A 976,546-nucleotide genomic window follows, 5' to 3' on the forward strand; every position below is an offset into this window, starting at 1 on the left:
ACATGGGATCTAGGCGTGTGGGCTTCAGTAGCTGTGGCACGTGGGCTCGGTAGTTGTGGCTCACAGGTTTTAGAGTGCAGGCTCAGTAGTTGTGGCACACGGGCTTAGTTGCTCTGCGGCATGTGGGATCTTCCCCGACCAGGGCTCAAACCAGTGTCCCCTGCATCCGCAGGTGGATTCTTAACCACTGTGCCACCAGGGAAGCCCTCATTTAACCTCTTCATTTGTGAAATAATGTGAATAAATATCATGCAGATTACCAGAGATATTATATCCAAGAGCTCTTACTAAATTTCTGGGACATAGTAAATGTTAGTAATATTTTCAGTGCAGATAGCTATATATGTACACATGTAGGTATAGCCAGGCTGCCTGTATGTATGTATAAATGACACTTTTTTTTGTTCACATTACTTTACCTGACTCCACAGAGGACTTGAGAGAATCATTTCCTTTGATATGTCACAAATGTTTTTTTTCTTTTCTTTTTCTTTTTTTTTTTTTTTTTGTGGTACGCAGGCCTTTCATTGTTGTGACCTCTCCCGTTGTGGAGCACAGGCTCCGGACGCGCAGGCTCAGCGGCCATGGCTCACAGTCCCAGCCGCTCTGCGGCATGTGGGATCTTCCCAGACCAGGGCACGAACCCACGTTCCCTGCATCGGCAGGCGGACTCTCAACCACTGCACCACCAGAGAAGCCCTCACAAACGTTTTAACACATTTTTCTTTTTTTTTTTTTTTTAGCGAATTCTCATTTCCTACCCCAGCTCCACTGACTTAGGAATTCTGGGGCGGGACATGACACTATGTGTTTTAAATTTATTTATTTATTTATTTATTTAGGGCTGTGTTGGGTCTTCGTTTCTGTGCTAGGGCTTTCTCTAGTTGTGGCAAGCGGGGGCCACTCTTTATCGCAGTGCGCGGGCCTCTCACCATCGCGGCCTCTCTTGTTGCGGAGCACAGGCTCCAGACGCGCACGCTCAGTAGTTGTGGCTCACGGGCCTACTTGCTCTGCGGCATGTGGGATCTTCCCAGACCAGGGCTCGAACCCGTGTCCCCTGCATTGGCAGGCAGATTCTCAACCACTGCGCCACCAGGGAAGCCCATAACACATTTTTCTTAATGTTGGCTACCTGTGGGGCTTATGTTTACTTTGTCATTTATGACAAGTTACAGAGAAAGCCATGTTCGCACGTATTCTGTGGATATACAAATTCTCAATGGCAGGCATTCTTGGATACAGTAAGGTGTCCAGCATACTGGGAAATTCTAGTGGTTTCTAAATAACTCATATGGGCTAAATATTAATATGCTTCAGCTTCTTGCAGGTCAGTCAGCTATGACAACAATGGCCACCGGGTATTCCTTCATCTTTATTTTGTGCAAGCTTACTTAATACTCTTGCAATGGCAAATTGTCTTGTGACTTGCTTTAGGAGAGCAGTGTGATATCAGTTTGTCAAGCATGATTTAGGAATGATAAAATCCATTTTCCCAAGATGTGGTGGGGATGGTGAGCGATAGATGAGCTAGAGGTTCCTTCTAACTCCACTTACTTTTTGATTTACTAAACAAGGGCATTTCCTCTGTGAATTATATTGAAGGCTGGCTCTTTCCTTAGTGGCTATAGGACTCCCATCAAAATAATTTAATGATGAAAATGAAGCTGGTCTAATTGAATTCAGTATGAACTAAGAGTCATCACCTTAGGGTGGGTTTAGCCCTTAGCACTTAATATTCTGTTCTGCAGTTCAGATTTGTGGTAAAGCCAGGGCTGTTGTCATTGCAGGTTTTAAGTTCAGGAAGATTTTTTTCTCTTTAATACAGAGAATGGGAAGTGGAGCATATGCCTGGAATGGAGATAAATGTAGGCATCCATCTTGTCCACTTAGGAGCTTTTAAAGCCTGACACCTCATCAGCAAGTAAAAATCAACTCAGCAGATCTTAATAAAGCTGATTTTGAAAACTAAAAGTCAATTTTTGGCTCTCCCTTCAAAGGTTTATGTTCTTTCCTTAAAGAACACCCTATTCTTCTTAGGAAGTAGTTTTAATGAGTATCAGTAGGTTTCCCAAGTCTGTGACATGGAATTTACTTCAAATTGATATTTAAAAATTGGGTTGGAATCACTAAGGACAGAATTCCCTAACTCACCCTGCTGTGAAATACTATGTTCACCTCCCCATTGGCTGATCCTGTTTCATTTAACCAATGATGTTTTAAGGGCTAAGATTCAGCCTTGCATTTCATTTCACTGGGTCTCTGAAAGATAGTCTAATGTTAAAATTGGCCCATTATCTATACTGGTTTAATTTGTGCTCTAAAATGACTTTGGAAATAAGTTTTGATTAAAAAGTTACACCAGTGATGCATTTTCAGTATCACAAAGCAAAACCTATTTGAAGAAGTTATTTCTGCATGCCAGATTGAGCAGAAACCTTAATTCCCCTTGGTACTGTGTAGGCGAGAAGGAATTAGGAGCCTGATGAATAAACAGGAAACCATAAAACTCACAGACATCTTTCCTATCTTGTTCTTCCATGGAATGGATTGTGCAGTCAAAAATTACAACCACAATCGAATGTAAAGTATTTTAAGAATGAATAAACACATCCTATTTTTTCTCAGAAATAACTATTAACAGCCAAGGAACATATGCTTCACTGAATACTTTTAGATGAATCATAAACTACATTTCAAACAACTGTCTTTTTGAAGCCAGTTGAGACAACTACACAAGAGTATGTTAAAGCAAATCAAGCTCTCACAGAGCCCATCTGTGACTTCCCAGTGACTCTCCAGCTACTTCTTTTCTCCAAAATTGCTGTAAGCTGTACAGTTGCGGCCTGGTTAAGGGATGCCCTGTTCCATCTTCCAAATGTGTGACTTAGTCCTCTAAGAATTAAGAAGAAAATTAAGACCCTCTTTTTAAACAAGGTATAGAGGATATAGTTCATCATGGAGAAGTTGATGAATTTTGAAAAAAACTTAATTTCTCTTATGACTAGATGTTTGCTATTTGCAATGTTTGATCTGTCATATTAGGAGGCCTAGGGAGGTGAGGCGCCTCCAGCTGCCACTGACAACAGGGAAATAATAAAGCTGAAGAAGGGGATAGAGTTGTTGGATGCTGGGCATGGATGGAAAGGAAATAAAAATAAGCCTCTGCAGCATGCCAAAATCTAATATCTATAGTTAGAGCTGAGTCTGGAGGTAGCTGTGCAAAGTATCAATTCAGCACAGCAGAGCCAAGGTCAAGAATTTGAGTTCCATTAAGGAGTTGCTGTGGAAATCACATTGGGGGACTCAACATTCCTAATTTGATGCTGGGAAAAGAGGTGACCTTCCCATTTTTGCATTCCTGTGCCCAACACCAAGGAACAGAGCTTGACAGAGAGAACCAGAAGCAAGCCTCTAAAAGAAACACTTCTGTAGAAGCTTCAAGAACTGTGGTTGGGGGTTTCTCATCTATTGGAGCAGAGGAGTAAAAAGGCAGCAAGGGAAAGAACACCAGCCTCAGAACCCTAAGTTTCTTCCATAGCATTGACATCTCTCAAAGTGCCCAGAGTAGACAAATGTTCATAGCAGAATTAGTCATAACAGCCAATATTGGAAACAACCCAAATGCCCATCACCTGATGAATAGATCAAATGCAGTATATCCATAAAATAGTGTAATACTTGGCCTTTAAAAGGAATGAAGTACTGATACCCAGTACCACATGTATGAACCTTGATAACATTATGCTAAGTGAAAAAAAAAACAGTCACAAAAGGACAAATATTATATGATTCCATTTATATAAAATGCCCAGAGTAGGCACATCTATAGAGATAGAAAGTAGAATAGTGGTTGCCTAGGTCTGGGGTCTTGGGGGGAAATACAGTGACTGCTAATGTGTATGAGGTTTCTTTTTGGGGTGGTGAAAATGTTCTAAAATTGTTTGTGGTAATGGCTGCACAACTCTAGGGATATACTAAAAACCATTGAATTACACATATAAAGTGGGTGAATTGTGTGGTATATGAATTACATTTCAATAAAGCTGTTTTTAAGAAGCAAAAAACAATATAAAAAACAAAAAAACAATTTGAGTTCTAGAAGAAAGTCAAGATTGAAATCTGTCAAGGAGTAGGAAAATACTTGTTCACTATAAATTCATTCACTGTTATGATGAGGTGTCTCCTGAGGACCTAAGCTTCTGCCTTTGCAAGATGAGTAGATTTCCTGTCATAATGGATAGCTAGTGTTCTTACTTACAAAATTTTAAAAGACAGAAGGACCACTTTCTTGAAAGTACAGGTGAAGCAATTAATCTAATTCAGCATGGGAACTATTAAAAAATATTTGTAGTTCACTAAAATATTTTTAAATTCACTAGTTCACTAAAATTTAATTTTAGTGAAAATATCTATGTTAATTCATTTATAGGAATCAAGTAATCCTTATAGCTTAAAAAATTATGAGAAATGGTTAAAATTTAGGCCCTCCCTACAAGCCTGCCCCTAACATTTGCATAGGTAAAGGTACAGATAGAAGCCATGCCTGTGACCTCTGACTCTCTTACCTTCTTCCTGCTTTCTCTTTGAACCCCAGCTCTGCTTCACATTTGGATGTCTAGTCTTTACCCACAACCCTACTGTCAGCCAGCAGCAGCCCCCCGGTTCTCCCCATGCCCAGAGATGCATACACCAGTACTATGGTCTGTGCTTGGGAGGATGGAGCTGGGGAAGAAATTTGCAGGCCCTGGAAGTGGATTTGAGGGCATCTGGGCAAGTAAGACCAGGGTTAGGAAATACCTAGAGTATAGTTTCGAGTGGAAGTATGGAAGGGGGCTGTAAAGATTGAGAGTGTGAGGGGGCAGGAAAAAGGCTGGGAGTTGGGGTAGAGGTGGGCATGTTCATTTGTCCCAGCAGACACCTTGTCCCATGGGGAGGGGGTCAGCTGGACAAAAGCCAAAGAGAGGGCTTTCTGAAGCCTGGAGTCTAGAGTAGGGACTGCAATTGCCTGGGTCTGGGCGTGAAGCTGCCTCATAAATTTCTCATTGTTAACAGATAACTTGGGAAAGGAAATCTTTCACCATCTGGGTTCTTCTCCCATATCACTTTCTTAATGTCCATCTCATTTCAATTGCCAATGACCTTAAAAAAATCTTGTTTTTCCACCAAAACATATGGCCTCTCATTTTCTATATTATTTCCTGTGCTGTTCCCTCTTTGGGAAAAATCTTTTTTGTGTTTCTGACAATTCCTACCCCTTTGCTTAATAGCTATGAAAGCTAAAGTGCTACAATGACAGTAGTAGATAGTAACTGAGCCACCGTTAAGATCCAGGTCAATTGATTTCCAGTTAGTTACCTTCAATTATTCAGTGCTATCTGAGTTCAATGTATTTGTACCCTATCTGATTTAGCACACTGATTTGAGCATTTTTTGACCAAGCTTGAAACTACATGCACAGTTTACTCATTCATTTTATTAATCTTAATAACCGTGAGGCTCATGACAGGCATTGTCCCAAGCCTTGAGGATACAAGGTAAATAAGAATTTACTTGTCCTAATGAAACTCATAGTCTAGTGGGGGAGATAATCACAGTGCTGGGAGGGATGGTGCTAACTTAGCTTGGGAGATAGACAACAAGGTAGGTTTCCATGAGAATATGACATCAGACCTGGGTCATAAAGGATGTTTACACTTTTGGTACAAAAGGAAATGGGCAAGGTGAAGTAGCTGACAGGCAAAGATTTAAATCCCTGCTCTGAGCAATTGACTTAGGTTATCTGAGTCTCAGTATCATCACTTGTTAAATGACAATAATAATACTAGACAGGGATCCTATGAGGATTAAATGGGATGAAGTGTGGGAATCCTCTTGCAGATGCCTTTCCTTTGCAGAGAAAAGCATTCTCTGATCAGAAGGCACTGTGAATGAGACTGTCACACAGAGGTTGGGCCCCAGGCTATCAGTCAACCTCCTCTTCCTCCTATTTTCTGGTCCATATGAGAAATAGGAAATAGACATGGAAGTTAGGAACAAATTAAAATATCAGCTTTATTACTGGTAAACTGAATTGGAACACTCTGTTGAAGAACAGCAGGAAAACTGCAAATTTCTCTTCAGATTCAGAGCTCAGGCTGAAGACTTTTCAGAAAGTAGTATATTTAAATTTTAATGGAAATCAGCTAAGATAATATGATGACATGGAAACAATCAGGCAGTGCAGCAAAACGTGTGTTTGGCATTTTGGAATGAATTGACCTTGGGAGTTAGGGTAGTTTGTAGTACTCTAAGCAAATATTTTGCTTCCTCTGCCTGTTGTGCCCCTCCTTGAGGTAGTTTTATACATCTCTGTTTTACTAAACTTAGGAGTGAGCACAAGACTGGTGTTGACAATGAGGTGTGGTGGAAGTGGCATGTGTTACTTGCTGGGGAAACTCTAAAAGCCTGTGTGTGGTTTTCCATGTCTTTCTTCTCTCTGCCACCAGGACAAGCAATATTCCACACAAAGGCTGCTCCACAAGCTTGGGTCCTGGAGTGAGGATGTTGTAGAGCAAAGCAGTTGCTGATGCCTGATAGAAATGAATCCTGACCAGAAATAAAACTGTGTTATAAGCCACTAAGATTATTGGGTTATTTATTACTGCAGCAAAACCTAGCTTGGCCTGATGGATCAGTAGTTGTTAAATCACACCATGCAGACAATTATTATTTAACCCAACAGGTCAAGTTTCTTTGTTAAATCTATACTGGCCTACGTTTTGTGGGTTTGGAGGGAGTTCCATATAAATTTGTTCAATTCTTGTTTGTTTTTTTTTTGAGATTTTGCACATCAGAGATTTCTTATGTTTAATCCCCACCCATCAAAACAAGAAACCATGATGAGAATGAACATTTAATCTGTTTCTATTTCATCTAATTTTTTGCAATATATTTTTTATATTTTTCTGTATTTGAATTTTTGAACTTAATATGAAACATATAAATTTGGGATATTTAACCTATAGGTTAGTATCTACCTGTGACCTCTCACTGACCAAAGGCAAGGATCACATCTACTATGTGCTGTGGCCCTGCATATGTTACAACAAAATAACTGCGGAAATGAAAAATATAGTCAAATGACCAATTTAGCATCCAGTAATTTTTAGAAAAAAGTTCTGATTTTGGAATTTTGAATATAATTGTCCTACTAATAGTACAGTAGAGTTGTTTAATATAAGTTTGTGCAATTAATAAATAATGATTATACAGAACAGCTCTTAAAACCAGATTGGATTAGAGAAAAGAATAGAGACAGGATTAGCCTTATCATTTTCAAACAGAAAAAGAAGCAAAATCTTGTATTACTTCTGTAGTTTATAATATTGCCAACCACAGAGCCTACCTGTTGTTAAATAATTCTATCCTTCAACTAGTAATGGCAGTTGCACATCAACTGTTCAAGATAACGTGAATAAATGCCAAAGAAGTAGGAAAGGCAGATGTTATTCTTGATGAAATTAAATTTGAGATACGATCACTTACATTGAAAGAATGTGATCATTTGTAAATGGCATAAGGACTGCAAAGTATATATAGGTATTTGCTGGCAGAATTTAAAATTAATGGTAGGAAGTATTAAATGGGAAAAGGATTAATATTGTATTATGAAACAAGTGAAAAAAGATCAAGTTGGCCTCTGCATTGTCACTATATTCAAATTATAGCTGAAGAACTGTATTTTTATAATTAGGGAAAATCCCAATGAAAATTAGCAGACAGTATAATGTAAATGATTTTTAATGACTATAGAGATATTATAAGTGATATTCTCATTAATGACACTGTGTAGGCTAACACTTCTTGTCACACTAAACAAGATCAAAGTTCTGCAAGGATTGTTTCATTTAAATTTCAGTCTGTGAGGAATAAAAAGGCAATACAATTAAGGTCCATACACCCCGACTAGGCATAAGTGCTGTTAGCTACTATACATATAAATCACTCTCAGAGAAGAACCTTCTTTTACCTTGTGAAATTTGCATGATTTGGAGCAGTGCTCCGTGATGATGGAAACATCCTCTATCTGCACTTTCCGTCAGAGTAGCTGCATGTGACTACGTGTGGCTATTGAGCAAAGTAATTGAAATGTACCTAGTGCAGTTGAGCAACTGATTTTAAAATTTTATTGAATTTTAATTGACTATAATTCATTTATAACCAGATGTGGTTCCAGTCTACTGTATTGGTCAGTGTAATCTAGAGCTATCTCATTTAAAAGTTTTAGATTAAGATAATTGCCAATACATCCCGTGTCATCTTTCCAAATTAGTTCTGCCCAAAAGAAAAATTTATAAGAAGACCAGACCTTATTTGTCTAAGTGAAAAATACTACCAGCCATGTTTTCAAGTTCATCCCATGTCCCAAACATAGTTAAATAATTTCCATGGATTCTGACATTGAATTATCAAAGAAACCCTATTCTGGTTAAATTAGTTAGGTAGCATGATTTTCATCTATCCAGGCATCCCCATCTCAAGTTTCAGGATCCTATTTCTTCCCTATAAAGGCTCTTGCTACAGCATGGAAGATTCGCCAGGGCTGAGAACTCAGCTTTCTCTGAAGCTCTGCTTCTCTTCTACTTATGTCCTGTGACTGATTTTCTATGTCTATCCTCTGGCTGCAGGAGGTGAGCATCGCTTTAAATGCTGCCCTCTGACTCTCACACTTTGCTTTAAATTGTTGATTAATAGGTTTGAACTTGTCATTTTCTCTCTTCAATGAATCAGTGGCATTTTAGAACAGCCACCAAATTTCATAGTCCTTAGAGTTGCTGTTCCTCCTGATCTTGCAAATTCAAGACATTGTACAAGCTAGTGCTTGCTTCCTTTTTGCCTGTGTCCCTTCTGGGTCCAGAAAAGATGAAGTTTTTAGCAGTTACACCTTAGAGCATGCCATGACCTATAAATAGAACACCCACCACCACTGATAGGCCCTCCTTGCCATCCAGCCAGCGAGTGAACCACTACATAATTCCAGCCACAAAGTTTGCTTCTAAGAACAACTTACAGTACCAGCTATGTTGGGTCAAATTACCCTGAAGTATTGTAGAACCTGAGATGGAGATTCTTCTTCAAGTGAATCACTAAAGCAGGAGGGAAGTGAGCAAAACAGGATTGGAGAGGAAGAAACGAAGCAAAAATTCAGTCTCATCTGGAGATTAGCTTCAGTCTTATCCCTTAGGGAAGCTCTGGAACACATATGGTACCACAGAGCCTATCCCACCTTGAGTTCAGAGGACTAACCCTTTGAATTCCCTTGCTTTCCCTTTGTCTCTGGCTATAAGTCAGGTCTGCAGTGTTGCAGGGGGATGTGTTCCTTCTTTGGTGAAGATACCAGCTGTGAGTTATTCTCAGCCAACATTCGCAGCAAATGAGGTTGGGGTTAGTGTGTGTGTGTGTGTGTGTGTGTGTGTGTGTGTGTGTGTACAACACATAGTAAATTGTAAAAGTGTTCAGGGAATGATACCAACAGTATCCACTACAGTAGGCCAGCACAAGGTTATATACTTCCTTGGTGGTTATCAGAAAAATAAGTTGAAGACTTAACCAGGGGCTGTGAGCTAAATGCTGCCTGCACAGCATGATTCTTTACACCTTGTCACATGGCTATATTTATTCAGTTATTCATTCTAGAGATGATTAGAGATACCCATTATGTTGTAGGACTAACCTGTGCTCTGGGAATAGAGTAGTGATTAAGTTTATAGATTGTGAGCAATAGACTTGTAAGTGGATGATTGTAGGAAAATGTGAATAGGTGCCATCAAAGTGAGGTGAATCTGTGCAAACAGAGAAGGGAGAGGCGAGTAGTGGAGAATTTTAAAAAGTTCATGGATAAGTTGAAATATGAACTAGGGATTGAGAGGTGATGAGGAGTTTGTCAGGCAAATTTCCCTAGTTATATAGCAATCATGTACCTCAATACCTATACATAAACAATAGGTTTTTGATCCTAGTAGGATTTAGGGGAATGCTGGGATTAGGATCTTACAAAGGCTATATGGTATGATCCAATGTCCCATTCCAGTGATCTGTGTTTGACCCTCTGATTCTATAATGCAGTGTATTACTTTGTTGACTTGAACATAGAGAAGATTATTCAGCTTCTATACACTCAGCATTAGTATTCAAAGGCACCTCAAACAAACCATTTCACACAAGAAATTCATGCTTATATAGGTGGGTGATGCCTCAGCTTTCCATCAAATGGAGGTAATTTGAACAACAGCCACTTATTTTCTCATGAATCTGATTCCATAGATTCAGTTGAAAGATAATAGTATTCCAATGTGGTGGATTATCTCCTGACAGTCTGAACTGGAAGTTTGTCATAGGACAAAGAAAACCTGGTATCAATCCACTAAAAAAATCCAGTGGTGAGATTGAATATAAAACAACTTCTATAGTGGTATGTTTTACAAGCCCCCTCTACAGTTAGTTGTTTATCATTCTCAAGGACACCTGTTTTCCATTTTCTCTACAGAATATCTGATTGGATTTGTTCATTAAATGGGCAAAGTCAAAGTCCATCTTATGAAAGCACTGTTAGAGTTAATTGAGGAGTATGTCAGGACTGGATCTGAACAACTTTGTCCATCAGATGCTGTCCTTTGTAGAGCAAATAGATGAATGCAGATGGTGAAGCAAAATTATATATTTTCTTCTTTCTGTTTCTGAAGTAACTGAAACTCTTTACCTCTTTTTCTTTTCATTTAATTTATTTTTTAAATGAGAATTATCTCCTAGTACTGACTCAGGGACACATTGTTAGTCTTTCAATAATAGGATAACATGGATATATACTAACTGGCAAAGTAGTAAGGAATTTTCTTCTAGCTTTATAAAATGCTATATTGAACCTTTATAGTCTTAGCTAAAGCATCACTGATAAGAAAACACATTGGGAGTACCAGATGCTGTCTTGAAGGGCATGAAATATTGTGCTCTATTCTCATTTATTTATTTTTAACCATTTTCTTTTTTAAATTTATTTATTTTTGGCTGCATTGGGTCTTTGTTGCTGTACGTGGGCCTTCTCTAGCTGTGGTGAGAGGGGGCTACTCTTCTTTGTGGTGTGCGGGCTTCTCACTCTGGTGGCCTCTCTCGTTTCGGAGAATGGGCTCTAGGTGTACAGTCTTCAGTAGTTGGGGCAAACAGGCCCAGTTGCCCCATGGCATGTGAGATCTTCCCGGACCAGGGCTCAAACCCATGTCCCCTGCATTGGCAGGCAGATTCCCAGCCACTGCACCACCAGGGAGGCCCTAACCATTTTCTTTTTGAAGTATAGTTAATTTACAATGTTGTGTTAGTTTCCAGTGTACAGCAAAGTGATTCAGTTTTATGTATCGATATATACATATATGTAACTGAATATATATATATATATATATATATATATATATATATATATATATTCTTTTTCAGATTCTTTTCCATTGTAGGTTATTACAAGATACTGAATACAGTTCCCTGTGCTATACAGTAGGTCCTTGTTTTTTATCTATTTTATATATAGTGGTGTGTATATGTTGATCCCAAACTCCAAATTTATTTCTTCCCCACCCCCTTCTATTCCCTTTGGTAACCATAAGTTTGTTTTCTATTTCTGTGAGTCTATTCTGTTTGTAAATAAGTTCTTCGCTATCCCTTTTTTTTTTTTTTTTTTAGATTTCATATATAAGTGATATCATGTGATATTTGCCTTTCTCTGTCTGACTTAACTTCACTTAGTATGGTAATCTCTAGGTCCATCCATGTTGCTGCAAATAGCATTATTTCATTCTTTTCTATGGCTGAGTAATATTCCATTGTGTATATATACCACATCCTCTTTATCCATTCCTCTGTTGATGGACATTTACATTACTTCCATGTCTTGGCTGTATAAATAGTGTTTCAATGAACATAGGGGGGCTTGTATTATCTTTTTGAATTAGTGTTTTCTCCGGATATATGCCCAGGATTGGGATTGCAGGATCATATAGTAACTATTTTTAGTTTCTTAAGGAACTTCCATACTGTTTCCCACAGTGGCTGCAGCAATTTACACTCCCACCAACAGTGTAGGAATGTACTTTTTTTTCCACACCCTCTCCAGACTTTTTAGTGATGGCCATTCTGACCAGTGTGACGTGATATCTCATTGTAATTTTGATTTGCATTTCTCTAATAATTAGCAATATTGAATATTTTTCCTGTGCCTGTTGCCCATCCGTATGTATTATTTGGAGAAATGTCTATTTAGGTCTTCTGCTCATTTTTTGACAGAATTGTTTTTCTGATGTTAAGCTGTATGACCTGTTTATTTATTTTGGAAATTAATTCCTTGTTGGCAGCATCATTTGCAAATATGTTCTCCCAGACCATAGGTTTTCTTTTCATTTTGTTTATGATTTCCTTTACTGTGTAAAAACTTTTAGGTTTAATTAGGTTCCATCTGTTTATTTTTGATTTTGTTTCCATTACTCTAGGAAGTGAATCCAAAAAAAATATTGCTGTGATTTATGTCAGAGTGTTCTGCCTGTGCTTTCCTCTAGAATTTTTACAGTATATGATCTTATACTTTGGTCTTTATTCTATTTTGAGTTTATTTGTGTATGTGCTATTAGAGAATATTCTAATTTCATTCTCTTACATGTCCAGTTTTCATTCTCCTCTCTGTCCTGTTTTCCCATCACTACTTATTGAAGAGACTCTCTTTTCTCCATTGTATATTCTTGTCTTCTTGGTCAGAGATTGATTGACCATAAGTCCATGGATTTGTTTCTGGGCTTTCTATCCTGTTCCATTGATTTATATGTCTGTTTTTGTGCCAGTACCATACTGTTTTGATTACTGTAGCTTTGTAGTGTAGTCTGAAGTGAGGGAGCATGATTCCTCCAGCTCCATTTTTTCTTTCTCAAGATTCTTTTGGCTATTCAGGATCTTTTGTATTTCCATACAAATTTAAAATATTTTTGTTCTAGTTCTGTGAAAAATGCCTTTGGTATTTTGATAAGAATTACATTGAATCTATAGATTGCCTTGGGTAGTATGATCATTTGAACAATATTTATTCTTCTAATCCAAGAACAGGGTATATCTTTCCATCTGTTTGTGTCATCTTCAATTTCTTTCATCAGTGTCTTATAGTTTTCAGACTACAGGTCTTTGATCTCCTTAGGTAGGTTTATTCCTAGGCGTTTTATTCTTTTTGATGTGATGGTAAATGGGATTGTTCCCTTAATTTCTCTTTCTGATATTTTGTTGTTAGTATATAGAAATGCAACAGATTTCTATATGTTAATTTTGTATCTACAATTTTACTGAATTCATTGATGAGCTCCAGTAATTGTCTGGTAGCATCTTTAGGATTTTCTATGTATAGCATCATGTCATCTACAAACAGTGACAGTTTTACTTCTTTTCCAATTTGGATTCTTTTTATTTCTTTTACTTTTCTGAACACTGTGGCTAGGACTTCCAAAACTTTGTTGAATAAAAGTGGCGAGAGTGGCCATCCTTGTCTTTTTCCTGATCTTAGAGGAAATGCTTTCAGCTTTTCACTGTTGAGTATGAGGGTAAATGGGTTTGTCATATATGGCCTTTATTATGTTGAGATATGCTCCCTCTATGCCCACTTTCTGGAGAGTTTTTATCATAAATCATTGTTGAATTTTATCAATATCATTTTCTGCATCTATTGAGATGATAATATGGTTTTTACTCTTCGATTTGTTAATGTGGTATATCACATTGATTGATTTGTGGATATTGAAAAATTCTTGCATCCCTGGGATAAATCCCACTTGAACATGGTGCATATCCTTTTAATGTATTGTTGGAGTTTGTTTGCTAGTATTTGGTTGAGGACTTATGTGTTTATGTTCATCAGTGATATTAGCCTGTAATTATTCTTTTTTGTGACATTTTTTCCTGGTTATGGTATCAGGGTGATAGTGACCTCATAGAACAATGTCATAAATGTTCCTTCCTCTGCAATTTTTTTGGAAAAATTTGAGAAGGATAGGTGTTATCTCTTCTCTAAATGGTAGAATTCACATTTGAATCCATCTGGTCCTGGATTTTTGTTTGCTGGGAGTTTTAAAATTAGTGATTCAATTTCAGTACTGGTAATTGATCTGTTTATATTTTCTATTTCTTCTTGGTTCAGTCTTAGGAGATTGTACCTATCTAAGAATTTGTTAATTTCTTCTAAACTGTCCATTCTATTGGCATATAGTTGTTTGCAGTAATCTCTTATGGTCCTTTGTGTTTCTGTGGTGTTCGTTGTAACTTCTCCTTTTTCATTTCTGATTTTATTGATTTGGTCTCTCTTCTTTTTCTTGATGAGTTTGGCTAAAAGTTTTGATATTTTGTTTATCTTTTCAAAGAACCAGCTTTTAGTTTCATTTATTTTTTTCTCCTTTTTTTTTTTTGAAATATTGTGCGTTAAACCAACAACTATATGGGCTGCCTCCTTCAAGTTGAAATTCTTTTATTTTTAAACTTATATAAAATAAGATTTAGGCACTTCCCTGGTGATGCAGTGGTTAAGAATCTGCCTGCCAATGCAGGGAACATGAGTTCAAGCGCTGGTCCAGGAAGATCCCACATGCCATGGAGCAATTAAGCCTGTGTGCCACAACTACTGAAGCCTGCGTGCCTAGAGCCTATGCTCTGAAACAAGAGAAGCCACCACAATGAGAAGCCCATGCACCACAATGAAGAGTAGCCCCCACTCGCCACAACTAGAGAGAGCCTGCATGCAGCAATGAAGTCCCAACACAGCCAAAGATAAATAAATTAAATTAAATTAAAAAGAGATTTAAAATCTATATATGTAATAATTAAATACATAGTACTATCCCTATTTACAAATGACATGATTGTCTATACTGGTAAAACCCAATGCAAAGTTCTTAGGAGTAATAAGTGAATTGAGAAAGATTTCAGGATACAAGATACATGTAGTACAGAAATCAATTGTATTTTTAGATACTGCAGTGGAACATGTGGAAGTTGAAATCAAAAATGCATTACCACTCAAATAAATAAAAACTTATGTGTTAATCCAACATGTATGTCACTTGTATACTACAAATTGCAAAACACTGATTAAATAAATCAAAGAAGATCTAAATAAATAAAAAGACATTTTGTGCTCATATATTGGGATACTCAACATTATAAATATTTGTATACTCTTCAAAAATTTATATAGGAAAACCTATAGCTCAATTCCTAAGTCAAATTTCTATCAACCCCCAGCCATATATTTTATACATGTAGACAAGATTATTCTAAAATTTACATGGAAATGTAAAGGTATTAAAATAGCTAAAATAATTTTGAAAAGAAGACTAAAGTAGGAAGAATTAATCTGATCATAAGACTGATTATAGAACTGCAACAGTCAAGACTGTGGTGTTGACATATGGATAGACACATATATCAATAGAACACTGTGAAAAACCCCAAAAGAGATTCACATAGGTATGCCCTACTAAAATTTTACCCAGATCAAAATAAATTAATGATGGAAGGGTAGCATTTTTAACAAATGATTCTGTAGCTTTTAACAACTATAGGCCAAAAAATAAACATCAGCTAAACTCATATTTATATAAAAAATAACTAAGTATAACTCAATGTTTAAGTTTTAAATATCTGGAAATGGGATATTATGCATTTCACCATTTCACCTAATGACCCTCCCTTAATTGCTTCCCCTTTTAGAGACCTTGGGATCTACCTAAGTGGTCATTCCTTCTAAGTCTTATTTGCTAGTTCCTCCTCATTTTCGTAACTTGAATTTTGAAGTGCCTGAAGACTACTAAATTCTTTGCTCTCTTTTCTCCTCTAGCTGCACTCAGTTCCAAGGTAATACTACTTGATCCCACAGTTTTCAATATCTCCTAAATGTTGATTATGTACAAATACATATTTTTAACCCTGATGTCTAGACCTCTCTTGAGGACTAGACTTTTACATCCAATTAGCCCTTTGACATTCCTACCTGGATATTTAATAGTCATTTCAAACTTAACAGGTCTAAAATGAACTCTTAATACTTTACCTCTCTAAACATTCTGTCTCCCCAGTCTTTAGTTAATGACATTCCCCTCACCTAATTACTCAGGATAAAAATCTAGAAGTTACCCTTCACTCCTCTCTTTTCCTCACACTTTTCGTATCTTTTATGAGATGCCTGATTCTACCTTGAAAATATATCTGGCACATAACTTCTTTTTACAGCTCTAGTCTTCTCACTTGGACTACTCTAAAAGCTTTTTGTGCTTCCACATTTTCTTCTGCCACTACAATCTATTTTATAGAAGAACAACCAGAGTAATTCCTTGTCAACATAACTCTGATTATTTCACTCCTTTTCTCAAACCCTTAATAACAGGATGTTAAAAGGCATGTTTTGGCTTAGACTTTAAGGCAATAGCCATCAGATAGCAAAGGGAGTTGGAAGACAGAACACCTTTAGGTGTTTCAAAATGGATAGTCAAAAGTAGTTACATGGTTCTAAAATATGTTATCCACATCAAGAGTGTAAAAAGTCGACTGAGACAAGAGGAAGATTCATGAAAATTTCTGAAGAAAATTTGGCTTGAATGTCCCACCTCCAATTATCTAATGAGGGTATTACAAGGAGACTATTCAGAGATCTTAATATATCATGCATGTAGAATGAGTGAAATGATAAACTGTTTTTTTTTTTAACTTCCTCCTGAGAAATTTAAAGGGTTGGAGTTGGGCAACCTAGCTGCTAATCCTAGGGTTAAGCTCATTGCATTGGGTTGGGTCTATGCAGGCAGAGTTCAATAAGACAAAGAATTTGTGTGTTTCACAAGGACCAGATATAGATCATGTGAGAGAGAGTAGTCCCTAGTCTGTTTTAAATCCCGCCCAAAAGCACTGCTGAGTAATAAAGAGACTCAGGGGGAAATGACTAGCCAGAGGAAAATGCATCTCCCACAACACAGAAAGAGAAATCAAATATACTTAGTGTTTGTTTTTTCTTTCAATTTTGAAATCCGGTTTAGTTGTTTGAGAATATGATGTTAAAATGTCACTGGTGTTTATTGCCCCTGGTTCTGAGTGAGTGTATATATAAAAAATAATTTTTGAGTGGGAAGAGAGAGAGAGGAGAAAAAGAAGAAGAAGAAGAAGAAGAAGAAGAAGAAGAAGAAGAAGAAGAAGAAGAAGAAGAAGAAGAAGAAAAGAAGAAGAAGGAGGAGGAGGAGGAGGAGGAGGAAGAGGAGGAGGAGGAGGAGGAAGAGGAGGAGGAGGAGAAGGAGAAGAAGAAGAAGGCAGAGGAGGGAGAAGGGGAGGAGGAGGAGAAAGAGAAGAAGAAAGGGAAGGGAGGGGGGAAAGGAGGAAAGCGGTGGAGGGGTGGGGGTGGGGCGAGGAGGGAGAGGAACAGTATCTAAGGGTATCCAAGGAAAAGCAAGTCTCCCTCCAGCCTCCAGCTACAGGTCTCTCAGATTCAGATCTACTTTAACATCTCAATGACTATCCCACTTAATGAATTAGGAAGCTCTTTACAGAGAGACCCCCTTTCTGAAAACATTGGAAAGTCACAGTTATATTAAATCCTCAAGTCTGGCTTTTAAAGATTTCTGATGTTATGTAGGTTGGAAGCAGACTTTTATCAGATAACTTCTGTTCCGAGAGAGTCAGGACAAGAAACAGAATCACAGCCGAATGCAGCGTGCCTGATATTCTCCCTTGAGTTCTTCTTAAGCACGAGGAACTAAGTGTTTCCCTCCTATGTAGAATTCTCATGGAGATTTGCCTTCTCAAAGCCCTTATCTTGACATTCAAGGCAAGAACCCATGGAAGAATTCATTAGTGAGATAAAGAATGCTTTAAACACCTGCTTAGCTCAGAGAGCAGGAAGTCATATTACATTAGTTCTACTTAAATAAATAGTTTTCTTGATTTCCTATTTTTTCCTTCCTGATCCCACCTCTTTGAACCTATTAGGGTTACAAGCTTAGATTATAATAAATGGGAAGTGAGGGGACTGAAACCTTAGGTCAGACTAAGGGAGAAGAAGGAATGTGATAAATTTCCTGGACTATAGATTTCTCATTTACAGTAGGCCCCGAATGAGGATGAAGAAGAATTTTAAATGTATTATTTATTATTCTAGCTTTATTGAGATTGACACATAACATTGTGTAAGTTTAAGGTATACTAAGTGATGATTCTGTACAAGCATATAGTAAAAAATGATTACCACAATAGGGTTAGTTAACAACTTCATCAACTCACATAATTACCCTTTTGTGTGGTGAGAACATTTAAGATATATTCTCTCAGCAACTTTCAAGTATACAGTACACATTATTAAGTATAGCCATCATGCTGTACATTAGATCCCCCAAACTTATTTATCTTATAACAGAAAGTTTTTTCCTTTTGATCAATATCTCTCCTGGTAACCACCATTCTACTCTCTGTTCCTGAGTTCAGATTTTTGTAGATTTCACATAAAAGTGATATCATACATTTGTCTTTCTATGTCTGAATTATTTCACTTAGTATAAAGCCCTTAAGTTTCACCCATGTTGTCACAAAAAAACAGGATTTCCTTCTTTCTCATGATTCATATTCTGTGTTGTGTGAGATATATATATATATATATATATATATATATATATATATATATATATATATCTCGCATATCTTTTTTATCCATTCATCCACCAGTGGGCACTTCATATCTTGACTACTGTGAATAATACTGCAATGAACATAAGAGTGTAGATATCTCTTTGAGACACTGATTTCATTTCTTTTTGATATATACCCAGAAGTGGGGTTGCTGGATCATACAGTAATTCTATTTTTACTTTTTTGAGTACCCTCCATACTTTTTTCATAGTGGCTGTATCAATTTACATTTGTACCAACAATGTACAAGGATTCTCTTTTCTCCACATCCTCACCAACCTTGTTATCACTTGTCTTTTTAAATATAGCCATTCAACACATTTGAGGAATATTTCTCATTGTGGTTTTGATTTACATTTACCTGATGATCACTGATGTTGAGCATCTTCTCATGTACCTGTTGGCCATTTGTATATCCTTTTTGGAAAATGTCTATTCAGGTCCTCTGACATTTTTAATTGGATTATTTGTTGTTTTGCTGTTGATTTGTATGAATTCTTTATATATTTTAATATTAACTCCTTAGCAGATAGTTGGTTTGCAAATGTTTTTTTCTTGTTCTGTAGATTACCTTTTTATTTTGTCAGTCATTTCTTTTGTTGTGAAGATTTTTAGTTTGACATAGTCCTGCTTGTTTACTTTTGCTTCTGTTGCTTGTGCTTTTGTCATATCCAAAATATTGTTGTAAAGACCAATGTCAAGGAGCTTCTTTTTTCTAGGAGTTTTATGGTTACATATCTTATGTTTAAGTCTTTAATCCTTTTCAAGTTAATTTTTGTAAGTGGTATAAAATAGGAGTCCAATTTTATTCTTCTGCATGTGATTATCTGGTGTCTTATACACAATTTTTTGAAGGAACTATTTATATCCCATCGAGTATTCTTATCTCCCTTGTCAAATATTAGTTTACTGTATATGCAAGGGTTTATTTCTGGCCTCTTGGTTCTGTTCCATTTGTCGTCTATGTGTCTATTTTTATGCCAGTACCCTACTCTTTTAAATATAATATAACTTTGAAGTATAGTCTGAAATCAGGAAGTGTGATGTCTCTACCTTTGTTCTTCTTTCTGAAAATTGCTTAGCTCTTCAGGGTGTTTTTTGGTTCCATACAAATTTTAGGATTAATTTTTCTATTTCTGTGAAAACTGCCATTGTAATTTTGATAGGGATTACATTGAATCTGTAGATGGCTTTGGATAGTATGCATATTTTTAAAATATTCATTACTCCAACCTATGAACACAAGATATCTTTTCATTTATTTTTGTCTTCTTCAATATCTTTCATCAAAGTCATAGTTTCCAGTGCACAGATCTTAAACCTCCTTAGTTAAATTTATTCTTAAGTTTTGTTTGTTTGTTTGTTTTGTTGCTATTGTAAATGAAGTATTTCATATATTGATTTTGTTTCAGATATGATTTTATTTCATATATTGATTTTGTATTTTGCAACTTTATTGAATTCATTGATTAGTTCTAACTGTTTTGTGTGTGTGTGTGTGCATGTGTGGAATCTTTAGGATTTTCTATATATGAGATCATATTGTCTGTCAACAAAGTCAATTTTACTTTTTACTTTCCAATTTGGGTGCTATTTCTTTCTTTCTTTCTTTTTTTCTTCCCTGATTACTCTTGCTAAGACTTCCAGTACTATGTTAAATAAGAGTGAGGAGAATGAGCGCCCTGTGTTATTTCTCCCCTTATGATTTTCATACATGTCCTTTTATATACTGAGGTGTGGTTCTTCTATACCCAATTTTTTGAGAGTTTTTATCCTGAAAGGAAATTGTATTTTGTCGAATTATTTTTATGAATCTATTGAGATGATTATATGGTTTTTAACATTTATTATATTAATGTGGTACATCATATTTACTGATTTGCATATGTTGAAACATTCTTGCATCCCAGAGGTAAATCCCACTTGATCATTATGATGCCCTTAATGTTCTGTCGAATTTGGTTTGCCATCTGCATTTTGCCTTTGGAAAACTGTCTATTCAGTTCTTCTGCCCATTTTTTAATCAGATTGTTTTTTTTTTGATGTTGAATTGTATCAGCTACTTATATGCATTGAATATTAATGCCTCGTCAGTCATATAATTTGTAAATATTTTCTTCCATTCAGTAGGTTGTCTTTTCATTTTGTCAATGGTTTCCTATGCTGTGCAAAAGCTTTTAACTTTAATTAGGTTCCATTTTTTAAATTTTGGTTTTTATTTTCTTTAGGAGATGGATCCAAAAAATCTATTGCTGTAATTTATATCAAAGTTGTTCAGCCTATGTTTTCCTCTAGGAGTTTTATAGTATCTGGTCTTACATTCATGTCTTTAATCCATTTTGAGTTTATTTTTGCATATGGTGTGAGAAAATATTCTAATCTCATTCTTTTACATGTAGTTGTCCAGTTTTCCCAGCACCACTTATTGAAGATACTGTCTTTTCTCCATTGTATATTCTTGCCTTCTTTGTAGTACATTAATTGACCATAAGTGTGTGGGTTTATTTCTAGACTCTCATTTCCCATTCTATTTTGATTACTGCAGCTTTGTAGCAGAGTTTTAAATCAAGGAGCATGGTACCTTCATCTTTTTGTTTCTTTCTCAATTGTTTTGGCTATTTGGGGTGTTTTGTGTTTCCATACAAATTTTAGAATTATTTTTTCTAGTTCTGTGAAAAATTCCCGCGGTATTTTAATAGAGCTTGCATTGAATCTGTAGATTGCCTTAGGTAGTATGGTCATTTTAGCGATATTAATTCTTCCAATTCATGAGCATGATATATCTTTCAATTTGTATGTGTCTGTTTTTGTGACAATACGATAGTTTTTTGATGACTGTAGCTTTGTAGTATAGTCTAAAGTCAGGGAGCATGATTCCTCCAACTCCATTTTTCTTTCTCAAGATTGCTTTGGCTATTCAGGGTCCTTTGTGTTTCCACATAAACTTTAAAATGATTTGTTCTAGTTCTCTGAAAAATGCCATTGGTAATTTGATAGGAATTGCATTGAATCAGTAGGTGGGTAGTATTATCATTTTAACAATACTGATTCTTCCAATCCAAGAACACATTATATTTTTCATCAGGGATATTAGCCTGTAGTTTTCTTTTCTTATAGTGGCTTTGGTATCAGAATAATGCTGCCTTAATAAAATGAGTTTGGGAGTGTTTCTTTCTCTTTATTTTTAAGGAAGGTTTGGTGTTAATTCTTTTTTAAATGTTTGCTAAAATTTACCAGTGAAACTATCTAGTCTTGGGCTTTTCTTTGCTGTAAGTTTTCTGATTACTATTCAGTCACCTTATTCATCATTGATCTATTCAGATTTTTTATTTCTTCATGATTCAGTCTTGATTGTTTGAATGTTTCTGAGAATTTATCCATTTTTTCTTAGTTATATAATTTATTGGTGTGTAATTATTCATAGTATTCTCCCACATAATTCTTTATATTTCTGTTGTACCAGTTATAATGTCTCTTCTTTCACTTCTGATTTTATTTATTTTGGTTTTCTCTCTTTTTTTCTTAGTATATGTAAATATTCATCAATTTTATCTTTTTTTTAAAAAAGCTAGCTCTTAGTTTCATTGATCTTTTCCCTTATTTTTCTGGTCTCTATTTTTTATTTATTTTAATTTTTAATTGAAGTATTTTTGATTTACTATGCTATATTACTTTCATGTATACAGAATAGTGATTCAGTATTTTTAGATTATAATCCATTAAAAGTTATGACACAATAATGACTATAATTCCCTGTTCTATACAATATATGCTTATTGCTTCTCTATTTTACACATAGTAGTTTGTATCTTTTAATCCCATACATCTATCTTGCCCCTCTGATCTTCCCTTTCCTCATTGGTAATCACTCATTTCTTTTCTATATCTGTGAGTCTGTTTCTGTCTTATTATAGACATTTGTTTACTTTATCTTTTAGACTCCACATAAAGTGTTGTCATAAATTATTTGTATTTCTCTATCTTATTTCACTAAGCATAATCTTCTCTAGGTCTATCCACGTTGATGAAAATGGCAAAATTTCATTTATTTCTTTTTTTTTATGGCTGAGTAATATCTTATTTTATAAGTAAGGTAAATATATATATATATAATCTCACATCATCTTTATCCAGTTGTCAGTTGATGGACACTTGGGTTGCATTCATATCTTAGCTATTGTAAATAGTGCTGCTATGAACATTGGTAGGCATGCATCTTTTTAAATTACTGCTTTCATTTTTTCCTGATGTATACCCAGGAGTAGAATTGCTGGATCATATGGTAGTTCTATTTTTAGCTTTTTGAGGAACCTCTATACTGTTTTTCATAGTGGTCATACCAAGTTACATTCCTGTCAACATTGTACAAATGTCCCCTTTTATTTACATCCTTGTCAATGTTTGTTATTTGTAGTATTTTTGATGGTAACCATTCTGACAGGTGTGAGGTGATACCTCATTGTGGTTTGATTTGCATTTCTCTAATAATTAGTAATGTTGTACATCTTTTCACATGCCCATTGGACATCTGTATGTCTTCTCTGGAAAAATGTCTATTCAGGACTTCTGCCCATTTTTGATTGGGTTGTTTGTTTCTTTTGATATTGCATTGTATGAGATGTTTATATATTTTGTATATTAATCCATGGTTGGTGATATCATTTGCAAATATTTTCTCCCATTCAGTAGGTTTCCTTTCCATTTTGTCAATGGTTTCCTTTGCTCTTCAAAAGCTTTTAAGATTAGTCAGGTTGCATTTTTTAATTTTTTCTTTTATTTCTTTTGCCTTAGGAGACAGACTTAAAAAAATATTGCTACAATTTATGTCAAAGTGTGTTCTGCCATGTTCTGTTCTAAGAGTTTTATGGTTTCAGGTCTTACATTTAGGCCTTTAATCCATTTTGTTTTATTTTTGTATATGGTGTGAGAAGGTGTTCTAATCTCATTATTTTACATGTAGATGTCCTGTTTTCCCAACACTGCTATTGAAGAGGCTGTCTTTCCTTCATTGCATACTCTTGGCTCCTTTGTTGTATATTAATTGACTATAGCTATGTGGGTATATTTACAGTTCTCTATTCTGTTCCATTGATTTATGTGTCTGTTTTTGTGCCAGTACCATACTCTTTTGATTACACTAGCTTTGTAGTTTAGTTTGAAGTCTCAGAGGTTGATAATTCCAGCTTTGTTCTTTTTTCTCAAGATTGGTTTAGTTTGGCAATTCTATATCTTTGTGGTTATATATGAATTTTAGTTTTATTTGTTCTAGATCTGTGAAAAATGTCATTGGTATTTTGACAGGGGTTGCATTAAATCTGTAGATTGATTTGGATAGTATGGCGATTTTAACAATATTAATTCTTCCAATCCAAGAACACAGGATATCTTTCCATTTCTTTGTATCATCTTCCATTTCCTTTATCAACGTTTTATAGTTTTCAGGCTATAGGCTTTTAACCTCCTTGATTAAGTTTATTCCTAAGTATCTTTTTTAAATATATGTTTTTAGACAAGATAGTTTTTCATAACTTTCTCTTTTTGATAGTTCATTATTAGCATATAGAGAAGCAACAGATTTCTATATAATAATCTTTGATCCTGCAACTTTGCTGAATTCATTTATTAGTTCTAAAAGTTTTTGGGTGGAGACTTTAGGGTTCTCTATATACAGTACCATGTCATTTTCAAAAAGTGACAATTTAAATTCTTACCATCCAATTTGGATTGATTTTATTTCTATTTCCTCTCTGATTGCTGTGGATAGAACTTCCAATACTATGTTGAATAGAAGTGGCAAGAGTGGGCATCCTTGTCTTGAGATACTAAGAATGATGTTTGCTGTGGGTTTGTCATAAAAAGCCTTTAGGATTTGGAGATAAGTTCCCTCTATATCCACTTTGATGAGAGTTTTTTTAATCAGGAATCGATGTTGAATTGTGTCAAATGCTTGCTCTATGTCTACTGAAATGATCAAGTAATATTTATCTCTTTTTTGTTGTTGTTGTTAATGTGGTGTATCACATTGACTGATTTGTGAATGTTGAACCATCCTTGTGTCCCTGGAGTAAATTCAACTTGAAAATGGTGTATGATCTTTTTTATATATTGTTGGATTTCATTTACTATTTTGTTGAGGATTTTTGAACCTATATTCATTAAAGACTTTGGCCTGTAATTTTCTTTCTTTCTTTTTTTTTTTGGTAGTGTCTTTGTCTGATTTTGATATCAGGGTTATAATGGCCTTGTAGAATGAAATTGGGAGTGTTCCCTCCTCTTCAACATTTTGGAATAGTTTGAGAAGGATAGGCATTATCTTTTCTTTATATATTTGGTAGAATAACCCTGTGAAGCTGTTCATCTCTGGACTTTTGTTTGTTGGGAATATTTTTCTTTTTTACTACAAACTCAATTTCCCGAATAGTGAGCAGTCTGTTCAAATGTCTTTTTCTTCTTGATTCAGTCTTGACAAGTTGTATGTTTCTAGTTTCAAGTTTCTATGTTTCTAGTTCAAGTTTCTATGTTTCAAGTTGTATGTTCATAGTATCCTCTAATGATTTTTGCATCTGTGGTATTGGGTGTTATTTCTCCTCTTTAATTTCTTATTTTGTTTATTTGGGTTCTCTCTCTTTTCTTCTTGGTGATCCTAATTAAAGGTTTGTCATTTTTGTTTATCTGTTAGAAAAAACAGCTCTTGGTTTCATTGCTCTTTCTATAGTTTTTTAATGTCTATTTTATTTATTTCCTCTTTAATCATTATTATTTTCTTCCCTCTGCTGACTTTGGACTTTGTTCTTCTTTTTCTAATTCTCCTAGGTGGTAGGTTAAGTTGCTTATTTGAGATATTCCTTGTTTCTTGAGGAAGGCATGTATTGCTATAAACTTCTCTCTTAGAAGTGCTTTTGTTTCACTTCATAAATTTTACAGTATTGGGTTTCCATTTTCATTTGTCTTGAGGTATTTTCTGATTCCTCTTTGATTTCTTCATTGACCCACTTTTTTTTTTATTAACACGTTTCATCTCCACATGTTTGTTCTTTTCTCATTTTTCTTTCTGCAATTAATTTATAGTTTCATATCATTGTCAGAGAAAAATGCTTGATACAATTTCTGTCCTCTAACTTTGTTGAGACTTGTTTTGTGGCCTAGCATGTGATTTAGCCTGGAGAATTTTTCATGTGCACTTGAAAATAATGTGTATTATTCTGTTTTTCAATGTAATGTCCTATAGATATGTATTAAGTTGAACTGGTCTGTTTTGTCATTAAAGACTACTATTGCTTTACTGATTATCTGTCTGGATGATCTGTTTATTGATGTCAGTGGAGTGTTAAAGTCCCCTACTATTATTGTATTATTGTCAGTTTCTCCCTTTATGTCTTTTACTCTTTGCTTTACACATTTAAGTGTACCCGTGTTGGGTGCACATATGTTAGCAAGTATAGTATCCTCTCATGCATTGATCCCTTTATCATTATATAATGATCTTCTTTGTCTTTTGTTATAGCCTAGGTTTTAAAGTCTATTTTGTCTGATAAGAGTATTGTTACTCCTGCTTTCTTTTCATTTTCGTTTGCATGATATATTTTTCCATTGTCTTCTTTTCAGTCTTTCAGTGTATCTTTATCTCTGAAGTGACTCTCTTATATGCAGCATATAGAAAGATCCTGCTTTTTTAGTCTAATCAACCATCCTATGTCTTTTGATTGGAGCATATAATCTATTGACATTTAAAGTGATTATTAAAGTGTATGTACTTATTGCCATTTTGTTACTTGTCTTCTTGTTGTTTTTGTAGCTCTTCTATGTTCTTTTACTCTTCTTTTAGTTTCTTCCTTTGTGGTTTGATAATTTCTTTAGTGGTATGATTGCATTCCTTTCTCTCTAGTTTTTGCATGTCTATTGTATGTTTTTGATATGTGGTTACTATGGAGATCATATATATTGACCTATAAGTATATCTACTTGTTTTAAAATTATAGTCATTTAAGTTTAAACATACTTTAAAAGATATACATTTTTTACACCTCCCCCTACATTTTGTGTTTTTGATGTTACATTTTACTTCTCATGCCTCTCCCTTAACTATTTATTATAATTATAATGAATTTAACAATTTTGGTCTTTTAACCTTTGTACTAGCTTCTTTAAGTGGCTGAGTCAGTGCCTTTACTATATATTGTTATTTACCCTTACCTGTGGGATTTTTCCATTTAATATAGATTCTTACTTCTTTTCCACTTAGATAAGACTTTTTAACATTTCATTTAGGGTAGTTTTGGTATTGATGAATTCTTTTAGTTTTTGCTTGTCTGAGAAGTTCTTTATTTCTCCTTCTGTTCTAAATGATAATCTTGGTGGGTAGAGTATTCTAGGTTGCAGGTTTTTCTCTCTCATCACTTTGAATATATTATGTCACTCCCTTTGACCTGCAAAGTTTCTGCAGAGAAACCAGCTAAAGCCTTATGGTAATTCTCTTGTGTTTGACTCCATGTTTCTCCCTTGCAGCATTAAGAATTCTCTCTTTATCTATACATTTAACCATTTTAATTATAATATGTCTTGGTGTGTGTCTGTTTGCGTTCATCTTGTTTGGGATTCTCTGTTCTTCCTGTACCTAGATATCTGATTCCTTATTCATGTTTGGGAAGTTTCAGTCATAATTCCATCAAATACATTTTCAATCCCTTTCTCTCTCTCTTCTCCTTCTGGGACCCATAAATTGTGAATTTTGGTATGCATAATGTTATCCCAGAAAACTCTTAACTTTTTTAAATCATATTTTTTAATTAATTAATCTTTATTGGAGTATAGTTGCTTTACAAAGTAGCTTCTACTGCACAGCAAAATGAATCAGCCATACATATACATATATCCCCTCCCTTTTGGATTTCCCTCTCACTTAGGACACCACAGTGCATTAAGTAGAGTTCCCTGTGCTATATAGTATGTTCCCATCAGTTGTCTATTTTATACATAGTATCAATAGTGTATATGTATCAATTCCAATGTTTTCATATTTTTAAATCTGTTCTTTTTTCAGTTCTGATTGGATGATTTCTGTTATTCTATTTTTCTAATCACTTATGTGTTCTTCTGTATTACTTAGTTTACTACTCTTTCCTTCTAGTGTGTTTTTAATTTCAGCTATTTAATTCTTAATTTATGATTAGATTTTTTTTTATATTTTCAAGTTCCTTATTAAAATTTACAATGTGTACATATATTCTTTTCCCTAATTCAGTTAATTTTTATTACCAATGCTTTGTTTTTTTATATAGTAAATTGTTTATTTCCCTTTCATTATTTTTTCGAGAGTATTCTCTTGCTCTTTCAATGGAGAGAACTTCCTCTGCCCTTTCATTTTGCTTAACTTTCTCTGTCTCTTTAAATTTAGATGAAACAGTTACCTACCGGTGTCTTGAAGGGGTGTTCTTATGTGGGAACATTCCTATACAGACTGTGTGTACCCAGTGACTTTAATGAAAGAGCTGGATTTGATGTGAAGGCAAATCACATCTTTCTTCAGTGTGAGTGGGCAACTATCACCTTGGTAGGGGTGGGGCTGGAGATGGAGGGGTTAGAACTGGAGCCAGGTGTGAAATGGGATTTCCCTTCTTCTCAGTGACCATCACTGCCCTATCTGGAGGGGGTTCTGATCCTAAGTTGCTGGAGCAGAAGCCCTTGGGGTTCTGTGAAAGTTGGCTCTGTTCCTTTTAAGTATGTGTTTTCCCCTCTTCTTGCACTGGGATACTTGCTTCAGAGGGCAGGAGTGCTGAAACAAGTGGAGCCTATATGGGCTCTTGGCTCATGAGGCTTCAGACAGAAGTCTGAGCTGTCTCCAATGTGTTGCCTGTACAGGTGCCCACAATTTTCCCCCTCAATCTGCTCAGATGCAGCTTCATGTGCAAGTCTCCTTTCTCCCTTACAGTCAGTGTTCCCAGCTTCTTCTGTCCCTGCTCTATTGTGGAGCCACACTACAGGGAAGTCGGGGGCTGCATGGACTCTCAACACGTACTGGGGAGTGAGCTATGGTGGAGAGGCCACCCTCAGAGATCTGGGCGGCTTCTGATGCACTGCTTGGGTAAGCACCAAAAATGGCCACTGCCACCCCACCCAGGCTCTGCCCCAGGACTGAGTCACCTCTGCTTCCCATGGTCAAGTCTTCTCCCTGGTTGTGGCTTCCCCAGATCCAGTGCCAAGCTGTGTTGTGGAGTGAGCAGGGCTGGATAATTTACTTGGCTTGGGCTGAGGTGTGCATCAAAGCAGTTGTAAGAAACTCTGAAACTACTTTTCAGAACTCTCCACCCTGCCTCACAGGCAAGGCTATATGCACACTCCTCACAAGTGGAGTTTGGCTTTCCACAACCCACCTGTCAGTTCCAGCACTCTTCCAGCCAGCCAAAGGGGTTTGTCTCCCTCATGTAGGCCCCTAGGACTAGGGCATCCAGTCTGTGGCTCTCACCACTCACTCCCCAAGAAGGGTGTCTGCCTGTGAATTCTAACTTTTACTCTGAGTTCCTTCCCATGAGCACAAGTCTTGAACCAATCACTGTTCTTTCCTTCCTACCCAATTATATGCATATCTTTGTTACAACCTTGGTTGCACAAGAGTCCTTCTTCTAATTTTTAGTTAGTTTTCAGTGAGAATTGTTCCACATATAGATATGTTTTTGATGTGTTTGCTGAGGGAGAGGAGCTGCAGCTTATCAATTATTTCTTTTATGTATCATGCCTTTAGTGTTATATCAAAGTTATCATCATATCCAAGGTCATCTAGGTTTTCTCCTATGCTATCTTCTATGAGTTTTATAAGTTTGCATTTTTACATTTAGGTCTATAATTCATTTTGTGAAGAGTGTAATGTCTATGTCTAGATTTATTTATTTATTTTGTATATGGATGGATATCCAATTGTATCAGCCGCATTTGTTGAAAAGACAATTTTTGCTCCATTATATTGCCTTTGTTTCTTTGTTCAATATCAGTAGACTACATTTATGTGAGTTTATTTCTGGGTTCTCAATTCTGTTTCATTGATCTATTTTTAAATAAATGCCACACTGTCTTGATTATTGTAGCTTTACAGTAGATAAATACAGTTAAAAAACAGTTAAATACATAAAACAATATTGACAGACATAAAGGGAGATATTGACAATAATACAATGGTAGTAAGGGCCTTTCATACCCCACTTACATCAGTGGATAGATCATATACAGAGAAAATCAACAAGGAAACACTGGCTTTTAATCAATCACACATTAGATCAGATGAATTTAATAGATAAATATAGAACATTTTATCCCAAAACAGCAGAATACACATTTTTCTCAGTGCCCATGGAAGATTCTCTAGGATAGATAACATGCTAAGCCACAAAATAAGTCTCAGTAAATTTAAGACATTTGAAATCATATCAAGTATCTTTTCTGACTACAACTTTATGAGACTAGAAATCAACAACAAGAAAAATCCTGCAAAACAAGTGGAGACTACACAATATACTTGTTTACTACTACCACAAAAATCAGTGAGGAAATAAGAAAATACCTGGAGACAAATGAAAATGAAAACACGATTCAAAACCTATGGGAGTCAGCAAAAGCAGTTCTAAGAGGGAATTTTGTAGCAATTCAAGCTTACCTCAGGAAATAAGAAAAATCTCAAATAAACAACCTAACCTTACATCTAAAGGAACTAGATAAAGGAGAACAAAAACCCCAAATGTAGTAGAAGGAAAAAACTCATAAATATTAGAGCAGAAAAAATGAAATAAAGACTAAAAGAAATAGAAAAGATCATGAAAGTAGGAGCTGATTTTTTGAAAGATAAATAAAATTAAACCTTTAGCCAGACTTGTCAAGAAAAAAGAGAGAGGGCCCAAATATATAACTTCAGAATAAAAGAGGATAACTTACAATCAACAGCACAGAAATATGAAGGATCATAAAAGATTACTATCAGTAATTATATGCTTTTAAAATGGACAACATAGAAGAAATGGATACATTTCTGGAAACATACACTTTCCCAAGAGTGGATCAGGAAGAAATAGAAAATATTTAAACAGAAATCAAGTATCAGTGATTAAATTCAATCAATAATAATAATGTAAAAATCTCTCAAAAAACAAAAGTGGAGAACCAGACATGTTCACAGTTGAATTCTACAAACATTTAAAGAAGAGTTAACACTCTTCTTTAAAGTATTCCAAAATTGAAGAAGAAAAATGCCTTTGAATTCATTCTAACAGTCCAGCGTCACTCTGATGCAAAAACCAGAGAAAGACACTACAAAACAAGAAAATTACAGGCCAATATCAGTGATAAAATAGATGCAGAAATTCTCAACAAAATATTAGTGAACAGATTCAACAATACATTAAAAACATCATACACCATGATTAAGTTGTATTTATCCTAGTGATTTAAGGGTGGTTCAATGTCCACAAATCATTCAGTGTGATACGCCAAACTAACAAACTGAAGAATAAAAATCATGTGGTCAACTCAATAGATGCAAAAAAGTCTTGTGGCAAAATTCAACATATATTTATGATAAAAACTCTCAACAGAGTGGGTATAAGGGAATATACTTCAACGTAATAAATGCCATATATGAAAGACGTATAACCAACATCTTCATCAATGGTGAAAAGCTAAAAGTATTTCCTCTAAGGTCAGGAACAAGACAAGGATGCCCACTTTCACCTCTTTTATTCAACATAGTTTTGGAAGGCACAAAAATCAGACAAGAAAAAGAAATAAAAGGAATTCAAATTGGAAAGGAAGTAAAACTATCACTGCAGATGACATGATACTATATGTAGAAAATTCTAAAGATACCACCAAAAAACTATTAGAACTAATAAATGAATTTAGTAAAGTTACAAGATGCAATATTAATTTACCAAAATCTGTTGAGTTTCTATACACTAACAAAGAACTATCAGGAAAAGAAATTAAGAAAACAATCCCATTTACATTGCATCAGTGAGAATAAAATGCCTAGGAATAAATCTAACCAAGGAGGTAAAAGACTGATACTTGGAAGACTATGAGATATTGATAGAAGAAATTGAAAATGATATAAACAAATAGAAAGATATACCATGCTCATGACTGATATAATTAATAATTTTAAAAGGACTATAAAACTCAAGGCAATCTACAGATTCAATGTAATCTGTATCAAAATATCAGTGACATTTTTCACAGAAGTAGAACAAATAATTCTAAAATTTGTATGGAAACACAAAATACCCTGATAGCCAAAGCAATCTTGAGAAAGAAGAAAAAGCTAGGGGTATTATGCTCTCTGATTTCAAAGTATACTATAAATCTACAGTAACAAAAGGAGTATTTTATTGGCACAAAAATAGACAAATAGGTCAATGGAATAAAATAGGGACTGCAGAAATAAACTGATGCACATATGGGCAATTAATCTATGACAAAGGAGGCAAGAATATACAATGGGAAAAGAGAGCATCTTCAATAAATGGTGTTGTGAAAACTGGACAGCTACATGGAAAAGAATCAAACTGTACTGCTTTCCCAGGACATATACAATAATAAACTCAAAATGGATTAAAGACAAGTGTAAGAGCTGAAACCACAAATATTCTTGAAATGTCTTTGACATCAGTCTTAGCAATAGTTTTTTTGGATATGTCTTCTCTGGCAAAGAAAACAAAAGCAAAATTAACAAAGGACTGCATCAATCTAAAAAGTTTTTACACAGTGAACAAAGCTATCAACCAAACAAAAATGCCACCTACTGAATGGAAGAATGTATTTGAAAACAGTATATCTGATAAGGTGTTAATATAAAAAAATACAAATAACTCATACAACTCAACATCAAAAGAACAAACAGCATGATTAAAAAAATGGAGTATCTGAATAGACATTTTTCTAAGGAAAATATACAGATGGCCAGTAGACACATAAAAAGATGATAAACATTAATCACGAGGGAAACACAAGTCAAATCCATGATGAGGTACCACCTTACACCTTTCAGAATAGACATCATCTAAAAGGTGACAAGTAATAAGTATTGGTGAGGTTGTGGAGAAAAGGGAATACTTGTGTGCTGTTGGTGAGATTATAAGTTGGTGCAGCCATAATGGAAGACAGTATGGAGGTTCCTAAAATATTTAAAAATAGAACTGCCATATGATTCATTAACTTTACTTCTGGACATTTACCCAAAATAACAAAAACACTAATTTTAAAAGGTGTATGCTCTCTAATGTGGATTGCAGCATTGTTTACAATAGCCAAGGTATGGAAACTACCTAAATGTCCATCAATAGACAAATGGAAAAAGAAGATGTAGTATATTTACACAATGGAATATTACTCAGTCATAAAAAATGAAATGTTGCCATTTGTGACAATGTGGATAAATCTAGAGGATGTTATGCTAAGTGAAATAAGTCAGACCAAGAAAGACAAATATGACACAATCTCATATATGCAATTATAAAAACAAAACAAACCAACAAACAAAATGAAACAAAAATAGACTCATAGATGTAGAGAACAAATTTGTGGTAGCCAGAAGGATGAGTTTGTGGGGGGGTGAAATAGGTGAAGGGGATGAAGTGGTACAAACCTCAACTATATAATATATAAGTCATGGGGTTGTAATATATAGCATAAGGTGTATGGTCAGCAATATTATAATAACTTTGTATGGGGACAGATGGGACAGACTTATTGTCGTGATAATTTTATAATGTATGAAAATGTCATGAAACTAACATAATATATATCAATTATATCTCAATTTAAATAAGTAAATAATTTAAATCCTTGCCATCATGTTATGTCATATCTTTTTCCAAAACATTTTTAAAAATAACTACAATACATTGTCATATCTAAAGAAATTATCAATAGTATATCATATTCTATGTAAACCACATTACATTTTTTCTACTTTTTAAACAAATATCACTTATTATGAATGATTTATTTGGATCATAATTTAAACAATGTCTTTGCATTTTATTCCATTTCTTAAGTTTTATTTAACAAGGAATGCCCATTTCTTCCCTTCTTTCCCATCATGTTATTGATCTCTCAAATAAACATGACTATTATCCTCAAGAGTGTTCAACATTCCAGATTTGACCAATTACTTTTTCATGGTCTTATGTAAGACATTTTTTCTATTCCTTATGTGTTTTTCAACCTACTTAGATATGGAAGTTGATTACATGCAGAAATCAAGAAAGCTTCATTGAAGCATTATATATTTCATATTACATCACATCAAGTGGCCAACAATGAAAGACTGTCCCAATTTAATGATACTAAAATAAATTGGTAGGTTCATGTGTTGGTTATCCGATGTCAGATTTCTCGTCAACAGTTCTTGCAAGGGTTTGTTTTAGCATCCATTGATAAATGTTGCCTGGATCAATATTTCACTAGGGGTTGCAAAATGGTGTTTCCAAATCTTATTTGTTTAACATGTTTCACTGGAAACATTTTCAAGATGGATCCTGTGTCCATTTATCATGACCCCATTGCTTTCTGGAACCACTAGACAATGCAGGCTTATTTTGTAAAATTTTTGCCCCAAACCTCAAATCAACAATTTCTTCAAGCAACCATGGTTCCCTTTAATGGATAATAGAAACTGTCTCAGCCCAGGTTCCTTAGTAAATAGATTTTGGTGCAATCTCAGGGCAGCACGAGTAAGGGAAATAGAAAGCGAAGCAGGGAAGAGTGGGAAGCAATGTCAGATAATATTTACTCAGGTTTTTGTTTTACGCTAAGCTTTGTTGGAGACATATCCTTGCCAAACACATCTGTGTGGCCATGTGGGAGTCTGCAGAAAGGCTTTATAAAAAAATCATGCTTTGGAGCATCCATAAGAGAGAAAAGAAGGGAGTAAGTACATCTGTCTAACTCCATCTTCTTTTATTTACCATTGGTTAATGTTCATCCCTAGGAATTAGTGTTTTGCACTTCTTTTCTTCATCATCTGAAACTTTTAGGAGCTAGTTAGGAAGTCAGATTCTATGTCCTGCACTGTGATATTTTATCTGCATACAGGAGTTGTGAGAGGGACCAGAATCTTAGAGGTGTGCTTGGTTGGCCTGGCTCTGAGAGTGGCAAACAAATAGTAGTACCTTGTGCCTTAGGTCAAGGTATTTGTTGGGCCCAAGCAGTGGAACTGAGTGGACACAAAGGGAGTTAGTCAGTTGGGTGGCAGCTCAGGTGGAACACGCATCCTAGGGCTGGGAGGTACGTGAGGCCAAGGGAGTCAGAAGAGATACATATGGTACGCTTGACATAGAAACTCATGATATTTTTAAAATATATTTTTAAGCAATATTTATTTTTTTACATTATGAAAAGATCTATGCTTCAGCAAAATGATGTTATTCCTAGAAAGCAAAACCTAAGCTGTATGAGTTAGGATACTGCTAGAGAGCACACATAACTTCCATTACTTTCCATTAGCTGAAACTCAGTTGTTTGACCATACTTAAGTTAAAGAGAGGTTGGGAAATAAGGTTTAGCTGTATTCCTGGGGAGAGAAGTAAATGGGTTTTGGAGAGCCAGTTTCTGTCGCATAGATAATGTTTAGCATTGGAATATTTCTAAAGTATTGCAGTGATGGTCTTTTTAGCAGTTATTCGTTCTTTTTAGAGGTTAATATGTAATATGCCACAGAGATCACTGATGTAATATGCCACAGAAATCACAGATGTTTGGCCACAGGTAAAATTTTTCTGGTGACTGTCATGGCTTTAATTCAAAATTAGAAAATAGATGAAGCAATAAAAATAGGAAATTGACCATCACAGAATACTTGTGTTATGCTTCAGCTGAATCACATGCTGATAAAACTTCGATTGCTAACTTCTTTTACTATACTCTAACATTCAGGTCAAGAAGATGTTGCTACTCCTCTATTATATATTGTTGAAATGGCAACATAAGGAAAAATTAATTTGCTTATTGAAACTGAAGTTCAATTTTATGGTGCGAACAGCCAGCTATTCAGTGAATTTTATTTTGATCCATTTAATGTACTTGAATATAAAAATTTATTCTTGCATATTTATGAATCACTATGTATTTTATAAAGATATAACTCAGTATTATTACTGTTACATAAATATTGGAAAACAAATTAGATCACAACAATGTGGCATGATATATATTTTTCTAAGAACAAAAGTTTCTTTTATTGAAAGAAATAAGATGTAGTGCTGTGTACATTTCATTCTATCATATCAGGATGTACTAAATATCTGTGTGTCTTCCTTTCAATGATGTAAAAATCAGTGGGTTCAGATGACGGCAGACTGATAGTTCTACTGAAATGTTCTTCATCAGCACTTTACCTAATGGTTTTAACATCTACTAATAATCATTGCCTGAGTAAAGTATTTGTTATTTTTTAATTCTATGAGTCCTTTTGCATTTATTAACTGTGATTATTTTTAAAGTAGAGCTATCCTTCATGAATTATTTGATTGTCCTGAAACACAGTCCCTACAGGAAAGGCAAAATAGATACTTAAATTCTTTCTCTTTTTTATTTTATAGCAATTCCCAGAATGATGAATCTTGTATCCAGCAAAGAAAATTAATGATTTTGCATTTCTTAGTGTGAAATAATAACTTTTTAGATATTGTACATGTTTCAATTAATTGCTCTTATTGTTCTTTATGAGCTCAAGTTATGCTGTCTTTTCTAATGGGATGTGATTAAGTCTCCACTTAAATGATAGCCTTATAACCACGATAAGGAGTCCCAATCTCATCCTGTACATTCCTACTGAGAACTTAAATCAGCTATTTCCCCAAGAACGTTTCTTTTAGTGGTGAATGGAATTTGGAAACCACAAGTTGTGCACTGTTTATTCATTATTTGTATTATTTGTCAATTACAGGTGTTCATTATTCTTATAAACCTTTACAGTGAACAAAGCTAATAAACAGGCATTTTTAAGAAAAATGTTAAATAAACCATGAATTCATACTGATATTTCTAAGTCAAAGATTACAGATTTTATTTTATATATGTATGTATCTCTGTTCTTCTATTCTGAAAGTATACCCTTTTAATAATTTTAACATTTAAATGTACATACTGGTTATTTCAAAAACAATTATACTAATTATATTACTCACAAGACCAATGAATATAGATTAAGATGTGTGTGTGTGTGTGTGTGTGTGTGTGGTTTGTCCTTGGTATGTACGTCTCATTAGAGGCATGACATGGGACATGACTGTTCAATACTGTCAAAATACTGAATTAAAATACTTATCTTTGGGCTTCCCTGGTGGCTCAGTGGTTGAGAGTCCGCCTGCTGATGCAGGGGACATGGGTTCGTGCCCCGGTCCGGGAAGATCCCACATGCCACGGAGCAGCTAGGCCCGTGAGCCATGGCCACTGAGCCTGTGCGTCCGGAACCTGTGCTCCGCAATGGGAGAGGCCACAACAGTGAGAGGCCTGTGTACAGCAAAAACACAACAAAACAAAAAACAAACAAACAAAAACAAAAAAACTTATCTTTGTGGTTATAATTCTTCTATAAAGAAAAAATTTAACTTCTCAGTCATCTAACTGATATATAGTTAATTTTCCATTTATTCTTATTTTTTGGAGGTTGCTTTCTTTTCCCTTTTTGTTTGATTTTTAAATTAATGAAAAACATTTATATAGTTCCAAACTCAAAACTATGAAACAAGTACGTTGAGAAAGAGCTTGCTTGCATATTTTTTCCCACATTCAATTCTCCACTTCCTTAGTAACTAAAAATTTTTATTAGTTTTTAGTTTATTCTTCCATTATTTCTTTTAGAGAATATCAGCAAATATGTGTTTGTATTTTTCCCACTTCTTCCACAAAAGGGAGTATATACCCACTGTTCTGTACCTTATTTATTCACCTAAAATTGCATATTTTTGTAGTCTACCTTAGGAATATATCCCTTGACATGGGATTGTTAGGTCAAAGTGTAAATCCATATAAAATTTTATTAGTTATTGCCAAGTTCCCTTCAATAGAATTGTATCATTTTGTGTTTGAGAAGATTTTGAAAATAAGAGTTCCATTGTCTCTGATCTACTGAATCAGACTCTGAGCTTTAGGTTCCCAGGTGATTTGGATGATAGCCCTAGCTTTTGGAAGCTTGTTCTGAAGGAAATTTTAAAGTCCAGCATGAAATTAAATCCAGTCAATTGCTCACTTGATACGTGCTAGGTATTATGCTCGACACTAGTGAGAGAAATTCTAAGATGAACATAATATAGTCTCCCTTGGAGGATCTCATGACCTAGATAGTGGCGAAGAAACATTTATATACAAATCATTGTAACATCATGTGATTGCTGGTATAATAGAGATGTATACATGGTACTAAGAAAACACAAAAGTGCTGGCACAAAATCTCTGTCTATGAGAATTGTACCTGGTATAGATTGGGATATACTGCTCTTAGAAAAAGCAGAAGTATGTATTTAATAAACTGTTTACAAAACTCATTTAATGGATTCTTCTTGAGAATAAATAAACATGAGTTTAACTCTGAATTTATCTCATTTGTACTTGCTTCTTTGCTGGTTTATTCTTTGACATAGCTTTCAGTTTTCAAGTTGAAACTACCATGGACCTCTACAAAGATTTTTGAACCTAACGTGATAACAACATGCAGAGTCCTAACATAGTGATATTTTCAGTGTGAAAACACTACCATAATTATGAGCATATTGTGGTCTGCATAAAATAATGTTACACATGTAGTTGACAGGAGAGAAGATAAAAGACAATAAAAAGAGAATTATTTATTAAAAAGATCTAATGTTACAAGAACAGTACACAGAACTATTATCTGACTGTGCCTTCCACATGGTATATACCATTATATATAGTATATATACAGACTGCATACTATATATTTAATGGTTTGATATGGGGTCCACAGTACCTTCATTTGGGTATGCAAAGCATTCAATTTCATGATATTTTTAATTAGGAGGAGTCTTTTTTTTCTTCAGAGGTCAACTGATGTTATATAAAAATACAGTCTGTTTAGTGATTTAAGACTCTGCGGTTACTATTCCATCCAAGAAAAAGCTGACTCAGTATAATGTACCTTGATAAGGAATGCTGTTCTGCTTTCTACAAAGTAACAAGTATGTAATACATAAGTACATAAACATTTTAAAACCTGTTTTTAATAGGTTTATGATGCAAAATACATACTCTGTGCATGTTGAATAAAAACATCCCGTATCACTGATTCCTGTAAGAATACATCAGACATTCTGTATTTAAATATTCTGTCAGATATACACCATCCATCAGCTAGTCAGAAATATTGATTAATTTGAATTTGCCGTGTATTGACATTATATTTCATTGGGCTTTGTTTTATAAGAGCTTTAGTAATAATTCAATTCTTAAAGTCTGCTAAGTCTAGTATGAAACACCATGGAAAATGAAGAAAATGATTTGATTCATCAAATATGAAGTAAAAATTATTGCCCATTCTTTAATATTCTTGCTGCAGTTTTTTTCAGATGCACAATCTGCTCCTGCAAGCTACACCATACTTGGGGGGAACTCATATTTTGCCTGCAAAACAGTTACCATCTCTCTATATGCAAAGTCCAGCCTCTCCCACTCCGAAGGAGGTACTCAAGCAAGGCCACTTGGTTGTCATTATTCACAGGCTTTGATATTCACCATCCGTGGTAATTTACTACAATAATCTATTAACCAAAATAGTCTTCTAAATCACTTCTTGTTTGTTTAGGGTTGTCTTGGGCATAATCCCCCCCAAAGAGGAGGAGTAACCAAAACAAACAGAGGTTCTGTGTCTCTGAACACAATCTCTGAGGATGTTCAGAACAGAAACTCCAATCTCTCTTCTGGTTCTACAAGGATTAACCTCTAGAGCTGGCAGTTTGAACTCAATACTGCTTCATTTTGCTTGCTGTTAAAGATGTGAATAGAATTAACAGGTTTAGATTTTATAAAGGAAAAGAAAAGAATCTACCTTTTGTTCTCATATTAACAACACCTGTAAAACAGTAGTTTCTCCAGGCTATTTTTTGGCATATGGCTTTGCAATAACTATCCCTTCAGGCATCTTCTTGGGTCTAACGTGAACTCTGGTATGTTCTCATACTGGTTAGAATATCTGTAAAATATCATCACATAGAAAACTTTCACCTCACTTTCTGACAAGTATCTAGGATCACTTAGATTCAAGTTGAGTCCTCAAAGAACAAATGGGTATTACCTCCTAAGCAGTGTATGGCTAGATGGACTAGCTGAGTCCCTGTACTGAGGTCATGTTTCCACACACTGCTTAATTAAAAAAAAATCAATTTATCCAAGAGGTCCTCTTTATTTTAATAGTTGGTAAGATTTTATTAATGGCATGTGATGCATGTAGCTCTTTAAAAAAATCAACATTTTTAATGCTTGAACCATTTTAATCCATAGACTATCTCTATGCAAAATTACTTGCAGAACAGATTTTCATTGTCCTTAAAATTATTTGCAGTTAGAAGAAAACCTTGGGCCTAATTCAACAACTTTTTGGCAGTGGGTGGGGAAATGGGGAAGCTCTGTACCATATTCATTTCATTTTCAAGTTAGCACCCTTGGCAGCATGTCAGTACCTGCAGCTTTTAGTGATCATATATATATTTTTGTGACTTTATATTTTGTTATTAAAAATAAACATTTACTATATTTGCAGCTAGCTAACATAGTACTTGATGAAAAACAATAACACTTCAGTTCATTTGGACTCACTTTCTATTTACCTTGCACTAATGTAAATGGCTTATTCCCTATCCTAATAACTTGCTCTAGGGATGCATATAGAAGAGCATATTGACAAATTCTGCTATTTCATGATACAATATTTTTTGAGAAAATTTTTGTGTACTTATCCTATAATGGACCACACAGTTGAATTATTTTTTTTTTATATCTCCTGCTGCTTTGTCAATCGGAATAGTCAGCCAAAGGAAAAATGAAAAACAGTAGACTTGGAGTCTTAAGCAAATTTTTCATTCTCAGTTTTGTATTTGTGTTTGAAACAGATCTGCTAGAGACTATTTGCTTAACAAATGGATGGCACACACTCAGGGTCATCAGATATAAAATCAAATTCCAACATACTAAAAAAGTAAATAATACATTTGACAGAAACTACCTTTGCTTACAAAATTTATTACGTACAATCTGCATATTTTTATTGGACCAATAACTGTCCTCTCCATTTACAAAAACCAAAGAGAAACCTGATGGATAAGTAATATTCCCCCTAACCTCCTGTAAGTGCAACATGTGTAGTTCCAAGTTTTTAACGCTTATCTCAAGGTCCTGGGTCTCCACTTACATTACACTCTATTCACTGTTGTTATCAAGCTAAAGCAAAGAAAAGAAAATTAAGTCTGTAGTTTTCACCAAGAGGTTGAAGGAATCATCAATGCCAAAAGCAACGTTACTGATGATGAAGACGTGGAAAGAGTGTGGAGGGTTGACTGAGCACTAGTGATTTTCCCACCTGTGGAAAAGAGAAGCATTATATGGACAAAATTATTTTGGTTTTGCCTGAGCTAGAAAAGAGTTGTTTTAGGTATGTTAAGATAAATGAATGCAACATCAATCTTCTTTCTGATGAGAGCGTTCCTTGTGCTTATGAAACAAGATGTTGTCTGGGGTTCTCAAAAGGTATATGGAGGGCAGAAGTGTATATGGAATATTGTGTTAAAAAGGCTGTGTCATGTCGAACAAATACACCTAATCAGGAAATTCAGTATAATTGTCAACATGATGCACTGATGGAAAATATCCCAAATTCCAGGTATGAAAATAAAATAATTTCTATAGTGCACAGTTCAGGAAATGGAGTAAAAATAATGAGCAAAAGTTTGTGGCAACAAGAATTCATAATTTATTTTTTAAGTAAATTTTTAAATTTAATAATAAAATATTAATTTATTTAATTTACTTCTGGGTCCTTGATTGATTTGACTGTTTCAATTGAGCAGGCTTAAATTATAGATTATCATGCCAAACTTGTTAAAGAAGAGGCATCTTTCATTATCTTACCTCTACCCAGGAGAAGTTCTTCCTTCTTGAGACAAAAACATTGTATTCAGTTAATGTATTAGGGTGGTTGCTTGATTAAACTCACTGATTTTAATGTATTAGTCTGAAGTAGTTTTGATAGCTCCATAAATTCACAAATTAAGTATGGCCCTTAGACCTAACTTCAGGAATGGTTCTTCAAGCCAGAGGTCTTTGGAAGTATCATCATCACGATTGATATTTAATGAATGCTTATTATATGCCAAGTACTGTACAAAGCCCTTCATACATGATATTTAATTTGATCCTCACAACATTCCTATGCAGTAAGTGCTATTATTTATCCTGGTGTTGCTGATGGTACCAGGGCTTAAAAAGATTATAGAAACTTGTTTAAAGTCATTGAGCTAGGAATTAGTGGAAAGAGATGTTCTTATATGTTGTTTCTATTAAAACAATGATTGTCCTTGATTAAAACCATGATAGACTAATAATAAAATGTATGAACTGATTTTTGGAATTATCCCTCTGTCACGTTATCCTCTATGACCAGACTGAGTGTAACAGGATTCTGGGTGTGATTTTTGTTACAAGATAGAGTCTAAATTTATTTTTCAGATGCTTCTTTAAGAGCTGAAGAAACTTTTGTTTGGTAAACTAAATACATACACACTCTAAAAGCAGCAAATCTTCTTTCCTTTGAAAACTGTTATAGCTAATGCACTAATAAAAGCTATTATTCAACATATTGGGGAGTGTTACATATATTTCAACTTGTACAAAATGGGGTCATTGTGAAGTGCATGGCCACATGTGAGCTATAAGAAAGGCATGATGACAAAGCCTCACTGGAGTGGTATGTGCATGCTTAATAAATGACTGTGAAAGCATTCTTTCTGTTTATTTCAGAATGGCTGCATCCTTGTTAAGTCAACTAACATGACATTTTTACAAAAAAAAAACCTTCACTTTCATAATGCTAAGTAGGATCTATATCTCAAATTCCGAATAGAATCCACAAAGCAAAAATATGCTATTTCAGCATAGCAAAACAAAACAAAACAAAACACAAACAACAACAAACATTGGACTAAGTTCTAGTCCCAGATATAAAACTAACTAACTATTTCACTTGAGCAGGTCATTCAACTTCCTAGGCTTTTGGTTTTTGGAAAAAGATAAGAATGAAATCAATCTTTGCTCATGTTTTATCAGTCTAAGAAAATACCATGAGATTTCACTTCATTAAAACTCAGGAAATGGGTTGTACTGGCCAAAGTGTTTTATTAACTAAAACAAAAATGTTGATAATTTTTTTTATGGAATAGAAGTTACAAGTTAATTAAAATATAAATGGGAGAATCAAGGTGTTTGTAAGTACTTTTAATCTTGGGGCTGATATTATTTCGATGATACTTTAGAATCTGATTGTGTTACAGTTGAAAGGAACCTTGGAGAGCAAGAGAATAATAAAGTACTTAACTCATAAGTTTGCTAGGAGAATAAAATAAAATGACATATAGAAAACACCTAGCACAATGCAAAGACCACGACCAGAGCTCAGTAAATGCTCTTTGCATTGTTGTTATTAGAAATTTAAGACTTATCAAGCAAGCAGAGAATTGTTATCTTTTTCACTTTTCAGAAATAATATTTAGTTCTTCAATGTGCTCTTGAAAATCTGAACATTTCAATTGTGAATGAATCAGTGTACAAACATTATTACGTTTCTTGCTCTTGAAACTATAATTTTATAAATAAATCATAAAGTGTATTAAATTTTTGTGTGACCAAAATGTATTTAAGATCTCAGGTCTTTTCACCTGAATTTCTGAAAAAAAGTCAGATTTTCTGTATCATGTGATTTTTATTTTTAAATGTTCATTTTGAAATAATTTTCGATGCACAAAATGTAGTGAGAATAAAATAAAGAATTCATCCAGATTCCTTAAATGTTTATGTTTTATCTTCTTGCTCTATTATTCTCTCTATAAATACATACATTTATTTCCTGAACCATTTGAAAATAAGTTGAAGACATGATGTACTTTTACCCCTAAATACTTTAATGTGCAGATCCTAAAAATAAGACATTTTCATGTATACAGTACAATTTTTAAAAACAAGAAATTAATGTCGATATAATATTATCTAAGTTACAGACATTATTCAAATTTATCAATTGTCCCAATAATGTCCTTTATCTCATCTTATATTTTTATGTAAGAATTTACTTACCAAGTATTATGGCAACAGCTTTTCCTCAAAGTTTCAGTCTATCTTATTATTTTCTCCACTATGTTTTCCTTCTATCTCACTTTGTGGCATCAAAAAAAAAATCATAAGAAATGCCTCTGGTCTTAACCTAAGTCGAGCAATACATTGGATATAATAAAGCTGCATTCAGAGTTCTACAGAACATCATTGGATACTTCCCTTTAGGTTGATACTTCTGCTTGAGAATGACTGCTCAATAAATAATATTCATAATTACCTATTAATTAAATGTACATTAAACATTTTAATACAAGGCCTTAATAAAAATTGCCCAATATTTTCTCAATGAGACATTTGTCTAATGAAATCTTTCCTTTCTTTTTTGACTACCTCAATGAAATGACTACTTTTTTCTGAATTTGTTAAAATCTCCCTTCCTTTAATCAGTTTTCTCTTGCTGGTGCAATAATGATGGCAGTGGGATTGAATCCTGGTTCTTCCACTTAGTAATAGTGTGATCTTAGGCAAGTTACTTAAATTTTCTCTGTAAAACAAGAATAGTGCAACCTATCTCATAGATTGTTAAGAGGATTAAATAAGATGATGTATGTAAAGCACTTATGACCGTGCCTGACATATAGCAAGGGCTCACTCAAAGCTAGAAATTATTAATATTGCTAATAATAACAATGATGTTCAAATAAGTTCTACAGATCTAATATATAGCATAATGATTGTAATTAATAAAACTGTAATATATACTTGAGAGTTGTTAAGAATGTAGATTTTAAATGTTCTCACTACAGAAAAGAAATAGCAGTTATATGATATGATGGAGGTATTAGCTATGTTTTTGCAATAAATCTGTGTACATATTTGCAATATACAAGAGTATCAAATCAACAGTTTTACACCTTAAACTTATACAATGCTATATCTCAATTATATTTCAATAAAGCTGGAAAAACAAAACAAAACAAAACAAAGATATTCAATGAAATTTATAATTTATTTTGAAATCCATAAACACAATCAAATTTTAATTTAAAAAACATTCCCTTTAAAGTTTCCTGTCCCTCACTTTACATTATCTAATGATAAAGGCAATAATGACAATAGAGAAATGGGTATAATATATTAAATTAGTGCAATACTGGTTAAAAGCAATAATGAAAAACACAAGTGACCAGCAAGACACTACTTGAGATCAGGATAGACAGGGGAATTTCACAAATAAAGATATTTTAATGAAAATGACTCTTTTCTAGATTTGTAGAAATTCCACAGTTGTGAGTGGGCTACCATGGTTTGTATTAATTGGAGGATCATATAGCAAATCCGAGTAAAATAAGAGAAACGTCAAAGTCTCTGAACCATGCAATCCATCGTGTTAATTTTGATGAGTTTTACACCATCTTAATATTGTTAGTGGTTATCAAATTAAGCCTATTGTGTCGAAACTTACCTGAATATGAAGAGACGCTGATTTGGGAGCTAGCGGTTCCATCCCCTCCTTCACTGCATGCTCGAACTTCAATAATATAGACTCCAGCATCAGGGAGTGGGACTACTGCTTGAGGTTTCTCTGTTTCAATAATTTGACTGTTGCTGTGACCCTCTTGTCTATAAAATACCTGGGAATAATATCAGATGTTTACACATTTGATATTCAATCAAGGATTTCAAATGTTTATTGACTGCCTTCTGTATGTCACATTCTGAGCTAGGTACAAGGAGCTTACAGCTTAGACAGATATGTAAGCAAATGCAATGTATGTGTTATATGCAGCAATAGATGTATACATAAAGGGGCTATGGGAATACAAAAGAGAGTTTAATTCCGTCTGGTGGTTTAAGGAAGGTTTTTAGGAGAAGGTGATGCTGAGCTAAGTATTTAAAGATAAGTAGAGTTCACCAGTTGGAAAAGGCAGGAAAAAAGTCTACAAAGAGATAAGAGAAGATTAAAAATACATCTAAGCAATAAGAAAGCAATAGCATTAGAAGATGTTTGAGAATAGTGAGAAATTGAGGCTAGAGAAGTAGGTAGTGAGGGGGCAGATCATTGAAAGTCTGTTATTCCTGGTTCTTGAAATGAATAGTATTCTGAGGGAGTACTCAAAGCTGTCATCTTCAAATCATTTGAAAGGAGTAATCAGAAAATTTGTTAAATACATCAATAATAAATCCTTAACAATGTAGAAGATAGCTGAAAGCTTAAAATTATATTGAGTATTTTTATTTTTACTTTTGTGTTTGCCTTTTGGTAAATTGGATACATTGGGTAGCCAAGTTAAATGTTTTTTGACATCTGTTCATGGTACTAGAATTGAACATGTATTCATGGCAAACAGAGTTTTATAACTACAGATTAGGACACAGAATTATCCTGTGTTTACAGGTCAGAAAACTAATGTCATAGAGATTATACGATTTATACAAGATCATATGGCTAGCTGTAGAATAAATTGCATTGGAAGATTAGTATTCAGATGATCAGTTCAGAGGTGTTTCACTGTATTATACTGTTTCTACGCATTTGCCCCCAATAAACTTTTGTGTGTGTGTGTGTGTGTGTGTGTGTATAATGGTCAAGTAGCAGCAGTTAAGATTTTAAATGCATTTGCATTGTTTCATTGTTTTTGTGCTTTTTTCATAATTGTTAGTATTATGATTGCTTTGCATAATGGAGAGAACAATGGCTTTGCAGTCTCACAGATCTGGATTCAAAACAATCTCTTACAACAAAACGAAAAACAATCTCCTACACATTCCTGTCTGAGCAAATTTGAGCAAGTTACTAACCTTTCTAAATCTGAAGTGCCTGTACTGTATAGTAGAGATAATAACACCTATTTCATGGTTTTGTTAGGAAAATGCATGTAAAATGCCTAGCACAGGACCTGGTAAGCTTAATAAGAGAAAGCGACTTTTTCTGTTGCTATTATTGTTCATTGTCAATGGTCAGTATTTCATTTGCATCATAAAAGATGAACTTCCTTGGGAGACTAGACAAAAATTAATAATACTTTGTGTTTATTGAAAATGTGTTTTGAACTTGAACTAACCTACATGCAAGAAAAAATACTTTAGAAAAGTAATATTTTCATATATTGAAGTGTGCCCGTACTCGATCCTCCTTTCTGCATTCTGGTAAAGTATGTTGCCTCCATTTACTTTCTCTATCTTTCATGGATTTAAATTTACTTTGGAGTCTTGGGAGAGAAGTAAAATCTCTGTAAAAGTATAAAATATGTGCAATAATTCTATCTACTGAAATTCTTATAGGGAAGGATGCCATAAGTTTAACATAGTTGGGAAGTGGCAAGAGCAACATCAAATATTTTACTGGGTATCTCATGTGAGTTATATATACTGGAGACTCATCAGAGAATAAGACTATATGGTCCCCTCATGGCACTTACGGTCTAACAGTGGAGACATATAAACAGTGCAATCGAGTGTGCTATGTGCTGCAGTAGGAAACATATTTGATGCTATAGCCATGTACAGAGTGGTACAGATTTGGGAATCAGAAACATTTCTAGGAGGATGCCTATAACACGTTCTTTTGGCTTTAAAAAATGAAAATTGTATCAGAATTTATGCTTCTCATTTTGATTGTAGCAGCATACTGAATTAGAATTCTGTTCATCCACATGAGGTAATTAGAAAGCAAATTTATGGCAACGAAAATGTATGTAAATTGGTGAGGATTGGCAGGGGAGTGACTATTTTAGAGGATGTTGTTATTATGGTCCAATAAATTACAATTCTTATGACAAAGAAAAATGCAGTCAGTAATGCATATCTAATGTGGCTGTAAAATCCAGAGTTGAAGAAAAATTTGTGGATCAGTTGAGATTTAGGAACAAAGGTAAAGGCAGGAAAATATCAGTTAATGGTAGCTAAAGAAGTTTGAGATTAAATGTGGTTTTTAACAATACATCCAGGGATATGTAGTGCTATGAGTCAATAAGTAGGTATACTAAGTGAAAAGATACATTAAATTAATGGTTAGTCTTGAGTGATTTAGAGAATCTTTGCTCATTTTAAAGTACTGATTTAGAAGACATGACTATGAATGAGAAATATGAGAAGGTTAAGGAGTTATCAAGACATGTCAGAAATCGTTACTGACAGTAAGAAGACAAGGGAGTACTTTGAGAATCTGGACATTTATAGATTGGAAGTTGCAATGATGGCTATCTCTAGGCATAAAGAAAATTGTCTATTGTCAAGACTATTCTCAAATTCTACTTAAAAAACTTAGCCAAAGAGAAGATCCTAAACAAAAAATTAGTGCAGTCCTGTTATTCTCAAAGGCATGATCTAGAAATGGCTAGTTTATATGTCTGATAGTAACAATAATGGTGTGAGTGTGCCCAAAAATATAGCAGAATAAATTTTTGCTGGCCTCACTCACAAGTGTCATTGGGAGGATGGATCCTATTAAATAGAAGGGCTATTCACTTGCTGAGCATCTTGGGTACAATTGTTCTTCACAAAAGTGGGTGAGGAATCCAAAACCCCAGTGACAATGTGTGGGTAAGGAGGAATCAGCAAGATAGTAGAATCTAGGTGCAAAGAAGGTGGCAGGCTCAAGTACCAGTGAGAAGCCACAAGCTGTAGGGTGACTTACAAGGACTTTTAAGAACAGGACCTCCTATGTCAATTTTCAGATGTTTGTTTGTATGTTGTGCCTTTCACTCTATCTCCCACTGGCATTTCCATAAAGTCTTCTTTGTATATGTATATACTTGACATTATACAAGCCATTTCTGTTTTAATCTTTAAAAAATATTTTATGATGAAAAAATATAAGCATAATCAAGTATAGAAATGATGGTATAAACCATTATATATGATCCCTAAATTAACTTGTAGGGATCACAAGAAAGAGGCTGAGTCCCATATTTGGAGTAAATATAAGATAAAGGAACAGCTGTAAGATACAAGAAATCAAGGAGACCAGAATGGCCACAGACCTTAGGCTCCCTGAGAAGCTGGAGAAATATAGAGATGGACTTCAAAGATCCACAGGCTGTGGAATACAATTTCAGTTCAAGTGTACCTATATCTCAGGAGTCTGGCAGGCCCTAACTGATATCTAAATGGAATAAACAAACAAAAATTTCTGTCTCTATTGATGGATCATATAATAACTAGTAAGCTTTGAGCCTGATTTTCCCCATACTCTCCCTAGCTCTATAGATATCAGAAAGTAGAGGTGAGGGAGAAGATGTATGGTGAAGAGGTCGTATATCTGGGAAAGGATATTTCTAGATATAGACAGAAAAATGAGACCCTGTTTTCTTGATATGTAGGCTGAAGCTCTTATCCTGAATTTCCTCTGAGTGCTTTTGTCTTCCGAATGGACAGAAGTCTGTCTTGGTGGGGAAGGGGATATTTGCACAAGGGAAAGCATAGCCCCTGGGTATTTAGCATTTATTCTCTCTTTCGCTTAAGTTTAAGTCTGTATAAGGAGAATAAGGTGGGGATAAGATGGCTGTTTTACTTTATAATCTTGGTAAGTTTCTTTCACAGTACAAAGAAAAAAATTCTCCATTCTCAAGATCATTAAAGAGAATTATGGCTAAATATACTTTAGTTTTGTTACTGGCATTTCTTTGGAAGTGGTAGTAACAGACATAACATGTGCCAAAATTAGTAAGGATTCTAGATTCAGACCCCAAGCTAGTGGAGTCATAAAAACAAAGTTTTCTTCATTTAAAAATACTTATTTGGGAAAAATAATTTAAATTAGGGAATTTCTTTGAAGTTTTTGTTCCACTTTCCTGATTATATATATATATATATATATAAAGAAAATATGCAGCTAATCTGAATTGGGAAATGTAAAAAAAAAGTCAAATATTAAAATGACCTGAAGAAGTTATGAATCTGCTAAATAAACTCCCAAATTTGACTCATATTTTTAGGTGGGAAGCTATTTTGTTTGAGTGGAAATAATTTGTAGCCATGTCTACAAAACGACAATTATTTTCCAGCATTTTTCTTGTTCTTCATGCTTCTACTCTTCTTGCTTGTTAATAGAAGCTGTGATATCTTTAAAAGTATTACTATTAAATCTGGACTTCTTAAACAAAATCCCAAGAAGTCCAAGTTCTCTTGGACAGTCTCAAAGAGCAGTGAGAAATTTCAGTACTAGATAATTCTATTTATCTGAATAGATACAATTTTGATGTGTTTCCTGTGACACTGTCATATATGGTTCAATTCCATCGTTCTTTCACTATAATCTTGGTCACTTTTGAAGTCCCTGATAAGATTTTGTGGTGAGGAGACCTTCTTTTTCTCTTAACAACTTTGAACCAATTTCCCTTGTTATTGTATCTTTCTCTGGTAATATCTTGTCCTTACGTATGTTGCTGACACCTCAATCTGTGGAATCAAGTAAAGGAGTAAGATTCATGCTTCCTTAGAAAATGGATTGGTCTAATTCCAAGCTCTGCTGTTTTATCTTATTATCTTATGTTTTTGTGTGTGTGTGTGTGGTTTATTTTTTTGAGAATAAATTGTATCCAGTATATGATATCTTAACTATAAAAAAGAAGAGATTAATGAATTATTTATGGATCAAGTCTATGGAACAAATCAATTTTTCTCCATATTTATCACATTTCAATCATTTTCACAATCTGGAAATTTTCTAGATGAGGATTTTTTCTTAATTCATCCATCTTAAACTGGACTTCATATAAAACATGGAATATACAATCCCTGCACTTTAAACCTCAGGCATTAACTCCTAGTTTCCACCTTCAAATTTACATACCATGTTTATTTCTAGTGATCTCTTTTGCTTTTACAAGCAAAGTAACTTGGCCAGGCCAAAAAGTAAAAATAAATTTACTTTCCTTTTGATATTGCAATTAATTGTGGAAGCTCTCTCTTGCCCTGATTAGCAGGAAATCCTCTACTGCAAATTTTCCAAGAATCTCAAGAGGCAAACCTAGTCTTAATACAGCAAGCTTACCTCAAATTACCTCATGGAAAGAGAAAAGATTAGTGTGTTGACATGTCCCTAATTTTGTTAATTTTTTTGTGACAGCCACACACAATTATGTTTAAGAAGATGGGGCTCACTAATACAGTGGTGCCACTCTTGGTCTGGCAGTAGTTTTTTTGAGATGTAGTAGGAATCAAAGTCTTCTCCCTCTGAGTACCATACTAGCCACTCCATATTTGTGTGAACCTCCCTCCAGATGGTACAGCTCTTTCACTGCATGCAGATCCTTGCCTAAGGCTGCAGTAGCTCTCCTCCAACTCGTGCTCAGAAAAGTGGGCTCCAATCTTGTGTCCTCTGGGTTCCATCTCTTTAGTAAATATTCACAGCTACTGTTTCTAATCCTATTCCTGTTCCATTATGCCTGTGTCAATAGGAGTTTTCGTGCTTAGTCACCTGCCCTGTGAAAACCAGACCTTCCCAGGAGAATCCAGGCTCTATGTTAAGCCTCAATCATCAATCTGAAGTCCCCTTTCCCTCGCAGGGCACTTTGTGTCATTCCTGCCAGTAGGTCTCTAACTGGGGATTAGCCCATACATCAGAAGTTCTAATAAGGTTTAGCTGCAAAAGATCAGGCTTTGAGGTCTCACTTCATTTGTTATCAGCAGAGTCCTTTCTTAGGAACTAGATTTTCCTTCTCGGGACATAAGGAGGTGAGACCATTTCAAGGAAATAAAAGAAAAAAATCCTGTGTCAACATGTACCAACTTGTCATTATTTATACAACTAAGATGGGCCATGTTAGTGATTACCCCCTCCACAACAATGTATTCCAGGTGACTTGTGCTGTCTTCATTGAGACAGAACTGGCAGGCAACTTTTAAAGATCAGTTTCTTCTGTTAAAATATTTAAAAATTCCACATTACTAGGTGGAATTCTTCCAATAACAATAAGAAAGACAGTAGCTATTTTTCAATGAGCACTTCCTATATGCTAAGCATTTTACACAAATTATCTTACTTAATCCTTAAAATAATCTGTATAATATGTTATCATTATTTTTGATTTTTTTGAAGTTAAAATGAAACTCAAGCAACTAGCTCAAAGTTACAAAACTTGGATTTGAACTCAAGTCTGTCTGACTCAGAAGCCAGTGCTCTTTTCCCATTCTACCACAACACATGGGAAGGCCATTATAGGAAAAACACACAGCTGATAATACACACTTGTGAGTAATTGCATAAAATACCTCAAGTTGTGTCAAAAATTAATTTATTCATCCACTCTAGAAATGTTAGGGATAAAGAGATGAGTAAGTCAGAGGCCTTGCTTTCAATCATATATAAACAGGTTGGGGAGAAAGTCACATGTAAAGAGGGGAGCAATGGCAGAGGTAAAAGTGGCAAATGTGAGCAACAATGAGGGTCATCACACCTGGGAGCCTTATGCTGAGGCTCATGTATTCTCCAGGTTCTATGGTATTTCTTTTCTCACCTGAAAGATGCCTGAAGCCAAATGGCTCCTCTAGGCAGTCATATGCTTTTATCTAGCTCTTTCTTGCGTCTATTTGCCTTTCCAGTTAGGGAGATTGCTTGCCAGAGTTCTAATGATATTCGATTGGTTCTCGGATGGTCCATCACCATTTCTGGCCAAACTGCTACCCTTAATCATTGAAGGATATCTTTTCCTTAGAATACAAGTTGTGAGGATGAGGGGAAGGATGTGGAAAGAAGAGGACTAAGAGAAGGATAGAGAAGATGGCACATCTGCCCTCCCCCCAAAGATCAAATTCAATACCCACGAGGATTAGGACAGATTTGAGTGTGAGTGTTTAATTGTGAGGATGTCTATGATCCATACCAGTCATAGCCTGAAAGAATTGCTACAGTTTGTGCCTTAAGATATTCTTAATGGGAATTATCTAACTTAAAAAAAATATATTCCATTTATAACTTTTTCAGTTTTTAGATTCAGAATTTTAGCACTTTATATACATAGTGCTGTGTTACCATCTCTGATAGTTGAACAGCCACCCAAATGATGCTTGTCAGTCAAATATTATCACTGAAATTAAAAAAATCTGCTATAAATAATATTCCAATAATGAATCAGTATGAGTTTAAGACAATAAATAGAATCTGATGTTATGGAAAAAGAATTTGAAATTCAGCCAATTCAATATATTGATTACATATTTTAAAATCAGAGACAAAGCTGTTTTTCAAAAACAAACTGTCTAAACATTTTTATATTTGCAGATCTCTTGCTGGCACATAGCAGGATGACCATATGTGAAATGTTGTATCTATTTTGGAGCTTGCTGTCTCTCTCCATGGTCTCTTTCCTATCCCCCATGCTGAAGCTAGCATTTTTTCTTCTTGTGTTTCTTTGCTAATGGAAAGTCTTTCTACTCAAACTATGTGGTCCAGTCTTTTCCATCTGCCAGGACAGTTTGTCTTTGGGAAGAGAATGCCAAAACTCTCTAAGTTCTGCTTGTCCTGACACTGTTTCATGGAGCCATTTTTACCCTGTATTCAAATTGTTGTTGTCTTTCCTACCCATTCCCTTCTTGTGCCTTGTGTAGCTGAAACTGATTTTGATTGCCTTGGATTCCCCACTGCAGGAAGGCTCTTTCTAAGATACAGGTAGAAAAATGATTGAGAAAAAGATAGGTATGTTAATAGCAATTTTTTAGATGAGAGTCTATCCAAGAGAGTGAAAAAACACTGACCTTGTAGCCCATGACTTCAGACTCGTTGGCTAATGGTCTGACAGGTTCCCAGTCCAGAGAAAGCTGAGAGCCTTGCTGCTCCCACCTGAGGTTGTTAGGTGCTTGACTGGGGGCTACAAAATAAAAAGTGAAAGTGAGTGGATGAAGAGTCTTACATACATTTATTCACTTAAATCCTTGTGAGTATTTCAGTCTTTTCTTGTGTTCAGTCTTTTCTTGTGAGTATATCAGTCTTTTCTAGTTGACTGGCACCATAAGCTTCTTTCCAACTAGAGTCAGATAAGGAAGGTTTTGCTCCAGGAGTGTCATTTTAATACCTACTCTGCTGAGCTTTTGAACCTGAATCCTTTTATCTCCCTTCTGTGTCAAAATCGCTTAGCCTTGTTTCACAGGAAGATAACCCTTATCTACTATGAATACAAAATTTTCTGAGCTAGGTTTGGAATCCAGATCTAAGCATTGAAGCAAGACTATAAATCAAAACTCCTCTTCAACTCTGCTTTTTATGTACCTCACATTGCTTTCAGAAATGTTAAAAGATGTTTCCCTTTTGTCTGAAACAAACAAAAAGTCCAGGTCACTTACGGGATTTCTTTGTGGTTGCACTCACTTCACTGCTAGGTGGCCCATATCCAGCTCCATTATAAGCTCTCACTGTGAAGTGATATAATGTATTTCCTTCTAATCCTGTCAGGATGACAGATGACTCATTCCCCCTAGTTTTGATGGTTTCTGCTGCATCTTCTTGTTCCACGTCTTTCCGATAGCCAATCTGTCAACATGAAAGATTAATTTTAAAGTTTCCCCTGCACTTATGATTTTTTTTTTTCCTTTGGATGTTTCTCAAACCCATCCCTGGGAAATCACTCCTGTATCATCCAATTAACAGGTTCTACTTATGAGGCTAAAATCACTGTCTTTGCCACTGTGTGATTTGCATATGTGTAAACCGCAGCAACTTAGCAGTACTCAGCAAAGCAACGAAAGGTGCTACCTGGTACTATGAAGAATCATTCAAAGAAATTGAAGAAATTATTTTCTCATAGGTCATCAGAACCATTTCCCATTCAAAGCCATGGGGCTTTTAATGAATTATTTGAGAAAGAGGCTGAGAAATATTTCCTCCTGGGCCCCACACAAAGGTGAATCACACAGCTGGATGGATTTAACAGAGGAGAGGCGACAGAACACTCATGATAATTTGGAATGATTTAAATGTAGAGAAATGGCTTTGCTAGGATATGGGAGGGTGGCAGAAGGGAACAGCTCTTTGTCAAAGCACAATTTGTGCATTGAGGTGATCTTCCCTGGTTATGAGCTCTTGGTGGCTGGTCTCATACAGATCTTGATCCCTGTATGAGATTCAATAATTATCTCTGCGTACCTAAAGCTTAACCTTATTTGGACACTGGAATTTAACCATGCATAAAGGCACAAGAGAGTAATTTATTTTCCCCCTACTTATTTATTGCAGTAAAAATAATGGAAGAGTAATTCTTCTTTCCCAATTAATTACTGTGGTGAAAGAAGTGGACTGCTGCAAACATTTCATCCTCCTTTAAGTGCTTTTTCTACTCTGCAGGCTAGAAAACCAAAAATCACATTTTCCAGATTCTGGTTTACCTAAGGTTGATGCTACAAAATTTGGGCAGTGAGGAGTTTGTTTGGAACTTGAGATATTCTGGAGCATGCCTAGGACTACCAGTTCTTTGGGGCCATAAGAAGTCACTGTAGGCTCCTACCTCTCAGGAAAAAAACATTTGAGTCACTGTACCATATTAAAATGTGTCTACGAGCCTAGATGATGGCTAAAGACAAAGGGAGTAAGAAATGGGTAGAGGAGGAAGAAAGTTACAAATTATGACTGCAGCCTTACGAAATGAAGACTGTAAGAACCATATTTTCTTCCTTGTACTGTTTTATAACTAAATATTAAATAACCTGGGCCCCTTCCTTTCTTGTGATAGAGTGTTGTGGGTAGGTAAATTTCTAATGTAGTTCATTACAGGAGATGGACAGATTGACTAATGGAAATTCCCTTGGCTCTCCCTTTTAGGGAGATGGTGAGTACATTTTCATTTGTTTAAGAGATATTTGCACAATGGAGCATTGTCATTGCCAGTTGTTGCTTTTGGGGAGTTGTTGAATGGGGAGAAGGATGTGTATGGATGTTGAGTAACCAAAGGGATATGGTACTTTAGCTTTCAGCATCCATTTCACCCTCATTCTAGTGTCTTCCTGGACTGAAGAGATGTAAAGATAAAAATCATACTTCCAAGACTCCCTTGTAGTTAGGGCTCTGAATATGTTTTAGGCTTAACCAGTCAGTTGCCATGCCTGGTATTTGAAAGTAAAAATGAGATGGAGAGTGAATTTTTACAAATTCTGTTTCTATTGCCTATGAGTTTAGTAATGGAGACATTATTTTTCCTTTCCCCTCCACCCTCTGACTGTAGCAGCAAAAATGAATGGCTTATTGTCTAACCATTAGCTTTATGGGAGTCAAGGAGCCAGGCACAAGTCATCCATCTTATTGGTGCAAATTATAGCAAACATGGTGGGATTCTGGAACAGGCAGTAATAGCAGAGGCTTCTAGATCACAGAGGCTTCCTGAATGTGGTGCCATCTTGTTCATGGCGGCTTCCAAACCATGGCAGCAGAGTGTGGGACTAGGGATGGAGATTTCCGGTTTTTAGAAGACATCAGTGTCTTCCTGGTGGCTTAGTCTTATTGACTAGCTTTAACAGTTACTCTTGAAAGATCACCCTGGAGTCTGGTAATTTAACTCAATAATTTTGTAAACCATTTAATACTTATAATAAAACACTTCTTACTTAAACTAGATAGAGTAATTTAGGTCTTTGAAATTAAACACTGCCTGAAACACCTACACAGATCTTGAATATGAATATATATATATATATATATATGTGTATGTATGTGTATATATATATATATATATATGGTTAATAAGATAATCATAATCAAATTTCTATTTCTCATCCCTGTCTCTTCATAGATTTGAACTGGCATACAGCTGAGTGACTGAACTTCAGAAATTTGTTTGATTAAGCTGAAATGCTCTAACACTGCCTTCTGTACTATGTTTACCCCATTAGTCCCAATTCAAGAACTAACTTATCTTGCTTGGTCTCGAACATACTTTTAAATGAAGAAATCTAAGTTATTTTCAAATTACAAAATTTGATGAGAGAGGTTGTTGGATGAACAAATGTGTATCTTTCTCCTTCTTACTGATATATCTGATTTCTAGGTCTCTGCTTCAATTTTCTATAATTGGCTATATTATGTTAAGTTAGTTAAATATATATATATATTTGAGGGAGTAGAGTGTGATTAAATTCAGCAAATTATAGATTCCGATACAAACACAGATTTCAATATAAATTCTGGACTTCTAAATATTGAATTTTTTTGGACATCTTTATTGGAGAATAATTGCTTTACAATGGTGTGTTAGTTTCTGCTGTATAACAAAATGATCAGCTATACATATACATATATCCCTATATCCTTTCCCTTTTGTGTCTCCCTCCCACCCTCCCTATCCCACTCCTCTAGGTGGTCACAAAGCACCAAGCTGATCTCGCTGTGCTATGCAGCTTCTTCCCAGTAGCTATCTATTTTACATTTGGTACTGTATATATGTCCACGCTACTCTCTTACTTCGTCCCCGCTTACCCTTCCCCTCCCCGTGTCCTCAAGTCCAATCTCTACGTCTGCGTCTTTATTCCTGTCCTGCCCCTAGGTTCTTCAGGACTTTTTTTTTTTTTTAGATTCCATTTATATGTGTTAGCATACGGGGTGTGTTTTTCTCTTTCTGCCTTACTTCACTCTGTATGACAGTCTCTAGGTCCATCCACCTCACTAAAAATAACTCATTTTTGTTTCTTTTTATGGCTAACATTCCATTGTATATATGTGCCACATCTTCTTTATCCATTCATCTGTCGATGGACACTTAGGTTAAATATTGAATGTTTAATTTTCTGATGAATCACCACAAAATTAAACAACCCAAGTAAAAGATAAAATGTTCGGAAGTAACTGACTGTGAGAAAACACAAATACTAGCTGCACCAGGTAAAACCTGTGATAAATCTAAAAAATCCACACATTATTTCTCTTTCTGGCATACTGAAAAAAAGAGCTGGAAAAGCTATGACCTTCACAGTAAAATAATAATTTTATTTACTACATTTTTTTTTGATGGAAGATAGGGTAAATCAGAAAAACAGAAAAAAATTTGGAGTATAACATCATGCTTAGTTAGTGATTCTTAACTTGGAATTGAGGTACTATAGTATTCATAAGTCACACTGCACCTTTGAAAGTTGAAACTTCCTCTTCATTCAATTTATTTCTTCATGATTCAATTCTATCCTGATGATAGATTTTATCAACCTATGAACTTTGAACTCTGTATGAGATCACTTGAAATGAGGTTAAAAACATTTAAAAATATATAAATATCTGAAACTGGAAAAATAGATAACCTGCTATTTTATCTCCCTCACACAATTGGAGATTTTTTTGTGTGTGTTTATCCCTTCCTGTATTTTTTATTACATATAGTTAATATAATTATGTACTTACATTTCTTCTCTAACATTACAGTCACATATAAATATTTTCCCATTTTTTATATCAATACTAAAAGTCTGTCATATGCGTTGTGTACCAAATATCATTTAACCACTTGTCTATTGTGGAACATTTGGGTAGCTTCCAACTTTTGCCCTCTTAATTAAAATGTTGCCACGAATATGTTCATGTACCTTTTTTTCCACATATTGGAATAATTCCCAAGAATAGAATTCCAGACAGGTGATTATGGGGTCTAAATTTTTTGAAATTTTTATGCTTTTGATACAAAAATGCCACACTGGTTTTCAAATAGTTTTTACTAATTTTCATTTCCAAGAAAAGTGTATGAATCTGAGAGATACGCCATAATGTTGCAAGCTCTAGGCACATCACGGTTTTGGAGTCAGAAGGCCTAAATTTTAATCTTATTTTTGATATCTATAAGCTTCATATAATGGGACACGTTACTTAACCACTGAATCTCTATAACTTTGTTTATAAAATCCTCAGTTTTATGAATAGTTTTAGACAGCTCCCTTATTGTCACCCAACTACTTGAACTATTTTGTTTCTTAATGGTTTAACATTTCTGATTTTTGTAATTTGTAAGTCTGTTTCCCTTTTTGCTGTCCTTCATATTGTTTTGTTTTTTGACTTTGTTCCTCCAAATTATGTAATATTAATAGTGGCAGGAAGGAAGCATGAATTCTGAGTCAGCTGATACCTTTAAGATTGTAGATTTGAACCTAAATCTAGATGGCTTTTCTTAGTAGATAACCCATTTTTTTCCAAAGTTGATTCTCCATAATGATGATTTTAACTAAGCAGATAACATATTCAATTATCTGATGTGATGATTCTAAGATATCCATGTCGTACACAGTCTGGTTCCCTTACATGAAATTACAGGATCTAAAATCCATGAATGCTGCTATATGGAGTCAGTGGTTACTGGATGAGCTATGAACATTCCCCTACTTCCCAGTCTTCATTCAGCCATATATATAATCATTGAAGAATTCTTCCTAGCATTTTATATTCTCCTGTCTGATTTTTGTTACCTGTTAGATTTTAAAAACACAATTCTTAGCTCCTGTATTCACTTGTTTTTTATAATTTAAATTGCACTCAATGATCACTGCTCATTCAATAGTGTACTCCCTGAATTTAATAAAGACAGCTCTACTTCCTGCTGTTATTTAATGTTGCAAAACAAAAATCCGATTTTTGCACCATTGAAAGTAATTTATTCTCTAGACTAGTAAGGCTAGAGTTTTTATTTTTTTAAGTTTTTTTAAAAATTTATTTATTTTGGCTGTGTTGGGTATTTGTTGCTCTGTGTGGGCTTTCTCTAGTTGTGGTGAACAGGGGCTATTCTTCATTGTGATGCATGGGTTTCTTATTGCAGTGGCTTCTCTTTGTTTTAGAGCATGGGGTCTAGCTGTGTGGGCTTCAATAGTGTGGTGTGCAGGCTCAGTGGTTGTGGCTCATGGGCTCTAGAGCTCAGGCTCAGTAGTTGTGGGGCACAGGCTTATTTGCTCTGTGGCACATGGGATCTTTCCAGACCAGGGCTTGAACCTATGTCCCCTGCATTGGCAGGTGGATTCTTAACCACTACACCACCAGGTTAGAGTTCTAAAAAATAATCAAAATGCACATTGAAATGTAAATATTTTACCATACTTTGAGATCTTCAAAACTATTAATTTAATTACTTTTAAAAAAAACTGCTTTGAATACATATTATTTACCAATCACTGTGCCTGCAGGCAACTGGGGTAATGGTGAGCCCAAAAAGACATTGCATAAGACTCATCAGGAAAAAAAAAGGAGAAGACTCAAATCAACAGAATTAGAAATGAAAAAGGAGAAGTAACAACTGTCACTGCAGAAATACAAAGGATCATGAGAGACTACTACAAGCAACTATACACCAAAAAAATGGACAACCTGGAAGAAATGGACAAATTCTTAGAAAAGTACAACCTTTCAAGAGTGAAGCAGGAAGAAGTAGAAAATATGGACAGGACAATCACAAGCACTGAAATTGAAACTGTGATTAAAAATCTTCCAACAAACAAAAGTGTAGGGGCAGATGGCTTCACGGTCGAATTCTAAAAAAAAACATTTAGAGAAGAGCTAAAACCTATCCTTCTCAAACTCTTCCAAAATATAACAGAGGGAGGAACACTACCAAATTCATTCTACAAGGCCACAATCAGCCTGATACCAAAACCAGACAAAGATGTCACAAAAAAGGAAAATTACAGGCCAATGTCACTGATGAACATAGATGCAAAAATCCTCAACAAAATACTAGCAAACAGAATCCAACAGCCCATGAAAAGGATCATACACCACGATCAAGTGGGGTTTATCCCAGAAATGCAAGGATTCTTCAATATACACAAATCAATCAATGTGATGCACCATATTAACAAACTGAAGGATAAAAACCACATGATAATCTCAATAGAAGCAGAGAAACTTTTGAAAAAATTCAAGACCCACTTATGATAAAAACTCTCCAGAAAGTGGGTATAGAGGGAACGTACCTCAACATAATAAAAGCCGTATATGACAAACACACAGCTAACATCATTCTAAATCAATTATCTCAAAAGATGAAAGCATTTCCTCTAAGATCAGGAACAAGACAAGGGTGCCCACTCTCATCACTATTATTCAACCTAGTTTTGGAAGATTTAGCCATGGCAATCAGAGAAGAGAAAGAAAAAAAAAAAAGAAATCCAAATTGGAAAAGAAGAAATAAACTGTCACTCTTTGCAGATGACATGATACTATACATAGAAAGTCCTAAAGATGTCACAAGAAAACTACTAGAGCTAATCAATGAATTTGGTAAAGTAGCAGGATACAAAATTAATGCACAGAAAACTCTTGCATTCCTATACATCAATAATGAAAAATCAGAAAGATAAATTAAAGAAACACTCACATTTTCCTTTACAACAAAATGAGTAAAATACCTAGGAATAAACCTTCCTAAGGATGCAAAAGACCTGTATGCAGAAAACTATAAGACACTGATAAAAGAAATTAAAGATGATACAAAAAGATGGAGAGGTATACCATGTTTTTGGATTGGAAGACTCAACATTGTGAAAATGACTATAGTACCCAAAGCAATCTGCAGATTCAATGTAATCCCTGTAAAATTACCAATGGCATTTTTCACAGAACTAGAAAAATATATTGTACAATTTGTGTGGAAACACAAAAGAACCTGAATAGCCAGAGCAATCTTGAGAAAGAAAAATGGAGCTTGAGGAATCAGGCTCCTTGACTTCAGAATATACTACAAAGCTACAGTAATCAAGACAATATGGTACTGGCAAAAAAACTGAAATATTGATCAACGGAACAGGATAGAAAGTCCAGAGATAAACTCACGGACATATGCTCACCTTATGTTTGATAAAGGAGGCAAGAATATATAATGGAGAAAAGACAGCCTCTTCATTAAGTGGTGCTGGGAAAACTGGACAGCTACATGTAAAAGAAAGAAACTAGAACATTTCCTGACACCATACACAAAAATAAACTCAAAATGGATTAAAGACCTAAATGTAAGGCTAGACACTATAAAACTTTTAGTGGAAAACATAGGTAGAACATTCTATGACATAAATCAGAGCAAGATCATTTTTGACCCACCTCCTACAATAATGGACATAAAAACAAAAAGAAACAAATGGGACTTAATGAAACTTAAAAACTTTTGCACAGTAAAGGAAACCATAAACAAGACAAAAAGACAACCTTCAGAGTGGGAGAAAATATTTGCAAATGAAGCAACTGACAGAAGATTAATCTTCAAAATATACAAGCAGCTCATGCAGCTCAATATCAAAATAACAAACAACCCGATCTATAAATGGGTGGAAGACCTAAACAGACATTTCTCCAAAGAAGATATACAGGTTGCCAACAAACACATGAAAAGTTGCTGAACATCACTAATTATTAGAGAAATGCAAATCAAAACCACAGTAAGGCATAACCTCACACCAGTCAGAATGGCCATCATCAAAAAATATAGAAACAGTAAATGCTGGAGAGGGTGTGGAGAAAAAGGAACCCTCCTGTACTGTTAGTGGGAATGTAAATTGATACAGCCACTATGGAGAACAGTATGGACATTCCTTAAAAAACTAAAAATAGAACTACCATATGACCCAGCAATCCCACTACTGGGCATATACCCTGAGAAAACCATAATTCAAAAAGAGATATGTACCCCAATATTCATTGCAGCACTATTTACAATAGCCAGGGCATGGAAGTTACCTAAGTGTCCATTGACAGATGAATAGATAAAGAAGATGTGGCACATAAATACAATGGAATATTACTCGGCCATAGAAAGAAATGAAATTGAGTTATTTGTAGTGAGGCAGATGGACCTAGAGCCTGTCATACAGAGTGAACTAAGTCAGAAAGAGAAAAAAAAATACCATATGGTAATGCATATATATGGAATCAAAAAAAAAATCGTTCTGATGAACCTAAGGGCAGGACAGGAACAAAGATGTAGACGTAGAGAATGGACTTGAGGACACAAGAGGGCAAGGGAAAGCTGGGACGAAGTGGGAGAGTAGCATTGACATATATACATTACGAAATGTAAAATGGATGGCTAGTGCGAAGCTGCTGCATAGCGCAAGGAGGTCAGCTTGATGCTTTGTGCCAACCTAGAGGGGTGGGAGGGAGGCTCCAGAGGGAGGGGATATGGATATATATTTATACATATAGCTGATTCAGTTTGTTGTACAACAGAAACTAACACAACATTGTAAAACATTGTAAAACAGTTGTAAAACAATTAAGATTAAAAATTAAAAAAGAATAGTATAAAATGTAAAAAAACCCATAAATGTTACAGTTACATTAGAATAAAAATATTAAATAGGGATAAATCTAAGGAAAGATTTGCAATGTCATTATAGACAAAGATCAAAGAAGGCTTAAAAAAAGAGGGATATAATAATCACTTATCATATATTCTACCAAAATTTTTCTCTATACTCAGCTCTATTCAAAACAGACCCAGACTGCAAACAGGCCTAATCTCCATCAATGGAAGAATGATAAATAAATTGTGGGATACTCACATATGAAATATAGGAGAAAACACATAACAATATGGTTGAATATTACCGATATAATTTTGAGTGAAAAATACAAGACATAAAAAGCTCCATACGATTTCCAAAACTAGTAAAACCAATCAGAAGTCAGGATACTGGGTTTTTGTTTTTGTTTTTGTTTTTGGTGGGGGTGTGGGGCTCAGAATAAGGATAATGACTATAAGAGACACACGGTGATTTTCGAGTTCTTAGTAATGTTTTGTTTCCTGACCTGGATTGTGGTTACACAGCTATGTTCACTTCGTGATAATTCGCTGAGCTGTACATTTATGATTTGTGCACTTTTCTATATGTAGATTAAAAAAAGGCTTGCCCTTTGAAAATAAAGTCTCAGCTATTTTGTAATTAGCAAATAGTCAATTAGTAATTGGCATTTTTATAATGCTAAGCATGTGTTTTGAAAAACTTCCTTTTTGTGCGTGTTCAAACACCTTATAATATTTCTATATTTCTTAGTATAGTAAGCAAGACCATGTCTGTATCTAGCTCTTCAACACCCATTGAATTAGGACCTCTATGACACAAGTATGTTGTCAGGTGCTTAAGATAAAAACCCAACCCTCAAAAGGAAGATTATGTTGCAATTTGGTATTTCTCATATGGGTCATTCTAAGAGAATGTCAACAAAAATATTCCAAGTATTTGTAAAATTAAATGGGTTGATGTCTACATTTGTCATTTTATTTTTTGCATGGATGCTTTCTGTGTACAAATGTGTATTATGTAACAGAGAGTGATATTGTGGATGGATATGATGAGCTCAGGATGGCTGCGTTCAGGAGTAAAGAAAAAAACCCTGTTTAGAGGTCACACAGTAAATTACCATTTGTGTCAAAGAGTGAAAAAATAGGAAATACTTCTGAATATGATAAAAGATATCATCCATACATACCCTTTTGGTTCTTCATGTGGGTAAAAAAATATATTCAGGCAAATATTTTAATCTTTTTGAAAATAAAATGGTTTATAAAAGTTTTAGTAGGAGAAAATATGAAATGTGGTTTGGGTTAGAGAATTTTCTCCATGAAGCAATGTATTTAGAAGTAAATGAAACAGAAACACTGTATACACTGAATTATTCATTACTTTCTGAAAGAATTCTACAGGGTTGCCTTTCAATAGGACAGGGGAAGGAACAAGTTAAACAACTGTTACATCTTCAAGTTACTTCTATTATTTCCTTTTGATCTGCTGATTTTTTTAAATCATAAATAGTTTTAGTTAGCCTCCCAGTCTCTGAAAATAACCTAAGAAGTAAATCTAATGATAGAGACATGAAAGCTATTTGATTTTTCCAGAGTCTGCAGAATTTCAGAAAAGGGAGTGTAGAAGTATTTTCTTCTCACTGCTTAGTTTTTATATTCTTATTTTTATATATTCATAACAAAAAGCCAAAGGAGAATCTGTACAACAGCTGCTACCCACACACCATATGGAAAATAAAACAGCATTTGTTTTAGCCTTTTGGTAACTGGTTTCATTTCAGCTTCTTTTCCCCCTTTAATTTATGCCTGAAATTCCATTTTACACACACACACACACACTCACCCTTGCACCCTCTGCTATACCAATTAAGTGCCATCTGCCTAGTATTAGTTATTGTCAAACAGCAGTGAGGACCATTTTTTTTTTTTTTTTTGGTCTCCTGCTTTGTCGATTAGAGTCAGCTCATAAAATAAAAACAACAATCTCATCCCTTTTCCCCTTAAGAAATCCCCACTACAACTTACTTTATAGAGCAAAACACAATTAGTGTCTTTTCAGTGCAATCAATAAGTGGAAATGGTTTTAGTGACATGTCTAAAATGAACTTCTGAGTTACATACCCTCTGGAAGTTCTAAAATAAATACATGCAAGTGTTGAATATAACCTTGGAAAAGGAGTCGCTAGGGGTGTGTGTGTCTTTTAGTGAGAATTGTAAAATGGGACAAGTTGTTTTGTCTTTTGTTCTTCTTCATAATAAGCATGAAAAAGTTGAGAATTAGGACTAGGACACTGTGTACTTTTGCCCCTGCTATAAAAATACATTGTCGCTTATTATTGAAATGAACACAGCCATTAAAAAATATACTTAATAATACTCTTCCAAAAAGGTCACAATGAATACAAACACCATTAATTTGTAATCATGAGGAATTTTGTTTCACTGGCAGAATATACAATATAATATTTTTAAATATGTCTAAAAATTTCCTTTTTATTTTATTCAGTAAAACTTTTATCGATTGATTTATTGTTTTATTTAGGAAAATTGAGGACATTTAGGGACAGAAGCATATGCTCAAGCAAACAGAAACTTATGCTCATGGAGGGCATTGGCATGGGTTTATGCTACTAGTGTTTCTTCAGAGGATCAGGATGCTAAGGAATCCCAGTGTAATTATGGACATAAACATTGTATTGTTCCAATGTCTTCCTCTCTGCCTTTTGCTTATTTAAATTTCCCACAAACATCTCTCAGTATTAAACTGTGATTTTTTTTTTAAGAGCAGGGACTAGATCTTAATAGTTTTTGCATTTCCACTGCCTAGAACAGTGACTGATAATAAATGCTTGATAAGTGAAGGAATAACAAATATTAATCATCCAACATTGCATTATAACCCAATTTCCTTTGTCATTCTTCCCAATTTGGGAAAATCAGAGAAAAGATGATGAAATTGGGTCCTATTTTTCTTTAGTCTTTTTTCTTGCTAGACTGGCATCTGCTCTGATTTTGTATGCACATAAAAATCCCGGTGTTCTAGGAAAAGCTTTAGAGGCTCTGCTCTAAGATACAGGAATTACCATTCACAGGACACTTTATGCTGGTGGGTTCATAAATTCAAAACTGAAACTAATAATTTATTTGCATGGGCCAATGACAGGGATGGCAATCGAGATGGGACAGTCATGATAATTCAAAAATCAGTCATTCAATAAATATAGCTCACTTCTGATTTTCAATCATGCTGCATGTCATAAGCTAGAAATTTCACATATCTCAATGTCAACGCTTTCTACATTTAGTCTCTGTAGCCATGAAATCTCAAGCTACTTCTATGTAAGTAAACAAAATTCTCAAATGGGTTGTTTTAAGAGAATGTCAACACAATTGTTCAATTGTATTTGTGAAATACAATTAGATGGAGTGGTGTCTATATTTGTGATTTCATATTCTTTCTTATTTCCTCAGATGGTCATTTTTGTGAGGTAGTATAAGACTTGTATAATAAAAGGCAGCCTTGCAAACTTGTTGAAAAGACCACTTTTTTTCTTTTCATAGCAGAATTCGAATCTTGCCTAATTGTGACATTTAGAAATGTCCATGGGTGGGCCCACTTTGAAATTAAAGGGGATGATATTACTAAAATTTCCTGAAGCCTCTTACTATAAAGTCATTTTATTTTCTGGTAGGCTAGGGGCTGTCATCATTCTGACCCTATCTTTATGCATAGCTATTTCTACCACATCAATTGCTTTGACCATTCTATTAGATAGAGCAATTAGTCATTTTAATAACAAAAACAGTTTGATTTGAATTAATTGGTTAATGTATTTGAAAGTGTAAGTTAGTTGCAGATGAACATAGTTTAAGTCAAAATGATTTATTCATTATTTGGTAAACAAATTAGAGTGTAATAGAGGCTTCCTTGTAAAGGACAAAAATGCTAAATGTAGGTAGGTAATTGACAGATGGTATCAGGGAAAGCCTCCTACTGAGATCCTTACAGCTGCCCTATAGGTCTGGCCACACCAGGGAAAAGAATGTCAAAACCAAGACATCAAACAAAAGGAGCTACAAGGCCTTACCAAAAAAACAAAAAACAAAAATGAAAGAAAGAAACTGAAACAAAGTCTCCCTTGCTAGACTGTGAACTTCATAAGGGCAGGGACTCTGTCTATTTTACTTATTGTTTTACCCCACAAACTGCACCAAGACTTAGCAGGCATTCAATAAATAGCACGTGGATAAGTAAGTGAATGAATAATAAATGATAACTGAGATTCAGACGAAATATACAGAAAGTCAGATCAGGGACAAACGAGGTCCAAGTCTGACTGACAATCCAGGTCACAATTAGAATCAGGCTGTGAGTCAACTGAGGAGCTTACAGGGGAAGGAGAGCACAGTGATGGGAGCTTAGGAAGGGGATCAGGTGATGTTATAAGAGCCTTAAGGACTTTATTTCTCTTAATGATGTCCATCTTCCCTTTAAATGACGCTTGCTTGAGGGTACCCTCCCAAGATTAGTGGAAGAGAAAATACAAATATTTCAGAATCAAATGAACGACATAGGTTCAAGTTTGATTACTTATTAAGAAGAGTTCACTGAGGGGTTATCATTAGTTAATACTGTACTATGTATTCTAGAGATAAAGCTTGTCTATATCAAAATGGCAGTTGAGTATGTGTTTGACAGGAGCCATATCCTAGAAAGAATTACATGTGTGCACATGATTTCAGAAATGATTTTTTTTCTCATTTACCTCCACTATTATGCCTGGTGTGTCAAGGGAAATTTCCCATATAAAAGTCTCATCTTGACTTCTTTTAACTGCTTTAATCTGAGGCTAAAATAGTTGTCTGCAGTGATTAATTCGATTCTCTTATAGTCATTGACTGGTGCAAAAACATATTGAGAGGTTGAGTCTGACTCTTATCCATTTCTGATAATACTGGAGAGTTATGATTCTAATGTATATCAAGACACCTTGATATCCTGACAAGAGACTTAAATGATTCCACAACAAGCAAATGTGTTGCTGGTCTGGAGTTCTGAATTGAGGTTCTCTCCAAATTGCTTCCACTAGCCATTATTTAAATAGAAGAATATTCTTAAGGGTATTTGATGTCTACAACCCGAAGTAACTAAACTGATAACACAAGGGATATTGATCACTTATTTAATTGTGAAAATTTCCTGAGGATCACCAGTAACTGCTAAACTCAATAGAAACTTTTCTGCTTTCAACTCGATCTCTTAGCAGGTGTAAACACAGTTGATCATTTCCTTCTTTTTGATTAGCTCTTTTAGTTTCTTTGATACCTCACACAGTTGATTTTCTCTCTATCAAAATGATCTCTCCTTGTCACTCTCCGTGCTGATTCCTTTCCTTCAGTTAAATTTCTACATGCTGATTGCACCAGGACACAGCTTATCTCCCCCTTCATTCCTCCTCTTATCCTCTCCTTTCCTCTACTCCCTCTGGAAATTTGTCCTTAGGTGATTTAATGTAATAGAATGACTTTAAATACCACCTTTATGATTGCCCCCTTTATGTCTTCAGCCCTGATCTCTTAATTAGACTCCAAACTCACATATCCTATTGCTTATCTGACTCTTAAGTTTCCAATAGGCATCTCAAATTTAATTTAGCCAAAACAGGCTTCTTTATTTCTCATTTTCAAATCTCTTCTTTGTCCAGGTTTTCCCTTTAAATTTTTAAAATTTTATTATTATTATTTGGTAAATCGTACCACTATTCATCCATTTGACCAAGGCTATGATGTAGGAATCATCATTTTCCTTCCCTCTACATCTGATCATTCATAAAATCCTTCCAGGCCTGCCTCTAAAGTATGTCTACATTTCTCCTACTCCACTGTTATGACCTTAGTCTAAGTTATCGTCATTTCTTACATGGATTATTGGAATGACCTCCTAACTTCTACTCTTGACCTTTCTCTCCTCACCCTTTCATTCTGCATGGAATAGTTGCCAGAGTAATATTTAAAAAAAATGTAAATCAGACATTGTCACTCTCCTCCTAAAATTGCCCCAATGGCTTTTCATTGTATTTGGAATAAAATACAAACTCTTCTCATAATCTATATATCCCTACATAATATTATGTCTGCCCACCTAACTCTCTGACTACTTCAAATTTCACTCACATCAATGTTCACCAAGGTGTAGTTGCTCCACTTCCTTCTGTTCCTTAAGCGAATCAGGATCAGGTGTGTTCTACCTTTGCACTTCTACATGTATTGTTATCTAAGTTTATTTTTCTCACATTTATTTATTTATTTATTTATTTTCTCCCATTAGGATGCAGTATTCATAAGAGCAAGACCTTTTCTACCTTATTCACCCATTCAATTCAGGAAAAACAGGAGATGTGACCAAAAACACTGTCTCCACTATTTTTAGAATGGCACAGGACTGGTAGCAGTTATAGTAACTAACTACTTTAGACATTGCAGGTAAAGCTGCAATTATGGCTAGAAAAACGACTCACAGGATTGATATGATAAGTACATAAAACTTGAAACTAGTCTCATTGGCTTTTGTGACAAAAACAATACTTGTTTCATCATCATCATGCTCAGAATTCTACTATTAGTAAATACAACTAGGATTGTGGCTGGGATAGAATAGAGGAGGGAGATAGTGATGAGATAAAATATTAAGCTTTAGGGTTTACTACATTTTAGAAATATTTAGTTCAGGAGATATTTTTACTGAAAAGAAAGATGAGGAGACAATGAGAAGAGTAAATTCTGGGATGGGTAAGGTGAAGAGCAGAGGTAGAGCTTTTCTTAAAGGGATAGAGAGTAGAAAAAAGAGGGGGTGGGAGTGATGCTGGTAAGTTTTACTTATATTACATTTATTTATTTTTGAATTTTATTTATTTTTTATACAACATGTTCTATTAGTTATCTATTTTATACACATCAGAGTATACATGTCAATCCCAATCTACCAGTTCATCCCACCACCACCACCACACCACCCGCCCCGCTTTTCCCTCTTGGTGTCCATACATTTGTTCTCTAGATCTGTGTCTCTATTTCTGCCTTGCAAATCTGTTCACCTGTACCATTTTTCTAGGTTCCACATATATGTATTAATATACTATATTTGTTTTTCTCTTTCTGACTTACTTCACTCTGTATGACAGTCTCTAGGTCTATCCACATCTCTACAAATGACACAATTTCACATTTATTTTAAAAATCTACATACAACTATACACTTATGCAACAGTATATCTTATAAAGTGTCTTTGCTGACTATATTTTACTTAAAATAACTGTTATGTCATATTTGGTCATTGAATTATATAAAGTTTTAATTATTTTCTGATAATGAAAAGCATACATTTGATTTTCCCATTAACGAGATATTTTCTTTTTTTTTTTTGGTAACAAGATGCCATCTTTTAAAAAATACAACTTATAATGCACTATAAAATACTATAAATGTTACTGTGCCTATGGAAGCTGTGTTGCTTCTTTGTGTAAAAATAGTTGTCAGAATTTGTGTTGATTTACTTTAAATAAAGTTCAGTCAATGTAATGATTGCCCCAGAATTTGATTAAATGCTATTAACATATCCTCAAAGATATTCCATTTTTGCTTGTGATAAGTTGTTGTTTTGAATACAATAGATTTAGAGAAAACTTTGTGCTCTGACACTCTTGAATGCCATGCTTGAGTGATCTTGATCTTGATCTCTAGTAGAACCTTGATCATCAGCATTTTGTAAAACCCTTCTTACCATGGTCAGTAAGGTCTCTGCGTGGCCATACCCATTGGACAATCTCAGGCCTCATCTTTCTGAATTTCTTAGCAGCATTTGATTCAGTAGAACACTCCATTTTAAAATTCTTCTCTTGGCTTCTGAACTTCTTCAATGTCTTCTATAATTTCTTTGGCCATATCCACTTTCTTTCTTGAGTTCCAAATGAAGAGGTGCCATAGGGCTCAATTCTCAGACATCTTTATCAACATTTGTTGATCTCAGCCAGCACATGTATAAAAACCATTTATATACTGAAGATTCCTCAGAGTTATAGCTCTGTCTCTAACCTTTCTCTTAAAATAAGACTTACTTGATAGCTCTTTTTGGAAAAAAAAATAAAATAAAAAAAGGCTTATAAAATGTAACACATTAAACCAGAATCTTTGATCTTTTTCTCTAAAATATGCTCTTCTCCATCCATTCCTTATGTATGTGAATGATTTGTCATTCTTCCAGCTTCTTGGGTCAAAAAGCTCTGGAATTAACTTTGACATAGTCCACATCTAATTTATAATCAAATCCTGCCACACTTCCACTCAAAATATATTTTACAAGGTCCACTTCTCATCAATTCCACATCTACTGTTCTAGTCGAAAGAAACTTCATTGTCTGCTAGGTTGGAAGGACCGCTTCTCCACTGCTCTACCTGAGGTCCTCTCTAGAGTCTGTTCTTCACCCTCTAGACCAAGAGATGCTTTTAAAATATGAGTCAGAGACTGACTGGACTCTGTTCATAATCGTTAATGGCTTTTCCTTATACTGAAGATAAAATCTAAACTCCTTTTCCTGGTTCACAAGACTGCACATAACCTGGTTCTTGTCCCAGCAATTTTTCCTGCTACCACTCTTCCTGTTGTTCACTGTTATCTAGCCAAAATAGCTCCTGTTCTGTTCTTTGAACAAGGCCAGAATGCTCTTAAGACAGGGCCTTTGAGTTTGCTGTTCTCTCTGCCTCTCTCTCTCTCTTTCTTTCTCTCATTTGATCATGTCAAATGTCACAACCTCAGAAAGGTTAATTCCTCAAACCTCTATAAACAGCAGACTCTCACTCTCTACCTTCTTGCACAGTATTATTTTTCTGCACAGCATTCATCATCAACTGAAATTATATCACACATTTATTTGTTAGCTTCTTTATTCTTTGCCTTCCCTACTACAACATAAGCTTCATGAGGACAGGGACTTTAATTTGCTCATTGTTTTATCCCTAGCATCTAGCTCAGTGTCTGCTAATCAGTAGGCCTACAATAAATATTTGTTGAAAGAATGGATGAATGATGATTTATATTTAGAAAGAGAACCATTGTTCACAAGCTTAAATCTTATGTGATCTCTGTAGGACCTCATAGAAAGCTGTTATTACAGGTGAATCACGGTGGGAATATGAATGTCATGCTATTAGGACAGGCAGAAAAATAGTTGAGGGTGACTGGCTATGTGACAGGGGCACCACTTTGAGATGTAGAAGCCTGAATCCTCACTTTTCTGAACAGCAGAATACACTTTATGGGTTACTACAAGTATGCACAACAGATGTTCTGATTCAGAGGTCTAGGTGGACCTATACTCATTTAATTGTTTTAGGTTTAGTTCAATAGAAGCAGAGCTTGAGACAGGGATTTGAATGATGTAATTTACTGTGAGATTGCTTGCAGGTGAATCTATAAGGAAGGGAGGAAAAGAGGATGGAAAGTAGAAGGAACTGAGCAAGAGTGTGGTCCCAGGTGATCTAGCCTTGGCCTGATGTACACGACAAAGGCTCTGGACCATAAACTGCACCATAAAGTTGTTTCCTCCTTGAAGCAAGGGACCAGTATCAGTCAGTATCAGCCAGTCATTGACCTTGGGTTGCTTGACTGTGGGGTTGGTACCTTTTCTGGTAAGGCATCACCCCTTAGTGGAGGGCAGTTCTCCAGAGGGGAAGCTGAAAACCATTCATAGCCAACACTCACAGCAGCTAGGGGATGGTTCTTGCTTCTGTGGAATACTCAAGTTCACAGACTGCCCACAATCCTTTAGTCCATGTGGAGGATAAAATTTTATTGAAGTCAATGAATTGTTATAAAATGTTCACCACTATAAGGCTGGCATAACTATGTTTAAAAACAGTAAAATTTGAAGAACAAAAAGTCATTTGAGTTAATAGGTACAGATCTCTAATTTCCAAGCAAATCTGAGAAGTTGTATAGTAGGTAAGATCTGCCATGAACAATATAATAGGAAAACTTGTTTTATACATTAAATTATTAGAGGTAAATACACAGAAAGTATTTTTAACCACCAATAAATTGGATACCAGTAAATATCAACCTGTAGCTCCTGTTTTTTTATATAAAAGTCTATTTTCTTTTTTTTTTAATCTTTGCTCAGTGCTATGGAAACTACCATATTGAAAAATAAGCTAGCTAATGAGCAACATAATACATGTCAGTAGAATAGTATATTTCTCATTTCTTTTCCATAGAGCAAAATTTAAAAGGAATGTAATTCTGTTGAAGTGTCACCAAACAATTTCTTCAAGACAGTACAGTGCCAGCAGAAATAACAAGGCTTATTTTCAGTAATTCTGTTCATACCTCAAATCCCTGTGGTCTTCCTAGACTCTCTTTAATATGTTTCCATGCAACAAGAATCTCTGACACAGACACACTTGTAGCCTTAACATCTGTGGGAGCAGCAGTGGGTTCTGTATGAAAGAAAATGGAAATAATAAACCATGATAGTAACAAGTTATGCATACCAAAGCATTACACCTGAATCTGTCCAGTGTTACTTCCTTCTATCTGATTTTTGAAGTGAAGTGCTGTGATGATTATGAAAAGCACAACAAGAAAAAAGGATGCTCTTTTTAGATTTTTACACTGTGTCCAGTCTCATCAGTACCTTACCAATGACAAATAACAAATCTAGCAAGACAAGTAAAGAAGATCTTTATCCTTGGATTAACTAGGACATTTCTGGAGAAGTTAAATTGTCTGACTTAAATTGTCTGCCAGTCTAGCATAATGATCAAAATAATGGACTAGGAGTCAGGCTTGGATTTTTTTGTTGCTGTTGTTGATTTTTGTCTTCCAAAATATTACTTACCTTCAGACAAGTTGCTTTACCTCTTCCTGAGCGCCAGTTCCATCTTCTGTCATTTGGGCATATTGAGAGTACTTAGCTCACAAACTTTTAAGGTTAATTTAAATTGAAATAATACATATAAATTATTTAGCACAGTGCTTGGCACTTAAAACATTCATTCACAAAATATCACTTTTTATTTTATTTTTTTACCCTGTGAAGGCACAAACAGAATCTAAATTTCATTAGATTTCTTTTGTAGTTCCAACCACAAAGCTACATTTCCATGATTGTGTAAGGAGCGTGTTATGAATCATGATATTTAAAAGGCATGCATTGACTTTTAAGACAGATATAGACCAAAAAGGAAAGCCCCCAAAGGTCTCAGTGCTATTGCTCAAAACTACCTTTTCATTCATTCCTATGCTCAGTGACTTTTCTCACTACTTTTTTTTTAATACACCATGTCTGACTGTTATCTATCAAGAGATGCACTTTATTTGAGGTTGTACTCTATGTGAGGAACAAAATATTTTCAGCTTTGACATTGCTGAAGCACAAATACTGGGTCACAAACAGAAGTTAAATGAAATGGTAGAATAAAGGCCATAAGTTAGTTCAACTAGTCTATACAAAGTCGATTTCAAAAACCCCTACCCCATAAAAATTGTAGAAGTTTTTATTCCAACCACATATCACTGGTAAGACTTCAGATGAAACTGCTGATGAAATATATATATATATATATATATATATATACACACACACACACACACACACACACACACACACACACACACACACACTTTTTTTGGTTTTGTTTTTGTTTTTAGATTCAGGGAACCATATTGCAAAGGCAGAGTTCTAAATACAATTTTTAAGTCTTAGTCATATAAAGGGAATTATTGAGTTGGCCAAAAATTTTGTTTGGGTTTCCCATAAGATGTTATGGAAAAACCCAAATGAACTTTTTGGAGAACCAAATGTAACCATTTGCTGAGATTTTTCCTTTTCTAATGGAAGGAAAGTGGCCACATATCTACCTGGAGACCCTTTATATATTGAAAATTGAAAATTTTAAAATCTTGAAAAATATAAGTCAAAAACTTCTACCCTTGTTACTGTAAAAAAGTACACAGAAGACTTTTTCAAAGGTGCATGTTTGCACTGAGCACTGATTTTTCTTTTGGTAAAGCTTTCATTAAAATTATATACTGAGGTATTTAAAAGTTGTTTGTTTACGAAAGGGGGAAGATGGCGGAAGAGTAAGACGTGGAGATCACCTTCCTTCCCACAGATACATCAGAAATACATCTACACGTGGAACAACTCCTACAGAACACCCACTGAATGATGGCAGAAGACCTCAGACCTCCCAAAAGGCAAGAAAGTCCCCACATACCTGGGTAGGGCAAAAGAAAAAAGAATAAAGAGAGACAAAAGAATAGGGATGGGACCTCCACCAGTGGGAGGGAGCTGTGAAGGAGGAAAGGTTTCCACACACTAGGAAGCTCCTTCGCGGGTGGAGACTACAGGTGGTGGAGGGGGGAGCTTTGAAGCCATGGAGGTAAGCACAGCAACAGGGGTGCAGAGGGCAAAGCGGAGAGATGCCCACACAGAAGAGTGGTGCCAAACAGCACTCACCAGCCCCAGAGGCTTATCTGCTCACCCGCTGGGACAGGCGGGAGATGGGAGCTGAGGCTCGGGCATCAGTAGGATCGCAGGGAGAGGACTGGGGTTGTCTGCGTGAACGCAGCCTGAAGGGGTTAGTGCACCATGGCGAGCTGGGTGGGAGTCTGGGAAAATGTCTGGACCTGCCGAAGGCAAGAGACTATTTCTTCCCTCTTTGTTTCCTGGTGTGCGAGGAGAGGGGATTAAGAGCACTGATTAAAGGAGCTCCAGAGACGGGCGCGAGATGCTAAGTCCACTGCTGCCACCATCAAGAAGCCTGTGTGTGTGCACAGGTCACTCTCCACATCTACCTTCTGGGCAGCCTCTGCAGCCTGCCACTGCCAGGGTCCCGGGACCCAGGGACAACTTCCCCAGGAGAATGCACTGAGCTCCTCAGGCTGGTGCAATGTCATGCCAGCCTCTGCCACAGCAGGCTTGCCGCCCGCTCCATGCCCCTCCCTCCCCCCGGCCTGAGTGAGCCAGAGCCCCCAAATGAGCTGCAACTTTAACCTCTGTCCTGTCTGAGCAAAGAACAGATGCCCTCCAGTGACCTACAGGCAGAGGCGGGGCCAAATGCAAAGCTGAACCCCAGGAACTGTGCAAACAAAGAATAGAAAGGGAAATCTCTCCCAGCAGCCTCAGGAGCAGCAGATTAAATCTGCACAATCAACTGGACGTACCTTGGATTGGTGGAATACCTGAATAGACAACGAATCATCCCAAATTGAGGAGGTGGACTTTGAGAACAAGATATATTATTTTTCCCCTTTTCCTCTTTTTGTGAGTGTGTATGTGTATGCTTCTGTGTGACATGTTGTCTGTAGAACATTGCTTTTACCATTTGTCCTAGGGTTCTCTCTGCCTGACTTGTTTGTTTGTTTGTTTGTTTTGTTTTTTTATTAAAACATTTTTTCTTCTTAATAATTATTTTTATATTAATAACTTTATTTTATTTTACTTTATTTTATTTTATCCCTTCTTTCTTTCTATCTTTCTTTCTTTCTTTCTTTTTCTTTATTACTTTCTACTTCTTCTCCCTTTTATTCTGAGCCATGTGGATGAAAGGATCTTGGTGCCACAGCCAGGAGTCACTGCTGTGCCTCTGACATGGGAGAGCCTACTTCAGGACACTGGTCCACAGGAGAACTGCCAGATCCACATAATGTCAAATGGCGAAAATCTCCAATAGATCTCCATCTCAACACGAACACCCAGCTTTACTCAACAACCAGCAAGCTACAGTGCCGGACACCTTATGGCAAACAATTAGCAAGACAGGAACACAACCCCACCCATTAGCAGAGAGGCTGCCTCAAATAATAAGGCCACAGTCACACCAAAACACACCACCAGACGTGGACCTGCCCACCAGAAAGACAAGATCCAGCCTCATTCACCAGAGCACAGACACTAGTCCCCTCCATCAGGAAGCCTACACAAGCCACTGAAACAACTTTAGCCACTGGAGACAGACACCAAAAACAATGGGAACTATGAACCTGCAGCCTGCAAAAAGAAGACTACAAACACAGTAAAATAAAAGAGAAGACAGAAAAACACACAGCAGATGAAGGAGCAAGATAAAAACCCACAAGACCTAACAAGTGAAGAGGAAATAGGCTGTCTACTTGAAAAAGAATTCAGAATAATGATAGTAAAGATGATCCAAAATCTTGGAAATAGAAGAGAGAAAATGAAAGAAACGTTTAATAAGGACCTAGAAGAAGTAAAGAGGAAACAAGCAATGATGAACAACACAATAAATGAAATTAAAAATACTCTAGAAGGGATGAATAGCAGAATAACTGAGGCAGAAGAACGGATAAGTGACCTGGAAGATAAAATAGTGGAAATAACTACTACAGAGCAGAATAAAGAAAAAAAAAAGAATGAAAAGAACTGAAGACAGTCTCAGAGACGTCTGGGACAACATTAAACACACCAACATTCAAATTATAGGGGTCCCAGAAGAAGAAGAGAAAAAGAAAGGGACTGAGAAAATATTTGAAGAGATTATAGTTGAAAACTTCCCTAATATGGGAAAGGAAATAGTTAATCAAGTCCAGGAAGCACAGAGAGTCCCATACAGGATAAATCCAAGGAGAAAAATGCAAAGACACATATTAATCAACCTGACAAAAATTAAATACAAAGAAAACATATTAAAAACAGCAAGGGAAAACCAACAAATAACACACAAGGGAATCCCCATAAGGTTAACAGCTGATCTTTCAGCAGAAACTCTGCAAGCCAGAAGGGAGTGGCAGGGCATATTTAAAGTGATGAAGGAGAAAAATCTACAACCAAGATTACTCAACCCAGCAAGGATCTCATTCAGATTTGATGAAGAAATTAAAAGCTTTACAGACAACCAAAGTCTGAGAGAGTTCAGCACCACCAAACCAGGCTTACAACAAAAGCTAAAGGGACTTCCCTAGGCAAGAAACACAAGAGAAGGAAAAGACCTATAATAACAAACCCAAAACAATTAAGAAACTGAAAATAGGAACATACATATCGATAATTATGTGAAACGTAAATGGATTAAATTCTCCCACCAAAAGACACAGACCAGCTGAATGGATACAAAAACAAGACCCATATATATGCTGTCTACAAGAGACCCACTTCAGACATAGGGACACATACAGACTGAAAGTGAGGTGATGGAAAAAGATATTCCACCCAAATGGAAATCAAAAGAAAGCTGGAGGAGCAATTCTCATATCAGAAAAAATAGACTCTAAATTAAAGACTATTACAAGAGACAAAGAAAGACACTCAATGGTGAAAAACTAAAAACCTTTCCACTAAGATCAGGAACAAGACAAGTTTCCCCACCCTCACCACTCTTATTCAACATAGTTTTGGAAGTTTTAGCCACAACAATCAGAGAAGAAAAGGAAATAAAAGGAATCCAAATCAGAAAAGAACAAGTAAAGTTGTCACTGTTTGCAGATGACATGATACTATACATAGAGAATCCTAAAGATGCTACCAGAAAACTACTAGAGCTAATCAATGAATTTGGTAGAGTAGCAGGATACAAAATTAATGCACAGAAATCTCTGACATTCCTAATCACTAATGATGAAAACTCTAGAAGTGAAATAAGAAAACACTCCCATTTACCACTGCAACAAAAATAATAAAATATCTAGGAATAAACCTACCTAAGGAGACAAAAGACCTGTATGCAGAAAATCATAAGACACTGATGAAAGAAGTTAAAGATGATACAAATAGATGGAGAGATATACCATGTTCTTGGATTGGAAGAATCAACATTGTGAAAATGACTCTACTACCCAAAGCAATCTACAGATTCAATTCAATCCCTAGCAAACTACCACTGGCATTTTTCACAGAACTAAAACAAAAAAATTCACAATTTGCATGGAAACACAAAAGACCCCGAATAGAAAAAGCAATCTTGAGAATGAAAAATGGAGCTGGAGCAATCAGGCTCCCTGACTTCAGACTATACTACAAAGCTACAGTAAGCAAGACCGTATGGTACTGGCACAAAAGCAGAAATATAGATCAATGGAACAAGGTAGAAAGCCCAGAGATAAACCCATGCACATATGGTCATCTTATCTTCGATAAAGGAGGCAACAATGTACAGTGTAGAAAAGACAGTCTCTTCAATAAATGGTGCTGGGAAAACTGGACAGGTACATGTAAAAGTATGAGATTAGAACACTCTCTAACACCATACACAAAAATAAGCTCAAAATGGATTAAAGACCTAAATGTAAGGCCAGAAGCTATCAAACTCTTAGGGGAAATCATAGAGAGAACACTCTATGACATAAATCACAGCAAGATTCTTTTTGACCAACCTCCTAGAGAAATGGAAATAAAGACAAAAATAAACAAATGGGACCCAATGAAACTGAAAAGCTTTTGCACAGCAAAGGGAACCATAAACAAGACCAAAAGACAACCCTTAGAATGGGAGAAAATATTTGCAAATGAAGCAACTGACAAAGGATTAATCTCCAAAATTTACAAACAGCTGATGCAGCTCAATAACAAAAAAACCCAAAGAACTCAATCCAAAAATGGAAAGAAGACCTAAATAGACATTTCTTCACAGAAGATATACAGATTGCCAGCAAACACATGAAAGAATGCTCAACATCATTAATCATTAGAGAAATGCAATTCGAAATTACAATGAGATATCATCTCACACCAGCCAGAATGGCCATGATCAAAAAATCTAGAAACAATAAATGCTGGAGAGGGTGTGGAGAAAAGGGAATACTCTTGCACTGCAGGTGGGAATGTGAATTGGTACAGCCACTATGGAGAACATTATGGAGGTTCCTTAAAAAACTACAAATAGAACTACCATATGACCCAGCAATCCCACTACTGGGCATATACCCTGAGACAACCATAATTCAAAAAGAGTCATGTACCAAAATGTTCATTGCAGCTCTATTTACAATAGCCAGGAGATGGAAGCAACCTAAGTGTCCATTGACAGATGAATGGATAAAGAAGATGTGGCACATATATACAATGGAATATTACTCAGCTATATAAAGAAACAAAATTGAGTTATTTGTAGTGAAGTGGATGGACCTAGAGTGTGTCATACAGAGTGAAGTAAGTCAGAAAGAGAAAGACAAAAACCATATGTTAACACATATATATGGAATCTAAGAAAAAAATAGAAAGACAAAAACCGTATGCTAACACATATATATGGAATCTAAGAAAAAAATAATGTCATGAAAAACCTAGGGGTAAGACGGGAATAAAGACACAGCCCTCCTAGAGAGTGGACTTGAGGATATGGGGTGGGGGAAGGGTAAGCTGTGGCAAAGTAAAAGAGTGGCATGGACATATATACACTACCAAATGTAAAATAGATAGCTAGTGGGAAGCAGCTGCATAGCACAAGGAGATCAGCTCGGTGCTTTGTGACCACCTAGAGGGGTGGGATAGGGAGGGTGGGAGTGAGGGAGACGCAAGAGGGAAGAGATGTAAGAACATATGTATATGTATAACTGATTCACTTTGTTATAAAGCAGAAGCTAACACACCATTTTAAAGCAATTATACTCCAATAAAGATGTTAATATATATATATATATATGTATACTATATCTGTGATACTTCAAAGTGCTTTGGTAAATTCACATTAATGTTTACACAGAAGCTGACTTTAGTTTCTGCCATGGTATAAATTGTCATTTCTCATTCTGCCCTTTGAATATCTTTTTTTTTTCTTTTGCTCAATGGTTTCCTTCATCCCACTTTCCAACTGCCTCTTATTTGTGCATCTACTAGATTAAAAAAAAAATACTCTGTGAAAAGCTTCTACTTTTATTTCATTCTAGAATTCTGTTCAGCAGACCTGCCACAAAATTTTATTTTCATTGCTATTAAACAGGAGTTAAAATTCTTCATTTTGCAAGTAAATGAAAGGAAATGCTCATGTTCTTAAGTGTGTATAATCTGATCTCCAGGATTTAGTATATGATTTATTTCAAAGAAAGTCACCTTTGAATATAATTTGTTATTTGGAGGAATTTTTGCTTATCTTTTAAGAGAATGCATTGCAGAGATTTGTGTGACAAATGCCTTCTTTCAACTTTTTTTTATTATTGAGGCAATTACATCTTTGTCAAAAGAGATTGCAGGGGGATAAATAATTTCAGAAGCACGAAATATGTTGTTGTAAGGCAGCCTTTCGATCTCTCTTTACCACTATAGAAAGAAATTTCTCTCTCAGCTTTCTGTAGCACTACACTAGTTTAAGTACTTTTTAAATAGAATGATGAAAGTTTTAAAAAAGTCAAAAATAAAGAAAAATATTCAGAAATTAATTCCCAAACCTGCACCCTAATTTCTATTTAAAACCTCTAAGCTTTTTAAATCCAGGTCAGACACAAGAAGACACTTCACAGTTGCACCCTCGGGGGATAAATATTATAGTTGCATCAAATGAATGAGGGTAAATGAAACAAGAATTGAAGAGTCATTTTTTAATTTTTTTTCACCGTCTGGATGTAAATAGTATCAGAAGTAGACCCATGCTGACCTGCATTGGAAATTTTAGCATGTAAAAAAGTGACCTCATTCCGTTTACTTCCAAAAGTTTCAATTTGTACGGTTCATTAGCTAGTGAATATTTTTATGTATCAAAACGTTTGTCTGCAGAAAAGAGTAACTGACTAGACCATAGAATGTCTGCTTTGAATTGGAGCAAGCTGTCTTGTTTGGGCATGCCATTGTAATTGAATGATGGAAAGTCACAACTAGAAATAATATTAGAAAGTCACTTGGATCAAAGGTCACACATGGTTGACCAGTGGGTCTTCAGCCATATTTTGTTTGCCCAAATAATCTATTAAATTAATTAATTTCAACATTCCATATAAAAATAAGAATTTATGGCTTATTTGGGGGTAAAAAGCGGGATACCAAGTCTGAATCCTTGGGTGCTGGTAGATGAGAATTAGCAGTTGGTCCCATTAGTCAGGGCATATTCTTTTTAGTTTGCCAGATTCTCTACCAGTCTTTATTGTCTCACTTCTGGGACTACTTCACTTATTTATATTTCTTACCTGATGTCTATAGGCTTTTGAGTTATGAACCTATGTTTTAAATCCATGCCCTTTTTTCTTTTTTGCTTTTTATTTTATTTTTAATCTAAAATACTGTAAAATCACATAATATGATTCAGAAGGCAAAGTGCCATCAGGAGCAAAATAATAAATCCAGTGTTCTTTCACTGTAAATATTTATTATTCTCTTACTTCTAAAGCTTAAAAATATGAATTTTTTTGATAATTTGATGAATGCTCCTTATCATGAAATTGTGTTTTTTTATTTTATTTATTTTATTATTTTTTATTATTTTTTATTTTTTACTTTTTGCTTTATAACAAATTTAATCAGTTATACATATACATATGTTCCCATATCCCCTCCCTTTTGCGTCTCCCTCCCACCCTCCCTATCCCACCCTTCCAGGCGGTCACAAAGCACCGAGCTGATCTCCCTGTGCTATGCGGTTGCTTCCCACTAGCAATCTACCTTATGTTTGGTAGTGTATATATGTCCATGCCGCTCTTTCACTTTGTCACGGCTTACCCTTCCCCCTCCCCATATCCTCAAGTCCATTCTCTAGTAGGTCTGTGTCTGTATTCCTGTCTTACCCCTATGTTCTTCATGACATTTTTTTCTTAAATTCCATATATATGTGTCAGCATACAGTATTTGTCTTTCTCTTTCTGACTTACTTCACTCTGTATGACAGACTCTAGGTCCATCCACCTCATTACAAATAGCTCAATTTCGTTTCTTTTTATGGCTGAGTAATATTCCATTGTATATATGTGCCACATCTTCTTTACCCATTCATCCGATGATGGACACTTAGGTTGTTTCCAGCTCCGGGCTATTGTAAATAGGGCTGCTATGAACATTTTGGTACATGTCTCTTTTTGAATTATGGTTTTCTCGGGGTATATGCACAGTAGTGGGATTGCTGGGTCATATGGTAGCTCTATTTGTAGTTTTTTAAGGAACCTCCATACCGTTCTCCATAGTGGCTGTACCAATTCACGTTCCCACCAGCAGTGCAAGAGTGTTCCTTTTTTTCCACACCCTCTCCAGCATTTATTGTTTGTAGATATTTGATGATGGCCATTCTGACTGGTGTGAGATGATATCTCATTGTAGTTTTGATTTGCATTTCTCTAATGAGTAAAGATGTTGAGCATCCTTTCATGTGTTTGTTGGCAGTCTGTATATCTTCTGTGGAGAAATGTCTATTTAGGTCTTCTGCCCATTTTTGGATTGGGTTGTTTGTTTTTTTGTTATTGAGCTGCATGAGCTGCTTATAAATTTTGGAGATTAATCCTTTGTCAGTTGCTGCATTTGCAAATATTTTCTCCCATTCTGAAGGTTGTCTTTTGGTCTTGTTTATGGTTTCCTTTGTTGTGCAAAAGCTTTTAAGTTTCATTAGGTCCCATGTGTTTATTTTTGTCTTTATTTCCATTTCTCTAGGAGGTGGGTCCAAAAGGATCTTGCTGTGATTTATGTCATAGAGTGTTCTGCCTATGTTTTCCTCTAAGAGTTTGATAGTGTCTGGCCTTACATTTAGGTCTTTAATCCATTTTGAGCTTATTTTTGTGTATGGTGTTAGGGAGTGATCTAATCTCATACTTTTACATGTCCCTATCCAGTTTTCCCAGCACCACTTATTGAAGAGGCTGTCCTTTCTCCACTGTACATTCCTGCCTCCTTTATCAAAGATAAGGTGACCATATGTCCGTGGGTTTATCTCTGGGCTTTCTATCCTGTTCCATTGATCTATCTTTCTGTTTTAGTGCCATTACAATACTGTCTTGATTACTGTAGCTTTGTAGTATAGTCTGAAGTCAGGGAGCCTGATTCCTCCAGCTCCATTTTTCGTTCTCAAGATTGCTTTGGCTATTCGGGGTCTTTTGTGTTTCCATACAAATTGTGAATTTTTTTGCTCTAGTTCTGTGAAAAATGCCAGGGGTAGTTTGATAGGGATTACATTGAATCTGTAGATTGCTTTGGGTAGTACAGTCATTTTCACAATGTCGATTCTTCCAATCCAAGAACATGGTACATCTCTCCATCTATTTTTATCATCTTTAATTTCTTTCATCAGTGTCTTATAATTTTCTGCATACAGGTCTTTTGTCTCCTTACGTAGGTTTATCCCTAGATATTTTATTCTTTATGTTGCAATGGTAAATGGGAGTGTTTCCTTGATTTCACTTTCAGATTTTTCATCATTAGTATATAGGAATGCCAGAGATTTCTGTGCATTAATTTTGTATCCTGCAACTTTACCAAATTCATTGATTAGCTCTAGTAGTTTTCTCGTAGCATCTTTAGGATTCTCTATGTAGAGTATCATGTCATCTGCAAACAGTGACAGCTTTACTTCTTCTTTTCCAATTTGGATTCCTTTTATTTCCTTTTCTTCTCTGATTGCTGTGGCTAAAACTTCCAAAACTAGGTTGAATAAGAGTGGTGAGAGTGGGCAGCCTTGTCTTGTTCCTGATCTTAGTGGAAATGGTTTCAGTTTTTCACCATTGAGGACGATGCTGGCTGTGGGATTGTCATATATGGCCTTTATTATGTTGAAGAAAGTTCCCTCTATGCCTACTTTCTACAGGGTTTTTATCATAAATGGGTGTTGAATTTTGTCGAAAGCTTTCTCTGCATCTATTGAGATGATCATATGGTTTTTCTCCTTCAATTTGTTAATATGGTGTATCACGTTGATTGATTTGCGTATATTGAAGAATCCTTGCATTCCTGGAATAAACCCCACTTGATCATGGTGTATGATCCTTTTAATGTGCTGTTGGATTCTTTTTGCTAGTATTTTGTTGAGGATTTTTGCATCTATGTTCATCAGTGATATTGGCCTGTAGTTTTCTTTCTTTGTGACATCCTTGTCTGGTTTTGGTATCAAGGTGATGGTGGCCTCGTAGAATGAGTTTGGGAGTGTTCCTCCCTCTGCTATATTGTGGAAGAGTTTGAGAAGGATAGGTGTTAGCTCTTCTCTAAATGCTTGATAGAATTCACCTGTGAAGCCATCTGGTCCTGGGCTTTTGTTTGTTGGAAGATTTTTAATCACAGTTTCAATTTCAGTGCTTGTGATTGGTCTGTTCATATTTTCTATTTCTTCCTGATTCAGTCTTGGCAGGTTTTGCATTTCTAAGAATTTGTCCATTTCTTCCAGGTTGTCCAATTTATTGGCATAGAGTTGCTTGTAGTAATCTCTCATGATCTTTTGTATTTCTTCAGTGTCAGTTGTTACTTCTCCTTTTTCATTTCTAATTGTATTGATTTGAGTCTTCTCCCTTTTTTTCTTGATGAGTCTGGCTAATGGTTTATCAATTTTGTTTATCTTCTCAAAGAACCAGCTTTTAGTTTTATTGATCTTTGCTATCGTTTCCTTCATTTCTTTTTCATTTATTTCTGATCAGATTTTTATGATTTCTTTCCTTCTGCTAACTTTGGGGTGTTTTTGTTCTTCTTTCTCTAATTGCTTTAGGTGCAAGGTTAGGTTGTTTACTCGAGATGTTTCCTGTTTCTTAAGGTGGGATTGTATTGCTATAAACTGCCCCCTTAGAACTGCTTTTGCTGCATCCCATAGGTTTTGGGTCGTCGTGTCTCTATTGTCATTTGTTTCTAGGTATTTTTTAATTTCCCCTTTGATTTCTTCAGTGATCACTTTGTTATTAAGTAGTGTATTGTTTAGCGTCCATGTGTTTGTATTTATTACAGCTCTTTTCCTGTAATTGATATCTAGTCTCATAGCATTGTGGTCGGAAAAGATACTTGATACAATTTCACTTTTCTTAAATTTACCAAGGCTTGATTTGTGACCCAAGATATGATCTATCCTGGAGAATGTTCCATGAGCACTTGAGAAAAAAGTGTATTCTGTTGTTTTTGGATGGAATGTCCTATAAATATCAATTAAGTCCATCTTGTTTAATGTGTCATTTAAAGCTTGTGTTTCCTTATTTATTTTCATTTTGGATGATCTGTCCATTGGTGAAAGTGGGGTGTTAAAGTCCCCTACTATGATTGTGTTACTGTCGATTTCTCCTTTTCTAGCTGTTAGTATTTGCCTTATGTAGTGAGGTGCTCCTAAGTTTGGTGCATAAATATTTACAATTGTTATATCTTCTTCTTGGATCGATCCCTTGATCATTAGGTAGTGTCCTTCTTTGTCTCTTCTAGTAGTCTTTATTTTAAAGTCTATTTTGTCTGATACGAGAATTGCTACTCCAGCTTTCTTTTGGTTTCCATTTGCATGGAATATCTTTTTCCATCCCCTTACTTTCAGTCTGTATGTGTCTCTAGGTCTGAAGTGGGTCTCTTGTAGACAGCATATATATGGGTCTTGTTTTTGTATCCATTCAGCCAATCTGTGTCTTTTGGTGGGAGCATTTAGTCCATTTACATTTAAGGTAATTATCGATATGTATGTTCCTATTCCCATTTTCTTAATTGTTTTGGGTTCGTTATTGTAGGTCTTTTCCTTCTGTTGTGTTTCTTGCCTAGAGAAGTTCCTTTAGCATTTGTTGTAAAGCTGGTTTGGTGGTGCTGAACTCTCTCAGCTTTTGCTTGTCTGTAAACGTTTTAATTTCTCCATCAAGTCTGAATGAGATCCTTGCTGGGTAGAGTAATCTTGGTTGCAGGTTTTTCTCCTTCATCACTTTAATTATGTCCTGCCACTCCCTTCTGGCTTGTAGAGTTTCTGCTGAGAGATCAGCTGTTATCCTGATGGGGATTCCCTTGTGTGTTATTTGTTGTTTTTGCCTTGCTGCTTTTAATATGATTTCTTTGTGTTTAATTTTTGACAGTTTGAGAAATATTTGTCTTGGCGTATTTCTCCTTGGATTTATTCTGTATGGGACTCTCTGTGCCTCCTGGACTTGATTAACTATTTCCTTTCCCATATTAGGGAAGTTTTCAACTATAATCTCTTCAAATATTTTCTCAGTCCCTTTCTTTTTCTCTTCTTCTTCTGGAGCCCCTATAATTCGAATGTTGGTGCGTTTAATGTTGTCCCCGAGGTCTCTGAGACTGTCCTCTGTTCTTTTCATTCTTTTTTCTTTATTTTGCTCTGCAGCAGTTATTTCCACTATTTTCTCTTCTACCTCACTTATCCGTTCTCCTGCCTCAGTTATTCTGCTATTGATCCCATCTAGAGTATTTTTTATTTCATGTATTGTGTTTTTAATCGATGCTTGATTCATCTTTAGTTCTTCTAGGTCCTTGTTAACTGTTTCTTGCATTTTGTCTATTCTATTTCCAAGATTTTGGATCTGGGAAATAGAATCTTGGATCATCTTTACCATCATTATTCTGAATTCTTTTTCAGGTAGACTGCCTATTACCTCTTCATTTGTTAGGTCTGGTGGGTTTTTATCTTGTTCCTTCTCCTGCTGTGTGTTTTTCTGTCTCCTCATTTTGCTTATGTTACTGTGTTTGGGGTCTCCTTTTTGCAGGCTGCAGGTTCATAGGTCCCGTTGTTTTTGGTGTCTGTCCCCAGTGGCTAAGGTTGGTTTAGTGGGTTGTGTAGGCTTCCTGGTGGAGGGGACAAGTGCCTGTGTTCTGGTGGATGAGGCTGGATCTTGTCTTTCTGGTGGGCGTGTCCACGTCTGGTGGTGTGTTTTGGGGTGTCTGAGGACTTTTTATGATTTTAGGCCACTTATCTGCTAATGGGTGGCGTTGTGTTCCTGTCTTGCTAGTTGTTTGGCATAGGGTGTCCAGCACTGTAGCTTTCTGGTCGTTGAGTGAAGCTGGGTGCTGGTGTTGAGATGGAGATCTCTGGAAGATTTTTGCCGTTTGATATTATGTGGAGTTGGGAGGTCTCTTGTGGACCAGTGTCCTGAAGTTGGCTCTCCCACCTCAGAGGCACAGCACTGACTCCTGGCTCCTCAATTTGGGATGATTTGTTGTCTATTCATGTATTCCACAGATGCAGGGTACATCAAGTTGATTGTGGAGCTTTAATCCCCTGCTTCTGATGCTGCTGGGTGAGGTTTCCCTTTCTCTTCTTTGTTCTCACAGCTCCTGGGTCTCAGCTTTGGATTTGGCCCCGCCTCTGCGTGTAGGTCGCCGGAGGGCGTCTGTTCTTCGCTCAGACAGGACAGGGTTAAAGGAGCAGCCTCTTCGGGGACTCTGGCTCACTCAGGCCGAGCAGGAGGGAGGGGCACTGAGTGCGGGGCGAGCCTGCAGCGGCAGAGGTCGGCGTGACGTTGCACCAGCCCGAGGCCTGCCGTGCGTTCTCCCAGGGAAGCCGCCCCTGGATCCCGGGACCCCGGCAGTGGCGGGCTGCACAGGCTCCCGGAAGGGCGGTGTGGACAGTGGCCTGCGCTTGCACACAGGCTTCTTGGCGGCGGCAGCAGCAGCCCCAGCGTCCCACGCCCGTCACTGGGCTCCGCGCTTTCAGTCGTGACCCGCGCCCGTCTGTGGAGCCCCTCCAAGCAGCGCTCTCAATCCCCTCTCCTCGCGCACCAGGAAACCAAGAGGGAAGAAAAAGTCTCTTGCCTCTTCGGCAGCTCCAGAGTTTTCCCGGACTCCCTCCCGGCTAACCGCGGCACACCAGCCCCCCTCAGGCTGAGTTTTCGCCGCCAGCCCCAGTCCTCTCCCTGCGCTCTGACCGAAGCCCGGGCCCCAGCCTCCAGCGCCTCCCGCCCCGGCGAGCGAGCAGACAAACCTCTCGGGCCGGTGAGTGCCGCTCGGCACCGATCCTCTGTGCGGGAATCTCTCCGCTTTGCCCTACCCAGGTATGTGGGGAGTTTCTTGCCTTTTGGGAGGTCTGGGGTCTTCTGCCAGCGTTCAGTAGGTGTTCTGTAGGAGTTGTTCCACGTGTAGCTGTATTTCTGGTGTATCCATGAAATTGTTTAGATGTCACACACACAGTTCTCATTGCTCCCTCATCTTAGTGATTGTAGACTCAATGAAGGTTTGTGTCTGTGTGATAAGTTTGCACAGGCTACATTAACTGCATAAAGGAAAAAGGACTTACGAATATTATTGTATATAATAGGTACAGTTTGAAAACTTAAACATGTCCTCATTTTGCAGATGAAAAAAGTGACATAGAAACAGGTTGATTTATCTGAACTCTGCTTCTGGCTCTGAAAGAGCCCCAAGTAGAACTCAGGTCTCAAATGCTCTCTCTTCTGTTGTTTTTAAATGGCACCAAGGAAGCAGCTGGCTCATTCTTTACCTCTTAGGGTCAGTTTTGAGGTGCAGAAGAGATTTTACAAGAAGAATATATAGTCAATTCTCTTGCTGCACAATTGTTTCCAAATAACTGACAGATGAATGAATGGAATAAGATTAAAAACAAATGAACAAAAATAACAAAGAAAATAGATGAGGGGGGAATAACCAAAGGTAATAATAGTAACTGCCATTTATTGAAGATTTGATATATGCCAAGTCTTATTTAAAATTCTTTATAATGTATCAATTAATCCTCCCAACAACCCTACTATCATTGTCACCATTTTTCAGATGAGGAAATCCAGGGGCAGAGAGGTTAAGCAACTTGCCCAAAGTTGCTCAGCTGCTAGAGGGTGGAGAGAAGATTTGAACAGAGCAGTCAGGCCCTGACCACCACACTGCTCTGCTTCTGTGCACACATCTGTGTTTACCCCCCTGGTGCTTCTTCCTACTGCTTTCTCTTCTCCTTGCCCCACCACACTTAACTTCTCTCAAGAATATTTATGTTGGAATCTCCAGCTGGCCTCTCTAAGCCTTGCCAGAAACCACCTAAATCCCCGTCATCTCCTATTTAACCCTACCACAGGCATACTATCAACTCCTTTTATTCCTATTTCATGGAATTTTTGATAATTTTGAACCACAGCTACACTGCTCCTCATAGATCTTGTCATATTCAGGCATCTCTAAAACTCTCCTGATCTGTAAGTCACAGGATGCTTCTTGCCACACTCACTTCTATCTGTTATGCTTGGGTAATTTGATGAAAATTCAGGGATTTATTTGAGATTACACTAGCATTTTGTCTAATAGATTCAAAGATTTTTAAAGATTTCTTTTTTCTTTTCACTTATGATGCTATTAATTAGGCCATGGCTGACTCCTTCATTCCAATCATGGGATATGAAGTGGACAGGCTGACTGATAGAATTCAGTTCCTGTTAGATTAAAAATTTTGTACAGCATTACCGTGTTCATGAATTTAGATGATACATTTGTATTAAGTGACCTAGCAGCTGGAGTTCTCCAAGTAATATGGGGGGATGTGCTTATAATATTGATTATACGTTTGACTTCCCAGGAGGTGTGGGCAAGAGCATTAATCAAAGGACAGTTTAATAAACTCCTTGAGAGAAGGGTTATGGTTTCATTATTTAAAAATTCAGTTAAGACAGCTGTAGCTGAACTTTTACAGGCACTAATCCAAATGGATCATCTGGCAAAGATAGGAAATTATTCCTCGTATTTTACAACTAATATGCCAATTTATTAATTTTCAAGTTCACATGAATCCCACTGAGCTCAGTTTCAGCTAAGGACTGATTTGCAGAATAACACCTCATGAAAGTCAGGTTTTAATTTGAGCTGTGGTAGCTCAATTTGCAAGAGGATAATTGCATATCATTTTCTGCAAACAAGGAGAAGCTTTTTGACTTTAATAAAAAATAAAAGCCACATATTTTTACATATAAGGAAAAAGCCAAAAAAACTAGAGAAAGTTAAATCACATCACATGTAAACAAATATTTCAACCTACAATTAATCTATACTGAATTTCCCTCTATTTTTCTATTAGATGTATTTGAATGCTCAGGTTCTTTCTCTTTCCAAACCTAAAGTGGAAAATGGATGTAAATTTAATTAATAAGTATTTCTAGAAATATGGAAATGAAGGCCAATTTGATTTCTCATGTTGGAAATGTTGCTTTTTATCACTTATACCATGCACTTTAAAATCAATTATGTTGGAACTTTGCTATTCTTTAAAAAAATAGAATTGTTTCCAAGATGGGAGTATTGCATGGGTTATATTATACCCTGAGACCTGAAGTCAAATCAGGGTTAGAATGCACATAATTTTTGCCTGGTTCAAAGGGTATAGATAAATGTGAATGGTGCATGGAAGTCCCAGAAGGCAAATCTCTTTCCTCCCAGGTTTATTTAGAATGTTGCTTGTCACTGACAGAGCCATTCGGGATTATTTCTGTTGTGGAAACCTTGAAAGGTTTCAAAGTCTCAAGGGTGTTAGCAAAACAACCATTTGGAGCTTTTCTGACAGTACTTTAGGTCAATAGTCAACCCCCGAGTGGCAAGAGTCAAGGTTATTTCCCAAGTGATTTACTAAGTATCTATATGTATAAATGATGAATCCTTCTATAACAGATTACATTCAAGGTTTTCCCTTCAATGATGAACTTCTCACTTGCATCCCAATAGGTCTCTTGAGAGGAAAAGGAAAACATAGAGGTATGGGGAATGCACACAAGAACTTATGGAAGTGTGTTCTGGATGTGAATGTCATCCATTGTCAATGTGCCAGTGGAAAATGGGTTGAGAACTAATACTGTCAGGTGTGCCTTGAAGTCCTTGTGCTCTGTGCTTCCCTCCAAAAAACATGGCTGTGTTTGATATGGCATCTGGTACTTTTCACCGCCTTGATGTCAGCGGTGAAAGGGTGGCACCTTCTCCATGGTACTCTAGGTGCGTAGCTGTATCATGATATGAAGGGAAGGAACTATGCCCATAAACAGAGATAGAAAGCCAGTCCCTCTGCTCTTGTTCTTTGCTTTATCTAAGAATACAGAGGACAGGTGGACTAGGTTAATGGAAGTAAAAAGAAACAGAAGTGGTCTATGGAGAAATACAGTCTCAATCAGATCAGTTGGGCTTTGGGCAAGAGTATGATGACAAAGTCTCCCTGTGAATCTCTGTGAACATCCACAGACATGGAAGAGAGTCCCCTGCTCTGGCATGAGCACAATATATTATTTTGTCAGTTTATTACAGGCCTTGAGACTTTTTAAAAATGGTTCAATTTTGAAAATATTCACTCCTTTTCAAGTAAAGCAGTTTGCCAAGTGACTAAAAAAGATGTTGGTTTCCCTCTTTTTATTATAGAGCAAAAGTTGATCTGTTATTATTACCTATACTGGGACAATTAAAATTTAAAAGAATATTTAAGAATGTAGAATAAATTGACAAAATTTTAGTCTTAGATTTTTAATGGCGTCCAGCGATGTTCTACTTCTAGATTTTCATTTTTAGAGTGGAGGAAAATAAGGCTCAGAAAGGTGAAAAAAATGCCCAAGACCATACAGTTAGTCTGAGCTTGAAACTCAAGCTCCGCTTACCCTAGGCAAATGCTCTCTTTTCCTTCCATTGTCCTGCTTTTCACATTTAACACAATTTAATGGTGTTAAATCTTTATTAATATTTACACAGGAAGTTCCAAATTAGTAAATTTAATTAGTGAGCAAATGCTAATATATGTTTGAATTTTGTTCTCAGAACAAAGGCAGACTCTATTCAGATTTTTTTATTTTGACATATTTATTGGAGTACAATTGCCTTAAAATGGTGTGTTAGTTTCTGCTTTATAACAAAGTGAATCAGCTATACATATACATATGTCCCCATATATCCTCCCTCTTGCATCTCCGTTGCACCCTCCCTCTTCCACCCCTCTAAGTGGTCACAAAGCACCGAGCTGATCTCCCTGTGCTATGCAGTTGCTTCCCACTAGCTAGCTATTTTACATTTGGTAGTGCATATTTGCCCATACCACTCTCTCACTTTGTCCCAGCTTACCCTTCCCCCTCCCAGTGTTCTCAAGTCCATTCTTTATGCCTACATTTGTATTCCTGTCCTGGCCCTAGGTTCTTCAGAACCACTTTTTAATTTTACATTCCATATATATGTGTTAGAATATGGTATTTGTTTTCTCTTTCTGACTTACTTCACTCTGTATGACAGACTCTAGGTCCATCATCCTCACTACAAATAACACAATTTCCTTTCCTTTCATGGCTGAGTAATATTCCATTGCATATATGTGCCACAACTTCTTTATCCACTTGTCTGTCTATGGACACTTAGATTGCTTCCATGTCCTGGCTATTGTAAATAGTGCTGCAGTGATATTGTGGTATATGACTCTTTTTGAATTATGGTTTTCTCAGGGTATATAGGCAGTAGTGGGAGTGCTGGGTCATATGGTAGTTCTATTTTTAGTTTTTTAAAGAACCTCCATAGTGTTCTCCATAGTGGCTGTATCAATTTACATTCCCACCAACAGTGCAAGATGGTTCCCTTTTCTCCACACCCTCTCCAGGATTTATACTTTGTCAATTTTTTAATGATGACCATTCTGAACTGGTGTGAGGTGATACTTCATTGTAGTTTTGATTTGCATTTCTCTGCTGATTAGTGGTGTTGAGCATTCTTTCATATGTTTGTTGGCTATCTGTATATCTTCTTTGGAGAAATGTCTATTTAGGTCTTCTGCCCATTTTCAGATTGGGTTTTTTTTTTTTGATATTGAGCTGCATGAGCTGCTTGCAAATATTGGAGATTAGTCCTTTGTCAGTTGCTTCACTTGTAAATAATTTCTCCAATTCTGAGGGCTGTCTTTTCATCTTATTTATGGTTTCCTTTGCTGTGCAAAAGCTATTAAGTTTCATTAGATCCCCTTTGTTTATTTTTGTTTTTATTTCCATTTCTCTAGGATGTTGGTCAAAGATGATCTTGTTGTGATTTATGTCATAGAGTGCTCTGTGTATGTTTTCCACTAAGAGTTTTATAGTGTCTGGCCTTACATTTAGGTCTTTAATCCATTTTGAGTTTATTTCTATGTATGGTGTTAGCGAGTGTTCTAATTTCTTTCTTTTACATGTAGCTGTCCAGTTTTCCCAGCACCACTCATTGAAGAGGCTGTCTTTTTTCCACTGTATATTCTTGCCTCCTTTATCAAAAATAAGGTAACCATATGTGTGTGGGTTTACGTCTGGACTTTCTATCCTGTTGCATTGATCTATATTTCTGTTTTTTTGCCAGTACCATGCTGTCTTGATTTAGGTAGCTTTGTAGTACAGTCTGAAGTCATGGAGTCTGATTCCTCCAGCTTCATTTTTCTTTCTCAAGATTGCTTTGGCTATTCAGGGTATTTTTTGTTTCCACATAAATTGAAAATTTTTTTCCAGTTCTGTGAAAAAATGTCATTCATAGTTTGATAGGGATTGCATTGAATCTGTAGATTGCTTTGGGTAGTATAGTCATTTTCACAATGTTGATTCTCCCAATCCAAGATCATGGTATATCTCTCCATCTATTTGTATCATCTTTAATTTCTTTCATCAGAGTCTTATAGTTTTCTTCCTCTAGGTCTTTTGTCTCCCTAGGCAGGTTTTTTCCTAGGTATTTTATTCTTTGTGTTCCAGTGGCAAATGGGAGTGTTTCCTTAATTTCTCTTTCAGATTTTTCATCGTTGGTGTATAGGAATGCAAGAGATTTCTGTACATTAATTTTGTATCCTGCTACCTTACCAAATTCCTTGATTAGCTCTAGATATTTTCTGGTAGTATCTTTAGGATTCTCTATGTATAGTATCATGTCATCTACAAACAGTGACAGCTCTACTTCTTTTTTCTGATTTGTATTCCTTTGATTTCTTTTTCTTCCCAGATTGCTGTGGCTAAAATATCTTAAACTATGTTGAGTAATAGTGGTGAGTGTGGACAACCTTGTCTTGTTCCTGATCTTAGTGGAAATGTTTTCTGTTTTTCACCATTGAGAACAATGTTGGCTGTGAGTTTGTCATATATGGCCTTTATTATGTTGAGGTAAGTTCCCTCTATGTCTATTTTCTGGAGGGTTTTATCATAAGTGGGTGTTGAATTTTGTCAAAAGTTTTTCTGTATCTATTGAGATGATCATATGGTTTTTATCCTTCAATTTGTTAATATGGTGTATCACATTGATTGATTTGTGTATATTGAAGAATCCTTGCATTCCTGGGATAAATCCCACTTGATCATGGTGTGTGATTTTTAATGTGCTGTTGGACTCTGTTTGCTAATATTTTGTTGTGGATTTTTGCCTCCATGTTCATCAGTGATGTTGGCCTGTAGTTTTCTTTCTTTGTGACACCTTTGTCTGATTTTGGTATCAGAGTGATGGTGGCCTCATAGAATGAGTTTGGGAGTGTTCCTCCATCTGCTGTATTGTCAAAGAGTTTGAGAAGGATAGGTGTTAGTTCTTGTTTAAATGTTTGATAGAATTCGCCTGTGAAGCCATCTGGTCCTGGGTTTTTGTTTTTTTGGAAGATATTTAAACACAGTCTCAATTTCCATGCTTTTGATTGGTCTGTTTATATTTTCTGTTTTTTCCTGGTTCAGTCTTCGAAGGTTGTGCTTTTCTAAGAATTTGTCCATTTCTTCCAGGTTGTCCATTTTATTGGCATAGAGTTGCTTGTAGTAATCTCTCATGATCCTTTGTATTTCTGCAGTGTCAGTTGTTATGTCTCGTTTTTCATTTCTAATTCTATTTATTTGTCTTCTCCCTTTTTTTTCTTGATGAGTCTGGCTAATGGTTTATCAATTTTGTTTATCTTCTCAAAGAAGAAGCTTTTACTTTTATTGATCTTTGCTATTGTTTCCTTCATTTCTTTTTCATTTATTTCTGATCTGATCTTTATGATTTCTTTCCTTTGGCTAACTTTGGGGGCTTTTTGTTCTTCTTTCTCTAATTGCTTTAGGTGTAAGGTTAGGTTGTTTATTTCAGATATTTCTTGTTTCTTGGGGTAGGAATCTATTGCTCTAAAGTTCCCTCTTAGAAATGTTTTTGCTACCTCCCATAGGTTTTTGGTCATTGTGTTTTCTTTGTCCTTTCTTTCTAGGTATTTTTTGATTTGCTCTTTGATTTCTTCAGTGATCTCTTGGTTATTTAGTAGTGTATTGATTAGCTTCTGTGTGTCTGTAGTTTTTACAGATTTTTTCCTGTAATTGACATCTAGTTTCATAGTGTTGTGGTCAGAAAAGATACTTGATACAATTTCAATTTTCTTATATTTACCAGGGCTTGATTTGTGAGCCAGGATATGATCTGACCTGGAGAATGCGCCATGAGCACTTGAGAAGAAAGTGTATTAAGTTTTTTTGGATGGAATGTCCTATAAATATCATTTAAGTCCATCTTGTTTAATGTATCATTTAAAGCATGTGTTTCCTTATTTATTTTCATTTTGGATGATCTGTCCATTAGTGAAAGTGGGGTGTTATAGTCCCCTACTATGATTGTGTTACCGTTGATTTCCTCTTTTATGGCTGTTAGCATTTACCTTATGTATTGAGGTGCTCATATGTTGGGTGAATAAATATTTACAATTGTTATATCTACTTGGATTGATCCCTTGATCATTATGTAGTGTCCTTCTTTGTCTCTTTTAGTAGCCTTTATTTTAAAATCTATTTTGTCTGACATGAGAATTGCTATTCCAGCTTTCTTTTGATTTCCATTTGCATGGAATATCTTTTTCCATCCCCTCATTTTCAGTCTGTATGTGTCCCTAAGTCTGAAGTGGGTCTATTGTAGACAGTATATAATACAGCTCTTGTTTCTGTAAACATTCAGACAGTGTATGTCTTTTGGTTGCAGCATTCAATCCATTTAGTTTTAAGGTAGTTGTCGATATGTATGTTCCTTTTCACATTTTCTCAATTGTTTTGGGTTTGTTATCATAGGTGTTTTCCTTCTCTTCTGTTTCCTGCCTAGAGAAGTTCCTTTAGCATTTGTTGTAAACCTAATTTGGTGATGCTGAATTATCTTAGCTTTTTCTTGTCTGTAAAATTTTTAATTTCTCCATCGAATCTGAATGAGATCCTGCTGGGTAGAGTAATCTTGGTTGTAGGTTGTTCCCTTTCATCACTTTAAATATGTCCTCCAACTCCCTTCTGGTTTGCAGAGTTTCTGCTGAAAGATCAGCTGTTAACCTTATGCGGATTCCCTTGTATGTTATTTGATTTTTTATCCCTTGCTGTTTTAAAAAAAATGTTTTTGCATTTAATATTTGATAGTTTGATTAGTATGTGTCTTGGCATGTTTCTTCTTGGATTTATCCTGTATGGGACTCTCTGTGCTTCCTGGACTTGATTGACTCTTTCCTTTCCCATATAAAGGAAGTTTTCAACTACAATCTCTTCAAATATTTTCTCAGTCCCTTTCTTTTTCTCTTCTTCTTCTGGGACCCCTATAATTCGAATGTTGGTGCATTTAATACTGTTCCAGAGGTCTCTGAGACTGTCCTCAATTCTTTTCATTCTTTTTTGTTTATTCTGCTCTGCAGTAGTTATTTCCACTATTTTATCTTCCAGGTCACTTATCAGTTCTTCTGCCTCAGTTATTCTGCTATTGATTCCTTCTAGAGAATTTGGATCATCTTTACTATCATTAATCTGAATTCTTTTTTCCAGTAGACTGTCTATGGTTGTTCTGGTGGGTTCTTACCTTGCTCCTTCATTTGCTGTGTGTTTCTCTGTCTTCTCGTTTTGCTTAACTTACTGTGTTTGGGGTCTCCTTTTTGCAGGCTGCAGGTTCGTAGTTCCCATGTTTTTGATGTCTGACCCAGTGGGTAACGTTGGTTCAGTGAGTTGTGTAGGCTTCCTTGTTGAGGGACCTAGTGCCTGTGTTCTGGAAGATGAGGCTGGATCTTGTCTTTCTGGTGAGCAGGACTGTGTCTAGTGGTGTGTTTTGGGATGTCTGTGACCTTATTATGATTTTAGGCTGCCTCTCTGCTAATGGGTGGTGTCATGTTCCTGTCTTGCTTGTTGTTTGTCATAGGGTGTCCAGGACTGTAGTTTGCTAGTTGTTGAGTGGAGCTGGATCTTAAGGTTGAGATAGAGATCTCTGGGAGACCATTAGGCGTTTGATATTACATGGAGCCTGGAGCTCACTGGTGGACCAATGTTCTTATCTCATCTCTCCCACTTCAGAGGTACAGGCCTGATACCTGGCTGGAGCACCAAGACCTTGTCAGCCACATGGTTCAGAAAAAAAAAAGAAAGAAAGAATTAAAATAAAATAAAATAAAATAAAGTTATGAAAATAAAAATAATTATTAAAATAAAAAGAAATTAAAATGTAATAAAAAAAGAAAGGAAGAAAGAAGAGAGCCACCAAACCAAGAAAACAAATCCAGCAATGATAACAAGTGCTAAAAACTATACTAAATGGAAAACAAAACAAAATGAAGAAACAGAACCCTAGGACAGATGGTAAAAGCAAAGCTATACAGACAAAATCACACCAAGAAGCATACACATACACACTCACAAAAAGAGAAAAAGGAAAAAAAAAATATATGTATCATTGTTCCCAAAGTCTACCACCTTAATTTTGAGATAATTCATTGTTTATTCAGGTATTCCAGAGATGCAGGGTACATTAAGTTGATTGTGGAGATTTAGTCCACTGCTCCTGAGGCTTCTGGGAGAGATTTCCCTTTCTCTTCATTATTCACACAGCTCCTGGGGTTCAGCTTTGGATTTTGTCCTGCCTCTGAATGTAGGTCACTTGAGGGCATCTCTTCTTCACTCAGACAAGACAGAGTTAAAGTTGCAGCTGATTAGGGTGCTCTGACTCACTCTGGCCAGGAGGAGAGAGGGGTATGGAATGTGGGGAGAGGCTGTGGCAGCAGAGGGAGGTGTGATGTTGCAACAGCGTGAGGCACGCCATGTGTTCTCCCAGGGAAATTTTCCCTGGATCACAGGACCGTGGCAGTGGCAGACTGCACATGCTCCCAGGATGGAAGGTGTGGATGGTGACCTGTGCTTGCACACAGACTTCTTGGTGGCCACAGCAGCAACCTTAGTGTTTCATGCCTGTCTCTGGTGTCCGTGCTGATAGCCATGCCTCGCACCCGTCTCTAGAGCTCGTTTAGGCAGGTGGTGCTCTGAATCCCCTCTGCTTGCACACCCCGAAACAATGGTCTTGTTGCCTCTTAGGCAGGGACAGACTTTTCCCTGGACTCCTTCCTGGCTATCTGTGGTGCACTAGCCCCCTTCAGTCTGTGTTCACACAGCCAACCCCAGTCCTCTCCCTGGGATCTGATCTCCGAAGCCCAAGCCTCAGCGCCCAGTCCCCACCCGACCCGGTCAGCGGGTGAGCAGAGCAGTCTCTTGGGCTGGTGAGTGCCGGTCAACACTGATCCGCTATGCGGGAATCTATCTTCTTTGCCCTCTGCACCACTATTACTGTGGTCTCCTCTGTGGCTCTGCAGATTCCCCCCACCACCCCCGCCATCTCTGCCAGTGGAGAGGCTTCCTATTGTGTGGAAACTTTTCCTCCTTCACAGCTCCCTCCCAGAGGTGCAGGTCCCATCCCTATTCTTTTGTCTTTGTTTTTTTCTTTTTTCTTTTGCCCTACCCAGGTACGTGGGAATTTCTTGCCTTTGGGAGGTCTGAGGTCCTCTGCCAGCGTTCAGTAGGTGTTCGGTAGGAGTTGTTCTACTTGTAGATGTATTTCTGATTCATTTGTGGGGAGGAAGGCAATCTACACATCTCACTCCTCCACCATCTTGAAGCTCCTCCCTCTATTCGGATTTAATTTGCCTGGTATCTTTCATATTTCAGTCCACCAAAGTAAATGAAGTGTTACTATGAAATATGTTACAGTAACAACCTCGGTGCCTTTGAAAGAAAATATACATATTTCCTATCTAGCTGGAAAGAGAAATCTCTGAAGGCAAGCCATTTCAAGTTTAAGAAAACACAGTATAAACAACCCATGGTGGCTGCTATAATTTAATTTTAAAGCAAAGGTTGACAAGGAACATACAAATCTGGATTTTTTAAAGGTAACACTGGTGTTACCATACGAAGCATGTACACACCTCTCCAATTCATCTTACATGACATTTGGGACCATGCACTTTATAGTTAGGTTAAATAAATTAAAGCCACAAGAATATGCACTTCCTGAATAAAACATACTTCAAAACAGATATCAGAGTAAAAAATGATGTAAAATATTATTATTATATACACTAATATAATACAATAATGAAATATTGTTAAAGACACTCCTGATGAGAAGGTATAGGGTAGTGATTAAAAGCATTAGCTTTGGAGTCATACAGACCTGTGTTCAAATTCCAGCCCTGTCACTTACTACAGTTATTTACAACTTTTGTTATTTACTGGGTTGATTTGAGCATGTTACTTAGCCTCTCTGAGTCTCAATTTCCTGCAAAATAGATTGCAGCTTGAGATTTCTACCTCATATTTGATTGTAAGAGTTAATATAAGTAATGTGGAGACTGGCTATACTATCTATCTGAAAAAACATCAGAAACTTGAGACGCTAAGTGCATGAATATCTCATCAGAACACCTATGATTCCTTATTATTACTTGATTCTTCACTTTCCTGTTCATTCTTATACTAGGAAAAACTTTCTACTTCTGCTTCAAAATGTAGCTCTATGTCATAAAATACAAGGCAGCTAGTGCTGAAAAACTACATCTTATATAAATCAGAAACTACCTTTGTGCTTCAGTATTCAAACGACCTTACTTATTTCCCCCACCATGAATTCCCCGTACCAAAAAGATTGGTAATTCTCTTAAGCTATTCAAGTCACACATGTGGGCACAAAGGAAGTAAAAGGGTCAGTTTATGAGAAAACAATAATTATTTGGGAGCTCAAATGTGTGCTGCCTTTGGTGTAACATTAGCTCAGTCTTCTGTCAGGTTTAGGGACTGTAAGGCATTTTAGTTACTTTCAGGGCCAACTGAAATTGTGCACTTGAATTGAAGAAGGACTGTGTAGAAAAGCTAACTTTAGGGAGTTAACTCTATCAAGCTTTCTCTCACTCAGAAAATGCATTTTTGTATTAAAACTTGAAAGAACCAAGGATTTTGTTTGTTTGTTTGTTTGTTTTTTGTTTAGCGGTATGTGGTTCTCTCACTGTTGTGACCTCTCCCATTGTGGAGCACAGGCTCTGGACATGCAGGCTCAATGGCCATGGCTCACGGGCCCAGCCAATCCGCGGCATGTGGGATCCTCCCGGACCAGGGCACGAACCCACATCCCCTGCATCGGCAGGCGTACTCTCAACAACTGTGCCACCAGGGAAGCCCAGAACCAAGGGTTTTGATGTAGGAAACTGAGTTTTCCCTCTAGCACTACCACCTGTTGACTGTAACCATGAATAAGTCACAGATTTACAGTTTACTGATCTGTAAAATGGGTTTCCTGGTTAGGTCCTGCCTACCTAGTAGTTTTATACTGAGAATTATATTAGGTTATACGTATGAAGGCAGCTTGCTTTAGACAAATCAAGGATTTAATGATTGAAAGGACTGGGCTTAATTCTCAATTAGAAACTATTTAACTATTTTTAACAAGTTCCTTAACTTTTCTGGACTTCAATTTCTCTTTTTCTACAATGGGGATAATAAAGCCTATTAGACAAGATTGTTGTGGGGATTTAATGATACCACGTGTGAAAAGCTTCAAACAAAAAATCTTGTCTGATACTTCTTTATCAGTCGGCTGTTTTGTGTATGAGGTTAGTAATGAGTAGTTATTGGAGTCTTTATTTAAATTTATTTCACATAAGTTAAAATTTTCAATTAAAATAGAAGTTATCTAAATTTCTTAATTTATATTAGAATAAGGTTAAAATAGAAAATAATCTAAATTGTGAAACAGAGAAGAATGGTTAAATGTCCTTCCATCCAGAGTACTAATATTGTTATTGTCATGGAAAGGTATTTGGCATACATCATCAGGGAGTGAAGAACATAAAGCAAAGTATATGGACTGATCAATTTTTTTCAAAAAAATTATTGGGAAAAATTTTTGGGAAAATATATCTAAAAAGTGTAGTGGGACTATGGGTAAGTTTTATTTTCACTTTTGGTGTACCTGTATTATCTAATATATTACATTAGTGTCACATTCATGTACCAAAATAAAATATTAAAATGTTAAATGAAAATAATAAGCATGAAAAAAACTGACCTCCTTCAGCTGAACATATGACCACAATTTGACTGAAAGGTCCATCTCCTTTGTTGTTATAAACGCCAACCTTCACTTCAAAGGGAGTAAGAGGAGGGACACTCTCATCTCGATAAATGAATTTTGAAGCTTCAGAAGATGTCACCATTTTTTCCTTCCAGCCACGTGTTCCATTGGGTCGGAAAGCCACAATATAGCCAAAGCCTTCCCCATTCTGAAACTCTTCTGATACCGGCTAGAGAAGAAAAATGCAATGAAATATCAGGAAAATAATTGATCAAAACCCCCACTCTTTCTAATCTTTAACTTTTTAAAAATTATAGATAACTAGAGCAATGGAGACTCTCCAATCTTTATATTACATTGGAAGCCAACATAGAACAATAGCTTGGCAGTCACTGGAAATTTAAAAGGCTTTAAAGGTATAAGATTAAAAAATTAAATGGTATCAGTTGGTATTTAAGAAAAGCATCAGAAGTATTGAAAACTCTTGAAGTGAAACAAATTTGATCCAATTAGTCATGTATATGAAACAAAGGTCCTTGGATTCCACACTAGGATGTAATATGCTGGGGAAAACTGTCATATGGTCTGGTGGTCGGGAAAATCTTGTCACTGGTAATGCTTTGCAGAGGTCTTTGCACAGAAAACCTCAGTGAAATTAATGTAAGACCTTTCTTCTAGGGTTTTTCTCAATTACTGTTGTGCTTTACTAACATATGAAAAAATTAGAATACAGAATTTTTTCAAGAGACTTGTACTCCATGGCTTACATTTAAATTTGTTAAATGAGCATAAATTGCACACCATAGAAAATAGTAATTGTGATTAACTAGTCAGTGGAGCAGTTACCAGACATTGCCTAATGCAATGTTTGACAAAAAGATACACAATAAACATTTGCTACATTTTCTTATTTTGAATTTTTATTTAAGAAAAACTATGTATTGAGTGGAGGAAAAGAGACAAAGCCTATTATATCAAAGTACTATAGACTAAATGTTTATACCCCTTTCTCCCCCACAATTCATGTGATGAATTCCTAACACAATGTGATGGTATTAGGGGATGGGCTTTTGGTAGGTGACTTGGCTATGAGGGTGGAGTACTCATGAATCAGATTATCGCCCTTGTTATATAGAATCTAGAGATCTGTCTTACCCCTCTGTCATGTGAGGACATAGTGAGAAATTGTGTTCTATGAACCAGAAAGCAGGCCCTTGCCAGATCTGAATCCACCAATGCCTTCCAGAACTAGACTTCCAGCCTCCAGAACTGTGAGAATTAAATTTCTGTTGTTTATAAGCCACCCAGTCTACAGCATTTTTGTTATAGCAGCCCCAGCTGACTAAGACATAAAACTGACAGGGAAGGCAATTCCGTTTAGAGAGGTTTGATCTCAGCGAAGGTCAGGTATTAAGAAGTTAATACCTCTGCAGAAATCAAAAACAAGGCATAAAGTTTTATTGAAGAAGAGGCATATGAACAGAAGAACAGGTCAGAGGATGTGCTCATGGCAGATTTCTTAATGGGGAAAGGAGTTTTTCTGTATGTTTCTGTACATTCTATCATTGTTCTTAGAGATGGTCAGGGATTGGTTGTTTTCTCCAATAGTCATTTCCATCTCCATATTCTAACGCATTGTTCTGTTAGCTACATAGCTATATTTGATAATAAAGTTAACATTAAAGAAGGAAGGTGGCTTTATGGAAAATAAATGTACCTCTCACACTCTTTCTTCCCTGTTCCTTTCCTTTGACAGAAGGAATTTTGGAGGTCATACAGTGAGGGACACAAAAGAATAAGGGTTTTGGATTCAAAGTCCCAATTCTACTGCTTCTCAGGAAAGTACTCAAACTGTGCATCAGTTTCATAATTTGTAAAACAAGGAAAATTATCCCCAGTAATAGCATAGTTGTATGGGATAAATGAGATAACCTAGTCACTACTCCAGAAAAACCTTAATGGTTTTAGCCTCCAAAAATATCAAGGGTGCTATTCAATTGTGAAGTAAATAAATATCAAACTAAGCCAAATAAATGTCTGAAGTAATTTGTGAGAGTATGTATTTTAATCATTCAAACTATATACTGAGACAGCCTATATGACAGTATGGCACACGTTAGACTTGGTATGAAAATGAGAAAAGTTCATGTTGGAAATATTCATGTGAGTAACGCATGCTCAAAGTGTTTCTTAACCTCCTTTAAACAGAAGTTACTCAGTTACTCTATACCAAATACTGATACTCTATGTGTAACTTTCTTTTTTAAGGAATCAACAAGTTCTGACATCTGAGTAGGCTTTCTTACCTCCCAGGCGATGACTAACTCGTGCCTTCTTCCACTTCTTCCACTTACATTGGTGGGTGTTGTCTTTGGAACTGTCGTTAAAAATGGGCCAAGAGTGAGGACAATACGTAGATATACAATTTAAGTGTCCCTACACCAAGAATGCATCATAACCCTACTCTGGTTGGGTAACATCCCCAAATAAACAAATCAAAATGTGTTTGGAAGTAAAAGTGGTCTTATTCAATATTAAACAAAATGTTTGTGACAAATACCTTGCTTTCAAATCTATGTGGGGGAGTGTGATATATATTTTTCATGGCCACATACTGCATCTCCAAACTAGTTCACTTGTATAAATGCTCTGTGGTTACTAAGGTCCAAATCATAATTAACACTATAGTCAAGGACATCTGCTAATGGTTAGTTAAATTTCACCCTACATGTTTTCTTCTTCCTAAGGATGTGAATCTTCTGTGATTTCAGGGCTTACAGAGACCCTGGAAAGTGCACAGGTTGACATTAACCTTACTGCTTTACTAGAACTCCAGTTTAAAGAAATCTTAGCAACAGTTCCATGGAGTGATAACCTATTTAAATGAATAAACATTTAAAAAAACTGTCAAGAATGAACCTCTCTGCAAACTGCAAAATATATAGATACCTGGTGAAGCTTTTTCAAATGCAAAACTATTAAAAGAATAAATGTGTCAAAGGAATAAATTTCCTCTTCATGGCACTAAACCACAAAATATGTAGTTGAAAGGGAATATTTTCAAATGAAAAGCTATTAAATGAAGAAAATTATTAAAAGAAATAAATTTCCAGGCTATGAGTCTGCATTAGCAATTTTACACTTCAGCATTGCTTTTATATCCCAGCATATAGTTTAAAAAATATTGATATACTCATAAACAATAAATTCACTCCCATTTATTACCTACTTGGAGTGGAAGGCTGTTAATTACTGGTAGATATTCACACAGCATTTTATATACAGGAAAAACTGATGCAGAATTTATATGCTACTAGAAAGGAAAAAACCAATTCTTCTTGGACCACGGTGGTGGGAGAGAACACTATCATTGCTTCCATTGAAATAGATGATCTTTATTCACCAGGTCCAAATTTCATTTCCTTGACACTTTTCTCCGTGAACATGAGTTCTTGTCTTGCTCATGTACATGTAGAAGGATATATACAGAAGCAGCTACCAATCTTTCTTTTTTCACAGGTACATACACATTAAGGATTATTCATATGTGGAGTTCACTCTCATGAATTCCCTCAGAATTACATGGAATTGGATACCCCTTTGTCTCTAAATCAGGAAATCAAAAGGAATTCAACTAAGAAGAATGATGGTATTAGAGCAATAACAGTGAATATGCCCTAATTTATATGAAGAGCAGGCAGATGATTTAACTTGAGTTTTTTACTAGTAGTCATAAGTTATCACTGCATGTAAGAATCTATGACATATCAGTCTGCCTTGACACCATGTCTCAAAACCACTGTTATAGAGTAGTAGTTTTAAATTCATTTTCTGTTGTATAGTATGAGTAAAGCACACAGGAGGAAAACTGGTTTAACTGTATGTGTAAAAGGGTAGGGCTACACATTTCCAAATATACCCTCAGTGGCTAATCTCAGAGTTCTGAATATTGTGACCATCAATGCATGGTCAGATAAATAGCAGAAGCAAGTTAATTTGTTGATATGGTGCCACTATGCTTTCTCTTAGTACCATTTGTTTGTAAAATATAAAAAGTTGTGCACACACACATATGCTTCACATTCATCACTGACAATAATTAACAGGTAAATAATATTACAAGTAATATCTACCACAATCACCTACTTCATCTATTACATTGGAATTGCTAGTTTATACCCCAAATGTAGGATTTTGAATATTTTTCTTTGAAGATATCCTCCCTATGATCATGGATTTTGTGGAAAGACTAGGCACTGAGCATCCTTTTCTATTTTATTCATCCCTCAAGCATCATCTAAAAGGAGGATGCCTGGAACCTCTAGTTTAGGGTTGGAGAGTAGGCTATAGGCTATCTTGTGAGCATCTCTCTCGAAGCTCATTAAAGAAGTATGAGTAGAATGAAATACAAGTCATGATTTGAGGTCAAATATTTCTTCTGGAGCTTTGGTAGTATTGTTCCATAGTCTATTAATGATTTTATTTTTTTTATTTTTTATTTTTATTTTTTTTTGCGGTATGCAGGCCTCTCACTGTTGTGGCCTCTCCCGTTGCGGAGCACAGGCTCCGGACGCGCAGGATCGGCGGCCATGGCTCACGGGCCAAGCCGCTCCGCGGCATGTGGGATCTTCCCAGACTGGGGCACGAACCCGTGTCCCCTGCATCAGCAGGCGGACTCTCAACCACTGCACCACCAGGGAAGCCCAAATGATTTTATTTTTTAAAAAGCATATTTAGAGTTTTCAAAAGTTTTAACTTTGTGAGTAAAAAAAATTAAAAATAAACTAATGAAAAATGTGGTGAAAATTTCCACTTTGAGGAACCAAGAAAGAAGAATTTAATTTGTTTCTGTGTGGGTTACTTCCATATCAAATTATCCATAAATGACCTAGATTCTGTAAAATTTCTTTTATCATTTGAAATTAGTCTTTGAAGCCTTCCTACTTCTACTAATTTCTTTTAAGAAGATAAAATAAATAAATGTAAATAAAGATAAAATAAAATAATGTAAATAAAGGTCATCCAATTTTAATGTATAATAAATGACACAAAACAGGCACCATAGTTCATTGAGTTTTAATAGTATATATGTATAAGCACCAACTGTTCTTTTTTAAGAAAGGCTTACTAGATATAATAGGAAATACTAACAGAAAACTTAAGGCTTTAAAGACATGGAAATAACCTAAATGTCCATGGATCAATGAATAGATAAAGAAAATGTGGTGTATTATACAATGGAATACTATTCAGCCGTACAAAGAAGGGAACCCTGCCATTCGAGACAACATGGATGGACATCAGGGTCCTTATACTAAGTGAAATAAGCTGGACAGGGAAAGATAAATACTTTATGATCTGACTTATATGTGGAATCTAAAAATATGGAACTGGCAGGAACAGAGAACAGATTGGTGATTGCCAGAGGTGGGAATGAAGGGTGGGGGAAATGAGGAAATATGGTCAAAAGGTACGAACTTCCAGATATAAGATAAATAAGTTCTAGGGATATAATATACAACATGGTGTCTACAGATAACAATACTCTTAGAGTATATTTGAATGTTGCTAAGAGAGAAGATGTTAAAAGTTCTCATCACAAGGAAGAAAATGTACTTGTGTGAGGTGATGGATGTTAACTAAACTTATGGTAATCATTTTGCAGTATATAAATATATCAACTAATTATGTTGTTCACCTTAGACTAATACAGTATTATATGTCAATTATATCTCAATAAAACTGGAAAAACAAACAAACAAAAAAGAAAACCTAAGGCTTTAATAGATGCAGCTCAGGCATTGTGTTTTGGTGTCAGGATCACAATGTTTGAATTGGGTACTCTAATTCTAATTGGGTTAAAGTTCCTAATTACAGGCAGATGATCAGTGGAACCCATGCTCATTGGTTTCCTTTTCAAGTTGGTGGTTCACAGTTATTATCTCTGAAGTCAACACTGATTTTAATTATATCCTTTTATTTTTAAAACAACATATTCATGATATGTAGAGATTTGACTTAATCGTTCAGAGCCCTTCTATTGTAAAAGTTCTATAATTCTTGTTAGAAGCATAAAACTAATATAATCAAACATGTAATAAATGCTTTCATTGAGTTCAGAGAAATATATATTTACATAAAACCAAATTTATTTTCAATATAATTATTGAAACTCTGATTTAGAATTAAGCAGCTAGATGCTTTTCTCCCTCCGTTGGCTACTGATAAATGCCATGAGCTTATTAGCTTAGAGAATCAAATTTACATGCATGGTTAATGAGTTAAACTCTTATTCTTAAGAAGTTCTTTTTGAACATTAGTCTTCCATGAATGAATAACGTGATTAATACCTTTCCAACAATATATAAATGTCTTGCTGTTTTAGTGCCTTATCTGGCATGTTGAAATGTAGACTTTTGTCCCTTTTTATCTTATATATTTGGTTGTAAATGCTCAGAGTGACTAAAATATAGTGTACTACCTTAGTTTAAGCGTGCATGAATTTAAGCTTGAGTCTCAAAGAACTCTTTCTAAGTGTAATAGTCTGAACAAAGTCAATCACACTAAAAACATGCTTTAATTAGCCTTCAACTAAACAAAAGAATACAGGATGAAATCGTTTATTAATCTCTCTTTTTTGTCCCTGAAAAATTTCCAAATCTATTACAGTAGATGTTTACATAGCTCATTAAATAATACAGGTTTACTAGAGACCTGGGAGAGGTCACATAATTTAGGAGCAAATCCAAGAACGGGTTTCGGCAGAAAAGTGCAAAAGAATGGAAAGAGGGAAAGGAAGTTGATAATATAGTGAAGATGGGAGTCAGGAGAGAAATTAAAAAAAAAAAATTCCTACCTGAATTGATGTAACATACAAATATTTCAGTTAACTGATTATCATCTAAGCTCACTTTATAAAAAAAAGTTAAAGAGCTTCCAAAATTAAAAAAAAATTACCAGTGGTGTTTCCTAAAGAGTTCAGATTATGCTGTTATTCCTATCAATAGGGTAGATAAGGTGGTATGTGTAAGTGGTAAAATTATTCTTCTGGGACTGAGAAAGATCTGGGCTTGAATCTCAGTTCTACCATTCTAGCTGATGGGTTGAAAATATTTCTTAACCACTTTGTCCTTTAGTTGTCTCACGGAGATAATAATAGTACCTACTTTTTAAGGTTTTCATAATTATGTATCACAGTGCCTGGAACTATAATTCATAACTATTACCTAATGTTATTATCTACTTCAAAAAGAAAAAGTAGTTGTCTTCTATGATAAACACTAAGTTCAGTAGGAATCTATACACATGTGATCTTGAAATAGACTTTTCTTTTGGAAATCTGGATAATATGGTTTCGATAGTACCATGGGAATTGTGCTTTCAGTTTTGGTCAGCTTTTTTTTTTTTTTTTTTCTTTTTGTGGTACACGGGCCTCTCACTGTTGTGGCCTCTCCCGTTGCGGAGCACAGGCTCCAGACGCGCAGGCTCAGCGGCCACGGCTCATGGGCCCAGCCGCTCCGCAGCATGTGGGATCCTCCCGGACCGGGGCACGAACCCTTGTCCCCTGCATTGGCAGGCGGACTCTCAACCACTGCGCCACCAGGGAAGCCCGGTCAGCTTGTTTTAATTTGAAAACCTAGGCAATATATCATTTTTGATTTACAACTTTCGTTGCTAGGATATTTCAGAGAATGTAAGATTTCTCTGATTTATGAACCTTCTCATAAATAGCAATAGTCAGGACCACAGGAGGTACGTATAGACAATAAAATATGTTTCCCTTCACTCATTTTCTCTGAACTTTATTCCACAAGGAAGTAGAAGCAGAGGATAGGCATAATAATCTTTGAGCAAAATTTGTTGGAACGTGTGGTAAAATGAAGAGAAAGAAAAAGGCAAGAGGAAGAAGGGAGGGGTGGGAGGAAGACAACTTGGAAGTCATCACCTTTGGTTTAAGATTAGAATTCCAGCTCTGCCACTTACTTATTAGGTAACCTTGTACAAGTTTTTAACTCTCTTATTCTGCTTCTCGTCTGTAAGATGGGGATAAACCTGCTTGTTTTAGAGGGTTGATGTGAGAATTAAATGCTATAATGAAAGGCAAGGGCTTAGTATAGGGCTTGGAACATGGTTCATTATTTATGACTGGTATACTGCATTATAGGGACTAAGAAGATGGAAAAAATCTAACTTGAGTGTCTCACATTTACTCCTGGGTTGATAACCTCTCATTACCCTTTTGTCTTTCATGCTCAAGTCTTCTACGTTCTTCCCTCATCTTGCTATTAATCGGAAAGGGGCATGCCTAACAATTAACCAAGTTTCATTTAGAAAGGCATTTGTTAAAGTTACCATCTTTGTTTGCAAAGTGTCTCTGAAACTGAAGATATATTTCTTGAATATATTTTGCCGAAAAGGCTTTCCTGGACCAAAGTGGTTTCATGATTTAAAATACTGTCTGCTGTATGAGCCATACTATTATCTTCTTTTTTCCTAATTATTAAGATTTGGTCTTAAAGGTCTGTTGCTTGCTATGATTTTCGTCTGCTCTTAATATTACTAAGAACAATTTCTTTTATTTAATATAATTAAATTACTCATTGGTTTGAAGAAATCTATAATGTTCATTTAATAGTATTTTCTTTTAGAGTTTCCCAATTATTTCAGTTGACTGCTTTACGTTTTTTTATATCATATATTTTTTTAGAAGCGTAGACTAGAAAGACCTTTAAAAACCCCACAGCTTTATGCATTTTCTCTGCACACACCAGTGCCTGACAATAGTATGTAGATTTTTTTTTTTTTCGCAGTACGCGGGCCTCTCACTGCTGTGGCCTCTCCCGTTGTGGAGCACAGGCTCCGGATGCACAGGCTCAGTGGCCATGGCTCACGGGCCCAGCCACTCCGCAGCATGTGGGATCTTCCCGGACTGGGGCACAAACCCATGTCCCCTGTATTGGCAGGCGGACTCTCAACCACTGCGCCACCAGGGAAGCCCAGTATGTGGATTTTTTAATTGCCCCCTATAAATAATTCTGCCTGAGTCTCATTTAGTCTGGCCTTCAAAGCTCCATCAAATGCCATTTACAAGGCCAACCCACATGCCCCTGGGAAAACTAATTCATCCCCATCTTATAATAGTATTTTATTGTGTTCTTTCCATAACTTTTGAATCAGTGAAGTTTCCTAAGTAATTATCATGGACAAGAACTGTGAATATACAAATATGAACAAAACAAGATCCTTTCAGAAGTAGGAAGGTAATGTACAGGGAAAGAAACTGTAGTAGGAAGTTTAATGAGTCTTTTCTGGACTTGGGATGAGACACATGTAACCTCAGATGCTAAAATGTGGTTGACTAGACAAAACCACAGAACTACTAGGAAATAGAGAAAATCAATTTCCTGACCCTTTCCCATTACCCACCTCCAGCCATATATATAAGATTTTAGCTCAAGCAGTGTTTGGAAGAAGGCTGTCAGCTTAGCAGATGGATGTGCTGTGGCATATACCTCCATCCCCAGCTGTCGCTAGGAGCAAAGTGGGAGTATCATTTCCCCCTCAAGCTAAGTGACAAGAGAAGCAAAATAGCTGATGAGGAGAGTGCAGATGCTTACCTCTCACATCCCGGCTGGATGCTGTTGAGCTTCAGAATTTTGTAAGATGGCTCAGCCCTGCACTATGTTACTAGAGCAGAGACCAAAATAGTTCTTGAGAACATATGGCATTTCTAGAGTCTGGCAGGTCAGAAATGTGAAATGATTATCATGAGCAAAGCAGACACTGTGGAAGGTAGGTTTGAATAAGCTTGTTGGTATCACAGCCAATAAAGCTGCCTGCTAGGAGATAGGATATTCTCTTAAGAACCCAATGTACCCCAAGAGAGGAAGAAACAGAATGTGGACAAAAGCCATCTCCTGGAGCACTCAACATTTACATGAGAACAACAAATTACAACACGTGAAGTCATTTTTCATTTTCTTCTTTTCTGATCTGGGAAGTGACCAGAATAGCAGTTGGAAGGTCAGGGAGGAAGTAGAAAGAAAGAAAAGACAAATCGTAACCCTTGAGTCAAGCCTGTGCTGGGATAGAGGGACAGAAACATGGAACTGGATATGAGATGAAAGTGTTTATTAAGTTAATATAGAATTTTTGTTGTTGTTGTTGTTACTTTTTTGGTACTAGATGTTTATTTCAGACTCTTATGTCACAGAGGTCAATAAAAAATCAAAAGGTTACACATATCTATTGTATTCCAAGACAAATCTTTTGAGGAAAAAAAAATGTACCTGTTAGAACTTACTATTTCAGCTCTACCTGGGGCTATACACATGAGATATAGATATTCAGTTTCATAACTCCCTAGTTCCAAATAGACAACTAAGTATTTAAAAAGAAAAAAGAAATAAAAGAATCCCACACAAATCACTAGTTATACTTACATGGCTGATACACAGGGTAGTTTGAAAATACTGAGAATAACCTCTTCTTTATTTTATTTATTTATTTTTCTAAATTTTTTAACATCTTTATTGGAGTATAATTGCTTCACAATGGTGTGTTAGTTTCTGCTTTATAACAAAGTGAATCAGTTATACATATACATATGTTCCCATATCTCTTCCCTCTTGTGTCTTCCTCCCTCCCACCCTCCCTATCCCACCTCTCTACATGGTCACAAAGCACCGAGCTGATCTCCTGGTGCTATGCGGCTGTTTCCCACTAGCTATCTATTTTACGATTGGTAGTGTATATATGTCCATGCCACTCTCTTACTTTGTCACAGCTCACTCTTCCCCCTCCCCATATCCTCAAGTCCATTCTCTAGTAGGTCTGTGTCCATTCTCTAGTAGGTCTGTGTCTTCATTCCCGTCTTTCCACTAGGTTCTTCATGACTTTTTTTTTTCTTAGATTCCATAATATGTGTTAGCATACGGTATTTGTTTTCCTCTTTCTGACTTACTTAACTGTATGACAGACTCTAGGTCCATCCACTGCATTACAAATAACTCAATTTTGTTTCATTTTATAGCTGAGTAATATTCCATTGTATATATGTGCCATACCTTCTTTATCCATTCATCTGTTGATAGACAGTTAGGTTATTTCCATGTCCTGGCTATTGTAAATAGAGGTGCAATGAAAAATTTGGTGCATGACTCTTTTTGAATTATGGTTTTTTCAGGGTATATGCCCAGTAGTGAGATTTCTGGGTCGTCTGGTAGTTCTATTTTTAATTTTTTAAAGAACCTCCATACTGTTCTCCATAGTGGCTGTATCAATTTACATTCTCACCAACAATGCAAGAGGGTTCCCTTTTCTCCACACCCTCTCTAGCATTTATGGATTGTAGATTTTTTGAGGATGGCCATTCTGACCGATGTGAGATGATATCTCATTGTAGTTTTGATTTGCATTTCTCTAATGATTAATGATGTTGAGCATTCTTTCATGTGTTTGTTGGCAATCTGTATATCTTCTTTGGAGAAATGTCTATTTAGGTCTTCTGCCCATTTTTGGATTGAATTGTTTGTTGTTTGGATATTGAGCTGCATTAGCTGCTTGTAAATTTTGGAGATTAATTCTTTGTCAGTTGCTTCATTTGAAAATATTTTCTCCCATTCTGAGGGCTCTCTTTTCATCTTGTTTATGGTTTCCTTTGCTGTGCAAAAGCTTTTAAGTTTCATTAGGTCCCATTTGTTTATTATTTTTTTAATTTCCATTTCTCTACCAGGTGTGTCAAAAAGGATCTTGCTGTGACTTATGTCATAGAGTCTTCTGCCTATGATTTCCTATAAGAGTTTGGTAGTGTCTGGCCTTACATTTAGGTCTTTAAACATTTTTTTTTTTTTTGCAGTACGCAGGCCTCTCACTGTTGTGGCTTCTCCTGTTGCAGAGCACAGACTCTGGACATGCAGGCTCAGTGACCATGGCTCATGGGCCCAGCCTCTCCACGACATGTGGGATCCTCCCAAACTGAGGCACGAACCCATATCCTATGCATTGGAAGGCAGAATCTCAACCACTGTGCCACCAGGGAAGCCCCTTTAATCCATTTTGAGTTTACTTTTGTCTATGGTGTTAGGGACTGTCTTAAATTCATACTTTTACGTATACCTGTCCAGTTTTCCCAGCACCACTTATTGAAGTGGCAGTCTTTTCTTCAGTGTATATTCTTGCCTTCTTTATCAAAGATAAGGTGACCACCCGTGCATGGGTTTACCTCTGGGCTTTCTATCCTGTTCCATTAATCTATACTTCTGTTTTTGTGCCAGTACCATACTGTCTTGATTACTGTAGCTTTGTAGTATAGTCTGAAGTCAGGTAGCCTGATTCCTCCAGCTCCATTTTTCTTTCTCAAGATTGCTTTGGCTATTTGGGGTCTTTTGCATTTCCATATAAATTGTGAAAATTTTTGTTCTAGTTCTGTTAAAAATGCCAGTGGTAGTTTGATAGGGATTGCATTGAACCTGTAGTTTGCTTTGGGTAGTAGAGTCATTTTCACAAGGTTGATTCTTCCAATCCAAGAACATGGTATATCTCTCCATCTATTTGTATCATCTTTAATTTCTTTCATCAGTGTCTTATGATTTTCTGCATACAGGTCTTTTGTCTCTTTAGGTAGGTTTATTCCTAGATATTTTATTATTTTTGTTGTAATGGTAAATGGGAGTGTTTTCTTAATTTTATTTTCAGATTTTTCATCATTAGTGTATGGGAATGCTAGAGATTTCTGTGCATTAATTTTGTATCCTTCTACTTTACCAAATTCATTGGTTAGCTCTAGTAGTTTTCTGGTAGCATCTTTAGGATTCTCTATGTGTAGTATCATGTCATCTTCAAACAGTGACTGCTTTACTTCTTCTTTTCTGTTTTGTATTCATTTTATTTCTTTTTCTTCTCTGATTGCTGTTACTAAAACTTCTAAAGCTATGTTGAAAAAGAGTGGTAAGAGTGAGCAACTTTGTCTTGTTCCTGATCTTAGTGGAAATGGTTTCAGTTTTTCACCATTGAGGACAATGTTGACTGTGGGTTTGTCATATATGGTCTTTATTATGTTGAGGAAAGTTCCCTCTATGCCTACTTTCTGCAGCATTTTTATTATAATTGGGTGTTAAATTTTGTCAAAAACTTTCTCTGCATCGATGGAGATGATCATATGAATTTTCTCCTTCAATTTTTGAATATGGTGTATCAAATTGATTGATTTGCATATATTGAATAATCCTTGCATTTCTGGGATAAACTCCACTTGATCATGATGTATGATACTTTATTGTGTTCTTGGATTCTGTTTGCTAGTATTTTGTTGAGGATTTTTGCATTTATGTTCATCAGTGATATTGGCCTGTAGTTTTCTTTCTTAGTGACATCTTTGTCTGATTTTGGTATCAGGGTGATGGTGGCCTCATAGAATGAGTTTGGGAGTGTTCCTCCCTCTGCTATATTTTGGAAGAGTTTGAGAAAGATAGATGTTAGCTCTTCTCTAATTGTTCTATAGAATTCGCCTGTGAAGCCATCTGGTCCTGAGCTTTTGTTTGTTGGAAGATTTTATTCACAGTTTCAATTTCTGTGCTTTTGACTGCTATGTTCATATTTTCTATTTCTTCCTGGTTCAGTCTCAGAAGGTTGTGCATTTCTAAGAATTTGTCCGTTTCTTCCATGTGGTCCATTTTGTTGGCATAGAGATGCTTGTAGTCATCTCTCATGATCCTTTGTATTTCTTCAGTGACAGTTGATACTTCTCTTGTTTCATTTCTAATTTTATTGATTTGAGTGTTCTCCCTTTTTTTTTCTTGATGAGTCTGGCTACTTGTTTATTGATTTTTTTAATCTTCTCAAAGAACCATCTTTTAGCTTTATTGGTTTTTGCTATTGTTTCCCTCATTTCTTTTTCATTTATTTCTGATCTGATGTTTATGATTTCTTTCCTTCTGCTAACTTTGGGGTTTTTTGTTCTTCTTTCTCTAATTGCTTTAGGTGTAAGTTTAGGTTGTTTATTTGAGATGTTTCTTGTTTATTAAGGTAGGATTGTATTGCTATAAACTTCCCTCTTAGAACTGCTTTTGTTGCATCCCATAGGTTTTAGGTTGTCTTGTTTTCATCGTCATTTGTTCCTAGGTATTTTTTGATTTCCTCTTTGATTTCTTCAGTGATCTCTTGGTTATTTAGAAGTATATTGATTAGGCTCTGTGTGTTTGTATTTTTTACAGATTTTTTCCTGTAATTGACATCTATTCTCATAGTGTTGTGGTCAGAAAAGATACTTGATACAATTTTAATTTTCTTACATTTACTGAGCCTGATTTGTCACCCAGGATATGATCCGACCTGGAGATTGTGCCATGAATACTTGAGAAGAAAGTGTATTCTGTTTTTTTTTTGGATGGAATGTCCTATAAATATAAATTAATTCCATTTTGTTTAATGTATCATTTAAAACTTATGTTTCCTTATTTATTTTCATTTTGGATGATCTGTCCTTTGGTGAAAGTAGGGTGTTAAATTCCCTTACTATGATTGTTTTACATTTGATTTCCCCTTTTATGGCTGTTAGTATTTGCCTTATGTATTGAGGTGTTCATATGTTGTGTGCATAAATATTTACAATTGTTATATCTTGTTCTTGGATCGATCCCTTGATCATTATGTAGTGTCCTTCTTTGTCTCTTGTAATAGTTTCTATTTTAAAGTCTATTTTGTCTGATATGAGAATTGCTATTCCAGCTTTCTTTTGATTTTCATTTGCATGGAATATCTTTTTCTATCCCATCACTTTCAGTCAGTATGTGTCCCTAGGTCTGAAGTGGGTTTCTTTTAGGCAGCATATATATGGGTCTTGTTTTTGTATACATTCAGCCAGTCTATGTATTTTGGTTGGAGCATTTAATCCATTTACATTTAAGGTAATTATCGATATGTATGTTTCTATTCCCATTTTCTTAATTCTTTTGGGTTTGTTATCATAGGTCTTTTCCTTCTCATGTGTTTCCTGCATAGAGAAGTTGTTTAACATTTGTTGTAAAGCTTGTTTGGTGGTGCTGAACTCTCTTAGCTTTTGCTCTTCTGTAAACGTTTTAATTTTTCCATCAAATCTGAATGAGATTCCTTCTGGGTAGAGTAATCCTGGTTGTAGGTTTTTCTCCTTCATCACTTTAAATATGTCCTGCTACTTCCTTCTGGCTTACACAGTTTCTTCTGAAGGATCAGCTGTTAACCTTATGGGGATTCCCTTGTGTGTCATTGTTTTTTTTTTTTTTTTTTTCTCTTGCTTCTTTTAATATTTTTTCTTTGTATTTAATTTTTGATAGTTTGATTAATATGTGTCTTGGCATGTTTCTCCTTGGATTTATCCTCTATGTGACTCTCTGTGCTTCCTAGACTTGATTAACTATTTCCTTTACCATATTGGGGAAGTTTTCAACTATAATCTCATCAAATATTTTCTCAGTCCCTTTCTTTTTCTCTTCTTCTTCTGGAACCCATATAATTCGAATGTTGGTGTGTTTATTTTTGTCCCAGAAGTATCTGGGACCGTCCTCCGTTCTTTTCATTCTTTTTTGTTTATTCTGCTCTGCAGTAGTTATTTACACTGTTTTATCTTCCAGATCACTTATCCATTCTTCTGCCTCAGTTATTCTGCTATTGATCCCTTCTAGGGAATTTTAAATTTCATTTATTTTGTTGTTCATCACTGTTTGTTTGCTCTTTAGTTTTTCTAGTTCCTTGTTAATGGTTTCTTGTATTTTCTCTATTCTATTTCCAAGATTTTGGATCATTTTTACTATCATTACTCTGAATTCTTTTTTAGGTAAACTGCTTATTTCCTCTTTATTTGTTAGGACTGGTGGGTTTTTACCTTGCTCCTTCATCTGCTGTGTGTTTTACTGTCTTCTCATTTTGCTTAACTTACTGTGTTTGGGGTCTCCTTTTCACAGGCTGCAGGTTCGTAGTTCCCGTTGTTTTTGGTGTCTGTCCCCAGTGGCTAAGGTTGTTTCAGTGGGTTGTGTAGGCCTCCTCATGGAGGGTTCTAGTGCCTGGTTCTGGTGGATGAGTCTGGATCTTGTCTTTCTGGTGGGCAGGTCCATATCTGGTGGTGTGTTTTGGGCTGTCTGTTGCCTTATTATGATTATAGGCAGCCTCTCTGTTAATGGATGGGGCCTTCTTCCTGTTTTGCTAGTTGTTTGGCATAGGGTGTTCAGCACTATAGCTTGCTGGTCATTGAGTGAAGCTCGGTCTTGGCGTTCAGATGGAGATCTCTGGGAGATTTTCACCATTTGATATTCCATGGAACTGGAAAGTCTCTTGTGGACCAGTGTCCTGAAGTTGACTCTCCCACCTCAGAGGCACAGCCCTGACACCTGGCTGGAGCACCAAGAGCCTTTCATTCCACATGGCTCAGAATAAAAGGGAGAAAAAATAGAAAGAAAGAAAGAAGATAAAATATACTAAACTAAACTAAAATAAAATAAATTTATTAAAATAAAAATTAATTATTAAGAAAAAATTTGAAAAGTTAGAAACAAAACAAAACAAACAAACAAAAATGGATGGACAGAACCCTAGGACAGATGGTAAAAGCAAAGCTATACAGACAAAATCTCACACAGAAGCATACACATACACACTCACAAAAAGAGGAAAAAGGGAAAAAATAATATATCTTCCTCTCAAAGTCCACCTCCTCAATTTGGGATGATTCGTTGTCTATTCAAGTCTACCACCGATGCCGGGTACATCAAATTGATTGTGGAGATTTAATCTGCTGCTCCTGAGGCTGTGGGAGAGATTTCCCTTTCTCTTCTTTGTTTGCATAGCTCCCAGGGTTCAGCCTTGGATTTGGTCCCACCTCTGCACGTAGGTCGCTTGAGGGTGCCTCTGTCTGTTCTTCACTCAGACAGGATGGGGTTAAAGTTGCAGCTCATTTGGGGGCTCTGGCTCACTCAGGTCGGGGCAAGGGAGGGGTATGGATGCAGGGCAAGCCTGTGGCTGCAGAGGCCAGAGTGACATTGCACCAGTCTGAGGCTCACCATGCGTTCTCCTGGGGAAGTTTTCCCTGGATCATGGGACCCTGGCAGTGGTGGGCTGCACAGGCTCCCAAGAGGGGAGGTGTGGATAGTGACCTGCGCTCGCACACAGGCTTCTTTATGGCGGCAGCAGCAGCCCCAGCATCTCATGCCCGTCTCTGGGGTCCGCGCTTTCAGCCATGGCTCATGCCCATCTCTGGAGCTTCTTTAAGCAGCACTCTTAATCCCCTCTCCTCACACACCAGGAAACAAAGAGGGAAGAAAAAATCTCTTGTCTCTTCGGCAGCTCCAGACTTTTTCCCTGACTCCTTCTCTCTTGGCTAGCCGTGGCGCACTAACCCCTTTAGGCTGTGTTCACACTGCCAACCCCAGTCCTCTCCCTGGGATCTAAACTCCGAAGCCGGAGCCTCAGCTCCCAGCCCCCGCCTGCCCCTGCAGGTGAGCAGACAAACCTCTCGGGCTTGTGAGTGCTGGTTGAGATCGATCCTCTGTGCGGGAATCTCTCCACTTTGCCCTCCGCACCCCTGTTGCTGCACTCTCCTCTGCAGCTCCGAAGCTTCCCCCATCTGCCACCCGTAGTCTCTGCCCACAAAGGGGTTTCTAGTGTGTGGAAACATTTCCTCCTTCAAGGCTCCCTCCCACTGGTGCAGGTCCCATCCCTATCCTTTTGTCTCTTCTCTGTTTATTCTTTTTTCTTTTGCCCTACCCATTTATGTGGGGAGTTTCTTGCCTTTTGGGAGGTCTGAGGTCTTCTGCCAGTGTTCCATAGGTGTTCTATAGGAGTTGTTCCACATGTAGATGTATTTCTGATGCATCTGTGGGGAGGAAGGTGATCTCCACTTTTTACTCTTCCACTATCTTGAAGCTCCTCCCCAGTATAGAATTTTTTATTAGCTGAAAATGAGACTGTCCTAGTACCTAAAAGAGCCTTGAATATAGTTGGGGCTGAAGCCAGATATGAGATGGAACATATTGGCAAACAATGTTGGGAGAAGAATAAAACTCTTTTATGTTTAAACTCTATGTATTTCAGTCTGTTCAGTAAACCAGTTACCTAACTGTAACACAATATATACAGAAAGTGCTAAGGATAGGAAAGATTTTCATCTGATTGTTTACTTGATAGTCATATTTATCTGGTTCACTATTAATCACTTAAAGGTAGAAAACTTTTTCCTTGTGTGGCCAAAAATATGTTATGTGACATTTTCCATTTCACAGTCCAAAGAGAATGACAGGACAGACTACAATGCACTAAGAAACTAGAAAGTTATTGAATATGCAACAATGTGTTTAAGCAAAGTCTTTCATTTGACACTTCTTCTCTGCTCCTTTTGTCTTATCTATGCTATAAGAACCAAAGAAAATGGTTACATGTTGTGACAATATCATGATCCACTTATGGATGAGGATGGCTAGACAAGAAAAGCAGCATGGAGAGCCCAGACATGAAGGTGGAGAAGGGGGATGTAGAGGGGAACATGGTGCTCTGTACCGTGCACCACACTCTGAAAGGCTCTCTTGACTTCCCAACCATTCAGGTGGGTTGAGGGGCCAGGATGGATGACACATGGTCTGCTGTGGATACTTCTCAACAGGACAATGTCTTGGAGGCAACTGCAAGCCAAGAGACTGAATGGCTTTTACTATGTTGACAAACATATATTTAACCAGAAAATGTTTCCTCTATATGAAAATGGCAACATGCATAATTACTTTCATTTAAATTTATATTTAGTAAAGTAATAACTCATGATAATAATAATAATAAATGGCTAATGTTAAGCACTTACCATGTGCCAAACTCTTTACCTTCATTATCTTATTTAACACAGTAATCCAAGGGAGTAGGTTGCTATATGATCTCCATTTTATAAGTGAAAAAATTGAGCCTTGAACAATGCATATAGCTTACCTATGTTTATTGCTAGTTAGTGGCAGAGAAAAACATTAATCCAGATCTGCATAACTCTGAACCTCAAACTCTTAATTACAGGTATTAGATAGCACCTTCTTTTATCTCTCTCTATCAGTTCATCATAATTTGAAATAAAAAAACTGCAGGTATTGAGATTTAAGCCAAGAGCTTTAATAATAATAGAAATTTTATAGAACAGAGAAGACCAAACCTTTCTAAACTATAGATTACATAGTTAGTGGTATCTTCTCTCCTTTTCTTTTATCTTTCAACAGTTAGTGTTATAAATATGTAACACAGAATATTAAAGTTCAGTTAAATGAGAGAATTACTCAATTAAATGAGAGAATTGTTCTTGCTAAATTCATATTTACATATTTTATTATTTCTACCACAGTGTTTATTTCAAAATTCATTTCCTAAAATGTGATTTTTCTCTCTTGAGTGTCATCTTTTTTTTTTTTTTTTGTGGTACGCGGGTCTCTCACTGTTGTGGCCTCTCCCATTGTGGAGCACAGGCTCCAGACATGCAGGCCCAGCGGCCATGGCTCACAGGCCCAGTCACTCCGCAGCATGTGGGATCCTCCCGGACCGGGGCACGAACCCGTGTCCCCTGCATCGGCAGGCACACTCTCAATGACTGCGCCACCAGGGAAACCTGAGTGTCATCTTTTTAGATGGTAGAGAAAGCATTCCCAGTATTCAACACAAACTTATATACTGGTTTGAAGATAGTAACACATTTCCACACTTGCAAATTTCTTTCTCTCTCTCTCTCTCTCTCTCTCTGTAGCTAACAAACTCACTAAAACTTGTAAGAAAATTGAACTATAAATAAATAAATATAAACATACATTAAAGTGCAAACATATACAGGTATCCCTTGATTTTCAAAAGTTTGCTTTATACCACTTTGTCTTTACGAAAGGCCTACATTAGTACCTGTTTTCACAAACTGAAAAAAATCTGAAGAGATTTTCACTTTTATGAAAAAAGGTGAAAAATGAAAATTGGTTCTTCACTTTATGCCTTTTTGGCTTACAAAAGTTTTCTTAGGAATGCTTTCCTTTTAAATAGCCGGGGAAATCTGTATTTGTATCACGATTCTGAAATTCTAAAAATACTTGTTGACTAATAATAAGTTGACTAAACCAATTTATCTTATATTTATTGATTATGAAGAGTATTTTGATGACCATAATATTCCAAATATACCCTACAGTATATTGCAAAGAAAAATTAACCTTTTTTGGTGTGTGGGCAAGAAATAATCTAAGGTAAAAATGCTTTACTAAAACTGCTTTGGGATTTAGAATATTGTAGTAAAGAGGAGAATTTTAAAAGGACATAAAACTTTCCATTCAGTATCCCGAGTGTGAGACCTTTTCTCTTCCAGGCAGCTCCATTGGTTTTGAAAGATTACTTGGTCCATTAGAACAGCATCATCTTTTAAAATACAGGACATGTACTTAATAGAGGCAGAGTGCATCACTTGAGAGGATGTCTCAGGATGTTAGTGTCCCTTTTAATCTGTGCTGCTTGACAAAACAGGCACAAAACTCAACCCTTAGTTCAACACCATTAGTAGCTTTAGCCCTGTGTGGTACCAAAGCACAAGAAGCATAAAGTATGAAGTACAGCCTTCCTCAACTCACTTTCAAAAAAGAGTATTTCATGTATTTTTCATGCTATTTCTCTTCTCTTCCGTAAGATTTAATGGACTAGAGTATGTCATGTGTATAGAACTCATGATAAAATGGAGAGACAGGCGCTATATGATTGAAGTAGCTTCAGAAATAGACAAGGGACAAGTCTTTTAAAATGCATCATCTGAATACGATTTAACTTGAAAAGTGAAAGTGTTGTTGTTAAAGTATTTTTAATAGCACAAAGAGATTTGTACTACAAAAAGTCTAAAATGATTATTCATCCCAAACGGATTATTTATTTTGAAATGAATATTTATAGAAAGCATCTGAATTAGGCAGTAATCTTTGCCTTTGTTTAAACACAATTAACAATATGCAAATTAAGGCAGTGCTTTTTAGAAAATATGTGAGCCTAAGTACTAATATTGGCAGTCATTTCGATATCTGCACAGTGAGTACATTAAATGAGGAACAACTAACCTGTTATGCTCTTAATTAATGAACACCTGTACACAATGAAAGCATAGCTGATTTCATGAATGAATGAAAATCCAACTGAGCAATTAATGTTCAATTTAAAATTCACACTATTGAAAAAGTAGCAGGAAAAAAAACAACTTGTAATAGGCAAATCACAAAAGCAGAAAAGTTGGATTTTTCTGTGAATGAATCTTTTCCAACATATTTAGACTAGTTTTTCTTTTCTTGGTTGCTTAATTTTTATATGAAAAGAATTTGAACATCTTTTTAATGATTATTCACACTTTATGCAATAAGTTGATCATTTGGGATTCTTTTCTTTTCTTTCTTTCTCTTTTTAAGAACCAGACTGAGTGTGTTTTAGAGAAAGAACCAACACTTTTGATAATTTATTTTAATTATTATAAGCTTTGTTCGATTTCTTAGAAGTCACAAGTCACATTTTTGGTCCAATCCTATAACTATGATACAAAATGTACAATACAGTGTTCATTCTTAACCTTCTATGTACATGTGTCTCTGACCTGGGTCCTGATGTGGGTAGCAGCATATAAAGGAAAGAAAAGGAATATTCCTTTTTAATCTTTCAACAAAGACATATGGAGTACCAGTGCCAGACATTGTTCTAGGTATTGAAGATAAAACAGTGAACAAATAAGACAAAATTCTCATCCTTAGTGTACTTACATTGTAATGATTATTGAGATTCATGTTATCACTGTGTGTAAAAATATTAATTTGTTTTTCTCCTCCTTGTATCTGTAATCTAACCCCTCTTCATTTCTCTGTTGTTTTAATTATTCTTATCAACATTATTGAAATTTGTGTTTGTCTAAGCTAGTGCCTTACTAAATACGTTTTATATACAATTTTATAGGGACATACAGATAAATCTCAATAAAACTTTGTCCAAAGTAATCAAAACTCTACTAACAATTTTTCTTTATTCTGTTTCTTCCAGATGATGGACAAGATATTTGTTTTTAAATAAAGCTGTTAATTTTCCTTGTGTGGTCTTTAGAAAGATTCTATCAGAGATACTTCATTCTAAAAGGACGGAAGAATACTGTTTTTTTTTTTTTTCTAAGTTAGGAAGAAGTTATTTTACACGTAGACATCAAGATGGCAGTAGGTCAAGTTAAGACTATGTTTATCTTTGCAAAGTGTAATTTATACCAGCTCAGACTGCGAAGGGCAACATAAAGAGTTTAAGGAAGTACCCTATAATTAGAGGTAACTGCTATCACTGGAGGAAAAGAGGGTGAGCTAATCTATTCTGAATTCTATAGGTCTGCTCTATTGAATGAGTATATAATTAGAAGAATAAACTAACTGCTTCAGTTTCATGGTAACTTGATGCAGGCAAGTGTTGGGAGGAAATTGAAGCACCTAGACCTGTACTTGTAGAAACAAGGAAAGAATGTTCTGAAAACAGAAAAAATGAAAGAATTATTTTGAAGGAAAAGATTTTATGATGTCTAGGTAAATGAATCAGGAAAAATTATACTAAAGCAAGTATTAACGGTTAATTCAACTTGCTTTAAAAGTGATTAGGGGCATACTAAATAGAATGCTGACTCTCCAATATTCTTACCTGCTTCATTTGTGCGGATCATTCGAGATGGAGTGCTTGGATCTCCAGTCCCAATTGGATTGGTGGCCACCACTCTGAATTCATATTCCACCCAGGGGTTCAGGTCCACTGCCATGGCTGATTCCATGTCTCCTGTTATGATTTCTGGGACTGTGGAGAGGAAGGAGATTTCATGCCATTAAGTGAACTGGAAATGCTCATAGATTGTGACCAAAGATATCACAGGCACTGACATAATTGGCAGGCTGCTGCGTACATCCTTATAGCACATGGTCATGTGTCACCTCCCGTCTCATTAGTAAAATGAAAATCAATCTTCAGAAGTAAGCACTTGCACTTGTCAGTTTGTTATAGTTAGAATTCTTTCATCTCATGTTTACACATAGATTGACATAATATAACTTGCCATGATCATGTTGTCAACCCCTCAGCCCCAGATAAGATGCCAACTAGAACTCTAATTTAAGCAAATAGTTCTCATATTTCTAGAGAAATTTCTTGAGCAGTTTTCTTCTCACAGTTCTGGCAAACATGCTTAGCCACTTGGCAGTTCCAAGCAACAGAGTAAGAATATATTTCTCTAATTTAAAAACTCCAGTTTGTGGTTTCAAAGTGGAAGCTCTGAACTCTCCTTGGAGTGATTTTTGCACTACATTTAGATTTCATTACAACATAAAATTATGTGTCAATATAATTACCACATAGTAAAGTATTTTTTACATAGCATTTATACTCTATTTGACTGCTTTTCTTGTTCACTCATCTCTGCTGTGTAGGAAATATTTCTGGAAGAACATTTGTTACAGAGGTAAAAAGGGGGAATGTAGAAAACCTCCCTTATGAAGTGCAAACATTCTCTGGATTTATATCAGCCCTGGATTTCTGTTTAAGCATGGCAGGGCAGTGGCAGTGGGGAGCTCTTGATTTTGATGACTTGATGGACTTTTACTATGACAAGGTGTAATTAAATGCATCTTGGATTTCCCATAAAAATCTCTTTTGAAATGTAACAGTAGAATGTTACCAAATAATTAGCTCCCTGAAAGGTGAATGATCAGCATATAGGCAGTGTGGGCTGCCTGACAAATCTCACAGTCCTACAGAGCTGACTTTTTAAAGCAGTGAAATGAAGACATGAAAAAAGTCTCTCCCCTTTTGCTGCACTGGCAAATGAGCAACATGTTTAGAGTCTAAGAGGTAGGGGATAGAGCCCATTGTTCAGTCCATAGCTTGGTAGAATACTGAGCTGTGTATGCCAAACATAAAGGTGGGAAGAAGAGATACCAAGTCACTCAGCTCTCGCTAGACCCCAACATACACTGCTTCACCATACTTGCCTTGGGTCCCTCAGGACTTATTGTTTCATTGACTTCTGTTTATGTCAGTCATTTCAAGCAACTCCAGACAGATAGGTCGTGCTTCATCCACTTTATTCTAATCCCCATAGAGCTCTGCACATTTCCCCTTTCTGTCTCAGTTGTCATCCTTCCCTACTGTTTAAAATTCTTTTATTAGGACCTTTGGAATTCATAATCCATCATTAGAAATATTACCATATACTCATTCTTCTTTCTGAAAATTCTTCCAACTTTTTACTACAGTAGAAACATGAATCCACTCTAAGGCAACTTTATGCCTCTCAAGGGGTGGCCCTCTTAAGATATTGTAAAGAAGAGGGCAATCCATCTCAGTTGTGCCTCTCTCCTCCCCACCTCCCCCTCACATGTCTCTAATGCAAGCATGCAGGTATTTTTCCCACTTAAAAACAAATCAAAACAAAATTGTCTCAAAATTTTCTCTTCTTCCAGCCTTCATCCAGTCTCTATCTTTCTTTTATAGCAAAACTTCTCGAGAGTTATTTGTGCCTTATTTGCTCTCTCCAATTATTCTCTTTCTATTCACTCTTGAACCCACTCCAATCAATCTCTTACCTCCAGCATTCCACCATAACTTCTCCTGTCATGATCACCAATGGTCTCTATTGCTAAAACCGTATGGTTGTGTCTCTGTTTCTTAGATTGTTTGTTCTAACATCATGCTTTGACACAGTTGATCATGCTCTGCTCTTTGAAATACTTTTCAAAACTTCTATTTTTCTCCTTTCTGATTATGCCTTATCAGTCTCTATCGCTAGTTTCTTTTCATCTTCCTGGTGCACCGCAGTTCTACTAACTCCCATTTTTTTAAACTCCATGGTGATCTTATCTAGTCTCATGGTTTTAAATACCTTCTGTATGCTGATGACGCCAATATTTTCAGCCATGAACTTCCTCCCTAGACTCCAAATTCTCATGTCCTATGACCTATTCAACATTTTTATTTAGATGGGATTCTTAACCTTAATTTCCCCTACATACTTCTGCAGTATTCCTTACTCAGTGAATGACAATTTCTGTATCCAAAACTTTGGGGTCATCCTGGATTTCTTTCTTTTTACCCTGCACTACTCCAACTCATAAGCAAATTATGACATCTCTGACTTCAAAGTGTTTTGATTTCTCCACTTCCCTTGGCAGCAAATCTTCTTAAAAGAGTTGTCTGCATTAACTTTTCTCCATTTTCTCTTAGACCAATTCTTGTGAGACTTTAGTCCATACTATTTTACTAAAACTTCTAGTGTCAAGATCATGAATGACCTATGTGTTGCTTAAATCAATGATCAATTCTCATTCCTCATCATATTTTCCAAGTCAGCAGCATTTGACCCAGTTGATTACTTTCTCTTCCTTGATAGATTTTACTCTTTTGTCTGTCAGGATATCACATTCTTTTTTTTTTTTCTTATTTAACAAATGGTTGTTTCCCCTCTGTATCCTTTGGATGGCTCCTCTTTTCCACAACTTCTTTGTATTGGATACTTGAGGGTTCAGTTTTCATACTCCATTCTTCTTTATTTTATGCTTATATCCTTGGAGATGGCATGCAGTCTTATGGTATTAGATGAAATTTATATGCCAATAATTTCCTAATTTATATCTTTATTCTAAACCTCACTCTTAAACTCCAGCCTCGTATATCTAATTGCTGTCTGATCTCTTTAAAGGTGTCTCCTCCAAATACAGTCATACAGTGGTTAGGATTTCAATATATTAATTTTGGGGATACACAATTTAGTCCATAGCAGGCAGGTTGTGATTTTTTAAATTTTTTAAAATTTATTTTAATTTTTGGAAATTCGCTTGATGCACAATACTATGTTAGTTTCAGGTGCACTACATAATGATTTGACATTTGCATACATTATGAAATGATTGCCACAGTATGTCTAGTAACCATCTGTCCCCCAAAAAATATATTACAATATTACTGACCATATTCTTAGGCTGTATATTACATGCCTGTAACTTATTTATTTATAACTGGAGGCTTGTACCTCTTAATCTCCTTCACCTATTTCACATCCCTCAATGCCAACTTTCTGGCAACATCTCTCTGTTCTCTGTATCTAAGAGTCTGTTTTCATTTTGTTTTCTTTCTTTTTTTGTTTTTTGAATTCCATATATGAGATCATGTAGTATTTGTTTTCTCTGATATTTCATTAGCATAAGACCCTCTAAATCCATACACATTATGTCAAATGGCAATATTTCATTATTATTATAGCTGAGTAATATTCCATTTTTTATATATTTACCACGTATTCTTTATCCATCTATCAATGGACACTTAGGTGGCTTCCATATCCTGGCTATTATAAATAATGCTGTAATGAACATTGGAGTGCATATATCTTTTTGAACTAGAGTTTTTGTTTTACTTGGATAAATACCCTGAAGTGGGATTGCTGGATTTTATAGTAATTCTATTTTTTTTAAATTATGCAATCAAATTTTTAATAACAAAGATACTATTTTTAACATGGCCAAATATACATGGCTAAGTCCAGATTTTAAAAATCAAGAGCTTGGTCAACGACAAGAGCTTGTGGAGGGAGCATCAGTGTTCTACTGCATTCCTGCATCTGGCAATACAACAGCAAGTATCAGTTTTTAGTAATCCTATTTTTAATTTTTTTGAGGAAGATATTACTGTTTTCCATAATGGATATACCAACTTACATTCCTACTAAGAGTGCACAGGAGTTTCCTTTTCTCCATATGCTCACCAACGTTTGTTATTTGTTGCTTTTTTGCTAAGAACCATTTTCACAGGTGTGAGGTAATATCTCATTGTAGTTTTGACTTGCATTTCTCGGATGCTTAGTGATGCTGAGTGCCTTTTCATGTGTCTGTTGGCCATCTCTATGTCTTCTTTGGAAAAATGTCTATTTAGGTCCTCTGCCAATTTTTTAATCAGGTTGTTTGATTTTTTAATTTGATGTTGAATTGTATGAGTTCTTTTTATATCTTGGATATTAATCCCTTATTAGATGTATGATTTGCAAATATCTTCAAATATTTCAGTAGGTTAGCTTTTTGTTTTTTTTGATAGTTTCCTTTGCTATGCTAATTTTTTTTTAGTTTGATGTAGTCCCATTTGTTGATTTTTGCTTTTAGTGCCCTCGTCTGAGGAGACAGACCCAAAACAAATATTAAGACTGATGTCGAACAGTGTACTATGTTTTCTTCTAGGAATTTTATGGTTTCAGGTATTACATTTAAGTCTTTAATCCATTTTGAGTTTATTTTTGTATATGGTGTGAGAAGGTAGTCCCATTTGATTCTTTTGCATGTAGCTATCCAGTTTTCCCAGCATTATTTACTGAAAAGTCTGTCTTCTCCCCATTTTATATTCTTGCATCCTTTGCCATAGATTAATTGACCATATGTGTGTGGGTTTATTTCTGGGCTCTCATTTCCCATACCATTTTGATTACTGTAGCTTTGTAGGACAGTTTGAAATGAAGGAGCATGATACCTCCAGCTTTTTGTTTCTTTCTTGATTGTTTTGGCTATTTGGGGTGTTTTGTGTTTCCATACAAATTTTAGAATTATTTGTTCTAGTTCTGTGAAAATTGCCATTGGTATTTTGATAGAGATTGCATTGAATTTTTAGATTGCCTTAGGTGGTTTGGTCATTTTAACAATATTAATTCTTTCATTATATCATTTTCTACGTATAGTATTATGTCATCTGAAAACAGTGAGTTTTACTTCTCCTTTCCAATTTGGATTCCTTCTATTTATTTTTTCTTGTCTGATTTTTATGTCTAGGACTTCCATAAAGGTAGTAAAAGTGGGAATACTTGTTTTGTTCCTGATCTTAGAGGAAATATTTTCAGCTTTTCACCATTCAATATGATGTTAGTTATGGGCTTGTCATTTATGGCTTTTACTATGTTGAGGCATATTTCCTCTATACCCACTTTGTTGAGAATTTTTATCATAAATGGATGTTGAATTTTTTCAAAAGCTTTTCTGTATCTATTTTGATAAGTATATGATTTTTATTCTTCAATTTTTTAATGTGGTATATCACACTGATTGATTTGGGAATATTGAAACATCTCTGCATCCCTGGTATAAATCCCACTTGACCTTGCTGTATGATCTTTTTTATGCATTGATGAATTCAGTTTGTTAACATTTTGTTGAGGATTTTTGAATCCATGTTCATCAGTGATATTGACATATATTTTTCTTTTTTTGTGTTGTCTTTATCTAGTTTTGTTATCAGGGTGATGCTGGCCTCATAGAAAGAGTTTAGAAATGTTCCTTCCTCTTCAATTTTTTTGGATAGTTTGAGAAGAATAGGTACTAACTCTTCTTTAAATGTTTAGTAGAAATACCCTTTGAAGTCATCTGGTCCTGTACTTCTTTTTGTTGGCTTTTATTTTTTTTTACTGATTCATTTTCAATACTAGTAACTGATCTGTTTTATTTTCCATTTGTTTCTGATTCAGTCTTGGGAGATTATAAGTTTCTAGAAATTTATCTATTTCTTCTAGGCTGTCAATTTATTGGTAAATAATTTTTCATAGTAATCTCTTAGGATCCTTTATAAGAGATTATTATTACTATTATTTATGTAACAGTTGTAACTTCTCTATCATTCTTGATTTTATTGATATAGGCTCTCTCTTTTTCTTGATGAGTCTGACTAAAGGTTTATCAATTTTGTTTAAACTTTCAAAGAAACAGCTCCTAGTTTTATTGGTTTTTGTTTCCTATTGTTTTATTTAGTCTCTATTTCACTTATTTCTGTTCTGAAATTTATTATTTCATATCTTCCACCAGCTGTGCATTTTATTTGTTCCTTTACTAGTTCCTTTATGGGTAGGGTTAGGTTGTTTACTTGAGATTTTTCTGGTTTCCTGAGGTAGACTTGTATTTCTAAAACTTTAGAACTGCTTTTGCAGCATCCCATAGATTTTAGGATGTTGTTTTAATTTTCGTATGTCACCAGGAATTTTTTAATTTCCTTTGATTTCTTCAGTGACCCAATTTTTAAAGGAGTCTTTCATTTCTTAATGTTAGTTGTTATTCTTTTTTTCAAATAATATACCTTAGCAGAACAATGCTTTCTTTATTTTTAAAAAATTTATTTATTTATTTATTTATTTTGGCTGCACAGCCTGTGGGATCTTAGTTCCCCAACCAGGGATTGAACTCACACCCCCTGCAGTGGAAGCACAGAGTCTTAACCAGTGGACCACCAGAGAAATCCCCCACCATTGGTTGTTTAGTAGTATATTGTTTAGCCTCCATGTGTTTGTGTTTTTTGTAGTTTTTTTCCTTGTAGTTGATTTCTAGTCTTAAATCATTGTATTTGGAAAAGTGCTCAGTATGATTTCATTCTTCATAAATTTACTAAGACTTGTTTTGTGGTCTAGCATGCAGTCTATCCTGGAGAATATTTCATGTGCACTTGAGAAGAATGTGTATTCTGCTGTTTTTGGATGGAATGTTCTGTAGATATCTGTTAATCTATCTGGTTTAATGTGTCATTTAAGGGCAATGTTTCCTTACTGATTTTTCTGCCTGGATGATCTGTTCATTGAGGCAAGCAAGATCTTAAATTCTCCACTATTATTGTGTTACTGACATATTTTTCTTTATGTTTGTTAATATATGCTTTATGTATATAAATGTTCCTATGTTGGATGCATATATATTTACAATGTTATATTTTATTTTTGGATTGATCTCTTTAGCATTATGTAATATCTTTCTTTGTGTCTTGTTACAGTTTTTGTTTTAAAGTCTATATTGTCTAATATAAGTATTGCTACTACAACTTTTTCTTTGTTTCAATTTGCATGGAATATCTTTTTCCAATCCCTCACTTCCAATTTGTTTCCTTAGAGCTGATGTGAGTCTCTTGTCATTGCATCTATGGCTCTTGTTTTATCATCCATTCAGCCACTGTATTTCTTTTCATTGGAGCATCTAGCCTATTTAAATTTAAAGTAATTATTGATAAGTATGTACTTATTTTTATTTTGTTAACTGCTATCTGGTAGTTTCCACAGTTCATTCTTGTTCCCTTCTCCTTTTGCTCTCTTCCCTTGTGGTTTGATGACTGTCTTTAGTTTTATGTTTGAATTCCTGTCTCTTTTTTATGCGTATCTCATATCTCTTGTAAATTTTGGGTTTGTGGTTACCATGAGGTTCATATATAACTATATAACTGTATATCTATCTATCTATCTATCTATATAATTATTTAAGTTGATGATCTCTTAAATTTGAATGCATTCTAATAACCCTGCATTTTTACTCCCTCCAAAGTTTAATGTCTTTCACATCATTTTACACCTTTTGCTTTGTGTATCCCTTAACAACTTGTTGTGGATATAGATGATTTTACTACTTTTGTCTTTAACCTTCCTACTAGCTTTATAAATGGTTGATCTATCACTTTTATTGTATGTTTTATTTTATTTTATGTTTGCCTTTGCTTGTCTGTAAATCTCTTCACATCTGAATGGTAGCCTTTCTGGGTAGAGTATTCTTGTTTGTAGGTTTTTTCCTTTCATCACTTTGAATATATCATGCCACTTCCTTCTGGCCTGCAATGTTTATGCTAAAAATTCAGTGATTTTTCCTATGGAAGTTCTCTTGTAACTTGTTTTTCTCTTGCTAATTTTAAAAATATCTTTTTATCTTTGATGTTGACATTTAATTATGGTATGTCTTGGTGTGGGCTTCTATGGGTTGATCTTGTTTGGGACACTGTGTGCTTCCAGGAACCTGATGTTTGTTTCCATTACAAGGTTAGGGAAGTTTTCAGCTATTATTTCTTCAAATGATTTCTCCGACCCTTCTTCTTCTGGGACCTCTATAACATGAATTCTAGTACATTACATGTTGTCCCAGAGGTCTCTTAAACTGTCCTATTTAAAAATTTTTTTTCTTTTTTTTTCTTTTCTTTTTTCAACTTGGGTGATTTTCACTACTGTGTCTTCAGTTTGATCTGTTCCTCTGTATTATGTAATATAGTATTGACTTCTTCTAGTGTATTTATTTCAGTTATTGTATTGTATTGTATTTTTTATTGTATTTTATATTTTGTAACTCTTTGTTAAAATTATCACCACATTATTCTATGTTCTCCTGAGTGTAGTGAGCAACTTTATGAACATTATCTTGAATTTCTTACCAGGTAGATTGCTTATCTCCATTTTGTTAAGTTCTTTTTCTGAGGTTTTATGAGATTTTTTTATTTTTCCATTGTATCATATTCCTCTGTCTCCTCATCATGCCTAATTCTTTGTTTATTTCTTTTTTTAAATTAAATTTATTTATTTATTTATTAGCTGTGTTAGGTTTTTGTTGAGGTGTGTGGGCTTCTCATTGTGGTAACTTCTCTTGTTGTGGAGCACGGGCTCCAGTCATGCGGACTTCAGTAGTTGTGGCACATGGGCTCAGTTGCTTTGTGGCATGTGGGATCCTCCCCAACCAGGGATCGAACCTATGTCCCCTGTATTGGCAGGTGGATTCTTAACCACTGCACCACCAGGGAAGTCCCATCTTTGTTTATTTCTATGTGTTGGATAAGTCAGTTATACTTCCCCATCATTGAGAAGTGGCCTCATGTAGGAGACATCTAATAGGGCCCAACAGCACACTCCCTTCTAGTCACTGGAGCTATATGCTCTAGGGGTCTCCCCTATTTGGGTTGCATGGACCCACCTATTGTAATGAGGCTGACTACTGTGGGTGCTCTGGTGGGCTAGACTGGCCTCCAGTTTGTTTGACTCTCAGGTAATGCCTCATGGCTGCTGGCCTGCTAAGGGCAGGCCAAGTTTTGAAATGGTTAACTGCTCAACCTGGGTGGGCCCTGAGCTGGTGTCAGCCTGCTGGTGGGCAGGTAGGCCCTCAGCAATAATGGTTAGACAGAGGACTCCAAAATGGCACTTGCCAACATCAGTGTGCTTGTGGTAGAATGAGCTCCCCTAAATGGCTGTCACCAGTGTCTCTATCCCCAAGGGGAGCTCCATTGCCTCCTGCTTTTCTAGGAGGCTCTCCAAGATCAGCAAGTGGGCTGACCCAGATGCCTTTAAAATTATGGCCTCTACACTGGGACTTGAAGTGTGTGAGATTATGTGCATGCCTTTTACGAATAGAGTCCCTATTTCCTACAGCCCTCCAACTCTCCTGAATGCAAGCCCCACTAGCCTTCAAAGACAGAAGTTCTAGAGACTCTTCTTCCTGGTGCAGGATGCCCAGGGTGAGAAGCCTGATGTAGGGCTTGGAATCTTTGCTCCTTGTGGAGAACCTCTGAGATTGTGATTATCCTCCCATTTGTGGGTCACATACCAGGTGGTGTGGGTCTCAAGTACACAATGTCTCTGTCCCTCCTCCCCATCTCTTTTATGGTTTCTTCCTTATATCTTCAGTTGCAGAAAAATCTTTTCTCTTAGTCTTAGGGTCATTCTCATAGATAGTCACTCTGTAAATAGCTGTAGTTTTGGTGTGCCCATGGGAAGTGGTGTGTTAAGGATCTTTCTACTCAGCCATCTTCACCACACATCTCTTGAAATTTTAAACAGAGTGGTCAGTATTAGCCTCATTAGGAAGTTGCATTTGAGTGAACTTTTGAATCAAGTTTGTATTTAGCTATGCCAGTATTTGGAGGAAAACATCCCATGTAAAAGGAGTAACTAGTACAAAGGTATTAGATGCATTATAGACAGGACATTAGAAGACCAGTGAGTCAGGAGCAGAGTGAGAATGGTAGAAGATGAGTTTGTAGAGGGATTGGAGGAACCAAGTCATATAGGATTTGGGCTTTCATCCTGAGAGAAATGAAGAGACATTGGGGAATTGATACTGTGTTATCTTTTAGTATATTAAGCTATGTTGGAAATAGGAAGTAATTAAGGTTAAATGAAATCATAAGGGTGGGACAATAATTTGATAAAGATAGTGTCTTTATAAGAAGAAACACTGGAAAACTTGCTTCCTGGTTGTCTGCCATATGAGTACACAGTGAGAGGGCTACTATCTGCAAGCCAGGGGGAGCATCCTCACCAGAAATCAAAATGACCTGGCTGACACCTACATGCTCAGTCTCCAGAACTGTTAGAAAATAATTTATTTTGTTGTTTTAGCCACCTAGGTGATGGTATTTTGTTATGACAGCCCAAGCAGGCTAATATACTACCTCTACCACAGTACTTCTGATCTTTCTTACAATATAATATTTCTTTATTTTTTTCATTCATTAACTTCCAAGATACTATTTAACTTACATGTTTATTATGTTCTCTGTTTATTGTTTGTCCTCACCCATGTGAATACCATCTCCACAAGGGAATGAATGTTTTGTTTTGTTTTTGTTCCCTCGTACATCCTAAGTGCCTAGATCACTGTCTGAAGGTTGCTTGCTACATTATTGTTGAATGAATGAAAGGGGAGTTCAAATTGCCAGGTGTGATCAACAGTGAATTTCTGTTTTAATCTGGATGTAATTATTTCTGATGCAATGTTAAACAAAATTAATTTAAAATTTATAACTATCCTTCTTCCCAAAGCTACATATATTTATATTCTCCTAGCCATAATTATAGGTTGTAAAGACTCCTAACCAGGGGGAGACATTTAAGATGGAAGAGGAGTAAGATGTGGAGATCACCTTCCTTCCCACAAATACATCAGAAATACATCTACATGTGGAACAACTCCTAGAGAACACCTACTGAATGCTGGCAGAAGACCTCAGATTTCCCAAAAGCCTCAGGAGCAGCAGATTAAGTCTCCACAATCAGCTTGATGTACCCTGTATCTCTGGAATACCTGAATAGACAACGAATCATCCCAAAATTGAGGCGGTGAAATTTGGGAGCAACTGCAGACTTGAGATATATATTTTTTCTCTTTTTGTGAGTGTGTATGTGTATGTTTCTTTGTGTGATTGTGTCTGTATAGTTATGTTTTACAATGTTTCGTAGTGTTCTCTCAGTCCTTTTTTTTTTTTTAAGTATAGTTTTTAGCACTTGTTATCACTGGTAGATTAGTTTTTTGGTTTGGTTGCTCTCTTCTTTCTTTTTCAATTACTTTTTAATTTTTAATAATTAAAAAATATTTTAATAACTTTATTTTATTTTATTTATTTCTTTTTTATTTTAATCTACCTTTTCTTTGAAGCCATGTGGCTGACAGTCTTGGTGCTCCAGCCGGGTGTCAGACCTGTACTTCTGAGGAGGGACAGCCGAGTTCAGAAAATTGGCCCACCAGAGACCTCCTGGCTCCATGTGATATCAAATGGCGAAAGCTCTCCCAGAGATCTCCATCACAACACTAAGACACAGCTCCACTCAATGACCAGCAAGTTACAGTGTTGGACGGTTTATGCCAAACAATTAGCAAGACAGGAACACAACCCAACCCATTAGGAGAGAGTCTGCCTAAAATCATAATAAGGTCACAGACACCCCAAAACACACCACTGGAAGTGGTCCTGCACACCAGAAAGACAAGATCCAGCCTCACCCACTGGAAAACAAGCACCAGTTACCTCCACCAGGAGGCCTACACAACCCACTGAAGCAACCTTAGTCACTGGCAGGTACCAAAAAAAATGGGAACTATGAAGCTGCAGCCTGTGAAAAGTAGACCCCAAACACAGTAAGTTAAAAAAAAAATGAGAAGACAGAGAAACACACAGCAGATGAAGGAGTAAGGTAAAAACCCATCTGACCAAACAAATGAAGAAGAAATAGGCAATCTACCTGAAAAAGAATTCACAATAATGACAGTAAAGATGATCCAAATCTTAGATATAGAATGGAGAAAACACAAAAATGTTTAACAAGGACCTAGAAGAACTAAAGAGCAAACAAACTATGATGAAAAAAAAAAAAGAGAGAGAGAGAAATTAAAAATGCTCTAGAAGGAATCAATAGCAGAATAACTGAGGCAGAAGAACAGATAAGTGACCTGGAAGATAAACTACTGGAAATTACTACCACAGAGTAGAATAAAGAAAAAAGAATGAAAAGAATTGAAGACATTCTCAGAGAACTCTGGGACAATATTAAAAGAAATAACATTCGAATTATAGGGGTCCCAGAAGAAGAAGAGAAAAAAGAAAGGGACTGAGAAAATATTTGAAGAAATTACAGTTGAAAACTTCCCTAATATGGGAAAGGAAATAGTCAGTTAAGTCCAGGGAGTGCAGAGAGTCCCATACAGGATAAATGCAAAGATAAAAATGCCAAGACACATATTAAACAAACTATCAAAAATTAAATTCAAAGAAAAAATATTAAAAGTAACAAGGGAAAAACAACAAATAATATACAACAAGATCCACATAAGGTTAACAGCTGATCTTTCAGCAGAAACTATGCAAGCCAGAAGTGAGGGGCAGTGCATATTTAAAGTGATGAAAGGGAAAAAACCTACAACCAAGATTACTCTACCCAGCAAGTATCTCATTTAGATTTGAGGGAGAAATTAAAATCTTTGCAGACAAGCAAAAGCTAAGAGAATTCATCACCACCAAACCAGTTTTACAACAAATGCTAAAGGAACTTCTCTAGACAGGAAACACAAGAGAAAGAAAAGACCTACAATAACAAACCCAAATCAATTAAGAAAATGGTAATAGGAACATACATATCGATAACTACCTTAAATGTAAATGAATTAAATGCTCCAAGGAAAAGATACAGACTGCCTGAATGGATAAAAACACAAGACCAGTATATATTCTCTATACAAGAGAACCACTTCAGACCTAGGGACACATACAGACTGAAAATGAGAGTATGGCAAAAGACATTCCATGTAAAAGGAAATCAAAAAAAGCTGGAGTAGCAATTCTCATATAAGACAAAAAAGACTTAAAAATAAAGACTATTAAAAAAGAGAAAGAAGGACACACATAAGGATCAAGGGATCAATCCAAGAATATATAACAATTGTAAATATTTATGCACCCAACATAGCAGCACCCCAATACATAAGGCAAATGCTAACAGCCATAAAAGGGGAAATCATAGTAGGGGACACCAAGTAGGGGACTTTAACACCTCACTTTCACCAGGGGAAATGTCATCCAGAAAGAAAATAAATAAGGAAACACAAGCTTTAAATGATACATTAAACAAGATGGACTTAATTGATATTTATAGGACATTCCACCCAAAAACTACAGAATACACTTTCTTCTCAAGTGCTCATGGACTATTCTCCAGGATAGATCATATCCCAGGTCACAAATCAAGTCTTGGCAAGTATAAGAAAACTGAAATCATATCAAGTATTTTTTTCTGACCATACGCTATGAGACAAGATTTCAATTACAGGAAAAAATCTGTAAAAACTACAAACACAAGAAGGCTAAACAATACATTACTAAATAACCAAGAGATCACTGAGGAAATACAAGAGAAAATAAAAAAATACCTAGAAACAAATGACAATGAAAACACAATGACCCAAAAAATATAGGATGCAGCAAAAGCAATTCTAAGAGGAAAGTGTAGCACAATACAATACTACCTCAAGAAACAAGAAACATCTCAAGTAAGCAACCTAAACTTACACCTAAAGCAATTAGAGAAAGGAACAAAAAACCCCAAAGTTAGCAAAAGGAAAGAAATCATAAAGATCAGATCAGAAATAAATGAAAAAGAAATGAATGAAACAATAGCAAAGAACAATAAAACTGAAAGCTGGTTCTTTGAGAAGATAAAAAAAAAATTGACAAACCATTATCCAGACTCATCAAGAAAAAACGGGAGAAGACAAATCAATAGAATTAGAAATGAAAAAGAAGAAGTAACAACTGACACTGCAGAAATACAAAGGATCATGCGAGATTACTACAGGCAACTCTATGCCAATAAAATGGATCAAATGGAAGAAATGGACAAATTTTTAGAAAAGCACAACCTTCCAAGTCTGAACCAGGAAGAAATTGAAAATATAAACAGACCAATCAAAAGCACTGAAATTGAGATTGTGATTAAAAATCTTCCAACAAACAAAAGTCCAGGACCAGATGGCTTCACAGGAGAATTATATCAAACATTGAGAGAAGAGCTAACACCTATCCGTCTCAAACTCTTCCAAAATATAGCAGAGGGAGGATGACTCCCAAACTCATTCTATGTGGCCACCATCACCCTGATACCAAAACCAGACAAAGATGTCATAAAGAAAGAAAACTACAGGCCAATATCACTGATGAACATAGATGAAAACTCCTCAACAAAATACTAGCAAACAGAATCCAAGAGTACATTAAAAGGATTATACACCATGATCAAATAGAGTTTATCCCAGGCATGCAAGGATTTTTTGATATATGCAAATCAATCAATGTGATACACCATATTATCAATTTGAAGGAGAAAAACCATATGATCATCTCAATAGATGCAGAAGAAGCTTTGGACAAAATTCAACACTGATTTATGATATAAACCCTCCAGAAAGTAGGCATAGAGGGAACTTACCTCAACATAATAAAGGCCATATATGACAAACCCACAGCCAGCATCATTCTCAATGGTGAAAAACTGAAACCATTTCCTCTAAGATCAGGAACAAGAAAAGGTTGTCCACTCTCACCATTATTATTCAACAGAGATTTTGAAGCTTTAGCTACAGCAATCAGAGAAGAAAAAGAAATTAAAGGAATCCAAATCCGAAAAGAAGAAGTAAAACTGTCACTGTTTGCAGAAGACATCATACTATACATAGAGAACCCTGAAGATGCTACCAGGAAAATACTAGAGCTAATCAATGAATTTGATAAAGTAGCAGGATACAAAATTAATGCACTGAAATCTCTTGCATTCCTATACACTAATGAAAAATCTCACAGAGAAAGTCAGCAACATTCCTATTTACCATTGCAACAAAAAAGAATAAAATACCTAGGAATAAACCTACCTAAGAAGGCAAAAGACCTGTATACAGAAAACTATAAGACACTGATGGAAGAAATTGAAGAGGATACATACAGCTGGAGTGATATACCATGTCTTTGGAGTGGAAGAATCAACATTGTGAAAAAGACTATACTACCCAAAGCAATATACACATTCAATGCAATCCCTGTACAACTACCAATGGCATTTTTCACAGAACTAGAACAAAAAATGGTACAATGTGTATGGAATCACAAAAGACTCCATATAGCCAAATTCATCTTGAGAAAGGAAAACAGAGCTGGAGGAATCAGGCCACCTGACTTCAGACTATACTACAAAACTACAGTAAAAAAGGCAGTATGGTATTTGCACAAAAACAGAAACATAGATCAATGGAACAGGATAGAAAGCCCAGAGATAAACCCACGCACCTATGGTCAACTAATCTATGACAAAGGAGGCAAGGATATACAGTGGAGAAAGGAGGGCCTCTTCAATAATTGGTGCTGGGATAACTGGACAGCTACATGTAAAAGAATGAAATTAAAACATTCCTTAACCCCATACACAAAAATAAATTCAAAATGGATTAAAGACCTAAATGTAAGGACAGACACTATAAAACTCTTAGAGGAAAACATAGGCAGAACACTCTATGACATAAACTACGGCAAAATCCTCTTTGACCCACCTCCTAGACAAATGGAAATAAAAACAAAAATAAATAGGACCTAATGAAACTTGAAAGCTTTTCTGCAGCAAAGGAGTCCATAAACAAGATGAAAAGACAACCATCAGAATGGGAGAAATATTTGCAAATGGAGCAACAGACAAAGGATTAATCTCCAAAATTTACAAGCAGCTCAATATCAAAAATCAAACAAACCAATCCATAAATGGGCAGAAGACCTAAATAGACATTTCTCCAAAGAAGATATACAGATTGCCAACAAACACATGAAAAGATGCTCAATATCAGTATTCATTAGAGAAATGCAAATCAAAACAACCATGAGGTGTCACCTCACACCAGTCAGAATGGTCATCATCAAAAAATCTAAAAACAATAAATGCTGGAGAGGGTGTGTAGAAAAGGGAACCCTCGTGCACTGTTGGTGGGAATGTAAATTGATACAGCCACTATGGAGAACAGTATGGAGATTCCTTAAAAATCTAAAAATAGAACTACCATATGGCCCAGCAATCGCACTACTGGGCATATACCCTGAGAAAACCAAAATTCAAAAAAAGTCATGTACCACTATGTTCATTGCAGCTCTATTTACAATAGACAGGACATAGAAACAAACTAAGTGTCGATCAACAGATGAATGGATAAAGAGGATGTGGCACATATATAAAATGGAATATTACTTAGCCATACAAAGTAACAAAACTGAGTTTCTGTAGTGAGGTGGATGGACCTAGAGACTGTCATACAGAGTGAAGTAATTCAGAAAGTGAAAAACAAGTACTGTATGGTAACACATATATATGGAATCTAAAAAGAAAAAAAAAGTTTCTGAAGAGACTAAGGGCAGGAGAGGAGTGAAAATGCAGACATTGAGAATGAACTTGAGGACACAGGGAGTGGGAAGGATAAGCTGGGACAAAGTGAGAATGTGGCATTGACATATATATACTACCACATGTAAAATACATAGGTAGTGGGGAGCATCCGCATATCACAGGGAGATCAGCTCAGTGCTTTGTGACCACCTAGAGGGGTGGGATAGGGAGGGTGGGAGGGAGACGCAAGATGGAGGAGATATGGTGATATATGTATATGTATAGCTGATTCACTTTGTTATGAAGCGGAATCTAACACACCACTGTAAAGCAATTATATTCCAATAAAGATGTTAACCAGAAATAAAGACTCCCACCCCTATTCCATACCCTCCCCATCATCCTTAATTCTAATTGCTCTTTGAAAATGATAAAAAAGTTTAGAATTCTAAATTCATTGCTACTTTTAAGAACTATTAAAAAATTGCAAAAAAAAAAGAGTTGAAGGTATTAATACTTGTGATGAAATAACATACAAAATGAACTAGAATAGAAACATTTTTATAAAATTAGGATTTTGGTGGCTTCCCTGGTGGTGCAGCCATTGACAGTCTGCCTGCCGATGCAGGGGACACGGGTTCATGCCCCAGTCCAGGAAGATTCTACATGCTGTGGAGTGGCTGGGCCCGTGAGCCATGGCCACTGAGCCTGTGTGTCCAGAGCCTGTGCTCTGAAATGGGAGAGGTCACAACAGTGAGAGGCCCATGTACCGCAAAAAAAAAAAAAAAAAAAAAAAAAAGAATAAAATTACGATTTTTATTTCAAATGCAATATTGTGGGGATTAAAGATAATGGAGAATGTATATCAAGGGATACATTTTTAAAGCCTTTCATGTATCTTTCTGTAAAATTAGTCTTTCTGGAAGTCTGGAGAGAAGTTGGTTTCAAAGAAAACATTCTGCTTCAGAGAGAACACACAGCAAATTTAATGGAGGACTGCATGTTGATTCCAGGAGAAAAACTTGTTAAAATGCTTTTCCTGTTAAAAAACTGTATCCATAAATTAAATTAAAATAAATTAAATTAAATTCTATTAAAATTATAAACCTGTTTAGTTGATAAATTTAACTACCAATAGTCAGTGGAAACTATCCACCAAGAGGAGATATATCTACTGATTGAAGAATAGGTAAGAAACATATTTGAATTAAGTAAATAAAGGTCAATCAATTATGTGATTATAGGTGATTTGGTATTCTTAATCAGACATAGTCAAAAAAACTAGGTCAGCTAAAACTGCTCAGGAATACAAAGAGGAGGCTTCCGGGTAAGATGGCGGAAGAGTAAGACGCGGAGATCACCTTCCTCCCCACGGATACACCAGAAATACAGCTACACGTGGAACGACTCCTACAGAACAACTACTGAATGCTGGTAGAAGACCCCAGCCCTCCCAAAAGGCAAGAAACTCCCCACATACCTGGGTAGGGCAAATCGGAGAGATTCCCGCACAGAGGATCGGTACCGAGCGGCACTCAACAGCCCGAGAGGCTTGTCTGCTCGCCCGTCGGGGCAGGCGGCGCTGGAAGCTGAGGCTCGGGCTTCGGTCAGAGCGCAGGGAGAGGACTGGGGCTGGCGGTGAGAACTCAGCCTGAAGGGGGCTAATGTACCACAGCTAGCCAGGAAGGAGTCCGGAAAAAATCTGGAGCTGCCGAAGAGGCAAGAGACTTTTTCTTCCCTCTTGGTTTCCTGGTGCGCGAGGAGAGGGGATTAAGAGCGCTGCTTAAAGGGGCTCCACAGACGGGCGTGAGTCGCGGCAAAAGTGTGGAGCCCAGTGACGGGCGAGGGACGCTGGGGCTGCTGCTGCCGGTGCCAAGAAGCATGCGTGCGAGCGCAGGTCACTGTCCACACCGCCCTTCCGGGAGCCTGTGCAGCCCGCCACTGCCGGGGTCCCGGGATCCAGGGGCAGCTTCCCTGGGAGAACGCACGGCGCGCCTCGGGCTGGTGCAACGTCATGCCGGCCTCTGCCGCTGCAGGCTCACCCCGCACTCCGTGCCCCTCCCTCCCACCCGGCCTGAGTGAGCCAGAGTCCCCGAAGAGGCTGCTCATTTAACCCTGTCCTGTCTGAGCGAAGAACAGACGCCCTCCGGCGACCTACACGCAGAGGCGGGGCCAAATCCAAAGCTGAGACCCAGGAGTTGTGAGAACAAAGAAGAGAAAGGGAAACCTCTCCCAGCAGCCTCAGAAGCAGCGGATTAAAGCTCCACAATCAACTTGATGTACCCTGCATCTGTGGAATACATGAATAGACAACAAATCATCCCAAATTGAGGAGCCAGGAGTCAGTGCTGTGCCTCTGAGGTGGGAGAGCCAACTTCACAGGACACTGGTCCACAAGAGACCTCCCAGCTCCACATAATATCAAACGGCGAAAATGTTCCAGAGATCTCCATCTCAACACAAGCACCCAGCTTCACTCAATGACCAGCAAGCTACAGTGCGGGACACACTATGCCAAACAACTAGCAAGACAGTAACACAACGCCACCCATTAGCAGATAAGTGGCCTAAAATCATGAAAAGTCCGCAGACACCCCAAAACACACCACCAGACGTGGACCTGCCCACCAGAAAGACAAGAACCAGCCTCATCCACCAGAACACAGGCACTAGTCCCCTCCACCAGGAAGCCTACACAACCCACTAAACCAACCTTAGCAACTAGGGACAGACACCAAAAACAACTGGAACTACGAACCTGCAGCCTGCAAAAAGGAGACCCCAAACACAGTAACATAAGCAAAATGAGGAGACAAAAACACACAGCAGGAGTAGGAGCAAGATAAAAACCCACCAGACCTAACAAATGAAGACGTAATAGGCAGTCTACCTGAAAAAGAATTCAGAATAATGATGGTAAAGATGATCCAAGATTCTATTTCCCAGATCCAAAATCTTGGAAATAGAATAGACAAAATGCAAGAAACAGTTAACAAGGACCTAGAAGAACTAAAGATGAATCAAGCATCAATTAAAAACACAATAAATGAAATAAAAAATACTCTAGATGGGATCAATAGCAGAATAACTGAGGCAGAAGAACAGATAAGTGAGGTGGAAGATAAAATAGTGGAAAAAACTGCTGCAGAGCAAAATAAAGAAAAAAGAATGAAAAGAACAGAGGACAGTCTCAGAGACCTCGGGGACAACATTAAATACACCAACATTTGAATTATAGGGGTTCCATAGAAGAAGAGAAAAAGAAAGGGACTGAGAAAATATTTGAAGATATTATAGTTGATAACTTCCCTAATATGGGAATGGAAATAGCTCTTCAAGTCCAGGAGACACAGAGAGTCCCATACGGAATAAATCCAAGGAGAAATACGCCAAGACACATATTAATCAAACTGTCAAAAATTAAACACAAAAAATCATATTAAGAGCAGCAAGGCAAAAACAACAAATAACACACAAGGGAATCCCCATCAGGATAACAGCTTATCTCTCAGCAGAAACTCTACAAGCCAGAAGGGAGTGGCAGGACATAATTAAAATGATGAAGGAGAAAAACCTGTAACCAAGATTACTCTACCCAGCAAGGATCTCATTCAGACTTGATGGAGAAATTAAAACGTTTACAGACAAGCAAAAGCTGAGAGAGTTCAGCAACACCAAAACAGCTTTACAACAAATGCTAAAGGAACTTCTCTAGGCAAGAAACACGACAATTAAAAGACCTACAATAACGAACCCAAAACAATTAAGAAAATGGGAATAGGAACATACATATCGATAATTACCTTAAATGTAACTGGACTAAATACTCCCACGAAAAGACACAGATTGGGTGAATGGATACAAAAACAAGACCCAAACATATGCTGTCTACAAGAGACCCACTTCAGACCTAGAGACACATACAGACTGAAAGTAAGGGGATGGAAAAAGATATTCCATGCAAATGGAAACCAAAAGAAAGCTGGAGTAGCAATTCTTATATCAGGCAAAATAGACTTTAAAATAAAGACTACTAGAAGAGACAAAGAAGGAGACTACATAATGATCAAGGATCGATCCAAGAAGAAGATATAACAATTGTAAATATTTATTCACCCAACATAGGAGCACCTCAATACATAAGGCAAATACTAACAGCCAGAAAAGGAGAAATCGACAGTAACACAATCATAGTAGGGGACTTTATCACCCCTTTTTCACCAATGGACAGATCTTCCAAAATGAAAATAAATAAGGAAACACAAGCTTTAAATGATACATTAAACAAGATGGACTTAATTGATATTTATAGGACATTCCATCCAAAAACAACAGAATACACATTTTTCTCAAGTGCTCATGGAACATTCTCCAGGATAGATCATATCTTGGGTCACATATCAAGCCTTGGTAAATTTCAGAAAATTGAAATTGTATCAAGTATCTTTTCTGACCACAGTGCTATGAGACTAGATATCAATTATAGGAAAAGAGCTTTAAAAATACAAACACATGGAGGCTAAACAATACACTACTTAATAACGAAGTGATCACTGAAGAAATCAAAGAGGAAATTAAGAAATACCTAGAAACAAATGACAATGGAGACACGACGACCCAAAACCTATGGGATGCAGCAAAAGCAGTTCTAAGAGGGAAGTTTATAGCAATACAATCCCACCTTAAGAAACAGGAAACATCTCGAATAAACAACCTAACCTTGCACCTAAAGCAATTAGAGAAAGAAGAACAAAAACATCCCAAAGTTAGCAGAAGGAAAGAAATCATAAAAATCAGATCAGAAATAAATGAAAAAGAAATGAAGGAAACGATAGCAAAGATCAATAAAACTAAAAGCTGGTTCTTTGAGAAGATAAACAAAATTGACAAACCATTAGCCAGACTCATCAAGAAAAAAGGGGAGAAGACTCAAATCAATAGAATTAGAAATGAAAAAGGAGAAGTAACAACTGACACTGCAGAAATACAAAAGATCATGAGAGATTACTACAAGCAACTCTATGCCAATAAAATGGACAACCTGGAAGAAATGGACAAATTCTTAGAAATGCAAAACCTGCCAAGACTGAATCAGGAAGAAATAGAAAATATGAGCAGACCAATCACAAGGACTGAAATTGAAACTGTGATAAAAAATCTTTCAACAAACAAAAGCCCAGGACCAGATGGCTTCACAAGCGAATTCTATCAAGCATTTAGAGAAGAGCTAACACCTATCCTCAAACTCTTCCAAAATATAGTAGAGGGAGGAACACTCCTAAACTCATTCTACAAGGCCACCATCACCTTGATACCAAAACCAGACAAGGATGTCACAAAGAAAGAAAACTACAGGCCAATATCACTGATGAACATAGATGCAAAAATCCTCAACAAAATACTAGCAAACAGAATCCAACAGCACATTAAAAGGATCATGCACCATGGTCAAGTGGGGTTTATTCCAGGAATGCAAGGATTCATCATTATATGCAAATCAATCAGTGTGATACACCATATTAACAAATTGAAGGAGAAAAACCATATGACCATCTCAATACATGCAGAGAAAGCTTTCAACAAAATTCAACACCTATTTATGATAAAAACCCTGCAGAAAGTAGGCATAGAAGGAACTTTCCTTAACATAATAAAGGCCATATATGACAAACACACAGCCAGCATCGTCCTCAATGGTGAAAAACTGAAACCATTTCCACTAAGATCAGGAACAAGACAAGGTTGCCCACTCTCACCACTCTTATTCAACATAGTTTTGGAAGTTCTAGCCACAGCAATCAGAGAAGAAAAGGAAATAAAAGGAATCCAAATTGGAAAAGAAGAAGTAAAGCTGTCACTGTTTGCAGATGACATGATACTATACATAGAGAATCCTAAAGATGCTACCAGAAAACTACTAGAGCTAATCAATGAATTTGGTAAAGTTGCAGGATACAAAATTAATGCACAGAAATCTCTGGCATTCCTATATACTAATGATGAAAAATCTGAAAGTGAAATCAAGGAAACACTCCCATTTACCATTGCAACAAAAAGAATAAGATATCTAGGAATAAACCTACCTAAGGAGACAAAAGACCTGCATGCAGAAAATTATAAGACACTGATGAAAGAAATTAAAGATGATACAAATAGATGGAGAGATGTACCATGTTCTTGGATTGGAAGAATCAACATTTTGAAAATGACTCTACTACCCAAAGCAATCTACAGGTTCAATGCAATCCCTATCAAACTACCACTGGCATTTTTCACAGAACTAGAGCAAGAAAATTCACAATTTGTATGGAAACACAAAAGACCCCGAATAGCCAAAGCAATCTTGAGAATGAAAAATGGAGCTGGAGGAATCAGGCTCCCTGACTTCAGACTATACTACAAAGCTACAGTAATCAAGACAGTATGGTACTGGCACAAAAACAGAAAGATAGATCAATGGAACAGGATAGAAAGCTCAGAGATAAACCCACGGACATATGGTCACCTTTTCTTTAATAAAGGAGACAGGAATGTACAGTGGAGAAAGGACAGTCTCTTCAATAAGTGGTGCTGGGAAAACAGGATAGGGACATGTAAAAGTATGAGATTAGATCATTCCCTAACACCATACACAAAAATAAGCTCAAAATGGATTAAAAACCTAAATGTAAGGCCAGACACTATCAAACTCTTAGAGGAAAACATAGGCAGAACACTCTATGACATAAATCACAGCAAGATCCTTTTTGACCCACCTCCTAGAGAAATGGAAATAAAGACAAAAATAAACACATGGGACCTAATGAAACTTAAAAGCTTTTGCACAGCAAAGGAAACCATAAACAAGATCAAAAGACAACCTTCAGAATGGGAGAAAATATTTGCAAATGAAGCAACTGACAAAGGATTAATCTGCAAAATTTATAAGCAGCTCATGCAGCTCAATAACAAAAAAACAAACAACCCAATCCAAAAATGGGCAGAAGACCTAAATAGACATTTCTCCACAGAAGATATACAGACTGCCAACAAACACATGAAAGGATGCTCAACATCTTTACTCATTAGAGAAATGCAAATCAAAACTACAATGAGATATCATCTCACACCAGTCAGAATGGCCATCATCAAAAAATCTAGAAACAATAAATGCTGGAGAGGGTGTGGAAAAAAGGGAACACTCTTGCACTGCTGGTGGGAATGTGAATTGGTACAGCCACTATGGAGAACAGTATGGAGGTTCCTTAAAATACTACAAATAGAACTACCATATGACCCAGCAATCCCACTACTGGGCATATACCCTGAGAAAACCATAATTCAAAAAGAGACATGTACCAAAATGTTCATAGCAGCCCTATTTACAATAGCCCAGAGATGGAAACAACCTAAGTGTCCATCATCGGATGAATGGATAAAGAAGATGTGGCACATATATACAATGGAATATTACTTAGCCATAAAAAGAAACGAAATTGAGCTATTTGTAATGAAGTGGATGGACCTAGAGCCTGTCATACAGAGTGAAGTAAGTCAGAAAGAGAAAGACAAATACTGTATGCTGACACATATATATGGAATTTAAGAAAAAAAATGTCATGAAGAACATAGGGGTAAGACAGGAATAAAGACACAGACCTACTAGAGAATGGACTTGAGGATATGGGGAGGGGGAAGGGTAAGCTGTGACAAAGTGAAAGAGCGGCATGGACATATATACACTACCAAACGTAAGGTAGATAGCTAGTGGGAAGCAGCCGCAGAGCACAGGGAGATCAGCTTGGTGCTTTGTGACCGCCTGGAGGGGTGGGATAGGGAGGGTGGGAGGGAGACGCAAAAGGGAGGGGATATGGGAACATATGTATATGTATAACTGATTAAATTTGTTATAAAGCAAAAAAAAAAATAAAAAATAAAGATTCAAGAAAAAATAATACAAAGAGGAAAGTCAGGTGTTCAAATCAAAAACAATTAGTTGAATAAAAAAAGGGGTTTGCAAGTGAAATAATCTATTTCTTATGATTGTTTTCATACCTTCCAAATGAATAAACAGTCCCATTCACAGTCACCTGTTTTAAGTCTTATTTTGGCGTGGGCGGCATTGATAAGTTAACTGCAGATGTCCTCGGCTAGAAGGCCCATGTGCAATTCATTATTTCATTTGTCAAAAATGAGGAACTCATTATTTTTTGTATTCATGTTGGCATATAATGGAATTTTAAGAGCTTTTTAAGTGCTAGCTTATGTGTTGCATTAACTTCATCAGAGAGTTCAAACTGCAGAACTAATTTTTTTTCTAGCATATGTTTCTGCATTAGAGCATATCTCTACTGAAATTGAGTTAGGTGAGATAGTAACTATGAAAACAAAAGACCTGCTGCCCAGTGGAGATGATTTGTATCCAGAAGGACTTCTTTCCCTATCACAGGCATGAAAAAAGTTATGGTCAGTTTGAGCTAGGGGCAAAACCCAGGAAACATTTGAAACATCTCCTTTAGAGCATACAAAAAGTGAGGACTGCTCTTTGGCTTGCCTGGAGAATGGCAATGCCTCTACCAGTACCTTCAAGAGATGCTGAGTTTTAGAGAAAGGTGTGATTACCTTAGGTAAGGAGACTCCTTGCTAGAGAACTATTACTCAAGGGCAAATAAAATTGATCATTTATAGAAATATATTTCTGAAAAACATATATTTACTTATAAATACAGTGCAACCATAGATTTTTTTATAAGTACTTGCTGATCTGAATTTAAAAAGAACTATCTACTCAAAAATATTTACAACATTCAAATTATATTCGAAAAATAAGAATGCAACCTTATATCATGGACTTCTAAATAAATAAACAAACACCTAAAATAACAGTTAATCCAAACAATTAAGCCCTCTATACATACAACACACACACACACACACACACACACACTTACACACACACAAAAACCCCTCACTTTTGTTTTTCCCTAGCTTATGCCAAAATATTTTACTTTATATATGTATATATACATATATATGTACAAGATATATATATATATATATATATATATATATATATACACATATCTATATATCTATCTATCATTATCTCTTAATCTATCAAACAACAAAAAGTAGAAACAGGTGAATCAAGGTATGTAAGAAATCAAGAAATAAGAGTAACTAGGAAACTATGGAAGATTATATGTCCTGTATTGCCATACCATGTATTAAGGTAAGAAACACAAGATCATGGGTATGGATGAGCAAGGAAACATATATATGTATTGCAATGTACTTACAAGTGAAACTTCCCAAGAAGTAAGTATTGTAGGCAATGTGGCAAGAGTGGGTAGGGAGCATAGCTACAAGAAGGAGAATGAGTTTCCTGAGTGCACAACATGAGATCTGAAGGTGAATCCATTTCCTGGCAGCATAGCAAAAGGTTTGGGCTGACACACTAAGGATGATGTGGAAGCATCTTATAAATGGAGGTTATAAGAATTCTTGTATAAACATGTTCATGTGCTCTGAATTTGTGTCTTTTCCAGAATTATCTACTGAACATAGACATTCTCCCAATTTCTTGACTCTGCATATTATCACAGGGTAAAAATGGAACCAGGAATGTGTCTAATACCCACAATTACATATATTACAAGATAAATATATACACATGTATAGTACACTATAAAGATAATCATACTAAATTCTATGAATTAATATAGGAACCTAATATCAAGAAAAACCTGAATTGTGGGACTTCCCTGGTGGCACAGTGGTTAAGAATACACCTGCCAGAAGACCTCAGACTTCCCAAAAGAGTGTGCAAGGAGAGGGCATATGGAACACCACCTAACTGAGCTCCAGAGGCGGGCATGAGGCACTGCTATCAGTGAGGACACCAGAAATGGGCATGAAATGCTAAAGCTTCTGCTACAGCCAACAAGAAGCCTGTGTGCAAGAACAGGTCACTATCGAACCTCTCCTCTCAGAAGCCTGTGCAGCCTGCCACTGCCAGGGTCCCATGATCCAGGGACAACGTCCCCAGGAGAACACATGGCATGCCTCAGGCTGTTGCAACGTCATGCCAGCCTCTGCTGCCACAGACTCACCCTCCATTCTGTACCACACCCTCCCCCTGGCCTGAGTGAGCTAGAGCCCCCTAATTAACTGCTAATTTAACCCCATCCTTTCTGAGTGAAGAAGAGATGCCCTCAGGTGACCTACATGCAGAAGTGGGCCCAAATCCAAAGCTGAACCCCAAGAGCTGTGCGAACAAAGAAGAGAAAGGGAAATTTCTCCCAACAACCTCAAGAGTGGCAGATTAAATCTCCACAATCAACTTGATGTACCCTGAATCTCTGGAATACATGAATAGACAATGAATCATCCCAAAACTGAGGCGGTGGACTTTGGCAGCAACTTAGACTTGGGGTTTGCTTTCTTAATCCAATTTGTTTCTGGTTTTATGTTTATCTTCATTTCATATTTAGAGTTTATTATCATTGGTAGATTTTTTTATTGATTAGGTTGCTCTCCCTTTTTTTTTATAATATAAATATACATGTTTTTCCCATTTTCACTTTCTGTGAGTGTGTATGTGTATGCTTCTTTGTGTGAGTTTATCTGTATAGCATTGTTTTTACCATTTGTCCTAGGGTTCTTTCTGTCCGTTTATTTATTCTTTTTGTATTTTTTTGGTATAGTTTTTATCACTTGTTTTCAATGATGGATTTGTTTATTGGTTTGGTTGCTATATTCTTTCTTTCTTACTTTCTTTTTTATGATGTTTTATTTTTTTTTACTTTTAATGATATATTTTTTAATTTTAATAAATTTGTTTTATTTTATTATTTATTTTTCTTTTTTATTCTTGCTTTTCTTCTGAGCCATGTGGCTGACAGGGTCTTGATGCTCTGGCTGGATGTCAGGCCTGTGCCTCTGAGGTGGGAAAGCCGAGTTCAGGACATTGCTCCACCAGAGACCTCAGGGATCCATGTAATATCAAAAGGCAAAAGCTCTCCCACATATCTCCATCTCAATGCTAAGACCCAACTCCACTCAATGACCAGCAAGCTGCAGTGCTGGACACCCTATATCAGAAAACAAGGAAGACAGGAACACAACAACACCCAGTAGCAGAGAGACTGCCTAAAATCATAATAAGGTCACAGACACCCCAAAACATACCACCGACCACAGTTCTGCCCACCAGAAAGACTAGATCCAGCCCTATCTACCAGAACACAGACACTAGTCCCATACACCAGGAAGCCTACCCAACCCAATGAACCACCATTAGCCACTAGGGGCAGACCCCAAAAACAATGGGAACTGCGAACCTGGAGCCTGCAAAAAGAAGACACCAAACACAGTAAGTTAAGCAAAATGAGAAGAAAGAGAAATACACAGCAGAAGAATGAGCAAGGTAAAAACCCACCAGACCAAACAAATGAATCAGAAATAAGCAACCTACCTGAAAAAGAATTCAGTGTAACGACAGTAAAGATGCTCCAAAATCTTGGAAACAGAATGGATGAAACACAAGAAATATATAAAAAGGATCTAGAAAAACTAAAGAGAAAAGAGGCAAGGATAAAAAACACAGTAGATGAAATTAAATAATCTCTAGAAGGAATCAATAGCAGAATAAATGAGACAGAAGAACTGATAAGTGATCTGGAAGATAAAATAGTGGAAATAACTACCACAGAGCAGAATAAAGAAAAAAGAATGAAAAGAATTGATGACAGTGTCAGAGACCTTTGGGACCATATTAAACACACCAACATTCAAAGTATAGGGGTCCCAGAAGAAGAATAGATAAAGAAAGGGACTTAGAAAATATTTGAAGAGATTATAGTTGAAAACTTCCTTAATATGGGAAAGGAAACAATCAATCAAGTTCAGGAAGTGCAGAGAGTCCCATACAGGATAAATCCAAGGAGAAACACGCCAAGACACATACTAATCAAACTATCAAAAATTAAATACAAACAAAAGTTATTAAAAGCAGCAAGAGAAAAACAACAAATAACATAAAAGGAAATCCCCATAAGGTTAACAGCTGATCTTTCAGCAGAAACTCTGCAAGGCAGAACAGAGTGGCAGGACATATTTACAGTGATGAAAGGAAAAAACCTACAACCAAGATTACTCTAGTAGCAAGGATCTCATTCAGATTTCACAGAGAAATTAAAACCTTTACAGACAAGCAAAAGCTAAGAGGATTCAGCATCACCAAACCAACTTTACAACAAATGCTAAAGGAACTTCTCTAGGCAGGAAACACAAGAGGAAGAAAAGACCTACAATAACAAACACAAATCAATTAAGAAAATGGTAATAGGAACTACATATCAATAACTACCTTAAAGGTAAATGGAATAAATGATCCAACTAAAAGATATAGAGTGCCTGAATTATTACAAACACAAGACCCATATATATGCTGTCTACAAGAAACCTACTTCAGACCTAGGGACACATACAGACTGAAATTGAAGGGATGGCAAAAGACATTCCATGCAAATGGAAATCAAATGAAAGCTGGAGTAGCAATTCTCATATCAGACAAAATATATTTTAAAATAAAGACTATTACAAGGGACAAAGAAGGACACTAAATAATGATCAAGGGATCAATCCAAGAAGATATGAGAATTGTAAATATTTATGCACCCAACACAGGAGCACCTCAATACATATGGCAAATGCTAACAGCCATAAAAGGGGAAATCGATAGTAACACAATAATACTAGGGAACATTAATACCCCACTTCCATCAATGGACAGATAATCCAAAATGAAAATAAATAAGGAAACACAAACTTTAAATGATACATTAAACAAGATGGACTTAATTGATATTTATAGGATATTGCATACAAAAAGAGCAGATTATACTTTCATCTCAAGCACTCATGGAATATTCTCCAGGATAGCTCATATCTTAGGTCACAAATCAAGCCTTTGGTAAATTTAAGACTATTGAAATCAAATCATTTAATGTTTCCAATCACATCACTTTGAGACTAGATATCAAATAAAGGAAACAATCTGTAAGAAATACAAACACTTGGAGGGTAAACAATACACTACTAAATAACCAAGAGATCACTGAAGAAAACAAAGAGAAAATAAAAAACATATACCTAGAAAAAAAGGACAAAGAAAACACAATGACCCAAAACCTATGGGATACAGCAAAAGCAGTTCTAAGAGAGAAGTTTATAGCAATACTATCCTAACTCAAGAAAAAACTCAAATAAACAACCTAATTTTACACCTAAAGCAACTAGAGGAAGAAGAACAAAAAACCCCCAAAGTTAGCAGAAAGAAAGAAATCATAAAGATCAGATCAGAAATAAATAAGAAAGAAATGAAGAAAACAATAGTAAACAATAAAAGTAAAAGCTGGTTCCTTGAGAAGATTAAAAAAAAATGATAAACCATTAGACCGACTCATTAAGAAAAAAAGGGACAAGATTCAAATCAAAAGAATTAGACATGAAAAAGGAGAAGTAACAACTGACACTGCAGAAATACAGAGGATCGTAAGAGATAATTACAAGCAACTATATGCCAAGAAAATGGGCAATCTGGAATAAATGGACAAATTCTTAGAAAAGCACAACCTTCTAAGACTGAACCAGGAAGAAATAGAAAATATAAACAGACCAATTACAAGCACTGAAATTGAGACTGTGATTAAAAAAACCTTCCAAAAAACAAAAGCCCAGGACCAGATGGCTTCACAGGCAAATTCTATCAAATTCTATTAGAGAATAGCTAACACCTATACTTCTCAAATTCTTCCAAAATATAGTAGAGGGTGGAACACTCTCAAACTCTTTCTACAGGGTTAACATCACCCTGATACCAAAACCTGACAAAGATGTCACAAAGAAAGAAAACTACAGGACAATATCACTGATGAACATAGATGAAAAAATCCTCAAAAAAATATTGGAAACAGAATCCAAGAGCACATTAAAAGGATCTTAGGCCATGATGAAATGTGATTTATCTCAGGAATGCAAGGATTCTTCAATATATGCAAATTGATCAATGTGATAAACCATATTAACAAATTGAAGGAAAAAACACATGATCATCTCAATAGATGCAGAAAAAGCTTTGGACAAAATTCAACATTGATTTATGATATAAACCCTCCAGAAAGTAGGCATAGAGGGAACTTTACTCAACATAATAAAGGCCATATATGAGAAACCCACAGCCAACATCGTTCGCAATGGTGAAAAATTGAAACCATTTCTTCTAAGATCAAGAACAAGACAAGGTTGTCCACTCTCACTACTCTTATTCAACACAGTTTTGGAAGTTTTGGCCACAACAATCAGAGAAAAAAAAAGAAAGTTAAGGAATCCAAATCAGATAAAAGAAGTAAAGCTGTCACTCTTTGCAGATGACATGATACTATACATAGAGAATCCTAAAGATGCTACTAGAAAACTACTAGAGCTAATCAATGAATTTGGTAAAGTAGCAGGATAGAAAATTAATGCACAGAAATCTCTCACATTCCTTTACACTAATGATGAGAAATCTGAAAGTGAATTTAAGGAAACACTCACATTTACCATTGCAATGACAACAATAAAATACCTAGGAATAAACCTACCTAAGGAGAAAAAAGACCTGTACGCAGAAAACTATAAGACACTGATGAAAGAAATTAAAGATGATACAAAAAGATGGAGAGATATACCATGTTCTTGGATTGGAAGATTCAATATGGTGAAAATGGCTTTACTACCCAAAGCAAATTACAGATTCAATGCAATCCCTATCAAACTACCACTGACATTTTTCACAGAACTAGAACAAAAAATATCACAATTTGTATGGAAACACAAAAGACCCCATATAGCCAAAACAATCTTGAGAAAGAAAAATGGAGCTGGAGGAATCAGATTCTCTGACTTTAGACTATACTACAAAGCTACAGAAATCAAGAGAGTATGGTACTGTCATAAAAACAGAAATATAGATAAATGGAACAGGATAGAAAGCCCAGAGATAAACCCACACACATATGGTCACCTTATCTTCGATAAAGAAGGCAAGAGTATATAATGGAGAAAAGACAGCCTCTTCATTAAGTGGTGCTGGGAAACCAGAAGAGTTACATGTAAAAGAAAGAAATTAGAACACTCCTTAAAACCATACACAAAAATAAGCTCAAAATGGATTAAAGACCTAAATATAAGGTCAGACACTATCAAACTCTTAGAGGAAAACATAGGCAGAACACTCTATGACATAAATCACAGCAAGATCCTTTTTGACCCACCACCTAGAGAAATGGAAATAAAAACAAAAATAAACAAATGGGACCTAATGAAACTTCAAAGCTTTTCCACAGCAAAGGAAACCATTAACAAGCCAAAAAGACAACCCTCAGAATGGGAGAAAATATTTGCAAATGAAGCCACTGACAGAGGATTAATCTTTAAAATTTACAAGCAGCTCAATATCAAAAATCTAACAATCCAATCCAAAAATGGGCAGAAGACCTAAATAGACATTTCTCCAAAGAAGATATACAGATTGCCAAGAAACAGATGAAAGGATGCTCAATATCACTATTCATTAGAGAAATGCAAATGAAAACTATAATAAGGTATCACCTCACACCAGTCAGAATGGCCATCCTCAAAAAATCTACAAACAATAAATGCTGGAAAGGGTGTGGAGAAAAGGGAACCCTCTTGCACTGTTGGTGGGAATGTAAATTGATACAGCCACTGTGGAGAACAGTATGGAGATTCCTTAAAAAACTAAAAATAGAACTACCATATGACCCAGCAATCCCACTACTGTGCATATACCCTGAGAAAGCCATAATTCAACTAGAGTCATGTACCACAATGTTCATTGCAGCTCCATTTACAACACCCAAGACATAGAAACAACCTAATTGTCCATCAACAGATGAATGGATAAAGAAGATGTGGCACATATATAACATGAAATATTACTCAGCCATAAGAAGAAACAAAATTTAGTTATTTGTAGTTAGGTGGATGGACCTAGAGACTGTCATACAGAGTGAAGTAATTCAGAAAGAGAAAAACAAATACTATATGCTAACACATATATATGCAATGAAAAAAAAAGTAATGTTTCTGAAGAGCCTAGGGGCAGGACAGGAATAAGGATGCAAACATGGAGAATGGACTTGAGGACACAGGGAGTGGGAAGGGTAAGCTGGGACGAAGTGAGATAGTGGTATGGACATGTATACACTACCAAATGTAAAATGAATAGCTAGTGGGAAGCTGTCGCCTAGCACAGGGAGATCAGCTCGGTGCTTTGTGACCACCTAGATGGGTGGGGTAGGAGGCGTGGGAAGGAGATGCAAGAGGGGGGAAATATGGGGATATATGTATGTGTATAGCTGATTCACTTTGTTATAAAGCAGAAACTAAGACACCATTGTAAAGCAAATACACTCCAATAAAGATGTTTAAAAAAAGAAAGAAAAAAAGAATCCATCTGCCAGTACAGGGGTCACAGGTTCAAGCCCTGGTCCAGGAAGGTCCCACATGCTGTGAAGCAACTAACCCCATGTGCCACAACTACTGAGCCCATGTGCCTAGAATCCATGCTCTGCAAAAAGAGAAGCCACCGTAATGAGAAGCCCATGCACCCGAACAAAGAAGAGCCCCCGCTCGCCACAACTAGAGAAAGCCTGTGAAGCAACAAAGACCGAACCCAGCCAAAGTAAAGTAAATATATAAATAAAATTAAGGGAAAAAAGAGAGAAAAACCTGAATTGTATTTTGCATTTGGATGAATACAATTTCTTTGCCCTAAATTTCAAAATTTTAACCCAAAATAATTTTCTGTTCAAAATTAATTTATTTAAGCAATGAGATGGACCACTTTACTCCTATAACATTCAGATTAATTTAGTTTTATGGTTACTGCACTCAGATATTTTACTGACTTTATATTTCACTTCTATGCAGGTAAATCAATTTTATATTTAGATAGAAAATAAAATCACAAATCCCTGCTCAGTATGGACAAATACTTCTGAAGATTACATTTTATAGATACTGTACACTTTTTCACCAATATGCTAAGTTGGTGATGACTATCAACTGAGTGTAATTTCACATATCCCTGCAGACAGCCACATTTGGAGAGGGAAGGGAAGTTTAATTATAATGTGATGAGAAAACCTTCAGGGAAGAAAATTATTTTTAAACTAATGCAACTGGAAGGCAAACATCTTAGAAGTAAGCATTAAAATGCTGTATTGTTTTAAATAATGTGATTTTATGTAAGATTTTCTTTTTATAAATAAAACAGATGTGTGACTCTAAAGGGGTAGCACAAGGAACTGGAGTAATGGAGCAGTTCTGTATCTGTCTTGGTAGGGATTTGAATAGATATAATAAAATTTCATAGAATTTTATGGAACTATACCCTAAAAATATTGCATGTAAAAAAGGGTGAAATTTGAATATGACCTGTGTTTTATAGCATTGTATCAATGTCAGTTTCCTGATTTGATCATTGTGCCATTGTTATGTAGAATATCTTCATTGGGGCAAGGTGAGGGATGGACCTACCGGGAATATTTGTATTATTTTTGCAACTTTTATGTGAGTCTAAAGTTATTTCAATAAACAAAGATAAATGATGTGGTCCTTCCTTGGGAAATGAGAAAAGAAGAAAGCAAAGTGACTTTATAAAAAAAAGGCAACAATGATTAATATTGTCATAAATAATAACATTTCCAGAATCAAAAATAATCCTACTAAGATTGTTAGGAAATATATCTCATGACATAGGAAGCTGCTCTGGTGGTGTCTGACATTGCCTTAGAGCCTCTTACCTGTTTTTACTGTTTGCCAGCCCAGGGAGAAGGGGCTGCGAGCCTGCAAGTTGTATGAGGAGATTGGGCTGTGGTTGTCAGTGGCTGGACTCCAGGAAAGTGTGGCTGTGCTCTCAGTGATTTCCTCAACGATCACTATCCCTGGTGGGCCTGGGGGACCTATAAGCAAAAGGGAATGGATAAAGTTACGGTCAAGCCATGAGAAATTTCCAGTAAGGACCCAACCAAACTAGTAAGTATCTTAATGAAATACATATTTAGTAATGAACGTTGACAGTGAAAAAGAAATGAGATGCAAGTTGGTTTCCATGATTTCTGGGGATAACTTAATTATAGTTTAGATTTTTTTTTTTCTAATACTTTGTGCTTGCCGGCAGCTACCGGTTAGCATTGCATTTTATAGAAGAGGAAAATATAATTAAAAACAAATGCACGGATTTGAATGTCAGGAGCAACTATGACTCTTGAAATCAAACACAGCTTACAGAAGTGACAACAGAGTGATAGACAATGCTATCAGGAACATAAACAATCCCATCATTACCACAAACCTACAGGTGTATGGGCCTAATTTTCATGTTCAGGAAGAGTACAGTGTACAAATAGTGTGATGTATCTATCAAGTAGCTTAAATTCAAACAGGGAGGTCTTCCCTGGTGGTGCAGTGGTTGAGAATCTGCCTGCCAATGCAGGGGACACGGTTTCGAGCTCTGGTCTGGGAAGATCCCACATGCTGCGGAGCAACTAGTCCCGTGAGCCACAACTACTGAGCCTGCGTGTCTGGAGCTTGTGCTCCGCAGCAAGAGAGGCCGCGACAGTGAGAGGCCCACACACTGCGGTGAAGAGTCACTCGTGACCCCCGCTCGCCGCAACTAGAGAAAGCCCACACACAGAAACGAAGACCCAACACAGCCAAAAATAAATAAATAAAATTTTAAAAAATCAAACAGGGAACAATGAAAGGCTCTGAAATGAGATTTCAGATCAAGAAAGAGTATATACTAGAAGTGAGACATGGAAAAATGATTAGATGAAGATAATGATGATGACTTTTTGGTGAGGGTGAGAGGATGGTGAATTAGGGAAGATTATTCCCCTTTTGATTATAAAAATATTGGTATAGAATAGTGATTATCAAGCGATGTGCACGTAGACTCCAGCTTCAAAAAACACCCAAGATCTGATATGAGGAGAAATATATCTCTGTATTACTACTTCTAAAACAGGGATTTCTAATAACATTCAAAAATATGTAGAGTGTTCATATTTTAGTGGCTAAAAACAATGTCAGTTTCCTATTAACATTTTTCTATTCCCTAATATGGACAATTCAAGCTGCAAGGATGCTTTTATTTTCAATGAAAAATATAATCCACCTTTAAATATTTTATTTTCCAAATTAGTCCTTATGTAGCAAGTTGCTCTCTGGATTTGGGGATTATGAAGTCTGAGCAGTAAGGGCTGACCTAGACTGCAAAGAGCTAAGAAATGGTGGAATTCTAAAGAGGTGGAGACAGTAAAGTCCTCTGAATACAAAATAAGGAAGGGACAATGAGATGGACAAAGTGTTTTTTAAACATCACCAAGTGAATGACAATTTTAGGAAATGAGAAATGAGTGTTTTATCAAGAGTAAGAAGAAACAGCAGTGGCTAGCAGAGACTCCAGACTTAGAAGACAAGGACTGTTGCATCAGGACGGTGACAAAAGACTAGGATTGTAAGCAAATGTGTAGAAGATAATAACCATGAGAAGTGGTATTTTTTTTCCTCTGAGAGAAATTAAGGAAGAAACAATGAATAAGAGAGAAAGCTTTTGAAATATTAAGAAGGGAAGTTGGGAGAGCTCATTGGGAAGGTTCTCCTTTTTCCACTAAAGAAGGAAAAATTATCCACAGAAAGTGAAGGTTGTTGGGTGAGATTGGGACTGGGAGCTAGAGGAGAATGGAAAATGTCTGAATAAACCCATGATAAAAGAGGAAAGACATGAAGAAGAGTGAAATATAAGTATTTTGGAATAGTCCTGGAGTTCAAGTTTGGTTCAATAACATAATTTTGAAGTGGAACTGACCAAGTCAACAAAGTTAGGTTAGAAAGCCAGGACCAGGGCCAGAAAAAGTGGTTAACTGGGTCCATTTAGACTTAGTTTATAAATTTGATATGACATCATCAAAGTTGTCAATGGTATAAACGACCATAGCCTCAAGGAGGACTAGAGAGTCAAGTGAAGCCAGAATGGTGCTGGTAGACTAGAATAAAAGAGCAGAGTCCAGAAAACCAGGTTTTTTATGAGGGGAAGATGTAAGAATAAGAAATTGTGAGAAGAAAATAGTAGAATTTGTGATTTAAGTGTAGGGAACTTTTGATGAGAATATGTGTTTATCTGGAATTAAGTGGGAAATATAATTATTAGGTCAAGGACTTATGGAAGAATATGTTTGATGTGTCACCAATATAAATTAAAGTTCAGAGTATTAAAATGGTAGCTAAGGATGAGGTGTGGAACATAAATGAGATCCAGGTACTGAAGTCTAACATCTTATTGTTATACTGCAGTGACATGGATATGGAGGAGTGAGTCTAACAATAAAAAAGATAAGAATATTAACTGTAATAATAATACCAATAGCTACCATATCCTCACTGTACTGTATTAAGTCACTGCATTAAGTATTTTGCAAACATTAACTTGTTTACCTATTTCTATGTCACTGTGAGGTGGGCATTATAATCCCTATTTCATAGAGGACATAAGGGAATCTCAAAGAGCTAGTTTGGTTGATTAATAATAAATAAGTTACATAATCAAGAACCTTACTATATGTTAGGTGGTACACTAGGCAGCGGGTATCAGAGAATCCCTTCTAGTGAGGAGAAATTATTCCCCCAAGTAGCTCTGCTAATGAATGGCACAGCAGAGATCTGAATTCAGATCTGATTGTAAAGCCTGATTTGTTCGAGAAAGCAAGGATTACAGAGATCCTTCTTCCTTTCCCTGTTAATCTATGGAGTACTTTCAGTTGAAGGAGTGAAAGAAAGAGAAAAAATGTGTTGGGGAATGGCACATTTAAATTATGTAGTAGAGATAGACATAACATTGAAGAAACTGTTTAGGACTTTGCGGCAGACTGTGTATGAGATAGCCACCAACATTTTATTTCCTCCTTGTACGTGCAGGTCATTCCCTTTTTGAAAGCTAAAGCCTATTCTTTCAATCCCGTTGAATTTGGGTTGGCCTGTGACTACAGGCATACTTCGGTGATACTGTGGATTTCTTTCTAGACGACCATAATAAAGCTAATATTGCAATAAAGCAAGTCACACAATTTTTTTGATTTCCAAGTGCATATAAAATTATGTTTACATCACACTATAGTCTATCAAGTGTGCAATAACATTATTTCTTAAAAAAACAATGCACATACCTTAATTAAAAATACTTTATTGCTAAAAACTGCTAACCATTATCTGAGCCTTCAGTAGGTCATAATCTTTTAGCTAGTGGAGGGTCCTGCCTCAAAGTTGACAGCTGCTGACTGATTGAGGTGGTGGTTGCTAAAGGGTGGGGTGGCTGTGGCAGTTTCTTAAATTAAGTCAACAATGAAATTTGTCACATAGATTGAATCTTCCTTTCATGAATGAGTTCTCTGCAACATACTATGATGCTAGATAGCATTTTACCCACAGTAGAATTTCTTTCAAAATTGGAGTCTGTCCTCCCAAACGATTTTCACAATTGTTTCAACAATTTCCATAGAACCTTTGCCAAGGTAGTTTCCATCTCAAGAAACCATTTTCTTAACACATCTGTAAGACGCAACTCTTCATTTGTTAAAGTTGTATCATGAGAATGCAGGAATTCAGTCACAGCTACAATCTACACTTCTAGCTTTAGTACTCTTGCTATTTCCACTACATCTTCCTCTACTGAAGTCTTGAATCCCTCAGTCATCTATAAAAGTTGGAATCAACTCCCTCCGAATTTCTGTTAATGTTGATATTTTGACTTCTTCCAATGAATCACAAATGTGCTTAATGGCATTAGGATAGTGAATCCTTTCCTGAAGGTTTTCAGATTATTTTACTCAGATCCATCAGAGGAATCATTGTCTATAGCAGTTGTAGCCTTATGAAATGTATTTCTGAAATAAAAAGCCTTGAAAGTCAAAATTACTCCTTGATCCATGGGCTGCAGAATGGATATTGTGTTAGCAGGCATGAAAACAACATAAATCTTGTTGTACATCTCCATCAGAGCTCTTGGGTCGCCAGATGCATTATCATTGAGCTGTAATATTTTGAAAGAAATCTTTTTTTTTTTTTTTCTGAGCAGTAGGTCTCAACAGTGAGCTTCAAATATTGAGTAAACCACGTTGTAAACATATATACTGTCATCCATGCTTTGTTGTTCCATTTATAAAGCACAAGCAGAGTATATTTAGGCCCTAGGATTTTCAGAATGGTAAATGAGCATTGGTTTCCACTGAGCGTCACCAGCTGCATTAGCCACTAACAAGAGAGTCAACCTGTCTGTTGAAGCTTTGAATTCATGCATTGACGTCTTCTCTCTAGCTGTGAAAGTCCTAGATGACATCTTCTTCCAATAGAAGGATGTTTCATGTACATTGAAAATAAGTTATCCAGTGGACCCATTTTTATTAATTATCCTAGCTAGATCTTCTGGATAACTGGCTGCAGCTCCTACATCAGCACTTGCTACTTCAGCTTGTACTTTTATATTATGGAGATGGCTTCTTTCCTTAAACCTCAGGAACCAACTTCTGCTAGTTTCAAAATTTTCTTTTGAAGCTCTCTCACCTCAGTCTTCATAAAATTGAAGAGAGTTAGGGCTTTGCTCTGGATTAGGCTTTGGCTTCAGGGAATGTTGTGGCTGGTTTGACCTTCTGTCCAGACCTAAAACTTCCTTCATATCAGCAATAAGCCTGTTTTGCTCTCTTATCATCTGTGTATTCACTGGAGTAGCACTTTTAATTTCCTTCAAAAACTTTTCCTTTGCATTAAAAACTTGGCTAAGTGATACAAGAGGCATAGCTTTCAGCTTATCTCAACTTTAAACATGCTTTCCTCTCTAAACTTAATCATTTCTAGCTTTTGATTTAAAGTGAGAGACCTGCGACCCATTCTTTAACTTGAACACTTAGAGGCCATTGTAGGGTTATTAACTGGTCCAATATCAATATTGTTGTGTCTCAGAGAATAGGAAGGCCCAAGGAGAGGGAGAGATATAGGGGGACAGATGGTCAGTGGATAAATAAGAACACATACAGGGGCTTCCCTGGTGGTGCAGTGGTTAAGAATCCGCCTGCCAATGCAAGGGAAACATGTTCAAGCTCTGGTCTGGGAAGATCCCACATGCCACAGAGCAACTAAGCCCGTATGCCACAACTACTGAGCCTGCGCTCCAGAGCCCATGAGCCACAACTCCTGAAGCCCGCACACCTAGAGCCCGTGCTCTGCAACAAGAGAAGCCACTGCAATGAGAAGCCCATGCACTGCAATGAAGAGTAGCCCCCACTCGCCACAACTAGAGAAAGCCTGCATGCAGCAACAAAGACCCAACTCAGACAAAAAAAAAAAAAAAAAAAGAACACATACAACATTTATCAATCAAATTTGCTTTCTTATATGGGTGTAGTTCATGGTGCCCCCAAAAATTGCAATTGTACTATCAAAAATCACTGATTGCAGAGTACCATAACAAATACAACGATAATAAAAAAGTTTGAAATATTGCAAAAATTACCAAAATGTGACACAGAGACACAAAGTGAGAAAATACTTTTGGAAAAATGGTGCTGATAGACTTCTTTGATGCAGGGTTGCCACAAACCTTCAATTTGTAAAAAATACAATATCTGCAAAGTGCAATAAAGTACAATAAAATGAAGTATGCCTATATTTGACCCAGATAACAATGGTAGAAGTGACACAGCATAACTTATGAGGGGAAGTCATAAGAAGCTTTGCAGCTTCATCCCATGTCTCCTGGAATGCTTATGGGAAAATCCAGCTGCCTAGTTAGAAGTCCTATTAAACTGAGGCTACCATTCTGTCAGGAAGTCCAAGCTAGCCATTTGGAGAATCCCATGGAGAGAGGGATATCCGACTTGCCCTCAGCTATTCCAGTCGTCTCAAGCCCAGGCACCAGACATGTGAAGAAGCCTTCAAATGATTCCAGCTTCAGCCACCTTTAGACACATGTGAATGAGAAATCCCTGCTAAGAACCAAGCTATGCCTGTCAGCTGGCAAAACCATGAGAGCAAATAATGTATGGATATTTTAAGCCACTAATTTTGGGGAAACAATGGATAATTGGAACAGACTTCAAAATAGTTTGATTTGAGAGTTTACTCATAGGTAGGGAATTTGTCAGGAGAATCTTTAACATGCTTTGAAAAAAGACTTGAAATTTAGCTATTGTATTCAAATAGGAATAATTACCAAAATAATTCTTTTATTAAGTTCTTCCATATTGTTCCATGTATTCTGTTCCATTTTATCCATTCTATTCATTTATGTCTTCAAAGAGCATTAACAATCATCTACGTGTGAGGTATGATAGGAGATATTGTGGAAAGTAATTATCTGTTAACTTAAATAAAATAATTTGCCTTTCTGAGTATTAAATCTCTACTAAAATATTTAAATTAATTCTCTTAAAAACATATATTTATTTTAATAATAGGCAATAATTACTCTAAATACTTTTTAAAAAACTTCAGCTGGAACAAAAATAGGAACTTACAAAATAATTAATAAATCCCCAAGTATTTTTCTTTATATTTGGCTATTTTCCCAAATATAGTCCTTAGCAAAATAATCAGTGACAGTGAACAAGATTTATGTACCCAGGATGCTGATTGTGGCTGTGCAATTATATATAATTACAAGCCACTGTAAATAATTAATTGTCCAATAATCATGTAATGTTTAAATCATAAAACCTTATAATAAAATAGTAAGCAGCCATTAAACTGCCTAATATTTAGGATGCTTTAATGATATGGGAAATGTTCACAAAAAAATAGAATGCAAAATTATATGTTAATATAAATATATAAATAGTAATTTGCCTAATGTGTATAGGAGAAGACTGGAAAGAAATGTATTAAAGTGTACATGGTGGTTATTGGTTGGACCTGAAGCTATAATGATTTAAATTTTGTTCTTTATACTTGTTTGGATTTTCCAATTCTGTACAATAGTATGTATTACTTTAAAAATTATTTTAAAAGTCATTATTTTAAACAATGCCTCCATATTGTGATATGTATGTACTATTCTAAGTATATTCTATTTAACTAAATATTTGCTTATTCCTAGTATGTGTGTGGAAAGCACTGTGCTGAGTGCTGGGAGAAAGGTGGGGGAAATGGTTTATAGGAGGACAAAATAGGGTTCCAACCCCAGGTGTGTTTAAAATCCAGTGGCAGAGACAGATCTTTTACAAAAAACAAATGCCAGGCAACAATAACGTTGCACATTAGTACATTTGACATCTCATTATAGCACTTGTTACATTGGCTATAATTGTTTTTATGTAAGTTCCATCTGTCTGAATATTCAGCATGGTAATTTGTATATATTAGTCCCTCAGTAAATATCTGTAGAAGAACAGATGAAAGGGAGAAGGGAGAAGAAGGAAGAAGAGATGTGGAAAGACCAAGGGAGTTTTGTTTTGAATTTGAAATGCTGTGTAACAATTAACAAGTTTTAAAATAAAGTAATTATCATGTAAGACAAAGATCCAATATGACAGCCTCTTTTTTTTGTTAAATCAAAATATTTGAGTTAACAGGGTTTTTGTTTGTTTGTTTGTTTGTTTCAGTTAAGAGTAGAGTAGGTTGGTAATATAAATGACAGACTAGGTCCATGAATGAAGAAAACAATTTCATATGATTTAATACTAAGGCTCATCATTATTGGAAACTTAGAGTATTAAGGTCTATGGACAGACAACATTTTTACATCTTTGTAAATCTGAAAGATTGTTATGAATATATTATTATAAAAGTATTCTAAAAAATTACTGATGAAGCAAGATGGCAGAGTAGAAGGACGTGCTCTCACTCCCTCTTGTGAAAGCACCAGAATCACAAATAGCTGCTGGACAATCATTGACAGGAAGACACTGGAACTCACCAACAAAGATACCCCACACCCAAAGACAAAGGAGAAACCACAATGAGATGGTAGAAGGGGCACAATCACAGTAAAATCAAATTCCATATCTGGTGGGTGGGTAATTCACAGACTGGCAAACACTAATACCACAGAAGTCCACCCACTGGAGTGAAGGTTCTGAGCCCCACATCAGGCTTCCCAACCAGGGGGTCTGGCAATGAGAGGAAGAATTCCTAGAGAATCAGACTTTGAAGCCTTGTGGGAATTGATTACAGGACTTCGACAGGACTGGGGGAAACATAGAATCCACTCTTGGAGGACACACACAAAGTAGTGTGTGCATTGGGAACCAGGGGAAGGAGCAGTGACCCCAGGAGACACTGAACCAGACCTACCTGCTAGTGTTGGAAGGTCTCCTGCAGAGGCAGGGCATGGCTTGGTTTCATCGTGTGGACAAGGACACTGGCAGCAGAAGTTCTGGGAAGTACTCCTTGGCATAAGCCCTCCTAGAGTTTGTCATTAGCCCCACCAAAGAGCCCAGGTAGGCTCCAGTGTTGGGTTAACTCAGGCAAAACAACCAACAGGGATGGAACACAGCCCCACATATCAACAGTCAAGTGGATTAGAGTTTTACTGAGCTCTGCCTACTAGAGCAACAGTCAGCTCTACCCACCATCAGTCCCTTCCATCAAGCAACTTAGATAACCTCATCCACCAGAGGGCAAAAAGCAGAAGCAAGAAGAACTACAATCCTGTAGCCTATGGAACATAAACCACATTCACAGAAAGATAGACAAGATGAAAATGCAGAGGGCTATATCCCAGGTGAAGGAACAAGATAACACCCCAGAAAAACAATTAAATGAAGTGGGGATAGGCAAACTTCTAGAAAAAGAATTCAGATTAATGATAGTGAAGATGATTCAGGACCTCGGAAAAAGAATGGAGGCAAAAATTGAGAAGATGCAAGAAATGTTTAACAAAGATCTAGAAGAATTAAAGAACAAACAAACAGAGATGAGCAATACAATAACTGAAATGAAAACTACACTAGAAGGAATCAATAGCAGAATAACTGAGGCAGAAGAATGGATAAATGACCTGGAAGACAGAATGGGGGCATTCACTGCTGCAGAACAGAATAAAGAGAAAAGAATGAAAAGAAATGAAGACAGCCTAAGAGACCTCTGGGACAATATTAAATGCAACAACATTCACATTATAGGGGTCCCAGAAGGAGAAGAGAGAGAGGAAGAACCAGAGAAAATATTTGAAGAGATTGTAGTCAAAAACTTCCCTAACATGGGAAAGGAAATAGGCACCCAAGTCCAGGAAGCACAGAGAGTCCCATACAGGAAAAAGTTAAGGAGAAACAGGCTGAGACACATAGTAATCAAATTGGCAAAAAGTAAAGACAAAGAAAAATTATTGAAAGCAGCAACGGAAAAATGACAAATAACATACAAGGGAACTCCCAAAAGGTTAACAGTTGATTTCTCAGCAGAAATTCTACAAGCCAGAAGGTAGTGGCATGATATACTTAAAGTGATGAAAGGGAAGAACCTACAACAAAGATTACTCTACCTGGCACGGATCTCATTCAGATTCAATGGAGAAATCAAAAGCTTTACAGACAAGCAAAAGTTACGAGAATTCAGCACCACCAAACCAGCTCTACAACAAATGCTAAAGGAACTTCTCTAAGTGGGAAACACAGAGAAGAAAAAGACCTACAAAAACAAACTGAAAACAATTAAGCAAATGGTCATAGGAACATACATATTGATAATTACCTTAAATGTCAATGGATTAAATGCTCCAACCAAAAGACACAGGCTTGCTGAATGGATAAGAACAAGACCCATATATATGCTTCATAAAAGAGACCCACTTCAGACCTATGGACACATGCAGAATGAAAGTGAGGGGATGGAAAAAGATATTCCATACAAATGGAAATCAAAAGAAAGCTGGATCCACACTTGTCTTTTTTTTTTTCCTATCAGATAAAATAAAGAATATTACAAGAGACAAGGAAGGACCCTACATAATGATCAAGGGGTCAATCCAAGAAGAAGATATAAAAATTATAAATATATATGCACCCAAGATAGGAGCACCTCAATATATAAGGCAACTGCTAACAGCTCTAAAAGAGGAAATCGACAGTAACACAATAATAGTGGGGGACTTTAACACCTCACTTACACCAATGGACACATTATCCAAAATGAAAATAAATAAGGAAACAGAAGATTTAAATGACACATCAGACCAGATAGATTTAATTGATATTTATAGTACATTCCATCCAAAAACAGCAGATTACATTTTCTTCTCAAGTGTGCATGGAACATTCTCCAGGATAGATCACATCTTGGGTCACAAATCAAGCCTCAGTAAACAAAAGAAAATTAAAATCATATCAAGCATCTTTTCTGACCACAGTGCTATGAGAATACAAATGAATTACAGGGAAAAAAAACATAAAAAACACAAACACATGGAGGCTAAACAATACGTTACTAAAAAACCAAGAGATCACTGAAGAAATCAAGGAGGAAATCAAAAAAATACTTAGAAACAAATGACAATGAAAACACAATGATCCAAAACCTATGGGATGCAGCAAAAGCAGCTCTAAGAGGAAAGTTTATAGCTATACAAGCCTATCTCAAGAAACAAGAAAAATCTCAAGTAAACAGTCTAACATTACACCTAAAGGAACTAGAGAAAGAAGAACAAACAAAACCCAAAGTTAGCAGAAGGAAAGAAAACATAAATATCAGAGCAGAAATAAATGAAATAGTAACAAAGAAAACAATAGCAAAGATCAATAAACTAAAAGCTGGTTCTTTGAGAAGATAAACAAAATTGATAAACCTAGCCAGACTCAGAAGAAAAAGAGGGAGAGGACTCAAATCAATAAAATTAGAAATGAAAAAGGAGAAATTACAACAGACACCACAGAAATACAAAGCATATTAAGAGACTACTACAAGAAACTCTATGCCAATAAAATGGACAACCTAGAAGAAATGGACACATTCTTAGAAAGGTATAACCTTCCAAGACTGAACCAGGAGGAAACAGAAAATGTGAACTGACAAATCACAAGTAATGAAATTGAAACCGTGATTAAAAATCTTCCAACAAACAAAAGTCTAGGACCAGATGGCTTCACAGGTGAATTCTATCAAGCATTTTGTGAAGAGATAACAGCCATCCATCTCAAAGTCTTCCAAAATATAGCAGAGGGAGGAACACTCCCAAACACATTCTATGAGGACACCATCACGCTGATACCAAAATCAGACAAAGATACCACAAAAAAAGAAAATTACAGACGAATATCAGTGATGAATATAGATGCAAAAATCCTCAACAAAATACTAGCAAACAGAATCCAACAACACATTAAAAGGATCATACAAAACAATCAAGTGGGATTTATCCCAGGGATGCAAGGATTCTTCAATATACACAAATCAATCAATGTGATACACCATATTAACAAATTGAAGGAGAAAAACCATATAATCATCTCAATAGATGCAGAAAAAGGTTTAGACAAAATTCAACACCCATTTATGATAAAAACTATCCAGAAAGTGAGCATAGAGGGAACCTACCTCAACATAGTAAATGCCATATATGAAAAACCCACAGCAAACATCATTCTCAATGGTGAGAAACTGAAAGCATTTCCTCTAAGATCAGGAATGAGACAAGGATGTCCACTCTCACCACTATTACTCAAGATAATTTTGGAAGTCCTAGCACAGGCAATCAGAGAAGAAAAAGAAATAAAAAGAGTACTAATTGGAAAATAAGAAGTAAAACTGTCACTGTTTGCAGATGACATGATACTATACATAGAGAATCCTAAAAATGCCACCAGAAAAGTACTAGAGCTAATCATGAATTTGGTAAAGTTGCAGGATACAAAATTAATGCACAGAAATCTCTTGCATTCCTATACACTAATGATGAAAAATCTGAAACAGAAATTATAGAAACACTCCCATTTACCATTGCAACATAAAGAATAAAATACCTAGGAATAAACCTACCTAGGGAGACAAAAGACCTGTATGCAGGAAACTATAAGACACTGATGAAAGAAATTAAAGATGATATCAACAGATGGAGAGATATACCATGTTCTTGGATTGGAAGAATCAATATTGTGAAAATGACTATACTATCCAAAGCAATCTACAGATTCAATGCAATCCTTATCAAACTACCACTGACATTTTTTACAGAACTAGAAAAAAAAATCTTAAAATTTGTATGGAGACACAAAAGACCCCGAATAGGCAAAGCAGTATTGAGGGAAAAAAATGGAGCTGGAAGAATAAGACACCCTGACTCCATACTACACTACAAAGTTACAGTAATCAAGACAATATAGTACTGGCACAGAAACAGAAACATAGATCAATGGAACAAGATAGAAAGCCGAGAGGTAAACCCATGCTCCTATGGTCAACTAATCTATGACAAAGGAGGCATGGATATACAATGGAGAAAAGACAGTCCCTTTAATAAGTGGTGCTGGGAAAACTGGACAGTTACATGTAAAAGAATGAAATTAGAACACTCCCTAACACCATACACAAAAATAAACTCAAAATGGATTCGAGACCTAAATGTAAGACCGGACACTATAAAACTCTTAGAGGAAAACATAGGAAGAACATTCTTTGACATGAATCACAGCAAGATCTGTTTTGATCCACCTCCTAGATTAATGGAAATAAAACCAAAAATAAACAGATGGTACCTAATGAAACTTCAAAGCTTTTTCACAGCAAAGGAAACCATAAACAAGATGAAAAGACAACCCTCAGAATGGGAGAACGTATTTGCAAATGAATCAATGGACAAAGGATTAATCTCCAAAATACATAAACAGCTCATGCAGCTCAATATTAAAGAAACAAACAACCCAATCCAAAAATAGGCAGAAGACCTAAATAGACATTTCTCCACAGAAGACATACAGATGGCCAAGAAGCACATGAAAAGCTGCTTAATATCACTAATTATTAGAGAAATGCAAATCAAAACTACAATGAGGTATATCACCTCACACTGGTTAGAATGGGCATCATCAGAAAATCTACAAACAACAAATGCTGGAGAGGGTGTGGAGAAAAGGGAACCCTCTTGCACTGTTGGTGGGAATGTAAATTGATACAGCCACTATGGAGAACAGTATGGAGGTTCCTTATAAAACTAAAAACAGAATTATCATGTGATCCAACAATAGTACTACTGGGCATATACCCAGAGAAAATCATAATTCAAAAAGACACATGCACCCCAATGTTCATTGCAGCACTATTTACAATAGCCAGGTCATGGAAGCAACCTAAATGCCCATCAACAGACGAATGGATAAAGAAGTTATGGTACATATATACAATGGAATATTACTCAGCTATAAAAAGAAACAAAATTGAGTCATTTGTTTAGACGTGGATGGATCTAGAGACTGTCATACAGAGTGAAGCCAGAAAGAGAGAAACAAATATTGTATATTAACGCATGTATGTGGAACCTAGAAAAATTGTACAGATGAACCCATTTGCAGGGCAGAAGTTGAGACACAGATGTAGAGAACAGACGTAGGACACCAAGGGGAAAAAACCGCGGTTGGGTTGGGATGGTGGTGTGCTGAATTGGGTGATTGGGATTGAGATGTATACACTGATGTGTATAAAATTGATGACTAATAACCTGCAGTATAAACAAACAAAAAAAAAACCCCAACAACTAATACTAATCTTATTTTGGGTTATTTGTATGGAAATATGTTAATATAAAACCTTCAGACATTACATGTAATTTCTAAAAAAATGTAAGTTAGTGATGTCATTTGCCTATTAAAACACATTAAATGAAATTTTCAACCATAATGAAAGTGAAAATGAGTTTATGGTTATTATATTAGTATTGGTTTACAATGCTCTATTTACAGAGAAAAATGTACTTTTAGACATTATATACTGAATTATGGCTGCAATTAGCTTCCTGTATATATTTAGGAGTGAATTACATTAATATTATATTAATACAATCAATAATTTTGTTTTTAAAGCCTGTTAATTATGGTCATATTTTCAACATCTTTTGACTTTTTTTGAAGTCAGGGAGTAAATTTTCTCTTCAAAGAATTTTATAGCTAATTTACACAAGATATATTTGAAAATAGATTAGTAAGAGATAAGATGACAAATGTGTGACTGTAGCTAGTGTCTGAATGTTTTATAGATGCCAGTTATTTAGAAGAAATCCTATTAATTTTATACTGAGGTGTAATGATTCAGTGTCAGATGATCAGGAATCGGGAAAGTCCCCCTCTCTCCCACACCCATGATAGTGCTCTTATATATAGTCACTAAAATAAATATTTTATTTGAAAGTAGACCATTCAGGAAAATGGACACATTTTATGTTTATTTCTTCATGGTAAGGACTCTGAGCAAATGACAAAGCACAAACCCTTGTCAGAAGCCATGTTCTCATGAATTCAATCTGTGTCAATCAAGGGCTCCCCAGGATTGCTGTTAGATTGCTATAAGATCAACTCACTCTGCTGACCTAATGTTCAGTTAGAAATTTGTCTTCTCTTGAGAAGCCATTGACTTTTATAGTTGAAAAACAAATAAACTATATATCTCTTTGTAACATTTAAAGTTATTATCTTTACCCTGGTGACATGAAACAAGGACTTAAAGACTTCATGTAATAGTTAAACATGTTACAGAGTCTTGGAATGTTTAAATTAACCAGAGCCATCTAGTTCAACCCTATTATTTTTCAGATGAGGAAGGAGAGAGAGAAACTCCTCCTTAGAAAAATGAGATCAAAAAGGTCCTTATCCTTTAGAAGGAAAATGAGTGGAAGCAGGTGTTAGCTTTAGTCTGGACAGCCAGTGGAGGGGTGTTTCCTGTTTAAAGCAAATTATGACAAATTAATGTTAAAAAACAGGAAGCTGCATACTGACCTCCTGTGAACTTATTGTTCATTCTCCTTTTAGACATCAATTGGTGGTGCTGGGCTTTAGAATTTTTGTGGTGTGACTGTCTAATCCTTTTTGAGGAATAATTATTTAAAACATCTTCCTAATGCTAAAAATGACTTCCTGTGGCAAGCAACTTCTTTTTCTCACCTAGCATCACATTCTCTGTCTGATTCTGACACCTGCTTATTCAACAAATATTTCTACTGGTACGTGTTATTTTTTAAACAAATCTATTTTGTAAAAAATAAATCTGTTTTTACTTGATTTGGGAGACTTTCTATTTTTCTTATATAGAAGTTTTAAGTGAAAAATTAAACTTGAGATTCAAAACATTAAAAATTCTTTGCTTTAAATTGATTAAAGTAAAATGAAAAATTCAATACAAAATATGCCATGATATCTTAAATTGGTTCTGTCTTTAAGCCCATAAATATTGCTTGGGGACAGACACTTCTTACTTCTAGACACATGTAGGCATATGGGTCAGAAGAAAGGAAAGCAATCACATAAGTAAAGTCATGAACATGCCCTTCTAATACTAAGGGAAGAGATTTACCTACTGTCTGAAAGATTATATTAATGCAGAAAAATAAACTCAATAACTCAGACCATGAAGAGTATATTTTTTAAATTAATTAATTATTTTTTTAATTTTTATTTTTGGCTATGTTGGGTCTTCGTTTCTGTGCGAGGGCTTTCTCTAGTTGCGGCGAGCAGGGGCCACTCTTCATCGCGGTGTGCGGGCCTCTCACTATCGTGGCCTCTTTTTGCGGAGCACAAACTCCAGAGGTTCAGGCTCAGTAGTTGTGGCTCATGGGCCTAGTTGCTCCGCAGCATGTGGGATCTTCCCAGACGAGGGCTTGAACCCATGTCCCCTGCATTGGCAGGCAGATTCTAAATGACTGCACCACCAGGGAAGCCCTGAAGAGTATTTTTTATTTTTATGATGTATAGTTTAAATACATGCAATGAACTATCCAGTACAAAGGACCATTTTGTGTAGATCAAATTTAAAAGACCATATATAAATAACAGCAAAACATTTCATTAAAAAGTAATAGTCAACAATGTGAGTAGATTTCCTGTATCATCACATCACATATTAATACCTAGTAGTAACTGGTTTTCATCTTTACAGTAGAATTATGAAGACTTATGGTATACCCTTATTTAAGATGTTATTGATAGCATATTTATTTTTATGCAGGAAAATGTCTCCTGACATACTCTGACATATTGTAAAGTTCAACTTCACATAACATTGCATCTTTCTTTGCCTTTTTCTCAGATACTTCCTTACCATCATTCTGTTCCTCATGAAGTCGAGAGGGTGTTCCTAAATTTCTTTACTTTTTACCTACCTAATTTATGTGACCCTTTCATACTGCTCTCGATCCTATGAGACTAATTTTTGTTTTAAACCTGGGGTAGTTAAGGATGGAAATGAGAGCTAAACAGTTTTAATTATTTTTTTCAAAAGCAATTTTGTTTCTAATTAATTTGGTAAACTTCACCATTTATTATATCTATCCATGTATCATTATTATCATCATTATATATATTATTATTATTTTGTATCTACCATCTATCATTTCCATTATATTTATTATTGTTATTTTGTATCTTTCTGTCTATTTATCTGTCTATCATCATTATCATCATCATCATCATTATCTATGTAACCTGGTCCCTCAGCATGAAATCCTTGTCTCTCCTCACTTTGCCTATTTAACACCTGTTTAGGCTTCAAGTTTCAAATCTCTGCTCAAGTATCACTGCTTTGGAGGAAATTCTCTTGCTGCCCTGTCTAGGTAAAATCACAAGATTATATACATTCATATAGTACCATGTACCTCTCATTCATAGTTGAAATCTATGAAGGCTTCTACTTATTTGTGTGAATCTCCTATTAAGGGTAGATTTCCTATTTGAATTTTAGGTACAGGAGGGCCGAAGTTGTGCTTGTAATTTGCTCATTATTGTACTCCCACTTCCTAGTACAGTTCTTGGCACCTAGTGTTTTATCACTGTAGATTTGTAATAAATGAATGACTGAATAATTTTTATTAACCTAGTGGGCTAGCATAGCTGTTGGGATACCTTTTTACACATCTTTCCTTTTGACCCAATCAAAATATGAAAAAGAGTAATATATCTTTACAAAATCATTTATTCTGAAAAAATACTCAATATATATTAAAAATAGATTCTATTTATGTTATGTTCTCATCTTTGGTAAATTCGTTTAATTAGATACCATCAGATCATGGTGTTTCTAAGCAACAGCAACAACAAACAAGCTATTAGTGTCTTTCAGACTTTGATGAGCAACAAAATCTCTGGCATGTTAGTAAAAAATTATATAGATTCCTGAGCTGTACTCAATAGCTACTGAATTTTAATTTCTGTGACTAGAGCTTCAGCGTTGTATTTCATATAGGTTGTCTAGAAATTTTTGTGCACCCTATATTTTGAGAAAAACTGATCTAAAGAAAAGAGATTTTGATAAAGAGTCATAAGAATATTATTCCAGTTCTGACTCTTTTATGTAAGAGCTTTATTCAAGTTTCTGAACCTCATTAATTCTGTTTCCTTACATTTTATAAAGGAGATGATAATATCAATCTTATGTCATTATTGTAAGGCTGTGTAGGGTAATGTATGTAACAGTACTTTGTAAAGAGCTATACTAACATTGACTAGGCCTTTAACTAACTCAAGAACTTTGACAATGTCATATGATCTCACAATGCTTCATTTTTTACCAATAAAAATGAGAACCTATGCACCACATTGATTTATCAAAACAAATAAGGATAGATGTGGAAATGCTTTGAAAAAGAAAAAAAATGTACTATTATTGGCGGATTCAATAAACAAACTCTATCTTCAGGGGAGTTTATAATGGAAGGGGGAAAAAGTGGTGCTGAAATGATAATGATTTAATGAGCACCTATCAGGTAGAAGGTAATGTACTAAATGTTATGTACTTTCTCTTTAATCTTTACAGAAAATCTGGTATTGACACCTGAAGACTGAGTCTCAGAAAGTACAAGTGACTCACTCAAGACAACACAATATTCCAATACTGGACTTGGGATTCAATTCTGATTCTTAATTGCGTATATATCTGAGTTTTAACTCTGTGCTACTCATTAATATGCAACACTTCTTCACATAATTCAACATAGACAGAAAATGTAGATTTCAGAAGTTTAAGAATAATATTTTTATTGATTGAAAATGGATTTAGAGATAGAAAATATATGATAGAGATGAAGTGAGCCTTGTGGTTGGCTCCCTAATATTCACTTCACCTGTCCCAATGTGGTATAGGGAATTAACCCCCCCATTATATGCAGTAGCTCTGATTAGTCTATGCCCATCTTGGCAATCTCACCTGCCCCTGCTAGTGACTGGTTCAGGAAGTTATGTCCAAGCCAATCAGATCATGACAATTGCATTATGATAGGTACTGGTTCAGGAGTAAGCACATGGTCTAAATTAGCAAAGCCAGATAAAGGCATAGACATTTGTAGAGATATGCTAGTTTTTTCTCCTGTTGTATGTGAACATGAAAGAATTTAGGCCCTATTATTCTTGGCAGTCAGCCTATGATTACAATGAGCTTTAGGGTAAGGCCAGCACTAAAGATGACAGAACGGAGATGGGACCAACCTGTGTCCTTGAAAAAAACTTGAGACATTGGATCAACCAATGAAAATAATCTGCTTTAGCTTCCTGTCAAGATAGCTAATAAATTTCTTATTGTTTAAGCCAATTTGAGTTAGGCTTTATATTACTTGCAACTGGAAGCATCCTAAGATACAAAGGATAACAGAAGTCCCTTGGTTTACAAAGATTAAAACTAGAATAAGTCATTATCTGTGCTAAGACTGGTTATATTAGCATAAATATTCAGAAAAGGGGATCTCCAACAATATCTAATTACTCCAAATAAATCTTTTGGAATTGAAAAATGACTAAAAGTCAATCAGGAAAACTGAAAGAACAGCCAGCCAACTAGCAGCAAACAGCCAGAGAGGCAAACACAGAATACAATGAAATTACTAAAATGACTTAAAAATTTACCTATAGGATATATTAATCACTTTTGGATAGAGACTTGGGACTTATTAAACATGTAGTATTATAACCAATGAATTCCTATGACAATAAAGTTCAACAAAGTATTGAAAATTAAAGAAGGAATTGTAGAACAAGATTGAAAAATCCTATTTTACAAGCCCACAGTTAAATAATCTGTGTCATTCTCATTACTACATTCATTAAAATAAAAGGCCTGAAAGGGCTGGAGAAATTGCCATGTGAGGACAAAAATGAAAAGCTAAACTTGACAGCTCTGACTGATGGAGGCTGACTAGATACCTTGACACATGGGAACTCATGCAGGCCTTGCCATCTTCCAGCCAGGTGAGTTAGAAATTCACTTTTGTATCTCTAAGACACAGAAAATTCTTTAGACAGTGAAGCTGGAAGAATGGGTTTTGCAGTGAATATCCCAAGAAAACTGTTCCTCTGGGCTAGTACTTAAAGATAGAATAGGTGACTTATTTTTTCTTTTGGTGGCAAAAAGGGATAAGTAAAAAATATGCCCAAAGACTGGAAAATTCAAGGCATCTCTGAAAAGCAGGAAGGCAGATGGTTTAAGTTTGATCAGAGTAGCAGGATTTTATGTGGAAAAAAGGAGGTTGAGGGAAGACCTTGTACAGCAGGACAATGAATTTGAGCATTTTTATGTAGGTAGTGGAGGCCAGTAAATACTTTAAAATGGGAGGTGGACTAACACATTAAATATTAAAAAGGAAGAGTCAAGAGTGGGAATGAAACATTATTCCAGAATTTCATGCTAAATAAATTGGAAGAATAATGGTACAATAAAGGCGAAATCTGGAGGAGGATCTCAAAAGTTTTCTTTTCAACTTAATGCAATAAATTTTAATTGAAATAATTCTAATGATAACACTGAACTGCAGACACAGGAAGATGCTAATTTGGAGCCTGAAGAGAGTTGAAAAGGTCAGGAATAGTCATTGGGAGCTATGTGATGGGAAATAAATAAGAGTTGAACAGCAACATTGCTGAAAAATGAGAGCTTATATGAAATGAAAAACATGATTTTATAGGAGTTGAGTCAACATTGTGCCATTAGATTCTTTATGCCCTACATTTGCTCATAAGCAGAAAAAAAAGGTGATCAAGTTTAAAAGCCGGTATGATAGGCATCAAGAAAGTCATGGATTTAAGGTAGAAATTGAATTAGGTAAAGCTGGTGACCTTACAAGTAAAGTGGAGTCTATCTGAAACTCAGAGGAAGGCGATGACACATAAGCCTTTTCTTTAACGTTCTTATTGAATTTCCTGTCCATTTACAGTTTAACCTTCTTTTATTGCACTTCGCAGACATTGGGTTTTTTTTTGTTTGGTTGGTTTTTTTTTATAAATTGAAGGTTCATGGCAATCCTGAGTCTAGCAAGTCTATCAACACCATTTTTCCAACAGCATTTGCTCACTTCACGTTTCTGGGTCACATTTTGGTAGTTGTTGCACTATTTCAAACTTTTTCCCTATTGTTATATTTGTTATGGTGATCTATGATTTTTGATTTTGCTATTGCGACTCACTGAAGGTTCAGATGACCGTTAGCATTTTTTAGCAAAAAGTATTTTTTAATTAAGGTATGTACATTGTTTTTGAGGCTTAATACACACTTAAGAGACTACAATATGTTGTAAGCACAAATCTTTTTAAAATTAAAATGTACGTGATTTACAATGTTGTGTTAGTTTCAGGTATACAGCAAAGTGATTCAGTTATACATATATATATATTATATATATTATATATAATATATATATATAATATATATATTCATTTTTATATTATTTTCCATTATAGGTTATTATAAGATATTGAGTATATTTCCCTATGCTATACAGTAGGTCCTTGTTGGTTATTTATTTTATATATAGTACTGTGTATATTTTAATCTAAAACTCCAAATTTGTCCCTCCCCCTCCCTTTCCCCTTTGGTAACCATAAGTTTGTTTTCTATGTCTGTGAGTTTACCTCTGTTTTGTAAATAAATTCATTTCTATCAATTTTAGATTCCATATATAAATGTAACATATGATATTTGTCTTTCTGTGTCTGGCTTACTTCACTTAGTGTGATAATCCCTAGATCCATCCATGTTTCTTCAAATGGCGTTATCTCATTCTTTGTTATGGCTGAGCAATACTCCATTGTGTACATATACCATATCTTCTTTATTGATACATTTGTTCATGACCACTTAGGTTGCTTCCATGTTTTGGCTCTTGTAAATAGTGCTGCTATGAATATTAGGGTGCATATATCTTTTCAAATTATGATTTTCTCTAGATATATGCCCAGGAGTGTGATTGCTAGATCATATGGTAGCTCTATTTTTTAGTTTTTTGAGGCACTTCCATACTGTTCTCCAAAGTGGCTATTCCAATTTACATTCCCACCAACAGTGTAGGAGGGTTCCCTTTTCTCCACTCACTCTCTAGCATTTATTATTTGTAGACTTTTTGATGATGATCATTCTCATTGGTGTGAGGTGATACCTCATTGTAGTTTTGATTTGCATTTCTCTAATAATTAGTGATGTTGAGCATCTTTTCATGTACTTTTTGGCCATCTGTGTGTCTTCTTTGGAGAAATGTCTATTTAGATCTTATGGCTATTTTTTGATTCGTTTCTTTTTTTCTATAATGAGCTGTATGAGCTGTTTTTATATTTTGGAAATGAATCCCTTGTCATTTGCAAATATTTCTCCCATTCTGAGGGCTTTTTCATTTTGCTTATGGTTTACTTTGCTGTGCAAAAGCTTTTAAGTTTCATTAGGTCCCATTTGTTTACTTTTGTTTTTATTTCCATTACTTTAGAAGATGGATCCAAAAAGATATTACTGCTCTTTACGTCAAAGCGTGTTCTGCCTATGTTTTCCTCTAGAAGTTTTATAGTATTCGGTCTTATATTTAGGTCTTTAATCCATTTTGAGTTTATTTTTGTGTATGGTGTTAGAGAATGTTCTAATTTCATTCTTTTACATGTAGCTGTCCTGTTTTCCCAGCACCACTTATTGAAGAGATGGTCTTTTCTCCATTGTATATTCTTGCCTCCTTTGTCATAGATTAGATGACCATGGGTGCATGGGTTTATCTGTGGACTTTCTATCCTGTTCCATTGATCTATATGACTTTTTTTTTGCACCAATGCCAAACTGTTTTGATTACTGTCACTTTGTAGTATACTCTGAGGTCAAGGAGTCTGACTCCTCCAGCTCCGTTTATCTTTCTCAAGATTTTTTCGCTATTCAGGGTCTTTTGTGTTTTCATACAAATTTAAAAGTTTTTTTTTTAGTTCTGTGAAAAATACCATTGGTAATTTGATGGGGATTGCATTGAATCTGTAGATTGCCTTGGGTTGTATAGTCATTTTGATAATATTTATTCTTCCAATCCAAGAACATCATATTCTTTCTATCTGTTTGTGTCATTTTTTATTTCTTTCATCAGTGTCTTAAAATTTTCTCAGTATAGGTCTTTTGCCTCCTTAAGTCAGTTTATTCCTAGGTATTTTATTCTTTTTGATGCAGTGGTAAATGCCATTGTTTCCTTAATTTCTCTTTCTGATCTTTTGTTGTTAGTGTATAGAAATGCAACAAATTTCTGTGTATTAATTTTGTATCCTGCAAATTCACCAAATTCATTGATGAGCTCTAGTAGTTTTCTGGGAACATCTTTAGGATTTTCTATGTATAGTATCATGTCATCTGCAAACAGTGACAGTTTAACTTCTTCTTTTCCAATTTGGATACTTTGTATTTTTTTTTCTTCTCTGATTGCTATGGCTAGGACTTCCAAAACTATGTTGAATAAAAGTGGTGAGAGTGGGCATCCTTGTCTTGTTCCTGATCTTAGAGGAAATGCTTTCAACTTTTCATGGTTGAGTATGACATTAGCTGTAGCTTTGTTGTATATGCCCTTTCTTATGTTGAAGTAGGTTCTCTCTATGCCCACTTTCTGAAGAGTTGTTTTTTTTTGTTGTTGTTGTTATGCGGGCCTCTCACTGTTGTGGCCTCTACTGTTGCAGAGCACAGGCTCTGGACACACAGGCTCAGTGGCCATGGCTCATGGGCCCAGCTGCTCCAAGGCACGTGGGATCTTCCCAGACTGGGGCACGAACCCATGTCCCCTGCATCAGCAGGTGGACTCTCAACCACTACACCACCAGAGAAACCCCTGAAGAGTTTTTAAATCATAAATGGATGTTGTATTTTATTAAAAGCTTTTTCTGTGTAAGCATACTTTTATATATACTGGGAAACCAAAAAAAAAAAAAGGTGTGATTCTTCTTATCATGATATCTACTTTATTTTGGTGGTTTGGAACAAAACCCACAGTATCTCCGAGGTATGCCTGTACTCCATGTTTCCAAAATCTAGCATAAGTCATTTTTTGCTATTTGCAATTAACTTTACATATTTAGATTAACATTTCCTGTGAGAATGAGTGTGTGTGTGTATGTTGCAAGGAATAGGGTGGAGTGAAAGGTGAGTCATTAAAAAAATGCTGAGGTATTTAAAGAGATGGGAACATCATACTTTATATAATAGTTTAGTGATTGAAGCCATAGGAAACTTCTGAAAATCTTTTCCCACCACAGCATTCCAAATTATTTTTCCTCCCATTTCACTGGATTTGTTTTTCTGCTTGTTGACACGTTATATGACATGATAATATTTTTAGTATTAAATGCCTATAATTATTATTTACTCACTTACTACTCCATATATTGAACATTCTTCCTTATTTATGTGATTTTTTTAAATGTAATTACTGTCTTTGGGGAAAAGGATTGCATATTCATTCATTCATACATTTAATAATTTGCTCAACAATATTGAGGAAATATATACTGTGTGCTAGACTCTGGGCATTAGGCAGTAAACAAGATAAAAAAGATACTTGCCCTTATACGTTTTACTTTGTAGGGAGGAGAAGCAGTCAATGAACAAATGAATGAGATAATTTTAGATAGTAATAAATGTAATGAAGAAAATAAAGTGGGGTAAAAATTGGGTTGAGGAGATGCAGGATACATTAGACAGGGAGTTGAGAAATAAATGATGAGAAGGAGCTAGTTAGCCACATAAATATTATGGACAAGAGTTTTTGAGTCAGAGATGTCAATTAAAAAAAAAATCCTAAGTGTTATGAGTTTGGCATATTTGTGGATCAAATAATTTTTGTGTGGTTTAAGCAAAGTGAAGGAAGACGTTAGAGCAGGGTGATAATGTTGGAAAGGTCAGTAGGTGCCAGATAATAAAGGAATTTGAAGATAATGGTAATGAATTTAGATTTTATTCTGAGTGTGATGTAAAGTCATTGGATAACATATGAGAAAAGTCAAAATAAAGAAGCCATTGAAAACGGTGGAGCAAAAGTGAAATGGAAGACTTCAGAAGATGTAGAAAGATTTGGAGGGAAAATCTATTTAAATTATTAAAAATGTATGAATATTTTTCTTTGCAATAAAGTTTTGATAACAAATGTAAATTGTGATGACTCAGTAAATCACTTTTCCAATGTTGTTTTATTATACTGTTGCTGCTTAATAGAAGTTGTCAATGTAGTTTCAATGATAGTGGTCATCGGATGATCTGAGGATGCTTTCCATATATACCTTTTGCAATCTTACTGAGAGTATAATGATTTTTCTACTTCCATTGTAAGCAAAACCAAAAATTATACCACCTCTTCCTCATATCAGTTTAATAAAATTAGAATTTCATGACATTTATCCTGTTTAGTATAATTTGTGAACATGTGGTTGTCATTGGAATTTTGACGCCTTGTGAGTTTTAAGCTAAAATGACTCATGCCATTTTTGGTTGAAGAACTTAATTACTAATGTGAGACTCTACACATCACTACGTTTAAAATGTTTATTTAAATAATTCTTGTGTTCATTTTTAGAAAAATACAAACACTCCTTGGTCAGTTATTACAAACTTCAAGTTAAAAGTAAATTAACCAACAATTTCAGGTAGTTAGGCAGGCATAAATATTTAATGTAGTTTTACATGAGTTGAAGTTGTACACACTGTATATATTCCAATATATAAGTGTTACTCTCCATCCATTGAAGGTGATCTTTCTGAAATGGAAAATAGACATTTGAGGATCTATTGTGCAAACTGGCAAGAATAATTAAAAATAATCAACTTGTTTATTTAAAACCTCAATCTACCCAGACACTATCTTGAAATTAATTTAGTAAGCTAGTATTACATAAATTCTAAAAACAGATGAGTTGAAGAAATCCTGTAGGAAAATAGCATATGGAGTGCTAAAATATGCAAGGTACCACGCTTCTGCAAAGCTTTCTATAAATCCAATATTGGTTTATTGTGTATGACTCATTACAACTCTGCAATGCAAATTGAGACCAAGAAAATTATGTATGCCTATATGGACTTTTAAATTCGTTCAGTCTCACTATTCTTTTATGAATAATTTATAGATATCCCTGTGACATATTTTCTCAAATATACCATGAAGTAAACTTGGAATTATTATTTCCAAAGACACATTAGGCCATACATTTATAAAGCCATTCTTTTTAAGACAGGAGCACCCTTGGCAATAATGTGGACTAAACTGTAAGTAGTAGACTTTCTTTAATATGTTTTTTTCTGAAGTATAAGTTTTCACTTGCTCTCATTCACCAGGGATTGGTTTCTGGATCCCTTCAGATACTAAAATTTGGGAATGCTTAAGTCTCCTGTATAAAAAGGCATAGTATTTGCATATAATCTACACAATCCTCCTGTATACTTTAAATCATCTCTGGATTAATTATAACACCTAATAAATGTAAATGCTATGTAAATAATTGCAAATATAATATAAATGTTATATAAATAATTGCCTGCACAATAAATTCAAGTTTTGCTTTTTAGGAACTTTCTAAAATTTTTTTTCCCCTGAATATTTTTGATCCACTATTGGTTGAATCTGCAGATGCAGACTCCACAGATATGGAGAGTTGACTGTATTTAGATTTTCTTTCATGATTTTCCTTGATACCAACATGTTCTGCAAGATATCTATTTGAGACTAGGGACATGTTTCACAGTCATGGAAGTGAGCAAAAGTTGACAAACATGTATCTGGGGTCATTAATTTCATATTTTAACTAACTGAGCAAATCAATAGTCCCCTTAGGGCTTAGAAAAGAATAAGTATTACTTCCTAAGTGCTTGACTTATTGGGCAATGGCTGAGATATAATGGAGAAAGAACTGTCTTAGTGGTTTCTTGATGGATACTTGCTTATACTCTGAGGATTTTTGCTCTACAACTGTAAGAAGACATTTATTATTATGTAATGTACCATTAGAACTAGGCACAGATTGAAAAAGACTGCTGTCATATGGTGACAGTGAACTTGGTACAATCCTTGTGCCACCAACTAACTCATTTGGATAAATGGAGACACTGGGCTTTTGCAGAAAAACTTAAATAGAGCAGTCCTGGAGGCTGGATAATTTGTAACAGATGTTCCATATAATGGATGGTTTACAGGGAGAGTGTTTATAATGCAGACAATCTCATTCAGGGCATGATTGATGCTTCTTATTAGCTTAACTTAACATTCTGTGAGCTGAGATTATGAGACAAATATGTGAGGTCTGATTTACTGATACATACAGATCAGGTGATAAAATGTCTTTGAAAGAGTGATTAAGTATTTCAAATAAAGTTTACTATAACAGTTCTACTTCTTGAGTTGACACAAAAGAAATAATTATATGAACCAATAACCACCTGAACTTGTTTTATGCCATAATTTTCTGTGATCAATATACACTAAAATTAAACAAATCAGAATGCTGACAAATGAGAAAGCTGACAGTTTGGTATAGATGATTAACTTATGTGATTTAGGAAAAAATCCCTTTGTTTGAACTTTTGTACTTTTGACCTAGAATGTTTTAAAATGTTTAAAATCTAAGACGTAATTCCAGAGGAACTTGAAAGCCATTCATACCATTTGTATTCAATTTTTTAACAAATCTATGTATTTATTTCACAAGTACTTCCAAGTTTTTTAGTGTCCTTTGTGGTGTTTATAAAGGCTTTCTACTCTTTATTTTAAGTTTTGCATTACTTCATTGTCAACTAAACTAAAGGCATGTTAAAGTCTCATGTAAGCATTCATAGAATGCATATTTATGTTTTAAAAATATTGAACACAGTGATTTAAATCAATTTTACATCATATATTTGGGGCTCATTTCATGTGTTATCAAGCTGGTGACATTTAGATAGGCAGATAATGATGATTGTCACTGATAGGAAAGCAGTACTCTTAGGATTATGATGTCTCTATTGTAGCCTCATCTACACACCTTTTCTAGAATGAAATATAATTTGTGTATTTAACTTCTTTTTTACTCAGTCTTATCCTATTGGTGACTTTGTGTAACCGTACTTCAAGCCCTTCAATATTTATTTCACATATGGGAAATTCTCTTGTACACTAAGATAGCTATTGCAAGTTGTTCAAGGATGGAGGCCCTCAAAACAGAATCTTCAATGCAAATAAGTACACATTAATATAAGCAACACACTTCTGGAAAGTGAGGCAAGGTTTCATTGACTCAGTTAACTGAATATACTGAGATGGTCTTAGTCGTATTTCACAGTTTATACTAATGACAGTAAACCTGCAGGGAAAACAATTATGCCAAGCTTATCAACATGCTGATTTGGCCCTGAGGAAGGAGAGGCAGCCAAAATGCTCCCACTCCCCGTTTGAATGTATTATCAAATTATAATTGAAAAAGATGAACATTTCAGTCAATAATGAATAATAATTCATTATCTATAATAATGGATAATCAGATAGGATTGCCTGTTGGATAAATGTGGACCATTCTCTTGCTTATAGGTACCACGAAGAACAATAATTCATTTTCTTAATCTTAATGATTAGGGAAACAGAAATTCTTCTAGTTAAGAATATCAACAACAATAACTAGAATTTACTGAGAAGCATTCTACCATTTGAAATCTCATTTCATTTTCCTATTAAATCTGCAAATTAGGTATTATATCCCCATTTCACAATTGAAGAATCCAAAAGAGGTAAAAATGACTTGCTATGGTCATACAGCTAGTGTCACAGTGAGATTCAGATCCTGGCCTGGGTCATTTTTATGATGCTACGTTGTATGGGCTGGGTAACCTGGCTTCTATCACAGCCACTGTAAACCACTTGAGTCATTTTTAAATTGGACTATTGAGATTCAGCTAACATTTACTGAGCACCAGCTATAAAGTAGTCCAGTGCTAAGTGTACCAGTTGCCCAAAGATCTTGCTTTTCCAAATGCAGCACATGTAGAGCAGATCTTTCCACACTACTTTTTGCACATTTTGAATGTATGTAGTTTTATTTTCTCACAGCAATAATTAACCTTGCAGCTGTCACTTTTATATCTCAGCTTTTCAATACTTGCCCATGTTGACTCTTGCAGAAGTAATTCTCTATTTTAATGTTTTAATTCTCCATTTTAACTGTTTTTTTAAATAAAACTAGGAACTGTTTTCTTTTCCTTTCCTTCTCAGTTTTTATATACCACAGCAATGATATGCAAATTTCCAAAGGTGAAATTTACTGATATACTCAGTCAATAACTTAGAGACCCATGTGCTCATGACTGCCAACCTTTACACATAATGTATCAAATTAGATTTTCTCCATACATATTAAACAACATATTTTACACACCTTAGTTTTAAAAAATACAAAAGGGAGACATGTATTTGAAAGATGTTTACCAGAACGAGTGACTTTTTTTTTTCTTGGCATTAACAGACATCATCTGGTGTTCAGTTTTTTCCCTACTCTTTCACCTCACTTGCTCTAACTCATTACAGAGCTAACTGCCTTTGTAATTCCAAATTAAGGAGTAGTGAAATGGAGACATTACCTTGCCAGGTGTTTGGGAGGACAAAATCCAATATGCAGTAAAAGTTTCTTCCAATCGAAGTTAGCCCTCTGTTCAATCTGCATGGATTTTGTGTTGATTAATGAAGAATCATTCAGAGTCCAGGCTACATGTTGTATTGTGTTACATAAAATCAATAAAATAATTAGGAATTGAGTATTGATATAGGTGGAAATAAAACAAGATTTTGGGATAGAAACTAAAGTGATCTTACCAATTTTCTATTGTCTTCCTTGGAGATGTGATCAGTCATTGGGTTGATATTTGGCAGAACTTTTGCTTGGAACTTGGGTTCCACATTTGGGTTATCAAAAAAGGGCCATACAGGACAGAAATAAAGATGCAGACATAGAGAACTGACTTGAGGACACGGGGAGGGGGAAGGGTAATCTGGGACGAAGTGAGAGAGTGGCATGGACATATATATACTACCAATACCAAATGTAAAGTAGATAGCTAGTAGGAAGCAGCTGCATAGCACAGGGAGATCAGCTTGGTGCTTTGTGGCCACCTAGAGGGAAGGGATAGGGAGGGAGGGAGGGAGACGCAAGAGGGAGGAGATATGGGGATATATGTATATGTATAGCTGATTTACTTTGTTAAAAAGCAAAAACTAACACACCATTGTAAAGCAATTATAGTCAAATAAAAATATAAAAAAAATAGGGCCCTGTAGTATATATATACCCTACAGAACTATGTATTCATGGTTTCACATGAAAGCAAATTACTACCCAATACTCTAAAGACATGCTAAAACAATATAGGTAACAGTCATAGAAAACAATATATTCAGGAAAATAAAAAAGTCAGGTTTTAGAAAGGACTGGTGGTGGGTTTAGGCTGTGTCTATATGAAGTATATAAAAAGTATGTAAGATGATATTTCCAAACAATTCAAACAAACAAATGAACAGACAGATAAAACGTACTTCCAATATTTTACCTAAGTAATATTGGTGACTTTAAGGTCACTTTTTTGAACATCAAAGACAATTTTTTTGTTTTGTTTTGTGTTGTTTAGTTTTCATGACTCTTGGCACAGTTCACCCATAAGTAGATGAGAAACAATGAACATCAAAGCTTTGAAAGAATAGCAGCAGCGATTGTATGGAAGGCTAGGCACTTTTTAAAGCAACTGGCAGTTTTTTCCTTCCCTCATAATTGGAGCAATTGGAAGAAAGTTTAAAATAAGAGAATGAGGACAGATCATGCAGAAAGAGGTCTATTATTTATTTATGCTTAATATTCTTGAGGGTATTTTTTCCAGAAGTGATTTTCTTTCTATCGAAACCTAGAGTGTTTGAATAAGAAGCCCCACAAGATGTCCTGAGATAATAGTTATTAGAGTTTGATATTTTATATAATTGGCAAGACGTAGGGGTCAGAAGAAGTTCAGACTTGTCAGTAGGGTTAGAGGTCATCTAGGCCAAGGTATAAGATAGAGAGGGGTGATCAATGATGCTGAATCTTCTGGTCATGTGGTCTAAGATTAGGTACTTTAGAGGATTAGAGAATGTGAGGCCTATCCTTAGAGGCAGATGAGAGTGGAAACGTGTTGTATTCCCAACTGATATAGAGTAACTTCTGTTCTCTTTTTGGCTTAGCAAATAACTACATGTCCTTTAATCCTGCCCATATATCATACCCTTGATAAAAATTCTGTGACTTCTAGGCAGAGCTTCTTACTCCATTCCCTTATTTCTCACATGACTCTTTTCTTTTTGTCTTTTTCTCTTTCTTTCTTTTCTTATTTCTTTCTCTTTCTTTCCTCCCCTTTCCTTCCTTCCTTCCTTTCTTCTTTCCCTCCTTCCTCCTTTCCAACCTTCTTTCTTCATTTCCTCCCTTCTTTCCTCTCGTCCCTGCCTTTCCCTTCGCCTTCATTTCTTCCTAACTTCCTTCCACAAATATTTATTAATACTTCTCAAGACCTATAATGTGTCAGAAACTAAGTATGATCAAGGGATATAGTGATGAATAACACTGAAATAATCTGGCAATTTTTGGTGGAAGGCCCTGTAGTAATTTAAAGTGCTTGCTTTGAAGTCAGTCTCCCTGGACTCTGCTCACTATTCTTCCACTTATTAAGATGACATTTGACAAGTCCTAAACCTCTCTGATCCTTAGTTTTCTTATCTGCATATTGGAACTAAAAATAGTATCCATCTTATTTTGTTTTATAGGACATTCTAAATGTATTGAGGGAAATAATTCATAGAGAGCCTTTAGCACAGTGCCTGTATATAGGAAAAACTTAACAAATGTTTGCTGTTTTTATTATTATTAATGGAGCTTATGATCAGAAAGCAAAATGTGCTGTTTATATATCTGTAATAGTACTCCTTGTATTATATTGTAAAGTGTTCCTTCATGTTGGAGACATCAGTTGTTCATGGTTAGCTGGTTCTTAACACAGTGCCTGCCACATAATATGTGCTCTATAAACGTTTGATGAATAAGTATTGAATGAATGAGTGAAGGGTGAGCAGGGTTAAACTTAAGCAACCTGCCCAAAGTCACACAACTAGTAAGACCTTGTGGGGATGTGAAACCATCTGCCTGACTTCAAAGCCCATGCTTTCCTTAAGATGCTGCACTGCCTTTCATATATTATCACTTGCCTCTCTCCACCTACTGTGATTTGGTTATTAAACTCATCATTCCATTGAATTTGCCCTGGCCAAAGTCATCAATGTATTTTAAATTGCTCAAACCAATGGTATCTATTTGTTCTCTATTTACTTGCATTTGACACTGTTGCCTATTTTCTCCTTCCTGAAATTCCCTTTTCTTGTCCCTAAGACTTGGTTTCTTTGACTTTCCTCTTGGTTGCTCTGTGTCTGTCAGCTACTTCCCAATCTTCTTTGTAGCTTTCTCCTTGTCTTCAACATAAGTGTTTCTGAAGCTTCTATCCTGAGCTTCTTCCTCTTCTCATTCTTCACATGCTGTCTCTGCAATTTCATTTTCATATGATCATGCTCAAATCTACATCTCAACTCACGCATTTTCTCTCCTGAGATCCATAGCCACAAATCTATTTGCTTACTGGGTATTTCTCTCTGGAGAGCCTTATTTTAAATGCTCTTGCTTTACCCCCAATTCACTTATCTACTTATCTTCCAGATTATATGAAAAGCATGATCATTCTTCAATAGGATGGCCACATAATATATCAACTAAACCAGGACAATTTTGAGAGAAGGGACTTCACTAATAATTACGCTGGCACTCCAAGTATAACTTGGAACTGTCTTGGTCTAACCAGAATGTGTCTTCCCTCCCACTGACCATTCAGTTATGCATAACCACTGGCATTCGTTCTTGCCTCCTGTTTCTCATTTTCCATAGCCAGTGAGCCACAAAGATCTGTAGCTTCTGTCTCCCTCCTATCTTTTGAACATGTGCTTTCCTTTCCATCTCAATTACCATTGCCTTTTTTCATACGCTTCTTATTTCTTGTCAGGATTTTTGCTGTGGTCTCCCATTTGGTGTCACGCTCCTCTAAAACATCTTCTACGTTTGTCAGAATGATACTTTTAAAGTGCATATCAAATCATGTGCCTTTCCTGCTTTGGCCCTTTGATGGATATCCATAACCTGTGGCATAAAAGTTATGTTCTTTCCCAGGGCATCAGAAAGCATGTATACCCAATCCCATCTCACCATTTCTCCCTCTTGCACACTAGAACTGTCCTGACATATAGTAGGTACTAAATAAACAATGAATGAAATCAACGTTTAAGACATAACCCCACACACCAAGAACTTATTTCAACAAGTTTACATAAATGTGAAGTAATACTGAATGTCATATTTATATTAGGACAGATATGTAAGAAAAACAGGTTATGTCTGTGGAACAAAATACATAGTGAAATGTACATACAATTTGTGATGCAAAAATATATATGATGTAAAATCCAGTTGATTAGATTTTTCTTAAAATGGAAAAGTGAAATCAGTGTACTTGTTTCAAAATCGCAAAATGCTCCCTAGAAAGTCTAAGTCAATTGATGGAAATATCAGTGTCTAAAAGAGAACTTGACTTCCAGTAGGCACTCAATATTCACTGAGTGGTTAAATACAAGAAATTTAGTCTCCATCAATTGGTTGTCTGTATGCAATGACAATTCATTTGTGCATTTTATATATAACTGTTTCAATCATTTAGTCATTTGAGTCAAGTCACTTAACTCAACTACAACTTCAGTGAACCAAACTAAATGTGGTGCAGAAAATCCAAATGATTGACAAAAATGTTACTTTTTAGTCAGTTATTAAATAGTTCCACAGATTAGAAAACAACCATATGAAAAATACAAGAGAAAAGAAACTAAACTGCTATTCAGTGCCTAAAAGAAATGTTACACGTGTCAATCAAACTAGCTAATGTAGAAAATGTCTAAGCTAGAAAAGCAAGAGATTGATATAAGTTATTTAAAAAGTCTTACCCAATACTAGTGATAGTAGTGAACTAAAATTTCCACAATGATACAGGATATTCCAATAAGACATTGCATGAATGAGATTAGATTTTCTTCTAGGCAAGGGCATTTTATAACTCCATTTTAAAGATTTTTTACATATTGGAAAAGGAAATATATTAACTGAATAATTTCAATTCTACTGTAAAACATAAATGATTTGCAGTTTTGTTTACTATTAATATTAATTACATTAAAATTACACTGAAGACATTTGTTATTGTCCTTTTGAGCCTCAAATACCAGCATATCGTCAAACCCAGCTTTGCTTTTTGTGATTTATGGCTCTTTTTCTTTTTCACTGGAGACTCTTTTGAGTCCAAGACATTACTCTACCAAAGGCTTGTGCAATCTCCAAGCCTGTCATTTCTTATTAGATCAATGGTGGAAAAGAAAAACTGTGCAAACTCTATCTTCTAAAAGATAATTGTGTTAAACACATGCATTTTAAAGCTTGAAATTTTCAGAAGTGATCAGATGCTAAAGATAGACATTTATATCAATGGTTCATAAGGGTAGTGCTTTGAGAGATATAAAGATAGAGCACATTAATACTGCTCAATTCTCAAATCTAAATGTATTAGGAATATGTTCAAGATTTTCACTGAACTTGAGTTTCCCTTTGTATGTGGAAAAGTGATAGTATGTACTTGCATCTTTCCAAGGGTAAAAGGCAGAACATTCTCAAATTTTCCTCTCTCACTGGTGAGAATCACTGAAAATTATAGCTTGGAGAAAATTTGAAGAGTATTTAATCAAAGGTTCCAAATTGGTTTCCATTCAATGGTAACTGGTATCTTTAGTTTTTTTTTTAATTATTTGAAAAATAAAACAAAACAAAGCAGATAACAGTTCACAACTAGCTAAAATGTAAAGTCTCTTTTGCTCTTGGCTGCAGTTAAATCACCTACTTTGTTAACAGTGGCTACCTCACAATAAAAGATTTTGGTGAAAATTAAAATAGAAATATGAATTAATGATTACTTCAACATGATAAACAAAATCTTTCAAAACGTGACTCTCAAGGCAGAATAATAAAAAATGATCTTTTGTGTAAAAAGCTGGTGAAACTTCTGAGGAGTGTTTAATATGTTAATCTTATAGATGAGAAAACAGAGTGAGACAACTTTGTTATAACTGATCTCCCTCTTTGCTAAAATCCTTTTTTTTTTCTGTAGATTTATACATAATTTAATAGCTCTGCCAGGCTGGCTTCATGGTTGTGTTACTTGTGCAGTCACACAAGGTCCTTTCCTTAGAAGGTCCCTATATTTGGATTAATGTTCTGCTGTCACTGTCTTGAAATTCTTATCAAGTTTGAACAGGGGGCTCTGCATTTTCATTTGACACTGGGCCCAACAATTTATGAATCCAGTGCTATAGCTATGCCTATGTCTTTATTTCATTATTTCCCCTAAAGGATGTAGGTTATCCAGGGAGATTTCTTCTCTGTTGTTTCTCAACCCATTCCCAAAGATGCCTCTCATACTACTGGACAAGTGGACATAGAGCCACACAGAGGGCTGAGACCTTGGCATCTTCATCTTTCTATTCCAAGTGCCCAGCTCAGGGCTTGATACAGAGCAGGTGCTGGATGAATGGGTGAGTGAATAAATGAATAGCAAAGTATCAGCAAATACCTGTTGACTTATTTAATTGACAGAACAGTCAAACTTTTAATAGTTTCAGGTTTGTGGGGCTTCCCTGGTGGCACAGTGGTTAAGAATCTGCCTGCCAATGCAGGGGATGCAGGTTCAAGCCCAGGTCCAGGAAGATCCCACATGCCGAGGAGCAACTAAGCCCCTGTGTCACAACTACCGAGCCTGCTCTCTAGATCCCATGCTCTGCAACAAAAGAAGCCACCGTGATAAGAAGCCAGCACACAGCAAAGAAGAGTAGCCCATGCTCTCTGAAACTAGACAAAGCCCGCGAGCAGCAACAAAGACCCAGTTCAGCCAAAAATAAAATAAATAAAAAGTAAATAAATTTATTAAAAAAATAATTTCAGGTTTGCAATAAAAATTGACTAGGTGGATTAGGAGAGACTAAAGGTAAAATATTCAAAGAAAAAATTTATTGGAAAGAATAAATAGAATTGAACTGATAAAAAGTTTAAAGCAAGTAAGACTAAAATACAGTTTGAACTCCAGGTTAAATCAGAAGTGATGTGTGGAAAGAGGTATGAATAGTTAAAAGCAGTTAGATCTTTCTCAACAAGTTGTGTTCTAATGTGGATTCTTTCTTCTCAAATTTGTTTTAATACACATCAGATTCATCTTGTAAATTGTAATTCAGGAAATAAAATTAGTTGCCCAAGTTTGGGGAAAGGAGGGTATATAGGTTGTGTGTTCAGAAGGAACCAAGAGATTATTGATTCTTCTTTGACTATCCCAAGAGTTTCTTGATCTACAGTTTTGCATTAATAAACAGAGTAGTATGAATACAAATTTGCATGAACAAGTGGATTTTTTATTGTTTCCTCTGCCTCTAGGCAGAATTGACAGAGTTCAGGCTCTGGTTCCCATTTAGATTAGCTAAACACATTTTATTCTTTAAATGATGATAATTTCTTACCCTTATATTCTCTTTGGGAAACATACTCCTTACATTCAGTTTTGTAAAATAAAATAAAATAACAAAAATCCGACACTCCTTTCTCTGGAGTGTTTTATGTTGTGTTTGATCACTTATCTCTCATATTGCTTGGGAGTATCGGTTCTTTACAAATGATGTATCCCCCTCAGTGAGGTTATCTCTTAATGGTCTGTCTCCTTTACCTTGGATAATATAATACAGGTTTATCCATCTTTAAAGAGGTTCCCTATAACATTGTCTAGACTTTCTTTCTTGTTGCTATATCACACATGAATAAGTGACTTAAATTGTGCACAGATGTCCAGGTGTGGCTTTAATTTCTTTTTATATTCCAGAAAAATAACTTATTTTAACATATTCATTACTTCTATTATGGTTCTACAAATTATGCATGGTGATGTTATGAGGCTGGTTCACTGAATATTAAATATGTGAGAGCAAGCAATTTTATGCTTCAGATGATTATTTACGGAAAAATTCAATTTTTGGAGGATGATAATAATGGTAGGATAGATGTGAATAATAGCACTGACATTCACAAACAAAATAAAGCAAAAGTGGAAACAAGCATTTGGGGTAAGGATAGCTTTAAAGCAGTGAGTGGGAAGAGTAGCAGGGAACATCACTAGTCAGGGACTCTCAGATTCTAAACAGGCAATGATGAGGTCTTAGGACCACACACCTGAGCTCCAATTTAGTGTGCTTATGGGGCCAGGTGAAGAATTGTAGGATTTTGTGAGATGCCCAAAAGAATTTCATAGACTCTCTCTAATGGGAAAGGAGATGATCTCCTAAACTGATCTAGGAGAATATAGATTTGTAGTCCCCTAAATCTCCACTGAAATAGAATTACAGAGTTACAAAAACATATTCCTTGCCACCTAAGAATGTTCCTCATTCTCAAGATTGAGCAAAGTGAACTGCTGAGGCAATCCAATGAAGGTATTCTATAAGAAGTATGGTGAAATTGTCTTTACTCTACCCATTTTTATGACACACTTGAATAAGTGTGCTTTAAGGATTCTGCTGCTGGAATTGTAGCCATCATTAGAAAAACTTCATCTAGAACTCTCAGCTTTGGTCCTGTGGCCTGTACTATTAGAATGTCCCAAGTTTACAAACCAACGAATGGAGGAGTGGGAGAAAGAAGAATGCAGGGTAAAACTATTTTGAGTTTCATTTCACAAGCCAACCATAAAAACAGCAATATTCATGAATCCCAGTTCCTTCAATTACCAGGAACCATTAACTTACAAAACATAATTGTAAAAATAAAAAGAAGAACCAGAACTTTAGTTCAGTTTTTTTTTGTTGTTGTTGTTGTTGTTGTTGTTGTTTTGCAGTACTTGGGCCACTCACTGTTGTGGCCTCTCCCGTTGTGGAGCACAGGCTCCAGACTCGCAGGCTCACCAGCCACGGCTCACGGGCCCAGCCTCTCCGTGGCATGTGGGATTCTCCCGGACCGGAACACGAATTCGTGTCCCCTGCATCGACAGGCGGACTCTCAACTACTGCGCCACCAAGGAAGCCCTAGTTCAGTTTTTAAATCTGCCTAAAACCAACCAGGCAGAAGAGGCAAGCTATTTTTATTAATTTTAGAAAAATGATACAAATATATAATAGAAAATTGGTGATGAAGCAACTCACTTCAAAGGAAAGATTGAGCTGCATGTTACATGAATATTCAGACAATAGTAACCTGTTTGAAATTGCCATTGAGTATAATTCCAAATTTCTGCATTTTATCATCTCCTAGGCATAAATCCAAAGGCTAAAGGAGCAGAACAAAAAAAGGCCAAGCCTGAATTATATTCTAAAGCCTGTTGAATTTAATTTTACTTACAAAGCAGAATGTTATTTTGCCACTTAAATATGCCCCTCACGGCCCTGTAAAAATACCTGGTTTCTTGTTATCAACCTCTAAATTGTGTTATTCATTTAGAAAGCTCCAGTTTTAGGAGCATCATTCTAAATTACTAGGCAAGTGCTACACAATAAATACACACAATCTAAAACAAACTGTAGCGAGAGAAGAAAGCAATTTTCTGTAAATTTGACTGCAGTGTGGTGTTTGCTGTTCCACAAGCCTTGTAACTTTTAAAGGCATAAAGGAAAATTTTTAGCTAAATGAAATATCATGAAAGGATGAGCACTTTAAAAACTTGATGTTTTATAAGAGAGTAATACAGATACACATTCTTGTTATAAATTTGGAGAAGAGTTCAAATAACCTTCTGAACAGAACCATCATGTACAAAATTGAACAAGCTGACACTCACCCAGATACACACTTGCTTCAAAACAACATTTTACTTGAACCAGTGGTGGATGTACTACCCAAAATCAATAAACCTTGGATGACACATACAACTAAAACAAAGAGATGATGAAGCTTACATAGACTTTATATTTCCTGCTCAAGATTTTTATAATATTAATGAATTCTTAAAAAATTATGATTGGAAAACACTCCAAGTGGATAAGACAAGTTAATCTAAGATATAAGTTTTTGCTATAGATTGTGAAAGTTTTCTTTGCAGAGATCATGCAAGGGGTCTTAGCATGCAGTATTCACACCAGTCAAAATGTGATTGTTTAAGATTAAAAAGGGAGAGGTGAGATTCTGGTAATGTTCTAGTTCTCTTAAATGGTAATTTCATGGTGTAATAGTGTAAAGTAATTTCATCACTTTGTGATTTTTTTCTTTGTGTTGTATACCTGTACATCTATGATTTTAAATTTTTTCTGCAGGTATATTGTTGCTCCATAAAAAAGCTAAAAGGAAAGAAAGAAAGAAGGAAAAAAGAAAAGGGAAAGAGAGCAGAAAGAAAGGAAGGAAGAAGAGAAAGAAAGAGAGAGAGAAAGGAAGGAAGGAAAGAAGGAAGGGAGAAGGAAAGAAAGAAAGAAAGAGAAAGAAAGAAATGAAAGAAAGAAAGAAAGAAAGAAAGAAAGAAAGAAAGAAAGAAAGAAAGAAAGAAAGAAAGAAAAAAAAGAAAAAAAAAGAAAATATTACATGCTAAGAGCTGCATTTCCCATACTGGGGAATAATGTGCTAAAAGAATTAGTGCTGTAGTCATTTACTTAATTCAAATAAGATGTAGCTTTATAGGGTCGCAGAATCTGGTGGCCTGGTTCATGGTTGGAAACCACTTAACTGTCATTTCTGCACAGAAAGACCGTTGACATTTCCAGACTTAAAAAATCCATGTCAACAGTCGCAAATGCCACCATATTAGACATACAGTTTTCCTGTTTCAGGAAGTAGAATTTAGAAGTTCGTGGAGGAAAAAAAGTGCCTGGGGGTTCCACTAGCTTTGCATTTGAAAAACACATACATAGAAGAAAAAAACGTTGTCTCTGTAGTGTCAAAGTGTCTTTGTGACTCAACTGTTGAAAATTTCTGTTTGGCATTAAGTTGGGTAAACACCTAGTAACCACTTAGTACTAAAGGTGTTTTGGACCTGAAGTTGGCTCTGTAGGTTTTGTCTGTTTCTAAGGAGCAAGTTTCCATGTAATCTTTTCAAAGGCAAAAGGTTAAGCAAAAATGACATATATTGTAAAATAGGAAGTAAAAGGCACAGTACTGATGTGTTCAAAGCCCATGCATTTAAATTCCTTTGTATGATAATTTATGGTGATCATGTCTTCAGACTGCACTATTAGCATACTCACCCCTAACAAGAAGTTCTGCCTCATCTGACACACTGTCTGCTGTGGTCTGTACCCTGCAGCCATATCTCCCAGCATGCATCAGAAGGATGTTCCTGATCATTAAATCTGCAGAGGATGCTTGCTGAAAGAGGGATGAAGTGCCAGTTTAAAATGTTGAAAATCTGCCTAGTTCAAGGTGGTTTAAGGGGAACTTTGCATATTCAGTCAAAGGGCCTATTTTTGGCCTTACAATTTATATGACAACAATTCAGAAATCAAACATGCCCTACTTTAAGGAACACATGGAAGCTATGCTTTCAACATTTGCTAATAACGAGTTTGAACATTTAATATTGCATATAATAAGTTAGCAGCTACAATATTTACAAATATTTAAATATGCACAAACAAATTCATATCTTTAAAAGTACAGGAAAAATAATCAGTGAGCAAAAATTGTTGCTTTGCTATTCAGAGACAGGATTATTTTTGTGGCAAGAAAGCAGTATTGAAAGGAATAACAACACATGGAAATTAATTATGAGGCAACAGTAGTCAAAAGATTATCTTGTGTGGCTTTATTGAATGGTTCCTTTCGTAAGTACACTGTGGGCAACAGAATTAAGTAGTGTTTAGATGCAAGAGTGCTGGTCCCAAAGCCATGTGTTCTCACTTCACAGAGATGTATTCCTTCCATAACCACCAACATCAGGAGTAGGGTCAGCCTGAATCTCTGTTAATCAATTCAATTACAGAGCACAAAGGCGCCTCAAAACACCTGATCCTTGTTGGAAGCACGATGATTAGAACACAGTTGAAGAACAACTGCAGTTAAGGAGATCAATAAGTATCAGGGAGATTATCTTTTAGATGTATCAGTTCATGGGATCTGTGCTGATCCTACACTTTAGTATGACGGGTACAGCCTTTCATTACTTAATCTTGTTTTTCATTTTCTTTAACAGGAAATATAGATTTCCATTTTCATGACTGTGTAAAGAGCTGGTATTTACAACAACGCATGAGGTATTCTTTTCAGAGAATGACATAGTTAAACTCCAATATGCTCTTCAGTTTCCATGTTGCAATCAAAAACAATTCACTGGAATGAGAGTACATGCATGCAGCATGAAATGACATCTTCAAAGAACTCAACACTCCTCTCCAGTGGTAGTTGGGCACGTGAAAGAATGTTTAATGCAAGTTATGGAGAAGCACCCCAGATTAGAGATCTTTAACTAGTTGATGGAATGGGTGAATTATCTTAAAAAATGATGCATTTGTCCTTATAGGGCAGTGGCCTGATGAGTATTTAAGACTTTAGTTGTTCACCTTTATTTTGAAATAAACTAATGGACTATATAAAAATCATGAAAGTGAGAGGAATTTCTGGAAATCTGTTGGATTCTTTTTTTTTTTCTTAACATTCATAAAAGGGTGAGAAGTCATTGGAAATTTTTACCTCTCAAATAATGTGTGTTTCTTTAAATAAATCAATTAACTGTATACTATGTTTTAGCCATTTCTTTCTGGTATTTCATTTCTGGTTTGTTTGTTATTTTTCCTTCCCATTAGTCTTATGATAGGAACTTCTAAGGGTATTGACGTTTTCTCTCATGAAATAATTGTTAAGACATGGTCTAGTTCAGTCATTTACAAGGGAATGCTTCTTGGTAAGAATGCATTAAAATGTTATAACAATAATTTCAAGGAATGTGATATTTGTCCAATGAATATCCTCCACTGCTAATTTCCTTAGATAAAATTGTTACTCAAATTTCATTTTCTCATCTGTACTAGACTAAGTGCTCACTTCTTTCAAACCTGAAAAGGAAATTACGCTTAAAAAAACCTTTGATTTCACTTTGGGAAACAAAAGCAAACTGTAAACATGATGGCATGGCTCAGTTTCAAATCTACATAATATAATACTGCCTAAATGAGATTAAATATACTTACCAATTTATATAGTATGGATCCATCTTAGATGTGAAGGTCTCCTTTTACCCATGGATTTCTAAGATTCTCTCCTAGTAGGGTACTCTGTTAAATTATTCAAGAATCAATGTGCACACCATGGGCCTAGAATAGGGCCTATGTTTAATGGAAAAGCCAAGGAGGTGCCCAGAAAATAAGAGAGGACTTTATTATTTCCAGAAGTAACACTTCTGAAAGACTGTAGTCTTAGTTACTGGAGATTTTTGTTTGTCTTGTTGTTTTTTTACTTGCTTGTTTTCCAGTTTCACAAACTGAGTGGTGGTAGTTTAACAACAGAAAAAGTAATGATTGTAAGTCATTCTTCAGGCTCATGTTTTTGACAAAATTATCTCATAAAATCACATTCTCATGATTAAATAATTGATTGCCTTGTTTTCCAGATCTTTTTCTTCCCAAATAATTGACTTCTTTTTGTCCTGGACAAAAGTCTTAAAACTTTTGTCCTTTTTGTTGAATTGTAGTGAAAGAAAACTTAATGGGATTAAGAAGAGACTTCCTTGAAAATCACATAAAAGTCCAAGGAATTCAGAAGGGTAAAACATAGGTTATCTTTTCTATGCTGTCCTTTCCTTCGTTCCTGCAATTAACAGCATGCAATGCTCTAGCAACTGGCTGAAGCTCCATCACCATCATCAGGAATAAAAGCCTACAGCCTATTGTATATCTGTTAATGACAAGACTATTGGAGGAGTTGAGATTGTCTCATTTGGGGCCCATTCCTCCTCTTTTGGATTATATCTGCATTATATTTTTACAATTCTAAACAGGGAAGATTAAAAGTAAAATGAATGAATTGTGAACACTAAATCTAAATTACCCTTTCAGGAGATTTACTGATCTTTCTAGAGAAGTAATGAGAAGAATTCATGTGGGAGCCCATTACACTTAATCTCAGCCCACAGTGTGCAGTTCCTGAGAGAGAACTTCCACAATTTAGTGCAGTTTTAATGAAATGGTTACTTACAGCAGATGTTTGCTTTCTTCAGCTTAAACCTCATTTTCACTTTTTCTCTCTTAGGAGTTACTCTCTCTTTTCTTGTTTTCTTTGACACTTGTTTGATACTGTCTTTTCTTTGCTGCTTTCTTTGGCTTTATGAACAAATTGCATTATGTGTTGCTTCAAAAGAACTTTCCCACAACCAGTGCTTAACACAACACTCCAAGCGTTGTGCATCTAGCATACTGCATGCCACATAGAGGGAGTTCAATAACTATCTGTTGAATGGATGAATAAATGAGGGCTCTTTAAGAAAGAGGCTGTCTGTTCACTCTCTGTGGGAGTGGCAACACTGCTAAGTCATTTATATTTCTTGGTCACATATGCTCATTAGAGCGGTTGCTAGATTACTGTAACTTTTATTTATGACTTGGAAATAATAGAGGAAATGTCATCCTTCCACTCAAGTCCAGTTCTTTATTGGCTTTCACTTGGACTAAGAGTCCTGCTCATCCAACATAAGACTGCCAGTTAAGACTTCCTAAAAATGGAAGCATATTTAACTTTGCTGTTCAAAGTGCCTGTTAACTCTTGCTGCCTTGAGGATAAAGTCCAATTTCCTTGTTTCAGCAGAGGTCTCCTCAGAGCATGATTCCACAACCTATGCTGAATTCTGTGCTTCTATGACATTAACCTCACATTTCTTCCTACACCGAATACTTCCCATAATTCTGCCTGTTCTGTTACTGATGCTCATTCTCCCTTCTTTGCCTGGAAAGACACTTTTAGACACAGCTCAAATGCCTCCTCTTTGGTTAAGCCTTTCTTCATTAGTTCTGCCACTGTTTAGTTTTGCTTCATTAGCACTCTGCTCATGTCTCTGAACTAGCACTTGACATTCTTGGAAGTCACGCCTAAGGTCCTCTGGGCATTCCCAGAGCTAAGCTGGGCACTAGGGCAGCCGATTGCTGTTGGGTGAGCTAATGAATGCATGGATGGCTTGCTTCCTTCCTTCTTCATGACTGACAGTACCTCCTCCCCTCCCTCTTTTTTCTCTTAAAGAACTAAGGAAGGGAAATAAGAAAGACTATGGAGGAAGACAGCAGAAAAGAGTGCTGAAAGAGTACATACAGGTTTTGGAATGACACAGAATTGTGTGAACCCCTGCTCTGCCACTTATTAAATTTTGAACTTGGGAAAATTACTCTATTCGTCAGAGATTCTCTCACAGCTTCAATGTGATAATGCAAGTAAAGCCCATAGCAGTGTGTCTGGCACACAGTAAGTGTTTGATAAATGTTATCTGTCAAAGGGCACTATACTTGCATTCTTAGCCAAGAGGAATATTTCCTTAATTGATATTCACTCCTTCAACAAACTGGATATTAGTGTTTTCCATAGCTATAGTAAGTTTTCTGGTAAGTGCCTAGTTTTATTTTAGATGTGTGTTATCCCCCTCTCATGGAATACTACTGCACTCAAATTAAGAAGACCTGAATTCTAGACTTAGTTCAGTGCCTTCCTAGCCCTGAGACTCTGGGCAAGGCATTTTACTGGTATAATAATAGCTACTCTGTCTCTCTCTTGAGTACTGAGGGAAACTGAATGAAACAATGTTCATACATGAACTCTTAGGAAATGCTTCAGAAAGGTAATGTACTTGTAAAGCATTTTTTCAGCAGGATTAGCAGAATGCTGTACACATAGTAAGCACTCTGAGAAGGTTTGGGGAATGAATTGTCTAAACAACAAGATAACTTGACTGTTCTCATAAAAAGTGAATTCATGCCGAATGGCTTACTCAGAAACCTGCTAGGTATAGCAGTTTTTGTGTCCTTATTTAGGGTTTACATAACTTTCTCAATGGGCTCATATAGGGCACTTCCAGCATCCCCAGTCCCCACCAAAGAGACACATAAACCATTCCTCTCTATAAAGCAACGTAGTACAGCATGCAAATTCTATGAGATGCAATTAAAAAAATCTTCTAACATAAAAAGCTGGGTATTAGCTATGAGACATGGATTAGTAGATATGATTAATGTTACTGACATAAAATCTTGGATAGTTAAAATACTTTCTTGCTAACAATATTTCTTTTTCCCAGAGAATAATTTGCTTAAAATAGTCTACCATGATAAGAAAATGATATACATATACATTATTCTTCCTTTTACAATTGTTTTTTTCTTAGACATTTATATAATGAGATTTACATTCATGATGACCTGGGTTTAATATATTTTTTAAGAAAGTCACTGTTATTAACTCAAATACTTAAATAATTGGATATATTATCTGAAATAGAAATTTAAGTTTCTTCCAGTGATGAAAATACTAGACAAAATGCTATTTGACAGACATTTATGTCTATCATGATGAAATATTAAATGCATCCAACAATGAATTGAAGATTAAAATTAGGTAAAAATGGCTCTATCATGCCATTACTGGGACCTTGGTATTTACTTCAAGCACATATTCTAAGAATGTATTGTTAAGTATTAAGACAAATGCAGAAAGAGTTTTTCTTAGGGACATAGATTAAAGAGGAAAAACTAGTTGATGACTCATTGATGAACTCAGGATGGCTAGGTATCCAAACTGGATCGTTTAGTATTATAAACACAAAATCACAAATTTATGGGATCAGTCCACTACCTTGGTTAAAATGAAGTTTAGGACTTATGAAGCAACTCAAAGCAAGAAATCACAATTAAATTTTAGTATAATGAATTAAATTTTATAGATGATGATATTGAATATATGAAGAATACTGAGTGGATGAAAAAATGCTGTGTATATCACATTAGTGTTCCTCTTTTCCCAAGTTGGCATACAGGATTAGTGGGTGTGATATTTAACTTGTCAGTGGATGCCAGACTTAGGTGGCATGTTTGTGCCCTGATTCTTGAAAGATGTCTCTTATCTGGTCATATGTACATTGACTCTCCTTTCCCTAGTGGCAAGGTAAATGGGTATTCCTTTATCTAAGATTAACATAAACGGCCAAGGCAAAAGGACTCCATTATAGATGGAATATTTGTGTCCCCTCAGATTCATATACAGTAAGTCCCCTATGTACAAATGAGTTCCATTTTGAGAGTACATTCGTTAGTCTGATTTGCTCGTAAGTTCAACAAAGTTAGCCTAAGTATCCAACTAACACAACTGGCTATATAGTATTGTACTGTAATAGGTTTATAATACTTTTCACACAAATAATACATAAAAAACAAACACAAAAAATAAAGAAAACATTTTTAATATTACAGTACTGTAGTACCTTGAAAAGTACAGTAGTACAGTGCAACAGTGGGCATATAGTGGTTGGCATAGAGTGAACAGGCAAGAAATAAAGATACTGTACTACTGCACTCTATACAGTACTGTACAGTAAAGTACACAAAAACACAGTCACTTGTAGAGGATGCACACACATGACAATGTATGCCAGACACAAGAACTGACTTATGTGATTGTACATGTGAACACATGTCCACATCTTTAAAAGTTTACAACTTGAAGGTTATATGTAGGGGACTTACTCTATTGAAACCTAAACCCCGATGTGATGGTATACGAAGGTGGATGTTTTGGAAGTAATTAGAGTATGATCATGGGTGAAGCCCTCATGAATAGTATTAGTGCCTTTATAAAAGAGACCTCAGAGAGCTCTCTCACCCCTTCGGCTGTGTGAGGACGCAGTGAAAAGATGACCATCTGTCAGTCAGGAGGCTGGCTCTCACCAAACACCAAACCTGCCAGTGCCTTGAACTTGGACCTCTCAGCCTCCAAAGCTCTGAGAAATAAATTTCTGCTGTGTATAGCCACCCAGACTATAGTGTTCTGTTACTGTAGCCTCAATGGAATAATATAGGCCCTAAGTATGTATACTGTCATTTCTATATTAATCTAGTGCTTCTAAACTAAAAGAGGCATGAAATAGATAAGGTCACACAATTTATCAGTCTTATGCTTCTTGAATTTACTATTAACTACATCCTACCTGTTGCCAAAGTTTGTCTTAAATGATTACTGAGAATATTTGACTCATAGTTCTTTTATTGTTTATGCAATTATCACTAATCTTTCAGTAGATATTTATTACTATGTGCTATGCTAAGCTTTGGATATACAGATATAGATTCTGCACTTAAGGAATGCTTAGTCTAATCCAGGTTTGATGGGAAAAAATACAGGATGAGAATATGGAGTAGCTTCCCTTACATCTGTATCTAGGCTTGGAAGAGATGTAAAGGAGACAGATGGATGTGTTATCTGATGGCACAATACTCAGACCAGGTCCAGAGAGAAATGTTTTCTCCTCCATGTGCTTCATATAGTTTTAGCAATCATTCTGTGAGAATTGACTCTTAAATTTAGATTTTTAATAGTAGCTTTCAAACCAGCTCTTTATATCCTCTATGTTATGCCCTCTCTTTGTCTCACCTTTACCCATATGACATGGCATTGCTAGGTTAATACTTTTTTAAAACTGATTTTATTTACAATCTCAAACATCTTCATTGGCTATCTTCACTATTGCCTACAGGATGGTCTAACTTCTTACTCAGCATTTGAGGCTGGGCACAACCTATCATCTTGTCTCTCACTTCTAGTGGAAAACATACTCTGCAACTTTATTCAAGTTGTTCCCCAATGAACTGCCAATGTCTCCGAATTCCGTGTCACACATCAAAGCCTTGTTCAAGTCTTATGTCTTTCAGAAAGGCTTAACTGACCATGAGGACTGGCTACATCATTTCTGGGTCTCAGTGCAAATTGAAAATATGAATCCCTGTGTCCAAAAATTATTCAGAATTTCAAAAGACTGACAGCCAAGCTTTACACCAAGTACAAGATCCTTCTAAGTGTTGGGTGCTGGGTGACCAGCAGACCCATGAAGTTGGTCCCACCGAACCCTCCAGTCCACACTGATCTCCTAGAACATGTATGCACATTCTAGGCAATGGTGCTCTTTGGAATAAATATTAAAGGAAAAATGCATCTCTTTATAAATTATAAAACACCTATCCTTTCCTACTTTAATGTCTTTACCTTCTCTTTTATTCTTCATTGACTTGTGATCTTTGTTCTCAATGCATTTTAGCATGAAAGAATAAGAATAGTTAGATTATATCTTCTTAAGCCTTGTGTTAAAAAACAGTGATTAACTTTATATTTTATACTGAATATTTGTTGTGAGCCTATCCAGACATTAGCATATTTATGCATTATTCCATCCAAATATTCTTTTTACTTTTTTCTTACATCTCCAGTACAAGCACAAAGCTCACTGATACACCTCTGTCGGTTTCAATCTGTTTGGTATGTTGGTGACAAACAAGGAGACAGCATCTTATGCTTCGAAGAATGGAAATGGGGACTCCATCTAAACTTTACAGTCCTAGAGCTGGAAGGGCCCATGGAGAGACTCTCATCCTCACTTTGAAGTTGGCAGTGTTTTAAGTGCCATGGCAGATCAGTTTTCTTTAAGAGAATTCTAGGCAAGAGTGGTACTTAAATTCACATCATTAATATTATGAGAAAATCATTCTTAGTGTTTCTATGACATATCAAATTTTTCATGGAATCTCTTGAGTAATAATATTTTATAATCTGAATAACACCTGGTCCATAGGTTGGCTCAATGAGGCAACACTGGTAGAGGTAAGAAGGTGTTAACAATCATGGCAGTAATCAATGTTTTTCCCTAAGAGTGAATTATACCATTGTCTAGGAATAGAATAATCTCACTGTCTTTCACTGTTTATGCTTTTTAAATTATCTCCATTGATGTTACATAAAGATGATACAACTAGTTAGAAAAACATTTTGTTCCTCCATGTATTAGCTTGTGCTTTGTAAACAGCTAGTAATGACCTGACCACCAGGAAAGCTCTAGAATAATAACATTTTACAATAGCTATACATTTATTTTATGAGAGCTCATAGCATATGCACAGTTAAAGTTGTCCATTCATTCATGTAACAATTATTTGTTAGAGTGTCTGAATTGTCTAAACAGGAAACTGAAAACACTTGGCACTTTTGAAGTTATGCCCTTGTCCTTTGCTCATAGAACATATGCCTGAGATTTGACCCAACCTATGGATTCTTCTCAACACAGTGTTTCAGTTGACTGGAGTTGGTACAAGAGGTGAAATCTGTCATATCTGATCTGCACATGTTACAAGATAAGAGATAAATTGTGCCTTTGAGAAACTCACAATGCAATGTGGGAGGTAAACAGTTAGCTCTAATGCAATGTGATGTGTTAAAATAAATAATAGGACAAAAATATCATTGCAGAAAAAAATAATTTTAATGTGCAAAGAAAAATAATAAATCATCTGGTTCAACCAATTCCTATAGCAGTTGAGAAGACCAGGGGCTAAAGAGTGTAGGTGACTTGTTCAAGGGCAAGTTAAGCATGGAGGTTGAAGTAGAGCATTGGGCACTTGACTCTTAGTCAAGTGTTCTTTCCACTCTACTATTGTGCTTATGAAACCAATCCTTGTTCTACTTAAACTTGCAGGTAATTTGATTAACTTGTACAAGTTGAAGCACAGTTTGGCAAGCGTACCAAAATAAAATGGTTTCAGTATATGGTAACAACCACAAAAATATTATTAGAAATTAACTCTCCAAATAAACCATAGAATGATCTGAGAGCTCATGTTTTTAAGACTGCTCTTTATCAGCCATATCCAATCATGAAATGTTGCATCTTCCCTTGAAATGCCAGAATCACTTTTATGATAATACACATGACCCATTAGCTTCATTTACCCATGCCGTCATTCAAATTTTCTGTGACTTTTAATCCAGCATTGAGAGAATTTTCTGTGTGTGACTCACAACTGATATGTGTTCTTTTAGCCATGTGTAGTTTGTAGTGACACAGCTTTAGCTCTCATCTCACCCATCAGTTAGGGCCAGTATTGATCTGATATTGTTATAAAATCTCAAAGTCTTAGGAATGTAGTAGACCACTCTGTGTTTCATTGATTTTGCATAGAACTATACGAATGTGTCTGGAATGAGGCCAGTTTGTTTGTGTGCCTCTATTTTACTTAGGACTCTTAGATGCCAGCAATTTATCACCCTGGGTCCCTGGAATCATGAGGGAAGAACAGAGACTAATGCTGAGTCTAGAAGACTCATTTGGTTACCCTGGCTGAAGGCTCAGCCACTGTGGAACAGATTCAAGCTGTTCTCAGTGTTACCTACCTGATTTCATGAGCCACAAAATTGTAAGCAGAGCCAAATGGTTGTCATTTTCCAACACTAAGTTTTGGAGTGGCTTGTGGTACAGCAGTAAAAAATCATAAAATAATTAGGTACCTGGAAGTGGGGTGCTGACATAACTAAAGTCCAAACATGTGGCACTGGCTTTGGGGTTCTAGTACAGAGACTTGGAAGGATCTCAATGAAACTACTGGTAAGGGCTTGAGGAACAGTGAGGAAACTTCCTGGAGAGTGGAGAAAAGGAGATGAGCTGAAAGAGAGAAATGCTCATTTCTCAAGCAGAATATAGAAGAAATCTAAAGGAGCTGAGGCTCCAGATGGAAAACAGAAAGACACTTCAGCTTTAGTCGTTCCAAGTGGTAACAGACTAGTAAAGTAAGAAATGGCCTTGGAAAACATCAAATCCAGGATGCTACCAAATAAAACATATTCCCAGGGTAAAGGTCCCAAGTTGTGGTTAAGAGATACTTTATTTGCACTGGAATATTACAGGCGTTTTTCCAGAGGAACAAAACCCTCTGTCCAAGATAGGGAAGAATTCAAAGAAACTGTTAATGGGGGCTGAGAAAGCATTGAGAAGATCATAATTGGAGGATGGAGGAAAAGGTAACTGAGTTATGAATTGGCAGAAAAATTAGCAAAACCCTTGGCAGGCAAAGGTTATGTGGAAGATGAGCTCAGCATATGTCTCATAGAGGTCTCTTTATAATATGAAAGAATATGGTTTGTTATGGAACAAGTGTTTTGACAGATGTTTTAAAAGAAATAAAAATGACTATGAATGGTGGAGAAACTTTTATACCTAATTTTTTGGCAAAAATGTAATGTTCCACATGGAATAATTAATTTTATATAAGAATTTCTAAAAATGTATTTTCCAGTTAAATATTGGGCTGTTTCAAGTTTATCCTAAAACTTCAGGTTTTTTTCTCATTTTATTTGCAATATTAGTAAATATTTTAACAAGTGTAATCTTCACGAAGTAGATGTATTATTTCAGCTATGGGCTTTATGACCAAATACTAAGTATTCTTTTGCCAAGCCTAATTTGATAGTTGCTAATGCTTAGGAACAAGTTTCTGAGTCAAAAAGTATCCCACTGCAAAAGAAGGAAATTTGGGTCACAGCATCCATTTAAGCACTGTCATTCACAGTCATGAAGATTCTCATCAACATCAAAAATACCTAGAATTTAGGGAATTCAAACACATCAATGTCAGACAAGACTAACTATTCAAACGACTGCTTAGATTGTGAGCTACAACAGCAATCTTCCATTGAAGATTCAATCAGAAGAAGAATAGTTCAGTTAAAAGGAAAGGTCAAACTAAATAAATGTGTCAATCAGAAGCCAACTATGAAAAGTTCAAGGTCAAGGACTCTCACAGTCAAATTCAACTGACATTTTGAAAGTGATTGAGTCATTTTGATACAGAAAACTAATAAGTCTTTGAAATTTTATGAAAGAGAATTCACCAATTACTTAATGTATAAAAATCAGTTTACTCAGAGATTGAAAAATTGTCAGAGGCCATAGTCTATTACTTCCCCTCACTTTTCTGTAAATATATAATACTGCTTCTGATATTTCAAGGAAGAGTTACAAGACTCTTTCAAAACTGCACATCTTTGAATTGACTGCAACACCAATGATTATATATGTACATATATTTTGTCCTAAGCTTTCATATTGCTAGGGCTTGAATGGTTCATTATATGTGAAATATTTTGTGTGTGCTGTTTATACAAATTAAGGGATGCTGTGTCTTACCCAGAAAAAGGACATTGTTCCATTCTATAAGATTATTATTGTTTTTAGAGAAAATCTTTATTTAGCTTTAGAGAAACCTTTTATCATTTATCGAGATATTATATATACAAATATATTCTTAGCCATAGGAAGAATTCTGATTTGAGATTATTTTTCCAGTTTAGAACCCCTTCTGAATTAAGAATTTTCAAATTCTAAGGATATCATGAGACTGAAATTTCTTCCATAAATCAAGCAAGTATGCAATATTTAACAGAATAAAATGTGATTTGGGGACTATCAAAGCCCCCTCCTGAAAAAATGTTTAGTGTTCACTAAAACTCTTAAAGATGATTTCACTGTTATCAGCTAGCATATCTGAAGAGTTTTTTGGGTTTTAATCTTTGAATATAACCTTTAAAAATAATGAAACTTTAGAATTAGATAGGAACATTAGGAGTCATCTACTCTAACCTCTTCACTTTGATGATAAGGGCTCAGAAAGGTGACATGAATCATCCAAGGTATTACAGCTAAGTAGGGACAAAGCTGGGCCCACACCAAAAACTCTTGACACCACCTCCACACCAGATCTAGTAATCTTTTACCATATAATGATGTCACTCAGTAGTGTATTTTGACATTATATCATTTATGAGAAAAACATCTGGCAGCATCTATTTAAATTAAAAATAGCTTTATTCTTTTACCCTGCTATCTATTCCTGAGAATCTATCCCAAAGAAAGGAACTAATTAACACTCAAGAATGCAGATATTCAGAGATGTTTTCTGTAGTATTGTTCATTAATTTCTCAAAACAGGAAACAGAGTATTTACTAACAGGGCAATGGCTAAATTGAGGAATAGTCATATACTTATTATGTACCCATTGAAAAGAATGAATTAGAGATATATCATGTGACATAGAAGAATTAAGATAATAATGAGATGCAAAAAAATATGTTTCAATATTTTTTAAAAAATCACAAAAATATCCCTCCACATATGTAAGTCTAACTAGGTTTATAGTAGGACTGAGGATAATATAGAAGGACATATATAGAACATTAAAAACCTTAACTAAGTGTGATAAATGCTTTCATGGGAGGATAAAAGAAGGGGAAAGTCATCCTAATAAAAGCAGTATGCATGATACAATCTCACTTGTGTAACATGTAACTGTGTATGCTTGAAGAGATGCATGGAAACATGATTACAAAATTTAATTGTGATTACCTTAAGGTAGTATGATTCGAAGGGATTTTTATTCTCTTCTTTCTAGTTTTACTATGTTTAAATTATCTATAATAAGCTTCTATTATTTATATAAGTAGAAAAAAACTCTACCTTCATTGTGGTGAAAAAATGAAAAACTGACTTTGATTTAGAGCTGAAACATATGGTTACCATGGAGAAGCACCAAGCCAAGTGTTTATCATCAACTGCAGATATTATAAACAAATCAGCTTGTGTGGCTTAAACAATCCATGCCAGATAAGCAGATCTTCCCACACAAGTGAAGATTGCATTTCTGTTTCTAACTACAGATAGTCATTTAGAACTCAGTCTCTTTATGATTATGCATCACTGACTTATGGTCCTCTCGAGACATCTGTTAACAAAGAGTCTTAATATTTCCTTATGCTGAATGTCAGACTGATTTAGCACTACAGTTGTATGTTAGCAATCAATAGATGAATTCTGTTTGTCATCACGTGATATGTTGTTCTTCATATATTCTTTTTTTTCAAACATCTTTATTGCAGTATAATTTTTTTAAAATAGTGTGTTATTTTCTGCTTCATAACAAAGTGAATCAGCTATACATATACATATATCCCCATATCTCCTCCCTCTTGCATCTCCCTCCCACCCTCCCTATCCCACCCCTCTAGGGGATAGCACCGACCTGATCTCCCTGTGTTACGTGGCTGCTTCCCACTAGCTATCTATTTTACATTTGGTAGTGTATACATGTCCATGCCACTCTCTCACTTTGTCCCAGCTTACCCTTCCACCTCCCCTTGTCCTCAAGTACATTCTCTATGTCTGCCTCTATATTCCTGTCCTGAACCTAGGTTCTTCAGAACATTTTTTTGTTTCTTTTTAAGATTCTATATATATGCGTTAGCATACGGTATTTGTTTTACTTTTTCTGACTTACTTCACTCTGTATGACAGATGCTAGGTCCATCCACCTCACTACAAATAACTCCATTTCATTTCTTTATATGGCTGAGTAATATTGCATTGTATATATGTGCCACATCTTCTTTATCCATTCATGTGTCAATGGACACTCGGGTTGCTTCCATATCCTGGCTATTGTAAATAGAGCTGCAATGAATATTGTGGTACATGACTTTTTGAATTATGGTTTTCTCAGGGTATATGCCCAGTAGTGGGAGTACTGGGTCGTATGGTAGTTCTATTTTTAGTATTTTAAGGAACCTACATACTGCTCTCCATAGTGGCGGTATCAATTTACATTCCCACCAACAGTGCAAGAGGGTCCTCTTTTCTCCACACCCTCTTCAGCATTTATTGTTCGTAGATTTTTTGATGATGCCCATTCTGACCAGTGTGAGGTGATACCTCACTGTACTTTTGATTTGCATTTCTCTAATGCTTAGTGATGTTGAGCATCCTTTCATGTGTTTGTTGGCAATCTGTATATCTTCTTTGGAGAAATGTCTATTTAGGTCTTCTGCCCATTTTTGGATTGGGTTATTTATTTTTATTGATATTGAGCTTCATGAGCTGCTTGTAAATTTTGGAGATTAATCCTTTGTCATTTGCTTCATTTGCAAATATTTTCTCCCATTCTGAGGGTTGTCTTTTGGTATTGTTTATGGTTTCATTTGCTGTGCAAAAGCTTTTAAGTTTCATTAGGTCCCATTTGTTTATTTTTGTTTTTATTTCCATTACTCTAGGAGGTGGGTCAAAAAATATCTTGCTGTGATTTATGTCATAGAGTGTTCTGCCTATATTTTCCTCTAAGAGTTTTATATTATCTGACCTTACATTTAGATATTTAAGCCATTTTGTGTTTATTTTTGTGTATGGTGTTAGGTAGTGTTCTAATTTCATTCTTTTACATGTAGCTGTCCAGTTTTCCCAGAACCACTTATTGAAGAGGGCGTCTTTTCTCCATTGTATATTCTGACCTCCTTATCAAACATAAGGTGACAATATGTGCATGGGTTTATCTCTGGGCTTTCTATTCTGTTCTATTGATCTATATTTCTGTTTTTGTGCTAGTACTATACTGTCTCGATTACTGTAGCTTTGTAGTATAGTCTGAAGTCAAGAAGCCTGATTCCTGCAGCTCTGTTTTTCTTTCTCAAGAGTGTTTTGGCTCTTTGGGGTCTTTTGTGTTTCCATACAAATTGTGAATTTTTTTGTTCTAGTTCTGTGAAAAATGCCAGTGGTAGTTTTATAGGTTTAGCATTGAATCTGTAGATTGCTTCAGGTAGTATGTCATTTACACAATGTTGATTCTTCCAATGCTAGAACATGTTATATCTCTTCGTCTATTTGTATCATCTTTAATTTCTTTCATCAGTGTCTTATAGTTTTCTGTATACAGGTATTTTGTCTCCTTAGGTAGGTTTATTTCTATGTATTTTAGTCTTTTTTTTTTTGCAATGGTAAATGGGAGTGTTTTCTTAACTTCACTTTCAGATTATTCATCATTAGTTTATAGGAATGCAAGAGATTTCTATGCATTAATTTTATATTCTGCTGCTTTACCAAATTCATTGATTAGCTCTAGTAGTTTTCTGTTGGCATTTTTAATATTCTCTATGTATTGTATCATGTCATCTGCAAACACTGACAGCTTTACTTCTTCTTTTCCAATTTAGATTCCTTTTATTTCTTTTTCTTCTCTGATTGCTGTGACTAAATCTTCCAAAACTATGTTGAATAATACTGGTGAGAGTGGACAGCTTTTTGTTGTTCCTGATCTTAGTGGAAATGGTTTCAGTTTTTCACCATTGAGGACGATGCTGTCTGTGGGTTTTTCATATATGGCCTGTATTATGTTGAGGTAAATTCCCTCTATGCCTACTTTCTGGAGGGTTTTTATCATAAATGGGTGTTGAATTTTGTCAAAAGCTTTTTCTGCATCTACTGAGATGATCATATGGTTTTCTCCTTCAATTTGTTAATATGGTGTATCACATTGATTGAGTTGCATATATTGAAGAATCTTTCCATTCCTGGGATAAACTCCACTTGATCATGGTATATGATCCTTTTAATGTGCTGTTGTATTTGGTTTGCTAGTATTATGTTGAGGATTTTTGCATCTGTGTTCATCAGTGATATTGGCCTGTAGTTTTCTTTCTTTGTGACACCATTGTCTGGTTTTGGTATCAGGCTGATTGTGGCTTCATAGAATGTGTTTGGGAGTGTTCCTCCCTCTGCTCTATGTTGGAAGTGTTTGAGAAGGTTAGGTGTTAGCTCTTCTCTAAATGTTTGATAGAATTTGCCAGTGAAGCCATCTGGTCCTGGGCTTTTGTTTGTTGGAAGGTTTTTAATCGCACTCTCAATTTCAGTGCTTCTGATTGGTCTGTTTATATCTTCTATTTCTTCCTGGTTCAGTCTCGGAAAGTTGTGCTTTTCTAAAAATTTGTCCATACCTTCCATTTTATTTGCATATAATTGCTTGCAGTAATCTCTCATGATCCTTTGTATTTCTGCAGTGTCATTTGTTTCTTCTCCTTTTTCATTACCAGTCATGTTGATTTGAGTCTTCTCCCTTTATTTATTTATTTATTTTTGATGAGTCTGGCTAATGGTTTATCATTTTTTTTTAATCTACTCAAAGAACCAGCTTTTAGTTTTATTGGTCTTGGCTATTGTTTCCTTCATTTCTTTTTCATTTATTTCTGACCTGAGCTTCATGATTTCTTTCCTTTTGCTAAGTTTAGGGTTTTTTTGTTTTTCTTTCTTTAATTGCTTTAGGTGTAAGTTTAGCTGGTTTACTTAAGATGTTTCTTATTTCTTGAGGTAGGATTGTATTGTTATAAACTTCCCTCTTAGTACAGTTTTTTCTGCATCCCATAGGCTTTGGGTCATCATGTTTTCTTTGTCATTTGTTTCTAAATATTTTTAAATTTCCTCTTTGATTTCTTCAGTGATCTCTTGGCTATTTAGTAGTGTATTGTGTAGCCTCCATGTGTTTGTATTTTTTTACAGATTTTTTCCTGTAACTGATATATAGTCTCATAGTGTTGTGGCCAGAACAGATACTTGATATGATTTCAATTTTCTTACATTTACCAAGGCTTAATTTGTGATCCCAGATATGATCTATCTTGGAGAATATTCCATGAGCACTTGAAAAGAAAGTGTATTCTGTTGATTTAGGATGGAATGTCCTATAAATATCAACTAAGTCCATCTTGTTTAATGTGTCATTTAAAGCTTGTGTTTCCTTACTTATTTTCATTTTAGATGATCTGTCCATTGGTGAGGGTAGGGTGTTAATGTTCCCTACTATGTTTGTGTTGTGTTGATTCCCCCTTTCATGTGTTAACATTTTCCTTATGTATTGAGGTGCTCCTATGTTGGGTGCATAAATATTTACAATTGTTATATCTTCTTCTTGGATCGATCCCTTGATCATTATGTAGTATCTTTCTTTGTGTCTTGTAATAATCTTTATTTTAAAGTCTTTTTTGCCTGATATGAGAATTGCTACTGCAGCTTTCTTTTGATTTCCATTTGCATGGAATATCCTTTTCCATCCCCTCACTTTCAGCCTGTATATGTCCCTAGGTCTGAAGTGTGTGTCTTATAGACAATATATAAGGGTCTTGTTTTTGTAACCATTCAGACAGTTTACGTCTTTTGGTTGGAGCATTCAATCCATTTACTTTAAAGGTAGTTATCAATATTATGTTCCTATTTTCATTTTCTTAATTGTTTTGGGTTTGTTATTGTAGGTCTTTTCCTTCTCTTGTGTTTCCTGTCTAAAGAAGTTCCTTTAGCATTTGTTGTAAAGCCGGTTTGGTGATGCTGGATTCTCTTAGCTTTTCCTTTTCTGTAAAGATTTTCATTTCTCCATCGAATCTGAATGAGATCTTTGCTGGGTAGAGTATTCTTGGTTGTAAGTTTTTCCCTATCAAGACTATAAATATGTCTTGCCTCTCACTTCTGGCTTGCCGAATTTCTGCTGAAAGTTCAGCTGTTAACCTTATGGGGGTTCCCTTTTATGTTATTTGTTGTTTTTCCCTTGCTGCTTTTTATATATTTTTTTTGTATTTAATTTTTGGTAGTTTGATTAATATGTGTCTTCGCCTGTTTCTCCTTGGATTTAGCCTGTATGGGACTCTCTTCAGTTACTGGACTTGATTGACTATTTCCTTTCCCATGTTAGGGAAGTTTTTAACTCTAATCTCTTCAAATATTTTTTCAGACCGTTTCTTTTTCTTTTCTTTTCTGGGACCCATATAATTCAAAAGTTGGTGCATGTAATGTTGTCCCAGAAGTCTTTGAGACTGTCCTCAATTCTTTTCATTCTTTTTTTCTTTATTCTGCTCTGTGGTAGTTATTTCCTTATCCTCAGGTCACTTATCCATTCTTCTGCCTCAGTTATTCTGCTATTGATTCCTTCTAGAGAATTTTTAATTTCATTTTCTGTGTTTTTCATTATTGTTTGTTTGCTCTTTAGTTCTTCTAGGTTCTTGGTAAACGTTTCTTTTATTTTCTCCATTCTATTTCCAAGATTTTGGATCATCTTTACTATCTTTCTTCTGAATTCTTTCTCAGATAGACTACCTATTTCCTTTTTATTTGTTTAGTCTGGTGGGTTTTAAGCTTGCTCCTTCATCTGCAGTATGCTTCTCTGTCTTCACATTTTGCTTAACTTACTGTGCTTTTCACAGTCTTCAGGTTCATAGTTCCCATAGTTTTTGATGTCTGCCTGCAGTGGCTAAAGTTGGTTCAGTGTGTTGTGTAGGCCTCCTGGTGGAGCAGACTGGTGCCTGTGTTCTGGTGTTTGAGGCTGGATCTTGTTTTTCTGTTGAGCAAGGCTGCATCTGGTGTTCTGTTTTGGGGTGTTCGTGACCTTACTATGATTTTATGCAGCCTGTCTGTTAATTGGTAGTGTTATGTTCCTGTCTTGCTAGTTGTTTGGCATAGGGTGTCCAGCACTATAACTTGCTAGTCATTGAGTGGAGCTGGGTCTTTTAGCATTGAGATGGAGATCTCTTGGCAAGCTTTCACCATTTGATATTATGTGGAGCCAGGAGGTCTCTGGTGGAACAATGTCCTGCCTTCAGGTCTCCCACCTCAGAGGCACAGGCCTGATTCCCAGCTGGAGGACCAAGACCCTGTCAGCCACACAGCTCAGAAGAAAAGGGAGAAAAAAAAGAAAGAAAAAAAATAATAAATAAAATAAAGTTATTAAAATAAAAAATAAAAAGCAATAAAGAAGGAAGGGAGCAACCAAACCAAAAAAATCCAGCAATGATAACAAGCTCTAACAACTATACTGAAAAAATAAAAAACACAGAGAGAACACTAGGACACATGGTAAAAGCAAAGCTATACAGAAAAAAATCACTCAAAGAAACATACACATTCACAAAAAGGTAAAAAGGAAATATATATATATATATATCTTTAAAAAAAAGAAAAAGGAAAAAAGCGACCAAATCAATAAACAAGTCTACCAATGATAATAAACTCTAAATACTAAACTAAGGTAAACATAAAACCAGAAACGAATTAGATGCAGAAAGCAAACCCCAAGTCTACAGTTGCTCCCAAATTCTAGTGCCTCAATTTTGGGATGATTCGTTGTGTATTCAGGTATTCCAGAGATGCAGGTTATATCAAGTTGTTTGTGGAGATTTAATCCTCTGCTCCTAAGGCTTCTGGGAGAAATTTCACTTTGTCTTATTTGTTAGCATATCTCCTGGGGTTCAGCTTTGGATTTGTTCCCTCCTTTACGAGTAGGTCACCTGAGGGTGTCTGTTCTTCACTCAGACAGGACAGGGTTAAAGTAGCAGTTGATTAGGGAACTCTGACTCACTCAGGCTGGGGGTAGAAGGGGTACAGAATTAGGGGTGAGCCTGCAGCAGCAGAGGCCAGCATGACATTGCAACAGCCTGAGCCACGTTGTGTGTTCTTCCGGGGAAATTGTCCCTGGCTCATGGGACCCTGGCAGAGGCAGGTTGCACTGGCTCCTGGGAGGGGAGGTGTGGATAGTGACCTGTGCTTGCACACAGGCTTGGTGGCTGCAGCAGCGGCCTTAGCATTTCATGCCCATCTCTGGTGTCCATGCTGATAGCCACAGCTTGTGCCTCTCTCTGGAGCTCATTTAGGCAGTGGTCTGAATCCCCTCTCCTCACACATGAAATAATGGTCTCTTGCCTCTTAGGCAGTTCCATATTTTTTCCTGGACTCCCTCTTGGCCAGCTGTGGCACACTAGCCCCCTTCAGGCTGTGTTCATGCAGCCACCACCAGTCCTCTCCCTGGGATCTGAACTCCGAAGCCTAAGCCTCAGCTCTCAGCCCCCACCTGCCCTGGCAGGTGAGGAGCAGACAAGCCTCTCAGGCTGGTGAGTTCTGGTCAGCACCAATCCTCTGTGCAGAAATCTCTCCTCTTTGCCCTCTTCACCTTTATTCCTGTACTCTCCTCCATGGCTCTGAAGCTTCCCCTCCACACACACACCTACCCCCTGTCTGCACCAGTGAAGGGGCTTCCTAGTGTGTGGAAACTTTTCCCCCTTCACAGCTCCCTCCCAGAGGGGTGGGTCCTTTCCCTATTCTTTTGTCTCTGTTTTTTCTTTTTTCTTTTGTCTTACCCAGGTACGTGGGTGGTTTCTTGCCTTTTGGGAAGTCTGAGGTCTTCTGCCAGCATTCAGTAGGTGTTCTGTAGGAGTTGTTCTACATGTAGATGTATTTCTGATGTATTTGTGGAGAGGAAGGTGATCTCCACGTCTTACTCCTCCGCCATCTTGAATGTCTCTCCATATATTCTTTTAAAGTCTCTTTGCAAAGGTCATATTTTAGTTAATCTTGGGGCAAGTTGTTTCAGTGTTTTCTTGCTGTTATATGTTCTCCATGCCTGCTCAATCCAGCATAACTGAGCAAAGGCACAGAACAGCATTCCAAAGCTCAAAAACTTATTCCTTGTTTTAACATTAAGAATTATTCATGGGTTACATTGATGACACAGTAAATGTAAAGCTTATGATTCTAGATGAGACCTCGATGACTGATTAAGAACTTCTAGATAGGTAGAAGATGACATTTTATAACAGCTGACTAAGGTCTTCAGATTTAACTAGAGCTTGATGTCATTAGGATGCTACAAGCTGATAGTCTTTATTTTCGGCTTAGTCAAGTACATTTTATTATGTATCAATGATATAGAAATATTTCATTATATTTCTTTAAGTTTATCTTAGCTGCACATGGGATTTCTATACAGACCCATATAAAATCTATATTTGAATTATCTTTCAGTATATTAAGCCAAGAATTTGAGTTGATTTTTTAGGTCTTTTTGATTTCATACATTCACTTTATAATCATGACAGATAAGAATTTCTTGGAGGATTTCCTGAAAGACTTTGACAGTATCCTTTGATGTTACCAGCTAAAAATCAACCTCATGGAAAATTAATTTTCTACCACTGGGTTCACAGGTGGAGCCTTCACCTTTGAGTTCAAGGACTTCAACAAATATGCCTAATGTTCATTAAAAAACTATATTGTTTGCATGTCTCAATCAATATAGCTTAGTCATCTTCATTTTTATCTTCAAATGTCTTTTGGAAACTCCTAAAATCTTTTGAATTCTCTAGTCTAATATTTACTTGAAGAAAACACTCACATCCTACACTCTGTATTCCTTTATTACACCTTAAAGCCACAGTTATAAACACAGTAATAAATATAAATATGTTTCACAGGAAGTAGCATTACTGAATGTAGAAGTTGCAAATATGAATTTGGACTAATTTTTCACTTCTACTATTGTCCTTAGGTTAGTTTATTTATTATTATCACAGATTTGTATGATAAACTCTAAATTTAATTTTAGATTGTGAACAGCTTCATAAGTACATCCATTCTCTCCAACAGTTTAACCTGCAGCAAAATCAATGGTAATACAAATAATGATGCCACCATTCATTAATGAAAAACAGCTGGCATATGCTGGCTAAAAGAACCTATGAATTCATTTGGGTATGGAATATTCAGTGTATTTCATGTTAGCTTTAGATATATCCACAATCTCTTTTCAGCAGTTCATAAATATATCTGTTTTTGTTCCTATCAAATATAACTAAGGCACAGAAATCAGTAGAACCAATATTTGGAAGAGACATTTAACATGGATTATGTTAGGATAGATGAAGTAGCAAATATTATAATTGTCCTCAGAATATGCTACTTTTTCCTGAAATACTATTTAATTCATTTATTCTTTAATTAAAAATTAATGTTTCTCTGTTAATTTTTTTCTTTATAACTGCTGCCAATTTTCTACTAACAAGTGAAGTGATTAATATTTCCTAACATTTAAAAAAGAGAACACTAACCATATAAAATGGAAAAATAACCAGATCAAGTGCTTTAACTGACTTAATTTTTAAAAAAGGGGTCATTTCAAATAGTGGCTGGTTAATTTAGTCAGCAGTTGACCTAGTTTGTGTTGCTAGTGACAGCACATATTGAGTTTTAGTGTTGTGCAAATTACTATTTTTACAAATGTTCTTTTTTTCCCCCTACTTAACTCCACATGTATAATCTAGCTTCTGGTTTAGTCTTAAAAATACCATAACTGAAGTTAAGGATCATTTTGCACTGTTTAGGCTGTGTGATAGATTGTTGCAATAATGGTCCCAAAGTTTTTCATGCCTTTCTGGATTCCTACACTTGGGGAGCCCCCTCCCACATTCATTGTGACTCACGAAGTGAATTGCATTGGTCAATGATACCTTAGCAAACATGGAACAAACAGGTGACTGCAATGTGTGTGTGCATTGGAGATTGCTAATTTGGAGCCCTGTTACAACCACACAACATGGCTTAGGCAAGGCTGCTGAAGGATGAGAGACCCCTTAGAGCAGAGACAACCATCCTAGCTGCCACCTCCCAAAACAACTTCTAGTTGACTTGATAGCTGACTGCAAACTCATTAAGGAGCCCAACTGAGACCAGCAGAAAAAACAATCACGTCCAGCCCAAATTATTGATCCATAGAATTGGATCATGCATTTTGTAGAATTGGTTTTGCAGCAAAAGCTAACTAAAACAAAATTAGAATCATAATTGAATGAGATTTTTTGGGTCCTGGGATGAGAGCTGCAAGTTAGAGAAATGTAAAAAAAAACATTGTGGCCAGAGGACAGATGGAGGTAAATTGCAAAAATGGCCTCAGTACTTTGCGGATCCCCCCCGCCACAGGGAATTTCCCCCCGCTTTGAATCTGGTATGGCCGTATGACTTGTTTTCACCAATAGAATGTTACAGAAGTGATATTGAGCAAGGTCTGAGCCTAAGCCTAAGGGATCATGATGCTTCTGCTCTTGGATCTTGAAACCCTGAGGTTTCCATATGAACAAGCCTGGGCTAGCCTGGTGGATGATGAGAAACACATAGTCCATTTGACCCTGTAGCCCCAGCCAACAGCCAGCTGATCCCCCACATTAGTGCCTCGAAGTTGGCTGGCAGCTGACTACAGATGCATGAGTAAGTCTTTCCAAGACGAGCAGATGAACTCCAGCTGAGTCCAGCCCGAATTGCCAACCCATAGAGTCATGAGCTAAATAAATGATGATTTGAAACCACTAAGTTTTGGGGTGGTTTGTTTTGCAGCAAAAACTAACTTATACAGATTTTTTGTTTAGTGGTCACCTCTATACTTTCAGAATAACTACTCTTTAATTCGTTTTTCTTTTATTAACTTTTATTGGAATATAGTTGCTTTACAATGTTGTGTTAGTCTACTCCTTAACTCTTTACCTATAGTTATTCACAGGAACAGAGAAGGAGATGTGCAAAAATTATTCATTGATATTTAAACTGTGAAATTTTCTTCTAAGATATTTATATCTCAACATTTAAAACAAAAAAAAAACAGACCAATGGATTATTACAATCAGAATTTTGATATAAGGTTAAACATGGTTAGAAACAGCAATGTGGACAAAACCCAAAAAACTTAGCTAAGAAAAATGCTCCTTAACTTACTCTGCCTTATTATTCTTAAAGGCACATGGAAACATTCTTATTGAAATGCTTGCATCTCTCACACTAGTTAGTTATTTTAAACACCAGACATATTGCAGTAGCCTGTTCAGAGTCATTACTGATGTGATAGGAACAGTGAGCAAAGCATGTCACTTCTAGTATTCCTTACTACTTAAGTGATGGATAATGGCAATTAGAGTGCAGGTTTCATAAATGCTTTTAGGAAATACTACTACTATATTTAATAAGTACTGTAAAATAAATTTTGTCAATATGCTATATTTTTTGTGGGACTCTCAGCAATTAAAAAAGAATAAAATGTAGTATTTTATAGTTTTGGTTAGGCTTCTTGATATGAAATCCTTGAACTGTTTAGTACAGTGTTGTATCTTCACAATTAATGTATTCTAATTTATTTTAGCTAAATTTTCTTCAAAATGGTTAATTCTTTTGGTTTTATAGATGGGTAAGGTATATAATGAAAAATGGTTTGATTTTAGGGTGATTTAAAAATAATCAGAAAGGTTATTACCTTACCTTGTACTAGTTGATTGAATATCCTTCAGTAGTAAACTTAGTTGAATTCAATTGAACATTAATTCTTAAGAACTAGTTTTTCTGCCAATGACATACTTGGTTAACAATTCACATTTCTCCTCCAGAGTTTTTTTCTCTCAACAGCATAATGTCTTAGTACTATAAGATTTATCACATTCAAGAGTTGTTTGCCACTGTCTAGATTAAGATTTCTACAAGGGAGAGATCATGCTTTACTCAGCCATACATTCCCTGCCCTGATATTGTGCTGTATATATGACAAGTAACCATTAAGCTTTTGTAAAGTGAATAAATGTATTAAAACTTTTCCTGATACTGGTATATTTCTTTTTTATGTGGTAATTTAGCAGATAAGCAAAGAAATGAGAAAGTAACTCTGTGTAAGAGTATAAAATTGTATTTGTTTATATAAAAATTAATTTAGCAAATACTTTATTTAGCAACTAATCTACCTGTCATGATGCCAGACACTGGCAATGGTTAGCAAAATAGGAATGATTCTTTTTTCAAAAATATATAATGTATTTGAGGAAAAAATATGGAAGAAAGCAGAAATTCTGATTTTAGCCCCTGGTTTTTTTTTTTTTTTTTTTTTTTTTTTTTTTTTTTTTTTTTTTTTGCTGTACGCGGGCCTCTCACTGCTGTGGCCTCTCCCGTTGCGGAGCACAGGCTCCGGACACACAGGCTCCGCGGCCATGGCTCGCGGGCCCAGCCGCTCCGCGGCATGTGGGATCTTCCGGGATAGGGGCACGAACCCGCGTCCCCTGCATCGGCAGGTGGACTCTCAACCACTGCGCCACAAGGGAAGCCCCCAGCCCCTGGTTTTTTTAACTACATTTTATTCTTACAGCTGCTCATAGAATAACAAGCAGTCTCCTGAAAAAAATCACATAGTGCTTCTCGGATATTTATCTAAATGACACTGAATATTGAACCTTAACACTATAATAGTTAATTTCTTTTTTATATACCACACAGAAAGCTTCAAGCAACATGTAAATTTATGTAAAACACATATACTTATGCTAAGCAACAATTTATCCCTGGATTTAATTTGAAGACATATAGCAGCTTTACTTTTGCTAAGAATATGTAACATGATGTAATTGGAACCAAGAATAATCATGACCATTTATGTCACTTTCATAGGTGATATGGGAAGCTTTCTTTAAAATAGAATCACTACAGTACTATATTAGACGAGGTTTGTTATAACTGTAAGATCACCACTGTTATTGGAATTTGGTAGACTTTTGTCTTTCATATTTTCCTCATCCTTAGTCTCTACCTGGAATGTCTTTCCCCCTCTATGTTCTCTCCCTGCTTTGCCTGCAATTCTCTTTTTCTCCTTAAAGAATAAGCTTAGGTGTTATTTGGTTTAGGAAGTCTTCTCTTCTTTCACAGTTTGGATGGTGTGTAACTTGGACCGAGTTCCCCAAACATATTTCTTTCAGTGCTCTTACCCCATATTTGTTTATATGCCTGTTCCTCTGTAAGACTCCAAACTCCCCAAAGACGGTGCTCTATCACAGTTGTAGTCATATACCTCCCACAGAATGTTTGCTATTGATTGCTACAGAATCCTCAATTCCTGGACAGGTGCCTAGCATATAGCCATTCAGTAAATCTTTATGGAACTGAGATAAACTCAGATTTCATCTATTGTACACTGATAAATACTCTATACAGCCATCAATTATTCCTTAAAGATAATGATGTCATGCTTTCCAAATTCTCTAAGTTGATCTTTTCTACTTCCCTTATATGAGGGATATCAAATGAAGAAAGGAGTGAATGATAATAGCCCAATAGTTGTTTCTAAAATTTCCTCCTTCTCCTTTTTTAAGAGAGGAAACATCTTTGAGAGGCAACCTATTGATTATTAACTCTAGACTCTTAAATTTCACTTTTATGTTGTAATATGATAAAAATAGTCCATGAGAGAAACTGCAGGATTTTGAAAAGCTATGAGCTAAATATATCATAACACTTAGGCACCCTTTAGAACTTAATACAAAACAGATGCAGAAAGAGAAATTGTTAAATAAATGTAGAATTTCAAAGATGTCTTGAAAATAATGGCCTCTCAAAAACCCAGCTCTTTGAAAATTACTTTGAGAAATAATAACAGGAGTTGGTCTAAAACACAATACTTATATATCAATAGTATTTCAAAATGTAACACTGAACTATGTTTGCTTATAGAAATCCTAAACCTTATGTGGTATTACGGAATAAGGACAGCCTTTTATTTAACGAGCCTTTCAGAAACTAAAAAGAATAATCTTTTATTATATATTATTCCAACAAGGTAAAAATTCTAGTATTGAGGGCCTTATTATACTATGCATTTCATCACTCTGCAGGTTAAATTTTATCCCCTGGATACATAGATCTATGTAGGACATTCTTTTTAAAATCACAAAAAAAATCTATAAAAAGCATTACTTCAACAAGATAACTAGAACCACTGTATATTTCTCTTTTATTAAGAACTCCTGGGATTATTATTTCCAAAGAAAACAATTACTTTCAGCACAATATCAAAAATATTGAAATGTTCATGTGAAGCAAAATGAATAAAAATATTGATTACTGTCATTTTCTATATTTATAATGGAAGTTAGAAACTTTTCTTAGTTAAAAAAAAGTAAAAATTGCTATTTAGAAAGTATAGTCAACAATTTGTTTCTAAGCGGCCTACTCTAAATGACTCATTTTTAGTTCATATACTACTACATTCACTGATTCCTTTAGCAAATTCACAAATATTTATTTAGTCTTTAATGCACACAGTTACTGTGTAAGTTCAAAAAATAAATATGTTCCTAACTTCCAGAAATGTAAAGGCTAGAATGAAAGAATCAAGTGACATTTACAGTAGATTTTGATACTTGCACTGGTGGAGGGATGGAATAGTTATAATAGAAGGACTGAGAGCACTGGGGGTGAGGAAGAGGGAAGAATCTGAACCCCTACTGGATATCTGACTTGAAAACTGGATTTTGGTGGCCAAAAACTCACATGAAACCAACCATTCTGTAAGTAACATACTTAGTAAAGACAGATATGATTTAAAGTGTCTCAAATGTGGAATTTATGCTCTACTCTTTGCCTGATCAGCAGTTAAAGAAATGTAACATATTGCATCTCATTTTCATTTTGAGAGAATTTTCAAAAGACTAAAAAGGGAAGGTGATAAAAAAAGGGGTTCACACACTATAAAATGAAACAATTACAGCAGCCAGAAGAGTGAGCATTAATTAATCAGAAAACACACCCACAGAACATCTGAAGAAGCAAGTGTAATAGGATATTTTAAGATGTTTTTCAATTCATTCTCAGTAAATTTATGGCAGGATTTTTTAAAACAATGTGTGACTTGATCTTACAGAACATACAATTTTAATGTTTTACTAGTGATCAAGTAACTAAGGTAAAAATAAGCTGAGTTGTCCAGCTAAAGAGGTGAGATTGCAGAGAAGAAACAATCTCTTTCTGTCTTCAATTTTCAAGATACCACTGTGAAGAATTACAGCTAGTTTTAGTTCTTCATATCTTTACTCATCAAATCAGATTTGGAATATCATCCATGGCAATGAAGTTTTCAGCTCAAAGAAGCTTAAATGGTAATAGTGGCTGTGCTATAAATGTGCCTGTGCTGCTCAGAACTTTCACACTGAGGCCTTTCACCCCTCTTCCTTCCTGGGCCTCATTTTCTTCATTTATATATAATTTGTCTGACTTGCAATGTTGTGGGAATCAAATGAAATAAAACATATGAGAGAGGAAGGGCAAAAGTTCTCTTCATTATGTAAAATTCTATTTATATATTTTAGCATAGGTCTTAATCAGATAATAAAACTGTTTCAAGTTTATTCTGAAACGATTAACTAAACATTGAAGAGCCTGATTGGTAGGGTTGCCTTTAAAATATATATATAACAGAAACATATTTTTGGCAAAGGGACAGAATATTGTTCATAATAGTAAAGTTTACAAATGTTAGAAAAAAGAACTTGTATAGTGTAAATGTAACCACATAACCATAAACTTTATAGGAGTAACTTTAGATGAATATATGAAAATCTTATCAGCAATGAGAATAATTGACCCAAAAATTCTAAAACAGATGAAGGATATTTATCTATGTTATTCACAAGATGATATAATTTAACATTAAACTGATTGAGAAAGAACAGAATTTACAATGTTATCTGCCCAAATAGTTGTAGATATGCTCTAGGTTTGTTCCTATATGTTGGGGGATAGTTTGGTATTGGAGTTCAGAATTCATTTGAATAATAACTCTTCCATACAACAATTGTTTAAATTTTAAAAAGTTGTTTATCTTTCTGAATTTGTGTCTTTTTTTGTCAAAAACAAAACCCCAAATGAAAACAAAACCAATTCCTACATCATAGGATATTTGTGGGAAGTAAAAGAAATGATGCTTGAAAACTTTAGCATGTTTCCAGCTACTTAGTAGGCATTCAGTGGATGAGAACTATTATCATTGTTTTTTATTATTACTCATACCTGCTTCAAGTGCTTTCTCGGTGATGACATTTGCCATCATGGCTGCCTTAGGTCAGGGTTTCAGAGAAACAGACTCTGAGATGGAGAATCCACTGGGGAATACCATTGGGATCAGCATTTATGGGGAACATGAAGAAAGCAGAATTGAGCAGAGGGGGAGTTAACTGTGATGCAGTCATGACAAAAAGCCTCAGTTTATCCCACAGGGAGCTCTGTAGCTGAGAGACCCTTCAGAGCTGTCCTGCTTTAAGGCAAGAGACTCGGCCGTTTTAACCATCCCTATGCATCCATCAACCTTACACTTGGTTATGGGCTGGAGGGTGGGGCATAACTTGGGCCAGATAACACTCTTTGGCTGAGAGTCATTCCCAGACAGTGACTCAGCTTAGAGCCATCAGCTGCCAATACTTTCTATGGCTTAGGGAAAGAGTGCCTCGGTCTTGAAAGGGAAACCTTAGCAACACTCCATAGCATCTACTACAATGGCCTCTGGTATCCTTAGGTAAATTGACACGATTAGTTATCCTTCCTAAGACAACTCATTGTAACAGGCCCATGAATCAATGTGAATGATGAATGGGAGAGGAGTATAAAATAACAAGGAGAGAGGTATTTTTAAAAATTACCAAGATTTGAATAGTGGCCTCTTAAGAAAGAAATAAAAGCAAACAAGGATTATGTACAAAATTAGAATATTGAGAAAAGATGAGTATTAGGCTCTGAAGATAATTTAGGAACTCATTTCAGTAACTTGAACATTTGATACTTTATTTACTAATTCATTTATTTATTCTAAACTGTTTAGTACATATATAATTTACAAAGATTTTGCTGTCTCATAAAAATAATTATCTGTCAGATTGGGATGGGGAAGGAGGTATGGAGTCAAACTCCATTGATTATTCTTCAATGTACAATTCCAGGATAATTAATAGAAATTTAGAGTAATAATGAATAATATAATGGAAATTCTGAACTGAAACTCAAAATATTTGCAGGGTTATTTTGCATGAAAATTTATATTAGAAGTTTGTTACACATATTAGAAAGACTAATAAGTTTAAGCAAGGAATTCACTGTTGAAAATGACTTAGAATTAGGTAAGAACTTGGTTTAATAAACATCACTGGAAAAAATCAGATAGGCTTCATGGTCAAGGTTAAAAACAATAACAATGGTTGAAAAACTTACTGAGGCCTACCAGTGGTCACATTACCAAAGACAGAAGCACTTCATTCAGGATTTAATATTTCTTTGATTGGATTTGAGTTAATATAGGCATGAAATGGGAAAATAATTTTGAAGAAAAACAAAACTTCCAAAAGGGAAAAAATATGGAGTCCTAGACATGTAAGCACTTAATTTCTGGAGTTAGTGAGCTAAAAGCATATTTAATATCTGGAGTTTACAATCTAGGAAAGCAAATTCTGTTAAGAGATAAAGGAGTGTTTTCTATTTCTTACTGCCCACTTTTCCCCATCCAATAACCTGAAACATCTCACCTGGCTTTGATGACAACCTATGCGAAGTATGGTACTTTTATCCTCTCAGAGGTCACAGAACACAGGCTATTGATCTGATTTTTCTCAGCATGGCCAATACTAAAATTGCCTTTCTCTTCAAGAAGCTCTATTTTCCCTGTCTCTCTTTCAAGAGAAAAAAACCCAAACCAAAAACAAAAAAACAAAAAGTAAACCTGCAGTTCTGTACTAAAGCACATTGAAGAGAAACTAGTAACTTTTATATTACCCATAATGCTATGTAAATGTATCATAAAGATAAAAACAGTTGTCAAAAGTGGAACCTCTAAATGGACAAAAAAGCTCTATATGGTCACCATAATACCATACCCAGAAGGTTTGTTTTGGTGGACTACCTTTGAAAGAACAAAGTGAAGCTTGTGACTTAGATGGCTAAAACTGTCTTTTAATATGTGTGACTTTGGAAGCATTACCTGATTGGACTACATCTGACAAACTACAAAAAGTCATGAGGTGCACTTGAAATTTTGCTTTGTGGGGCCAGATGCCAATTCGAATAAAAATGGAGGTGGATAATCAATATTGCTTTACCACCAGCTATGATCATGATGGGGTACTATGGTCAACAGATTACTCAGGTGAAAAGCCCAAGAGTTAAGGAAGAGTCTCTCAATAATAGGCTGGCTTCGATGCCATCTAAGGCAGTCATCTTCTATTCAGTTCCAAACTAGGCTAAAGTGAATGTACAATTTTGCATTAAAAAAACAATGAAATAAACTATTCTGCAATATAATTTAGCAGAATTTTATGCAGTAGTTAATTAATTATGTTAAAACATGAAATAATGCAGTAGTGGGCTAAGCTGAGAAAATGCTTTTACAGTTTTTATTTTTATTGTTTATTTTTTCTTCAACAAATATTGACAGAGTGGCTGTTGTATGGACATACAAAGTGATCAAAAATAAAACAGAATATTAGCCTTTGCTTTGGGGGACCCCATAGTTTAGCTTATGTCATTAATACATAAAATGTCATTGAATCACAAGTGTTAGTGGCATATTTTGGTCATGTTCATGTGACTGCATGAAACATACACATACTAAGAAGATGTGTATTCTTTTCTGCCATGGGAACTGTTACTACTCTGAGAAGAGAGTAGATGGAGGCACATTCTCTAACACAGACAAGCTGGGAGCATAGATGTGGTACACTTTCTGGAATGATCTGAAAATTCTTGGACCTTTGAGTGTAACCTCCCTTTAGCTCCCAAGCTTTGGTTTGTTATTACTCTATTCTGTCCTATAAAAGTGACAATGTAATTTCTTTTTTTTTTTTTTTTTTTTTTTTTTTTTTTTTGCGGTACGTGGGCCTCTCACTGTTGTGGCCTCTCCCATTGCGGAGCACAGGCTCCGGACGTGCAGGCTCAGCGGCCATGGCTCACGGGCCCAGCCGCTCCACGGCATGTGGGATCCTCCCGGACCCAGGCACGAACCCGTGTCCCCTGCATTGGCAGGCGGACTTTCAACCACTGCGCCACCAGCGAAGCCCGACAATGTAATTTCTTTTGTTAAACTAGGTGAAAGACTAGGAGAAAACTGTTATAGAGCTAATATATACAGTCAAAAGATTACAGCAGAGTTCTGTACAGAAACTTGGTGAATTACCAGGATTCAGAGCAAGACAAAGATCCAGGAGGCAAGAAATTGAGGATGGACAAGCCCTTTGCCAGACAGGGAGGGGTAGGGCTCAGAGTCCAGGAGGCCATACTACTTGGAAGTATGACTATTACTAGTGAACAGAATGAGCCAAAGAGAACTTGTGACTTTGGTAGAACTGTTGATTCTCTGCCTTTCATACATTTTCTGATTAGTTATGAAGTGCCTCCAAGACTTACACCTGCTAACATGATAAAGAAGATGGTGCAGCAGATGGTTTTGAAGTCCTAAGAGCTTTGTGCCTCAGTAAACCCTGGCAGTATGTCCATTGATTTCATTTATTTTTACAACATTAACTTTTATCCATCAGGAAAGAGAATAGTACCAGTTGAGCGCTTGCTGTCTTCTACTCTGACACTTTTACTCCTTAAGAAATAGTGGTTAATTCCTAAGAAGACAAACTAGGAACAGAAGTAACCATGATAAGAAGACTGACATAGGCTACGACTTGCAGCTAATAAAAAATCTTACGGTATTAAGGAGTTTATATTCTGGCCCCTTCACCCACCTAATACTCCACACAAATCAGGGCTATGAATCAGGCATGTTCCCTTATGATTCCTATGCTTATTATACAGATTATCATAATTACTCCAACTTTCTAATTTTATGATATTCAGATCTGGTTAGTGAAGGAATGGACTAGGTCAGAGAAGTGAGTTCCTCATCACTAAAAGGATTACAGTGGACACTGATGATACTGATGGAGAATCCATGTACCAATCTAGGACTAATTCAATAATCACCAGGATCCCTCGTAACCCTGAGATACAATATCTTTTCTGATCTAAGGTTGACTTTCTCTTTTTTCTTTTCTTATCCTACTGCTACTCATCCTCTAAGGTCTAGGTCAGGTGGCACCTTCTTCCCAAATAATATTACTTTATATGATTGTTATGAGGAATTGATGAGCTATTGTGTGTGTGTATATATACTTATATATATAAATATATATATATATATATATATATATATATATATATATATATAAAAGCTGAGTGCTTTGCATATAGCAGGTGCTAAATTAATTCCTTTCCTCACTTTTCTCCACAATGATAAAAAGAAATTCACATTAATTTCTTTCTTTTCTGGTCTCCAACAGTATTTGGCTCTAATAAAAAATTAGTATTTTTTTATGGTCATATTTTTCTTGAATTACTTTATGTTCCATGCCATCTTTACATTTACTGAAGACCAGAACCAAATCTCCCTTTTATTTTTATTTCCCACAGTTTATAGACAAGGGCTGAACACACAATGGTCAACGAATGTGGAGAGGGTAAGCTTTATAAAGGAGAATCAACATAACGTAGTTTAAAAATCACAGTGTATTCAATATTGTTACCCCAATTTAGAATTCATGTGGTCTGGAAAAGTCTTATGCTTCTGTTTCCTCATTTAAAAATGGAGTCAAACATCCCTACTCTGCTTTCCTGAGTGTATTGTTATAACCAGAGGATTGAGTAAGTATGAAGGACCATCAAATAGTGCACTTTGATTTGGTTGCCCATTTAGTTGCAATTTATCACATTTGGAGAGCTCACAATGGAAAGGGCAATTCTTCTTTTGTCAGCCTTCCTGATTGCAAATGTTTGGCTTTTTTCTCTGCTCCAAAAGGAACAAATTACAGGCTTCCATGATATTCAGTGTAACTGATCTTTATGCGTTGTAGGGATTAAAACTAGCTTACATCTTGAATGAATAATTAGGGATTTCAAGTCTCTGGAGAACAATGGATCACCATAGTCCTCCATTAACACTGTGGCTTTGGAGTCACATGGCCATGTTCAGGTGCTGTTCAGACATCCTGAGAGTATTAAGAGGTTCTCAAAGACCTCTGACCAACACAAAAAACTGTGTCAAAACACAATTGTGTCAAAGCACGATTGCAAATGATTATTTGACAACAGGGTGGTTATTTAAGGCTGAATCTTATAATGGTCAATTCCTCATTGTAACCTCTGCTTAACCTGCCTGGAATGAATGTAAAGTCTGCCTGATGTTCAACCCCTGCTCCACACAGCTGTCAGAATTATCTTCTTAAAGAACAAATCTGAGTCACATGGCTCCCTGTTGCATTCCAAATAAAACCCAAATTCCATGGCTCAGAAATCAGTGCCTTTAACAATGAGGCCTCTGCTGCTCTCCTTTAAATGTATTCAACAAATAGTGATGTATTCTCTACTCTGTGTCTCCACTATGCCATCAGGGCTACAGGTTCCTCACTGTTCCTGAGACGTGCTCTAAACTCTCTGCCTCGCCTGTGCTTCACCTGCTCGCTCTGTCTGAAATGCAGCTTCTCCTCCTAACCACCTGGCAAAATCCTACCAGTCCAGGTTCAGTTCAAATACCAAATTCTTCTGCCCACTGTATGTAGAGTTCTCTGGTGATAGCATTGTGATAGCAGATTGCTAACCCACACTGCTATCTGTCTCCTTAATCTGTGCTCTCTTAGGGGTGAAAGGCCATGCATTTTAACTTGGATCCTGCACAGCCCTTTTCTTGTACAATTGAATCTAAATTAAATTTTAAGAATAGCCTCACTAATTTGCCACCTTCAGTTAACTCATATCATTGTCAAAAAAGGGATTTGGGTGAATTGAACCAAATGTTTACAGACTGATTGTTTGGACCCTTTGAACAGTGGCTTCAATAATGGATTCACTCCAAAAATCAGTCAAATTGCTGGGTTTATAAAACATGGCCTAAGTCAAGAGGCAAGAGAAATAGAAGCGTTTTCATTATAAATTTCAAAGCAATAGCTATTATTCTTTTAACCTGATGTGATTATATGTTTATTTATTCACTCTTTTGCAGTCCAAAAACACTGTCTTATTTAAAACGTAAAGATACCTTGTCTATAGGTGTTATAAAAGTTACACATAAATTTTTTCCTAGAGCTTCATCTGTAAACCAATGGCTGTGTCTAAAAGATATCATTATAACTAGTTGAAAAGTAGAGAACTTCATTAAGCTATATTTTGGCACTACAAGATGGAAAGTATCAACACAATTGGTATCTTTCTTGTTTTTTTCCAGAGATTTGGTTGATTCATTTGACACTATGCAGTGTTAATATGCTTGAAATATATACTCCCCTTTCTCTTCTGATTCATCCCCATTCAATCACACACTGGTGGGTTAGGGACAGGTCAGTTAACCTAAAGAGTACTTCAGTCAAATGCACACTCTATTCCTGCTTAAGTCCCGAATCCTGCTGGGCTTTCTTACTCTGTTGGACCAGACTAGACCCCTAAGGTCTCTTCAATGGCTCTCTTTTGAAACTCAAAGCAAACCATAGATCACCCAACTAGGCTCTCTTCTGAGCCCTGGCCTGCCCTCTTATTCCCAGAGTCTTCAATTGGCCTCTCAAACAGAAAGTATCCACATGACCACAGGCTTTCCCAAATCTCGCTTCTTTATAACACTTTCATCCCTCCTTCTAAAACATGTTATTTCTCAGACATATTATATTTCACAAAGTGAAAGGCAGGATGGGGATAGAAAGTTTTTCTTTTTTTTCTCTGACTTTTTCAAGTCACAGAATGGCATTCTCTCCCATGTATGTCCTTGAAGCCAGCGAGGACCCAATCAGTGTTTGAGGTAATTGGTGTAGAGGGAATAGACAATTTCTTCTAACTTTGCAGTTTTGAATCTTCCAAATATCTTAAGTACAAACATATTTCTATTAATTTTTAAAAATAAGCTAAAGTGATATATTCTACATAACCTTAAGCTAAATATTTTTCTCACTTCTCAATATATTAATTTGCTTTATTTTTCTATTCTGGAGTTTATTATCACTGTCTACAAACTGAGTTTAATTTATTATGGCTTGTAGCAATATAGGTTTGCATGGAGTAAGGAGTCAATTTTGTAATTCTCAAGGGCAGGAACATCATATGTGTAAAGAGAGATACAGCAGGTATTATTAATTGCCAACCTTATGAAAAGGATTAAAGGTATTTATTGATACAAATGAATAGACCTGAAACTAAAGTGGTAACATATAAGAGACAAAAACAAGAGTTCATATAATTTATCAGACAATTAATTTCTCTACTGATATTTTAAAATAAAGAAGGAGGCTGCTTCTATGAAGAAAATCCAAAATTTAGTTTAGACATTTTTTCTTTATATTTCTGATCAATCAAGATGAATGTTTACAGTTAATCCTAAGACAAAATATTTTTGATGGTATAATTTTTTGTTTTCAAATGTAATATTTTTGTGTCATATTTTTCTGGCTTTGTTTTATGACACTCATAGCATAAAATTTGTTCTAAATTTGAAGCTATGATCGACCCAAGGTAAATAAAAAAGAAAAATTGCAAATTCAAGGAAAATGAGTTTAACATGATATAAATATTTTATATATAACATAAGCATTGACAATTAAAATTGATTTATTTAATGAGATGTGAATAATGCAGTTGGGTAATGTTTCCTTATTTATATAGTCTCTCATTAACTGCAAAGTAAATCAGGATGAAAGGAATAATTTAGAAGAAAGTGTTTAAGTTACATTGGCAAATGCAACAAAGAAAATCCATTCTTACTATTCTGCTAATACAAATTTATCAAATTCTAGAGTAAGAAGGGGTCTTAGAAATTATCTGGTCCAACTCCCTCACTTTAGTGCTCTATGAGATTAATGCCAAGGCAAATCAAGTGACTGGCTTTTTGTTACACAGCTGATTAAGGACTGAGCTGGGTCTTGACCCAGAAAATTCCTTACTTTGGGTCTAGGACTTTTCCCACTGTATCACATTATCTTTAAAATAAAATTCAATCCAAGCCAAGTTTTTTATGTTTGGGCTCATCACAGCTGTGGTCTCACAGTGCTTCCCAAAATGTTTACAGAAGAATAAACTGATGTTAATAAGTATGTGACAGCATTTTAAATTGTATTTGTAGACATAGTTTGTATCTGGATCCACCTCTTTAACCAATATAGAAGAGATATTTCAGCCAAAATCTCTCTCTGCCACCTGAGTTCCATTGCCCTTGTCTCTCTCCATCATTATGTTACTCTTTTATGTTTTAAAAAAGCCAGTCGGGGAAAAGATCATTTTTTCTACTTCTCTGTTAAGACACTATGATCATACTATAGAATTTGGTTCAAAAGATTTCTTACTCCATTTAGTTGATTGTCACATAGATATATAAAAGAAGATATTACAAGGAAAGATTTGGCAGATGAGAAATGAGCATGTCTGTGAATGTTTGTCTAAGGCTAATGTGCATTTCTGACTTTGGGTTGCATGTTTAAGCTCTATAGCCTGTGAGACATTAAAGAATCTCCAAGAATTAGTATTTCTTCAAGAGTAGGACAGTCAGGCTTATTTCATTTATTTATTGTATCGTAATTGCTAAGAATGCTTTAAATAACACTTTTATGTTTATGTAGCCGCATAACTTTTGAGAAGTAAGGTGTAAATATTGACAATACTAATCAAATAGAAAAAAAATGGCAAAGAAAACAGATCTGCATAATCAAGTATTCTCAATTTCTTACTGGGGGAGTTTTAAATAAGTATTACTTTCAGTTTGACATAACATAAAATAATGAAATAAAATAATTGTTTGAATCAATTTGAATTTTGTCCTAATTTTTCCTTAACATTTCACAGAGAAGAAAGTTTTTACATTTGAGTCTAAATTTCTAAAAGTATTATTACTCAAAGAATAAAATTTTATTAACTTACGGCCCTGATGCTTTCAAAATGTCCACCTTCTTTCTCGAAATCGATAGGCTGTCCTTTTAGTGTCCAGTAGAAAGTGACATCCAAACTAGCATCATGAATTGCTTTGCAGTTAAGGACGACGCTTTCTCCCACTGTTAACTCTGTTCTTTTAGGAGTAAGTTCTATTCTTGTAGGTTCTATAGAAATAAAAATATGTTAATTAGCATAACATATAGTTTTCATCTTCATTCTATATTTTAAATAATAGAGAAAAAATTAAATAAGGAATCTATGTAATATAGTTGCTCCAGATACATATATTTTAATAAACTATTATTAATTGAAATATTACCATTTTGTATGTTAGGGCATTTTACTAGGCATTTGTAGGGAACAGCTGATTTAAAAGTTCCTATTCCTGTTAAGAAGTCAGCTTGGATGAAAAAGAGGAACGACTACATAACTAGAAAGAGCATTTTGTGCTCTGGAAGGAGGAACATTAGAAAAAAGAAGCTGTACTCTCCCTGTCCACCTTCAAGGATCATCAAGTATAAATAAAAGAATTTTTACAATAAAAAATGCTTCACATCTAAGGAGGAATAATTCAAGTGAGTTCACTTTAAAGGTTATATGGAGCCCCTCCCTTCAAATTACTATCTTAAAGGAGATAAAAACTATACTACTACTATACCAGCTTGTATTCACTTTATAGTTTACAAAACCTTGTAAGTAGAGGAGTAGAAGAGGCACCTCTGGCTGATTATAAAATATCCCCTTTGATAGACTGTGGATGCTTTAATTGAGATCTAAAAAAAAGCAAAATATTGAATAGAAATGTTTTTTGAGAAAAAATGTTTACATTAACTAATGATTCAGTTAATTTTTTTTAAAAAAATAGATACATTTTTACTGGGTTTAGAACAACTTTAAACCAATAAAGGCTAATATCAGCTGTACATCTAAGGGTTAGTTAAGCTAATGATCAAACAACTGCAATATGATATATTTTTTAATAAAGTAGGGAGGTGATGGAGACAGGATTTTGATACTTTTTTTCCTAATTAGGTTCCTGATTGTAGATACCTCAAGAAGCCTGACACAGATGAAAAATTATCCTAATTTTCCTATTTCAGCTCTACTGTTTGCAATAGCATAGCCTGATGAAGGACCATTGTTAACCACTGATAAGATCCTTTAATATGCAGCATCCTTCAAATCAGTCTCAGAAAGAGTGATACCAGGAAAGGAATGCCACTGTAAATATTAACATTCTGGAAGTCAAATATTCTGTGTGGCATTCTAAATTCTGGCTTCATCAGAGAAGACAGGTCATCACAGCATACTGCAGTTTAAACTTTGTGACAATTAGAATGTTCTGAGTAACTAAATATTCCACTTGTGATTAACAGAGAACATTTTTGTTATTATTAAATTTAAAAAGTCTGTGGATCCAGCATTGTCTCACTATGAAAAACTTTGTTTAGCACACACGAGGAATGAGATGTAGACTGGAAGACTGACTTGGATTCTAGTAATGTATGCTATAAGTGAAGACATTTTTAAAATTATGTTCCTTCCTTCCCTGGATGTTTGCTCTTTTCTAAAATATCAGAGTGCTGGCTATTTTAATTACATTTCTCTTTCTAAAGAAAGGGGAAAATGAACATTACTATATTTTTTGTGGCCAAAGTATGATTCATTATATACTACATGCACAAATGGAAAAACTTAGTGATATACTTCATCGTGAAAAGTATTCCTTTACCAAATGAAGAGAATGTCTAAGATAGGAGATTTTCTTAGTACTAAACAATGACAGGTAGTCACAAAAGAAGGTTCTAGGCTTGGAATCTAGTTCACTTTAGAACTAGAAAACTAACAGAAACATTTAAGCAGTAATATTTATAATACTAAAAAGTTACAGTGTATAAAAATTCCATTGATGCAGAAATCAAAGAGTAGCTCTGGTGTCAGTTCATCTGATGTATATTTCAACACCACATGTTCACGTTCTCCTTCTGCTACTCTTTTTTTTGCCCCAAACCCCCAGTTGAAGGGTTAACAAAGGAAAATTACTGATTGATGCTAAAATTAATCTTGATTCAGGAAAATATTTTTATACTGTTGGCATACTTTTAAATTTTGAGACCGACTAAAACTTCAGAAAACTTTCTTTATCCTCCCACATAGTTTGTTCAGAGCATAATATTTAAATTTCTACCAACAAGGTGTTCCTTTCTTCATAGTCCCCTAAATAATGGAAAGGGACAATTCGATTGTGTTAGCTCTTTGTGTACAATATATTTCTTGAACAGGAACATGCACTCACATACGTGCAAATACACATACACATGTTATATTTATTCAGTTTTTGATATGGCCATGAAACTATGCTTATAAAACATTTAGCCACATTTTCTTACCTTTCACAGAAACGGAAGCTATGATTTCAGCAGAACCAAAGACATTTTCCCCTTGGCAAACGTACTTTCCCTCATCTGATTTAGAAGTATTTAGGATCCGTAGACTCCCGTCTGGAAGAATAGCTATTCTGAAAATTATTAAAAAGGTTTTTTTTTTTTTTTTTTTCCTGTTTTACTGCAAATCAACTAAGTGGTAAGAAACTCTCATGAAGTCTGAAACAACTTCCAAGTAATAATTAACAAGATAAAAGATCATTGTGAAAATATGCAGTGATAGGAGAAATGTTTTGCCCTTCAAGAAATTATGCAATAAACCCACATAATACCTTCTTATATTTAAAAGGGTTAGGGAGTTACAGGTTATTTTTCTTTTGACAACTTTATGACAGTTCCTTTTAAAACTTGTGGAAAAAATGTGACCCTGAATTTGGTTATTAAAACTTATACTATAATATCACCAGCATTATTTTAATATGAAGCTTGAGGTATTTCACCTCAAACCAAGAATGAACTCAAAAATCAAATATAAAAAGAAACAGCATAAAAACATAGAGGAGGACAAGTACAAACATAAAATTAATTGTATACAGACTCGAGATGATTTATGGTGGTTTCTCTGCAGTGCAACCCGTGTAGCAAGGCCGTGATAGACCTGATACCTGAAACCTGGGCTGCTCGCACTGCACTTTTCAAACATAAAAACATGACATCTGAGTTTGCATTTGGGCTCTTTCAAGACCTTTATCAAAACTGTATCTTGAGTCTTATATGAAGGTGAGAAATTAAAGCATTATTAAAAATTTTTAGAAGTTCTGTGAAAATGAGGTTGACATTCAGGATTACCATATTCTCCTGTGTATTCATCATTCCAGAAATAAAAGGATATCAAACTTAATTAGAATTTTTGTCCTTTTCTCCCTCTTATGCTCCTGAAGTATAACCTATTATTTCACCAGTGCATCGACCTACTGAAGCAACCTGAGAAATAACAGAAATGGCTGTTGTGATTTTATTTGATATGCCACTAGAATTTAGACTGACTTCTTTTAGGAAAGAGGAAGTAACAGTCTGTGTTACTTTTGGTAGAAACCTAAAGGTCTCACTGAACTTAAAATCCTAAAGTTGGATCCTCCTAGTTCTGAAAAGAATAGTTATTGCAGGGCAACATGATAACATTACACTATTTAAGATACAAGAATCATGGCTAAATCAGTTTATCAACATCATTTATGTTGTTTTAAAATATGTATTCAGTTTTGCCAATCAGTCCAGAACTGATGGTTATGGACAGCATTGAACTTTTAACAATTGGATTAGATTCTAGGCTGCTGAATATTGCTTATTAATTTATACTTACATATTATTATCCATAAAGAGACCAGTTTAAAAACATCATACTGTTTTCAATATGGATCAAATTTGATTTACAATGTATGAGGGAGCCAAATTTAGAAGCAAGCCAAACTAGGAATAAAGGATTTGACTGTAATTTATGCCTAGCAGGGATATTAATGAGACATTTGGAAAACACAGTGGTCTCTAAAGTTATATAATCCATTTAAGATGGTCAATGAAAAATTCTGTTTGTTATTTAGATAGCGCTATTTCTATAAAAATTGAATATATGTACTTATTCATTTCAATCACGAAGATACACATGCTACAAAAATATTTATTTGAAAGCAAAGATTATACTTTTTATGAACAAATAAGCCTCCCCTTGTGAGAATGACACACTACTGAAATATAGTTAAGTTACTACAGTTTGTGCAGATTGTTAATATTGTGAAAATGTCTACTTTTTACTGACTGGTGTAAATTCTAATGTAGCAGGTGAGAGGTTTGGTTAAAAAGTCACCCCCTTTAAAGAAATAAATTTATCTTAGATATTGGTAGTATTTTAGCTCTTAATTTAAGTCCTTTTTCACTGACAGGCGGCAATATATTACAAAGATAGTTTATGAACACTCCTGTACTTTAGGCCACTGACCCACTTGGAGAATGAAGAATTTTGAATACCATGATGTTTTTTACCTGTCAAGTGACAGTGTCATTTAACCAAAACCTGTCTACTGATTCAAGTTTCAAACTCTTATCAAATAAGCGCTTTTTTTTTTAATTTAGAAAAGAAGAAAATAGAATAGACAATGAATGCAATTTATATTATAACATCTGGCTATTGTAAACAAATACTGAGATAATTGAATATTGAATTAATATTTCTTTGCAATTTCCAGCTTCTTTGTCTTCTGCCCTATGCTATTACCATGTGACTCCTACATTTGGAATCTTCAGATTTGTAGACTAATTCTTCTGAGACATCTTGGAACTTGGAATGGGATAATAAGAGAGTGGTAAGGTGAAGGTCTGTTGTGGACAGGGAGAAATTTTAGAAACGCAAACCAGCATTTTAGCACTCAGTATCAAGGCACATTTACTCTCTTCTGGTCTCTAAATTTCTCCACAAGTTTCTGCCTAGACCTGGAGATGTCTTGGTTCTCATCTTGCACTTAATTACTGGATCTTTGCCTTGGTAACTTGCCCAGTCCCACAATCTAGCTAGTATACCATTGTGTTTACCCTGTCTTGCAAGGATTCATTGCTAACTTCCTGATGCCTATCTTGATCTCCAAATTTCAGGATCATTTTCTAGACTCTCCATTTCCATGTTTGGCTTACATGTCAGATAGTACAACCTATTTTAGACCCTTCCAAGTGCTTGTCTGGGAGTAACACCTATACACCCGCTGCCATATTATTTAGAGATCATGCTTTGACTTCCAGATTAGATTTTTTTCTGGTACCCTATCATAATGGATATTATATCATGGAATCATTAATCACTAATTGAGACTGCATGCTTTAAAGTCAGAGAGGGTTGCGTTCAAATCACTGCCATTGACGAGTACTTGTGTGATCTTAAAATTACTCAGTCTCTTTCCTTATATGTAAAACTGTCATAATTATATCTAACTAGTTCTTTAATAGTATTAACTTGATAATATATGTAAATCATTCTATTTTTGTAGTGTGTGTAGACATTAATTGAAAATTTACTCAAAATTTTAAATAAAATTTGGGACAAATTATAAAAAAGAAAAAGTAGAGAATGCCAGGGAAAGTTCTTACTATGAAAGCCTTAACTATTTAGGGTGTTTGATGAATCTTTTCTGAGGGAAGTATTGCAGTCAGAACTGAAGGATGAAAGAGAGCTAACTAGGCAAAGTGTGGGAAAGCAGAGGGAATGACATTTGCAAGGCCTCCAGATGGGAAAGACCGCAAGACCTTGAAGAATGAAATGGCCAAATATGATGGCATATAAAAAGTGGGAGCAGAGGGTGTCTCAAGGTGAGACTGGAGAGGTAGACAGGGAGTAAGATCATGCGGGACCTCACATACTATGAAAAATATCTGATCTTTATTTTAGGTCAATGAGAAGCTGCCTTTTTTTTTTAACAGATTTACTGATGTATAATAGTTATATAATAAGCTCGCATGTTTAAAGTGTATAACTTTGAAAAGTTCTCATGTATAGATATACAGTCATGAAACCATTAATTAGCATCGTCGAGATGATCAACATATATGTCACCCTCAAATCTTCCCTGTGTTCCTTTGTATTCTCTCTCCCTAGCCCCTTCTCATACCACAATTATCACTGGACTACTACTGATCCACTTTCTATCACTAGAGTAAGTTTTCACTTTTACAAAACTTTATGTAAATAGACACTTAACATTATGTACTCCTTTTGTTTAGTTAATTTCACTCAGCATAATTAAGTTAAAATTAAATTGAGTGTCATCCTTGTTACAATGATCAAGAATCCATTCCTCTTCATTACTGAGCAGTATTCTACTGTGTGTAGATGGCACAACTTGCATATCCTCCACCTTTTGGTGGATGCTTGTGTTATTTTCAGCTTGTGGCTATTACAAATAAAGCTGCTATGAAGATATTTATGTATGTATTTTATGAATATTTGCTTTATTTCTTTTGGATAAATACTTAGAACTGTAATGACTAGATCATCTGGTTAGTTTTATTTTTAACTTTTAAGAAGCTGCCATACTGTTTCCACATGGTTGTGCCACTTTACATTCCTAGCATCCCAGTGTGAGAGTCCTTGCAACACGTGATATGGTCAGTCTTTTTAATTTTAGTGATTACGATAAGCAGGTACTAGAATCTTGTTGTTATAAGTTCAATTTCCCTAATGAGTGCTGATGTTGAGCATCTTTATATTTGCTTACTTTCCATCTGTATATCTTCTTGGGTGAAGAGAGTGTGAGAATATTTTACCATTTTTATGGGGCTGTTATTGAGGTTTGGGAGTTCTTTTTATATTCTATATAGAACTCCTTTTGCAGGTATCAGACTGGCAAATATTTTTTACCAGTTTCTGGCATGTCTTAGCATTTTTCCAACAGCAGAAGTTCTTGGTTGATGAAGTCCAATCTATTTTATGCTTTGTGCTTTTGTTGTTGTACTAAGCAATAAGTTAGGTTTGCTACCTAACCTAAGGTCACAAAGTTTTTCTACGTTTTCTTTTTGATGTTCTATAGTTTTAATTTTTATGTTTATGTCTATGATTCATTTTGTTCATGCTATGAGGTAGGAATCTAACTATTTATTTATTTAGTATATGGTTATCCAGTTGTTCTGTGCCACCATTTGGAAAAGACTACCTTCTCTCCACTGTCAAAAATTAATTGGCATTCATGTCCTGGCTATTGTAAATAGTGCTGCAAAAAACACTGGGGTGCATGTATCTTTTTGAATTATGTTCTTCTCTGGGTATATGACCACTAGTGGGATTGCTGGGTCATATGGTAGTTCTATTTTTAGTTTTTTAAGGAACCTCCATACTGTTTTCCATAGTGGCTGTATCAATGTACATTCTCACCAGCAGTATTAAGACGGCTCCCTTTTCTCCACACCCTGTCCAGCAATTATTGCATGTAGATATTTTAATGATGGCCATTCTGACCAGTGTGAGGTGATACCTCATTGTAGTTTTGATTTTCATTTCTCTAATAATTAGTGATGTTGAGCATCTAAACACCCACCAACACAGGAATGGATAAAGAAGATGTGGTACATATATACAATATTTACTCAGCCATAAAAAGGAATGAAATTGGGTCATTTGTAGAGACGTGGATGGACCTACAGACTGCCATACAGATTGAAGTAAGTCAGAAAGAGAAAAACAAATACCATATATTAACACATATATGTGCAACCTAGAAAAATGGTATAGATGATTTTATTTGCAAAGCAGAAACAGAGACACAGACATAAAGAACAAACGTATGGATACCAAGTGGGAATGGGGGTGAGATGAACTGGGAGACTGGGATTGACATATATACACTACTATGCATAAAATAGATAACTAATGAGAACTCTACTGGATGCTCTGTTGTGACCTAAATGGGAAGGAAATCCAAAAAAGAGGGGATATATGTATATGTATGGCTGATTCACTTTGCTCTACAGCAGAAACTGAGAAAACAGTGTGAAGCAACTATATTTCAATAAAAAAAAGTCAATTAGCTGTACATTGCAGAGAAAAATGATGCATTAGGTAAACCTCTTTCCATTATGAGTTATGGTGTTGCTGACCGTGAGTTCAATGTTAATAAATCAACATTATATATTATATCAGATGTCTTTAAACAGACATGCATAAGACAAGGCTATGTATTGACCAGTTGTCCACAGGTGATCAGAGGCTTGCAGGAACCTAACCCTGTTTTTCCCCCATAAGCAATGGTTCAGTATTTGCTAATTCAGTGTTTGTGATGAATTTATAGAACATAGATACACAGAAAAATGAGAATTGACTGTATTTACCGACGAAGTGATGGAGCGGTCTGAGGTTTGCTTAAAAATAATTCACGGAGGCACAGGGAATTAGGTTGGGGCATAGATGAAACACATTGATGAGTCGAAAATTGGTGAAGCTGCAAATAGCTGCTCATTAAACTATTTTCTCTATTTTTGTAGATGTTTGGCATTTCCTTAATAAAAAGTTGCTTGCAAAATCCCTGCCCAAAAGATAAGTCAATTAGCATTATATGTGTAGGTCAACAACTACTTAACTCTCTCTGCTATCTCATTTATTATTGTCTTGATTACTGTAGCAATATGATCTGTCTTGAAGTCATGTAAGTTAATTCTTTCTACTTTGCTCTTCTTTTTCAGAGCTGTTTTGGCTATATTCTTTGCATTTCCATATGAATTTTGCAATTAGCTTTTAAATTTTGAAAAACACTACTGAGATTTTGATTGGAATTTCAGTGCATCTTTAGCTCAATTTTCACAAAAAAAATTAACATGTTAACAATATGGCTTTACAGTACATGGACATATCTCCATTTATTTAAGTCATTTAAAATTTCTCTAAGAAATATTTTGTAGTTATCAGTGTACAGGTCTTAGATATCTTTTGTCAGATTTATTCTTTTTTTGATGCTATAGTAAAGTACTTTTAAAAAATAATTAATACATTTATTTATATGAAATATTTTGAGGTAATTAAAGAGAAACATGTAGTTTTAAGAAGTAATGCATAGAGGAATAGAGGACATGGTTAAAAATCTTGGGGCTCACATCTTAGGGCCCAACTTGGATGTATTGACTCAAGCCTGGGAGTGGATCTCAGGAATCTGCATTTCAGCAAGCTCTTCAGCACACCAGAGACCTTCAAGATGGCAGAAGAGTAAGACATGATGATCGCCTTCCTCCCCACAAATACATCAAAAATACATCTACATGTGGGACACCTTCTACAGAATACCTACTGAATGCTGGCAGAAGACCTCAGAATTCCAAAAAATCAAGAAACTACTCATGTACCTGGCCGTGTGGCTGGCAGGGTCTTGCTGCTCCAACAAACTGTCAGGCCTGAGTCTCTGAGGTGGGAGAGCAGAGTTCAGGACAATTGTCCACAAGACACCTCCCGGCCCCACGTAATATCAGACTGTGAATGTTCTCCCAGAGATCCCTGTATCAATGCTAAGGCCCAGCTCCACTCAATGACCAGCAAGACCCAGTGCTGGACACCTTATGCTAAAGAACTAACAAGACAGGAACACAAACCCACCCTTAGCAGAGAGGCTGCCTAAAATCATAAGAAGTTCACAGACACCACAAAACACACCACCAGACGTAGTCCTGCCCATCAGAAGGACAAGATACAGCCTCATCCACCAGAACACAAGCACCAGACCCCTTCAACAGGAAGCCTACACAACCCACTGAAACAACTTTAGCCACTGCGGGAAGACACCAAAAACAATGGAAACTGCGAACTTGCAGCCTGAAAAAAGGAGACCACAAACACAGTAAGTTAAGCAAAATGAGAAGACAGAGAAATAAACAGCAGATGAAGGAGGAAGGTAAAAACCCTCCAGACCAAACAAATGAGGAAGAAATAGGCAGCCTACCTAAAAAAGAATTCAGAATAATGATAGTAAAGATGATCCAAAATCTTGGAAATGGAATGGAAAAAATACAAGAAACATTTAACAAGGAACTAGAAGAACTAAAGAGCAAATAAACAATGAAGAACAACACAATAAATGAAATTAAAAATTCTCTAGAAGGAATCAATAGCAGAATAACTGAGGCAGAAGAATAGATAAGTGACCTGGAAGATAAAATAGTGGAAATAACTAATGCAGAGTAGAAAAAATAAAAAAGAATGAAAAGTATTGAGGACAGTCTCAGAGACTTCTGGGACAACATTAAAAGCACCAACATTCAAATTATAGGGATCCCAGAAGAAGAAGATATAAAGAAGGACTGAGAACATATTTGAAGAGATTATAGTTGAAAATTTCCATAATATGGGAAAGGAAATAGTCAGTCAAGTCTAGGAAGCACAGAGAGTCCCATACAGGATAAATCCAAGGAGAAACATGCCAAGACACATATTAATCAAACTATCAAAAATTAAATACAAAGAAAAAAATATTAAAAGCAGCAAGGGAAAAGCAACAAATAACACACAAGGGAATCCCCATAGGTTTAATAGCTGATCTTTCAACAGAAACTCTGCAAGCCAGAAGGGAGTGACAGGACATATTTAAAGTGATGAAAGGGAAAAACCTACAACCCAGATTACTCTACCCAGCAAGGATCTCATTCAGATTCAATGGAGAAATTAAAACCTTAACAGACAAGCAAAAGCTAAGAGAATTCAGCACCACCAAACCAGCTTTACAACAAATTCTAAAGGGATTTCTCTAGGCAGAAAACAAAAGAGAAGGAAAAGACTTACAATAACAAACCCAAAACAATTAAGAAAATGGTAATAGGAATATACATATCTATAACTACCTTAAATGTAAATGGACCAAATGCTCCAACCAAAGACATAGATTGGCTGAATGGATACAAAAACAAGACCTGTATATATGCTGTCTACAAGAGACCCACTTCAGACGTAGGGACACATAAAGACTGAAAGTGAAGGGATGGAAAAAGATATTCCATGCAAATGGAAATCAAAAGAAAGCTGGAGTAGCAATTCTCATATAAGACAGAATAGACTTTAAAACAAAGACAAGAGACAAAGAAGGCCACTACATAATGATCAAGGGATCAATCCAAGAAGAAGATACAACAATTGTAAATATTTATGCACCCAAAATAGGAGCACCTCAATTCATAAGGCAAACGCTAACAGCCATAAGAGGGAAATCGACAGTAACACAATCATAGTTGGGGACGTTAACACCCCACTTTCACCAATGGACAAATCTTCCAAAATGAAAATAAATAAGGAAACATAGCTTAAATGATACATTAAACAACATGGACATAATTGATATCTATAGGACATTCCATTAAAAAAAAACAGAATACACTTTCTTCTCAAAATAAAGAAAAGGAAGAGAGCAACCAAATCAGTAAACAAATCATCTACCAAAGATAATAAGCTGTAAATACTAAACTAAGATTAACATAAAACCATAAATAAATTAGATGCAGAAAGCAAACCCCAAGTCTACACTTTATCCCAAAGTCCACTGCCTCAATTTTGGGATGATTCGTTGTCTATTCAGATATTCCACAAATGCAGGGCACATCAAGTTGATTGTGGAGATTTAATCTGCTGCTTCTGAGGCTGCTGGGAGAAATTTCCCTTTCTCTTCTTTGTTCACACAGCTCCTGGGGTTCAGCTTTGGATTTGGCCCCGCCTCTGTGTGTAGGTCGCCTGAGGGTATCTTTTGGGAAGTCTGAGGTTTCTGCCACCATTCAGTAGGTGTTCTGTAGGAGTTATTCCACATGTAGATGTAGTTTTGATGTATTTGTGGGGAGGAAGGTGATCTCCACATCTTACTCCTCCACCATCTTGAAGGCATCCCTCCTGTCATCTTCTTAATAGGAAAAACAATTATACGTGTAATTATAATTAAATGAGATTGTGCTAATGGAGATGCACGTTTCTGGAGAAAGTGATATCTAAGATGATATCTGCAAGAAGTAGGAATTACACCACTGAATGACTGGAAGCAGGAGATGGAGTGAAGCATCTCAGTTAGATTCATCAACTTCTTATTGAATAGCTTCTGTAGTCCAGACACTACAGAAGATGTCTGGTATACAACTATGAATAAGTTCCAGTTCCTACCCTCAGGAATTACAACTAAAGAGGAGTCATCAGACAAGCAAGCAAGAAATTAACATTTAGCATATTAAATTCTGGAAAGGAATAAGCACAGGTAACTTTGGATTATATAGAGGAACAGCTCACCCACCTGGGGGATGTGAGTGTGGTTAGAGGAGAAATCTCAGGGGAGGTGACAACTCATTTGAGGGCTGAATATTAGTAAGTCTTATTCTTATCCAGGTTTTCTGGGGGGGGATAGGTAAAATTATTTATTGATAAGCCTGTTTTCTAATTGCTTTTCTGAACTCTAGACTTTCACTCCATGCATTCAAATTGCACATTTCCTCTGGATTGAACTTCCTAAATTAGAGCTCACTATTTTGCCTGAAATTTTCATGGCTCTCTCTAGCCTGCAAAATAACATACTTCTCCTTTGTAGAACAGTTAAAAGTCTTCACCAAATGGTCATAACTTCTATCATCCCTGATCTCCTGTGCTCTGCAGGTCTCCAAAGTCTTTGTAATGCATTTTCAATGTGTGTTTTATTTCATTTGTAAATTACCTATGTGTCTCACACACATACACACATAGAGTGCTATACTAATAATGCTAAGTACACTGTAAACATATACTAATTAGATATTATAAGTAAAACAAACATGTTATTCCATTTTCTCCTTTCCCCCTCCCATCCCCTAATGAATATCTTGCACAACTGAACTGTTCAGACCTGTATTTGGAGACCATTTCTCTAGTCATAAGACCATGTACCTTTCAGTGGTTAGATTCTTATCTATTTATCACAGCTAAGATGTGCTATCTTCCTGAACTCCTCCTTAATGCTCTTTAGTTAGCATTATTCCTGCCTTCATTTTCTACTTCCTCAGAAGCAAAATAGCACTGTCCCATTTTTTTCTTAGTACATGATAGTTTCTGTGTCTTATCCACTGAGCACTACAGTTACAGCATTTTCAAGCGCTTACATTAAGACTTGAGAACTGAAAAAAATGATTGGTTCAAATAATTAAAAACTACTTCAGTGTTGAAAATAATACAGTGGAATGTTGTAACAATTAGTCAACCCCAATTTATCTCTTCCATTGATGTATAAGAAAGAGTTACCACCATAAAAATATAATAAAATTTTACTATTATATTAGTACTTTCAATGATAGAGTTATAAAAATTATTTCAAAATATTCTATAACACAAGTATATTTTATATGAGATATAGGTACATTTACGATTTTTGATAAAATCTTAGATGAAAACTTTAAAAAGTAAGAGACCTTAGGACCTATAAATGTCTTAATATGGTTCTGCTAATGCTAATCATTTACTGATCACTTTTTATGTGTCAGGCATCTTACTAACCTTCCACACCTTGTTTCACATAAGACTTCTAACTATGTGAGTTGAGTATTGCTAGTCTCATTTACTAATGAGAAAACTATGGTTCCTCATCATTTATTGCTTTATTCAAGGCTATTCAGCAAGTGGCAGTGCCTTGATTTCAGCCAAGGTCTTTGATTTGTTATTTGTTTGCCTGCCAGTATCTACCTGACTCACTTGTAACCTCCTGCACTTATTGTCTTCGTAAACTCCACAATAGCTGGTACTTAATAAATGGGGATGGAAATAAACTGGATATAGCTTAAGTGATCTATCTTATAGATGAAGAAATTGATGTTCAGAGCACTTCAAATCACTTTTAAAAAAATAAAATGGCATATAGTTTGTTTGATAATATTTATTATGCTCCTACTTCTGCCAAGCCCTGTAAAAAAAAACATATTTTAATACATTTTAATTCTTACAAAGGCCCCAGGTATAATTTTACACTCATTTGATAAAGGAAAAGGAAGAAAATTAGGTACAGAGGCAGAAATAACTATCAAGATTTTAGAGCATGCCTGCTGGGTTCCAAAATTCATACTGCACTTTCAGCTACTATATGTTGACCCAAAGTAAACATCAGAAGAAAGCTTTGCATTAGATCACAAGCTTAGTGGCAGCTCTGACCTGTGATAGAAGCTGACAGAAGTGGAAACTCAAGGGTAACAACAGAAGACACATGTTTTCTATAGACGATGAAATAGAGAAATTCACACTCCTTAACTTGATCAGTAAGATTTTACAAAGCTAAGGGCAATATGCACTCAAGGAGGGCTGTGCCGTCACCAGGCTCTTCCCTTTAAATGCAGTTTAGCTAGAAGGAAGAAGGGAGATGACCCAGAAAGACATGCATGACCGCCTTTAGAAAGTGAGAGGGAAAGCTTAAGTGCAGAAGTTACTTTAATTAATGGATCTCAGCCCTGGCTCTGAGCATCACTGCAAGGAACTTGAAGAAATTGCAGGGCCTTTTGTGCTGAGCCACCGAATCATTTCAGAACCTCCATGCTCTGCAAAAAAGGTGAGATGGAACAGAGGCAGCTTCTTTGTCAGAGCTAGATATTGGAAGGTATTTGCCATTAACAAAACAAAATGAAATAAAATAAAAACCACAAACACATACTTTTATTGTCCTCTGAGGATATAGCTACAAGGATTTGTCACAGACACAGCAAACAACATAGACTGAACTACACTCATTTTTTTCCCCTCAGATTGGCTTCTTACACCAATGTTTCTTATTTTACATAAATTTGTATGAAAAATTCTGAGTGTGCATGTACCTATTTTTGTGGAGACACTATGTAACTTTCCTCAGATTCTCAAGGGAATCTGTGATGAAAACAAGATTAAGAACCACCATAAAATCTTTTATTTTGTAGATGACATAACTATACTCAAAGATGGGAAGCCTAAAGTATTACCTTTTAAAAGTTCAGGGTAAAATTCAGACTATTAACTCAGAAGTCACCATTTACTTGTCTTTTTTCCATCATAACAAATTGGTCAAGCCAGATCTATTGCACATTTTAAATATCTCTTACATCCAACCCCTTGATTTTGGCTTACTGGAGAGTCTAAACACAGTGGGTAAAAAACATGAAGTGGTTTGACCTTTTCTAATTATTGCCTTTAATCATGTTCTGTCTAATCCCTTTTTCTACTTCCTTATAACATCCAGAAGGTCCCTCAGCTTTGAGATAACTTTTAATTGTCACAAAGGGCACATTTATCCCTGATGTTCTGCTCATACCCTCCACTCACTCAGCCCTTAGCAAGTGACTCGAACCCAGGAATCTGCAGCTACAAGGAGAATGGAGAATGGTCTCTCTTTACACATTTTTCCTTTCTTCTCCCCAATTCTCTTTCTCCTCTGTGTGTCATAGTAGGGAGGAGAGAACTGGTAAGGGAACAGCATCTGTTCCTCCTCTGACTTCTTTTCGGTCCTTACTGGGATGCACCTGCCACTCTGGGTGAAGTGCTGTCCACTGAACCATTGCTGACGGAGGCCTCCAAAGACTGGTGCTTGTGAGCATGTCAGTTAGTCTGTGGGCCCTTCTTCCTGAGTGTTCCCTGATGTAGCCTACTTTTCAGGCACTGCCTCTTCCCCTCCCTGTCAGCTCTCACTTCTGTCAATTTGCTCATGGAGCCTAGAACTCTCATGATTGCCTCCCTTCTCTAAATTCCATCCAAACCATGGGAACCACACATACTCTTGCTCTTCTAAATTGTAGGAGTGTAGGTTTCTTTCCTGCCACCCCCCTTGCTGCTGTGTCATCTCTTTCCAGTTATCTTCCCCCCCCATTAAAACAGGGCCAGAAGACAATATGCAATTCGGTTGCCTAAGCAAATGTTTCATAAGGAATAAGATACCAGTTTTATAATGTCTGTGACTGTCCTTGGAATTTTCTCACTTACTTGAATTTCAAGTTGGGAAGGGTAAGGAAAAAATCTCACAATCCACATTAAGCCAAAGCCTACAAAGAATGTCTCCCCATCTCTCTAATATTGTCTTATACACACAAAAGTGAGGAGAAAAGAAGGATGATGAGGTGGAAGATAACGCTATGCTGAGATGACATTTAGACAACCAGAACTGGTGTAGCTACCTGTGTCCTGAATGAGCTACCTGGTTCCTAAATTTTTAGGTGTCTCTGCAGGATATTGGGTGCTTAGTGCAGCTTTGTTCTCACTTTTGAGTTTCAAGTTTAACATATAATTACCACTTTCTCTTACCACCACAACCTTATTTGAAGCTCTCATCAACATTCATCTTTATTTTTGAAATTCTGTTATCTCTGCTTTCAGTACCAGGCCACTCCCTATTTAAACACGTTGGTTACAGTGTGGTGTATGATGCTCTTACCACCGACTTAATGCCTATCCAAGTCTCCATGCGGCATTCAGGATAAAATCCGAAACGCTTCAGTATAATGTATGATTCTTTCATAATCTTAATCTCTCTCTGCCTTTCTAATCACATCTCAAACTCCTAGCTGCCTCTTCACATCTACACCCATCATGCTTTCTCTTTATAATGAACCACATGTCATCCTGTGAAGAGTCTATGTCTTTCCATGACCTTGAGTCTTTGTGAATAGTTTTCATCTATCTAGCTTTTCCTGCTTCCCAGCTTCAGATCTCTCTGGTAGATTCCTTATCATTCTCAAACTACTTTTTGTTGTTGTTCAAATCACGTCTGGGTGAAGTTCTGTGATCCTCAGTTATTATCTCCTTACCCATACATCATTATTCTTCTGTACTCTTATACTTCTAATACATTCTTCAGTATCCCAGATCTCAGAATATTGTTATAAATATGTTTTCTAGACTGAAAACTATTTGAGGAAGGAAATGAGTGTGATAATGACACAGTAAGTAGTCAAAAAATTAGTACGCAAATTCCTTATCTTAGTATCTGATTAATTACCACATTTAGTATAAATTAATTTATCAGACACTGTTTTTTCCATGAGGGTCCACACTGAGACCTATGGCTATCTAACTATGGTAAGGAGGCAAAGAGTAAAATTGTAGAAGGGGACAGTAGAAGATATTTTGAATTAACTTCATTTGATAGGGTTGAAATTCCTGTATTTATTTTCACTTTTAAAATATGTTTTCATTCATACGTATGACTGATTCACTTTGTTATAAAGCAGAAACTAATAAAAAAATAAATAATAAAAAATATGTTTTCATTCAAATTGTGAAATTTTTTGCTCTAGTTCTGTCAAAAATACCATTGGTAGTTTCATAGGGACTGCATTGAATCTGTAGATTGCTTTGGGTAGTATAGTCGTTTTCACAATGTTGATTCTTCCAATCCAAGAACGTGGTATACTAAGTGAGAGAGTGGCATGGACATATATACACTACCAAATGTAAAATAGATAGCTAGTGGGAAGCAGTTGCATAGCACAGGGAGATCCGCTCAGTGCTCTGTGACCCCCTAGAGGGGTGGGATAGGGAGGGTGGGGGGGAGATACAAGAGAGAAGAGATACGGGGCTACATGTATATGTATAGCTGATTCACTTTGTTAGAAAGCAGAAACTAACACACCATTGTAAAGAAATTATACTCCAATAAAGATGTTAAAAATATTTTTTCATTATTTTCACATGTTTAGGTACATTTCATAGTACTATAGTGTGTCTGCTATCATGAATATGTCAGTTTTTCCTTATCGACAATGCAAAACTACTCAAATCTTAATGGATATTCTTTCTTTGAACGATACTTTGAAAAATGCTATTTATTAGCTAGATATAAACCTTTGTATTTATAATATGTTCTTCTATATTAAATTTATTTGTTCCTTATAGGCTGGTAAAAACCTGTTTCAACTAAGTGCACTTTTTTCATTTTCCCCTGGAAGCATTTGCCTTAACACTAATGAGAAATTGATCTTACAAAGAAAGGGAAATTAAAACCAAACACAATAGAGCTAGGTAAATGTAGAGTGATGGCACTGGATTCTAAACTTTTCCACTGAGATGTTTCTAAAGCTGAAAGATGCTTTGGAATTGTATATAGCCCCAACTGAGAACTCTTTTAGTAAAAAAAAAAAAAAACATAGTTGAGATGGCATTGAATCATTTACCCTGTAGCTTTTCACAGTGTTCTGAATACTCTGTCATTTCATGTTAACTTGGACATGAAACTTGTCAATATATCTTAATGCAGACTAAAAAGGAAAAGGACAGGTATTTATAAAGACTTGAAATCTTTATTACTCGTGGAGTTTGTGTGAGTTTTTGCATTTTCTTTTTAGTCTGCTGCCTGCATAAATATCTAAATCTCTTAGGAAGCAGAAATAAATTATTGCTCTTTTGAAACCTCTAAGGTCACCGAGATAGCATCCAAGGCAAAATTATGAATTTTTGATATCCCCACCTTGGGATGGTTTTTAGTCCATGTTAAATTATACTGACCTAATTAGAAAGCTTGACTGTGGCTAAGTTTTTAATACTAAAAAAATGGACTTTATTTATTTTTTATTAGTTCTCTCTTGGAGAGCAGGTCAAGTTACTTTCTATACAAAATACATCAATATCAGCTAATTGATTTATTTGTAATTTTTATTTTTATTTTTATTTTTTATCAGTTAATTGATTTTGATGTACAGCAGTGTAGGGTAAATTAAAGTATATTAGACAGTCAGTACAAAACCCCACTTCTGCTTTCACTTGTTATCTGAGCTTTATTTTAATTCTATGCCTCATCTCCTTCATCTATAAAATGAAGTGTGGACTAAATTTCTAAGTTATTTTTCACTTATTTATCCATAACTTCAAATGTTTTTCTGTCTCAGGCTACATTCCATGATTTCTTTTCTATCTTACAGTAAGCTCCAAGCCCCAGAGTATATGTCTGCTGCTTTTTTTGCTTTTCTTTCTTTCTTTTATTTTTTTGAAGCTGCGTTGAAGTTTTCTTCCTATCAAGATCTTTCACAGAGCAAGACAGTTTCCCAGTTCCCTGACTTCCAATTTGCATAGACACGCAGGGCACTGTCTTCTTTTGGGGAAGACAGAAGAATATAAAACCTTGCTTAGCACTCTGAGATACTCACTGATCCCTTTTTCACTTATGTGAAACTACCTGGTTACTAACAAGACTCATTTGGGTGGTAAGGAATAACTATCAGCATTTGAGAAATTTTAAGGCAGTATTAACTGAAACATAAGGAAATTAAGTGTCAGTTAAAATTTCAGTTGAGTTTAGGGCTTAGTCAGTTTCACAAATAGAAAGGCTTGGAGAATGAGAAGCTGTTGTCCAATCAGAAATCATATTAGTCCAACCATCTTAATTATTTTGATGTGAGTCCATTAACTGCATCATTTATATTTTGATTTATTTTAATCAAAATCTATGTGGTACAAAAAATTACACACAGGTATTTTTTAATTTTAGACAGACAGACTCTGCCACTTATGGGCTGAGTGACTTTGGGCAAGCAATTTAATCTCTCTGAATAAGTCATTTGTAAAATCAGGGATGCTTATATTTATGTGGTAGTAGTAAGCATTAAAAATGAATAAAGTGGCTACCACCACGCCAAGGATAATAGAAGGCATTCAGCTGGCATTTTCTATTTAACATTAAAAATAATAATAGCTATTATTTGTGGAGTGCTTGCTATGGGCCAGACACTGTGCCATATTCGCATACCTGAGTCATATTCTCTTGGGCAGGTCTTTTAATATAATAATATTAAGCTGAGCTCTAAATGATAAGAAGGAGGCAGCCATGGCATTCAGAATCTGGGAGAATATTTTTGTTAGATGGAATAACAAATACAAAGACCCTGAGACTATAGTGAGTTTGAGCCTAGGGACAGTGAGAAGGCCAGTACGAATGAAGTGCACCAAGTAAAGATAAGAGAGGTAAATGTTTGTATTGATGGAAACATTTAAGTAGATTAGCTAGAAACTTTGCATCTAACCTACCATGGAAGAAAAAGAAAAAGTATATTTTGCTTTCAGTGAGAATAATCTGAGATGTGAATACAGATCTAATTACTTAAATGGTATTCACTTTAGCTGGAAGACAAAATAGGGGTCATTCATGTATTTAAAAGAAATTTAAAAGAAATACTGTTTATATAATATTATAAAATTGACTGAAATAATATGAATCATTTTTTAACATTTCATAGTTCTGGTCAGGTGTTTCAGTTGGAGGATGGCCATTCAAAAGCACATCTTACTTTTGGCATCTTTAAACAAGGCAGTTCAGTTTTTCTTGCTATTTTTAGAGCAATCTTGGTACCTCTGGACTCAGAGAAAGCTCAGCTACCAATTGAATTTCATAGTCTTATACTAACAAGTGCTCTTCATTCTTTCATTCACTTAAATATTTGTTGAGCATCTAGCACGTGTCAGGCACTGTTTCATGCTCCACGGATGAGGAGAAATAATTTCTTCGGATAAAGTTCTCAATAGATATCTTTCTGTTCCTTGAATGGAAAAATGCAGCACACTAGTGCCAGCAACAAACCTTGGGGTCTAGAATGCTCCGTAACTCCACTATCACTATCTTCCTTTTGGCTAGTTAACTGATACCTATCATTCAGTTCTCTGTTTAAGTGTCACTTCCTTTGAGAAGCCCTCTCTGACTACCCCTGGCCTTGTCCGTTTCTTTTGTTATACACATGCATCGGATCAGATTTCTATCCTTCAGAAAGAAAAGTAAATTCCTTAACCCAATTTGTTATTATTGATTAATTAGTGTGATATTTATTTGAGGTCTGCTACCCTACTATAAGTTCCATGAACACAGTTCCAAGTCTATTTGTGTTATTCATTGTATCCCTCATGTCTGACATGGAGATTGGCTCAGATTAAGTTGCAAAAGAGTATTTGTTGAGTGAATAAATAATTGCATGAATGAATATTCTTAAGAAAATATCTCCTATTTTGCTTTGCTTTAAATGCATTGTATCGGTCATTTCAACTTTTTTCCTGCTGCTATTAAAATGAGGCTTAAGAAATACTGAAAACTTAAAGGCTTGTTTTTAAACAAAGTCTACTATCTCTTACACATGAGATATGTCTTAATCACACTCTAAGAGAACGATAAAAGAAGATTACATACATTATTAATTTAATATTATTTTCTCTTGATTCATTTTGATGAATATCTACCTCGGTGTACTATTTTAATTGCAGTTTAGAGGCAAGGGCTCGAATTTGGGGCAGGCAATTCTACTTTATAAAGATGAAAATGTCATGAATTTACATTGCAGCATAATTAGGAACTCCTCTATGAAACATGAATAGGAAGAAAGGTAGAATTGAGACACTTGGGGCCTAACTCTTCTACTCCATTGATTGTTTGCCGTTAAATAAGTTATTTCACCTGTAAAATGAGGGAGTTAGTCTAGGTGGTTTCTAATGACTCTTTCAGTTCTGAACATTATATTATTCTATAACTAAGGAAACCCATTCAGAAAACCCAGGGGGGAAGATCATTGTTTATAATTTAGATATCTGACCAAATATGGAATCCATCAGGCAAGCTGTTTTTTCAAGATACCATTAGACAAGCGTACAAGAATGTAGGTCATTGGCACAGAGCTAGTAACTACTCTTCTTTATTGCCTGTTCTGGGTTAGATGATAGACTCAACTCGAAGGAGGACAAAACTATTTTTCACTAAATTCTAAAATATTCTTATAATTTTTTGCTTAAATGAGTCTTTGGGTGAGCATGGGTTAATTAAAAAAAAAGTGTTCTTGGCATAATTACCAAGGTTCAGCGAGAAACAGCCTAAGTTAGAATCAACTTCATTATATGGAGGCCAAATACAGTTAGGATGGACAGAACTTACCTTACCTTGAGCAATATGAAATGAACAGCAGAATTATTTCCATATTATCCTGAAGCACAAAGTGCCTTTTGGTGGAATATGCTTCTTTAAAATTTAGGATTGGTAATTAAATGTTTATCTGAAATATTTTCCTCTTCTTTTTTTTTTACATGAAACATATCCATATGCCTAGGGTAGCAATCATCTACATAAATATTATTATTGTAAGGTTTATAATAATGTCTGGTCAGATGAAGCCTGATTCTCTAATTGATTTCATAGTCTTCAGCAGTACTGCTAGAATATCAAGTGTTAGCGACACCTTTAAAAAAAAAGTATTCATTTTTTAACTCCAAATATCATACTATATATATACACTACCAAACGTAAAATAGATAGCTAGTGGGAAGCAGCCGCATAGCACAGGGAGATAAGCCCGGTGCTTTGTGACCACCTAGAGGGGTGGGATAGGGAGGGTGGGAGGGAGGGAGATGCAAGAGGGAAGGGAGATGGGAACATATGTATATGTATAACTGATTCACTTTGTTATAAAGCAGAAACTAGCACACAATTGTAAAGCAATTATACTCCAATAAAGATGTAAAAAAATAAATCATACTATAATTTTTTGCTTCTTTTCCTGCATCATATACCATTTTTTAGCTAGAGAAATTAATGAAATCAGAAATGCTACTTTTGATTTGGTAGGACTGATGAAATAGACTTGAATCACCAAACAGCTACTGACAGTCACTTAGAAAGAAAATTGGAGCAAAGATTTCAGCAACGTGTCAAGGAGACATGGATAATTTTATGAGACAGTGTAATGTAACGATAAAGACTTTCACATGAAGACTCAGGAGTTAGATAAATCTGGGTTCAAATCCTTCCCTAATTACTTCCTAATTTGTAATGTAGACAAGTTATTTTGAGCCTTTGTTTTGTGGATATAGCATTATCTATCTCTAAGGATTACCTTAAGGATTCAGAAGGAATGAAAATTGATTAGCATTTGGTCTAACACCCAATAAACATTCAATAAATAAATGTCGGCTATTATTCATGAAGGAATTGTAGAATCTTAAAATTATGTGGGACTTCATGCATTCACCCTTGTACTCACAGTAAGAGTTACTTTTAGTGTTTATATGATAAAGAGTCATTCAATGTCACTGTTTAAATGTTTTAAGGGATAAGGAACTCAGTAGTTTGAAAATAACCCACTTAATTGTTGGAAAGTTTTGTTGACACTCTTTAATAATAAGCCTAAAAATGGACTTCCTGTTTGTTAATAGCATTTTCATATATCTATTTCTTTATGTTTCACAAAGTACGTTTGATACATTATCTCATTTGACACAACAACCCAATGAGGGAAGTATGTTTCATTCATTTACTCATTTATTCATTCATTCAAAAATATTTATTAAGTATATCCTATGTGCCACATACTGATCTAGGTTCTGGGGAGTTACACCTTCATAACAGATGAAAAGGCGGAGATCTTTAGGCTCTTATTTTGGTGTACTTTTTTTTTTTTTACCAGATTGTTTGTAACACTAATTATTTGTTTCTGTGAGATGAGAATCTGAGTCTCAGATTCTTTCACAATGTCTCCCACATTGTTTTTTATTTACTTTATTTTTTTTAAATTTATTTATTTTTTTATGCCGTACGCGGGCCTCTCACTGTTGTGGCCTCTCCCGTTGTGGAGCACAGGCTCTGGACGCACAGGCTCAGCGGCCATGGCTCACGGGCCCAGCCGCTCTGTGGCATGTGGGATCTTCCCGAACCAGGGTACGAACCCATGTCCCCTGCATCGGCAGGCGGACTCTCAACCACTGCGCCACCAGGGAAGCCCCACATTGCTTTAAAAAAAATAATAATAATAAGCTTTATTTTTAGAGCAGTTTTAGGTTCACAGCAAACGTGAGTGGAAAGTACAAAAAGTCCCCTATAGCCCCTGTCCCCACACATACCACCTCCCCTACTATCAACATCCCACACCAGAGTGGTAAATTTGTTACAATTAATGAACCTACATTGACACATCATTATCACCCATAATTAACATTAGGGTTCACTCTGGGTGTTGTACATTCTATTGATTTTGAGAAATGTGTAATCACATGTACCCAAAACTGTAACATTGTACAGAGTAGTTTTATTGCCCTGAAAATCCTCCGTATTCTGCCTATTCATCCGTACTTCTCCCCTAACCTCTAGCAGCCACTAATCTTTATACCATCTCCATCGTTTTGTCTTTTCATCAGGCAGTTGGAATCCTATAGTATGTAGAACTTTCATTTGGCTTACATTGCCTCTTTAAATTTCTTCTAATCTTGCTGCCAACCTTACTGACCCTCATGACTTCATCATTTACCCCATTCCTCTTCCTACAGATCTGCTTTATTAGGCTACTCTTTGGCTGAAACCAGCTAGATGCTGAGATTGATTGTGGATTGCTTAAACAATTATAAAATAAAAATGCACATTTATACATTTTGTGGTTTTATAACTTAATTTCATGTACAATATCTCACTTGATTCTTGAACTTGTGGTATATTAGAGATTACCAGATTCCTTTACAAATTAGTTGGAAAAATTAAGTGACTTGTGCAGCCAAGTAACTAGATAATCCAAAACACCCCAGAATTTTCTGGTTAACTACTATGCTCTTGCCACTGCTACCTATTGGTTTTCTGACACATTTCTACAAAAATCATATTATCCAGTTAATTTTATTTTTATCAAAAGTATTATCATTTTCCATGTCTTTTCCATAATTTATAATTTATAGTATCATAAACAATAGAAAATAAGAATAGGGAAATGGATATTCTTGACAGTTATTTGGGGACCTCACTTAGATTTCTTATTTATACTATGCTCTCCATGTTTTTCAAATTTATCTAGGTATAAGTAAAATACGGATTATTTTCCCCATTCATTCATTGGTCCAGTGTGATATGAGGAATGGTATATAGAATAAAGAAGATATAGTTACCACTTTAAATAAGATTGTATTTTAATTTAGAGCAAAGATATAGCAAATAATAATCTAAAGACAAATAGTCAAAGAATTGAAAAATACAGAATAACATTAAAATTATTAATTGATACTTTGTCCTATCCTTATATTCATTATATTCAGAAGCGGATTTTTAGCTTTGATTGTGTTTGTCATCAATGCTAAGTGTTGGACATAGAGAACCACACAAACTTAATCTCTCAAGCTCATGATTTAAAATCAAATAGGGAATATTACTCAGCCAGAAAAATGAATGAAATATTGCCATTTGCAGCAATGTGGATGGGCCTAGAGAATATTACACTTAGTGAGGTAAATCAGAGAAAGACAAATATTACATGATATCACTTATATGTGAAATCTAAAAAGTAGTACAAGTGAAGTTATTTACAAAATAGAAATAGACTCAGACATAGAAAACAAATTTATGGTTACCAATGGAGAAAAGGAGAGGGGAGAGGATAATTTAGGAGTACTGTAAGGGATTAACAGATACAAACTACTACACATAAAATAGGTGAGCAACAAGGATTTACTGCATAGCATAGGGAAATATATTCAATGTCGTTTAATAACCTGTAATAGAAAATAACTGAAAAAAAGTATATCTATATATATAATTGAAATAAGGATCTACAAAGAGTCACAGCAATAAGCACAGCAATCTGTTAGATTAGGATAACAGAAGTAGGCTAGTTCTAGCCCTAGAGGATCTTCCAAACTTATCCTTTTGGTTATGAGTGTGGATTTGAGTTAGATAGCATTTTGATCTTGGGTAACTTATGCAATTTCTCTAAGCCTCAGTTGTTTCATCAGTGAAAAAGAATGATAATAACAACTCTCACTTTATTTTGAGGAATAAATGACATAAAGTATATGAAATGCTTTTTGCAGTATCTGATTCATAAAAATAAATTGTAATTATCACGACTATTTTCACTTGAAAATATTCTTCAGAATAATGGATGGTCCTAGGGAGACAAACTATTTCAACCAGAGAAAACTAAATGAGAGAAAGTGAAATAATCAATGAGTTGGGGAAGAGGTTCTTTGGTTGGAGGGTAAGTAAATTAACTTGGATAAGGAAACAAGACCTGGAGAAATAAGAAATGTGGGGTGGGCAACAGGCCAGGAGATTGATTTCAGGACCTCTGGTATTGACAGTAAATTTTAAGGCAATAATGCAGGAAGTTGCATTTTGTATTTGTTGATGTTAGGATGATTGTTGCCTGATAAGTATTAGTAGTAATAATGTCCAGGGGAATTCTTTCTCCAAGAAATATTTTCATACTTATCTGTATCTTTTTCTATCCAGAATATCTGTATCTTCAAACATATTGCTTTACTGTATAAAACATTCAGTTAAACCACTAACATTTCAATGAGAGTGCTCTGTACTGACACAATATAAAAATATAAACAATTTTAATGTAAATAATATAAACAATTATAAATGTAATAAATAGATAATCTTTATGAGACGGCTTATATCTCAATTCCTTATTTTTATTAGCTATTGTGTCTCAATCTTAATTCAAAATTCTTCAAATTAATTTTAACAAAGGATGTGTCTAGTTAAATTCTAAGCTAGATATCTGTTCTGTGTTTTGTTTTCAACTTGTCAAAATAACAAAGCTTAGTACAGAACTTTTAGAAGACAATTTCTGTCAAATGCTCTACAAATAATATTGTTTTAAAATTTAATACACTAGCACATTATTAAAGTGGTAGGAGGCATGAAGACAATAATGAACTTGTGTCTTATTTACACTCCCTTGGCTGCTTTGAGTGAGAATAAAAACTCATTTAGCATTCTGTGAGGGAACTGAGTTATTGGGTACTCTGACTTGCAAAGCAGGTTAAGTATCATCTATCTTTTCTGATGAAAGGTGAATTCTTACTTAGCCACTGGAGACAAAAAGGCCATTATGAAGAAGCATGCATTATATTGAAAGATCTTATTACTATTGATATTAAGGATAAAAAACATGTGTTCCTTTAGCAAACAATAAATGGAATAGCATGTTTGACCACTTCACTTCTCTCATTTGTTTCTGTCACATTTCTGATGTTCATATTTGTGATTGTGATTGTCCTTCTTAAAGGGTGATGATAAGCCTAAATTTCTTTCCCCACCCTCTTCTCCCCTCCCCCATGCTCAATGAAACTTCATTCCTATTGGAGGCCTTAAATTATCATCTTTCTTTATCTCTTAGAAATATGCATGTTGTGATAAAGTGAGTGCATTCAGAATACTTAAAAAATCCTGCCTGAAGTAATAGCACCCCATAGATCTGCCCATCACTCCAAATTATGTTTATCCAAGAGGTCTTTTGAACCCAAGAAATACTACAAATATTCAGAAAGTTCACTGGAATAAGAAATAACTTGTATGTGTTATACTGTCAACCCATTATCTTTAGAAAGGAAACCTAATGACCTTTGTCACAAGGTTTCTTCTGCAATAAGAAAAAAAGTTAAAGAAAAAAAAAAGCTAAATGGCAGTAGAAGTGTAAAAAGCCATACTCACATGGGCAGTCTACAACTTAGGTGATTTATCAGTAGTAGAGTGCTTTTGGTGAAAGGTAGACATTTTAAATAATAATAATAAAAATTAGTTATATTATGTCAAAGAGAACGGTGCATAAACCATTTTGTACACCTTAAAGAAAAATTACGAAGTGAATGCTTATGTTAACGATTATTCAGGTCAGCAACTAGAGTATTGCCAATACTTCCAAAACTACACTGCATGGCCCACCATGATCACAGCCCTACCCAGCATTCTAACTTTGGCAATGATCATTCTCTGGCTTTTCTTTTAGTTATAACATCTATATATGCATTTTTTAACAATATGGTTTAGTTTTGCTCATTTTTTAATTTTATAAAATCACACTATATACTTTTTTGTTTCTTGCTCTTTTCATTTAATATTATGCTTAAGTGATTCATCTATATTGTAGGATGTAACGTAGTCCACTAATTTGCATTGTTGAGGGGCATTTCACTATCTGGATATACTGTAGTTTATTTATTATTTTATTGTTTATGGACATTTAGGTCATTTTTAGTTTCCCCTATTACAAACAGTGTTTCTATGAATAATGTATTTATCTCCTGATGCACATGTGTAAGAGATTAGTTAGGTATTTACACAGAAATAGAATGGCAAAATTCTTGGGTATAGACATCCTTGCTATATAATGACATTATTTCAAGAGTACTGAAAATATACAATCTCTTCAGCAGGTTTAAGATTTCCCTTTGCTCCACTGTAACTTGGTAATGGATTATTAAAATTTTTCCTAACTTGGAGGATATATAAGGATATCATACTACGTTTTTTTAGATCTGCATTTTCCTGATACTAATCATATTGAACACTTTTTCCCCTTGGAGTCCCTCTTTTGTCAAAAGCCTGTTCAGGACTTTTCCAGTTTTTCTACTTTGTTTGTTTTTATATTGTTTTGTTTTTTGTTTATTTGTTTGATCTTAAGTCTGGATAAAAGATCTTTCTTTAGCTTTGTGTTTGAAATATCTAAATATCTTGTTCCACTCTAAGGTTTGTCTTGACACTCTTTATGGTATATTTTGAAGAACAAATTGCATAATTTTAAAACAGATTTTTTTAAAAAAATCAATATTCCTCAATGGTTTCTACCCCCTCCCTTTCAATCTTTTTTTTTTTTTTTAAGAAATTCCTATCTACTCTAAAGTCATGAAGATATTCTCCTATATTGTCTTCTAAAATATTATGTATTTAGGGCTTTAATTCACCTGAATATATGTTTTAATATGATGTGAGGTAGGGGTAAATTTTCTTTTTTTTCTACATGGTTTTCAATTTTCAACTGATGTGCAATGTCTCCTCTGCCTTAAGTACCCATAGATATATGGCTCTGTTTTAGTCTCTCTCTATTCTGTTTCTTTTGTCTGTAAGCTAATTTGTGTCAGGATTTGATTATCTAAATTCTATAACCTTGTAAGAATAAGACTGTATTATAGTGGTCATTATATTTTATGAGGCATGTTCTTCACCTTTTTCTTTTTGTTAATGTGAATCTTTACAGTTCTTGACTTTTTGTACTTTCATATAATTTTTGGAATTTGCTTGTCAAGTTCCACAAAAGCAAAAATCCACGACCAATATTAAAATATGATTGAGATATTTACTGGAATTGTTATCTTCACAAAATTGAGATTTTTTGATTCATGAACACAGTATATCACATTTATTTGTAACGTCTTCATTGCCTTTGGAAAAAATATTATTTTCCTACAATAAAGTCTTGCCCATTTTAATTAGATTTAATCATGAGTTCAAGATTTTTTATATATTGAATATATAAAATATATAAATATATTTTATATATTTCATTTTTTTGTATTAAATGGAATCCATTTAAAACATTTTTATTTTGCAACTATTTGTTTTTACTATTATATAGAAGTACTATCATGCTAAACTCTCTTATTTCTAAAGATGTATCTATATATTCTTTTGGTTTTCAGCATAGGCAAATATATAACACAAAAATAATGAGAGTTGGGCTTCCCTGGTGGTGCAGTGGTTGAGAGTCGGGCTGCCGAATCAGGGGACACGGGTTCGTGTCCCAGTTCAGGAAGATCCCACATGCCGCGGAGCGCCTAGGCCCGTGAGACATGGCTGCTGAGCCTGTGTGTCCAGAGCCTGTGTTCCGCAATGGGAGAGGCCACAATAGTGAGAGGCCCGTGTACCACACAAAAAAAAACAAAAAACAAATATTATAATAATAATAATAAATGAGAGTTTTGTTCTTTCACTCATGCATTCTTTATACTATATTATATACTAGCAATATGTCATTATGAAGACAATTATTTTTTTAATCCTGCTTCAACTAATATGCATATTAGGAAACTCATGGTAAGGTTCATTTAACAAATATAGTAAAATTGTTATTTTAAAATATAATCAGATTGCTAAATAGTGCTTAGTTCAGTGGAAGATAAACATTTCAATTTTAACTAGACATGTACCTGACAGATTTTAAATCTACATGCACTAGAAGTAATACTTATTGCTTGCTACCGTTTTTCCATATTTGACCAAAAGTTAGCATAAACTAATCTAATTTATATGTCATTATCAAATTATTGATTAGGATCTTTAAAATATTTAAATATTTTGATACTAGAAAATACAGTGACTGTTGATATCAGGTAAAATATTTTGGCATAGTTTTTCTTCAGCAAACACTTTTTACACCATTAAAATTTTGTGCCCATTTTTCAGGTGTAAAACTGATGTATCTATTGGGCAAGGAAGAAAGGTTAGTATTTATACCATTTGATTAACAGTAAAGCCACTTTGTTTTTATAATTGTCTATAGAGTTTGGAAATCTTTATCATTTCTTTTAAACAATGAATATAAGGTGGATCAAGGCAATTAAATCTGATTTATATATTTTGACCAATTTGGGGGAAAGATAATAAAGAGCAGCATTTCCTTATATTTGATTAAATAAATGGAATTTTGAAAAATTTAAATGAATATTACCAAAGATGTTACATAACTTTTTGTTTAAAAATGAATATTTTAAAAGTACTTATAATCCAGGAAAATAACATTATTATTATTATCCAGGAAGTCACAAGTAATATTTAATTTAGTATGCAATTCTGAGAAAATGATTGTTTTTAACTGATTGTGCAGATTTACTATCTAATAATGTTAAGCCTGAAATCCTGTGATAAAATAAAACAAATATGTAAACAATTTTGCTGATTAGAGTTTGATTACTGGAAATTCTAGTTGGATTCTAATTTTAGAATGTTTGCACAGTTGCCCTGGCCCCTTATTGTTTCTCATAAATCAGATGGAATGGAAAATTACATTTTTATGACTTCTTTTTGTGCTCATTTTTATGAGAATATTTTTTGCGGTAAGACATTAAAAATTAATACTTTATGTATAAAAACAATCCACAATATCTTCTTCATGACAGCAATCTCGTTCTTTGGGAAAAGCATGCACATGCAGGAGGATGTAATAAATCCTTAGTTTCTGTCTGACCTTTGGCAGATTACTTAACTTTCTGAACCTCAGTTTCCTCATCGGTAAAACAGGAATGTTGTAACCTACTTTGAAGGGTTTTGGATTATAGATGGCGTTATGCATACAGAGTAGTCATTTTAAAATAATCATTAATAATAATAATAATAATAATAATGGGTGAACATTAGTTAAAGCAGTGCAAAAACTTCTGACACGTATTTATAAGTATTGAAGACATTCAGATGCATTTAAGCGAAGGGACTAAAAATGCAGTTTTCTGCATCTCAGGGAATGATGAGTCAATTCTTTTCAATCAATAGATACATATCGATCGTACACTGGGCACTTTCATTAGAGCTCTGTCAGCCTTCTTCAGGAACACACTGACGTTAGGACCACTCCTCTGTGCCCATGTGTAAGTACTTTTTATTTAGCTGGTTTGTGTGTGTGTTGTTGTTTGTTTTGTTTTTTGGCAGTAAATACATTCAAAACTGCTTTGAACAGGGAGTCAGAGACCCGAATTCCAGATCCGGCTCTGCCAGTAATTAACCTTCCAACTTTAAATAGTTCACATTAAGGCATCTGTATCTCTACTTCTGACAATACTACCTTGTAATTTCACACAGTACACTGAGCCCTGTTGCATGAGCTTCACCTGAGAAACAGCACCAAGTGAAAAGAAACCTTCGGGGTTAAGGAGGAGAAAGATATAAATGAGTAGCTGTAGAAGTCGCAACCATTCAGGCTGGCGGCCCTGTCACAGCCAGGGCAGAGAGCAGTAGAAGCTTGATTGGTGATTCCACTTAAAGGGTCAAGGCTAAAGATTGCTCGTTTCCTCCAGGAATAAAATTGTGGCTAAAGGGTATGTGGTTAAAGTCATATTGTGAAGGGTTAAGAGTTTCAGACAAAGAAAACAGCACACAGGCTCAGGAGAGAATTCTGACTTAAAGATATTATTAAACAGAGCCAGGCCAGAGGGCTGGATTTAACCACCTGCTAAGCACTTTTCATATGGGAATAAAGACATATTATACCCAGGAAGTTAAGAGATACCCAAACCTATTATAATGAGGTTGAAGGTATTTCAAAATACTTTAGGCATCCAAAACTAAGTTGGTAACATCTGCTTAAATTAATAGGGGGAAACAATTTAGAATTGTACAATTATTTGTACCAGGTAGCTTGCCCAGTGAGGAATAAATCCAGTTTAAGCAATGTTCTTAAAATCGGTGCTCATTAGATGGCTTGCACTCTGAGCTCAAAAATCTTCATTACCATAATCCTCTAGGGGCTATTGGTCCCCATAATTCCAATTTCAGGCAAAAACCCTCTGAGTACCATTTCTTATCCTTCCAGCTCAATCACTCTAAAATTCCTACACTTTTTTGAAATGTGTAGATATCTACGATACACTGATCCCACCACCTTCTCACACTCCCTGCCACATTTATTTCCTCACATTCCTCCTCTCTCAACTTTAATTTTATGGTCATCCATTACAATCACTTTTTTTGTAAATACACCCTTGTCTGTCTCTCATTTAATTATACCTCATATACAAATCCCATTGCTTTTGCTTTTTGGTGTACCGGCCTCTTCCATTTAGCAGAATGTACTTAGAGCTTAAAATGCCAAGGGATGTTTTGAGGGTACCAAACACATACCTCCTTCCCTCCAGGTTTTAAACAATTAGGAAATATGGACTAGGAGTCCCAGCAGTCCTGTCTTACTCCAGAGCTAATTTTGAGATGGGCTGGCAAAAGATGCAGATGAAAAAATGGGGCTGACCAGAGAGGATCTTGTTTATCATGCTAAAGAGTTTAGACTTTACTCCGTAGGGAGGGAGAGATTATAAGACTTTTAAAGACATACTCATGTTTAGGTTTCAAATACTATAGCAATATTCTACTAGGGAGATTATTTAAAGAGTTACTGAAATAGCCCAGCAAAACATGAGGAAGACCTAGATTATAGGCAATGGTGAGGATGGAGACCATATCTTACATCTTATTTTGCACATTGTATAGTGTAGAATGTACTATAGAGCTACCTTTATATCCCTTCATGTTAGCCTAAAGGTAAAAATATATTAGGAAAAATGAATTTATCTTGTACATAAAATGATCAAACAGTCTTTCTAAGTATATCATGGTATTTTCCACATTGAATATGATCTACTAAGTAGTAATTCCATATTCTGTGACATGTTTATTTTGCACAGCAAAATTTGTAACAAACTGACATAAACCTTATTTTGTCATTACAAAGCTGAGATACAAGAGTAGAGACCAAAACGTCAAATAATGAGAGAATGTTTCCCAGGAGAATCTGTATATCCATAATTACAGTTTCTGTCCTTCTAATAATAAAAATAATAGATAAAACATAAAGAATATTTAAAGGTTGTGTGTATGTATTCCTGCTTACAAAATTTAGAAGTGATGTATATTCAGTATAATATATATGGAAATTAAAATGTGCATAGAAGAAAATAGAGGTCTTATACAATTCTCCATCTAGATATAATCACTGTCTACACTTGGGGCTATTTTCTTCCAGTATTTAATGAAAGGCATTTATGTGAGAAAAAAATTGTAATAGTCACTCTTAAGCAAGTTCCAAATTCCGAACCTTTAAACATTATTATTAGCTCTTTCTCTTATAAGGAACCAAAAAACCCCTTTATGGGCTACAAAATGTCTATGTTTCTATCTGCACCACTGTATTTACTATGTTTGCAGAGGAGATAAAGGACGTTTCTTCCTTTTTACTTAAAGATTAGGTCTTATGATGTTTGTGCTGGAATAACTCATGTATTAAAACCCTTCTACTCCAGGGTGTCTGATTCTGATACTGGCCAATAATTTAATGAGCAAATCATGATTGTTAGAGAAAGACTATGAATAGAGTGATCTGGGGACAATCACATAACTGTTTTACAGATCAAAAGCCCTTACGCCCTCTCGTGGCTTGTGATCAGACTACCTACAGTTTCCTTGTCTCTTGAGTACTTATCTACTGAGAGCCTAACCCTGTTTTCTTAGAATGGCAGGATTCTTGAGATCCAAATCCCAAGAGCGCATCAAATTACAGACCGTATAGCCAAAAGCAAGTCAATAAGCCTTCCTGTATCTCTGTTTCATCAGTAAGGTGATAGTAATGGCTCAGAGAATTGAAAGAAAAGCAGTGATGGCAAAGCACTTTGCAAACAGAAGTTCTTAACTGACTGGTCATTAAGAAAACCTATTAGGCAGTGATGACTCCTAAGAGGCTCCTGTCAAGTCACACTTTCCATCTAAATACAAACACATGCTGCCCATGTGTCACACAGATACCTACTAGGATAAGAGTTACTCTTCAGAAGTTTAAACCCATCATCAGCAAATGGGTCAGAGGTCTGAAAATGTCATCCCAGTGCATACTCTTTTCAATAGGCACATGTGTGATTCAATAAGGACACGTGTGTTTGGTTATTGGAACACAAATAGCCTTGTTGTCCTGAATGATAACAATGACAATAGCTAATATTTATTTGGTATTAAGTGCCAGTTTTATTGCTATGCCCTTTACATTCATAATTACATTTATTCTTCACAGGAACTCTATGAAGTAGGTACTATTACCTACTTCAACATGATTAGTGAGCCACCACATACTTAAGATTATTGCTTCAATTATTCTCTCCTTTTCCTGTGCAACCATCAGTTTCTTTCCCTTCCTGTTTAAAACTCCTTCAAAAAAACTCTGTTACAGATGTTCCCCAACTTAACGATTTTTCTTTTTTTAATTATTATTATTATTATTGAAGTAGAAGTTGATTTACAATGTTATGTTAGTTTCAGGTGTACAGCAAAGTGATTCAGTTATACATCCATATATATCTAATTTTTTCAAATTCTTTTTCCTTATAGGTTATTACAAAATATTGGGTATTATACCCATGGTTTTTTCAACTTATGATTTTTCAACTTATGATTTTTCAACTTTACAATGGTGCAAAAGTGATATGTATTCAGTAGAAACCGTACTTCACATCTTGCAGTTTGATCTTCTCCAGGCTAGTGGTATGCAGGACAGCACTCTCTGACTCTGGGCAACAGCAGCCGCTGTTCAACCACATCATCACGTGGGTAAACAACCTATACACTTAAAAGCATTCTGTACCCCTAGTACAGCAAGCAATAAATTACACGAGATTTTCAACATTTTATTATAAAATAGGCTTTGTGTTAGATGATTTTGCCCACCTGTAGACTAATGCAAGTGTTCTGAGAACATTTATGGCAGGCCAGGCTAAACTATGATGTTTGGTAGGTTAAGTGTATTACATGCATTTTCGACTTGGGATATTTTCAACTTACTATGGGTCTATCAGGAAATAACTCCATCATAAATCAAGAAAGATCTGTACTTACTTTCCCTAATAATTCTCCTCTCATTCTTTCTTGAAACTACACCAATCATACTTTTGTCTCTGACACTATAACTGCTTCTGTCAAGTTACCATTGAATTACATGTTACTAAAATTTTAGAGTCAAGTCTCTGTCCTCATTTTAATGTACCAGCATCATTTACACGAGGTATCACTTTCTTTTCTTGACCTCTGCTATCTTTTTCTCCAACTTAAATGGTTGTGCCTAGTTTCTTTTTCTGATTCTTTCTTTATTTGAAGACCTCCAAATTTTGAAGTGCTCTACTTCTAAAAACTCTGTTGCACCAACACTTACTCCATAATGAGCTAATCAAGTCTCATGGATTTAATTACAATTTATATGTTGATGACTCCAAATCTCTAGCCCTAGTTCATTTCTGTTACCATCTCAGATATCCAACTGCATTTATTTTTATTTGCATAGGGTTCTCATTTAAATTCCCCAGCCTCCCAAACTTACTTTTTCTGCAAACTTTTCCTTTCAGTAAGGACCAATCCATTCTCCTAGTTTTTCCAGTTTTTCAAGTTAACATCTTAGAGCCACATTCTTTCTCTGATGCTTCAATTTCAATCAGTTAGAAAATCCTGTCCTTTCTATCTTCAAAACACACCACTTCTCACTAACTTTACTACCAAACACTCTGGTCCAAGCCAGACTTTTTTTTTGCCTAAATGTATACAGTAGCATCCTAATCTGTCTCCCCACTTCTACCATTACACACTACGGCTGCTCATTTTTTACACAGAAGTCAAAACAATCCTTTAGAAAATAAGTCAAATCATGCTTCTTTCCTCAACTTCTCCAAAGGTTTCTAATATCACTTATATATAGTGACAACCAAAGTACTTCAATGCGTGGTAAGAGTCTATGTATTCTGGCCTCTTACTATGTCTATAACCACATCTTCCATCACACTTCCTTTCACTCATTCAGCATTCATCACACTAATCTCTTTGCTGTTTATCAAACGAGCAGGGCTTTTTAAATCACATTATACAAATTAGAAATGTTTACCCTTATTTTCTGGCACTCTTTATTCCATTTACCCTGCTTTATTTTCTCTTCATTATATTTAACACCATCCGACAAATTGCACACTTTTAAACATTTTGGTATGGGTTCTTCCAATAAAATATAAATTATTTGATACAGAGACTTTGTTTACTGCTGAGTTCCCACCATTGAGAAAAATACCTGTCTGATAGTGAACACTCCATAAATATTTATTGAATGAATAACAACTCAGAAATGTTTATCATCAGCACCATTCTTTTTCCTTAGTGCCAGACCTATGTATAACCAATTGACTACAGGATTTTTACAGACGGGTATTTCAAATTCACCCATAAATCAAATCCCTCCCTAGCCTGCTCTCTTTCATATCTCTCATATTTTATTTTTTTTCCTATTTCTTCCTTAGGTAATGGCACCCCAATCCAATCTGAACCTGCATAACTATCTCTCCCTCAGTCTCACTTTCCATAATCCAGTTTATCAACCAAGTTCTGTTAATTCTACCTCTTTTTTTTTTTTTTTTTACAAATCAAGTATTCACTCTTTTAAAAAATTAATTAATTAATTATTTTTTGGCTGTGTTGGGTCTTCATTGCTGTGCCTGGGCTTTCTCTACTTGCAGAGAGCAGGGGCTACTCTTCACTGAAGTATGCGGGTTTCTCATTGCAGTGGCTTCTCTTGTTGCAGAGCATTGGCTGTAGCTGCACGAGCTTCAATAATTGTGGCTCGAGGGCTTTAGAGTGCAGGCTCAGTAGTTGTGGTGCATGGGCTTAGTCGCTCCGTGGAATCTTCCTGAACCAGGAATCGAACCCGTTTCTCCTGCATTGGCAGGCGGATTCTTAACCACTGCACCACCAGGGAAGTCCCAATTCTACCTCTTCAATATTCCTCAAGTCACTCTTTTATTCTTCAAGTTCACTGCTAGTGTCAATGTTTAGGGACCAATTATTTCTCACCTAGATATTTATAATACCCTTTTAACTGGTATTTGGCTCTCTTCCCAGCTCTTAAATTCATCCTTCATATTATTTGCAGAATAATTACTACAAACACAGGCACTGCTTTGCTCTCTTTACATTCATACTATCTTTTGCATACTTTTGTTAAAATGCTTTTCACAGTATATTTCAATTAATTGTTTCCATTTATCAGTGGAACTGAAGCTCATAGAGATAAAGTGATTTGCCCAAGTTCCCAGTAAGTGACTAGATTCCAGGTTTGCAATTTCTACTCCAGGATACTTCATTCATATAAATATATTGTTTCAATGAGGAAGATTTTATTTAAGAAACACTAGATGGATAAACTGAGATAGTTATTGAACCAGAAAACGATTCTCATCTTTTGATTTAATCATCTGGATATTTCAGATGAGAATGTATTTATTATGTAATTATTTGCTTTATTCCCCAGGAGAGTTTCAGTATTTAGATTATTACTTGGGTGTTCAAAAGATATACTTTTTAAACAAATGAATAAGTGAGTGAAAAGTTTCTAATATGTTTCTTGTTTGAAATAAAATTTATACTTGAAACTCTGTGAGTTTACTAGTTCACATGAGGAATTTCACAATCTAAGCTTCCCATACAGGTATGGCAGCCTGAATATTTAAATGGAAATTTAATTTTTATTTTATATAACTTCTCTGGTATACATATGTGTTGAGATAGTGCTTTATACAGGCAAGCCAAGAGCTATTGTGGGTTCTGTTCCAGACCACCACAATAAGGAGAATATCCCAATTAAGTGAGTCGCATGAATGTTTTTTTTCCCAGTGCTTATAAAAGTTATGTTTACACTATATTGTAGACTATTAAGTGTGCAATAGCACTATATCTAAAAAAAATGTACATACCTTAATTTAACAATACTTTATTGCTAAAAAATGTTAACCATCATCTGAGTCTTTAGCAGATGGAGTATCTTTTGGCTGGTGGAGTATCTTGCCTTGAAGTTGATGGCTGCTGACTGATCATGGTGGTGGTTGCTGAAGGTTGGCTGTGGCAATTTATTTTCTTTAAATATTTTTTTTATTGAGTGAAAAATTCTTTAAATTCTAGAGTGCTTTACAATCCTCAAAAGTTTCACATACGTGATTTTATATAATTCCATAATAACACTTTTTTTTGCAATTTCTTAAAATAAGACAGCAACGAAGTTTGCCACATTAATTTACTTTTTCTTTCATGAATGATTTCTTGGTAGCGTGCAGTGTTGTTTGATTACCCACAGTACAAGATCTTTCAAAATTGGAGTCAAACCTCTCAAACCCAGTTGTTGCTTTATTAACTAAGTTTATGTGATATTCTAAATCCTTTGCTATCCTTTCAACAATCTTCACAGCATCTTAATCTGGAGTACATTCCATCTCAAGAAAACAATTTCTGGGCTTCTCTGGTGGTGCAGTGGTTGAGAGTCTGCCTGCCGATGCAGGGGACACGGGTTTGTGCCCTGGTCTGGGAAGATCCCACATGCCACAGAGTGGCTGGGCCCATTAGCCATGGCCGCTGAACCTGCACATCCGGAGCCTGTGCTCTGCAATGGGAGAGGCTGCGACAGTGAGAGGCCCATGTACCAAAAAAAAAAAAAAAAAAAAAAAAAAAGAATGAAAAAGAAAAGAAAAAGAAAGAAAGAAAAGAAAACAATTTCTTTGCTTAGCCATAAGAATCAGTTCATTAAATTTTTATCATGAAATTGCAGCAATTCAGACAAATCTTAGGGCTCCACTTCTAAATTAGCTCTCTTGCCATTTCTAAGACCTCTGTAGTTACTTATGTCACTAAAGTCTTGAACCCCTCAAAGTCATCCATGAGGGCTGAAATCCACTGCTTCCAAACTCCTGTTAATGCTGACATTTTGAGCTCATCCCACTAATCACAAATGTTCTTAATGGAATCTAGAATGGTAAATCTTTCCAGAAGGTTTTCAATTTGCATTACTTGCTCAGATCCTTCTATGATATAGCTTTATGAAATGCAGTTTTTAAAGAATAAGGCTTGAAGTTGAAATTATCATTTGGTCCATGTGCTGCAGAATAAATGCTGTATTAGCAGGCATGAAAATAACAAGAATTTCATTGTACATTTTAATCAGAGCTCTTGGGTGACCAAGTGCCTTGTCAATGAACAGTGATATTATGAAAGGAATCTTTTCTGAGCAGCTGTTCTCAACAGTGGGCTTTACACTATTCAGTAAAATATGTTGTAAACAGGTATGCTTTTATCCAGTCTTTGTTATTCCACTTATAGAGCACAGGAAGAGTAGATTTATCCTAATTCTTAAGGGTCCCAGGATATTCAGAATGGTAAATGAGCACTGGTTTCAACTGAATCACTAGTTTCAATAGACCCTAACAAGAGAGTCAGCCTGTCCTTTGAAGTTTTGTAGCCAGGCATTGACTTCTCCTCTCTAGCTATGAAGGTCCTAGATGGCATTTTCTTTCAATAGAAGGCTGTTTCATCTACACAGAAAATCATTCATCTAGTGGAGCCATTTTTATTATTTATCTTAGTTAGATGTACAGGAAAACTTGCTGCAGCTTCTGTATCAGTACTTACTGCTTCACCTTTCACATTTATGTTATGGACATGGCTTCCTTCCTCAAACCTCATGAACTAATCTCTGCTGGCTTCAAACTTTTCTTCTGCAGCTTCTTCACCTGTCTCAGCTTTCATAGAATGGAAGACAGTTAGGGCCATACTCTGGATTAGACTTTGGCTTAAGGAAATGTTCAGGTTGGTTTGATCCTCTGTTTGCCATATCAGTAATAAGGCTGTTTCACTTTCTTATTATTCATGTGTTCACTTTCAATTTCCTTGAAGAACTTTCCCTTTGCATTTACAACTTGGTCAACTGTTTCGCACAATATGCCTAGATTTCAGACTATCTTGTCTTTTGATGTATCTTCCTCACTAAGCTTAATCATTTCTAGCTTTTGATTTAAAGTGAGAAACATGCAATTCTTTCTTTCACTTGAACACTTAGAAACCATTTCATTATTGTTGTGTCTCAGGGCATAGAGAGGCTCAAGGAAAGGGAGAGAGACAGGGGAATGGCAGGTCAGTGAAGCAGTCAGAACACACATAACATTTATCAATTAAGTTTGCAGTCTTATTTGGATGAGGTTCATGGTGCTCCAAAACAATTACAATAGTAACAGCAAAGATCACTGACCTCAGAGCACCCACCATAACAAATATAATAATAATGAAAATGTTTGATATATTGAGAGAATACCTAAAATATGACGCAGAGTCAGAAGTGAGAAAGCGAGAAAATGTTGTTGAAAAAATAACACTGATAGACTTGCTCAATGCAAGGTTGCCACAAAACTTCAATTTGTAAAAAATACAATCTCTGCAAAGCATAAATATAGCAAAGAGCAATAAAACGAGGTATGCCTGTATATAAAAGCAAAATGGAAAATAGGGAAATCTCTAGTAAAACATAAAGTTTCTCCACTCAAAATTTTTTATGTGCCATATATATTTTATGTCATTTTTACTGGAATATATATTTTAATTATATATTATATATATTTATATGTGTAAGGAAATATAATATTAGTAAAAATGTTAACTTGATCAAAATATCTGTATTTTTAATTTCTTCACTTTTTCTTGCAGGTTTAGACATGGAGTCACATCACCATAGGCTCTTCTTGGTGTACAACCTAAATAAGGATGGAAAGATGAAAAAAAAATTCTCTTGTTCTCCCAATTGTTTGTTTCTGTGTATTGCTCAATATTTTTTAAGTTTAGCAAACCAGGAACATGGTAATTTCATGCCTTTTATAACTGAAAGATGTCAGTCAACATAAATCTCTCCTGGTTTAAAAGATACATATTTTGTTTGTTTGAACAAGTGATCATCCACTTATCTTTCTTTAGAAGGAGTTTTAAAAGAGCTGAAAACATACCTGTGACTGTCCAGGCAGTAAAAAGTATTAACTTATATGTTATTTTTGATATAAGTTATCATTAGATTAACAATAATCATAAAAATAACAGAAAAGAATAAAAGAAGACTGCACATGTAAATTAGTTTTCTCCAGAATTATATAAGCCTCGATAGAAGTAGAACAAAGTTCATTTTACTTTTTCAAAGTAAATTGAGAGAAAAGCAAAAGAACTGGCATAAATCAGACTTTTGACAGGCTCTAAGTACAAATACAAATGAATATGTGATCTTTAAAAAGGATGGGGAAATACCACTGTCATAAGGAGTGATATATGAAGAAATTTTATTTCCATTTATATTGAATAGAAGAATTGAAATGGCAGATTTTGAATACCATATTCAAAGGTAAGGTATCTCAAATTCCTAAAGATGGTTGTTATTTTGTATCTTTACTTTGACAATCCTGGGTTTAATCTGATCTTTATTGAGCTATGGATGATTTAGCCACATCTATTTTCCTAATTCAGCAAAAGACTATTCTAAATTTAAGACAATACTGAATAATCTATAGGTTAAGAGCATCATTTTTATATGCCTTGAACATATACTGAAATTCCAGATAAAGGTGACAAATAATGCCACATACCAGTATTCAATAAATTACAAGCAGAGATGAGGCTAGAGGTAACTCAGGGAGCAGCAGAGATATATCTAACAAAGTGGATGAGGGACCATTATTTAGAACCAGCCTGTAAGTTATGATTGGAACCAACTGGAAACAAGAGATTGCTGGTATTATTTGAGTTTATGAACTTAAATGAGAGAAGAAAAATTGTGAAATAACACCAGCAATTGCAAGTGTGATATTAACCATATTAGTAAGAAAAGAGCCCAGTGAAACTGTAACCAATGTTAAAAAGCAGTAGTAAGGGTAATATTCATGGGCAAGTTTACTCATTTTTTAAGGTAACGAGCCATATTTGCCTGTGCTGAGTAAGTAGTAGGTGCTTAATAAATATGTTGCTTGTTTAATAGAGAAGATTAGCAATGGAAGGGAATTAGGAAAATGATCAAGCTTAGTCCTCACAACATTATGGTAAGAAGCACATGTTTTATCTGGGAGATTTAAATAATTTTTTCTCTCTTCTATCCAACATAACATAAGAACTTATATTCAACATGGAAACACATATTCCTCATTGCAACTTGAACTTGTCTGTTTATGTCTTTAGTACCCCTAGAGAAAATATAGTAATTAATTTTTACAATAAAAGTAAAAAATGAATCAATTAATCAATGAACAATTAATTAAACCAGTATGTATTGAGAATTCTCTCTGTGTCAGACACTGTATTAAGTACTAACTACAAAGAGATGAGTAGGTTGGAGGGGCAACATAAACAAATAATTGCAATATCCTCATATTTGGAATAGTGTAGAAAATAAAATACTATTGAAATAGAGTGGGAGAGGCAACTCACTTTGCTTGTGTTGGGTAGGTGGACATGAGGCCATGGGAAAGCTTTTCTGGGGAAAAGTCATTTAAACTGGATCTTGAAAATTAAGTCAAAGTTAGGAAAATCGCAGGTGTTGGTAAGGGCATTTCAGGCTGATGGATGATCAAAAATAATTGTTTGTGCAGTTTTGTTGCACAAACATTTTATGAGTAGCTTCAATGTACTAGTACAGGTTAAGGAGACAAAGATGAATAACAGATGGCCCTTGACTTACAGGAATTTCTATTCCAGTGAAGTCAATTGACTGATAAACAGGTACTGTTTAATAAAATAAAATTACAATGTATCATTTATTAGACATGTAGCCATATGCCAGGGACTGGCATAGACACCTTATATTCATTACCTCATGAAATCTCCACCACCCACTTCATAATTTGTAAAACTGAGGCTTGGAAAAGTTAATTTGCTCAAGGACAAATAGCCAATAAGATACAGAGGCTGAATTTTTATGAGGGAATACCACCCTTTAAGGGGAACAAAGAAGAAAAAGGGATTCTCTAAACAGATTATGGAGGGTTGATAACTTGACCTTCCAAGTTCATATTTCATTTATTTTGGTAAAAACTGAGTTTTAAAGGAAAAGTCATGCTCAATAAATTCAGTTTTGAATGTAACTGAATTATTGGAAGCAGCTATGAGCTCTTCTTTTTTATCATCTCTGAAAAGACATATTTCCTTTATCTTTTTTGTTGATACATTTAGGGAATTAAAAATATCTATCATTTGTGTCTTTAGCTGTTTTTATCTCACTTTTCTATTTAGCTTTCTGATTTCTATCCTGGCAATACTTTGTTATTTTCTGACATTTCACCCTCTGGACCAACTTTTGCTTTGGTGGTACTGTTATCTATGAATCCATCTTTGGGGTCATTAAAAAATAATCAAAATCAAATGAAATTATAAATTGAATTTGAGGGAGAGCCACCTTTGAAATTAGATACAAAATTGTATTGTTCAATTTTTAACTCCAGTTACCAGCAGATAGCTGATTACATGCCCTTGGTAACTTCCCAATGGAACTACTATCACTAACAGAGGGCCAAATTATTTCTCCCTTCCTGGATTACAATGTAAAGGGAGCAAGCTCATTGCTGCTGAGAACAAACAGTAGCTGAATAAATATGTACTGAAGAAATGAAGGAAGGAGGGGATTTGTGAACACATTTATAATTTTAAATGATTCTTGGTGAACTGTATCATGGTCAAATTATCCATCCTGGGTGCCATAAGCTCTTATAAATATATTCTCTATGCAAAAGTATGATAATATTTTCTTTGTAGGTGTCTGCATTGTTAGAGATAAACAGGGAGTGTGGATTTTTCAACTTTTTACTGTACCATTTTCTTTGGCATTATGTGTGCAGAATCTCTATGAAAAACAATATTTTCAAGGGAAGAAAAATTAAATATGTTAGGCTGAATTGGACAACAAACTAAAGTGAATCCCATTAGCCAGCTGGACCTCCTAAATGAAACAGTTAATCCTCTGATTTTGGCAATTCCTTCCATACCTGTTGGAGACAGTACATTTTGTGTAGGGAATATCTAAAAGCAGACAGTCTGTGTGAAGGGTTACAGGGGTTGAACTGGCCATTAACTTCATACATAGGTTGCTATTTATCATTAAGATTATTGCCAATAACTGCACATAAACCTCAGTGTATATAATTTCTTTTAATCTATGTGGCCATAATTGAGAAATTACTGAAGAGTTTCCAAACATCTTTCATTTCTGTTGTCCATTTTATAATACAATTAAAATTAATAATAAAATACACTTCTATTATTTTATAAAGGTGATTAATTTATAGTACATAAAGTCTATAATAACCCTATAGAAAATTAATAGTAAAAATAAAAATATATGGGTTGCTTCTGTATTTGCAAAGGAAGGATAAATCAAAAACACTAGTTTTGCTCCATATTTAAAGTAAAAATTGGGGTATTCATAAATATTAGGTTTATCAAGTCAAGTAGGTTGTTTTCAAGCAAAATGCTTTCTTTGAAAAATGGTCCTCTTTCTTCAGTATTAGACTCTTTGGTGCATTAACAACAGAACATCACTTGGTTTCAGTTGTAAAAACTAAATATGAAACATTTGGGGATTTTATTGCTTAGTTACTCAAAATTTAAGCATAATGTTACATGGTTTTCTCAAAGGATATGTGATTCATGCAAATTGCTAAAAATGTCTTCACTTTCAGTTTCATTATAAGAATGTGCATAATGGATCAATCCATGAAATCTCTATGTAAAAATAAACTATGAATGTCAAAAAATTTATTTTAAAAACTCCAACATTCAGAGAAAACATTAAATAGGCAAGAGTAGCTGATTCTATTTCTTCAACTTGTAGTACATCTACCACTCTACTGCCCCACTATTAGCACTCCCCTATCACTACCAGCACCTACCACATATTGTACTTTTAATATGTGCCAGGCAGGCTCCATAGAGATGTGCTACATCAATTATCACTTTTTATTTAATTCTCACAATAATTTTATTAAGTGGGTGCCTTGGTCCATTTGGGCTGCTAAAACAAAATACTATAGACTGAGGGGCTTATAAACAGCAGAGATTTATTGCTCACAATTCTGAAGGTTAGAATTCCAAGATCAGGATGCCAGCATGGTCAGGGTCAGATTCTAGTGAAGGCCATCTTCCAGATTGCAGACCTCTGACTTTTGTATCCTCACATGGCAGAAGGGGTGAGCTAGCCTTTTACAAGGGTACTAATCCCATTCATAACACTTCCATCATCATGACTTAATCACTATCAAATGGTCCACCTCCTAATACCATCACCTTGAGCATTAGATTTTCAAAATGTGAATTTTGGGGGGAAACAAACATTCAGACCATAGTAATGGGTACTGTTTTTAAAGATTAGGAAACAGGTCCAGGAGGGATGTAAATAACTCATGATTACAGAGTTATTAGAAAGCTGAGTAAGCATTGATCTTGACTCTCAAAGCACCCTCTGTGTGTCGTCCAGCACAGTTCTGAAAGAACCTTAGTTCACCCAGTCACACCTGCCCTGCAAAGCCCTGCATGATAAGACCTTGGTTGTTTCTTCTTTTGCCACTAGATACTTTGACCCTGGCTCCCCATGCCAAACTCTTTCCCATCTCACTGCATTTACTCATACTGTTCCCTTTGCCTGAAATGTTCTTGTCCTTAGGTTCAGCACTATTCACATATTAAATTCTATTCTGTTCTGCTATAGTTTTATTTAAAGATACATGAGGGCAGGAATTTTGTTGTGTTTGCTGCTGTATCTCTAATACCTAACATAATGTCTAGCGTACGGTTGTCATTCAAAAAATGTATTGAATAGATAAGTGAATGAATAAAGGAATAAAATGGATAAAACATACAATACAATCTTTTGAATGACTATGACTTAAAGGCGTTTGTATTTTAAGCTTTATTTTTATTTTTTAATTGAGGTAACAGTTTTAAACATTATATATTTTCATGGGTACAACATTATATTTGCACTTCTGTATACACTAAATCATGCTCACCAGCAAAAGTTTAACTTCAATCTATCATAATACAGTTGACTCCTTTACCCATTCACTCCCCCTACCCTTCCTCCCCTCTGGAAACCACTAATCTGTTCTATCTATTTGTTTTGTCTTGTTTTGTTTGTTCCTTTCTTTTTTTTTTTTTATATATTCCACATATGAGTAAAATCATACAGTATTTGTCATTCTGCATCTGATTTATTTCACTTTGAGTAATGCCCTCAAAGCGCATCCATGTTGTTACAAATGGCAAGATTTGGATGAGAAGTATTCCATCATGAGTATATATATATTGCACAAAGCTTTATTGTTCATTGTTTTCTTTAAGGAAAATGCAAATGTCAATAAGAAAGTGTGGGTTTGGATGTGTGTTATGTATTGTATGTGTGGTACTTCCTCGTCCCCCCGTCCCCGCACCCCTGACCAAGAAGAAATTCTTTTTTTTTTTTGCAATACATGGGCCTCTCACTGTTGTGGCCTCTCCCATTGAGGAGCACAGGCTCTGGATTTGCAGGCTCAGCGGTCATGGCTCACGGGCCCAGCTGCTCCGTGGCATGTGGGATCTTCCCAGACCGGGGCACGAACCCGTGTCCCCTGCATCGGCAGGTGGACTCTTAACCACTGCGCCACCAGGGAAGCCCAAGAAGAAATTCTTTATCCTTGGCCTTGTTCTGAACCAATGGGACAACATCTGTGAAAATTGTATTTTCAATTCATGGGTTACTTTCAGGATTTTTGTTTTGGAAAATACCAATCACACACACACACACACACACACACACATATAATACACATATATAAATAAATATATAAATTTCAGAGGTGGAATATAGGATTCTTTTTTTGATACATCCTAATTGTAGGTGTGGTATGTGATTATGAGAAAAGGATGAGGATCTGAACTGTGGGATTTTCTTCAGCAATCTGATAACATACCATGATTTGCAACTTCATGGTCTTTAACTGTTTGGGATTTTTCCACTGGTAAGTTTAAATGCCTATATAAGGGCCAAAGAACTTCTGTAGCTCCCAAGAAATTCAGAAAATATTCATGCTTGGAGAGCTATATATTTATGTCACTCTTTGGAAGGCCTGATGAAAATGGGCTTTGGTAACACTTCTAAGCAACTGCAGTTTTTTTTTGTGATTGCAACCGCTTTTCTGTCTTCAAGGGAATTTTGATCTGATGAGTGCCTGTGCATAAGTATAAAAATGGAATCATAGAAAAATGGTTGTAGAATGGAAAATGCCTCATGGATTGGGAATTTTACTGGTCCATTGGTCAGGATTAAGACAAATCCACATTGAAAATACATCTTGTAAGTTTCTAGCAAATTTCCAGCTGTGAATAGAAAAGAGGCCAACCAACAGGAGTACAGCCACGTTATAATAGCATGACTCTCCATCAGCATATTTTGCAATTCCACCCATCCACCCCCAAATCCTACATAGATACATTTATTTAGTTTTTTGCTCATTCACAAATATTTTCTGAGAACCTACTTTATCCCAGGTACTCTGCAAGTTACTAAGATATAATAACAAACAAGAAAGATATATTCACTGGCCTCAGATTTCCTAGTACTTGTAGTCTATTTGGGAAGACATATGTCTTGAACAAATTGTCACATAAATATTAATTCAAATTGTAGCAAGTGCTATAATGGATAACCAGAGAATAGTACTAGAGTGCCCATGGGGAGGGGGGCTCCAAACTAGTCTGATGCAAATTTAGAGAATTTTTTCCCTGGGCAAGTAATATTTTATATGAGAGCTGGCAGCCAAATAGGAGTTATCTAGGTGGGAGGAGGAGTAGTTTAGAAAGAGAGGACAGCTTATTAAGCATCCTAGGCAGGAAGGAACATGATGCCATTACAGTTGCCCTTTCAAGATTCTAGAGGCTCTAGGCTCCCCCCAATTTTTTTCTTTTTCTTTTTCTTTTTTTTTTTTGCAGGACATGGGCTTCTCACTGTTGTGGCCTCTCCCATTGCGGAGCACAGGCTCTGGACACGCAGGCTCAGCGGCCATGGCTCACGGGCCCAGCCGCTCCGCGACATGTGGGATCTTCCCAGACCGGGGCACGAAGCAGTGTCCTCTGCATCGGCAGGCAGACTCTCAACCACTGCGTCACCAGGGAAGACCCCTTCCTCTATTTTTAAAGTGAGCAAAGTTATATCTCTCTGTGCCATTCTTCTATAGTCACATCATCCTCTAACTCTCCTATTATGCCTCTCTCTTCTACTTTTTTTTTTTCTTTTTGGAGTGCAGTTGATTTACAATATTGTGTTAGCTTCATTTGTACAACAAAGTGATTCAGTAACATGTATATTTTTTCAGATTATTTTCCATTATATGTTACTACAAGATATTGAATATCATTCTCTGATTCACAGTAAATCTTTGTTATCTATTTTATTTTATTATTTCGTTAATTAATTAATTTATTTTTAACATCTTTATTGGAGTATAATTGCTTTACAATGGTGTGTTAGTTTCTGCTTTATAACAAAGTGAATCAGTCATAAATATACATATGTTCCCATATCTCTTCCCTCTTGCATCTCCCTCCCTCCCACCCTCCCTATCCCACCCCTCTATGTGGTCACAAAGCACCGAGCTGATCTCTCTGTGCTATGTGGCTGCTTCCCACTAGCTATCTACTTTCCTTTGGTAGTGTATGTATGTCCATGCCACTCTCTCACTTTGTCACAGCTTACCCTTCCCCCTACCCATGTCTTCAACTCCATTCTCTAGTACGTCTGTGCCTTTATTCCCATCTTGCCCCTAGGTTCTTCATGACCTTTTTTTTTTTTCTCTTAGATTCCATATATATGTATTAGCATACTGTATTTGTTTTTCTCTTTCTGACTTACTTGAATCTGTATGACATTCTCTAAGTCCATCCACCTCACTACAAACAAATCAATTTTGTTTCTTTTTATGGCTGAGTAATATTCTGTTGTATATATGTTGCACATCTTCTTTATCCATTCATCTGTTGATGGACACTTAGGTTGCTTCCATGTCCTGGCTTGTAAATAGAGCTGCAACAAATATTTCTGTACATGACTCTTTTTGAATTATGGTTTTCTCAGGGCATATGCCCAGTAATGGGATTGCTGGGTCGTATGGTAGTTCTATTTTTAGTTCTTTAAGGAACCTCAATACACTTCTCCACAGTGACTCTATCAATTTATACTCTCACCAACAGTGCAAGAGGGTTCCCTTTTCTCCACACCCTCTCCAGCATTTATTGTTTGTAGAATTTTTGATGATGGTCATTCTGACTGGTGTCAGGTGATAACTCCTTGTAGTTTTGATTTGCATTTCTCTAATGATTAATGATGTTGAGCATTCTTTCATGTGTTTGTAGGCAATCTGTATATCTTCTTTGGAGAAATGTCTATTTAGGTCTTCTGTCCATTTTTGGATTGGGTTGTTTGTTTCTTTGATATTGAGCTACATGACCTGCTTGTAAATTTTGGAGATTAATCCTTTGTCAGTTGCTTCATTTGCAAATATTTTCTCTCATTTTGAGGGTTGTCTTTTGGTCTTGTTTATGGTTTCCTTTGCTGTGCAAAAGCTTTTAAGTTTCATTACAGCCCATTTGTTTATTTTTGTTTTTATTTCCATTTCTCTAGGAGGTGGGTCCAAAAGGATCTTGCTGTATTTATGTCATAGACAGTTCTGCCTATGTTTTCCTGTAACAGTTTGATAGTGTATGGCTTTACATTTTGATTAAAATGGGCTTTAATCCATTTTGAGTTTATTTTTGTGTATGGTGTTAGGTAGTGTTCTAATTTCATACTTTTACATGTAGCTGTCTAGTTTTCCCAGCATCACTTATTGAAGAGGCTGTCTTTTCTCCACTGTATATTCTTGCCTCCTTTATCAAAGATAAGGTGACCATATGTGTGTGGGTTTTTCTATGGGATTTCTATCCTGTTCCATTAATCTATCTTTCTGTTTTTGTGCCAGGACCATACTGTCTTGATTACTGTAGCTTTGTAGTATAGTCTGAAGTCAGGGAGCCTGATTCTTCCAGCTGTGTTTTTCTTTCCCAAGATTGCTTTGGCTATTCGGGGTCTTTTGTGTTTCCATACAAATGGTGAAATTTTTTGTTCTAGTTCTGTGAAAAATGCCAGTGATAGTTTGATAGGGATTGTATTGAATCTGTAGATTGCTTTGGGTAGTAGAGTCATTTTCACAATGTTGATTCTTCCAATCCAAGAACATGGTATATCTCTCCATCTATTTGTATCATCTTTAATTTCTTTCATCAGTTTCTTATGATTTTCTGCATACAGGTCTTTTGTCTCTTTAGGTAGGTTTATTCCTAGATATTTTATTATTTTTGTTGTAATGGTAAATGGGAGTGTTTTCTTAATTTTATTTTCAGATTTTTCATCATTAGTGTATGGGAATGCTAGAGATTTCTGTGCATTAATTTTGTATCCTTCTACTTTACCAAATTCATTGATTAGCTCTAGTAGTTTTCTGGTAGCATCTTTAGGATTCTCTAGGTATAGTATCATGTCATCTGCAAACAGTGACAGCTTTACTTCTTCTTTTCCGATTTGGATTCTTTTTATTTCTTTTTCTTCTCTGATTGCTGTGGCTAAAACTTCCAAAACTAGGTTGAATAAGAGTGGTGAGAGTGGACAACCTTGTCTTGTTCCTGATCTTAGTGGAAATGGTTTCAGTTTTTCACCATTGAGGACGATGTTGGCTGTGGGTTTCTCATATATGGCCTTTATGATGTTGAGGAAAGTTCCCTCTATGCCTACTTTCTGCAGGGTTTTTTATCATAAATGGGTGTTGAATTTTGTCGAAAGCTTTCTCTGCATCTATTGAGATGATCATATGGTTTTTCTCCTTCAATTTGTTAATATGGTGTATCACGTTGATTGATTTGCGTATATTGAAGAATCCTTGCATTCCTGGAATAAACCCCACTTGATCATGGTGTATGATCCTTTTAATGTGCTGTTGGATTCTGTTTGCTAGTATTTTGTTGAGGATTTTTGCATCTATGTTCATCAGTGATATTGGCCTGTAGTTTTCTTTCTTTGTGACATCTTTTTCTGGTTTTGGTATCAGGGTGATGGTTGCCTCATAGGAGTTTGGGAGTGTTCTTCCTTCTGATATATTTTGGAAGAATTTGAGAAGGATAGGTGTTAACTCTTTTCTAAATGTGTTATCTATTTTATATATTGTGGTGTATATCTGTTAACCCCATACTCCAAATTTATCCTTTTTCATCTCCCTTTCTCCTTTGTACCATAAATTTCTTTTCTATGTCTGTTAGTCTGTTTCTGTTTTGTATATAGATTCATTTTTTTTTTTTTTTAGATTTCACATATAAGTGATATATAATATTTGTCTTTATCTGACCTAAGTATAATATTCTCTGGGTCCATCAATTGTTGCTGAAAATGGCAATATTTCATTCTTTTTATGGTTGAGTAATATTCCACTGTGTATATATATGCCACATCTTCTTTATTCATTCATCTGTTGATGGACACTTAGGTTGCTCCCATGTCTTGGTTACTGTTAATATGTTTTCTATTTTTAAGGACACTTGTGATTGTATTGGGCCTTCAGGGATAATCCAAGGATATGTTCCTTAACTTAAGATCCACTGACTAATAATCCTATTTCTATCTGCAACTCTTTGCCATGTAAGGTAATGTACCTATGGATTCAAGGGATTAGAACCTGTTTATCTTTGGGGATCTATTTTCTCCTTACTACAATCATGAAAGAGCTATAGGAAGGAGAATAAACTGGAGTTACTGATTGATTAGATGTGGTGGAAAATAAGAATGGAAGTATAAAGGAAGTCTTTTAAGTTTCTGCCTTAATCATATGAAAATATGGTGCTTTCTTTATGAATATAGTAAGAACAGAAGAAGAGTCAGTTTAGGAATGAAGTTGAGATTATCAGTTCAGGTTTAGGTTTGTTAAAGTGAGATAACCAGCCAAGTGGAGACAGACAATTGGGTCTGGAACTCAGAGTGGATGTTTAGATTGGAGATACATATTTTGAGTGGCTGATGCACAGATGATAATTGATGGAACAGAGATCACTTGAAGAGAGAATAGAAGAGAAGAGTGCCTAGGTCTGAGTGTGGCCATTATTTCTACCTTAATAAAGTCTATTTAAGGACCATTAAGATTCCTCCAGCTTTCCCCTTCCATAACTCAGGTAGAATTTCTGGTAATATATTTTAGAAAAATTGTTATTTATCTTGATCTCAGTAACTTCCAGGGAGTGAAACTTCTGCCACAACTAACACAAATCTGTCTGGCTATTCAATTACATGACTAACCCTTCATGTAAGTTAGGTTACTTTATGTTCCAAGGAAAATAATATAGAAAACTACGATGATAACCACAGGATTATCAAGCAGGAAATTATGACTGCTTTCAAGGAAGCACTGTTATTATCACTTCTAACATCTGGAAGGGAGGTCTGCATAAATGAGGTAGTGGGGAACAACATTTCCCACTGTATTCTCTAGCATTTCTTGTCTTCCATCCTCAGCAATAGCAACACTTAACCAGCTGTTTAGAGCAGTGGTTTCCCAGGCAAGCAGCATTTGTAATCATCTAGGAACCTGTTAGACATGCAAATTCGTGGGCCCCAGTTCAGACCTACAGACTCAGAAATGCTGAGAATGGGGCCCAGAGTCTTGGATTTTAACAAGTTGTCCAAGTGACTTCTATGCATGCTAAAGTTTGAGAACCACTGGTTTACAGTGTAAGAGTTACTTTATTAGCACATGAGGAACCTTGGGTTATGAACCCAAGTGAGTAACTTATTGGTACACAGTGTCATTTCTTAACCCTGATATATCTCTAGTCTGTGTCCTATGGTCATGGGTTTCTTTCCATGATCTCACCCTGTTTAATCACATTCTCAGATTTATTACTGTTTTTTTCAGGACCCTTGAAAAATGAGGACTACAGTTCCTCTTTGGTTAATATTACAAGTACTATTGTTGCATTCAGTCTAAATCACAATATAATATACTGTACAGATGATTAATGTACCCAAATTAGCTGCTTTTCTTCCCAGGGTTCAGAGCCAGGAGTCTCTCTGACTTGGATCTTATCAGATATCTCTAAAGATTTCCCCAGTGGCTTCCTCTTCCCTCTCATCTTTATTTCTTTTTAACGTTTTCATTTCATGCTATTTATCTTTCTCTGTTCTCTGACTTCTCTGCCAGGGTCTATAATAATTTTCTTGACACATATTTACAAGCCTTTACCCTTTTATTTAATTTATGTAAAATGACTCTTATCTATAGAAAAAATGTATATTTTGAATACGACAGGAAAGGGGATGTGAATTCTACATTTACCAAATGTTCCAAGGTCCAATTTTCAAGAGTATGGGCTTTAGAGCCAGAAAATTTTGACTCATAATTCTACATCTATCGCTTGTTTCATGTGTGACCTTAAGCTGTTTTACAATTCTGAGTATCGGTTTTTCTATCTTCAATATGAGGACAATAATAGCATTGACCTCAGAAAGTTCCTGAGGGAATTAAACAAGATATTGCACATAAAGTACTTAGCATAGTACCTGGTGCATGATAAATATTCAATAAATATTGTCTTTATTATAAAAAGGGCAATGGATTTTGAATTATATCTTAGTCCATTTGGGCTGCTATAACAAAATACTTGGGTGGCTTATAAACAACAGAAATATATTTCTTACAGTTCTGGATGTTGAGAGTCCAAGGTGAGAGTGCCAGCGTGGCCGGGTGAAGTCCCTGGGTTTCAGAATTCTCACTGTGTCCTCACATAACAGAAAGAGGGCTCAAGAGCTCTCTGAGGCCTCTTTTATAAGGGCACTAATTCCATTCAGGAGGACTCTACCTTCATGATGTAATAATCTCTCAAAAGCCCCCACCTCCTAATAACATCACCTTGAGCATTATGCTTTCAACATACACATTTTTTGGGGGGGACACAAACATTCAGACAATAGCAGTTTATAAGCACACTTTAATATGTCCTGGAGAAACTCTCCTTTATTACTTAATAGCTCTTCACTGTTGATTCAAATTAAGCTGATGATGACATAGTCATTTCCAGACTTTAATATTTTTCTTATAGCAAATAATTTTAAAACTACTTTTACCCTAGTGGGTACTTATAAATAGTGATTAACTCACTTTTATTTAGAGATGCTATTCTAATCAGTTTACAGTCCAATGAACCATTTTAATTACATTTCAATCACTCATTGTTATTAACTTTGAATATTAATACTCTTAGAGATGGACACCTTTCTGTGCCTAATATCTTTTCTGTCCCTCAAAGCATCTCCAGTTGCAAAATTTCTTTCAATTACCCATTCTAGATTAGAGTACAAAACGATTACCATGTGCCTTAGGAATTTGGCTGACTAATTGTAAAATTAAAAATTTAGGGAAAATTTTTTAAATTAGTGATGATGATTAATTTCAATATTTAAAAGGATTATTGGCACTTTAATCAGTTAAATAACATCAAAGAGCATCTGACATGAAAGTGCATTACATTACACTTGTGATTAGCATGACAAGTCACTATATTCATATTATTCCACCTAAGAGGTTGAGATGTATTATTTATGAATTTGATTCCTCTCTCTGCATGGAATATTAAGGCTTGATATATAGAGATGTAAAGGGAAGTGCTGATTTTCGTCTAATAGTAATAGAAAAATCTCGTGGCAAAAACATTTCATGTTTAAAGGGTAGAAATTGTGATGAACTGATTTACTTAATACTATTTCACAAACTTTAAAGTTGGATAGTTAGTTCTGTCAAACGTCTGAAATATGAGACAAAGGTGAATACATTTCTCAGGAGAAAACAACCCAGGGCAAGAGCTGGGGATTCTACTTTTAGTCTCCAGCTATGCTAGAAGCTAAATTAAGGAGTGGGTCTCATAAAATTTATTCAGGAAGGCCACAGTGAACCGAATCCTTGGCTATCCTGGAGTGTATTCACTGGATTGTGGATTAAGTAAAGTAACAAATAAGAGCACATTAGCTTTAAAAAGTGACTGAGAGAAAAATATGTACTTTTTAAGAAGTGTCTCTTGATGGTATCTACATAAAAATCCATAGATTCCACATTGTATATACTGCACAGTGGGGTATCTCCCATCTTTGGACTATCAGATTCACTTAGTGAAATATGCAACAATCCTTCAACACAGATCTAGGAAGACAGAAAAATGGGTGAAGAAGAGAAGGTAAAGCAAAAAACCCCAAGTTGTGACTGTATCTCTGCCTAACTTATTCCTCATCTAACACTGGGCCTGGGTGTGTTGGGAAAAGAGCTTATTGAAGCAATAGTGATCAGTTTTAAGCAAATATATTCTCTCACAGGGGGTGGAGGGTGGGATGGGTAGGAGGAGATATTCCATTTTACAAATGTTAAAATGCAAAAAAAAATGTGCATGTAAGAATAAAAATAATGTAGGAATATACCTCTATAAAGCTATTTATATAATATTTGGGTCCTTAAACTATTACCTTGGAATCAAGTTTATATTTTTGAATAGTGCACTTTATTTCTCTGCCACTCTACTCCAAACCAATAACAAATCAGTCAAATCTACAAACTCTATAAAGAGTACTTGAGAATAAGCTTTGTTTTCACATTATTTCGAGTGTTCTTAAATTTTGATTTTCTCTCCCCCTAGATCTATGGTTTATAATCATTGATATACCAGTATTGAAAAGCCAGACTGATCCCTGAATTAAATGGGTTATGATTTTTCTATGGAATCATGTATCTTCCATTTCTCTCTTTTTCTTGACTGTACTAATCCAGCTTGAACTCCTTTGTGTTGATTAAAATTTTCTGAAACATGGAATTGGAGGAAGAAAAAGTCATTCTTTAGCTAGACTACTGATACTTTGATCAGTTTCAATGGAACCAATTGGACTGATACTCTCTTACACTCATCATGGTGGTATAAATTTGATCAACTTCCCTGTAGAGCAACTTGTCAATATGTATAAAAACCCTCAATCACATACATATTGTTTAATGCAGAAGTTCCAATTCTAAGAGAGTAACTGGACAAGTAAGGCAAAGGTAAATGCTTAAGTATTTTCATCTCAAAATGGCCTAAATAGGGGCTTCCCTGGTGGTGCAGTGGTTGAGAGTCCGCCTGCCGATGCAGGGGACACGGGTTTGTGCCCGGTCCGGGAAGATCCCACGTGCTGTGGAGTGGCTAGGCCCGTGAGCCATGGCCGCTGAGACTGCGCGTCTGGAGCCTGTGCTCCGCAACGGGAGAGGCCACAACAGTGAGAGACCCACGTACCGAAAAAAAAAAAAAAAGGCCTAAATAGTGAAAAATGAAAATAATGTACATTTTAAATACAGGACTGGTTAAGTAAGTAATAGTACAGGCATAAAAGGAGATATTATAAAGACATTAGTATTTTGCAGTGGTTATACAAGTTAATATGGAAAATGAGCCTTGATATTATATTAGGTGAAAAACTTACATAACTGAATGTAAAGTATGTTCCACTTGTGAATATATCAATATTCATATCTTCAAATTAAAGAACTCTTATTTTGTCAAAAAAGTATCAAAGTGTTAATTGACATAACATGCAGAACTTTAAAAAATTTGCTTAATTCATGGCAGTTTACTTTCAGGACAATCTTCAGACATGAACACATTAAAGGTGTAGAGGAATTTCATCTAGCCTGACCCAGAGATAAAATTTGGAGATAAATCAACTTTATCTTTGATATATTATCATCTGTCTTTAAGCATCTTCTCTAGCTTCATGGTTTTCTTTTCCTTTCCTTTCTGAAAAAAATCAGTCTTCACAGCAAGAAATTTACTCTTACGTATTCTTCCACATATTCTTCTAAAATTGTGTATTATATAGACACTGCCTCAGAATCAGGGTGAGGTTGTTCCTTTTTATTTCATTCATTCCAAAATTTCTATTCTTAGAAAATGCAGAAGTGAAAAGTGCCCTAAGGAATGATTCCCTTAGGAAGTATTCTTGAGAAATCAATCTTGGACAGATTAGTAAGAACTGTTCGGTTGTCTGGTTACTAGTGAAGAGAAGAAGTTGTACTTTTCCAAGTAGTAATTTACATGTAAATAGCAATCAACAAATAGCAACAAGAGCATAACAACAATCTTGCAGCTGTTTGCATATCATTTGCTTCTTAGGGACCCCCAAGGAGAAATGTAAATGAATAACCATGGAGAAATCAAACTTTTTTCTCTTTTGTAGTAATATGTGTTTCTAACTTAACGTGTTTGCCCCTGAGAATAGAGCAATACCGTGTTCTTGCTATTGGCCAGTTCCAAACCAAACCAAATAACAGTTTAATCTCTTTAGAGACTGTTCTTGTGCCACTTTTTTTTTTTTTTCCACAATAGATCATTCTGCGGGCATATGTGTTACTTGGTGAGTGAAATTCAGAGAAAGTCTATAAATTTTTTTTGAATCATTTTTTTTTAAAGAGACTAAAAGCTCACACTCTGATATGGTTAGTGTAGACAATTTCTGTGAAATAGAGATTTAAAATGCTATCCACAGCTTTTCAAATTTTTTTCTGGGTAAATGATGTAATTTGAAAAATGAAAATAGTCATATATGAATAATACTTTTTAGTTACTAAAAGCTATTTCCATGTCCATTTTATAATTTTGAAATAGAAGTTCTTAACGACTATACATAAGAAACATTTAAAAACAAGATAAATATTCTTGGAAAGGCAAAACCCATTCTACCTATTAAAATGGCTATTGTATTCCAAAGCCTTTGATTACTGTCAATTCTGTCAACCTTTATGTGGTTAGGTCATATTGCAAACCATAAAATATGACACTGAAATAAAATAAGCTTCCAAATGAAAAAGATGTATTAGTTAAAATTCAAAGCAATTACAAATCCTCATTAATTTAGCATAGCTGGAAACAATAGAGAAGTTGAAAATGCTTCCTGGTTTCAAATCAATTCCCTATTATTGAATAGTTTGTGCCCAGCAAATTATTATTGACTCATATAGTCATTTGCATTTTATATCAATAACATTTCCTTTTGTCTATCACAAAATAATAACAGGCATGGTTAAAAGATACTAGAGTCTAATAAGCAGTAATGTCTTTACACCAGCTTTTATGGCCCTTCTCATCTTTGTTTTCTGTTGATCGCAAGAAATTCAGAATCAGAGTGGAGGTCAGCAGCTTTCATTCTGCTATAGTGAGTAACAGTTCAGTCTAACCATAGTGAGGGAATCTCCTGCAATCTCTCAAAAGCCTACAATCAGAAATATAGTTACACAAATAAATTGAAGTAGTTTTTTTGAAAGCCACACGATATTCTCAAAGTAATACAAATGTTAAAGATAATTACCACATTAGTTCATATCATAGCTTTGCCATGTGATATATTATCTTCAATTTTGACAAACCTCTGTAACTTAGGTATTATTATGCCCATTACGTGGATGGGGACAAAAGCCTCTGAGTTTCAACAAGTTAGATTAATTCCCCCAGTTCATATTGACTCCACAATAGGATTCTGTTACACAGTCCAAATCAATATCACAGAGAGTCTTGTTCTCATATGTAGTCTAATGAAACACACAGCCTGAGATATATTATATATTAATGCTAGAGTGGAGAGGCACTCTATTCAAATGATTCATTCGTTCATTTATCCAAGTGAATAATATTCACTTACTGAATAACTAATAGATGTTGTGTTAAGTATAAATGCAACATAACAGTGTGTTGAAATAGAATGCCTTTCTTTTAAAAAAAATGTCCTGCAAAAGTTAGTGAACTGATTTTTCCAATAATCATTTTAGACTCTGGTACTCATAAATCCTTTTATTTCAATCCTAGTAATCATAGTGACAGCTGTTATATCTGGCACAAAGAGATTTTCAGATGGTAGAGAAGATTTTACTGGAGTGAGATACTGGGACTGACCCTGGGGCAAAGAGATTAATGTTCGTGGAACACATGCTAGGGGCCAGAGAGTTTAGACATTCCATTTCATGTTATACTCTCAGGAACACTTTTATAATAGATAGTATCAGGTCAGGACACTTCATAAGTTTTGTGGGTTGGTATTTTTCTTCTCATAGCAGAATTCTATGATATAAATAAGACAGTATTATCATAACACATGTCAGTTGGGAAGAGCGTTATTTATCTCATTCATTTTGTAGGACAAGTAATGGAAGTGCAGGGAAGTGACTTACTCAAGGTCACAAAGCAAGTAGGTGCTTATGCCAGATCAAGACCTACTAGAGCCCAGGTCCTGGAAGTTCACTCCCAAAATGCTTAAGACAATGGTGTGTAGTGATTCTAACAGGCACACTGTGTTCTTGCCTAAAATCTCTTCAGAAGACAGCAGTTCCTCGGCCAGGAGAAAACAAACATGTGCTTATCACAGAATCCTTACTTTTTATTTTTTCCTGAATACAAGCTGAGACAAGCAAGTGGTGCTGACCATGTGTCTTTGATGGACACATTTACTGGAAAAAATTCAAGGAAGCTGAGAATTTCTTCACCTGCCACCTGTGATGTGCTTTCAAGGCAGCCAAATCAATTTACTTTATTATCCCAAAAGAGCTTCTTGAAAGCTGTTATTCAGTATTTCATTCTCTCTGCTGTATGCCAACACTTTCTCTTTAAAGTTACCTTAAATCTTATATTTTTCTTTCTATCAGCCATTCAAACTTGCGAGAAGAAATGTGCAAAATCCACATATAAAATAAGACTTGCTTTCCAAAGATGAGATTTGTCAAGAATAGAATAAGAATAATAAAATATAGATATAATTTTACTATTATATAGAAGAAAGTAAGCTTGTAATAGGCAATTATACTTTCTACTTGGCTCTCAGAAGCTGTTTTTATTCATTCCCAGGAAAAAAAAATGGGTTTACTCTCTTTTTCCTCCTCTCAGGTAACCAAGTTCATAACAAATTCTTTTTTTTTTTTTTCTAATTCACTCTGGTATACAAGCTAGTAGTTAGTGATATCTGAATATATTATGTATGTTTGCACTCTTCCAAATCCAAGTTATAACCATCAAACTTAATTTTTTATTTGATAAGAAATCTCTCATGCTTCATGGGATATTTAAAAGTTGCAATTATATCATAAATACAGGGGTGACTTCTTTTTATTTAAATGGTTCATTAATAACCTTAGTTTCTCTCCCAGCAAGGTAAAATGTAGAATGTGCTTTCTCTTTTACATAAAACTGCTGTTTGTTGAATGAATTATGGATGACTTCTATTAACCCAACAATTAGGGGGTTAGGAGGACCAATGCTCTTACATTGTTTCCTCTGCTTGCTGGTTCTGATGGATCCCATATGTGACTTTTGGATATAAGAATTATCCATGAAGAAAAAAAAAAAAAACTGTCCATGCCTGGAGTCCAAGTTTGTGTCTGATGCCAGGAGGGTTTATTGTTATACTGTCTGAGGGGCTATCTTAGGGCACTAGAAGAATAGAAGATAAGGAGAGGTCGTTCTCTTTCAAGAGTGGTAATCAGTTCCAACAGATCCTTCCAACACATTCTGTCATCTCTCTGGTAGCCATTGGCCTGAATTTTTCATATGAATTACTTGAGGTAAAATGTGAATGTAGAACCAGGTTTTTCTCCATGAAAACCTCATTGAATGATCTATCTATGGATAGATTTCTTGGCTTCTGAGTTTCAAAAACAAAAAAAAATACTTTATAATATTATCTTAATACAATGTCCAGTTTTCCATTTAAATAATAGTTTTAAATCATGTATAAATAAAGAACACTTTCTCAAGTTCTACTAAAATTATATGATTTAAAAATTATGTTATATTTTAAAAGCATTAATCTTTTACCAAAACATTACTGGTTATAACAGTAAATTTTTTATAGTTTCCTGACATTTTTGAGAAAAAAACAAAAACTAGATAGAGCATGCTATGTCTCTGGCTCCCATCCTTCTGTTATGTTTATATTTGCTGGATATCACCATTTGTTAGATCTGCTGTATCAGTCCAGAAATAACATGTCTCAAATCATACTTCTCAATTTCCTCTCAAAACAGTACTCTTTCAAGACTTCTGATTTCTTTTTTGTTAATCGAGTTTTATATGTATATATATATATATATATATATATATATATATATATATATACATATATAAATTGCTGATGCCCTTGTACATATAGTAGTCTCTTAATAAATGTTTTCTGCCACTAACTGTGATGTGAGCAAAATACAAATAATATCTTATCCTTTAAGTAACTCTAATAGTTGATTGGAATGAAAAGACCAGCTTGTAATTACTGCATAGAAAAGGCACAGCAGTAACCATAGCCATTTTGCTAATAAACTGACCTAAACTTCAACTGGGATTTTCAGGATGAAAACAAATTTGTGTCATGTTAATCAGAGCTTTCTTTCTTACTATAAATCTATTTCAGTCTATGAGGTTCACTTGTTTCTACTTTGAGACTTGACCACTGGAGAAGAGAGGTCCTAGAGGAACTGACTGATAATGGAAGCGGATGATGTGAGTGCTGTCCAATAATGGAGACACAATATCTTGAGAGCTTGCCCAGCAGGTCAGAATGGTGGATGGACTGGGTTGGCTCTTTGGAAGTTGGAACCAAAGGATAAGGAGTTCTCATCTGTCTTTGTGAAATCACAAAATCATTAATATGTTTTATAGAGCAATTGTGAGGATTAAGTGAATTAATTTATATAGCACCAAGCATAGTGCCTGGCTCATAGCAAATATTTATTATCTAATTGTTGAATGAATGAGTGAATGACTTATAAACTTAGTCTTGAAAGATGAGAGGAAATTTGATATTTGGGGAAATAGATGTATTCCTTTTAACTGTTGGAGCAGAAATATTTTCAGGACTGACAAGTAAATTCTGGGCAAAAGGATGGAACTTGCTGTAAGATGGGGTTGAAAAGTAAGGTTGGTCCCAGGTTTAAAGAACTTTCTACACAATATATTAAGTATTTTAAACAATGGGCATTGAGGGAGCCACTGACAGTTTCTAGTTAATGTGACATTCTATCAAATCAAAATTCTATAAAAAAGAGATAACATAAAAATTTAACACGTGACAGGATTTTTAAAGCATCAAGTTATTTCAGGTGGAGATCAAGAAAAAATATTTTAAAACACTACCTGCCACAAACTGCTTTGGCTATCTCATAAAACTGACACTTTGGAATAGGATCCAAATACACATAAGTAAGATTGGACTGATTTCGGTAAATGTGTATCAGTGCCAGATCAATTACAGCCTGCTGGTCATGAATTAATTATTACGAATTGCCAAAATCTTTCCTTGTGCTTACCCACAACAATAATTAATCAAGAAAAAACGTTTTATCTGGATGTTGTGTTTTCAATAAAATTTTGGTATTGCCTCACAAGTATAACGATGTTTAATTTTGATGTGATACCATGCACCACAAACTAGAAATTTGCTTTAAATTCTAAAACATAAACCCTTGGATGTATACCCAAAGATCAAACACTTTTTCCTATCCTTCAATATTTTAATGGAAGAATAGGGTAGATACTCACCTTGATGGCGATCCCAAACTAGATCAGGAATAGCAAACAAATTTATGGTTACCAAAGGGGAAAGGGAAGGGTGGAGAGGGATAAATTAGGAGTATAGGCTTAACAGACATAAACTACTATACATAAAATAGATAAGCAACAAGGATTTACTGTATAACATGGGAAATTATATTCAGTATCTTATAATACCTATAATGGAAAATAATCAGAAAAATATGTATATAACTGAATTACTTTGCTGTACACCTGAAAGTAACACAATATTGTAAATCAACTATATATATGTGTGTGTGTGTGTGTGTGTGTGTGTGTGTATAGGTATAGATTTAGATCCAAGATCAACTGGAGGGTAGATGGGTAGATGTACCTCAACTGGCTCTACTTGAAAATTTGGGAGGTATGGAAATGGTAAGTTTCAGAAATATATGATGTTCATTTGGTGATGACACAATGCTACACAAATGCTAAAAATTAAAAAAAAATAAACCCCCCAACTGTACATAAATGGAAACCTTTGATCTTGCATAGAAGCAAAACCTGGGGAACTGATATAACTTTTATTTGAAGTAAAAGTAATTTGAAACATTTATAGTGATGTTAGATGTGCAAAAAGTTGTAATACGACTATTGGAATTTGTTTTCTGACAGGGACATGGCCTGTTTGGATTAAAAAGAAGTGGGGGAAATTTATGTTCACAGTTTAAATTCTAGACCCAAAACAATTTCAGGAGGCAAGAGATAATTATTATTGTTATTTGCAATATAACACTTCTCTAGTAGCAAAGTCTCCTTTCATTGTGCTGCCTCATCCCCTTTAGTAATCTTTATGGAAGGTGCTGAGGTTCTGAATGTTAAGAGTTTGGTGTTGGTCCCTTCCAAAATTTATTTGTGACCTTGAAGACTCAACCTTACTTTCAGGTTACATGGAGGTACAGGCTGCACTGTTGATATGGTAGCCATTAGCTACACAGGCTATTTCGATTTAAATAAAACTACAAATTCAGGTTCTCAGTGGCACTTAGCCACATTCCAAGTGCTACTGTATTGAGCAGAGCAAATATAGAACATTTTCTCTGATCACAAAGATTGATTGGATAGCACTGGAGAGAGGACGAGATTTGACTTCAATAATAAATGATTCAAATCAGGTTAAATGAAGAATTTAGTCATCCATGTTTTTCTCTAATGACTAACATGGAGGTGATCAAAAAGTTCTGTTACACGGCTGTTTTGATTTTGCTGTCTTTTTGAGGTAGATATAGCACTTGAGCATTGTGGTGCTCTTAATTTTGCAGTCAGAGTATCGTTAAGGGAAGGTGTTAGTGAATTATCTGTGTCATAAAGGAACTCTTTTCTTCCTTAATTATATTCTTTTGCATTCAGCTTGAAATTATATCATAACCATAGGTTTGAAACTTTCACTTGTGCTTTATCTTTAGACTTAATTGTGCCATTTGATGAATCTCAAAATGAGTCAAATGATTTCAAGTAAAGAAAGATGCACTCTGTCTATATTCTATCCTCTCATGTTTATATTACCCTAGTTATGAGGAATGAAAATGTGATTGCCAGAGTTCCATAATGCCATACAAAGGAGTTAATTGTAACAGTAGCCTAACACTTCTCTGTACAGGTATCAAAAAATTTCAGTTCTAACACTGGAATAATTTAGAAGGAACTAAGACTGTTCAGAGATGCTTGTTGCGTTTGTGGTGTCTAGTAATATGTATCATAAATTCATGTCTTAAAATAGAATTTCTCTACTGTTCATGCATATATTATTCTACTCTTCATTACATCAGTGTGTTTACCACCAATGATATGCACCAGGCTGCATTAACAAACTCTAAATCTCAGTATATATAAAGCATACCAGGCCTTTCCCCCATCATTCCTGAGCATGTGCATTGAAGGTCAGCTGGTGGCTCTATTTTTCATGGTTTTAACCTCATGACCTTGGCTGTTGGATTGGCTCCTGTCTATTTTGGTAACAGAGGGGATGAGAACATGGCAAAACAGTCTTTAAAGCTATTAAGTCTATCACAGAACTACTTGAGAGTGGACTTGAGGATATGGGGAGGGGGAAGAGTAAGCTGTGACACAGCGAGAGAGAGGCATGGACATATATACACTACCAAACGTAAGGTAGGTAGATAGTGGGAAGCAGCCGCATAGCACAGGGAGATCAGCTTGGTGCTTTGTGACCGCCTGGAGGGGTGAGATAGGGAGGGTGGGAGGGAGGGAGATGCAAGCGGGAAGGGATATGGGAACAGATGTATATGTATGACTGATTCACTTTGTTATAAAGCAGAAACTAAAAAAACAAAAAACAAACAAAAAAAACCTATTAAGTCTATTAAAGCTCCTCTCCAGAAGTGACACAGTAGCTTCCACCCACATTTCATTGGTCAAAGCAAGTCACATGGCCGAACCTAATTCCAAGTCAGCAGGGAGGTACAGTCCCAACATGAGCTGAGGACAGAGTCTGAATATTTATGAACATCCAGAATGACTATCACAGGGGGGAAATGCAGCATTTTAGGCAATATTTCTCTCTACAACTTTGTATAAAAATAAGAGAAAGAGATAAGGTAGGAAACTACTTAATTCATAAATAAAAGACAATGCAAGAAAGAAAAAGATAAAATGACATTGCAGGAGGTAAACAGAAAAACTATTATTGTCTCTTCTTTTAGGGAGATAATGAATACTAGAAGGAGGTTGGGGATATTAAACTCTCTTTATGAACATATCTTTTCATTCTGAAGGCTGCTTCAGGGACAAATCTATCTCTTTGCCATGCCTCTGGATCACAAAGATAACTTGGTTGGCTGACATATGCCTTTCATCCTTTCTGTCTTTTTGAGATATTGCCTCATCAGTATGTTTTATTCAGTCTTTCTGTCCTTGTAATTTTACCATTCTCTAAAGTGAATTATTAATTGAATAATTTAACTGAAAATGGTACCAGTTTTTAAACAGTAACCACTTGGTCCAACAAAAAACACTTAAGTGGAAAAAGACTAGTCTAAACTTCCCCCTTTGCACTCTCCAAATAATTAACCTCAGGTGCCATTTATAACCAGTGTTTCTATTGACAGGTCTTACACATAAATATAATGTATTTTTCTTTCTCTCTCCCTTGGTACATCTATGGAACCAAGTTCTGTTATGCAGAAATTTAGGGTTACAAACTAACTTTGACTTTACATTTTTCACATTGACACTTTGGGAACAGCTATATTCTAGTCAAGGATATGGCTTGAATTCCCCTCTTTAATTCAATACTCAGTGGGCTGCTGCACCTTCAGGAACATTTGCACACATGCTGAAAGATAATAAAATGTCATTGTTGATGCTCCCAGAGACTAAGCATCTTCAAATAAAACATTCCAGATTGAAGTGACATCAATCCCACATTTCACTATCACCGTTGTAAATGGTTCCCCTGACCCTGTGCCTTCTATCAATCTCTGATTCTGAAGATGCTAGCAGGGCAATCAGATTTGTCATTGGACACTTACTTAAATACAGAGCCCTTCAACATTATCTTTATGAACAAATATAAGTCATTTTTATCCTACTGTATAAAATTATAGTCTCTGGCATGGATCACAAATTAGATTAAGAGTACTTTGTTGTACATTATATGGTTTATAAATAGATTGTTCTGTGTTTTTCTGTCTGTAATGTACTTTATAATATCTAGTGGGAAAACCCATATCTAAGCTCACGTTCTCATGATGAACCAGGATACATTTTGCTTTTTAAACATTCGGAAAATAGTTTAAGCCTGTATCATGAAATATAGTTACCCTATATTATTGAAAAATATCAATTTGGGTAGAACTCCTTATAGCTGCACTTATAATGCTACATTTATCTTCAGGGATGTTTACGTTCAAGTAATAACCCTTTGTAAACTGATCACCTTAATATAATTTACTTAAATGATAAAATTTCAGCATTATTTCTTAGATGTCTAGGATTTACAGAGAAAATTCTGTTCAGCTTATGCTCTATCTTTCTATATAGACAGCTAGAACATGGAAACGAATGAGCTGACTCCAAAGCTGAAAACAAACATAAGATGAATTCCTTAGATCCTATCATAAAGGTGAAGAAAGCAGACCTTACCAAATTTTTTTCTTATACGCTGCATCGGTAAACTGTGCTCTTGCTACTTTTTGCCTTTCATTCTGAATGCTTATTCAAAGAGTAAAATCTATTTGAAATATAAGTTGAAATACAGACCATCTTTTACACGTTCTTATTTACAAAGAATTACTGAGGTAAGGTTAGTTAGTAATTTTTATTTTATTATCAGGAAGAAAAAAACGGTAGGAGAGAAAATAGCCAGGAATATGGTTCTGCTGCATAAGTGGAACAATAGCCGCTTGGGTGGGTCGCAAGAGTGGATGCCTGAGGCATGTCCCTGCTACCATCATCTAGTCACCTATTGTCTTATTTGGGGATCTTTAAAAGGCAAACAATCCTAGTAGTATGTGTGATTTAATTCTATAGGCTTTTCTTTAGTGAGGAGAAAAGACCTTAGTGGCATGAAAGTGCTGGAAGCTGGGGATAAGAATTTGGTCAAGGGTGTTGGAATATCATTACAAAAGGGGAAGAAGTCTTTCTTCACAATGATTTTGCATTTTGTTCCCTAGAGCCAGTTCTGCCTATGATAAATTTGTGCAAGAAACGTAGAGCTGATATGCTGCCAAGTGACTCTGGTCCTCTAAATCGCAATAGATCACCAATCAAAAATTATTAAACTTTAAAGTGTTAGATACAATGGTGAGAATATGTACACTGTCTGTACTTTTATGGAGTTTGTAGACTAGTTGTGGGGTCAACCACTTTTCATTCAAGGTAATGTAAACATTAATTAATCAAAATGGTAATAAGTGCTACAAAAGAAAAATATAAAGTGTTATGAGAATATGTAATAGTGGAGTCAAGGAGAGCACATATGAGACCATATGATAGGGACTCAGGAGAACTGTCTCTAAGTTTAACTTTTGTACTCAGGCTGTTTGTTTTTTTACAGGTCTTGATATAACTAAGAAACATTGCATATACAAAGAGTTGAAATCATATATGGATTTATTAATTCATTGGAGCTTTGTGATATAAATATGTGTCTCTCTCATTTGACCTTTACTTCTGATTCTTCCTGTCAACTACATTGCCCACCAAACATCTGAATTATTGCATCAGCTTTCTACCTCCAATCTCTCTCCACTCTGTCTATCCCACACGTAGCTGTTTGGTGATGTCTTCATAAAACCAGTTGTCTATTGCATTTTATGTATTCTTTTTGCTATATAGCACTAATCCCATTGACTTCTATTCAAGCTCAATAATATTTATTAGACATTGCTGAAAATCCTATAGTATCTCCCTGTTCTCTGTAAGATGAAATGCAGTCCTCAGTCTGAACTACAGCATTCCCCCTAGTGTGACCTCAACCTATTTTTAAAATCTTTTCACTCCTTTATTCCTACACAAATCTTACACCACAGTCAAGCCAATCTGCTCAGAGTGTTCTTTAACAACTTAACTTAGGCTTTTTCTTAACAAGTAGAGGTCTCCCCACTATTCTCTGTTTAGGTAATCTTACTCAGCTTTCCAGGTTTCACTCAAAACAAACTTTGCTTCCTATCAAGTATGTGTTAATAATATTACCATTTTGGAATAATTTGACATTAAAAGCACATGCACACATATATGTATACATATATATGTACTTAGCTTACATGTTGAAATATATATATATATATATATATATATATATATATATGTAGATAGATGGATAGATACTTAAGTCTTTGAAAATGAAGACTTCACTTTTATAAATTCTATTGTTTTATACATAAGTTTTCCTTAAGAATTTGTTAAATGATGAATACATGGTAATGGAGAAGAAAAGAAGTGCAATTATCATCTATCCGATTACTATAGAGTCCCATTTCAACCTACCTATATAATAAAGTGACTTTCTTGCTTGTTTGTTTAAATTAGCCTACAGTTCAGTTCTCAAACGGTTGTCAATGTGGTTCTCAGACATTTAATTCTATTGTACTTTGGCCTGATTTTAAGAATCACCAAAATGTTTAGGTAAAAATGGGTAAAACTATAGTTGCACCATCTGGAAATAAACCTTTTTATTCTATAATTCATCGCACAATGGGGTTTGCTGGAATTGTCATAATTAGCATATTTTAATATTGTTTATAACAAATTTTTTTCATTAAGTCTATTGACCTCATGCTAAGAAAGAAATTATTTTTAATAAATAAGAATTTATCTACTGTCAGAAACTCTTGTATTTTACACTGGGGACCTTTATTTTCCTCAAAATCTATAGGATACCTGGAATGAAGGAAATAAAACATAATTTACTGACAAGTGTATCAGCAAGGAGTGAGAGAAAAGTGGTCTTGGGGATACTTTTATTAGTCTAAGCTTATTATTAGTCTACTTTATTAATGTTTAAGCTATGTGCTGAAAATAGTAAAACCAAATCCACTAAATCCACTTTCCAAATCTAGTAAATCTGGGTGAATTTATTTATTTTTTGAACTTTTAGCCTTAGGCATAAATAAATATGATGGTAGTTAGTATGTCTTTCAACTGCCAAAATATTAAATTGCTTTCAGAGTTGACTGATTTCCAATGGTGCTCAGAGAACTCCCATGAAAGTAAGATGTGATGCAGAATATTTCAGGTGCCTCTGACTACAGTTGATTTCCTGTTGTCCAAGTGGGGACACCATTTTATATAAATACCGTATCACCTTATGATGTTCTCTCTTAGAGTGATGGAAGCCATTATCATTTCCTCGTCTTGTCCCAAGAAACAGACAATTTAAGGTGATTTCACAGGCAAATATACAAATGCCTGTTATCGATTCTGGATAGTCTTTTCATCATCCAAACAAATAATTTCATTTTTACATTTTCAAGGCAGAGATGGACTCCACCTTTACCATGTTATATGATGGTTTTACCAATATAATGTACAATTTAAACTGCAAATTTACTTTATAAAGGGATTCTAGTGTATATGCCATTGTTTAAATATTGATGAGTGTTCCCATCTCTTTTTTTCCCCCTCTCCTCTCTATCCCCCTCCAGACTCTCCCTCCCCCACCCTTGTAAAATGCCTCAAATCTGAGGAAAGAGAGTCTTGATAAGGCTTTTGAAAGAAACAAAATTTTGTGTTGCAAAGTCAGGCTAGCTCTTTAGCAAACGTCTCTCCTTTTTTTCCTGGACACCCAGTTAGATGGTATATTCTAACTAAGAATATATTTTATACAATGTCGTGCCACTTGGTGGCCCTTATTGTCTGATTTCCTAGCAGTTAGGTGTGGCCAGTGCCAGTGAGTAGATGTGAAAGCTCCCATTCCAGGTGTGGCTTATTCAAACTTCCCATGCCACTTTCTTTTATGTAGTTGGATGCAAGGAGGGCTGTGGCACAACTTGCAAGGGGCTTGAGCCTGTGAATTACCATTTGTGGAAGAGCTGCCTTCTGATCCGCAACACTGGTTTTAACTTTATATGAGCTGAAATCATATTCATTGATGTAAGCCTTGTGACTTGAGGGCTAAAATTTTATGTAGCTAGTGTTTCATTAAATAATACAATTTGTTAGCACACTTAACATCAAAATCTATAAAAGGTGGGCAATATTGTGAGGGAAAGGATTGTTTGACATAGAGATGTTTCCCTTTGAAGAATCTGAATGTCTCACAGATTTGCCTTTAAGAACAAGAATTGGTTATTGTGTGGATCCTTGGGCACTGCTTGGAAACATAAAGACCTGGCTGTAGGGATTTTTGTCTTGAATTGGAACCAGCCAAGGGGCTGAGATGTCTGAAGGAATGGGACCTGGTGGATGAGTACAATTGGGAGGAGGAAAAAGAAGAAGAAATCTTGAAAAGTGAAGGCAACAAAGCAAAAATAAACAAGTGGGACTACATGAAACTAAAAAGCTTCTGTACAGTAAAGGAAATCATTAACAAGGTGAAAAGGCAGCCTACTGAATAGGATAATATATTTGCAGATTGTATATCTGATAAGGGGTTAATATCTAAAGTGTATTTAAAAACTCATACAACTCATAGCAAAAAACCAAGCAATCCAATAAAAAAAAAAATGAGCAAAGGACAAAATAGACATTTTTCCAAAGAAGACATACAGATGGCCTACAGGAACATGAAAGAATGCTATATTCCTTCCTTCTTTTCAGGGAAATACAAATTAAAATCATGATGAGCTATCACCCCACAATTGTTATAATGGCTACTATCAAAAAGACAAGAAACAACAAATATTGGTGAGAATGTGGAGAAAAAGGAGCCCTCGTACACTGTTGGTGGGAATGTAAACTGGTGCAGCCACTATGGAAAACAGTATGGAGTTTCCTCAAAAAAATTAAAATTAGAACTACCATATGATCTAGCAGTTCCACTTCTGGGTATTAATCTGAAGAAAATGAAAACACTAATCCAAAAAGATATATGCACTCTCATTTGTTGTAGCATTATTTATAATAGCCAAGATATGGAAATAACCTAAGTGTCCTAAATGGATGAATGGATAAAGAAGATGTGATACACCAGTCAGAATGGCCATCATCAAAAAATCTAGAAACAAGAAATGCTGGAGAGGGTGTGGAAAAAAGGGAACACTCTTGCACTGCTGGTGGGAATGTGAATTGGTACAGCCACTATGGAGAATGGTATGGAGGTTCCTTAAAAAACTACAAATAGAACTACCATATGACCCAGCAATCCCACTACTGGGCATATACCCTGAGAAAACCATAATTCAAAAAGAGACATGTACCAAAATGTTCATAGCAGCCCTATTTACAGTAGCCCGGAGATGGAAACAACCTAAGTGTCCATCATCGGATGAATGGGTAAAGAAGATGTGGCACATATATACAATGGAATATTACTCAGCCATAAAAAGAAACGAAACTGAGCTATTTGTAATGAGGTGGATGGACCTAGAGTCTGTCATACAGAGTGAAGTAAGTCAGAAAGAGAAAGACAAATACTGTATGCTGACACATATATATGGAATTTAAGAAAAAAATGTCATGAAGAACATAGGGGTAAGACAGGAATAAAGACACAGACCTACTAAAGAATGGACTTGAGGATATGGGGAGGGGGATGGGTAAGCTGTGACAAAGTGAAAGAGCGGCATGGACATATATACACTACCAAACGTAAGGTAGATAGCTAGTGGGAAGCAGCCGCATAGCACAGGGAGATAAGCTTGGTGCTTTGTGACCGCCTGGAGGGGTGGGATAGGGAGGGTGGGAGGGAGACGCAAAAGGGAGGGGATATGGGAACATATCTATATGTATAACTGATTTAATAAAAAAAAAGAAGATGTGATACACACACACACAGACACACACACACACACAATGGAATACTATTCAACCATAAAAATAATTAAATCTTGCCATTAGTAACAACATGAATGGGCCCTTAGAATTACATTATGCTAAGTGAAATAAGTCAGACAGCGAAAGACAAATACAGTATGATGTCACTTATAATTGGAATCTAAACAAAAACAAAAGAAAAACAAGCTTATAAATACAGAGAACAGATTTGTGGTTGCCAGAGGCAGGAAGTGGGGAGTGGGTGAAATGGCTGAAGGGGGCCAAAGGTACAAGCTTCCAGTTATAAAATAAATAAGTCTTGGAAAGTAATGTATAGTATGGTGACTATAGTGAATAATATTGTAGTGCACATTTAAACACTGCTAAGGGAGTGGATCTTAAAAGTCCTCATCATAAGAAAAAAAACTGTAGCTATATATGGTGATGGATGTTAACCAGATTTATCGTGGTGATCAGTTTGCAATGTATACGAATATGTAACCATTATGTTGTGCACCTGAAGCTAATATAACATACCTAATTTAAATAAAAGAAAAAAAAAGGAGAAGAAGGAAGGAGGCCAGGTAAAGAATAAACTTCTGGATATTCATGGAATGCAGACTCAGAACAACAGATGATTCAGTAGTAAAGTGTTCTGTTTGTGGTCATTTTATGGTACATTTCTTTTCTTTCTGGTAGAGGTTTGTACCTGTAAACGCTTCTGACTTTGCAGGCATACTTGAGGAGATGCATATGCCAAGATGACATTTTGAGGTCTGTTTCTATGAGGTATACAAGGTGTTCCAGAAGACAACCATCTAAAGGATTCTTTGATTTGCTATTAATCTCAGAGAGGTCAGCATTTGCCTCTTGCTTGTAAATGAAGCACTATGTCTCTGGCCACACACATGCAACATATTCTCTGCTCACGGTCTCAGCTTGTGCATCTCTTCTAGGAGCACCAGCTAAAGCTAGGTATTCTGCTGCTTGGAATCTTCTTAATGACAGGGATGTGATGGAAGTAGCAGGAGTTTGAAGTCAAATAACCCCTGAGTTCCAATCCTATCTCAACCCTTTAGCAGCAAGCTTATGAAAACCCTGGGCAAGCTTAAAAAACCCTTTTGGCTTAAGTAACCCCTTTGGATAAGTTAACCCCAGAGTGTTAGTTTCCTTAATGCAAAACAGGTATTATAAAACCTACCTTTCTAGCTGTGATGGGATTGATATCCACCTATATCAAGGCTAACTCTTCACTGCCCTGCTTTTATCACTGGGGTACAGCAGCATGCATCCTTCTCTTCTTATTATTGCCTACGTTAAGTAGCACCTCTACTTCTAGTTTATATAAGATATATCATGGGGCTTCACTGGTGGCGCAGTGGTTGAGAGTCTGCCTGCCGATGCAGGGGACACGGGTTCGTGCCCTGGTCGGGAAGATCCCACATGCCGTGGAGCGGCTGGGCCCATGAGCCATGGCCGCTGAGCCTGCGCATCCAGAACCTGTGCTCCACAATGGGAGAGGCCACAACAGTGAGAGGCTCGTGTACCACACACACACACACACACAAAAAAAAAAAAAAAATATATATATATATATATATATATATATATATAATGAAGATTATAGGATGCAAGTATAGTGAAGAAGAATTGCATATGACAAAAAGGCTGGAGGAAAATATATGTTTGTAGAACGATACCATAGATCTCTTAATTACAAAGAGAGTAATACTACCAGATTCATATATGAAACTAGTAGAGGTAAGATGTAATAATTTAGGGATCAAACTATCCTGATAGATACTATCACCTACCCATTCTTCTCAAAGGAAGACACCTAAAGTCTGTTATCTATCATCTATCTATCTATCTATCTATCATCTATCTATCCATCCACCTAATCTGTCTAAAGTCAACTGTATCTTCATCTAAGGATTATTCCTGTTAATATTTTGCTATTGTTTCCCTCATATATATCTGAAATTATACACATTTCAAATACAGTTTTTAAATTCTGTTTCTTTCATATAAACTTATATTATGAAGAAATTCCTATGAGGCCAGGTGAATAAAGTTAAAAAAAAATGTAAAACTACCAGACATAACTGTGTTTGAAACAACAGGGAGTCAAAAAGTTTTTGGTGAACTGGGAGATCATGACCTATTGAAAGAAAAAAGCCACTGTCACTACTCAGATCTGCCAATTGTGGCCATGTTGGGTCTTTTAACTGTTCAAAAAAAAAGAAAAGAGAGAAAGGGGGAGGAATCTAAATTTTATGAAAATTTTCCTGATTTTTAAATGCTATTTAATTTTTTTCTAAAAACAATGTGAAAACTAAACAAAATATGTGCAAGAACCAATTAGAGCTTTATAATTCCAGTTAACTGTCTCTGTTTTAAATGTATTTCAAAAAACGTGAGTTTAATGGCTGAACAATCACATAATTTTATTCAATCATCTCCCTATTCTGGGCATGTTGTTCCACTTTTTCCTATAATGAATAATACTTCAATAAACATTGAAATAAAACCTGGTTTGTGCTCTCAGGGATGAAGTCCTAGAAGTAAAATTGTTGGGACACATATAGATACATATTGCTAATTCAAGCAATGTTTTTTTTTTTTTGGTTTTTGAATATACCAGATTTATTTTGATACACATATGTGCATTTATTCTTTTTTTTGAATTTTTAAATTCTATTTATTTTTTTATACAGCAGATTCTTATTAGTTATCCATTTTATACATATTAGTGTATATATGTCAATCCCAGTCTCCCAATTCATCCTATACCTGCCACCCCATTTTCCCACCTTGGTGTCCATACGTTTGTTCTCTACATCTAGGTCTCAATTTTGGCTCTGCAAACCAGTTCATTTGTACCATTTTTCTAGGTTCCACATATACACATTAATATACGATATTTGTTTTTCACTTTCTGACTTACTTCACTCTGTATGACAGTCTCTAGATTCATCCATGTCTCTACAAATGACCCAATTTTGTTCCTTTATATGGCTGAGTAATATTCCATTATATATACATACCACATCTTCTTTATCGATTTGTCAGTTGATGGACATTTAGGTTGCTTCCATGACCTGGGTATTGTAAATAGTGCTGCAATGAACATTGGGGTGTATGTGTCTTTTTGCATTGAGGTTTTCTCTGGGTATACGCCCAGTAGTGGGATTGCAGAGTCATATGGTAGTTCTATTTTTAATTTTTTAAGGAACCTCCATACTGCTCTCCATAGTGGCTGTATCAATTTACATTCCCACCAACAGTGCAAGAGGGTTCCCTTTTCTCCACACCCCTCCAGCATTTGTTTTTTGTAGATTTTCTGATGATGCCCATTCTAACTTGTGTGAGGTGATACCTCATTGTAGTTTTGACTTGCATTTCTCTAATAATTAGTGATGTAGAGCAGCTTTTCATGTGTTTCTTGGCCATCTGTCTGTCTTCTTTGGAGAAATGTCTATTTAGGTCTTCTGCCCATTTTTGGATTGGGTTGTTTGTTTTTTAATATTGAGTTGCATGAGCTGTTTATATATTTTGGAGATTAATCTTTTGTCCATTGATTCATTTGCAAATATTTTCTCCCATTTTAAGGGTTGTCTTTTTGTCTTGTTTGCAGTTTCCTTTGCTGTGCAAAAGCTTTGACGTTTCATTAGGTCCCATTTGTTTATTTTTGTTTTTATTTCCATTAATCTAGGAGGTGGATCAAAAAAGATCTTGCTGTGATTTATGTCAAAGAGTGTTATTTCTATGTTTTCCTCTAAGAGTTTTATAGTGTCCAGTCTTACATTTAGGTCTCTAATCCATTTTGAGTTTATTTTTGTGTATGGTGTTAGGGAGTGTTCTAATTTCATTCTTTTACATGTAGTTGTCCAGTTTTCCCAGCAAAGACTGTCTTTTTTTCCACTGTATATCCTTGCCTCCTTTTTCATAGATTAGTTGACCATAGGTGCATGGGTTTACCTCTGGGCTTTGTATCCTGTTCCATTGATCTATATTTCTGTTTTTGTGCCAGTACCATATTGTCTTGATCACTGTAGCTTTGTAGTATTGTCTGAAGTCAGGAAGTCTAATTCCTCCAACTCCATTTTTTTTCCCCTCAAGACTGCTTTGGCTCCTTGGGGTGTTTTGTGTCTGCATATAAATTTTAAGATTTTTTTGTTCGTGTTCTGTAAAACATGCCTTTGGTAATTTGATAGGGATTGCATTGAATTTGTAGATTGCTTTGGGTAATATAGTCATTTTCACAATATTGATTCTTCCAGTCCAAGAACATGGTATATCTCTCCATCTGTTTGTGTCATCTTTAATTTATTGCATGAGTGTCTTATAGTTTTCTGCATACAGTTCTTTTTTCTCTCTAGGTAGGTTTATTCTTAGGTATTTTATTCTTTTTGTTGCAATGGTAAATGGGAGTGTTTCCTTAATTTCTCTTTCAGATGTTTCATCATTAGTGTATAGGAATGCAAGATATTTCAATGCATTAATTTTGTATCCTGCAACTTTACCAAATTCATTGATTAGCTCTAGTAGTTTTCTGGTAACATCTTTAGGATTCTCTATGTATACTATTACAACATCTGCAAACAGTGAGAGTTTTACTTTTTCTTTTCCAATTTGTATTCCTTTTATTTATTTTTCTTCTCTGATTGCCATGGCTAGGACTTCCAAAACTATGTTGAATAATAGTGGTGAAACTGGACATCCTTGCCTTGTTCCTGATATTAGAGGAAATTCTTTCAGTTTTTCACCATTGCGAACAATGTTTGCTGTGGGTTTGTCATATATGGCCTTTGTTATGTTGAGGTAGGTTCCCTCTATCCCCACTTTCTGGATAGTTTTTCTCATAAATGGGTGTTGAATTTTGTCTAAAGCTTTTTCTGCATCTATTGAGATGATCATATGGTTTTTCCTCTTCAATTTGTTAATATGGCCTATCACATTGATTGATTTGAATATATTGAAGAATCCTTGCATCCCTTGAATAAATCACACTTGATCATTGTGTATGATCCTTTTAATGTGTTGTTGGATTCCATTTGCTAGTATTTTGTTGAGGATTTTTGCATCTATATTCATTAGTTATATTGGTCTGTAATTTTCTTTTTTTGTAGTATCTTTTTCTGGTTTTGGTATCAGGGTGATGGTGGCCTCATAGAATGAGTTTACAAGTGTTCCTTCCTCTTCAATTTTTTGGAAAAGTGTTAGCTCTTCTCTAAATGTTTGATAGAATTCACCTGTGAAGCCATCTGGTCCTGGACTTTTGTTTGTTGGAACATTTTTGTCACAGTTTCAATTTCATTACTTGTGATTGGTCTGTTCATATTTTCTATTTCTTCCTGGTTCAGGCTTGGAAAGTTATACCTTTCTAAGGATTTATCCACTTCTTCCAGGTGTCCATTTTATTGGCATAGAGTTGCTTGTAGTAGTCTTTTGGATGCTTTGTATTTCTGCAGTCTCTGTTGTAACTTCTCTTTTTTCATTTCTAATTTTATTGATTTGAGTCCTCTCTCTCTTTTTCTTGGTGAGTCTGCCTAATGGTTTATTAATTTTGTTTATGTTCTCAAAAGAACCAGCTTATAATTTTATTGATCTTTGCTATTGCTTTCTTTGTTTCTATTTCATTTATTTCTGCTCTGATCTTTATGATTTCTTTCCTTCTGCTTATTTTGGGTTTTGTTTGTTCTTCTTTCTCTAGTAGGTGTTCCTTTAGATTGTTTATTTGAGATGTTTCTTCTTTCTTGAAGTAGGCTTGTATTGCTTTAAACTTCCCTCTTAAAACTGCTTTTGCTGAATCCCATAGGTTTTGGATGGTCGTGTTTTCATTGTCATTCTTCTCTACATAATTTTTGATTTCCTCTGATTTCTTCAGTGATCTCTTGTTTATTCAGTAACGTATTGTTTAGCCTCCATGTGTTTGTGTTTTTTACCTTTTTTTCCCTGTAATTCATTTCTGATCTCATAACATTGTGATCAGAAAAAAATGCTTGATATGATTTCAGTTTACTGAGGCTTGATTTGTGACCCAAGATGTGATCCGTTCTGGAGAATGTTCCTTGCGCACTTGAGAAGAAAGTGTAATCTGCTGTTTTTAGATGGAATGTCCTATAAATATCAATTAAATCTATCTGGTCCATTGTGTCATTTAAAGCTTCTGTTTCACTTATTAATTTTCTGTTTGGATGATCTGTCCTTGGTGTAAGTGAGGTGTTAAAGTCTCCCACTATTATTGTGTTACTGTCAATTTCCTCTTTTACAGCTGTTAGCAGTTGCCTTGTGTATTGTGGTGCTCCTACCTTGGGTTCATATATATTTATAATTGTTATATATTCTTCTTGGATTCATCTCTTGTTCATTATGTAGTGTCCTTCCTTGTATCTTGTAACATTCTTTATTATAAATTCTATTTTATCTGATATGAGTATTGCTACTCCAGCTTTCTTTTGATTTCCATTTGCATGGAATCTCTTTCCATCCCCTCACTTTCAGTCTGTATGTGTCCCTAGGTCTGAAGTGGGTCTCTTGTAGGCAGCATATATATGGGTCCTGTTTTTGTATCCATTCAGCAAGCCTGTGTCTTTTGGTTGGAACATTTAATCCATTCACATTTAGGGTAATTATCAATATGTATGTTCCTATTACCATTTTCTTAATTATTTTGGGTTTGTTTTTGTAGGTCCTTTTCTTCTGTTGTGTTTCCCACTTAAATAAGTTCGTTTAGCATTTGTTGTAGAGCTGGTTTGGGGGCTGAATTCTTTTAGCTTTTGCTTGTCTGTAAAGCTTTTGATTTCTCCGTCAAATCTCAATGAGATCCTTGCTGGATAGAGTAATCTTGGTTGTAGGTTGTTCCCTTTCATCTCTTTAAATATGTCATGCCACTCACTTCTGGCTTGTGGATTGTCTGCTGAGAAATCAGCGGCTAACCTTACGGGAGTTCCTTTGTATGTTATTTGTCATTTTTCCCTTGATGCTTTCAATAATTTTTCTTTGTCTCTAATTTTTGCCAGTTTGATTACTATGTGTCTTGGTGTGTTTCTCCTTGTGTTTATCCTGTATGGGACTCTCTGTGGTTCCTGGACTTGGGTGGCTATTTCCTTTCTCATGTTAGGGAAGTTTTCAACTATAACCTCTTCAAATATTTTATCTGGTCCTTTCTCTCTCTCTTCTCCTTCTGGGTCCCATATAATGTGAATGTTGTTGCATTTAATGTTGTCCCAGAGGTCGCTTAGACTGTCCTCATTTCTTTTCATTCTTTTTTCTTTATTCTGTTCCACAGCAGTGAATTCCACCATTCTGTCTTCCAGTTCACTTATCCGTTCTTCTGCCTCAGTTGTTTTGCTATTGATTCCTTCTGGTGTATTTTTCATTTCAGTTATTGTATTGTTCATCTCTGTTTGTTTGTTTTTAATTCTTCTAGGTCTTTGTTAAACATTTCTTGGATCCTCTCGATTTTTGCCTCCATTGTTTTTCTGAGGTCCTGGATCATCTTCACTATCATTATTCTGAAATCTTTTTCTGGAAGGTTGCCTATCTCCACTTAATTTAGTAGTTTTTCTGGGGTTTTATCTTGTTCCTTCATCTAGTACATAGCCCTCTGCCTTTTCATGTTGTCTGTCTTTCTGTGAATGTGTTTTTTGTTCCATAGGCTGCAGGATTGTAGTTATAGCTTCTGCTGTCTGCCCTCTGGTGGATGAGGCTAACTCAGAGGCTTGTGCAAGTTTCCTGATGGGAGGGACTGGTGTTGTGTAGAGCTGGCTGTTGCTCTGTTGGACCAAACTCAGTAAAACTTTAATCCACTTTGCTGATGAGTAGGTCTGTGTTCCCTCTCTGTTGGTTGTTTGACCTGAGGTGACCCAACACTGGAGCCTGCCAGGGCTATTTGGTGGGGCTAATTGTGGACTCTGGGAGGGCTCATGCCAAAGAGTACTTGTCAGAACGTCTGCTGCCAGTGTCCTTGTCCTCATGGTGTGACAGAGCCACCACACCCTGCCCCTGCAGGAGACCTTCCAACACTAGCAGGTAGGTCTGGTTCAGTCTCCTTTGGGGTCCTGACCCCTTACCTTGGGTCCCCATGCACACATTACTTTGTGTGTGCCCTCCAAGAGTGGAGTCTGTTTCCCCCAGTCCTGTCAAAGTCCTGCAATCAAATCCTGCTATCCTTCAAAATCTGATTCTCTAGGTATTCCTCCTCCCATTGCCAGATCCCCAGGTTGGGAAGCCTGACATGGGACTCAGAACCTTCACTCCAGTGGGTAGACTTCTGTTGTACAAGTGTTCTCCAGTTTGTGCGTCACCCACTCAGCAGTTATGGGATTTAATTTTATTGTGATTGAGCCCCTCTTACCATCTCTTTGTGTCTGCTCCTTTGTCTTTGGATGTGGGGTATCTTTTTTAGTGAGTTCCAGTGTCTTTCTGTCGATGATTGTTCAGCAGTTATTTGCGATTCCCATGATCTCGCAAGAGCACATCCTTCTACTCCATTATCTTGCTGCATTTGCAGCAATGTGTTAACAATGTAATTTCTCACTAACAAGATAAAAGGGCCTATCTCAATGCCATTCTCTCCAGCAACTAAGCACTAAGGTTTAATTTTTTTTTCTAATTTGGTAAATGTAACTGGTATCTAATTTTTCCTGAATAATAATGAACATGAGACTTGTTTTTAGGTATATTCATGATTGTTTTAATTTCTTCTCTTTTAAATTGGCTATTCATATGCTTTATTTGCTTTTCTTCCAAAGTATTACTGTTTTCCTTTTCAATGTGTATAAACTTCCTGTATATTTAGGGTAAATATTTTCCATGGTTTTACCTTAGCCATCAAGATAATGTCCAAAGTCCTTAGCATGATATCTAAGTACTCTCAGATTAGGTTCTTGCCAATCTTTCAACCTTCAGATCTCCTCATCCCAAACTTGCTCCTTCATATCCTGTTCTCCAGCTTCCCTCAAGCTTCTATGCTTTGGCAATTTATGTTTCAGTTTTTGAATTAATTGTATTCTCTCCCTTGTCTGTCTGGTGAATTCCTACTCAGACAAAACTATATGATGTTCTGAAAAGTGTACAGGGATTTCAGGCAACCTAGCACTTAATTTGAGTTTTGCCATTAACAAGTTTTACCACTTAACTTCCAGTTATGCAACTTCATCTCCATTTCCATACCTGTAAAATTTATGTAACCATTCCTAACTTTCCTCAATGAGGTCAGGATTAATTTAGATGATATATGCAATATGTTTAGTACAACACTTGGTTTCCAGCAAGTACTTAAAAAAAGCTATTATATGTGACTATTTGTTCTGGAACTTCCTGCTCCTATATCTGACTATACTCTAATGCTTGAAAACTACTCCTTTTAAACATGATATTTTGTACCTTGTGTCTGAGAGTTTTGTGTTTGTTTTGTTTTAAAGTTATGTGTGAGAAGAGGATAATTTAATGATTTCCAGTTGTTTGACAAAATAGAATAAAATATAAAATAAATTCTGGAACTTTAAAAGAGTTACATAAGTTCCATTTACTTCATAATTTCACACTTTTTATTTATCTTAGTCAAAGATCTCTGTAACCCCTTGCAGATATGTTAGAGAATATCATAATTAGTCTATGGAAGTTGCTAAGTGTTATTAAGGGCTCCTGAAGGGACAAACACCTTTTTACTTTTTGGTAGAAATTTCCCCAAAACTTAAGAGTATAATAATTACTTCCAGGTCCCTTCTAGCATATCCAGGCACTGATAGGCAGAATATAATAATTAAAATAGACTCTATTTTTCAACCCCTCACTGACTGGAACAAAATAGGATTTTTATAGGATTATGGCTACTCCTTCCAAAGGTGAATGAGTTCACAGATGAAACATGCAGTACCAGGTGTGGATATTGTTATTAAAAATAAGATTTCAAAGAAAAAGGAAATAGCTACATCAAACTTCACCTCAGTAAGGCAAGGTTTGAGAGCTGTAAACACTTGGAATACTTTTCTTTTTTCTAGTTTAACAAGAAAAATGTAATAAGTGTTCAAATTCTCATTACATGGTTGTCAGAGGAAAATTAGTGCATGATGTGCTCCAAGACACGGATTGTTCAGAATTTACTGACGTGTGAAATCAGAATTAGGCAAAATGCTAGAATCAGGAGGAAAGCTGACAAGGACTCATTTGCAACTCATTTGAAGTGTCAATACAAATATTAATACTTTTTAACAGAACTTTCTCTTAAGTTTAAGTAAAGTCTAGAGGGCAATAAGAAGGTATCCATCCTGATTACTCTTTACTTATTGATTTTAAATATTTACTAACATTTAAAAAATATGTTCACTTTAAACACAATATGTGGATTAGAATATTGTACAGCATTTATGCTGAATATGAGTTGAAGGTATCTGACTCAATGACTTTATTTTCTAGTTCATTTAATCAGAATTAAGAACCGTACGTCCAAGTGTATTATTTTATAGACAATGGGGCTGTCATCTAGAAAAGTGAAACAACTTAATTGCCAAGGAGGCTGTAGGGGAATTCTTCTATTAGATGAGAATAAAATGACCTTAGAACTTAAAGATTTGATTGCTCTATGTTTTGTCCAAAATCACACAACTAGTTAGAGATAGAATTCATGTCTCTTAATTAATCACATGTCTGGTGCTAATGTTAAGATTGCTGGTAATATAGAAGGGAGGAAAGTTATATACTATGACCAAAGATCACTGACAGTAGTTAAAATTTTCTCCTTTCCTGAGTAAACATTTTGTCATCTCAGGTAAATCAAATATATAATAAAAGCATACATTTTAACAATAGTTTTTCCTAAAACAGTTCCTTCAAATATCACCTATCAATGTCAGATTTCTGATGAATACTAACTTATTATTTTCTTCAGGTTTTGAACTCTTCACTACATTTTGCACAACCTTAGCCATTTTCTTCTTGAAATTCTTTTATTTTGACCTCTGGGAAACTACATTTTAAGGACTTTCCCCCACCTCTCTTTTTCTACAGTCTCTATTTCTTCGTTTTCCATTCCTTCCAAAAATGCAGACATTTCTTCCAACTCTGCTCTATGCTTTGTAATCTATTTGCATCTCAGTGTATCTGTGTCAATTACGTTCAAGTCTCTCAGTCTTTAACCAGAGATTCTATTTTGAATCCTTAGTTGGTGACCAGATATTTCAAGATTTATTTCTTGCTCCCACCTGTCCACAGCAAATCCCAAATAACTCATCATATGCCCCATCAAAATAGCAACTCCTTCCAATTATTTTGTCTCTGTAAAAAGTGGAAAGCATCTACTTAACTCACTTCTTCATGATCATCATCATTTTATTTTTTTATTTATTATCAGGAAGTAGGTGAATAGCAGTCATTTTATTTGGTCCTAGTTATAAAAAAAAAATTAATGACAGGTAATTCCCTGGCACTTCTAGTAGTTAGAACTCCATGTTTCCACTGCAGGGGGCACAGCTTATATCCCTGGTTGGGGAACTAGGATCCCACAAGCTGAGCAGCACAGCCAAAACAAAACAAAACAAAAACATGAGTGAGATACAGTGACAGCATTTTTAGCAACTTGGAGAAGGCCAGGAGAAAGGGTCATGAAGATTAAATAGGAACTTCTTGAAAGAGTAGGATCAAACAGATGAAGACACAAAAACAAAGACAAAGGGATCCAAAATGATACAATAGATTCAGTGAACATGAAAAATTCTGTATCATTAAAGCATAAAAGATATATGGCTCAGTGATGAGAGACAAGTCTAGGAAAGTAGACTGTTCTTTGCTTCATAAATACAAATTCACATTAATTGCATCCTTCTTGAGCATATGCCTCCATTCCCCATTCTCACTGCCAGAATACTGTGTTTGTTTAACAGTGAAAGAACCCAGGATATTTCTCTGTCTCTGGTGTTTTCCACTAATAATTCATAAATGCTACTTTGCATTCTTCCTTTCTACTTATACACACCAATATGTCAGCGTACATATTCCACCTTAGTCTTAATCATCACCAGGGCTATTCAGACTTACCTGTCCTTATCCTATACACTATTCATGTGAAATTCTATCTATCCTCACAGTTACAGGAAGACTATGGATTATTTCCATTTCATGCATTAGATTATTTCATTTCCTCTGTCTGAAATGTCTTCTTTTCTCCTGCCAAACCAAGTCCTACCTCTTACTCCAGGACTGGTTAAAGTCCCACAACTTCCATGATATCTTTTTGATGACTTGTATATGTCTTATCAGCATTGGTATGAGCATAATAGGGGATCCATCCTACTCATAATTTAGACTCATCTCCTCTAGGAAGATATCTAAATTGAAGTTTCAAATTGAGGTAAAGCAAATTAAAGGGATTAACAAGATGGTAGCTGGGCTTTACCTCTTCTCACCTGCCAAGTCTTGTAATTACACAATCCCACCAAGTTCTTAGGAAGACACAGGCTGTTCTGAAGCATGAAAAAGTTATTACACAAGCAACACAAGGCAAGAGAATGTCTGAATTATTCTTTTCCTTTGTGTACTATTTTTCCATGGAACTGTATTTTGGTTCTTGCCTTATTAATTTGACTAACTAATTCACAAAATAAACAAAGTTTGGTTGGGTATCTACCATGAGTCACATACAACAAAAGCAAATAGTCTACAGATGTTAACCTCAAAGAGTTTACAGAACAGTTGAGGAAAAGATAAATAAGTAAGCATTTGATGATAATATAAAACATAGGTGTTATGGTAGAACTGTGCAGGGCACAAACAGTAAAGGAGGGGCTTGGCCAGGGAAATCCTTCCAGAGGGATGAGGCCTTAGAAGAGTCCTACTGTGTGCTCAGTAGTTTTTGGGACACTGTGGGGTGTGGGGACTTTAAGCCAGAATAGGTATTGCAAAGTACAAACACAAAAGCACAGGACTTTAACCAAAGGCACTTCAGATCCCAGTGTAGAATTTATATTGTAATGGGTTAGAAACAATATTACTGGAGCTAGTTTCCTAGCTTTAGAACCTACAGTCAATTAAAAATCAACAAATTAGAAAGGGAAAGCCGTGTTGCTTAGGGCAGGATTTACACTGAGATAAAAGATTAAATGTATAGAATGCATAACTGGAGCTAAAAACAAGCCAAAAACGATCAAAGGCATTTTAGTGACAAAAGAGAAAATCCTCATATTGCAGTAAGCCCCAAGAAAATAGTTTGTTCATTTATTTATTCAACAAAAAACAACAACAAAAGAAATTACTGAGTGCCTACTGGATGTGGTAGATTATTTTAAATAAAGGAGATAAAATGTGAAAAACCGAATCAAGTGAGGTAATCAGATAACTTGGTAGGAATAATGGGATAAGTGCTGTGAACAAAATATGGGACAAATATCCTGGGTGCACAGAGGAGGTAGTGATTAATTCTTCAGGTGGAGGGAGACATCACAGAGAAAGTAACGGGGAACTGTAGATTGAATGATTTTAGCAAAGAACAAAAAGTGAAGGCCATTCTAGACAGAGAGGGGGACAGAGTAAGCACAAACCAGAAAGAACAAACATTCAGAAACATTAAAGTACATGGCATATTTGAAGAATGGTGATAGAGGTTTGTATAGTTATCACATTGTGATATACCGTGCTTTGTAAGATGGCTTAAACGCTCTTGGAACAAAGCAGGGTATAACCAATGAACCAACTAATTAAACATAAGCAAGTATGTGAGTGGAGGATGCAGGTGATAGGGCAGGTGCTTTTATGCTAGTAGCTACTTGGTCACGTAGGTCAAGTGTCTAGGCCAATTTCAGTGTGTTGAAGAAGAGATGGGACTAGGAATCAGAAAATGCTAGTCCTTGTCTAAGGTGTCCACTCATCCCAGTTTGTCTGGGATGTGAGATTTTCAGTTCTATAACTGACATAGTTCTGGGCAAGCTAGGGTGGTTAGTCACTTTAACTCTGCCATCAACTTGTCACAGTCATCTGACCTTAGAAAGGCTTCACTGGTTTCTTGTTTGTTTGTTTTTTTAACCCTAATCAAATGAATTAAAATAAATTTTCTGTGGAAACTCTTCTAGGTCTGTGATACATTATTTACAAAACTGACTGCAAACATTCCCCTCTCTCTATCCATTCCCTTTTGCAATGAGACTTTGTAGTCCATTCCACTTATCTATTTCCCACTCTGAGTCTGGGCTGGTTCTATGACTTGCTTTGACCAATAGAATGCAGCGAGGTGATGCTGAATCCATTCTAAGGCTGGCTTTAAGAAACCTTGCAAGATTTCCATTCAGTCTCTTGGAACCCTGCCCACCACTGGACAAACAAGCCTAGCTAATCTGATAGAAAATGGCAGAATACATAGGTCAGAGTTAAGTCGGCCCAGTTGTGCCAGACAGATGTGACAGATATTATAAGAAATGTGTAAGAAGCCAACTAAGATCAGCAAAACTTCTGACCCAAGCTGCAACTAAGTGCAGACAAATGAGGAAGCCCAGTAGAATAACCACCCAACTTGACCCAAAAAACTGCTGAACAATAATAAATGGCTATCATTTGAAGCCACTGTATTTAAGTGTGTTTATTATACAGCAACAGATAGGTCTAAAAGATAACTTATAAATTCAAGCTAAAGGAGGTGCCAAGGGACACTAATCTGATTTGAAATTGATTATATTCCAGCACAGAGAACTGTAAGGACCAGGGTTGGGAATAATGTTTCTTACTTAAAAGAGTAACTCTAAAATACAAAGAAACAGACCAACACAACACAACACAACACAACAAAAAAAGCTGTTGGGAATATGGGAATCTTAGTCAGAGGAGGACTCCCTTATCTGAAAAGATCATATCCCTGGGATCCTTATATTATTCACATTTTACAGTATACTGCAAGTTAGGGGTAGTGATAGATATTTGTAACTACATAATATAAGTAATCACTTCTCCTGATGTCATCTTGAATATAATTAAAGATAAATACTATTGTATTCATTTTATAGTCTGATGACACATAATCTCTTTGTTTATAATAGCTATAATTCATGCTGTGATGTCTCTGGGTAATTGGACTCAAGCTTTAAAATGCTGCAGTAGTCTCTCTATACTTAAATAAACACTAATGCAAATGGGCCAGAAAGAGCATACACAGTCCATTTATAGAAGATGACTTTTAGCTCAGCGAGTTCTTACACAATGTTGGTAATTCCAACAATGGGACAAATGGAATAATTTTTTTAAATGCTTCCCAATTAAATTTCTTTTACAGTGTTCAACTCTGTCCTTTGATATTCACTCACAATTTCAATTGACCTGTTATTGAAGAAAAATACATGGGAATGACTGAAAGTGTAATTTTGCCCCCAATATGGAATGTATATTCTGTCTCATTACATGAAAAAAGAATAGCTGTTTTTAATTACATCTTTTGACAATGCATAAATCTCTCAGTCCACAAAAATTTAAGTAACACTACATTTATTATTTCTAGAGAACTTTTCATCTCAAGATTTCTAAATGATTTTTGGGTGAATGTTAAATCTAGGCATCATCTTTCATTCCCTATACTTTATTCCTCCTTTTGATCTCAATAGTACCAAAATTTTATTTATCTCATCATATTATTCATCTGGCTATCATTTAAGCTTTTTTGATTTCTTCTCCTTTCAGTCAATTGCCAAGAATAACTTCTTTTATTCTGTGAGGGTTTTTATTTTTTTCATTTTCACTAACATTCCTCCATATAGGCATCATGACACTGCATCCAATCAACCTCTTCGTTTTAATACTACCCTCTTTTATTCTCATGGAAAATAAACCTGATTCTCATAATATAAGGGCAATATGGTATTTTGGGAAGGACAATTGGCTGAAATTTAGGAGAGGCAGGTTAGTGAATTTGGGCAAATTATTTTACTTCTCTTATCCTTAGTTTTATTTTCTGTAAAATGAGGAAGTTGGACTGAATAATATCGAAGATTCTTTCCATCTTTAAGAACATCTGCTTCCTCGGTATTATGGAAGACACTGAGGTTATTATGATATAGTCAATTTATACAGGTATTTCCCACCACAGAGTGACTTAGGAAAAAGTAAATTTCTATAATATCTAACAGTTAAAGGAAAATAATCTACTTTTTTTTTGTTTGTTTTGTTTTGTTTTTCTTTCAGTTAAAATTTGTTAACTCTTATTTCCTTAGAGAATTAGCCTGGTGTTGAAAACGAATAAAGTGAAGAGCTGAGCCTTGGGGAAAGCTGGATTTCTGGGCTGGGGAGACAGCATTTTGGACACTCTGCTTTTCCCTGGCTACTGCATTTACTTTAGCAGCTTGAAGAAGCTGTTCCCATCAACTGTGAAGATTTTTAATCTGCTTTCAAATAAGCATTTTTTTTTTGTAAATTATATTTACATTCTCCCTTCCCTCTCCATGTAGTTGCATAGCGAGAAAGAGTTACATGGAAAATGATAGGGGATTATTGCTCTGGGAGACCAGTAAAAGTTTTAGAGCAGACTAATATACTGACAGACAATGACTTTCTAGGTATATTAATTTTTCATTGTAGGATACGTAGCCTACATTTTAGTATAGGTGAAATCGGAAACTGGCTTTAAGTCAATAGGCTGAGATAGTCCAAGAGTGATATGGTAGTTGGGATTTAGAGATTTTGGTGATTAATATGGCTTAGGAGAGCAGTCAATCAAAGACGACTATTATTTAAAGCCTGTGGTTGGTAGAAGAATGATGGGAATAGTGACAGAGCTCCAGGTAAGAGAGAGATCAGGTTTCAAGGGATGATGTGTAGGTGATGTCTACACATTAGGCAATGTCAAGAGCTCCAAGTGAAAGGACCACCCCAGAATGGAAGTATACATCAGTCAATGCGTGCATAATGGTTATTGAATGTGAACCATGTGCTGCAGTAAACATTCTGAGAGCATCATATCTTTTAATTCTTGCCAAGACTGTGAAATAGATATGATTAGCCTCTCCTTCTTATAAATGCAGAAAATGAGGCTTACAAAGATTAAACAACTTGCTTGGGACCACACAGCAAGTAAATAGTCTAGTGACTGGACTGGTTACCTAGTGCAAAATAAAAATACAGGACCCATTGTTGAAAAAACCATTAAGAATTTCAATCTGGTGACAGCAAAACACCAAACCAAGAATGGAACACTTCTAAGTATGGTGCTTTGTGCAACTGCACACATGAAGCCAGCCCTGTCTACCAATAATTAATCCCAGGCCTATCATAGTTGATATTTGTGACCTCTACCTCATATCCTGGCTCTTGTTGAATGGGCGTCAGAACCATTCTGATGAAAGTTTAAGAGAGCTATTATAACTGGACATAAAGATATTGACAATAGCTCTCTGCCAGAAGATTATTGAGACATATTATCTGATGAAATGTTTAAATATATCATCAAAGGTACACATGTGGACAAAAACCAACTGAAGTATTTTCTGTAATTTTTTTCTCTTACAAGCTTGAGAAGCCATCAGAAATACAGCCTGGTAGTTTAAAACACAAAGGCTTACATATAAACCTGGTCTGATCCTAAATTTGAGACTAAAGTATTGATTGGGAAGAATGTGTGCTGAAAAAGTAATACCACATTTGTCAAACCACTACAAACATCATCTTACCCTGTAAAGTTCAAGTAAAGTCTCTTACTTAAGATTAGTTTTTTTAAAAGAGAGACAAATTTGAAATTACCTATGCAGATGTATTTGCATATGTAGTATGAACATCAACTGTGATGTGTATGATATTGTCTTTATTCAAACGCTTCTAGACACCAGGAAAGTAAATAAGGGTGTGCACTAGATGGTTTCAAACAAATTATGAATATTTAATAAATAAAGAACAATTGTAGAAACATTTCTAGATGCTTTTATCCCAAAACACATTCTGGGTTCCTTTGGAAGCTCAGTGTAAATTCAGGCACTTTGTAATTTCAGAAAGAAAATTTTGATAGTATATATCTATTCTAATAATTGGAATCTTGCTTTTTACTTTATATCCTTTAAGTTTATTAGTTCTTTATGGAATATTTTCATCTAGTAAGAAAATTGGAGAAATCATGCTACAATATGGATGTTTTGCTAAAATATTGATATTCGGGTCACTGAAATGAAAGTGTTTTATATATGCTTTACTTCACTAATTTTTAAATATATCTGCCAAGAGGGATTTAAACAAAAATTGGTTTCCAGATATAAGTCTTGACGTACACTACTGTTTCTATTTATACAAAGTGAGCAATAAATTTCCATAAAAAATATGTTGTCAAACAAACATGAAGCCAAATAATGAAGTTTTTTCTTGTCTCTCTCCCCTATCCACCTCTCTCACTCTCTCTCTCTCTTTCTCTCTCTTTGATGAGCATGGTGGGGAAGCTGGAGGTGAGGGACACCCCTTAGCAGAGAGATGCATCAGAACCTAGAACATCGTATCACCTCACCTTCCTCCTAGCACACCATGGAGTCTTTATTCCAGTGATTAGGAGAATAACTATGCTTTAAACATTTCATAAAACTAAATCTAAGTTTTAAAGTGCTTAAAAATGGATTGACTCTCTACAAATCAAGGATCATGAGAAATATAACAGAGATTTGAAAATACCACTTCAGGCTAAATGATTATTTATGCAGCAGGTGTGGGAGAGGAAGATAGGTTAGAGTTGTCATGTTCTCAGTATATGATTCAGAGGGGAGAGTGAGTAGTGATCTAGTCTGGTCAGGAGGAGAAGCAAGAAGACACATAATGAGATACAGAGGTGGAGAAAGGAGAAAGATTCTAGTCCAAATAGGAGCACACTAAGTCCATGGACCAGGGCAGATGATGTTTCTGATTCTGCCTGATCCAGGATAACTGTTCAGTTCAGTCTCTTGGAGGTCTGGCTTCCCTGCTTGTTTTTTTTTTTCCTTTTTATCTGAGTGGTGTCTGCTTCTCTTTCATTGCCAGATGTTACCATACAAATAATCCCCATTATTGAGAAAGCCTAATTGCATCTGATATCATGTAAACAAAAGAACCTGACATAAGTTATGAATAAATTGCATAATTGGAGCTATTTGATACAAACCAGGAGAGTAGAACTCTGTCCAGTTCACCCTGTTTGAGTAAAAAGGATAATCCTGAACTGCTGTGGTTTCTAAACCTGCCTGCTCATGAAAATCACCCATGCCCTAATAAAAACTCTAAATCATGTAGACCCACCCCATTTCTGCTACATCAGAATTACCAGGGGAAGTGGTCTATTCTTCTGTATTCCTGATAAAATTTATGTATAATCCTTATGACTAAACCACTATGAAAAAAAAATTTATTAAGCAATGATCATGAGATCATCATTGTGCCCCCAAACTCAAGTTATGGTTGTAAAAACTGCAGAAAGAAATAGAAAAATCAGACTTCTTTTATTATCTCTACTTTCATGAAAGGCATAATTTAAAGAGAGGTGTGCACTTAAAAGCCTGCAGTTTTCAGAAGTCGTCAACAAACACATGCTATAATTTGGAAAAAACCTGAGGGAACACAGGGCTGCCAGCAACTAGGACGGTTCTTTGAGGCCTGAACCAGGGGAAGGAAAGAGTCATTCCTCTTTTCCTATGAATCACCATGGGCTTTAGGTAAACAAACCCTTCAGTGCTGCAAAATATGTGGACTCAACTCAGAGATGGTCGCTGGGTGAGAAGGAGGCAGGTACTGTATGTCACTGCCGAAGAGGCTCATATACATGTAAATGACATAAAATGAGGCAGAAGGATGGGACTGAGTCTCTTCCTTCAAACATAACTGTGTTCCCCAAGAACTCTGCTTGATGGAAGAAGCTTAATGACTAAGGATCTAAATGCCATTTACATCCTATACAGTTAAGGAACACATCTTGTTTCAGTTCCATATTAAGCATCAGAGCCCCTAACCAACTTCCAGAGAATGGAAGTTGGAAATCACTGCACTAAAAATTGATGCACACGTGGGTGCATGCATGCGTACTGGCCCCCGTCCCCTCCCCCCAGCACATACATACACAGAGGACAATGACATAAAATTTTAAGCATTGATCTCAGTATGGGAGAAAAACACAGTCTTATTCCACACACATGACTTATATAGATATAACAGCTCTAATATCGTATGCCAACCTCTAAATTTTTAAAACAATTTCATAATAGTATTTAAAACCAGATAGGGACAGTTTGGAGAGCAAAGCTATATCAAAGTATTTAGTTAAAATGATTTACCTGTGGGGTTTAAACAGCATTAAGTGGTTTGTGAAAAGTGTTCTGATTTGTGCTTAATATAGATGGTGCTTAAAAGTCTGGGCACCGGAAAGTTACACCCCTAGAGACACATTCACCAGGAAAACGCAGGCCTTAAATACAGCTGGTGTTTGCTTCCAAGACTGCTTTTCTGAATATTAGCATTTAAACCACCCACAGAAGTTTTGCTGATGCTTCACTGGGTAAATGAGGTAGAGATGGGAAAGCTCACACCTTACGGCTGCCACTTTTAATCCAGTGATAGTCATGTAAACTGGGTTGACTAGAGAATCAGACTTTAATCTAACATAAAAGAAGCTATCTTGGAAATGCAACTCCATTTAGTTAATTTTCTTAAATTAAAAACACAAAGGGAACTGACCGTTCTTCTTATAAATTCCTAATATAATTCCATGCTATTTTAATTTTACCATTTAAGAGAGAAGCCTCAGATCTTTATGTGAATAAAATAGTCATATACTATCACTTCCTTTATTATAATGTCTTTCTTCAAAGAAATTTAGAGTATTATATGATGCTGTCTCCTCTAATCCTCATAATATCCTTAATAATTTAGCTTGAAATATTACCATCTTCACTCACATTTGAGAGGCTGGGTCATGGAGACAAAAGGTAAGACTGCAGAGGATTTGGGCTCCTGTGTTTTTCCAACAGATTTATTTAAAGGTATTGATTAGTTTCCATACTGTGCAGAGCACCATTCTAGACCCTGAGGTTACTGAATAAAAAAACACCACAGTCGCTGCCTCCCAGAGATTCTATTCCAGGGAGGGAGACAGATAACTATAGGGTACATAAAATAAACAAACAAGATTATTTCAGATTGTGATAAGTGATTTGAAGAGCACAAGATGAGGTGAAATGAGAGGGATAATTGAGATGGAGGTTCTATTAAAGATAGAGGGTGAAGAATGCTTCTGAGAAGGTAACATTCAACCCAAGACTTAGATATACATAAGGACACAACAGTGCTAACACCCTGGGGCAATAGTGTTTCAAACTGAGGAAATAGGAGGTGCCTTACCCTGAGACAGGAATAAGTAGTATGTGCACAGACCAGGAAGAAGGACTGTGGAACTGGAATTTTTTGAGTAAGAGGAAGGGGAGTAATGAGATGTGGAGAAAGAAGAAGGCAGCAGTCAGCTCATATAGGGTCTCACATGACATGGTATGAAGTTTTAATTTTATTCTAAATAGAGGAGGGAGCATTGGAAAGTTTTAAAAAGTAAACAGACGTGATTCAAGTTATATTTTAAATGATAACTCTAGTTGCTGGGTAGAGAATGCTAGGACAAATGTAGATAAAGAGAAGCCAGTTCAGAGGCTATTGAGAGGGTAGGCTAGACAACATAGTGTGGATTTTGTGCATTGCTGGGGAGATAAAACTACTTTGAGCAGTTCAGAAGATTTTATTTCTGTAGCATGAAATGATTAATGATTGAGCACAGAAGTAAATAAAAAATAGGTGATATATTAAAGACAAAATAAATGAATCCATTTTCATTCATATGTTTAAAGATAACATTCAAAGGTAAAATGTGAAGATTCACTCCTTCCCAGCAGCTAATGATAATGCCTGCCCTCCCTGACATGACCATTATTGCTGTCGTTAATGATATTGATAGTAAGGCAAATGGTTGCTATTTACTGAGAATCTTCCAGTGTTAGACACAGCTTAAGAAGAAAAACAAATAAAAGGAATCCAAAATGGAAAAGAAGAAGTAGGACTGTCACTGTTTGCAGATGACATGGTACTATAGATAGAAAATCCTAAAAATGCTACCAGAAAATTACTAGAGCTTATCAATAAATTCAGTAATATTGCAGGATACAAGATTAATATACAGAAATTTGTTGCATTTCTATACACTAACAATGAACTCTCAGAAAGAGAAATTAAGGAAACAATCCCATTTAGCATCACATCAAAAAGAATAAAATACCTAGGAATAAATCTACCTAAGGAGACAAAAGACCTGTACTCTGAAAACTAGAAGATACTGATAAAAGAAATTGAAGATGAAACAGATGGAAAGATATACCGTGTTCTTGCACTGAAAGAATCAATATTGTTAAAATGACCATACTAACCAAGGCAATCTATAGATTCAATGCAATCCCTATCAAATTACCAATAGTATTTTTCACAGAACTAGAACCAAAAATTTTAAAATTAGTATGGCAACACAAAAGACCCTGAATATCCAAAATAATCGTGAGAAAGAAGAATGGACTTGAAGGAATCATGCTCCCTGACTTCAGACTATACTATAAAGCTACTGTAACAAAACAGTATGGCACTAACACCAAATATATATATATATATATATATATATATATATATATATATATATATATATATATAGAGAGAGAGAGAGAGAGAGAGAGAGAGAGAGAGAGAGAGAGAGAGATCAATGGAACAGGATAGAAAGCCCAGAAATAAACCCATGCACCTATGGTCGATTAATCTACCACAAAGGAGATAAGAATATACAATGGAGAAAAGACAGTCTCTTCAATAAGTGGTGCTGGGAAAACTGAACAGATTCATGTAAAAGAATAAATTAGAACATTCTCTAATACCATATACAAAAATAAACTCAAAAAAGAATTAAAGACCCAAATGTAAGACTGAATACTATAAAACTCCTAGTGGAAAACATAGGCAGAACACTCTTTGACATAAACTGCAGCAGTATTTTTTTGGATCTGTCTCCTAGAGTAATGAAAACAAGAACAAAAATAAACAAATGGGACCTAATTAAACTTAAAAGCTTTTGCACAGCAAAGGAAACCATAAACAAAACAGAAGACCCTCAGAATGGGTGAAAATATTTACAAAAAATGCAACTGACAAGGGATTAATTTCCAAAATATTCAAACAGCTCATACAGCTCAATATCAAAAAGCCAAACAACCCAATCAAAAAATGGGCAGAAGGGGCTTCCCTGGTGGCGCAGTGGTTGAGAGTCCGCCTGCCGATGCAGGGGACACGGGTTCGTGCCCCGGTCTGGGAAGATCCCACATGCCGTGGAGCGGCTAGGCCCGTGAGCCATGGCCGCTGAGCCTGCGCGTCCGGAGCCTGTGCTCCGCAACGGGAGAGGCCACAACAGTGAGAGGCCCGCGTACCGCAAAAAAAAAAAAAAAAAAAAAAAAAATGGGCAGAAGAACTAAATAGATAATTCTCCAAAGAAGACATATAGATGGCCAACAGGCACATGAAAAAATGTTCATCATTGCTAATTACTAGAGAAATGAAAGTCAAAACTGCAATGAAATATCACCTCACACCAGCCAGAATGGCCATCATTAAAAAGTCTACAAATAATTAATGCTGGGGAGGGTGTGGAGAAAGGGAGCCCTCCTACATGGTTGGTGGGAATGTAAATTGGTGCAGCCATTATGGAAAACAGTATGAAGTTTCCCTAAAAAACTAAAAGTAGAATTGTTATATGATCCACCAATCCCACTCCCGGGCATATATCTGGAAAAGATGAAAAGTCTAAGTCGAAAATATACATGCACTCCAATATTCATAGCAGCACTATTTACAATAGCCAAGACATGGAAGTAACTTAAATGCTCATTGACAGATGAATGGATAAAGAAGAGATGTGATATGTATGTATGGGTATACACACACACACACACACACACACACACACAAATGGAATATTGCTCAGCCATAAAAAAGAATGAAATGCCATTTGCAGCAACATGGATGGACCTAGATATTATCATACTAAGTGAAGTCAGTGAGACAAAAAAAGACAAATATTATATATCACTTATATGTGGAACCTTAAAAAGTGATACAAATGAACTTTACAAAACAGAAATAGAATCACAGACATAGAAAACAAACTTATGCTTACCAAGGGGGAAAGGAGGTAGGGATAAACTGGGAGTTTGAGATTACCAGATATACACTACTATATATAAAATATACAAAAAACAAGGACCTACTATATAGCATAGAGAACTATATTCAATTTCTTGTAATAACCTATAATGAAAAAGAATCAGAAAAAAAAGCATATATGTATGGAAAATTGAATCAATTTGTTGTACACCTGAAACTAACACAACATTGTAAATTAACTATACTTTAATAATAAAAAAGTCAATATGCAAAATCTTAGAGTCTCACAAAAATCTGAGTTAATTATCATTGGCTTCACTTTACAAATGAGAAAACTGAGACTTAGAAAGATAGTTAGGCAAGCTCAGTATATGTGAGAGGGTATTTCTTTATTAAGTGCTTAAGAGCATAAGTGGGACTGGGGTTTCTAGATGTGAAGCCTGTCACCACTGACCCCATACTAACTGTGTGACTTGTCAAATTATTTCACGCTTGTAGAGCTCAATTTCTGTGTCTGTAAAATGGGAAGGATTAAAAAGCCAACCTTGTGGGAGTGAATGAGCTAATATAGGTAATGCTTTCACATATTCCTGTCCTGATCTAAGCCCATAATAAATGTTATCAATTATTATTATTGCTCAATTCACACAGCTAGCAAGTGGTGATGTTCACTTCCCTTTTGTTTTTTTTCCCAATAATGATTAAATCATCAAAAAATGAGTATATGAAAAAATTGGGGTACAACCAAACATCTAACAAGTAAATAAGTAATTTTTTTCATGTTTAATTTACTTACCAAGAACTATCATGAAATGTGAGACCGAGGATTTCCTAAATACTATTTCAATACTTTAAATTTTTTAATTGAATTTTATAATGTACAGGTCAACCAGTATCTTATAATAGATGTTAAAAGAAAAGCTTAAGAATATGCATATACAGCCAGCCCTCTCTATCTTCTGGCACATAGCTAGAAGATTGATCAACAGAAGGTTGAGTCCATATATGTGGAACACAGAGATATGCAGGGCAGACTGTACAAGCCATTTTATATAAGGGTCTTGAGCATCCATGCAGAGGGTTCTGAAAGCAATGACCGTCCGATACCCTGGGAAAACTCTGTACAAAATGATCCATTCCAGAGGACTTCCGGGTAAGATGGCGGAAGAGTAAGACGCCGAGATCACCTTCCTCCCCACGGATACACCAGAAATACAGCTACACGTGGAACAACTCCTACAGAACACCTACTGAATGCTGGCAGAAGACCCCAGACCTCCCAAAAGGCAAGAAACTCCCCACATACCTGGGTAGGGCAAAGCGGAGAGATTCCCGCACAGAGGATCGGTGCCGAGCGCACTCACCAGCCCGAGAGGCTTGTCTGCTCGCCTACCAGGGCAGGCGGCGCTGGAAGCTGAGGCTCGGGCTACGGTCAGAGCGCAGGGAGAGGACTGGGGCTGGCGGCGAGAACTCAGCCTGAAGGGGGCTAATGTGCCACAGCTAGCCAGCAGGGAGTCCGGGAAAACTCGGGAGCTGCCGAAGAGGCAAGAGACCTTTTCTTCCCTCTTGGTTTCCTGGTGCGCGAGGAGAGGGGATTAAGAGCGCTGCTTAAAGGGGCTCCACAGACGGGCGCGAGTCACGACTGAAAGCGCGGAGCCCAGTGACGGGCGTGGGACGCTGGGGCTGCTGCTGCCGCCGCCAAGAAGCCTGTGTGCGAGCGCAGGTCACTGTCCACACCGCCCTTCCGGGAGCCTGTGCAGCCCGCCACTGCCGGGGTCCCGGGATCCAGGGGCGGCTTCCCTGGGAGAACGCACGGCGCGCCTCGGGCTGGTGCAACGTCACGCCGACTTCTGCCGCTGCAGGCTCGCCGCGCATTTCCGTGCCCCTCCCTCCCGCCCGGCCTGAGTGAGCAAGAGTCCCCGAAGCGGCTGCTCCTTTAACCCTGTCCTGTCTGAGCGAAGAACAGACGCCCTCCGGCGACCTACACGCAGAGGCGGGGCCAAATCCAAAGCTGAGACCCAGGAGCTGTGAGAACAAAGAAGAGAAAGGGAAACCTCTCCCAGCAGCCTCAGAAGCAGCGGATTAAAGCTCCACAATCAACTTGATGTACCCTGCATCTGTGGAATACATGAATAGACAACAAATCATCCCAAATTGAGGAGCCCGGAGTCAGTGCTGTGCCTCTGAGGTGGGAGAGCCAACTTCAGGACACTGGTCCACAAGAGACCTCCCAGCTCCACATAATATCAAACGGCGAAAATCTTCCAGAGATCTCCATCTCAACACCAGCACCCAGCTTCACTCAACGACCAGCAAGTTACAGTGCTGGACACCCTATGCCAAACAACTAGCAAGACAGGAACACAACGCCACCCATTAGCAGAGAGGCGGCCTAAAATCATAAAAAGTCCGCAGACACCCCAAAACACACCACCAGACGTGGACCTGCCCACCAGAAAGACAAGATCCAGCCTCATCCACCAGAACACAGGCACTAGTCCCCTCCACCAGGAAGCCTACACAACCCACTAAACCAACCTTAGCCACTGGGGACAGACACCAAAAACAACGGGAACTACGAACCTGCAGCCTGCAAAAAAGAGACCCCAAACACAGTAACATAAGCAAAATGAGAAGACAGAAAAACACACAGCAGGAGAAGGAGCAAGATAAAAACCCACCAGACCTAACAAATGAAGACGTAATAGGCAGTCTACCTGAAAAAGAATTCAGAATAATGATGGTAAAGATGATCCAAGATTCTATTTCCCAGATCCAAAATCTTGGAAATAGAATAGACAAAATGCAAGAAACAGTTAACAAGGACCTAGAAGAACTAAAGATGAATCAAGCATCGATTAAAAACACAATACATGAAATAAAAAATACTCTAGATGGGATCAATAGCAGAATAACTGAGGCAGAAGAACGGATAAGTGAGGTGGAAGATAAAATAGTGGAAATAACTGCTGCAGAGCAAAATAAAGAAAAAAGAATGAAAAGAACAGAGGACAGTCTCAGAGACCTCTGGGACAACATTAAACGCACCAACATTCGAATTATAGGGGTTCCAGAAGAAGAAGAGAAAAAGAAAGGGACTGAGAAAATATTTGAAGAGATTATAGTTGAAAACTTCCCTAATATGGGAAAGGAAATAGCTAATCAAGTCCAGGAGGCACAGAGAGTCCCATACAGAATAAATCCAAGGAGAAATACGCCAAGACACATATTAATCAAACTGTCAAAAATTAAACACAAAGAAATCATATTAAAAGCAGCAAGGCAAAAACAACAAATAACACACAAGGGAATCCCCATCAGGATAACAGCTGATCTCTCAGCAGAAACTCTACAAGCCAGAAGGGAGTGGCAGGACATAATTAAAGTGATGAAAGAGAAAAACCTACAACCAAGATTACTCTACCCAGCAAGGATCTCATTCAGGTTTGATGGAGAAATTAAAACGTTTACAGACAAGCAAAAGCTGAGAGAGTTCAGCACCACCAAACCAGCTTTACAACAAATGCTAAAGGAACTTCTCTAGGCAAGAAACACAACGAAGGAAAAGACCTACAATAACGAACCCAAAACAATTAAGAAAATGGGAATAGGAACATACATATCGATAATTACCTTAAATGTAAATGGACTAAATGCTCCCACCAAAAGACACAGATTGGCTGAATGGATACAAAAACAAGACCCATATATATGCTGTCTACAAGAGACCCACTTCAGACCTAGAGACACATACAGACTGAAAGTAAGGGGATGGAAAAAGATATTCCATGCAAATGGAAACCAAAAGAAAGCTGGAGTAGCAATTCTCATATCAGACAAAATAGACTTTAAAATAAAGACTACTAGAAGAGACAAAGAAGGACACTACATAATGATCAAGGGATCGATCCAAGAAGAAGATATAACAATTGTAAATATTTATGCACCCAACATAGGAGCACCTCAATACATAAGGCAAATACTAACAGCCATAAAAGGAGAAATCGACAGTAACACAATCATAGTAGGGGACTTTAACACCCCACTTTCACCAATGGACAGATCATCCAAAATGAAAATAAATAAGGAAACACAAGCTTTAAATGATACATTAAACAAGATGGACTTAATTGATATTTATAGGACATTCCATCCAAAAACAACAGAATACACATTTTTCTCAAGTGCTCATGGAACATTCTCCAGGATAGATCATATCTTGGGTCACAAATCAAGCCTTGGTAAACTTAATAAAATTGAAATTGTATCAAGTATCATTTCTGACCACAATGCTATGAGACTAGATATCAATTACAGGAAAAGAGCTGTAAAAAATACAAACACATGGAGGCTAAACAATACACTACTTAAGAACGAAGTGATAACTGAAGAAATCAAAGAGGAAATTAAAAAATACCTAGAAACAAATGACAATGGAGACACGACGACCCAAAACCTATGGGATGCAGCAAAAGCAGTTCTAAGAGGGAAGTTTATAGCAATACAATCCCACCTTAAGAAACAGGAAACATCTCGAATAAACAACCTAACCTTCCACCTAAAGCAATTAGAGAAAGAAGAACAAAAACATCCCAAAGTTAGCAGAAGGAAAGAAATCATAAAAATCAGATCAGAAATAAATGAAAAAGAAAGGAAGGAAACAATAGCAAAGATCAATAAAACTAAAAGCTGGTTCTTTGAGAAGATAAACAAAATTGATAAACCATTAGCCAGACTCATCAAGAAAAGAAGGGAGAAGACTCAAATCAATAGAATTAGAAATGAAAAAGGAGAAGTAACAACTGACACTGCAGAAATACAAAAGATCATGAGAGATTACTATAAGCAACTCTATGCCCATAAAATGGACAACCTGGAAGAGATGGACAAATTCTTAGAAATGCACAACCTGCCAAGACTGACTCAGGAAGAAATAGAAAATATGAATAGACCTATCACAAGCACTGAAATTGAAACTGTGATTAAAAATCTTCCATCAAACAAAAGCCCAGGACCAGATGGCTTCACAGGTGAATTCTATCAAACATTTAGAGAAGAGCTAACACCCATCCTTCTCAAACTCTTCCAAACAATATCAGACGAAGGAACACTCCCAAACTCATTCTACGAGGCCACCATCACCTTGATACCAAAACCAGACAAGGATGTCACAAAGAAAGAAAACTACAGGCCAATATCACTGATGAACATAGATGCAAAAATCCTCAACAAAATACTAGCAAACAGAATCCAACAGCACATTAAAAGGATCATACACCATGATCAAGTGGGGTTTATTCCAGGAATGCAAGGATTCTTCAATATACGCAAATCAATCAATGTGATACACCATATTAACAAGTTGAAGGAGAAAAACCATATGATCATCTCAATAGATGCAGAGAAAGCTTTCGACAAAATTCAACACCCATTTATGATAAAAACCCTGCAGAAAGTAGGCATAGAGGGAACTTTCCTCAACATAATAAAGGCCATATATGACAAACCCACAGCCAACATTGTCCTCAATGGTGAAAAACTGAAACCATTTCCACTAAGATCAGGAACAAGACAAGGCTGCCCACTCTCACCACTCTTATTCAACCTAGTTTTGGAAGTTTTAGCCACAGCAATCAGAGAAGAAAAGGAAATAAAAGGAATCCAAATTGGAAAAGAAGAAGTAAAGCTGTCACTGTTTGCAGATGACATGATACTATACATAGAGAATCCTAAAGATGCTACCGAAAAACTACTAGAGCTAATCAATGAATTTGGTAAAGTAGCAGGATACAAAATTAATGTACAGAAATCTCTGGCATTCCTGTACACTAATGATGAAAAATCTGAAAATGAAATCAAGTAAACACTCCCATTTACCATTGCAACAAAAAGAATAAAATATCTAGGAATAAACCTACCTAAGGAGACCAAAGACCTGTATGCAGAAAATTATAAGACACTGATGAAAGAAATTAAAGATGATACAAATAGATGGAAAGATATACCATGCTCCTGGATTGGAAGAATCAATATTGTGAAAATGACTCTACTACCCAAAGCAATCTACAGATTCAATGCAATCCCTATCAAACTACCACTGGCATTTTTCACAGAACTAGAACAAAAAATTTCAAAATTTGTTTGGAAAAACAAAAGACCCCGAATAGCCAAAGCAATCTTGAGAACGAAAAACGGAGCTGGAGGAATCAGGCTTCCTGACTTCAGACTATACTACAAAGCTACAGTAATCAAGACAGTGTGGTACTGGCATAAAAACAGAAAGATAGATCAGTGGATCAGGATAGAAAGCCCAGAGATAAACCCACGCACATATGGCCAACTTGTCTTTGATAAAGGAGGCAGGAATGTACAGTGGAGAAAGGACAGCCTCTTCAATAAGTGGTGCTGGGAAAACTGGACAGGGACATGTAAAAGTTTGAGATTAGATCATTCCCTAACACCATACACAAAAATAAGCTCAAAATGGATTAAAGACTTAAATGTAAGGCCAGAAAGTATCAAACTCTTAGAGGAAAACATAGGTAGAACACTCTATGACATAAATCACAGCAAGATCCTTTTGGACCCACCTCCTAGAGAAATGGAAATAAAAACAAAGATAAACAAATGGGACCTAATGAAACTTCAAAGCTTTTGCACAGCAAAGGAAACCATAAACAAGACCAAAAGACAGCTCTCAGAATGGGAGAAAATATTTGCAAATGAAGCAACTGACAAAGGATTAATCTCCAAAATTTATAAACAGCTCATGCAGCTCAATAGCAAAAAAACAAATAACCCAATCCAAAAATGGGCAGAAGACTTAAATAGGCATTTCTCCAAAGAAGATATACAGACTGCCAACAAACACATGAAAGAATGCTCAACATCATTAATCATTAGCGAAATGCAAATCAAAACTACAATGAGATATCATCTCACACCAGTCAGAATGGCCATCATCAAGAAATCTAGAAACAATAAATGCTGGAGAGGGTGTGGAGAAAAGGGAACACGCTTGCACTGCTGGTGGGAATGTGAACTGGTACAGCCACTATGGAGAACAGTATGGAGGTTCCTTAAAAAACTAAAAATAGAACTACCATATGACCCAGCAATCCCACTACTAGGCATATACCCTGAGAAAACCATAATTCCAAAAGAGACATGTACCAAAATGTTCATTGCAGCTCTATTCACAATAGCCTGGAGCTGGAAACAACCTAAGTGTCCATCATCGGATGAATGGATGAAGAAGATGTGGCACATATATACAATGGAATATTACTCAGCCATAAAAAGAAACGAAACTGAGCTATTTGTAATGAGATGGATAGACCTAGAGTCTGTCATACAGAGTGAAGTAAGTCAGAAAGAGAAAGACAAATACCGTATGCTAACACATATATACGGAATTTAAAAAAAAAAAATGTCATGAAGAACCTAGGGGTAAAACTGGAATAAAGACACAGACCTACTTGAGAATGGACTTGAGGATATGGGGAGGGGGAAGGGTAAGCTGTGATAAAGCGAAAGAGAGGCATGGACATATATACACTACCAAACGTAAGGTAGATAGCTAGTGGGAAGCAGCCGCATAGCACAGGGAGATCAGCTCGGTGCTTTGTGACCGCCTGGAGGGGTGGGATGGGGAGGGTGGGAGGGAGGGAGATGCATGAGGGAAGGGACGTGGGAACAGATGTATATGTATGACTGATTCACTTTGTTATAAAGCAGAAACTAATAAAAAATAATAATATTTAAAAAAAAAAAAAAAAAAAAGATCCATTCCAGCAGAGAAACCAGTTGTACCAAAAAAAAATTATAGGTAAACCATAAATATTTTATATATTTTTCTCAAAAAACACAAACAATATAGTCAGATCTATACTCAGGCATTCTCACATTGTCTGTTCTTATTCCATTTCTACTTGTTCATACGCACATCCCACAACACATAGAAAACATCTTTGAAAGAAACAGCATCTATAAAGTATTAAGCAACATAGCTTGGTACACAATGGGTGTTTAGTAAATCACTGTTATTAGTAACTTCAGTCCAATGACACTGCTGGTGCACACAGTGACGAAGAGTACAAAAATATCTAAATTGCTATGGGAAAATCCCAAACTCAAGACACTTGTCTCTGTAACTGCTTTGCATGGAATCTTAAAAAGGAGTTTCTTTCAAAAAAGCCTTTGAGAATATGACACTTAAAATGCTCCTCTGGCATCAGAAAAGAGGGAATAAGCAATAAGCTTCTAGAATACTGGGTCCTGGGTGTACTATATTTTTGGAAAAGTTATCAGCTATAGATAAATTAAATCATATATTTTAACTAAATATAAATTTTAAAATTAGAACATTACTGGGCCTCCCTGGTGGCGCAGTGGTTGAGAGTCCGCCTGCCGATGCAGGGGATACGGGTTCGTGCCCCGGTCTGGGAGGATCCCATATGCCGCGGAGCGGCTGGGCCCGTGAGCCATGGCCTCTGGGCCTGCGCGTCCGGAGCCTGTGCTCCGCAACGGGAGAGGCCACAACAGTGAGAGGCCCGCATACCGCAAAAAGAAAAAAAAAAAAAAAATTAGAACATTACTAATCCCAGAAGCATGCTGTTTGTCCCTCCCTGAACAATTCCAAGGCCTCCCATTCAAAAGTAACTTCTTTGATGCCATTGTAAATTTCTCACTCTTTTTGTTTTGTTGTATAGAAATGCAAATTTATTTATGTTTTGTATTGAGAAACCTAGTTAACTCTCTAAGCAATTAAAATAATTGTCCTATATATTATTTTGAACTTACTTTGTGTACAATTAAGTATTTTGCCAATAATGAAAGCTTTACTTTCATTACTTTCTATTTCCTTTTTACTTTCCATTTCTCATACTTTTTCTTCTCTTCCCTTGCTGGCTGGGACCTCTAATAAAATGCTGAATTTGGCTATAGCAGAAACTCTTGTCTATTTCCCAGTCTCAAAGGGGATGCTTCTAATATTTTGCTATTCTTAGTTTATTGATTGAATGATTGATACCTTCAGAGGTTTAGAATGTCCCCGCACCTCCCCTCCAGGTGCTAGAGACTTTTTAAAATCATAAACAGGTATATTTCATCAAATGCTTTCTCTGCTCTATTGAGATGACATTAAGATTTTTCTTGTTTAATGCTTAATGTGGTAAATTGTATAAATTGATTTTCTCATGCTAAATTAACTTGGTTTCCTATGTGAAACCCAAATTGGTCGTGTAGTATCATTTTTAGATTCTATTGTTTTATATTTGCAAATATTTTGTTTAGAATTTTTACATCTGTGCTCATGAGAGGGCTTGGTTTGTATTTTTACTTCTCATACTCTCTTTGTCAGCTTCAGTTAGGTTGTTTTCCTTCTTTTCTATACTGTAAAACAACTGTGTAAGATTGGAATCATTTATTCTTTGTTTGGTAGAACTTTTAAGTAAAAGTATCTGGGCCTGGAGTTTGAGTGTGGTGGGAGGGGTGAAGGTTTTTAACAATTAATATAATAATTAGTTGACTATTTGGATTTTCCAATTTTTCTTGAGTCAGTTTGGGAAATTATGTTTTATCTCTCCTTTTCATTTAAGCATACAACTTTGTTGACATTCAATTATTCCTCATATTCTTACTATGTTTTCAATTTGTCTGCAAAATTTGTGCTTATGTTTTCTTTTTTTCTCTTAAATTTTTTTTATGTCTTCTCTCACGTTCTTGATCACTAGGGATGTGCCAATTTTCTTAGACTGTTGAAAGGACCAATATTTGGTCAACCCTTAAATTATGTTTGATATTTGTTTGCAGTTTAATTAATTTTTTGCTTTTATTATTTCCTTGTTACTTTCTGTAAGTTTAGTTTCATGTTCTTTTCCTAAATTCTTAAGATAGTCACTTAACTCTTTCATTTTCAGCTTTCTCCTTTTCTAATATAAGCCTTTAAGATATAAATTTTCCTCTAAGTTCTGAAATACAAGGAATATATGTTAAATTCACCTACTGCGATTCACCTATTTTTTCTTATAAATTGGTTAATTTTTATTTTGCATATTTTGAAGCAGTTATAAGAGATGTACAGGCTTTAAATTGTTTGCTTGATCAATTTAAGCTTTTTTTATATAATGACCATCTTTATTTTTCTTCTTTTATAGTCTATTTTTATGATATGGATGGAGTTAAGTTTTTGGAGGAGTTAGTATTTAATTGATAAATCTTTTCCTACTCTTTAACTTCCAGCTTTCCTATTTCCTTATGCTTTAAGCATATCTCTTGTAAACATATGATTAACAGATTTTTATTTTAGTTCAATATTTCTAATCATTCCTGATGTTTCAGTGTATTTTACTAATTTATTTCATACTTCTTATTTGTCCCTCATTTGCCATATGTGTGTGTGTGTGTGTGTGTGTGTGTGTGTATATATATATATATATATATTCATTTTCCTCTGTTCATTGATTAGTTAATATTTTCATTATATTTATTTCCTCAACTAGTTTGGAAACAGCACACTTAATTTCAATCCTCTTATTCATTGTACTAAAAATTTAGACACACTTAAACTTAGCAAATTCTAAAATTAATAAATATATTTACCTGTTTCCAAATAATTCAAGCATCTTGGAACACTTTAACTCCAAATACCCTCTCATGTTATGTTTTTTGAGTTTTTGATTTTTTTTCTTATTTTTTAACATTAAAAAATATTATTTTTTATGGCAATATAAAACAAAAATTGCCTACATATGGGTACTTTCATTACCTTTAATTCTTTGTTGTAGCTTAAGTGTCCGGGTTCACTTCATGTTGGGGTCGACCTTAACTACATTCTTACACTGAATTCTTCAGGTTGCCCAGGTCCTATATCTTAGGGTTTCTTACTGGTAATTACAAAATCTCAGTGAAAGACCACCTCCCTCCATTCAGAACTCAGACACAAGACATGATTTTCCTTGTGATTTTTCCGAGTGGGTTGATTAATATTAAAGTCAGTTTTACTCTGCATGGGTAGCCACATGTGAGCCAGTCTTATACGGGGCATGCTGTGGGCTTTGTCTTCCCCCTTGTCCCAGCAACACATAAAAACTAAGGTCAGTAAATGCCCTTGAGATAAAAGCCAGTTTTGGCACATGAGTCCAGGGTAAGCTCAGATCCTGGCCTTCGCATTTCCTCCTGACAGTCTTGTCAGCTCAGTGATAAAATCAAGATATTTAAATAATATTTATTTACATATTTTATATTTGTCATCGTTTTATCTTTTTTCTTTTGGGAAGATTAGTGTAATATTTCGGACATATTTTTTCTGTTATAGAAAACTTAAATTTAGTTTAAAAAACTGTATAATAAAAGTAAGTATTCCCAAATAGATGTGAGCTTAGTCTTTTAAAAACTACCCTTTGGCTACTAAATTAAGCATAGACTCAATTTGTCTTTCCAAGTTCTCATCAATTTGTCCTTAGCTATTCAATCTTTCCTGCTTATTTACATTTTTACACATAATCTATTCCTTGGCCAAATAATAGTATTTACTTTTCACAAAAGTGTGCTGGATTCATGATTTTTTTTTCTTTTTTGCAAATTCTAAACTCTTTGTAAAATACATTCTACCTCTATGTGTCAAATCCTATTTCAGGACTATTTCAAATGGCGGTTCATCCAAGTTTTCCCTCATCTTCCATACAGATTTAATTTTCTCCTTTTCTTAAATCACAAAAGTTTTTTTTTACAGAATGGAATACACCAAGAAATGGTTTGGCTCCAATGAGAATTGGACTTTCTTTCTGACTCTGTAACTTGCTATGTGTGTGGCCTTAGGCAATCTCTCTCTGTGACTCAATCACCTTATTTAAAATGAGGTTGATTTATGTCCCTTACAATGGTACCTTATTTTGAGGATTGATATTAAGTACTGTCTAGATAAAAGAACCAATTCTCAATAAAAGGTATTTATTTTTATTGTTGTCTTAATTATCCTGTTAATATTACCGAAATAGTATCTATTAAGGATCCTGTGTTAATAATCCTATGTTATTATTACCTTAAATATCCTGTTTTATAATTATCTATGAGTTAGTTTTATTGCCCTTTAAACAGGTGCCACCTTGAGGGTTGAGATTCTGTCTTACTTGTTTTGGTATGAACCGGCATAGTGTCTTACATTCAGTATATGTTGAATAAAGTTTTGTTTTCACTGAAATAAATTGAATTAAATAGAACAGTGTCTCGGCAATTTGGCATTAGGGAAAGAAGTGGAGCTCCTACTTACAACTGAAAAGAGAGAAAAACAAAAATAAATTGGTACCCTGAAACCTCTAGATACAACTAAAAACATAGTGCTCATCTTATATTTTTCTACCTATCATCTATTTATCTATCTATCAATCTATTCATCTATCTATCTAACCTTATCTGATAAATAACTCTGTTATTTGAGCAAAGAGAAGCAAACATGCTAATGATTACATGTGTGTATGTTATCTTTTACAGAAATGATCTGCAGGTTGTTTTTCATTGTTGTCAAGGTTATTGTGTCTATGCCCTAATTAGTAAGCAGCCCACTAATTCCCATTATGAGTCAACCATAGTTAAATTAGATGCTGATTTATGCAAAAACTGAACAGAAGTGACTCTGTAACTCTCAGAGGAAGCTAAAAATGTCCGTGATAAAATACTTTTTTTTAAACATCCCCAGAATCGTTTCTTTTCACTATTTTATATTCACTGAAGAGTCACTTGGTGAGATAGTAGGATCAGTCAGTAGTATGTACTTAGATGCTTGAATTCCCAAGTATTTTAGATGTTGTTTGTATTAAGGACAAATTAAGCTGAATGCTGTAGTCTGGGGGGCTTTTGGAAAAGAAAAGCCTTTAAGCAATTAATGATTTGTTCAAGTTGTGCCTATGTGGAGAGCATAACTAAGCAACTTGTACAGCAATTTATAGTAACTGGGGTAAATGAACCATACTTAGAAGTATAATTTATGAACTATTTGTTAAACTAGTAATTAGCTAGAGATGTAAAGCCACAAACTGGAGGTGTTCATAGCACAACAGAGCCAGAATTATTTTGTTGTCATTTGCAGCATAAATTAATTGACTTCTTCAGTGTTACCTCCTCTTGGGAACTGAGGCATGTTTTGTTATATTTAACACATTTTTAAAAAGTGGAAATGAAACAAACTGATGGTGAGATCATGAAAAAATGCGTGAAGACCTTTGAAGAGGAACATTTAGATTTTCCATGACCTTAAATTTGGGAAATGTTAGGAACAGATAATTTGAAGCTTTCTTACATGCATGTTTTGTCTTTAAATGAATGTCATTAATTTGAATATTCATGTCATTATTATATTATCTAAACATACTTTTGAAAATGGAATCATCTGAAAATGTGAGAATTCTTTTGATCTTCCATTCCCATTCAACTATTTGACATAGTGTGAGCACATTGTTACTCAATAAGTTTGAATAATTTGGGGTGATTCATTTTCTGAGGAAGACCAAGTTTAGAAACATTGGGTATCCCTCAAAATAAGGGAGATCTACAATGGGAAAAATATTCGAGCACAGCCCAGAAGCATCACAATAATGGTATCTTTATAATTATTTTTTCTATACCACTTGATCAATTGATCAATGTGCCACTGAAACTAAAGAACAAATAATATTTCTTATAACTGGATTGTCAATCAATACCTATGTGGTCTAGTTTATCATAAGGTAAGATGGAGAAAGAAAAAAAATAAAAGCAAGGTGAAATTTTGACCACTGTGTCTCTTGGTTTTTAGTTTGGCTCCATGGCTTTTGTTGGAAGGAACATTAGATTCAAATTTAGTTATTTATTTGGAGGATTTTCTGAATATTTGTCAGTGTGTGTATGTGTGTGTGTGTGTGTGTGAAAACTGCCTATGACGTTGTTCATGCAGCTTTTGAGTATAGACAGGGAAGGTGAATCAGAATTATCAGAAACATCATGGACACTAAGAAGGTATTCAATCACTATTCTCCATGTAGATTGTCACTGCTAGACAATCTGACTATTAAAGATTGTCAGAGAATCATTGACTAGCATCAGCCTGATTTTTAAAGCTCAGCTTTATGATGGATGACCTTGAACAAGTCATTTAATCTCTTTAAGTTTCAAAATTGATATATTAGAGATGACAATATCTAAATCAGAGGGTTGTGAATTGGCACATGTTGGGAACTAAATTAAAAGTTAGAAGTTGAGTTACATCATTTATCTAACTTCCTACTAACTACAGCTTCTTGATTATTGTATCTGCTTGAGCATTTCCAATGGTAAGAAATCATAAGAAGAGAGTTCTGTCTTTTGAGTTAGGGTTTCAAGTGTTATTGAGGTTGACCAGCATGCTACAAGGAAGGGAAGGAGAGAGAAGGGAAAAGTTTGAGTAAAGTTTACAAGGTGAGAAAATGAATAACCTGCTTTGGGGAATTATGAGTGTTCAGAGTAGTTAAATATAAAATACTTTGGAGGGTGGAAGGCGGTTAGTGGAATACTCCCTTTTGATTTCTTATATTGATTTATTTGTAGTTTCAGGGACCTAGGTTTTAATATTTAATAGCCCTTGAGCATTTCTTAATTGAGCCCATTTTTACTTAAAGGCATGATTCTTCCTAGAGGCCAAAAATTTGTTCATATACATTGGTTAATTTCCAATGCTCCTATGGTTTTGCATTTTTTCCTCTTTAGTGTTTTGCTAACATTTTAAAGAGAAGTTTAATTAGGCAGAACCTTCTGCAGTTAGCTTTTGAAACCAGGAAGTCAGCATCCTAACCCCTCCATAATGAATGTAAGGCCATTTCCTCCTCATCCCCTTAAGCTTGGTGGGCCTCTGGAACAGCAATTCACAGTCCCTGATAAACATAGTAGATAAAACATTGTAGATTGCAAGCAGTTCACACATATTAAAACTTATGAAATCAGCTATCAACCTTCTCTTCCCTTAGATAAATGTTATTTTATTTTATTTCCTTTGAAAGCATAGATTTTAATTAATAAAGGAAGTCAACTGATATATTCTTGATATATGAATGCTCATTTCCTCTCATTATACATTTCTTAGACCCTGAAAAAAGCAAGATACCTAGGGTCTATATTGTTTTATGTTCTTAATATGTAAAATACATTGTCGCAGAGGAAACAACGAAACAGCTTGTTCATTAGCAGACACAGCATGTAGATGGAAATAAAGGGACAGAAACAAGACCTTAATTATACCCATGAATTCCTCTTTTTCCTTAGGAAATGAAAGAAGACCCTGTTTTCCCCTCAGTAACAGTGTCCTTCAGGGCTTGTGCTAAGAATATATTTTTCCATATGTCTGTGAGTCAGTATGTGAGCCTGATCATTGTTGCCTAATAAACACAACATGAATTCCCACTAGAAGTCAACTAATGGGCACTCCAAGTGCGATTTTCTCTGCGTGTTAAATGAGTAAGTTGGAAACTTCGCCGTTCTGAAGCTCCTTTGGTGAGGAGGGGATTATTACAAGGGATTTTGGACAAGTCTTTCCTTAGATTATAGACCCATAAAAGAAAAATTACGCTATAATACTGCCCCTCCATAGGATATTTTTTTATATTTTGGGATGCAGGGTTTCTTCAACACCCATCTGAATTTATAGTCTATTATCTCTGTAAGTGGTACCCACCACTGCTGTCTAGAAATAAAAATTGGTACTTATTCCAATAATTGTCAATAATTTTTAAAACATGTATGGCATATTCTATGCATTGCAAAAACAGTTTATATATGTGCAGATGAAAAGGAAACAAAACAAATCGTGCCTTTACCAAAAGCTATGTATTCTTCATTTCAGCCAAAATTGTCTTTGTCCACAAAAAGTACAGGAAATGAACAAGGAATAATGCAAGCTTAATATTTGTGCACTGCTGGAGTGCCTCTGGGTGATTATATTTTAACAAAAGTTAATGGCCAAGTAATGGAAATAATGAGCTGAAGTGAAAATCTAATATGAGGTTGATGAGCAGAACATTCTGAATGAAAGTATACTAGAGGAGAAAATCCCCATGGACTGTTTCATGTCTTAGTACTCCTGGAGCAAATTCCTTTTAGTATGAAAATGGACATGATTGATAAAGGAACTTAAGTGGATATGTGCTGGTGATCTTTAAAAGAAATGGGGCAAAACCAAGAGATTTCTTAAAAGAAAAAATAAATATAGTTTTAAAATCTTTTTCTCTATTTCCATTAACTCCCCATGTATATTTATCTATATGTATATTCACATGGCCTAAAATACTGATCATGGAACAAGCAACTATTCCACCTGCTAGTTCAGAAATTATCTCAATGATGCTGAACTAGGAGTAGGTAAGATTGGTAAGAATGGCCACACCAGGAATAGATGCCAAGAAATGGAGGTTTGGGGTGTGATGGACAAAGAATGTCAATTTAGGGACTCAGATTAACAAATTTGTCACATGGAAGGCCCAAAAGACTCCTTTAATGCCAGATAATAACTTAGTTCAGGTATGTTTCCCTTAATTGGTAGAAAAAGGATAGGAAAGTGTTAAAGTTTTTCAGAACTATTGATAACAAAAAATTGAGACCAGTATGCAAAGATTCAAAGGCTCAAATGATACCATCATCATCACCGACACCACCACTGTCAACTTCAGCAGCAACAACTTCATCACCATGGTAACATTCATTGAGCACTTACTAAATGCCATACGCCAGCCAATGTATTTTACACACAAAATTTCATTTATTTTTCAGAACCCAACAAGGTTACTCTTTTAGATTCCAATTTTATAAGTAAGAAAACTAAGTAACTTGTTGAAAACTCATAGTCTTCCTGTTTTACACACTGGGTTCTGTTACCCACAATGTTAAAGTGCTCTGTAAATCATAAATGTTACAGACTTATGAGTAATCATCATCATTATTAATAATAATATGATTTAATGTTTGAACAGCAGTTCATACTGATCATTTTCTGATATAAACAACTCATTCTGTAATATAAACAAAAAATGACTAAAAGCAAATCTCAAACTCTAATATAATCAATTTTCTTACATACTTTAGATGTATCATTTAGGGCCAAATGAATGAAATATTTTGTAACGTATAATCAGACAACTTATTTGTTAATCATATTTCTTCTAAAATTCATGTTGTGTTCTAGTTATTCCTTACTAAATTTTAAACTTTAGAATAATGGTTTCTGTATTTCTTTAGTGAAACAGATAAATTCAAAAAAGTCTGCACTTTGAAGTATCCCTCCCAAAACAAACAAAATTAAACTGAATTTGGGAACATTCCATGAAAATGTGGCAGAAAAGGTAAGCTAATAAATTGTTTGACACTGTATTGATAAAACAAATGACTGACTATTAACCTCCAGTTGTTATAACATTGCATTTACAGTTTAGAGTTAAATTGAAATTAATGCTAGATTTAAATTCACCTTTTTGAGTTTCTGACATGTTTTCAGATGATTAGGTAACATTTTTTTCTGCAATTAGAAAGCTTTTATTACATTTTTATGCTATTGCTCTGGACACAATTTTATGCTTTGGGATATGTTTCTCACACTTAAATGTTCTTCTTATGATATATTATTACTTTAAAACCTTTTACCCAATGTAATACTAGTCTTTATTTGCCCAGGTAGGAAAATGCCATTTGCTGTTTCAATCTTTAATTTGGAAAGACTCCAAATAACTGTGAAGATTATGAATGAAGGGCAAAGCTATTCGTTTAACATTTTTTTCCCAGGTGTATGTTGCATGAGTGGGGGACATACTTGATGAAGATAACATGAATGGTGAATATACTTATATTACAACAAAATAAACTATGATTTGAATCTGTAGCCCCATGTGAAATACATATGACCCAAAGTTTTCAAAGCCTTAACAGTTTTCTAACATCTCCCTTTCCACTTAAGCTTATATTTACAATTCTTACAAATGGTTGAGGTGCTTTGTAACAGAGAAAAACGATCTAAAATATATGTAAGAAAATAAGTTGTCATGTGAAACTGAGATGCTATTTTAAAGAATGTATAATACATATAATTAAAATCTTAAGTTTCAAGTTTCCATTCATATTTTTAGAATGTACAGTTGTCCAAATATCTATGTGTGTCTTCTTATACTACTTTGTGGAATTCTTTCTATTGTTAATTAAATCTTAGCCTCTTATTTTAATATTTGAACATTTATTTTTTTATACCCAACTAGATTGTATTTTTTATGAGACCTGAAGTCTCAGTGTGGTAGTAAATTGTACACAACTAAAAATTATATTTTGCAAGTGGTCCTGTCAATTTTTAAGAATAAAAATGCCCTTTTGGAACTTCCCTGGTGGCCCAGTGGTTAAGACTCTGTGCTTCCACTGCATGGGGCATGGGTTGAATCCTTGGTCAGGGAACTAAGATCTTGCATATCGTGCAGATGTGGCCCAAAAAAATATAAAAATGCACTATTACCTTTGATCTTTGTTATTAAATTAAACCAGTTTACCAACCTATTATGATATAAACATATCAGGGTAACACAATGCTAAGTAATTGTGTCCAAATCTTCCTTTTACTTAAATAAAAACACTTTCCAGCCTTTTTCCTAAATAGCACTTTGACCAGAAATATTTAGATCTGGAAAAATTGAGTGATCTGAGTTTGAAGCCATTGTATTTGTCTCACTAACCCAAGGGGTTAGCAGTGAATAGAAAAGTGAGCAAGAAAAATGGAAAATTCACAAATATACTTTTTAATTTCTGGCAAATAAAAAGGTTATTATGCTCATATCTGTTGTAATAGAAAACCCATAATCCCGTTCCTCTCTCAGTACTTTTGCTTTGACAAAAGAGATGCTACATTTTTAAACTCAATGTGATGTCTATGAATAGTTGATGAGGAACATTATATGGTGAACTGAAATAAATAAGACAAGGCTCACATGCCATCCACAAACATAAAACAAAGTAATGCATTTCAAATGGAATGGCTTGTACTAATATGGCATATATATTTTGATGATATGAAAAATTTTAATACATTCAGAAAAAATGATAACCAAGCAATGTAAATATGTTCTTACTGGTATTTGATGAATTAATTTTCTTCTGCTTTAATGAATGATTTGTGTCAGTTTTTTTTCATATTTCTGAGCAATAATCCAAAAAAATTCAATTCGACCATATATAATTCAACCAAATGCAATTCAACGAAATGCAATGCTGATCTCACAGTGTGTGATTTGCTGCCCAACACTACCCCCACTAAGAAAGAGAAAATATTTTCAAAACAAAATGTCCATTATGACCCATGTCAATTCTAGGTTATCACCTTTTCCAGGCATTGTAGGTTCTTGGGCCTTGATGGAATCCAATCATTCATAAATTATTTCATCAGAGACAAGCAATTTAAAACAATGTTTCTCAGAATTGAATGGGAAAAATATATATATTTTCTAAAGAAATTTTTCAAGTATTTCAAAATATTCCAAAATTACTTAAAGAATTGCTTAAATGGACCCCTAATGCTGGCTTAAATTATTTTAGCTATATGTTTACAGACAGCCAAACATAAAACAAAACATAAACTCCTTATCTTTATAGATCAAATGAAAAACAAAACTGTAAAACAACATACACAACATTATTTTAACAGAATGGAGGATAATATTATGCCAAAGTTAAAACATCACATGATAATGATTGGTAAAGCATGGGACTTTCAAATTTCCCATATATAGACTGTCATGCAACTATTTGATTCTCTCATCACTTTTCCCCATTTGTATTCCTGTGGTATCCTTTGGCTTTACATACCAAAGACAAACCTTTATACGTTAAATAGTTTTCTGAACATTTCTCATTTGCCTGTGGCAATTGAAATAATTCTATAGTATTTTGCATCAGTGTGATTGAAAACAAAAATGCAAACTTCGGCACAAATTTCACTTGGAAGTATTCTGTCATAAAGTGATGATCCAGAAGATCCATGGTATATTTATATTATTTTAAATATTAACATGGAAATGAAAACTCGATCTCTAAAAATTATCATAGATAACTTGTGGATCCGCAAATCTGCAGATGCAAATGAAAGCCAAAAATTACTAACTTAATGAAAGTGCTTGCTTTCTTCATAACCTGGTGAAATTCCCAACGGGTGCTGAAACACCACTGAAGCAAAGAAGTCTAGCTATATTGAGGTATAACATTTTTCTTTATAACTTTATAACTTGATTTTTTTTAATCATTATGTAGACAAAACCATAGTTCAGTCATTTCATGACATATATCTCACAATTATGGCAAGACATATACTTTGTTTGTATCATCTGCATTCAAAAAGTCTGATATTAAGTTTGAATTATGAAATAGACTTCTAACCTTTTATTCTCTCTAACTGCTTTTTCTCCCTTCTTCCAAGTGATGGTTGGTTTTGGAGAGCCTTGGGGTTTGCATTCTATGATGATTTCTTGGCCTTTAGTAATAATTATTGTTTTCTTCAGTTGATTCAGTGTAAAAGTGGGAGCTGAAGCTGTGAAAAAGTAAAAGGTTAGTTCTACCACAAGCAATGACAATAACCTCTAATGGATGATTCACCAAGATTTGGCAACTTTATCTTTGGAATACATTTCTAATAAAATCATAGGATATCTACACATGTAAAAGGCACTAACTTGAAATTTAATTTATTATTATTTAGTAGCTATCTTATTGGCTTTTCTTTCCATCAGCAGGTGATAGTTCCATACAATTGTGGGGCCCAGAGACAAAGGCTGTTTCAAAGAATGAGATGCTTTAATTATGATTATCAACTTTAATTGTGAAAGACTAATGAGCACTTTGGACAAAAGGTCAAGGGGCTGGACACAGAAGTCTATATTTTGGGCTTCCTTTGGAAAAATGGAGGTTATCTGCATAGAAGGCAATCCTGTGTAGCCCATTTCCTATCTATGAGTCTCAATGCATATTTTATTTTAATAGTATACAAAATTAAATGTAGTTTTGAAAGAAATATATTTTTAAGAAATTGAATTATTTAAATTTCAATTAAAATTTTATTTCATTGTTTGCAATTATTCATCTAGGCCTGATCATTTTAAGACAGTTTTGATTAAACTTCCCAGGAAATTCCAGTAGGTAGCTGTGGTTGAGAATGCTGGACTAAAACAACACATGACAGAGAGACAAAAACAAACAAACAAAAAAGTCACCTTTGAATCTAAAAGAGAAACTGGAAATATGTATACAAGTTTACTGTATCTGAGACATTTATTTATGCCAATATGACAATTTTATGAATATTTCATAAGTTTTTTATGTCCATCACATATCAGTATAATGCATGGCACACAACAGTAAAAGATGCAACACACACAAAAAAGGTACAAATTGAGATGGATTAAAAAGTTGAAAGAAAAGTTAAGGAATTTATAGGAAGATTGCAGGTGATATTTTTGGTTGCCTACTGGGAATATACCTTATTAAACATAATTTTGAAAATATGTCTAGTGAATGAGAAAGGGACACATTTGAGAGTGTTTCTGGATAAAACATTAACTAGGTGAAAGCTGAATCAGCTTTTTAATTCAGAAATGTTGGAGTATGAGCTTACAGGAAAGTACATTAATATTTGATTGGTTAGTATGTACGACATTGAAACGTGGACTCCTATATCTATTTTGGATGGATTTGTGATAATGTGAAGAAATTTCAAATGTAAACCTTCATTATTCAATTTGATTTATGGTTTTGATTTATCACACAGCTGATATGTGAATGGTGCATTTTCAGATTCCAGAGATCTTGGGTGTTTCTGTTAATGTTGTGCTTTGGGTCAGTGGAAAGTACAAAGCACACTTAGGTTCCTGTTCACGTTTGGGAGATGGTGCATTAAGATCATCTATGTCTCTCTCTTTGTATTATAATCATCCCAGAACAAAAGCTTAGAAAATCATGAGAGTGGGAAAAAGTAAAATCCATTCCAGAAACTGAACCATGCTCAATCTGGGTAGCTTATTCCCCTGGACTGAATTTTTCTTGTAGTAAAGAGTGAAGTAGTGTTAGTGTTGTGGTTATATTCTCAAGACTGTAACACTAGGAGCTTGCTGTCCTGGCTTCAGAAGGGCTTTCATCAACCTGGAAGGGTGACAATGGTTGATGACCCTTCAAGAGAGGGTGATTTACTTAGGAGTCCCACCTTGCAGGAGCCACATACCTACTGGTAGGTAGGAGCTGCTTGGGAGAATATTAAGCACTGCTGTGTTGAAAACATACATTCTGATTCCCTACCCTTAAATCATTCTTCCTTGAAAGTTAACATACTTTTCTTATATGATTTTTTTAATGCCGTAGAAAAGACATATTGCATAAACCTCTTAGGATTAAAACTCAAATTAGAGAAAATCTTATAGAAAGTTATGGGACAAACTGTACACCATGTATACTTGTCTCCTCAAGCTTAAAAAAATACATATAAGCAAGACATAGTATTTCTTTTCAAACCATAAAATAGGTTTTTATGATCACATCATAAACCTTCAGTATAGTAAGAATTAGAGCATGAAAAGCAGCAACATTTTTTTCCTCTTTATTTACTTAGAAATTGCATACCTAGAATCTTCAGCTCAGCACTCCCATAAATGGCTCCATATTTATTTTCAGCCAAACACTGATACATTCCAGCATCTGATTGATTCACATTGTGGATCATCAATACTCCATTAAACATCTCAATCCTACTCTGTAATGGAATAAAAAAAAATAGATACAGAAAGTGAACAAATCATAGAGATTTTACAGTTATGCTCTCCTATATCAAGACAAAAAGCCTCTGATTAATGCAATTGAACATTATTTGACAACTTAGGAACACAAATCTTCTGTTCATTATTCTAATATAATATCTTTATGTAAAATACAACTATTTCTCAGTCAGAAATGAAATTATAACTATATTTTCCTGTAGTTATACTTATGAGTTTTACTTTTGGTTATGTTTTTGAAATAAGCTGCTTTTGTTTGGTATGCTAGTTAAGCTTATGAAATAAAATCAGCTGATACTGCTTTTATTTGAATTCATTTTACAGAGGAGAAACAGGAGTTCAAATGGTAGAAGGATCGAGACTGTATATACATGGGATCAAGGTTAAATATAGACCAGGTCATCACAAGATCTCTTTACTATATTAATCTGGTCAGAAATTTGCCTTTTCTCTCACTTCCCAACACAGTAACACACACACACACACACACAAAAACTGCCCTGCAACTGGATTCTGTACAGAACTATTGGTCAGAAAATGTAAACTGATCAGATGAAACAATACAGGAGACAGAGGATTGAGCATGAGCAAACTGAGGTAAACTGAGTCCAAGAACACATTTGAAAAGCAAATTTTAAATTTAAAATGCCGTTAAACAACCAGGTGTCTTATCTACTTAATGTCAAACAAATCATTATTTTAATTTTAGTGAGCAGTGCTTTGATTATCTATCAACGAAGATGCCAAGAAATTTGACATCATTTTAAAAATTAACCCATTCACTTAACAGACTATTATCTGCCAGTGGAATTCACTTTACTTGGTTGTGGGAGTTGAAAATACAACTAGCACAGATCCCATCTCAACGTTTACCTGATATCCCAGAGAATTAGAGAGAGACAGGCAATGAACAAGTATCTCAGGATTCCCACTCTCTCCCCCTCAGTTTTCCTTAACAGCTCTATTGTTCTTTGTATTTGTGTCTGTCTTTCTGCGTAACTGTGTTCTGTTTTGGACTAACTGGTTTTAGAATAAGGGAATATTGGAGGTGGATGGGACTGTGGGGATGATCTGATTCAATCTCTTCATTTTACAAAAGAGCAAATCAAAGCCCAAACAGGCAAATGTCAGATGAGATCCTTTGGTAATGGCAGGACCTGGGCAGAAGCTGTGTTTGGAATTTCAAACTTTCTCTCTCTTTTGTCTATAAATAGTGAACTATTCCCCTTTTGCCCTCCTTCCTGGAAAGGGCATAACAAGGGAAAGCGTTGAAATTATAACAATTATTCTTATTTTAAATAGTAATAGATTTATTATCAAATTCACTAGGTATTAAGTTGTTTTGAGGACACGGGGAGGAGGAAGTTTAAGCTGCAATGAAGTGAAAGAGTGGCATGGACATATATACACTACCAAATGTAAAACAGATAGCTAGTGGGAAGCAGCCGCATAGCACAGGGAGATCAGCTCCGTGCTTTTTGACCTCCTAGAGGGGTGGGATAGGGAGGGTGGGAGGTAGACACAAGAAGGAGGAGATATGGGGATATATGTAAATGTATAGCTGATTCACTTTGTTATACAGCAGAAACTAACACACCATTGTAAAGCAATTATACTCCAATAAAGATGTTAAAAAATAAAAAGTAAAATAAAAGCATGTAATAGATTTACTAAAAATAAAATTGTCAGTATGTAGTAGGATGTTGTGAAGAACGTGCCCAGGACACAGAAGACTAGGATTCTCTTCTAATCTCATCTCTTACTAGATATATGATCTTGGGCAAGTCACTTTACTTCTTGGAGATAACTCCATTATCTGCAAAGTGACAGCAATAAACTAGATGAGGTCTAAAAGTCTGCTGGAAATGGCAATACATCTATGATCATCACTGATATTTTTGAATGAATTTATAGGATAGAATAAAATTTAAAGAAGTGATATATTACTCAAAAAAGGAATGAGGCAATTAAAATAAAAAGAAAATCTTGTTTATATATGTTATTTTTCTTATTCCAAATATAAGGGATACTTAAGAAATGGCTTTCAATAAGACTAAAGGAAGATAGCTTGTCCTTTGTGAAATCCTTCTAAAATTACACTGGAACAGGATGAGATTACCAACAGTACCTGAAGCAAGAGGGGTATTCCATTCTTCAGCCAACGGTATGTGGGTCTGGGCTTTCCAGTAGCCTTACATTCCCATCGGAGAGGGCTCCCGCTGTCTAACTGAGTATCATTCAGTTTTGCTACCCAGTGTGGGTATGCTGTAAGAGTTTAAGCATTAAATAAGGGTGATATCATTTCTCAAATACTTCACCAAGCTCAAGATTCATATGGAATATTCACAAATTCTTATGCATTAACTATTGGTGTTTGGAAGAAACACAGCATAACATTACACACAGCACTCTATTTCCTGTGTAAAAAAATATAGCAGTTATAATGTTCTGATAATCTAAATGAAGCAAATCTTGTTGATTTACCCACTTTGTAGTAAGTGGCTAGACTCTCCCCATGGAGAGCACTGGAACTTGTTTAGTAAGAAGGCTTAGAGGTATCATTTCTTCCAAATACTAAAGCAGCTTTAGCATGGATTGAAGTAATAAAACATGTGAGTTTATTGAATAACTGCTCTGCTTTTTTTATTTTCTGATAGAACCTGAATAGCTCTGGAAAAAATAATTTGTAAATTAAAATTTAATTTGCTATAAAATTGTTCTATATTTATTAGCATTCTAGTGCATTATAAATATATACATAAAAATATAAGCTTTCAAAATTACAACAGAGAAAAATTTCTTTATCAGAAAGATAACATTGCAATTGTATGAAATCTGTAAGATATGGTTAAAGTGTCTTTCCTCCATTGTCAAATATTTTTTTAAGTTTGTACCTCTTAATCTCCCTCATCTATTTCTTTCATTCCTCCACCCCTCTCCCCTCTGGCAACCACCTGTTTGTTCTCTGTACCTATGACTCTGTTTCTGTTTTATGTCTGTTCATTTATTTTGTTTTTTGGATTACACATATAAGTGAAATCATATGCTACTTGTCTTTCTATGATGTATTTCCCTTAGCATAATACCCTCTAGGTCTACCCTTGTTGTTGCAGATGGCAAGATTTCATTCTTTTTTTTTAGGCTGAGTATTAGTCCATTATATATATATATATATATATAATCTCACATGATTTTTATCCATTAATCTATAAATGAGTGCTTAGATTGCTTCCATATCTTGGCTATTGTAAATAATGCTGCAATAAACATAGGGGTGCATATTTATTTTCCAATTATTGTTTTCATTTCTTTGAATAAATACCCAGGAGTAGAATTGTTGAATCATGCAGTAGTTTTATTTTTAAATTTTTTGAGGAACCTCCATACCGTTTTCCACAGTGGATACACCAATTTATATTCCCACCAACAGTGCATGAGGGTTCCCTTTTCTCCACATCTTTACCAACAATTATTTGTTGTTTGTTGATAATAGCCACTCTGACAGGTCTGAGGTGATGCTCATTGTTGGTTTGATTTGCATTTCCCCGATGACTAGAGATGTTGAACATCTTTTCATGTGCCTGTTGGCTATATGCACATCTTCTTTGAAAAAATGTCTATTCAGGCCCTCTGCCCATTTTTTATCTGGGTTGTTTGTTTTTTTGATGTTGAGTTGTATGAGTTTTTTGCATATTTTGGTTTATAACTCCTTATCAGCTGTATCATTTGCAAATATCCTACTCAGTTGGCAGCCTTTTTGATAGTTTCCTTTACTGTGCAAAGGCATTTTAGTTTGATATAGTTTTTTTTTGTTTGTTTTTTTTTTTTTGGTACGCAGGCCTCTCACTCTTGTGGCCTCTCCTGTTGCGGAGCACAGGTTCCGGAAACGCAGGCTCAGCGGCCATGGCTCACGGGCCTAGCCACTCGGCGGCATGTGGGATCTTCCCGGAACAGGGCATGAACCCCTGTCCCCTGCATCGGCAGGCAGACTCTCAACCACTGCACCACCAGGGAAGCCCGATTTAGTTCCATTTTTAAAATTGCTTTTGTTTCCCTTGCCTGAAAAGACTGATCCAAAAAAAATATTGCTAAGACTTATGTCAAATATCATACTGTCTCTGTTTTCTTCTAGGAGTTTTATAGTTTCAGGTCTTACATTTACGTCTTTAATTAATTTTGATTTTATTTTTGTGTAAGGGGTGAGAAAATAGTCCAGTTGGACTCTTTCTTATGTGGCTGTCCAATTTTTCCAACACCCTTTATTGAAGAGGATTTTTTTTCCTCATTTTATATTCTTGACTCCTTTGTCATAGATTAATTGACCATGTACATGTGGGTTCACTTCTGGGATCTCTATTCTTTTCCATTGATCTAGGTGTGTGTTTCTGTGCCAGTACTGTAGTGTTTTGATTACTGGAGCTTTGTAGTATAGTTTGAAATCAAGGATTGTGATACTGCCAGCTTGGTTCTTCTTTCTCAAGATTGATTTTGCTGTTTGGGGTCTTTTGTGTTTTCATACAAATTTTAGAATTATTTGTTCTAGTTCTGTAAAAAAATGCCTTTGATATTTTGATAGGAGTTTCATTGAATCTGTAGATTGCCTTGGGTAATATGTTCATTTTAACAATATTAATTCTTTCAAACTTTGAGCATGTTATACTTTTCCATTTGTTTGTGTTGTGTTCAATTTCTTTCATCAGTGTCTTATAATGTTCCAAGTATAGGTTTTTACATCCTTAGTTAGATTTATTCCTAGGTATTTGACTCTTTTTGATGTGATGATAAATGGGATTATTTTCATAATTTTTCTTTCTGAGAGTTTGCAGTTAGTTTTTATTTAGAAATGCAACAGATTTCCGTATATTAATTTTGTATCTTGCAATTTTATTGAATTCATTGATAAGTTGTAACAGTTTTGGAGTGGTGTCTTTAGGATTTTATCTATAAAGTATCCTGTCTTTTGCAAAGTTTTACTTCTTTTCCAATTTGTATTTCTTTTATTTCTTTTTATTTTCTGATTGCTGTGGCTAGGACTTCCAACACTATTTTGAATAAAAATGCCAAGAGTAGGCATCGTTGTCCTGTTCCCGATCTGACGGAAAATACTTTTAGCTTTCCACAATGAGTATGGTGTTAGTTGTGGGATTGTCATATATAGCCTTTATCATGTTGAGATATGTTCCCTCTATAACCACTTTGTTGAGTTTTCATCATAAATTTATGCTGAGTTTTGTCAAAAGCTTTTTCTATTGAGATGATCATTTGAGTTGTATTGTTCAATTTGTTAAGGTGGTATATCATATTGATTGATTTGTGGATGTTGAACCATCCTTGCATCCCTGGGGTAAGTCCCAGTGGATCATAGTATATGATCCTTTTAATGTATTGTTGAATTCAATTTGTTAATTTTTTGTTGACAATATGTAAACCTATGTTCATCAATGATATTAGCCTAAAATTTTGTGTGTGTTTGTGATATCTTTGTCTGGTTTTGGTATCAGGGTGATATTGGCCTTGAAGAATGAATGCAGAAGCATTTCTTTCTCTGCAAATTTTTGGAATAGTTTGAGAAGTATAGATGTTAACTCTTCTTTAAATTTTTGATAGACTTCACATGTGAGGCCATCTGGTACTGGACTTTTGTTTTCTGGAAGCTTTCTTTTTTTTTTTTTTAATTGTTGATTCAGTTTCATTACTGGAAATTTGTCTGTTCATATTTTCTATTTCTTCCTGATTCATTCTTGGGAGATTGTACATTTCCAGAAATTTATCTGTTTCTTCTACATTGTCCATCTTACTGGAATATAATTGTTTGTAGTAATCTCTTATGATACTTTGTATTACTGTGGTGTTGGCTGTAACTTCTTTTTCATTTCTGATTTAATTTATATGGGCTCCCTTTTTTCTTGATGAGTCTAGCTAAAGGTTTATCAACTTTGCTTATCTTTTCAAAATACCAGCTCTTAGTTTCATTGATTTTTTAAAATTGTTTTATAGCCACTATTTAATTTATTTCTGCCTCATTTGCTCTCTGGCCCTACCTTATACAGTGGCTGCTGGCCTGCTGGAGTGAGTGCCTGGGTCCCAGCATGGCTGGCTTCATGGCCTGGTGACACAGGGCTGACACTGACCCACTGGTTGGTAGCTGGTTATGTGGCCCTGGGGTGTCCTGGGACTGGGGCCAGCCTGCTGATGGTAGGTGCTGGGTCCTGACCCAGCTGGCTGCCAGACCACTGGTGGGTGGTATAGCCCTTAAGGTACAAATTCTCTGGAATGCTTTCCTGAATCATCCCAGTAGAATGAAGTGGACCCTGTGCTTCCATAGTCCTTTGCACATGCTTTCATCACAACAGATAACATGCTCTGCCTTATGTGGGGTTTGCTTTTCATCTGGTCTAGTGGACCAAGAGCTCCTTCAAATCTCTATTACTAGCATGTAGTGAAGTAATAGCCACTAAATAAACATTAGTTGAATTAATGAGTGAATTAACAAAATGTGCATGGCATAGTCAAGTTGGTTGGAGTGCTGAATTTCTAAAGGAGTTGTTACAAATAAGAAAAGGAAAACTGGTTGAATTCAGATATTAATATTTCAAAATACTTTTTAAAGTCCCTAAGAAGAACACTAAGTTTTTTAGAAGAACTGATCTTGAGATACAGTGACAGTTATAGCTGCTGACAGATTCAGTTGAATATGAAATTTGTTTAATTTCATATTGGAAACATCTGTATTTGCTTGTATCAGTGCTCTGCATTATAGTTTTCTTCTGTTTTTTAGTGTCTTCATCTGAGAAATAAGGATATTATCACTTACCCTTTATGTATAATGTATATTATAAAAGCAAATATGAAAAGCAGTAAATATGAAAAGTACAATTTGTGATTCATAGAAGTAAAAATGATATTGTACATATTTTTGAAGTAGATTTTCCCAATTTTACACATAACTTGTTATCTCTGAAATTTTTGGACAATATAAACACTTGTAGGCTGTGAAGTTTATTTATTATACAGATGCATGCATTTAGAGTAGGGGCAGCAAATTTTGTCTGTAAGGATGAGATAGCAAATATTTGAGGCTTTGCAAGTCAGCTGATCTCAGTCTCAATTACTTAATTCTGCCTTATGAGTGCAAAAGCTGACCTAGGCAATATGTAAACAAAGGGGTGAGGCTGTGTTCCAATAAATTTTTACTTACAAGGAAAAATGACAAGTAGGATTTTGTTCATGGGCATTAATTGTGACTTCTGATTCAGGCCACGGGCAAGAATAAGTTAATAAATGTTACAAGATTTGTAACTTAGAGGATGGCTTTGGTACTGGGAATGTATCTCATTTTTAAGGTTATCAATTCTTTATGTTGTACAAAGAACCTTATAATTCCCCATTCATTTTTAATTTAAAGCATTTCTGTGTGCAGGTAATTTTATCTGATGCTTTGCCATGTAAAAGAAACATGATTATAAATTATTACTCATTTTTTTTAATGTAGCTAACAAGCAATATTTAGTTCAAATTAGTTTGTATTTTCAGTTTGACTCTTGGGACTAGAACATCCATTTTTGCTGAAAACACTTACTGTATACTTGTAATTGTCCACGAAAGGAATTTTTTCCACGTGAGTTTTCAGCTCGGCACTCATATATGCCTGCATCGTCCAGCTGCACATTGGGTATTTCCAGTACTGCCTGAGATTTACGCAGACGTGCTTTACCAGGAATATAACCATTAACCTTCATCCATGTGATAGTTGGAACTGGGCTACAATAGGGAAGGAAAATACCATTAACACACTTTCCACTATTAATAACATAGATTCTGTTATCTGGTAATTTAAGCACTTAATAGGCTGAGTGTGATAAAGTGTCATCACAATTAAGGACCATGTGCTGGTTGATATACTTCACTTTCCACGTGGATCGTCTGGTAAGCAGTTAGATTACAAGGAGGATAGTTTCCTTTTCTTTCATATTTCAGGAAAGCAATTCAGAGACTTTATTATATATATATATATATATATATATATATATATATATATATATATATATATATATATATATTCATATATATTATACTTTATTTTTTTAACTTTGTAAATTTGTTTAAATGGCAAAAGTAACTTGGATAAATTCCAAAATAATATATGCTTATTATAAAAGTTGAACAAAAGTGTCAGGAAAAGTGAATTAAGAACTTTTTTGCTCCCACCCCTTCAAGTGTCTTCTTTCTGCAAAAAGAAATACAGTTAGCAAGTAATTTCCCACCTTGTCATGGTGATGCATATATAAACACATATGATGAGATATTTTATTAATAAAATATCAAATCCAAGACCAACTCCTGACTTATTCCAGCTAATAGCTGCATATTATTTCCTTGTATAGATGTATCAGAATTTAATCAACCATCCCCTCTTGTTAGACATTCAGCATAGTCCCAATCTTTTTCCTTTTTTTTTTTGCTACTAAGAAATAATATTTCTATAAGCAACCTTGTACATATATCATATACCATTGCTTTTCATTTTCTACAGCATTCACAAAAGTGGAATTGATAGATCAAAGGGCATGCACATTTTTCATTTTAATAAGTACTGCCAGATAGTTTTCCATAAATATAGTAGCAGTTTCCACACCTATAATTAATATATGAGACTGTTTTCCCATATCTTTGCCACCACATTATGTGATCAGTCTGTTTAATTTTTGTCAACATTGAAAGGTTAAAAGTGGCATTCTGTTAAAATTTCTCTGGACTCTAAGAAAGTTGAACATCTTTGATAATTATATTGACTATTTGAATCTGCTTTTTTGTAAATTGTTTGCTTATGTTATTTTTCAATTATTTCTTTCACTTTTCTATTTGCCTGTTTGCATTGTTTAATTTCTTAGAGTTCTTTGTGTATTAGGACTATTATGACTTTGTTTCTCAGAAAAATTCTTTCTCAGTGTATTGATAGTTTATGATGGTATCTATGACAAAATTTTATAAATATTTTTGGGAGAAACAAACATTTTGGAGTTTCCTTCATGACTTCTGAATTTTTGTTTGCTTGTAAAATTATCTGTAAACCCAAGTTTATGTCCATATTTCCTTCAGGGTTTCTGGTAGCATTTTTTAAAAATTATTTTTAAGCAGTTGGATCTTTAATCCATCTGGATTATATTCATGTTTTTGATGTGAAATAGGAAGTGTAACTAATTATTTTAGCACCCTTAAAACTCCTTTTCCAACAATTTTTGGAATGTTGCCTTTGTTATATAATTGGGTCTCACATGCTTAAGTCTGTTTTGGGCTTCACAGTTCTGTTCCACTGGTTTATTTATTACTATCTACATTTAATGTACTTTATGCTCTGGACCCAGTCTGCTTTTTCAGTTCGATTTCTCACTACTTCCTTCCATATCTCCTGACCCAGAAACACAACTTTGTGTGTTCCCAGTAATATCTGTTAAAATGCTACTAATTATTTGAGACCCATTCTAAATGCCTCCTCTTCAGTAAAGTCTTTCCTTATTTGTGCAGTCGGCTGGGATTTTTTTTTCTTTTAAACATCAAAGTGCTTTGTGTATACTACTTGGATGTTTTGTAACATTTTATGATGGATTATAATTGCTAAATGTAGGATATTTTCCACTAATTTTCCTGACTGGAGCAATAACAATATTCACTATTATAAACAATGTTATGATAAACACCCTGTTTATTTTTTAAAACTTTTCTTATTTGTTTCTTAGGAATAAAACATAGAATTGAAACTGCTGTGCTAGAGTTGACAATTTTTGCTTCAATATCCAGGAAAACTGAACCTTGCATTTTCAAATAACACTTACATTGGCCTGATATATCATTCTTTTAATGTGTACAAGAATGGATTTGATATATTTTTAAATTTAAGATTTTTGCATCTATATTCAAAGGTGAGATTGTTTGTACTCATTTGGTTTGTTGATTTGCATGTGTGCATATTTGTTAGTGAGTTAATGGTTGCTTTGTTTACAAGCTAGCATTGACAGATTTGGTATCATAGTGATGGGTGATAGCTTGGTAAACATGCCAGAACATTCCTATCTCCTGTTCTGATAGCTTAAGTAGTAGAGAAATTATATGTTCCTTAGAACACTGATAGGACTCACAAAAACTCACCTCACCTGCCACCATCAGTAGAGTTAGTTTTTTTAAAGTGTTTTCAATTTCTTCCATGTTTTCTTTAATTATTTGTATATAAATTTTTGCTTGTGTCAACTTTGGCAATTCATGCTTCCCTAGAAAATCAAGTATTTCATCCATAATTTCAATGTTTTAGTAGTGAGTTATATAAATACCACTTGTTTAAAGGTTTAAAAAATTCTTCCATCATAAGTGGTCACATGTTTTAGTAGTAGATAAGCCTGTATTCTATATCCAGACTTCCCAGGATAAAAACAGCCCTGCAACTACAAGATTTTTTTTAAAAATAGATCTTTACTCGAGTATAATTGCTTCACAATACTGTGTCAGTTTCTTTTGCACAACAAAGTGAATCAGCCATATGCATACACATGTCCCCATATCCCTTCCTTCTTGAGCCTCCCTCCCATCCTCCTCATTCCACCCCCTACATCATGGCAAAGCACCAAGTCAATCTCCCTTTGCTATGCTGCTGCTTCCCGGTAGCTAACTATTTTACACTCAGTAGTGTTTATATGTTGATGCTACTCTCACATCATCCCAACTTCACTCTCCCACCCCATGTCATCAAGCCCATTCTCTATGTCTACCTCTTTATTACTGGCCTGCAACTAGGTTCAACAGTACCACTTTTTTTTTTTTTTTTTTTTTAGATTCCATATATATGTGTTAGCACACAGTATTTGTTTTTCTCTTTCTGACTTACTTCACTCTGTATGACAGACTCTAAGTCCATCCACCTCACCACAAATTACTCAATTTCATTTCTTTTTACAGCTGAGTAATATTCCATTGTATATATGTGCCACATCTTCTTTATCCATTCATCTGTCAATGGACATTTAGGTTGGTTCCATGTCCTGGCTATTGTAAATAGTGCTGCAATGAACATTGTGGTGCATACCTCTTTTTGAATTATGGTTTTCTCAGGGTATATGCCAAGTAGTGGGATTTCTGGGTTATATGGTAGTTCTATTTTTACTTTTTTAAGGAACTTCCATACTGTTTTCCATCATGGTTGTATCAATTTACATTCCCACCAACAGTAGAGGAGGGTTCCCTTTTCACCATTCCCTTTCCAGCATTTATTGTTTCTAGCTTTTTTGATAATGGCCATTCTCACCAGCGTGAGGTGATACCTCATTGTAGTTTTGATTCACATGCAACTACAAGTTTTTTAATATCTCATTTCATTTCTTCAGTTACCCCAAATGTAAAATATGGTAGAAATAATAATATGTAGTTCAGAGGGTAATTATAAACATTTAATGATTTAAACTACTACCTGGCACAGAGCAAGTAGGTAAAAAATTGTTTGCAATAATATGGTGATAATATTTGTATCTTCTTTACAATTTTAATGGTTTGAGTATGTGCTTTCACAATATCACCCCCTCCCCTTTTAAGCATTCTGTGTTGGTTAAGGGCACGATATACCAGGAAATACAATAAAATTCAAAGACAAAGATGCTATGTAACCTTAAGAAAGTTATCTAAGTTCTATGATCTGGCTTCCCCAACTGTAAAATTAGGGTGTTTATTTGTTCTTTCACAATGAAAATATCTTGAGGGCAGAGGCATCATTTCTCTTGTTCAGCAGTATGTCCACAGTGTCTCATAGCGTGCTGGGCACATAGTTGGTAGTTAATAAATGTTTATGAAATAAATGAATGAATAATTCTCATAACATCACTTTGAGTGTTAAGTGAGCTAAGTTTTTATAAACTGCTTAGCAAAATACATTGCAATTAGTGAGTACCCAATAAATGTTAGTGACAATGATTAGTTTTGTCAAAGGCTTGTCTCTTTTACTGGTCTTTAAAAAAACATTTTTTAATTTATAATTTTTAGTGTGTGTTTTAGAATTTCTATTTTTTATTTCCTTATTCCTATTTCTTGATTAGCACATTTATTATTGTACTCTAATTTTTTTAGCTGGAGGTGTGATATAGTTATTTTTTATGGTTAATAATAAAAGTATGACTGCTTTTACTTCTTTTTTTTTTCCTTTCTATTTATTTTTTATTTTTTTAATTTTTTGCTTTATAACAAATTTAATCAGTTATACATATACATATGTTTCCATATCCCCTCCCTTTTGCGAGTCCCTCCCACCCTCCCTATCCCACCCCTCCAGGCGGTCACAAAGCACCAAGCTGATCTCCCTGTGCTATGCGGCTGCTTCCCACTAGCTATCTACCTTACGTTTGGTAGTGTATATATGTCCATGCCGCTCTTTCACTTTGTCACAGCTTACCCTTCCCTCTCCCCATATCCTCAAGTCCATTCTCTAGTAGGTCTGTGTCTTTATTCCTGTCTTACCCCTATGCTCTTCATGACATTTTTTTTTCTTTAATTCCAAATATATGTGTTAGCATACAGTATTTGTCTTTCTCTTTCTGACATACTTCACTCTGTATGACAGACTCTAGGTCTATCCACCTCATTACAAATAGCTCAATTTCATTTCTTTTTATGGCTGAGTAATATTCCATTGTATATATGTGCCACATCATCTTTACCCATTCATCCGATGATGGACACTTAGGTTGTTTCCATCTCTGGGCTATTGTAAATAGGGCTTCTATGAACATTTTGATACATGTCTCTTTTTGAATTATGGTTTTCTCAGGGTATATGCCCAGTAGTGGGATTGCTGGGTCATATGGTAGTTCTATTTTTAGTTTTTTAAGGAACCTCCATACGGTTCTCCATAGCGGCTGTACCAATTCACATTCCCACCAGCAGTGCAAGACTGTTCCCTTTTTTCCACACCCTCTCCAGCATTTATTGTTTCTAGATTTTTTGATGATGGCCATTCTCACTGGTGTGAGATGATATCTCATTGTAGTTTTGATTTGCATTTCTCTAATGAGTAAAGATGTTGAGCATCCTTTCATGTGTTTGTTGGCAGTCTGTATATCTTCTGTGGAGAAATGTCTATTTAGGTCTTCTGCCCATTTTTGGATTGGGTTGTTTGTTTTTTTCTTATTGAGCTGCATGAGCTGCTTATAAATTTTGGAGATTAATCCTTTGTCAGTTGCTTCATTTGCAAATATTTTCTCCCATTCTGAGGGTTGTCTTTTGATCTTGTTTATGGTTTCCTTTGCTGTGCAAAAGCTTTTAAGTTTCATTAGGTCCCATGTGTTTATTTTTGTCTTTATTTCCATTTCTCTAGGAGGTGAGTCCAAAAGGATCTTGCTGTGATTTATGTCATAGAGTGTTCTGCCTATGTTTTCCTCTAAGAGTTTGATAGTGTCTGGCCTTACATTTAGGTCTTTAATCCATTTTGAGCTTATTTTTGTGTATGGTGTTAGGGAATGATCTAATCTCATACATTTACATGTCCCTATCCAGTTTTCCCAGTACCACTTATTGAAGAGACTGTCCTTTCTCCACTGTACATTCCTGCCTCCTTTATCAAAGAAAAGGTGACCATATGTCCGTGGGTTTATCTCTGAGCTTTCTATCCTGTTCCATTGATCTATCTTTCTGTTTTTGTGCCAGTACCATACTGTCTTGATTACTGTAGCTTTGTAGTATAGTCTGAAGTCAGGGAGCCTGATTCCTCCAGCTCCATTTTTCGTTCTCAAGATTGCTTTGGCTATTCGGGGTCTTTTGTGTTTCCATACAAATTGTGAAATTTTTTGTTCTACTTCTGTGAAAAATGCCAGTGGTAGTTTGATAGGGATTGCATTGAATCTGTAGATTGCTTTGTGTAGTAGAGTCATTTTCACAATGTTGATTCTTCCAATCCAAGAACATGGTACATCTCTCCATCTATTTGTATCATCTTTAATTTCTTTCATCAGTGTCTTATAATTTTCTGCATACAGGTCTTTGGTCTCCTTAGGTACGTTTATTCCTAGATATTTTATTCTTTTTGTTGCAATGGTAAATGGGAGTGTTTATTTGATTTCATTTTCAGATTTTTCATCATTAGTATATAGGAATGCCAGAGATTTCTGTGCATTAATTTTGTATCCTGCTACTTTACCAAATTCATTGATTAGCTCTAGTAGTTTTCTCGTAGCATCTTTAGGATTCTCTATGTATAGTATCATGTCATCTGCAAACAGTGACAGCTTTACTTCTTCTTTTCCAATTTGGATTCCTTTTATTTCCTTTTCTTCTCTGATTGCTGTGGCTAAAACTTCCAAAACTAGGTTGAATAAGAGTGGTGAGAGTGGGCAACCTTGTCTTGTTCCTGATCTTAGTGGAAATGGTTTCAGTTTTTCACCATTGAGGACGATGTTGGCTGTGGGTTTCTCATATATGGCCTTTATGATGTTGAGGAAAGTTCCCTCTATGCCTACTTTCTGCAGGGTTTTTTATCATAAATCGGTGTTGAATTTTGTCAAAAGCTTTCTCTGCATCTATTGAGATGATCATATGGTTTTTCTCCTTCAATTTGTTAATATGGTGTATCACGTTGATTGATTTGCGTATATTGAAGAATCCTTGCATTCCTGGAATAAACCCCACTTGATCATGGTGTATGATCCTTTTAATGTGCTGTTGGATTCTGTTTGCTAGTATTTTGTTGAGGATTTTTGCATCTATGTTCATCAGTGATATTGGCCTGTAGTTTTCTTTCTTTGTGACATCCTTGTCTGGTTTTGGTATCAAGGTGATGGTGGCCTCGTAGAATGAGTTTGTGAGTGTTCCTCCCTCTGCTATATTTTGGAAGAGTTTCAGAAGGATAGGTGTTAGCTCTTCTCTAAATGCTTGATAGAATTTGCCTGTGAAGCCATCTGGTCCTGGGCTTTTGTTTGTTGGAAGATTTTTTATCACAGTTTCAATTTCAGTGCTTGTGATTGGTCTGTTCATATTTTCTATTTCTTCCTGATTCAGTCTTGGCAGGTTGTGCTTTTCCAAGAATTTGTCCATTTCTTCCAGGTTGTCCATTTTATTGGCATAGAGTTGCTTATAGTAATCTCTCATGATCTTTTGTATTTCTGCAGTGTCAGTTGTTACTTCTCCTTTTTCATTTCTAATTCTATTGATTTGAGTCTTCTCCCTTTTTTTCTTGATGAGTCTGGCTAATGGTTTATCAATTTTGTTTACCTTCTCAAAGAACTAGCTTTTAGTTTTATTGATGTTTGCTATCGTTTCCTTCATTTCTTCTTTATTTATTTCCGATCTGATTTTTATGATTTCTTTCCTTCTGCTAACTTTGGGATGTTTTTGTTCTTCTTTCTCTAATTGCTTTAGGTGCAAGGTTAGGTTGTTTACTCGAGATGTTTCCTGTTTCTTAAGGTGGGATTGTATTGCTATAAACTTCCCCCTTAGAACTGCTTTTGCTGCATCCCTTAGGTTTTGGGTCGTCGTGTCTCCATTGTCATTTGTTTCTAGGTATTTTTTAATTTCCTCTTAGATTTCTTCAGTGATCACTTCGTTATTAAGTAGTGTATTGTTTAGCCTCCATGTGTTTGTATTTTTTAGAGCTCTTTTCCTGTAATTGATATCTAGTCTCATAGCATTGTGGTCGGAAAAGATACTTGATACAATTTCAATTTTCTTAAATTTACGAAGGCTTGATTTGTGACCCAAGATATGATCTATCCTGGAAAATGTTCCATGAGCACTTGAGAAAAATGTGTATTCTGTTGTTTTTGAATGGAATGTCCTATAAATATCAATTAAGTCCATCTTGTTTAATGTATCATTTAAAGCTTGTGTTTCCTTATTTATTTTCATTTTGCATGATCTGTCCATTGGTGAAAGTGGGGTGTTAAAGTCCCCTACTATGATTGTGTTACTGTCGATTTCTCCTCTTATGGCTGTTAGTATTTGCCTTATGTAGTGAGGTGCTCCTATGTTTGGTGCATAAATATTTACAATTGTTATATCTTCTTCTTGGAACGATCCCTTGATCATTATGTAGTGTCCTTCTTTGTCTCTTCTAGTAGTCTTTATTTTAAAGTCTATTTTGTCTGATATGAGAATTGCTACTCCAGCTTTCTTTTGATTTCCATTTGCATGGAATATCTTTTTCCATCCCCTTACTTTCAGTCTGTATGTGTCTCTAGGTCTGAAGTGGGTCTCTTGTAGACAGCATATATATGGGTCTTGTTTTTGTATCCATTCAGCCAATGTGTGTCTTTTGGTGGGAGCATTTAGTCCATTTACATTTAAGGTAATTATCGATATGTATGTTCCTATTCCCATTTCCTTAATTGTTTTGGGTTCGTTATTGTAGGTCTTTTCCTTCTGTTGTGTTTCTTGCCTAGAGTAGTTCCTTTAGCATTTGTTGTAAAGCTGGTTTGGTGGTGCTGAACTCTCTCAGGTTTTGCTTGTCTGTGAAGGTTTTAATTTCTCCATCAAATCTGAATGAGATCCTTGCTGGGTAGAGTAATCTTGGTTGCAGGTTTTTCTCCTTCATCACTTTAATTATGTCCTGCCACTCCCTTCTGGCTTGTAGAGTTTCTGCTGAGAGATCAGCTGTTATCCTGATGGGGATTCCCTTGTGTGTTATTTGTTGTTTTTGCCTTGCTGCTTTTAATATGATTTCTTTGTGTTTAATTTTTGACAGTTTGATTAATATGTGTCTTGGCGTATTTCTCCTTGGATTTATTCTGTATGGGACTCTCTGTGCCTCCTGGACTTGATTAACTCTTTCCTTTCCCATATTAGGGAAGTTTTCAACTATAATCTCTTCAAATATTTTCTCAGTCCCTTTCTTTTTCTCTTCTTCTTCTGGAACCCCTATGATTCGAATGTTCGTGCGTTTAATGTTGTCCCAGAGGTCTCTGAGACAGTCCTCTGTTCTTTTCATTCTTTTTTCTTTATTTTGCTCTGCAGCAGTTATTTCCACTATTTTATCTTCCACCTCACTTATCCGTTCTTCTGCCTCAGTTATTCTGCTATTGATCCCATCTAGAGTATTTTTTATTTCATGTATTGTGTTTTTAATCGATGCTTGATTCATCTTTAGTTCTTCTAGGTCCTTGTTAACTGTTTCTTGCATTTTGTCTATTCTATTTCCAAGATTTTGGATCTGGGAAATAGAATCTTGGATCATCTTTACCATCATTATTCTGAATTCTTTTTCAGGTAGACTGCCTATTACGTCTTCATTTGTTAGGTCTGGTGGGTTTTTATCTTGCTCCTTCTCCTGCTGTGTGTTTTTCTGTCTTCTCATTTTGCTTATGTTACTGTGTTTGGGGTCTCTTTTTTGCAGGCTGCAGGTTCGTAGTTCCCGTTGTTTTTGGTGTCTGTCCCCAGTGGCTAAGGTTGGTTTAGTGGGTTGTGTAGGCTTCCTGGTGGAAGGTACTAGTGCCTGTGTTCTGGTGAATGAGGCTGGATCTTGTCTTTCTGGTGGGCAGGTCCACGTCTGGTGGTGTGTTTTGGGGTGTCTGCGGACTTTTTATGATTTTAGGCCACCTCTCTGCTAATGGGTGGCGTTGTGTTCCTGTCTTGCTAGTTGTTTGGCATAGGGTGTCCAGCACTGTAGCTTGCTGGTCGTTGAGTGAAGCTGGGTGCTGGTGTTGAGATGGAGATCTCTGGAAGATTTTCGCCGTTTGATATTATGTGGAGCTGGGAGGTCTCTTGTGGACCAGTGTCCTGAAGTTGGCTCTCCCACCTCAGAGGCACAGCACTGACTCCGGGCTCCTCAATTTGGGATGATGTGTTGTCTATTCATGTATTCCACAGATGCAGGGTACATCAAGTTGATTGTGGAGCTTTAATCCGCTGCTTTTGAGGCTGCTGGGAGAGGTTTCCCTTTCTCTTCTTTGTTCTCACAGCTCCTGGGTCTCAGCTTTGGATTTGGCCCCGCCTCTGCGTGTAGTTCGCCGGAGGGCGTCTGTTCTTCGCTCAGACAGGACAGGGTTAAAGGAGCCGCCTTTTCGGGGACTCTGGCTCACTCAGGCCGGGCGGGAGGTAGGGGCACGGTGTGCGGGGCGAGCCTGCAGCGGCAGAGTTCGGCGTGACGTTGCACCAGCCCGAGGCGCGCCATGCATTCTCCCATGGAAGCCGCCCCTGGATCCCGGGACCCCGGCAGTGGCGGGCTGCACAGGCTCCCGGAAGGGCGGTGTGGACAGTGACCTGCGCTCGCACACAGGCTTTTTGGCGGCGGCAGCAGCAGCCCCAGCGTCCCACGCCCGTCACTGGGCTCCGCGCTTTCAGTCGCGACTCGCGCCCGTCTGTGGAGCCCCTTTAAGCAGCGCTCTTAATCCCCTCTCCTCGCGCACCAGGAAACCAAGAGGGAAGAAAAAGTCTCTTGCCTCTTCGGCAGCTCCAGAGTTTTCCCAGACTCCCTTCCGGCTAGCTGTGGCAAATTAGCCCCCTTCAGGCTGAGTTCTCGCCGCCAGTCCCAGTCCTTTCCCTGCGCTCTGACCGAAGCCCGAGCCTCAGCTTCCAGCGCCGCCCACCCCGGCGGGCGAGCAGACAAGCCTCTCGGGCTGGTGAGTGCCGCTCGGCACCAATCCTCTGTGTGGGGATCTCTCCGCTTTGCCCTACCCAGGTATGTGGGGAGTTTCTTGCCTTTTGGGAGGTCTGGGGTCTTCTGCCAGCGTTCAGTAGGTGTTCTGTTGGAGTTGTTCCACGTGTAGCTGTATTTCTGGTGTATCCGTGGGGAGGAAGGTGATCTCCGCGTCTTACTCTTCCGCCATCTTACCCGGGAGTCTGCTTTTACTTCTGATATCAGAGGTAACCACATGCCATATATTTTGACATGCAGAGATAGTGACTTGTAGTTTCTGCTTTTTGGAACTTGTTAAATTAATCTTAAATATAGAGTGAATTATTGTGAAAGTCATATGTCCTTTGAAAAAAGAAGGTATATTTTATTTTTGATAAATGTTTTAAAATTAGCTTTTAGATTGCTTTTGTTAATTGTTTAATTCATATATTATTATTGAATAATTTTCAGTGAAGTTATTAGTACATGGAATTGAGTGGAAGCAAACAAGTCAGAAGCCAATTAGATATTGAGATGACTACATTGCCAAAGAAACCAAGTGTCTCAGTTTAAAACAGCAACAAATCTTTGAGCATTTGAGCCTTAAAACAAATTTTAAACTTCCAAATGTAGATCCACAGGAATTTGAGTTACAAAATCTCTACAGCCCCCAAGGAGGGAACTCTCCTCAATACACATTTCAACTGTGGCCATGAAATAGAACAACAACAACAAAAATGTCAGAGAGGGAAGTCAAGATACCCTGGAGGATAGACAAGGTAATTTCTTACAAAGAGTAATATCAGTGTCTAATTAAGAACTCTCTCATTCTTCCCACACACAAAAGAGAGAAAAGCTTTACAATGAATGATCTTACAGGAGAATTTGATATTTGTGATGGACCAGTGTGTAGTTTGGGGCTCCTGTTCTACTCTTTTCTGAGTGGAATATTTTTTCTGTGGATAATAAACTTCTCTTTTAAGTGCATATGTTACAGAATCAAGATGATCCATATCTAGACCTGATGGAGACCTGGAAATCTTGGACTTGCGTGGATGAAGAGGCCAGATGAGATTTGGTTTGCCTCCCTTGGGAAAAGGAACGAGAGCATTCAATGTGTTGGAAGAACTAAAATATTCTTCAGAAGAATAGATTAATTAAGTGTTCAAAAACCACATTTTCCTTTTTCCCTAGACACATAATTATGCCTCATTTTTCCAGCGTCTCTTAGGTAGGGGCATGGGATTGAGTTCTGGTCAATAGAATACGGAAAGAACAATGTACCAAACGTGATCCAGGAACGAATTTTCCACATGATCCTCCATTTTCAATTTTCCTGGGTCTGCTGGATAGATGTTAATGTCAATGGTAACTCTTGCAGAAATAAGTATATATAAAATGCTTTTATGTCTTTGTTGTAGGGAGGAATTAACTTTTAAAGCAACATATAAAACATTGCTCCCCATAAAAATATTTATACATTTGACTGCATTAATACTAACAATTTCTTTTTATTAAAAGAACACAACTGGGGAGGAGTTACTTGCCACACAAATAACTGGCAAAGCCTACAGATTAAATAAAGAACTCTTACAAATGTATAAGAAAACAACTCATAAAAATGAGAAAAAGACAAAAGAAAAAAACATAAATTATCAAGAAACATATGACAGCACATTGAATCTCATTAATAATCAGGGAAATGCAAATTTAGATTACAATGAAATTTTATTTCATGCCTAACAGATTTGCAAAATGTAGTACTTTGAAAAACCTGGTAATTGTAGACATGGATGTCAATCAATAAGAAGTCTTATACACATGGTAGGGTTTTATATTTGTACAACAACTTTGGAAAACTATTAGAATCATCTTACAAGTGAGAATAATTACATATTCTATGATCTGGAAGATCACTAATGAGATGGAATGGAATTACTAATTACAATCCCCAGAGAAACTCTTGCACATGTCCACAAAGTATAATGTACACTATTTTTATAGTGGTATTTAAAAATAAACCTTTCTTAAGATATAATTTACCAAAAATAAAATAAATCTATTTAAGTGTACAGTTTGAAGAGTCTTGACAAATGTACATGTCTATTCAACCATCACCTTAATTAAGTTAACAGGATATAGAATATTTCTTTCACCCCCAGAAGTTTCCTCATGCCCCTTCCCTATCACCCTCACCCTTCTCCCAGGTGATCAATTATCTGATTTCCATAATTTAAGATTACTTTGTCTTTTTCAGTCTGTAATGTAAATTGAATCATACAGTCTGTACCCTTTTTAGTCTGGCTTTTTCTCTCAACATAAGATTTGTGAGATTATGTTGTTGTGTGGATCAACAGGTCATTTCTTTTAATGGTTGAGTAGTATTTTAATACATGGATAAGCCACAATTTGTTTACCCAGTCTTGACTATTGGACATTTGGGTTGTGTTCAGTTTTAAGCGATTATGAATAAAAACGCTTTGTACATTCATGTACAAGTTTTTAGTGGACACATTTTTATGTCTCTTGGGTAAGTAACTAGGAGTAGAATTTCTAGGTTATATGATAAGGTAAATGTTTAATTGTATAAAAAACTGCCAGACTATTTGCCATAATAACTATATAATTTTATACTCCCACTAGAAATGAATAAAATTTCCAGCTGTTTTACATCCTTGAAAAATACTTGGTATTGTCAATCTTTTAAATATTATTCAATATGAATAGCCACATGTTGTAGTACTATTTGCTCAAAATAGTACTCTTTCCCCATTGAATTACTTGGCATTTTTGTGACAAACTTATCTTTTATGTGTGGGTCTATTTATGGACTCTCTTCTGTTCCGTTAATCTGTAAACCTGTCTTATGCCAGTTCCTCACTTTCCTGATTACTACTGCTTTTAGAGAAAATCTTGAAATCAAGTGTGTTAAGTCTTTTATGTTCATTCTTTTTTTACCAAATTGTTGTGGCTATTCTATATTCTTTGAATTTTAATGTAAATTTTAAAAGTAGCTTGCTAATTTAAGTTTCCTGGGATTTTGACTGAATTATGAATTCATATGTAAATTTGGGGAGATTGACATCTGAACACTGCTGAGTGTTGTAATCCATAAACAAGGTATATCTCCTCAGTTATTTAGATATTCTTTCATTTCTCTCAGCAATATTATGTGATTTCTCAGTGTACAAGTCGTGTGTATATTTTGTATAGTTTATCCCTAAATATTAACTTTAGTAATTTTTGGTAGATTCTCAACATGGTACACGTACAATCTACAGCGTCTGCAGACACTGTTTTACTTCTTCATTTCCTGTCTCTAAGACATTTTATTTCTTTTTATGGCTTATTTTACTATCTACAATCCATTCCCATTAAATGTTGAACATAAGTAGTTAGAGAAAAAAAGAAAGAGAAAAAAAGAAAAGAGGATATTTTAGTTTTCACCATTTAGTATGATGTTGAATATATATATATATATAGAGATAGATAGATAGATAGATAGATACCCTTTTTCTGGCTGAGGAAGCTTCCCTTTAATTCTGCACTGTTAAGCATTTCATTAAGTATGTTGAGTTTTGTCATATGCTTTTTCCGCGCTAACAAACATGAATGTAAGATTATTCTCTTTTGTTTTATTCATGTGACAAGTTACATTAATTGATTTTTAAACTTATTTATCTATTTATTTATTTATTTATGGCTGCATTGGGTCTTTGTTGCTGCGTGCAGGCTTTCTCTAGTTGTGGCAAACAGGGGCTACTCATCATTGTGGTGCTTGGGCTTCTCATTGTGGTGGCTCCTCTTGTTGCGGAGCATGGGCTCTAGGTACACGGGCTGTTAGCTGTGGCACACAGGATTAGTTGCTCCACGGCATGTGGGATCTTCCCAGACCAGGGCTTGAACCCTTGTCCCCTACATTGGCAGGCGGATTCTTTACCACTGCACCACCAAAGAAGCTCACATTAATTGCTTCTTAAAAGTTAAACCGTTTCTGTATTCCCGAGGTAAACCTCACTTGGCCATGTGGTATCATTTCTTCCTTATGTGCCTGACAAAATACATCAGTGAAGCTATCCTATTTTAAAGTTTTTGCAGTTGGGAGGTTTTTAATTACAAATTTAATTTCATTAATAGATATAGGATAATTCATTTTTTTCTATTTCTTCTTTTGCTAATTATGCAAATTATGTCCTTTAAGGAGTTTATTTAGTTTAATTGTAAAATTAAATGTTAAACATTCCCTTCCTGTCATTTAATGCTTTAGAGATATGTGAAGTTTCCTCTTTCTTACTTGATATTGATATTTGAATTTTATCTCTTCTTTTTAATGTTTATCAATTATATTGACGTTTTCTATAAGAACAGCTTAGTATTTCATTTTTTCCCATTGTCTGTCCATATTCAATTTCATTGATATCTGCTATTTAATCTTTCTTTCCTTGTATTAACCTTTTTTTTTTTTTTTTTTTTTGCGGTACCTGGGACTCTCACTGTTATGGCCTCTCCCATTGAGGAGCACAGGCTCCGGACGTGCAGTCCCAGCATCCATGGCTCATGGGTCCAGCTGCTCCGTGGCATGTGGGATCTTCCCAGACCAGGGCACGAACCCGTGTCCCCTGCATTGGCAGGTGGACTCTCAACCACTGCACCACCAGGGAAGCCCCCTTGTATTAACTTTAATTTTAAATTGATTGACGTTTCTAATTGTTTAAGATGGAAGTTTAGACCATTGATTTTCAAATTTTCCCTTTTTTAAATATATAAATTTTCACTTAAGCATTACATTAACTATACTACACGTTGTGTTTTCATTATTATTCAGTTCAAAATATTTTCTAATTTCCCCCATGATTTCTTCTTTGACAATTTGGTTATTTAGTTGTGTTTTCTTGAATGTCCAAATATTTTAGTGACTTTTCAAGTATCCTTTTGTTATTGATGTACAGTTTAATTTTGTTTCAGTTAAAGATTCCACACATACATGATATATGATATTTGTCTTTCTGTGTCTGATTTACTACACTCAGTGTGACATGGTATCACTTATATGTGGAATCTAAAAAAAAAAAGGGTGCAAATGAACTTATTTACAAAACAGAAATAGAGTCACAGATGTAGAAAACAAACTTATGGTTACCACAGGATAAGCAGAGGAAGGATAAATTGGGAGACTGGGGCTGACATAAACACAGTACTATATATAAAGTAGATAACTAATAAGAACCTACTGTAAAGCACAGGGAACTCTACTCAATACTCTGTAATGGCCTATAGGGGAAAAGAATCTAAATAAAGAGTGTATATATGTAAACGTATAACTGATTCACTTTGCGGTACACTTGAAACTAACACAAAATTGTAAATCAATTATATTACAATAAAAAATTTTTTAAAAAGAATATACTCTCTAAATTTTCAGTCCTGTAATAAGGAGTGATACTTCTTTTATGGCCTACCATATAGTTAATTTTTGTGAATGTTCTATAAGTAGATTTTTTAAGTGTGTTCTGAGTTAGTGGCTGTAGTGTTCTTTAAATATAAATTATGTCAAGTTGGTAAATAATTGTATTCAAGTCTTCTGTGCTTTACTGATTTTCTGTCTTTTTGTTCTAGTAATTGATAAATTACTGGAGAAGAATGTTACTTTATTGATTTTCCATCCTGCTATTCTTGTAATTTATAAGTTACTAGAGAAGAGTGTTAAAATTTCCAATATAATTGGGGATTTTTCAATTTCTTCTTTAATATCAAATTTTCCTTCATATATTTTAAAGCTTTGTTATTAGGTGCATATACATTTTAGATTTCTAATATCATCTTGAGAAATTAATATTTTTATTATTATGAAGAGCCTATCTTCATATTAGGTAACTTTCCTTTTGCTAAAGTATACTACCTGATATTAAGATAGTAACTTTAACTTTCTTATGAGTAATGTTTATATCTTTTTTATCCTCTTGTTTTCAACATATATACTCTAGATAGATAGATAGATAGATAGATAGATACATAGATAGATATACACACATATTTAAAATAGGATTCTTGCAGATAGTATATTATAGTATTATAGGGTCTTGCTATTTCATACAGTTCAACAATGTCCACCTTTGGTGTATTTTAGTGAATTTACATTTAATACAGTTATCTATGGTTGGATTTGAAGTCTAGTTTTCTTTCTACTCCATCAGTTTTTTGTTCCTTTTTTGACCTCTTTCCTTTCCTTATTTTCCTTTAATTACTATTATTTTTTTTTTTAGTATTTCATTAAGGCCCTCTATTGATTCATTAACTATAGCCCTTTATTATTTTTATGTATGTATTGTTGTTCTAAAGCTTGGAATATGAATCTGACAATATTATGCTCACTTGTCTCCCTTCCCATATTTTGTGCTATTTTTATCATATACATTATTTTCACATACTTTATAAACCCTCCATCACATTGCTATTATTTTTACTTTAGAGAAAAAAGTAGAAATTAGAAATTTTAGAAATTAAAAAGAGCAAATATATTTTCTATTTACACAAATTAAAAAAAGGGATTTCTAGCTTTTCATTCATTTGTGGGGATTGGAGTTTCCAAATAATATTAGTTTTCTTTCAGCTTAAAAAACATTCTTTATCATTTCTTATAATGCTGTCTACTACAACATATTATTCAGGATTTGTGTTTTCATTTGTTTTGTTTTGTTTTTGCTTGACCATGGTTTTATTTTGCTTTCATGTTTGAAGAATATTTTCACTGGAAAAATAATTCTGGGTAGACTATCTTTAAATTTTTTCTTTTAGTCATTTTTTTTTTAAGCAATTAGATTATGGTGTGCCTTACACTGCTTGTATTTCATTGAGTTTTGGAGATCTGTGGAGTTATGTTTTTCAATAATGTGATAACTTTTGACCATATCTTCAAATATTTTTATGCCTATCCCTATCTTCTGGGACTAAACTTCCATATATATTAGATAACTTAATGATTGTTCCATTGATTTCTTAGGCATAATTCAATATTTGTTCTCTATATATTTTATATAGTTTCTATTGCTCTATCTTCAAGTTCACTCATCTATTCTTCTGCAGTGTCTAGCCTGATATTAAGCCAAACAAATAAATTTTTAAATTTAGTCATTAATATATTTGTAAGAGCTGTTTAAAAATGTTCTTTGTAAATGTATAATACCTGATATTTCTGTGTGTTTTTTTTTACTAATTTTCTCCTGTTTATAGTTCATTTTTTTTGCTTCTTCATATTTCTAGCAATATTTGTTATACCCTATACATTGTCAGGTACCTGATTTTTTTAATTTGTCCCTTAACAATTGGTAGATTTTGTTCTGACATGCAAATTTACTTGTAGCTCAGCTTAAATCCTTCTGGGGATTGTTTGTAATCTTTGTTAGGATGTGTTCAGAGTAGTCTTTATTTTAGGACTAGGTTAACCCTTGTCCTAAGGTCTGGTCTTATTAAGGTTCTCTGTGAATTAACCATTTGTTCATAAAATTTTATCACTTTGATTGGTTGGGGTTTTCATTTCTTTTGACTCTGTGCAATATCCAGTATTTTTTCAGCTTCCTGGTAGTTTTTCTTCTCCAGTAGTTTTTCTTAGGGTGTGAAGTCTCACTCTATACATACACTGTTTATTATTTGGTCAAGTACTCAATGATATCACAATGTAGATTTGAACAAATCATCCTCTGTGTTGCTTTCCCTTTCTGTTATTGTGCCTTATAAATTTCAGTCAACTCAGCCTCTCTGCTACCTTTTCTCTCTCTTTTCAGCTCACTGAGACTGTTGTGCTCTTCTTGGGTTCTTCCTCCCTAGGTCAGTTTGTGGTAAATATTTCCTGGCAGAAAGCTGGAATGACACACATTCGTTTTCTATTTATTAGACAAAGTAAATAAACTACAAATATCCTCAACAAAGGTTGTGGAAACAAAAGGAAGTCATGAATGATTACATATATTATAATATGAATTTAGCAATTTTTTAAAATTAAGAAAAAATAAAGGATATTTTTATATATATCCACATGTTATAAGATAATTTTGTTAAAGCAAATCACAAGGATGATAAACAAATACTTCAGGCTGTTGGTTCCTCATAGGGAAAGACAGGTGGGATTGGTGAAGACCACACAATGACTTCAAGATTATTGTTACTCTTGGTACTGTTTTGATTCTTAAGTTTGTTGCAGGGTTCTTAAAAATTCTTTTATATTAAAGATATGTTATATTAAAATGTATAGATCAAAAGTGTCTGATATTTTTATTTCTCACTCATGTATTCTCAGACATAATTGTCATCCTTTTCTAAATAAAAATTTGTTGGATAAATAAACCTACTTTAACATCTAATTTTCTTTTTATATTCATTTTATTATCATCAGGTTCTATAATCACTATTTGCTTATGTGATGGCATTTCTAGTACAGCTCTGTTTTTAGGTTTTTTTTTTTTAATAATAGATGTATATCTAAAAGAATTTACATGAAGTCATTCATATTTTCCTATGAACCTATATGGTAATATAGGTTTTCAATTCAATCTTGGAGGTCAATTGATTTCTGACACTTTACATTAAGTTTCTTCATCTCTACATTTACTACCAGTTATTTAATGTACACATAAATAGTTTAATGCAGTAGAGAAGTAGCACTGAAAAGAAAGCTTGGTTCTTTAATATGAGAATATTCCCTTCTTGATATTATTTTCTTACATGAGGATTTCTATATTTTCTCCTCAGTAAAATACAAAATTACTGAACTAAACACTTATTTTGCATGACATATTTTTTCTGTCTCTAATCTTTACACCATTTCTAGCTTAGTTTGTGTTTTGGCCTTAATAAATGGAATTATAGCTGACCCTTAATTATTTATCTAAGAACATACTACCTCAAATAGTAATGGTCAAAGTTAAAATTGCCATTCTCTACTTTCTTAAGTTTTTAATGTTTTAATTTTCAGTAGTATATTCATAGACTTTCTGACTCCTGTTTGAATCATTCTAGCTACTTTATTTTGTAATAAAATCTTAATTCCTAAGCAGCACCTCTTTCAATCTCCCAGGGAAAGAACTCAGCATTTATAGACAAAAAATGTGAGATGGAAGGCAAGGCTGTGGGATAGTGATGAGTAGTTTCAGGTTATGAGATTGCAGGGGACATGAGAATACACTCCTGGAAGTAGGAAGAAAAAACTGCACTTTGATGGCATAAGAAGTAAGAAGATCTAGGAAGGAAAAAATAAAGAGAACTTCAGTATTAAGAATGATTATGGACTTCCGGGTGAGATGGCGGAAGAGTAAGACGCGGAGATCACCTTCCTCCCCACGGATACACCAGAAATACAGCTACACGTGGAACAACTCCTACAGAACACCTACTGAATGCTGGCAGAAGACACTAGACCTCCCAAAAGGCAAGAAACTCCCCATATACCTGGGTAGGGCAAAGCGGAGAGATCCCCACACAGAGGATCGGTGCAGAGCGGCACTCACCCGCCCGAGAGGCTTGTCTGCTCGCCCGCCAGGGTGGGCGGCGCTGGAAGCTGAGGCTCGGGCTTCGGTCAGAGCGCAGGGAAAGGACTGGGGCTGGCGGCGAGAACTCAGCCTGAAGGGGGCTAATGTGCCACAGCTAGCCAGCAGGGAGTCTGGGAAAACTCTGGAGCTGCCGAAGAGGCAAGAGACTTTTTCTTCCCTCTTGGTTTCCTGGTGCGCGAGGAGAGGGGATTAAGAGCGCTGCTTAAAGGGGCTCCACAGACGGGCGCGAGTCGCGACTGAAAGCGCGGAGCCCAGTGACGGGCGTGGGACGCTGGGGCTGCTGCTGCCGCCGCCGCCAAGAAGCCTGTGTGCGAGTGCAGGTCACTGTCCACACCGCCCTTCCGGGAGCCTGTGCAGCCCGCCACTGCCGAGGTCCCGGGATCCAGGGGCGGCTTCCCTGGGAGAACGCACGGCGCGCCTCGGGCTGGTGCAACGTCACGCCGAACTCTGCCGCTGCAGGCTCGCCCCGCACACCGCGCCCCTACCTCCCGCCCGGCCTGAGTGAGCCAGAGTCCCCGAAGAGGCTGCTCCTTTAACCCTGTCCTGTCTGAGCGAAGAACAGACGCCCTCCGGCGACCTACACGCAGAGGCGGGGCCAAATCCAAAGCTGAGACCCGGGAGCTGTGAGAACAAAGAAGAGAAAGGGAAACCTCTCCCAGCAGCCTCAGAAGCAGCGGATTAAAGCTCCACAATCAACTTGATGTACCCTGCATCTGTGGAATACATGAATAGACAACAAATCATCCCAAATTGAGGAGCCCGGAGTCAGTGCTGTGCCTCTGAGGTGGGAGAGCCAACTTCAGGACACTGGTCCACAAGAGACCTCCCAGCTCCACATAATATCAAACGGCGAAAATCTTCCAGAGATCTCCATCTCAACACCAGCACCCAGCTTCACTCAACGACCAGCAAGCTACAGTGCTGGACACCCTATGCCAAACAACTAGCAAGACAGGAACACAACGCCACCCATTAGCAGAGAGGTGGCCTAAAATCATAAAAAGTCCGCAGACACCCCAAAACACACCACCAGACGTGGACCTGCCCACCAGAAAGACAAGATCCAGCCTCATTCACCAGAACACAGGCACTAGTACCTTCCACCAGGAAGCCTACACAACCAACTAAACCAACCTTAGCCACTGGGGACAGACACCAAAAACAACGGGAACTACGAACCTGCAGCCTGCAAAAAGGAGACCCCAAACACAGTAACATAAGCAAAATGAGAAGACAGAAAAACACACAGCAGGAGAAGGAACAAGATAAAAACCCACCAGACCTAACAAATGAAGACGTAATAGGCAGTCTACCTGAAAAAGAATTCAGAATAATGATGGTAAAGATGATCCAAGATTCTATTTCCCAGATCCAAAATCTTGGAAATAGAATAGACAAAATGCAAGAAACAGTTAACAAGGACCTAGAAGAACTAAAGATGAATCAAGCATCGATTAAAAACACAATACATGAAATAAAAAATACTCTAGATGGGATCAATAGCAGAATAACTGAGGCAGAAGAACGGATAAGTGAGGTGGAAGATAAAATAGTGGAAATAACTGCTGCAGAGCAAAATAAAGAAAAAAGAATGAAAAGAACAGAGGACTGTCTCAGAGACCTCTGGGACAACATTAAACGCACGAACATTCGAATCATAGGGGTTCCAGAAGAAGAAGAGAAAAAGAAAGGGACTGAGAAAATATTTGAAGAGATTATAGTTGAAAACTTCCCTAATATGGGAAAGGAAAGAGTTAATCAAGTCCAGGAGGCACAGAGAGTCCCATACAGAATAAATCCAAGGAGAAATACGCCAAGACACATATTAATCAAACTGTCAAAAATTAAACACAAAGAAATCATATTAAAAGCAGCAAGGCAAAAACAACAAATAACACACAAGGGAATCCCCATCAGGATAACAGCTGATCTCTCAGCAGAAACTCTACAAGCCAGAAGGGAGTGGCAGGACATAATTAAAGTGATGAAGGAGAAAAACCTGCAACCAAGATTACTCTACCCAGCAAGGATCTCATTCAGATTTGATGGAGAAATTAAAACCTTCACAGACAAGCAAAACCTGAGAGAGTTCAGCACCACCAAACCAGCTTTACAACAAATGCTAAAGGAACTACTCTAGGCAAGAAACACAACAGAAGGAAAAGACCTACAATAACGAACCCAAAACAATTAAGGAAATGGGAATAGGAACATACATATCGATAATTACCTTAAATGTAAATGGACTAAATGCTCCCACCAAAAGACACACATTGGCTGAATGGATACAAAAACAAGACCCATATATATGCTGTCTACAAGAGACCCACTTCAGACCTAGAGACACATACAGACTGAAAGTAAGGGGATGGAAAAAGATATTCCATGCAAATGGAAACCAAAAGAAAGCTGGAGTAGCAATTCTCATATCAGACAAAATAGACTTTAAAATAAAGACTACTAGAAGAGACAAAGAAGGACACTACATAATGATCAAGGGATTGATCCAAGAAGAAGATATAACAATTGTAAATATTTATGCACCAAACATAGGAGCACCTCAATACATAAGGCAAATACTAACAGCCATAAGAGGAGAAATCGACAGTAACACAATCATAGTAGGGGACTTTAACACCCCACTTTCACCAATGGACAGATCATCAAAAATGAAAATAAATAAGGAAACACAAGCTTTAAATGATACATTAAACAAGATGGACTTAATTGATATTTATAGGACATTCCATCCAAAAACAACAGAATACACATTTTTCTCAAGTGCTCATGGAACATTCTCCAGGATAGATCATATCTTGGGTCACAAATCAAGCCTTCGTAAATTTAAGAAAATTGAAATTGTATCAAGTATCTTTTCCGACCACAATGCTATGAGACTAGATATCAATTACAGGAAAAGAGCTCTAAAAAATACAAACACATGGAGGCTAAACAATACACTACTTAATAACGAAGTGATCACTGAAGAAATCTAAGAGGAAATTAAAAAATACCTAGAAACAAATGACAATGGAGACACGACGACCCAAAACCTATGGGATGCAGCAAAAGCAGTTCTAAGAGGGAAGTTTATAGCAATACAATCCCACCTTAAGAAACAGGAAACATCTCGAATAAACAACCTAACCTTGCACCTAAAGCAATTAGAGAAAGAAGAACAAAAACACCCCAAAGTTAACAGAAGGAAAGAAATCATAAAAATCAGATCAGAATTAAATGAAAAAGAAATGAAGGAAACGATAGCAAAGATCAATAAAACTAAAAGCTGGTTCTTTGAGAAGATAAACAAAATTGATAAACCATTAGCCAGACTCATCAAGAAAAGAAGGGAGAAGACTCAAGTCAATAGAATTAGAAATGAAAAAGGAGAAGTAACAACTGACACTGCAGAAATACAAAAGATCATGAGAGATTACTACAAGCACCTCTATGCCCATAAAATGGACAACCTGGAAGAGATGGACAAATTCTTAGAAATGCACAACCTGCCAAGACTGACTCAGGAAGAAATAGAAAATATGAATAGACCAATCACAAGCACTGAAATTGAAACTGTGATTAAAAATCTTCCATCAAACAAAAGCCCAGGACCAGATGGCTTCACAGGCGAATTCTATCAAACATTTAGAGAAGAGCTAACACCCATCCTTCTCAAACTCTTCCAAACAATATCAGAGGAAGGAACACTCCCAAACTCATTGTACGAGGCCACCATCACCTTGATACCAAAACCAGGCAAGGATGTCACAAAGAAAGAAAACTACAGGCCAATATCACTGATGAACATAGATGCAAAAATCCTCAACAAAATACTAGCAAACAGAATCCAACAGCACATTAAAAGGATCATACACCATGATCAAGTGGGGTTTATTCCAGGAATGCAAGGATTCTTCAATATACGCAAATCAATCAATGTGATACACCATATTAACAAGTTGAAGGAGAAAAACCATATGATCATCTCAATAGATGCAGAGAAAGCTTTCGACAAAATTCAACACCCATTTATGATAAAAACCCTGCAGAAAGTAGGCATAGAGGGAACTTTCCTCAACATAATAAAGGCCATATATGACAAACCCACAGCCAACATTGTCCTCAATGGTGAAAAACTGAAACCATTTCCACTAAGATCAGGAACAAGACAAGGTTGCCCACTCTCACCACTCTTATTCAACATAGTTTTGGAAGTTTTAGCCACAGCAATCAGAGAAGAAAAGGAAATAAAAGGAATCCAAATTGGAAAAGAAGTAAAGCTGTCACTGTTTGCAGATGACATGATACTATACATAGAGAACCCTAAAGATGCTACTGAAAAACTACTAGAACTAATCAATGAATTTGGTAAAGTAGCAGGATACAAAATTAATGTACAGAAATCTCTGGCATTCCTGTACACTAATGATGAAAAATCTGAAAATGAAATCAAGAAAACACTCCCATTTACCATTGCAACAAAAAGAATAAAATATCTAGGAATAAACCTACCTAAGGAGACAAAAGACCTGTATGCAGAAAATTATAAGACACTGATGAAAGAAATTAAAGATGGTACAAATAGATGGAGAGATGTACCATGTTCTTGGATTGGAAGAATCAATTTTGTGAAAATGACTCTACTACCCAAAGCAATCTACAGATTCAATGCAATCCCTATCAAACTACCACTGGCATTTTTCACAGAAGTAGAACAAAAAATTTCAAAATTTGTTTGGAAAAACAAAAGACCCCGAATAGCCAAAGGAATCTTGAGAACGAAAAACGGAGCTGGAGGAATCAGGCTCCCTGACTTCAGACTATACTACAAAGCTACAGTAATCAAGACAGTGTGGTACTGGCATAAAAACAGAAAGATAGATCAGTGGATCAGGATAGAAAGCCCAGAGATAAACCCACGCACATATGGCCAACTTATATTTGATAAAGGAGGCAGGAATGTACAGTGGAGAAAAGACAGCCTCTTCAATAAGTGGTGCTGGGAAAACTGGACAGGGACATGTAAAAGTTTGAGATTAGATCATTCCCTAACACCATACACAAAAATAAGCTCAAAATGGATTAAAGACTTAAATGTAAGGCTAGAAACTATCAAACTCTTAGAGGAAAACATAGGTAGAACACTCTATGACATAAATCACAGCAAGATCCTTTTGGACCCACCTCCTAGAGAAATGGAAATAAAAACAAAGATAAACAAATGGGACCTAATGAAACTTCAAAGCTTTTGCACAGCAAAGGAAACCATAAACAAGACCAAAAGACAGCTCTCAGAATGGGAGAAAATATTTGCAAATGAAGCAACTGACAAAGGATTAATCTCCAAAATTTATAAACAGCTCATGCAGCTCAATAGCAAAAAAACAAACAACCCAATCCAAAATGGGCAGAAGACTTAAATAGGCATTTCTCCAAAGAAGATATACAGACTGCCAACAAACACATGAAAGAATGCTCAACATCATTAATCATTAGAGAAATGCAAATCAAAACTACAATGAGATATCATCTCACACCAGTCAGAATGGCCATCATCAAGAAATCTAGAAACCATAAATGCTGGAGGGGGTGTGGAAAAAAGGGAACACTCTTGCACTGCTGGTGGGAATGTGAATTGGTACAGCCACTATGGAGAACCGTATGGAGGTTCCTTAAAAAACTAAAAATAGAACTACCATATGACCCAGCAATCCCACTACTAGGCATATACCCTGAGAAAACCATAATTCCAAAAGAGACATGTACCAAAATGTTCATTGCAGCTCTATTCACAATAGCCTGGAGCTGGAAACAACCTAAGTGTCCATCATCGGATGAATGGATAAAGAAGATGTGGCACATATATACAATGGAATATTACTCAGCCATAAAAAGAAATGAAACTGAGCTATTTGTAATTAGGTGGATAGACCTAGAGTCTGTCATACAGAGTGAAGTTAGTCAGAAAGAGAAAGACAAATACCGTATGCTAACACATATATACGGAATTAAAAAAAAAAAAAAAGTCATGAAGGACCTAGGGGCAAAACGGGAATAAAGACACAGACCTACTTGAGAATGGACTTGAGGATATGGGGAGGGGGAAGGGTAAGCTGTGACAAAGCGAAAGAGAGGCATGGACATATATACACTACCAAACGTAAGGTAGATAGATAGTGGGAAGCAGCCACAGAGCACAGGGAGATCAGCTCGGTGCTTTGTGACCGCCTGGAGGGGTGGGATGGGGAGGGTGGGAGGGAGGGAGATGCATGAGGGAAGGGATGGGGGAACAGATGTATATGTATGACTGATTCACTTTGTTATAAAGCAGAAACTAATTAAAAAAATTAAACAAACAAAAAAAAACCTAGGATCTTTAATTAAGTATATTAAAAAAAAAAAAAGAATGATTATGGTCAAAGCTTCAAGAGTTTCAACTGTGTTCATTAACTCCTTCAATAAAAATTTGCCTAGTCCTTACTGCATGCCAGAACTGTATTAGAAGTGAAGATCAATAAAATAACTTATAGAATGCATTAGGGAATTTCTAACAATTATAAAGGCCAAAAAATGAACTAAAGGATTGAAACACAAAAGGAGATGGCATTAAGAGAACATAGTCAAGAAGACTGTTTATATTAGACTGGAAGGTGAGGGAATGCAGTCCAGAAGAGATGAAACATGAGGTGAGCTTTGAGGGTTAGGAAAATTTATCTAGGCAGCAAAAGTATGTTCCTTGCAGTGAAATCCATGTTCATAAACACAGAAAAGCAGGAGATAGCATGTCAGATTAATGGAACATCACATAATGTAATGTATGTTACACTGCATGATGTGTGCTGGTAAGTTTATGAAAAGTGGATGTTTTCCCTTCAAAAACAAAGATATATTCAATAATTTTTCAATGCTGTTTACTTCCTTTTTTACTTTCTTATATTCTCATGATTAATATTCTAAAATTTTTGCCTCCAAGTTGTTAGAAGCTTTGGAAAGTAAAAATTTCAAAAAGCATGGGTGGAGTGGCTGAAGACTTAATTGGAAAGATTTCTGTATGCAATGATATGCATAAGCTATTATTAAATGAAATAGTGATCCTGAACCTAGTAGCAGTTCTAACTTTTTACAGGCATTCTGGACAGCTCATATTTATTTATGTTGTTCATGACACCTTAGGGTAAATAATTTTTGCTGTTTTCAAATGACTTCTTTATAATCAAATATGATTCATTCATTTTTCTTTGTAGGTACATAGGATTTTTTAAATATCTGGGAATATGGTAAAATTTGAATCTACTTAATATTATAATATTATTCAAAGAGAATTTCTTTTCAATAATAACCTGAAATGGGGTTTTTGTTTTAAAAAATGACTGATTTTAGCTACACTAAGAAAATGAGTAGAAATGTCAGCTTTGATGGTAAGGCAGAAACTGTTATATTTTTCCTTATTTTAGACTGTTGAACTTATATATGTTCAACTATACATTTTATTTTCATGTAGAATAAGCAATGAAACTTAAAGAAGGTAAAGGAGCTTTTTCTTCCTAATATTGTACTGAGGATGGCACTATTCATTTGGCTCAAAAATATCCCTGCTGATAACAGTAAAAGATTGTGAAGCTACGTTGAAATTCTGACACATGCTTTTTGTTATGCGCTGTCAAAGTGACAAGTTAAAAAGTGCTTCCAAATGTAGCTCTAGAAAGTAAGGAAAGTGTTGGATGAACTTTAGCCATTGTTGAATTCATTAAAGGTATTTTATTTAAAGATCATTTTTTTACATATGATAAGGTAGTGTGTGGAATCTGTCAAGGAAGAAGGAATACATAGCTGTAAAGATTTAATGATTTCAAAGGAAAGTACTCCCCAACTGCAAATCACCATACATAGACAAACTGTAGGTATATCTAATGGAGCTTCCTATTTTCCTTGCATAAGTCACAAGTGAGATATGAAGTTTACATCTGATGTGAAAATATACACAATTATGGCTCCTTTGTGACTTGCACAGAAAAGAAGGAAACATTGTATAGCTTCGATAGAAACTGAAAAAACTAAGTTTTATAACTTTTCTCTAAGAAAGCCCATAAAAAGCCATCATTAAAAAAAAAGGTATTGAGCTAAAGTACTTTTTTTCTTTTATGATCCTGTAACTCAAAAAAAAAAAAAAAGAATAAAACTCAACTGCTAGTGTAGGTGATCACTACTAGCTACATAATATGCAAAATCTTTGAAGGCAGAAGTTTTCAATGTAAAAGTTTGGAAACTTTCAGCAACAGTGAGCATGATGCCCAGATCTTTCTTGAGAGGGTTTCACCTTTGAGGCAAGAAACTAATGTCACAGTCACCAACAATTGGACTAGTTAGCATTTAAGGAGGAGAAATTAATTGCATCTAACTTACGTATAAGTTCTGTCTGCTTAGATCTGTCTGCTTTTGGATTCTTGACTAATGTATTGACTCATAGCCTTCTTCTGCTTAGGAACTAAGAGTCACAGTTTAGAATATGTCTATCTTAGGCAAGTAATCAAGTTTGGGTAAAGAATCTTGTTAGTCTCTGTGAGGTTATGGACCGGCATGGTCTTTATATTGGGTTGGCCAAAAAGTTCTTTTGGGTTTTTCCATAAGATGTAATGGAAAAACCCGAACGAACTATTTGGCCAGCCCAACATTTTTATCATTGTTTTATAAAGCTTACTACTTTTCTTCCCTTTAAGGAAGGTAATGTAACAGTGAAAGCAGTTAATTCTGAGGTCAGTCCATGTCTCATATATTGGCAATTGGATGTCAGTATATGAGACGTAGTTCTTTTCCACATGTAGTTCTTCCCAGGTGCTTCCTAGCCCCAAATCAGAGGAGACTCTTAAATTCAGACAAATGAGGACTTGGAGGAATCACATGCTAAACTGTTTTTGCCAAGGAACAACAAGACTAGGTTTGCAGATAGCTGAAGGAAGTGTCTGGAATAATGATATATTTATTCATTCATGCATTAAAAAATTATATATTATGTATCTACTATGTGATGTGTTGTAACAGATTTTATAATAGATATGGGGATTTTAATGATAAACATGATAGACATGGAACTTTCATACAATTAGTTAGGTAATAACTTTAAAGAATAATAGGCATGATTTTGATGAAGTACAGAGGTAGGAGCACCCAAGGCAGTGTGGTGGGAGAAGAGAATGTTTCCTTAAGCAAGTAACATTAAGTTCATTCTTGAAGGTGAGCAACAGTTGTCCAGTTAGAGGCAAAAATCTTCAAGGAAGAGTTAATAGCATGTGCTGCCTTGTAAGAGAAAATGATGTATTTAAGGAAATGAAAAATTCAATATGTTTGGTGGTGACAAGCCTGAAGAGGTAGGCAGGAGTGAGCATGAAGTGCCATAAAAGTAATTTTAAAGAGCTTGGATTTTCTTAATGGTTAATGAAAAGCTTTGAGGCATTTTAAGCAGATGTGTGATGTTCATATGTGAGTTTAGGACAGGGCTCTACAAACATTTTTTATAGCAAGATATAGTAAACATTTTAAGCTTGCAGACTAGATGGTCTCTGTTTTAAATACTCAAGTCTGCCATTGTAGTGAGAAAGCAGACATGGCAATACATAAATGAATGGGTATGGCTGTGCTCCAATGAAACTTTCTTTATGAAGAAAGGTGATCAGTCATAGTGCATAGTTTACCAACTCTCTATTTAGGATATTATATTTGCAGCAAATGGAATGCATTGAGAATAAGTAAAAGTAGAGGTAGAGAGAAAAATTAGGGGGCTGATGAAGATATCTATATGAAAGATGACTCTGGTCTAGACAAAGGTAATGGAGTAGAAATAAGAAATGGATATTTAAAATATTTAAGAGGTAGAAATAACAGAACTTGATGCTAGATGGAGTACAATGAGAAAAAAGGTTGCAATGTTAGTCACTGGATTTTTGGCTTATATAACTGGAGAACAAGAGACGATGTTAATTGGGCTCTTAATATGGGCCAGACACTGTTCCAAGTACTTTGTCTTTGTACATAGCAACTCACTGAATTCCTTCCTCCCTTCCCTCACATTAACATGAGATCAATTTCCCTAACAAATTTTTAAGTGTCCAATAAGGTATCATATTGGATTATCAGTGCAATGTTGTGTACAGCAGATCTAGAAATTAATTATTCTCCATAGATGAAACTTTATCATAGTGAATAACAACTCCCTATTTTCCCTCCCCATTATCCCCTGGCAACCATCATTCTACTCTCTACTTCTATGTGTTTGATTATTTTATATACCTCATCTAATTGGTTATCATGCAGTACTTGTCATTTTGTGACTGGATTTTTAAATTAGCATAATGTTCTCTAAGTTCATTCATATAACAGGATTTCCTTGCTTTTTTAAGGCTCAATAAAATTCCATTTTATTTATATATAACATTTTCCTTATGCATTAATTTATCAATGAACATTTAGATTGTTTACAAATCTTGGCTCTCGTAAATAATGCAGCTATGAATATGAAGTGCAAAAATCTCAAGGCCTTAATTTCATTTCTTTTGAGTAAATGCTGAGAAGTGGGGTTGCTGGATTATATGGTAGTCATATTTTAAATTCTTTGAGGAACCTCCATAATATTTGCCATAGTGGCAACGTCATTTTACATTTCCACCATCAATGTCTAAAGGTTCTAATTTTTCCATATTTTTACCAATACTTGCTGTTTTTTGATTTTTTTTGATAATAGCAATCATAATAGGTATAAGGTGATATCTCATCATAGCTTTGATTTGTATTTCCCTGATGATTAGTGATATTGAACATCTTTTCATATACCTTTTAGCCATTTGTAAGTCCTCCTTGGAGAAGAGTCTATCCAAGTTCTTTGCCCATATTTTAATCAGATTATCATTATTATTTTTTATTTTTGCTATTGAGTTGGAGTCCCTTATATATTTTGATATTAACCTCTAATCAGATATATGGTTTGTAAACATTTTCTCCCACTCTGTAGATTGCATTTCATTCTGTTAATTGTTTCCTTTGCTGTGGAGAAGATTTTCAGGTTGATGTAGTCTCATTTGTTGATTTTTTGCTGTTATTATTTGTGTTTTTGGTGTCATAGCCAAGAAATCATTGCCAGATCAATGCCATAAATTCTTCTCCAATGTATTCTAGGAGTCTCATAGTCTCAAGTTTTATGTTTAAGTTGTTGATCCATTTTGAGTTGATTTTTTTGTATGGTGTAAAATAGGGGTAAAATTTTATTCTTTTGCATGTAGATATCCAGTTTACCCAACAACATTTGTTGAAGAGACTATCCTTTCTTCATTGTATGGTCTTGGCACTATTGTCTGAGATCAATTGATCATATTTGTGTGGGTTCATTTCTGGGCTTCCCATTCAGTTACATTAGTCTACATGTCTGTCTTTACGTCAATACCACACTGTTTGAATTACTGTAGCTTTGTTATATAGTTTGATATGAGGATGTGTGATGTCTCCAGCTTTGTTCTTCTTTCCCAAAATAATTTTGTCTCTTTGAGGTCCTTTGTGGTTCCATAAGAATTTTAAGATTGCTTTATTTTTTTTTCCAAATGCCATTGGAATTTTGTCACAGATTGCATTGAATCTGTAGAATGCTTTGAGAAGTATGGACATTTTAACAATATTATGTCATTCAGTCTATAACATAAGATGCTTTTTCTGATTATTTGTGTCTTCTTTATTACCTCACCAGTGTTTTGTAATTTTCAGTGTATAAGTCTTTCACTTCCTCAATTAAGTTTATTCCCAAGTATTTTATTCTGTTTTATGCTGTTGCAAATGGGATTATTTTCTTAATTTATCCTTCAGATTGATGTTAGTGTACATAAATGCAACTGATTTTTGTATGTTGCCTTGTATCTTGCAATTTTACTAAATTAATTTATTAGTTCTAACAGTTTGTTTGTGTGTGTGTGTATGAATGTGTGTAGTTTTAAAAGTTTTCTACGTTAAGATTATGTTATCTGCAAACAGATAATTTTACTTTTTCCCATGTTATTTTGATGCCTTTTATTAATTTTTCTTGCCTAACTGCTTTGGAACTCCCAGTACTATGTTGAATAGACATGTCAAGAGTGGGTATCCTTGCTTTGTTCCTGATTTTAGAGGAAAAATCTCTCAGGTTTTCATCACTGAGTATAATGTTACCTGTGGGATTTTTATTATATGACCTTTATTATGTTAAGCTAATTTTCTCCTATTTTCAGTTTGTTGAAAGTATTTATTATGAAATGATGTAGAGTTTTGCCAAATATTTTCTTTCTGCATCTAATGAGATGATCATGTGGCTGTTGTCCTTCTCTCTGTTGATGTAATGTGTCATAGTGCTTGATTTTCATATATTGAACCATTGTTGCATCCCAAGAATAAATCTCACATGGTTGAGGTGTGTAGTCCTTTTAATTTGGTTTGCTAATATTTTATTGATGACTTTTGGATCTATCTTCATCAGGGCTATTGGCCTGTAAGTTTTCTTTTCTTGCAGTGTCTTTGCCTTACTTTGGAATTAGGGTAGTGCTGGCCTCATAGAGTGAATTTGGAAGAGTTCCCTCCTGTTTAATTTTTGGAAAAGTTTGAGAAGGATTGACATTAATTATTCATTAAGTGTAAAATTCACCACTGAAGCCATCTGGACATGGGCTCTTCTTTGTTTGTAAGCTATTGATTACTGACTTAAACTCTTTACTAACTGTAGATATGTTTAGATATTCTATGCTTTCATGATTAGGTCTTGGTAGGTTGTATGTTTCTAGACATTTATCCATTTATTCTATGCTATCTAATTTTTACCATATAATTGTTCATATTTGTTTCTAGTGATTCTTTTAATTTTAGTGGCATCAGTTGTAATGTCTCCTCATTCATTTTATGTTATTTATGTGAATCTATTCTCTTCTCTTCTTAATGAGCCTAGCTATTGTTTCATCAATTTTGTTTATCCTAAAAAAAACCAAAAAAAAAACCCTTTAGCTTTGTTGATTTTTTTCTATTTTTTTGTTCACCATTTCATTTATATCTGCTCTAATTTTATTTCCTTCCTTCTGTTAATCTTTTCACTTAGTTTGCTCTCTTTTTCTAGTTCTTTGAGTATAAAATTAGGTTGATTATTTAGATGTTTATCACTATAAATTTTCCTTTTAGTGCTACATTTGCTGTATCTTATACATTTTCATATGTTGTATTTTTGTTTTCATTTGTCTCAATATATTTTGTAATTTCTTGATTTTTTTCTTTCACTGTTTGGAGTATGTTGGTTAATTCCCATATATCTGTGAATTTTCCAACTTTTCTTCTATTATTGATTTCTATTTTCATTCCATTATGATAAGAAATAATACTCAGTAGGATTTTAATCTTTGTAAATTTGTTAAGACGTGTTTTCTGGTCTTACATGTTATCCCTCCTGGAGAATGTTCCATGTGTGCTTGATAAGAATGTATATTCAGGAGGAGTAAAGTCAGAAGCATGGGAGAGTGAAACACTCCCTTTGTCTCTCTCTTTCTATCTACAACAAGTAAAACATCCCCAAATCAACAAAGTTGCCTTTACCCAATGCACAAGGACACTGGAGAAATCCACACACCTATACATCTAAAGGTGAGTGGACTGGCACACATAGATGAGGTGGAACTGGGATAATCATGAAGGCAGTGCCTGCCATCCTGGCCCTCTGGCCACAGCAGCTGAGCCTGCATCCCAGAGAACTTGTTAGCATCAGGGGAAGAGGCACATGCTACTATGGCTTCCTGGCTGCAACAGTACCTACAGCCACAGGTAACTTGGAAGCAGCAGCAGTGGGGCCTGGGACCCCCAACTCTCCAGCTACTGAGTTGACCACAACTCTGACCTACTGACCTCCCACCCACAACAGAAGAACCTGTGGACACTGGACATGACATAGGTGCCTGAATAACCCTGGCTCTTCCCCACCCCCACAGAGGCAGAGCTGGTGACAGGTGATCCCAGACATGGTAGAAGAGCCTACCATTTTGGTGCCACAGGCAGTAATGCCAGTGATATTGATGGCAGCAAGGTACCAATGACCCAAGAGGCACAAGAAGTAACAACACGGGCACAGGGCAAAGCCTCTCAGAGAGGTGGTGGAGGGTGGAAAGTATGGACACTCAAATATAACTGGAGGCAGTTCAGAATCGAATACAAAAATGTTTACTGTTTCAAATGCATTGGCAGAGGAACAATTCATCAAGAGCCATGAAGAACCACAGTAAAAATGTGCCATAAAAAGAACATTACAATTCTCCAGAAACCAAACTTCAAGTCATGAATATGGTGATCTAACTGATAGAAAATTCAAAATAGAATGAAGAAACTCAATGATCTACAATAAAACTCAGAAAAGCAGTTCAATGAGATCAGGAATAAACATAATGAACAGAAGGAATATTTTACCAAAGAGACTGAAACTCTAAAAATGAACCAAACAAAAATTCTGGAGCTGAAGATCTCTGTACATGCAGTAAAGAAAGCATTAGAAAGTATTGTAAATAGAGCAGACCATATGAAGAGAGAATTAGTGAGCTTGAAAATTGAAACATAGAAAAGATACAAAGGATAGAACAGGAAAGAGAAATAAGACATTAAAAAATGAAAAAAATATTCTATGAGAACTATTTGACAGTTGTAGGAAGAACAGCAGTAGGGTAATGAGCATCTCAAAAGAAGAAGAGAGGGAGAATGGAGCAGAAAATTTACTTAAGGAAATAATAGCTTAGAACTTTCCAACCTTGGAAGAAGAACTGGATAGTAAAGTCCATGAAGCTAAGAGAACACTTAATTAACTCAACACAGAAAGACCTTGTCCAAGACTCCTATATTAAAATTTTCAAAAGTCAATGACAAAGAAAACAATTTTTAAAGGCAATCAGGGAAAAATGGATGGTAACCTACAAAGGAATCCCCTTTACACTATCACCAGATGTCTCAGAAGAAACTCTAAAGTCCAGGTGGGAGTGGATTGACAGTCTCAAAATACTGAAAAATTAAAAATCTCACCAAGAATACTCTATCTGGCAAAGTTATCATTCAGATATGAAGAAGAACTAAGACTTGCCCAGACAAACAATGGGAGTTCATTAACACTAAACCTGTCTTAAAATAAATGTTGAAAAGAGCTCTTTCACCAGAAACAAAAAGGCAAAACTACACTAAACTCTGAGTAAGGTGATAAATAGACAGAATCAGATAATTGTCGCTCTTTATCAGAATAGGTTTTAAACACTTTATTATAGCATAAAGGTTAAAGGGGGGAAAGTTAAAAAAACAGCTATATCTACTAAGATTTGGTAACAAGTTCACAACATACAAGGGAGAGTGTGAGCCAAAAAAAAAAAAAAAAAGAAAAAAGAAAACACATAAAAGGGGAAGAGGAAAAGGATGGAACCCATATATGTGAATGAAGATTAGAAGCTATCATCAGGGAAAAGGACTATTTTATCTATGAGAGGTTTTATAAAAACTTAATGGTAACCATAAAACATAACTCTAGAGCAGAAACACAAAACAGAAGAAAAGAGACAACTAAAAAAACGTCATAGAAACCATCAAACTAAAATGGCAGACAGACACACACAAAAAAGAAAGAGTGGAGATATGCAGCAACCAGAAAACAAATGGCAGTACTAAATCCTCATCTATCAATAATCATCCTAAATGTAAATGATTGAATTCATCAATTAACAAACAGGGTGGATGGCTGGATTAAAAAGCAAGACCCAATTATATGCTGCCTCAAGGAAACTCACCTCAGCTCTAAAGACAAACAGAGGCTCAAAGTGAAGGGATAGGAGATGATATTTCAAGCAAATGGCAGCAAAAAGAAAGCAGATGTAGTCATACTCATATTACACAAAATAGACATCAAGTCAAAAAAGCTAAAAAGATGGACACTACATAGTGATAACAAAAAAATATTATAAATAATAACTTAATAGAGTAAATTTGCAGGGTACAAAATCAACATATAAGAATCTGCTCTGTTTCTATACACTAACAATGTGCTGGCAGAAACAGAAATTAAGACAACAATCCCATTTATAATCACAACATAAAGAATAAAATACCTAGGAATAATTTTAACCAAGGAGGCAAAAGACCTGTAGACTGAACTATAAAACACTGTTAAAGGAAATTGAAGAAGACAAAAATAAATGGAAAGACATTCCATGTTCATGAATTGGAAGACTTTAAATGTTCATATTACCTAAAATAATTTGCAGATTCAATTTAATTCCTATCAAAATCCCAAGGACATTTTTCACAGAAATAGAATGGAATTCATATGGAAACACAAAGGACACTGAATAGCAAAATCAATCCTGAGAAAAAAGTATGAAGCTGGAGGTATCTCACTCCCTGACTGCAAGCTACATAACAAAGCTATAGTAATAGAAATAGCATGGTATTGACTTAAAAACAGATACTTAGATCGATGAAACAGATTTAGGAATCCAGGAATAAACTGATACATATAGGGACAATTAATTTATAACAAAGAAGTAAAGAACATAAATGGAGAGAGGATAGTCTTTTCAATAAATGGTATTGGGCTCAGGTGAGCAGGTAACACAAAGGAGTTCATACCAGGAGGTGTGGACCATTGGAAACAATGTCAGAAGCTGTCTAACACAGGTCCCAATACATACTCTATTTTGGGTTTGGTGATGAGCAAAACTTTTGAGCAATTTAAGAAAAGACAAGGTGTAAAGGAGATAAACAAAATTGATAAGCTTTTAGCTAGACTCATCAAGAAAAACAAGGAGAGGACTCAAATCAATAAAATTAGAAATGAAAAAGGAGAAGTTATAATGGACACCACAGAAATACAAAGCATAATAAGGACTACTATAAGCAACTACATGCCAATAAAAGGGACAACCTGGAAGTAATGGACAAATTCTTAGAAAGGTACAACCTACCAAGAAAGAACCAGGAAGGAATCGAAAATATGAATAGATGAATCACAGGTAATGAAATTGAAACTGTGATTAAAAATCTCCCAAAAAACAAAAGTCCAGGACCAGATGGCTTCACAGGTGAATTCTATCAAACATTTAGAGAAGAGCTAATACTCATCCTTCTCAAACTCTTCCAAAAAATTGCAGAGGAAGGAACATTCCCAAACTCATCCTAAGAGGCCACCATCACCAATACCAAAACCTGACAAAGATACTATGAAAAAAGAAAATTACAGACCAATATCACTAATGAACATAGATGCAAAAATTCTCAACAAAATACTAGCAAACAGAATCCAACAACACAATAAAAGGATCATTTACGATGATCAAGCAGGATTTATCCCAGGATTCTTCAATATATGCAAATCAATGTCATACACCATATTAACAAATTGAAGAATGAAAACCATATGATCATCTCAATATATGCAGAAAAAAGTTTTTGACAAAATTCAACACTGATTTATGATAAAAACTCTCGAGAATGTGGGCATAGAGAAACCTATCTCAACATAATAAAGGACATATATGACAAACCCACAGCCAACATCATTCTCAGTGGTGAAAAACTGAAAGCATTTCCTCTAAGATCAGGAAGAAGACAAGGTCGTCCACTCTCACCCCTATTATTCAACATAGTCTTGGAAGCCCTAGACATGGCAATCAGAGAAGAAAAAGAAATAAAATGAATACAAATTGGAAAACAAGAAGTAAAACTGTCATTGTTTGCAGATGACATGATACTATACATAGAGAATCCTAAAGATGCCCACAGAAAACTACTAGAGCTAATCAATGAATTTGGTAAAGTTGCAGGAAACAAAATAAATGCACAGAAATCTCTTGCATTCCTATACATTAACAATGAAAGATCAGAAAGAGAAGTTAAAGAAACAATCTCACTCACCACTGCAACAAAAAGAATAAAATACCTAGGAAAAAACCTACCTAAGGAGGTAAAAGACCTGTACTCAGAAAACTATAACACACTGATGAAATAAATCAAAGAAGACAGAGATGGAGAGATATATCATGTTCTTGGATTGGAAGAATCAATATTGTGAAAATGACCATACTACTCAAAGCAATCTACAGTTTCAGTGCAATCCCTATCAAATTACCAATGACATTTTTTTACAGAACAAGAACAAAAAATCTTAAAAGTTGTATGGAAACACAAAAGACCCCGAATAACCAAAGCAGTCTTGAGGGAAAAATTGGAGCTGTAGGAATTAGACTCCCTGACTTCAGACTATAGTACAAAGCTACGGTAATCAAGACAATATGGCACTTGCACAAAAACAGAAACATAGATCAATGGAACAGGATAGAAAACCCAGAGATAAACCCATGCACCTATGGTCACCTGATCTATGACAAAGGAGGCAAGGATATACAATGGAGAAAAGACGGCCTCTTCAATAAGTGGTGCTGGGAAAACTGGACAGCTACATGTAAAAGAATGAAATTAGAACACTCCTTACCACCATACACAAAAATAAACTCAAAATGTATTAAAGACCTAAATGTAAGACCGGACACTATAAAACTCTTAGAGAAAAATATAGGAAGAACACTCTTTGACATAAATCACAGCAAATTCTTTTTTGATCCACCTCCTATAGTAATGGAAATAAAAACAAAAATAAACAAATGGGACCTAATGAAATTTAAAGCTTTTGCACAAGAAAGGAAACTATAAACAAGATGAAAAGACAACCCCCCAGAATGGGAGAAAATATTTGCAAATGAAGCAAATGACAAAGTATTAAACTCCAAAATATACAGACAGCTCAAGCAGCTCAATATTAAAAACAAAAACAAAAACAGCCGAATTCAAAAATGGACAGAAGACCTAAATAGACATTTCTCCAAATAAGACATATAGATGGCCAAGGGGCACATGAAAAGCTGCTCAACATCACAAATTATTAGAGAAATGAAAATCAAAACTACACTGAAGTATCACCTCACACCAGTTAGAATGGGCATCATCAGAAAATCTACAAATAACAAATGCTGGAAAGGGTGTGGAGAAAAGGAAACCCTCTTGCACTGTTGGTGGGAATGTAAATTGATACAGCTACTATGGAGAATAATATGGAGGTTCCTTAAAAATCTAAAAACAGAATTGCCACATGACACAGCAATCCCAGTACTGGGCATTTACCCAGATAAAGCCATAATTCAAAAAGACACATAAACTACAATATTCATTGCAGCACTCACTATTTACAATAGCCAGGTCATGGAAGCAACCTAAATGCCCATCAACAGATGAATGGATAAAGAAGATATGGTACATATATACAATGGAATATTACTCAGCCATAAAAAGGAATGAAATTGGGTCATTTGTAGAGATGTGGATGGACAGAGACTGTCATACAGAGTGAAGTAAGTCAGAAAGAGAAAAACAAATATCATATAATAACACATATATGTGTTATTATAGAAAAATGCTAGAAAAATGCTATAGAAGAACCATTTTCAAGGCAGAAATAGAGACACAGATGTAGAGAACAAACATATGGACACAAAGGGGGGAAAGCAGAGGAGGCATGCTGTTGGTTGGATGAATAGGGAAATTGGGACTGACATATATACACTAATATGTATAAAATACATAACTAATAAGAACCAACTGTATTAAAAAAATAAAATAAAATTCCAAAAAAAAAAAGAAAAATCCAGGTGCAATTCATAGGTGGTTTTCTCAGGATGCAAGTTGTTTTACTGCCAGTGGTATGTGATGTGTATGTTCAGCCATGAAGGGAGAAGCTGATGGTGGGCTGAATGTTTCACTTTCTCAATTCATTCTTCTTTTTTAGAGAAATTTTCTTATCCACTGTTCTCCATGAGTCCTGGCTTTGCCTCTGGTGCTGGTGGTGTTGGGGGTCTTCCTTGTCCATCGTTCTCCAAAAATACATATTAAGTGCATATAAGAGATTGAAACTTGAAGAGGGAAGGTTCAGATTTCAAAGGTCATTTCTTCCTAGTATAGATGTAGCTCCAGAGATGTTTTGGGGTTTGAAGAATTATAGGCTTTTTGCAAAAACATGCTTGTAATTTCTTCAATAATAAAATTCTCTCAAAAAATGGTGTTGGGAAAACTGGACAGCCACATGTAAAAAAATAAATGTAGACCAGTATCTCACATCATACACAAAAATAATTAAAAATAGATTAAGGACTTGAATGTGACCTGAAAGTATAAACTCCTAGAAGAAAACATAGGCAGTATGTTCTTTGTCTTTGGTCCTAACCTTATCTTTCTATATAGGTCTCCTAGGAAATTGGACTACATGACACTAAAAGCCTCTGCACAGCAAAGAAAACTGTCAATAGAATGAAAAGACAACCTATTAAATGGGAGAAATTTTGCAAATCATATATCTAATAAGGCGTTAATATCCAAAATATGTAAAAACTCATACAACTCAACAACAGCAAAGCAAACAATCCAAGTTATACATGAGCAGAGGAGCTGAAAAGACATTTTTCCAAAGAAGCCATACAGATGGCTATCAGGCACATAAAAAGATGTTCACCATCACTAATTATTAGGAAAATGCAATGGAAACCACAGGAGATATCACCTCATACCTGTTTGAATAGCCATTATCAAAAATGCAAGAAATAATAGGCATTGGCAAGAATGTGTAGAAAAGGGAATCCTCATACACTATTGATGGGAATGTAAGTTGGTGTAGCCACTGTGGAAAACAGTATGGTGACTCCTCAAAAAATTTAAGACTAGAACTACCATATGATCCAGCTGTCTTACTTCTGGTTATTTATCCAAAATACAAAAACACTAATTCAAAAAATATATATGCACCCCTATGTTCATTGCAGCATTATTTACAATAGCCATAAAATGAAAAAAAAAATTGCCCATCAATGGATGAATGGATAAAGATGTGGCTTATACACATACACACACACAATGGAATACTTCTAAGACAGAGAAAAGATAAAATCTTGCCATTTACAGCAACATGGATGGCCTTGGGGGGATTATGCTAAGTGAAATAAGACAAAGAAAGACACATACCATATTATTTCATTTACACGTGGAATATAAAAAAAACCCAAAAACAAACAAAAACCAAATAAATGAACAAACCAAACCAAACAAACAAACAAAAATACATAGATACAGAGAATAAAGTAGTGGTTACCAGAGGAGAAGGGGGAGTGGAGAGGGTGAAGTGGATAAAGACGATCTAGCGTATGGTGATGAATAAAAACTAAATTTTTGGTGGCGAGCACAGTGTAATGTATATAGAAGTAGAACATTGTATACATGAAACTTATATATGGTTAAAAACCAATGTTACCTCAATAAAAATTAGATTAAAATATTTTTTAATGCTCTCAGTAGGGGTAAAAGAATGTATTCTGCTGCTGTTGGGCAGAGTGTTCCATATATGTCTTGTAGTTCCATTTGGAATAGCATTGTTCAAGTCTGCTGTTTCCTTGTTTATTTACATATGTTTACATTGTGTTTATATTTTTTAGTCATAATTGTTTAAATCTTTTGTCTTTTAACTTTTATACTATGGTTAAAGAGATTTATCCACCACCACCTTTACAGTATTAAAGTATGCTGTACATGTCAATATATTTCCCTTTACCAACAAGTTATATACTTTTATGTCCTTTTGTATTGCTGTTTAGAATCCTTTAATTTGAATTTGTAGAACTTTCTTTAACATCTCTTCAGCGTTTAGCAGTTTATCTGGATATAGTATTCTTGCTTGGGTGTTTTTTTCTCCCAGCAGGTTGAATTTCATCCCATTGCATTTTGGCCTGTGATATTTCTGCTGAGAAATCTGCTTATAATCTATGGGGGTTCCCTTTCATATGACAAATCACTTTTCTCTTGCTGTTTTCTCTCCTTGTCATTGACTTATGACAATTTCATTATGATGTCTCTTGGCTTGGAGTATTTGGGGCTCATCTAATTTGCAGTCCACTGGGTTTCCTATATCTGGATGTCCATTTCTTTCTCAGATATAGCAAGTTTTTAGTCATTATTCATTTGAATAAACTTTCTGACCCCTTTTCTCTCTCCTCCTTCTGGGACTCCCATAATGTGTGTATTGGTTGGCTTCACATTTCCCATATGTCACCTAAGCTTTCTTCACTCCTTTTTATTCCTTTTCCTATTTGCTTCTTTGGATAATTTCCAATGACTTGTCTTAGAGTTCACTGATACTTCTTTTCTGTTTTATCTATTCTGATGTTGAAAGTCTTTAGTAAATTTTTCAGTTCAATTATTATATTCTTCAGCTCCATGATTTTTGTTACTCTCTTGGTTGAAATTCTCACTTAGTTCATTCATTGTTCTCCTAACCTCACTAAGCATCTTTATGATTGTTATTTTCAATTCTTGGTCAGTATATAGTATATCTTATTTTCATTAGAGTTATTTTCTAGAGATTTATCTTCTTTGTCTGAAACATATTTTCTTGTTCCTTCATTTTTCTTGACTTTTTTTATTAGTATCTGCACAGTAGACAAATTGGTCACCTCTCACAGTCTTCAAAGCCTAGACTTGTACAGGGGCAAATCTCATGAATCAACCCAGCCAGAGATTTTAGAGACCTCTCAAACCTTAGTGATAGTTCAAAATTCTTTCTTTGTTTTCAGTCACCCACATGTTATCTAGAGTTTTCTGGGTTTTGTCAATGCTCTGAGACAGGTGATACAGAAGGCTGTATCTTGGAAGCCTGCATAAAAATTAGGATCTTGCATGTATGTTGCAATCCTTCCCATCCTTACCATGGGAGAAGCTAAGAAATAGGATTTTCCTCCCAATTGCATGGTGCTACATCAGGAGTAGGGTTTATGAAAAGAGAATATCATAAATATCCTTATTGTTTCAATGTTGGACATTTTGTTCTTGCATGGGATGCAGAGGTCTCAATTAGTTTTTGGATTCTTCAAAAATTGAATCATTCTATGTACTGTTGTTGAATCAATGTCTGGGGTGGGGTGATGGAGGTCCAGTGATTTTTATTCTGCCATATGCCTGCCATCACTATCCTGAATTTATTTTTATAACAACTATATGAAATAAAAATTATCATTCTGTCTAGTTTACATCTGAGATACCAAGAAATTAAGGAACTTGAGAACAGAATGAATTATTTTAAGAGGGGAGAAATAAAATCATGTGTAAATCACTTGAAAAAAAAGCCAGTATACAAAAAGATATTGAAAATATTGGAAAGGTTAACAATCATGAGAATATACTAAGAGAGGAGACAGATAAATACAGTGGAGTAAGAGGACACAGATCTTACCTCCCCACACAAATACAACACAAATAAATCTACATGTAGTGCAATTCTCACTGAAAGCTAACTGAAGACTGGCAGAAAGACTCTTGTACAACCAAGGCTCTAAGAAAGATCCCCATGGAATAGGGTAGAAAGGGAAGAGAAGTGATCAAGTCTGGACCTGTGCCCCTAAGAAGGGACACAGAAGTGGAGGGGGACTACATGGGCAGAGATCTTTCCTGGAGCTTGAGCCACATATTGGGTACCCCAGCACTGGGGTCTGACATTGGGAAGATGAGACCCCACAGCTGGTTAGAAAACCAGTGGGTTAACAAGAGGGCTCTAAGAAAGGTAGACTCTGATAATGAAGGTCATGCACACACTTGCTTACTCCTGGAACATGATGGAGAAAGCATATTGAAACTGCCAGGGACTCTGGTCTGTTTCCTGTGAAAGCTCTGGCACACACCACAGCCTGAGTGGAGCTCTGACTCTGGACACATTTGCTTTGTGAAGCAGCTCCAAACTAGGGTGAAGGCTTCAGCATCTTAGGGGACTGCTCAGTTGTGAAGGACAGAACATGACTGAACCCAGAATAACATCTGAAAGGGGCAGGGACAGCCATTATTGCCACTTACAGAGGCAGTGCCTCAGAAGTGGTCCAGGACTCTGACTGGGGCCAGGACCACTACAGCCCATATGCAGACAAATGCCAAGCACTGGCTCCAGCCCCTCTTGCTTTAGCACCACTTCCCTCTCCAGTGAAGGTGCCAGTTCTGAGAGTGGGAAGAACAGACACTTAGGGCAAATGGAGTAAGCTTGGATCTAACCCTCAGGAGTTCTGCCCTAGCAAGTTGGGGCCTGCCTCTATCTTCAATAAGGTGGTGTTGGCCATTGAACAGAGGAGAAGCCCTTGCTCACACCTGGCTCTGACTTTAGCCCATCCATCTCCAGACCCACGTCCTACCAAGTTGATAGCTGCCAGCACACCCTGGAATGATGTGATTCATGCTCACACCATATCTAGCTTTCCACTGGGCACACACAGACAGTACAGGGATGCTCCCATACAAGGACACCACTTCAAGACAAGAACTGATAACTGTTTCACCTAATTTCCCAGAGACAGAGAAAGTTAAGCAAAATGAGAAGACAAAGGAATTTGTTTCAACTGAAACAACAAGAGAAAATCCCTGGAAAAACAACTAATGATACAGAAATAAATACTTTACCACATGAAGTGTTCAAAGCAGTTGTAATGAGACTGTTAACTGAGTTAGAGAAAATAATAGATTTTATTCTTTGAACACAGTGAGATTTTTAACAAGTAACTAGAAAATGTAAAAAAGAACTGGTCAGGGCCAAAGAATGCAGTAACTGAAATGAAAAACATGCTAGAAGGAATCAACAGAAAACTAGGTGATACAGATTAATGCATAAGTGATCTGGAAGATAGAATGATGGAAATCACCCAATCAGAACAGCAAAAAGAAAAACAAGTTTAGAAAGTGACAGCAGATTAAGGGATGTCTTGGACAGTATCAAGCATACCAGTGCTTGCATTATGAGATTTCAGAAGAAGAGAGAGAGAAAACTGTCAAAAATATATCTGATGAGACTCTGGCTGAAAACTTCTCAAATTTAAAAAAGGAAACAGGGCTTCCCTGGTGGCGCAGTGGTTGAGAGTCCGCCTGCCGATGCAGGGGACACGGGTTCGTGCCCCTATCCCGGAAGATCCCACATGCCGCGGAGCGGCTGGGCCCGCGAGCCATGGCCGCGGAGCCTGTGTGTCCGGAGCCTGTGCTCCGCAACGGGAGAGGCCACAGCAGTGAGAGGCCCGCGTACAGCAAAAAAAAAAAAAAAAAAAAAAAAAAAAAAAAGGAAACAGATATCTAGGTAAAAGAAACACAGAAAGTCCCAAGCAAGATGAGTCCAAACAGACCCACACTGAAGCATATCATAATAAAAATGGCAAAAGTTAAAGATAAAGAGAGAATTCCAAAGGCAGCAATAGAAAAAAATAAACCCACACAGTTATGGTCAACTAATCTATGATAAAAGGGGCAAGAATATACAACAGAGAAAAGATAGTGTCTTCAATAAGTGGTGCTGAGAAAACTGTACAGCTACATGCAAAGGAATGATATTAGAACATTTTCTCACAACATATAAAAAAATGAACTCAAAATGGATTACAGACCTAAATGTAAGACCTAGAACAGTAAAACTCTTTGAAGAGAACGTAGGCAGGACACTCTTTGACATGAGCTGTAGCAATATTTTTTTTGGATATGTCTCCTAAGGCAAAGGAAATAAAAGCCAAAATAAACAAATGGGACCTAATTAAATGTAAGAGATTTTGCACAGCAAAGGAAACCATTGACAAAATGAAATGACAGTCTACAAAGTGGGAGAAAACATTAGCAAATAATATGACTGATGAGGGGTTAATATCTAAAATATATAAACAGCTCAAACTACTCAATATTAAAAAATCTAACAACTCTATTAAAGAGTGGGCAGAAGTCGTGAATACAGATTTTTCCAAAGAATATATATAAATGGACAACAAGCACATGGAACGATGCTCAAAATCACTAATCATCAGAGAAATGCAAATCAAAACCACAATGAGATACCATCTCACACCTGTCAGAATGACTATCATCAAAATACCTACAAAAACCAAATGTTGGCAAGAATGTGGAGACAAGGGAACTCTAGTACACTGTTGGTAGAAATGTAAATTGGTGCAGCCACTATAGAAAACAGTATAAATGTTTCTCAAAAATAGAACTACCATATGATCCAGCATTTTTGCTCCTGAGTATATATCTGAGAAAATGAAAATGCTAATTTGAAAAGACACATGCAACCCAATGTTCATAGTAGCATTATTTACAATATCCAAGATATGGAAACAAGGTTAAGTTTCCATCAACAGTTAAAGAAGATGTGATATACATATATATATATATATATATATATGTGTGTGTGTGTGTGTGTGTGTGTGTATTGTTCACATACACAGTGGAATATTAGTCATACAAATGAATGAAATTCTGCCATTTGCAACAATATGAATGGACCTAGATTATATTATGCTAAGTGAAATAACTCAGGCAAAGACAAATACTGTATGTTATCGCTTATATGTGGGATCCAAAAAAATAAAACAAATAAATGAATACAACAAAACAGAAACAAATTCACAGATATAGAGAACAAACTAGTGGTTACCAGTGGGGAGAAAGAAGTGGGGAGGAACAAGATAGGGGTAAGAGATTAAGAGATACAAATTACTATGTTTAAAATAAATAAGCAACAATGATACGTTGTACAGGACAGGGAAATACAGCCATTATTTTATAATAATTTTAAATTATAATCTATAAAAATATTAAATTACTCTGTTATATATCTGAAACTAATACAATATTGCAAACCAACCCTACTTTAATTAAAAAAGAAGAGGGAATATGCTAAGAAAACAAAAGGGGATACAATGAAGAATGAAGGTAGATTTGCATTAGTGATAAAGATGCCTTTTAGTGTTCTAAAATGATGTTAGGAAAAAGGACATGTAAGGTGGTTGGAGGTTTGTAGGTTGGTAGTCAGGAATGAAGTCATTTTGCTTGTCCAATAGTTATGATTATTTCTGTAAAGTAACATCTGACACGGCCTGCTGGAGCAGGAGATGAAGGTTTGAAGAGAATGGTGTTAGAATTAGCCATTATGAAGACATAAGCAGGCTAGTGACAGCATCAAGAGCCTAAGTAAGATTAAGGATGATACGTTTATAGTGGGACCATTTCATAGAATTCTCTTCTTTCCTCAGTAGTGCTAAGCAGCTTGAGAAGAGGCACACAGACACTGGAGGATTAAATTCAGTAAGAATTTGAAGAGTTGGTATAATGAAAGAACACTGTGGCAAGAAACTTAAAGATATGAGACAGAGTGACTAAAGCGGGAGACCATATACTCTAGTTCATAAAACGTAAGAGATGAAGACAGAGGTCTTAATAAAAAGGAATAAATTAGAGATCACGGATAAGGTAATTTTGATGTGGTTGAAGACTGAATGGGCTTGCAAATAGTGTAGTAAGATATTTGTAACGATGGGCAGTACAGTCAAAAAGTGTTATAATTGATTTTACTATTTCAAGTGCAACATAATTCCACATATGGATATATATTATATATATATATATATATATATATATATATATATGTGCATATATAAACAATAAACTTTGTCTCCTATTTTATACTCTACCTAGCACTCACCTTCATTTACTTATTTATTATTTTTTAAAATATTTTGGCTATGCCACGTGGGATCTATGTTCCTCGACCAGAATCATACTTGTGCCCCCTGCAGTGGAAGCACGGAGTCTTAACCACTGGACCACCAGGGAAGTCCTGAACTCTCACCTTCTACTGCAATTTTCTAGCTTCTGCCAGAAAACCTGATTTATTTCCTAGAACCCCTCCCAAGTTCGATGTTTATAGTTTGGAACATTGCAAAGCCTGCTTCTCTGGATTTATATTACAATGTACTGCCTTAAAAACTTTGTATGTGCTTTGTAGAAAGTGGATATGTTGGATTAAAATTTACATGGGAGGGCTTCCCTGGTGGTGCAGTGGTTGAGGGTCTGCCTGCCAATGCAGGGGACACGAGTTCGTGCCCCAGTCTGGGAAGATCCAACATGCCGCGGAGTGGCTGGGCCCGTGAGCCATGGCCACTGGGCCTGCGTGTCCGGAGCCTGTGCCCCTCAACGGGAGAGGCCACACAGTGAGAGGCCTGCATACCACACACACACACACAAAATTACATGGGAAAAGGGTCTGCTGTACAGAAAGACCACAGTTTGTGATCATCTGCTCTACATATTAATTTCCTACCTAAAAGTTTTATCCTATTTTCATCTGCACAGAATTTTATAAAAGTATATAACTTTTTAAAATATTGCAAAGCAATATGCATTTTATTAAAGCAAAAGTTTGGATAAAATTTTAAGAAATGTATTCTGTTATCAAAATAATGAAACTGCAGCTGAAACTCGACCAAAAATTTCATTCATTAAAAATTCATATTTGTAGATTAAAGTGAGAAATAAATGTCATTCTTTTATATTGACTATACCTATTCCTATACTCAGGGACTTAAAAACAAACATTCAGAGACAAATTAATATTATCCTAAGTTTTCATGACAAATTTATGCAAGAATTCTATTTTGGTTCAATAGTGCTGGTATACATTGGCAGATAGTCCTTTCTTAATACTCTTTAAACTTTCGTTTTTGATAAACATATAATCATAATAAATGCATAGGATTAGACTTATCCTTGTGAAAGATTCCAAGTAATGGTTGTTCCAAGTAGTACATTGCTTACAAAGAGGAAGCCTGAAGCTACTTAATATATTTTCCTTGCTAATTAAATTTACAATGCTATAAGAAACATTAATGCCTTTTTTCTCTAGAACATTTCAAGTTGTTTTTATTTATAAACCTGCCATTTTGAGTCATTTCCTGTTTTGTCTAGTGTTAAGGTTAAAATTGAAGTTGATAATAATACTGAAAATAATCCATAGTAAAATAAAATATAACTCCTTAATACATTAAAACTAAATACACATTAATACAACTAAATACCATAGCTGAAAAGTAGCATTTAGAACATTCAAATAGATAACCTGATTTGCTGTATCTGATGATATCACTACAGTAACATTTTCAGAATGACTGCCTGTGCAGAATCTTCTTGGGGCAAATATACAAAAATAAAGGTTTATCCTCACTCTCCTCCATCCCCAAGGTTCCCAAAATACTTTTCAAGTTGAACTGAGTATATAGTTAGGTGCATCAGAACTTATATGCCATTGAAGTATAGTTCATATGTTCATGGTTGATGCTATAAATCCTGTCAGTAAAGGAGAAAAATAAAATCTCTTATCTCTTGTGTATCTTTACATCAATAAGTTACAGACACATTAAAGTTGCTGCTAGAAGCCACAAGAGCTTTATGTAAAGCTAGTGTCTATAACTATGCAGTGGAAAGTATTGTAGCTAATTTGTACTGAGATGGGGATTCTAGACCCAGCTTTGTGATTTCAAGGGAGACTATTGCAGGTATTTAATTTCTATCTAAGCCTTAATTTGTGAAAAGACTGTGTTTGGGAAGCATGGTTTTCCTGACTCTTGGTTCACCTATGATTCTTGGACTATAAAACTATATAGCTATTACTAAGTGACCTTTTACTTTGTTCTCAGATTTTTATTTGGTATATAATTTAATTTCACAGAAGCCTAAGAAGTATGCTTTATTTTCTCTGTTTTACAGGTAAGTAAACTGAAAAATGCATTAAATACTCCTCTAGCTATGAAAAAAAAAAGAAAGTTAACTCTGAAGCCATTATTCTATTCATGTTCAATAAACATATTCATGAGCATGACCCCTTTGGCTCTTTAAGGTATATAGTGAGAAGAAATGGAGAGAAATGGACAGAATATGTGGCATACTTGAGTATTTGTACACAGTAGATTATACAAATCTATGGTATAGCTTAATCTCTCAGGTGGTTAAGATGCTATGCTAGTGATATTCCATGCTAATGAGAAAAAATATGACTTTCATCTACATTTAAGATAGTCAATTCTGTTCTCTACTATAGTTGAATATTTTTACCATTAGGTGCTTAGTGAAAAAGTATATCAAACATGACAATTTGACTGTACTGGTAAAAATTAATTCTATCTATTTCTCCCTATCCTCACATATACCATGAATCCAAAACGTAGCACACTATAGTCCCAAGTACAACCCAGAGCAGTTTATGAAGGTTAACATGTATTCAGTTCACATGTTAATTAGTGTTCAGTTTATTTATTGAGCACAATGTTCTGAATGAATTTCCATTCAAATAAAGTACAGAACAAGCCTTAAGATTCTAATTTTTCAAATATAGGACATAAGCAGATATTGAGCAATTTATTAACAGACAATATTATTTTGCTATAAAGATAGAATGAAAGTGCTGTGAAGATTTATTCCCAATTTTTACATGATTAAAATTTACATTCTTTATTAAAGACATTTTTTAAACTGAATAAAGCCCACAAAAGCCAAGGGGGCACAAAAAGCTTATAAACCATTTCATATAAGGAGTAGATTACACTATAGTCTGTATCAGCTATGGAGGAACAGAGGTTCAAATTTGCCCTTCAGTGTCATTTTTCTTGAGTTATACTTCTATCTGCGTTGCACTTGCACTTTTTTTTTTTTTTTTTTTTTTTTTTTTTTTTCTTTTTGCGGTATGCGGGCCTCTCACTGCCGTGGCCTCTCCCGTTGCGGAGCACAGGCTCCGGACGCGCAGGCCCAGAGGCCATGGCTCACGGGCCCAGCCGCTCCGCGGCATATGGGATCCTCCCAGACCGGGGCACGAACCCGTATCCCCTGCATCGGCAGGCGGACTCTCAACCACTGCGCCACCAGGGAGGCCCCTCTTGCACTTTTTATAATTGAATTATCCTACAGATTCTAAAGTCACTGAGGACCTTTTTAAGCAGAGAAGATTCTAGCCCATATTGTAATTAAGACTAGAATATAACTCAAGCTATTTTACTTAACCACTTTTTTCTATATCCTTATCATATAGATTTTATAGCAATAGTTATTAAGCCATTAAAATTAATGGTGGAGCAGTATTTATCATATATTTTTTTTCCTAACTACTTGACACTTGATATTTATATTTTGCAAATTTTGTGGCCTCTTGGAATTCTTTAAGAGCAGTATGTCAAATCTGATGTTCAAATAACCATATAAAATATTCTAAATATTAACAGCAGCCAGTAAAATGTCACCCTTGCTTAACATGTAAAATCATCTCTAAAGAAATAGTCTTTAAACTCATGGGGAAAATAGAAGGGTTTTGACCTGAAAGAATATTTGGGAAAGACAAAACTGACAAAAAATTCCCAGTATTTTGTACGTCTAGAAATGTTTTTATAGGTTCAGAATATCTTTAGATTACTAAGTCACATGTCAATGTATATTATAAGCAGAAAGCCAGAGAGTGGATTTTCTATGGTCTGTTTTCATTTGAAACCATGAAAACCTGAATGGTAGTACAGAGTGTGAGGTTTATAGAACATTGGCATTCCTAGTTTAAGAAAAGCTTGAGAAATGGACTGTGGGTTGGATGGTATTTCAGAAAGAAGCAAAACATTAAACTATAGGCAAATGTGTCATAAAATGAACAATGTTTCACAAATATTCCAGAGAACTAGGGTGAAAGAGGGAATTAATGTGTAATTTACAAGCCTTTATTGTTGAGTCTCTCAGTGAAATCTAATAGTAGTTTTATGAGGTTGATATTGTTATTCCTAACTCTACAGATTTTGAATATGAGATTTGATCTAGAAGGTAACTCATCTGATGTCATATAGCTGGTAAATGATTGGGTCAATCGATATTTGAAATTAGGTATCTCAAACTACCAAGCCTTTGTTCTTGTCTTATCACTTGGCACTAAAAATACACCTTATTAAACTATAGAATAGTTACAGGTTCCCACGAATTTAATCTGGCAGATTTCTTTCTGAGGATTATAGGGTTACATTATAACATTATTTTTGCTTTGTGCTTCTCCTATTTCAAATTGTTTCTGAGGAGGGTTCAGTCAAAGAACCATTTTATTATCTTTCTACTTCCAGAATTTATTCAATTTTTTTTTCTAATAAAGTAGGGTAAAATTGCTATATCCCACATGCTTTATTCCTGCCTTCCTGGTTAGATAAAGATGGTTAAGGTGACTTTACTTTTGACCTTCCAATTACTTCTTGCCAAAAAACTAAAAATGACTGAAGAGAAAATAACTGAAAACTAGAAAAAATATAAGAAAACACCAATCTCAAAATTTTGGACATCAGGCTGTGAAGGACAATGATCCTGGAAATAAGTTAAATATGCATGTTGAGCCACACAACTGATTCAGTTTGTTCCCTGAATAAAGTTTCCAGGTAGCAGAGACTCAGGAAAAGACCAGCTGTCTTCCTGAGTTGAAGAGACAGATTTGGGAATCTAGGGAACTAAGGCAGCTAGAGTTCACAGTACTCAAAGGAGGAGAGTTGCATAGAGAGAGAACGTTAGAGATCTACAGATGATTCCCTTTGATTATTCAGTTTAGAATGAATCAGCATATGCATTTGAGAAAAATACTTAAAGATGGCAAAGGAAATCCTGAATGGACTGGAAGAAACAGTACTCAGAATTTGCCCAGGCCAGAAATAGTTCCTACCCTAATAGCCTGAGTGGAGAATCTCAAAATTCAGGAGTCATTGTCTAGAGTACTAAGAAAAGTTTTGCCTCAGTGGTAGGGAAAAATTAAACCTTAACTAAATGGCGCTCAGGTTTTGTCTAAAAATGTGTAAAAGAAAAACTTGATCAATTCTTTTTTCCAAGTAACTTAACCACATCTCAGAACAAACGTTAAGAATACAAAATACCCAACATCCAACAATGTAAAGTTCAAATATCTGACATCAAATGAAAAAGTGCCAGGTGCGCAAAGAATCAGGAGAATATAACTCATAATGAGGAGGAAAAATAAATCAATCAACTGAAACTGACACACAAAAATGACACATATGATAGAACTAAGAGACAAGAACATTAAAACAGCTACTGCAACTACATTACATATGTTCAAAAAACTAGAGGAAATATTGAACGTGTTATTTACAGAAAAATAAAGTTTTATGTACATAAAAAGACTTGTAAGCAAATGTTTATAGAAATTTTATTGGCAACAGTTAAAACTTGGAAGCAACCCAAATGTCCATCAATGGGTGAATATATGAACACATGATGGTAATGGCATTAAATGGGATAATACTTAGCAATATAAATGAATGAATTATTTACACATCTAACAACTTATATAAATCTCAAGATAATTACAGCCACGCCTCAGAGATATTGTGGGGTCAATTCCAGATTACCACAGTAAAACAAATATTGCAATAAAGTCAGTCAGGAAAATGTTTGGTTCCCCAGTGCATATAAAAGTTATGTTTGCCATATACTATAGTTTATTAAGTTGCAGTAACATTGTATCCAAAAAACAATGTACATACTTTAATTTAAAAACACTTTATTAGTGAGAGGAAGCAAGAAGAACTACAGTCCTGCAGCCTGTGCAACAAAAACCACATTCACAGAAAGATAGACAAGATGAAAATGCATAGGGCTATGTATCAGATGAAGGAACAAGATAAAACCCCAGAAAAAAAAAAACTAAATGAAGTGGAAATAGGCAACCATCCAGAAAAAGATTTCAGAATAATGATAGTGAAGATGATCCAGGACCTTGGAAAAAGAATGAAGGCAAAGATTGAGAACATGCAAGAAATGTTTAACAAAGGCCTAGAAAAATTAAAGAATAAACAAGCAGAGATGAACAATACAATAACTGAAATGAAAAAAAAAAAAAAAACACTAGAAGGAATCAATAGCAGAATAACTGAGGCAGAAGGAAAGATAACTGACCTGGAAGACAGAATGGTGGAATTCACTACTGTGGAACACAATAAAGAAAAAGAATGAAAAGAAATGAAGACAGCCTAAGAGACCTCTGAGACAACATTAAATGCAACAACATTCACATTATAGGGGTCTCAGAAGGAGAAGAGAGAAGGAAAGGTCCAGAGAAAATATTTGAAGAGATTATAGTCGAAAATTTCCCTAACATGGGAAAGGAAATAGCCACCCAAGTCCAGGAAGCACAGAGAGTCCCATACAGGATAAACCCAAGGAGTACCACACTGAGGCACACAGTAATCAAATTGGAAAAATTAAAGACAAGAAAAATTATTAAAAGCAGCAAGGGAAAAACAACAAATAATATACAAGGGAACTCCCATAAGGTTAACAGCTGATTTCTCAGCAGAAAATGTACAAGCCAGAAGGGAATGGCATGATATACGTAAAGTGATGAAAAGGAAGAAACTACAACCAAGATTACTTTATCCAGCAAGGACCTCATTCAGATTCGATGGAGAAATAAAAAGCTTTACAGACAAGCAAAAGCTAAGAGAATTCAGCACCACCAAACCAGCTCTACAACAAATGCTAAAGGAACTTCTCTAAGTGGGATACACAAGAGAAGAAAATGACCTACAAAAACAACCCAAAACAATTAAGAAAATGGAAATAGGAGCATACATAAAGATAATTACCTTAAATGTGAATGGATTAAATGCTCCAACCAAAAGACACAAACTTGCTGAATGGATACAAAAACAAGACCCATATATATGCTGTCTACAAGAGACCCATTTCAGACCTAGGGACACATTCAGACTGAAAGTGAGGGGATGAAAAAAGATATTCCATGCAAATGGAAATCAAAAGAAAGCTGGAGTAGCAATATTCATATCAGAAAAAAAATAGACTTTAAAATAAAGAATGTTACAAGAGACAAGGAAGGACACTACATAATGATCAAGGGATCAATCCAAGAAGAAGATATAACAATTATAAATATATATGCACCCAAGATAGGAGCACCTCAATACACAAGGCAACTGCTAACAGCTATAAAAGAGGAAATTAACAGTAACACAAAAATAGTAGGGGACGTGAACACCTTGCTTACACCAATGGACAGATTATACCAAATAAAAATGAATAAGGAAACAGAAGCTTTAAATGACACAAAAGACCAGATAGATTCAATTGATATTTATAGGACATTCCATCCAAAAGCAGCAGATTATGCATTCTTCTTAAGTGCACATGTAACATTCTCGAGGATAGACCATATCTTGGGTCACAAAATGAGCCTCAGAAAATTTAAGAAAATTGAAATCATATCACGCATCTTTTCTGACCACAATGCTATGAGATTAGAAATGAACACAAACAAATGGAGGCTAAACAATACGTTGCTAAATAACCAAGAGATCACTGAAGAAATCAAAGAGGAAATCAAAAAATACCTAGAGACAAATGACAATGAAAACAAATGAAGATCCAAAACCTATGGGATGCAGCAAAAGCAGTTCTAAGAGGGAACTTTATAGCTATACAACCCTACCTCAAGAAACAAGAAACATCTCAAATAAACAATCTAAACTTACACCTAAAGGAACTAGAGAAAGAGGAACAAACAAAACCCAAAGTTAGCAGAAAGAAAGAAATCATAGAGATCAGAACAGAAATAAATGAAATAAAACAAAGAAAACAATTACAAAGATCAATAAAACTAAAAGCTGATTATTTCAAAAGATAAACAAAATTAACAAACCATTAGCCAGACTCATCAAGAAAAAGAGGGAGAGCACTGAAATCAGTAAAATTAGAAATGAGAAAAGGGAAGTTACAACAGACACTGCAGAAATACAAATCATCCTAAGAGACTACTACAAGCAACTCTATGCCAATAAAATTGACAACTGGAAGAAAAGGAAACATTCTTAGAAAGCTACAACCTTCCAATACTGAACCAGGAAGAAATTGAAGATATGAACAGAATAATCACAAGTAGTGAAATTGAAACTGTGACAAAAATGTTCCAACAAACAAAAGTTCAGGACCAGATGGCTTCACAGGTGAATTCTATCAAACATTTAGAAAAGAGCTAACACCCATCCTTCTCAAACTCTTCCAAAAAATTGCAGAGGAAGGAACACTCCCAAACTCATTCTATGAAGCCACCATCACCCTGATACCAAAACCAGACAAAGATACTCCAAAAAAAGAAAATTACAGACCAATAACACTGATAAATATAGATGCAAAATCCTCAACAAAATACCAGCAAACAGAATCCAACAACACGTTAAAAGGATCGTACATCATGATCAAGTGGGATTTATCCCAGGGAGCAAGGATTCTTCAATATATGCAAATCAATCAATGTGATACACCATATTAACAAATTGAAGAATAAAAACCATATAGTCATCTCAGTAATTCAAAAAACACATGCACCCCAAATGTTCATTGCAGCACTATTTACAATAGCCAGGTCATGGAAACAACCTAAATGCCCATTGACATACAAATAGATAAAGAAGATGTGGTTCATATATGCAATGGAATATTACTCAGCCATAAAAAGGAACGAAATTGGGTCATTTGTTGTGACGTGGATGGATCTAGAGACTGTCATACAGAGTGAAGTAAATCAGAAAGAGAAAAACAAATATTGTTTATTAATGCATATCTTTGGAACCTAGAAAAATGGTACAGATGAAGTGGTTTGCTGGGCAGAAATTGAGACACAGATATAGAGAACAAATGCATGGACACCGAGTGGGGAAAGCGGCTGATTTGTGGTGGTAGGGTGGTGTGATGAATTGGGCGATTGGGATTGACTTGTATACACTGATATGTATAAAATTGATGACTAATAGTACCTGCTATATAAAAAAATAAATTAAATTAAATTAAATTCAAAAATTTAAAAAGCAGACAAAAAAAGTAATTGGTAAAAAATGTTATCATCTGAACTTTAGTGAGTAGTGATCTTTTTGTAATAATAACATCAAAGATCACAGATCACCATGACAAATATAAGAACCATAATAATAATATAAGTTTGAAATATTGTGAAAATAACCAAAATGTGACAAATAGACATGAAGTGAGCAAATGTTGTTGGAAAAATGGTGCCAATAGACTTGTTCAATGCACGGTTGCCACTAACCTTCAGTGACAGAACAGAGATGAGATCATTGATTTTCTGGGGTTGAGAATGCATGGATGGGAAGAAGGGAAAAATTACACATTTACATGTAGATATGTTTATGGGTACTGAATATGTTCATCATGTGGCTATGTGATAGTTTCATGGATGTATACATATGTTACACATTTAAGTCATTGAAAATTATGAATATTTATCCTTTCCATTTTACTCCTTTAATCCCCAAATGAAAACAAAACAAGAACCTAATGGGGTAATCATCTTATGAATAATCTGTTTAGATATCATTCTTTATGTTTCTTCTATTTTCTGTTATTGTGACACAGACTCTGTAACAACCAGAGAGTTAAGAAATGATGAAGCAATGGGAGGAGGGATTCTCATGGACTAGCTTCCTTTATGTTAAATCCCCTCTTTAAAAATCTGTTTGTATGTGGAATCTCATAGATGACATGATTGGAAGTAACTGATATTGTTGATGCTAGCATAACTATTGTTGACTTAATAAGATAAAAATATACAGTCAACAACCATTTTTCTAATAGCTTTGCAATGTTATGGGGGAGATATTCTGTTTATTAACTAAGATTTTTAAAACTAAATTGTATATAAGTGAAGGAAGAATATGCTATCATTCAGGTTCTGATTGACTTGATCACTAAGTTAAGACTTAACATATACCACTTTAGCTTTAGTTACCCTGATTCGGGGGTCCCCAACCCCCAGGCTATGGACCAGTACCAGTCTGTGGCCTGTTAGGAACCTGGCCACACAGCAGGAGGTGAGCTGCTGGTGAGAGAACGAAGCTTCATCTGTATTTACAGCCACTCCCCGTCACTCGCATTACTGCCTGTGCTCCACCTCCTGCCAGCATTATGGTGAGTTGTATAATTATTTCATTATATATTACAATGTAATAATGATAGAAATAAAGTGCACAATAAATGTAATGTGTTTGAATCATCCCGAAACCACCCCCCACCCCATCCATGAAAAATTTGTCTTCAACGAAACTGGTCCCTGGTGCCAAAAAGGTTGGGGACTGCTGCTCTAATTCATCACATCCAAGATACCTCTGATTGTAAGACACACCATTATTTTAAGAATAACTAAGAAAGAAAACATTGCCAATTAAACACAACACACCATCAATTGTAATATATATCTGGATTTCATAGATGTAATTTTATTTTTTTAATGTGTACTTTGGAGTGTATATATCTATGCTCTCTTTCAATGCAATGTGGCTAAATGTAATGGGATTATACGAAGGTGGAGACAGAAAGATGTTCTTCCCCTTTGTTTCTGTGTAGGAAACCCTGTTGTGTGTTCTTTCAGAAATGTTGAGAAGGCTACATTTCTCTCTAGGGATGTATAAAACAAGTGACCTGATTTCATAACGTACCTTCCTTTGAAAAAATGGCCATAAATAAGACATTCTAAAAGTTGTAACCAGATTGATTCGATCCCCAAAAGAAATGTAGGGAATAGAAGTGGTCAAAAGTACTTTTCATTTGCTTTTCTACTATGAAACAGCAGCTGACACATGTCCCCTTTGAGTATCATTTTTACGTCTATTGGCTATCAGTTAAAGTTATTCTTCAGGGCTTCCCTGGTGGCGCAGTGGTTGAGAGTCCGCTTGCCGATACAGAGGACACGGGTTCATTCCCCGGTCCGGGAGGATCCCACATGCCACGGAGCGTCTGGGCCTGTGAGCCATGGCTGCTGGGCCTGCACGTCCGGAGCCTGTGCTCCGCAGCAGAGAGGCCACAACAGTGAGAGGCCCGCATACCACAAAAAAACAAAACAAAACAAAAATTATTCTTCAGTCTACAAAATATTATTATAAAGATTTGACATGAAAACTATTCTGTACCACATAGCTACCAACAAAAACAGTGACAGGAACAGAAGGTAGGTGCTGTTATATTATATTATAAAAAAAAGAAAAAAGAAAAATCATGATGACAGATATTGAGTTTTCTTAACATTTTCTATCTTGAGATATTCTTTCTGTGGATTTAACCATTTATTCACATACAGATACATACATACCCACATTTACATATTTCACTTGAACAGGCAATGCAAATTGCTTAATTACAGCAAATGCTACCATGTGCATGTGACTCTACCATTGAAGATCAAGCCCACAGCCAGGACAATGAATGCAAAAAGTACCAAATCAAAAGAGAATGAGGCCCTCTAATGTCATCTGAAATAGAAAATGCTTAGATATAATGGAGAATCAAAAATTATCTAAGGCAACAGAGCATGAGCTATAAGACAATTCAGAACCACCTTGATTATACATTATGCATGTAGATATATTTCATCTAATTGCATATTTTTAAGAATACTATTATATTTGCAGCATAGAAGTAAAGAATATGAAGTTGTAATGTTTTAACTTCACAGTAAATTTTTTTCCAGTAAATATTACTGCAAGGATAAATAAAAGCTTAGCTAATGTTACCTGTACAGTAAAGGCATAGGAGATGGTTTTGAAAAATACAGTTCAAGTAAGAGCCTTTTCCCCATGATTCACCCTCCGCACCTCATCTCAGTGACACCTGTTTCCAAGTTTTATGATGCACTGAAACAGATATTCCAAAGACAGAGATGGAATTATGTCCTTGATTACCCATTTGGTAAGAATATGTGAGTGAACAAATGAACTTTATATGTGGTCTTATGTGGCCTGGGTGTCACTGACATCAGAGATATAAGGGAAAGTTTTCTACTGTATCAAACATCTGGTAAAAAGATTAAAGACATAAGGATATGATGCATCATCTGAATCTCAGGATAAATTCTGAGTTGAGAAGAAGAAGACGTACATTAGAATTGGTGGGATTAGGCATTCATTGAAATATTTCTGTCCAGACGCTGGAATATGATTTCTAAATATGTGATTACTTAAGGCACAAATGTTTCCCTACAAACTCCAAGCAAAGCACCAACTTAAAATGTAATGAATAAAAGGAAAACTGTGCTTTTGAGAATTGTTATACATAGTCACATGGTTACGTAATACTAAAAACCTTAGTATTGTAAAAACTTAGTATTAATTATTTTTGTAAATTGATAAATCATATTGGAAAAGTAGAAAATAAAAATAATGATGATTATTATAGTAATAAATAAATAAAATAAGTTTTTCTTTAACACCACCCAGAGAAGAGATGTTTTTAATCTTGACAGGTGGTATATATACAGAAATATTTTGAGAAGAGAAGGGCAATACAACAACTTGCAATGACTTGATAGTTACAGCCCATAGGGAAGTCCACTCTCTTTGTTCTAGCTCTGTGCTCAGAAGCCACCTACTTTCTAAATACTCATGTTTTCTACTGAGGGCATTATTTATTTCTATAGACAACCAGCTCTGGTTACTAGCAAATTATCACAGATTTTTCTGATTTATCAGAGTGACTTTGGTAGGACAACTCAATCATGCTAGAACTCATATATCACTTGTAAAAAATATGTTTCTGAAATTTATACATACAGGAACAGACACTACCACGGTGAAGCCACCTTATGAGGTGCAGACTGATAGAGCCACTTTTAATTTTACAGTCTGAATACCTATGCATATGTAGTCTCAGGCTTAGAATTCTCTGATATATTAGTTTATTCTTGATTTCTCTTGATCATATATAAATACCTGTTGTATTAATGAATTATTTAATTCAATCCATGAAGGTTCACTTTGCACCTACTAAGTGGGAATGAATTTAAGAGACATTTATGGTGATTAAACAGGTGAAGATAAAATGGAAGGAAGAGTGAAAGATATGACTTTATACTCTGAGTGGCTGTCTCACCTCCAGTGGCAGTAAAAACTCCTCTTGTAGGTAAATGAGGGGGTGGGGTGTGGGAGCTGTATTTAAGTTGGAGTTCTAGGAATCCAGCCTGGACCCACCATGATCTTGTTTGTGGAACGAGACTCTTAAAAGTGGTATGTTTCTTATTGATTCATTGTACTATGAATAAAGCCTACTTGTCATTGTTTATTTTTGTCATATCAATATTGTTTGAGCAAGGGGGTTATCAAAACTTGTCCACTAGATAAAGGAATTTAGAATGTTAGGATGTTTTCATATATAATTTTTAGAATGATTTGATACTAAATTGGAAATATAGGTACCAAGCATTGGTGAAATGCATGCCATTAGTATTTTGTACATTTTAAAATTTTATATTTTTCATTACAGCAACTCTGAAAATTTGAATGTGTCATGATCAAGTATGACTTACTAATACAATACAGCTTCCTTTACACATTCATCTCCCTAACTTTAATAGCCAAGTAACCTACCTCAAACCCTGGACATCATCATTGACCTCCCTCAAACCTAAAAATCTCTCAAGTAGGACCGGAGGAAGATGGTGGAAGAGTAAGACGTGGAGATCACCTTCCTCCCCACAGATACATCAGAAATTCATCTACACGTGGAACAACTCCTACAGAACACCTACTGAACACTGACAGAAGACCTCAGACTCCCCAAAAGGCAAGAAACTCCCCACATACCTGGGTAGGGCAAAAGAAAAAAGAATAAACAGAGAAAAAAAGACAGGGATGGGACCTGTGCCAGTGGGAGGGAGCCGTGAAGGAGGAAAGGTTTCCACACACTAGAAGCCCCTTCGCGGGGGGAGACTGCCAGTGGCGGAGGGGGAAAGCTTCGGAGTAGCCGAGGAGAGCACAGCAACAGGGGTGCGGAGGGCAAAGCGGAGAGAATCCCGCACAGAGGATCAGTGACCTCAGGTACACACCAGCCTGAGAAGCTTGTCTGCGCGGCCGCCGGGGCGGGCAGGGCTGGGAGCTGAGGCTCGGGTATCGGGTTTCTGTCGGAGCGCAGGGAGAGGACTGGGGCTGGCAGCAGGAAGAGAGCCTGCCGCGGCTAGCCCAGAGGGAGTCAGAGGAAAAAGTCTGGAGCTGCCGAAGAGGCAAGAGACTTTTTCTTCCCTTTTGTTTCCTGGTGCGCGAGGAGAGGACATTAAGAGCACTGCTTAAAGAAGCTCCAGAGACGGGTGTGAGCCGCGGCTGAAGGCGTGGACCCCGGAGATGGGCGTGGGACGCTGGGGCTGCTGCTGCCGCCGCCACAAGTCCTGTGTGCGAGCACAGGTCACTGTCCACACCCGCTTCTGGGAAGCCTGTGCAGCCCGCCACTACTGGGGTCCCGGGACCCAGGGACGGCTTCCCCGGAAAAGCGCACGGAGCGCCTCGGGCTGGTGCAACGTCATGCTGGCCTCTGCCGCCGCAGGCCCGCCCTGTACTGCATGCCCCTCCCTCCCCTTGGTCTGAGTGAGCCACAGCCCCCGAATCAGTGGCTCCTTTAAACCCATCCTGTCTGAGCGAAGAACGGACGCCCTCCGGCGACCTACGTGCAGAGGCGGGGCCAGGTCCAAGGCTGAGACCCGGGAGCTGTGAGAGCGAGGAGAGACAGGGAAATCTCTCTGTGCAGCCTCGGAGGCAGCGGATTAAAGCTCCACGTTCCGCTTGATGTGCCCTGCGTCTGTGGAGTGCATGAATGGACAGCAAATCATCCCAAATTGAGGAGGTGGACTTTGAGGACAAGATTTAAGACTTTTTCCCCTTTTCCTATTTTTACAACGAATTATCCCAAATTAAGGAGGTGGAATTTGAGAGCAAGATTTCAGACTTTTTCCCCTTTTTACAATGAAAAATCCCAAATTGAGGGGGACTTTGAGAGCAAGATTTTCGATTTTTTTCCCCCTGTCCTCTTTTTGTGAATGTGTATGTGTATGCTTCTGTGTGAGATTTTCTCTGTATAGCTTTGCTTCCACCATAGGTCGCAGGCTTCTATCCGTCCGTTTTTTTTTCTTCTTTTTCACTAATTACTTTTTTATTTTTAATAAGGCTACTATATTTTATACTTTATTCGATTTTACTTTATCTTCTCTCTTTCTTTTTTCCTACCTCCCCTTCCTCCCTCCCTCCCTCCGCCCCTTTCTTTCTTTCTTTCTTTCATTCTTTCCTTCCTCCCTCCCTCCAGTCTTTCTTTCTTTCTTTCTTTCCTTCCTCCCTCCCTCCCTCCCTTCTTCCTTTCACTCTTTCTTTTTCTTTCCTTCCTCCCTCCCTCCCTCCTTTCTTTCTTTCCGTCCTTCCTCCCTCCCTACTTTCTTTCTTTCTTCCTACCTCCCTTTCCTTCTTCCTTTCATTCTCTCTCTCTTTCTTTCTTCTACTAATTCTTTCTTTCTACTTTTTCTCCCTTTTATTCTGAGGCGGGTAGATGAAAGGCTCTTGGTGCTGCAGCCAGGAGGCAGTGCTGTGCCTCTGAAGTGGGAGAGCCATCTTCAGGACACAGGTCCACAGGAGATCTCCCAGCTCCACATAATATCAAGCAGTGAAAGTCTCCCAGAGATCTCCATCTCAACACCAGCACCTAGCTTAGGTCAAAGACCTGAAAGCTACAGTGCTGGTCACGCTATGCCAAGCAACTAGCAAGACAGGAACACAAGCCCACCCATTAGCAGAGAGGCTGCCTAAAAACATAATAAGGCCACAGGCACCCCAAAACACACCACCAGACGTGGACCTGTCCACCAGAAAGACAAGATCGAGCCTCAAACAACAGATCACAGGCACTATTCACACCCCCCAGGAAGCCTACACAACCTACTGACACAACCTTAGCCACTGGGGACAGACACCAAAAACAATGGGAACTACGAATCTGCAGCCTGCAAAAAGGAGGCCCCAAACACAGTAAGACAAGCAAAATGAGAAGACAGAAAAACACACAGCAGGTGAAGGAGCAAGACAAAAACCTCCCAGACCTAACAAATGAAGAGGTAATAGGCAGTCTACCTGAAAAAGAATTCAGAATAATGATAGTAAAGATGATTCAAGATTCTATTTCCAAGATCCAAAATCTTGGTAATAGAATAGACAAAATGCAAGAAACAGTTAACAAGAACCTAGAAGAACTAAAGATGAATCAAGCAACAATTAAAAACAAAATAAATGAAATGAAAACTACTCTAGATGGGATCAATAGCAGAATAACTGAGGCAGAAGAACGGATAAGTGAGGTGGAAGATAAAATAGTGGAAATAACTGCTTCAGAGCAAAATAAAGAAAAAAGAATGAAAAGAACAGAGGACAGTCTCAGAGACCTCTGGGACAACATTAAACGCACCAACATTCGAATTATAGGGGTTCCAGAAGAAGAAGAGTAAAAGAAAGGGACTGAGAAAATATTTGAAGAGATTATAGTTGAAAACTTCCCTAATATGGGAAAGGAAATAGTTAATCAAGTCCGGGAGGCACAGAGATTCCCATATAGAATAAATCCAAGGAGAAATACACCAAGACACATATTAATCAAACTGTCAAAAATTAAACACAAAGAAATCATATTAAAAGCAGCAAGGCAAAAACAACAAATAACACACAAGGGAATCCCCATCAGGTTAACAGCTGATCTCTCAGCAGAAACTCTACAGGCCAGAAGAGAGTGTCAGAACATAATTAAAGAGATGAAGGAGAAAAATCTGCAACCAAGATTACTCTACCCAGCAAGGATCTCATGCAGATTTGATGGAGAAATTAAAACATTTACAGACAAGCAAAAGCTGAGAGAGTTCAGCACGACCAAACCAGCTTTAAAACAAATGCTAAAGGAACTTCTCTAGGCAAGAAACACAACAGAACAAAAATACCTACAATAAAAAACCCAAAACAATTAAGGAAATGGGAATAGGAACATACATATCAATAATTACCTTAAATGTAAATGGACTAAATGCTCCCACCAAAAGACACAGATTGGCTGAATGCATACAAAAACAAGACCCATATATATGCAGTCTACAAGAGACCCATTTCAGACCTAGAGACACATACAGATTGAAAGTAAGGGGATGAAAAAAGATATTCCATGCAAATGGAAATCAAAAGAAAGCTGGAGTAGCAATTCTTATATCAGACAGAATAGACTTTAAAATAAAGACTATTAGAAGAGACAAAGAAGGACACTACATAATGATAAAGGGATCGATCCAAGAAGAAGATATAACAATTGTAAATATTTATGCACCCAACATAGGAGAACCTCAATACATAAGGCAAATACTAACAGCCATAAACGGGGAAATCAACAGTAACACACTCATAGTAGGGGACTTTAACACCCCACTTTCACCAATGGACAGATCATCCAAAATGAAAAAAAATAAGGAAACACAAGCTTTAAATGATACATTAAACAAGATGGACTTAATTGATATTTATAGGACATTCCATCCAAAAACAACAGAATACACATTTTTCTCAAGTGCTCATGGAACATTCTCCAGGATAGATCATATCTTGGGTCACAAATCAAGCCTTGGTAAATTTAAGAAAATTGAAATTGTATCAAGTATCTTTTCTGACCACAATTCTATGAGACTAGATATCAATTACAGGAAAAGATCTGTAAAAAATACAAACACATGGAGGCTAAACAATACACTACTCAATAATGAAGTGATCACTGAAGAAATCAAAGAGGAAATCAAAAAATACCTGGAAACAAATGACAATGGAGACACGATGACCCAAAACCTAAGGGATGCAGCAAAAGCAGTTCTAAGGGGGAAGTTTATAGCAATACAATCCCACCTTAAGAAACAGGAAACATCTCGAGTAAACAACCTGAGCCTGCACCTAAAGCAATTAGAGAAAGAAGAACAAAAACATCCCAAAGTTAGCAGAAGGAAAGAAATCATAAAGATCAGATCAGAAATAAATGAAAAAGAAATGAAAGAAACGATAGCAAAGATCAATCAAACTAAAAGCTGGTTCTTTGAGAAGATAAACAAAATTGATAAACCATTAGCCAGACTCATCCAGAAAAAAAGGGAGAAGACTCAAATCAGTAGAATCAGAAATGAAAAAGGAGAAGTAACAACTGACACTGCAGAAATACAAAAGATCATGAGAGATTACTACAAGAAACTCTATGCCAGTAAAATGGACAACCTGGAAGAAATGGACAAATTCTAAGAAAAGCACAACCTGCCAAGACTGAATCAGGAAGAAATAGAAAATATGAATAGACCAATCACAAGCACTGAAATTGAAACTGTGATTAAAAATCTTCCAACAAACAAAAGCCCAGGACCAAATTTCTTCACAGGCGAATTCTATGAAACATGTAGAGAAGAGCTAACACCTCTCCTTCTCAAACAGTTCCAAAATATAGCAGAGGGAGGAGCACTCCCAAACTCATTCTACGAGGCCACCATCACCTTGATACCAAAACCAGACAAGGATGTCACAAAGAAAGAAAACTACAGGCCAATATCACTGATGAACATAGATGCAAAAATCCTCAACAAAATACTAGCAAACAGAATCCAACAGCACATTAAAAGGATCATACACCATGATCAAGTGGGGTTTATTCCAGGAATGCAAGGATTCTTCAATATATGCAAATCAATCAACGTGATACACCATATTAACAAATTGAAGGAGAAAAACCATATGATCATCTCAATAGATGCAGAGAAAGCTTTCGACAAAATTCAACACCCATTTATGATAAAAACCCTGCAGAAAGTAGGCATAGAGGGAACTTTCCTCAACATAATAAAGCACATATATGACAAACCCACAGCCAACATCGTCCTCAATGGTGAAAAACTGAAATCATTTCCACTAAGATCAGGAACAAGACATGGCTGCCCACTCTCACCACTCTTATTCAACTTAGTTTTGGAAGTTTTAGCCACAGCAGTCAGAGAAGAAAAGGAAATAAAAGGAATCCAAATTGGAAAAGAAGAAGTAAAGCTGTCACTGTTTGCAGATGACATGATACTATATATAGAGAATCCTAAAGATGCTACCAGAAAACTACTAGAGCTAATCAATGAATTTGGTAAAGTAACAGGATACAAAATTAATGCACAGAAATCTCTGGCATTCCTGTATGCTAATGATGAAAAATCTGAAAGTGAAATAAAGAAAACAGTCCATTTACAACTGCAACAAAAAGAATAAAATATCTAGGAATAAACCTACCTAAGGAGACAAAAGACCTGTATGCAGAAAATTATAAGACACTGATGAAAGAAGTTAAAAATGATACAAATAGATGGAGAGATGTACCATGCTCCTGGATTGGAAGAATCAGTATTGTGAAAATGACTCTACTATCCAAATAATCTACAGATTCAATGCAATCCCTATCAAACTACCACTGGAATTTTTCACGGAACTAGAACAATAAATATTAATATTCGTATGGAGACACCAAAGACCCAGAATAGCCAAAGCAGTCTTCAGGGAAAAAAAATGGAACTTGAGGAATCAGGCTCCCTGACTTCAGACTATACTACAAAGCTACAGTAATCAAGACAGCGTGGTACTGGCACAAAAACAGAAAGATAGATCAATGGAACAGGATAGAAAGCCCAGTGATAAACCCACGCACATATGGTCAACTTATCTTTGATAAAGGAGGGAGGAATGTACAGTGGAGAAAGGACAGCCTCTTCAATAAGTGGTGCTGGGAAAACTGGACAGGGACATGTAAAAGTATGAGATTAGATCATTCCTTAACACCATACACAAAAATAAGCTCAAAATGGATTAAAGACCTAAATGTAAGGCCAGAAACTATCAAACTCTTAGAGGAAAACATAGGTAGAACACTCTATGACATAAATCACAGCAAGATCCTTTTGGACCCACCTCCTAGAGAAATGGAAATAAAAACAAAGATAAACAAATGGGACCTAATGAAACTTCAAAGCTTTTGCACAGCAAAGGAAACCATAAACAAGACCAAAAGACAACCCTCAGAATGGGAGAAAATATTTGCAAATGAAGCAACTGACAAAGGATTAATCTCCAAAATTTATAAACAGCTCATGCAGCTCAATAGCAAAAAAACAAACAACCCAATCCAAAAATGGGTAGAAGACTTAAATAGGCATTTCTCCAAAGAAGATATACAGACTGCCAACAAACACATGAAAGAATGCTCAACATCTTTAATCATTAGAGAAATGCAAGTCAAAACTACAATGAGATATCATCTCACACCAGTCAGAATGGCCATCATCAAGAAATCTAGAAACAATAAATGCTGGAGAGGGTGTGGAGAAAAGGGAACACTCTTGCACTGCTGGTGGGAATGTGAATTGGTACAGCCACTATGGAGAACGGTATGGAGGTTCCTTAAAAAACTACAAATAGAACTACCATATGACCCAGCAATCCCAGTACTGGGCATATACCCTGAGAAAACCATAATTCAAAAAGAGACATGTACCAAAATATTCGTTGCAGCTCTATTCACAATAGCCCGGAGATGGAAACAACCTAAGTGTCCATCACCAGATGAATGGATAAAGAAGATGTGGCACATATATACAATGCAATATTACACAGCCATAAAAAGAAACGAAACTGAGCTATTTTAATGAGGTGGATAGACCTAGAGTCTGTCATACAGAGTGAAGTAAGTCAGAAAGAGAAAGACAAATACCGTATGCTAACACATATATATGGAATTTAAGAAAAAAAAATGTCATGAAGAACCTTGGGGTAAAACAGGAATAAAGACACAGACCTACTGAGAATGGACTTGAGGATATGGGGAGGGGGAAGGGTAAGCTGTGACAAAGCGAAAGAGAGGCATGGACATATATACAGTACCAAACGTGAGGTAGATAGCTAGTGGGAAGCAGCCGCATAGCACAGGGAGATCAGCTCAGTGCTTTGTGACTGCCTGGAGGGCTGGAATAGGGAGGGTGGGGGGGAGGAGACGCAAGAGGGAAGGGATGTGGGATCAGATGTATATGTATGACTGATTCACTTTGTTAGAAAGCAGAAACTAATAAAAAATTCTCTCAAGTACAATTCTTTTTTATTTAAATTTATTTATTTTTGGCTGTGTTGGGTCTTCATTGCTGCACACAGTTTTTCTCTAGTTGCAGCACATGGGCTTCTCATTGCAGTGGCTTCTCTTGTTGTGGAGCATGGGCTCTAGGCACATGGGCTTCAGTAGTTGCATCATGCAGGCTCAGTAGTTGTGGCTCATGGGCTCTAGAGTGCAGGCCCAGTAGTTGTGGCGCATGCACATAGTTGCTTCCCGGCATGTGGTATCTTCCCAGACCAGGGATCGAACTGGTGTCCCCTGCATTGGCAGATGGATTCTTAACCACTGCATCACCAGGGAAGCCCCTACAATTCTTTTTCTCTATTTTATCTTCCTGAGGGAGATACTGATTCCTTATATCCTCTTTATGAATGTTAATGGCCAGCCAATTTCTGATCCCTCAATCAACTTCCAGTGGAAGAGGTTATTCTATGTAACTCCAGGGAGATTCATCCAAAATAAAGCTGTTGGATGAGTCTAAAATAATCCAAGTAAAAAGCTCAGTCATTTTGGAATTATCTCTTGCGTTATGCTCTTCATGACTTGTACTCTATACTAATATTCCTAATCACTGAGATACTTGAATGCATCCAGAAAAAGAGTTGCTATGATAAAAATGGAAATTACTCTTAGCAACTGTAAAGTGGTATGGTAAGTTGAGAGGATCATTAGTTTTAGAATCAGAAGACCTAGTTGTGCCTCTATAGCATGTTAGCTGTGAGGCCTGGTGCAGGTATGTGGTTTTTCTGGTGAGACAGATTAAGTGGTCCTAAGACAGCTCTAGAAAAGTTAGAAATATGATGCTTGTTAACTGTGAATCCAAATGTGAATAATAAATTGGTCTGGTGTCCCTAGAAATAGATAACACTTCTGAGTGCAAAAGTAAATAATTAAATAAAACACTCCTTTCCATACTTGGCACTATGGAAGAATGCTGAAAATATAAAGAGCATCAAATGATGAAGCATCAGATAATTAGCCTGGCCAGCATGCCTACATGTCTTGGTCTAACCTGTCCCTGCAGAGTCTCATTTTCCCATCTATAAATTGATAACAGTCTATGTGATCTTTAAGGTTCTTTCAGCACCCATTTCCTTTGGGTACCATCGGAAATGAGGATGCATCCTTGGTTTCAACAATACTGAAGCAACCAGTAGCTCACAAGGGTAATTTTCTTGAATCCATAACATACCACTTTCCTATGATATCTAAACATTTATTGATTCCTAGACCCAGTGACTTACTCCTTTCCCCAGATCTTCCATCAATCTAATAATTAAGTAATTTGAGTTTGATTTGCTAGGCAAATACCCCACAACTCCAATTTATTTTTAATTCCTACAGCCCTTAGTGACTGGCAGTTCCAAATAAACAGTATTAATAAATCATCAGTCTGTAACTAAAGAGCTGGTTTTTTGAGGAACCTTTGCCAGTTGCAGACTGTGGGAAGTCTCAGGGGAATATTTGTCACTCTCACGGTTACAATGGGCCATAAAAGCAGCCATATGAGACAGCTTGGCTACGACCAAGGAAAATGAAACATAAACTACAGCAAAAATGACTTTATGAATTGGTAACTGTTGTTTTGTTATTTGAAATAAACATACAAAAAGAGAAAAAAATTACTTAATGTCCTGGTTCCCTAATAGGCATTTGATGGAGTGTAACAAAAGATGATTTGTAAATGTTATCTGAAAGAGAGATAAGCAGGAACTAAAAAGGGCAGGAAATTGAATGTGTTCTTCCCTCCCACCTCACCACCAGGTTTCAGATGAGTCTGGAAAGGTCATTCACATAATTATTACAGTAACTGGTTCAAGGCCTTTTGAGCACAGCTGATCTGATTGTGTGTTGATGGCTGCAAAATCAAGATAAGGAACAAGTAAAGTAAAGGAAAAAAATCTGCTTGTAAGATTGTCATAGTAGATAAACTGATGTTGTTTTATAGCATATGGCTTTTTTATTACAGAACAACCCCAAGTTTGCCCTTGTGTAAGGTGTCATTTAAGCATCAGTGACCAAATTTTACTTCTTTGTTGTTGGTGGCCCTGTGACATATCTAGTGATCTTTCTGGTGTCTGGAAAAGGTCATATGGTGAAATGAAACCTGACAGAAAACTGTAGCTAATATAAAGTGGTCTGAATTTTCAGGGCCAAGACATGTGAAAGGCATCTGGAGACTTCTGTCTGACCAAACCAAGGCAATAATATACATCTTTTTACAAATAATTGACCACATTTCTCATATCTGAATTCAATTCAATAAACATATTCAACACTTGCTGCATATAAGAATACTCTAGGGATCCAAAAATTTAGCACAGTAGACAGATACACACAGCTGGCCCAATGGGGCAGGCGAACTAGTGAAATATGGGTGCTCATATGGTTCCAAAGAAAAGATATTGAATCTCGAGTAAAACAGGTGGGAATTAATAGAGAAATGGCATTTGACCTAAACCTAAACCCTGAAGACTGAACAAGTTGTGAGGGCAACGTATTTTAGACTGAAGTATCCGAGTTACAGGACCACATAGGCAGGAAAGCATGTGGGCATAAGATGCAGGAAAGCATGTGGGCATAAGATACAAGAAAGGGTGTCTGTGATTGATTAAAAGATGCATTTGAGGGGCTTCCTTGGGGACACAGTGGTTGAGAGTCCACCTGCCAATGCAGGTGACACGGGTTCATGCCCCGGTCCAGGAAGATCCCACATGCAGCGGAGTGGCTAGGCCCGTGAGCCATGGCTGCTGAGCCTGCACATCCGGAGCCTGTGCTCCGCAATGGGAGAGGCCACAACAGTGAGAGGGAGTACCGCAAAAAAAAAAAAAAAGATGAGTTTGAAAATGTAAAGTGGAATTTGTGCTGGTTATTAAATTACCATCTCTCAGCTTCACTCTTCTTACTCTGCTTTGTGATACAAGGGCTAGGATTCTGGAAACCACATTTATGCACTGCCAAGAGGGGTGCCCTGGAGAGAGGCTGCAAGAATAGAGGAGGGAGTAGGGATGTACTCATTGTTGCTCACTGTCTGCTTGAGATTCCTGTGAATGGCATCTCAGTGGGGCATTCTTCCCAAAGCAGCAAAGGAACCAATTTGAGTTTTTCCAACACTTGTAGTTAGAGCTGTATCACACCGCCACCTCGGAAAACTTAGCACCAGCCAGCTTGCTGGTGCTCACTCCTCAGAGGGCTGAGTTCCAGAGGAGTGCCTCCAAACTTCTAAGTTTTAATGATTCCAACTCTTCCTTTTTTTTCCTTCTGCCCAAGAGATGGTAGCTACTTCTTGCACTTACTAACTCTCCATATTTTAAAGTTCTTGTTTTGCTCTGTGTGACCTTGCTAACAACTTATATAGACTATTCTTAAACACTGAGTACCATCAGTTGAAAATATCACCAACTTTCTGGGTTTTCTTTTTTACTGCATTTTTGTTTTTAAAAAAGTTTTATTCTATATTGGAGTCTAGTTAATTTACAATGTTGTGTTAGTTTCAGGTGTACAGCAAAGTGATTCAGTTATTCATATACATATATATATTCTTTATCAGATTATTTTCCCATATAAGTTATTACAGAATATTGATTATAGTTCCCTGTGCTGTACAGTAGGTTCTTGTTGATTATCTATTTTCTATATAGTAGTGTGTACATGTTAATCCCAAACTCCTAATTTATCCCTCCCCCCAACTTTCCTCTTTAGTAACTATAAGTTTATTTTCTAAGTCTGTGGATCTGTTTCTGTTTTGTAAATAAGTTCATTTGTATCACTTTTTTAGATTCCACATATAAGTGATATCATAGGGTATTTGTCTTTCTCTGTCTGACTTACTTCACTTAGTATGATAATCTCTAGGCAGACCACATTCAGAGAGAACCACTGAAATGAAATATTTGTTAGGGTCCTAAGAGATTCCTTACTTGCATTGTCCTTTGACCTCTTATCTCTCATTTCCTTTCAAGAATTTTGTGTCCGGTGTTTAAAAGCCAACTTGGGAAATATCAAAGACACCCTTTCTTCCCAAACTAAAATCACTGAGCTGAATGCTGAGTAAAAACAGACAACACTCTTACTTTCTATTTCCTGCACATACCACCAACCACTTTAAAACGTTTCATAATAATGTAGTTGCAAAAAGGCAGCTAATTAAGTCTGCCTGACTCTAGCCTTCTACTCTTAATATTCAGCCCCAGTGGGTGGATGAGTGGCCAGCAAAAGAGAATGTTTAAAAATGTTCATTTCCAACCTGACCCAGACCATTTCTCTCCTTTCAGAAAACATTACCTCTAAATTATTAGAAGACAAATGGATCTTACTATATTATTCTAACAGTATGGGGAGAAAAGCTTCTACTGCCTCTGCAGACAACCCATTTTCCCTCTAACAACTTTTTTTGAGAACTTCTACATTATACCCAATCTAATTCCGCTAGTTTATTCCCATAATGTTGGAATTTCACCCTCTTCCCACTTTGTTGAAACTGGAGAACAGCTTGTAGGTGATCCCTTGATAGTAACATTTTATATGTCTAAAACAGCCTTTTCTTCCAAAGTAATTAATCCACCTCCCCTTTTTTACACTTTGCTGTATTTCCCAAGCCTTTACACACCTTTGTTTCCTGATGGATCCTTGTTAAGCATTTCCCATTTTTCTGGGGAATTTATATTCGGTTGGCCAAAGAGTTCATTCAGTTTTTTCTGTAAGATGGCACCAGTAGCACTTAGTTATCTTTAACTTCATTTGAAACAATTTCGTAGATTGTATTGACAGCTGTTATATCAGCATGGATTTAAAAAAAAAAAAAACATCAAAATTGGTGAATTTTTGTGTAGTCATTTTAATTTTGAAGATTGAAGAAAAAGGCAACATTTTAAGCATATTATGCTTCATTATTCCAAGAAAGGTAAAAACGCAATTGAAATGAAAAAAAAAATTGTGCAGTGTATGGAGAAAGTGCTGTGACTGATCGAACATGTCAAAAGTGGTTTGTAAAGTTTTGTGCTGAAGATTTCTCACTGGAGGATGCTCCACGGTCGGGTAGACAAGTTGAAGTTGATAGTGAGCAAATCGAGTCATTAATTGAGAACAATCAACATTATACCAATCAAACATTGAAAATCATTTGCATCAGCCTGGTTACTTTAATTGCTTTGATGCTTGTGTTCCATATAAGTCAAGCAAAAAAAATTTTCTTGACGGCGTCTCCACATGTGATTTTCTACTTAAATGTAATGAAAACGCTCCGTTTTTAAAACAAATTGTGATGGGTGATGAAAAGTGGATACTGTACAATAATTCAGAACAGAAGAGATCATGGTGCAAGTGAAATGCAACACCACCAACCACACCAAACTCAGATCTTCATCCAAAGAAGGTGATGTTGTGTATGTGGTGGAATTGGAAGGAAGTCCTCTGTTATGAGCTCCGCCTGGAAAACCAAATTTAATTCCAACAAGTACTGCTCCCAATTAGACCAACTGAAAGCAGCCCTTGATGAAAAGTGTCCGGAATTAGTCCACAGAAAACCCATAATGTTCCATCTGGATAATCCGAGACCGCATGTTTATGTGATGACCAGGCAAAAACTGTTAAAGCTTGGCTAGGAAGTTCTGATCACCCACCGTATTCACCAGACATTGCACCTTCGGATTTCCATTTATTTTGGTCTTTACAAAATTCTCTTCCAGGGAAATTTCAATTCCCTGGAAGACTGTAAAAGGCACCAGGAAGAGTTCTTTGCTCAAAAAGGTAAAAAGTTTTGGGAAGGTGGTATTATGAAATTGCCTGAAAAATGGCAGAATGTAGTGGAACAAAAGGGTGAATATTTTGTTCAACAAAATTCTTAGTAAAAATGAAAAATGTATCTTTTATTTTTACTTAAAAACCGAAGACATTTTTTGGCCAACCCTATACCATTGCAGAACTGACTGATACTAAACATAGCATGTGACAGTCACTTTATGCATTCTTTCTGTACTCAGTGTTGTGTAAGTCTATTTCCAGAGAGATTTCTTAGGGTGTAACCAGAACATTCCTTTTGTATTCTGCTGCAGTAGCTTAAAGAGAAACCATTTGATTTTTTCTAAATTCAGATTTAATTTAGAGAGATTTCTTTAAAAACTTTCAGCTTACAAATTTCCTGTTGACTTTTTATTAACTTCAAATTTGGCAGGTTGCTGAACTTGTGTGATATTAAGACATAGTAAAATTTGATAATCTAAAACCACTTGCCTTCTGCTATTCTCCTTTAAGAATACAGAAAAATATCCATTCATATATTTTTAAATTATCTGTGCAACTATGACTGCATTAATTTACATCCTTTAAGTTACAAGAACTGAATGCCTTTAGGGACAGATTATATATAGAGGTAAATGTACTTTTCAAAAGGAGTAAAAAAAAACCAAACATTTTGTGAGCAATGGAAGTATATTTTGACATGTGAAAATAAAGGCTATTATTTATTATTTATTATCTGTTAATAAAGAAATGATTGGATTAAGTAGACACAGTATTCTCTGAGTTCACTTATTCCTTCAACAAATATTTCCTGAGTGCTCTGTGCCAAGCACTGTGGTAGGCACTAGGAACATACAAGTGAAGAATGCAGTCATGACTTCTGCCCTCATGGAGCTTAAAACTTAACAATGGTGACTTGCTTGTTATTCTGTTTGCCTCCCTTGCCTGTCACCCTCCTCTTCCCCCAGACTCTCTGTCTTCTTTTCTGTACTGTCAACTGCATCCTCTGGGCTTGCAAGCTGGTTTCTGGTTGCCTTTAGCCATGAGAGCCACCAGAGGCGATCAGAAGACATGGGGAAAAAGTCAGGAAATGAATTTCAATTTATGCCTTTACTAAACTCTTTTGAGCCATCGGAGTCTTTCCAGCTGGATTCCTGACTGATACGGTGAATATATATATATATATATATATATATATATATATATATACATATATATATATATATTTAATTTTATGTAGAGGAACACATATGTAAATATTTTCGGACTGTATTAAAAATTATGAAGAAACAAATACAAGTATTGAGATATGGTGTAATGGGTGTGAATTAAACAAAGTATTACAGATGAACTCTTAGAGGGTGATATTTAAGTTGAGGTCAGAGGATAAGTGGGAGCAAGCATAGAAAGAATGGGAAAGATGGTCTTGATGGAGGAAACAGCAAGTGCAAGGCCCATAAGATAGAAAAGAGCTAGACGTGCTCTGTGCCAGAATTTGGTTATAATATTCTATGAGGAACATTCAGTTAAACCAATCCATGTGAACACACTGAGGGGACAAATCAACTTGAGTGGCAAGGTGTGGATCAATATCTAGTGACAGATACTGAAGATTTTGGACAGACAAATGTCTGCCAGAGAACCATGTACTTGTTAAAGTGGGAAGCAGCTCAGGTGAGCTGTGGGAATGAAGCAGATGCTCAGGTATTAATTTGAAATTACTGTGATCATGTTGGGATGCAATGATGATATACTCCACATGATAAGGTGCTGTAAAGAAATTAACACATTTAAAGATGTTATTCCTTTGATCTTATTTACTTTCATCAGAGTGGTAAGTTAGTCTTTAGGTACAGATAAATCTCTTCGTAACATGATTTTTTATTTCATAATTGTGACACTTCACATAAAGAATATCAAATGGGCAGCAGAGACCTTCTTGACAGGCTGTGTGTTTTGTTCATCTTCCTATTTATTTATCTTCATGAGGGGAGAGGGAGTAGCAAAGAAGGAGTGGAGAAGTTGAAGAAAATAAAGTATTAAAAGAACTTAATTTGACAGTTGGATCCTACCTAGAATGAAAGGGACATTAAGGATCAATTTACTAAGCATATTTCAAGACTTCCAAAAGCAAACACATCATACTTATTAAATAAGCCTGCTTGGGGAAATTTCCCATATTGCTTTTTCTCCATGAATCTAGTTCTCTAATTTGTTTTACAGTATGTCCTCCTTTTGTTTGCGGCTTTAGTGCAAATTCTGGCATTTAAGAATTATTTAACTGTAGGATATACTAAAACCTTTGACATCAAGCAAAATAATTATTTTTGTATTTTTCAGAATTGATCAGTTCACTTGGGACATTTTCAGGCATACATGGTACCACAAGATGGGCAAATGGTGAAAAACATTACTTTTAAGGTATTATTTAATCTCGTGCATTTAACTAATATATATGAGTTTGGAAATCTTCCTCAGATATCTGCCAAGAAACTCCTGGATGAATTTTAAATTATTGAAATATGTTTCTACTTACAGGCATCTTTTGCTGGACCACTCAACACTTTTAATAGACCACACAACAATTTATTTTGTTTTTAGTGTATTATGATCTTGCTCCTACTCAGATTTAAACAGAATTGCACATATATTATTTCAATCAGTCCTAATATTAGAAAACATGGTGATTACTATTGTCATGCCCTAAACCTCCTCTTACTAGCTGAATTTTTCATATTTACTAATATTTTTCTCACCCATAGACTACACCAACTTCAAACACATTTATAGAGCATGTTTTATCTCCAAATGTTTATAGTTATGCTGTGGGAGTTAGCTCACCACAACTGAGGTTGAATGATTAGTAACTCTGATAGTGATGCATTTATGCAAATTATAATTATAGAGTCTAGAAAGGACTCTGAGGTCTTATCACACTAAAAAAACCCAAAACTATAACACTCTATTTAAAATAAATCATAATAGTCTAATCAAATATAATCAAAATCTCACTCCTGTTCCTATGCCCAATATTTATACTTTAAACATCATTGACAAGTGATTATATATTGTGAGATTTAAAACCTCAGAAATAGAATCATTAATCATAGAAGGCATTAGAGTGTGATGTAAATCATCTTTCTGATTTGGGGAATGATTGCATATTATACATATTGACAGCTGGTGCTATCATGTTATCATTATTTCAGGAGAGACTGAAGTAATCAATTGCATCAGTGTAATTATTTATGATTTTTATACTCTTGTCTTATTATACCTTATCAGAATCTATATCCTTTACATAAGGAGGGTATAGCACCATATCCCCTTTTTATTTCACTTCATTTTATTTCATCATTGCTGAAGGAAATTTAAGAATGACACTGAAATTTTAAGACAAGTAAGCAAAGAGATATAAAGCTCTTATTTTATTTAAAGACTTTTCCTTTATGTTAAAATAGCAAAACTATATACATTATTGTTCATAGAAATAACCAGAAAGATGAAAATTGGTTACTTTGTCAATTCCCATTTGCCCTACTTTTTTTTTTTTTTTTTCGGTACGCTGACCTCTCACTCTGTGGCCTCTCCCGTTGTGGAGCACAGGCTCCGGATGCGCAGGCTCAGCGGCCATGGCTCACGGGCCTAGGCGCTCCGCAGCATGTGGGATCTTCCTGGACTGGGAAGATCCTGGTCCCCTGCATCGGCAGGTGGACTCTCAACCACTGCACCACCAGAGAAGCCCCCATTTGTCCTTCTTTTATAAAATGAATAACCACCAAGGGGCTTCAAGGTTTCACTCAAGGAAAATAAAACCTAGCAAAATAAGTGATCAAAAAATAAGATATGTCACATCTTAATAAAAAAATTGTGTCTAATTATAGAAGGATATGTACTTACTTGCCAAGTGCAAAGCATTCCATCTTAACAGTTGTTCCCTTAGCAGCTGTAACTGTGAAAGCGAAATGGACCTCAATTTTCGGCTCATATTCTCCCATCACACCTAGGAAATAAAGAATATTCTTTAAACATAAAATGAATGTCACAATTTCTCTCCAGTCCTGTAGATGTTACATTGGAAAACACTGTGATGTCCATATCTGTTTGAAGACTGCTAAACTTTTGATGTACTGAAATAAGAAGTACTCATAGACTGGATCATTATGATGAAATCTTAATCTTCCCTTAAGGATTGGATTGCATGTGTATTCAATACCATTTAAAATAATAATTATTGGGGCTTCCCTGGTGGCGCAGTGGTCGAGAGTCCGCCTGCCGATGCAGGGGATGTGGGTTTGTGCCCCGGTTCAGGAGGATCACACATGCCACGGAGCGGCTGGGCCCGTGAGCCATAGCCACTGAAACTGCGCGTCCCGAGCCTGTGCTCCACAACGGGAGAGGCCACAACAGTGAGAGGCCCACGTACCGCAAAAAATAAATAAATAAATAAATAAATAAAATAAAATAGTAATTATTGAAAGTGCTATTCAACACTGGTAGTTTAGCTGCTGATTATATTTCAGATGAAATAAATAACTATTAACAAATCCTATGGTAAATAATGGTGTTGATATTTTTTTTTTAATAAGTAAAGGTCTCGGAACTTTGTCATTTTCAGATAAATGAATGCTTATTTGTTAAGTCAACATATATTTATTGAATATCTATAATATGCATGCATTTTGCTAGGCATTGTGGGAGTTACAAAGGTAAATTAGCGATGGATTGTGCTCTCAAGCACTCAACAAGTGTATTCTTAAAGAAACAGCGTATACTCAAGAATGGGAGAAGAGCTATATATCAAAATCACTGTAATGTAAGATAGGAAGTGATGAGTTCCCTGCCCTGAATGAGGTATCCTTAAAGTATTATGTGCATTTGAGAGAATTGTAAGAATAGTTAGAATTTGTATAAGTGAGAGAAAGAAGAAAGTAAATGGAACTGCAGGAACAAAGACAAAGAGATAGGAAACCACCAGAAATAGGAATATTATTTTTTTCTGGCTTCTTGGTATGTGAAGGGAAATCATACTAGGCAAATTTGGAAATATAAATGGACTCCAAAAAATAGAGGGCCTTGATTATCAGAGCAAGACATTCAAATTTTAGTCTGTAAGTAATTTGGAGCATTTGGAATTTCGAATAGGAGACTGGCATTTTGTTGAGATGTATATACTGGAATTGGAGCAGAGACCAGTAAATCAATTATATTATTTCAATAATGGAAGTTAGAAATAATGAAAACCTAGACTTAAATTATACATCAAAAAAAGAGAAGAGGGGGGCTTCCCGGTGGCGCAGTGGTTGAGAGTCTGCCTGCCGATGCAGGGGACACGGGTTCGTGCCCTGTTCCGGGAAGATCCCACATGCCACGGAGCGGCTGGGCCCGTGAGCCATGGCCGCTGAGTCTGCGCGTCCGGAGCCTGTGCTCCGCAACGGGAGAGGCCACAACAGTGAGAGGCCCGCGTAAAAAAAAAAAAAAGAGAGAAGAGGCATTAGAATGAGAAAAAACAAGAAAGACTTGAACTTTGCACATAATAGGGGTACTGGAGATAAGGTTGTGGGCCTCATCAATAACAACAGTAAGATTTCTAGCTTGAGAGAGGGGTGCAGTGATGTAAGTGAAAGAAAAGCATGCAGCTATGGTGGGAAACTTGATGATTTCTATTTTGGGAGTGTTGTCTTTGATCCTATAAGATATTTAGAATGCAGTGAGAGGATGAAACGGGAGATGAGTTCTGAACAGGTGACATATACTTAATATCATCACTCACAGGTGGCATTTAAAGCCATAAGATTGCAGAGGGCTTTCACCTATCAAAAAAACAATACACTATAACTGAGTCATTTTGCTGTATGGCAGAAATTAGCACAACAATGTAAATCAACTATACTTCAATTTTAAAAAATCATACACTAGTGATGCCTGGTGAATTCCAGTGCTTGTGTCCTCAGGCAGCCCTGGAGCTAATTTCCCCCAGAAAATAATTTTTAGCAGATCCCTATGTGTAAAGTACCACAGAGGACACAATTGTGATTGAGCACAGATGCTTCTCTGAGGACCTTGTGTGTGTGTGTTTGGGGGTATCTCTGTATAGGGGCACATGTGCACTTAGAGATCTGTGTATGTGTATAGCTCTATGTGTAATTCCTTGGTGTGTGTGTGTGGGATCAGGAGGGAGACAGGAGGAAGAAACCCAGACAGAGGAAGAAGTAAATGTCATAAGAGATGAAGGCAAGATGCACTGGGCATGCAAAGGGAGAAATGGTTAACTTTGGCAAAGAAAACCCTTATGTGTTCACTTATTATTAATACTATTATTTTAAATTTTGATTTGAGATGGTCCTTGAAGGAATAAAGAATATAGACAACTTTAGATGGAAAATGTTTAAGTTCACTGAGGACTAGAATATTATCTTTGCTTTGTTGTTGTTTTTTCCCTAGTTTTTTGCAAAGCAATCATAAATATTATTGATGTTTTCATCAGAGATTGGGCTTGTGGAAACTAGCTCTGCTCATGACTAGCCTACAGAACCTCTGACAGGTCAGTGATCTCTGTGTCTCATTTTCTAATCTGAAAACTGAGGAAATAGATGAAAACTACCATTAATGTAATATCCTGCTCTGTCAGGCTAACTAACTCCCTTGATTCCTTCCAAGTCTAATGTTCACCAAGCATCAAGTTCCTGATACACAGCAAGTGAATTGAGTGGTTAGTTCTACAGTATTACTTAAAACATTTATTTAAGCACTTCTCTATCTCTTTCTCAATATTGTTTTTCTCTTCTACTTTTTATCCTATATCCTTCTGCCCCGCCCATATATTTTCCAACTTCCTTTTTTTTTTTTTTTTTTGCGGTACACTGGCCTCTCACTGTTGTGGCCTCTCCCATTGTGGAGCACAGGCTCTGGACGCGCAGGCTCAGCGGCCATGGCCCAAGGGCCCAGCGGCTCCGCGGCATGTGAGATCCTCCCAGACCAGGGCACGAACCCGTGTCCCCTGCATCGGCAGGCGGACTCTCAACCACTGTGCCACCAGGGAAGCCCCAACTTCCTTTTTTTTTTTAATATATTTTTATCCTGTATATCTCCTGAATGACAGTATTTGGCCTGCTAGTGTTGCCAGGCTGAGTGTATCCAATGATAAGGAATTTATCTTTAATGCTCTCTTACTTGAAAGCCCCCATATAAGGACTTCTAGGCATCTTGTTCAGTGGCTACCTTGACTGGCCACCTGAAGCAGTACCTGAAGTCAGCTTCTGATCTCCTCATCCACTCTAAACATTGATTCTGTAGTATTCTTGTTCCTGTCTGCCTGTTAACCTGATGATTTAATAATACATGGTTTATCATGATGCTTATTAAGCTTAAGCTTATTAAACATAATGCCTTACTTGCATAGGTCCCTGTGAGTGCTGGCAGTTGTTGAGTTCTGTAGAATGTTGTAGAAAGGCAGTGAAAGTCAGGCTGAATTTAGAAAATGTTTCTATATAATCATTTCTAGTAAATTGTTTAAAGACATCTCAGAAGAGAAGAACCTGAATCTCCAAACTCCAGTAATTTGTTTTGATTATTTTTTTTCCTAACCTAACTAAAAATTCCCATTAGAATCCACTTTTATATTAATACTTTTGTATTCTTTATATTAAAGAAGGTCCAATAATTGTACAACATTTAAAGCCCTTCAAAACCTGGATCTGCCTCAAAACAATACCAAGATATTACTGATATTAGGGGCTAATAGGAGCCAGACCAATGTCTTCTCTCAAATTCCCTTCCAGATAACGTTTGTGAATTGCAAAAAAGACATTCTATTATAGCTTTAATTCTTAAGGATGATTCAAAGGAAAGGCATTCCTGGTAGGGTTTAGGAAGTAATTTTTGACCAAAACTTACTGGTGCTACTTAAATGTTTCCTGTATATCTGAAGATACTGTTAAGCTTCACTCCAGGGCCAAAGAGGTTTGCTAATATCTGAACTGGATACTAAAAATAAAATTAAAAGGTTTAAGTACAAGGCTTCAAATTATATTACTACACCGTAAGAAATAACTAGTTCTTTTAAATTTTACTCTCATAGTGGTGATATAAGGACAGATTAGAAAGCTCCTTAGGTATGTCTTGTTCTTTAAATACATGATTACATTCAGGGATTAAGTTTTGCTTTGTCTTTCATGGGATAATTATGTTACAGCTAAAGTTCAGTTTAGCTTAGAGAGGACAGACAGCATGCAGAAGAACTACAATCCTGCAGCCTGTGGAAAGAAAACTACATTCATAGAAAGATAGACAAAATGAAAAGGAAGAGGACTGTGTATCAGATGAAGGAACAAGATAACACCCCAGAAAAACAACTAAATGAAGTGGAGAGAGGCAACCATCCAGAAAAAGAATTCAGAATAATGACAGTGAATATGATCCAAGACCTCAGAAAAAGAATGGAGGCAAAGATTGAGAAGATGCAATAAATGTTTAACAAACACCTAGAAGAATTAAAGAAGAAACAAACAGAGAAGAACAATACAATGATTGAAATGAAAAATACACTAGAAGGAATCTGTAGCAGAATAACTGAGGCAGAAAAACGGATAAGTGACCTGGAAGACAGAATGGTGGAATTCACTGCTGTGGAACACAATAAAGAAAAAAGAAGAAAAAAAAAATGAAGACAGACTAAGAGACCTCTGGGACAACATTAAATGCACCAACATTCACATTATAGGGGTCCCAGAAGGAGAAGAGCAGATAAAGGACCTGATAAAATATTGGAAGAGATTATAGACAAAAACTTCCCTAACATGTGAGGGGAAGTAGCCACCCAAGTCCAGGAAGCACAGAGAGTCCAAGGCAGGATGAAACCAAAGAGAAATATGCTGAGACACATAGTAATCAAATTGACAAAAATTAAAGACAAAGAAAAATTATTAAAAGAAACAAGGGAAAAATGACACATAACATACAATGGAACTCTCATAAGGTTAACAGCTGATTTCTCAGCAGAAACTCTACAAGCCAAAAGGGAGTGGCACAATATATTTAAAGTGATGAAAGGGAAGAAGCTACAACCAAGATTACTCTACCCAGCAAGGATCTCATTCAGATTTGATGGAAAAAACAAAAGCTTTACAGACAAGCGAAAGCTAAGAGAATTCAACACCACCAAACCAGCTCTACAACAAATGCTAAAGGAACTTCTCTAAGTGGGAAACATAAGGGAAGAAAAGGACCTACAGAAACAAACGTAAAACAATTAAAAAATGGTAATAGGAACATAGATATCGATAATTACTTAAACGTGAATGGATTAAATGCTCCAACCAAAAGACACAGGCTTGCTGAATGGATACAAAAACAAGACCCATATATATGCTGTCTACAAGAGACCCACTTCAGACCTAGAGAAACATACAGACTGAAACTGAGGGGATGGGAAAAGATATTCCATGCAAATAGAAATCAAAATAAAGCCAGAGTAGCAATACTCATATCAGATAAAATAGACTTTAAAATAAAGAATGTTACAAGAGACAAGGAAGGGCACTACATAATGATCAAGGGATCAATCAAAGAAGAAGATATTACAATTATAAATATATATGCACCCAACATAGGAGCACCTCAATACATAAGGCAAATGCTAACAGCTATAAAAGAGGAAATACACAGTAACACTATAATAGTGCGGGACTTTAGCACATCATTTACACCAATGGGCAGACCATCCAGACAGAAAATTAATAAGGTAACACAAGCTTTAAATGACACAATAGACCAGATAGATTTAATTGTTATTTATAAGACATTCCATACAAAAACAGCAGATTACACTTACTTCTCAAGTGCACATGGAACATTCTCCAGGATAAATCACACCTTGGGTCACAAATCAAGCCTCAGTAATTTAAGAAAATTGAAATCATATCATACATTTTTTCCAACCACAATGCTAAGTGGTTAGAAATTAATTACAGGGAAAAAAATGTGAAAAACATAAAAACATGGAGGATAAAATATACGTTACTAAATAACCAAAAGATAACTGAAGAAATCAAGGAGGAAATAAAAAAATACCTAGAGACAAATGACAATGAAAACACGAAGATCCAAAACATATGGAATGCAACAAAAGCAGTTCTAAGAGGGAAGTTTATAGCAATAAAATCCTACCTCAAGAAACAAGAAAAATCTCAAATAAACAATCTAACCTTACACCTGAAGGAACTAGAGAAAGAAGAAGAACAACAACAAAAAAAACCCAGAGTTAGCAGAAGGAAAAAAAATCATAAAGATCACAGCAGAAATAAATGAAATAGAAACAAAGAAAACAGTAGCAAAGATCAATAAATCTAATATCTCCTTCTTTGAGAAGATAAACAAAATTGATAAACCTTTAGCCAGACTCATCAAGAAAAAGAGGAATAAGACTCAAATCAATAAAATTAGAAATGAAAATGGAGAAGTTGCAGTGGAAACAGTAGAAATACAAAGCATCATAAGAGACTAATACAAGCAACTCTATGCCAATAAAATTGGCAACCTGGAAGAAATGGACAAATTCTTAGATAGGTATAACCTTCCAAGACTGAAACAGGAAGAAATAGAAAATGTGAACAGACTGATCACAAGTAATGAAATTGAAGCTGTGATTAAAAATGTTCCAACAAACAAAAGTCTAGGAACAGATGGCTTCACAGGTGAATTCTATCAAACATTTAGAAAAGAGCTAACACCTATCCTTCTCAAATTCTTCCAAAAAATTGCAGAGTAAGGAACACTCCCAAACTCATTCTACAAGGCCACCATTATCCTGATATCAAAACCAGGCAAAGATATTACAAAAAAAGAAAATTGCCAACCACTATCACTGATGTACATAGATGCAAACATTCTGAACAAAATACTAGCAAACAGAATCCAACAATATATTAAAAGGATCAGGGCTTCCCTGGTGGCGCAGTGGTTGGGAGTCTGCCTGCCGATGCAGGGGACACAGGTTCATGCCCTGGTCCGAGAAGATCCCACATGCCATGGAGTGGCTGGGCCAGTGAGCCATGGCCGTTGAGCCTGCTTGTCCAGAGCCTGTGCTCCACAATGGGAGAGGTCACAACGGTGAGAGGCCCACGTACCGCAAAAAAAAAAAAAAAAAAAAGGATCATACACCATGATCAAGTGGGATTTATCTCAGAAAAGCAAGGATACTTCAATATATAAAAATCAATCAATGTCATACACCATATTAACAAATTGAAGAATGAAAACCGTATGATTATCTCAATAGAAGCAGAAAAAGCTTTGATAAAATTCAAATCCCATTTATGATAAAAACTCTCTAGAAAATCAGCATAGAGAAACCTACCTCAACATAATAAAGACTATATACGACAAACCCACATTCAACATCATTCTCAATGGTGAAAAACTGAAAGCATTTCCTCTAAGATCAGGAAGAAGACAAGGATGTTCACTCTCACCACTATTATTTGACATAGTCTTGTGAGTCATAGCCATGGCAATCAGAGAAGAAAAAGAAATAAAAAGAATCCAAATCGGAAAAGAAGAAGTAAAGCTGTCACTGTTTGCAGATGATATGGTACTCTACATAGAGAATCCTAAATATGCCACCAGAAAACTACTAGAGCTAATAAATGAATTTGGTAAATTAGCAGGATACACAATTAATGCACAGAAATCATTTGCATTCCTATACACTAACAACGAATGATCAGAAAGAGAAATTAAGGAAACAATCCTACTCACCGCTGCAGAAAAAAGAATAAAATAACAAGGATTAAACCTACCTAAGGAGGTGAAAGACCTGTACTCAGAAAACTATAACACACTGATGAAAGAAATCAAAGAAGACACAAAAAGATGGAGAGATATAGCATGTTCCTGGATTGGAAGAATCAATATTGTGAAAATGACTGTACTACCCAATGCAATCTACAGATTCAATGCAATCCTTATCAAATTACCAATGGCATTTTTTACAGAACAAGAACAAAAAAATCTTGAAATTTGTATGGAGACATCAAAGACCCCAAATAGCCAAAGCAATCTTGAGGGGGAAAAAACGGAGCTGGAGAAATCAGATTCCCTGACTTCAGACTATACTACAAAGCTACAGTAATCAAGACAATATGGTACTGGCACAAAAACGGAAATATTGATCAATGGAACAGGATAGAAAGCTCAGAGATAAACCTGTGCACATATGGTCATCTAATCTATGACAGAGGAAGCAAGAATATACAATGGAGAAAAGACAGTCTCTTCAGTAAGTGGTGCTGGGAAAACCGGACAGCTACATGTAAAAGAATGAAATTAGAACACTCTCTAACATCATGCATAAAAATAAACTCAAAATGGATTAAAGACTTAAATTTCAGACCAGACACTCTAAAACTCTTAGAGGAAAACATAAGAAGAACACTCTTTGACATAAATCACAGGAAGATCTGTTTTGACCCACCTCCTAGAGTAATGGAAATAAAAACAAAAATAAACAAATGGGACCTAATGAAACTTCAAAGCTTTTACACAGCAAAGGAAATTATAAACAATATGAAAAGGCATCCCACAGAATAGGGGAAAATATCTGCAAATGAAGCAAAGGACAAAGGATTAATCTCCAAAATATATAAACAGCTCAAGCAGCTCAATATTAAATAAACAAACAACTCAATCCAAAAATGGGCAGAAGACCTAAATAGTAATTTCTCCAAAGAAGATATATAGGTGGCCAAGAGGCACAGGAAAAGCTGCTCAACATCACCAATTATTATAGTAATGCAAATCAAAACTACATTGAGGTATCACCTCACACCAGTTAAAATGGGCATCATCAGAAAATCTACAAATAACAAATGCTGGAGAGGGTGTGGAAAAAAGGGAACCCTCTTGCACTGTTGGTGGGAATGTAAATTGATACAGCCACTATGGAGAGCAGTATGGAGGTTCCTTAAAAAACTAAAAGTAGAATTACCATATGACCCAGCAATCCTACTACTGGACATATCTCCAGAGAAAGCCATAATTCAGAAAGTCATATGCATCCCAATATTCATTGCAGCACTATTTACAATAGCCAGGTCATGGAAGCAACCTAAATGCCCATCAACAGATGAATGGATAAAGAAGAAGTGGTACATATATACAATGGAATATTACTCCACCATAAAAAGGAATGAAATTGGGTCATTTGTAGAGATGTGGAAGGATCTAGAGACTGTCATACAGAGTGAAGTAAGTCAGAAAGAGAAAAAGAAATATCGTATATTAACACATACAATGGAATCTAGAAAAATGGTACAAATGAACAGATTTGCAAGGCCGAAATATAGACACAGATGTAGAGAGCAAACGTATGGACACCAAGCAGGGAAAGTGGAGGTGGGGGTGGTGGGGTTGGGATGAATTGGGAAATTGGCATTGATATTTATACACTAATATGTATAAAATAGATAAGTAAAAAAAAAAAAAAAAGAGGCCCTACAGAGTCCGTTTGCCCCTTCTGCCATGTCTGCTATGCAGAAGAGGGCCTTCCCCAGACATGCTGGTACCTTTATCCTGGACTTCCATCCCCCACAACTATGAAAAATAAATTTCTGTTTATTAGCAAAAATGAATAAATAAATAAAACCAATCATTTTGATCTGTGATAAGATAAAAGAAAATTAAATAAATTGTGGTATGTATAAAAAATAATAAAGTTCACTTTAGTTTATATAATTTACCTCTTTCAAAGATGAAAGGGCTGAGTCAAAGAGGTCAAGTAACTTGTTCAAAGTCCTATTGAAAGCTGTTGGTGGAAATGGGGCAAAATAGGAGTTTTCTCACCTTAAGTTTCCAGCTTTTTTCTTGACATCACTCAGTTGAGGAATTTCAATCACAGAATATAAGAGTACAGGCATATCACATGTACTCTATCAATCATTAACTGTCTGCCATGGATATTTGGTTTATTTCAGCTGTAATTTTTAATATCTCAAGTCATATGCAGTTTAGCTCATAATTTCTTTTCCTCCAGTATTATTTGATGGTGAAAGGAAAGGGAAATAGTCTTATAAGACACATAGTTAAAGATCAAAATATTAGGCTTATCTCTTCAATCGAGGTAGCTCTTTTATTTTTTGATTGCTCCAGTGTTAAGCTAAATATGCTCAACAGACACTATACTGAGTCTTCATCTCCTTCCCCACACCTGTTTCTTCTGGCTTAGTTGGCTGCCCTACTTTGGAATTACATGCCAGTAGAAGATGACCTCAAATTACTCAAATTCCTAATAAAGAGAAGCCTTCCAGGTGAGAGCACATTACTCTCCCATGTCTTCATGGTTGTTGATTTTCTTATTTATTCCAATTACTTACAAAGAGCTAGGGTGATTTTCCTAAGTGGAATGCAATTTAGAGCAGTGTTTCTCCAAGTGCATTGGAAGAACAAAGAGCCAATGACTTCAGAATAATCTGGAAAATTTACTAAAATTTCAAGCTATAGCTTTCAATTCCAAGCCTAGTGATACATAACCTTTGTATATACACAAAGATATTTCTCTTGATGATTTTATGTACATTAAAGAAATTCAAAGTTGTACCTACCTTGATTCTGATTTTTATCATGTTACTTGTCATGTGGGGATTAGAGTGTAGTAGACTAAAATGGCTAAAACAATGACATATGGAGGGTCTACAATCATATTGTATTCATTGATGGCTTGCCCTAACAGTAATACAAATTATATTTAACTTGAACTGGCACTCACACTAGAGCTGTTTTTTTTTCCCTGATTGTCTAGACATCAGCTCTGACTGGTCAGTGTCCAGGAGATAGCACTTGTTAAATAAATATGTCAAATGACACTTCCATCTGACACAGTAATGTCATGTCTAGGGTCAAGAATTCATGCTCAGTATGTCTTAAAATTTTGACTTAGCTAATTAGCTAAAAAGGTTTGGCTGGTAATCTGCTTATGTTCAAATAATGAGTATTTACATTTTTGTCTTCATTGTCTTTGCCAATTGTACTCAACAACTGTTTCTTGTCTTCCAAGAATAGCAGCTATTTTCTCAATGTTTTTTTTGGGGGGAAGTGCTTCCATTTTCTCTAACCATGAAAGTTAAATGGGAGCCACTATCTTCCTATAAGTTCTGCTGTAGTTAGTAACTTGTTATGGACACCTGACCAGTTAGATTACCTCTTTGTCCTGGACAAAATCTTTGATTCATGGACGGGCGGCTGAGGTTGGCATTTTTAAGCCAAGGACCAGGAGCCCAAGTCTCACTTTTTCCTTCATGGCAAAAAAGAGCCTTCATGTCTGAGAACCACTGGAACTTCCACAAGTGGAAGGAGGTAATCTGTCATTGAAGAGAATTAAGCCAATTTAGATAGGATTAAGCCAATGCAGATAGAGGAGAGATGAAAAAAAGAGTACTAGTAGCATTTCAGTTCTACTTGGGACTTAGCTTCTTGCTCTTCTCTCAGTTAAATAAAATGTATTCCCTATTTTGTTTAAGTTATTTCAAGTTGGGTTTCTCAGTTACAGCCAAAAAGAGTTCTGGCTGATACCTCATTGAGCTCAGCATAACCAGTTGTGACCCTTTGTCAGTAGTTCTATCTCATAATTCATTTTGATTCTGAGTTTGTCATACTCTAGATTAGGCAAAGGCAAAATGGAGTGGTGGAGGGATAGGGGCCAAGACAAATTAATATATGCAATGTGTCCTATTTTAAAACATTGTACCATTTAATCATGAATGTAAATTCTAATAGAGGATACAAATATTCTATATCTATATCTGTATATCTACCTATCTCCTAGTAAAAGAGGATAAATGAAATTAGAAAAGCACAAGATAAAGCACTATGGAAGTTGAGAGGAAGGAGAGATTATTGAGAAAAATGGGGAACTGCTTTAAGTGGATTGTGACAGTGGGATTGGAGTTGAAAATGTGACTGTGGAGGTTTAGTGACTTTCAAGTGGAAGGGACTATTAACAAAGCCATGGAAGTGAGATTCTGTCTGGAATTTTATCAGAAATTTAATTTTATTGGATTGAGTACGAAGGAGTAAAAGAGTAAGAAGTGAGAAGGAGTAAGAGTGAGAGAGAAATTTCAAACATAAGTAGGAGCTAGTTGATAAATAATGTCAAGGAATGTTGTATTTAATCATTTGTCTATTAGAATGACTCAGCAGAGTCTTGATAAATTTGCACGGGCACTTGTTTGGAAAAATAGTTGCAACAATTGATAGCCATCTGATTTTATTTAGAGATAGCACCTAGAGTTACTATTTTCCATACTCATTGTTATCAGTGATTACATGTTGGTAAATTGAACACAATAAGTGTAATGAAGGTGTACCTAGGATAAGTATCAAAAAGAAGGCCTTATGAACTAAACTATAGTTTTCACATTATATGGTTTGAACATTTAAATGCATTGAAATGACTTAATGAAATGTCTTGGGGATTTCCCTTTATTTCATCAGAAATATATGTGATGAGATAGGGGAGAAAGGAAATGACTAAATTGTTCACAATATGCCTACAGATATTGTGTCACAATACTGTACTCATCCTTTCAGGAAATATTAAATATCAACCTGTGACTGTAGATAAATGATGAAAATCCCAACTCCATCCCTGACTCTATTTAAACATGGAGGCAATGACAGAGCCTCTGTGGGTCCATTTTCTCACATATAATGAGAATCCTACCTGGTATTGTGGGTTTAGAAATCTAGTAGTGGCATGTTAGTGAATATATGTTACACATTAACAGATCCCTTTTTACTTACTGTACTCAAATAAGTTAAAAATTATAATCTGTGGAAATTTTAGTCACTTAAACACGTGTCCAGAAGCCTTCGTTTCAATTCCCTGATGAGCCCCTAAGTAACAATTTCACAAGCCTAGATAGATAGACAACATATTGCTTTCTCACTTCAAAAATTTTATATTACCCTGAATCATAGTTTCTCGAGGTGAGTCATTGTTAGGAAAATAAAGAGACTGAAGGATCTCTTGGCAAAAGGAAATAAATTACATGCTGTCTTCAAATACATGCATAATTATGGCATTATTTATCTGGGCACATTAAGAAGAATCAGAGAGGTTTATGATTAGAAGATGTTTTTCATCACAATTATGTATATTCTGAAAATCAGAGAACAGATCGGTGAAAAAAAATCAGGAATAGATTTTTTTCCCCTACCCAACCATCAAGAATATATCAATCAAGGTGTTGCCTCCTATTGTAATTGCTTTCCTCTGATTACTGAATTTTAAGACATATTTTCTTCTGCTGCTTATGCCACAGTGATTTAGGGACATATACCCATCTCTCACCATCGCCATCTGAGGGCTCTTTCCCTGTGCATCAATAACTTGGAAAAAGAACTTATGAAAGTAAAGTCTAAATAAACAATTATATATATATATATATATATATATATATATATATATATATATGAACAAACATATCAGCTCCCTAACATTAAAATAATAGGATAGAAAGAGCAAACTTAAAAAAAAAATGATAACTAAAGGTTGAATATTCACTTTGAATCAGAAGTATGTTGAAAAGTTGTCCTCCTTTTAAAAAAAATATTTTGGTTATTTTTATAAATTTGTATTCACAAATAAAATTGCAGAAATTTCTCTGTAAATATATCTACATAACATATATATATTTATATAGCTTTATAATGTCTTTTATTTAAAACTCATTTTTTTTTCTTTGACTTTGTGAAGCATGTGTTACTTTCTTACTGCCAAGTAAGTAAAATATAATAGATAGATTCGGGAGAAACGGATTTAAGAGCATACAGGGAAAATGTTTATAATGGGTGAATCTGTAATCTAAGCTAGAGAGGGAAGGCACCTGAGGCCACGAAGGTGTGGCAGATAGTGAAATAGTGGATTAATCAAAGGACTGGGGAGCCTGAGGGGTTGAAAAATTGTTTGTGTGGAAAGTGATAAACAGAATTATTTGGACAGAAAGGAGGCTGTGGGCAAAGAGCTGTTTGCTTACAATTGAAATTTTGATGAACACAGGATAATTGGTAATGGAAAAATTCTGGCTATTACCTTTGTAATGAGTGGCTAAGGTGGGAAGGAGTACAAGTTCGTGGGAAGCAAGGTGGTCAAGACACTGAGAGGTCAGGACGCTGAAAGGATCATTGACGTGAATACAGATGACACCAAGACAGAATATAAAATCTTCTGTAAATGAGGAAGACTGAACTAAAAAGATGAGAGATTACTGCATTAGAGTTGATTGCAACTCCTGAAAAGCATGCTGTGGAACCTTTCTCTTTATTTATTGTCAATATTTTGTAGTTTTCCACTCATAGACTTCAACGTTCTAGTCCTAAGTTTTCTTTTCAAATTTACTCTCACTCTTCCCCTTCATGCATCCAATATTTTATATATAAGAGAAATGCTTTGTATTTTCAAAACATAATTCATCCTTAACTGATGTTGAACCTTCACACATGTTGTTGGTCCTTATCTAAATTTTAATTTATCGATAAAGTTCACTTCAAATTCTATCTCATCAAAAGAAGAAGAAGAAGAAGAAGAAGAAGAAGAAGATGATGATGATGATGAAGTGGAAGAGGGCATGGGAGAGAGGGAAGGGAGAGGGGGAGTGCAGAAAACTTTATTTTAGTGTAGAAAGCTTCTGTAATTCCTCCAGCAAGAAATTTTGTCCCGTACTTCTGGATTACCATCGCATTTTATTTCTTATGATACTAATCGTGTTCTACCTTGTATTAAAGTTATTTGGGTACAGGTATTCCAATTATTTTATTGGTCAAAACCATCATCATTAAATCTGAATAAACATTACTATCTAACCCAGTCCTACCCCTAATTATCCTTTAGTCTGTCTTTCTTTCTGATGTATTTTTAACTTGTCCTTTGAAATGCCAGATAATTATAAGCAAACATATTTTTGTACAGCTGTTTTAACTCCTCACTCTATCTGTTTGTCGAAAAGAAACCTGCATTTTCCCCCTACTGCATTCATTTGACTTTCATTAGTCAATGGAAGAATAGAGTTGGGGCATACTGTCAATACTTTCCTTTCTCCAAAAAGCTATTCAAGACCCCGATCAACATTTGAATGTGTTAGTCTGTCTTTTCTACTACTACTAGAGTTATGGCTACATTTCACTCTTTGGGTCAGCCTGGATTTCATGGTCCATAAATTTCTCCTATTGAAAGCTAGGTTTCATTTTCCTATGAAAATTTTGATCTACTATCTTGGATTGGTTCTAATAAACAATTTTTTTACTTCTCATTTGAAGTATGAGAGTGTTTCAGGAGCAAAGGAAGGAATTTTATAATATTATTTCTAGTATCTCTTGTATCTCTCTAGTATCTCTTCCTTTTTTTTCCACAGACATAGTCTTAATTTTAATTCAAAGCTTCACTACCTTGATCTTGATCATTGGTATCCTGGGCCCCTGATTCTGCAGTCTTTTCCATCTAATCTATTCTGTACAATGACTCCAGCTTGATCTATGTAAAACACCATTATCATCATATTTTCCTTTCTTTAAAAAATCCCCCATTACCTTACTGGTAAAATTCAAACTCCTTTACATTTTGGCATGTAAAGCCCTAAAAATCTGCTCCAAATCTAACTATTCAAACTTAGTTACCTCTTGACCATTATAAGTCCACTGCTTTGGTTAAACTGTTTCTGAAATGGGACATTAATTCATTTGTTATATTGAAGTTATCAACCCATATGTACACTCAAAGACTCTTCATTAACAAGGCTATCTTGAATCTCTTTTCCTCAAGAATATCTTCTATTCTCACAGTAGACCACAATGATGGATCCATCCTATAAATTCTTAAAACATTCAAGATTATATAAATATACTATTTACACTTCCCATCTCTACTTAGTCATGTTTTATTTAAAGTTTTGTGTTTACATGTCTTATTTCTCTATAATGAGATAGATAATTTATTGGTGGCTAGAGCCATGCCCTACACTTAGTTTTGGGTCATACAGGTTTGGATCATGGGAGGTTCATGAACATGAATAGCCCTAGTCTACCACAAGCCAAGTGATAGGGACTTGTTTTTGAGCACGAACTATATATGCAGGCATAGAATGACAACTAATCTTCAAATTCTTTCTAGAATTTATCATTTATCAGGACTGAAAAAATATCATAAAGCTTCCAGAATTTCCTCCAAATCCTCATAGGTAGTTTCAGATTTCAATGTCTTTTGGGATGAAAAGTTTAATTTATCAGTTTTTGATTCTATATAGATGTATACATGTGTATATGACAAAAAAGATATAATATTTTGAAATGGATTAACCCATTAATATATTGTAGCACTGTTTATTCCTTGTTCACTAAAGAAATTTATCTAAGGCCTTTAACACTGATGAAAAGAGATCCTGTCTTAATGATGACCTGTTAATGGTGATGAATAAATCACAATGTATTTGAGTTTTCATGCCTTTCTTTTCACACAATAACCTATTTGACTAGACAATATACAACAGTAGATAAATATTAATACATTTCCTTATTATCCTTTTTTGTTTAACATATTAGCCAGTATTAAGCCAAAATAGAGGACAAAAAATATTTTGACCACAAGGTAACTATAATTATTGAATATAACTGTTAACATTAAAAAGCAACAGAAACTGGTATTCAATAGACTGTAAAAGATACACTTTTCCTCCCTTTGAAAAAGAAGGGAGTGAGTCAGAAGAGGATTCATAATACAAATGGGGCCCTCTTCTGCAAATTGTCCTAGTTCTGTTTGGGTGTGAGTGAATGCTTTTAAAAGAGAACCAGAAGTAGGACTGTACCTATAGCTAAGTGTTCACTGAAAATACGCTGGCTACACAAATGTTGCATTTCTAACACTGAAAAGTCTTTGGAAATCTGCTTTTATTTAAAGTTACATATCACCTTATCCCAGTTCGACAAATCTGCTTGTTCCACAGGCTAAATACGTTTGGTAAGTCAAGGTTTGGGGAAGTAACCAATTTAATGATAGATGCAATTATGATTTGTAAGGTCTTTTTTTTTTTTTTTTTACTTTTAGTTGTATTATTTTTTCTTATTGCCAATAACTGAATTTGTGAAAGATTTTTTGTCACATTTTTAGAAGATTTCCAAAGTTTTAGAGATAAATTAAAACCTAAAACTACAATGAGAGGCTTAGTATGGCATTCAGGTCATGCACTAATCACTGTTGAAAGTATACTGATAATATAACAATGAAAATAATACCTAATCCATATATGGGATTTATTACATATGAGGTACCTTTCTAAGTCCTTTAGATGTATCAACTCTGATCCCTACAACCCCTTGAACTGGTCTAATAATTACCTTCTTTTTACTTCTGAGAAGACTGAATTAGAAAGGTTGTAAAATTGTCCAAAGTCATGGCTATTAAATGTTACATCCAGGATTTGAATTCATGACATCTGGCTGCAGAGTCTATGCTATTCTCCATAATGCTAAGTAATTAATGAATTGTATTCCATGTGTTTTGCCATAAATCATCACTTTGGAGGCAAAGATATTTTTCCATAGAAAATTGTTAAGTAATGGTTTAGTTGCTATTTAACTCACAAGATACTACCTAGTTCATAAAATGTGATCTAAATAAATTTAGATCATGATTGACATAACACAAGAAGATAAATTACTTCTCCTCCCTACACATGCTTTTTCATAGTTTCAGAGCCAGCCTCAGACAAAAAAATTGAAAGATGTACTGTTTTTATATTCTACTTCTTTTTATTTACCTTTCTTCTCTTGTTCCTTTGGGTATGCTTTTCCCTCTGTCCATAATGCCAGCCGAGAATTGAGGCAATTGACAAACTCCTATTCTCTTTCATCACTGCACTCGAATGTCAACTCCACACTGAAAATGCTCTGGATGGCCCTGTGGAGTTAGTGCCTGTCCTCTTGGTGCCTTTGACATATGATGCCTCTTGATTTTACTTTTTGCACTTTGTGATATCAGAAACATCGCCTTGTCTATCTTCCCTATTAGGCCAAGTGTTCTTTGAGGATCAGAGGGTGTGTTATTCTTGAATCCTCAGCACCAAAAATACTGTGAACTGTACCAGAGACTTTAGGTGCATGATTATTTTAATCTTTACAACAATCTCAAGGCTTTTGTATGAATAAAGAAACTAAGGTTTAGAAAGGGTAGATGGCATATTTAAAAATGAGGCAGAATTGAGATTACAAAATAATTAAATCTATCAGAATAGCTCTCTGTCTGACCCCATTTTTTTAAGTGATGTCAAATTCCTTCCTATTATCCTTCACATCCTATCCAACTCTTTTCCCAAATAATTCTTATTCCTTTCTTCCTGGGAAATTATCACAGGTAGATGTTCAAAAGCAAAATGATACGATTTAACTGATATATACTAAAGTAAAAAGTACTGATCTCTGATTTTCTCTGTGGCATCTTATTTTTTAAAGCATGATGCTTATTCACTTAAATGACTGTTTAATTAGTGGAATTTATCTCGTGTGGTATACGTTTTATGCCACAGGGGAGGAAAGCATTGTAGACAGTGGGTCTGCTGTGTTTGGCCAGATCTGTCTGAGAATCCATTTCTGAGGTTAGAGCCTCAAAATTGTTCCCACTGTTTTTTTTTTTTTTTTTTTAACTTGTTTTCTGCTTTCACTCACTTCTGAATTTCAAATTCTCTAAAAACTTCTTGAGGACATGTCTTTTGCTTAAACAAAGGCAAAAATCAGAAGGGCCTGTGGCAGTGACCAACTTATGGTAGGACAGCTATTTATACATATGAATCATTTTCAAGTTGGTCATCTGTAAGGTTTGTACTACATGTATTTGATCATCAAGTTGTCAGGGTGACAGAAAAATATTTCTCTATGTTGGCTTTAATTTATTTATTAAACCAGTAAGTAACACAAATATTCTTTAGGATCCGTGATTTGGTGCAGTCTTCATTTTCTTTTCCTTTATAGTTAAATGTTTAACATTCTGACTTTAAAAAAAAAACTACCTTTAATGAAAAAAGTGTGCTATAATATTAAATAGAACCAACTAATTATTAAGAAAATTAGGCTATGTATTCTCTTGACAGATATTTTGATAGATAATTAACATACAATATAGCAGGCAACCTTACATTCTCTATAGATGAATTCTGTCATTCCCAAAGATGAGTATAACCCCAATTTTACTTAAACGGGTTACTCTTTTCTTGTTATCTAATTTCATAAATTTGATGGATTCTCTCTTTCTTGATAAATTGAGAAAAAATTCCTCACATCATCTAAAGGGATGAAATTGGAAGGAAGCAAAGATTGCTTCTATGATAGGTGGGCTATTCATACAGAGGATCATCTCTAACCATACCCTTTAAATTTTATTTTAGGTAATATTGATAAAATAATCCAAGACCCCAATTTGGCATTGACATCATAAGGGAGGCATAAAGATACAGTGGGAAAAAAACACTGTGACCTTGGGAGAGTCCCTTAACCAGTTGGTAACTGAGCAATAAAGTATAATATTTAGCAGGTTACTCTTTAGAGTCATAGACACATAGGTTAAGAGGACTTGCTACCTGTTTGTATGACAGATCATTTAACTGTAAAAGAAAGATAAACTCAAATGCTGTATTGTTGTGAAGATTAAATGAGCAGATTATAAAATGCTTTCATCACGGCGCCTGTTGCATAGAAAGAAAGTTAATCATTTTCAAGCCTTCCACTTATGCAACTGCTATCTCCCTGCCACAGCACTGCGATACAAGGGTTATACAATAGTAAGATAAATCATTCAGTTTTAAAATATTTTAAATAATGGCAAGATTATATTGGTGTAAATAAATTGCCTCCCACTATGTCTACTCTGAAGAACATAACACTCATTTGAATATATGAGTTTCATACATTTGTTAAAAAAAAGTATTGTTATTTTATGATAAATATGCAAAATATCTCATTGGAGTGAACTGTGGAAGAAACACTTCTAAATATTACAAATGACTTTCCAGAAGCAGTAGTTTTAGAGCCCACAATATCCTGGATGTGATTTTTAGCACTGGATGATAAAAGTGATCACAAAATTAGAATATAATTCAATAAAGAAAGATATAAATAAGGATATAAATTCAATAACCTCGAAGGATAAGGGGAACCTTAAAATATCCACCATAGAGTTACTCAGTTTTAGACAAATTATCTGAGACAAAATGTGAGAATTAGTTCAGGAGAAAATAAAATGGAAGGAAATCATTTAAAATGATTCATAGACTTAAGGTTATTTTTAAATACCTTATTTGATGCTCAGAGAAAAATCAGGTAGATCATATTAAGAATAGCAGTGCAAAGTAAGATAAGGAGAAATGGTAACTGTAGGATAATAGGCATCTTATTAATAATAGGAAGATTGTCTAAGTAAGGTGAAAAGACCTATGTCACCTATGACAGCTCAATTATGAGGACACTCCTACAAAAACAGCATATTAATCTAAATTTCAATAATTACCTTAAAGGTGGTCTAAAACTATGAATGAAATACATTTCAAATTATTCCAGAAACAATTGACCAACTGCAAAAATACCGTGACTGACAATAACTATAAAGTCACAGTTGCTTATGGAGATAAAAGAAAATACCAGATGTTCCCTCACCTGCCTGGACATAAAATTTCCTACACAGTCAAAAATAAATACCTCCAATCTCCACTGCAGGCCTACTAAATCAGAGTATCTAAAGGAGAGACCCAAGAACCTGAATTTTTACCAAGATTCTTCTTAACATAATTTTGTATAATCTTTCATCCACCTTTTGTCTGGAAATCCTGTCTGGTACAAAGAAGATCTTACAATACATGAAGAGATATGTAACATTAAAAAATGTGTACTTAGCAAGTAATGATTAGTACATCAATACATGAAATATCTGGGATATGTCATGAAAATGCAGATTCCTAGGATTTATAGGCTGAGGACAACTTGCATGTAGATCTTAAATTACATCTTTCATCTAATCCTGTCTCTGAAGGAATAGCAGGAATAGAACAACCCCAATAATGGAGTCCAGGTTGAACATTTGAAGACCCAATTTCTCCTGAGATCTCCCAAGGATGCAGCCTTCATTCTTAAAGACACTGCACAGTCCACACCTTACAACATTTAGTATAACATTAAAAATGCTGGTTTTTAGGACCACTCCAGAAATTCTGATTGGATAGATCTTGAGTATGGCCCAATATTTCCATTTTTTTACAAGAACCCTAGATTATTCTCATTCAAGTGTTTGAGAATCACAGTATTAATTGCTGGCCTATTAGATGTAACTTTATAGATTTCCAAAAGCTTTTGATAATTTTATTAATAAATATTATTTAAAATTAGACAGTGAATAGAAATAATATGAAGGAATATGTTTTGTCATAGCTGGTGAAATACCTAAGGTATGGGAAGCACCATGTTGGCAAAATGGAATAGTCCTCTGGGGTTGAATTGGAGCTGGGATTTGCTGACTATTTTGTAAATTAATATGGGAATAATAAAATCTCCAGAGTTTTAGATCTCACTGAACTCTATTGGGTATTGAAATATCAAGCTGGCAAATATCATTTGCATGACGATATCATAAAGTTGTGGAGGGGTATTATGAAAGTTGCAGATGGATTTCAATATGGACAAACATAAGAAAATTCTTTTAGAATAAAATCCAAACTATACTTATTATAAGGTAGATTTTATTCCTGTTTATTGTAACTAAAAAGTTGTGTGATTTTAGGCAAGTCATTCAAACATATGCAGTCAGAGCTAGGAATTAAAAGGGTATCTCAAAAAAGAGAACAAAAAGAAAAGGAATTGAGTCAGAAAATTCTGGAGTAGTTTTTGACTGGAGATATGATTGAAGACAAGTGATGGAATATAAAACTTCTCCCAGTGTTATTACCCCTCACCCCAACCTCTATTAAAACCTCAGTTCTAGAATTGAGTTTGAATTACACAGTAAGTAACAGCAGCAACCAAAAACAATATAGTAATTGAAACAGTCTAGGAAAGTAGTTCCTTACTGCAACTACCCACACACTAGTGAAATGCAGTGGCCCTTGTGTCATAAATAGTGTGTGAATTGCTAATTTTTACTAAAACTTACTATGTATCAGGCATTGTTCTAATCGCTTTGCATTTATTAATGCATTTAATCCTCACAATAACCCTATGAGAAAAATATCCAGGCTATCCCCTGTTCAGATAAATAAACTGAAGCACAGGCAGGTTAAGTCTCTTGTCCAGGGATAAAGTAGGTGATAAATCAAACCCAACTTTGTGACTGATTTACTTTAAACAAAATTAATAAAAATACATTCTAGTTTAAATCTCTGTAATGATGCCACTCTCATGAACTTGCTTTCTGATACCTTCCTTGATTGATGGTAAAGGAGATGGTGTTCCAGCTAGTTCACTGGCATTGCACCTAAAGCCTCTCTTGTGCTCTATAGCCTAGAATGTAGAAAAGCTCTTGAAAGTGAATTTTGGATAGGAACCCTATTCACCTTCTGTGAATTGTAGGAAAAGTCATTTGAAAGCCACTGATCTAAGCAAGAGGCAAAGAGTGTTGTAATTAGAAGTATAAAGAAGGGGATAGATGAGAATGAAAGTGCAGATGTAGAATTCACAGGGCTTGCCAAACCTATGGAATATGTATGTAGTCACGAGATTAGGAGGATTCTAATTGATCCAGAAATATTTGTACTAGATGTTTAGAAGAAAAGTGATCTCACTAACAACAGATAGCTGCTGAAGAAGTTAGTTTGTAGGAAATTCTAAACTGGGAACAGAAATAGAAGTGCCCACTAAAGACAAATATTTAGAAATATAGATGGGGCATAGGAGTAGAATCCTTCAGGAACACCTATATTTGGAAGGATAAGCTTTCTTAAGTCCTTTAGGGAAAAATGCCAAGTGTAAACAAACCAGACAAATGGGTGAATGGACACATCTAGACCAATAGCTAAATGGAATGATTGATATAGGGGGTAGGTTTTTTTTTTCCTTTAACATCTTTATTGGAGTATAATTGCTTTACAATGTTGTGTTAGTTTCTGCTGTATAACAAAGTGAATCAGCTATATGTATACATATATCCCCATGTCCCCTTCCTCTTGCATCTCCCTCCCACCCTCCTTATCCCACCCCTCTTATCTCACCCCTCTAGGTGGTCGCAAAGCACCAAGCTGATCTCCCTGTGCTATGTGGCTGCTTCCCACTAGCTATCTATTTTACATTTGGTAGTGTATATAAGTCAATGTTACTCCCTCACTTTGTCCCAGCTTGCCCTTCCCCCTCCCCATGTCCTCAAGTCCATTCTCTACGTCTGCATCTTTATTCCTGTCCTGTCCCTAGGTTCACCAGAACCTTTTTTTTTTTTTAGATTCCATACACATGTGTTAGCATACGGTATTTGTTTTTCTCTTTCTGAGTTATTTCACTCTGTATGACCAACTCTAGGTCCATCCACCTCACTACAAACAACTCAGTTTTGTTTCTTTTATGGTTGAGTAATATCGATTGTATAAATGTGCAACATCTTCTTTATCCATTCATCTGTCGATGGACACTTAGGTTGCTTCCATGTCCTGCCTATTGTAAAGAGTGCTGCCATGAACGTTGGAGTACATGTGTCTTTTTGAATTATGCTTTTCTCAGGCTATATGCCCAGTAGTGGGATTACTGGGTCATATGGTAGTTCTATTTTCAGTTCTTTAACGAAACTCCATACTGTTCTCCATAGTGTCTGTATCAATTTACATTCCCACCAACAGTGCAAGATGGTTCCCTTTTCTTTACACCCTCTCCAGTATTTATTGTTTGTAGATTTTTTGATGACGGTCATTCTGATTGGTGTGAGGTGATACCACATTGTAGTTTTGATTTGCATTTCTCTAATGAGTAGTGATGTTGAGCATCTTTTCATGTATTTGTTGGCAATCTGCATATCTTCTTTGAAGAAATATCTATTTAGGTCTTCTGCCCATTTTTGGATTGGGTTGTTTGTTTTTATGATATTGAGCTGCATAAGCTGCTTGTATATTTTGGAGATTAATCCTTTGTCATTTGCTTCATTTGCAAATATTTTCTCCCATTCTGATGGTTGTCTTTTCATCTTGTTTATGGTTTCCTTTGCTGTGCAAATGCTTTTAAATTTCATTAGGTCCCATTTGTTTATTTTTGTTTTTATTTCTATTTCTCTAGGAGGCAGGTCAAAAAGGATCTTACTGTGATTTATGTCATAGAGTTCTGCCTATGTTTTCCTCTAAGGGTTTTATAATGTCTGGCCTTACATATAGGTCTTTAATCCATTTTGAGTTTATTCTTTTGTATGGTATCAGGAAGTGTTCTAATTTCATTCTTTTAGTTGTAGCTGTCCAGTTTTCCCAGCACCACTTTTGCTTCCTTTATCAAAGATAAATTGACCATATGTGCGTGGGTTTACCTCTGAGCTTTCTACCCTGTTCCATTGATCTATATTTCTGTTTTTGTGTCAGTACCATACTGTCTTGATTACAATAGCTTTGTAGTATAGTAGATTGAGGAGAGACAGTGAAAGGTACAGAGGAACCTATTCAGGGGAGTCTTCACCCAGGTAAATCAAAAAAAAGAAAATATTTTCAGGTTTAAACAGATTTTCAAAAGATGTCAAGAATGATGAAGACTGAGGAAAAGCTGGTGAGTTTGATGAACAGATACTTGAAGAATTTTGAGAAAACACCTTGAGTGGTGTGCTGAGGTTAAATGCCGGATTGCAGACCATGAGATGAAGAGAGGAAGTATAGCAATGGAGACAGTGTGTGTAGACTAGTCTGACAATAGGAAAGGAAGTCAGATTAAAATTACTAAACATACATTTTCCACTCTTAAAAAGTAATTCAAAGTTCATTGTTCCTTTCTTATGTTAAGAATGATATATTCACCATTACAATGTCAGTTATCAAAACTTTATACCCTTTGGGATTTTGTTTCCTGAATGACAATAACAAGTTTTCATGTGGGAAACCAGAAAAAGCCTAAATTAGATTCATTTTTAAGAAATTTATCTTATTATCTGTAAGCACTTATTAACTAATTCTTCAAAGTTTCTAAGGCATATTAAGGGAGTTACTAAAATGATGCACATTGTTTTTCTTGATAAAAATTCTTATTTCCATAGATAGAAGTTCTAATTGTTTTCATAAGTCTGCTTGAGGAGAAATTGAATTGTGTGAAATGACTGATTGTCAAGGACATCTGAGCAAATTATTCATTTTATTCAGAAATCTTCCAATGATTTTTTGAAGTTTTTACTTAATTTGTAGAATATCAAGTTTATAAGATTTCCAGAGAGACACATAGCAAAATAAATAAAAGATTAATAAATGCCAAGTAAGTTTCTTATATTCCTGTAGAACTTGACATAAAACCTTAAAGCTATTCAGCTTCTTTCACATAGATAAATATACACTAGTAGGAATTTTCTTTCACAAGCTTTACCAGTTCCTTTGGAACTATCTATAAATTGAAAATTCTGAACAAAGATTAAAAGAAGAAAAAGTCTCCTGGGTTTAGGGTAGAACATTTAATACCCACTACAAAGTTTAGAGGAGAAAAGGGAAATCTAAGAATACTCAAGGTCATTCCAATTGCCATATTTCCTGTGATAAACTGATCAGGAAATAAGAATGACTTTGCTGCATCTCACTGTTTGCTTGGGAAAACTAATTCAGGTACCAGATAGAGAAAGTAGCACAGGATCCATTCTGTCTGTACTTTACCTGGAGCAAAGCAAACAGAGAGGATTGGAGCAGAACAGGGATACATTTTAATTGATGTTTATTCCATCAAACGTTGTTATTTTTGATTCAGTGACTGTGATCTTACGTGCTGAATTACCAGCAGAATGCTGTTTAACAGCCAGTTCTCTGGGGTTGGAGGACAGTGAGAATTCTGATATGTAGCCATTGCTACTTTTCACGTTGTAGATACTCCCATCATGGTTGATCTCAAGCTACCAAGACGTGAAGAGATGCACAACCAACTCTTGCAAACAGGAACAAGCCAGTTCCAATACACTGCTAGAATAGCCATGAATATTCCAAAAGATAAGTAAGAAAAATGAATTGCTTCAGATTTCTCTTTGATGTTTGTATTCGTTTTCTGTGCCCTTGTATTAAGATCCTTAACCTCATCTGCAAAAATCCGTTTACTGTATAAGGTAACATTCAAAGTGTCCAGGAATTAAGATATGGACAACTTGGGGTCATTATTCAACCCACCACAATCTTCAAGGGTATACCATCTTTTATATTCTTCCATTGCTCTTAGGACCTGTCTTATTCAGTAGTGAATTAATGAGGTTGATTCATAAATTATGTAAGTATGTGATTATGTGCATAATTCCCTCGACACAATTCTTGGTTTAAAAATAAACTTGTTGCCTACATATACATTCTTAGCTGGTGACTTTGACTGTAGTTCATTTAAAATAAATGCCACCACCAAATATTAGGTTATCTGCATCTATAGTCTTTTTTACTTTTCTCCCCACAGTGACAACTGATGAATTCTCTAACAAAGTCAATCTTTCTGCATGCATTCTGAATCTATTCCCATTCATTATCCAAGTTACTTCCTCAATTCTTTTTCTTGCTCCTACGCTATACAACTCCAGGGATGGTAAAGGGACCCAAGGACTGTTTTTATTTTCTTTCTTTTCCTTTTTTATTTTTCTTTCTTTTCTTTTTTTATTATCCTCTCTGTGTCACTTTGGAGCCAATATAGCCCTAGAGAAGGGTCTGAAAAAATGCTGCCTTAGGAAGGAGTGAGATCTTACAGGAGAAGGTCCCATCTGGACCAGAAGAGGAGTGAGGAGCCTGGTGCTGTACACAGTGGATTGTGGGAAAACGCTTTGCTCTATCTCCTTTAAGACCTGAACCTATTATCAGAATGTAATGTTATATTCTGTCCCTAGAGATGCATTTAATATCTTGTATTATATTCATAGACCAATTTAAACTTCTTTTGTTTTTTAGTTCATATTTGTTTCTATGTTTTCCATCCTTTCACTTTAATACTTGTAAAGTTTTTAGAACAATGCCTCACATGTACCAATTCATTATAAATGTTGATTGAATAAAAATAAAATAAAATAAAATAAAAAGTCTTCAGAATTGGGCTGAGAATTCTAATGAGAGCAGAAATGAAAGTATGAACTTGCCATGCATCAGACCAAGATAGTGAGACCTTGAAGGGAGACCAAGACAGTAGTGTTGAAGGAGAGGCAGAGGTGTGTCGAGGGAGAGATATAGAGTTGTAGGAATAAAAACTTAGCAAAAGAGAGAAGTTGTTAAAGTGGGGTGTTTAATAAATTTTGCTGTTTTGCAGAATGCTGCCTCCATGTTCATTACTCTCCAAACTATTAGTAAAATTCTGTATTACCTATAATAGTTTTGGAGCTAGATTTGTTTGTTTTGTTTACAACACAATGACCTGTGAGATTGGCTCCATGGGGCACTGGACAGGCAGACCCTAGGATGCTTGGTTGCACTCAGTTTTTAGGGTAATATCTTCCCTTGTATTATATTGTAAGGTACCTAAGGACAATTATAGCATTTGTTTTGCCCTCCATTATATCCTCACTACTTAATGGATTATCTGACACATAGCAGGTATGCAATATACATTTGTAAATGTGTGAAGATAGTTTTTCACAGTGCCGGCAGAGGAAAATCTGATCACGTCACTCATGTACTTCCAATCTTCTAAAGCTCCCCGCTCTTTATTTTGGACAACTTTTGTGTGTTTGAATGATCTTGGCCAGAATTTTTACTCCTGCAATGACTGCTGCAACCAGGCCTGCGTAGGTGCAACCAGTTTCATTCAGCTGCAACTTGAGGGCATCCTGTAAATGCACGGGAGTTAACTGCCTGTGGAGTCACCCTCAGGGATGGAAGCCCATTGATATGTCTGCCAAGGAGATTATTCTGAATGCATTTCATAAGGCTCTGGTCCTGTGCGACCAAGCTCCACCTGCCTGTAGAGGTGGTCATCTCCATAATGCAACCTCCCTTTTCACTAGTTCATTCCTCAAACCCACCCCATTCTACACTCCTGCTCTCTGTGATAAACTTCAAATAAACTACCTACAAGCGAATTTTGTTTCAAGCTTTGCTTTAAGAAGATCCAAGCCAAGACATTTTCCAATAGTTTATAAAGTAAAATTTTATTTGTCCTTGAAGGGAAATAATTTGCCTATGTATATAGCCTCTGTTATTTTGAGAAAGGCCTACTTTTTTTCAAAGAAGTGTAAAAACACAATATTCCGAAATGATTTTTATAGCTAACTCTATGTTCACAGCAGATTAAACGTAACTTTTATATTCAAACCCCTGCAGAGGTGTTTGTCAAGTTTGCAGAAATATCCATTATATTGCCTGTCTCTGCAATGAGAGGTTTGTAAAACCCAGCAGGAATTGTTGCTGACTGTGATGCAAATAATGGAATCATCCACAATAATATTCTATTTTTATTTTCAGACTAAGTGTTTAATATAAGCCACCTACTTGGGAAAGCATTCAAGAATATGTCCTTCCTATAAACATAGTCTTCAATTTTTTTTTTTTTGAAGAGAGATCACATAGTAATATAGAAGTTTTTTGAATTAAGAACAATTCTAGCCTAATTGATGTCTTTCTAGAATAATTTAAATTTTCCTGCTTTTTGCATATTATCTTGATATAAATTCTATAACCATTCAGTAAGCTCAGTAATTTTTAATAGAAACTGTTAATTTAGCATTGCATATAAACATTAAGTCTGAGAGGCTTGGACATTGCTCTGTGTTTCCCAATTCTGTAGAATTGGTTCCCTTCTGAGGTGAGCATGTGGGTGGCTGGGAGAGGTGGGTGGACAGTCAGCTTTGCTTTGATGTGCGGGCAAGGAACTGGCTGTCAGGCTGCGGAAACTCATGTGCCAGAACGAGAAGGTTTTGCATTCTGTGCCACTATTCACATTAAGAACTTTAGCTTTCCAGAGAAAGTTCACTCATGTTGTTAAGAGAGTTGTTAAGAGCCCTTTGGTCTTTTTGCATGTAAGGACAGGGAAGAGAATGGATTACAATATTTCACTGAAACAGGCCCTCAACGTATATACTTTCAGTCCCCCTTTGGCCCCATTTCTTATGCCCACCCTTAGCTAACTGTGATTTCAGAGCTTTTACAGGCTTCCACTGGGCACATGGTTTTTAGCCCTTTCTTTAGATCCCTTAAACGTTATTCCAGGTTTTAGTTAATCTGCCTGTTTAATCCTTAAACTCACATCCTTCCTTATTGTTCCAGAAATATATCAAAGTGTCTCATTTGTTAATGAAATGCTTCCTCTACTCATTGATGATACGAATTTCTTCTTACAGGGTCTCATAAGGGAGACAGGAGACAAATACAGACACCCAGTCCACCATCTTGAGCTGCACGCCCACTTCTTGTTGAAATACTCATTTTTCTTGGCTTCCTTGATACTACACTATTGTTTTCCCTATTATCTCTCTGACTTCTCCTTCTCATTATCCTTCATAGGGTTGTCATTTTTAACCTTTCCAAAGCAATTTGGACTACTCAAGGCTTGGCTCTAAGCTCACTTCTCTTTCACACGCATTTCGTGGGCTTTCTTAACCACAATAATGGTTTCATTTATCATTTGCATTGTGATGACTCATGTTCATATTTCAACACTATTATTGAAACTATGAATTGTATTTATAGAGCAAAATTTTAAGAGAAATTACATCCAAACTGTATCACAATATTATTTTCTTGTTATATTCAAAATTTCACTTATGAAAAGCACGTATAGTAGAGCACACATATCTACAAATAGCTTAAAAATCTGTAACAGTATGTATTGAATGACAATTATATATCTATTTATTTATTAACATCTATTTATTTTAAGCTTTTACAGTTAGTCTATGGGAAAGTTTAGAACACTTGGTTGCATTTGCAGGAGAGAATGTCAGAGTAAAAGTGGAAGACAAAAGGACCTAAAAGTAGTGTAGGAAAGGTAAAGGAAAAAGTAGGAATAAAACTATCACTTTATATAATAGAAAGTCAAGAATTATTTTCAAGAGTTAAAAGGATAATAGAGATTTAAGCACATTGTCAAGGTTAAAAAGGAAACAACAGAAAAATATTATTTAACTATAAAAGAGGGGAGGATAGAAGAAGCAGATGTACATTATATGAGTTATTGTCTAAACTTGATTAAACAAGAAGCACAGATATTTCCTAGCATTATATGAGAACTTCATGAAGAAAAATAGGAGAAATTAAAAAGTTAGCTTTAGGAAGTAGGATTGGATGGAAGGGAGGTGTGTGGGTTTGCTTTTTCTTTCCCCTTCTTACCAGCACTTATAAACCACTACATTCCTTTGATAAGGGTGTATCACTATGATACAAAGTAAAAATTAGTAGACAATCACCAAGAAAACAATAATCTCAGATAATTTACAGAAAGAAGAAATATGAATTTTCTAACTTCTCTCACAAAATCTTAAGTAAGGCTGTCATTGAATGATGTAATTGAAATTTATCAGGTGTTTTCCACCTGTTTCTTTTTAACTTAAATGTTAACTTTAAAATAACTGTTTTATTTTGTGTCCATTTCTTTATTGGACCTTTCATATAGTACTGCACAGATAATGATTTTTTGAAAATATAGATGTTTGTAAAATAAAAATAAGTTAACAGTTTCAACTGCTTCAGTAAATTCAATTAACATGACTAAAAATATTTATTAGTTTAGTGACACAGTATTGGTTACCTAAGAAACAATGACTAACAGTGTGATGTTCTGAAAAGGCCAGTGGGAGTGAAAATCAGCAGTCAAGGATGGAGGGATTGGTTTTAATAGTAGGAGGGACAGTAGAGTATCTCTACTGAAATTACATAAGGGAAGAACTGTATGGATGAAGATGTATCAATAGTTAGATTTGAAATTCCGTTAGTAGGAAAGTAAATTTGATACTTAAATAGTTTTTGTAAAGCAGTGGGGAAGGAGGGAGGCTGTCTAGTTTGAGAAAAGCAGAGAAGATTCCAAAAACCTTTGGGACAGTTACAAATTAACCATCCACAGAAACTTACTAGGATTGAGTGGCAATATTGAAGTTGTTGATCATGAATCCCTGGCAGGTGTAACTCTCTAGCAGCTTTCAGATTCCAAGGCAGTCACAAATTAAGGGTATAGTGAGTTCATTGGGAGTGGGGTTTTGCCCAGGAAGAGCAATAGAATCAAAAGGGCAAAGGAGTTTAAATAGCTGCAAACAAATTACTCTAATTATTCCTGAAATGTTTGACTATGGAAGGTATAAGGTAAAGTTAAGTGATACATTTGGGCCATGAAATTAAAGAAGTGCAAGAGACTGTTGAACATGGGTCCTGAGCTTTTAAATCACCAGTGAAGGTAGTGTCAATTTTTGGATTCTTACTTTACATGTGTTCCTCTCCCTTGTGAAGGTCAATGTAATGTTTAGGTTTGGTGCATGAAAAGAAGGCAGAATAGCCTACTCAACCTCAGGCACTATCTGAATGTATGGTATTATTACATAAATGGATGTTGTAAATGGAACTAGTCAGCAAAATGTTACAATTTTCAAACAAAGATGCTTCAAATTCTTGTGGAATTAATGAGAAAATACTCAGAAACTTTATGAAAATGGCTTATAGAAAATCACCTCAATTCTAAATTATTAACTAGGTAAGTTTTCTAAATGCATATCTATTTTCCTTTATTCTTTTCACCCTATAGACATTCTTATATAATCTTGAAGTTGGCATAATATACCCACAATCATAGCTTTAACTGTATTGATGGAATACACAATGATAACACTTAAATCTCTTTCTCTAACCCAGTCCTCTCTTGTGCATATTAGGAATATGTATCAGTTGCCTACTGCATATTTCCACATAGATTTCCCATGGATATCTTATCTCAACATAGCCAAAACTGAATTTGTCACATTCACCAATTTCTCAGTCTATTTTTTCATCTGTCTTATCTCTTTTCATGAAAAAAATCATCACCTATTCGTTGAACTATGAGAAAGCTTTCTCTTACTCCAGAGCCTCATGTTTAATCATCACATTCTGATAATTCTACCTTCTTAATATCCCAGGCATGTTTTCTACACTTCAGGGCTATTACCACTGCTTTCATTCTGTCCCTCCTCACCTCTTGGCTGGTTAGTTTCAGTAGCCTCTAAATTGGTTTCCCATTTTTCATCCTTGTCTCCCATTTATTCCTCCATGCCATTACCTAGCAGTGTGACCTTTGGAGGTCCCTTCATCTCTTTCAAATTGACTTCCTCATCTCTGAAATATATATTGCATTTTTACTCTCTACCTGATAGGATTATATGATTATTACAAACGTTATATATATATATATATATATATATATATATATATATATATATATATATATATATATATATATATAACTCTGGCTATACACTCTGCAGCATATATTCTAAAACTAAGCATATAAAAGACTAGTGTTGAAATAGATTATTTTTTAAGCTTCACAATCCATCAGGATTCTCGAGCTCACTTCTCAATAATACCTTCATAGCTTTTTTATTGCATGACAGAGCAAGCCATATATCATATATCAATTGTAATATAGCACTTGACTTCTTTAATGTAATGCTTAACTGTAAATGTCTATAACTACAAATCAGGTTTCTAAATTTGAAGATACTTTTGATAGATGGCAATATATATACTTATAGAATCATCATTTCTGCCTGAATTGCACTTAAAAGTTAAAGTTCCAACTTCTCCTATTATTGGAAAAGTAATAATAACAATTATAACTATGCCATGAAGTATTAACAGCTGAACATTCAATTTGAAGGTAGCTAAAATTAAAAAGTGATGAAAAATGAACCTGTAAAATACTTGCAATTCATACACATATGTTATATAGAGACCCTAAAGAGCAAAAAATGAACTGTGGAGTCTTTATTACAGTTCGCCCTTTTGGAATCCCTCTCCCTTTTTGGCATTAGTGTAGTGTTAAGGTTAATATTTCTTAGCTATAGATCATCACTTTCCTATGTCAAAAATTTTATTCTAAGGTATGCATGATCTTAGACTAAAAGTGTAGAGTTTTTAAATATGTCAAATGCCTTTTTATTTTATTTGTGCTGGGTTTAAGTGCTTAGAAGAACACTAATACATCTTTTTTTTAGGTCTTTTTGTATTGAAGTACAGTTGATTTACAATATTGTATTAGTTTCAGATGTACAGCATAGTGATTCAGTATTTTTGCAGATTATACTCAATTTTTCACATTTGAGGTGGCTGACCATTTCAATCCAGTCCATGCAACTTACCATCATTACGGAGAGTGAGTGGTGTTGGAGGACTAAGTACTCGAGCGTTCGTCACTGTGTTTTTCACCAGACAAATATAGCTGCCAACATCTGATGTTTGGACTTTAGAAATATAAAGGTTGCCTGTCTCCTGGGAAATGAACCGCCTGCTGTCTTCCGCCACAAAGGAAGGGAACTCGTTAAATACCCAGCTATAGACGATCTCTGAAAATACACAAAATTCAATTGTTGAAAGACAGATTATTTTACTGAAAAACTCAAACAACAAAGCTTTTACTATGTATTAGATAGGATGCAAGCTCATCTGTATTTGATCCAGATGTCTATATCATTTTGTATTTTATGTTCAAAGAACTATTGCTCTTAATGGCTACCTGAAGATCTGAAATATTTTTTAAGGATGCTCAGCCTTTATCTATTCATCCATGCACTCATTCATTCAGTTCTAATGTTTGTTGAATGTGTTTTAGATGCCTGACCCTATGATAGCACTGAAATTAAAAAGATGAGAGAGACAGTTTTGCATTCTCAAAGATCAGTCTAATGGGAAAGATTTACCCAAACCTATGAAACAATGTGGAATAAAGAAATGGAGATGTATACTCTACTGTAAAGAAGATAATGGAGAAGGGCACTTAAGCCATCATATTGATCAGCAAAAACTTCTTAAGTTAAGAAATGCCTGAGCTGCATTCATTTATTCAACAAATACTATTTGTGGGTCTTGATGGGCCAGGAATGTTCTAAGTGGAAAAAAAGTCTGTGTTCTCATAGAGCTTACATTATAGTGGAAAGTACAAGCATACACAAACAAGTATTTGTCAAGTGGTAATAAGTGCTGTGAAGAAAACTAAAGCATGTAAGAGAGCTAGAGAGTGGCAGGGGTGAGAAAGATGTCTGAATTTATATTTTAAAAACTCTCTCTGACTACTGGTTAGAGACGAGACAGTGTGAGGACAAAGCAGGGACCAGGAGAAGTGGAAGCAGGAAGAATAATGTCCCCTAGTCTAAGCGGCTATTTTCAAAATAGCCATGAAATATACAAATGATCTGCACTAGAATGGTAGTTAGTGGCAGTGACAGTACTGGTGAAGTGATGAGAAGTGACTGGTTCTAGTAAAACTGTGATAGTGGAGTTGTCCAGAATTGCTGATGGCTTGATTATGAAATGTGAAAAGGAAAAAAAAAAATGAGTCAAGGAGTGAGGTTTTGGGCCACCAGAGTTTTGTGTTATTAGAGTGAAAAATCCAAGAATGGGAGTAGTAGGAGAAGAGGTTAGAGAAAGTGGAAATTAACCCAAAGTACTAAACACAAATTAACATGGTCTGTATGTTGTATTAAGGAGCTTGTGCTCTATCCTGGGTGTTTTCTAGCAAAGGATTGACATAAAGATGTACATTAGTAGGGTATTCTGGTGATTCTGCAAAGGTTGGATTTAAGTAAGTGCGAGTTGCAAGAGGGAAAAATAGGACGATATTGCATACTGAAGGTAAGAGCTGGAGAAATCTGAATCAGAACTTAATCATAGCAATGAGAAGAAGGATATTGGCCCAAGAAATATATAGGGAGTAAGATAAATGAAGAGACAAATAGTCCAGGAACACTTTCATTATCTCCCTTGAATGACTGGGAAGAGGATGACACGTGAAGTTCAGGATGAAAATAAATGAAGTCAAACTGGTTTAAGGAGAAAGATCATTGGTTCACTTTCAGGACATTTTGAGTTTGAGGCAAATCTACATAAGTAGTTCCAGCAGTTGGTAAATATGTGTTTGAAATCCATGAGAGGAAATCTGTGGTTGGGAGTTGTTGGTATGTTGGTGTAACTGAATCATGTAAGTAGATGAGAATAAATACAGTGAGAAGATAGTTCTCTGGAAAGCACAAACATCTAAGTAAAGGAAGGAAAATGTTCAAAAGGTAAGAGAGAAGGAACCATTGGAAATATTCAAGGGGAATAAAGAAAATGCAATGTCACAGAGACCAATGGCTTAATAATTTCAAGAGGGTTAAATAATGCCAAATAAGGCAAAAAGGACTTAATGGCAATACTTATAAATATAATAAAGGAAAATGTTTCTTAGGATTGACATGTGGTATATCACTGAATAGCAGTTTCAGTAGATGAGTGAAAATCAAAACCAGCTTGCAATTGAAATAATAGAATATGAGAAATTGAAGGAATTATGTGTAGTCCAATAGCATTAAAATCTCAATAGGCATTAGAATTACCTATGTAATGGCTAAAAGAGCAGATTCTAAGGTCCCCTTTCTACAGAGTCATTTGTTTAGTAACACTTATTACTTGAATTTTTATAAAGCTCAAATGTGATTCTAATCTACAGTGAAGCTTGGGAAGCCTTGTTTTATGCCTTTCTTTTCTTCCTCTCTTTCTTTCTCTCTCTCTCCTCCTCCCTCTCTCCCTCCCTCCCTTCCTTCTTTTCTTCCCTTAAATATATGAGTTCTTCTAATTGTTATAATGAGAGTGACATTTGTTGCTCAAACATCACTCAGGCATTTTTATATTTTTGCAATTTACTTTAGGTTAGGTTTTACTGAAGTTACCTCAATTTTTGTATTGTATTATTAGAAATTTGGAGTAAAAGAAAGCAACAAACAATCACATTAAAGACTATCATTAATTGAAATACCAGTTTTGTTATACTGATAGTGTTTGTTGAGTCAATGTTTTGTAAAATATTTTAGAATAAGAAGAAAGTTTTTACACAAAATTGGCATTTTCTCAAATTTTACAGGTAAGTGTGTATTTGGGGGTTCAAAAATGCTTATTTAGCTTTTAAAATAAGTTTACATAGCAAACCATTTCATAATTCTAAGAAGAATGAAAAACTAGAAATAGTACAAAAGAGAAAAGCTGACAGTCTGAACTTGAATTGGATTTTCTACCTCTGCCAAAAATGTACATATTGAATAAGGCTAAATCTCTTTTAAAATCACTGTTTACTTTCTCCTATATGGTTTTTCATTCTCTATCAGCATTTATTTAAAATTATTTTCAAACTTTACTCTAATAAAAAACAAGCATTCATTATATTTTTAGTATGTCAGAGTGTGAGGATTATAAAATGATTCAGGAAAGTAGTAAAACACAATTGGCTTTGGAGTCTAGTCTTTAGTCTCATATAACACTTTGTTTCATACCAATTGTGCTTGGCCTTAAAAATATTTTAAGGTAAGCTGATATATTAAGTACTAATATCTTAATATTATTATTCATTATCAGAAACATACTGAGACTGTTTGGTCAATTGTGATTTTCCCATTCCTCTAAGGTTCTTGTTTAATAGTATGTTTAGCTAGGCAATTAAAAATGTTTTAGAAGTTCTTGATATGATTCTTCAGTGAGTACTCCCCAAAGTTTCTATGTTAAATTTCTCTAGTACATTTTTATATTGTGTTGTAACATACATTTGGCTTACAAATGCATGTGCTGTATTGACTTGAGGTTTTGGTTTCTTTTCTTTTATTTTTTTAATTTTTTTAGCTGCATGCACGGCATGTGAGATCCTAGTTCCCCGACCAGGGACCAAACCCGCCTTCCCTGCATTGGAAGCACGGAGTCTTAACCACTGGATGGCCAGGGAAGTCCCCAAGGTTTTGGTTTCTTATGGGAGATTTTTTTTATCTTCCTCCCTGAGTCAGTGAGAGCCATTCAAGTTCTCTGAAAGAATAGCCCATTAAGGCCCTGGCTGTTGCAGACATGCTATTCTAACTTCCCCTCTCAAGCAGACCCAAAGACTTGTCCTCTATACCAGCATAAATAGTCATCCTTAAGCTCCTAGACTCTAGGGTCTGTTACCATGACATGTAAACAAATCTACCTTGCTTCCAAGATTTCCTTGGGATTAACAGTATTCCTAGATTTCAGTTAGGATTTTAGTCCTGGATTTTAGTTCTTTTTTGTTTCTGATACCTGGGATTTTTTTTCTTTCTTGTGAGCTTGGCTGTATATTGAACTTTATTTTATTTATTATTTCTAAATTTTGGGAAAGTCTCTGAGTTGGCTCTATTGTCCTAATTGAATGTCTAGATTTCATGGCTTTATGCAGTGCAGACTTTCATCACAATTGCTGTAATTGATTCGGTGTCACAAAGAAGACTACCCTGCTTTTGCTCCCTTGACACATAAGATGATTACTTAAATGACATATTTCTACATCTATAGGTTATAAAAACAGTATTACCCATATGGGCAATGATGTTCATTTCTTATAACTGTAGTGCCATTAATTTAAAAAAAAAAGTTGAGAAAGGGGAACGAAACTGGATACTGCAGTCTCTGAAGTCTTTGTAAAAAATTTCAATGAGTAATCATATGCAATTCATTTCAACATTCTTTAATATAACTACAAGTTAGAAAATAAACATTCTTCTTCCTAATAATGTGTGCTATTAGGCACACATATTATTCTGCTTCTGTTACAGAAGAAGCTTTGGGTCAAAAGATTTGGAGAGAACACGATGGATGTAGCAATTGATTTGTTCACCACCCAATTAATAATGCAACTCTCCCAGGGAACATAGTTTCTTTATCCTTGTCAGGTATAAAAAGGAAAACCTAAAAATCAGAACCTTCCCTATTTTTAATATATGCTCAATTTCATGGTTTATAGTAAAATTTTCACCCAATGGGCTGTACTTACCAGAATCCCTGGTCCTGTCCTTTTTTGGCTATTCCTGTAATGTGAGATTGAATGTTATATCTGTCAAATAGCTATAATTATAATTTGTTCTTTATTATACGAGTATAACTTTTTAGTTTGTTTTTTAAATAATTTAAGTTTTGTACTGTAGTTTGATATATTTTTTTGTTAATTTTTACTGGATGCTGCTTAATAGAGTGTATGTCATAAACATTTTAATATTTACTAATTGCTTTGTAGTCATTTTTGTTTTTACAATCCCATTAACCGTTATGACTCCTTTGCCTCTTGTTTTGATGAATTAATTGATATGAAGATACTTGAATAGTGGAATTCAGTAAGTTACTGCCTGAAATAGTATTGTTTTAAAAATTGGTAATATGATTATTTTGTTTATATAAAAATTTTAGCTGATGGCTAGATACCATTTTGAGTTTGGGAATTAAGGACATCATGAAGGAAATTTTAGAGAATTGTACCATTAATTATCCATTACTACTGAGCATAAGGGTATACAACCTGAAATTAGAAGGCAATATTTTTTTTACATTGCTGTTTTATACCTGCATTGTGATAGAAAATGTCACTATTAGCCACATTAAGTACTCTTGGCAGGGTAGAGATTAAATCTACTGTCTTCACCACCATATCCTTAGACCACAGCTGGATGCCCGGTGTGTGGTTGCTTAATACATATTTGATGAAAAAATAAATAGAATAAAATATCTATATATGTATTTTTATAAATCTTTCTAAATTTAAGAATAAGAGTAGATATTTTTCACTTTAATGTTCTCATTGAGAATTTTCTCAGCTCCACATGAACTTATTTTGGCCTTTAGAATATGAATCTAAGATTATGTTTGTAGTTGAGCTAAAAACAGGCATTAAGAAGTAATGCAGGCAGTTTTAAGAATCTGGAATGTACTGTCAATGGACAAGAGAGAAAGCGTCATGCTTACAAAGTTACTATGAAGTATTTTTGTGATTTATTCTACTAGGTAAATTGGACAGAGATTGAGGGGGGCATTAAATTAAATGTGATCCCAACTCCCTCTCAGGTTAACAGCTTCCATGGTGGTCAGTCATTTAGCCTCTTCTTGAACATGTCACTGACACTGTTGAGGAATCTGATTTGGCAGCTCAGGTTACTAAACAGATCATATATAAATATTATTTTGGCTGCTGGCTTTAGGATGGAGACTGAGCTCAAGACAACTGGTAGTATCAACAAGTAGGTAGTGATACATTTTTATATGCAAAGCACTGTTTAAGATATTATGGATATGTAAGGTGGGGCTGGGAAAGGAACTAACTTGAGAGCTTACTATGAGTCACACACTTTGCACATTTTCCCACTTCTCCCAGCCACACACATACCCAGAGATTAGAAGGCAACATTGTGAGTGAATAAGACCATAAACTTCGGAATCACAAAGACCAGAGTTCCAGAGATGGCTGCATGATCCACTGACCTAGGTACCTTTGGGCAAACTATTTAACTTAGTCTACTCATCTGTAAAATGCAATTTAATGGAGGAAATTTTAGGTTAAATGGGATATTATGAGTAAGGTTAGTATTACAGAACTTGATGTATTATTACCATCATTACAATCATCTTCAACATTAAAGGTCCGAGGCACAAACAGGTGAACCAGTGGAAAATTATAGCTAATAACTTTCAGAGGAAAAATTCCAACTTGTCTGACTCACTCTAAGCCTCTATTTTATCATTGTATTATTCTGCTTTGATTATTATATTTTAATCTTGCTGAACCTCAATTTCAATATCCTTAAAATGGAAGAGTAATATCTATATGATATGAGTATGCTGAGGATTGTATATGCCACTCAAATGAGAGTGTTCAACATGCAGAAACTGCTCAGTAAGGATAGCTATTGGCTTAAGATAAATTACCTGATATATTGCAGTAGTATTTGGCACAATTCAGATTCATCTTGAACCTTGTACAGTTGGGTTTAATTTCTACATGTGTCAAAAATTTCACCTCTAAAACATAGCCAGAAGTAAGGATCCTGAGAGTAACAACAGAGTAAGTCTGTCTAACTGACACTTGGTTAGCACCGGGAGAATAAAGATATTTTAAAAGATGTTGTGAAGAATGCAAGAGAGGACATTTATATGTTTTAAAAATCAAATTACCTTAATACAAAGGCAGGTTATATTATTACATTAAATTTCAGTTATCTTGGTTGAACAAAACAAATTACTAATTCTTTTTATAAGTTTTTGAGACATGTATTTTCATATGTTTATTACCTAGAGTCAGAAACAACAGAGTTCTGCTTAAAAATTATAATATGTCACTGAGACAAAATAAAATTTTATGTGCCTATAGCTCAAAACACCTTTAGTAAAACAAAAGAAAAGAATATTTATAATAGAATCAGTAGTAAACTGGCATTCTCTCATGATTCACAACTCAAATGACTCCAAGTAAGTGAATTCTAAGTTCTAGAGTTCAAGTGATTATACCAACTGAGTGACAATATCTATTTTTATTTTCCTTGTGGAATGTTTCACACTACAGATAACTCTTTTTTTAAATCCCAGGGGCCCTGTGTCTAGATGTAAAGGTCATTGATAACTCTTCTCAAAATGCAACCTAAATTTCTTGCTCTGCTAATGGGTTTTAAAATTATTTTTATTGAACTGCAAACTTCATCAAGTCAGAGACCAGCATTTTCTCAGCAGGGTGTGATGGTCCATAGCACAAGTTCATCTTAGGCTTCGAACTTTGCATTAAAAAGCATTCATGTTACACTTCTGACAATTCCTTGTTAAAATACACAGATCTCAGTGCTTAATGAACAACAGAATATCTGTTTCCCAGAATCTTGCCAAGAAATATGACATGGCATTTTGTGCCTATCAAAATTATGAAGAGCTTAGCTGAAAGGAAAGATGCATGGAGAATTACTGGAAGACTGTGTAGTTAATCAATTAGATATGACCAAGGTAATCTAAAAGTTCATCCTCATTAAATCAAAACATTAGACAGCTTAATGATAACAACAACAACAGTAACAGTGAACATTTTATGGTCTTAGGTCAGTTTCCTAGAAACAGAGTCTGAGAAGGGGATTCTTTTGAATGTGTTTTATTGACAGTGTTCCCAGGAGAAGGAATAAGGGAAGAAGGATTGGGTAAGGAAAAAAAAAAAACTAAACAAAGGTGTGGTCCCCTCCAGAGATTGGTTTAAAACTAATCCCACTTAGGGCTCTGGATTACAAATCTCACTGTAGACTTTGTAAGTCAACAGAAGGTAAAGAGAACCAGTCTTTTATACTCACCTCCCCTGCATCAGTTGCTTATTGTCTACCAGGTGGGGGAAGTGAGGTGCAATTAGGGCAGGGAGCATAATTTCCTAGGTAAGGAAAACTCTGGAGAAGCTGCAGCTGACAGATGGGTGCATTAACCAGATGAGAGAGAACTGGGTGTAGCACCAATAGGATCTAGTAAACCTCAATAGCACTTAATGGGTTCCAGACAGTGTGTTCTATGTATATTAACTTATTTAATCTCTACAGGGATAAGTAACCCCATTTTATGAATGAGGGAACTAAGATACAAAGATCAAAAACTTGACCAAGAAGCCTTGCTGAGCACAGATCTTTATTTGAAAAAAGGAAAATCTGATTAATAGTTATTTCAAGTATTTATTAGATTGAGTTATGTATATTATGGGGTCTAATTTTGCCAATTAAAACTTTGATGCTTCAGATAGCAACTAATTAGAGTAGTGTCTAAATCCCACTCACCAGACAAAAGCAGGTTTCTAGATATTCCTATTAACTACCGAGTCTCAATTTAATTAAACTGTGGTCACAGAGCCTTAAGTATGTAAAAAGGTAAGAATATGTCCTGCTAGCATAGAAACCTACTGTAAAAGGCAAGGACAGTGTGCCTTACATGCAGATGTTCATAGGGATAAAAGCAATATTATTGTACAATTGCCAGCAAGGATATTTATTCCTGCTCCCCTCTTACATTAAGACTTAGAGTTTTCCAAATATTTAACAACAACAACAAAAAATCCCATACATAAATAATCCAATATTTTCTGGAATTAACAGGAGTCCACAAGATGGCAGTGCTTGATGAGTAGAAAGCATTAATCTTGGGCAATATTCCAAAGGGAAGAAAATGGAAATCTTGATTAGTAATAAAAAGTTTACTAATTTTTCTGTGTTTTATTTAGTAAAATGTCTTTTATCCAAAGGTATTTGTCATTTGTACATAAAATAAAATAAATAAAATTTAATTTAGCTATAGACTTTGAAAGCAAAAGAAAATTCATAAAGTACATATTCAAAGCACTCAACATTTTTCATTGACAGTGAATTTTTAAGAGATATCTTTACTTCTTTTAATTGCATGATATGCAAATTTTATAGTTAAATTTGAAGATTTATTGCAGGATAAATAATAACAGGAAACACATATGAGTTTAATAAATTATCCCTTCTTTAGGTAGATGAGTTCACAGAAGACAAAATCCTCTAGAGTTGTGATTAGCCTAAGCTTCGCATGTTAAATGTGGAACTTTGGTTGCTTTTGGATTACATTTATCATATAGGTGCAGTAGAGAATCTTTAGATAAGATAAATTATTATAATGAGATTCTCTGCTGCTCAACTTCTTCTTACATTCAATGTAATTTTTCATAAACAGTTTTGTGCTTTAACTTCTTAACTAATGCTCATTAATCCTTCATGCAAATCTGTACTGAAGGTAATTTATTTGTCACATTGCTATGCATCATATAGAAATAGTCAATATTATCTATTTATCAAGAGGCACTGAAATGATATATTTTGTGCTCTGGGGGTTTGTCCCTATGGTTCATCTGCTTCAGAAAAAAAAAATCCTAATCATAAAATACATATTTATACCTGTTGATATGTAATCACTGTAATAAATCTTCAAATTCCTACTCATATGAACTCACATAGCATAGAACTCTGGTTAGAACTTTTTTAGTTGATTTCTTTGAAAACAGTAGAAAAGCTGGTATGAGCTATACTAATAATACAAATGGTATAAAAAACTATTTAGAATTTATTCTTTTTCTAATTCTACAGGAGATTTTTCTGCAAAAATCAGATGGTTTTTGATTTTTATAATTATGTTTATATCTTTCCTGTCTTATAATTATTATCAAAATAAACAAATGAACTGGAAATAATGATAAAGTCCAGTAATGATTAATAGAGGTTTTTGAGCAATGAAAGTACACATTAAGAAAGAAGAACTATGCCTTTAAAATTAATATATTTACAGTAATTAAGAGTGGCCATTATTTTGCGCCTAATATTCACGTTAAATATGGATGTTAGACGTTCAGAGATATGTAGTATGTATCAACTATGAAAATAAAATATTTCAGTGGAAAACAATATGTTGGTTCTCCCTGAGTCAATTATTTTTTCATGTTTGCCTTGTTCTTTTTTTTTAAATTTGCCCAGAAGTTTTCCAGACTTCAGTTTCCTAAAATGGTTATTCTTTGGTCAGTTCCTATATTGCCTGAATCTTTAACAATTTTTATAATTTCTGGATACAGAGGAGTTTACTTCTTAAAAACCAAACTTAGTCAGACTTCCTTATTGAATATCAATTACTTAGATGTATTCTGAGTATTCTCCACAAGCGTGGGCTCTGTGATGTGTCTTTCCCCATAAGCCTCTGTTCCTAGTTTGTTGGTCAATTAATGTTTCTGATGATTGATTCAAGATATTTTCTAAAATCACAAGACTGCTAGGAACTATTATAGCTAAAATAAAAACACTATAATAATTTTCTTGGAACTCGGGAGGATTAATCAATATTATAGTTTTAGAAATAGGAAAATCGTATGTTTGTAGGGATTACTGAAAATCTCAAGAATGTAACCCAGTTGTTAGATGGATAAATTTACTCAGAAACCACTGATTAAGGAGCTGATTGTTAAAGGTGAAAAATGAGGGATTCTGATTTATAGGGATAGCCTAAAGAAACTGGATGCACACAAATTGCTTAAATGAAAATCAGGAAATATCAGGATATACCACATCAGAGACTGGGTAGAGCAGGAAATTAGATTTTTTTTAAATAAATGCTAAGTACTTATCCCTTATTCTTAGTTGAAGGAAGTGCTTAAGACACCAGTGATACTAGTATGAATCCAAATATAGTAGAGTGACATGAGATGTGTACTAAGTACCCAGCTTCCTATTCCGGTTGGGACCTCTTTGAAAGAACTGAGCCACATGGGGTTGAACTCAGTTAGTGCATGCATAGGTGTAAGGTAATGTGGCACCATGAACAAAATCATGGACTTCATACCAATGCAAAAATGCATTTGAACTTTTGCATCTAGAAGCTATGCAGTCTTCAGCTAATTACCTGACTTCTTCAGTTCTGTTTATTCATCTGTAAAATAATCAAAATAACACCAACTCTTAGGACTTGGGGGAAACATTTACAAAAATGGTAACATAATTTCAGGACTATATTAAGTGTTCATAAATTATCATTATTATCTAAAATGCTAACATATGTGTATATATATATATATATATATATACACACACACACACACACACATATATATACACACATGTATACAATTTTTGCTGTGTTTACCATCTTTGTCAAATCAATCTAGCAGTCACTAAAATCCTCATAATGTTTCTCTTACAAACATGCATAAAAGAGTGGTTTGACTTTACATGTCAGTAACATACCCATATGCTATTCTTGTTCCAATTTATCATACAACAATATAGAGATTATGCAGAATTAAAATATCTGTACATTTTATAATATACGTGGCTCCATAATATTCTCATCTGACATCAAATTGGAATTTAGGAGTACTTTTACTCTATTCATGACACATGCTTACCAATAGACCTTAAATGATTCTCTTGTATGAGACTCTTTTTCATGGAACTTAAAATATATTATAGTCTGCTCTGCTTTTACACCTCAACACATCTCTTTCTTAAACCATCCAATATTATCTCCCACTCTTTATAATCGTTCATGCTTCATCTTAGATAGAATGATTCTCATATCGGTATGCCTCATAATGTCATTTCCCTGTACTAGAATGCATTCCCACCTTCTTTCTGCCCAGTCACATGCCTACATACAAGCCAAGTGCAGGTGCTATTTTCTTGAAGAAGGTGTCAGGAGTCACTTTTAACTCTTCTTTTCTGAAATTCTATGGACGTATCATTAACTTGTGTCCCGATTTGCTTGAAACTGTGACAAATTACACTATTTTTCCCCAGCATGATTATTAATAGTCTCCCTTTTCACTTTCAAAATGTTCCAGTTTGCATATTAAATATATTATATGGTCTCCCACCTCCCCACACATCATCCACAAAAGAAACTCCTCTTGTATTGGTACTGATTATGCTCTCTCATTGTTCTTTGTTCTATGTGGATTATATATTCATCATAGAGAAGGGGCTGTGTCATATGCTTACTGAACAAATGTGGCATCAATTAAATTAATTTAAAAATTTAAATTAAAAATAAAATTATTAAATTAATTTATATTTAGAGACTTTTAAAAGAATGTCATGTTGCCACTAAAGATAGTTGGGGATATCTTAAGTGGCACCAGAGTATCCTTGCATGTCATTTTCCAGTTGTCTAAAATAGTGTCCAACTCACTATAGTGTCCAGTGAGTAGTTTATAAATCCTTTTCTGATGATGAATGTAGTGTTATGTCATTTCATCATTAGTAAAATAAGATGCTTTCTTATATTATTTTTTTAACCCTTGGTAATAGAGTTTTATAAATCCTATAAGACCCTACATGATTTTGCCCCTGGATATCGCTTTAAACTTAACACTGTCTTTCCTTTCTTCACTTCACCCAAGCCACACTGGCCTTCTTGCTGTTAATTTTTAACCTAAGACATGTACATTAATTTTTACCTTAGCCTGAAACATTCTTCCTCCAGAAGCTTGTGTGGCTCACTACTAAACTTCTTTCAGGTCTCTGCTAAAATAGCTTTCTCTGGCCAGTCCTGCCTAACCAACTCACCTAAATGAGCCTTAACAATCTTCTCTCTCTCTTTCCTTCCTCATATATATATTACTTATTGCTTGTCCTCTGCACCAAAATATGAGTTTTCTTACAGTGGGAACTTTACCTATTTTGTTCACCACCATGCTCCTCAGTATTGTAAAAAGTGTGAGGTACACAATAAATAATGATTGAATTAATAGAGAATGAACACAATAGTGAAAATGTTTCCTACTAAGTATCGTAACATAAATCTCTTGGAAATTAAGCTATTGGGTACAATTTTCCCTTTTATAAGGTAATAAACAAAATATTAAAATGATTTATGAGAAAATTTTTAAGAACCCCTGGGAATGTATGTATTTTATTATACATGTAGACATGTTATGATAAGGACATGAGACTTGAATAAATACCAACATTCTAACCATTTGGCTGGATTTTTTTTCATTTATTTTATTATGTATTTATTTATATTAAAGTATAGTTGCTTAACAATGTTGTGTTGGCTGGATTTTATAGGAGCAATTATGTTGATACCAAGTAAATAAAATTTATAGAAGTAACAATACGATTATTAGTTGTTTTCACAAATGTTAGAAGTGGAAGAGAAAATGAAACTAGAATTTTAAATGATGAATTAGGAGAACCTGTAAGCACAACTCTGTTATATTTCTTTTGTCTTGTTTATTTCATTTGAGGCTACTGATTCAAAATTTGTGGTGAAGACTTGTTAATAAAAACCATGTCATCCTTTTTTTTTTTAATTAGTTCTTTTGCTATCAGACCAATATTTTGGGATTTTTGCCATTTTGTACAGTTTTTGCATTATTACTTTTAACTCAGCCTGAGCTTTTACTTTAATCATAAAGAAATGCCATCAGAATGAATGTTTTAATCTATCTAGGGAAAAAGCACATGCTTTCCAGTGGTGGGTCTTTGCTATAGAATGACAGCAGCACAGCACTGATTTTATTAACTCTCTAATGAAGTCCTCAGATAGAATTGCCAAAATTTTAAAGCTCAGCCTGATAGTTATGTTTTACAAGTGATCAAGCACTATCCTATACCAATATTTCCATCAATGATTGCTCAGGGTAAAAAATGAAAATGCATATGTGGAAGGTGACCAAGGAAATCCTAATAATGTTGACATTGTTGAAATACTATACCTAATAAATATTTATAATTAGATAATGTCATAGTATCTTTATGAGAACACTAGGGTGCTGACCTATATGGGGCCATTCCAATTTTAATAACTTTGAAATACCATACTCTTTTTTTTTACTTATCCCCTTTGGCTTTCTTTTCCAATTGTACTTATGTCAAAGAGTAGTTCATTAGTTTATTCAATATCTTTATTTCTGAGAGTGAGTCCTCTTCAGTAATACTGATATTTTGAGGATCTTAAAAACTAAAGAGTATAAACTGTATAAACATATTACCGATGTAAAATATTATCTTGATGCAGTAAGTGTCCCGTTATCTGGATCTAGGCTTCTACATCTCAGCACTACTGGTATTTGAGGCCAGATAATTTTTGTGAGAGACAGTCCTGTGCATTGTAGGATGCTCATTAGCATCCCTGGCCTCCACCTTGTACCCACTAGTTGCCAATAGCACCTTGTCCCTCTCCACTGCCTGTCCCCACTCCAGTTTTGATGATGAAAAATGTTTCTAGACATTGCCAAATGTTCCTTGTGTGGGAAAGCATTCCTGTTTGTGAATCACTGCTCTAGATTAACCTAGAAGTGATGTATTCTGATTAACCAACCATTTGAATTATTTGGTAATTACTGTATTTAGTTCTATTTCATTTTATAAATTATTAGGTAGATAGAGAGATAGAAAGATGAAAACTAGCTCCTTTAATTTCAGTTTTCTTTTTTATTTTTAAGGGCAGAGTACTATGCCTCCTTCATGATTTTAGTTCTAATATATATATATATATATATATATATATATATATATATATATATATATATATATATATATATATATATATGTAGACTAGGTAATCAGCACACAGTTTGCTGAATTGAATTAGAATTAGGAAACAATCATATCCATAGCACAGAACGATGAGAAACTATTGTTTACTTTTGATTGAATATATCAAAATACACCAAAACTTTTGATACTGTTCCAGGCTATTTTTCCCAATTAACTGTCAAAATAATTGAAAAAAAAATGTCAAAGACTGGGTTGACTATATATTGACTCAATGACACAATATAGACACTATCAGATTGTCATTTTTCTATTCCTTATATAAAATGTAGAAGGGTCTAGAAGGAAGTTCAGTTTCATAAGTGGTCCAGTTGTTTGATTCTGCATAAATAATTCACCTTGCAAGCATACAGACTTGTAAGTTGTGTGTGAAATCTGAAACAATGCATTTAATTTACTTCTTTTTACTCAGTCATTTGAGATTACTTTTTCCCCACATTCAAAAAATAATGAAATATGTATTTCCAGAACTTATTTGATTGTATTAAAAATGAAGCCCATATTAAAAAAAATGAAGCCCATATAAATTAATTCAAGATAATGGAAACAAAATGCAAATTTATAGTAGAAATAATATAAAAGGAGGAAAGAATTTGCATGAATATTTAAGGTACATGGGGTCTGAACTAATCAGAGAAGAAAGGAATAGGTTTCTTATATTGTTAGAGAAATTTCCAGATTATTAAATCTCTGTTTTAAGGCTTTTTATTGGCATGACTCATAAGATTCCATTTTTTTTACATTTTTTTAAATATAGAAATTACTGTAGAAAATCTGGATGGCTGGTAAATCAGTTCAGTTGAAAGCAGTCTACTCAAGACAAAGCTACACAAATGTCTGTGTTTACCAGAGGTAATAAATCCTAAGAACTCACAAACTAGAGTGAGTCAAATCAAGTACACACTAATTCAGAGACAAGACAGATCTCTTCTTTCACCTAGATTTCTAGTTTTTGATTGTTTAAGCCTTGCCTTCACCATTTAGTCTCTGTGTAACCTTGGGCAAGTTACCAAATATTCCTCAGTCTTTATTTTCCTCTTTTGAAAATGGAGGTATACATCACTTCATATTATTTTGTAAAGATTAAATAGAAGTAACTTTAGCAAAGTACATAGCTTCATGCTTGGTGCCTAGAAAACATGTACTAAATGAAATTATGTTTTTAATTCAGAATGTCTTTTAGCTAAAGAAGATTTTTGAGACAGGAAAAATCTATATACAAGGACAAAAATTCCAAGTTTACCCTAACTCAACTGGTATTGAATTAATAATCTATTTTTTCCCATTTGGCTTGGCTTAAAATAATTCAGGGATTATTCCCCAAGGAGACACAAGGTCCTATTGTTGCAAAGAATGAAATTTTCTCTTAAATGTCACATAGTAAGTGTTTTAGTATGTATAAATATATTAAGCACTTACTATGTGCCAGGCATTTTGCAAACAATTCTCTATTATTTGTAATAATATTATTGATTATCTCAGTTTTATAGAATTGAAACTAAGAATTGATAAAATTAGTTTGTTTGTTTGTTTGTTTGTTTTGTACAAGACAGACAGAAAGGGATATAGTTCCAACTAGAATCTTAGGAAGTAACTGAAACTGTGAAGAGTTCTCTAATTTAGGGAGCCCCTCGGCCTACATGAGAGCAATTTTGCAAGCTCTAATTATTAGCACAGAAACTATATTAGCACAAATCACACCCCCTCCTCCATAAAATCATTCAAAATCAGAGTTCTTTGTTGATTTCTTTTCAATACCATCCTCCTCCATAAAATCATTCAAAATCTGAGTTCTTTGTTGATTTCTTTTCAATACCATTCTTAGAAAAAGGTGACAATATTTATTTTAAAAGCTTTAGAGACCAATTGCATGATACCAGCTTACCCAAAACAGAGAGCAAAATTCTATATCTTTAACAATAGGTTTTTGGAAATTTTCATTTTCTTTTATTAAACACAAGGAAAGATATAAAATGAATGGTGTGTATTTTCAGTGCAGGCTAAGCCTTCTGCAGTTTGCTGCCTGGTTCAATTTCTAGATTAAAGACATTCGATTAGTTAAACTTCAGACTGAAGCACTGTAACATTTAGGAGTATCAGTTTCCATTGAAAAAGCTGTGCTGCTACTATAGCATTTTCCTATCTTCCTGACCTGTTTGTCAAGCTCCAGACTGCAGCTGCACACAGGCTTAGAAAGAGCTCATTTCCTAAGGGAAAAGCAAAGTTCTCAAGTACATTAAAAAAAAAAAAGCCCATAGTTTTCCTTTGTCTTTTCCCCTTCTGTCTTTCTCTTGTGTCCAATAGAGAGACGCTGAAATGGCACCCAGAATGATGTTGACATAACCTGGATCACAGCCCAGGAACATATATCCCTGAAGCACAGCCCTGTCACTGCCGGCCTGTTCTGCCTGCATTGGTACTGTGTTAATTGGGCGAGGTCAGCCAGTTCTCTCTCTCTCCAGACTTTCATTCTCCCCAAGAGGAAGAACGGTTCCAATGAATGATCTGCCATGTCTAAGGGCATGCATTTTCGAGGCTTGTTAGCTTAATGCCTCTTTGCAATATGTAAGAACAGTGTAAGAGAAACCATTTATATCAGTAACCTCCAGACCAGCTTTACAGAACAATTCTGGGACTGCAGCTCTTAGCAGCTGACTTGTCCTCTCCGCAACATACATGGGCATATTCTAATTAGAGTCACAATGTTTATTATATTTTTATAGGTCTAAGGGATTTCTCCTTAATAAGATACTAAAAAAAAACATTGAAAAGTTTATCTTAAATACACAAATAAATTTAGAAAAATCATAGGACTAGCTAAAGAATTAGTTTACCCTTTTCTCCTCATCTACAAAATAAAATAATAATATAAAGACTTATTTTATAGGTATTGTTTTATTTTTTTATTTTTTTCTGTACGTGGGCCTCTCACTGCTGTGGCCTCTTCCGTTGCGGAGCACAGGCTCCGGACACGCAGGCTCAGCGGCCATGGCTCACAGGCCTAGCCGCTCCACGGTATGTGGGATCCTCCCGGACCGGGGCACGTACACGTGTCCCCTGCATCGGCAGGCGGACTCTCAATCACTGCGCCACCAGGGAAGCCCAAGGTATTGTTTTAATTTGATTAATCAATGCACGAGCTTAGACTCGTGCCTTTTATGCAGTAAGAATTCTATAAATATTGTTTTCTTTTGCTTGTTTTTAATGAAGGAATAGTTTTCTACATTTCCCTGCCTAACATGTGCTTAATGTTTAAGGAGAACCCTGCACTTAAGACATTGGACTTCTATCCCAGCCTAGGCTGTTTTGGTTATTTACATGGTGAGACAACAGTGACAGCAGTGCTTGAGATTTTACTTTCTTCATCTTAGTCACATCTGGCTGCTGATCCACAGAGACTATCATCCTCCATATTCCCTGACCCTGGCTGGGATGCCAGCTTACCACTGGGCTAGAGAGAGATAAGGCTGTGAGATCTGATATTGTTTGGACTTTTTAACAAGGTTCACATATAACCCTTTCACTGTTACAGGAGAGTCTGGATTTCTTCTCATCTAGTCCAAAAATGTTATTTGCAGCTAAGCACCTTGCAGCAGGCAGTGTCCTTTTGAAGAAAGGAAAAAGAAAAGTTGAAGGCATTCAAAGGACTAAATAGATAATGCTTGCCTAACTCCTATTACTCTCTGAAGAAAAAAAAAAGAAAACTAGATATAGTCTTAGAACTTTACTAAATGGAAACCGACAATATGTTTGCTTAGGCAACGTGCTAACTGTATTTTAAGTGAATCAGCCAATGGGCAGGAGAATGTTTATTTCCTCACCCCCTGCTATTTCTCATCCTTGGTAAAGATTTTTTTTTAACCTCTGCAAATGTGTTCAGCAGGAGGTAAAAATAATGACGGTGCCTCTGAACAGTGAAGAGAGACTGGAGCTGTGAAGTTGGAGCCCTTCTACTTTGTAAAGTATCTTTCTTAAAATGGGTTTGATGGAGGAATAGGAATCTTTATTCCTGATAGAAGGACAAAATGAAACTATAGAAAGGCAGTCAGAACACATGTGAGGGAAAGGCAATGAATAACCTTTACAAAACTAGGAGAGAACTGAGTTCCAGACAGGCAGGATGAAAGAGGGGCCAGGGAATATAGCTGTTCCTTCTGCTCCGCACAGGACCTACTCTACAGAGGTCTAACAAAGACCAACAATTTGAAGTTCAGAGGTTTTACAAAGAGTAATACTAAATAGAACTCAAGTAGACTAAGGAGAGAGCTTTACAACTAGTGCAGGGGTGACTAGATTAACCTAATTTACATTGTTGCAGTATTTTGGGAGAGCATTTCGACAATACTTGTCAACCACCTTACTGCTGATTCTCTCACAAGGAAATTCCATCTCTTGGAATTTAGTATAAAGAAATAATTTAGAATATATACAGATATCTATAACCGTTAATGGCAAGGCTATTTACAGCAAAAATAAATATTTTTAAAAAGCTCAAATGTCAAACATCAGGGTAGAGGTTAAATGAATTATTTTTTGAAATGCTGTGCAGCTATTAAAATAAAACTGGAGATTAGACATGCCATGATGTTTCGAATATATTGCTCATTAAAAAATCTCATCTCTAATGCCCTAAGTCATGTACTGTATATAATGAATTAACTTCTATCCTATTCATTAGAATGATACTAGCTATGCACTATCCTTGAAAGAACTGAGAAAACAGCCATTCAAATCATCTTCTGCAGAGTTTAATTTCCTTGTGGAACCCTAATTGAAAAAGGCTAGCTTTGATATACTACTTCCAGGTCACATTTTTTTATAAACTCTAAAGAATATCAGGAAGTTGTTGATCTGTTAATCTCCTTATATTTTAAATAAATTATAAATATACTGATATAGATATAAATATAGATATGTAGGAAGATAAATATGGGTTGGAGATGTAGTTTATCCTTCTTGATATTATGACTTTTGCAACATAAACATTTGTATGTTTTCAGGGTTTACAACCTTTACATTATTTATCCTTAGTTTATTTTTCAATTTCATCATAGGTTATGTCAGTTTTGTTTGAACCATTATTTCGTCTACTTCTTTGAAAGGAATGGAGGTAGGGAGGAAAGTGCTAATAATATTTTAGATAATGTTTACATGGGACAAATATAAATTCTGATGTTTTATGTCATGTATGCATGATGCTCTAATATAAATTGGGATTTTTACTAATTATCAGTTGGTATTCAAACTGAAAGATATGCACATATCAGAAATATGTGTAGCTGGTTAAAATTTCAAATGATTCTGTCTGGAGACTGCATAGATATAGCTAAAACACTCTGGGTTCTTCAGATTCTTCAAAAGTTCTTCAAATAAAAGAAAGAAAAAGAAATACAACCACAGTTATTTTTATAATCATTTCAGTGGCATCAGCATTAGTGATCTTCTATTTTATTTACAAACATGGAAAGGAATCTTAACTCTGAAAGGAAGTAAATATGTGTGTTATAAACACTCCATATTTACAGAAAAGACAAATTTATTTATCATTCCAAAAGGAAAGAAACAATAGACACTAGCATTAAAATTGTGTAAAAATTTTCATAGAATGATAACAATATAACGAGTAGGAACAAGATTTTCATACAGCTACATATATATACATGTTAAAAGCAAGTTACATTCCTGGAGAAAATGAAGATTATGTATGTACCTGTCATATAAAAATTTTAAAAATCACACGAGGACATATATTCTTCACTCAAAGATTTATACTCCAATGCTCACAGCAGATTCATTCATAATAGCCTAAATTTGAGAACAGCCACCATCATCAACTAGTGAATGGATAAACAAACTGTGATACATCGAAACAATGCAATACTATTCAGCAATCAAGAGGAACTAGCTACTAACTCAGTAACATGTATGGACCTCAGAAACACTATGCTAAGTGAAAGGAGCCAGGCTTATAGACAACACACTGCATGATTTACTTTAAAAGAATTTCTGGAGAAGATGACACTTAAATATATAAGGTAGACATTAGTGGATGTTAGCGATGGGCATTGGGGGAGGAAAGTGATTGGAAAGAGGCATTAGGGAACTTCCTGTGATAATAGAAATGTTCTCTGGCATGATTATGACTGTGTTTATATGACTCTATTCTTTTGTCACAAAGCTCATTGAAATGTACACTTAAAAATGTTAATGCTCATTATATGTGAAGCTAATTTTAAATCATCCATATTTAATAAGTGATATAAAATAAAACGTATTAATGATTAAAATGTTAATTTTCCAATTTAGAGCATTATTTAAATACCTAGATGAAGATAACATTTTCTATTTATTTCTATTCCTCTACAGTAAGATTTATATTGTGTGATTAAATAACTATATCACTACATTTAGTTCCTTGAAAATAAAATTATAAAGAATGATATTTTATCTTCTGAAAAATATAGAAATGAGCTATTTAAGATGGGTTTGTTGGACAACCTTATAAGTTGTTTTAATAAGTTTAATTAGCAGTATTTATTGAGCAGCTGATACATTCAGGACTGTGTTAACAGATTATAAAAGATACAAAGATGCAAGGACTACCTCCATCAAGTAGAAAAGTTAAAATGTCAGAAATGACTGTCACGCAGTGGAATATGTGATAAGAATTAGACTAGAGAAGGAAACTTGTTTGTAGGCACTTAGGAAAGCTGATAAGGGAGTGGGAGTAGAGAAGGATGAATCGTTTCTTAGCTGATCAGAAGAAGATAAAGTGAGGGAGATATCATCATCAGAATCATTATTATGGAATATTTACTATTTATCAGTTAGCAGGTTAAGTACTTTACTTGCATTATCTCATTACATCTTTTCACCTACCATATACATGTAGAATTTTGAAAATAGGAATTAGAATAAGAGCAAGTTGTATTACTTTGCCAAAGTCACACCATTGGTAAATGACAGAGTTGAGCCTTTCTGACCCAAGAGTGCAAAAGTTAAAAAAAAAAAAAAGGCCTAGGAAGAGAATTTTGGTTTAGATCAGGGATTGGCATACTCCAGCCCACAGGCCATATCTGATTTGTCACCTGATTCTTTATTGACTGTGAGCTAGAAATGGATTTTATGTATTTAAATAGTTGAAAAAAATTAAGATCAATGAAAAGCATATAGAAATCGAATGCTAGTGTCCATAAATAAATCTATATTACAACAGAGCTACCCTCATTCGTTTCTTGCATGGTCAATGGGTACTTTTATGCTACGGGGCAGAATTTAGTGGCTGTGACATAGGCTATATGACCCACAAAGACAAAAAAATATTTATTATTTGGCTATTTACAGAAAAAGTTTGCTGAACTTAGATTGAGAGGAATTTAAGTTTGGTGAGATAATGCTTAGGTAAGTAAGTTAAATTCAAGGCAAGTAGGAAGATTTCTCAGAGTAGGAAGCAAAGAACTGGACTATGGCATTGTTGACTCTATTATTTTCTGTAATGATTAATTTTCATTTTAAAGCCAGAACCTGCTATTTACTTTCCTTGGCTTTTCCATTTTGAATTACTGTGATTGCTGTCTGTTTCTCTCAAAGATCTATGGTACTATTTAATTACTTGAGAAGAAGTTTGGGAAAAGTAATACCAAAATATTACTTTAAAGTATTATATTAGATCAGAGCTCTTTGTATTCCTATTTTTAAGGGTTGAAACTGAGGCTAAGATAGTTGTATTTCTTGCCTTGTAAACCAACATTCTAGTTATGGTATAGTTAGGATCCACACTCAACTACATGAGTCCATTATGTGTGTTTTTCTTTTTATCATCTTCTTTATTGAGTCAGAGTCAATGAGAAAATATTTTTTCTTTGGTATATCAAAGCATATGAGAGGAAAGAAGTATTAAATTTTTCAAAAAAATATGAAGATTTTTAATTTGTAAGCTCATCAATTCAGTCTACCCTGGCTGCATTTTATCGCATTAAGTTGACTAGTTCAACTGCCTTGCCCAAATCAAAGTGGGGATTTATATCAGCACAACATAAAAACACGAGTTATTTCCAGTAAAGTAATAACCAAAGGAGTGAGCAGCTTGATTTCCTGGCCCACTATTTCCCACACTCTTCCATGTAGAGTAACTTATAAAAAGGGGGAAAAATAGACTATTTTAAAGGAGCTGGAAATACATGGTGAAATATAATTAAACAATGAAAAACAATTAAATAAGTTTAAGCTGTTATATGTATAACCAAAATCAATATAAGATAAAAAGAGGGTCATGTTCTACATTTTTTTCTCTTCTACTGTGTCTAAATATTCTAAAACAAACTCCAGGTTGAGGTGTTTGCTTTGTGATATTTAGCTTTCTATGTATAAATTTTGTCAGATGGAGTTTAAAAAAAATATTAGAAAACACGTTGAGCTTTCCTTTCTAGTGACATCTAGAGAACACAGTATAACAGAGTGCATGATAAAAACATATATTTTAAAACTGATTTGTAAAGATTTTAAAAGAATGTCAAAATGTATCTGTTGATAAGAGCCAAGTTCAGAAACTATTAAGCAACCAGGTAAAGCTCTTATTATAAATGTTTTGCTGGCTAGCAGAGTTTGGGTGGAAACAGTCTTTTTCTGTATAAATTTAAGGGTATAAAATGTGTATTGTTATTTATTTGACTCACATAGGAAAGCATGCATAGTAAAAAATACATGATTTCTTTATTTCTCTATCATTTCATTCAATATGCTTCTATTATCATGTATCCTGTCTGGCTTCTAAATAATTGTTGAGATACAAACTTGAGCATTGTATTATTCTGTTTGGTAAAAATATTAAAATTTCTATATTTATAATATTTACTTTCATATATTGTTTATACAGTTGATTTTGGCAGTGCTGAATGTTCAATTCAGTTAACAGTCTGGTCAAGTCAGTAAAAATAATTGATGAAAATACTTATTCATTTAAATTGGTGTAACAAACAGGTTGACCAGTGACCAATGTATACACGAAATAGAATTTTTCAATAAAATTTCTGAATGAAGCTGTGGAAAGCCCATATTATGTAATCAAAAGGACACTGGGCTTGGGATTACACAGTGCTGAATCTCTGTCATGTTGTTTATTAGACATGGACTTTAGAGAAATTTCTATCTGAGTTTCAGCATCCCCATTTATAAAAAGGAGGTAACAATAATAAACATACAATGCAGTGATAAAGAAGAAAAAAGAAACTACATAGAAAGTGTAAAATATTCATTTCCTTTCCTTCTCTTTATTCTAAAGAAGTGGTTGACCCTCATCAGAACTTGACAATATAGTTCTCTTTGTCCAAATAATGTAAGTCAGGCCCCCTTGATTACAAGAGTTTTTAGGGAAGAAAAATCATAATCACATGATAATAATGACAAGTTAATTCATCACTTTAAAAATTAGTCCCAACAACACTCTTTCCTTCTTAGTACTAAAATCTACCTTTTTCCATCTTGCCAAGCTCTTTTTTTGTCAGTTATTTATAACAAATGAGGATATATTGTTCATATATTGCAAAGTGAAACTGCAAATCTTGAAAAAGTTGTGGACTTCAAGGCAAATTTTAAAAATGGCTTCAATCATTAGAGCATAGTTACTAACAAATGAAGATGTGATGAAGTGCCCAGAAACTCTGCAAGAATGTGGATGTTACATGATTGAACATATAGTGATTTGAAATCGAATATTGATAGAGGCCTTGGGAAGATTGCTGAATTCCTCAAGTATTTGGCAAAAAATTATTTTTTGTGATCTTTGTAGGTACAAAAGTAAAATATGGAGCATGGGGTGTCATGCTATCTTATAATTTTGTAGGAAAAAGATGCTAAAAAACCTTCTGAGTAATTTTTTTCTCAGAGTTATAGTTATTGCAGAATTTTTAAGTTATGAGATTCAGATTTTAAAATGTAAAATTTCATTTTTTAAAGAATAAATATCAACCAAAATATTTTGTTTTCAACTCTGTGAAATTTTGTTCCTGTCTTATATAGAGTTGCTTTAAGTGAGTAATTTCTGGTACCAACTAAAGATAAAGAGGCCCCCTAAATGGGGTTCAAAATCAATATACATAATGATGTTACATTTCTATACACTAATAATGAACTATAAGAAAAATAAATTAATCAAACTATCCCATTTATAATTTCATTAAAATAAAATACCTAGTAAAAAAAATTAACCAAGGAGGTAAAAGATCTATACAATGAAAGCTATAAGATACTGATAAAAAAAAAAAAAAGAAGAAACAAAGAAGTGAAAAGATATTCTTTGTTCATAGATTGGAAAACTAATATTGTTAAAATGTCCATAATATGCAAAAAACCTACAGATTAAAATAAATCCCTGTCAAAACTCCTATGGCATTTTTCACAGAAATGGAACAAACAATCCTAAATTTGTATGAAACCACAAAACATCCTGAATAGCCAAAACAATTTTGAGAAAGAAGAACAAAGCTGAAGGCATCACAGTCCCTGAGATCAAACTATAATACAAAACTATAGTAATCAAAACAATATGATAAAAGCATAAAAGCCAACTCATAGAACGATGGAATAGAAAAGTGAGCCCAGAAATAAACCCAGGTATATACAATCAATTCATTTATGACACAGGAGCCAAAAATATACAATGGGGAAAGGCAGCCTTTTCAATAAGTGATGTAGGGAAAATTGGACAGCTATATATATGCAAAAGAATGAAACTGAACCACTATCTTACACCACGCACAAAAGGTAACCAAAAATGGATTAAAGACTTGAGTATAGTATAGTATAAAAATCCTAGAAGAAAGCATAGGAGGGTAAGCCCCCTGACATAGGTCTTGGAGAGGATTTTTTTTTTTTTTTTGGATCTGACTCCAAAAGCTAAAGGAACAAAAGCAAAAATAACAACATGGTAGGACCTTGAGGGCATTATGCTAAGTGAAATAAGTCACACAGAAAGAAAATAAATACCATATGATCTCACTTACATGTGGAATCTATAAACAAACAAACAAAAGAAAGCTCATGGATATAGAGAACAGATTAGTGGTAGGATGAGGCGGGGGGTGGATGGTGAAATGGGTGATGGTGGTCAAAAAGTACAAATTTCTAGTAATAAAATGAAGTCATGGGGGTGTAATGTACAACCTGAGAACTATAGTTATTAACACTGTATTACATATTTGAAAGTAGCTAGGAGAGTGGACCTTGAAAGTTCTCATCACAAGAAAAAAAATTGTAACTATATATGGTGACATATGTTAATTGGACTATTGTGATGATCATTTTGCAATATATACAAATATCAAATCATTATATTGTACACTTGAAGCTAATATAGTGTTATTTGTCAATTATACCTCAATAAAAAAAAAAGAGACAGAGGTCCTTTAAAGATAGCAATGATACCTGGTGACCTTTTGCTTCATTGACAGAATTCATTTTTCCATTTATTGATTCCTCTCCCATTTCAAACCCTCAGATTCACATTTCCAAGTGCCACTCATCTTCCAGTTACCTTGTTGTCAGTTTGATGTCAATAAATCCCTGCAAACTGGTACTTAATGTTAACACACAATGATTTGAGGTGTTATCTCTCTCACAGGCATTTTCATTCTAAAGAGGATTCTTGAGGACAGGTCCACAAGACAAAATTGAATTTCATGCTTACTATCACGCAAGCATTGGGCTAATTGCTTTACATAAGCTATCTCTTAATTCTCACAATGATCCTGTGACTAGTTTTTATTACCCCTCTTTACAGGTAAGATAATGCTTATTTTAACAAAGTCAACAGTGTCAGAGCCAGGCTGGGAATCCCTGGCTGTCTGAGTTTAAATCCTAGGTGAAATACTCTGCTATAGTATAGTTATTTGGAAGCAGAGACTACCTAGTAATTCCTTTATCATACTATATTGCCACCTAGTTGCATTCTCTGGATTTGTTAACTTATACATCGTCCGGTTCCACAGTGGATTTGAGGCTGGTGACCTTGTCTACTCGTCTTAAATTAAGCTGAGATCAAAATATTTTCTATCTAAAGAAAATAAAAAACAAAAATTCTTTTTTTTTTCTTTAATACTAAATGTCTCTGCTGGAGTTTTATAGCTCAGACGTAAGTACTAAAGGCCTCCTTTGCTCTATCCTAATTAAAACTTCACAGAGGAGTCACAGGACTAGAGGAAATGCAGGGTTGCTTTAGCAACTTAGTTGCTAACTTGATTTAGCATCTGGAATAGAACCAGGGCCCTTAGTCATTCAGCGTCCATTGCTGTTTGAGTACTTTACTGAAATGAATAAATTATTTATTAGAGAGTGTACAAAGAGAGTGTTTAAAGTACAGTGAAGTATCTTACTCTCTTGTGTTTGCTGTGTGCCAGGTCATAAGCTTTGCTCTAGTTCATTAATTATAAATTCACCTATATTCTATGATGATTCAAAACACACATGCAGACATAAAATATTAGTCTGTAAATCTTCATGTAATGCCTCTAATCCAGTTTCCTTGACACTTCTTATATAACCAATTACTATATTTTATTCTCCTTCACTTTAAGACTCAGGATACATTCAGCAGTAGTATTCCCCATGAGTGTCATGGAGTCACCACAATTCTGTGATTGAACGAGGGACAGTAGAGGGATGGGTAGGTTTGGAGAGCATGTTTGGGGGAACAGGACCTGTGTTTATGGTTTTGCATTTGTAGGGAGCCAGATATATCAGATTGGGCATTTATTTTGCCTGGGACTCAATCACACATAATTTTACAAGATTACCAAGGCAAAATGATACTAGGCTAGTAGAATTGAGAATAAGCTAAGGGTCTAGGCAGTAGAATAAGGAAAATGATAAAATGTTTTTGGCAAATAAATGTCTTAATTATTATGCTTTTTATCTAGATGCAGGTGGCTTTATATACTGTGGTGTTTCTCTTATTTTAAGTCAAGTTTGTTGGGACTGAGCTTGCATCTTTTAAGCTCTTCTTACACCTGTCTCAGGACTTATTAGAGATCTTTGCAAGTAATAGAGATGCCAAATAATTATTCTGGTTCTCTTCTCTTGAGGATATAAGTTCTTCTCTTTTTCAACCATTGAGCCTCTGGTGTTCCTGGGCATATAGAAGGTGCATTAAACTTTGAGTATTCTAGATCTTATATGTTTGAAAACTAAAGCAATGCAGTCTTTAAATAGTCAATGAATCTTTTGCATCTAGGCAGTTAACTTAATCCTTACAAACATTTGGAGGTAAAAAGTGTGCACTGTAGATATTTTTAATTTCAAGTTGATCTGTTGAAATTGTGCCACATAAAAGCACAAATTCTGTCAGTAATTCACAGCTATTTAAACTGGTTGGTATCATAGAAACAGAACAACTATTTTTTTGTTTGTTTTATTAGTTTTTTCCCCATATTGTTTACTATAGCAAAAGAAATCATGCTGTTCACACTGTAAACAATCTCCCTGAGAGGTCCCAACCAATCTCATAATCAATCCTGAGACAACTATGCTGATTATACCTAAAATTATAGTCTCCTGCCCAGACCCCTTTCCTAGATTTCAGACTTATATATGAAGTTTTGTGTAATATCTATACATACCTAACACTTCATATATCCACGACTCAGTTAAATGTATTCTATTCTAAAACAATTTTATATCTTAGCCATACACTTGCATTCAGATTCTGTTTGACAAGTGAACGAATGAGTGAATCAATTAATCAGCAAAAGCAATCATATATAAAGTGATCAAAATAATTTTAAATAGGCATATTAACATTTTACACATAATTTCTGAAATAACAAAAATAAAATTGTAATTTTGAAATGAGTAGAAGGAAATATGCATTTAAAAAACTTCCATTAATTAAAAAAAAAGCTCATGAAAGTGAAATGAGGGCAAATAAATCATAGAAAAAGCAGGGTAATTAGTCTAAAATAAGATAGTAGAAATAAATATAAATAGGCTAAATTTATTAGTTAAAAGATAGTGATGCATCTCCTAGAGTAAAGAAAATAAAAACAAAAGTAAACAAATGGGACTGAATTAAACTTAAAAGCTTTTGCACAGCAAAGAAAACCATAAACAAGACAAAAAGACAACCCTCAGAATGAGAGAAAATATTTGCAAATGAAGCAACTGACAAGGGATTAACCTCCAAAACATAAGGATAGCTCATGCAGCTCAATATAAAAAAAAATCAAATAAACAACCCAATCTAAAAAGGGTTGGAAGACCTAAATAGACATTTCTCCAAAGAAGACATACAGGTGGCCAAAAAGCACATGAAAAGATGCTCAACGTCACTAATTATTAGAGAAATGCAAATAAAAACTACAATGAAGTATCACCTCACACCAGCTAGAATGGCCATCATCAAAAAATGTACAAACAATAAATGCTAGAGAGGGTGTGGAGAAAAGGGAACCCTCCTACACTGTTGGTGGGAATGTAAATTGGTAGAGCCACTACGGAGAACAGTATGGAGTTTCCCTAAAAGAATTAAAAATAGAGCTACCATTTGATTTGATTCAGCAATCCCACTCCTGAGCATATATCTGGAGAAAACCATAATTCAAAAAGACATATGTACCCCAATATTCATTGTAACACTATTTACAATAGCCAGGTCTTGGAAACAACCTAAATGTCCATCAACAGATGAATGGATAAAGAAGATGTAGTACATATACACAATGGAATATTACTCAGCCATAAAAAAGAATGAAATTGTGTCATTTGTAGAGATATGGATGGACCTAGAGTCTGACATACAGAGTGAAGTAAGTCAGAAAGAGAAAAACAAGTATTGTATATTAATGCTTATATGTGAAATCTAGAAAAATGGTACAAAGGAACCTATTTGCAGGGCAGGAATTGAGACACAAACGTAGAGAACGGATGTGTGGACATGGTGGGGTGGGGGGGTGGGATGAGTTGGGAGATTGGGATTGACATATATACATTACCATGTGTAAAACAGATAGCTAGTGGGAACCTGCTGTATAGCACAAGGAGCTCAGCTCAGTGCCCTGTGGTGGGACAGGGGAAGCGGGAGGAGGGACGTCTAAGAGGGAGGGGATATATGTATACCTATAGCTGGTTCACTTCATTGTACAGCAGAAACTAACACACCATTTTAAAGCAACTATATCCCAATTAAAAAAAAAAAAAAAAGATAGTAGGCACTCAGTAAGCATTCACTGAATGAAAAGCTAAGTACAATATTTGATATAATAAAATAAGCATTTTTTGAAAGGCTGATAATTCCATTGTTTAAAAAAAAAACCTCTTGTTTGTGTTCATGGTATAAAAGTTTTAGTATAGCTTTATCCAAAATATACATTATATGGTATAATATATACCGAAGACTGAAATTCTGGTTCTATGATTTATTTATTAATCTTTCTAAAGGTTAGATTCCTCATCAATACAACAGGGATGATAAATAATTGCTAACTCTCAGATATTTTGCAAAGATTACATGGTATAGTAAATGTGAAAATGTGATTCTTATATTGTAAACGCTATATTCATATATATTTTTAACTACAACCTAACACATTGTACAAGAATTTTAAGTTGCACTTTGATGTAAACTTCTGAGATAATGCTTATGGACAAAATAGGATAAAAAATATTTAAAGTAAAATAGTAATTATTGATTTTTTATTTAAAAGTATCTATGGTGATAACCTCTAAACCTTAAAGTATTTCTGTATTTGGTTACAGGTTTTATGAGGCTTATTTTTACATTTTCAAAGAGCTTTTTTAAATAGTACAACCCTGAATTTCAAAATTTCTAAACTGACAGAAGTGAGTTTTTGGCAACCAGAATCATTTTCAGCAGATGTGCTTAACAGTCTAGGAATATATATATATATCCTGGTAGATAAATAACTACTTCAGTATCCAATCAAGATGTTTTTATTCACAGATGTTACTGACAGGAATTAATATTGCTCTCTTGGGAAGTAAACAGGGGATTTTAGAATATGAGTCAATCCTAGCTCTTGCTTTTATTCACAGAAAAACAAATGTGCATTGTACGTCCATTTGAGATCATGAGTAAACGGCTTTTGGGACTATTTCTGAATATTATTTAATCCTCTCTGATGTAGAAACTGTTTACAATTTCATATAGTTGCCACTAAATCTTAGTAGCTGTAATACTTTGTAATAATATTTGAATATGATATTATGTGACCCAAATATCTGTCATAAATGTGAGTTGGTTCTGATAAACTAATCACAGGAGGCTAATAGAAACTGTCTAAAGCCTTATAAAACTCTTGTTAGAATCAGCACATTTATTCAGTTATTGAACATGCATTTACTGAATACTTACTAAATGTCAGGTAGTGCACAAAGTATTAGAGATATAAATATGAGGTAGAAAGTTTCATACTCTTAAGGAACATATAATCTACTAGAAGAGATAAAAATATTAGTAAACTTTTACTTCCAACACTTTACTTCACTTAATAAAGCTCTGATAAAATTAAATAATAAACCATTTATGATTTGAAAGAAGGAAGTAAAATAAGAGTGGGGAACAAAGCAGAATCAAGCATCAGTTAACCAGGTATGCTGTGATGATCTATATGGCTATTTGGACTTGACAGAAATTTGGGTCTCAGATTCTAGTACATCTCAAGTTATTTACTCATTTCACAGTGCACAGTCTCATCCCACCAAAACAAAGGCAGCTGTTGAGGCTGTTGCTAACTGGTGCCAGACCAGGGATGCAATCACAAGGCCTCTCTCACTGAGTAGCCCTGGCTTATTCTTTCTACACTCACCCTGCCTCTTCAGCAAGAATTTTTGACTTGACTTCCCCAAGACATTTTCAAAGTTATCCTTTTAATTGATCAAGCAAAGCATTAAAATTAATTCACTACTTCACAGTGTGATTGTGATCTCAACTAATAAATCCAATCATTCAGGTTACTGTTTGTTCTTTTGACAAAAATATAAAATATTCCATTTTATTCTTCCATACTGATTATGTAAATCGTGTTTCATTTATCTCTTCTACAATTCACAGCATCATTAGAGAAAAAGGTGAATGGTAAGAAAAGTTTTCTTACTATTGAATACATGGCTGATCTATATTTACTTCTTCTTGTTTATGATTTCTTTCTCAAAGTTTCTGAGAGTTGTGTATGGGTTAAAATCCTTGGCTAACTTATTTATGAATGTTATTCATATATTTACTCAACAAATAATTTTTGAGCTCCTACTCTGTGCCAGGCACTGTTCTAGGCATGGAGTTCAACACTGAACAAAAACTACAAAAAATCTGTCCTCATGGAATTTACATTCTAAATCAAGGAGACAGTGAATAAATGAGTAAGTAAAATTGTGCAGTATATGGAAAGTGATGAGCATTATGGAGAGAAAGAAAGCAGAGAAAGAGGAAAGGAATTGTGGAGGTGCAATATCAAAAGAGGAAAATCAGGAAAATGTTTTACGAAGAATGTAAAATTTGAAGGAAGATATGAATGTGAGGGAGACATTCATATGCCAAGCATAAGAGGGATCAGGCACAGGGAATAGCAACTGAAAAGGCTTTGAAGCAGGACCATGTGTAGTTACTTGTGGAGCATCAGGGAGACCATGACTACATGTGAAAAAATAGGAGGGAGAATAGTAGATAAGGTCAGAGAGATTACATGGAGTCAAATGGTAAGGACTCTCTAACCCACTGTAAAGACTTTGGCTTTGACTCTGAATAAAATGGTGTATTAGACAGTTTGGGGTGCCATAACAAAATACCACAGACTGGGTGGCTTAAACAACAGAAATTTGTTTTCTCATGATGCTGGAGGCTAGAAGTCTGAGATCAGGGTGTCAGCATAGTTGGTTTCGGGTGAGAGCTTGCTTCCTGACTTGCACATGGCCATCGTCTCACTGTGTTGTCACAATGGGGAGAGAAAGAGTGAGCTCTCTAATATCTCTTCTTATAAGGGCAATAATCCCATTATGAGGATCCTACCCTCGGGGCCTTCTATACACCTAGTTATTTCCCAAAGGACCCATCTCCAAATACCATCACATTGAAAGTTGGGCTTCATATAAATTTTGGGGTAACTCACTTCATTCTTTAGCAGAAGTTTTTAGAGAGTTTTGGGCAGAGGGGTGACATGATACAAATTAGTTTTAAGGAATCACTCTTAGCTAGTATGTTGAGAATAGATTGAAAAAACGTAAAGGTAAAATGAGGGAGCTTAGTTAAGAGGCTACTGCAAAAACCCAGGTAAGAAATGATGGTAGTTTATACTAGAGAACTATCAGTGGAGGGCATGAAAAATGGTCAGGTTTTGGATAAAATTTCAAGTAGGGTCAATAAAACTGATGGTTTCTATGTGAGGTGTGAGAGAAAGTGAGAAGTTAAGAATGACTCTAAGGCTGATGAATTGTAAGAAATGAAATTGCTATTAATTGAGATGGAAAAGACCTCAGATTTGGGGAAGATATAACCAGGAGTTCAATTTTAGTCATGGTTAAGCTTGAGGTGCCTATTAGCCATTCAAATGGAAATTTTGAATAGACAGTTGAATATACAACCCAGATTCCTGGTTGGAAACATATGATTGGGAGACATCAGTACTTAAGGATCATTGTGAGGTGAAACCTAAGGGAGTGAGTGTTCATTAAGGAAAGAAGTTCAAAGACAAACACTTACTTGGGGGACTGCAAGATTAAGAGTTTGAGAAAATGGGGCAAAGTCAGCATAGGGGATTACAAAGTAAGGTAAGGGGAAAGCAAGAGTGTGTGGAGTCTTGCAAGAAAGTATTTTATAAAGGAAAGAGTGACCAACATGAAGACTGAAAATAATCCAAATGCCATCAACTGAGGAATGGGTAAACAGAATGGGGCATATCTGCACAATGGAATACTGTTCAGCAATATAAAATAACAAACTACTGAAAAATGCCACAATACGGATGAAACGTAAAGACATATTAAGCCAAATAAAAGAAGACAAACTCACACACACACACATGGCTGCACATTGTATGATTCCAGGAAAATAAAAGTTTTAGAAAAAATAAAATTATAAAGACAGAAAATAGATCAGTTATTGGGGACATGGGCAGACATGCCTTTTTGAAATAATGGAAGTTCTAAAACTGGGTTGTGGTGATAGTGACACAACTGTATTAAATATATGAAAACTCATTGACCTGTACACTTAAAATAGGTGAATTTCCTGGGATATAAATTGGATCTCAATAAATCTGTTAAAAAGATAAAGAAAAAGACAGAGAAATAGGGCAGAGAAACAGAAAGAGACAGAGAGACCGCACTGGAGTTGAATTGGATAGTGCATGTACAGACAGAGCTTTTGAAGAGTTCGTTATGGGGAGGAGCAGGGAAGTGAGGTAGTAGCTGAAAGAGGACAGGAGTTAGGAGACGTTTGCTTTGCTTTGTTTTGTCTTTAGATGAAGTAGGGGACAATATGGTTGCACCCTGTTGGGAATAACACAGAAGAAAGTAAACAATCTCTGGTAAAAATGTAGAAGAGAGGAAAGAGAATTACTGAATTGATTCTTTAAGTAGATAAAAAAGGATGAACTACAGTGCACAAGTTGAGGGATTGGCCTTAGAAGCACAGCAATGCATCTATACTCAAAAAGAGAAGTTAGAGTGTGAATACACATGTTAGTGAGTGTGTGATTTGGTGATGAAGGCTTGTGGAAGTTATCTTCTAATTGCTTTCCTTTTACAATGAAATGGTTATCAGCTGAAAGTGAGGATGGGAGAAAAATTGAATGATGGGAGACATTGAAATTTTGATAAAATTACAGTGAAAGGACTAGGTTTTTTTTTTTTTCCCCCTTAATTTCTGGTCAGCATAAGTGCACTTGAAATTCATAGTTTATATTTTAAATTTAGACTAGTCTGCATAACTCTTTACTTTTTTCTACAGTCATATTAAGCTGAGTAGTTTCAGGCATGCAGTAGGCTGAAAAATGGATTTACATAGGGATCAGGGTTTTGCTGACTGTCGAGTCAGTGTGATGAAGCAAAGAGAGATGAAGAAAGCAAGGCTCTATGCAAGAAAATGATAATGATTGAAGGAGAAAAGTAAGGATCAAAGGAGGGGAAGAAGAGTGAAAAGGAGGTAGGATCAATGATTTGTAGATTTCAATGAGGTTAAAGGATTCCTGGAATCAGGGTACTATAAGCAGTGTGCAGAAGATAGTTCATGCTAGTTAGAGAATAGATGCTTGCAAATGTGGTAATTATGAGATTGTAGCTGTTGGTGATAACGGTTAAGTGGCTGAGATTGGTTGTAAAACAAGACCATGGGAATAAAAAAAAGAAGGTAAAATCTTCAGGAAATGAAGAAGAATAACAACAACAAGAAAGTGTAGAGTTTGATGACTTGAAATTTTAAAAATGTAGGGGTCTTTTTTTGTAAGGAGGAAGAAAGAAGAATGGGCAATGAGGAGAAGGGAGGATATATGTTCCAATCTCACACTGCATGGCATGTACAATTTGGTAGAATAAACAGTCATAACTTTAAAGAGCTGCAGTGGAAACCATGTCTTCAGGGATTTCAATTGGAGACAGAATGTAAATGCCATGTTCAACAAAAAAGCTAAAGATATGCTATAGGATTTGGCTGATCAGAGGATAACTACCCATCTGGTAAGTGTTAAACATTGGTCTAGACGCTGAGCTACTCCTGTTATTCTGTTTCATACATGTGTCCCCCAAAACTTTGCTGTGCTAACACTGATGTTTGAGTAGATCATTCGGCATAACACTTCAACATGAGTACCTAGTAGAATATAACCTCTCCTACAATTTTAAATTATATAATCAGTCTAATATTTCTTATGACATGTATACAAAAGCAATCAGCTGGCTTTGCTCTTGCTGACTTTATTCTTGTTGATCTCAATCAGATATCACATTTTTATTTATTTAATCAATTATTAATACATATTCTTAGTTTATTGTGTATGCAATTCTCTATACTATTTTTTCCCATTAGAAAGCTTCTGTATATAGTTTTCTCTGCCAATTGGATAATTTGTCTATCTGTAATCTTGCAGCTTTGTTTCTTATATTATCTTCTCTCATTTCATTTTTTAACACATGTTCCAACAGCTTTGCAATATAGATTGTACCTCAGAAAAATCTGACTTTTTCTCCACAGGGGTCACTGCATATTGTTAACCCCTGTAAGCCTGGTGATGAACAGCTTCATCCTCTGTAGAGCCTATTGCTTTCTCATCCTCCTTCTTCTCCTCCTCCTTTCTCTCCTCCCCCTCCTCCATCTTCCCCTCCTTTTTTTATCTCTAACACTTATTTATCTAATACTTCTCTTCATACAAATCTAATGACCCAACAGTAGACATAACATGTATTAATTCTATAGAAGTCTCCTAAACCTACTAAAATCCTTTTTTTAAAAAAGGTAAAACAGGGCTTCCCTGGTGGTACAGTGGTTGAGAGTCCGCCTGCCGGTGCAGGGGACACGGTTTCGAGCCCTGGTCCGGGAAGATCCTGCATGCTGTGGAGCGGCTGTGCCCGTGAGCCATGGCCGCTGAGCCTGTGCATTCAGAGCCTGTGCTCTGCAATGGGAGAGGCCACAACAGTGAGAGGCCCACGTACCGCAAAAAGAAAAAAAAAAAGGTAAGACTAGATATGTTTTCTGTAAAGTTCACTAACTGCTCACAAAAGGATTGGAGTGACTGAATTGACATATAAGAATTAGGTTGGTACAACTCAGAAATTATTCCTCATAGTGATTCCTCTGAGTTTCAAAGCAGAATGTTTTCAAAAAATATTTTTCTGTTGAAACATAGTTTACTTTTCTTTCAATTAAAAATAAAGTTAGGAGGGTAAGATAAAGATGAGAAATTTTAAGAAAACTGATTGAGGTCTAATCATAATTTATGATAAGAATTATCTATGGTAGAACAAAACTGAGCCCAAACACTACACTAATAATACAACCTAGAAAAAAATATGGCTTTCACTCTAAACAAAGAAGAAAAATTGGTTGAGGTAGCAGGATCCTGAATTCTGTTTACAGTTGTTAACTCTAAAATCTTCATAATTTCTCAGGTAGAAATAGATGTTTGATTCTCTCTCTCTCTCTCTCTAATTGATGCTGCCCTTTCTTAAATTGTATTATAGGAAAACTATACTGAGGTACAAAGAGGCACTCATCTCAAATTATGGGACTCAAACATAATGGGTATATTTTTCTGTGAGTTGGCAAAAGGTAAGATAATTAACCTGAGCACAGTTTACTATTCTGTTACTCCAAACCCCAAGAAGTACTTACCTATTACCATGACTTTTACAAACAAAAGCTCAAGTAGCAAGAAAAGAACAAGTAAATTATGGTTTTGTATGAACAAAAAAATTTCTTAGTAGTTTTTGTTCCAGTGTGAAAAACTATGCCATAAACAACCCAGTTTCCAGCTTATCTTCTAAAACAAGATGCACAGTCGTATTTAGTTAACTCAATTCTGACATTCCAAATAATTTTGAATAGTTTTTACTCTTTCAGCTTATCACTTTCCTTGTGCTTCAAGCAGTATATTCCTCACTGGTGGCAGGCAGAGACATAACCAGGACAGTCAACACTTAGAAAGACAATGAAACGATCTTATCAGAGGAGATAAGTCTCCTACCCTATGGCATTTAGACTATATGGTCTTTAATTACTCATCTGGTACTCTGATACATGTCACGAAAACCATGCACATTTCACCTGAATATTCCCCAGTCAATATCCTGTCTAAAAGAACGAACATATAGTAAAAGAGAGCAGCAGCAATATAGAATGGGATCCGACTGTACCTGGTGAATGAGGCGGAGGAGAGCACATCAGAACAACCCCCTGGCCTTCCCTCACAGAGACTGCACTTCTTGTCCGGCCACTAAAATTTCCCAGATCTGTCAACATAACACAGCATTTAGATGCAAGGCAAAAAGGGGTTTAAAGAATTACTATTTTGTAACTTGTACATACTTTTCTATCATTATCCAGTGAAGGTTTCATTTTGTTTGTTAAGCAGTGATAGGAAGGCTTTGACAATAAATCTCTACCATACAATTTTAAATACCACGATTTTCAGATTATATGTACACTCCTACTTTCTGTGTACAGTGCATGCAAGTTGTCAGTGTAGGAATAAATTAAACAATACCTTTATAACACATTAAGTAGTTATTTTACATCTTTATAATACTTTCTGCATATTAATTTTTCTACCACCAATTGAACCCCTTGATACACAGTAAGAACAGAAATAGAAGTGGTTAGAGTGCCTGGTGTCCAACCTGCTGCTTCATTTTCTGTCGTGCTAGGAACGGTGTGTAAAGCCAAACATGAATTTGCCAAATTAGAAAGACTTGTGCACTCAAGCAAAATATAATGAAGATATAAGGTGTTCTTTTCTATAAATGTGAGTTTAAAAAATCATGTTACTTTTATTTTATGGAAGCCTGGAATAGTGTGTACAAATTAATTATACTCATCCATTTTGATTACTCTAGAAGTATTATAGTTATCAAAACACTCACTTGTATGTATGAAGGATTGGGGTTCAATTGCCTTCCCTTAAATTATGTTGCATTTGCACAATTTAAAATATTTTCCTAAAAATAAAGTGGCCTTAAAAAAAGAATGATAGGCATTATTTGTATTTCTTTTATCATTTATTAATCTATTCATAACTCAATACATATGTACCTTTCCTTTTTTCTTGGGCTAGGCTGATCAAAGAAATGATTTTTAGTTTCTGGGAAATGGTAGGGGCTCAATATTTTTATAAATAAGCATTGTCCTAGAATTCCCAGTTTGTAAAACCATGTTCTCCTAGTGAGAAATGTTTCTTGAAAATGTTCTGCCTTTCCTGTCATTATTTACCAATCATAAAAGAGATTTTTTCAAACTTTTCATCATTTCATGCTAAAATAGTATATTTCATAGTAATACAATGTAGATCTTAAAATTTAATGTCTGTTAAACTGACGAATGATGAAAGTAAGCAGTTAATAAAATATACTGAATGGATATGAAAGAGATAAATCATTAACTTTAATATTATAAGAGGGATCGTATAACTTACTTTTTTTGAGATATGGGTTACGATTTACTTATTTGCTGAATTTACAATCAAACCCCTTAAAATACATTCAAAATCATTAAGGACTAATAAACAGTAAGGGCATAATGAATAAAAAGAGAGGAATTCATTATTAAAGAAAGTGTTTAGGATTTTACACACAATTCTGCATTTCACTGTAGTTAAGTGTATAATAGTTAATATAAATAAAAGATGAACAAAGTGTCAATACAAAAGAGAAAGAATAATTCTACTTTTACTTTTTTTGGTGGCTTGAAAAACAAACACACTAACTTCTAATAAAAGTCAAGTTCTTTCGTTTTCAAATTTATATGATTCATGGCTTTAAACTAATGTGCATTGACATTTAGAGATAGAGGCTGCCTTTTTTTCCAACAAATGACCTCAGTCTGATAACAAAGCATGGCAAGGTTTCCCATTTGACTTCCTTTGACTACTCTTAGAAACACAGCATAGTGAGGGCGTGGTTGCGGTGGGGCTCTTATATCTCTTTAGAGATTATATGGTTTTATTGTCCTCTTTTCATCTTCATTGAATTTATAAATTCTGAAAGGTTATTTGGATATCAATTTATTTTAACTGAGTTTCTTAAATGTTTTCTGAAAAGTATATATGTAGCTTCCAATATTTACTACAAGTTTATACTGTGCTTATTATGATATTTCAAATCAACCTATCATAGTTAAAAAATATTTTAATAGCAAACGGTCCTAAATGAAGGCCTATTTCTGATAAATTGAAGTACAGGCATGGTCTAGAAATTAGACACACAAAAAAGAAAAGAAGATTGTACAATAATTATGACCTGAATTGTGTTTTGAGATCACAATGACCCAAAAGATAACACTCAGCTCTAATTGCTTTATTTTGTATCATCAGTTAATACAGGTGCAATTAACATTTTCTCATGGAATTTTCTCCGTGTCATTATTTCCTAGGAGCTATAGCACCAGCAGTACAAAGGTAAATGGATTTTTTTCAACTGTGAATAGATTTTTTTTTTCATAAAGATATATAGAGAAATACTAAAAAGAAGCCTGCACTTTGAAGGAGAGTGTGTTTTCCTCATTTAAATCCTTCCTCTTAGGAAAAAGAAAAAGGGTAAAACACTATTATTTATAATGTAAAAGTGGTCCTCGTATCAGGCAACATTCTGGTTGATCTGAGACCAGATTGATGTGAAAAAATTCTTGGTTGGAGTGGGGATGGAAACTAGAGAGAATAGTCTGAATAAAAATACAGCCAGTTATTTTGATCTCACTGTGAACAGAAAGCAGTTGGTTTCTTTGGAAGTACTCATCATAGAACTTAGTTTGAGTGCTTATCACATTATTTTAGTAAACATTCTATTATATCTAGGAGAGAAATGAAAATAAAAAGAACAAGAGATTTTATGGATGTGACTTTGATTATTTTTTGTCACCTACAGAAGGGAAAAAATACCTGTTCTTATGTTCTATTTTTGATCTTTAAGAGAAAAAAATGAGTAAAAATAAAAATCTTAATACAAGGACTCTAAAACTCAGTTTCAAAGTATATACTGAAGTAAACTTCTTTCTGGACTTAATATAAAACACATGGACAAATGGACAAGTAATAATCTGGAGGAGAAAGTTTATGATCAAGAATCCCAGGGCCTCAGGCCTTATCTTTTCTCTGACCCTTTTTCAAAGTTCAGAAACTCATGCAGAGTTTGAGAGTGGAGCTTTAACTAGAACTGTGGTTTACAGAATTATTACACCTATTCATCCTAGGTAAACCATATAAAGAAAAGAGGTATACGATTAATGATGTGGCTGAGAGCCTCACATGAAAATATAGAGTTGGAATGTGTGATTGGAAGCATATTGACTATACATAAGACAAATCATTTCCTTTATTCATTTAACAAATATTTTTTTTCAATACAAACTATACACCAAATACTATGTTAGGTACTGATGATGCAGAAAAACTGTAAAGGAAGGATGTATATAAATGAACTAATCATACTTACTTGGGCCAACTGTCCATAGACCCAGCTCAGATGAGTCTATGCCACCAAATAGATGCATGAGTCCAAACTATCACTGCTTCAGCTTGTCACAGCCATGCTTATGGGTAACTAGTAAATACCATGTGCATGTACCATATAGCATTTCATGCCATTCCCCTAAATGTATGTTGCAAACATACGCACACCAGCACATACACATACATACACTGCACATACACTTTGGGACCCTTCCTTCCTTCCTTCCTCAAACCTTCTTGCCTACCTGACTGCTTTTCTGATTTCCATCTTTTCTTTTCTTTCCTTCATTATTCCACAAAGGGTTTGAGGTAGCTTCGAAATATATGTATATAATACAAAATGTAAAATTGGTAGTTGACAAATTCCAGGTGAAGGCAAAATGGGTATGGCAAAAATCCTGTAGCATAACATGAGGACTTAAGAAAATATGTCATAGACTTCTTTTGTAAATTATTGGAAGTTGGCCATAAAATTTGACTCATAAACTTAAGAGGGTCAAAACAAACATGAATATGTCCCCAGTCTTAAAATTCATGATTATTTTAAGATCAAAACTTTCTAGTAACTCAGGAGAAGTACAGTGCCGCTGGATATTAAGGTCCAAGAGGGATTTCTTCTGCAAGACTTCATAAAGATCACAGTGGGTGGTATAGTAGGCTGAGCAAGTTTTCAAGTCAATTAGAAATGTTTCATCACCCAGTGAAACACTTTAAGTAGGTGTAGTGTGAGCTACACACACACACACACACACACACACACATAAAAATATTTCAGAAATTATTCCCTAGAATGGTGAATTATTTTAAAGTGTTGGAGAGTGACAGGGGTTTTGGATACTAATTTTATGATTATGTATGCTAAATATAAGAGATTGGTTAGTTATTGTGGAGAAGTGAGGGAAAATGGTCAAGGCAAGAAGATAATCTTATAATTAGGAATTAAGTGCTGAGGTTCACCTTTCTTCTGGCTTTTAATTTCCTAGTCTTAGATCTGTTCTGAATAAATGGCAATCCTTGGCTTATGGGAGTCATGCATTTGGAAGAAGGAATGGAAATGGGGTGATCATTTTGAATTGCACTTGGTTATACATTCACCCTATAGGTGGGACCATAACTTTTAGACTGTCAATGCTCCAGACATTCTCAATTAATTCTCTAATATTAAAAGTGCTATGACTATAGAGATAATTCATTATACTTCAAAAATTCTTAAAGTTGAGTTTGAATTTTTACAAAAAGTGAAACCATTGAAAAAGACAAAACACTTTAGACCAGGTGTCAGACACTAGCTTTATCAAATATTACTAACTTTTGGGTATCAGATTCATATATAAGATTGTTAAGACTGAGGAACTAAGATGAATGATATATTTGAGTTGACTCATGGATTTAACTTCTATGATTTCCACAAAAATGACTGATAGATTGCATATTGAAGTCTTTCATCAGTTTTGTTCTTGTTCCTATTATTGTTCCTATTATTGTTCCTATTATTTTTCCTATTATCTTGTTCCAATAATCTGATAATTCAGATTATTGTCAGATTTTTTGTGTATTCAATGTAAATATCCTGTAATAAAAATCGGTCAGACCTCATTCAGAAACTATCTTTGACATTGTAAAATGTTAAAAATATAAGGGTAAATAAAAGAATGGATGGATAATAACACTAGCTACTAGCATACTACTGTATGCCAAGTTTCCTGGAAATGAAATAATAATTTCTCTGTTTTAAAGATTACTAAATGTATGTGAAAAGCAAATAAACACTTGACTTTGGTCATACAGTTAATAAGTAGATTTGAGTTGGCAAATCAAACTCAATTTCGTTGTTTTTAAAAATGTATTAAGAAAAAAGCAATTCAATATTTGGAAGTTAAAACCAACCAATAGTTGGTTTTAGGAATTTAAAAATAATCTTCATAAGCAACTCTTATTAAAAATCATTTTCTGACAGATAAAGATATAGAGATGAGAAAATTAGTGAAAATGGATAAAATAATTCATACATTTATTTTGAGAGATAACTAAATTAGCATTTTAATACATAGCTATTTGTTTGCATGAAAAGTCTTTCATAAGATACTCTACAACAAACAAGATTCTTAATAATAGTTTAAAATTAAACTAAAATAAAAATCAAAATTTAAAATAAAAATTTGATTATTGAATGGTACCTTGACCAAAAGCCATAGAAACATGAAGCTTTGTGGGTTTTTATTGGCAAGTGTGAGTTCATGAGCTTGTGATCAATTTGTAAGCAGATTGGGCAAGGCTTATTATCCCCAGTTATTGATGAGGACATTGTCATTCACTAAGGTTAAGTAATAAGAATAAAAACTCACAGCCAATAAGGATTTGGGCATCCAAGATGACAAATTCATTTTGGGGACTAGCATGATTTTAATCTAGAGGTGTTCTGATACTCTTAATTTAGAATATTTTGATCAATGTGATTTTTAAAAACATTTTCTTATTATATCACATGAAGTAATTCTTTAATATATTTGTTATAAGTCATCTGTAAATGGGACAGCTTATCACCTTTTGAAAATGTTTATTATTTAATAGAATTAGTCTTTTGAGAATATCAATGGAGCTAATTAGAGGTATCTCACAAAATACAGCCCCATCTATTACATGGAGATAAGAATTGAATTAAGATACAGCTGGAGACATGGTGAGGTAACTCTACAAGAGACCTGTACATTTTATAATAATGAAATTTTCCTCATTCCCATTCTTTCTTTGGTTATATATAACAGGTCAGTAATCTCTTGCTATGAATTACAATTTTCACTTTACATATTATCACACCCAAATCATCCAGCCAAAGTGTTCACTTATTAAGAGGAAACCAAAGCACACCTGTGTATGTGTGCTTTGAAAGAGATGATTTTAACTACATTATAAGTGAAATAGTAAATTGAAAATGCTTTTGTAAAGAGATAAATTATCCAAAGAATGTGATAAAAATGTTTTTGATATTAGGTCCTTTCTTTGGTATCTTGATGTATGTTATAAAAAGCCACTTCAACTGTGAATAATATATATGGTGAAATAATCTCAAATGTTAAAGTTGTATATAAATTTGTTTAACTAATGTGATGATAGTCTATGAACCCTGGCAGAGGATTTTGTACATTTGACTTAATTTTCTCCACTCTGGGTAAACAATTACATAAATAATCCTTATTTGCTTGCTTCTAAGTTTACAATTTTTCCAAACTCAAATTAGTCTTAATTCATTCTCAGGAAATTATAAGGCTAAACATTAGAAACGTATGTATACAACGGAAGTAATAGAGCATGTGTAGGGATTTTCAGTATTATAGACCAATAGAGATGGGGCCTGTGTGTCACTTAGTAAAACCAGCAAGTCATTTAGTACATACATTAATTACTAAAACTATTAGATCTTTTTATTGTCTCTCAAAAATTTCAGCCCAACTATCCTCTTCAGCTATTTTGAATTTTATAATATTTAAATAGATAATCACTTCCTCATCTACAACCATGACTCCTTACACCTTTCTCCTTCCATTTTATTCAAGTACAACTTCAACTTTGGTTAAATTGAACTGTCTTCCTATTCTGCTCTGGGCAAGGGAATGTGAGTGGAAAAAACATCAACATGATGACTAGTCTTGCTCTAAATTTATGACCATTAATCTCAGACAAGCCCTTTGTTCTGCCTGGTAATTCCAGTACATTTATGGAGTCCATTTTCTCTTAATCCTCTAGACAATAGGTTTACAATTACTCTCTTTCAAAACAACTTCCTGCCCCTTCCCCCACTTCCTCCCTTATAATTCCTGAAGAAAATAGAAGTAATCTAAAAACTGCATACATGTATTCCATCCACGGGGGCACTGCAGTGTGTGCCACATATTTCCCTTCAGTGAAGGACTTGTCTGAACTGTTGGGAGTTACATTGACAGACATCTTCCAGCTCTCAGCTCCCTCACGGACTGCTTTTGCTACAGAGAATCAGCTCATCTGAGGTTATATCCCTTCCTTGGGTAGCACAACAGCCAACAGCCAACAGTTGCTCGATGAGTGCACTGACCACCTCAGCCCAACTCCAGACAATACTGACAAGCCATTCTAGATTTTGACATACTCCTTAGTGTTAGCTGGGGCTGTTGATGGGCCTGTATCACAGCTTAAATTATTCTCTTCCCACATCTGCTCCTTCCTCCTTCCTTCCGGTGGGTGATTCCAAAGGCACTTCTTAAAATTATCATCTACACTTAACTCCATCTTACCAAGTCTGATTCCCAGGGAAGCCAATCTGTAACACTACCACAATAGCTATTGATTTATCTGTATCTATATTGTGTCCCATCTTCTTATCGTAACTATCTGTGATCTAATCAAAGACCCATCTCCCCTTCAGACATCATGAGTAACATTCATACGGGTATTGCTCCAAAGTTGACCAAAAAAAAAAAAAGGTGGAAGGAAAAATTGTATCTCTTTGACCCCATTTTTCCTTCTAGGTACAACACATTTTGTTCACCACTTCCGCAAAAGAAAAAAAAAAAAACACAAACAAAGAAAAACTCCCATTTTTTTTAAGATTCTCAAATCAACCTGTCTCTCTACCACTGTCCAAATGTTACTGTAAAAGTAATGACCTCAACACTGTTTCATTTAATGATCAATTGCTCAGTTCTCACCTATTTGACCTATATTCAGTAGTATTGATAGAGTTGATCACACTTTTCTTCTGAAAACAATTTCTTCACTTGCATTTCTCCTCCTTCACTGTGCCCTCCCCTTCACTTTCATTAGCTTGGTCTTCCTCATCTTCCCAATATCTAGACATTTCATGGCCCCTCCTTGGATCTTTTCATTTCTCAGTCCATACCATTCCCAAGTTTATCTTACCTAGCCCTTGTATTTAAAAATCATGTATAAACCAAAAAATTACCAAACTTATTCCTGCCTGGACACTTCCCTTGAATGGCAGCACACACACACGCACACACACACACACACACACAATTTGACATTCCATCTAAATGTTTAATAAGCATTGCAAACATAACACATCTTATTGGGACTCCCATTTTCACCTGCCAACCTATCATTGCCATAATATTTCCCATCAGAGTAAATAATCATTCCATTCTTCCAGTTATTAAAAGAAAATACAAAAATAATCTGTAATTCAATATGTCTCTCACACCCTACATACAATTCATGAGCAAGTCCTATTGATATTATTTCATAATATATCCAGAATCCAACAACATCTAACTTCTTCTACAGCTTTCATCTAGGCCTCTCTCACCTTGATTGTTGTGATATCACCTTACTGGTGTCACTGCTCCTTCCTTTTCTCTCTTTCTATTTATTAGCACTGTAGCCAGAGCTGGTTATTTGTAAATAAAGTTATATATACCAAATGCTTTAAATGGCTTTTTATCTCACTAAGAGGAAAAGTAAAACTTTTGAGACTTACACTGCCCTACAGGCCCTAGACTATCTAGACTTTGTTTCCTCTTTGATGTCATCTCTTACAACTACATACATCTTCCCTCCCTCTATTCTAGCACAGTAGCTTCCTTGCCTTTTATCAAATATATCAAGTATTATCCTGCCTCAGAGCCTTTGTACCTGTTTCTTCCTCCATCTAGAACACTTCCCCCCAGATATAATAATGACTGTCATCTTTCCCTCTTTAGGTTTTTATTTTAATATCACCTTCATGGAGAGATCTTTCCTGGATAACTTATCAAAAAGTATGACCTCCATGAGCCTCTACATATCCTTTATTCCATTTCCCTAAAAAAAAAAATTTTAGCACTTATCTACTAACAAACTATTTATTTGTTTTGTCTATTGTGTCCCCCACACAGAGAATTTATGGTCTATGAGAGCAGGAATTTTTGTTTGCTACGTTCATTGTAATATTCTTAGGCCCTTGCCCTAGCTGTTTTCTCTGCCTGAACTACTCTCCCTCTAGAGTAGAATCCTAAAAATATATTTTAAAATATTGCTATAAAAAATGAGATTTTTGAAAGCAAAAGACCAAGGTTCAAATTCTAGTATCCCTATTTATTAATGGTCTCCTTGGGCAAGTTATTTTACTTCACTATGCTTTACTTCCCAGGCAAGATGAGATAATTAATTATATATGTATTATAAGATTACTGTGAAAAATTCCCTGACATATAAAAGTATGTTACATAACTGACCAATTAAAAAGCACTTAATCAAGAGTATTTCCCTCTTTAGATTTCAGAGATATATCTTTTCAACTTCTAACTATAAACCTAAATATTTCTTTTCTAAATACTTTGAGCTATAGTGTAAGAGGTTCTCAAATTCTAATATTTGAGGACAATCTACAAAGTTATATAAATTAAAAGAGGAAATAACACTCACTAAGTAAAAGAGGCAGCTGAGTGGAGCCAAATTTAAACAAGCTACTTCTCTGTTCATATCTCAGCTTCTTAATCTGTGAAATGAAGGCTAAAAAAACTATCTCATAAAAATTTTTAAGACTTAAATATAATAATGTATATACAACAATTAATATAACACATGGCACAACACAATAAATTAAAGCAATTATAACTGTTATTATTCTTATTATAAAAAAACACTGTTGTGAGAATCATGAGATTAATGCTAAACTTAACCCTTCTACTATTTAGCTATGAAATTTGAAACAATAGTTTAACCTTCCTGTGTTTTCTTCTTCATCTATAAATCAGGGATTTTGGTCACTCAAGAGAAGTAAGCTTAAATGCCTGTGCAGTTGAAAGTATAAGATGTTTAAAAAACAACTATTGATGATAAAGGACATAAGACTTGCAGAAAATATCTTCTACAAATAAAAAATTAAAGAAGTAAACAAGACAGGTAGGAGAGGTGAGACATGGTGTAGTCAAGACTTATACCAAAACCTACCCCAGCACTACCCACCAGCAGCTGGCAGCCTCTGCACAAATCAGGGCTTGGCAACCAATGGGACCAAGGGCCAGCCATGCCTACCTACCAGGCTACCCACATAGTTATCCTGCCACAACAGCAGGGCAACCCTAGAGCATATAGTTCTGGTTACCAGAATGAGTTCACTGCCAGGAAGCATAAGACATCTCCTATAAAAGGCTACTTTTCCAAGTATGGTAATATAGACAACCTACCAAATACAAAGAAATAAAAACAGCAAATTAGGCAAAATGAGGTGACAGAAGAATATGTTCCTAATAAAGAAGAAGATAAACCTCAGAAGAGAAATAAGTGAAACAGAGATAAGCAATCTATCTGATAAAAAGTGCAAGGTAATGATCATAAAGATGTTCAAAGAACTCAGGAGAAGTTTGGATGAACAGAGTGAGAAGTCAGAAATTTTTAACAAAGAGTAAGAAAACATAAAGAAAAAACCAAACATAGTTTGGTTTTACCTTTGCTTGGTACTATTTACCAAACGTAGGTAAATAATACAATAAATGAAAGCAAAAATACACTGGAAGGTATCAACAGTAGATTAGATGATAAAGAGAAACCGATCAGTGGGCTAGAAGACAGAGCAGTGGAAATCACTGCGGTGAACAGAGAAAGGCAAAATAATAAAATGAAATAAAGACAGTTTAAGAGACACTGCAACAACATCAAGCATGTTAATGTCCACATTATAGGGTTCCCAGGAGGAGAAGAGAGAAAGAAATGGTCAGAGAACACATTTGAAGACATCATAGCTGAAACTTCCTTAATCTGCGAAAGGGAATAAATATCCAGGTCCAGGAAACAGAGTTTCAAACAAGATTAAACAAAGAGGACCAGACCAAGACTCATTGTGATTAAAGTGGCAAAAATTAAAGATAAAGAGAAAATATTCTAAAGAGCAACAAGTTATGAACAAGGGAACACCCATGAAGCTATCAGCTGACTTTTCAGCAGAAACTCTGCAGGCAATATGGGAGTGTGTTACTATCAATTTCTCCCTTTATGTCTGTTAATATTTGTTTTATGTATTTAGGTTCTCCTATATTGGGTTCATATATATTTACAATTGTTATATCTTCTATAGTAACACAACAGTAAAAGGGGATTTTAACACACCACTTACATCATTGGACAGAAAATCCAGACTGAAAATCCATAAGGAAACACTGGCCTTAAAGGACATATTAGACCAGATGGTCTTTATATATCTATATCTAGATATAGATATCTTTAATTTTTTGTGTTTCCTGGACCCTACAAAAAACCCAAACATGTGAATGCTAAACAATATGCTACTAAACAACCAAAGGTTCTCTGAAGGAATCAAAGAAGAAATTAAAAACTACCTGTAGATAAATGCAAACTACAACAAATCAATCCGAAAGCAGTCCTTAAAGAGAAGTTTATAGCAATACAAGCCTACTTCAGGAAATAAGAAAAATGTTAAGTAAACAACTTAAATTTACAACAAAAGGAACCAGAAAAAGAAGAACAAAGAAAATCCAAAGTTAGTGGAAGTAAAGAAATCATAAAGATCAGGGTAAAATTAAATAAAATAGAGACAAAAAAACAATGAAAAAGATCAATGAAACTAAGAGCTGGTCCTTTGTAAAGATAAATAAAATTGGTAAACATTTAGCCAGACTCATCAAGAAAAAAAAAGAGAGAGCATGCACAAATCAATAAAATCAGAAATAATAAAGAAGTTGCAACAAAAACCACACAAATAAGAAGGGATTATAAGAGGATAATTCTATGCCAATAAGCTGGAAAACCTAGAAGAAATGGATGAATTCCTAGAAAAGAACAAGAAAGAAATAGAAAATATGAAGAGGCAAATTACTAGTACTGAAATTGAATCAGTAATAAAAAAATCCCACAGCAAACAAAATTCCAGAACCAGATTGCTTCACAGTTGAATTCTACAAAATATTTAAAGAAGACTAAATGCGTTTTCTTCACAAACAATTTCAAAGAATTTCAGAGAAAGGAATGTTTCCTAACTCATTTTGTGAGGTCAGGATCACCTTGATATGAAAACCAGACAAGGATATCACAAGAATATAAAATTGCAGGCCAATATTCCTGATGAGCATAGGTGCAAAAATCCTCAACAAAATACTTGCACACAAAATTCAACAATACATAAAAAAGATCATACACCATCTTCAAGTGGGTTTTATCTCAGGACTACAATGATGATTCAATATCCACAAATCAATCAATGTTATACTCTACATTAATAAATTGAAGAATAAAAGTCATCTGATCATCTCAATAGATGGAGAAAAATCTTTTGACAAAATTCAACATTCATTTATGATAAAAACTCTTCACAAAATGAGTATAGAGGGAACATACCTCAACATAATAAAGGTCATATATGACAAACTCATAGCTAACATCATAGTTATGAAAAGCTACAATCACTAACAAGAGAAGGATGCACACTCTTACTACTTTTATTCAACATAGTATTGGAGTTCCTAACTATAAGAATCAGATAAGAAACAAAAAAGGAATTGAACTTGGAAAGGAGAAGTAAAACTGTTACCCTTTGCAGATGACATGATATTATACATAGAAAATCCTAAAGACACCACAAAAAATTACTGGAACTCATCAATGAATTTGGTAAAGTTTCATGATACAAAATTAATATACAGAAATCTGTTGTATTTCTTTACACTATCAATGAACTATCATAAGGAATAAATAAGGAAAAAAACCCATCTACAATCACATCAAAAAGAATAAGGTACCTAAGAATAAATCTAACTAAGGAGGTAAAAGACCTGTACTCAGACAACTGTAAGACACTGTTGAAAGAAATTGAAGATGACACAAACAGATGGAAAGATATACTGTGCTCATGAATTAGAAGAATTAATATTGCTAAAATGACCATACTACCCAAAGAAATCTATAGATTCAGTGCAATCCCTCTGTCAAATTACCAATGACATTTTTCACAGAGCCACAACAAATAATTCTATAATTTGTATGGAAACGCAAAAGACACCAAAAGCCATAACAATCTTCAGGAAGAACAACACTGGAGGTACCACACTCCCTAATTTCGAGCCATACCACGAAGCTGCCATAACCAAAACAGTATGGTACAAATTCAGATACATGTATCCATGGAACAGAATAGAAAGCTGAGAAACAAGCCCACACTTACATAGGCAATTAATCTATGATAAAGGAGGCAAGAATATACAATGGAGAAATAACAGTCTTGTCGACAGCCTCTGCAATAAATGATGTTGAGTAAACTGGACAGTTACATGCAAAAGAATCAAATGATCTACTCTCCCACACTATGCAGAAAAATAAATTCAAAATGGTTTAAGACAATGTAAGAACAGTGATCATAAAATTTCTAGAAGAAACAAAGGCAGTACTTGCTTAACATTGCTTAACATTGGTCTCAGTGATTTTTGGGGATATGTTTTCTCAGGTAAGGAAACCAAAAGCAAAAATAAACAAATGGAACTATGTCAAACTAAAAAGATTTTGCACAGTGAAGGAAACTATTAACCAAATGAAAATGCCACCTACTTAATGTGAGAAGATATTTTCAAACAATTTGAAAATTGCTAGGGGGTTAATATCCAAAATATACAAAGAACTTATAAAACTCAACATCAAAAAAGAGCAACCAGGTTAAAAAACAGGCAGAGGATTTGAATGGATATTTTTCCAAAGAAGACATACAGTTGGTCAAATGGCACATTAAAAGATGCTCAACATAACTAATCTTCTGAGAAATACTAATTAAAGCCACAGTGAGATATCAACTCTCACCTGTCTGAATGGCTATTATCAATAACAAATAAAAAGTGTTGGAGAGGATTTAGAGAAGGCACTGTTGGTGGGAATGTAAATTGGTGAAGCCACTGTGGAAAACAGTATGGAGACTCCTGAAAAAAATTAAAAATAGAACCACCAGCAATTCCACTCCTGGGTATTTACCCAAAGAAAATAAAAGCACTAATTAGGAAAAATATGTGCACCATAGTTCACTGCAGCATTATTTACAGTAGCTAAAATATGGAAGCAACCTAAGTGCCCATCAATAGATGAACTGGTAATGAAAATGTCATATATATATATATATACATATATATATATATATATATATATATATATATATATATATATATATACATACAATGGAATATTACTCAGCCATAAAAAAGAATGGAATCTTGCCATTTGTGACAACATGGATGGACCTAGAGGGTATTATGCTAAGTGTAATGTCAGAGATAGAAAACAAATACTGTATGATTTCCACTTATATGTGAATCTAAAACAAAACAAAACAAATTGACAAGCATAACTGAACAGAAAGAGACATAAAAGCAGTGAACAAAAAGGTGGTTTTCAGTGAGGAGGGGCTCAGGAGAGGGAAGGAATAGGTAAGGGAAATTTACAGGTACAAACTTTCAGTTACAAAGTAAGTGAGTCAGAGGTAGGAAATGTACAGTGTGGGTAAAAGTTGATAATTATGTGATAACTTTGTATGGTGACAGATGACAAGTAGACTAATCATCATGATCACTTTTAAATGTATAGAAATATCAAATTACTATGTTATGTACCAGGAGGCTAACATAATGCTGTACTTCAATTATACTTCAAAAACAAATGAACAAACTCATTAAAAAAAGATATCAGGTTTGTGTTTACCAAAAGCAGGAGTGTGGGGCAGGGGAAATTGGATGAAGGCAGTCAAAAGGTACGAATTCCCAGTTATAAGATAAATAAGTATTAGGGATGTAATGTACAACACGATAAATATAATTAACACTGCTGTCTCTGTGCTATAGATGAAAGTTTTTAAGATGGTAAATCATGAGTTCTTATCACAAGGTAAAATTTTTGTTTCTATTTCTTTAATTTTATATCTATATGAGATGATGGTTGTTCACTAAACTTGTGATAATAATTTCATGATGTATGTAAGTCAAATCATTATGCTATATAGCTTAAACTTATACAGTGTTGTATGTCATTTATATCAATAAAGCTGTGTAAAAAACGATAATCATGGTGGGAACTAGGTAAAATGGAGAGAGTATGCACACAAAGTCATTTACATGTGTTTAATAAACACTGTGTAAACTAAAGGAAACACTTGTGTGTAAGATTTTTCCTGGAGAACAGCTTTTCAAGCTTGGTCCTGATGATCTCTAAGATGCTCAACACTCCATGAATTTAACTTACCGCCTATAATTCTAACTTCAAGCTATCATTCAGAACCTAATTATTATGTGCAGTTATATATTACCTATCATCCAGAACTTATTTCAATCTGCAAACATATTTATGAAATAAATACATATATAAAAAATAAAATATATATGAATGAATAATCCTAACTAGTCTCCATTACTACATTGAATACCAAATGAAACACTTTTTATATTTTGTATTTGTATTTTGATGATTGACTTGATAATCAACTGAAATAAAATATTGTTATCAGTGTAAAATTGTACACCATTTACTTACAAGGCTTCAGTTTTCTGTAGTTTTATCATGATTAATCTAAGAAAAATAAACATAGAAAAAAGTTGCTGAAATGAACATTCTGCCATTATAATTGCTATAATGTGTCATACTTATCTTCTAAATTATACATTAGGAGACTTTATATTCAAGTCACAATGAATTATATTTTAAAGCCTTTTATATAGTGTCTGACACATAACAGACAATATGTGTTTTAAAATAGTAAAGGACTTCCCTGGTGGTGCAGCAGTTAAGAATTCACCTGTCAATGCAGGAGACATGGGTTCAATCCCTGGTCCAGGAACATCCCACATCCCACAGAGCAACTAAGCCCATGAGCCACAGCTACTGAGCCTGTGCTCTAGGGCCTGCGAGCCACAACTACTGAAGCCCACGTGCATAAAGCCCATGCTCCACAACAAGAGAAGCCACTGAAATGAGAAGACTGCACACTGCAACAAAGAGTAGCCCCTGCTCACTGCAGCTAGAGAAAGCCTGCGCACAACAAGAAAGACCCAACACAGCCATAAATAAATAATAAATAAATAAATTTTTAAAAATTAAGTAAAATGTATTTTAGTGTGTACATATGAAGCTCCAGTCTTTGTAGTGTAGAAAATAATAATTAGAGGAATTATTCCAAAGTTATATTTTTGGTAAATGATAGGCCAGTAGACATCATGATTTCCTTCCTCATTTGTAGAATATGAAAACTAGACTGTAATAATACCGCCAAGCCACCAGATGTCTTTATGAAGTTTGAAGAATGGTAGCAGAAGTTAAGTTTTACAGAAATGTCTGCTCTTTTACTTTGGGCAAACTCAGGATGACTCCTACTTTAAAAATCTAATTTATTTCTATTAATATCAAGAATTTCTGAAACCTTACCATATTTTTATAGAAAAACTCTCCTCTGTTGTGTATCTCTCCACTCCTACAAGGCAGTTTTTAGCTCTACTAACTCCTACTTAGAATAGCTCCAATGGACAACACAATTATTTCTTTTCCATATATCTACTGAAAATATATAATTAACTGGTGAGTAGATTTTTTTAAACAATTTTTTGACTTTATAAAATTATACTTTTGAATCTGAGCACTAAACATTTCAGCAAGGCAATAGATTTTTCCCTCCTAAATCCAACCCAGTCCCAAACTGCATGAGAAAGTTTGCTTTGGTCTCTTTTGAATTTTGCTTTGGTTATACCAGTTCTTTCCATAATTGACTAATGTGTGTGTTTGAGTGTTTTGCTCTGCCAAATTTGTTTTCAACTGCTGTGCGTATTGCAGAGCACTTAGAACAGTGCTGGCCCCCTGAACAAATGCTTCAAGATGTAAATTGCTGGCTTTTCTTGATTCCCTTAACTCATTTGCTGTTGTAGAGTTAAATCAAGTATCATGGATTTGCATTTTTTACAAGCTATAACCTCACAAGTTCTATTTAAATAACTTACACCCTATTTAATTAAAAAATCTTAGGGGGCTACTTTATTTCATAACTCAGCTGACTAGTGATCAATTTTCAACCTATCTTAGATATTTGCGAAAAACCTCATGCCTTGCCTTAGACTAAATCTCCTCTGACCTTGTAGCAGTTTTTTTTTTTTTTCCTTTTTCAGCATTCAGTTATCTTAGGAAATTTTAATTTGTGATCTTCACTTAGGCTGAACTAATATGGCAAGTGATTTTGGGTAATGCTCAAATTTTAGGGAGGGTTGATTTTACTATGTGCAGCAACTCATATTATACAGCAAGTCAATAGTGAGAAATAAATAAATAACAAGTTATTTCAGGTCAAAACTCAGGTCATTTGCAGTATATCACCTATGCTTAGTAAGTCCAGTGCCTGGCATTCAAAAATTATTGGCTGAATGAATAAATGATGCACATTTAAAAGGGCAGTTATTACAAATTGACCTCTGTAAATGTCAAACACTACTCTCTTCCTATTTGATTTATTTCCATGAAACTAGAGAGGATATTTTTTTTCTTAAGACAGAATACACATTTAAATAATTTATTGAAAACACTACTTTTGTGTAGAAATTTCCATCAATTATATGAAGAAATTCTTGACAGAATGAAATCACTTTTCACTTTAAGCATCAGTTCAATATACTAGTATTCTTGTGATTTTGTTTCTGTTTTGTAGTTGCTCTAACTCTTTTGAATTAAAGTACAAGAAAATACTTCCCAGAAATTTGGTAGGCCTAATATGACTATTTACTCATGGTACATTTTTCTTTAAATCTGCTATGGCATATGCATTGCTTACATTGCTGAAAAGCATCCCACATAATCTAGTCCAAGGTTCGCAGACATTTTCTGTAAAGGGTCAGATAGTAAATATTTGAGGCTTCATAGGCCAAAAGGCAAAACTGAACATATTATATGATACTGTCATATAATTTTCATGTCACAAAGAATTATTGTTTTAAATTTTTCAACAATTTAAAAATGTAAAAATAAATCCTTAGCTTGTGGGCTCTGTAAAAACAAAGATTTAGCCTGTGGCTGTAGTTTATTGACCCCTGGTCTAGTCTGCTGAAATTAGTAGGAATAGGAAGACTTAATAAATTTCTACTGCTAGAGAGTCAATGACTTTTCTACATAGCCTGTTCAAGTCATTTTACAGAAGTAAGATATTTGCATGGTAGAAAAGCTTGGCCTCTAGAATCAGAAAGGAATGGATTTGAATTCTCTTCCACTTATTGCCCATGTAATGCTGGACAAGCTCCTTTAAGCTTCAGTTTCCCTACCTATGCAATAGGAATAATAATACTACATAATTGGTATCAGGGGGACAATGCTTGCAATTCATCCAGCAGCATGCCTTAACTTATAGTTAATCCTCAGTAAATGTTAGCTATTACTATTTTATATGAAGAGTTAACACATTCATCCTATATCCAGCATCTAGCACTATGTTTACTAAATAGCAGTTCAGTTTTTTATTCATTCATTAATTCATTTTCCTTCATTAAACAAATATTAATTGCATGTCTACTATGTGTCAGGCACCATGTTATGTACTTAATAATTATTGTTGAATGAATAAACCTTGGCTGGTGAGCTGATTATAGGTATAGGAAAAAGTAAGTCATTCTGTGTTCTTGAACAGAGACGACATACCAATAATAGTTCACAGAAATATTGTGATTATCTTAGCAGCTTATAGTTCAAATAGCATCTCAAATTGAATCTTTAAAAAATACGTAAAATGGAAGTATGATAATGATGATGGCGATGATGATGATGACAGCTAACATTTATTGAATATTCACTACCTGTTAATCACTGTACTAAGGGCTCTATATATTTTTTTCTTTTTTTGTTTGTTTGTTTTTCCACATTATATTTTATTTTCTTATGTCTTTTTTTATTGAAGTATAGTTGATTTACAATGTATTGCCCATCTCTGCTGTACAGCAAAGTGACTCAGTTATACACATACATTATTTTTTTATATTCTTTTCCATTATGGTTTATCCCAAGATATTGAAAATAGTTCCTTGTGTTATACATTAGGACCTTATTGTTTATCCATTCTAAATGTAATAGTTTGCATCTACTAATCCCAAAATCCCAGTCCATCCCTCTCTCTCCCACGCTGCCCCTTGGCAACCACAAGTCTTTTCTCTATGTCTATGAGTCTGTACCTGTTTTGTAGATAGGTTCATTTGTGCCATATTTTAGATGTCACATATGAATGATATCATATGGTATTTGTCTTTTTCTTTCTGACTTACTTCACTTAGTATGATGATCTCTAGTTGCATCCATGTTGCTGCAAATGGCATTATTTTGTTCTTTTTTATGCCTGAGTAGTATTGCATTGTATATATATGTATCACATCTTCTTTATTCGTTCATCTGTTGATGGACATTTAGGTTGTTTCCATGTTTTGGCTATTGTGAACAGTGCTGTTATGAACATAAGGGTGCATATATCTTTTTGAATTAAAGTTTGGTCTGGTTATATTCCCAAGAGTGGGATTGCTGGATTATATGGTAATTCTGTTTTTAGTTTTCTGAGGAACCTCCATACTATTTTCCATAGTGACTATACCAACTTACATTCCCAACAACAGTGTATGAGGGTTCCCTTTTCACCCTACTCTCTCCAGAATTTGTTATTTGTAGACTTTTTAATGATGGCCATTCTGACTGGTGTGAGTTGGTACCTCGTTGTAGTTTTGATTTGCATTTCTCTAATAATTGGTGATGTTGAGCATCATTTCATGTGCCTACTGGCCATCTGTATGTCCTCTTTAGAGAAATGTTTATTAAGGTCTTCTGCCCATTTTTTGATTGGGTTATTTGGTTTTCTGTTGTTGAGTTGTATGGGCTGTTTGTATATTTTGGAGATTAAGTCCTTGTCTGTTGCATCATTTGCAAATATTTTCTCCCATTCCATAGGTTGTCTTTTTGTGTTTTCTTTTGTTTGTTTGGTTGGACTTTTTAATGTATTTTTGAATTTTATTTATTTATTTTTTATACAGAAGGTTCTTAATGGTCATCAATTTTATACACATCAGTGTATACATGTCAATCCCAATCGCCCAATTCATCACACCACCACCCCTCCTCCGCTTTCCACCCTTGGTGTCCATACGTTTGTTCTCTACATCTGTGTCTAAATTTCTGCCCTGCAAACTTGTTCATCTGTACCATTTTTCTATAGGTTCCACGTATATGCATTAATATACAATATTTGTTTTTCTCTTTATGACTTACTTCACTCTGTATGACAGTCTCTACATCCATCCACATCTCTACAAATTACCCAATTTCATTCCTTTTTATGGCTGAGTAATATTCCATTGTATATATGTACCACATCTTTATCCATTCATCTGTCAATGGGCATTTAGGTTGCTTCCATGACCTGGCTATTGTAAATAGTGCTGCAATGAACATTGGGGTGCATATGTCTTTTTGAATTATGGATTTCTCTGGGTATAGGCCCAGTAGTGGGATTGCTGAATCATATAGTAATTCTATTTTTAGTTTTTAAGGAACCTCCATACTGTTCTCCATAGTGGCTGTATCAGTTTACATTCTCACAAACAGTGCAAGAGGGTTCCCTTTTCTCCACATCCCCTCCAGCATTTGTTGTTTGTAGCTTTTCTGCTGATGCCCATTCTAACTGGTGTGAGGTGATACCTCATTGTAGTTTTGGTTTGCATTTCTCTAATAATTAGTGATGTCGAGCAGCGTTTCATGTCCTTCCTGGCCATCTGTATGTCTTATTTGGAGAAATGTCTCTTTAGGTCTTCTGCCCATTTTTGGATATTTATTTTTAAATACTGAGCTGCATGAGCTGTTTATATATTTTGGAGATTAATCCTTTGTCCATTGATTCATTTGCAAATATTTTCTCCCATTCTGAGAGATGTCTTTTCATCTTGTTTATGGTTTCCTTTGTTGTGCAAAAGCTTTGAAGTTTCATTAGGTCCCATTTGTTTATTTTTGTTTTTATTTCCATTACTCTAGGAGGTGGATCAAAAAAGATCTTTCTGTGATTTATGTCAACGAGTGTTCTTCCTATGTTTTTCTCTAGGAGTTTTAAAGTGTCTGGTCTTACATTTAGATCTCTAATCTAATCTCAATTAATTCTCTTGAAAATATCCTTTTAGTTAAATACTCTTATTACTGGAAATTTTGTTTATTTATTTTGTAATGAGGACTTGAGGCTCAGAGAAATTATATACAGTTGCCCAACATCACACAGCTAGTAAGCAAAAGAAAAGCCCTATAGATTATATTGTATATTAATATTATGAACTTTTAATTAATTTAATTAATTTGATAAACTTTAATTGAATACCTAGAATGTAGGATCAATAACACGGTCCTTGCTTCAAGAAGCTCATTTATTCATTCACTCACTCACTCTTTCTTTCAAGTTAAAATTAAATGTCTACTATCCTCCAGGCACTTAAAGGCACTGAGGTTATAGCAATGAGTATTGAATTTGCCTTTCAAATAATATTCATTGTTTTTATTTTGTCTTATTTTATTTTTAGAGAATATTCTGAAGAATTATGTATTTTCCCTGTGTAGTGACAATCATTTCCTTTTCTTTTAAAATTCTTTCTTAGCTCCCATATTAAATCTTATAATTTTTTATCTTTATTCTGATTGTTCTGAAATTTCTAGACATAGAAACATAACATTTCAAAATACTGTTTACTTTTGTCACTTTTTAACAATATCATATCTTAAATTTTTCTTATTTCATTTGTTTAGTGACTCAATTAGAATTTTAAGAACACTATTATGTTACATGATGGCAAAATAAGAAATCTTATCATTTTTGCTTCTTTAATGGAAATGTCTCAGAAGTTTCTCTATTAAATAATATGGTAATATTTGCTTCAAATTTGATAGAATATATGAAACTAAGAGAGTTTCACTAAAAATTTATATTTCACTCAACTGTTTTTAAAATTAAATATAGACTTTTCAGTATTTGATAAGAAAATCAAATTTAAATGTATCTATTTCCATGCTACATTATGTTAAATAGATTTCCTATAATACATATACATATAAGTATATAATGTATTTCCTAGAAATACAATAGACTAGAAGATATATGATAAAGTTGTTTACTTCTGCTCTTTTACCAGTTTCTCCTTGAGATTCCAATAGTGCTTGCTTTTTAAATTTAATATTAATGAATAAATATTTACAATTTTTATATTTCCATTATTGACTATACCTTTTATAAGTATATAATCACTAGCTCCTTTCTTGCTTGGAGCCATCACTCTTATTCCCTTTACCTACAGTGATGTTATTTCTCACCAATCTATCCCCCAATACTCACACATGTGTGCACAATTGATCAAGCACAACACACATAGACGAGTATATGTATACAGAATTTTTAATCTTTTAGCTATTAGCTTAAATATCACTTCTTCAGCCATACCTACACACAAATCCAATCTCCCAAAATTATAGGATCACACACTGAGTATTACTCTCTTTCCCTTTATCTTAAGTGTAAATAACTTTCTGCAGTTACTTTTTAAATGCTTGGCTTCCTTCAATAAGCTTCACAAGGGCAAGTACCAAGTTTGTGTTACTTAGTGTTGTGGCCCAGTATCTAAAAGACCACTTTGGGGTTTCCCTGGTAGTGCAGTGGTTGGGAGTCCTCCTGCCAATTCAGGAGACACGGTTACGTGTCCCGGTCTGGGAGGATCCCACATGCCGCGGAGTGGCTGGGGCCGTGAGCCATGGCCGCTGAGCCTGAGCGTCCAGAGCCTGTGCTCTGCAGCACGAGATGCCACAACAGTGAGAGGCCCGCATACCACAAAAAACAAAAAACAAAAAACACTTTGCACATAATGAGAACCCAATGAAGGAATGTTTGTCCTTTTGTTTGTACTTTATCTAACATTACTATTAATCAACTCTGCTGTATTTTTGTTGTTGTTGGAACATATTTTGTCTGTTCTTTCACATATAATCTGTTTGTATTTATATGTGTATGTGTAACTGGACATAAAAATTTCATATACTTAGAAAAAATTTAATAATCTGATATTGTTTGAATTTTAATATAGTAATTTAATTCATTTACATTTGTCATAGCTGATATGTCTGATCTTATTTGTCGTTTTATGTGTGATTTCTGCTTTTAAGCTTTCATAGTGATTCCTTTTTTTCTGTTCCCTTTAATATAGCAACATTTTCTTTGTCTTAACTTTGTTATAATACAATATATTTGTATTCTATATAGTTATATCTATCTGGCTAGCTTTCTTATCTATCATCTATATTCTTTTAAAAACCTACTTATGTTTTTCAAGAGAAAACATAATTGCATTCTTATTAATAAAGTGGTCTGAGAAATTTTTAATCTCCTCTCTATTCAAAATGAGAAACTTAGTAGGTGTTTTAATCATTACTACTCATTTCCTTTTTGAAACATTATTGATATAATCTGGTTTAGAGCCCAAACTGTTTTTATTAAGTTGTTATGGTTTATAGTATTAGATATCTTTACTTTCAACATTTTTGACATTTTTCTTCTCAAGTAACTTTTATGACTAACTAGCCTTAAAAATAAATATTTAACTCTTAACAGCAAAACTTCAACACTTATGTGATTCTTCTGTTGAACTTCGAGTCCATGTATGTGATAAATCTCAGAACTTTGTCACATCCAGATATGAACATTAACTCTTCTGGTTTATATTTCTTTGGTTACAATTTTCTTGAAAACTGGAACATTGCTCATGTGAAGATTATGTCTCTTTCTTATGTTAGTTACCATAGGGAAAGTCAATCTTTACAGGACTTTTTCCAATTCCCAGGTCTATGAGACATTCATTTGGGGTATTTCTGTTGGACTAAGGTGACATCTCTTATATCAGCTGGCTAGTTCTGACACTGAAATGATTGGGAGCAGAAAAATGACAATTCTTAATATCCAATATTATCAAGGTTCATAATATTTTTATGTCCCATCATAATCACTTTATCCTTAAGACTGTATAATTCAGATACAATGTACCTCCTCTAGGTCTACTTCTACCCTAGATATTTACAGAAGATGCTGTTTACGAATTATTGTAAACTCTTGGGGTAGAAAAATATCCTGATCATTTTGGACAGCAGTACCAACATAGTAACATTATGCCATGGGAAAGGGGCAACATGTCTTCCTCTCTTATTCTCAGTGAGAAGGACCACTTTACTTTATGAAATAAAATTTAGGTTTTCCTAAATCCAACACCATGATGCTTATATTTCTTATAAGTTTCTCTACACTTTGACATTAGGTTTTCAGATTATTATGGCATTAGAGTTATAGCTGGCATTTGTGTTTTTCTACATAATAATGAGTTTTTTACTAGTAATGTGAGAAAGACTTTTCAAGAAATAGCTAGCAAACAGTTGTTTTCAACATTTGTGTCTGTTTATAAATGTTCAGTTTTCAAGTTATTGATCCAACTGCTATGAATTCAAGCTTTTTCTTGCTGCCAGTACCTGTCATAATACACTGGGAACTCTCTTCTTTTTCGGTTTTAGTTACATTTTTGCAGGTGGTGAACACAAAGAAAGCCTGGGAAGAAAACAACCTGTAAAATTTGAAACTCCCTAGTTGTTTCATTAGGCTTTGGATAGCCAAAGCTATTCATATCACATTCATGACTGGAGCATTTACAGGTCTCTAGATTAAATGGAGATTAACAACATTGAAATTAAACTCTGATACTTCGATGATCAATATTGCTGGATCTAAAACCTTGTTTCTTTGAAAGTAAGGATGAAAAAGATCACCTTGCTTGTAAATATTGAAAAGTTAACTGGTGAATGAAGCATCTATTTTAAATGTGAAGTATGCCACCATGAAGAGTATATCTGGACTATTTTGACTCCAGGAAAACCTTCATACCACCTAATAGGTGGCGGGTGGAAATGGTAAGTACAGCAGTCACTATAGCAACAGCAGTAGGAAGAGGTAATTTTGCTTTCATCTCACTTAATAATAGAATGCCACTGGCTGGCATCAAAGACACCAGCAGTTCCCTCCTAGAAAAATCCCTGGCAAGGCAATGGCAACAGCTGCAAAAATACCAGAAAACAAAGAGAAGTGTTCTCTCTCTTGATATCCAGCCCCAAATGTTTAAACTGTGTAAAGCCATACATATTTTTAATGGATTATATGCTTTAGCAAAGTAAATTTAAAAATTCTTTATATATACATATGTTTATATACACCAACATATATATTGAGGTATATAAAAAAAAATGTGATGTTGGCTAGCTTGATGTGAAGGAATGGCAAGAATGTTCCTAATTTCATTATCAGTTATGAACCATAAAGAATTTGATGTACTTGTCCATGTCTTCCTGTGTCCTTACTACAACAATTTGTCTACAAAACTGTTGCACTAGCTTGTGGGAGATTCTCATTCCTTATTTGTCATTGTAGTCTCTCTGCCTATGAACTTTCCTGCAGTATAGTAGGTGTTCAATAAATGCTTGTTGAATAAAGGAATATATTAATGTGATGTTATCAAAAAGCAAGGAAAGTATTATTATTGATAATTTTTATTAAGATTCACTAAGAGGAGAGGTATCAAAATTCAGCATCTTTCTTGATGTAGCCCAAATTGTACAGCTTTTATTCGCACATTCACTTAAGCTTTAGTTTGCAATATTAGCAGTAATCTTATAGTAATGCCAAATAAGTATGATTGCTGTTTTCATAAGGGTGTCTTGATATGTAGTTAGGGCAGAAAGTGGCACCTTTGTATTTCTTGCTCATATTGGAGACACCACCATGAAAAAATGGGATTTAAAGGTCTTCTGATGTTCAAGAGTTCACCTGTTAAAATGCAAATCCCAGTGAAGTGGCCCAATCTTCAATAGCTCCAGTAACTTTTGCCAAGACTGGGAGCTGAAAAGACTTCGTTCTTCCTCTGAATACAGCACTTAATGCTCATACCATGTATTTAGTACTTGTATTGTTTTTGTAAATAAAGTATATTCACAAAAGCAATACAAGTTTGAGATATATAGAAAACAGTTGGATATATATAGAAAAGTTGAGAAGCTATTAAAGAAAATTCCTGTATATTCCACACCCAGTTTCCTCTATTTTTAATATCTTACATAGGTATGGTGTGCTTCTTACCATTAATAAACAAATATTTACATATTATTAACTAAAGTCCATAACTTTTTTCAGATTTCTTTGTTGTTGTTGTTGTTGTTGTTGTTGTTTCCGGTACGCGGGCCTCTCACTGTTGTGGTCTCTCCCGTTGCAGAGCACAGGCTCCGGATGCCCAGGATCAGCGGCCATGACTCACGGGCCCAGCCGCTCCGTGGCATGTGGGATCTTCCCGGACCGGGGCACGAACCTGTGTCCCCTGCATCAATAGGCAGACTCTCAACCACTGCGCCATGAGGGAAGCCCCAGACTTCCTTAGTTTTTACCTAATGTACTTCTTCAGTTCCAAAATTCCATCTAGGACACCATGTTTCATAGTTGTCATGTCTCTGTATACTCCTCTTGACTGTGAAATTTTCTCAAATTTTTCCTTGTTTTTGATGACCCTGAGTTTTGAGGGACACTGGTCGGGTATTTTTAGAAAGTCCCTCAACTGAGATTTGCCTGTCATTTTTCTCATTATTGGACTGGAGTTATGGATTCTGAGGAGGAAGACAGCAGAGCTAAAGTGTCATTTTGCACACAGCATATTAATTATACATATTACCATGATTTATCGCTGCTCATGTTGACTTTAATCTCCTGATTGAGGTGGTGTTTGCCAGGTTTCTCCTCTGCGAAGTTACTCCTTTAGCTTCCCTTTCCATACTGTATTCTTTGGAAGTAAGTCACTAAGGACAGCCCACAATTAGGCACTGAGTAGTTATGCTCCACCTCTGTGAGAGTGGATATCATCATAAAATACTTGGAATTCTACATGGGAGATGTGTCTTTTCTCTACCATTTATTAATTTATGAAATGAATGAATATATATTTATTCATAAATTATGAATATGTATTATATATAATATGGATGTATATTTATTTTATACTTTATAACCCAGTACTCTCTTATTTTGTTGCTCAACATATTCTGATTTTTGCAATTATAGCTCTTTCAGTTGAATTCTGTACCTTGCTGAGAAACTCCATTACTGTGGATGTTTTCTTTTATTTTTAATCACTTTCTTGCACTTACATTGCCTTTTTATTTCTATATTCAATTTTTCATGTTAAATATATTGTACACTGAGATAAGAATGAGACTATATTTTTCTGATTCCCTGCACATAATAGGTGAGCATTAATTATTTGTTCAATTATGATGATCTACACTAAGTGAAAGTCTGTTTATGAGAAAACTTAACTGTGACCATTTAATTGTGGTCTTTAATTGTAGTCATTGTATATGGCAATGGAAAAGATTTATAAAGGTGAAGATCAATGAATTAGTATATAGAATGTGACTTAAAAAAAAAAATATATATATATATATATTTTTTTTTTTTGCTGCACGTGGGCCTCTCACTGTTGTGGCCTCTCCCATTGCAAAGCACAGGCTCCAGATGCACAGCCTCAGCGGACATGGCTCACGGGCCTAGCCGCTCGGCGGCATGCAGGATCTTCCCAGAATGGGGCATGAACCCGTGTCCCCTGCATCAGCAGGCGGACTCTCAACCACTGTGCCACCAGGGAAGCCCGAAAAAAATATTTTTAAATGAGGTATTTTGTTGTTGTTATTGCTGAAAAAGACGAACTTCAGTACTCTGTTGAAAGTATAAAACGTCTAGTGAAATTTGCCAATATATCAAACGTTGTTTTGAGCTTGATGGACTTCTTTTATGGTAGAAAGGAAAATAAAATATGCTTTCAAGTTCAGAGTTTCAAATTTTCTGTGTCAATATTTTACTGCTTTCTGTATATTTTTTCTTATGCTTTTTCAAATATCTATCTCTCTATCTTTGGGAAAAGAATCAGATTATGACAGGAACCCATGCTGACATCATCCAAACTTTCTTCTTTTAGAGAATATAATGTATGCAGGTTGTATCAATGCCCATAGGTTTATATTCAGATGACATTTCAAATAATATCCACTTATTCTCTCAAGTTGCTACATAAGAAAAGATTTTGCTGGACAAAAAGCTTTATATTTTTCTGTTTTTTATTCTTGTAAAATTCTACATAAATCTGTTAAAAATACTGACTGAAGACCATGATAATAACAAGGATGACTATAATGATATATAAATATATTCAATGCTTGTTTTTGCCAGTGACAGTGTTAAGCTTTTTACATAAGTTGTCCTCTCAACAATCCCAAAATGTAGCACCTTCCCCAATTAAATAAATGATACAGTGGAAACGTAGAGACATTAAAAATCTTGCTTTGGGTCACACAGCTAAATGTGTGATTCAGGCAGAATTCAAACCCAGGTCCCTCTGATTTCAGATCACACATACACCATAACTCCTCATCTCTGCACATTTAGAGATAATGTCCTTTTTAGGTATTTCTTTCCTTTATCTCTGTTCTCTCCACAGGTTTTCTTTCTTACGTGGTGTCTGTTGTCGACAGCTCACAACTACGAATGAATCAAAGCCTAACAAATGTGATTCAGCTTCAGGGTCTTTGAACTTAGAAATAGAAATAAGCCTATTCTAGCTCTCTTTCATGGTGCCCCAGATGTTTCCTTTACTGTGCCCTGCCATGTTGTCACCAGTGACATGAGCTGATTAGGCAGCCTGCTGGTGTCAGTTGACTGTCAATCTTTTTTAACATCTGAGTCTCTGGGCTCTTTTGAAGCATCTAAGTTAACATATTGTTACAGAAACATCAAAATTTCAATCTTGTCAAGTAGTGTTAGTTGAAAAGAAAGATGAAAACTTTGCAGCTGTGCATTCCTTCCCCTTAGCAATTGAGGAAAAGAGAAGAGTAAGCATCTCTCTTTTATCATATGATAGATTAATGCATGAAATGATGATAATGATACCTGACATCTACTGAGTATGATTATGTGCCAGGCACTGTGCTTGATGCTTTATATGCATTATTTCCTTTAGTCCTAAGAACAGCCCTGTGAGGTAGGAGCTACTGTGAACCTTATTTTAAAGAGGAGAAAACAGACTTAAGAAAGTAAATGATATTTCTTAGGATGCTCAGCTGGTAAGTTACAGAGCTGGAATTCCAGTCAAATGTATTTGATTCTTGTCCATTCTCTTAATCATTATATAACACTCACTTAATCATTATGTACCATTATCTCTGCCAGAACAACCATTTTAAAGCATTTATAAATCTCAATTCACATTTTGAGAATTTCCACCTCTGCCAGTCTTCAAAAGTGACCTCTCTGGTCCCATTATCATAGACTACAGCATTGGTCAAAACCATGGTGAGAACCTCAAAAGGTATGTTATTGACTGCCCTGGTGAAAACAGGATGGATGAGAGAATGTGGAGATGAATGTCTAATTCATATGAATGTCAAAAGAAATTTTAAAAATTGATGCTTTAATCACACATTAATTTGTTATATTTGGTATAATCAAATTTATACATAAATACATTATATATATAACATAACTTTGAATTTAAAAACATCAAATGAACACCCATATACCAACCACTGAATTAATGAAACAGAAATTTAGATTGTGATTGTGGTCTTCTATTCCTTTCCCTTCCTATACCTTTGCACCATTACTGCCCCCATCATAATACATATTTAAATTTTTGTGCTTGTCATTCCTTCCTTTAACAATCTTCCTCACATATGTTTATCATGAGATATATTATTTAATTTTGAATTTTATAGAAATGATTTAAAGTCAGCTGCCCTAAAAATTCTTTGTGCTCTGTTATTCATGTTCCTCTTTTCCCAGGAACCATTCCATAGTTTTGTCTTTTTCCAGACGTTATATTGTTGGAATCATACAGTATGTAGCCTTTCCAGATTCGTTTCTTTCACTTTGTAATATGCATTTAAGGTTCCTCCATGTTGTCTTATGGCTTTAGAGTTCATTACTTTTTAGTGGTCAATGATATTCCATTTTTTGGATGTACCACAGTTTATTCATCCATTTACTTACTGAAGGACATCTTGGTTGCTTTCAAGATTTGGAAATTATAAACAAAGATGTTATAAACATCTGTGTGCAGGTTTTTATGTAGACCTGAGCTTTCAACTCTATTGGGTAATCACTAAGAAGAACAATTGATGAATCATTTGGTAATAATATGTTTAGCTTTGTAAGAAACTGCCAAAATGTCTTTCAAAGAGGCTCTAATATTTTGCATTCCTATTAGCCATGTATGAGAGGTTTTTTGCTGCTGCACATCCATCCCAGCAATTGGTATCGTCAGTATTCCAGATTTTGTCCTTTCTACTAAGTTTGTAGTGGTATCTTATTGCTTTATATGTTCTGTTTTTCATTAATAAGATCATATATTTTATCTTATCTCTTTTTTTGTTCATTAATTCGCTAGGGGCTTATATATTTTATAATTCAAATAATTATATGTTACTATTGTTATTTTGTACGGTAATGTACATTTAATTGATTATCAGTTTACCAACATCTCGCTCACCATTTTTCCTGCATCTTAGATCTTCCTTTTGAGTATATTTTCTTTTTTCCTGAAATATATTGTTAATCCTTCTGTTAGTGTAAAACTATTGGTGGTAAATTCTCTGAGTTTTTGTTTAGTTGCAAATTCCTTTTTTTTTTTTTCTAATCTCCTATTCTTGACGGATAATTTTTCTGAGCACACAATTCTAGATTGACAGCTATTTTTTGCTTAGTACTTGGAGGATTTTATCTTCTGGCTTCTTTTGTTGCTGTTGAAGAATTTGGTTGTCATTCTTCTGTAAGTGTTTTGCCTTTCCTTTCTGTTCTTAAGATCTCTGTAATGCATGCTCTGTAGTTTCACTGCATTGTGTCCAGGTGTGACGTTCTCTCTTATTCATGCTGCTCTGTATATATCCCATCTTTGGTATTCTGGTGTTTGTGAAATCATAATTTTCATGAATTTTGGAAAATTCTCAGCTACTGTATTTTCAAATATCTGTTCTTTCATTACCATTTCTATTCTCTTCTATACTTCAGTAATGGCAATTCTATACTTTAATCAATTCACTGAATATATTTCATTTAAAAAGCCATATTTAATTCTTTTTCAAATCTCTTTGGTCAATCTGGATAGTGTATGGATTCTCATTTATTATATTATCATTTTCTTTAAAAATTTAAATTCATAGTTATTTTATATTCTGTATCTGAAGTAATCTGTATTATTTTAAGTTTGAAGGGTAAAAATCTGATATTTTTCCTATTTGGCCTTTTACTTGTAACATTTTCCTCTGTGGTTGGTGATGTTTGATTGTTTGTTCATGTATAGTTCATGTTAAATTTTGGGAATCTGGAGGCCTATATTCAGGATGGTTTCCTCCAGAGAGATTTCCATTTGCTTCTGTTCTAAGCCAAGAGGTAATCCGGCCTTGGGGTCATTCAATCTGGCTTCCAAGTTGTTTTAGTGTTAGAACAACTTGGAAGAGGGGTTAAAATGTAGCAGAACCATTTGAATTGCAGATATTACCTGATACCAACCTTTGTCAACAATTCAAACAATATAATTAATATCCTGCCAAGAATTAGCATTTCCTTCTGGAAAAGCATGAGTATGTCAGACACAGTTTCCTATTAATATTATCTCATTTTTTCTTCAATAAGACATGTATGATTTCTTATTAACAGACTGTGAGTCTGAAAAGTGTGTGGAAACATTGTTCTTAAAGGAAGCTGATTCATTTTGGGGGTTCCCCAGTCTTACGTTCAATGGCACAGTTGGAAAATATTGACTTTTCTCATTCTCCAGCCACCCATGCTTCAAAAACACATAAATTCCAGGTTCATTTATAATAAATAACTTAGAAAGACCAGGTATATCCAACTGATTAGATACCTTTTGGTTTTGGTTTTGGTTTTTGACAGGCACTCTGCATAAACTTTCTGTTAGTAAACACCATAAGCATGTTTACAAGGAAGCTACATCCAGGTAGGTCATTAATTTTAGCATCTCTTTATACAGGACTGGGTAAGTTACATGTTGTTCTTTCTCAAAGTATTTTTTTTTCTTCTCCTCAGATTTCTTCAAGAGGTCTTGTTGCTGGGCCGTAGTTATGAATATATTATAGTTTTGAATGTATTACTGACTGCAGCATTTGCCTTCAAGACAAATCTCTGTTATTAGTTGCTTAATGCTCACAGCCCAGCTCTTGTTTTTAGCAAAGTCTTTCTTCCTCATTTTTTTATAGGGGGGTGAGTGGCTTAGAAGGAATGAATTCTTAGAGATTTATCCCACTTTATGCAAGTCCAGCATGAATTATATTTTAGGAAGAGTACTTTGTCTTTTAATGTGAGAGTTTCTTGGTAGTGTCTGGAGCACATATTGACGAAAACTCTTATCTAAACTATAAACTATGATGATTAAGGGTGTGATCTATGTATGAAGTCACTTTACAGTTAAAATTATCTTCAGCACTGGACATTGTTCACATTTTGTTCAGGGACTTCACAGTACCTAAATCACCTTTGCTAAAGTAAGCTAAGTCATTTCTGATGGCTTTGTGTCAGGTTGTATGCCCATCTACAATTTCAGTGCTAAACTGTACTATCTAAACCTATATGTCATGGTTCTGTTGTCCCCATTCAGGCTCAGCAGAGTGGTGACAAACTCAGTGCTGTGTTTGATCACCAGTAATAACTGGGACTGTGATCTCTGTGATGAACAAGATGAGATAGGAGGAACTTAAGTGGGAAGCTATAGAACGTTATGAGACAATGCTGTGCATCTCTCAGATAGGAGTCTGTGAAATAAACTGCAAAATCTACAATACATGGCTGGATGGGGATCTGCCTTTGCTACAAATCACAGTAATGACCGAAAACCTAGCACCAGCAGCTTCTTTAACACTAAAAAGTCACTGCCTCAGGGCAGATTTAGTTTATACACAGCACTTACCAAGCAAGTTTCTCCTTTATTTTCTTTTAAAAATAATGGCATAGTATACCTTACCCGAAGAGTCAAGATTTTTTTTAGCATCACTTAAATCCTTTTTGACATAATGTACACTATTGATTGGAGAACGATGATGCTGTAATTCATAATAATGGATTTCAATAAATTTTAAAAAAAGCATAACTAATGTAGAATCAAAGTGAATTTCCCTGGGAAATGCACCATGAGCTTTCCCATGAAAAACCGTAAATAACAGTTATATAAATCATTTCATAAGGACCTAAAAACATTCTCCTTTCTGACTATAATTTTTAAAAGTTTGGGGCAGGAATTTTGTTTTGAGTAATCATTGTAATTCAACTGTTGAAATTAAAAAAAAACGGTTTCATTTATTGTGTTTCCTATTTTACAGTGTCTGGAGTGTGTAGATCAAATCCATGTCTTCCAGCATCTTTGTTTCTAGACAGCTTTCAGTGCAAAGGGCTCTCACTAGTCACACCTACAATTCCAAGGACTTGGCCATATTCCTGCTGCTGCACAGTCTTTCACAATGTCTGATAAGTCACAGATGTGTGCTAAATAATTACTGCCGTTTGTAACTAAAACTAGCTTGCAACTCTTAAACTCAATTAATACCTTCATAGATGGCTTTAATTTCTCACTGAACAGCTTCTAATGAAGCATGACAATTTTTAGGTGTAAATTTTGTTTCAAAGAGTGAGACTTTTCTCTTTCAACATTAAGAAAAATTCATAAAGTTTCCTTACTCTCTCTAACAAAAAGATGGTTGAAATAATTCGTTTCTATCTCTGAAATAACATTTTCCATACTTAAACAGAGAGGGCAATTCTATTATTACTAATATTGTATAATAATGTCCTTGGAATTCTTGACTGAGAAGGTGATTTAAGCAAATGATTACATGTCACACCAGAGAACATTTGGCAAAAGTCAAAATCAATTCACAATATTATACAAGATGCTGCTGTCTAATTTTTTATAAGCCTCAATTTCAAGTATTTTTGTAAAGTTGAGCAAACAGCTCAAATATTATTCTCTTCAGACATGCTTCTGGCATGAAGTAAGGATGTCATCAACTCTGAAAAAAACTTTGAGGCTTAGTTTAATTGATGTTATATCACTTATGGTGCCAGTCTTTTGGGGCCTTGTTGTTTCTGTTTTATTGGTCATGAGTGAAAAGAATACAAACGCAGTAAAAGAGAATGATTCTTCTTAGTGTTTACATTGAATTTTCTCATTCCATGAGTATTATTGAAGAAAAAAATGTTACCTGTGTACATTTCCATATTTTTTAAACTTATTCTTAGAAGAAAAGAGAGCCAATAGAGCAATGCCAATATCAATGCTTTATCTCATCTATTTATATTTTAAGTTAATAGTTTTTCATGATTGAATATATATTCAATTACTTCATTGATCTTATTTGAGATATTAATAGACACATGCAATGCATATGTGGGGAAATGTAATATATAGCCAAGTATAATGAACCTGAATTTAAGAACAGTGAAAAGAAGAAGGGGAAAACTGGCTGACCAGTAAGGAACCTACATTATATTAAGAGAAGTTCTCACGTATGCAATTATTTTTGGATTTTACTTTTTATCCTTAAGAAGGTTAGGAAGTTAAGCAAATAAATATTGTATCTGCTGAAAGCAAGTGTAGTTACCAGTGGTTGCTGCCATCATCTGCAGCTCTGTGGAGTCAATAAGAGCATAAACTTCTGCTAAATGTACTGAGCGTCAAATCCCAGCTCCCACACTTACTAGATCTTGATCTGGTTTCTTAAACTCTCTCATCTATGTAATTCACTGTAATATATAATTTTTACCAGCTCACGTAAAGTTATCATGAGCATTACATGGAATACATTGTTCATAGTATTAAAGTACGGCTAACACATAAATAAATTCAAAAAAATGGTAGCTAGTTGTATTTTTAAAATTTAGGACACAGAGCCATGAGTTAAAAAAGTAAAAAACAATTCTTGCCAAGTCTGTGTGTGGAAATAACACAGAAGTCTCTTAAATCTGCAGCATCTATAAGTCTCTGGATGGTGTCAGATTTCATCTATGTTTATCTGTCCTGTCCAGTTTCAAAATTCCCAACATCCCCTAAAAGCTACCAATGTGTACCATCTGGTCTGGTGACATATTTCATCAGTACCAAGAAAAATTGAATTTTATAATGACAGGGCAGAAGAACTTTCACAAAATGTTTTTAAACTTTCTTTTAGCAAGCTTTCTTACTGTTCCATTTAGCTAGGTCCCTGCTTTTCCCCACTGCTTAATCAGCAATCATCATCACCAGCATTTCTGGAAGTATTATCTCAAATAATCACAACCAAATATTGGATTGGGGCAGAAATGTGTTTCTTTGTGTGTTGGTTTTTTTTTTTTTATTTTTATTTTTTCATCATGTTTACCTTGCTCTTTTACAATGCATAGTCACTTATTGTATGTAAGTCAACACTAGCTTGCACTGTTGTTTAGAATGTAAAAACATTCTAAGTTGTGTAACAATAATTCATCCCCGCTTTTGGTTCTTTTCCACCAGGTCATTAATAGCTTTCTCTTAATCAGAGTAAAATCAACTCATTTATCTTTTTCAACAAAACACAGAGGAGTGGCAGCGTAAAAGAAAAAGCAGAAAGCAGACAAAAATAGGAGCCAGGAGATTTTACTCTAATATCAAAGCTCTGACCAGTCAGTTCTGTCATCTTAGAAAAGCATTTCTTGGATATAAGTTTGTTTACCTCTAAAATAAGGGGTTGGAAGAAGAAATCTCAAAGTTCCTTTCCGTTCTATGATTCTAAATGCCATCATATTTTGGTGTAATGTATAATATACGCTACTTACTTAACAGAAAATAACTAGTGTGGAACTTGTGGAACTCCTTGATAAGTAATTATTAAGGTAGACTGCATTGAAGTAGACTGCTCAATATGAAGTTCATTACCATGCAATATCACAGAATCCTACCCTTCAAAGTAATAAAATGGAAGATGATAATTTTGTGCATATTCTCAAGACTCTTGATGGCAAATGGTGAAACAAATTCATATTTTACTGACATGGAAAAGGTGCACATTATTTATAAAGTCAATAGGCAATTTGAACAGATTCAATAGTTCTGAGATGAGTTTAATAAATAGATAGAGTAAAAGTCTGAAATACCAATGCAGATACTGTACTGTATAATGTTGCATGTGTAAGTGAGACTCAGCTATGTGAAAAACTGCCTTCTCGGGCTTCGTTGGTGGCACAGTGGTTGAGAGTCCACCAGCCAATGCAGGGGACACGGTTCGTGCCCCGGTCCGAGAAGATCCCACATGCCACGGAGCGGCTGGGCCCATGAGTCATGGCCGCTGAGCCTGTGCGTCCGGAGCCTGTGCTCTGCAGTGGGAGAGGCCACAACAGTGAGAGACCCATGTACAGCAAAAAAAAAAAAAAAAAAGCCTGCCTTCTCTCTATGGTAAAATAACACTGTCCACATTTTTTAAATAAATAAGGCTATTAAAAGATAAACATACAAATTAACTCATTTTAAACTGTTAATTAGAAATGCAAATATAAAATTGCCTTGATGTTAGACTTTTTTTTTTTTTTTTTTTTGCGGTATGTGGGCCTCTCACTGTTGTGGCCTCTCCCGTTGCGGAGCACAGGCTCCGGACGCGCAGACTCAGCGGCCATGGCTCACGGGCCCAGCCGCTCCGCGGCATGTGGGATCTTCCCAGACCGGGGCACGAACCCGTTTCCCCTGCATCGGCAGGCGGACTCTCAACCACTGCGCCACCAGGGAAGCCCAATGTTAGACTTTTTTAATGCTGCCAAATCCACAGAAAGGAATTTGTCTGTCCTTTAAGAGCAGAGATCTTGGTTTCAGTAAGTTTAAAAGGCAGACTGAATGAGCAGAGCTAGTTTCCACTTGGTCACATGACTATTGAGCTAGTGGACCTGAATTCAGAAACAAAATTTCCAATGGCTTTGAAAGACTAGATTTTTATTTCTAATGACGTCCATCTGAGTAGTTCAATTGTCCACTGACCAAACGATCTATTTAAACTGTTGCCTTTGGGCTTCCCTGGTGGCGCAGTGGTTGAGAGTCCGCCTGCCGATGCAGGAGACACGGGTTCATACCCTGGTCCGGGAAGATCCCACATGCCGCGGAGCGGCTGGGCCCGTGAGCCATGGCCGCTGAGCCTGCGCGTCCGGAGCCTGTGCTCCGCAACGGGAGGGGCCACAGCAGTGAGAGGCCCACGTACAGCAAAAATAAATAAATAAATAAATAAATAAACTATTGCCTACCCTTTTAGATTTCATGAAGCTTGAGCATTTTCTATTATAAAGAATTTCAGAGTCAATGAGGAAAAAGTTCCTTTTTTAGTTATAAAAGAAGGAAAACACTTTTCAGGTTAACTTCCAAAGGGTATTAAAAATCCATATTAATGAAAATATGGGAAAAATTTTATTCCATGAACCTTTCAACTCCATTTAGAAACATCTATAATACCATGGCATCTAATTATCTCTCCTACAGCTCTTTTTTCCCTTGGGAGCTCAAAGCAGTTTACATAGTTAAGTCACTTTAACAGAGAAAATCACTTAACAGGATAAAAGAAACTGAGGCACATAAAAGTTAAGAAATTTGGTCACTATTATATAATTGGTGATGAAGATATGAAATTTATTGTTTGATGTAGGAATAAGGTGATGAGTTTCAATCATATTCTTCCACTTATATTCTGTGCGATCTTGGAAAATAACTTAATGTCTTTGAGTCTCATTAATTCAGTGTAAAACCGAATAATCTTCCTTATTTGGGGTTACTACAAGTTTCAGGGGCATTGAAATAATTTATATTGGAAAGTTTGTTAAGTTATCAAATGCTGCATTTATAAAATATTGTATTCTTAACTCTTCTACTGCAGTCTGTCAAGAAGGATAAATTATTTATCTGATACCTGGACCAAAAGGTTTGAATGTTTCATGCTTATTTGTACAGTACAATTTAAATATATATGTATTCAGACCATCTCCCCATTACATTCCTTATGCAACTGGGACCCCAGCCTTAAGAATAGTGTGGAGGATAAAGCTGAATAGGTCTCATGTGTTGCCTAGATCAGAGAAGAGAACCGCATAGTCTGTGTTCTAAGCACAATCATTGAGGGGAACAAAATGTCAGGATTAGAATAAAATCAATCATAAGATATCAGGGGAGAGAATAAAGGCATAGTTAGGAGATAGAGCAATAGGTCAGGACCTGAGGGTACTAAATAATAATAATGAGAAAGAGTGCAAAATATGGTGAAGAAATAGGGTTCCAGATGCAGGTCCTGAATAAGAGGCCAGGAGAATTTCTACGGAAGTTGGCTGCATGGTACAGGGATCCTGCGCTCAGTTAGAGGTACAGGATAGGCTAGACGAAAGCAACTATGCATATTAAAATCAGAGAGGGGTGTCAAAACTTATTAGCTTTCTTTCAGTGAGGGATCATATGGAGTCCTTCACTATTCATAATTTTGTCAGGATATTATTGATACCTTATCAATGTCCAGCCTGGAGGGGTGAAAGGGAGTAGTGTTAATGGACATCGAATAAGAATATGTTAAAGTTTTATTTTTTTATTTTTCTTAGGTGAAAAATCACTTAGCAAATATTATATGTTTGTATATAGGAGTGTCTTTTTGTAATAGTGCTTGTTAAATACAGAACTAAGCTAATATTTTAACATTTATTTAAAACATGAGGACGCTGCTTCATTTATTCATTCAATCATTCATTTGGTAGATATACAGTAAGTATCTACTCTGTTCCAAGTATGTATTCAAGGAAGATAATCTGAGTTTACAGCCTTTTAGAGAGACTACTTGGAATGAATGATTAGAAATGCATTGAGTACTACATGCAGCACATTTTTGGAATGTATAAAATAATGCAAGAGGTCAGAGAAGTACATATACTTGAGAAAGCTGAAGCTTGGCAGGAGCGATATTATAAAAATATAATGCAGTTAAAACTAGGAATACACATGGGGAATCACCTGACAGTCCCGTGGTTAGGACTCAGCCTTTCACTGCCATGGTTGGGATTCAATCCGCGTTTGGGGAACTAAAAGTCCACAAGCCACATGGCGTGGCAAAAACAAACAAACAAACAAACAAACAAAAAAACAACTTGGAATACTCAGCCACATTTATAGTTTTTAATCCCTTATTGCTATAGGAAAATATATGACCTTTTTATTGTTCAGTAGTAATAAAAGAAGCACATGAAAATAATCAAATAGAAGAAAATGAATAGTTTACTACTTTGCTCCCCTTCAAATGCAGAAAGTTCTCTAATAATCAGCTTTCAATATATGAATAAATATAGATTCAAAGTAAACTAAATTATGAACTAAATCAAAATTGAACCAACATATGAAAAGAAAAATTATTCACAGTAATTATTTTTGAAGGTCAATAGCATTATTATTCTGAGACTCTTGTGTATGATATGGGATGAAGTAAATGAATAATTAGGAGTTATTCTAATTCTATCATCCCCAGTAGCAGTTAGAACTGGGATTCTCAACATGGAAGAAGAGATAAGATGTTGTTCAGAAAAGGCTAAGTAAAAAGCACTACAATCCTGGATTTGGATTGTAAGTATCAGTATGATCTACTCATGAGATATTTTATGCTTACTAATACTGTAGTAATGAGTGCTTCTAGTAACCTATGTTTTTTTGTGGTTTTTTTAGGTTATAAATCACATTTATCAGTTCATTCAGTCCCATGTACTTTTAATTCCCGTTGATTTGGATGAAGTCATCAGGTTTTCCCATTTCAGTGGTATGATCTAAACAAAAAAATTTAATTGAAGTATAGTTGATTTACAATGTTGTATTAGTTTTAGGTGTACAGCACAGTGATTCATACATACGTATATAGACAGATAGATAGATAGATCATTCTTTTCCAGATTCTTTTCTCTTATAAGTTATTACAAAATATTGAGTATAGTTCTCTGTGCTGTACAGAAGGTCCTTGTTGTTTATCTATTTTATATATAGTAGTATGAATATGTTAATCCCAAACTCCTAATTTATCCCTCCCCCACCTGGTGTTCCTGATATATCATTTCCAGTAAAAGAAATCAGAGCACCTTAGGAGAAATGATCAGCTCCAGATCTGGGGCTTGTCATACCATATGGTCACAGTTAGGATCATATTGAAAGATGCCAGGAGCCAACTTGAGGGGACTTCCACTAGCCAAAACAGGGAAATTTAAGGTTCAAAAATGATAATAATTGCAATTGGTTGAACTATATCAATATGTTTAAATTCATTAATTCCTTTGTTATTAAAAAACTAATTGTTTATCTTCTAAGAATGATAGAGAACCAACTTCTTAACTTGGAATTTGGCAATTAAATAAAGGCAAAGAATCAAATATTTATCCTGCTTTGTCAGTATGAATTCTACCATTAGGTAAACTAATACCAAAGAAGAAGGGAGTGTCTCTTTATTAAAGCATTCTAACTAACAAATAACATATAAATGATAGATTTAGAATATTATCATTTTGCAAATTCAGTGTATTAATGGATATAGAAACCTTCATCAAGAACTACTAACAGCACAAAAGGCTACCAAACATGGCTTACTTTCTGTGGAAAGAATGCACCACCACCATCAAAGGAATCAAACCTCAGTCTGATCAAGCCTCTGGATCCAGCTGCCAATTTGTGGGAAACACAAAAGGTCCAGCAACATGTTGAACTGCATTGTGAGTGTGCAATCAGAAAATTCCAGACTGTAGGAAACTCTCCAGGTCAAATGACCTAGATTTTTCAGCAGCTGACTTGTAAGTAAAGGAAAAGGATGAAAAGAGAACTAAAAAGGCATATCTTCTTTAAAGATATGCAAAACCAAGCTATAGGGATAAATACATGGGTGATAAGACTAAAGTAACTCAAGGAAGTAAACATTTAATAATTTTTTTTTTTTTTTTTTTTTTTATGTGTAGAGAGAGAGGTTTGAAACTGGGATGAGGCACAGCTTCTGGAATCACCTACAAAGTTCTAGTTCTTGTTCTGGGTGATAGTTACAAGGGAATTCACTTTATAATAACTCATTAAGTTATAATGTTCTTTGTTGTTTTTGTGTCTGTATTTTATTTTATAGGTTTAAAAATAAAGTAGAATATCAAATTTACGTTGCATACTACCAAAATATGCTATTAAGCCAGACTATATTGTTCCTTAGTATATGGTTTGTTATTTTTGATTACTCTCCTTTTTTAGGTGTTTTATGAAAATCTTTAATCTCAAATATGCAATAATTTAAAAAAGGGCACAGTATTAAGATTGTTTGTAAGAGTCATATGACAGATATAAAAGCAGAAATAAGACTTTAAGTTGAATCTTTTGAGAAACTGGTACATGTTACTTGTATACTGAATGTTACCTGGGGTAAATACTTGTTCAAGACCCAACTTGTTTATTAGTAGAAGACTATATGCAACCAAAAATCATGATTCCACCAGAAAGCCCACAGACCCTATGAATCACTTATGCTCTTTCACGAAATGAGATCTACTGATAACAGTTTAGAGATCTCATCTTCAGAGAGGTGAAGGGCAGGACTTATTTTTAATTCTATAAGGTATCTTCAGTTGTGATATATTTTACTTACACTTGTTTAGCAAACTCAGCTGTCCTTAGAGCATGAGGCAAGAAACTTCCTTTCAAATAGGTGTTTAATATTTTAATATTACAGGTCATGGCTCTATTTGACTTATATATTTTCATTACATGTTGTGCCTTTGAAATCAGAATAGAAATTTATAAATCAAACGCATACTATAATAGTTTTATTGCAAATGAAAAATAACTCAAATAGATGAAACCAGTCAGCAAACATATTTACATTAAAGCAGAGAAATAAAAACGAAGTTTCAAGTTATTTTTTCATTACACAGTGTATTTGTCTATCAGTTTTGGGTTTTTTTTTTTTTTTTTTTGGTAAATAATAAAATCTCTTACTATATAGACGAGTGGAGACTTTTGTGACTATGCAGATGACAGGCTAATGAGAATTTTAAAAAGACAGTACTCACAAGTATGTCCTTTAAAATGTTGCCCTATCTTACTGTGTGTAACCACTGTTTCAAGTTTGTCTATAAGTACTATGTATCTTTCATTAGTTAATTAAATTACACATTAAGTAATTTATTTAATGATATCATTATGCCATCTTTCATAGTAAAATATTTATATTAAATATATAAAGAATGGTATTTACACATCAAGGCAAGATCAGAAATATAACAATTATTTTAATGTGTAAGCCAACAAAACTAATAATCTCAATCACTAGGTTTATTCAGAAGTAAACATCAGGTATGTAGACATAGATCTCTTTTATTTATTTATTTATTTATTTATTTATTTGTGGTATGCCGGCCTCTCACTGTTGTGGCCTCTCCCGTTGTGGAACACAGGCTCCGGACGCGCAGGCCCAGCAGCCATGGCTCACGGGCCCAGCCGCTCCGCAGCATGTGGGATCCTCCCGGACCAGGACACGAACCTGTGTCCCCTGCATCAGCAGTCGGACTCTCAACCACTGCACCACCAGCGTAGCCCTAGACATAGATCTCTTAATGAGAAAATCAACGCTAAATTTCAATGGCAATTTTTTCCGGCTGTTTTTTTCCATTGGTGGAAATAACGAAAGCTGTCCCAGACGAAAAAAAAAGGTAATAAATCCACAAAAGTTTTACTGTATTTCCTCTCCCCTCAACTTTGTGTATTTGTCTTTTTTTTTTCTAGACCATAAATGTGTATGAAACATGTTTCCCAGTGCTTGACATTAAGCTCATGATGGATAGTTGTGGCTATGATAGAAACACCTCTGTGTTTGTTGCACCAAGATCAAAATTCCAGCTCTTAACACCAGGCTGATGATCAATTTTGAAAGAAGAAAATATTTTTCTAAGTTAATAGCAATTTAGACCAGCAATTATTTGTAATTTAAGCAATCCAGATCCAGGCTGGCTAATGTTAGATCATCTGAATAATGATTTTATTAATCAGGGTCTGTATTTTAATCAATCTACAATGCTCATTAAGGAATTGAAGATGTGTGATTTTTTAAAAATGTCTACTAGTTACAAATTCAGTAGGTTAACAGCGTTCTATAAACTGAAAACTATTCTCCTTTGTACTTATATTTTCTTCAAGAATTTGAACCTATTAGTTAACGTTTAGAGAGTATATGCTCTTTTTTTCTCTTCTCAAGGGGTTAATATTAATGTCATATAATTTTAAAATTCTTTGGTAGCTTCTTATACTCAGTAGTTTTAAGGTTCCTTTCTTCCTGTTGTTAGTAAATTACTACTTACAAAGAAATTAGGCTTCATAACCTGTGTTCCCATGTTTTAAAGAAAATCTAGGCTAGTTCTAACTAGTTAGGTCAGTGCCTAAAGAAAGAATGCAGTTGGACATTAAGAACCTAAATAATCATTTCAAATACATTCACTTCAAATTTATATGTTATTGCTATGACACTGACAAGTTTGAGAAACCAGGTAAGCCTTGTCGAATATAATAAAGTAATTGAATCTCTTCTAAAAGTATATGAGGTTAACAGGTAAGTCACTCCTGTTTCTATACTTATAGGGAATCAGTATGAAAGGTTTGGTGGAATCTTTTTTTTTTTTTTTTTTTTTTTTTTTTTTTTTGTCCTGAAAGGAGTTTCTCATTTGTTTAATTACCGAAAAAAGGCTGGGAGAAAAATTGCCACTTGAAATTTAAATTCAATTTTCTGACCCAGAGATCTATGTCTAAACACTTGATGGTAGCATGTTCACTTCTGACTAAACCTGGTGATTAACAGTACTAGTCTGATTGTTTACAAAGTAACAATAAATATATCTCTGATTTTGCCATGAAAAAATTCTGTTCTTTTATCAGTTTAGCCATATTTTGTCATATCTAGTTAACATTAAAACATTCAAATTACATTAATAATATCCCAAGGTGACTTCCTCTAAAAGAATAATGTCCTTTCTATTATTCAGATTTCATCATTGTTGTCAAACACATATTGAAGGTTTTTGGCTGGAGGTAAGCAGTAAGGATTGGAAGAGTAAGGTCCTCTCACAGATGAATTATGAACTTGGAGGTTGAATGATTATACTTTTCACTCTCTGTTGAGAACAAAAAAATGCCACCTCTCCCCTTCCTGCTACAAAGCCATTTACTATGCCATTCCCAGTTCCACTGGTAAAATCACTTATTAGCGTATCTACCACTGAGAGTGCTGTCTTCCAATTAGGTAGCATGGCAGGGGGCGAGGGTAAATCAGCATTTCCATTTCCAGATAGCATCCTGAAGCTAACAGCACTGCTCAATATTTTGCATCAACCTGGAGGCTAAAATTACTTGAAACTTTCTGGAAAATTTTAATTGTGACACTTAAAAATAGATCCCTAAAGGAGTAGTTACACTTTTCTAATCATCTTTGTCACATAGATCTGAATGTAATAGCTTAAATGCAGAAGAAAACTGAATAGAGATAAATTCTATGAAAATCAAGGAGACATAGTCTAAGCTCCGCTCTGCTCCATCCAGATCAATTGATTATGTATTATTAATTCCTCACATTTTGCCCTATCAGGAAGTTGCAGCTGCTGATCTTGTTTTCTGGTGTGTAGTTTGAAGAAATGAGTGGATTTCAGCTGTGTATTTATAATGAATGTTGCTGTTCTGAGGAAGAGAATAAGATAGCAATTTTGGCAGATGGAAAAGAGATTTAAGGAGTAGATGGTTGAAGAGGTAATTTTTAGGCTTACTTAAGTTCTTATGTGAAGAATCAAAGTTTAAGATTATGCCCATTTCATAAGAAGGAAATAAAATTCAGGATCTTTCTCACGTAAGATATACTAACATTTATATTTTTAAAATTTGTATTTATCTACTATCCAACATCTGTAGAAGAAAGAGCAAGGTCTTTGCAGTAAGTCAGGATTGAAATCATCACTGGATTTTGACAAACCAATTTCTCTGTTTCAATTATCACTCTATAACCTCTACGACACTCTGTGCTTCATTGAATTCATGGCCCAGATATGAAAATGTATGTTGAAATCCTTTGTAAACATTTAAAGGCCTAAACCTAGAGAAAATTATGGAGAAAAATAACCTTTTAAATTTCCTTGAAACGATGTTTTATCAGGTAAAATAAGAGTTTTCAAAATAAGTTTCCAAAATATTAAGTTTGAGATGTTGTGTAGATAAATTAAGTCATGCTCAATAAAGAGGCTGTTGTAGGGTGATTATTGGTCACCGAACCCTTGCTCTGAAAGTCCCATGTCATTTAGTGTTGAAATCACCGCAACTGCTTGTTGGCATTTTTAACTCTATTTTTACTCTGCTCTTCTTTCCTGATCATCCTTTATATTGTTCAAACTAATGTCCCTAAAACATGATCTCATCATGTTTCTCACTTATTTAAGAGCTAAAGGTATCCCCTCTTGTTTATCAGTTCAAATATGTGCTCAAGAGATTTCAGAACAGCCAAAATCCCCCTTGTTTGTCCTATGAATATGTATCTCCCTGGCTCCCCAGTGTAAACAATCACATGCCCCAGGACAATTGATCTCCTTCTCCACCTCATATTGTGCCACTTACCACTTCCTGTGATGCTACTTCCTCTTCATCCGTTTTAGCTGGCCTTCACTGTTTTTCTGCAAACTACATATTAAGTGCATTTTTCAACACTGTGCATTGACTTGGAATCATCTTGCTATAAATCCTGCTGCATGATATGAATATTCTATAAATTGGAGCACAGATTTTGAAATTAGAAACCTAAATTTAAATCCCCTTTTGATACTTATTATCTGGGATAACCTGGGCAAGCTAAGTCTGTTTATCTTTATCAAAATAGGATCAGTATTTCTTGCCTTTAAAAGTTGCTTTGTAAGGTTAAACAATCACTGTATGAAAAGCACTGAGCAGAGTGCCTGGTATATAATAAATTTTCACTAACTGTTGACTTTAGCTATGACTTCTTACACGATGCTTTGTTCTCTGTTTCATGTACACTTCTTGAGTGTTATCTTGTATACCATGTCTGGTGTATCTTGGGTGCTTTCCTCTTTCTCCATGTGGTAGACAAAATAATATTCTCCCAAATTTATCTTTATGCGAACCCTGGAATTTGTGAATATGTTAGGTTACATGGAAAAGGGAATTAAAGTTGTACATGTAATTAGGTTGCTCATCAGCTGACCCTAAAATAAGGAGAGTCTCCTGGGTTATCCAGGTGGGTGCAATGTAATCAAAAGTGATCTGATAAGTAGAGAAGGGAGGCAGAAGCAGAGATTCAGAGGTGATGCCCCAAGGAGTCACAGAGATGTTGTGCAGCTGGCTTTGAAGGGGGAGGAAAAGGGTCACAAGATAAGAAATTTAGGTAGCCTCTAGAAACTGGAACAAACAAGGTAACTGATTGTTCCTTAGGTCTCCCAGAAAGGAATGCAGCCCTGCCAGCGCTTGATTTTAGCTCACTGAGACCCATGTTGGACTATCCTACAGAACTGAAAGATAATGAATGTGTGCTATCTAAGCCACTAAATTTGTGGTCATTTGTCACAGAAGAAAAAGAAAACCAATACACCAGTTCTCCATAACAGCAACCAATATGACGTTGGCATATAGGTGGTGTTCAATAAATGCATGTTTATTTAAAACCCCATCCTTATGCTGCTTGCCACCATGCTAAAAGCAAAAGTGTATTAAGGGTGGGAAAGACAAGAGGGCAGTCTCTTTTTATAGCTCTTGGATTTAGAAAACGGTGATCCTGACTGCAAGATGGAAGACGCATATTGAATTTTTTTTAGAAGAGAGAATTAGTTGAAAGGACACAAGCTTTGGAGTCACCCAAATCAGGGGTGGAATTCCAGGTTTACTTCTAAATATCTGTATGACCTTTGGGATTGGAGCCCTCTTCAATATGTTCTATGTGGCAATTACATTGCCTTATGTGGTTTCTACCCACGTAAAATTGTAAAAGCCCCCAAATATCTGCACAATTCCCAGTGATCTGTGAATTTCTGTCCTGCCAAGCAACCACATTCCTTTACACAGATGCTACAGGGAGCTGTGGTGGGGGGCTGATAAATGCTGCACTACCATGTGCCACTGGGGGAAGAGACATGTCCACAGCGGAGGGGAGCCCAAGCAGGTGAAATACAACCTGGCCTTAGTACCCATGGGCTGAATCCAACTGGTAAGACCCCCTACAAATGACCATGGCAGCAAATTAAAAGTCCTGATTCTGATTCACAGAAAAATAGAAAATTGGCTCATTTTAGTACTAGCTCCTGAACTTCAGCTCTGATGGTGGTATTGAGTGGTTAGGAGGCACAAGATGTATGTATCAGGGACAAGTGTCCAAGAAACTTAAATCCACCAGGATGACAGGTACCCTGAGTTTGGAGAAGACTTTAAACACCATGGAAAACAACCTAGGCTTCTTTGAGCCTCAATTTTCTCAGTAGCAAATTATTTATATAATAAAAATAGCTTTCTTGCAGAGTCACACTGAGAATTAAAATTATATATGTTAAGCACCTAATAACGTGCCAGGCACAATGTAGGTAATTAATAAATGATAAGATTTTACTTTAAATGGAACAAATACTAATTACCCAGCAGAAGGAACCACTACCCTTACAAAATGTGCAAAGGAAGTTGTTGAGCTGTGCAAGTCCCTAAATTCTTTGAGTTCCTGAAAAAAGAACAGTTTATTGGTTTTCTATCCTCAGAAGTGCACTTCAGAGCAAGACCACTAATAACAAGCCACTTGGAAACCACCCAAATAGTCTGTGAGATCACGTTGTTTTTTAATAAAAATTATATTGTCAGAACATTCCCGAAGCTAGAATATCCACCCTCACATATTCTTAGATGCTGCTAATGTGTGAAACTACTGAGCTATGACACTGTAATGTGAAAACAAGTAGCAAATTCTCAAGAAAAACTATTGCATTTTAATAAATATATAAATAAGAACAATAATAGTTCCACTATGGTATGGTGCAGGAAAAAAACATCAAACCTTGAATCCATATGGTTATTGTCTTAAATCATCAAAAAATAATTAAAGCAAGTGAAACCAAAGAGAGCTACAACTACATATAAGCCCAGATCTAATGAGGTGTGGAAAATGCAATAAACTAATCACACATTGCTGTTAATTAATGGGCTGTAAAAGACTTCCAGGTGGCTTAGGCAAATAACAATTATTATTTTGTATTTTAGAAGGAAAGATTTTGGTAATTATATGATAAATGTAATTTATCTTAGCTACTTTTACCTAAAGATTCTGATATTCCTCCTTCATTGTAAATGATTATTCAGATTACTTAAAATACATATTTTCTCAATCCCTTATATGAAATTATATTTACACATCATTTCTCAAATATTTTATATCAGATTACATTCATTTTGATATATAAATATGGTTATAATTATAAACATCTAAGTCAAAAATTTTCTCCTGGTAAAATGAAATAATTTGTTTAGAGACTATATTACTATAATTTTCACTTCTTCAATATATAGAGAGGTTATTGAATTCTTCTTCTAGTACTTTGCATTTTTTTGTTAATCCAGTATATGTTTATTATGTCCTAGTGACAGTTTTTATTCTTAAGGATTCAAAGATTTTGTCGCAACCTTTTAGGTATTTGTATTCTTATAGTGAAAATATATAATAGTCCATATGAAAATTGCAACACTACAGCAAGGTATAATATACTACTGAAGGACAGTGGTGAGAAGAGTACAGAGAGGGTATAAAAGTAAAAGGGACATCTGAAGACCAATAAAGAGATGGAAGGACGCCTACTGCAATAGCTGGCACAAAATTGATTTTACTAAGATTTGTTATATAAACCAAGGTAGAGGAAGCTGATTCCACTTTTTGTAACTGGTATTCTCCTATTAACTTAATGCATGTTTACTTTATGCCCAAGATTGTGCTTATTCTTAAGGATTCACATATATTCTCACAATATTTGAAGCATTTATGTCTCAGTGGAGACAAACAATAATTGTGGTGTATGAAACTGCTTCAAGAGAAGAGTGTACACTTTCCAATGTGAATCATTGTATAATAAACACAGATGAGATTCTTTTTTCATTAGTTTGCTAACGTATTGCTGTTATATGCAAGTCCAGAAACTTCGAGGCAAATGACACACTAATGTCATAATGGACAATAAGTACATTTGTAAAATTAATCAGTTACAGAGTTCAGAGTAAGCTTCATTGAGGAAAATATCATTAGAGTTGAGAAAGAGGGAGATTTGGGAAGATCCAGAGAATGAACATTCTAAGCAAAAAAGATAACATGACCCTAATGAGGCTTTGTGACATCAAAACCATAGTCTGTGTTGTGTTTTTTTTTTTTTTTTCCTATTTTACACATGAGAAAACAATCTGTAACTTGCCCCAAGTTTTTCTGCTAGGAGTTTGTATTTGAACCCAGATTTTTGGACTTCAAGTCACATAAACAGAGCACAAAGAATCTGTCATTGTAGAGAGGTCACTGCACTCTGGGAAGAATCAGGAAAAAATTTTATGGAAAACATAACATGTAGTTTATAACTTGAAGGAGAGTTGAGAAGTCAATAATCAAGAAATAAGAAGGCACTCCAGGTCAGCATAACTGTATGAATCAAAGAGAAGAAGGGATATTACAGATTCCCTGCAGTAAAATAACAAATATGTACAAAAATAGGAGAGTAGGTGTCTGAAAAAATTGCTTGAGTCCAGATGTGGTGGGTTTTAATTTTTATTTTAGGACTCAGTGGAGCATTGATGGTAGCAGCAGAGGGGAGTCTTGATAAGAATTGAGGTAGGAGCAAAAGGGGTGATTTGAGAGGATGGAGATGACAAAACGAATCAGGAAGCTACCACAATGGTCCAGGTAAAAAGTATATTAAAGACTTCAACTAGGGTGGTTGCACTTTGGTAAGAGAATGATCAATGTGTGACAGTTACTTGGAAATTGATTGGATATGGTGATAAAGGATAACAAGGAGGGGCAATCAGAGATGGTCTCAAGTTTTCTAATTTGGCACCATCGTTACGATTTTCAATAGAGAAATTCATAGCCTAGAAGATTTTTATATAGAAGAAGGTGAATTAGAATTATGATGCTGAATGAGATATTCATTCAGTGATGTAGTACTAGATATTAGAAATAAAGACATGGATTTAGGAGATATGAATTTATCCTGCATAAGGAAAATAATTGAAAAAGAGACAGTGTCTGAGGTAGTTTATGGAGATGGAAGAGAGAGAGAGAGAGAGATTGAAAGAGATAGAGATGAAGTTGCCCAAAACTTGGGAATACCTACACATAGTGAAAAACAGGATAGGGACAGAATAGGGACAAAATAGGGACAGAACAAAGAAAACAGATACTGAATAAGAAATGAGGTAGGCAGCAGTGACTTTAAAGAATGTGTTATGTAAAAGTAAATTCTCTCCAACTAATGAGGCACATATAGGTGAAATGCTGATCTAGGGATTAAGTGCTGTTAAGCTATCTGAGCATCAAATCAAAAGAAATGTGAGGGTAGGGCTGTAAGTGACATTGTCAGGCAGTTGGTAAATCAAATCACAGCCAGCATTTCTACTGTGGCTCTCTCTGCAAAGATAAAATTTTGAGCTCTCAGGGATATTTTAGTAAACCTCAAATGGGATGAAGATGAAATGTTTGTAAATTTTGGCATTGGCATATGAGTATAATTCAAAGAAGAACCTATCCTCTGTACAGTACTGACACTGAAAGACTATTTCAGGAATAAATGCTCAATTTAGATATGGTCAGGAGACTCTGATGTTGTTAAAATTAATTGGATGTAAAAGGAAGAGAAAGATGAAGCTAGAACACCCGTGCATTTCACTGTTGAGGAATAAAAGCCATTTCAAATTATTTTTTTCAGTAGAATATAGGATTTACTATGTGTACCCTCTGACCCTCTTATCATTATAAATTCCACTATCAATCCACTGGCTAATTTTTAAAGAAGCAAATGTTTGTGTCCAATTTCTTACCATATGCTCACTTCTTGACATCCCATATACTAACTTCTACCTCACTCCTCTAATGGAAGTACTGTCCTTATATTCAACAGTGTTCTCTTAATTGACAGATGCAGTTACTTTGCCCATTTTACCTGCAAATAACTCAATGGAATTTGATGTGGTTAACAAACCCTTGAAAATCTCTCCTCCTTGTTTTCCATAACTCTACTACTCAGTTTCTCCACTTCCAACCCTGTAACTGTGCTCACTGACTTAGTCCTTCTAAGCAGAGCAAAGAAGCTGCTTTATCCCATCTCTCATTATATAAGGCTCCACTCTGATGAAAGAAAAAACAACTAACATACTTTCTACCTTATCCTTTTCTAGGAGAGCATTTGTAAAATGATAGATATATCTCAAACACAACAAAGGGCTCCCAGCTAACCTAACCCTCAATTGTCTTTCTTATGCTAATATTAATTGTTAATTTTTATTATGATAAATACTTTATAAAGTAGTACAATTTTATGGCCTTGATGAGTATTCAGTCTTTTTAGTGTAAGCAAAACCACTTCTTAACCAAACACACATATCTGCACATCAACATTTAGCATTCATCGTCATTAAGGTAAATTGAATCACGAGGTTACATGCCTTTATTATGCTATTGAGAAAAACCAACTCATTTGCTAAATGAGGTCTTAGAGGGTGAAAGTTTCTCTAACGAGCTATTATATTTGTGTAAGAGTAGAATGTCCATTGAGCTGCTTTTCTCTAAAATCGTTTTAAAGGATTTGAATCATCTGTCTGCCCTGTATTTTTTCTGTCACTGCCATTTACTAGTGAATCATTTACTAGTTATATATGATTAATAATCAATAATTATTTTCTAAACTAAATAATGAAATATATTTTAAATTTCATTTTAAAAGAAAGATAATTAGGAAAGTTAAAATTTAGTACAGGGTTGTGTTAAAATGTACATGAGCTTTTTTGTTCTTTTTTTTCTCCTTGTGCAATGTTGTAAACTTTGAGAATGAGATATGCCTACAAAGTTTGCATAATCTATGAATAAGAAAAAGCAATTCCGTTTTGTAGTTTTATAGAGAGATGATAATTTGTCTCCATGGCAGAGGCCAGGGGGAAAAAATAACATCTGTTATAAGCAAAGATGAAGGATATCATTTTGTGGCAGTGGAGTTTCAGTGGACCATGGACAAGGACAAGTATTTCTAGTTCAACAAGACCATGTAAAAAATGTATGTATTGAAATATTTTATTTGTCCTGAGCTATTTATGCTGAAATATATTTGGCAACAACAAAGAAAATCTCATTATTCAAAATGATGAAGAAGTGTCAGGGTTGTAAAGGTAAACAAGATTAGGTTGACAGTTAATTTTTATGCTTTATATTTAAATACTCATTTAGCCTTATCCATATTTACAGTGCCATCCAGGTTATGTTAGGGAAAATGCATTGTATGTAACTAAATTATGTTATAGATTTTATATTACTAGTACTTCTAAAATATGAAAACTCAAATCATAAAATTTCGACTGCAGTTAAAGCTTGCATCTAAAACTAATTTTGAAAGTAGAAAAATACATCTTGGTATTGTTAGTTATTCAACTGATTTTACTTTAGGCCTAGTAGCAGTAGCTATAAACTTCAGGTGCTAGGAAACAGATTGAACTAAAGTAGAATATCTGTATATCTCAAATTTCTAAGGCTGGGCCTTCTAAGGTGATAAAATTGCAGTAAGCTGAATTAGGTTTATTTTAGAAGATAAGCCCTAGACCACATTACTGAAATCTCCATGATCTCCATGTAACTTCTGATCAAATGTGACCTGATGATATCGATAGTAGAACTGAGTGAATACAATTTTTTTACCTCTCTTATAATTAAGGCTATATTTTTTTTCTTTTTGTGGTACGCAGGCCTCTCACTGTTGTGGCCTCTCCCGTTGTGGAGCACAGGCTCCGGACGCACAGGCTCAGCGACCATGGCTCACGGGCCCAGCCGCTCCGTGGCATGTGGGATCTTCCTGGACCGGGGCATGAACCCGTGTCCCCTGCATCGGCAGACGGAATCTCAACCACTGTGCCACCAGGGAAGCCCCACGATTAGGGCTATTTTGAGTTTCACCTGGACATTAATAAAAACCAACATGAAGTCCTCAATATAATATGAACTTATACATCACTTGATTTATTGAAACAATAACATTAGAGTAAAAGCAGTTGATGTTCATGTTCTCTGTGTGGCATTGTTTTGGAATAATCAGTTTGAATAAATAAGCTCCTAGGATAGAATAAACCAAGGAGTGGTCTTTTGTGACAACACTGCAGTATAAACTAAAAGCAAAGAGGATATGAATGTGCCTAAGTACATGGCTGTATCACATATATGAAGTTCATTTTTAATCTGGGCTGTATGATCACAAGTAGTATATATATGACCTTTATCATTTCAATTTTCTGATCTCAAAATTAGAGGTCATGAGACAACCCAAAATAACCTCAGTATTGTTCAGGTGATATCACATGCAAATGTGATATCACATGCAAAACTCTACAAACATTAGGGGATTATTATTCCGTTTATTTTATTAAAGGATCCGGTTCTATAGTCAGATAAACAAGACTTGAATTTCAGTTTCATCTCTTATTAACTATGTCAAGTGAATTACCTCCTTCAGTTTCCTAATGTTCAATATGTTTAAATGTGGATAATGCCTAACTCATGGGATTTTTGTTTATGATTGAATAATCAATAAATCTTAGCTATTATTATTATTAACATTGTAATTAAATGCTATTAATGTTTATATAATTAAATATCAATGTAAATACTATACAAATATCTAACATTTAAAGTAAATGTTCAAATTTGTAAATACAGTTATTTTCATTATATTATTTATTTTATGAGCAAATGTCAGCCTTGATTTTTTTAATCTCTGAAAGTGGGTGAATCCATTAAGATCAAAAATATTTAGAGAATATTTTAAGAAGTAACTTAGCAATAAATCTCTAAAATACAAAATACACAAAATTAAATGAAAAAAACACTGCCACAGAGTATTCTATACAAGAAATGATGTAATGTGACAGATGTGATTCTTTTAAAATGCTATTTAATTTCCTGTGAACTATTTAAGGAAGATAATTCTTTAAACTCACTTATGTATTAAGAGTTGGTAGGTAAGCACTTTTTTCTTATGGTGGGCTGAAAAACAAGATTTTTCAAAACTGACTGAAAAAGTAAACTACTATTTCTAGATCTTTTGACATGAGTAATAGCAGTGGCATCGGGTAGATACCATATGTGTTGACAACTGAAATAGAGTAACATTTGCACATACATTCTCAAAGAACTTAAGAGCAAGGTTTGTTGCTTAGGTTGACAAATTCTATCACTATATTCTTGACTATGTTTGCAACCTAATGAGGCTATGAAATAATTAGAAAACTTTCTTTGCTACCAGGATCAGTAGAGAAATGTTGCTAGAATTCTAGAATCATGTTTAGAAAAGAAAGTCAGAATTTTCTTCTGTCTGCAGTCAGGGACATATGTAAAGTTACATTAAAAAGGGCAACTTTTCAATATTTCTCTGAGATACTTTAGTTTGTCTTAGATATCTATTAAAATATGACATATAATACCAATAGTAAGCAAAATAGTATATAAAGACATTACTAATTTTAAAATGAGTATCAGTACCTGTTTTGATATTAATATCAATTATATCCCTTAATAACCTTATAGGTATTAATATACATTTTAAATATAGTAATAATCTCACTAACTACAATCTATGTGGACCTTTATAATTTATAAAATGTTTCTGCATAAACTGTCTTATTTGTTTTGATTCTCTATTGCAATGTTAGGGAAAATGTGTGTGTATCTCCTAATAAATAATTCTTCTTATAGTCTCAGAAGGGGATTCTTTTTTTTTTTTTAACAAATTTATTTATTTATTTATTTATGGCTGTGTTGGGTTTTCGTCTTTCTGCAAGGGCTTTTTCTCTAGTTGTGGCGAGTGGGGTCTACTCTTCATTGTGGTGTGCAGGCTTCTCATTGTCGTGGCTTCTCTTATTGCGGAGCACAGGCTCTAGACGCGCAGGCTCAGTAGTTGTACCTCACAGGCTTAGTTGCTCTGCGGCATGTGGGATCTTCCCAGACCAGGGCTCGAACCCATGTCCCTTGCATTGGCAGGCAGATTCTTAACCACTGTGCCAGCAGGGAAGCCCAGAAGGGGATTCTTTTTGAGGGTAGTGGCCACTGTGGTGCTGGAGGGTGTTCATTAATTCCCTTACTCATTTGACAAACATTCTCTGAGTGTTGACTATGAAATTGCATGTTAGCAGTTAGGTATTAATCTAAAAAAATGAATGAGGCATGAAATCTGCCCTGAGTGAATTTGCAGTCCTGTAGAATCAATGGTGTGCTCAAGTTTGGAATGGATTTTGGGAATCAAAGATGATTGTCAGAAATAGTTGCCATGCAATATATCAAGAAACAAATACAAGAAGGAACATATGTAAGAGAGAGAGAGAGAAAGAGAGTGAGAGAGAGAGAGAGAGAGAGAGGATTGAACAATAGCCTAGAAGTCAGGGTGAATATCACAAGTAAAAATATGATATCATGAACAAGAATAAAATGTTTTGAACACTGTATATAGTTTAGTATAGCCTGAGAATTAGAAAGAAAGCTGGAAAAGCCAGCAGAATCTAAATAATAAATGGCCTTGTAGTCATTTGTAGGAGTTTGCACTTTATTCTAGAATGGATTGGAAGACTTTAAATGTTTTAAAAAGAAGGACAGGTTTATCATATCACTGTTAGGAGGGTAGGAGGAAAAATGAAGAAAATAAAGAATAGTAACTTTTTGTCTAAACATGAAAATGTCAGCATAAATAGAGACACATAGATCAATGGAACACAAGAGAGAGCCCAGAAATGAACCCAGACATATATGGTCAATTCATTTATGACAAAGGAGTCAAGAATATACAATGGGGAAAGGACAGTATCTTCAATAAATGGTGGTGGGAAAACTGGACAGCTACTTGCAAAAGAATGAAACTGGACCACTATCATATACCATTCACAACAACTAACACCAAATGTATTAAAGACTTGAATATAAGACCTGACACTATGAAAAATCCTAGAAGAAAACATCGACACTATGCTCCTTGACATCAGTTTTGGCCATGATTTTTTGAATCTGATACCAGAAGCAAATGCCACAAAAGCAAAAATGAAGAGTGACACTACACCAAACTAAAAAACATCTGCACAGAAAAGGAAACAATCAACAAAATGAAAAGGCAACCTACTGAATAAGGGAAAATATTTGCAAATCATATATCTGATAAGGGGTTAATGTTCAAAATATACACAAATCCATACAACTCAATAGCAAATTAATCCCAAACAATCCAATTGAAAAATGAACAGATCTGAATAGACATTTTCTCAAAGACATACAGATGGCCAACAGAGACATAAAAGGATGCTCAGCATCACTAATCATCAGGGAAATGCAAATCAAAACCACAATGAGATATCACCTCCCAACTGTTAGAATGGTTATTATCAAAAGGGTAAGAACTAACAAGTATTGGCAAGGATGTGGAGAAAAGGAAACACTAATGCCATGCCGGTGGGAATGTAAATTGGTGTAGTCACTATGGAAAATAGTATGACGTGCCCTCAATAAAACTGAAATAGAACTATCATATGATCCAGCAATTCCACTTCTAGTATTTATCTGAAGAAAATAAAAAACACTAACCGGAAAAGGTATCTGCACTCCTATGTTCATTGTAGCATTATTTACAGTAGCCAAGACATGGAAACAACCTAACTGTCCACTGATGGAAGAATGAATAAAGAAAAGGTGATGTACATATATAATGGAATATTATTCAGCCATAAAAATTAATGAAGTCTTGCCATTTGTGACAACATGGGTGGACTTTGAGGGCATTGTGCTAAATGAAATAAGTCAGACAGGGAAAGACAAATAACTTATTATACCACTTATATATGGAATTTTAAACAAAAACTGAGCTCACAGATACAGAGAACAGATTGGTGGTTGCCAAAGGCAGAAAGTGAGGGGTGGGTGAAATCGGTGAAGGGGGTCAAAAGGTACAAACTTCCAGTTATAAAATAAATAAGTCATGGGCATGTAATGTACAGCATGGTGACTATAGTTAATAATAGTTTATTGAATATTTGAAAGTTGCTAAGAGTGTAGGCCTTAAAGATTCTCATCACACAAAAAAAGGCTTTTTGCAAGTGTAAGGTGACAGATGTTAACTAGACTTATTGGAGTGACCAATAAGTATACAACATATACAAATTTTGAATCATGTTGTACACTTGAAACTAATATAATATTATACATCAATTGTACCTTAAATTCAAAAATAAATGAAATTTTAAAAATTATTTAAAAGAAAGGCAAATAGGGCTTCCCTGGTGGCACAGTGGTTGAGAGTCCGCCTGCCCATGCAGGGGACACGTGTTCGTGCCCCGGTCTGGGAAGATCCCACATGCCACGAAGTGGCTAGGCCCGTGAGCCATGTCCACTGAGCCTGCACATCTGGAGCCTGTGCTCCGCAATGGGAGAGGCCACAACAGTGAGAGGCCCGTGTACCACAAAAAAAAAAAAAGAAAAGAAAGGCAAATAAATACATACATACATATATGTCCATAGAGGTAGGCTTAATGGTTTATGAAGTGACTCTCATGACCCAACAAACTCCATGCTTAACCCTTAAGTCCCACAGAATGGACAGAACATAACCTTGGCATAGAAAAATCATCCTCATCCCACTTTACTCTAAACTTAGACAGTAAGCCCAATAAACATACCTCAGAGGTACAATTTTATCAAACTTACAGACTAGCTTAAATGCCCAATGTTTAAGGATATTCTAAACAATAATATGAAATCCAACACAGATCATACCACATCATTTACAGTTGAACAAGACTTTATTGAAATAAGTTGAAGAGGCTTTTAGTTTAAAAAACCTCTTGTTTCAGATACGCAAGTAGACCTGTTAGGATTTATAAAGAGAAACCCATGTGCGCTTCCATAACTTTCCCAAAATACTAAATTCTGACTAAAAATAAAAACGAAAAAAGACATAGAAACAGTGTAGAAAGCTCATATAGAAACCAGGACCATGAACTCACAGGTGCGGAAGCCCTTCTGAGCAGCACACAGCTAATTATTTGGTCTTGCTTAGGGGTTACCCTCTTACTTCCCCTTCTTTACATTCTTTGGGAATGGGAAAAATACCAGTTAAACCTAACTGCCATGTGATTCTTCACTGACTGTTACAAAGTTATGGCGGTAGTAAAGTTGTTTCTACTTCTCTTGAGATAATAGTTGTGTTTTACTGAAAAAAAAATAAGTTTTTTTGCTAGTCCCACATACTATTTATAACATTGAGTATCTTCTGTGTGGCATAATATTTCCCTAGAAGCAAATTAAAATCTAGAGGAAGCCTATACCTTACTTGGAAAGCAGAAATTATTTTCACTAATTAGACACTCTCTATTTTGTATTTTCAGCTTCTTCCTCTACACTGACTCCCTTCTTTCTACTACCAAATAACACTATGTTTCACTATCATGTCATGTCAACAAAACTCTGTTAAACATCCTCATTACTGTTAACGGTCAAAATCATAATCCACTATAATATCTTATATTTAAATGCCTTAAATTCTGATTTCTGTTTTGATCTTTACTAAAATTGATTTTTTAAAGTCTCAAAATCCTAAGGTCTTTTCTGAGTGTTACAACATTTGACGTGAATGACAGTTCCTACCTTAAAATTCTGAAGATCAGTTCTATTTTACTCTACTTTATTGGTTTCTGCTGCACCTCTCAGATCATTCTTTTCTTATCTTCTTCACTAACTCCTTTCTTTCTTTCTATCAGAGAAATGTGTATAATCCTAAAGGTTAATCCTTAGTCCTGTTTTCTTCCTCATATAATTTATCTTGATGAACCATCCCTATGGTTTCATTGAGCCTCTCAATATGTTCTGTTCCTGCCTGCCTTTCTTGAGGGTCAACCAATATTTTTAAATGTCGGGTATTTTCTTCTGAAAATCAGAATAAAACTAGCTCATCTGAAATCACTTTATTCTCCCAGAAACTTGTTCCTCTTCTCTGTGTGACTTTATTATGTAACAGCATTATGTATTGCTCAATTGAATTGATCAAAGCTCCGAATTTTGATATTTTAACTCCTCCATACTTTTTACATTTCCACCCCTTTCTATTCAGCCATTTGCAAATTTTCATTTATCTTGGAGCCTCCTACAGATATCTATCATATCCAATACACCAGGGCCTTCAAATCTTTTTTACCTAGGTTATCAAAATGACCTCTTAATTTGGCTTTTCCTACAGAGTTGTCTGCATACATATTTCCAGAGCAACCCCATGATTCTCTTTGCCCTTTATGCACTTAAAGGGTAAGTTACAAACTTCTGTTTAATTACGGTAAAACATCAGGGATTTATGCAGGGGCAATATGGTCATAATTGTGTTTTATGTCATTTCAGAAAACAATACATAGGGATTTTAGTGGGGTTCGGGTAGGGTGGAGAAGGGAGATGTTAAGGAGTAGAAGAAGTGGGCAGGAGTTCCAAGTAGGCAATTTTTCTGGTAGGTCAAGGGGAGATACTCATTATGCGCTCCTTGACTTCTAGAACAATGCCCAAGAGAGTAGAGATTGAGTAAATGTTCTATGAATAAAACAACAACAGATATGCTGAACAAAAACTGCGTGGTAAGTACAGTGTAGGATAGAACAAGGTAGATTATAAGTATGATGTTTGAAGTTAGATATGAATTGGAGCTGCTGTTCTATTATTTACTAGCTGTGTGACTTTGGGAGAATAACGACATTCTTGAGCTTCACATTTTTTCATTTATATATTAGGTCAAAAATAAGGGCTTCCCTGGCGGCGCAGTGGTTGAGAGTCCGCCTGCTGATGCAGGGGACACGGGTTCGTGCCCGGGTCTGGGAGGATACCGCACGCCGTGGAGCAGCTGGGCCCGTGAGCCATGGCCGCTGAGCCTGCGCGTCCAGAGCCTGTGCTCCACAATAGGAGAGGCCACAACAGTGAGAGGTCTGCGTACTGAAGAAAAAAAAAAAAAAGTAGAACTTCCCTCATAAGGTTGATAGGAAGATTAAAGAGGGTGATGATGCATTAAATGCATTTAACAGTTTGCCTGGCTTTTAAGTGTTCAATAACTATTGCTGCTTATTCCTGTGTTAGTGTTATTACATTTATGTACATACATACAGACGGACATATACATATATACATCTATACATCCACACCTCTATTTGTCTATGTATCCATCCATCTATTGTTATACATGAAGAGTAGCAATGTGTGGAAATGGCAGTCAGGTTATGAGAACTCTAGACTGTGTAATACATATTCACTTGGACTTGTCCCTCAAGAAAAGATTTTTTGGAAGAAAATAAATTTGGAAAAGACTCATATTTGCCCCTTTGTTTATGCTTCTTGTTGTATATTAGTACCTTTCTATTCATCAGGACTATAGAATGTCCTGAGATGGAACTTCTATTTTATCAAGTAAAAGGGGCACTAGTAGTGAGATTTAAATTCCATTGTACTTTTATACCGTGGATTTTTTGTGCTGGGAAAAGATCTCTAAAGACACTCTGCTAAGGATTAGGGAACAATGAATTAGGTAAATGGGCTTAAGCATTAAGGGTCAGAGGATTTATATGCTCCCTGATCCTGGTCTTTCTGGGTTACTTCACACAATGTGAGTGAAGAACTGCCTTTCTGAATTTCTAAAAACTAGAAGCAGAGCACTGAGATCACTGAGAGGAGCTCTTGTACCCGAGGTAAAGCCATTTCACTGTATCTCTCACATGTGGCCAGAGTTATTCATGATTTCCATAAATAATGAAAATATGTGTTTGGATGAAATTTAATAAACACAACTCTTGCAAATTTTTAAATAAAATTAAGAATTAATTATTTGAGGACAATCGGCCACAGATTTCCACTTTGATTCACTCATAATTTTCCTTTAAAGCATAAAATTAAATATTTTTAGACTTTTTTTTGATGTGGACCATTTTTAAAGTCTTTATCGAATTTGTTACAATAGTGCTTCTGTTTTATGTTTTGGATTTTTGACCACAAGGCATGTGGGATCTTAGCTCCCTGACTAGGGATTGAACCTGCACCCCCTGCATTGGAAGACAAAGGCTCAACCACTGGTCCCCCAGGGAAGTGCCTATGGATCACCATAAGGGGAGTGTGGTGTAGTCGGCAGGATGTGAAACTATTTTTAATTAAATTTTTTTTCTGTGATCTCAGTCAAAGAATTCATACTATAGTTTGTCAAGGGGTCATATGATACCATACCCAAGGGGTATATGGTACAGGTACCATATTTATTATGATCAGAATAATTGTCATTTTAAAGGAAAACTTAAACCGTATTCTTTGAGTAATGGTTTTATAAAAGTAAAACAGTGTTGCTTTGTTTATAGAAGACAAAATTACAAACTAATAACTTCTCGTGTAATAAAATCAGATAATTTTATAATTAGTAAAATCATCCATGCCAGAGTGACTCATACAGGTTAATATTCAAATAATTTAATAAATTTATTATGAACTAAACCTCATAGACTAATGGGATAAAGCTTCGAATATACTGTAGAGTTAGCAATTATTCAAATAATTTCATTAGATGTTAAATGCTAGTAAAATGTGATTTTAAAGTCTAGGGTCAATTTTACTTTAGGGGAAAAAGTTAAGAAAAAACTAGAGAAGTAATTTTTGAGTTTTATTTGAAAATGAAAGGTTAAATTAAACTGCTTAAATATAAAGTCTACAAAAATCATATAATCTCTCAAAGAGTTAAGGGGGTTATTTTAATCAACTGCTTCAAGGAAAACTAATGGAATATTCTGGATCTACATCATCTTAAATGCCCTGAAAAGCAATATGTTTGAATTTAGATATGAATTATCAATTTATTGGATGACATATAAAGATCTTTTTGAAGCAAGAGACAGCATGAGGAGATTTTATTCTTGATTCATATTATGTTTGACTTGCTGGTATGAATTATTTCTAAAAATCCAAACTTTGGAGAAACTGTTATGAGCCTTAGATTTCCAAAGGATGTTTGAGAAGTGTGTAGTGTCACATTATCAATTCAAAATTCTCATCAGCATGGTAATAAGCTAATAGAGTGACAAAGTTTTTTATGGTGTATTCTTGCTTGTCACTGAAGAAAAATCACTATAGTAGGTGAGGAAATTATGCTCATGATGAACATAAGCTACAGGAGTAAAATAGACTCTGTCAAAAATAATCTTATTGATAACCAGTAACAATCATTACTAGCAATAATACTCCAACTTTGTGTTTATTTATGTCTTTCTTTCTGAGCTTAAAAATCAGTTCACAGACATGACTTCTCCACCTCATTAATTTTTACTACACCCTTATGAGATATATATTTATTAAGGCTAATGTATATTATTAACATTAACTAAGCTGAACCATGTTTATAAATATTCATTTAGGGAAAGCTTAAATTGAAAGATCCTCATGGGTAGACATTTAGACATGTGAGAGGTGGGTTAAAAGGAGCAGCAGCTGCTCAAATCCATTAGCTGCTCAAATCAAAATTAAAAAAAAAAAGATTTATAAATGAACAAAGTGAATAGCTTCATGATTAAATTCTACTTACATTTTAAAAATTGGTTTGGTTTTAAGTCAGGCTAATTAAACGTGCTATTGAGTTGATGTAGAGATGTTAAAATCTCTATATAAAGCCTCAGATGAGAAATTTCTATGAGAATTAAATATCAAGAAAAAATATTCTTGTCAAACAAAAATCCTTTAAATGTTTGTATTTCTCCTTTTTCTCTGACTATTGGGAGTCCCAAGGAAATATTTATGTCTTGACCATAATAATTATGAGACATATGGCTTATACTATCTTGACCTATTATGATGAAATGTACTTTTTTCCTGATGTTGTATTTACTAATTTACATATTTATCCTTTATGGTATATGATTTTACATGGCAAGACAAATAAACCACCTTTGGAATGAGGTTAAGATCAAATATATTAGTAAATCAAAATAATTGTTATATAAATATACACTTGTTAATATGTTAAGTGACAAGTGAATAGGAACAAAACTTTAAAGAAACTAAATTTGTTTTACACTTAGTATACATTAGATATATCTTTTATTATTGCTGCATCAACAGATAAAAGTGCCAACACTCATTTCCTAATCACCATTCTCTTCAAAAACCAGGATCTATGATGATAGTTTCAGCTTTTAATAACAGCCACAGTCATCCATGTCCTGTCTCAAGATTATTTAGAAAATGTAGCTTTCCAGGTCCTAACTATAGATTGTCTAATAATTTTTTTTTAATTAAAGGAAAAAGGTATAATAAAAGAGAAAATATGATAAGAAAAAAATAATTGCATACCAAAAGTACTATAAATCCCCAAATTCTAGATCTAGAAGGAGACTTAATGTTCCTTAAGCTCTTAAATTTCCATAAGGAAAATTAAGCAAGTGATTTATTAACTAATTTAAACAAAGAGAATAAATGCAGAATGATTATATACTTATTTTTATCCCAGTATTTTTGTTTTACACATAGGTATTATATATTGAGTATAAAATGATGGTTGGTGAAGCAAACATAAAAATATTTTTTGAAAGATTACAATATAATTATTGTTTGAGAAAGGAATTAAAATCAAAATGAGTATGCCATAAAATGAATATAATACATATTTATATAAGGAAAAGACTGAGTACTATTAGAGTTAAATAAGAGGTGTCATCTGTAAAATGTGTCTACATTTAACAGCATAATACTTCATAGGTTGGTTATGAGGATGAAGTGAGTTAACATATTTTAAAACACTTAGAACGTTGTCTGCCATAGAAGTAAGCATTAAATAAATATAAACTACATATATGAACTTGAGACCTTAAAAAAGTTTTTGTTCTTAAAAATCTTTTTTTTTTACTAAACTGGTTTGGCAATAATGTCATCCTCCTCAGCACCGGAACTTATTTGGATGAATCTTATATGCACCTCTAACACCTAGATTTTAGTCTCTATAAATAACATTATGCATTACGGTCAACAAAATGTAGCTGAATCTATACTTGGGGGGTGGGCACAAGATCAAGATGTTATTGGAGGAAAGCTAGAATATTTTAAAATATATTTCTGGTTAATAAGGACAAAGAAGTTAACATTCAGGGATTCCCAATAGTCAAATTGTGACAATTTATATATGTATATGAATAAGGTAAATCTGCAAAATCTCTTGCAACTTTAATGATACTCAAAATTGGAACGTTTAATATGATGCATGTGTGTATATAATATATGTAATTTCATACAAAAGGAAGATAATTCTAGTAGGATATGTTTAAATTTTATTACATTTAATAAGTATGTAATTGTTAATATATGAATATCTTGATTCTTCATTTAAATATGTATCTATTTATAAAATATAGATCAGTACTTTTTTCTATGAACATAATTAGGGAAGACACATTTAATGTTTATTTAACATTGTCCAATTAAGTCTTAAAGTCACATTTTTTTAGGCAAATATGTCATATTTCAAAAGGTGAAAACCTATGAAAAAGCTATAGATTTAAAGTATTAGTATTATTATTTAAAGTATTATTGATATAACAAAAATAATAATGTTCAAATTATAAAAGAGTCCAAGTCTGTTAACAGTCTCACTTTGAAAGGAGCAATCCGAATTAAATTGGTTGATAACTCAGAAACTACTCTGGATTAGGTAATATGATCCTCCTTTCTATTTGATTTTAGAAGATCACAATTGCACTACACAATGTGGAAAACCATAGCTGATAAAATTATTGTGTAATACATGATAAAATTAAGATATAAAGGTAAAAATATTTATATAATAAAATAATTGTAAACCGAGTTCATAAGTTTGTAATCATTTTGATAATTTGTAATTTTGCCTAATTATATGGCATTTAAAACATTTAACAGACTTGTATTAGATTTAAATATTTAATTTAATCTAATATGTTTTAATAATTATCTAAACTTGTTTTGAAATATTAGTTATATAATACATATTTAAATTTTTACATAAATAGTGGCTGATGGATATAAATAATTAATGATTTCAGCTTCAAAATGTATAAAAAGTAATCAGAGTTCCTGTAGCCACAAAAACCCTTTGGACATTAAGCATTCTATGAACAACAAGTAGTGAGTTCATTATCTGTCTCGGAGGCTGGTCATAGAAAATCATGATGTAAAGGAAAGTTGCCACCAAGTATGTAATCTTGCTTTACATTTGTATGCTCTCACTTCCATTCAAAAGCCACTTCTTTTCTTTCTCCCCAGCATCCTACCTCATTTTCTCTCCCTAATCATAAAACTATCCTGATTCCTAGAGCATGGGTGACTCCTAGCACCCATGCTCACACCCAGGTATACTAGAAAGCAAATTGATTGTCTTCATCCTATCTTCTCTATCACCTGTATTTGCATTTTTCCCCAAATATCACCTGGCAAAAAATAAAACTAAGCCTAACAGACTTAATTTTCATATCATCAACACAGACATAATGGAATCTAGGGGAGCAATTTTGAGGCAGAAGTGGCCTTCCCTATGTAAGTTACTGACTGCTTCAACCAGGCATCTTACAGGCTCTTATGCATATGTATGGCCTCCAGAACACAGCAGTGAGTCGGGTAGGGTGGGGCTGGGGAGAGGCAGAGTAATAAGACACTACCAATGATTGCATATGTCTGTCTACCCATACATTTAAGTTAAAAATAAAGCAAATATTGCTCTAAATTAAGTTCAGGACAGCTTGATGTGGAATAGATAAGATAAGTAAGTAGGTAGGTAGGTTGATTGAGAGATAAAGTTTCCCTTGCCTAGTCATTGAACTGTAAATGCTGGTGCCAACTTGCTCACTATAGGTGGAATTGACTCTTTGATAGCTGTGACAGGTCTTTGCAAAAATCTAGAAAGGCACAATCATATAGACATCTAGTATCTTTCAGTAAATAGATTTCTGGTCTGAATAATGCAGAAAACTTTGCATATTTTGCCACCACTGCTGATTTGGGAGAAAAACAACTGATATACAGGCTATTGAGAATTAGAGTACTTGTGTTAGAGAGTATAGACCAAAGAGAAAGGTATAAACCACTAATACTAGTACATCGTGTTTTCTGGATTTGCTGTATCTATCTTGAAAAGATTGCTCTATTGAACAGAGGAGCAATTAGGAGTGTTGTTTATTTTGTTTATTAGGATTCTTTCAATGTACATACTGAAAAGTATTAGGTTCTGTGATACACCACATAATATTTTCAAAAACAAAAGGAGTACACTTAGGCTCCTATCTTGGTATATTTGGTGTATGGAAAATACCAATCTAAACTCCTTAGCCAATTATACTTTAAAAGATAATAATTTGATTTTTCTAGTACCTAGCTCGATGTTCTCGAAACTGAATCAATTATCATTCCTTTATTCTTTCCTTTTCTCCTTCACACTCCTTTAATAGGGTGTCTGGGTTCTGGGTTAATTAGACATAATACATGAAGATTATACAGACAAAAATCAATTATTCCATTCTTCAGGGTGTAATTTTAACTTAAAAATCTTTTTGTGACAAATTACATAGCCATTATAGTTACATATGAATTATTAGCACAAAGATCCCTGGCCCTTCCATTTCTTAGAGATTATAATCCTCAAGAATTTAATTCAAGTAGGATTACCTACTAAGAAATTATCTCACCCAGTGGCCTATCCTTAATTTGGTGTAAGACCCCATCATAAATGAAATGATTTCAAGAGTTATAAGAAATCTCTACATATAGTTAATTAGATATATGATCTATTTTAGAAAATGTATATATTCTAGTATGCATGAATGTTTACATGTAGTGTCTTTTTTCTAATAAAAAAACTGGGACACTTTGGAGGGAAGTTATAATCAGAATCTGAGATATTAGCATTTCAGAGGCATTTCTTTGGTTACCTGACTACAAGCAGAATTTTTAGTGTGTGCTATCTTATGTCCAGAAGAATCTATAGCAACTAGTGACTATAATAGACAGTAGAAGAATAAAAGCAGTTAAGTGTATATTTTAAAGGCAGACAGAAAAAATTAAAAATCTATTTCTTACTATATTTCAAAGGATATTTCAATTCGAAAACTTTATCTGCTTTTATGAACAGAATTTTTAACCTCCCCAGACTACTATTTATGTGAAGAGGGCAAACATTTCAGGGAATTTGAAAATATCTCAGGAAGAAACACATTGTTTTCATACTTCTATTCGTTACCAGTTTATACCATGATTTTAAAAGTTGAAGTCATAAGCTATTGCCTCACTAAACTTTAAAGTTTTATATATATGTATATGTATAATATACACAAACACACTATATATATATATGTATATGTGGAAAGAACAATACTTTACTCACAGGCAAACTGAAGTACAGCTTCTCTACTAAGAATACTTCCAAACGTGTTGGCTGCCAAACACTGATAATGGCCAGAATCCTTTGCTTCACTTGGATTGCTTATAATGAAGTCCCCATCTATCAAACTGTAGCGATAATCACTTTCCAAATCTATTTCTGTTCCATTTCGAAGCCATCTTAGGAAAAATCAGAAGACAAATATATAAAAATTACTTGAGACATTATAATACTCCCTGGGAGTGTCAGAATCTCATTGAAAGGAATTTTTAAGCCTTAAGAAAAATGATTAACAGTGAATTTCTACCTGTAATTGGGAACTGGGTTGCCACGAGCTTCACAATTCAGTGCTAGTTTCTTTTCATCAGAATCAGTTGGGAAAATTACATCATCTGGTTCTTGCACAAACACTGGCCCGTAGTCCACACTTTCTGTAAGGACCAAAAGGAAACACTTAAAATTTCTCGAGGGCTTCCCTGGTGGCGCAGTGGTTGAGAGTCCACCTGCCGATGCAGGGAACACGGGTTCATGCCCCGGTCCGGGAATATCCCACATGCCGCGGAGCGGCTAGGCCCGTGAGCCATGGCCGCTGAGCCTGCACGTCCGGAGCCTGTGCTCTGCAACTGGAGAGGCCACAACAGTGAGAGGCCCGCGTACCTCAAAAAAAAAAAAAATTCTCGAAATATCAAGACATTTTTTCTCCACTATGTTCCTACTCAAAATTCTTGCGCTTTCCTCATAATAAAGAGGCATATTACCAAAGAAAGATATAGTTAGCAAATTACATTGTTTTAGAAAATTGCAGAGACCTAAATGGATTTTTTTCTGTCATTGACCAAGACTGCTTTTAAAAATATGATATATGAAATGAAAAAAACACATCTCAAACATAGATGTTGTACATTTTAAAATGTATATCTTTGAATTCACCAAAAGTGGAGCTAAGGAGAATAATATTAAACGAAAACATTATTTAAAAAAAAAACAAATTTTGTAAAAGTCTTAGAATGTTAAAAATAATACATGATAAAGGAAAATCATGAACTAATATAGTGTTACTACTTGGGTACTACAGACATGAAACTGTTGGTCTTCATGCATTTTTCACATTTTTCTTTCTTCACTCATTCAATCAAGGACTTTTAGTACTTAATGATGCTGGATTGTAAAGGGAAAATGATGTAATGCAAGTACACACATTCTCATGGAGTAAATGAGGCATGCCCTCAAAATAAGTCAAATAATTGAATAAAGATGACAAAAATGTATACAATTAAATGTTTACCAGCTGGTAGATAAAGTAAATAAGGAAATCAGAAGAGAAGAGGCATAAAAAGGAAGATAGCTTTTTCCTTAGCTACAACCAAAAAAAGTTACATGAAAATAACTAAAATGTATTACTCTATACCAAATTATATTGCTGTTACTTAAAGTTTTATTTTAAAAGAGGAAAATAAGTGATTTGATAAATAAATAACTTGAGGAAATTATTGTCAAAATATTATACTGCATGTTGTTGCATCAAAATGAATTTTTTAAAATTCAGAAAAGCACATGAAACCTTGTCAAAATCTCAGTTAGAATTAAACTACACAATCAAGTCATGAAAAAAGAATTCCTTCTGGTCTTTACTCATTAAAATATAATTATTTAAATTAATATTATAAATATCTAAGATGCATAAGATTAACCTTTAATAAATATATCTTATATTTTAATATATATTTTTACATTCTTGAGCTTTAGAGTCAGACACTTGGGTTTAAATTCTAGTACCATCATTTTCTAGCCTTGAGCCAACTACTTTTATCCTTTGCTGCTTCATTTATTAATTTTAGATAATAATGTCTCCTTACAATATTATTATGAGTATCAATCAACATTTGTAAATACTTAGTATGTCACAAGTACTCAGTAAATTATAATTAATAAGAATAATAACTAAAGTTTGCTTGTGTTATAATTACTATATGTCAGACATTATACTGAATAATTTATATGAAATATATTATGTAATATAACAACAATGTGACTAGAATTAATTTCCTCTTTTTATTTTTATTTCTTTTATAAAGCAGTGATTTTTAATTTTTCTTTTTAGCAGTAGTGCCCTTCATTTTTAAATTAATTTTTTATTGCAGTATTATTGATTTACAATGTTATGTTAGTTTCAGGTGTACAGCAGAGTGAATCAGTTATACATATACATATATCCACTCTTTTTTAGATTTTTTTTCCCATATAAGCCATTACAGAGTATGGAGTAGAATTCCCTGTGCTATATGGTAGGTTTTTCTTAGTTATCTATTTAATTTCCCCATTTTGTAGAAGACAAAACTGAGGCTGAAATAAATTAAGTAAATTTGTAGAGTAAATAAATGATAACTTTGGGACACAAATCCAGGGCTTTGGAATATAGAACCTGATTACCACTACCACTATTGCTACTACTACTATTACTATTAGTTATAATAATAATTATTATTAACATACATTTAAACAACATTTACAAACACTTTCATATATTATTATTTAATTATCTGAGCTGAGTTTTATAATTATTTGTAATTCAAAGTTGAAAATGCTGAGGTTCTGAAAGGAGACTTCCACAAAATTAGCCACATAGTAAATAGTTGATTTTAACTAAGTTTCTATGGTTCCAAATTTTATATTCTGAAAATTGTCAAAACAGGACAAGAGAAATAAAGGTTTCCCAGACTGGGGAAAAACAGAGAGTTAAGATCTGCTAAATCACAGACTGGAAAATAAGGGACTAGTCTGAAAAACATGTATTCTGACTGCCTGTATTCTGTTAGATATATTTGTTCATTGTCACTTTGAAAGCTTCTTAGTGACTCAGTGAACCCTCTTCCTCTCTCTCTCTCTCTCTCTCTCTCTCTCTCCCTATTCTTCCTCTTTCTCTTGGTTTTCTCTTAGAAATAAAGTTCATTGTAAGGGGTGGAAGACCCTGGGTCTATGTAGAGCTTTCCAGTCCCCAGCAAAGAGTAATCAAAGACGATTCTATCTCTGAAGGGATTCGTTTTTAAAATTCCATACCAACAAGGTATTATTATAGACAAACTCAGACAGACTATTTGATACATACACCTATAGTAGTAGACTTCATTTATTGATAAAAATGATGCATTGCAGGAGACCTTAAGATGGCAGAGGAGTAAGACGTGATCACCTTCCTACCTACAAATACATCAAAAATACATCTACATGTGGAACAACTACTACAGAACACCTACTGAATTCTGGCAAAAGACCTCAGACTTCCTAAAAGGCAAGAAAATCCCCACGTACCTGGGTAGGGTAAAAGAAAAAAGAAAAAACAGAGACAAAAGAAAAGGGATGGATCCTGCACCTCTAGGAGGGAGCTGTGAAGCAGGAAATGTTTCCACACACTAGGAAGCCCCTTCACTGACAGAGACAAGTGGTGGGTGCGGGGGAAGCTTCAGAGCCACAGAGGAGAGTGTGCAGCAACAGGGGTGTAGAGGGAAAAACAGAGAGATTCTCGCACAGAGGATAGGTGCTGACCAGCACTCACCAGCCTGAGAGGCTTGTCTGCTCACTCGCCAGTGTGAGTGGGGGCTGGGAGCTGAGGCTTGGGCTTCGGAGGTCAGACCCCAGAGATAGGACTAGGGTTGGCTGTGTGAACACAGCCTGAAGGGGGCTAGTGCTCCACAGCTAGCCAGGAGGGAGTCCAGGAAAAACTCTGGACCTGCCTAAGAAGCAAGAGACCATTGTTTCAGGGTGAGCAAGGAGAGGGGATTCCTTCCCTGTCTTCCCACAGAAGGCAGGGGACCACCTAAATGAGCGCCAGAGACAGGAGTGAGCCACGGCTATCAACTCAGACAACAGAGAAGGGCATAAAAATCTAATGCTGCTGAAGCCACCAAGAATCCTGGGTGCAAGCACAGGTCACAATCTACAACTCCCCAGGAGCCCGTGCACCCCGCCATTGCCAGGGTCCTGTGATCCAGGGACAACTTCCCTGGGAGAACACATGGTATGCTTCAGGCTGTTGCAATGTCACGCCAGCCTCTGCTGCTGCAGTCTTGCCCCACATTCCAATTTTAACTACCGTGCGCCTCCCTCCCCCTGGCCTGAATTAGCAACAGCACCCTAATCAGCCTCTGCTTTAACTGTGTCCTGTCTGAGCAGGAACAGAAGCCTGGGTGCAAGCTACACACAGAGGTGGGGCAAAAACCAAATCTGAACCCCAGTGGCTGTTTAAACAAGGAAGAGAAAGGGAAATTTCTCCGTGCAGCCTTAAAAGCAGCAGATTAAATCCCCACAATCAATTTGGTGTACCCTGCATCTGTGGAATACCTGAATAGACAACAAATCAACCCAAAATTGAAGCGGTGGATGTTGGGAGCAACTGTAGACTTGGGTTTGCTGTCTGTGACTGACTTGTTTCTGATTTTTATGTTTTTCTTAGTATAGATTTTAGTGCTTGTTATCATTGGTGGATTTGTGCTTTGGTTTGGTTGTTCTGTTCTTTTTTATTATTACTTTTCTATTTTTTTATTTTAATTATTTATTTTATTTTTTTATTTTAAATATTTTATTTTATTTTTCTTTCATTTTTTTGCAGTTTCTGAGCCATGTATCTGATAGGGTCTTGGTGCTTTGGCATGGTGTCAACCCTGAGCTTCTGAGGTGGGAGAGCTGACTTTAGAACATTGGACCACCAGAGAGCTCCCAGCCCAAAATAATATAAATTGGTTAGAGCTCTCCCAGAGATCTCTGTCTCAACACTAAGACCCACTTCCACTCAAAGGCCAGCAAGCTCCAGTGCTGGATGCCCCATGCCAAACAACTAGCAAGACAGGAACACAACCCCACCCATTAGAATAAAGGCTGCCTAAAGTCTTACTGAGTTCACAGACACCCCAAAACACCCCCCTGAATGCAGTCCTGCCCACGAGAAAGAAAAGATCCAGCTCCACCTACCAGAACACAGGCACCAGTCCCCTCCATGAGGAAGCCTACACAAAACACTGAACCAACTTTACCCACTGGGGCAAAAACAATGGGAAATAAGAACCTGAAGCCTGTGAAAAGGGTGCCACAAGCAGTAAGTTAAGCAAAATGAGAAGACACAGAAATATACAGCAGATCAAGGAGCAAGGTAAAAACCCACTAGACCAAACAAATGAAGAGGAAATAGGGAGTCTACCTGAGAAAGAATTCAGAGTAATGATAGGAAAGATGATCCAAAATCTTGGAAATAGAATGGAGAAAATACAAGAAACGTTTAACAAGGACATAGAGGAACTAAAGAGCAAAGAAACAATGATGAGCAACACAATGAATGAAATTAAAAATTCTCTAGAAGGAATCAATAGTAGAATAACTGAGGCAGAAGAATGGATAAGTGATCTGAGGATAAGGAAATAACTACCACAGAGCAGAATAAAGAAAAAAGGATGAAAAGAATTGAAGACAGACTCAAAAGCTTCTGGGACAACATTACACAAACCAACATTCTAATTATAGGGGTCTCAGAAAAGAAGAGAAAAAGAAACGGTCTGAAAAAAATATTTGAAGAGATTATAGTTAAAAACTTCCCTAACATGGGAAGGGAACTAGTCAGTCAAGTGCAGGAAGCACAGAGAGTCCCACACAGGGTAAATCCAAGGAGAAACACGCCAAGACACATATTAATCAAACTATCAAAAATTAAATACAAAGAAAAATTATTAAAATAGCAAGGGACAAACAACAAAAAACAAGGGAATCTTCATATGGTTAACAGCTGATTTGTCAGCAGAAACTCTGTAAGCCAGAAGAGAGTGGCAGGACATATTTAAAGTGATGAAAGAGAAAAAACTACAAGCAAGATCACTCTACCCAGCAAGGAACTCATTCAGATTCGATGCAGAATTTAAAACCTTTACAGACAAGCCAAAGTTAAGAGAATTCAGCAACACCAAACGAGCTTTACAGCAAATGCTAAAAGAACTTATCTAGGCAAGAAACACAAGAGAAGGAAAAGGCCTACAAAAACAAACCCAAAACAATTAAGAAAATGGTAATAGGAGCATACATATTGATAATTACCTTAAATGTAAATGGATTAAATGCTCCAACCAAAAGACACAGACTGGCTGAATAAATACAGAAACAAGACCCATATATATACTGTCTACAAGAGACCCATTTCAGACCTAGGGACACATACAGACTGAAAGTGAGAGGATGGAAAAAGATATTCCCTGAAAATGGAAATCAAAAGAAAGCTGGAATAGCAATTCTCATAACAGAGAAAATAGACTTTAAAACAGACTATTACAAGAGACAAAGAAGACACTACATAAAGATCAAGGGATCAATCCAAGAAGAAGATATAACAATTATAAATATTTATGCACCCAACATAGGAGCACCTCAATACATAAGGCAAATGCTAACAGCCATAAAAGGGGAAATCAACAGTAACACACTCATAGTAAGGGACTTAAACACCCCACTTTCACTAATGGACTGATCATGCAAAATGAAAATAAATAAGGAAACACAAGCTTTAAATGACACATTAAACAAGATGGACTTAATTGATATTTATAGGACATTCCATCCCAAAACAACAGAATACACTTTCTTCTCAAGTGCTCATGGAACATTCTCCAGGATAGATCATATCTTGGGTCACAAATCAAGCTTTGGTAAATTTAAGAAAATTGAAATCATATCAAGTATCTTTTCCAACCACAATGCTATGAGACTAGATATCAATTACAGAAAAAGACTGTAAAAAATACAAACACATGGAGGCTAAAAAATACACTACTAAATAACCAAGAGATCACTGAAGAAATCAAAGAGGGAATCAAAAAATACCTAGAAACAAATAACAATGAAAACATGATGACCCATAACCTATGGGATGTAGCAAAAGCAGTTCTAAGAGGGAAATTTATAGCAATACAATCCTACCTCAAGAAACAAGAAAAATCTCAAATAAACAACCTAACCTTACATCTAAAGCAATTAGAGAAAGAAGAACAAAACAAAACAAAAAATACAGAGTTAGCAGAAAGAAAGAAATCATAAAGATCAGATTAGAAATAAATGAAAAAGAAATGAAAGAAACAAGAGCAAATTTCAATAAAACTAAAAGCTGGTTATTTCAGAAAATAAATGAAATTGATAAACCACTAGCCAGACTCAACAAGAAAAAATGGGTGAAGACTCAAATCAACTGAATTAGAAATGAAAAAGGAGAAGTAACAACTGACACTGCAGAAATGCAAAGAATCATGACAGACTACTACATGCAACTATATGCCAATAAAATGGACAACCTGGAAGAAATGGACAAATTCTTAGAAAAGCACAATCTTCCGAGACTGAACGAGGAAAAAAGGGAAAATATGAACAGACCAATCACAAGCACTGAAATTGAAACTGTGATTAAAAATCTTCCAACAAACAAAAGCCCAGGACCAGATGGCTTCACAGGTGAATTCTAACAAATATTTAGAGAAGAGCGAACACCTATCCTTCTTAAACTCTTCCAAAATATAGCAGAGGGAGGAACACTCCCAAACTCATTCTACAAGGCCATCATTACCCTGGTACCAAAACCAGCCAAAGATGTCATAAAAAAAAAGAAAATTACAGACCAATATCACTGATGAACATAGATACAAAAATTCTCAACAAAATACTAGCAAGCAGAATCCAACAGCACATTAAAAGGATCACACACCATGATCAAGTGGGGTTTATCCCAGGAACTCAAGGATTCTTCAATATATGCAGATCAATCAACATGATACACCATATTAAGAAATTGACGTATAAAAACCATATGATCATCTCAATAGATGCAGAAAAAGCTTTTGACAAAATTCAACACCCATTTATGATAGAAACTCTCCAGAAGTAGGCATAGAGGGAACTTACCTCAACATAATAAAGGCCATATATGACAAACCCACAGCCAACATTGTTCTCAATGGTGAAAAACTGAAAGCATTTCCTCTGAAATCAGGAACAAGACAAGGATGCTCATTCTCACCACTATTATTTAACATAGTTTTGGAAGTTTTAAACACAGCAATCAGAATAGAAAAAGTTGATTTGCAAATGTTGAACCATCCTTGTGTTCCTGGAATAAATCTGACTTGATCATGGTGTATGATCCTTTTTAGATATTATCATATTCAGGTTGCTAATATTTTCTTCAGTATATTTGTATGTATACTCATCAAACATATTGGCCTATAATTTTCTTTTTTTGTAGTGTTATTATCTGGTCTTTGTTTCAGCATTGTTGTAACCTCATATGATGAATTTTGGAGTGGTCCATCCTCTTCAGCTTTGGGAATAGTTTGAGAAGGATAGGTATTAGTTGCACTTTATGTGTCTTGTAGAATTCCCCTGTGAAACCATCCAGTAATTGATGGGCTTTGTTTGCAGGGAGTTTTTAATTACAACTTCAATTTCAATATTACTGATCAGTCTGTTCAAATAGTCTGATTTTCTTGATTCCGTCTGGGTAGTTTGTATCTTTCTAAAAATTTGTTCATTTCTTCTAGGTTGTCCGATTTGTGGGCATATAACTGTTCATAGCATTCTCTTATATATATTTTTTTGTATCTGTGATATCATTTGTCATTTGTCATCTTTCATTTCTATTTTGTTTATTTGGGTCAGAGATCTCTTTAATTGCTTTCATTCTATAAAATTTATTTTTATTTTTCCTGTTCTGTTTGGGTGACTTTCATTATTCTATCTTCCAGATAACTTATTTGTTATTCTATATCACTTAGTCTGCTATTCATTCCTTCTAAGGTGTTTTGTATTTCATATACTGACTTATTTATTTTTGATTGGGTCTTTTTTATATTTTCTAGTTCCTTGTTAAAATGTTCATTGGTTAGATCAATTATTTTTCCTAATTCAGCTAACATTTTTATTACCAATACTTTGAATTCTTTAACTGGTAAGTTATTTCTGTTTATTTGTTTTTCAAGGGTATTTTCTTGTTCTTTCAATTGAGAATAGTTCCTCTACCTTTTCATTTTACTTAATTTTCTCTGTCTCTATGAATTTAGTTGAAATAATTACCTACTACAGTCTTGAAGTGGTGTTCTTATGTGGGAACCTCCCTATGCAGACTGTGTATGCCTAATGCTTTTTGTAGGATGGCTGGATCTGAAGTGGACGCCAGTCACATCTTTGCTCAAGGTGTGCTGGTATCTGTCACCTTTGTAGGGGCTGAGGCTGGAGATTCAGGAGCTAAAGGTGGCACTGAGTATGAGGCAGGACTTCCTCTCTGATCAGTGGCTATCACCACACTGTCAGGGGTAGGGTCTGATCCCAAGTTACTGGAGCAGAAGCCCTTAGGATCAGGCTCAAATTGGCTCTGTTCCCTTAGTGTGTATTTTTCTCTCTCCCCATAACAGGACCTTTGCCCCAGAAGAGGGGAGTGCTGAAGCAAGTAGGGCCCATGTGCAAACAGAGGTCCATGTGCTGTCTGTGTAGGCGAATGTGGCTCTGCTCAGATGCAACCTTGTGTGCAAGTTCCCTTTGTCTCTCACAGTTAATCATTGCCCCCTGCCTCTGTTTCTCCCATCACCCTCTCACTGTTGTGGAGTCACTTCACAGGGCTGGTAGAACCCACATGGACTCTCAGCACATGTTGGGAGATTAGCTGTGGTGGAGCTGTCACTGTCAGAGATCTAGGCAGCTTTTGGGACACTGCCTGAGGAAATGCCTACTATGGCTGCTGCCACCCTCCCTGGGCTCTGCCCTGGGACCAGATAGCTTCTGCATCCCATGGTAGAGTCCTTTCCCCAGTCAAGCTGCTCCAGATCCAGCACTGCACTGTGCCATGGAGGGAATGGGACCAGAGCCCTTGCTTGACTTGGACTGTGGTATGCACCACAAGGTGGCCGGTCATGGGAAACCTGCAGCCACTAGAGCAGGACCCTCTCTGCTCTGCCTTGGTGGCTAGTTAGAGTGTGCACACTCCTCACAAGTGGAGTGCAGGCTTTTCCAGACATTCTCTCTTATCCAAAGGCCTTCCAACCAGCCAAGAGGGCTTGTCTCCTCTTCATGGGACTTCAGCACAAGGACACCCAGTCTGTGGCTTGAGCTGCTCACTCCCCAGGGTGGGTGTATACCCGTGTAATCTCCCTTGTCCTCTGAGTCCCTTCCAGTGGCACAGGTCTTGACCCAATTGATTTTCTTCCCTTCCTACCCAACTGCATCTGCATCTTTCCTATATCCTTGGTTGTATCAGAGTCTTGCTAGTTTCCAGTTCATTTTCAGTGAGTTCCACACGAGATATACTTATTTGTGTATTTGTTGGGGGAGGTAAGCTCCACATATTCTTACTCCAACATCTTTATTTCCCTCCTCAAAAACTTTCTTTTTTGGGAATATTTCTTCTTCATTTGTTTTATTCTCCTCATACCACTTAAACATACGTTGGCTTTTTAAATAACTGCTCTATCATCTTTCTAACAAGTTTTACATTTTTATTATTTTCCTATTTGTTTGACTTCTAATTTGTTTGCTACACTTCTATCTTTTCAGTTGCTTCTATATTACCAATAATGATTGTTTCAACTCTTTAATGGTTTTGTCTCTCCTACTTGTTTCCTGAGCTCTAGTTGCCTTTATATAACCAGTAATTAGGGTTTCAACTCTTTAATGGTTTTCTTTGTCTCTTCCATTTGTTTCCTGAGCTCTAAGGATTACTTCTTATCATTTTCTGTTATCTTGTCATATGTACTTTGATTTCATGTATGGGTTCTTTAAACTGTTCTTCCAATATTATTGTCAGTCACTTCCTCAGAGGAAGACAGTTGTTATATCCTGAGTACAATTTTTCAGGATATGGAGGGATCCTCACAAGACAAACTGAAATCTCTGGCCTGGCCAACAACCAACAAGGGACTGTGGTCTACTAACAACCAGGAGTGTGTTTTCAAGTGGAACTTCCTTCAGTCAGTCCTTCAAAGGTGAATGCAGCTACAATCAACAGCTTGACTGACATTTCATCTCATGAGAGAACTTAAGCCAGAACCACCCACCTAAACCACCCACAGATTCCAGACCCACAGTCTCTGTGAGAAAATGAAAGATTATTGTTTTAATTTGTTAAGTTCTGAGGTAATTTTTACACAGGAATAGATAATTAACAAACTATTTTTTATCTCCCTATATTACTTATATGAAAATGTGTTAAAGCAAAACATAACTATGAAATCTATGAACTCCCCAGGAAAAGTAAAGAATAAAAATATCATTTACAAATAATAATACTTGGGAGAATGAAAATGCTTTATTTAAATTTTATTGAGCCTTAAACATTTAGAATTAGAAGGATAATCTTTCCATTCTAATAATCTCTAGGATATTTATCCAGTTTTAGCTTCATCACTTCTAGTAATGTATGAAGTCTTAACAAATTACTGTTTTATTGTTAGGATTCTCAAAAATAAAATATGTCAAATAAGTAAGTAACATAAGTTTATGTCCTAGATGAAGACATCTTCTGATTCAATTTTGTTCTAAAATAAATACATTTTACTCAAAATTTTATCATAATTGAGTTGATTAGCACATCAATAATACCTTGCTTAATTTATGGAAATTGCCATTAAGATTAGAATATGAAGGCTGTACCATGAATATCTTATGTTCCTCAGATAGAATATTATGTAGAATAAGAAATTAACCAAAATGATATTTTTAACTTTAAACTTTAATTTATTGAAAAACAAATTTGTTTTAATATAACCAATAGACTGACCTTGAACAATTTGAATCATAATCAATTAATAAATGAAGAAGAGTATTTTAAGCATATACTTATACTCAATGTCAAAATGATCATCTACAGTGAACTTTTATGTCATCATTAGCACACAATTATATTTGATAGGTTTTGTCTATTCATGTGTGACTGGAACTGGTTAGATGCTCAATAATCCCAATTATTCTTCCTAAGAACACTGGAATACTTTTTTAACCTTTCTTATGATTGGACTGGGACTCCAATGTGACTTGCTTCTGGACCAAAATAATATGTTTGAAATCCAGGACTCATCACAAAAATCATGCATAGCCCTCCACCCTCTCTCTTCTTTCACCTGTAAATTAGCTGAAGGTAAAAAAGCAGTAGGTGCCAGTGAGATCCTAATAGATATCAAAATATTAGATGGTTCTCAAACTCTCCACATGGAGAACCATTCATTGAAGAATGAAGTGGAATGGGATATGAATAGAAATAAACATTTATTGTGTCAAATTGTTTATTATAGCATACAGAATTACCTTGCCTTGATTAATATTACATTTAAAAGCAAAATAATTTTAAAGCTTTAATGAAGATATAATTTGATTAGGAAGCAATGGTCACTGAAGTATATATCATTCGATTTTAGAGTCCTGCTTATATTCTCCTTTCCGAGTTCAGGCCTTTGGATTACTACTTAGTTAAGTATAGTCTCAGGCTGTGGGCCTATGACAGGAGATATTCAACCATTCCACCTCATATCTATCTATATCAGTTATAGTGCTCCAGTTTTTATAACTAGTTTTCTACTTAATCCTTTAGTCCCATTCCTTCTTCACATGCCCAAATTCTGAAAACGGGTTTTCATCCTGTGTCTCTATTTCTAAATCCTATTTTGTTAACCTTTCTAGAAGGTCCAGTATTATTATTTAGACATTTATATTATATGGATGTTATGCTTCTTGTTTTGCATTTTTACATGGTTGACTTGCACTGTACAGTCATGTAATCAAGTCTGACTTCATTTTTGATCTTTGACTGTAGATGGCTTTCAAGCCCCACCAGTCATTTTTTTTTTCCTTTTGCTTCACCTCAGGGAAAGATGATATGCATCGCTCCCTTGACTCTAGTAGGAAAGTTCATAACACGAAAACCCAAGCCCACATAAGAACTCTCACCCCAGCCCCACTTCCCAACCACAACAAAAAACTAATGCAACCCATTCCTTGTTCAAGTCATTTTCCTACCAGCGTATCCTGCTCTCATCAGAAAGCTTCATGATGTGAATAATAAACACTTTTTGGTATATGTATAGCATTATTAGTCTCTGCATTTGAACCAATTTCGTGTTATGGGATATTGATCTTGCCCTCTGTAGGAAAATCACATGGCAATTTAAGGCTCAGTCACCTGGGTAGGTGACAGTCTTCTCTAAGGGAAGCATATATTCTTCCCAAGGGTTTTGCATCCATGGAAGCAATATATCTTCAGACAGTTAGGAAAAAGTGCTGCACATCCATCTTTAGGTTCGTGGTTATCAAATTCTTTTAATAACAAGTATTTTATAATTTTCCTCTTATGATTCTTAAATTAATGGATATTCTAACCTACCTATATGTATTTTTTAATCTAATGAAGGGATAAAATAAAAAAAATAAGTAACATTATAAAATAGTATTTAATTCAATATGTAAATTTTCAAGAACAATTGTAATAGGAGATATAAAGAAGTAATCAAAGTTTGTTTTTGTTGATAAAACCCCCATGAATGTAGCAGCTACAAAGGCAAACTGATCTAAGTGTAGTATAGATTAATCAAATTTTATGAGTGTTATTGGTGTTAGGTGATGTGATTTTCTAAATGGTCAACAAATTCTGTTAAAGTTCTTAACAAAGCTAAATATAATCTTGCTGTAATTTACACGTTTTTCATTGACATTTCCATTATGTACCGAAAATACCTTGCATATAATAAAGTACAGAGTTAGATTCTTGCCTCAGAAAGTTTTAAAGATAATTTTCACTAATGTGAAAGTTTAGAAGGACACTTAAGCGTACTGTAATTATAGGTCATTTAGCACTCCTATTCTCCACTTTCTAAATTAAAGTAGCATCCTTGAATCAAAATTAAGACAATCAAAACTACTCCACAAATTTTAAAAACACCTCTAAAGTGGAGGTACAACCTCTTCTTAGAATCAGACCAGAGCAATAAACCAGAGCCTAAAGTTAGCACTGTATTGACAGTAGTCTTTCATCAGAGATGCCTAAATAGGAGTTTGAAGTTCTACTGTGAAATGATGACCCTGGAGTCCATCTACCCTAATTCCAGTGGAGCTTTTGAAGCACTGGTATGTCGTTTTGCTTATGGAGACATTGGTTTCACTTGTACAGTCCTGTCTTAGGATCAAGTTGATATCTCATTTATTCTAACCCTTTTTGAAATTTCTGTCACTTATTGATAGGCTACCCAGATACTAACTTTCTTCCTGCAGGAGGGTTTTAAGTATCACCTTATCTGAGACTTCTACAACCAGGTTCCCTAGGGAAGCCTTGCTTCTTTGTGTTGAAACATTATGTTTTCAATTGTTTCCTGAATCATGACCAGACATTACCATGTCTACCTAGATTCTAAACTTGCCTTTCTGACTTAAATCCTCTTTTAAACAATTATTTCTGTGTCCATTTTTCTCAAAGATTAGGCCTAGTGCCAGACCCAATGCTCTCCACCTACTGGTTACCTCTAATTAATGGCCTCATCTAGCTTATTCATGTAATGTGAACTAAGCATATCAGTATTATGGTCTAGAGGAAATAACAACCTGTCATGTCCAATACAATTAAACGAAATTCATTTTTAATGATCATTGATATATTTTATGTGATAATTTCCAGAAATTTTGAAATGTTTAATTAGAAATTGCATTTTATGATGACATCCACAGTTACAATGTGAGTAAAACTTTTCAGAGTTTGTGAGAATATAAGATGAATTCTTAAAGAAAATATCCAAACCTTTCTTTAAGTTGCCTTTTAACACTGAAATTAAGTTTCTTTATGAAAGGTAAACAAGTGTAAACTGTCATTATAAATCTTTCAAGGATTCCTAAGAATTGAAGAGCATGATTTATTAAAAAGCTTTGTGATGAATGTTTCATGGGTAGTAGTATTATGTTGTGCACATACTATATATTGAGAGTCTAATAGATGTTTTCATCATTTTTAATGTGGCTATAAAAGAAAGGTCAGCTGATTCAGAGACACTATCACTTATGAGAATAATCAAAATGTACTGACCCCATAAAACATTCAGAAGATGTCAAACCACAAAGCCACCTTGTCAACAGATGGAAGACATTGTTTTTCCCTCCTTTTCATTTGTAATAAAAATAAACACAGTTTAGCTTAAAAATCTTCAGGCAAATATTCTGTCATGGTGTAGAAATTTAGCCTAAATTCAGATTTCAAATTCCTCAAGTACATGCTTTTTAATTAAACAATATTTGTTAAGCTCCAACTAAGCTTACACTGCTCTAAGTGCTGAAAGAGAAAAAAAGAGGAATATACAAGATGGTCTTTCCTCAGATGGAATATAGTTAAATTGGAGAGAAAAGCACACTAACAAAAACTAATAACAATAACTCTAAAAATTAAGAATACCATAAAACAATAAAATCAAAGTTTCAATGAATAGTCATGAAATGATAAGTCTTTTATTAAAAGATGGTTTTTAAACTGAGAGAAACTGGAGTCATCTGATTTATGTAGGAGTATATCATCCAACTGAAATGCCTTTTTCCCTGCCCAGAGGGAACACTTATTCTCATAAAAGATCATTTAATTTTTTTTTTCCTCCAAGAAAATTTATCAGCAAAGGGTACTTTGAGGAAACAACAGAAAATTGTCAACACAGAGACCACTATGAGTCATGATGCCATTGTTCATGTTCCAAGTCTAATCTGGAAATAAGCCACATCAACAATGAAATTCAGCCAAAGGTATTGAGAATGTGAGGCAACAGATCTCGTAGGTTGCAGGACTCTTCCAGACGTCAGAAGCCAGTGGTAGAAACTCCAAAGGCTGGTTAGACTCAGAGTGCTACATAAATTTAAGGTGGTACTTATCATTGATGGAATTAAATATATCCAAAATTATGTAGTTAAACTTAGCAAAAAATAACTTGCTTCAGCTACTTTTAAGAACCGCATTGTTTTTCCACCTGAGGTAACATTTGTAGTCTCTGAATCCCAAGAATGGGCTTCACCAGTAAAAGCCTAAACTTTCTAGTAAGAATCACTCTTAATCTTGACTGTCTCTCTGCAAGGAAGATAAAATATCTTACCTAACCATCTCATCACATATGGAAGAATAAAATGCACCCTACACTTAGTTTATTCCCACTAAAACCACAATAACAAGAAGAGATTAAGTCAAAGACCAAGTTGTTGGATGTTCATTTATAATGGGAGGAACAGGTATAGTGTCAGCAGTGGTTAATAGTCCTTGTCTACATTGAAAAATCCAAAACTAGGACATGTTTTGCAGGTGTTTGAGGTGCTGACTCATAAGGGCTTCAATTAACCTATATTACCATGAGAATTTCCAATTTAAACTTTAGTCAATTTTTAAAATCAATTAAATGACATTGCTTGCATTCAAATAACTACTTTAGAGTAACTATTAACAACTAAATTTTTTAAAACTACATAATACCTCTTGGTATAGGGAACATTTCACTGGCATAATTTGAAGTGATCATAGTCATTATCCAAAACAATATCAGGTTGAAAGAAAAATGACAATCAGATGACTTCTCTGATTGCTCAGCTCCAATGAACAGCATTCTCTCTTTCAGGTACTCTCCATTTCTCTTCTCCCTTTCTTGAGTCCAGCTCAAAAATTTTTATTTATTTCCCTGGCTCTACTTCCTCACCTCAACCAAAGTTCTGTGACTCACTGTTGTACTTTTCTGGTAGCCACCTTGTTTGCCTTCTCTTGCTCTGACTTGCTCCTGCTGTCGGAAATAAGCTACCATGTTTTGCGCTACCCTATAGAGAGGTCCCCTGAGAATGACCTCTGGCCAAAGCCAATGAGTAGTTGAGACACTCAGTCCAACCGCCCTCAGCAACTGAGTCCTGGGAACAATTATGTGAGGTAAGTGAGCTTACAAGTGGATGTGTACCTATGTGAGCCTTGAGATAAAACAGGAGTCCCACCTTGTGAAAGACAAAGAACCAGAGGACAGTTAAACCACATCTGTCTTCCTGACCCACAAAGATTGTGAGATAATAAACATATAACTTTTGTTCATTTTGTTAATGTCCTCACCATACTTCTATATTTGCTACAGAGCATTCTTCTCACTATATTGTGATTTTAAGGTTTTCTTTATAAGTTTCATCTATTTTATTTTTCTCTGTTATCTTGTGATTATCTCAACAGGTTGGTACTCTTTTTAGGAACCTAGTCCCTATAATCAGTCAAGATTTGTTTACTCAGGCCCAAATTAAGCATTTTCCTTTGGAGCAGAAGTCAGATGAAAGCCAGAGTCTTTTGTAACCTAATGTTGGAAGTCATATAGTTATATTCCATTACTTTTGTCATAATCTATTCTCCAGAAACAGGTTACTAGCTTCAGCCCACAGTGGAAGAAAAGGGATTACACTGTAAATATCAGCAGGTGAAAATCACTGTGACCTGTTTTACAGTCTACCTACTACAGGTGTCACCATATTATTTTCATATTTTATATTTTAAGAAATAAAATATTACACTGTTGAGGTCATCTGTCTTCCCTATCCTGGTGCCATTTACCTGCACTCCTTTTCCCTTTGTCCTCAGAAGTAAACGCTATAGTCACTTGTTGTCTCAAGTTCATATATTAAAAATTGTATTATATATAGTTATCCATGAATATTATATTTTTTACATAAATGACATCATATGCAATATAATGTAAATTTCCTTGTTCACTATTATATTTTGAGGTATATCTATTTTGTTTCATAAAGATATGGTCTATTCATTTTAGCAGTCTTAATTTTTCAATGAACAAAAAACACAGTTTATGTATCCATTCTCCTTCTGATGGACATGTGAGTTGTTTTCAATTTTTTGTTATTAAACTTACATTGCAGTGAAGTACTTTTATATTTCCTTGTGCATGTGTGGGAGAGTTTCTCCAGGTTTTACATACAGAAGTAGAATTGCTTTCCCAAATTTATCTACAAACAACATTGTTATGCTTCTCAGAAAAATCTTAACTCTATCTGGGGTATTTTTGGGCTTCACTCTGAGCAGAAGTGGGATAACTTTATATTCAGTCTCTGTTAGTTTTCTCATTTTTCACAAGAGCACGTCAACTCCAGCTTTACTTTCTATTAAGGCTAAAGGGAATTACCTGACAAAAGCCGTATGTCAGGCTTTTGTCAGAGAGAACAAACTCAAAGTCACATCTAGCCAAGATCTATCAAATGCTCAGATGGGAAAAAAAAATGCTTATGGAAGATTACTTGGAAAATACTCAGACTATCCATTCTGCCTGATGCTCTAAATATGGATTAATCTAGAGCATCAAAGGACTTAAATTATATCAAACTGGTCCCTAGCCTAGAGCCTCACCACTCCAAGTATGGTTCACGGACCAGCAGCGTAAGCATCACCTGGAAGCTTTTTATAAATGCAGATTATATGGCCCTCCCCTCCTGATCTGTTGAAAGGAGGCGTATTTTAACAAGACTCTCAAGTGATTGTATGTATATTAAAGATTAAAGGAAGAGCACAGTTTTAGATAATTACTTCTAATTTTGTTGTTGATGATTGGGTTTCATCTGCCTTTATTGAAGTAGATGAAACTCATTGTTATGTACACAATAACAATAATGTTCAGATCATTGACCATTACATCAAATATTAAACTGTTAATGAGGACCCTCCAGAAAAATTTGTCTAATCTAGCGTCAGAAATAGCTGCATTTCTACTGAGTAACTGATTCATTTTAATCCTTAAAAGAGTGGGAAATGTGTAACTGATCAGAGTTTCTTTTTCTTTAATTAATTACCACAAATGGGACTAGCCTATGACAGGCATATAGACACTTTGAATTAGTCTCAAACTTGGCTCCATTTTATGTCTCAATATTTGCTGTTTTCATAATTTTCGTATGTTTTAATTCACATTTTCTAGCTGTATTCTATGTATCATTGCGAACCACATTAACATATTTGGAACAAGAGAACAAAGGAGTAGAACACGAGGTGATGCCAAATTATACCAAATACAATAGTATCCCATAGTTCTGATCACTCAATCAATACATTCTCTCTTGGTGTCATCCTATAAAATAATGAATGAGACCTAAAGAAGACAAATCCCAACACATCTCTGCCTGATGAGTATGACATTAGAGTTAATGTAATGGATTTTTTAAAAAGAATTTATTTTTTAGAGCAATTTACAACAAAATGAGAAAGCAGAGATTTCTCATCTACCTCCCTTCCCCCCACATGCATACCCTCTCCCATTATCAACATCACTCACCAGAATGATTCATCACTCACAGAATGAACATCACTCACATTTTTACCAAAGATGAACCTACATTAACACATCATAATCACCAATAGTCATAGTTTATGTTAGGGTTCACTCTTGGTGTTGTACATTCTATAGATTTGGACAAATGTATAAGGACATATATCCATCATTATGATATCATTCAGAGTATTTTCACTGCCCTAAAAATCATTTGTACTCTGTTTATCCATCTCTCCCATATGATAAGAGTATGTTTAGTTTTATAAGATCCTGCCAAACTGTCTTCCAAAGAGACTGTATTATTTTGTATTCCCATCAGCAAGATATGAGAGTTCCTGTTGCTTCACATCCTCAACAGCATTTGGTGTTTTCAGTGTTCTGGGTTTGGACCCTTCTAATAAGTGTGTAGTGGTATCTCATTTTTGTTTTAATTTTCATTTCTGTGATGACATAAGATGTGGTGTATCTTTTCATATAATTATTTGCCATCTGCATATCTTCTTTGATGACATGTCTGTTAAGGTTTTGGGGCCATTTTAAACTCATGTTGTTGAAGTTCTTATGTTGATTTTTAAAAGTACTTTGTATATTTTAAATAACTTTCATTTATCAGATGTGCCTTTTTGCAAATATTTTCATTGAGGCTGTGGCTTGTCTCCTAATTCTCTCGACTTTTTTTCACAGAATATATTATGGAAATTTAAAAACTTATAAGTACTTTGAAAAATAAAACATTTTAAGGAATGAACACCATACTTAAATAAAATTTAAATGCCAGCACTATGAGATGATGCTCCACATGGCAACAATTGGCATAATCATGAGGCATGAGTTTGCTGGGGTTTGGTACCACAACCTAATTTGAAATTTCTAGGATTTTTCCAAGTAGTTTAGTTCTTACAAAATGTTTCTCTAAATGTTTAGTCTTTTATCAATCATAATTGAAATATAGCCCAAAGTGTATTGTACTTAAAATCAGTAGATATATAAATTAAATTGGTTACTTATTAGAAGTGTGACCTTGTCAAAGATACTTATCTGCCCCCTGAGTTTCCATTTCCAAAGAAGACAGTAATAATATCCACTTCAAATGTTTGTTGACAGTATTATTGATATAAGCTATGCAAAAGAGACTGGCACAGAGCCTGGTAATAATCAAGCACTAGTGCTTCTCTCTGTTAATTAACCTTGTACTGTTTTGTTGATATATCCAAAAATGACAAAGTTAGAGAACATTTAGAAAATGTTGTTCAAACCACAATGTTAATAGCTGCATAGTCATCCTTAATTTAACTGATTTCTTAGTGTTGGACATTTGAATTATTTCTTATTTTCTACTCATAAATGCTGCTAAGTATATACTTATATCTCTGTGTACATTGTTTATTATTTACTTATGCAAAACACATTTCTAGAAATAAAATATGAGATTGAAGGATATGACTATTTTGAGACTCTTGATTTTCACTGTCAAATTGTCCTTCAGAAATTTAATATTTTTGTTTTCAGTATATTAATTTAGTCTTAATCCTAAATCAGAATTGGAAGCAATTATAATTAAATACATTGAAAATTTTTTGAAATAGGTGTGGAACATAAGACTAACTTATGACCAAGATGACCTTAACATTTTCCTCATCTTCACTTAACATTTGACAGGTTTCCTCCTGACTATGGTCCCCTAACCTCCATTTTCTTAGAGCATTTACTTTATAAGAACTGCAGTTATAAATTCCTTCTTTGCTTCGTGAAATGTAAATCTTTACCCAGTCTCTTACCTGTTTTAAAACCCAAGAATGTCTTTCTCAAGGACCTGGGAGCCATTTTTATTTTTTGAAATGTAATCATCAAAAAAGAGAGGATCCCTATTTCCCAGACTCTATAAGATGGTAAGAGGCTAACTTCAATAAGCACCAGTTAGTAAACATAGATGGCCTTATCACACTGGCCAAACTCCTCCTTAATGTCCTCTACCTTTCCAGATCTTAAGAACTCACTTTCTGTTTCATAGTTGAGTTTCAGCTCTCTCCTCTATTGCAATAGGTTTAACTCCTACTACAATAGTCTTGAATAAAGTCTTTTTTCCCTGCTTAACTACAACAGGTGCAATTTTCTTTTGACACTTACCATCTTGTTTGAAGGCATCTGAGGAATGATAAAGATTGATGGGGGAATAATAATGTTGAGCTGCCCCTCGCCAGCTCGGTGAAGAAACACTCAGTGTTCCTAATGGAGGACTGTTGTATCGTGGTCTAGTCTTTGAACCATAGAGGGATGAAAATGAACTCTTCTTAATTCTTAGCAAAGTAGCATATGAAGTAGGGAGACCAGGAAGAGTTCCAGAATATTCTGTAAAACAAATAATAATAATAATGAAAAGTGAATTCTGAGGAAACTGGGTTTTTTTTTTTAATGAAAACTTTTCTTCTGAAGACATTGTTGAAAATCTCCCTTGAAGATGCAACAAAATGCAAACTACAGTGGGAATGGAAAAAATAAAATATTAAAAAATATTTTTAACATTTTCTGAAAACTCTACTAGTTATAAAGTTGGTTTTGCAAGAAAGAAAGAAAGAGAGAAAAAAAAGACATAAAGGAGGAATGAAAAGAAAGGAAAGGAGGGACTTCCCTGGTGGCACAATGGTTAGGATCCGCCTGCCAATGCAGGGTACACGGGTTTGAGCCCTGGTCTGGGAAGACCCCACATGCCTTGGAGCAACTAAGCCCATGTGCCACAACTACTGAGCCTGCACTCTAGAGCCTGTGAGCTGCAACTACTGAGCCCACGTGCCACAACTACTGGATCCTGCACACCTAGAGCCCGTGCTCACAACAAAAGAAGCCACCACAATGAGAAGCTCATGCACCACAACAAAGAGTAGCCCCTGCTCGCCGCAAACAGAGAAAACCCACGCACAGAAATGAAGACCCAATGCAGCCAAAAATAAATAAATTAATTAATTTAAAAAAAAAAAAGAAAAGGAAAGGAGGAAGGAAAAGAGAAAAAGGAAGGAAGGAAAGAAGGAAGAAAGGAAGGGAGGGAAGAAGGACACAATCCATCCAAATTTCATTTCTTTTATTTTCTTTGTCAGGAATATTTGGTCTTAATATTAAAATATCCATTCACACACATTTAATCAGTTCTTTATTATTTAAACATGAGAAAAAGAGGAAAACAACATTGTCAATTACATTCTACAAATATAGATTGGATCTTCATCATCTAAAATTTATCATATAGTAAGAAATGTGTCTAATGAAGCATATATATTTGCACTAGACTGTAAGTTATGTCTCATGTTCTTGAAAAGCAGTCAAATTCATTATGGAATGTAAACAAAAAATAGATGGAATTTGTCTTGTAGAGTTTGTTATATATAATCTATATAAGAATATTATTAAGTAGGAATACTATTATGAAATTCCTACCTTTAATGATTATTGAGAAACGTATTGCCCATATTTTACTTTAATTTCCAAGATTTTTCATTAGAAAAGATATGCATAGTGCCTGAAGTAGATTGTACTGACTCTTCTTTATGACCACAGGGAAGTCAGTTTGGTGTATAGATCAAACTTTTAAAAACATAAAATAATTATGATGAATTCTAAAAAACAATTAAGAATTGGATTTTTTCTATGTCTAATATCAGCTGTATTCGACAATTCATTGATTTTGGAAATACTTTTAGGAGTCAGACATTTTTAGTCAGGGTATTTGACATTTCAACTTAATGGATGTTAATTTAATTTTGTATAAAAAATAATTTATATTTGTGAGTAAGCTTTCTTACAATTAAGATTATTTAGAATCATTATCCTGTCTCATAGAGATATTTTGGAATACATGAAGCATTTCTGTGATTTGAAAATAACCCTTTAGGTGTTAAGCATCAAATCAAATTTAACATTTTCTGTTCTGTGAAACTGTAAATATGATTTCTCTGAAACTCAAAAAGGTATATTTTTAGATGCACTACACCTTTAAAATGAGCATGATACGTGTAGTCCAATCCCATCAGGAGCTGTTAAGAGATTCATGTCCTTTAGTCTTTGTGTTCAACCACAAGTCTGGTAAAAGTGGATCAATTTTAACTGAAGATAGCTAGACTCTCCTGGGCAAACTATATGAGAACAGATTATGGGTAGACATGAAATCTCCTTTAAAACCTGAAATTAAATGCAAGTTTTGGCACCTAGAAGTGTAAGGTAATGAAAAGAGAATGAGTTTCCTTTAAGGCAGTTTGTAGTTTTAGTCTCTGAACCTACTCATTTCTCTATGCAGTCTGTTGCTTTTTTTTTAGCTGCCTACCTTGCTCATATAAAAAAGAAAAAAAGAACTGTCCCATGCTAGTGTTTAAAATGGAGTATGAGAACGACTTATAGTTCTTAAAGCTAGATAAGGATAATCAATGGAAAACTAGAAAGGCCAAAATGAGGTTCGAAAAAGCCAGGATCATGCTTGTAAAACACACACACACACACAGACACACAGACACACAGACACACACACACATATATATATACAAAATGCATACTGTCCAAGTGGTACAATAATTTACTTATGACACTCCATATAATTAGAGATGAACCAAATTAGGATTTGCTTGTTGTGTTTCACAATAGGATTTCATTTGTTATGTAATCAGTTGCACTGTTGCTGTAGAAATTACTTTTTCATCAATTAAAGTGACTCCAAAGCTACTACTAGAAATCTAACAATTTATTCATTCATTCATGCATTCAAAAAGCGTGTAATGAGAACTCAGTAGGGGATAAGTGTGAGGGATACAAGGATGAACAATTATAGTTGTCCCTTCATGTCTGCAGATTCTGCATCCACAGATTCAACCAAACACAAATCAAAAATATTCAGGGAAAAAAATTTCCAGGAAGCTCCAAAAAGCAAAACTTGAATTTGCTGCACACCAACAACTATTTATATAATATTTACATTGTACTAGGTATTATAGATAATCTAGAGATGATTTAAAGTATTCAGGAGGACGTGTGTGAATTATATGTAAATACTAAGCCATTTTATACAAGGGCCTTGAGCATCCTTGGATCTTGGTATCCAAAGGAGTCTTGGAACCATTGTCCCATGGATTCTGGGAGAAAATTGTATTGCATCAGCCTTCAAGGACCTTATGATCTATTGATGAAGAAAGGTGAATATGTGTTCAACTTTAGTGTGAGAGAAAAGTAAATTCAGGAACCTATGAACTCTCATCCACAGCTGAAGAATCCTCTCATTCAGCCTAGGGACATCAGAAAATGACTTTCAGATGAAATACTATACAAACTGAGCCCTGAAAGCCTGTTAGTGATTAGCTCAGCAAAACTCTGTGTAGGAAAAGAAAGATATTCTATACAAAGGGGAGAAAGTATATGAAGACCGGGAAAGGAAAGGCAGCATGTCATACTTGGTAGATTAAAATAGTCTGGAGCTCGGGGTTAGAGACATACAGGTGAGAGAAGAGGTAAGGCAGGATAATTAAGCAAGGGACCAGTGATGAAATGCCTGGTATATCATGTGAAAATGGAAGGAAAACAATATGCATTTTAGAAAGACCACTCTGGCTGAAGTGTCATTTGGACTAAGACAAAAGGAAAAAAGACTACCCAAGAGACTAAAACTGTAATAAAAGCAAAGTTTAGTCAAAACTGAGAAGGTGATCATCTGTATGGGAAGGAAATAAATAAAATTACTGACAGATTGAATTACAGGCAAGGAAGGGAAAGTAAGAAACTGAGGATGGTCTGTGCTACAAGAAGATGGATAAAAATGCAGGAAAAGTCACGTGCTTGAGATGAAAGCTCAATAATTCAGTTTTGGGCAGGTAGAGAGCTAGAGGTGCTTCTAGCGCATTTATGTTGATTATAAAATTCTGCAAACATAAAGGCTCATGAGAGATTATTAAATGGTAAACAAATAGGTGGTTATAAAAACTATGAGAATTGATAAATTTGCCAATGAAATAGGTAAAATTAAAACTTGAGTGTTTAAAATGGTAACCTGAGGAGCACCAGCATTTCAAATAAAAGCAGAGGTAGTGGAACCTGGAAAGAAAAGAGGAAAATCAGAAAAGTGGGATGTCATTGAAGGGAAGGGAAGGGAAGAGAGTCTTTCAAAGCAAATGGGAGAGCAGTAGACAGTGTTAAAGATCAGTGTGGAGAGGCTGCCCTGCAAAGAGGCGATGCCCAGGAGTATCAAAGCTGCCCTACTGTTCCACATACAATGCACAGTTGTACGTGAAAGTGGGGTCCGAGTCAGGAGCTGAAGAGTACTTTCCAGGCTCTGGAGAGAGTCTCAAACCCCTAAGCTGCCATTTCCATTGCATTAGAAGTAAAGACCCTGGACTTAGCCGGTAGCCTCCATTAGTCTCCTGGTCTGAACGCAACTGATTATTAATTCAGTGAGGTATCCCTCTCTCAAGGGCATTTTTAATTCTTCTACCTGATGCCATTCTAGCTGCCCAGGCTTTTTTTCTGACATCTCTGATTTTTCCACTCTGCAATCCCAGTTCTGGGGATCCTCAGCTCTGGAAAATAGATATATTAGCATAAATAAATGGGAAGTGGTGTTTCAATTACAGGACTTTTATATTTCCATCTTATCTTCTGTCCTCAAGCTCCATACTTCGTTAGATCTCTTGATGATGGTGCTTCCTATTTCATTGAGAAATTAGAAGAAATAGGAAGAAAGTGTCGTTCACATGCTCCCACCACCTGTTTGTACACTCATATACCCTGCCTTGCATTCACTGATATGCTATAGATAAATAGTGTGTGTACCTATTAAAGGCCAGTTGTGTGCACTGAATCTCATTCCATCCTATCTTGACTCCTGAAGGACATCGTTCTAGAAATTCCCCTCTGTCTCTCCTTCAACATCAATCATAGTCTCCCTGTTAGATCTTTCCCATAACTGTACAGAAATTCCTCTAACCTTAAAAAGGCCACCTTGACCTACCATTTCTTCCACTTATTTTCCTTTACATCAAGACTTCCTGAGAAGAGCTATGGATGGTCATTGTGTTCAATTCCTCTCCTCCCCTTCTCCCTTGAGCCTATTCCAAGCAGCCTTGCCTGTACCACTCCACAATAAAGACTCTCTTCCAAGTTAATAGTGACCAGGTCACTGCTAAATGTAAGGATCAATTATCACTGTACTAGTCCTATCAGCCGTGTGCAACATGACTAACCTTTCCTTTCTTCTTTAAATATTTTCTTCATGTGATTCTGGGATACTGCAATCTCATGTTTTTATTCCTATTTCATTGGATACTTCTTATTTCCTTGCCTAGTTCTTCTTTGTCTCTTCAACTTCTAAATGTTGATGTACTATAAAAAAAAATCTTCTCCACTTACACTAGCTCTTAAATGTTCATGAACATCAACTCCTTCCCAGATGAATTCCACATTTACTCTAGTCTCAGTTACTTGGACCCTGCTCCAAGTCTTTGATATTCCGATATTTCCTACTCTTAACTCCTTGTCCTAAGTAATGTCTCTTTGCTCATTCTGCTTTAGTGGTTCTGCCTTAGCTCCTAAAAATTTCCTGACCTTTGTCCTAAAAGACATCTTTCAAAATAGATCATTTGGTAAATATTACACAGGGTTCAGAATCTGTTTTTAGTCATCACTTCAAGAATGGTTATTTAAGGGCTTCCCTGGTGGCGCAGTGGTTGAGAGTCCGCCTGCCGATGCAGGGGACACGGGTTCGTGCCCCTATCCCGGAAGATCCCACATGCCATGCAGCGGTTGGGCCCGCGAGCCATGGCCGTGGAGCCTGTGTGTCCGGAGCCTGTGCTCCGCAACGGGAGAGGCCACAGCAGTGAGAGGCCCGCGTACAGCAAAAAAAAAAAAAAAAAAAAAGAATGGTTATTTAAGAAATAAGAGAGTAGGTTGGGTCTAAATTCTGAGCCCAGGATTTCAAAGAGCTTAGTGAAATATAAATACTAAGTGACAACCTAGTGGCCTCTGGACTGAATTCCTTCCACATGTAACTTCTTGCTTGCTTTCAGCAAGCTCAAACATCATTTTCTCCCAAATTCACTCTTTTCTCACTCAGCATTCATTGACTTTTTCAACATTTCTTCATTGAATTTCTACTAAGTGTTGGGAATTGGGGATACAGTTGCAAGTAAATCACATGTGGTTCCTGACTTCATGGAATTTACAATCTGGGAGTATTGATAGAAGATTACACTTGAGTAAAGTATTAATAGAGGAACATTAAATAAACAAACAAAATTATTTTTAAAATATATAAAACCAAGAACTATGATACATATGATGAAGAAAAAGGAAAACAAAGAAAGCAGAGTGCCCTGTGAGGAGGCTTGCCAACATTTAGTTTTCTTTGCAGACGTCATGACTGAGTTACTGGGAACAAAATCTCTTCTCTTGGCTGTGGTGTGTACATCTTCCTCCTACACCTTGGCCACTCGTTTTATTGAATGAGAATTTTGGATCTGTCAGTAAACCTATCTGCAGTATAGGCTCCAAAGATAGATGGCCTTATTTAATCTGGACTCTACCTCACAGCAGCTCTGTGGCTTTGGGCAAGACATGAATAGTTCTGTGCCCCAATTTCCTTGTCTTTAGAATGGGAGGTAACAATAGTACTTCCCTCATAGGTTGCTGTAGAGATTAAATAAATCAATACACATAAAGCACTTAGAACTTTAGAGCTTTACCTGGTTCACAGTAAGAACTCAATATATGATAAATATATTATCTGCACTTTTTAACATATGATATATATCTATATCTATATATCTATATCTATATCTATATCTATATATGTATATCTATATATATATAGATATATTATCTGCACTTTAGTTAACACCCTGTACTACTTTCTGGTGGACATAATTTTTTTTCCAGTTTTATTGAGATATAATTAACATGCAGCACTGTATAAGTTTAAGGTGTACAACATAATGTTTTGACTTACATACATCATGACTTGATCCCCACAATGGGTTTAGTGAGCACCCATCATCTCATATAGATACAACATCATATAATTAGAAAAAAAAAACTTTTTTCCTTGTGATGAGAATGCAGGATTTACTCTCTTAACAACTTTCATTTATAACATACAGCAGTGTTCATTATCTTTACAATGTACATTCTATCCCTAGTACTTATTTATCTTATAACCAGAAGTTTGTACTTTTTGATCACCTTCATCCAGCCAATTTCCCCTTCCCCAACCCACCATCTCTGGTAACCACAAATCTGATCTCCTTTTTTATGGGTTTGTTTGTTTGTTTGGTTGGTTGGTTTTGAAGTATAACTGACATGCAATATTGTTAGTTCTTGGTAGACAAGATAGTGATTCAATATTTCTATATATTTCAAAATGATCACCATGATAAGTCTAACTGTCATCTGTCACCATACAAAAATATTACATAACTGTTGGCTATATTCCTCACACAGTTCATTTCATACCTGTGACTCATTTATTTTTTAATTGAAAGTTTTTACTGCTTAATCTTCCTTATCTATTTCTCTCCTCCCCCTATCTCCCTCCCCTCTGGCAACCACCTGTTTTTCCTCTGTACCTATGACTCTGTTTCTTTTTGGTTATGCTTGATCATTTTTCATTTATTTTTTAGATTCTGCATATAAGTGAAATCATACAGTGTTTGTCTTTCTCTTTCTGTCATATTTCACTTAGCATAATATCCTCTAGGTCCATCCATGTTGTCACAAATGGCAAAATTTCATTCTCTTTTAGGGATAAGTAATATTCATATATATATATATATAATATCTTATTTGCTCTATCCATTCATCTCTTGATGGGCACTTAAGTTGTTTCCATATCCTGGCTATTGTAAATAATGCTTCAGTAAGCAGAAGGGTGCATATATCTTTTCAATTTAGTGTTCATAGTGGCTGCACCAATCTACATTCCCATCTGGTGGACGTAACTGAATATTGGGTTTGCTCCTTCCAGATTTGATTGGGTTACAAAGTGAAAGTATAAATACCATATTTTAATACTCACTTTACTCTGAGGAATTAAAAGCATGAAAAATGAAAGGTGAATAGTTAGACTTCTATTACCTTGACAGATGTATTCCCATGAGTGAGATCCTAAGAAAAAAGTGTGGCCACTGATGGAAACCATAGATCTACAGAAAACTCAAAGCCTATAAATTCTTGTGTTTATATTGGCTAAATCAATATTTATCTATCTTTTTCCCTATTCCTGTCCAGGGTTTGGAAGGAAAAGTGACTCATAATTTCTTTCCAGAGAAATCTTCATCAGTTGCTCAAACTTTTAATGAATATCTATGCTGAAAGTGTCGGCAGAAGCTAGTTATACATTAATCATTTTTTCTTCTATTTTCCCACTTCTTATAGATCAGACTTTAGGGAATGTGCATTACAGTTATTAAGTGGTCTAGAGATTTTGTGATAAAACTCAATTAACCTGGTACTCTCACACCGTGGAATTCCAGCTGGAGGTTGCGTATGAGTAAATATTAATACCTTCATTAAATATTTCTTAATGAAATGACCCTGAATATTATCTGATCCAGGACAACTGCACTTATATTATTTAATAAAATTGTAGACTATTAAGTCAGAATGACATTGCCACCACTTCAGTCTTGGAACTAGTAACACTGTTTTTTCACTAGTTAAAAGGTCAGTTTATAGATGTAACATTGTTATTGAATGTAAATAATATTCAAGAAATAATGGATTAGAGTTAGCAGGACTAGAATTTTATGGCAATATTTATGAATAAATAAAAATGAACATGCCAATATGATAAAGGATATATTTTAAAATATTTAATATCTTACCATATTTGAAAGTTCCTGAATTTTCTGGTACCAACCATACTTCAGGATTCTATCTCTATTACTAAGTGTGAAAAACGTATGTACCAGGAAATTAAAGCACTTAAAATCTTAATGAAAAAAACTAGACCATCACTACTGGACTCTGTATTTGAATGTTTTCTGTCCATTATCCATACAGTGCTGTTAATTTTTATAGCCAAACAAGGATAAGCAACAGCAAAAATTTATGAAATGACAGGTCTTTATATAAATTCATTTATTTCCTATATTTCTAGTTTGATTTTAAATATTTATTTAAACTCATATAAATATAAGTAAACTATAGCAGCAAGTGATATGTGATGTTCTGGAGAATATTAATGCTTAGTCACTGGCTCATAAATCAGAGGAGCAAAGAGTGCCACCATCTACTGATGACACTGTACACAGAAAGAGCAGAAGTCATACAATATCTGTGCCCACAGTGTGACTCAATTTGGCATCAAAGTCAGCATAAAGAAATTTAATATCTGATATTTTTCAAGATAATTGCTAAGGCTGTCCTCTCTTCGATACGAATTAATGTTAATTGTGCAACTTTAGCCGGCTACTGTTTTATGAAGCCTGCAAGGATGGATGTAGCAACTCAGTGAAGCCAGTCATGTGAAGCATATTTAGAACTGGTTAATAATTTATAACTAATGCACATCATTTCAATTTGGTTGTCTTCATCTATGGCAGAGGACAGTCTGATAGAGCCTGAGTCACATGGATTCTATGTCTCAACTCATCACTTTCTTCAAGAAGTGTATTATGTATAAACTTTACAATGTTTTAGCTGCAGGAGTAAGAAAGGAGTTCAGAGGATGATATTCACCATTTTTAAAGCACCAAAGTATGGCATCTAAACTGTAGTACTTTTCTTACTGAGGTAAGAAAAAAAAATAATAGCATTGCATTTCTAGTGTTCTCTACATAAGAATGAAAAATAGACATACTTACAGGGTAAAAAAGAAACATAACTCTAAATTATTTCTATCACTTCTTTTTAGGTATACTGTGTTTGGATTTGAGGTCATAATGATTTCAAATTTGGAGAACTTTATCTTGTTTTCTGAATATTAATGCTCAGGTATATGCACAGATAGACCATGAAAGTTGTTACACCTTAATCTGGGAAGTATATATGCTTTTACTGCAAAAAATAAAAATAAAAAAAGAGAGCTTCTTACAGTTCTTGTGTACATTTTTTTCACTATTGTCAAACGTTTTTCAAAATCTATAGTATTTAGAGGGCAGACAGCAGAAGCAAGAAGAACTACAATCCTGCAGCCTGTGGAACAAAACCCATATTCATAGAAAGATAGAGAAGATGAAAAGGCAGAAGGTTATGTACCAGATAAAGGAACAAGGTAAAACCCCAGAAAAACAACTAAATGAAGTGGGGATAGGGAACCTTCCAGAAAAAGAATTCAGAATAATGATAGTGAAGATGATCCAGGACCTCAGAAAAGGAATGGAGGCAAAGATCGAGAAGATACAAGAAATGTATAACAAAGACATAGAAGAATTTAAGAAAAAACAGAGATGAACAAAACAATAATAGAAATGAAAAAAACAATAGAAGGAATCAATAGCAGAATACCTGAGGAAGAAAAACAGATTAGTGACCTGGAACACAGATTGGTGGAATTCACTGCTGCAGAAGAGAATAAAGAAGAAAGAATGGAAAGAAATAAAGACAGCCTAAGAGACTTCTCAGACAACATTAAACACAACAACATTCAAATCATAGGAGTCCCAGAAGGAGAAGAGAGAGAGGAAGAAACCAAGAAAATATTTGAAGAGATTAGAGTTGCAAAATTCCCTAACATGGGAAAGAAAATATTCACCCAAGTCCAGGAAGCACAGAGAGTCTGATACAGGATAAACCCAAGGAGAATCACGCTGAGACACCTAGTAATCAAATTGGCAAAAATTAAAGACAAAGTAAAATTATTGAAAGCAGCAAGGGAAAAATGACAAATAATATACAAGGGAAGTCCCATAAGATTAACAGCTGATTTCTCAGCAGAAATTCTAAAAGTCAGAAGGGAGTGGCATGATATACTTAAAGTTATGAAAGACAAGAATCTACAACAAAGACTACTCTACCCAGCAAGGATGTCATTCAGATTCAATGGAGAAACCAAAAGCTTTAGAGACAAGCAAAATCTAAGAGAATTCAGCACCACCAAACCAGCTCTACAACAAATGCTAAAGGAACTTCTCTAAATGGGAAACACAAGAGAAGAAAAGGACCTACAAAAACAAACCCAAAACAATTAAGAAAATGGAAATAGAACCATACATATCGATAATTACCTTAAACATGAATGGACTAAATGCTCCAAACAAAAGATGCAGGCTTGCTGAATGGAGACAAAAACAAGACCCATATATATGCTGTCTACAAGACACCAACTTCAGACTTAGGGACACATACAGACTGAAAGTGCAGGGATGGAAAAAATATGCCATGCAAATGGAAATCAAAGGAAAGCTGGAGTAGCAATACTGATATGAGATAAAATAGACTTTAAAATAAAGAATGTTACAAGAGACAAGGAAGGACACTAATGATCAAGGGATCAATCCAAGAAGAAGATATAACAATTATAAATATATATGCACCCCAGATAGGAGCACTTCAATATATAAGGCAACTGTTAACAGCTATGAAAGAGGAAATCAACAATGACACAATAATAGTGGGGACTTTAACACTTCACTTACACCAATGGACAGATCATCCAAACAGAAAATTAATAAGGAAAAACAAGCTTTAAATGACACAATAGACCAAATAGATTTAATTGATACTTATAGGACATTCCATCCAAAAACAGCAGATTACACTTTATACTCAAGTGCACAGGGAACATTTTCCAGGATAGATCACATCTTGGGTCACAAATCAAGCCTCAGTAAATTTAAGAAAATTGAAATCATATTGAACATCTTTTCTGATGACAACACTATGAGATTAGAAGCCAATTACAGGGAAAACAAGTAAAAAAACACAAACACATGGAGGCTAAACAATATGTTACTAAATAACTAGGTGATCACTGAAGAAATCAAAGATGAAATAAAAAAATAACTTCAGACAAATGACAAAGAAAACACGATGATCCATATACTATGGGATGCAGGAAAAGCAGTTCTAAGAGGGAAGTTTATAGCTATACAAGCCTATCTCAAGAAACAAGAAAAATCCCAAGTAAACAATCTAACCTTACACCTAAAGGAATTAGAGAAAGAATAACAAACAAAACCCAAAGTTAGCAGAAGGAAACAAATCATAAAGATCAGAGCAGAAATAAATTAAATAGAAACAAAGAAAACAATAGCAATTAATAAAATTAACAGCCGGTTCTTTGAGAAGATAAACAAAATTGATAAAGCATTAGCCAGACTCATGAAGAAAAACAGGGAGAGGACTAAAATCAATATAATTAGAAATGAAAAAGAAGAAGTTACAACAGACACTGCAGAAATACAAAGCATCCTAAGAGACTACTACAAGTAACTCTGTGACAATAAACTGGACAACCTGGAAGAAACGGACAAATTCTTAGAAAGGTATAACCTTACATGACTGAACCATGAAGAGGTAGAAAATATGAACAGACAAATCACAAGTAATGAAATTGAAACTGTGAATAAAAGTCTTCCAACAAACAGAAGTCCAGGACCAGATGGCTTCACAGGTGAATTCTATCAAACATTTAGAGAAGAGCTAACACCCATCCTTCTCAAACTCTTCCAAAATACTGTAGAGGAAGAAACACTCCCAAATTCATTCTATGAGGCCACCATCACCCTGATACCAAAAGTAGAAAAAGATACTACAAAAAAAGAAAATTACAGACCAATATCACTGATGAATATAGATACAAAAATCCTCAACAAAATACTAGCAAACAGGATCCAACAACAGATTAAAAGGATCATACACCATGAACAAGTGGGATTTATCTGAGGGATGCAAGAATTCTTCAATATACACAAATCAAAAAATGTGATACATCATATTAACAAACTGAAGAAGAAAAACCATATGATCATCTCAATAGATGCAGAAAAAACTTTTGAAAAAATTCAACAGCCACTTATGATAAAAACCCTCCAGAAAGTGTGCATAGAGAGAACCTACCTCAACATAATAAAGGCCATATATGACAAACCCACAGCAAACATCATTCTCAACAATGAAAAACTGAAAGCATTTCCTCTAAAATCAGGAACAAGACAAGGATGTCCACTCTCACCACTATTATTCAACATTGTTTTGGAAGTTTTAGCCATGGCAATCAGAAAAGAAAAAGAAATAAAAGGAATCCAAATTGGAAAAGAGGAAGTGAAACTGTCACTACTTGCAGATGAAATGATACTATACATAGAGAATCCTAAAGATGCCACCAAAAAACTACTAGAGCTAATCAATGAATTTGGTATAGTTGCAGGATACAAAATTAATGCACAGAAATCTCTTGCATTCCTATACACTAATGATGAAAAATCTGAAAGAGTAATTAAGGAAACACTCCCATTTAGCATTGGAACAAAAAGAATAAAAGACCTAGGAATAAACCTACATAGGGAGACAAAAGACCTGTATGTAGAAAACTATAAGACACTGCTGAAAGAAATTACAGATGATACCAACAGATGGAGAGATATACCATGTTTTTGGATTGGAAGAATCAATACTGTGAAAATGACTATACTATCCAAAGCAATCTACAGATTCAATTCAATCCCTATCAAATTACCAATGGCATTTTTTGAATGAACTAGAACAAAATATCTTAAAATTTGTATGGTGACAAAAAATACCCCGAATAGCCAAAGCAGTCCTGAGGGAAAAAAAAAAAAAAACAGAGCTGGAGGAATTAGTTTCCCTGACTTCAGACTATACTACAAAGCTACAGTAATCAAGACAATATGGTACTGACACAAAAACAGAAACATAGATCAATAGAACAAGATAGAAAGCATAGAGATAAACCCACACAACTATGGTCATCTAATCTATGACATAGGAGGCAAGGATATACAATGGAGAAAAGACAGTCTGTTCAGTAAGTGGTGTTGGGAAAACTGGACAGCTACATGTAAAAGAAAGAAATTAGAACACTCCTTAACACCATAGACAAAAATAAACTCAAAATTGATTGGAGACCTAAATGTAAGACCAGACACTATAAAACTCTCAGTGGGAAACATAGGAAGAACACTCTTTGACATAAATCACAGCAAGTTATTTTTTGACCCACCTCCTAGAGTAATGGAAATAAAAACAAAAATCAACAAATGGGACCTAATGACACTTCAAAGCTTTTACACAGCAAAGGAAACCATAAACAAGACGAAAGGACAACCCTAAAAATGGAAGAAAATATTTGCAAACGAATCAATGGACAAAGGATTAATTCCCAAAATATATAAACAGCTCATGCAGCTCACTATGAAAGAAAAAGAAACCCAATCCAAAAATGGGCAGAAAACCTAAATAGACATTTCTCCAAATAAGACATACAGATTGCCAAGAAGCACATGAAAAGCTGCTCAACATCACTAATTATTTGAGAAATGCAAATCCAAACTACAGTGAGGTATCACCTCACACCAGTTAGAATGGGCATCATGATAAAATCTACAAGCAACAAATGTTGGAGAGGGTGTGGAGAAAAGGGAACCCTCTTGCACTGTTTGTGGGAATGTAAATTGATACAGCCACTATGGAGAACTGTATGGAGTTTTCTTAAAAATACTAAAAATAGAATTACCATATGACCCAGCAATCGCACTACTGGGCATGTACCAAGAGAAAACCATAATTCAAAAAGACACATGCACCCCAATGTTCACTGCAGCTCTATATACAATAGCTAGGTCATGGAAGAAACCTATATGCCCATCAACAGATGAATAGATAAAGAAGTTTTGGTACATATATACAATGGAATATTACTCAGCCGTAAAAAGGAATGAAATTGGTTCCTTTGTAGAGATGTGGATGGATCTAGATACTGTCATACAGAGTGAAGTAAGTCAGAAAGAGAAAAAGAAATTTCGTATATTAATGCATATATGTGGAACCTAGAAAAATGGTACAGATAAACTGGTTTGCAGAGCTGAAATTGAGACACTGATGTGGAGAACAAACGTATGGACACCAAGGGGGGAAAGCAGCGTGGTGTGGGAGTGTTGCTGTGATGAACTGGGAGATTGGGATTGACATGTATATACTGATGTGTATAAAATGGTTGACTAATTAGAACCTGCTATATAAAAATTAAAGAAAATTAAATTCTAAAATATAGAAGTCTATAGTGTTTAGATGATGTCTCTAAATTACCAAAAGCATAATGTGTGATTGAATTAAATTAATATTTCTTTCATAATCTGAATACTGTTTTCTAATCACAGGAAGTTAGTAAAGGCAAGAGCTAGTTATGTAATATAACCAAATTTATTTAGTGATTAAAGAATTCCCTCTTGTTTGGGGTAAAGTTTCTGTGAAGTTTTAACTTTGTAATGATTATATTAGCTTTCCCTTCCTATTGTCTGTGTGCTTAAGATAGATCAGATAGTACTTAATAATAAATCAAATAAAGCTGAAATTAGCAATAAATACTACAATTAAAAAATTATAACACTAAATGCCTTTCTCTTCTGTTTCTGAAAATATTCTATGGGAAATTTATGTTTTCATTATATGTAGTGATATGAAAAAGTAAACATATATGTCGAGTGTTTCTATGATGCACTATAGACCCTAGAGTCTCTAAAATATGGATGCACTCAGTCCATTGTGGATTTAGTGATGGAATTCAAGGTGGCCAATTACATCAGTGGAATTTTAGATAGCTAAGAATAATCTGGAATTGTGAGGGCTATATAGGCACACATAATGCATTTATGTGATTTAGCATTTTTTCAGTATATACAAAATGATCAACAATTATGTATCCCAAATTGAAAAGTAACTATGGAAATACATAAAGCAATACAACGTGTAATCTGTGCCTTCAAAGAGTTCTTACAATCTGAGAGCAGAGTAATGTAAATTTCAGGGAAACCAGTTTATAATCATGGAATTCGAACAAAATTCAGTCTGACACTGATAGACACTCAGATAAAAACATAATCATGTTTTTTGAGTAAATGTCTTCACAAGGTTTAGTTTTATTGTTTTTTTTTTTAAATAGAGGATGCTTGGGACGTGATTTTTACACTTGCATAGGCTAGAAGCCATACAGTAGTAAGAGGGTACAATGACACCCTCCCTAATTAAGAAAATAAAGGTTTCTCTCAGGCCAGTTGGAATCCTCACTCCACATGGACACTGTTTTGGGTAGACATATGTCTCTGTAAGGAAGCCAGTAGGGTCCAAGGAAACTTCACCTTCCCACTTGGGTGGGCGTGCCAGCTCCTGCTTTGTGCAGCTGCTCTGAGCAAGTCAATTTCCTTATATTTTACAGTTAAAGACATCCCCATGTTTATCTTCTTTAGCTGTTGGTTATTGCCTTTCCAGTGATCACAGTCTCATTGTGATGCCCAAACCACAAACCACAATATTAAAAAAGAGACTGAAATGGGTGCATGATAGGATTACTGTTCAATCTAGCTTGTTTGGGAACACCTAGGAAGATGCAGTTGATACCAATCAAAAAGGGTTTGGCACTAGATGTGAAATTTGAATTGAGCTATAGTCATATCTTACAAATGGAAAATCAGCATTTTGGAAATTTGTTCATGATCTTTATTTTGCTACTTAGCACAGGAAAAAATTGCTGGGAATCCCCTCAAGGGGAATTTGTTATTAAGTCCCCAAAAGACCTCATTATAAGGCAATTTTTCTTCAAAGGCAGTACCACAGCTTTGACCCTAGTAACCATAAACTAGTGAGGCACATACTGGAATATGTGGAAACTGTACAACAAACAGCAATTTTTTCAAAGAAGAGCTCAAAAGATAATTTCTCAATGACAATTTAGCAAAGTAATGCGAATTCTCCTTTAACAGAAGAAATACCTACAAATCACTTAAATTCACTTATCTGCAGTGGTTGTAGTATTCTAGCCTTAACTGACAGCTCATTTGTTCTATTTACTGAGTTAAATAATGATAAAGACATCGGATAGGCTAAAATCTTGCAGCCTGATTCAGAATGTCACTCTCACTTTCAATGCCTCCACATCTGCTTCATCTGTGGCACTTATTCAATATCTAGAAAACTCTATTTCCAGAAAGCAACGCCCAAGTGTGGAACTGCTATCTCTCAGGTACTTACAGATCACAAACTCTACTACTTTCCAACTCAAAAATTTTACTTACATATGAATGAAGTTTCGAAGGAATAGGCACCTGGTACCTCTCTAAATCTTTGAGTGTTCATTCCTTTTGGTATGGCAATACCATTTATTCTTTTGGTATTGCCTTCAGGATCAGAAGGGTCCTTCTCTTATTAATCATTTTCCTTACAGAATAAGTTATAGTGTTCAGATTCAAAGGAATAGTGGTATTTAAGTTTCCCATGAAATCTAATTTTAAGCCTTCTGATTATAAAAGAAATCTGTGCCCACTGTAGAATCAGAATTATCTCTTATCTTGCTACCCGTAAGTATATCTTTTGCAAAAACCAGAGACACTGATGTTTTCTCATTTGAGGTGCAGACAGATATACCAACAAAAACATATGCTTATTTTTTATTTTGCTTGAAGGAAACTAAGATCAGTTTATAGATGTTCTTCTATTGCTTTTTAATATTATGATTTTTTATCCTGTCACAAATGTACTTCAAAATCATTTTGTTGCCTATGAAACATTCCCAATAATGTGTTTTACTTTATTTAACTGTGTTCTTGTGATTAGATTAATTTATCTGTCACATATAGGTTTTCTTTGCTATTGGAAAGTAGAGCATTCCTCTGAGGTCTTTCATAAGCCAAAATGGTGTAAAGTGAAGAAGCAATTACCTTAGGACATATCTTGCTAACGGATATACAAAGCAAATCGAGATAAAGCACAGACACTCACAGACACAATTCAAAGCTGTGGCGACCTGATGCAAGATGCTGAGTGTAGTTCCCAGGCAAGGAGCTTGGGGGTGCCACTCTCAACGCTCTGGATGCACTGCCTCTATAACTGCTAGTCTGGATGCAAGACAAATGCTGACTGCCATTTTCGCTTTTTGACTTTTTTCACAAAGTGAAAATATTCAGATACATTTTCTGCTAGTGAAAACAGCTAGTAATGTAAGTATTTTGTAAAAGCAAAGTGGCATAAAGTGAACTTTCTCAAAGCAGGGGATATCTGTATAGTAATGCAGGAATATCTTAGTACATAAATCTTTGTGTGACTAATAATTTCCTTAGAAGAACATTGTAGAGGTGGAATTTCTGAATATGAAAATAGTTCTGGCTAGGATTTTTTTCTCAGAGATTTGACTTAATTATACTCCTGCTAGCATCATAAGACAGCAGTAATTTTTAACATTGCATTATAGTATTTTTATTCCATTTTATCATATGATTGCAATGTTAATTATCCTTTTAAATATGACAGTGGAAAATCCTATTTCATCAATTGCTTAGACATGCATTTTGGTTATGAGTTATACGCTTCATTTTTTCATATGTACATATTTCCTTATTGAATGTTTTATAAAATAGTTATCCTTTTTTCCCTATTGAGTTGTGATTTCTTTTCCATGATTCTTAAAAGCCTTTTGTGTATTATGATAATTAATTATTGCATTTGCTGTAGTGTTCATTTTAACTTGATGATAATGTGCTATAGAAATAAAATTGATATTTTTATGTAGGCAAGTTTATTGATTATTTTCTTTATGGTTTGCCTTCCTTACTTTTTCTTTCTTTTCCCTTTCTTTCTTTCCTTCTCCTTTTTAATTTCTTTTTTAATTTACTTGTGACAAGTTTAAGAATCCAGATGTAGAAATATTAGTCAGATTGGCCCTAAAAACAACACATATATTTAGTTTTCTTTGTGCTTTTTCAAATGCTAATTTAAAAGAAGTTTCATATTAGCCTAAGATGATGCAAATTTTATTTATTATTTTTTCAGATGAAGGGGACAACAAATATTTAACTACTATTGTAAAGTTCAAAAATTTTTAGAATATCTAACAGGTGATATCAATTTCTTATATTCTTATGTCAGGTAAAAAAATTTGCCTGGGATAAAGAGGACTGGTTCACCATGGAATGGAGAAATTCAGTGAATATTTAATCCAAATTAATAAAAAATGAATTTAAACCAAACCCACAGGCCAAAAAATACATTTCAACTGCACTATCTAAGAAGAACCTTTCCAGACCAGTGTGGCCCCATGTGGTTTTACAGTAAAGGCAAACCTGCCTTACAATACAATGCTTAAAAATCTGTATTATTGGGCTTCCCTGGTGGCGCAGTGGTTGAGAGTCCGCCTGCCGATGCAGGGGACACGGGTTCATTCCCTGGTCTGCGAAGATCCCACATGCCGCGGAGCGGCTGGGCGCATGAGCCATGGCCGCTGAGCCTGCACTTCTGTAGCTTGTGCTCCGCAATGAGAGAGGCCACAACAGTGAGAGGCCACATAGCGCAAAAAAAAAAAAAAAATCTGTATTATTAGTGACATCTTACATGCTGTCAAAATATTTCTTATTTAAATTTTATTTGAGATTGTCACTAAGCCCACTTAACACCTTAGTTCTGAACAACTTAGTTGTGGCTACAAGTTTTAATTTCATGACAATGCAAAAAATTCTGACTTTTTGGATGACATTTTTCTTTCTTTTTTCTTAATGATACTTGGTCAGTAGCTAAGGCTCAGTGACATTTATCAGCTACCTAATTAAAATGTAGACTCTTTTATAATAATTGCAAATGTGACCTTCATTTGTGTATTTTTGCTAGCTAGCATATTTAGCCAAATGTCACAAAGAACCCTAATCCATTCTTTCCCATAATGTTTAATTATATCATATTGAAAGTGTTCATTCTTCAGTTACCATAGTTTATGAAATCACACTGCTTCCCTAGGGAGTGGGGAGCTATATTTCCAATGCCGTAATGATCAGTGATTGCAAGGCTGTGCCTACCAGCTGCCAAAACAACAAGCTGAAAAGTGAAAATTCATTAAATTAACAGGTAGGTTTACCTTCATGATGCCAAACAATAGCTCTGATTTGTTTTTCTCTATACAGATAAGGGATTCACAGACATAGGTTCAATTGTTTTGGTTTTCCATAGAAACAGCCCAGATCTCTCCTCTCACTTTTCAGATCTTTATATCTAATTGCCAAATGAATTATCTTCCTGAATGTTCCACAGATATTTGCCACGTTACCCAATCTCCATACTTTCCAAGTCCTACCTTCTCCATACACATTAGCACTGCTCTAGTTAACTCTTTTCTCCTAAATTCTCCCTGGGTCCTTCGAGTCCATGCTCCACAATTTCATGAAAGTCATATTTCTAATGCAGAAATATGATCGTGGTACATGCCTGCCAAGGCAAAGCAAACCTTTAAACCTTCAAGACAAAGCAAACTTTTCTTCTGAGAGAGAAGGCCCTTCTTATCTATTTGTCCAAATTCATATATTCTCTTTCCTGTCTTCCTTCTCTGAAATTTTAATCAATCAATAATGAATTATCTACAGTTTCTCAAAGGAATCAGACCATATTTCCTTTCCAGCCTTTGTACTTGCTCTTTCCTTACTGTTGTGTTAATTATGAAGCAATGAATAGTTTATAAAAACATAATTTTGGGCATGTTCCATTTATACATAACTCATCACTGTTATTCATAGAACTAAAGGTTAATGAAACATTTTATCTTAGTTTATAAAATATAATTTGAATTCAAAGATAGAATCAAACACATTTAATATATCAATTTACTTTTTATTATATGCTTTTAAAAATAATTTAATACTCCCATATTAAGAGATTTTATCTGTATTAAGCAAATATTGTAGGATTGATGTAAAGAATTTTGTTCTATTGAAACTATACTTTGCATGTAGTTATGAGATTATAAATATACAATTAAATCTATCACAACATCAAAGTATATACTTTACTAAGACTTTTTTACCTTACAAAACACATGTCCATGTAATAATGTTTGGGTGAACACATAGAATTGGGATAATAGATATGTTAGGTATAATTTTAGAGTTTAAAATGTATTTTTGAAGAGCAGCAACAATCTAACTTTTTTAGTAAGTTACACTGTTCCCAAATGTCACAGTATTGCTTTGTAAAACAGCTGAGACAAGTTTAGGTTTTCACTAGAAGCAGAGATATTTTGCAAACTAGGGCATACATTTAGTCAATTCATTTTTCTTTGGTCAATTTATCAAAATATTTTCCCCAAAGGATGTTTTTACCATATTGTAAACAATATTAAATTATTAGCCACATTTAAGTTTGTTAATTATTCTTCTGATTCAATAAAATGTAACTATATAGAGGAGAGACTACCAACTTTGGGTAAAAGTAGAAGTCTGAGGGCATTTTTTACTCAGATGTTTTCTAATGGATGCTGCCATTATATTTTCATGGCATGGGTGAGGGTAAAATGTTTCAAAATCCGAGCTAACAGCTTGCCCAGTTTCTCATCTCAAGAGAGGAAACATGTTACATTGTGGTTGAGAAACTACCATGGTGTGACGTGATGGATGGAAGACAATATACTTAAGAGAGAAAATGTTTTAAACTATGTAATAGTTCAACACTGAAAAAATGTTTTCCGAAATACAACATAAAATTATAAGAATTTCATCAAATCTAAAAGAAATATTATACAGTTTTTTGGAAACAAAGTAAGTGATGATTATTCAATTGCCCATTAATTCTACAGCAAAGTGTACAAGGTTTTGTTGACAATTTCCTTACTCAGTGTGCTGTATTCTATAATTTACATTACTGCTTGTAACAATATTTCTGAAGACAATTTCTGACTCTTCAAACCTATTTTTCTCAAGCTCAAATCCCAACTCTGTTGTTCATTACCTGCCTGATATTAGATAAATAACTGAATCTCTAATTATGTGTGAAATCAGGATAATATCAGTTACTTCACGATGGCTGTTCTGAAGCTTGAGATAATATGTATGAATTGTCAAGTACCTTGTCTGATACAAAATAGGAAGTTTACAAATTGCATCATGGTCATTCTTTTTATTATTGTTACTAAATCTAATAGTATTGTACTACAAAAACTGGAAATTAAAATCAGTATGATATATATGTACTGATTCTTCAAAGTAATGTGGAACTATTTCTTATAATTATTTTTTTCATTCTTAGGAAAGTAGAGATTCTCAGGTCAATTAGCACTATTTGAGGGAGGTGTTAGATTTTATATCATAATATTAAAGAAAAGGTTTTAAAAATAAAATATTAAACCACTAAATTTTGGGAGTCTTTAATTGAAAATTTTAGTCAGAAAGTGATCTAAAATATACTATTCAAAGATCTCTGCTGATGAAATCTGAAATTGAGCTCCCTTATTAAAAGTATTCCCTACATCTAAAATAGGTTTTTCAGAAATATATATATATAATATATATATATATATATATATATATATATATATATATATATATATATATATATATATATATATATATATATATATATATATACATGATATAAATGAATTCTTTTCTACCTCTATTGAGGAGAAATTTAATCTGGCCAAGAGGTGGTTGAATACAAATTTGAATAACTACAGTTTCTAGTAATAGTGATTTTATGTGTTTTCTCACAGGAGTCCTTAGCAGAATCTGCATAAGCAGTAAGGTTCTTGTCTGCTGCAATAATATAAAAAGTTGAATTAACCCCCCCACAGGGCCTACCACAGTGCTTTGTATATGGTCTGTTGAGGATAAGTATTGTTGAGTAGAAGAGAAACCTAAAAGCCAAAAGAATGATTGATTTTTCTATAATTTCTCATTAAAAAAGAATAATATAAGAAAGATAATTTGCTAATGAGACCTATAATGAATTAAAGAGACAGTCCTATAGCTGTATAAAATTTTTTATATCCAAATAAGTCTTATCTTTTAAAGTACTTGCTTCTATTAGTGATACTGGCTTTTACTGACAAAGACAGTTTTTGAATTCCTATTTTGAAATGGCCTCCATAGACTTATGAGTTTATGGTTATCCATTGTTAAAAAAAACAGCTTTATTTACAATAATAAAAAGCAGTGAAATTTAATGAGTGGATGGTGTTCATTAAAGGAGAAATTTGGAGTGAAAAATATTGAGATTAGGAGAACTGAAAATAAGTTATATCGGGGAAATCATACAAACTTTCCAAATCAGGGAGACATAGCCATGCTAAGATTTCAGTAAAAGCTGTTTAATTTAGACACCATCCCTAGTTGCTCCAACATTATAATGAAAAAAACACATTAAAATGGAATCATATCTGCCTATTGTCTGTTAGTTCCATATTTTTGCAAAGGTTGGGGATAAGTTCTCTGGGGATAAGTTCTTTAGGGATAAATCATATAGAATGAGATCATGAGTGAAAATTTGAGTTATGTATTAAAGTCTTAATTATAGGTATAATGCATATGTGATTTATTTTTCTACTGGCTCTGGGCAAAGTTAGTGGACACAAATCATGTATATCTGCATTATTTTGATTCTTACACCTGGTAATGTATTTTTCTTCTCAAAAAGAAAACAGAATTGCAATTGTTGTAAAACATGTCTATTCTTTTTTTTTTCTTCAGCTTACTAGCAATTACAATTCCTTAATTAGAAAGGTCAACTCTGTGACACAATGCAATATTGAATCATTCTTTGGTCATCTTTTTTTTTCTGGTTAAAACTACTTTCTGTTGGGAATTAAAGCCTGAGGTCATAACCTCAAATATAATCTCATTGCTAACAGTACAAGTTTAACATTATACCTTCTAAGTGATATTTTTAGAAAGAAGCATCTCACATGATAAAGAGATTTTTAACATGGAAAATAAATACAATAACATAATTTATGGAATCTTGAACTGATCTTAATTTCATGGTCACTGTCTCTTTAAAGGAATAAACAAACGGATTGGTTTTTATTCAATGAAACACATTCTCCCCTTTTTAAAAATGCATTTATGCACACTTTTTACTCTATGCCTCACTCCTCTTACCTTTAGCTCTTCCCTGATTACAATGATCATCTTCTTAAAATCAATATTCACATTGATTTCTTAGAAACAAATGAAAAACTACTATCATTCCATAATATTTAAATATATATAAACATATTTGACAATCACCACCAAATCAGCTGTTTCATATGCTTATATCTATATGTTTTCTGATAAGTAAGATACTTAAATAAGTGTTTATCAATTAGTAAACAGATCGTTTCTAAATTTTCCAGCTTTCAGAAATAAACTGTATGAAAGTTTTTTTCTTTTTCTTTCTTTTTTTTTTTTTTTTTGCGGTACGCAGGCATCTCACTGTTGTGGCCTCTCCCGTTGCTGAGCACAGGCTCCGGATGAGCATGCTCAGTGGCCATGGCTCACGGGCCCAGCAGCTCCGCGGCATGTGGGATCTTCCCGGACCGGGGCACGAACCAGCGTCCCCTGCATCAGCAGGCGGACTCTCAACCACTGTGCCACCAGGGAAGCCCTGTATGAAAGTTTTTAAACTTGATCATTTGACAACTTTCAGGGATTTTGAACCCCCTGAAATCATCTGTAAAATATTATGCATACAAGCATTTGAGGAGAGACGAGGCTGAGTCCATAGCTTTTATTAGAATTTTATGGGATCCTGGGCCACACGAAAACAGTTAAGTACTTAATATTTTCAAACACTTGCTTATAGATATGTAATGTTCTTGGATGTTGAAAGTATGTTGATTCAGTTGAAACATAATTTTTTTTGAGTATTTCCTGGGTGCCAGGAACTCTGTTAAGTGCTCCAGCACAATGCAGTTATTAAAGAGCAGGCAGATGGGGACAGAAGAGGATAAACACGTACATATATTCACTATAATACAAGGCCGTGCAAAATTAATATAATAAAGGACCTGCAAAATGAGAAGGGGTTAAAGAAAATACTCATAACGAGTGATGTTAACTTCAATACGTCACTTGGCATGGAAGGATTGTTTATCATTTATCAATATTAAAAAACTTTTATTAAGGTACAGATATTACAATTGCACCTTAAAACAAATGATGCCATTGAGTCAAATATGTGTGAAATAATAGTCATTTTACAAAAACCAAGCACCATGTAATCTTTTACTCCACTGTATAAACACATCTCAATGCAAATGTTCATGGAAAAGATATACCTATTCAGCACTAAACGTATGTGAAACTTTTCGGGGGGACAATGAAAAGACATGACCCATGTCCTCAGGCAGTTTACAATCTATTTTACCCCTGAATACTGTTTGAGAGTTAAAAAAATATTATTTAAACTAAAATGTCCTCTCAAGATGACACACTTATGCTAGACTAAGACAAAATTTTGAAATTGGAGGAGTAAATGCAAAGATATTTAATGTGGTTTATTAGCATCTATTAATATTTTTGACATAAGACTTGATGGACACCTGAAATACTATATATTCAGATTTCCTAAGATGCTACATGTGTTTCTAATGGCTCCCCTTCCTAATCCTAACATTCAAGGTCTTCAATATATTAAATTCATCTTACCCACCAAAGATTATCTCTCATGTTTTAATACCATGCCCTTAGGATATTTTCCTTGAAGTTATAATTTTTAAAACCAGTTATTAACAACATAGCACAGTGTGTGCCTCTATTTCATAAAAACAAACAATGAATTAAACCCACATTCAGAGGGCATCAATTTTATTCAAAGATTTTAGCACAGATGTTCACAAAGTTAAAGTATTATTTTTCTATTATAATAAAATCAGATGTACAATGAAATAGAAAGGCAAACTTTTCTTAAAATTTTAAGATTGATCATATTTCAGAGCTAGTCCTCATAGTGAGCTCTTTTAGGCTACATTCAAAGATATTTCATTGATGTGGATTCAATCTTATTGCTCTTTTGAATATTTTGCTAAATAAGTTGAGAGTTCCAGTCTTAAGATCCAATGCACCAACTCATGCTCATCCCATCCTTTATTCACACATTTCTAATTTAAAATATCTTTTAAATGCCTTTCCTTTCCACCCAGCTAAATTCAACATCTCATCTAAGCCCAATTCTACTTATCCTCACTTGATGAAATCTTTTATTATTATTAGCCATATTCTTCTCTTACCGCAAACATCCTCAGCATTGGTAAATAATATATGTAATCATAGCTTTGTTCACATGTTCATATGTAAAGTACTAATAACACATATCTGTCAAGAGAAAAGAGGATTGCATACTTAAGGCATAATTAATCTGCCCAAAAGAAACCAAATTTATAAGAAAGAGAACTTTAAGACAATAGTTACGGAAAGTACCAGTAATTTATCCACAACATAAGAGAAAAGGCAATGCTGACAAAACATTTTTAAGGATCATGGAAATTCCTGTAATATCTATATCCAGATTCCTTCTGGCTTAAGCAACCACCTTCTCCCTCCCCACACATATACTTCAAGGAACTGGGAATTTGAATGTGGGGAGGGAAGGATCAATGTACTATGAAAATATGTTCTAGAATGTAGATTAAGGTCCTGCATAAACAGGTGGCAGCTGAGCTGTCTGCTTCATCAACGAGGATGCAGGTAAAGATAAAGGGGTTGTGGTCCATTGCATGGCCTCAGTAAGGTTATAGTTCTGTATAGTTGGCTTTTTTTTTTTTTTTTTTTTTTTTTTTGCCATGTGCAGGGATTTTTTTCTTGGACACATATTGATGTAGTAAGAAATTCCTTTGAGCAGTAAACTATTTACACGTAGCTGTCAGATGTTTTGATTAAGTAACTTATCTTTTATGCCTTGGTTTCATCATCTGTATGGTAGGAATTATAACCCTGTTCTTTATAAGGTTGCTTTGAGAATTTGAAGGAAAAAAAAAATACATGTAAAGCACTTGAACCAGAAATAATGCTTGGCATACAGAAAGCAGGCAAAAAATCTCAGCTATCACTATTATTATTCTAAAGCAAGCTGGGAATTTACCAGTCTACTGCAAAGTTAACTTTGAATCAGGTTGTGAATCACACATTCTAAGTAAATGTGACCAAAGAATGATTGCCAGTTTATTTGACTCCATACGAAGGGGAATTTGGAAGTCCTAGTGTTGTATTCATAAGACGGTTTAGTTTACAACTACTCTAAATGAAATAGATCCAAAATTCTTTTTCTCACATCTAAATTCGGCTTGAATTATAGAGAAAATGAATGAATATCTTGCTCAAGGGTGATGCGCTCAATTATTTTATTTTTCTGTTGGCCTAAAGTCTGCAGATTAAAAAAATGCAGAAATAATTTACAAAAACAAACTTTTTTCTGCATGTGTATATGTTTATATATGTAAAGTATTCACAATGTAATATTAAACTGACTAAGATTAAAAAATGCTTTAAGAAGTTGGATTTAGTGATTATAAGGTAATAGGTATTTTTATTTTCTCATGAGACCTAAAATGGTAGTTTTATTTTGTTTTGTTTAATAGTCTCTCTTCTTCATCTGCATATTGAGAGTAATGACATATCTACCTATCCAGAATTATTTGAGACTGAGCCAAGAAAACTTATAAAATTAATTTCTATATCTCTTTATACATTTATCAAATAAAGACTTAAAACCATTGAGATTAATTTCCAAAAAATTCATAAAATAGTGAAACATTAATTTAGTTGCTTTTGAACTCTCCATTCTTCAACTCCATACAAAAATAATAATTTTAATTATAATAATATATTTAATTATTTTTTCATTTATTACCTGCCCTTGGAGAAGTTCTCAGGTAGCATAACAAAAGATTTTCTCAATTAGGGCCTTAACCTATAGTGAACTTTAGTTTGGCTGCCTCTTTGTGACACATAATCACAATAACTATGGATAAGAAGAGGAGATTAATTTATTTTTATAGCATTCAAGAGAGTAGTTATTTGTCTCCACAATTTAATATGGCTTAATAAGATCAAGCCACCACTCCTAGAGCAGAGGCATACAAGCTTTTATTCATCTACTCCAATGTATATTAGGTTTTGTTTGTTTGTTTGTTTCTTTGTTTTTTTTGTGGTACGCGGGCCTCTCACTGTTGTGGCCTGTCCCGTTGCGGAGCACAGGCCCCAGACGCGCAGGCTCAGCAGGCATGGCTCACGGGCCCAGCTGCTCCGCGACATGTGGGATCTTCCCGGACCGGGGCATGAACCCTCATCCCCTGCATCAGCAGGCGGACTCTCAACCACTGCGCCACCAGGGAAGCCCAGTATTTTTTAAAGAATACAATAGATAGAAAGATTCTGTAGATGCACATAAATATGAATTTACTTAAGCATATAGAATAGTAAAAACAATAGTTTAATTAACTCTGGTTTTAGAATAAAACAGTCATAGACATATACCTAATCATTGCTCACTGCTCAAGATAATAATATTTCTCATTATTTAATAGACTCAGCTAAACATATCTGAAAACCTGTATGGTGTATTTATCAGGACCTATCCAAAAACTGTTCCCAGAAATCCATCACTGATAAAGACTCTCATATTTGATTTCAATAGTATTGTGAAGGAGATTATTCTAATAGAAGGCCAGGTTGATCCAACTATTGCCCGAGATTTGAACACTGCTTTTGGCAAGATGCTTTGGTTTGCAAGGAAGAAAATTTTCAACTCAAGCTGAATTAACCAATAAAGCCATATATGGTTATACGATTTAAGACACTAGGGATCCAGCTGGTATGAGGGTATTTTATTAGGGCTGCTTAACAATGTCACAGAAAACCCAGTTACTATTTCTTCTCTGGATCTGATGGTGCTGTCAGTTAACAAGTTGCTTTCACATATATTATTATATATAATCTGTATAACAACTGAGTATGGAGTGATTATGTATACATGTATATACATAAGTGAAAGCGATCCGTGAACTATAAAATGTCACATAAATGCAAGATGATATAATTAGCACTATTATTGTTACTCAAGTTTGAAATGTTTTGGCAGTAAAAATCAACTGTTCTACACCTGAGGTTTCCTTAGCATTCAAAGAAGGGACATTTGAAGTTCTCAATTTAGAAACATATCTTCGGTAACCACACATTTACTATTCTAGTAGAACAAAATTGTCAAGAACAATTTTTTTTTGTATTTTCTCTTGAGAATTAACACTTTTTGATTGAACTTGCAAAAAATTTGTCATATATCTCTAAGAAGCAGTTTTTTAATAATGGAAAAGTTCAGTGGCAAACTATAAATTTCAAACACGTCCTTTTTGAAATTGAGACCATCTTGTGGCATCATTTATTTCTTCACTTTTGCATTTGTACTTTCATAATTTATTTGTCAGACAAGTTCATTTGGTACTAAATTTCATGGTTAAAGGTAAAAAAAAAGTGTGAGAACAGGGCTTTCATTTCTGTGAAAAAGAGATGCAAAACTTTTCTATCTATGTGCAAAAATGCAAATATCCATGGGCAATATGTAAATGTGTTATTTAAAGTACATGATGAACTTCAAAATACATTCTTGCCTTATTGTAAACCTTACACTTCTTGAATATAAAATTGTCAAAAGTATAAATATTGCAGTGATTGTAATATTCACTGTGATAAATAGCTGCTCAACTTGACACCTTTAAAGTTATAATTAATATCATCAAAATCTGGCTACCTAGAAAGTTGAATGGTAGTTGTTCCACTGAAGGAGAACATTCTAAAAGCAAATAAAATTTTAAAAAACTGAACATAATATTTTAGTTACAAATGGATACTTTCCTGAAAGAACACAATTTCCTCGAGAAAGCAGGAAGTTTGCTCATACCTTATCTTCATATTGGATACCAAGCTGTGCTCAGTACTTGAGCTTAAATAGGCACTGAAAGCAGGTCAAAGTAATAAAGTTATAATATACTACTTTTAGCAGTCTCTTATGATTTTTTTAATTGGTTATTGAGTTTCCTGTAATAAAATATACACCCCATCTCTTCCCCTGTGAAGAAAAAAAAAAATTTCTATGTAAAGTGATGGGCTTCTGTCCAGTAGAGGGTACTGCTGTATACTTATCCAAGCCCTACTTGGCCATTAAAACTTGAAAATAAAATTTTATAGGACAAATGCTTTTTTGTGGATTATCATAATGAAGAAATTGGGATCAGAGGAAAGTAAGGAGAGAGAAAGGGAAAAGACATTGAGAATAACATTTTACCTTTAAATAACAATATTAATATATATTTTAATCTCAGTATGAATTGTTTAAAAATTACTAGCCACTTTCTTTTCCCCAAAGAAGACCTGGGAGAATTAAAACACATTTTACAACAATAGAGAAAACAATGATTTTAGAGAGAATTTTTTTCTATAAATGGCTTGTAAAAATTTGACATTAATTTTGAAATTGAATTATTACAGTTAACACTTAAATACACCTACCTACTGAAAAATGTTCCCTGACATTTCTACCTCTCATGAGAATATTAGTTTCTTATTCTGTGCCGACAATGTGGCTCTTTTAGTTTGTATAGTTATGTACATGCTCTAGGGCTCTGCTAAATTGTAGCTTTTATGAGGAGAGACTCCTCTTATTATTCTACCAATGCTTGGAACAGAGTGTTCTCTCAACAAATATGAATTGAAAAATTGACTAAGGGGTTAATTAACAAAAATGAAAATCATTTCAAGGGCAGACAAGGTTTTTACTTAGAATGCCAAATGAGCAATTAAAATATAAATTCTTTGAAAAGGTACAACTAAGGGGACTATTGAATTTTCTCCAAATAACCCTGAATATAGACAGATGCAAATGATTCATTATCAATACATATTCTGATGTTTTATTTATTGCATTTTTATTTAGGATTTTAAGGACGTTTTTCCTTTCCATTTTCTTGACTTTTTTTTAATGGAATGCCAAACAGGGAAAAAAGATAATGAAGAAATAATCCCTCCTATGAAAACTTCATTTAAAATAGACTAATACTTAGCACTATAAATTACCATAATGCGAAGCAGCAACTCAAGATTCTACTTGTAAAATATACACAAATATGATATATATGCATATATAGATTGAAATCTATCTATTATGCATATGTCCAAAGGAAACTACTTTTAAAACCTATGATTGCATCCAGTATGATAATTTTCTTTTATTAGTTTCTGCTTTATAACAAAGTGAATCAGTCATACATATACATCCGTTCCCACATCACTTCCCTCATGTATCTTTCTCCCTCACACCCTCCCCATCCCACCCCTCCAGGCGGTCACAAAGCACTGAGCTGACCTCCTTGTGCTCTGCGGCTGCTTCCCACTATCTATCTACCTCACGTTTGGTAGTGTATACATGTCAATGCCTCTCTTTCGCTTTGACACAGCTTACACTTCCCCCTTCCCATATCCTCAAGTCCATTTTCAAGTAGGTCTGTGTCTTTATTCCCGTTTTGCCCCTAGGTTCTTCATGACATTTTTTTTAAAATTCCATATATATGTGTTAGCATACGGTATTTGTCTTTCTCTTTCTGACTTACTTCACTCTGTATGACAGACTCTAGGTCTATCCACCTCATAACAAATAGCTCAGTTTCGTTTCTTTTTATGGCTGAGTAATATTCCATTGTATATATGTGCTACATCTTCTTTATCCATTCATCCGATGATGGACATTTAGGTTGTTTCCAGCTCCAGGCTATTGTGAATAGAGCTGCAATGAACATTTTGGTACATGTCTCTTTTTGAATTATGGTTTTCTCAGGGTATATACCTAGTAGTGGGATTGCTGGGTCATATAGTAGTTCTATTTTTAGATTTTTAAGGAACCTCCATACTGTTCTCCATAGTGGCTGTACCAATTCACATTCCCACCAGCAGTGCAAGAGTGTTCCCTTTTCTCCACACCCTCTCCAGCATTTATTGTTTCTAGATTTCTTGATGATGGCCATTCTGACTGGTGTGATATGATATCTCATTGTAGTTTTGATTTGCATTTCTCTAATGATTAATGATGTTGAGCCTTCTTTCATGTGTTTGTTGGCAGTCTGTATATCTTCTTTGGAGAAATGCCAATTTAAGTCTTCTGCCCATTTTTGGATTGGGTTGTTTGTTTTTTTGCTATTGAGCTGCATGAGCTGCTTATAAATTTTGGAGATTAATCCTTTGTCAGTTGCTTCATTTGCAAATATTTTCTCCCATTCTGAGGGTTGTCTTTTGGTCTTGTTTATGGTTTCCTTTGCTGTGCAAAAGCTTTGAAGTTTCATTAGGTCCCATTTGTTTATCTTTGTTTTTATTTCCATTTCTCTAGGAGGTGGGTCCAAAAGGATCTTGCTGTGATTTATGTCATAGAGTGTTCTGCCTATGTTTTCCTCTAAAAGTTTGATAGTGTCTGGCCTTACATTTACGTCTTTATTCCACTTTGGGCTTACTTTTGTGTATGCTGTTAGGGAATGATCTAATCTCATACTTTTACATGTCCCTGTCCAGTTTTCCCAGCACCACTTATTGAAGAGGCTGTCCTTTCTCCACTGTACATTCCTGCGTCCTTTATCAAAGATAAGGTGACCATATGTGCGTGGGTTTATCTCTGGTCTTTCTATCCTGTTCCATTGGTCTATCTTTCTGTTTTTATGCCAGTACTAAACTGTCTTGATTACTGTAACTTTGTAGTATAGTCTGAAGTCAGGGAGCCTGATTCCTCCAGCTCCAAATTTCGTTCTCAAGATTGCTTTGGCTACTCGGGGTCTTTTGTTTTTCCAAACAAATTTTGAAATTTTTTGTTCTAGTTCTGTGAAAAATGCCAGTGGTAGTTTGATAGGGATTGCATTGAATCTGTAGATTGCTTTGGGTAGTAGAGTCATTTTCACAATATTGATTCTTCCAATCCAGGAGCATGGTATATCTCTCCATCTATTTGTATCATCTTTAATTTCTTTCATCAGTGTCTTATAATTGTCTGCATACAGGTCTTTTGTCTCCTTAGGTAGGTTTATTCCTAGATATTTTATTATTTTTGTTGCAATGGTAAATGGGAGTGTTTTCTTGATTCATTTTCAGATTTTTCATCATTAGTGTACAGGAATGCCAGAGATTTCTGTGCATTAATTTTGTATCCTGCTACTTTACCAAATTCATTGATTAGCTCTAGTAGTTTTCTCGTAGCATCTTTAGGATTCTCTATGTATAGTATCATGTCATCTGCAAACAGTGACAGCTTTACTTCTTCTTTTCCAATTTGGATTCCTTTTATTTCCTTTTCTTCTCTGATTGCTGTGGCTAGAACTTCCAAAACTAGGTTGAATAAGAGTGATGAGAGTGGGCAGGCTTGTCTTGTTCCTGATCTTAGTGGAAATGCTTTCAGTTTTGCACCATTGAGGACAATGTTGGCTGTGGGTTTGTCATATACTGCCTTTATGATGTTGAGGAAAGTTCCCTCTATGCCTACTTTCTGCAGGGTTTTTATCATAAATGGGTGTTGAATTTTGTCAAAAGCTTTCTCTGCATCTATTGAGATGATCATATGATTTTTCTCCTTCAACTTGTTAATATGGTGTATCACATTGATTGATTTGCATATATTGAAGAATCCTTGCATTCCTGGAATAAACCCCACTTGATCATGGTGTATGATCCTTTTAATGTGCTGTTGGATTCTGTTTGCTAGTATTTTGTTGAGGATTTTTGCATCTATGTTCATCAGTGATATTGGCCTGTAGTTTTCTTTCTTTGTGACATCCTTGTCTGGTTTTGTTATCAAGGTGATGGTGGCCTCGTAGATGAGTTTGGGAGCGTTCCTCCCTCTGCTATATTTTGGAGGAGTTTGAGAAGGATAGGTGTTAGCTCTTCTCTAAATGTTTGATAGAATTTGCCTGTGAAGCCATCTGGTCCTGGGCTTTTGTTTGTTGGAAGATTTTTAATCACAGTTTCAATTTCAGTGCTTGTGATTGATCTATTCATATTTTCTATTTCTTCCTGAGTCAGCCTTGGCAGGTTGTGCATTTCTAAGAATTTGTCCATTTCTTCCAGGTTGTCCATTTTATTGGCATAGAGTTTCTTGTAGTAATCTCTCATGATCTTTTGTATTTCTGCTGTGTCTGTTGTTACTTCTCCTTTTTCATTTCTAATTCTATTGATTTGAGTCTTCTCCCTTCTTTTCCTGATGAGTCTGGCTAATGGTTGGTCAATTTTGTTTATCTTCTCAAAGAACCAGCTTTGAGTTTGGTTGATCTTTGCTATCGTTTCCTTCATTTCTTTTTCATTTATTTCTGATCTGATATTTATGATTTCTTTCCTTCTGCTAACTTTGGGGGGTTTCGTTCTTCTTTCTCTAATTGCTTTAGGTGCAGGGTCAGGTTGTTTACTCAAGATGTTTCCTCTTTCTTATGGTGGGATTGTATTCCTATAAACTTCCCCCTTAGAACTGCTTTTGCTGCATCCCATAGGTTTTGGGTCGTCGTGTCTCCATTGTCATTTGTTTCTAGGTATTTTTTGATTTCCTCTTTGATTTCTTCAGTGATCACTTCGTTATTGAGTGGTGTATTGTTTAGCCTCCATGTGTTTGTATTTTTTACAGATCTTTTCCTGTAATTGATGTCTAGTCTCATAGCATTGTGGTCAGAAAAGATACTTGATACAATTTCAATTTTCTGAAATTTACCAAGGCTTGATTTGTGACCCAAGATATGATCTATCCTGGAGAATGTTCCATGAGCACTTGAGAAGAATGTGTATTCTGTTGTTTTTGGATGGAATGTCCTATAAATATCAACTAAGTCCATCTTGTTTAATGTATCATTTAAAGCTTGTGTTTCCTTATTTATTTTCATTTTGGATGATCTGTCCATTGATGAAAGTGGGGTGTTAAAGTCTCTTACTATGAGTGTGTTACTGTCTATTTCCCCTTTTATGGCTGTTAGTATTTGCCTTATGTATTGAGGTGCTCCTATGTTGGGTGCATAAATATTTACAATTGTTATATCTTCTTCTTGGATCGATCCCTTTATCGTTATGTAGTGTCCTTCTTTGTCTCTTCTAATAGTCTTTATTTTAAAGTCTATTTTGTCTGATATAAGAATTGCTACTCCAGCTTACTTTTGATTTCCATTTGCATGGAATATCTTTTTCCATCCCCTTACTTTCAATCTGTATGTGTCTCTAGGTCTGAAGTGGGTCCCTTGTAGACAGCATATATATGGGTCTTGTTTTTGTATCCATTCAGCCACACTGTGTCTTTTGGTGGGAGCATTTAGTCCATTTACATTTAAGGTAATTATTGATATGTATGTTCCTATTCCCATTTCCTTAATTGCTTTTGGTTCGTTATTGTAGGTATATTCCTTCTGCTATGTTTCTTGTCTAGAGAAGTTCCTTTAGCATTTGTTGTAAAGCTGGTTTGGTGGTGCTGAACTCTCTCAGCTTTTGCTTGTCTGTAAACGTTTTAATTTCTCCATCAAATCTGAATGAGATCCTTGCTGGGTAGAGTAATCTTGGTTGCAGGTTTCTCTCCTTCATCACTTTAATTATGTCCTGCCACTCCCTTCTGGCTTGTAGAGTTTCTGCTGAGAGATCAGCTGTTATCCTGATGGGGATTCCTTTGTGTGTTACTTGTTGTTTTTGCCTTGCTGCTTTTAATATGATTTCTTTGTGTTTAATTTTTGACAGTTTGATTAATATGTTTCTTGGCGTATTTCTCCTTGGATTTATTCTGTATGGGACTCTCTGTTCCTCCTGGACTTGATTAACTATTTCATTTCCCATATTAGGGAAGTTTTCAACTATAATCCTTCAAATATTTTCTCAGTCCCTTTCTTTTCCTCTTCTTCTTCTGGAACCCCTATAATTCGAATGTTGGTGCGTTTAATGTTTTCCCAGAGGTCTCTGAGACTGTCCTCTCTTCTTTTCATTCTTTTTTCTTTATTTTGCTCTGCATCAGTTATTTCCACTTCTTTATCTTCCATCTCACTTATCCGTTCTTCTGCCTCAGTTATTCTGCTATTGATCCCATCTAGAGTATTTTTCATTTCATTTATTGTGTTTTTAATCGATGCTTGATTCATCTTTAGTTCTTCTAGGTCCTTGTTAACTGTTTCTTTCATTTTATCTATTCTGTTTCCAGGATTTTGGATCTTGGAAATAGAATATAGGATCAGCTTTACTATCATTATTCTGAATTCTTTTTCAGGTAGACTGCCTATTACCTCTTCATTTGTTAGGTCTGGTAGGTTTTTATCTTGCTCCTTCACCTGCTGTGTGTTTTTCTGCCTTCTCATTTTGCTTATGTTACTGTGTTTGGGATCTCCTTTTTGCAGGCTGCTGATTCGTAGTTCCCGTTGTTTTTGCTGTCTGTCCCCAGTGGCTAAGGTTGTTTCAGTAGGTTGTGTAGGCTTCCTGGTGGGGGGCACTAATGCCTGTGTTCTGGTGGTTGAGGCTCGATCTTGTCTTTCTGGTGGACCTGTCCACGTCTGGTTTTGTGTTTTCGGGTGCCTGTGGCCTTATTATGTTTTTAAGTAGCCTCTCTGCTAATGGGTGGTGTTGTGTTCCTGCCTTGCTAGTTGCTTGGCATAGGGTGACCAGCACTGTAGTTTGCTGGTCATTGACATAGCTGGGTGCTGGTGTTGAGATGGAGATCTCTGGGAGATTTTCGCTGTTTGATATTATGTGGAGCTTGGAGGGCTCTTGTGGACCCGTGTCCTGAAGTTGGCTCTCCCACTTCAGAGGCACAGCACTGACTCCTGGCTGCAGCACCAAGAGCCTTTCATCCACCGTGCTCAGAATAACAGGGAGAAAAAGTAGAAAGAAAGAATTAGTAGAAGAAAGAAAGAGAGAGGGAACGAAAGGAAGAAGGCAAGAAAGGAAGAAAGGAAGGAAGAAAGAAAGAAAGGTGGGAGGGAGGGAGGAAGGATGGAAAGAAAGAAAGAAAGGAGGGAGGGAAGGAGGAATAAAGCAAAAGGAAGAGTGAATGGAAAAAGGGAGGGTGGGAGGGAGGAAGGAAAGAAAGAAAGAAAGACAGGAGGGAGGGAGGGAGGAAGGAAAAAAAAGAAAGTGGAAAGAAGAAGGGTGGGAGGGAGGGAGGGAGGAAAGAAAAAGAAAGAAGGAAAGGAGGAGCGGAGGGAATGAGGGAGGAAGGGAAGGTAGGAAAAAAGGAAAGAACAGGTAATGTAAAATAGAATAAAGTATGAGATATAGTAGCGTTATTAAAATGAAAAAGTAATTATTGAAAGTAAAAAACGGACAGATAGAACCCTGGGACATATGGTGGAAGCAAAGCTATACAGAGAGAATCTTACACAGAAGATTACACATACACATTCACAAAAAGAGAGCAGGGGGAAAAATCAAAAATCTTGCTCTCCAAGTCCGCCTCCTCAATTTGGGATAATTCGTTGTAAAAAGAGGAAAAGGGCGAGAAGTCTGAAATCTTGCTATGTCCACCTCCTTAATTTGGAATAATTCGTTGTAAAAAGAGGAAAAGGGGGGAAAGTCTTAAATCTTGTCCTCAAAGTCCACTTCCTCAATTTGGGAAGATTCGCTGTCCATTTATGCACTCCACAGACTCAGGGCACATCAAATGGGCCGTGGACCTTTAATCCGCTGCCTCCGAGGCTGCACAGAGAGATTTCCCTGTCTCTGCTCTCACAGCTCCCGGGTCTCAGCCTTGGACCTGGCCCCGCCTCTGCACGTAGGTCGCTGGAGGGCGTCCGTTCTTCGCTCAGACAGGACGGGTTTAAAGGAGCCGCTGGTTCAGGGGCTCTGGCTCACTCAGGCAGAGGGGAGGGAGGGGCGCGCAGTGTGGGGCGGGCCTGCTGCGGCAGAGGCCGGCGTGACGTTGCAGCAGCCCAAGGCGCTCCATGCGCTTTCCCGGGAAAGCCGTCCCCGGATCCCGGGACCCCGGCAGTGGCGGGGTGCACAGGCCCCCCGGAAGGTGGGGCGGACAGTGACCCGCGCTCGCACACAGGCCCCGCGGCGGCGGCGGCAGCAGCAGCCCCAGCATCCCACGCCCGTCTCCGAGGTCCGCGCCTGTCTCCGGCGGTTCCCCAAGCAGCCCTCTTAATGCCCTCTCCTCGAGCACCAGGAAACAAAAGGGAAAAAAGTCTCTTGCCTCTTCGGCAGCTCCAGACCCTTTCCCTGGACTCCCTCCGGGCTAGCCGTGGTGCACTGACCCCTTCAGGCTCTCTTCCTGCCGCCAGCCCCAGTCCTCTCCCTGCGCTCCCGAGCCTCAGTTCCCAGCCCCGCCCGCCCCTGCGGCCAAGCAGACAAGCCTCTCGGGCTGGTGTGTGCCTGAGGGCACCGATCCTCTGTGACGGAATCTCTCTGCTTTGCCCTCCACACCCCTGTTGCTGTGCTCTCCTCCGCTACTCCGAAGCTTTCCCCCTCCGCCACCTGCAGTCTCCACCCGCGAAGGGGCTTGTAGTGTGTGGAAACCTTTCCTCCTTCACGGCTCCCTCCCACTGGTGCAGGTCCCATCCCTATCCTATTGTCTCTGTTTATTCTTTTTTTCTTTTGCCCTACCCAGGTATGTGGGGAGTTTCTTGCCTTTTCGGGGGTCTGAGGTCTTCTGTCAGCGTTCAGTAGGTGTTCTGTAGGAGTTGTTCCACGTGTAGATGAATTTCTGATGTATCTGTGGGGAGGAAGGTGATCTCTGCGTCTTACTCTTCCGCCATCTTCCTCCGGGGTCCAGTATGATAATTTTTAAAATAATTCTTAAAATTATTTTTTAAGTAATTATTTTCCTGATTCTTTCTCTTATATGATTTAGCTATGTTTTTAAAATTGTTAGGTTTTTCTTAGATAAAAACACTTTGATAGATGAAACACAGATCACTATATGCATTCATGTTCCTTTAGCTAGATTAAATATTAACCTACTTTCATTTACAAAATGACATGAAGAGTCATTCTGAATAGTCTGACTAACAGATATTTAATCAACCCAACAATTTATTTCCAGGATATCTGCATCTCAGGGGTTTTATGTCATTCTGCCTGGCTTTTTATTTTTAAAGGACAATAAATAATCATAAATGAAAATCGACATATTAAAAAAGCAAGACGTTTTACTTCCCAATGTCATTGGAAATGGGAGACTATGCTAGCAGAAAATATGAAAATGTTACCACTCAAGGGCAAATGTTTTTACAGCCAAGCACCACAAAAATGGCACAGTAAAACCACTCAGTGTGGCCACAACAATCAGTTTGGATAGACTTAGCTACAGAGCATCTAAAGAGACTTAGAATATTGGCCACAATTCCTTTCTAATGGCTCTGCCAAAGCATGGTTAATTTATTTCAGCTCTATAGGCATGAGTCAAGCTAAAGCAACACTCAAGCAATTTAAAAATACATCCCCAAATAAATGTCTTAAAAAAGCAGGCAAATCACCAGGAAATAAATAGTTGGGTTATTGATATTTTTAAAAATAATCTTCCTTATTTTATATTTGAATATAATGGCTTAAATGAAGTATCTATAAAGTAGATTTATTATGGACAGCAAGAACGGACTCATGTTCCTTATAGAACTGAAATCATGCTTATTTACAGAGAGGAATGGCATTACACAACATAAGAAGTTACAGGGAAGAGTAAATCAAAGAAGTAAATGCAAGGAACAAAAGGACAAAAAAGATGGTCACCAAAGACTGCCTACCCCAGGCTCCCTTTGGGACAGTTAGGGAGACAATTAAAGCTTCATAGCTCTCTTCCAGTCCCTCCCTTCAGGAAGTTTCCACAAGCCTCTTAGATAGCCTCATCCACCAGAGGGAAGACAGCAGAAGCAAGAAGGACTACACTTCTGCAGCCTGTGGAAAGAAAACCACATCCACAGAGACACAGACTAAATGAAAAGGAAGAAGACTATAAACCAGATGAAGGAACAAGATAAAGCCCTAGAAAAACAATTAAATGAAGTGGAGATAGGCAACAAAACAAAGAAAACAGTAGCAAAGATCAATAAAACTAAAAGCTGGATCTTTGAGAAGATAAACAAAACTGATAAACCTTTAGCCAGGCTCATCAAGGAAAAGAGGTAGAAGACTCAAATCAATAAAATTAGAAATGGAAAAGGAGAAGTTACAAGGGACAACACATAAATACAAAGCATCATAAAAGACTACTACAAGCAAATCTATGCCAATGAAATGGAAAACCAGGAAGAAATGAACAAATTCTTAGAAATATATAACCTTCCAAGAAACCAGGAAGAAATAGAAAATATGAACAGACCAATCACAAGTAATGAAATTGAAACTGTGATTTAAAATCTTCCAGCAAACAAAAGTCAGGGGGCAGATGGCTTCATAGGTGAATTCTATCAAACATTTAGAGAAGAGCTAACACCCATCCTTCTCAAACTCTTCCAAAAAGTTGCAGAGGAAGGAACACTCCCAAACTCATTCTATGAGGCCACCATCACCCTGATACCAAAACCAGAGAAAGATATTGCAAAAAGAGAAAATTGCTGACCAATATCACTGGTGAATATAGATGCAAAAATCCTCAACAAAATACCAGCAAACAGAATCTAACACATTAAAAGGATCATACACGATGTTCAAGTGGGATTTATGCCAGGAATGCAAGGACTCTTCAATATATGCAAATCAATCCATGTGACACACCATATTAACAAACTGAAGAATAAAATCAATATGATCATCTCAATAGATGCAGAAAAAGATTTTGACAAAATTCAACACCCATTTATGATAAAAACTCTCCAGAAAGTGGGCATAGAGGGAAGCTGCCTCAACATAATAAAAGCCATATACAACGAATACACAGCAAACATCATTCTTTATGGTGAAAAACTGAAAGTATTTCCTCTAAGATCAAGAAAAAGACAAGGATGTCTACTCTCTCCACTATTATTCAACATAGTTTTTGAAATCTTAGCCATGGCAATCAGAGAAGAAAAATAAATAAAAGGAATCCAAATTGGGAAATAAGTAAAACTGTCACTGTTTGCAGAAGACATGATACTCTACATAGAGAATCCTAGATGCCACCATAAAACTATGAGAGCTAATCAATGAATTTGGTAAATTTGCAGGATACAAAATTAATGTACAGAAATCACTTGCATTTCTATATATTAACAATGAAAGATCAGAAAGAGAAATCAAGGAAACAATCCGATTCACCATTGTAGCAAAAAGAATAAAAAACCTAGGAATAAACCTACCTAAGGAGACAAAAGACCTATACTCAGAAAACTATAAGACACTGATGAAAGAAATCAAAGATGACACAAACGGATGGAGAGAAATACCACGTTCTTGGATTGGAAGAATCTATATTGTGAAAATGACTATACTACCAAAAGCAACCTACATATTCAATGCAATCCCTATCAAATTACCAATGACACTTATTACAGAACTAGAACAAAAAAACATAAAATTTGTATGGAAACACAAGAGATCCCAAATAGCCAAAGTAATCTTTTTTAATATATTTATTTATTTATATTTTGGCTGTGTTGGGTTTTCATTGTGGGGCATGGGCTTTCTCTAGTTGCAGTGAGGAGGGGTTACTCTTTGCAGCAGTGCATGGGTTTCTCATTGCAGTGGCTTCTCTTGTTGTGGAGCATGGGCTTTAGGCATTTGGGTTTCAGTAATTGTGGCACAAGCACTCAGGAGTGAAGATCCAGAGCACGTGGGATCTTCCCGGACCAGGGCTCGAACCCATCTCCGCTGCATTGGCAGGCGGATTCTTAACCACTGCACCACCAGGGAAGTCCCAGCCAAAGCAATCTTTAGGGGAAATAATGGAGCTGGAGGAATCAGACTCCCTGACATCAGAACATACTACAAAGCTACAGTAGTCAAGGCAATATGGTACCAACACAAAAACAGAAATATAGATAAATGGAACAGGATAGAAAGCCCAGAGATAAACTCATGCACCTATGGTCAACTAATCTATGACAAAGGAGGCAAGGATATACAATGGAGAAAAGATGGTTTCTTCAATAAGTGGTGCTAGGAAAACTGGACAGCTACATGTAAAAGAATGAAATTGGAACACTCCTTAACACCATACGCAAAAATAAACTCAAAATGGATTAAAGAGCTAAATGTAAGATGAGACACTATAAAACTCTTAGAGGAAAACATAGGAAGAACACTCTTTGACATAAATCACAGCAAGATATTTTTGACCCACCTCCTAGAGTAATAGAAATAAAAACAAAAATAAACAAATGGGACCCAATGAAACTTAAAAGAGTTTGCACAACAAAGGAAACTATAAACAAGATGAAAAGACAACCCTTAGAATGGGAGAAAATATTTGCTAGTGAATCAAAAGACAATGGATTAATCTACAAAATATACAAGCAGCTCATTCAGCTCAATATTAGAAAAACAAACAACCAATCAAAAAATGGGCAGTTGGGCTTCCCTGGTGGCACAGTGGTTGAGAGTCCACCTGCCGATGCAGAGAACGCGGGTTCGTGCCCCGGTCCGGGAAGATCTCACATGCTGCGGAGCGGCTGGGCCCGTGAGCCATGGCTGCTGAGCCTGCATGTCTGGAGCCTGTGCTCTGCAACGGGAGAGGTCACAACAGTGAGAGGCCCACGTACCACAAAAAAAAAAAAAAGAAAAAAAAAAAAAGGGCAGAAGACCTAAATAGACATTTCTTCAAAGAAGACATGCAAATGGCCAAGAGGCACATGAAAAGCTGCTCGACATCAGTAATCATTTGAGAAATGGAAATCAAAACTACAATGATGTATCACCTTACACCAGTTAGAGTGGGCATCATCAGAAAATCTAAAGACAACAAATGCTGGAGAGGGTATGGAGAAAAGGGAACCTTCTTCCACTGTTGGTGGCAATGTAACTTGATAGAGCCACTATGGAGAACAGTATGGAGGTTCCTTAAAAAACAAAAAATAGGATTAGCATATGACCCAGCAATCCCACTACTGGACATATACCCAGAGAGAAAACCATACTTCAAAAAGACACATGCACCCCAATATTCATTGCAGCACTATTTACAATAACCAGGTCAGGGAAGCAGCTTAAATGCCAATCGACAGACAAATGGATAAAGAAGATGTGGTACATATATTCAATGGAATATTACTCAGACATAAAAAAGAAAAAAACTGGGAGCTTCCCTGGTGGCGCAGTGGTTGAGAGTCCACCTGACGATGCAGGGGACATGGGTTCGTGCCCTGGACCAGGAAGATCCCACATGCCGCAGAGCGGCTGGGCCCATGAGCCATGGCAGCTGAGCCTGTGCGTCTGGAGCCTGTGCTCTGCAATGGCCACAACAGTGAGAGGCCCATGTACCACAAAAAAAAAAAAAAAAAAAAAAGGGAAAAAACTAGGTCATTTGTAGAGACGTGGATGAGCCTGTGGAGTGTCATACAGAGTGAAGTAAGTCAGAAAGAGAAAAAATGAATATTGTATACTAGTGCATGTATGTGGAATCTGGAAAAATGGTACAAATGAACAGGGATGAAAGGCAGAAATAGAGTCACAGATGTAGAGAACAAATGTATGGACACCAAGGGGGGAAACCAGGGGGACAGTGGTGGTAGTGGGATGAATTGGGAGATTGGGATTTACATATATACACTAATATATATAAAATTGATAACTAATAAGTACCTGTATAAAAAAAAATTAAGGCTTCATAGTTCTCATGGAGGCACACATGGTGTTCTGTTTTTAAATAGCTTCTAAAACAGAACCAATTTCCTTACTTCTCTTATCAATTTGCTGAAGATTTTGGCCTGGGTCACTAAGGTTTTTCTTTTTCTTTCTTTTTTTTTTTTTTTTTAGCTCTAAGAGTTCATGAAACATGGTAACCTTTAGAAACAAAAGAGGAGAAATCAGATTCATTATATTTTGGGGACAAACTAAATTTAGTTTTAACACCAGAAAACAGCCTAGAGTTCTTCAAAACTATTTTAAATCCCTAAATGCATTGCTATTTTTCCGTCACTGTGACGAGTAAATCAAGATTTATTTCTACATAAATATTTGATAAGTGCATGCAGTGTACCAGGTAGAGGTAATTAAGAAATACTCCCTGCTCCCTAGAAGCTCAAATACTATAGGAGTGACTCAGAAATTCAAGTCATTAAAACTTGGTGGGAAACAAATTCTGAAAAAATGTAAGAGGTAACAAACTTGAAAAAGAGATTAAAACTGGTTGCCATAGGCCATCACGTCTTAGTGAAGGAACAAGACTGGAGCTGGGGTTTGAAAGATAAGTAGAACTTTACATCATACAAAGAGTGGAAACGTGATTCTATTCAACAGAATAAGCACTTATATTGTCATGAAAAACTACACTATTTACTAGAAAACTACCAGTAGTTTGCAATTTTTTGTAATATAAAGAAGTGTGTTGATTTAAGATCCAGAGGAAGACAGGGTCTAAGTCATAAAGGACATTTTACATCATGTTAAGGAGCCTGAATTCTACTCCATCGATGGATTCACACTACAGAATGGAGGGGTCTTACAAGGAAAATCATAATCAGATATCAACTTTAAATGTTGGTTTATACTTAGAATTTGCAGTAGTAAGAAAATTTCTAAAACAATAAATATCAACTTTTAAGAAATTGTGTGTTTTTTCATTATATAAAGTCAATAAAATGAAAATGAAAATGGCTATATTTTTATGTGAAAGGTTGAGTGATCTTGGATATCATTTTAATAATAATGCTTCAAAAATTAATTTCTATTCTAAAATACCCTAGAGTAGTATTAAAATACACAGAGGTATACAGCACAAATGAACTTAAAAACCAAAGACTTTCATGATACCCAGGAAGGGATTTCTAACAACTTTTAAAAGTCCATAAGTGAAAAACTGTTCAGAGAATATTTTACTTTCAAAATTGTAAAGCTTATAATATTCTAGTTCTGCAACTAAACTCTAAGTGGAAATGTTCTAATCAATAATTTTAAGACGTCAATAAAAAGAGAGATAATTTCTTTGGAGATTTGAACTTGTGTTCAATTATGGATGCCTAGGATTTTCCTTTACAACTGGGGTCTTTTAGACTTCAAACCTCCTGTCATCTTTGATAAATAACTATGCTCTCCTTGAATTTAAATTATAATTCAGATACTGTATATTGACTAGAGTGGCTCCCCTTAGTTAGTGGGATCAATGTCTGGAAGGGACACAAAAGTGTCTTTTTGGATGCTGATAATGATCCATTTCCTGTCTGTTCATTGGTTCCACTGTTACGATCACTTGTAAAAATTCACCAAGCTGTACATGATATATATACTTTTTTTTTTTTTTTTGGCTGCACTGCACTGCTTATAGGATCTTAGTTCCCTAACCAGGGATTGAACCTGCACCATGGCAGTGAAAGTGCTGAGTCCTAACCACTGGACAGCCGGCAAATTCCCAATATATACACATTTTTAATGTATGCTTTATCTCTATGTAACTTTATTTATAAATATGGAGCAAATTTTAAAATCCTAAGACAACACATCAATGAAACAAAGGCTGAGTTATTTTCAAACTATAGACTTGGCACTTCCATCTAGCTTCCTGCCTCTCTGGGTCTTGTATTTGTATCACAGGTGGGGATGGAAATCATTGCCTTCTTCTTCCTTACTTCCTTTTATTAAACTGTTGTTAAACTTTTACAGGTTTAGAGATTGGAGAAATGAACTTCCTGTTCATCTTCAGTAGTAATCTATTATTTAAAATGTATTAGGACATGTTAAAATGGAAAAAAAAAAAGCCATTTCTTTAGCAAAACAAGTTGACCTTCAAAAGTACCTTTAGGATATGTTAGGAGGATAGTTGTCCTTTTTAATCAAATTTGTCTTTTTTGACAAAGTGTAGCTTCCAAATCAGTGAAATAGGAAGGGTACATGTTGCATATCAGCCTGATAAGCTGAGTCAACCCTGGATATCAATGGGGTTTCTTAGAGGAATACGTCAGGAGCAAAGGCAAGAGAGCTTGTTTTAGCATAAGTAACAAATATTTAAAGAACTCTTTCCTGACAGTTAATTATCATTTCCTCTGGTAAATAAAACAAAAAAGCACACACACACAAAAAAAATCAAAAACAGACTTACCTAAACCCTAGGCTTACCTGTATCACACTACATTACAATAGTTGATGTGAGGGAAATTCCTAGTGGTCCAGTGGTTAGGATTCTGGGTTTTCACTACCAGGGGCCTGGGTTTGATCCCTGGTCAGGGAACTAAAATCCCACAAGCCATGTGGCAAGGCCAAAAAGAAAAATAAAATAATAATAGTAAAATGATTTTTTTTTTTTTTTGGCAGTACACGGGCCTCTCCTGTTGTGGCCTCTTCCATTGAGGAGCACAGGCTCCGGATGCACAGGCTCAGTGGCCATGGCTCACTAGCTGCTCCGCTGCATGTGGGATCTTCCCAGACTGGGGCACGAACCCGTGTCCCCTGCATTGGCAGGCAGACTAGCAACCACTGCGCCACCAGGGAAGCCCTATAGTAAAATGATTTTAAAAAATGTTTAGTTGATATGGTTGATTGACTACACTTTATTAACCTTGAGCTGATTAAGATCAATAATCTTAGAATCACCTCTCTTTGTATCCCCAATGACTAAACCAATGTTTATGTTAAAAGAAAAAATGAAGTAAATAATGCAGCAGAACAATGTTTTTCAAAGTGTCCAAGGGTTACTCTTCACAGAAATCACTCTAGTTGTTGATAAAATCATATTTGAGAAATTTCTAAGGCTCGGTTATCACAAATCATTTTTCCTTTATTTAACAGGTTCCCTGAGTGCCTAAAATTTTTAGTAGAGACTATCTTCAGGGTGTTTTAGCCAGACATTCCCAGGTAAAATACAAATGTGTAAAATTTGAGGATATAATAGATACTAGTTGAAGCTCAAGTATTTCCCTTTCTTTGGGATCTTTTGTAACATACAGGACATGCTCCCTAGTTACCATGTCTGTGTACAATAATTGCAACGGCCTGGATAAAAGAGATTGATCCAAGGGTGTGACCTATACCAAGCTGGACCAGTCAGATTCTTTTCCTTGATAATTTGAAACTTAAACAAATAAATACAGAGATTAAAAATTGTTGGGGTGGTTTTGTCTTATGACCAACACTGTAAGGACTAAGACTGGATATTTTTCTAGGGCTTGGCTGTATAAGTTTTCCTTTACTTCTGTGAATTACCCCATATCCTTCTAAGAAAGCCCCTTTTAAGCTCATCTTGAGCAAAGTTTACCTCTTGTAATATTTATTATCAACCAAGGCTTCATGAGAGTAAGAGAATAAAGAAGCAAGCTCAAAACTGATACAAGACATAACTGAATATCTCAAATTTTTTCAATGAGCCAGAGACTCAAGTTCTCAAGCAAAATATCAGCAGGTTCATACCTGAGGAACAGAGATGAACTAAAGGTAAACTGAGTTTTACTAAAACTACATCTCTTTTCAAACACTGCTATATCCTGGATTAGATGCAGATAATTACCCCTTTACCCTATGTGCCTAACAGAGGAAAGAAAGAACCATTCCTGGGGAAAATTAAATCAATCCCAGCATCTTCTGTTGCATGCAATAAAAATTATGAGGCATGTGAATAAAAAGGAAAATGTGATCCTTGACCAAGAGATAAAATAGACAATAAAAGCAAACCCAACATAGATCTAGTTATTAGAGTTAGCACACAAGGACTTTAAAATAAATATAATAAATATTTATATAAAACAGAGGTAAAGAGGGTAAAAATGGGTGAAAGACTGAAGAGGTTCTACAGAAAATTTGAATCTCAATAATCAAATGGATGTTCTAATTTTAAAGCACCCAAAATATCTGAAATTAGAAAAACTTTGGAGAATCTAAAAGCAGATTGGACAATGGAAGATATGTTATTAAACTTAAAGACAGAACAACAAAGATAAGCATGGAAGGAAAAGGAAATAAAACATAATAAACACATGAGTCATAGTCAAGGAATCTAGATAGTTATATTTGGAGTCCTAGAAAGAGTGAATGTGAGAGAAGATATATTGAAAATTGATGCCTGAGAAATTTCTAAAACTAAAGATATCTCACAGATTTTAAAAGCTCAATAAACCCAAAGCAGCACAAATACAAATAAAAGCATACATGAACTCATCACAATCAATTATTATAAACTAAAGACAAAGAAAATAATGGAACAGAAGCCAGGTACAAAAAGAAACCTTACTTCAAGGAAGCAACAGTAAAACTTATGGCTGACTTTTCAAAAGGCATAGCAAAAGACAAAAACAACATCTATAAACTTCTAAAAGATAAACAGTTAAGACAAAATTCTATATTCCCCCCAAAATCTTTTAATAATGAAGGCAAAATAAAACTGTTTTTAGAAAGACTAAAGCTGTATCTCAAGCAGACTCACACTATAAAAAATAAAGGAAGTTCCTCACACTGAAGAAAAATTATCCTAGATGAAAATGTGGGATCGCAGAAAGGAATAAAAGCACTAGAAAGAGAAAATATGTATACAAATAAAATAATATTGGTCACAGTAATAGTAATGTAATAATAATGTAATGTTTTGTGAAGTTTATGACACACATTTAAGTATATGTATGACAACCATAGCACAGATGATAAAGAGGATAAATGGAGTTAACCTACTGTACATTTCTTTCATTATTTAGGAAGTAATAAAAAACTAATTTAAGGTTGCTGTAATGAAACAAATATGTATATTGTAGTCTATAAATTAACCTCTAAAAGAAAAATTCAAAAGAGTATATAAACTATATGATACTAGACTATATAAATTAGAATAACCACATAAAAACTCAGCTGATCAAAAATAATGCAAGAGAGTAGGAATAAAGGAAAACAAATCTTGTTTCTATCACTTAATAACAAGATGTTTCTATCACTTAACAAGATGTTTCTTTTCTTGTTTATTTTTAAAGAAACACAGACTAGTAAAGCATAAACTAATAAAAATGTTCACTTATGAGAATGTGTGGATGAAATGGAAGGAATGTATATGAGAAGGAGACTTCTTGGAATGTATATCTTTATAGTTTTGACTTTTGAACTGTGTAAATGTTTTACATTTTTAAAAAAGTAAAATTAAATTTTAAAAAACAATAAAGCAAACTCTAATATTGTGCACTAACAGAAACAAATTAATATCAAATTTATAACATAATCACACAGAAAGTAAAGAATGAATTCAAATAACCTTTGAAAAGAGTCCTCTGACTGTAAAGACTCAGTGAAACATGTTCTAGGAACAAAAGCAGCTGCACAATAAATCTCAAACTTTATTGAATAAATTTTCTTTTTGTAATGGTATTGATATCATGATTCTTAATCTACTTTGTCTACCTTGTAAGGTAAACTAAATAAGTAAATATACTGAAGTTTTGAGAATCAAAATTCTCAAAGTAAGAAAAGGGAGATCAAATTATAGAATCAAGAAAGGTGAGGAAGAACTAGTTATCAATTGATTTGAATTAGATGTGACAACCTATAATTAAGAAAATGTAACTAGGATTATGAATTTTCTAGTTTTTGTTTAAATCCTCAGTAGCAATGAACACACCTAACACTAGATCTTGGTGTCTAAATACCTTTGTCACTAAAACTAGGAATCTTTGGAGGAATGGAAGACACCAAGTTTGGGAGGAGGAAATTAAAATTGATCCTAGAATATTTTGTTGTCTCAGAATTCAAAGAAATAATGAATGCATAGAGAAGACAAATGAACAAAGCTGCTGGTTTGAAGAGGTTTCCAATAACGACTCTGGCAAAATTTAAGTTTAAAAAGAAAAACAAAACAAAACAAAACAATGTGGTATTGAAATAAAAACAGACACAAAAATCAATGGAACAGAATAGAGAGCCCAGTAATAAACCCACACATACATGGCCAACTAATTTATGACAAGGGTCTGGGAATACTCAATGAGGAAAAAACAGTCTCTTCAATAAATGGTGATAGGAAAACTGGACAGCCATATGCAAAATAATGAAAGTGGATGGTTATCTTATACCATACACAAAAATCAAGCCAAGATGGGTCAAAGACTTGAACAGAAAGCCTGAAACCATTGAACTCTTAGAAGAAAACATGCATAGTAAGATCCTTGACATCAGTCTTGGTGATGATTCTTTGGATTTGACCCCAAAAACAAAGGCAAGCAAAGCAAAAACAAACAAGTAGAACTACATTAAACTAAAATGCTTTTACACAGCAAAGGAAACCACTGACAAAAATGAAAAGGCAACCTACTGAATGGGGGAAAATACTTACAAATCATATATCTCATAAGGGGTTAATACCCAAAATATATAAATAACTCATTCAACTCAATAGCACAAAACAAACAATTTGACTAAAAAATGGACAGAAGTTCTGGATAGATATTTTTTCCAAAGAAGGTATAGCGATGGCCATCAGGTCTATGAAAGATGCTCAACATCACTAATCCTCAGCGAAATGCAAATCAAAACCATGAGATATCACCTCACACCTATCAGAATGGCTATTATCAAAAAGATAGGAAATAACAAGAGATGGTAAGAGTATGGTGATGAAGGAGCCCTTGTGCACAATTGGTGGGGATGTAAATTTGTACAGCTCTATGTAAAATAGTATGAGGTTCCTGAAAAAGTTAAAAATAGAGCTACCATATGATCCAGTAATTCCACTTCTGGGTATTTATTTGAAGAAAACTAAAATACTAATTTGAAAAGATACATGCACACAATAGCAAATATATGGAAACAACATCATTGAAGGATGAATGAATAAAGGAGATGTTTATACACAAACACACCAAAGCAGAATGCTAGTCTGCCTTAGAAAGAATGAAATCATGCCATTTACGACAACATGGGTGGACCTTGAGGGCATTATGCTAAGTGAAATAAATCAGATGAAGAAAGACAAATACTGTATGATGCCACTTATATGTGGCATTGTACAGTATTTGTATAACAACAACAAAATCCACGCTCATGGGTACAGAGAAAAAATTGGTTGTTGCCAGAGGCAGGAGTGGATGAAATGGGTAAAGTGCATCAAAAGGTACAAACCTCCAGCTATAAAATAAAGTCATCAGGCTGTAATGTACAGTATGGTGACTACAGTTAATAATATTATATTGTATATTTGAAAGTTGCTAGGAGAATATATCTTAAAAGTCCTCATCACAAGAAAATATTTTGTAACTATTAAAAAAATATAGGGGGCTTCCCTGGTGGCACAGTGGTTGAGAGTCCGCCTGCTGATGCAGGGGACACGGGTTCGTGCCCCGGTCTGGGAAGATCCCACATGCCGTGGAGCGGCTGGGCCCGTGAGCCATGGCCGCTGGGCCTGTGCGTCCGGAGCCTGTGCTCCGCAATGGGAGAGGCCACATCAGTGACAGGCCCATGTACCGAAAAAAAAAAAAAAATATATATAACAAGTAATGTACAATTTCACATTGAATAAATAAAAATCCATGAATCTATAGTGGTATTTTAAAACATAAACTCTTCTATTTTTACAAAAAGAAATGCAAGGCAATAATTGTAGAAGAAACTATTGAATTAGAGAATTTTCATTTTATGTTTCCAAATGTAATAATTAATTCAGGAAAAGATCATCATGTATGCTAAAACTATGACATAAAATTGTGATGAAGGGGTATATTCACATAGTTTCAAGATGTCATTCTACACGTTATTTATCAATAACAAAGAAATAAATATGCCTTTAGAATTGATGTCTGGCAAATCCCATCTTACCCAAGTAAATCAAACTCACCAATAATAGGACAAATCGACATCATAAGCCCTTTTGTATGATGAAATGGGAAATGTGCATCATTTCCTGTGTAATGTTTTTACCAATATATTTAATGTATTCAAGAGGAAGCTATCATACAAAACAAAATCATGAGACATAGGACAATTGTTTTGGACTTGTAAAAATGTGAATGTCATGAAAGATAAATCAAAAGGCATTATAGAATAAAGGTGTCTCAAGAACTATGATACCAAATGTACTACATGCTCCTTGTTTAAATGCTGGATTGGGACAACTGGAGATATTTGAATATGGATTGAATATTACATACTCTATTGTACCTCTGTCAAATATCTTGAGTATTATAACGTGACCATGTAGGAGATTGTCCTAGTTCTTAGGAGCCACATGTTGAAGTGTCATAACATCAGCCACTTATATTCAAATGGCTCAGAAAAAAAAAATATATATATATATATATATATGTGTGTGTGTGTGTGTGTGTGTGTGTGTGTGTATGCATGTATGTATGTATCTATCTATTTCTATGTAGAGAGACGAAGCAAATACAGCAAAATGTTAATAACCAGTGAATCTAAATCAAGGGTTGACAAACTTTTTCTCTAAAAGGCCAGATAGTAAATAAGTTAGGCTCTGTGGTCCATGTGGTCTCTGTTACAACTGCTACACTGCCATTACAGTGCAAAAACAGCCAGTAAAAAAATACATAAATGAATGGGCATAACTTTGCTCTTAAAACTTTACTTACAAAAACAGGTAACAAGGTGGAATTTTCCATGCAACAGTATGTAGTTTGCAGACCCTTGATCTAAGTGAGTATTTATAAAGGTGTTCATTTTACTTTCTTGTAGGATTGAAAATAGTCAAAACCCCACAAAAAAGTAGAGGGAGGCAGGATTCTGTTAGAACAAAAATTATTTACTTGATGTTATATATTATAAAAGTGGGAACAGTCTTTAATAATAAGTCATTTAGACTTTAATTGCTGTGATGCCATTGCCCTTCTCAGCAATATAAAGAGAAGGTTAGAGACGATTCAGATCCAGGTCATTAGATACAAACAAAAAGGATCATTAGCTAGAGAGAACAAAGATCTCTAAATATTAAACTGCTCATTCCCTGATCCTGGTTTTTTACTCATAAACTTAAAATTTCTAGTAATAAATGGTAATAGAAAAAAAAAAACCTTCCCAGGGAAATATAACTATTAGAATCTCAAACTTAGACATTTTAACCACTAAATCTTAAAAAAATATGTTAGCGATAGGAAAATAAAGTTGATTACTTAGATTATATGTGAACTCACAAACCTTGTGGTACTTAACACAACACACTACATACTCTATGAACATTAGCTTTTTCCTTGAAGACTTTTTAAAAATTAAGCTGCCTCAGCAGATGTGATTCATATACAAAAAAGCAAATGCTTGTTCAATCACTGTTCTATTCTCTTTCTCTCTCTTTATAATTTAATGATGATCATTTTGTTTTAGTTTTGGAAGTAATTTTTACTTCATTTTCTTTGCTTACTAGTTTTGTAAAATGTAATTTTATATACTTAATGTGTATTATCCACTCACATGTATATGTGTAACTAGACAGATAGATACAGATATAGACAGGTGAGAGATAGAGGTAGAGATAAAGGTAAAGGTATACTTTGTCACCTAGCACTAGATCCTTGAGAAATTTCCCAGAGAATAGCTACATTTGACTAAAAAGTAGGAGAAGGTAGGGAAGGCTTCAGAGGATGACAAGCATTGAAAATATCCAGGGCTACATGAAGACATTAAGAGATAAGCAAATATCTAAAGAAAGAGAAGGATGCTCACAGCACAATTTCTCTTTTAAAACAGAAAATGTGTTATCTGAGATAGATCAGAAGGGCTCATAGTGGGTTTTTTTTTTTTAGGAAACTGAAATGCTCTCGAGTACTGTTGAGTTGTCTTCTATAAAAAGAAAGAATTAACTAGTGTGGGTTTTAGAAACACATCAGTTACTGCAGCATAACTTCTACATCAAGAAAATCTGCATGTAAACCCAATTCAACAGATACATCTGACAGGGAAACAATGAAGAAAGAAATTAGACAACAGTGATGGGGATATTCTCAAAAGACGAGGCAACATGGAGTAATGTTTGTTAGGTAGTGTAGTCTCACACTCTTGAAATAACTCAAACTGCATCCTATTTGGCAACAGGGTAGTCTTTTAAAACTGTATATTATTGGGGCTTCCCTGTTGGCGCAGTGGTTGAGAGTACGCCTGCCAATGCAGGGGACACGGGTTCATGCCCCTGTCCGGGAGGATCCCACATGCCGCAGAGCACCTTGGCCTGTGAGCCATGGCCGCTGAGCCTGCACGTCTGGAGCCCATGCTCCACAACGGGAGAGGCCATAACAGTGAGAGGCCCGCATACCGCATAAAAACAAAAAAACAAAAATCTGTATATTATTTTAAAATATAAAATAATATGATTTAATTGCAAGAGAATGGAAAATAGTTATCTACAATCCGCCCAGATGCACAGTAATATTGTTATCATCTAATACAATTCATTTCTGCATTTGGTTTACTTCAGAAATTATACAACACATAAAATATTATATCTTGTTTTTTTTTTTTTCCTATTACACATATTTTATTTTAAAAGCCTACCAATGCAAATGGACTTTTTCATTCATTCAAAATGTCAAAATGTTTTTTTGTTTTGTTTTTTTTTGCAGTACGCAGGCCTCTCACTGCTGTGGCCTCTCCTGTTGCGGAGCAGAGGCTCCGGACGTGCAGGCTCAGTGGCCATGGCTCACGGGCCCAGCTGCTCCATGGCATGTGGGCTCTTCCCGGACTGGGGCACGAACCCGTGTCCCCTGCATCAGCAGGAGGACTCTCAACCACTGTGCCACCAGGGAAGCCCCAAAATGTATTTATGAATGTCTTCTCTGTGCTAGGTACATTGGAGACATATTCTAGAGATAAATATTATCTTCATTCTGTAGAAGCCAATTTCCTGAAGGATCTTATGGAGCTGCCTCTAATTTTAATAAAATAATTATTATCTTTCATAAAACTATGAAGTTTTAAATTTCTATATATATATTTATCTAACAGGTAAATCATAATAAAATAATATGTTGTCAGTGAGAAGTACTGTATTATTTGCAACTGCATTTGATTACCAGGGGAAATATTCATGTTCCCTAATCACAGGTGACATTCAAGATGCTAGTAAAATTATTCAGAGTAATAAAAACCTAGGCGCCTAGAGGTTGTTTTTTGACAGATATAAATGTACTTGAACTATTTCATCTTAATATTATGTGGTATTTGGCTCTGGGCTACTGTCATTTAATGTAACCAGAAAAAGCACAAGTCTTTGCCCTTGACATCTGCTCACCTACAGGTAAGTAGAGATGAGTAATTTTCAAACATTTTCAAAGCCTCTTATTCCATATCCTTCTTGAGCCTTCTCTATGACTTATATGTCAGAAGGAAATAAGAAAGAAATAGAAAGAAAGAAAGAAAGAAAGAAAGAAAGAAAGAAAGAAAGAAAGAAAGAAAGAAAGAAAGGAAGGAAGGAAGGAAGGAAGGAAGGAAGGAAGGAAAGAAGGGGCACATTCTCTTCTATAGGTACCATTTATATTAAAAATTTCAGAATCCTTAGCTCCTCTCTTTGTCACAGTATCTCAGATAATTGGAGAGGCTGAAGAGTCACATAAGCTTGGTAGCCCAATAAAATATGATAAAGTTCACTAACACAATGTTAATGCAAGTTTGTGTGCCAGACGCACAGTGAGGACAAACAAACTGAAGCATCCGAGTTTGGAGCTGGAGCAGAGAAAGGTTTATTGCAACCCCATGCAAGGAGATGCAGCTCATGCCCTAAAAAGCCTCAAGCTCCCCTAACAGTTTCAGCAAAACATTTTAAAAAGCCAGGTGAGGGAGGAGGTCATCAGATCTTGAACAATTCTCTGACTGGCTGATGATGAGGGAGCAGGGTGGTGTCACAGGGGTTAACTTTATCAGCCCTTAGGCTCCAGGAGGCCTGGGGCTATGTGCTCATGGTCATCAAGTAGTTAACATCTTCCATTTGGTGGGAGGTTTTCACATCTGTAAAACAACTCAGGAAATTTGCATCAAATACTATTATCTAGGTACTTCAGAGAGGAGCTAAACCAGAGGATATGGGGAAGGCCCCATAGGGTCCTCCTCAGTTATAACAAAGAAATGCCGAAAAAATCACAGAATTAAAAGTGTTCTGAGATTTTAATCCTTTCTGTAAAATCAAATTAGAGTACTTAAACTATAGAATAGCCTAAGTAAGTTATAAAATATAGTTTGATCCTATAGTCCCTACTGGAGAATTGGCAAATGTTCCCAGTGGTTAAATCTCAGGGTGGGACCTAATGCTGATGGCATCATGATGATTTCAGGTGGTGTGGGGACATTGGAGTAGACTGGAGTGAGAAGTTTGTTCTTTTTCTCTTTAATCCTGATTATTTTAAAGTTTTCATGTATTTTATGTTTTTTAAACAGCTGTTCCTCAGTTTTCCACCAGAAAAGCTGGCCTCATTCTCAGTTTGTTAGGCAAAAATATCTATCTGAAATGTAGTTTTTTTAATTAAAGTGTATTTGATTTACAATGTTATATTAGTTTCAACATAATGTACAACATTCATGTACAACATAATGATTCAATATTTTTATAGATTATAATCCATTTAAATTTATTGTAATATATTGGTTATATTTCCTGTGCTGTACATTACATCCTTGTATCTTATTTATTCTTTTTTATTTTATTTTATTTATTTTATTTTTGTTTGCGGTATGCAGGCCTCTCACTGTTGTGGCCCCTCCCGCTGCAGAGCACAGGCTCTGGATACGCAGGCTCAGTGGCCATGGCTCATGGGCCCAGCCACTCCATGGCATGTGGGATCTTCCCGGACTGGGGCACAAACCCGTGTCCCCTGCATCAGCAGGTGGACTCTCAACCACTGCGTCACCAGTGAAGCCCCCTTATTTATTTTATGCCTAGTAATCTGTACCTCTTAATCCCCTTCACCTATCACGCCCCTCCCTCTACCCTTCTCCCCACTGGTAACACTAGTTTGTTTTCTGTATCTACGCTTCTGTTTCTGTTTTGTCATATTCATTTGCTTGTTTTATGTTTTAGATTCCACATATAAGTAAAATAAAAGGTAATGATATTTTAAATTTTATTTGCTTTATGGTTACCATCTATATGTAACAAATGAAAAAAAGATACACTTTTAAAAATTAATATAAGTAACTTTACTAAAAATGATAAATCAGAGAAAAATACTGTCAATATATTAAATGTAATATGTGAAAATGACAAAAATCAGAAAATGTATTGTAATACAGAGATATGGAAAATTATAGCAGTGGCATGTGTATGAGTAAACTTTAGGAAATGCTGGCTTAAACCTGAGCTGTCTTATAAGGTAACCACTACCCACATATGCCTATTGCGCATCTGAAATATGGCTGGTCCAAATTGAGATGGTCTATAAATGTAAAATACACACTGATTTCAAAGACATTTTTATATTGATTACATATTATAATAAGATATTTTGAATATTTTATATGAAGTGGATATTTTATTAAAACTGATTTCATCTGTTTCTTCTTCAATTTTTTTTAAATATCGTTGGCTACAAGAAAATGTGAAATTACACAAGTGATTCATGTTGTACCTCTATTGGATAGCACTAGCCTAGACAATGACACCTCAGCATTCTAGGAGCTACATAATCTTTTGTTCATTTAGTTCTGTCATGCTTAAAAATCTTTTATGACTATCCTATAATATTTCTCTGTAAAAAATGTCTGTTATAAAACAAAATCTTAGAAATTCCCAGATCTTAAGACTTAGAGTGTAAAAATCTTTTTCTTCTGGATTGAATTATCATGATACTTATTTGTACATAGCCATTAAAATAAATACATAAGAAATATGTTTAAATAAACAATAAAATGTTATTGGAAATATGTCTCTTAATGAGATGGGTGTGGCTATTTCACTTCCACTTTTTAAATATATACATAAAAACTTGTTCCCACATAAAGCATATAAGAAGAGAAGTGTTTTGACAATGGTGCTTAATATTTTGAACCCTTTCTAAGTTACACTAGAAAAAGCACAGTTATCTATAATCAAAATAATGTTTATTAATTTGTCAGCAAAAGACTCGATTTGATTGTCCTTAAGTTTATTTAAAAAGAAGTACTGAAAAAACAGTGAGTTATGAAACGGAGCAGGACCCTGTTTCAGGCACTAAATCCAGACTCTACAGATAAAAGTTAAAACAACACTGAGATAAACATAATATACTCCATAGATTACAGTTGATCCTTGAACAACATGGGGGTAGTGGTACTGCCCAGACCCTCCACATGAAACCAAGCAGGATGCTATGAGGCTCCTGCACATGTAAGTCTTTCTATGTTCCCTGTTTCTTGTTTGTAGGGAATAAGCTTCAGCCTCCATGGCCTTCTCTGAGTTCCAAAGGCCAGGTTCAAACAGTTGCTAATCAGGGGAGGGGGGTGGAGAAAAAGGAGGAGTAGCCAAGGAACAATAGTGCAGCCTTGGGGCAAGGTGCTGGTTCCATCTCAAGGGATACACATAACAATATCTTTGAGCTCTTTATAGAACTAATACCCACAATAAATGAAGATGTTAGCATTCTTCATTCCAGATTAAAGGCACCAGAGAAACTCTTCAAGAGACCACCTGAGGGCAGATTAAAAGAACCATAGAAACTGATCACACCACCTGAAGCCATATTAAAGGAGTATAGGCCCTGCACACACCCTGATCCTTATCAACAACCCTGCCCTTGAACCATTGTTATAAAGCTCCTCACCAAATTTCCCCAGGTGGGGACACACAGTTTTTGAGGCAGGAGCCCACTATATCCCCCTTTGCCTGCAAAGTAATAAAGCTTTTTTTTTTTTTTTTCTTATTCACCCATAACTGTGTCTCAGCACTGGTGCACAGAGGCCGAGTTTTCGGCATCAGTTACAAATGTAGGTGCATTAGAGTCTTGTCCTTTTGTTTAGTGTTTCAGGTATTTTTTTCACCCTTGGCCTTTGTACCCTTTTTGTAAGGTTAAGGATGGTCTAAGGAGGTTCTTTACCTTCAATGAAGGGCCACATAGTAGACTGTGACAGGGAGACTATGCAGGAGGCTTCCATATCAGAAGTGATCCCAAGAAGATCAATTTTAGGAAAAAGTTCATAAGGAATACAAAGATCTGGAAAAATTTTAACTTTAAAACTTTCATCGGCCTGCCACTTGGAAAGTGTTTGCGTACAGACATTCCAGTTTGGAAACCTCATCTCCAAAATGGTTTCCTTCCCAAATCACTGAAAAAATGAATGAATGAGGAAATGAGGAAAGAAATTCATTGTTGCCTTCGTTGACTAATCTATATGAAATTTTTACCATAAACTTTACTTGATTCATATACTTAAAAGTATGTTCAGGGCTTCCCTGATGGTGCAGTGGTTGAGAGTCTGCCTGCCAATGAAGGGGACAAGGGTTCACGCCCCAGTCCAGGAAGATACCACATGCCACGGAGCGGCTGGGCCTGTGAGCCATGGCCGCTGAGCCTGCACATCCAGAGCCTGTGCTCCGCAATGGGAGATGCCATAACAGTGAGAGGCCCGCGTACCGAAAAAAAAAAAAAAAAAAAGTATGTTCATCTCTGAATACTCTTAATACTTTCTCTTTCTAATTCTTATTGTATTTATCACTTTTTACCCAGATGATAATTATTTTCATACATGTATTATCCTTGTACTACAAGAAAGTTAGCTGTGGGTTTGAACCATTTGTAACTCATCTATCTTTAAATTTAGAGTCCGCCTTATTCATGTATTTATGAATTAATTGAGACAATGGGTAAACATTTTGCAAAAAACAAAAACAGATTGTTTAGGAACTTTTAAATTTTTTTCTCTTTTGAAACTAAATTTGAAATAAAGGAAGACTCATATATGCAGTAATATATACTAGATTCCTTTTATCAAGTTGTGGTTAAAATGATACATTAAAAATAATATTATTACTTACCTTAACATCTTATGCCAGAGTGGTACATTTGTCACAGTTGAGGTACCTATACTGACACATTACTATTACCCAAAGTCTGTAGTTTACAGTAGGATTCAATCTTGGTGTTGTACATCCCAAGGGTTTTGACAAATGTATAATGACACATATGCACTATAATAGTATCATACAGAACAGTTTCACTACCCTAAAAATCCTGTGATCTGCTTATTCATCCCTGCTTCCTCCCTGACTCCTGGAAACCACTGATCCATTTACCATACCTTTTCCAGAAAGTTAAATTGTTGGAATCCTATGTTATGTAGCCTTTTAAGATTACTTCTTCCACTCGGTAATGTGTATGTATGTATCTTCTATGTTTTTCCATGACTTGATAGCTCATTTAATTTTATCAGTGAATAACATTCCATTTTCTGAATGTACACAGTTTATTTCTCCATTCACTTACTGAAGAGCATCTTGGTTGCTTCCAAAATGTATCACTTATGAATAAAGCTTCTGTAAACATCCCTAAACAGATTTTTGTGTTTTGTGCCTATAAAAGTTTTCAAATTGTTTGGGTAAATATCAAGGGTTACAATTGCTATATAATATGGTATGAGTATGTTTAGTTTTGTACAAAACTGCAAAACTGTTTTCCATAGTGGCTGTACCATTTTTTATTCCCACTAGCAGTGAATGAGAGTTCCTGTTGCCCCACATCCTAGTCAGCATTTGGCATTGTCAGTGGTTTGGGGTTTTACCATTCTAATAGATGCATAAAAAGTATGTCATTGCTGTTTTAATTTGTAATTCACTAGTGACATATAATATTGACCTTGTTTTCATATACTTATTTACCATTTTTTATCTTCTTTGGTGATATATCTATTTGCCCAGTTTTCAGTTGGATTGTTTGTTTTCTTATTTTGGGGTTTTAAGAGTTATTTGTGTACTGTGGATAACAATCATTTATCATTTGCAAATATTTTCTCCCAGTCTGTAGCTTGTCTTATCATTCTACTGCTAACATTTAAAATTTTTTTTCCACACTATTGCAGTTGCATTGTAGTAGCTGGTACAGGAATTAGAGATCCTGAGAGAATGTTCTTAGATTATATCTAAACTGTCTTCCAACTCTTAACACGTTAAGAAGTGTATTTTTCAAATGAAATTTTGACATCAACAACTTATCACAAAGTGTATCAATATGAATAAAAACTAACAACTCATGGACATGTAAAAGCATTTAATAGCCTGTTGAGTTTTTCAAGATTTGTTTTATGTTAAGAAAACAAAATTAAAACAAACATCCTTCCCCCATGTATTAGTACATTATTAGATCCTAGCATGCAATTAACCATAAGGTATACAACTTGACTAACAAGAAGAGTCTGGGCTAAAGAAAGTCTATGGTTTGACAGATGATTGTAAATTTTTCAGGTTGTTATTATTAAACTGTGAAAAATAAGAATACTATGAATAAAATCAGAATGTCCTATTTAGTTTTCTGAATGTTCTTCTCAGTGATGAAGTGTTGGTTCTACAACAAACATAGAATGGGACTTATAAAAGTATTTTGTGAAATAAAGGTTAGTAGAATAATTATATTTGATTGTTGGTTTTTTTCTAAGTAAGATCTCTACCTATACTTTTTTATAGGTCCCTTCTGAGCATATGATTGAAGGCCACACAGATAGGCACATCAGCTTTGTATTATTTGCATAGATTAGCATAGCCTTTTCACAGGCCATTTTTTATTATTTTCCTGACAATATAAATACCAAAGGCTATTAACATAAGAATAAACTTAAGGAAAGGCAGATTGCATCTTGTCACAAATCGAAGTACAACGAGTGAACTGAAGACATTTCTCTCTGCTGAGATCAGATTTGTCCCATTAAATAAACACATAAAGAATGGTCTGTTCACCAGACTTGATGTGGTTAAGACTTTTGAACATTTACACAACAGCTTAGGTAAATTTCAGCATTGTCACCCATTCTCAAGGTATTTAAACTTTACAGTTTTGCAGATCTTATAGAAGTACTTTCATTAACTCCTTCAAGCATATTTTTTTACATAAGAAAGAAACGATGCTCAAATCACTTATTATAGAATTATAATTTTTCCTTACTAAAGAGATGTTTGAAATTATTTAAGCTATGTATTATGTAAAAAGAAGAAATAACAACTCTAGCAATTCTAAAATTTAATATAGCCAGAAGTAAAATGGAAAGAAATAGTTTTTTGTTTTTTGTTTGTTTGTTTGTTTGTTTTTATCTGTGCTGTATGTGACTGAAATAACATCTGCTAATACCAAAGTTTCTGGGAGCAACTCTTTTTTATATTACTTATCACACTGTATATTAGTTTTGTAGGGCTATGGTACAAATTACTACAAACTGTACAGTTTAAAATGTCCCAAATCAGGATGTCACTGGGACCATGTTCTCTCTGAAAGCTCTAGGACAGAATCTGTTCCTTGCCTTTCTCTTAGCTTCTGGTGTTAAAGACAACAGTTGATATTCTGTGGTTTGTAGACACATCACTCAAATCTCCTCCACCTCCTTTACATGGAGTTCTTGCTTTATCTCACTTTGTTTTCTCTTCGTATAAGAACACCAGTTGTATTGGATTAGGGTCCACTCTAATTAAGTATGATCTTATCTCACCTGACAACATGAGCAAAGATCTTATTTTCAAATAAGAGATCTCAAGAACGTCATGAATTTTGGGTCTATCTTATTCAGTTCGGTAAAAAACATAATATATGAACTTTGGATACAGATCAATATAAATCTGAATTCTGACTCTATTTAGCTATATAATCTAAGACAAGTTATTTAATCTTTCTAATTATATATCAGTCTCTTTATATATAAGATGATTATAATAAACACTTGCCAGGTTGTTTTAAAGTTTAGAAATGATAATTGTAAATTGTCAAATAACTCTCTGACACATAGAGGACTCTAAAATATCAACTGTTATTATTTTTATAATTATTGTTTAAAGGATCACAGAAGCTGCTTTCTATCATGAATACTTAATTGTTAGAGTAGAATTCTAGAAAAGAAATACAAATCTTTACCAAAACATATGTAGAATTTTGTAAAATTGTCACACTATTGCCTTGATGTTAAAATATGATCACTTATCCTTCGGCCTGCTAACAGTTTACTTCTCAGATTCAGGTGACTTGGTGGGAGGTAGGTAGAAATACAGTGTCCTCAGGGTTGATCTTGATGACAATACACTTTATAGTGCTTTACACCACTTCAAAAGAACTCTTCTATCCTCCTCTTTTTCTCTTTATAAATATCTTTTTTTTTAGAATGTTATAATGCCATTTGTAACAACATGGATAGACCTAGAGATCATCATACTAAGTCAAATAAGTCAGAAAGAGAAAGGCAAATATATGATATCTCTTATCTGTGGAATCTGAAATATGAATCAAATGAACTTATTTACAAAACAGAAACAGACTCACAGACATAGAAAACAAACTTATGGTTATGAAAAGGGAAAGGGGGTGGGGGAGGGATAAATTAGGAATTTGGAATTAACAGATACAAACTACTAAATACAAAATAGATAAACAACAAGGTCCCACTGTATAGCACAGGGAACTATATTCAATATCCTGTAATCAACCATAATGGAAAAGAATATGTGAAAGAATATATATATATATATATATATATATATATATATATATATATATATATATATATATATTCTGAACTACTTTTCTGCACACCAGAAACTAACACAACATTGTTTCAATTAAAAAAATATATCTTTTTTTAATGTTTGTGATGAACTAATCAATAACTATTTATCATCTACTATATGTTAAGTATTATGTTAGGTAATATAAATAACACAGAAATTTTATATGATCATACTCACAAGGAGCATATAGTTTATTTAAAAGAGCAAACTAACATAAAATAGCAAGCTTACTTAGACAAATTAATTGTAATTTTAATAAGAAATCTACTTCTTTAAGAAATATTTTTCAAATCCTTATATTGGGTCAGGCAGCATATTGGGTATTAGGTACACAAAGGTGATGGAAATGATTCCTTCTTCAAGATCCTCTCAGACCAGTGAGAGACACAAATGAGTGAATAGATCATTTCTGTAGAATATTGTAAGTTTAATGATAAACTTTTGAGAGTGCTGTATACAGAGATGAATACTAGATCAAATCAGGAGTGTGCCAAGGCTCTGGGAGAATGTGACATTGAATTGATTATTGAATGACTAGCAGTAGATAGTCCCTTAGAGAAATAACAGAAGACAGGACAAGAATTTTGAGAAAGAGGAAACAGTGTTTGTGAGGCAAAAGATTTGTGAACATTTTGAAGTTATTCATAGCTCAGATCAGTAGGATTAAAAGGCACTGTTGGGAGAGGCCATGCAATGAGTCTTGAGAAAATAAAGGACAAGATCTTAAAGAGTTTTCAGTTTATTTGGATTTGATTTCATAGTATCTGTGTGGACAAACAGAATTGCAATAGAGTTCCAAGAGAATTTCTGGAGGGTTGGAAAACTGAGGAAATTAACAGTTATTGGACCCATTTATGTAGAGGTGATTTTATATAAATTATTTCATGTAATCTATATAGAAAATCTGCAAGATAAATATTAAGTTCATTCTGCAGAGAAGAAAACTGGGTCAAAGATATTAAGACATTTTCCCACAGGTATGGGTTAGCCAATAAGTTTTTTTTTTTTTTTCTGTAAGCTGGCTCTAGTAGCTATTAGTTGCCTTTAACTTCATTTGAAAGACTTTTGTTAGGTTGTATTGTGACAGTTGTCACATCAGCATGTGTTAAAAAAAATCAAAATTGGTGAATTTTTGTGTAGCCATTTTAATATTGAAGATGGAAGAAAAAAAGCAACATTTTCGGCATATTATGCTTTATTATTTCAAGAAAGGTTAAAACGCAAAACACAAAAGAAAGATTTGTGCAGTGTATGGAGAAGGTGCCGTCACTGTTCGAACCTGTCAAAAGTGGTTTATGAAGTTTCGTGTTAGAGATTTCTCACTGGATGATGCTCCACGGTCGGGTAGACCAGTTGAAGTTGACAGCAATCAAGTTGAGACGTTAATTGAGAACAATCAATGTTATACCATGTGCGAAATAGCTGACATAATCAAAATATCCATATCAAGTGTAGAAAATCATTTGCATCAGCTTGGTTATGTTTGTCACTTTGATGTTTGGGTTCCACGTAAGTTAAGAGAAATAAACCTTTGACCATATTTCTGCATGTGATTCTCTACTGAAAACGTAATGAAAACATTCTGTTTTTAAAACAAATTGTGATGGGCCATGAAAAGTGGATACTGTACAATAATGTGGAATGGAAGAGATCATGGGGCAAGCAAAATGAACCACCATCAACCACACCAAAGGCCAGTCTTTATCCAAAGAAGGTGATGTTGTGTATATGGTGGGATTGGAAGGAAGTCCTCTATTATGAGCTCCTTCCAGAAAACCAAATGATTAATTCCAACAAGTACTGTTCTCAATTATACCAACTGAAAGCAGCACTTGACAACAGAGTCCAGAATTAGTTAACAGAAAATGCATAATCTTCCATCAGGATAACGTGAGACTGCATGTTTCCTTAATGACCAAGCAAAAATTGTTACAGCTTGGCTGGGAAGTTCCGATTCATCTGCCATATTCACCAGACATTGCACCTTCGGATTTCCATTTATTTCAGTCTTTACAAAATTATCTTAATGGAAAAAGTTTCAGTTCCCTCGAAGACTGTAAAAGACACCTGGAACAGTTCTTTGCTCAGAAAGATAAAAAAAAGTTTTGGGAAGACGGAGTTATTAAATTACCTGAAAAATGGCAGAAGGTAGTGGAACAAAATGATGAATAGGTTGTTCAGTAAAGTTCTTGGTGAAGATGAAAAATGTGTCTTATATTTTTACTTAAAAACCGAAGGGACTTTATGACCCACCCAATAAATGGCAATGCCAACATCATGAGGAGTAGATGTGTGCCAGAGCTGAACATAAGTACTATGAGAAAAGACTTAGAAGGGATTTGTAGAATGGAATATATATGACATAGTTACAGGATCAGTGAAATAACTGGCCAAACTACTGAAATAAATCTGGATATATAGACTGCAGTCAGGTTATGTAGGCATATAAGTGTAAGCTCTAGGATAGATTTGAAGAGAATGAAAATTGAGAATGGTGAAGATTTCCTAGGAAGATAGTGAAATTATTAAAATAGATGTTAGGCCAGTTCTGTTTGCCTGAGATAACTGAACAGGAAACTTTAGCAGGGAGCAACTATGACACCAATTATGGTACAAAGTGATGACCCCAGATCTGGGGTCAGATTAGGAGTGGTACAGGAAGGAAGGTTTTTTTGGCACTGGGACTATAACAGGTAGCATTTTTTTTTTTTTTAAAGAAAGAAAGAAACCTTAAAAGTGAGGAAAGTTTCTAATTTTAAAATTGGTTGGATATTAGACCATGAAGAAAGATTAAAATATTTCACACCATGTAGGACTAAGAATAGGGATATAAGTGACAGAGACAGGAACTTTACTAAAGGAATCTGAGTTAGTGAGGTTTACAGGGAGTACAGTGAGATGATGCATTCAGTTTTCGATACACTGAGTTTGAGATAACAGTGAAGTATCCAAACGGCATATCCAGTAGCTCTAGGCATTGCATATGAATCAAATACATCATTAATACAAATGTGCAGTAGTCAGAGAAATAACACACTTGTAACTGTGTCTCCTTTTCTTCTCAGAATATTTTTCCAAGAGTTGCAAATCCTAACACATAGGATCTGTTCTAAATTAATGGGTGGTTTGAAGCGTGAGAAGTTTGATTTCTTTTTCTTTTTTTTTTAAAATAAATTTATTTATTTATTTTTAGCTGTGTTGGGTCTTCATTGCTATGCACAGGCTTTCTCTAGTTGCAGCAAGCGGGAGATACTCGTCAGTGCAGTGTGAGGGCTTCTCACTGCCGTGGCTTCTCTCATTGCAGAGCATGGGCTCTAGGCACGAGCGCTTCAGTAGATGTGGTACACCAGCTTCAGTAGTTGTGGCTCACAGGCTCTAGAATGTAGCCTCCGTAATTGTGGCCCACGGGCTTAGTTGCTCTGCAACATGTGGGATCTTCCCCAACCAGGGCTCGAACCCATGTCCCCTGCACTGGCAGTCTGATTCTTAACCACTGTGCAACCAGGGAAGTCTCTGATTTATTTTTCTCAAGGAGTGGTTAAAATAAAAAAAGTTTTAAAATAAACAGATTTTTCCCTGTGTCCTGTGTTGCAGAAATGTCACAATTATGCTAATTCTGAAGTCCTTGCTTGGAGGTACATGTGAGAGTAGTTGGGGGCCAGGGACTAATAGCAGTTTACCTATTTGGTGACTTCAGAGAATGATTTCAGAATAACAATAAATATATATATACATATACACACACATGCACACACACACATATATATATATATATATATGAATACTGACTCTCTTAAAATAACTAAATAATAATAGCCATGATTACTTTATATTATACTGTTTTTCTTGTTACCATAGTCCTAATTATGATTTTTTTATATCAAAAACCAGATTATATGTTGATAGTGGGGGTGACTCTGTATGGAGAAGGGGAGGTGCAGGAAATAGATGGAAACTCTCTGTACCTTTAGCTCAATTTTACTGCGAACTTAGACTGCTCTTAAAAAAAATCTATTTAAACATCAAATTATGATCCTTATAGCTGACATAGCAAATACTCTTAAGGAGACAATTTATCTAATTAAGAAAATAAATTAATAAACTATTTGGGAGTAGAAGTTGTGACCTTGAGACATGGGTTAAGGAAAATCAGGAAATGAGAGAAAGAAATGGATAAGTTGCTCAACATTATAAAATGAACAGAATTTAGGAGTGAGGGAGAGGAGAGTCAAAAAAAAGTGTGAGCAAGAAGGGATTGGGGTGGGTGTGCTAAATAGTTAAGTGCCTAAAGAGCACTTAGACTAGAGTTGTATGTTCTTTGAAGTCATTTGTATTCTTGAAGTGTTCAAGATCTCCATCTTACTTCCCAACCTACCACATCCAGGGATGACATTTAGAATATTTAACAACTCGGTATGGCATGGGCTCACTACTCATCAACCAGATTGGGCAAACAACTATCAAAACAGTTTGAACTTACCAGTGCCTATCACCAGAATAAAAACCCTGAACTTATCTCCAAAAATGCCTGTATCAGGAGGGTTTTTCCCCTTGGCTTTGTTTGTTTGTTTGTTTTTAAGGGAAAAATTGGGCTGAGATTCATATATGCTTGAAACCTGGTGATGCTGAGGTGGCACATGTGGGACCATGAACTGATAAATTAACTGAAGTAGTACAAGAAGAAGCCAAAGGAAATTCTGAGAATGTTGAGTTCTTATGAATCTGCTGAAACTTGGAGAGGGCACAGGAGTCTACAGGACATGGAAACTGGAGGTTCCAGTCTATCTTTCTGACATCTCAAGAGACAAGAAGTAGCTGACATCTGGATTGCATGCTATACCCATATGCAAGATACTTCAGCACTTTCTTTCTCAATGTTTGAAAAAAGTATTTTTACAAAAAGAAAACACCAAGAGAAATACTGCTTAGAATGTTTTAAATCTACCACAGGATCTCAGAATCTGTACATCCATTGGTTGATATCTTTTGTTGGGTCTCTACAATAGAAAAAAAGGAATATATAGAACATTTTGCATAGTTCTGGGTTTACTCCAGATTAGAGTCAAAATAAGTAAATTTAAAGATAACTTTCTGTAGGCCAGACAAGTACAGACCCACTTCCATCACTTCCTAGATGACCATCTTCTATATATTCTCCTGTCCTTCGTGTTGCCCCATACTTCACTATTTACATTTTTTTCTCTTGAAAGCTGGAACTGTGTGACTATGGCATGGCTAATACTTGATTCCAAGACTCTTAATTTAGTTCAAATATTATATTTCATTTTTTAACAGAATGATGCTTTTTAAAATTCGGAAGTGTCAATTGGTTTACAATACCATGGGACCTGTGTGTATAAGGATAGTTACTTACAAGTTCAGAAGTTTAATGAAGTCTTTTATTCTTCTATGAGAATATAAAGAGCAAACCCAAAACTTAATCTTGGATTTTAAATAATAATATTTTTAAGAATATTGAAAATATTTAGTCTGTTGAGTCAAGAGCAGAATATTTAAAAATCATATTGTGATGTTTATGATTTCATTTATGATTTATTTGTTAGATCTTTAAGTTCAGTCTTGGACGGTTATATTCCAAGAACCTAATACTCCGAGAATGTCTGACATTTTGTGTATAATTTAATCCATACTTGGTTAGCTTTTGACCTATTGATCAATTTATTTGTTAATTCATTCAGTTATTTATACAGATATTCAGAAAGGTTGCTAATGATTAACTTACAATTTAAATCTCTCTAGAGGATAAGAAGAGAAAAAAGCTCAGTTCAATGGGGTCCTGGGTGGGTCTTAAATAACTGCACAGAGGAGTAAGTAAGATATTTGAAATGGATCAGCCTCATACAACTCCCTGACAAACAACTTAAAGCAATTCCTCAATAAAGTTTGTCATCAGGATCACCTTCAAATACATGGAAGACAAAATCTTAACTTATTTCTGTGGCATGGAAGGGGCAATTATATATATAGGACAACTGCACTTTACTTGTGGGAAAAATGTAAAAATATTTATGCTAGTATATTTAGCTTTTTTATTACTAGTATAATAAAAATACAGAAAAAAAAACTACATAAAAATGTTTATGCCAGTAATTGAAATGCAGCCTATATTATTATACAGGTCAGAAAGTGTTTAGACAGTAATATCTTAATATGCTGCTGTAAGGATGTGGGAGTGCAGAAACTCTAAATAATGTTGTACAAGAAAGGTTTTACCACCCAATTTACAAAGGGAGAGATTGGTAAATTCCCTTTAGGGTAAAACTGAAAAGGGCACCTAATCATTGCTTTATTGGCCGAGCTTCTCCCCAAGGAGGGCCTAACTTCTTTGAAAAGTCCAAGAGAATTTACTATATTACATATGGCCTTTGGCCATATTAGATTTGATACATTCTATATTTCCAATTTAAATGCACATTTCTTTTGTGGGGGAAAGGCATTAAATTGATGTGGAAAACTATGATCTTGTTCCATGCACATATGGAACTTAAAGTTGTAATTGTGAGAAACAAACATCTCACTTACACTGTAAGAAGTGAAGTTAATAGATAAGTTGGTTAATTAATTGAAAGGCCAAAGTGAATTTCGTCTAGGCCAGCTTCAATGCAAACTTTGATAGCACAAATAGTCCAATTCAGCTTGCTAACCACATTTCTAGAAGCAGAAACAGATGCTCCAGGCTAAAGACTGCTCACAAAAGATTTTAATGAGATGAAAATGTATGAATATAAATTGCACCTTATCTCTGATGCTTTAAGAGTGAATTTTCTCAGAGATTATCTTTAGAAAGATATTGTTCCTGTATGAGCATAAATGCTCACACTCAATTTCACCTATTGCAAGTTATATTTCTATTTCTTCTGTCTCCTAAGGAATAGCTTATATGGTATAATTAGTTAGATTTTGGCAATAAGCAGTCTTTTTAGGGAAACATAATTCAATATATATATATATATATATATATATATATTTTTTTTTTTCACTAATGGAAGAGGTAAGAGTGGCTCTTAGGTACCAGGTAGAATAGAATACCCTCAAGTCTGTAAAACTTCAGTCACACAATTTCGGGAGCCCATATATCAATCTGATGGAGTTATGATATTGCTACAATGACTGCTTACAGGTTTGTGCTCTACAGCTAAACTGAAATCGTAGTTAAAGTATAAAAACCATAAGGACTAAAATTCTTTTCTCTCACTTTCAAGGAAACATTTCTTATTTAGATGTAGGATCAATATTTAACATTATGTTAAAAGCTCCAAATACTTTGTAGTGAAGAGACTCAGAATATTAGTGTAGAGAGGAAAATATCTGAAAATAAATAAGTTCAACATAGATTTACACTTACTAGGGTAATTAAATTATTTCTATGCAAATTTTAAAAGATTTGCATTTTTCTCTGGGTACAGGCTAAACCACTGTAACTGAGATGTGAGAATTAAAGTTTTTTTTTTTTTTCTCAAGTATCCATCCAAAGGTGGGCAGGGTTTTTGAGGCTACTTGGGTGTACTGTCCTTGACTTTTGACTTTCACTTGTGTATCCGTGGCAGGAGGTTCAGTTTCTACCACCTCCCAGCTAGTAGGAAGGAGAAAGGGAGGAAGGAAGCAACATCCTACAGTTTTAAGATCAAGAACCATATCCATATCCCATTGGCCAGAATATAGTTATATGGCTACACTTAGCTATGAGGGAGTCTGGGTGTGGTGACAGCCTCTAAGCCAGACTCTGATGACTTTTACTGGGAACCAACATTAAATTATATCTATATCTATATCTATATCTATCTATATATAGATAGATAGATAGATAGATAGATATAGACAGATAGATAGATAGATATAACTAAAATATACTTGCTTTAGATAAAAGAAAAAAATATGCATGTTAGATAAAAAGACAGCTGGGAAAATAAACTTAATATCTTTTTGACCCACACTTGAGAAAGTTCTTCTTGATTTAAGAGTGCTACCTGGTCCACACAGCCTTTTACCTTCTTTCAAAATGCTTGCTAAATTTTAAAAGATCTAGTGTCAATCTGGGAGTATCCTAGGAAAAGACACAGAAAATTTGTCTGAAAAGAAAAGATTGGACCACTGGGGTCTTAGGTGCTCTTCTTGAATATTTTAATACCAGCTAACATTTATTGAGTATCTACAATGTATCTTGCTCTGTTCTAAGTACTTACCACACAGTAACTAACTTTATCCTCACAAAGACCCTTTGAAGGGTTACTGCCACATTAGGGAAGAAGAGATTAACACTTAGTGGGGTGAAATAGTTTCATATGAAATATTTAATAACCGAAGTTGATGAAGCATACAGGAATAAAATCGGTTAATTCTGAGACAGAATCAAAGCAAGAAAAAAGTGAGAATGAGGCAATAAGATAACAAATTCTAGTTTAGTATTGGAGCCTTTTGGAAAACATCTACAGAATGTAGTAAATAGCAGAGTTGGCTGTCAAGTTGAGAAGAGAAAAATGTGATTCATAAACCATGAAAAGAGGTAACAAGGCAAAGAGCAGGACTGGGTCAGAGTTACTCTTTTCGAAGAGAGAAAAGTTTCCAAGATGAAGCCACAGTTGTTCTTTTAAATTAAAATTAAAGATTTCTAGGAAAACTTGACCAAGCAGTGGTCACTTTTGATTTTTTTTAAAAAAACAAGATCTCTTAACCTTTCAAAATTCATTCTGGGTTGCCTTTTTGACAATGCCCTTGATAATGTCTCTCACCTCCACCATGGAAGACTTCATCATTGCTTCCCCTCTCCCACCTCCAACTTTGGTGTGGTCCCATCCTTTCACTTATCACACTTGAGTATACGTGTTTACATGACTGTCTTCCTTAATAGTTTATAAGTTCCTTGAAAGCCTTGCTCATGATTTTTTAATTTGTGCTCCCTGCGCCTAACAAAATACTGAACATGCTCAGTAAATGTTTATTGAATTGTATTAAATGTCTTTATGGCATATAGGAAGCAGTAGACATAAAACAGAAAAATCATCATATTTTTTTGAGCAAAGCTGAGAATCCTCTTTAACACAGATAGGTGCTGTCTATCATTAGAACCTGACCAAAAAATGAAAGCTATTTCACAAGGCAGCCACAGTAGGTCAGCACTGCAGAAACTGCTTGGCTGAGCACGGCAGTATGGTTTTCGATCCTTAGCCAAAACGTCTCAATTCACACTAAGATCACTGATGTACCCGTATAAGAAGGTCCATAGAAAATAGAATATTAAGCCTTTAGAAGAAAAGAAAAAAAAAAAAGATTAGAAATTTGGGATAAAAATATTTGCTGATACTTCTGGGAGGATTATAGAAGTTTAGAGTCATTTTACATCGATCCTAGTGAAGTTTTATTTTTCTTTTTCCTCTAGCCTTTAGAAAGTTATACCTTCTTTTTTTCAATTCTGTTTCACCACTGTCCTAATTAAGAAATTTATAAGAGTGAGTAGTGGGATGGCCAGCAATCTATGCCCATCAGGGAACCATTTCCAAACCAAGAGCATACATTTCAGGTTTGCCAATATAAACACTTAATGAAGGAAATTTGCTGCAATGCTAAGAAAGACTTATGTGTGTTTTCTCCTACCTTCGGTGTACAAGATCAATGATGGCAATCAATCAGCTACTTGGAAGGATTGATCTTTGTAATTGTGAAATTGAATAGTAAGGGAAATAAAGGCATAGAAGGCTAAAAGTAAGGCCTCCCTTAAACTTTTGGAATTTAGGTCTAAAAACAAACTTTTGCATTGGCAGATATGTCAACTTTTCTTCACTTTCTCCACATTAAGGGACAGTATTTGGCGTACTTATCTTTTGCTTAAAAAGTCTCAGGCTTTCTGAATGCAGGGTTAACATCTCCATTTCAATATTATAACTGTTATGAACCTCTCCAATGCTGTTTAAAGGAAACACTACCCACTGTGTGTCCTACCTCCATAAGAAATGTGTTGCTCTCTTAATCTGTTGGTTTTGTTTGTTATAGCGTTATAATCTTTGTAAATCAGAGCAACTTTGTTTTGAAGAGTGATTAATGCTTATTTCTCCTCTGTGAAAAAGAGGTCAATTGGATACAAGCATTAGAACTGACAGTTGGTCACTTTGGTTTCAAATGGTAATTAAAGGAGCCCTAATGTTCTGGTCTGTTAGGTATTATCCTGGTGATGAGGTTTTGCTTTTATCAATTCAGAAGTCTTTGGAAGTGTTGTGCTTTTTAACCCCTGCGTTGTAACATGTGAATTTTTTTTCTCTTTTAGAGGTGGAAGCTTTCATATTACATGCTAGGTTTGACCAAGGTATAAAAATCAGGATTAAAAAAGGTTTTCATTTGTCTGTTTCAGTTTAAGTTACATTCATCATTCACCATTTCTTTATCACTATGCTGTATCTGTTTGAGGAATAGAGTGAGAATAATTTTATGTATTATAAGAAAATATCTGCTGACATATCAGCTGTTAACCTTACAGGGATTCCCTTGTGTGTTATTTGTTGTTTTTCCCTTCCTGCTTTTAATATATTTTCTTTGTATTTAATTTTTGATAGTTTGATTAATATGTGTCTTGTCGTGTTTCTCTTTGGCTTTATCCTGTATGGGACCCTCTGTGTTTCCTGGACTTGATTAACTATTTCCTTTCCCATATTAGGGAAGTTTTCAACTATAATCTCTTCAAATATTTTCTCAGTCCCTTTCTTTTTCCCTTCTTCTTCTGGGACCCCTATAATTCGAATGTTGGTGCATTTAATGTTGTCCCAGAGGCCTCTGAGACTGTCCTTAGTTCTTTTCATTCTTTTTTCTTTATCCTGCTCTGCAATAGTTATTTCCACTATTTTATCTTCCAGGTCACTTATCTGTTCTTTTGCCTCAGTTATTCTGCTATTGATCCCTTCTAGAGTATTTTTAATTTCATTTATTGTGTTGTTCATCATTGTTTGTTTCCTCTTTAGTTCTTCTAGGTCCTTGTTAAATGTTCCTTTTGCACAGCAAAGGAAACCATAAACAAGGCCAAAAGACAACCCTCAGAATGGGAGAAAATATTTTCAAATGAAGCAACTGACAAAGGATTAATCTCCAAAATTTACAAGCAGCTCATTCAGCTCAATAACAAATAAAACAAACAACCCAATCTAAAAATGAGCAGAAGACCTAAATAGACATTTCACCAAAGATATACAGATTGCCAACAAACACATGAAAGAATGCGTAACATCATTAATCATTAGAGAAATGCAAATCAAAACTACAATGAGATATCATCTCACACCAGTCAGAATGGCCATCATCAAAAAAACTAGAAACAATAAATGCTGGAGAGGGTGTGGAGAAAAGGGAACACTCTTGCACTGCTGGTGGGAATGTAAATTGATATAGCCACTATGGAGAACAGTATGTAGGTTCTTTAAAAAACTAAAAATAGAACTACCATTTGACCCAGCAATCTCACTACTGGGCATACACCCTGAGAGAACCATAATTCAAAAAGAGTCATGTACCAAAATATTCATTGCAGCTCTATTTACAATAGCCAGGACATGAAAGCAACCTAAGTGTCCATCAACAGATGAATGGATAAAGAAGATGTGGCACATATATACACTGGAATATTACTCAGCCATAAAAGGAAACAAAATTGAGTTATTTGTAGTGAGGTGGATGGACCTAGAGTCTGTCATACAGAGTGAAGTAAGTCAGAAAGAGAAAAAGAAAAAAAAATACCATATGCTAACACACATATATGGACTCTATGAAAAAAGAAAAAAGGTCATGAAGTACTTAGGGGTAAGACAGGAATAAAGACACAGACCTACTAGTGCATGGCCTTGAGGATATGGGGAGGGGGAAGGGTAAGCTGTGACAAAGTGAAAGAATGGCATGGACATATATACACTACCAAACGTAAAATAGATAGATAGTGGGAAGCAGCCACATAGCACAGGGAGATCAGCTAGGTGGTTTGTGACCACATAGAGGGGTGGGATAAGGAGGGTGGGAGAGACGGAGGGAGATGCAAGAGGGAAGATATGGGAACATAGGTATATGTATAACTGATTCACTTTTTTATAAAGCAGAAACTAACACACCACTGTAAAGCAATTATACTCCAATAAAGATGTTAAAAAATAAAAGGGGCTTCCCTGGTGGCACAGTGGTTGAGATTCCACCTGCCAATGCAGGGGACATGGGTTTGTGCCCCGGTCTGGGAGGATCCCATGTGCCGCGGAGCGGCTGGGCCCGTGAGCCATGGCCACTGAGCCTGCACGTCCGGAGCCTGTGCTCCACAATGGCAGAGGCCACAACAGTGAGAGTCCCGTGTACCAGCACCCCCCTCCAAAAAAAAAAAGAAAAGAAAATATCCATTGAAGTGGAAGGCTTTAATATTATCCTGGATTTAGGAAAGAATCTCTTAAGCTTTTTATAACTGAAGTGGTGTCGATTTACAATGTTTCAGGTGTACAGCAAAGTGATTCACACACACACACATATATATATGTTCTTTTTCACATTCTTTTCCATTATAGATTATTACAAGATATGGAATATAGTGGCCTGTGCTATACAGTAGGTCCTTGTTGTTTATCTACTTGATATATAGTAGTGTGTATCTGTTAATCCTAAGCTTTCATTGAATTATTAAAATAACTTACCCCATCATCTGCAAGTTATCTGCACCTTAATTTATGATTTTACAAATAACTAATAAATGGGTTTGACTCTTTTAGAGTTTCCAAGTAGCCAGTTGTATTACAGCTCCCATGCAGAACACTACTGAATGGCATCAATCCCTTACAATTACAAAGAGTCTATTCATGGGCCATCTACCATACAGAATGGTGTCCTACATGTAGGAAACAACCATTGTGTAACTAATGTGTAGCAGACCCCACTAAGACTTTATAGGCTATTTACATAATTCTGTATTATAGGTAAGGACACCAAGATTAGAGAGGTTAAGTAACTTGCTCAGGTACCCACAGTTTTCATGGGGCAAAAAATTCAAGAGAAACAAGTTGTTTTCACTATTCTCTCCCAAGAACTTACAATTTAAGGAGGAAGACAAATAGCAAAATTATACAGTTATACTTCTTAATATCCAAACATTATATTCATCATTTGTAATACTAGGATAAATCTATCCCACAGGTTTGTCATAAAGATTAAATAAAAAATGTGTATGAAGGGAATGATTTATATTTGTTATATACACATACATAATCAGGCACAGGATTTTAAATGCCACGCCTAATGTACAAATTCCTGATGTAATTGGATTCTTCAGCGTTCTTTCAAAATGATGTATCACTTTCCTCACCATACTGTTAACGAGAAAAGCAATGAAATTCTCCTATCCTTCCCTTTGAGGTGCTTCACAGTGAATGTTGAAGGTAGCTGTCTAATTCTTACTACCCAAGGCACTTTGTACTGAGTTTAGCCACACAGCCTCATATAAAAGTGGCTGTATGTAAGGTCCTCTGTGACACTGTGAGTTTCCTGAAGGCAGAAGCTATCCTTCTGGTTGTTACAGTCCATTAACACAGAGTCTGAAACATTGAACAGGAGTGTCCCCAATATGTCAATATTTCCCATAATAATTTACATGCACATAATCAATCAAATTATAGTAACTAGAAGTATTATCAAGGCAGAGAATTTCAGAAGAAGGAACACTAGCCAGGAGTGACAGATTCTATGCTCTAGTCTAAATTTTTATCTCAACACAGCTGCTGACTTGCTACAAGATCTTGCACAAGTCACTAACAATTTCTTGAATTTATAGTTTGTTGATCTATCAAATAAATATAAAAATATCTGCCTACCTGTTTAAAATAAAGTTATAAATAATAATATTAAAATCTTTTAGAGTTAGAAAATAACCAAGAGATTTCTTCCTTCTTACCACAACCCGATTTAAAGCTGTCATCCAAAAATACTGAGTTGACAAAATAGAGAAAATTATTAGTTATAGAACCAAGATTTCTTGTTTCTCATTTCAGTCCTATATTTACTGTATTATCCTACCAGGAAAAAAAAATTACTTGTTAAATAAGTACAATCTTATTTAATATAAGATTATTTAGAATTTAATATAAATTCTAGAGTATGTGCCAAATATGAGGAATATGTTTGGAACATCTCTAGAATTTACAAAACAATTGCATAACTGCTAATCGCCCTATAGTTTACCCATCCTCATTCTGACATTTTACAGGAGAAAACGTGGGCTCAATAAATTTAGTATGAATTAGCCAAAGTCACACAGCTCACAAGGGGCTGAGCTAGGACTTGGTCTCACTATCCTGTCTTACACTTTGTTCAGCTTTGAATAGATGTTGAAGTACCTGCTGAATACCATGGTTGTGTTATATTCTAATTAAATGAGCTAATCTTGGTATTGTTTCCCATAATATTTAGGAGTAAAATTTTCCTTTTTTTTTTCTTTCATAGATCCTAATTTTTGCTATTGAAAGTATTATTTTCATCTCTTGTAAACCATGCAATTAAGCTATTTTTCTCCTACTTAGTAAAATGCTGTACCCTTAGTGGAGGAGAGCATAGAGGATTCATAAACAGAGGAAATGTCTCAGTCTTACCAGGCATATTTTTGCAAAATTAATTCAATGGAATATATAACAGTTTATAATACCAGACATTCACATAGCAGCAGGATACAATATTATAAGTGTAATAGAAAGAAAATACTTAACTTGCCTTAAGGTAGAAAAATTTGTGGAATTCTCTTTCAGTAAAACTTTCCAAATTCTAAATTTCCAATTTGACAAAAAGTCAGAATGTTTTTAAGAGCTTATTTCTAAGCTATGAATTAGGTCTAAGAGGTGAAATCTCCTGATAGGTTAGGTTTAGGGCAAGTTTATCTCTTAGTGACCAAGTTCACTGCATAAAGTAAGTGGCTATTCAGATACATGGTAAAAGTGTAAGAATATTTGTTTACACATGTCAATGAGGAGACATCCTAAATAGCTAGGAAACTACAGGTGAACTTGGTTTTTCTAAAATAAACTCTGGTAAAGCAGAAATATGTCCTGTAAGTTTCAGGCATACTTATGTAGCCTGTATCGCCTTAAGACACACTAGGTGAATAAGGAAACAGAAGAGATTTTCATAATATAGAGAATACCAGAATTTAGTAATATAAAAAGGAAAAAAAAAGTCAGCAATTGACTTGGACAAAATATAATACTATAGTTACACTGCAAAAGAAACAGGTTATTCTGACCATTTAATGCTAACTTCCAAAATACTGAAATTAGTGATTTACATAAGTTTCTCTGATAGATACAAAACTATTATAATTGTTGTTGGTCTAATTAGAATTTCAAAGTTAAACTATTTCACATGATATTATTTCTTGATTATTTTATCTCAGGGATTATTACCCTACACAATGTAGGTGGGCCTCATTCAATCAGTGGAAGACCTTAGAGAAAAGATTGATGTTTCCCAAAGAAGGAGAAAATTCTCTTCAAGGCTGCAACATAGTAACTCTGCCAAAGTTTCCAGTCTGCTACCCTACGCATCGGACTCCAGACTGCAACATAACTCTTGCTTGTTTTTGCAGCCTGCTGACCTGATTTACAAATTTTGGATTTGGCAGTCCTCACAATCACATGACACCATGAGACAATTCTTTAAAATAAATCCTCTCTCTCTCTCTCTCTCTCTCTCTCTCTCTCTCTCTATATATATATATATATATATATATATATACATATATATATATATATATATATATATATATATATATATATATACTATAACACATACACATATACAAAACCTATTCTGTCTCTCTGGAGTGCCCTGACTAATATACTCTTCTACCCATATTCCCCCAAACCTGTGAACCTAGGAATTTTTAACCTGTTAAACTGTAAATGATTCTAAATCCTTATGAAAGAGGCTGAGTGATACATTAATAAGCAAAATAAATAATAATGTAACACACATGAATATTCCAAGCATAATACTCTCACAGAATTCCAAAAAAAAAGAAAATACCCTGGGCTAAAATGCTTTTAGCAAATGTGGAATTCAAGTTGGAAACAATAAAATGGATAGAGTTCAAATAGATAAAAAATAAAATAATATGAAATATAGAGTGCTGCTGGTGAGCATAAAACAACCTAGAACTGGGTTTGCCAGCTTACTTCCCATATTCAGCAAGGCAAGAGCAGGCCACTCCGTACGGGTTGATGGTTTCTTTGGAGGGGGAGTCAGGGGAGATTAAGTATTATTAATACTAGACATTCGTGTATCTTCAGTTAAGAACACTTCAAATTCACTCTGCATTTGGTACATATCCAGCAAACATTTGCTGCCACTTCAGTGATACACGTTATGCACTACACATGATGTCTGCTGAGGGTACAGTCAGGGGCTGAAATCCAGTCTGTGTCAGCTCTTCAAGCTGGGACTGCAAGCCCTAAGATGGAAGGGAGCCCCTTCTAATTGCCCCCAAGTTCCCGAGGTGCCAGAGGCAGCCCTGAATACAAACATGCTCTTCAGCTTCTTTCTTCTCTTTTACCTCAAAAATGGATATCTCTTGTTCCTATTCTCTTCATCTGACTTTCTCAGAATATGAAATAAATCTTATTTATGAGCTACATTGGCAATGCTGTTACAATGCTTAAACCTTAACAAGTAAGGTCATCTTCTATTGAACATGCACACATAGTGATTAATAAGATGAGTGTCTTAGTCTGTTCAGGCTGCTATAACAAAATACCACAGACTGGGTGGTTTACAAACAACAGAAATTTATCTCTCACAGTTCTAGAGGCTGGAAGCCAGAGATCAGGGCCATCTTCTTGGCTGCAAATTTCTCCTTGTGTCCTCACTTAGCAGAAGGGGCGAGCTAGCTCTCTGGAGTCTTTTATAAAGGTACCTCCACAAGGCCCCACCTCTTAACACCATCACACTGGATATCAGGATTTTAACATATGAATTTTGGTGGGACACAACATTCAGACCTTAGCAATGGGCAAATTCTTTCCATGTAACTACTCTGGGGTTTAGATTACTAACTTTTCTTACTTTTTTAGTATCCTTTATCTCTTATTCCTATACTCCTTTAAAGAATGAAAAACTTCAATTCTTGTATTTCATATTTATAAGGCTATGGAAGAACAGAAAACTAAACAAAACTCTTTCCTTTCCTGTTCCTTGAAAAACACTTTTACTTTATAATTGGAATTATTCTCTCAAGGTCATTTAAGATGACCAAATTATATTATCCTTCAACTTTTGAAATAGTCTTATAGTATTTCATAATATTTGAAAATTGAGAGTGTATTTATCACCAAGTAAGGTTAAATTGCTAAGGGAAATAGCATTTGCCAAATGCCTAAAATATAAAGATCAATATATTTTAACCTACAGAAAACACACCAAGGTTATGGTCACATTTAATACACACCATAACTTATGCCAGCTGAAGTTTTAAAAAGCTTCCTGCTTAGACTTAATACTTCAATTCAATTTATCTATATATTTCGGGTGATTACTGTGTACGAGACTCTACAATAAAACTGAGGCATCCCTACAAAAATCTCTTTGAACAGAAGCAACAAAGAAGAAAAATTCATGCAATCCTGACTTGGTAAACAGATGTAGGCTGGACTTCGGTTGACATTGTCTTTGTCAGGGGCACTTTTGAACAGCCCCCCACCTTTCCATTCTTCTTAGGAATAAGATGTACACGTAGGTCAAATGGGAATCCCAGCATCTTTCAGAGAGTTGTGTTTGTTTATGCATTCAACATGAATGAATACTTATATCTTCCAAACTATATTTGCCTGATCTTTAGGATGACATAAATGTAAATCTGAGGTGTAAAAGGTTCCCCCAAAATGCAATCTGTTTTGAAGTAAAACTTTATGTTACTATCCACACTTTCCCTATTATATATTTCTTCAAAGTAAAAACTAAATTTTATCTAATATATATATATATATATATATATATATATATATATATATATATGTAAATGCATATGTATATGTATGTGTGTGTACATGGTGTTTGATAATTGAATCATCATCATTTTACTACTTAGTGATAAAAAATGTTGATCAAGGTCCTACTAGTGATTTCCAAAAGGGGTAGCTTTTAAACTTTAGGTCAATTATGTGAACTTCCAAATTTATATTTTTATAAATGAACTTTTAAAGTTAATGGAGGAATAACAATTATGTAATGTGGGAAGAGTGGTAAGAAAAATGTATGGGGAATAACTATAATGACCTTAAAATCTAAATGAGAGTGAGCAACACAGAAAAAGGTGGTAAAACTAAAAGAGAAATTTTAGTCTCTAGGAGACTAAAAATGTTTGAGCTCTTAAGCTCTCATCTATTTTTATTATATCTGAACCCTGTAAAGCAGCCAGTTCCTTATACACATGCACACACACATTTTTTATTCTCATGCATGTGCCAAATGTTGTAGGCTACAGAAGATTCTAATAATTTGCCTCCTAGCAAAGGAAGAAGGCCACTTTTGACATATGTTTTGAACAAAGCCACACATATCTTGTTACTTAAATTAAATTAAAATATTTGGTAGATATCAATGGCAATCTATCCTTGTAGTACTGTTTTTACATTCCAAGAAATATGATCATGATCTCATGTGCATGGTTAACTGGTGTGGTTCCTTGAACTCGAAACAAGTAATAAAGTCACCCTGATAGATCTCGAGTGAAAGAAAATGGTATCTTACATAAACCTTATCTAAATCAAACACATTAGATACAGTCATATAATATATGTGTGTGTGTATATATATACACATAAACACACATATATATACACATATATACATATGTATAATGTTATCTTGACCCAGTTTCTAGTCCCTACCTAGACACCAGTCAGTTCCCCTTCTTGAATACCTGATTAAGTTCACTTCCCAATCCCTTCCCTTAACAAACTTTTATGCTCTGGGCTACAATGTGCCAGCCCTACTTGCCCCAGGGGCAGGTATCACACAACTAGAACTTCTATAATCCTGCCAAAAATATTGGAATTAGCTAATTCTCAGGAAGTCTGAGAAACCTAGCTTAGACCACACCATCTGAAAAACGTAAAGTTGCCCGCTACAGTTCCAGCTTATTTTTACATGACCTCTGGGTATAAACCCCTGTGTGCTTCTGCCTAGCAGCCTTCTCTCTTTCAAATCTGTAAGTAATAAAGAGTCTGCCTTTCATCTGCCCAGTGTCAGTGTGTTGTGTCCCAACATCAAATAAAATCCTTAAATCTTATAAAATAAACCCATCTAGTATTTTCAGTAGCTAAAAAAGAAGAAATTAATAAAGAAATAATTGATAAAGAAGAAAGAAAAAAGGAAAGAAAATAAGAGAGACAGAAAAAAGAAAGAAGGAAAGAGAAGGGACAAGGAAAGAAAAAAGGACATTTAAAGAAAGAAGAGAGAGGAAAAGGAAAGATAAAAAAAATAATTAAAACAGGCTTTCCATTTATATAAGAATTTGGTGCATTTTACTTTAAAAATACTTAATTATGTTTACTGAGTATCAATGATGACCTTGGCCCACAAGTTCTAACACAAACTAGGCATCAAACAATTTTGTGAGTTAATGAATTCAGTCTTCATTGTTCAGTCTTCTTAATCAAAACTGTGAAATAGTGTAGTCTATGAGCAGCTGTACAGAATAAGCATATAGTTTCTGCTTTGTGAAAAGGATTTACTTAGTATCTCAATTTTCACTATCGAGAAAATATGTAAGGTGGTATCTAAATAAAGGAAAAGCAACCAAAGACAGCCTGAGGAATCATGCCACTGTTTACTCTTTATGTTGTACAAGAAAGAGAATTCTGATACGTTTTATTGGAATAGATTTTTCAGGGGACAATGTGTTAACCTGATATATCTCAGACTGTAAGCTCTTTTATAAAGTAAGTTCCATAACTTCAACATCTTTGAACAATGTCTGATGCATAGTGGGTGAGAGTGAATATATGTTGAATGAATGAATGAATCCCGATGTTGACAGCTTCATTTTCATTATATCACAACATAAAGGATTAGAAAACTTTTAAAGAGAATATAGAATAGATGGTGTTTTTCTAACTGGTTGTAGAATTAAAGATTATTGATTCCCAGTAGGAAACAGGCAAGAAATCAATGTAATAATAAACAATGTAAATAGGGACACATCCTGCCTCCAGGGCTGGGAACCATCGGAAGCCACTAGGTACAGAAAACAAAATCAGTGCCTTTCAGAAGTCTCTTTCTAAAGCAAATTAGGAATCTGGTGATGTGAATTGTGAAATCAGTACTACTGAAGCAACTTGCATTTTTGTAAAAGGTGTTCTGGAGACAACTCTATTTTTTCTCCAGTTAACAAAGAGATTCCTGAGACAACACAGTTGAAATGGGCCCATTTACTGCTACAGCAACCTTCTTTACTCTGTTTCTATAGACTCTTGAACTTATATTTTGATTTTTCCTCAACTGGCTTTCAAACCATGTAGAAGACAGCATTCTAGGTCTTTGTGGGGGAAAGATCAGGATCTAAAGGACACAGTCAAACTGCTAGGAATGTCCACAGAAAATAACCCTATTGAGGCCTTTCACTGTTACAGGACCATCTGCTGACCACGTGCTTTTCATTATACATTTAATAAGTTCTTGAGAGTTCTCACCTCTCCTTTTTTATGCCCAATCAGATATATTAATAGTATGGCAAAGCTTTTAATTCTACAGAACTAATAAACACCTGCTAATGCTTCATCGCAATGGCTTATTACACTAGACTCTTAACTGGTCCCTTTTCTCTCAGTCCTACTGAAGTCAATCTTGCATAGTATTCATCTTGTCAGATTAATCTTCCTAAATTATTACCTTCATCATATCCTTTTCTTACTAAATTATGTTTTCAGGGACTCCCACTTTCCAAAGATCAAATTCTAAACTCCTTTCCTGACAGTGTGAAAGTTTCATACACCCTTAATTCCTTAAGCACTTCATGTGAATAGTGCTACCAAGTCTTTGCAGTGTCTTGTCTTGCACCCCTCTTTAGCTGATTCTTGCCTGTCTCCTAGATTTAGTTCCGTTCTCATCCCCTGCATGGAACCTTTCTATTCTAGCTCAGCTCCCATGACAACTCTCTTTGTTCTGAAATTAAGGCTTATTTCAAAAATTGTACTATGTATTTGGTCATTGTACTGTTTTTGTTTCTGGTTTAATTTATTTCTGGTTCTATGTTCTGTTTCCTTATCATAGCAATTAACTCTACACTTCTTTATACCTGCCCTCTGATTGGAACTGAGTAGAACCCTGCTCACCCCCACTCCCAAGTACAAAGGCCCCTCCATGTCCCCTGCGTCTTAGTTTTAGAAAAGCTGAAATCTACCAGGCCTCCCTGGGTCACAAAAGAGCAGTTCAAGCAGTTAATGAATAGGACAATAGAGTCACAGACTCAGTGTCTGATGCACATTCCTGAGTTGTTTTGTAGATACTATAACTGCCACCAGAGGTAAAAGACCAACTACATGATGACAAGACTACAGCCATGACATAAACTGCTCCATCCTGAACAGTACTGAAAACTATGGGTAGCACAATTCCAAGAACTGGCATTAAGAGAATGGGATTAACACTATAGCTCATAATAATCTATGTCATTTTAGCTTGCTCTATCTGTGTATGCAAGTGGGCAACTAAAACTGTCAGCAAAGAAATGCTTCAAACCCATGTCAAACCCATATCTTGCACTCTAAGACCTTAACACCCTTTCTCAGCATGAAGAAGAAGATGGACGTTTGTCCCTAATCTCACAGAAATGGAATGATATCTGACAGGGTGGGGGGAGAGTGGATTTGTGAGCAGCTCTTTGCAGGAAACTGCCCTCTACAGGAAACCTCTTTTCTTGTCAAAACTATATTGTAACTAACCTTAAACCAGGTACCCCCATGCTCTGCTCACCTCCAGCCCAAGCACACTTTTCAAATCTTTTGATCACACAATACTTTGCCTAACCTGTTAGCTCTTTCCATTGATCAAAGAAGTGGAAATGAAGAATAAGTAATTAACAGATGACCAGATTTCTTCCCTATCTTCCCCTTCAGTAATCTCATGAACAAACTGTGTGAACAAACTATGAACAAGGCAGCATCTAAAGAAATATCACAAGAAGTAAACAAGCCTGCACACAGTGGGGGATGGTGAAAACTCTTATCCCCCCATCTCAGTGATTTACTGTGATTACTTTCCTCTTTTCCTTTAAAAACTTTCATGGCCAAGCAGAACCTTCAGAGGTGGTTTTGGCGGACAGAGTCCACCATCTCCCCAGATTGCCGGCATTCTGATTAACGGAAACTTTCCTTTCTACCAACATTTGCCTCTTTCCTGGGTATTGATTTTCGAGTGGTGAGCAGCCAGACCTGAGTTTGGTAATAGGATCACCCTAAATAACCATCCACTTCAGTTACGCTATTACTTCCATCCCAGTAATTTACCTAAAAATGCCCTCATATGCAGATATTCATTATCCACTCTCCCCCACATTTCTTTTCTTGGCTCTTTATTTGCTATAAAAGCTTCTTTGTGTATACCTTTAAATCCTTTCCTGCCACATCTTTTTTTCCTTGCCTGATAAAACTCAAATGATAGGTAAGTCAACTATTTGCTTGCCCCATGTTTATATTCAAATAAATAAAATTTTAGAAAATAAAATTACAAAAACTATGCTGACTTAATTGTGATCTCAAATTTCAAGTGGGAATTCATACAGACTGTACCTAACAATGGGCACCAACCATTTCTCCTATTGCTCTACCACGTATTCTAGTCTTTTCCTTGAGAAGTATTTATTTCTCCTCATGTTAAATCTGGCCTTATGCTGGATGTATGGTTTTATGCTAGACTTAACCAGTAATGTGGTAGAAGTGATTTGGTGACAATGTGTATTCCAGCCTCTAAAAGGCTCTAAGGATGCTAAGGAAACACAGTGGGGTTTGGATATCCATCCTAGACTGTGGGATTAGGGAAGGTTTCCTGGAAAGGAGGATTTCATCTAAGGTTGAAATTAACTTGTGAATTAAATTAGGGTTAGGTAATGAGGATGGTAGTATTAGTAGGAATGAATATGTCCATTTTTAATGAAATAACTTCAATCAACTCTTTATATTAAAAAAAAAATATTTCACAAATAACACTACTACCTTCCTGCCCCCATGGAAGTTTGAGTTCCTAGATGAGGGTTTAAAGACCAACATGAAGTATCTGAATTTTGATAACTATACCATTGATTTGAGCCATCCTAAAAATAAAAAAATAGGAACCTGACTTCTAACTGCCTAAAATAGAGTCAACTAATATGACTTTTCTGCAGTATAAAGTAAGAGTTGTAACAGAAAATACAATCCCACTTCTATTTTAGGAACCTCAGATTTAGTTCTATATAGTTGTTTTTCCCTCTCCAGTTTGCTGAGATGTTTATAAGTTTTGAAGACATGACTCAATATTCATTTGACAATGAAGAACAAATTATGATTAACCAATAATAATTAATATGGCCATTTATTTACCATTAAAAATAGGCAGGTGATATATTGGAGATATATTGGAGAGTTTGATACCCTGACATAAACATAAATTTGATTCTATATTATAAATACTTGTGTGAATGCTTTTGTAAATGCCTCTCTAGTTCAATAGCAGACATGTCCTAAGAAGCATGAAACAGTGATCAGCTTCCAGGAGCTGTTTTGTATTACTAAACTAAAAGGGGAAACCAGAGAGTGGTGAGCTGAAGTTATAGGCCAGGGACAGATCATTGATCTAGGTGGTTTGGCTCAAAAACCCATGCTCCTTAGATGAAAATTTATGTTGCTCTTTAAGGCACAACACCTGTATTCCACTTAGCTGTATCCTCCAGTTACAAGTTTACTTTTGCCTCCCATGTATTCTGACCATGTTTCCTTCTGTCCTTTCCTGCCTGAGGTAGGCCTTGATTACTGACTCCTTTCCAACTCCTCAGACATCAAACACTTTTTCTTCCCTCAGTCAAGGCTTATATCCAAGCTCAATTGTATCCACTCTGATTCAGTGACTCATGGTCACGAATCACCCTCTTGCAATGTCAACTGTCTCCTCTATCCCTCCTAGGGTCATGATTTGAAGAGTTCAAGCCATCTATACAACTCCTTGTTCTGACACATTTGCTGTGCATCACTATGAGGCTGCTCTTGAAGGAAAAACAAGGCCTGTGAGAGCAGGTTATAATCTATTAAAAAAAAAAAAGAAAAGAACAAAAAAAGCTGATTTCTGTACAATAGACCCTGACAAATTAAGGAAAATCAATTAGGTTTCTATATTATAATCGATAATGACTAAAACAACAAAGGTGATCTGTCTTTGCTAGTGGTTTAATGACCTTCTTGAAACCAAGCAGAACCTTCCCAAGTACAAATTCCCCTCCAGGTTCCCCTGCCTCTTGTTTGTAGAAAAGCTGAAGTCTCTGAGGCTTCCCCTCAGTCATAAAAGAGCAGGCTCAAACAGTTAATAATTAGGACAATAGAGTCACAGAATCTTTCAGTGTGTGATGTACATTCTTGAGTTGTTTTGCAGATACTATAACTGCTACCAGATGGAAAAAGCTAACTGTGTGATGACCAGGCTGTAGCCATGACATAAGATGCTACATCTTGCACAGTACTAAATCTATGACTAGCACAATTCCAACAACTGGCCTCAAAATAATGGGATATCACTATTGTGCATAATAATTTATATCTTTTTGGGCATCAAAGTTATTGTGGCTCGTTCTGCCCATATATGTAAGTGTGCAACTAAAATTGTCAGCAAAGAGATGACCACAGACCCATGTCGATATCCTCCACTTTAAGAATACGGTGCCCTATGTCAGCATGAAGTTACAGAAGATGTACCTTCATTCATAATCCCATAGATGGAATGATGTCTGACAGTGGGGATTTGTAAGCAACTCTTTGTAGGCAGCTCTTTGCAGGAAACCACTCTTGGCAGGAAGCAGCTCTCTGCAGGAGGCCTTTTTGTCTTGTTACTCTAGCAAAGCTATATTTTAACTTAACCTTTATACCAGGTGTCTCCATGCTTAATTAGCCTCCAGCCCAGGCACAACTTTCAAATCTTTTGATCATGTCTTGCCTAACCTGTCGATTACTTTCTTAGATTAAAGAAGTACAAATATTTTTAAAAAGTAATTATCAGATGACTGGATCCTTTCCCCAGCTTCCCCTTCAGTTATCTTTCCAGCAAACTGTCTGAATGAGATATCATCTAAAGAAAGATCACAAGGAGCCAACAAGCCTGCATGCAGTGGGAGATAGTGAAGAATCTGATGCCCTACCTCAATGATTAACTGAGATTACTTCCCCTTTTACCCTTTAAAAACCTTTATGGCCGAGCAGAATCTTCAGAGTTGGTTCTGGGACATGAGTCTGCCTTCTCCCCAGGATGGAAGCCTCCTGAATAAAGCAAGCTTTCTGTTCCTACCAGCACTTGTCTTTCAAGTATTGGTTTTTGAGTGGCAAGCAGCCAAACCTGAGTTCAGTAACACTATCAGAATATAGTAATTTGGTTAATTAACCTGAGTTTTACAAGAGTTGCAGTATTTGCCGGATTTGAGTTCTAATCTAAAAATCTTAGTTAGAATTTATGCTTCAAAAGCCCCCAAATCATGGGCTTCCCTGGTGGCACAGTGGTTGAGAGTCCGCCTGCCGATGCAGGGGACACGGGTTCGTGCCCCGGTCCGAGAAGATCCCACATGCTGCGGAGCGGCTGGGCTTGTGAGCCATGGCTGCTGAGCCTGCGCGTCCGGAGCCTGTGCTCCGTAATGGGAGAGGCCACAACAGTGAGAGGCCCGCATACTGGAAAAAAAAAAAAGCCCCCAAATCATTCAGAAATATTGTATATATGATTTGTATTGTTAAAAAACAAAAGGTCCCAAATGGAGTTGCATATGCTAAGCTTCGTGTCACCAAATTTTGATTTAACCTAATTACAGTTTTGCTTTCTCAGAAATATCAATAGAATCTTAAAACATTCAATCAGGAATCGCCTGATCAGCATTAGTGAGGTAATCTGCCTGACAGACCCTTGCCATCCCTAAAGGAAAGTAACCTTGCAATAACCAACCCACTTTGTTACCTAGTATAAATTTCGTTTTCCTGCTCCCTTCTGCTTATAAAAGTCTTTCATTTTGTATAGTTTCTTGGAGCTCCTTTCTATCTGCTAGATTGGATGCTGCCCAATTCAAATTTATTTTTGCTCAAATAAACTCTTAAAAATTGTAATATGCCTTAGTTTATCTGTTAACAGTTCATAATGCCTTTGGTAGTAAAATGTATTCATAAATATATTATAATATTATATTTGTGTTCAGAAATTAAATCCATTAAGGATTTTATCTTTGGAACCATTGAAAAAATGTTTCAAAATACCAACTTGCTGACTTTTCCTGTTTAGAGCCATCATTTTTGTTTATAGATAACTTTAACAATTCTCCTAAAATTAACTTAATTAATGTTTCTGTATATTCTTTAATTTATTATTCAGTTTTGGAGATCCATGAACACCATCTGGCCAAAGGCTCTAATTCCTTTGCTTATGATAGGAAAAGTTTTCAAATTTCCCTTTCTCTCTCTCTCTCTCTCTCTCTCTGTCTCTCCGTCTGTGTGTGTGTGTCTTTGTATCTTGTCTCTGTCTCATAAAGGATCAGACTCAGCTGTGTGTTTCTTAACATGTATTGAAAACTACATATTCATCCATGTATTTGAAAATATACTCCTTTTAAAAGAAAACTCTCTTTTCCTCACTGGTTCTAACCTATAGGAGGCAGAGTTCTTAAATGTCTTCACTTTTAATTCTATCGAGCCTGAATGAATGAAATGATCAATTTAGTTAATTGTCAGAGGTAGATTACCATAGCAGTTAAATAATCAAACTGGGTGAGTTTTGAAACCTTGGGCAAAAGACTCAGTTTTTTCATACATAAAATATAGGTAATGACAGGTGATTGTGGAAATTAAATAAGTTAATAAACATAATACACACTTAGAACTGCTTGACAAGTAGTAAGTACTATACAGGCATCAGCTAATATATATATATATATATATATATATATATATATATATATATATATATATATATATATATATATATATATATATATTACCATTTAAACATAATACATAAACATAAATTCAGCTTTATTTTAAACTTTTGTTTCTGAAAATTGGTACTGCTTATTATTCAGATCAATTATCTCATATCTTTATTTTTTCAGTGCTATCTCAAAACATTTTTCCTTTCTTTCCTTTTTTTTTGAAGTATAGTTGATTTACAATACTGTATTAGTTTCAGCTGTACAGCATAGTGATTCAGTATTTTTAGAGATTTTACTTCATTAAAAGTTATTACTAGATAATAGAATTCCTTGTGCTATACAATATATATATTTTGCTTATCCATTTTATATATAATAGTTTGTATCTTTTAATTCCATACCCTTAACATGCTCTTCCCCCCTACATTCTCCCCACTGGTAACCACTACTTTGTTCTCTGGATTTATGGACTAAAATGTCACCTGCCATACCAGTAAATGAAGGATGTTGTGGCCATCAAGCCATCAGCCACTACAGCTGTCCCCAGTGGTGCATCCTGAGGGGAATCAGGATGGAAAAGTACAGGACTCTGGCCCTATATAGTTAAGATGCATATCAAAGGAATGATTTCCATGAGACCAGACTCTTGTATCTTCCCATAAAGAAAAAAGTGCTACATTCATTAACCTGAGATGTCTGGTTTTCTTTAATTAACAGTAAACTTTTGATGTTCTGGCTACCTGGTTTTTGTTGCAAAACTCCTATATATCCTGGCTTCTCCCTTATGTCTTTGGAGTAGTATCTCAGAGCTATCTGAGAGGCTTCCTCCTGGGCTTGAAGTCCTCAGAAAGTCTGCTAAATAAACATAATTCTCGACTTTTAGGTTGTGCATTTTTCTTTCAGTTGACATAACTGTGAGTCTGCTTCTGTTTTGCTATGTACATTTGTTAGCATTATTTTTTAGATTTCACATAAGTGATATCATACTGTATGATAAACAAAATGGGGTATATATGTATATATACATACATATAATGGGATATTACACTGCCATTTGCAGCAACATGGATGGACCTAGAGAATATTATGACTAGTGAAATAAGTCAGACAGAAAAAGACAAATTAATATTTTATTTTAAATGTACAAAACCACAAATGGTCTAAATTTGGTATCATTTTAAAATAACTTTATGGTGTTGTCAAGGAAGAAGAATTTTTCCTCTACCTTTCTAGGTTCTACTGCCTAGTGTAAGAATTAAGCTGAGCCAGAGTAACAGGAGAAAATCAAACCAAAATGTAATTTTATATATATGTATGGAAGAGACCCAGGAAAACTGAGTAACTCACCAAATGGCCAAATACCTCACCTTAGATACCATCTTCAGCTAAAGACAAAAGAAGACTTTGGGCAAAGTGTTTTGGGACTTCAAAGTGAAAGAGGCAATTCACATGGAGATGGAAAAGCAAATTTGTAGCAACAAATGTTTGCAGGGCCATGCAGAGACAATGAGAAACACAGAGGAATTTTAACAAACAGAGTTTGCTGGGTTCCTCCCTGTTTACCACAACTAGTTCATACTCTAGTTATCTATGGTAATAGTTTCCTTCCTGGAACAGGTTCTCTGTCTACATTTTTTTGGCAGTGGGGAAAAGGTCAAAGTTTCTTCTTGAGTCTTTTGGACCTTGTTTGTTTTCAGTTTGAAATAATCTGTATGCCTGCCAGAGACACATTTTGGGGTGGGAAATTTTGATCCCCTACAGGGTTGTATTTAATATTAACTCACTTATGTGGCTGGCATCACTAAGCATTCTTAGTCACTATCAATGAATTCAAACATTTTAATTTTTTCCAATTTCTTTTTTTTTTTTGGTGGGAGATTTGGAAAATGTGTAATGTGTCTTAATTGATTTCTTTTTTCAAGGACAGAATAAATTTTAATTCAACCTGAAAATGAGAAAATTTAGTTTGGGGGAACATTTTTTTTTTTTTTTTTTTTTTGTGGTATGCTGGCCTCTCACTGTTGTGGCTTCTCCCTTTGTGGAGAACAGGCTCTGGAAGCACAGGCTCAATGGCCATGGCTCACAGGCCCAGCTGCTCCATGGTATGTGGGATCTTCCCGGATCGGGGCACGAACTTGCGTCCCCTGCATCAGCAGGTGGACTCTCAACCACTGTGCCACCAGGGAAGCCATGGGGGAACATTTGACGCACACAGCACTAAAACATTTTTCAAAAGAAACCAACTATATCACTTACATTCAATGACAGAGTTTGGGTTTTTGCCATGCTCTATCTTGCCATAAGAGTGAAAGAGCTTTTAGAAGTTTGAATCAGTCACTATTGTTTATTTACGTGACAATATTCTAACAACACACAGTAGCAGCAAATGTTGATCTTGTAACAGATCAAGATATTGAAACCAAGAAGGACCCTATGGTGCACGGAAGCTTTTCTGTCCCCCATTTCTTGTTTGTAGGGAACAGACTCCAGCCTCCATGACCTTCCCTGAATTCCAAAGGGCAGATTTGAACAGTTGCTAATCAAGGGAGGAGCAGCCAGGGAACAATCTGAGGCAAGATGAAAGGAACCAGAGAAGCTCATCAAGAAGATTACCTGAGACCAGGTTAGAGAAGTGTAGGCCTGGCACATACCCTAATCTTGTAAGGAATCCCATGCTTGAACTATTGCTATAAAACTCCTCATCAAATTCTCCCAGGTTGAGACACATAGTTTTTCAGGGCAGGAGACTGATGTGTCCTCCTTTGCCTGGCAAAGCAATAAAGTTAATTTTTTCTATGTCACCCAAAACTCTGTCTCTGAGATTCAATTTGGCACCAATGCACAGAGGCCAAGCTTTCTGTATAAATAGTGCCTATTTTTTTAATGTAAAATCTTCTCAAAGTTGTTTCTGATACAAAATTTTATTTTTCTTGCCAGCTTTAATCATTATAATTCACAGAAGTTTGTCACAAATACATTTTTTCATAAAGTGGAAATGTTACCAAAACAACTGGGTTCACCTCTTGGTGGGTGTCCAGCTAAAAGACAGAACCAAGCCAAAGATCAAATCAGGAGAAGGAAAGATTTATTAATTGCACCAAGTAAGGAGAACACTGGGGATCTTTCTCGAAGTATTGTTGCCCAAGCAGCAAAATTGGAGAAGTTTTAAGCTAAGGGTACACGCATATTCATGCAGGGGCTTGAGAGGCTGACAGAGTCCAAGCTTTAGTTGATTGAAGTCATGGAGGTTAGAAGAGGTTAATATCATCATCTGCTTGGTTCCAGTTGGTCTGGTGGTTGACTGCCTGGTGAGTTTGAATTGGACAGAACAGCTCAAGAAAGTGCTTTAGGATAGTCTTTACCATTGAAAAACATGGGTGTTTTTTCAACTGTTTTGTTTTCTTTGCTACTGTTACTTCTCTAGCTTGATGACAGTTTGTTCTTTTGTTCCCTTAAGATCTTTATTGTTCAAGGGCAGCCATTCTGGGCAGGCTTAGATCACAAAATGGCTTAAGCCAAAAATAGTGTCCCTTCTGTCAAGAAACCCATGACTGGTTCTCTTTCTCTGGGGACCCCCTACCCTACCTGCTTACAGGAAAACTATATACTTAGAGTGAGGAGAGGGGTGGTATTGCATCATGGTTACATGTGTTGTCCATAATGTTTAACAACCTCCTAAAATATCTAAAATAATAACCTGTGTGAAAATCTTGACTTCTCCATTCACTAATTGTATGATCTTAAACAATTAACTAATTTTGTCTGTGTCTTAGTATTGCCATCTGTAAAATGGAGACAGTAATTTTTTTCCTATGTTTTAGAAACTGTGAGGATTAAATAAGATGATATATTAAAATGCTTAGAATACTGCATGAAATAAAGTAAGCAGTGTTAGTGAATAATATCACATAAAAATTTTACTTCAAGTAAATATTCCAGAATGATTCTCAAAGGAATAGCTCTATTTCTTGCTGAAAAATATTTGTGGTACTTTGTGTGTTATCAAACTCTTGTTTCAGGCACTAAATGCAGACTCTACAAATAAACAATAAAACAACACTGAGGTAAACATAACTTTGTCCATAGATTACAGTTGATTCTTGAACACCATGGGGATAGGGGCAGTGGCCAGACTTTCCACACAGTGAAAATTCACTTATAACTTAGATTTTGCCCTCTTTACACACTGTACTTTGGTATCTGTGGTTCCTCTACAACCATGGATTCAACAGTGAATTGTGTAGTACTATGATATTTACTATTGAAAAAAAATTTGCGTGTAAGTGGACCCATGCAGTTCAAACACATGTTGCTCAAGAGGCAAATGTTTAAGAAGTTTTAATACAGTCAGCACTCCACTTCCTCAAGCTCCGTATCTGTGGGTTTAACCAATCATGGATGGTGTTTGTTAGTTGAATCTGAGGATGTAAAACTCATATATACAACTGACTATGGGATGTGAGCATCCATGGATTTTGGTATCCATGGCAGGTCCAGAACCCATCTCCTGCAGGTACTGAGGGATGTCTTTATATAAAATATTCTGCTCCAGTTGTCTGTTAACACTGGCACACACCAAAAGTATAGACCATAAATCTGAGGGCCAAGACATGTAACTTCCTGTTTTGCTTCTATTTCCTAGATGAGGAAATAGGGATTCTTTTCAGTTTACCCCAGAGTATATTCATAAGTGATTAAATAAGTCTTGAGAGCATTGGCCCCAGAAATGAAGGGAGAGGCTAGAAGTGCCACTGACATCATGTTCAAAAGGGAATAATGTTAAAAAGAGTTTCACATTTATTTGAAACTCAGAGTATGCCCTAGATTTATATATTTGACTATTCTGGAATAGTCTTGTGTCTTTTTTTTTTTTTTTTTTTTTTTTTTTTTTGCGGTATGCGGGCCTCTCACTGTTGTGGCCTCTCCCGTTGAGGAGCACAGGCTCCGGACGCATAGGCTCAGCGGCCATGGCTCACGGGCCCAGCCGCCCCACTGCATGCGGGATCTTCCCGGACCGGGGCACGAACCCGTGTCCCCTGCATCGGCAGGCAGACTCCCAACCACTGCGCCACCAGGGAAGCCCGTCTTGTGTCTTTAAAAAGACTAATGGGAAAGATTTAGAGATTGTTTCCCAGACATCAGGTTTGAAGGGCCACATCATTACAGAAGTCCTAGTCATCAAAATCTACAGTCTGTGTGGTTTGTGTTTAATAAGGATTGTACAAATTTAATCTTAGACTCTTCAAAGTGGCCAAAAAACTAGGTACAACTAATGACCTGAGACGGAATTGTTAATAGGGGAATTAATTTTACATAATGCATGTTTTTGAAATATATGAAATATGTATCATTTTAAAACCTTAATGAATTAAGATTGAACATAGTCAGTCTTTGATAAATATATTCCTTTCCTCTTTGTTTTTCCAATAAATTAAGGGAAGAGAAAGTTATCGAGGATTAGATTAAATGGTGAGTACATATTTCATTGTGATTTCAATAGAACACTTTAGTTTTGGATCAAAGGACCACCCACAGTGCATGAATATCACCCAAATTATTTTTTAAGAACCAAGTTTTAATATAATTAAAAAAGGATAATCCGAGACTTCCGGGGAAGATGGCGGAAGAGTAAGAGGCAGAGATCACCTTCCTCCCCACAGATACACCAGAAATACAGCTACACGTGGAACAACTCCTACAGAACACATACTGTACGCTGGCAGAAGACCTCAGACCTCCCAAAAGGCAAGAAACTCCACACGTACCTGGGTAGAACAAAGCGGAGAGATTCCTGCACAGAGGATCAGTGCCAACCGGCACTCACCAGCCCAAGAGGCTTGTCTGCTCGCCCGCTGGGACGGGCAGTGCTGGGAGCTGAGTCTCAGGCTTCAGTCGGAGCACAGGGAGAGGACTGGGGTTGGTGGAGTGAACACAGCCTGAAGGGGCTAATGTGCCACAGCTAGCCGGGAGGGAGTCCAGGAAAAAGTTTGGACCTGCTGAAGAGACAAGAGACTTTTTCTTCCTTCTTTGTTTCCTGGTGCGCGAGGAGAGGGGATTAAGAGCACTGCTTGGAGGAGCTCCAGAGATGGGCGCGAGCCACGGCTGAAAGCGCAGACCTCAGAGACGGGCGTGGGACACTGGGGCTGCTGCTGCCAACGCAAGACCTGTGTGCGAGAGCAGGTCACTGTCCAGGCCCCCCTTCTGGGGAGCCTGTGCAGCCCGTCACTGCCAGGGTCCCGGGATCCAGGGACCGCTTCCCTGGGAGAATGCACGGCGCAACTCAGGCTGGTGCAACGTCACACTGGCCTCGGCCGCTGCAGGCTCCACACGCATTCTGTGCCGCACCCTGCCCCCTGGACTGAGTGAGCCAGAGTCCCCAAAGCAGTGTTCCTTTAACCCTGTCCTGTCTCAGCGAATAACAGACGCCCTCTGGTGACCTACACGGAGAGGTGGGGCTAAATCCAAATCTGAGACCCGGGAGCTGTGAGAACAAAAAAGAGAAATGGAAATCTCTCCCAGCAGCCTCAGAAGCAGCAGATTAAAGCTCCACAATCAACTTGATGTACCCTGCATCTGTGGAATACATGAATAGACAACGAATCATCCCAAATTGAGGAGCCAGGAGTCAGTGCTGTGCCTCTGAGGTGGGAGAGACAACTTCAGGACACTGGTCCACAAGAGACCTCCCAGCTCCACATAATATCAAATGGTGAAAATCTTCCAGAGTTCTCCATCTCAACACCAGACCCAGCTTCACTCAACGACCAGAAAGCTAGAGTGCTGGACACCCTATGCCAAACAACTAGCAAGACAGGAACACAATGCCACCCATTAGCAGATAGGCTGCCTAAAATCATAAAACGTCCACAGACACCCCAAAATACACCACCAGACATGGACCTGTCCACCAGAAAGAAAAGATCCAGCCTCATCCACCAGAGCACAGGCACTAGTCCCCTCCACCAGGAAGCCTACAAAACCCACTGAACCAACCTTAGCCACTGGGGACAGACACCAAAAACAACGGGAATTATGAACCTGCAGCCTGCAAAAAGGAGACCCCAAACACAGTAAGATAAGCAAAATGAGAAGACAGAAAAACACACAGCAGGAGAAGGAGCAAGATAAAAACCCACCAGATGTAACAAAGGAAGAGGAAATAGGCAGACTACCTGAAAAAGAATTCAGAATAATGATAGTAAAGATGATCCAAGATTCTATTTCCCAGATCCAAAATCTTGGAAATAGAATAGACAAAATGCAAGAAACAGTTAACAAGGACAAAGAAGAACTAAAGATGAATCAAGCATCAATTAAAAATACAATAAATGAAATGAAAAATACTCTAGAAGGGATCAATAGCAGAATAACTGAGGCAGAAGAACGGATAAGTGAGGTGGAAGATAAAATAGTGGAAATAACTGCTGCATGACAAAACAAAGGAAAAAGAATGAAAAGAACAGAGGACAGTCTCAGAGACCTCTGGGACAACATTAAATGCACCAACATTCGAATTATAGGGGTTCCAGAAGAAGAAGAGAAAAAGAAAGGGACTGAGAAAATATTTGAAGAGATTATAGTTGAAAACTTCCCTAATATAGGAAAGGAAATAGTTAATCAAGTCCAGGAGGAACAGAGAGTCCCATACAGAATAAATCCAAGGAGAAATATGCCAAGACACATATTAATCAAACTGTCAAAAATTAAACACAAAGAAAACATATTAAAAGCAGCAAGGGAAAAACAACAAATAACACACAAGGGAATCCCCATCAGGTTAACAGCTGATCTCTCAGCAGAAACTCTACAAGCCAGAAGGGAGTGGCAGGACATATTTAAAGTGATGAAGGAGAAAAACCTGCAACCAAGATTACTCTACCCAGCAAAGATCTCATTCAGATTTGATGGAGAAATTAAAACCTTTACAGACAAGCAAAAGCTGAGAGAGTTCAGCACCACCAAACCAGCTTTACAACAAATGCTAAAGGAACTTCTCTAGGCAAGAAACACAACAGTAGGAAGATACCTACAATAACGAACCTAAAACAATTAAGGAAATGGGAATAGGAACATACATACTGATAATTACCTTAAATGTAAATGGACTAAATGCTCCCACCAAAAGACACACATTGGCTAAATGGACACAAAAACAAGACCCATATATATACTGTCTACAAGAGACCCAATTCAGACATAGAGACACATACAGATTGAAAGTAAGGGGGTGGAAAAAGATATTCCATGCAAATGAAAACCAAAAGAAAGCTGTAGAAGCAATTCTTATATCAGACAAAATAAACTTTAAAATAAAAACTATAAGAAGAGACAAAGAAGGACACTACATAATGATCAAGTGATCGATCTAAGAAGAAGATATAACAATTGTAAATATTTATGCACCCAACATAGGAGCACCTCAATACATAAGGCAAATACTAACAGCCATAAAAGGGGAAATCGACAGTAACACACTCATAGTAGGGGACTTTAACACCCCACTTTCACCAATGGACATATCATCCAAAATGAAAATAAATAAGGAAACACAAGCTTTAAAAGATACATTAAACAAGATGGACTTAATTGATATTTATAGGACATTACATCCAAAAACAACAGAATACACATTATTCTCAAGTGCTCATGGAACATTCTCCAGGATAGATCATATCTTGGGTCACAAATCAAGCTTTGGTAAATTTAAGAAAATTGAAATTGTATCAAGTATCTTTTCTGACCACAATGCTATGAGACTAGACATCAATTACAGGAAAAGATCTCTAAAAAATACAAACACATGGAGGCTAAACAACACACTACTCAATAATGAAGTGATCACTGAAGAAATCAAAGAGGAAATCAAAAAATACCTAGAAACAAATGACAATGGAGACACGACAACCCAATACCTATGTGATGCAGCAAAAGCAGTTCTAAGGGGGAAGTTTATAGGAATACAATCCCACCATAAGAAAGAGGAAACATCTTGAGTAAACAACCTTACCCTGCACCTAAAGCAATTAGAGAAAGAAGAACAAAAAAAACCCAAAGTTAGCAGAAGGAAAGAAATCATAAAGATCAGATCAGAAATAAATGAAAAAGAAAAAAAGGAAATGATAGCAAAGATCAATAAAACTAAAAGCTGGTTCATTGAGAAGATAAACAAAATTGATAAACCATTAGCGAGACTCATCAGGAAAAAAAGGGAGAAGACTCAAATCAATAGAATCAGAAATGAAAAAGGAGAAGTAACGACTGACACTGCAGAAATACAAAAGATCATGAGAGATTACTACAAGCAACTCTATGCCAATAAATTGGACAACCTGGAAGAAATGGACAAATTCTTAGAAATGCACAACCTGCCAAGACTGAATCAGGAAGAAATAGAAAATATGAATAGACCAATCACAAGCACTGAAATTGAAACTGTGATTAAAAATCTTCCAACAAACAAAAGCCCAGGACCAGGTGGCTTCACAGGCAAATTCTATCAAACATTTAGAGAAGAGCTAACACCTATCCTTCTCAAACTCTTCTAAAATATAGCAGAGGGAGGAGCATTCCCAAACTCATTCTATGAGGCCACCATCAACTTGATACCAAAACCAGGCAAGGATGTCACAAAGAAAGAAAACTACAGGCCAATATCACTGATGAACAAAGATGCGAAAATCCTCAACAAAATACAAGCAAACAGAATCCAACAGCACATTAAAAGGGTCATACACCATGATCAAGTGGGGCTTATTCCAGGAATGCAAGGATTCTTCAATATATGCAAATCAATCAATGTGATACACCATATTAACAAATTGAAGGAGAAAAACCATATGATCATCTCAATAGATGCAGAGAAAGCTTTTGACAAAATTCAACACCCATTTATGATAAAAACCCTGCAGAAAGTAGGCATAGAGGGAACTTTCCTCAACATAATAAAAGCCATATATGACAAACCCAGAGCCAATATTGTCCTCAATGGTGAAAACCTGAAACCATTTCCACTAAGATCAGGAACAAGACAAGGCTGCCCACTCTCACCACTCTTATTCAACTTAGTTTTGGAAGTTTTAGCCACAGCAATCAGAGAAGAAAAGGAAATAAAAGGAATCCAAATTGGAAAAGAAGAAGTAAAGCTGTCACTGTTTGCAGATGACATGATACTATACATAGAGAATCCTAAAGATGCTACCAGAAAACTACTAGAGCTAATCAATGAATTTGGTAAAGTAGCAAAAAAACAAACAACTCAATCCAAAAATGGGCAGAAGTCTTAAATAGGCATTTCTCCAAAGAAGATATACAGACTGCCAAGAAACACATGAAATAATGCTCAACATCATTAATCATTAGAGAAATGCAAATCAAAACTACAATGAGATATCATCTCACACCAGTCAGAATGGCCATCATCAAGAAATCTAGAAACAATAAATGCTGGAGAGGGTGTGGAGAAAAGGGAACACTCTTGCACTGCTGGTGGGATTGTGAATTGGTACAGCTACTATGGAGAACAGTACGGGGGTTCCTTAAAAAACTACAAATAGAACTACCATATGACCCAGCAATCCCACTACTAGGCATATACCCTGAGAAAACCATAATTCAAAAAGAGACATGTACCAAAATGTTTGCTGCAGCTCTATTCACAATAGCCCAGAGCTGGAAACAACCGAAGTGTCCGTCATCGGATGAATGGATAAAGAAGATGTGGCACATATATACAATGGAATATTACTCAGCCATAAAAAGAAACGAAACTGAGCTATTTGTAATGAGGTGGATAGACCTAGAATCTGTCATACAGAGTGAAGTAAGTCAGAAAGAGAAAGCAAATACCATATGCTAACACATTTATATGTAGTTTAAGAAAAAAAGAAAATGTCATGAAGAACCTAGGCGTAAAAGAGGAATAAAGACACAGACCTACTTGAGAATGGACTTGAGGATATGGGGAGGGGAAGGGTAAGGTGTGACAAAGCGAAAGAGAGGCATGGACATATATACAGTACCATATGTAAGGTAGATAGATAGTGGGAAGCAGCCGCATAGCACAGGAGATCAGCTCAGTGCTTTGTGACCGCCTGGAGGGGTAGGATAGGGAGCGTGGGAGGGAGGGAGACGCAAAAGGGAAGGGATGGGGGAACAGATGTATATGTATGACTGCTTCACTTTGTTATAAAGCAGAAACTAATAAAAAAAAAAGGAAAATCCTTCTCAGTGACACACTAATAATATATTCTTTATGGGAATATTTTGAAAAAGGCTCTTTAGCATATATTTTTTGAAAATGGCTATCTAGCATAATTTTCAAATGATATCTCTCTTCTTTTTAAACAATTCAGTTTCTACACACAATTTCACTTCATCTTATTTTTGCTTTTAATTCTCTGCATTTCAAACAGTGCGTCTCATACAAATCTCAGTGTTTCTGTGCCAAGTGTGAAGGGAGTATGATGTAGGGGAGCAAAACTTGCTACCCAAACTTTTTCTTTGGCATGTGGATTATTTCAAGCTGAAAACATTCGAGGCCCAAAAGAGTCAGGAAGAAACTTTGACCTTCTCCTTAACTGCCTAAAATAATTTATATATCAACTAATCTATGACAAAGGAAGCAAGGGTATACAATGGAGAAAAGACAGTCTCCTCAATGAGTGGTCTTGGGAAAACTGGACAGCTACATGTAAAAGAATGAAATTAGAACACTCCCTAACACCATACACACACACAAAAGCCCTCAAAATGGGTTAAAGACCTAAATGTAAGACCGGACACTATAAATCTCTTAGAAAAAAAAAAAAAAACATAGGAAGAACACTCTTGACATAAATCACAGTAAGATCTTTTTTTGGCCCACTTCCTAGAGTAATGGAAATAAAAACAAAAATAAATAAATGGGACCTAATGAAACTTAAAAGCTTTTGCTCAGCAAAGGAAACTAAAAACAAGAGAAAAAGACAACCCTCAGGATGGGAGAAAATATTTTCAAACGAATCAATGGACAAAGGGTTAATCCATAAAATATATAAACAGCTCATGCAGCTCAATATTAAAAGAACAAACAACCCAATTAAAAAATGGGCAGGGTTTCCCTGGTGGTGCAGTGGTTGAGAGTCTGTCTGCCGATGCAGGGCACACGGGTTCGTGCCCTGGTCTGGGAAGATCCCACATGCCACTGAGCGGCTGTGCCCGTGAGCCATGGCTGCTGAGCCTGTAAGTCTGGAGCCTGTGCTCCACAATGGGAGAGGCCACAACAGTGAGAGGCCTGAATACCGGAAAAAAAAAAAAAAAAAAAAAAACAGAAAAAAAAAGGGCAGAAGACCTAAACAGACATTTCTCCAAAGAAGAGATACAGATGGCCAAGAGGCACATGAAAAGCTGTTCAACATCACTAAATATTAGAGAAATGCAAATCAGAACTACAATGAGTTATCACCTCACACCAGTTAGAATGGGCATCATCAGAAAAACTACAAACAACAAGCACTGGAGAGGCTGTGGAGAAAAGGGAACCTTCTTGCACTGTTGGTGGTAATGTAAATTGATACAGTCAATTTGGAGAAGAGTATGAATGTTCCTTAAAATCTAAAAATAGAATTAGCATATGACCCAGCAATCCCACTTCTGGGGATATACCCTGAGAAAACCATACTTCAAAAAGACACATGCACTCCAATGTTCACTGCAGCACTATTTACAATAACCAGGTCATGGAAGCAACCTAAATGCCCATGGAAAGACAAATGGTTAAATAAGAGGTGGTACATATATACAATGGAATATTACTCAGTCATATAAAGGAATGAAATTGGGTCATTTGTAGTGACGTGGGTGGACCTAGATACTGTCATACAGAGTTATGTAAGTCAGAAAAAGAAAAGCAAATATCGTATATTAATGCATATATGTGGAATCTAGAGAAATAGTAGAGATGAACCATTTTGCAAGGCAGAAATAGAGACACACATGTAGAGAACAAATGTATGGACACCAAGGGGGGAAATCTGCAGGTAGTGGTGGTGGTGGGATGAATTGGGAGTTTAGAATTGACACAAATACACTAATATGTATAAGAAGATTAACTAATGAGAACCTGCTATATTAAAAAAATTCAAAAAATAAATCAGCTTAAAACTAAATAAAAATAAAAATAATAAAAGAATTTACATAGGGGGCCTATTCCTGGAATAGAGTTAACACCAGAGATATCTACAAAGAATATGAGCTAGGGGTGGTGGGGAAACTCTAGGCAGAGCCTAAAGATCAGAGTCTGCTCTTTGTCCCCTTGTCTCTGCAAGGCCCAGCAAACACTTGTTTACCAAACACTTGCTTTTCCAGCTCCATGTGAGCTGCCTTCCTCCCTTTGAAGTCCCAAACCACTACTCCCAACATCTTTTTTGTCTTTAGCTAAAGACAGTATTTAAGATGAGGTCTTCTGTCATTTTGGCAAGTTAGTTTTCCTGGTTCTCTCCAATGTACACATGTTATTAAACTTCTGTTTGATTTTCTCCTGTCATTTGTCTCATATGAATTTAACCCTTAGACCACCCAGTAGAAGCTAGAAATGTAGAGGAAAATTCCCTCCCCAACAATGGCAACACTGTTTGCTGAGGAGAGCCAGAATGAGGAAAAACTGTGAAAGGCAGATTTCATATCAATTTACACAGGTAATTATGCAACTAAAATTTCGGATGTTTTCTTCCCTTTGCTGGACCAATTTGAGACTCTACAATAGACTTCAGTTGATTTCTACATGATCAAGTCTTCTACTTAATCTTGGAAGCATGCTTTAAAAAACTGGTGCATGCCAATTTTTATCACTTGATGTATAATGCAAATTCCATCTTAATTCAATATAATTAGCCTTAATGAGCCCTTTATGATTGCTCCTAATAGGAACATATATAAACCTTGTAATTATAATGACCTGCTTTTGTCATCTAAAGCCAGATAAGATAGCACAAGATGACACTCATCCCTTTAGTATCCCTGTGTTTTTATAATATTTTTAAGATGCTGTTATTCAGCCTATTGGAGTCAACCAATATTTATGGTGAATTTATGAACCACTAGCTGAAAGATTGTATCTTTTCATGGCTAAAAAATACAAGTCCTGTGGAACCAGATTGCCTCAGTTCAAATTCCAGCTCAAAAAATCACTAGCTATGAGATTTTGACCTCATACTCCCAGATTAGTAACTTCCTGTCAAAGTTCTCTGTACCTCATTTTCCAATTTGAAAATTTTGGATAATGATGGTAACAATTGTCACAGGATTGTGAGGAGTGAATTAATTAACAAATGTAATGGCTGGGAACAATGTTTGGCAGTAAGTATTCAAAGAGCCTTATAATTATCAGGTGAAAAACATCCAGTGGTGTTGCTGTATGGAAAATATAAAAATGAATAAGCACTGCAAGGAGCTGGTTATCTGCTAGGGTGTCTGGATGAAGTTGGAACACAGATAAGATGGATATCTTTCTCTGCTTTGTACTTCAAATATGTGCTCTAAGGTAGATTGTGACATTGTTGAGAGTTAAGGGAAGGGAAGAGAAAATCCAGTTGAGAGGAATTTTAAAGAGAGAAAGAGAGACAGAGAGAGATAAAGAGAGGAAGTATTTTGTATCTGTCCTGAAGAATAAATACAATTTCAACAGGCAGAAGACAGAGCAGATGCTGGGACAGGACACCTATCACATGAATTGCTGGGCTGGCCCAGCTTAGAGCATGTTGAAGGACAGGAAGTTTTCCAGGTTGATTAATGAGTTTAAGGTGTGTGTAAAAAGGTAGAGTGAGATAAACCTGGAAAGATATTCTGGGGCACAGACATCAAGTATTCAGACTATTAGAACTAATATTTTGGATTTAAGTTGGCACATACTTAGCTTTGGGTTTAGAATGACATGGGCTGGAACTCTGGCTCCACCACTTGATGGATCATTGGTCCTTAGAAAGTCAAAAACTCTCTGAACCTCAGTGTCATCATTTGTAAAATGATCTACCTCATAAAATCTAAGATCTACCTCATAAAATTATTTAAATAAAATATGTGTGTATATAATCTGAAAGGGAGCAGAACTTGTCACCCCAAAATATGCCCCTTTCATTTTAGGGTGATTATTTTTAAGAAATAGCACACACAGGAGAAGCTCTGAAAGCTGAGTAGAAATTACATTTTTGTAAGAGAAATTTACATTGATAAAGACAATCTCCATTTGTAAGGGTGTCCTCCTCTTTGTACCAGGAAGAAAGGAATAACCAAATCTCTAGAAATTCTTAACCATGGAGAGGCACAGACTTATATCTGCAGAACAACTATACCCTTGTTTACTGTGTTTTCCCTGGTATCTCCCATAACTGGTCTCTCCCTACCCCTCAACCACAACATCTCTTTTTGGTCTAGCTGAAGATAGTATTTAAGACGGTGGCTTGGAATATTTTGGAGAGTTACTCAGTTTCCCTGGACGTCACCATGTATATAGGAATTATACATGTTATTAAAATTCTATTTACTGTTCTCTTATTAATATTTCCTTTTTTAATTTATGGGGGAGGGGTAAGTCTCAGCCAAGAACCTAGAATGGTAGAGGAAAAATTATTTTTCCATGAATACATACACATATACACACACACACAATATTTATTGCGCCTTTCCCTTGCCAAACTTATTGTAGATATTATAGGCACCGTGATAAATAGCAAAGACAAAAACCTTGCCCACTTGAAATTTGTAATGCCAGCAGAGGGGCAAAAATATACAATAAACAAAATACGTAAGGAAAACATATAGCATATTAGATGGTGGTGAGTACTATGGAATAAAACAAACAGGGCTCAAATGCGGAATCCAGGTATGATGGTGGAAGCTTGGAGACACGTTCTTTGTTGTTTTGATTTTATCCAGGAAATAGGAAGCTGAGTCATCAGCTGTGAGTGATGATGGGAACAGAGGAGTTGGAGGTTGGATTAAAGAAAAGAAGATATGGAATGATTACCCTGAACAGCAAAAAGGTGATAGAAACATTGGGTTGTAGATTCCAGTGGAGTCAAAAGACTTGGAATGGAAAGGATAGAGTGTATTATTTGGGAAACAATAGGAAAGTGTGTGTGTTTAGAAAGTGATCAAGGTTATTGGTAAGGACAACATCTAGGATATGACAAAGGGAATGGGTATCTGAGGAAATGTAGAAAATGAGACCATTAAAAGAGAGAATGAGGAACTAATAGTGTTAGATATCAGTATGTGGATATTGAAATCACTAAGATTATGACAAGAGAGATGCCAAAAGCTCAGCCTCTGTGTACACCATTGCCAAATCAAATCTCCGAGACAGAGTTTTGGGTGAAGTAGAGGACAGTCTTAGTGCTTTGCCAGGCAAAGGGGAACACAGCAGGCTCCTGCCCTGAAAAATTATGTGTCCAAACCTGGGAGGATTTGATGAGGAGTTTTATAGCCATAGTTCAAGGGTGGGGTTGCTGACAAGATTAGGGTGTGTGCAGGGTCTCAGGTGGTCAGTCTCCTAATCTTGATGAGCTTCTCTGGTTCCTTTAATCTAACCTCAGGTGGTGGTTTTTTGGCTGCTCTTCCTTTGATTAAAAACTGTTCATATCTGCACTTTGGAACTCAGGGAAGGTCATGAATGCTAGAGTCTTGCCTACTGGAAACAGGGGACAAAAAAACCCTCTGTGCCCAGGAGACCCACAGGGCCCCACTTGGTTTCAAGTGTATTGTTGGAAATAAAACAACAGTGAACCAAGAACTTAAATCTTTAAGGTATCAAAAAGAGTAAATGAGGAGTTGAAAGTTGATTGCAATGAGTAATGGATAATATCAATATATTGTCTGATGTCATGACATTCAAAGCTTATGCTTTTCTGTTTGTTTTGTTTGTTTGTTTATGTTTCCTAGAGAGAGGTAGAGAGAATAATCTGAAAGCAGCAAAGAGAAGTAAGGAGGACACTTCTTTCATGTCCATGACAGAATGTCTTAGGAGAGGAGCAGCTTTCTGCTAGAGCACAAAGTTTGAGTGAATAGTATTGAGAAAAGAAGTGCAGGATTTGTGGGTTTTGCTGCTGACTCTGAGTCCCAGAGTTTAAATGGTTTCAGGAGTGTAGGTAGGTGGGAAATGGGATCAAATAAAATGGTGTAGAAGTCCCTATGGGCATCAGAATGCAAGGATGATGGATGATTGGGAATCCTGATAGACTCCAAACACGTAATACATGTGTGAGGGTAGGACTGGAGGTCTGCGGTTTGTGGGTACAATGAAGGATAGGGTCTTACCAAGAATACCTGTAATTCTCTGGCCAAAACCTGTTTCTTATCTCTCAGCACGTTTACTCTTCCTCATACTTTAAAAGGACTAGGACTGACTTGAATTTTCTTAAATTTCCAATCCCTTGCCTCAAAATCTTGCTTCATCTTCATACTTTCTCTCCCTTCTACTTTTGTTACATTATAAGCAGCATATTTTACATTTGTATACATTTTACCCCTACAAATACATTTGTTTTACAAACATTTCAATATATCTTCACACAAGCCCCTGAGTTTAAGTGACCTTATTTAAGTGACACATTTAAGTGACACATTTAAGTGACCTACTTAAATAAGACACTCTATGGTGATCTTAATCTTACTTTGTACTCTCTTCTTTGGAACTTCATTCTATCAATCTTTTTTTCTTTCTTTTGAGTTTAAGAGCTATTTTTTTCTATTATAGGTGAAAATCCTTGAGGAGGATGATGTTCAAAAACCAGTTTATGGGTAGTGTAGGTGAAAGAGGGTTGAATCCTGGCCTTACTACTATAGGACCTTGAGCAATTTACTTAATACATATGAAGAGTATTTTTCTATATAGCTATTGCAGAATTAAACATTACAAAGTCTGTGACAGCATATTTGGTACATAGAAAGATCTCAGTGAATGGCAACTAAGATTACTTTTTTTCACCTTGCTAGCTCTCTAGAGCATTTGATGCTACAGATTATCATTCTCATGTTTTTTTCGTCTCAAGATCTTGACCAGTCCAGAGATGCATGCCAAGCTTCCATCTTAGTCTTTTTTCCCTTTGTGCTTTCTCTTTCTCTCAGCTTTACACATTCATACAGCTACAAGCATCCCCAAGCTGAAGATTCCCAAATTTCTCTTCCAAGATTAAAATACCTTTTACTCATTTATATTTGGTTCTGAAACTGGCTATATATCAGAATTACTAAGGAAATCTAAACATCCTGGATCCTCTCCCAGATCAGAATCTCTGAGAACAGCATCTGTTTATACTGATATTAAGACAGATTTAGAAACTAACAATATATATTTTTTGTCAAAAAGTGCATTTCTGTTTTTTCCCCATTCCTCCTAAGAGTGCAGTTGTGATTAATAAATATTTATTGATTGAATAAATGAATAATTAATACAATATAGAAGACAATGGAAAAAGCTTAAAAGAATAATCATGAAGAATGAGGTTATTAGCAAATAAATGAAATAACTCCTGAAGATGCTTGATGACTTCTGAACATGATTTGTTGCCATGATCAAATGGAAGTCCACTAAAAATTAAATAATACTCTTCAGAAAAAGTTTGGCACTTCACAGTGAGAAAACCAATAAAATGAAGAAAAAAATCCATGGAGGTGGGAATTAGCAATGAAGGATAGCAGAACAAGGTAGGAATAGTTCTAGGGTAGTCCTGAATGTTGACTTGTCATGGCTGTATTGGATCCATGCAACTCAAACTACTTTCTCCAACTATAATCTTTTTTTGAATAATAGGTGTTCAAATTTCAGGATCATTTTGAATATTCCCCAGAAACGTTTCATTCAGTATATTTAAAGTACTTATGACCGACGTGAATTATGACAATTGTTTTTCTGTATATGCATTTGAAGAACACCTGGATTTTCACATTTTTCTATCATCTTACTATCATTCATTTTTAGAACCAGATTTTGGATATATCCACATCTTACCTCTGATTTATCTGCACTTAACTGAAGAAATGCTGGTTAAAAGTGTTGAATTTAAAAAGTTTAATTCATAACACTTGTTTAATTAAAAAATAAAAACATAAAAAAACACATACCTCTCTTCCTCATCCAAAAGACACAATAGAAAACTATATTCTTAATTTTTTTCTATATTATGCTTTATACTTCTAAGAGCATTGTATTGGTAATGCACATGCATACTCTCTAGCAATAATTCCCCTACATTGTATTTATAAGCAGGCACAGCAATTCTGAAAACTTATCATGACATTTTAAATAGTTAGAAATAAACAATATACTGGCAATTATTATTAATCTATACTATATCCCAGTCCTTTCCTTGGTCTTCTATATTCAGAAGAATAGTGACAACCTTGGATTTACTCTCCCTTTAGAAAGTTCAACACACATAACAAAGTTAAAAAATAAAACTACAAATAGTACAGGCTTGCAAGTGTTATTACAAAAGGGCAGAAAAATAATTGGCAAGCTATCCAAAAACAACAAATATAGATGTACACTGTGTGGATTCCAATTCTACAGGGTAATAAGCAAAGGGGAAAAGCAATTGGAAGAAGGAATGCTCCATTTTAATTTTGCAAATGCTACTAAATTTTTAAAAATAGTACAGAAATGAACGCATAGTTGATTCATTTAGCTACTCCCCTGGTATGCTTCTTGAATGTGAAATTAGATCTTAAACATGTTTTTTTTTAAATTTTCTCCAATAGCACAGTGCATTTAGAACAATACTTAAAAATAAAACATTTTCATTAAAAAAAAATTATTGAATGAATGAATATCCAAAACACAACTTTATTCATTCTACTAACATGTTCTTGGGATATATTCTTCCTTTAGAGTTAGGAGACATAAACTATTTAAATATAGCCCCTAAAAATTTTGAGTTCTAGCCTTACCCCATACAAGAGTTGATTTGCAGTATTAATTCTGTGAACACTGAGGGAGGGAGGTTTATCACAAGCTATAGGGGCTGCATGTCATTTGAAATAGAGTATATATAAAGAGGAACTGGGAAGTGGTTGAAGCTGATGAGTCCAGCTGGATGTGTTGAGGGTAAGTGGTCCGTAGGACTTACATAGGAGCAGTTGGGAAGGCAGATGATAAATGCCAGCATCCAGACAAAAGTCTGGCTGGAGATAGAAGATGAACTCACTCTGGATACTGAAGAGGATTGGCAGAGGAATAGAAAACAAAGATAACCTGAAATATCATGGAAGCCACAGGAGGAATTTGGAGAGGAGAGAATTTGTGGAAGGAACATTCATTAGTTTAAAATGTCCCTGTAAAGTCTAATAAGAAGAGGACAGAAAATTGAATAGTATCTCAATTTGTTAAAAATACTTAAAAATTATTTTCCATGGGCATATTGCTCCACTAGGAATTGTTATAGGCTCACAAGGGATAAACAAAATAGTTCTTGACCCAAGAGAGCTTATAGTTGAAAGACAAAAACTATATGGAATTTGAGTGATTGCAATACCATGTTAAGTTCTAAGATACAGAATATAACTACTAACATACCTTCTCAGGGCCATTTTGCTAATGAAAATCTTCAAATCAATAAGTTTCTTTGAAGTTAGATGACTAAAGTCACATGTGGAAACCAATAATGTTACGATTATTTGGGAAGTGAATTTCTATACTCATGCTAATGATATTTTTCTCTTTATTTCTGACAACAAAAATAATTTGTGAGTCAATGATTCTGTCATGTAAATATATCTTTGCTTGACAAAATTCCACTTCCCTGACACATTAAACATAAATTTTATTTTGGGGGTGGGGCCAATTCATGTATGTATATAATATAAATATTAAAATCTATCAAATAGTTTAAAATCTTATCAACCTGAACATACAGTGTTATACCAAGTTAGAATTGATAATCTAAAACACCTGTTCTTGCCTTCTGTACATGTCCTCTTTCTGTCAAGTCACCTCAGGCATTTTGGGGAGTATTCAATGAGGCTTTTGAAACTAGACAGACATAAACCAGATTTTAGGGTCTACCCTATGCTTCCATTCTTGCTCTGACTCCAGTGGACAACATTCATAGCCTTCTGAAGGAGCCTCACTAGTGTCATTATTTTAAAAAAGTCACTGACTATTCTAGTTCTTGGTGCCTTCAAGCTGCCAACCTGTATAGCATTAGAAGGTTCTAGACTCATGTAGGGGTGGGAAGGATGGTCTTATCCTTACCTTTGTCAGCTGGATATAGAGAGATTCTCCTGCTGATTTTATGGACAGTCTCTCAAAACAAAACAAAAAACAGAGATTTTCCAACTGCTGGCCTTCACCATGTAAGCACTAGATCCCAGGGACTAATCTATTCTGTTCTGTTCTATTCTATTCTATTCTATTCTATTCAGCCTTCTCTCTTCTAAGTTCTTTCCTTTTTTCTGCTTTTACAAAATAAAATTTTGTATGCAAATCAATTAGCTAATATTTACTGAACATTTACTATATGCTAGGAGTCATTCTAAAAACCTTATATGGGCCTCCCTGGTGGCGCAGTGGTTGAGAGTCCGCCTGCCGATGCAGGGGATACGGGTTCGTGCCCCGGTCTGGGAGGATCCCACATGCCGCGGAGCGGCTGGGCCCGTGAGCCGTGGCCGCTGGGCCTGCGCGTCTAGAGCCTGTGCTCCGCAACGGGAGAGGCCACAGCAGTGAGAGGCCCACATACCGCAAAAAGAAAAAAATAAAAAAAAATAAAAAATAAATAAAAACCTTATATTATCTCATTCATTCCTAAACAAAGTTAGGTATGATTATCATCTCCATTTTGCAGGTGAGAAAACCAAGACTTTAAAAAGATTAACTAATGGTAGAGCCTGGATTCAAATGCAATCTTTCAAATTCTACAACCCTTGCTCTTAATCATTCTCGAGTGCCTCTCATTAAAAAAAAATATTCTTGATGAGAAAGACAGCTTGAAGGCAGCTCCCTACATGAGATGTAGCTCAACCAGATGAAATGGTTAGATTCATTAATAATGTGTACATTTTCATCAAACAAATGATAATCACTTATCAATCAGGCAGAATATAGTGAACATAAGGGATTTATGAATTAAATGGTACTTGGCTGTTGATTTCAATGTCATTTTTCTTTTGGTATGACTCTGGGTTATTTACTGTAATTCTCTGAGCCCCCATGGCTGTCTGTAAAAGAGGATGATAATTCCTATCTTTAAATTAGGAATATTCTGTTGCGAATAAATGAGATAATGTGTGTAAGCAGCAGGCATGATACACAGAGTGTTTGGAAGCCGCCATTTAGTATTAATTTCTTTCTTTATTCCCTATCTAGAATATAAGAAATGTAAACCATCAGATAACTTGCTTCACTAGGTAGACTCCTTTTGTAAAGTAGAGCACAAGGTGGTGAAATGGTCCTGCTCAATATTCTAAATGTTGTACATAGTAAAACAATTTTCTGCTATAAGCTACCAGGAAAAATTAAAACTCAAATCTATGCTATGCTAGTTGAAAAGTTGAAATGCCGATTGTTTTTTCTTCTGGAGTGAGTATGCAGGTGATCTGTAGAATGCCAAAAAATCTGCAATGAAGACATGTAACATTTCCCTTTGGTAAAATACTACAGAGTTACTGCAACCAAAAGCTCTATAATTTATGTAGTCATTTTTGTATAACTATATTAAAATAGATTTTATTTACTTAATAATAGTATCATGTATATTTGAAGTTCAGAAGTACAAATATAATTTTTACATGGATGATATAATTCTTAACTCTTAAACTCTAAGACTGAAAAAAAAAAAAAAAAAAAAGTCTTCCCAAAGAGCTCTGGGTTAGCTGTAATACAAGTTATTCCATGTCCAGGGGAAATTTAATGTCATGCATGGCCCTAATTCTGCTCACAAAATGTAAGTATTCTATTAAAAATATTTGACTCATATCAAGCACAGAATAGCAATTTTTTGCTCAGCTATGCAGATAATTCAATTTTTCAGCTTTTGTTCCTTTGTAATGTATATAGACAGCAAGAATCCTTTTTTTTTTTTTTTTTCAGTAATGCGTTCTCTAAATGAAGGTAGAAAATGGATTGTTTATATTTTACAATAAAATGTCCCGGCTGTAGTTTATGCCCTTGAATGAAAGAGATGAAATCTTAATATTAACGGTACATTGGATTCCATATTTCTATCTGTGAACATATATACACATTTATGATACAGAAAGAAATGTTCACTCCAAAAGTTTTTCTGTAGGTTGCTCCTAGTGTTTACATGGAGGATGGGTTCAAAAAAATATCTCTTGAAAAGATGACTAACAGAATAGAATATATTTATTCTGTGAGGAATATCTTGCATAAACTAAAATCATTTTATTATACATCTATTGAATTCCAAGAAAAAGTAAATATGTTAGGAATTATACCTGGGATTGAACCATGGAATAACACTACAGCTACCAAAATCATATTCACCCCATGATTTTTTTTTAAGAGTATACTATAGGAATTAAAAATGCTGAACAAAAGATTTATCATTATCACCCATCTCCATAGAATTGCATTTTGGGGGGCATGAGACACCTGTTCTCCTTGCATGGCCTGCAGTAACACTACCTTTTATTTTACACAAAATTCTATTTAAAGATTTTTTTTTTTTTAAATCAAGGCTTATTTATAAAATGGAAAAACAATTCAAAAATAGTTTTCTAAGACCCTTTTGGAAATTTTATAAGTTATATGGGATATGTCCAAGTAGGATTGCCAGATTTCATAAATAAAGGACTCCTTCATTTAAATATGTCACATACACTATATGGGATATATTAACAACAACAACAACATATATATATATATATATATATATATATATATATATATATATTCTCTATTTTTAGAACACCACCAAAATACTGGTACTGCAATAAAAGTAAAACATGAAAGGAAACATTTCTGGAAGAGAAAGGAAAACAAGAGTGCTTTGTGTAAAGATTTGGCAAATGTAGAAATCCCAACTGTACTTCTGTCACTGATGTAAATGTAAAATAAACACCATGAAAACTTCTCAGCAATAAACTTTTGTTAGATCTTTTTATAATATATAACTCCACACCTAAGGATGCTCCTCTAATTCCTTTCCTCAGCAAAAATCCCTCAAAGGGCATGAATTCACTTCAGTATCCTTTCCTTAATAAAAATCCAACTAATCCAAATTCAATAATGTATTGTACAGTTTAATAAGTTTATTTTCAAATTTCCATTAAGATTTACCCCAAACATAAAAAGCTTTATTTGCTTATTAAAAACCTGTTAATTTGTAATAGTCATGTTTTAATTGAAATATTGCCCAATTTAGGCAATAACTCTATGAGGATATATTATCATTAATTTGAAGATGGAAAAACTAACTGAATCTTAGAGAAATAAAGAGAATTACGGGGGGTAACAACAGCTAAAAAAATTAAACCTGAATTCAAACCCAGTCCCGCTGACTTTAATTTCAGTACTCTTTCCGTAATGCAAGGGGCCCTGTAGCATTACTGGCAAGGCTTAGATTTGCTCTGCCAGAGGCTCATGAAAAGTTATTACACTTAAATAATTGCAACTATGAAGAGCACAACGTGAGTTCTATTTATTCTTTCACCTAAGTTGTAATAGCTATCATTTTAAAGGACCTACTATTGTACAAGATGCTTCATATAAATTGTCAAATTCCACATCTCAAAGTAGATATCATTTACATTCACAGAGGAACATATTTGGCTAAGATTAAGTAATTTACCCACGTATATCCTGATAATATATTGTCTGGTAAGATGGGGATCAAACCCAGGTGCTTGGAGCTCATTCTAGGAAAACTTACCACCTTTTATTTAAATGTCTCTAGGTAAATGAGCCTGATTTATTAACCAAAAATCTTAGTTGACAAGTTCTCTATGATATAACAAATCATTCCTACATTTTCTCCCATAAAAGTTTAAAAAGCATCAATACTTGTACTGAATTTCTGTGTTTTTTCCAAAATTTAAAGGTATAGGATAACAAAAAACTATTGACAAAACTAATTTTGAAACCAGTAATTCTATTTTCAGAATTAGATTTTGAAAATAGAGGGGAGTCAAAGGAAAATGAAACAGACTATTAAGAGGAGGAGTAATATGGAGCAATAAGAAACTTCTAAAAAGTAAATCTTTTTAGAGTAAGTTGCAAAAGTTGGGAGGTCAGAGAGAAGATGGAAATTCTAGATCATCTAGGGGGCTGTTCTTCTATTACCACTTGGCCCAAACACTAAGTTGGGGTTGAAAACCAATTTCTGGGCACAGGTAGACAATGTGTAGTCACAAAAAGGTTATGGATTATGAAGTCATGTTGACAAGAGTTTCAGTTTTAAATTGGCCAATCTTTAATTATAGAAGCACTTTGCTGATCCACTCGGAAATACTATGGGATCAGAAAGGAATCCCTGGAAGAAGAGTGCTTGTTCTGTTTGGAAGAATAGATATGGCTTTTGAAAAGGCAAAAGATGATCCACACCTGTGATTCCTGAATGCCATAGCAACTACATCAGAATTTCTTCAGACAGTTGTTAAAACCAGATTCCCAGACAACACCTTGACATTCTGTATGTTTAACGAGCATCTAAGGGAGTCTGATGAATTGCCAATTTAGGTGTAAGAGCCTAGGCAAATTGAGCATCGTAGATAGAAAAAAAAAAGTACAAGTACGTAAAAGAACTCCTTGTACACAAAATGCTAGTAATGACACCAAGTTTATGTTAGAAAAAAAGAGGATGATGTGGCTATTAAGATTAGCTTAAAAGTCATTTGCATGTTATTTTCGGAAACAGAAAACACTGAAAGTTTTTAAGTGGGAGGGGATGACAAAAATAGTTTTGTGTGTGAAAAACATTACCAATAGAGGTGTCCGGGAGTGTGGATTTGAATAAAGGAGGAATGGAGACAGAAAGATTAGTAGGAGGCTTTTATATAATTTACTTGAGATTACATTTTAAACAGTGTGGAATGGACAGGGACAGTATAAAGAAAAAGGGGAAATTGAAAATTTAGGAAATAACCTAGATTTGACAGCACTTGTGACTCTTTGAATCAAAGAAAAGAGAGGGATTAGTCAATATGACCCCAGAGTTTTTCAGCCCCACTGACTGCAAGAATGGTGACACTGGTATCAGGGAGGCTGTGACACCTGTTTCTTTACCTTCAATTACAGATGCATTCACCAGAGTGAGAAATAAAAGAAAAGCAAGTTTAGAAGATAAATGAAAGATAATGTAATGTTTAGTTATGTTTGATTGCTTGTCAATGCTTAAGCCGTAACAAATCAGAGATTTGTTGTTGCTGCTGTTTTCTAATATATAATTAGAATTTTGAACAATGTGAATTCTAAACAATGTGTACAGAAAGAAAAAATAATGCATCTGTCAACTTTTATATTTCTATTGATTTTGGTATTTTAATCTTCTAGGTTAATGTTGATTGATTGACTGTGGCATTACAAAGTGGTATGAGTATATTTGTGTGTATCATGCAAATATCAAATGTATGCATTTAAAACATTTAAATTATTAAAGTAGTAAATTTGTTTAAGGCGTCTCTGTATGTGTATGTTAAAACTATAATAACTCAATAACAAGGATTAGCATCTATTTTCTTAAAAGGTCTAAAAATTTAGGTTATACAGCAGTATCCATTTTTCATAACTTCAATATTTTCTCTGTATTTCACATAGTAGGAAAAAATGTGAATTTTATACCAATCCAGGGAATATCTCTCTATAGTTATTCATCAAGGACAGTGGTCTAGGTCATAGTTTATTCTCTAGCTTTTCAAGTTTGCCCTCTGAAGGTTGCTCACTTACATATTTAAAGCTCTTTTAAAAAAGGGTACAGAAAGATTTGGTGCCAAACCAAGTATATTAATAATAGCTCCAGACCTATGTAGGACACACATTTCAAAGATTCTCTTACAAAGGGCTAGCAAAAGGGCTTTATATCTTTTAGAGTACTTATATATGCCATTATTTTATTAGTAATGACAAAAATAATGTTTCCCATTTTGGCCCAAATGGGGATATTTCTAAAACTTTCTTTTATGTTCACCAAATAATACAGAATATTTTAGATAAGATTGCTGAGAGATCGTGGGGTTACTATAAGTTTTAAGGAGAATAAATTTTTCCTGACATCTCTCACATAATCATATTTCAAACTCAGATTAATAAAGAATGGGAATTCCTGGGTGATCCAGTGGTTAGGACTCCTCTCTGCCGGGGCCTGGGTTTGATCCCTGGTAAGGGAAATAAGATTGCACAAACCGCACAATGCGGCCACAACATTTTTAAAAAGTAAATATAAGACTGAAGTTGATTAGCTTTCAGATTGAAGAAAACAAATCCAAAAGTAAATTTTACACCAGTCCTATGAAAAAGAGAGACACTGTGTGACTAGCTCTAAATTATCCATTTAATAACAGAACCAAGGCTAAGACTTGGGATTTTTGATTTTTAGTTCATTATTATCTTCACTCTAGTGTATTTCATTTCATTTGAAATTCATGCACAAATAAATATGTAGGTTATTCAGGAGTCTTTAATTTTTAATAATCTTGGAAGGAAAATTAATTAAGGTTCTCAAATGAGCCATAAATTTTTAAAGGTGTAATCCTTAATTATTTTTAAGTTAATTTAGGACAATAAGTTAAAGTGAAAATACTTATGCTTTATTTAAAGAAAAAAACAACTGGATCACTTTGACCTTTACCACATTTTGCATAGGAGGCTTAAATACCTTTGTATTCTATAGTGAATTTAAAATGGTGAGGGATGAAGATAAATTTTACTTGACCAATCCAAAAAAAAAAAAAAAAAAAAAAACCTGTAAACCGGCTCTGAATACACATAATGTAGTTTTCATCTTCTGACAGAGCAGTATTTCAGAAGATAACAGTAGGGAGGAATTTATGGCAGGTGCATTACTACTTAGGAACTAATCTCATCCACGTGGCTATTAATGTGAAATATGGATTTTAATAATCTTGGCTCTGTGAGTTGTGTGATCCTGCCTGGTGGGAATGTGATTAGCCAGAGCATGCAAGATTAATTGAGATATATAGCACATGATTACATCTAGTGGCTTACAAGCAACTTTGATTATGTTACAGTTTGCATAGTTAATTCTGTATCCTTATAGTTAAACGAACAAACAAATAAATCAATACCCTATTTTGACAAGAACTCTTCTTTCCTTAGGTCATTAAACAGGTCGCTTATATAGAATTTAAAAGTCTTCCAGAGAGAAGAATTTTTTTTAAAAATGTAGATAATGCAATGGACAGATAAATCGCATTTTGAAATTTTTGAAACTCACTCCATCATTATGCATGCTACTGAACAGAACTTTACTCAGGAAAGAAAATTTCCGACATCAACACATACAAATTTAGGAAATAAGAATTTTAAATCAAGAGGTTTAATTAATAATGAGAGGATTTTTTGTTGTTATTTTGCAAAAATTGATAGAGACAGTGGTTTACTCCATTAAATAATGGATAATTTCCATGGTATTCCCAAACACTAATATGATTGACAAAAGAGCAAGAAAGCTACTAAATCACTCCATTCGTTTTTAATTCTTACTCAATGATAATAATTAAATATTTATTTTGAATGAATTAAAATAAGTGCACAAATGAAGACTACTGCAAGTGTCTTGTAGTAGGGAAAATATTTTAATAAAAGTAATTGTATAGATGTGAGATCAAGTTCCAACAACACACTTTTCATAAAGTTCTACATAACACATGCAAAGGAAAACTGTATTGTTGTTATTATTATTACTATTAACATTATTTTAACTTATATCCTAAATATTGCTATTGTCCTTTTCTCTCTTGATCTCCTTATTTTTTTCATTATACATAGTCCCAGATGATCACATATGCTTTTATGCTTTTTATGCCTTTTAATTTCAAGCATATCTAACTCTCCTTATCTAGTGCTTCATTATTAGCACTTCCCAATGTGCAGGATGAATTTCCACCTATGTGCATTTGTGAAACCCAACCCATTGCCTCCTACCAAATTTGTTCCTCCTTCTATATCTATTCCCTTTTTAAATTTGTGGCAGTTCTAACCACACAGTAATAAAAGAAACTGCCATTTTCTTGAACTTTCATTTTAATCTCTACATCCAAAAGACCTCAATTACTACTTATTTCATGAACGATTAATATGTTTCTCTCAAAAGTCTTCTCTTTGGAAAAGCTTTGATTACATCCCTCTCCATCCTTGGTATGGCATAATTTGTCTGAGCTTTCAAAGCAATTTATTTTAGTTTGGCAATTCTATTATTCTAATTAAAAAGCTAGCTTTTCAAACTCATCTCCCTCTGCTCCTCTTTCCTCATTCTGTTTTCCAGCCAAACTACACTCTTTCCCAGGCCTTATATAGGTCCTCCTTTTTCCAACCTCTAAGCATACTAATTTATGACCTCATGAATAACTGCATTCCTTTTTGTCTAGGTGTCTATTTATCAAGGAAAATGAAATGCTCTAGAACAAGCAAATTTTCCTAAAGTCAAAAAATGGGGTCACGTGCTTGTTTAAGTTAATTAAGATTCTTATAACCTACCAAGTATAGCATGAATACATTCACAGTGATAGGAATTTAAATACACACATTGAGCAACCACCTCTGAAGTTGTATCATTAAATTGATCAGAAGCATGGAATTACTTCTGAAGGAAGAAAGAACAAAAATTTTGAGGAGTCTTCACTTGGTAATGATGAAAGCAAAGACTGAATATGATTAGAATTCAAAAAATTTCAACAACTCTTCTTAGAGTACATCTGGATCACAGACCCTATTCTAGGACACCAGAACTGGAAGGTATCCCTAGAATTCTGAAGAACACATAAAGGAACTACTACTTTATATAATTGATAATGAAGCATAAAATTATAGGAAGGATAGAAAAATAATATAAATGTGTTCAAGACAGATTTCTGCACATTGCTAAGTGATAGCTCTGAAGTGGATAGTTAATGGAACCCAGATTGTTTGAGGCTACAGCTCACTTTTGTTATTGATTCATTGCCTTTTCACCTAATAAACCACAAATACTGTCAAAAGCAGAATCATCTCCTAAATTGAATTAAATCTTATTAAAATGAACTATGATATTTGGAAGTCATTACTGGAATAACTAGAAACTCTCTAAGTTCAAGAATTTCTGAGCAATATGTATACATTTTAAAAGAAAGAATTAGGTTATCTTCTAAGAAAGACTGAGTTACTACTGAAAAAAAGAGGAGTCTTCTCATAGGGATAACTTTTGCATTTTTAATTTTTTACTCCTCCTTTTTGTATTTTTGAAACAAGAATTATTTCATATTCAGAAGTAGCATGAATTCCAGAGAGTAGCATATCCTTCCAGGAATATATAGATAAGGTACACAGATAAAATGTAGTGGTAGTATTTAATATTTTAAATATGATAAGTACACTGCAAACATTTCTTTACTAATGGCAATTTGAGATAAAATCTGGTTTTCCTTTTGTTTTATACCATTTTAGGTATATTGAAAATCTGTACTGATCAACATTTGAGAGTAAAAAACATGACAACATATTTTCTTGTTCTTATTATATATTTTTATCTTGATAGAAAACAATAACACTCAATTTGTTCCATTTGCCACCTTCATCAAGAAACTATGCTATTCTGAATTGTACAGGATGTGACTTAGGTCTACTGATCAAAGTCACTTTTTAATATGCTAGGAAGGAACAAAAGTCACCTAATTTTCACCTCCCAACTTCTAGTTTTGTATCTTGTTTCACTTATAAGAGTGTTTCAGCAGCTAACCACAGCTCCTTCTGTGTCCATGACAACATGTTCAGGATTAATTATTTCCATTCTCACTGTATTTACAATCCTGTATATGGATAATATCATACATGATATTATCTGGTAATAAAATCTCAAAGTTGCTTTAATCTAATTACAGTGAAAGAGTTCCAATAGAGTTACTCAAATGACTGATACCTTTGTTAAATAAATGGTAAAATTAAATAATGAACAATACCTCTATATGTTGAAGTCCTATCAATGTAAGCATTACACAGAATGATGAAATGTGTGTTTAAAAGTGGATGTAGCTTTTGGAATCAAATAAATCTGAATTTTAATTATGACTTGACCATTATGTAGCTGTGTCAATCTTTGTATGTTTCTTAAACTCTCTGAGCCTCAGACTTCCTCATTTTCAAAGTAGAAATAATCATGCCTATCTCATATGATTATTGTAAAAATTAAATGTAAAAAATGAATATTTTTAAAGAGTTTTAAAATATGAGTTATAAGCCTGCTGCTTGAGGTAGACATTTTCATTTAGTGTATAGAAGCAAAGCTCTTCCTGCATCCTTTTAAAGGATCCTCTGTCTCTTTAAATTATATTTACAAATTGCTACATTGTACTGAAGTTTCTTATTTTAAAAGGAAAAGAAAGTTACAGCACACTTCATACTTACGTACTTCACGTATTCGACCTAATTTTCAGAGGTCATCACAGAAACAAAAGTGAACAAGGGTATTTTTTCTTTCCTATACAGATGCTGCCTACTTTTAACCTTAGCAAACAGCTTTTCAAACCAGTGTTTCAACACTTGAATAGGAAAGACATCTGGATCTTCTGGAGAACCCATGAATTAACTCAAACGTTAACAGATCAAACAACTTGGATATAAAGACACGAGGATGGATTATGAATACTTAAGTATCCTGAATAATATTGATAAATAGTGCTTATGTGCTGCTTGTTTGAATATAATCCAGGCAATTTTGTAACATTTATTGCTGACAATAGCAAATGCCAGGAGAATTAGTCTGTATGTCTGTAGTTTTCAATTAGAGAAAGACAATCTAAGATAATATAATAAAAATCATTGTAATGATAATTATATCACAGTTTCATAATTTATAGGGATATTAATAAGCATGCCATTTTTAAATGTATAGGATATTTTCCACTGAAGTACTTTATGACATCTTATTCATTTAACATTTGATATTGCATTGCAGGTAAGTTGAAAATGGGAAACTGAGACACAAGGCTGTGTGTTTCATTGGTGGCAAGGCTAATAATAGAAAATGATACTCCATATTCCTGAATTTTTCATTATTGTTAGTTTTTGCTGCCCATCTGAAATATATACCTTAAAACACGTGGTTGGGTAGTTGTAGTAGATTTTATAATGAATTGCTGCTGCAAATAACATTTGCATGATAAAAATGGATATTTAGACTTCTTCAATATGAATTCTCATAACACTTATCCTTGAAAATATCACAATTTTGTGAACTTTCATAAAATGAGAAGTTAATAGGAACATACTATTTATTATTAATAGCTGTACCTCTACTACCAAAGAACCAAAACTTACAAAAAATAGAGTAAATAAGCAAGCAAAGTGACTTTGTTCATATTGTAAATTATTTTGTACCAAGCAACTCTGGAATGCTTTTAAACAGTAGAATCAGAGAAAGCAGTGTGAAGAAATTAGGAGTGAAATAGTGCAATATCAACAAAGTGATTTCAAAAGCCAAGTCAAAGATAAGAGACAAAGACAACAGAATCTATTAATTATCTTAATACTTACTATATGTGTGGTAAACTCTGTTTATAATATTCAGAGAACAGTTATAGATAATGAAGTAAATTATTAGAGAATGATTTCTTCTTAGTTAAAAGTAATATATATTCATTGTAAAAAAGTTAGAAACAGAAGTGAAAATTAAACATATTCTATTTCTTTCCTTTGTAGGTAACCATGTTGTATTTTAAATATGTCAAAGATCTATAAATGCATATTTAAATCAGAATATATCACATTTTACATACAGATTTATAATATGAATTCAAGTTTGGAATGCTTTATTCTTCATAATAAAATTATTTTTGCTTTGTTTCATAAAAAACTTCTAGTATGTGTATCACATTGAAAATTGTTGGATATTAAGAATAAGTCAATGTCCAAAATTAAATAATTCTGCTTGCTTATTCTAGCAGAGCTGCTTGTTTTCTAACATCTTCTGAAAAATAAGTTGTTACATCAATGAACTCTAACTATAGTATATAAAAATAACTATAATTTTTTTTTTTTGAAAACTCAGCTCTGAGAGGTGACTTCTCAGGTTACACTCACTGTACTTTATTCACTTCTGAAGTTCATTGGCATTATTTGTGCCTATGTTTGATTGGTTTTTATGTGTGTGTTCTGTTTACCTACTGGAGTAGACCAGGACTTTCCTTTTGCTTTCTACATGCTCATCACTGACTCAGTGTAGAGGTATGGCATTTATAATTGTTTCTTGAATAAACAAAGTAAATGTATGAATGAACACATATGTTTCAAAATGATAAATTAAAATAATCCTTTAATAGACATTTCACAGCTTACTCAGTTTTCAATTTGGTGTCATCAAAGTTGCTATTAGTTGCTTCCCCAGTAACCACTCTTTCTGTGCCTACCTCATGTCACCCTCATGTGGAACCTGAAAAATGCCACATATTCAATTCTTTAGGTGTAGCCAGAGGGGAGGATTAGAGGGAGGAGGAAGGAGAGCAAGGTGGTGGAGTGGGAGGCTGCTGAGTTCACACCTCCCCCACCCTATGAACACGTAAACAATACTCTACATATGAAGCAGTTCTCACCGAAAACAAACTAGAGACTGGCAGAAAGACTTATACAACCAAGGCTGTAGGAAATATCCACACAGAGTTGGGTAGAAAGGGAAGAGAAGTGATCAGGTCAGGACCTGTACCCCTAGGAGGGGAAACAAAAGAGGGAGTGTTACTTGAGCTCAGATCATCCCTGGGGAGTAAGCAGCTCAAACCACATATTGGGCACCCAGCCTTGGGGTCTGACACCAGGAAGATGAGTCCCCTTGTCTAGTTTGAAGACCAGTGGGACTGTCAGGGGAGGCTTGTGAGAAACTTGGACTCCACTTGTGTAGAGTAAACACAGGCTTGCTTGCTCCTGAAACAAGGTAGAGGAAGCAGACTGAGACTGCCCAGACTCTGGCTGGTTTTCTGCTCTAGCCCCAGTGCCTGCTCCAGCTCCTCTTGCTCCATAGTGCAGCCCCACACTACAGCAAAGGCTGTCGCTGCTGAGGAGAGTGCACAGTTGCAGTAGGATTTAGTAGTGCTGCATTGTTTTTCATGGCTATACCTCTGGAAGCATGGAGACCAATAAGATAATCAAGTTGGTAGTAAGTAGAATAATCATTTACTCAAGTAGTTATATACTTCATTCATTCATTCATTTACCCAATATGTGGCAGCCTATGGTGTTAAGGATTGAGAATGTGTTCACTTTGAAGGAAGTGTAATTCCTAAGTGTCATAAAGTAACTGTGGAATGCTGCGACACATGAGCCAAAGGGAAATATTATGCAGAAGAACTAGAAATGGAGGAGGTGGATTTGTGGAAATTAGATCTAAAGGCCACAGGGATAAGAAGAGAAGACAATTACTGGCTCTTTACAGGGCAGGGGTGTAACTCTACAGGGAGCGGTTAGTAAAATGTTTAAAGTTCTTCAACTGGATCCCACAAATCTATCCACAATAAATGTACTTAAACTGTCTACTTAAATGAAGTGGACACACCCTTAATAGGAGAGATTTTAATAGTAGACCATTTATTTGTGTCTGATATTGTGCTGAATATATTAACTGCATTATTTCCAGCTTTTATAATAACTCTAGTTTACAATAGGAAAAATAAGAATATTATCATTCACTGACTTTTGCAACTACACACATGTCTTATTTTTATCCATAAAGAAATCCAGAAATCTTACAAGAAAGCTCAATGTATAAAATTTCAGAACAAATTTGAAACATACATGCTATTAAATATTTTTTCACCCTAGACATAAAACATAATAATAGAATCTTTCCAACTATTAATATATGCTTTTAGATTTTTTTAAAAAGTTCCCTGAACTTTAATCTTTAAAACAAAAGCACAGATAAACATTAAATATAATTAATAAATGATACTTTTAGATAATAAATTTTACCTCAAATTTTAGTTCACTCAATCAATTTGAAAATGACTTTTTTTTAAAGAACATACTAAATTTAAAAGGTTTTGGTGGGGTGGAGCCAAGATGATGGAGTAGGAGGATGCACATTTCACATCTCCTCACAACTAGGGCAGCTACCAGATGCTGGTGGGGGATCTCAACACCCAAGAGGAGAGGAGGAATCCCTGAGAGACCAGGTAGGATGTGGGGGGTGGAAGGGGGGAGGAGAGGTGGAGGCCAGATGGGACCGGTGCCCCTGAGGGGTGGCTCGGGGAGGAGAGGGATTACCACACCTGGAGAGGTCCACTCACTGCAAGGGAATAAATGGAAAAGAGGGAGACCCTCGGGGGTTTGGAGGATTGGAGAGGAACACAGTTAGCATTTCCTCTGCCTACTCAGCCCCAGGGAGCCTGCTGGAGTCCTGGGCCTGGCCCTCCACCCTCCAAGGCTGGACGCACTCTGGGGCCCCCTCCAGCCATGCTGAGCCTAAGCTTCACCCCGCCCCAGGGCCTTTTCTGGCCTCGTGGGTCCTGACATAGGCCCTGCCCCAGCCTAAACACTGCCACCCCACAGCCAAAGGCCTTCTGGCTTTTTTTTTTTTTTTTTTTGCTACTGCAGTTCTGTTTCATTTTCCAATTGTTCTTTGATTTATATTTTTATTTTTTCTAATATATCTGTTAGTTTTCTAGTTTTAATTTATGTTTTTATTCTTTGTTATTGTTCTTCTCCTTTTTTTCTTTTTTTTGCCATGCCATGCACCTTGCAGGATCTTGGTCCATGGGGTGGGGGTTGGGCTTGAGCACCTGTGGCAGGAACACTGAGTCCAAACCACTGCATCAACAGAGAACCTCAGATCCCAGGGAAAATTAATCAGAGTGAGGTCTTAAAGAGGTCCTCACCTCAGCACCAACACCAGGCTCTAACCAACTGCCTACAAACTCCAGTGCTGGAAGCCTCAGGCCAAACAACAAGGAAGAAAGGAACACAGTCCCACCCATCAAAAATAATGACATGACAAAAAATAAGTTACAGATGAAGGAGCAAGGTAAAAACCTACAAGACCAAAGAAATGAAGAGGAAATAGGCAACCTACCTGAAAAAGAATTCAGAGGAATGATAGTAAAGATGATCTAAAATCTCGGAAATAGAATGGTAACATGGATCGAGAAAATACAAGAAACGTTTAACAAGGACCTAGAAGAATGAAAGAACAAATGGAGATGAAGAACACAATAAATGAAATGAAAAATATACTAGAAGGAATCAATAGCAGAATAACTGAGGCAGAAGAATAAATAAGTGAGCTGGAAGATAGAATGGTGGGAATAACTGCTGAAGAGCAGAATAAAGAAAAAAGAATGAAAAGAATTGAAGACAGTCTCAGAAACCTCTGGGACAACACGAAACACACCAACATTTAAATAATAGGGGTCCCAGAAGAAAAAGAGTCAGAGAAATGATCTGAGAAAATATTCAAAGAGATTATGGTAAAAAACTTTCCTAACATGGGAAAAGGAGTAGCCACCCAACCAGGAAGGGCAGAAAATCCCATACAGAATAAACCCTAGAAGAAAAACATCAAGACATATTTTAATCAAACTAAGAAAAATTAAATTCCAAGAAAATATATTAAAAGCAGCAAGGAAGGGCTTCCCTGGTGGCACAGTGTTTGAGAGTCCACCTGCCGATGGAGGGTACATGTGTTCGTGGTCCAGTCTGGGAAGATCCCACATGCTGCAGAGTGGCTGGGCCCATGAGCCATGGCCACTGAGCCTGTGCGTCCGGAGCCCATGCTCTGCAACTAGAGAGGCCACAACAGTGAAAGGCCTGCATACATCAAAAAAAAAAAAAAAAAAAGCAGCAAGGAAAAAGCAACAAGTAACATACAAGGGAATCCCCATAAGGTTATCAGCTGATATTTCAGCAGAAAGTCTGAAGGCCAAAAGGGAATGGCGAGATATATTTCAAGTGATGAAAGGGAAACACCAAGATTACTCTACCCATCAAGGACCTCATTCAGATTCAATGGAGAAACCAAAAGCTTTAAAGACAAGCAAAAGCTAAGAGATTTCATCACCACTGAACCACCCTTACAACAAATGTTATTGAACTTCTCTAGGCAGGTAACACAAGAAAACAAAAAAGACCGACAAGAACAAACACAAAACAATTAAGAAAATGGTAATAGGAACATACATATATATAATTTCCTTAAATGTGAATGGATTGAATGCTCCAACCAAAAGACACAGACTTGCTGAATGGATACAAAAACAAGACCCATATATATGCTGTCTACAAGGACCCACTTCAGACCTAGGGAAGCATATGGACTGAAAGTGAGGGGATAGAAAAAGATATTCCATGCAAATGGAAATCAAAAGAATGCTGGAGTAACATTACTCATATCAGATAAAATAGACTTTAAAATAAAGACTGCTACAAGAGATAAGGAAGGATACTACATAATGATCAAGGGATCAATCCAAGAAGAAGGTATAACAATTATAAATATATATGCACCCAACATAGGAACAACTCAATGTATAAAGTAAATTCTAACAGCCATAAAAGGGGAAATCAACAGTAATACAAAAATAGTGGGGGACTTTAACACTCCACTTACACCAATGCACAGATCATCCAGACAGAAAACAAATAAGGAATGACAAGCTTTAAATGACACAACAGACCAGATAGATTTAATTGATATTTATAGGATATTCCACCTGAAAGTTACAGAATACACTTTCTTCTTATGTGCACATGGAATATTCTCCAGGATAGATCACATCTTGGGTCACAAATCAAGCCTCGGAAAATTTAAGAAAATTGAAACCATATCAAACATCTTTTCCAACCACAGCACAATGAGATTAGAGATAAATTACAGGAAAAAAACATAAAAAAACATAAACACTGGGAGGCTAAACAACCTTGGTTGTGCTACTAAATAACCAAGAGGTCACTGAAGAAATCAAAGTGGAAATCAAAAACTACCTAGAAGCAAATTACAACAGAAACACAAAAACATAAAACCTATGGGATGCAGCAAAAGCAGTTCTAAGAGGGAAGTCTATAGAAATAAAATTTCACCTCAAGAAATAAAAAAAAAAGTCAAATAAACAATCTAACCTTACACCTAAAGCAACTAGAGAAAGAAGAACAAAGAAAAACCAAAGTTAGCAGAAGGAAAGAAATCGTAAAGATCAGAGCAGAAATAAATGAAATAGAAAAGAAGAAAAAAGTAGCAAAGATCCATAAAACTAAAATTTGGTTCTTTGAGAAGGTAAACAAAATTGATAAACCATTAGCCAGACTCATCAAGAAAAGGAGGGAGAGGACTCATCAATTAAATTTGAAGTGAAAAAAGAGAAGTTACAACTGACACTGCAGAAATACAAAGGATCATAAGACACTACTACAAGCAACTACATGCCAATAAAATGGACAACCTGGAAGAAATGGACAAATTCTTAGAAAGGTACAACCTTCCAAGATGAACCAGGAAGAAATAGAAAATATAAACAGACCAATCACAGCAATGAAATTGAGACTTTGATTAAAAATCTTCCAACAAACAAAAGCCCCAGGCAGATGGCTTCACAGGTGAATTCTATCAAACATTTAGAGAGGAGCTAACACCTATCCTTCTCAAACTCTTCCAAAAAATTGCAGAGGAAGGAGCACTCCCAACTCATTCTACAAGACCGCCATCACTCTGATATTAAAACCAGACAAGGATATGACAAAAAAAGCAAATTACAGGCCAAATCACTGATGAACATAGATGTAAAAATCCTCAACAAAATACTAGCAAACAGAACCCAACAACCCATTGAAAAGATCATACACCATGAGCAAGTGTGATTTTTCCCAGGAACTCAAGTATTCTTCAATATACACAAATCAATCACTGTGATACACCACATTAACAAATTAAAGAATAAAAACCATATGATCATCTCAATAGATGCAGAAAAAGCTTTTGACAAAATTCAACACCCATTTATGATAAAAACTCTCCAGAAAATTGGCATAGAGGGAACCTATCTCAACATAATAAAGCCATATATGACAAACCCACAGCCAACATCATTCTCAATGGTGAAATACTGAAAGCATTTCCTCTAAAATCAGGAACACGACAAGGTTGCCCACTCTCACCACTATTATTCAACATTATTATGGAAGTTTTAGCCACAGGAATCAGAGAAGAAAAAGAAATAAAAGGACTTCAAATCAGAAATGAAGTAAAGCTGTCACTGTCACTTGTAACTTGTAAAGGAGATGACATGATACTATACACAAAGAATCATAAAGATGCCACCAGGAAACTATTAGAGCTAATCGATGAATTTTGTAAAGTTGCAGGATACAAAATTAATGCACAGAAATCTCTTGCATTCCTATACACTAACAATGAAAGATCAGAAAGAGAAATTAAGAAAACAATCCCATTTACCATAACAATGAAAAGAATAAAATACCTAGGAATAAACCTACCTAAGGAGGCAAAGTACCTATACTCAGAAAACAATAAAACACTGATGAAAGAAATAAAAGATGACACAAACAGATGGAGAAATATACCATATTCTTGGATTGGAAGAATTAATATTGTGAAAATAACTGTACTACACAAAGCAATCTACAGATTGAATGCAATCCCTCTCAATATACCAATAACATTCTTCACAAAATTAGAACAAAAATTTTACAATTTATATGGAAACACAAAATACCCTGAATATCCAAAGCAATCTTGAGAAAGAAAAATGGAGTTGGATAAATCAAGCTCCCTGACTTCAAACTATACTACAAAACTACAGTAATCAAGACAGCATGGTACTGGTACAAAAACAGAAATATGGGTCAATGGTACCGGATAGAAAGCCCAGAGATAAACTTAAACACCTATGATCACCTATTCTATGAAAAAGGGGGCAAGAATATACATAAGAGAAAAGGCAACCCCTTCAATAAGTGGTACTGGGAAAACTGGACAGCTACATGTAAACGGATGAAATTAGATCATTCCCTAGCACCATACACAAAAATAAACTCAAAATGGATTAAAGACAGGTTTCCCTGGTAGAGCAGTGGTTAAGAATCCGCCTGCCAATGCAGGGGACACAGGCTCGAGCCCTGATCTGGGAAGATCCCACAGGCCACGGAGCAACTAAACCTGTGTGCCACAAATACTGAGCCTGCACTCTAAAGCCCACAAGTCACAACTACTGAGCCCATGTGCTACAACCACTGAAGCCCGTGTGCCTAGATCCCATGCTCCACAACAAGAGAAGCCACCACAATGATAAGCTTGGGCACCACAATAAAGAGTAGCCCTCTCTTGTCACAACTAGAGAAAGCTTGCACAGCAACAAAGACCCAACACAGCCAAAAATAAAGATAAATAAAATAAATAAATTTATTTTAAAAAGTGGATAAAGACATAAAGGTAAGCCCAGACACTATCAAACTCTTAGGAGAAACATAGGAAAAACACTCTTTGACATAAACCACAGCAAGATCTTTTTTGACCCACCTCCTGGCGTAGTGAAAATAAAAACAAAAATAACAAATGAGAACTAATTAAACTTAAAAGCTTTTGCACTGAAAAGGGAACCATAAACAAGACGAAAAGACAACTCTCAGAATGGGAGAAAATATTTGCAAATGACGCAGCTGACAAAGGCTTAATCTCTAAAATATACAAACAGCTCATGCAGGTCAATATCAAAAAACAAACAACCCAATCAAAAAATGGGCAGGAGATCTAAATAGACATTTCTCCAAATAAGACATATAGATGGCCAAGAAGCACATGAAAAGCTGCTCAACATCAGTAATTATTAGAGAAATGCAAATCAAAACTACAATGAGGTATCACTTCACATTGGTCAGAATGGTCATCATCAAAAAATCTACAAACAATAAATGCTGGCGAGGGTGTGGAGAAAAGGGTACTCTCTTGCTCTTTGGTGGGTATATCAATTGATACAGCCACTGTGGAGAATGATATGGAGGTTCCTTAAAAAACTAAAAACCGAACTACCCAGCAATCCCACTACTGGGCATATGCCCTGAGAAAACCATAATTCAAAAGGATACATGTAGTTCAGTGTTCATTGCAGCACTATTTATAATAGCCAGGATGTGGAAACAACCTAAATGTCCACAATAGATAAATGGATAAAGAAGATGTGGTACATATATACAATGGAATATTACTCAGCCATAAAAGGAGTGAAATTGGGTCATTTGTAGAGATGTGGATGGACCTAGAGGCAGCCATACAAAGTGAAGTAAGTCAGAAAAACAAATATTATATATTAATTCATACACATATTAATGTATATTAACAGAATCTAGAAAAATGTTATAGATGAATCTACTTCCCAGGAAGGAATAGAGAGACAGACATAGAGAATGGACATGTGGACACAGTGGGGGAAGGGAAGCATTGGATGAATTGGAACATTAGGATTTACATAAACACACTACCATGTGTAAAATAGACAGCTAGTGGGAACCTGCTGTAAAGCACAGGAAGCTCAGCTTGGTGCTCTGTGATGACCTAGATGGGTGGGACTGCAGTGCAGATAGGAGGGAGGTCCAAGAGGGAGGCAATATATGTATACATACAGCTGATACACTTCATTGTATGGCCAAAACTAACACAACCTTATAAAGCAATTATACGCCAATAAAAAATAAATAAATAAAAGGTCTTTCTAGAGTGATTTTGTAAGAGATTTTATAGGGGAATTTTCAGGAAGCACACAAAAAATAATTTATTATGTATTTCCAAAACTCGGTGAGAAGAAAATTAAAGAGTAATCTAACTTTTTCAACAGTTTTATGTCTCTGTTAAGTTCTCTTTGCATTTGACTCAGAAGAAAAACTGTTGTTTAAACTTGTTTTTGTGCTTACAACATTAGTCCCCACTTTAGACTTTCTCTTCAACACTGTTTCAAGTATTTCGTATATATTTTTTTGTGTTTCTATCCTTTGCACATTGTTTATACAACTTAATTTTAATGAACATCCAACTGAGATTAAAAGATTCACTGTTTTGCCATACAGAATAATTTCATCATTATCTTGATTGTAGTATCACAAGAATTAGTAATTTCACTTTTCCACTAATTTTATAACATATGGAAGAATGTAATAAACTAGTTAATTGTAAAGACACTTTTGTATAAATAAAATAAAACTGTTGTTTTAGGAAACATCATCATGCAAGTACTAAAACAATGTGTTCAAATAGAATAACTGGTATAGGAAAGGCATTTTAGAGGTGCTGACATATAGTGTGTAAATATGCATGTGATGTTAAAGGGGAAAATGTCCTTTCACCTCATGTATGTAAAACTACAGTCAGTAAATGCATTTGCCCAAAGGAGATCAGTAAGTGGCTACATTGTGAACATTCATGATAATACATTTATGTACTCGAAGTAAATATAATTTATTAAAAAGTGATTCCAGAGATTTAAATCTCTGAAAATTTTTTTAGAAAACTATTTAGTGAGTACTTGCCCTTTATAGATTTCCCCTTACTTGATCATTTTAAAGAATCAAATTATAAAAATTACCCTTGAGTTCTCCTCTCCTTTATTTTATCTGTTTAACTGCTGAAAAAGTAACACACTTGAGAAACCTCCTGGATTTCAGTGGCTACTGCAACAGTAATTTAAGAATATACAATTATGTAGTAAAAACCCAATACAGTAATTTATCCCAGAAGTTTTTAAAGTATGAAAATAATGTCCTGCACATAAAGTGAAAAAAGTTCAGTGAAATAAAGGTGATGATAGTTAATATTGAATTTTCAGTTTTGATTTTTAAGAAAAACAAATGAATTGCATAGCTGAAGAGATTGCCATAAGAGTACTTGGCCAAAAGAAGGAGAATGTTAGATTATAATGAAGGTTCTCATGATTGCTATTTTACATAATGTAACTGATTATTTTCCCTTATAAACTGTTTATTTCAGAATAGTTTTAGATTTCCAGAAGAATTATAAAGATAGGACAGGGTCTTCCATATACCCCATATCCAGTTTCTCCTATTATTGATTCTTACAATGAGTAAGGTACATTTGTCACAGTTAATGAATATATATATATATATATATATATATATATATATATATATATATATATATATATATATATAATTTTTTTTTTTTTTTGCAGTACGTGGGCCTCTCACTGTTGTGGCCTCTCACATTGTGGAGCACAGGCTCCGGACGTGCAGGCTCAGCAGCCATGGCTCATGGGCCCAGCGGCTCTGCAGCATGTGGGATCTTCCCGGACCAGGGAATGAACCCGTGTCCCCTGCATCGGCAGGCAGACTCTCAACCACTGCGCCACCAGGGAAACCCCATATTGATATATTATTAATTAAAGTTCACATTTTATTCAGATTTACCTAGTTTTTACCAATGCCCTTTTTCTGTTCCAGGATCCTATATGGGATAACATATAATATTATACATCATATCTCCTTAGGTTCCTCTTGGCTGTGGTAGTTTCTCAGCTAATCCTTATTTCTTATGATTTTGACAGTTTTCAAGAGTACTGAACAGGTATTTTGCAGAATGACTTGGATTTGTCTGATATTTTTATGATTAGCCTGGGTTTATGTTTCTGGGGAGGAAGGCTGTGGAGAAAAGGTACCTTTCTGATCACACCAAATCAAGGGTATATAGTATCAATATAACTTTCTGTTGTTGTTGCCCTTGATCAATTGACCCAGGTAGTATTTTCAAGTTCGCCAACACAAATTACTATTTTTTTTCCCCTCTCTTTCCATATCCTTTGGAAGAAAGTCATTAGAACAGCCCACAGTCAAACTGGAGAGTTTTGCTCCATGGCTTTAAGTTCAGATAGCTACACAAATTATTTGTAATTCTTCTGTGTAGATTTGTCTCTTCTCCTCCATTTAATTATTTATTCAATAATTTATTTATATTAATATAGACTCAAGGATATTTACTTTATACTTTGGGTATTAATCCAATACTACTTTATTTTATTGCTCAAATTTTTCCAGTTTTGGCCACTGGGATCTCTCTCTGTTGGCTTCTGCGTCCTTCTGACATATCCCAATCATTATGGGTTTGTTTTTGTTTTCATTTTGATCACTTTCTTCACTCTGACATTATACAATGCTCTAGGGCCATGGCTGATTTTTTTGAATGTATTGCTTTTTTAAAAAAGAGATGTGAAAACAGATGAAAAATACACTTGTATATATACAGGTTTGTAGAAAATGCTGGATTCAGGTCAGCCTCTTTTTCTAGCCTCATATTCATCTTTTTGCATTTTAGAATAAACATCAATGTATAGAGTAGTCAAAAATTATGTAGAAAAATCCTATTTGAATGCTAATTGTTAAGGATTTAAAAAAATAAACAATATAATTATGCTAACACCTATATGGTTCTTATCATTTACAAGCATTATTTAAAAATCTTCTCATGTATCAACTCATTTAATCTTCCCAGCATTCTTATAAGTGTTGTTACTAATTGCCATTTGAGGGATGATGAAACAGAAGCATAGGGAAATCAAATAAATTGTATAAAGTTACAGGAATAGGTAGCGGCAAGATGTGAGCTCAGGTAATCTGCTTCTACTGTGTTCTTAAGCATTATATTACAGTGCTCTTTTCTAAATCTAATGGACTTTTACAAATTATATAAAATATATATTTCATAAAAGTTCATAAAATTATATAAAGGGCAACTTCTGCTATTTATGTACTCATTACTGAAGTCAAATGCATGTCTAGCATGTGCCCTGTGTCTCTTACCAGTTTTAGCCTTTTAGTCAAGAGCCTGATGTCCTTCCCTTAGATCTATTTCAGGCACTTGAAAATATATACCCTGTACAAAACGTCACTTATCATTCCTGCCTCACCCATGTATCTGCTTTCTGTCCTGAACTACCCATCTCTATAAATGAATCCATCATCCTTCTAAGTACCCAAACCAGAAGCCAGAAGTTATTTCTTACTCCTCCTTTCCCCTTAGTCATTCCACCTAATCTATCAATAATTCAGTCTAGAAGTTCTGCTTATTTTTCATACTAAACTATTGAATTTATCTTTGTCATCCTTCCACCTAATTCCTACCCAGATAATGGCTTGGGGAGATTTGTACAACAAATTCCTCACACCAGACTTCATGTAATTCTTGACTTCATTTTTCTGATCTGCTGCCAGACTGTGGAAAAATACGTTTTTGAGCAAGACAGAACAAGTTTAATTCCGATTCCAAAATATCAAAATTACTGGGCCTTAGCAAGTTACTTAACCTTCCTAAATCTCAATATTCACATCAATAAAATGGGAGATTTTACTGTCTACCTAGGAAATTAATTTGGGGATTTGATGAATACATGTAAATCATATAGTCTTGTGCCTAACACATAGTAGAGACTCAAAAAGTGGTATATATATATATATATATATATATATATACACATAACACATATATATATACATATATATTTCAGTTAAAATAAAATTTAAGGTGAAATGTTCTTGCTTGAATACTGTATATGACTCATTATTTATAGAAGGTCAGCCAACTTTTGTAAAAAGCTAGATAATAATTTTTGCCTTTGTGGGCCATACAGTCTCTTGCAAACTACAAGCTCTGCTGTTGGAAGTATGAAAACAGCCATAGACAACCATAACCAAATGGATTTGTTTGTGTTCTAATAAAACTTTATTATCAAACAATGGCAGTAAGCCAAAATTAGGCCTCGGGTCATAGTTTTCAATGCCTGATCTAAAAAATCCACGTCCCTCAGAATGGTTTTTGTAGAGACTTACTGTAATATAACACTTTCTTTTGTAGAGGCTTACTGTAATATAACACTTTCTTTTTTTGCTTTTTTTTTCCTGACTTCCTCTACCTTTTCTTCCCTTCTCACATTTTATATTCTAGTTAACATTAAACTACACAGCATTCTCAACAACATTATTTTCTCAAGCCTCACATACCTGCTTATGCAGCTCTATCTTGATCACCCTTCTTATTCCAGATTTAAGTCCTGTCTGTTTATTCATCATGTGTCAGCTCAGGCTTCACCTCACTCAGAAAGCCTTTGAGGGATCTTAGGTACCAACAGATATTTATGTGCCTGTCTCCTTCAACAACAGGGGTTGTATCATATTCATTTTCTTACCTTTAGGACCTGACTCAAGAAATATTTGTTCAGCTAAACTGAACTTTCATGTTGTCAAATATTATTCATTCCAAAAAACATTGGTGTCATAGTTGTTTAAATCAAAGGAACAATCTAATCTATCAAAATCCTGTTAACATATTGGTATTTATATTTAAGAAATGAAATCATTTTCTTGTCAACTACTAATTGGGCATTATGTGTACAAAGATTCCATGTTTGCCACACCACTCTGTTGTCCCAGCCCCACTGGTCTTTTCTCCATCCTTGAAGGCACCATGTTTCACCCTCCACTAGGTCTTTGTGCCCTCTGCTGACATGCCTCATATCATAACCTTCACCTTGTCAACTCCCGCTCATCTTCAACCTCAACTCAAACATTTCTTCCTTTTAAACACAATTATCAGAGGTTGTACATTTAAATCATGTACTGTAATTTTAAATTTATTTCTATAATTATTTGATTATAAGATAAACTAAAGTCTCAACTGCATGCAGGGGGGAATTTTTTTATTTTGGCTCACTTAGGTATCTCTAACCCTCAGAATTTACCTGATGTATCTAAACTAAACAAATGTGTTACATACATAAATGAATGATCTGATTTAGCCTTGTAATGTTTTGTTTATCATAATTTTATTAAAATTGAAATAATTGAGCTATTTTCCATGAAGCAACATTATTTAGAGGCTATTATTTCCTCTTTCATGTCAAAATAGTCTATTCCTATGTATGTTTTCAGTGCTGTGTACACACAAACACATACAAACATGTCAATAATTTTTTCATCTGATAACTATATTACTTTTCAAAAATAGCTGGAAGTACATATTTATCCCTTATATCGGAAATGTTGCTTCAAGTGCTTGCTTATGTGATTATTAAAGCTTGAAACATTTATTTTCTCCATATTTTTATATGCAGTTCCTATTTATAGGTTCACCTTTGAAATATCCTTCTAATTCTTTCATGCCCCAGACCACTGACTCTGATATTTTCATAGTTCCCACAATCAGGATTCATTACATTTAATTACTTCTGCTAGATATAATAAGTACCCAACTAACTGTCCCACAAAAGGGTTTTCCAAAGGACATTAGTAGGTGTTTTGGAAAAGAATAAGGTGTGATTAGGGTTCAATGATAAATGAAATTCAATGTTAAATAAGTAACAGATTTTTCCTCAGTATAAGAGACTTTAGTGTACTAATGTGTTTTTTGAGTTGCCAAAAAAAAAAAAAAAAAATCATGTTTCCCAAACTAATTGAGGACAATTTATTAACTACATATCTATTTAGAACTTTTGTCTTTCTACCTATTACATATAGTAATTTTCCTGATTGACCCCTTATTTCATATTAAACTACTTGAAAGTAGGATTACATTATGTTATTTATCCCTACCTCACCTGTTACAAGACTTTGTAAATAATTCATGTTCAGATACATTTTTATTCTTTACTTGATTTCAAATACTCTAAGAATTTTTTTCAAAATAAATTTCTAGTAGATTTTTCTGTTATTTTGATTTATTATACATTACAGCTTTTCTGTTCCATTTTACATATCCATATAAATTAGAGATTTTTCAAGTAAGAAAATAATCATGGTGAATATATTACAGCCTGAATCCACTGCTGATTTATAAAACAAATAAGCAGTTTAATAACCAATCAAGATATCACTAGAAATTTACCTAATAGATGCTGGAAATCCTGAAAATAACCCAAGTAACCAGAGGATTATACAAAGCTATATTTCAGAATGCTGCTGACCAAAGATATACTTCTGAATTTTAAACACAGACATAAGGATTTATACAAATAATACTAGGAGTATAAATAGGAGTATAACTGCATCACAGGACAGACCAGCACCTGATTCTACTTTTACTTTTGTTGAAATACAATATGTTACATCAAGACATATCATGAAGACTTTTGCAAGTAACTAAATCTATTTTATGAGAAATGTACATGTACATAAAGGCAGCAGGATCTTATGTTCCCTATAATCTGTGTCTCTGGTGTTATCAATTATCACTGAGCTACATAAATGTAGTATTCACTTTCATAAAGCCCAAGGAAGAATACTGTGAAGTAACTACTATGTAACTTGAGCAATTAGAATGAACTACAGACTGTAAATTATGGCTAAGGGAACATTTTGAAAATTCAACGTGCACATTCTGATCTTGACATTTAAGATGTACCATAAGTTGAGAGCTATGAATACCAATTTGGATAGGTAACAACCTAACTAGCTAGAAAATTACTTCACGACTTTGTTTTTATTATTTTTACAAAGAATAGTGTACTGTCAGTCATCTAGTAAATTACAGTTCCAATACACTGAATGGTATCTTATTGACCTTGTTATTATAATATTTAGTATCTATGAGTTGAGGAGTTCTTGGGTGCAATTCCCATCTGGGAAGGTCGTTATAACAATGTGCAAAAAAAAAAAAAGTGCAAAATTTTAATTGCAGATGTAAGTACATTCATCTTTAAGCTCTTCTTATGTAAATAACTGTGGAGATGTTTAGGAATTTGATGACCTTAACACAGCTTTTCATATAGACTAAAAAATACCACTCTCTTTACTTCTCCTCAGTAAAATGGTTTCTGAGGTCTTGCTTGAGTTCTGTGGGAACCTGGGCAGAAATACTTGGTGTGAGGATAACTCACCTCTGGGTTGAGTGAGACAGGCCACTATTTGATCTGTGGAGTCAAGATACTGGATAGAGTTTGCTGGTTGAGATGAGGGTTAATATTTGTCCCAGGTTACCAAGAAGGGTCTGAACCACTGAGTTGAGCCCTCCACGTTTCTGGGAGGGTATAAGATTTTTAGATAGAAAAGCAGCAGCCCTCACACTCTCCATTATTGGCCATAGGAATAGAGGCTCCATGTTCCCTTGACCAGTGGGTCTGCTGACACCTGGAGCTCCCAAGAACATACATCAGAGCCCCAGCAAGCCAACAAAGCAGTAACAGCCCTTCTAAGCTGAGAAGAAGGAAATTAGTTATATTATATATTCCAGTGAGTGCACATGAGAGCTAAAATGTAGCTTGACTAATATTTTTAAAACAGAATTTCCACAGGATTTTGGGGCTAGAAAAACATAATTTTCTAACTGAAAAATACTGTAGTTGCTTTAAAAGGAGACTATGTTAGTTTGTTATTGACTTAGAAGAACTAGGTGAAGACATACACCAAAGCACCAAGATAGAAAACAAAGGAAACAATAAGAAACTCAGAGAAATCCTCTCTCAAGAAAAAAATTATATATATATATATATATATATATATATATATACACTCACACATATATACATTTCAAAAATCAATCAAGATAAGGATATTTTAGACAAACAGAAACTAAGATAATTCATCCTAGCAGGTCCATAAAAGAAATACTAAAGAAATTTCCTCAGACAGAATGAAAAATATCATAAAAGAAATCAGAGGTGCAGGGAGAAATAAGAGTTATGAATAAATAGATGGGCAAATCTATGTAAATCTATGTAAAGAATGACTGTATAAAACAATAACAACAATATAATTAGATTAAAAGGTATATACACAATGAAATATATGGAAACAATGCTATACACACACACACACACAAAGTGAAATAAATGAAGAGAAAATGTTCTAAAGTTTTCACATTGCTTGGGATGGGGTAACAGTACTAATATTTATTGGGCTTTAACAAGTCAAGGACATGTTTTAAGCTCTAGATTATCCCTAAAAGAATAGTAAAACAGAGCTTCAGTGGTGACGCAGTGGTTGAGAGTCCACCTGCTGATGCAGCGGACATGGGTTCATGCCCCGGTCTGGGAAGATCCCACATGCCATGGAGTGGCTGGGCCCATGAGCCATGGCCACTGAGCCTGCACGTCCAGAGCCTGTGCTCCACAATGGGAGAGGCCACAAGAGTGAGAGGCGCACATACCACCAAAAAACAACAACAACAACAACAACAACAAAAAAACCAAACAAACAAAAAGAAAAAGAATAGTAAAACAATGCATAATAAACTATGAAGTGGAAAAAATATGGAATAATAAAAAATACTTCAAAAGTATTTAAATAAGGAGTTTCCCTGGTGGGGCAGTGGTTGAGAGTCCACCTGCCAATGCAGGGGACATGGGTTCATGTCCCAGTCTGGGAAGATCCCACATGCCGTGGAGTGGCTGGACCCATGAGCCATGGCCACTGAGCCTGCATGTCCAGAGCCTGTGCTCCTCAATGGGAGAGGCCACAAGAGTGAGAGGCCCACGTACCACCAAAAAACAAACAAACAAACAAAAAAACAAACAAACAAAAAAAGAAATAGTAAAACAATGCATAATAAACTATGAAGTGGAAAAAATATGGAATAATAAAAAATACTTCAAAAGTATTTAAATAAGGAGCTTCCCTAGTGGTGCAGTGGTTGAGAGTCCGCCTGCTGATGCAGGGGACACGGGTTCATGCCCCAGTCCAGGAGGATCCCACATGCTGTGGAGCGGCTGGGCCCGCGAGCCATGGCCGCTGAGCCTGCACGTCCGGAGCCTGTGCTCTGCAACAGGAGAGGCCACAACAGTGAGAGGCCCATGTACCGAAAAAAAAAAAAAAAAAAAAAAAAAAAGGTATTTAAATAAACAGAAAGAAACAAAATATACAGCAGGAGGGACAAATAGTAAAACAGTAAAATAGTTGATTTAAATCTAAGTATTTTAAGACTTAAATTGAGTAATAACTATAAAACAAAGATTGTCATCTTGGAAAAACAAAACAAAATGCAACTATATACAGCTTACAAGATAGACACCTAACTATAATAATAAAGATAGCTTGAAAGTAAAAGAATTAAATGATCAAAGAATGAAGTGAAATGTACACCATATCAACACTAAACAAAGAGACTAAAATCATAAAGTAGACTTCAAATGGTAGACATTCTCAGAGTTAACTAGGGAACTTTCATGAAATGATCATTCAATTAAAACATGAAATAACTCTAAATTAGTGTTTGATAATTTATTCTCAATTTATAAAGCAAAAACAAGAAAGGAGATAACACAATTTTAAAACTGTCAATTGCTAAAGGCTGGGGAGTGTGTTGAGAAAAGGGAACCCTCTTTCAGTGTTGGAGAGAATGTAAATTGATACAGCCACTATGGAGAACACTATGGAGGTTCCTTAAAAAACTAAAAATAGAATTACCATATGACCCAGCAATACCACTACTGGGCATATACCCAGAGAAAATCATACTTGAAAAAGACACATGTACCCTAATGTTCGCTGATGCACTGTTTACAATAACCAGGATATGGAAACAACCTAGGTTCCCATAGACAGAAGAATGGCTAAAGAAGATATGGTACATATATACAATGGAATATTACTCAGCCAAAAAAAGGAATGAAATTGGGTCACTATTAGAGATGTGGATGGACCTAGAGACTGTCATACAGAGTGAAGTAAGTCAGAAAGAGAAAAACAAATATCATATATTAATGTATATATGTGGAATCTAGAAAAATGGTACAGATGAACTGGTTTGCAGGGCAGAAAATGAGATACAGATGTAGAGAACAAACGTATGAACACCAAGGGGGGAACGTGGTGGGGGGTGGGGGTGGGGTGTGATGAAATGGGAGATTGGGATTGACATGTATACACTGATGTGTATAAAATGAATGACTAATAAGAACCTGCTGTATAAAAAATAGATAAAATAAAATTCAAAAACAAAGACACATGCACCCCAATGTTTGCTGATGCACTATTTACAATAGTCAGGACATGGAAACAACCTAAGTGCCTATAGACAGAAGAATGGATAAAGAAGTTATGGTACATATATACAATGGAATATTACTCAGCCATAAAAAGGAATGAAACTGGGTCATTATTAGAGACGTGGATGGACCTAGAGACTGTCATACAGAATGAAGTAAGTCAGAAAGAGAAAAACAAATATTGTATATTAATGCATAAATGTGGAATCTAGAAAAATGGTACAGATGAACCAGTTTGCAAGGCAGAAATAGAGACACAGACATACAGAACAAATATATGGATACCAAGAGGGAGAAAGGGGAGTGACATGAATTGAGAGATTGGGATTGACATATATACACTAATATGTATAAAATAGATAATAATGAGAATCCACTGTGTAGCATAGGGAACTCCACTGTATCTCAAAAAACTAACACAACATTGTAAAACAACTATATCCCAATAAAAAATATTTAAAAAATTAAAAAATATAAAACTGTCAGTTGTTTTCCAAATTGATGTATTGACTCAATGTTCTACCAATCAAAATCTCATCTCGTGTCTTTGGTAAGCATTGACAAAATTCTAAAATTTATATGGAAATGCAAATTGCTCATATTAGCCAAGGTAACCTTGGAAAAGAATATATCTTGAGAGAGTGGGCTACCTGGTACCACAACTTACTATAAAGTTACAGTAACTAAGACAGTATGATACTGACACAAGGATACACAAATAAACCAATGGAATAAAATAAAGAAGCCATACATGAATTTTTCACATATATGTGCCCCTGATATATATAAAAAAATGTAATACAAAGTGGTGGTACAGTCTTTTTAAGAAGTAGTAAATTAGTTGCATACCCATATGGAAAAAAATATATAACTTGACTCCTATTTCACATCATACATAATAATGTAAGGTGGAAAGTAGAATAAAAAGTGAAAGGTTTTTAAAACAACAGAATTTCCAAAATATATCACAGAAAAATATCTTCTTGAAATGTGGTAAGGAAAGATTTCTAAAACATGATACAAAAGCACTAAAAATAATAAAATAAAATAAAATAAAATGGGCTACAATAAAATTAGGAAATTTTGTCATCAAAAGACAATTATCACAGTGAAAATACAAGTCATATAGTCAAATATACATATGACTAGTCCTATGAGTGATATTTGTAATGCATGACACTGACAAAAGAGTTATATACTATATATATAGAAGAAAGACTTTCAAATCAGTAAGAAAAGACAGACAATTCAACAGGAAAGTAGACAACATTATTGTTATTGTTTTTTCTATTTATATCTCCTTGTGTCACCTGAAGTTTCTATTCTATGTGTGTGGTTGTTCTATTGTGCATAGATACTCACTATGTTTTTACATAACTTATGAACTGTAGCTATTAGGAATATAAAATGGCATTTTTTGTCTCCTTTAATGCTTTTTGCCCTGCATTCTACTTTGTCCATATTGATTTATTTCCTATTGTTTCCATTTGCCAGATACATTTTTGCCATTCATTTACTTTTTGTAATGACTGTGCTTTAAATGTGTTTCTTGTATACAGTATAGATTTGGATTTTCTTTATAAGCCAACTTAAAAATATTTTTATTTTAAAAGATGAGTTAAACCTATTCCCATTTATTGATATGACTGATATGTTTGGGTTTAACTGCCATTTTTAGTATAATTACAGTGTGTTCAGTATTTATTTACTGTGTTTCTCAATTTATTGTGCCTTCTTTGCTCCTTAAAATTTCTTTTGGCATTTAGGAAGTTTAGGATGTTTGTTCCACTTTTTATCTTTGTATTTATACCTCATAATCCCTAAATTCCTGCCCCTGCTTTCCACCCCCACCCCTTATTTAGCACTTTACTATCTGATTTTCATTTTTAGGTGGTGTCCTTTAACTCACATCTATTAGATATACAACATTTAATTATCTCATTCTATTTTTACTTTTCTCCCTCCCTTCTGCTTTCATTTTATAGTTGAATACTCTCTGCTTTGCCAGAGCATATAAAATTTTCATACTGTTCATCCACTCATATCCTTGCCCTTATTTTAAAATTATTTCTAGAATTAAATATATAAATGCACATCAGCAGTTCTCTTGCTGAAATTTTTTGAGTTATATTTTAGTGGATGAAGCTACCCATATAATAGATTCTGCAGAAATAGCCAGTATGTATAGTGTTCCCTGGGTTCTTGCATGTTTATTATTCTATACTCTTGATCCTTGAGGAAGAAAAGTTTTGCTGAGCATAAAGTCTTTGACTCAAACTTTGTTTCCTTAGGTTTCTTGAAATTGTTGTTCCATTGTTTCCTTTCTTTGTGTATTGTTCTTCAGAAGTCTACAGCAGTCTATAATTATTTACTATTGTAAGTAATTATAAGTAATTTTACCTTTTTTCCTATAGACACTAAGTATTTTTATTATCTTTCAAGATTAATAATTGTAGTAAGATATATCTTGGAGTTACTTGTTTTAGCTCAGGCACAGAATATATAGATCTAAGGTACATTTTTTCTTATTTCTGCCAAGTTTCACTAAATTATAAAGTAAATATAATTAGCTCTGTTTCATTGTCATCCCTTGGGGAGAATACATGTAATTTCTACCAAGGATAACAATGAGAGAGAGAGAGAGAGAGAGAGAGAGAGAGAGAGAGAGAGAGAAAGTGAGACAAAAAGAAAGTGATCAGAGAGATAGTGGTTGATAAGGAATACAGACAAAAAAAAGTTATATATCTCAATTTCATTCTCTTGGTTGTTTACATGCTTTTCTTCAATTCCCCATGTTTAAATTTTCATTTTTCTTCTCCTTTGGGCACCTAGTAATTTATTTTTTATTTCTTTCTTGCAGTTGATGCTATGAGCCATTATTTCTGAACCATGCTTCAGAAATCTGTTTAGTAATTTAGCTCTTCCTATTGGACTTTATCTCTCTAGGGATACTTTTCTCTGTACTCAAAGTCCTTTACTCCCTTATTCTCCTTTTCATGGAGTCTCTTAAACTCTCCTTCCCACTCTCCATGCCCACAGGCTTGGAGTGGCCACTAGACCTCTGGTCAAAGTACTGCTGGAATTTCATGTTTATTTCTGTTTATGGATAATTTGAAGTTCATGTTTTTTTCCCGTCTCTTAGAAATGCTGTTATGGTTGATCTTATGTGGTTTTCTTTACATGTATTGCTAAATTTTTGGTTTGGGGGAAAAGATGTGTTGAAAGAGTGGATTTAGATGGCTACAATTAAGGAATAGGCATTTTTGAATATGTGTTGCAATGATTCTTTGTTCAGCCAGATATAAGAATCATCCACTCTAGATTCCATAATCCTTCTTTGTCACAATGTTTACCTAATGATTTTTAGCATATGTTTTAACTTCACCATTTGTGAAAAGCTCATTTGCTGGATAACTATGGTAGTTAAGTTCTTTCTTAGAAAAGATATATTCAGAAGTCAATTGAATAATAAGAAAATCAACCAGACAAATATTTTTATAACATGTATGTCCAAAGATATAATTTATGCAATAATTATTTATGTATTGTGTACCTCTTCTGTGGGAAGTATGTGAATATATACACATAACAATAACACAATTAAGAAAGCATAAGTTCCAAAAAAACATATAAAAACAAAGCACTCATCCCATTTCTAAGGAACAGATCAACATAGTTTTGAAAAGTAAGGAAACCTACTTTTAAAAAATGTAATCTAGATTTCAATGTAGTCTTTGAGGTCTCTTTTGGTTTCGGTGAATTTTTGAATAATAGATTCAGAACAAGAAAGAAATAGAATTAAGATATCCTTACTGCATAAGTAGCTAGAGCAGTCTGGCATTACATGTTGGAAATCCCACCCCCAAAAAATATATATACAGTTGTGGAATAAATAAAAATAAATGCTGTCAACTTGACTGGCTGTTTTGGAAGTCAATGTCATCACTGCTCATATGGTAGAAGGTGTCCCACTGTTAGTCATGTACTTGCCCTTTGTATCAGAAGGACATTCATTGGACTGATGTTTGCAGCAGCAACTATGATCTCAGATGCCTGCTGTAAAAGCTGTTCCCATAAACATAAAGAAACTTGCTTCACTACACTTAACATTGTGGCTTTATTTCTCTGAGCTAAGCTTGAACAGAGGAGATAATTAAAGAGATGAAGACCTTTTTTTTTTTTTTTTTTTCTCTCTGAGCAACGGTCAATAAAACATAAATGATTTTGGAACTCAATAAGCACATCTTTGCCTAACAAGCTAGGAGGCTTAGTATCAATTTATTGTTGTGCAACATAATAAAACATACTTTTATTTCATAAAAATTGTTCTGCTGAAGTTTTTTATATTTTAATTTATTTAAAAAAATGAAAAACATTGGCCAGGAAACAGAAATTTAAACAAATTTTCAGCTTGATAATGAGTTTGAGTTTCTAAATGTGTAGTCAAACGTGTCATATGCATATTTTAAAGATCTAGCACCACTCTTGCACGTGAGTGAAGAGCTTTAAGCAGTGTGATTAGCATACAACAAGATTCCATGGTCATAAGATTTTATATATCGCAGAATTCCTTAATTTATAGCACTTTTATTTAAGTAATAAATTTTTCCTTTGTAATGATTTGTGTTTAAGACTTTGGTCTATAGATTCATTTTTCACAGTGACAAGTTTAAGAACTTACTAATTTTTTTCTTAAGTTCTTTTTTCTTAACAACCACCAAGTTAAAAAAAAATCGATTGCTTCTGCAAAGTAATGCAGATTCAAAGTCTGCAGTATATAAAATTTTATAGGTAGAAGCCCTTGTAATTTTATTGTGGCAGGCTCTTTACACGTTCCAGCACCACATATACCAACTGCAGCAGTCTGCGAAAGGGCCTATGAGACAGAAATATATTTCTTGGAAAAATCCTGTAACTTGACAAAAAGCGTATAATAGATTTATTTCTCCATCAGTTTTAGCTGTTCAACGCCAGGCAGCTTCTGAATTTTTACCTTCTCTATTGTTCCATTGTGATACTTGATATTTTGTTTTTATGTTGTTTTTTGTATTAATATAGTTAATAATAATAATAAATTAATTTAATGACTATTAAGTCTTTACAATATTCTGGGCACTAGTGGTGCAACACTAACTAAAATAGAGTAGCTGTTGTGTAGGAATTCATGGTCTAGCATGGGAATCAGACAATTAAATAGTAATTACAAATTACCAGAATACTAAGTCATCAGTTATTGTTTATTATATGCTGGACACTTTGTTATGATATTTTTTCAGATATATTCAAATAAGATATTTATTTTTTTCATTCAAAAACCACAACATCCCTGGGAGGCAGAAATGCGACAAGTGTAACGTCTTCAAACTCTGTCAGAGCTCTGAGATGATGTGCTGAAAATTATTATTAATTATATCTACAGAGAACTTTACATCTTCAGAATATTTCCTCGTATGTCAGTTAATCTTATGCAGCCCTGTGTGGTAAGAAATCAAATACAGTTATTTCCATTTTGCAAGGAGCTGAGATGATATTCTTAAAATTCCACAACTAGTATTTGGTAGTTACAATTTAGTACTCAGGGGTTATGCTCCTTCTTTAGTTTTCCTTCTATTGTTTTATATAACTTTAATTTTAAAGAATTCTTCCATTTGGAATAATGTATTTCTATTTTTATTGGCAGTTGCTTGTTTTTTTACTCTTCTACCAAAATGTATTCACGATGTTAGGATGACATGGGGCTAGTTTTGTTCCCCTCCTACAGATGATTTCTCTAGTCTAGGATTTCAAAATCCTGAGAAATCTACAAAGAGATTAACCTGGTACTGTAGGTGAAAATTCTAACGTGGGTTTAAAAGTTTGCTCTTTGTTAAAATGAGTATCCTAAAAGATTGCATCTATTACATTTTTTTTTTTTTTTTAGGTACGTGGGCCTCTCACTGTTGTGGCCACTCCCGTTGCATAGCACAGGCTCCAGACGCGCAGGCTCAGCGGCCATGGCTCACGGGCCTAGCCGCTCCACAGCATGTGGGATCTTCCAGGACCAGGGCACGGACCTGTGTCCCCTGCATCGGCAGGCGGACTCTCAACCACTGCGCCACCAGGGAAGCCCAATTGCATCTATTAAATAAGCACTTGTTAGTAACCTCTCAGAGCATTTCAGGGCATGAAGCAATTTTGGTTCCAACAATTACTTGATAGAATAAACAATGGAGCTATCCACCTAGAGCCAAGGATGCTGCAGAGGCATCTATGGCACCCAGAGGTTGGTTTGAAGGGGCTGTGTATCTTGGGAAAAGAGCAAAACATATGACTGACAAGTAACGAGTCGAACAATAATAACAAACAGAAGAAACATTCATATAGTATCAGACACTGTTCTTAGTGCTTTGCACAAATTGTTAGCACAACTCAAGGCAATCATTATTATTATTACCTTTCTTTTACAAAGGATTATAGAATTGGTGGTACATGCTGAAGCCATCTGGCTCTAGAGTCTGTGTGTCCAATCACTATGCTATGCTGTGCATTAGATAAGACTCTAATATTTTTCAATTTTTGATAGGACTGTCCCTGTAAAGCACAGGAGGACATTGGGTGGGATCTTTCCTGTTATCCTAGAACTACAGCTAAAGCTCTAAGCTAAGGAAAAAGGGCCTTAAGTGTCTCACATTCTATGCTAAGGGAGCCACTCCCAGCTGGGATCAAGCACCCCTCTGAAGGGCTTCCTAAGCATCCTAACCTCAGAGAATGAGCCCCACCATAATCACCAGCCCTCTGAGCCTGCTCTTACCACCATCTAGTAGACTGATATAAAAGAAGGATAAGAAGAGGGAAACTAAAATTTTGTAAAGTGAAGCATTTGTAAAAAGAAGTTACTCCTTCCCTTTCTTTTTTTAAGATTGTTTCTCCTCCGAATAGCAAAGTGACTGGGATGAAAGAGAATAGTAAAAATGTACAAACCTCCAAGAAGAAGCTACAATTTCATGAATTTTGCTTAGTCAAAGAACTTGATGACTCTGCTTTGTGATACTACCAGAAAAGGAAGGAAAGAACTGGGGAGTGATGGCATGGCAGGGTCAGTCAGGTTGCAAGGGTCCAGCAATATTCTGCTAGAATTCTCAGTTCCTAATGTTAGATGCATCTTGGGTATACTCTGTGTCTTGTGCTGTGTAGGTGAGATTGTGTGTGGGTCTTTGCTTGGACTGCTCATGCCTGAGGTGCATATCAGAGGAATGAATGTTAAAGCCTCCCTCTGGGGGACAAACTTCTCAGGGCATTGCTAAAGCCCACACAAGACGTCTGGGAGGGCCCTGTCATCACATTGAAGCCAGCATTCACTTATGATGAGCCCACAGACAAAACAATGAACTAGATGAGCAAGTCAAGCCTGACAAGGAAAGAATGGACCCTAAGGATGGAGACACTTGTGTTTTTCTTTTCCCTCCTTTCTGCCCTAAGACCAGCAGTAGCACAACTAAAACGGGCAGAGAGAAATAAGTTTGAATGAAGAACAGACCACAGCCAGGTGTAACAGGTGCTTGAGAGTGGGCAGAAAAGAGCTTTGAAACAGATATGACATTAAAGTCTTAAAATAAACAACACTCAGTAATTAGAATCAGAAAAGGAATGTTAGAATAAGAACAAGTGACAACAGTTACGGAATCTGATTACATTGTTATTTAGATTATTGCTGTCCAGAATCAAAGGGAATTGTGACAGCATATTTGGAAAACGGTTTCAAGGAAATCAATATTTTACATGTGTACACCTTCAAAGATTGAGAGTTCTCAGTAAACCAGGTGTTGTGTATATATGAGTGTATAGATTATTACACACACACACATACTGTTTCTTTAACTTGAAGAGGCAATATTATGCTTCTAAACTTAAAGTTTCTTTTTCCACAGTAATATATTATTATTACCAATAAGCATCTGAAATTCTCAGAAGTAATTTTAATTTTTATTCCAAAAGTATTTAATAGATTGATCCTATAGAGTTCTTTGGAACACCTCAGAGAAGGGACATAAGCTAAGTAATACAAAAATAATATTTTCAGCAAGGTACTTTCCTGACAGCATTTTTTATGTTTTCAGTAAAATGAGAATTCAAGAGTGTGTATAAGTCTTTCACACAGTAAGCTTCTTCACTTCCGTTTGGACTTTAAAAAATCTTCCCTAATTCCTATTTGCACATATGAGGTGACCTCGGATATTTTTTTATAATAACACTATATGCATCTGTTCCACTAGCAGATACACACACACACACACACACACACCAATGTTTCATTGATGGTGCAATTACACATGAGTGCCTCTAAGGATGCTCACACTGTTTTTTAAAGTTCAATAGCTATTAATAAAATAATTATTATTTGATATTTATAACAAATTATTATTTGTTATAAATAATTATTATTTATAAATAATTACTACTGTTTAGCCACAGATATTTATTAGCTATCATGCATTTCAGGCACAGTGCTGGGTAATGGAATGACCAATATGAGCAAGATAAACACAGTCTCTGTGTTCACAAGTTTACAGCTTGTTGGGCTAGGGAAGTAAGTAAAAATATGCCCTGACATATAGTATAAGTAGAGGTAAATATGGGTAAAAAATAACAAGAAACTCTTAATCTAGATGGAGAGCTGCCCCTCTCCACCAAAAAAAAAAAGCAAAAGGACATTTAAAATGACAGCTAAAGGAAGCATCATAAGGTTAAAGCTAGCCAGTGGGGAGTGGAAGAGTGTTCCAGAATAACGGAAATAGGAGTAACAACAATTATATAGTGGCCACTGTATGTCAGATAATATTCTAAGCACTTTACATGCATGAACTATCAGATAAATACTATCTAATTACCACTCTTCAGAAAATGAAATAGAGACATAGAGAGATCAAAACTTGACCAAGTGGCATAGTTAGAAAGTGGCACAGCCAGGATTCAAATACAGTGGAGATCCAGCGACTGTGCTCTTTGACACTTTGCAGTACCACCTTGCACCCCAGGGCTTCAGAAACCTGAGAGTATATGGTGTGTTTGTGGGAATCTTCCTGACTAAGTCTGGCTGTGGTAGAGGGAAAGGAGGTGAGAGTCACTAGGGCACAGGGATTGGCAGAACCTAGATGATGAAGGACTGTTAGATTCTAGTGAGTTGGTCTTTATCCTACAGCTATTCAAGCCTTTTGTACAGAGTAAGCTCAATGTTTGCAGTCGAATCACCTGGCTGCAGTGCAGATGTCAGATGAGGTGAGTGATCAGGCTGTTGTTGAGACATCAGTTAAGAGGTCTTTGCAGTAATCAAGGTGTGAAATGTTGGTGGCCTGATCTAGGAGTGGAGATAAATGGATGGCTCCTAGTTTTTCTGGGAGAGTAAAGGGTCATAATTTTTCTATAGATACTTTTCTTAAAGAGCATAATAGAAATTAAAAACTTGCACTCTGTCATGACTCTCTTGTAGCAGCCATGATTATGTTACCTACCTTACTCTGATGGGTTACACTTGAATTTTCAATAGGGAGACTCCACAACCTTAGAATAATTTTCATTAACTTAATACATAAGTAGTGGGCAGTGGGATCAAGAAAATATCTAATGATACCTCCTCAGAGAATTTTTTTAAACTGGCAACTATAATACCAAAATAAGGGTTGGAGACATTTATTAAATACTAGTTAAGAAGTTTAATTTTCATAAACATGGAGCATAAAACAATACATACATCCTCACAAGGCTGAACTTAAAGAATTTAGAAGAATGAGGTTTAAAATCTTCTTAAATTTTCAAAGCAGCATGTAGACTTTACTTGTGGAATTCCCAAAACTTCCATGGAAATAAGCAACTAAATATTTCATTATTGCTTATAACATATTCATTAAATACATGGGGAACAGGGTGCTGAGGAAGGATGTGGCATTTCCTATGCCACCAATTCTTAGGAGTACTTTAAACATATGGTGTAGGCTCAAAATATTTTGTAAGGAGGTAGGGATCAGATATTCCAGTGGAGCTAAATCATAAAAGTGTGGTATAATTAGCTGTAGGTCTTTATTAACAATAAGTTATCATTAAGTTTGTCAATTATTTGCACTTTAAAAATATAAATCAAATAGGGTTATTCTTCCATCATCTTTGCTCTCACTCACCTTTCTACATGCATAAAATTTCCTTGTCTCATGGAAGTCTATCATGCTTATGAATATCATCTGACACGTATAAATTATAGGCAGGGGAAAAAAAAAGAACTGCTAACTTAGCCAAACCACTTTTCATTTAGAAATAAGAAATAGCAAGGTTGTGAAAAGTAAAGTTGACTATGATCGTTTAAGTAGCCATAATAGGACTAGAATTAATTTTCCAATCTTCATTCCAAGACTCAATGTCTTCGAACTTTTCTCACCTAAGGTTCACTCTAGTCTTATTTTCCTAATGTCTCTTTTCACAAAGAAAGTATTTTCAAACCATGTCATATGACAGAAACAAAATTATAAATGTAGAAGTTGGCAGAACTGAAGATTTTCTGTAAAACTAGACAAAATAAGAGTATAAATGATTTTAAATATATACTCTTTAAATATATATTAATATAAATATATAAATATTAATATATACATCAAATTCCACAAAAATAAGAAAGTACATTCTAAAATTGTAATCTGTATGGTGATAGAAAGTTAACTTTTACCCTCAGTTGGAGCATCTTCAAATTGATAATGAGTCACGCAACATGAAATTAGGTGAGAGAATTTACTTTGATCTCATGTTTTTATCCTAAATAATGTCACCCTGTAAGATAGTACATAGTTATATTGTAGGCATCTGAGAATATAATAAATGTGGTAATGAAAACTAATACAATATATAGTGTTTTGCTAGTTCATACTCCACCTGCAGCATGGCAAGAAACCAGCTTCTTCCAGAATCTCCTGATTTTAGCACCACCTTTAAGTGGCTTAAGATTGGGCCCTGCCACAGTCCACGAGCTGTCCACTCTTCCCCACAGGTGTTGGTCAGAATCTCTTTCCTTCTGATAGACATGAAGGATACAGGAACTCCTGGCCCCAGATGTCATACCAGACTATCATACTTCACTCTGCAACATACTTTGCTGCTCAGTGAGACACAGTAGAGAAGAATACAAGTTATGGTTTCCCCTTTCCTCTTCAGTCACCCCTTTACTCTGGATCTTGACACAGTCTCTAGTTTTGTCCTACTAGCTGTCTCTTTACTTCCTCTTTCCTTTGGATCAAGGATGGTAAACTGGCTTATCTAAAATGGCAATGTCATTCAACTAGAAATGGCTGGAATGCTGTGTGGATTCTGGGTGAAACAATGCTCAGGTCAGGGGTAATAATACAGTGAGATCTGCCAAGGGGTATCATGTCAGACATTTGACAATTCTACTATAAAAATAACAGAAAAATTATAATTGCAAAACTCAAGAGCAAATATTTTAATAACTTTCAGTTTTACTCATTTTGTCACATTTCTTGGGTACTCACTATGGGTTAGGCATCATGCCTAGCACCAGGATACAATAAACAGAGCTAAAATTTGACTTGACTTGTATATAAAACTGCCCTAAACTTGACATTAGTTATTGACATGTGTAAAAACAAATGAGCAATTTTTATTAAAAAATAATTTTCACAAGACTGTATTTTATAAACACAGTTTGGAAACATAGCCAGGAAAGCTGATTACTTACTAAAATTCATTAATTATACTTTAAAATAAAAAAGAGCAACAAAACAAGAAAAGTTGCAGGCAATTACAAAGAAAACAGTCCATATAATAATATATTGAAAATAAAGCTCACACAATTAAAAATTTATCCAGCTGACCACTTGTTTTTAAAAAAACAAGAGTAAAGTATATTAAACAAACAGAAGAATACAATTTACGATTTTTGGAGAAATAGGCCTTCCCTGCCCCCACCCCCACCATTTCTTCAAGTGTTTCAAATTCTACTAGCACCAAAAAAACAAAAATATTAGAGTGATAGTTGTATTATTTTTCTATTTTTTTTGGGGGGGGGTACGCGGGCCTCTCACTATTGTGGCCTCTGCTGTTGCAGAGCACAGGCTCTGGATGCGTAGGCTCAGCGGCCATGGCTCACGGGGCCAGCCTCACCACGGCATGTGGGATCTTGCCGGACCGGGGCACGAACCCGTGTCCCCTGCATCAGCAGGCGGACTCTCAACCACTGCGCCACAAGGAAATGCCCTAATTATTATTAAATAATAATAATTCTATTATTAGAAAAGATTGCTAGTCCTTCCAAGAGATATTAATATAAAAAAATCAAATTAAAAACATACCTTTCAGGACTTCCGGGGAGGATGGCAGAAGAGTAAGACACAGAGATCACCTTCCTCCCCACAGATACACCAGAAATACAGCTACATGTGGAACAACTCCTACAGAACACCTACTGTATGCTGGCAGAAGCCCTCAGACCTCCCAAAAGGCAAGAAACTCCCCACGTACCTGGGTAGGGCAAAGCAGAGAGATTCCTGCACAGAGGATCGGTGCCAACCAGCACTCACCAGCCCGAGAGGCTTGTCTGCTCGCCTGCCAGGGCGGGCGACAATGGGAACTGAGGCTCTGGCTTCAGTCAGAGCGCAGGGAGAGGACAGGGTTTGGCAGCGTGAACACAGCCTGAAGGGGCTAATGCGCCACAGCTAGCCGGGAGGGAGTCCTGGAAAAAGTATGGACCTGCCGAAGAGGCAAGAGACTTTTTCTTCCCTCTTTGTTTCCTGGTGCACGAGAAGAGAGGATTAAGAGGGCTGCTTGGTGGAGCTCCAGAGACAGGCGCTAGCCGCGACTGAAAGCGTGAACCCCATAGACGGGCGTGATACGCTGGGGCTGCTGCCGCCACTGCGAGGCCTGTGTGCAAGCGCAGGTCACTGTCCAAACACCCCTTCCATGGAGGCTGTGCAGCCCGTCACTGCCGGAGTCCCGGGATCCAGGCACGGCTTCCATGGGAGAACGCACGGTGCATCTCGGGCTGGTGCAACGTCACGCCGGCTTCTGCCACTGCAGGATCCACCCACACTCCGTGCCCCTCCCTGCCCCCTGGCCTGAGTGAGCCAGAGTCACCGAAGCGGCTGATCCTTTAACCCTGTCCTGTCTGAGCAAAGAACAGACACCCTCCGGCGACCTACATGGAGAGGTGGGGCCAAATCCAAATCTGAGACCCGGGAGCTGTGAGAAAAAATAAGAGAAAGGGAAATCTCTACCAGCAGCCTCAGAAGCAGCAGATTAAAGCTCCACAATCAACTTGATGTACCCTACATCTGTGGAATACATGAATAGACAACAAATCATCCCAAATTGAGGAGCCAAGAGTCAGTGCTGTGCCTCTGAGGTGGGAGAGACAACTTCAGGACACTGGTCTACAAGAGACCTCCCAGCTCCAAATAAGATCAAATGGTGAAAATCTTCCAGAGATCTCCATCTCAACACCAGCACCCAGCTTCACTCAACGACCAGAAAGCTAGAGTGCTGGACACCCTATGCCAAACAACTAGCAAGACAGGAACACAACGTCACCCATTAGCAGAGAGGTGGCCTAAAATCATAAAAGTCCACAGACACCACAAAATACACCACCAGACGTGGACCTGTCCAACAGAAAGACAAGATCCAGCCTCATCCACCAGAGCACAGGCACTAGTCCCCTCCACCAGGAAGCTTACACAACCCACTGAACCAAACTTAGCCAATGGGGACAGACACCAAAAACAACGGGAACTACGAACCTGAAGAATGCAAAAAAGGAGACCACAAACACAGTAAGGTAAGCAAAATGAGAAGACAGAAAAAGACACAGCAGGAGAAGGAGCAAGATAAAAACCCACCAGATGTAACAAATGAAGAGGAAATAGGCAGTCTACCTGACAAAGAATTCAGAATAATGATAGTAAAGATGATCCAACATTCTATTTCCAAAATCCAAAATCTTGGAAATAGAATAGACAAAATGCAAGAAACAGTTAACAAGGACAAAGAAGAACTAAAGATGAATCAAGCATCGATTAAAAACACAATAAATGAAATGAAAAATACTCTAGAAGGGATCAATAGCAGAATAACTGAGGCAGAAGAACGGATAAGTGAGGTGGAAGATAAAATAGTGGAAATAACTGATGCAGAGCAAAATAAAGAAAAAAGAATGAAAAGAACAGAGGACAGTCTCAGAGACCTCTGGGACAACATCAAACGCACCAACATTCGAATTATAGGGGTTCCAGAAGAAGAAGAGAAAAAGAAAGGGACTGAGAAAATATTTGAAGAGATTATAGTTGAAAACTTCCCCAATATGGGAAAGGAAATAGTTAATCAAGTCCAGGAGGCACAGAGAGTCCCATACAGAATAAATCCAAGGAGAAATACACCAAGACATATATTAATCAAACTGTCAAAAAATAAACACAAAAAAATCATATTAAAAGCAGCAAGGGAAAAACAACAAATAACACACAAGGGAATCCCCATCAGGATAACAGCTGATCTCTCAGCAGAAACTCTACAAGCCAGAAGGGAGTGGCAGGACATAATTAAAGTGATGAAGGAGAGAAACCAGCAACCAAGATTACTCTACCCAGCAAGGATCTCATTCAGATTTGATGGAGAAATTAAAATCTTTATAGAAAAGTAAAAGCTGAGAGAGTTCAGCACCACCAAACCAGCTTTACAACAAATGCTAAAGGAACTTCTCTAGGCAAGAAACACAACAGAAGGAATATACCTACAATAACGAACAAAAAGCAATTAAGGAAATGGGAATAGGAACATACATATCGATAATTACCTTAAATGTAAATGGACTAAATGCTCCCACCAAAAGACACAGATTGGCTGAATGGATACAAAAACAAGACCCATATATATGGTGTCTACAAGAGACCCAATTCAGACCTAGAGACACATACAGATTGAAAGTAAGGGGATGGAAAAAGATATTCCATGCAAATGGAAATCAAAAGAAAGCTGGACTAGCAATTCTTATATGAGACAAAATAGACTTTAAAATAAAGACTATTAGAAGAGACAAAGAAGGACACTACATAATGATCAAGGTATCCATCCAAGAAGAAGATATAAAAATTGTAAATATTTATGCACCCAACATAGGAAAACCTCAATACATAAGGCAAATACTAACAGGCATAAAAGGGGAAATCGACAGTAACACACTCATAGTAGGGGACTTTAACACCCCATTTTCACCAATGGACAAATCATCCAAAATGAAAATAAATAAGGAAACACAAGCTTTAAATGATACATTAAACAAGATGGACTTAATTGATATTTATAGGACATTCCATCCAAAAACAACAGAATACACATTCTTCTCAAGTGCTCATGGAACATTCTCCAGGATAGATCATATCTTGGGTCACAAATCAAGCCTTGGTAAATTTAAGAAAATTGAAATTGTATCAAGTATCTTTTCCGACCACAATGCTATGAAACCTGAAATCAATTACAGGAAAAGATCTGTAAAAAATACAAACACATGGAGGCTAAACAATACACCACTCAATAACAAAGTGATCACTGAAGAAATCAAAGAGGAAATCAAAAAATACCTAGAAACAAATGACAATGGAGACACGACGACCCAAAACCTATGGGACGCAGCAAAAGCAGTTCTAAGGGGGAAGTTTATAGCAATACAATCCCACCTTAAGAAACAGGAAACATCTCGTGTAAACAACCTGACCCCGCACCTAAAGCAATTAGAGGAAGAAGAACAAAAAAACCCCAAAGTTAGCAGAAGGAAAGAAATCATAAAGATCAGATCAGAAATAAATGAAAAAGAAATGAAGGAAACGATAGCAAAGATCAATAAAACTAAAAGCTGGTTCTTTGAGAAGATAAACAAAATTGACAAACCATTAGCCAGACTCATCAAGAAAAAAAGGGAGGAGACTCAAATCAATAGAATTAGAAATGAAAAAGGAGAAGTAACAACTGACACTGCAGAAATACAAAAGATCATGAGAGATTACTACAAGAAACCCTATGCCAATAAAATGGACAACCCGGAAGAAATGGACAAATTCTTAGAAATGCACAAGCTGCCAAGACTGAATCAGGAAGAAATAGAAAATATGAACAGACCAATCACAAGCACTGAAACTGAAACTGTGATTAAAAATCTTCCAAAAAACAGAAGCCCAGGACCACATGGTTTCACAGGCAATTTCTATCAAACATTTAGAGAAGAGCTTACACCTATCCTTCTCAAACTCTTCCAAAATATAGCAGAGGGAGGAGCACTCCCAAACTCATTCTATGAGGCCACCATCACCTTGATAACAAAACCAGACAAGGATGTCACAAAGAAAGAAAACTACAGGCCAATATCACTGATGAACAAAGATGCGAAAATCCTCAAGAAAATACTAGCAAACAGAATCCAACAGCACATTAAAAGGATCATACACCACGATCAAGTGGGGTTTATTCCAGGAATGCAAGGATTCTTCAATATATGCAAATCAATCAATGTGATACACCATATTAACAAGTTGAAGGAGAAAAATCATATGATCATCTCAATAGATGCAGAGAAAGCTTTGGACAAAATTCAACACCCATTTATGATAAAAACCCTGCAGAAAGTAGGCATAGAGGGAACTTTCCTCAACATCATAAAGGCCATATATGACAAACCCACAGCCAACATTGTCCTCAATGGTGAAAACCTGAAACCATTTCCACTAAGATCAGGAACAAGACAAGGCTGCCCACTCTCACCACTCTTATTCAACCTAGTTTTGGAAGTTTTAGCCACAGCAATCAGAGAAGAAAAGGAAAATAAGGGAATCCAAATTGGAAAATAAGAAGTAAAGCTGTCACTGTTTGCAGATGACATGATACTATACATAGAGAATCCTAAAAATGCTACCAGAACACTACTAGATCTAATCAATGAATTTGGTAAAGTAGCAGGATACAAAATTAATGCACAGTAATCTCTAGCATTCCTGTACATTAATGATGAAAAATCTGAAAATGAAATCAAGTAAACACTCCCATTTACATTGCTGCCAATAGAATAAAATATCTAGGAATAAACCTACCTAAGGAGACAAAAGACCTGTATGCAGACAATTATAAGACACTGATGAAAGAAATTAAAGATGATAAAAATAGATGGAGAGATATACCGTGCTCCTGGATTGGAAGAATCAATATTGTGAAAATGACTCTATTACCCAAAGCAATCTACAGATTCAATGCAATCCCTATCAAACTACCACTGGCATTTTTCACAGAACTAGAACAAAAAATTTCAAAATTTGTTTGGAAAAACAAGAGACCCCGAATATCTAAAGAAATCTTGAGAATGAAAAACGGAGCTGGAGGAATCAGGCTCCCTGACTTCAGACTATACTACAAAGCTACAGTAATCAAGACAGTGTGGTACTGGCACAAAAACAGAAAGATAGATCAATGGAACAGGATAGAAAGCCCAGAGATAAACCCACGCACATATGGTCAATTTATCTTTGATAAAGGAGGCAGGAATGTACAGTGGAGAAAGGACAGCCTCTTCAATAAGTGGTGCTGGGAAAACTGGACAGGGATATGTAAAAGTATGAGTTTAGATCATTCCCTAACACCATACACAAAAATAAGCTCAAAATGGATTAAAGACCTAAATGTAAGGCCAGAAAGTATCAAACTCTTAGAGGAGAACATAGGCAGAACACTCTATGACATAAATCACAGCAAGATCCTTTTGGACCCACCTCTTAGAGAAATGGAAATAAAAACAAAAATAAACAAATGGGACCTAATGAAACCTCAAATCTTTTGCACAGCAAAGGAAACCATAAACAAGACCAAAAGACAACCCTCAGAATGGGAGAAAATATTTGCAAATGAAGCAACTCACAAAGGATTAATCTCCAAAATTTATAAGCAGCTCATGCAGCTCAATAGCAAAAAAAACAAACAACCCAATCCTAAAATGGTTAGAAGACTTAAATAGGCATTTCTCCAAAGAAGATATACAGACTGCCAACAAACACATGAAAGAATGCTCAACATCATTAATCATTAGAGAAATGCAAATCAAAACTACAATGAGATATCACCTCACACCAGCCAGAATGGCCATCATCAAAATATCTAGAAACAATAAATGCTGGAGAGAGTGTGGAGAAAAGGGGACACTCTTGCACTGCTGGTGGGAATGTGAATTGGTACAGCCACTATGGAGGTTCCTTAAAAAACTAAAAATAGAACTGCCATATGACCCAGCAATCCCACTACTAGGCATATACCCTGAGAAAACCATAATTCAAAAAGAGACATGTACCAAAATGTTCATTGCAGCTCTATTCACAATAGCCCGGAGATGGAAACAACCTAAGTGTCCATCATCGGATGAATGGTTAAAGAAGATGTGGCGGGCTTCCCTGGTGGCGCAGTGGCTAAGAGTCCGCCTGCCAATGCATGGGACATGGGTTCGTGCCCCGGCCTGGGAAGATCCCATATGCCGTGGAGCGGCTCCGCCTGTGTGCCATGGCCGTTGAGCCTGCACGTCCAGAGCCTGTGCTCCGCAATGGGAGAGGGCACAACAGTGAGCGTCCCACATACCGCAAAAAAAAAAAAAAAAAAAAAAGAAGATGTGGCACATATATACAATGGAATGTTACTCAGCCATAAATAGAAACGAAACTGAGCTATTTGTAATGAGGTGGATAGGTATAGAGTTTGTCATACAGAGTGAAGTAAGTCAGAAAGAGAAAGACAAATACCGTATGCTAACACATATATATGGAATTTAAGAAAAAATATGTCATGAGGAACCTAGGCGTAAAAGAGGAATAAAGACACAGACCTACTTGAGAATGGACTTGAGGATATGGGGAGGGGGAAGGGTAAGCTGTGATAAAGCGAAAGAGAGGCATGGACATATATACAGTACCAAATATAAGGTAGATAGATAGTGGGAAGCAGCCGCATAGCACAGGGAGATCAGCTCGGTGCTTTGTGACTGCCTGGAGGAGTGGGATAGGGAGGGTGGGAGGGAGGGAGATGCAAGAGGGAAGGGATGGGGGAACAGATGTATATGTATGACTGATTCACTTTGTTATAAAGCAGAAACTAATTTAAAAAAATAAAAAATAAATAATTAAATATAACAACATACCTTTCAAATAGAAAAAACTAATTTTAAACAATTAAAATGCCTATAATATCATAGTGAAATTGAGTCTTAATAGCCCTAGAACCTTATGCTCAGTCATATTTAGGAATTTTGTTTTTCCAGCTCTCTCTTCTTTCTGGAGCCAATGCTAAGCTAAGATGGGGAGAGAAAGTCCACTTCTCAGTCATACTCTTGCTTCCACTACGTTTTTCGGTACCTTTCTACACCGTCTCTTTAGTTTAATGCTACAATCCAAGACCTGGATGTCCTCTGATGGTGTATCCATGCCACTAATGCTTCTCCCCAACCCCCACCGAGGTTCATGGAGTAGTTGTAAGGCTCTGTCAGAAACCTTTTTTCCGTGCTACTGGGGCAGCATGAACCTATGGAGAGGCTTGATGCTTTTTAATCTACTCTTTCCCCACACATGAGAAGGATTCACTATGCTTCCTTTTTCCAGAAGCAATAGGAAAGCAAAGGATGCAGGGTCCAGCTCAGGATCCAAACATACTTGTGAGGAAATGTATGTCTCTTGCTCATTTCTAAGTGTCTCTGCCTTACTCTCCAGCAAAAAAAAGTCAACAAAAGTAGACTAAATGCACTGGTTGTGCCCCTTTGTATCTCCAAACAACATCCTATTTTGGACCTGGACAATACCTTTTGAAGTTAAAAGTCAAGAATTTGAGAGTTTTTCTCCCTTTTATAAGAGGAAGCCTTCTTTCCCAACTACCAAATTGAATGATTAGAAAGCAAAAGGATTGTATAAAAAGCAATAAAATAATCCACTATCTAGCTAGTGTTTTTTTTACATGGTGTTATATTAAAAGATAATTTGTATCTCAAACCAAAATTAATCAAACCAAAATTTGTCTTCGAGGATCCTGTTATTTCTCTACTTTTATTAATAAAAAAATTGCCTATATAGTTCACATTGTGTCTTTCTATTGAATAACACTGGTCTATATGAATAATAAACATACTTTACATTGCTAAAAGATAACTCAAAATGCAATTCCCCCTATGCAAACAGACATGTGAATCAACAAGTTTTTCTTATATAATACTATCTAGTTAGAATTTGTTTTGTATAATACTTTGTTAAATGCTGCATCATCTCCTTCATACTCTTTTAGTCAAAATCAGGAAACAATATTTCTAGATAAGGAAGGTTTTGTCCTCTGGAATAGTGATTCTTAAACTGTAATATGTAAACATCTAGGTAGCTTTTTAAAATGCAGAATCTGACTCAGTAACTGTGGATGGAGCCTGAGATTCTTCATTTCTAACAAGTGCCCAGATGATGCTGATGCTGCTGCTCTGGAGACTACACACTGAGATGCAAATTTCTAGATGACACAGGTGTTCCAATGTACCTGAGTTCCCCAAATTAGAAAATAATAATGCTAAATACACATGCTGAAATATCTGCACTTATAAACTAATACTTTATTACTATTATTACTATATTTAGCTTCAAATACTTATTTCTTTAAAAATATTTTCTGAATGTAAATGAATGTTTACTATAACAGTGTAGGAAAATAAGAAAAAGCAAACAAGAAAATGGGCATCACCAACCATCATTCCACCAAGTGATAACCATCATTGAATTTTTACATATTTGTGTCTAGTAATATTTCTATTTAGTTTGTTTTAATAAAATTTGATAACATTATAAACACTGTATTGAAACAGTTTCTTTTATCATCCTATGCTGTAAATATTTCATATTTTCCTAATATTGCCTACTCAGTCTTTAATGGCTGCTTATTATTCTATCATACGGATATACCAAATATTCTTAGTTAATTTCACTTAATAGACACTAGAATTGCTTCCAGTTTTATGTTAACAATGTTGTGATGAACAACTTTGTCTGCTATATCTTTGAAATATTTTCAGTACCTAATGAAACAAACATTTTAGTGCTTATAAGTATACAGTTCAGAATAGCAAAACCCATTAACAGAAAATTATGAAATATAATATTAATATATATAAATCCAATTCCCTCCATTAAAATTTGAACTACTTAGATAATGCCCGTAAACTTAAAAGTATTATGTGTTTTGAAAATAAGAAAAAAACTGAACTAATAATCAATTTGTCCTATTATTCTCATGATAGTCTGTCTACATCTGTGATATTTTATTACTTAACTTTATATCTTGCTTCTTTTTTTTTAATTGGAGTATAATTGTTTTCCAGTGTTGTGTTAGTTTCTGTTGTACAATGAAGTGAATCAGCTATATGTATACATATAACCCTTTCCTCTATGACCTCCTTCCCACCCCTCCATCCTACCCACCTAGGTCATTACAGAGCACCAAGCTGAGCTCCCAGTGCTATACTGCAGATTCCCACTACCTATCTATTTTACACATGGTAGTGTATTTATTTCAAACCTAGATATGTGCTCATAATAGACCTTCCAATTTAAAGTCTTAGATCCTGGAGTACATACACTAGTTTTCTGAAGAATTTTCTAGGTACCTTTGAAACCTGTATGCCCCCAAACAAATGCACACATTCATATACATATACAATAACCCTAAAGGAAATAGTACACTCTAATCTTACCTATAATGCAAGTATTAAAAATATTAAAAATGATCTCAGTTATTAAATTATCATTTACTCTTGACAAGTAGTTACTAGTGAATAGTAAAACTGTACACATGCACTTCCCATTAATTACTAATAACTTCAAGGAAGTTTGAAATTAACATGATCCCTCTGTAAGACACTTTACTAAATTCTTGTTTAATTCCATTACTGATTTGCAGCAAAATACATATTAGAAAATATAGTTTAAACTTTTCTGTGATTGGAGAAAATCTTGGGGGATTTTCTCTGCTGGCAGTACAGGGAAAAACATAAACTTAATTATTAGACTTAGCTTAAATATCATCTCAACTATCTGTGTGCTTTGGACCTTAACCTATCTGATCCTGTTCCTTTATAAATTGGGGTTGATACTATCCATGTTACAGGATTATAAGAGTAAACTGTAATGCACTTAAATGGCTGAAAATAGACTCTGACAAATAATGGACATCAGTCTGCCCATTATTAAAATATTATACCAACATTTTCATATTTTTATTCTCATTTTTCCAAGGAAGAATGGAAGAATAATCAATATATTTTCTCAGATGCTAGTGAAATGATTTTCAGGTTCCTTGTTCAGCAGGGAAATTAATTTTCCAAATAAAACCTTATGTGGCAAACTAATAGAGAAAACATGACCAAAAACGAGATATACTCATTGTAGGGCAGACAAGAATATAGCAATGACTAGGTGAGGCTCTATTCACTGAGCTTGTATTTATTTCCATTGTAATTACTATTGAGGCATCTCTATAGAATTTGGAATTCCAAAGAATACAATAAATATTTTAGAAGTGGAAAAACTAGTTTCCTAGCTTCTCAAGGCTTAAACCTAGGAGTCATCCTTTATCCCACTATTTCCTTCACTTCTAACAACTCATGCTGGCTCTACCATAAAAATAAATCCTTAGTCTCTTAATTTCTTTCCATGACCCCTGTCACCACCCTAATTCGTCTACCATTTAGACTATGATAAATTGGCTTTCTCTGTTTTGTAACAAATTTATTACGGTATAATGGACATAAAAAATCCTGCACATATTTAAAATGTGTAATTTGATAAGTTTTGATATATTTATATACCTGTGAAACCATCACCATAATGAAGATAGCGAACATATCCATCACCCCCCAAAGGTTCCTTGTCTTATTTGTAGTCCTCCTTGGCCTCACCTCTCAATATCTCCTGCAATCCATGTTCTACTTCCTGTCACTATAGATTAGTTTGCACTTTCTCAAATTTACATAAATAGTATCAAAGGATGTATATTTTTTTAGTTTGGATTCTTTTACTTAGTATGATTATTTTGAGATTCTTCAATGTTGTGGTGTGTATCAATAGTTCTTTCCTTTTCATTGTAGAGTAGTATTCCATTATATGAAGATACCACAATTTGTTCATCCAGTCTCCTGCTGATGAACATTTGGGTACTTTCCAAGTTGGTAGTATTACAAATAAATTTGCTATGAACATTTACATTATAAGTCTTAACATGAATATATGCTTTCTTTCTCTTAGGTAAATATTAGGAGTAGAACCCCTGGATCCTGTGGTAGGTTTATGTTTAACATTTTAAGAAACTGCCAAACTCTTTTCCAAAGTATCGATAGTTGTACTATTTTACTTTCCTACAAGCACAGCATGAGAGTTAAATTTCCTCTACTTCCCCACCAACATTTGATATGATCAGTCATCTAAGCTTTAAACTTTCTAGTAGGTTTGTATTGGGACCTCTTTATGGTTTTAATTTTGCATTTTCCTAATGACAAATGATATTAAACATCTTTTTGTGTTTGTCTGCTGTATATTTTCTTTGATAAAGTATGTATCAAATCTTTTGTCTCCTTATTTAAAAAAATGGGTTTGTTTGCTTTATTCTCTTTGATTTTTGAGAGTTCTTTATTCATTCTAGATACAAGTCTTTTATCAGATACATATTTTGTAAATGTTTTCTCTCAGTCTGTTGTTTGAATTTTTACTCTTTAGCAGCATCTTTGATAGCTGAGACTCAATTTCAAAATTCCAATTTATTATTTTTCTACTTTTTTTTTTTTTTTTTTTTTTTTTTGCCGTACACGGGCCTCTCACTGTTGTGGCCTCTCCCATTGTGGAGCACAGGCTCCAGACGTGCAGGCTCAGCAGCCATGGCTCACAGGCCCAGCTGCTCCGTGACATGTGGGATCTTCCCGGACCGGGGCATGAACCAGTGTCCCCTGTATTAGCAGGCGGACTCTCAACCACTGGGCCACCAGGGAAGCCCTATTATTTTTCTTCTTAAAGCATGTCTTTGGTATTGTATCCAAGAACTCTTTGTCTAACCCAAATTCACAAATATTCTTTCTTATTTTTTATTCTAAAAGTTTTTCAGTTTTATGTTTTACATATAAGTCAATATCTATAAATATATCTTAAGTGAATCTTTGTATACTGAATGAAGTATGGATCAAGTTCATAGTTTTACATATGAATATCTAGTTTTTTCAGCACAATTTGTTGAAAAGATAGTTCTTCCTCCACTGAATTGCCTTTGCACCTTTGTAAAAAATCAGTTGTCCATTTTCTTATTCATTCAAATTACAGCAAAGTCTCATAATTACTGGATTTGGTGATTGTGATGGTTAATTTTATGTATTGACTTGGCTAAGACATGGTATCAAGATAATTAATCAAACACATGTCTGGATGTTGTTGAGAGGGTCTTTTTAGATGAAATTAACTGTAAATCAGTAGACTTTGAACTAAAACTGATTACTTTCCATAATTTTTGTGGGCTTCATCCAATCAGTCAAAGGCATTAAGAGAAAACAGAATAAGGTTCTAATAGGAAGAGGGAATTCTGCCTCTTGATTACCTTGATACTCCAGATATAGTAACAACTCTTTGGGTCTCCATCCTGCAGGCCTACCATGAAGATTTTAGAAGTGCCAGCCTACATAGTCATGTAAGTCAATTCCTTAAAATAAATAAATAAATGGAGAGAGGTATATATTGATATTTATCACAAAAAGACAGAAATGTGTATACACATTCTATTGGCTCTGTTTCTCTGAAGAACCTTGATTAATATAGTGATATGATCTCTTTATGTGAGTTAGAATACTGCTTGCAGATACCAAAACTAATCAAAGTAGCTTAAGAAAAAAAAATAGTATCTCATGGTGTCCAAAAATAAGAAATGCAGCTGGCATCAGGCACAGTTGGAGTCAGGGTTTCAAATACCATTAGAGTACTCTTTACAGTCCTTATGACTCTCTTCCTTTCCTTAGTTTTCTCTCTCTCATTTCTTCTCTCACTTGGAGAGACTGACTCTCACTTTTCAGAAATATCCTAATTGCAAAAAATGGCTGCTGACTAATCAAATGTATTCCATTCCCAATTCTGAGAAGCCATGAATGAGTCTCATTGGCCAGCTTGGGTAAGGTGCCCATCCCTGGGTTATGGCTATGAGTGGGAACAAAATGTAACAAGGATGTTCATGCTGGAACCATGTGGATAATATGCAGGATGAAACTGGCCCTAAAGAAGAGGATTCTTGACAGGCAAATGGCATTCAATATTTATTTTCAGAAGCAGTAACAAATCTAAATTTCTAAAGTAAGGTAAGAGTAAATAATGTATTATAAACTCTCTAGTTTCTAGTAGAAACCCTGTCTGCCTGAGACATTAAGAGCAAATCAGAATACAAAATTTAAGTTCAATCTGATCATCCAGATAGTCTGTACAAAATGTTCCTCCCTCCAAATCAGACTTTTGGATCCAACTCCATTCAATTGTTCTGTATAAGAGTGGACCTGATTTCATTTTGCATTATCAATCTTTTAAAAGTTTTGCAGGAGCTAATGTAGAGCTCTGACTCCCCTATATAAATTGGTACTTTCTTTCCTTCCTCCTCCTCTCCTTATCTGGCTTTGTTCTTCTTCAGATTACTTGTCACAACTTGGAGTATTTGTTATTTTCTGTGTGTTTTTTAGTGTTTGTTTTGTGTTTGCATATTCATATTTAAGAATGTAAACTCCACAAGAGCTGGGGCTATATCAACACCAAAAATGTGTTTGGTGCAAATTTTTGATGCAGTAATAAAATATATGTTATGATCATTTATATTTTGGCATTGTTTTTAAAGAATATAATGCAGTTACAAAGATAGGGTCCATTAATGGAAGGGTCTGAGTGCTGAAACAAGGCTAATTGAGGATCTGGCACTTTTATAATACATTCTGAAAGGGTCTGGTCATTTTAACTCATCTCATCCTTCAAAATCAGTGATCTAGCACTCACATTTACAAATTTTTCTTGAATTTTTCATGTACTCCTGCTCAATGTGTCAAATGTGACAGAACAGATGTAGTCAGTGAGTGACCAAACATATGTTTCATTTGTATTACTATTCATTATAATATGTCATAATTGACAGCACATCCATGCAACTTTTCAAGTACCTAGAAACTATTCTAGGTTCTTTTTAGGGAACTCACAGTTTAAAAAAAAATTCCTATGGAATACACAGGAAAATTAAAAATCTTTTTCTAAGAGAAACTGTCATTACTGTGTAAGTAGTGGAGTGAAGCTCATTTTCAGGTTCTAATGATAGAGAAGGAATTTTTGTCACCCTAGAGAGCAATCATGAATACCACCAAGACTGATTCAATGGATCTCATGAAGCCCCTTCCTGATGCTTACTTCCAGTTCCTAGGTTATCTATGAATTGGATATTTAAAAAATCCAAAACCTCCAGATGCCCCAACTAGATGAAGGCATATATATTTACAAGTATGTTGTACTACTTATTAAATCAGTTATGTGATTGTGGTGATTTTAGTGATTTTTTTTAACATTTCTGGAAAGATTCTCCATTTACATTGTCTCCTACCCCCAGTAACTCTCATAGAGAGTGTTAAGGATATCTATATATGAGAGTTACTGGGGGTAGGAGACAATGTAAATGGAGAATCTTTCCAGAAATGTTAAAAAAATCACTAACATCACCACAATCACATAACTGATTTAATAAGTAGTACAACATACTTGTAAAAATATATGCCTTCATTGCCAAAAAAAAAATTATATATATATATATCATTTTTTTGGCAATTTACATTAAAGATTTGATGGGGCTTTCTGTTGTTTTTGGGGGTTTGTGTTTTTTCATCAAGCTTTCTATATTTATTGTATACTTATTTGAGGGTGTTTCTTTATTTGATTTTTGACTTTTCTGAGAGAGTATATTTTTCAGTCCACAAATGTAATTGTGCAATAAACATTGTCTTTGAAAACTTGTTCTTAAATAAAATTAAGTTAAATTAGATGCTGAAGCCCTATCTTCCTGAGAGGGCAGAAAATTGTTCTACTGGCTATTTTAGAGACCCACTATAGAACCAGAGAGGCCAGAAATCCTAAGGAAGAGCCTTTGCTTTCCAAAGCACGGTGGTCATTGCTGAACTCCTGTTTTTGTGGTCTTTTGAGGCCATGTTTCTTTTGGCTTCCAGTTTTCCATGTCTCTTATGGAGCTCAGGTATCTCTGCTGAGGTTGAGAATCTCTAAGCAGAGGCTCTTGCTTACCTGGCATCCTGTACAACTTGCACCCTCTGAGATTTTACCAGCTCATTTTTGCCACCCATATACCAAGGCACAGTTTTAGTAACTTCCTAAATTTCCACTCTTCCCAACATCCAGGAATCCCTCTTTCCTTAAGCATTGCTTTAAAGGAAGTCATCCAATTTCCAACCTACATCTGACACTTTACATCATCTTTTCAATGCACTTAAATTTATAGACAGGTGGAACTTCTTTCTTCAGAATGTTCTATTTTGTGTTGTGTAAAATTTCCTGAAGGAAGGAAATATAAAAGGTCTAGTTAACTGTTAGGAATTGAAAGGGGGAAGATAGTAGGAAAAATTCAAACTAACATCCCAAAGCTTAACCAGACACACTTGTTTTTATCTATCTATTGTGTAATTGATATTTCACTTTTAAATTATGGAGAGGTCATAGCAGGATAGAAACATAGGATGGAAGAAAGGGATAAGTTTATTCATGATTCCAAATAAATTTGTGTTTTTTTTTTTTTTTTATTTCATTTGGCTATGCAGTTGTATGCAACTCTTTTCAGGAAACCATCTTCAGCAAGAAACCCCTTTTGTCTTGTCACTTTAGCAAAGCTATAATTTGACCAACTTTTAAATCAGGTGCCTCCATGCTCTACTCATCTCTGGCCCAAGCACACCTTTCAAATCTTTTGATCACACAATACCTTGCCTAACATGTTGGTTCTTTCTGTAGATCAAAGAAGTAGAAATGAAGAACAAGTAATTAGCAGATGACCAGATCTCTTCCCTAGCTTCTCCTTGGGTAAACTCATCAAAAAACTGTGTGAACAAACTGTGTGCACAAGACAGCATCTAAAGAAAGATCACAAGAAGTCGACAAGCCTGCACATAGTGGTGGATAGTGATGAGTCTGATCCCCTATCTCAACAATTAACTGAGATTACTTCCCCTTTCCTTTTAAAAACTTTCATGGCCAAGCAGACTCTTCAGAGTTGGTTTTGGGTACACGAGTCCTCCTTCTCTCCAGATTGCCATCTTTCTGATTAAAGCACTTCTGAAAAAAGCAATGTTTTCTTTTTTCTACCAACACTTGCATCTCAAGTATTGATTTTCAAGCAGTGAGCAGCCAGACCTGGATGAAGCAAGACTGATAATTCAGTAGACTCTTAGGCCAATTTAAACTTACAGTGACCAATATCACTTTAAGGGGGTGACTGATTGACATTGCAATTGCCAGCTTCCAAAAGGACGCAGACCTTTATAACTAGACTGTGAACCTGGGGCCTTGAGGGTGTGGGCAACTAGTCTTGAAGGAAGCATGCAAGAGATTTTTCCCAGGGAGAAAGGTCCTGCTTGTAAGTTTACATATTTAGTTTTCAAGCTACAAAAACTCTATTTAAGGCCTACATATAAGAGCTTGAGATTTTTTTTAATGCAATCTAGCTTCCAAGATTTATTTGATACAATTAATTTCCTTCTAATCCAAAAAAAGCATTGCAGAAAATGAAGTTAATGGGCACTTTTTCAATCATTTGTAGGCATCATTTTAGGTAGAGAATTTCCTTACAGAACAAGCCATTTAATTATAAAACTCAGGTTTCCATTTTTACCCAGCCAACACAGTAACTCTCTATGAGAAAATTTGATCCAATTGAAACCTGAAACACTTTAGTACCATGCCTGTAGCACCATTTCATATACCAATTGCCTCTTCCACTGTCTCGTACATTATCAGAACTCCTAAATGGAACTCCACCTTTATACAGTTCCACCCATGCTAGTCCTCTGTAAAATGTCAATAGCCTATGTAAAAATCTGATGGATTCCTTACCAAGCTGCTTTTTTAAGAAAGGGAGGCTAACAACCCCAAAATTCTATCACTATTCAGATTTTGTCTACCATATGTTTTACCTCCATAAACTAAACAATGCTAATACATTAGTATCTGTGGATACATACTATTTTCAAATGAAAAAAAAAAAAAAAAAAGAAGCTATATTTTCCATCAGACAGTGCTTTCTAAAAAATACCTAGTAAAGACCTAGAATTCACTCTTTAGATGAGTTAGGGTGGTTGTTTGGAAAGCAAAGTCCCAGCTCTGATAACTTTCCTTTTGAGCTTTCACCTGATTTGTTTACATGACAGTGAAGCATTTATATGACTATTGAAGAGTGAAAAAAAATCCATTAACAGCCTTTTGTACTTAATCTGATGGATTTATTAGTTTTTTAATGGAAATAACAGTAGTTTGATTTAACTGACTTGATTGACTGACTGCTTTAGCACTATTTAGACAAAGAGGAATATATCATTTTAACTAGCAGTTTAGATGCTGCATAACAATCCATTGCAGAAATGACATTTAAAAAAAGCTTCTGTAAGATCACTCAGCTCATTATGAGGAATCAAATATCCTGAATTAAATTCTCGAAGTCCAACCTGACTACAGCAAAGAACTAATGAGATCTGTGCTCTCCTAGGAGCTCATTTAATTAACTCAAGCATTGCTTTCAAGTATGCATTATGGTGTTGCTTGTAAATTCATGTATATTAAGTGTAAATTGTAAGATATTTTAGAGGAGAGTTTGGTGGCAGTCCAATTTACATTTCTTTCTTAGCTATAAGGATTTTTTTTTTCCTTCTCACATTATACATTTAACATTGATGCATTTTGAGGGTTTTTGTTTTCCTAGCTATTGTCAACAACAAGATATACATTTGCTCCTTTAAAATATAGTAATTATTTTAGTAAATATAATTGATTACTGATTTCAGATTAAAATCTGGGGCAAAGGGGAAGCTATAAACATATAAAATTTTTATTAGTTGACCCAAAATCTGGATGGATAAATTAGACTCTTAGTGTAACAAGTTTTGCCCTGAGAGCCAGATATTCTGCCTAAGGGTGAAGAATAAGATAAATATACCTATTCTTTAAAATGTCTTACTTTTAATATAGTATAGATTTTTTAAAAAATAAAGAGACAATTCTCCTCTGTTCTGCAGTTTAGTAGTACAAATCTAATCTTTCCCCTTATGAGGTCATTTGTTGAATAACTTGAACAAATAAGTAAAAGAAATCTTTTCCCTCACCTTTTACGTAATATACATCCCTATCTGTTGATACTGCCCTGCTTTTCAAAGGTGTCATCAGTGAAATGAACCAGTGAATTTAGAGTTGAAATAAAAACAAACAGTGGTTTCTTCTCTGACTTTTCTCACCCTTATCTTGATGAAGGTCAATTTAATTCAACAAATGTTGAGTTTACCCAAAGGTTTATATCTTTGAAATAATCCCTTTCTCAATGAGCTCCTTGTCAGAGAGATTTGGTCCAAATCTAAAGCTTTCTTATCTGAAACCCTTGAGGGCAGATGTGTTTCAGGATTTGGGATTTGGGGGATTTTAGAAAAGTAATGCTGAACATAGTTGGTATTTTAATAAACACCCCCAGCAGAGAGTTCCATAATACACATAATAACACATATTTATATAACAGTGTATACATAATACATTTTATACAAGGCATATTAATATTTTGGCAACATGCATGCGTATTTGTACTAAATGGATTAAATACATTCTGTAAGTTACCTGTCAGTTCTGCTCAGATTTTGTCAGCAAATGAGTTAGGACATGTCACTTTTTAGAGCGTTTAAACTGTATAATTGAGAATAAGTGACTGTAGACTTGTAATAAATCACTATGGTGGGCAAAATTCTCAGATGGACTCAGAGAATCCCACTCCCTGGTGTATATGCCCTCCTGTTGAATGTGGGCAGGACCTGTTAATATGATGAGATGGCACATTTTTTATTAGATTATGTTTAATGAAAAAAGTGATGGTATAGTTAGTCACTCCTATGATTATTCTACATTGTATAAGACTCTGTCATAGCCTCTAGAAGAGCAACTGTGCAGCTGGCTTTGAAGAAGTAAGCTGTCATGTTGTAAGAGGGCCTTGTGGTTAGCACCTGAGGGCAGCCTCAAGGAGGTGAAAGCCACCATGCTGTACAGCCAACAAGAAAATGGAGACCTCAAGGAACTGAATTCTGACAAAAGTCTAAATGATCTTGGAAGAGGACCCCAAGTTTCAGATGAGAAATGGGATTGCTGCCTCTGCCAACATATTAGCTGACGAGACTCTGAGCAGAAGAAACAGTTAACCTGTGGCTGGACTTTGTATCAACAGAAACTGTGAGAAAATACATTTGTGTTGTTTTAAGCTGCAATGACTGTAGTAGTTTGTTATGCAGCATCAGAAAAGTAATACAATAAGTGAATTGTATTACTTTCCAATTCAAAGCTTTTTTCAGATTCTTAACCACAATCTAACCCATTTTCTACAATTCTTACTAAGTCTTTGTCTCAGTTTTATGAAGAAGTAGAATAAAAAGATACTTTGAGATGAGGATTTTTATGTTAACTTTAGAGTTGATTGTCATCTTAAAGAAAGTTTATATATAATACAGACAGTGGATAAGGTTAAAAAATGTTCTGATAAGAGCATAATAAAAAAGTGACTCAGTTTTAATTTACATAACACTTCAGATGAGATATGTTATATGTTCATTTACATAACACTTCATTTTATTTTAGCTAGAAGGGTTTTGGGAATGAGTCTGTTCTCAAAGATGAAACACAAATCTGGTCAAAACAAAACACACAATATTTTACAATTTGGAATACCATTCATGAAAGTCTAATAGCTAAAACACTTTATATTTGTCACTTCAATTCTTACGAGGGGTGTGAAAAGATCTTGTTCTACGATATTAAATATAAATGTGTTTGGATCAAATTGCCTACAGCTTTGAATTTCTATCAGAGTTTCCAGGGTGAACTGGTTTTAGCAGAGATATTGTTCTTTTTAAAGTCACTTCACCTTTTTCACTCTCCATATTTTAACTCCTCAACTTTTTTCCTCTTTCTGAACTATCCAATTACTATCAGAAATCAGTATTTCATAGAATGATCTAAGAAGGTACCTTATAAAAATTACTGAATTTGTGATCATTGTTTATGGCATCTCTGTTTCACGTTCAAGTTTCAAACCTCATCAGCTAAGATATATGAGCTCAATTTATTCACCTATACAATCTTAGTATTTTATATGAAGCAACTTTTCCTTTTTAAGGGAGTCTGATCCCAATTTGATTATACATGCTGAATAATAAGTAACTTCTTTAAAGTTTACTTCCAGAGTTGAAGCTTATTTTGAAAATTAAATCAAGAAAGGTAAGAAGATTCCCCTTATTCTCTCCATTTAGTGTCTTTTCTGAAGGTAGAAACTTGGTTCCTTCAAAGCTTTAAGTAGGGAGGAGCAGAGAAGGATGTTAGCTGAGCTGTGTTTTTCTTTTTTGTGCGGTATGCGGGCCTCTCACTGCTGTGGCCTCTCCCATTGCGGAGCACAGGCTCCGGACGTACAGGCTCAGCAGCCATGGCTCACGGGTCCAGCCGCTCCACGGCATGTGGGATCCTCCCGGACCAGGGCACAAACCCGTGTCCCCTGTATCAGCAGGCGGACTCTCAACAACTGCGCCACCAGGGAAGCCCTGAGCTGTGCTTTTGTCCTTTGCTTGCTATAGGCACACCTCCCCAAAATGCTAAGCAGGACTGACAACTCTCCCGAACACAATGTCTTCCCATTTGCTGTGCTCTAAGGGCCCAGCCTCAGGATGTGACACACTGATTTCTACCAAGGCAGTGTCAGAACCAGCTCTCTAAACAAACTATAGTAATAGTTCTCCAAAGAGTACCAAGAAATGGATGAGATAAGGTCACGCTTCAAGGAGCCTGTGAGGCAAGCAAATCGATGAATACTTTATCTCCTTGTACCAAATACATTTTTAGAAAAACATTTATTCTTCTACCCATTCACATTTTTTTGAGAACCAACCTTTAGAGTGAGACTATTATGAAAATATTATTTAAAGATGAATAATTTTTATTGAAGTAAAGTTGATACAATATTATATGTTACAGGTATATAGTATAATGATTCACAATTTTTAAAGGTTATACTCCATTTATAGTTATTATAATGTATTGGCTATATTCTCTGTTGTACAATATATCCTTGTAGCTTATTTTATACATAATAGTTTGTTCCACTTAATCCCCTACCCCTATATTGCCCCTCCCCTCTTCCCTCTGCCTACTGGCAACCAGTAGTTTGTTGTTTATATCCGTGAGTGTCTTTCTTTGTTATTTTCACTAACTTGTTGCATTTTTTTTGATTCTACATAGAAGTGATATACAGTATTTGTCTTTCTCTGTCTGAATTATTTCACTTAGCATAATACCCTCCAAGTCCATCCATGTTGTCGCATGTGGCAAAATTTCATTCTTTATTATGGCTGAGTAGTGTTCCATTGTATATATATACCACATCTTCTTTATCTATTTCTGTTGGTGGACACTTAGGTTGCTCCCATATCTTGGTAATTGTAAATGATGCTGCTATGAACATTGGGGTGCATGTATCTTTTTGAATTAGTGTTTTTGTTTCTTTCAGATATATACTCAGGAATTGCTAGGTCATTTGGTAATTCTATTTTTACTTTTCTGAGAAAACTTCATACAATTTTCCACAGTGGCTGCACCAATTTATATTCCCACCAACAGTGTACAAGGGTTCCCTTTTCTCCACACGCTCACCAACATTTGTTATTTGTGTTCTTTTTGATGATAGCCATTCTGACATGTGTGAGGTGATATCTCATCATGGTTTTGATTTGCATTTCCTTGATGATAGTGACATTTAGCATCTTTTCATGTCCCTGTTGGCCATCTGCATGTCCTCTTTGGAGAAATATCTATTCAGGTCTTCTGCTCATTTTTAATTGGGTTGTTTGTTTTTTTGCTGTTGAATTGTATGAGCTGTTTATATATTTAGGAATTAACCCCTTATTGGTTATATCATTTGCAAATATTTTCTCCCATTTAGTAAGTTGTCTTTTTGTTTTGTTGATTGTTTCCTTGGCTGTGCAAAAGCTTTTAAGTTTAATTAGGTCCCACTTGTTTATTTTTGCTTTTATTTCTTTTACTTTAGGAGACAGATCCAAAAATCATTAATATAAGGGTTTCTAAATAATTGAAGATATCCTGAGCTGAATTGGGAAAAAAAAAATAAGGTAGAGTTTCCAGAGAAGGGAGAAGCTGCATGAGAAGGACTGGAATACCACTTTGGGTTGAAATGCCATTACCTGGGACCCACGGGTGTCAATTCCTCAGGAACTTCCAAGAATATGTTAATGTTTCAAGCAGTCACTCTAAGGTGGAGAACAGTGACTTTTGCTCAGTGAAGTGGTATTATGAAGATTATCCCTGATGTCCATAGAGCTATTAATGATGCAGAGCTGTCTCCCTCCTCCACTGTTATTTTCCCTGCTCTGGCTTATAGAGATAGAGGGAGGAAAAACATAAAAATAAATCTGCTTCTTTTCTATTTTTATAGTCTTGGGATAAACTATCTGCCAATAAGGAAATGTAGGAATCCCTCTGAAATATTTTTCAAATCTCATTGTTTTTGCCTATCATTCTATTCCTTAAATGGCACATGGAGGCTTCCAAATGTATACTGGCTAAATGCATTAAATATCTATTTGATTCCAAAATCCATGATCTCTCACTATTCACAACTGTGAAAAAAAAAGTACATAGCATGTTTGAGCACTTTTTATGTCCTGGTCATACTCTCCTTAAATAGACTGTTTAATTATCCCTATTTTGTCTAAGATCCCCCAGCTTTAAACTCAGATAATTTGATTTCAGAGCTAGGATTTTTAAACACTACCAGGTATTGTCTCATTTGGAGTGGAAGGATCACCTAAGAGATTGCCATCCAAAATCCATGTAAGTAAAGATGGTATAAACTCAGAGTAACTAAATACTTAAAACTAAGAAAAATATTCCAGAAAATTGCCTTGTTTTTTACCTAAGGAAAGAGAGACTTAAAGGAAAGTGAGTAGTCTACATGAAATCTATAATCAGGACAAAAACATTGGTGGTCTTCTTACACTGCTATTTGGGGAGCGTAACCTGGCCCACTAAAGCCTGGGTCTTATTCTTGCAGCACGGATGTTATTATAATAGAGATGGATGTATTTTGTTACCTTATTTTGATGTAATCAACTATTCAGATGAATGAATTAGATTTATTGCTCAGAGTTCAAGCTTACTAAACATCCTTCTGAATAATATTTGAATTCCCACTAGATTTGCTGAAAGGGAAAGAAAACATTGACCCTGAACATGAGCAGCTTTTTTGATAGTTATATTTCACAGTGTAAATTAATTCATTGAAATCATGGTATTTATACTTGTCTTTTGGCTCTGTAATAATGTTTCAACTTGAATAAAAATGTTCCGTACCAAAAAACTTCATTATAGAAATAGCTTTCATTTTTCAGATTTATTCACCAGTTAATAAAAAATATGTTTTGTATTTTTGGCATGTTCCAAATGAAAGGAAAATATGTATTTCAGGTAGATTACAACTCTTTCTGATACAGAAAAGGATTCTGATCTATACATATGTGTTCCAGAAATCACACTTATGGGAATGAAAAATAGTATATGTTTGCTATAAGCAATATTCATTTGTAAAATTATTGAAAATACAATCTTGTGATCAAGTAATGATAATCAACATAAAATATTGACAGTACTTCAGATAACTTGGAGTAAACAGAATCAAATGAATGAAATCTCCAGACTGTTCTGCAAAATCTCTTTCTTCTCACTATAGAAAAAAAGAACTTCATTTTCCATTAAAAATTTCCTGAATGAGCTCCCTTTTCAAAGATACTAAATTCCTTTCCTAATGGAGGTAAAATATTTGACCCATAGCTTTGATGTTTTCATTTTTCTATTTTAAGCAATAAATATCTTGTAACATTGTAGCTTTTCATATGAGATCAAAGTAAATCTACAACACATACTGCAATTTTGGTAGTTCTACAGTCCAGAAATAAATATTTTTAATTCAATATTTGTTTATTATTCATATAATTCTCTGTCCAGTTCTGTTTGTAAAACACTTGAAGTTGATTCTAGGGAAAATAAAGTTGCCATATTGATATTTATATATAATGCCCAGTTAATATATTCATATATTCTGAATTTTCTACCAATAACAATTCTACCATATTCATGTTTCTTTTGTTTCAGAATTCCAGAGGAATGCTTATTAATTTTGCCCAGGAAAAAACTAAATGATTGAATGAATATATATCAAGAATATTTTAATAGGTTTAAATTAATAGAGGTAATTTGGAAAATAATTTTATGAAAAGATGGGGAACTATTTGAGAGAGTTTTCTCTTTTTTTTGGTAAGATAATTGAAATTGACAGAAAGGCTTCAATCCTTTTGTAAAAAAATACATTATTTTATTCTTTGTTAAATATTCTCAATTATTTATTAGTTCAATGAAAAGTGTTAATGTTTTTCATTGGTTCATTCATTTATTCTACAAATGTGTTTTGATTATCTTTTATGTGATAGAAAATATACCTGATGGAGAATTACAGAGATAAATAAGATACAATATTTTTCTTCAAAGAGCTCCCAGTATATTGGAGAAGACATATATAAGTAAACAAGTTCATGACAAATTTATGTCTTAAATAGCAATCATATTGAACAGTCAACTAGGCATGTCTGTGGGCAGATCCATTGTATTTTCTGCACAGATGTGGAAAATATTGCCTTGATTTTTTGCATGCTACCTTTTGGTTGATCCTTGCTTCTTATAGAGTATAGCAAGACCATTCCTATAAAGACATCTATCTCTCTTGCTGAAGACACATGAAAAGTGTCAATACAAATAGAATGAGTTTTCCACATCCAACTGATAGGAAAAATGGGGTATCAAGTTCATTTCATATGCATATTAAGGTAGATGTAATCCATCCAGATAGAAAATAGGTATTAATTCACCTTGCTATCAAACACCTATACTTTTGACATGCTTTTCCAATTTTTCTTTCAAGCAGTGATTGTACATAGACATGAGCTACCCAACAGAATAATTTACATAGACATGAGCTGCCCAACGAAATAAACAAAATGGAGTAAATCCTTTCAACTGCAAATAGCTTCAGCTCCTGGCAATGCATTGCCCAGATCAAAAATCAATACTGAGAAATGGACTCTGCAAAAACAAATTAACTGCACTACTGACTTGGACTTGTTCTGTCAACTTTTGTTCTGATGTTGTTTAACACTTATTAACCCTTATTTAACCCTTCTTGTGAGAGCAATCCAATCAAGGAATAGATTATAGATTTAACTGATTCTTTCATTAACAAACTTCATAGCACATAAAACCTCAGTGTAGTATAAATTTCAAAAACCCATACAATTTTATCTCCAAATTGTTCTTGTTGTTTTTGTCATTTTGTTTGTTTGTAATGTCAAAGTATCCGGGACAAACTTTCTGGAATGTATTTAAACTGCAAGGCAGAATATTACTTTTAAGAATCTGAGAATGTATGATTATCCATTTATTATTAGATGAAAGAAAATAAGCATTTTAAAAGGAATCTTCTTTGGTAATTCCCTTTAGTTTCTATCTTCTAGTATCACAAAAAAATGAAAAAAAAATAGAGTTATAATCTTACTAAAGTAGGGAAATGTTCTAATATATCTATAACTTATAGTGCTTTGCTCAGTTGTTAAATTAGTGAATGTTTAATAAAGATTTGCTGAAATAACTTTAGTTCAATTGATCAACAAGCAAAAAAACTGTTATAAGTGGCTAATTTTAACTGCTTTCTTGTCCTAATATTTGTAACATATTATTGAAAAAAATTCACAATATTGATAGGAATGTGACTGAAAAAATTTAAAAAGTCCAAATTCTAGTGTTAATAATGTCGTTTTGTCTATTTGAAATACCATAGATAAAATAAATTATTTATAGCACATTAATTATTAGACTTTAGATTATTTTCTAAATTTTGAGATACATGGTGGTACAGGGCAGAATCTGGCCCTATCCTTTTCCTACCCTATCTTCTTCAGCTCTGCCCAGATCTCAATGACAGTCTAAATGAAATACAAGACAGAAACAAATACCTTGACAATTGTTAGGCATCTATACAAGAGAAAGAGAAAGATAAAAAGAGAAAGAGAAATGAGTTCAGTGTTCTTCCTCCCAAGTGAGCTCAGAAGTTCTCAGCTGGAACTCATAGCAAAATGAGCAGTAAGTTATGTTTCAGAACAATATATAATATCAACTTCTATGTTTTCTATTTGATTTTTATTTTATATTGGAGTATAGTTGATTTACAATATTGCATTAGTAGTATTAGGTGTACAGCAAAGTGATTCACTTATACATATACACATGTCCATTCTTTTTCAGATTCTTTGCCCATATAGGTTATTACAGAATATTGAGTAGAGTTCCCTATCCTACACAGTAGGTCCCTGTTGCATATCAACTTCTAGTCTTGTTTTTTTTTTTTTCTGAGAAAGTTTCTGGAAATGGTGTTCAGAGATTCAGTAGAGACATGGGCACATGTTTGGGGCAAAAATACATGAATTTGTATATAGTTTTATATGTGAAGATATATATATATATATATATATTCTTATGTAGAGAAACATTTATACCTCTCATTCAAAAACATTTTTAAGAATAAATCACTTATATATAGAATATAAGCTTTGAATGAGATCCAGATCTCTGAAATATTTATAAATTATTTGTTTCTAAAATTAGTGAATTGTATTAAGATCACATATTAACTTTTAAAAAGTTAATATTGTTCTTTTTGATGTTATTTTAATTAAATTTGTTTTAAACTATTTGAATTTAAATACTTAGAATATTATTGAAAAATAATGTTCTGTCACTGGAGAAACTCAGTTCCTTTCAAAGGGCCATAGAGCTGGCATCTGTATATGATCTGTGTGGATTACAATCACAAATTAAACCAGCTGTGCTTAACGCACACCTGGCACATAGTGAGAACTCAGGCAGTGGTAGCTATCATTGTGATTATAAGTATTATTAACATTAACAGTCTGTACAATCTATATCTACCACTTGTGTCTCATGCATCGTAATTACATATATATTGAGATATATATTCTTTTAAAGTAAGATATATAGAAAACGTTTATACTGAATATTTATGTATCACTCATTGTTCTAAATGATATAAGTGCATTTAATACTCAGTAACTCTATGGAGTGAGTACACTTATTATCCTTATTTATGTGTGAAAACTAAAACCCAAAGTAGTCCAGAAGAATACACTGCTGGAATTACAAGTGCTGGAAACAGACTTCTATCCCATGTGATACAACTACAAATCCGTGCTGTTAATCACCATAAGGTATTGTCTCTTTACATAGCTATATTCCTATCTGTTTATCTGTCTATCTATCTATCATCTATCTATCTCTCTATCTATGTACCTATCTATCTACCTATCTACCTATCTAATATCTGTATGTACATACATTGTATATAGACATATGAACACACAATACACATACATATATACATATATATACATATATACATATTCATTCCAGTTCCTTATTATTAATATTTCCCACATCCTTGCTTCAGTTTCCTAAAATGAATGGCTAAGGATAATAATAAATTAATTTTTGCTCCCATAGGATTATTTGAGTTTTACCTGAGATATAATGCATTTTAAAAGCTTAATCCATCATTTGGAGCATATGAAGTGCTTATAATAAGAACATTTCTATTGAAAATGACAGCAGTCCAACTTGGACCAGCTTAAGAATAGAAAAAATATCAGGAATTTATTGGCTCATGTAACAAAAGTACAGAATACTAGCGTAGAATCTGTCACTTGGGGACAATGGAGATAAGAAAGTTGGATACTCTCTGGACTCTCATTATCATTCTAAGTCTTGTCTCTCTGTGTCAGCACCATCCTTTACAGTTACATAAAACACATCAAATGAGATTTTTTCCAGCACAGCAAGGAACAAACATGACCAGAGGCTACTCAAGAGTGGTGTTCTTCCATTCTTTTGAATAGAATGAAATCTTTCCCATCAGTTTCACTTTAAAAAAGAAAAATCCCAGGGTAGGATTCTGAATAACCTAATTTGAGTTTCTTGCCCATCATTGCCCCAACTATTATGCCCAAAGAAATGAAGTCACCTGCTCATTCCTGTGATTAGGAGAGTTGGTACAGTGACTGGCAACCTTCAACTGAACCAAAGAGTTGGGATGAGGGAGGAGTAATTCTCTCAAAGATAGTAAATAATGACAAACAAAATAACAAATGTTAGTTGTTGTTGTTATTGTGCATTTAATAAAGGCTTGAGTAGTGGGAGGGGTAATTGAGGGATAAGGGGAATGAGGAAAATCCTGTCCCAGTAGCTGACCTCCAGATCAAATCTGCCCTGGTTTCAGTTGAGGTTTGCTGCTCCTTAGGAGCAATTACCTCCCCAGCTTAAGTATTGATGGAAACATTATGGGCCCTATGACTGGCTAGGATTTTGGAGACAGTAACACTGACTCCAGAAATCTCACTGTCAGTAGACATCTCTTTCATAAGCCAGATCCCAGGTAATAGATTTAAGTTACAGGTTCATTGTCTGCATTTCTACTTCCCAAGATAGGTTGCTTGCAATTTCTTTTCCATGAACTCCAGGACACACCATCCCCTATCCTCTCCTGTAAAAGCCCCTTCACTGCTCCCCATACAGAGGTAAGACCTTTAGCCTATTCTCTTTGAGAATCTGGCCCAGGAAGACTGGAACCAATTCACAATTTAGTAATTAGAATTAAGTTGTTATGGACTGCCACAGCTTGCTTTTTTTTTTTTTGTAGCTATATTTTAATTAATGGATTTGACTCTTGTCTGTTCAAGTAATCCTTAGCTCTCATGTTCTACTCAGTACTTTGGTCCAAGTTCTCAGTATATTGTCTTTTTCTCTGCATCTCTTAAGAAATCTTAATAGCTGGATTATTAAAACTTTAATGGCTACATCCTGATAATTTGTACACTCCACTTATTGGCAAAAGATTTCAAGTTTTCTGAAATCAAGTTCTTGCTTTTCCCCCAGCTTTCAGGACTGAGGCACTCCTTTCCTCTCTCTGTGTGTTCTTGTCTGGGAATTGTGATCGGCTGAATAGATGGATGTAGGCTAGCCCAGTTCCAATGATTGCTATATGCAAGAGTTCCAATATTCAGCCCCTTCCCTCAATTGAAGACAAATCTAAGTAGCCATCCCAGCTCAAAGGCTCTCTGTAGGATCGCTGAGGTCTCTGTTGCAACCATGACAGCATTTCAAAATCCCCTCTCTGCCCAGTTCTGCCTCCCTCACTCCTTTCAGGAATTGCTTTCAAGAGCACTTCTCAAACCCCAACAAGCAAATTGCCATCTTACTGAGTCTGTCCAGTGTGTGGGTAGGCTAAGATAACATTTGTGTATAGAAATATTTAAAATTAAACTCTTAAAGTCATTAAAATATTTTGTGTTTAAATGTTTAAATATTCCTTTATTTAAACATGAATATAATGAATACATTTTTCAATATTTATTTAGTCATCATATGTTAAACACAGTACTAGATCCTTGGGACACATTGCAGTGCTCTTTTTCTTTAAAAAAATAATTTTTGGCATCATATTATATTCAAATGAGATTATGAACTGTAAAAGAAAAATGTGACTCATTCTAAACCTCTTGCTTAAAAATCAACATCACTGTCAATTACCTTTCTGTCAGAGTTCATGAGATGAGAGAGGTAAGACAGAGGAACAAAAGACTAAAACAAGTCTTTAATTTATACGTGAGTGCCTCTCACTCCATCACTTGTAAGAATCAGTGTGATTCTGATATTATTAGGCAAACACAGTTACAGGAACATCAAGGCAGGCAAACAAAAGAGACCAAATCTTTGAGAACATAGTTTTTCTTATAGACATATCCAACACCAAATACTAAAAATGAATTAAAAATAAAAACAATCTAAAAGAAAACTCTTACATAAAAGGCCAAGAAGAGGAAATGCACAGAGGCTAGTCCAAGGACATAAGAGGATAAAAACTAGAGCTATAAATGGTAAATGATGTCCTTTGAATAATAAGCATATAAGGAATAATATAAGTGTATAATACAAGTATGTAAGTAATAATGAGTAGAGCGAAGAAGTTAGGAAGTGTACAAAAGATTGATATAATAGTTCATTTTAAAGTAACAATATAATAATAATTACAGAATTATTGAGCATCTTTTATAGTCTTGCCACTATGATGTGAGCATATCTGAACCAGGTTAGTTTTGAGAAATTTTAAAACAGAAAAGTATGAACAATAATATAAAGAAACAGTCCTTTTCTCACCAACAGAAAAAATGTTGCTATTTGCTTTTATTATGTTTCAGTTTTCCCTGTATATAACTTTTTTTATATAAAAGACACATATTCTCCTTTACTAACCATCTGTTATTCCCCTTCCAAAATATCTACTATCACAAATTGATGTGTGTTCTTCCAATTCACTCTTTAAGTATACATGTAGATAAATGCCATGTGGTATCAGTTTGTGTTTATTCGATTTATATAAATATTATCATGCTCTGTACCACACTGTAATTTACTGTTTTTTCCATCACACTGTGATTCATCCACAATGATCTACATAATCCTCTTTATTCATTTTAATGCTATAGAGTATTCTGTATGGCTATATATTATTCACATGAGAGTACCATATTTTATCTATTCATATCTAATTGATAAGTGGTTTAAGTGATTTCCAAAATTTTGCTATTATAAACTGTATCACTTAAAGTTTGGATAGGATCAGAAAAGACCCTTAACAGTTAAATTTGAATGGATTGTTATTATTTTTAAATAATTGGACAGTTTACCAAAGAGTTACCAGAGTTTCAGAATCCATCAAAGCAATAGTGTAATATTCTGAAGAAAGCGGCAGTGGGGAGTCATTTACCACTTTACCTACCAGGTTACTGTGCTGGGAAAGGCAGCTGCATGAGAGCTGCCTGATAGAGTCGTGGCCTTTGGTACAAGAATACAGATGATCGCCAGAGACCTAGCTGGGAGGAAGCCAGGGAACTGATACTCTAATGTCACTTTTCCTTTTCTCTCCTATCATCTACATGTGTCTCTAATAGTCTCAATCCATACAGAATCTGGAGAAAAAGAAAGGCCATTGGTGCAACCCAAGGACTCAACCTCCCAGAGCACAGAGCTGGGACAGGACAGACAACAGTGGGGAGGTGATCTGAAAGAGCAAATAGAGAAAACAAACAAACAAAAAATACCAAAAACAAACAAACAAAAAACCTTCTCTAATTAGCAATCTTCTTGTGTGCTTGCATCACAATAGTTCTAAATATTTTGGTAGAGGGTAGGGAAGTTAGTTTAGTTAGGCCATCCCTCTCCCCGAAATAGCTACAGAACTAAAAATATAAAAATAGTTAACAATAAAAATAGAATTCCCATATTTTTTGTTCTTAGGTGATTTATGAAATGTTTAATTGGTATAAGCACATGTGCATCCATTTTCCTAACTCGGGAATTTATGGAACATAAATAAGTCTTTCCTATTTATATAGCTTTCTAGTTTAGTCTTCTAAAGAAGGAACATATTTAAGAGAGTAAAAATAAATTTTAATTGAATTTTATCCATTTTAAAGGGCTTCTAAATTTTAAGTTTATTTTCTATTGAAAAGCAGTCAAAGAAAGCAGACAAAAGTTTTTTCTTGTTTCAAAACACTGTTTTGTGTTTGAAACAGCACACCACTTGGGACATTGTTTTTTCCTGGGTTTTATACTTTTATATATAAAGTGACTATAATAAAATGAAAGCTGTGAACCCCCAAGTGCCAGCCTGAAAATAGTAACAAAACTGACATGGGCATATAGATATATAAAAATAATTTATTTACCAACCTTGAGCTTGTCATTTTCCCTAGGTATGCTGTCATTTAAAGGACAGTTTCCTCTCTCCTCTTTGTTTTTACAGCTACACAAACAACTGATAAATAAATTTGTAAAAGTAAAAATGCTACCACATCTCTGGGATTCCCTGCAGAGGTTACATCTCAGAAAACAAAAATGTTCCTAGACTCAGAACTTGGCTGGTGGAAAGGTGGGGAGTATAGTAATAACAAGTATTGGACTAAATTTTTACATGGCTTTTATTATGATGATTTCTAGTTTTATCATCGACTAGCACTGAGATCCTACTCTATGCTTCTCAGTCTGTATACCTAGTCTCTACTCTTAAAATAATGGTGAAATTTTGGTAGTATTATACTCATCTTAAAGAAGAAACTGGGTCTCAAAGAATTTGATATGCACAAGGCAAAACCAGCTAAATCTAATATCTAATGAGGATGTGCTAATCTCTGTGATAGCTGAGTTTATTGCTTTGGAGTATCATAAAACTCTATGACTTTCACATTATATAGTGGCATACATAAGCAATATTTTAAATATTCCTTCATTAGAAACATACTGAAAATTAAAAAGAGAAAAAAGTTCCTTGAAACACTACATTGAAATTACACCAAGTGAGAAGTAAAAGTATCCTTCTTTTCATGGCCAACTCATTCCCCCTCTCCATTTCCATCTGAGAATTATTATTAATTGTATGGTTAAACATACCTTCTTATTTTTTCCCCAAATAAGGGGAAATGTCTTCTATCCATCTATTTCTTAATTACATTGTGATGAACAAATCCTTCATTACAGTGGTAAGGGATGAAGATTTCAAGTTGCATAGCTTCCACCTGCTTGGCAGTAGGGTGGGGCAAGCAGTTGTTTAAGGGGAGTGGTAATGACAAGGGTCACTTCCCCCTGGGAGAGATTTTATCTTGCCTAATTCTCTTCCCAGTCCATCACTGTTCTTGGCCACTACTGACTGTGGGGAAACTTAAGGTTGAGTGACAGGGAAGTGATCTGCCAGAGTTCCTCATCCCTAGGAATATATTAAAAAATGGAAGGTATTTGACAGTGGGAGGGTGTTTTAAGATAATTCTCTGAGAAACAGTGTATAGATTAGACTGCATAAGAAAAACTAGAGACAGAGAAAAAGGATAGGAAACTGTGTAATAATCCAAGTGAGAAGTATCAACAGCTGCCGTGAGCTGAGTGGATATCATTCTGAAGATGAAGTGAAGACAGCGAGAAATAGTATGGCAGCAGAATAAGACACTGCAATTAATCAGATGTAAATGTGCAAGACAGAGAAACACCAAAGATCATCAAAGTATTCCAAAATTTAGGAAATGGATTTTGATGAACACTGTTATCAACTGAGGAGAAGATATGGGAAGGGTCTATTAAATTTGATCTGTTAAATGTATATCCAGTGTTATGGGCTCAGTTGTGTCTCCCCAAATTCATATGTTGAAGTCCTAACCCCTAGTACCTCAGAACATGACTGTATTCCAAAGTATCAAGAGATAATTAAGTTGAAATCCTTAGGATGGGCCTTAATCCAAAAGACTGGTGTCCTTATAAGTAAGGAGATAAGTACACTGACAAGTACAGAGGGAAGGCTATTTGAAGACACAAGAGAAGACAGCCATATGTAAATCAAAATGAGAGGCCTCAGAAGAAACCAACCCTGTTGACACATTGATCTCATACTGTGAGCCTCCAGAATTATTAGAAATTAAATTTCTGTTGTTTAAGCCACCTAGTCCCAGTCTGTGATACTCTGTTATGGCAATCTTAAAAAAAAAAAAAAAAAAACTAATATATCTGGCCAAAACTGCCCAGAAGATAGTTAGGGTTGGGAATTAATGTTTGAAAGCATTCGGAACAGGAGTTTAATCTATGAATGTTGATAAAAACTGTTGCTAAGAAATCCCTAGTGGAAACACTGTAAGCTGAAAAGACAGCATTTGTAAATGCAAGGGCTTTAATTGAGAATTCTATAATAATCACTACTACCACCAATTTTTGTTTTTAAACTTCACACCAATCCTTTAGTTAAATAATGTTATATCTTTATCACTTCTGAAATCTCAAAAAGAGATTATATTGCTTGTCCAAAGTAATATATATCACTGTGTCAGAAACTGAATATAAATCCAGGCAATATGGTCCCTGATCCCACACTCTCAAGCATACTAGAGTACTTCTGTAATAGTTACATAGAAAATACTTACCTATTTACTGCTTTTTGGGTAAATTCTGCAGCTGTCACAATAACAGATATTAATAATACCTCTTTCTGCCTAACAAGAATGTTAAAAAAACCCTAATCTGTTCACACTTCTAATTAGAAAGAATCAAGTACTAAATATAAGACCAACATTAGAATGCAAACAAAATATTTTAGTGTATCTTCTTCAAGTGTACAAAATAAATTTATAACACTATCATGCCCACTGCATGTAGTAATCCTTCTATACCTGTCCACTGAAATTTCACTAAAAATAATCAGTGCTGGAGGAACTTCAACATGGCTGAAGAGTAACAGCCAAGATCACCTTCCTCCCCACAGATACATCAGAAATACACCTACACGTGGAACAACTCCTACAGACACTTACTGGACATTGGCAGAAGACCTCAGACCTCCCAAAAGGCAAGAAACTCCCCCCGTACCTGGGTAGGGCAAAAGAAAAAAGAATAAACAGAGACAAAAGAATAGGGACGGGACCTGCACCAGTGGGAGGGAGCCGTGAAGGAGGAAAGGTTTCCACACACTAGGAAGGCCCTTTGTGGGCGAATACTGCTGGTGGCAGAAGGAGGGAGCTTCAGAGCCATGGAGGAGAGCACAGCAACAGGGGTGCAGAGGGCAAAGTGGAGAGATTCCCACACAGAGGATCGGTGCCGACCAGCACTCACCAGCCCAAGAGGCTTGTTTGCTCACCTGCCGGGACGGACGGGGATGGGAGATGAGGCTCGGGCTTTGGTCGTATCCCAGGGAGAGGACTTGGGTTGGCTGCGTGAACAGAGCCTGAAGGGGCTAGTGCTTCACAGCTAGCCGGGAGGGAGTCCGGAAAAAGTCTGGACCTGCCGAAGAGACAAGAGACTTTTTCTTCCCTCTTTGTTTCCTGGTGCGCCAGGAGAGGGGATTAAGAGCACCGCTTAAAGGACCTACAGAGACGGGCTCGAGCCACGGCTACCAGCGTGGACCCCAGGGACGGGCAAGGGACGCTAAGGCTGCTGCTGCCACCGCCAAGAAGCCTGTGTGCGAGCACTATCCACAACTCCCCTCCCGGGAGCCTGTGCAGTCCGCCACTGCTGGGGTCCCGGGATACAGGGATGGCTTCCCTGGGAGAATGCACGGTGTGCCTCAGGCTGGTGCAATGTCACGCCGGCATCTGCCGCCACAGGCTCGCCCCGCACCCCGTACCCCTCCCTCCCCCACCCCCCGGCCTGAGTGAGCCAGAACCCCCAAAGCAGCTTCTCCTTTAACCCCGTCCTTTCTGAGCGAAGAACAGATGCCCTGAGGTGACCTACACACAGAGGCGGGGCCAAATCCAAAGCTGAACCCTGGGAGCCGTGCGAACAAAGAAGAGAAAGGGAAATTTATCCCAGCAGCCTCAGGATCAGAGGATTAAATTTCCACAATGAATTTCATGTACCCTGCATCTGTGGAATACATGAATAGACAATGAATCATCCCAAACTGAGGAGGTGGACTTTGGAAGCAACAAAATATATATATTTTTTTCCCTTTTTCACTCTTTGTGACTGTGTATGTGTATGCTTGTGTGTGTGATTTTGTCTGTATAGTTTTCCTTTTACCACTTGTCCTAGGGTTCTGTCTGTCCATTTTTTTTTAAATATTTTTTATTTTTATTTTTATTATTTTATTTTATTTTACTTTATTTTATTTTATCTTCTTTCTTTCTTTCTTTTTTCTCCCTTTTACTCTGAGCTGTGTGGATGAAAGGCTTTTGGTGCTCCAGCCAGGCGTCAGGGCTGTTCCACTGAGGTGGGAGAGCCAAGATCAAAACACTGGTCCACAAAAGACCTCCCAGCTCCATGTAATATCAAACAGCAGAAATCTCCCAGAGATCTCCATCTCAAAGCCAAGACCCAGCTCCACTCAACGACCAGCAAGCTACAGTGCAGAACACCCTATGCCAAACAACTAGCAAGACAGGAACACAGCCCCATCCATTAGCACAGAGGCTGCCTAAAATCATAATACGGCCACAGACACCCCAAAACACACAACCAGATGGGGACATGCCCATGACAATGACAAGATCGAGCCTCATACACCAGAACACAGGCACTAGTACCCTCCACCAGGAAACCTACACAGCCCACTCAACGAACCATAGCCACTGGGGACAGACACCAAAAACAATGGAAAGTATGCACCTGCAGCCTGCGAAAAGGAGACCCCAAACACAGTAAGTTAAGCAAAATGAGAAGACAGAGAAACAGGCAACAGATGAAAGAGCAAGGCAAAAACCCACCAGACCTAAAAAATGAAGAGGAAATAGGCAGTCTGACTGAAAAAGAATTCAGAATAATGATAGTAAAGATGATCCAAAATCTTGGAAAAAGAATGGAGAATATACAAGAAATGTTTAACAAGGACCTAGAAGAAATAAAGAGCAAACAAACAGTGATGAGCAACAGAATGAATGAAATTACAAATTTTCTAGAAGGGATCAATAGCAGAATAACTGAGGCAGAAGAATGGATAAGTGACCTGGAAGATAAAATAGTGGAAATAACTACTGCAGAACAGAATAAAGAAAAAAAATGAAAAGAATAGAGGACAGTCTCAGAGACCTCTGGGACAACATTAAACTCATCAACATTCAAATTATAAGGATCCAGAAGAAGAAGAGAAAAACAAAGGGACTGAGAAAATATTTAAAGAGATTATAGTTGAAAACTTCCCTAATATGGGAAAGGAAATAGTTAATTAAGTCCAGGAAGCACACAGAGTCCAATACAGGATAAATCCAAGGAGAAACATAATAAGACACATATTAATCAAACTATCCAAAATTAACTACAAACAACAAATATTAAAAGCAGCAAGGGAAAAACAACACATAAGGGAATCCCCATAAGATTAAGAGCTGAAATTTCAGCAGAGAATCTGCAAGCCAGAAGGGAGTGGCAGGATATATTTAAAGTGATGAAAGGGAAAAACCTACAAACAAGATTACTCTCCCCAGCAAGGATCTCATTCAGATTCGATGGAGAAATTAAAACCTTTACAGACAAGCAAAAGGTAAGAAAATTCAGCACCACTAAACCAGCTTTACAACAAATGCTAAAGGAACTTCTCTTGGCAGGAAACACAAGAGAAGGAAAAGACCTACAATGATAAACCCAAAGCAATTAAGAAAATGGTAATAGGAACACAAATATTGATAATTACCTTAAATGTAAATGGATTAAATGCTTCAACCAAAAGACATTGACTGGCTGCATGGATACAAAAGCAAGACCTGTATATATGCTGTCTACAAGAGACACACTTCAGACCTAGAGACACATACAGATTGAAAGTAAGGGGATGGGAAAAGATATTCCATGCAAATGGAAATCAAAAGAAAGCTGGACTAGCAATTCTCATATCAGACAAAAAAGACTGTAAAATAAAGACTATTACAAGGACAAAGAAGGACACCACATAATAATCAAGGGATCGATCCAAGAAGAAGATATAACAATTGTAAATATTTATGCACCCAACATAGGAGCACCTCAATACATAAGGCAAATGCCAACAGCCATAAAAGGGGAAATCAACAGTAACACAATTATAGTAGGGAACTTTAACACCTCACTTTCACCAAAGAACAGATCATCCAAAATGAAAGTAAATAAGGAAACACAAGCTTTAAATGATACATTAAACAAGATGGACCTAATTGATATTTATAGGACATTCCATCCAAAAACAACAGAATACACATTCTTCTCAAGTGCTCATGGAACATTCTCCAGGATAGATCATATCTTTTGTCACAAATCAAGCCTTGGTAAATTTAAGAAAATTGATATCATATCAAGTATCTTTTGCAGCAACATGATTATGAGACTAGATATCAATTACAGGAAAAAATCTGTAAGAAATACAAACACATGGAGGCTAAGCAACACATTACTTAATAACCAAGAGAACACTGAAGAAATCAAAGAGGAAATCAAAAAATACCTAGAAACAAATGACAATGAAGACACAACAACCCAAAACCTCTGGCATGAAGAAAAAGCAGTTCTAAGAGGGAAGTTTACAGCTATAGAAGCCTACCTGAAGAAACAAGAAACATGTCAAATAAACAACCTAACATTACACCTAAAGCAATTAGAGAAAGAAGAACACACAAAACCCCAAAGTTAGCCAAAGGAAAGTAATCATAGAGATCAGATCAGAAATAAATGAAAAAGAAATGAAGGAAACGATAGCAAAGATCAATAAAACTAAAAGCTGGTTCTTTGAGAAGATAAACAAAATTGATAAACCATTAGCCAGACTCATCAAGAAAAAAAGGGAGAAGACTCAAATCAATAGAATTAGAAATGAAAAAGGAGAAGTAACAACTGACACTGTAGAAATATGAAGGATCATGAAAGATTACTACAAGCAAATATATGCCAATATAATGGACAACCTGGAAGAAATGGACAAATTCTTAGAAATACACAACCTTCTGAGACTGAACCAGGAAGAAATAGAAAATATGAACAGACCAATCACAAGCACTGAAATTGAAACTGTGATTTAAAATCTTCCAACAAACCAAAGCCCAGGACCAGATGGCTTCACAGGCGAATTCTATCAAACATTTAGAGAAGAGCTAACACCTATCCTTCTCAAACTCTTCCAAGATATAGCAGAGGGTGGAATACTCCCAAACTCATTCTACGAGGCCACCATCACTCTGATACCAAAACCAGGCAAAGATGTCACAAAGAAAGAAAACTACAGTCCAATAACACTGATGAACATAGACGCAAAAATCCTCAACAAAATACTAGCAAACAGAATCCAACAGCACATTAAAAGGATCATACACCATGACCAAGTGGGGTTTATCCCAGGAATGCAAGGATTCTTCAATATATGCCAGTCAATCAACTTGCTACACCATATTAACAAACTGAAGAAGAAAAAACATATGATCATCTTAGATTCAGAGAAAGCTTTTGACAAAATTCAACACCAATTTATGATAAGAACCCTCCATAATGTAAGCATAGAGGGAACTTTCCTCAACACAGTAAAGGCCATATATGACAAACCCACAGCCAACATTGTCCTCAATGGTGAAAAACAGAAACAATTTCCGCTAAGGTCAGGAACAATACAAGGTTGCCCACTCTCACCACTGTTATTCAACATTGTTTTGGAAGTTTTAGCCACAGCAATCAGAGAAGAAAAAGAAATAAAAGTGGGCTTCCATGGTGGCGCAGTGGTTGAGAGTCCACCTGCCGATGCAGGGGACAAGGGTTCATGCCCTGGTCTGGGAAGATCCCACATGCCATGGAGAGGCTGAGCCCATGAGCCATGGCCACTGAGCCTGCGCGTCCAGAGCCTGTGCTCCACAACGGGAAAGGCCACAACACTGAAAGGCCCGCGTACAGAAAAAAAAAAAAAAAAAAAAAAAAAAAAAAAGAAAGAAAGAAAAGGAATCCAAATTGGAAAAGAAGTAAAGCTGTCACTGTTTGCAGATGATATGATACTATACATAGAAAATCCTAAAGATGCTACCAGAAAACTACTAGAGCTAATCAATTAATTTGGTAAAGTATAAGGATATGAAATTAATGTGCAGAAATCTCTTGCATTCCTATAGACTAATGATGAAATATCTGAAAGTGAAATTCAGAAAACATTTCCATTTACCATTGCTACAAAAAGAATAAAATATCTAGGAATAAACATACTAAAGGAGACAAAAGACCTGTATGCAGAAAATTATAAGACACTGATGAAAGAAATTAAAGATGATACAAACAGATGGAGAGATAATACCTTGTTCTTGGATTGGAAGAATCAAAACTGGAAAATGACTCTGCTACCCAAAGCAATCTACAGATTCAGTGCAATCCCTATCAAACTACCACTTGCATTTTTCTCAGAACTAGAACAAAATATTTCACAATCTGTATGGAAACACAAAAGACCCTGAATACCCAAAGCAATCTTGAGAAAGAAAAAAGGAGCTGAAGGAATCAGGCTCCAGGACTTCAGACTATACTACAAAGCTACTGTAATCAAGAAAGTATGGTACTGGCACAGAAACAGAAATATAGATCAATGGAACAGAATAGAAAGCCCAGAGATAAACCCACACACATATGGTCACCTTATCTTTGATAAAGGAAGCAAGAACATACAGTGGAGAAAAGACAGCCTCTTCAATAAGTGGTGCTGGGAAAACAAGACAGCTACATGTAAAAGAATGAAATTAGAACACATCCTAACAACATACACAAAAATAAACTCAAAATGGATTAAAGACCTAAATGTAAGGCCAGACACCATCAAACTCTTAGAGGAAAACAGGCAGAGCACGGTATGACATAAAACACAGCAAGATCCTTTTTGACCCACCTCCTAGAGAAATGGAAATAAAAACAAAAGTAAACAAATGGGACCTAATCAAACTTAAAAGCTTTTGGACAGCAAAGGAAACTGTAAACAAGATGAAAAAACAACCCTCATAATGGGAGAAAATACTTGTAAATGAACTAACTGACAAAGGATTAATATCCAAAACATGCAAGCAACTCATGCAGCTCAATATCAAAAAAACAAAAAACCCAATCCAAAAATGGGCAGAAGACCTAAATAGACATTTCTCCAAAGAAGATATACAGATTGCCAACAAACACATGATAGAATGCTTAACATCATTAATCATTAGAGAAATGCAAATCAAAACTACAATGAGATATCATCTCACACCAGTCAGAATGGCCGTCATCAAAAAATCTAAAAACAGTAAATGCTGGAGGTGGTGTGGCGAAAATGGAACCCTCTTGCACTGTTTGTGGGAATGTAAATTGATACAGCCACTATGGAGAACAGTATGGAGGTTCATTAAAAAACTAAAAATAGAACTACCATACTACCCAGCAATTTCACTACTGGGCATATACCCTGAGTAAATCATAATTCAAAAAGAGTCATGTACCAAAATGTTCATTGCAGCTCTATTTACAATAGCCAGGACATGGAAGCAACTGAAGTGTCCATCAACAGATGAATGGATAAAGAAGATGTGGCACGGGGCTTCCCTGGTGGTGCAGTGGTAGAGAGTCCGCCTGCTGATGCAGGGGACACGGGTTCGTGCCCCAGTCCGGGAAAATCCCACATGCTGCGAAGCACTGGGCCCGTGAGCCATGGCCACTGAGCCTGCGTGTCCAGAGCCTGTGCTCTGCAACGGGAGAGGCCACCACAGTGAGAGGCCCGTGTACCACAAAAAAAAAAAAGAAAAAAAAGAAAAAAGATGTGGCACATATATACAACTGAATATTACTCGGCCATAAAAAGGAACGAAACTGAGTTTTTTGTAGTGAGGTGGATGGGCCTAGAGACTGTCATACAGAGTGAATTAAGTCAGAAAGAGAAAAACAAATACCGTCTGCTAACACATATATATGGAATCTAAAAAAAAAGAAAGAAAGAAAATGGTCAGAAGAACCTAAGGGCAAGACGAGAATAAAGATGCAGACTTACTAGAAAATGCCCTTGAGGATATGGAGAGGGGGAAGGGTAAGCTGGGACAAAGTGAGAGAGTGGCATGTACATATATACACTACCAAATGTAGAATAGATAGTTAGTGGGAAACAGCCGCATAGCACAGGGAGATCAGCTCGGTGCTTTGTGATCACCTAGAGGGGTGAGATAGGGAAGGTGGGAGGGAGGGAGATGCAAGACGGAAGAGATATGGGGACATATGTATATGTATAACTGATTCATTTTGTTATAAAGCAGAAACTGACACACCATTGTAAAACAATTATACTCTAATAAAGATGTTAAAAAAAAAACAGTGCTCTCAGAATTATCAAATCAAATGATGCCTTCCTAATTTTATTTAATTTGACTTCTTAGTAGTATTTGCACTGGTGCATACAATATCTTCTTACATTATTTTATCCCTTGACTTTCATCATTTTTCTTTCTTGTCTCTGAGTCATTTCTTCTCGCTTGTATTTGGGGTCATTCATCTTCCATCTTTAAGTACAGATGTTAATCAGATTTTGCCTTTAACCCTTGAAACTCTTTCTTTAAACATTGCATATTACTTTCTAAGAGCATTTCCTTGCCTTTAAACTCCCTATAGTCCAACTTCCAATGTATCTTGTGTATTATTACCTGATGAACAATCTAAATTACAAATATTTGCTTGAAGCTCTTTGTCATTTGGATTAAGACATTTATGCCAATATCTTGAGCAACATCAAAAGTTTTTCCTTGATCTGGGTCTCACCTTCCTCTTCTGCCTGACCTGTAGCTTCCCCAGCCTCATACTGAAATACATGTCTCCCAATGGGTCATGCTCTCCCTTGCCTGTATGCATTTTAGATGCGTTATGACTAGCTTGTTTTGCCTATTCATCATCACAATATTTCAAAGGATCTAAACTTCCTATTCTAAATGAAATATTTTCTAAAATATCCTCCTATTATTGCTCTCTTCCCATTTAAGAGAAAGCTGTGGGCTTTTCCTCTGCAGTTTACATCACTGAGGGCATATCTCTATTAAAAGGTTTACTTTTCTGAATGATACTGGTTTTGTTATTATCGTTGTCTTATCTTTTACACCAGACTCAAATTCTTGAGGGGAGAGAGTCTGTCTTCGCGTTTCAGGAGCAAGTATCTAGAAGATGCTCTGACCTATAGAAGTTGCTTGATAAATACGTATTGCAAGACCAAACTATGGTATGAATAAATTTCAATTTCTGACTAAATATGTAGTACAATTCTGCTCTTCATTTTCTATCAAGAAAAGCCTTTTTTTTTTCTTTTTTTTTTTTTGCCACACTGCACCATATGTGGGATCTTAGTTCCCCGACCAGGGATCAAACCTGAGCACACTGCAGTGGAAGCATGGAATCCTAACCACTGAACCACCAGGGGGTTCCCAAATAGCCTTTATTTAGACCTGAAAATTAGTGAAATATTTCTACTTTACAATATTTCTAGGTATGCTATTACTATAGAACACAGACATAAGCAGGGGCAAAGTCTATATGTGCTGGTTTTAAATAGAACACTTTGTTTTCATAAAATGTGCCACATTGGCAATTCTAGGAATAGGAGTCTATTCTTGTCAGATTCATCATACACTGAAAAATTGTTGCTGAGAAACTGAAGAACATTTTCCCCTCTTTTTTCTTTAAGAATCTATAGCCATTTACTTGGGTAGAGTAATTTCTGGAGGTTTCAAATTGGAGCTGGTTGCCCATTTCACCAAGATTTGACCCATGCTTCTTTTATAGTCCTAAGTACAAACTCTGAACTACCTGAGGAGGGGTACATCTTCTTAGTATGCAATCAGTTACATTTCCATTCACATTCAGATAAAGAATATAATAATTACTTTTGCAATATACTCTTTGTCTCAGAACTAAAAGAAGGTGGTAATTTTTGTGGTCCCTAGAAGATACCTGAAGGAGTATGCACATTAGTGATGGTTTGCACAAAATTCTTCTGAACAGAGAAAGTTAAGAACTTAAAGAGCCTATATATATATATATATATATATATATATATATATATATATATTTTTTTTTTTTTTTTTTTTTTTTTTTTTTTTTTTTTGCGGTACACGGGCCTCTCACTGTTGTGGCCTCTCCCGTTGTGGAGCACAGGCTCTGGACGCGCAGGCTCAGTGGCCATGGCTCATGGGCCCAGCCACTCCACGGCATGTGGGATCTTCCCAGACCAGGGCACGAACCCGTGTCCCCTGCATCAGCAGGTGGACTCTCAACCATTGTGCCACCAGGGAAGCCCTGAAGAGCCAATAACTTTTGAACCTGAAAATGTAGTGCTGAGCAAGGCAGAGCAGGATCCCTGAGACTCTCCTTAAATTTATTGGGAACATTAAGAATTATTAAATTCTGTGTCCTTTAAACTCATATAGACTCCTAATATAGCTGTTAATAATAATATTGTTAAACATCTATATAAGATTAATTTTTAAAAATTCTTTACTTTCAGTTTTGTGAAGCTCAAAGTGACAAGCCTAGATGTCTTGGGGACTAGAGTAATAATCAGTTTTGAAATCAAGAATAAGAGGGATGCCAAGAGTAGAAGAACCCCATGCAGATCCATTCCGTAGATGTCTGTGTAATTTAGGGCCTTTGGAATCATTCTAAATCCTCTCTCCACCTGGGCAGAGTGTTCCAACCCCTGGACTTCAGCTGTGACATAGGAAAGATTACATGTTCACCCTAAAAGCAATCACAGAGCTCTAGTTGCAGTTCAGTTGGAGTAAAGGTAAAATGTTACTTGCCTTATTGCAAACGTAATGATTACAATAACTACGATTATTTAATCTAAATATATATTTAGCTATATTAGATTATATGTACATATTTATATCCCATTACATTCAGTGCTAAATTGTAAAATTAAATACTCACATGAAGTTCATAATAGGATGATTTATGCAGTCAAACTTTAGTTTGTATTACAGATAGACCAATTACTTATTACTGCTTAGCAATGTCAGATTACTAATTATAAAAATATAAGTATAACTGAATTAAAGAAAATAAATATGAATAGAACATTATAGCTTTTCTAGTTTGTAGTAAAAAACAGATAGATTTGACTCCCCTTACAGCACTATAATTATATAATTATTGAAAGTGTTTTTATTGAAAAATATTTATTACACTGATTTAGTTTTTCTTTATTAACTTAAGCAGTTTCAGTATCCTGAAAACTTATAAAATCCATTCTATACTTTTCTAATGCTATCACTATACACTAATATTACCCTACACTTAAGTAAATTGCTCAACTATGTGGTTCTAAAACATATCAAAGTTATTTAAGGTAAGAAGAATATTCTTTCATCGATTCCTGTCTTCTTTTCTTATTGAAATCAAGTAAAATGACTTCCACGTGCCTCTTTCTCTGTGGACATTTAGTAGTGTAGTATTAAATTTCAAGCTCTTATTTTCCATATACATTACAAAAAAGCCAAATTTTTTTTCACCTTTCTGAAAAGCACTCAGTGTTTCCTCCCCTGCTCGTTTTGTATGATTAATTTTACTGAAATAAAAATCAGCGATTCTGGGGCTTCCCTGGTGGCACAGTGGTTGAGAGTCCGCCTGCCGATGCAGGGGACATGGGTTTGTAACCCGGTCCGGGAAGATCCCACATGCCACGGAGTGGCTGGGCCCGTGAGCCTTGGCCACTGGGCCTGCGCGTCCGGAGCCTGTGCTCTGCAATGGGAGAGGTCACAACGGTGAGAGGTCCACGAACCAAAAAAAAAAAAATCAGCGATTCTGCAGGATAAATTAGCAAAAATATTTTGTGCATATAATCAGGAGAAAAAACCCAAAGTCTACCTTTCTATGATATGAAAAATAAAGTATTTTAATTTTAATAGGTTCATTGATGCTGAGGGTAGGAGATGGAGTAGGGAAATTTACAGTCCACAGTGCTTTTCAATGTACACGAACAGGAAATAATAAAGCTAATTTATCTCCAAAATAGCAAATTGCTTTTTAATAAATGGTCTGCAAGGGTACAAAAAAACCCAACAACATTAAAGAATTTTTGACATGGTAAATAATTTACAGATTGGTCAAGGACCTGATATAAAGTTTCTATAGTCTAATCTATAAATTACTAAGACCCAGGAATATACTTCTGGATATGGGAATTTGCTACTGTGTTATATCACTGAAGCAAAATGCCAACTCTAACACACAGTATTAATAGCTAAGTGTTAACAGCAGATCTAACTTGTAACTAAGAAATAAGAAGATTTCATCTTGTGAAAAATTCATGTTCTCTACCATGTGTGACCATATACGTTAATTGTGTGAAAGGACGAGTGATGCGTGGTGGTGTTGATTGTGTGTGTTCATGTGTATGTAAAGGCAGCTAGAGGAATTATTTGAGTCACTGATGAAACCATAACAAGAAAATTAATCCAAACCATGTTCACATGGTTAAAACAAATCAAACAATAAAGGGAAGGTATACAGTGCAAAGTCTTCCCCACACTTCTGCCACCTTGGTGTCCTGTTACTCCTTCCCCAGGAGTAATCTCTGTTAACAGTTTTCTTAAGTTTCTCCCCAGCAATATTCTAGACATATATACATGCATCCAAAAACAAACAAACAAACAAACAAACAATGTTTTGAAACTTGTCCAATACAGCCAAATATTTTGGTGATTAGTATTTTTACCAGTATAAAACCATCTAATTTATTTTTAATTATTTGAGTGTAATATAATTTAATAATTAATATATTGATGGACATTTAAATTGCTTGTTTTTTCAGTTTTAAATGGAAAGTATGAATTATAATCACATCTTCCCAATCTCCCATAGTGTAGAGGTGTATATATCATCAACCATTTCAACTAAGTCCCATTTGAAAATGTCTATTGAAATTTTATTATCTAATAATAATAATCTAAATATTCAAGATAGAGATTTTATATCAAATATTACCATATTCAAATTTAATCAACATCAGTCACCCCTTTAACCTTTATGTGTCTGGAACAATATATACAAATTGCCAAGAAATGGATTGGGAAATTCATTCTATATTTTCATAGTACCTAATTGAATAATTGTGTCAACAAAATATTTACATAAATTTAATGTTATTGTGATGATTTCTTAAAAATTATAAGTAAATAAAAGATTGTTAATGGATTTTTTTATAATTTGAGAGAGTAATTTTTAGTAATTAAATACTTTCAGTTTTTAATGACACAGGGAATCCACAGTATAAGACCTGGATGATATTATGAGAGATCCTCAAAACTCCTCATTTTAAATGTGAATACGTACAGGACACAACATGAGTAATGAAAGAGTTGATGTTAGAAATAAGATTTCTTGACTCTCAGGTGACGATTCAGTCCACTGAGTTGTCAGGCAAAAGTAATACTGATGAATAAAATGCTGTGTTTGAAATACATGTTCTCCAATGAGATGAAAGACCTACTTTGTACTTGTTAATCTCTCTATAACAATTTGCTTCATAAAATTACATACTTTAAAATTTTTATGTAAGGTAGATGTCACATTTAATTCAAAAATAAGCTTATTCTTTAAGCTAAGATTAAATAAAGTATATATCAACTTTTTTAAGAAGTAGGCAATAAAAATGTTTTTTAATTCTCTACTTCTTCACTTCACTTGGTGGGCAAAAACCTGAGGTTCAGACAGGTAAAATGCTTGGCTAAAGACATATGTTAATAAGGAAAGAGAGTAAATATTCTGAATTCTTTTTTTTTAATTTTTATAATGCATGCATTATTTAATTTAACCATACCAGAAAAATAGGTGTGTTTCTTACTCATATTTCACAGATGAGAAAACAGGGCACTAAAGAGCTTAAGTATCTTATTATCAAAAACAATATTTAATTGATAAAATAAGGATTTATCCCCAAGATCAGGTGACACAAGAGCTTCCACTCCTAACAACTACTCTTTTTTTTAATTTTTATTTTTATTTTTTTTGCTTTATAACAAATTTAAGCAGTTATACATATACATATGTTCCCATATCCCTTCCCTTTTGCGTCTCCCTCCCACCGTCCCTATCCCACCCCTCCAATCGGTCACAAAGCACCGAGCTGATCTCCCTGTGCTATGCGGCTGCTTCCCACTAGCTATCTACCTTACGTTTGGTAGTGTATATATGTCCATTCTGCTCTTTCACTTTGTCACAGCTTACCCTTCCCCATCCCCATATCCTCAAGTCCATTCTCTAGTAGGTCTGTGTCTTTATTCCTGTCTTACCCCTATGTTCTTCATGACATTTTTTTTCTTAAATTCCATATATATGTGTCAGCATACAGTATTTGTCTTTCTCTTTCTGACTTACTTCACTCTGTATGACAGACTCTAGTTCCATCCACCTCATTACAAATAGCTCAATTTCATTTCTTTTTATGGCTGAGTAATATTCCATTGTATATATGTGCCACATCTTCTTTACCCATTCATCCGATGATAAACACTTAGGTTGTTTCCATCACCAGGCTATTGTAAATAGGGCTGCTATGAACATTTTGGTACATGTCTCTTTTTGAATTATGGTTTTCTCAGGGTATATGCACAGTAGTGGGATTGCTGGGTCATATGGTAGTTCTATTTGTGGTTTTTTAAGGAACCTCCATACCGTTCTCCATAGTGGCTGTACCAATTCACATTCCCACCAGCAGTGCAAGAGTGTTTCCTTTTTTCCACACCCTCTCCAGCATTTATTGTTTCTAGATTTTTTGATGATGGCCATTCTGACTGGTGTGAGATGATATCTCATTGTAGTTTTGATTTGCATTTCTCTAATGAGTAAAGATGTTGAGCATTCTTTCATGTGTTTGTTGGCAGTCTGTATATCTTCTGTGGAGAAATGTCTATTTAGGTCTTCTGCCCATTTTTGGATTGGGTTGTTTGTTTTTTTGTTATTGAGCTGCATGAGCTGCTTATAAATTTTGGAGATTAATCCTTTGCCAGTTACTTCATTTGCAAATATTTTCTCCCATTCTGAGGATTGTCTTTTGGTCTTGTTTATGGTTTGTTTGCTGTGCAAAAGCTTTTAAGTCTCATTAGGTCCCATGTGTTTATTTTTGTCTTTATTTCCATTACTCTAGGAGGTGGGTCAAAAAGGATCTTGCTGTGATTTATGTCATAGAGTGTTCTGCCTATGTTTTCCTCTAAGAGTTTGATAGTGTCTGGCCTTACATTTAGGTCTTTAATCCATTTTGAGCTTATTTTTGTGTATGGTGTTAGGGAGTGATCTAATCTCATATTTTTACATGTCCCTGTCCAGTTTTCCAGCACCACTTATTGAAGAGACTGTCCTTTCTCCACTGTATATTCCTGCCTCTTTTATCAAAGATAAGGTGACCATATGTCCATGGGTTTATCTCTGGGCTTTCTATCCTGTTCCATTGATCTATCTTTCTGTTTCTGTGCCAGTACCATACTGTCTTGATTACTGTAGCTTTGTAGTATAGTCTGAAGTCAGGGAGCCTGATTCCTCCAGCTCCAAATTTCGTTCTCAAGATTGCTTTGGCTCTTCGGGGTCTTTTGTATTTCCATACAAATTGTGAAATTTTTTGTTCTAGTTCTGTGAAAAATGCCAGTGGTAGTTTGATAGGGATTGAATTGAATCTGTAGATTGCTTTGGGTAGTAGAGTCATTTTCACAATATTGATTCTTCCAATCCAAGAACATGGTACATCTCTCCATCTATTTGTATCATCTTTAATTTCTTTCATCAGTGTCTTATAATTTTCTGCATACAGGTCTTTTGTCTCCTTAGGTAGGTTTATATCTAGATATTTTATTCTTTTTGTTGCAATGGTAAATGGGAGTGTTTCCTTGATTTCACTTTCAGATTTTCCATCATTAGTATATAGGAATGCCAGAGATTTCTGTGCATTAATTTTTTATCCTGCAACTTTACCAAATTCATTGATTAGCTCTAGGAGTTTTCTGGTAGCATCTTTAGGATTCTCTATGTATAGTATCATGTCATCTGCAAACAGTGACAGCTTTACTTCTTCTTTTCCAATTTGGATTCCTTTTATTTCCTTTTCTTCTCTGATTGCTGTGGCTAAAACTTCCAAAACCAGGTTGAATAGGAGTGGTGAGAGTGGGCAACTTTGTCTTGTTCCTGATCTTAATTGAAATGGTTTCAATTTTTCACCATTGAGGACGATGCTGGCTGTGGGTTTGTCATATATGGACATTATAATGTTGAGGAAAGTTCCCTCTATGCCTACTTTCTGCAGGGTTTTTATCATAAATGGGTGTTGAATTTTGTCGAAAGCTTTCTCTGCATCGATTGAGATGATCATATGGTTTTTCTCCTTCAATTTGTTAATATGGTGTATCACGTTGATTGATTTGCGTATATTGAAAAATCCTTGCATTCCTGGAATAATCCCCACTTGATCATGGTGTATGATCCTTTTAATGTGCTGTTGCATTCTGTTTGCTAGTATTTTGTTGAGGATTTTTGCATCTATGTTCATCAGTGATATTGGCCTGTAGTTTTCTTTCTTTGTGACATCCTTGTCTGGTTTTGTTATCAAGGTGATGGTGGCCTCGTAGATGAGTTTGGTAGTGTTCCTCCCTCTGCTATATTTTGGAAGAGTTTGAGAAGGATAGGTGTTAGCTCTTCTCTAAATGCTTGATAGAATTCGCCTGTGAAGCCTTCTGGTCCTGGGCTTTTGTTTGCTGGAAGATTTTTTATCACAGTTTCAATTTCAGTGCTTGTGATTGGTCTGTTCATATTTTCTATTTCTTCCTGATTCAGTCTTGGCAGGTTGTGCATTTCTAAGAATTTGTCCATTTCTTCCAGGTTGTCCATTTTATTGGCATAGAGTTGCTTATAGTAATCTCTCATGATCTTTTGTATTTCTGCAGTGTCAGTTGTTACTTCTCCTTTTTCATTTCTAATTCTATTGATTTGAGTCTTCTCCCTTTTTTTCTTGATGAGTCTGGCTAATGGTTTATCAATTTTGTTTATCTTCTCAAAGAACCAGCTTTTAGTTTTATTGATCTTTGCTATCATTTCCTTCATTTCTTTTTCATTTATTTCTGATCTGATTTTTATGATTTCTTTCCTTCTGCTAACTTTGGGATGTTTTTGTTCTTCTTTCTCTAATTGCTTTAGGTGCAAGGTTAGTTTGTTTATTCAAGATGTTTCCTGTTTCTTAAGGTGGGATTGTATTGCTATAAACTTCCGTCTTAGAACTGCTTTTGCTGCCTCCCATAGGTTTTGGGTTGTCGTGTCTCCATTGTCATTTGTTTCTAGGTATTTTTTAATTTCCTCTTTGATTTCTTCAGTGATCACTTTGTTATTAAGTAGTGTATTGTTTAGCCTCCAGGTGTTTGTATTGTTTACAGCTCTTTTCCTGTAATTGATATCTAGTCTCATAGCATTATGGTCGGAAAAGATACTTAATACAATTTCAAATTTCTTAAATTTACCAAGGCTTGATTTGTGACCCAAGATATGATGTATCCTGGAGAATGTTTCATGAGCACTTGAGAAAAATGTGTATTCTGTTGTTTTTGGATGGAATGTCCTATAAATATCAATTAAGTCCATCTTGTTTAGTGTATCATTTAAAGCTTGTGTTTCCTTATTTATTTTCATTTTGGATGATCTGTCCATTGGTGAAAGTGGGGTGTTAAAGTCCCCTACTATGATTGTGTTACTGTCGATTTCTCCTTTTATGGCTGTTAGTATTTGCCTTATGTATTGAGGTGCTCCTATGTTGGGTACATAAATATTTACAATTGTTATATCTTCTTCTTGGATCGATCCCTTGATCATTATGTAGTGTCCTTCTTTGTCTCTTCTAGTAGTCTTTATTTTAAAGTCTATTTTGTCTGATATGAGAACTGCTACTCCGGCTTTCTTTTGGTTTCCATTTCCATGGAATATCTTTTTCCATCCCCTTACTTTCAGTCTGTATGTGTCTCTAGGTCTGAAGTGGGTCTCTTGTAGACAGCATATATATGGGTCTTGTTTTTGTATCCATTCAGCCAATCTGTGTCTTTTGGTGGGAGCATTTAGTCCATTTACATTTAAGGTAATTATTGATATGTGTGTTCCTATTCCCATTTTCTTAATTGTTTTGGGGTTGTTATTGTAGGTATTTTCCCTCTGTTGTGTTTTTTGCCTAGAGAAGTTCCTTTAGCATTTGTTGTAAAGCTGGTTTGGTGGTGCTGAACTCTCTCAGCTTTTGCTTGTCTGTAAACGTTTTAATTTCTCCATCAAATCTGAATGAGATCCTTGCTGGGTAGAGTAATCTTGGTTGCAGGTTTTTCTCCTTCATCACTTTAATTATGTCCTGCCACTCCCTTCTGGCTTGTAGAGTTTCTGCTGAGAGATCAGCTGTTATCCTGATGGGGATTCCCTTGTGTTTTATTTGTTGTTTTTCCCTTGCTGCTTTTAATATGATTTCTTTGTGTTTAATTTTTGACAGTTTGATTAATATGTGTCTTCGTGTATTTCTCCTTGGATTTATTCTGTATGGACTCTCTGTGCCTCCTGGACTTGATTAACTATTTCCTTTCCCATATTAGAGAAATTTTCAACTATAATCTCTTCAAATATTTTCTCAGTCCCTTTCTTTTTCTCTTCATCTTCTGGAACCCCTATAATTCGAATGTTGGTGCGTTTAATGTTGTCCCCGAGGTCTCTGAGACTGTCCTCTGTTCTTTTCATTCTTTTTTCTTTATTTTGCTCTGCAGCAGTTATTTCCACTATTTTCTCTTCCACCTCACTTATCCGTTCTTCTGCCTCAGTTATTCTTCTATTGATCCCATCTAGAGTATTTTTCATTTCATGTATTGTGTTTTTAATCGATGCTTGATTCATCTTTAGTTCTTCTAGGTCCTTGTTAACTGTTTCTTACATTTTGTCTATTCTATTTCCAAGATTTTGGATCTTGGATATAGAATCTTGGATCATCTTTACAATCATTATTCTGATTTCTTTTTCAGGTAGACTGCCTATTACCTCTTCATTTGTTACGTCTGGTCGGTTTTTGTCTTGCTCCTTCTCCTGCTGTGTGTTTTTCTGTCTTCTCATTTTGCTTATGTTACTGTGCTTGGGGTCTCCTTTTTGCAAGCTGCAAGTTCGTAGTTCCCGTTGGTTTCAGTGTCTGTCCCCAGTGGCTAAGGTGGGTTTAGTGGGTTGTGTAGGCTTCCTGGTGGAGGGGACGAGTGCCTGTGTTCTGGTGGATGAGGCTGGATCTTGTCTTTCTTGTGGGCAGGTCCACGTCTGGTGGTGTGTTTTGGGGTGTCTGCGGACTTTTTATGATTTTAGGCCACCTCTCTGCTAATTGGTGGCGTTGTGTTCCTGTCTTGCTAGTTGTTTGGCATAGGGTGTCCAGCACTGTAGCTTGCTGGTCATTGAGTGAGGCTGGGTGCTGGTGTTGAGATGGAGATATCTGGAAGATTTTCGCCATTTGATATTATGTGGAGCTGGGAGGTCTCTTGTGGACCAGTGTCCTGAAGTTGGCTCTCCCACCTCAGAGGCACAGCACTGACTCCTGGCTCCTCAATTTGGGATGATTTTTTGTCTATTCATGTATTCCACAGATGCAGGATACGTCAAGTTGATTGTGGAGCTTTAATCTGCTGCTTCTGAGGCTGCTGGGAGAGGTTTCCCTTTCTCTTCTTTGTTCTCACAGCTCCTGGGTCTCAGCTTTGGATTTGGCCCCGCCTCTGCATGTAGGTCGCCGGAGGGCATCTGTTCTTCACTCAGACAGGACAGGGTTAAAGGAGCAGCCTCTTCGGGGACTCTGGCTCAATCAGGCCGGGCGGGAGGGAGGGGCACGGAGTGCGGGGCGAGCCTGCAGAGGCAGAGGTCGGCATGACGTTGCACCAGCCCAAGGCGCGCCTTGCGTTCTCCCAGGGAAGCTGCCCCTGGATCCCGGGACCCCGGCAGTGGCGGGCTGCACAGGCTCCCGGAAGGGCGGTGTGGACAGTGACCTGCGCTTGCACACAGGCTTCTTGGCGGTGGCAGCAGCAGCCCCAGTGTCCCACGCCCGTCTCTGGGCTCCGCGCTTTCAGCCGCGACTCGTGCCCTTCTGTGGAGCCCCTTGAAGCAGCACTCTTAATCCCCTCTCCTCGCACACCAGGAAACCAAGAGGGAAGAAAAAGTCTCTTGCCTCTTCAGCAGCTCCAGAGTTTTCCCGCACTCCCTCCCGGCTAGCTGTGGCACATTAGCCCCCTTCATGCTGAGTTCTCGCCGCCATCCCCAGTCCTCTCCCTGTGCTCTGACCGAAGCCCGAGCCTCAGCTTCCAGTGCCGCCCGCCCCGGCGGGCGAGCAGACAAGCCTCTCGGGCTGGTGAGTGCTGCTCGGCAGCGATCCTCTGTGCGGGGATCTCTCCGCTTTGCCCTACTCAGGTATGTGGGGAGTTTCTTGCCTTTTGGGAGGTCTGGTGTCTTCTGCCAGCATTCAGTAGGTGTTCTGTAGGAGTTGTTCCACGTGTAGCTGTATTTCTGGTGTATCCGTGGGGAGGAAGGTGATCTCCGTGTCTTACTCTTCCGCCATCTTATCCGGAAGTCTATTGTGAGTTCTTGAATGCCTTTCTCAATATAATCTACAGTCATCTTATATTTTTCTACTTTTCCTCTGATAATAAATTTACCATTTTATTTTGTTATTTTGTGAGGTTTATCTGGTTTTAGTTTTTAATTTTTAATGAGTTCCCATCTTATGGATTTATATCAATATAAAATGAGAAAAACATTTATTCTATACATTATATTTGTGTTTTTCTGTAAACTACTATGTACCCCATAATCAGAATCATAATATGTACTTTTGGAATATATATATTTATATATGTATGTGTGTATGTGTATTTATGTGTCATAAAAACATAGATGAATAACTTGAAAGATTGTCTCAACAATCTGGGCAAAATATTGTTTGACTCATTAGATTTAATGTTTATTTATAGCTACTCTGGAAGATTTATTTGTTTATAATGTAATCTTGGCATGCTCATTTGACATTCTGTCATCTTAAAAATAAATGTATTATAAATCCTTCATACCTCTAACATTTTAAACAATTTTATCACAGTCTCTATTAATATATGTAATTAATATAATATAAACTATTAATATAAAGAAATACCTATATATTATTAAATCTGTATTTTATTAATTTTATTTGAATTTTATTTTATTTATATTTTTATACAGCAGGTTCTTATTAGTTATCCATTTTATACATATTAGTGTATATATGTCAATCCCCATCTCCCAATTCATCACACCACCACCCCCCTCACCACTTTCCCCCCTTGGTGTCCATACATTTGTTCTCTACATCTGTGTCTCAATTTCTGCCCTGCAAACCGGTTCATCTGTACCATTTTTCTAGGTTCCACATATATGCGTTAATATATGATATTTGTTTTTCTCTTTCTGACTTACTTCACTCTGTATGACACTCTCTAGATCCATCCATATCTCTACAAATGACTCAATTTCATTCCTTTTTATGGCTGAGTAATATTTCATTGTATATATGTACCACATCTTCTTTATCCATTCATCTGTCGATGGGCATTTAGATTGCTTCCATGTACTGGCTATTGTAAATAGTGCTGTATTGAACATTGGGGTGCATGTGTCTTTTTGAATTATGGTTTTCTCTGGGTATATGCCCAGTAGTGGGATTGCTGGGTCATGTGGTAATTCTATTTTAAAATGATCATAGCTGCCATAATTTTAGCCAACTTTAATGTAATTTTATGTGTGGACAGTGGTTAAAGAGAAAAGTCTGAGCCAACACTGATAGTGGCAGAGTTAAGATAACCCATTTAAAGTTATTTCAGATATTTATTAAATGACTAAAAACTTTTCAATTATTTCTATTTCTTTTTTTATGAACTTACAATTTTAATTTTTGTAATTTTATGTATTAACAATAAGAAATGTCTATTTCTGAACAGGATGTGTGATCAAACATGTTGTTCAGAGAAATCACAAATCTTCATATTCTCATTGACTTAACTCAGCAATCAATAAAATTAAAACTGTTTAGGGGCCAGGATGTTGCAGATGTTACAGAGCATAAGGATGCTAAATTGACTTCACCCTCATTTTATCTGCAATTATTGATCAACTTACTGAGTTAAAGACTCCTAACTTGTATCATTTTTCTCTCTTAGACGTTTTTTTAACTTCTCCAACAACAATATTAAGGATTTTTTTTTAATAAATATATCCTAGCCAAAAAAAATCACTTTTTTTTAAATGAAAACTTCTTTCTTTCTTTCTTTCTTTCTTTCTTTCTTTCTTTTTGCTGTGTTGGGTCTTCATTTCTGTGCAAGGGCTTTCTCTAGTTGTGGTGAGCTGGGGTCACTTTTCATCACGGTGTGCAGGCCTCTCACTGTCGTGACCTCTCTTGTTGCAGAGCAGAAGCTCCAGACACGTAGGCTCAATAGTTGTGGCTCATTGGCCTAGTTGTTCCGTGGCATGTGAGGTCTTCTCAGACCAGGGCTTGAACCCATGTCCCCTGCACCGGCAGGTAGACTCTCAACCACTATGTTTCCAGGGAAGCCCAAAATCACCTATTTTTTTTCTTTTTTTGTGGTATGTGGGCCTTTCACTGTTGTGGCCTCTCCTGTTGTGGAGCACAGGCTCTGGATGCACAGGCTCAACAGCCATGGCTCACAGGCTTAGCTGCTCTGCGGCATGTGGGATCTTCCTGGACCGGGGCACGAACCTGTGTCCCCTGCATCGGCAGGTGGACTCTCAACTACTGCACCACCAGGGAAGCCCAAAATCACCTATATTTACTTTCTCGTTTTCTTGCCTAGTTCTTATACAGCTCGTTAGTGACTTGATGCACACCTACTCCCTTTCTCTGTACCCTTGTGTGTGCAAACAAAATAAAATTAAAAATAAATTTAGGCTTTTTTCCCCTTTATCTTAATATATAAGCCTAGGTGCTGGCAAGAAATGAAAATCTGCCTTTTAAAACCTTGTCCTGTTAAGATTCAGACATCCAAAATGCTCAGTATTTAATCTGCCAAGCACAATTTTAAGGAGAAATAAATATAAGCTGGCTACACTAGTTTGAAACACTACAAACGTCTACTTCTTCCAATCTTTTTCAATAATAATTGTCTGATATCCACCACTTACTCCTCATATGTTACATAAACATAGAGCTAAAACCACTGTGCAGAGAGGCTGTTACAGTCTAGTCAATCAACAGCAATGTGATAAGAAATTTAAGGATCAAAACTAAAAAGCACATATTAACTATCAGTGTAATTTGAATAAAACCAGCCCTATATGGTCTAGTCTCGTCACAATATCACATTCAAATAAATGTCATGCCGGTAGAAAAGAAGGAATTGGAATTCATTTGACTCTTAGATAAAGCACTCAAGGAAACCACCTAAGGGTGAGTATTTGCATACTGCCCAACCTAAAGGTCCTAAAAAAAATTGTTCTTCATCTCTCTAACATCCTTCTAAATGATTCTCACACACCCTGCCGCAGCTCCTCCACAAACTCTCCCCTCTTCCAACGACTTAAAAAGCTTTTGCAAAACTTAGTCCAGGAGGCTTTCCAATCTTCTCCCCAAAGGAACTCAACTGTCCAGGGAACTATTTGCTTAAAGAGCCAAAGAATTTTACATATAAGTGACAGTTGAAGATGAGACTCTGTAAAGTCCACAAATTATATTGAATTATGAAAAGAGAGTTTGTCCAAAATAGAGAGATATATGGTGCCCGTGCTTAGTCTGCAGACCAATCAGTGCTGTTCAGAGCAAAAAGCAGGTTTAAGTGCAGCATGGTAAGACTAACATATGTTTTGGCTTAGCCCCAAGGAGACAATAACTGGGTCTTTACTGGAGGTCTGCCTGGGTTTAAGTTCTACTTCTGCTGTTTAGTAGCTATGTAACCTACAGGAAGTTGTTTACCCTCTCTGTCTCACTTTTTCTCAAAGAAAAGGAATAATAAACACGTATCACTAAGGGTTGTTGTGAGGATGAAATAAACAAATTTCACAAGTGCAGCTAGTGTAGGTGATACACTCAGGACAAGACATAGTATTGGTAAGAACCTATTATCAACTTGTAGAGTGGAATTGAAAAAATTAGTCAAATAAAAATGCTTTATTACTAGAGGCATCATAAGGATCTAATCATTGACAGAGCTGTGGCTTGGGGACCATAATGAAGGAAACACAGGAAGAGGAAACTCTTTCTCACCACTTCAGGGTAGTGACTCATGGGGTCACAATAGAAAGAGACCATTATTACAGACAGCAAAAGCTGCTTGATGATTTCAGAACTGGTACAAGAGGCACATGCCGCAGTTTAGAAGAAGAGGGATTCATGGCCATTGAACAGAGTTTGAGTGATACCTCAGTGGGGCACTTTTGGGATCTGGAGAGGTTTGGTTGTTTTTTTTAAGCCAGTGATGTAGTGCTTTATTAGATATTTTATTTTATTGTTCTGAAAACTGTTATAGGTGAGATATTTTTAAATAGTTGCCTAATATATTGAAGTTTGATTATTGACTACAATCAGCTCCTTGGATATTCTGAACTTATTGGGGTACAAAATGGAAATTTTCATTTAGTCATTCATTTATTTATCCTAATTACATGTTCTATGACATATTGGGATTCCTGAATATTTTTAAGTAAAAAAAGTCTGGTCAACTTGTAAAGTTCAATTTCATTTCCAATGTAATGGTCATCTTATTCTAATCTCCAAGGCCAGCTAAGCCTTGGCCTGAGACCATAGGACTGGGAGAGAGTCTTCTCTCTTACCCTCCTCTGCCATTCCCTTAAATGTTCAGATTCTCTGGGAGGATGTAGGAAAGAGGTAGAAGAAAAAATGATAACTGCTTTTCCACTGATGGGTGCTAATATAGCCCTCTTTAGCTGTTGATGCCTTCCAAGAGGCAAGCACAGGATTCCTGGATGTCTTATGGGATCCACATGAGCTTTCTTCAGATGGGATTATGGGAGCTTCTTCAATGACTGGTTCCGTGATGTGGGAAGTCAGCTTTGCTTTGACTACTTCTAACTTTTCTCTTTTCACATCCAACCCTTGGAAGTTCATTCCATAGAGTCTTGATGGTGGATTACTCAACCAAATACAGTCTTTGTGGATAGTGGCCTGCACAGCGGTGCAAATGTAGCTCCCTTCTACGTGTCACCTAATGGTGGAAGCATAGGCTGCCTCGTTATAGACCCTTCTCTCTGCTCAGTCACTTCTTTCTATTTCTCTAAAAATTCTAATTAAATACATTTACAGATATAATAAGTAATTTGGTTGCAAAATTAGAGATTCAACAAGGAGAATGAGATGCTATCTTCCCTTCTTGCAGGCATGACTAAAAATTATAAATGATTATTTTAGTGAGACCATCCTTTCTTTATTTGAATATTCTTTTCCCATAATCCTGCATCTCTGATGACTCCTATCCCAGCTAATTCCATTGATATATTAATGTTTTATTATATAAACTGGGAGAAGGATATTAAGATGATAGAGCAGTAATAGAGACATTTAAGCCACTTCTTAATAGATCCTAGGGAAATATCTGCCCTCAAACAGCAAATTCTTTGAACAATGGTTGCTTTTTCAGAATTTAGAGTAATGTTATTAAAATTTTCAAACTTGGGACTCTAGTCCAAATAGAGACAATAGGAAAAATCTCATTCAACATGCTAATAAAATATCATTTTTTAAAATTATTTACTTCTTAAGTTCCCAAAACTAAGCAACAATCCAAATGTCTTCATAATTTCAATCTCTTGTGTTATGTTCTTTAACTACTGTTTTCTATGATTCTGTGGTCAAAAAATAAAGGGTGATTACCTCTTGGGCCATTTACATTCCTAATAGTAATAGACTGTGTTCTTTTCATTACTAGGCATGTACTTTTCCTGCATAGTCCTAATATATTTATATTTATAATTTAATCTAATAATATTTAGTAAGGTAAATTTCAGGAGAAGTTAATAGTTTTAAGAAGTTGAATTTTTGTTTGTTTTAGTGTTCAATTTGTACTTGCGAATATGTGCTGAGTTTATCAGATTTTTCCAATAATGTTGTCACAAGCAAGAGGTACTATCTCAATTATCTTAACAGTAAACTGTCCACAAATTAAATGGTCACAGCTTTTACTTGTTTGAACTTTTGTAAACAGCTCTGATTCTAAAGTTTAAGGGTCACACATTATTCAGATGCAATTTCATTTCATTGACAAAGCAGAAAAAAGAAACAAAAGTAATTGATACCTATGTATTTTAACTTTTCTCTGTGCCCTTTTTAGCTCTCTAAATATTTCCTTACCTATAAGAATTACTTAATGTCTTTCTCTCTCTTCCCCTCTCTCTGTTTCCACATATTTGTATGTATTTATACACACACACACACACACACACACACACACACACACACACACACATATATATATATGAAATATTTAGATCTTCCATTTCTGGGCCCATGGCAATGTGGGTAGGTAGATATAATTCAAATTCTTATGCAGATTTCCATTTCCATTTTGGTTAAATTAGTAACATTTATTAATATATTTGATACATGGTTCATTGTGGAAAATATGGAGACCAGCTTATCATATCACAAACCATTGATGCTGATTGAATCATGCACCAGTATCTTAAGAATAACAGTTGTTTTACTTTAAAATAGTGGCATAATTTTCCAAGTACCTGAAATAGTGATATTATGTTTTCATTAAATATAACCTTAATCACTAGCAGGAGTGGGTATGTACCCACCTCCTTCTTGCCCCTCCAGTTAATTCTGCGGAATGTGTTCTTTCCAAAATTCCCCAGTAAGATTATGCTCAGGTACACACAGTGGTAACTCACTTAATAACATGTTCTTCCCCCATATTTATTGACCACCTTCCCTTACTGTGCTACATCTACTTTCTCCTATTGGAAACATGTAATCACCTCCCAAATAAACTATATAAACCACTTGAACTGAAATTTTCTCTAAGTCTTCTTTTGGAAGAAGCCAAACTAAGATATTGTCACTAAAGAGTTAACATATAAGAACAGGAATATAAGCCCTAATTTTTTTTTTTAGAAATCAGTAAAACCAATAATTTAATATATTTAAAATACAAAAATGCATAAGGGCATTATAAAATACTAAGAAAAATAAACAGTTATGAAAACATAAAAGTTAAACACACATTATTATTCTAATATGTTAGTAAAATTAATTAAAAAATTCTTCAAAAAAGCTAAACTGTGAAATTTAAAAATAATCATTAAAATTAAAAATCAAATAATAATAGTTAATATTTTAAAAATTTAAAAAAGCACTCTCGGGCTTCCCTGGTGGCACAGTGGTTGAGAGTCTGCCTGCTGATGCAGGGGACGTGGGTTCATGCCCTGGTCTGAGAAGATCCCACATGCCACGGAGTGGCTGGGCCCATGAGCCATGGCCACTGAGCCTGCACATCCAGAGCCTGTCCTCAGCAACGGGAGAGGCCACAACAGTGAGAGGGCTGCGTGCCACAAAAAATAAAAATAAAAAAGAAGCACTCTCAAGAAGATAAACTCGAGTTTTCAAGATGGCATAGGAGTAGGAGGACGAAGAGCTCATCTCTCTCCACAGATGCATCAAGAATACATCTACAGATGGAACAGTTCTCACAGAACATCGGCTGAACACTAGCAGAAGACCTTGGACACCAGAAAGCACAATAAAGGTACCCACATAACTGGGCAGGATGAAATAAAACAGTGAGAAAGATGAAGAGAGGAAGCACAATGGGACCTGCACCCCTGGGGGGTAGCTGAAGCAGAGGAGAGGTTCCCATATCCAGGGAAACCTCTTCACCAATGGGGAAATCAGTTGGGATAGAGGAGAAGCATCTGAGGCTGTCAGAGGAGAGTGAAACAGATGGTGTGTGGCCCAGAGGACAGAGTGAGTACTACAAAGAAGGTCCATGCAGTGGCCCTCATGAACCAGACTGGGATGTGTGTCCTCTGGTGCACACGGGGCCGAGAGCTGGAATGTGGGAATTGGAGAGAAAAGCATGCTGTTGGCTGTGAGGAGACAGCCTGAGGGGACAGGAGGGAAGAAATCAACAAATGGGAATGCCTGTGGAGGAAACCCAGACTGCCATGGAAGCAAGGCACCACTGTCAAGTGATGCACACAGGGTGGAGCCACCACTGCAGCCTCTCTCTCCTCATGCACCAGCCCCTGCTCCCTAGGCACTGGAAAAAGCCCCTGGCAGGGCTGGCCCTCGCAGGTCTGCCACTGGGCACTAGAAAAGGCTACCACTAGGGCCGGATCTCTCATTCCCATGGCCATTGGATTCACCACACACCTGTCACCACCGGGCCTCCAGCAATCCAGGCAGCCATACCACCTTAATGCCCTGTCCTCACCGGGGCAGACCTGAGTGCTCCATGGCAGCCTTGGAGGCAGACACCTGTGAATGGCTCACATGCAGAGGTGGGGCTAAAACCATAGCTGAGTCCCAGGGTCAGGGCAACTATGGAAGAGGAACAAAAATCTTTCCATGCAGCTGCACACACCACAGATTAAAACCCAGCAATTGGCTTGGTAGACCCTGTGTCTATGGAATATATGAATGAACAAAGAGTGTTCCCACAAAAGAAACCAGTCTACGTCTAGCAGCTATGGACTTTGTGAGCAAGCACACATGGGACTTGGGTCAGATCAGAGTCTGAGCTGCCCCACAGTGCCCACAGTGGGTATAGAGACCAACCTAGAGGTTTTGGAGGGCTTCCTGGGGAGGTGGAGGTGCACTGTGTCTCATGGTGGGGGCAAGGACACTGACATCTGAGACCTCAGGAAAATATTATTATTACTATTATTTTGACTGTGTTTTGATTTGTTCTGTTGTTGGTTATGTTTGTTTTTAATTTTTTTTTTTTTTATTTAGTTTTTGGGGAGTTTTTTGTTTTTTTTTTCTTTCTTCTTTTTCCCTTTAAAATTTTTTAATATTATAAAATTTTTTATATCCTATTTTTACTTTGCTTTCACATTGTTCTGAGTTTTTTTCCTTTTGTTTGTTTTATTTGGTTTTTACTATTTTTCCTTTGTTCTGTTTTGTGTTTATCTTTTTTAAAATAATTTTTGTGTGCTTGTTTTGCTTTCTTTCCTTTATTCTTCAGTTTTCACTCTGCTTTGGATTTGTTTTTTGTTCTGTGTTTTTCTTAGTTTTGTTTTTAATTGTTTGATTTCATTTTTAGGTTCATTTGTTTGCCTGGTTCTTCTCTTGTTTTTTGTTTTCTTTGGTTTTGTTTTTGTTTCTTTTGTGTATGTGTGTGTGTTTGTTTTTGTTTGTTTTGTTTTGCTTTTACCATTTGTCTGGAGTTTTGTTTGTCTTTTTGTTGTTGGTGGTGGTTGTGTTCGTTTGATTCTGTGTTTACTATTTGTCTTGAGTTTTGCCTCTCTGTTTATTTTCATTTGTTTTCTTCTCCCTCCTTTTCTCCCCCTTTATTGCTGTGACATGTGGCTTGCAAGGCCTTGGTCTCTGGCAGTGGATCAGGCCTGAGACTCAGGTGGGAACGCTGAGTCCAGGATGATGGGCCACCAGAGAGTTCCTGGCTCCAGGGAATATTAATTGGCCAGAGCTCTCCAGGAGGTCTCCATCTTGAATCTAAGGCCTGGCTCCATGCAACTGTCTGCAGCTTCCAGTGCTGGATGCCACAGGACAAGCAACAAGCAAAAAAAGAATACAAACCCACCCATCAGCAGACAGGCTGCCTAAATTTGGAAAAAGCTCAAAGACACCCCAAAACGCACCACCTGACATAGCACTACCCATCAGAGGGACAAGATCCAGCTCCACTCACCAGAACACAGGCACCAGTCTCTCCCACCAGGAAGCCTACACAAGCCACTGAACCAATCTCAAGCACTGGGGGAAGACACCAGAAGCAAGAAGAAGTATGACACTGCAGCCTGCGGAAAGGAGACCTCAAAAACAGTACATTAGACAAAATAAGAAGACAGAGAAAGATGCATCAGATGAAGGAGCAGGGTAAAAACCCACAAGACCAAATAAATGAAGAGGAAATAGTCAATCTACTTGAAAAAGAATTCAGAGTAATTATAGTAAAGATGATCCAAAATCTTGGAAATAGAAAAGAGGCATGGATTGAAAAAATACAAGAAATATTTAACAAGGACCTAGAATAAGTAAAGAACAAACAAATAGTGATGAAAAACACAATAACTGAATTTAAAAGTACAGTAGAAGGAATCAATAGCAGAAAACCTGAGGCAGAAGAAAGGATAAGTGTCTCAGAAGAATAGTATAAATAACTGCTGCAGAGCAGAATAAAGAAAAAAGAATTAAAAGAAATGAGGACAGTCTCAGAGATGTCTGAGACTGTTCTAGGACAACATTAAATGCATGTACATTTGAATTATAGGGGGTCCAGAAGAAGAAGAGAAAGATAAAGGGTTGAGAAAATATTTGAAGAGATTATAGTCGAACATTTCCCTAACATGAGAAAGGAAGTAGTCAATCAAGTCCATGAAGCGCAGAGAGTCCCATACAGGATAAATCCAAGGAGAAACACACCAAGACACATATTAATCAAACTAACAAAAATTAAACACAAAGAAAATATATTAAAAGCAGCAAGGGAAAAGCAACAAATAACATACAAGGGAATGCCCATAAGGTTATCACCTGATTTTTCAGCAGAAAGTCAACAGGCCAGAAGGGACTGGCAGGATGTATTTAAAGTTATGAAAGGAAAAAACCTACAACCAAGATTACTCTACCCAGCAAGGATCTCATTCAGGTTTGATGGAGAAATCAGAAACTTTACAGACAAGCAAAAGCTAAGAGAATTCAGCACCACCAAACCAGCTATACAACAAATGCTAAAGGTATTTCTCTAGGCACAAAACAAAAGAGAAGAAAAAGACCTAAAAAAATAACCCAAAACAATTAAGAAAATGGTAATAAGTAAGTAAAGATGATACAAACAGATGGAGAGATATACCATGTTCTTTGTTTGGAAGAATCAACTTTGTGAAAATGACTATACTACCCAAAGCAATCTACAGATTCAATGTAATCCCTATCAAATTACTAATGGAAATTTTCACAGAACTAGAACAAAAAACTTCACAGTTTGTATGGAAACACAGAAGACCCCGAACAGCCAAAGCAATCATGAGAAAGAAAAACAGAGCTGGAGAAATCAGGTTCCTTGACTTTGGAATATACTACAAAGCTATAGTAATCAAGACAGTATGGTACTGGCACAAAAACAGAAATATAGATCAATGGAACAGAGATAAACAGTCAGAGAATCCTTACTTCAGAATATACTACAAAGTTACAGTAATCAAGGCAGTATGGTACTGGCACAAAACAGAAATATACAACAATGGAACAAAGCCCAGAGATAAACCCATGCACTATGTTCACCTAATCTATAACAAGAGGCAAGAAGATACAATGGAGAAAAGAAAGCCTCTTCAATAAGTGGTGCTGGAAAGACTGAACAGCTGCATGTAAAAGAATGAAGTTAGAACCCTCCCTAGCAGCATACACAAAAATAAACCCAAAATGGATTAAATACATAAATGTAAGGCCAGACACTATAAAACTCTCAGAGGAAAACATAGGCAGAACACTCTTTGACATAAATCACAGCAAGATCTTTTTTGACCCACCTCCTAGAGTAATGAAAATAAAAACAAAAATAAACATATGGGACCTAGTGAAATTTAAAAGCTTTTGAACAGCAAAGGAAACCATAAACAAGACCAGGAGACAACCATAGAATGGGAGAAAATATTTGCAAATGAACCAACTGACAAGGGATTAATATCCAAAATATACAAGCAGCCCATGCAGCTCAATATCAAAAAAACAAAGAACCCAATCAAAAAAATGGGTGGAATATCTAAATAGACATTTCTCCTAAGAAGATAAACAGATGGTCAGGATGCACATGAAAAGATGCTCAACATCACTAATTATTAGAGAAATTCAAATCAAAACTAAATGAGGAATCACTTCACACTGGTCAGAATGGCCATTGTCAAAACATGTACAAATAGTAAATGCTGGAGAGGGTGTGGAGAAAAGGGAACCCTCTTGCACTGTTGGCAGAAACATAAGTTGATAAAACCACTATGGAGAACAGTATGGAGGTTCCTTAGAAACTAAAAATAGAATTACCATTTGATTCAGCAATCCCACTCCTGGGTATATATCCAGAGAAAACCATAATTCAAAAAGACACATGCACCCGAATGCTTACTGCGGTGATATTTACAATAGCCAGGACATGAAAGCAATCTAAATGTCCATCAACAGAGGAATGGATAAAGAAGATGTGGTACATATATACAATGGAATATTACTCAGCCATAAAAAGGAATGAAACTGGGTCATTTGTAGAGATGTGGATGGAACTAGAGTCTGTCATACAGAGTGGAGTAATTCAGAAGGAGAGCAATAAATATTGTATATTAATGCATATATGTGGAATCTAGAAAAATGGTATAGATGATATTATCTGCAAAGCAGAAAAAGAGACACAGACGTAGAGTAGAAATGTATGGACATCAGGGGGTAACGTGGGGTTGTGGGATGAATTGGGAGATGTGGATTGATGTATATACACTATTGATACTATGTATAAAATAGATAACTAATGAGAACCTACTGTATAGCACAGGGAACTCTATTCAATGCTATGTGGTGACCTAAACGGGAAGGAAGTTCAAAAAAGAGGTGATATATGTATACGTATAGCTGATTCACTTTGTTTTACAGTAGAAACTAACACAGCATTGTAAAGCAACTATACTCCAATAAAAAATTTTAAAATAAAATAAAATAAAATAAAAAAAAACCTCTATCAGTGGTGTCATCTTCCAGTTATGAGTATTTTGGGGCAGTAGAGTTACCATTTGGTCTAAGCCCTCTTTCTGATCATATTTTTTTATGAATCAATTTTCAATCAATAACAGCTCTTCTTTGGTAACTTTGAGGTGTTCTTTTTTAATAATTTTCATTTTTAGTAGGAACTGTGATTTTATGTTGTTGTGATTATTTTTTTAATGTAGTGTTTTTTTCTCAATTAAAAAAAACATATTTTCCATTTTATAATCTTAATTAAATTTGGTACCACCAAGGTTGTATTCTACTTTTTAAGTAAATCTTTATCTAGACTAGGAATTATTCTTGCAATGGAAGCTGCATCAGTCAAGTTTTCGTCAGGAAAACAAAAGCTACGTGCAAATTGGTAATGTTCAAAATAGGGAAATGAAAACATTCTTAAATGTTGGAAGGGCTGGGCAAGTAAGGCCAGGGAAATAGCTGCTAGATTCTGGTGATTCAAGGGAGTTGTGTCGAATCTCAGCAATCTCAAGAAGAGTGAGCACCACTAATTTTTGCTGCTTGCAACATGGAGGTGGAGGCTTTATGGAGATGGTCTTCTATCAATAACTCTGCCTACAACTGACTGACCTCTTTTACCTTTAAAATTTTGCACAAGTGCATTTCTTTGGCAGATTCTGCTCTGGAACTACATGGTGAAAAGGGATTCTAATAAATCTCCTTCCATTGTTATTCTTTGCAATGCTAAGGAGGCTGTGAAATGATGTATAATGATGCTGAGTTGACCACAGATAATGTAGGACAGAAACAGTGCTTTATTGATCATCATTTTATTCAACCTCTTGAGCTTGTGGAATTATTGAACTTTCTAAATAAATGTACATTTTCTCAACTTGAAATTTTAAGACAGTGTGGTACTTCCTAGGTGTCTCTTAAGAGGTAAATGTTTCATGTTTTAGATTATATATGTTTACCCTAACACAAAAATGGTTTCTTGTATTAGAACATACCATGACATACTGAAAATTTTAAAGACTAAACCCAGAAAACTAGCAGTGTGATTGCTAGGAGTGATTACTTTAGTCTGGAAGTGTGAGGGAAGATTTTTTGCAAGAGGTGACATTTGCACTAAACTTCAAAGATAGACAGGATTTGCAGACAGAGATGGAAAGAAGAGGTATTTCAGCTGCTTCAACTGAATGAACAAGGCAAAGTCCTATAAATATTCTTAATACTGCTGCTAAAATAGTCTCCCAAAAGTGTCATTCTAATCATATCATTCTGTGATGTTAAAAGCATTCAATAGTTTCTCATGTCTTAAAAACTTCCTTATAAACTCCTCACCAGGTCTGAGGCACTGCACAATGCAGACCCAACCATTTCCATTGCCAGTTCTCATTAATCTCCTACACAAAAATTATGTTTTTGCCAGGCCAAATCAATCCCAATATACAGAATAAGCCTCAGTCTTGCTCTACGCCCTGGCTTTTCTTATGGGACTCTAACTGCAACTGCTACACCTCTTCCCGCTACTCTACATTATGCATAACATACCCTTGTGTTTCCTTCTCAGTCTACTTCAAAGTTCTATGAATTCTGCCTCTCCCTGTCCCCGCTCTATATTCTTCTCTGCTTCAAACTCCCCTTTTGTGTTTTGAGAATGCTTATTCATTCTAAATTTGATTAGGTTTATTTGTAACTATATCTTACTCCTGCCATGAGCTCATTTGATACTTGATGAAAAGATCATATATTATCCATCTTTGCTTCCCTACCTCACCATGCAACATCTAAGAATGGGTCTTTTATGGAACAGCTTCTCAGAAAATATATTTTGAACTGAAATATGTTACCATAAAGGGGGTCATTGTTTCATTACCTCCCTGAAGGAGAGTAGTGGGATGTCAGTAGGGTGGGAGGTCTTTATAAGATTTAATGAGGTATCTCTATGATAATTTATTATTATAATAGCTGCTAAGTATCTGGGGAATATGAAAATGTTTCTCAGCATATAGATAAAATATGAACGTACTTTTGAAGTGCTTGGGCCATGAATTAAGAAATAGTTTAGTGCAATCTTTACATTAGTGTAAATTGACACTTCCTTTCTCTATTTTGAAACTCATAGTATAAGTATAAATTAAAGGGTAATTCAAACATGGTAGGAAAGATTTAGTATTTCTACAGCCTCTCCTGGGGAAAGATGAATTATGATACTGGTGATGTTTCTGTCCTATTTAGTCTCATGACTCTCCAAATGTTCATTCCATGAAACACCATTGCTTTGAGCCTTAGTTGCTGTTCTACTTAATTCACTCATGGCATATACCTGCTCTCTTCTGTTAATTTAATTCCTATCATTTGGTAAAGAAGTCAAATAAGAAGTAGATTTTGAATAAATATCAGATCATTGGGAAATTTAATAGTAGATAAGCGTAAAACAACAACAACAAAAAAACACTCAGGAGTCCATTTCCCTTCCCTCATAATGGTTTAATAATTAAGTATCCATTCATTAATTCTGTAACAATTATTTACCTCTCCTGCCATGTATCCTACCATGTATCAGACCCTGGACTAGATGTAAGGGGGAATAAAATGGCAATTATTACAGAGACAAAACAAAACTCTCAGGTAACTGAAACAGCATGGTGATCTTGTCAAATGAAAATAACACTTAGTACCAGCAGGCATGGGTTTGAACTATTTTTAAACATTTCTCCTTTAGTGGTGATGAATTTCTAAACCATCTTCATGTTCTCACCCTGTAACTGATGGACAGTATTTGCAGAAATAATGGTCTATATTTGCATAAGGATGAAGTTTGTGTACATGGAACAAAGTATCATTGTCAGTATTACATTAGCCCAGTAGTCTAGTAATTATCGCGTATAGCAAGATGCTTGTCAGAAATGGATTTCACCATCTTATGCTTTCTCATATATAAAGAACGTTAGAGGAATTTGTTGAAAATTAGAAAAGATAACTAATTATTTTTGACTTATAACTCCACATAACCATTTAATGTCTTTTAGACTGCATTGACTAAAGTAAAACTCTGACCTGGCAATGTGTGGTTAAGGCTATTTGGTTTTATTCTTTAAATCCCTTCGTTCTCACCTTCACAACTTACTAGCTCATCTACCAACTTTTCTTGAGAGAATTTGGTAAATGATGGTACACTATATTTTTAAAAAAATGATTTTGCAAAAAGGGTACATGAAGGTCAAAATATATAAATAGATGTAAAACACCAATTGTTTTTTTTTAATGGGGTTTAGTTGTTTTACAATGTTGTGCTAGTTTCTACTGTACAGCAAAGTGAAGTAGATTTCCCTGTGCTATATAGCAGGTTCCCATTAGTTATTTATTTTATACATATTATATACATATCTCAATCCCAATCTCCCAATTCATCCCATCCCACTTTTCCCCCCTTGGCGTCCATACGTTTGTCCTCTACATGTGTCTCTATTTCTGCCTTGCAAACAAGTTCATCTGTGCCATTTTTCTAGAGTCCACATATATGTTAGTATACGACATTTATTTTTCTCTTTCTGACTTACTTCACTCTGTATGACAGTCTCTAGGTCCATCCACATCTCTACAAATATCCAAATTTGTTACTTTTATGGCTAATATTCTAATGTATACATGTACCACATTTTCTTTATCCATTCATCTGTCGATGGACACCTAGGTTCCTTCCATGACCTGGCTATGGTAAATAGTGCTGCAATGGACATTGGAGTGCATGAGTCTTTGAATTATGGTTTTCTCTGTGTATATGCCCAGTAGTGGGATTCCTGAATCAAATGTAGTTTTATTTTTAGTTTTTTGAGGAACCTCCATACTGTTCTCCATAGTGGCTGTATCAATTTACATTTCTACCAACAATGCAAGAGGGTTCCCTTTTCTCCACACTCTCTCCAGCATTTATTGTTTGTAGATTTTCTGAAGTTGCCCATTCTAACTGGTATCTTCTTTGGAGAAATGTCTGTTTAGGTCTTCTGCCCAGTTTTTGATTGGGTTGTTTGTAAAACATCAATTCTTATTGAACACTACCAGGTAAAAACAATAATTTATTCTCTGACAAGGAGGATTAATGTTCACCTAGAAACACATATAGTTTGTTCAAAGTGAGATCAAAAAGCAAATTCAACTTGCAAATGTCAGTAGACATGAAATAACTATTTAGTCAATCAGGAGGAAAGCTTGTAAAGAAAGTATTGCTCAAGTGTTAGCAGTGAGACTATTTAAGGTCAAAGTAAGTAGAAAATTATTTTAAAAAGATAGTATTTTTTAGTTTTATAATAATCAAAACATTTTAAAGCAACTGTTATATGTAAGGCACTGAGCTAGATAATGAATACACAAAGGGGCCCAAGGAAACAGGTTCCATCATCAAGAAGCCCCTGGTCTTGTCAAGTATACAGGACATAATATGCTCGTTACACTATTGTCAGGAGAAAAAGCCAATTGAAAGACATTGTTAATAAATGTCTTTCATTTATTATGAAATGAGAGTTCAGAAGATTGCCATGAAATTTCCCCTTTGACTTTTCTTTAGTTCTTAATGTAATATATTGAGATACACTTTTGTCTTTTGATCACTAGATTTAACAGTTGAAGACAGAGTATCAACCTCTCGCCCTCTCACTCTTAATTTATAAGTTTGAGTGAATAAGGTGTCATTCATCCTTTGTTTAATTAACCTTTATTTAATGTTATTTTTAAAATGAGAACTCCAGTTATTTAAATGGACGTTTAATAGAAACTAAGCTTTTGATGGCTATACAGGTTAATAAAATATGCATCACAAATTCAGTTTATAAATCAGATACTACATATATGCAAATTACCACAAATATAGATATAGTGCACAGCTTTTATCTTTTTTCTTTCTCAGCTAAATGTCCCATCTCTCCATCTCCACCACTCTCTCTTTTTGTTTTGTTTTGTTTTGTTTTTTGGTAAAAGTAGCCCCGACTTCTTTTATGTAACTATCTCTCCCCTTTTACAATCCATATGATGTTTTTGAGGTTGCTCTCAGCACTTGAGCTTATGGGTAAGGACAGGGTTTCTCCATTCTCTTATTCATAGTGATTTATCTGACTCAAAATAGGCCAATGTGAAAATAAATTTTGTTGGAACCATTGTTGAAACAGTTAAAAAAAAAGAGTGCTATCTTCTAAATAATTTAAGTTTGGAGGGACTGGTAAGTATCAATTCCCTCCCACTGGAGTTAGAGAGACTGAGAGTCAAGCCCATTCAAAGAAAAGGAAAACTAAATCAAAGAAAGAATGCCTTGGCTGTATAATCTGAGGACTTGGATCCCGTTGAGCCTAAAATCTTTGCCACTATTTGAACTCCAACTTGCTGGGACCAACGATCTGTCCTTTCTTTGTTGTATAAACTATTCTGACTGGGATTTTTGTCACCTGCAGCTGAAAGAATTCTAACATAATTTTAATCAGCAAATAGGTACCAAGAACACTTCTAACTCAGAAAACTGATCACTTTGGTAGAGAAAGGTTATTCGATAAGGCTTGATCAAGTGGAGTCGAGGTAACATTTGGATTGGATCTTAAAGAATGAATACAATTTACTGAGATTTTATATATATATATATACTATATATATGGCAAAGGGCAATTCCAACCAGAAGGAAGGAGTCAGGGAAGTAGGGGGAGTGTTTAAGAGAATGGTAAGTAGTTCTGATTGAACAATGCAGAGATAATTTAAAGAATAATGGGAATTGAAACTGGAGGAATAGGTTGGACCTCAATCGTAGTGCAGGCTTATAATTGGAGAACTGTTAAAAATTTTTAAAAAGAGCATTAGGGTGTATACATGTGTGTTCATTTAGTATTTGTTTTTCTTAGTCTTTCAATAAAAAGGTGAAACAGAACACCATGAAGGGAAAATCAATTAACAAGTTAGCAAAAGTCATGTGTATAACCTTTCCAGGGAACTGGCCTTTTCATTGAATAATCAATACTATAACACCTGTTCCCAAATCTAAAAACACAATCAAATTTAGATTGCTATCTCTGGTAATTAACATTCTACTAAAAACAAAGCTTAGAGAAGTTGGGTCAGCATCTATTCTTGAAGCATCTTTTCATTGAAAGGGTGATTGATATTTCTCCACAGCCCAATTAAATGTACAGGAGGCATAAAAAGTGCCTCAAAATGCATCAGTTGAAAATGCAATCTCTAAGTCTTCCTCAGATAAGATAATTAGAATTTTCTACTTTGTTGATTAATACAGAATAAATCTTTTTTTAGTGTTTTGAAAGAACCATGTTTCTCATGATCTATTTATTCCACAAGCTTTTTCCATTATGTATTCAGCAGAGGACTAAAGGCTTTCTTCTCTCTAGTCATAGAATATGGCTTTAATTTCATTAAACCAAATTGATTGCAAGCTCATTTACATTTAAGACAACAGAATGTTGTAAATTTTATTTCAACTTGTTGGAATATATGGTCCAACAAAATTAAGGGGAAAAAGTCTCCTGCTGTTGCAAATGTACAGTTATTAACCTAACTTACTGAATCCCACATGCCAATGAAAACTTTTGTAAATGAAGCAGGATTTTCACATTTTTCAGGAACTAAGCAACAGAAATAAGATTTGTTCAATTAGTGCCTTGATAAGGGAGAAAAGTACAACAGAACACTCTTAAAAAGATTCATTGTGTAAGTGCCTATACCGAATTAGGTGTAAACCATCCAATTGTGTATACTTCTGAAGCACTCTAGATAAAATGAGTCAGGTTTTATCCATCATGTTAGAGAAATCAGTCAGCTATTTAAGAAATAGCAGAAGATAATAATGTTCAAATGCTGAGTGAATAGCAGTGCCTAGAGAGAAAATGCTGTCAATATTTCCAGTAACTTAAAGAAAATTATGCCATAGAACCATGCCATTCAATTCCATATTTACTGATAAATATTCTATAATATTTTCCTCTAGACATATGTGGGCAATGATATGCATATTGGGAAGATGATTTTGCATGTCTAATTATCTTTTATAGTTTTCAGGATAGCTTGCTTATTGTGAGAAGGATAACGAAGAAATAATACATTTTAATCATAAATGTTATGATGTTCTTTTATATAAGCAATGCAAAAAACAAGAAAGGATTGATTAGTATTTACCTGCCTGAATGAAGTCCTCTAAATAGAATATACAGCAGTATAAAAAGCACTATTCCCCAAATTATAAAAAAATTAAACAGTAAATATGTATTGACCATACAATACCTGTTTTCATGTTATCAATATATGTTATTCATTATTCTTGAAATGAAAAAAAATGTCCTTATTACTTGAGCCTTTTTAGATGATTTTGGCATTTTTTTCTAAACTTACAGACAGTCACCCCTTTGTTATGCTTTTCGTTTTTCGTAGATAACTTACAATTTTTAATCAAATTCTCAATCTGTCAAGGACACGGGTTTTGCTCCTTTGTTTGTTTGGTTCTAATATTTAAGCCATCTCTTGATTCCAGGCTTACTGCACATCATGCTGCCTCTGACTGGCCTGCTCTTTTTTTGCTCTCTCTGGTTAACTTAAACCTTAAGACCTCAATTTAAATGCAGTTTTTGGTGTCCTTCAATACTGGTCATGATTGAACAATGGTTCCAGTTCTGTGTATACATCACAGTAGGCTGTACCTACTCTTATCATAGCCCTTACACTATGATAAATATCTTAAGTTGTAATTGACATATAACACTGTGTAAGTTTAAGGTATACAATGTGTTGGTTTGATACATTTATATATTTCAGTAAATGTCTTTTACATTATCTGATCTCTACCTACAGACTCTGCTCCTTGAAGATAGAGAATATACCTAGTCTGGCATTTGTATCTCTTTCCGTTAGCACGGTGTGCCTTGAACAAATAGGCATTCAAATGCTTATTGAATTTACTAGAAGAAAATTTAAAGGAAGAATTTAGGGAAAAACATTTCTAAGTGTAGTTAGATGCTTACATTTCTCTAATCTTAATCAAGTTTTTATTATTTCTCTATCTGATCAGTGTACACTTAGTATTTTCTTCAATGGAGTCACAAGTTTATAAGTTGATAAACTCATAGGCTCAGTAATGGGCTTTCTGATCCGTGAGTGTTCCCTATGTCTGTCTATGGAATGAAAGGCACTGTGAGATTGTATGCTGCTGAGAGACTAGCTTTCCATTGTTTGTCTTTTCCATGTTCACAATTTGATATGCTACATATAGCTTTCCTGGGGTTTCTGCTGGTACTAACTGCTGGGCCATCAGTCTTTAAAACTAGGCATGTAGTTAGCTATTTTAAGTATAGCTTTATTTATTCACTTCATGGTTTTCTGTGGCAAAAGCTCAAAGGAAATAAGGGAGCTTTAAAATCCTGCTAAGTCAATAACTTCACTCAGAGTGCAAAATAATTCTGAAATTTCAAAAGAAGGGTATAAGATTTTGGCAGTATTATAATAAAATGTATACGGGTAAATGATGTATATGTTTACTCTTCATTTAATTATGGACCATTAATTTATTTTAAAATGCATATTTTGAGATAAAGACAATTATAAAATATTGTAAAAGAGATTGTAGAGCTCATTATGGATAAGATAAACAATGAGCACAAGGGGTTTGGAAGATTATGCTCGGCCTTAAGGACAGACCTAATGTTTAAAGGTGGTGTGGCTCTAAAGCTAAATAATTCTTCTCAGCCTTTAATCAAGGTTATCCTGAAGATTCTCTTTCAGCATTTGCAAAGAGATTATGAACATTTATGTGCAAATGCAAAATAATTATATATTAAAATTTCTCATACGCCTGAGCTAATCTAACTGTGCTTCATTTCTTAGTTTTTTACTTATCAGGCTTTTAAAACCTGAAAGAATATATATATATATATATATATATATATATATATATATATATATATTTTATAATCTATAAAACTCAATCTAATGAAAGACAAAATCATTTCTTGAGCATTTTAGGTCAACTTCGCAGAGTTTAGAAATTAAAACATTTTATTTCTTGAGTTATTTATTTAAATTTCATTTTGATGCAAAGAAGTGTAGTAATAAAGAAAAATATTTTATTATTAAAAGTAAAAGCTTCAGTTTGGGAAAATGAAAAAGTTCTGGAAATGGTTGGTTGTGATGGTTGCATGGCATTGTGAGTGTGCTCAATGTCACTGAATTTTACACTTAAAAAAAGTGAAATGAGGAATTTCATGTCGTTTATTTAACCACAATTTTTTTAAAAAAATTAAGAAAGCAACAAAAAAAATTTACATTAATTATCATGATACTTAATTTGTTACTTATTCAGATGTAAAATATTTTTTTACAAATAAACCAAAATTTTATATTTCTGTGACAAATTTAGAATTTTGCTTTTTTAAAATTAATTAATTTATTATTTATTTTTGGCTGCATTGTGTCTTTGTTGCTGCGTGTGGCTTTCTCTAGTTGTGGCGAGAGGGGGCTACTCTTCATTGCGGTGCTCAGGCTTGTCATTGCAGTGGCTTCTCTTGTTGCAGAGCTCAGGCTGTAGGCGTGCAGGCTTCAGTAGTTGTGGCTCACAGGCTCTAGAGCGCAGACTCAGTAGTTGTGGCGCACGGGCTTAGTTGCTCCGTGGCATGTGAGATCTTCCCGGACCAGGGCTCAAACCCATATCCCCTGCATTGGCAGGCGGATTCTTAACCACTGCGCCACCAGGGAAGCCCTAGAATTTGATATAGACTATCTGATTTCCTACTAGTACTGTTTTAGGGTCTATAAAACTATTGTTAAAATCTATAGTCTTGTGTTTTTTTGCTTTGATCAAGAAAAAGACTCTGCTTTTAAGAATTTTGATAGGGTCAGTTTTATCACTTTAAATGGGACAAATGGGGCAATATCTCTGCAAGCATTCTATCTACAGTTCTTCACATTTTTGTCTTTCCTTTTTTATGATATTAATACAGACTATTAAATGAGTTCATAAGCTTTAACTAAAATATCTATCTTTTTTTTCTTAATTGGATAATCTAGGTACCATAAATACCCATCTGAAATGCAAAGTTAGACTCATTGATTATTTCAGATTCTGACATCATGCACTATGGTAGGATTAACCAACTAATTTATTATCCAAACCCAGATATTTTGAGAATGAAAGGAAAAGCTGTTAATAACTACCCAGTATAAGAGACACAAACAGGAGTGGTCTCAGGTAAACCAGATTATATGGTCACCTTATTTATGGGACATGTTTTAGAACTGATGACATGCTTAGTTACTTTAGTTTTCCTTAGTAAATCACTCTGATTAAAAAATAAGAACAACATGTTTTGAGTGAAACTGTGTGCTAAAGATAGAGTTTTAAAAGATATTATCCAATTCCCTTTCTGATAGGTGTCAGAGAACTGTTAAAAATAGTCTCTGCCTTCATGGAGATTACAGAGCAGATGAAGATTAGACATATGAAAAAGTGAGTGAAGAATCAAAAAGGCCAATATATTTGTAAAATGATTGGCACAGGAAATCATTGCTCCAAGTTCAAAGAAAGGAAACCAATTCCACCCATCATGCCCTTACATTCAATTAGTTTACAATATAACAATTTCATGGAGACTATTCAATTATTGACTCTTGTTCTTGTTATTCTAAATTGGCCTTTGCCAAGTTTAGGTTATTGTGTGAGACACTATATTAAATGCTATAATTACAGATAAATATGATGCAGACTCTGACATTGAGTAACTTGTTCTCTAGTAAAGAACACAGAAACGTTAGCCAATAATGGACAAAGCAAGTGATACATTTCTGTATTTAAACTATGCATAGGGCACTATGGAAGAACTGTTAGATCTGCTTTCTCTTTTGTCTCAACATTCATTTCACCAGACTGACTAGTCCCAGGGGCTTCATTTTACAAATTAATTTGTTCATATTTTATTTGGTTTGCCTTCATGAGTTAATGGCTAATGCACAAGATTAGAATGATGATACGTTGGTATTAGTATTGCTCAGCATATCAGGAAACAGTCTTCTAGAGCTTTAGGGATCCTAGGTCCATTTCCTAGCTTTTCAATGATGAAAATAACAGTTAGAATACTTTTTCAAAGGATAATTTGACAATCTTTACTGAAATTTATCTTCCAATTTTCTGTCTATTCATAGAGCTCAGCTTTATAGAAACTTCTTGAGAGTCTTCACAAAGACAATGGATAAAGTATGCATGTTTTGTAAGTCTAAAATCATATAAAGAACATCGGTACCAAATATTCATTGAAGATGTATTATTATCATCCTTAGAATTATACTTTATATTGTCTGTTCCACTGTTATGGATGGATTCCAAAAACTGAGAGATGATCATATTACACAGAAAAATAAATAATGGATGAAAATACTTGGTGTAGATATTTAGAATTTATATAAAAAACAAGGACATGAAGGTCATAATGCTTATATGATCTACCTGGAATGATCTTATATGATCTACCTGGAATGATCTTATATGATCTACCTGGATCTACCTGGAATGTTCCATAGCTAATCACTAGACCTACAACCAATGTGTGTCTTACCCAATCCCATTATAAGATTTCTGCCCTTATATCACATTGTCAGACCAAATCTGTAGCAAGATGCTACCTAGACTTGATTACCTCCATTTGGATATTTACTGATTACTTGATTCCCTTCTATTATCCTGGTACATGAAAAACATCAGCTTTGAAGTTAGGCAGAACTTGATTTAAACAGCTCCGGATAAGTCACATAATGATGTTCCTAAGATTGTGAGGGTTATAATATGTAAGAGGTGAATTATCCAATAGGCAGATCATAGAAAACTTCCTTAGTGTAAGTTTAATGACTATACAATAAAAAGGGTGTTCAATATACTAAGAAGAAAATTCACTAGAGTATTTACATTGTACAGATGATGTAATGTGATTGCTAACATTTCACAATATATTAAATTTTTACCTAGTCCATCCAAAGCACCTAAATGTTGATGCTGTTTTAGGCATCTTGTACTTCTTATCTATAAACCTCATAGCAACTATGTAAGGGATATATTGCTATTTTCACTCTATGATATCAGACGAATTAAGTTACTGACCTTGCAACCACAACTGGTAAGTGGAAGAATCTTTCCAACACAGGTTCACCTGATCCCAAACTCCCAAGACCCATGCTCTTTCTACCACATCTTGCTTCAAGTAGAGAGGACACTGGTCTTGAGATTAGGAGACCTGGGTATGAATCTTAGTTGAGCAATTTAGTAGTGTTATGACTTTGACCACTCAACTTGACAATTATGAGCTTCAGTTTTCTTCATATGGGAAATCTAAATAATATGATCTACTTCATAAGGTCTGAGAAAATATTAATGCAAGTGGCTGTTACATATTAGTGGCTGAATGATGTTATTAACTTCTTGGAAGGTGGTGGCTCTGGTAAGTCCTTAAAAATGCAGAATGCAATAGTGGGTATGGATGATAACCCCTGTCAACTTCTGTCCCTTACTCTCTCACACAGAATAAATTCCACAAAGCACCCTTTATATTGTATAGTAATAGAGGTCTATATCCATATTTGTAAAAAGTTTGATGTCTTTTTTCTCAATGTTTGCTTAAAGTTATAGCATCATAAGGTACAAAACTGCCATCCTGGATAGTTGCCTATAAACATGACTTTCTTGTCTATACTGCTGTTTCCTGGTCAAACGAAGATGTTAGAATAATGCTGAATAAAGGAAGCAGCTTATCTCCTTGGAGTGAAGACTCTGTATATTTCCTTCCACATTGTTTTCTCCTGCTTGAGTTGATTATACTATACATTATTCATGAAAGAGTTGAAATTGGCAGATTCATAGCTATTGAATAGGACTACTGTTTAAATATAGTTTTACTTTAAATAAATTGAATGAAAGTCCATTCTCCACTATATATTTACTCTCAACCACAGACCCTATTAACAGCATGCTTAGAGAATCTGAACCAAATTTTATGTTATATTTAACTTTTCTAAACTGCCAGATAAATATAAGAAGTGCTGTGATTATCTCCATGTCTTTAATATGATTTTCCTCCCTTGAGTCAACTTGATAAATTACAGCTGTATATATTTTACTTCGATAATTATGTCTCTATTTGGGATGTCTAAATACTGGTGGGTTTAAACAGCATTTAGAATGTATCTGTTACTGAACCGACTACACTACTGAAATGCAATACAGTATAGTTTGATATTCATTTGGTATATTTATTATGGGTTAGAGAATTCCTGTGATAAGAAATATTGTGTATATGAAGAGATGGATGTTTTATTTCACAATGTTCATGAGGGTTAAATATTCAAATATAATTTCTGATGTATAAATGTACAGAAGCATCTATAGGAAAATGATCATCTGCATTGTGTTTGCTGACACCTTGAGAAATAAAGATACAAAATAGTTCATGTTATCCTAAAAAATGCATGAAAGAGCCTTATTTTTGATCATTCATCAAATAACCAGGGAGGTTCAGATTGTTGGGCTAAGATGATGGAATAGGAAGATGATAAGCTCACCTCCTCCCACAGCCACACCAAAATTACCACTATTTACAGAGCAACTATTGATGAGAAAGACCTGAAGACCAGCAGAATAGATCATCTACAACTAAAGATATGAAGAAGGAACCACAGCAAGACAGGTAGGAGGGGCAGAGACATGGTACAGTCAAGATCCATATCCCAGGTGGGAGACCTACAAATGGAAGAATGATTACAATTGCAGACGTTCTCCCCAGTGAGTGAGGGGTCCAAGCCCCACATCATGCTCCCTACTCCATGGGGCCTACACTGAAAAGACAAGCCTCCAGAATATCTGGCTTTAAAGACCAGAGGAGGAAGCAGATAGAAACTGCCTGGGGCTCTGGCTAGTCACCTCAACTGCCCCAGCACACCCCATCTCCTTTAGCTAGTAAACAGTGAAGCCAGAATATTAATATTATTTTTTTCTGTTTTCAAAGCCCTTGTTCTTTCCACTATAATCTTGTATCCAATATGGACACCATTTCTACAAAAGCTCTGAGAGCTGATGACACATACCCTGTCTCAACAATCCAAAGTTCTTAAGTGGACAGCCTTGAAAATCTGTCCCTAAATTTTACATGCTGCATAGGCTTGAGCCAGGATAGAAGTATCAACAATTCAATTCCCTCCCTGTTTCTTTAACAATCAATTCCTAATTTTCTACTTGGGTTGTCTTTAACTTCCATATGCTCCACAGTACCCTGAATACAATGATGATTATATTAAGCACCAGCTATAACCTTATGAAAGAAAAAAAAAAATAACCTGGACAGGTGAGGTCTTTCTGATCTGTACAGATGTTTCTATAATCGCTGGTATCATAAGAAGCTCTTAGTCAGATGTGCAGCCTAATTGCTTACCACTCATCTATTTGAGTCTATGTACTCCTCTTTATCGGTATTGTGTTTGTGTTCTTTTCTCAAATACAAAAGATTCTTCATCTTTTATCATTTCAGGTAAACCAGTGACAAGAATATCTACCTGGAATGTTCCATAGCTAATCACTGGACCTACAACCAATTTATATAAAAAACAAGGACATGAAGATCATAATGCTTATATGACCTACCTGGAATGATCTTATATGATCTACCTGGATCTACCTGGAATGCTCCATAGCTAATCACTGGACCTACAAACAATGTGTGCCTTACCCAATCCCGTTATAAGATTTCTGCCCTTATATCACATTGTCAGATCAAATCTGTAGCAAGATGCTTGCCTAGACTTGATTACCACCATTTGGATGTTTACTGATTACTTGATTCCCTTCTATTATCCTGGTACATGAAAAATACCAACTTTGAAGCTAGGCAGAACTTGATTTAAACAGCTCTGGATAAGTAACCTAATGATGCTCCTAAGATTGTGAAGGTTATAATATGTAAGAGGTGAATTATCTAATATGTGTCTATCACACAGTACATCTTTAATGATAACTTACATTATTGAAGTTAAGCAATAAACAATTGTATTTTCTTCATATACCTTTCTTTTTGGGGTGCTTCATTTGGTGTGGATATTTTAATAGTGATATTTGTATTTTACTTTAATCGAATCTTGAAGTTTTAGAATCTTTCAAGACAAGATTTCTGCTCATTCCTGATTTCTCCTTTCTCTGGCTTAGCCTTAACACAACACTACCTGAGCCAGTGCAAAAATGCAATTTGATGATCTCCAATCTTGGATTATATACTCTGGAATATGATTTGTTGCTAACAATAAACAGATCATCAATACTCTGAGTAAAATCCCACATCTAGATGCAAAATGTCTAAGGAATAAACATGGGAAATCCTGGGATTGTAGAGACATTACAGGCACACATATACAGAGGTGATGGACAGCCCACCAGAAATTAGTATTTCTGGAACATGTAATGTCTTCTAATACCCATTTCTATACAGACTTGTACGTCCAAGACATTTCCTTTCACAAAAGTATTCCAAAATTCTTACTAAAACATTTTAATGGCATTGACTAAAATTTCTGCACTAGATTCTCATACAGAAAGCACGTTCTAAACATTTCCAAGCAGACACATTTTTTAAAACTTCTAGTCTAAAACAATATATGTTCCTACAGAAACAAAAATAGCTGTTACATACTCCTCTTAAATGTTGCTTTGTGCTTCGATGCTCTTTGTTTTTCAACAAATCTTCCACATTTATTTAGAGACAGCTGAGCATTTTAGGGAAGGAAAAAGTCTAAGACTTCAAAGTCACAAAGAATAAATGCCTTAAAGATAGATATCAGTATTGTAACACAAGGCCAGTTTACATAACTATAAGTATGAATAAACAAAGGGCAAGAGGACAAAAATTTAAATTCTACCTGGATTTTCATACATTTATTGATCTAAAAGAATCCATTCTAAACTATTTTCAACATCTGTCACACCAATGTCAAGTCTGGGAAGAAAGGTGGACATTTGGGAATAATCATGTGAAACTGGCATAGAAAGGTGAAGGACAGGCTTAAGAAATGGAGCTGTATATTTATCAGTGAGGAAGGAGAATAGCATTGAAACTAATTTTAACAGGTCATAATACAATGTTTATACCCATTTCAAGATTGTAATATCCCTACAGTTCTATGATCTCCACTTAATGAATATTCATAGTTATTGTCTTGAGACAAAACTCACACAGAAGCACAATGTTCCTGTCATAATAATCTGCATACATATATGCATAAGGAAATGGAAAGCTTAGTTTGCTAGGGCTACTGTGACAAAGAACAAACTGGGTGGCTTACACAACATAAATATAGTCTTTTACTGTTCTGGAAGCTAGAAGTCCAGAATCCAAGTGTGGACTATGTTGTTCTTTCTAAGGGCTGTGAGAGAAGTGTCTGTTACTGGCTTCTCTCCTTGGTTTGTAGATGGTTTTTCTTCACTGTAATAACATTAACATATGGATAGGACTTTCAACTGTGGTAACCAGAAATTGTTCCTGATAAGTATAATCTCCACTGGCCCTTCTGCTCCTTTTGTTGGAACTTCAGCTGTGTTCTTGGCTCATCTCACCTTGAGATCAAGAAGTATACATGCTTCACTTTCCCCTTAAATATTTCCCTTGAATTCAGTAAGTTAACACATTTTAGTTCTATCAACTAAATCTATTTTCAAACAAAAATATATTTCTCTTCTGATTAATATTATTAGATAAAGTAAATAATCAAATAGAAACTAGAGGTGAATATACAAAATCAGACTTTCAAATTTTTTATACATAATATAATATATATTCCTATGAGAATTTGTCTCTATCTCATGATAATTCTCTGGTCTACATCTCTTCATTTATCTATATGATTTATAACTATTACTAGATTCTTGAGAGCTTGTACTTCATCTGCTAAATTTGAAATCTCTGTAATATAATGATTATATATCATATACATATCTCTATATTTGTGATATTCAAAACATTTATTAGTATATACATTAAACAGCATTGCATTTCATAGATATAAGCTAGTCTGTAATGCGGTATGATTATAAAGGTATAGGACATGATCCCTATCCTTGAGCAAATTAACTTTAAGGATAAAAGTTAAATGTTATATGCTTATAAACATAAATGTCATATGCAACCTTGCCAAATGGCTGGCCAAGACAGAAAGTAGCACAGTAGTGCAGTGAGGAAGCCAGAACTGTTCTGGGACATCAAGAAGAATTCCAGGAAGAAGATGGGACTGATTACTTTCACTGTAGGATGAGACTTAAGAAAATAATTCTTAGTGTGTGGTGTGAGCAAAGAAGGAGAAATATAGATTAGCTGTTTAGCAAAGTTTGCCTTGGTGAAGAGTATATGTATAGTAGATTTGGGAAGGTTGTGGTAAAAATTCCTATGAAGTACCTTGAATATCATGTGAATTTAGATTCTTTTCTTTTCTTTCTTTTTTTTTTTTTTTTTTTTTTGCGGTATGTGGGCCTCTCACTGTTGGAGCCTCTCCCGTTGCAGAGCACAGGCTCCGGATGCGCAGGCTCCGTGGCATGTGGGATCTTCCCAGAGTGGGGCATGGAATCTTCATGGACCGGGGCACGAACCCATGTCCCCTGCATCAGCAGGCGGACTCCCAACCACTGCGCCACCAGGGAAGCCCTAGATTCTTTTCTTATTACAAAGGAACATTTCCGAGCAAAGCTTAGAAGAAGGCATTTTGCAAAACTTTTCTGTTATTGATCCATAGAAGGTACTTGAGGGGCAAGAAACTATTGGCAGGAGGTTTTAAGAGCCAGGTAGAAAGAAAAGGAGGTATACACAAGAAAGTTAGAAAAAAAAGAAAACATAAAACTTGATGATTGACTATGTTGAATTAATCAACTTAGGGAGGAAGGAAAAGTAAGAAATGACTACATTTTGAGGTTATAAAACAGAAAATATAAGAATTGATAAGTTCCACTTTCAACATATTGGATAAAGATAAAAACTAGAATGTAGAACTGAGAATAAATCATAGGCAGTTGACGGATGAAATCAGAAGTTTATTTAACAAATATTTATTAAATACCTATCAAGTGACTAAACATTGAAGATAAAATAGGAAATAAGATACAGTTTCCCCTGTTCAGTTTACTGGGGAGACAAACACCCAAAAAAGTAAATAAATATTTGAGAGAATATATAGAGTGAAGGGCACTGGGACAATTATCCTGTTAGTAAACACAAATGTTGTCAAGATATAGTACAAGTTCAGCATCAAGGAAAACTAAGTGAAGAGTTTCTTGGTGATCAACAATGATCAACTAGACTTTAAAAAAACCCTTTGAGCTTCTTGAAAACATATCATCCTCGGTTGTTTTTTATTGTTGTTGTTGTTGTTTGCTTTTGTATTTCATTTCTGTGCTAAACAGTAGAAGTTTTCTGGTAGAAGTGGGCAAAGAGAGAAAATGGGAAAATTCCACATTAGAGAGAATAATGCAACAAAATCTTTCTCATTAATCTCGTTTTAATGGTCTCTGTTTACCCCACATTTTACGAGGCAGCAAAATGGAATGAGACAGGGCATACAAACTTCCTCTTGATTTTCTACAACTTAAGTGATATATCATTTTCACCCATCTTTCTGATGAGATGGAGAACCTTACTTCAAATTATCTAGATGTTTCAAAGCTAGGAAAACTCTGTTTATGAGATTGTTTGAAAATGTTGTCTTCTGTTCATTTCCCTTTTGAGCTGGTCTTAAAGTTGCAGAAGGCTGGCTGAGGATTCCAGAGTAAACTATCCTAATCCTCCTGAATTAACCATTCATCCTGGGGTTGAGGAAGGACAGTTTGCCCTGGGAAGCTGGGGTAGACTCAGAGTGACTGGATTCTTAGCGCACCTATGCTTAGGCAAAATTTGAAGGGGGCAGAGTTAGACATTGGCTCTTCTGTTATCCATTACAATTCATAATTAATTAACATGAAGTATAATAATGATTATGCAAACCTTTAAATGGGCTATATTAATTTTGTGGTAAGTTGCATTAGCTCACAGCATTTTATTTCAGGAGGGGAGGTGAACCTTCTATGCTGGTCTTAATTTGCCCACATAAGAAGCAATTTGTTAATACCTTTAAAATTTAGAGAAATTATTTTTTATTTATCAGTTCTTAAAAGTCAATCTTAAATCCTGCTATCATCAGGAAGATATTATTTCCTCCCTAATTTTAAAGTAGTAAAACCATTACTGAGTTTTGTTATTATTTATTTTTATTGATTTCTAAATATTTTCTGTCTACCATTTGCCATATGGATTTTAAGCTTTTGACACAATGTCTGCTTAATAAATTAAGTAACACCCCATTAATGTATTGTAACCATGCAATAAATTCTTGTTGTCTGACTGAGGTTTTGAAGATGTTCACCTAAGGATTATGAGAAACACTTGTGCATAGGACTTGGTCTGGATGTTAGTATATTTTGTTTGGTATTTGATGGGGGAGGAAGGGGAAAATTCAATATGAGATTTAAAATATTCTATATATACTTAGATTCCACATATAAATGATATCATATGATATTTGTCTTTCTCTGCCTGATTTACTTCACTCAGTATAACAATCTCTAGGTCCATCCATGTTGCTGTAAATGGTATTATTTCATTCTATTTTATGGCTGAGTAATATTCCACTATATATATGTACCACATCTTCTTTATCCATTTCTCTATTGGACATTTAGGTTGCTTCCATGTCCTAGCTATTGTAAATAGTGTTGCAATGAACATTGGAGTGCATGTATCTTTTTGAAGTATGGTTTTCTCCAGATATATGTCCAGGAGTGAGATTGCTAGATCATATGGTAGCTCTATTTTTAGTTTTTTAAGGAACTTCCATACTGTTCTCCATAATGGTTTTACCAATTTACATTCCCACCAACAGTGCAAGAGGGTTACCTTTTCTCCACACTCCTCAAGCCTTGATTGTTTGTAGATTTTTTGATGGTGGCCATTCTGACTGGTGTGGGCTGATACCTCACTGTAGTTTTGATTTGCATTTATCTAATAATTATGATGTTAAGCATCTTTTCATGTGCTTTTTGGCTATCTGAATGTCTTCTTTGGAGAAATGTCTATTTAGACCTTCCTCCCATTTTTGATTGGGTTGTTTGTTTCTTTTGATATTGAGCTACATGAGCTGTTTGTATATTTTGGAGATTAATCCCTTGGTGGTCACATCATTTGAAAATATTTTCTCCCATTCTGTGGTTGTCTTTTTGTTTTGTTTATGGTTTCCTTTGATTTGCAAAAGCTTTTAAATTTAATTAGGTCCTATTTGTTTATTTTTGTTTTTATTTTCATTACTTTAGGATGTGTATCATAAAAGACATTGCTGCTATTTATGTCAGAGAGTGTTCTGCCTATGTTTTCCTCTAAAGGTTTTATAGTATCCAACCTTACATTTAGGTCTTTAATCCATTTTGAGTTTATTTTTGTGTATGGTATTAGGGAATATTCTAATTTCATTCTTTTACATGTCGCTGTCCAGGTTTCCCAGCACCATTTATTGAAGGTACTGTTTCTCCATTATATGTTTTTGCCTCCTTTGTCATAGATTAGTTGACCACAGGTACATGAGTTTATTTCTGGACTTTCTACCCTGTTCCATTGATCTATGTTTTTGTTTTTTTTGTGCCAGTACCAAACTGTTTTGATTACTGTAGCTTTGTAGTATAGGCAGGGATTCCTCCAGCTCCCTTTTTCTTTCTCAAGATTGCTTTGGCTATTCAGGGTCTTTGTGTTTCCATACAAATTGTAAATTTTTTTGTTCTAATTCTGTGAAAAATGCTATTGGTAATTTGGTAGATATCACATTGAATCTGTATAACATCTTTCTTTTCCTCAAAATAAGGTCTGTGCTCTTTAGGACAAAACAACATATTTGGAAATAAATCATCTCAAATTGAGATTTACTTAATAGACATATTTGGTTTTGTTATAAGATGTAAAATAATAGACAAATCAATAACAGATTAAAATGCATTTCTTACATGACTGAGTCAGTGTTAAAAATCTGTCAGTAAACATTTCTGTTCTAAAGTTACATGTTGATATGTAGCGTATGAAAAGTGGATGCATTTTAGAAAAATCAACTCAGTAAAATGATGGAAGAGGGTTAATATGGTTATCTGAAAAAAAATGCAATTTTCTCAATGCCTCCAGAATGTAGGTAACTTTTTATACATTAAAAATCTCAAAAAGGCCAATGATATTTAAAGATGCTTATTTCAGACACAGTCTATATTATGAGGATACAGTGTTCTGCTGCTTTGAAAGCCACTAACCATCTACCTGGAACATTTTAGAAATAGATTCAAAGAAGAACAACTATGACTCATAATTTTAACTTTCTTAAATGTTACCTCTTGTAACTTAATTGTATCCAATTTCTCTCATCTTGTTTGATTAATAAAGGATATTATTAAAGACATATATATCACAGACATAATTTCAAGTTTTATAGCATTTTAAAAATTGACTTTAACATTTATCATGGATGAAAATGAAATATATCATTGCTTGTCAGTAAAAATGATGTTTTTCATGTATATTAAAAAATGAATTTCCCCTACTGTGAACATCCTAAGGTTCTACAGTAATATTAACAATATTTTATGATCTCATATAATGTGATGATGTGAAGCATCACCTAGAAATGTCCTTTCCTGCTCCCCTAAGTTATCAACTGTCCCTTCCCATCTGAGTGCTAAATGGGAAGTGCTGGATTTTTAACTCACACCTGAGAAAAAATAAGCTGCATTTTGGATTCTAGTCTTTATTTTTTAAAGCACCTTTCCAAAGGGCATATTCCTTAGTCTTCCACTAAGTTATTAAAGAGGCAAAAAGACTTCATATATATATATACACAGACACACATGATATGAAAAAGGCCTGAAAAATAGGAATGCCATGGATAGAATTTTAGAGAGGAATAACTGGAGAGTCTAAAATTGTGATTCTTGACATACCTCCCACAATATTCAGGAATATCTGGAAGTAAGGGAGACTGACATCATATTCTCTACACAAACTCTTTCAACCAGTAGACTCTCCATATGCATCCCAATGACTCAGAACTATGGGTGAATACCAGAAAGAGATGGCAGGTTGCAATAGCAAGGAGAAAGACATCAAGGAGAGTTTCCTATTCCTGAAACACTAGATGGCCTAGGAAGGAACCACTGGGCCAAGACCCAGAGAGCTAAGGAAATATGCTAGGATATTTTCTGGGTGGCCTCTCCCTTGACCTTACCTCAAGAAGCCATCCAGAAATGAAAAATATCCAACAAATCTGCAGGGCAGACCACCCATTGAGGATCTGGGGAAAAAGTGGTCATTACTCCAGAAAATTCCTGGTACAGGAGTCTACGGAGGGGTGGCCAGCTGGGCACTTAAGGAAAACTTAAATATGCCACATCGAGGAGCCAGGATAAGTTGTTGTCTTAGCTGAGAAGCCAAACGCCTGAAAATTAGCATCTGGATACAGCTAGTGCCAGAAAACAGACTGGTAAGGCCCCTAGCAGTTGGTAATTGATTGCCTGTAGGTAACTGAGGACAAACTAATCAAACAATCTCTGGTTTTCCTCAGAAAGTCTTAAACAGAGACTCTACTTCCCACAAGCTGCCATCAGTGCCCTCCTTTTGTGAGCTTGAAGTGCTTTAGAGTCTTCTTCCTATTGGAAGAAGATAGATTAGAAACAGTTGAATTTTCCAATCTCTATTCTATATTAAAATTTCAGATTTATTCAAATCCAAAGGATTGAAAATATTACTGGAGTAGACCAAATTTAACTGATTTGATTAGAATCAATCACTTGCTACATGAGAAGACTAAGGCTAAGAACAGTTCATGAAACTCAAGTTTTATATTTGCTTATATCTGATGGCAAATGTTCAATTATACTTGTTACTTGAACATGAATCATAATTGTTGTGATTCATACTTTATGAACTTTTTAATATATCCTTTTATAACAACAGAAGAGTCTTCTAGATCAGAAACCATTTCTTAACTTTAATGCATCATGCAGTTGAGGTCTGAAAGAACTTGGTAATTTTCTGAAAATTGAGATGAACAAAGAAAACGTCTCTCAGGACAAAGTGCTATTTATTTTTCCTGCTTATTATTGGTTGAGGAAAACGTCTCATGTATAACAGAATTAGTAATAGACCAGAGCACATAATCATTTTTCAATTATATTAGTTTTATACATGACTATTTCAACACAATATAATTAGCTGTGATTATTATGATCTGTCCATTTATAAAATTTTGAATCTTTTTGTCTGATGGACATCTTTGATTTTGCAGTTTGGCAAAGAGAAGTCCTTTTATATTGTTGAAATGGTGCTTCCCCAATGTAGAAAAGCAATGCATATTTTGTAAATTCATGGAAATAATCTGTCAACTTCTAGCATTCTGAAAAGGAAATTCTGAATAGAAAATTGACTATCCACTAACACTAAAAATATAATTGAATTGAGTGTTTTCTTCCACCTGCATGCTTGTTTAATGTCAATCTCCATGGTTTCTAAGTATACTAATGAGCATGATATGCTAATTTTAATTCTGAACAAAGATATATAAGAAAATATTTCTTTGCTTTAATTTGTTTCAAACATCTTTAGGATATTTTGTTCACAATGCATCTATGAGAGCAGAATCTCCAGGAGTTTCCAGGAGAACTTCCTTGATTTTCTAACTGTAGGACAGTCTGTGATTGAATTCAGTTCTGAGTAGGATTCCAGATTACTCACTTGAACTAATGATATCCTAATCTTATCTTTCGGTACAAGGCAGCATTTTTCAGCCAGGAAGTGGGTGATCTCTGGAAATTTTAGAAAAGTCCTGAAGTGGCTGCATAAAGTGAAACTAAGAACTCCTTGACCTATTTTGCAAAAGCTCTAATTTTGATTGTAATGCTTGGGCCCTGGAATCTAAAATTTATCTAGGTCATTTAGATCAGTGCTTCTCAAACTTTAAATGTATGTGACTCAGTGGGATCCTGTAAAAATGCAGATTCTGGGTCAGTAGATGGTGGAGGTAAGATTCTGCATTTCTAAGCTCCCAGGTGACACTGATGGGCATTGGCCAGGACCCACGCTTTGAGCAGCAAGGCTTTAAAAGTCTTAAGACTCTTTTCAGGGGTGAAGTATACCACATTAAAGTTCAGTATTTATTAACTTTACTGATAAAAACTATAATGTCGTTTGTAATTAACAATATATATACAGTGTAGTGTATATTTGGAAGAAAAGGAAGGAATTCAGTAAAGCTTTAGAAATTGACTTATGCACACAGCCTCTGTGTTATTAGTTATTCTGTATTTAGAAGAAGATTTTGGAGAAAAGATGAGTAATTCATGCATTTCCCATCTACTCTATAGCTTATCATAAAGTCCTGAGTCTTGTTGTATATTCAGTTTTGCTCTCCTGTAGACTGCTTTTCAAAATTGCACTCTACTATTTTTACTAATATTTTAAGTTAATACTTGTTTAAAAGAGACATGTTTGAGAAGTTTAGATTATTTTCACATTGAATTTACTTATTTTAAAACAAAGAATGAGTCATATATGTGAGGAAACCATTGATACTGAAGAAATTTCTACAAATATTTTCTCTTAATATTAAATTAATGCCCTGTGACTTGATGAGAATGGTAATGGAAATAGTCTACATTATCACCTATGGGTCTTATCAAAAATCAACTGGAAAGTGAAGATAACCCTCCAGAATCTTTTTGAATGAAATGAAAGTACCACTTTTTACATTGTTGTGCAGAGTTTAAATGTTGCCACTTACAGGGTTGTACGGATCTAAAGTGGTACCACTAACAGCAGTGTGAGAAGCCATTGTTAACCATCTACAGATTTTGCTGTGCAAAATTGACACTACCTATTGATTTGTAACTAAAGCACTTCTTTTCACAGCTGCATTCCAAGTCAAGAGCTCAAACTGATAGAACAGGCCAAGGCAAACATAATAACTCACTAAATCCTATTATATGGTGGGTGGATTCCAATAGTTAACCTTTACCTGCTCTTAAAGTGCAGTGCCCTTCTTAACAGTACACAGGTGAAGAACAACTGCATGATATGAATGGACCTTACATAAGGATCTGAACACAATGAAACAGATCAATGCTACCTTCTAAGTTCAAGCTTTGTTCAGACATCAGCAACATCCCCTAGACAGGCAGGGTGTTGAAGCCTCACTTGACTGAATTAGCTGGAGCTTTTCGTACTAGTGCACTTAATGAAAAAAGCTACCAACCAAAGCACTCCACTCAGGAAAGCTGTTCCCAGTAAAAAGCTGGCAGCAAATAAAATAAATACTACCTTCCACAGTGCTAGAAAAGTGAACAAGGCTGGGTTATGTAAGTTTGAAACTAAAATGCTTCTTCATGATAAAGTAAAATTGTCTGCTGAAACCAATAAAAAATAAGCTGGATTCACTGTGCATAAAAAAATGAGACTATGCTAGGTAGATCAACAATTATAATCATCTGATACTTCTATAGAAAATTCTGGTTAAAGTGTACCAATACTGGAGAGAGACATATTCTTAATCACCCCACAATCTTTGTACATAAAAGAGAGGATCCACTTCATCCCATGTACCCCTGGAAAAGGCATATATTAAATTAATTGCACACTCCAGTGATTGACTTCACCTTGGCATTATGCTGGAAATAAGACAGAGATTCTGGAAAACATTCAAAAATAGGGATGGACATAATCCAAATCATGAGGGTCTGGAGGAAGCTGCATATTCTGGTCCAGATCTTTGTGAACATAGATAAGGGAGAAGAACAAATTAGGTTAAAAACAATAATACATGAAACTGTTTTATATGGTGGGATATTGCTGATAGGAAGGTAAAAGTAACCTAAATATATATTGAAACATTAACTTTGTTTTGTCCATATCTAAAAAGTCTTCTCTACTTTAAAATCTGCTTCAGATAGAATTAATTAGCTCCTACAACCATAGAAATACAACTTTTGCTATGATGCAGCTAGTGAAAATAAAAGAAATGGTATTCTGATATATGATGCTTTTGTGACCACACGATAATATGCACTTTTAATAAAGACAGTTAAAGGTTGAAATTGTACTGACGGGGGTCCCCAGTGTGTGATAGGATCACGTAAACATCAGTAAACAACTGACAGTCCCTTTCTTACAAGTGAGAAGTGTTTACTTTCAATTTTATGTCCTATGTGTCTTATGCTGGAAATAACAGAGAGATTCTGGAAATCTGAGAGATTCTGTTGGCCTGTAGTGTAAAGCTGTTTCTTTAATTATGTATCCTTCAGGCATTCTAGCAATCAATGGGATATTACAAGAGAAGATCAAAAATCTTTTTTGCTCCTAATCCATAAATACTGAAAATATGCATTTGGGTTTCAGGATTGTACTGGAGGAAAAAGCACTCCTCACTAATATAAGAAAATCTAAGGCCAGAAGTCAGAGAGATATCAAAGTCAGTTGTAAAAACCAGTCTTGGTAGGAAAAAAAATAAATTATTTACTTCCTTTTTTTGAACTGATTTGTTAAACGCCTATGTTGTCATATTCTAGATGTTGTCATCTCTATCACTTTTGATTCCCCTTTTATCTCTCACACTGTACATGAAAACCACTGGGACATGTTGGCTGTAACTTTCAAATAAAACCAGAAACTGTCACCACCTCAGCTGTTAACCATTTTGGTCCAATCATTGCTTACCTGGAACTACTATTGGGCTCTTTACTGCTCCCCACTTAACTCCTAGAGTTCCTTTTAAAACAAAAGTTTAGTTGTGTACTTTCTTTGGCAACATCTTGCAGTGGCACTATTTTTCAATCAAAGTAAAACCTGAAGTCTTTACAGTAACTCCAATGCCCTACACAATCAGGTTTGGACACAGTCCTCCTTACTTTCTTGTGCTGTGTTTTAGCTGGCTGGGTCAGATGACCAAGATTCTCTGGAGCATTCCCAGGCCCTAAGAGACTACAAAGCTAGGAGCCACTAGGTGAAAGGAGCCTAGGCCCCTGAATGCCTCCCTCCCCCCAGCAACAGCAGTGATGGGATAGTAAACTGAGTGAAAAATAAACATAATATGGTTAAACCATTGGGATATTTTGTGGGGTTTTTTTCAGTATTTATCCTACCCTGAGTAAAGAACCATGATATATAAAGGTAACACAAGCTATTTTGAAAGATAGTATATTATTTGTGCCAAACAAATTCTGTATGCTATACATTCAGTGTCCTTGAAAGACGGTAATCTTGCTCTGGGTTGGATGGATTAGGGGAAGATTCACCTGAATGATAGTCAAGGTTCTTGAAGAATGAATAAGGACTGAATAGGTGGAACAAAATAAGAGAAGAGCATGTGAGGGGGGAGCACTGGAAAGTTCCAAGTGGTAGTTGTGGGAATGTGGATGACATATTTGGTACAGTCAAAAAAACAGGAAAGAGTCAGGGATAAGGACAAAAACCTAATAGGAATGCTTGCAACCAGGAAAAATATTGAGGAAATAAGTGTTGTCTATTCTTCCATACTAAATCTGAAATATGATTTCACAGTCATACCTCAGAACTTGTTATGACTAGTAACTATGTTCCCACCAAAATATCAATTTCCAGCAACATCCTTTTAACAGCACCTCCAATCCTTCCAACTGATTTGTTCTGAAACCCTTGGCTCAAGAATTTATGGCCTCTACTTTTATCAAATCCACCTATTTTTCACTATGCATGCCCTCATTCTCCCTTACTGTTCTCTTTTCCAGGCATAAATTCCATAGTATCAGGAATCACCATTCCATTGTCGCCCTCAGTCTCCTCCTGTTGTATTTGCCCATCAGATTTCCAGCCCCAGTTAATTCCAATAACTACTATTGTTATATTTGCATACAGATGCAACAACTAGGTGGAAAACCCTAGAGAAAACTACACAACTGGACTGATTGATTTACTTTTAAATTCCAGAACTTAAACTTCAAATTTACACTCACACACATTTACATAGTATGGTTTTCCCACTCTTTAAAATGGCTATTGTGAATGTTTTTTCAGTCTCCTCAAATTGCCATGTGCTCTTTCTCCACAGTGAGTTTCTACTTTATTTACAACTCCTACTCACAGTTAATTGGAAGCAATTATATATACCACCATATCTGCACCCGTGCAATTCTACTAGAATTCTATTTTTAGTCCTTTTACAATTTAAGAGAAGTATTTTTTCTTACTTTATGTCAACTCTTCTACTTTTGTGTTGAATCCTATCCTGCTATCTTTATCAAGGATTTTATTCCTGTACTTTTTCACTGTCTTCTGCACTTTATCAATTTCCCACTTTCTACTGGAGAATACCCATTAACACAAAAATATGATCCAGTTCTACTTCCATTTAAAAAAATAAGCAAAACAAAACAAAACAAAAAATTATTTGTATATACATACCACATCTTCTTTATCCATTCATCTGTCAATGAACATTTAGGTTGCTTCCATGTCCTGGCTATTGTAAATAGTGCTGCAATTACTCAGCCATAAAAAAGGAATGAAATTGGGTCATTTTTAGAGACATGGATGGATCTAGAGTCTGTCATACAGACTGAAGTAAGTCAGAAAGAGGAAAACAAATATGGTATATTAATTCATATATGTGGGAAAATGTTACAGATGAAACTATTAGCAGAACAGGAATAGAGATGCAGACATCAAGAATGAACATGTAGACACAGGGGATGGGATGAATTGGCAGATTGGGAATGACATATATACACTACCAAGTATAAAACAGATAGCTAGTGGGAACCTACTGTACTGTATAGCACAGAGAGCTCAGCTCAGTGTTCTGTGGTGACCTAGATGGGTGGGATGGGGAGTAGGTCCATGAGGCAGGGGATATATGTATACGTATAGCTTATTCACTTTGTTGTACAGCAGAAACTAACACAACATTATAAAGCAACTATACCCCAATAAACAAACATTTAAAAAATTAAAAAAACAAAACGAAACCAAAAATCTTTCATTTCACATTCTCTAATTACCCTCATGTCCTTGCACTTTTTCTTTTTCTAAATTTTTATTGCCCTTCAACACAAAATTTCTAAGGAGAATGGCCTCTGTCCATCAGCTCCAGTTCTTTACGTCTATTTCACTTTCCTCACAACGGCAGCCTGGCTTCTTTCCAAGATATCAAGCCCAAGTGGGCACATCTCTGTCTCCATCATGTTTGTCATCATAGCAGTGTTTGATACATGAACCTCCTCCTAATTTAGGGGTCATTTTCTTCTCTTCATGTCTCTGACTTATGCTCTCCTGGTTTTATTTCTAATTCACTGACTACTTCTTCCTAAGTTTCCATCTTTGCCTGTTTCCCCCACATTTTTAAAGCTCACTTCAGGTTGTACTTGAACTGTATACTTCTAGCCCTGACTTCCTGAGAGTCCAGATTTCTATATTCAACCACCTAATCAACCTCTGATTAAAGGCATCACAAACTTAAGATCTTCCAAACAGAGTTCTCAATTTTTCCCTAGGTTTCATATTCTCCAAGCCTTCACAATTTCAGTAAATGAACTTAGTGAAAAAAAAAATAGTATGCTCAAATACTCAAGGCAAAAACTTGAGTCATCCATATTTTCTCCTTTTTTCTTTATTCTCATATCCATCTACAAAATTTAAACCAAATCTACCCTCCTTTCTTCATCTCTACAGGTGAGTTTAACATTGATTTTATTATTCCATTATATTAGGCAATTTTTAAATGTTAAAATACTGATATCTCTCTTTATGTAATGGCTGATTTCAGGCATTTATCAGCAAGTTTTGGCACTCTGTAGAATTTCCTTATTCTTCCCTTCTGCTGCTTTCTTTTACCATTACCCCTGACATCTTCATCTCAAGCCTCTCAGACTTTCTTTACCCCATAACTCTTATAATTTTCACATCATTGCTCATCTTCTTATCTTTCTTCCTCTTCCTAAATAAAAAGACTGTGCTTAGTAACGTGGAAAGGACATTTTGAAATTAGCAGATGTCTGGTGGGGAGGGAAAGGGAGTGATTGAGTAGGGCTCCCTTCCTGCTAGAAGGTTAAATCAATTTGGTGGTCAGTGAGAAGTTCCTTAGTAGAGGAGATATACTAACTTCCTCTTAAGGGCCTCAAACAGGGCAGGAAGGCCTGAGCCACCCTTGAGAAGTTACATTAGAGGCAGCAGTTTGGAGTGGTCCTTAGGCTTAGTGGATGGAAGTCAAAGGAAACACAGAGCCATTAGTGGCTTATAATTTACGTTAGAATGATAATATATTGTTTGCATTTATAGTTATATTAGTTTCTGTTTTACTTGATGCTTTGAAATGTGCTTATATTTTTATTTGAAATATAGTGAATTTTAATTTTATAGGCATTTTGAAAAATACATTTTGAACACTTTTTTTCTTAATAGACACAATGCATTGCATATACCATAACATTGGTATTCCTAATGTTATGGTATTTCACAAAATAAATACTATGGTATTTTAAAGGATAAATGATCAATAAGATGATTGACACTAGCCTGCTTCTATAATCATCTAGAACCACTGTCCTCTTAGCTCAATATATTCTTTCCATGTTCATCTCCATTTTGTTTCTGACTCTAAACACTTTCCTGTCTCAGGCTTTATATTTCCTGTTTCCTCTGTCTGGAATGTATTTGCCATGATACTTTGCATAGTGGCTACATTGCACCCTTTAGGTTTCATTTAAATGTCGTCTCCCTAGCTAAGCAGTACTCCCCGGACACCCTCTCCACTATCACCTCACCACCCTATCGCATTTTGAAATATGTTTGTTTATGTTTGTTTTGTACTTATTCATGATCTCACTTCTAGGACTAGAATAATAACCTGATGAATATTGGGATCTGGTCTTTCCCATTCACCATCATATCCCCTCATTGTAGAGTGATATCTGACACATAATATTATCACAATAAATATTTTAAAATAAAATAATGAAAACATATAAGCATTCATTCAACGTTTTACATTGTGACCTCGACCTCCACATTCCAAGCAATTTTCTTGATGTGGGGCACATAGCAGTGAACGATATGAATAAAATCTAAGATCCTGTGGATTTTATAGGTTAGTAGGGTGGGGGAGATAAGATTCAGAGCAAGTAAATGTGTCATTGGAAATATATGGTATGGAGACAGTTAAGCAGTAACAATAGAGAGTGATGGGGGATGCAGTATTACTTAGATAGGATTATGGATCAAGAATGTCACCTACTATATCAGCAAACAAAGGATGTTTTGGCCATCAAGCCAGCAGCCACTGCAGCCACCTCCAGCTGTACACTCTGAAGGGATTCAGGATGGAGAAAAGCAGAATACTGGCCCTAGATAGTTAAGGTGCATATCAAAGGAATGATTGCTGTGAGCCCAAACTCTCTTATCTTCCAGTTGATAGAAAAGTGCTAAATTCGGTAACTTTAAATGTCTAGTTTTCTTTAATTAACAGTGATGTTTTGATGTTCCGACTACCTGGTTTTTGTTGCAGAAACTCCTATATATCCTGGTTCCTCCCATACCTCTTCGGAAGCAGTCCCTCAGAGAGATCTAAGAGGCTGTCTTCTGGGTTAAAGTCCTCAGAACATCCACTGAGTGAAACATAACTCTCAACTTTTAGGCTGTGCGTTTTTTGTTCAGTCAACAGAATGGTCAAGAAAAGCCTTGTAGATGAGGTGATACTCAGTTCCATATCAATATTGCTCATTTAGATTATAGAACAGGAATTAAACAACCTAAACTTTGTGTGACAATTTGACACATATCTCAATAGTATGTTTGCCATTGCTCAATGGTCCTGTCAATCACCTGTTAATGGTGGCAAGCAAACTGGTCAGTAGCAATTTTGGATACCTCCATTTCACCTCCATTATTTTGACTCTGAATAAGTAACTTAATGACATTAAGATTGAAGGCATTTGAATCAAAAACCTGAATTAACATTATCTGTATTTTATCCCATATCCTTATGTTTTTCCTTCCCATTTCAAAGGAAATTATATTCCTTCCTACCCATGTGCCTTCACTCCCATGACTTTCCAATTTCTGAAGAACTGTTCTTCTTTATTATAATGTGTGTGTCTCTCTCTTTCCTTTCTTTTATCCCTTGCTCTTGCTCTAACTCTGTCTCTTTCTTGAAGGGGTCCTTTGCTGATTTCACACATGCTTGGTCATTCTAGTTTGGGAAACAAATGAACCAAATCATCAAATATATTTTACCACATGAGCTTCTTAATATTACTTCTTTCTTTTTCTACTCTAACACATGTCTACAACACACAACTTGTACCTCAGTCCCAAAGTTCCTGCCCAGAATCACATTCAACATTTATTTGACACATATTTCAATTATGTCAGACACTATATTATATAATCTGAGAAATATTGTTCTATCTTAACATCTCTACATGTAAATTAATTATTGTTGTACCTGAGCAGGACCCTAGGGGGCCTGCCTGGGAGAGACTCTTCCCCCATATCCTTTGCTGTAGCTCCTCTCTGAAGTACCCAGATAATAGTAACTCATGCATATTTACTGAGTTTTTCAGATGCTAAAAACCACTATCAAATGGAAGAAATTAACTACTTGATGATCATGAGCCCATAGTCCCCTGACAAACTGGCACCTAAGGACTGATGATGTCAACTGCCCTATTACCTCAACATCAACCAATCAGAGAATTGTGCATGAGCTTATCACATACCCTGGGATGCCCCTCCCTCACCTGGCCTTTAAAAATGCTTTGCTGACACCCTTTGGGAGTCCGGGGTTTTGGGGGGCATGAGCCACCTGTTCTTTTTGCAAGGCCCTGCTCCAAACTCGAATGTTTTGGTTCGTTTGGCCTCACTGTGCATCGGGCATACAAACTTGTGTTCACTAACATTATTTCCATTTTAGAGCTGAGGAAATTCAAGGTGGTTTAGTTTCTTGTGCAAATAATAGGGTTAATAAATAGCAATGCCAAGGTTTAAACCCAGGGTTTCTAATTCTAAGTCTTCTTTTCACCAATCTCTGAGATTATTCATGATTTTCTCATTTCTGTATCCAACAATCTTTTCTATTTTATTTTTGTTTTTATTATTAATGCCAGCTTTTGAAATCATACTTTATGTAACTGCCTTTATTATGCTTTTCTTGACATATATAATCATATTAATTAATATGTGAGAAATTCACTGTAGACAACATATTCCCATAATCACCCCTGATTCAATTTCCATTACAACATTTGAAGTCAATATTCTAAAAACACATGTGCTTAATTTCAGGTCCTTTTTCCAAAGAAGTTTTATATATTTTTTCTCGTTTTGGTAGTTTAGTATGTTGAATACATGAATACTGAATGATTATGGTGGAACTTATTGAATTCTAGGTTTAAATTAATAAAAATACTTAAATATGCACATTTAACACACTTCCAAATTATTGCACTTCTGCACCTTATTCACTGTGATTTCTCCTGAAATTACAGTATCACAGGTGGTATGATTATGTTTGGTTTATTCCAATTATTTTCTTCAGGCATACAGGGTTTTATAAAGCATTTCCCTCTACTAAAAAGGACATTCATTTTAAGCTACCTCTTCAAAGTCATTCCCTAAGATTAAGATACTGTTTATGTTAATATTCCACTCTATCACTGTTTTAGTTTCACTGACATGCTTTCACATTCTGTCAATGATATGTTGTACTCTGAAATTCTGTCCCCAAATAGCATACTACCTATCAAGATATAAACAATATTGCTTTTTTAATTTCCAGGGAAAAAAAGTCAAACCTAAGTATACTTGAGAGAAAACTATAATTACTTCACATAATTAATTACTTTTCTACAACAGCAACTGAGGCAATTACTCATTCTAAGAAAGTCTAATCACATTACAGAAATTTGATCCAATTATTTAGCTCCTAACACAGGCAGAAATACTTCTACCATGTTGGTCTGTACTGAGACCTGTTTCACTGTGTCATATTCATGTGGTCTTTACCATCCTAGATCTTCCTAAATTTTGAAGCTAAACAGTCATGAGCCCAGATGTCAACTGCTGCTTGCTTATAGGTCCTCCAGCTTTAGAAATTTTTTTCTTCTTCTTCTTTTTTTTTTTTTTAGTATGTTAAATAAATTGGCTTGTAGATGGACTGCACAAACTGTGGAAAGTTCAAATTCTTCTACCTCCACCACCTGCTCTCTGCAATGTCTCTGAGAGGTCACTGGGAGTTTACTGTCTCTTATTACATGTTGTTCCCAAAGTTCTATTTCCCCCCAATTCCTAATTTCGTCCATGAACAATTTGTTTTTCTTGTCTTCATCCTAAAATGACACAAACATAGAACAGAGAGATTTTTCCTTGACTTCTGCAAAATACCATTTACATAAAGTGATTGTGTATGGTATATAGTCTTAAGTCATAGATTTGGGGCTGACAGTGGAAAAGGGATAGTAGTCTTAGGACTATCTCACTGGGCAAATATTTTCTTCCAGTTCTTATCCTCTTGCTCTGTTGCTCCTCTCTGCCTTTTTCTTCTCTAAGTTGGTTACATGAAAAATTTTAAAAATGCCTCCCATTTTATAAAGCAGAATCATTCAGCTCTTTCTGTCTCTTAGGTTGGCTGATTTTAGCCAAGCTTTAAACACACTCTTTTGAAAACCAAAATTGTCCATCAATGCATTTTGTGAACACATGACATTTATTTTGTTAAGAGAGAATTTTGTTACCAGTTTTTAAACTGATTGTTATTTTGTTTTATTCCCTCTATAGTTTTCCTTTAGTAAAATCTTTATATTACCTGAAACTGACTTCTAACTTGAGATCATACACCCTCTCTCACTCACAGATTTTAAATTCTCTGAGTGACATTTGAATAGATATGAAGCATACCATCTAATAGAACTACACATATTATTACATAGACTGATTACAGAAAGATTGGCTCTTACTCAAGGAAGTGGATCAAAAAAGATCTTGCTGTGATTTATGTCAAAGAGTGTTCTTTCTATGTTTTCCTCTAAGAGTTTTATAGTGTCCAGTCTTACATTTAGTTCTCAAATCCATTTTGAGTTTATTTTTGTGTATGGTGTTAGGGAGTGTTCTGATTTCATTCTTTTATATGTAGTTGTCCAGTTTTCCCAGCACCAATTATTGAAGAGACTGTCTTTTCTCCATTGTATATCTTTGCCTCTTTTGTCATAGACTAGTTGACCATAGGTGTGGGGGTTTATCTCTGGGCTTTCTATCTTGATCCATTGATCTATGTTTCTGTTTTTGTGCCAGTACCATACTGTCTTGATTACTGTAGCTTTGTAGTATAGTCTGAAGTCAGAGAGTCTGATTCCTCCAGCTCCGTTTTTTTCTCTCAAGACTACTTTGGCTATTCGGAGTCCTTTGTGTCTCCATACAAATTTTAAGATGATTTGTTCTGGTTCAGTAAAAAATGCCATTGGTAATTTGATAGGGATTGCATTGAATCTGTAGATTGCTTTGGGTAGCATAGTCATTTTGACAATATTGATTATTCCAATCCAAGAACATGGTATATCTCTCCATCTGTTGCTATCATCTGTAATTTCTTTCAGCAGTGTCTTATAGTTTTCTACATACAGGTCTTTTGTCTCCCTAGGTAGGTTTATTCCTAGGTCTTTTATTCTTTTTGTTGCAATGCTAAATGGGAGTGTTTCCTTAATTACTCTTTCAGATTTTTCATCATTAGTGTATAGGAATGCAAGAGATTTCTGTGCCTTAATTTTGTATCCTGCAACTATACCAAATTCATTGATTAGCTCTAGTAGTTTTTTGGTGGCATCTTTAGGATTCTCTATGTATAGTATCATGACATCTGCAAACAATGACAGTTTTACTTCTTCTTTTCCAATTTGTATTCCTTTTACTTATTTTTCTTCTCTGATTGCCATGGCTAGGACTTCCAAAACTATGTTGAATAATAGTGGTGAGAGTGGACATCCTTGTCTTGTTCCTGATCTTAGAGGAAATGCTTTCAGTTTTTCACAATTGAGAACGATGTTTGCTGTGTGTTTGTCATATATGGCCTTTATTATGTTGAGGTAGGTTCCCTCTATGCCCCCTATCTGGAGAGTTTTTATCGTAAATGGGTGTTGAATTTTGTCAAAAGCTTTTTCTGCATCTATTGAGATGATCATATGTTTTTTCTTCTTCAATTTGTTAATATGGTGTATCGCATTGATTGATTTGCATATATTGAGGAAACCTTTCATCCCTGGAATAAATCCCACTTGATCGTGGTGTATGATCCTTTTAATGTGTTGTTGGATTATGTTTACTAGTAGTTTTCTGAGTATTTTTGCACCTATGTTCATCAGTGATATTGGTCTGTAATTTTCCTTTTTTTGTAGTATGTTTGTCTAGTTTTGGTACCAGGGTGATGGTGGCCTCATAGAATGAGTTTGGGAATGTTCCTTCCTCTGCATTTTTTTGGAGGACTTTGAGAAGGATGGGTGTTAGCTCTTCTCTAAAGGTTTGATAGAATTCAACTGTGAAGCCACCTGGTCCTGGACTTTTATTTTTTGGAAGATTTTTAATCACAGTTTCAATTCATTTCTTGTGATTGGAATGCTCATATTTTCTATTTCTTCCTGGTTCAGGCTTGGAAGGTTATACCTTTCTAAGAATTTGTCCATTTCTTCCAGGTTGTCCATTTTATTGGCATAGAGTTGCTTATAGTACTCTCTTAGGATGCTTTGTATTTCTGTGGTGTCTGTTGTAACTTCTCCTTTTTCATTTCTAATTTTATTGATTTGAGTCCTCTCCCTCTTTTTCTTAATGAGTCTGGCTAATGCTTTATCAATTTTGTTTATCTTCTCAAAGAACCAGCTTTTAGTTTTATTGATCTTTGCTATTGTTTTCTTTGTTTCTATTTCATTTATTTCTGCTCTGATCTTTATGATTTCTTTCCTTCTGCTAACTTTGGGTTTTGTTTTTTCTTCTTTCTCTAGTTCTTTAGGTGTAAGGTTAGCTTGTTTACTTGAGATTTTTCTTGTTTCTTGAGGTAGGCTTGTATAGCTATAAACTTCTCTCTTAGAACTGCTTTTGCTGCATCCCATAGGTTTTGGATCACCATGTCTTCATTGTCATTTGTCTCTAAGTATTTTTTTTTATTTCCTCCTTGATTTCTTCAGTGATCTTTTTGTTTTTTAGCAATGTATTGTTTAGCTTCCATGTGTTTGTGTTTTTTTTTAAGGTTTAATTCCCTGTAATTCATTTCTAATCTCATAGAGTTGTGGTCAGAAAAGATGCTTGATATGATTTCACTTTTCTTAAATTTACTGAGGCTTGATTTGTGACCCAAGATGTGATTTATCCTGAAGAATGTTCTGTGTGCACTTGAGAAGAAAGTGTAATCTGCTCTTTTTTGATGGAATGTCCGATAAATATCAATTAAATCTATCTTTTGTATTGTGGCATTTAAAGCTTCTGTTTACTTATTTATTTTCATTATGAATGATCTGTCTATTGGTGTAAGTGAGGTGTTAAAGTCTCCCACTATTATTGTGTCACTGTCGATTTCTTCTTATATAGCTGTTAGCAGTTGCCTTATGTATTGAGGTGCTCTTATGTTGGGTGCATATATATTTATAATTGTTATATCTTCTTCTTGGATTGATCCCTTGATCATTATGTAGTGTACTTCCTTGTATCTTGTAACATTCTTTATTTTAAAGTCTATTTTATCTGATATGTGTATAGCTACTCCAGCTCTCTTTTGATTTCCACTTGCATGGAATATCTTTTTTCATCCCTTCATTTTCAGTCTGTATGTGTCCCTAGCTCTGAAGTGGATCTCTTTTAGACAGCATATATATGGGTCTTGTTTTTGTATCCATTCAGCAAGCCTGTGTCTTTTGGTTGGAGCATTTAATCCATTCACATTTAAGGTAATTATCGATATATATGTTCCTATGACCATTTTCTTAATTGTTTTCTGTTTCTTTTTGTAGGTCCTTTTCTTCTCTTGTGTTTCCCACTTAGAGAAGTTCCTTTAGCATTTGTTATAAAGCTGAATTCTCTTAGCTTTTGCTTGACTGTAAAGCTTTTGATTTCTCCATGAAATCTAAATGAGATCCTTGCTGTGTAGAGTAATCTTGGTTGTAGGTTCTTCCCTTTCATCAGTTTAAGTATATCATGCCACTCTCTGCTGGCTTGTAGAGTTTCTTCTGAGAAATCAGCTGTTAACCTTATGGGAGTTCCCTTGTATGTTATTTGTCATTTTTCCCTTGCTGCTTTCAATAATTTTTCTTTGTCTTTAATTTTTGCCAATTTGATTACTATGTGTCTTGGCGTGTTTCTACTTGGGTTTATCCTGTATGGGACTCTTTGGACTTCCTGGACTTAGGTGGTTATTTCCTTTCCCATGTTAGGGAAGTTTTCAACTATAATCTCTTCAAATATTTTCTCTGGTCCTTTCTCTCTCTCTTTTTTTATTTAAAGAAAGAATAAAATATATACTCAGATGTTCTTAGGGCCCTTGGCCATTATATTGAGAAACTTAAGATTAATCATCTCACTGATGTTTATTTTACATCTGATCGAGTTTAAAGGTTGATGATGATGTAGCCAAGACTCAGTCAGCGGATTTTAGGGTGGGTTGAAAGAACAAACTACTGATGTCACAGAAACCAGATAGAAATGAGCAGATTTGACCTGAAGTGATTTGGGCCTGGTCTTAATTAAATGAATGCAAATAGAAAGGATGAGATAGGTGATGTGAGATATTATAACAGAAGAAATAATCTAACTTGATAACTGACTGAATTCAGAAGGAAGAAATGATGAACAACTAATTTTTCAATCACATCTTGTGTTTCCATTGTCATTCACCTGCTTCATCTTGGAAATCTTAAATTCCAATAACTCACTTAATATATCAGTAGTTCATATGGGAAACAGGGCAAGTTCCTTATCATGGATTACAAGGTTCTTCAGACATGGTCTTCATGATCTTGCACATGATTACTTCTCCAGACTTTATTACTCCCATTTTAATGAACAGATATGTCTGAATGTCTACAATGATTTCAACTTTGTAGTAGGGTAGTTGTTTTCAAGTCTTTTGCTTTTATAGTTTACTTGCAATTTGAAAAATTATTGAGGTTCTCAAAGAATGTTCCTTCAGGTGAGATATATTATCTATACTTTTACTATATTAGAAATCAAAATTGAGAAATTTTAAAAATATATATTAATATATTTAAAAATAACTACAATAAACCTACAATGAATTTTTCTGTTGACAGCAATTACTGTCAGTTATTCTCCCTTGAAGTGGCAGACCTACTTAGTTCATTTTTTTTTACATCTTTATTGGAGTATAATTGCTTTACCATGGTGTGTTAACTTCTGCTTTATAACAAAGTGAATCAGCTATACCTATACATATATCCCCATTACGCTTGCATCTCCCTCCCTCCCACCCTCCCTATCTGACCCTTATACGTGGTCACAAAGCACTGAGCTGATCTCCCTGTGCTATGTGGCTGCTTCTCACTAGCTGTTGGTTTTATGGTTGGTAGTGTATATATGTCCATGCCACTCTCTCACTTTGTCCCAGCTTACTCTTCCCTCTCCCTGTGTCCTCAAGTCCATTCTCTAGTAGGTCTGTGTCATTATTTCCATCTTGCCCCTAGGTTCTTGATGACCATTTTTTTTTAATTCCATATATATGTGTTAGCATACTGTATTTACTTTTCTCTTTCTGACTTACTTCACTCTCCATGACAGACTCTAGGTCCATCATCCTCACTACAAATAGCTCAATTTCGTTTCCTTATATGGCTGAGTAATATTCCATTGTATATGTGTGCCACAACTTCTTTATCCATTTTTCTGTCAATGGACACTTAGGTTGCTTCCATGACCTGGCTATTGTAAATAGAACTGCAACGAACATTGTGGTACATAACTCTTTTTGAATTATGGTTTTCTCAGGATATATGTCCAGTACTGGGATTTCTGGGTCGTATGGTAGTTCTATTTTTAGATTTTTAAGGAACTTCCTGACTGTTCTCCATAGTGGCTGTATCAATTTACATTCCCACCAACAGTGCAAGAGGGTTCCCTTTTCTCCACACCCTCTCCAGCATTTACTGTTTTTAGATTTTTTTAATGATGGCCATTCTGACTGGTGTGAGGTGATACCTCATTATAGTTTTGATTTGCATTTCTCTAATGATTAATGATGTTGAGCATTCTTTCATGTGTTTGTTGGCAATCTGTATATCTTCTTTGGAGAAATGTTTATTTAAGTCTTCTTCCCATTTTTGAATTGGATTGTTTTATTTATTTATTTATTTTTTTTGACACTGAGCTGCATGAGCTGCTTGTAAATTTTGGAGATTAATCATTTGTTAGTTGCTTCATTTGCAAATAGTTTCTCCCATTCTGAGGATTGTCTTTCCATCTTGTTTATGGTTTCCTTTGCTGTGCAAAAGGGTTTGAGTTTCATTAGTTCCCATTTGTTTACATTTGTTTGTATTTCCATTTCTCTAGAAGGTGGGTCAAAAAGGATCTTGCTGTGATTTATATCATAGAGTGTTCTGCCTATGTTTTCCTTTAAGAGTTCTATAGTGTCTGGACTTACATTTAGGTCTTTAATCCATTTTGAGTTTACTTTGGTGCATGGTGTTAGGAAGCATTCTAATTTCATTCTTTTAGATGTAGCTGTCCAGTTTTCCCAGCACCAGTTACTGAAGTGGTTGTCTTTTCTTCATTGTATATTCTTTCCTCCTTTATCAAAAATATGTGACCATATGTGCATGGGTTTATCTCTGGGTTTTCTATCCTGTTCCATTGATCTATATTTCTGTTTTTGTTCCAGTACCATCCTGTCTTGATTACTGTAGCTGTGTAGTATATTCTGAAGGCAAGGAGCCTGATTCCTCCATCTCTGTTTTTCTTTCTCAAGATTGCTTTGGCTATTCGTGTTTTTTTCTGTTTCCATACAAATTGTGAATTTTTTAGTTCTAGTTCTGTGAAAACTGCCATTAGTAGCTCAATAGGGATTGTACTGAATCTATAGATTGCTTTGGGTTGTATAGTCATTTTCACAATGTTGATTCTTCTAATCTAAGAACATGGTATATCTCTCCATCAGTTTGTATCATCTTTAATTTCTTTCATCAGTGCTTTATAATTTTCTGTATACAGGTCTTCTGTCTCCTTAGGTAAGTTTATTCCCAGGTAGTTTATTCTTTTTTTTGCAATGGTAAATGGGAGTGTTTCCTTAATTTCTCTTTCAGATTTTTCATCATTATTGTATAGGAATGCAAGAGTTTCTGTGCATTAATTTTGTATCCTGCAACTTTACCAAATTCATTGATTAGCTGTAGTAGTTTTCTGGTGGAATCTTTAGGATTCTCTATATATAGGACATATCATCTGCAAACAATGACAGCTTTACTTCTTTTACGATTTGGATTCATTTTATTTCTTTGTCTTCTCTGATTGCTGTGGCTAAAACTTCCAAGATGATGTTGAATAACAGTGGTGAGAGTGGGCAACCTTGTCTTGTTCCTGATCTTAGTGAAAATTGTTTCAGTTTTTCACCATTGAGGACAATGTTGGCTCTGGGTTTGTCATATATGGCCTTTATTTTGCTGAGGTAATTTCCCTCTATGCCTACTTTCTGGAAGGATTTTATCATACATAGGTGTTGAATATTGTCAAAAGCATTTTCTGCATCTATTGAGATGATCATAGGGTTTTTATTCTTCAATTTGTTAATATGGTGTATCACATGGATTGATTTGCATATATTGAAGAATACTTGCATTCCTGAGATAAATCCCTCTGGATCCTCTTAATGTGTTGTTGGACTCTGCTTGCTAGTATATTCCTGAGAATTTTTGCATCTATGTTCTTCAGGGGTATTGGCCAGTGATTTTCTTTCTTTGTGACTTCTTTGTCTGGTTTTGGTATCAGGGTGATGGTGGCCTCATAGAATGAGTTGGGGAGTGTTCCTCCCTCCACTATATTTTGGAAGAGTTTGAGAACGATAGGTGTTAGCTCTCCAAATGTTTGATAGAATTCTCCTGTGAAGCCGTCTGGTCCTGGGCTTCTGTTTGTTGGAAGATTCTTAATCACAGTATCAATTTCAGTGCTTGTGACTGGTCTGTTTATATTTTCTATTTCTTCCTGGTTCAGTCTCAGAAGGCTGTGGTTTTCTAAGAATGTGTCCATTTCTTCCAGGTTGTCCATTCTATTGGCATATAGTTGCTGGTAGTAATCACACATGATACTTTTTATTTCTATACTGTCAGTTGTGACTTCTTTTTCTTTTCTAATTCTATTGATTTGAGTCTTCTCCCTTTTTTTTCTTGAAGAGTCTGGCTAAATTTTGTTTATTTTCTCAAAGAATCGCTTTCAGTTTTATCGATCTTTGCTATTGTTTCCTTCATTTCTTTTTCATTTTTTTCTGATCTGATCTTTATGATTCCTTTCCTTCTGCTAACTTTGGCGTTTTTTATTTATTTATTTTTTTTGTTCTTCGTTCTCTTATTGCTTTAGGTGTAAGGTTAGGTTATTATTTGAGATGTTTCTTGTTTCTTATGGTAGGATTGTATTGCTATAAACTTCCCTCTTAGAACTGCTTTTGCTGCATCCCATAGGTTTTGGGTCTTTGTGTTTTCATTGTCATTTTTTTCTAGGTACTTTTTGATTTCCTCTTTGATTTCTTCAGTGATCTCTTTGTTATTAAGTAGTGTATTGTTTATCCTCCTTGTGATTGTATTTTTTACAGATTTTTTCCTGTAATTGATATCTAGTCTCATAGCGTTGTGGTCAGAAAAGGTACGTGATATGATTTCAGTTTCCTTAAATTTCCCAAGGCTTGCTTTGTGACCCAAGATATGATCTATCCTGAAGAATATTCCATAAGCACTTGAGAAGAAAGTGTATTCTGTTGTTTTTGGATAGAATGTCCTATATATATCAAGTAAGTCCATCGTGTTTAGTGTATCATTTAAATCTTGTGTTTCCTTATTTATTTATTTATTTATTTATTTCTAGAAACCCTGTTTATTGATTATTCTCTCCATGTATGTTTTAGTCAGTTGTGTTGCTCTCGATCAACAAACCCTTTATTTTCATAATTTCCAAAGGAAGATGTGAAAGATACTTATCACCTTCTGTGGAATCTATAAACTTAAGACCAAAATGAATAGCAATATAGGAAATTTTGGATGATCAATCCACTGGTGAAAGTGGAGTAAAATAGTCCCCTACTATGATTGTGTTACTGTCAATTTCCCCTTTTATGGCTGCTAGCATTTGCCTTATGTATTGAGGTGCTCCTATGTTGAGTGCATAAATATTTACAATTGTTATGTATTCTCTTGGATTGATCCCTTGATTATTATGTAGTGTTCTTCTTTGTCTCTTGTAATAGTCTATATTTTAAAGTCTATTTTGCCTAATATGAGAACTGCTACTCCAGGTTTCTTTTGTTTTCCATTTGCATGGAATATCTTTTTCCATCCCCTCACTTTCAGTCTGTATGTGTCCCTAGGTCTGAAGTTGGTCTCTTGTAGACAACATATATATCTATCTTGTTTTTGTATCCATTCAACCAGTCTATGTCTTTTGGTTGGAGCATTTAATCTATTTACATTTAAGGTAATTATCAATATGTATGTTCCAATTACCATTTTCTTAATTGTTTGGGGTTTATTATTGTAGGTCTTTTCCTTCTCTTGTGTTTCCTGCCTAGAGAAGTTCCTTCAGCATTTGTTGTAAAGCTGGTTTGGTGGTGCTGAATTTTCCTAGCTTTTGCTAGTCTATAAAGGTTTTAATTTCTCCATCAAATCTGAATGAGATCTTTGCTGGGGAGAGTAATCTTTGTTGTAGATTTTTCCCTTTCATCTCTTTAAACATGTCCTGCCACTCCCTTCTGGCTTGAAGAGTTTCTGCTGATAGATCAGCTGTTAACCTTCTGGGGATTCCCTTTTATGTCATTTGTTCATTTTTCCTTGTGACTTTTAATACTTTTTCTTTATATTTAATTTTTCATAGTTTTCTTGGTGTGTTTCACCTTGGATTTATCCTGTATGGGAGTCTCTGTGCTTCCTGGAATTGATTAACTATTTCCTTTTCCATATTAGAGAAGTTTTCAACTAATCTCTTCAAATATTTTTTTCAGTCCCTTTCTTTATTTCTTCTTTTTCTGGGACCCCTATAATTCAAATGTTGGTGCATTTAATATTGTACCAGAGGTCTCTGAGACTGTCCTCTATTCTTTTCTTTTTTTTTTAAATTTTCTTTTCTTTACTCTTCTCTGCAGTAGTTATTTTCACTATTTTATCTTCCAGGTCACTTATCCATTCTTCTGCCTCAGTTATTCTGCGATTATTTCCTTCTAGAGAATTTTTAATTTCATTTTTTGTGTTGTTCATCATTGTTTGTTGGTTCTTTTGTTCTTCTAGGCCCTTGTTAAACGTTTCTTTTATATTCTCCATTCTATTTCCAAGATACTGGATCATCTTTTCTATCATTATTCTGAATTCTTTTTTAGGTAGACTGCCTATTTCCTCTTCATTTGTTTTGTTTGGTGGGTTTTTACCTTGCTCTTTCATCTGTTGTGTGTTTCTCTGTCTTCTCATTTTGCTTAACTTACTGTGTTTAGGGTCTCCTTTTCACAGGCTGCAAGTTCGTAGTTCCCATTGTTTTTGGTGTCTGCCCCCAGTGAGGAAGGTTGGTTCAGTGGGTTTTGTAGGTTTCCTGCTGGAGGGGACTAGTGCCTGTGTTCTGGTGGATGAGACCTCTTGTCTTTCTGGTGGGCAGTTCTGTGTCCAGTGGTGTATTTTGGGGAGTCTGTGACCTTATTATGATTTTAGGCAGCCTTTCTCCTAGTGGGTGGGGTTGTGTTCCTGTCTTGCTAGTTATTTGGCATAGGGTGTTCTGCACCTTAGCCTGCTAGTCATTGAGTGGAGCTGGGTCTTGGCATTGAGATGGAGATCTTTGGGAGATTTTTGCCATTTGATATTACGTGGATCTGGGAGGTCTCTTGTGGGCCAATGTCCTGTACTTGGCTCTCCCACCTCAGAGGCATAGGCCTGTCGCCCAGCTGGAGCACCAAGACCCTGTCATCCACACGGCTAAGAATAAAATGGAGAAAATAAGAAAGAAAGAAAAAAAGAAAGAAATAAAGAAAGATAGATAGAAAGAAAAATAGAATAAACTTATTAAAAGAAAAAATACAAAATAATTAGTAAAAATAAAAAAAAATAAAAAGTAATTTTAAAAAAAAGAAAGAAAGAGCAACCAAACCAAAAACAAATCCACCAATGATAACAAGCACTAAAAACTATACAAAAATAATTTAAAAAAAAGGACAGACAGAACTCTAGAGCAAATGGTAAAAGGAAAGCTATACAGTAAAAATCATACGTGGAAGCATACATATACACACTCACAAAAAGAGAAAAGAGAGCACTCACATTACTCTCAATGTCAAGTGCCTCAGTTTGGGATGACTCATTCTCTCTTCAGGTATTACTGAGATGCAGCATACATAAAATTGATTGTGGAGATTTAATCTGCTGCTCCTGAGGTTACTGGGAGTGGTTTCCCTTTCTCTTCTTTGTTTGCACAGCTCCTGGGGTTCAGCTTTGGATTTGGCACCGCTTCTACATGTAGGTCATGTGAGGGTGTCTGTTCTGTGTTCAGACAAGACAGGGTTAAAGGAGTAGCTGATTAGGGGTCTCTGACTCACTCAGGATGGGGGGAGGGAGGGGTACAGATGCAGTGCGAGCCTGTGGTGGCAGTGGCCGGGCTGATGTTGCAACAGCCTGAGCTGCACTGTGTGTTCTCCCGGGTAAGTTGTCCCTGGATCACGGGACCCTGGCAGTGGTGGGCTGCACAGGCTCCCAGGAAGGGAGGTGTGAATAGTGACCTGTGCTCACACACAGGCTGCTTGGTGGCTGCAGCAGCAGACTTAGTGTCTCATGCCCTTCTCTGGGGTCCACGCTTATAGCCATGGCTCACACCCGTGTTTGGAACTCATTTAGGCCACACTCTTAATCCCCTCTCCTTGCACACCACCAAACAAAGAGGCAAGAAAAAGTCTCTTGCCTGTTTGGCAGTTCCAGACATTTTCCTGGACATATTCCCGGCTCGCTGTGGCATACTAACCCCCTTCAGGCTGTGTTCACACAGGCAACCCCAGTCCTCTCCCTTGGATCTGACCTCCGAAGCTGAAGCCTCAGCTCCCAGCCCCCACCCGCTCCAGTGGTTGAGTAGACAAACCTCTGGGGCTGGTGAGTGTTGGTCAGCTCTGACCCTCTGTGCTGGAATCTCTCTGCTTTGCCCTCTGCACCCCTGTTGCTGTGCTCTCCTCCATGGCTCTGAATCTTCCCTCCTCCGCCACCCACAGTCTCTGCCTGCAAAAGGGCTTCCTAATGTTTGGAAACCTTTCCTCCTTCACAGCTCCCTTCCACTGGTGCAGGTCCGTCCCTATTATTTTGCCTCTCTTTTTTCGTTTTTCTTTTGTCCTACCCAGGTATGTGGGGAATTTCTTGCCTTTTGGGAAGTCTGAGTTCTTCTGCCAGTGTTCAGTATGTGTCTGCAGGAGTTGCTCCATGTGTAGATGTATTTCTGATGCTTTTGTGGGGAGGAATTTGATCTCCAAGTCTTACTCTTCTGCCATCTTGAAGGTCTCCCTACTTACTTCATTTTAAAGAAAATATCTGCCAAGCATACAAGCTTGAATAACAGTTCATAATTTATGCACATTAATCTAGTAAGAACATCTATTTGTTCTTAATCCCATGCTTTCTCTAAACATTAAGATTAATCACTTGTAGATACTCAAGTCATACATTCAACTTATTTTCCTTACTGTGAAGAGTCCACTTAGAGCATATGGCTGTGGAATATGAGTGTTTGGGGGAAGTGAAGGCTATTGTGTACCGAAGGATAAAAGCAGGGAGAGCTAGGGCTCTCTGTGAGAAATGCTAGTACATTTCTCTCTGCTTTAATATACTTTTCCTTCTACTCATTCAAATACACTCAACACCTCACCATCCACTTAAGCCCTGTGTTTTCCTGAAGTTTTTGGTGTGAATTAATAAATGTTCCAGGAGAGGGTCTCCAGAAGATCTCTAATGCAACTATGATTAATATTAGGAATGCTTTATACTATAGAGACTCCTGGACATTTTTTCTCCCTCAGTGTAGTTCCTGATTTGTTCATCAGTCCAAATGGCTGTCACCTTAGTGAAAAAAGAATGTGTAGGATATTTTTTCCTCTGGTTTATTCACAGCATCCAGGACATTGCCTGACTCAGAGTAGCATTTAATGCTTTTTTACTGGAAGAATAATACCAATGAAAGGCTACAAGTAGGTTTATATGTCAATAAGGAGGGAATATCCAGTGATACAGAATGAGTTCATGATTTAAACTGAAAAGTTTTATTTTTCTCCAATCACTGACAGATTTTCCTTCTGCCACCCTAGATGACATTCTCAATGAGTCATCAGCTTTCCATATATTTTAAGGTATTAAAACAAGGTATGCTTTGGTAATTGTGACTAATTTTTTGTATACTGATATACCAAGCCCTGCCAAGCCCAAACTTCAATCTGTCATCCCTCTTCTCCCCAGATTAGGTTTGCCCTGTGAAAAGGAGACCTGAGGTAGGTCCAAAGTGGAGGTTTTTTTCCTGTCATCCTTTCTCCTGATGAATCTTTCAGATGTTGTTGGAAAGATCAAGGCCAAAAATGTTAGTTGACTGGCACTGTTGTGATACTGTCACCAAGGCTATCTGTCAGATGACAAAATGCTGATTCTCTGGTGGCTTACACATGATGGTTCTTTAAAGGTTTCTTATAACCCATCATGCTGCCCAGTTCCTGGATATGACAATCTACCCTCTGACTGATGTCTTCTGCTGATGCCTCCCTCCCAGTTCTAGCCTCTAGGAGGCGACCTCTTTTTCTTTTTCTTAGTTCATCTCCTGTCACATGACATTGACTAGAATCCATTGAGATGGGTCAAACTCAACCAACTCATCAAGATCAACTTCTGTACCCCAGGAAGTTCACGAACTTTTGCCTTTCCAAATGCTAGTAGTTAGTGCATCCTCTGTGACCTTTACGTCTCATTCAGCATTCAAGGGTAACTCTTATCAGTTTCACGACTTTAAGCAATAGGAGTTAGTTTCTATACTCTGACTATCATATCACCCACCTTCAAAGTCTAGGGAAAGCACCTCAGGCTTTCCGAAGATTTTTCTATCATGTTCTGCTCCATCTCTCTCTTTGTAAGGGATATCTGAGTTTCTGTAGCTTAGCAAGTATTTAGTGGTGGAGTGAGAGACAGGTCTCTTCTATTGCAGACACTCCCATTGCCACAAAGAGTTCGCCTGGAGCTCTCTCTCTTGGCTTGAGGAAAATATCTTCTTTCTTTCCCCTTAGTGATGGGAAGAGAAAACTCACTCCACTTCTGTCAGCCTTATATAGTCTGATGATTTTTTAACTTCTTTTAACTTTCCTTAAATTTCTTATTGTCTGATTGTTTAGGCAGAACTGTATTTGGTATCTTCTAGTAAATAACACACCCATGTGTCTAGCAACATTTCTTTCAAATATTGGGACACAATGTCTATTCTCAACTTTGAGGCTGTAGTAAAAGTTCTGAGATGATTGGGAAAAAATATTAGAATATAGAAGGAGATTTAAAATAATATAGCCTAAGACACTGTGTCACAAAGAAAGAAAAGAGGAAATTCACAATTTGTGGCAAAATTTAAATTAGTACACAGTTCTCCTAATTCTAGTCTCTTTCCCCCCAAATGCACTATTTTGTATTCTGGAGGGAATCATTCTGAAAACTTATAGGAAACTTTATTTAAAACAAGGTTCTGACCAAACAGAATAGCTTCATAGAATGGAATCATTTGAGTTCATGAAAAGACCATTTTTATAAGCAAACCAATTTTGTTGCTCTAAAAAAATAATCTCCTGGGATGGAATCTGAAACAAGTTAGGTTCTTGCCAATTTATGCTACATAATGAGATTCTAGTGCATTATTTTTCCCCAATTCATTGCATTTATTTGACAATAACAACTGTTTGTTTCTTAAATTCAATATTTCATCATAGTTTGCCATCTTTAATTTCAAACTAATCTCTTTTTTGGTCTTTATTTCTATTGTTGGCTCCACTCTTCTCCCACATGCTGGCTCAAAATAGCAGACTGGAGGATCTTTTATTTTCTCCTCTTTTATCTCCTATGTCCAGTAAGTGTCAACTCCACTGGATGTCTCCATATATTGTTTCTAAACTCCTATCTATTCTTTCCATTCCCAGTTCTTCAACCTATAACTATTCACCATTCTCTTGTTTGGTATTCCTCTATTATTAAACATCCTCTGTTATTAAAAACATGATAAAATAAAATTAAAAACTTGTAACTATTCCTTAAAGTCCAACTTTCAGAATCATAGATTTAAGGATTAGAGGAAAAATTTGATATCATCTGATCGGACAAGTCCTTTGATGTTAAAATTATCTTTATATAATAATCATTCAGCTCATGCCTGAGAACTGACAGACTCACTTGAGATACAGTCGATTCTACCACAGACAGACACTGGTTGCTTAGAGTGGTCTTCTTTTTAGACAAATTAATTGTACCTCTCATTTTACTGTACTTTGACTGGTTTGTCCCTTTGGATTTCTTTAGAATAAGTGTAAGCTGCTTATATATAACAAATTTTAGCTACTTCAAGATAACAGTTGTTAGTTAGACCTTTAAAAAAATTTGTCTTTTGAGCTGAGATTCTGGCTTATTTGCCATGTGACAATTCTTTCTTGCTATGGGAAATAATAAGCTGATGCATCTCACCAAGATATCAAGATACTGAAAATGATATTTATATATGATACATTATGGGAAAAAAATGTTATTTTTTTTCAGTCTTTCCATCTTGTTTTATGCCATGAACAATTATACTTGTTTACTAGACAATATACAAAGGCCAACTGTCAACATCCCAAATACAGAAGATAATCTGCAATTGAAAGTCATTACTGTTAATCAGGATGTAATAGAGGCAGATAAAATCATTCTGTAAATCATGACCAGATTCTGTAAATCATCCTGTAATATAGACCAGGGTCTATACCCAGAGTTCAACTACATGAAAATTTTGTCTGCCTCTCCTAAGACATTTGTACATTGGAGTTCTGAATATTTTACTCATTAGCTTACAAAAGTATCCATTAATTAATTCAGGGAAGACCTTGCAAAAAGAAGGAAGTTTCCCTGAATCTGGTCAAAAATTTCCTTAAACATTAGCTGAATCTTTAATTTAGTTATCATTCCTTAAATTTCTTTTATCTTTTCTATTATAATATGGTTTCAAATTTTTCCTCATCACTTGTTTTCCCTCCACTGAACATATTCTTATTTATCCATGTTTCCATAATATGATCTAGCCTAGAACTGAACATAATACTACAGTCATTGTTAGCAAACAGATGCAAAGTAGATCTGACCTCTCCCTTATTCTAGATATTGTTAATACAGCTGAAGATCATGCTAACTCCTTTTTGGTAAGCACATACCACTGCTGACTTCTAATGAAATCAATAAATATCCATTGAATACTTGCAGTTCTAAATCCTCATTGCTGTCTTCTTTCTTCCAGACTTTTGCAGTAGTAACTTACCTATTCTCCTGGCCTACATTCTTTCCCAAGCTCTAAAATCTATTTCTTGTAAAGAACCTAGCACAATCTTTTAACATGTTATCAAGTTACATCTCTCCTCTGCTTAAAATATGATCTGGTCATTGCCTCTCTATTTTCCCTTATCACTTTTCTTGTCATATACTCTCTTCATCCATATTGGTTTCCTCTCTTTTTCTGTATTGGTTCCTTTTCAAACACAGTAAGTCTGTTTCCTCTTGATGACTTGAAACTGTGGCTGAAACACTTTCTCCCAGATATTCACCTGGTTTCCTTTTCCACTTTTATTAGGTCTTTCCTTGGAGACCTACTCAGAGTGACCTTTCTTGATCATCCTGCATAAAGTAACATCTTGCTACCCCATCTCCATACACATCACTTATTATCCCTTTACTCCACTTAATTTCTTTATAAGAATTATATTTTTTAGGTCTTGTGTTATTTTGTTTCTTGCTAAGTTGTCTCTCTTCTCTCCTGGAAAGTGAGTTCCTTAAGGACACAAATTTTGTGTGTCTTGTTCACTGCTATATCCTTGATGAACAGAGCAATATATAGTAGACACGGAATTAGTATTTGTTAAATTAACAAACAAATAAATTGGACTGAAAGATATCTGGAATTTATTAGGTCACTGGACGTGAGAATGAGATTTTTAAAAATTCCTTTTATCTCTGTAATCTCTATCCCCAATACACAACATCTTTGACACATTATATATGCCATGCCCACTTGGAGCTTTTTATCCACAGCTATGATATTTTTTATAAGACAGACCAAACCATAAATAAAACAATGCTGCACCAAAAGTTCTACTGAATCCTATTTTAAAAAAGCAGTTACTATCTTCAGAGTTATAGTGAAACAAATATGGATCCAGGGCCCAATTTGAAATAGCTCTTCCTCAATTTAGGCATTAAACAAAGACAGCTCTATGTCAGCAAAGATATTATCAGCTAGAACATCTCTCTGAATCACTATAAAAGAGCAAGTAAAGAGTGTATAAGCCAAATGTCCTCTTGGGGAACTTTAGAACCTCTTGAAGCAAAATCTGCCAGAATATGTGCTGAGCAGAAATGGGTGACATGAGGCCAGAGAAGCCTGATCAAATGCACTGATAATTTAAAATTTTTACCTAATTTATTTTTCTTTGCTTTATTTTTTCATTTCTTTTTTTTTTACTTTTTCTCTTTATTTCTTTCAAATTTTTACTGGCTATTTTCACAGTCCCCTAAGCTAACCTAAGATAATTGTTACTTCTTTAACTCAAGACTTCAGAATGTCCAAATGAGTCTCAGCATTGTTCTTGGTGTTGAAAACATATCAGAACTTTTGTTTGTAGGGAGGTTTTTTGTTTTGTTTTGTTTTGTTTTAATTACAAATTCAATTTCACTATTAATGATTAGACTGTTAAGAATGTCTATTTCTTCCTGATTCAGTCTTGGCAGGTTGCATGTTTCTAGAAGTTTGTCCATTTTTTCTAGGTTTTCCAATTTGTTGGTGTATAACTGTTCATGGTGTTCTCTTCTGATTTTTTTGTATCTCTGTAGTATCAGTTGTTATTTCTCCTCTTTCATTTCTTATTTTGTTTACTTGGGTCCTTTGTCTTTTATTCTTGACAAACCTGGCTAAACATTTATCAATTATGTTTATCTTTTCAAAAAAAAAACAGTACTTGGTTTCATTAATCTTTTCTGTTGTTTTTTGGTCTCTATTTATTTCCTTTCTTCCCTTTATTATTTGCTTCCTTCTGCTGACTTTGGGCTTTGAGCTCCTTTTTCTAATTCCTTTAGATGATGTGTTAGGTTGTTTATTTGAGATATTTCCTGTTTCTTGATGTAGGCCTATACTGCTATAAACTTCCTTATTAGAAGTTCCCATATGTTTTTGTTGCATCCCAAAGACTTTGGAAAGCTGTGTTTCCATTTTCATTGTCTCCAGGTATTTTCTGATTTCTTCTTTGATTTCTTCATTGACCCATTCATTTTTTAATAGCATGTTGCTTAGTCCCCACATGTACTACAAAGCTACAATAATCAAAACAGCATGGTACTGTCTCAAATATAGACACATAGATCAATAGAATAGTATAGAGAACCTTGAAATAAACCCACACACTTATGGTCAAATAATCAATGACAAAGGAGACAAGAATATGCAATGGAGAAAAGATAGACTCTTAAATAACTGATGCTGGGAAAACTGGACAGCTTCATGTTAAATAATGAGATTAAAACATTTCCTCACATTGTATACAAAAATAAACTCAAAATGGGTTAAAGACCTAACTGTAAGACCTGAAACCATAGAACTCTTAGAAGAGAAAATAGGCAGAACATACTTTGACATAAATCATAGTGATATTTTTTTTGATCTGTCTCCCAAGGCAAAAGAAATAAAATCAAAAATAAACAAGTGAGACCTAATCAAACTTAAACGATTTTGCACAGCAAAGGAAACCATCAAAAAAAAAAAAAAGACAACCTACTGAATGAGAGAAAATATTTGCAAATGATAAGACAAATAAGGAGTTAATATTCAAAATATATAAACAGCTTATACAACTCAATATTGGAAAAATTAAACAACCTGATTAAAAATGGGCAGAAAATTTGAATAGATATTTTTTCCAGTGAAGACATACAGACGGCTAACAGGCATATGAAAACATGCTCAACCATGCTAATCATCAGAGAAATACAAATCAAAACTACAATGAGACATCACCTCACACTTACCAGAATGGCAAACATCAATAGCAAATGTTGGTGAAGTTGTGGAAAAAAGGGACACTCCTGGTTGGAATGTAAATTGCTGCAGCCACTGTGGAAAACACTATGGGAAGTTCCTCAGAGTACTAAAAGTAAAACTACCATATGTCCAGAAGTTCCACTCCTGGGTATATATCTGAAGAAAATAAAAACACTAATTCAAAAAGATATATGCAAAAAATAAAAATATATGTACCTCAATGTTCATAGAAACATTATTTATAGTAACCAAAACATTGAAACAACCTAAGTGCCAATTAATAGATGAATGGATAAAGAAGATGTGACATATATATACAATGGAATATTACTCAGCCATAAAAAGAAACGTAATTGAGCTATTTGTAATGAGGTGGATAGACCTAGAGTCTGTCATACAGAGTGAAGTAAGTCAGAAAGAGAAAGACAAATACCATATGCTAACACATATATATGGAATTTAAGGAAAAAAAATGTCATGAAGAACCTAAAGGTAAAACAGGAATAAAGACACAGACCTACTTGAGAATGGACTTGAGGATATGGGGAGGGGGAAGGGTAAGCTGTGACAAAGCGAGAGGGAGGTATGGACATATATACACTACCAAAAGTAAGGTAGATAGCTACTGGGAAGCATCCGTATAGCACAGGAGATCAACTCAGTGCTTTGTGACCGACTGGAGGGGTGGGATAGGGAGTGTAGGAGGGAGGGAGATGCAAGAGGGAAGGGATATGGGAACAGATGTATATGTATAACTGATTCACTTTGTTATAAAGCAGAAACTAATACACCATTGTGAAGCAATTATACTCCAATAAAGTTGTAAAAAAAAAAAGATGTGGTATATACATAAAATGGATTATTACTCAGACATAAAAACTGAATGGCATTCTGCCATTTGCAGTAACATGGATGGACCTAGAGAGTATTATGCTTAGTGAAATAGGTCAGACAGAGAAAGACAAATAATGTATGTTATAACTTATATGTGGAATCTAAAAACAAAACAAAACAAATGAGCATATATAAAAAAACAGAAACAGATGCACAGATATAGAGAATGAACTAATAGTTACCAGTAGGGAGAGGGAAAGGAGGATGGGCGAGATAGGGGTATGAGACTAAGAGACACAGACTACTCTGTATAAAACTGATAAGCAACAAGGATATATTATACAGCACAGTAGAATATAGCCATTATTTTGTAATAACTGTAAATGGAGTATAATCTATAAAAATATGGATTCACTGTATTGTACAACTGAAACTAATATAATGTTTTAAATCAACTATAGTTCAATTTAAAAACACACTCATCAGAATGATCAGGTTAGAGAATACAAAATCATTCATCCCTTTTGGATGTTTTCTAACCAGAAAGTGCTATAACCAGAAGCATAGCTTATGCCCCTCTTAATAGAAGAAACAAATCAAACAATTAATTGTTTCCTTTAATTCACTTAAAAATAGGTACCTGTACTTACAGAAAATATTATGCTAGAACTTGTGTATGAAACATCAAATAAAATAGGTACACCTCTGTTTTTATAGAGCAGATGGCCTTATAATTTTTTTAATTTAAACATGTAAAAATAATAATGGCAAAATATGCAAGTACTAAAAAGGAAAAATCATCAATTAAAACCAAATTTATCCCTGATTGTCACCATTTGGATGGTTCCACTACACTCTATATCCACAGTCAGTTAAGGTCATGCTGCAATCATAGCCCGCATCATAAACAGATCATTAGGAATAATTAAGTTATCTGACATATTTCAGTGTTAAAGCAACACTGAGAATTAGAATGGAAAGTATTTTTTTCAAATGCTAGAAAGAAAAATTTATTGTGTTGAAATCTATACCGAATAAATATTACCAAATATAGAAGCTTATGACTAAATTTCAAGAAATCTGTAGTTAACTTGATTAATGGTTAGAAAAATAAGATGTTCCCAAAAGCTAAAATAAACATAAAATTATACAGCACTTAACCCTTTTCCATTCTCACAACTAATTATATAGGGTTTATTTTACACATGGTATATTTACAGAATTTGTGTCCTGATAAACCTATACAATTATTTAAAGTCAAGGAGAGGAGAAATTTTTCCTTGCATTTGTTTTGCATCTCAACTGTGTCCAGCTTTCCTTGGTGCTCAGCGTATGTAACTGTCTCTCCATTTTACAGACAGAATTGACTTGTATTTGAACCAATGAGTTACAAAAAAGTAGCTGTTTTCTTGCTGACAATGGCTCAAGATAATGCATGGGGGAAGCTCCCCAGAAGCTCATACTAAGCAGTAAGACAATCTCTGCCATAAATAAACATATTTCACAGTAGTATTACTGTGGTAGAAATTTATCTCTGTTTAAAGAATGATACTGTGAACATTCATTTACATTTTCTTGTGGGCATTTGATACAATACAAATTCTTTGAGCATTATTTTAAAATAACAAAGAGACCCAATGTAGTACATGATTAATTTTTTATCAACAAATATTTGTCATCTTTAAAAATAATAATGCCAGTCCAGTGTAAAAAGCATGGGATAACTTTCATGGCACTTTCTGGATTACAACATACTTTGATGTATAGTGCTTACTCCTTAACCAAACTCAAGGGGAAATATATTTTTAATAATTTTTTATGTAAGATAAATAACATTTAGATGACTTAATAAATTAGTTAATTCTCTCTTTAATCTTCAAAACACTGAGACCACATATTTATCCTCAATTCTCTAGGATGCTTTCTTTAGTTGATGGTTTAATTTTATATCACTCCAGGAAGTGCTGACGAGTTCAGATACTTTTTAACATTTCCTTTGCCTTTAAGATAAAAATAACAAATAAAACTCTCTAAATTCACATGACGCACCCCCTCCCCCTGCTGCCCTCCACCTTGCTCACAAGGAGAAATTAAATTGTATTCTGATTAATTACATGTCTAATACCACCAGTGCACAGCTGATAAGAGTCAACTTGGTTTCCTGAACTGAGGTAGGCTCCATTATCATCATGACTTCCTGGGGGACCAATACAGTGTGCACATACGTAATTTCAAAATGATCACAGAGGAGCCATAATCCATTTCTCTTTGTCATCTGCAGTAGCCCAGTCAGACTTAATATTATCAGGCACCTGTTTTCAGTAACACTTTTGTTTTCATTTCCTTTTAAAGTTATTAGGCAGCACTAGCTGACAGTGACAAAGTTCTGTGCTATTTACCACACTGCCAGTAAGAAGAAGGATAGTATTTGTATAAGCTTATCAATGACAGACATTCTCTGTTTAATAGTATATCATCCTCTTGGCAGAAGGAACAGGCTGTCACCTTTCCAATAAAATGGATTTAACCCAGTGGAGGAGAATGGGGTCAATGTAGAGAAAAAAATGTCTTATTTGCGGGCTTGTTTTTGAAGCAATACAGCTTATATTGAAAGCATCTGAAAGGAAGACAAGGAAAGAAACTAGATGTACTTATGTAGGAAGGAGGTCAGTGTAGCTCTGAGAAACTGGACTTACTCTTTTGCCTACCCTTCATGTCACCTGCTATGTTGAAAGAATTGCTGTAGGAGACAGCTTTCTCATTATTCTTCCACTAGTTAACATCTATATGATGTTGGGCATATGACAGAACCTCCCTGAGTCTCATCCCTATTGAGAACAAACAGTATTTTACTTGCCCAAGTACAAGGAACTGGACATCACAATCTCCAAATTATTTTTAATTCTAAGATTTATAAATGCAGTTAGAGAAATATATTTTTTCATTTTAGAAGAGATATAAATACATCTAGTTTTAATAAATTGAATTAAATATTATTTTAAGTATTAACTTTGATAGAAATATATAAATAGAATTGTGATGTTGACAAATATAGGCTGGTACTGGGGAGTGCAAAAAGAACACTTCCAAACATCTTCAAACAAAAGGGTGTGTGTTAATGAGTCTAATAATAGCTGTTTTCTAGCTATTCTAACAATACATATTAAAATTAATATTTGTATATGACAGTGTCCTATAAGGCTATTCTATTACATTTCACAGAAAGAAATCTATTTGTAATAAATATCATTGTAATAAATTTCACCCATTGTTAAACATTTCAAAAGAAACTAGCCATATTTCAAAAGGAGTATAATGAGTAAGAAATCCACTGAATAGGGTATTCTTAATAACAGAGCAGAAAAATTTAAACCCTTTAGCTTTTGTTGTTATTATTATTTATTTATTTCAACATGGAGACTGAATGAAAAGCAATTCACAAAGAACCTTGAAATGCCAGTCAAGTTGTTTATAAATCCTGAACCTTATTGTCTCTTCCCAATCATTATCTCTTCACATATTTGGAGGATAATATATCCTTGAAGAATCACTTTTAAAAAATATAATAACGTGGATTTTGGCACAGTAGAGGTTGAAATGTTGATGCTTCTTGTCACATATACGTTCATAACTAGGCTTTAGTAATTATGATTCCTTCCCCAAATGACTTCACACATTCTATCATGAAAAGATTAAATTTTATTGAACTTAATTAATTTCATATGGATAAAAATAGTTTGACTGATTTTTAAAGCTTTTTTTAAGCTCAGCTAATGAGGTTATTAGATCACAGTGCTGTCTCTGTCACAGTTTCTGAAATAAAGATACAAAGAAATTCTATTTTCTTTATTGTTAACTAAAAGAGGATTGTTATTATTTGCATGTAAAACATTTATAGATATAAATAAACATGTGGTAGAACTCAAAACTGAGCATGGCTATTTTTATTGCTTTATGCACACCTTTAAACCACTTTACTGAGGTATGATTATAATAAGCTGTACATATTTAGTGTATACAACTTGATGAGTTTGCAATAAGTATATACCCATGAAACCATCACCACAATCTATGCCATAAACATATCCAGCACCTCTGAAAGTTATCATCTGCCTTCTTGACATTATATTATTATTGTTATTGTTATTAGTATTATTATTTAGTGGTAAGAGTATTTAAAATAAATAAGATTTACCCTCAGCAAATTTCTAAGGGATACCACTTATATGAGGAAGCTAAATTATCAAACTCATAGAAGCGGAGTAGAATGGTGGTTGCCAGGAGCTGGAGAGAGGGGGGAAGGAAGGAGTATTAGTCAAAGGTACATAGTTTCAATTATGCAAGATGCATACTTCCTACAGATCTACTATAGAGCATAGTGCCTATAGTTTGTAATACTGCATTGCATATTCTTTACAATATGCTTCTCCAGCTACTCTCTTTATGAGGTCAAATATACTTTTCCAATCCTTGAATCCGGTCTTGGCCTATGTGATTTGCTTTTGTCAATCAGACATTAGTAAACATGACAGAGAGGCTTGAACCATGCTTGCAAATTGGCACCTACCCTTTCTATTGCTGTACCTAGGAACCCGCAACCACAGCCAAGAGCCTGGGCTAGATTACTGGATGATCAGAGACAAGACCAGGTCATTCCCACCGCCTTTACTAGTAGGAAACAGTAACCAGCAGCATGGGTGAGACTGCATGACACCATCCAATCCTAATCTTTCAACCCTCATGGGAAGTTTTAGAGATCAGCTGAACCTGCCCAAATCAGAAGAACCACCAAACTCACTTTCAGAATTGTGAGAAATAATATTTTTGAATTTTTTTGTTTAAGCTAAAAAACTTGAGGATGATTTGCTATGGAGTTAAAGCTAATTAGCACAATATACAATTGACATGTATTTAATCTATTATGTGGATTATATTTCTATAAACAGTAGTTTCTCTAACCTTAAAACACACGCCCAGAAATGTACAGATGAAATTCACTCCTTCCTGAATTTCTCTTTTCCAAGTTATTTGTTATTTTTTTCTCTTTCTCTTCCTCAGCTCAACTTTTCAGAAAACAAAATTTATAGTAATTGTATTATTTTCCTGCTCTGCTAATCATTTCACAGCTCATTATCATAAGACAGATGTTCCCACTACTTCGTTAAAGGCAATTATTATTAGCATTAAAAGGAAATGTTTTTAGCACTAATCTCACGTAACCTTCCTACAGCATTGCCACTGCTGACAACTCCTTCTCAGAACCTGTTCCGTTGTCACTCTTCCCTAGAATTTCTCCCAACTCACCATCCATGCTTTTCAACCTATACTTTCTCTTGCCCCTTATTCATGCTTCTCAGAATTTCTTCCTTGCCTTATGACTCATCATTACCTACATAATCCTTGGGTGATTATTTTCCTTCCCAGAGCTTCAAATTCATCTATACAATAATGAACCCCATAATGAACCCCGAATTTACTTTTAACTCAGTCATCTTTCTTATACTTTAAACATCTCCATCTGAGTGTGTCATAGATATCTGAAGCTCAACATGTGCATTATTGAGTTCAGTATTTCCCCACTCTGAATTGCACCCCCTACTTTATTCAGTATTCAAGCAAATGGCAACATCATGTACTCCATAAGCAAATTGAGACCCTTGCTATTTCCTCTAAAACAAAATATTTAATCATTTACCAACTTCTATATATTTTATTGCCAAAAAACATTTGAATCTATCAGCTCCTGATGCCCTTCACTACTGTTATGCTTAATCCATTTTGTTCCCATAAACCCAAACCAGTTTCCACTTTTATTAATATCTTATACTAATATGGAACATTTGTCACAAATAATGGACAAATATTGGCATTTTATTTTTAACTGAAGTACATACTTTATTCAGATTTCTTTAGTTTTTAATTTTTTTTTTCTGTTACAGGATCCTATCCAGGATAATGCATTACATTTATTTATTATGTCTCCTTAGTCTCCTCTTTCTGTGACAGTTTCTCCAATATTCCTGGTTTTTGATGACCTTGAAAATGTTGAGGATTACTGGCCAGGTGTTTCACAGAATGCTCCTCATTTGGGATTTTTCTGATATAGAGACATAGGCTTTAGGAAGGAAAACTACAGAGGTGAGGTGCCATTCTCGTCACATTATATCTTGGGTAAATGCTATTACTGTTGGTGTTGACCTTGTTCATCACTAGGGTGATGTAGTCCTTATCACTTTCCTCCACTGTAAAGCTACTTTCTTTATTCCGCTTTTCTATTCTGTACTTTTTGGAGACATGTCACTATGTGCAGTCCACACTTAAGGAAGGGGGAGTTATTACACTCTACTTCTTGAAAACAAAGCATCTAAATAAATTATTTGAAATTCATCTTCATGGGAAATTTGTCTATTATTTTCATTATTCAATCACTTATTTATATCAATATGAACTTTAAAATTTTATTTTTGGGGTTGTAACTCAATACTTCTTTATTTCCTTGCTCAAATTTTTCCAGTTTGGGCCATTGGGAACTCTTTTTTTTTTTTTAACATCTTTATTGCAGTATAATTGCTTTACAATGGTGTGTTAGTTTCTGCTTTATAACAAAGTGAATCAGTTATACATATGCATACCTCCCCATATCCCCTCCCTCTTCCATCTCCTTCCCACCTTCCCTATCCCACCCCTGTAGGTGGTCACAAAGCACCGAGCTGATCTCCCAGTGCTATGCGGCTGCTTCACACTAGCTATCTATTTTACGTTTGGTAGTGTATATATGTTCATGTCACTCTCTCACTTTGTCACAGCTTACCCTTCCCTCTCCCCATATCCTCAAGTCCATTCTCTAGTAGGTCTGTGTCTTTGTTCCTGTCTTGCCCCTAGGTTCTTCATGACTTTTTTTTTTTTTCTTAGATTCCATATATATGTGTTAGCATACGGTATTTGTTTTTCTCTTTCAGTTGGTTCCTGTGTCCCTTTGACATTGGTTCCTTATATGTTTGTTTTTTGTTTACTGGTTTGTTTGTTTTAGCACCTCCTCACTTTCTGGTGCAAGATATTCTAGGCTGATCAAGTGTATTTCCTGCCCCAGTCCTAGAATCAGCCATTTCTCCAAATAGCCCTGATTCTTTAATTGGAGAATGGTATTAGAAACCAAGATCGTGGCACTTTGTGTGTTGGTTTCTACTGCAGTACGTTGCTTCTAGGCCTTCTCAGATGACAGAGAAAAATAAATATATGTGTGTACAGCTAGCCATGTATATATACATATCTATGAATACTTTTCATATGTAACTATATGTATCTACGTTAAGCTAAATATGATTTCATATTGAAGTCTCCAACTCTAATCCATTACCACATGGATCATTCTAGCCTTCTTCTCTTGCTTATCTGTAACCTCCCACTCCATCAGTCAGACAATTGGCTCCCACCATCCACCATGCATTGACTTAACTGTTCAATCCCATTCATAGGGGTTTTAGAGTTGCTAACACAGAGAAATAAAGTTCTTAACTACAGTACACTGTCAAAGTACAGTTTTTTTTGTTTGTTTGTTTTTGCCTTTAGTTTTACAGATTCATTTCCAAAGTTACTTAAGTCGATACCATTTTTCCCACACTCCCCTAAAGTGGAGGTTGTTTCATACATTTGTAATACTGTTAGATTCTTTGTCACATTCTGTGTTTCATCCAGGGAGCCTCTAACTTCCTAGATTATTATTATTATTTTAAATTTGTGTACATTAAGGTTTACTCTGTGCTGTAAAGTTCTATTGGTTTTGATAAATGCATAATGTTATTCTTCCACAACTACAGTATCATACAGAATAGTTTCACCAAGGTGAAAAATGCCTATGCTTCCTTCACTCATTTAGTCATCCCCTGACCCCAACTCCTGGCAATCACTGGTCTGTGCACTTTCTATAGATTTTCGCTTTCCAAAAGGTCATATATAAAAAACCATACAGTATGTAACCAATTCAGACTAGTTTCTTTCACTTAGCAATATGCATATAGTATTCATCCTGTGTTTGCATGACTTGATAGTTCATTTATTTTTATCACTGAGTAGTATTGCATTATATGGAATTTCTATGGTTTATTAACTTATTGAAGGGTATCTTGGTTACTTCTAGTTTTTGGTAATTATTATTAAAACTCTTATAAACTTTTTTGTGTAGGTATTTTGTGTGCCATAAATTTTAAAATCAGGTAGGTAAATACCTAGGAGCCAAATGTTTGATTAGATGGTAAGACCAGTTAGCTTTGTAAACACTGCCAAACCATCTTCCAAGGTGGCTGTACCATTTTGCCTCCTTACTAGCAAATAATGAACTTCCTTGTTTTCCACATCCTCAAGAGTAACTTGTATTGCTTTTACTTCCTCTTTTTTTTCTGGATCTTAGCCATTCTGATATGTCTAATGGTATCTCATCGTTGTTTTAATTTTGAGTGCATTTTTAATATAAGGCTGTATATTCCTGTGAATGGTGTCAAAGTTTCATTGCTCTGAATAGCCAGTTTTTAAACATAAGGTTGTGTAAGAGTTCTATATTTTCTAGTTAAACACACCCAAGGTAATCCACCCATTAAAAAATGAACAAATAAAACGGAGAAGAAATACAGTCTGGTCTTCTCTTATTTCTTCAATCGGTGTTGGTTCAAATAACATCCAAAATATTAAATGTGCTTATGACCTATGGCTTAATTACCCATATTTTCTGTAATAGTAATCAAGTTACAATAGTAATGTACAAAATAGGTCCTGTTATGTAATACTCATAGATAAATAACCAGGAAAAAATTAATTATAAAATAAAATAGTAAATATTGAATGTAAGTATTACCAAGTAACAAGAGCATAATAAAAGCAGTACTTCTAGAATAATTCATTAAATAAGGAGGTAAAAGTGGAGAAAGGTTTTGAAAATAATTATCCTTGATAAGTGGCCCTTTCAGTATCTAATCTGTTTTATTTAAACAGCTATCTACAGCGAATAAATTCATGTTTTAAAAATCACTAATATGTGTATATATGCTTCATATTAAATGCAGATGATTAAAAATCAGATCCCACATAAAAATTAGAAACGTCCTTTGTTTTTGACTTTTTTTGTCTTTGTCTATAGTATTTTAATAACAACTTACCTCCAGACTCAGCATCGTGTTTCATTGGAAAGAGCAGCACTTAGATTCCCTTATGAGCTGCAAATCTAGGCATCACAGGTACCAACTCAAGCTGAGTATTTTTGTCTTTCCACACCATTATATAATACCTCCTTTGAAGTCACTGTTTATTTTGGGGAGATAAGTTGGGCCAGCACATGAAAATAAAACTTTGGAGTGATATTATAATCTATCACTCTTCCTCCCCGTAGCATTGTCAGATTAATATATAAAAACACTGGACACTAGTTAAATTTAAATTTTAGATAAAATAGAATAACATATTGCATGGAACGTACTAGAAATAAAATGAATATATGTTGTTTATTTGAAATTCAATCTTAACTGAGCATCTTTCATTTCATCTTGCAAACCTACCTCCATTCCCCTTAGTTAGTTTATGAGTTCAAGAGGAGAATGACATTGAGAAGATAAAAGAGAGACCAGATCATCATGGAAGATGGTAATAATGCACAGAAAAAATGTAAGGTAGGATAAAATATTTGACTCTATTTATTTTATAAGTAACCATAATCATGATAAACCAGGATGTTCATTTAACTTTCACTGTCTCTGAAACTATTCACTTATTTTTCATGTTTTCACAAATGTCTCTACCCATATTTTATAGAGGTATATATATATATATATATATATATATATATAGAAAATGATGGTTTAGATTGTAAATGAAAGTCAATGAGATGGGATGGACACTTATTTTGTTAACATTTACATGGTATTTTTATAAGCACCTTACTATACGTGACTTTTTGTGGTGCTAACAGAGGTTTAAAGGTTGTTTTCTCTTTTTTGTTGTTGTTGAAAGGATGAATCCTGATATAAATTTAAATGAACACCTGAGGATATAGTTAATGAAGACCTTTATACATTTTTGTTATTTGATACATAAGGTGGGTTTTTTTACCTGAAAGACACCCAGTGACTGACAGAAACAGAATAAGTTTCCAAGAGGAGGCCATCCTTGGTGACTAGGATCACCTGAGTCCCAGTGTATTTAGCAGCTCTGACGTTTCTTCATGAAATAATGCCCTGTTGAGACAGATAACAATTTTCAAAAACAGAGGAAAGAAAATAAACAAACAAAAAGTCAAACAAACAAAAACCAAATCAAAAATCTCATAATAAAATGATAAATAACTTTCATTGTAAATGTCAGATTATATATACTTGGACATTGACAACCATAATAAAATTTCCATTAGAATTAATTTAATGCACAACACAAAAACTTCGGAAAAGTGATAAAGTTTCTCTATCACATTTACTTATATTGAATACTCCCTTACAGATAATAAAAACATCAGGTTCTAATGGGGATGATTTTTCCTCACAGAGAATGTATAATAGTTATATTTATTATGTTAGACAAATTATTGGACTAGAAAAATAGGGTAGAAGAACCAGTTACTTCAATATATACTCCTCTGGTCCAGAACATAACTAATTATCAGTTAAGCTAGTGATTTTACACATTGTGTCTGTAGCTCATCTCAACCTCCACAGGGAATTTTTCTCATTTAATTATTCATGTCAACTGCCTTTGTTTAAAACTCCTGTGATTATCTGTACTGTGTTATAGTTTCCTACTTCTGTGAGTTATTTTCTCAGCATCTTTCACTAACCAAAACCTAAGGGAAATAAGGATTTTCATGAATATTTAACATTTTTTGCCTAATGCCATTTTTATAACAATAACAAGTATAGCACATTAATGTTCTTTGATTCCTTTATCTGTCCTGAACGATGCAATAGGCATAAAAATACAAAATTCTAACATGAAACTTAACATGGAATAACTTGACAAATGTGTACTAGAAATTCCTATAATAGACAAGTAACTTCTGTGTTTTCAGCTGTCAGTTACTGGCGTCCTTCTTGGCCAAAAGCAACTAAATTGAGAAATAATTGTACAGTGCGTTGATGATTTAAAATAACAATTGCTTCTTTGCAACTTGTTCCTCCCAATAGACTTAGAGGTTCAGGTTATTTCTATCTTTTAGGAAATATCTTAAAAATATAGGCAAGCATTTTTCCCCTAGTTAGGTCATAATTCAATATAGATGTACCCAAAGAGGAAAAGCTTTTCTTAGTGAGTCCTCCACCTGAATGTTAGTTCCATTTTATTTATATTTTAAAATCTAAGCCTTGAAAACCTACTTTAATTACAAGGTTAGGGATTACTAATGGAAAAGAAAGTTAATGAGTTAATAATGGTTGATTCACAGACACCCCCTTCAAAAAAGATATTTTTAATCATCTTTTTTCTTGCAAGTAAATATCAGAAATAAATGCAATCTGAAGCACAAAAAAAGACCTTATCACTACTTTTTACAGTTTAAAACATTATTATTTACACACTGCCTTTTACCAGAAAGGAAAAGAAGAAAATCAGCACTTCACACATAACAATTAGAGACTTAAAGTTGCTAGAAAAACAATTATGATTCATGAAAACTGCATATTTAAATTAGTGAATTCTCAATCAATTGATGAAATTGGCCTTTCACAGACTGTGAGTTCTAAGACATTAATGCCGTTTTGCTTAACTTTTTTTGATGAGCTTCTGCTCAGTCCACGTCCTGAAAACTGGTACTTTCCCTCTCTATTTACAATGTCTTCTGTTCTCTTAAATATTATTCATCAACAAATGCAAATATTTTCAAAGCACTTAAATGTTATACACTGGAAATGTCAAAGAGAAAACACACACGTGTGGGCACACACTCATACACACACACACATACACAGAAGTTAACCATAGGCTACAAGCGAAATAAGCAGGACAATGTAAGTGTAGCATAGATACAGAGCTATCAAAAGGGGAATATATTCGTAAGGATGACAAGAGTTGGGAATAGTACAGAAGCATCTTCAGCAAAAATTCAAGAAGATATTGAGCTTAGACATATTTCTTACTTTTGGATGGAACGGCCGTGAGCACATGGATAAATAAGTCGTTATCAGAGAGTGATCCACACCGAATAAATCAACACAGAGTAAAGGGACAGCCAGCGGCCAGAGGGCAGACAAGGCTATTTTCGTAAGGGTTCATGGAAGGCATTTCTGATAAGGTGATATTTGGGCTCAGTATTCATGTTTTCAACATGCCATTGTAGAATAAGCCTTATATTCCAGGCACATTTTTTTCAGTTCTCAAATAAAAAGAGTACAGTGAATTTTATAAATAAAATAATCCACCTTACATTAAAACTTTTTCAAAGAGAAAAAAGCCTGCATGTGTGTGATTGTGTGTGTGTGATTGTGTGTGTGTGTGTGTGTGTGTTCATTTTCAAACATCAGTTCTTGGTCCTTGGGGCCTAAATGCAAAACGTAATAGTTCTTCAAAAGCCATTCTTTTTAAGATGCCTAACTGAGATTCTTTCTTTTTACTGGCTTACTTTCTTCTCATTCTCTCTCTCTCTCTCTCTCAATAACTCTCTCAAGTAAAGAAAAAAGTAAATAAAATAATCTTTATGTTCTGAAATATGTACATTTATATATGCTTCTCTTGAAAAGACTATTATTCCATGACTTTAATAAAATCCTTGTATCAAAGTAATAAAATAATGTAATTAATCAGACATACATTAAGATCCTACTGCATGCCAAGTTAAATTATAATCAGTTAATAAATTTACTAAGCATATTAAAATGTATATTTTAGAAATACCTTAATGGAAACTGACAGTTGTACATTAAACTGCTATTTATCAAGAGATTGAAAAGTCAGAACTACTAAGTTGCATCTACTAATTGGATATATTATTTTTTAAAAACAATTTTAAAAAAAGCTTATTTCAATGTTTAGAATATATACCTATCATCATCTGTGATAATCAAATTAGATGTATGAAATGACATATTACTTTGCTTCTTTTTCCTGAATTATTGCAAATATTTGCAAGTAAAGTAAAATAAGTAGAGCATCATATTAGTACTGTCATAAATTATAAACAATATATGTATTGTGCAGTTGAATGCATAGGCAAGTACTTAAAGACATCACTCCTTAATTGGAGTCTAAACTAGGATTGCTAAACATATGTTAAAATAAATCAAGTGATGGTATGCTGCCACCTGAATGCAAGATAGCTTTTCTTCTTAAAGATACATAGAGGAAACCGCCTTGTTTATGACATGTGTATGTGAGTGTGCATAAAGAGAGGGAAATGTCGAGAGAGAGAGATTTCTGTTAATGCCTACCAATCTCTTTCTCCTGTTTTATAGCAACGGTTTCCTTCAGTTTGGCCTCTTACGGGCTATTCACACAACAGTCAGAGTTACATTTTAAAACATAAATCAAGCTTTATCATTTCCCTGTTTCAGTGGTTTATTCTTAAAATAAAATCCAAATTCCTTATATAGTATTCAAGATCATATCTAATCTGGCCCCTGCCTAACTTTCTGATTTCATCTTCTGGCATTCTAGACTCCATTCCTACCACATTGACTTTCTTGCTGCTCTTCAAATATACTTTGTACTCATTGTTTCCTTTGCCTGGACCCCTCCACCATCAGTTCTTTCCAGACTGTATCACTTTAAGTCATTGAAGACACTCGTCCTCAGGCCTTTCTTGATCATTCTCTTTAAAATAACCACTCCTTGCTTCCTATCAACACTGTCACTGTTTTTCCTTACACTGTCCCTACTGTATTTTTCTTCTTAGCAATTATCAGTGCTTGAAGTTATGCTATTTATTTGTTTACTTTATAATTATCTTTTTCTCCTACTAGAATGTGATATCCATGAAAGCAAGAACTTTTGTCTTCATCTTTGTATACCCAGCATCAAGAAGAGAATCTGCTTGGTTTTAGTAGGTATTCAATAATTATTTTGAATAATAATTATTGAATAAACTGGAGCCTCTAGTAAGTAGATTATTTGGCACAAGATAATACAAGAAGAAAAATTATTATCCCTTAAATTTCCATGATACTAACAACAGCTATCATTTATGAAATTCTATGTGCCAGGCATTGTGTCATGCACTTTACTTACACAACCTTTATTAAATAACTTGACATCTCTTATTGATGAAGATAACTTTCCCAAGAACACAAAACTAGTAAAAGAACTGGAGTAAGCACAAGGTTGACTTTTAAATTACATCATCTACAGCTATTTCTACAAAAGTCTCCAGAAACCCTCTTATCTGACACAATTGGAACTGGTACTGAGTTAGTAAAAAAAAATTATTTAAAAAAATCTTACACATATACTGGAAAGGTTGTCATTTAACTAATATGATTTAACTCTACATTCTTTGGCCTATCTTATTATATAGGAATGAGATTTATTTTTTGATCATCAGTATTCTGGTGAAAAATTATTTTGTCTCAACATCATGAGTGTTTTTCAATGAAAGTCTTGTCTAATGCATAATATACAAGTTTTAATTTCTTTAGAGTGGTATAAGAACATGTGAAGGTGTCTAATGACAGCATCCTTGAGGATTTTTATTATTTTTATACAGTTGTCTCACACACATTTAATTTTATAACATATGCTAAGTCACTCATTTTATTGTTTGTCTAAGACTATTACCTTTTGTTTTATTTTGTGTTTTATCCTTTCTTTTTCCTTAGAACAAAATGCTCTCACTCTTGGTACACTCATATGCATTGATCTGCATAATGTTTATTTGAATTACCTAATTACATCAACATGTACAACCTCCACAGACGGATGACACTACACAGCTGAATCTTGGTAAATATACAACTTATGCAGTGACAGTGAATAAACTAGAGGGGAGCCTACTTAACCATCAACATCTAAATAGTTCTGCATTATTTTCATTTATGGAGACAATAAAGGTTGCTAGTTACTTGGCAAATTAGAACAATAGAGGTTGAGTAAAAGTGTTCTGCTCCAGTTAGCATGTGACAGAGTTGCAATATGAAGGACGTAGATGTAAATTTTAGTGAAAGGAGTAAAATGATCAAATATCTCTTTTTCTGTGTACCTTATTCTCCACCTCAACAATGACTCTTGCTAAGACTGAAGCTAGTGACACTTTTGTTTGGAAGATACCCTTTAAAGGTTGAGCAAGACCAGGATGGGACTCACAGAAAAGAATCATTAAAAAAAAAAAAACCAAAACTTTATAGGAAGTTGTACTCTAGATGCTCTTGAAGTTTTCTAGCTCAATGCACCTGAACAAAACAATAGATAATAAAATGTTGCTGAAGATCTAGCAAGAATAAAAATAATGTGTGTTGGTCTTGTTATGTTTGCTATCATATATCTTTTGAGGATCCAGCAGCAGTGTCAGGAGGTGGATACACAGAATTGTCGTTTTCAAACATAACCAGAGTAAATCATGATATTGTGAATCAGAAGAAAATAAATTATATTTTATGTCCTGGACAAAGTGGTATGGGTTGTAGATGGAAGACTGAGCTCATAGTGTTTAAATATCATGAAAATATTCTTTAACACAGGTTTCTACAGTGTGTTCTATTTCTTTCATCTTTTTTTAATCTAAGAACTCATGATCTCAACAGACCCTCCCTGTGGAAAAGGGTACAGTAAAGTTTTAAAAAGGGTCAGCACTAGTCTTCTAACACTTCAAGGCAACTTTGTGATTTTATTTAAAACACAAAGGTAGAGAAAAGATATGATTCAAGAGTATTTAATAGTACATAGTGTACTTAATCGAGACAGGGACTAAAAAAAAAAAAAAAAGAAAAAAAGACAGTGACTCTAGGAATCTGGTGTCAGAAATATTCCATGATTCCTGTTTCTGGTGATAGACATAAGGAAAGAGTGAAGACAGAACTGTGGCTCATTCAGCCTGACACCAGCCTCCATGTAAATTCTGACAAGACTTGTGTTAGGATTCTGAGTATGATTCCCTTTCTGGTAATTGGGACCTAGACACAATGACAAATAATACAGGACCTTCTTAAAATAATACAAAATATAAAATATTTCTAATTGCCTCAATGAACTAGTTTAGAAGGAAAAACTTATTAAAAATCAAAACTAGATAGAAATAGCAAGTTGAGCAATGAAGCTAACTTTCACCGTGAGGCTATTCATCAAATCCCAGTGAACTTCAGGTTGATGTTCATGGCTTCTCTGAGAGAGTGGGACCAAAATCAAAGCTTAGGGTCCACATAAGATGAATCTTCAAATAGGGAACTCCTTATATCTAGGATTCCAAAAAGCTTTAAGATTATAGTCAGGGTGAATTAGAAATATGTCTCCAGAGAGATACTCTACCCAGAGGAGAATAAAAGAATAATTTAAGTCTTAAACCATGAGACTGAATGGAAAGAAAAAAAAAGTCTCATAATGTAAACTTCATAATCAATATTCACAAAATATACAGGCAAACAAATCAGTATAAATGAGAAGGAAATGCAGCAATAAATGTCAGAATCTGACTTGCAAAGAATTCAGATATTTGACTTTTTTAACACAAATCATGAAACAAATGTATACTATCTGTTTTTAAACATAAAGGAATTAGCATTAGGCAAAAGAAGAAATAGAGATGAAGAAATTATCTAGAATGCAGCCCAGAAAGGCAAATGGATGGAAAATATGAAAAGAAGGTAAAGAGAATGAAGCATATAGTAAGAATATCTTATATGTCTAATCAAATTTCCAGAAAGAGAAAAAGAATGCAATATGTGAACAGATGGATATTGCTAAAAATTTCCAGAACTGATGAAATTTAACAATTTTAAGATTTATGAACACCAGAAAAAAACAAGAAGAATGAAGTCCTAGATAAATCATAGTGAAAACTGTGAACACCAAAGACAAAAAAAAGAGCAAGAGATAAAAAGAAGCATTAATTATAAAAGGGAAAATCAGACTCTCAATTGATTTAATGATAGTAGTAATGGAATCCAAAAAAAATGGAATAACGTGTCAGTAAGAAGGAACAGTCAATCTGTATGTCTTCTTTGGAAAAATGTATATTTGGGTCATCTGCCCATTTTTTTTTCATTGTTTTTTTTTCATTTTTATGGTGTTAAGTTGATGAGTTATTGGTATATTTTCTATATTAACTCTTTATTTGCTATATTGTTTGCAAATATCTTCCCCCTTTCAGTAGGTGACTTTTTCATTTTGTTGATAGTTTCCCTCACTGTGCAAAAGCTTTCTAGTTTGATGCAGTTCCATTTGTTTATTTTTGCATTGTTGTCCTTGCCTTAGGAGACAGATCAAGAAATATTGCTGAAATCAATGTCAAAGATCATACTTCTTATGTTTTCAGGTGATACATTTAAGTCTTTAAACCATTTTGAGTTAGATATTTTTCCAAAGAAGACATACAGATGGCCAACAGGCAAATGAAAGGTATTCAACATTGCTAATCATCAGGAAACTTTAAATCAAAACCAAAATGAGATATCACTTCACACATGTCAGAATGGAGATAATCAAAAAGACAACAAATAAAAAATGGTGAGGATATGAAAAAAAGGGAACTCTTGTGCACTGTTCATGGGATTGTAAATTGGTGTAGCCAGTATGGAAAACATTATGGAGATTTCTCAAAAAATTGAAAACAGAACTACCATAATACCCAGAAATTCCACTTCTGGGTATTTATCTGAAGAAAACAAAAGCACTAATTTGAAAAGGTATATGTACTTCAATGTTTATTGAAGCATTATTAACAGCAGTAAAGATATGAAAGCAAACTAAGAGCCTACAAGTAGATGAATAGATAAAGAAGACGTGGTATATATATATATATATATATATATATATATATATATCAGCCATTAAAAATGATATCTTATCATTTGCAACAACATGGATGGATTTAGAGGGTATCATGCTAAGTGAAACAAGTCAGACAGAAAAAAAATACCATATAACCTCACTTATATGTGGAATCTAAAAAAACAAACAAATAAAACAAAACAGACACATAGGCACAGAAAACAAAAGAGTGGTTGCCAGAGGTGGGGTGGGTGAGTGAAATAAGTGAAGGGGATTGAGAGGTACAAACTTCCAGTTATAAGATAAATAAACCATTAGGATACAATATACAGCACAAGAGATACTGCCAGTATTACATAACTTTGTATAGGGACATTGTTGCAAGACAGTGTAGCATCATTTTGTAGTGTATGTAAATGTCAGATCACTTTGCAGTATACCTGAAACTAACATATTATTGTATATTGACTGTATTTCACTAAAAAAGAAATAATTGTCAATGTATAATTCTGCACAGTGAAAATGTCTTAAAGGACATAAGTTAAATAAAGTTCTTTCTACTCAATCAATAACAAAGAGGTCAATTATATCTTAATAAAACTGGGGAAACACTGAATTTTTCAAAAATAAACCTTTATTGAGAAAAATAATAAATGATATTCATCAAATAGAAGGACAAAAAGTAATTGCAGAGGGAATATCTGAAATGTATAAAAGGAACATAACAGAAGCTAACTCATATAATATAATATTTACAATATGCCAGGTATTGTTCTAAGTACCTTACCTTGGGAATTCATTTAATACATAGAGCTCTATGAGATAAATCTAATATTCTCATTTTAAAGATGAGATATGTGAGGTAAAAAGAGGTTAAGTAAATTTTCTAAAATTATACAGCTATAGAGTGCACTTGAGGTTTATATCTAGATAGTCTGGGTACAGAGCCTATGACTTTAAACAACACACTATACTGCCTGAAAAAATAGTCAGGAAAAAAATATGGTATGAGAGAAAATTTAAGAAAAGATTGGCTTACATGTGCCTTGGTAATGATTTTTTGGATATGACACCTAAAACACAAGCAACAAAATAAAAAATAAACAAGTGGGGCTACATTAAAGAGCTCTGTACAGCAAAAGAAACTTTCAATAAAGTGAAAATACTTTCTGATTCTACCTTATAGAATGAGAAAAATATTTACAAACCATATATTTGATGAGGGCTTAATATCCAAAATATATTTAAAAACTCATGCAACTCAATAGCAAAAAAAGAAGCAATTAAAAAATGGGCCAAGGGTCTGAATAGATATTTTTCCAGAGTGGATATATGAAAGGCTAACATGTACATGAGAAGTAGCTCAACATTATTAGTCATTAGAGAAATGCAAATTAAAACCACAGTGAGATATCACTCCATACCTGTAAGAAGGACCATCATGAAAGACAAATAACAAATGCTGGCGTGGGTGTGGAGAAAAGGAAATCCTTGTGCACTGCTGGTAGAATTGTAAATTGACACAGCCATTATGGAAAATAGTATGGAGGATCCTAAAAATTAAAAATAGAACTACCAAATGATTCAGTAATTCCACATCTGAGATATAGCCATAGGGAACAAAAGCACTAACTCGAAAAGGTTTCTGCACCCCCATGCTCACTGCAGCATTATTTACAATAGCCAAGACATAGAAACTACCTAAATGTCCAATGATAGGTGAATGGATAAAGAAGTTGTCATATTATCTTATGTTTATATATTGCTATATATATTACATATATATAAATATATGTTATATATTTATATATGATATATATATGTTATATATTTATATGTGATATATATATATATATATAAAGATATATGTTATATATAAATATAGGATATATATCACAACATACATATAATCACAACTTATATCTCATATATATGAATATTATTTAGCCATAAAGAATGATGAAATCCTGTTATTTGTGACAACACAGATGGACCTTGAAGGCATTATGCTAAGTGAAATAAGTCTGACAGAAAAAAAAAAACAAGTACTGTATGATCTCACTTATATGTGAACTCTAAAACAAACAAAAACAAACTCACAGAAAAAGAGATCAGATGTGTGATTACCAGAGGCAGAGGGTGGAGATAGGGGGAATTAGAGGAAGATGGTCAAAAGGTCAAAGCTTCTGGTTTAAGATAAGTAAGTACTACTAGGACTGTAATGTACAACATGATGATTATGGTTAACCCTGTTGTAGGATATATAGGAAAGTTGTTAAGAGAGTTAATCCTAAAAGTACTCATCACAGGGAGAATTTCCTTTTGTTTCTTCTTTCTTTTCTTTTTATTGTATCTAGATGAGATGGTGAATATTAGCTGAACCTGTTGTGGTAATCACTTCACAATATATGTAAATCAAACCATCATATTGTTATGCCTTAAAGTTATGCAGTGATATATTTCAATTATATTTCAATAAAATTGGAAGGAAAAAAGAATAAATGGAAAACAAAATTTGTTTTAATCAAGCAACAATAATCACATCTTCTGGGTTAAAATGTAGGGCAAATAAAATTAAAATACATGAAGTAGCATAAAAATCTGGAGAGAAGTGACTAAAGTTAAATAGTTCAACAGTTTATGTATATTCAGAAGGAAAGTAAGATATTCATTTAAATTTTTTATAAAATGTCTACATTAAATTTTTTAGTTTAACTGCTAACAAAATATAAATTTGTCAGAAAATGAATCTATTTATATTCAGTATAAATATTTACCATCTCCTACTGTTTAGTAATGAAGAAAACTTTTATATTTAAAACTCTTACACAGAATTTAGCACATACACAACTTTCTGCATGCCCTATAAAACAGAAACCTTAATTGTTTAGTCTAACATTAGAAGCTCTCCACAGTTTCACTCAAAGTACACATCTTGTCATATCTTGTACTACTCCACCTCAAACATTTTAGAGCCCAGCTAATGGAAATAATTTTTCCTTTGCAAATCCAATTCGTGTTGTATATCTTCCAGGAAAACTTGCCCACACATTCCTCAGCATAAAATTCCTTATTTCAAAATATCTAGGAAGGCATAAAATAAATTATTAAGTTGATTAATTAAGGGCCTGAAAAAGTCATAATTTGAGTGTATTTGGGGTATCAGGCTGCAGTGATAAGACCAGAATGGCTACACACTAATGCCCAGGAAGGAGAAACAGGGAATCAAATCTGTGAGTTACATAAGACCAGATCTCAAAGTATCCATAGTTTTGAGAAAGGAGTTTGAATTTTATTATAAACATCATCTTGATAAATATAAACTATTCCTATCACATAATTCAATTTCTAAAGTTCTCAGATACTTTCCAATAATATCTAATTTTGTCATACAGAGTACACAGGAACACATGACACTCTGTTTTTACAGATTGGATGACAGGTGTGAAAAAGTGATGGCACTTGCCTAACCTTTCCATAATTCAATGCCAGCATCAGGACTAGCACTCCTGTCTTCTGATTCCTGGTCTAGAGAGCTACATATTATCTGCAAGTTCCCTTTTCCATTTTCTACTGATGAGAAAATGTATTTTAAATTCACAGTTGTAGAATTTAAGAGAATACATTTTCATATATTTTAGGAGAGGTTATTCTTGAAAAAATGAGTGGAATGACTTGTGACTTGAAACCTGGTTTCTTGCAATGACAGGGTCTCAGTGAAGGGCAAAATGTGTGAATGATGGAAAAGGGGACCAAAGTTATTGCATGCTGTCCTGGAAAACAAACCATGAAAGCAGCTCATGTTCAGGGTTCCACATGGACAGGTAAGTCAACTAAATTCTGTGTAAAAGAGTTATAATTTCAGGTGTATGTATTCTTTACCACCAAACCGTGAGAGGTGGCAAAGATTTAAGATGAGTACAAATCTGTTTTCTGATTAATTAAAGTTAGCCTCTGAGAGGGAGTTCGAAAAGTTGGACAGGTAGGACAGTGTAAGACGACACTGAGGAAACCCAGAGGATCTTGAGTACTGAAGGTTTTCTTTATATAACAACATGGTATGAATACGATTTTAGCGTTATTGTCTCTAGCAAGATAGACGGAACCATTATTCATCCTGGTATTTAATTTTCTTTTAATTTATTCAAGTATGAAACCAAGGATCTTTTGAAGACATTTAAAATGTCATTGTGCTCACTTGGTCTTGGCTAAATTGAGTTTTTAATGATTTACTTAAAATTTAACCTGTATCTTCTCAGAAAACTGGCACTTTGAGTCATTATTGTCAGCTGACAGTTGATACCACCAGGTTAAACTGCATTTAAAGAATGTCTTGTTATAGGCACATGGTTAAAAGGGAATAGTAGATAGTTCCAAGGCAATGTTTGAAACAGCTAATAGCAATCTCCTCAGGAATCATGTACATCTTTTTCATTTCCATATTAAGCTCTTTTGCCTGAAATATTCATATTCTCTAAAGACAAGGGAAAAATGGCTCATAAAAGACCGAAATAACAAAACAAAACAAACAAACAAAAAAATCTAAACTAAAGAAAGAAACAAACAAAAACTTGGAAATATGTCCCATATAAATGTATAGTGTTGTTATAAAACATTAGATAGCCCTGGTGGAATTTTACTTGCCATATGACAAGAATGCGTAAGTGTGGTTTTCTATGTTGTTGACTGACCGGCGACTTATAAAGAAACAAAGAATGAAAAAGAGACTACAGGGAAGAGCAAGGGATGTTTTTATATCTCAAAACTTTAATCTCAATGACTATTACTGACTTTTATTCCTCACAGTAACCACTGAGAAACAATGTGATCAAGTCAATAGGGACTAGTAAGGAAAGTAAAGAAACCTAAATTCTGGGCAAAGCCAAGTCCCTGCCTCCCTCTGCCTTAGCTTCTTCAGTCATGGCAGCACCAGCTTTTCTGGACTCTCAGCATCTAGTTACCTGATTTTGTTAAGGCCTTTGAAGACTCACAGATAAAAAGTCTAAAAACCCAAAATGGACATCAAAGTTTCCCCATATTGTTACCCTCAATCAGTGAAATGGCTTTGAAAATTCTTACTTTTCCGTTTATTTCAGCATCAAGCATTTATTACAGTTCACAGAGTTGCAAATATAAGTAAGTTATCAAAGACAAGCTGCACTTCAATTAATTTTACTCCTCATCAACTGATAACTTGGGGAGAATTTATACAAGTGCCCAGAACCTGCCAGGACTAAGAGATTCAGAGTCCATGTAACACCGTACCAGCTGATAGGGGTCCTAAGGGACCTGCTTCAGTTTCAGTCAAATGAGTAAAACTGGATTATCATAGTCTAGTAACTGAAAGAATTGGAAAGTGTAAGATCAGGTCATGTAATGGAAACTTTTTTGTAGAGTTAAGTTGCTAGGCTTAGTTTGTATTTAAGATATTTATAGCTATTCTAGGCTATTCCAAATAGCCTTGAATGTATTAAATCAAGACACTTTTCACATTCAAGTATAATAAGAATTTGCATCTTTTGACATTTTACCAAGCCAACAAGATAGTACTTTATTTTGGGGAGAAGACATCCTTAAATTGAGTTTTCACATAAGTGAAGTGAAGAAATTAGGGAAAGTTAAGCAGATTGATTAATTTCATAATCTAAAATAAGTAGCATATCATATATTACAATTGATTTTTTTTTTTTTTGGTCGCACCACGCACCTTGCAGGATTTTAATTCCCTGACCAGGGATTGAATCCAGGCCAATGTAGTGAAGGTGCTGAGTCCTAACCACTGGACTGCCAGGGAATTCCCTACAATTGATTTTTATACACTACTTGTTTTGAAATAATTATAGGTTCATGGGTAGTTGAAAAATAAAAACGTACAGGAAGGTCCTGAGTTCTGTGCAACTTTTACCTCTCTTCCCCCAATGTTAGTTAGAATCTTACATAGTTATAGAACTGTATAAAAACCATGAACTTGGTTTTGGTACAATCTACAGAGTTTATTCAAATCTCATCATATTACATGCTCTCATTTGTGTGTGTGTGTGTGTGTGCATGTGTGTGTTTGTGTATTTCTATGTGATTTTATCACATAAGTAGCATAACGTAACTACCACCCCAATCAAGATGCAGGACTGTTCCATCACCACAAGGCTTCCTCATGCTTTATCGCCTCCTCCACTATCTCCCTGTCTTTGAAGCCTAATCCCCAGAAACCGTTAATCTGTTTTCCATCTCTATAATTACATTATTTCAGAGTGTTATACAAATAGAATCATGCAGCAGGAAACCATTTGAGATTGGCTTATCACTCAGCATACTTCCCTTGAGATTCATCTAAATTGTTACATGTATTCTTCGGCATTGCTGAGTTGTATTTATGGTGTGGATTTATCATAATTTGTTTATCCAACCACTGAAAAACATTTGGATCATTCCCAGTTTTGGATATTGTAAATAAAACTACTATTGATATTTTTTAAAGCTTTTTAAGTGAGCATAGCTTTTTAATTTCTGTGGGATAAATGAGAAAGGTTGAAACTGCTGGGTTATCTGTTAAATCCATTTTCAGTTTTTTTGTTTAAATATCAAACTAATTATTCAGAATGGTCATACATTTTAAATTCTCACCAGAAATGCTGAGTGATCCATTTCTTTGCATTCTTACCATGCTTTGGTGTTATTATTATTATTTTTTTATTTTAACCATTCCAATTAATGTATAGTAATAGCTCATAGTATCTTTAATTTGCATTTCTTTAATGGGTAATGATATTGAACAACTTTTTTTTATATTCTTACTTTCCATCTATATATCCTCTTCAGTGAAATGTCTATCTCTTACTCATTTTCTAACTAGGTTGTTTATATTTTTACTATTGAACTCTAAAAGTTCTTTATACGTGTTATGTATGGGTCTTTTGTCAGATATGTGGTTTACAAATATTTCTTCCAGCCTGTAGCTTGTCTTTCCATCCTGTAAACAGCGTCTTTTATTGACCAAAACCATGTTGATGAGGTTCAATTTATCGATTGTTCCTTTTATGGATTGTGATTTTGGTGTCAAGTCTAAAGACCCTTCACCTAGTCCTAATTCCCAAAGGATATCTAACTGCTCTGGCACCATTTGTTGAAAAGGTTACCCTTCCCCATTAATTTCTTTTACATTATTTTAAAAATTCAGTTTGGCATATTTTTGTGGGTCTATTTTTATATTCTGTTTCTGTTCCACTGACCCATGTATCTAACCCTTTGTCACACTCCCTAGATTGGTGTTTCTTTATGTTAAGTCTTAACATAAGGAAGAGTGATTATTCTCACCTTATTCTTTTTCAGAGTTGTTTTGCTGTTTTACCTCCTGTGACTTTCCACATAAATTTTGAGGTAACTTTTCTATGTCTACAAGAAAATTATTCACGGCTTGTGATGGGAATTATGTTACACTCATAGATAGATTTGGGGACATTTGACATTTTTACTATGTTGATTCTTCCTGTCAATGAACAAGTTATACCTCTCCTGTTATTATATCCTCTTTGATGTCTTTCACCACATTTTGTAATTTTCAACATACAAATCATAACATGTTTTGTTAGATTTATAACTATCTCATTTTCTTTAGCTACTAATGATTAGCTTCCATAGTCATGTGAGTCAGTTCCTTATAATGTCTCTCTCTCTCTCCATACAGTTAATGGTTTCCTTATATTCTTAGCACAATACCTACATAATCTGCTGCAAGAATTCTACATTGTATAAATAGCATATTTAATTAATATATGTTTAAATATATGTCTTTTAATAACTGATGATTTCAGAATATGCTGATTCAGAATATCTTGGAAAACTTAAAAAATCTGAATTGTATCAATTTCATTTATTTTATATTGTACCTAGTAAAGCAACATTGAATTAATATATATGTTTATATAGACTATTGTGCACTGACATTTTTAGACTGCTGTGATTGGCTCATGCAATTTTTGAAATGCTCCCACTCTCTGAGAAATGCTTACATTTCCAGATGAAGATTGTAAATACAGCAAAGTTAGAGTACAATTGAATTTGATATTAGAAGTGCAAATAGATGTAATGGTCAACACGACCACCCATCAGGAAGACCCACTTGACAGATATCTTGAATATTTCCCAGAAGCATATTTTCAGAGTAGAAGGTACAAGAAATATGTGACCACTGTAAATTAGGCAGTGACCTAAATATAAGATACACTGTATAAAACTAATGCAGGAAACATTTTTGCTGTTCCTTTGGTATTGCTCAATTGTAGGATTTACTTTATTTCCAAAATCTAAGAACTATATACTTCAACTTTTGAATGCTGAGAAACATGATTCTGTAGAGTCAAGATGAGGTTATAAATGCACAGGAAAGACAACTAGTTAAAGTTGCAGGGGAAATCCCGTATTGAAAGAATTCTATTCCTGGAATTTATAACAGAACAGAGATTTCAAGTCCTGGAAAAGTTTAAATAGAAGTGACCAAATAAGGCATATCAGACATGTCAAACATGAGGCCATCAATTGCAAAGGCGGATCTAGTGTCTTTTATGTGGCAACCATGGATATGCTGCCCTGAACTCCATTCAAGGAATAATTTTCTGTTCAACTTCAAGGAGAACAGTTAGCTGACAGCCTCTAGATATTAACACTTTCAGAATCTTCCTCAGTGTTTGAGCTCCTTCCCAGAACTAAACTTCCTTTAGATCTCCTTAGTCTGATGACTTTTTCTTTATACTTCAAGTCTTGTATCTTTCAAAAAATGTTTCCTTGACATGCACATTAATCTAGCACTTTCATTGTGTTTTGTTGCCCTTTGTTTGTATCCCAGTTCTCACCTATGTTATAATAGTCTAGTAACTGTGAGTTTGTATTCTGACCTAAACTTGTGGACACCTTGAGGGTATAAGACATATCTTGTCTGTACTACTTTCCCAGGCACCCAGCAAAGGGCTTGGCATAGTTAAGCACTCAATAAATGATCACATTTGATATATTTATCATCAAATTGTCAACAAACAAAACAATAACAAAAATCCTAATGGAAAACATGCATTATGTAAACTTTTTTCTTTCTTTCTTTGGGGTCTTGGAAACTCAACACATATTTAAGCATCATTAGTTCTAGGGCATTTCTCTGTACTATGCTTACTCCATTTGCTCAGTACAGAAGCTTCTTACTCACAGATGTCTATGTAATTTGTTTTTCCTAATATCCATCAAGGCAGGTATTTCAGTCAAGGACAAAGCACGCTGAGGAGACGAGTACTCATGTGATGGGCTCACTTTTCCTCAGATAAATTGGGAGAATGAAGAATCTGTAACCAAGGCAAATTCTCCAGCTCTGAATATACTGTGTGTAATTACTTCAACACTTTTACAAAAGGAAGAGCGTCTAAGATTTAAGATATATTACAAAAATTGAAATCCTGGATCAAACTAGAGTCATCCCTCAGTATCGAGAACCCCTGTAGATATCAAATCCATGAATGCTCAAGTCCCATAGTCTGCCATCCATATCCATGGTTCTGCCTCTGTGGATTCAACCAGCTCCAGATTGTGTAGTACTGTAGCATTTATTGAAAAATAATCTACATATAAGTGAACAGCTCAAACCCGTGTGGTTCACACATCAACAGTACTAAATTTATAAGCCTATTTAATGATTAGAACAGCGAGGCTATAGGCCACAAAAAAGTGATAGAAATGTATGGTGCAAAAAAAACTCTTTTATGTTGAACAAATTTCCTACAATATTTTAGAAACTTCTAATACATTCCCTGAAGTGACTATAACATGGGAGGCATTTGTAATATTATGGAAAAAACATGAGATTTTGAGAGAACAGATATGAATTTTATTTTATTTATTTATTTTTTTCTGGTACGCGGGCCTCTCACTATTGTGTCCTCTCCCGCCATGGAGCACAGGCTCTGCGGCCATGGCTCACGGGCCCAGCCACTCCGCGGCATGTGGGATCTTCCCAGAGAAGGGCACAAACCCATGTTCCCTGCATCGGCAGGCGTACTCTCAACCACTGTGCCACCAGGGAAGCCCCAAGATATGAATTTTAAATCTCAGCTAGATGCCTAGTTAGTTGTGTGACATTTTCAAAACTTTTAATCACTCTGAAATTTAGCTGCTATAAACTAAAGATAACTGGTAATAGACATTGCAAATATACTAAGGATATATAAATGAAATAAATGAAAGAAGCTAGCAAGATAATAAGCATTTAATAAGTGTTGATTGATAATAATCTAGCTCTTTTGAAACTTAAGGTTTAGGTGTAAACAGTAGTATTTAAAGAAGATTTAGGCTAACAGGTCAAAAACAATATCAGATACAACCATAATTTTAGCAAAAAGGGAGTAAATAAAAAGCCTTGGTGTATATTTCAAATGTAATGTTTCAGTTAAATACAAATTTATAGCCTTAGAATATTGTCCTTTTAATTTTACCAAATGGTGTTTAACTGAAAATTATACCATAAACAGTCTCATAACACTTACATCTTAGCCAGCAACGTAAAATTATTTTACTTTACAATGAACTATAACATTGTGATAAAACTTAATTTCAAACTTATGAATTCAAAATTTATGATCATTTAGACTAGACCAGGCACAAAGTTCAAGTTATCTATGAATAAATCTAGCATGTATCTTAATCCTCTTTCATTGTAGGTACTGTGATGCTGGAAAAGTCATGAGACATTGTCACCTCTAAAACAGCATTATAATACCCTAATATAAGGTTGTTGACATGATTCAATAAAACTACATATGTGACAATGCTTTGGAAGTAAAGTACATTTGAAAGTTTGTCTTTATTATATTCAGAAAGTTAGGATTAAAGGGAAGAGAGGAGAACAATTCCTGACTGAGGTTCAAGGTTCAAGAGGTGAGTGATTGCTGGTTGAGGTTTAAGGGAAAGAGGAAAATGATTCCAGGCTGTACATCTCATCCTGACATACCTAGCATGCCAGTTAGGTTTCCTGCCTGGTGCCTGTGCCTTAGTGTATGTGCCCTTTCCCGTGGCCCACAGGACATCCCAAAAGGATTCATTTGGCTTAACCTGGGTTTACCTGCTCCAGGAAAAGACTTTTCAAACAGTATATTTCTGAAAGTAAAACAAATCACTCCCTTGGCAACAGGAAATTTTAGACACATTAGTATTTCCTTTACAAATTACATTTGCAACTATAAACTTCTGAAGTTACATTAATTTTATTCTGAAGCTGTATACTTCTAGAACAAGATTAATTGTTCTTAGGGAAAAGGGGTGCAATGAGATAGGCAAACAGTTAACTTTACAATGTGACTGAGAAGCAAAACAACTATCGCTGCAAACCTGAAAGCATCACTTACTTTCTAAAACAGTAATGGTGGTTTACATGGTGATAATTTTGTTCATAGCCATTTTCCACTTGAATTACTCCAATACATTTAAAAAACTGCCACACTGAATGATATTAATGGTGCAACAAATTGACTAGTATTATAGGAATGTATCTATTATTTTTTATGGGCATATTAAATTGTACATGTTTCTTTAGGTTTCTAATTAAAACCAGCAATAAAAATGATGTATTTGTGTTTAAGCTTGCATTTTTAGACTTAAACTACCTTATAATTAGCACTAATATACAGATAGTTCAGAAAGATATAATGCTAACACATTAAAGTGGATTGGAAATCGTATTATTAGTCTTATTATTAACACAGACGCTTGTTAACAGGGGGCAAAAAAAACCCTACTATATGTGGAATATGTGCTGTTCCAGTTTCTTTCACAAATTTCCTGATGTTATCTGCTAAATTTCAGAAAGATCAGGACATAAATGGTGGCATGGTCCCAAAGGGAAGAGTTTACCAGTTCCACTGTATTTAATACTACATTGAACACTGCACATTTTAAATACTGCCTCAAGAATTTACTAAGTTTCAAAGTAAAAATGCACACATTTCTGCAGACCGGTGTGACGATTCACTAAATAATGATCTCTAACTATTTTTACTTAGTATTAGGCAGACACCAATTAGAAGACAGAGTGCTCAGAGTCTCTACGGACAGGTCCACACTTCACATTTTCGGTGGCAAATTGTATTTGACATTTAATTTAAAACCCAAGACACCATAACATGAAATCTTGTAGGCCATTAATGACAAAGCATGAAGGTATTCTCTCACTTCCTTGTTGCCTGGGGCTACATCTGCTATTTCCCAGAAGGCTGTGTCATTACTGCAACATTATGTCCATGGGGTAGTGTATTCCTAACACACATGTATAATATGAATACTGGACATGGTTCTTAGATGCTTAGTTACACACGTCTTATAGCTGCTTGTCAGCAAAAACCCTAGGACAACATGAGCCCTGTAGGCAATAAGCTATTAATTGAATTTTCTGTTGCTGTGCTGGTGGTAGTGATTACACTTTATGTTTAAAGAGAATGAAAAGGCATAGACAGCTAAAAAAAATAAGAGCAGAGTGCTTGATCATAAAAACTCCCTGCTTTGTTTGTGATTATCTTCTATTATATCTATTGGGAGCCTGGTTTTTCTTTGAATTCTTTCTCAGTGAATCTAGTTACTTATGGTTGTGAAATAGTTGAAATATGGAATTTGAAACTAGATAGATGTAAATTAATACCTGTAGTATTGTGTATTAATTGTGAATCCTTCAGGAGTTCTTTTAACCTCTTTAAGACCATTTCTTTTCTTAGGTGAATGAGGATATATATATATAATTATTTGGATGTTTTTGAAAATCCTGTACTAATAAGAACATCTCAAGTTAAATGTATGAATCTAGTATCATAACTTCCTATGTAGCACAGTATAGTATTTAAGAGTCCACACTGTGGAGTTAGAATACACAGACTTGAATTTCAGCTCTGTTCTTTTCTAGTAACTAAACCTTGGACAACTTATTTAAAATGTCTGAGCTAGGCTAGCCACTAGCCAATTTGGTTATTGAGCACTTGAAATGTGGTTAGTAAATACTGAGGTATTCTATAAGTGTAAAATACACATGGATTTCAAAGACAGTATGAAAAAAATGTAAAATATTGCAGTAATGTATTTTTACATTTATTGCATGCTGAAATAATTATATTTTGAATTTCAGATATTGGATTTCACTGTATGTTTTATTGTAATGAATTTAACTTCTTTCTTTTTACTTTTCAAAAATGTGACTGCTAGAAAATTTAAAATTACATATATGGCTTGCTTTTGTGGCTCGTTTTGTATTTCTATTGGACAGTGCTTCTCTAAGCCTTATTTTTTTCATCTGTAAAACATAATGTATAATAATAATTTTTCTAAAGAGTTTCTATTGGTACTAACAATATCATATATGAAAAAATAATTATCCCAATGCTTACAACAAGTAGCTATTAGTACTAGTTATTAGAAGGACATATCCTATAGTTCTTCTTTTCCTCCTCCATGTGGGAGGGAGAGCAAGTTTCCCTAAACTGAGGTCATGTTTACTGCATTCTTCTGGTTCATATCCTTAGAATAGGAAGCACAAGGCTGTACTGGTTATCTGCAAGATTTCCATGTTACATGCCACTCTATAAATTTAATATTTTATTGAGTTTGTTTATTTACCAGTCTGTCTTTTTTTAATTGAAGAATAGTTCATTTACAACATTATATTAGTTTCAGGTGTACAGCATGTTATTCAATATTTTTACAGATTATACTCTATTAAAAGTTATTACAAGGGCTTCCCTGGTGGTGCAGTGGTTGGGAGTCCACCTGCCGATGCAGGGGACACGGGTTCGTGCCCCGGTTGGGAGGATTTCACGTGCCGTGGAGCGGCTGGGCCCATGAGCCATGGCCGCTGAGCCTGTGCATCCGGAGCCTGTGCTCTGAAATGGGAGAGGCCACAATGGTGAAAGGCCCGCGTACCGCAAAAAAAAAAAAAAAAAAAAAAAGTTATTACAAGATAATTCCCTGTATTATACAATATATCCTTGCTGCTTATCTATTTTACACATAGTAGTTTGTGTCTCTTAATCCCTTACACCCAATTTGCCTCTCCCTCTTCCTTCCTCCCTCTGATAACCACAATTTTTTTCCCTGTGTCTGTAATTCTGTTTCTATTTTGCTGTGTACATTTGTTTGTATTGTTTTTTGGATTTCACATATAAGTGATATACGATTTTACTTCCTGACTTACTTCACTACGTATAATATTCTCTAGGTCCATCCATGTTGCTGTAATTTTCATTCTTTTTATGGCTGAGTAATACATATATATATATATATATATATATATATATATATATATATATATATAATCACATCTTCTTTATCCAGTTGTCTGTTGATGGGCACTTGGGTTGTTTCCATATCTTGGTCATTGTAAATAGTGATTCTACCAAACATATAAAGAAGAACTAATACCTATCTTTTGCAAACTATTCCAAAAGAGTGAAGAGCATGGAACACTCCCAAATTTATTCTACACTGTCACCATTACCATTACCCTGATACCAAAACCAGACAAAGACACTACAGGAAAAGAAAATTACAGAAAAGCCAATATCTTTGATGAATATAAATGCAAAAGTCCTCAACAAAATACTAACAAACTGAATCCAATAATATTTAAAAAGGATCATACACCATGATCAATTTGGATTTATTCAGGGGCACAAGGATGGTTCATTATTTGCGAATCAATCAATGTGATTCACCACATTAACAAAAGGAAGGATAAAAATCACACTATCATCTCAATAGATGCCGAAAAACTGTTTGACAAAATTCAACATTCATTCATGATAAAAACTGTCATCAAAGTGGGTATAGAGGGAATTTACATCAGCATAATAAAGGTCATTTATGACAAACTCACAGCTAAAATCATAGTCAACAGTGAAAATCTGAAATTCTTTAAATTCAGGAAGAAGACAAGGATGTCCATTCTCATGACTTCTAGTTAACATAGTATTAGAAGTCCTAGCCACAACAATCAGACAAGAAAAAGAAATAAAAGGCATCCAAATTGGAAGAGAAGAAGAAGTAAAACTGTCATTATTTGCAGATGACATGACTCTTATACAGCCTGTGTTTATTTTTAAGATTCCCTGAGAGCTAAGAATGTGACTTATGCATCTTAACATCTTCAGGACAGGACTTTGTATTTTTAGTTGTTTTGGAATAACTAACATTTACATGTTTACTGTTACAGATTTTAGAATTACTAAGTATTTGCTGAAAGAAACATTGGTATTTAAAACTAACCATAACTGGTTACCAATTCCAATATAAAGAGTTGATTTAAAGGCTGAGAGTCTACTTTGTCTATTCAGATAATGCCCCCAAAATACAGACAATAAATTGATAAATGCAATCATTACCTGAATAATGCCACTTTTGAATAATTAGCTTCTGAAGTTAAAAGAAAGGCATTACAGAGTCATCATCGTTAAATTCTTACCTATAAAATTATTCACCTAGATTCTATCAATCTCTCTCTCTCTCTGTCCCTCACACACACACACACACACACACACACATTCTTTCTCTCTCTCTCTCTCTCTCTCACTCTGCTGCTCCTCACATACCATCTGATCTATAACTTATCTTAGAATGTGACTGATAATACTATTTTTTAAAGGTTCAGTAATTGGCAAACTACCATCCAATAAACTGGCTTAATTAGTATTCATCTAATTGACTTATTTCTCTTTTACACCCTAAAGAAAAAAAAAAAAGAGGAATGAAATAAGATGCACAACTTTAGTGAATTAAAAGCAATTCTAAAATGCTTGCTATGCTCAGTGGGTTTAATTCAGTCTATCATATCTGGAAGGATTTTTATTCCAAAGGAAACTAAATATCATCTAGAGAGGTGAGCTCTAATCTGAGAGGGAAAGAGAGAGATAGTATTTTTACAAAGATGCTATAATATTTTTAGCACCCTGAAAGATAATTAATTTGCTGCCTATTCAATTTCTATTACAACTTCCTAGTTCAGTTCAACCATACTTCTCACTATATCAGTGGTTCTTAGTCTAGCTGTACATTAGAATCCTATGGGGAACTTTTAAGACATTCCCATGTCCAAGCCCTACAACACACCAACAGAATAAGAATCTCTTAGAGAGGAGCTTTCTAGGTGATTCTAATAGGATTTGGAGTAGTTTAGGCAACAATATTTTGAGGGTCCCATTTTTTTTCTTCTATAGCATGCACAGAGAAGGGAATAGAATGAACATGTGACTCAGTATTAGTAGCTCAAATTCAAAAAAAGTAAGGCTGAACTTAAATTTTCCTAGCCTATCCTCTTCTCTCTCACCCTCCACATCCAACATATTCACAAATTCTACAAAGTTTTCCTCGTGTTAGTTCATCATTCCATTGCTACCTAATAGCTTACTCTTAGTTTCATCCTCTTTTGGCTGAACCACTGCAAATTTCTAATACCTGGTCTTCCAACATTGCCAATTGTCTCCCTCGAGTTTGTTGTTCACATCATAGTCAGAGTAATATCTGCAAAATTTGAATATGTTCACATGACGAAACTCATAAAACCCCTTTATTAGTTTTTGCAATAATGTAGAGACCATGTTCACCATGATGGCCTATGACGTTCTACCTGGTATGGCCACCCACTACTTCCCAAGCCTCAACACATACCACTCTTCCTTTTATTCACTTCACTCCAGCAATCTAGACTTTTTCAGTTTTCTTGAACACAATTAACTTCCTTTCAGTATACTACCTTTTTCATTCCTTGCTTAAACCTGGAATGCTCATATTTCTACTTGTCCTTATATTGCAGTTGACTTATCACTACTCAAGAAAGCCTTCACAGACAACTCCAGTATGGGAAAGATTACTTTATCACATGTTCATAAAAATTTACTCTCCCCCTCCTATAAAATGGTAATCCCAAACTGGTATTATACATTTGTTAGTGTGATACTCCAGTTATGTAACAACTGGAACAGTAATATAAAATAATATGTAATTAACTTGTAAATAGAAAATTAAATATATTCCTTGTTCTCTAAATAAACTCATACACATATACGTGTATATGTGTGTGTTTATTTGTAAACTGTCATTTACTAAGTGATCATGTGTAGCACAAATTTTTCATCAAAGTGTTCTAACAATGCCCAGATTATTTGCTGATTATTAGAAAACGTTTGTGATCTTTTGTTTAAACTAGCTGTTATGAGCTAAGTAAAGCTTCTTTCTAAGCCATGACTTGAACATAAGGAATCATATAAAGCTTTTTGAACAATTCCATTAAAATGATAGTCATTAGGTGACAATATCAATAAGCAGAGAATTTCTTTCTCTTTATATCAACAATAGTATGCATTGCACTAAATCCTCTCAGCTACTGCCAAATTAACAGCAATTACATTTAACTTATTTTTAGCCCTTATAATAGTATATGACAATAAAAAAATATATGCAATATCTATATTATTGACTAAGTTATAAAAGTCATTTATTGGAACATCTTATTTAATTAAGTTCAACCTAATCCTTCAGGCCAGGTATGTAAGGTAGAGCTGTGTAGCAGTTAGTTGTAAGTTATATTTGCAAACTTATTTTGTTATTGGTCAAGAAGGCAGGGATTTGGTGGGTTTTAACAAACTTATTGAATTAAAAGGTGGAAATTAACAGAGATGGTGAAAAGAAGGACTTCTCAGCATCCCAGTTGTAATTTCCTCTAAGACAAACCCTAGGGAACTCTCTCAGTGTGCACAGAGCCTGAAGCACTTCCCTTCTCAGCTACTCCCATTGATCTAGACACCCTGTTCTCTTGGTCTCTCTCAGGTCCTCTCAAAGCTAATATTCTAAGGAAGCTATAGTTTCCCTGCAATAAAGGGAGTGGTGAGCATGCTGTCTGGCATAGGCTACCCACAGACAGTTAGGGCTACATGAGCTCTGACTTTTGGCCATTGGGGTTCTAGTGTCCTCCACAGTCATCATGGGTGAGTCTCTTGCTGTGTCCACCCTGCCTTCCCGCCAGCCACACCTTGGCTTTGGTATAAGTGTATGAGTGGACCAATGCTAGCTTTAGGCTGACAGGCACCAACCTGCTCCTGTGGTGATCCATCACCTTTCCTTGGAACAAAGCAGGAGATCAGGAGTGGGATGTCTGTCTTCTTTTGCCTCCCTTGGATCTAAAAATAGAACCAAGGAGGTAGGATTTTGGGGGTAAAGCTGTGTGGCATGTGCACTCACCAATCAAAACAGAGGTGGAAGAACTGGATCTGGGTACTGGAGACCTGATTCTGTGCCTGGTGTTAATGCTATAGCTGCTGGATAGTGAAGGGGGAGGGGAGGAGGAGGCAATACCGCTGGGACAGCAGCTAGTTATCCACTTTACCAGCAGGTATGTAATAATCAATTTGTTTATTCTGATCAGTGTGTACCACAGTGAAATATCAGACCTGTGTAATTATTACTTTGATTCTATCCTCCTACAAGGGTGTGCATTCCATGAGGTTCAGACACATAGCTAGTTTGGTTCCTTTTTTCTTGCACATTACCTATTTTAAAGCAGCATCAGGCAGCAGGCCTTCAATAAATATTTGTTATTACATGAATCAACGAGAGCAAATCATGATCATTCACAAAACATTTGGCCTTTCCTTCATGGTTTCACACTAAAGTGACAAAGCCATTTTACCTCGGAAAATTAGCCTGTCACTAGCCTACAGTTTTTCATTACAGACTGATCTCAAAAGGATGATTAGAAGTGATGAAAAATATGCCTCTAGTATTTATACTCTTTTAAGAGAGGGCAGTAAAACTTTAAAGGGGCAGATCAAGGAGTTTGTGGACCTGAAGCTTCTATAATTTCAAGACCTTCTTTAGAAAAATAATATATCAATACAATTATGACTACATAGGTAGAAAGTAAATGTTTATATGGTCAGATAAAAATACCACAACATATTGCAAGTATATAAAGAATGACAAATACCAAGTATACAAAATCCAGAAAAATAACATAATGCTTTTATTAAATGTCTATACTCCTCTAATAATTTGTAAATTATTTTGTTTTTGTTCTTATAGGAAACTCCAATTATGTAATATTGAATCTCTTTGCTTATTGTTTATGTGTATAACATTTTCTAATCCTATTTCACATTTTTCATTTTTATTTTCCTATTTCTGTGCTCCATGGTAATTATGGTATTTTCCACATTGTCTATTCTACCTTGTTCTTTTTTACTGTTTTGACTTTTTTCTTCCATACTAACTCCTACAAGTTCATTTTTAAAAACTACCATTTTTTTCCTGAGTTCTTGAATTTCAAAATTTTTGGTATTCTTTCATGGAAACGACCATTTAGTTATATTTTCTAGGCTGTGGTAAAATGTTTTGAAGTCTCCGTTTCGTGACATCATTATTTTAACAAAGGTTTCTTTTAGTATTTTTGTATTGATTCTTTTTCAACTTCTCCTACATTGCTCATCAAAGAATGAGTTGGATTTCCTGACAGTTATTTGTAGGAGTTTCCTCTGAGGAGTGCATATTTTGTTGCCTTTTCTGCAAACTGCACCTCTGGGCTGTTTGGTCATTTTCTGTGGGTCTTTCTTGTACCCTCTTCCTATGCAGGCTCTGTTTGATCTCTACCTACTTCCTTTAGATCCTGCAGATCTTTTCTGATGCAAATTATGGGATATTCTACTTCTGGGTGTGCATTATGCCTTCCTGGAAGTGTGTTTTTACTGGCATTTTAATTACAAATGCACAGCCTGCCTGTTTAATCTGACCCAATTGTGGAAATGCTGTAAGGGTTTCTCTCTGCGACTAAAACATCAGAGCAGTTTTGTGACCTTAGAAACAGAAATTGCAGCAACAGTGTGTTTCTCTGTATGCTGGCCTGAACTTTACAGGCTGTGGATTCATACGGCATCAAGTTCACTTTGGAACGGGAATAATGCAACCATGATGAATATGTAGCTATCCATTGTGAAGAAAGAGTAACACAGATTTACACATAACATGCCGTGCTTTGTATATAGTAGATTCTAAATAAATGTTCATTGATTTACCTTAATGAAACATTATTATATCTCAGAGAATCACTGACTGTGACTTCGGACAATTTACTGAAGTTTCTCACTTGTTTATCAGCTCTTATATAGGGAGATATAAACCCAAACTATCCATGTACTACTGTCTCTGAAGCCACAAGCAATCCAAAAACCTCTGCATTCCTTTTGAGCTATTCTTGCATAAGCCATTTCATCTCTTTGTAAAGCCAGTTCCGGATTTCTTTGCTTTCAGATTTCAGTAAAAACCATGAGTTCTGAAATGAAGTCATCTAATGAAATGAATAAGGTATTTTGGGCAGGTCTAAGTATCAAAGGAGACCACACAGTGGCTGGCAGGGTTTGGTCCCCACAGTCTGATATATGTCAGTAGGAAGAGCTCTATTTTGAAGCATTTGAAGGCAACCACATTATCTATTTCTTTTCTTCCTTTACCACATTTCTCTTTTTTCTATATATTTTTGTTTCTTACTATTAAATCAAGTTATTGGCATAGCACAAACAGAAACGCTGAGTATTAACAGACCAACAAACTCTAATGTAGCCTTACAATTAAGGGCTTAAAGAGAATCTAAATTTAACTTTTTTTAAAACTTTAAAAGCCAATGAGATGAACTCAAAGGAGAGATGTTACTTACATAAAAATATTAAAAATACAAGGCTTTTAAAAGTAGTCTTGTTTTAATGTAATTAAGGAAGATGAATTGTTTTTCTCATCCCAGTGTTTTATGTGTATGTGTGTGTCCTTTAGAGTAATCAGATTAGTAATCACCCTCTTTCTAGCCTAGTTAAGGGATGTGTTTTTTGGGGGAAAAAAAGGAAAAGGAGAAGAGAACTGTCACTGTGTTTCTATTCAGAAATTATACCCAGGTCTCCATTGACTTCATTTGTCTTTTCCTGGCTACTAAAACACCATTCTTCCTTTTGCTCTCTTAAATTGGACCCACTACTCCACACTAGCAGGGTTTTACATTCCCTCAAATATTTTTATCTTGTAGCTCCTACCTTAATTTGCCTTACGCCAGTTCAGGAGTACCCTCTGGCACCTCATTTATGTCACCTCACACAAATCTGTTCATCCTTTGAACAGTCCCAGATCATCTTAGTTCAAAGTGAATTTTACTTTTCAAATTTCCTATACTACATATCTGGACCATGCATTTGGCACATCAATTGCAGCCTTGTATATTTAATTATCTTTTCATGTGTGCATTAAAAGATCGTTGGAAATAGTTACTATTGTACTTAGTAGATACTTCAACAATAATCAACAATTCTAAAGATATAGCAGCATTTGGCAATCTCCCTAAACAAACTGCAGATTATGTGTGTGTATGTGTGTGCGTGTGTGTGTAACTTTCTATTTTTTTTAATTGAAGTATAGTTGATTTACTATACTTTGTTTGTTTCAGGTGTACAGCAAAGTCAAAGTGGTTCACTTATTTTTTTTTTCAGACTATAGGTTATTACAAGATATTTAATATAATTCCCAGTGCTATACAGTAAATCCTTGTTGCTTATCTATTTTATGTATAGTGGTTTGTATTTATTAATCCCACACTCCTAATTTGTCCCTCCCTCCCTCCCACTGCCTGGATTTTCTTTTTGTAATTACAAGTTGATCCACTAAGTCACATTTGGCCTTCATTTATTGATTCATCAATCAAGGTTCTCTCATTTTCGCCTTGCTATAATTTTAATGTTTTGCTAATAGATATACAAGGTCTTTCTGATGCAGAAAAGCATAAGCCTCCTTTATAAATCAACTTTTTATGATAAATGATGACAATAACATAAGAGAATATGACACAATGCACTGAATCTGTTATATGTAATTTCTATAAGGACTGAGATATATCAGATAATATTCATTCATGTTTGCTCTATTCTCAAACACACTAATTTAGACTCAAATGAGACTATTTCTTTGGAAGTTTTCACTTGTCTTTAAGGAGGCCTGATTAATATGTTCTGAAAGCTATCTGACTGTAGAAATTTTAATTTATCCTAAAATTAGGATAAGAAGATAGAGATATTTTAGTATTTTTACAGTTTAGTGTATATATATATATATATATATATATATATATATATATATATATATGTATATATATATATATATATATATATATATATATATAATTTTTTTTTGAATGAGAAACACATTTATTGACCAAATTAGAGCATTTGTGTAGTTCTTTTTCCCTCTGGCCTTATATTATCCAGTGAGGACAGTGTTCTCTATTTATTTATTTATTTATATTTTATATTAACAATGTTGTGATAGTTTCAGGTGTACAGCAAAGTAATTCAGTTATACATATACGTGTATCTATTCTTTTTCAAATTCTTTTCTCATTTAGATTGTTACATAATATTGAGCAGGGTTCCCTGTGCTATACAGTAGGTCCCTGTTGGTTATCCATTTTAAATATAGCAGTGTGGACATGTCAATCCCCAAATCCCTAACTATCATTTCCTCCCACACTTCCTCCCTGGTAACCATAAGTTGGTTCTCTAAGTCTGTGAGTATGTTTCTGTTTTGTAAATAAGTTCATTTGCATCATTTCTTTTTAGATTCCACATATAAGGGATATCATATGATATTTCCCTTCCTCTGTCTGAGTTACTTCACTTAGTATGGCAATCTCTAGGTCTGTCCATGTTGCTGCAAAGGGCATTATTTCATTCTTTTTAATGGCTGAGTAATATTCTATTGTACATATGTACCACATCTTCTTTATCCATTCCTCCATTGATGGACACATTTTAGTATTTTTATCAGAAGTCTCTATCAGTGTAAATATAGTTAATTTTTGCAGATTTTGTCTCATGATTTATTTGCACAAATACACAAAAGGCTTTGGTGGTCTCTCAGTAATCAGTAGTTTTTGAGATTTAATTTTAATTTGACAAACCAGATGAAAGCAAGGATGAAAAATACATCTACACAAAGATATAAAACTGAACTTGAATAAGAAATAAGGACATCATTATACCTTTAATTTAAAATGGTCACCTTACTGATATAAAACACAGTTGCATAATCAGAAGTATTAAAAGCCTAGTCAAGGAAACTTCCCCAAAGAGCCACCTGACACACCAGATCAAAGCAGTCAAGAGTGATACAGACCAAAGAATATGGCTCGCCATTTTCTACCCATTGCTATGGCATGTAGGATCATAAACTGTTTGTTATCAAAGGAGATTTTGGAGAATTATTTTAATTCAATATTTTTAACATTGAAATTATTGAGAAAGGACACTAATTGTTTTATTTTCTTTATTTTTTTTCCTAAATTTCTTGTCATCTCTTTCATTTCTAACAAAACAAACCCTTCATCTTTGGCATAGCAGGGCTCTGGAGAAAAGAGTTTATGGTAGAGGAAGTCTGGGCTATTCAGAGAATATTGGCCTTTTGCAAATTAATGACTGTCTCTACGTCTAACTTCCAAACTAAACTCTGGCAAACAACAGCATACATCCAACAAAACACATACAACATTTCCTCAGTCTATCTTACTCTACATCTATTCTGCTTTTCCTAAACTATACTTCCTAGGTATATGCTAAGAAGCATGTTACACTGGTATTAGGGGTGCAAAAATAAACAAGTGCTTTGTTTTCAAATACTCATAATGTAGACAGTAATTTACCAATATGTTTCAATATTATATAAGAAAAATAATTTGAGTAAGCCCAATGTACATGAGTAGTAATGCAGAAAGGAGGAGTGTCAAATGACCTAATGTTGGAGGTTGTGAAAGATGAAAAATACCTTACAAAACATGGAGGGAAAATCATTTCAGGCATTGAAAAAAGAAATAAAATGAAAGTATAAAAGAATGTAGGTAATTGCTTATGGTTTGGTATTTCCGAAACATAATGTAAAAGAAAAAAGGAGAGAAGTTTTGATTATGGCCAGATCATGAATAAGTGTCTTAGACTTCATTAGAATTTATTGTGTAAGCAGGGAGAGGTCATTGAATGGTCTTAAACTGGATCGCGACTTAATCAGATTCGGGTAGAAGAAGGGCGATTCTTATAGCACGTAAATGATGATGTGGAAGGGGCAGAGATTAGCAACGAGGAGAGGAGTTAAAAGGCTATTACACTAGTACTCAAGTATTTTAAAGAATATCAATAAAGAAACACACATGCTAGTCTTTAAAATATGAATGTCCTTAAAAAAAACTAGCAGGTGGAAATTATAACTTAAAAAATCTTCTTTTCATTGTTACTACATTAATCATATGATCCTTTGATTTTAATAAAAGCAAAAAACAAATAATTTGAAAAGATGGGTGATAGCATTATAAAATGTTAAATAATTCACTTACGTTTTTCAAATTATGTAGCTTTTTTAGTGAATTTCTCTAGAGAATTCTCTTTCTTACAAGAAGTGTCACTTTTTTTACTTCTTCGAACCTTCATGTAAATGTAAATGGGAATAAAACTTTCCTAGAATATCATTAGTTGCCCCAATGGTATACTAGAATAGCCCTTAGCATATTTGAAAACAATGTTAATATTTTATTCTCCAGTCTTGTTATTAAAATAACCACTTAGTTTCTGATATTCCAAATCAGACTGGTAGCCTCAATTAATGGAGAAAATTCAGTAATTCGGTAAAATTTGTCCACTTCTCTGCTAATTTCATGATTATAATAGTTATAATTTAGCAAGAGATGATGCTTTGAGTATACCTTTGCTCTACTCAAAAAGTTCCTATTAGATTTAATTCAAAAAATTCTTTGTATAATTTCATGAAAGTTTATATGAGTTAGGCTGAACACCCTAACCAGTGACTAAGTCTTATAATAACAGAGTTGCTCTATTTAAGATAAGACAATGACCACCTACATCGTTGTTTTCTGTGTACATATGTCTATAGACACACATGTCTACTGCAATGAACAAGTTATTCTTTGTTTAAGCAAGTAAAATTATTTCTCTACGCAGTGTTCATAACCTCTCCCTCTGCTGCCTCCAATTCTTAAGATAAAACAAGAAACAAACTCCTCCATTATGTGTTTCCCCAAGGGTAATTGATCATGATGTGACCTGGGCCTCTAAGGCCCCATACTTGACAGTCTCATTAAAGACTATTTTCTATCCTTTCTCCTCATTATACAAGTTCTAATTCTCATAGGCTAAGTATCATGAGGCTACTCACAGCAGAAATATACTGCAAAGGTGAAGAGAGAGCAAATGTTTCTACATGTCAAGCACATTGCTTATTCTTCTTCCTAGTGACAGAAACTCTTCCCAAGCTAATTAATAGGGAAATATATTTGAATAAATTTTGTTCTAAAATAACTGTTAAGTCCCAGGAAGGAAAAGGAAAATGCGAGGAGAAAATTATTACAAACTGTCGCTGGAGCTCTTCTTGCATAATGTAGGAAAGATTGTTGACACCCATAGCCATCTATAGCAACAAGAGCAACAGATACACTCTGGCTGGACTCAGTGCTTAAAGAGCAAGAAGGAGGACTACAGTGATAGTGGTAAATAGCAAACCAAGTTAAAGCAAACTTTATTCATGAAAGTTGCTCTTTTTTTTTTCTTTGTTAGCTTGACTACTTCTCTAAAGAAACAATGGTGAGTACCTTTTTATTCATCATTTGAAATTTTTACATATTGCATAGAATTAGCATTACACTGATTTTCTTTGAAAATAATAAATAAAATTTGAATAAATGACTTGAAATTTGTGTAATTTGAGGGGGGCTTACATAGTGGGTTCACATAAAGTATTTTGTATCAAAATTAAAATGAAGCTTGTGTGAAGGTGTGAGAACATTTAGAAAGTTAATCTCATAAAAGTTAGAGACACAGATTAGCAGGTTAAGTGGAAAGCCCAATGTCTGGAAGCTGAGTGGGCAGTGAAGAAATCATGTAATCCACCCTCAACCACATCCTTTCCACAGCTTCATTCATGCTATCATATCTAAATATAAATGATGTGCTTCTCAGAAGGAGGAGGAGGGGGAAAGATTCAGCTTTCCACAACAGAAAGCTTATTGAACTTAGATTTAAAGACTTAAGTTCTATTTCTGGCTCTTCTAAATTTTAGTCATATAATCTTGAGTTGTGATAAGATTTAAAAGATATAATGAATTTGAAAGAGCTATATAAATTGTATGTAACTATGCAATTGAAAGTTATTATTCTGATCATGTCATCAGTCATTTAACTCCTTAATGCATCCTGCCTTAGTTGATATTTATTTGATTATGATTTAGAGGTGTACAAGCAATGTCCCCAGTTGGCGTGTTTGAACTACTCAAGCTATCTCCACATCTATATGTTGTTGCCCTACATTCTTTATTTTGGCTAAGGTGAATATTTTTCTTCTCTCTTTGGATTTCAAAATATGTACTGAAAAACGGAAAAAGCAGGTGGGTGTATGTATCCATACCTCTGTCTTCCTTCATATCCCTTCCCCATGCCCTCTTTTCATCAGTGAGATCCCCCATTCTTTTCTTTTTTTCACCAAACAATAAGACCTGCTGCTGTAGAGCTATTGGTTTCTCAGCAGCAGATACTGTGAATGACCCAGAAGGAGCTTGGAAACTTCAAATCCTGCTTCAATACTCCTTTGATGGCTGGGGAAAAGCTAAAGGTAGACTCAGAGAATTTAGTTGTCTTAAAAAAAAATTAACCAACATCTTCCCCACATTAGTTTTCTCCATCACTCTAGTAAGGAGCTGCCTACCTCTTTTGTGTAAGCATTTCAGTTGTACATAGAGCATGTGAGTTCAACTTAGCATCACTGATGGGCATTGAGGGGGTAGGAAAGGGAATGAAGACGAGATATAGCAGTTTATTAAAATCAGTTTTGTAGAAGAGATCAAATACATTTAGTTTTATTAATTTATTCTGCTGTATTTATATCTTCTAAGTTACTTGAAAGTTTAGCATTCTCTCTTTACTTTTATGTTATTTTAATGCCTGTATATAAATCCAAAGGTAAATATCCTGCAAGAGAATCTAACACAAATGTTTTAATTTTCAATTCACCAAATACTTCTCTGGTTGTACTGAATTCTCATACACTGTAAAAGCCAGGGCAAGCATAAAAAAGAATGCTATATGGAAACATTTAAATATTCTGGTTCAGTGAACTGGCACAAAATGTTGCTGCAGAAATGGCAGATAAGTAATCTAAAGCATCCAAGGGAGCATGAATGTGGAAAGAAAACTAGAGTAAATTATTTATTGACTACCTACTTAGAGTCTGGAATTCTTCTGGTTCTTTGGGGGGGGGGGGTAAAACATGTTAAATGCATGGTCTCTGACAGAAAAAACTTGCAGTCTAGTTAGGGTGAGAATTAGGGCACATCAACACTATTGACAGTAAAAAGTGACATTTTTTCATGTAAACTATAGGACTGTGTTCCTATACTAGTTTGAATAACCATTGAATGGGGCATCTTTATTTGTATTTGGTTAAACCAGCAGAAGTTTATCTACTCATGAATAAAGTTTACATTAAACCTTAGCATTATCAATCAATAACTGTCTTTAATAGATATAAAAAGTAGGAGTATTATTGTGAACATATATTACAAACAAGAACATAAGAAAAAAGGAAAATGATACATTCAAATCATCTTCCCAAACAGCTTTTTATTTGTTTTTGTTTATTTTAAAACTTTGGATAATAAAATATATAAAATATACACAGACCATAAAAAATAATGTAAAATCCTCTTATTCAGAGATCTGTAACATTTTAGTGAATAGTCAATCATTTATGAATGCATTCCACAAATACTTGTTGCCACGTGGTAAACAACCTTAGAAACAAAAACACACACATACATCTCTGCCTTCATAGACTTTAAGTACCTGTAGTACTTTACCTGTAGTAAAGAGATATTAATCCAATCAATCATTAAATTAAAAAAGTAAAACTGGTTCTGTGACAATTCATGGGAAAGCAGCATAATGCTAAGGATGAGATTAGTGAGTAAGAATAAGTATAGTATCAGGATATGACCTAGCAGGAAGATCAAGAAAGTATTCTCTAAGGAAATTAGCTTGAGCTGAGAACATAAGGATGAGTAGAAATTCATTAAGTAAAACAGTAATGAAAGAGAATCCCAGGTGCAGAGGACAAGCTCTACAGTAAGGAGAGACTCCAGGTACAAAGGCAAGATACTAGTCCAGTTTGATCTGGCAGAGCCAGACGTTAAGTGATGTTGGAGATAGGGTACTGGTGGACAGAGTTATGGGATTCTATTTTTTATTATAGGAGACATGTGACCCCACCGAAAGGTTTCAGATGGGATAGTGATATGCTTAGATTGGTGTTTTCAAAAGCTCCCTCTAGATGAAGTATGAAGAACAAATTGAAAAGGAGAATGGCAGAGTGGATGATTTAAACAAGTTAGTTATAAGTTAAGAGGCTAGCTTGCTACTGTAGATGAGAAGTAATGGTAATTTGAAGTAGTGTTGCAGTGGAGGTTGGCAAAGCTGAAATTTTTAGAGATTTTTTAGCAATAATTATTATAATTGGGTGAGAACTTAAACCATGCAGTGGAGGAAGAGAGAACAAGATACCAAGAATGACTTCATATTTTCTCAATTATAAGCAAAGTGGAAGGCAATGCCATTCACTCTAATAAAAAAAAAGTGGAAACAGACCATAAGCCTATGGCATGTTTTGCTAAATACTTAATGTATCCATTATTGTCACATTGCCCTGGAGAAAGATTATAATTTCAATGAAAAAATATTTACCTATTGTCACTACTTTACTTTGGAATCAAACATTTTTCATAACCATAGTCACTGCAGTTATAAGCATAATTTAGGGTCAAGGAGTTTTGAAGATCCGGTTGATGGTTTGTCTCATTGTTTTGGCTCTTAAAGTCTCAGATACTTTAAGCGGTTTTATACTTCTAGATTTACTATTTTCCTGCTGGTAAACAGTTTGTATATAGGTCTGCTCTTCCTGTTAACCACTACCTAGTTGGCTAAAATACATTGAATCCTCGAGTAGACAGCTCATAAGGTAGTGGTCTGGCTTTTGATAACCTTCCTTCCCTGTGAATGGCACCTTTGGATCACATTAATAACATGAACCCAAGTGATTGTTATTAATTCAGTTGTACACGCTTGACTTACTTTAAGCAAACCAGATTTAGTTTGCTGGAAATTTGAAACCTATGACATAGCACACATACACACACAGATATGGAATAATTAGACCTGAGTCACATTAATTACAAAACTCTAAAAAACGGTTCATAATTGATAACTGTTGGGATACCATGAATTGACTCCAAATTCATTCCCTTCTAGGTTGTTGGTGACTATTCAACCCTTCCTTTGATCTAATGTGCTACTCTCCCTTTCCTCCAAAAATATTCCTTTACAACAAAAATATTATTGTCTGCTATATCACAAGAACTGTGCTGTTTATCACAGTTGCACACAAAATCTAACATGGTCCCTGCCCGCAAGGAAATCACAGTTTAATAATCAGAGAAAATCATGTAAGTTGAAACTTACACAAAATTAGCTGGCCTCGACAATACGTGTGTGGTAGGAGTTGTCAATTGACGGGTAAGAGAGATCAGAGACTGGGGATAACAAGTGACAAAACACTTCATGTAGAAAGTGATGTTATCACTAGCTTACAGAAGACAAGTAGGTGGAAATTGGGACTCAGGAGGTGGAGAGCTTAAGTCAGAGGGAGACAGGTGAGAAAATACTTAGACGTAAAACAGCAGAAAATAGATTCGAAACTGCAATTATCTTGGGACAGCTGAGAACTCTGGGAGAGAACTAAAATGAGAGTGCTGTGAAAATAAACCTTGAGCGATGAGCAGGGACCAGATTGCAGAGAATCTTGTAGAGCTTGCCAAGAGTTTCAGACTACATCCTATGAAAAATGGAGACACACTAAAGGGTATTAAGTAAAAGATTCACACGATTAGTTTTACTTTGCAGGAAAAGAGAGGCAGTAGAAGATCTACTGCAATTTCTGTGGACTATTGCAGGGATGCAGCCAGAGGTGATGAAGGTCAAAGGCAATAATAGAGGAGATATAGAAAGAGGAAAAATGCTAAGAAGAAACATTTGATAGAGCTCGGTGACTGATTATATTTGCAGTAAAAAGAAGAGTGTGGGACACCTCTCATATTTCTGACTTTATACTTAACCTCCTTGCATTTGATTACTTTATCTTTAAAATGGAGATTAAAAACTGCCTCTAAGATGTTGTAAGGAAAAAATTTAGATAGCATTTGTAGAGAATCTATCACTGTGTACAGCATGTAGGATAATTTCAAACATATTTAGCTTCCTCCCTTCTTTCCTTCTACTTATCAGATTATTTAAAATAATCAAAGAAATACTCTTAATGTTGATCACAATTACTGCCAATTTATTTTTCATTGTATAAACTGCTAATTATTTCACTTGTTGGGATTAAAACAAATCCCTTACAAAATGTCATCTCACATAAGTATCTCACAAACTAATACTTAGTGCATCCCAAATGAAATGGAAAAAAAATGGTTCTTACATCTTTTAATGTCACAATTTTTGAACATGGGTTTTAATTTTATTAAAAAGTAAAATCACCTGCAGGAAATTTTTTAAAATCCAGGATTGAGTTAAAACTTGAACTGTTTAAAGTAACCCTATTTTAAAAACAAACATATTTAAAAACTTCTGCTATCAACTACCTCAACAGCAAAGAAAGAAATTAGCATTTTCAAGTCACTCTCATTGGTGTCATTGAGCTGATGTTATCAGTTTGGATGAAGGTGTGTGTGTGTGTGTGTGTGTGTGCCATTCTTTAGTTTTAATTTAATTTAATTTATTTTTTATACAGCAGGTTCTTATTAGTTACCCATTTTATACATATTAGTGTGTACATGTCAATCCCAATCTCCCAATTCATCACACCACCCCCACCACCATCACTTTCCCCCCTTGGTGTTCATATGTTTGTTCTCTGCATCTGTGTCTCAATTTCTGTCCTGCAAACCAGTTCATCTGTACCATTTTTCTAGGTCCCACATGTATGCATTAATATACGATATTTGTTTTTCTCTTTCTGACTTACTTCCTCTGTATGACAGTCTCTAGATTCATCCACGTCTCTACAAATGACCCAATTTCATTCCTTTTTATGACTGAGTAATATTCCATTGTATGTATGTACAACATCTTCTTTATCCATTCATCTGTCGATGGGCATTTAGGTTGCTTCCATGTAATTATGTTTTTTCCCATTCCACTTTTCAAAAAGAGACAAAACCGAAAATACTAGAATGTATTATTTACCACAGAGATTAGAGTATTTATATGGAGTTGGCCTTCTCTTACTGTAAAATTTGAGTCAAATATTGATTCTAATTGCCCAAGGTTATAAGGAAAATTTTCACTGATATAAAACAGGCTCTATTAATTAAAAAAAATTTCAGTAGCTTAGAGTATCGATAAGAACTTAGACCATTAGAATGGTAAAAATAATTGTTCATTTTATGTCTTACTGTTTATACCTCACTTTAACTTAAGAATACAAGTTGGACTTATAATTTATGCATTGCTAAATCAACCATTTTCTTAACAATTAATACTTTATTTTATTCTGTCACTTATGATACCATATATTGCATAACAATTGCTCAGTTCACACTACAATCAATAAAATGTGAGCCACTTTCTTTTATAGAGAAAGTGACCAGAAAAACCTAGCTGACCAGAAAATGTTCAGTTTGGTAAGGGATATAGATATGATTTTGTTTTTCTGTTTTATAAAAACATATATAGATACAACTCTTGTAGCCTTAAGCATATGACTCTCTACAAGATATTAATAGTTTAAAAATATATACTTTTTAAACTAGCTAGCAATTATCCATCTTAAATATGGATAATAGCAATTAACATGAAAAATATTTACTATATAACTAGCTACTTTTAAGATTCCATATTTTGTTTATAGACCTTTTAATAAAGCATCATTAGATATAGAAAATGCATGCACTTATGGCTAAATACCTATCCCCAATATGCAAATCACAATTTTAATATAGTGATTACAGGAGGGAAAGATTAAGGGTAAGCTTTCATAGTTTTGAAAATGTTCCCAATTTGACTTTTATAAAATGCATCAGTTTTCTCTAAGTAATTATCTGACCTGTTAATGATTTCCTGTTATAAATAAAATGTTAATGTCAGCATAGGCAAGAAATAAAATAGTGAGAAAAACAAACAACATCTTGGTCAGTTAAGTGAGCCTTTACCTAATATATACTACAAAAATGCATTTTTCCTCTGAATCCCAGAGCTCAAAAGATTTCAGCAAAACAAGAGTTTTTTTTCCCCTAAGAATTTAACTAAATCTATTCGGCCTGTGAATATCAATTTTAATTTTGCATATATTTTGTCAAAAATTATTGTAAACCACAAGATTTTTACTGCTGTTAATTTTTTCATTTCAGTTAGGCTCATATTTAGCATGTTATCCTCTCCTGATTGCTTCTTTTATGAAAAATATATAAAATAATTTGCTCCACAAATATGTATAAACATAAGAATTGAACCAAAAGTTCTTTTAAGATAAGTAGAGCCTTCTAAGTGTCTTTGTGTTCAGTTACTTGATTTCTATTCTGCTTAGTCTGTGTGATGATAGTTGTGTTTGAAATGTTGTATTTTTCAAAATGTAAACATTTTACTATAAAAAATCTCACACGTTCATGTTTTTTAAAAAGGTACAAAATGGAAATGTAGTCTTCCTTCCTATCACCACAGCTGGTTCCACCCTCCACAGCCTCACTTATTGCAAGGAATCATTATCAAAAGTTTTTAGCTTATCTTTCCAGTAGGTTTCATCACATATATAAACATTTATTCATACACATATATTATGCATGAATATGTATATGCACTTTTTTGAAACACATACAATTCATACTATAACTACTATATTACATCCATTAGTTTTTCCATGAACAATATTGTAGACATATTTTAAATATCAGTAATCTTGGATGTGAAATGTCTAAGTCAAAAGACACGTGCATTTTAGTTTAATGGTTGTCTCTAAATTGCCCTCAAAAGATTATACCAATTTACATACTCACCAAGATTATGAGAGTCCCTTTTTTACCCCTGCTTATACTAATAGAGAAATCTTTAAATCCAATAAGTCAAAAATGTATTTTATTGTTGCAATTATTTGTTTATAAGCATGGTTGTCTAGACTTCACGTATTTGTTGTCTATATATTCCTTTTTGTGAATACTCTTTGCTCATATCTTTTGACTGTTTTTCCACAATAATTATAAAAGCTAAAATGTATTGAGTACTTATTATGAGTCAAGCACTATCCTATGTAGTATGCAGGTGTTAACTCATTTAAGTCTCACAACAGAAACAGGTATTATTTTAATCTCCATTTTAAAAAATATTGAGGCAAAGAGAGGGTAAGCAACATTGCATATAGGGTCATAGAACTAGTAACAGATGGAGTAAGGATTCGAAGCTAAACCCAGGGTTTCTGTGTTTACCTGCTGGGGAGTGTTGCCTCTCAGTATTAAGTTGTTTGCATTTTTCATATTACCTTAGGAATGCTTTTTCTAAAATTAATTCATTAAAAATTAATTCATTAAATTAGTATACAAGAAAAAATATACTAAGGAAATTAGCCCTATATTAAATGACATATAATATTTTTTCTATTTTTTTCCATTGATCTTTTGATTTTTTGTTATATTTAGTTGTTTGCATGAGGGGTACTATTCAAATGTAAATCAATATTTCTGGCACATTTTATTAATTTATGAGGTTTCAGAAATTTCAACCAAATATTTTGTATTGGAGTGTCAAAATTGTTTTGATCACTTCTGCTTTAAAATGAATTAAACAGCACTTTCTTTTCTTTTTCTTTTTTTGATAATTTAACCAATATCCTTAACTCTTCTCAGTGAACAAGAGGCAAAATTTGTCATTCCTCTTTTAGATGTGCATAGAGATCGTTTTTAATTAATCTTAATTTATTATTCTATTAAATTTATCATTTAACATTTATCTGAAAAATTTATTTTGGACTTTTTTCATGTATTCTGGTGAAACAACTTCAGTTTCTTAGAAAACTCTGAAAAGGAACAAATGAACAAACAAAAAACAATAATAACAAAAATCCTACTTCTTCATTGAGGATTGTAGGGAATGTAGGGCTGAGCTCACAGGACACTCTCTATTCTTGTGACTCCAAACTTCAGAAATATATATGAGCATTCACTTTTCATAAGAGTAATTCTGTCTGATGATTTACATTCAACCTACTGCTTTTGATTCTGAAATACTTTTTGCCCCATATCATATAACTGTAAATGTTTTCTACATGTTGTTCTAGTATATTGTGTTTTTTGTGGGGTTTTGGCCATTTTATTATTACACTATAATATGTATTTATATTTAAAACTTCACCCTGTGTATTGCTGAATCTAAGTCATGGGTTAATATAAAAACCTATATTTTAAAAACGTATGGTTTTATATATATTTTAAATCGAATGTCAGGTATTATATTTAAAAATATTATCCAAGTAGCTGGGGAAGAGGAAAAGATAGAACTTAATATATATAGAAGACATGAACCTAGTCGGTATTTTGTATGTATTAATTTCAATAATTATTCAAAAAGTTTTGAGACAAATATTGTTCTCATTTTACAACATAGGAAGCAAAAGCTCAATGAGATCAATAAACTCTCCAGTGACATACTGAGGCTGTCACATAGCCAGAATTCACACTATCTTGCTTTGGCTCCAACATCTATGTTCTTTCTGCAATAGGATGGCATTCTCTACATTAGCTCAAAAACATAACTCTGTCTAAACAGCACATATTTGGGGCAGGAGTTTGTGCTGAACATAAAAATGTCATCATATTTGGCTACACTAGCTCCCATTTCAGTAGACTGTATGTTGCTCTGTATTAAAGTGAATAAAAGAAGAAAAACTAAATTTTACTTCATAAAAGTACATTTGGGTTAAGTTCTACAAGCCATTCATTCATACATTTATCCACCATTCATTTATGAAATAGTTACTTACCTTGAATTTACTATGTCCAAGAAAATACTATGGGATTTAAACCTAGCCCCCACCCTACTGAAAACAAGAAGGAAGTTGTAAGGAAACACTTGATATGTAAAACACATTTACATTTGATGAAAAAATATGGCAAGTGAAAAATGAGTCATGGTTGTAGTGTCAAAATATTTTATTGTCAATATTTTTTAAAAATTCAGAACAAAATAAGGAAAAAAATAAAATATCCCAAATCCAAATGCTCAGATATAAAACTATTAATATGGTGTTGCATTTCCTTCTAGACTAGTCTCAAAATATATTATTTACACAGTTTAGATCAATGTTTGGTTAACTACATGTCACAACTCATTTGTTGCCCAAGAAATCACTTTAATGAGTCACAACTTAAATTCTTTAAAACATTAAACTAGAAAATGTCAGTATGTATTATATGTAATAGGATGACATTGCTTTGAAACATTTTTTAAATTTGTATACTTATGTACTGTATATATTCACAATATATTTCTTACTTAAGGAGGATATCAAAACATTTGAATAACACTTATTTAGATTGTTTCATAAATTGAATGTTATATTCTGCTCTTCCATATAAACAACATTTTTCTTTTCTTCAGATATATTTAATAAACACCATTTCTTATGACCATGGAATATTTCCTCAGATTGTTCAACCATGTTGTTATCAATTACTCCAGGCTTGGGCTTTTTTTTCTTGTCATTTTTACTGTAATGAATAATCCAATGATTTTGCTAGATTTTTTGTTTATTTTCTTCAAATAGATTCCTAGAATTACTATTATGAAGTGAACAGATAGTAACTTTAAAATGTCATTTATAATTATTGTTTATTTAATTATATTTATGCGTTTTTTCACTACATGAAAATTCATATTTTTACAAATAAAATATATTACAGAAAATGTAGATGAGAAAATACTTTTAATCTTCCTACACAAACACTATTACTGGTTTAATCATTTATGTATTTACTTAAATTTTCATTGACTATTATAAAACACAAATTATTTATCTAAAACATATAGCAACACAGAATACCAAGAATAAATTGGGGGCAGTGGTACCCAGAAAGGGGGTTGCAATAGAGGTGAATAAGCCAGCCTTCATTTCAAAAAGATAAAAGTTTTACGTCTAAAAACCTGCATAACATACACATTTTAAAGGGAGACAATATGATTACAAGATCTGAGAATAACTGCCTTGTGCCACTATATCTAAAGAAGTATTTTTCCTTTTTAAGCACAATCAGAAACATTGAAATATTTATTTTGTGGAAACTTTGATTTTCTGCCCAGATCCTGAACAAGACTCCCAGACTGCTTTGCTGACCAAGGAATGATGAGCATGAGGACAAGCCACGCCACTCAGATTCATGGATCAAAAAGTCCAAGATCAATCACCAGTAACAAATGTTAAAACTGTCAAAAATACTGAGAGCAACAAGCTGGAATGCATAATGCAGTACCCTAAGGTGAGGGATTACCTCCTGTTTAGTCAAGCAGCTCAAATATGAAAGCAGAAGCCACTGTACCTGATCCGTTGTGACTTGGAAAAGTTAAAAGAACATACACTAGTAAACACACAGAATTTGGACTTGGCTATTAACTAGCCCTTGGCCTGGAGAGTGTTATTTATTTATGGGTGAAAAACCAGGCTCCTTGCTGATTAGGTTCAGAAAATTCTAAGTGGGGAAAAGAGGAAGATCCTTCAGCAGTGCAATGAGTCTTGTATTCTCACTTACTTGGAGAAATACAAAGGTTTTATATATTTTTTAAAAATGGGAAGTCTGTATAATTTAGGAAGGAAAAGAGCATATAATTGTGTTATCTTCTAGCCTCCAAGCCTTGCATTTATAAAGAAATGGATAGGCAGCTAGGAGGACCACAGACTCTCCCAAAGGCTGGATTTATCCTGTGTAGCAAACTGTCTGCCAGCTTTCTAACATCACTCTTTGGGTTTACTGACTAAATGACCAGAGTGAATTATTCAAAAGTTAAGTTGAAAAAATCCCTTAAGCTGTCAAAAACTCTATCCTCTCTACATTATACTAGCTTCTAAAATTAGTCAGTATACCCTTTCTCCCTTCTGAAAATATCAATCAGAGCAGGATAGTGAGAAGTATTGTTAAGCAAAGCCCTTATATCACCAAATTGCCCAGCTAGTTTCTACAATCAGAGATTAGTATGCTCTGAACATTTGTGTCCCCCCCAAATTCATATGTTGAAATCCTAACTCTGATGTGGTACAAGGAGAAGCTGGCAATCTGCAAGCCAGAAAAGGGTTCTCACCAGAATGGGCCAGGCTGGCACTCTGATCTTGGACTTCCAGCCTCCAGAACAGTGAGCAATAAGTTTCTGCTGTTTATAAGCCACCCAGTCTACGATATTTTGTTACAGTAGTCTGTATGAACTAAGACAGAGATTCATGCTTTGTGTTAGTATGTCGTTTTTTTAAAAAAATACTAAGGCCTTAATGGATACCATTATAAAAACAGCTAATAGTTAGTTACCCAATCCTTAATATGAATTAATTAAATGAAATGCTTCTTTACAACAGCTAGATCACAGAGCTGTTTAAAGGAAATTGTTGATACAATGGAAGAAAAGAAAGGAAAAATATTGGAACACAAATTAATCTGGATAGGGTCCTTGTAGACACAGAGCCAATCAGAAGTCAATAAAGGGAGAAACAGGATGTGAGATAACATTGTATTGAGTGGTTACAAAATATTCAGAGACTATTTTATTCACCTCCTTCCCTTACTCCCTACCTTCTCTCCTCCTTTCCTTTATTACTTATAATTTTGAGAGCAATAAAATATGCTCTCTGCACTCAAGGAGTTCATGTTTAATTAAGGAAAACAGCATCAAAGGCAAATAACTGTAATCCAATCTCAATGTCAAGGAAGCCCTTAGCAACAAGTGGTTAAGTTTATGGAATAAGCAAAGAAAGGCATCACAAAGCAGAGACTAATTCATTTGGAGCTTGAAGAATACCTTCCTAACTCTTTGCTCTCATAGTAACTTCCTGCTTAAAATTCAAAATTTAATTCAAAATATAGACTCCCATACAAAACAAAAAGAGTAGAAATATTGAAGCAGGCTACTGAATTGTTAATGGGTCCCAAACTGCATAACCATCTTAGTTTCTTTAGGACCCCATGAGAGAAAAAGCACTTGTCTAAACCCATGATTACTAGGATTATCATCAAAATATTGTTATGGCAATACTCTACTTTTTTGATAAAAATATATTATTTTAAAGCTTTTCAGCCCCCGTTCATTACAGAGTTATCATTCAAACTCGTTGACCTGAATGTGGGTGAAGAAAAACTTGTAAGCCAAAGAGCCAGTAGAGCAATTAACACATAAAGAATGAATACAGAAAAGAAACATATAAGTCACTCTATTAAACTAATGTTTTTGTTACAAACACACTAAGTCCAACTGTATTTCTTGATTAACTTAAATCAGTTCATATTTACTTAACACTTATTAGCTAAAATGGATCATGACAAGTAGAAAATTTTTAAAAGAATGAATAAAGCACAATTCTTTGCCATCATAAAACATAGTGTACATAAAGGATACACATTACATAAAAGATATATGTATGTTATATGTCATATACATATATATGTATATATAGTGATAGATATATCTGGATCTATTTATCAAGTATCTAATATATACCAGGTACAGTATTATTAGAGTCTGGGAATAACAAAATAAAATATACAGTTTCTGCCCTCCAGTAGTTTGAAGTCTAGCAAGGTGAAATATAAATCAACAGTCATGTGCTATGACTGATGTTGTCCTAGATGCGGCAAGAAAAGCTCTAATTTCAAACTCCCAGAATCCTGTAAGGCTTCCAGGAGGCAATTACATTATTTCTGAACTGAGCTTTGGAGGATGAATAGTAATTAGGTGTCTAAAAATGTGATGAGCATTGGAAATTGGGGATCCTAGCATAACTTTACAGAAAAATATACCTTTTTTACCTGGGTAAATTACTGTCTTTTCCAGGAACAAACTTACTCATGCATGTGGCAATGAATAAGAGTTAATCATCAAGTGTTTTTACATTTGTTTTTTTCCTTTATTTTTTATATTGGAATATGTTTGATTTATAATGTTGTGTTACTTTCAGGTGCACAGCAAAGTGATTTATTTATACATATACAGGTATCTATTCTTTATCAGATTCTTTTCCCATATAGGTTATTACAGAGTATTGAATATAGTTCCCTGTGCTATACAGTAGGTCTTTGTTGACTATCTATTTTATGTATAGTAGTGTGTATATGTTAATCCCAACCTCCTAATTTATCCCTCCCCCCTACCTTTCCCTTTTGGTAACCATAAATTTGTTTTCTAAGTCTGTGAGTTAGTTCCCATTTCATAAATAAGTTCATTTGAATCATTTTTTTCAGATTTTACATATAAGTAATATCATATATTTGTCTTTGTCTGACTTACTTCACTTAGTATGATAATCTCTAGGCTCATCCACATTGCTGCAAATGGCATTATTTCATTCATTTTTATGGCTGAGTAATATTCCATTGTATATATGTACCACAACTTCTTTATCCATTCATCTGTTAATGGACATTTAGGTTGCTTTCATGTCCTGGCTGTTAAAAATAGTGCTGCAATGAACATTGAGGTGCATATATCTTGTCAAAGTATGGTTTTCTCTGGATATATGCCCAGGAGTGGGATTGCTGGATCATATGGTAGCTCTATTTTTACTTTTTTTAAGGAATCTCTATACTGTTCTCCATATAGGCTGTACCAATTTACACTACCATGAACAATGTAGGAGGGTTTCCTTTCTCCACACCCTCTCCAGCATTTATTGTTTGTAGACTTTTTGATGATGGCCATTCTGACAGGTGTGAGATGATACCTCATTGTAGTTTTGATTTGCATTTCTCTAATAAACAACAATGTTGAGCATCTTTTTCATGTGCTTTATGGTCATCTGTATGTCTTTTTTGGAGAAAGGGATAACAGGATTCAGGTTGTCCTCACTTTCTAGTACTTACTGTGTGCAAACATTGTACGCATGGAACAGCAAAAAATATTGAGGAAGAGAAGAGTATGATGGAAGAGGGATAGACAATTACACAGGGAAAAGATTATGAAGGAATATGTACATCATAATCCTGGCAAGAACCATATTTATTGAATGCCAGGTAAAAATTAAAGAGGTCACAAATAAAAGTGCTAAAAGTAAAGACAGAGAGGATAGGATAGATAACAGGTATTTTGGATGCGAAACTGACAGTGTTAAGTAATATTTCAATACAAAAGGTCAGGGATAGGGCAACCAAAGGTGATTCCCAATTTCCCTTGCTTGCTGTCAGAGTTACTCCAGTGTCATTCACTGAAATTTAGACTGAATGTCAAGGAAACAATTTTGGGAAGGAGATGATGTGTTAAATAAAAGACCGATGAGTTTGAAGTGCCTTTAACAAATATATAGATGTAAAGTAGGACATATATATATGTCTTTTGTTTACCTTTAGGAGGGTATATTGATTGAAAAAGTCAGGGACCTACAGTAGAACTATGTTTTGTTTAATAAAAATAACTGATAGGACATTAAAGGTACAAAAAATGGCAATATTTGGAAAAGCAAGGTTCTAAAGAAAAAAATGAGGTAAAACTAAGAATGGTACAGTATGTACTGTTTTTTACTTTCTACAACACAGACAACATGTTGTGCATTTCCATTTGTTGTGGAAATGCACAAAATATAATTGAATCATCTGTTGCATATATAGAAAATATATAGGCAAGATTAAACAGTTGAGGGAGCATAGTGTACAAGATGGGAATAATAGCTACATATGCAGTTTGTGTATTAAATGATGCATGAGCAACTTTAAAATAGACATCAGTGTTATACTTATGGACACTTTTAAACCAGGAATCCATTGCCGATGCCCAGATTATCAGTACAATCATTTACACTGATGAATGATGGAAAGGAAGTGAACAGAATAATTACTAAGTGCCTATTCATCAGGTCTTATACATATGTTCTTGTTAAATACTCAAAGTACTTCAAGGGAAAGGCTATTTGTCTCCATTTGTACATGAAAGTGTTATCTCTGATAAATTACATAGCCAAAGTCAAAGGACCCAGAGATAAAATTAGTTTTAAAACCAGGTGTGCCTTATTTTGAAGGAAGGATGATAGGATTCTCTTAGAAATAACAGCCTAAAAGTGTTTGATAAGTGGGTGATTGAATGAATGATTGAATCACTGATGTCCTTGGTAATCAACATATCTTTTACCTGCCTATAAAATTCAGAACATTTTATTGATCTAGGAATGGGCCCCCTTACTGTTGAAGATTCAAATCAGTTATTTTGCAACTACAGCATTTTGCTGGATGCCAGGAGAGAGTATTGCTATGTCAGTGGTTTCCTGAAGGCTGCATCTGCATTTCAGGTTTACTTAGTTGAAGAAAGGACTCATTGACAAATTAAGATTTCAAGTATTCTTTAAATTAAGTGTTACTTAAACAAATCAAGGGTTATTTAAAACTATTCTGAGTGAATTGCATTAATTTCCATGTTTCCTCCCTTTATAATTGACTTGACCTGGGCCTCATTCATTTCACAAAGGAGCAGGACAACAATGGTTACTCGAAAAGCAAATTGCTGAGGAGAAGCTTGTCACTGAGTGCTCCAATTACAATCCAGCCGAATAATAGATTCAAGAGGGAAATTTTGCTTTCAATTATATGAACACCTTAGGAAAACAGTGTATATCTATATGTATATAAGTGTATATATATACATATATATTCTGTATGTATATATTTATACATGTATGTGTGTATACACACAAACACAAATGCATGCACACACAAATGAAGAATATATGTATTCTCTATATGTAATATGTATGCCTATTTAATACATATAAATATAACATTTGAATAGTGAAGAAAAATCTCTGAAGTCATTTTCTTCCAAAGGCATACAGATTAGCATGTAGAGAAAAGGCACTATAATATGGCTTTGTTAGAATTACAAATGTATGCAACATTTTGGTAGGAAGTTATTAATATCTAAAACATTTAAATGAACATAGTTTTAACAATTTTACTTCAGCAATCTGTACAAAAATAGACTAGCATAAGTGTAAAAGACACTTTGAAAATGGGAATATATTCATTACTATTATGTTTGTATGAATGCAATTCTGGAAATTACAAAAATATGCCTTAAAAAATAATGAATAATTTGTGGTACTTACATACCATGGAATATTATGTTAAAATTAAAATTAATGATATGTACTGAACAACATAATATCTCCAATATACTTTTATATAAATCAGAAAGCAAGTTTTACACAAAATATATGTGAAAAATGGAAAGAAAAGAAAAAATAAAGAAAAGAAAGATAAAGAGAGGGAGAGAAAGAAAAAGGAGAGAGGGTGGAAGGAAGGAAGAGAGGGTGGGAGGAAGGGAGGGAAGAAGAAAGATAGAAGGATTCAGTAAGAGAAAGAGAAAAATTATGAATGCCTTTTTTGTGTATGTATAAATAATTCCTGAAGAAACGAAAAGTGAAAATGCGTTGTGGAAAAAGAGGTTTTCTTTTTTTCATTTAAAATTCAAGTCTCTTCACTTATTTGTGTATCATTAATTACAATGAACCTGTGTTAGTTTTATTATATTTTTTAAAAGATACCATCAGTATTAATAGAGTGATTTAAAAGGGAGGTTAATGCATATGTGTATATGTTTCAAGTTACTATCACTAAATATGAACAAACTTACTCATAATTTTCATATAAGATCAAACAAGAACATCCTTGATTTTTATGATAGTTTGGCATGAAGAAATATTAATAAACTTAACTGGCAATGCTATTTTCACTTGTGTGGATTTGTCATATGGCACACACAAAAACATAGTGTTCTTCAACTCATTGAGGACATTAAGTCACAAAGGTTTTTGTTTGTTTTGTTTTATTGCCACAAGAAGTTTACGTTTTAGTGGCCTCTTGAGTAAAACAAACAAAACCCATGGTTTAATGCAATAGCTCTTGCTCCCTTGCCAAATATTAGTTAAGCACATATGCATGGGTTTATTTCTGAGCTCTCAATTTTATTCAATTATTGGTGTATGTGTCTGTTACATGCCAGTACAATACTGTTTTGATTACTATACCTTTTTAATAAAGTTTGAAATGAAGATGTGTGATGCCTCCAGTTTTCTTTCTCAAGATTATTTTGGCTATTTATGGTATTTGGTGATTCCATGAAAATTATAAGATTTTTTTTTCTATTTCTGTAAAAATCTACATTGAAATCTTGATATCTTACATTGAATCTATAGATGGCTTTGGGAGTTACGATATTTTAACAACATTAATTCTTGCAGCCATGATTATGGAATAATTTTCCATTGATTTGTATCTTCTTCAATTTCTTTTGTCAATGTTTTATAATTTTTGGTGTACAGATCTTTCACCTCCTTGGTTAAATTTATTCCTGAGAGGAGTTGAAGATGATGGAATAGAAGGACATGGGGCTCACATCCTCCCACAAACATATCAAAAATACATCTACATGTGGAACAATTCTCACAGGATACCCACTGAAAGCTGACAGAAGATATCTTATACAATCAAAGCTCTAAGAAAGATCCCTACTTATCCAGGTAGGATGGAAGGAAAAAAAAGAATCGGGACGGGACCTGCACTCCTGGGGCAGAACTGTTAAAGAGAAAAGTCTCCCTCACCCAGGTAACCTCCTTCGCCATCTAAGAGGTCTGCTGGGACAGATAGGGAGCTGCAGTCAGTCTTCTGGAATTTGCTTGAAAGGAGGGTATGGGAGTTGGCTTGCTGCCAGACAGGGTAGGGAGGGGTGGACACAGATGGTCCGTGCCACATCACTGCACTCTCCAGCCTGAGACTTGCTCCTGTTGGTGTGTGCTGCAGTTACGTGCTGAAACTCCAGCTTCAGCAGGCAGACCTGGGGAGAGGATTCTGTTTGGCTGTGCAGAGATAGCCCAAAGGGCCTGGCATATGGTCCAGGCTGCAATTGGGGGTGCACACAGGATAGAGTGTGAGTCTGCCATAGGAAACCCATTATCAATGTGTGAAAGGCATGATGCCATGGGTCTGCCATCAGAGCCTCATTGTCAACATGCTCATGGCTAGGTGCTGATCTGGCTTTGGTGGGTTTTGGGAGAACACCAGAAGCCAGAGGTGGGGCTGACATCTATGCTGACTGTCTGCACTCCCACAGTTGGGGTGACTTCGGCCGGCTTTGGGAGCTCATGCTTACTGGAGGCGGGTCCAAGACAATAACCAGCCCTCCCACAGTGGGTTCAAGGGTAGTGCCAGGAACAGCAGCCTTTGTGGGCGCACACACTGGGGTGGCCAGAGACATCACAGAGTCACTAGTCCCCATAGATAGCTCCTGAGGGGGAATTAAAAGCCACTTCTTTCCCAGTGGGAGTGCTTTTGTCCCTCCTACCTCACACCACAGCTTAGAATGGGATCTGGGGGTCTCTAATCCAACTGGGTGCAGATCCTGCCCCCACAGGGCTTTTACAACCACAGAGCAAAGAGGAGGCCCCACCCAATAGCCAGTGCATGCTCTGGTCAAACACACCTCCCATCAAGGGGAAAACAGCCAGCATGCTCTGAGGAAAGATGAGGCAGGTGTCCATACCAAAAACAACCCTCATGCCAAAATATTAGACTCACACAGGCTGCACAGGGACACTAACACATAAAAACAGTCCTTCAAGACCACAGTCAGAGAAATATAAGTAAAAGAAAAAGCAGAGGTACTGTGAACAATTAAAGAAACATGAGAAATCCCCTGAAAGAACAAACAATGAAACAGACCTCTCCAGTCTACCAGAACTGCAAGTTCGAAAAGAAGGAAATAAAAATGCTAAAGGAATTAAGAAAGACTATAGATAGAAATGCAGATCACTGTAATAAGGAACTAGAAACTATAAAGAGGAGCCAATCAAAATTAGTCAACTCAACTGCTGAGGTAAAAACTGAGCTAAAGACAATGAATAGCAGACTAAATAATGCAGAAGAATGAATAATTGATCTGGAAGACAGAGTAATGGTAATCACTCAATCAGAACAGCAGAGAGAAAGAAAAAAAAAACATTTTTAATGACAGCAACATACAAGATCTATGGGATAATATAAAGTGTGGCAACCTATGGGATTCCAGAAGGAGAAGGAAGAGAAAGGGGGATCTAAAATGTATTTGAAGAAATTATGGATGAAAACTTCCCAAACCTAAAGAAGGAAACAGATATCGAGGTACAGGAAGCACAGTGTCCCAAACAAGATGAAAACAAACAGACACACACCAAAACATAGCATAATTAAAATGGCAATATTTAAAGATACAGGAAGTCCCTTAATGCATACATATGAGTTCTGTTCCCAGAGCGCATTTGTAAGTCCAATTTGTTCCTAAGTCCAAGAAAGTTAGGCTATGTACCCAACTAACACAATCAGCTATATAGTACTCTACTGTAATAGGTTTATAATACTGTTCACACAAATACTACATAAAAAACAAACACAAAAAATAAAGAAAACATTTTTTAATCTTACAGTACAGTACCTTGAAAAGTACAGTAGTACAGTGCAAAAGCTGGCATACAGGGGCTGGCATAGACTGAACAGGCAAGAAGAGTTACTGACTGGAGGAAGGAGAGGAGGTGGGAGATGGTAGAGCTGAAGGATGGTCAGCAATAGAGGGCAAGTTGAAATTTCACTCCTGCCTGACATTGATGGTACAGGCTCTGGTTCCTTGCTGGATTCAATTCTATCTATCCTCTTGAAAAAATGATCCAGTGATGTCTGGGTAGGAGCTCTTTTTTTTCTCATCATAGATGACACAGTAGCACTGGATTACATTCTGACCAGCTGCTGCAACTTTCATGTACCATTCTATGTTCATGTCCTGTACCTCAAAAATTAACAGTGCCTCCTCAAATAAAGAAAATCCCTTTGCCATTTCCTGCATCATGAATCTCTTTGGTTCTTCAGTTTCTTCTTCTTCCTCTTGTCTCTCTTCTTCCTTTCTCTGGGCCTCCAATTCCATCAGGTCTTCATTAGTAAGCTCCAAGTTCGCATCTTTGAAGTTTGAAACTTGAAGGTTCATAGGGAGGAGACTTACAGTATACCAAACATACAAAGAAGAACTTATGCCTATCCTTCTCAAACTCTTTGAAAAGATTAAAGTGATGGGAACACTTCCAAAGTTATTCTATGAAACCACCATCACCCTGACTGACACTACAAAAAAGTGAAATGACAGGCCAATATCTTTGATGAACATAGATGGAAAGATCCTCAACAAAATATTAGTAATCCAATAAAAAATAAAAAAGATCATACACCATGGTCAAGTTGAATTCACTCCAGGGTCAAAAGGATGGTTCAACATACACAGATCAACCAATGTGATACACCACAAAAACAAAAGAGAAAAAAAAAATTTAAAACATATTATCTCAATAGATGCAGAAAAAGCATATGATAAAATTCAACCTCAATTCATGATAAAAACGTTCGCCAAAGTGAGTACAGAGGGAACATATCTCAACATAATAAAAACCATTTATGACAAACCCACAGCCAATATAATACTCAATGGCGAAAAGCTGCAAGCTTTCTTTCTAAATTCTGGAACAAGATGAGGATGCCCACTCTCATGACTTTTATTTAACACAGTATTGGATTCCTAGCCAAAGCAATCAGACAAGAAAAAGAAATAAAAGATATACAAATTGGAAGGGAAGAGGTAAAATGGTCATTATATGCAGATGACATGATACTCTATAGAGAAAAACCTAAAGACTCCACACAAAAACTATTAGAACTAGTAAATGAGTTCAGCATGGTAACAGGATACAGGATTAATATACAGAAATCTGTTGCATTTCTTCACACTAACAAACAAATATAACAAAGAGGCAGTAAAAAGAATACCATTTAAAATTGTGTCAAAAAAATAAAATACCTAGGAATAAACCTAACCAAGGAGGTAAAAGACCTATAAGCTAAGAACTATAAAACATTGGTAAAGGAAGTAGAAGATGATTCAAAGAAAGGGAAAGGTATCCCTTGCTCTGGGATTGGAAAAATTAATATGGTTAAAATGGTATGCTATGCAAAGCAATCTACAGATTTAATGTGATCACTATCAAATTATCCAAGACATTTCTCACAGAACTAAAACAAATAATTCTAAAATTTAGAAATGGAACCACAAAAGACCCAGAATTGCCAAAGCAATCCTGAGGAAAAAGAACAAAGCTGGAGGCATAACCATCCCAGACTTCAGACAATACTAAAAAGCCTCAGTAATCAAAACAGTGTGGTAATGGTACAAAAACAGACATATAGGGCAATGGAACAGAATAGAAAGCCCAGAAATAAGCCCATACATCTACAGGTAATCTTCAACAGGAGGCAAGAACATACAATGAAGAAAAGACACTCTCTTCAGCAAGTGGTATTGGGAAGGCTGGACAGCCACATGTAAATAAATGAAGTTAGAACACTCCCTCATACCATACACAAAAATAAACTCAAAATGGTTTAATGACTTAAATATAAGATTGGACAAAAACAAAAAAGTCCAAGTAAAGAATATAAGTAAAACATTCTCTGACATAAATGGTAGTAATATTTTCTTAGATCAGACTCCCAATTCAATAGAAATAGAAGCAAAAATAATCAAATGGGACCTAATCAAATTTGTGAGATTTTGCACAGCAAAGGAAACCATTAATAAAATGAAAAGGTAACCTATGGAATGGGAGAAAATAATTGTAAATGATGTGACTGACAAGGGTTCAATTTTCAAAAGGTACAAACAACTCATCCAACTCAATACTAAAAAAACAAACAACCCAATCAAAAAGTGGGAAGAAGACCTACATAGACATTTCTCCAAAGAAGACATACAGGTGGTCAGCAAGCACATGAAAAGATGCTCAACATTGTTAATTATTAGAGAAATACAAATCAAATCTACAATAAGTTATTGCCTCACACTGGTCAGAATGACCATCATCAAAGTCTACAAATAATAAATGCTGTAGAGGTTGTGGAAAAAAGGTAACCCTCCTACACTGTTGGTGTGGATGTACATTGGTGCAGCTACTATGGAAAACAGTATGGAGAATCCTTAAGAACCTAAAACTAGATTATATATATATATATATATATATATACACACACACAATAGGATATTATCCATAAAAAGAATGAAATAATGCCATTTGCAACAACATGGATGGACCTAGAGATTACCATACTAAGTTAAGTAAATCAGACAAAGACAAATATTATATGATATCATTATATATGGAATCTAAAAGCTAATACAAATGAACTTATTTACAAAACAGAAACAGATTCACAGACACAGAAAACACACTTATGGTTACCAAAGGGGGAAAGGCTGGGGGAGGGATGAATTAGGAATATGAGATTAAAATATGTACAGCATTATATATAAAATAGATAAACAACAAGGATTTACTGAATACCTGAATAGCACAGTGAACTATATTCAATATCTTGTAAAAATCTATTATGGAAAATAACATATATATATATATATATATATATATATATATATATATATACACACACACACACATGCATGTATACATATATATATATATATATATACAAATCATTTTGCTATACACCTGAAACTAAAACAATATTGTAAAGCAACTATAGTTCAATTTTAAAAAATTAAAAAGTATTCCTAAGTATTTTGTTTTTGATGCTATTGTAAATGGTATTGTTTTTCACATAATTTATTGTATGTAGAAATGTTACTGACTTTTAGAAGACATATGGAAAAAGCTCCTTGACATTAGTCTTGGTAATGATTTTTTGGGTATGATACCTAAAGCACAAGCAACAAAAGTAAATATAAACAGGTGGCATTACATCAAACTAAAAAGCTTCTGTACAATAAAAGAAATGATCAACAAAATGAAAAGTCAACCTATGAAAATGGAGAAAATATCTGGTAAGGGGTTAATATCCAAAATGTATAAAGAACTTATACAACTCAATGGCAAAAAAAAAAACAAAAAAAAACAAATAATTCCATTTAACTAAATGGGCCAAGGAACCAAATAGACAATTTTCCAAAGGAGACATACAGGTGGTCAACAGGTACATGAAAAGGTTCTCAACATCTCTAATCATCAGGGAAATGAAAATGAAAACCACAGTGAGATACCACCTCATCAGTTATAATGGCTATAATAAAAAAAGGCAAGATATAACAAGTTCTAATGAGGATGTGGAGAAAAGGGAACCCTTGTACACTGTTGGTGATAATGTAAATTGGTGCAACCACTATGGAAAACAGTATAGTTGTTTCTCAAAAAATTACAAATAGAACTACCATATAATCCAGCATTTCTACTTCTGTGTATACATGAAGGAAATAAAATTACTATCTTGGAGAGATATTTCCACCTCCATGTTTACTTCAGCATTATTTACAATAGCCAAGACATGAAAACAACCCAAGTTCCAAGTGTTTTTGGATAAATGGAGCAAGAAATGTGGTGTGTGTGTGTGTGTGTGTATATATATATATATGGAATATTATATATATAATGGAATATTATTCAGCCATAAGAAAGAAGTAAGTCCTGTCATTTGTGAAAACATGTATGAAACTTGAGTTCATCATGCTAATTAAAACAAGTCAGAAAGAGAAAGACAAATACTGTATGATTTCATCTTTATATGGAATCTAAAAAAAAAAAAAAAAAAAACAGAGAACTGACTGGTGGTCGCTGGAGGTCCTGGTGGTTGGGTGAGTGGGGGAATGGGTGAAGGTAGTCAAAAGGTACAAACTTCCATTTGTAAGAAAAGTTCTGGGCATGTAATCTCAGCATGATGACTATAGTTAACAATACTATATTAAATATTTGAGAGTGTCTAAGAGAATAAATCTTAAAAGTTCTCATCATATGAAAAAAAGTGTAACCATATGAGATTTTGGATGTTAACTAAACTTATTGCAGTAATCATTTCACAATATACACATATATCAAATCATTATATTGTACACTCAACTTGTACAATATTGTATGTCAATTATATCTCAATAAAACTGAAAAAAATTTCATCTTCAACTAAAGGAAATATGACAAGTGTGACAAATATCAGGGCTGAGTTGACTTGACTTTTTCAACGGGGATTAGTTAGCTGTGAGAAGTTTTTTTTTTTTTAATTTATCAGTGACTCGTAAGAATTTGATGTAAGACAACATGTATACTAACTAGGTTTAACACTTTTGTTTAAATTCAAGAGAAACATGAATTACTAGGTAGTAGTCCAAGTTCAAATTTTGGAAATGGGGTGTTAACTATCTTAGTAGAAGTAGAATTCAAAGCAGCATTGAAAAATTTTAGATGCGATATTATTAACAAAATCTCTTCTATCCGATAAAATGCTTTTAATAGGAAAGGAAGGCAGAAAGTCAATACTGCTTTAGGCCAACAGGGGAATTTACTGACTTGTGTGATTGCAAAGATCAGAGGTAGCACTGGCTTTAATCCGAAGCTCCGTCTCTTAGCTCCATTCACTCTAACATGTCAGTTTCATCCTAAAATTAGTTCCCCTGATAACAAAAGTGGCTGTAGTGTTTTCAGACCGCATACACTCTCAGTGTAATGTTCACAAGAAGGGAAATCATTTTTCTTTTACCTCCCTCTAAGGGGAGTAAAAAACATTTTTCTCTCAAAGTCCTAAAACACTCCTGACACCTCATCATTCCTACTGAGTTATATGTTCATTCTTAAAACCATCACAGGAGACAGAGGTATGAAGTATAATGGGTGGCTTTGAAACATTCGAGCCTACTTTTGTGTCTTTGGCAGGAAGTCAAACATTTAGATCCCATGTCTGAGAACTGTGGAGGGGAGGTTTTCCAAAAGAAAATCTGTGAAAAGTGGAGACTGGTGTTAGGTAGAAGGAGTATGGTAGAAGAAGTTAACATGAGACTTGCTCAAGAAAGATTACTCGTGAGTAAAATGAATTAGAATGAGGAAAGTTAGGTGAGAAATAATTGCAATAAATCAGACTCAAGATAATAAAAGCATTGACCAAGAAGTTAGCTCTGGTAATGAAGAGATAATCATATACAGGAGGCCTAAAAGTATAACAACAACAGTTGAAACACTGACTCTGCCCTGGACTGTAATAATGCTATTAAGATATAAAAAGAAAATGCAGTATAATTTTTATACATTATACCTTATTTTAAAAATTGATCCTGATTAGAAAGCACCATTTTAAAATACTACAGAAAAGCAAAAAAAAAAAAAAAAAAAAAAGGCAAAAAGACATGGAAAATGTGACCTACTGTTTCAACTCTAAACCCACTATGGCTGTACAGGGACCCATTAGGTAACTAGAAAGTTATTACAAGGACAGCAAGTATAAAACGGCCAAGAGCATGAACCTGAAAGCACAGTAGTTAGTAATGTAGAAAATAAAACCACTGGTCAAAAACAACTTTAGGAAAATTTGGGACCATTTAGAATATACCCCAAATAGAAAGCTAACCAGGGATTTTTTTTTTTTTTCCACTTTCCTAGGTAAATTTCTAAAGTTATCACTAGAGAATTTAAAAAGGATTTTTTTGTTTTTGTTTTTCCTGCAAAGCTTGAATATTCATAATATGTTTCCATTTTCACTCAGTAATATATTTTCTTCATGCTTTCACAATAGCTATAACTTGTCAGGTGCATCCCACTTTTTACAACTGTGTAAAGAAATCTCTAATTTCAAACACTGAATACTTAGTTGTGTTTATTTCCAAGCTCACAATCTCATCAGTATATGTTGTGTTGCACTATATGCATGTCATTGCAACTCTTCTAGGATATTCTGGGGTTTTGTATATTTGTTTGTTCCCTCCCTCTTCATTAGCCAGTTTTGTTTTCTCTCCCTGGCTCATGTCATTATTACCTTTTCTTGGAGAACTAGGATTAAGTTCTTTCTATGTTTTGCTACTACTAAAAGTCCAAGGAGAAAAAGGGTACTTTTCTATTCATGCTCACTAGATTTTCCTTCGCTCCAAATAAAATCACATTGCTCTTAACAGCCAGAATTTCCATCAAAGACAGGGTCCCTTTGCATTTTTTCACAAATGACTTGTGATCAATCTTTCCTGGATTTCTAACTCAGTTTTCCTAACTTCCTTTCTATCAAAACATTTTAATTTCTCCTTAATTTTCTCTATTCTATTTTTAGAAAATGTATATATTTACTAAAACGTAACATGTTTCCATAGAAACTAATTGATCAAACTTAAGTTAATTTCTTTCTATCTGGGATTGTTATACACTTCTCTGGAGAATCTCTAGGTATTGGTATATCTTAGTCTTTTTTTGAGTGATTAATGCACCATACTCTGTGTAAGGAATTTTACAAATATTTTCTTTTTCTCTCCTCAAGTCTGTGATATAAATAGCACTAACATTTTTATTTTGTAGATGAGTAAATTGAGCCCCAGGAGAGTAAAATATCCAAAATCAAACAATTAGGAAGTGTTGGAATCTACACTTTAATTCTGACCTATCAGACTACAACCATGATATATTTAAGCATAATATTTTGCATCTCTATTTTCTTTTAATGTGATCATCAGGATCTATATTTAGGGTTTATGTTTTGAATTTAGACAGAATGAAAATACATCAAAATCTATAGATATTTATTAACAGGGAATGTTTTCACTACAGCTTACCTCAGTTATTTATGACATTTTCCAAACAATTTCACAGACATTCTTGCACATCCATCATCAAATATCTTATCTGAAGTATCCTAAATGACTGCATATAGGGAGACTGAAGTTGTTTAATGCTTGAATTTCACTTCCTCAGCATCTTGCTAGTCACCCTTTGATTTGATGTGCAGAATTATCTCTATTAAAATGTATTTCCTTTTCCCACATACTTCTTAGGAAACCTAAATTGAGAAAGACCTGACTGTTGAAGCTGGATTTCTTCTTCCAAAACACATGGGGAAATTTTTAATATATCAAGCAAAATATAAACATTAGGAATGAGAAGATAAACATTCTCCTCCTTTGATTTATTGATTGTAGGTCAAATCCCATCTTTCATCTCATCTTTCTGACCACTTCTTAAAAATCATTTTCATGGATTCCTAGTTGTCTACACATTCTTTAAATGTTAACCCTCACGGAGTTTGATCTCAGTCGTATCCTCTTCTCTCTCTAAAACAGCGCATGAACATTTCTATTGTGATTTAATAAGCATATATAATCACTGATGACCAAATCTCTTATCTCAGCCTGTTTGTAGTCTAATATGTCAAATAATTCACAAAATATTTACCCTTGGATGTACTACAGACATTTCAAACTAACACGGCTAATGGAGAATGCATAACCTCTTTCATGTTGTTCCTCCTCATTCCCCATGTCAATGCATAGAGTTTTTGCTCTCTAGAATTTAAATTCTACCCCCTTTCCAATTCATTGTCTGCCCTGCTATCAGAATGGTCTTTCTAAAGGACTAATAGACTAACTCATTACTGCTGGAAATCCATCATTACATTTAAGACAAAATCCAAACTTCATAGTATAATATAGCATGGTCTTTGTGTTCTAGCTATTTTCTTTCTTTCTAACCTACTGAGTGAATGGTGCATGCAGGGTATTTGTTAATTTCAGAAAGCACCATATCTCATGAGATAAGTACCTGGCTAATGGCATATAGGAAATATATGAAGGCATGATTTAAATAAAAGGACTATATATATAATACATTATATTGTATATAATATAATTATAATTCACTAAGAAACTGGATCAATCAATAATTTTGCATTTTTATTACCTCTATAGGATTTTACATTGAAAAATGCTTATCTGTGTACTAATTAGAATTAATTTAATATAAAATATAAGCAAACACTTGACATCTTTTTTAATGTATGAAAAAAAATATCAGTTATCTGTTCTTTCACTTTTAAAAATAAGTTTTTACTTACAATCCCTAGTTTGTTAAGGTCAAGATGAATATCATAGGAAGAAAAGATAAATACAAAGTACTAGAAAATAAGTAAGGCCTTTACCTGGTGATAGCAGTGGGAACAGACCTATCAACTCTATTAACCTGCATTGGTTCAGCCATAGTGACTTCACCATAGTCATCTGTGGTAAGCTAATTCTCAAGGACAATCTCAAACTCATATACTAGAAAATTTTGTGTAAAACTTCTAGTTTCCACATATACTTAATTTTTCCTCAGAATCCCTGAAGTGTTTTTCTTTAAGCTAGTAAAGTTATATCAGCTTCTTGGACCCCATTACCAGAAAGTAACAAGATTTTCTTCACCATTTAAACTTAAGATATAAAGGAAAGTTAGTGCATTGTGAAGCAATTATTTATTCCAATTAAGATAAAAGGTATACAGTTCAAAGGATTTAGCATTGCCATTAAATATGTTACACAAATGGATATATTTTAGGATTAAATTTATTTAAGCTCTACTTACGTGATACAGCCTGGCAGGAAAGTGAAAGGGTACTGCAATTCCATTATTTTGGAGTTAAGCCCTAAGTACTGAACACATACATTCCTCTAAAGATTAAGAAACACTTCACTTAGTCCTTGGTTTGCCACAGGGCGTTGTTTACTTCTAAATTTGATAGAAACCTATAGAGTGAGTCTCATCATTTCCAAGGGAGAATTCTAAACTCTGACTTGAATGTCTCAGAATGGTGCTACATGAAAATTAAATGGATGTGTAGGAATCTCCACAGATTTTAATTCTCAGGAAAATAATTTCCTGCAATATATTTTTTTTTATAATAAATGACTGCTAGGTACTTTATAAAAATCTATGGCCACCAATATCAGAACTAGTATAAACTTTAATATGATTGTAGACATTATTTTTGAACATTATTATACTTAGTAAATCGTACTGAAATCTTACAGAAATTTAAATACTATATTATAATGCATGATCACAATAATTAGAGATACAGAGCACATGTAAGAAAAGTAAAACCTTAGTATTTCTATTTGCTAAAAATATATGTATAGGCCAAACATTTATTCAAATGTTAGTTTCTCAGAGGGAATTCCCCTGAACACCTTAATTCCCTTCTTTGTCATTGTCTATCCTGTCTTAATTTTCTTCTCAACACCTATTTTTACTGATACTATATATTAATTTTCTTATTCTGAATCTCACTAGAACAAGATTTTGAGTCACTGCTGTATCACTAACACTTAAAGTTCTCAATTAATATTTGTTAACTGAATGCACAAATTCACAATAATATATTTTAAAGAGCTGTGGATTTGGAGTTAGACAACATTGGTCAGAGCTACTGTCATAATAACAAAAGGTGAAGGATTATTGATACTCAACCTTATCCATAAAATGAAAATGCTAATAATGCCGTTTGCTAAGGTTGTTGTTTGACAGCATCAAATGAGCCCAAATCAAAGTACTCTGTACAGTGCTCTAGTATTTACTAAGATTAACTGTTACAATTCTTGTTGCTCGGACTTTATTTTTTGAACCAAAAATAACTTTAACTTTGATTTCTATTACTATTTTGTCTTCCGACAGCAATAAACAAACACAACTTCCTCAGATAGCCTTAATTCAACTCACATATCATAAACTATGTAACTAAAAGTATAAACAAAGAATCAAACTGCAAAAAATTTTAAAAACTGGACTCTATCATATTTCTATTACACTAATCACCTTCCTTAGAGACATATCTTTTCTAAAGATTTTAACTTATATGTATCTTATATCATCAAAAAAAGCCAGAAAAAAAATAGATTGCTGGAGTAGGTAAAAACATGGATTCCTGAGTAATGAAGAATGTTCTCTAACTAGGTTTGAGGTCTGAAAAGAAGAATGGAAGATTGAGGGTAAGGAGGTGTACAGAAGATATAACTGATGTATCTATGGGTATGATCACAAAACATGTAGACCTTTGTTTTTCATGGTAATGCTCATCAAAGAAAATTACTAAGAGAGAAGACTTTCAACAATGAAGGGACATGACCCATCCAATAGGTGTCAGCCAGCTTCTCTCCTCAGCCACCCTACCCCCAAGTTTGCATGATGGGCATAAGAACATAGTGAGTGACCATGGTGACAGGAATAACATGAGCCTATCAGAAATGAGTGAGCTTATCAACAAAGATGGGGGAAACTACCGTCACTGGTGAATGTGAGACTTTCCAAAAACAGAGACCAAAAGAAGCTTTCAGTATGGCACAATTCCTTGAAGTGACCAGGTCTCAACTTGGTTACACAGGATCTCTTCTATCCTAAAAGGGACAACTGTTTATTTTTTTTTAATTTTTTTATTTTTTCTGTACACGGGCCTCTCACTGTTGTGGCCTCTCCCGTTGTGGAGCACAGGCTCCGGACGTGCAGGCTCAGCGGTCATGACTCACGGGCCTAGCCACTCCGTGGCATGTGGGATCTTCCCAGACCAGGGCATGAACCTGTGTCCGCTGCATTGGCAGGTGGACTCTCAACGACTGCACCACCAGGGAATCCTACAACTGTTTATCTTTAACATCCTCAATACTTACTCAGTATATCAATTTATCTTTCCTGCCTGGGGTGCCCCTGCCTGCACCATCATCCAAGGGCTTACAGAATATATGATGTGTTGATGTCATTCCAAATGAGGTTGCCTGAGACTAAAGGGTCCATTTTCTAAGAACGTAGCTATTATCATGGACCTAAGAACACAAAATGCACTGGTAGTACTATGTTCCTCATTAAGAAAGCTTAATAGATAGTGAATTGACTTACAAAAGCCTCAGTTAAGATGCCATCCCAGAGAAAATACCCAGCAGAATTGAAATGCTGTCCTTCCAGATATATGCATTTGCTGAATCACTTATTAGGATAAGTCCAATAACATATTGGGTCTAGGAAACAAGGGGTGCAAATTGAATTGATTTCTTCTTCCTTAGCTTTGTGTCTTTTTTTAATTTGTGTGTCTCCCATCCTCACCAACTCAGACTTTACTGTGTTAAAGGCTTAGTTACTAATGGAGACATAATTCTACCAGGAGTTATAATAAGAATCCCTCTGAGCATGAGGCTACAAATATAACCAATTCACTTTGAGTCCCTTGTGACAATAAGCCTGTGGTCATATTACTATGAGGAGCTAGGTTTATAGCTCTAGAGACAGGACAGTAGGGGTAGGGAAGAGAATGTCTGAAACCCAGGAGGTTCACTGGGGCAACTCTTGGTGCTGCTCTGCCTGGCCCATTGACCCAGTATATGGGAATTGCAGCAACCATGACCTGACAGAGGCAGGGTAACTAAAGTCTCAGACCTCTCAAGAATAAAGGTCTGGGGTATTCCCTGGTGGCACAGTGGTTGAGAGTCCACCTGCCAATGCAGGGAACATGGGTTCATTCCCTGGTCTGGGAAGATCCCACATGCTGCAGAACAACTAAGCCCGTGTGGCACAAGTACTGAGCTTGTGCTCTAGAGCCTGCAAGTCACAACTACTGAAGCCCACAAGCATAGAGCCCGTGCTCCACAACAAAGAGAAGCCACCACAGTGAAGAGTAGCCCCCACTCGCCACAACTAGAGAAAGCCCATGTGCAGCAATGAAGACCAAAAGCAGCCAATGATAAATAAATAAAATAAATAAATTTTAAAAAACCAAAAAAGAATAAAGGTCTGGGGTCACTCCACTAGTAAAGTATATAGACTAACCAAAGTACTGGCTCACGGTGAGGGGAATCTAGAAAAGTGGTAGAATAGAGAGACAACGAATATTGATAATGATGTAGGACAGACTAGACAAAACAGTAAAGGCTGTAGCTTGTTTCAGTGATCTTTGTTCCTTACATCTTTCAGAGTCTGAGGTGAGCCAACACCTTGAGGGAGACTAGGAATGGCTGAATTTTACCCCTGCCGTTCCGTGTTCTGCTAGAAAAATAAATGAGGATATTTTGTTCTCAAAATTATGGAGGCCCCATATTGTAGAACCAAAGCTAGATGTGAAGGGCAGTGGTATATCTCTGTGGTGCTAGGGTTGGGATGTATCATTCTTTCACATTTACTGCTTCAGATCTTCCAGGCCTTACCAGTGGTTTGCTTTAGCTGTCACTATGATGATTTGATCTGAATGGGGTCTCACATACTCCATATGGGATAACTTCACATCTCCTTGCCTTGTGCCTGCATATCCTACCCAGGGGATTCCCTAACTATGGCTCCATGGGACTCTGCTTGGTGCTCACGTATGCACAACCTAGAAGTAGTCATGTGTTAACACCCAGTGGAGCCAAACTTTCATCAGTGATAAATAGGAAACTATGGATAAATTCTTCTGCTCTTCTCACCACATGATAGTCAGCCCTACATAAAATGAGAAGCAGTATATTTGAATTCTATGGGAGAGGAAACAATCAGTTAGCAGCTGCCATACAGTACGATTAAGCACTCTCTCTCAGCCTATGCTTTCTGGGGAACCCAAGTTAAGATAAAAATCTCTTTCTGAATTCCATTACATTTCTAAAGTCAGAAGAGTGCACTGAAAATATAGTTTGAAGATATAAGAACTGTGAGTAGAAATGGAACTGATATTTTCTGCTAAATGATTGTGTATAGACTTTATGTTCAGAATAACATTCTGCTTCCAAATAGATTATTTTGACTTCTCTCATTTTATTAATTTATGTTATAACTTAAGGCCCAAACACTGGGCACCTAAATTATACTTCTTTTGTTGATCAAAAACTGTGAATGCTGGTAAAATTTAGAACTTATTTTTAATAATAATTTTTAAGATTAATTAACATTACAGAATGATTTATTAATATTTAAAAATTTATGAGCACAATAAGTGTAATGTCCCAATACATTTTTGAAAGAAAAACAGTAATTCTCTTTCTGTGCAGTCTATCATATTACCAAGTAAGAAAACTAAGAAGTGAAATATGTCCAAATTCTGGATGTGAAGATGTCCAGATATAATAAAAGATTTAAATGCAGGCTAAACTTTGAAATGTAAGAGCAAGACACCTGTTTCAACCTCCTCATACCACAGAAAATTATTTGTCCTCCTTTTTTTTTTTTTAGGTGTTTCTATTTTAAGTTCACTCCCTCTCTCATTCTCTTGGCTTGCTCTCCCTCTTGCTCTTTCATTTCTGTCCCTCCCCCAAAACTCTCTCTGGCTAAGGATGTTCAGCAGAAATATGGCAACACAAGGATCTTCCTGAATTCCTTTTGTGGTTGCATCATCTCTTGGGAGACTCCATGTTACAGAATAGACATCTTGCTCCATAATCCATATAAATATTACCTTGGCTGGATCCTTGTGCTAAAAGAATGTATGTCATGAAGTATGTATAGATGCTATAATATTGTAGGGAATTTGAGTGGGAGCAAACAATCTCAGGTGATAAGCTTTCATTAATCATAGGTGTCAGTATGAGTGAATAAAGCAACACTGAGGTTCCCTAAAGGCAGGAACCACAAGAAAGAATGAGAAGTTAAAAGATATATATGACAAAATCAGATACTCTTAAGAGAAAGCATGATGTCGTAATATTAAATTGTGCTTTAAATCTTTAGAAGGATAATATTTCATCATTTTAACAGCTTTGTTTTGTCATGTTTACATGCTTACACACCAGAATAAATAGTGCTCTATTGCATTTGAGGGCTGATTTTTATCCAGTTACACGACTCTCCAGGGTAATGAAAACTCACCTAAATGTCATTTAACCTACTTCTTGGGGTTGAGTTACCTGTAGTTTAGCATGTAGCATACAGAGAATAGCTATTTGTTTCATGCCTACATGCTCCAAGTGGAATGTCTCTAAATCCAGAGAAACCCAATCTAAGAAAGTATTCAATTGTACAAATACATTAAAGGAGAAAGAAAAAAGGAAAAGCAAAGATATTTGTTTTTTAAAAAAAGAGTAAATAAAATATTTTTATCCTTTATAAGTCTTAGAGTAGGCTATTTATGGTTTGCTGACTTGTTTGATAAAGTGTGCATCATATGCTATTCTATTGAGACTTACAAATGGTATTCTAACATTTTTGTTTTCTATAATAAAGCATTTTTAAACTTCTACCCTTCATAATAATGTTCATTTTCTCGTCTTTCAATATTTTTCAACCAATTCCCACATACCTTTATTGTTAATTACATTACTGACCCTCCAAGGAGAAGCAATCTATACTGACATGGCATTTAGTAATAGGCAGACTATGTGGAGTTTTGGTAACATGACTGGGTAGATTCTCACCTATCTTGTTTCATCTTGTAGCACACACAGAGAGACTGCATTTTCCATAATTCTATGTGATTAAATTGATACCTTGTGACTATTTCTGGACAATAGAATATGTGGAAGATAGTGATGTACCCTACTTTATCCTGTTCCCTAAAATTTCCTTCAAGATCCTTGGCTGGGGATCTAACCTTCATCCTTATGATTATAAGTAAAGGACTTGAGATGTCAAAGCCACACAGTAGAAGGATCTTGAAGTCCAGAGTCACCACTAGATGAATAGTTCCCGGGAGATATCCCTCACTAGCATCAGACAGTTAAGTAGGAAAATAAATAAATAAAATATAATCTTCCATTTGGTGGATCCACTGAAATTTGGAAACTGTTCATTGTAACAGGCAATGGTAAATACCTTCATTATATAGTGTCAAATACAGTGATCTTGAAGGTCAAATATAATTATCAGTTCTACAGTAAGAGGGCAAGTTCATGTGTGCAACTCCTCATGTAATTTTGATCATCTCATACACATTCACCTAATGTAGCTCCATTGAACAGAGATAGGATATTTGACCCTAATGGGCATGTTTTTAACAATCTGAACACTGGACTATGGAAAATTATAACCCTTACTGGGATATAAAAAATGTTTCTTCTCTAATCTCCAATCATAGAAATCTACATGAAGTTACTCCCCAGGAAATGATGTTACCTTTGTCTTCTACTGCCATTCTGCCCAGTTGTCTTCCTAGAGCTTCAATGTCTAGCTATTTGTGAAAATATAGATATCTATTATTGTGGGAAGAGCTATTTTTAACAAACATTATGATGGCACACTGAAAATATTAATGATATGCTGAAAACAGGCTATATTATTTCAATAAAAAAAATCAATAAGGCATTCTGGAGAAAATGTGTGTGGAGACAGCATACAAGAAATTTATAGAAAACATATCTGAAGCAAAGTAAAATTATAGTAATAAAACCAAGCAGAACCTTATGGGGCCTTCCCAGGACAGATACCCCCATGTCTTCTGCCTGCCTCTTGTCTGCATAAAAACTTTATCCAAAGAATAAATTTAATCAGAGAAGCGAGAAAGCAGTCAACAAGACCAAAGAAAAATAGTTTAGTCATTAAACAAAGTCAAGGACGTTTAGTTTCTTTTCAAAGGCTATAGATAATATTCTGAGCCATATGCTTTGACTTGTTTTACAGATATTGAAACCCCCACCAGGTGGAAGGAGTTAACTACACAATCAGACTGTAGCCATGGCATAAGTTGCTCCATCTTCTACAATTCCGAGAACTTGCCTCAAGGAAATAGAAACAAACTGACCCTGGAACTGAAGATTAACTGTACTTAGAACAATCAAGATGGCACTGATAAAACCACTACATGACCAACTTCCAGAATGCCTTATTAAGACATTCTTGATGTTTCATGTTATTAGATTTTGTTTTCCTGAAGGCTGGAGACAATCCAAGTGATGTCTACTAGCAAGAACTCTAGTAGGGACACCAAAAAGGAAAAGGGACATGAGGGAAGAAGAAATCTTCACGAAGATTCATTTGACAAAGAATTTCATCCCCCACTTTAAAAACATTATAACCTTTTAAGTTTAAAAGAGTTTTATAAACTCTTCAACAGGAACACCTGACTTCACAAGTTATGAGTGAATATTTGCCTTGCTTTTAGAATCATCCAACATTTATTGTCTGATAAGATCTTGGCTTCAGAGAATGAACATCTTGTCTGTGGTCATTTTTCTACAGGCATCTGCTGCAATAAAAAAATTGTCCATAGTGCAGAGACCATGAATAAGGATGGTTTCTAGGAATTCTGCAATTTCCTTTGTTGAACAGTGGATCTTTCTTCCTCTTATGGTTTTCAGGTTCTCACCTACATTTTGTTAATCCACCAACCTTTGCTATATAATCAGTTTAGCTTAATATATAGTGAATGCATAACAGGAACACTCAACCCCCTATATGAGCATGCAGAACCATACTAAATGTCTTTGTGATCTTCCAGACCTAAGAAGAATTCAGGTACTTTCTCATTCTTCTTGTTATCAATATCTGCTTGCTTCTGTAATGTAGCTCTCTTATCTAAAAACCTCTTTCCCATCATTTTACAGCCAATAATGATTATATATATGTATGTGTATATATATATATATATATATATATATATACACATATATATATATATATATATATATATATATATATATATGCTCTGTATAGTAAGAAAATATTCCTAAATGTCCTACTCTTTCCTCACTTTATAATTTTTGGTTGAACTCTGAACTCTGATTTTCAAAGACCTCTGTTGATGATCAAAATAATGTTTTAAAAATTAAAACAACAACAACAAAAACCAAATCAACTGTCCAGTTTTTGTATTTGAAAGTCATAGTTTCCAAGAGTTTTTTGAAAATCAAAAATTTTTTTTTTACATTTTACTCTCACTATGTTCATTTGTTATTTTGTTGCAATTTTACACATAGTTAACAAAACAATTTATCATCATTTTAATTTACATTAAATAAAAAAAATTGATATAATACTCAATATAAGATAATCAACATGGTCTAAACATATGTGAAAGACATGACAACAATTATTTTCAAAAAATACTACTTACTGAATTGGGCTAATTCAAGTGGGAAAGCCCAAGTGAACTATAAGAATTAACTAAAACACTCCCTAAAAATATTACACAGTAAGAATAAACTTTGGGGAAAACAGACAGTAGACAGTAGTTGTGATCAGCAGTGGGGTGACTGAACCCAAAAGATACATATCAATTAAAGGTTAAGATACAGAATCAGAGACAAAACAATTAGTGCAATTATTAGTCCACAATTACAAAGAATGTTTACAGTTTTCCAAGCTAAGTAAATGAAAAATGACTGTTTTATTACTACTACTGCAAAGAAAGAATACAGTGAGAAATTTCCTGGTTGTATAGATGGCCAAAGTATAATTTGGACATAATAATATTAAGACAGAAACTCGTTTTTTTTTTCTTTTCAAATTTATTTCAATCACTCTGATTACAAAAGTAAAATAATCTCATTTATTGCTAGTATATCTTTTTTCAGTTGAATAATTTTTAAATAATAACCTTCACTTTTTAGAACAGATTTAGGCTTACAGCGAAATCAAGTAGAAAGTACAGGGAGTTCCTGTATGCCCCCATCCTTATGTATGCAAAACCTCGCCCACTATTGACATCCCACAGCACACTCATACATTTGTTACAATTGATGAGCCTACATTGACATGTTATCACCCAAAGTCCATAGTTTATATCTATGGTTCACTCTTTGTGTTGTGCATTCTTTGTGGTTTGAGGATTGTATAATGGAATGTGTCCACCATTCTATATTATACAGAATACTTTCAATGACCTAAAAACCCTCTGTGCTTTTCCTATTATAAATATGAAAGTCTTTCCACTTGGAATTCTGGGAGAAGTCATCCTTAGCAAACACTCTACAGCAAAATGAGGTGGCCACTGTAGAGTGGAAATGGTAGCAGAGCAGATGTTCACAACAAGATCGAGAAAGTACCTGAGTTCTTTTTAGGTCTGGCAGATTACAAAGATATTTAGTTTGGTTCAGCATGCTCAAATGAGGAATTGAGTGTTCCTGTTATGTATTCATTATACATTAAGCTAAAGTGACTATATAGCAAAGGTTTGTGGATTAACAAAATGTAGGTGAGAATCTGAAAACCATAAGAAGAAGAAGGATCCACTATTCAACACAAAAAATTGCAGAATTCCTAGAAGCCATCCCTATTCATGGTCTCTGCACTGTGACAAGTGTTTATTACAGCAGATGCCTGTAGAAAAATGACCACAGTCAAGAAGTATACTTCCCACCCCAAAATCCCTGCCAACCAGTGATATTTTTACTGTCTCCATAGTTTTGCTTTTTCAGAATGTCTTTTAGTTGGAATCATACAGTATGTAGCCTTTTCAGGTTGACTTCTTTCACTTAGCAATGTGCATTTAAGTTTCCTCCATATCTTTTCATGGCTTGATAGCTGATTTATTTTTAAAACCAGATAATAGTCCATTGTCTAGATGTACAATGGTTTACTTATCCATTTACCTATTGAAGGGCATCCTTGTTGCTTCCAAATTTTGAAAATTATGAATAAAGCTGCCATAAATATCTGTGTGTAAGTTTTTATGTGAACATAGATTTTCAGTTTATTTGAACAAATGCCAAGGAGCATGATTACTGGATTGTATGGTAAGAGTGTCTTTAATCTTGTAAGAAAGAGTTAAACTGTCTTCTAAAGTGGCAGTACTGGGGGCAGAGTCAAGATGGCTGACCAGGAGGACGTGGAATATGCATCTCCGCAAAACTAGGGCACCTACCAGGCACCAGTGTGGGACCATGAACACCTAAGGGGATGGGAGGAACCCCCAGCAACTGGGTAGGATGTGGGGGCATGGGGAGCAGTGAGGGGGGAGGAAAAGTGGAGGTGGGACAGGACTGGTGCCCCTAAGGGGTGGCTGGGGGAAGGAAAAGGATCCCACGTCCATAGTGGGAAATTAAGGGACGACTGGGTGGGCAGAGTATCAAAATGGAGTGTTGCCAGGTTTCCCCTGCCAACTTGGACCCCTGGGAGTCTGCTGAGATCCTGGGCCTGCTCCTCTGTCCACTGAGGTTCCCTCCAGCCGTGTGGGTCCTGAGGGAGTGGAAGGGAGGGAAGGCAGAGCAAAAATAAAGGGCGGACCTATGGGACCAGCAACCCTGAGAGGTGGCTGGTGGAGGGGAGGAGTTCCTACACGCAATGGAGCAAACCCACGTTTACGGGTCCAGTGGGGATGGGGGAGACTGTGGTGAGGGGGACACAGAGGGGTGGAAAAGAATGCGGCCAGTGCATTCCCTGTCCACTTAGGCACTGGGAAGCCTTTTGTGATCCTGGGCCTAATCTTCTGCCCTAGGAGCCTCCCTCCTACCATGTAGTGCCCAAGCCCCAGCCTTATAGCCCCACTTAGGGCCCAACTTCTATACTCGGAGTCCCCCTCCAACTGTGCTGGGCCTAAACAACATCCTTAAATCTTTACCCAGGGCCTTACCTCCAAACTCTGGAACTCCACACTCTGGAGGCCCTCCTTTGGAGGTGCTGCCTCTCCCCTTCCATGCACAGGTCCTAAGCAGAGGCTCTGCCTTAAACGTGAACATCACCCTTCCCTCAAGGCCTTTTCTGGCTGTGTGGGTCCGGAGTCCCATGTTCAAATGTCACCACCCACCTGCCTAGGTCACACCCTACCCGAAACCCCACCTCAGCCTAAGTTCCACCCTCCTAAACTCCGCCCCCCCATAGTTAACACTTATTATTTTTGTGTGTGTGGTTTTATGTTACTTTGTTGCAGTTGTTTCAATTATATTTTAATTTTTCCTAATCTATTTTTAAGTTTCTAATTTTATTTTGTTTTTTATTCTTTCTTATGTATTGCCCTTTATTTTTTCTTTTTGCCACGTCACACAGATTGTGGGATCTTGGTTCCCAGGCCAGAGGTCAGTCCCAAGCTCCTGTTGTGGGAGTGCCAAGTCCAAACCGCTGGACTAACAGAGAACTTCAGACCCCAAAGAATATTAATCAGACTGAGGCCTCCCAGAGGTCCTCATCTCAGCACCAACACCTGGCTCTATCCAATTGCCTGCAAACTCCAATGCTGTACGTCTCAGGCCAAACAACCAGTAAGACAGGAATACAGTCACACCCATCAAAAAAAAAATGAAACAACAAAAATATATGTTACACATGAAGTAGCACAGTAAAAACTACAAGTCGAAATAAATGAAAACAAAATAAGCAAACTACCTGAAAAAGAATTCAGAGTAATGATAACAAAGAAGACCCAAAATCTTGGAAACAGACTGGAGAAAATACAAGAAACATTCAACAAGGATCTAGAAGAACTAAAGGGCAAACAAACAGTGATGAACAACACAATAACAACACAATAACTGATTAATCTGAATCAATAGCAGATTAACTGAGGCAGAAGAATAGATATGTAAGCTGGAAGATAAAATGGTGGAAATAATTGTCAGGGAGTAGAATAAAGAAAAAGAATGAAAAGAATTGAGGACAGTCTCAGAGACCTCTGGGACAATATTAACTACAACAACATTCGAATTATAGGGATCTCAGAAGAAGAAGAAATATAGAAAGGGTCTGAGAAAATATTTGAAGAGATTATAGTCAAAAACTTCCCTAGGGCTTCCCTGGTGGTGCAGGGGTTGAGAGTCCGCCTGCCGATACAGGGGACACAGGTTCATGCCCCAGTCTGGGAAGATCCCAAATGCCATGGAGCTGCCTGGCCCATGAGCCATGGCCACTGGGCCTGCACGTCCGGAGCCAGTGCTCCACAATGGGAGAGGCCACAACAGTGAGAGGCCCGTGTACTGCAAAAAAAAAAAAAAAAAACCTCCCTAACATGGGAAAGGAGAGAGTCAATCAAGTACAGGGAGCACAGAGAGTCCCATACAGGATAAACCCGAAGAGAAACATGCTGAGACACATATTAATCAAATTATCAAAAATTAAATAAACAGAAAAAATATTAAAAGCAGCAAGGGAAAAGCAAAAAATAACATACAAGGGAATCCCCATAAGTTTAACAGCTGATCTTTCAGCAGAAACTCTGCAAGACAGAAGGGAGTGGCAAGACATATTTAAACTGATGAAAGGGAAAAACCTTCAACCAAGATTACTCTACCCCCAAGGATCTCATTCAGATTCAATAGAGAAATTAAAAGCTTTACAGACAAGCAAAAGCTATGAGAATTTAGCACCACCAAACCAGCTTTACAACAAATGCTAAAAGAACTTCTCTAAGCAAGAAACACAAGAGAAGAAAAAGACCCACAAAAACAAACCCAAATCAATTAAGAAAATGGTAATAGGAACATCATATTGATAATCACCTTGAATGTAAATGGATTGAAGGCTCCAACCAAAAGATACAGACTAGCTGAATGGATAAAAAAACAAAAACTGTATATATGTTGTCTACAAGAGACCCAATTCAGACCTAGGGACACATACAGCCTGAAAGTGAAGGGATGGAAAAATATATGCCATGCAAGTAGAAATCATAAGAAAACTGGAGTAGCAATACTCATATCAGATAAAATAGACTTTAAAATAAAGACTGTTACAAGAGATAAGGAAGAACACTACATAGTGATCAAGGGTTAAATCCAAGAAGAAAACATAACAATTATAAATATTTATGGACCCAACATAGGAGCACCTCAATACATAAGGCAAATGCTAATAGTGGGGGAATTTAACACCCCACTTAAGCCAATAGACAGATCATCCAGACAGAAAATACATGAGGAAACACAAGCTTTAAATGACACAATAGAGCATGTAGACTTAATTGATATTTTTAGGACATTCCATTTGAAAGCAGAAGAATACACTTTCTTCTCAAGTGCACATGGAACGTTCTCCAGAATATATCACATTCTGGGTCATGAATCAAACCTTAGAAAATTTAAGAAAATTGAAATCATATCTAGCATCTTTTCCGACCACAACTCTATGAGATTAGAAACCAATACAGGAAAAAAAAAACAGTAAAAAACACAAATACATGGAGGCTAAACAGTGTGCTGCTAATTAATCAAGAGATCACTGAAAAAATCAAAGAGAAAATCCCAAAATACCTAGAAACAAATGACAACAAAAACACGACAATCAGAAACCTATGGGACACAGGAAAAGCAGTTCTAAGAGGGAAGTTCATAGCAATTCAAGCTCACCTCAAGAAACAAGAAAAATCTCAAATAAACAATCTAACCTTACACCTAAAGCAACTAAAAAAGAAGAACAATGAAAACGCAAAATTAGTACAAAGAAAGAGATCATAAAAATCAGAGCAGAAATAGATGAAATAGAAACAAAGAAAACAGTAGCAAAGATCAATAAAACTAAAAGCTGGTTCTTTGAGAAGATAAACAAAATTGATAAACATTTAGCCAGACTCATCAGAAAAAAAGGGAGAGGACGCAAATCAGTAAAGTTAGAAATGAAAAAGGAAAGATTACAACTGACAATGCAGAAATACAAAAGATCATAAGAGACTACTACACACAACTACATGCCCATAAAATGGACAATCTGAAAGAAATGCACAATTTCTTGGAAAAGTACAACCTTCCAAGATTGAACGAGGAAGAATTAGAAAATATAAACAGACCAATCACAGGTAATGAAATTCAAACTCTAATTAAAACCTTCCAACAAACAAAAGTCCAAGACCAGATGGCTTCACAGGCTAATTCTATCCAACATTTAGAGAAGAGTTAACAGCTATCTTTCTCAAACTCTTCCCAAAAATTGCAGAGGGAAGAACACTCCCAAGGTCATTCTATGAGGCCACCATCACCCTGATACTAAAACCAGACAAAGTTATTACAAAAAAATAAAATTACAGATCAATATCACTCATGAATATAGATGCAAAAATCCTCAAAAAAATACTAGTAAACAGAATCCAACAACACATTAAAAGGATCATACACCATACTCAAGTGGTATTTATCCCAGAGATGCAAGGATTCTTCAATATATGCAAAGTTATCAATGTGATACACCATATTAACAAATTAAAGAATAAAAACCATATGATCGGGCTTCCCTGGTGACGCAGTGGTTGAGAGTCCGCCTGCCAAAGCAGGGGACACGGGTTCATGCCCCGGTCCAGGAAGGTCCCACATGCCACGGAGCAGCTGGGCCCGTGAGCCATGACTTCTGAGCCTGCGTGTCTGGAGCCTGTGCTCCACAATGGGAGAGGCCACAACAGTGAGAGGCCCATGTACCAGAAAAAACAAACAAACAAAAAAACATAAGATCATCTCAATAGATGCAGAAAAAGCTTTTGACAAAATTCAACACCTATTTATGATAAAAACTCTCCAGAAAGTGGGCATAGAGGGAACCTATCTCAACATAATAAAAGCCATATATGACAAACCCACAGCAAACATCATTCTCAATGGTGAATAAATGAAAGCATTTCCTCTAAGATCAGGAACACAACAAGGAAGTCCACTCTTGCCACTATTATTCAACATAGTATTGGAAGACCTAACTACAGCAATCAAAGAAGAAAAAGAAATAAAACGAATACAAACTGGAAAAGAAGAAGTAAAACTGTCACTGTTTGCTGATGACATGATACTATACATAGAAAATACTAAGTATGCCACCAGAAAACTACTAGAAGTAATCAATGAATTTCATAATGTTGCAGGATACATCATTAATGCACAGAAATCTCTTGCATTCCTATTCATTAACAATGAAAGAGTAGAAAGAGAAATTAAGGAAACACTCCCATTTACCATTGCAACAAAAAGAATAAAGTACCTAGGAATAAACCCACCTAAGGAGGCAAAAGACCTGTACTCAGAAAACTACAAAACACTGATGAAAGAAATCAAAGATAACATAAATGAAGAGATATACCATGCTCCTGGATTGGAAGAATCAGTAATGTGAAAATGACTATAACTACCCAAATCAATCTATAGGTTCAATGCAATCCCTATCAAATTACCAATGGCATTTTTCACAGAACCAGAACAAGAAAATTTACAATTTGTATGGAAACACAAAAGACCCCGAATAGCCAATGCACTCTTGAGAAAGATAAACGTAGTTGGAGGAATCAGGCTCCCTGACTTCAGACTATACTACAAAGCTACAGTATTCAAGACAGTATGGTACTGGCACAAAAACAGAGATGTAGATCATTGAGCAAGATAGAAAGCCCAGACATAAACCCATGCACATATGGTCACCTTATCTTTCATAAAGGAGGCAAGTATATACAATGGAGAAAAGACAGGCACTTCAATAAGTGGTGCTGGGAAAAATGGACAGCTACATGTAAAGGATTAAAATTGGAACACACGCTAACACCATACACAAAAATAAATGCAAAATGGTTTAAAGACCTAAATGTAAGGCCAGGCTCTATCAAACTCTTAGAGGAAAACATAGGCATAACACTCTATGAAATAAATCCCAGCAAGATCCTTTTTGACCCACCTCCAAGAGTAAGGGAAATAAAAACAAAAATAAACAAATGGGACCTAATGAAACTTAAAAGCTTTTGCACAGCGAGGGAAGCTATAAACAAGATGAAAAGATTCTCCCTCAGAATGGAAGAAAGTATTTGCAAATGAAGTAATTAACAAAGGATTAATATCCAAAACATACAAGCAGCTCATGAAGCTCAATATCACAAAAATAAACAACCTAGTCCAAAAATAGGCAGAAGACCTAAATAGACATTTCTCCAAAGAAGACATACAGATGGTCAACAAATGCATGAAAAGATGCTCAACATCACTAATCATTAGAGAAATGCAACTCAAAACCACAGTGACGTATCATCTCACACTGGTCAGAATGGCCATGATAAAAAATCTACAAACAATAAATGCTGGAAAGGTCGTGGAGAAAAGGGAACCCTCTTGCACTGTTGGTGGGAATGGAAATTGATACAACCACTATGGAGAACAGTATGGTCGTTCCTTAAAAAAACAAAAATAGAACTACCATATGACCCAGCAATCCCACTCTGGGCATATACCTTGAGAAAACCATAATTCAGAAAGAGACATGTACCACAATGTTCACTGCAGCACTATTTAAAATAGCCAGGACATGGAAGCAACCTAAATGTCCATCAACAGATGACTAGATAAAGAAGATGTGGCACATATATACAATGAAATATTAGTCAACCATAAAAAGCAACAACACTGAGTTATTTGTAGTGAGGTGGATGGACCTAGAATCTGTCATACAGAATGAAGTAAGTCAGAAAGCAAAAATGAAATACTGTATGCTAATGCATTTATATAGAATTTCAAAAAACAGTACTGATGAACTTAGTGACAAGGCAGGAATACAGTTGCTGACATAGAGAACAAACTTGAGGGCACAGGGAGGAAGGGGAAGCTGGGATGAAGTGAGAGAGTAGCATTGACATATATACACTACCAAATTTAAAATGGATGGCTAGTGGGAAGCTGAGGCATAGCACAGGGAGATCAGTTCAGTGCTTTGTGATGACCTGGAGGGATGGAATAGGGAGGGTGGGAGAGAGGTTCAAGAGGGAGGGTATATGGGGATATATGTATACATATAGCTGATTCACTTTGTTGTAAAGCAGAAACTAACACAACATTGTAAAGCATTTATTCTCCAGTAAAGATGTGAATAAAAAAATAAAAAATAAAGAGCTCTTGAAAACTAAGTAAGTAAATAAATAAAGTGGCAGTACTATTTTGCATTCCCACTAGCCACGAATGAGAGTTCCTACTGGTCCACATCCTTGCCAGCGTTTGGAGTAGTCAATGTTTTGGATCAGGGCCACTCATAGTTTTCTAGTGGTATCTTGTTTTAATTTGCAACTCCCATGTGACATAGTTGCTGAACATTTTTTGATATGCTTACTTGCCATATTTATCTTTGGTGAGGTGTCTGTTCAGGCCTTTCCCTCATTTTTTTAAATTGTGTTGTATATTTTCTTATTATTGAGTTTTCAGAGTTCTCTGTATATTTTAGATAACCATCCCTTATCAGATATGTCTTTTCCAAATTTTCTCTCCATCTGTGGCTTATCTTCTCATTCTCTTGACATCAATTTTTGCAAAGCAGAGGTTTAATTTTAATTAAGTCTAGTGTATCAGTTATTTTTTAAAATGTCTAAAACATCTAAAACATCATTATCATACTCAGTGTCATCTATTTTTCTTTTGTTATCTTCTAAGAGTTTTATAGTTTTGCATCTTACACTTAAGACAATATCAATAACAACAAAAACAACAGACTAAAGTCACAACAGACTAAAGTCACAATAGACTTAATAAACTAACTCTTCAAACATTTACTAGGGGAAGGAAGGTGGGGAAATGGAGAGATATTAGTCAAGGAGTACAGACTTTCAGTTACCTAAGATGAATAATTTATAGAAATCTAATGTACAGCATGGTGACTATAGTCAATTATACCATATGGTGTACTGGAAATTTGTTGAGAGTAGACATCAGGTCCTCTAATCACAAAAAACTGTGAGAGTGAGAAGATGGATAAACTAATTAGCCTGACTCTTTATCTCTTGCTATGTATATGTAAATAATAGTATCATGTTGTATACCTTAAATATACACAATTTTAATTTTAAATAAATTAACTCTTCTGGTTTTCCAAAACTTACATCTACATATATATGTTAAAAATTATTACTGGGACACACAATAGAAATAGATTCTAAATGATACTGATCATTGAGAAACTAACATGAAAGGGATAACCAGAATTTCTTTACGATTTAAGCAACACAGAATTGCTTTGTTGTTCTTCACATTTTCATAAATGTGTACCTTGTCTGTGAGAAACTAAGAAACTTTTTTTATTAAAAGTGGGATTTCTGTTAACTTGCTTAATTATGTGCTCAATAGGCAACATATTTTATTGTATCATTTTGCACAATATCTTCAAGAAAGTAAAAGGAGTACTGTAATAATTAAAATTTGAATTAAATTTTATAATAAAAATTTTTATAATAATAATTCTTAGGTAGGTTAAATCTTACTATACCTTCAGTTCACATAGAAATTAACAGTATTTTTAATTGACTTTTTATTACTCTTAAAAAAACTTTCACATTTGCCTTTTCCCTTACATTGAATCACCTAGAATTTCTGACTCAAAATATTATCTTAAGGATGTCAAACCTTACCAACATATTAGTTTAGTTTATTAGTTAATTCATTTATTCCTGACTTAGTCACATACCATTTATTGAGGCTGTTTATGTTCTCAACACATAAGATTTAAAAAAAATTGAATTTCTTCCTTATATAAATAATCACTTCAGGAGAGACACAAATATAATAATATAATGTCAGTAAAGAGGACTATAACTATAATAGGGTTAGCTACAGATTATACTTGTGGCAGAGAGAAAATAATTAGCTGTTGAAAGCGTTAAGAAGATAAGCATTTGAGCCGAATTATTTGAAAGCCAAACACAGTCATTCAAGGGAAGAAGAGGTGAGACAGGTTGTCAACACTTAGAGCAGAAAATCACTGGGGAGCTTGGTAAAATAACCAGTCTTTATGTCAACATAATAAGTTTGTAAGAAACAATGACTGATTAAATTATTTTAATATTTTGCACAGTGGAATAACAACATCAACTTTGAACTTTAAAATATTTCTCAAATAATAATCTAAATACATTAATTTAAGTTCAATTTATTTTAGTGTTCACTAGTGCTGGATGTTAGGGATACAACAGTGAAAACATCAAAGGTTCTATAATTGGAGGAAAAACAGAACATGAGCTAAAAGATTAGAGAGCTCAGAAGATGGAGCAATCTAAGACATTTTGTATAAAATTTGGTCATCTAAGAATGATGACCCAGGCAAAAAACAACAAAATTTGGAAATTAATGGTGGCAGAGATTGCTTCGTATGGAAAGATGCTGATATAGCATACAAGGTTAAAATTGTGATATAATATAGAAGGATAAAGAAAAATAATTTTCTTCAGATGGAAGTGAATATTCAAAAAAGCACTGGAGGGTATTTATGTCAGAAAGATGGTGGCATAGAAAGTTTCAGCTGTTGTCTTCACAGAAACATTAACTTAACAATCATACAAGGATGAAAATAGCTTCACAAGAGTTCTGGAACCCAGAAGAAAGATTACAGAATCACATTGATGCACAAAAACCAGAAGAGAAGCATTAAAAAGAAAAATAATAGTTTCACTTCACCTATATTATTCCTCACCTAACTTGGCAGTGTAGCACCAAAGAGAGATCCCCTCAACCTGCAAGTTCTACTGTAGGGGAGAGAGTGAAGTGAACATTTGACTTCCCCAGGCTTTTATTTATTTTTTGTTTGTTTGTTTTGTTTTTGGGGTTTTTTGTTTTAATATTAGGATTAGTTTCTAGTCAAAGAGACCTGAGGTCAAATCCTAACTAGCCAGTAAGTTTCTCAATATCTCTAAGCCTCATTTTTTGAATGAGTAAAATGAAAATGGGGGTAATTCCAACCCCATAGAATTGTGAGGATTAAATGAGGTGATGAATGTAAAGTGCTTTTCAACATACCTCAGCTATAAGAAGAAAAACCTAAGGTCTTTATGAACTCTACTCCCGAGGCTTTTAGAGTGCTACTTGAGAGGCCTGATTTTGTCTTGCCACACCCAGTGATGGAATTGGCATGGTTAGATTGCCTGGAGTTAGCTAAAAACAAAGAAAAGGAGCAGAGGCTCCCAATAATCAGTCCACAGATCTCAACAGCTGGTCCACTGTCTCCTGTAGTAGGCTCACATGTAGAATCCAGAAGGAGGCTGGCTGGATCACCCATGGATTCCACCAAAAGGCCCACCAAATATCTCTGATCAAGATGACTCTGAAGGACTTTCTCTGCCACAAAGAGTTTGTAAAACTGAAAGAAGTGACTGCTTCTTCAAATGAAAAAGGAAACAAAATTTTCCAAAAATCTATGGAATGAAGAAAAAGCAGTTCTAAGAGGGAAGTTTATTCTATTACAGGCATTCCTCAAGAAACAAGAAAAATCTCAAGCAACCTACTCTACCACCTGAAGAAATTAGGAAAAGAAAAACAAACAAAGCCAAAAGTCAGCAGAAGGAAGGAAATAATAAAGATCAGAGAGGAAATAAATAAAATAGAGACCAAAAATAATGGAAAAGTTCAATGAAAAAAAGAGAGGAGAAATAACAATCAATATCACAGAGATACACAAATCCTAAAAGAATACTACACCAACAAAGTGGACATCCTAGAAGAAACTGACAAATTTCTAGAAACATACAACCTACCAAGACTGAATCAGGATGAAACAGACAATGTGAACAGACCAACCATTAGTAATGAAATTGAATTTACAATTTATAAAAACTCTCAGCAAACAAAAGTCCAGTACCAGACAGATTCACAGGGAATTTCTAACAAACATTTAAAGAAGAGCTAATAACTATCCTTCTCTAACTATTCCAAATAATTGAAGAGGGCAGAACACCCAAATTCATTTTATTAGGCCACCATTACCCTGATACCAAACCTAGACAAACACGATACAAAAAAAGAAAAACAGAGGTCAATATCTCTGATGAATATAGATGCAAAAATCCTCAACATAATATTAGCAAATTGTTTTCAAAAACATATAAAAATTATCATACACCAAGATCAAGTGGGATTTATTCCATAGTTGCAAGTATGGTACTGTATTCATAGATCAAATAATGTGATACACCCACATAAACAAAAGTAAGGGCAAAAATCACAGGATCATCTCAACAGACATAGAAAAAAATGTTTGACAAAATTCAATATCCATTCATAATAAAAAAATTCTCATTAAAGTAGGGATAGAGGGAACATATCTCAAAATAATAGAGGCCACTTATGACAAACCTACAGCTAACAACATGCTCAATGGTGAAAAGCTGAAAGCCTTTCCTCTAAAATCAGGAACAACCCAAGGATGCCAACTCTCACTACTTCTGTTTAAATAGTATTGGAGGTCCTAGCCACAGCAATCAGAAAAGAAAAAGAAATAAAAAAGCATCCAAATTGGAAGGGAAGAAACAAAATGATTTCTATTTGCAGATGACATGATACTATATATAGAAAACCCAAAAGTCTCCACCAAACACTTATTAGTATGTATAGATAAATTCAGTAAAGTTATAAGATCCAGGATTGATATACATAAATCTGTTGCTTTTCTACACATTAATAATAAACTAGCAGAGAGAAAGCAGAAAAAAAAAAATCTTTTTAAAATAACATCAAAGAGAATAAAATACCTAGGAATAAATTTACCCAAGGAGGTGAGAGACCTATACTCTGAAAAGGTAAAACACTGATGAAGAAAGCTAAAGCTGATACAAAGAAATGGAAAAATATCATGTGTTCTTGGATTGCAAGAATTAATATTGTTAAAATATCCATAATACCCAAAGCATTCTACACATTTAATGCAATCCCTATCAAAATACCCACGACATTTTTCACATAACTAGAAACAAATAATCCTAAAATTTATATATAGTCACAAAAGACCCCAACTTGCCAAAGCAATCTTGAGGAAAAAGAACAAAGCTGGACGTATCATGTTCACTGACATTAGACTAAACTACAAAGCTACAGTAATCCAAACAGCATGGTACTGACATATAGATCAGTGGAACAGAGTAGGAAGCCCAGAAATAAATCCACACATTTATGTTTAATTAGCCTATGACAAAGGAGGCAAGAATAAACAATGGAGAAAAGACAGTCTATTCAATAAGTGGTACTTGGAAAATTGGACAGCTAAATGTATATGAATAAGATTAGACTATTTCCTCATACCATATACAAAAATAAACTAAAAATGGATTAAATACATAAATGTAAGTCTTAAAACCATAAATTTCATAGAAAACAACATAAGCAGAACACTGTTTGGCGTAAATTGTAGCAATATTTTTCTTTGCATCTGTTTTCTAAGGAAAAAGAAATGAAAACAAAAATAAACACATGGGACTTAATTTAACCTAGAAGTTTTTGCATAGCAAAGGAAACCACTGATGAAATGAAAAGACAACCTACTAAATGGGAGTTGCAAATCATATGCCAAATAATGGGTCAATATTGAAAATACCTAATTACTCATACAACTCAGTATCACAAAAACAAGCAAACCAATTAAAAAATGGGCAGAGGGTCTGAATAGACATTTTTCTAAAGAAGACATACAGGTGGTTAACAGGCACTGAAAATATGCCCAACAGTGCTACTCATCAGAGAAATGCAAATCAAAACCACAATGATGGGCTTCCCTGGTGGTGCAGTGGTTGAGAGTCCGCCTGCCGATACAGGGGACACAGGTTCATGCCCCAGTCCAGGAAGATCCCACATGCCACAGAGCAGCTGTGTCCGTGAGCCATGGCTGCTGAGCCTGTGCATCTGGAGCCTGTGCTCCACAACGGGAGAGGCCACAACAGTGAGAGGCCCACATACCGCAAAAAAACCCAAAAAACAAAAAAAAAAACACCACAATGAGACATCACCTCTCACCTGTCAGAATGACAAACATCAATAACAAATATTGGTGTGGATGTGGAGAAAAGGGATACTGTTGCTGGGAGTACAAATTGGTGCAGCCACTGTGGAAAATAGTGTGGGGAGTTCTTCAAAAAACTCAAAATAGAACTATCATATGATCCAACAATTCCACTCTGGGTATAAATCTGAAGAAAACAAAAACACTAATTTCAAAAGATATGTGCACCCCAATGTTCATAGCATTATTTGCAATAGCCAATATATGTAAGCAACCCAAGTGTCCATCAACAGATGAATGGTTAAAGAAGATATATATATATAATATATATTTACTCAGCCATAAAAATTAATTAAATTCTGTCATTTGCAACAATGTGGATGAACCTGGAGTGTATCATGTTTAGTGAAATAAGTCAGACAGAAAAAGACAAATACTGTATGTTAACACTTATATGTGAAATGTAAAAAATAAAATGAAAGAATGTATATAACAAAGTGGAGACAGATTCGCAGATATAGAAAACAAACTAGTGGGTGGCAGTGATGAGAGGGAAAGGAGGAGGAGCAAGATAAGGTTATGGGATTAAGAGATACAAACTACTAGAAAACTTCAAAAATGTTTCATTTCTCTATTAAGATAAAGTGAAAAGGCAATAATCTTTTGTTTCCATGAATTGGTTTCCTCACTCTTTTTTTTAAAATAAATCAGGATGTAGAAAGTAGAATC

General features: G+C 35.2%; 1 protein-coding gene across 3 annotated transcripts; it reads right to left on the reverse strand.

Annotated features, from left to right (window-relative positions):
- Positions 1-41,177: 41,177 nt before the first annotated feature.
- On the reverse strand, positions 41,178-890,390 carry CNTN5 (contactin 5; the record flags this gene model as incomplete). 3 transcript variants are annotated; one of them, XM_081239348.1, is made up of 23 exons in its annotated part: positions 41,178-41,281; positions 45,491-45,659; positions 53,725-53,837; positions 54,310-54,496; positions 73,592-73,701; positions 102,318-102,552; positions 104,630-104,700; positions 124,992-125,141; positions 159,627-159,785; positions 199,628-199,748; positions 237,770-237,945; positions 240,172-240,299; positions 354,546-354,696; positions 356,775-356,904; positions 359,055-359,191; positions 364,506-364,687; positions 443,609-443,711; positions 477,150-477,353; positions 514,722-514,817; positions 582,783-582,958; positions 583,087-583,210; positions 604,214-604,435; positions 890,336-890,390. In XM_081239348.1, the coding sequence occupies 23 exons, from the start codon at positions 890,388-890,390 to the stop codon at positions 41,178-41,180; spliced, it is 3,303 nt and encodes a 1,100-aa protein (XP_081095474.1). The 3 variants fall into 3 exon arrangements, with proteins under 3 accessions (XP_081095474.1, XP_081095475.1, XP_081095476.1); XM_081239349.1 differs by lacking the exon at positions 604,214-604,435; XM_081239350.1 differs by lacking the exons at positions 514,722-514,817; positions 582,783-582,958; positions 583,087-583,210; positions 604,214-604,435.
- Positions 890,391-976,546: the final 86,156 nt, after the last annotated feature.

Source organism: Mesoplodon bidens, assembly GCF_964165515.1.
Source record: "Mesoplodon bidens genome assembly, chromosome: 7".
Classification (NCBI taxonomy): Eukaryota; Metazoa; Chordata; class Mammalia; order Artiodactyla; family Ziphiidae; genus Mesoplodon; species Mesoplodon bidens.